The following is a 1153433-nucleotide window of genomic DNA, read 5'->3' as shown; positions in this document are numbered from 1 at the left end:
GCATGAGCATAGGATGCATACAACTTGATTCCTCTACTACAGTAATATCTACCTATATCTGCTAAGTTTCTCTTTCATTTTCCTGTCTGGAATATGAGTACGTGTGACCAGAGACAATATCTTATACTTCTGTTATACTCCACCACACTTAATAAAAAATTAAGATGATTCACGTTTAAAGTTTGGAAACTGTTTACATGTGTTATCTCATCTGACCTTCACAACAACCTTGTGGGGTGGTTACTATTTCATCTCCATTCATAGATTAGGAAAATGTGGATCAAGATGTTAAGGGACTTCCCCAGGGTCATATATTTATGAGCACCCAAAGCAGATTGCTAGCCCGGGTCTACCTGACCCAAGGTCCAACATTCCATCTAGTCTGCTTCCCTAGAATAGCAGTTTGCACAGAGTAAGTGATGAATAAATATGTGCATGATGATGGAAAATGGAGGATAAAGATATAACTGGTGATTTGGGGATTGGACTACATGACCGTTACTGTCCCTTCAAGCTCCAAATCTAAGATTGATCCTATTTCCCTGTTACGCTCAACCACCTCAAATCAGTTTTTGCTTTTTGGGGGGTTATTATGGTGATCACTAAATCATGAACACAGAGGGATCTCTTATTCTCTACCCCTTTCAATGAAGGTGTGATTTGTTGTAGAAAATTATATGTGAAAATTTTCCTTCTCACATGGTAATTGAGGCAAGAGGGTGGGCAAAGGCCATTGTCGTGAACATTTTATGCTACTTCACTCCAAGAACCTGTGCTTTCAGGAGGAAGGGGTGCATCTGCCCAGTCTCTCATCACCATTTTTTCAATTACCAAGATTCAAAGCTTCAGAGCCTTTCTCAGCTTTTCCCTTTTCTTCACCAGCACCCCCAGGCAATCAGTTGCCAAGTTGTGTCCAGGCTTCCTCTGCAGCATCTTTTTCATTGGTCATTTTCCCCACTCATCGTAAGGCCATAATTTCCACTTTCACATCATAATTCCCAAAGTTCAGGCCAGCATCACTCACTTGAATGATTGCAACAGCTTCCTAACTGGTCTCTTTGCACCCAAGCTCATCCATCCAAACCCCTTACAATCCACCCTCCATGGAACTTCCCAATTGATATTCCTAAATCACAGTGGTGACCATTTCACTCCTCAGAAGTTCTCCATTTACATGAGGACCACATGTAAACTCTCCTATTTGGCATTTACAATATGGCTCCAGCCTAGCATTGCAGGATGGTTATACATGCCTTCTTCTCATGACTCTCTTTTCCAGTCGAACTGGTTGATATTCATACACAACATTCCACTTCCCACCTCAAAGCTTTTGGACAGTATATCCTCTATGCATGGAATGTTATCCCTCTTCATTTCCACCTCTTGGAATGCCAGGTTCCCTTCAAGACTCAGGTTCCTGCCACCTTTGCTCATTCCCTTAGTAGTATAATCCTTTTCTACCTCTCCCACACTCCAGCTGTATTTGCCTCATACTCAAATCTGTTCATATTTTGCATTTATCTGTGAGCACAGTGTATCTTCTCAGTGGAATGAATGTAAGCTCCTTGAAGTCAAGAACTATATCCTTTTTGCATGTATGTTCCCAATGCCTGGCACATAATAGATGCCCAAAAAATGCATCTTAATTGATCAGTTGGTTAATCATAACCTTTCTAGAGATTAGATGTTCTTCAAATGTGATCATGACCAGAAAGAAGAAAAAAGCAGCTTGCTTTATGGCCAGTGTGATCAGGAGCCTCCTAGAAATCAACTGGGTTGCTTCTTCACACTTACCATCACTGACTCCATCACTGACACCTGTTAGAATCTGTCAGTGCTGTCACGGAGAAGGCAGAGGCTCCAAAAACTGGGGCCACCTCCCCACTATAATGAGTGCAACAGACTACTTTTAGTGGAGCAAAGATTTTACACAGATCAGAAAAATTCCCTTCTTCATGTGGTCCACTGGCTCCTGGTGTGGATAACATGAAGGGGCTTTCAGACTTCTCTTCCATGAAGTCATCTCCTATCCACACAGCAGAATTATATATATACACATACATATATATTCAGTATATATATATATATATATATATATATATATATATACACATACATATATATTCAGTATATATATATATATATATATATACACATACATATATATTCAGTATATATATATATATATATATATATATATATATATATATATATATACACATACATATATATTCAGTATATTGTGGGAACTGGCCATGGGAGCCCTGATAGCAACTCCCATGAAGACTTGCTGAGCCTGCTTCAGGCAATGAGTGGTATAGGAACTCTTTCCCTCCCTGATTCTGAGCCTGCCCAGATGTTCTCTGGCTATTGTCCATTGGCTTATAAAGACATTTAATTGGCTGGTGAGCTGGAGCAGAATGAGCATACATAAAAGACTCAAACTAACTTGTTCTCTGCTCTGGAAACTTTCTGGCGAGAAGGTAAGAATTCTATGGGCCTCCAGGGGTGGCGAGATGTAGCTACTGTGGCCACAGTAGTGGCCTGCCATGGTTGTATTAGCTCTTTACCTGTCTACCACGTGGCCATGGATGCATGAAACCTCTATCATTATTGTTGCTGTTGTGTTTTTTTTTTCTCTCTCTCTACGTCTGTTTGGTTTCTTTCTTTCCTAATCTTTGGTAAATGAGAAGATGGAGATAGAACAGACCAAATGATGGCAGTGTGAGCTTAGAAAGGATAGAAAAGCCAAGATAATTCCAGTATCCAGAGTCACTAGTAGAGTATGCCAGGAGTCATAGCAGCCAGTGAGTGAGCCTTGAGGAGTGATCTGTTTGCCCAAGTCCAGGAGTCCAGAATGAAACCAGCGGCCAAGAAAACATGTCTTCCAAGCACGTGAGTGACTTGTCCACTGCTTATGTCACCTCCAGAAGTGAACTTTGGTAAGGATTGTTTTGAAGGTAGAAAAGGACTCCCCGAGCTAGGAAGTAGCCCCAGAAGTGGGAGGGAAGGTGAGAAGCAGGGAACTTAGGACTGAGTCCACTTTCCCCAAAGAATGAAGAGCATAGAGAGGAAGGATGTTCTTGATTTTATTTGCTGTGCTTCAGTCCTTTTATGTCTTATTACTAAATACCTAACTGTAAAAGCTAGTTAATGCCAACTGCTTAATTGCTATTGAGTTGATGTTAAGTGGTGATTGATATTGGGGCACCCTGGATGGGAATTCAGGAACTGTACACAACGAAGCCAAGCCCTCATAGTTATTCCTGAGCCAGCTTCCAACCTGTTAATCTGAATGTTGTCGGAGCTAGTTATCCCAAAACTTACGCCACAGCAGAATAATAGCAGACATTAAATAAATGATTCTTCTACATGAGGATCATGTGGGCTCTAAACGATGAAAACATACTCATCAAAGCTCACGGCCACTGTCCTAAGGATATGCAACAGCTAACTGGAGGAATGGATTTTTGCAAGTTGGCAAAATCCCACATACAGTTCTTTTCATGTTTTTTTTTTGGGGGGGGCAGATGATATTGTGCTGATTGCTTTGAACTCCATGTCACTACAGAGCCTCTTTAATCAAGACTGGTCAAAAGAGATGGCTGCAGCAATCATAAATTCAAAGAAGAAAAGTAGGTGAATGAATGAATAAATGAATAAAAATCATTTATTAAGAACTATATGTGAAGAACTGTGCTAATCACTGGAGCCAGACATCCTAGAGAATAAAGTCAAGTGTGCCTTAGGAAGCTATGCTAACAATAAGGGTAGTGAAGGTGGTGGAATTGCAGTCGAGCTATTTAAAATCTCAAAAGATGTTGCTGTTAAAGTGCTACATTCATTATGCCAGCAAATTTGGAAAACCCAACAGTGGCCACTGTATTAGAAATGATCAGTTTATGTCCCAATCCTAAAGTGCAATGCCAAAGAATGTTCAAATTACTCAGCAAGGTTATGTTTAAGATTCTGCAAACTAGGCTTCAGCAATACGTGAATTGAGAATTCCCAGAAGTGCAGGCTGGCTTTTGAAGAGGCCGAGGGAGTAGAGACCAAACTGCCAACACTTGCTGGATTATGGGGAAAGCAAGAGAATTGCAGGAAAGAAAAACAAAACATCTACTTCTGCTTCATTGACTCCACTGAAGCTTTTAACTGTGCGAATCACAACAAAATGTGGCAAGTTTTCATAGAGATGGGAGTATCAGATCACATAACTTGTCTCCTAAGGGACTTGTATGTGGCCAGAAAGAAACAATTGGAACCAAACATGGAACAACTGATTGGTTTTAGGTCAGGAAAAAAGTATGACAAGTCTAGATATTATCACCTTATTTATTTAGTCTATATTCAGTGTACATCATATAAAATTCCAGGCTGAACAAATCAAAAGCAAAGATTAAGATTTCTGGGAGAAATATCCACAGTCTCAGATCTGCAGATTATACCACTCTGATGGCAGGAAGAGAAAAATGAAGAAGCAAGCCTCTTGATGAAAATGAAAGAGAAAAGTATAAAAGCTGGCTTGAAGATTAACATTGAAACAACAACAACTAAGATCATGTTGACTGGTCCCACAACTTCCTGGCAAATGGGGGAAAAGAGATGGAAGCAGGGTCAGGCTTGTATATTCTTGGGCTCAAAGACCACTGCAGATGGTACCTGCAACCATCAAATTAGAAGACAGTTGTTCCTTTGAAGGAAATCTGTGACAAATCTGGACAGCATATTAAAAGCAGAGACGTTACCTGGTGAACAAAGGTCCACATGGGGAAAGTTATAGTTTTTCCAGTAGTAATTTATGGCTATGAAAGTTGGACTACAAGGAGAGCTGAGCACTGCAGAATCAATGCTTTTGAACTGCGGTGCTCAAGAAGACTTTTAAGAGTCCCTTGGGTGCCAAGGAAATCAAATCAGTCAATATTTAAAGAAATTAATTCAGACTATTCATTAGAAGGACAAATACAGAAGCTGCTGCTTAAACACTTTGGCCACATAATGAGAAGACAGGATTCATTGGAAAAGACCCTGATGTTGGGAAAGACTGAAGAGAAAACGAGAAGGGGATAGCCAAGCATGAGATGGCTAGATAGCAATGAACATGAGCTTCGACAAACTTTGGTACACTGTGGAGGATGGAAGGGCCTGGCGTGCTGTGGTTCAGGGGGTCGCTAAGAGCGGGACGTGATGGAATGAATAAGTAACAACGAAGGCATTTAATGAAATTACGTAGTAAGAGAAGTAACAATGAAACGTATTCCCCCTAAAGCTGTAGGAATTCTACCATAAACCCTCATACTGCTGAGGAGAGTGGGTACATATAGGAAATATGTAAAGAGAAAGAACAAAAAAACCTAAACTGAATGTTACATAATGATAATCACCAAGCTCAGACCTAGAGCAGAAATTATATATGTACATATACACACATGATACATATATGTGCATATGTATGTGTATGTATGCTTGTGTGTGTGTGTGTGTGTGTGTGTGTGTGTGTGTGTGTGTGTGTGTGTATTCCGCCTTCCTTACTTTGCAGGGGTGGAGGAGGGCAGAGGGAGGTGGGATACAAGTGAACATTTTTGCATGTATTACCACATATGGCCTGGTTGATACATTGGTTACTTATGTTGAACTGTGTTTTTTTTCCCAATTTTTTTTTCTTTGTTGTAGGAAATAGCTTCATGGGAAGAGAATGGGAAGATAAACAAAGCACAAAATAATTGACTCAAAATCTGAAGGGAGACTGCCCTTTGCACTTTGGAAATGGGATAGACTATTTCTGGATCCAAAGAATGGTGACATTTGAACTCTTCATGAAATGGGGTGGGTGACTTGATTGAGGATACTACAATCCACTTGCTGCTACATAAAATAAGCTTTGAAATAAACCCCAAGAAGGTCAGTAATGGAAAGAATAAAACAGTCATTTAGTTGGTCAGTCATTTTTTAGTTACATCCAACCCTTTGTGATTCGGTTTGGGGGTTTTCTGGCAAAGATACTGCAGTGATTTGCCATTTCCTTCTCCAACTCATTTTGCAGATGAAGAAACTGAGGCCAACAGGGCTAAGTGACCTGCCCAGGATCACACAGTAAGTGTCTGAGGCCAAATTTGAACTTGGGAGAATGAGTCTTCCTGACTTCAGACCTGGCACTCTCTCCACTGTGCCACCCGCTGCTCCATAATAGTCATAACACCACTCTTTGTCCTAGTAAAAAACTGGAAAGAAAGTGGTACACTTCAATTAAAGAATAATATGGGAATATAATGGAACATTGTTTTACTGTAAGACAATAAATACGAAGAACTCAAACAGTTGGCAAGTCTTATATGAACTGATGCAGAAAGCAGAATCAAGAAAACACTGCTCCCACTGATTTCAATAATGGAAGCAAAGATACCTTTAAGGAGGAAACGACCTCAAACTCAGCAAGGACTAATCTTGATCCCAGAGAATACACAAGGAAACACATTTCCTCTCCTCAATAGAGAGGCAGGGGAATAAGGAAGGCGAATATTTCACAAGCTGTCAGATAGGGTACCTGGATCAGTTGATTTTGCTTAACTGTGTTTGTTACCAGGGAGGTTTCTATTAGCAGGGGAATATGTCAGGAAATTGCTGTGGCATATATGTATAAAAAGGCTGAATAAAACTTTAAGGAATTAAATCTAAAATAGGCCTCGATTAAAAAGGGTAGACACAGGCTAATGTGGGCCTGGCTTATACCAGAGGAGCATAGGGCAGGCAGCAAACACCCCAAGCACACCTATAAAAACAGTGGAATGACAAGCCATCCTTGAAATATTTCCCTTACAGTTGATTCTGAAGAAAGTGAAAGGACACTTAATTTATTCTGATTGCCGGGGAGCCCCTAGTGTATTGTTTCCGTGTGTGTTTAAAAGTCATACGCCTGACCTAAAGAATCCCAGTGAAATTCCACATCGCTTTTTTTTTCCCCAGGAGTTGGAGTCAGGAAGACCTGGATTCAAATCTCACCTCCCAAACTCACTGGCTCTATGCTTCATAACACTTACCACACAAGGTTGGTGTGAAGATCAAATTAGGCAATGTATAGTAGGTATCTTAGAAACCTCAAATGCACTATATAAATGTTAGTTGTGCTAGTAATATTTGTAATATTTTATTATTGACATGAACTTGATCAACTAAATTATTCACTTAATTAATTTAATATTATTAATAATGACATTTGTTATGTATTAAATAATATATGATATTAAAATTAAATTAAAATTAATTATTAAATTTAATTAAATATGTGTTAATATTTAATACTTAACTGATATTAACACGGGCAGTTACCACAACTCATTAGCTTTTTCTTCCCATTTCAGGCTTAATATTTTTTTTTCAAACCAGAATATATATTTTCAAGTTCCAATTCCTCTGTTAGAAATACTGGCTAAGGGTCATATTTATACTTATTGGCAGTTATTTTTATTAGGTGGAACATGTCAAGCATTGGACACGGGGAATACAAAAACCAGAAAACAAGATGGTCTCTACTCTCAAGGATCTGCCATTGAAATGGGGAAAGAACACTCATAAAGGTGAGCTGGAAAGGGGATAGGGAAAGAAGGAGGAGGCAATTCAGGCAGGTGGGTAAGTAAAGTATTCAGGGGTGGGGGCAGAGCACATAGGAGGGTGCGTGGCCAGTGAGCAGCATGGCTGGCCCTTTACATGACAGAGAAATTCATGAGGTGGGAATCCAAGAGTTATTGTGGGAGAGAATGGAGCTATAGCCCTGGTCCACACCAGAGTCATGGTTTTCAAGTGCCTCAGCCCAGGAGCAAATAGATTGAACTTTGATTGACCCTCCTGCCCACATGCCCTGATTTCTCTTCCATCACATGAAGGGTAAAGGAGCCTTGAAAGCAGCCCAGCATAACAAATGCAGAGGTCTTAATTTGGAGTTGGGGAGAGTCAAGTTCAAATCACATTGCTAACATTTGTTAGCTGTATGACTGGAAAATTCTTGTACAACTCTCTGAGGCTCAGTTTCCTCATATCTAAAATTGAGATCGTACTTAAAAGAATTTATGATTTGATTGATTTGCGAGTTCCCTCCGCTGGTGTAGATTATAGTCCTGCCCATCCAGGGTGATTCCCATCCTTGTCTTTCTAAAAGGTTACCATAAAATGTCCTCTCCTTTACTTTCTCCTCATATTCTGAGGGTACAACAAAATCCACAACTGCTTCCTAGTATGTTTGAGATTCACCAATCCCAAATTTCGTAAGTTGTCCCAGATGTCTTAGTGCAGTTTTCAGGTATTAGGTTTTACTCTATGAGACTTTGGGGACACTCTGTATAATGCCTACATAGCATTCATTAGGCTTAAATGACATAATGTATGTTAAGCACTTTTCAAACCTTAAAGTAGTATATAAATGCTAGTGATTATTATTAATTTGTATTATCATTATCATTAAAGTAACATTTCAATGTATTATTTTTAATGTGTAATAAAATACATTGGTGAGCACAAAAGAATCATTTCAGACTAAGGTTATCTTGGCCCTGCATTTTTCTTCCTTACCCATCACATCTGCGCAGCCCTCATTCTCCAGTCGTACTTGGGAGCACTGAAATCCATCTCTGCAACTCCCTAACACCTGGACAGGTTCTACATTTCATTATGAGAATAAATCACTTGGTGCTGGGAGGAATCCAGCTGAAGTCTTCATTTGAAAGCATGTATCATGAGGGCATTCTGGCAGCTCCTCCTTGCCTTTTCTGTCCAGGCCTCCCTTCCTTCATGAATCATTCTGCCTGACCCAAAATGTGACTGAATCCAGCACCAAACAGAGATGCCAGAGGTACACCTAGGAAAAGGCTGAGTTTAGAAAAATGGGCTAGGGCTCCTTCTAAAATTCCAGCCCCATGCTAAAGTCATAAAGTCATTAAACCAAAAGTCAGAGAACAGCATCTTTTCATATCTAGTCCTTTCTCCCTGAAGTCTTGCTCTTCTTTGCTCTCTTTTCTCATTATCTAGACATTCCCCTTTCCAATACATTTTCTACATAGCGGCCGTATTGATGTTATTATTTTTTTTTTGATGAGGCAATTGGGTTTAAGTGACTTGTCCAGGGTCACACAGCTAGTGTCAAATGTCTGAGGCCCAGATTTGAACTCAGTTCCTCCTGACTCCAAGATCAGAGATCTATCCACTGTACCGCCTAGGTGCCCCCATATTGATATTCTTAAAGTGCATCTAAGTATGTTATTCACTAGAAGATTCAGTAGCTCCCTAATACCTCTAGAATCATCCACAAAGTCCTCTAGCATTAAAAGTACTTCACAATTTGACTGCAACGTATTGATCTAGATTGAATTTGCATCACCCTTCCTCAAGCACTCTATTTTTACAGACAAAATTGTCTTGCTGTTTTTAGTATAATAATACATCTCATATCCTATCCTCTATGGTTTTGCATAGGTTGTTCCCCATGCCTGGATTCTTTCCCCTCTCCCTCTTCCTCCACTTTATGGAAAGTCTAGTTGCAAATGTCCTGATTTTCAGAAAATATTCATAAGTGAATTAATCAGCTTACAGTGTTGGGAGCTTAACATCTACTCCTGATGAGATTCTGGAATATATTATTAAATCTATGATGTATGAACTTGTGGAAAAATGGGAAGACTTATACAAACTAATGCAAAAGGAAGTAAGCAGAATCAGGAAAACAAAACATGCAATGACTAAATTCAGAACAGAATAAGAACAGCACATCCCAAACAAAGGCAGGGAATTCAGCAGTAGTGGGGGCTGAACATTTCTTAAGCTAAAATCAAGGAAAATGAAGACTGAAAAAGAGATCATTGGATTGAGCAATTAGTTCTCTGGTGACCTTGGAACACCTTCAGTAGAATGGTGGGGACAGAAGGCTTCTTACAAAGGGTTGAGTAGAAGGATGGAGATGTCTAATGGGCAACATTTTTCTTAGAAGTTTTGCCACAGAAGGAGAGAAAGAGTGGCTTAAGAAGGTCAAAGAAAAACTTTTTTTTTTTGTTTTGTGGGGGTTTGTTTTAGGATTGAGGGGACCTGAATGTTTCTAGGTAGATGGGAAAGAACCAGTGGAAAAGAAGAGATAGAAGAGATAGGAGAGATTGTTGGAGCAAGACCTTAGAGAAAATGGGAGGGAGTGGGATGAAGGGACCATATAAAGAGCAAATAGGTGCTAGGGAAGTTTCTTCTTCCATGAGTAATGAGAAAGAAGATGGAGATGCTGACTATGCTTAGAGGCTTTGAGGAATGGGAGAAGGTACCATATTGGCTATCTTCAAACCCTGCCTCAGACATTATCTAGCTGTGTGACCCTGGGCAAGTCACTTGACTACTCCCAGCCTCAGTGTTGTGCCCAATTGCAAAAAAGGGAAAATAATAGCACCTACATCAAAGAATTGTCGTAAGGACCAAATGAAATGAGGTCTCCAAAGCATTTTGTAAAGCTTAGAGTGATACGTAAATACCAACTATTATCATTATTATTATCACCATCAAATAATAGGCTAGGATATTAACTTTAAATGTATGGTTCTAGGGTATAGTTTATTTGCCACTACAGGTAGTAGGGGCCCAGTGGAAGCCATCAGTACTTTGAATTGGTAGCAGGTGAAACATCTCCATTTTGATGATGTTCAGCAGCTCCAGAGTGAGAAAGTGGAAACCCAATGGTCATCCAGGGATAAGAATTAGAAGGTTGGGAGCAGAAGATGAAGAGGGAAAGGATTCTGTTGTAGTAGCTGGTAAAAGATGAAAGGGATTCCAGGATGGTCAAGTACAAAAAGAGGGTGGGGAATACAGAATGAGAAAATAAAGATGGGTGAACAGAGCCAAGGATATTCATTCCACAAACATTTATTGTACAGCTATTTGCTAGTGGGACGGTATGGGCCAGTGGATTCTAGGTGAGTAATTGAATCATTCTTGGCCTCATTTTCCTCATCTGTGCAATACACATGAAACTTGCACCACCTACTCAATAGTCTTCTTGTAAGGAAACTGCTGCTCAGTGGAATGTAAGCTTTTGGAGGGCAGAGGCTGGGTTGGTTTGTCTTAACTTCCCAGGCTACTAGCACAGAGCCGGGCAGACACTGGGCACTGAAAGCTTATTAAATTGAATCAAGAATTGAATATTCTTTATCCTCCAGAAGATACACTCTAGAATTGTCTTACAAGAATTGAGCCATCCCGAAAGGCCATACTTACAAAATACAGTGAGGTTAATGTTGTTTCTCAGCGTTGTTGGGAAAAAAAAAATCTGTGTAGATTGCAATGAGAAAACCTTTACTTCCTTTTGACCAAAGTCCTGATATTTCATTGGTGTAGAAAAATCCTGGTGAAGAAACGTTCTCTCACCACATATATCAGTGTCTAGTAGGGAATCTGTAGTTTTACGGAACTGCAATGGGAGATTAAATGACTTGACCAGAGTTGACCAGCCAGGATATATTAATGACGGGATGTGAATTCAGATCTTCCTGATCCTGAATCTGGCTGCCTTGTTGAATCAGAATGGCAGATGATATTCATGTAGCACCGTGGAGTCTGCAAGGAACTTCACCTGCCCCATCTCGTTCTCTATGACAGCCAGGTGAAGCACATGATCTCATGGTTCCTGCTTTTATAGATGATTGGAGAATTTAGGTGACTTGACCAAAGTCACACAGCCAGGGAGAAAGATAAGGATTATTTTTGTGATCCAAATAATGAGGAAAAAACAAATCTTTTGCCAGAAATACAGAAGAAAACAGAAACAAACTTTTAAAAATACCCCTATTAAGTGAGATTTATTAATGTGTCATTGCAATCCTTGCAGAGTCTCTGATTTCTGTCACATTTCTAATGTCACATTAGAAAACAAGCTATTGAAAAGTCAGTGCCATTGGAGGGGGGATCTCATTTGGGAATCCCATCAACATCAAATGATGATAAAATGCCTCAGCACACATCTGGTTCCAAACCATGATGAGTTCATAATAGTCTGGGTTTCCTTCAATGAAATGGGAATATAAAATATTCTTCTGCAGTGACACAAGTGTTTCAGAGAGGTCCAAGGTTACACAGGATTTGTTTTCTCATGAATCTAGATATATTTTCTTTACTAAATCTGTCTCAGCAACCTTGCAGTCCCCTGGGTAGGCTCTGAACCAATGCACTTTTACAATTAGAAGAAGAGCTATATGGAAGTTTCCAGCTAAGTACATTTAAATATATCAACAGAATATGAGACTTAAACATTTGAAATAAGACCAAGGCCCCTTCTTGGGCTCAAAGTGCTAGAAATACATGCATTAGTGAAGCCATGAGCTTTCTCCTTCTCTTATCCCGAGGTGCCCTGATCCTTGGCTAAGAGTCATGGGGAAAGCTCAGCTTTCACCGTCACTCAGGCTTGGACTCTCCTCCTTCAGAGAGAACTCTCGGCCAGACTTCCTGTGTTTTTTTCTCAAGGTAAATCCTGCTGAGAAATATGAAGATGCTCAAACCATCATGATAATGGAAAATTTGGAATCTAATGCTATATAATAATAATAATAATAGAAAAATGATACATAATAATAGAAAAATAATAGTAAAGGGTGAATTCATAGCAAGAAAATAACAGTAATAATAATAAATATAATAATAGACATATGTCTGGAAATTACATATATCATATTACATGTATATACATACATAAAAATAATATCGACGTCATTTCAGTATTTTGACTGTTCAGTGTTTGGAGACCCAATGTTCTAAGAACCTTGCCAACCCCCAAGCCCTCTATGAATCCCTCACCAGAATCATTCAGTGCCTACTTTGTGGCAGGCACTTGAGAAATGAAGGCTGTTGTTCTATGATTAGTATCTGCTCCTAACAAGTGTGGGAGGGAGGCAGCATGATTATCATTCCCATTCTACGGATGGACTGTCTCAGAGAAGTTAAGACTTGCCCAGGCTCACACAGCCAGTATATTTCAGAGGCTGGATTTGAATGTGTATCTATTTGAATCTGAGGCCAGTGAACTGTCCACAACGTCATTATACCACATTGCCTCTTGGAGAAGGAACAGGTCATGATGAAGATTTATAACATAAAAACAAAACACACACACTCGAAAAAAAAAAATAAGGCCATAGGGAGGAAGCTGGGTACCTAAGTGCAAAAGTGAGGAAGTCCTAAGTGCAAATTCTGCCTCAGACGTTTATTATCTGTGAATGCTTGGGTGAATCATTGAACCTCTCCAATTTCTTCATCTGTAGAATGGAGCAATAATAACCCCTACCTCACAGGACAGCTAGGTGATGCCATAGTATACAGATTGCACAGCCAGGGTCAGGAAGACAACCATCTGCCTTAATTCAAATCTGGCCTCAGACTCTTACTAGCTGTGTGACCCTGAGCAAGTCACTTCACCTTGTTTGCCTCAGTTTCCTCATCTATAAATGAGTTAGAAAAACAAATGGCAAACTGCTCTAATATCTTTGAAAAAACAAACAAACAAAAAAAACAACAAATGGGGTCACAAAGAGGAGGATACAACTGAAATGACTGAACAATAATCTCAGGGTGGCGGCGGTGGGACCCAAACAAGACACCATGTGTAAAAGAGCACTTGGCAAATGTTAAAGCTCTACATAAATACTGGGGATTATCACTATTGTGACTACCTTATTTTCCTAATTAAAACACACCAATTTGTAGAAAGGAAATGTATCATAGAGGGAGAAGGTGGCGGGGGGGGGGAGCTGAAGTTTTTTTTTTTCCTTTCTTTTCTTTCTCTTTTTTGCTATTTGGGTTATTTCCTGGGTTTGGGGCTGGTATGAAATCACTTTCAGCCTTGGAGGATGCCCGTAACCTGTGAAACATAAACACGGTTTCTTTTTCAACCCCATCATTAAGCTAATATTTGGTGAAATTTACAATTTCCGGATCTTATTAAGTTAATAGATATAATTTTGAAATATTTTCTCTGTTCAGATTTCTTACGAAAATAAATGAACATAGGATTGCCTGAAACTTACAAGCTAATTTTCAGAAAAGGCCTGACTAGTTTTTCCTACCAAATGTAATACCTCCCCAGATGGCTGCCTCTGTAGGTCATGGCTCAGATTCAAAAGGTATATTAACTGCCACTATATTGGCCACATGAAGAATCTATGGGCTTTCCTGGAGAAGGAGTTTGACAGCAATTAAAATAACACCCTTGCTGCGGGTGAAAGGGCTCTAGGGCCCTGATGCCCCCTTGCTTTGCTATGCATGGACCCAAAGAAGATAGCAATAGGGTGGTGGAAGCAGGCAGATGGGAGAGTTAGGCCATCCATCCATCTATCTGTCCATCTGTCCACAGACCCCACAAAATACCCCCAAAGTGAGACTTTCTTTCACTCCCAAATAGACAGTGATAAACAAACAAGTTTAAAAAAAAGCCAAGGGGAAAATGCCATTTACTCACTGGAGCCACAGGAAATCAAGCAAAGAAAATAAACAGGGTTGGGATTGTGGGCCTTTAACCTGCAAGCAGACACTTTCATTCTGTGTGCATTCTGTGTGCTGGTGAATGGCGAAGGGGAGCCAAAGAAACTGCAGGCTTGTGGGATACCCAGGACTCCCATGGCTCCTGCACAGCTGTGCAAACACTCCCAAGCCTTGTTAAGGTAGGGTGGGCAGCGGGCTGCAACTGGCCAGCCTCTGACCTCGGAGGCCCTCACCAAAGCTCTGCTGGAGAGAAAAGCAGGCTGCAGACTGCTAGTCCTCTCCTCCACTCCTCCCCTCCCCACTTCTCTTCTCTCCTCCTTTCCCATCCTCCCCTCCCTTCTCCTCTTCTTTTCTCCCCCTCCTTTATCTCTACTCTCTTCTCCTCTCCTCCTTCTTTTTTCCTTTCTCTCTCCTTTTCCTTTCTCTCTCCTTTTTCTTTGTATACCTTTCCCTTCTTTCTCAACATATCTCAAGCCCTCTTCCCTCTCCGTCTCTGTCTCTCTGTATCATGCCTTTCTGTCTCTTTCTCTCTTCCCCAAACAATGATCACAACCACCCCCCCCCAACAAAAATCATACATTTTTAAAAATCTGGTCTTCCTCTGTTGTTGACCATTATTTCCTAGGATAATGGGGGAGAAGAGGAGATCTAGGGAACCCCACTGAATGACTGATTAAAATGAAAAGAAAAGTTTCCAAAAGTATTTCAAATCAATTCAGCAATCATTTGTTGAGTGCCTACTGTGTGCCAAGAATTGGGAATACAGAGACAAAATGAAACAGTACCTGCCTTCAGGACGTTTATATTCTATGGGAGCAGGGGAGGGGAAATCAGCATATACAAAAATAAGTAACTGTAATACATACAGAAAGTAATTGGGGGGTAATAATAATTTGGGGAGAGCACAAATCTCACAAATTTGTTTTTAAAGTAAAGCAGCCCAAATCTGTTTGTCCATCTTCCTCAAAACCCTGCACTACCATTTTCAATGAGACACAGAGAAGAGACAACAGACAGAGAAAGAAAGATATAGAGGAGGGAGAGAGAGAGAGAGAGAGAGACAGAGAGAGAGAGAGACAGAGACAGAGAGAGACAGAGAGAGAGAGAGAGAGGGAGAGAGAGAGGGAGGAGAGAGAGAGAGAGAGAGAGAGAGAGAGAGAGAGAGAGAGAGAGAGAGAGAGAGAGAGAGAGAAAGAGGATAAAAAGTAAAGATGGTCCCATTTTCAAGACAATTTTGAATATGAAGGAATTTCAGCACTCCCCAGCACCTTCATCATGCCTCTGAGTTTTGCCTTTAGGTTATGGGGAGGGAGGCCAGGCAGACCGTCTCACTCTGACATCTCACCTCGTACCACACAAACTGGACAACTCCAGTGAAAGTCACATAACTATCATCCCCAAGAAGGCTTTTCTGAGGATTCTTTTTTTTTCCTTTTCCAAACATTTCTGAACTCTGGATGACCCCTTTTCAGAAGGCTCAAAATGGAATCCAGACACCTAAAGCTTTGTACTGTTAGGTGGGCAAAAGTCATGTGGTCCACTAAAAATGGGAGAAACACAATCAGAATCAGAAGAGAGGCCAGGACCAGTTGGGTCCTTTCTGTTCTAAAAAAATAATCTGCCCTAAGCAAGATGACAACAAGTATAAGCAAAGAAAACAGGAACAGAATGGGAATAGGAACAAAATGAATAAACAATGGTATCTAGCTCATTGGAAACTCTAACGTGGACTGAGCACTCGGCCTGGATTCTGGAAGTTCAGTTGTGTCCCACTCTTCATGACCCCATTTGGTGTGTTCTTGGAAGAGATACTGGAGTGGTATGCCATTTCCTTCTTCAGCTCATTTCACAGATGAGGAAACAGTGTTAAGTGACTTGCTTAGGCTCACACAGCTAGTGTCCGACACTAGATATGAACTCAACTTCCTGACTCCAGGTCTCACACTCTATCCACTTCACCACCTAGCTTCCCTGGACTCTGGAAGACCCAAGTTAAAATCTGACCTCTGACACTTATTACTTGTGTAACTGTGGATCTGTCCTGGCTCCCTCAATTTTCTCGTCTATAAAATGGGGATGATAAGAACACCTACCTCTCAAAGTTACTGTGAGGATTAAATGAGATAATAGTTACAGAGGATTTTGAAAATCTCAAAAGTGCTATAGCAATATGCTATCTATTAGATGATAATGGTGATGGTGGTGTCATGCCCTGTCCTAGGCAATGTGGATAATAAGGCAATAAACAATCCCTGCCCTTGATGTGCTTCAGCTCTATTACAGGATCCAATACATACGTGGAGAAGTCAATACAAAGCAAACGCAAAGTAATTTCAGGAGGAGGACACTGGCACCTGAGGAGGAGGAAGATAGGCCTAAGAAATAGACAGTGCTTGAGCTGGAACTTGAGGGTAATAAGGGCTTCTGGGAAACAGTGGTGAGGAGGTAGAGCCTTCCAAGCATGAGGCCCAGTTTATACAAAAGCACATAGGTGGGTTTGCAATGTCATATGGAAACACCGCAAGTATTCTCAACCCACATCTAGCCCATAGTGATTTGGACGAGTTTGATAGAGAGATGCTAACCTCCATAAACTCTGCTCTAGCGATCTAAAGAGCAGAGAGATTGGATCTTTATCTTGATCAGAATAGCTAAGTCTTTCACAGGTGATCATTGCACAATATTGCAATGTTCTCCTGGTCCTGCTCACTTCACTCTGCATCAATTCATGTAAGTTTTCCCAGGTTTTTCTGAAACCATCCTGCTCAGCATTTCTTATAGGACAATAGCATTCTATCACAATTATATACTGTAACTTATTCAGCTATTCCCCAGTTGATAGACCTCACCTCAATTTCCTGTTTTTTTTTTTGCCACCACAGAAGGAGCTGCTCTAATATTTTTTTGTGAAAATAGCCATTTTTATTTTTTCTCTGATCTCTTTGGGATACAGACTTAGTAGTGGTATTGCTGGGCAAAGAGTCAGTAAAATTTTCTAGACTTTTAGGCATAGTTCTATATCAGTCTCTAGAATGGCTAGAACACTTCGCAACTCCATCAACAACATTAGTGTCCCTATTTTTCCACATCCCCTCCAGCATTTATCATTTTCCCTTCTGTCCTATTAGCCAATCCAATTTGTGTGACGTAATATGTCAGAGTTGTTTCAATTTGCATTTCTCAACTCAATAGTGTTTTAAAGCACTTTTATGTGACTATTGATGCTTTGATTTATTCCTTTGAAAAGTGCCTGTTCATATTCTTTGACCACTTATCAGTAGGAGAATGGCTCACATTTTTATAAATTTTACTCAGTTACTAATATATTAAATGCTTCTTTGAAGGCACAGAGCTTCAGGTAGTCCCCCACTCTTCCTCTCAGGCTTTTCTTCTCCAGTATCAATCTGTGATATTCTCTGATCTCAAGGCCATTGACATCCTGGTTACCTTCTTCTGTTTTCTCTCTGGGTTGTCAATGTCCTTTATAAAGTAGCATGCATCAGACATTAAAACAGTACTCCAGATGAGGCCTGCCCAGGGCAGGTATCTTACCTCCTTAGTGCTAGGCACTATCATTCTTTTTATTTCTACTTCTTATAAGCTAACAGGGGTAGGGATAGAGACTAGACCTGAGATATGTCTGATAAAGGAAATTTGCTTTGTCAAAGCAGGTTAGTACCTTCTCTACAACTTGGACTGTTACAGAGTTGCTGAGGACACAGAGAGATTAAGTACCTTGCCAGGGTCCCACAGCCAGTGTGGGTCGGAGGTGAGACTTGAATCAAGGTCCTCTTGGCTCTAAAGCTAGTCCTCCATCCGTTGTGCCACACTGCCTCTCAGAAGCAAAAACAAAACATAACAGTACAACCTAGGTAAGAAAGTCAAATCAGCTCCATCAATTTCTTCTGCCCAATTATATATGATCCTTATCAACCTGACCTGTGGTAGGAAGGCCAAGGCCCAAAGGACATAGGAGAGCAGCTGTGACTATCTTAGCTGTGTCTCAGAGAGTAAAGCCCTTTCCTTTGGCTTTGACCATCTTTCCATACTTTGACTCTCCTAACAAGCCTAGTAATAAATTAACTGTTGTGGATTTCTGGTCTACTAGGGCTTTAGTAATAACAGAAATCAAAGAATAACATTATTCCTCAAGCAAGACAATGCTCTTATTGGCCTGTGCCCAAAAGAATGCACATGTTGAATTGTTTTCCCATTGGAGCTGATGGATTTCCACCGTACAGGCTTCATTTCTTTGTTTATCCCTGCTTGTGAAAAAGGAGGGAAAAAAATATATATATATATACATACATAGATAGATACAGATATATAGATATACATATAGTTGATATAGATATAGATATAGATATATAGATGATATAGATATAGATACAGATATATATAGATGATATAGATACAGATATGTAGATGATATAGATATAGATATGTAGATGATATAGATATAGATGTAGATGTAGATATAGATATAGATGATATAGATACAGATATAGATATAGATTGGTGAGATGACTAAGTGGGTTGGAAGTAGAGCTGGTTTTCACGCAATAGAGTACACTTGGAGATCAAACCTGGAGCTTCACCATAATCAAAGATATGTTTTACCAATCATCAGAGCTCTTCTTCTCTACATATATCCCTACCCACTCAACACACACACATGGCCACACTTCACACAGCAGCAGAGAGTGAATTTGCTATATCTTTGCAACTCTTCTACCTGTCCCCCAAAATAAGTTAAATAAAAAGGCAAGTTATGGGATCTAAAATTCCATGAGTTCTTTTCATAATGGAGCAGATCCGCAAGCCTTTTGGAGATTGAGACTCAAATAGAAACAACTTTACACTAGTCACACACTCCAAGGAATAACAAAATTTGCCAATGGTAATGTGCATATACTGAAAACTATGAAAGAGGACCTGAGACATAACTGGAAAGATTGATGACCAGGTATATAAGAAACCCAAACTTCACTTTCGCCATTTTCCACAGAATAAGCCACAGAAAACATTTAATCCTGCACACATCAGTGCCTTACACATAGCAGACGTGCTCTCTCTCTCTCTCTCTCTTTCTCTCTCTCTCTCTCTCTCCACGTACGCATGTACATATGCAAGTGTGCATATGTATATGTGTGTGCATATGTATATATGTATATATAATGTGTTATATATACAGACTTATTTATTCATTCATCATCTGTAAAATTAAAGAAAAATGATTTTGCAACACGGGAATATACTGTCACTCTACCTTCTTATTTCATTAAAGTCAAAGCAAAATGGAAATTGAACACATGGAAACGAATCAGATCACTGAGTGAGATTGTATGGGGGAGAAGGAAAGAAGCCCCAGAGCAGCCTTGGAGAGCCTCCATAGTTACAGGGCATGGCTTGATGTGAGATGCGGAGAAAGACAAAGAGGGAGCTCTCTGAGAATGGTGACCGAACAGCTCACTGTCCACTACACCAGCTTGATTCTCAGTTGCTGTTGTAGTTGCTTGCCCTTCATTCTCAAAGAGGACCATGACATCAGGGAAGTGATGCCATGACATACCAGTGACTGCTAAAGACCTTAGCTTGATTTTCAGTATAATGATCACAATTAATAGCATCTGTCACATTTTGGTTACTTATGGTCATAAAATCATTTTTAAATAGAAAATAGATATTAATGAGACAATACAAAGCAAAGTACAAAGTAATGTGCTAAGTTTCTACTACACAGATAGGATATGGCTAGGAGCTTCCATATTATTTCCCTTTAGGGTCAAAAGGCCTGTTTAATACACAATATCTTCTCTGAACCTCATAACTATCCTTTTAGCTAGTGAGTTTATTACTCTTCCCATTTTACAGATGGGGTTACTGAAGTTCGCAAGGCCTAAATGCCCTAGCTGTGGTCATAGCAAGTAATTGGCAGTCAGGACTTGAATTCAAGTCTTCTGTAATAATTCCACATTTGTTCCCTTTTCACTGTCTCACTGCTCAGATAATTCATATTTACTCATTTAAGCCAGAACAAATCTTCCGCTGGGGCTTCAATAAGAACCTAGAAACATACAAAATAGAAGTTAATAACATAAAATGACTTATCTACAAGTATGGAAAAGAAGGATGTGTGGTCTATTTAAGATGCTTTTAATTCAGTCAACAAACATTTATTAAGCACTTTCCATCTACAAGGAAGCTTTCTGAGCACTGGATGTGTAGAAGGGACGCTAGAGATCTCTCTTCATGCCTCCTTGTGATCCACACTTAGATAGGCTTATGTGGGTCCACATAACCTAGAGTGACGTGCACCATGCCTCTTCACTTTCATGAACACAATTTGCTCCTCATGGCTCAAACTAGTCTTTGCCAAACTCTGCCTAAATCACCTATAGCATCATCACTCAGCTGAAGATGGCAGACGCAGGTGAGAAATGAGGCCAAGATTTCTGATCATTTCTATTGCTAGTATTAGAAAGGCTGGGGGAACACTCTGCTCAATGATGTTGAACAAACATCATTCAGTCATCCGTTCTAATACATCTGCTAGATACCAAAGATAATGCCCTCAAGGAACTGAAAGATAGTAGGGGATGAGAACTACATGTGTGTATGCATATATGTGTATATCTGTGTGTACATATACACACATACGCATGGGTGTGCATATGTGTGTATTTTCCGTATATACATATGTATGTATAATGAATTACAGTGAGAAACATGAGTGTGTGTGGTCAGACAGGCCTGGGGGATTGGGAAAGTAGAGGTCTTCTCTAAATGGGGGATCACAGAAGGTCTCGGAGAAGGTGGCTTTAGACCTACACCCAGGGGCAGAAGTCTTTGCTCACCTCCTCTCGGTCTCCTAGATGTTGTGCTCTCTTCAAGGCTTCCTCCATGAAGCCTTTCCTGATTCCCCAGGGTATCTGTGCACCTCCTCAGAGAACTACCTAGGATTCATTTGTTTTACATTCCACACATATGTGTAAGCTCATTAGCTCTTAGGTTAAGTTGTAAGGGAACTTAGAAGTCACTGAGTCCAACTGTCTGCTTTCACAGAAGAGGAAATGGGGGCACAGAGAAAGGATGTGAGTTTGTCAAGGTAGAAGATCTCTGATAGAAAAACAGAGATTCAAATGGTAGATTTATAATTGCCAAACCAGTATTCCTTTCAGAGCACAGAATCTCAAAATCACAGAGCTAGTCATTTTTAGAGTTGTAAAGATGAGATTATTTTCTCATGATTATTCAGAGGCAGCATGACTAAATGATAGGGGACGAGCCTCAGGGTCTGGAAGGTAGGAGTTCAAGTCGTCTCCCCAAATTTTTCTAGCTTTCTGACCAAGGTTATTTTTGTTGGTGTTCAGTCATTTCTTCAGTCATGTCCAATTCTTTGTGACCAAATTTGGGGTTTTCTTGGCAGAGATACTGCAGTGGCTTGCCATTTCCTTCTCCAGCTCTTTTTACAGATGAGAAAACTGAGGCAAACAGGGTTAAGTGACTTGTCCAGGGTCACTCAGCAAGTAAGTGTCTGAGGCCAGATTTGAACTTAGGACACACTGTCCACTGTGTTACCTAGCTGCCCCATACTTACATACACATGCATACATATGTGTGTGTTTGTGTGTGTGTACATATGCATGTATGTATAGCTAGATTAGATAGACATGAACATATATATGCTCATGGGCTTTAGATTAAGAATCCTCATTCTAAAGAGTAGAGGAGAGCTCTCAAATCATGTTTTCAATGCATAAAAGTACATAAGATCACAAAAGTATATACACATATGCATATATATGTATATATAAGTGTGGGTCTGTGTATATATATGTATGTGCATAAGTGTGCATTTTTGAACCTATGTATTTTATTTTATACATTTAAAAACATGATTCTGAGAAGTGGTTTACAGACTTACAGGGCTGCCGAAGGAGTCCATGACAAAAGAAAGGATAAAAACCCCAGATCTAAAATTCTGAGTTACAGGGGAGTTTCTGAGATACATTATTGGAAGTAGTTTCATAGCGGTTGTGCCGTATGTCACTTAAATCACTCGACAAGCATTTATTAAGCTCCTACTATGAACCTGTGACTATGTTAGATGCTTGGGATATAAATACAAAATCAGAACAAGGAATTTTTTTTTCCTACTGAAATTATAGATCTAAACAAGAAAAAGGAATGTGAAAATCCAACAAAGGTAGTGCTCCTTTACTTGAAAATGGTTAAAAATCACTTTCCTTCAGACAATTTCTGGCCAGGATACTCAGTGACTTATATGGAGATTAGAAATAAACTCACTCTTGGTCTACAAGAATCATCCTCTCAGTGACTAAATGGTTCTCTGTTTTGTTATGTTGTTTTCGGGGTCAGAGGCCGAAAGACTCATAGGTGTTAGTAGCAGTGAGATAGAGCAAAACATCCCTGGTTTTGATGCCACAGACAGGGGAAAAGAAGCATTAATCTTGGACCAAATTATGAGAGGGAAAAGAGGCAATGATCCAAATATGGGGATGGGGCTTAAAGTCCAATGCCTTCATTTAACCAAATAAAAAGAAGGAACTAGAAGCTAGCACTCTGGACACCAAAGGCCCAAGTCCCACCTGAAAGCAATTACAGCTGAGTGTAACAGCGATGTACAGGCCCAGTTCTTCTTTTCCCTACTCACCTATTTCTTCTCGTTGGCAAGGGCCCTCCTTCACGAGTCCTCACTATTGCCCTAGACTCAATTGTGCGCATCCCTGCAGATTGTCCTTTATTCCTCTAGAGCAAAGGAGCCAAGACAGGAAACATCTCTGTTTATAGAAATGATGAGTAAGTCCTGGTGAAGGACTATAAAACAGCAGATAATGAGGTGATCATGTTAGAAATATATTAACATCGTCCAGGGTCACATTTCATGGGAGAGTTGATGTTTTTCTTGGGGAACCTTAGCTGGCCCAAGTCACATTCATCGTTTGAAGTCTTCGCTTTGAGATCCATGGGCCAGCTCTGCTCTTAATCTCCTGTCAGCTTTGATGTTGCCCTGTACTCCAGCTGCCCGAGGTGCCCAAACCTTCAAAGGCCAGTATTCTGATGAGAACTGTGCTTGTCAGCTGATGGCTTTTGTTTTGTCCCGATCACAAAAAGGAAAATGAAAACATTATATATATATATAATACACACACACATATATTTATATATGTATATATGTATATATGCATGTGTGTATATATGTATATGTATATTATATATAAATTTATATATACACACACAGATACACATTTACATAGATATAGTCCTCTTTCTCTGGGAAAGATATCTGGATAAACAGATTTTATTGTTTAAAAATTATTGATAATCTTTTTAAAAATACCATTGTCTCTTCTTAATAATTGTTTCTTATCTTTGTCATGGGCCCTTCTCCTATAACAAAGAAAAAAAATAACTAAGTAAAGCAAACTGACCCCAAGACTATGGCTAGTGACATATGCAACATTTCTTGCTTATAACTTACCATAGGGCTGGTGAACCTTTGGCCTCAAGGCTGCATGTAGCACTTGGGGTCCTCAAGTGCAGCCCTTTGACTGAATCCAAACTTCACAGAACAAATCAACTTAATTAAAGGATTTATTCTGTGAAACTTGGATTCAGTCAAAAGGCTGCACCCAAGGACCTAGAAGGCCACATGTGGCCTCGAGGCTGCAGGTTCCCCACCTGTAGTCTACCACCTCTTTATCTTGAGGAAGGAAGTGTTTATTGTTATTAGTTCTTGGGATGTATAATAAACATGTATATTTTCAATCTCTTGCTATTAAATCCTCCTCTGATGCTCCATTTTGACCCTGAGGGAGTCCTATGTCTTCAAGGCCTGCGTTAATGGAGAGAAAGTCTTCCAGGTTTTATCAACCAAGCTGGCAAGGCTCTGAGGACTGTTGGGTATACTAAGCATTGGACTTCTCATATGCAGAGAGGCATGTTATCAAAGAGCTGGCTACCCAGTGGTCATTTGTTCAGCCCCAGTTAATTAAGCTGAACAGTTTGCAACCTACATCATGGAAGGGTAGGAATGCCCATGTTGACAAACACCACAAACTTTCCAAGTATTCCAGTCCAATATAACCAGCCTTCCTTTAGGAATCTTGGTGCCACAGAGAATAGGACATGAGACTGGGAGGCAGGAAGACTGGAGTTCAAATTCAGACTCAGATACTTAGTAGCTTTGTGATGACAGTGAGTCACTTAGCTTCTCTGAAGAGAGAAGCTTTTCAAACCTTGACACACTGTTCCCAAACTCTCTGTTATTGTAAAATGGTGGCAAGTTCTAGGGATACAAAACAAAGAAATGGACAAGCAATCACCTCCCACTGCCTTCACGGTCAGGGCCCTGTAGGTGTAGGAGGTGAAGCCCTTGCCTGTCTATCAGAACCCCTTTTATTTGACAGTCCATTTAGCTGAATTCAGCTTTTTTTTTTCTTCTTCCTTTTTTATTCTTTGTCATAAGGATGATTTTTCAGAGCAGAGAATGGGGTGGAATATCATTGGAAATGAAAGTGATGTTAAAAAAAATAGACATTCAAAGAGTGATTGCCCTCCAGGAACTTCCCTTATCTTTGGGATGCTGAGCCAAGGGGAATGTGATGTGTCAACAGTTAATTTGTGTGACTTTAAGCAAGTCAGTTATCTCAAAGGAGGAGAGAGCTTTGGTAACTTGGTGGCTTTTTAGCTTCCTTCCTGCTCTGGTCTATAATCCTATAATCATCAGATTATGAACCTGATAACTTGAGGAAGGAGGAAATAGGCAGCCACAACTGAGAGGATCAGGAAGATTGTCCCTGGGATCAATAGTCAAAGTCCTATTCCATCATCCCATCATTTTATAGATGAGTCAACCGAGGTTTCTGGAAGTTAAGTGACTTCCTCAAGGGCATGCAGTTAAAAAGCTTCAAAGTCAGTCCTCACCACGCATTAGTTCATGTAAATGTTTCCAGGTTTTCTGAAATCATCCTGCTTGTTGTTTCTTATAGTACAGTAATGTTCCATTGCAATCACATACCACAGCTTGTTTAGCCATTCCCCAACTGGTGGGCAACCCCCTCATTTCCACTTCTTAGCCATCACAAAAAAAGAGCTGCTGTAGGGGCAGATAGGTGGTACAGTGGATAGGGCACCGGCCCTGGATTCAGGAGGACCTGAGTTCAAATCCAGCCTCAGACATATAGCACTTACTAGCTGTGTGACCCTGGGCAAGTCACTTAACCCCCACTGCCCAACCAAAAAAAAAAGCTGCTATGAATAGTTTTTGTACAAATAGGTCCTTTTACCTTTTTGGGGGATGCTTTTGGTATATAAACCTAGCAGTGGTATTGCTGGATCAAAGGGTTCTATAGCCCTTTAGGCATAGTTACAAATTGCTCTCCAGAATGGTTGGATCAGTTCACAACTCCTCCAACAGTGCATTAGTGTCCCAGTTTTCCCACATCCCCTCCACTATCCAACATTTTCCTTTTCTGTCATATTAGCCACTCTGATAGGTGTGGGGTGGTACCTCAGAGTTGCTCAATTTGCATTTCTTTGATCAATAAGGATTTAGAACATTTTTTTTCATGTGACAATGTCATACTTTCAAAAGGCAGGATCAAAGTCTCAGGGAAATCTACTCCTATAGTTCTATTGGGGATTGGACCAGATTGGGTCTGAAGATTGGCCTCCTGTCTGTCTGTAGCAGGAGGATTGACACTAAATGACTGCAGTTATTGGAAGCTCCCAGAAGGCAGCCTGCCAACCTGGCTCCAACCCCAAACATCCTGTTGGGCAAAGGCAAAGGCTCTCTCTCATGCCATGAAAGAAAATATTTGTGATCAGGTTCCTAACTTGGAATAAGATGAACTGCTATACTTGGTCCACTGTTAACCTGTCACAATAGTGAAAAAGCTGTACCTGGACTCAAGGAGACCTAGGTTCAAATCCTGTCTCTGATTCTTACTTAGCACAATACCTAACACATAGTAGGTGCTTAAGTAATAGTTGTTGACTATTGACTGATTTACTAGCCATATGATCGAAGGCAAGTCATTTCACCCTTCTGAGGGTCAATTCTTTTATCAGGAAAATGGGCAGAACAATATCTACAGAACGTAATGCACAAAAGAGAAATCTTTAAAGCTGTGAAAAAATATTGTATGATTATTGCAAGTGATTATTGCTACCACTGAATAGAATTCACTTTGTAAAGCTAGAAATCCTATTAGATAAGGAATACTCAAACATTTTTTTTATCAATGACTCTTCAGAACAATGATTTTTTAACGAATAATTAAAAGAAAATCTAAATTTTCATTAGATCAAAGATGTAAAGTTCATGCGATCTAGGTTTACCGACCTACAGAAATCTCATCATAGACCCCTAGCGCATCGAGGGACCGCACAATTAGAACCTCTCTATTATAAAGTTTTTCACATGTGAAAGAAAACTTGAAATTTCAATCTCTCTGAAGTAGAACCATTGACCTCTTTGTTATACTTATAAATATATAAAGATGTGAACTCAAAGTCCTTTAGCTTGACTTAAAGCTCAGCTCAGGGGTCATATTGTGCCTGGGTGGCAAGACTTGGAAAGACTTACGTGAACTTATGCATGGTGAAGTGAACAGAACCAGGAGAATGTTGTACACAGCAACAGCAATATTGTTCAATGAAGAACTGTGAATGACAGCTCTTCTCAGGAATACAATGATCCAAGACAATCCCGAAGGACTAATGATGAAGCATACTATCTGGCTCCAGAGAAAGAAGTGATGTTGATTGAATACAGACTGAAGCACTTTCTTTTATTTTTTCAAGTCTTGTACAAAATGGCTAATATGGAAATGTTTTACATAATTGTGAAAAAATAAAATATATGACATTGTGCCTCCTATCTCCATCAGGGAGTGGCTAAGGAGAGTGCCCAAGAGGAAGAGCTAGACTGGTCACATCTGAAAGTGATTACAGTTGAGTGGACCCAAATTGCTAAGGCTTTTGTGGTAGTGAGACTCATAATGGGGCAAACCAGAGCATCAGCGACTAGAGGTGGCCAGGAATCCTCCCCAGTAGCTTGCTCTAGCCTATATGATGATTTCCCTTCATATCCAGAGCAGCTTTCTTTAGTTTATTCAAAACCTTTTCTAATTGTTAAGGGATTTGCAAAGAGAATTAGGGGAGGTAGGAGTGGAAGGCAATGGTACAGAAATTAGGTAACTGAGAGTAGCTAAACACTGTGATCACTTTTAAAAGTGTTTACTGGGATATTTTCTTTCGGCTGGCTCTAATCTTAAAATTGATGGATTTCCAATGATGTTGGAAAATGGCCACAGAAATAAAAAAGTTCTACTCATTCTTTTTTTTTTCCCTAAGAGCTGAAATAAAACCAGCTAAATCATGTTTCCTGAAATTGTTGAGATTCTACATATTTTTATTATGTTTTAGTGATGTATTTTTCAACAATAGCACTCCCCCACCTCCTAGAGCCTTCTCTTAAAAGAAGTTAAGCAAAACCAACTACATAATCACTACGTGGATGGCATGCGGAAGAATCATAGCTGTAGTAGTTGAAGGAAGAATGTTTTTTTAATCAATTCTCTGAAACCAAGACTACACATTATATATAATCTGAATTTAAAATCTTTTAGCATTGTTTCATTTGTATTTTGTTGTATAGATTGTTCTATTGTGCTGCTTTCTTCACATTAGTTCATGAAAGTTTTCACATACTTCTCTGAATTCCTTATGTGTAGTTTCTTCCGGTGCATGAGTATTCTATTAAATTAACATCCTATACTTTGTCTAATCATTCCCAAATTAATAGATGAACAACTTTTAGCTTTCTCTTTCTCTCCATTTCTCTCCTTCTTTCTTATAATATTTAAAAAATTACAAATATTTGCTCTATAAATGGCTTTTCTTCAACCTCTTTGGGGGAATATGCTTGGTCAAAGGGTATGACCAGATTGCTAACTTCCCTTGCATTACTCCAGATCATTTTTTCCGGAATAGCAGGACCAATTCACAGTTTGGCCAATGACCTTCTAGTCCACCTGTCCACAGTCTCTTCCCCACTGATTATTTCCATCTCTTGCCAGCTTTGCCAATTTAGTGGGGGTACAGTGAAGACACAGAGCGACTTGAATTTGGATTTTTCTTCTTAGGGATAGTTTAGGATATTTTTCCCACATGATTATGGCTAGTTAACATGGTTCCTTTTTAAAAACTTTTTTTTATATCTCCTTTCCCTAATTATCTTTGGAGCACCATAATTTAAATAAAAATAGCAAATACTTGTACTAGTAAAGCCGAGTAAATCTAAAATACAGTGAACAAACACAGAGGATAGGTTAGAATTCAGAGAGTGAATTTGGGCCTGGTGTCCATCAACAGGGAATACTAATTGGCAAATTAATTCATTGGAGTCTTATACACATGTCTCTCTGGGAGTACCACTTACTTCTTTGTTTACCTTAACGCCACCTTGGTTGCTTACAAGGCTTCATTACCATTTAAGAAGAGATAGTCTGCTTAAATTTCAGAATTGGACAGGCCCAACATTTCTTAGAAGAGGTCTTCCTTCAGCTCATATCCTCAGGAAATGAGAGGGCTTGCGAAGGCCTGGGTACAAAGAAAACCCTAGATTATTGCTTCCCCTCTAAGTACAAATAGAACACTGAAGGAATGGGTCAATACAGATTCCCATGGGACAGTAACCCAAATGAATCCCTAATCCAAACTGAGAAGGAATATCAACAAAATGTCAACCCTGCAGTGTTTTGTGTTCTCAGTGCAACATGAAATAAGTGACAACAGAAATTGGATTAAAGCAAAAACTTAAGAAAGGAAAAAAAGATGTTGACTTAAAATGTCACTGCATTATAAAGGATGGGGAGGGGAGTAAGGTATAAAAGGAATGGAAAGATAAGAAGGGGCCAGGTTAGAAAGAGCTTTAAAAGCCAAATAGAAGATTTTCTATTTCATCCTGGGAAGCCACTAGATTTTATTGAATAGGAAGTTTTATGGTTGGATTTGTGTTTTAGGAAGCTCAATTTGACAGCTGAATTGAGTGGGGATAGACTTGAGTCAGGTAGACCAACCAACAGACAATTGTAATAGTCTAGGTATGAAGTGATGAGGGCCTGAATCAGAGTGGGTAAAATGGAAGATGACAGAATAGGATGTAAACAAAAGAGTTTACAAAGGAAGAAACAATAGGACTTGGCAATAAATTGGGTGGGACAGGGTGAGAGTTGGTGAAGAGTTGAGGATGACACCAGGTGATGAGTCTGTGGGACTTAGAGGATGGTTTTTTTTTATTTTTAAGGCAGCTGGGGTTAAGTGACTTGCCCAGGATCACACAGCTAGTAAGTGTCAAGTGTTTGGTGTGAGACCGGATTTGAACTCAGGTACTCCTGACTTCAAGGGCCGGTGCTCTATCCACTGCACCACCTAGCTGCCCCCTAGAGGATGGTTTTGCCTTAGAAAATGATAGGAAAATTAGGAAGGGGGAAAGAAGTTTAAAGGGAAACATGATGTGTTAATTTTGGACATGTGGAGTTTCAGATGTCTACAGGATATCCAGTTTAAGATGTCTGAAAGGCAGTTGGAGATGTGAAATTGGATATCAGCAAAATATTAGGGTTGGAGCAGTCAATGAGATTGTTGGCTGCACAGTCACACAATATAAAGAGAGGAGAAGAGGGCCCAGGACAGAGCTCTGTAAGGCCCTCCTGGTTAGTGTGTGTGACCTGGCTGAAGATGCAGCAAAGGAGAAAGAGAAGAAGTGGTCAGACAGGCAGGAGGAAAGCCAGTAGAAGGACATGGCAGAAAACCCTAGAGAAAAGCCAGCATCAAGAAGAAGATGATAGAAAGGGTCAAAGTCTTCAGAGAGTTTGAGAAGGATGAGGACCGAAAAAGACCTTTTGATTTGGCAATTAAAAAGTCATTAGTGTCTTTGGAGACAGCAGTTTCAGTTGAATAATGAGGCCAGAATCTAGACTGCAAAAAATATAAGCGTAAAGAGAAGAGCATAAAGAGGCAGTCATTTCTTTGCTCCCACCTCAAAGCAATTTCATTTTCTCATTCAAAAGGAGAGCACTTATCAGCTATCAGAGGGTGCTTTAGGCAAACGACAAAGCACTAATGTTTTAGGTGCTCAGAATCTGTACTATCCATATAGGCTGTTATGATCAGATTGGGTACAGTCAGTACAGAAGCATTCAAATGAATATATTAGGGGACTAGCCAATGAGAGCCCAGTCCTTATGGACATGAACAGCATGGTCTGTGTGTAGACTTTGGAGACCATTCAGACATTCTATGACTATTTTCTGTCCATTTATTGTATAGTGAGGAAAGGCTTCTCAATTGGCTTTCTCTTTGTAACTGTATAAACAACAACAACAGCTAAAACCCTCATAGGCACAACTTGCCTTATGCCATTGGCATTGAGGAAAGTGCATGAAGTGCTGTGGGCTTCTGGATCCCCTACATGTAGTAAAAACTGAAGTTTCTAAAAAGAAACTTTGAGACTTTATCCCAGCTCTCCTTCTCACTGACAAATTTGGTTCCCAGAAAGACGGATACATTTTTCTCTTGTGTTTTAGGAGTATCTTTGAGGGGGTATATGTTTTCTCTAATGCCATCAGCCCAAGCCTACATTGTGCAATCTCCCCAATATCAATCGCCTTTTACAATATCTCCCCTACGTCGTTGAATGATCCTTTCACTGGCAACCTAATTAATATTAATTTGATAAATTAACGTGAATGAGTTTTTTACAAAGGGATCTTTCATAAAAAAGATGTAGCAATAGTAGGAGTGAAAACACATCTCCCAAGCAATCCTTAGGGGCACTGTCTCCCCACAGGTTCATCTTTGAAGAAGGTGCTGGATCATTTACCCCCCAACTTTGTGTCTAAATGTCACGTGGCCAATGGATCAATTCACTCTTTTGCTTGTAGAATATGTCCTCTCAGCTTGGAACTAGTTAGAACTAAGTTGGAATTAGAGTTTCTGGGTTGGCTCCCTGATGGGATGGATCCTGCAGGTTGCTGGGGCTTAGCTGCTGGCAAACTCTAGCACAGATTCCAATTCCTGTAGCTTTCAAGATTTCATTAAGTTGTATCGATGCCATCTATAACAATATTTCACCTAGAGAAACAAAGAAGAAATGCAAAGAGGCAAAGAAAGGTGCCATATTCATGGACACATGTCAGCTCCAGAGGGGAAACAGACAACTGCCAGTAAGAGGCCAGACTATCTCAGTACTTCCTCTCCCACCACCTGGTGGCCTACAGCAGTCCTTGCCTCAGTCTTCACCAGGAGAGAAGCAGTTTTGGACAGTTAGTCCCTTTTGCATAGGGCAGCTAGGTGGTGCTGCGGATATAGTGCTGGGCTTGGAGTCAGAAAGACTCCAACTTCATGGGTTCAAATCTGGCCTCAGACACTTACTAGTTGTATGATCCTGGGTAAGTAACTTAATCCTCTTTGCCTCAGTCTCCTCATCTGTAAAGTGAGCTGGAGAAGGAAATGTCAAAACCCCACTTGAATCTCTCCCAAAGAAAACCCAACATGGGGTCACAAAGCGTCAGACATAACCAAACAACACTTACAGCAAAATATTATAAGAAACGACAACAACCTTTTCTATGCATACTCAGTCCTCCTTTGGCAGCCAGCCAAAAGTCCTCTCTTTGCCACACAGAATGTAGTCATAGAATAGTCACAGAATATCTGCATATACTTCTTTTTCAAAAATTTAATTTAATATTTTATTTTCCCAATTACATGTAAAAACAATTTGAACATTGTTTCTTCAAATTTTGAGTTCCAAATTCTCTCCCTCCCTCCCTTCCCCCCCTATGAGAAGGCAAGCAATTTGACACAGGTTACAGATGTGTTGTCACACAAAACACGTTTCCATGTAAGTCATCCTGCATATACTTCAAAGTCTATCATAGGGATTCCTCGCCCAAGTTCCTGTTGTATAAGCAAAAATTATTACAAAATCAACAAACAAAACAAAATAGTCTGAATTACAAGGAAACTGGAAAATCGACTGGTTAAATTATGGCTTAAAACAAAGAGAGAAATGAAAGCTAATTTTTCTTTAGTGGATTCCCGAACAAAGGTTTCAGTAGCAAGAATCAATAGCAAGGATCTGTCCAGTGGGTTCTTGCAAGTGCTGAGAAGCCTCTACAGATTTCTTATTCCTTATGCAGCCTCCCCAGTGGTAGTCCAGCCAAAGGACAGTCAACTTCAGTGGTGACAGACTCTGGAGAGGGACTTGCCCTTGTTGGGGATGCAAAGGGTGGGTGGGAGAATTCTCCTTCTCTACTCTTTCCATCTTCCCATTAATCAAGTGATGACCTTATGAACTTCTGAAGGATAGAACACAAGAAGATTCCACCAATGTTGATATGAATATCTACCAGAGCCAGCAGCAGGATACAGTGTTGCATATGGGGTCAGGAAGACCTGACTTCAAATGTGGCCTCAGATATTTATTAGCTGAATGGTCCTGGACAAGTCTCTTAACCTCTGTCACCTCAGTTTCTTAATCTGTAAAATGGACTATAATACAACCTATTTCAGAGGGTTGTTGTGAGGATCAAATGAGATCATCATGGTAAAATGCTTAGCATAATGTCTGGAACATTGTAGGCATTATACATGTGTGTTCTCTTCACCAGAGAAGCACTACCTGATGGCAGCATTGGGTGCTGAGAAACACAGCAAGGACAAAGGAAAAATACCAAGGAAAGGCATGTTCATTACTTTATGAAGATACTAATTTGCAGAACCCAGTCAAGAGCTAAAACTAAGTTAAATTTCATGAGGATTAAATGAAAGGGAAAAAAATCCAGTAATCAGGAGAACGGGTAGCTAGATGGCACAGTGGATAGAGTGCTGGGCCTGGACTTAAGAATACCCAAGTTCAAATATAGCCTCAGGCATTTACTGGCTGTGTGACCCTGGGCAAGTCACTTAACTTTGTTTGCCTTAGTTTCCTCAACTATAAAATGAGCTGGAGAATGAAATAGCAAACCACTATAGTACCTCTTCCAAGAAAACCCCAAAAGGGGGTCATGAAGTGTCTGACGTAACTAAACAATAATCAGGAGTTTTGAGTTCACTCTTTAGTCACATGGGCTGTCAAAGGTCTAGTCCACTTTTTTCAGGTACCTGTGTCTCCAAAGATGATGTTTCTTTAACAATAGTTGTACTTCTCATTTGTTAGTCCTTCATTTAGAAGAAGACCAGTGACATCACAGGACAATGTCTTGATTTGAGTATGTGTTGGATTTAAGTGAGGCAGAGTTACACAAAATCATCGGCCTCTCTCTTCCAGACTCATCAAAGTCCAGTGGCAACACAAAGCTGATTGTAACCATAGTTTTAAGTTAAAGTAATTAATTCTATTCTAACAATTCTGTTACAATGCATGTCATGATCCTACCATATTTAGTATTTCTGTGTAAGAATAAATAAAGAGTTCCATACTAATTTTTTTTTTAAAAGTCCAGTGGCAAGACAGAATTCAGATGACTGGTGATGATCTGGGATGCAACGGATGACCTTGGCTACTTTGGTGTTTGACCAAGCTCTAAGTGCTCCATAGCACCTGCTTCAGCCGTCATCATGGCCATTGGAAGAAATTGTTCTCCTTCATCCATTCTGCTAGAGAATGTTTTCACATGCTTGCAGTAGATATCTCCCTAATTGACCAATGGGTTTCTTGGCCTATCAGTTACCCTCCACCTGGTTTAGCCTACCTGCCAAGATGGCTGCTGCACATGCTATAGCTTCTTGGAGCCACAGGGGAGAGTCGAGTGGCAAGTAGGCATCATAAGTGATGAGCAGACCTGAAAAGGGCTCAGCAAATGACAGTCCTCCCTTAACACTTCACCTGCTTAGCAAATACCCTTTATAAAAGCTAATTAAATTTGGCTGATGATTAAGACAGAGTGGTCTTGGGAGCTTGTGAATGACAATACGAGAAGCCCCAGTCCCTCAGGTTGCCCCCCTAGAACCCTGATAAGACCAGTAATCAGTCCCTTCTCTAGGGACCCTACCTTCCACCGCCAGTGTCAGTGGGCTTTGGGGGAATGAGCCCAGATGGGGGATAGAATCTCTAGTGGGCTTCCCCCCCAATTTCTACTCCTATTCTCTACTTTTCTAATTGTCACTTCTGATGCCTATGATGGATCTTCCCATCATATTGTCAATCCCCTCCTCTTTTCTCGAATATTCATTCATCTAAATTAGAAAAGAATAAACACAAAAGCAATAGTGGTGCCTTAAATTCATGGACACTTGCTACCTGGTTGAGAGGTAGGACAGCAAGCTGCCATTCTTTCCACCAGGCATCTCCTAATAGCTCTGCCTCACTTCCCTCCAGGAAAAAAAAAAAGAAATAAAAGGGCCTGAAAGGAGTCAATCCCTCCTCTTGTCTCCATGCACAGTTCTGGCTCAGCCACTCATGAGTCATCGTTTATTCCAGCTCACCACTCAACCAGAAGTCTTCATTTCCATACAGTATCAGTTGGTCAGTCACTCATGGAGAGAAATGTACTAACCCTTCACATGTATTTGGATTAGAAGCAGAGAACACATGTTGGGTATGAGGAGCAAACTCAGGGTGGGGCTATATTCCCTTGCTGAAAGGACTGGCACCCCATTCGTGAATATCTCATACTCTTCCCCTTGCTTACAAATTTGTTCAATAAATTGGTTGGGGTAGGTTGTCATGTCATTGTCTTTATTGCCAATCCAGGACAGTTCTATGGAGTCCCAGGGAGGTTTAATCATTATTCTCTTTGAATGTTGTTTTGCCTTGTACTAAAGACTTTCAGAAAAGTCCATGAGGTATGAAACTTATGCTGCCCCAAACCTCAAGGCAGAAATACAATTGTCTCCCAATATAGTTAGGCAGATTCAGTGAGAATTTCATACCAGACTTCCCATGTTTCTCTGAATTCCTCATGTTAATAATTTCTTAGGTCACGATGATATTTATTGTATTAAGTTTTATAAAACTTATTACAAAAAATATATCACTTTGCCATCATAAGAAGACTTATGAGATATGTAGTACACATTTTTATCTCCACTTTACTAATGAGGAAACTGAGACTTGGGGAGATGAAGTGAACTGCCCATGGTCACACTTTTAAGAAGTGTCAGAGGCAGAATTGGAATAGAGGTATCCCATGACTCCAAGTACAGCACAGTCTTCACTCTGCCTCGTGGGCCTCTCCACCATAATATATTGTTGAGAAAGATTAGAAGAGGACACATTCATGAAACATCTGGAATTTTCATTCAGAACCTCCAACACTGTTTTGAATGCTTTTACTGTACCTGTTACCCTAATAATGCCAACAGAAAATTCCCAGGTGTCAAATATTTCCTTGTTCCACTGATGCATTTTAAAGACCCCATAAGTTAGCTGCCATGTCCTTTGACTCTGAGGCTTTCTTTCACAAAGTAGCCTATGTGTTTGCTCAAGCCATCTTTCCACACCCAATTTATGATAAGTGTGCAGGCTGGGCTGGATGTTTGTGCCCCTTATGCATGCCACCAACAAAGGCTGCCTTTTCAAAACTGGATGTCACCTTTGGCCCTGAAGCTTAAGGGTAAAGCCTGTTACCCCTACTTCATTCATTTAATTCCCATTTGACTGGAGAAATAGGACACTAACCCTCCTGAGTTTCCAGACTCACTCCCCCGACACACACAAACACACACACACACACACACACACACACACACACACACACACACACACCACCACCACCACCACCACCCTCACCACCACCACCACTAGGGAAAAAAAATCTCCTACCAAACTACCCTTATAGTGTAAGAATGGAATGAAAAACCAACACTCACAATACATATCATGAAGCTCTAAGAGGAAGAGAGAGGGGAGTTTGGATGGAAGGACCAATATAATAAAAGTGTCATCATGGTAGTGGTAGTGATTGTTGTTTTTGCCATGTTTGTAGCTTGGTTGGGTACAAAAAAAGGAGGGACAGCTCCGCAGCTGGGTATGGGTGGGGTAGTGTTCACTGGTAACAAAGGAGATCTGTTTAAATCCTCTTTCATGGAGGTTTTCGCTGCCCAAGAGAATGCTCGCCAAACAGGAAAGGTTGCCTATAGGATGCTGATGAGGGAGTTAACTCTTCCCTTTCTGTCATATCTCATATTCACTCAATGATTAAGTCCCGTCTGCAATATCCCTTCCTTCAATACTTACACTGTTATGGCCCCTCATTCTATCTACTATCAATCAGTTAATCAATCATCATTATTAAGCACTTACTGTGTGCCAGCCCTGTACTAAGTGCTGGGGATACAAAAAGAGAGGGGAAAAGAAAAACATCCCTGCCCTTAAGAAGCTTACAAACTACCAAAGGAGCTTGCCTTTATAGGTTGTTCTATTTCCGATCCTTTGCCCCTCTAATATTTATGATGCACACCTGCCAGAGTTAGCTTTTTGTTGGATGGTCAATGTCCATTCCCTTCACCTGTTGCTCTGTATTGCAATGATTACAGTTCATGTTGACTTCCGTGGAATGGACAAGCAAAATATCTTTTGTGCACAAATACCTTCAATGATTCCCTGCTCCTGAGTAAGGCTCACTCCCTTCGGCTTGGTGCCCTGAAGTCATAATCTGCTACTCGCCAACCTTTCTGGCCTTAGCTCTTATCACTCTGCTTATTCTCAATTTTTATCAAAATTGGGATGCTCTCTGTTCCTTTGACACACATTATGCTCACCTGCCTCCTTGCCTTTATGAATAAAGGCACTGTGCTCCATACCTGCCACGTCCTCTGTCCTACTTTATGTCTGTTGCAGTCTGACTCTGCTCTTATGGGCTTACTGAATTTTCTCCTTTAAGGAACTTTCCTTTCATGCCATGGTCCTCTCAGACCTCAAGAGCTACTAGGGCATAATGGATAGAAGGACGGACTTCCAGAGTCACTAGGAATGGGGTTCAAAATCTTGTCCCACACTTGTTAACTGTATGACTCTGGGCAAATCACTCAAAAGCTCAGCTTCATCTTTCCCGTCTGTACAGTTTTGGAGTTGGATTTGGCAGTCATTCAGGTCCCTTCCATGTTGAAATCTGTGATCCTTTGATCTCACATAGTGCTTTTTTTCCTGACTCTAATATTCATAGTATAGCTATCTGCTTGTGGTCCTCCCCCCTTCCCCACACTAGACTTTAAGTTTCATGAGGGCAAAACCATGGCTTTTTACCAACTTTGTAGCACCCAGGAAAGGAAAGTGCTCTGCACAGAGAAGGCCTATTAAAATATGTCTCGTATTGTATTATAACAGGAATGATAATGGGTGATTGAAGATAAAGAAATATTTCCACTTTCAGAGATCGTACTGAGATGGATTCCTTAAAATATCACCTGGTAAATTTGAAATCATTACTAGCAAATTTCTAGAATATTAGATGCATCTTTTTCTAAACACTTATCATTAATTCTTTGAAAAGATGCATTTAGAGATGCAGGACAATGGATTAGCAACAAGTTATAGAAGGTACCAGAGAAGTCTATTCCTCTAGGCTGTTCAGCACGTTGTCAGTAATTTGAATAAAGGCAGACATGATGTTGGGATGATGCAAAGTGAGACAGGTTGGATAATATGTTGGAACATAGAGTCGTATCTCTGAGCTTTAAGCAAAAATGGGCATAAGAATACTCCCACTTTCTACCTCTTGGGGTTGTGATGTTATAATTTTCTTTTCCAAATCAAAATGAGAAAATAGCTCCTTGAAGGTCAATGTCCTTAGCACTACTCAACAGGGAGTAAACAACTACCAGAGTATGAGTAGAAGAAGAAAATGACTTCATCTCAAGGAATATTTAACCTAAAAGGATTATTATTGTTATTATCATTGTTATTATTATGAGAAAGAGATAGAGACAAGAGAGAGAGAGAGAGAGAGAGAGAGAGAGAGAGAGAGAGAGAGAGAGACAGACAGACAGACAGACAGACAGACAGACAGACAGACAGAGAGAAACAGAAAATGAATGTGGGGACTTGCCTGCCTCCTTACATGGAGGCACCTTGCTGAGTTGTGCCAACTCACCTGCACTCTTGTATCTAAGGTCACTTCCATGGCTCAACCTCCTGGGTTTTGGTGGGGCATCCCCACCTGCACCTGTAAACTAAGAAGGGAAAAAATGCAGAATAGAGACCCCGAGTCCATTCTCAGAATCAAGGTAAAAGAGAAAGGAGAAAATCATTCTGACTCCCAGTCCAGTTCATGACACTTGTGCTGTAGTTGAACTATAATCTTCACCCTCTGGGAGGAGCAGGAAAGAAAGAGTAACTATTCCAGGCCGGACAGTTTTAAAGACATAGTTGCAGCCAATCGAAGGACAGTGCCTGCGTGTTAGGAGATCCGGGCATGCACAGGCAGCCTTCTTCGAAATATTCAAGGAGAAGAAGAAGGTAGGTGGTAAGGCATGGGAAAGAAGAAAAAGGTATATATAAAACCAATAAGCAAAATAGAATAAGAATATACTGAGAAAAGGGAAAAGGGCTGTCAAGTTTTTGTGGTATTCCAGCGTTAAGGAAGGAAGTTGTAATTGCCCTAAGACAGTCTGAAAGGCAGAGACTCCAGGTTTTACTGTCTGTAACTATGAGGAACAGAAATTTGCCTAATTTTGAATCAATGTGTGATGTTTGTACTTCTGAAATGTCCGAGTAAGTGCAATCTATAATCGAAGTGAGGGATTTGGTTTCTCCTCTCCCTCCCAGAAAAAAAAAAAGGTGAAGGAAATGAAGGAGTGTCTCTTTATCTTTGAGTTTATTAAGAATAGTTAAGAGAGTTTTCAGTGTGAAAACGACATAGAAAAGGGTCCCATAAAATGGGAAGTTATGACTAGGTGGTGATCTGTACCCTTGGTGTGAATATCCCCAGGGATAAAATCGCAAATCCATTGAAGTATACAGCTGATGCTACATATTGGTAAACAGCAATTGGCTTCTGGTTTTAAAAACAGCCTCTGGTTGGCAACCCCACAGTCTCACCACATCGAAGCCCTGAGTGTTCTCCTACTCTCTTCTTGATTCTTAATAATCATCCTCATGTGTATCAGGGACTGTGTGGAATTGGGAATAACCACATGGTCTAAAAGTCCAAGGCTCACCTATGAAAAAAAAGGGTGAACCACTTCATTTTGGGTATCAGAATTCAGTGGTTCCCTTCTTCCTGACCACACAAGACTGCTTTAGTCTCATAGCTCAGCTGTTCTTTAGCTCACTCCACCACTGCCTATTCAGAACTAGCCTCTTTGGGATCATTATTGATGGCTCTTTCCATTTCTGTTCTCACAGCATTCAGGTAGTGATAACTTCTGCATTGAAATTCGGTTTCATCACTTACATTCCCCACCATGGATGGTCTTTGCTTCATGGGGTGGGAATTCAGTTTACCTGTGGCCATGTTTGAAATTTCAGTTTTATGTCAGTAATTTCATTGACTTTGGCACCTGTGAACACATCTGCAGTGCAGACACAGGCTCAGGGATTTTAGTACCAATCACTAATATTCTTTCCATCCAGCCTGAACCCTCTGCTTTCCTCATTTTTATTTTGACTCTGAGGGTCGCAAAAGTGGCTTCAGCCAAATTAGGAAAAAAAAAAGTCCTTCCTTTAAAGCTATATACAAGACTCTCCTTGATGGGAATCTTGGAGAATTGCCATGGTGACTGAATGCTGGAAGGAGTGGAATTTGTATGTTAGCATGGGTATATGGGGATATATGTGTATGTGCAGAGCTGCACCCCACCGGTCACTAATAAAGAAGAGAGGACTCCTGATATAAGCCTCCTCATCATCTACATTTTTAAAGGGGGTTTGTTTGGGCCTTATTTGTTCTTGTACATTCATACTTAGAAATACATGCTCAACAAAGTGAATTCTAAGGAATTTGATATGAAAGGAGTGTTATAGAGGCCAAAAAAATGTAAGCTCATTGAAGGTTTTGGTCTTCATTTTCCCAACAGTTCTCTAAACTACAGTCTTTGGGAGTTACCCAGGCACTGAGAGGTTAAGTGACTTTCCTAAGGTCATAAAGCCAGGGTCTGTTAGGTGAAAGATTTCGATCCAGGTCTTTCTGACACTGAAGCCAGTCCGCCATCTACTATATCCCATTGGATCTAACTAGGACATAGCGGGTGCTTCATATGCACTTTTTGATTGACTGAAGGAGCAACAAATTTAGTTAAAATTTCCCATTAAAACTTATCAATTCATTAAAAAAAAACTCTAAGCAAGCATTTTTTTTCCCCCTTATTCAATCCATGTCATGGTCTTCATTCATTCAATGAAAACATTACAGATCATAGGAGCATAGATTTAGAACTGGAACATTCATTAAGGTTATGTAACCCAACTCCCTCATTTTATTGATTCAGAAACTGAAGCTCAGAGACATTAAAAAAAAAACTTGGCTAGGGTAACAAAAGTAGCAAGTTTCTAACATCTGCACTGGTAGAGGGGATTTCATCATATGAAGCTTCCAAGTGATGAAATCACAGGTCTGAATATAAAAATAATAATTAAATGTATTTATTAATTTGCTACTAGAGATGAGTGTGGCATAATAAAAAAGGTAGCTAAAGTTGGAGTTGGGAAGATCTGAGTCTAAATCCTGACTCAATCTTTTACTAGCTGTATGACCCTGGATATGTCACTTAATCTCTCAATATCAGTTTCTTCATCTGTACAATGAAGATTATGAATGGTAGCACCTTCCTCACAAGCGTGATGTGAGAACCAAATGAGACTATATATAAAGCTCATTGCTAACCTAAAGGACTATGCAATCATTAACTCTTATCATTAAGTCAATTAATCTCCCTGAGCCTCAGTTTTTTCATTTGTCAAACAGTCATGAAAAATTTAACTATCTCAGAGGATTATTATGAGGCTCAAATGGGTTAATAGACACTAAAAGTTTTGCAAACTTTAAAGCAATATGTAACTAAGTTTCAGGAATTGTTATCATATATAATATTGTGTGATATGGATTATCCAGAATAGTAACAAGTAGAAGATGTAGTCTCTGTCCTTGGGAAGCTTCCACTCTAATTAAGAATGATTAGGCAAAGACATAAAAAAAAATGATCTGTGGTGGTGTATATTTGATCATCAGTATCACGCCATCATCCAGTCACTTGCCATCTTGTCAGTGTTCTGCTTCACTCAGCATAATCCTGACCTCCCCCTCTCCACACACCCCTCTCCTCCACAAAAAAAAGGAGGTAGAGTAAACTGAATGGCTCTTTGGAGTCATGTAGATCTGGGTTTAAGTGTTGACCTTGGACAACCATTTAACTTCTCATCACCTCCAGTCAAATTTCTAAGCTAAAGACAGCAGAGCTATGTTGATGGAAGGAGCTGCCTAAACTAATGAACACCACAGGTGTGGACAAAAAAGTAAAGAAGTGGCTCACCAAGTAAATATTTTATTAAATGTCTAAATTCCTCAAATACAAAGTCTTTTAGCATTATCTCTTTACTCATCTTACAGCACCCATGAAGAAAAATTTCAGATCCAAAGCTTATGATATCAGAGCAGTTCATATCAAGCACTTTAGAATTTTAGAATGTCTTGGGATTTATTTAAAATCCCTTTAAGGCTCTTTACCAATTGTGTAACAGATCTCCTTTTCCCTAACTGCCCTCATTTCCAGAAACACCTTGGCTAGGACTCTGTACTCTGGCTAGGAAACTTTCCCCCGGGTCTTCTCCCATCAAACACCTTTCTCTTTCCCACTGGCTAGTCTTGGTGTTGGCAATTATCCCAGTCTGTGATTGGTCCCTTCTCCTCTCCCTCAAATTATGGTCATCTTCTCTTTCACAAATTCTCCTTAGAAGCTGCCTTTTCCATAGAGCCATGTTAGGCCAACTGAGTTGAGGTCTGACCGTTCCATTATCTATTAACCTTCCCACTCCCCCTTAGTATAATTAGATGATCTTGGATTCCAATCCTAGTTCTAGAACTTACCAAAAGGAAGTGCCCTTGACTAAATGATTCCACTTCTAAGCTTCAAACACTGAGAGTTCCCTCAGCTATAAAATACAACAGTCAGACTGGATCCCCTCGAAAAGCCCTTTCAGCTCCAACCTTCTGGGGGTTCTGAAATCATTCAGTTTTTGGCTGCCTCAATCCAACTGATAAATGGTGCTGACCTGGAGTGGGCCTTTGGCAAACATGGTGAACCAATAAATGCTCTAGAGGGCACCGAGAAGCCCAGTTTCAAAGGATGCAAAAACTCAACACACAGCTGACACAGAAGGAAGGCCTGGAGCCAAGCAGTGACAGATATTGGGGGAAAAAATATTATGGACCCCAGTCAGAAGACCAGGTTCTAATCACTTAGCTGATGCTTACAAGCAGGGATGTTCTGGTAAATGTTTAACAATCAGCTCTTGAAAAAATTACACAGGACATACTTTTCAGTTTAATCTGCATTAACATTTTTTCCATCCCTTTCTTTATTCTAGACAATAAAACAATAAATCAAGTGCTGACTAGTAGTATTTGCAAAGTTCTAAGGGGGAAATGCTCAGCCTGAAAATTTAGCAATTAGTTCCTAGGAGGTGGTAAGAGCTGATTCCACCTAGTTGTGTGACCATGGCAAATCAGTTAAACTGAACTGCACATCGCTCCCTGAATCCCCAGAATAATAAGCCTACTGCCTATCTTACAGAGTTCTTTTGAATACAATCATGTCTGTAAAGTGCTTTGCAAACTTTAGATGCCTTACAAACAGTGGTTATTTTCCTAGCACACTGGTACTTTGATGGTTCTTAACACATTTTAAACCTAAGCAATCAATTGATTAATATATGGCCTCAAAAGTTCAGAATCCATTAATCAATAATCAATTAGTGAATAATTATTCTGTGCCAGGCATTGCACTTCATCTCAGGGAAAGTTGGCATTTCAAAACACTTACAATATTCGAAGTAGATTTATATACGTTATTATATTCTCACAACACCCTGGGAGGCAGGTGTTATTATTATCCACATTCTTAGATAGCAATTACTAGCATTTATATAGCACTTTATAGTTTGTAAAACACTTTATGAATATTATCTCATTTGATCAATACATGAATGTTTTGGAATGTGCATTGTTTCTGGAGTCCAGGGACCTGAGTTCAAATCTTCAGTCGCTTGGATGGTCTAGAATTCAGGGGGTGGGGGAGCTGTGGCCTCGAGGCTGCAATTTCCCCATCCCAGTCTAGATTGCCTCTGAGGTCCCTCTCATCAAACAGATCTATGATTCTGTGTTTTTATTTTTTTTCTTCCAAATGGGAATTTCCCCCATTAAAACAAATTCCTCCCAGCTACAGATTAGTAGATGAATCTTAGCAAGGCTAATGTTCAGGGAAGTTAAGTGATTCACCCAGTATCACACAGCCAGCATGAATCAGAAGTCAGCATTGCACACAGGTCTTTCCAACTCTGACATTCACTTTGTCCACCAGACAAAACTGTCTCACACAAATCCAAGAAGTCAGTCACGATCTGCTATAGCATCTCTGAGCATAAAGGACCAATAGGGGTGTTATATATGTAGATTACACACATACACCCCACAAATAGAGTTTACATTCATTTGCACATTAGTAAGCTCTATTAAGGCAAGAAGATGCTGTGAATGATGTCACCCGGTCCAACTTTCCTGGAAATTGAAATTGAAATTATTATATCAGACTGCTTTTATTCTCCATTCTATAAGTTTTAACTTCTTTCTGTAAATTTTTCAAGTAAATCTGAAGTGCAAAGAATGTGATATACAGGCAACAATGGCCACAAGCAGAAACACAAGTGGTTTTGGACAGCCTCCATTCAGGATTCAATTCCCATTGGCTCCGGTTTGTATCATTTTTCTCTGTTAAACTTTTTGCCTTCCTAGTAACTTTGATTTGGCTATTAACAGAAATGCTGCTGATCTGGCAGGCTCTTTATATGGTCACCTTCGTCTTAATGGATTTGGATTTCCAGCTAACATAATAATAGGAAGGAGTATCAAGAGATTCATAGAATTTAAGTCCACTAATTTCAAGACATTTCAGGCAAATGCTGTCCTGGAACAAAGGCAGAGGATGATGTATATTATTGCAAAAGGTGTTGCAGCCCTGGAAATCAATCTGGCACATTTTTCTTTCTTTTCTTTTCTTTTCTTTTCTTTTCTTTTCTTTTCTTTTCTTTTCTTTTCTTTTCTTTTCTTTTCTTTCTTTTCTTTCTTTTCTTTTCTTTTCTTTTCCTTTCTTTTCCTTTCTTTTCCTTTCTTTTCTCTTCTTTTCTTTTCTTCTCTTTTCTTTTCTTTGCATTTGTCAAACGTCATAATGGGACAAAGTAATTGGATGACTTAAAAAGTCAGCTTCCAAACTGATAGGCCCTGAGTACAATCAGCAAGCTGCCCTGGCCTCTAGAGAATTGTTCCATTTAACATTCTAAAGACGTGATATCATTTTCAGCAAACCATAAAGGAATGGGGCTTTGAAGTCTGGCTTCAAAAATACTGAGTCATTTCCTGATTAAAATATAAATCGACTACCAAAGCTGTCATTACCTAAAGCAGCCATGGGTGCAACCACAGTTTGGGAGCCACTCTTTACCATAATAAACGTGCAATACACAAAGAGACTGCCATGGCGACCAAGAGTTTATTTTCCAAAACAACTCATTTAAGTCTTTTTATGCCAAGGAAAGAAAGAGTCAATAAAGTTATTTTTACCTTTATTCAGAATCAGAGAGGGAAAAGGAATGCAGTGTCCAAACAAATTTCAGCAACTTCCTACCTGTGTGTCTTGTGTGAAAGTTACTTAAACTGTCTGGCCCATAGTCTCCTCATCTATAATGTGAAGACATTGTCTGAGGTACCTTCTAACTCTGAAAGAAATACTATGGTCCTGGGGTGCTAAGGGTTATGTAAGTGCATTTAAGGGCAAGTTAATCTAAAATGAAGAGTGACTCATAAGAAAAATGTAACTTTAATGCCAAGTCATCAACCTGGATGGAGTGGTCGACTCTATTTAATTGAAAATGTGTTGATTAAGAATCTATTATTGCTAGACATTAATCTAGACTGAGGGTCCAAATATAAAAAATGTGAATTTGCTGCCCTCAAAGAGATTATGTTCTATGGGAGAGGAGAAGACCAATATGTGCCATTTACCCAAGGTACGTAAATAAGAAGTACATAGTATATGGCAAATGGTAAGAACTTAATAAATGTTTTAACTATTTATAGGAAACGAGACAAAAAAAATAGTTCAAGAAGATGAGAACTTACCGGTGGAGTATGGGGTGATGATTAAATTTTACTTTTTTTAATAATGCTTATTTATTTTTAACATTCTTTTTAAATTTGGTTTCCAAGTTCTCTTCCTTCCTCTAATCCCATCCCTCACACACTGAGAAGGAAAGCAAGATGATATCTATTACACATATGAAATAATGCAAAACATTTCCATATTAGCCATATTTTTTAAAAGCAAGAAAAATAAAGTGAGAAAATGATACTTCTATTTGCACTCAGAGATCATCAGTTTTCTCTCTAGAGACGGATAGCATTTTTTCATCCTGAGTCCTTTGGAGTCTTGGACCATTGGATTGATCAGAGTATCTACATCTATCTCAGTTGATCATCATTACAACATTGCTGTTACTGTGTACACTCATTTCCTGGTTCTTCTCACTTCACTTTGCATGAGATCATGTAGGTCTTGCTCTTTTTTTTTTTTGAAACCACTCCCTTGTCATTTCTTACAGCACAGTAGTATTGAATCACAGCCATGTGCCACAACTTCTTCAGCCATTTCCCAGTTGATGGACATTCTCTCATCTTACAATTATTTGCCACCACAAAAAGATCTGCTGTAAATTTTTTTGTACATATAGATCTTTTTACTTTTTCTTTGATCTCTTTGAGATATAGACCTAGTAGTGTCACTGCTGGGTCAAAGGGTTTGCATTTTTATAGCCCTTTGGGCATAGTTCCAAATTGTTCTCCAGACTGGTTGGACCAGTTCAGTACTCCACCAAGAGTTCATTAATTTATCTATTTTTCTCTCATCCCTTCTAGAGTGTGTGTTTTCTGATAGGTTTGGGTGGATAGAGAAATTTACATTTCTCTACTCAATACTGGTTTAAAGCATTTTTTCAAGTGACATATAGCTTTGGTTTTTTCTTCTGAAAAATGCCTCATACATACATACACATACATATATACATACATACATACATACATATATACATATACAAATAATGGGGGAATGGATTTTAATTTTTATAAATTTGATTCAGTACTATACTTAATTAGATATTTTTTTAATATTACTTCATTGTCAATGGTACCTTTTGGCATAATGTACTTTCCCTTGTTATCTCCTTTAATTAGCTCTATTTTTGCTTTTGCTTTATATGAGATGATGATTGCTACCCTTGACTTTTTTTTTCAGCTGAAGCACATTAGATTCTGTTCTGGACTTTTACTTTAACTCTGTGTGTGTCTTTCTATTTCAAGCATCTCTCTTGCAAAACAAAATGAAACATTTTTTTTGGAATCTGCTTTCTAATCTATTCACTATATGTTTCGATTTTATGGGTGAGCTCATCCCATTCACATTCACAGTTATGTTTACTAACTGCATATTTCCTTCCATCCCATTTTCTTCTATTTTCCCTCATCTCTCCTTTTACCCTGTCCCTCTCCAAAAGTCTACTTTATTTCTGTCCAATCCCTCCCTTAATCGGCCCTTCCATTTATCATCTCCCTTTTCTCATATCTCCTTACCTTCCTATTTCCCTATTAGGTAAGTCATGTTTCTATACAAAACTAAGGGTGTGTATATATTCTTCCCTCTTTGAACCAGTTCTGAAGAAAGTGAAGTACAAGCATTGGCTCCCACCCCAATTTCTGCCTCCACTGTAAAAGCTCTTCCTTGCATATTGGTATTGTGTGAGAAAATTTTTGCCTATTCCTCCTCTCCCTTCCCCCTTCTCCCAGTACACCCCTCTTTCTTACCCCTTAATTTTTTTTTCAGATGATTCCAAAGTAATTAACTCATACCCACGTTCTCTCTCTATGTTGGTTGGTTAGCTGTTGTCCTTCATTCTCAAAGAGGACTAAAATAGCAGCACTCTGTTGGGGTCAAGGTACACTGTGTCTGACTGTGGCTTTTCAAACCAATAAGAGCCTGGAAGGTCCTACCAAAGTTCAGGCACAAATAGTCCCCATGAATATTTAAAGTAGTATAGCCCCCAATCTGTGCATCTCATGTTTGAGCACTTCTGCTATGTTCATAGTGCACAGTGATTTCTTTGACACAGGAATGCCATGGTGGGTGGTTCTGTGCTGGTGTCTCCCATGTCACACAATAGATTCTGAAGTTCTTCAGAGAGACTTTGAGAGGGTCTTTGTATCACTTCTTTGGCATTCAAACAATGTGGCCAGCCAATTGGAGTTGCACTTTGTGCAGTAGAGTTTGAATGCCAGCAGTTTAGCTTGAGAAAGTACTTCAGTGTCTGGCACCTTATCCTGCCAGGAGATCTTCAAAATCTTCTTAAGTCAAGTCAAATGGAAGCAATTCAGTTTCCTGGCATGTTAGGGCTATACCACCTGTGTTTCCCAGGTATACAACAATGAGGTCAGCACAACAGCTCTGCATACCTTCAGTTAGATAGGCAATCTAACATCTCTTCTTTTCCACACTTTCCTACAGAGCCTGCCAAACCCTGAGCTAGCTCTGGCAATGCATGTATCAATCTCGTCATCTATATGTACATCACTGGAAAGTATATTGCCAAGGTAAGTGAACTTATCCACAGCATTCAGAATTTCTCCATTTACTGTAACTAATGGCTCCACATATGAATAATGTCATGCTAGCTGGTAGAGAATCTGTTTTCTTGGTGTTAATTGTTAGGCCAAAATTAGCACAAATAGCAGAGAATCAATCTATACTTTGTTGAGTCTCAGCCTCAGAGGTTGCATTGAGTGCACAATCATCCATGAACAAGACAGCATGCACCAACTCTCCCTTCACTTTACTCTTGGCTTTTAGCCTTTTTAAGTTAAATAGTTCAGTGTTAGTGAAGTAGCTGACCTTGCTAACGTTTTCATCTTCATTGAAGTCATCCTACACATTGCTGAAAATATGATGCTAAAGAGCATGTCATTTCTTTTTCTTTTTCTTTTTTTTTGCTAGGTAATGGGGTTAAGTGACTTGCCCAAGGTCACACAGCTAGTTAAGTGTTATGTGTCTGAGGCCGGATTTGAACTCAGGTCCTCCTGAATTTGGGGCCACCACTCTATCCACTGTGCCACTAGCTGCCCCCTGAGCATGTCATTTCTTGCAGCAGAGTAGTATTCTATCACAATCATATAACAAAACATATTCGGCCATTCCCCAATTGACAGGTATCCCCTCAATTTCTAAGTTTTTTTTTCCACTATGAGGACAGCAGCTATAAATATTTTAGAACATGTAAGTTCTTTTCCCTTTCCCATTTTCACCTTGGAAGTAAGGGTATTGTTGGGTCAAAGGGTATACATAGTTTAATAACTCTTTGGCCATAATTCCAGATTGCTCTCTACCAACAGTGTATTAGTGTCCCAGTTTTTACACATTCCCTCCAACATTTGCTCTTTTCCCCTTCTATCATTTTAGCCACTCTGATAGTTATCAGATGATATCTCAAAATTATTTTAATTGGCATTTCTGTAATTAATAATGATGTAGGGCATTTTTTTGTTCATATGACTACATATACATTTGATTTCTTCGTTGAAAAACTACCTGTTCTTATCCTTTAATTCATTAAATGTTCATTTTCTCTTGAGGATTACACTCAGCTTTGCTGAGTAGATTCTTCTTGGCTGCAAAGCCAACTTCTTTGCTCCTCAGAATATCATAGCCCATGCCTTTTTCTCTTCAGTGTAGAAACTACTAGATCTTGTGTTATCCTGACTGTAGCTCCACAATATTTAAATTGTTTCTTTTTAGTTGTTTGTAACATTTTCTCCTTGACCACAGAGCTTTGAAAGTTAACTATTTATTTTCAAAACTTAGGTTTACAAGTAGCTATTTTGACTTCATTAACCTCTTCTGAGTTTGAACTTTACTTTTGTCTATCACCAAAGTAACTTTTTATGGTCAATTGTTTCTCTGTTGTTTCTCACTTTTTGGTGGTCTATTTCTTGGCTGTCAACTTTATGTTAGGGTTGTGCTTTGCTCTTGGAGTGTGGTGAATTATGTCTCAAGTTTCAGGGTTTTGTGCTATTGTTTTCTGAGCTCTATTTGGGGGCCTTTGACTTTTTTATTCTTCCAATGTGCTATGCCAGGTATGGTCACTGCCCTTCTGGCCCATGCCTTGTTTTATAAGTGATCTCAGGTACTCTTCTCTGCCCCTGAGCTGGACCAGGGTTCCTCCTTCCAATCCTGTCCCACTGTCAGTGCAAACACTCTCACTTCCTTAGGTCCAGGAAACATACTACTGGCCTCTTTTTCCCATAACCCTAAGTGTCAATTCACCCCTTTGCCCTGGAACTGAAACCAGGAATTCTGCTCTCTTGTGAGACCACAAGTCTTCTGATTCCCCAAACCATAAGTAGGGTCCCTGCCTCTCTGCAATCACATTTACCAGGGTTTGTTCCATTCTCTTTAATGATAGTCATAGCCTTGTACTAATCCCAGTGAACAAGTCTGGGCCACCACACCCAACTAGTTTCCAGAACGAGATGATTGCTTTACTCCAACTTTTTTTTATTATTTCTAGCTCTCTGAAATTTAATTTGAGGCTTTGCTTTAGGTTATTTGGAGGTGGATTTTGGAGACCTAGCTAATTTACTGCCTTCTTCTGTCATCTTCTCACGATACTCTACCAACTGCTGGATTCTTTCAATCTCAAATTTATCCTCTGGACCTAAGATATGAGGGCAGTTTTCCTTGATTGCTTCTTGAAATATGATGTCTAAGTTCTTTCTTTGATCATAGTTTTCAAGTAGACCAAGAATTCTTAATTTTTCTCTCCTGATATATTTTCCAGGTCAGTTGTTTTTCCATTGAGATATTTCACATCTTCTATTTTTTGTTCATTCTTTTGACTTTGCTTTATTATTTCTTGGTGTCTTATAGAATCGTTAGCTTCCATTTGCCCAATTCTAATTTAAAAAAAAATATTCACTCCAGTGAGATTATGTACCACTTTTTCCATTTGGCCAATTCTGATTTTGAAGGAGTTATTTTCTACATTGAATTGTTATGCCTCTTTTACCATTTGGAAAATTCTGGGTTTTTTTAATGGTGTTTTTTTTTCCTTCAGTATTTTTTGTGCCTCTTTTACCAAGCTGTTCATTCTCTTTTCACAATTTTATTGCACCACTTTCATTGTTTTTTTTCCCCAATTTTTCCTTTACCATTCATCTTTTCCTTTAATTTATTGTTGGGTTTGGGCCTGGTTAGCAGTTTTCTTTGAGCCTTTTTGGTAGATGTTTTCACATTGTTGTCTTCTGAGGTTATGTTTTGTTTTTCTCTGCAATTGCAATAGCTTTTTATAGTATTTTTTTTTCACTGTTTGGTCTTTTCCAGTCATTTCTTGACTCTAAATTTTATGCTAAAGTTGGGCTCTGCTTACCTGGGGATGGGGAAGAACTGTCCTAAGCTTCAGGCATTTTTGTTCAGCTGTTTCCAGAACTATCCCTGGGATTCTTCAAGTTTATGGTGCTTTCAAGGTAGTGTGTGGGAGAGGTATGATCACTGCTCTTCTAGTATGTGCTCTGTTCTTTATCCATAAAGGGCTCCTAGTCCCCTGTAGCCACAAGTGCTAGCACACCCTCTTTGCTTTGGAACTGTGATTGTGGTCCCTGCTGCCTTGTGAATGACCCCCAGTGCTCCTCTCTGCCCTGGAATGGCAACACAGAACTGTGTATGAGCAATAGAGTTGCCAATCAATACCAACTGTACCTAGTGCCAGCAAATGGTCCACTTTAATTTCTTTCTGACAACTTCTCTAACCACTTTACCATCTGTGCTGCTATAACCACTGTTGCCACTGCTGTATTTGTGGCTCTAGACAAGCCTCCACCCAGGTGTCACAGTCTCATGTCAACCTTTAAAGTTTCTTCCAGTTATAAAATGCCTCATCCCAATTTTTTTGTTTGATCTGCTGCTCTAATATTTGACTTGAGTTGTTATTTTGAAGTTATTTGGAGGGGATGTTCAGAGAATTCAGCTGGGAGGCTGCCCCTAATCCTTCATCTTGGTCAATGACTATATTTTAGACACTATGAAAACAGAGAGATTATGAGGGGAATCATATAGTCTCCCTGACTTTGGGAAGCTTAAAGACTTGTTGAATCACTATCTAAATCAGGAGATGGTCCATAGATATGTACATGCTAAAATACGTAGGACAGAGATTGTATCAATGCATAATTTATTTTTTGCCCTATAGAAATATTGTTAAGATCACTAGGAGGTTGCTGGAAGACTGGGGGGTGGGGAATGTGAATCCAGTCTGCAAAGATATCCTGAAAAATATGATCATCAAATCGTATTGTAAAGGAGGTAAAGAGATAGCCTGACCATGAGAAGAATGGAAGGCATTTTAGCTAGAAGAAATGGCACATGTATGAATTTGGAGGTCAGACTAAGTGAATTGTGTACAGGCATGAATAAATGTGTTTTTTTGAACAATGTAGGAAGAAGGAGTTGGGATGTAGCAAGGGGAAAGGGAAGAATAAAAAAAAATTATTAAGAATGTGTTAAATGCAAAGCACTGTGCTATGTGCTGAGGATGTAAATATAAAAGCAATAGAGGAGCAGATGGAAAAAGAAAAAAAAATCACAGAAGTGCTGAGGGGAAACTATCCCTCTCAAATATTTGTACAAATAAAAGAAAGTATGAACAAATGTATGAATTTGGCATGCAACTAAAAACAAGTTCAGAAAACCACAAATAATTCCTGAAATAGGAATTATGAAAATCAAAAAGGTTAGTAAAATTGAAAGCTAAAAAAAAACTAGACATAGAATTGATAAATAAAATAAAGATGTTAAAATACAATAAATTACTAAATAGCATGACTGCAAAAGAGAAAAAGGAAAATGAAATTTCCAATATAAAAGTCAAAAAGAAGAAATCAACACATTAAGAAGAGATAAAGGAAATTATTAGAAAGCATTTTCCTCAATTATATGACCAAAAAACTTGATATATTAAATGAAATGGATACATATTTTCAAAACTATAAAATATTCAGATTAACAAAACAATGAATAGAGAATTTAAATAACCTAATTCAAGGGGGGGCTGAGTATAGTCCAAATGAATTTACAAGTGAATGCTATCAAATATTTAAAGAACAATGAATTTCAATATTATATAACCTGGTTGAATAAATAGGAAAAGATCAGATGCTACCAAAATTTTTCTCTGATGTAAATATGAGCTCGATACTAAAACCAGAGAAAGAAAAATGAAGAATACTGTCTAGGGTTTTTAACCTGGAGTATGTTTTTCTTCTTTTTCTTTTCTTTTCTTTTCTTTTCTTTTCTTTTCTTTTCTTTTCTTTTCTTTTCTTTTCTTTTCTTTTCTTTTCTTTTCTTTTCTTTTTTTTCTTTTCTTTCTTTTCTTTTTTCTTTTCTTTTCTTTCTTTTCTTTTCTTTTCTCTTTTCTCTTCTCTTCTCTTCTTTTCTTTTCTTTTCTTTTCTTTTCTTTTCTTTTCTTTTCTTTTCTTTTCTTTTCTTTCTTTCTTTTTTTTTTGGCAAGGCAATGGGGTGAAGTGGCTTGCCTAGGATCACACAGCTAGTAAGTGTCAAGTGTCTGCGGCCAATTGGAACTCAAGTCTTCTGGAATCCAGGGCTGGTACTCTTTCCACTGCGCCACCTAGCTGCCCCAGGAGTATTTTTTTTTTAACATTTTAAAACTATATTGAATATGGCAAATTGGACAATTCATACATTATTTGGTTGGGGCTGTGACCTGTTAAAGCCATTCCTGAAAGTCATTTGAAATTATCCTCCCAGAATCACTAATGCGTGCATAACCTTTAATCTAGCAATACCATTATGAACCTACATCTTAAAAAAAAGATCAAAATAAGAGGAAAAGATTCACGTACAGAAATATTTATAGTTGATATTTTAAAAGTAATAAAAAACAGAAAACTAAGGAGGTACCCACAAATTACGAAATGGCTACAGAAATTACATGAATTCAATGGAATATTATTGTGCTGTAAGAGATGACAAAAGCCAACACTTTCAAAGAAACTAGGAAAACCTCTATGAACTGATGCAAAGTCAGGGAGGAGAACCAAGAGAAGAATTTATACAATGACAACAATATCATTAAAGAAAAGAAAACTCTGAAAGACATTAGGACTGGTGAATATAATGGCAAATAACTACTCAAGAGAACTAAAGATGAAGACACTGCCCACCTCCAGCTAGAGAGGTGATGAATTGAAAAATGCAGAAATAGATACATTTTCAGATATTGCCCACGTGGGAATTTCTTTAATTTGACTATGAGGTATCAAAAGTTCGCTGTTATTAGATTTACCAGGAACTTAAAAAGTTATAGAGTCAAAGAGATAGACAATGTATGGCCCTCTGGATAAGTAGGCACAGAGCTGGAACTATAAATTCTGAAAGCTGGGGCAGATTTTGTGGAAAGAAACTTCAGGGAAGATATGATAGGGAGAGTGGCAGCAGTCATGAGTTGCAGCTCTGGAAAAAAAAAAAAACATCAAGGCAGTCATCTCTCTAGACCAAGAATATAGTAAGAGTGTGTTATAGATGATACTTTAGGCCATTAGGACCCAGGAGAGGGAATAAAATTTGTCATGTGGTGAACATTGTTTAGGATAAAGGTAATACAAAGAATGCAAAATAAGGAGAGAGTGGAAACATCCCCCTCTAAATTTAGTACCATGAGACAAAGTTCCATTCACCCCACCCTAGTTGTTCCCTTGAGGAAGCATGTCAAATGGCAGAGTTTAGTCAGTTAAAGAACTGATTGGGCACACTATATGTCATAAGCTTCTAGATTTCCTTTCATCACTCTCTATCCTGCTTGCTGAGCTCTCCTTGGAAACCCTAGACTCTGGAATGTCTGTCTTTAGACCTGGACTCTTTGATTAAGTTGCCATCACTGATTGTTCACCTGATACAATCCCTGACTGTTCCTAGGCTCCTGCTTTGATCTGCCCTCTATGCTTAAGCTGCCTTTTCTGATTGCAAGTAATCAAAATAGACTGTTGGTTTCCTGAATAGTAGTTATGCCCTTGATGAGTAGCTGCCTCAGGTTACTTTGACTTTAAATGCATATCCTCTCGGTATCCAACTTGGATGGGACATAGCCTCACTCTTGCAATGAGACAGAAGCCCTCTAGGCTTTCAAAATCTTATTTCTACTCATCATTTATAATAGTATCTAACATTTATATAGCACTTTAAGTTTTCAAAGAGATTTGTAATAATATTCCTTAGATCATTTGCTCCTCAGGATCCTATAAGATAGGTGCTAAAGATACTATTAATTTCACTTTACATGTGAGTAAAAAAAAAAACTACTATAGAATAGTGGATAGAGTACAATGCTTGCAGTCAGAACTGAGTTCAAATTGCCCCTCTAATACTTACTGGCCATGAGCTACTGGCTAAGTTACTTAAGCTCTATAGACCTCAATCAACTCTTTAGGAGTTATCTGCTGTCATAGGTGGGTAGTGATGTGTGTCTTTCCATGTGATTCCCTATATTGAGAAAATCTCAGCTTTTTTTTTGGATATTCATATGGATAAGGAAAGTGAAGATAATCAATGTTAAAGGACTGATCTGTGGTCACCCAGTGAATGTGTCAAAGGCAAGATTTGAATCAATATCTTCTTGATATTAAATTCACTTTTATCTATGCTTTGCTTTTTCTTATACATGTAGAGATAGCATAATACTCACTTTTTAAACATCTTTTATCATTTCAGAGTGATTCAAAAAGTTCCATAAGGCTTTTCAAAAATTTTCTAGTTATGAGAATGACCAAATATTGTTTTAGCTGCTAGCATGATCAAAGAAGATTCCTTCTCTAGCAAAGCATGTAGGATGCCGTAAATAGTTAAGAGCTGTCTCACTGCTGTATGTAGGATGATTACCCAAACAAACACCCAAGTCTACACATTTAACTGTTACTGAAATATTTTTATTAAAATTCACTGTCTGGTTTTAAAGAGTTCTGGGGCATGGATACCTCAGAAATTAACAATGTTGCAGAGATTCTCTCTCCAGTCAGTCCACGCTATTGATTCCTATGTTTTCAGCATTTTCATAGCAATAGGTGCTGTATTTTGTTAAATGCTCCTTCTCAATCTGCTGATATTATCATATGTTTGTGTTACTTATATCATCTGTTATTCTGGTAGTTTTCCCAATATTGAATCAGCATTCGTGGTATAGATCCCACCTGGTCATAATGTATGATTAGTTAATCTCCTTCCTAGCATTTTATTCAGAATTTTTGTATTGATGTCCATTAAGGAAATTAGCGCATAGCTCTCTTTCTGTATTTTTGTTCTTTTTGGTTTAGATATTAAAACCATATTTGTGACATGGAGACTATGGTAGGACCTCTTCTTTGCCTTTTTTTTTAAAAAAACAATTTAATAGTATTAGGATTAATTGTTTCTTAAATGTTAGATAGAATTGCCTTATGAATACATCTGGTCCTTGAGGTTTTTTTTTCTTAAGGAGCACATTGATGGCTTGTTCAATCTGCTTTTTTTTTTTCAAATAGGGTTATTTAACTCTTCCATTTCATCTTCTGTTAATCTGAACAGTTTAAAGTTCTGCAAATATTCGTTGATTCCACTTAGACTGTGAGTTTTACTAAGATATATTTCACAAAACAATTGCTTTAATTTCATCATCGTTGGTGGTACATAGACCATTTTAATTTTTGACATTACTTTGGTTTCCTTCTGTCTTTTTTTCAATCGAATTAACCAGTAGTTTATCTAGTTTATTGGATTTTTTCCATAAAAATCATTATTAGTCTTATTTATTTTTAAATTTGTTTTCTACTTCATTCATCTCTCTTTTGATTTTCAGGTATTTTATTATTTTAATTTGTAATTTTTAATATAATCTTTTTGAATTTCTTAATTGTATGCTCAACTCATTACTCTTCTTGTTCTCTTTTTTCTGATGTATGTATTTAGAGATATAGTTTTTGCCAAAATATTGCTTTGGCTGCATCCAGCAAATTTTGAGATGTCGTCTCATTGTTATTATTCTCTTTAATGAAATTATTGATTGTTTGCACAATTTGTTCTTTGACCCATTCATTCTTTAGGATTAGATTACTTCATTTCCAATTAGCTTTTCTTCTATGCTTCCACAATTTTTTTAATTAAATACAATTTTATTACGTTATGGTATGAAAAGTGTGCATGTAACATTTCTGCTTTTCTGCATTTGGTGGTGACAATTTTAGCCCTAATACATGGCCATTTTTTGCAAAGGTGCCATGTCCAGATGAGAAAAAAGTATACTCCTTTCTTTTCCTATTATGTTTTCTCCAGAGGTCTGTCATATCTAACTTTTCTAAAGTTCTATTAATTTCCTTAACTTCTTTCTTATTTATTTTATTGTCTGATTTAGCTAGCCCTGAGAGGGGAAAGTTGAGGTCCTGTACTAGTGTATTTTTACTATTTCCTCCTGTAGCTCATTTAAGTCTTCCTTTAAGAATTTAGATGCTATACCATTTGGTGCATACATGTTTAGTACTGATTACTTCATTGTCTATGGTTCCTTTCAGCAAGATGTGGTTCCTCTGCTTATCCCTTTAAATTAGATATATTTTGCTTTTCATTTGTCTGAGATCATGATTGCTACTTCTGTCTTTTTTTTTACCTTAACTGAAACATAATAGATTCTGCTCCAGCCCCTTACTTTAATTCTGTATGTCTTTCTGTTTCAAGTGCTTCTTGTAAACAACATATGGTTGGATTTTCATTTCTAATCCATTTTGTTATCCATTTCTGTTTTATGAGTGAGTTCATCCCATTCACATTCGTAGTTATGATTGCTAGCTGTGCATTTCTGTCCAACCTATTTTCTTCTCTTTATCCTTCTTTCACTCTTTTTACCCCATCCCCCTCTAAAGTCTGTTTTAATTCTTACCCTCGCCTTCTTTTATCTGCCATACCTTTTATGAACTTCCCTTTCTATTATCCCTTTTCCCTATTACTTTCTTGTTGGGTAAGATAGACTTCTTTTACCAATTGTGCATTTGTATGTATACATGTGTGTGTGTGTGTGTGTGTGTGTGTGTGTGTGTGTGTGTGTGTGTATTCATTCATTCACTTTTGGAACCAATTTAGATGTTAGTGAGGGTCAAGCATTGACTACCCCCACTATCAATTCCTCCTCCAATGTAGAAGCTCTTTCTTTTATATGAGATAATTTCTCCCATTCTTCCTCTCCCTTTCTCCTTTTCCCAGGGCATTACTCTTTCTTATATAACTCTCTTTTTTTACCTCATCCCAACATAATTGACTGAGTCTCATACCCTCTTTCTTTGTTGAATCCTTCTAGTTGCTCTAATATTGAAAAAGTTCTCAGAAGATAAAGTATCATCTTCCCATAAAGGGAGGTGCACAGTTAAACCTTATTGAGTCCCTTATGATTTCTCTTTTGTATTTACTTTTTTATGCTTCTCTTGAGTCTTGTTATAGACAGTCAAATTTTCTATTCAGCTCTGGTTTTTTCATCAGGAATGCTTGAAAGTTATCTACTTTATTAAATATGCCTTTTTTTTTCTTTTGAAGGATCACACTCAGTTTTGCTGGGTAGATTATTCTTAGTTGTAACCTCAGCTCTTTTGCCTTCTGAAATATCATATTCCAATCCCTTTAACCCTTTAAACTTGTAGCTGATAAATCTTGTGAGATCCTGACTGTGACTTACTGGCATTTCAATGTTGTTGTTGTTGTTGTTTTAATTGCTGCTTGAAGTATCTTCTTTTTGACCTGGGAGCTCTGAAACTCGGCTATAATATTCCTGGGAGTTTTCATTTTGATATCTCTTTCAGGTGGTGATCAACAGGTCTTTTTGTTTTGCCTGAGGTTGCACAAATTGTTTATAGCATAAGAAATAGAAATTTGATTCCCTCAATATTCTCTTAGTCCTGTGCACCATGCTATAATTTTTCTTCCCAGAACCATTATTTTTTCAATCTTAACAAAAAAGACCTGGAAGCTTAATCCACTTGAAGTACTCCCATCAGAGGATGCAAAGTCAGAAACATTAACAGATCAATCTACAAGCCTTCACACCAGAGGGGTTAATTCTCCTTTGTTGTACCATGAGCCAGTATTCTCCTGCCCACTACAAATTTCTGCATTGTCCTTTGAGAGGTCTTTGCCATCAATTAATCAATAACCATCATTTTCCTCTTCTTGCAATCATGTAACAAGACTTACAAACACAGGAATTAAAAAGATGGGAATTCAGTGTAAGCAAAAGCTTGGCATCCTAAACATGTTTCCAATTTCCCAAAGACAATTCAACCTGCTCTTTCTAGCTCAATTCTACAAGCTACTGTCCATTTTCAGTGTCTTTGCATGATACAAATATTGATGAATGAGTATATACATTGTCCGTTCAACTAAATATCAGAGTCTGGGATAATGGGCATTTTTCAGCCACTTGCTTTTTCTCTGAGGATAATTAGAACAAACTCTTTTAAATGACTATGTAGCAGGCCTTTTGTTGTATTTCAGAATTTAATGCAATTAACACAATTTTATCCACAAATAAGCCCAACTGGAGGATTTCTTTGACCAGGGTCTCCTCTATGACATTGGCAAAAAACTTCTGGCTTAAACCAGTATATATTAGCCAAAATAAGAATTAATCAAAAACTTTTTTTTATGAAAATACAGTTTAGACTGAAATATTTAGAACTGGAGTGGGAAATTACAAAATTACTCCAGTAAAGTGAGAGGAGAGAGACCATAAAAAAGATGAGAGGAATCAACCAATCAATCCACAAGAAATTACTAAACATCAGTATGTGTTGGACACTGTGCTCACTGATGGTGATAAGAAAAATCAAAATCTTACTTTTCATTCGGTTGTTTTTCCATGTATACGTAGCTACGGGATACAGAGTAGACAGAAGGCTGTCTTAGAAGGGAAGGTACTCATTAACAGCTAGGGGACTGGGAAAGGGCTCCTGCAGGAAGTGGTGTTTGATTTGAGTCCTGAAGGAAACTAGGGTAAGAAATGCAGAGTATGATAATCCATAGAGCTGTATTTAGGGTCAGATGATCCAAAATGGAACTAGGATGTTTACCTGTGGAAAGAAATCTCCCTTTTTTTCAATGGATACTATAAGATGACACTGGATTACTGTTACTAAAATTCTGCCATATCTTTCCACCATGAGATTTTGCCTGTCAGGGGCTGTACACGTGTCTGATACTAGCTATGAAATCTGGAAAATAGAAAGCATGTGAGTATTGGGGGGGGCAGGAACTAGCTAGGTATTAGTGATACAAAAACACAAATAAAAGAATCCCTACCCTAAGAGAGTTTAAATTCAAGAGAAGGGAACAATATGTAGAAATATAAGTACATAAAAATAAGCATGAACTAAAGATATGCAAAAGAAATGCAAGGTCATTTGGTGGACTAGAACTGGCAGCTTGGGGGAACTAGAGAAGAAGAATTGAAGAAGAACTTCAAAGGGTACCTGGGATTCAAAAGGTCAAAGGTAAGGAGAGAGTACATTCTGGGCACAAAGGACACCTCTGCACAAACACTGAGATGGGAAATGGAAATTTTGTGAGGAAGAACAACACATCCTAGTAAAGCGAATCTTAGAATGTGTGAAGGAGAGCAATGAATAATAATGCTGGAAATGTATATGGGAGCCAGGTGGTGAAGGTTTCTAAATCCCAAAGAGACACATTAAAAATGGATCCTAAAGGTCAAAGGGAGTTACTGAAGGTTTTTGAGAAAGGGAGTGATGTGGTCAGCCCTGCATTTGGAGAATCCCACTCCTTCATGAGGATAGGAAATGGAAGAGCTGGGATTTGATCTCAGATCTTCTGACTCAGAATTCAGATACCGTAAAAAGAAGCTAAAGCCATTAATGGTCCCTGCCAATTTGCCATTCTATATCTATCTTACCATAATAATTCTCTGTCTCATGGTTTTAAGGTTGCTACAGGTAGCACCTCCTCAGAGACTAGAAAATTACTGTTTTCAGTTTCACTTTGATTTATATCTGAGCCTGGCAGGAAAAAAAATGACAGAGGAAATAGAAAGCCAATTATATGCTGATTTGCTAATGTTATTTTTCAGATTAAGGGCCACTGTGCATTGGAGCCATAAGCTTTTCTGACTGTCTTTCTGAAAAATTCTGCCATGGCTAAGAGAACATTGGATAGCAAACCCTCTTAGGGGGCCGAGCGAACTTTGACAGAAATTTTACAGCCCTTGAAATGATATCCCCAAACTTAGAGCACCTACTGATTCACTGGGAAAGGACATGAGCTTAGCTAGTTATAAATAAACTCTTTTATCACAGGCAATGGTATCATGGTGATTTCAAAGGCCCAACCAAGGATACTGAATTCTCTGATGTCCTGAAGACAGTAGGAACTTTATTACACAGGACGGGCCACTCTTGGCCTAAAGTTACAACTCGATAATTCTCAAGGTTTGTTTTCTTTTTTTCATTTTCCCCCTGCTATTTTGCTGATTTTGATATGACTTTCCAGGAAACCAAGGTCACAGAAATGTATTAACTAAGAAATTCAACAACCATTTCATTAATTGCCTACCAGACACTCTGCTCAGTACTGTGGACATATAAAGAAAAGTGAAATATTTCTTGTCCTCAAGGAGCCTACATTTTGGTGGTAGAGGGATTAAATAACATGTTTGTGGACAGGCAAATGTGAGGTGATTCCAGGGGAGAGAAAGACAGGGGTGGTATCTGAGACAGGGGATTCTGGAAGGCAGAATTAAGGAGTGGTTGCATTTGAGAGATGGGGACCTGGCTTTGCAAAGGTACAGAGATGGGAACTAGAATGCCAGGAATGGTAAGTGGCCTAGTTTGGCTGGAATGTAGCATGCAAGAGAGTGAATGATGGGGAATGTAAATGGAAAAGGAAGTTAAAGTCAGATTGTGAAAGGAAGACAATCCCAGTGAGTTGTTATAGGCTATTTCTTTACCTGACCATCAGAACTTCTCAAAGTCTTTTATATTTCTTAACATGACCCAATAAATATCCCATTATTCACTGGTTTAGAAGCTCCAGGAGGGAAGGGATCATGTCTTGTTTGTCTCTATCATTTCCCTGAGTGGAACAGCTGCTTAGCAAAGGTTTCTTAGGTGAGTCAATGTGTCGATGAATCAATTACATGTTTTCCCTAGTGGATAAGTCACATGTGGGTAGCAAGTTTGGCATTGCAGGAGAAGGTTCCTTAGTACATCACTGTAAGAGCTAAAAGAAACAGAGTCCAAATGCTCTAAATGAATGTTGCTGCCTAGGTGATATACAGTTTTCAAAAATACAGAGCCCATAAAGAGGCTACTAGAGAAAGTCATCCTCATGAAATACAATGTCTCTGCTTTCTATGCAAGATATTTCTAATAATAGGAAAGGTAAACATGCTGTAACATCCAGCCTGGCCATCCTGTGGGGCTCTCATCTACATCGTCCCTCGAGGCCATGTAGGAGGGTCTTCTCTATATCCTGGAGTCCTTCCTCATTTTCTCCTGATATCATGGGGAGACCATTGCAGCATGGTACCTAATGCTGTGCTGTTAAATATTTAACAAATGGATCTCTGAAAAGATATGTGTGTGTGTGTGTGTGCGCGCGCGCATATGTGTGTACTCATATATGACAAACTTTCAAGTTCAATATGTATTATTAAATTTTCTCCGTCTCTCTTAAGTCAAACAGTGTAATCCTAGGTTTATAGCATTTTCATCTTCCTGGGAGTAAAGACTTACGATGAAAATTTAACAATCAGCTTGTGAGCATACCTGAGACTGTATTAGACGAGAACTCAAGGTGAGGTAAGTCAACAAGTGATTCTTAAGGTTTGTTGGTTGTTGTCCTTCGTTCTCAGAGAGGACCAAAATGACGTCACTTTGTAAGACTCAAGCGTCAGTGCACCCGACTGTCTGATCAGCCTAACATGAACTCAGAACGCTCTTCCAAGGTCAGGCACAAATCGTCCAGAGAATGATTCTCTAAAGCTGTGCGTCATGTGTTTCCTCTGAGCTGTTTCAATTTTGCTTAGCTCACAGAGCACAGCACCTTCTCTGATGTGGGCACACCATGCTGGGCCGTTCTGTGCAGTGTGTCCCGTGTCACACAATCAATTCCAAAGTTCTTAAAAGAAACATTGAGAGTGTTCTTATATCTCTTCTTCTGACCTCCATGTGAATGCTTGCCCTGTGGGAGTTCTCCATAAAATAGTCTTTTTGGCAAGCATCATTTTGCATTCAAACAATGTGGCAAACCCGTCGGAGTTGCACTCTCTGAAGCAGAGTTTGAATGTTTGGCAGTTTTAGTTTGAGAAAGGACCTCAGCGTCTTGTATCTTATCCTGCCAGGTGATCTTCAGAATCTTCCTAAGACAATTCAAAAGGAAGCGATTCAGTTTCCTGGCAGGGCACTGGTATACTGTCCAGGTTTCACAGGCATGCATCAATGAGGTCAGCACAACAGCTCTACAGACCTTCAGTTTGGTAGGCAGTCTAATACGTCCTCTCTCCCACACTTTCCTTGGAACTTCCTAAACACTGAGCTAGCTTTGGCAATGTGTGTGTCAACCTCACCATCAATATGTACTTCCCTGGAAAGTACACTACCAGGGTAAGTGAACATATCCACAGCATTCAAAACTTCTCCGTTTGCTGTAACCAATAGTTCCATGTATGGATAGCATGGTGGTTGCTGGTGTAGCACTGGTGTTTTCTTGGTGTTAATTGTTAGGCCAAAATTAGCACAAGCAGCAGAGAATCGATCAATACTCTGTTTCATCTCAGCTTCAGAGGCTGCATTGAGTGCACAATCATCTGCAAACAGAAAATCATGCCCCAACACTTTGATCTTGGCTTGTAGCCTTTTCAAGTTGAAGAATTTATTGTCAGTGCGATAGCTGACCTTGATGCCACGTTCATCCTTACTGAAAGCATTTGACAACATGTCTGAAAACATCATGCTAAAAAGCATGGGAGGCAACGCACAGCCTTGTTTCACTCCATTGGTGACTGGGAAAGCATGAGAGCATTTTCCATTGTCCAGAATCTGGGAAAGCACGCTACCATGAAATTGATGTACAATGCTGAAGTTCTCTGGGCAACCAACTTTTGCCATAATTTTCCATAAGGCTGCATGCCTGAAAGTATCAAAGGCCTTGGTCAGATCTACAAATGTTGTATATAGACCTCTGCTCTGCTCCCGACGTTTCTTCTGTCAGGCAGCAAACACCATATTGACCATTCCTTGGCCCTTTCTGAAGCCACACTGGCTCTCAGGTAGATGAGCGTCTTGTTAAGGACTTACTAAATGACAGGTACAATCCTAAGTTGGTTGGTTGCTCTCAAAGAGGACCAAAATGGGATCATTTTGTTGGAGCCAAGGTGCAGTGTGCCCAACTGTGGCTGATGAGGCCAATAGAAGCTGGGCAGGCTCTACCACAGGTCAGACACCTACAGGCCACATGAACATCTAGAGTGTAGATGTCTCTAAATGTGTGCATCTGACATTTCTTTAGAGCTATGGCAATTCTGCTTTGCTCATAGAGCACAGTACTTTCTTTAATGTGGACACACCACACTAGGCAAACTTGTACCAGTGTCTTCCATGTCTCACAATAGATTCCAAAGTTCTTCAGAGAGACTTTGAGATTGTCTTTGTATCACTTCTTCTGACCTTCATATGAGTGCTTGCCTTATGTGAGTTCTCCATAAATAACCTTTTAGGCAAATGTATATTTGGCGTTTGAACAATGTGGCCAGACCATTGGAGTTTTGTTCTCTGCAGTAAAGTTTGAATGCTTTGCACTTTAGCTTTAGAGAAAGGACCTCAGTGTCTAGTACTTTCTCTTGCCAGGTGATCTTTAGAATCTTTCTAAGACAATTGAAATGGAAGTAATTCAGTTTCCTGGTTTCCCAGGCATACAATGAGGTCAGCACAACAGCTCTGTATACCTTCAATTTTGTAGGAAATCTAATACTTCTTCTCTTCAGACACTTTCCTTCAGAGCCTCCCAAATGCTGAGCTAGCTCTGGAAATGTGTGCATCATCCTCATCATCTATGTGCACATCTCCGGAGAGTATGCTGACAAGAAAAGTGAACCTACCCACATTATTCAAAATTTCTCCATTTGCCATAACTTATGGTTTCATATATGGATGGTGTGGTGCTGGCTGGTGGAAAACCTGTGTTTTCTTGGTGTTAATTATGAGGGCAAAATGAGCACAAGCAGCAGAGAATCAATACATATGATATTGTATCTCAGCTTCAGAGGCTGCACTGAGTGCACAATCAATGATGCTAAGTACTGGGGATACAAAGAAAAGGAAAACCATCATCCCTCCCTCAAAGATCTCACATTGTAATGCAGGTGAAAGCACGCACACAACTATTTACAAAATGGCCACAATCTTAGAGGGAATTGCTAGCTTGGGGGAAAGGAAACAATGCTGTAGATTTTTGATGGGCCACTTAAAGTAATCAAATGAATAGGATCAGAGGTCTTTGGACGACTTTCTCTGCAATTGTTGCTATCTCAGATTCATGAATATAAATGTTGGGCTGATCATGTCTTGGCTTTTATTAATTCTATAGATCTACATGCATATGACCAGGTCATATACAAATAAACTCACCCATATACATATGCTGATGCTTATGTGTGTATACATGCATAAAACAGTATTCCTCAGCCTCAGTTTCTTCCTCTGTAAAATGAGGGGGTTGTATTAGATGGATATGACCTTGGAGGTCCTTCTACAATCTAGATCTATGATCTTAAGAGTCCTGTGTCTGTCTATAGCTATCTATGTCTTCAACATTGGGTGGCTTCTATATGAAAGATTTGTGGAAAAACCTAGTTGAAAATGGCACAGGAGGAAAAGGAGCACTTCCTTTGGTGTAGAACTGGTCCGTACCAATGACACCATCTATCCAACTAATTATGTTAAGTGTTTATTTCTGCAGGTAACAGTGTGTGCATTTGTTTACATACAAAAATTAATAGCAAAAGACCAAGAAGTCTATTATAGTTGCTGTTGCTATAGCTATGCATAAAAATGAAGGACCTATGGCTTCATATGGAGGATTTATAACATAAAAACTTCCTCCACTGACAATACAGATCACTACCCACCCATAATTTACCAGATAACTTCTAGGGAATTACATAAGACACATAGAGATCTGCTGGTTTGACCAGAGTCATACAGCTCTTACCAGAGGTTGGAGTCTAGGGCTTACTGACTCCAGCCCCAGCACTCTATAGCAAATTTTAGATAGATAGATAGATAGATAGATAGATGAATAGATAGAAAGATAGAAAAATAGATAGTTAGAGATCTCCATATAGATATGCATATAGATCTATACATATATGTGTATCTAGTGTATATATAAGTATAGTATGTTTGTAGCATGTGTGTATATATAATTTTTACATCATATAGTAAAATATAGCAATATTTATAATATATGTATATTATGTGAGTGTGTGTGTGTACATATACAAATATTTAAACCTAGATGGAATGGATGGAAATGTCTTCTTTCACTGGGATGTGCCAACATTATTATAGTAATACTGCTGGACCAATGAAAAGTTTGTAGCAGAGAGGCAGGAATGGGAGAGAGAGAGAGAGAGAGAGAGAGAGAGAGAGAGAGAGAGAGAGAGAGAGAGAGAGAGAGAGAGAGAGAGAGAGAGATTGTAATGAAAACATCAAATGGTTACCCTCTTTAGAACTATCATACAGGCAAATTCCATCCCCGCCCTCTATCATGCACCCTGATCAAGCTCTGGCCTGTGGCTCTCTAGCAATTTACACATCTCCATAATAACTAGAATTAGGGCCCATGGCTACACACATAACAATGGCAGGCTGGGATCCACAGTTATTAGTAGGGGATGGGCTCTCTCTTGTGGTTGCTATGCCCACACGATCAACTCCTCAGGAATTTGTAAATATCTCTCCAAAAGAGACTGGTGCAAAAATACCAACCACAGCACGGATCTGACTATAAGGAACAACCACATTCTGGAATGAGGGGTAGAAGATGGCCAAAAGAGATTTCATGGAAATCCATGAAAAAACACTATGGGCGCTGGGAAGTGTGATGCTTACTGGCTTCTTCATTACACTGGGCAATGAAGAGGTAGGCCATAATTGCTAGAGAATTAATCTTTTTGCTGGTGTGCATTTAAATATATGTTGAGACTTAGAATTCCCTTCACAAATAATCCATGGCAAAACTGTCTCAAAAGATTCTAACTTTCCATACCTAATAGATACACAGGAACGTTTCATAACTTCAAATGATGGAATGTGACTGTCTCTTAACAATTAAAATTAAAGATCACCCAAAGGACAATCAAGAGGCATGTGGGGGATGTGAGCAGGCTGTTCCACATTACAAACAGAAGTGTGAAGGAGAAGTGAGAAAGAAGAAGAGCAGAAGAATGAATGACAAGAAAAACATCTGAGCCAGTCAGGTAGTGCAAGAGAAGGATAAACAATGGACAGTCCATAGGGCCCATTAGTACCCAGTCATTGTGAAGAAAACAGAAGAAAAGTCTTTGACACTGGCTGGATCAACTGATATGAACTTTTGGGAGAACATATATGGGAGTCACATGGAATGGCTAGATTTGGATAGTTGCTATATATAGTAGGAGGAAGCAGTCACCAAAAGATCACGGATCCATTAGTTTATTGGGGCATGAGCCAGTATGGGATCTCTTTGTAGTTCATATGAATTTAACTCAACAGATATTTATTACAAGCTTAAAATGTGTGAGACACTATACTAGGCAGCAGAGATACAAATACAAAGCCAAAATAGCCCCTTGCCCTCAATTAGCTTATATTTCATCCCTCTCTGGAAATCAGACATGAATTCCATTTCTAGCTTCATTTCTACCTAAAGAATCTTTTAGCCTCCTGTGTACTTTAGTTTCTTCTTTCTTTTTGCATCAGTTAGTTTACTCACTCCTCAAACTAATTTGGATCCATGGTATCACAAAATCACCAACTGAGAGTTGCAATGGACCTGATTAGTCATTGTGCATCCAACCCCCTTGTATTGCAGTTGGAGAAACAGCAGGTCAGAGAGATTAAATGAGTTTTTAGAGGGAGCTAGGCGGTGCAGTGGATAGAAAACTGCATCTGGAATTAGGAATACCTAAGTTCAAATGTAGCGTCAGACACTAAATAACTATGTGACACTAGCAAATCACTAAATCCATTTACCTCAGTTTCCTCAACTGTAAGATGACGATGATAACAGCATCTACTTGTGAGAATTAAATAGTACTTATGGAATGCTTAGCAAAATTTGGACTACATAACTGTGGTAGATTCATTCCAGTGGCTTTGATGAATCAGGCCTAAGGATATCCCTGGCTAAAAGGTTTTTGAGCCTTCCACCATTGGTAATTTATTTACTGTGACCACTCAAAGGAATGACATGACATTCAGGCAACTCCCACAAGGTTGCACTTTTGGTACTAGGTTCTTTCCCTTTTACTTCTGTCTAGTAGTCCACTTGTATGGTATTGTACTCCTCCTCCATAATGTCTTCAACAGGAAATAAACTTAACAATTTTGTATTCACAATCTAATATTTATTTGGTAACTACTATATGCCAGGCACTGGAGATGAAGACAAAAAAAATCAAACAATACCAACATTCATAGAACTTACATTCTGATGAGGCAGACATATTAAAAAATGGCCAAAATGAATACAAAATGAATACAAATGAATACAAAGAAGTTAAATGCCTGAGAGGCAGGGAGAAAAGGCACTTGTAATTGGCTGGGGGAGGGAGGGTTGGACAGTAAATCATATAAGATTTAGCTGCATTTTGAAGGAAAGAGACTCTATGGGTGGAGGGGGGTAAGAAAAGGATGCTTTCCAGGTATGAGGAGTGGTCAGTTCATCATGAAGATGGCAGATCAAGTGTTCTCTGTGAGAACCAAAGAGAAGGCCAGATTTACTAGATCACAGAGTGCAGTAGGAATAATATAAAATGAGACTGGGAAGATAGGTTGGGACAGGGTTGTAAAGGGCTTTAAGGGCCAAATAGAGGAGTCCACATTTTATCCCTCAGGCAATAGAGAGTTATTGGGATTGTTTAAAGAGAATGATATGGCTAGATCTGTGCTTAAGGGAACTACTTTGGCAACATTGTAGAGAATGAATTGGAGTGGGAGAAACTTTATGCAGAGAGATTAATTAGGAGGCTGGCCCGATAGTCTGGGCAACAGGTGATGGGATCCGGAACTAAGAGGGTGAGAAGGAGTTGGATGCCATAGAAGTTGTGGAGGTAGAGCAGGCAAGATTTGGCTATTGATTGGATATGGGGAGTGCAGGAGAGTAAGGAGCTAATGACACTGATCACATGCCCTTATGAGCCTGGAAGAATGGGGATGCCATCAACAGAACCAGAGAAGTTTGGCAAACTGTTGGGTGTGGGATATCAAATACCTATACTATGATGTATACAAGTTATATTCAGGCCTATGAGAAACAAAACTTCTTTTGGAGAGTGAGAACAGATGATTTTCATAATAATTTAATAAACATTTGTATTATAGGAAAGGTGTATTATTCGAAGCCAGAGCAGAAGAAATATGTGTAATATTGTGGGGGTGTCTTTGCTTTTTTTCTCACTCTATAGGTATGTGCTCTCTATCCTCCCTAAATTGAAGCCTATATGTGGCAAGAAGCATATAAAGGGGGTTCATTCCTATCTTGAAATCTCCTTGCATCAGAATGGAGCAGCTAGGATGAACCCAAGGTGAAACCAGAAATACACATTCCAAGTAGAAGTGGTCAAATGGCTTTGGGGGGGTGGTGGTGGTTTTCTTTCTCTCCTTTTGCTTCTTCCAATTCTCAAACTTTTCTCTGCTACATGAAGTTCTCTTTCCCAAATTGATTTCTGTGGTAAATATGAGGTAAGTGTTGGTTGTCTACTTGTCCATTTCCTTAAATATGTATTTTAGCTTTCATGGAATAAATAATGAATTTAGTCCCTTTATCCTCAATCCAATCACTGTTACTGTATAAAACATCTCTTATTTTTGTAGAGATGACTAGAGGAACGAGCTTCCATCAATTCAATTATTTCATTCTTTTTTTTTTCCTTATCTAGCCTTCACTTGGGTAGAAAATATGTGGGACTTTCTGTTTGGTTCTCATTTCTGCCATGTAATGGGGTTACTAAGATAAAAATGAAATATTCTTTGTGCCCAAATAGCTTACATTCCATTGGAGAGTATGGCATGTATCCAGGAAAAGAAACACACAATTTATACCCCTTCCTCAAAAAAATGAGGTGATTCCAGGGCAGGAGTGGAAACTCTAAACAGTGGGGAATGCAGATCAAGAAAGTCCCTTGAAAGAAATAACACTTGGGCTGAGTTTGGAAGGGGGGCTCAGTGTTCTAAGAGGTGGAGGTCAGGGGGCCTACAGATTCTAGGAGGTCAAACAGCTGATTCCCTGCCCCCAGCAGATGCTCTGGGTAGAATATGGGAATCTCAGCTAGACTCCCTGCATACTCCTGGGAACACATGGGGCTCAATGAGGAAGAACTGGAGTTTGAGGTGATAAAGCAATCCCTGATTGGCTATTAAGCAGGAAGAGTCATGCATAGAATAGGCTTTAAAGGAACCAAGAATTCCTACTGTTGTGCCCTTCTTCCATTCTTTGAATGTATGGTTTAGGATTCTGGTGGCTTTCCTATAGACTTCCTACATAGAGTTTGGGTGGAACTAAGACTTTTTCCCCTCCCCAAGCCAGGCAACTGATTGAACATAGAGCAACCATACATGCTGCCTTGGTAAGTATGTGAATGGATATCCAGTCTCTTCTGCTTTCTGATTCTTTCCCTGAGCATAAGTGACTGAAGAGCTACCATGAGAGACAATTTGTTTTCAAATGACTGCATTGGGATTTTGGAAGCTCTTGGACTCTTCAGTCAGTGCTGCTTGCACTACGGGAGGTGACACTGAAACTATTACAGTACTTCTAATAAGAGAAAATAATCAAGAACAGGAGGATGAGCTCAAGCTCTGTCTTTGCTTACCAACAGGCATAAAACCTGAGGGAATTATTTGGACAATACAAAGTCAAGGTGAAGGTGAGATGGCTATTCAGTAGTCCTGAAAAATTTTTAATGTTTTAAGTATCAACTTCCCAGGAGCGTATAGGAAGTGTCATGGGTTGCTGAATTATTTTTAAATTTCTGTCAATTTTAGTTCATGAGTATTTTGTATTTTAAACGTTCCTTTTTTTGTGGAGGAGATAAATTGTTGTCCTATGGTTACCTTGTTTACATTGTTCATTGAGTAACATTTAAAGATTTCAGGAGACCTTGACATCATACAAACCCAAGCTTTTTAAAGTGGTATTCCCCAAGGCTCTGGGGAGAGGGTGTAAAGAGATAAAGACAAAGAGAAAAAGGTTGACCCTTTTGTAAGAGGACAGACTCCCCTAGGACTGAACCAGACAATAAGCAAACAGAGAAATTGAGTTCTTTAGTGAAAAAGGCACCTAGACCCCCTGGCCATGAGCAGTTCTGTTAAACATACATAGAGGACAGCCAGTGTAAATGGCCAGAGGTAGGAAATTGAATTGTGTATATGTGGGACAACATATAAACCATGTGGTAGTAGGCACTTTTTCTGGCCAATTTGCTTTGCTAGTTTCTACCCCTTCCCAACTCCAACCATTTCAGAAGAGATAGGTATATTGTATTCTGCCTAATTCCTCTTGAAATTTTCTTCTCTAGCCAATGGACTTAGCTATTACATCTGCTGGAGTGTATGACCCCCTAGCTCTACAATAAGTGTTTTTATTTTAGTTGCAATAGATGGTTGCCAAAGGTGATTCAGTGAACAGGCTGCCATGCTTGGCACCAGAAAAAACTAGGTTCATAGGTCACCTCTGCCTGTAGTCCCCACCCCTCAGAATTGTTATGAGTAATGAATAAGGGAATGCACACAAGGTCCTTTACAAATTCAAAATTCTTTGTAAGTGTTACTTTCCATCGTTATTATTTATCAGAAATGCATTCAGTGACTTCTTTAAGCAGAGACTATTGAAAGAAGTTAAATCATTGAAGTTCCTGGTGCAAAAAAAGAAAGGGTTAAGGCATTCATGACACCATGACACTATTTCATTTTATCCGTCATTGTCATTATTTGAACCCTATAATGGGTGACAAAGAATCAGTTCATATGGACACTGAGACACCAAGAGAAGTTTGATGAAAGGAAGCCAAGTTGATCAGGCTAGCCCAGAAGGGCCTGCATATTGTCACAGATAACACAAACCTACTCATTACTATTCTCTTCTTTGAAAGCTGTTAGTCCCTGGACAGTATCCCTCAGATAACTGTGGCCGGAAGATGTCTCCTGATTGATTTATCTAGAACATAGGCTCTTATCTTCTTTGAGAAACATAGTACTTCATATTTTATCTTCTCTCCACTGCCCTAATTGTCAGGTATTTGTCACTAAGGAAGCTGGGAGACACACACACAATCCATGGGGAGGCAAGCTCAGGTAGAGGAAGTGTTTGCATTTTCATCCATTCACTTTCCTCTGAACCTTCTCTACCCGATGAATGAAGATGTTGGCAACAATCCCATGTCATTTTCTCTCCTTTCTCCTTTGACAAGATCCCTAGGCTAAAAGGGAGAAATTGCCAATCTCTTCAAAAGGGTAACATAGAGCTAGTGTCTTACCAAATGTGGCCACACATTTTATTTTGAGCCACTTTGTATTACTTTCCGTATGTCCAAAAAGTCTCACTGGGATATTTGAATTGGTAGCTATGGGGAGAGAAAAAGCTGATGCTTTCCCAAGGTGTTACCAGATATTATTACTTTACTAAACTAGTCGAGGTTGTATTTGGGATTGGGCAAATTCCATCTGGGTCCATTGAACACAAAGCAGTGTGGTAAAGTGAAAAGAAGGCTAACTCAGAAGAGTTGAATTCAAACCCTACCACTGATGAGTTCTGCATGTGACCTTGGGCTGGTAACAGCTTCCCTGGTTTGCCTCATGTTCCTCATCTATTCAACTAGATGGTCTCATGAGCCCTTGTGGCTCAAGAACTGTGAAATCTCTTATTGTTATTTGTCTACATCATTAAATAATCTGATTTGGAACATGATTTTGCATATGTATCTAGCCCTAGTCTCACTTTGGGCTCAAGTCCCCCATCGCCGACTGTTGGATAGCTCCAAACTGGATGTTCTCTAAACATATTGAACAGAACTTGTCCCAAGCAGAATTCAATATTGTTTTCCCCAAGATCCATTCTTTTTCCTAATTTCCCTATTTCTGTCAAGGATATCATCACTCTGCCCTTTCCCTCAACTTCTTCTTCCACTATCTAGCCAATCACCAAATGCTGGCAATTGTGCTTCCATAATATTTCTCACACTGCCTCCTCCTCTGCTTTCCCATGGCCATTACCCTTGCTCAAGTTCCTAATACCTCTCACCTACTCTATCATATAGCTTTCTAATTACTCTCTCTGCCTCCATTCTCTACACCAATGCCCATCTATCTCCCACCCGGATGTTCATTAATAAAAATACATGTCTAAAAATATTGTTTCCTTTCTCAACAAGCTTCCGAGGCTGCATGTTACTTTTAGAACAAGATACAAACCTTTAATGACATTCCCATCCTGACTCCAACCAACATTCCTATACAGGCGTCAAATTAGTTCCCCCTTACGTATTTACGGTCCAACCAAGCCCATTTGCTCTTCTACATACAGGACATTCCATCTCCTGACTTTATAGTTTTTTATAAGCTGTTGTCTGTATTTGAATTGCTTTCCCTTTTCAAATTCATTTGTTAGATTCTCTAGCTTCCTTGGATCTTCAGCTCAGGTACTGTTCCCTACATAAACCTTTCATTATCTTCCAACTTGTACTTCCTTCTTCATCCTTAATCACATTACTCTTATTTTGTATATGTTTTATTTCTTGTTGTTGGTATTGCTGCTGTTCTGTTGCTTCAGGTGTGTTGGATATGTCTGAGGCCAGATTTGAATTCAGGAAGATGAGTATTCTTGACTTCAGGCACAGTACTCTATCCACTGCAGTGCCCTTTAGCTGCCTTGTTTTCTGTTTACATAACTATATATACAACATCTTCTGAGTGGAGCCTTTTCTGATTCCCAAGTGCTATTGCTTTCACTCCCAAATTCTTTTCTAGTTAATTATTCCATATATACTTGCGTTTATTCACTTTATGTAGATATGCTGCCTGCTCCATTAGAATGTTATTTTCTTGCAAGTAGGAATTATTTAATTCTTTATGGATATATCCCAAGTGCCAAGCAAAGGGCCTGGAACATAGTAAACAAAATAAACACTAGGTCAATTGATTGGTCAATTGATTTTGTCATCCCCCAATAGAATGGGAAAGACATCTCTTCAAAAAGATTAGATATCAAGGGAAAGTTTCATACAAAAATGGGCATGATAAAAGACAAATTGTAGGGATTTAACAGAAGCAGAAGAGATTAAGAAGAGGTAGTAATAATACACAAAAGAACTATACAAAAATATCTTAATATCCCTGATAACCATGATGGTGTGGTTACTGATCTCAAGCCAGACATCCTGGAGAAGAAAGTCAAGTGAGTATTAGGAAGCATTGCTAACAACAAGGCTAAAAGAGGTAATAGGATTCCAGCCGATCTATTTAAAAACCTAAAAGATAATGCTGTTAAAGTGCTATATTCAATGTGCCAGCAAATTTGGAAGACACAACGATGGCCATTGGATTGGAAAAGGTCAGTTTACAGCCCAGTCCTAAAGAAGGGCAATGTCAAAGAATGTTCAAAGTACCAAACAATTATGCTTATTTAACACGCCAGCAAGGTTATGCTTAAGATTCCGCAAGCTAAGCTTCAGCAAAGTGTAAACTACAAATCATTGAAGAGCAGGCTGGTTCTCAAGGAGGCAGAGGAACTAGAGACCAAATTGCCAGCATTTGCTGGATAATGGAAAAAGGAAGGGAGTTCCAGAAGAAAAAAAAAGACTTCTACTTCATTGACTACATTAAAGCCTTTGACTGTGTGCATCACCAAAAATGTAGCAAGTCGTCAAAAGGATTGGAAGACCAGATTATTTTACTTGTCTCCTGAGGAACTTGTAGGCAGGTCAAGAAGCAGCAGTTAAAACTGAACATGGAACAACTGATTGCCTTAAGATTTGGAAAGGAGTATGACAAGTCTGTATGTTGTCACCATACTTATTTAACTTATATGCAGAGTATGTCATGGAAAATGCTAGGATGGATGAATCAAAGGCTGAAGTTACGTTTGCCAGGAGAAATATCAACAATCTCAGATCTGCAGATGATACCACTCTGATAGCTGATAGTGAAGAGGCATTAAGAAGTCTTTTGATGAGGGTGAAAGAAGAGAGTGTAAAAGCTGGCTTAAAATTAAAGAAAACAACAAGAACTGAGATATTGACAACTGTCCCATCACTTCCTGGTAAATAGAGGGAAAAGAAATGAAGAAGTGTCAGATTGTATATTCTTGGGCTCAAAAATCACTGCAGAGGGCAACCACAGTCATGAAATTAAAAGATGCTTGCTCCTTGGAAGGAAGCTATAGCAAATTTGGACAGCATACTAAAAAGCAAGTATATTATCTTGGTAACAAAGGTCAGTATAGTCAAAGCCATGCTTTTTTCAGTAGCAACGTATGGCTGTGAGAGTTGGACTATAAGGAAAGATGTGTCTTACAGAATCAATATTTGAATTGTGGTGCTGGCGAAGACTTTTGGGAGTCCTTTGGAGAGCAAGGACATCAAATCAGTCAATACTTAAAGGAATTAATTCAGGCTATTCACTGGAAGGTCAAATGCTGAAGCTGAAGCACAAATACTTTGGCCACATGATGAGAAGATGGGACTCATAAGAAAAGAGCCTGATATTGAGAAAGATTGAAAGCAAAAGGAAAAAGGAGATGGCAGAAGACTTAATGGAGAGGTGAAAATGATGAACATGAACTTGGACAGAGTTTGAGAGATAGTGGAGGACAGAAGGGCCTGGTTTACTAGAGTCCACGGGGTCACGAAGAGTCGGATATGACTGAACAACAATAAGGAGAAAAATGTCATCTCCTGAAAGTCCGTGAATTTTCCATTTCTGTCTGTTTTTCTAAGACCCAGCAGAGCCTGGGGTCTAATAGGTGTCTAATAGATTCTTTCTGGCCATTTCCTCCCTTCATCCTTTGCCCTTTGATCCATCTATACCACTGTTAGCCCCTACTCAAAAGTGATGAAAGCAATATGAAAAGGTCCTATTTATACATGCAAAAAAAATTTTTTTTGTGGTGAAAAAAAACCTCATCAATTGAGGTGTGGTATGTGCATGTGATGGAATACTACTGTATTGTAAGAAATGAGAAAATAGATAATTTCAGAGACTTGAAGAGACGCATATTAACTGATGCAGAAGGAAGTAAGGAAAGCCAGAACAATGTACATTTTAACATCAATACTGTAACTGAACATTTTTTAACGATTTTTATGAACTGACGGTGAATAAAATGATTAGAACCACAAAAGATTAGAACCATTAAATAACAGCATTGTAAAAACAACTGTTAAAACTTTAAGAACTATGATAAATATAATAATCATCTATGATTCCAAAAGAGTAATGCTGAAACATACTATCCAATTCATGATAGAAAGGAGAAAAAATTAGGGTGTACAATGAAACAAATATGTGTACAGGCATGTATTTATATATACATTTTTGTGTGTATATAACATGTATGTGTTACTGTACATACATGTGTATGTGTCTGTACTATATATATATATGCACATACATGTATGTATATGGTATCATGCAACCAATAAAGAAATTTGGTTTTTATTGAATATGCGTATTTTATAAAAAAAAATATTTTTCTTAGTTTTTTCAAAGGAGTTAGACAGCAGTGTGAGAAAATAGATATCCATTTATTTTAGTTTCATTTATATTATTTTACTTTTATATATTATTTTAATTTATTTTATACATTTTAATTTTTATAAGTAACACATTCCATTTCTGTATTATTTATGTTAATTATGTGTTTAATTATTTATATAGTTATGTATTTAAATTTATTTATAAACAATAGAGATTTAGGGTGGATTGTTGCCTGAATTTTCAGATGAGATCAGTGTATTATTTGTTTTACTTAATTCTTTTCTTTTGTTATGAGACTTCTCTCAGAACAAAGATAATCTGTAAATGTTTGTAATGTAGAAGTAAAACACATCAATAAACTTTTTTGAAAAAATGCTTATCCTGAACAAATGAATGTCTAGTCATTCCTCCTGCTTTTTTTTCCCCTATAGAAAAGCCCCGCTTCTCTTCTAACTCTGAGATAGACTTTCCAATAACACACAGGAAGAGAATCCATTTTCTTAGTTCAAAACCAACATGAGAACTGAAAATAAGCTGTAGTTTGTAGGTATGACGGTTGGATTTGAGTGCCAATTGCGTTCACAGAATTCACTCCGTCTTCTATAAGTTCTTTGATGTCCATGAGACTTTCCTTCTAGGGGTCTGCATTCCACTTCTGATGTATTTCAGTTTTGTATTTCATTCAGATGTCACCATTAGGCCTGTTGGTTTTTCAAAGTTTGGGTCCTGGAACCCTAACAAACCCATAGCCAATGAAAACTCATTCTTTCAGCTCTATGCCCAAAATATATCATCATCTAACTTTTAAAACATAATACTTCTATTACAATATCAGATGGGCTACATTCATTGCCTCCCAGCAGATTAACCTCCAAATCTGTACCAATTCATTAAGAGTGCACATCAGTCACCAGATGTGAGTACAATTTATTGCAATTAAGCACTTCTGTTCAGCAAAGCCCAAATAGGATTCTCCATTATCAGGGCTGTTAATGGCTTTCTGAATTTGGGCCAGTTCATTCACCCCACCCAGCCTCCCATAATAAAATAATTTTGACAAAGGGCCCATGTTTGAAAATTTTTAATAAAAACAAAACAGAAAAAACCATCAGTAACTGAGCTGTAAAGTTCCCCCACCCCCATCCTGTCTCTTTCCTCATGGCCAAAACTAACAGAGAGGGAAATGTCAGTCTGGCATTCCTCCAGAAAGGGAGGAAATGGAAGGATCTGAGCTCTTATTCTTTGACTAGTAGCATTGTGTATTCAGAATACTTGACTCTTGGGCTCCTTTAGGCAGAACTGAAGCACAGATAAGAACTTTGGAGGGCTCGATTCTGCAATTTATAACCAATGATTCTGTTTAAGATCTTTCAATACCACATCACAAATCAATGTGCTTTAGAAAATAACATTGTTTCTGCCATTGACATAAGCCATATGTGAACTGCTAAGCTACCATGTAAGCCACAGCCATAAATTTCAGTCCCTTGTGGGAGATTCTTTATGATGTTTGTGCTCCAAACAATCCCAGTCATTATCAGAATCAGGAAAGAGGTCTCACAGAATTATCATCCAGTAATGAGCTGGAAATTCTCTCTTACACAAAGGGAAGATAGGGTTGTCTTCAGGTTAATTTCCTATGTAAACCATTGAGAGTAATAGGATGGTAGCTCTGTTTGAATAACACTGAGTATTAAATATTGTTAACGTTTCACTAGCATATACCAAGAGCATAATCAAAGGGCTCTGGCTGGTCCACTTAAGCTGTCTTTTTTTTTTTATTCTAAAAGTCACATATTAGGATTCACCTCAAGTGAGGAAAGCCAATTAGCTACAAAAGGTTGAAAATGCACATGAGTGATGGATCCAGATAATAGAATTTGTTTTTAAAAGTATCTTAAACTTAGTCTGAACTTGCCAGTGAGAAGGTAGACAGAGTACATATGGTGAGTGTAGAAATTGGAGATTTGAGTGAGTATTAGTACCATGAAGGATGGGAATAGTGATGGGGACTTGGCCTGTAAATTCAATGATAGATGTGAACTCCCAGAGAAGGAAACTCTTTCTATCAAAATATCATGATACAGGGTCATATAGACTGAGTGTCAAGTGAATAGGACAAACTCTTTGGTTTGGGGACTTTACAGAAGGGTGATGTCTCTAAGAAACAGTTCCATGGCCTAAACATGAGTCTAGTCTTAAACAGCAAGTAGGATTTGTATAAATGAAAAAGACAAAGCAACACTGAAAGATTTATCAAGAACTCAAGTGCATCTGTAATCTCATTAGACAGTTTCCTCATATGATGCAGATCACAGCTATTCCATAACTGCCTGTGCTCTATAACCCCTTATCCACGTTCTATCAAAATTTCACCACTAGGGACCACCTTAATGTGTAGGTCTTCCTTGCTTTCTCTTGATATCATGAGGGCTCCAGGCGAACCTTCTGGTCATTTACCTAATCATCCTTAGCTTTTATAACATGACCTGCTGGCCTCCCCCCTGCCCCTTTTATATAATTTTTGATGCCATATTTATCTCTCCTGTTCTTTTTCAAAGTTCTTTGCCAGTTACACGTTTCAGTGTGCTCTCATCCACCATGGGCCACTCGAAAAAGTCCTACTCTAAATTAAATAAATAAATAAACAAACAAACAAATACAGAAATACATAACATCCTACTCTGTTACCTGTGATGGCTTGGAGATGACCCTGGGCTCTCAATGGCTATGCCAGCAGAGCCTATCTCTGGATAGTTCTTCCATGCTGCAAAAGTTTGGCTCTAGTCAAAAACTGAGTCTGTTTTCTGAGGGCCAGACTAACTAATCACTGAGATCATCATCAGCGCTAGCTACTTGGTGATGCCATTATCTGGGCTCATGGCATCCATGAAGTATCAAAAACCCAAAGCCTTTTGAAAGATTTTCAGAGCAGTCTCATTTTAATGGCCAAAACGTGAACCAAGGAAACAAGAAACAGTTTCAATGGCCCCAATCCAGCAATGGGCTTTGGCACATTGTTGTTATCATTCAGTCATTTCTATTATGTGACCCCCATTTGGGCAAATGTACTGGAACGGTTGGCCATTTCCTTCTCCAGCTCATTTTACAGATGAGGAAACTGAGGCAAACAGGGTGACGTGAATTGCCCAGGGTCAAACGGCTAGAAAGTGTCTGAGGCTAGATTTGAATTCAGGAAGATAAAGTCTTCCTGACTTCAGGCCCAGCAATCTATCCACTGTGCCACCTAGCTCTCAGTTTGGTACATTAGTAAAATAAATTATGGCGCATTAACGTAATTTAATATAATAATATGCTTAAGGTCAAATGGTATGGGAAATATTAATATGGAAAGATTGGTATGAAATAATTAAAATTAAACAAGTCAAATGAGAACAGAATACATATTAACTATGACTTTTTCACGTGCTGAGGAGAGACAGAAGTTCTAGACATAGGATTTCCTTAGTATGGAGTGAGAAAATCTCCTCAAACAGTTCAGATCACCCCTGTTCAACCACTCAGAGGCTTAAAGGGTCACCTGGACCACTCACTGAATAAGTGACTTGCTCAGAATCACTAAGCCAGTATACATATGAGCCAGGACTTAAATCCAACTCTTCCAACAAAGCATTTGGCTTTCTATCCACTGTACAATGCTGGTTCACATTGGGAACTATATACGTGGAAGAGAAAAAGTTGAATGGGAAGGACTGGACAAACAATGGCTCTTACTGGACAATTTCAGGGTGTGAATGAAAAGGTAGTCATGCAGTGAATAGAGCAGTGGGGCCAGAGTCAGAAAGACCTGAGCTCAAATGTGGCCTAAGACACTTATTAGCAATGTGACTCTGGGCAAGTTGTTTAACCTCTGTCTTCCTCAGTTTTCTGAACTGTAAAATGGAAATAATAGTAATGTCTCCATCCCCAGGTTTTTATGTGTATCAAGTGAGAAAATATTTGTAAAAGTGCTTAGAATTGTTCCTGGCACACAGTAAGTATTATATAAGTGCTTATTCCTTGCTTCTGATGTAATTAATGTCTTATGCAATGATATTCCTTTATTTAAAATAGTTACAATGTTTAATCGAATGAATGAAAAGAATTACTCAGAAATTATTACACACAAAACACGATGTATTTTGTATTTATTTATAATAAATTGTTTTAAATGATAAGCAAGGATTTCCAAGCAGAAAGAATACAAATGAACAAAGTGGGCATGTGTATATGTGTGTGTGTTTTAACTTTTCATGCAGGAAAAAAAAAATTATCTAGCATAATGCTTTGCACATAGTAGGCGCTTATTTTTTATTTATTTATGTATTTATTTATTTTTTAGTGAGGCAATTGGGGTTAAGTGACTTGCCCAGAGTCATACAGCTAGGCAATATTATGTGTCTGAGGCTGGATTTGAACTCAGGTCCTCCTGACTCCAGGGCCAGTGCTCTATCCACTGGGCCACCTAGGTGCCCCATGGTGCTTAATTGTTGATGGATAGTTGGATTGATGAATGAGTGAGAAAACTATCTGAAGCACCATGAACCTGGCAGAGGGACTGGCTTTGGAAATACCATTGTTGAAAACCATGATGTTCCCATCACATTTTTTTCCATCAAGACAAAATGATGAATGAAAGTCCTCTCCCTTTTCTACAGTATTTTGTTGAACTTTGCTCTGGCATGCTGGAGAAAATCTAGGTGAAGTCTGCTATGCTTACATTAGGGATGGGGATTGGAACTATGGTTTCCCTGCTATAGGGAATTCCCTAGTGAAGAAAAACCTTCTATGAGTGCAGGCCAGCAGTTTGTCTATACCACAAAAACCTTAGACTGTTGGCTAGAGCCTGAAGAGTTGACTAGCTGGCCTAAGGTCCATCACCCAGATGGTACATTTCAGAGATAGGACTTGAACTTAGGTCACCCTACCACTGGGGCTGTCTCCACATTCCCAGTGTCACCCTGCATCTCATTTTTACATTTTTCCACATAATAACAGAGTTTTTCACTTCCCCATGAATTTTAGCTGCTGATTCATAGGCGTTATGACAAAGGACACCAGGGTATATCCATACTCTGCAAAATCAGCTGTGAAATTGGTAATTCTCTGTGCACCAATGAGGGCTAACACAATATATTTCATGGGCCTCAATTTCTCTACCTCAATGAGATTAAGGGCAGAATCAACTCTGCCAGGATTGAGAATTATGGTTCCAGAAAGTCTAGGTATGGTAGACCTGAGGCTGAGTCTTCTCTCCTGCTATAATTATGCTGTGTGGATGGCTGAACATGCTATAATTAAAGCTAGAAAATGGTTTCAATCACAATTCTCTTGTTTTCAGTACATAAAAATCTAGGGAAAATGCTGTGTTCTGTCTCAAGTTTTCCTCTTTGACAGAGTAGACTTTTTCCAAAGACTTGAATAAACATTAATTCAAATCCTTTGGAATTAAGATTATATTAAAAAGCACAGAACAATTGTATGATTTCAAAGTTTTTCATTTCTTTAAATAAAAGTTAAACTTTGAGACTATTTGAAAGCACAAATTGAAGACCTGAGCTTTTCTATTGACTGGATGTAGAGCAATGAAGACAGCGCTGGTCCTGGGGTCAGGAATATCTGGGTTCAAATCCTGCCTTATTAGCTGTGTGACTCTAAGCATGTCATTTAACCTGTTTGCCTCAGTTTCCTAAACTATAAATTGAGGATAATAACAACACCTACCTCCCGATGTTGTGAGGATCGCATGAGATAATACTTCTAAAGTGTTTTGTCCATTTCCTAGTGCATAGTAGGTGCTATAGAAATGCTTATTTCTTTTCTGATTGGCAGTTAGACTTTTTGGAAAGGTACCTTAAGACTTTCTGCTTATCAGAACCCTTTCCAATAAGCTACTGCCTTGGTAAATTACATGGTATCTGGGTGTTATCAGAGACTGGCTATGAATGAAGAGAGTGAATTCACAAACTGTTGTTCGAGAAATACTTACTCCTTATTCTCGGGGACCTTCCATTCTATTTAGGAGACAATACATGCACAAATTATTCTATCCAAAATAAATGAAATGCTGTGTAGCATGTTTACCACCGGAATGTGCTCCAGCTGTCCTCACTACTGGCTCCCCCATTTGCGGCATTAAAAGGAGATGCTACCTAGTTGTGTGAATGGCAGCAGCAGCAGGGAGAGTGAACATTCAAGGGACAGAAGCAGAAAGACAGGGAGGTAATCAGGAAGGCAGCTGTCTGTGAGCCACAGCTGGGCCCCATCAGAGAAGCCTGGTTCAAAGACCAAGTCTTGTTGAAGGCTCACACTAACAGTAGCCAGGGAAGAGATAAGAGATGTGTGAAGGAACATTGGGTGCCCCTGGAGGACTGGGCAGCAGAGGCACCTGGCAAGAAGACAGGAGTCTTAGGAGGGAGAAGGAAAATCAAATTCTCATGTGAAAAGGCCCAAGTCAGGCTGAGTGACAGGTCTAAGCAGAGCCAACTTTCAAAAGTCCAGATAGAGAGGCATTTGGCTTAGTCACTCTCCAGAGGAGGCAGATCCTTTTGTTCCTTATCCACAGTGTGCATGTGGTTAGGGCATCGGCATAGACTTCAAAACATTTATTTCAGGCACAAAAGAAAAAGAAAAGCTAAGTCCTGAGAAAAATATGATCCAGACTGTAAGAGATCACACCATCTTTCTCTTTAAAAAAGTATGTAAGCATCAAACACAGATATTTTATTAAAATTTATAAAAATAAAATATAAAACACACCCAGCTTCCCCCTCTCCTAAACTCCTTAGCCAAATTTGGATGGAGAATGATACCTTCTGTTTTGAAGCTGCTTATGGTGTCTACTACAGTACTGTCAGAATAAGTTAGCTTCAGTCTATGGGGTTTGAAATTCCCATGCTGAATTTGAAATCTACTCAGAAGGGTTGTTTGACATAACCGTGGCCAGGATGTTCTTGGGAAAACAAGAATGTAGTGCTAGAAGGAAACTTCAAGAAAAGTGTTAGCATCTTTTATAGAACAATCTAGACAGTATTTCTTTACTACAAACAGCAGTGGAAGTTCTGTATCCAACATTTCCAATGAAGAGTCTTGAGGCTTACTAATAGGCTATGAATACTTCAATACTCACTTGGAAAGGGCGATCCATTGGAGAGCTCCAAGTGTCTGTCTTTATTCCTGGGCTATTTAACAACTTTATCAATGTCTTAGCTAAAATATAGAATGTTTCCCCAATCTAAAAAAAGAAAAGAAAAGAAAACTTAACAGGGATAAATGCAAAGGCTTATGCTGAGTTAAAAAAAAATCAACTTCACAAGTTCATGATGTAAGAGACATGGATAGACAGTGGTGTTGACTGAAAAGAATCCTGTGGGTCTTATTGGAATGTAAGCTCATTGTGAGTCAACAGCTGACTATAGCACCCCAGAAAGCTAATGCATAGTGTAGAGCATGAAGGAGGTAATAGTCATGCTGTACTCTTCCCTGGGCAGACCATACTGGAAGTGTTTTTGTTTAGTTGTGCACGACACATTTTAAAAAGCTCTTTCATTAAGAAGAGAGTATCGAGAAGGGGGATCAGGATGATAAAAGACATCGTGATCTTACCATATGAGACACATTTGAAGGAACTTGGGCCTCTTAGCATAGAGAGGAAAACCCTTCGGGTAGACATGATCACTTTCTTAAAGTATTTGAAAAAGTGTCTTGTAGAAGAGAGGTTGGCTTTCTTCTAATTGGCCCCAAAGGACAGAATGAGGAGTGATGGCTGGAAATCTCAAAATGACAGTTTAGGCATAATTTTTCAGAACTCCATTAGAATTATAACTGAGAAAAAGATAATGAGCTGCTTAGAAAAGTGGTGGACCTCCCCCTCAATGGAAGTCTTTAAATAAAGGTTGTATAACTACTTTTCAGTTATATTCTAGAGTAAATTCTTTTTTAGGTATGGACTCGACTGCAAACTCTATGTGGTTCTTTTCAGCTCTAAGTGTTTATTTATAATATATAGAATGTTGCCCCAATCTAAAAAAAAATAGTAAGGATAAATGCAAAGGCTTATGTTGATTTAAAAAATCAACTTCATAAATTCATAAAATCAAATTCACCAAATTCAAAATAATGTGATTATTTTATCATGGGAAAAGAAAATAATAACAACAACAAATGCCAAGTAATAGTAGTGGTTTTTGTTGCTGTTGTGGTATAATTTATATAGAACTTGAAGGTTTATAAAGCACTTTGCAAATATTATCTCCTTTATCTATCAACAACACTGGAAAACAGGTGGTTTTATTGTCATGATTTACAGATGAGGAAACTAAGGCAGATAGAGTTAAATTATTTGCCCAGTGTCTCAGGTGGGTTTCGGACTTAAGTATTCTTGACTGCAAGTCCAACAACCTATTCACTGAACCACTTAAATATCATTTCCAATTGGAGATTGAGATGAGGTGGGGAATCAGGGAGGTTTTTCATGATGATAAGGAAAAGACTACAATATTAAAACCATCACTTTGAGACTCATAGAAGCTGAGACTTGAGAGGTACCTCAGTGATGATCTAATGTATCCCATACTCAAAAATCATGCCAACTATAACATACCCCACACATTATTGTATAGACTGAGCTTGAAAACATCCAAAGAGAGAGAACCTATCAGCCCAGTCAAGTTTTTAAAAGTGCCAGTTATTAGGAAGCTTTACATTATACAAAACCTAAAGTTGACTCATCGGCAACTTCCATCCCAAGCAACTGCCATTGTCTAGTTTTCCTTATGTCTGAGCTCATTCTGGACTCAGGTACTCCTCCTGATGCTATTCTTTTTGTTGTTGTTGTTGTTGTTTAATGTAGCACTTTACTTTTCCCCAATTCCATGTAAAAATAATTAAAATCAGGTTTTAAAACTTTGAGTTCCAAATTCTCTTAATTCCTCCCTCTCCACCCCTATATTGAGAAGGCAAGCAATTCTATACATGTGTAGTAATGCAAAACATATCCATAATAGTCATGTTGTAAAAGAAAACATAGACAAAAAAACTCAAGAAAAATAAAGTAAAAAAAAAGTTTGCTTCAATCTATATTAAGACACCATAAGTTCTTTCTCTGGGGATGGATAGTATCTTTTATTCACGATTCCTTCAGAATTGTCTTGGATCATTTTATTACTGAGAATAGCTAAGTGATTCACAGCTGATCATCTTACAATATTGCTGTTGATTTGTACACAGTACATGTCACTTTGCATCAGCCCATGTAAGTCTTTCCAGGTTTTTCTTAGAGCATTCTACTCATCATTTCTTGTATTACAATAGTGTTCCATCGTAATCAGGTACCACAACTTATTCAGCCATTCTCCATTAATGAGCATCCCCTCAAGTCCTCTCTCCTTACCCCCAGATTAGAGCTGCTATAAATCTTTTTTTGTGCATGTAGGTCCTCTCCCTTTTTTTTTCTGATGTTATTATTACAGGACACTCCCATTCTCTTGTATTCATCCTCTATATTTCCCCTTGCTTCATCTTCTGTATATAGACCTTTAAAAATAACTCAAGTTAGGTATTCCCTGTTTGCCCATGTCTCTTTAGAGTATGTCTAAAGAAGCCTCAAGATGATGCATTGTATAATATTGGACTTGGAGTCAGGAAGACCTGAGTTTGAAGTTTGCCTAAGACATTTACTAGCTGTGTGATTCTGGGCAAGTCATTTGATTTCTCTTAGTCTATTTTCTCATGTGGAAAATGAGAAGACTAATAGCATACACCTCTCACATTTGTTATGCAGATAAAATAAGAAAAAAGATGATTTTGAAAAATTAAAGGGCTGCATACATGGTAGCTATGATTATTTATGCCACAATCACTGGGGCCACAATGAATACCTGGCTGTGTCACATCTTTCTCATGTCATCTACATTTCTCTCCAAGTATATACAGACTTGTAAATGAGCTACAGTGGATCCAAAATTACAAATGTTATTTAATAAGTACCTACTATCTGCCACACCCTGTTGTAGGCAAAATGAGGATAGAAAGACAAATCCAAAAACCATTCCTGTCCTCAAGGAGTTTTTATTCTTCTGGAAAATTTCAGAATCAGCAAAAAGATGACAGGAAAATAAATGGATTAAAGAAATTTCCCTAAGGATGTAACAGTCTTCTGCTCATGGGCGTGGCCACATTCAAAGTCATTTTGAGGAACTAGGCAAATTCTGATCAAAATCACTTCTTGGCATTGTCTCATGCAAATAGGCACTTAGAAATATGGCTTCATCAATTCTTTCTTGAGAAGCTAAAAAAAATGATTTTTAATGACATAATAGTGGTAGAAGAAAAAAAATCAGTAAAGAGCAAAGAAATAAAATTATGAAAAAACAGTTAACAGGTTGGTAAATGACACACAACAAATATTGAAGAAAATTACACCCTAAAAACAGAATTGGCCAAACTGAAAAAGAGGCATAAAAGTTGCTGGAGAAAAGAACTCCTTAAAAGTTAGAATTTGTCAAGTGGAAGCTAAAGACTCCATGAAACATCAAGAAACAAGCAAAGTGGAAAGAATTAAAAAATTAGAAAAATGTGAAAAATCTCATCAGAAAAACAACTGACCTGGAAAATAGATCAAAGAGAGATAATTTAAGAATTATTAGACTATTTGAAAGTCATGAGCAAGAGGGAGAGAAAGAGGAGAGACACAGAGAGAGAGAGAGAGAGAGAGAGAGAGAGAGAGAGAGAGAGAGAGAGAGAGAGGGAGAGAGCCTAGAAGTCATATTTCAAAAAATTATGAAGGAAAATTTCCCAAATATCCTATAACCAGAAGGTAACATAGAAATGAAAGAATCCAGATCACCACCTGAAAGAGATCCTGAAATGATAACTCCCAGGAATATTATAGCCAAATTCGAGAGCTCCCAGGTCAAAGAGAAAATACTTCATGCAGCCAGAAAGAAATCATTCAAATATCATGCAGCCACTGTCAGGATCACACAAAATTTAGCAACCACCACTTTAAAGAAGAAGAGGGCTTCAAATGTGATATTCTGGAAGTCAAAAGAGCCAGGATTACAACCAAGAATAACTTACCCAGCAAAACTTAGGATAATACCTTGAGGGGGGAAATGGATATTTAATGAAATAGAGGACTTTCAAGCATTCCTAGTAAAAAGAGTAGAGCCAAATAGAAAATTTGACTTTCAAATACAAAATTAAGGAAAAGCAAAAAAAAGATAACATAAAAGAGATCCTTAAGGACTCAATGAGATTAACATGTTAATATTCCTATATGGGAAGATGATACATGTAACTACTAAGAATGTAGCATCATTAAGATGGGGAAGGAGAAAATTTTGAGCTCAATTTTTTAAATGAATGTTAAAAAAAGTGTGTAATTGGGAAATAGTCCTGAAATAAATAAAAATATATTTTAAATATATATATAATATAATATATAATGTAATATAATATAATATAATATAATATAATATAATATAATATAATGTAATGTAATGTAATGTAATGTAATGTAATGTAATGTAATGTAATATAATGTAATATAATATAATGTAATATAATATAATACAATATAATACTATATGTATTGTATTATATTATATTATATTATATTATATTATATTATATTATATTATATTATATTATATTATATTATATTATATTATATTATATTATATTATATTATATTATATTATATATATATAAGCTAAATAGATACATATAAATTAGGTAGGCAGGTACACTAGCAGTTGGATGGCTCAGGAAAAAAATATGTGGAAGATGGTGCTGGAGTAACACTTTGAAGAGAACTGGGGCTAGGAATAAATGAAGGTAAGGAAGGACTGCACACTATGTGCCAAATTCTGTACTATACAGTGAGCAAATGCAGACAATAAGAAAATATTCTTGTCCTCAAGGAGCTTCCATTCTAAAGGAGGGATTGTGTGCAACATGTAGACAAACAGGCAAATAAAAAAAATACAAAGTCACTTAGGGGACAAAAGAATATAAGAAATATGAGAGGGGAGGTATTGGAAAAGGTCTCACATAGAAGGCAGCACCCAGAGTGAACATTGGGTGACTATGGCTTTTGCAAGTTGTAAAGTTAAAATTGAGAGAGCTCCAAGCATGTGGTACAGACAGCCTATGCAAAAAAAAAAATTGGGGGAAAAGACAGGGATGGTAAAGAGAATGTCCCGGACAGGGGACAATAAGTAGACTTGTTTGATAATTTGACCTGGCCATCCAGTATATGAGGGAGAGTAGAGTACAGTTAAGTCTGGAGAGGTAGGCTGGAGCCAAGTTTTGAATAGCTTTAAACGCCAAACGCAGAAGGTTATATGATATCCAAAAGATGAGTGCGAGCTACTGAACTTATTAGGAAGGGGTGAACATGATCAAACCTAATCTTTAAGAATTTCAATTTGCCAGTATGAGGGTGGGGATAGAAAAGAGATCAGTGTGAGGCAGGAAGATCAAATAAAATGTTTTTCCAATTCGAGACCAGAAGTGTTTTGGGTCTGGACAAAAGCATCAAGCAACAGTTGTTAAATGACTTGATAAGGGCAACTTTAAAAAAAAATGAAAACTCCCAAAGTAAGATTCACGAAGTGATTGGGATCCGTGAACTCTCAAAGACAAAGTTTCTGCAAACTAAATAACATAAAATTAATGTATTTTAAAAAATAACAATAAAATTGTAGAGTAGAAAGAGCTCTGTGTTCTATTCTAGATGTTGTCACTAAATGACCATAGGACTTTGAGTTGTTAGGACAATAAGCTATGTGCAAAGAGATATTTGAAGACTACGTATGATGTCATTCATTTATTTTCTTTGAGAAAGTTTCTTTCTGAAGAGTGCTAGATGAAAGTGTAGATAAGCAAGCATGCTTTAAGTTTGATTTACATTCCCTTTTGTAGCAAGTCAGCAAGATAAGTTATGGGGGAAAGTGGATTCCTTGGGGTCTAAATCAATTCTAGCCCCTATAATTCAATTATCAAATGGCCAGATCACTTTTTGAGATGAGATAATTCATCCCAAGCAGTGACCAGGGGAGTTACATAAAAAGTTATATGGATACAATGGAAAATCAGAATGCTTTTGAAAGATTTCAGAGAAAAGATGAAAATGAATTTGAGTATTTAGATATCATCACCTACAGTGTGTACACACACACACACACACACACACACACACACACACACACACCCCTCCTAAAATGCTATTATTTGGAAAATCCTCATTTGCCTTTAATGCTTCCCCTCCCCCCTATTCCTATCATGGGATTGCAAACTGATAATAAGGTTTCATTACTATAATATCAAAAATAACTATACTCTTTACTGATCACTGGTCACCTCCAAAGAGGTGCAGTGGACATCCCACGCAAGGTTCTGAAGATCAAGCTGTGATGGAATGCATACCACGGAGGGAGAAGAGTGTTGAACTGGAAATCAGAAGACCCAGATCCACCTCTGCCTAGCTGTATGACCATAAACAAATCATATAGCCTTTCTGTGTTCCAGTATGTAAAATGGCAATCCTGTCTCAAAGGGTTGTAATGAGATTAAATGAATTATAGCATTCAAGGACCGAAACATAATTGAAAGGTAGTTTCACCCAACCCTTTTAGTTTAACAGTTCAAGTTATATCAATGTGAAACATTTATAGGTGAAATATGCTGTACCCATTTCTCAAACCAGGGAATTTTGTAAAGAAAAGAAATGTTAGCAAAACCCTTTGCAAAACAACCAAATACAGTCATTTTTGAAGTTAATTTAAAGTTAATTAAACATAGTACCAAAGCCAAATACTCATTTCTTAGGTTTAAGAATGGAAAACATTCTAGCATGGCAAACATTCAAATATGGCAATTCTATTAAGTGCCCTCCCCTACTAATGTATACAAATCCACCATGTTAATAGAATTTTAGGGTTGAAAGAGATAGTAGAGAGGTGACATAGTGTAGTTAGATTCTTCTACTTGGAGTCAAGAAGAGCTGGCTTTAAAAGTTGCCTCTGACATTTCAGAGCACTGTTGTCCTAGACAAATTGTTTACCCTCTCTGAAACTCAGTTTCCTCATTTGTAAAATGAAGACAAGAGTACTTTTAAAACTCATTTTTTTTTCTAGGCAATTGGGTTAAGCGACTTGCCCAGGGTCACACAGTTAGTAAGTGTCAAGTGTTTGAACTCAGGTCCTCCTGACTTCAGGGCCGGTGCTCTATCCACTGTGCCACCTAGCTGCCCCACAACAGTACCTTTAGCATCAACAAGAAAGGATTATCATAGTTAGATCAATCAACAAGGATTTAATTACCAGGTACGTATCAGATATATTCATGTGCCAGGTGTCAGGGACACAAATGTGCTGAATGAAACAATTTCTTCTCTCAAAAAGTTATGTAAAATTGACATAAAAACTGCAAAACTTTAAATTGCTACCTAAATACCAGCTATTAGAAATCCTCTATGCCAATGTTAAATACAATGCCCACAGACCACATGTACTGCACAACACTCCTGAGTAAGGCCCAAATGTAATTAAAATATAGTATTTTATAAACATTTAATAAATTTGTTATGTAATCAAACTGCAATGTAATGAATTTATAAATGTGTTCAATTGTAATATTAAATGTAATTAAACTCTAATTAAAATAAAAATGTAATGTTTTATAAGCGTTTAATAAAATTATTTATATATTGTTATTTAATTTTGAATTAAAATCTTACATAATTTAAATTATATAGAATTGTAAAATATTAAATTTATTTATAAAATATTTTTAAATTATAGAAGTTTAATAAAATATAATAAGACAGAGGTAATATTGTATTTTAAAACTAAATCTATATGCCACCTACAAGGATCCTTATGGACACCTTAGTGGAATCTGTTTCTACTCAAGTTAATACCTCTGCTTTACACTATCATCATTATTTTACAAATAAAGAAACTGAGTCCCAAAGAGAGAAAGTAATTTGCCCAAGGTCATATAGCTAGAAAGTGGTAGGATTTAGATTAGACTTCCAGACTTCTGAATTTCTTAGTCTAATGTTTTTGCCATTGAAAACTCTGTCTTTTGGTTTTTAAAAATTGTACTAAAAGGTTTATCATTATGATGATGATGATGATGATGATTCCTAGATATTTTAAGCCATGGGAAATAGAGTATCCATGTTGCACAGAAGTAAGTCAAGTTTTCAGTGACTGACATTTTTTTTTTCTGACTTCCACTACATCTGCAAAAGTAAATAATGGCCCCTGCAGAGATAAGCTATCAACCGACTGTGGGCTTTAGGACAATGTAGCTCTGGGACATTTGATGAAAAGAGGATTTATAACATATCACAAGCCATTTAAATGACAAAGCAGTGGGGGAGGCCTGAGCCTTCTGGTTTTCATTAATAGATTAAGTTATAAAACTTGCTCCCATTTCCAAGATGAATTGCTGATTTGTAATCCCCAAACAAATAAAACCAATCATGAAAGAGACACAGAGGTACCGTAGTGTTCAGGAGGCCCTACTTCGGGCCATTCGCACTTCAGCCTGAAGGCTTCTCCTTCTGTGGAGGGAAACGCGGACAGCCCTGGAGCTCTTGGACTACAGGAGTGATGAAGGACCAGTGCAAAGAGTCCAGCCTCCCAGCAGGTTTGCTTCTTGCCTCCATTTGCTTTGGTTTTGGTGATTTGTAAGTGATGGATCCCAGTGGTCACAGCACTTTCTTTTATTACTATGTTACTTCTGTCTCTACACAATTGGGTGGTTTAGCTATTAAGAGTAAATGGCCAAATCATCAATCTTGTAATGTCATGGAAAAGACTGTGGGACAGCAGAGATACAGCATGGAAAAGTGGAGGAATTGCCTCACTTGCAGTCAAGATAACCCCGAATTGAATCCTGCCTCTGACCCTTACTAATTCTTTGACCATGGAGGAAGCACAACTTACTTATAGATTAAAAGACACCAAGATATAGCTTTTGTCCAAAAAATGTAGAGGAGGAATGGACCATCAATCATATATCCTTTTAGCCATTTCTCTACCATTGGCTTCAGTCTCCCAAGTATGGAGTTTGATTGTGTAGAAAGTAACAGGGAGAGGCTGGGCACCACTGGGCCACCTCCTGGTCAGGTATTCATGCTTGCCACCAGACCCATCCAGCCCTTGTACCTCCAATGCAAGCAAACATTATTCTCTGGGAAAATAAAAAGTAAATGGCTCATCCAAAGGCATTTCAGAGGACAGCAAATGCAACTCATATAACAAAGAGTATGTGTGTGTGTGTGTGTGTGTGTGTGTGTGTGTGTGTGGGGGAGTAGTTGCATTTGTTTTACTAATGAGTGATTAGAACACATTGTTTGAGTCAGTCCTCTAGTATTTATTAAGTGCTTACCATGTGCCAAGTGCTGTGCTAAGTGCTGGGGATACAAAGAAAGGTGGGAGGGGAAACGAATTCTTGCTCTCAAAGAGCTCATGGTCTCATGGGAAGAGACAACATGCAGTTGACTGTGCATAAACAACATACATTCAGGTGTCCAAAATGGAGACTTTGGCTTTCCTTGCAACACAAAGATGGCCATGCATGTGCCAAAATTATACAAGAAGAAGCTTTCAGTGAGACCACAGTGATAATTTTATGCAATGATCCTTTAAGGATTCTTGAGACATCGAGCATATTTTAGTATGGGGAGCTGTACAGTTGGCAAAGATGTTCCCCTGGGCCAAGAAGGATATCCTAGCAGAGTCCAAACAAAATGAGGAGGTAAGAATTCTGCTGCCCACTGCCTTTGTCAGACCTCACCTAGAGTCTTTTGTTCTGTTCTGGGTTCCACAGCTTGAAAAGGGCATTGATAAGCTGGAGAGTGTTGAGATGAGGGCAACCAAGGTGGTGACAGTCCCTAAAGCCATGCCCCAGGGAGATCAGTAGAAATAACTGGGAATGTTTAATGTAGCAAGCAGTAAACTCTGTTTGATATTTAAGACCTTTCATAATCTGAGCCCTTTCAACTCTTCTAGACTTTCATCATTCTGTTCCACTCGATATAACCCAAGATCAGGCTAAACCATTCTACTTGCTGAAGTTTGCTCATCTGTTTCCTTGTTTTGGTTTGGTTTTGTTTTTTGGTAAAAGTCAATTGCACAGACCAACATTTTCTGAATTATCTATTTCTACAAAGTGAAGACTGGGAGTTCCTTGACAGGGTTCATTCTCCAGCTGATTTTTTCATTACAAAGAGTAAAAGGATAGCATCACTGCCAAGGCCTAGCATCTGAAATGTCTCATCTAAAAAACTTCTCTAGTTCCCCTTTGGCATTATGTTACTCATCAAAATGAGGATGGAATGCCCATTATGTCCCTACATGAATGAATTGATACCAACAATGTCCCAGTCGATATTGTACAGAAAGTCAGTAGAATTCATGAAGGCAAGACTGATATCCTTCCAAGGGTTTCCATTTTATATAGTCACATATCTGTAGCCACATAACAAACTACATCTTTTTTTCTTTGACTAATGGGGCTGCAAAAAAAAAAGATATAAAAGGTCCCCTTTCTTCCATATTATTATTCATCTATAGACTTACAATTAATTAGCAATGTGTACAAACTACTTAAATTAAATATGTTCACTTTAATATGGCCTCCTTGTCTAATAAAAAGTCACTTTTTTTTATCATTTTGCTGCTGCTTTTGAGACAGTTCAGATTCTGCCCAATCCATGGTAATTTCAGGATTGTAGTAGAACTTTGTGTCTGAAGAATCATATTGTCCCTTGATCTTTTACTACCCAGAGCCTCCTTTTTATTTACTTATTTTGAGAAAGGGGATTGGAGAAAGAAGATTAATCACTGGTAATGAATTTGGTGCTTGTGAAAGATGCCAGATGAACCATCGTGGTGGCTGAAATTCTTTCATCCACAGACAGAAACAGAACTGTTTTCCTCCACCGTCCATTCTGCTAGACCCTGAAGCAAAAAGTTATCTTGGATTTTCAGACCTGAACCATCCTTGTCCATTAATCAGCAGTGTCATGTTTCCAGGACCATTTTTAGTAAAAAAAAAAAAAAAATCTCCCACAGACACAGAAGTCACCATGGATTTATAGAGGAAATGTTTTTCATTGCTTTTTACAGACCTGAGGGATTCATATCAACCCACATCTTTTGGCATGAAATTAATTTTGGTTTGAAGGAAAAAAACACATTTTAGTGTGGCCCGGTGGAGAGGTAGGAGAGTACAATGGAAAAAGTAATCAATTTAGAGTAAGATTATCTGAGTTCAAATCCTGGTTCTTCCACTTTCTATCAGTGTAACCTTGAGCAAATTATTTAAACTCTCTAGGCCTAATATTCTTCATCCATAAAATAAAGGAGTTGGACCAATACCTTCTAAGATCCTTTTCAGCTCTAAAACCTATGATACTAATACATATTTATGTGTTTGTGAACATGTATGAGTATCTACATCTAGAGCCATATCTATGTCTGTGTATATGTCAGCATGTGGATGTGTGGGTAGGTATCCTACAAAAATAACATGGCTGACAAGGAGTTAATGTCAATGAGTAACATCAACATCTTATAAATGGGTACCATCACTACCAGCTCTGCCCTTCAAAACTCATGCACTATTGTGTACCATGAGATTCTAAAATACAATGTGAAGAAAGAGAAAGACAGAGTGAAATAGAAGCTTCCAATGCTAATCTTTCTGAAATCCATATCCTCACACCTCATCCATGGCTTCCTTTTTCAAGTTGCCTGTAGAATATTCGTCAACTCCAGTGGGTCTAAAGCCGAATTCATTTCCAATTTACCTGGCTAGCTTCCTGCAATCATTTTCTTCACCCAAAAACTTGGAAGTCATTCAATAAGTATTTATTAAATACCTGCTATGTACCTGGCAGTGGGCTAAACACTGCAGATACAAAAAAAACGCAAAAAAATGATTCCTGACCTCAGGAATCTCACAGTCTAATGGGAAAACAACATGGTTACAACTATGTATGAACTAGCTGTGTAAAGGGTAAATTGGAAATAATCAACAGAGGAAAGACACCAACATTAAGGTGGATCAGGAAAGGCCCTCTGTGGGTGGGATTTTAACTGAGAATTAACAGAACTCCAGGAAACCAGGAGGCAAAGTCAGGGTATTTTTAACTTCCCTTTCCTCTGCTTCTCTTGTATCCAGCCACCAAATTTTATAAATTCTTTATTGGAATCATGGACAAAGAGCTGGAAGAAACCTTCAAATCATCTAGTCTGACCTCCTGTTACACATCAGGGAACTGAGGCCAGACTAGTTGAGAGCCTTGCCCAATGTCACACAGGTAGTAAACAGCAGAGCCAGGTCATGAACTATCCTTTTGATGCTGTATCCTGCACTTTTTCTACATCCCCACGCTTCCTATTATGTTCACCTCTTTCTCTTCATTTCAGCTGCTGTCCATTACCTATCAGAGCATTCACGACCTAATTCCCACAGCATTGAAGCAGCCCGGGCTCTATCCCTTTGTCAGGCTTTTCCTTTAATGGGGCCACAATATTAGTAAGGTAGTTATTTCTTCCACTGATGTTAATAACCCTACTTCTCCATCCTCTCATTCACCTCAATTGTTTAGCCATGTTTTCCCACAGTTGTTCACAGAACAACAGTTCAACAAGTAACTTGGTAGAGTGGAAAGAGTTCAAGACTTAAAACACCCACTTTCTAATCCTGTTTCAAATACTGATTAGAAGCATGACCATAGCTAATTTATGCAAACTCTCTGAGTCTCAGCTGTCATTTTTTTTCGAAACTGGAAAATGTTCCTAATACCTTTAAACTCTACATCACAGGAGTCTTCAAATAAGATAATGTGGGTAAAGTACTTTGTAAATTTTAAAGTACTACAGAAATAGTTTTTATTATTGTTTTCTGAGTGTTCTAGAGGCATTCAGGTATCATTTAGACTGTTCATCTGTTGTTTCCCATTCTTCGTACATTAGTTCCCCATCTAATTTTAGCTTCATGTTATGGCTTCTCTACAGGGGCATAAGAGAGGCTTGAACCCATGGAAACTTGTGGGAACTGAGGTTTTTCTGCTGATTTCCTGAGGCAAGGAAATATCATATGATTTGGGTCTTCAGTATGACCAAAAGTAGAACCTATGAAAAAGAAGAGGAGAAATCAAACTGGGAAGGAGCATGAGGCTTCCTCCATTAGCCCAAGGGTCCATGGATCTGTAGAATCCATGGAAAGCAGAGAGTGGGAGTGGACTGGCAGTAACTATGGCTGCAGCTTAGAGTGGAATGTGGTGTGGTAGTTTACAAAGCAGCCAGAGATATGGATTTTTTCAACCCCACCATAAAGAAGGAAGGAAAAGAGAAAGGAAGGAAGGAAGGAAGAAAGACTTGTTAAACACCTTCTATGTGCCCAACATTGCTAGGTGCTTTACAAATATTATCTCATTTGATCCTTACGATAATCCTGGGAGGTAGGTTTTATTTTTATTCCCCATAACTGAGGAGAGGGATGGGACAGAGAGGGGTGAAATGACTTGTCATTGTCATACATTTAGTAAGTGTCTGAGAAAAGATTTGAACTTATGTTTCCCTAACTCCAGGCCCACCTCTGCATCACCTATCTTTTTCCAAGGAAAGAGAGAATGGGGATGCTCTGGTAGAGAAGTATAGACTGCTGGACTCAACAGTTCCTGATCCTAAACTGAATTTTCACTAATCCTTCAGCTGGGGAAAATGAGCCCCTCTTTCAAAGCAGCTTCTATTGTTCAATTGTAAATTAAGTTTTACAGAACTAGTTTTGCTTCTCAAGAACTCCTGGGATCCACCCAAATCTGTGCCTTGCCTCATGGCCATTGCTTTGTAGCACCAGTGTTTAGGGATCTCTCTGGAAGCCAAGATGATAAATGTGGCCTCCCTTACTGTGGAGCTGAGACCTCAATGCCAGCATATTCAAAGACATATAGATATAGATAGATATAGATATAGATAGGTATAGATATAAAGATAGATAGATAGATAGATAGATAGATAGATAGATACATAAACTGGGGAACTTAATAATAGTCATTTCTACATTGCATAATTACTTTCCCAAGGGCAGAATTAATTGGAACTGGAGCATTTCAGTTTGTTTCACCAGAATATCAGCCTAACCTAGTGCAATGTTGTAAATTTTTAACAAGCAGCTCTCTGAGGGAAGGGGGGAGGGGAAATGAATACATGACACACTTTTAAGTGTAATCTGCATCAATAACTTCCTTCATTACTTTCTTATGTCTAAAGTCAAACAACAAAACAGTAAATCAAGACTTGATTTCTACCATAAGTCTATATATGTGTGCATGTATTAATGTACATATATATAGAGAGCGATATAAATATATACACATGCATACATAAACATATATATACATACATAGACATATACACATATATACTATATAGACATATATATATAACTCCTTATATATATCATGTCTTCCCTGACAGAATGTAAGTTCTTTTGTATTGGTTATTATTTCAGTGATATAGGTATTGATAGAACAGAATTTTCTAACATTGGATTGATTTTTTTAAGATAGAGCCAAAAGAAAGAATGAAATCCAAATTGGGTCACTAATTTTTACAAACCCACAAGCCATGACTGAGTTTCTTGAAATGATCCCCAAATCCTTCTTAAGGCACCCAGTTGAAGTGCTTTTAATTAAGTGATTGATTCAGTGAAAATACTTGGACTTTGTTCACTCCTCTAGTTCCTATTTCTAATTAATTCAACCTAGAATTCCAGGGGCCTTCACTCTTATACTCATCACCTACATCTTCCTTTGAACACATACGTTCCCTTACTCCTCTTTGTCCTGAGCTAAGCCCAAAGGCCTCCTCCTCCATGAGCAGAGGTCAATAGAATGCCTTCAATAGGATGTAGGGCAGAAACTCTTGTCCTCAATACTTAGCACGATTGATAGCACAAGGTAGATAATTGATAAATGTCATATGAATGAATGAAAGTTTTAAAGTTCAGTAAAAGCCTATTGATTTTACCATCATTAGATGCTTTGAGAATACTTTGGAATTATCTAAGTCTTCAAGGGAGCCATGATAGCCATGATCACTGATTGCTAATCCCTCTCCTCTTGTCGTCCTCTGATTCCTGACTATAGCACAGACATGACATGAAAGCCATTGAAGGCTCCACCAGCTCAGTAGGAGCCATGCCAGCAGCCTCTCTGAGATTTTGTGGGCTTCCTGAATGAAAAGCTCATGGCTTGTCATGGATTCTGGCCCTTCATAATCAAGGAAGGGTTCATCACCGGAGAATTGGCCACCATCAGAGCGTATATAACTCATGAAATTCAATGGAAGCCTGAAGAGGGCTGCAGTCTGCATGGGTCTAGTGTGTGCCACTGAAATCAGGGATTTTTGAAGCATTTTGAGCATTTTATAAGCAAAATATAAAATGAAAGTGACATCTTACAAATTGTAAGTAGGCAGGTTTTTAATAAGTTTGTCTATGTGGAAAAAAAAGTAAGACAGAACTCCTTACAAAATATAAAGCTCTCTAAGTAATTTAGCTAGAAATGTTTCTGAAGAGAGATAAAACCATGAGACTTAGAGTTTGTATGGGCCTCAAATCTTCTATTCCCTCCTCCTTGTTTTCCAGATGAGGAAACTGAGTCCCAGAAATATTGAGTTGCCCAAGGTCATGTCAGCAGCAAGTAACAGAACTCCCATTTGGGCTTAAGCCTTTGAACTCTGGATTCAGTGTGCTTTTCTTTCTACTTCGTCAGGAAGCCTGTTCCACTGTGGGACATTTCATGGTTGAAAAATTTTCTCTTATATCAACCCCAAATCTACCTCTCTGCAATTTCTACTCATAGACCCAGAATTCTTTTGTCTGGGGCCAAGTAGAAAAAAGGCTGAACCTCTCATCCAGGTAAAACCTCTTAAATAGTTGGAGTTGGTTGTCCTGTCCTTGCTATACTAGTCAGATGGAAGGACAGAGTTCTAAAGAAAAAAATGCTTTTTGAAACTTAAATTGGATTAACAGGGGTTAGAAACAAATTATTGAGTAAGTGTGCCCAGTGTGAGACATTACTGGCAACTCATTATAACTTACGAGAAACCCCTTAGGGGGAAAAAGCATTTCAACATTTTCTTGCTCCAATACATAGAGGGTTTTGCTGTCTTGCCTTTCTACCAACTATATACAACGGGGCTTCAGAAAAAATTAAAAAAAAAAAAGTTCCTGATGAGACCTTCCTATAAAACACAGAGGGGCTCAAAACACTATACAGACCCTCTCCAATCAAAGGCCCCCAGCCTTAGAAGTTAACTTTACTGACCAATTCTAGAGTTTTCCTTTTCCTCTCTGGGCAGGTTCAAAAAAGAATGTCTGTTTTGATTTCATCAAGCTTAATCCGGACATAACATCCTTTCCCACTCTCTACTAGACTGTAGTTATCAAATGAAGATATGATGTCTGCGTCTGGGGGAGCTGCTCTTGTTTCTAATGACCATGATGTCATCACAGTAATCAGGAAAGGCTTGTCTCTCTTTGGAGCTGGGTCCCAGGCCATTGGCCCAGAGCACTCCCCAGCCTTTTCATTAACATGACCGAGGTCTGCTAGATTTGTAATTAGCAATGAGTTTGTTTGATGAAGCTGTGTGGCCTCCAATTAGAGCTTGTTTCCTTGGGGAGGGGGCAGGGTTTCTTCTGGCTGGGAAGATTACTACTATTCAGATAAGCAGCTTTCCTCAGCCGAGGGAACTTCATTGAACAAATTTGGGAGTGGGGGGAGGGCTTTCCTTCCCAGTCACCATTCTGTTCTTATTCTCTCAGGACTCAAAGTTCTCTGGAGTTCATGTGATCAGCCAGCCAACCCACAAGTCAATCAATCAGCAAAAGATTTGTTAAACACCTAATGCATGGTAGATACAGGGCTAGGCACTGGGGACATAATACAAAGAAAAACAACTCTCATTCTCAAGTAGTTTGCATTTTAACTGGAGAGACAACAAGAGCAAATGTGGTTTCAGAATAAATCTAAAAGAGGATGCATGCAAATGAGTACAAAGTCCAGAAATGCAAGGTAGTTTTGGGGAAAGATAGGACTAGAGTTTTGGGATATTGGGGAAGGCTTCAGACGGGATCACACGATCAGAGACCCAGAGATGAAGAGGCCGCAGAAGCCAGAAGGTCCGATCCCCTCATTTTGCAGACATAGAAACTGAGGCTCCGAGCTCATGTGACCTGCCCAATATTGTAGAGGAAGTGAGCTAAGTGGTATTCGAGTCATCAGTAAGACCCACGTTTAGTTTATGTCCAAGCACTACCTGAGTGAGCAAGTTTGGACACTTACCTGAAAGACTGACTGATTGGGCAATCAATCTTTTGTCCATCCTTCTCTTGGAAATAAGGATAACTCCTATCCCCAGGGTGGTGGAGAGGATCAAATGAGATAATATTTGTAAAATGCTTTACAAACCATAAAGCAATATATAAACACTAGCTATCATCATCACCAATTATCATTTTATATAGGTGTTTGATTCTTTTAGTAGCCACTCATTGCTAAGCTTTTGATTGTCAGATCATAATTGCCAGGTTAAAAATGTATGTTCATTAGAGCTTCTCAATAAACCAAGCTACGAACTGCAGGTATATTTGCGTATATCAAAAATGCCTCTGAGGTTAATCTGCAATCTTATTTCACACATATTTGATAAATTTATTCCATATATGGATAGAGCCAAAGGTGAGTAGCTCAATGTAAAATGGGTGATGGGGAGAATTGCTGTATTACAAAATGGCAGGGATTGATTTCAGTGGAATCTTGGCAAAATTCAATCATTTGTTTCCCTTTGCCTCTTTTCCTGTGACATGTTAAACTTGGGTAATGGAATGGCATGAGTTGAATAGGTAGCCTAAGCCAGATTACCTAACAATCCTCATGGTAGATAAGGATAAGTAATCAGGTCATTTGTCAAAATATGATCATCAGTTTGGACAAACTACATCCCAATTGCAAGAGTTTCCCTGTGACCCAGGGTTTGTTTAGAGCCAATTTTTAATTTTCAATGTGAGCATTGCACCTGAGAAATTGTCAAATGCTACAAATGAAAGCTTGATTTACAGTTTGCTCAATCATCTAGATTTAAGAAAGTGATAGAGAAAATGTTAAAAACACAGATTAAACTTAAAAGTGAGTCCCGGGTATATTTTTTTTCCAGAGGGTTTACCAGCATAACGCTGCCTGTAACCTCAGTTTTCCCATCAGCAAAAGAATTTTAAATTCTAAACTTTCAGAGACTGGGGAAGTACATTTCCCACATGGCTGGTAACTAAAAATGGGATGCTGACCTCCAGGACGGAATACTCTGCACAGTTCAATAAGAAGCTATTAGCTAACTACCTGTGATTCCTGACCACTAGAACTTCCTCCACCAGTCTAGTTTTCTCCCTAGCTATATCTCAGTAGACACTCTTGAAGCATTGCCTGTGGCTCATCTTAATGACTTGGCTAGTGTCCTACAACAAGTGGGCTGCAACCAAGGACTTCCTTACTTTCAGGACAGCACCAAGCCATAGCATCTAGTGAAATGGGCAAAATACACAGGTCTGCAAGTCCTGGTATATCAGTATATTCATGTGTTAGCATGAAGATTAGCTTATTCAATCACTAACAAACAGAAAAGCTAAAAAATGGGAAACAGGAAGAAGTAGCAATTTTATTTCAATTTATTTAACTGAAATGCTCATTAGGCTAATTGTTGATTTCATTTTCAATTTTGTTTTCCATGCCGTCAGTAGAATTAGCTGGCAAAAATATTGTACACAACTAAGATGAAAAGATCAACGAGGGCCTTGTGACCCAGAGGCGGCTGGAGAAAGCAGGGATGGGGACTCAGTGGAGACAAGGAATATCCGTATTCCTCAGTGCTTGCCAGATCTATGATCTCCTTGGTATTGACATTCCCCCTGTGAACACAGATCATAGCCTCTCCATGATTTAATTGATTTTCTTTGAGAGTTATTGTGGCAAAAACCATCATCCATGGGCAAGCAGGTAATTAGCTTCTCCTGCTCCATAGGATGGGCAAGAACTTCTATCACACTTGCATGGATTTCAAAAGCCCATAGTGGCCACTTCACAATGAGGACTCCAAAAGGATTTCCATGAAATAAATATCTCAATGGAGTTGTGATCTTAGGGACATGGGCATCTGCTCCAATGAAAAGGATTACAACCAAACCTACCTGCCAATCCTGCCCTGCTCTTATTGGTATTCTCACATGTACAAGCAAATTTCATCCTATAGGGTCCCAATATGTTGAGAGCCTTCTTTGGTTTCTTTTGATAGCACAAGAATACAAATAGGGCACCCAAAATGACTATTAGCCCAGTTTTTGTCACACAATCAGCCCATGATTAAAAGGGGGAAAAAAAGCTGGGTATAATCTACATGCACATACATCTCTGTTTCAGAAGTAAACCTGCCCTGCCTCTTCCTCCCCTTCCCTAACACCCATCCAATACCAGTTACCATGGAAAAGGAAATTGCAAAAGCTGCTTCTATTCTCCCACCAATAAAATGAAGACTTTTTAAGATACGGGCTTGGCTATGGGCCAAGAAACTCAGAAACTAGACTGACTGGACCCAGTTACTGAATGTCCATGTGTGCCTCACTCTCTCCAACATACTTCCCTTACACATCATAATTACTTTCCTGGAAATACCTCCAGTCTTCCACATGGATCATGAGATTTTCTCCCTTGAGTTCTCCACTAGGAGGCACCATTGAGCAAGCTGATCAGACCTCCTCATGTACCTGACCCCCATTACACTAGGGAAGCATTTCTGCTTCTGTCTCCTGCCTTGCTGAGACCACACCTGGGGCCTTGTGGGAGCCAGATGTTAGGAAGGACATTGAGAAGCTGGAGAGTCCAAAAGAGATCAGCCCAAAGACTAGAGAGCTTTGAGCTTGTGCCTTTTGAGGATCAGCCCTACAATCTTCAATCTAGTCAAAATGACCTTGCTCTATTACTCACACAGGACACTGCCGTATTTCTGCCTTTGCACTGGATATCCCTGATACTCTGGATTGAATGAGGGGTTGGAGAAGGAGGAAGGAACAAACATTAGTTATGTACCTACTTTGTACCAAGCCCTGAGATAAGCATTTTACAAATATCTCATTTGAGCCTCACGACAACCCTGGAGGTGGGTGCTCTTATTATCCCCATTTTACAGTTTAGACACTGAGGCAGGAAGAGGTGTATTGCCTTGCCCAGGGTAACACTGCTGGTAAGTACTTAAAGCCAGTTTTGAACACGGGTTTTCCTGACTCTAGGCCTAGACCATACATTTTGTGCCATGTTGTTGCCTCTGACAAAATGGAGAAGACAAAAATTGGGAAGCATGTTAGAGCTGTCTTCAAGCACCTGAATGACTATACATGAAAGAGTGATTAGACTTCTCTTGCTTGTAGCCGAAGAGCTACATTACTAGAGATGATTTGAAGTTGCAAAGAAACAAATTTGGACTTGATGTCTGGAAACCCTACCTGACAATTAGACCTCTCCGAATGTGGGATGAGCTTCCTTGGGAACTAGTGGGTTCTCCCTCACAAGAGGTTTTCAGTCGCAGGCGGGATGAGCATTTGGTTGGGGATTTGTTGTTGAGGTTCTGGGTTGGCGAAGAGGCCACTGGGGTTCAGTAACTTTGGATCTTGGAATCCAAGCACTCTCAGAGTATCCATCATTTCCCCTGTAGTATAAGCACCAATTACCTCTGGCAAAAATAGAGGGCCACAGACCGAGGTTAGGATGGAATCAGTGTTGATTCCAGTCATTTTTCAAATAGAAAAGACATTGGAATACAATGAGTTTTCAGAATTTTGTGATTATCCCTACTCCTCCAAATGGAGAAAACCTGGGGTGGGGGAGAGGCAAGAAGGAGGTGAAGCATTAAACTGTGGTTGGGAATTTCTGCCCTAATGGTCTAAGGAAAGAGGGGCTGCTCAGTTGTGAGGGCCTACACCTACAGGTTCTTCTGTAAGACCATGATTAATACCTCGCTGCTCTTAGTAAGGACCTTCAAAGCACTACAAGACTTTAATCAAATGGACTTTCTAATCTGACCCCTTCTTACTTTGAAAGGTTTCTTATACATAATCCCCACCACCATCATCACCACACCCCAGAACGCTACAGTTCAGCCATACCAGCCTCCTGGCTTTCTACACATGACAAGTCATCTCTTACCTCCATACTTTGGCACTGACTATACCCCATGCCTGGAATGGATTTCCTCCTCACCTTCACCTTTCATAATTCCTGGTTCCTTAGACATTCAGAGCAGGTTCCAGCTTCTACATGAAGTTTCTCCTCATCCCCCCAGATAGTTCTGCACTCCCTTTCAAAACTATCCTACATTCCTTTGACAAATACACACACACACACACACACACACACACACACACACACACATACATACTCACACATATATATCCAATCATATGTACTTGTTTTCTCCCATTAGAATATAAGCTCCTTGAGGACAGCACTTTTTCACTCTTATTTTTAACATTTAACACAGTGCCTGGTACACAGTAAGTGCCTCATAAATGTTTGTTAATGGATTGGTGGATGGTTGTTGGGACTGGGATCAGTAACTATGTCTTGACCGCCAGTTAAGTGTCAGGGATCAGTCTCAATTACAACTCGACCCCTGCCCTAAAGTAGACTATAACCTGAACAAACAGATCAGATGCGCCATAGCAACTGCAGCAAGAGGTGGTGGCAGGGTGCAGTGGGAAATGCTGGGTATGGAGTCAGAGGAACCGGGTTCAAATGCTGGCCCTGCTATTCACTGCCTGTGTGAATTGAGACTCACTCAGTCTCAGTTTTCTCATATATAAAATGAGATGGGAAGAATATAAATGAGTAGCTCTATGATCCTATACTGATCTCATAGCCAAGATCCTTTCTAGTTCTAAAATCATGGTCTAATGAAAGGGATAAAATATAGCTGTAAAAAAAAAAAAGTTTTCATTTGGCTCCATGTAATTCCCCTGGCAAAACTGTTTACTTCCTTCACACACAGGATGGAAATTTAATAGTAATTACTCACAGTTCTATAGTCCTCATGATTTTTACAAAATGAAACAAAAACACTTTTCTTGCAACAAACCTTGGAGGTAGCTGTATTTCGCAGATGAGCAAAAGGAGACTTCACAAAGTGAAGAGACTTGTTCAGTATCACTCAGGTCATAGCCGTCATCACCAGGGTCCTAACCCGGGTCTAACCTTCTGTCCTCCAACCTTCAGAAGTTCAAGGCTCACATACAAATATACCAGGATAGAACTATACTAGGAATGTTTGCTGCTAGTGGGTTTCAGGGAACCTTAGACATACTGAACGATTTATCTTTTTATCTCCCCAAGTCCTACCCTCAGAATCAAAAAGGCCTCCCAAAATATAGAATGATTTAGGGCAAGTGATGTAATGTTATGTGTATATTTTCTGGCTTTTCCTTGCCAATGTTCCATGAAAAGCAGAAAGCACTCTCTGAAGACCCCGACCATGATGAAAACTATTTATACCTCCTCCTCCACACCATCACTCAGAAGGAAAACCCCTTCTCAGATGCCTGTCAACAAATGCTGTGTTAGAATATATGCATGCCTCTTGGCTTTGTGAATGCTGTAACTATTCACAGTGGAATTGGAATTCCATTGGAAAGTGGAATTGAGGCCTTCAAAAGACCAATCCAATTGTCTTGGAAACAAAAGATGAGGGAAATCTCCACGATTTTTATGTGACATCAAGGAGAGGCTCCAATCTCTGAGTTATATTTACTTACATCAGATGATTCACTGACTTCCAAGATTTGGTCATATGGAGGAATGAGTGCCTAACCCACAATAACATGAGAAAACAAATGCTCCTTCAATACTGGGGAAGTTGAATTAGTTTTATGTTTCAGCAGTGAGGAAATACTTTCTTTTTGCTTATTTGTTTGTTTCTTTTTTCCCAGAACCAGTTGCAACAATATAAAAATCAGTCTGCAGCAAAACCTGCAAGAAAGCCCCAACCTGACTGACTGTCAAATGGGCCCCAAAATAGAAAATGCAACAGTTTAGCCCTTTTGCTCTTCTGATTTTAAAAGATGACTGCACAAAGGCAACCCAAAGTGTGGGATAAGATTTCACATTTTATTGGTGTTTGGGGAAACTTTATACTCTGTCTCTGGAAAATCAGAAAGGGAAGTGGTCACAAGGAATCCACATAATAATGTATGGGAAAGCCAACTAAAATTTACAAGGGAGGAGACTCTGCTGCTAAATCAAAGGCTGGCCAAGTCCTACAGCATGCAATTTATTAATAGTGGGCTGCTAGGCCCGCCAGCAGCTCCTTCATTGCTCTTCATTTATGACTGTAGTCCCACTAAGCCCTTAAATTATTATTAGTAGTATTAATGTTATTATTAATATTAATATTTGTGCTGAACCATTGGTGGAAAATATATGCTGTTAATATCAACATATACATCCTGCTAGAGAGTGAGGAGAAAACAAACACTTGGTAGCTTTGGAACAGGTGGAATGGATCCAGATTGTATGTTGTCAATATTTTGAGGGTTTTTTTTTCTTTGCTAGTGAATAACATTGAATTGTTGAATGCTCTGCCGCTGGGTTGAGTTTGCAGAGAACAAGAATTTGGTCTAGTTTTGAAGTTCAAATTCCTGGGGATCTGTTGGCACAAAGAAACAGTATGTGTTCTTGACCTTGCTCCAGTTTTCCAGCTGTGACTTCAAGGAAAGGATGTTTATGGATGACTACTGACAGAAAAAAAAAGATTTTTCTAAAAAGCTCATTTCAAACTCTTTGCAGTCACTTTCTGAAAGGCCAATAACCTGCCATAGTTGTGTTTGACACATGTTTGAACTTTTCAGGCAGAAAGGACACATTGTCCCTGAATTGATGAGGAAAGGGAAATGTCCTGAATGAGTCACTCACTTCTTCAGAAAAGTATGCCCCTCATTTCTTTGGTTTAGCATGAATTCTAAGCCACATTCTCATAGTACTCATTTGCTTCCCAGCTATGGCCATGATCCGGTAAGGGATACCATACGACTTCTTTCTCACTGTCAAAGAATAAGCAACTGTGAACTGTAGGTGTGCTAGTAAATGCCTCACATCAGGTTCGGGGGTGAAGGGTCAGGGGAGGTGTATGCACAATAAACTTTTACATTTAATCTGCATTACTAACTTTCTCTTCATCACTTTCTAAAGTCTAGACCATCAATAACACAACAACTCAAGCCTATACCTTTTTCTGAGGTCTAGATGTTCACACCGAAAATTTGAGAATCAGCTCGTGGGAATCCGCAGATATCCTTGAATTGTTAACTATTACTAGGGATGAGCCTATGGCAGTGAGCTATGAGAAACAAAAGCCTATTCAAGGATGTATTGAAGACGGTAACTTGGAAGAAAATTATAGAAAAGAAAAAAGGAAATTTCCATGCCAGAGCCTTGGCCCAGTGTCACACCCAGACTTTTCTTCGGTCCCTGGCCCCACTGCCTCTTTTCTGATCATTTCCTATTGGGTACTGAAACAGGTATAGGTACAGGCAAACAACTAAGGTCCCTTTGTTACTCAGGCTCAAAATAGTCTTTCCCCTAAAATCTTTACACGGGACAATTTGCTTGTGGGAAGGGGGAAACTGGACCCAGTATTCAGACAGGTACTGCTTCCTCTACTTCAGCTACAGCTACTTTACTTTACTTTTTCTGAGGATAAAGAAAAGGTAGGAATAGCATTCAGACCCATTGCTCTAAAATGTATCAGCTTCTCTTTCCATCTCTATTACCCAAGTCCCTCTATAGCAGAGACTGCAGCAAGATTTGAAGAAAGGAATGAAATAAAAATTGGGGAGTGTCATGATGGAGATTCCAAAGGGTGTATTTTTAAGAACAAGTGCTAAAGGGTCTCCAAACCTCATCTTAGGGTCAGGTTTAATCATGACATTTGGAGCTGGAAAGGAATCTCAGAGATCCTCTAGTCTGCCATCTTCTTTTTACAGATTAAGAAACTGAGGCCCAGAGAAGTTGGGAGGGTTGCCTAAGGGCCCACAGGTAGTAAGTCACAGAGTCAGGATTTAAAGCCCTTCCCCATAAATTCGTCACCATTCTCTTCACTATACCACATTGCCAAAATAGTACCAAAGTTCAGCAATAAAGCATAATATTTCTGATTCTCCACACATATATAGAACTGCCAAAGGGAAGGGAGCCAAAGAGAAAGAATGGAATATGTTGACTTCACTTGTGGATTAGAGAAGAAAACAAAAATTGCTTCACAGAGGAATTGGGAGGGACTATTTTTAACCAGTGGGCATGGTAAAGAAGATGTTAATTCCAGGAATGGCAGAGGATGAACAAAAGTGGGGAAGCAGCAGAGGTGATCAAATTGTGCCCAAATCCCTGATCTTCGAGTCAAAAGACCAAAGTTCAAAGCCATGTACTGCACTTGCTTTCTGTGTGATTTTGGATAAGCCACTGAAACTCCCTGTGTCTTAGTTTCCCCATTTCAGAATAAAATGAAACATGCTTGTAAGTCATAAGGTTATTGAGATGAGATAATTTTTGAACTTTAGAGAATTCTAGATATGAAGACTCAAGGTTGGTATGGTGCATTGGAGGGTGCAGTTTTTCTCCAGTATGAGTTTGGGGGATGAAATAATGTTATAACTCCTATCCTTCACCTCTCCTATATACATAATGCAAATCAACTGTACAATTCAAAAGGTTTTTCTAAAGCGAAACTTTTTTTCATCATCTTCATTTTTCTTCCTCCTTCCTTTCTTCTCCCTCTCTTGCTAGCACCCATCTACCTTTTTAAATGATTGCAGGGAGAAATATAATTTAACTGTTGTTCACAAGTGAGTTCCTAAGAGGAAATGTCAATCACAATTTGACATTTACCACAATTTCAGGGAAAGAAGAGTAAGATGAAAAGAAAGAAAATATGAAGTGTTTAAAAATAGTAACTTTCATTGACAAAGTATTTTCAAGTGTGTCTAGCACCTTATAAAAAACATTATCTCAGATGAACCTCACAACAGCCCCATGATGTGTATGCTAGGTTATTATTTATCTCCATTATCCGGAGGAGCAAACTGAGGAAAAGATATTTGATGATTAGTTAGAATCACAGTTACTAAGTATCATTGAAGAGCCTCAAATGCTGGTCTTAATTCCAAGCCCAATCTAGGGTCCATGACACCACTTTATTTCTTATTTTAAAAATGACTACAGTATTAAGGGTACCACCCCATCTGGGACCACTTTTCCAACTTGAATTGGTAGCAGAAGATTTGTGCCCAGAGTGAAGCTTACAACCCACTCTCTCAGAGTTCTAGGTTAACCCTAAGGGTTTGGATTTCTAATACCACCCATCATAAGCTCTTATGAGTTTCCATCCACTTGGCAATAAGCCTATCAGACGTATGACATTTAGATGAAGTATTTACTAAGATGGTATGACAAGAAGGGGTAGTACAAAACATTCCTCCGAAATGCGTGGAGGCTCATTCTCCCAACAATACACAGTGTACATAGGGAAATTGGATTCAAACAATGCGTGTAGGGAATATATGTAGCAAACGTGTATCCCCCCAACTCCCAGTAATGGAAATTCTTTTATTGCTTCATGGAGTTCCCATGAAGTTTCCCTTTGGTATGGCTCTGCTTGATGAATTACTCAGAAGTCTGCAAGGATCCATGCCTTCCTAGCATCCCTAGTTGGTTCTTTTTTCCCCAACATGAGGTGTCACACTCCCTGGAACTGCTGCTACCCTTGGATATTTTTTTTTTCCATATCCACCTGCAGTCTTATCCTTAGCCACTCATGTTCCAGTGGCCAATGCTACTGTTACTCTTCAGCTCTGCCCATAGGACCTTAATGTTTACACTTCCATTTTCCTGGGATAAGATTTTTGGCCAAAGAGACACAACACTCTTTCATATTAAAATCATTATAAGGAGCGCTGAGGTGGCACAGTAGATAGAGCACCAGCCCTGGAGTCAGGAGGACCTGAGTTCAAATCCAGCCTCAGACACATAATATTTCCCAGCTGTGTGACTCTGAGTAAGTCACTTAACTCCCAATTGCCTTACCAAAAGAAAAAAAAAATCATTATAAAATCTTCATTTTGCATAATAGTCATGTAACTTTTCCCCTATGGTAATGTTCTTTAAGTGGATTCTCTCATCTCTTCTGTCCTTCATATTCAATTCATCCTTTCTTCCACTTCACCATTTTCATACAGTCTATTTTTGCCGAAAGCTCCTGTATTATTTGTTTATGACATTGGTAGTGGTGCAGCCCCCATTCCTCTATATCCCTCACTTCCCCCATCCCCATTTCTGAAACCTCTCATTCTAATTCTGTATCATAAAAATAGATTATTCTATAAGGTGGTCTTAGAATTTAATCCATGATGCTTCATTTTTATTAATCTCCCTTTACTTCTTCTATTTCTTTGAGTTATACTTGTATCTTTTATCCCCTTACACACTTTTTTAAATCCCTTCATCATCCCTTTGTTCCATTTTGTTACCATTTGGCCTCTGTCTCTGTCTCTGTCTGTCTGTCTGTCTGTCTGTCTGTCTGTCTGTCTGTCTCTCTCTCTCTCTCTTCTCTCTCTCTCTCTCTCTCTCTCTTTCTCTTTCTCTTTCATTCTGTATTTAGTAACAGTTATTATTTACCTTTTTTTTATATTCCTCTCCTGGGCAGAAGGTGTTGTGTGTCATTCTTTCCTATGGAATGTTCACCTATTTTATTTGAGTTTTAGCATGACTTCCTTTGCTTTTTTGAAATATGCTGTGCCATCTCTTCCTTTATTTTTTATGTCAGCCTTTTTCAATATATTCACTAGCTTTGTTGAATTAGTATCTTCCCTCTTTATTATTCTTTATTAGTAAAAATGACTTTCTGGTGCAGGGGGGAGAAATTCAGTGGAAAATCAAGGTAATATAAAAAGAAAATACATAAATGAAAACTTATTTTGATTAAAAAGAAAGGAAAAAAAAGAAAGCATCCCTATTTTTAAGAAGCCTACATCCTTCCAGGGGAAACACACAGTAAAGGTCATGGATGCTCACTCTCGCTCAGGCTAACTGCAGGTTGATGATCTTTTTCAGCTATGTCAACTGTGCAAACCATCTACTCAGTTACAGAGGCACAGTGGTCTGCATGGCGGAGGATCCGGCTAGATCAACAAAGGTCACAGGGCAATCGTTTATCCAGCATGTTTTCTAGCTACCACAAAAAGATATTGGGAACATTTAAGAAATGAAACAATCCCTTCCTTCAAGTATCTTACATTCTATAGATCAGGAGCTCTTAACCTGGGTTCCATGAATTGATTTTTAAAATATATTTTGTTAACTATCTTTCAATATAATTAGGTTATTTGGTAATCCTATATTTTTTGCCCTTATAAATTTTTATCAATAAATAAAAGATAGAAAGCAAAGTTAGGTGTAAAATGGATATTTTCAATTACATTAAATTAAAAAGGCTTTGTACAAATAAAACAAATGTAGCCAAGATCAGAAGGAAAGTAGAAAATTGGGGGAAATATTTATAGACAGTTCATCAGAGAAAAGGTCTCATCTAAAATATACAAAGAACTTTGTCAAATCTATAAAAATATGAGTCACTCACAATTTATAGTCATATAGAAAAATGCTCTAAATCATTATTGATTAGAGAAATGAAAATTAAAACAACCCTTGGGACATTATTTTACACCTACCTGACTGGCTAAAATGATAGAAGAGGAAAGAGACAAATGTTAGAGGGGGTGTGGAAAAATTGGGATACTAATCCATTGTTGGTGGAATTGTGAGATGATCCAACCATTTTCGAGAGCAATCTGGAATCATGCCCAAAGAGTTATTAAACTACCTATATTCTCTGACCCAGCAATACCACTACTTGGTCTATTTGTGAAGATAGGGGAAAATGAAAAGAACCTATGTGCTCTAAAATGTTTATAGCAACTCTCTATGTGGTGGCAAAGAACTAGAAATTGCAAGGATGTCCGTTAATTGGAGAATGGTTGAACAAGTTGTGGTATATGATTGTGATAAAATACTACTGTGCTATTAGAAATGATGAGCTCAATGATTTTAGAAAAACATGGAAAGAGTTGCACAAAATAATGAAGAATGAAAAGAGCAGAACCAAGAGAACATTTTATACAGTATCAGCAATCTTGTTTTTAGGAATGAATTTGAGTGAATAAGTTATTTTGACTATTATAAATCCCCAAAATAACTGTAAAGGATATATGAAGAAAGATGTTATCTGCATCCAGAAAAAGAACTGATAAATACATGAATGGAATAATCATATATATACACATATATATGTATGTGTGTGTGTGTGTGTGTGTGTGTATACACATAATGATTTGTTTCTAATGGTAGCCATCTCTAGGGTGGGGGTGGGGATGGGGAGGAGGGAAAAAAAGTAATTTGCATGATAATACTGTTGTATCTTTGAAAGGAATAGCAAATTCAGCATAGTAGACCTGCAGCTTCATATGCAACTGTCTTTTTATTTTACTATGTCATGGAAATTCTTATTTTATTCCATAAATTAAAAATAAGACTAAAAAAAACATTCTGAGGAGTCCATAGATTATGTCAGAGTTCCCAAAAGATATATGACAAAAAACAAACAAACAAAAAAAGATTAAAAGCCTCTAGTATAGATACTTGGAGTATTGAAATTTTGAAGTGTCTCTACTGAGTTAAATATAGTTGGAAGATTTGATTAAAATGAATCACCACTCTAAATAAGTTAGGAGATTGAAATATTGTTTATACAACAGCCTCCATGACAGAGGAGGTGTCTAGTCTATACTCTTCACTTTGCAAGTCTCTAAATCAACTTAGAAGGTAATAATAATAAAATAACTAACATTTATTTAGTTGCTTTGTGGTTTGCTAAGCACTTTACAAATATTATCTCATTTGATTTTCACATCCCATTTTACAGATGAGTAAACTGAGGCAGACAGAAGTTAGGTGACTTTCTCAGGGTCACACAGCTAGTAAGAATCAGAGTATAGATTTGAAGTCATGTGTATTTGATGTCATATCTAATATCTTATGAATTACACTAGTTAACTGCCATTGGAAGTGCCTGTTATCATGCAAAGTTGCTAAGATCACAGTAAATAGATGGGCAAAAAACACAGTTTCATTTTTAATGTAGAACTTTTAAAAAAGGTAGGTGACATTTTTGGCATTTTGACCATAAGTGCTACAAAAGGGTATTTTGAGAACCAATTAAGACTCTGGGCTTTGGATGGATGCCATATGTATCTGTATGTATGTATGTGTGTATGCATGCGTATGTGTATATACATGTATATGTATTGTGTGTATATGTATGTGCATGCATGTATATGTGTTAGGCTGAAAGCAATCATAGCACCTAAAGGACTCTTCAGTATTTTGGTGGATCTCTGATCCCCTCTACACAGATCCCCTTAACAACTGCGCAAGTCAAAACTTTTCCACATACTAGTATTCTGCACACTCTTGTACATGCCATCGTGCAAGTCCATCACTGGTAGTCCATTCAACATGCTAAGGTCTTTGTTTAGGCCTCATGACATTGTGAACATACCCTGGGATATTTGGGGCTACCCCTAGGTTATCCTTTCCTCATGAACTCCCCACCTCCTTCTCAGGTCACATTTTTCACTAATATGTTCCTGTCACATGGTACAACATCAGAAATAGATGTGGTTTCATCATTGAAAATGCCATTAAAGGAGAAGCATCACCATCCACTTTGCCACAGCACCCTAAGAAGCACTAGGCTTTCTCACCTGACCTGCAGCCTCCTATGTGTATTGTGTCCTCAGTCTTAATGTGAGTCCCTTGAGATCAGACATTGTCTTTCTATTCTCTTTGTAACCCCGCTACTTGACACATTCCTTTGCCTAGCAAGCTTTTAATAAATGTTTTACATTAATTTATAAATTAATATATGCATTCAATCTCTCCTTCATCAATTAATTTATTCTTTAGCCTGTTTCCTCTGCACTTCTTCAGAGCAATTCTTCCTAAACAATGCTCCTACTTCCTCCTACAGGAAAAGTCCCTGATTCAGAGTGATGAAGATGAGAATCAATCTGAATTAGTGAAAAATGTGAATTAAAGACCCTGTAAATTAAATACAATGATATGCCTTTTAATTACTATGATAGCCTGAAAGGCACTGAACTGGTCACACTTTTATCTTTGTCATCATGGTGATTATACTCAGGCCCAGCAAAGAGTATGTTTAATAAATATTTGCTAAAGTGAATTAAATTAAATGAAGTTTGCCTCCTGAAAGGCCTTCTTAATTGAATGGGAAAAATTCAATTACCTTATTGAAGTCCAAGCCAGAGTACCACTGGTTCTCACATTGCCATTATAAGTGCTTAAATGAATGCTTCTCATTTGTTTGACTTGATTGTATTTTCTCAGTACCCTCATAATCTTATTATCTTGTTCTTCTGATAAGTAAATCCTTTTTTAATCAATAGCCTTCATGGTTTCATAGAAAGCTTAGCCCTGTGTCAATTGTCAAGTTCTAAGTGAGGACTAGATGAATATGGGCATAAAATGGGAAAGTAGACTGGTCACCAGTGTGCTAACCAGCTTTGGAGACTTTGGGGATTCAATATCATGAGAAGAATATCATAAGGATAGTATTTATACTATCATAACGTAGTATCTATAGTATCACTGACCCCAAGGAACATGATGGAACAATAGAGGCGAAGAATGAATCACGAATTTCATGCATCACTTCTGACATAATTGGCCTCAACCAATGTAGTGATTCCATTGAGTTTAAAGCAACACCTATTATTTTGTGTAGTTTAAAAAATGAGTTTTCTCAAAATTTATTTTTATATCCCAGTCCTTTTCACCTCTAATGCCCCTCTGAAACCTGAGGATCAGCATTCTTTTGTATCAGATAAAAGTAAGCAAAAACCAAAACCTGAAAAATATGACATCCTAGAGGATACAAGAATTTCACCCAAGCCAAATTGGGGAAAAGAGTACTTCCTCTCTTCATATTAAATGATCTATAATGCTTTAAGAAACACTTTTCTACCAACAGCCCTGTTAGGAAGGTAGTACAATGTTATTTTCCCCATTTGATGAAGAAACTGATACTTAAGGCATTTTCATCACTTCCTTCAGGTCATATAATTAAGAGCAGCCAGAGTCAGCATTCACACCCATACCTTCAAATTCCAAATCTAACATGTAACACTCCTAATCCAAATCTAATAGTGGGATTGGGGTTGGTAGTACCATGGTATATTAAGAAAATATGGGGGCAGCTAGGTGGTGCAGTGGAGAGAGCACTGGCCCTGAAGTCAGGAGGACCTGAGTTCAAATCCGGCCTCAGACCCAACACTTGACACTTACTAGCTGTGTGACCTTGGGCAAGTCACTTAACCCCAATTGCCTAAAAGCCAAAAAAAAATTTGAAAAAAAAGAAAAAAGAAAATATGCCTATATGAGGAAATGCATGAATCAGAAGGAATTGGCATGATGTGCAGATATATAGTGGTATAGTCAATGGGATGTGAAACCTGGAACCAGAAAAAAAAAAAACTTCCTGCTTCACATACATCCTAGCTATGTGACCCTAAGCAAGTCACATAATCACTGTTTCCCAATCTGTAAACTGAGATGATCAGATTTGGTGATATCTAATGTCTCTTCTAGCTAGAACGCTATGATCTTAGGATCTTCCCTCAGATACAACTATGCAATCTTGACCAAGTTACTCAACCAATCTGGGCCTATTTCCTCATCTGTAAAATGAGGGGATTGGAATGAATGATCTCTAAGGTCCCTTCCCACTCTAAATTTATGATCCTATGATAATATTTGGAGAGCAGAAGCAATAGTTTCTGTAGACACTACGATAGACCACTTGTGTGGAAAGAGGAAATAAATGAGGAGTTTGAGAAAAATGGATTAAAAAGTTGGTGCTGAGAATGATATAGTAGTTATGGGACACTTCAATTATCTGGACATCTATTAGAATGTGCTTTCTCTCTCTCTCTCTCTCTCTCTCTTCTCTCTCTCTCTCTCTCTCTCCAAAGCAGAAATGCTAATTATTTCTTGACTTGCCTTTATTAACAATTTAATCTTTCAAATGGTGGAGGAATGAACAAGGGGTAATTCTATTCTGAATATGATTCTTATCAATAGAAGGGAATTGGCAGCTGTGGTTACACAATGGTTACTGTCCAAAATGGACAGCAGTGATGATAACACACTCTTAGATCATGATGAAACAATGAATTTCATCTGCTAGCCATCTGAAGTACTTTATTATTTAGACAATTGATAGACTATGAGAGTTCTGTCACCTTATTCTGGAAGACAAAATGAGTCCAAGAAAGACAAGCTTATAACTGTTTAGCAAAACATGATCTAAATTTACTGGTAGAGCTAAAATATTCACAATCTCTTCATCAAAGTCAACAGGACTTTAGAAATTTCCTGCCAGATAATCATAGACACATTTAAAAAGTGCTCAGCATCTATTTGATGGTAATCATGTTGAAGATGGCAAAAGCTAACCAAGAATTGATGCTACTCTTAGAGCAACAGCTGCCTCTGGGAGTGAACAGAAAAATAAGAGAGCAGCTCTAATTCGAAAACAAACAAAATAATCTACAATTTTACATAGAGAAAAAAATCCAAACAAGATGGTAGTGATCATGTGGAAATGGTTGTATGACTTGGATCCTGATATGAGAAATGACAACGAGTTTTAGAGACAGCCCAGACTTTCATATGGTGAGAAAGACACCATATGAAAGCAGAAAAGTGAGTCCAAGATCAAATTAAAAGAGTTGAGTTCTTTTTATTTCCTTTTTAATGGCATTTTGTGTTTGTTTCCTGATTTACATAGCATTCCTAGTTGAAATCCACAGGGAAAATTAAATTTGATAAAGGTAAATTCCCAATGCTGAGGTTTTATACTCTTGCTATGAAAGATAATTAGTAGAATCCAGGTTGTGTTTTTTTTTCCATTTAAATACACACTGCACTCACTGAATTAAGAAAAAAAAAAAAGGAAAGAAAAGATGCTTCTGTTATAGGAATAAGCCTTTAGGATATCAGTGGGGGATCCTGGACTCCAGTGATTTATTATAATGGAAAGGCAATGGGCTATGCTGAAGAAAGTCCACAACATTAGAAGGCAGTACTTAGCATTAAGACTTCAAAGAGGCTTTCCATAATGTCTCTGATCTGAGTTTTAAAGACGAAAGAAAAGAAAATATCCATCTAACAAATGGTCAGCCACGTGGCATAGTCCCCCTTTTGTCTAAGCATGAGGCCTAGAATGAAAAAGAAAGGAGTAAAGTCAGCAAAAAGCCAAGGGGATCTGGAGTCAAGACAGCATGGGCTTTCACTGGGGATATGCTTCTTCTTGTATGCCCTTGAGGGAATAATTTCATTATTCTCTGCCTTAGTTTCCTCATTTGTGAAATGAAGGAAATTGGATTTGAAGTTTCCTTCTGTCTCTAATTCAATGTCCCTCTAAAGACTAGATGGGCTCAGAAAAATAAGTTAACTAGTCATTGCACAAAAGAATACAGGAAAAATGTTTAACAATAATAAAAACTTGAGTTATATATAGCACTTTGAAGTTTACAAGGTATTTTACATATATGTAGGTCCATACCAAAAAGAAATCTCATTCAGTCCTCTCATTGATGTCATGGTCTCTGTTTCTCTGAGAGTATCTTCCATTGTTTCATCCAGAAAAATGGTTTGGGGTAATTACCTAAAACATTCATGAAACATTCCTGAACTGAAAAAAAAAACTAAAAGATATGCTCAAACTCCAGAAAGAAAACAATATTTTACAATTGCCTCTGAATAAAATCAACCTGAGTCAAAAGGTGCTAGAGCTGTAGAAAATCTTAATCCTTGCTGTATTGTCAGATAGCAAAGATTAGTGGAGGAAGATGAGAGAAACAGATGTCACTGAAAGGCCCTCTTCCACATCCTAAATCATAGAGAATCATAATTAACATCTTGACCTTCAATCACTCTTGTATCTTATGTTAATCTTCTGATAGCTTTTTTTTTAATGCCAAAAATATCTCCTCAACAGCTGAGGCTACATGACATAATTGTAGAGTACAACACCGAGCCTCTTTTCCACTCTTAGTAGCTACTTTCTGAAAACAAGTTGGAAATGCTGGCACTTCCCCTTAAACATAGCTGCTTCTTCTGTGGTGACGTTTTGGCAAAGATGAAAATGTGCCGATACGTCTTTGTTCCCATAATCGTTAAGAAGGTTATGACCATAACATTTGTGGCCACCAGTTGACAATTGAGAACCTGAAGATGCATTTTCAGGATCATAAATAAAGCTAAGTAGTCTCTTATTTGAGCGGATACAGATCCAGAACCCAACCAGTTGGATAAAGATTTCAATTAACCAAGACATTTTGTACCAATCAGCCAGACCAGTGTATCACTAGCTTGTAATTGTGGAAGCAAATCTCTGGATAACACTGACTACTTTCAGAAAGGTCAAGGCAGTGTAATTGGACAATCCACATTTTTATGGCCTTTTTTTTTCTTTTTCCTTTTTTCTGTGTTTCAGTGGCACCTAGCACAATGCCTGGGCTATAGTAGGTGCTTAATAAATTAATGATGGATTGGGTTGAAATGAACTAGACGGGACTTGATTAGCTTTCCAAGACACTTTCCTCACAACAATCCAGTGAGGCAGTGCCTGCATTATTATTTGTATTTTACAGATAAGGAAACTAAGGCCCTGAGAGTTTAAATGATAAAAGAATACAAAATGGCATGATGCCTCAAAGACCTATTTGTTTCATAAAGGCAAGAAGATGGCTCTCGAATGGAATTCAAGTAGAATCCAATTAGTACTAATGAGAGGTCTGAAGAACCACAAGAAAAACAGAGTATCAGAAATCACTTTCAATCAAGAGAATGCAAGGATGATTCCTTAGAAAGGGAGTCACACTTGAGCTGGAGATTTGAAGAAAGAAAAGGATTTCAGTCCTTTCAGGATTTCATTTCAGGCATGGAATATCACAGAATCTCAGGGCTGGGAAGAGCCTCAAAAACCATACTCTTGACCAAGAATTCCTCCTCCAATGTCTATCACCAGTGTTCATCCTTCCCTTCTTGAAGAATTCCATTCATAGAACTGTCAAGTTCCTGAGGCAAACCATCCCACTTAGGAAGAGTTCTAGTTATGAGTTTTTCCAACATCAAGACACAAATCCTTTTTAAAAACTCCATCTTCTGAGGACAATCATGACAAATATAATTACTCTTTTTTTTTGTTTTTAATAATTTATTTATTTTTAGTTTTCAACATTCACTTCCATAAGATTTTGAGTTCAAAATTTTCTCCCCCTCCCTCTCCTCTCCCCTCCCCAAGATGGTGTGCAATTTGATATAGGCTCTACATATGCATTCATATTAAGCATATTTTCCCATTAGTCATGACATATAGAAGAATTAGGACTAATGGGAAGAACCATGAGAAAGAAGAAACAAAACAAAACAACAAAAGAAAAGGAGAGCAAACAGTCTGCTTCAGCTGCATTCAGACTCCAGAGTCCTTGCTCTGGCTATGGATAGCCTTTTCCATCATGAGTCTTTTGGAGTTGTCTTAGATCTTTTCATTGCTCAGAAGAGCCAAGTCTATCAAAGTCAGTCATTCCACAACATGGCTATTACTTTGTACAACAACCTCCTGGTTCTGCTCACTTCACTCAGCATCAGTCCATGCAAGTCTTTCCAGGTTTTTCTGAAGTCTGCCTGCTCATCATTTCTTATAGCACAATAGTGTTCCATATATACCACAACTTGTTCAGCCATTCCCCAATTGATGGGCATCAACTCAATTTCTAATTCTTTGCCACCACAAAACAGAGCTGCTATGAATATTTTTGTACTTGTGTGTCCTTTTCCCATTTTTATGATATCTTTGGGATACAGACCTAGAAGTGGTATTGCTGGGTCAAATATGATTATTCTTAAATAAGACAACCTTTGAAATACTTGAAGTAACATCTGCCCTGCTCCCATAAGGCTTATATTTTCTCAACTCATGACCATTGCCTTCAATCCATCCTCATGTAGCAGGTAAGATCTTCAGTTTCCTGGCCATCTTGGGCATACTCCCCTAGAAATTTCCCCTTTTGTCAATTCCCCTCCTGAAACATTTTCCCTAAGACTGAATGCAATGCTCTAAATGTATTCTAATTAAAGCAGAATATACAAAGATTATCAGCTCTAATATTCTGGACATTAGGCCTTCAGTAATTCAGATCAAGATGACATTAAACTTTTAGGCTGCTGCATAACACCATTGATTCATATTAAATTTTTAGTCCTCTAAAATGGTGTGGCTGCATGGAACAGTGGATAGAGCACTGGGCCAAAAATCAAGAAGATTTGAGTTCAAACCTTGCCTCAGACTCTAGCTGTTGATCCTGGGGAAGTCACTTAACCTCTACTAGCCTAAGTTGCCTCATCTATAAAGCAGGGATAATAATAGCACCTACCCCCCAGAGTTGTTGTGAAACTAAAATGAAATAATAATTGTAAAGGACAGCTGTAGGCACATAATAAGCAATGTAAATGATGTTTTTTTTTTTTTTATTGTTATCACAGATCTTTTTTGCATGGCCTGGAAGCTGGTTAATGTCTCTTCACCTTTCACTTGAATGAGTTTAGGGCTTATCGTTTATTGCTAAAATATTTTAGGTCATTAGATTTTACCTATCATTCTAAACTACTGACATGTCATAGAGTCCCATCTATAAGCTGATGTTACTCATGAGCTTTTGCTCTTTATAAATCATATAAGTATGCTATTTATTTATTCGGAGATATCTGTATCTCTACACCAGAGAAGTCCCTCCAAGTTTATATCAGCATTTTACTAGCTATTCCTCTTTAAATTCACTCATTCAACTAGTTCCAAATCTATTTAACTGATGTCTGACTCACATCTCTTTTCTACAACAAAACCTTAAAAAGGTGTCACAAAGAGTAGGACATCACTGAAAATAAATAACAAAGACACACCTCACTATCTTATCCACAAAGATAGCACGAAAAACGTTCTCTGTATTTTACTGACATCTTGGTAAATCATACTGATTAATTAAAAAGCTTTGATTAGGCACTTATGCATTGGGTACTATACTAAGAAAGCATAAACACTGCCTGCAGTTCAATGAGCTAGCATTCTTTAGATTAGTGGGGTTGAGGAAACATCATTCTACTCTATCAGCCCAGGAACTCTATCAATAAAAGAAGTGAGGCTAATATGGAATAATCTGTTCTTTTTCTAAATTTCAATTCCCTTTTTAGAATTATGACCTTAAAATTTAAAAAAAATGAACACTTTAAAGTACAAAGAACAAAAAAAAGAGAATTATATATGAAACAGGACATTTTAAAGTGTATATTATATTTAATATGATAGTAACAAAATCATCATGCTTATTTTTGTTCCCTTGTGAAATTCTTTCTGTTCTATTCTGTATTTTTAATGTTTCATTGAAGCTCTTATCTTTCCTCCTTTTTTTGTAGCATGATCAACAATTATAAAATCACCTGATGAAATGTTCCTGATAAACCAATGTTGAATCGTACTGATTATTTGGTTGAAAGGAAAATAATAACTAATATTTGAATAGCCTTTAAATGTTTTCAAATCACATCACATACATTTTCTCATTTGAACTGAAAAATAATCCTGTGAGGCAGATGCATGTATCTTTTATCTCATCAACAAAGAGGTGTTCTCTCTTAAGATTCAGATTGGGATCTATCTGTGCCTGCCCATACAGTGTGACTTTCATTCATTAGCTCCCATTGATCCCCCATAGGTATGGTTAGAGCCTTTTAACAGTTAAGAAAATTGAATCTTAGTGAAGTTAATTGAATAGTCCATGGTGACACAGGTAGTGTCACGGGAAGGTCATGAATTTATGTCTTGTCTACTCTAAATGTCATACTTGGGTTTGCAAACCCAGAAAGCAGCAAGATGGCTTGCTGGAGAGGGTGAAAAGAGTTAGGTGAATGAAAATTGTCCATTTTTGCTAGTGCAAAGAGTATAAAGAGAGGTAGAGGAAAATAAGACTAGAAAGGCAGGCATAGGCTAGCCATGGAAGTGTTTGAATACAAGTCAAATGAGATGGATTTTGCCATGTAGAAAATGGGGAATTCATGACATGAATATTATAAGGTTATTTTGGCAGCCCTTGTCAAAACTTTTAATCCCATACAGTAAAAACCTAGTGTTTCACAAATCCAAATATCCCAGTTATTGGGGCAAGAACTTACTATTTGACAAAAACTTTTGAGAAAACTGGAAAAACCTAGGTATGGACCAATATTTCACATTATGTACCAAAATAAGATCAAAATGATTACGTGATTTAAACATAAAGAGTGATACCATAAGTAAATTAGTGAAGCATGGAAGAAATTGCTTTTCTACAGATAAGGAAAGAGTTCATAACCAAACAAGAGATAAACAAATTCATAGGAAATGAAATGTATTTTTTTTATTACATAAAATTAAAAGTTTCTTTTTCATAAAGCCAATGTAGCCAAAATTTGGAGAAATAGGAAAATTTGAAGTAGTTAAAGGGGTGGGAGGGAATCTTTGCATAATGTTTCTTACATAAAGGTCTCATTTCTGAAAGGTATAGAGAACTGAGCTACACTTATAACAATAAAGGCCATTCTTCTATTGATATTTTCAAAGGATATGAAGAGGCACTTTTCAAAAGAAGAAATCAAAGCTATCAATACTCATATCAACAAATGCTCTAAATCACTATTGATTAGAGAAATACAAATTAAAATAACTCTGTGATATGACCTCATACATATCAGATTGGTTTACATGATAGAAAAAGAAAAATGACAAATGTTGGAGGAACTATGGAAAAACAGGTACATTCACTCACTGTTTGTGAAGTTGTGATCTTCTCCAGCTGTTGTAGAGCACAATTTGGAACTGTGCCCCAAAAGCTATAAAGCTGTGTATACCCTTTAACCAGGCAATGCCACTTCTGGGTCTATACCACAAAAAGATCAAAGAAAAAAGGGAAGAACTCATGTGAAAAAAATCTAAAGCCTCTCTTTTTGTATTGGCAAAGGCTTTGAAACTGAGAAGATGTCCATCAGCTGGGGGATGATTAAACAAGTTATGATAAACAAATGTGATGGAATACTATAGTGCTGTAAGAAATGTTAAAAGAAATGGTTTCAGAAATCTGGGAAGATTTTTATGAACTGATGTGAAGCCAAGTGAGCAGAACCAAAAGAACAATTTACACAGTAACAATAATATTCTAAAAATAATCAGCTGTGAAAGATTTAGTAACTCTGATCAAATACAATCATCTACCAGAATTCCAAAGAACTACCTGACAAAAATTCTATCTCCCTCCAAATGGAGAACTGACACAATAAGAGTGTTCTCTCTTTCTCTCTTTAATTTTATTTTTCTTTTCTGGAACATGGCTAATGTGGAAATATGTTTTGTATGACTTCAAATGTGTATTGAGTATCAATGTCTTGCTTTCTCCATGAGTGGGGGGAGAGGTTAGATGGAGTGTGAATTTGCAACTGAAAATAAAACTAAATTTCACAAAATGTTTTAGAAGGTCTTTAGTCCCTTTACCCTTCAGTATAGTATAAGGATAGAATGCCTATTCTAACTTCATTTTCCTCCCTATTCAAACTCAATCAAATAGTTAGCACTTCAAAAATGCACTATTTGCCTTTAAATCTCTTTCCCCCTTATCTTATCACCATTCTCCTCTAGCCAAACTTGAATGAACCTCACCATCAACCTCCATGACTCAAGGGCTACTAATAGCAACTGGAGGAACCCTCACAACCATGTTACTTGGATACATAGCAAATTTATGTTCAATCAAAACTGGACCAAGAGACACTTTATATCTTCCTACTTGATTCTCTTATCTCCCTTCTCAAAGATGTCCCAAATGTTATCTTCTCTTAACTAGACCCTCAGACTTCTCCAACCACCTCAGCTGAGATTCTCTTCACTTATGTAACTAAGAACACTAAGGCCTTTTGATGTTACTTCCAGCTCTATCTCAAAAAACCCTTGACATCATCTCCTGTAATCTCCTCTTTTTCTTCCAATCCCTGGAAAAGAGTTTGCCTTTGTCCTTCCCTAGGCCAGCCCCTCCGCTTGTTCACAATCCTTCTCCATATTCCCCAGCCAATTACATCTTCAGTCGTCGCCTCCCACTCTAAACATTTTGCTTTCTGACTGGCTCTTTCCTCGTTGCCTTCAGACATGTTAGAAATTACTTCGAATCAATGGTTTTATTGATGTTTTTGTTTCTGGTCGTTTGGATAGTTTAAGGTAATTAAATTTGTATTTTTTAAATGAAAAATAAATATATTTTAATTAAGCAAAAACCCTCACCTGCAAATCTGATGACTGGCTCCAGCTTCTCTCTTGAGGCGTCCATAAAGATTTTCCTTTTATATTTGTCAAGTGTTGAGCTTCTCTCCAAACTGTCAAGAAGGGGCTTGTGTCTTCCCATAGCAATCTCTGAAATACCAAAATTGGCTTAGAGAACTGTGCTGGTAAAATCGCACTGTGGCTTGCTACAAGTGCCCAGTAGCTGTGTTGATGCCAATCTGCCATTTGCCCTTGATTCTTCTCCTGGAGCCCAAGGCTAACTCCAGCTTTCATTGATGACAAGCTTCATTTCTTAACTAGAGATCCCTTTTGGCTGTCTTGATGGAAGCACAGACATAGTCGTTTGAGGGTGACCAAAGGTCATTTTTATCTGTACCCTCAGATCTTCCATACTTTTAGAGAACTATGCTAAAAGGCCTCCTTACCCATTTTCTCTTTGTGAAGATTAGCTACATTCCTGTCTTAAAATATTTTTTTTATTGATGTCTTTTGTTTTTACATCATCATGATTATCCCCAGTATCTCTCCCCTTTCTCCTCCCACAGAGCCATTCATATAAGAAATAGCATGTTTAAATACCAAAAAAGAAAAGAAAAAAGGGAGAGAGGAAACAGCAGAACTGATCAATACATTGGAAAAGGACAAAAATGTGCAATGTCTAACACCTGCAGATCTCTCACTGTATGAAACGGTGCATTCTTTTAAAGTTTCAGTAATTCGAAATTTATATATAATACATATGTATGTACATAATATATGTATGCTATTACCAACCACCAAAAATACAAAAAGCAATGAAACCTACCCAAAGAAGCATTTTTTAAAGATCTTACAAGTGAAGAAATAATCAATAAATAGTAAAACAGAGAATATGTATATACCCTGCTCTCTAAAGCAGCTAGAAATGATGGAGCATCACCAGGACAGTCTTTATCTTCATGACAGGTACAGTCAGATCATCAAGTTTAGGCTTAGCACCATCATGTAACCCCCTGAAATAGTCCGTCCTTGAAGTATGGCCAAGGTCCCACTCAACCTTTGTTCACAATTATTTTTGTCCCTCCTCTGCCCCTCCTACAGCTTGGCTTAGACAGATCCGGTGATGCTTCAGCCTGGCCAGCAAGCTACCTGACCAAAGATTCTTTCTGCCCCACTCCTGGAAACAGTCATCAAATCAGCAATAATGACGGATATTGTCCAGTAGGTCCATGTACCATCCCTGCGCTTCCCAAACTCCTCCACTCCTTGCTTTGTGTTGTTTCTCCCATTAGAATGTAAGCTACTTGAGGTCAAGTACTCTGTGGCTTTTGTATTTGAATTCTGAATGCCTTGCACATTGTAAGTTTTGGTAATTTATTTATTTTTTAATCTATTCACTTTTGGAAGTGAGATTATCTTCCGTTCCACTACCAAACTCATAGAAAGCATGGTCTTCACATTTTGCTCCAATTTCCTCCCCTCTCACTCACATTTTAATACCATGTAATCTGGCTTTTGACTGCACCACTCTACTGAGGATTAATCTTTCCAAGATTACCAATGACATATAAAATGATAGATCTGGTCACATTTTCTTAGTCTTCATTCCTATTTTCCTCTATTCACATTTCAAAACTCTTGTCCTCCCCTTCTTATAAATATTCTCTCCTCCTTTAGCAATAGTGACACCAATTTTCCCTTGGTCCTCCTCCTACCCATCTAACCTCTCTTGTTTTGTTTGGTTTTCTTGCTAGATCATCCTCCTCTTGCCCAGTAACTGCGGATGTGCCACCTACATTTGCCCTAGTCCCTCCTGTCATCCATCTCTTCCCTCTCTCATCTAAGGATCACATAATCTCCATGGCTTCAAGTATCATCACCACTCCCAAATCGCTAAGTCCCACCTATATCAATTTCTAAAACTGCCTGTTAATCCTTCCACTTGGATATCTCATCATCACTTCAAGCTTACTATGACAAGAACTGAACTCACTTGCTTTCCCCTAAAACTATCCCTGCTTTTGTCTCTAATATTTCTGTCAGGACCATCCCCAGATTAACAACATCAGAGTCCTCCCTGATTCTTCGTTCTCTTTCAACCTCGATATCCAACCAGGTGCCAAGGCTTGTCTCCCATGTATTCCTTCCTCTCCAATCACATAGCCACCACCTTAATTCAGATTCATTCAAATGAAACTGCTTCTCCAACATTACCAATACTCAATGACTGAATCTAATGGTGCTTTTCCTCAGTTCTCTTCCTTCTTCGCCTCTCTGTAACTTTTGACCCAGTTGATCCCCCTTTTCTACCGAATATTCTCTTCCCTATAGGTTTTTGTGACACCTCTCCTGGTTCTCCTCCTACTTATCTGAAGACTGTCAGTTTTATTTACTGGGTATTAACATAGCTCTCACCTTGCTGTCCTCCAAGTTTCTTTTTTAGGCCTTCTTTTTTCCTTCTATACTAATTCACTTTGGGATTTCATCATCACCTGTGGGTTCAATTATCACTTCTATGCTAATGATTCTCTGATCTATTTATCTAGTCCTAACCTTTCTCCTGACCTCCAGTCTCACATCTTCATCTGCCTATTGGACATCTTGAATCAAATGTCCTATAAACATGTTAAAGTCAACATGTTCAAAACTGAACAAAAACTTCACCTTGTCTCAAATTTCTATAATACTCTGAGGAGTGCCACCACCCTCCTACTCACCCATGCTCACAACTTAGGCATCATCCCCAATTTGTCATTATCTTCCATCCCATATCCAATCTATTCACAAATTTTGCCACTTCTTCCTTCATAAAACCTCTTTTATATGCTCTGTTCTGTCTTTTGACACTGCCATCAGCCTGATACAGGCCTTCATCATCTCAAGCCTGACCTGCTGCTGAACTATGTAAGCTGAAATATAGACTGCTGCTTGTACACTTTTCCTTGAGCTTCTTCTCACCCCAGCCTGTCCTCTATTCAGCTGCCAAAGTAATCTTCTGAAAATGCAGATCTGCCCATGTCAACCCATATTCCATAAAATCCAGTGGTTCCCTTTACCTCCAGGAACAAATATAAAATAGTATTTGGTCTTGAAAGCCCTTAACATCTTTGCCTCTTCTTACTTTTCCAATCTTCTTATGTTTTCCTTACTCCATGTATTCATGGAGTACTCCCTGGTACTCCAGGTACTGTGTACCTGGTGCCAGCAGCCTCCTTGATGCTCCTCAATCATCATCCTCCATCTCCTTACTCCAAGCATTTTCACTGGCTGTCTCCTATGCCCAGAACACTCTTGGCCTTCGTCTCCATTTTCTAGGTGCCCTGGATTCTTTCAATTCTAACTGTTTTGCAAAAGGCTCTTCCCAGTCCCTCTCTCTGAGATCATTTCTAGTTTACCCTACACAGATCAAGTATTTCCTTCATTATTTATATGTTTTCTCCCCATTAGAATCTAAGCTTCTGAAGAGAAGGGAGGGTTTTTACCTTTCTTTTAAGCTAGACATAGTAAGAGATTAATAAATAATAATAAATAGCACATGGTAAGAGATCAATATTTTTTTTATTTGTTCACTAGATGTGGAATAAATATTGATTGAATCAATGGAAAAATACATTTGATTTAAAGTCAGAGGACCATTTCAAGTCCTAGCTCTGCCACTTGTTACCTGTGTGACTGTAGGCAAGTCATTTTCCCTCTCTGGGTCTCAGCTTCCTCATCTATAAAATGAGGGAGTTGAACTTGATGGCCTCCCAAATTCATTGTGACTCTAAAGCTAAGAGCCTATGACCTCAGATTTATCTAGGGAAGGGGAATAGAGAAGAAAACACTGACTCTTAATTCAGACATTGATTTCAAATTCCTATTCTGACATTTTTGATATACATGAATTTGCATGACCACCCTGCACTTCACTTTCCTCATCTACAAAATGAATTTAATTTTCATAGTCTTTGAAGGCCTTGCTGAAACAAAGTCTATGACCTTGTAATAAAGTATGGGCCAAAGACTGCTTAGAAAATCTGAGAATAAACTTATTCCACTTGGGTAGAGTATGACAGTGATGAGAGGCAAGGCTGAAGGTTTACCTCCCATAAGGAACAGTTAGCTCATTAGAGAGATTATACACCAAGCCTGGATCAGCTATCTTTAGGACATGATTATCTTTACGAGGAGGACTAGTGGAATTAACTAGTGAGGGAGGGGAAATGTCTGGATGGCTCATTGAAAGCCAAATACTTTTAGAAGAGCATCAATCCAGAGCACTGATCTTGTCAAACTTGATACTTAAAGAAGAGCATGTTTCATAAGGAATGACATCAAAAAAACCCAAGAGGAATGTGGGGCTTCACCAATCAAGGGCTCACATAATGCTGTCTTAAAACTCTGGCCAAAAATGATGATGAGAAGATATTTTAAATGACAGTCTGGAGGAGACAGGAAACAGGAAAACAGGAAATCTAGCTGGTTTATGAATAGAAATATCTGAAAATGAGAAAATAAGTTTTACCAAGCCTGTGGGCAGACAAGAATTATCAATGGGAAGCTAGGACCAGGAGTCCTAGCTGATACGTCCAGCAGCAAATGAAGTCTTCTAATAGAAGGGATTTGTTCCCTTAAGGAAAGGACTTCACAAACATTATTTTTCCATGGTATATCCTGGTGTCTTTTTAGACATAGTAAATAGAGGAAATGCAAAAAAAGGTATGAAGGTCATGAGAACTCCATCAGGCTGAAATAGGAGGACTTACTTTTATTAGGAATAAAATGTTCATGTAATATCTTTCCCAACTTGCCATCAGAAAATGGTGTCAAATATAGAATGTGTCAAGAGAAGAGGGAGCTTAAAAAAGTCAGAGATGGACATGTTTGTATGTGGCAACACACACATACTATTCCCCTCCCCATTCCCATCACTGAAGTCTTCCCAGCTGTAGAATACTCTCATAGCTTTCTTTTCCTCTACTGGTACTGTGTGCTAAAAATCCTTCAGAATTACTTCCATGTTATGGTGACTCATCAGAGAAAAGAGTGGAGATGTTTAGCCTGGAGAGGAGAAGAATTAAGGACCTTTATCTAGAATGTCCTAAATGGTTTCCTTGTGTCCAACAACATTTCCACAATGCTGTCCTCAATGTGTGCCTGTCCAGTGTAACAAAGTCTTTCTTTCATTATTTAAATTTTACAACGGAGAATATGATACCTCTTTGATTACTAACTTTGGTTTCTCTATGGCAGAGTTTTCAGGGATAATTGATGGAAGGATTTTTTTCTTTCTTGGGGTGGTTGGTGAAGATTTGGGAGCAGAGGAACATAAAGGATTCCAAATATGAGAGTCTAAGAGACCTTGGGGCAAGTAGATGGCTGTCCCCAGACAGCTCCAGTACTAGTGCCTTATGCCTTCCCTTCAAGGTTTTAGCACCATTCCATGGAAAGCAATGGCATTTCTTTTCTTAATGCTTAACCTTCTCAGAAGGAGAGAGAATAACTATTTGTGGTCTCCTGTTCAAAACAGAGGGCCATCTCATCCTGTCTGAATTTTAAGACATATGTCTTAATTTTAAAGGAGCTTTTAAAGCACCATCATGAAAGGTGTTCATTGTCCAATATCCCCTAAGGTCATTTGAAAGGCTGTAAAAAAATCAAATTGAGACAGAATCAAAACTCCTTTTTTCCCTTGTCATTTGCACCCCGACATATCCAGAAGGGCAAGAGAAGCCAAAAGCTTTCATTGCCAGTGGGCGCACTCTGGGCCCAAAAGCCTAGAGAAAAGAGCTGCTGGCAGGGGATGTTGTGTTCAGTGGTTGGCTAATGTGCAGGCATGAGACTTTGATTGTGTGCTGTAAATGACTCTTACGTCAACACCAAAGGCCTAGGCAGCATTTGTAAAACCAGAGCCTGAAGCATTACCTATAATTAAGGCTGACTGATTGCTGAAATGCCTTCATTTACACTCCCAAAATTTGCAAGGTAATAAAGAAAAACTCTTTCTTAGGGCTCAAGATTAAATTTAGGACACAAGTTTCTTTTTTCTTTTTCTTTTTCTTTTTCTAAAAGCAAAAGACAATTGACTATCTGTTAGGTTGTAGGGTAGAAATTATACACTTGACCAGCTGCTGAACTGTTCCTCGTGTCATTTTCCCAATCCTTAGACTTAAATTCTCTGCCAAGTTTAATGAAGTCACCTGAATTAAATTAATTACTAGAATAGGGGTTATCTTTTAAATGATGAGTGGAGGATATGTGGCACGACGGACTTGGAATCAGGGATACCTTGATTCAAATATTATCTCTTGTACTTACTCCTGTGTGACTCTGGGAAAATCACAACCTCTCTGAGCCGCTGACAGCTTCCTGAGACAATAAATCAAAAGAAGATTGTGTTCAACATTGGTAAAGGGAGTTCCCTACATTAATGAAATCACAGGGTTGTTTTTTTGTTTGTTTACTGATTCCAAGACAATAAAAAGTTGCAAATGTGGGGTTCCTGAATATGTATTCTGGCTTGAAAAGTCCTTTTCAAAACTGAAAACTACCCTGAAATCTCAGAATGTGAGAGTTAGAAGAGATGTAGGAGATAACCTAGTCCAAACCTGCCTCTTTCTAAAATTTACAGATCAACAACTACAGGTCAGAGAAGGGAACTAATCTGGAGACTCCAAGCGCTTAAAGTCTTGCTATTTCATAGTACTACCTCTCCATGTGGGCTCTATTCATTTTAGCCTGTATTTCATTTTAAAATTTTAATGCGCATCATTCATAAAGTAGTAGTTATATTTGAATGTAAAACTTCATTTTTTTCATTGTGGAAATTACAAAAAATAAAAACTGGCAACTTCCCCCTAGACCTTGGAGAGTAAAAGAAATTTAATGTAACAACAAATAATAATCTTTAATAAGAGCATGAGAAAAAAAATCTACTATTTTAGAAATATGATACAGGCCCAAAGCCTCTGTTCATAATCATGATTACTGCTAAATAGAAAGTGGGAAGAGCAGATTGTTTATCATGAGACAAAGGCTTAGCTATCAATAAGTAAATATGTGAGCTTGGGTAAGTCACTTACACCTCTCTAGTCCTGGGTTTCTTCATCAACAACATAAGATGTAGCACTGGAGGTCCCTTCCAACCCTAAATATATTTACAAAAGAAAAAGCTATGGGAGCTTATCAAATCACATCACTTCTCTGGGTATGAGTTTTCTCACCTGCAAAATGATGTGGTTAGATCATATGATCTCATTGTTTTTGCCACTGAGGCCACTGAGCAGTCTTCAGGATTACAATGATCACTTGCTTGATGTCACTAGAAGCTGGGTTGTAAATGTGCACTTTTGGTCTTTGGCACATCATAATAGAATCAAAAGCTGAAATTTTAATCTAGAGCTTAAAGAAAAGCTAGTCTAACCCCCCTTACTCTATAGATAAAGATACTGATGTCCAAGATGGTCAAATGAGCCATTTAAAGTTAAAAGTCAAGTTAATGATAAAGCTGTGACCAGAACTCACAGTTTTCTACCTCAAACCCAGGGTTCTTTCCAATAAAATCAATTGTAGCAGGATAGAACCTTAAGTTGTATTAAGAAGGAACTAGTTCACATCTAGTAAGAAAAAGAGGATGAAGAAGAAAGGAATAAAGAAAAAAGAGATAGGCTTCTCTCTTTCTCTGCCTTCCTCATATCTGCCACCCAATTTCAGACCCTCAGTTCCTCATGCCTAGATTATTACTTCTGCCAGTCCTCTTTACCTCCAATTGATCAAAGGTACCATGTTCAGACCAATTTTACCAACACTGACTACCTTTTTATATTGAGATCAATTCCATCCAGTTCAATTTAACAATTCTTTGTTAAGTGCCTACCATGTGCCAATGCTGTGTCCTGGGCAAACAGAAAAAAAAAATAAAGTCTCTGACCTCAAGAAGTAAATCAGAAGACAAGATTAATATAATATATTCACAAATAAGTAAATAAAAGGATTTTCAAAGTAGGAAATATTGTTAGGCAACCAACCAGGAGGACATACTGCTTGAGTTGTGGCCTGAAGGAAAAAAAAATTCTAAGTCAGAGATGAGGCAAATAAGATATCCTGGGCAAATGTCTGGTGGTATGATGAAATTTTTGCCTACTCTAAAGGACATGGAGACAGGCTCTCTTTTTGAATGATAGAGGAGGCAGCAATGCAAACTGTGGAATGTTGATTTGTAGAATTGTTTCCTGACCATAATCTGAAGCATAAAAAAGAGAACTGAGATGGCTCATGCTACTTCAATAGCTTGTAAAAAGAAGAAAATGATACCCTTTACTCCATATAAAGAAACTGGGATTGCAAGGACTCAGCCATTACCAGGTTCCAGGTTCTAGGCTAAACACTGGAGACTCCAATGAAAAAATGAAATCACCCTAGCCCTCAAGGAGCTTACATTCTACTGGGGGAGTGTATGCACCAAGATACTAAAATATACAATATTTCTAAAATAACACCATACCTTCAGGGAGTGAACAGTAAATCACCTCCAAACAACCAGAAAATAGTTCCCCAAACTAAATCCTGGAACAGCAAAACAAGCAAAAAGACAGGGTGAAACAATATTTGAGACTAAGAAACTTGAAAGATTGGCAAGAAAGGTCTGTATCAACTGGGTAAAAGGGGAATGCAGTCCAGGATAGGAAGTGTCCCAGCAAGCCAGCAGCAAGCCTCACCTCAGCAAACTATCTGGAGGTCCTGAGCCCCAGTGCAGTGGAGCAGGCAAACACCAATACCAGGACTCCTCCTGTACTTCAGCATAGCCGGGGAAATGGACAGACTCCAGATCCAAGAACCACTGTAGCCTTCAGCATAGTCCCAGGGCAAACAAGCAGCTACCAGCAGCCAGACTGCCACCTGCTTCAGCATAGCTCGGTGGAAATACATCAACACCCTCCCTGCCTAAGCAGATAGCCGACACTAGCATTAGGACCCAGACTCAGCCCCAGGTAAGCTGCCTACCCCAATATCTCCAGCAGCACTAGTCATCTCCAACCCCACACCCTTAGCACAGCCCCAGACACCAGTGTCCCCCATGGACCTCATTGCAATGTCAGTGTAGCACCAGGTAAACAGGCAGGTCCTGTAGCCTCTGGCACAAGAAGACTGAGACAGTGCCCTTCCACTCTGGAAGCACAGCTCTAATTTAAAAGAAAGAAAAAGAATAAAAAAAGATGAGCAAAAAATATTGAAAAATAGAATTTGACCATAGAAATTTTTTTATGGTGACATGGAAGACACAAACTCTGAAGAGGATTATGATGTGAGGACACCTATGGGCAAAACCTCAAAGAAAAATGGGAAGTGGTCTCAAGCCCAGAAGGAATTGATGGAAGACCTCAAAAAGGATCTATCTTAAAATGATATAAGGGAGGTAGAACACAAATTGGGAGAAGAAATTAGAGTGATGATGTATGAAAAACAGTCAACAGCTGGGAAAAATAAAGGAACTGCTTAAAACATAGAATTGGCCAAATGGAAAAGGAGATACAAAATTCCACAAAGACAACAACTCCTTAAAAATACAATTGGCCAAATGAAAAGGAAGTACAAAAGCTAACTGAGGAAAACAATTCTTCAAAAGTTAGAATTAGGCAAGTGGAAGCTAATGACTCTATGAGACATCAAGAATCATTTAAACAAATTCAGAAGAATGAAAAAAATATATAGAATAAAAATGCAAAATATCTCATAGGGAAAACAACTCACCTGGAAAATAGATCCAAGAGAGACAATGTCAGAATCATTGGCTACCTGAAAGCTGTAAACAAAAAGATTCAGGACATCTTTCAAGAAATTATCAAAGAAAACTGCCTTTATATACTGGAATCAGAAGGCAAAATAGGCATTAAAAGAATCCACCAATTACCTCAGGAAAGAAATCACCAAATAGAAACTCCAAAGAATGTTATATCCAAATTACAAAAGTATCAGGTCAAGGGGGAAAAAATACTGCAAGTGGCCACAAAGAAATAATTCAAAACAAGGGAGCCACAATCAGGATTACACAGGATTTAGCAGCTGCAACATTAAAGGATTGGAAGTCATGGAACACGATATTCTGGATGGCAAAGGACCTAGGACTACTACCAAGAATCACCTACTTCGTGAAATTAAGCATAATACTTCAAGGAGAAAAATGGCCATTCAATGAAATGGAAGGATTTCAAATTTTCATAAGAAGACCAGTAATTAACAAAAGAAAGAAACAGTGATGTCCAATATCAAGAGTTAAGAGCAGCCTAAGGTGGGAAAAAGGGGAAAGAAAACATGAGAGATTCAATGGACCTAAACTGTTTATATCCCTATATGGGAAAATGATACTTGTAATTCTTAAAAATTGTACCACTAATAATGCAGCTAGAAAGGGTATGGGTATCAGGTGAATTTCAGGGAATGATATGAATAATAATTATGGGATGAAAAAGAGGAATAGGGTGGGTGCAGAAGGAAAGGAGAGGTAAAATGGGATAAATTATTTCACATGAAGAGGTATAAAGAACCTATTCCAATGGAGAGAAAGATGGAGGGTGAGCAATGGGCTTTGCTGAAAAATTACTCTCATCTGTATTGGCTCAAAATGAAAATAATATACATAATCAGTTGAATATACATTTCTATCTTACCAGACAGGAATGTAGGAAGGGAAGAGATTAAGAGGTGGGGGGACTGACAGGAGAGGCAACCTGGGGGAGGTGGTAAACAGAAGCAAAACATTGTTGAGTAAGGAAAGAGTAAAAGGAGGGGAGGAAAAATAGGATGGAGGGAAATATAGTTAGTAATCATAATTGTGAGTGTGAATGGGATGAATTCTCCCATAACATGGAAACAGATAGCAGAGTGGATCAAAAACCAGAATCCTACAATATGTTGTTTACAAGAAACACACTTGAAGCAGAGAGATACACACAGAATAAAGTTAAGGGGCTGGAACAAAATACATTATGCTTCAGCTGAAAAAAAAAGAGCAGGAGCCAAGCGAAGGTAAAAATAGACCTAATTAAAAGAGATAAGGGGGGGAAAAACTACATCTTGCTAAAAGGTCCCATAGACAATGAGGTGATATCAGTAATAAACATATATGAACAAGTGGTACAGCACTCAAATTCTTTTTCTAAAATTTTATTTATTTGTTTTTAGTTTTCAATATTCACTTCTATAAGATTTTGAGTTCTAAATTTTCTCTTCCTCCCTCTCCTTTTCCCTCTCCAAAATAGTGCAATCTCATATAGGCTATGCATATGTAATCATATTAAATATATTTCCACATTAACCATGTTGTAAAGAAGAATTAGAACCAAAGGGGAAAGTCATGAGAAAAAAAAAGGAACTAAAGAGAGATGAAAATACTATGCTTTGATCTGCTTTTAGACTCCGTAGTTCTTTTCATGGATGTGGATAGCATATTCCATCACAAGTCTTTTGGAATTGTCTTAAATGATTGCATTGCTCAGAAGAGCTAGTTCTAACAAAGTTGATCATCACACAATGTTGCTATTACTGTTTACAACATTCTCCTGGTTCTGCTCTCTTCACTCAGCATCAATTCATGTAAGTCTTTCCAGGTTTTTCTGAAGTCTACTTGCTCACTATTTCTTATGGAACAATAATATTCCATTACATTCACATACCACAACTTGTTCAGCCATTTCCAAATTGATGGGCATCCCCTCAATTTCCAATTCTTGGCCACCACAAAAAGAGCTACTATGAATATTTTTATATATGTGGGTCCTTTTGCTTTTTATGATCTCTTTGGGATATGGAACTAGAAGTGGTATTGCTGGGTCAAAGGATATGTACAGTTTTGTAATCCTTTGGGCATAGTTCCAAATCGTTCTCCAGCATGGTTGGAGTTGTTCATAACTCCACCAACAATGCATTACTGTTTCAATTTTTCCACGTCTTCTCCAACATTTATAATTTTCCTCTTTTGTTATGTTAGCTAATCTGATAGACGTGATGAGGTACCTCAAAGTTGTTTTAATTTGCATTTCTCTAATCAATAATGATTTAAAGCATGTTTTCATGACTACAGATAGCTTTAATTTCTTCATCTGAAAACTGCCTGTTCATATCCTTTGACCATTTATCAATTGGGGAATTACTTGTATTCCTGTAAATTTCACTCAGTTAACTATATATTTTAGTAATGAGGTCTTTATCAGAATTACTGGCTATTAAAATTGTTTCCCAACTTTATGCTTCCCTTCTAATCTCTGTTGCATTGGCTTTGTTTGTGCAAAACTTTTTAATTTAATGTAATAAAAATTATTCATTTTACATTTCATAATGTTCTCTATCTCTTGTTTGGCCATAAATTCTACCATTTTCCATAGGTCTGACAGGTAAACTCTTCTTCGCTCACTTGATTTGCTAATAGTCTTAACCTTTATGTCTAAATCATGTACCCATTTTGACCTTATCTTGGTATATGATTTAAGATGCTGGTCTATGTCTAGTTTCTGCCATACCATTTTTCCTGACAGTTTTTTGTCAAATAATGAGTTTTTATTCCAGAAGCTGGAGTCTTTGGATTTATCAAACAGTAGATTACTATAGTCATTGACTACTGTGTCTTGTGTACCTAATCTATTCCACTGATCCATCACTCTTTTGCTTAGCTAGTACCAAGTAGTTTTAATGATTCCTGCTTTATAATACAATTAAGATCTGGAATTGCTAGGCCATCTTCCCTTGCATTTCTTTTCATAATTTCCCTTGATATTATGGACTTTTTGTTCTTCCAGATGAATTTTGTTATTATTTGTCTAGCTTTATAAAATAATATTTGGTAGTTTGATTGGTATGGTGATAAATAAGTAAATTAGTCTAGGTTAAATTGTTGTTTTATTATATTAGCTCAATCTACCCATGAACAACTGACATTTTCCCAGTTACTTAGATCTGACTTTATTTTTGTGGAAAGTATTTTGTAATTGTGGTCATATAGTTCCTGGGTTTGTCTTGGCAGGTAGACTTCCAAAGATTTTGTGTTGTCTACAATTACTTTAAATGGAATTTCTTTTCCTATCTCTTCCTGCTGGGCTTTGTTAGCAATGTATAGAAATGTTAATGATTTATGTGGGTTTATTTTATATCCTGCAACTATGTTAATTATTTCAAGTAGTTTTTTAGTTGATTCCTTAGGATTCTCTAAGTATACCATCATATTGACAATAGCATCTGAGTTTTTAAAGGAGAAGTTAATTGGGATACAGGTTCATGACCAAACAAGAGATAAAGAGTATTACAAAATATAAGATAGATAATTTTAATTATATAATATTTAAAAGCTTTTGCATAAATAATATCAATGTAACCAAGATTAGAAAGAAAGCAGAAAACTGAAAAAGAATCTTTACAGCAAGTGTCTGCAGTAAAAGCCTCATTTCTGAAATATATAGAGAACTGAGTCAAATTTATAAAAATATAAGCCATTATTGAGTTAATAAATGGTCAAAGGATATGAACAGGTAGTTTTCAAATGAAGAAATCGAAGCTGCCTATAGGCATATAAAGAAGTGCTCTAAACAATTTTTCATTAGAGAAATGCAAATTTAAACAATTTAAGGTACCACCTCCCACCTATCAGATTGGCTAATATGACAAAAAAGGAAAATGATAAATGTTGGTGAGGATGTGGGAAAATTGCGACACCAATGCACTATTGGTGGAGTTGTGAACTGATCCAACCGTTCTGGAGAGCAATTTGGAACTATTTCCAAAGGGCAATCAAACCGTGCATAACTTTTGATTCAGCAATACTAGGTCTGTATCCCAAAGAGATCATAAAAAAAGGGAAAAGGACCTACATGTGCAAAAATGTTTATAACAGCACTTTTCATGGTGGCAAAATATTGGAAATTGAGAGGACACCCATCAGTTGAGGAATGGCTGAATAAGCTATGGTGTATAAATGTAATGGGATGCTATTGTACTATAAGAAATGATGAGCAGGAAGACTTCAAAAAAAAAAACACCTGGAAAGACTTAAATGAACCAATGCAGACTGAAAGGAGCAGAACCAGCAAACATTATACAAACATTGTGTGATGATAAACTATGAATGACTCAGCTCTTATAAGTAGGACAAAGGACTCATGAAGGAAAATGTTACCTACATCCAGATAAAGAACGGATGGACTCTGAATGTAGATCAAACCAAATTCCTTTAATTACTTTATTATTTTCTGTGTTTTTTCCCTTTTGATCTGTTTGTTCTTTCACAACTGTGACTGATATGGAAATATGTTTTACATAATAGCACGTGCATAACACATCAAATTGCCTACCATTTTTGGAAGAGGGGAGGGAAGGGAGGGAGGGAGAAAAATTTGAAACTCAAAATCTTGTAAAAATGAATGCTAAAATTGTCTTGACATGTAATTTAAAAAAAAATAATGTTAACAATAACACCATATCTTGACAACAGTCTTCTCCCCTGTGAATCATAGGAGCATTTGCACACATGTGGTTCCCACATGATGTCATAGAGAGGGTAAATGTGACCTGGAGTGGTGTACTCAAGAGACCATATAGCCCACTTCTTAGACTGACTCTGTGGTGGGGTCTAATAAACAGTAAGTGTAGAACAATGAATCTATAATGATGTCTATAGAGGAAAAAAAAGTAGATAACTCCACTTTTTTTGTATAAATACACATGCTATTCCCAGAAGCAGTTTTCACACCCTACTCCCAAAAAATCTTCTCTGTAACTATTTCTAAGCCATTTTTTCTTCTATGCCCCTATTGGGAACTATGCCCAATATCAACCCTGCCCACTCTCTTCTTTCTTTGATCCTATCACAATTTAATATTCAAGAGTCAACTTCATCACCATTTCTGGACTGCCTAAACTTTAGACCGCTGAGAATTGAGTTTGTCTCCACAGGGTAGAAGTGTATTAACGACCCTATAAAAGTTATTTATAAAGTTTTGTTTAAGGAAAAGCAGCTGGAGGAGAAAGAAAAGAGAAGCATTACTCCATTATCCAAAGCCTAGTCTTGGAATTTTGCAAAAACTCATTTCTCAACTGCCTAACTAACAAACAAAAGCTAAAGCAACTTTAATATACTGGCACACATGAAAAGGTCACTTGTATGTGGATTTTTTTCAAAAAATAATAAAAAACAGAACATGTAAACAATAGGTACTTTCTGGTGACCACAAGTAGAAGATGAGAGAGAAAGCCTTTAAATAACAAGGAAGAGAGATATTTTCAGCAGGAAAATAATGAAAAGTGCCCCTGCATGCTACATTTTATTGGAATGAAAATGATGATGACAATTAGCCAACACATGCTTATTAAGTCAAACGATTCTGGTACCACCTCCTACAGAAAGCCATTTCCGATTCCACTCTTTGTTAATGCTCTGTCCCATCTCAAATTACATTGCATTTGTTTATCTATTTACTTGTCGTATTCCTCTAGTAGACTCTAAGTTCATTGAGGGCAGAGACTATTTTGTATTTGTCATTTTATTGTCCTGTATGGTATGATGCCTGGTACATAAAAGGCATTTAAGAAAAGCTTAGTAGATGCAACTGAATTGAAAATGCTTATCAAATATACTATAAGAGATTCACTAGCATAACATAAGTAGTTCTTATTCTTTTTTTCTTTATCTCCCCAGTTTATATATAACTTATATTTATGCTGAGCTTTGTGAATTTCCAACAGAAATGATTCACTCTGCTTTCTAATCTGTATAACTTTTTGGATGAATATTTCACTATTAAGACATTCAACATTTTCTTAATAAACTCGGAAAGGACCAAATGTATTGCCTTCATTTAAAAGCGACCTTTTTATGAATTATTTGAAATTCAGAAACTCAGAAGCAGAGGATAAATGAACATTTCAGGTCTTCATATAAAGATAATAAAATTAGAAGAGAAAGTAATTGAAAATGACAGTAGAATTCCTACAAAGTAGAAGTCAATGTATTCAGGTAAAACAAGGAAAAAATATGGGAAACTCAGCTTAAATTGAATGTTTGCCTTACATTCTGATCATATCTTAAAGAGGAAAAAAAAATCAGATGACGCCATAAAACCCAACTGCATAGTCTAAATTGAATAACATGGCAGATGACTAAGTAGCTTTTAATTTAACTGTGTTGACTTAATGTTTTAGATTTTTCTTTGCCATGAAAATTACAAATCTTTGTTTTTCGTTCACCACCAGAAAACATATATACAATGTATGGACTTATTTCAATATTTCAAGGAACTCTAATTTAAGCCGTGTGGAGACTTCCTCCTCACACAGAGATCATGAGCCTTCCACGGTTTCATAAGTAGTCTGACGAGATGCAACAGCTAGAATGTTATTTCCTGTCGGCCAAATTTCAGCTGACAAAGCTCTTCAAATCTAGCTAGGCCTGGACCTCAGACAACAGAAGTGCAGTCCTTGAAACCATACTTTCTACTATAAGAAAACAAAGAAGCTTTAAAATAAGAAATAGAATATATACCTAAGAGCCTAGTAGACCATCAACTGAACATGAATTGATATTGAGTGTATAGAGTTTTGCAAAATATTGGCATTTGCCTTGTGTCCATGTGATGTACCACATTTTCAATTTTGGAATTTCAAAACTAAGTAGCTGGATGGGGAAGTAGATAGAGTAGTGGACACATAGTCAAGAAGACGAAATTCATACCCTATTACAGACACCAATTAGTTGTGTGACTCTGGTCTAGTCACTTAACCACTGTCTAACTCAGTTTCCTCAACTGTAAAATGGAAAAATAGAAGAACCTACCTCCAAGATTTGTTGTAAGGATTGAAAGAGTTAATATTTGTAAGGTGCTTTTAATACTTTCAAATACTATGTAAACTTCATTGGTGTTGTTGTTCTGTTGTTTCTCTCATGTCCAACTCTTCATGACCCCATTTTGGATTTTCTTGGTGAAGACACTAGAGTGTTTTGCCATTTCCTTCTCCAGCTCATTTTACAGATAAGGAAAGCAAGGCAAACAGAGTTAAATGACTTGCCCAGGGTTACACAGTAGGTGTCTGAGGCTAAATTTGAACTCAGGAAGATAAGTCTTTCTGACTTCAGGCCCAACATTCCATTCACTGTGCCACCAAGGTACCCACTAGACAAATGCTAGATATCATTCTCATCATCATCATCATCATCATCATCATCATCATCATCATCATAATCATCATCATCATCATTAATATTATTATTAATGTTGTTATAACCTGGAAGACATTGCAAAAGCTGTCAGGTCCAAGCCATTCCTCTAATGGAAATGCTATTGATTAAGATGGTGATAACATAGGGTGATAACAACCACTGCCATTTACATTGAGGTTTGGAAATCACCTCCTCTTAGTCTCACATCAATCTTCCATGATAACCTTGACAACCTTTTCATTAACCTTGTCATTCAGTCTTAACTCAAAGATCTCTAGTAATAGGAATCCATTATCTCTCAAAGCAACTCTCTTGGTTCTTTACAATCTTTGCTTCCTTTTCTAGCTCTTCACTAACAATTCCTTTAATAATGCTTGTAGAATGTTGCTAGGTATCGAAGTCAAACTCACTGGGTCATAGCTCGAAGATGGCACAATTTAGCCTTATTATTGATTTGAGGAACTAGGACCTTTCTTAATCCAGGGGATGAGCACTATTCTTTCAGTGTCAAGATGACATTCATTTGGAATGGCTGATTTGAATGCATCAGTAAAAGCTAGCTGTTCTTTTAGTCTTCTACTTTTAATAGGTATCAACTGTCTATTAGTAATTGTTTTGTATTTTTCAGCCCTAATATTTCTCCCTTGGTATGGAAACAGACAATGATGACCACCACCACCACCACCACCATCATCCATTCTGCCCTGAGAAGCTGTTTTTTTTTTTCATGAGTTTAGTCTTCCCATTTTCCCATGTAAAGGGGTTAGGGGGCATCTATCAAAGTAGTTGATGATTTCATGAATTCCCTAATTTATCTGATGAGATTACAATAACTCTCTTTTGGAGGCATCTAAAGGATACCTTTACAAAGAATGTGAGGTCTTTGATGATTGGGTTTCAGAGACTGGGATTGTCTCCTTTCAATTGGTTCCCTAATGTTTACTTTCAGTGGGGGCTCAAAACCACAGGATGGTACTATGAGTCTGGAAAGGATTGTTAGAGAAGAGGATTTCACTGGAATGTCAAGGAATGGCCTGAATAGGAAGCCCAAGTTCAGCTTCTTTCCGAGGGTGGGGTAGATAGGAGTAGTTAATTGACCATTTCTTCTGTTCAAGTACTCTTATGAGTCTTTTGTCCCTTTTGTAGTTTCTATGAAGTGAAATAAAAGTTGTCCACTACCCCATATCCACATTTTATTCTGAGTGCTTACAGGAGCTGGTGAACCCTTTTACATATATCTGGGGAAACTTTCCTAGAATATTTCCAGATGGAGGCCATGAAGCAAAGAGAGAAATTTATATGCCTTGGTTCAGGTCCACAAGATGGGATGCATCAGACTCTTGTGCATCCTGGACTATAAGTTACACTCCAAATTAGCTTTTAAAAAATCTGTAGTCCTTAGCTTTCCTCACAGCCTCAATTCATGCTGAGCTTCAGCACTCCAGACAATATTCTTGGAGGAGTGTGTCATGTTTTCCTTTCATCATTTGTTACCTGCCCATGTTTCCATCTCCTGTCTTTTTTAAAAAAAATGTGTCAGCTAGTGAGTGCCCTGTGCATCTGTCTTGTTCTATTTAGAAAACTCAGCATTTTCCTCCTTATCAGAATTATTTGTTTATGTTTTTTGACTTTCATCCTTGAATACCTTCCATCCACCTTATGTTAGTGTTGTCTATGAAAATTATCTTCCTTTTAGTTGAACAGGCAAACTGGAAAACCTAGATTAAAACTTTAGTCTTCATATTTCAAAATGAGTAAGACTGTCCTTTAATAGCAACTGAACCACAAAGTGAATTGTAGTAGCTATTTTGAATAAGGGGAAGAACCATAGACTACCAAAATGATTGTAATATATTGACAAAAATATATGGATTCTGTAACAGTAAATTATGTCTGAGCAATCTATTATAGTCATTTGGTGGAATTTTTTTTATGAGTTTCATCATAAAATATGGAAAGACTTTTGTCATGGACAGGGAATGGATTTAGGGGAAAATAGTAAAAAAAAAAAAAAGACACTTTTTTTCTGGATAGAGAAATGTACTCTACACTCCCCCAGTGGTTAATATTGCAATGATTATTATTTAACAAAGAATCTTATAATTTTAGAGCCAAGTAGATGATTTTACAGTTGAGAAAACTAAGTCCCAGAGAGATGGAGATTGAAAGGGAGGAAATTGGGAAAGGACATTGAACACAAAATTATCTATTTCAATTTAAAATGCTGGTGGATTTCAGAAGTGGTCATGACATTGGAGGACTGTTTTCTTTGTCATTGGTCACAGTGGACTGCAAGATCTTGAACCTAAAAAGCAAAACCCAACACTAAGAAAAGGCTCCAAAGCACACGATATTGGAGCAACCATGTGTCTGATTCTGAAAACCTCTGAGCCACTAAAACAAAATCAGAAAGGCTGTGGTCCAGTTGGGATGACCACCCTATTTCCCACAACCAACTTGGGCAGACATAGTTGTAGACATAGTTGAGGATCACGTTTTTACAGGCCATACGAACCTCATGTGACTCTTGGGACAAGACCATCATGTCCCAGCTCCCAATATTCCTTTCTGACATATGATTTGAAGAATTCTGAAATTGGAAACTTTGTGCGACTGTTGGGACGTATCCATCATCTCCTAGCTCCCAATATTCCTTTCTGACATGTGATTTCAAGAATTCTGAAACAGGAAACAGTGGAAACCTTATGGAAACTTTCCACAGATCAAATATGTATTTTTATTAAACCACTTTGCTCCTGGCAGGGTTTGCAGTGGTAAAGTGGTGGCAACATTCTGTGAATGCCAACATTCCATGGGTAGTGAGTGTTGGCGTGCTTTGGGGTTAGTTCTGAGAACACTGGAAGCTAATCCAAATGCATTTCACACCTCACACCTTCTAGACTGGTTAGCAAATGGAGGAGATATGTAAAGGAGACATGGCAGCAAGTATGGAGAGATTGAAAACTAGAAATACAGTCACTCACTGCCCCACATACCCACGTTGTAGAAATGCCCTTTTTGTTGTTTTTCAGATTCTCAGGGAAGATACCCACCCCTGTCTCACCTCTCTCCCTTAACAAATGTTATTCTTCTAAATTTTCTTCCATTGAGCAATGTTACTGTCACCTCGAGAGGAAGAATACCTTACCCATATGGTCTATTTACAGGTATTGACTCCAACATCTGATAAAAAAAAATCCCTTAGAGATATGCAAAAACATGACATCACCTACCTATACTTAGATTTTTATGCTTTTTATACTTAATAGATCTTAAAATGAGGAGTCATAAAAATTCAATTCAACAAATATTTACATATAATTTATGTGCAACTAACTATGCTGAGCAACTGTGGATGTGTTTTAGACCCTGAACTTAATAATCTTAGAATGTAATAGAGAAGGTCAGACTCCTGGGACGCCGGAATCTCCAAGGTCTGTTCCAGTGCTAATGCTAAAATCTAAAGTCCCCAGGAATCAAGGGTATAATTAAGGAGGACAAAACAAGTATAAAGAAGCTCAGATCCAGAAATAAAATAAATTGGTTAATAAGTGGGTAAGTAATAAATAGATAGATAAATGAATGCAGGAATAGGCGCAAAATAAATAAATAAATGAATGAATGAATAAATAAATAAATAAATAAATAAACAAGCAAATAAATAAATAAGTAAATAAATAAATGAATGAATAAATGAATGAATGAATGAATGAATGAATGGTTAAATAAATACATAAATGAGTGGATAGATAAATGAATGAATGGATAGCTAGATAGACAAATGAATGAATAAATAAATAAATGAGAGGGAGAGGTCAATTTATTTTTGGAGATGTTATGGAAGGCATATGGAAAAGGAGCCATGTGAACAGGGTCTTAAAGGAAAGGAGAGACTGTAACAGATAGAGAAAAGAAAGGATGCCATTCCAGGAATTGTAGGTAGTGAGCTAAGGAGTGAAAATAGGAGAGGACATGTGAAAAGGGGATAATGACGTACCGTGTGCCAGACATTATCTTCAGTGCTTTACAAATACTATCTCATTTGATCCTCACAATGACCCTGTAAGATAAATGGTGTTATTCTACAGCTGAGGAAATTGAAGCAAACAAAAATTATATGACTTGCCCAAGATCACATAGCTAGTAATATCTGAGGCTGGATTTGAACTCAGGTCTTCCTGACTCCAGGCCCAAAGCTTTAAACACTGCACCATCAAGCTGGGAGATTGAAGGTAGTTTGGATATAATATAAATTATGCCAAGAAGAGTAGGATGAGAGAAGGCTAAATCCTTTTGATCACACTCTTTATACCACTTCCCCTGCAACATTCTTCATTTGTGAGATGGTGCAGGTTGAGCATGCCAGTCAGATTTATCTCTGTTGTGCCCTTTGGATAATCTCCTCCTTCAACTTTTTAGAGATTAAAGTATTCAATGACTTGAAGTCATACAACACGAATAGAAAATTTTCTTCTAGTGTCGAAAAGGTGGACCTTTGATTGACTATAGCAAATTATTTCCATCTGTAACCTTCCTTCATCACCTCATAATTTCCTTGGATTTATTTTTGTATGTGTTTGGCATCTATTTCTTTATGTATGTGTTGTTTCTCCTAGCAGAATAAAAGCTTCTTAAGAGAAGGAACCATTTCATTTTTGTCTTTGTGTTCCTGTCAGCTACCACAATGTCTAGGTTATAGTAGCTGTTCAATAAATGCTTGTTCCATGATTGCTGATTTTGTCAGTTTCCATTTCTAGGTCTCAGTTTCTTTCTCTGTAAAGCAGGAAATTGGGCTATTGAGTTCTAAGGTCCTTTCCAAGTCTTAAGAGCATTTACTAGACCATTTATTCTGTGGGGATCTTTTCATCCTCTATAACACCAAAGAGTCTAGCACATAGTAGGGGTTCATTCAATATTTGATGAGTAGGTGAAATGATGTGCTAACAGAAAGGTGAGTGACTCATAAGTCACTTTTATAAATTTGAATACTATTTTAAATTAACTCAGGGGGGGGTTATTAGGTAAAACCCTACAGCCAATCTCTGTATACCAAAGCCTTGGTAAGGAGTAAGCCAACATCATAATGTGAGATGGGGTGAAGAAGGATACAGTGGAAGACGGCATCTGAGTAATATGAGATGAAGAAGATGAGAGAAGAGAAAATTCATGGTGAATGGCTTTATTTTTTTCCATAAAATATAAGGCAAACATCTCCACTGAGAAGATGGGAGGAGGAAGTAGTCATGGGAGATTAGAGGAAGGATGACAAGTTTTGGAAATGCCACTGTAGAGAGTAGGCTAGTGAGCTGATAAGAGAAGTATAGAGGGATTGCCTAGCAGCAGTGAGGGCCCAGTTGAGGTTGTATAAGATAAACTTGTACTGGAATCAGTTAGAACAGTTGAGTAATTTTCTTCTTTTTTTTTTTTAGGCAATTGGGGTTAAGTGAGTTGCCCAGGGTCACACAGCTAGTAAATGTCAAGTGTTTGGTCTGGAGGCAGATTTGAACTCAGGTCTTCTTAACTTCAGGGCCAGTGCTGTAGCTGCTGTGCCACTTAGCTGCCCCGATTTTCTCCTTTCTTGAGAAGCAAAGATGGCAAATGTTTGGAATGATCCAAGGATGAGTACTTGTCTGGATATAATCTATAATATGATAAGGGGACTAAGGATTCAAGAGAGGTGAACAGTGTGGAGTTGAATTGGCTTACCAAGGGATCAAAGTGGGAAGAAGTGAAGATGGCCAGTGCAAGGAAGATGTCCTAGCAAGTAACTGAGAGGTCAAGAGATTGGAGGTAATGGTCCAGAAGAAGAGTAGGGTTATACAAGAGAAGACAGAGGGAGAGGTTGAAAAGTCAATAGATTATGGTCAGATAAAGGGGTTTAAGTATTCTTGGACATAGAGGTGGTAACATTTGTGGGTGAAGACAAGATCAAGTATATGAACAACTCTGCATGTGGGTGAGGTAGAGTGGAGGAGTAATTCACAGGAAATGAGTAGATTGAGGAAATGAGAGATGAGAGTATTTGAGAGAGGCAATATGTATATTGACATCTCTTAGTAAGAGAACAAAAGTTGAAGAAGAGAGAAAAATTGTGAGCTACAAATTGAACTTTTTTGAAAAAGGAAACGGAGTATACTGGGGGTATGTAGACAACAGATCCCAAGTGAATATAAATGGCATAATCCTCAAAAGAAGAGAAGTAACTGAATTATGGAGAAAGGAGGAGAAGCTGGAAGTGGGAGAAGGGGCAAGTATTCCAACTCCCTTGCTTTGACCAGCGAGCCTATGAGATGTGTGAAGATACACTCAAAAGGGTGACTAGAAAAGCTGTGTCATGGGGCAGAAGGGGAAGCAAGCTTTCAATAAGAGCTAGGATATGGAAGGAGTTGCTGTTGTTTGTCTTTTGTTTTCAAAGAATACCAGTAGAATCTCAAGATAATGTCTTGACTTGCATATGAACTAGATTTGTCAGGTAGAGTTCCACAAAGTCAACAGCCTCACTCTCTTCCAGAGTTATCCAATTCCAATAGCAAAACAAAAGCTATGATGACTGGAAATGGTCTGGGATACAGTGGATGATCCCAATGTTTTCAATATCTCACCAAGCTCTAAGTACTGCACTGTGCCTGCTTCAGCCACCTTCATGGCCATTGGAACAAATTGTGCTCATCTGCCTATTCCCCTAGTCTTCACATGCTTGGGGTAGACCTCTCCCTAACTCACTGGCAGGTTTGAGACCTGTTGGTTATCCTCAACCTGGTTTAGCCTGTCTGCTGAAATGGTTTTACCGAGGTGTGGCCATTGTGCATACCACAGCTTCTTGGAGCCACAGGTGAGAATTGAGTTGGAGTATTCAGAAAGGACTAGCTCCTCTGGTGTGAGGCTTGCTGAACCCCTTTTGGGCTGCGCATCCACTTTTGGTGTCTGTCACTCAACTCTCACCAGATGGAAGGAGTAAGAAAGGATTTAAGATGAAGGGAAGCTTGCTACCTATGGAATAGGCATTCCTAAGTATGTTTTGCATGACTTCACACGTTAAATGGGAATTGTATTTCTTGCCTTCTCAATGGGGGGCAGAGGGGATGGAGGAAAGGGAAAAAATTTGGGACAGAAAATTTTAAATTTAAAATGAAATTTAAAAGAAGAACAGATGTTCCAGAGGAAACAATGAAAGTGCCAAGGAAATCTGAGCATTAAAGAAGTTCAGAGATTCTGGGAGAAGTGGGATTGGTTTCTGTATCATACTCAAGGATTGCTCCCCAAAAGAACTCCTCCCAGTTTACTCAAAACTTCAGAGATTGGAGGAAGGTCAATAGAAAGCCTGGAAACACATTGCTGTGACAGACTTCTTTTCTCTCTATGTTGATTTGGTCTGAAATGGGCCCTTAAGGTGTCATCTGAAGTGTCTAAGGCCAGGGGTGGGTGACCTGCAGGCTTGAGGCCATGTGTGGATTTGTTCTGTGAAGTTTAGATTCAGTCAAAGGGACACTTTTGAGCACCTAGAGGGCCACATATGGTCTCAAGACCACAGGTTCCACACCCCTGGAAGGCTTATATCCCAAATCATTCCACAATCGTGTGTAATAAACAGGAGTATGCCTATCACAAAGTCACACAATCTCAAAGTTCCTTGAACAAAAAGCCATTCTACAGCTTCCATGACAAGGGTCCCTCCAGTCTCTGTTAAAGACCTACAACAAGGAGACACCCATTGCCTCTTGAGGTACCCCCCTCAATTTGGGATACCTGAAATTGTTTTCCCCGGCATCAAGCCTATATTTGCTTCTTTCCACCTTCATCTAGTTTCTCCTACTTCTTCTCTGGGAGTCAAGCAAGCCAAATCTCATCCCTTTACAACACTTTGGAGCCCTAAAGTTTCATAGTTTGTAGTGTGTTGTGGGACTGCTTTTGTCCTTCTCTTCATTCTTAGTTCCCAACAGAGTGCCTAAGACTTAATAAGCACTTCATCAATCTTGTTGAATGATTAATTGCGCATGGGGCGTTAAAGGGGGCAGCCATGGATTCAAGGAGACTTGGGTTCCAGCCCTATTTCTGACACACACATTAGCTGTATGATCATAAGCAAATCTCTCCATTTCAGAGCTCTAGGCAGCTACCTATGATTCTAACTTACAGATCAGCCACTGATCAGCTTGGGCTGAGGAAGTTTACATGCAGGGATTTCCCTACAGATATGAAATCAGAAGTCTTCACTACAATACTATTCACTGCAGCTGGGACTGGAGATATAATCAATAATCAATCAAAAAGCATTTGTTTAAAAAAAAAGTGGCAAGGCAGAGCTCACAATTTTTTTCCTATCTTCAAGGAGCTTAAATGTTATTAGGAATGGGAGTGGAGAGAGTATAATGTGTACACATACAAGTAAAAACAAAAGTATTGCAAAGTAATTTCAAGGGGCACTAACAACAGGGAGACTGAGAAAGGCCTCTGTAAGGGGTGACATTTGAGATGAACTTTGAAGCTAGGTGGTAAGGAGGCAGAGCTGAATTGTGACTCTAGGGAGGTGAGGACGCAGAGCGTTCTAGGAATGTTGAATAGTCTGTGCAAACGCATAGGAATGAGAGATATTAAGGAAGGAGATTGGGGATGACTGAGAGTAAAGATTCAAGGATGCCTCCTTGATTGTGAACCGGGGTGATTAAAATGATGATATCCTCATTAGAAATAAGGAAGATGGGAGGAGGTCTGGGCTGTTCTGGACATGGTAAAATAGAGCTGTCTATCAAACATTCAGGTAGAGATGGCAAGTAGGAAGTTAGGGATGGGGCCTGAAAGTCAGGAGACAAAGATTGACATAAAAAATTGGGAATCATTCGCATAGATATTATAATTGAACCCATTAGAATTAAAGAGATCATAGGGCAAGAACATCGAGAGAGAAGAAAAGAGCTAGGAGAGAACCTTAGGGCACATGTAGATATAGGGGACAAAATATGGGTAAAGATAGAGCAAAGGAGGATCAGAAAGATCAAACAGGTAGGAGTAAAATGAAAACAGATCAGTTTCATAAAAAAATATGAAGAGGAGAACTTATTCAGAAGGAGGGGGTGGTTCAAAGTATAAAATAATGCAGAGAGATCGAGATATCTTTGGTGAACTTGAAAAGATCAATTTCAGCCTGGTAATAGGGTTGGAAATAAGTGGGAGATGAGGAAATAGAGGCATGCTGATAGCTTTTTTCTAGAAATTTAGCTGGGAAAGGGAAGGAGGATACAGGATAGTAACTTGAGGGAAGTTATTTTTTTTTAATGGGTGAAATCTGGACATATTTTTAGATGTTAGGGAAGGAACCAATAGACTGAAAGGAGATGTTGGAAACCAGGTGGAATTAGCAGTATGGGATGCCAGAAGTCAGGTACACAGGAAGCTCAAAGATGGACACAAAGAAGATGTCCTTTGCTGCTGTGAATGCTAAGTGGCTTCTTTTTTTTTTAAATGAATTTATTTTGATTAATCAACAATTACTTCCATAAGCTTTTGAGTTTTAAATTTTTCTCCCCCTCCCTCCCCACCTCACTCCCCAAGATGGTGTGCAATCCAATATAGGCTATACATTCCTATTAAACATATTTTCACTTTAGTGATGTTGTAAGTAACAATTAGAACCAACAGGAAGAACCACCAGAAAGAGGAAACAAAACAAAACAGAAGAAAAGAAATGGTAAATAGTATGCTTCAATCTGCATTCCAACTCCATAGTTCTTTCTTTGGATGTGGATAGCATTTTCCATCATGAGGCCTTTGGGGATGTCTTAGATCTTTGTATTGCTGAGAAGGGTTAAGTTTATCAATATTAGTACCTAACTGATTATGTTATTCCCTTCTTGAGCCAAATCTGATGAGAGTAATATTCAAACAATGCAGAGCTCACAATTTGTTGGGCATAGAGGGTAGGAATCTTATATAGAGATTAGTAAAGACAAAATAGACATAAAGAAAGTACAAAGAAAGTCTGCAAGCCACAGGAAGGTGACAGCTTTCCTTGGCTGACACTGACTTTTTCATCCTGCCAGGAAAAATGCAGAGGCTGCTTCCTTCTCTTTTAAGAACAAATTTCACCTGGAGCTTGAGAACAGCCCTCGCCCTCCAAATAATCGATCCAAAAAATAACATTATTTTATACATCAATGCCACTGAAAAGGGGTAGGAATGTGCCATTGTCAAACAGAAAGAACCCAAACTAAAAATAACTATTTGGATAGAAATGCTGGAAACACAAAACCCGACTAGGCCGGTCTCATGCCATGCCTTCACATTACACTTTAATCCAATTTGAAGAGCTGGTAATCTGATAAAAACAAACAGAACTCAGATTTAGACATGGGCTGACTTTTTCCAGCTGCCAGAATGCAATGGCCATTGCAGTTCCTTTTTCTTGGAAATCTGTTTCCCTCTTCCTAACATCCAGGCCCTTCAACTTCAATTATATAGAATCATAAAAAGAAAAAAAAATTCTCTCTCTCTCTCTCTTCTCTCTCTCTCTCTCTCTCTCTCTCTCTCTCTCTCTCCTTCCTCTCTTCCTCCCCCCATTTCTCTCCCTCTCTTTAACAACAGTCCCTATATACTCCAAATGCATAAAAATGTATATTCAATCCCAGTAAAATTATACTTCTTTGCATTAAAATTTCTGAAGGGTAAAATGTAATTGGTCTAATACCCCAACTGTTAGGAACATGTAATGAGGACTGACTATAGGCCTAAAGCAGAAGAGATTTGCTAATTTCATGATCACAGCTACAAAATGAGAGAGTTGATTCTTTTTTTTTTTTGGCTTAGGCAATCAGGGTTAAGTGACTTGCACAGGTTCACACAGCTAGTAAGGGTCAAGTGTCTGAGGCCAGATTTGAACTCAGGTCCTCCTGACCCTTAGGTTGGAGCTTTACCACTGCAGCACCTAGCTGCCCTAAGAGTTGATTCTTAGGGACCAGTATGACTCAGTGTCCATGATGGCAGTTTTTGTCATCATGCTCTGTGCCTACAATCACTAATAAACAAGCACTTGTGAAGAATTTACCCTATGCTTCTTACCGGGCACACAGAGACAGAAATGAAGCCGGCCCTGCCCTCAAGAAGCTTACATTTTGTCAGAGGATTTAGTGAAAGAGAAGTATCCCAGTAAGAGCAGATGGTCTAAAGCAGGGATTCTTTACCTTTTATGTGTTAGGAACCCTTTTGGTGGTCTGACAAAGCCAATGGACTCCTTCAGAAAATCATGTTTTTAAATGCATAAAATCACATAGGATTATAAAAGAAACCAAGGATATTGAAACAGTTATCACAAAAACAACATTTTTGAAGTTTGCCAACTCCAAGTTTAGAACCCACAATCTCTACATCACATATAGTAGACAAAGCTTGATCAATGGTGGGATGGATTCTTTGTTCTAGAAGACACATACCCTTAGAATCATAAGCCTTAGAGTTATAAAGAGCCTTAGTAATCATCTATTCCCACCAGCTTATTTTTCAGCTGAGGAAATTGAGGCTAAGATTAGCAAAGTGATTTGTATAAAATCATATGGGTACTAAGAAGGACCAAGATTTGAACCCAGGTCTTTGGACTTGAAATGCTGCCACATCATGCTTCCAATAAAATTCAACTCAACAATTCAACAAGAAGTGTTCCAGACACTGAACTGGGCACTGGGGAATCTGATAACAAAAAGAAGTAATAGTCCCTCGTCCTCAAGAAGCTTCCATTCTATTTGAAAGATACAGCTTGTAACCAAGTAAATAAAAACAAAGTATTTTAAAGACAGGGAGAATCCAATCTAGGGACTTTCCAAGGGAAAACAAACAGAGAAATGTTCCAGAACCTTATGTTACCATAACCTAACGTTATGGTAATGATTAAGACACGATACTTGGGCTCTTAGCCAAGACAGAGCACAAGAATATCTCCATAATAGTCATCCCACACTTATGCAGTATGCTGGGGTATAAGAAGAGGGACTTAAGTATGAAACTGTGGCATAAAACAGAAGCCTAGCTCCTGCTAGATGTAGGAAAAAACATTTGTTGATGTCAAACAAGTACATAAATGGCCAAAAGTCATGCAGATGTGTTAAATCATCATTTGGGGATTAACCTTCATGAGACTTTTTAGATTGGTGTTCCTAAGCCAACTGATTTCCTTCGCTGTAGATTCACTCTCTCTCTTCCTTCTTCCTCTTACTGCTCTGCAAATTCCACATATGTTTAAGTTGCAAACAATGGGCAGAGATTTACTAGATCACTCCGTCCCCAATTAAGACAGATGGAAAGATTTATCACAAGTCAAGACAAAAGTTTAGGAAAAGGATAGGCCCACCTGTATCTAGGAAACTAGCAAACTGAAGCAGGGGAAGAGGGAACAGGATGAACTATCTGTAGAAAGCCTGCCCAGAAACATTTTGTTCTTGGGACGGATGAAAAACCGGATTATGTTATCTCCCTAACTGGGGAGCAGCCAATATCAAATGCAATCAATGTAAAATAATCTGAAAACCTGGAAACTAACGTTATGAAATTACATGAAAAAGAAAAGGCTGATTGTTCCATCATCAGAGAAGCAAGAAACCCTTTTAGCGAAATGCCCCAAATAGGGCTCCCACTCAGAGGCTGCTTGGGAGTATAATATAATGGTCAGGAGAATCCAAGTTTCTGGGTTGGTATTTTGGTAATTCCAGAATTATTATAAGGTTCAAATGAGATCTTGGATACAAAGCACTTTGCAAACCTCAAATCACTTTATAAACAGAAGTTATCACTACCACCACCATCACCACCACCACCATCATCATCATCACCACCACCACCATATATATCATGAGGCTTCCAATCTGGTGACAACTTCATTCTACCACTGTCCTGCTGAAGCCAAACAATATTTATAAAGTAATAAAGGAGTCTATTGGTAAATGTTTAATAACAGGGTTCTCTAGGGGAAAATAAACAAACAAAATAAAAAAAGTAAGCACAAGCTTCTAAGTTTAATCTTCATTTTTTTTTTTTGCATTTTTGTAAGTCTAGATAATTGACAAAATAACAAATCAAATTCTTATTTGTTGTGGTCACCAGTTTCTGAGGTGTAAATGCTCACTCTGAAAATTTAACTACCAGCTCTAAGCCAGCATGAGCTGCTCCTGCAAACTCCTGGATAGTTCCATCATATTGAGGCAGTGGTGTGGTGCTTTGGAAGGGCAGAAAGAGAGCTAGATGAGGCTCCTTCATGGAATATTAGGGGAACTCTGAGGAAGGTGTCTTTCCCTGTGTGTCTGTTTCTGGGAAAGTGTGCTGCAATGGGCTATGTCAGAAACTGCCAAAGGTCTTCAATCACACACACACACACACACACACACACACACACACACACACACACACACACACACAAATGAAGAGTTGTGCTATGTTGACTCTGTTTCCAAAGATAGTCATCACCTTAGCAATTCCTATACCAGAGCTCATGGCATCCATCTGCTCAGAGATTGTAGGACCTTTGCAGTGATGATTCAATGGCACACAGAGAAATGTGCAAGCCTTTATTAGTATGTAAAAGAAGAACTGGAAAGTTGAGATTTCCACATGTTTCTCTAGGACCATCCAGAGAAAATCAGACCAGGCAGCGGAACTCAGTCTGCCTCAGACGTGCTTAATATATACCCACAACCCAGAGAAGACTGAGTGAGGCAATCCTAGTAATGGATCAATATCACTTTAGGGTGTCCATTTCTTTTATTGTAATTTATCTATTTGCCTTTGAACATTCTAATCTAAATGTGTGTAGAGGCTCTTACCCTTATTGGATTGGGTGGGAGGGGGAATGTAATAAGTGTTGGTGATTTAAAACTACCAAGCCTAGGGACAGAGAACAGGAGTTGGTGGGAGGAGAACACTGTCCAAACCATAACATCAAGGTCTTTGATTTAGAGATAAAAGGGAGCTTAGCGTATATCTAATCCAATCCCCTCATTTTTGAGATGAGAAAACTGAGGCCCAGAAAGGATAAGTGACTTGCTGAAGGACATTCAAGCAGTAAGTGGTAGAGACAAGGATCAAACCAAGGTCCCCGATTCTGGATCCAGCCCCTTTTCCCTGTGTCACATTGGATAAACAAAATGCCATGCCATGGTCAAAGCAAAGGGCAAGCTATTCCAAAGAACTAGGCATGAATAGTGGCACACAGGCTGCAGCAAGCTATACAAAGCAGCCTGGTCAGAAGTCAGAACATAGTAGATGAGGAAACACTGAGGAGGTTGATATAAGACATCGGCAAATGATCCTCACTTCCTGGAGCTGACAGGGCCCTGAACTGACTATTTCCCAATCCATCAACAGCCATTTGTTAATCATCATCTTCCTTGTGAAGCCGCTTGGAGCTAGGAATACAAAGTAACAATGAAAACAGTCCCTGCCTGCCTTCAAACAGTTTATATTCTATTACATCCTGTGGGATTGCTATTATTTCAAATGAAACAGTATTCTCAGAGCAGAGTCATGACTAGTGGGGGAAAGCTGGGGCTTTGCCTTAAAGTGGAGATATAGTAAGAGACACTTCCTCCAGGTTTCCAGTGGAGCCTGCTTCTTCAGTAGTGGCTACACCTCTCACTTCAAGTTCTTTGGAAGCCCAGGTGCCGCAGGGTAGAAGGCACCATCTACTCTAGAGGCACCCCTCTCCCACTCCTGCTTCCCTCCCAACCCCAGGGCTGGCAATGCCTGCGCCTCCATCTCTCTCCATGCAGCTGTACCTGAAGATGGACCATCCTCTGAGACACTGTCTGTCTCCCAAAGTGCCCCTCAACTATGACCTAGGTGAAAAAAATCTTCTCATCACAGCACTACCTCAGAAACAATGAAAATGAGATACCTCTGATTGGTTGCGACCTTTGTTTGGCAAAAGATCCTGTTCACTCAAGCAGAAGTTGAGAATTGCTTGGAATTTTCTTTGGTATAAACCAATCAACATGCATATATTAAGCACCTACTGTGTGCCAGGCATTGTATTGAACATTAAGGAAACAAAGCCCCAAGCAAAATAACTCCTGGCTGCAAGAAACTTGCATTCTCATGAGGAGCTGACACTTTTATCAGCTAGCCCCCTTGCAGGACCATCAAACAGAATGTGCTGTAAGCTTAATCGGCCAACCCAGCTCCACTCTCTATGAAACTTGACACATGGAAGGCACTTAATAAATGCTCGTTGGTTGATTGCTCATGATGCTAAGAGTCTCTACCTGGCTTAAACTCAGGTGCACAGGTGAACGCTGGCATTGCTTTGCTCAGAAAATCCTCAGGCATTTTTACTTATGTTTTGCCCCCTAAATACACACACACACACACACACACACACACACACACACACACACACACACACAATGCTCTTCTTAAAAGCCTGACCATGGGCAGAAAATCCAATAAGCAGATTTCAGAACCAGACAATTGACAGTTTTCACTGATGCCTTTAAGCTGTAGGAAAAAACCTATAATAGGGATGCACTGAAAACCACTGACATTCAGTCAATGGAACATTTTCTGGCCATTGTTAAAAAGGAATTATCAAAGGAGGGGGTGGGGCAAGGAAAGAAGGAGGGAGAGAATATACCGGGCCTATTTTTAGTTTCCTTCTTCACAATTAATATTTACTAAGTCTCCTGAGCCTTGGACCCATGATTCAGTCTGACCATCGCAGCTGCAGTTTCTTGCCTTTGCTATAGCAACCGCAGAAATGCCAGCGTTGTATTTCCTTTTCTCTGCAAAATAGAAGAAAAGCTGAAGGAGCAACGGCCGCCGGGAGACAGATAAATACCTTCAGAAATGATCATGATGAAGAATTTCAATTTATGGGCGTATTTACAAAGTGCATGTGACTCCAGGGGGCTTAGGCCCCTACAGTCTAACAGAATGCATGTCTGGCTTCATGGCAATGGTGTTAATTAGGTTCATATCTTTCTTTCTTTCTCTCTGTCTGTCTGTCTGTCTGTCTCTCTCTCTCTCTCTCTCTCTCTCTCTCTCTCTCTCTCTCTCACTTACTCTCTCTCTCTCTTTCTCTCTCAGAAAAAAATCATAAAAAATCTCTCTAGAATAAAAAGGTGCATTGTACTTTCCAAGTTGTATATGAAGACTATCTTATGCCCCTGAGAGAGCCGGGAAAAGATCAAAATGTGTTATATAAGGAATTAGCCTTGGTAAAATTTAGTCTGTAGTCTGGTTTTTTTTCTGGTTTACTCCTTGACATCCATGGTATTGTATCCATAATCTTCCTTTTATAGTTATCATGGGTTGATTTCTTCATTTTGGGGTACAGTTGAGACAAAACTGAATTTGGAGTCATATAAACCCAGGTTTGAATTCTGGTTCTGTTACTTGGTCCCTGTATTACCTTGGGTCAGTCACTTCCTTTCTCTGGTCCTCAATTAACCTCCTTATAACATGAGGGGTTTGGGCTAGATGGATTCTAGGGTTCTTTTGAGTTCTAGATCTACAATCCTGTGACTCCAGTGTTCAAATGGGAAGGTAGACACAATGACCCTTCCTCATAAGACTAAAGGGCTGAGCCTTCTCTTCTTATGAAATCTATATCTATGACTCTCAATAGAAGTTATATCTTCATATTGGAACTCAGTGGAATTTTCAACTTTGTGTCTCTCAATCTGGGTATCTGAGATGGGTGAATCCATAGCCCAAATGTGCTGCAGAATGGACTTAAAGTTGGTGCGGTACCTGGCCAAAGAGATAGTAATTCTTCCATGCAAATTCAAGAATTATTGTTATTCTTCCTCAATTTTTGAAGAAGACCAATGCCATCACTGGGTAATGTCTTGATTTCTTCATTCTGTGGAGTATTTAGAGCCTGGGCAGATAGTGAAATACAAGAAAAGAAGCTCTTTGAAGACAAGGGTTTATTTCATTATTGTCATTGCATCTCCAGTGTTACCGCAGTATCTGACACATAACAGTCAAGTTGCTTAATCAAGTTTTGATTAATTGATTGATTAATAGTGTTTGAAGAGATGATTATTTGAAGAAAATGAAGGGAAGGACTTGTTCATGGTTCCTTTATCCTCAAAAATCCTTTCCTCAACCTTGCTAACTTCTCAAACTTGCTATAAAGTTTCTCATAAATTTCTCACAATGTTTCTTCTTCTTTACAAGTTTCTCTGAAGAACTGGCAGGGGGTGGGGAACCTGCAGGCTTGAGGCCACATATGGCCTTCTAGGTCCTCAGGTGCAGCCTTTTGACTGAGTTCAAGTTTTACAGAAAAAATCCTTTTACTGAGGGGATTGGTTCTGTGAAGTATGGATTCAGTCAAAGAGCCAGACTTGAGGACTTTGAGAGCTATGTGTGACCCCAAGGCCACAGGTTCCCCACCCCTGGAAGACTCTTCACCATCCACTCTCTAAATCTGGCTTCTGCCTTCATTCCTTTATTGAAGTATTTATGTCTTTTGAAGGGGTTCAAGGACCTTTGCTCAATCCTCCTCCTTTAGCAGTGTTCCACATTAGGTGATGGGCACCAACCACCCTGAAATTCACAGAGTTGTATTCAATATTTTTCATACTTTGCAACTAATGGGAATGTGTCCCCCCTACATCCTCCCCCAAATGGGAAAGAAATATAAAAAAATTGTAACAAATATGCACAGTCAGCAAAACAAGTCTCTACATTGGCTATGCCCCAAAATGCTGTGTCTCATTCCTCACCTTAGGTTTATCACCTCTGTCAGGAGATAATAAAGGAAAATGACCCAAAATAATGCAAAATTTAAGGAAATAGTAAAGCAAAAGGACTCAATTTGTACAAAAACATTCATAGCAACTCATTCAATGATAGCAAAGACTAGAAACTAAGAGGGCACCTCTGTACTGGGAAGTGGCTGAATAAATGAGGATAGATGAGTGTGATGGGCTTATCCTTCCTGAGAGATCATGGGACCTTAGATCTAGAGATGGAAGAGATCTCAGAGATCTCACACTAAAAGCCTTTAGCATAATCCTTTCATTTTGCAGGTAAAAAAGCTTAAGGCCCAGGAAGGTTCCCTGAATTGCCCCAGCTCACACCTATAGCAGCATCAGAGACAGAATTTGGATTCAGCTACTCTGATTCCTGATTCCACTGTACAAAATCTGGGTGGCTACTCTTGGGCTGAGTATGAATTGCTCTACCATGGAGGGCTCCTCAAATCTGAAATCCTGTGATTCTATGAAAAAAGAATGCCGCATTTGTGCTTGAGGTCTCTCTGCTTCCCCCAAATCCTAAATTTCTGGAAACAGAAGCATTTGCAGGTGTACAGGTCATGTGATTTTTTTTTTTTACTCAATAGTATGGGTAATCTGCACCCAAATTATGTCTCTAGAGCTCAGTTATTCACACTTTGGTAAGTCAAGAGGTAAGCTGAACATTTGTAAGGCCTCTGGGCAGTTTTGAAACTTGGTATGACAAAGCAGCATAGTCTAATCCATTCCATACCCTATACGCATTCACCTAAGAACAAGCAAAATAAAAGAAAACCAAGTGTCATGTGTTCAAGGCTACATAAGGCCATGAGGTAGAGGATCAGGGTGAGAGAACACTGTCTCCACCTGGAGGTTTACAGCATTTTTGTTTTTTAATTACCATCAGGAAAGAGAAAGATCATTGATTGGCATTGTTTGCTTGTAGCTCAGAGCTCCCAAGCTCGGGAGATCTGCAAGGCTGGGCCACCCCAGCTGCAGTGCACTCAGCTCTTGCTCAGCAGGAAGCAGACAGGAAACAGTCACGGGAGAGCTGTGTATTGTTTTCACTGTTGTTGTTGTTCAGTCATTTCAATTGTGTCTAACTCTGAGACTTTATGTGCCTTGGTTTCTTCATCTATTAAATTAGCTGGAGAAGGAAATGGCCAAATGAAAAGGAAGTACAAAAGCTAACTGAGTAAACCAATTCCTCCAAAGTTAGAATTAGGCAAAGTAGAAGCTAATGACTCTACAAGACATCAAGAATCACTTAAACAAATTCAAAAGAATGAAAAAAATAGAAAAAAATGAAAAATATCTCACGGGGAAAACAACTCACCTGGAAAATAAATCCAAGAAAGACAATGTCAGAATCATTTCAGCTACCTGAAAGCTATAATCAAAAAGATGCTGGACAGCATCTTTCAAGAAATTATCAAAGAAAACTGCCCTCATATACTGGAATCAGAAGGCAAAATAGGCATTAAAAGAATCTAGCAATCACCTCGGGATCCTCAAATAAGAACTCCAAGGAATGTTATAGCCAAATTGCAAAACTATCAGGTCAAGGAAAAAATACTGTTAAGTGTGCACAAAGAAACAATTCAAATATCAGGGAGCTACAATCAGGATCACACAGGATTTAGCAGCTGCAACATTAAAGGACTAGAAGTCATGGAACATGATATTCTGGGAAGCAAAGGACCTAGGACTACTACCAAGAATTACCTACCCAGCAAAATTAAGCATAATACTTCAAAAGAAAAAAAAAACTTAAGAAACATTTAAAGCTTTCATAAGAAGACCATAATTAAAACAAAAATTTGATCTCTAATATCAAGACACAAAAGAAACCAAAAAAGGTAAAATAGGTAAAGATGATATAAGGGATTCAATGGAGCTGAACTGAAGATTATACCTGTAATTCTTAAAAACTATACCACTAATAGGACAGCTAGAAGGAATACATATAGAGGGTATAGGTATAATGTGAACTTTTAAAAAATAAAATATGATATGCAATATCAACAAAATATAATACAATTATAACATATAATAAAAACATAAGGTGAATTTTTTTAAAATGAGCTTATAAAAATAATTAAGGGATAAGAAAGAGGAGTACACTGGGTGCAGAAAGAAAGGAGAGGTAGAATGGGGTAAATTATTTCACATGAAGAGGCAAGAAAGACCTATTATAGTGGAAGGGAAGATAGAAGGGTGGGTGATGGGCATAGCTTGAACCTTACTCTCATCTGGATTGGCTCAAAGAGGGAATAGTATACACAATCAGATGAATAAAAAAAGTCTATCTTACTTGACAGAAAAATAGGAGAGGAGAAGATTAAGCAAGGGGGGTGAGTACTAACAAGAAGGGAGGGCATACCAGGGTAGGTGATAGAAAGAAGTAAAATACTGTGGAGAAGGGAAAGGGTGAAAGGAGAAAGAGGACAAACAAGAGAAAAAATTAGGATAGAGGGAAATACACAATTAGTAATCATAACTGTGAATGTGAATGTGACAAACTTTCCCATAAAATGGAAGCAGATAGCAGAGTGGCTAAAAAGAATAAAATCCTACAATGTGTTGTTTCCAAGAAACACACTTGAAGGAGAGACACACACAGAGTAAAGATAAGATAGGCTGGAACAGAATCTATTATACTTCAGCTGAGATTTTTTATAAAAAAGCAGGTTTAGCAATCCTGATCTCATACAAAGTAAAAGCAAAAATAGACCAAAATAAAAGAAACAAGGAAGGAAACTACATCTTGCTAAAAAGTACCACAGACAATGAAGCAATATCAATACTAAACATATATACACCAAGTGGTACAGCATATAATTCTTAAAAGAGAAACTAAGTGATTTACAGAAAGAAATAGACAGCAAAACTATACTAGTGGGGGACCTCAACTGTCCTCTCTCAGAACACAATAAATCAAAAATAAATAAATAAACAAAAAATAAGCTAATGAGGTAAATAGAATATCAGAAAAGTTAGATATGACAGATCTTTGGAGAAAACATAATGGGAACAGAAAGGAATATAACTTTTTTCTTAGCAGCGCATGGCACCTACACAAAAACAGATCATGTAATAGGGCAGAAAAACCTCAAAATCAAATATGGAAAGGCAGAAATATTAAATTATTCCTTTTGGGTTATAATGTAACAAAATTGCATTAAACAAAGGTTAGTGGAAACATGGATTAAAATTGGAAACTAAATAATCTAGTCCTAGAGAATAAGTGGATCAATGAACAAATCATAGAAACAACAGAGAATTAGAACAATGAAACCACATACCAAAATTTATGGGATGCAGCCAAAGCACTGCTTAGGGGAAAACTTATTTGTCTAAATTCTTATATCAACAAAATAGAAAAAGAACAGATCAACGAATTGGGTATGCAACTAAAAAAAAAAAAGAACCTAGAAAATGAACAAGTTAAAAATCCCCAACTGAGCACCAAATTGGAAATCTTGAAAATCAAAGATGAGATTAATAAGATTGAAAGTATAAAAAAATCTATTGAGCTGATAAATAAATCAAGGAGTTGGTTTTATGAAAAAGCTCACAAGATACATAAGCCATTATTTAATGTGATTTTTAAAAAGAAAGAAAAAAATCAAATATCCAGTATCAAAATGCAAAGGGTGACATCACCACCAATGAGGAAAAAATTAAAGCAATCATTAGAAAATTCTTTGCTCAATTATGTGCCAATAAATCTGACAATCTGAGTGAAATTAATGAATATTTACAAAAACATAAATTGCCCAGATTTACAAATCAGGAAATAGAATGCCTAATAACGCCATATTAGAAAAAGAAATTGAACATTAATGACTCTCTAAGCAAAAACCCCAAGGCCAGATGGATTTACAAGTGAATTCCACCAAACATTCAAAAACGAATTAATTCCAATACTACATATATTATTTGGAAAAATGGGCAATGAAAGAATCCTACCAAACTCCTTTTATTATGCAAATATTGTGTTGACAACTAAACCAGGAAGATCAAAGCAGAGAAAGAAAATTGTAGGCTAATTTCAAAAATGAGTATAGATGCAAAAATTTGAACAAAATACTACAAGGCAATTACAGAAATATATCACAAGGATTATATACTAAGACCAGGTAGAATTTATACCAGGAATGTAGGGTTGGTTCAGTATTACAAAAACTATCGGAATAATTGACCATACCAATAACAAAACCAACAGTAATAATATGATTATCTCAATAGATGCTTTAAAAAAACTTTTGACTAAACACAGCACCCATTCCTATTAAAAACAATAGAGAGCATAGGAATAAAGGGATTGATACTTAAAATAATAAACAGTATCTATCTAAAAGCATCAGCAAGCATTATCTGTAATGGGAATAAGCTAGAAGACTTCCTAATAAGATCAGCATTGAAGCAAGGATGCCCATTATCACCAGTATTATTCGATATATACTAGAAATGTTAGCTATAGAAATAAGAGAAGAAAAAGAAGTGGAAGGAATTAGAGTAGGCAATGAGGAAAAAAATTATCATTCTTTGCTGATGATATAATGGTATACTTACAGAACCCTAGAGAATCAACCAAAAAAAAAAACTACTTGAAATAATTAACAACTTTAGCATACTTGCATAAACACATATAAATTATCAGCATTTCTTTATATGAACAATAAAGCCCAACAGCAAGAAATAGAAAGAGAAATTCCATTTAAAAAACTGTAAACAATATAAAGTATTTGAGAGTTTGCCTGCCAAGACAAACCCAGGAACTATATGAACACAATTACAAAAAACTTTTCGTACAAATAAAGTCAGATCTAAACAGCTGGAAAAATATCAGTTGTGCATGGGTAGCCTGAGCCAGTATAACAAAAATGACAATTCTGCCAAAATTAATTTACTTATTTAGTGCCGTACCAATCAAACTAACAAAATATTATTTGATAGAGCTAGAAAAATTAATAACAAAATTCATCTGGAAGAACAAAAGGTCAAGAATATCAAGGGAAATAATGGGAAAAAAGTACAAAGGAAGATGGTCTAGCAATATCAGATCTCAAACTATATTATAAAACAGTAATCATCAAAACTATCTGGTACTGGCTAAGAAATAGAGTGCTGGATCACTGGACAAGGTTAAGTACACAAGACACAGTTGTCAATAACCATAGTAACCTAGACTTTGATAAAACCCCCAAAACCCCAGCCTTTGGGATAAGAACTCACTATTTGACAAAAGCTGTTTGGAAAACAGGAAAATAATAGGATACAACTTAAGTATAGATGAACATCTCACATCGTATAACAAGAGAAGGTTAAAATTTTACATGATTTAGACATGAATGGTGATACCATAAGCAAATTAGAAGAGCAAGGAATACTCTACCTGTCAAATCCATGGAGAAGGAAAGAATTCATGACCAAATAAGAGATAGAGAACATTATGAAATGGAAAAGAGAAGATTTTGGTCATATTAAATTAAAAAGCTTTCTACAAACAAAAGCAATGCAATCAAGATTAGAAGGAAAACATAAAGCTGTGAAACAATCTTCACAGCAAGTGTCTGTGATCAAGACCTCATTTCTCAAATACACAGGGAAGCAAGTCAAATGTATAAAAAATACAAGCTATTCCCCAATTGATAAATGGTCAAAGGATATGAAAAGGCAGTTTTCAGATGAAGATATCCAATCTGCCTATAGGCATATGAAGAAGTGCTCTAAATAACTTTTGATTACAGAAATGCAAATTCAAACAAATCTGAGGTACCACCTCACACTTATCAGATTGGCTAATATGACAAAAAAGGAAAATGATAAATGTTGAAGATGATGTGGGGAAATTGGGACATCATTGCACTGTTGTTGAAGTTGTGAACTGATCCAACCATTCTGCAGAACAATTTGGAACTATGCCCTAAGGGCTATAAAACTGCACATACCGTTTGATCCAGCAATGACATTATTAGGTCTGTATCACAAAGAGGTCATAAAAAAAGGGAAAGGGACTTGCATGGATAAAATATTTACAACAGCCATTTTTGTGCTGTCCAAGAATTGGAAATTGAGGGGATGTTCATCACTTGGGGAATGGCTAAACAAGCTGTGGCATATGAATGCAATGGAATACTATTATGCAATAAGAAATGATGAACGAGCAGATTTCAGAAAAACCTAGAAAGGCTTGTACAGACTGATGCAAAGTGAAATGAGCAAAACCAGGAACAGAGTATCAGCAACACTGTGTGATGATCAACTATGAATGACTTAGCTCTTCTTAGCAACACAGTGATCCAAGATAAGTAGAAAGGATTCATAATGCTATCCACATTCAGATAAAGAACTGATGGACTCTGAATGCAGATCAAAGCAAATGCTTCTTTTTAAACTTACATTATTCTTTTTTGTGTTTTTTTCCCTTTTGATCTGTTTCTTCTTGCACAACTGTGATTAATATTGAAACGTTTTACATGTTAGCACATGTGTAACCTACATCAAACTGCCTACCTTTTTCAGAAAAATGGAGAGGAGGGAGGGAGAAAAATTTGCTCAAAATCTTGTAAAAATAAATGCTAAAAATTGTCTTGACGTGCAATTGGGGAAAATAAAACACTATTAGCAACAAAATGATTATGGAAAACAGTATATCTATTCTTATACTTTTTACCAGGTACTACCAAATTGTTCCCTTTTTTTCTTTTTCTTCCTTCTTTCCCTACTTCTTTCCTTCCTTCCTTCCTTTTTTCCTTTCTTTTTTTGTTTCTTTTCTTCCTTCCTTCCTTCCTTCCTTCCTTCCTTCCTTCCTTCCTTCCTTCCTTCCTTCCTTCCTTCCTTCTTCTTCTTTCTTTCTTTCTTTCTTTCTTTCTTTCTTTCTTTCTTTCTTTCTTTCTTTCTTTCTTTCTTTCTTTCTTTCTTTCTTTCTCTCTTTCTCTTTCTTTCTTTTTTTTTCCACCTTTGCTGATATTAGTTCTCTCTATCTTGCTATCTTTCCAGACTAGAAATGCAAATACTGTTCATGGGCCCAATCCCAGTACAGCTTTGAATAAGAGTTTTGACTTAACCCTTTCCTGAATCTGGGTTGGCTTGCCCATCCTTAAGTAGGCTGCATAGTGGCCTTTCATCTTCAAGACTCACTGTATTTGTGGTCAAACTTAGTGAGGACACTGGACTCACATACTGCCCTGCCACTCAGATCTCCTGAGCTTCAGTGAACCACCAGCCTCCACCTCATCAGGACCAGGTTCCAGGCGTATACCACCATAACTGGCTCCAAGTTGCTCTTCTAAAGGGTTCTGCAAGTTTATATTAAAAGCAACAATGAATGAGCACACACATCTCTCCATACTACCATAATTTGATGAGTGAATGGTGCCATCCCCCACACTCATAGTCAAGCAGGTACCAAGTCTTATCAGTTCTCCTTACACATCAATCGCACCCACCCCCATTCCTCCACTCACACAGCTACATCCATCTCTCACACTACAACCACCCTTGCTCAGGCCCTCATCGCCTTTCACTTGAATTACTGCAATGGCCTCTTCGTTCATATTCCTACTTCTAGTCTCTCTTACTCCAATCCACCTATCAAACAAGCGCAGCAGCTATATTCCTAAAAGAGGCCTGACCCTGTCACCCCCCAGCTGAAGGATATCCAGTGGGCCGCCATTGCCTATAAACATTCTTCTTTTCGGCAATCAAAGCCTGTCATGGTCTGGTTTTATTCCATGTTCTGGAATGATTAACCCCTTCCTTTCCTTCATCACTTCTCCATATTGCCTCCAGATTTGCCAGTTTTCTCTTCCTTGCATCACATTCTCTCTCTCATCTATCTTTTCTGATTGGATTCCTTCCAACCCCAGCTCAAGCACTTGTGTTGGACAAACAGCCATTCAAGATTTCCAGAAGTGTTAGTGCTCCCCCCAATTCTTTTGTATTTCTTTAGTACATTCTTCTCTACATACATAGTATTCTACTCTCAGGTAGAATATACATGGATTTTCACTTGTACATCCCCAGACTCTAGCAGAATAGGTGATTGATAAGTTCTTCTTGCATTGCATGGCTTGAACTGAATTGAATTTAAATGAATTTAATTATGTTGAATTGCTCATTGTACTCTGTGGTACATTCCGTCTATATTATAGGTTGAATAAGTCCCAAACATTTCCACACTTCTCCTTCACTGACAAGGAAGCAAAAATATCTCTATGCTGGAAAACACAAGAATAGCTTGTGCATTCTCTAGCATCAACTTTACCCTGAAAGACTGGAGATGCAGAGTAGACAGGACAGTGGAAATGGAGTCAGGAAAACCTGAATGCAAATCCCACTTTGGTGACTGTGATTTGTTGTTCAGACATGTCAGTAGTGTCTGACTCTTCATGACCTTATTTGGGGTTTTCTTGGAAAAGATTTTGGAGTGGATTGCCATTTCCTTCTCCAGATCACTTTACAGATGAGGGACTGATGCAAACAGTTGAGTGACTTGCCCAGGGTCACAGAGCCAGTACGTTTCTGAGGCTAGATGTTAACTCAGGTCTTTCTGACTCCAGGCCTATACTCTATCCACTGCCACCTACCTTCACAATGAAATCATAGGCAAACCAAATAACCTGTATGTGCCTCAGTTTCCTCATTTGTAAACTAAATTGGGTTGATCTTAGGGTATTTTCGGATCCTTTTTAGCTCTAGATTTCTGATCATATAGAAGGAAGATTCTGAGGAAGGAAGGAAGAAGTATCAATTAAGCACTTACTATGTGCCAGGCACTGTGCTAAATGATTTATTGATACTATATAAATTAATTTTCACAACAATCTTGTGATGTAGGTGCTATTATTATTCCTGTTTTATAGTTGAGGAAACTGCAGATATATAGGTTAAGTGACTTGTGCACGGAAACACAGCTAGGATGTATCTTGGGCTAGACCTTAACTCAGGTCTTCCTGACTCCATGCCCAGAACTCTGAGTACTATAGCATCACCTAATTGCTTCTATGTGTAACACTTCAAGCAAAGCACTTCTAAAATATTGTCTCAGGAATTGAGGAAACAATAGAAACAGGAAATATACTAACAATAAAACCCCACAGCAATCATTATCTTAAAGCTCAATATTTTTTACTCTTCTCTCCAATCCTGTAACACCATCATTAGTGAATAGTGTGAAATGGCAGCCAAGGAATTTATTAGAATCTTGGACGCCAGTAAACGAGACATTGAGCCCAGGACCAAGGAATTCATTATCTCACTGTCCTCCCCCTTGGTCAGACCATATCTGGAATATTCTTTTCAGTTCTTGGCACTGTGTTGATAAGCTAGAATATGTCCAAAGAAGGGCAAAGAGAATGGTAGAGCTTTGTGAAGACTGGCTAAAAGAACTGGGGACATTTTTCTATAGGAGAAAGGATTTGGGTAAAATATGTGGAAGGGGGATTAACCTTATTCTGCTTGCTGCCCAAGGGAAGAATTAGAAGCAATGGGTAAAAGGTGAAAAAAATTTAAAAAAACTTAAGATTTGATGAAAGGAAAAAAAAAACTTCCTAACAATGAATGCCATCCAAAATTGGCATAGGCTTCCTCAGAGGTCATGGGTTCCACTTTACTAGAGATAATCAAACAAAGGCTGGATAACTATTCCTCAGACTTCTGGGATCCTTCTGCACTCATAGGAGGGACCACCTGTCCTCTCAAGTCCTTGCCAGCTCAGAAAGTCTAGGATTCTGGGGCTCTTCAATATAAACATGGTTGCTGTGGAGCACTTTACAATGAACAAGGACAACCTAGATGGAAAAAAAATGCCAGTTACTTCTCATAAATATCAATTTCATAATGTTTAATGCAGGTGTATAATATTGCTATTGCTGGAAAAGATGAGAAGACATTTTAAACTCTTTTGAGAATATAAAAATGTAAAACCAGATTTCATTCTTTCAAACTCAATGGGACTACTCCTATAGGACAACATAGAATAAAAATTTGGCTTGGGGCATGTAATGGTTTAAAAGGTCCCTGGGTTTCCTTCCTGGCCCTCTTCTCACCTCTCAAATGTCAAAACCAGAATGACCTATTTCCCGACACTGCTGAGATACAAGCCAACATGCTGTCACTAAAGAGTTGGGATGGGAACTAGGAAACAGCAGTCATCAACAGGTCTCCATGGATGGCCACTGTTTGGAATGCATTCCCTTACTTTCCAAGCAATGATACAGAGGTTGGTGGGATAAAGCTATAGTCCTTATGTCTTAGCTTCATTTTCCATCAATGGTGTTTTGTGGGATTGTATATGTGTGTGTGTGTGTGTGTTTGTGTGTGTGTGTGTGTGATTCCAAATAAGCCATGCAATTTGTCTCTAACACTTGCCAATCTTGGTTTGGAACTCAAGACTGTTCTTAAGATGATTGGGCACCAAAATAATCAGAAACCCTCCATTTTCCAGCATTCCTACAATTCTATAATGAATGAAAATTTAGGAGAAGATGAACACCCCAGAAAGCAATCCAGTGTCTCTACTTAGAGGTTGGAAAGAGCTTTGTTTTTAAAGTGGCAAGCAATGACAAAATGTAGTTTATCAATGGAAGCAGTTTGGAGGATTGAATGTTTTTTCATTACTTTCATTTTCCACTTTATTTACTGATCCATTTGTTGAGAACACCTTGCAGAATATTAGGCAATTTATAGGCACTGTTCTGCAGCTTCTCTAGTATATTAATCCCTTTCCTAAATGTGGTACATAGAAGTGAACAGCATTACCTGCACATTGTCTGACAAGGCAAAGTATGTTGGACTAGCCTGTAGCCTCACTCTGGAAGCTCATTCTTTCATAATACTTGCAGTCTAATACTGTTTCAGCAGCCACATGAAACTATTAACTAATACTGAACTGTATTGTTATTGTCGTTCACTCCTTCAGTCATGTCTGACTTTTTGTAATCCTGTGGACTAATTGTCCGTGGGGCTTTCTTGGCAAAGATATTGAAGTGGTTTGCCATTTCCTTCTCTAGAATATTGAATTTAAATTCCATTAAAACCCCCAAACATTTTAGATAAATTGTTCTTTAGCCAAACATCTTCTCTTTTGTATTTGAAAAGTTGGCTTTTTGAGCTTGTATGAAAAAAATTCCATTTACTCCTATCAAAACCCATGTCACAAATTGGTTTACTTACTGTAACTTGAAGAGTACCGGGCAAATAATAATCACTTATAAAACACTTTCCAGTTTTCTGATAGAGATTATATTCATCATTTTTATTATTCCCATTTTACAGGTAAGGAAATTGAGTTTTAGGAAGGGAAAGTGACTTGTCTCAGATCACATAGTTAGAAGATGGCAGTTCCAGAACTTGCACCAAGAGGTAATGACAAACCCATAAATGTAAGTCCTGTGTTAGATACTCTGTATATGGGTTTAGGTTCTTGTTGAAGACATTGAAACTATGCATAATATACCTCCCAAGAGTGGCTATTAGTTCCCCCTTACAAGCACTCAGCTTATAAGTCATTAAATGAAAGAGTATTTTATTTACCTAGTATGGTAATAAGAATTACTCCTGAATATGAAATCATTGAAAGACATCTAGAGGTAGGAGATTCCCTTTCTCTGTTTCTGATGGATTCATTTTATCCCTACCAAGAAACCTGTACAGTCCCAGTGACATATGCTGCCATGTTGAGTTGGAGATTCCCTCTAAGAAGGTCATAGTTTTTCATTTTCTTGATCAACACACAGCCTCTGCTTCTGGGAGATAGATACTGTTGTTGTTGTTGTTGTTGTTGTTGTTGTTTGACAAAGTGATTGATTTTATAACCGATTGCTGTTGTGTGATATTTTTTCCACATTTACTATCCATTCTTCTGTTTCACAGCTTCCTGTTGTTCAGCTCTCCCCAAACATGGTTCATTGCTCCATCTGCTTTGTTCTCTATTTGGGAAAGTGACCTTTTTCCTTCTTTGTGCCTTTAAGTTCCCCTTCAAATTTTCTCATTTAGCAGTTGTTCCTTCTCTCCAAAAATGGGCCCAATTCTCAAAAAGCTGAAAAGCATTACTACGCTTTCAAGTCCAGTGCCAGAGGACAACATCATTAACTCCTCCCCTATGAACAAAGACCCTCTTCAGGGTAATGTGGATCATTTGTGACTAAATTCCCTTTTTAGGCAATTGAGAATCATAGTGCTTAGAATGCCATATTTGTAGTTAAGAAAACCTGAATTCGAATTCTGACTAAGACACTGACTAGCTATGTGACTCTGGGCAAGTTACTTGAACTTTCTCAGCCTAAGTTTCTTTATCTACAACATGAAGATAATAAAAACTGCAAGGTTTATGTGATGATCAAATGAGATGATACTACAAAGTGCCTTGAAAACCTTAAAAATCACTATGTACTTTTTTAGATTCCTCCTTCCTGGTTGAGTTAGGATAAGTACATTCCATTTTTCTTCTTCCACCTCCACCCAGAATGCATTCTTCCTTCTCCTATGTCACCCCCTCATTGAGTTTTGAAAAGTTTAGGTTGTCCTTCAACTCTCTTTCCATTTACTCCTTTTTAATCTACTTAATTTTCAATGGTCATGTAAATCAGCTGAGACCTTTCTCTTGAAAGTACTAGTAAAAGACAGGAGAAGATTCCATGCCTTGAGTTGCCGGGAAAGATTCATATGTCCACTACACAGATCTTCTGACTAGCTGGCTAATATATGTCCAGTGTTGAACAGAGCAAATATGACTGATTTACTGTATGTCACAGCCCTGGGTAACGTACTTGTCTGCTGCTTCCATCCTATTCCCTATAAAACAACAGTCAAAGCAACAGCTCTGAAAATAAAATGGGAAAACAATGCCATAGGATGAGGCCACGATATTCTTCAGTGTAATAAAACAATGAATTATAAAGAGCGTAAATGGAAATGAAGAGACTTGAGCAGAGCAATGGACTAGAAGAAGGGTTTGCAAACCAGAAATGCTCAATGAGAGTCAATTTGGCCCAGACAAAGGGCATTTGAGACATGATATAATCAGAGTGGCTTCCATGGGCCCTATCTCCCTCATTCTGCTTAATGGGAAATTAGGCTTGCTTTCACAGAGCAGAGACAAGATTTGTTGGAGTTAATAAAGGATACATAATTTTCCAGAAGGATGTTATTCTGGTAGCAAATTCTTCCTTCTCCAGGCCTTTCCCAAATGATGCATTAGCAAGGTTTCCACTGATTTTCTCTAAAGTACAAGTCTGAATTATGTTTCATGGATCCTATGTGGTGGGTTCAATATGTTTCTGCTTTCATACCCTCAGCCATAGTGCAAAGGGATCTAAATATAAACCCTGCAGTTTTTCTTCTTCTTTTTACATTGGCTATGTCAAAGAAACAAGTTACAGAACAAGGAGGAAATCAAAATCAGATTAAGGAGATTGCATTTCTGTTTTCTGTCTTGGTGTACAATGATATCCAGCCTGAAGCAAAACATCTCCTCCAAATCAGTCACTGGGACCTTTTACTTTATCATGTAAACACCCACATAAAGCCCTTGGTCTGGCCACCTTCTGCCAAGAAAAGGCCAGTGTTGATTTGGCTTGTACAAGAGAACGCCAATGAGCAGCAATTTCATGTCAACTTTTCTCGTGCTCTTTGGGTATCTAATTCCATCAATGTAAGGAACTCCCTGTAAGGAAACTCCTTCTACAAAGGCAGATTGACTCCATTCCTACCACTTCTTGTCTCAAAGTATGGCCTGAAGGGTAGAGTCATCTAATGCCTTTCCAGGGACACATCCGGGATGGACAGAGATGGACCTTGACCAGTCCCTGACTCCAGGGCTGGCTTTCTAAAACTCTACTCCAGCCTGCCTCTCTGCTGACTATGTCTCTATAGGCTATTACATAGTTAAGCATTGCCTCAGAGAAAATGACAAAAGGGAAAAGGTTTAAATGATCAGAGGAGAGATAGATAAATTGCCTATCACTAGGAGTAGTTTCATAAGAAGACAGATTCAGAAATGGAAGGGGGTTTGGTAGTCATCCAACTAGAATCCCCAATTTCTCAAAGAACATTACAAAGTCCCTACAGGAGGAATGGCTTGTCCTATGCCCAACTGTCAGAAACTGGATTTGAACTCAGATCCTCTGTTGGCAGACCCAGCACTCTTTTCACTGGATCACAGCCACTCAGACCCATCTGTCTAGAGAGTTTGACAATAGTCTGAATTGATTATACTAGAACAAAACACTGGAGGGAAAAAAAAAAACCTTTCAGCCTTGAACCCCTGACAGTCCCCTTAATTTTCTACCCATCCTACTGGCTTATCATATGTCTCCCTACTGACGTCTACCTGAGTCAGACTACAGGTAAAGTAGCTATTCATGGGGATAAAATCCAATGTCCTCACAATTAGAAGGGTCAGAAGAAGTTAGCTCTTCCACTCCCATCTGAACAAGAATCCCCCTGTGACATCTCAGAAGGTAGTTATTCAGCATCCACTTGAAGAGCTACAGTGGAAGGTGAGGGGAACCCCCTGCCTCCCCAGGCAGCCTATCCCACTTTTAAACAGTTCTCACTGTCACATGGATCAGGTGCCATCGTTGCTTTTGCCCAATGAGCCAACTTCTCCATTTTGAGACCTAAAGGACCAAACTTAATTTCTATTCCCCATGAGATTTCTTCAACTACCTGAAGGCAGATATCCTGACACCCTGACACCCAGCCCCACAACACATTTTCTTTTCTCTAAATCAATTATCTCTGACCTCCAAGCCTTTCATAATCCTACTCAACCTAAAATAGACTCAGTCTATTTTATCAATTTCATTCCTAAATTACAGTTTGCAAAACTGAACACAATATTCTAGGTATGGTCTAAACAAGTCAGAATATATTATAATCTTTCTGTCTCCAGGCCTATATCCTATCCACCTCCCCACCTGGCTACTTTACACATCCTTTGCCCAAGAGCACACGATATGTTTTCTATCCCTCCTAATGATGGACGCACACACACACACACACACACACACACACACACACACACACACAATTGGCATTTATTTTGCACATTGTATATATGTTTGCCCATATCTATATGTGTACACACTGTTTCCCTTATAGAATGTGAGCTTATTGAGGTCAGGCTTTATTTTTTTGTTTTTGTTTTTGTATCTGTGTCCTCAGTACCTGGTACAGTACCTGGCACATAGTAGAAGCTTGATAAATTGATTATTTAATTAATTGATCTCAGGTCAATATTGTTTGGGTACATGTAATCAGAGAGACTTCAACACACCTCTTAAAACTTTTTAGAAAGCCAATTTTTGTAAAGATTTAAAAGTAGAAGATGAAAGAAGACACAAACCAGAAACATTATTGGAGAGGAAACCAGCCTCAGACACTCACCACAAGATATGAGACTTTAGAGTTCCCTGGGTTTTCACTATTGTATCCTGTCGCTTGGAGGTAGTTACTGCACTGAATTCTTGAGTTTTTCATTGGGTGTTCGCCTGGGCCATTGGAGCATGCCAAATAACTCAGAGAGCATTTTACCTGAGCGCTGGTCTAAGCACCTTTATTTTTTAATTAATTGTATTGACTGAGAAATTGTTTTAGCTATTGAGCCATCTGCATCCATGCATTTGACTTGTACAATAGTTTTCCAGAAAGGCACCTCACCACCACTGGGCAAGAAGTTTCCTTTCTCTGAAAAACCTGAAACCACTCAGTGGGGGGTCATAAATCATCCGCACACATGGCCCCATCTAAGTTGACTTACTTGACTTTGGATTACAGGTAAACATAGTTCAAGCTTACATTTGAAAAGATATTCTTCGTCACCATCTTTCTACATTTGCTTTGTCAGCATTTTCTTTCCCTGTAACTGTTTTTAATCTGTATTAACCTAAAGACATAATTTTTGTGGCAGACGGTGAAGCCAGGATGCCCTGAGAGACTCGCAAGCCCTGCGATTGATGGGAGCAGAATGAAATCCTGGAAATGCATTGGCCTCCACGACAATCACTCAATCAACCAAAAAGCATTTGTGAAATGCATGATCTAGGCAAGGCACTATGTGAAACACTGAGATACAAAAACAAAAATGAGCCAGTCCATCCTCTTGAGTTTACATTCCAACCGGGGGAATGACAAGAACACCTACTCAGAATAATTGTAAAGAGGTTAAGTACAGATAAAACAAGGCTGATAAATGCAAGGTAGAGTGGGAGGGAGGCATGTAGCAGTGGGGAGACTGGGGGAGACCAGGAAAGAAGCAAGAGGTATAGGCAGGCAGGCTGATGGTGTTTCTGTGGACTTCTCAAGGGTCTTAGAAAGCTGATTTTTATAAAAGGGGGTTCTTTATAAGAGCTCCCTAATATACTTGGTGAATTTTTGAGGTGGATCTTGGTTTGGAATCACTGTTTGGCCACCATACTACTCCTTCTATTAAGAGTTTGCATTACGCAATGACACCTTGTTACAAGAATAAAAGGCAAGTCCTGGTTAAGTTTTGATTCTTGGAGCTGCCCCAAGATTACCTAGTCAGCTGGTAGGATGAAGCTCTCTGATCACCACTAACAACCCTTACAATTAAATTCTTCCCCAAACTGCTCTTACAAGAAGTGAGACCCCAACAATCCTCTGCAGCATCATTGAAGATCAAAGGATGTCCATTTTCCCCTACACTCTTCAGCTCTCTCTCATATCCTCCCTCAAACTACAAGGGGCATGCAAGGACCTGCCTCGCGTTCTCTTGACACTGAATAGATGCTGATGGAATAAGAGCCATTTGTCAGTTTCTCCTTACTCTTTCCATACTTGGTGGTCCAACTTATTTTCCAGCCTTGCATTTCTCAGATGACAAAGATCATTTATATTGATCCTCCTGTGAAATTCTTCCTATGTTGCAGCCTGTCAACAGTCACCATGCTCCTCTTTAGTGTTTTTGGGTGACCCTCAACTTCGATTCTTTGGCGACTGTGACATTTCATGACTTACACCCATACATCACTAGAAGGATATTGGTATAATTTTAAATATTGCCTTCTTTTAAAAATAAACCTGAGGTCATTACAACTGTGCAGTGTTGCAAAGCCCCTTCAGACCACTCTCCTGCTCCTTTTCAAGTCACCTCAGTGTTCCATCACAGTGTCTCTTCCACATACAGGAATTTCCGGTCAATGAACCTACATGTGACTGAATAGGTGCTTTAAGAATACCAATCATTCGGAGCAGCTAGGTCACGCAGTGGATAGAGCACTAGGCCTGAAGGCAGGAGGACCTGAGTTCAAATCCAGACTCAGACACTTACTAGCTATGTGAACTTGGTCAATTCACTTAATCCCAGTTGCCACCAAAAAAAAATAAAAGAATATCTATCATTTAAAGATGCTTTTCACATAAATTTCAGGCCTCGCGAGCTATGAAATGAAACCTATCCAAAGATTTTTCTTTTTTTTCATTTTGAGATTTCGATTTTTTAAAGAATTTTTTTAAACTTTGAAGACCTAAGCAAATTCTCTCATCAAAAGGATTCAAACATTGGTATGTTTAGTTTTACAGATGTCCATGTCTAAAGAACTCATCACATAGTGGATATCCTAATGGATTTTTCTATATTCCAAAAGTGTTGGCTTGGGAGAATAGACATAGTCTCTTGATCAGGCATACCTAGAGGTTTTCCAGTTTGGTAAAGTCTGACAGAACTTACCAAGAATTTGAGGATGTGTAGCAACCTCCTTGCTGTAATGAGGCACTGAAGGAGATCATTATATTTCATAAATTATAAAAATTTTAGAGTAATGGATGATAGGAGTTAGACTTTGGAGACCATCGAATCCAACATCATCATTTTACAGGTCAAAAAAAACAAGGAAACAGCATAAATTTGATGCCACATTCCCTGACTCCAAATTCTGGGTGCTTTCTTTGACTTTCTTTGGCTTTTCTACTTCCTCAATTGTTTCCAGTATGAAGGAGAACAAAAAAAGTCTTATATTCCCAGGTAAAATGTCCCAAGCAACCACTTCATCAATATAAAATTTTCTTATATTTTAGTGCTCCAATTTCCAAATAATGTTAGCTTTTACATAGTAAACTTACTGTTTTTAATGAATTTAAATACTATATCTAGTCTCTGTCACCAATGCTATGGTAAATCAAACAGACTTCCTATTTTGCCCTTGCCATAACACTCCATTGCCAACGTCTGGGCCTTTGCACTGTGTCTGTGTCTCACATCTGGAATGCACCCCCCTTCCTCACTTCTTTGAATTACTAGTTTCTTTCACAGATCAGTTCATATCCCACTTTCTAGATTTCTACTGGAAGCCTCTCCTGATGAACAAAATAATAGTGCCCTTCTCCCCTACCCACCAAAAAACTTATATTTATTTTAAATCTATTTTGTATATATTTACATATTTCATATTGTCATTTCCTTTCCAACCAAATAGAATGTAATTTACTTGAAAGATGGGATGGCTTTATATTTTTGTCTTCATATCGCTGCCACCTACTAAAGTGCTGGTCTCCTATTAAGTGCTTAATGCATGCTTGTTGGGGTATTGGAGCTTCATTGATTGGTCTAATAGTTAAATGTGACTAGAAAGAAGAAGGCCTTGGGGGACAATGGTAAAAGTCCAATGTCAGCTTTCATGACATGCCCCATTCTGCTTTTCTCCTCCCTCCCCATTCATCCCCATTTAAAAAGAAAAAAACAATGCCCCAGAAATCTTTCCATATCGACAGCACAAAAATTAGTTTTAGAACAACACCTCATACTTTATACCAAGATAGGTTCTAAATGGATATATGACCTAAATATAAAATATCATAAAGAAATTAGAGGAACAGGGAAGAAATTACCTTTCAAATCTACAAATGGGAATGAAGAGTGCATTACCAAATAAAATATAGAGATGATTTCATAAGAGAAAATGAACAAATGTTGTTGCTAAATTTTTAAAAGATTTTGCACAATCAAATCTGCTAAAGTTGGAAGAGAAATAACTAGTGGAGAGGGGAATCTGCAGTAAGTTTCTCTGATACAGGTCTAATTTCCAAGATATATAAGGAACTAATCCATATGTACAAGAATGAGATATTCCCAACTGATAGTTCTCAAGCTAAGAAACTTAATCTACCTATGGCCATATAAGGGCAGCTAGGTGTCACAGTGGATAGAGTGCCAGGCCTAGAGTCTGGAAAAGTCATCTTCTTGAGTTCAAATCTGGTCTCAGACATCTACTAGCTGTATGATTCTGGGCAAGTCACTTAGCCCTGTTTTCCTTAATTTCCTCATCTGTAAAATAAGTTAGAGAAGGAAATTAAAAACCACTCTAGCATCTTTGCCCAAAAAAAAAACCCAAATGGTGTCATGAAGAGTTGGATACAACCGAAATGACTGAACAACCTGGAAAATATTGGCAGGGGAAATCATCCTCCATTTTCTTCTGGGCTATAGGAGTGAAGTGAGAGACAAAAGGGAAAGAGGGAACTTGTGATAAAGAAGTCAACATCTATCTTTGATTCCATATGTAGCATAAAACACGTATAAGTGAGTATTTTCTTCTTTTAGAGATGGCTCTCTTTAAGTGCATCCCTTAAGAGTCATGATGACTATTACTACCCCATGTGTAGCTGGAGTTGTCTTTTTTCCCAGCACTTCCAATATAATGCCCAAATTTCATATTCTAAAGTAACAAAATCACTCTTTTCTATATTTCAAATATAGATATAAGAAAATTAGAAAAGAGGAAGTCAAGATATGAGAGACAGAGGGATGTAAGAGGCCTGTCAGCATGTTCCATGGACCTGGACAGGATCTATTCTCCTCTTTGTGCTCCCTCCAAGTTCTGGGCTATGATGCCAAGCAAATCCCTTGAAAAACTTCACCTGATAATGACTAGGTCTCCATATTAATTCCTTTATCCTTTCAATGTTTATTTTCCCTTTTATTCCTCCTTTCAATGACCCATACCATTGAATCCTATCCATGCTATATGGTATCTTTCTTTTCTTTTCTTTTCTTTTCTTTTTCTTTTTTTGGTTTTTGTTAGGCAATGGGCTTAAGTGACTTGCCCATGGTCACACAGCTAGTGTTATGTGTCTGAGGCCATATTTGAACTCAGGTACTTCTGAATCCAGGGCCAGTGCTCTATCCACTGCACCACCTAGTTGTTCTATATGGTATCTTTCCAATGCAAGGTCATCCATTCCTTCCACTGTGATATCTGCCATATATAAATATATAAACATTAATGTAATCATAGCAGAATCCTCACTGCCACCTGTTCTCATTCTTAATTAACACATGTGACTTAATAGTGATCCTTTAGAAATAATAGATCTATCTTTGTAGAGCAGCAGAGAGGAAGAAATTATCTTTTTAAAAAAATATTCATTCAAAGAACTATGAAGCATGTGGCATCCAGACACAAGACTCAGCAGTGGGAAGACTTCTGTCAATTGCCCTCTGGAAGTGGTGACTGAAGAGTAACATAGAGTTACTCACAATCAGAGGGATCTTGGGAGTAGATTTCTTCACCTATAAAATAGGAGGTTGGATTTGATGATGTCAAAGGTCTCTAGCTACTCTAATTCCATAATTCTCTGTTCATCCTCTTCATTGAGGAGACAAAATACAATTCTTGAGGAGGCTGGTCACCCAGAGGCTCTCAGTAGGGGCTTGAGTGCATGACACAGTTATTCGTTGTTGTTTTTGTAGTTGTTCATCCTTCATTTCTGAAGAGGACCAATGACATCACAGGAAGATGTCTTGACTTGCATGCAAATTGGATTTAAATAAGGCAGAGTTGTGCAAAGTCATCAGCCTCACTCTGTCTTCCAGAGTGATCAAAGTCCAGTGGCAGGACCAAACTTAAGACAACTGGCGTGAGATACAGTGGATGATCTTGGCATCTTTGATGTCTGACCAAGTTCTAAGCACTCCACAGTGCTTGTGTAGGCTGCCTTCATGGCCAGTGGAATAAATTGTTCTCATCCATCCATTGTGCTGAGGGAAGTCTTCACATGCTTGAAGTAGACACTCCCCCCCCCAACTCACTGACAGGTTTAAGACCTATAGGTTACCTCAACCTGGTTTAGCTTGTATCAAATTCGAACCCAAGGGAGAGTGAGCTGAAGAAAGAGAATTTAATTGTTCTATCAGTTGGTGTCAGGTGAAACTAAGCTCTGTACTCATGACAATTCTACATGGGTACATTGCATAATTTGAATGTTTTTTTTTTCATGACAATAAGTTGAACGGAACAAAATCTCATGATTTGAAGGTTGTAAGGTACAAAGGTCGACAAATTTTAAGGTTAGCTGATTAATTGATGTATTTCATTCATCATATTAAATTCATTTTCAAGAGTTACTTACAGGGGCGGAATCAAGATGGCGGAGTGAAAGCAGTGACTTGCTTGAGCTCTCCCCCAAACCCCCCCAAATACTCATAAAAAATGGCTCTAAACAAATTCTGAAGCAGCAGAACCCACAAAAAGACAGAGTGAAACAAATTTCCAGCCCAAGACAACCTGGATGATTGATCAGAAAGGTGTATCGAGCCAGGCTCCATAGAGCGCAGTGTGGCGTGGGCGCGCAGGCCGCAGCAAACCTGGAGCAGGCCTCAGAGGACTGAATCGCGGGCAGCTGTGGAGGTTTCCAGACTCCTCAATCCACCAATGCCAAAGACAACTTAGAAGGTTAGTAGGAAAAGTCTGTTTCTGTCAGTGCCGAGAAAGAAAGGCGGGGTCTCAGCGTGATCCTGGGAGGGGCAGCTGCTTCCCGAGCTTCTGGCCCACAGACTAAGGGGAATCCAGTGGCTGATCAGAGAGGAACTGCAAGGATCTCTTTGCCAGTGCTGAGGCAGGAATCTCTTGCTTTGCCTGTGTTTGTATCTGGGCCACAGTTCTGGGTGAGGAGCTGGGGTGAGGAGGAGCGCTGGCGTGGTAGAGCTTGTAGTGGTGTGAAGAGGAACCCCTCCTCACAGTGACAGGACAGAAAGGAGTACGTGTAGTCACAGGGCAGGAAAGGAGTAAACACCTTGCCTCTTATCATACCACCTTGCAAGAACTGAAAATTTGCAGGTCCCTACAAGTATCTCTGAAAATAGCTGTACAAACCGCCCCCCCCCCGAAGCTTGGGACAGTACATTCTCCACATTGGAAGCACTTTCATACCTTAACAAAGAATTTAAAACTCAAGTAATTGGCCACGATCACGAGCAAGCAGAGCAAAAAGAGTCAGACTATATTATCTTACTTTGGTGAAAAAGAAGATCAAAATATACAACCAGAAGAAGACAACAAAGTCAGAGCTCCTATATCCAAAGCCTCCAAGAAAAATATGAATCAGTGCCAGGCCTTTCAAGATCTTAAAAGGGATCTTGAGAAGCAAGTAAGGGAAGTAGAGGGAAAACTGAGAGTGATGCAAGAAAATCATGAAAAACAAGTCAACAGCTTGCTAAAGGAGACCCAAAAAATACTGAAGAAAATAACACCTTAAAAAATAGCCTAACCCAAATGGCAAAAGAGGTCCAAAAAGCCAATGAGGAGAAAGAATGCCCTAAAAAGAAAATTGGCCAAATGGAAAAGGAAGTCCAAAAGCTTACTGAAGAAAATACTTCCTTAAAAATTAGAATAGAGCAATTGGAAGATAGTGACTTTATGAGAAATCAAGACACTGTAAAACAAATCCAAAAGAATGAAAAATTAGAAAACAATGTGAAATATCTCATTGGAAAAACAACTGACCTGGAAAATAGATCCAGGAGAGAGAATTTAAAAATTATTGGACTATCTGAAAGCCATGATCAAAAAAAGAGCCTAGACATCATCTTTCAAGAAATTATCAAGGAAAACTGCCCTGATATATTAGAACCAGAGGGCAAAATAGAAATTGAAAGAATCCACAGATCTCCTCCTGAAAGAGATCCCAAAGGAAAACTCCTAGGAATATTGTAGCCAAATTTCAGAGTTCCCAGGCCAAGGAGAAAATATTACAAGCTGCCAGAAGGAAATTCAAGTACTGTGGAAACACAATCAGGATAACACAAGATTTAGCAGCTTCTACATTAAAGGACACAGGGCATGGAATATAATATTCCGAGGGCAAAGGAGATAGGATTACAACCAAGAATCACCTACCCAGCAAAACTGAGTATAATCCTTCAGGGGAAAAAATGGTCATTCAGTGAAATAGAGGACTTTCAAGCATTCTTGACGAAAAGACCAGAGCGGAATAGAAAATTTGACTTTCAAATACAGGACTCAAGTGGAACATGGAGAGGTAAACAGGAAAGAGAAATCATAAGAGACTTATTAAGGAACTGTTTACATTCCTGCATGGAAAGATGATATTTATAACTCATGAGACCTTTGTCAGTATTAGGGTAGTTGGAGGAAAAAATTATATGTATATATAGTAGATAGATAGATAGATAGATAGATAGATAGATAGATAGATAGATAGATAGATAGATAGAGGGCACAGGTGAGTTGAAGATTAAGGGGTCATATCTGGAGAATAAAATTAAGGGAAGAGAGGATTATACTGGAGAAGAAGAAAGGGAGAGGTAGAATGGGGTAAATTATCTCACAAAAAAATAGAAATGAAAATGCTCTTACAGTGGAGGGGAAATGAGGGAAGGTGAGAGGGAATGAGTGAATCTTATTCTCATAGGATTTGGCTTAAGGAGGGAATAACATACACATTCAATTGGGTATGGAAATCTGTCTTACCCTACAGGAAAATAGGGGGAGAAGGGGACAAGAGAGCAGGGGGATGATAGAGAAAGATTGGAAAGGGGTAATCAGAAGCAAATACTTCTGAGGAGGGACAGGGTCAAAAGAAAGAATAGAATAAATGGGAGGGCAGGATAGGATTAAGGGAAATAGAGTTAGTTTTTCACAACATGTCTACTATGGAAGTGTTTTGCATAACTTCACATGTACAGCCTATATTGAGTTGCTTACCTTTTCAATGAGGGTGGGTGGGGAGGGAGGAAGAGAGAAAATTTGAAATCTAAAGTTTTAAAAGCATATGTTTAAAAAAATGTTTTCACATGCTACTGGGAAATAAGAAATACAGGAAATGGGGTACAGAAGTCCATCCTGCCCTACAGGATAATAGAAGGTGAAGGGGATAAGAGAAGGGGAGAGAGATAGAAGAGAGGACAGACTAGGGGAAGGGATATTCAGAATGCATGCCATCTTGGGGTGGGGGAGGGGAGATGGGGTGAAAATTTGGAATTCAAAAACTTGTGGAAGTGAATGTTGAAAACTAAAAATAAATAAATTTATACATATATATGTATATATATATGTGTATATATATATATACACATATATATGTATATATATATGTGTATATATATATATATGTATATACATGTGCATATGTATATATATATATATATATATATATATATATATAAAAAAAGAAACTCTCTCTACCAAAGTAAAGTAGCACCCACTCTTTAATGTGTAGGCTAGGTTTCCAGGCCTCTGAGAGATTAAACAATTTGCTTACAGCTACGTAGCCAGTATGTGTTAAAGGTGTGGCTTCAAAAAAATAAAGAGTTACTTACAGAACATTTTTCTTCCCAAACCTCAATTGTAAATTTTGCTCAAGTGTGAGTAACAGGTTGCAATCTTGAGTGCATTTTTCTTTGTAAAATTTGCTGCCAGCCAAAGTCATAAAACAGGGACTGTTTTTATTTTTATCTCTGTGCCTCCAGGGTCTGGTAGTTATTGGAATACTAAACTGAGTAAAAAGAGCACTGAGAACCTGGCTTCAAATCCAAGCTCTAGTATTTACTAACACCCCTGGGCCTCAGTTTTGTAGTCTGTAAAATGAGGGGCTTGGAATTGATGACCTCTGTGGTCCCTTTCTTCTCCATGATCAAATAATCTTGGCTTTTTGTCCCCAAAACTTTCCTTTTCTTGGAAGACATTCAGCTTGCTTACATGCAAATAGTAATTCATTACATGCTTACCTATCTACAGAAGAAAAAAAAAAGCAAGCCTCTGTAAGAAGCTACTTCCTTGAACAAGTGTACATGTTTGAATCTCATTCAGAATACACATAGTAGTTCCTGAGACGTTGTCCTTCATCCAAACATTTTTGGGCTCTATGTCACTGCTGGGGGATGAAATGGGGGGGGGGGAGATAGGCACTTTGCATTTTTCCTTTAGGGTAGTGAGTCCAGTGACATTAATCACTGGTCCAGCAGCCATCATGATGTGTTGTGTGATTTCTGCATGCCATGTCATGGCAGCAGGCATTAATTTGTTGGACTTATTTCCCTCCAGGAACCATAGCAACTAGAGGCATGCCTGTGGGGATCTAATCAGAATGAACTTCCTTTATCTGCTTTGACCAGACATTCATTTACCATTGCTAAACTCCCTGCATCCAGGTTTCCCCATTATAATGTCCTGATGACAAAAGGGAGGGTCAGTATCCCCTCCCCCAAGAGAATATCCTCGTGAGCCATTGCACAAATATTGCTTTGGTTAATACAGTATTTCCAGTCAGATTAGATCTGTCTGCCTCTAATATTTCACAACAAATTTAATCCATAGAAAACATGGCATCTTTTCTTCTATAGAACCCTTTGCCCCACTGGGAGAAAAAAAAGCATCAGCCATACTGTATTAAATAATAAATATGTGCTACTGCTTCCTTAGCTAGATTCCAAGAATTTTATATGCTGTAATTTAATCCTTAGAAAACCAGAGGATATTAACTGATCTAAACTGTCTTAGGCAGAAATCTCTCATTTGCCTGCCTTTTGAAGTTTGTCTCAAAAATCCTTTGATGTCTTAATGCTGGTTTAAAAATTAGAAAGAAAGAAAAAAAAAACCTGACTTTGTAAATCATTTTGGGATTACAGAAATGACAATATGATGATGAATGGCACACACAGAACTTTTAAAAAAAGAATGATTCCTCTGACTATCAAGTGAATCACAAAACTGAGGCTGTCTAAAACTAACTTCTTGTAATAGTACTATCCTGTGGTATTCCAGATGCACAACAAAACCCCAATATTGTGACTTTATTATGAGCACCTTTCCACATCTGCAATCTGGCCATACAATAAAGTCTTGTTCTTTTGTTTCAAGATTGTCCTGTTTCATTTTTTTTTTATTATTAATGTAAACCATGTGGGCAATGGGTAATCCAGTAAGCCATAGGCATTTCAGATCAGAGCTTTCCTACAATCACATGTAACATCAAACATCTGGATATTTAGATGGATAGAGACTGAAGAAAGGATGGGGGTGGGGGGAGAACCCTGTCTGAAAAAATAGATTGGATTTGAATGTAATTTCATTCTTTCATTCATTTATAGTATCTCTCCTTGACCAGTGTCCTCCTTAATTTAAATAACTTACCAGATGGGATTACAAAGAAAAATCAATAATATAACAGAAGCTTGATCCTGTAGTCACCCCTCAAATGGCCATATTTATTAATCTGCATAAAATGTATTCATGTTATACTGCTTCTACTGACCAAAGTAACCTAGTCAGAGTCAGATGCTTTTATGAAACTTGGATTCAAACTTACAATTAATGTAAAGAAATGTGTATAACCTCTCTGCTCCTTCTTGCTCTACAAGTTCAACACAAAAGTCATCCCTGCAATACTCTCACTATAAAGTTGCATGTGCATTTTGCTTTTTAAATGTTTACCCTACTTAAATTACACAAGTAAATTAATGCTTGTTTTTTTTTCTTGCTTCTGGTCATTGTCAAGAACAAAAGGAATTTGGGGGATGGAGGGAAGAAAACATAATGGTAGAAAAATTGGATGGAAAATCATTTTATTTTGTTTCTCTGTTGATCAGTATTGTTTGCTGCTACTTTGAGAGGGAGTGAGGAGAGATGTTTTAATCCTACTGAAAACAACTGGTTCAATTCAAGAAAAGCACATAATAGGCCTTTATAAATATTGATTGATTGATTGACAATGCATCACACTCTTTTGAAATTTAGCAATCTATATGAAGCATGGGCTTAAATAAATTTGAGGAAGATTAAAGAAAATATTTTGATAAAAAGATTGTTCTATTTTGTTTTTATAGCACTTTCAATTTTTAATATGTTCCTCCCCCCTTACTTATCCATAGAGTCATTCCAAAGTGAATACTTCATCATTTTGTTGGAAGGCTAATATTATTTACTGTGAAAACCAGATCAAATACTTGTCAATCCCACACACCATTTAATAAAACAACAAAAAAAGTTTTGCTCCATAGAAGAGATTGGTTCAATTTAGGGACTTTCAAAGCAAATGGAAATTGACCAGGAAGCCCCATTAAGTACCTGCTACAACAGACATAAGTAAGTTTCCAGGGTAGACTTACGGTTGGTCCAAAGAAGGGCAGACAGGGTCGATGTTATTTTCATTTTGTGATCCAGATGCACTCCATTTTACTGCAGAGTCCAGGTGGGGACATTCAGAAGTTTAAAAAAGGAAAGAAGAAAAGAAAGAACACAAAGATGAAAGATTCAGTGGCTGATTCTGCAGAAATCTTTAGCCATAAGCCCTTGTTGAGTCTGACATTTGGTTTCCTGAGGTGTTTACATCCCTTCTTGGTGAGCTATTTACTGGTACCTGCATTTTTGAGAACAGTTCCCTTTTCTGTCAGAAATACTGGAAAGTGGGTAGGTACATAACCATATGTGTTAAGGGATCTTTGGTATTGATAATAACAACCTATAATCCAACTAAATGTAATTTTAATGAAGCTATGAGCCTATGTCAGGGATAGTGCTGGGAGGTGATGGAGATTCAAGAAAAAGGAAAGAAACAACCCTCACCCTCAATAGGCTCTATATCTAGTGATTTGTCATGAAAACAAGAGATTTAAAAATTTATATGTAAAGTACTTTATGTTTCACCAAGAGCCTAACCCTTGGCATTTCCTTTGATCCTGGGAGGTAGGTGGCACACCTTTTATTTTTCTTATTGTACAGATGAGAAAATTGAGGCTAGAAGGAAAGAGACTTGCCTAAGGCCATACATTTGGTAAGTGTCAGAGCGAGGAAACCAACCCAGATTTGCTGGTTTTCCAACCTGACTAGAAGTTTTACAAATAAAAGCCAAAGAAAACTTCTACCCTGAAAGAACACATAATAGAAAGTGGAGACACAAAGAATTACATAAAACACAAAATTAAGTAAAAGAAAATGGTGATAGGAGTGAATTAGAATAGCAGACTAAGTTAAAAAGTCACCCGATCCCTCAGAAAGATATCAAACAACAGTAGCCTCTTTTGATCATTAGAAACTTGTTCCCCTTTATGTTATGAATCAGAAAATTCCTACATGAAAATGTGACCTAGTTTTTACAGTATCCTTTTGACCAGATATCTGGAGAAGAAGGCTTTTATGTAGCATTGTTATTCAAATTCAGACTGGAGAAATGTTCCTTGAAAGGTGATCTGGTAACTCAGAACTTCTTAGTACTCTAGGAATTCTAGACTAGAATATAAGGCATACAGAATTATGTGGTGGGAAAGATAATATTTTAAAAGGTCCAACAGAATATTTCTTCAAAGCACCAAAATAATCATCACTTATCCAAGTAAAAACTCAAGAAAATTTTTAAGGAGGAAATAAGAACTGGAATAAAAGAAGAGGGTCAAGATATCCAAAAAAAAAAAAAAGAAATTATATATAAATATATATAATTATTTTAGATTTTTTATAGTGAATGAAAAGTAGAAACTAAGAGGATACCTCTTAGTCAATTGAGGTATGGTTAAATAAGTTGTGGTATGTGAACATAATGGAGTATTATTTTGCTATAGGAAATGAGAAGGACAAAAATTTCAAAGAGACATGGAAAGACTTATATGAACTGATGTAAAGTGATCTAAGTATAACCAGAAGAATGACTTCTTCTTTAACATCAATATTATGAACTGAACAATTCTGTGGAATTTTAGAAAGTGATGATGAATGAAAACAGCAGAACCAGGAAAACAACATATACAATAACAACACTCTAAACACTAGCACCTTTGACAATTATAACTATAATCAATACATCAATTAGTCATGATTCCAGAGGACTGATGATGAAAACATGCCACACATTTATGAAAAAGTGATGGATGATGGATTTAGAGTGCAAAATTATACACACACCAACATATACATAAATACATATATAACATGTATATGTATATACAACACATATGTACAGAGAGAGGTAGAGAATTTATTTTACCTGGTATGTATACTTTCCAGAATTTTTTTAAAATTTGTTTTAAATGTGCAGGGAGATAAAATAGGCTCAATTAAACAAAAAATAATGGAGGTAGAGAGTTCTGCAGATATGGACTGCTGAATGAACTATCAAATGAGGTCTCTATATTATTAGTTTAATTGTTTTACGTTATTCCAAGAGACCTCTCATGAAGTGGGGATAATCTATAAATGTTTGCAATGTTAAAAATGGATCAATATAACCTTTTTTAAGGATAAGGAGAGAGCAGTATTCCCCTGGCACCCTTTGTGACCATCCCGCCTCATTTCACATTCGTGCATCTCTTTGATAATAAGTTTTATTCTGGAATAAATTATATAATTATTTGTTGGAAAAAGCAGCGACAGTTGAACAGAGGAGGAACAACATCTTAAGTCGGAATCGATCAAACAGGAATAAGTGACTCCAGGAAACAACAAGATTTATTAAAACAAAATAAAAAGATTGAGGAAAATGGAGGAATGTCATATCAAAAACAGCTGACCCAGAAAACAGATCAATGTGGAACAATTTAATAATTACAAGATTATGTGAAATTCATGACAAAGTAAGAGAAGAAGAAACTGGATGGCATACTGCAGGAGAGTATCTTTTTTTAATTTTAATATATATATTATTTATTTAAATGTTTCCCACTAACATGTAAAACAAAGTGCTAACAATTTTTAAAATTTTGAGTTCCAAATTCCTTCCCTCCATCCTAGCATTCCCTCTCTTTAAGAAGGCAAGCAATTTAAAATCAATTATACATGTGAAGTCATGCAAAACATACTTCTCATAAGCCATTTTGCAAAAGACAATAAAGATAAAATAAAACAAGAAAAATAGAGAATTTTCAAAAGCATGTTTCATTTTTCCTTCAAAGTTCATCAGTTCTCTCTCTTGAGGTAGGTAGCATTTTTCCTCATGAGTCCTCTGAAATTGTCTTGGATTCCTAAGTTGTCTGGGATTATTTACTGATTCAGAATAGCTAAGCATCTCACAGTTGATGATCCCAATGACATAGCTGTCACCGCTTGTCATGTTTCTGTGCACAATATTCTGATTCTTCCCAATTCACTTTGTATCAATTCATATACATCTTCTCAGGTTTTTCTGAAAATATCCTAGTCATCATTTCTTATAGCGCAAGAGTATTCCATCACAATCGTATACCACAATTTGTTCAGCCACTGCCAATTAATGGGCATCCCCTCAATTTCTAAATCTTTGCCACTACAGAAAGAGCTATGGTACTTTTTTGGGATTGGTTAGTTGTTTGTTTGTTTGTTTTTTATTCTAAACTTCAGAAATAAAACAAGAATTTCCATAACAGTACAATAGGAAAAAAAATTATTGCACATGAAACTGCAAATCTATTATGCATAACTTGCTATTCCTTTTCAATGTATATTAAAATTGTCATATAACTTTCTTTCCCCTCCTCCCAGAGATGGGTACCATCACACACACACACACACACACACACACACACGTAAAAATCATTCTATATATACTTCTATTTATCACTTCTTTCGCTGGATGCAGATACTATTTTCCTTCATAGGCCTTTTGTAGTTAAGTTGGATATTTATAACAGTCAAAATAACCTAGTCACTCAAAGTTGTTCTTAAAACAACACAGTTGTTACTGTATACAGGGTTCTCTTGGTTCTGGTTGTCCCTCTTCATTTTTTTGTGCAAGTCTATCCATGTTTTCTGAATATCATCAAGCTCATCATTTCTTATAGCTCAATAGTTTTCCATCACAATCATATAGCACAACTTGTGATTGGTTAGCTACTGTCCTTCATTCTCAGAGAGGACCAAAATGACTATATTGGGGTCTAGGCACAGTGTGTCCAAAAGTGGCTGATCAAACCAACCTGAACTCAGAAGGCACAAATAGTCCAATGAATATTTGGAGTGGAGACATCTCCAAATTTGTGCATCTCATGTTTCTTGTGAACTACTGCAATTCTGCTTTGCTCATAGAGCACAATGGTTTCATGTAGGCATACCACACTGGGCAGTCATAGGCCAGTGTTTCCCATGTCACACAAACAATTCCAAATGGTGATACAGACCAGTTAGTGGTATGTCTCGGTCAAAGGATATACACAGTTTATAGCCTTTTGGTAATACTTCCAAATTGTGTTTCAGAATGGCTGGACCATTTCACAACTCCACAACGGTGCATTAATATCCAAATTTTTCCATATCCCTTTTAGTATTTTTCGCTTTCCTTTTATGTCATATTAGCCAATCTTATAGGTGTGATGTTGTATCTTGAGTTGTTTAATTGGCATTTCTTTAATCAGTATTTATTGACAGCAATTTTTTTTCCTTGTAATTATGGATAGCTTTGATATTTTCTTCTGAAAACTTACTTTTCATATCCTTTGATCAGTTATCAACTAAGGAATGACTCATTTTTTTTTAAATTTGGCTTAGTTTCCTACATGTTTGAGAAATGAGACCTTTATCAGAGAAACTTGCTGTAAATTTTCTTCCAATCAGGAAGGGGGAAAGATGGCAGAATAAGGTGGGAAATTACCTTGCTCTCCTAAATTTCCCCACAAACAATATAAAATAACATCTCAAAGTGAGCTTTGAGTGGCAGAAATAATTAAAAGTCAAGGTAAAGCAATTGTCCACCTAAGAAAACTTGGGAGGTTACTACAAAATATCTGACATCCAAGGGTGGTGGTTTGACCTGATTTAAATGCAAATACCTATGGAAAGATACTGCCAAAACAACAAACAAGCCCTGGGGGTAGCCATGTCAGATAGAAGCCTCAGTTTCAGAAACTTTCACCTCACAGACAGTGTGAGGGTGAGACAGCTGATCAGGGGAATATTGCAAGGCCCACTGCCTATACTGAATGCTAGGCCCAGGTGCACTGAGCTGACTTGGTCCTAGGCTGTGGCTGTGGGTGAGGAGGAGTGAGCCCATGCTAGGGGAATATAGTCATAGACAATGGAGACCCTGCTGGCTACAGGGACTCATCGGAGAGCTAAGTCCCTGGTTTTGGTTCCAGGACAGTGGGGTAAGCTGAAACTTAAAGCTGTAGAAAAGACTGAGGGAACAAGAGTATTTGTAGTGACAACATTGCTGGGGACCCTGGTTGTAGCTCAAGAGCAGAGAGAAATACCTGAAGTCAGGCCCCTAGACAGAGCTCAAAAAACAATAGCACAAAAAACCTGAAGCCTGAGATATTATCCTTCACAACTCAGAACTAGAGCTGGTCTTTCACATAAAGTTAACAGACTAGAAATCAACTACTAAAAATAATGAGGAAGCAAAAGAGAAAGAACACATTCATAGATAGCTACTACATTGATAGAGAAGATCTGGGTATAAACTTGCAAGAAAATAGTGAAGTTTCAAGAGCTATTTCCATCTGAAAGAAAAAAATGGTCACAAGTCCAAAAAATAGGGGTTTTTTGTTTTTTTTTTTTTTTTTGGAAGAGCTTAAAAAGGATTTTAAAAATCAAATAAACAAGGTTGAGGAAAAATAGAAAAAATAGGAAAAAATAAGACTAATGCAAGAAAATCATGAAACTCAATCAATTGGAAAAAGAAATTTAAAAACATATGGAAGAAAATTATTCCTTAAAAATTAGAATTGGGCAAGGGGAAACTAATGATTTTATAAGACACAAAGGAATAAAAAAAATTGAAAGAATTATAAAACAGAAGAGAATTTGAAGCATTTCATTAGAAAAATTATTGGCCTGGAGAATGGATGGAGGACAGACAATGTAACATTTGTTGGACTACCTGAAAGTTATGATCAAAAAAGAGTCTAGATAACATACTTCAAGAGGTCATTAAGAAAAATTGCCAGAAATTTTAGTACAAGAGGGTAAAATAAGAATAGAAAAAATCCACCAATCATTACCTAAAAGAGATCCCAAGATGAAATCATAGATAAGTTTCAAAGCTCCCAGGTCAAGAAATAAATACTACAAGAAACTAGAAAAAAAAAATATTGCAGAGCTACTGTCATGTTAACACAAGATGTAACAGCTTCCACATTAAAAGATAGAAGGGCAAAGAACAATATATTCTGAAGAGCAAAGGAGCTGGGGCTTGGAACCAAGAATAATTTACCCAGCAAAGCTGCATGTTAACCTGGATGGGGGGAAATGGACATTTAATGAATTAAAGAATTTTCAGGTATTTGTGAATAAAAGACCAAAACTGAATAGAAAATTTGACTTAGTAAACTGAGGAGAAACATGAGAAGGTGAACATTAAAGACCAATTATAAAGGACTTGATAAAGTCAAAATATTTATTTCTATGGGAAAACATTATCTGTAATTCTTAAGAATGTTATCATTGCTTAGGTAGTTTGAAATAGCATACATAGATATAGAAGATAGATAGACTTGGATTTGAGTTAAGTATGATGGGATGATCCTAAAATATAGAATTGAGTAGGGAGAGGTAAAATGGAGCAATTATTTCATACAAATGAGGTGTGGATGGAAGAATTATAACAGTGGAGGCAGGAGGTGGGGGGCTGGTAGTGCTTCAACCTTGTTCTCATCAGAACTGGGTTAAAGAGGGAGTAACAGACATCTAGAAGGGTATAAAATATTCTTAACTTGCAGAGAAATAGGAGGGCCATGGGATAGGCTAAGGGAGGGACTCTTAGGAGGATGGTTAAATTAATGAATGGGAGGGTAATGGAGGGAATGAGGGAGGAATTCTTAGAAGAGATGAGAATTAGAGACAATGGTTAGAAATCAATTAGACTTCTGAGGAGGGATTGGGAAGGAGGGAGGGGGAGAAAGAGAGAAAGAGAGAAAAAGAGAGAGAGAGAGAGAGAGAGAGAGAGAGAGAGAGAGAGAGAGAGAGAGAGAAACACAACTTATTTAGCTTTTTACCACTTGATGGGTATCCCCTCAACTGGCAGGTCTTTGCTATCACAAAGAAACCTGATATAGACATTTTAGAAGGTGGAGATTCTTTTCCCTTTTTCCTGATCACATTGGGAAACAGACCTAATATTGGTATTGCAAGGTCAAAGAGTATGCACAGTTTTATAACTCTTTGGGAATAACTCCAGATTGCTCTCCAAGGTGGTTGGATCAGTTCACAGTTCCACCAACAGTGTATTAATGTCCCAATTTTTTACACATTCCTTCTGACAATTGTAATTTTTTCCTTTTCTCATTTTAGCTAATCTGATAAATGTGACATGATAAAACAATGTGATAGAATTTGATTTGGTTGTAAGAAACAAAGAAATAGATGATCTTAAAGAGACTTGGAAAGATGTATATGAACTGATAGTAAGCACAACCATAAGAAGAATTCATTCTATAACATCAAAAATAAACAATTTTGAAGACATTTTCAAAGTGATAAAAAATGAAGTGAGCAGAACTAGGAGAACGAAGTATACATATTTCTTATAATCAAATTCCATCACATTGTTATATCAAAACTTATATAGCCTTTCCTCAATTGATAGCTGAACTTACAGTTTCCAATTTTCTTTTTTTTTGCCACCATAGAAATGCTAATATAAATATTTTGTGTATTAAAAAAAATTTAATTTCTTAGATCCTTTACGTATAAATGCAACAACTGTATAACTGGATCAAAGGGTATATACACTGTTGGGTAACTATTTGTATTTCTAAACAATTTTCTAGAAAGGTTGTACCCCTTCACAACCCATCAACAGTGGATCAATACAACTATTTTCCCAAAACCCCTTCAACATTGTTTGTTTTAGTTTGTTGTTATCTTTCTCAATCTGACGGATGTGAATCGCTTCAAATTGCATTTGTCTAATTAGTGGTGAGCGAAAATAATTTTTCTTAGGGCTGCAGGTAGTCTGGGTTTCTTCTGTTAAAAACTGACAAATTATACCCTTAAACTATTTATAAATTGGGGAATGGCTCTTATTCTTATAAACTTGAATTAGTTCCTTATTTATCTTGGAAAATGAAAATCATTATCAGAGAAACTTTCCCCAGTTATTTTCCTTTTTGCCTTAGCTTTATTAAGATTCATTTATGTAAAAAACCTTTTTAATATTTTGTAATTAAAATTATCAATTTAATATTTTGTGACCCTGTGATTTCTTATTTGGTCATGCGCTGTTCTTTTCTCAATGATCTGATAGACTTTTTTTCCTCTAATTTATTTTTGATATGACTTTTTTAAAAAATCTGTCACATCCATTTGGAGCTTATCTTTGCTTGAGGTGTGAGTTTTTGGTGTAAATCTAACATCTTTTACACTGCTGTCCATTTTTCCCCTATAGTTTTTGTCAAATGATGAAACTTTATCCCAGGACCTAAGGTCGTTGTGTTTATCAAATACTAGGGTACTGAATACATGTGTGTGTATATAGGATTCATAATCTCTTCCACAGATCAAACTTTTTACTTTTTAACCAGTACCAAATTACTTTGAAAATTACTACTTTGTAATATAGCTTGAAATCTGGCATTGCTGGGCCAACAAGAAAAAAAATAACAATAAAATCTATATCAAGACAAAAAAAGTGAGCAGAACAAGGAAAATAATGTAATAACGACTGTAAATACAAATGACCTTGAAAACTAAAAAGAACTTTGATGAATACAATGATCACCACAGATATTCTGTGTGAATGTGTGTGTGTTGTTTACATACATATATACATTCACAGTATATGTGTGTATATATATATATATGTATTGTGTACATAAATACATTCATATTTACATACATAATATCTACAATGACCATTGCATTGATTATAGTTCTAGCTTTCAAGGTCCTTTGTCTTTACAGTCTTGTTATTGTATACATTGTTCTCCTTGTTCTGCTCATATGCACACACATATATAGTCTGTCTCATTCTAACATATGTATGTGTGTTTGTGTGTATGTATATAAAACATGGAAGCTAGGTGGCGCAGTGGACCTTGGCTCAGACATGTCATTTCTCACTTGGCTGCACTACTTTTGAATTTTTGTGACTGATTTCTTCACCATGCCCCTTCATTAGGTCTCTTCTCTTGCTCCTCCCATCCCCTTCCCAGCTTTTCAGCTTTCCTTTTGTGTGTTGTATTCTTCCATTACATTGCAAACTCCTTGAGGGCAGTGACTGTCTTTCTTTCTTCATATTTGTATCCTCAGTGCTTAACACAGTGCCTGGCACATAGTAGGTACTTAATAAATGTTTATTGACTATGTTTATTGGGTGTATCTACATGTGCAAAGGTTCAATCCGATTGAAATTAGGACAGAAGCACAAACACACTGAATGATACAATCACAGAAGCATAGGATTGTGGGCTCACCATATCAGAGCATTTCGATGCTTAGAAGGTGCCTCCATAGATATCCAGTCCAATATGTATCGGAAAGGAAAGTAGTCACCAGCCTTTGCTGGATCTCCTCCAAAGAGAGAAAGCTTACTACCTCTCCAAGCAAGATGCTCCAATTTTAGCCAATTTTTTTGTACAATTATCAAGATTTTTTGAAATGTCATCAAATCTAAATTTCCCTCCAAAGCTATGTGGTACAGTGAGTAGAATTCTGGGCAGGATCAGAAAGACATGAGTTCAAATCCACCCTCATACACTTCTTAGCTGTGTGACTTTTGGCAAGTAACTAAACTTCTCCCTGCCTCAGTTTACTCAAGTGTAAAATTGGGATCATAACAGCACCTAACTCTCAGGATTGTTGTGAGGCTCAAATGGGATAATATTCATAAAGCACTTAGCACAGTGTCTGGCACATGGGAGGTGTAGTATAAATGCTTATTTCTTTCCCTTCCCTTCACATCCTTCTTGCATCTTCCCAGCATTGTTTCTGGTTCTATACTCTAAGATCAAACAATTGAAATTCCTCTTCTGCAGGATAGCCATTTAATTTGAATACGGCCATCATGTCTCCTCTGAGCCTTCTCTTCCTTAAACTAAACATTCCCAATTATTTCAAGTGATCCTTATGCCACCTAGACACTAGACCCTTCCTCATCCTGGTTTCCATCTTCTGGATCTACTCCAGCTTCTCAATGTCATTCCTAAAGACCAGTAATGTATAAGTAGTCTTGGTTATATTCATCATTCAACCAAATAAAAAATATACATGATAAGTGTCTCTTGTGAGCCAGGCACAGTGTTAGGCAATTGAACCTTGACCAGCTATTTTCCAGAGGAGAATCTCCTGAGGCCTTAATGGAATTTGAGGTGGTCATTAGCTTTAGTCAGTGAGTTAATAAGGCTGTTAGGATCTCACCAGGCACATCCTCTGTACATTTGTGGAGCTTTAAAAATGGGGAAGCTGGTGTAGCCCCCTGGGAATGAAAATTAAAGGCCACAGGAAGAAACCTTTTAATTTTGCATTAAGAAGCCACTGACATTCTCATGGTCCTGGTGATGTGAGTGTGCCCATTATGCTGGGGTTTCCTTTCTTTGCAAATAGGCTCTGCTTTCAAAACTATCATTAAAAACTACTCTAAAAAAGGAAAATTCTCCCATGGACGTGTGTGAAAATGGCTGCTCCCATTATAAAGTCATTTGAGACCCACGTATTATTTACTCTGAAGTCTGTCATAAGTTCTTATTTTTAAAAATATTTTAAGAGCTTTGAGTTGCCCTGTAATTATGAATTCTGGCATCTCTACTGGGCTGAGCTGCCGGGATGATCTGTAAACATCAGAGCTGACTGAATTTCCAAACTACTCACTAGCACAGATTCCACGAATATCTACACCATCATGGCAAACTCATGTTTTTCAAAATTAATTTGAAGTTGAAATTATAATAAGAAGACAGCAATGTTGTTCTCTAGTGGGAAAAGCAGCCACAAAAGTATTTCCTTCATAATTTTTCCCTTTGGAAAATTGAACATTAAAAAAAAGTCCATAGCTTTCCAAGCTTTAAGATTAAATCTTTACGAAGTATCCTGTAGTCTGTTTTTCCCAGCATTAATTTTATTTATATGCTTTGTTTTAATTTCATTGTTATGTATGAGAATGCAAACATATAAACAAGAATGAGTGAGGTTAATGCAAAAACAATGTCATAAAACAAGAAAGGAAGTGGAAGTGATTATTCATGTCAGTTTTTTTTTTTTAATGAACAGTCTGGCGTATGTCTTTAACAAGGTAGAGCGTGACTCTTGCTGACTTCCTTACTGGACTAAAGGCTGGCCTTGAAGATGTATGGTCTTCAGTGAGAGCTCTGCCTTTTACTTACACTACCTGGCAATTGTTCTTTCTCCCCACACAAAGTAAAAATTCCTTTAGAAAGTAATACTTGATTTTCTGATGCTACAGTGATTAAAAAAAGGCACTTTTGCAGCCAATGGTGTTGTTGGTCAGTCTTGTCCAATTCTTTGTGACCCCATTTTCTTCTCCATCCCATTTTACAGTTGAGGAACTGAGGCAAACAAGGTTAAGTGACTTGCCAAGGGTCACACAGTTTGTAAGGGTCTGAGGCTAGATTTGAAGTGAGGAAGATGAGTCTTTCTGACTCCAGGCCTGACACTGTGGAGGTTTGGAGGTCATGGTCCCACTCTCTGATCATATTAAATCAATATTAGTAGATTAACATTATTTCTACTTCTTCAGCTCACCCACTCAACATGCTTTGGGATACAGTCTTTGTGAGTTGCTTTGGACAAAACCTGGTCATCTCCAGGTAGCCAGTCTCCTGGTTGTGAGCTCTCAGAAGTGAGGCTGGTCCTCAAACAATAGCACCTTTAAATTTGGGTAAATATATATATATATATATATATATATATATATATGTGTGTGTGTGTGTGTGTGTGTGTATATATATACATACGTGTATATATATATATATATACATATATATATATATATACATACGTGTATATATATATATATACATATATATATATATATATATATATTCCATTTCTACCGAAAGCCCCTTCAAACTGCCCACACTGACTCTGATTCTGGCTATGGTTAAAGAAAGTCCATGGGGCTGCCTGCCTGACACGAGTCTAAGTTAAGCAAATAACTCAGAATCTCAGAGTAGGAAAGGGCCTTCGTGGTCACCATGGCCATTCCCTTCCTAGACAAGAATCCCATCTGTACTGTCAGCCATGGCTTGAAGACCTCCATTGTACTGGAATAACATCCCCTACTATTTTAATTAGTTCATTTATACACTTGGTTCCTTAGCCAATCCTATCCATTAGGTGTGTATTTTTTTAAATATTCTCTCCCTTGTTTGGCTAAAATGTTTAACTATGTACATAAGTATGTACAAGGTAATATGTGTATGTGTGTGTGTGTGTGTATACACACACATACATATATATGTATATATACACATACATACATACAACATATTACCTTGTGTGTATATCTATATCTATATACACAATATATACAAGGTAAATAGAAACCTTTAACAAAACATTATTTCTTAGGTATCTGTTGTGATCAGCTACAAAATGGAAGCAGACATCCTCTAATGTATAGTTTATTAGGGTGACAGAATTCCAATATGTGCTTAAAGTAACTTTTAAAGTATTCTATATTAACTTCATACAATTTCCCACCACTGTGTTCAATACTGTAACCTAACTGGTCCATGGAGTTGCAAAGGATACAGTAATAAAACTAATCAGGAATATCTAGTAATTCCCTACAAGATAGCCAATTCAACTCAACATCAAATCCAATTCCCTTCAATCAACTTCAAAGCAGAATTATATTTATGCAGAGACATGACAATCAGAGCATCAAGAAATTCATCCCTGGGAAAGCTGCTGACTTCCAGCTTTTTGGCATGAACATTGCCCTAAAATATGCTTGAGGGGGTTTGTTTAGGATTATATAACTACTTCAGTTCTGTGGTTTTATTTTTTTCTTTTCTTTTTGCTTATTTACTAAAATCACTGGTTCCAATGTTCATTGTATTCCCCATTTGTATGCTGGTTAGCGTGATCCTCAAGAAAGTGATGACGTGATATTATCTATTGGAGTATGGAATGAAGACCAGCTCCTCAGTTATGATGTCTGCTAATATTAAAGGGAAAGACTTCTCTGATATGGACAAGATTATCATTTTTCACTAAAATGTGAGGCAGTATGTTTCAGGGAGAAAGCCCAGGATTTGGAGGCAGGATTTGGACTCAATTCCAACATCCAAAGCTATATGATCTTAGGCACTTTTCTGAGATTCAGTTTCCCCATCTCTAAAATGGCTGGACTGGATGATCTCTAAGGCCCCTTTGTAGCTATAACATTCTACTCCGTTGCTTTCTTGTAGTAGGGATGTGACTGTGGATACTTGAAAGATTTGTCAGCACAGCATATGCTTTTTCAGATTCTTCCAACGTAGAAAGACTTCCAGTGTGGCCCTGGTAATGGACAGTATGTTAGCCTACCAAGAACCAGCTCTGGTAGGTTCAGAGAAACTCCTTGTCTGAAGGTTGGGCCATAGGATATAGGAGCATTCAGCCTAATGACTGGAAAGAATGTCTTCTAAGGAATAAAGAAAAGGGTGTTATCCTCAGCTGTGAGGAGAGTATCTATGTTGACAAAATCAATGATTTTAAACGAGTAGAAGCATGGCAGGATGAGAAAAGTGAATGACCCCAAATCAGAAGAAACCAGGATTTGAACCCCCACCTGTGAAATCACCAGCTGGGTGATTATGGGCAAGTCACCACTTTTATCCATTCAATCACCAAATCCCATTGAGCCTGCTTCCGTCTCACCCATCAACTCACACTTACCACCCTGTTCAGCCCTGATGATACCTGGACAATCACAACAATCTCCTAAATTGGTCTCCTTGCTTCCAGCTTCTCCTCCAATCCATTGTTCACATGATCAATTAATGCACCAATAAGCATGGATCAAAGACTTACTCTGCATCCAGCTCTATGATGAGCTTTGAGGATAAGAAGGCAAAAACATTTGGTGCACTTCAGGAGTTTACACCCTAACACGGGATACAATCTCTTAGTGGGTACGCATAGACTGTGAACAAAGTTGATGGCAAGTCACTGTGGAAGGGAAGGCACTAGCAACTAACTAGGGGAATGGCTATGAAAGGCTTCCTGCAGGAGGAGGTACTTGAGCCGAGTCACGAAGACAGCCAGGAATTTTAAAAGGCAGAGGTGAGGAGGGAGGGCGTTTCAGGCATCAGGACCATCTAGTGCAAAGGAGCAGTGAGGGGGAATGGAATCTCCTGTGAGAAAAATGGCAAATATGCCAGTGTGGCTGAACTATAGAAAGTGGGAAAGAGAGCAATGTGGAAAACTGGAAAAATAGCAAGGGGCCGGCTTGTGAAAACTTGAAACGACCAACTGAGAACTTACATTTGATCATGGAGGTAACACAGAGCCACTGAATTTATTGAGTTGTTGAAGTCACAAAATTATATCCTTGAAACACAAGCCTGGTCATTTCAGTTCCCTACTCAACAAGGTTCCTTATCTCCCTAGTGCATCTATGTCGCACTTGTTTTCAAGGGCCCTGTATATAACTTGTTTAAAAACAAGTATCACCCTTGGCATGCTGTCTTGCACACAGGTGTCCAAAAAATCTGTTGGACCAATCCATGAATCTCCCATTGCAGGATTTTCTCAACCAATTTCATTTATAATTAGATCGGATTCTGTTCCAAAACATGATTCAATTAGATTCAGCCTCATGAATCTCAAACATTAGAATGTTATTCATTTGGAGTCTAATCTGTCTGAATATTCTTACATAAGTAATGTCAGAGGAATGATCAGGTAGGCTGATTTATTATTGCATTTTTTACAAAAACAAACATAATTCTTCAAGATTATACTTCAGCATTGGGCAAGATGAAGTGATATGGAGACTAGAGCAGGTATGCTTCCTTTTCCCTCTCTCAATATACGCTCCTCCCCCTCCCTATCCCACACCACCACTTCTGACATTATTAAAACACATTCCAAGAGTTGATGAAGTGAGATTTGGATATGGTCTGACACTTGAAAATGCCTGTAAAATCACCCAACACCTCTGTAATTGATCCATTTTTATTCATAATAATAATAATGCTCATTTCTGTAGAGATCCAAAGTGCACAGCACATTATTCATGGTGACTATGTAAGGTGGGTTACACATTCCTTACCTTCATTTGTCTGGAGGACACCAAGACTCTGAGTTGTTAAAAAAAAAAAAAACTTGACCATCACCATAAAGCTAGTATGCTGGGAAGCAAGATCTGAACTTACATCCTCTGAACCAAGATCCAGCACAGGGAACACTGTAATATGCATACTTCCCTCTAGGTCATCAAGTGTGGCCCTTTGACTGACTCCAAACTTCACAGAACAAATCTTCTTAATAAAAGGATTTGTTTTATGGAGTTTGGGGTCAGTAAAAGGGCTATACTTGAGGACCTAGAGGGCCACGTGTGGCCTTGAGGTTGCGGGTTCCCCACCCTCATCAAAGTTGCCTCGATGAGTTCCAGGGATATTGTTCTGTATGATGTCAGTAATTAGTGTATGTTTATTATTACAAAAGCATGCAATACAGGCAAAGAAAAACTTCTGCTGAGTACAAAGAAATCATATGATGCAACACCACAGTGACAGCACTTACCATCTTTACTTTTCCTTCTGTCAATGCTTTTCAGAAAATTCAGATGGTATACAACTACCTGCTTATGTGTCCCTAGCCTTATGCAGATTCCTCATTTAAAAGAGGAGTGGACTGGTACTTGGTCTTAGCAAATCATTGATGAATTCAAAACCTTTGTTTCCAGCCCTGATTTCTCTTCTGCATCACAGTTTTGGCCATGTACCCAAAGTTTCCAGTTGAATGTTACCCCGTCATTTCCAATTCATCATCTCTAAAACCAAATACATCATCTTCTTCCCAAAATCTAGGTCCATCTCTTCACTCTACTTCTATTAGTGATGCTCTCAGCTAGGCTCAGAATCTTGGGATCCTTTTGGATTTTCCCCTACTTTTCCATCTTGATCCTTTTCCACTTCTCTCTAATATTTGACATTGTTCGTCACCCTCTCCTGGATGCTCTTTCCAATTTGGGCTTTCACGACATTCTCTCTCTTGGTTCTCCTCCTCTACATGCTTTGGCCTCCTTTACTGATTCTTCATTTCTATCAGGAGCACTACCCTAGTCTCTGTCCTGGCCCCTCTTTTCTTTTTGCTTTGTACTACCTCTTGGTAATTTCATTACCTCCCATTGGTTCAATTATTCTGTCTGTGAAGACAGCTTCCAATACTGCATATCTCCTGGTCTGTCTCTTGAGCTACAGCCAGGATTTCACCAGTTGCCTTTTGTGCATCTCAAGGTAGACATCCCATGGGCAGCTCAGACTCAATATGTCCAAAAGAGTTAGATCTGATATGTTCTAGCTCCTAGATCCTATGACATGGATAAGTCATTTTAACCTCTTTGAGCCTCATTCTCATCTGTAAGTATTATTCAGATATTTTACTTGTAATACTACCTAACAGAATTACTGTAAGTCTCAAACAAAATTTCTTATGTAAACCATTTCACAACTGTAAAACTATCAAAGAGCAAGTTATTATTAATAATTGTAGTACTACTTAATTGTTACAAGGGGAGGTTTTATATAGGAGGGCTTATTGGAAAGAAAACGTAAAGGATCAAGTAAGCATCTAATGGCAAAAGAATTCATTTGGCACCATTTGCAACAACTGTCCCATCAAATCTGTTACAAATGCCAGCCTGTGGTGATAGTTGTGCCTTTAGGGCTTGGGTAACATTTTTGTCATAACTGTGGCAAGAGAGTCTCAATCCTTGAGGCAAAACCCTTGGTGAGGTCCCATGACAGAAGAAATCTGCTGAAAATTCCTAGTTCTCTATCATTAACCAAATGCAAGCCTTCCCTTATTTCAGCTCAGCAAACAGCATCATCTTCCCCACATCCATTTAATTTGGTATGACTTCTGAATGGAAGGAGACTTTATAGGACCCTGAGAGCTAGAAGGAAAGTTTCTTTCTTGTGCTAGGTCCTGATAACTGAGAATACATATGTTATTTTTTCTCTCTTCACATTTTATTATCTTTATGCTTCATAGAAATTCATCTCAGTCATTTCTAGGTATAAATTCTTTTACATCATTGGAATCTGTTAATTTCAATGCATACTTTTAAGAACTGTGGTTTCCTCCATAAGACTGTTCTTTCTAGAAGCTTGGGAACATTTCTATTGCTTAGAAAGTAGTTGTGAAGAGTTGCTTTGGCTAAAGATGTCAGCCTTCTGCTGTTGACCTCTAGATGAGCCTATCTGACTTTCCTTAGGCTAGATCTAAGAGGACATACTGTGTCTTTCACAGGGGCCATGCTTCAAGTCATTCCAGTTTGGTGGAATGTGCCAGAATTGGGGCCCCACTAAAGTAGACTCTGGGAGCCCAGGGTGCTATACCACACCATAAGGGGACGTTGCAGTGGGATTTTCAAGGAAGAATAATTCCTAGACTAATTAGTTTCAAAAGACAGGCATATATAATAAATGTATATATGTTAATTGGCACCATACCTAAGAGATACAGGTTATACTCCCATAGACACTATGAAGTCAATCAAAGTAAAGGTGTTTTCAAAATCAGTCTCTGAAATTTCTCTCTTACTCTAGTGATGGAATTTAGGACAACAGATTTGCTAGAGAAAACTTAAACTGCTGAGTCATGAGGCCATATGATCATAGACTTAAAGCTGGAAAAGACTTCAAGTCCATCAAGTTCAAAACCAAAACGGAACTTGAGGAGCATAAAAATTAAGTAATTTCAGGAAGCAAAGTGGGATTCTCATCCAGTTCTTTGTCACTCCAAGGCCAAGGTCCTTTCCACTTTGCCATTCTCAATCTACTAGGTAAGAAATGCTTTCCCTTATGTTCTTGATAGAAGATATTTCCCAAAAATTTACATTGACATGTCTTGTTTCTTTGAAGCCCAAAATAAATGTGAGTTGTCATAATCATGACTGAAGAATTGATAGAACAAAATAAATCAATCATCATAAGTATGTCCTGTCCATCCTACCCCTATTTCAAATGACCAAGAGATAATCTTGTTAATGCACAACTCCATCATACACATTAACCTAGTGGAAAGCCTTCCATGACCTCCCATTTCCCGAAGGTTAAAGTTCTTACATGTCACTTAAAGACCTCCACAATATGGTCCCAACCAATATTGCCAAACTTCTCTCATACTACTGCCATTCATGTAATCAAATGAAGCAAGTAACATTTATTTTTTTCTTTATTTTTGCTTTTATTTCTCTTTTGGATCAGATTTTAGTTATTTCTACTTCCACAAGATTTTGAGTTTCAAATTTTGACCCCATCTCGCCCCTCCCTCCACCCCAAGATGGTATGCATTCTGAATACCCCTTCCCCTAGTCTGCCCTCCCTTCTGTCTCTTTCCCCCTTCTCTTATACCCTTCTCCTTGTATTTTCCTATATGGCAGGATAGATTTCTGTACCCCATTTCCTATGTTTCTTATTTCCCAGTTGCATGTAAAAACATTTTTTAAACATGAGTTTTTAAAACTTTCGATTCCAAATTTTCTCCCTTCCTCCCTCCCCACCCACCCTCATTGGAAAGGCAAGCAACTCAACATAGATTATGCATGTGCAGTTATGCAAAACATAGTAGTCATGTTGTGGAAAACTAACTCCATTTCCCTTCATCCTATTCCGCACTCCACTTGTTCTATTCTTTCTTTTGACCCTGTCCCTCCTCAAAAGTGTTTGCTTCTGATTACGTCCTCTCCCAATCTGCCCTCCCCTCTATCATCTCTTTTCTCTCTTGTCCCCTTTCCCCACTATTAACCTGTAGGGTAAGATAGATTTCCATACAAAACTGAGTGTGTATGTTATTCCCTCCTTAAGCCAAATCTGATGAGAATAAGATTCACTCATTCCCTCTCACCTTCCCCGGTTTCCCCTCCACTGTAAGAGCATTTTCTTTTCTGTTTTTGCATGTGGTAATTTACCCCATTGTACCTCTCCCTTTCTCCTCCCAAAATAATCCTCTCTTACCACTTAATTTTATTCTCCAGATATCACCCCCTTCATCTGCAACTCAACCTGTACTCTCTATGTATCTATATATATACAGACATATAATTTTTTTTTCCTCCAACTACCCTAATACTGACACAGGTCTCATGAGTTACAAATATCATCTTTCCATTCAGAAATGTAAACAGTTAAACCTTAATAAGTCTCTTATGATTTCTCTTTCCTGTTTACCTCTTCATGTTCCATTGAGTCTTGTATTTGAAAGTTAAATTTTCTATTCAGCTCTGGTCTTTTCATCAAGAATGCTTGAAAGTCCTCTATTTCACTGAATGACCATTTTTTCCCCTGAAGGATTATACTCAGTTTTGCTGGGTAGGTGATTCTTGGTTGTAATCCTCTCTCCTTTGCCATCCAGAACATTATATTCCATGCCCTGTGGTCCCTTAGTGTATAAGCTGCTAAATTTTGTGTTATCCTAATTCTGTTTCTGCAATACTTGAATTGCTTCTTTCTGGCTGCTTGCAATATTTTCTCCTTGACCTGAGAACTTTAGAATTTGGCTACAATATTCCAAGGAGTTTTCCTTTGGGGATCTCTTTCAGGAGGGATCGGTGGATTCTTTCATTTCTATTTTGCCCTCTGGTTCTAAAATATCAGGGCAGTTTTCCTTGATAATTTCTTGAAAGATGATCTAGGCTCTTTTTTTGATCATGGCTTTCAGATAGTCCAATAATTTTTAAATTCTCTCCTGGATCTATTTTCCAGGTCAGTTGTTTTTCCAATGAGATATTTCACATTGTTTTCTAATTTTTCATTCTTCTGGATTTGTTTTACAGTGCTTTGATTGCTCTTAAAGTCACTAGCTTCTAATTGCTCTATTCTAATTTTTAAGCAAATATTTTCTTCAGTGAACTTTTTGACTTCCTTTTCCATTTGGCCAATTTTGCTTTTTAGGGCATTCTTCTCCTCATTGCCTTTTTGCACCTCTTTTGCCATTTGGGTTAGGTTATTTTTTAAGGTGCTATTTTCTTACATATTTTTGGGATTTCCTTTAGCAAGCTGTTACTTGTTTTTCATGATTTTCTTGCATCACTCTCATCTCTCTTCCCAGTTTTTCTTCTGAATCTCTTACTTACTTCTCAAAATCCTTTTTGAGCTCTTCCAATGTCTGGGACTGATTCATACTTTTCTTGGAGGCTTTGGATGTGGGAGCTTTGACTTTGTTGTCTTCTTCTGGTTGTATGTTTTGATCTTCCTTGTTACCAAAAAAAGATTCTATGGTCTGACTCTTTTTGTGAGGTTTGATCATGATCTCAGCCAATTAATTGAGTTATAAACTTTTGCTTAAGACAGAGGTCTGCTTCCAATGTGGAGAATGTACTGTCCCAAGCTTCAGAGGTTTGTACAGCTGTTTTCAGAGATACTTCCAGGGACCTATAAATTTTCACCTCTTCTAAGGTGGTATGATCAAGGGCAAGGTGTTTACTCCTTTCCTGGCCTGTGCTCTGGTCTATTAGTGATCACAAGCACTCCTTTCTGTCCTGGAACTGTGAGGAGGATTTCCTCTTCAGAGTCACTAGAAGGTCCACCATGCCAGCGCTCCTCCTTGCCCCAGGACCACCCCTCAGAACTGTGACCCAGATCCAAGCATGGGCAAAGCAAGAGATTCTTGCCTCAGCACTGGCAAAGAGATCTCTGCAATCTCCCTCTGATCAGCCACCTGATTGCCCCTCAGTCTGTGGGCTGGAAGCTCAGGAGGCAGCCACCACCCCAAGGCAAGCTCGGGGACTGGAGCTGAAACCACCTTGCTTGTTTCTCTCACCACAGAAACAGACTTTTCCCACTGACCTTCTAAGTTGTCTTTGGCGTTCCTGGGTTGAGAAGTCTGGAAAGCAACACAGCTGCCCAAGAGTCAGTCCTCTGAGGCCTGCTCCAGGTTCCCTATGGCCTGCCTGCCCATGCCACGCTATGCTCCTGTCCAGCCAGGCATGATATACATTTCCGATCAACCATCCAGGTTGTCTTGGGCTGGAAATTTGTTTCACTGTGTCTTTTTGTGGATTATGTTGCTTTAGAATTCATTTAGAGACATTTTTATAGGTATGTGGAGGGATTTGGGGGAGAGCTCAAGCAAGTCACTGTTTTCACTCTACCGTCTTGGCTTCGCACCCACAAGTACCATTTGTCAAATATGCCATGTGATTTCTCACCTCCATGACTTTGGCTTCATCAGCAAACATGTCTAAAGTGTTCTTCCACATGCCTTTGTCCTTGTCAAAATCTTACCCATAATTAAAGCATTACTTCTTAAATATCACCTAAAACATTACACTAGATTTCCATTATCTGTTCAACTGGAAAAGTACTACCCTCCTCTGATCTGACTTTACAGGATACTTAAACCTCTTATGAAAATGTAGCTTCATTGATTATCTTAATTAATAGAAATTACCTTGGTTAGGAAAGGACATGTTTCATTGGTTCAAACAACCAGAACAGAGTGTGAGCAGGGCTTATATCCTTTTTTGTATCAATAAAAAGGATTTTAAAAAATTGTATAAATGGGTGAAAACGCTGACAAAAAAAAAAGCTATCTCAGAACAAGAGGAAAAGATTCAGGGGAGACATTGGATTATCCTAGGATTCCAGTGCATTCCTGAGGAACACAGTGAGGACTGAATTAAAGTAAAAATTTGAATTACCAAAGAGGGTCATAGGTTCTATAACTATGTCAGAACAAAAGACTCAGGCTATGGTGTATACAAGGAACAGGCTTGCCTTTTTCTTCAAATTCCCCTCTCAGGGCTTGTTTATCCAAAGACACTGTAGTATAATCTGCTGGTTTATCATTCAAATGTTCCCAGAAAACTAAATTTTGCCTCAACCACAAAGGGCCAGAAATTAACTAGAGATAGAAATACATGTGAAAGTTAGGCAGAGAGCCCAGACTCTCTGCCTAAATATAAGGAATGTTTTGGAGCTCATAGCGATTGTGACTAAACTCAGAACTTTTCATCTAAAGTTGAAGAATAGAAAATCACATGGACTTAAGGACCATGTTATCTCTTAGGCTTAAAACAAGCTGCTTACCATAACGAATGTTACACTTGTAAGATTTTACCACATCGTACCTTTAATTGGAGGTATTATGCACAATCTGTCAAAATAAGGACTGAATGGGCAGGAGATATTTTTGATGATCAATCTGTTTCATTCCATCCATTCTTCAGTCATTATTATACTAACATATTTATATTGGACTTCAACAAGGGAAGACATGTCAATAGAACTTTGTGAGAAATATAATTGTGATGGAATATTACTGTGCTATAAGAAATGATGAGCTCAATGGTCTTCAAAAATATGGATAGACACATTAAATAATGAAGAGCAAAATGAGCAGAAACAAAAGGCATTGTATACAGTAACGGCAATCTTGTTCTAAGAACAACTTTGAGTGAATAAGTTATTTTGACCATTACAAATACCCAAATTAAATGTAAAGGACATATGAAGAAATATATTGTCTGTATCCAGAGAAAGAACTGATAAATAGATGTACAGAAGAAACACACACACACACATCTATTTGTGTTTATTTTGTTTAATGGTAATCATCTCTAGGGTAGGGGTGGGGAAATAGGAAAGAAAAAAAGGAAAAAAGAAATTTACATGATAATTTTGTTGTGTATTTGCAAGGAACAGCAAGTTGTGCATAGTAGAGTTGCAGTTTCACATGCAATCATCTTTTTTATTATGCTATATTATGGAAATGTTTGTTGTATTCCATAAATCAAAAACAAATTAAAAGAAAAACAAAGGACAGGAACAATTAATCCTTGATCCCATCCTTTTCTTCAATACATTGCACATTGCTTTAAACATAGTAGGCCATCGTGAAAAGTGTCTTGAATGCATGCCTGCATTGATGAATGACTGATTGAATTCCGCTGACACTTCTCTAAACACTATTGACACAATCATAGTTTCACAATGGCACGCTTGCATGGGTTCTTGACAATGCATGATGCTCTCAAACTTTCCCAGTCACCACTGGAGCAAGACTGTGTGCTTGCTCTCATGTTTTCTAGTGAGATGTTTTCAGAGACATTGTCAGACGCCTTCAACATGGACAAAAATGATGTCACCTTCATTTACTATACTGAAGGCAAATTACTTAACTTGAAAAGGCTACATGCATGCCAACAGTAAAGTGAGGGGGGTGTGGGACATGACTTTTTGTTTGCAGATGATTGTGCACCCAGTGCAGCCTCTGAGGCTGAGATGTAACAGAGCATGGATCAAATCCCTGCTGTCTATGTTAATTTTGGCCTAACAATGAACACTAAGAAAACAAAGGTTCTCCTCCAGCCAGCACCACGCCTTCCATACATGGAACCATTGGTTATAGAAAATGAAGCAATTTTGAATGTTGTGGATAAGTTCACTTCTGGGATTTAAACACAGATGATGACATTGACACATGCATTGGCAGAGCTAGCAGTGTTTGGGGGGCTCCAAAAGCAAGTGTGGGAGACAAGAAGGATTAAGCTTCCTACAAACTAAAGGCCTACAAAATCATTGTACTGACCTCATTGGTGAATGTCTGTGAAACCTGGACAGTCTATTTGCACTATGCCAGGAAACTGAATTGCTTCCCCTTGAATTGTCTTAGGAAGATTCTGAATATCACCTGAAGAGATAAGGTACTGGACGCTGAGGTCCTTTCTCAAACTGAACTGCCAAGCATTCAAACTCTACTGCAGAAAGGGGAATGCCAATGGGCTGGCCATGTTGTTTGAATGCCAAATAGAGGTCATATGATAACTTTATAATATATTTAAAAGAAATAGCAAATCATACATAATAGATTTGAAATTTTATGTGTGATCATCTTTTCTTTTATTCTACTGTTATGGAAATGCTTATTTTATTTCATTTTATTTTCATAAAAGCTTATTTTCTTTCATTTTATTTTAATAAATTAAAAAAAATCTAAAAGGCTATTTTATGGAAAACTTACACAAGGCAAGTTCTCAGAAGAAACGATGCAAGAACACTCTCAAGGTCTCTTTGAAGAACCTTGGAATTGATTCTGAGACATAGAAGATGCCGCTACAGGAACACAAAGCAGAATTGCAGTAGCTCAAAAGAAACATAAGGTGCAAATTTAGACATCTTCACTCCAAATATTCGTATGGATTATTCATGACCAACCTGTGGTATAGCCTTGCTCATACTACTGGTCTGATCAGCTGCAGTCAGACACACTGTACCTTGAACCCCACATACTGATGCCATTTTGGTCCTCCTCCAATGTTATACAATTGGCATAATAACGCTGACAAAACTATTTGACCAGCTTACCTTTCCTTCTACTATTCATTTGTTTTGAAAGACTACTTAAATTCCACAAGCAAAGTGGTCAAGAGATCAGAACAAGCATTTCTCAACAACATTTTAAAATATTAACAACTGTGTGAAGGAATACACAAATAATAACACGAATAATAAGAGAAATGAAATTTAAACAACTGACACTAAGGTTTTACCTCACACTCAGAAACCTAACCAAAATGACAAAAGATGGCAATAGTCAATATTGGAGGAGTTCTAGATAAGCACATTAATGGATTGTTAGTGGAACTGTGAATTAACACAGCCATTCTGTAAGGCAGTGAGGGATTATGAAAATAAAGTGACCACCCTCTCCTGCTCGATACTCTCTTTTCTCTAGGTTTTTAGGACACCATTCTCTCCTGGTTCTTGTCCTATCTGTCTGACTGCTTTTTGTCTCCTTTGGTGGATCCTCATCCAGATCCTCATCCCATCCAGATGTCTCTCTGGGCTCTCCTCCGGCTCATCTTCTCTTCTCCCTCTATTCTACTTCACTTGGTGATTTCATTAGCACCAATTAACTTAATCACAATTTCTATGGTGATGATTTCCAAGATCTACCCATCTGGCCCTCCAGTCTCACATATCAAACTGCTTTTCAGACATCTCAAAATAGATGACCAGTAGACAACTTAAACTCAATATGTCCAAAATGGAATTCATTGTCTTTCCTCCTAAACCACTGTTATCCACCCCCCACTTTTTGTATTATTGAAGAGGGCAACACCATCCTTCTCAATACTTCAGACTCACAACCTAGGACTCATCCTCAATTTCCCACTATCTATCATCCTCCATATTCAATACATTAACAAAGTCTGTCAATTTCGTCTTTGCAACATCTCTTAAATACACCCCTTTATCTCCTTTGACACTGCTACTATTCTAGTGTAGACTATCACCATGTCATGCTTGGCCTATTGTAATAGCTTGCTCATAGGCCTGCCTGCCTCAACTGTCTCCACACTCCAATCGATTCTCCATTTAGCCACTAAAATGATTTTCCAAAAGCATAGGACAAATCATGTCACCCCCTACTACTCAATAAACTCCAATAGCTCCCATTTGCCTACAGGATCAAATACAAATTGGCAATCAAAGCCCTTACATTTCCAGTCTTATTAAACCTTTCTCCTTTCATATACTCTTTAATTCAGTGACACTGGCCTGCTGTCTGTTCCATGAATGAGACACTCCATCTTTTGACTCCAGACATTTTATCTGCCTGTTCCCTATGCCTGAAATACTCTCTCCCCCTCAACTCTGTCCCTACCTCCCTTTTAAGTCCCAGCTAAAACCTAACCTTCTACAGGAAGCCTTTCACAGTTGTCATTGTTTTTGTGGTTGTTTAGTCATTTTTTTTTCAGTCATGTCTGATTTTCCTAACCTCATTTAGGGTTTTCTCACCAGAGATACTGGAGCAGTTTGCCCTTTCTTTCTCCAGCTCATTTTACAAATCAGAAAACTGAGGCAAACAGGAGTGAGTGACTTATGCAGGGTCACACAGCTACTAAGTGTCCAAGGCTTGGTTTGAGCTCACCAAGATAAGTCTTTCTCACTCCAGGCCTGGCACTCTATGTACTACGCCACCTAGCTGCCCCCAAGCCTTTCAGAACCCCCTTTAATTCTAATGCCTTGACTCTCAGTTATTTCCTCCTTAACCAACACACATTTTGTTTGAATATATTCATTTGTTTGTTTGTTATCTCCTCCATTAATTGTGAGTTCCTTGAGGGCAGGGACTTCTTTTTCTATCACCAACACTTAGCATGTAGCCTGGGACATAGTAGGTATTTAATAAATGCTTATTGATTGACCAAATTATTCATATATGATTCAGAAATGCTAGACATCAGGGCAACAGACCAGTTTAAGTAAACATCGGAGTCAGGAACTACTTCCCTGATAATGATAACAGAGTTAGAGGAGTAAAATCCTAAATATCATATTTTCTGCATAGAATGGCCAAGGCAAGAATCATTTTTTTTCACAATAGGCACTCCCTACATTTATGAAATTACATATTTACATTGAAATATGTTCAGTTTTAATAAGTAATCATATTCCTCAGTTCCAGAATGTATTGTATAGAAACCAGTGCAAATGAAAAACAGAGAGGTAGAGACAATAGATGCCCATCCGAGAGAAAATTGGCCATCTCCTGCTTTCTTGGTACAGCTGATGTCACATAATAGATGCTTTATCAATACTGACTGTCTGACTGAAAGTGTCTCCCCATCTATGTCCTTAGTTTTCTTTTCTTCTCTCTCTACATTCCCTTTCTTAGTGAAGATATCTGTTCTCCTATGGCATTACTATCATGTCCATATAGACAATTCCAATGGACACATCCTGGGCTCTCCTAGGCACTAGTCCTACATTATCAACTGCTGGCTGGCATCTCCATCAGAATGATCCACTGGCATCTCAAAGTGAACATGTCCAAGTGTAACTCACTTTGTTTGTCCCTACTGTGTTACAAGAGTTCTGATTTCTGTGTAGAGGACCAGCATCTCTATAAGTAGAATATATATTCATTGAAGACAGGGAATATGTTTTTCCCTTTGTATCCCCCTCGCCTAGTATAGTGCCTAGGAAATAGCAGGTGCTTAACAAGTAGTTCTTAAAAGAATCTTGACTAGATGGCATTGAATTGAATTGGGTTGGACTGGATTAAATTGACAAATATGGCATAGTCAAAAATTATCTGGATTTGTTGTCAAGAGTCTTGGGTTCAAATCCTGGCTATGTCCATTATTACCTGTGTAGTTTTGGATAAATCATAACCACTCTGGACTTCAGTTTCCTCTTCTAAAATGTGGTAGTTGAACTAGATAATCCCTAAATTACCCATTAGCTTTTAATACAGTGTTTCCATATTGCCTCCAGCAAAATGTGTTTTCCGTTATACTACCATGTTGTCTCCATAGCAGTTTTCTAGATCTCCTGATTAAGAACATGGTACATTAATTTTCATAATTGGGTTTTGGTCTGTGATTTAAGGTGATTGTTGTAAAAACTATAATGAAATGGTGTAAAATACTAGTTATTGATCTTCTACTTGTCTAGATTCTGTAAAAAATGTAACATATTATGAAATTGTTGGAGTTTAAGTGAAAAGGATGTGTTTCAAATATGGGAAATATTTAAGGGAACAATTCATAAGGTCAATGAATAACCACTCATTAAACCTACTATGCGCCTAGCACTGTGCTAAGTGCAGGGGTCACAGTAAGAGGCAGTAGACAGTATGTGCCTTCAAGGAGCTTACAATCTAATGGTAAAGATAATATGGAATCATATATGGAGAAATATGTGTGTATACATACATACATACATATGATGAATGGGAAATAATTAACAGAGAGAAGGCATGAGAATTAAGAGGGTTTGGGAAAGACTTCTAGTAAAAGATGGAACTTTAAATAGTACTAAAATGAAGATAGGAAAGTCAATTGAAAAAGCAGAGAAGAGAGAGTGTTCCAGGAATGGAGGACAGCCAGAGAAAATGTCTGGAACCAAAAGACGGAGTGTCTCATTCAGGTAACAACTAGGAAGACAGTGTCACTGGATTAAAAATAATGTGGTATGGAGGGGGATAAAGTGTAAGATTAGTTAGGAGGGGGATAGATTGTGAAGGGCTTTGATGGCCAAAATGAATATTTTGCATTTCATCCTGGAGGCAATTGGGAGCTCCTGGAGTTTATGGAGTAGTAGTAGGGGGTGACATAATAATACCTGTGCTTTAGGAAATTCATTTTCATGGCTAAATGGAGGGTGGATTGGAGTACGGAGAGAACTGAATCAGGTAGACCCATGAGTAGCTATTGCAATCGCCCAGCCATGAAGTAATAAAGGCCTGCACCAGATTGATGGCAGTAACTGAGGAGAGAAAGGTGTGTATTTAAGAGATATTACAAAGATGAAAAAAGCAGGTTCTTCTCATTGGATATGGGAGGTGAGAGATGATGATGGGTTAAGTATGATTCCTAGGTTGTAAGCCTGAGAGATGGAAGGATAGTGTTGCCCTCTACAATAATAAGGTCGGTGAGGATGGGGAACAAGTTGGATATGTGAGATTGGAGGTCAGCAGAGAAGTTGGGGCAGTATAGGTAAATTTTTGAGGATCATCAGCATAGAGATAGTTATTAAATCCATAGGAACTGGAAATATCACCAAGTGAAGTAATAAAGATAGGGAAAGGGAAGAGGGTCCAGGACAGCACCCTGAGTGACACTTACAGAAAGGCAAGATATGGGAGAGGCTATATTAAAGGAGACAGACAGAGAAGGAGTGGTAAGATAGGTAGGACAAGAACCAGGAAAGAGTGATGTTCTAAAAACCTAGAGAGAAGAAAGTATGAGGGAGGAAAGAGTTATCAACAATATTAATGGCTGCAGGGAGGTGAAGGAGAATGAAATATGAGAAAAGGCCATTGGATTAGGCAACTAAGAGATCACTACATTAGATCAAATTCTACTATGTGGGGTTACAACCAAGAACAGCTGTGTTCCCAGTGAGCTTTGCATCTCTTTGACCCATGATTAAGTGGTTTAACTTTTGTGTCTCTGCTTCCAAAGCTATACAATGAAAAGAACACCTGCTTCTAATATCCCTGGACAGGATAAAATTGTGATAACTTGTAGGGTAATTTGACAATGAGCCGTAACATGCATATGAATTGAGTAACACTATTAAACTAAAGTACATCTATCTATATCCTACATTTAACTTTGAAGGTAAACATTACTAGACAGTATTTAAAAATAAACAGGCACTAATATTCTTTATTTTTTTTCCAGTCCTTTATTTGTCCCTTTATTTTGGTCTGAACCTGTGATTTCAACTGTTTAATGATACATCATTGTGGCAGTACGCTACACTAAGTCCAGCTAGTAACTACTATGTTACCTGTAGGCACAATGAATGTTTTAGTGTGCTGAAAGCTTAAGTGACTTATCCAGAGTCATCTACCTTATAAGTATCAAAGACAAAACTTGGACTCAGGTCTCCTTCACTCCAAAACTGTCTCTCTATATGCTATGTCATGCTGCCTCTCATTTTTAATGTATTGTTTTATTTTACGGATTGTTTATCAAAACAAAAAAAAAGTAGACAATCATTTTCTCTCTGCAATTTAGCCTTTTAATTTATAGTATCATTTTACATGTCAAAATGCCAGGATGTTGTAAGATACACTAAAATTATTATGTAGTAAAACTCAATTTTTTTATAATCTTAGAAAATAAGAAAGCAAACTCTTTTGTGACAAATTAAATTTTGAATTCAGTGGCAGTCACACTCTTAAACAAGCACAGTCATTGTTACTGAAAAATTTGCATCTTTATAATTTAGTCCCAAACACGCTGTGCTCCCAGTTGCATAGAGGAGCAAAAAGTTGCTCAGACGGCCCGTGCCTTATCCAATGATTCCAGACAATGAGCAGCAGAGGGAATATTGTAAATACTGTCCTGACTTCAACTCCTGTGTTCTTTCAGTTGTATGAGGCTGCCTGTCATTGCAGCTTGTGAATTGTGTATTCATTATCCAAACAATTTTGCCCTTTTTTTTATGACTGGTTAGCATCTGATTCTTACTTTGCACCTATACTATAGGTTAGCTCCCAACTATAAGGGAGGGTCTATCTGCATGTGTGTGTGTGTGTGTGTGTGTGTGTGTGTGTGTGTGTGTTCCTCTGTATGTTGATGCTGACAGTGTATCTCTATTTTTCAATCTCTTTAATTGGCATTCTCAAAATAAATGTTGTGGTCAATGTGTCCTCTTTGATTGATATAACTAGCCCCAAAGTTTGTGTATAGTGATGATTCACATTTATATAGTATATTCAAATTACAAAACATTTTACAAGCATTTATTTCACTTGATCTTCCCAAAACACTCTAATATAAATGCTATATTTTCATTGTTTACTTTTATCTGGTAGAGTGAGTAATGGATTTGTGATTTCATTGAACTAGATAAATCCCATTGAGAAATCCCCTTATTTCAATGCAAATCAGTATCATTTGGAATCATAGTCTTGGGAAATTGTCTAGTGCCCCCAAGCAGTTCAGTAACTTGCTGGAGGTCACACAGCCAAATTAAATCAAAAGCATAACTCCATGCCAGGTGTTCCTGACTCCGGGGCCAGCACTCTTTTTATTATACCATACTCCTGGAGAAGGAGGAGGAGGAGGAGGCAGAGAAGCAGGATGTTGATGAAAGCTAGTACTTACTTCAAATTTTCAAAGCTCCTTACTTATATTATCTCAGTTGATCCTCACAAGAACCCTTTGGAATATTTTCCACATTTTTCAGAGGGGAAAGCTGAGGCTGAGAGAGTTTAAGTCACTTGTCCAGAGTCAAACAAGTAGCAAGTGTCTGAGACAGAATAAAAACTCAGACAGGAGGCAGGATCTGAACTCTAACTGAATCAAAACTAAAGGCTGTATCCACTGTGCCAACTAGATGCCAATAACTTTCAGTTGCTAGTATTATCACCATTTTAAAAATGAGGACATTGAGTCTCAGAGAGATTAACTTGCTTAGAGGTATACAGTTAGTAAGCATCCAAGATATAATACAAACCCACATGTATCATCCCTAAGTCCAGTGCTCTATCTACCTCTTCAAGTTGTCTGTCTATACAAAAATTAAGCTATCAACTCATTGATGAAAAATTAATATTTTTGAATATAAAATCATTCCACAGCCATTCCCTTAAGGCACTAAGGAACTGGTAGAATTTCAGGTTTTGCTTAATCTAGCCAGAGAATTAGAAACAGTTTGCTTCCTTTCACAACCCATTTGTTATTTTTCAGTCATGCCTGACTCTTCATGAACTTGTGGACCACACTGTCCATGGAATTTTCTGGTTTTATTAGCAAAGATACTGGAATAGTTTCCTTCTCCAGTGCATTAAAGCAAGCAGAAGTTAAGTGACTTGCCCAGGATCCCACAGCTAGTAAATATCTGAAGCTGAATTTGAACCCAGATCTTCCTGACTCCAGGCTCAGTGCTCGATCGACTGAGCAACCTCGCTGCCTATCAAAACCATGGTGAGTCTTAAAACAGTGTTCGGTTTCCTCCCCTCTCCGTGGTGTAGGCCTTTGCCTCTGTTGTTGCTGCTACTTCTCAGCCTTTTCCCAAAATTCACTGAATTGATGATCAAGCATAAGGAAACTTGGGATTTTTTGGGGGGGGGAGGGGAATCACCTAGGTCCTACAAGAAAAATGGGAAACAGTTTTTATTGCCATGCTATACACCAGGATACAGGGAGAGAAGAGAGCAAATACAATGAGCCAAAGGGGATCTCAGTTTGTAGACAAATGAGCTGAGAGGGTTAAAAAAAAAAAAAAAAGCTTAGGCAGATAAATCCAAAGAGCAGGCTTCAGAGGAGCTCTAGGTTGGTTGTAGAATGTCAGACTACAAAGACCCAGTGAGGCTATTTAAGCTTACCTGTAAGTTGGTTGTTATGAATAGTGCTGATTTGTGGGAGCTGTCCAATGTACTTCAGTTACTATAGTGACATTTCACTTTTGTTGAGGATGGTGCCCAAAGTGGGACTTTCTACGAAAATCCTCAGTCTTCTCCCTTCTTTTAATTCAATTTCTTTGTGTCTATGTGTCTACATCTTTTGCAGACATTTGGTTATTTTAAATCTAAAAATTCACTTTTTTTTTCACTTCACTTTTATTCTTTCCCAAAGGCATTTCTTAAATGTTAAACTGTTAAATATCCAGAAATATAAAGCTATTGGAAGGAAGGGGAAAAAACGGCACCACTATTGTAAATATTGGCTACAGTGTCCAATCGTTTCATTTTCTTGGGAGATTAAGCTTAATATCTCTCATCTTCTCTCTGAAAATAAGAAGTGGCATTCTGGGATGTAGGGCTCATAAAAATTTCAGATGTTGCCCTAGCCTAAACACAGTTAATTAAAAGCTTGTCTCCACCTTAAGTCCTACTGTCTGAACAGTACCAATCGATGAGGAGGAATCAATCAGCTAGGGACTAGTCTTTTTTTTTTCCCTTTGTTCATAAACTTACAAATAATCGATGGGCAAATCGACCTCCTGTTCTGCCCAGGGGTTTTAATTGACTGACTCTTTGGTCTGAGGGCAACTGACCTTGGGAAAGTAGAACGAAGAAGCCCTGGAAGCTCTTCTGGAGCCTTACTCGCATTTTCCCTAGGCGAGGAGGGGCGGATTTCGTTTCGGTTCCAGTGTGTTAGCAGTGTCATTGAGGAACACAAGCGCAGAGGGGGAACGTCCAACTTCTGACCTACGTCTCTTGTTCCTCGCAGATATCCACTGTTCTCCTCAAGCCTGAGGAAGGCGGAGAAAGGGGGGAGGGGGAGAAATATCTCTTCCTTCATTGCTTGGATAGCAACTAAGCCTGCTTTCGTGGCGGGGGGGCAGAGGGTTTCACTGCCCAAGAACCGTTCGAGAGAGCTGTTTGCGGGAGGTGTCAACCAGAGAAAGACGGCTCCAACAGCGACTCTGGGGAATGTGAGTTGGGCTCCCCCAGTATGCTTACTTAGACGACTGGAGGTCTTGCCATTCAGAACGCCCGGCTCTGGGAGACAGGGTCAACATTCCCCAGTGACCCCTGGCAGGCAGGTCCCCTCTTCAGGACCTCATTAAAAGTATCCAGGCACTTGTCTCGCATCACTTGGCAGCCTGGGGATGGTCGAGGAGGAGCCCGGCCGCTGGCTGGAAAACACTTTCCCCCTTTCCTCACTTTGAAAAAGCAGCACCCAGCTCCTAAGTCAGCAATCCCAGAACCAGGAGAAGAGCCGAGCATATCTTGGGGCGGGGGGCGAGAGGGCAGAGTGGGAAAAAGAGCATAGGTGCAACAGCGGGGGAAATTTTTGGCCGGGGTTCCCGGCCAAAGAGGACCTATTCTGCTCGGCGCAGTGGAACAGTTCCAGCTCCTGGGCCAGTCTGTACTTCCCTCCAGCCGGCTTCAGGCTTGTCTGCTCCCATCAGCTTTAGGAGCAGGGATATTTGCCAAGAGTCCTCGGTGCAACTAATCCTGTTGTCTGCTCTGGGATCAATCTCCATGGGCGCCTACTCCGAGAAGAGACTGAGACTGGGTCTGGGGCCGTAGCGGGCACGCTGAGCGCCAGTCTTTGCACCGCCTCGGAGTCAACGGTCAGGCATCCCAGTCCGCGGTCCATCCGTCCAGCAGTACCCTTGGGGGGAGGACTCCATGAGACGGCGCTGCCGCAGGGTCCACTGCCCCCGATGGAACGTCAGGACGCTTTCTTGGACGCCGCAGTGCTGGACTTCGTGGCCGATTTCTCCTTGGTGTCCCCTGGAGGACCTCTTCTCTATGATATTACCCCCGGCTCTCTGGGGGAGCGGGCCCTGGCACTCGGAGAGGGCATGGCCCGGGGCTTGCAGCCCTTCGAAGTAGAGGACGAGGGGGAAGAGGAGGACGAAGAAGATGAAGAGGAGGAAGGTGAGGGAGACGGTGAGGGAGATGGAGGAGAGGAAGCAGAGCCCCTACGGGGTGCCTCGCTGCTTCTGGGCCGCCCCAAGAGGAAAAGGGTGATAACCTCGGCCCAGCGACAGGCGGCCAACATCCGCGAGAGGAAGAGGATGCTCAACCTCAACGAAGCCTTTGACCAGCTAAGGAAGAAGGTGCCCACCTTCGCCTACGAGAAGCGCCTGTCGAGAATTGAGACGTTGCGCCTGGCCATCGTGTACATCTCCTTCATGACGGAGCTGCTGGCCAGCTACGAGAAGCAGGAGGCGAGCTAGGGAGCCCGGCCTTAGTGAGAGAGAGAGCTCCAGGACCGCAAAGGGCTGCCAGCTTAGAGCTGAGGCGGACAACTCGGAGGCCCAGGCAGAGGGGGCCTGGCAGACTGAATGTCCGACTTCCTGGGCCACGAATGAACGCACCTGAGAAACAATGTTGGATAACCTGCCCTATCCGCAGCCACTGGACTCCCCCAAACCCTCGCTTGCCCCGAAATTGTAGAGACTGTAGATTTCATATATGCAAACCTCTCTATGTCTAACTGATGTCGGGAGGAGAGGGCGCTTCTCCCTATCCTTGCCGCAGGGCTGCTTCAGGAGAGCATTGGGATATTCCTTTGCACTGGCCCAGGCTCAGTCATCTGGACAGGGAGTGCAGCATAGAGAGTCTACTGGGTGGGATGGAGCTGGGGCCTGAGCTCCGCCATCAGCTCTGAAGTGTCGCCTTTTCTCTGACTTTTGTGCAACTAAATAATAAATATTCCCACTCTCTTCTCTTGAAGCCTGACCAATTGATGGGGTGTGGGCAGAGGGGGAAACATGGTCTTTTCCAGCTAGGAAAAACAAGGTTGGGGGTAGGAACTGAGGCAATTATGCAGAAAAAGGTTGCCCAGCTCAGTGCCTGGCTTCAGTCCAGCAGGGGTTACGGATGGTTATGCACCAGAGGACGCTGGAGCAAACAGACTGATAGGAACAATATAAAAAGGAGAAACAGCAAAAGAGAATCGCTCCTGAAGGTGAGGAGGGCTGCCAGGGAGGCAGGTGAGGCAGGGAAATGGGTCCACATCAGCTTGGAGGCCAAAGGATGGGACAGAGGGGGGGAAAGATGTATAAGGTTTGGAAGCAGGCTTAGCATCAAGGCCCAGGAAAAAAATCAGGCTCCCAGGTGGAGTGGAAAGAGTACAGAATCCGTAGGCCAAGAACCTTTTACCTCCATATGACTCCAAACGCTGTGAGCCTGGGCAAAGAGCTTTCAGTCTAAGGACTTCAGATGCAGCATCCCTGAAACATGAGTGCTGCACTAAGCTTATCTCTGAGGTCTTTCCTGGCTCTGAATCTGTGATCCATTAAATTTAGGTTGCAGAGAGGGAAGAGTGATGGGCAGATAATATGATGGATGGATGCAGGGTAAGAAGGTTGAGCAATGGATGGATGGAAGAACAGAAGGAATGGCAGAAAGAAAAAGAGGAATGGAGGGGTAGGGGTAGATGTGTATGGGTTTTTGCTAGCTCTAGGCCTTTACACTTCCCTAGCAGGTGACTTGTAAAGGTAACAGAGCAGAAGCTAGCTCTTCCTACCTCTGGTCCTTCTATCATTCATGTATTCCTGTGAACTCCATCCCTTCCTTTTACACCACCCCCATCACCACTGTGAAGAGTGAGGCCCAGGGCAAATCTTTTGGAAATCTTTTGGGGCCGGGAGGGGGGAGGTATGGGGTTTGTCTGTGTGTGTATGTGTCTGTGTCTGTGTGTCTGTATCTGTTTCAGTAACTGTGTGAGACTAACAGAGACAGAAATAGGAGACAGAGAAAGGCAAAAAGACAGACACATAGGTAATAGGGAGACACAAACAGTGAGATGCTGAGTCAGATACAGAGGAACAGACAGACAGAAATGGAGGCAGAGAGACAAGCAAACAGAGCGTGGCCCCAGTAAACAGCTATCCCTCTTACTTAGGGCTGGCCACTGCAGACCAGGGAAGCTTCAGTCTCCAGGATCAATCACCTTCACTGTTCCCCCAATACCCACAGGCCTTTCCTACCCAGAACTGCTGGGCCTCAAGCCCTGGAATGGGATCAATCTTTCTGTCTTAGTCTGGAGAGATATTTTCATCTCTAATAACCTCTCTTTAACTCTCTGTGTTGGGAAAAGGAGCTGAGACAAGGTAAAGAGGAGGAGTCCCCTAGCTACCCACCCCAGTCAGAAGAACAGCTGAGACATGTGGGGCGAGGAGAAACCATCCTGTGTCTTTCCCCCACCCCATCTCCTCCACTAGGTCTGTCATCCTCAATTTCTATTCTTGGGGTTTCACAGCTGCCCTGAACCGGACCCCTCCAGGAGAAGAAACCTGAAGCTTCCCCAAAGTCCATAGAATTAAGAGCCTGAAAGTACCTGGGAGATCAGTTAATCCAACAAACTCCCTCACTTTGCAGATGAGGAACCTAAAACCCAGAAATGGGGGATGGGTGGGGGTGGAGGTGGGGTAACTTGCCCCAAGGTCACATGGGTAATAGCCTAGACTTGAACCTGGATTGTCTGTTACTTGAGTCATCTGCATCCTACCCCACTTCCACACCAATGTGGATACTTTTGTTCTGTCCCTTTCAGGCTACAGATTCTCCTCCCAAGAAAGCCCTGAGAGTTTCAGTGTTTAGATTCTTCTTGCCAGAGCTGAGGGAAGCAATGGGCTATTTGGAGGTTCCAGGAGGAGAAGAGATCCTAGAATAAGGTCTGGCTGTAAGTACAAATGATTTTTAGGGAATAACTCTCACTCCCTAGCCTAACACTTCATTTTCTACTTTGCAGGAAGAGCAATACACCCTGGACTGTTCTGGTATGAATTGGGCAGATGCAGAAATATCCCTTCTCCTGGAAGGTGTTTTCATAATTCCAAATGTTATTTTTTTCCCAGGATTCCTGCCCCTTGAGTGTGTTAGGGTTTCTATGAAAAACAACAATATCATCTACACCAACAACTTAACAAAATCTTGGTTGTGCCACTTATTAGATGTGTGATCTTGGGTGAGTCACTTCCATTAATGTTTGTTCCTCAGTTCCATTCTCTATAAGATGGGTGGTTTGGGGTAGATGATCTCTGAGGTCCCTCTGATCCAGAATGGATGCCTTCCAGTCAGCCATGATATTCTGTGTTTCTGTGCTATAGATTGCATACTTTTCAGCATCAATGGTAGCCTGTATTACAGCAGAGAGAAACTTGATGAACACATCACCACGGACTTCTGTATGAAAGTGAACAGCTATCGGCACAGCTGCCTTGCTGTTTTCTTCCACTTTTAGCTGATCTGTTGGTTGACCTCAGTAACTCTAAGAGTTCAAAGATTTAAAAACATAAACAATAACACAGGCACCAAGTATTTCTCTATCCCCACTGAGAGGAATTTTCAAACTTCTCCCCCTCAAGCCCATTTTTCTGTGAGTAAAGGAGTTCATTTAATCACTGAAAATATGGTATCTTGAAATATGATGGCAAAGGTCGAGTTATTGCCTTATGAGAAATTGAATACATGGGAAGGGGACAATGAAAATAATGGGACAAAAGTTCTGAGGGGAAAAAAGAAGAAAAAATAAATTGATAGATCTTTTAGAAGTTGAGGTTTTAGAATGAGGTTTTTCCCTTAGCAATCTAGAAAATGTTTAACATTTTAAAATTATTTTTTTCTCATTTACCTCTCTTCCTCTTTTAGGTTTCTTCTTTGCCATCTTCTGCTTCTCTCTCCTTTATTCTGTCTCTGCTACTAGATACTTTATTAATCTTTGAAATTTCAGTGAAGTTATTTGAATTTTTGGTCAGTTTCAGGTAAGAATCTTTCCTATCTTTAGGTTTAATGTAAAGGGAAATGCTCCCAATAATTGCAGCTATCTAAAAATGGCAGGTTCTGGCAGCAGCTGGGTGCTGGGTAACCCACTTGCTAGATATATCACAGAGAGCATTCTCATTCAGAAATGTTAGGACTACGTGTCATCTGGTGGCCCTTCCAACTCTAAGATTCTCCAATTTTGTGATTCTGCTAATATAAATATAGGATGGTTTTTCATTGGTTTTGCTTTGAATTTTGAAAACAACAATAGAAAATGTCTAAAAACTGAATTATATCCTTAGGTTAACAAGAGAAAAAAGATAGGAATGTGTGTCATGTTTTAATTTTCAAGAACATTTCATGTTCTTGAACATATAGGTAATGAGGAAGAGTGTTACTAAAATTCCCCAATCAGCCTAATTGAGTCTCTGCAATTTCTAATGAAATAAATTACTCCAGAGAATTTCCTCTGTGGAAATCCTAAAGACAGTAAGACTAACTCCGGTATGAAGAAGTGGATATATAGTTGATGTCAGAGTCAGGAAAATAAGTACTCCAAGCCAGCCACTGACAAATTCTTCATGTTTTCATTCTGGGCAGATCACAAACCTCCCAGTGCCCCAACATAATTCTCTAAGACCTGCAGAGAAAGGGTTGCAGAGAAATGACTGATTTGAATTGGTGGCAGGAATGACCTCACCATGAGTTCCCTTTACCAATATGTCACCACCATCAGCAACAAGGTTCTCCAATATATCAGCAATTTGCAATAGCATTAAGGGTCAGGTTAATTGCTTCCAAATTTACGTGCCTTATGTGCTTCTTTAGATCTTTCAGAGTCCAAAGTGTACTAAAGAGAGTTCAGCTTCACAATTATGCATCTCTACAAGACAGGGAAGCTAGGAGGCACAGTGGATAGAGTAGCAGGTCTGGAGTCAGGAAGACTTACCTTCCTGAGTTCAAATCTGGTCTCAGACACCCAGTAGTGAGGTGAGCCTGGTCAAGTCAATTAGTTCTGTTTACCTCAGTTTCCTCATCTATAAAAATGAGCTGGAGAAGGAAATGGCAAACCATTCCAATATTCTTACCAAGAAAACCCCAAATGTGGTCCAAAAGAGTAAGACATGACTGAAAAATGACTGAAAAACAACAAACAAAATAGGTAGACTGAATATCAAATATTTATATTCCAATATTTCAGTGGAGATAGAATTTCATCCAGGGAGGTGCATTGTTTCCATCAGCATAGATCATAACCAACTTTCTTATCCTGTGCAATTTATGGCCATTTTTTCTCTTAGAAAATTAAATCTCAGAAAAGAAAAGAAAAGAAAAGAAAAGAAAAGAAAAGAAAAGAAAAGAAAAGAAAAGAAAATCCAACATAATGTAAGAGGTTCACTCTAGGTCTTCAGCCCATTTTGTGGGCATCAGGGCAAAGCCAGGTCTCTCAGAACCAAGCCTCTCACCTACCTCCTTTTCTGAAGAAATCATTCTTAGATGGCGTCACTTCCTTTGCTTTGTTCTTTGCTGAAAGTCCTGTTATCTGGTTTCGTCGATCACAAGCAGGTCAATATTGGCAGGATCTGTTGCTCCATCAGCATCTCAACTATTCATAGCAAAACATTTCACATTCAGATTATCAACAGTTATATTGGTGTTCATAGATGGTCTAAACTGTGAAACCTTTGAAAGTAGGGACTGTTTGTTTTTTTTCTTTCTTTTTCTTTTCTTTTTTTTGTCTTTGTATCCTCAGTATCCTTACCACAGTGCCCAGCAAAAAGTTGATGCTTAATAAATGTCAGTTAGGTGGTTAGTTTTTCATATGGTCTAACCTCTTTTCTGCCAGTACACCACCATCACTATAGTAAAATGGAAACACATTTGTTTATTAAGACCCTACCATGTGCTATGTGCTGAGGATACAATTAGAAAAACAAAGCAATACCTACTTTAAATGAACCCATAATCTGTCAGAAGAGACAAAACGCAGAAGGCTTCAGAGTCTGTAGAAGCCCTGGGAGTAGGCCCAGGCTGAGGGACTCTTTTTTGCTTGGTTCAAGGATTCACCATGACCAAGGGGCCCATCTTGTAGCTTCCTATGTTCTAGAGATATGCCTTTCCTTATTTAGCTAGGTTTTGTTTCTCAAATAGCAGAGATAGTCTGTCCCCTAGAATCCTTTGCAATTTTGGAGTTCCTGCATAAATATCTGCTTCAGTAATGTAGCTTTGGAGAGTACACTGTGATGAGACATCAGACTAGGGATGTGTGGAGAATGACCAGAGATCTTTGAGATTCAGAGACCAAATGACTTGCTGAAGGTCACATAACAAATCATTGCCACAATGGGGACTTCAAGGTGGGTTTTGCCCAAACCTAATCCAATATCCATTTCCTCCCAGCCCCATTTGTTCAGATGAGCCTTCCCAAGATGAAAGGAATTCAATGGAGTCCCCTGAGTTCAATTTCTCCACGGCATCCATGCATTTACAACTTTGAGTTGAAATAAGATGATTAATCACTGATATTTCTACAATGTTTTAAGGTTTGTAAGAGCACTTCCCTCACAATGACTCTGTGATGTAAGTTATATTAATATTCTTATCCCTTTGTAACAAGGTGAAGAAATAGAGACTCAGAGAGCTAAAAGTGACTTCCCATAGTTACATAGAAAATATCAGAGCAGGATCATCAGAACAGGGGATCAAACTTGGTTCCAGATCTAACAAACTCTCAGCTACAGCACACAGGTATAGTAGCTAGAGTACTAGAACTGGAATCAGACAGACACGCATTCAAATTCAGCCTCAACCAGTTACTAGGTAGATGATAATGGATAAGTCAATTAGCCCTCCATCCGTAAAAGGAGGAATAATAATACCAGCAGAACCTCCCTCACAAGGTTATTTTGAGGCTCAAAGAGGCCTCAAAAGTGTTTTATAAACTTTAAGTGATTATGCACACGCACACACACACACACACACACACACGCACCTGTGAGTCTTATATGTACATGTATGTATATATGTATGTATGTGTATGTAAAGAGAGATAACCAGCTATTACTATTAGTATGATTTATAATTACCGCTGCTCCTGCTTCTACTGCTGCTGCTACTGCTACTGCTAATACCACTACTTTTGCTACCAAACACTCATACAGAATAAGATCACTTTGAGTACTGGAATGCATCTGGTTCCAGATGTAACCAAGGCTATACATAAATCTTCTTCCTGGCTATCCCAGCTACTTCCACTCCAGTAATAGACTAGTCAGGAAATCTTGTCAAGCACTCCTGCTATTTCTACTACATTAGTGACTGAACTTCAACAGTTGTGGTAGCATCAATGAGGAAACACCCTGTGTCTGGAAAATGGATTGGGAAACTTATCCACACCTTCCCACCTTGCATCACCCTCATTCAAGGTCTCCCACAAGTTGTCCACAAAGGGCCTCACAGCTACCACCCCTCAAAAAAATGTCATGGTAGAATTGGTTATAATGGTGGAGGGGAGAGCCAGATAATGACAGGGTTTTAAAGTCTTACTAATTTGTGGACATATAGTATTAAAATTCCATTCTTCAAATTGTTTTGAGGCATATATTTTTTTTACTCTCTGAAGGCTGTTTTTGGGTTCCAAATGGTGTTCACAAAACTATCAGATTCCTATGACCATTCAGACATCAAAGCCAGAAAATAGGTCCTAATTAAATCATATGTGAAAACCATTAGCAAGCTTTCCAAAAGAGTAAGATTAATCAGAAGTCTTTGCTGTTAACAGACAGTCCTTCAATCAAATCTCTTAGCACTGAGGAATGGAATATATGCAATACATACATGCATAATGGAGTCAGGATCTCATAGTCCTCAGAGTACCTGCATGGGTGTTCTGGCTAAGACCCCTGATTTCTAGTCATTATCACATGCTTCAGAATTTCCATTAAAGACATGACACTGTGGAAATTCTGTAACAGAGTTGTAAAGAGTCTGCACTAGATGAAACTTGATATGGAAGGTTCTAGCTTAATGACATATTTGAAAAAATAAATAAATGAATATTTCAAGGATATTTCATTTTCATTTCCTATATGTGAAAGAGTTAAAGTATGTATTATAATCTCTGCAATTTAAGTAATGCTCATATTTATAAAAAATCAAATGTTTTAGTCCTCTTCAAGATGTTATTGAGATTTGTAAAAACAATAATAAAAGCAAGCTGAGAGATTAATGGGAAAAGCATGGCTGCCAAACAGGGGTAAGTCTGTCCCTTGAAAGAAAATTAGTGTTTTGTAAAAAAAAAAAAAAAACTGGTCTGTTTTCACATGCTTTTGGTAAAGTGCTCAGACTTTTTGTTCATCTGAAACTTGGCCCAGGTTCACTCAAAGGTTCTCTGAAGTTTGCCAACCATTTGGGTGAAGGTTAGCCTGGTTTCTGGTCAGCACCCTCTCTTCCTGTGGATACAAAGAGGTTCCAAAGCAAGAGTCAGCAGTCCTGACCATCTTGTTTTGAATTTGGGGTTTCTTTGAATTCAAAGTTGAAAACCAAACCTGGTGGAGGAGGATGAGGGAAGGGTGGAGTACAGTAAATGGGAGGGAACCAGATATTGGAAAGTGGGAAAAATCTCTCCAAGCTCCCATGTCAAGTCATTTATTAAGTACTTACTATGGCCTCTGTTTCTAAGTGCTAGAGTTACAAAGATGAAAAAAACAGAGTCCTTAGCCTCAAGTGGTCACTTTTGAATAGGTAGAACAGGAAGTAAAGAGCTGGATACATACAAGATGTATGTGAAGTAGAGAAAAGATCATCTAAGAAAAGAAGGCATTCATTGCTGGGGGACCTAGAAAAGCCTCTTGGAGGAGGTAGGATTGAGGTGAGTTTTGAAGGTGGTCAGGGAAACTAAGAGGGTTAGGTGAGAGCATTCAAGCTATGATGAACAACCAATGCAAAGACACAGAGACAGGCGATGGAGTGTTAAGGTTCAGTAAATGCAAGTAGTATTGTACTTGAATAACAGAACGTAAAGTCTGTGGGGGAGAGTAAAGTGTGAGAAGACTAGAAAATAGAAAAGACTAGGTTAAAGAAAGCATTGAATGACAGGTAAATAATTTATTTTTGAACCTAGCAGTAACTCAAAGATACTGTAATTCAATAAGGAAGTGATGCGTTCAGATCTATACTTTAGAGAAATGACCTTGGCTGCTGAAGGGATAATGGGTTAGGTTGGAAGAAGAAATGAAGCAGAAAGTCCAGTTAGAAGGCTAATGCAGCAGTCCATGCAGGGGGTAATGAGGCCTGAAACTAGGGTGGTGGCTGTGTCAGTAGAGAAGGACAAATAATATATGGGAAAGCTGTTGTAAAGAGAAAAATGACAACATTTGTGAACATGTGGGGTGAGAATCATGAGTCTAGGATGGCACTGAGGTTGTAAGCCTGGGGGACTGGGAAGATGGTGGTGCCCCTGTCAGTAATGAGGAAGTTCAGGAAAAAAGCAGGCTTTGATGGAAAATATGATGAGTTCAGTTTTGGACATGTTGACTTTGAGATGCCTACGGGATATCCAATTCAAGATGTCCAGAAGATAACTGGTGATGCAGCATTGTAACTTGGATGGATAGACAGATAGATAGATAGATAGATAGATAGATAGATAGATAGATAGATAGATAGATAGATAGGATTCACTTCTATAAACATGATAATTAAGCCCATGGAAGCTAATGAGATCACCACATTAGATAGTACATACTAAGAGAAACAGTTCTAAGACAGAATCTTGGGGCCACTAAGAGATATCAGGAATGATATGGATGAAAAACAAGGTAAAGAAATGGGGTAGGCATTACTAGATGTATGAAAAGAGAACTAGGACAGAATGCTGTCTTAAAAACCTAGAGAGAAGTGATTCTAAGTGATAAATGCTGAAGACAGAAAGAGCAGCCAGTACCAGAAAGGGTATCAAGGAAGTGTTATCATTATGAGGAAATCAGGTTTCAACACCCAGCAGATAGAAGGAGTGAGAAGGAAGAGTTTTAAGGTGAAAGAAAGGTTGTTCATTATGAAGATGTTCCAGAGAACTTGGCCAAAAGGGCTGGAGATCTTGACAGGAGCCTTGGGGGTTTGAGGAGTAGAATGAGGGGAGAGGGGTTTAAGCTGGATATAGATATGAGGGAGTACCCATTTGGAAAGGTTGAAGATAGACAGATGGGAGTTTATGATCACTGAAATAGATTGAGAAGGAAGTGTTCTGATCAGTTTGGGATGAGTCCTACCATAATATCAGTGGTTGGAGAGAGGTACTTTGAGAGAACTACACAATTACACTGGCTAGGTTATCCCTTGAGGTACAACTTGGTCATCTGTCAGTGGCGGTGTTTCATCCTGATAAGTCCTAAATGGCTTGCCTCAGAGCTGCTAGTGCCAACTGAGGTATGAGGCCTGGTCTAGAGGTAGGGGTTCCTGACTGGCCCTGGAGAGGGCCCAGATAAACAGATGGTGGAAGAAGTCATGTTCTAGAGAGATTTCTAGCCTTAGAGATGGTCATGGGGCATGGACCCAATGAAGCAGGGACAGGGCAGTGATGCCTGCATTCTGCCCTGAATAGGGCAAAAAGGGAAGAGGTCTTGCTCCCATCATCACCACCTTATTCATGCTGGCTGAAGCTGGATAGAGAGTGCCCTGGCATGGCCACTATATATGTATATGCATATATGTGTATGTGTGTATATATGTATGAATGTATGTGTGTGTATCTATATATCTAGATATATAGATATAGATATAGAGATATGTGTGTGTGTGTGTGTGTGTGTATATATATAATATATATATGTATATGTGTGTGTGTGTATGTATGTATATGTATGTATTTCATCTCCACCAAGAGAATGTTAACTTCTTGAGGGCAGGGATTGTTTCACTTTTGTCTTTGAATCCTATGGTACCTAGCAAATTGTTGAGGCTTACAATCACCTTAAGAGGTTAATGCTATTGTCCCCTCTTTATAGAGGAAGAAAATTAAGTGCTGAGAAGTTGTATAAGTTAAATAGCATCAGAGGCAGGATTAACACTCAGATCCTCCAAATAGTGGGACCAACAGTCTTTCCATCCCAAAGGAGGAGCTTCCATTGTTTCCTTCCTGACCCAGGAATTTATTGTCATCGGCATGGTCTTTACCTCAGGGTCTAAGGGAACAAGGAGGACCCTTGAGGAGCAAATTGGCCCAAGTAATTGCAATGAGGTAATCAACTACCTAGCTTATATAGCAAAGTTTAAGTCAGTGGGGTTTGGAATCCAAAGGATTTTATTTCAGCAGACATTACTAAACACTTAATATGTGCTAAGCATTGTACAAGGCACAGAGTGATACAAAGATACTGGAACTTCAGAGGAAGATGGAAAAGTCCTTTTCTTTAAGGAGCTTCCATTTAAATGAAGAAAGCAAAATCTATAGATATATATAAAATATCAATCCATAACCATTGATTAACAATTTGCTAGGTACCATAGGATTCAAAGACAAAAGTGAAACAATCCCTGCCCTCAAGAAGTTAACATTCTCTTGGTGGAGATGAAATACATACATATACATACATACATACACACACACACACACACATATACATATATATATATATATACACACACACACACACATATATATACACACAGATATATATATATGTATATATGTATGTATGTATGTGTATATATATAATATATATATACATACACACACACACACACACACACATACACATTTATACAAAACAAATACATGGTAATTTAAGGTTTGGAACATTAGCAGCTGGAGTGGGAAGGATGAGAGAAGACCTCTTAAAGAGATGGTATCAGAGCCAATTTTTGAAGGAAAGTAGAGATTTTCAAAAGTTAAAATGTGTGAAAGACTTAGCTACTCTGATCAAGAAAATTATCTGAAACAATTCCAGAGGGCCCATGATGAAAAATGATATTCACCTCCAGAGAGAGAACTGACAAATTCAGAGGACAGATGGAAGCATACTGCATTCCCTTTATTTTTCTTGTTTTTCTATGTGTTTCCTTTTGCAATGTGTTCTCTTGCTTTCAGTCATGTCCAACTCTTCCTGACCTCATTTGGGGTTTGGCATTTCTTTCTCCAGCTCATTTTACAGATGAGAAAACTGAGGCAAACTGAGTTAAGTGACTTGCCCAGGGTCATATAGGTAGTGTCTGAGGTCAGATATGAACCCAGGTCTTCCTGACTCTGGGCTTGGCTCTCTACCCACCTGTTCCACCTGGCTTCCCATTAAAAAAAAATTAAATGTAATTTTAAAATATAAATTTTAATTCAAAATATTAATGCAATTTTTTATTTTAATGCAATCAAGAAATATTTAATGAAATATGGACTTTTTATATTTTTCTAACTACATGTAAAACAACTTTTTAACCTTTTTTAAAATTTAAGTTGCAAGTTCTCTCTCTTCAAAGAATAACAGTTTAGTTTCCAAAACTCCTATTCTAATTCCTTCAATTTCTTTTTCTTCTCTTATTGTTCTAGCTAGCATTTCTAGCACAATATGGGATTATAGTGCTGATAATGGGCATCTTTGCCTCACTCCTGATCTTATTGGGAGTGCTTCTACCTTATCCCCATTAGAGACAATGCTTGCTAATGGTTTTAGATAAATGTTAGCTATGTTTTGATGAAAGTTCTATTTATTCCTATGATTTCTAGTGTTTTTAATAGGAGTGAGTGAAGTATTTTATTGAGATTAATTATATGATTTTTGTTCATCAATTATGACATGGTCAATTATGTTCTTAGTTTTCCTAATATTGAACCAGCCCTGCATTCCTGGTATAACTCCCACCTGGTCATAGTGTATGATCTTTGTCATATGTTACTGTAATCTCCTTGCTGGTATTTTATTTAAAATGTTTGCTTCCATATTTATTAGAGGAATTGCTCTATAGTTTTCTTTCTCTGCTTTTGCTCTAGCTGGTTTAGGTATCAAATCCATATTTGTGTCATAAAAGGAATTTGGTAGGACTCCTTTGCCTATTTTTTTCCTAAATAATTCATATAGTATTGAAATTAATTATTCTTTAAATATTTCATAGAATTCATTTGTGAATCCATGTGATCATGCGAATTTTTTTCCCCTTTGGAAGCTCTTTGATGACTTGTTCAAATTATTTTTCTAAGATAGGCTTATTTAAGTATTCTATTTACTCTTCTATTAACCTGGGAAATTTATATTTTGTAAGTATTCAGGCATTTCATTTAGGTTGTTCATATTTATTGGCATAAAATTGGGGAAAAAATATCTCCTAATAAATGCTTTCACTTCCTCTTCATTGGTAGTGAATTCACCTTTTTCATTTTTGATACTGATAATTTGGTTTTCTTCATTTTTAATCAAATTAATCAATGGTTTACCAATTTTATTGGTTTTGTCATAAAACCAACTCCTAGTTTTATTTATTAGGTCAATGGTTTTATTACTTTTAATTTTATAAATCTCCCCTTTTTATTTTCAGGAGTTCCAACTTGGTGTTTAATTGTGGATTTCAAATTTGCTCTTTTTCTAGTTTTTTTTTTTATTATTATTATTGTTTGTATGCCCAATTGGTTGATCTGCTCTTTCTCTATTTTGTTGGTATAAGTATTTAGAGATATAAATTTTCCCCTAAATACTATTTTGGTGTGTTGTCTTATTGTTGTCATTAATGTAATTATAGACCATTTCTATGATTTGTTCGTTGACCCACTCATTTTTTAGCATCAGATTATTTAGTTTCCAATGAATTTTTATTCTATCTTTCCCTGGGCCTTTACTGAATGTAACTTTTGTTGCATTATGATCTGAAAGGGATACATTTATTATTTCTGCTTTTCTGCATTTTGTCGTGAGGTTTTTATGCCCTAATATATGGTCAGTTTTAAATAGAGGTCAGTATTCCAGTAGGCAGAGGTGAGCAGGGAAAGCACGTCAGATGTGTGCCCCAGTGTGGGCAAAGACACAGAGACATTATAATCAAGTGGCTTCAGAGGAAGATTTGAGCCTCTTAATGAGATGTGCTGGTTTCTTTAGTGAGGGGGAACTCACACTCAATAGGGATCATAGGATCCTAGACCATGCAATGGGAGAAACTTTAGTGGCCATTTTTTCCAACTAACTCATTTTACACATGAGAAGCCTGAGGCCCCCAAAGGTCATAAGACTTGCCTATAATCACCTGGGATTTGATCCCAGGTCCTCTGCCACCAAAGTTCTCTTTCTAATTTTCTAGGAGGCAGCTGAAGAAAGACCCCATGAAGTTCCCTCTGCCAGGCTGTAGGCAGAGAGAGCATAATATCATCTTACAGCTTCATGGCATGTCTCTCCTGGGCTAAGACTAGAAAGGATTATTCTCATTTTTGACCACAGGAAAAATTAAACCTAAAGGACTTACATCATTTGCTCACAGCTTTGCAGGATGTTTAAACTCCTAAAATTTTCAGCATGAATTAGATACCTGGTCTTATGCCAGAGTTCTTCCCTGGCCCACCTTTTCTGGCAGCTTTTTAGCTCAGCTATTAACAAAGCTAAAGAAAATAGAATGGAAAAGTACCTGAGAGCTCTTGAACCTTTACCCAGTTAGGGAATCAGGGTAACACTGCCTGACACTATTGTATAAAACCATCCTGTCATGAATTTAAATATGCTATAGACCTTCCTAGAATCAGGAAGATTTAAGTTCAAATCTAGCCTCAGACACTTACTGATTGTGTGACTTAGGGCAAGTCACTTCTGTTTGCCTTAATCCACTGGAGGAGGAATGACAAAACACTTCTTTATCCTTTCCAAGAAAATCCCATGGATGATGTGGCCATGGGGTCATGAAGAGATGGACACAACTCAATAACTAAACAGCGTATGCCTTATCTATGAATGCATTGTTTCTTTGTTTAATTGGTCAACATTCAAACAGCTCCAGTAGACATGTTTTATATAAAACTGAGGCAGAGAGAGGTGAGTTGTCATGTGGGTCAAGATCATGCCCCCAGGAAGGCTTCTTTTTAACCACACACACTTTTGATTTATTTAACTGTAGACTTTCCTCAGTACTTAATAATACCTTGCACAAAGTGAATCTATAATTTCCCAATCAAAGGTAGTTCCTCCACTTACGCCATCCTGGCCTCATCTGCGTGGTTCTGTGGTTCAGATTCTGCCATAAAAACTCCATGGAGGATCTCCTTTGGAATCTTTTTATTTTTTTTTCTAATTTGGCAGATGTCAGGGGGACAGTTGGCTTTCTATTGTACCATTCTTGGTCCTACTTTATGGCCAGCTCACTTACTATTCTAGTGATACACATTCTTGAATGTGTCTTTTGAAAGATATGATATGAACAGAAGTGGATATTCATAAATAGTTTAAATTGTTGAATTAGAAAATAAAGCCTCCGTACTCTAACATACAGTCAGAGTGTCTGAGTACAGGATAGCAATGGGCCATCCAGCATAAACCAGCAAGAGGTTCCTTTGTAACATAGCCTGCAAGAAGACAACCAGGCCCCATGGAGAGACCTCTAGTGACAGGGTGCTCACTACCTTACAAGGCATCTTCTTAAATTTTTGGACAGAGTTAATTGTGAAGTTTTCCCCCCCTTTTTTTCCTCTTCTGTATTTCATTAAGCTTAAATCTATCTCACTGCACTTTACACTTTTTGCTCTACCTGACAGATATCTCCAGAAAAAGACATTCTCTAATTTGCTTTTTTTAATATTACATTCTAGAACACATCCTTCAAAGTGTAAACTGTGAGTATGTGATCCAAATCTAGATTTGACTGATCTCAGTAAATACAGTGGGTAAAAATTTAACTTTGATGAATATTTTCCTACATGACACCAATTATGATAGAATTTTCACTTGGGAACCATGTGTTTTTATTCCTTGTATATGCGGCACTTTAAAAATGAATACATATTGTGAATAAACATAGTCTTAGAGGCAAAATCCACAACTCAGAAATCAGATTACACAGATTTCTGACAATCCATTCAACTACTCTAGGTTCTAGTCTCTTTCTATTTATCCTGCCAGTGTGTGTTTTCCTCTGCTTGATATTGAAAGTTCAATTAATTTATTTTAGAATAATATAATGTTCTAAGAAATTCCTCACACATAAAAAATAATAACCTGTACTAATGGAGGGAAAATAAAAGCAGTTTCTGACATTTGTATCATTTACATAAATATTAAATTAGATTTAAAAGCAAAAAAATAGATATGTGTAAGATAAAAAGGCAAAGGTAGCCTTAAGTTTGTATCTTTCAGCTATATCCTAAATATTCACATTGAGAATGAGAATAAAAGCCGTTGGCTTTTTATTTTATTTTATTTTGTTTGTTTGTGTATGATTTGTCTAGAAGAAAATCAGTGATTTGATCTGAAAGGATATTTCTCGTCAAGTATAAAAGTAGCTCAAATTGTGTGGCTGCTGTGTTTCAAATCTGCCTTAAACCTTTGGGATTCAAGCATATTTACTCTTGGCAAAAGATGACTTCCCAATCCTGAAAACACCTTTAGAATACCAGGTATCCTTGGCCAACAAACAGCTCATAAAAGAGGGGTGGGAGGTTGGGGATTCAGGAAAGTGGAAATTAATGAGAAATGTAAGGATGAAATTTACCATAAAATGTGGGGGATTTAGAAATTAAGAGGAAAAGCACTTAGGAAAAATATACTTTAGGTTTCACTGAACCTGAAATGGAAAATTCGGTTAAAATGCTGAAATATTCCCAAGCACAGCTGGTTTGAACCATAACTACCTAGGGGTAGGATAAGCCAGTAAAAACAGTGAAAGCAGGTAGCTACCTGCTTCTGATGCAGAGTATCCAATATTAACCTTCTGAGAGGAAATAAAGAAGGTTCAATTGAAATCCCAGATACCAAACCTCCAATAGACCAGTTTTACTTTCTATTTATTTTCATGGGATACTAGAGGATTTACCAGATATTGTTAGTGTTCCAAAAAGGATTCTATTGGAATGTGATAGAGAACATGAAACTATCAAAGTCCTCACAAGACTGAAAATTGAAGGAAGTTAATTGTTAACCCTGCATAATTCACTGAAAGATTTAAAAGTGTTTAAATTATATATGGCTTTATTTTTTAAGTGTAACATTTTCTTCATTAGAAACTGCAAACTTCTCTCCTCCCTCTCTCTCTCTCTCTCTCTCTCTCTCTCTCTCTCTCTCTCTCTCTCTCTCTCTCTCTCTCTTCTCTCACACACACACACACACACACACACTCTTACATGCCTATTGAATTTGAGGGTATAACTGAAGGAAAATTATTCACTTTGGTTTATGTTAGTAAAAAATATACACACTGCACACAGTGCTGTTCCAGGAAATGAGAAGGTAAGGAAACTACTAAATAGGTGGGAACTTGGGTAGCATTTGAACTAGGAACAAATATAAGCTATGTAGAAGCTATCTAATTTGAGCCCTAGGTTACAGATTGGCTGGCCACATGTGACCCAAGAGAGGCAATAATTCTATCACAAGGTCCTGGCAGTTGCTCAATCATTCCAACAATCAGCATTGTCTGGGTGCCAAGAGAGTGCCAAGCACTGTGTTGTATCCTGCAGATCAAAAAACAAATATGGTACAGACAATACCAGTTCTATAGTGTTTGTAGATCTTTATTCATACATACTGAATTTGGCTTAGTTGGTAGAGGCTAGACCTAGATCAGACATCAAGAAGATGGGAGTTCAAATCCCACTGTTTATGCTTTCTAAGTATATGACCATGGGAAAGTCACTTGAACTCTGAGATTCCATTTATTCGTCTATAAAATGGGGATAATCATCATATGACTTTCCTCAGAAGATGGTTACGAGGCTCAAATTAAGATTACATGTGTAAAACACGTTGCAAACCTTAGGGCACTATGATAACAACTAGCATAATAATCACTAGCATTTATCTAGATAGCACTTTAAGGTTTGCAAAAGCCTTGCTTATGTATCATCACCCTTGGCACTCACAACAAACCTGTAAGGTAGCTACAACAGCTGTTATTGTAGCTTTTTGATGGAAGTGAGGCACAGAAAAGTTAAATGGCTGTCCCAAAGTCAAATAGCTTGCACCAGAGACAGGGATTTAGTCAAATTATTCCCATCTCCAAGTCCAGTTCTCTAACTATTATACCACCCAGATTCTCAGCAGTGTCTTGAAATAGCACCACTATCTGCCTAATTCTTTCTCCATAGGGATAGATACAGAGACCATGGGTGTAATGGAGTGAGCCCTGGTTTGGAATAAGAAAGGTGAATTCCAATCCTGGCTCTGCTGCTTTCTCCATGTGTAACCCTGGGGAAGTCCCTTTCCCTCAATTCCTCTACTATAAAATAAGAGATTTGGTTCTCTAATGCACTAGTAGTCAAAGAACATGTATAGTTTTGTTTTTGAAATCAGAAACACAAATGATCAATAGTGACCTGAAAAATAAAAAAGTAATCAGAGAAATGCAAATTAAAACAATCCTGAAGCATCCTCTTAGAGTCAACAAGCTAACACAGGTGCTAAATGATGGGAAAACACACCAATGAGTAGACTGTTATAAGAATTCCATGCTTGTGAGGCTATAAAATGATTTAACCATTGCAAAGGGAAAATAACGCAATACTGTTTAAATGCCACATATCCAAGTGAGGAGACTGATAGAGTTCACTCATATTTAGTGGGGGGTGGGGAACTGCTTAGGGCACCATCATTTGTGCCAACAAAAAGTTGGGAAAACTGAATGTCCAACGGTGTGTGAGTGTGTTTAAATATTACTGTGCTGTGGAAGAGATGAATACAACAATCATAGAAACACGGGAAGACATGTATCAACTGATGGAGGGTTAAAAAAACAGAAACAAAAAGACAGTAAACAAAAGAGCTGGAGCAAGGCACCGTAGAAAGGTCAGTAACTTCTACTGGATTACAACGTTCCATGTTAGTACCACATTGCCAGATTTAAAGGACACATCTCTCTGTGCAGGAAAGAGAGAAAAGCAATGTTTTGTATGTTTTTGTAAAGATAGATATTGATGAGAGAGAGAGAGAGAGAGAGAGAGAGAGAGAGAGAGAGAGAGAGAGAGAGAGAGAGAGAACGGATAGATGCATACATGCATAGTTACATACACAGATAGACACAGCGATTCACAAGTAAAACAGGGACTTTGAACTCGACTATCAAAGTCTCTTTCAGCTCTCATCTATGACCCTTTCCTTGAGATACGGTTGCAACTGTTACTCAAGGAGATCATTCTATGCTCATGAAAGTAGTACATTATTTGAGGATCCCTTGAAAGAACTTTTCTTGGTGTCCATAATTTCCATATACACCTGAGAGAGAGTTTATATTTTGTCATTAAGAGAATTGAAGAATCCCTGCATTGGCAGGGACTTCAGGAGTCATTTAGTCTTGCCTACATCTGAATAACAATCTGCTGTGTAGACTATGCTACAAGTCATCATGGAGCTTTTCCTAAAAGATTTTCAATAAGGGAAACTCCACCACTTACTGAGGCCACCTACACTTCATTTTTAGGCAGCTCTAATTGTCAGGAAGTTTCCCCTTGCATCAAGCCCAACTCTGCCTCCAAGAAACATTTCCCCCCTACTCCTAGTCCTTCCCATGTCAAAGCAAACTTGAAGATCCATTAATGAATGGGGATGGGGTGGGGGTGGTCCACAACAGTAGTACCAACCAAATGATGTTTAAGATGAAAGTCCAGGAAAATAAGTTAAATCTCTCTTCATGAGATAGTCCTTCAGATAACCAAATACAGCCATTATGCCCCTATTAAATTTTCCCCCACCAGGCTAAGCCTCTCTTCCAGTTCCTTCAAATGTAATCTAACTGACATGCCCCTCAGTTTGTAATAGCAAAGAAAACATGGCAAAAATTAGATTTTGCCTTACTCCACTCTGCATCTCCTGCTGTGCCTGGTTTCAACTCCCTGGAACAAGATACTCCTCCCAGGTTAAGCTCATCACCTCTAATTTCACTGTAACACTGCTAACTCAAGCCTTGACTGACACCACTTCCCTCAGTCTGCTCTCTCCTGTGATTGGAGAGCTGGAAGGTGGAATACCAAACTTCTCCTAGTCCCTTCCTTTATAGATGGAAGAAACTAGACTTTTGGGCTAGCTCTACTGCATCTGCTGCACTGTCTGGTTTCAACTGTATGAAACCAGATGCATAACCCTATGGCAGGGACTCTCTCATGGCTCCCCTCCACCCCCTTCCTTCCTTCCTCCTTTTTTGTGTTGTCTCTCCTGTTAGATTTTAAGATCCTTGAGGGCAGGGGACTGGCTTTCTTTTTTGTTAATTGTATCCCCAGTGCTTACCACATTGCCTGGCACATATGCTTAACACATGTTTATTGGATTGAATAAATTAGACATCACAAAAGGAAATTCCCATGTTTTAGGCTGTCTGTATACCTTCAGCAAATAGGATGATGCCATGGTACATGAACTATTGAACTCACAGACTACCACTCTCCTCCATATTACTATTCTGGTTAGTGTAGCTAAAACAATCTGTCAATATATTTACTTTATTATAAATCTGATGGAAATTTAGCAAATAGAAAATTAAGACAGCCCCTGCCCTCAAGGAATTTCTAGTTTAATGAATACTAAGAAACAAAAGGGAACTGAGAAGCAGAATGAGCTGGGAAAGGTTTTGAGGTTAAGAAGCCAGGAAGAAGAATGAAGGCCAACCTGAACTCCCACCCAAAATGGAGGCTTCAAGAAGAACGGAGAAACAGAAAGGCCTTCCAGAGGAATACTGAAGGTTGGGAAGTCCTCCGAGGTGATTAGATGTTCCAGAATGAGGAAGTCCTAGGTGCTGAAGGAAGTTCCAGAATAATGCAGAATGGTGTGAAAAGTCAAAGGCTATAGTGACAGCTAATAATAGCTTGTATTATGTAACACCTACTATGTGTCTGGCACCATGCAAAGTACTTTATAAAGATTACCTCATTTGGTCCCCACGATGACCATGGGATGTAGGTTCTATTATTATCCCCATTTTACAGTTGAGGAAACAGAAGCAAATAGAGCTCACCAATTTCAGGAAGTATACTCATCAGAAGTGTTTTATCGTCTCTCATACTTGGTATCAGTGCTTCAAAGACCAATGATTCTTTGGCCTCTTCCTCCACCAATGCAGACAGAATTCTTCTAGACTTTTGTAAATGGTCTTCAGGAATTTTGTGGCCACAAAATTGATTCCCTCACAGCTAACCCAGTGATGAGCCACACCCAAGTTTGGTAGGTTGGTTCTCAGATTAAAAGCATTCAATCCACCCGTGGGTCTGCACTCAAAATCTTTATCATTCAGTCGTATATTCCAGAGCCTTGACTCTGTTGTTGCAGACATTGAGAAGCCTAGGTAACCTCCACACCATGCTGGGGCAGCACAGGAGGGGGCCACTCCTTCACTGGACTCATGATTTCATCAGGATCACAGCTGTTTCAAAACTGTTAACCTTGGTAGCAAGCAATAATCTGCATGCCCATAAAGAGTCTCCTCATTGTTCCTTTGGTCACCTGCAATTTTCATTTCTGTGGTGTATTTTGTAGATTTGAAATTGTGCTTTTCTTTATGGGTGTCAACAAAAAATGCATATAAATTATGTTTCTCCCAGAAACTGATTGCCAATGTTATCCATAGACCTGATTGTAGGTTATTATATTATACTTTTTAAGGTTCATCAGTCACTTTTTCATATTTTTAACAGATCTGATCCCCACAACAACACCGTAGAATGGAAGACAACATATGCAGAAACACTGGAGCAAAGAGAACAGGATACCCAGGTCTGACTTATGCCAACATTTCACTTGGTTCAGGAAGAATCATAATAAAAAACACTCAGCATCATAGGATTGTAACAATGTACCAGACACTATCCAGGAGGCTGGGGATACCCTCTCTAACTAAACGGCCTCAATCCTTGGCTCAAGGACCAAGTTCAGTCCTGTGGGAGCCCAGTCTTCAAAGAGATGGCTCATGCTCCTTTTCTCAGATGCTTTCTATCATAATAATCTCACCCTCAAGTCCTGGGAAGAAGTCACTTAATATGCAGGTTTGGCTTATGTCTAGGACCTCACCAGAAGGAAGACGAAAGGTAACCACGGACAATGTACATCAGGCATGGCACAGGTATTTGTTTCCTGAATACAAAGGAAATGCTAAAAATACAAAAGACTTACATGGCCATATCAATGAAGATTTGAAACTTGATACAATAACCCATAACTCCCATTAAACTCACCTGCAAGGCTGATACTTAAATAATGAAGGAATTTAGAGGGACTATTGAATAGGCTGTTTGCCTTCACCTTTGCTTGGCACTGTCTGAATAACTCCCTCATGCTTCATGTCCTCTTGAAAGCTAAGCCAAGACTTGCAGTCACCTTTCTGTCATTGGTCATATCCTCTGAGAAGCCTTATAGTAGCTAGAGAGAGTACCTACTGCATCACAGCCAGCACTGACCAAAGGACTCAAGTGCTCTAGACCTCTCAAACTCATAAAGTTACTTCTCAGGCTAGAAACATCCCTCTCCCTGTATCATTGTTGGGTCACCTATGCTCAGAGAAAGAAAGACAAAGAAGTCAGGGCCTTGAGATACTGACTCAGGCTTAACTAGAGCCCTACATGCTGCCATGTATGAGCATCTGCCATAATCTGGGGGGGGGGGCGAAATGGAAGGCACCCTTCTCTGCACCTCCATCTTAAGTCCTGTAGAGAATTTAGGAGAGAGAAAGAGGAGAAGTTGTTTCTCCCATTAAAGTCTACAGCAAGGGTTGCTCATCCTTTCTGTGCTGCCAAGCCTCTTTTGATATGCCTCTTTTGCACCTGCTGCCAGGATTGGGGCCAAGAGATGCTGAGTCCTTCAGCTCAGCACCAAGAACTCAAATACTCAAAAGTAGCCAGTGTGTTTAGCACATGCTTCATGGGATGGCCCCCACAGATCCATTCCTATATATGATCCATCCACCCAACTGTTTATACTCTCCCTCCTAAACCCTGCATTGTATTCAGTTCATGTGCATATGCATTGCAGATGTCCTATACGAACATACAGATAAGTAAATATGTTATATATAACTCATTATATGATATATTACATATGTCTTATATAACTCTGTTATATACGATATAGGATATGTTTACTGAATATTATAGATTACCAATCTCACATGAGCATGTAAGTATAATATATATGTACACACACATACAAACACACGTACATAATATATGTAATCATTCAAAAGATTGCGACCTCTACAGTCATGCAAAAAAGACCTGAAGGATGAAAAATATTTATTGTCTAGATTTCACCATGTATCTGAATGGACATCCTATAAAGCTTGTGCAAGAACAGTACATCTTGGACACATAATTCAGCTGAACAATGAACTGGCCCAGAGTGGACAAGGATCAAGGTGATGGAGCTGGATCAATTTCAGGAAATCACAGAACTCTTCCACTGATCCCAAGCTTTCCCTAATATCGAAGACTCCTCCTTTCAATATAAACTCTTCTTTTTAACCCATGTTCCTTTATGACACTGAAGCATGGGACATCATTGCTTCTGAAGACATCAAGATGAACAATATATGCACAGGGCAATAGGTGTGTGCAGGCTACAGTTTTCACAAACAATGAGGAAATGCCAAGAACTACAATCAAAATTATCCAATCATACAATCTTTCCATGTTTGTCAGCCTTTCTCATGTTATTTTTTACAGTGTAATGACACATTGGATTCATGCATGTGTGTGTGTGTTCATGTATATTTTATCCAGTTTCTTTAGCCTTTCCTCAGTTGAATAGCACCTACTTTTTCCACAGATTTTTGCTACTATAAAATTGTTCCTGTGGATATTTTGCTTAAATAAGAGACCTTTCTTTCTGCCTTTGACTTCCTTAGGGTATATCTATGCCCTGTAGTAAACACTCTCATTTTGCAAAAAAAAAAAAAAAAGAAAAGAAAATTGGCAAATTCCAGCTACATTCGAAGAGCTAGAGCTGAATTGCTGAGGTCATCTAGCCCAATTCCCTCATTTAATACATAAAGAAACTGAGGAAGCCCAAGAAATAAAGGACAGCTGATGCTATCCATCTATGATATCCATAGAATATTCAAAGATCAAGTTTCTAGCACATTGGCTGGGTCCTCTGCAAAAGTGTTATAGAATACATGACCAGAATGAAAGGCCATAGGTAGGTTATGATGGTCATCAAGTGAGGGAATGCTTACACCAATTCACAGATCACTGAAGCACTGAATTCTACTCTCCATAGATTCAAAATGGCAAGTCTCCTTAAACATTTCAAGACTGTTCAAAGGGGGATTTTGTTTGTTTTTAGAGCAGTAAACAGTCACACAGAAAGATAAGCCATTTGCCTAATCCCATGCAGGTGTTTGGTGCAAGAACTGAGATGACAACCCATGTTCCTGATTTCAAACTGAGGGCTCACCTTCCCCTCACTGAATCCTCATCCCTACACAAGCAATGGAGAACACTCCCTAACGCTGCTTGAACCAGATTACGATGTAACTGGAAATATTTAACAAATAAAAATACAATAGAACAGAAAAATATTATTTTTTTCTAAGTCAATATGTGTCATTTGGGAATTCCCTCATTTCTATTTGAGTTTGACGACACTGTTGAACACTAAAATATCTCACCAAAATGATAATTTAGTCTTCCTTTGACAAGTTACAGGTAGAGAGAAATCTCATCTCCAGGCAGCTCATTCTGCTCTTAACTAGCTCTCAATTTTCTAACTCAGCTCACTTCTCTGCAGCTGTTTCCAATTGCTCCTGGTTCTGCAGGCTGGAGCCAAGCAGAAAAGTCTTGATCTTTCAAATGGGTAAAGACTGTTAGTCCTCCCTTTGCCCTTTCTCCCAAATGTTTCCTTTCCTTGGGCAAAGATAGTCTTGGGTTCTTCAACTGGAGGGTCTTAAGTACATGCCTTCTGGCCTTTTTCTTAACTTTCTTGTCCTCTATGACTGGTCATACTCTGGTTTGTCAATAACTTCACCTAAAATGGTGCCCAGAATCTTTATATGATCTTAGATGGGGAGCTGTTAGATATCTCAGAATCCATAAAGTTTCATTCCAGTATCTCACAGATGAGAACAATATGTCCTATCAAGTTGAAGAGGTTTACCTTGGCTCACACAGCTCTTAGGTATTTGATCCTGCATTTGAACTCAAACCATTCCAACTTCAGGCATGGTAATCATCTCCTTTGTCATGCTTCCTCTAGGATGTGAGCAGCAATGCAGTGCCTTCACTTCTTCCTCACTCCCCTCCACTCCCTAGGGCCCTTTCTCACCTTGGGGCGGAGTGGTTCTTCACAAAACCTTCTTCCCTGATTCTCTGGATTTAGCTGTCCTTTTGCAGATCATATTGAACTTGTAGTCCACAAAAAGCCCAGGATTATTTTTTTGCTTTTTTTTGCTCTATGTGTGTGCGCGTGTGTGTGCGTGCGTGTGTGTGTGTGCGTGTGGTGTGTGTGTGTGTGTGTGTGTGTGTGTGTGTGTGTGTTTAAACTCTGCTCCAGAATTCAAAGGAGATAAATTCAAATCAGTTGTCAGCTCCTTCTGGATGAATACAATGACTGGATCTTGATTTTAGGTTGTTTTCATATTGTTTCCTTTTTCTTCTTTCTTATTATTTAAAAAAACACCACATTTTTTGGTTCTGTTTTCCAGGGCAGAACAGCTTGTTCCCCTCTGGCACGACAAAGAAGTGGATTCCAGCAGTGAATCTAGTGCTCCCATCCTGCCATAGTCAAGTGGCCCCCAAAGGACTACCAACCATCTCTAACAGAAAGGCCTTGTTGTGCTTCTCTTTCTCCCTTCCAAATCTTCCAATGCTGCTAGACTACAAGGAAAGTATGGTAAGGTTTAAAGGCAGTAAACAGTGAAATCCAGTATATGTAGCCTGTAGCACTGATACTCCTGGCAATTATTCGAGGTTATTGGCAATGCCATTTTCTGAGGCCAGCTATGTGCATGACTCTCTTTTTACCCTTATTCTTCCATATTCCTTTTACTTCTCATTCTTAGTTTTTCTGTTTAACTTTCAATTAACTTCTTTTTTTTCCTTTACTCCCACCCTTATACCAATCATTCCTCCTCCACCTCAATAGTCTACACAAATGTATCTGATTCCATTCATACTGAATGAGGAAAATAGGTCAAGTTTCTTCCTCATCCAAGCAGCTATTGCCAAACATGTTTTGGGAAAACTCAAAGTGCCATGAAATTCTCTAATAATGATCAGGACTACATTAAATAAAATGCACTTTTCCTTTAAAAATAAACATGACAAAAGATGAGAAGAGTAAATTTTAGATAAATTGAGAAACTCATGCATTATTTGATAGAGCCGTGAATCAGTATAACCATTCTGAAAAGCAATATGTAATTGTACAAGTAAATAAAAAATTTACATACTCTTTCTCACGTATTCTGCTATTCTGGATGTGCACTAAGGAAATTACTGACAAAAGTAAAGATACTATTCAATCAAAATATTTATTGCATCATTTTTGTGGTAGCAAGGAACTGGAAGAAAAGTAGATGTCCACCAGCTGGGGAATGGCTAAACCAATAATGGTACATGAAGTTAATTGTAATTACTGTGCTGTAAAAAATAAAATATGCTGAATATGGAGAAACATCAAAAGGCCCATTGAAGCAGATGAGAAGTAAGATAAGTAAGCCGAGGTGGGAAAACAATTTACATAATTACCACAATGGAAATAAGAACCATCAGAAAATAATAGAAAATTAATTTTTAAAATTATAAAGATCAAAGTTTCTCCCAAAGAAGACATGGGAGAAGATGCTTTCCCATATGCCTTTACAAAGATGAGGGCAGAGAAGGTCTACGATGTGAAGTTTGGATGAATAAGGATGGAATGGCAGCAAATCCCACACTGTTTTAGCTCTCATTCCTTAACTAAGTAACAAGACATTTTGACACTCCACAGACTTCAGACTGAGCATGCAGAGGCTTTGGGGGTCATTAGAGGAAGCTCAGTGGTTCCAGACTAGAAGTCTACTCAGACAGACGGGGAAAACTGAGCTTAACTCCAGCTTCCATCTATAAATTATCCAACGATTCTAGAAAGCAGAGGAATTCCAAGCCATGAAAACCATATCTTTCAAGCTCACCTTTCAGGTGGGAAGGCAGAAATGAATGGTGACAGAGAAGGGAGGTGTCCAGGAATGGCCATCAACTTTACAGACATCCCAGAGCAGAAAGCCCAGCCTTCGGAAGTCCCAAGGAAAGGTCAGCTTCCTTCCCTAGTGTCTGTCTAGACACAGGTATTATAATACAATCTGTTTTTTATGTTACTAAACATTTTGGCTAATGAAGCCAGCATTAGAGATAGATGCAAATGTAAAATTAGAGAGCCCAACCTCTGCCTAACTGTGAGGAATTTTCTTAACTGAGGGGTCAGGGTGACTGTAACTGAACTCATTTTTTTTTTAAATAAGCTCCTTAAATTAGTTTTTTTTTCCCTTGAATGTACATCTTTTTCATAAAGTTATTTCTCCCCCAGTGGCAGGGGGAAGGGAGGTGGGGGAGACAAAGTTAAGCAGATTTTTGTTAATTGAAAATGAGATAAGTGAAAATAAATGCCCCAGCCATGGTGAATTAAAATAAACACGATAAAATAAATTCTCCAACGCGAAAGAGGAGGAAATCACTTGAACAGTAACAATATTTCTGTAGTGTTTTTGCCTTAAAGTACTATACGAGCTTGTTCTTGTTTATTTCTCTCCAAGCTTAAATGGGCTAATTATTCTAACACTTATAGATAAATCATCAGATATATATTAATTGTGTTTTATGATTTTTTATGTTCTTTTTTAAAAGTTCTTTGTTATAACGGCTTGCTCCCTGAGGAAAGAGTTACAGAGGAAAATCTTGGTAATACCTCAACAAATGATATCAAAAAATCAATGAAAAATAATAGTTGTTGAGTGGGAGCATGGCAGAGTGGATAGGAAGAAGGCATGAAAGCCAGGAGGCACCTGATGTGCAACTCACAAGAGAATAGACCTAGTGCTGGCAGGAACTTCTGAACCAGCTGGGTCCAGTTCCTCATTGGCCAAAGTCACACAGGTAGTAAAAGCCAGTGCCAAATTGGAACCCAGGACCTCTAGCTTACAGAAAATGCCTCTGATGCATTTCTGACTGCATGACCCTAGACAAGTCACTTCCCTTTTCAAGGTGTTTATAAGTCTCTAAGACTTCAAGTACATAGAAGTTATGAATATGCATTAGGAGAAAGAACTTACTGGTAGAAAGTTCCTCACATCAGTGAAATCACAGATCCAGTGGGAATCAGTCAATAAACAAATAGATGTTACAAAGCGAACAGAAGGGGGAAGGAAGAAGGAGCTGCTTTTTTTTTCCAGGGGGGGTTACAATTTTAAACTGCTATTTTTTTTAAATCTCAGCTTTGATAAACAAAATATAGTACTTCTCATGAGCATGATTCTAAAAAAAAAATAAGCTGCTTTAATTATATGACAATGGAATAAAATCAACTTCCAGATGTTTCAGGTATGGAAAACATTGTGTCCATAAGATAAAGCCCAAATAATAAAACTGATTTTTTTTAAGGGAGGAGACTCTCAAGGAAATTCTTTTCAAATACTGCTAATCTGAAATAAGTATGTTTTGAATACTTTTATATGAAAAACTGTTTTCTTTCAAATTCTGCACTGAAATTGAATGGAAGCAATTACAGTTCTGTGTCAAATCTAGCCCATTTTCTAATGTGAAATACCAATTCTTAGTAATACTGGATTATATGCATACACTGCCTTCAATACATTAGCTTCCTTGAGTTTTCGAAATCCTCCGTCAGGTAGATATTATTACCCAGGATCTGAAGATGAGAAAACTAAGACTCCGAGTCGATAAGCCTCCGGTTTCTTCTTTGATCATAATGCTCCCATCTCATTGTGCTGCTCTCATGTTTATAATAAACCCAGTTGTTGAAGGTAAAAATCACATGCTCGTTTTAAAAATGCGATGTTCTTGACTTAATACAAATTCCTTTATAATCTCAAAATGTAATGCGAACCAAAGCGACCTAAATCAAATACCCTAGTCCCAAAGAGTCAGACACTGATTTTGACGATTTCTTGTCAACCCCTCTAGTCATGGTTTTCCCATCTTTAGCCACGTTTTCCAAGAGATCTCTGGCAAAGTGCGTCCTCTTGTGGTCATTGTCTAAATGGCACATACATGAAGAAAAAATATGAACCAAACAATGGCCAGTGGGACTTCATAGGAAATTCAGGCAAGACAGTGAGAAATTGTACAGAATAATAACTTTTCGCACAGTTTACGTGAATAAAATGTAAGTAAACTTCTATTGAAACAAATGGATTATTTTTTTCTGAAATCGAAAGTATCAAAAGACAAGATGGAAAGAGAAGATACCAAAGGTGATTGCCATAGGTGATAAGCGATCATTGCAATAATAAATAAGATTAAGTACACATTTTACAATTAGTTGAATTCATTGCGCATCGTTAGCTCAACAATTTCTTCAACATTCTTCTGAAATAAGTAAGGTGAGAATCGGTTTCAGAGGTTTAGGTGGAACTTATTACCTTCCCAAGATAAAAGTCAAGCATGGTTTCTAAGAGGGGGAGCTGGGCAGCTAGGTGGCACAGTGGATAGAGTGCTGGCCCTGAAGTCAGGATCACGTGAGCTCAAATTCGGCTGTGTGACCCTGGGCCTTGTTTGCCTCATTTCCTCATCTGTAAAATAAGCTGGAGAAGGAAATGGCAAACCATGACAATATTTTTGCCAAGAAAACCCCAAATGGGGTCACTGAGAGTCAGCCATGACAAAAATGACTCAATACAAGGAGGAGCTGGCCTTCAAGATTTCATGTTCTCTGGAACTTACTGTTAGAAAAAAAGAGGGAGGGGAAGGAAGGAGGGAAGGGGGAGAGAGAGAGTCGGGAAGTAAGGGAGGAAGGGAAAGAGGAAGAGAAGGAGGAAAGACGGAAGAGAGGAGAGAGGAAGGAAGGGAGGGAGGGAGGGAAGGAGTGCACCTTGAGGAGCTGACATTTTTCTGTTCCGTAACTCTAGCCTTTACAGAGTGTGGCCCTATATCTGTCCGCCTCCAACAGCATCCCAGAATTTTAAAGGGATACGGATTTTCTTACAATGTACCGTTACCACTTGCAAAATGAGCCAAACAGATAAAAATCCAGAGGCGTTGGGATTTACTTTGCTGCATTTTTTCGCGTTTCTAATTTGGGGCAAGAGAGAGAGGATTGTGATTTCTTCAATAGTGTTGTGAGGTGAAGACGCTGATACTGCCTCTGAGATTAGAGAGACTCGTGGTTGAAGTTCTTCTTCTTGTTGTTGTTGAATAAATAGTTCTTCAATAATTGATCCTGGTGAGATCACCAACCCCCAATCCCACTCCACCCTCAGTGAGACTCCCTTACCCAACTGGGTCGCTTTTATAACCTGAAGACAGGTCGGACCTCAAGTCTTCTTCCAATTTTAATAACCTCCTAGGCGCCCTCCTCCGACAACAGAGCGTCCGGAAGCTAATCGATGTCCGCGGGTCACCTGAGAAGAGGAGATGTCTTCCCTTGGCGCTGGGCTCCAGTGAATGACTAGGGAGCAGCAGGAAAGACTCCTCCAGTCCTCCACCTTAATCTGCCAGCTCAGGAGCTCCTGGCTTGCCTTGCTGGTCACTAGAGGCTCTGCCAAGCTCCCCTCCCTATGTCTGCAGGTGAGGTCTTGGGGCTGCTCTGAGGATGCCAGGCGTGGCCAACGCCAGAGGCACCGCCCACAAATATAGTCGTCGCAAAGACTCAGGGGCCGATTTCTCTAATCAGTGTTTCCTGTTTTGTTTTCTTCAGACATTCACACGACCGACACACATTCCTGTTCCCCATGAACTGCAAATGAGCCCAGTTTGCAGTTTGAGAGCAAAGTTGGTTTTCATTTATGGAGGGGGGTGGGGATTGGGGTAAGGGGAGAGATGGGAGTGAGGGGAGGAAAAAAGCCTTTTAATTCAAAGCAAAAAACAGCTTTTTTGTGACATAAAAATAGCTCCAGAGCTGAAAAGTACCTTAAACTTCCTCGAATCCAACTGCTTCATTTTACCGAGGAAAAGACTGAGGCAAAGACGGTTTAACTTTGGACAAAGCCCTGAAGCTAGTTATCTGCGGCTGACATTTGAATAAAAAACTTCCTGACTTTAGGTCCCCTGCCCACTGCCTAACGAGTACTAAATGAAAGGGGACCTTTCCATGTGCTTAACATAAATGGATTAATAAGCAAACAAACAAATGAATGAATGAATGAATAGGTAGATGGATAGATGATAGATAAATGGGACCATTAGATAAAATGGAGACAAAGAAGCGGCCAAAGGTATTTTTATGCACCCCAAACTATCTCGGCCGTTGAGATCTTCAAAGCCAGACTGAGTTCAACTGATCAGTTTTCTACCCAAACAAACGATCACAAGCGTTTAATTAACTACAAGGGTCCAGAGTCTGTGCTCTGTGTTAGTTGCACTAAGGCCACAGTGAAACAGTCCCTGCTCTCAGTGGGTTTTCGTTCTTTGGCGTAAGACGGCATGTACATATATGTGTAAGAAGGATTACTTCACCCAGATTTCTACAGTATTATATACAATAAACACAAGGTAGTAGTTTCTCCACCCCACCCGAGGGTTAGTTCAATGCCTGGCCCATAGTAAGAGCCTCAACCTGGCTAATTTGATTATTTGATGAAAGGGAAGCTCTCTAAAGGGGATCGATCGTCTTTAGGTTATTTTAAGGAGCTGCAATGCCGGGGGCTTTCTTCTTTGCACTCAGACTTTTTCGCAGTGATTCTGCTGACCTCACCAGGGAAGGCCACCGATTTAGGCTCCGCTATATACCTGGCGGTAGAGAAGAGGAACGTTTGGACCCACTCTCATTCCAGGACCTGTGGCTGAATTCAACTCCGTGTCAGCTGTCTTCAGTTTGCAGGGCTTTTATGGGAAGCCAGGAGAGCAGAGGGAGGCGACACAACCTCGCCCTGAAAAAAAACCATGGCATCTTCAGCCACTAGCAGTGGAGCAGGGATGCCCTTCCGGGGACCTTTAGTTGCAAAGTCCGCAGAGAGAGCCCGACTGACCATGGACTGAGGGGCTAGTTCATACTGCTCTCTCGAAGTAGCTCAGGGCCACACCCTAGCGGACCCAGAGAACTAAAGGGCTCAGCCTAGTTCTCCAGGGCTGGCAGGGGGAAGGAGGAGCTCAGGTTAACAGCCTCGCAGATCTATGGACCGAGCAAGGTCGCCTGGCTGCCAGAGGAACCGAGAGCGTGGCCCGTGGCTGAGAGGTGCGCGCTCGACCCTGGCCAGGTCCGGCCCCGCCTGAGCTTAACAGCAGCTTCTGGAAAGTCGATGCCCAGGCAGAGAGAAGCTTGGCTTCACAGACTGGTTCAGAAGCCGTCTTAGAGATGACTGATTTCCCAAGGAGGGCTGGTTCCTAGTTACCAAAGCTGCGTAGTTCCGACCAAACGTTGGGTCGAGTCACTTCGGACTCAGTTTCTCTTCCTCTTAGCCTCCAGCCCGTCACTTTTTGGCATTATACCCTTTTATCGGTGATGTTTTGATTACATTTGGCCCGCCTTTACGCCCTGCCCCTTCCTAAAGTAGTCCCCTGCCCTCTCCCCCCCATCCATCCCAGGAGTTACAAGGGAAAGAACTAAATTCATCTTTCTATTCTTCTCTTCTCTTTTCCTTTTTTCTTTTGTTTTTCTAGATCTCTCACTTTCTTGTTCTCTTTCTTTCCTTTCTTTTCTTTCATTTTACTTACTCGATTTTTGTAGCTTTCCCTTCTCTCTGACTTTTCTTTCTTTCCCTTCCTTCCTTCCTTCCTTCCTTCCTTCCTGCCTTCCTTCCTTCCTTCCTTCCTTCCTTCCTGCCTTCCTTCCTTCCTTCCTTCCTTCCTTCCTTCCTTCCTTCCTTCCTGCCTTCCTGCCTTCCTTCCTTCCTTCCTTCCTTCCTTCCTTCCTTCGTACCTTCCTGCCTTTCTTCTTTTCTTCTTTCCTGGGGGTGGGGCGAAGAGAAAATGGCATGCTTTCATTGAAGTAAACGACTTTGATTAAGGCATGAAGCAAATATGTATCAAGATCCTGGGACAGACCTTTGAGGTTGTCGGAGACCTCACGGCTCAAGCTGCAGCTGAGCTGAATGCACTGGACTTGCGAGTTCCTGTGAATGTCGGGAACCTCCAAGATCTCAGGCTTCAGAGACACTTATTTCTGCTTCCCAGAAGACCTAAGGCCTTCAGTAGCCATCCGAACCTCGGAAGGCTGCTTCTAGTAGATTTTCTTTTCATAGAAGCTTGGGGGCTGAGGGAACAAAGCTTAGGTCTACAAGAATTTGCCCCTTTCTTCGCCCCCCCCCACCCTGTGCTACACCCGAAACATTGCACTGTAGTGAGGGAGGACAAGCTTGATGGCCTGCACACAGGGAGTTGGGCTAGTCATGTATTTTAAAGGAATAAACAAATCCAGGTATTGTGGGCTGATCAAATCCAACTGGCAGTGCTTTTATTTCCCTGCAAGTGGGATTCTACTCTCCCTGCCTATCTCCAGACCTATCACCACCAATCTTCATTCAGCATCTTCTCCACCTATTGACCCACAGGAACCTTAAACAACCCCCACCAAACCCCAGCTCAGCCTAGCTCCTGAGTCAGAGGGAGTTTGCTGAGGATTCCAGTCAATGGGGCTATCAGCCACGAGTCTACTCTGCTGGACCAGCCTTGGTCTCGATACTCATCCCAGCCCTCACCTCCTCCGCCCCAGTCACCAGGAAAAGTGAGGACTTTCACTCTCAGGTGTGCCCTCTGGAAATAGCCAAGCAAAGTCGAACCATAGAGTTCATTTCGGGTTTAGAAATGCCTGAGCGTGCTAACCCGCTTCCCTTAGCAGAGGAAAAGTGGGGGACTCAAGGCAAGGGCCCTCGGGACCCAAGGCAGGGGAAGACAACTCCCTGTTCGACCGATGAGCTTCTTTAAAATAAGATAAAATGACATTTAGAATATTGGAGAGGCGTAACTCTGTAGGACCCCAAAACGAGCATTTTGCGGTAAGTCTCTTCTCCAGGAACCTGCAGTCCCGGTTATCCTTGCCTTGCCGGGCGGGGAAGCCGTTCCCCCGCCCCAGCTGTTCCCATGTTCCGCATTCGCAGCCTTCCCTCTCCTCTTTATTGGTATTGACTGTTTTGCAGAAATACCTAGTCTCCTAGCCCCTTAATTCGCATGCGTGTAGGAGTGAGTACAGGAGCACGTGTGGGAAAGGGAAATCACCCTCAACTTGTTGCGGGGGGGGGGCATTCAGAGGATTTGGGGAGACCACGTGGTCTTCCGAAGACTCCAACTTCACTCTTTGTGGAGTTGTGATTTAAAGGAACACGCCACCTGCTGGGGGGGCGGGGGAGGGGATGGAGGGGATTAGGTTTTAGTGTGGCCTTCTAGTGTCGGCCTCCTGCCAGCAAAGGACAGTGGCCGCGTCTGGCTCGCCACAGTCCTGCGCCCTCGTTTCTAGTCTCCTGCCTTCCACCTTGGAACAACTGATGCGGCTACTGGGCCTGTGGGTTCCTAGGGTCTGAGGGTTCACCCGGTAGGTGACCAGAGGGCTTGCCTCTCTCTGTTTCTGAAGGGTGAAAAGCGTGCACGTAGCAGAGATGCCTGAACCTGGAAATGCCCAAGGGGTCCAGGGTTCTACGTGCTATCCGTACAAATCCAAGGATGCTTGGGCCCGGCGGACACGCGAAGGGTCCAGGTCTTATCATACTGGCCAATGGGGAAGCGATCGGCTCTTCCAACAAGCCACCCCGACTGTTCTCATCCTCTAACCACCCCTCAAAAAACACATCTTGCTTGCCCGAGGGGATCCCAAACTGTCTACCCGAAGTTCAGGGAGAAATGGGGAGCAATGAGGTATCCGCGGAGCTGGATCAGCCGCTTTCTAGGCCAGGACCGTCGGGCATCAGCAGTAGGGGCAGCGAGGATTTCGGGGCACGAGTTTCTGGATCTGGGGCCAAGGCAACCAGGGGAGTTAAGCAGCCCAAAACTTGGCGGGGGGCGGGGGAGGATAGAGAGCAGGGAGGAGAAAGAGGAGCGGAGGGGCGGGCAGGCGGGTGAAGCGGCGGTGTGGAAGGGGTAGGCGGGAAGAGGGGCAGGGCCACCAGTCCAGAGAAGGCCAAATCGCGTTTGAATGGCTCTGGAAGAAGAATGGCTCCGCCGGGAAGGAGAGCTGGGGGGCGGGGAAGGGAGCGCAGCGAAGGGAATGGGGAGGGGAGGCGGGGGATGGGGGGTGCAGAAAGCGGAAACTTGCCTCCCCAACTCCGTAAAGTCCCTCCTCCTCGCGTCTGACCAATACCGTGGCGGCTACCCGGGCCTCTGGCCCGCAGGAGCTATAAGAGCCTCTCAGGCTGCGACCTTCCCCCAACTCCCAGACACTTCACGGGGCTCCTAGGGAAGCATCACGGCGAGCGGCCCGGCAAGAAGGGGGCGGCCGTGGCGATCGCGAGTGTTTGCTCCCTTTGGGGACCTTGCTGCGGTCCACACCTCCCCCTCCCTCCCTGTCCCCTCCCCCGCATCCCCTTCTTCCCTCCCTCCCGGGACCCCAGCCGTCGCCACCTCCCATTCCTCGCGGGGCACGCAGCAGTAGCACCCACCGGGAGCAGAGCCCCGACAGGGGGGCCGGACCGAACTCTTGGGGCCGCCTGGGGCCACGAAGCTGGCGGGTTAACGTGTCCCTCTGGCCTCTCCCCCCTCCCCTCCCCCCAGCCTTCCCTGCCCTTTGCCCCCCGGGCTCGCGAGTCCCACGTCGTGGCCCGAGAGATGATGCAGGACGTGTCCAGCTCGCCAGTCTCCCCAGCCGACGACAGCCTGAGCAACAGCGAGGAAGAGCCCGACCGGCAGCAGCCTAGTGTGGGCGGCAAGCGCGGGGGGCGTAAGCGGAGGTCCAGCCGAAGGAGCGGCGGAGGCGGCGCGGGCGGAGGCGGCGGCGGAGGCGCCGGAGCAGGCGGCGGCGCGGGCGGCGGTGGGGGAGGAGGAGTTGGAGCAGGGGACGACCCAGGCAGCCCGGCCCAAGGCAAGCGGGGCAAGAAATCGGCCGGCGCGGGCGGCGGGGCCGGCGGCGGCGGGGGCAGCAGCAGCGGCGGCGGCAGTCCCCAGTCCTACGAGGAGTTGCAGACCCAGCGGGTCATGGCCAACGTGCGCGAGCGGCAGCGTACCCAGTCGCTCAACGAGGCGTTTGCGGCGCTGCGCAAAATCATCCCCACGCTGCCCTCGGACAAGCTGAGCAAGATCCAGACTCTCAAGCTGGCTGCCAGGTACATCGACTTCCTCTACCAGGTCCTGCAGAGCGACGAGCTCGACTCGAAGATGGCCAGCTGCAGCTACGTGGCCCACGAGCGCCTCAGCTACGCCTTCTCCGTGTGGCGCATGGAGGGCGCCTGGTCCATGTCGGCGTCCCACTAGCGGCAGCGGCCGCCACTCGGCTCGGGCAGGCCGTGAGACCCAGGTAAGGGCCCGATGGAGGCCTTGCACTGCCTCCCCGACCCCACTGCAGTCCACCTCCTCTTCCCTAGTCAACCTAGGCACCCGCCTGCATCCTCTGGGACTGGGACTCCAGCCCTCTACTTTTGGGTCCCCCTTCTCCGCCTTCTTCCGTCCTTTCCCCGGGGGTACAAATGAGGCTAAGGGGTCGAGATCAGATGATGTGCATGCGTGTGTTTGTGTGTGTATGTGTGTGTGCGCGCGCGGGCGTGTGTGCATGTGTGCGTTTGTGTACACGCGCGCCTGTATGTGTGTGTGTGTGTTGAGAGAGAGAGACAGACAGACAGACAAAGAGACAGAGACATAGGGAGAGATACACGGGAATTCAGTCATTCGGAGAGGCACAGGTACCCCCAAACGAACACCTACAGGGAGACAGATTGAGGTAGAGATAGAGCCAGACAGGGGTAAGAGGCCGAACTGAATGATCTCCAAGGTCCCTGCAGCCCTGATCTTCTCTGGTGAACAGAGTTAGGGAGATGGCCTGCTTAGACAATACTACGGAGCCCTCCAGCTCAAAATCCCTCTGTTTCCAGCCGGGACAGATCCCCAGCTGGGCTAACTCCAGGGCTTCAGCCTCAGGACTTTGTTTTTCTCCTTAAACAAGGGCTCCCAAATTCCGCACGCACACGCACACGCGCGCGCGTACACACACACACACACACACACACACACACACGCACGCACTTCTCCTTTCCTTCCTTCCACCCACCCGCCCACTTCCTCTTGCCTTAATCCTTCCAGGTGTTAAAAGCTCTTCTTTTCCCGCTATGGTGGGTTAAAGAGCAGAGTTCAACAAGGAAAAGAGAAAAAACAACAAACAAAATCAGCCCTATACAATAAAACTCCAAATAGGAACTTGAGCTATAATAATATAACCCAGATTTTTCCCACCTCTGGACTTTTACAGATGGCATTGCTTCCAGAGAAGGAGAAAATGGACAGTCTAGAGACTCTGGAGCGGGATAATTACAAATAGTGACAATAATAATAATTACAGAACGCCAAGGATTTTCTTGAAAATTGCAAGAACTATTCTCAAATCCAAAGCATCCAGGCATGGGGAGCAATTAAGAGACCAGGGGCTTTGGACACGGCCTTCCAGCTGGGCAGCGGGCAAGCCATCCACACACCTCTACATTCTGATAGAAGTCTGAACAGTTGTTGTCGGTGTTATTTGACGAAGAATGTTTTTTATTTTTATTTTTTTCCATGCATGCATTCTCAAGAGGTTGTGCCGGCCAGCCACAGAAAAGAAAGGTACTCAATGTGAATGGTCTCCATTTTAAAATGGTAACAACCAGAGGAAATGAAAAGAAAACCTTTAGAGATTTAAGGGGGAAAAAAACTCATAGGCAAAACCAAAACAAAACCCTGGGCTCAAACTGTTTTACACCTGGCCCAGATGCTTCTCTTCTTTCTTTAAAAATTCTTCCTCTGAGAAAAAAAAACTAAACTAAAAAAGTCAAACGACATTCTATTTATTTATTGATGACCCATGTTAAAATGCAAATAGATCTGGTGTCTAAGTGCATTCATATTTTTATGATTGTTTTGTAAATATCATTGTATATTATTTTTCTGCAATAAATGAATATGATTGAAGTTTTAAGAACCTTTAAGTTTGGACCATATTATTTTTTTTTTAATTCGATATTAAGCTGGGACTAGATGGTTGTTCCTTTAACTATAAAAAAACACCCAAGAGAAAGGGGTCCTGTTGATATAAACAAACCAAGATAAAGGGCAAAGAAATGGTCTTGTGAATACACCTAGGGCCAGTTATTTCCAAGAACAGCTTCACTACTATTCTACTGATGTGTTCCTTGGATTTAGGTGAAGGGGTATTGACTTTCAAAGGTACCTTGGAAGAGTGATAGGTATAAGAATGGTCACCTTGAGACTGCAATGCAGTTACTTTTGATGGAAAAGAATGGAATTGAAATTACTGTCCATAATTTAGGAGAGAGAATTCTGTTGTCTTCACCCCATTGTGTGTGTGTGTTTATTTTAAAGAAAAGTTTGTACTTATATTGCAAAGGGTGTGTGTGTGTGTATGGGAAGACTCACAAATACAAAGCATTTGAATGCAGCTAGTCAAATTTTGATGTATGATGAGAAGTTGAAAATAATCATCTTTACCTAGATAATAACATTCTCAATTAGCTCAAAAGAAAATTCAAAACTAAGGCCATTTTCACATTAAGATGTTCATTGGCTATTGGGCTAGGTAGGGCCTATCACAAATATACCTTCATCTGTGTATATATATTCAGAGCAGAATATTGGGGGATATCTGATATATTACTAACCTAAGCAATGATTATAGGAGTGGAAGTTGGTTATTTCTAATCAAATTATCATTTTAGCCACTTTCTGAATTTTAATTCCAAAGTCTCTATCTGTATCTTCTTCCACGCCCAAATTCACCTCAAAGCAAAGCCCCTGGGCAATGCATTTGGCTTTTATTCCACATGGGTGGTTGGGGAGGGGGGAGGAACAGTAAGGTATAGACTTCGTTGGCTATTAATACATCAGGAAAAGGAATTGTTTACACTGTTTAGTTCCTAACTGAGAGACTTGTATTGAATTTTATTGCCCAGAAAAGTGATTAGAGTCACAGGCTATCTCTGGCTTCTGCTCTATGGATATAGGCCATGTCTCAGGCAGTCTGTGTGTTTATTCAAAACAGATCAGTTTTCGGGGCTCAGGTTGGGGGTGACTTGAGTGCCTGATTGTTTTGGTTCCCCGATCTTTGAATTACCATCCGCAGTCCACCTAACGGTTTGGCACATTTCTCACCCAGCATCTTTTAGATACTGGCTTACAACAGGAAACACACCAGATTTGTTGGCATTATGATGGGGGGAGCAGACTTTGAAAATCGGACTTAGATTTTGGTGGCCCTGTCACAAACATCAGAAAGGAAGGGAAAGGGGGATTGGGGGAGGAAGGAAATCTATGAAGGCATTGGGAGAGATTAGTGAAGCTTGAGATGGGTATTTTCTGGTTTCTTTTCTCCCTCAGTTCTCTATACAAGCATTGCCTTGATCTCTTCATTTCTGAACATTTGATATTTCTAATATCTTATTATATTATCATGAAGAGGTTCAACAGTCCAGGAAAGGTAATTTTGATCTCTTTCATATCAGTGTGTATATAAATATAGATAGATAAATAGATGGATAGATACACACATATGTTTTTAAAACATTGCTACTTAGATTTAACTTTATTTTTACTTTCATGCTTTTTGTTTTGCTTCCTCACCTCCCAATCTTTTAAAAGGGAAAGAATTTGTAGAAAAGAGACCCCAATTTTTTGTTTAATAACACAAAAGAAGTAGTCATAAAATAGTTGCAAAACACTAAACATCCCCCATCTCTAACTTTAAAAAGAGGGGTGGGGAGGGAGAGTGTAAAAGACAGTGAAAAGCCTTCTCATAGCTTTGGAGCTGGAGGAGGGAGCTCAGAGACCATCTAGTTGAACTCTCTCTCTTTTTAAAGATGAGGAAAGGAAGGCCCACCAACAATGAAATGACTTTCCCAGGGCCACATAGCTAGTCAGTGGCAGAGCTTCCATAACACCAGGCCAGGTCCTGTGACTCTCAGTTCAGTGCCTTGTACTCAACACCCTGATGCAAGTTTTGGGGATGATTATGGAAAATATTACACGTGAAATGTAATTTTCTGCTTACTGAATAATTTTATCACCTAATCTTTTTCTCATTCAATAAATCACCAACCTATTTTTTTAAATAACAGGAGCTAAGCCATTATCATAATAATAATAATAATAATAATAATAATAATAATAATGGTATCTTTTTAATAATCAAGATGAGTCACTTTGTGGAATGAAAACATAACTATCTCCATTTTATATTTGGTGCTTGCCTGGGTTCAGGGTTTTTGCACTAAAGCCAGAATCCATTAAGATAGAGTCAGCATCATTGAGGAAAACTGAAATTTTCCTCTGGGAGTGGTAGACATTTTTGAAGTGGAATGTTACCTCTGCTATGGACGGAATGATTTCCAATCTCGTTGTCAACGACTATGGCAATATAATCCCATTTTCTGATGGGGAGAGGAAGGCAGAAAATTAACTTCTTACAGACATTCTTTTCCTTTGATTTATTTAATGCTGGGGTACCTTTAGCCTCATAAAGACTAACAACAATTCCTGAATAGTTGTAGGCCCACCCCTGGAAAAAGACAGGGATGACACTCAGACAGTCGATGCAATTAGTTACTTTGTTTCTCCTTTAAAAGAATATTAGTCTTTGGTTACTTTGTTTCTACCTTAATGCTGGAATACGATTCTGATTCTTTCCGTTTCCAGTTCAAATTGATCATGTAGATTTCAAAGGACACTTGGCCTTTAGGGGAAAAATAAAATAAATAAATAAGGAAAATTTTGCACATTCCATGGTTTGGCAAACTCAGAACTAGCTATTTTCTCTAGTCCAGTATCAAATTCTTCTCAGGCATATGATTTCACTTGAAGTCCTGCCCAGGAATCTTTCAAAGTGAGCGTTTGTCCTGCTCTCATGATGTCAGGCGGTTTTCCCTGAATCTGTAATTTTAAGGAAAACAAATAAACCCGCGGGGAACAAACTTCAGGGAAACCCAAACAAAATTCGGGGAGGACTGAAAACTCACCTCTCACCTGCGGGGGGACGGGGTGTGGAGGGGGGCGAGGAGGGACACCGGACTGATGACAGACGTGCGTGAGGGGCAAGAAGCCTGCGGGATCCTATGGGGGGGGGTGAGGAGCGGTAGCCATTTTCAGTCATTTCCTGGAGGGCCCAAGAACCCCGGAATAGAGCAGGCGGTCACAGTGGTCCGCCGGGAAGAAGAAAGAAGAGGCTGACCTTACAGCAAGGAGTCTACAACCCTAGAACAATTCGCCTAGCGAAAAGGAGAGGGAAAAAGAACTTCATGTACCTCTCACAAGGCTTTATGCAGCGATATCCCATGGCCCTGCACTCCGCGGTTGCATTCTGTGATCTGCCAGACGAAGGAAAGGATTCCTTGGATAGATTTCTCAAATGCACTGAGTTCGTCCGAGGTTTTCTTTTTTTCTTTTCTTTTCTTTTTTTCTCTTTTTCTTTTTTTTTAATTGCAAACCCCTTTGTAACCAGAGACTTTACAATTTGAAAACTCAGGGCCTCTCCAGGTCCCGTCCCCCACCCCTACTCCCTTGGAATCTCACCCCAGTAAACACTGCACAGGATACTTAAAAAATGTATATATATAAAAAACTTAAAACCTTTGCAAGGGCTCCTGCAACTGTAGCCCCCTTAATGTTCTTGGCAAATCAAAGCACGTGTCCTTTGAAGAAGGTGTGTAATTGGAGTGTAAGGCATGTATGGAATTCCCAGATGTCTATAAAGTAGGAAGGAGCATGTGGCAGGTCACTAGAAGGTGGAGAAGGTTAAATTCACTTGCACAAAGCCCCCCCCCTTTATGGAAAACAGCCCCCCCCTTTTATAAGGACCAGGCGATAAGCCTTTGGAAGAGATCCCAGTGATTTTATAAAGTCCGGATAATAAATATCTGATTCCATGAATAAAAGTCAAAATACAGTGTGGCAACATGACCCGGCCCCGGAGAAAGCAGGCAGGTTGAACTTGGCTGCAGCTCGGTTCTGGAAAAGCCTAGTAGTAAACGTCGGTTGTTTCTTTTACTCTTTTAATTAATTTCTAGGAATGGGTTCGGAGTACTTTTGAGGGTGACCTAGTCTGAAATGAGGGAGCAGAATCAGAAAGGACACAAAAAGAAAAAGGAAGAGGAAAAGGAAAATAATGGAAGGGAAGTGTAAGGAAGGGAAAGGAAGGGAAGGGAAGAGAGCAGAGACAGGCGAGGGGGATCTCTCTCTCTCTCTCTCTCTCTCTCTCTCTCTCTCTCTCTCTCTCTCTCTCTCTCTCTCTCTCTCTCTCTCTCTCTCTCTCCCTCTCTCTCTCTCCCCCCCCTCCCCAAAGTTAGCAATGGCTTGAAAAGCAATAACAACTCCAGACTTTAGGAGCTGATTAACAGGGCAAGGGGGAAGGGGGTACCTCAAGTTTTTTAAACCTAAGACTGAATCTCTCCGTCGTTTCCTCTCCAGATATTTTGTCCAGAGTTCAGATATACAGCATATGCTAATCTTAGGTTAGGTACTGCCCTCTTTGGCCTTCCATTGTCAGGTTGGAGTTTGGAGACTTAGAGGAGGAAAAGGAGAGAGAGGAGGAAAAGGAAAGAGGCGCTCGACAAAGACCCTGGCACTGTGGAGCCCCCGGGGAAGGGTGAGGATAGAGCAGGGCAGGGGAGGGCAGAGGGTGGACAGGGGATGGAAACAGGAGGGACGGGGTCTGCCAGCCACAAAACGCCTCCATCTCCAGAGAGCACCAGAGTGGAGACCCCGTGTGTGTAGGCGTGTGTGTGTGTGTGTGTGTGTGTGTGTGTGTGTGTGTGTGTGTAGACTGGGGGGTGGGAGGGTGGGAGAAAGCCTCAGAGGTGAAGGGAGCCTGACATTTGAAAAGTGAAACAGGTAGGTTTATTTTGACCAGATGTTTGAGCTTTTCTGAAAATGTCACGTGAAGGGAACAGATGTACAACTTACAAACCGGACCACGCCTGCTCCAGCAAAGGAAGGAAAATGCTTGAAGGCAGGCAGAGTAATGCCAGTATCAATCACTCTGCTCATTTCTGTACGTTTTTCTGCTTAAATGTTTGTTGTCAGCGAGGCTGGGGGAAGGCGCGAGCTGCTGTGTTCGAAGTGCGGCGGCGGCGGCGGCAAGGTGGATCCGAACTCAGCGCGCTCGCCCCGGGTTCCCCCGCGGTCTCCCGGGCTCTCCCGGAGCCCTCCCTTCGGCTTTGAGGGGACTTAGGGACGAGAATCAGGGCCCTTGTCCTTGACTCCCTTAATCCCCACCTCCTCCGTCTCTTCTTTTTCTCTCCGCTTTCTCCATCCCCTACTCTCAGCACACTAAGAGGATTTTGTTTGATCCTGGGAAATCGATCGGCTCTGGTTTGGAAAAGCTGAGACTAATCAATTGCCGTTTGGAAGCTGAGAATGGGGGTGGAGATTAGAAAAGCCGAAATGTTGGTCCTTAATCAGCCTCCAAGTACAAGAAGCAGGCACGGCCTGAAGGGCGAATGAACGCGGGCTTCTAGGGCTTTGGGCCTCGGGCCGGACTGAAGAGTATTCTCCATCACCCCTAGCTCAGCCCAGCAGAGCCCTGCTCTGTTTAGCTCCTTCCTGAACCTAGGAGCGAAGAAGCCTGAGGACCCGCGGGGCCCTAAGCGGATTGACGCTTTCTGCTCAGCCTAGGATTGATGGTTTTCAAAATACAGATTAGTTTTTAGCTCAGAAACCACAGTATCCTTCAGAGAACTCAAGTACTTAATACATTTGCCATTTTGGGAGGATATACACAATTCCATTTCCCTTCCTTTAAGAGAAGCGTCCGCCCGCAAACAGTTTAAATTCCAGGGAAAAGATTTCATGAAGCCTGCTATTGCTGGTCCCCCAATAACTCTACATTTCTACCTACATCCCACCTCTCTCTCCCATCTGTCTCCTATATATGTATATTATATATAAGCATACACAAAAATATCTGTGCATTATTTGTGTATCAATATCCATACCTACATAGATAAAAGCACAGGCATATGCAACTGCATTGTAATTGATGTGTGTATACATGTATATATACATGCCTATATGTATATATAGTTACATGTGTATGTGAATGAATATACATATATACATTTATCAACAATCATTCCTCAAATACCTTTGACAGGACCTAGTGACACAAAGCAAAAAGAACAAAACAATAAAAACAAGAAGAAAAGACGGACCTGCCCGTCTCTTTAGTTAGTTTACAATATACTGAGAGAGCCAAGCACATATATGAGTGTATACAGCATAAATCTAAAGGGAAAATAACTAAATATACAAAAGATACAACACAGAAGAGACAGAATCACTTTGCAAACTCAGAACTACTGCATACATGTAAGATATTTCTATAATATTGATAGGTTACCTATGTGGATATAGCTTCAAAGAGATAACTAGTTTTATCTAATATCTACATCTCTAGATGGACTTATTTATTGACAGAGAGCTATATAAGCATGGAAGTATTTTGATCTGTATTTCTGGAGGTAATATCACCTCTGAGATGGTCAGAGATCTGCTTTATTCTTTTCTTATCTTTATACTGATGAATTTTAAAAAAACAACTTTTTTTTTGAAGCAATAAATTCCTAAAGTATGTCAGTATTAAAACAACTTGCTGATAGCAGGGCTTCATATAAGGATAGTATTTTACACTCAGGTCTGTGTTAAGAGATATTTTACTTCTGTGTATTGTATTTATATCCTTGCCCTGCTCAGTCACGTGCAGATGGATTACTAGGTATACATATAGATGTACAATTATAGCTATATAGATGTATACATCACGAAAGGTGTAATACTTACAAACTTGATGGGTGAATACATTGTTTTTGATAGATAGATAGATAGATAGATAGATAGATAGATAGATAGATAGATAGATAGATAGATAGATATAGATGTATTTTTTTTTTACTGTGTTTTGTAACTATAGATTACCATAGAAATCGAGATTGGTTTGGATTGCTTTTGGCCCAGACCTAGGATTTCAACAGCCTAGGGCTCTCTGCAGAGAGTTAATGCAGATCAGCAACTGTTCTGCAGCTTCCTTTTTTTTTTTTTCCAGAGAATCTCAAGGCGGGGGGGAAGCGGGACACATAGGGGTTAAATGACTTACCCAGGGTTGCACAGCCAGCATGTGCCCTAAGGGAGAGACTAGTTCTTGTTCCATCAGAAGTGCTGCCTCTGATAACACACACAGGTCCCAGCCTTCATAATATTAATTCAACCTTACCATCAATGTTCATCGTATTTCATTTTACAGCCCTAGTCACAATAGAAATGCATTTAAGAGATCATATTAGCTTTGAGGTTGACAAAGTTAAACAGACCTCAGACCAAATAATGCCAGATAAGACTTAACTTTACACTGCTCTAAAGGGAAGAGGTTCCCTTGAAATCCAGACTCGATATATTTCCCAATTTAGATCAAGATCTGATTAGCCTGAGCAGAGCTTTATGAAGATCCTTGTTCATCAGTTCTGAACTGCCTTAGAGGGTCTTCTACCTTTTTCATTATCTCACAGTAAAGAAATAGACACATCAGCCATGCTCCACAAGCAAAAATCTGACCAATGGATCATTCACTGCAGTCCTAAAAAGAAAAAAAGGAAAGGAAAAAAGAAAAAAGAGAAAAAGAAAAGAAAAGAAAAGAAAAGAAAAGAAAAGAAAAGAAAAGAAAAGAAAAGAAAAGAAAAGAAAAGAAAAGAAAAGAAAAGAAAAGAAGCAGTAACAACAAGCCTCAAGAATCAAGTATTTGGTGATTGCTACTAAGGCTATGGATCAGTGAGTGGGGTGGGGAAAAGAGGAGACTCTAAGGAGATCATGAATTGAAAGCAATTAGCAAACCTCTAATTGGGGTATGAATGTCAATACTGCTATTGCAGCTACTAAGGTTGGTGTTATTGTTATTATTCAAATGGTAAATAATCAGTTTAGAGATGGACTCCTTTAACAAATGATCTCCTTCAGGGCAAGACACTTTTTTTTTCAAGGAAAAAGCTTTTTTTTTTTCAAATGTAGCAGTTTGATTAGTTTGTGAATATTTCTAGCCCACCCCAATGCAAACTTGATCATGTTCACTTAAAATGTCTTCCTCTTTCTAAAATTTAATGGTAGGAGATACTTTTTTTTTCCAAATGGAAGGGAAAATAATTTTCTTCTGTAGCTGTTCTGAGATCTCTTTGCCTCAATTCTTCTCTTCCTCCTCCTCCTCCTCCTCTTCTTTCTCCTCTCTGTCTGCCTGATGTTTATACCTGTCTCTGTTTCAGTTTCCGTCTGTCTGTGTTTCTGTCTATCTCTGTGTCTCTGTGTCTGTCTGTCTGGTCTCTGTCTCTCTCTGTCTCTCTCTCTGTGTCTCTTTCTCTGTCTGTGTCTCTCTCTCTCTCTCTCTCTCTCTCTCTCTCTCTCTCTCTCTCTCTCTCTCTCTCACACACACACACACACACACACACACACACACACACACACACTCCAATCTAATTTTGGAAAAATAGAAAAAATCCTAGGGTATCACAGGACCCTCCCTTCTCCTCTGTCTTGCACCCACGTTTGACCTCGCCTAATCTCCTAATTAAGGTTAAATTTGATGGCAGGCCCCCTGGAAAGTTAAGTCTTAGCCCTCATCCACACCTAGAAAATCAAGAGGATCTATCAGGGACAAAAACACCGACCCCAGAGGCATTTTGGTGAGGGGAAAGAGGGTCAGCGGGAGGGAATCCAACTTCCAATCCTATTTTTAAGTCCTTTCAGAGAAATAACAGCGAAAAGAAACATGAAAGAGTAACCGTTTGTTGAGAAAGAGAGAGAGACAGAGACTGAGAGACAGAGAGTAAGAGAAACAGGCAGATTCACAGAGAGAAAAAGAAGCAGACTCACATAGAGAGACAGAAAGAGAGGAGACGGATAGAGGCAGAGAAGAAAAGCAACAGAAATTGACACACAGAGACAGATACACAAAGAGAAACAGAAACAGACACACAGAAAGATAGATAGAAAGAGACAGAGGGAGGAAAGAGAAACAGAACAGAGACAGAGAGAAAGAGAAAGAGAGAAAGTGAGACAGCGAGAGTACTATTACGCGCTCCAGAGCCGGCTTTTCCTTTACCTCTTAGGTTTGGGGAGGTTTTGTAATGGGATATCCCTTTCCCTTTTCCGCCCCGGTCTTTTCTTCCTCCCGCCTTACCAATTAAGTCCGGCTTCGCTAATGAGCTGGGACCTAAGGTAACTAACTAGCTACTCCGCGGCCCTTTCTCCTCTGTCCGGAAAGGACCCTTAGGGGAGAGAGCTCCTGCCGCGGGCTCTCCCTCCGGGTGGATCGCTGCAAGTACAGACCAACCTCACTTTTTTGTGACCCTTGGCTCTACACTTTGAAAGCCCACAGTTTTTGCCACGGGCATGGAGTACGTTGGGGGACTGTAAGACATTTTGAAACAGAAGAACAGATGGGCCACGTCTGTTTCCCTGACCTCCCATTGCCACTCCCAGCCCCCGCCCCAGTGGCCCATTTCTAGCCCATTGGTTTACCTTAAGCAACCTGTAACTGAAGCCCGGGACACGCCAAGAAGCCGGGAGAGTTTTGCTCCTCCTCACTAGTGGGGAGGTGGGAAAGAGAGCTGAAGTGATGATGGGGAGGGGGATGCAGCCTGTAGCTTAAGGGAAAGCTGCAGGAGGTTTAGACAAAGTGCGGGTGATTTGGACAGTCCAGATATACAAAACTGGTTCCTGATTAAAGGGCTTTGTAAATCATCCTAAGAAGTGGATTGTGACGAGTAAAAGAGATGCCTGATCAGTCTGGACCCAGAGCCAGGGTGAGCCTCTTTGCCCACTGTTAGTACCAGCGTTTCCTTCCACCTCTTGGTCTCTTTGTCTCCTGTCTCTCTTATCTACCTGTGTCTCTCTGCCCTATGTGTGGTGGGTCTCTTTCCTTGTTTGCCTCTTTCTTCTGTTATTCTTTCTGCCTCTCAGTGTAAGTCTCCGCCTCTGAGTGCCTTTCAATTTTTCTCTGACCACTGCTGTCCGTCTCAGCCTCTGCCTTCATCCCCTCAGTTTCTTTTTCCTTCCCTTCTGTCCTCCTTCCTCTGCTCCTTCCCTCTCCGAGGCAGGCCAAGCAGCCCGGCTATCCCACCTAGAAGAGCAGTATCCCTTGACCCAGGCTGGTCCAGAGGCAGCTTTCTTTGGGCCAAGGCAGGCAATCAGAGGGAATTGATTTAAAAACACAAACAAACCAGAATCTCAGCCACCAGGGCCATTCCCTTTCCCCACCCAGACTTCAGCTCTTCAGTAACCAAGACACAGTGACCTACGGGATCGCTTTCGGTCTAGGCCCACCATTACCTTCTCTCCTAGCTGGGATTGTTTGAGGATCTTTCCTCAGAGAGAGAAAAAAAAAAAAGGATGTTAGCCGAGGTCTTTGGCTGCCGTTCCCTCCAGCCTCTAGCCAACCAACTAGCTGGCCTCGGACAGGGTACCTGGGCCCAGAGCATGCCCCCAGGACTGCTCTTAGGCCCCAAAGATAACTCCTCAGCTTTGTCCATCACTCCAGATTGGATGGGAGAATCATCTCTTTGTCTATCTCTCATCTCCAGCCCCGCCCCAGTGCTCCTTCCCCCACCAGAGGTACTCTGGGCCTGTCCCTGGATGCCAGTTCTCAGAAAATTGGGGCTAGAGAACTCTACGGTCTCTAAAGATAATGAGGAACTCCACCATCCCACCCCACCCCGCCCCCACACCCTGGGCACTCTCTGCTCTGCTTGGACTTCATGGAATTGGGGGCCCTGTCCCTTGTCCTGGCTTCTTCATCTTGCAGCAACTGGGGCCTGGGTTCTAGAGCACCTGCTGCTCTTCTGGAGCATTCCCATAGAGTTCTGGGCGGCCCCATGACCTGGGCTCTTCTGCACCTCGACTCCTCTCCTCCCCACTTGAGAGACTGAGAAGGTCTCTCTTCCTTGGTAGGGCCTGTAGTGCCCAGGGACAGGGACAGAGAACCCAGGTTTCAAGGTGCGTGCTTCAGGCTGAGGACTGGGGGGCTGCTCACCGTCCCCTCCCCCCCCCGCATCCATTTTTCCTGAAGCTGAGAGCATTGCCTGGCTGACGCAGATTTTCTTAGGGAAACTGTTTGTGGAGCAGAAAGTGAGTCTTTGATCTGTGGATTGGGGGTGAATGAGGACCATATCTCCAGGCAGTTGTCTGCTGTGAAGGCTGCTTCGCATGATTTATGGCAAAGGGCTCCTTACTGACACTTCCAGATGCCAAAGGCCTTCCCTGGGGGTGGGGGAATACAGGAGTGCTCCTGCACACACACGCATACTCAATAACACACATACCCAACCCCATTCCCACATTTATGGGCCATCTACAAATACGCAGAAATGCATGCATACTTACCTATGGCTGTGTACCAGCCATACCTATGCAAGTTAAGTCAATAATCAATTGTTACGGACTTGCTACAAGCCTGGTGCTGGGCTAAGTGCTGAGGATTCCAAGAAAAGGTCAAAATCCAGTTCCCTGACCTCAGGAAGCTCTCATTTTAATGGAGGAAACAACATGTAACAATCAGCCAGCTACAACTTGAGTTTAAATATGGCCTCAGACAATTACTAGCAGTATGATCTTGGGCAAGTGATAACCTCTATTTACCTCAGTTTCCTCATCTGAAAAATGGAGATAATAATGGCACCTTCCTTCCAGCATAGTTGTGAGGATCAGATAAGATAATAATTGTAGATTCTTTAGCACATAGTAAAAGCTTTATAAATGTTAACTATTCCCACTCTATCTATAATCTATATCTACATCTATACCTAATCTACTTCTATAAATCTATGTCTATACCTGTATCTGTATATATTTACCCATGAGATTTATATATAGATATGTATATATACACATACATATATTACATATATACACATGCACATCCCATACCCACATACATGCACTATACAAACATACACACATACATACATCATAGGCACACATATACAAAAAAATAAACCCTCCCCATAATCAACCCTACTTATACTATAACATGCACCCATATATATACTCAACACAGAGAGACACTGCACAACTCAAAACATAAACACACCCTATCCATAATTTACACACACACACACACACACATATGTAAGTAAAAATGCTCAAACATTCTACACCCATCACATGCAAATGTACACATTCCAGTTATGGACTTACACACAACACAGACACCCAGAAAACCCTATCTAATTATCCATATCATCCTTAGATTCCCAGTTCCCTTCTGTTCCTGTGCCTTCTTGTTTTCACCTTCCTCTACCCTCAGTGGTCAAGGGGTTTCAAAAGAACTGGAAAGGTATCCTTTTCCTGCCCTTTTCCCATTTTCAAGCTTTCAAATGGTCCCCAGGGGAAGAGGAAGTGTGTGTTGTTGGGATGATAGTTTATATGTTATGAACCAGTTAATATGGGGCAAAGGCCCTGGTAAGCATACTGGACCTCATATTTGGGGTCTATACAAACAAAATTTGTTTGAGCAGTCTGGATCCTCTCAGACTTTCAAACCATCCTACCAGTAGAGGGATGCTTTGGTTGCAAAGTTATGGGGCATTTGTAACTCTGCAAAATGGTCCCAGAACCCAAGCCCTGAGTCACTTGGATGGCCTGAATGGAGCTTGGTGGGATGACAGGGTCTCAGAGGTTTGGCATTGGGACAAAGGCAGTCAGAACTTTGGACACTTTGCAGTGAGGGGAGAAACAGAGGGAGCTGGTCCAGGTGGGCCTGGCCAGGAAAAAGAACCTTTTTAATGAATGCTAGAAAATTGGGGGAGTCAACACTTCCTCTCCCTCAGAGCAGATAGCTAAACTACTTGAGCTTTCTTTTCTGGTTCATCACCTGGAAAGCAGGTCCCACTGAGTTGCTAAGGACAAAACAGGCTTTCAGGGTTTAGGTGAGTCCTTGGTCAAGCTGGCCAAACTTGACAGAGAGCACTGAAAGTCTCCCATGTCAACCCTCAAATGAATTCATGAGATGTCTTTGGTTCCCTCCTCAAGGGAAAGCTCCCTTCCCAAAGAGACTTTCACCCTTGCTGTTTCTCCACAGTGGTGGGGGTGGGGGTTGGAGGGTGATATTTATCTTGGACTCGGCTTTGCAAGACTAAAGCCCTTTGAAGGAAGGTCGAGAATAGCAGTGATGGTCAAGGGCAGGAGCTGACTACATACAAGCTGGTCTCCTGGCTCCCCGTCATTCATGGGCATAGGGGGCTTCTGGGCTCACATGAGTCCTTTGCTTTCAGCAAGCGTTGAAAAGACAGAATGTTTGGGAAGGTTAATGTGGATTTTAAAATTCTAGGGCCAGGGTTTTAAATCCCTTCTTAAACTCTAGCTTACATGTCTAGGGCTGTTAGGCTACTTTTCTCCCTGCCCACCCCTGTCTGCCTCAGTTTCCTCACCTGCAAAATGGGCTGGAGAAGAAAGTGGAAGCCACTTGAGTATCTTTGCCAAGAAAACCCTAAATGAGGTCATGAAGAAATGACTGAACAACGACAAAACCTCAGGTCCCTACAGGGCTGTCGTGATGATGGAATGAGATAACATATTGCACATCACATAATTTAAAATACCATGTTAATATCTATTATAATTATTGTCCTAATTAGTTATGCTACAATGTTACAATGTATGCTATAATGTTACTACTTGAGGAAGTCAGTGGGTGTGGTGTCTGGAACCTGGGACCTGGACTCAGGAAGCCCTGGGGTCAGAATTCTTTCTCAGACATTTGCTAGGGGTGTGTGTGTGTGTGTGTCCTTGGAAAAGTCACTTAAATATTCTCATCCTTAATTTCCTTATTTGTGCAGTGAAGCTAATAATAGCACCTACCTCAAAGGATCACTGTAACAATTAATAAGATTATGTGAAAACCACTTTACAAATTTCGAATAGTTACATGTGTATATAAATGTTGACCCATTGCCATTGTTGCTTTATGTTTAATGTTCCTTGGGCTATTGAACATCTGGATTGTTTGTTGCTGCGGCTGTTGTTGTTTTCTACAAATGAATAAAATCATTGACACTACCATGATAGCCTCCTGGGATTCGGCATTTCACTAGTAGAAGATATTTGTAATGAAGAGCAAATAACAGCTAGCTTTTATACTGCATTTTAGAACACTGCACATACTATCTCATTTAATCCTTAAAATCATCCTGTAAATACACTTTTTTTTTAATATCAGGTTTTACAGATGAGAAAACTGAGTGTGAGAAAGGTCAAGATTTGCCCAGGGTCAAACATCTAGGCAGTATTTAAACTCGTGTTCCTGCCTTTGGGTCCAATACTCTATCCACTCTGCCACCTAGCTGCCTACAGTAGAAACTTTTACATTTATAGATCTACACCTCCTGTACATTTTTTGAATATTTTATTTTTCTCAGTTATGAGTAAAAACAATTTTGAACATTAAATTTTGAGTTCCAAATTCTCTCCCTCTCTGCCTCCACCCTTCCCCTGGAGTAAGCAAATTTATATAGGTTATACATGTGCAATCATGCAGGATATATTTCCATATTAATCATGTTGTGAAAAAAGACAGACAAAAAAAACCCACAAAAAAAAAGAAAGTGAAAAGAAGTGTGCTTCAATCTGCATTCAGGCTCCATCAGTTCTTTCTCTCAAGGTGAATAGCATTTTTCATCATGAGTTCTTTGGAATTGTCTTAGATCACTGTATTGCTGAGAATTAGCTAAGTCATTCATGGTTGATCATTATACCACATGGCTATTATTGTGTAACTCCTCCACAAATTAAAGAATTCTTTGGGGCCACTTAGAGGTTGGGTGACTTGTCCATGGTCACTAAAGTAGGATATAGCAGAAGCAGAGCTGAGCTCTGTTCTCTTTCTTTTCTGCTATTTTTGTTATTGTTGTTGTTATTACTATAATTATCAATTATCATTGTTGAAATAAAGCTAATGGCCTTGGTGAAAACTAGAATCAGTGAGAGAACGCTTTAAGCCAGTGCTATATACAATAGGCAGGATTGCCCCCTAGGATAGGGTATCAGGCTTTATCAACTTGTGGAGAGCTGAGACCAATTGAATAAGCAGATAACCCTCCCCCAAGTGATTTCTCCCCTCTCTCCTTTACCCACACCTTCCCAAAGAGCAGTGTGATGCTCCTTAAAAGGAAATTATTTCCCTCCTCCTAATAGCTGAACACAAGATCAAAAGATTGTGTTCCTTTTTTGTCCTTCGTAAGTATTTTTAAAAGAATAAACAACCATTCTCATCCCCTAAAAGAAAAAAAAAGAAGAAAAAACCTTCCTCTCTCCCCCTACCCACTTCAAGGCTATCAAATGTTTAGCAGCTGAAGGATATTCATCTTTAGGAGGCAGGCCAAAATGTCAATAAAAATTTAATTATTTCTCAAACATATGGGAGCACTTACAAGACTCAGATGTGATACTGAGTATTGATATTGGGAGGAAACTGAAGAATATACTTTCATATTAGCTGGTCAAGACCCTGTCCCCACTAAAGGGAGCACAAACCACTGGAATGTGCATTCTTCTTGACAGCTTCTCAGGAGCTTTTGCTCAGGACAGGTCAGTAGCCCCACAAGCTAGCTGTGCTCAGGATAAAGACATATGGGTATAGCACCTCTCTGCCCAGGGACACACATGCTAGCATTTATTTTCCAAAGGAAAAATACTCATTTAACAATACGAACCAAAGACTTCATGATAGCAGGTTCTTGTGGCAAGGAAGATATAGTCATACGGGTGAAGACATTTGTTTGCAACAATTGATTAGAATCTGCCTGGCAAATAGGCCTATCAGAATGTTCAAATCTTAGTCATCCAGCAATTCTTATGTGCCAGACATTGAGCTGAGCTCTGGGGGTACAGAAAAAGTGAAAGAGTCAAGGAGCTCAGAGTGCCTGGCATGTAGAAGGTTCTAACCCTCAATGCCCATTTTCTGACTCTAGGCATATGGATTCATTTAGTCTCTTTATTTGGATTCACTGCACCTATTTTTCTTGACACCCTGGCCTGGTGTCTACATTATGTTGTGGTATTCATATCTTCTAGAATGCTTTTATGTTCAATACTGATAATTGGAGATGAGAAAAGACACCTCAGTCCTAGCTCTGTACATAAAAAGGGCCTAAAAAGACAGGGTTCCACTTCCTGCCTCTGACAAGTACAGTGCCATCTGTGTGGCCCTGGTCAAGTCATTGTAACTGACCCTCTCAGCATTCTCTAAGACTCCGCTATGTATGACTTGCTAATGGTCTTGATGGAAAGAGCTCCACTTCCACATTTGTGAAGTCGTGGGCAAGAAGAGAAAAGGGATGAGGGGATGGAATAGGACTGGGAGAACTCATGTGATCTCATACTTAGGAGTGGAAGGGGACCTTAGAAGTTCACCAGTCTGACTCCCTCATTTTACCGAGGAGAAAAGAAGAAGCTCAAACAGAGTGAAAGACAACAGGAAGAAAAAAGAGTAAGAAAAGGAAATGGAAATAGAAATGTAAAGGAAGAGGAAAGAAAGGAGGAAAGAGGAGAATGAGAAAAAGGAGAAAAAAAAGCCAATGAATTATCAGTCTTGTTTCTTGCTGCTTGCCTCTCACAACCTATACATGTATGATCTCAACTGATCCTCATAGCTCCCCTGTTAGGAAAGTCAATTTTCCCCATTTTATAGATGAGGAAAATGGGGCTTAGAGAGTGGAATGAATTAATCAATCAACAACTGTTATTAAGTACCAAATATGTAGTAGGAACTGTGTTGGGTTCTTCTCAGGAGACAAAAGTGAAGCAGTTCTTCATCAGGGGACAATGTCCATGCTCTTGCCCCTGTCTCTTTTCCTACAGTTGTGATTCAACCTCTGCTTTAAAAACATTCAGACCCTGCCACCTCCATTTGTTCAGTGACAACGGGGTCTGTTCATGTGCTGCTGCTATTTCTGAGCATGCTGGGCTGGGCCTCCTCTTGCCTGGGTCTTCTATCCCTTCCACTGAAGTTCCTTCTCCAGTGATTGCTTCACATCTTATTGTCATCCAAGACAGAGAGAGACAGACAGACAGACAGACAGACAGAGACAGAGAGAGAGAAGTTGCTAAGTCAAATATGTAGGGGTCACTTGAGATGCCCCTCAGGACTGGTCGCCAGTGGGTCACAGGTGAAGAACCAGAGAAGATTGAGCCTTTCTTCAATAATATGAGGGAGAAAGGAGCACTCTTCTGTACCCAGTTTGGGTTCTGAGACAGAAAGGGCCTAAGATAATACCTAGATTAGCTGCCTTTTGTTTGTTCAGTAATGTCAGACTCTTCGTGACCCCATTTGGGGTTTCTTAGCAAAGGTACTGGAGTGGTTTGCCATTTCCCTCTCCAGTCGATTTTACAGATTAGGAAACTGAAGGGAACAGGATTAAGTGGCTTGCCCAGGGTCACACAGCTAGTAAGTGTCTGAGGCTGGGTTTGAATTCAGGTCTTCCTGACTCCAGGTACAACTCTATTCACTATGTCACCTAGCTGCCCCTAAAATAGGAACATAGTCCATGCTTCATAAACAATTAATGACTATTTCTATCTCTCTCAACTTTTACCTCCATTAAATGAACACCTTTCATGGAAGGGTGTGATCCTGAGTTCTAGAAAGCTATTTGATGGGAATACAAGCTGTGGCTACTTCTATCAAGTTGGTTGCTGTCTGTGCAATTCGGGTCTGGTCACAAACTCCTTGGGCCTCCATTGCCTCATTTATAAAATGAGGGGGTTGAGTTAGATGACCTCTAATGACCTACTGGTCGAAGTCTTGTGATTTAGAAAGGTTTCAAGTATGGGTCATTTTATGGACTGTGTTACATAGTTCTAAGATAAGTTTAAGCGCCAAGAAGCTGCTTAGCAAAGGGTTAGCAACTGTACGATGGTGTGTTTGTTTTTTCTGGTCACAGCAACCCCTTAAATTGTCTATTGCGATACAGATCTCTTTAAGAAAAGCTAATGCCCACAGTGTTGAAACTCTAGATCCTGGAAGGATTATCTCTTACCATCACTTTTACACTGTATGTAGATTTTGGTTTTTCTTTTGTTTTTGTCCAGGACAATCTGAACTAAGTTAGGAGAGGGTCATCACCAATTTGGCCATGAGGACATTCCTATTTTGACTACAGGAACTCTGAAAGACCTTATCTTAAGTCATGGGTATCTCTGTCAGTGGAGAGGTGGAACCGAAGCACAACTAAGCTCATTTTCTTCTTTGACAGGATGACCACAGTTGGCAGTTCTGTCGCACAGTGGTTAGAGCACTAGACCTGGAGTCAGGCAAATAAAGTTCAAATCCAGCCTCAGATATTTATGAGTTGTGGGACCCTGGGCAAATAACTTAATCTTTCTGTGCCTGTTTCCTCATTTGTAAACTGAAGATAATAATAATACCTACCTAACAGGGTTGTTGTGAGGATCAAATGAAATGAAATTTATAAAGTGCTTTACAAACCATAAAACTTTATATAGAGGCTATTATTTTATTTAAATTAATTTTATTAATTTTTAATTACAATTAAATTTTATTGAGTTTTTTCTAAACTATTAATACTATATTAGTTGCAAATGGTCAAAGGACATGAACAGGCAGTTTTCAGAGGAACAAATTAAAGATATCTATACTTATATGAAAAAATGCTTTAAATCATTATTGACTAAAGAAATGCAAATCAAAGTGACTCTGAGGTACCACATCACACCTATCAGATTGGCTAACATGACAAAACAGGACAATGATAAATGTTGAAGAAGATGTGGGAAAATTGGAACACTAATGCAGTGTTGGTGGAATTGTGAACTGATCCAACCATTTTGTAGAGCAATTTGGAACTATGCCCAAAGAGGTATAAAACTATTGCATACCTTTTAACCCAGAAATACCACTTCTAGGTCTGTATCCCAAAGAGATCATAAAAATGGGGAAAAGGACCCATATGTACAAAAATATTTATAGCAGCTCTTTTTGTGGGGCCAAGAATTAGAAACTGAGGAGATGGCCATCAATAAGGGGACGACTGAACAAGCTGTGGCATATGAATGTAATGGAATATTATTGTGCTGTAAGAAATGTTGAGCAGGCAGACTTCAGAAACACCTGGAAAGACTTACATGAACTGATGCTGAGTGAAGTTAGCAGAGCCAGGAGAACATGTAGACAATAACAGCCACATTGTGGGATGACTGACTTTGATAGACTTAGCTCTTCTCAGCAGTGCAAGGATCTAAGACATCTCCAAAAGACTCATGATGGAAAAAGCTACTTACATGCAGAGAAAGAACTTTGGAATCTGAATTGAGATAGAAGCATAGTATTTACTCTCCTTTTCATTTGTTGTTTTGTTTTATTGCTTCATTCCTGTGGCTCCTCCCTTTAGTTCTAATTCTTCTTTGCATCATGACTAATGGGAAAATATGCTTAACATGAATGTATATGCAGGGCCTATATCCAATTGTATGTCGTCACGGTTGGGGGGGAGAAGTGGTATGGGGAGAAAATTTAAAACTCAAAATCTTATGAAAGTGAATGTTGAAAACTAAAAATAAGTCAATTAATTATATTTAAAAAAATATATGACTGAGGTGTATTATGCTTTCCACATTATCTGACCAATCCTTCTCACTCCACCCTCTACAACATTTTCCCTGCGTTCCAGATTCCTCACTATAACTCTGGGAGTGAGAACGAGTAAGAATAAGAAAGGTAATAATTTAATATACAATAATATATGATTTGATATCATGTGATATATCACAGTGCTATGTCATACAATATCATTTCATATCCCAGCTTCAATGGCTACTACATAATAAAACAAAACAACAGAATAGCTACGGGCAAGCAGTCTAGTTAGGAATCCAGCTTACCTTGCCCAGGACTGAGAGAGAATTCAAGACACAATATTACAAGGGGATCTTTCCTCCTTTATGTTGGCACTCAAGCTAGATAGTCCCAGGGGCCCTTCCAGTTAGGCCATCTGGGCTCTGTGATCTAATTCTGATGTCTGACATGCTCTCTGCAGTTAGTCTTATTTCTAAGAGTTCCCAATTCGAATGTCAAATTGTACATAAACTGTAAATATTGTAATTAGGAAAAAATAACATGCTATGTAAACTGTGTTGTCTGTTCTCAGGAGAAGCATCTGGTGAGTGTTTTAATTTGGAGATATACTGCTCATTTCTTGGACCTGTCGAGGTTAGAGAAAGGATCTTTGAGACCTGAAGAGGTACCCCAACTGTTCCCATGGCCCTCAGTTTAGGAGTAGAACAGTCTCATGGGCGGAGCCTTCTGGCCCTGTGTTAAGTTAGGAGACAGGAGTTTTCACTGTAATCCTAGTGATGAGCATCATCGTAACAGTTCTCAAAAGGATGTGTGATCTCATCAAATGAAGAGTTCCTTACAGATGAGGCAAAGTGAAAGCCACTCATACCTGTCTACCCTGGAAAGCTTTTCCATGTTCTCCCAGGTTCCCCAATGGAAGCTCAGTAAATGTTCTACGGGCCTGCCTCCCTTTTCCTCTCATCTCAGAGGTTTGTTCATCTGTCATTCCTTGCTTTTGCCCAATGGCCAGCAATCTTTACTTTCAGTCATACATTTCCTTAATGACATCCTTTCCCTTTTTTCTCCTTCTTTAGAACTTCTCATTTATTCTCTATTTCAGACTGTCTACACCAACCCTGCCCCTCTCTATTTCCCTCTGTGGGATGTTCATCTTTATTTCTTCAGGATGATGGTGTTTATTATATCGCTGCCATGTTGCAACACTTGTAAATTGTTAGTGCTGAAAAGATGGACCATTGATTTTATGGTGATCTTGAGGTAAGTAACAGAATTTTGCGATTCTTCAAAAGAATTCTGCCTCTTTCTCCTGCTTTTCAACTGTAGCCTCAGCTCACTGGCTATCTCTGTACTACATCTCTCATGTCCAGCTACTGTTGGACAAACTCTATGGGGCATTCATCCAAATGCATGTTGAAATATGAGCAGTAGATGACTTGCATTTGCTTGATCTTTATTGTGTGGGGTGGAGCAAAGTGACATTCTTTTGAGTGATTATAAATCTCCACTAGGAAGCTCTGCAAAGTCTTTGGATGTGAGGAAATTAGCACCAAGTCATATGTAAACAGATATGCCTGAAGGGCATCACCATTCACAGGGAATCTTTCTACAACCAACACTCTACACTAGAACAAAGATATTGATGATAATGATAACAACAAATACCTATAATAACTCCCAACTCACATTTTTCGATCAACTTCAGAATTTACAAAGTGCTTTTCCTCATAACAACCCTGTAATGTGTCATTATTGTAAACTCTGTCTCCCAAAGGAGGAAACTGAGACTCTGAGAGATTAAGGCCCATTCCACCTAGCTAGATGGGGCTGCAAGCTTAAACAGCAAAGGTGGAAGAGATACGATTCAATACAGGTCTCCTAACTCTGAGCACAATTCTCTTTCTAATACAACAAACTGCACAAAGCACAAGAGAAAAAGCATCCTGAAACAGACTGTTAGTGATGGTTGGTTCAAGGGTCTTTGGATTTTTATTATATTTAATTTTACTTTTTATAAGAATTTTTAAATTGATACCATTTAATTTGACACCATCTGCAGTTCAAACATAACCCCTCTCCTTCCCCTACCAGAGGAACCATCTTTTGCTTACATTACCTAGTTATTATTGCAAGGGCTCACAATAATGACTCCTCAGGATCACATGGTCCCCATATATTTAGCTTTAGGGATATTATTTTAGATTCTAAAATATTAGCAGCCCAATCACAATTGCTCTGAGCCCCTACTTGAAAAATTCCTACTATTTAAGGAAAGGTCAGTATCTCTACCTTAATTTATATGTGAATTTATCCCTGGCTAATCCTTGGCCTCTTTGGGATTGAGGAAAAATTCAAGTTGCCTGAAGCTTCTGGGTGAAAAAAGACAGAGTATTCTATAGTGGCTGTTCATAGGAACCAGGAAGGAAGTTGGGAAAATAGGAGACCTTTGGTTCAACTTCCCTCAGTATCTGAGGAAATGGATACAAGCCCCAATATTCTTTCTGGGATGTGTTCATCACCAACAGCATATTATCACTTACTGTAGGTGGGGCAGGGTGATGAGATTGATTGATGCACTGAGCCCTTACCCTTATGTAATAATGCTTTAAAAAAAAAAAGCACAAAGCAACAAAACCAACCAGAACTTTAACTGGATCTGACAGTATATGCAATATTCCACACCATTAGACCAAATCAATAATAATCATTTCCTACCTGTAGGTAAAGCAGGTGTGTGACACATAGAGGTTGGGTGACTGAGCTAAGGCCACACAGTGTCAGCTCTATGGCCTAGAGTTTAACCTTTCTATCCTGCTTTTTGCTAAATGAAGATCTTCAAGAAATGGTCAACATTCTCCAACACAGAGATTTTGGCAAAAGAGAAAGTGTTTCTACTTTGACAAGAAAAAGAAGTTTCACAATGTTAAAAACCACTAAAGAAGGGACTTTAATGGATTCTTTTGACACACTCCACTCCACACACACATACACACACACACACACACACACACACACACACACATACACACACACTTCGCATTTGAAAACTCAAAATAAAGTAGATTTAGAAACCTATAAACAGGGATGAAAAGTGCCAGGATCTTTTAAGTCTGTCTCATGACAAAAGGTTAACTTATTTTTGAAAATAAGTTTTTTTATGCCTTTTTTGGACATTATACTCAGGTCTGGAAATGTCCCCTTCCCAGTTCCCATCCCCTCATAGAAACTGAATCTTTCATGATAACAAAGAAAAACAATTAAGCAAGAAGACCTGCTTCACAATACCAGCTGACAATGGGTATGCCCTCCTGTCCTCCTGATCTCTGTCAAGAAGAGGTATATGTTTCATTATCTCTTTCCTAGGATCATTCTGGATTTTGATATTAGATCTTTTTTCTCTGATTTCTTTGTGGGCACGTAGCCAGTAATTGATAAATATTAGCCAAAGGGTAAAGATGGTTTAGTCACTTTTCTCATACAAGCCCAAAGTGATATCCAGAAGATTTGGAATAATCCAAAACTCCATGAAAAGTACATTAGTCAGTCAGTCAATCTGTCAACAAATATAAGCCCTTACTATGTGCCAGGCACTGGACTTATCACTGGGGACAGGAAGAAAGGAAAAAACATAGTCCCTGATTTCAAGGACCTGACATTCTATAAGGAACACACACATATACACAATACATATGTGTGTGTGTTATATTAACATATATGTTCATATAGAAAGTCAGATATATTTACATGTAGGTATGTGTATATGTATACATGTATATATTATGCTACATATACATTATTTACTATATATAGTATATGGCATATATGCTATATATAGTATGTAGTTTATAAATACCATATACTATATATAGTATTCATTTATATTTATATATATGCTCTGGACTATATATAGTGCATTTATGTATATATAGTTTATGTACATACATACAAATGTTATATATGTATATATACATTATAAAATAGTGTAGTGACATATATCTAAATATATATATATATGTATATATTAGTATAAGTATGAAGTAATATAAAAGTGAAGGTTCTAGCAATCTTAGGGTGGGGAAGTATTCCTACAAGGAGTGGGACTGGAGATGGATGCATGAAGAAGTCCTCTGAACTGCTTCCTAGAAACATTGGGTACATGGTTGCTTTGGAGTTACACTAGAGGGAATTGTTCTATTGTCTCTAAATATAACCAGATTGCCCTGAGGGGAAATACATAGTTTGCACTTTGAGAAACACAGAATCTCAGAATCTTTTAGCTAGAAGGGGCTTTACAGGTGTCTAGTCCAACATAGACATGAATATGAATTCCTTCTTTAACATACCTGACAAGTCACCATCCAACTTGTCAGAACTCAATGAGTGTCTGGCATCTGTGAAGAGAGAGAGGGACAGGAGAGGAGAGAAGGAGAGAAGAGGGGGAGAAAGAGACAGAGAGAGAGAGACAGACAGACGGACAGACAGAGACAGAGAGACAGAGACAGGGAGAGACACATACACAGACAGAGAGAGAGACAGAGAAAAATAGACAGAGAGACAGACACAGAGACAGAGAAAGACAGAGGCAAAGAAGGGATCAGTTGGAGGTGAAGGACACAAGTGTCTCAGACTTCCGTCTTGGCCTCGAGGAGCATTCTGCAGCCTTCTCAGGTCTAGAGAACTTGTCATCTTCTCATTGGTGTCTCATCAGCATTCCTAGTATACCTAGTGGCAGCATCTGCTTCAGGAGCCAGGCTACACAAAAATTCCCAGCTCCACAAGGAGATGCCTTCTGCCTAAGGAAAGCTGCTTGAGCAGGTCACAAAAGAGAGACAACCCCTTCTAGCATCCAGGAGCTACAGGTGAGGGCTTTTCCACATGTGATCATTAAGAATGAACTTGGCATGTACTTGTGGGACATGATATCATATACTGTTGTTGTGGATGTTTGGGAGTAGCTGTTCTTACTATAATCTTTTACTAAATACTCTTCTCTCCAAAGCTAATATGGCTGTATAATTGAGAATCTACACATACTCATGTTGGGGAGCACAGTGGGGGTGGGTTGGGATCTATATCATTAGAAAAATAAGCCCCAATCTCTTGGGTTTTTGTGCTTATCTTTGCCTAATATTTATTTATTTATGTTATTAATTTGTCTTGATTTATCAACAATAACTTCTATATGCTTTTTAGTTTAAAATTTTTCTACCCCTTCCTCCTCACCACCCTCCCCAAGATGGTGCACAATATGATATAGACTATACATATACATTCCTAGTAAATATATTTTCACATTAGTGATGTTGTAAGAATTAGAACCAATAGGAGGAGCCATGAGAAAGAGGAAACAAAACTCAATAGGTGAAAAAAAAATAGCCAACTGTATACTTTGATCTGCATTCAAACTTCATAGTTCTTTCTTTGGATGTGGATAGCATTTTCCATCATGAGGCCTTTGGAGATGTCTTAGATCCTTGTATTGCTGAGAAGGGTTCAGTCTGTCAATATTAATCATTGCACAACATGGCTGTTATCGTGTACAACATTCTCTTGGTTCTGCTCACTTCACTCAGCATCAGACCATATAAGTCTTTCTAGGTTTTCCTGAAGTCAGCCTGTTCAACATTTCTTATAGCACAATAGTATTCCATCACATTCAAATACCACAACTTATTCAGCCATGCCCCAATTAATAGGCATCCTCTCAATTTCTAATTCTTTGCTACCACAAAAACAGCTGCTATAAATATTTTTGTACATGTGGGTGCTTTTCCCATTTGTATGATCTCTTTGGGATATAGCCGTAGAAGTGCTGCTGCTGGGTCAAAAGGTATGCACATTTTTATAGCCCTTTGGGCATAGTTCTGAATTGCTCTCCAAAATAGCTGGATCATTTCACAACTCCACCAACAATGCATTAGTGTTCCAATTTTCCCACATCTTCTCCAACATTTATCATTTTCTTGTTTTGCCATCTTGGCCAATCTGATAGGTGTGATGTGGTACCTCAGAGTTGTTTTGATTTGCATTTCTCTAATCAATAGTGATTTAGAATATTTTTTTGTATGACTATAGATGGCTTTAATTTCTTCATCTGAGAACTGCCTGTTCATATCCTTTGACCATTAATCAATTGGGGAATGACTTGTATTCTTATAAATTTGACTTAATTATCTATATATTTTAGAAATGAGGCCCTTATCAGAGACACTGATTGTAAAAATTCTTTCCCAATTTTCTACCTTCTAATCTTAGTTGCATTGGCATTGTTTGTGCAAAAAAAATATCAATTTAATGTAATCAAATTATCCATTTTGCATTTTGTAATGCTCTCTATCTCCTGTTTGTTCATGAATTTTTCTGTTCTCCATAAATCTGATAGGTAAACTATTCCTCACTCTCCCAATTTGTTTACAGTATCAGCCTTAATATCTAAATCATGAACCAATTTTAACTTTATTTTGGTATATGGTGTGAGATTTTGATCAATACCTAGTTTCTGCCATACTCTTTTCCAGTTTTCCCAGCAGTTTTTTGTCAAAGAGTAGGTTCTTATCCCAGAAGCTGGGGTCTTTGGGTTTATCAAATAATAGATTACTATAGTCAGTGACTACTGTTTATTGCATACTTAACCTATTCCAGTGATCTACCATTCTATTTCTTAGCCAGTACCAAGCAGTTTTGATGATTGCTGCTTTATAATATAATTTAAGATCTGGAATGGCTAGGCCATCTTCTCCTGCATTTCTTTTCATTAGGTCCCTTGATATTCTGGACCTTTTGTTCTTCCAAATGTAAGCCCCAACCTCTCACAGAACTCTGATGGAGATGAACAGTCAAGCTCTAGGAACCTGATTGTCAGCAAAAGTGGTACTTGGCATAATTGCTTCTGAGTTTTGATAGAATAGGACAAATTAAATTTAATCAAATAAATATCATCAGCATCATATCATCATCGTCACTACTGCCTGGTATAGTGTGCATCACCTTAAAGTCAGAAAAACCTAGATTCAAGTCTCACCTCTGAAGCATATTGCCTCGGTGAGTCTGGGCAAGTCACTTTACCTTTCAGCACTCCCAGGCAACTCCCTAAGACTTTAAATTGGCAGTTGGTGGAGCAGTGGATAGAGTGCTGGGCCTGGGATCAGAATGACCTGAGTTCAAATTTGACTTAAGATCCTAGCTGTGAGATGCCAGGCAAGTCACTTAACCTGTTTCCTCAACTGTAAAATAAGTATACTAGCAGCACTAATCTTTAAAGGTTGTTATAATGGTCAAATGAGCTAATATTTATAAAAATGCTTAGCACAGTGACTGGCACATAGTAGGAGCTATATAAATACTTATTGCCTTCCCTTCCCCCTACCCTAAATTGTTAAGCTGAGCTTTCAAATAGGCTAGGAATTCCAATAAAGGAAGGTATAAACAAACATTTATTAAGTTCCCTAATGGGCCAGACACTCTGCTAAGTGATGAGGATATACACATAAAAGATAATCTCTGTCCTTGAGTAGCTTACATGCTAATATGAGTATACAACATATAAGGAGAGTGGAATCCAGGGGTTATGTTTGGTCAAGCAAAGAGATGCAGTCCTGGTGGATGGATGAATGGATGTCAGGTATGTTCTGGGGTCAGCTAGATAAAGTGGGTTAGGTTGAGTTCACCCTCACCAGTGATCAGAATAGCTCAGCCCCTGAAAAGGTCATCAAATGCTGAATAGCTTAATTCACTTTCCATCTTCTTCTCCTCCCCCTACCACCAAACCAGGTAAGGAAGCAAGTAGCAGAGTAAGGAGACTGAGCATTCAAAGCATAAGGGAGGTAGGAGATGATATGCCATGGAAAGAGAACAGAAGGAAGACAGAAGTAATAAGGAGGAATAATAGGAAATAGGTCTAGAATGGTAGGATGGAGTCCATTTTTGTAAGGCTTTAAAAGCCAAAGAGTGTACTTTGCCTTTTCTCCCTAGAAACCAAAGGGAGCAAAGAAGTTTCTTGAGCATGAAAGTGATGTGATCCTACCTGTCATTATACACATATGTTTGTGTGTATATGTATATGTATATGTGTACATAGGTTTGTATGTACATATATGTATGTATGTACATATATGTATGTATGTCTATATACGTACACGTGCACATCCATAACATTGCATTGCATTGCATTATAAAATATTGTATCTTATCATATCATGTCATATACTCGACAGCTATTGGAACTCTGCATTTCAGATGAATGAAAGAAGGTGATAGAGGGGGTAGGACTCTTCCTGTTAATAGACAGAAGTTCCTTGTGAAGGAGAAGGTTTAGCTTTTCCAGTAGAAGGATCATTAAGCTTAGAGCCAACCTGCTTGCCCTGGCATGGTTTGCTTGAATTTGTTAAACTTTGGGCTTTGAGTTTTTAAATTTTTGGCATTTCTGTAATTGCATATTTTTGTTAATAGAGTCACAAAGGAAAAGGCAAGGCAAGCTGGGCTGTGGAGCTAGAATGACACCTAGGTACCCAAACATCTCATACCCCAGAGCCAGGTTATTGAAAGCCCCCACAATCCTTCCAGGACAGACACAGGGAATGAGTCTTAACTATTTTCTTAAACATAGGGGTTCACACCCTTATCTGCAGATAAATGTTGGCCATATCTTCCTCTTAGAAACGTCGTCTTTATGGTGTCCTCAGCAGTCACCATGAGTTGGCAGGTGTCCCATCTCAAACTCTCTATAGCATTAGAAGTCTTTCCAGCATATGGTAAGTTTTTTGACAGTAATTTATTGTATTTGATTTATGCCTTTGAATCCTCAGTGCATGCTAGTACACAAAACCAAATAGCAAGTAACTAATACCTATGCCCTAAATTGAATAGAGTTTGTATTTCTAAAATTGATTTGTTTCATGTTGGGAGAAATATGCACTCAACCAGGCATCCAGAAGGAGTGAAATGATTCCCTACCTCTGGCCATAGTAGATGTTTTCAGTATCCAGATGAGTTCAGTGACACATAAGCACTTTCACACGGAAACCACTGCCACCTTCTACACTCTTCTGCTCTGTGCTCTTGCTGGTGAATTTGAAATTGATTTTTTGTTGAATTAAAGGCTAAGTCACTGATCCAGGTGTTCTTCTAGGAGATTAGGAGAATCTTTATGGTTTTTCAGCTCTTCTGAACTTAAAGCTGAATAGTAAAATTACAGCTAGGAGGGAACCAGTGATCCTACAAGCCTTTCTTTCTTTCGCAGTGGTTTGACCAGTGGGTTAAATCAAGTGACTCTTCTCCACTCTTTCTTTTTTTCTTTTTTTTTGCCCATAATACCAAATACCTGCTATGTTATTGGGGGTAAAATTGGAGTTAATGGAAAATGATAGGTATCTTTATTTTTTATCCATAGCTTAAAAAATTCCTAAAGATACCTTTGGTTGCAATGTCTTGGAAGCAGGGCTCTGAGAGTGGAGTTGAGGGTTCAAGCTGAAGTTATTCCCTTCTAAACACCTTTAAAATAACATGTCAAATTGAATTCTGGAGTAGTATAGACAACAAAAGTTGGGGTGAGACATTTTTCCAGTTCAAGACAACTTAGGAGGTTGGGGCAGGGTGTTGGCTGAGGTCACAGTGCAGCAACGCTTTGGAAGGTTTGGTGACAGAAGCAGGAATAGTAGCAGTGTTTCTAGGAGTTCTTACTGTCCAGAGATGGTTACAGGATTGAACAAGTGGTCAGAAAGAGATTACATTGACCCACCACAGTGGTACTAACCAGAGAACATAATGATGTTTGGTGATTTCCTCACCCATACCAAGTTCCAGAACTCAATTCCAGTGTGGAGAGGAGTACTTGAGGTCACAAAGGAACAAGGAACCTAGTCACAGTTTTAGGGTGCAGTGGATCACTAGGGATAAGGACCAGAGGCCATATCAGGAGAGCAGTGCACACAACTTCTCCCTGGATCACACAACATAGGAATCAGTGAAAACTTACAGATCTCCAAAACCAGCTGTGAAAACAGCCAGGTGAAAAGGCCTGAAGCTTGAAATAGTGACCCCACCTACTTACTCAGGTGAGTGGAGCCCAATTTAAAAATAAGTTCAAAGTAAAGAAATAGGCTGGAAAAACCAACAAAGAACAAAAACAACAACAAAAAAGAACCTAGTTGAAGACACAAGCTAAGAAAAACACAATGACATGAAAACATCTATAATTATAAACACAAAGAAAATCGCAGATTGTACACAAGCCCAACAGCGATTACTAAAAGAATTAAAGAATGGGATAAAAAAGAATGAAATTATTTTAAAAAATTAAATGTGGGGTAGAAGAAAAATTGGAAAAAGAAACAAGATTAATGCAAGAAAATTATGAAAAGATAATTAACAACTTGGTAAAAGGAGAACATAAAAATACATAAGAAAATAATACCTCAAAAACAGAATGGGCCAAATGGTAAAATTAGTGCAGAGCCTCACTCAAGAAAATAATTCCTTAAACATTAGCAGTGGGCAAATGAAAGCTAATGACTTCATGAAACATCAAGAAACAATAAAACAAAGCTGAAAAGATGAAAAAAATAGAAGAAAATGTGAAATATGTCATTGGAAAAATAACTGACTTAGAAAATAAATTGAGGAGAAATAATTTAAGAATTATTAGACTACCTGAAAGAAATGATGAGAGAAAGAGAATAGACATCATATTTCAAGAAATTAGGAGGGAAAATTGCTCCAATATCTTAGAACAAGAGTGCAAAATAGAAATGGGAAAAAATCTTGCAAGCATTTCCTGAAGGAAATCCCAAAATGAATGCCCCAAGGAATATTATAGTCAAATTCTAGATCTCCCTAGTCAAAGAGAAAATATTGCAATCAGCTGTGGGGGGCATTCAAATATCATGAAGCCACAGTTCATGATCACATAACATTTAGCACCCACAATGTTAAAGCAGTGCAGGGGTTGGAATATGATATCCCAGAAGGCAAAGGAGTAAGAAATATAATAAAAAGCCTACCCAGAAAAACTGAGTATAATCCTGCAAAAAGTGTATATTTAATGAAAAAGAGGACTTTGAAGCATTCCTGAATCAAAGACCAGAGATGAATAAAAAATTTAACATTCAAACACATCTCAAGAAACATGAAAAGGTAAAAATTAAAAATAAATCATAAGTGACTTAATAAGGTTAAACTGTTATGGGAAGATGATGCATGTAGCTCACATATATATATATGTATATATATATATACATATATATGTATGTATATGTACATATATATATATGTATATATGTGTGTGTGTATATATATGTATACATATATATATATATATATACATATATAAAATTTTAAACATTCATTTTCAAAATTTTGATTTCCAAGTTTTCTCTCTTCTTCCTACCTATCTCCCATTCTCTGAGAAGGCAAGTAATATAATATCAGTTCTACATGTAAAGGCATACAAAATGTATCCATATTAGTCATGTTGCACACAAACATGAAAAATAGAATGGAAAAAGTCATGCTTCAACGTACTCTCAGAGTTCATCAGTTCTCTCTCTGGAGGTGGATAGCATTTTTCATCATGGACCTTTTTGTTTGTTTGTTTGTTTTTAGGCAATTGGCATTAAGTGACTTGCCCAGGGTCACACAGCTAGTAAGTGTCAAGTGTTTGGTCTGAGGCTTGATCTAAACTCAGGTCTTCCTGACTTTAAGGCCGGTTCTCTATCTACTGTGCCATATAGCTGCCCCCATCATGGATCTTATAGTAGCCCATTGTTATGGTGGCAAAGAATTGAAAATTGAGAGGCTACTCATCAATTGGGGAATGACTAAACAAGTTGTAATAATTGATTATGATGGAATACTATTGTGCTCTAAGAAATGATGAAGGAGGTGGTTTCAGAAAAACCTGGAAAGTCTTACACAAACTGATGCAAAACGAAGTGAGCAGAATCAGGAGAATATTGTGCAGAGAAACAGCGATATTGCAATGATAATCAACTATGAAAGATTTGGCTACTCTGATCAATGCAATGATCCAAGACAATTCCAAAAAGACTCATGATGAAAGATGTTGGAAAGCTGTTTAATCTCTATGGGCCTAGTTTCCTTCATCTATAAAATGATTAGGTTAGATTAAACTACATCTTAGATCCCTTCCAGTTCTAAAAAATGTGATTTCTTCAATGGGGAAAAGGAATAGAATGTATAATAAATATGTGAGACTTACCTCCCTGCCCCCCCTCCACCTCCCAAGCTATCATAATGAAAAAAATCTTGGGCCCTTAGAGGTAGTATAGCAACCATTATCACTTGGCCGTGAGTTGTCATTTACCAAAAGCATGTCTTTATTATTTCCTAGTTATAAGACATATTAAGAAGTAAAGGAAGCTCTATATCCATAAGAATGAAGGCTATGATAATTTCATTAAATTCTTTCTACTTTCATCACTTATTAGTAATGACTTATTTTTGCTAGTCAAGATGACTTTGCTCTCCAATTGTTCATATCATTAAAGTATGTATTGGTGTTTGCTTGAGTATAGAAATTTCCTGCCAAACAGGGCCTTTTTAAATCAAGAAATGGAGATGATGGCTGCAATAATGTTTATTTGCTACCATACTCTGCAAGAGAAGTAGGCATCAGCCCTCACTAAAACACCCCCCTTTCACCTGCATCATCAAAGGGAAGGTTTCAACCTCTCTAACCTTCTCTTGTGAACCATCCTCTGGAGTATTTCTGTTTCTTGTTTTGCTTTGTGGCCACTAACCACAGGAGAAATTTGTCTTTTTTACATATGCTGGGAATAATTTACTGCCCTTAGAAATATTAAACCGCACACACACACACACACACACACACACACACACACACAGAGTACCTGATGGTAAAGTAATATTAAAAGTCTGCCTGAAGGCAATGGAAAATAAGGAAATTGAGAGTTAATGTTAAACTCTTAGCTGACACTCCATCTGAGTTTCTTTTTGGACTCTCAGAAGGATGACAGATGGAATACAGCCCACATGTAGTGCAAGCTCTTAGTATTCACAGGGTGAGTTCAAGGAAGAGAGGATGGCAAGGTCAAGGGTGATATGCTCTATGTACCTGATGAGACGATTAAGTGAATACTTAGCAAATTTAAGTCTAGAGTTTCAAGATGTGTCTACACTGCCTAGACAAAAGTGTTCAAGATGGTCCTTGAGCTTTTTAAGCTGGCTCACCCAGCTGTTTGCTTTTGAATATCTCAGTGGTTTGGATGATAATAGTGTAGATAGCCTTCCAATATGGCATTTTTTTAATAGCATGAGCATGATTCACATGGGGGTGCCCATATCTAAGTGATCGTATTTTTAGACCCTTCTTCCTGTCTTGCAGTGTGTACATTTGTGGGATGGCAGAGTTGAATATTTGGAAAATTTACAAATTTACGGACAATACTGAGGCATGAGACCAAGGACATGTGTGTCAAGGAGGAATCAGGAACTGCAATCCCATTTTAGGTATATAATATGCGGTGAAAAAATCAGGTGATTGTAATAGGCTTTAATTTCCTATACCTCCCCTTCCCTTCCCTTTTGCCTTTCCTCTCATCTCCTCTCTTCTTCTGTCCTCTCCATATTACTTAAACAATATTTATTCCAGTATGCCCTGAAATAAATCCTCCAGTTTCAAACACCCCAATCTGTCATATAAAGTAAATGGATTCATATTTGATGACTCTGTATTCTTATTTCCTCAATGTAAAATAACAAAATATTTAGTCTAATTAATGATCAAAGGGAAGCAATTTTTATATTATTTGTATTTTTAAATCATTTCCCCCCTAGATGGAGAAGAATTGCCTGGTTTATCAGGTTTAACTTTGAAAATAGTATTTTTGGTAGTCTAAAATACATTTTGAACAATTTTATGAGGGTCTATCTACATAAAAAGGAAGGAATTTGACCTTTAAAATATTGAACATTTACATTTTCTAAGTCCAACAACATTTTCCCCCTTCACAAAAATGCCATACAAGTTTACCATTGACCTGGTCCTCAGGATTTTTGACTGCTTTTCTGGGGGTGGATTTTTTTATGATCAAGTTCAAATCTCTTGGAGCAAGATTAATAATAGAAATGCTGACAGTCTTTGAATTACACTGGGACCTGGGGGATGGCATTACTGAAAGTACATCACTACCTAATAGTCATAAAATATTTCTTAACTTTTTTTCTGCCAAGCTGGAGGTTTTTAAGAAGATACTAAACAATGAAATTTGCTTGAATTAATTTATTCCTTTATTTACAGTCATGATGACTGTTTTCTTTAGAAATGAACAAATATTAGAGAAGAAGAGAGAAAAAAGATATGAGAATTATATAAGAAAAAATAAAGAGCGGTACAGGAAGAAAATTTAAGGAAAGAAAGAGAAGAAAAGAAAAAAACAACAAAGGAAGAAAAAAGGAAAGAGAAAGAAAGAAAAATAAAGAGACAAAGGAAAAAGAGAGAGAAAGAAAATTAAAGAAATGAAGGAAGAAGAAAGAAAAAGAAAGAAGGGGTAGAAAGAAAGCAGGGAAGGAAGAAAGAGAAAAGAAATAAGCATGTAAAAGAAATTATACTATAGGAAGCACCTTGTTCTGGATTGAGAGATTTTTTGACTTTTTTTTATATGAAAGGTAGCTCTTCTTCAGATCTTAATTAATTAAGCAAGAGAATCTTGGTTTTAGAAGAAGAGCACCCTCCCTCTAAAACTTCATCATTTTTTCCACTAAAATAAGATGAAATTCATGTTTCCAAAGCCCATTAACTGTACAAATGAAAAACAATGGGACAGCAGATTCCTTTAAGACCACTGTACCTCCAAAGGTCGCACTCAGAGTATCAGTAGCTGATAATTTGTGAGCCCAGGCTTGAATGAGGTCATTTCTGCTGGTATTTCCAACAGTACAAGATTTCTTCATCCATAGAAATGCTTTAAAAGCATGTCAATCTGGGAATAAAATATTTTCCTATTTTGGACTGAAATCCATCATCATTCTCTATAAACAACTTCAAGACTTTGATTAAACCCCTAAAATGTTACCTTTGACTTTTCAGTCTGTGTTCATGGAATATTTAGTTTGAAGCCAGCCAATCTTTGTGAATTCCCTACTGCAGAAGGTTAATGGAAAGAGAACACTGCGGCTTCAGAAAGATGGTCCCAGTTTTACAAATTGCAGATCCCAAATCCCTGCTGGATTGGGGCAGCTCCATCAGTGAAAGGGAAGTATTTCAGTCTTATTATCAACCTAATCCCTCCTTGAAAGTTCTGGGAGCATATTTCCAGGGACAGAAGGACAATCTCTTCCATCAGAAAAATTTCTGATCAGAGTTGGCAACATGAAGCCCTATGCGTTGGGATGTACAGCCTTACAAAGCACGGCAGTTTTTTGTTTTCTCTTCTAAGCTATAAAGAGGACATTGCAAAAAGAAACCCAAAACGTAAACAGTAATTGGATTTAATTGTTGGAGATTCTTTTCCAGGACTTTGCTTTGTGTTTCCCCAATCTTATTTTTCAAATAAAACTAATTAATAGAAGCTGCCAAGCAGAAGAGCCCAGATGGCTCCATTCTGTGGTGCTAATTATGATTACTTTTACAAATTAATCATGCACATGCTATAATTTATGGAGCCCCCCTTTCAAGGGGATCAGAGAGATTCGGCTACACAAGGCATAGCAATGGGCTTGCATCACTGAATTATCTCAGATGCACCATTGTCTCTGAGCCATTATCTCCCTCATTTTCTTGCCACCCACCCTGAACCCTGTCCTCTCATTGACAACCTAATTTTTGTTGGAATGAGCCTGCCAAACTCTGGCCTTTGGGACCTAAACAGTTTTGTGGAGGGATGGAGAAGGGAGAGGGAGAAGAGAGAGAGAGAGACAGAGAGACAGAGAGTGATAGAGACAGACAGAGAGACAGAGGCACACACACATACACACACAGAGACAGAGAGAGAGACAGAGAGAGAGAGAGAGAGAGAGAGAGAGAGAGCCAGACACACACACACACACATACACACAGAGACAGAGACAGATAGACACAGAGAGGCACAGAGACACAGAGAGAGCTGGTTCTAGGAACCCTTCACCCTTCTCATTCTCCTTACTGACATGATTCTTGCTTTCAAGAGGCAATAACTCCAAATGTCCCGCATGGAAATGATAAACGGCCTGGTGTGCCTTTCCTTTGAAGGGCTTCTCCTGCAGAGTATCATATTTACAGAAATTGCTCTGGAGTCCGGGGAGCAACCCAATCAACTGCATTGAAGTGGGGCCTTTTGATCATATTCAGTAATGTGATCAAGGATCACATGGGCATCCTCAAGCTTGCTTGCCTGGCTATGTGCTAAAGAGGTGACAAGGGAAATGGAGAATTCATCTGGCATTGGGACCCAAGGACTAATGGAACAAAGCACACCTGTGTGCCGAATATTTTAAAGTACTTCTGAGGAATGGGAGGCTGTCTAATCCTATCAACTAGAGAGAGGGGGTAGCCATGCATCCCTGATGAGACTATGGTTTCAGTCTCTTCATTTGTAAAAAAGGAAGAGTAGGAGGATATTCAACAATGATGACAATTATGTAAATAAAAGAAACATCAAAACAAAGCTAAACTCTGTGCCATTTTAATGAGCAATCTGTGGCTGTGTAAAAGAGATTAGGAAATGTACCTCCCACCTCTCCTTGGAGAGGTGGGGATTATGCGTGCAGAATATTGCATACACTGAGACATTAGCTTTGCTTAACTTCTCTTGTTGTGATGGAAAGTTCTCTGGGTAGTAGGAGTAGGATCTTTATCCAGATATCATTTTTATAGAAGATCAAAATGCAAGAATAAAACTTTTAACAATCAAAAATTAAAAATAAGCCACATAGGAAAAGGATCAGGAGAGCTGATTTGGAGCCTTAAATATTGTGGCCCTATGACTTTTCACTTGGTTGATGGGTCAGTTTGGCAGAAGTCAATTTGATTAATCTTTTGAACTGGAACTCTCAGTTACTTTCTTGATCTGAGCCATCTGTCAAGTCATTTGGTCCCATTGCTTGAGCACAGGGATGAAGCAGCCCATAGGCATAAGGAGTCAATGTCTGACACAGGCTTTGAACCCAGGTACCTTGTCCACAAGTGGATCATTGTTTTCCACTGTATCTGGAACCTCTCTGGAAAAAGTACTAAACTGGGAGGGAAGACACATGGTTCTAATCTCTGATCTGGCAGAACCTTAATGTGTTACCAGGCAAGTCACTAACACACTTTTCTTATTCTCTCTTTTCTCATCTTTGAAATCAATCCACCACTGGTTCTTTGGATTTCAAGCAAAAGACCATGTGGTAGAGAAGAGCTGAGCGCTTCAGGGGACCAGCAAATCTAGAAGGAATCCCAGCTCTGCCATTTCACTGGTTAGGAGATCACAGAAACTACTTCCCACCTTCAAATGTCAGTGTCCTCATCTAGAAAATGGGGGGGGGTTAATAATACTGGAACAAACTACATCACAATGTTGGGAAAATCAGATGAAAGCAATATTTTGCACACTCTAAAATGATTTATGAAAGTAGACAAATATTGAGGGAGAATGTGGCATAGGGGAGCAGAAAAAATGCTAGCCTAAGAGCCCATCATCACCATCACTACCACCACCACCACCACCACCACCATCATCATCATCATCATCATCGTCATCATCATCATCATGTTTAGTCATGTCTGACTCTTCATGATCACATTTGGGGGTGCACCTTGCACATGTGCACACATACATACACACAGAGTCTATCTCAGTGCCTTTCATCGCCCAGATAGGTGAGAATAATAGATTAGGCATTGCTCATGGATGGATTAATTGAGGAAACTTACAGATGCTGTTGAATTCTGGCCAATAATTTTTCTGATGCATTAAGCAGATGTGGAAGGCAAAGATATTGGAGTGGTTTGTTATTTCCTTCTCCAGCTCATTTTACAGATCAGGAAACTGAGGCAAACAGGATTAAGTGAATTGCCCAGGGTTATATAGCTAGTAAGTGTCTGAGGCCAGATGTGAACTCAGGAAGATGAAACATTCTGACTTCATCACCTGCACTCTGTCCATTGAGTCGCCTATGTGCTCTAATAATAACAATAGCTAACATTTATATAGCACCTACTATGTGGTAGGCACTATGCTAAGTGCTTTACAAGTATTATCTCATTTGAGCCTCACAAAAATCCTGGAAGGTAGATATCATCATTATCCCCATGGTACAGTTGAGTACATGGAGACAAACAGAGGTTAAGTGACTTGCCCAGGGTCACATAACTAATAAGTATCTGAAGTCAGATCTAAACACAGGTCTGCCTAACTCCAAGACCAGTGCTCTATCCAATGTACCGTCTGGCTGTCCCTAACATTTAAATGTCCATATGACCATGAGTACGTAGCTTCACATGTCTATATCAGTTTCCTCACTTTTAACATGAAGGCACTAGAAGCAGGGAGTATTGGAAAGACCCCTGGATTTGGGAACAGAATGTGCAGTCTTGAATCTCAGCTCTTCCAATAAGTGCCTCTGAAATTTTGGGCAAGTCCCTGTACCTCCACAGGTATCAGGTTTTTCACTTACAAAATGAGAGGATTGGACTAAATTATTTCCAAAGTCTCATCCAGTTTTATGATTATAAAAATAGGGAAAATAATACCTGAGATATGTATTTCTCCAACTTGATTACAAAATCTTGGATGTAGAGCTGGAAAGGTCCTCAGAGTCCAATATTCTCATCCTACAGATGAGAAAACTGAGGCTCAGTAAGGAGAGACTTTTGGAAAAGATGGCCTCTGAGGTCACTTTCAGTTCAACCCCTATGATCATGTGAACAGAGAGTGAGGTATGTGAGTTGAGTTTGATCTAATATACATACAAACACTTTGAAAAGCACAAGGCACTTAGCCAGATGGAAGGCATCACTCTTTTCTAAACACTTTTGCTCACATTTTTTGATCATTTTCCACTGAAAGGGAAACTAATAGGGTATATGTATGGATACCAACATTGTCAATGCAGGGCCAAAGTCCCTGATTTGCTCTGCCTACTCTGAAACATATACACCTTGCACATGTGCACACATACATGCACACAGAGTCTATCTCAGTGACTTTCATCCCCCAGATATGTGAGAGTAATAGATTAGGCGTTGCTCGTGGACAGATTAGTTAAGGAAACTTACAGATGCTGTTGAATTTTGGCCAATAATTTTGCTGAGGTAGCAGATGGGGAAGGTGATATTTCAAGGACTCAGTGGTACTCCTTTGAGAGGAGAGGTTCTCAACTCTCATTGAAATTCCAAAGTAGAGTCAAAGGTAGCTGGGTAGAAACTAGTACTCCCTAAAAAAATTTCCTTCCTGGTGGAAGTACAGGTGAAGAGGGATGCTTCCATTCTTGGTATCTTTGATACTGGAAAGAATGAAGTGGAAATTCAAAAGGATCAGTGGAAAGTAGCAATACAATGCCATGTGTTCCCATGGATCACAGAGGAGAATATTATAAAGCACTTGAGAGTCGGCAAAGTGCCAAACGTGCATTTTCTTACTTGAGCCTCACTGCCAGCCTCCAAGGTCTGTGCAAGTAGCAGACAGTCTTATTATCACCCACATTTTACCAATAAGGAAACTGAGTCTCAGAGGTACCAAGTGAATTTGCCCATGATCACTCAGCTATTAACTATTAGAGATGTGATTTGAACACAGTTCTTTCCAGCTCAAAGAGTAGCACTCTACATACTTGGCCATGACTATTTGAGTAATAACTGACTGAATTTTGCTATTAAATCCATTCCTTGAAATTGATGTTTATTACAAATCTAAGAAAGTGAAGCACCTTGCTTTAACCAAAGTTGTGCTCTCACATTAAGTTCTGTAATTAAAATAAAGGGAAAATTAGATATACTAATATCATTACTCTAATTAAAAAGATGGGCAAACCAAGGCTTGGACAAATGAAAAAAATGACACCAAAATTTACATAGTAAAGTGGCAGGACCAGAATTTTACCAAGGTCTTCCCACTCTAGGTTCAGTGCTTTTCCAACACTAACACTCTGCTCCCAATTTGGTTTCTTTCAGTGCAATAACATGAGAGTTGGATCATTACTGACCCCTAATAAAGTGAAGACAGCATTCCATCAGATTGGAAGCTCCTTGAGAACAGGGTCTGCTAATTGTCTCTCTTTGTTTTTCCAATGGTTAGCACAGTGCCTTGTAAGCAGCAGAAAGTTCAAGATAACTTTGCTGAAGTTCTGTATTCAAGGGAGGACCTGAACAAAGAAAAGAAAAAGAGTTTCATAGAGAGTTCTAGTTGAAAAGGATGTGGAAGAAGAACTCACTTCCCTAAATGGAGAAAGTAGAATTACACAACTCTCTGTAGTCTGATATTTCTTTCTCAGTGAAAAGGAAACTATGTGGAGGGGAAGGAGTGTTAGAGCAGTGAAATAAGTCTAGCTTAGTAGCTAGAATATAGTAAGCTCTGTATAAATGTCATAGCATCCATTCAATCACATATCCATCTATGTCTACGTGTTGATTTAGCCATCTATCTGTCTATCTGTCTGTCTGTCTGTTTGTCTATCTATCTATTATCTGCCTTCAGCCTGAGAAGGGATCGTCCTGGAAGAGGAACTTCCATAGGTCCCTTCATTAAGGTGAAAGAATGAAAATGATGAGATAGCTCTTCATTTAAGAGATCCAAGAAATGTTCTCTTTAGAAAAAAAAAAGAGAACAGCTTCAAAATATTCCTTTGCTTTAGATTGTATGTACCCAAAATACAGAAAGAGAGTAATGAGAAACATGGGCATCCACACACATTTGGCAAAGGACCTTTGGCTTTGATGGCAGCCATTTAAGTAGATCTCTAGTTCCAGTTCAACATCAAGAGCTGCTAGGTTGCTGCTACCCTTGCTTTGAGTCCATCTTGCCCTCTCTTCCCTTTAATACTTTCACTCAGAACATAGTCATATGTGTAATGAATCTTTAATGTATGTGGAACTAGTGATACTACTTCAATTTTGTTCCATTCAGTGCATACATATGTATATACACATATGTGTGTATATATGTATACATATGCACAAGTGTGTGTTGAATGTAATTAATCTGAAGAATTGCTAGTGAGGATGAAGATCCCAGAACTTGTCCCAGATGACAGTTTGAATGTCCTTGTCTAAAGACCCATAAAAATAAAAAAGGATTTGTGTTTGTGCCAATGGATAATCATTGTGCAGTTATCTCTGTAGTTTGATAGATCAAGATCTGGAAGAGCCTCCAGAGGCCATTGGGTCCAATCCCTTCATGTTGCAAAAGAGGGAACTGAAGCCCTTGTAAATGAAATGACTTGCTCAAGATCACATAGGTAATACCAGAGGCAAAATTTGAACCTATTTCCTTTGGCTTCAGATTCAGGGTTCTTCCTACTTTTCCACTCTGCCTACAACCCACCTCTCATCAACTGAATCTATTTTGACTTCTGTGATCCACATTAACCAGGGAACTATATAAACCTCATCAGGACCCCCAAGACATCTCACTTTGGCTTTCTGGTGTCCGTGTGGCCCATGTGGGTATGGACCTGAAGTCCAAATATTTATTCATTGGTATATCTTGGACTGTTCACCATGTGGGAGGTGGAAAAGGAAGGGAGGCAGCCTGTTGTGTGATCCAACTTGAAAAACATGTCAATGTCTGCATCTCCAAAGGCTATTTGGCAAATTTGGGCAAGGTGCCCACATTGTTGAAGGGATGTTTGTTCTCAAGCCCTAAGAAGGACTTTTTTAATACTTAAAATATTGCTATTTCTTGGCACCCCCTCCCCACCCTCCAGAGGGGTTGTTTTAATCATAGGACTGGTCTATTTTCAGCTCAAGCTCAGCTGTGCCTCTCCAGAGAGGAGGCTTGTTTTCTCCTTTTAACTTTATTGCACTTAATATGGGACCATTTAGCAATTTTCATACAATTTACATCAGTCTGCAGGCTTGGGACCTCTTGGGCTTTTTCATGTTTTGCAAATCCAATAATGTGTGTAGGCCTGGCAAGCCTCTTTATCTGTCTGATGCAGAAGCAAGACTTCACTTGCTTTGAATAGGATATCTATAGGTCGATGCTGGGACAAAATGGTAATGTAGAATAGGGAAAAATAATGGTCTCCTGGGGCCATGGTTCACAATGTACAAGATGCACATGTCTTTGAGGGGGCAGCACAAGAAAATATTTAAAAAATCTGAGTGTAAAGATGGGGGAAGATTTCCTGCTGTGACACATTTCCCATTTGGACCTAGAGAGCATGGTGTATAGAATGCTGGACTTGGAATTAGGAAGCCCTGTTGGACCTAACTTGTAAGATCCCTTTCTGCTCTAAATTTGGGAGCCTGTGATCATATGCTTTATCTTGGGCATGATTACTTTCCTCTACAATGAGGATATTGAAATCGATGCCCTCCTAGGTCCTTTCCAGAGAAAACTCTCTGATACCATCATCAATTATTCCATAGTCTATGCAGTCTGGTGTAATAGAGAGTTCTAGACTTGCGGTCTGGATAAGCTGGGCTCACAACCATCCTGCTTCTTACACTTACTATCTGGGTGGCCCTGGACATGTTACTTCATCTTTGAGCCTTGGTTTCCCTATCTGTAAAGAAAAGATATTAATACCCTTTCCTAGTCCTTGCACACACTTCATATGCTGGGCAGACTGGCCTACTTGTTATTCCCTGTATGGGAGAATCCATCTCTGGCAATCCTGTCCTCCATGTTTTAAAGGTTCTGTAGCCTCCTTCCCATAACCTTTATACAGCCCCACTTTTCTTCACAGTACAGCTCCTACATGGGCCTTTTCTTGCCCTCCCCTCAATTGTCAGCCTTTCCCCCTCACAAATTACTTTATATCTACTTAGCTGTTCTATTCACCTTTTTCCCAAATAAATGACAAATTTCTCCTTGCTTGCTTTCATGGGGGTTGGGGGTGGAAGGAAAATCATAACACATAGGCCTATGTCATTTTTTTTCATCCCCAATACATAGCACAGTGCCCAACACACAAAGTAGATGCTTAATAGATGTGTCCGATAAACATTTTATTGAATTAAAAGAGAAAGAAAAATCACTCTTTTCCAAGAGTTTTCATGCCACCTAGAGAACATAACTTGTACACGGAAAAGTGAATACACATTACCTACTATCACGCAAAGTAATATTGGACAGACATGGGATACAGAGAGATTAAGAACAATGGGATGGGAGACAGTGAGGAGAGGTTTCAAGAGAAGGCCATCCTGATCTGAAGTTAATGAAGTTAGGGATCGATTCTGAGAGGTGCGGATGAGGAGGGACCACATTCTGGGAATGATGGACAGCCTACATAAAGGCAAGGAGGTATGTAATGGGTAGAAAAGGCAAATAGGCCAATTCGTCTGGGGTGTACTGTGCAAAAGAGAGGATAAGGCAAAATCAATAGTAGCAAATATGTGTGAGACAATGGCGCAGGGGGTTGAAATGACAGAGAACTTTGCATTATGTCCTAGAGGAAATAGAGAGTTCTTGAAACTCATTAAAAGCAAGTGAGTGACGTGTTTAAAACTTTGATACACTTTAGGCATATCGATTTGCCAGCTGTGTAGAGGATAGGATGGAGAGAGGGGAAAATGTGTCCAGGTCACTATTTTCAAAGACTCATTAGACCTTATACCATATTTCATGGGATTCTTGGCAACCAGGGTAAATTTTTTCCCGGGGACAAGTTTTATAAATTCAACAGGGTCAAACAACATTACCAACTTCTTCAAGTTAACCTTTGAGAAAAATATGGGAGGACAGGAGGAGGCAGAAACCTTTGGCCACGTCAAGGGCTCTCCATTGGGAGAGCTCACTTGGGGTGCAGGAACAAGGCAAGGGAAGTCCACCATTCATCAGCACACCATTCTGATTTTCAACAATGCTTCTTGCTAGATAGGTGCTAACCTCTGCTGTCTCCATGTGGCTGAAGGACTCCGAGCACTGTCAGTTTTCCTCAGACAAAAGGCTCGCTCATTCCCTCTACTTCCAGCTCGGAGGGGAACATTCCTCCTTTAGCTTTTCCATTTTGCCTAGTCACTAAGTGTACATTCCTCAGCTTCCTTTCATCAGGCTTGCCCAAAAGACAAACATACACACAAGTATGCAAGTAAGCAAAGCAACCAACTCTGAAATCTAAAATCTGGAGACATTTAATGCATATCTTACAATCCGCAAGTGGACACTGCCCTTGTTTTAGTAGCCAAACAATTATCTCAGCAATGTATTTACACACATACACATATGCATATAGAGATGTATACATATGTACATATTTGTGTAATTCTGCACATATGTATTTTATATGTGTGTGTGTATGTATGAATTATAGAAAACTGAAATTGATAGTTCTTTATCCACTTTGATGTTATCATGCTTCTTTGCAAATGATTAACACTTAGCCAGGCAGAAACATATTCCTAACCTGTCTCCCTATGAGACTTCAATGTTGAGAGCAGGGTCAATCAACCTCATTTTGGGGGGGTACAGTTGATTTTTTTCCACTTTGAGACCTCCCCAGGTGCATGCTGATTATGCACAGAATTACGTATAGTTTGTGTAGTAATAATGTCCTTTGGTTGTTCCCGTGAGGGCTTCCGGAAACATTTGGAATGTACATTTACATAGAAATTTATTCTAAGATATTGGGAAGATCAGCTTTGTCTCCCTGGGACATTGAACAACCAATGATACAAGAAGCCCACCTAATTCTAAGCCCATATAATTTTCCTTTCTTCTCATCTTCTCATAGGGATCACAGAATCTCTCCCAACCTTTCGTTTTCATATATAAAATAAAATACAAAAGAGGGTTGTGTATGAATCCATGAATCTTTATTCCACATGCTTGCTTTCTAATAAAAAACTATGTAATGAATTCAACCTATTACTTTCAAAACTATCCTGCTAGCCTATGCTTCTTCTGAATTTCCTTCTGTTTTCTTCCCTTCTTCTATTTTTTCATCAGTATCAATGAGTTCTTACACTCAACTCTTCCACAATTAAAATCTAACAAAAAAGCCCTTACAATTAGTACACAGAGTCAATAAAAGAAATCCACATAGTGGCCACATGCAAAAATAATATATTTATTCCTGCCATTGGAACTCATGACTGCTCTGTCCAAGTGGTGGGCTACATGTTTCATCATAGATCCTCTTTAGCTGTGATTAGTTGCTGCTTTAATCAGAATTCTTAAATCTTTCAAAGTTGTTTTTCTTCACAATATTGTCATTGTGTGGATCATTCCCCTAATTCTGCTCATTTCATACTGAATCAATTCCCGCTTCCAATGATTATGTGAAATTATTTCTTTAGTTATTATAGCACACTAATATTCCATTTCATCCATACACCAGAGTTGTTCAGTCATTCCTTAATTTGTGGGCATCTCCTTAATTTTTAGTTCTTTTTTTTCCCCTTTCTCTTCTTTGAGACCTGATTTTTTTAATTTTTTTTTTTTGCTTGAGAATATTCCTATCCCCCTAACTCCTCTTCCTTGGCAATCTCAGCCTCTTTGATACATTTCTCCACCAAACTGTTTGTGCATGTGTTTACGTGCACATCCAAATCTCCTTAATCCACTTTACATAACAGTGAGATTCATTGGATGCCCACTTCCTTAGATGGCCATTCTCCCTATCTGTACACTTTTCTCACAAAGCCTAGTTATGGAATAGCAGGTTCTCCTGTTCACTTCCTCCTTTGTCCACAAGTGTATTCCTATGACCTTCTTTTCACTTTCCCTTCTGAAAACCCTTAGAACAGAATCTCTAGGTCATCTGTTTTTCTTGATTAACTCCTTCAATATGCATTGAAGACATGAAAGTTCTGAAGGGATGCCTGTTTCTTCTCCCTCATTAGAATGTTAGCCCTCCATCATCATATTATCATGTACTGGCTACTTCCTCATGCCTGGGATTCTCTCCACCCTCCACTCCACCTCTTTGGGACCCTGACTTGGCCCAAATGCCACCTTATGTAGAAAGCCTCTTCTGACCTCGCCAGCTACCAGGACATTCCCCCTTAAGTTTACCCTGTACCTACTTTAAATGTATTTTGTATGTTTTCTATGTATGTACATGCTTTTCTCCTCCATTAGGATATAATCTCCTTGAGGGAAGAACCTATTTTTGTTTGTTTGTTTTTCTTTGAATCCCCAGCTCTTAGCTTAATTCTTGGAAAATAGTGACTGCTTAACAAATTCTTATTGACTGACTGATTGAGATCTACATTTTATGGATACAGACACTGAGCTCTAGGGAGGTTAAATGAATTTTCCAAGGTCATTAAACTGCAAAGGTAGGAAGTCAAGATTTGAGGTGACTCCTGACTTGGGTTCAAGCATTTCTGGGTGCCTTTACACATTTCTGTTTATGTATGTACATGTACATACACATTCTGTGTGTACATACTTTTTTGTAATTTCTTCATTCAACAAATCTTAATGGAGCCCCCTCTTTTGTTGGTGTGTGGGAGGTGAAGAAAGAAAAAAAAGACACTGTGTATCTAGAAGTTCTTATGTAACAGGAATCATGTTTGATATCAACACTGTGTTCCCACCTCTTTGTACAACGCTGTAGAAGAGGGTGGTGATAGGACTCTAGAAACAGTGCTGGGAGCCAGGAGGATGTAGGTTCAAATACTGCTGCAGGCAATGAAGAAGAAGTGAAGGAAAAAAAAGAATTTATTAAGTGCCTACTATGTGCCAGCTGCTGTCCTAAGCACTTTACACATACCATTTAATTTTTACAGCTCTATCCATTTTACAGTTTAGGGAACTGAGGGAATTAGAGGATAAATGGCTTGCTCATGGTCACACAGCTATTAAAGGCTGGAATTTGAACCCAGGTTTTCCTGCTTCCAGGCCAGAACTCTATCCACTGAAACAATTAGCTGCTCTCAGGTGCTTTACACATTATCTCATTTAAGCCTTCTGACATTCCAGGATACTCCAATGGTACATATGAAATAGAAAGATCTCATGGAAGATCTCAATTACTTTCATTGAATCCTTTCTAGAGGATACATGGGAGAACACAGGATTGAGGTCAACTTATTTTCCAGGGTCATACACAGCTAGTATGTGACTAGGCTAGATTAAAATTCAGGTGTTCCTGACTCCAAGCAAGTGTAGGTGCCAATAGATGCCAATAACCATATGATCATGGGCAAGATGCCAATAACCATATGATCATGGGCAAGTCACTTAAAGTCACTGAGCCTCACTTTTCCCATTTATAAAATGGGGATAGTAAATATCATTAGTATCTACTCTGCAGAGTTGTTGTTTTGACCTTCACATGAGATAATATAGACCTTAAGGTGCTAGTACATCATGTCTTCTGCTGATCTGGATTTCCTGACTGATCCCATATAACTCCCCCCTACATTTCATTCCATGCTTATTTTTCCCATTATGCCACGTTCATATTCTTGCCTCCCAGCATTTCCCCAGGCTGTCCTTCATGCCCTCTTCAAGCTTTATTCATCTAAACCTCTACCTCTCTTCAAAATTTAGAGCAAGAGGCACATATTACAAGGAGCCATCCTGCATTCCCTCCAATTGTGAACCTCCCCTTCCACCTTGCATTTATGTTGAATATTTTATTGATAAATCTATATATAAATCTATCATCCCCCTAGGTAAACTCCTTAAAGGTAAGATTGTGGGGGGTTTTTTGTTTTTATATTCCTAGAATAAAGAAAGTAATTAATACATGAATTGAATTAAAAACTCCATCTTACACTTTCTTACTATTTATGAACCACAGGCAACTCATTTAACTTCCCAGGGCCTTAACTATGTCCCTGGGACTTCAGTAAGTCATAGAAGGATTGGGAATGGCATTAGTGGAGGCAGTTCCCCTAACAGTATTTCCTATACTGAAAAGATCATGAACTCTTTGGTAGTAATTGTGTTATCCCTAAACATAGTAGGAATATTTTTTTTTCAAATTGAAGTGTTCTTACTACCCAGAGCTGTGATTCCTCTATAATTCCTGAGAATTATGGCTGACAACCCTGGCTTTAAGTGCCCCAGAATCCTATATTTTGTTCATCACTGTCTCCCCTTATCAACTCCATCATTCTAGGATAAGAAGAATCTGTGTGTTCTAAATTGTGACTACATGCATAGAAACATCTCTTAGAATGTGTTATCAGAGCTTAGAAATGGGAATGACGCTTATAGAACAGAGCAAGATGGAATATCAACAAGTGTGGCATCATGGATGGGGGAAGGGAGGAATCCAACAGTTACCAAATAAAGGTTTATCTGTCTCATCAGTCATTAAATGACTCCTGTAAAACTGTTTGGATGAAAAACATGTAAACGAATCAGAAACATAAGGATTCGGTTAATATATTAAAATACATACAGGTTGGGGATAGGGATGCGCAGAAAATATTTGGCTATCTGCTTTGGGGGGTTCTTCCAAACAGAAATGGTCTGATTCTACAATATGCAGACTGGAACCAATACTCTTTTTGTAAATTTGCAAAAACTGCTGGTGGGGCAATTTTTCTCTTATATTCTGCTACCACTACCCATCCTTGTGCATTCTTCCCCACTCCTTTCCCACCCTCATTTTTATCTCAATTACATTTAAAACTTCTTAACATTTTAAAAATATTTTGAGCTCTAAATTCCTTTTCTCCCTTTCTTCCCTTCCCCTCCTCTCTCCTTGAGAAGACAATTTAATATAAAATATTAATTTAAATATTTAATTTAATTACTATTTAATATAAAATATGAAAATTAATATGATATAAAAAGCAATTTAATATAGATTATACATTGCAGTCATGCAAAACATATTTCCATATTAGCCATGTTGCAAAAAAAGACCAAAACCCAAAACAAAACAAAACTGAAAAAAAACAAGGAAAGTTTAAAAAATGTGTTTTGATCTACATTCAGATTCCATCAGTGTTTTCTCTGGAGATGGATGCATTTTTCATCATACATCCTTTGGGATTGTCTTGGATCATTATAGTGCTGAGAATAGCTAAATCATTCACTGCCAATCATTGTACAATACTGCTATTACTGTGCACAATGTTCTCCTGGTTTTGCTTCCTTCACTATGTCAGTTTCAAGGTTTTTCTGAAACCATCCTGCTCATCATTTCTTTTAGCACAATAGAGTTCCATCACAATCATATACCACAATTTGTTCAGCCATTACCCAACTGATGGGCATCCTCTCAATTTCTAGCTCTTTGTCACAGCAAAAAGAGCTCCTATAAATATAAATTTTTTGTATATGTAGGTCTTTTCCCTTTTCCTTGATCTCTTTGGGGTACACGACCAGCAGTGGTTTTGCTGTGACAAAGGCTATGCAGTTTCCATAGCCTTTTGGGCATAGTTCCAAATTGCTCTCCAGAATGGTTGAATCAATTCACAACTCCACCAACAATGAATTAGTGTCTCATTTTCTTTTTGTATCCCTTCCTACATTTTTCATTTTCCTTTGCTGTCATATTAACTAATTTGATAGGTGTGAAATGGTACCTCAGAGTTGTTTTAATTTGAATTTTTTTAATCACCAGTGGTTTAGAGCATTTTTTTCATATGACTATAGACAGTTTTGATTTCTTCTGAAAACTGCCTATTCATATAATTTGACCATTTATTCATTGGGAATTCTTATGAAATTGACATAGTTCTCTATATATTCCAGAAATAAGCCCTTTACTGGAAAAAACTTACTCAAAAAAATTTCCCCCAGTTTTATGATTATCTTCTAATTTTGGCTGCATTGGTTCTGTTTGTGTAAAATGGTTTTAATTTAATGTAATAGTAAATTATGCATTTTATATCCTGTAGTGTTTTCCATTTCTTGTTTTGGTCATAAATTATTACCTTATCCATAGATCTGACAACTAAACCTATTCCATGCTCCTCTAATTCATTAATAGTATCACTCTTTATGTCTAAATCATAGACCCATTTTGATCTTATCTTGGTGTAGAGTGTGAGATGTGTACACTATACCTAATATCTGCTAAACTGCTTTCCAATTTTCTTAGCAATTTTTGTCAAATAGTGAGTTTTTGTCCCAAAATCTTGGATATTTTGGTTTGTCAGACATTCAATTACTGTGGTCATTTGGTACTATATATTATGTGCTTAATCTGTTCCATTGATCCACCACTATTTCTTATCCAGTTTGATGATTAACACTTTGTAATACAGTGTGAGATGTAGTAATGTTAGGCCACATTTTTATATATATTTTTAATTGATTCCCTTGAAATTCTTGGCCAGATGAATTCTGTTATTACTGTTTCTAGCTCCATAAAATAATTTATTGGTAGTTTGATTGGTATGGCACTAATTAAATTAATTTAGGTAGAATGGTCATTTTTCTTATATTGGCTCAGCCTACCCATGAGCAATTGATACTTCTTTAATTGTTTAGATTTGTTTTTAATTCATCTGAAAACTGTTTTGTACTTGTGTTCATATAAGTCCTGGGTTTCTCTTGGCAGGTAGACTGCCAAATATTTCATGTTGTCCAGTTATTTCAAATGGATTTTCTCTTTCTCTTACTTCTTGAGGGGTTTTTTTGGGTAATGTATGGAAATGCTGATGATTTACGTGGATTTATTTTACATCCTGAAACTTTGTTAGAATTGTTAATTATTTCAAACAATTTTTTAGTTGATTCCCTAAATTTTCTAAGTATACCATCATATCATCTGCAAAAAGTAATGGTTTAGTTTCCCCATAGCCTTTGCTAATTCCTTCAATTTGTTTTTCTTCTTTTATTGCTATAGGTAACACTTCTAGAACAATAATGAATAATACTGGTGATAATGGGCAACCTTGCTTCATCCCTGATCTTATTGTGAAAGCTTCTTGCTTATCCCCATAACAGATAATACTGCCTGATGGATTTAGATAGGTACTAATTATTTTAAGTAAAGCTCCATTTAATCCTATACTTTATGGTCTTTTTAAAATAGGAATGAGGGTTAGGCTTTGTCGAAAGCTTTTTCTGCATATATTGAGATAATCATATGGTTTTTTTGTTTTTCTTATTGATATGGTTAATTATGCTCATAGTTTTTCCTAATATTGAATGAGTCCTGCATTGCTAGCAAACATCCCACCTGGTCACAATGTATTATCTTTGTGATATGCTACAGTAATGTCCTTGCTGATATTTTATTTACAACATTTCCATAAATATTCATTAGGGAAATTGGTCTACAGTTTTCTTTCTCTGTAGTTGATCTTCCTGGTTTAGGTATCAACATCATGTTTGTGTCATAAAAGGAATTTAATAGGAAACATTCTTTGGGTTTTTTCCCCAAATAGTTTATATAGATATAAAATTATTGTTTTTTAAATGTTTGGTAGAACTCATGTGTGAATCCATCTGGTTGTTGGGATTTTTTCTTAGGAAGCTCATTGATTCTTTTTCTATGATAGGATTATTTAAGTATACCCTTTCCTCTTCTGTTTATCTGGATAATTTGTATTTTTGTAAAAAATCATCTATTTCACTTAGATTGTTCTCTGGTTCCAGGATATCACAGTAGTTTAACCTGAGATATATATATATATACACACACACATATACACATATATATATACACATATATATGTATATATATATATACACACACACATATACATACATATATATGTATATGTATGTATGCATGTGCTTATGTGTGTATATATGTATATGTATATATGTATGTATATATATATATACATATGTGTGTGTGTTTACATATATATATATATATATATACATATATAAATGTGATGTCTAGGCTCTTTTTGAATGTGGCTTTCAGGTAGTCCAATAATTCTTAAATTATCTCTCTTCAATCTATTTTCCAAATCAGGTATTTTTCCAATGAGATATTTCACATTTTCATCAATTTTTTTCATTCTTTTGATTTTGCTTTATTGTTTCTTGATGTCTTACAGATTCTCTAGCTTCCACTTGCCCAGTTTTAATTTTTAAGAAATTATTTTCTTGAGCTTTTGTACCTCATTTTTCATTTAGCCAATTATGCTTTTTAAGGAGTTCTTCTCTTCAATTGATTTTTTTTGGGCTTCCTTTGTCACTTTGCCAATTCTGTTTTTAAGGTGTTATTTTCTTTACAGGAGATGGCAGGGAATGGGTGGGTGGCATAAAGACAAAAATAAAACTTTCTTTCCCCTCCGGAGGCTTACATATGTTTGGACAATTGGCACACAATATGTTCTCTCATTTTCTCTTAAATTACCTCTGGATTTCCTTATTCCTTTACTGTTTCCTGTAGGTTGGCTACAGGCTGATACATAGCAGGAGTATAATAAATCCCTGTTGGATAGAGTGAAATTAAATTAAATTTAAGGACCAAAGAGGTTCATCAATATATTAGCAACAGGGTTCTAAATTTTTAGGCCACAGAACTCTAAAATACTGTCCCAGTTGTAGCACTTTGCAAACCTTAATGCATGTTTATGTATATACATACAGATGCATGTATGTGTATATGTATTTATGTATATGTGTGTGCATTCATGCCTGAATGTGTGTATGTATGCATGTATGCATGCGTGTATGTATGTTCAAAATTACAATAAGACTTTTAGGACACCAAAAGAGTATGTGTGTGCTTACAACTCACATACACTCTTGAACACGCATACATGTATATGCATATATGTATATATATATATATATACATGTGTTTAGATGTGTTTAAATATAGACATATGTACATGTGTGCTATTATTAATATTGTCCAGTTTAATATCCTCATTAGACAAATAATAAAACAAAGGGCCAAAAGAAATTAAGTGACTATTAAATAGAACCATCAAAATTCATTAAATAATACTTTTGTTGGAATCATACCGATTTTTTTCTTTTTTTTTTGTACAAAAATGTACTAAATTTCAAATGCTATACATTAAAATAATATATATGTAATTAAGTTTTGAAAGTTGACTTTATATCCAAAACATTGAATCGAGCTTTTCTCTTTTCTGGTCTAGCCCCTAAAAAATCAATTAGCAAGTTTGTAAATGGGTGATTGCTGCAAAATGTCCTAAAGAAACACAATTTGTTAAGTCATTTTGCAGTTACACTCAACACTCTGTGACCTCATTTGGGGTTTTCTTGGCACAGATACTGGAGTGGTTTGCTTCCTTTTCCAGGTCATTTTATAGAAGAGAAACTGAGCAAATAGGGTTAAGTGACTTGCTTATGCTCACACACCTAGTAAGTATCTGAGACCACATTTGAATTCAGAAAGATGAGTCTTCCTGACTCCAGTCTCAGCACTCCATCAAGTGTGCCACCTAAAAGAAACACAAACATACACAAAATGATTGGATTTCAGTGGAGGGTAATTTTTTTTGGTGAAAAAAAATTTTAAAGCCTTCAGAGTGAAAAAAAAATGGTGTTATTCACAATGTGTAGAGGTATACGTGAAAAACATCATTTACTATTGAAGTTCCATAATTTGAAAATAGCACATTATAGACCTGGTGACAAATGCCTGCTGTCCAAGGATAAGGCTAAGGGAAGAGCCCCTCATTAGCAAGAACCTGGCCATTAGGTGGATGTTGTTGAATGACAGATTCAGGATTCAAGAAGATCTGGATGAGTTAGAACATTAGCCTTAATCTAATAAAATGAAATTTAATGTTGAAACATATGAAATCATAAAAAAAAATCAATGTCACAATTACAAGATGGGGTAGCCGTGGTTAGATGGCATTTCATCTGAAAAAGATCTAAGGGCTTTAGTAGTCTGCAAGTTCCATGTGGGTCTACTGCAATATGGCAAACCTTTAAGTTTCTTTAGAGGCTAAATAAGGGATCATCTCATTGCATGCTTCTCTAATCACACCATATCTGCACTCACTTCTGGGAGGCCCACTGAGGAAAATCCCTGACAAGTTGGAGAGGATCTGGAGAAGAATGGAACCAAGATGCTAAGGGTCTATGAGTTCATGCATTGTGAGCATTATCTGAAGGAAGTAAGGAAAGTTCACATGGAGAGGAAAATAGTTGTCTTGAATGAATTGAACAGCTATCATATGAGAAAGGGATTGTATTTATTCTCCTCTGAAGATAGAATGAGGAGCAAGGGAAAGAAGTTGAAAAGAGGTAGTTGGCATCTTGGTTTAATGAGGGAAAAACCTTCCTGACTATGAGAGATGAGCTATCTTAAAGGGGAATGGGCTGCCTTAGAAGCCAGTAAATTACAATTATCCTTTTCACATTGTAGGGTTTAGGGGCGCTGCACCCCTGTGATCTTGAAAATCGACAAAAATTTTTGGCCTTCCCTTCATACCAGAGAAGAAGTCTGATTTTTTTTTCTTTTTTCTTTTATTGTGTGTTTATAGTTCTTTATTGTAAAATTTGGGTTGATATATACTACTATAAATATGTTTTATACATTTCTGATTTTCTAAACTTTTTCTGTGTTGTTAGCTGGCCTTTACATGTCATCTGTGGATTCTTCAAAACTGTCCCAAAATTTCCATTTAATTTCTTATGCTGAGCCACTATATATAAAAACCACGATCAGGAAAGTTGTGATGTGGAAGGGATAACTATCCTCTTTAGTGGAGGTCTTCAAGTCAAGTGAGAATCAGTTGTCAGGTGTGGTATAGAGAAAACACTTTTTGAGGCACAGATTGCACTGCGTGGTCTCTGAGGTGCCTTGCAACTGTGATAGCTTATGATTCTGTCATTTTCTGATGACTTTTGCATTCCCATAATAATACTTTTTCTAACCTCTTTGGAATCTGTTTTCCCTAAATCAAGACTGAATGCCACACTACACCCAGCTATAATCTATCAGAAAATCCAATACAAACTGTTTGATTTCTGTTGTGACTCCCAATATCCATCCATGAATCCCTTCATTCATTGTTTGTAAAAATTGAGTCCAGTTCTTTCATTATTTCCTGTTGTTTTTTTGAAAGATGAAATTAGCATTAAGGCAAGCCAAAACACATTTGTCAATTTCCATAGTAATTAATTTTTATTATGAGTGACAGGTTTTGATTCTAACACCTCAGTATCCCATGTGCCATATGAGGAATTGGAGTGTGAGAGGATGAAATTATCAAGAAGAGAAGAATCAGCTTATGTGTACATAAAAGATATTCAGGGTAGGTATGACATGGATTTCCTTGCTTTGAGGGATTAATTTTCAAGAAATAGGAAAGAGAGAAGAGTTCAATGTTAATTAAAAAAATGATGGTTGAGGAGGACCTCAACCACCTATATCCTTACTTTTCCACTTCTTTAAAATCTTTAGGAAAATTATAAGAAAGGAGGGAAATGGGTCTGTAGTTAATGACATTGTTAATCATTAGAAATATAGGATCCAAATTTGCTTTCAAGGTAATTTGAGAATTAATTCTTAAGTGCCCTCACACTTGTGTTACATCTACTAAGGACTTCATGTCTCCATACTTCATGAAGTCCAACTGGTCTTCTCATATTTGTAGTGCTACTTCTACTTGTCCACGCAACACACTGTAGACTGTGATATTAGATTATGAATGTTGTGGTTCTGCTATCAATGGGAGAAAGGAATTATTCTAGAATGTTTTACAGATCCTTTTTCTTTTTTGTCCATTAACTGCTCTCATTCCAGTTTCATCCTTCAGTGCCCTTGGAATGATTTAGTTTAGTTTGGCTCATTTTCCAAAATGTCATTAAACTTACTCTCCCTCCCAGTGTCTTGCAGTATGAGACAATATTGCTAATAATTGTCCTTATCTTCCATTGTGAAATATTGTACCCCTCAGTTTTCACATTCAATGCAATAAACATTCATTAAGTACATCCTATGTGCCAGGCACTGCATTAAGTGTTAGCAATACATGTAAGAAAAAGAAAGATAGTTCTTGACTAGAAGGAGCTTACAATTTAATGATGGGGGATGGGGCATGATGGAGTCAAAAAGAAGCTCAGCTGCTAATGGAAAATGTAGTTACCTGGAAAGTTACAAAAGTCCAAAACCCTCTTAAATGGAAGGGTTTGGGAAGAGCTTACTGTTCCACTCTCCAGACCTCCAATCAAAGGGGAGAAAGTGAGAGAGGTGAAAAGGTTTTGAGTAGCAAAAACTAAGTCAACCTGTATGGTGATGAGATTTCCGCTAACCAGCTTATGCTGAGGCAGGCATGGTGTTCCATGGAGTGAACTGTTGTATGGAGTTGTTGTTCTTCCAGGTGGTAAGCAGATCAAGTATTTGCTGGATATGACAGTTACTAGCCTTACTTATTATTTATGAATTAAACTTCCTTAGAGAGTAATTATCATCTGTATTCATATCTGATCTTTTATCTATTTCCCACTTTTGACATTAATCACATTTTTCAAGGGCTTTGGTTGAAGTTGCCACATTCAGGTGCCAAAGCAAACACGATGGAGGAGGAGTTCTCTTCCAATAAATGGGATACGCATTAGAAACTCTGTGTCAATGATTATAATTCATTTTATCTTAAAGCGTTACATAGATATCACTCAGTGTTCTTATTATGAGACTTGTAGCAGTGAGACAAGTAAGTAAGGGACAGAGATGAGATACATTGCTTAAGAAAAATGTAGAGAATTCAGAAACTGATTGGATGTGGATCAAGGAAGAGAAAAACAAAATTTTAAACCTGGGTGACAAGAAATGGCAATGCCATTAATAATCATGGGAATGTAACATAGGGAGCTGACTGGTTACCTGATTGGGTAATGAGCTCCATTTTGAATGTGCTCAGTTTGACATTAATGTAAGATGCTCAGTTAGGTCAACAGAAATGTAGAAATGGAATTCCAAGGTGAAGTTGGGACTGAAGAAAAAAAGTGATTTTCATCTGTATGTAGATGACTGCTGAAGTTATGGGAGAGGATTAGTTACTTGCAAAGAAACATAGCTGGACACAGTGGAATTCATGCTTGACTTGGAGTCAGGAAGGCTTGGGTTCAGATCCTAACTCTGATATTTATTAACTGAATGATCCTGGAAAATAATTTTACTTCTCTGAATCTGGGCTCCTAATCTGTAAAATGGGGATAATAATCTAGTTCTGATTTCACAGGGATTTTGTGAGACTGAAATGGGACAACATATTTCTGTAAAGTACTTTACCAATTTTGAAGTATCATGCAAATGTTAGTCATCATTTTAAAAAAAGAAAGAAAAGACAAGGACTGAGGAGAACAAAAGCTTAGGGAGTACTGTGCTAAGGCAATAGGAAATAAATAGGAATTCAAAGAGTTTAATATCCAAGAGCTAGCAGGGACAATAAAACCAGCACAGAAGACAGGGAAGAGGGAGACCCCCACCCCCCTTGATGCAGTGAAGTGTCACAGGAACCAAGAGAGGAAGGTTGACCAAGATGGAGGGAGTGAATGATTAAATACATGGACATCATGAGAGGTCATTCCAAATGTATTTCCTGAGTGTGCCAATAATATTTTAGAGATCATTAGAACTCAGGGAATCTCTTAAGATAGACATTCCACTGCCTTCAAATCATGTTAAGTCATGAATATGTTATCATAGTTGGGATCTTTGAAAGAAATAAAACATTCATATGCTAGTAGAGGTTCACACTTACACAGATATATTAGAAACTCTGGTAGTTCCATAGCTTAACAATGAAACTGAATTACTATCCTAATGGAGTGGCAGTTACCACCATTATGTCTTGTTACATTTAAATGGAATCTCTGGAAGATGTCTCAATTAGAAAAACCTCCCAATTAAGTGTGTCCTACACTACAACATTTCCCCCAGTTTCAGTTATCCATACTGAAGACTATTTTTTTTTTGCTACAAAATTACATTAAAATGCAAGCTTTTGAAAAGGACCAAACATGCCTGAAAGTTCACACTCAATTCTGATGAACGGGACAAGTTTTTGATTAGAACTGTGGTTTCCTCCAGCCCAGCTGCAGATCAAACAAGACAGCACTCCACTGATTTACAGCATGAAGACTTGCTGTGCTTTCTGAAGGCAAAGGACTTATTTATTTTGTTTTTAAGAGGAAACTTCAGGTTATTCAAGACAGATCACAGATTACTTAAATAGATTTTTTTCAAAAGGTAACACATTCAGAAATCCCCTGAAATACTCTAAAAGTTTCTATCGCCTTTATCCACTTAACGTTTTTAAAATAGCTTAACAAGTATGTAATTTAAACTAAAAATTAACCAAAGGGGTTAAAGTCAGCTTTAACCAGATGCAGAGTTAAGAAATAGAACAGAATACAGTATACCTTGGGGCAAAAATAATGCATGCAGATAAAAACAGAAATCTTTAAAGGAATAAAAGTCTGGCACTTATTACAACAATTTTCCATTATTCTTATTTGGGCTTTCTGTATATAAGTCAGGAGGCAATTTAAAATTTTCTCGTTAGACAAGATAGAAGAAACAGACTGAATGAAAATTGAGATGATGACTTCAAAGAGCATAAGACAAAAAGAATGCCGCACATTGAGTTTCTAAAAAGCCATGTTGTCCATACCATGAAAAGTTCCACCACATGGCATTCAGCATTGGAACATGGAAAAACTTTGTTTTCAGACAGAATAATGCTGAACTGACCATGTTAGCTTCCAGACTGTGGATTCTAGGAGCCTTAACTTAAAGCTTACATGAAGGAAAAAGTGAACAAATGAATGAAAAGAATTTATTAAGTACTTGCTATGCACCAAACACTGAACTAAGTCACAAAGCCAGTCCCCAGCTTCAAAAGGTTCATATTCATATAAAGGACATGAGACATAAAGGGGGAGTGGTGGACAGGGAGGCAACAGGTTTAGTTAGGTGGGTCACAAAGCCTGTACAGGAATGAAACAGAGCTGATTTGATCATAACTGATGATCCCAGAAAGAGAAGGGCATCTAGGTGGTAGACTGAATACAGCACAGAATTGGAGTCAGAAAGACATGCATTCAGATCCAGTCTGACATTTACCAGCCGTGTGACCCTGGACAAGTTACCTAACCTCTATTTGTCTCAGTTTCCTCACCTGAAAAGTGGTGATGATAATTGGACCTACCTTCCAAGATTGCTCTGAGGAGAAATTGAATTGATATTTATAAAACACTTTGACATCCTAAAGGAGGTTTGTAAATATTATAGATGATGATGATGGTGGTAGTGGTGGTGATATTGGTGATGATGGTGATGAGGGTGGTGGTGGTGGTGGTGGAAGGTATAGGTGGCAAGATAGTTGATGAGGGCTAGAGAGAATAATGCTGGAGAGTAGAGGGGGAAGTGAAGCATGATGACATGAGTTTATTGTAAATAGTGGTCTTGAAGATATTGTTTTAATTCAGGACAATGGGCCTAGGAGAGAAGTTCCAGAGATGAAAGACTTGAAATCTCTAGGTCTCTCGGTCTCTTATACAGGGATGATTGTGGTGTGGTTGATGAGGTTTAGAGGAGATGGCTGGCAAAGTACACACTCAGAAGATGGAGAAAATACCATTTGGAAAATATACAGTCTATAAATATATGAAATAAATGTGGAAAAGGAAGAGATGGCCACCATTGCCACTGACAGTGAGCTTTAAGTTTAAAAAGTTATAATAATAGCAAGAATCATTATTATTACTGTCATTTATAAAATATCTACTATGTGCCAGGCACTGTGCGAGCACTTTACAGATATTATCTCATTTTTTTTTGTCACAATAACCCTATCCATTTCACAATTTAGGAAACTGAGGAAAATAGAGAATAAATGACTTGCCCATAGTTACTTAGGTATGAAATGTGTGAGTTGTGGTCTGAACACAGATCTTCCTGCCCCCATGCCCAACACTCTTTCCTCTTCAATGCCTAGCTGCCCATAGGTGCTTTATACATTCATCTTATTTAGGCTTCCTGACACTCCTGGAAACTGGAGCACTGTAATGGTACATATGAAATAGGAAAACTTATTGAGTGGTCTCTTGCTTTCTTTGAATCCTTTCTAGAGGCTACATGGGAGAACATGGACAAGCATGACACAGGGTGAGGTGTGGATGGACTATGCCTTGTATCCCTTGAGGGAGGATCTGCATTGATGACATTTCACATCCACTGAAGAATTAAGGTGCTGCGATGTACCCAGCAGAGCTCAAAATCATAAATAAGCCACACAGCTACAGTAGCTTCTCTGACTAGCCCCACAGCTATGGGAAAGCAGAAAAGCTCTTGAAATCCTTTCTCTTCACTTTCTTTTATTTTCCTGGAAAGAGAAATTAATCTGGGGTCTGTGGATGATGGATTCCAACCCCAATCACTCCTTTTGTGATCTTGCACCAGTCACTCATCTCTCTGATCTCTTGTCTTCATCTATAAAATGAAATGATTGGACTACGTGGTTTCTAAGGTTGCTTCCAGTTATACACCTATAATTGTATAATCTGTCCTCTCCCTTCCCTCCAGACCACATTTAGGAAGCACCTACTATGTTTAAGGAACTTTACTCATTGGGGAGGGGGATAAAAATCTAAATCCTCCTCTACAATTGGCAGTTAGACTCACCAGCATCTCTGAGGGAGAGGATACAAGACTGAATGGAAAACAGTGCCTACTCACAAGGATCCTACATTGTGCTAGAACACACAGAAAATGTATGTGTACACATGATGATCTAGAAAATGTTACTACGTAAGGGCCTAAGGAAAGATGATGGAGGTGGTCCTGAAACAAATCTTGGAAGGAAGCCGGTGATTCCAAGAAATAGGATCAGATTCCTTAACTCCCAGGAAAGATCATCCCAAAGACAAAGAATGATGGTGAATTTTGGAACTGATGAATCACCTTGTCTGGAATTAATTGTTTTGTGTTGCTTTTGTTAGACCCCCAAATCCACAGGGATAAGAGTAGGACTTTTCCAACTCTGGGAAGATCCAGGTGCCACATGATGCCAAGAGCAGGATTCTAGTGCTAGGACCAAACATTCAATAGGAGCACATGATGTTTGTCTCTTTTAAACTCCAGCTCTTAGCCAGATGTTGGAAATATAGCTAGCCAGTTAGGGCCGAGTATATCATGAACATGCTATAGTTTTCAAATGAAAATTTTGTTATGGACTCATAAAAAGTTGAATTCTACTTATTAAAAGGTATATTTTTAATGTCACATATGACAGTGCTATTCTTAAACATTCTTCTTATTCAGCTCTGACTGACTCCTTTCCTAACTCATATGAATTTCCATGAGCCTTCCATATGCTTGTACCAACTCAGCTACTGCACACCATTTTTTTCCTTTCCCCTGACATATGATTTAATTTGAATTCTTAGTGAGGTCCATTACTTTACCCAAGCAACTCATCAGCTGCTGTGCTGTGCCCAGTATAGGTTTCATTTGTTGCCTCAACCATTGAATGATTAAGTGACTTGAACATAGTCATATAGTCATTATATGTCAGAAGTGGGATTCAAACACAGGTCTTCCTGGTTCTGAAGTCAGCTCTCAGTTCAGCATTAGGATATATACATTTCATGTTCTTCTGGAAGTCTTTCCCTGTGTTGAGTTCTAGGTTATGTATGTGTTTATTTAAGTATGTCCCCCATTAATAAAGCCCACCATCTTTTATTAACATTTGTGATGACTTTCTCACTTTATATAACTAATTTCCTTCTGAGAAGATACTTACTCCCATCTATATACCCTCACAAAGCAATTGGTATTTGATCAAGAGATTGTCCTTTCCTTCCTTCCTTCCTTCCTTCCTTCCTTCCTTCCTTCCTTCCTTCCTTCCTTCCTTCCTTCCTTCCTTCCTTCCTTCCTTCCTTCCTTCCTTCCTTCCTTTCTTTCTTTCTTTCTTTCTTTCTTTCTTTCTTTCTTTCTTTCTTTCTTTCTTTCTTTCTTTCTTTCTCAGGAGAGGGTGGTACAGCCTGGAGGGTGGATCATGGGGGAAACACTGGGATAGAGCTGTTTGTAGGTAGGTTACTTGAATTAAATTAGTGCTGGATTTAAGTCCCAAGTAATTCATACATAAGCTTTCCCTGATAACTAGAATTCGTTATCCTTTACCTCCAACTTAGAATCCCACACTTTCTTAAAGGCTCAGCATGAGCACTACCTTCTGCATAAACCATTTCCTGAATATGGGTTTCTGCAGTCTAAGTTGAACCTCTTCCCTAATTGTTTATATGACCTTTGTACATATTTTGTTTGTATGAACATATTTACGTGCTGTCTACTCACTGTTTCTCTTAATATCACCAGAACCTAACACATTACCTTTACTAAGAGCTTATGGAGTCAATGTGTAAAAAACATTGACTAAAATAAATAAAAAGCAATGAATAAAGACAATGAATTAAAAGCACTGGTGTCAGAAAACATGGATTAAATTACCTCTTTGATGCTTAATAGTTGTGTGCTCTTGGATAATTCCTTTAATCTTCATGAGACTCAGTTTCCTCATCAGTAAGATGAGGCAGTTTGACTAGGCAACTTGTGACCTTCCTACAACACTGAATCCATGTGATCATCCAATGTAATACTCTCATATTATAGATTAGGAAACTTACCGCAAAAAAGACAGTTGTCCATTATTAACAGCCAAACGCCATTGAAAGAATATTGGTACTTATGTACCTTGTGACCAACAAGATGGATAACTTGATATTTTCTCTAGTCTTCCCTAACTCCTACCACCCTCCCTCTCCCCCTTGCTCACACACACACACACACACACAGAGAGAGAGAGAGAGAGAGAGAGAGAGAGAGAGAGAGAGAGAGAGAGAGAGAGAGAGACAGAGAGAGACAGAGAGAGACAGAGAGAGACAGAAAAGAGAGAGAGAGAGAGAGAGAGAGAGAGAGAGGAGAGAGAGAGAGAGAGAGAAGAGAGAGAGAGAGGTAGAAAAATTATAGATGAATCCCCAGTAGAGAAAAAAATAAGCCCAGAAAATTAACAGTTAGGAATTAAGTGAAGGATGCTAATCCTTCACCCACTAACTCAATCACTCTCTCCCACTTGCTTTTAGACTCCAGGAGAGTAGTACAGTAACTGATTCATGGGTTTACATTTTGAGACCAATATGGAGGTTCCTCAATCTCCTTCTTGCCTCTCACGTTGTTGTAACAAGCAGCAGCCAGTGACTTTGCCCACCCAAATTAGAAGATGTTGAAAAGGGGAAATGGAATTGGGATTGGGTTTCCTTCTGTCAGGGGAAGCTTCTACATTAGAGAACTCCAAAACTGCAGAGCCTCACTGGCAACATGCACATGTCTTTCCCCTAACCCTGAAAAAGATGCCATATGCTGATTTAAGCTAGCCAGGGTTAATCCAGAGCAAGAAAGAACAGAGAAACTGAGGTGATCTGATGGCTTGTGTTGCTAAAAGAAACCTGCAAATGAAGTGAAGGAAAGGGGAGAGCGCACGCACTCCAGCTGGGGGAAATGCTGTCCTGATGGAAGTGAATTGAGGTTAATGCCTAGTTTGGTAAAAAGTAAATTTCACAACATGGGAGAAGGCGCTATCGAAAAGAATCTAGACATCCTCTAGAAACAAACAATTAAAAATTACTGTTCTCCAAACTATAACACATATAAATTAAATTTAATAATTCCTATGAGAAAGAACAAATTTGCAAATGTCCAGGTGAAAGGCTTAAAATTGAAATTACAATACTATTTTGCATCCATGAGAAACAACAGAAAGGAATGGAATACCATATTCCCCAAAATAAATTCAAGATATGACCCAAAATATGAGTCTAATCATCAATGAAAATAGGGTGCAGCAAAAGAGGCTTTTGAAGCATCTCTACAAAAAAATAAAAATAAAAACAAAAACAGACAGGGGCAGATCATATAACCTGCAAGAACCCCAACCAGCAGAAATACAAGAAGAGCAAATAAATACCATTACTTGGGGGGAAAGAATAAGGAAATAAATTACCCCACCTCTACAGGTTATTTAAAAAAACTGATAAAAAACCTGGCCTATCCTTTTAAAAAAAGAGAGATAATTAAGAGATTTTCTTCCAAAAAAATTACATGTAACTACAAAGATGAAAGAAGAATTTTGAGAAATAGGAGAAGTGATTACAGAAGAGAAGGTCTGAAATACCATGGACTAATCCTGATGATTTCCCCACAGGTAGATCAATGTATTCTTGGAGACTCAAGAATAAGAGTGTATAATTTATGAGAGGGAAATCAGAGGACAGAGGGGATTGTGTGCCCTCAAAAGTAAATACATAAACAGTGAAAATAAGATAGCTTTTATAGTATCTTAGCAAAGAGGGAGGCTATAGGGTAATGGGAAAGGGAGCAAAAATGGAGAGATTGAAATGGGGGAAATGAAAATGGGAGTTTTCTATTCAGTGGAGGAGAGGGTCCTTCTCAAGAGTGCTCTTATGTGACAGATATATTTCTAATAAGTGATGGAAACCTTATAAAATGGGTCTAGTCTTGGGTAAGTTGGTACACTGGAAAACAACTTCTTTTGAGAGTGTTGTGCCTCCATATACACCATATGATCTGAAGAGAAGGGATATTGGAACTCCTGGAGTAAGGAGGAATCCAAAGGGTAGCAAGACGTGGATCCAGAGAGGACATTTCAAGAAAGATGGGAAAGAGGATTATTGTAGGAAGGGCAGGAGTAGAACCATATTGCACAGTTTGCAACAGAGGGTAATTTCTACCATGAAACAATACCTCTAATTCTCATTATATCCCTTAATAATTAATTCTTCTAAGAGTTAGGCAATATAGAAAAAATAAATAATGGGGAAACATCTACAAAATTATTAATAGTAATCATTTTTAGACTAGGCATCTCAGACTTCAGCAGATTTAATTCCATGAACAATATGGAGAGATTAAAGAGAAAAATACCAATATAAATGATAAATCAAAGTGAAATATTCATAATTGATAGGAAAGGAAGATATTTAGGAGACAAGAACAAGAAAAAGACATCCCTCTTAGGAAAAAAAACACAAGAAATGGAAAAAATGACAAACAAAAGAAGTCAAACAGGAGGAGAGGGAGATTTTGAATTTTAAATTTTGAATCACTTAACTGAAAGTAGATAAAGAAAAGGGAAAGAGGAAACAATTAGGTAAGTAAATAAATGAGAGTAAAATAAATCAATAAGTTAAGTTCCAAAACTAGATAAAGGATTAACAGATGAGTAAGAAATGAGAATATTAAGAGAGGCTGTGGGAATAGTGTTGCATCCAAGTAGAAAAAGCAAAACTAAACATATGGATTAAGCACAGATTTAAAAGAGAAAGTTGAACCAAACAATCTTAACTAATTAAAATATTAGAGGCAAATGGAGAACAAGAAACAACTATCTCAGAACTTTTGATGTAAATGGATTAAAAAATTCATTAAAATGATAGAGAATAGCTTAGACATGAAAATGAAATATCATAATCTATAGTTTACAAGTTATATAGAATAAAAATGAGAGGGTAGAACAAAATTTACAGTGCATCAACTGAAAACCAAAAAGGAGAGGTTGTAATCATGCTATTACGCTAAGCAAATTTTTTTAAATCAAAAGATAAACAAAAAAAATTCCATAGAAAACAACTTAATTTCAAGATTAAACTTCAATGTTCCAAATGGCATAGCATCTAAATTCATAGAGGAAAAAAGTGACTTGAATTGAAAAAACCCCACAGACATAGAATACACTTATAGAAGGAGACTTTACTGTTCCTATCTCATAATTGATCAAATCTAACAAATACATGCATTTTTAAAAATACAGAATGGAACAGATTGTAGAATTTAGAGGATTCAGTTGTTTAGAATTTAGATTTGAGTTATATTCTAAATGGGGCCACTAAAGAATATATTTCCTTCTCCACAAGAGAAGGAAAGAATATATGACCAAACAATAGATAGAGAATATTATGGAATGCAAAATGGGAAATTTTGATTACATTAAGTTAAAATAAGGTTTTGTACAAACAAAATCAGTGCAACCAAGATTGGAAGGAAAGCAGAATGGTTGGAAACAATTTTTCAGCCAGTTTTTTTTTTTTAATAATAAAAGCCTTATTTCTCAAATAAATAGAGAACTAAATTAAATCTATAAGAATACAAGCCTTGCCAAACTGACAAATGCTCAAAGTGTATGAAGATGCAATTTTCATTGCACTTCTAACATAGAGAGGAGTGCTTGTGTTCACCCACAGGGGAGTGAGGTCCCTAGTCTCAATTCTAAAACAAAGGGTAGCACTAGCAATTGAAGCTGCAGGAGAGGTATGGGGGAAGCTGATTCCAGTCCCAGACCCAGGAAGAGTACTATCTTTGGTGTCTACAGGGGAACGAGGTCCCTTCTTGGGAAGAACATAGCACAGGCCAGGAGATCAGTAACCCCAACTCTCCTTAGATCATACCGCCTAAGAAATAATTCAAACTGAGAGACTCTCCAGAGCTAGCTCTGAAAACAGCATCAAGGGAAAAAAGAAAACCTAAAACTTGGAACAGTGCCCCCTCCCCCCTAGAACAGAACCCAGGTTCAACAAGAAGTTAAAAGTCAAGAGGTAGGTTAGAAAAATGAGCAAACAACAAAAATAACCAGAATATAAAAACTTGTTATAATTACAGAAGAAAATAAAGTCAAAACAGCTACATGCAAAGCCTCACAGAAATGTGAATTGGTCAGAGTCCCACAAAGGAATTCTTGAAGGAGTTCAAAAAGGATTTAAAAAATCAAATAAGAAGAAAAATTGGGAAATGAAATGAGAGTGATGAAACAAAATTATGAAAACAGAATCCATAGCTTGATAAAGGACACACAAAATATGCTGAAAAAATAGCAACTTAAAAATGGAATTGGCCATCTGGGAAAAGAGTCACAACAATCCTGAAAAAGGAGGTATAAAAATTCACGCCTTAAAAAGTAGTATTGGCCAAACATAAAAGGAGGCACAAAAACTTAATGAAGAAAACAAAATTTTCTTCAAAGATTAGAATCAAATAAAATTAAAATTAAAATTAACTACCAAAATTAGAATTTGGCATGTAGAGGCTAGTGGATCTATGAGACACCGACAAACAATAAAACAAATAATAACAATAAAGAAAATATGAACTATCTTATTGCAAAAATGACTGACCTGAAAAATAGATCGAGGAGAGATAACTTAAGAATTATTAAACTACCTGAAAGCCATGATTTTAAAAAAGCCTATACATTATATTTACAGAAATTATCAATGAAACTGCCTTGATAACCTGCAACCAGAGAGCAAAATAAACAGCCTCAAAGATGAGACATTAGAAACCTTGACTAACTCCTTGTCTGTGTCAGATTTTTTGATTTGTTGATCATTTTTACAAAAAAAAAATTCTCTTCTTTTTAATTTCATTACATATAACATGGCTTTCTGGGATTGGGAGGAGGAGATATCTTGGCATAAAAACAAATTATTAATAAAACCTATTAAAATGGTGAATATTAATGTCAGGATGGTTAACTTATTTCAAATAGAAGCACAGAGCTCTTAAACAGCATACCATTTTACCAAAAGCAATCTTGCCTGCTTGCCTCCTTTTATTGAAATCTTGGATCAGCTCACTGTCAACTTATAGTGATTGTTCAAGGCAGAATGATAAATAGTAGATAGAATGCTGGACTTAGAATCAGAAAGACCTTGGTTTGAAATGTGCCCCATACAATTTGCCTTAGGAGGGTCTGCCTTGAAGCCTTCTTTGAAATGTTTTTCTCTCCATAGCATCTTGATGCCTTATGAGACCATACTGCTCACTCTAATCAACTCTTTTGTAAGATATTACAAACTAGAGTATATTCTCAGCTGGTGTTACCCTTTTCTTTTCTTTTCTTTTTCTTTTTTTTTTTTTTTTTTGCCATATCTCTCCACTTGGAAAGTAGGCCGTATATTTTCTAATTTCTAATTTATTCTTTTTTTTTTTTTTTGCAATTGGGGTTAAGTGACTTGCCCAGGGTCACATAGTTAATGAGTATCAAGTGTTTGGTCTGAGGCCAGATTTGAACTCAGGTCCTCCTGACTTCAGGGCCAGAGCTCTATCCACTGTGCCACCTAGCTGCCCCAAGACCATGTATTTTCTGACTAATGTTTAGATTTCTTTGTTTTTTGTCACCAGACAATTGCTTTACACTGGTCCAAATTCTGTGTGAAATCATTATAATTCATGTTATTGCCATTCCCTGTAAATATTTGTTGGCCTTAACAACTTGTTTGAATGGATGAATCAATCATACAATCAATTAGTTTTGTTAAGTGTTTAATGGGTACCACACACTGTGCTAAGTGTTGGAGTTGAAAAGAAAAAGCAAAACCGGTTCATTTTCTCAAAGAGTTTATATTCATACGGGGGGATGTACGTGTTTAGTAAAAGACACATATTCAGTGTAAATTTAAGGTATCCTTAAAGCAGAAGACACAGATGCTGGGGTTGGGTTGGCAGGGAACTAAGGAAGACATGAAAAAGACAGGACCTCAGTTGAGTCTTGAAGAAACCCAGGGAAGTTAGGAGGCAGAGGTGAAAAGGGAGAGTAATCCAGGTAAGAGGAACAGTCAGTACAAAGGCATGGAGACAGGGGATGAAGCATTGTGTGTGAGAAAAAGCATAGAGTACCATAGAGTTCATGAAGGCCAGTAATGATCAAGATAACTAGTCAGATAGGAAGGATTCAGGTCAGGAAGAGCCTTAAATGTCAAACAAAGGAGTTTATATTTGATCCTTGAGGTAATAGGAAGCCCATGAAATTTATTTATTTATTGAGAGAGAGAGAGAGAGTCTTAAGGGGTGATATGGTTAGACCTGTGCTTTAAAAATCACATTGGCAGCTAAGTGGAGAATAGAGTTTAGTGGTGAGGGACTTGAGGGAGAGAAATCAATCAGGAAGCTATTGTAATAGTCCAGGTTACAGGTTATAAGGTCTGAATTAAGGTGCTGGCTATATGAGTGGAAGGAAGAAATTTGCTAAAGACACTAAAAATAAGATTTGGCAACTGTTTGGGTATGTGACGTAAGTACCAGTGAGAAGTTAAGGGTAGCATAGAAGACCCAAGCCTGGATAGTAGATAGGTGGTGCTCTCAACATAAACAGGGAAATTCAGACGAAGCATGCTTTTGGAGAGGGAAGGTACTGCTGCTGATATGGCACAACTTGGTTTTAATTTGTGACATTGAATTGAAAATGTCTAGTTGGTGAAATGGAACTAGTGATCAGAAGTGAATCCATAACTGAATAAATAGATCTGGGAGTCACTGACATAGATATCATAAGTTAACGAGGAGAGCTGATGTTATCACCAAATGAGAGTATAAAGAGAAAGAGAAAAATGGCCCAGAAGAGAGCCTTACGGGACAGTCACAATGAGTGGTCACGGAACAGATGGAAATCCCGCAAAGGAGGATGAGAGGACTGGATAGAAAGGAAGATAACCAAGAGAGAGAAGTGTTACATACACAAAACATGAGATGGTGTTAAGAAAGAGAAAGTAATTCCCAGCACTAAAGGCTACAGAAAGATCAATCAGAATGAGATTTGGGGGGAGGGGACACACTAGGTTCAGCAATTAAAAGATCAATGGAAACTTTCCAGATGAAAGTTTTGGTGAAATGCTGAGGTCCAGTTGGAGTTCTATTGTATGCCATATTTTTTCCTCAATTGTGTTCTGTCTTCTAGTTTTGTGTTCATTTATTTTCTTTTATCCAACAAATTGGAAATCTGGACCTACAAAAATGGATGATTTAGGCATAATATCTCTAATGAGCCATTTTATGTCAAATTTTTTTCATTTTTTTGTGATGTTGTTTGGCACTCCTCATCCCCAGTTCTTCTCAGTTCATTGCTTGGAAACACTATTCTCAAACTAAAAATATCTGAATTTTTTCACTGATAAATCTTTTATTTTTCTCCTTCCTTAGTACCAAACCGTTTTTGCCTTTCTTGTCTCTGCCAACTTTTACATTGAATGTACTGGGAATACAAACATAAAACCTTAGTTCCTAGTGCAATGGGGCTTTGATGCAGGCTTAAACTACCCAAGATGCCATGGGGTTGGTAGCAGACTTTTTTTCTACTGGCAGTGTAGCCAGAACTGTCCACTTCTTTAAAAGTACCTATTTGGGCATGACTGGGGCTTTTTCTGCATTTAAGTCTGAGGGAGCAAGACTCCCTTATTCCAAGCAATAAGGAAGGAGGCTCCAAGGGGCACCCCCTTCCTCATCCCTTCCACCTTTACATCACATGGCTTCAATAAACAGGTCTGAGGTTTTGGCCTTTTTCTTATACTTTTTTTTTCCATTCTAGATACAGGGTTTCAGATCTATGACCAGGAATCTCAGGCCATGGGCGTCTAGGAGTCTAGATATCCAGGAAAGTTTTGCAACCATCCCTAAGAATGAAGCCCTGATGATCAAGGTTTCTAGACGGTTGCCTACTGGAGGTTTGGAGTCGAACTTGACAGGGATAATGCTATGCAGGTGCTAAGTTAAATTGTGAATATAATTCTGACCCACTTCTCAGAAACAGAGGTGGCACAGCAGGGGATTGTGCTCTGGAGGCATAGGCAGGGAATGTTTGTTCTTTCTATCTCTTTGAAGTAAATATCCCTTTGTAAAAGACAACCCAATGTTTTCATGATTTTCTTGCATCACTCTCATGTCTCTTCCCAGTTTTTCCTCTACTTCCCTTACTTGCTTCTCAAAATCCCTTTTTAGCTCTTCCAGGGCCTGGGACTGATTCATATTTCTCTTGGAGGCTTTGGATGTAGGAGCTTTGACTTTGTCGTGTTCTTCTGGTTGTATATTTTGATCTTCTTTGTCACCAAAGTAAGATAATATAGTCTGACTCTTTTTGAGCTGCTTGCTCATGATCCCAGCCAACTAGTTGAGTTTTAAACTATTTGTTAAGATAAGAGTTTGCTTCCAATGTGGAGAATGTACTGTCCCAAGCTTTGGGAGTTTTTGTAACTGTTTTCAGACACTTGTAGGGACCTGTAAATTTTCAGTTCTTCCAAAGTGGTATGATGAGGGGAGAGGTGTTTACTCCTTTCCGGCCCTGTGCTGTGGTCTATTAGTGACCACAAGTACTCCTTTCTGTCCTGTAACTGTGTGGAGGGTTTTCTCTCCACAGCCACTACAAGCTCTGCCATGCAAGTGCTCCTCCTCACCCTAGGACCGCTGCCCAGAACTGTGACCCAGATCCAAGCACAGGCAAAGCAAGAGATTCCTGCCTCAGCACTGGCAAAGAGATCCCCGCAATCCCTCTCTGATCAGCCACTGGATTCCCCCTTAGTCTGTGGGCTGGAAGCTCAGGAGGCAGCTGCCCACCCCAGGGTGCTCTTCGGGGAATGAAGTTGAGACCCCACCTTCCTCTCTCAGCATCGTAGAAACAGACTTTTCCCACTGACCTTCTAAGTTGTCTTTGGCATTCATGGATTGAGGAGTCTGGAAACCAACGCAGCTACCTGCGGTTCAGTCCTCTGAGGCCTGCTCCGAGTTCACTGCAGCCTGAATGCCCATGCTGCAGTGGGCTCCTCTCCCTGTCTGGCATGATACACCTTTCTGATCAATCATCCAGGTTGTCTTGGGTTGGAAATTTATTTCACTCTGTCTTTTTGTGGGTTCTGCTGCTTCAGAATTTGTTTTTTTTATGAATATTTGGAGGGATTTGGAGGAGAGCTCAAGCAAGTCACTGCTTTGACTCCGCCATCTTGGCTGTGCCCAAAGACAACCCAATGTTAAATGACTAGAGGAACTAAGGGGCTAGTCACTGGAGCCCTAACAAGGAAGAACACATGGTTATCTGGGGTTTGAGTCAATGGCAGAGAATAGGGATTTGCTAACCTACCTCTATCAGGGTACTGGAGAACCCTTAGAGGAAGCATACAAAATGTCAGAGAACTGGCTCTGAAAGAAGGGGATCAGAAAGGAAGTCTGTTACATTGGGATCATCAATTCATAGCTGGAAAGGATCTCAGAGGCCAAGGAGTTCAAAGCTCTCATTTTACAGATGAGAAAAATCAAGGCTCATGGAAGCTAAATGATTTGCTAAAAGTCACACAGGTAGTAAAATCAGACAGGATTCCCACCCACAGTTTCTCATAGGGTCCAGCATCCAATGAAGGGAAGCATGAGATTTTGAATTATTTTGGAGCAAGAAATAAGAACCAAATAAGCTACATTCTATCACTTATGTTATGTACTTATGTTAAGCTAGAATGTCCAAAAAAGATTGTTCTGAGTGAAGGAAAAATGTACTATCAAAAGAAACTACTTAAATCTCCATAATAATGGGTATACAAAGTTTTCATTCTTCTTTGAGGGAGGAAGAATGAATGAGAATTCCAGGGGCATTTAGTCTGTCTGGATTTTGAAATCCACAACTTCAGATTTGTACTGTGACTAATAAAAGAATAAATTCTAAGTAGGACAATAGCACTTCAGATTTGGAATGAGCATCTAAGGATTAAGAAAACATATTATCTGGATTATTAATGTTTTCAAATTAAGTGTCTATCAAAAGAACTGAACAACTTTTCCACATTCAACCCTCCGAGGAGAGAAGCCCAAGCTGACTTGAGCATTTTTCTTCTAAGAGAAAGTGCTAGACCCTGTCTGCATTGTTTCCAATTGGCTTGAGTAGTCCCAACACAAACAGGATGCTGCACTAAATTCATAAAAACAAAGACCTTAAAAGGAAGCTACTCTTTCAATAAGTGGGCTTGATAGCATGCATATTTTCATCTTCAAAATTTCATACAAATGTCTTTTGCTTTCTAGCAAGGTATTTTTCTGCAGTTGGCTGTTGCAGAAAAAAAAAAAAAGCCAAAGTTTACATTTGGGCTGGAGAAGATAAAGAAAAAGGAGTGATTTATTGAATACCAAGGCCATGCATAGTTCTAGGCGCTTAGAACTTAGGGGCCAAAATGAAATAGTCCCTGCACTCAGAAAGCTTATATTTTACTAAGGGCAGAGATGTACATAGATAATTAAATACAAGACATACAAAATTTCTGTGAATGACTACATGAAAAAAAGAGGTGACAGAAATGGTGTACGTGAGAAGTTACGATGGTCTGAAACTACTAGGATAGTTTCTGTGTTCGTGGACAGAAAGATTTGGAAATAGAGTTGACAAAACATATAGTAGCAACTGATTAAATATGACAGCTGGCAGAATCAGGAGAGTCATATGTGAGCACAAGATTGTGAATCTAGATGTCTATCATGATGGCGCCCTGCTCAGCATTGTCATAAATAAATGGTTCATTTCTTTTGGCAGGCATGCAAGCCTGATGACTAGATCAGTTTTCCCATCACTGTGGCCACTCCAGAAAAAAAAAAATGTGTACCCAGCTCTGACTTTGGTAAGCGGGGCTGCATTTGCCAGCCTTGTTTCACTCAGGACTGCTATTTGGATGTGGTACCTGCTGAGTTCTCTCACAACAAGAGCTGTTCATCTTTGAGGTCTACCGGATTTTGTGTTGTCTACGAGTGTGTGTGCATTCCATGTACCAATGGTGAGTGGAATAATCATTGCAGAAGTTATTGTACTTTTTTGTGTTTCAACCTCAGAGTGAGGTCCCTACCTGCATTGTTAAACAGGCCATTTTTCTGGGTTATATGGCAAGAGAAGGTTATCCCCCAGGAGTTCAAGGACACCTCCATTGTCTATCTCTATAGAGATAAAGGAAATAGATTGTTCTGTGACAATCACAGGAAGTCTTTCTCTTAGTCATTGCTGACAACATTCTTTCCAGAGTCCTCCTTAATAGGCTGATCCTTCACCTGGAGGATGCTCATCTATCCAAGAGCTAGTGATGCTTCAGAAAGGGCCTAGAAACAGTCAATATGTTGTTTGCTGCTTGACAACTCCAAGACAAAAACCAAGAGCAGAAAGAGGTCTGTACACAACATTTGTAGATCTGACCAAGGCCTTTGATACAGTCAGTCATGAGGGCTTATGGAAAATTACATCAAAATTTGATTGCCCAGAGAAGTTCATCAGTAGTGCACATCAATTTCACAATGGCATGTTTGCCCAGGTTCTGCATAATGGCCCATGTTCTCGTGCTTTCCCAGTCACCAATGGAGTGAAATGAGGCTATGCTCAACTGAATTGCAAATGGGGGATAGAGCATGTAAATGGAGAAACAAATGTGAAATTATTTGGTAAGAGAAAAAACAACAAACTGTTCCTCATTTCTTTGTTTTCCCTTTGCTTCACTGACAAAGTTTCCATTCTGAAGATATATCAAAGTATATTTGTAACTGGAGGCAATTTCACTCCTGGCCTACTGAAGATGGGAAATGGACTACCAAACATCTCTGCCATTTTGATTGCTTTTTTACATTCCTCTCCCTGAAATTACAAGGCTAATAGATTAACTAACTTCAATTCCGATGTGACCAGGTAAAATCTTTTCTCAACATGTGCCTGGTCTGCAAAAGAATGTAGCATGCTGATCTGATAAACAGTTATTTAAAATGTAAAGAGATGGAAAGCTCTCCAAAATATGAGCTGGGTAAATAGCATGTTTATACAACTGCTTCCTGATGAGATGTCATTGAGACGGATTCCAAGCGAGCAGAGTAAGAACTCCTTTGCTACCCAGTGAGCAAAATTCCCTCTCTGTTAGTGGCTGGCCAAGGCAAAGATTAAAGTCATTTTCCTGAGGTAATTTGAGGGATGCCAAAACATTAAATTGCCCCCACTTAAATGATTACATTTCTGCAGCTACAAATGCCAAAATAAAAGGATCAGGTTCCTTGCATGAGGTGTGTGTGTGTGTGTGTGTGTGTGTGTGTGTGTGTGTGTGTACTCTATATGCACTCACCACTGGCAGAATGATTAACAACATTATTTTCTTCTTAAATGGTTGGAAGGAACAATTTCGCACATCAAAGGTCACAATGGAACCATCAGTGAAATCAAACAGGTAAAAAGTCTTTGTATAGAACATGTTTCAAGCACCAAGTCTTGTCCTTTGTGCAGGGCCATTTAAATCTAAATTACACAGAGAGGGACACTGGATAATTGGATGACATCTCCCTGAGAGAATATATCTCATTTTAAGGTTATTTTTGATAGTCCTGCTTTCTTTATTCTCATTGGTCCTCTTCAAGAACAAAGGACGAACAGCATTCCCATGCTAATTTACTCTGAAAACTTTTTGGAGATCATCAACCCTGAAGTGAAATATGACTGGCTGAGAAAATCACTTCCAGAGAAGAACAGAATTCCACAATTTGGAAGTCTTAAGAAAATCTAAGTCGTTTTCTTTATAATAGTGCAAAACAATGAGATGAAAAATTCAGGACCCATGAAATTTGAGAGTGTGCTTTGCAGTTGTTTCAATTCAATTCAATAAACATGTGTTAAGCACCCACTATGTGCCATGATTGTGTTCTGAGCAGTCTATTAGTTAACAACATGATTTCTATCCTTTTTGTTCATGCAATTAATTAATGAATAAAGAAGTATTTACTGAAGCATGTGTTACGTATCTGGCTTCTGCTAAGTGACGAGAATACAAAGAAAAAAAACAAACAGTCCCTACCACTGAAGTTCATATTCTACTGGGGGAGACAATATGTACCTGCCTAAGTATACACAAAGCATATGCCAAAAAGTGCAAAGTAAAATTGCAATGGGGAGGATGCTAGCATCTGGGGTGGGAAGGGTTGGAAAATGCTTCATGTGGGTATCATTTTAGCAGAGATTTGAAGGAAATTAGGGAGCCTAATAGGCATAGGTGAGGAAGGTGAAGAAAGAGTGCCTTCTAGGACTGGAGATGGCAGGTGCAAAGGCTTGTAGATGGCTAATAGAATGTCATGAGTGAAGAACAGTGTGATGACCTTTCTGGTTGGACCAATTAGTGTGGTGCAGGATGGAAAGTAAGAGAGAACTAGCCTAGAAAAGTAGGTGAGGAATGGGCTGAGAAGGTCTTTAAAAGGTAAATAGGGGAGGTGATACTTGGTCCTAGATCTAAAAGGGAGCCACTGAAGTTTATTTAGTGACATGGAGTGACATGATTCTGCCAATTTTAGTTGGGATTCATGCTTCTCCATTTCAGCCAAAATGTCATTTGCCCATTTACAAATCATTCTATTTTATGATGATGATGATGATGATGATGATGACATTTTATAGACTCTAAGTAATTGCCTCTTTTGTGTAAAGCATCTAGGCCGTGCAGCATAGTACAGTGCTAGGCATGGAGTTAGAAAAACCTGATTTTCTATCTAACTAAGATATTTATTGGCTATGTGATGTTGGAAGAAGCCACTTAATTACTCTGAGTCTCAGATGACCCCATAGGACTAATCTGCTAAGGTACAGACAGGCCACCATCTATATTGGTGAAAGGACCTCTCACAGTAGGATTTCTCTTTACTGAGGGTACTACAGAGCCTTCTAGTATTCAGCTTTGGTCACTAAACCTCTGTAAATTTCTGTTTCCTCATCCATAAAATGAGGATAGTAATAGCCCTTACCTCACAGGGTTGTTGTGCGGTTAAAAAGAGATAACATACGTAAAGTGCTGCATGTATTACCTGCTACTGTTGGGTGTGGTGGTGGGGGTTATCATTACCATTATTTTGATGATAGGAAAATGAACTAAAACCATCAGAAAGTATGGGTGTTTCCTATTATTTATGACTCTATCTCCTCTTAGCCTCCCTATCACATACTACTGCCTAATACAATGATCTACAAATGATAGGGACTTATTAAAGGAAGGACCATATTCAGTAGATGGGAAGCCCAAAAATTGGCCCTGGCTTGACTGCAGTCCAGTCAAGAAAGGTTTGTACCCCCTGGGGGAGCAGCCTTGCAGCCAAGGGATATCATAATCTCGATCTCATTTTCATGTCACCATCATAATGCTACACTACTTGGAGTGGTGCCTGAATTGATCCATATGGCTCACTTATCTATAGCTTGGAGATCTCAAAGCACTTTGCTCACATCCCATCTGGTGTTTGGTAGGGCAAATGTTATCTCTATTTTCAAGATGAAGTTGAGGCCTCTAGGAATACAGTGGTTTTCCCAAATGTACAGAGCCCACATATGGCCTACTTGGATCTGGAAAGTAGATCATGGAATGCCAAATGTATTGCTATGTCTAATCCATCATATCTACCCTTTATGTACCAACCACCCACCACTATATGTAGGGGAGAAATAATTCCACTGTTAAGTGACCAAAGTCATTGTTCATTTAAGAATTCTGTTACTATATAAGGCAAAGATGGAATTCTTTGGAGAAACACGGACTAAGAATTGGGAGCAACTTCATTGGCTACCTCGTAAAAACTCTATCTCATGTAAGGGACAGGGAAAGGGAGGGGAGGAAGAAAGGATATAATTTGGAACTCAAAAATTAAAAAAAAAATTAGGTTAAATCACCTTAACATGTAATTGAGGAAAAAGAACATTTATATTAAAAACTGCATCTAAATGAAAATCTTCTCTATGACATCCCTGACAAACGGCTACTCAGCCTCGGCTTCCTGACCTTCAGGGATGGGAAGATGCTATCTCCAGAAGTGGCCCATTCCCCTTTAGGAGAGATATGTCAGGACATTTTTCCTTATGTCAAGTAAGAATTTACCTCTTCACAATGTTTTCTTATCTCTCCAATTTCTAACTTCTGAGACCAAATAGAGGTCATATCCCTTCTCCATATGAGAACCCTGTAGATGTTTGCGGATAATTATCATGCCCTCCCTCAGTCATTTCCAGGTTAATCATCTCCAGTTCTTTTAATACAGGGTCATATGCCATGATGTCAAGGCCTTCCTTGATGCCCATCTGGACACTGTCCAGGTAATCAACATCTTTCCTAAAATGTGTCACTCAGAACTGAACACAAAACTTCAGAAGTGTTTTGACCAGGAAAGAGGACAATAGGACTACTAGCCTCTATTTTACATAATGTTAACTTTCTTGGTTATCATATCACAACTTTGATGCATGTCATGAAATTCAATAAAATTTCCAGGAAATTTTCTGATGAACTGTTGTGTAGGCATACTTCTCCCAAACTGCCATTTGTGTATTTAACCCAAGTTTAAGACTTCATTTATGCTTAACTAATTTCATATTATTCCATATGCCTCAGTGCCCTGGGCTGTCAAGGTCTTTTGGAATATCATTCTTTTTTAATCATTTCTTTATTTATTTTTTAATTTTCAACATTCATTTTCTTGAGGTTTTGAGTTCTAAGTTTTTTCTTCCTCCCTCTCCTTCCCCCCCCCAAGACAACAGGCAATCTGATATAGGATCAACTTATATATTCATATTAAACATATTTTCATGTTAGTCATGATATACAGAAGAATTAGAACTAATGGGTGAAACAATGAGAAAGAAGAAACAAAACAACAAAAGAAAAGAAGAGCAAATAGGCTCCTTCCATCTGTATTCAAAGTTCTTTCTATGGATGTGGATAGCATTTTCCATCACGAATCTTTCAGAGCTGTCTGAGATCCTTGCATTGCTGATAAGAGCTAAGTCTATCAAAGTTAGTCCTCGTACAACGTGGCTGTTACTGTATATAATGTTCTCCTACTTCTGCTCATTTCACTTAGCATCAGTTCATACAAGTCTTTCCAAGTTTTTCTAAAGTCTGCTTGCTCTTCATTTCTTGTTGCACAATAACATTTCATTACATTCATATACCATAACTTGGTCAGCCATTCCCCAATCGATGGACATCCTCTCAGTTTCCAATTCTTTGCCACCACAGAAAGAGCTGCTATAAATACTTTTGTACATGTGGTCCTTTCCCTGTTTTTATGAGCTCTTTGGGATACAGACCTAAAAGTGGTATTGCTGGGTGAAAGGGTATGCACAGTTTTATAGTTCTTTGGGCATAGTTCCAAATTGCTCTCTCGAATAGTTGGATCAGTTCACAACTCCACCGACAAAACATTTGTGTTCCACTTTTCCCACATCTTCCCCAATATTTACCATTTTCTTATTTTGTCATATTAGCCAATCAATAGGAGTGAGGTACCTCAGGGTTGTTTTGATTTGTATTTCTCTAATCAATAGTAATTTGAAACATTTTTTATGAATTTAGATAACTTTAATTTCTTCATCAGAAAACTGCCTATTCATATCCTTTGACCATTTATCAACTGAAGAATGACTTGCATTCTTGTAAATTTGACTCAGTTCTCTATATATTTTAGAAATGAGGCCTTTATCAGAGATATTGATGTAAAAGCAAAAAAAAAAAGTTCCCACCTTTCTGCTTCTCCTCTAATCTTGGTTGCATTGGCTTTGTTTGTGCAAAAAATCAATTTAATGTAATCAAAATCATCTGTTTTGCATTCCACAATGTTTTCTATCTCTTGTTTGGTTATAAATTCTTCCCTTCTCCATAGATCTGACAGGTAAACTGCAATAATCATTCTTTCATCCATCTCAGCACAGTGCCTGACACATAGTAAATACTTAATAAATGTTTATTGAGTGATTATGATTGAGAATACGGGTAAAACTGTTATTTCTGGATCTGTCCTATTCCAGAAGAGTGCCATATAGACGTCCTGAATAGGTGAACAAATGAGTAAATCAATAATTTTGGCTTCATTCACTAACCATAGAATTAAGGTCATGTATCCACTGCCATAATTGAATTATCTTTTGAAAAAGCTTAAAACTGGATGAGTTTTTACTTTTGGACCAGAACTTTTTCATCTTTCAAGGGAACAAGGTTTCAGACTGTCTTGGATTCCCTAAAAGGTTCATAGTTAAAATCATCTTTTGAGAGTAACTAGCTCAACTCTATCATTTTTAGATGGAAAAACTGAGGCAGAGAAAGGTAAAAATACTTCCTGAAGGTTACACAGGAGTTAATGAGAGTCAGGGTTCCTGACACTCCTTTGGAATCATAAGTATGGTCTTTGCTGTAGGACACTACATTTAGAGAATGTGAACATTTTAAATAATTATTTTAAAAGATTATGCAATTAAAAAAATAATAAGTACCTCGTAACACCACTATCCCTTCTTCAGCACTAGAGAAACTAATTCACAATTAGGAATATAATACTTGTTAAGTTTCTTTACAAGACCCACTTCCAGGTGAAAAACAAAAACAAAGTGGCAGTCAGTCCTGGCCTCTCCCTCCGTGTCTATCCCCAGGCACCAACTTGGAAGAAGTCTTGCAGATTCTAGAGTCCTCCCCCTCATGTGGCTGGTAACCTGGTATCTGGCTCTTCACCCTGACTTGGTGTTTGGGGATTTTTTGCCTTCTCATGGGACCAGTGCCTAGGGTCTTTTCCACAACATGATGTCATCCTCCAGGAACTACCACCCTCGCCAATGTTGGAGTCTCCTCCCTCTTGCTTAAATGCCTTTTGTCCCAGATGCCAGAATGGCCAGTTCTGCCCGTGGTCCTCTGATCCAAGTTTAAAGTCTGGTACCTTTCTCAGAACCTCACTGACCTGTCATCACAGTACCATTCGCATAGACTGGAGTGGCAGAGGCATACAGTGGAGATTCAGAAAACCTGGGTTCAACTTCCATCTCTAATACTTACTAGCTCTGTAACCTTGGTCAAGTCTCAAACTCCATGGGCCTCAGTTTCTTTATTTGTAAAATAGGAGGTTGGAGTAGATGGCCTGTGATTTCCTTCAAGCTCTAAATCTATGGTCCTATAACATCTAGAATCTGTTTGTTAAATTGAGTCAATTCTGGACAATGTTGAGTTCCCATTTATAAAATGACAACTTTACCTTTTAAGGAGAATTTTTTATTTGTTAGCGCTAAGCACTAATGCCTATAATATTATCATTACTACACACAAGAAAGCTCCATATCTGATAGAAGCTAGATACTAACATGTGCTTTGTGGAGCTCACTTGACTGTGACCTTCACCCTTCCCACCAGAAACAGAAGGAAGCTTGGTGTCAGGAGTATTCAAATGTCCTCTGAACTAGTGATCCAGCCCACAAACACTGGTAAAAAAGCTGTTATGGGGGAAGTCTGAGACTCTAGCTGGGCCCATGTGTAGTCATTTTATTATTGACTACATATTATCTAAGCCTAGAATTGAAACATGACCATAAATGTTCCTTTTTTTCTTTGATGATGAAATATAAACTCTCTTATGGTTTTTATACAAGTTTTTTTTTTTTCCCAAGGGACAAAGAATGGAAGACAATTTGAGTTACAGCACAACCATTCTGAGACAGAAATTTAGCTCTGGAATTTCTTTTTCTAGAATGTTCAATGCAAGAGATTTGCCTGTGGGGAAATTGGGTGTATGGGAATGATAGGATGGAGTTTCATCATGCTCATTACCCTACCGAGAAATACATTTTAATAGAAAATCTGGCTGTCTTATTGGTCAACCCATGGTCAAACTCTTTCAGTTGTTGGTCTCCCCCAACCCTCCAATTTGTCTCCATCATTCTGGCAGGAGAGCACACCAGACTGAACCCTATTTTGTGGTATGGCTCCTTTGGAATTAGCTATGGCAAGGGAAGCTTCTGCTTTCGCTTTGTGGGACATTATGCCTTAGGAAGTATGGGCTCACAAAACCCTCAACTGGAAATAATCCTCAGAGGGCTAAAGAACTGACAGTCAGCAGGCAGCCAAAGACAAAATACCAAAACAGGACAGATTTATCCACTGAGGTCTCCTTCACCTTCTTCACCTCAAGCTTTATACTGGACCATCTGAGGCGACAATACTCTTTCTCCCCACCCCCACTGAAATTTGCCCATCCTAAATCATACAATCACAATCATTCCCATATCCAGATCACCTTCTTTTGTTTTGCCAAGTTCTGATCTCCTAATAAACCACCAAGAGAAGCAACATATTTTTCCTATTTTACAAATGAGCAAATTGAGGCATGGAGAAGTCAGGTCATAAATTTAGAGCTAGAAGAGACCTTATTATATCTTTCTCATTCAGAATATCTACCTGAAAGTGTTTTTCATTCTCTGTCCCTTGAAAATTTGCATTAATTTTTTCTCTATCATCATTAAAGAACAAAGGATCATCTAGCACACTCCATGCCAATTTCCCAGATGAAGAATTGAGAACCAGAGGAGTTCAGTGAGTCACCCAAGGTGACACAGATAGCAGAGTTATGATTCAAACCTGGGGCTTCTGACTCAAAATCTGTGGCTCTTTCCTCAGCACCATGCTGACTTCCTGTAATCATACTGTCCAGGATTACATGTCACATTACTCTCACTATTACAAGTCATTTTTTCCACTCAAACAAACATCTTCAGTAGCTCCCTTGTCTCTTGAATGAAAGACAAAATCATCAGTCTGGCATTGAAAGGCCTCCAGAACCTGACTCCCACCTACCTTTCTAGTCTCATGTTGCAGGACTTCCTTTTACCTCCTCTGTTCCAATCCAATTGACTTAATTGCTGTTCTCCCAAGAAGACGTTGCTTCTCTTACCCTCATACCTTTGCACAAGTGCTGCTTGTGTCTACAAGCCTGGCTTCCTTACTCCTGCCTTACTGAATGCCCACCTTCCTTCAAGGTAGGCTCAGCTGTCTCATCTCCTGCATGAGACCTCTTCTGATTCCCATCCCCTTTCTCTGCCGTTGCCAATATTTTCTCCCCTTTGAAATGATTATCATTTTTAATTATTTTATATTAACTTATCTGTCTATATGTTGTATGTTCAGAGCCACTAAGGGCAGGAACCACAACCTATTTTTCTTTGCATCCTTAGGAGCCTACAAAATTCCCTACAGATAGTAATACTTAATAAATGCTTGTGAAATTTAATTGAATAGAATTAAAACTAGAATGAAAATGCTCTCAGGAAGGGGTTCTTAGCCTGCAGTGTGCCATGGGCCCTTTTGGCAGCCTAGTGAAGATTATGGACCACTTCTCAGAATCATGATCTGAAGCATAAAACACGACACAAAGGATTGCCAAAGAGACCACTTATATTGAAATACAATCATGAAAACATTGAATAAAAAGTTCTCAGACCCTAGATTAAGAATCTCTGGGCTTCTTAGCACCTTAGGGTGATGCAATTGGAAAGAGAAGCACAGAATCACAGATTGAGAGACTGAAGGCTTAGAAGCCATCATGGTTGATCCATTTACTTTACATAGGAGAAAACTGAGGCCCAGAAAGCTTCAGTAAATCCCTAGCTTCCTTCACAAGTGAACTCAAGTACCACCTTTGGGATGAAGACCCCCTGACCCCATCCCCAGTTCTCTGGCTCCTTCCCCTCCTCCGTGCCAGTTTCTGTGGTATCTGCTTTGTCTTTTGGATCAACATCTCTGTGGTACCTGCTGTCTGCCCTCAATAGATTTGAGCTCCTTAGGGCAGAAGAAGATTCTTGTGTCTTTGGATACTTTGTATCTTGGGAGGTTGGCACAAGGTCTGGCACACACTCGGTTCTTAGTCTACACTTGCTAAGTGATCGATTCATTGATTGCCCAAGATCACACAGGCAGCAAGTGGCGGATCTGGGGAGTCAGAGCTGAGGTCTTCTGACTCCCACACCAGCCTTCTTTCCATAATTCAGGTTTCCCTTCGGCTCTCCATGCCAAACGTGGTCTAGAAGATTGGGATATGTGCACTGTTTTGATTATTTATAAAGGTCCTCGTAATATTTATATACTTTTTTTGTGCTAAAATATGGGGCATACCTTCAAAGTCCCTCCAGAGCAATGGAAAGAAAAATATATTCCTAGACCCTTTTGCATTTCCAGGCCTCTCACTCTCAGTCTAGGATCTTTCACCAGGACATTAAATTCACTTAAAAGACGTTTTTGCAAAGAGGAAAATGAGGATTCGATGGACTGGTTCTTTGCTGCCAACATTCCTTCCGATCTGCCCACCCACAGTGACTTACTTGTTCCCCTCGAGACTTCTCCAACTTAGCTCCTTTGCCAAGCAGCTTTAGCAAAGGCATTTGTTTCAGGCTGTTCAAGTCAAGAAGTTGGCCTTCATATTAGATACATTGTCAGGCATTATTGTTGGTACAACTAAGTGAAAAATGCTAGTGGTTTCACTTACCTGGGAATTCTGGAATCTCCTCTCCTAGGTAGGATTTCAATATATCATTAACCAGAGAAAAGAGCCTTTTTTTCCAGGGCCAAGAGATCTGTTCCAATTTGAGGCCTTGACTCCTAGGACCACTTGTTCCTTTCAAGTCTGCAACGTGGTAGCCTGATACTGAGTCTTTTCCCCAAGGTCTTGTCCCCCCAAAGCCATGCAACTCCATTCTAGAGCACTTAAAAGTCATTATTCTGTAGCAAACAGTGAACCAAAGGCTTGCTTCCTTGCAGGCTGAATGTAAATTCACACACTGCATCCAGCTCCTCAGATGGGCTAGATGAATTATGTAATTCAATTTGGCCGATGTTCTTCAGCACACAGCACAAATAGTTTTCTTTGGTTTTCCTGGATGTTGTTCTAAGAAGGAGGTAGCTGGAAAAAAATGAAAAATTACAGGATATGATTCATAAAAATCCCACATCTTGTTCTTTTTTTTTTCTTGAATGCGCAAATACATTCTTCTTTAAGGGGAAAATAGGGCTTTGTCCTTTGGTTATAATTATCTCCCCTTGCCTGTCTTTAATTTGGGACCCACCACCCTGAGGGCAGCAGGGAGCATCAGCAAATGATGATAATAGTCTTTAGCTGCTAAATGTATAGAATCATATTCATTCCTGAAACCTAACTTCCCCCAGATAGGAGTTTGAGGATGGAGTCGTGGCCAGCATTTTGTACTAGAGAGCAAAGCCCTGGAACCCTAGCCTTCAAGTATTTGACAGGCCTGAGCTGCAGGTCTCTCTATGATAGAGAATGGGAACAGTGGTCTCTCTGTCATGTGCAAAGAGAAAAGGAAAGTATCCTCCCATTTTTAAACATTTTCACAAGTGGACTTAATTCACAATTCTTCCTTTTTCATTTACTGCAACTGTAGGTGGAAATGCACACACCAAAGTAAAGAATCACTCCCTACCAGGTGGGACAGGGGGGAAGGGATTGTGCTGCCAAGAGCGCCCACATATTGCCAAAGCTAAGGAGTGCTGCAGATGGGCCCTGGGCCTTGACTCTCTTGAAACATACAGCTGAGTCAGCTAGCTTACTCTGAAGTGGCTGAAAAAGTTTGTGAAAGTTGTGGCTGCCCATGACCCTAGGTAAAATGGATCCTCAGGGTTTGCACAGTCTAAGCCCATATGGAAATTCAAAGGAAGGACATAGGCTACTGGGAAACTGTGACTTGTACATGAAAGAATGGGGTCCTAGAGCTAAAAGAATTGTGGAAACAATTTTGTCTAAGAACTCATTTTATAGATGGGGAAATTGAGGCTCTGAGAAGCCGACATCAGTGATAAGCAACAAACATTTATTAAGGTTATTATGTGACAAGAATGTTGTTAGGCATCAGGTCTACAAATATAAGGGGGAAAAGATAACCTTACATTCTAATGGAGTAAAATAACAAAAAAGGAGGTAAAAGCTGAGTGGAGATACCCATGAGGGGACACGGTATGTAATCTAGAAAGTCAGAAGTATAGCTGGGAGAAGAACTATTGAGTCCTGAGTCCTTCCTGATCAATGAGAGAATAGATGCACCTGAAGTTTTGGAGCTCCTAGTGCAGAGTTGGGATTAGAACCCAAGACAGCAGGATTCCAATCCATTTCTGTTCCCATTATTGGATATTCTATCTCCCATCTCCAAACGTCTGCACAGTTCTCATCCCTGTTGTCTGCAGTCTATTCCTTCCTTGCTCCACTGTAGAGAATTACCCTTTCTTATCAATAATTTCCTCAGGTGTCACATCCTACATGAAGTCTTTCTTGATTCCCCCGGTTGCTGGTGTACTCCCCATCCCTATGAAATTGTGTTTGCTTTTTTTTTTTTACATTTAATAACACGTGTGTACACATCATCTCTCTTGGTCTAACAGAACGTAAGCACCTTGAGCACAGAGACTACTTCATTTTGACTTTGGATCCCCAGTATCAAAGACAGAGTCTGGCACTCAGGAAGCTTCAAATAAATGTTTGTGGAAGGGATAGATGAGTACCCCTTTCGCTCACTTGGCTTCCTCTTATATAAGGTGCAGTTTCAGAGCCTGACTTGGAGGACAAAAGACTCTTCTGGAAGGATAGAGCCCAACCAGGTCTCACTATGGTTGAAGGCCTGACCTAAATAACCATGCACTTTAGTAGCCAGACTCTGCTGACCAAAAGGACGTCTGCTACTTTTTTTCTATGTATTTTAACTTGGAGAGAGACTGGTTTTCATTGTTTTGGTTGATGCAGGCTGCAGGTTTTCTTCTGGTGACATTTGTTCATCAAATGGTTGGAGGAAAGTGTCCCATATTTAACATATTGAAACAAAATAAGAACCTTCAAACTTGAAATTCAGTCCAAGACTCTGGTGTCTCTGGGCTAGCCCCTCATTACTTCAGAGAATTAGGGTGGGTGACTGAAGCAAATCATAATGAATCTGAGGGATGCCATATTTTCCACTAACTGGGAAAACTTTCACCAGACTCCCATTTTCATAGACAAGACACACATTTACATACCTTCTCCCTTCCCCAAATATATAAACAACAATTTAGCAAACATTAGATTCACTCTGAATTTACAAAAAAAAAGGGGGGGAGGGGAATTACAAAAGAGAGGTGTGAACACAATCAATTGAAAGTTATTTAGCTTTTTAGAGTCACATTTCTTATCATTAAAATGGAAATAATGATATCTGCACTTTTTGATGCATAGAGTAGTATTGAGGAAAGTGTTCTTTATATGGTAAGAGGGAGTATTGTTATTCTCAATCTAAGTCTGGAGGACCATATGCATCCCCAGAGAGGTATAACTCACAGGGGACAGGGTTGAGGGTAATGATTCTCTCGAAAACCTAACTGCTCTCCCCCTTGAGATAAGAGATCCCAAACAAGAGTTATGTGTATTCAGAGCTGAGGCTCATTAAAGAGGGAAGCAGAATACATTTTCATTGGCTCATGTCTGGCCTATATTAGATACCATGATAGAATTAGTGATTCTATGGGTGTTGAATGCAATACTCTTTTTCCTTTCGTTGTGTTGACCTAAATATAAAATAAATTCTGATGTTCACAAGGGAAATGCTGGGTGGGTTCACAGCCTAAACAAAAGGAGAGGCCCCAAAATGAACCCAGTCTGTGTAAACCCAGAGCTTTAGTTCTGAGCCATAAGTTGTACCAATTGAGTTTGGTCTCTCCTTTTCATATTCTATCCTTGTGAGTTAAAGATACCTTAGCAGGGAGGTTAAGAAAAGTCTATTTCCTGCTTGTTTTTCCTTGGAGTCTAAAGGGAAGAAAACAAGGGAAGGTGATTTCATAATCGTTTTGATCTAGTATAATTCTTTTCTTTTGCATTGTTTAGGAGCTATGGAGATAGAGATGATCCCCTTTTATCTCTATTAGTTACAAAAACATTAATTCAAAGAACATATATTATGCACCTACTCGGTGCTAGGAAGCAGTGTGGCATAGTGGATAGTAGGCTGATCTTTGAGCCAAAAGACCAGGGTTCTGCTACTGGCACATAATGACTGTGGGATCCTGGGCAAGTCCCTTGATACTTCAGTGTTCTGAGCATCTAAGATCACACTTCAGTTGCCCATATGTATTGATATTTCTCTGGAATTCCCTCAGCTGTGTTATCACAGGCCTGCCCCTCAAGTTACAGGTATTATGGTAAATGCTGAGGAAATGAAGATAAAGGAAAAGTTCCTGCCTTCAAGGAGCTGACATTCCAATGTCAAATAGAAGAGTAAAATAGCATGTAAATATAAATTACATATGAAGTAATTTGGATGTTAGGAGGAAGAAACAATTAAGGGGACTAGAAAAAAATTACATAATTTTAGAGGCAATTGAGTTAAGATTTTTTTAATAATTTATTTTTACATTAATCTTTAAAAATTTTGAGTTCCAAATTATTTCCCTTCCCCCTCCCCTCCTGAGTGTATTGAGAAAGCAAACAATATGATAACAATTATATGGGTGAAATAATGCAAAACATATTTCCATATTAGTCATGTTACAAAAACACACACAAGAGCAAGAAAAATAAAGACAGTAGGAAAAAGTATGCATCAATTTTCACAAAGAGTTTATCAGTTCTCTCTTTGGAGGTGGGTAGCATTTTTCATCATGGGTCCTATGGAATTGTCTTGGATGATATTACTGATGAGAAGAGCTAAGTCATTCACAGTTGTTCATCATTATCATATTATTACTGCAATGTACAATGTTTTACTGGTTCTGCTTACTTTATGTTGTGTCAATTCATAAGCGTCTTTTCATTTTTTTCTGAAATCATTCTGCTAATAATTTCTTATAACATAATGGTATTCCATCCCAATCATATACCATGATTTGTTCAGCCATTCCCCAATTTATGGGTATTCCCTCAATTTCAATTCTTTGATAACACCAAAAATTACAATACATGTTTTTTTGTGCATAAAGCCCCTTTTATCATTTCTTTGAGCTTTAGGGATGAAGGCCTAATAATGGTATTCCTGTGACAAAGGTTAGGCACAGTTTTATAGTCCTTTGGGCATAGTACCAGGTTGTTCTCCAAAATGATTGGACCAGCCAATACAGGAAGTCAGAAGGAAAACAGGAAGCTGGGTAGAAATTTTTACAGCAAATTTCTCTGATAAAGGCCTCATTTCCCAAATATATAGCGAACTGAGTCAAATTTATGAGTATACAAGTCATTCTCAAATTGATAAATGGTCAAAGAATATAAATAAGAACTTTTCAGAAGAAGAAATAAAGCTGTCAATAATCACATAAAAATGCTTTAAATTACTACTGATTACAGAAATGCCAGATAAAACAACTCTGAGGTACCACCCCACAACTATCGGATTAGCTAATATGACAAAAATGGAAAATGACAAATGCTAGAGGGGATGTGGGGAAAATTGGGACACTGAAGCACTGTTGGTGGAGTGCTGAACTGATCCAACAACTGTGGAAAGCAATTTTGAACTATGCCCAAAGGACTACAAAATTGTACATACCGTTTGATCCAACAATACTGCTACGAGGTCTGTCTCAAAAAGAGATCAAAGAAAAAGTAAAAAGAGCCTATATGTACACAGTTATTTACAGCAGCTCTTTTGGTGGTGATAAAGAACGGGGAATTGAGAGGACGTCTATCAAGTGGCGAATGGCTAAACAAGGTATGGCAAAGGATTGCAATGGAACACTAGTGGGCTATGAGAAATGATGAGCGTAAAGCTTTCAGAAAAACCTAGGAAGACTTAAATGAACTGATCCAAAGCGAAGTGAGCAGAATCAGGAGATAACTGTACAAAGCAACAGCAATATTATACAATGATCAACTGTGAATGACTTAGCTCTTCTCAGCAATACAATGATAATTCAGCATTCAGCAATTCCATTTCTGTTATATGTCATTATGTAATTTTATGTGTTTTATAGTGTATAAGCATTTTAGTGTTAGGAAAGAAAAAAAGAACACAAATGCTTCACAATATTATGAGATGGCATCAAAGAATGATTGCTATAAGGCAGTTCCAAAGGGCTTATTATGAAAAAATGCCTTCCATCTCCATCGAAAGAACTGATGAAGTCTGAATGCAGATTGAAGCATATTTTTAAACCTTTTTTATTGTTCCTTTTTTTTTGTTTTTTGTTATTTTTTCCTGTTTTTTTTGTCTGTGTTCTTCTTTGCAACATGGCTAATATGGAAATATGTTTTGCACGACTGCACATATATAATCTATATCAAAGTGTTATCTTTTAAAGGAAGTGAGAGGAGAAAGAGAAAGGGAAGGAATTAGGAACTCAGAATTATTTTAAGATGAATGTTAAAATTGTTTTAACATGTAATTGAGAAAAACAAAACAAAAAACTTTTTTTAAAGAAAAACAATAGTTGGGCAACTTCACAATTCTACCAACAGTGCATTAACATTCCTAATTTTTCCAAATTCCTGCTGGCATTTATCATTTTCCTCTTCTGTCATGTTAACCAATTTAATAGGTGTGATGTGATACCTCAGAATTGTTTTAATTAGCATTTTTCAAATCAATAATGATTTAGAGCATTTTTATATGATTATTGATAGCTTTGACTTCTTCTGAAAACTGCCTCTTCCTACGCTTTGACCACACATCAATTGAGAAATGGATTTTATTTGAGGCATAATTTTTTTTTTGGTAGGACTCATTATTTACCTTTTTTTTTAATAGTTTGTATAGTATGGGGATTAATTTTTCCTTAAATGGCTGGGGGCAGTTAGGTGGCAAAGTGAATACATCGATGAGCCTGGAATCAGGAAGACTTGAGTTGTAATCTGACTTCTGACACTAACTGTGTGATCCAGGGCAAGTCATTTACCTCTGTTTGCCTCAGTTTCCTCATCTGTTAAATGAGCTGGAAAAGGAAATGGCTAACCACTATAGTTTCTTTGCCAAAGAAAACAAAAAAATGGAGTTGTGAAGGGTTGGACATGACTGAAATGACTGAACAACAACAAATATTTGGTAGAATTCACTTGAAAAATCCATTTGATCCTGGGGATTTTTTCTTAGGGAGCCCATATATGTTCAATTTATTTTTCTAAGATACAGTTATTTAAGTATTCTATATCCTCTTCTGCTAACCTGGACAATTTATATTTTTATAATTATTCATCCATTTCATTCCAATTATTAGTTTCCCTGGCATGTAATTGGGCAAAATAACCCCTAATAATTAATTTTATTTCTTCTTCATTGGTGGGATATTCACTCTTTTCATTTTTGATGGTGGTAATTTGGTTTTCTTTGTTTCTTAATCAAATTGACCAATAGTTAATCTATCTTCTTGGGTTTTTTTCATTGTACAAACTTCTCTTTTTATTTACTAGGCCAATAGATTTCTTACCTTCAATCTTATTAATTTCTTTTGATTTTCAGAATCTCCATTTTGGTGTTTAACTGGTATTCCTTATTTGTTCTTTTTTCTATCTTTTTAACTGCATGTCCAAATAAATGATCTGACCTTTCTCTTTTTTTATTGAATCACATATTTAGAGATAGATATTTTCCCGTAAGTGCTATAGTGGCTGTATTGTACACTTTTTGGCATTTTGTCTCATTGTTATTGTTTATTGTTTCTATAATTTTTTTAATTGACCCGTTCATTCTTTAGGATCAGATTATTTAGTTTCCAAATAATTTTTAACCTTTGCTTCCAAGGCTCTATTCCATAGATAGATAGATAGATAGATAGATAGATAGATAGATAGATAGATAGATAGCATTATGACCTTAAAATCGTATATTTAATATTCAGCTTTTCTGCATTTGGTTGTGAGGTGCTTTTTTTATGCCCCACTATATGGTTATATTTTTGTAAAGATACTATGTTCTGATTAGAAAAGGGTATATTCCTTTCTATTCACATTCAATTTTCTCCAGAGCTCTATCATATCTAACTTTTTAAAATTGAATTCATTGCTTTAATTCTTTTTAGTTATTTAATGGTTATGTTTGTCTAGCTCTGAGAGGGGAAAGTTGGAAATCCCCCTGTAGAATAATTTCTTTTCTATTTCCTCCTGTAATTCATGTAATTTTTCCTTTAAGAATTTAAGAATTCAATGCATTTTTGTTGGACAGCTAGGTGGCATAGTGGGTAGAGCATTGGGCTTGGAATTAGAAAGACTCATCTTCATTCATTCAAATCCAGCCTGTATGATCCCAGGTAAATCATTTAACCCTGTTTACCTCAGTTTCTTCATTTGTAAAATGAGCTGAAGAAGGAAATGGCAAACCACTCTAGTATCTCTGCCAAGAAAACTCCAAATGGGGTCACAAAGAGTCAGGCACAATTGAAACAACTCAACCGCAACATGCCATTTGGTGCACACATATTTAGTGTAACTATTACTTCATTGTCTATTATGCCTTTTTTGGAAGATGTAGTTTCTGTGCTTATCTCTTTTGATTAGGTCTATTTTGGGTTTGGTTTTGTCTAAGCTCATACATACTACTCCTGCCTTATTTTTACTTCTGCTGAAGCATAACAGATCATGCTCCACCCTTCTGTTTTTTTTTTTTAACTCTGTATCTCTCTGTTTCAAATGTGTTCCTTTTAAACAACATGTTGTTGGATTCTGATTTCTAATTCATTCTGCTATCAGCTTCTATTTTCTTTGTGAATCCATCTTTCACATCTAGAATTATGAACTATGCATTTTCCTCTATCTAGTTTTCTTCTGTTTATCCTTCTCTCTGTCTCTCTCTCTGTCTCTCTGTCTCTCTCTCTCTGTCTCTCTCTGTCTCTCTCTCTGTCTCTCTCTCTCTGTCTCTCTCTCTCTCTCGCTCTCTCTCTTTCTCCTGTTCCTCCTCAAAAATCTGTTTTGATTCTGTCCACTACCTTCTTTTATCACCCCCTTTTCTCTTATCCCATTCCCCTCCTACTTCTCTATTTGGTACAATAGATTTCTATTACCAATTGAGTGTATGGATATGTATTTTCCCTCTTTAAACCAATTTAGATGAGACTGAGGTTCAAGCACTGCCCACCCCCATTTTCCCTTTTACTATGAGAGCTCTTTCTTGTACTCCTCTTTTATATAAGTTCCCTTATTCTTCTCCCTTCTCCCTTTTCTTGGGACATCCCTCTTTCTCATTGATCCATTTTTATACTATCTCAACATAATCAACTCACTCCTGTACCCTCTTTCTATGTAAAATCCTTTTACTACTGTAATTATTTAAAGTTCTTAGAAGTTACATATATCATCTTTCTTTATGGGAATATAAATAGTTCAACCTTATTGAGTCCCTTCCCTTGTGATTTCTCTTTCATGTTTATCTTTTTATGCTTCTCTTGATTCTTGTATTTGAAAGTAAAATTTTCTTTTCAGGTCTTGTCTTTTCAACAAGAATGCTTGAAAGTCCACTACTTTGTTAAATATCCCTTTTTTTCCCCTTGAAGGATTATACTCAGTTTTGCTGGGTAGATTATTTTTGGTTATAATTCCAGCTCTTTTGCCTTCTGAAATATCATATTTCAAGTTCTCCATGTCTTTAATGTGGTAGCTGCTAGATTTTATGTGATCCTGACTATGGTTCCAGGGTATTTTATTTTATTTTATTTTATTTTATTTTATTTTATTTTATTTTGCTTTGTTTTGTTTTATTTTATTTTATTTTATTTTGCTAGGCAATGGGGTTAAGTGAGTTGCCCAGGGTCACACAGCTAGTAAACGTTATGTGTCTGAGGCTGAATCTGACCAGGGCATTTTAATGCTTTCTTTTTTGCTACTTGAAAAATTCAGCTATAATATTTCTGGGAAGTTTTCTTTTGGGGTTTCTTTCAGGTTGTGATTGTGGATTCTTTCAATTTCTATTTTACCCTCAGATTCTAGGATATCAAGGTAGTTTTCCTTGATAATTTTTTGAAATGTGATATCTAGGCTCTTTGTAATTTTCAGGTATTCCAATAATTCTTAAATTATCTCTCCTTGATCCATTTTCTAGTTCAGATTTTTTCCAATGATATATTCACATCTTTTTTTAACTTTGTTTAATTGTTTCTTGATGTCTCATGGAATCACTATTCCCTGATATTACCCCGATATTCTAGAACCAGAGGGTGAAATAGAAATTTAAAGAATCCACCAATCATCTCCTGAAAGAGATCCCAAAAGGAAAACTCTAAGGAATATTATAGCCAAATTCCAGAATTCCCTGGTCAAGGAGAAAATATTGTAAGCAGCCAGAAAGAAATAATTCAAGTATTGTGAAAAGACAATTAGGATAAAACAAGATTTAGCAGCTTCTACATTAAGGGATCTGAGGGCTTGGAATATGATATTCTAGAGGTCAAAGGAGCTAGGATTAAAACCAAGAATCACCTAACCAGCAAAACTGAGTATAATCCTTCGGGGGTGGGGGGGAAATGGACATTTAATGAAATAGAGGACTTTCAAGCACTCTTGATGAAAAGACCAGAGATGAATAGAAAATTTGACTTTCAAATGCAAGACTCAAGAGAAGCATGAAAAGTAAACAGGAAAGAGAAATCATAAGGGGCCTATTGAATTTGAATTGTTTACATTCCTACATGGAAAGATGATATTTGTAACTCATGAGACCTTTCTCAGTATTATTAGGGTTGTTGGAGGAAGTGTCTGTGTGTGTTTGTGTGTGTGTGTGTGTGTGTGTGTGTGTGTGTGTGTATGGAGAGAGAGAGAGAGAGAGAGAGAGAGAGAGAGAGAGAGAGAGAGAGAGAGAGAGAGAGTGCACAGGGTGAGTTGAATATAAAGGTATGATATCTAAAAAACAAAATTAAGGGGGTGAGAGAGTATTTTACTGGAAAGAGAAAGGGAGAGTTAGAATGGGGTAAAATTTCTCACATAAAAGAGGTAAGAAAAATCTTTTACAATGGAGGGGAAGAGGAGGAAGGTGAGAGGGAATGAGTGAATCTGACTCTCATCAGATTTACTTTAAGGAGGGAATAACATATATACTTAATAGGGTATGGAAATCTATCTTATCCTACAAGAAAACAGGGGGAAAGGGGATAAGAGGGGCAGATGAGAGAAGGGAGGTCAGATTGGGGGAAGGGGTAATCAGAAGTAAACACTTTTGAAGAGGGACAGGACCAAAGGAGAAACTAGAATAAACAAGAGGTGGGATAGGATGGAGGGAAATACAGTTAGTCTTTCACAGCATGAATATTATGGAAGCGTTTTGCATGACTATACATGTATAATCTATATCAAATTCCTTACCTTCTCAGTGAGGGTGGGTGAGTAAGGAGGGAGGGAGAGAGAGAATTTAGAACTCAGGGTTTTATTTTTTAATTTTTTAATGTTAATTTTATTTTTAAAATTAATTTATTTTGAATTATCAACAATCACTTCCCTAAGCTTTTGAACTTTAAATTTTTCTCCCCTCCTTCCCCAAGAACAAGCACAATCTGATACAGGCTATACATATACATTCCTATTAAACATATTTTCACATTAGTGATGTAGCAAGTAAGAATTAGGACCAATAGGGACTTCTGCTTCCGGGAGCCAAGATGGCGGAGTAAAAAGTTAGTCGCTCTCACCCTCCACTATCAACCTCTGAAAACCCAGAAAATATCACCCCAGAAAAAATAAAAACCCTGGAACAGTTGAACTAGAAGAAAGACAAGGAACAGCAGTGCAACAACCCACCAAACAGGTCTCCCAGTGCTTCTGCAAAAATAAGGGAAGCAACACTACAAAGGGCCCTAGGTGGATAAGCACCCTGCAGCATTCATCTGAAAGAAGCTAAAGAAAGCAACCTAGAGTCTTCCTAATGTCGCAGCCTTGCTGACTCCAACCCAACACCAGGTAAACTATCAGAACCCTACAGCCTCCAATTGTCAGCCAGGAGGAGATTCTGAAGCCCAGGTGGTAGAACAGGCAAACACCAACACCTGGACCTCTGAGTGCCTCAGTGAGGGTGGGGGAAGTGGTGGAAACCAACTCAGAAAACCACCAGGTGCCTTGGCACTCTACAACAAAGGAATCTCCCTGTGCATTAGCAGAGAGGAAGGAGGCAGCATTGCAAGGGGCCCCAGGCAGATAAACACCCTGCAGCACCCATCTAAATGGAGCTGAAGAAAGCTAAAGAAAAGGAAAAGCAAGCAACCTAGAATTGCCTGAAAGTTCCAGCCTTGCTGATTCCAGCCCACCATGAGATAAGCTGCCAGAACCCTACAGCCTCCAATTGCCAACATAAGAGGCCCAAGCACACAAAGCCAGGGACCAAGACCTAGGCTCCCAACACAAGAAGCTTCGGTTAGTGCCCTCTGCTCCCCAGCAGGACAGCTCAATCTCTTTAAAGGCCAGGGAATAAAGGAACCATGAGTAAAAAGAAATGTACCATAGATTTATATTATGAGAAGAGTGAAGATCAAGACAGAAATTCTGAAGAGGACAACATTGTCAACAAACCTACATCTGCAACATCAAAAGGGAATATGAACTGATCTGAAGATCAAAAAGCCTTTCTAGAAAGCTTAAGAAGGATTTTAAAAGTCAAATGACAGAGGTAGAAAAGTCCTTAAAAATACAATTGGCTAATTGGAATAAAAGTACGCTGAAGAAAACAAGTCCCTAAAAAACACAATTGGCAAACTGGAAAAAAAATGTACACTGAAGGAAACAAATCCATTAAAAATACAATTGGCCAATTGGAGAAGGAAGTACAAAAACTAACAGAAGAAAACAATCTGTTAAAAACTAGAACTGGACAAATGGAAACTAATGACTCTATGAGAGAGCAAGAGTCACTCAAACAGAAACAAAAAAATGAAAAAAATAGATGAAAACATTAAATACCACATGGGCAAAACAACCGACTTGGAAAATTGATCCTGGAGAGATAATTTAAAAATTATTGGACTACCTGAAAATCATGATGAAAAAAAAGAGACCATGGACAGTATCTTTCAGTAAATCATAAAGGAAAATTGCTCTGAAGTCCTAGAACCAGAAGGTAAAATAACCATAGAAAGAATAAATCACTCACCACCTGAAAGAGATCCCAAATTGACAGCGCCAAGGAATATAATAGCAAAATTCCAAAATTACCAGATGAAAGAGAAGGTGCTGCAAGCAGCCAGAAAGAAACAATTTAAATATGATGGAACCACAGTCAGGATTACACAGGATCTTTCAGCTTCTGTATTAAAAGACCATGGGGCATGGAACATGATATTCTTTAAGACAAAGGATTGCAGCCAAGGATCAACTACCCTGCAAAAATGAGCATGATTTTTGAAGGGAGGAGGTGGGTATTCAACAAAACAGGGGACTTCCAAACCTTCCTGATAAAAAGACCAGAGCTCAACAAAAAATTTGACCTTCAAGTACAAGATTCAAGAGAGACATAAAAAGATAAATAGGACAGAAAGATACAATATATTGTTAATAAAGGCAGACTGTTTACATCCCTACAAAGGAAGATGACACTTGCAACTCTTGAGAACTGTATTGTTATTACACCATGTTAAAGGAGTATGCATAAAGGGGGTGGATATTAGTTGACTGTGATGTAATGATAAAAAAAAATCTAATCAAGTGGATTAAATGGATCCAAGTAAGTAGATTAGTCTGATTTTAGAAAATATACTGAAAAAGGAGGAGGAAGACAAGGGTAAATTACATTACAGGAAAAGACACAAAATCCTATTACAGCAGAGGGAAAGAAGGGATGCAGGTGAGCATTGTTTGAACCTTACTCTCGTCAGGTTTGGCTTAAGAAGGGAATAACATAATCAGTTAGGTATAGAAATCTAACATGCCCTATAGGCAGTAGGAGGGAAAAGGGGAAATAAAATGGAGGAGGGATTGAAGGGAGGGAAGAAGCAGTAAGGGTAAAGGGGAAGAAAAGGGAAAGGGATAATAGAAGGGAGGAGAGACTGAAGGAGGCGGTGGTCAAAAGCAAAACACTAGTGGGGGGGGAAAGAGAAAAGAGAAAGAAAAGCATAAACAAGGAGAAAAAAAAGGATGGAGAAAAAGACACAGATAGTAATTGTAACTGTGAATATGGAAAATGCTATCTGCATCCAAAGAAAGAAGTATGGAAGTTGATTCTTGTCTATTTTTTTCTCTTCTGTAGAGTTTTGTTTCTTCTTTCTGATGGTTCCTCCTTTTGGTTTTAATTTTTACTTACAACTACACCAATGTGAAAATATGTCTAATAGGAATGTAAATGTATAGCCTATATCAGATTGTGTGCTGTCTTGGGGAGGGTGGTGGGGAGGAAGGGGGAGAAAAAAATTTAAACTCAAAAGCATATGGAAGTGATTGTAGATACATCAAAATAAATTAATAAAATAAATTTAAAAGGAAAAAAAAGAATTAGAAACAATAGGAGGAACCACCAGAAAGAGGAAACAAAACACAACAGAAGAAAAAAAAATAGAAAATAGTATGCTTCAATCTGCATTCCAACTCCATAGTTCTTTCTTTGGATGTGGATAGCATTTTCCATCATGAGGCCTTTGGAGATGTCTTAGATCCTTGTATTGCTGAGAAGGGTTAAGTCTATCAACATTAGTCATCACACAACGAAGCTATTACTACATACACTGTTCTCCTGGTTCTGCTCACTTCACCCAGCATCAGACACCATACAAGTTTTTCCAGGTTTTTCTGAAGTCAGCCTGTTTATAATTTCTTCTAGCACAATAGTATTCCATTACATTCATATACCACAACTTTCTCAACCATTCCCCAATTCATGGGAATCCTCTCAATTTCCAATTCTTTGCCACCACAAAAAGAGCTGCTATAAATATTTTTGTACATGTGGGTTCTTTTCCTATTTGTATGATCTATTTGTGATATAGCCAGAACTTAAGGTTTTAAAAACAATTGTTAAAAAAAAAGTTTTTACATGAAACTGAGAAATAAGATATACAGGCAATGGGGTGTAGAAATTGATCCTGCCGTAGGGGAAAATAGAAGGGGAAAGGAATATGGGGAGGGTATGATAGAAAGAACAGATTGGGCGAAGGGGTATTCAGAATGCATACCACTGGGTGAGGGGAAGGGAGAGAGGGGGAGGAAATTTGGAACTCAAAATCTTGTGAAAGTGAATGTTGAAAACTAAAAATGAATAAATCAATTAATAAAAAAGAAGAAAAAAAATTAAAAGAAAGTGAAATGGATGAATTTTTACAATTTGTCTCACTTAAACTCAATTCATTACTAAATCAAGATATCACTCTTAGGATGTCATTGGTCTTCCAAAACAAAGGACAAATAACAACAACAATTATCTTTCTAAAAATTTTCTTTCATTGCTCTTATTTCTTTTCTCAATTTCCCTCCATTGACCTTATTTGATCATTAAAATCAGTTTTTAGCCCTTACAGAAATTCTTATCAGGCTTATGTCCAATTCAAATTTTTTCTTTCAGATTTCCTTGTAGCTCTTTTGATATTGTTGTCTTATGAGTTGTGTTTGATCTTCACTGTCACCATAGTAGCCTTTTATGTTCAGGCTCCTTTATTCATTTATTTATTTATTTATATGTTTTGGTGGGGTTGCTCATTTTTCCCGCCTATTTCTTGACTTTGAACTTTATGTTAAAGCTGGGCTCTTTTGACCTGGGAGTGAGTCACTGTCCCAAACTTCAGGCTTTTTCACATTGCTGTTTTCTAAACTAGTTTTCAGTGCTTCCAGGGTAGTGTGATATGGGAAAAAGATAATGGTCACTGCTCTTCTAGTTTGTGTTCTGTTTTTCCCCAGAAAGGGCTCCTGATCCCTTTCAACAGCAAGAGATATTGCTCAGGTTCTCTATCCTGTTGTGAAAAAAGTGATATTGCTCCTCTTCCTGATACCCTCCAGCCACAAGAGCTACTCTCTTTCTGGACCTGTGACTCAGAAGTATGTACAGGCAATGGAGTTGTGCCTGGTCTCATACCTAGTACTAGCATAAGGGGCCCCTTAACCTTTTTTTTAACCATTTGCCTGATCCTCTTAATATCTTTTGCTTGAGTGCTCCCAAAACTGCTGCTGCTGCTGCTGTCATACCCTCCAAGGCCCACAACTGGTTTTGCTGCCATGTGATCTCTAGGCCAGCCCCCACCCCAGGATCACAGACCTTTCCTTCTTATATCCTAAATTGTCTTGGACTGGAAAGACATCTCAGTTTGACCTTTGGTTGGCTTTGCTGATCCGGAATTCAACTTGAGGCATGATTTTAAAGTTGTTTGGAGAAGAATTTTGAGGGAGTTTGGCTGTCGTACTTCCTTAACTTGGCTCTATCCAGCCCTCCAGAAGTCCTTGAACAAAACCTTAAAGAAAGCCAGTGATTCTAAAATGTAGAACTGATAAGGGAGAGTATCCTCTGTGCTGGGGCCTACGCAAAGACCCAGAGGCAGAAGATAAAATGTTTTGTACAGGGAACATTAAGTAAGGTAGTCAGACTAGAAAATAGAGGGGGGAGGGAAGGTAATGCCAAATCCATTCTAAACAATTAGTTGGAAGCAGATTGGGAAGGGATTTAAATGCTTTTAAATATTGAATACATGAGATTGTGTTCACCCAAAAAGTGAAAAGACATCGCTAAAGATCCTTGAGCAGTGTGTGCCATGGCCAGCCCTGTTGTTCACTAACTACGTAAGTCTAAAGAAAAGTCAACAAAATGCCAAAGATATAGCTCACTTAGATTCTAGTTAAATCTCTCTTTAACATCTTTGGGGAATGTTGAAGAGATGTGGGCTAAAGATAATTATACAATTGGGTAGATTTGGAAGTAGTTGAATGGACAGACCCAATCCCTAGTACCTAATACTTTTATGCCAGAGTTCAAAGAGGTCTCTAGTTCATAGACATTTTTATAAATGCCTTGAGTAAAGACATAAATAACACACGTTTTGAATTTGTAGATGACATAGAGCTGGGAGTGTTAGTTAATATACTGGTTGCCAGGATCAGGATCCCAGAAGATCTTGTCAGGTCAACACATGAGCTGAATGTAATAAGATGAAATATAATGTGAATAAATGCAAACTGTTATACTTGGAATAAAAAGAAAGACTTCACAAGTACAATATGGAGGTGTGGCTAAGTAGTAGTTTCCATTAAAAAAAAGATCTAAAGGTAGGGGTTGGTGGGGTCAGTTGACTTCAAGTTTAATATGAGTCTCCTATGTGGTATAGCAGTCAAATAATCAAAAGTATTTATTAAGCACCTGCTATGTGTCTGATGCTGTACTATACTGAGCTAAAGTAATATTGGGATGCACCAGAGAAGTATGGAGAGGCATAGGGTCCAGGACCAAGGGGTGATAATTCCTCCATCTAGTGCTCTAGTTACATCATATGTTTTGGTTTTGATTTTGTTTTTAGCAAGGTAATTGGGGTTAAGTGACGACTTGCCCAGGGTCACAAAGCTAGTAAGTGATGTCATATATTTAATCTCGTCTTCAGTTCTAGCTATTTGAGAAAGAATGTTGTTAAGCTGAAAAATGTCCAGGGAAGAACAATGAGGAAGATGAAAGACCTTGAGTTGATTCCATGTGATTATTTGTTGAAGGAACTGGGGAAGACAGGCATACTCCCTTCAAAGAGCTGAAGGATCGTTATGTAGAAAAGGAAATATCCTTGTCCTTCTTGGCCCCCAAAGAGAGATCCAAGAGCAAAGAGTTGAAGTTACAAAGGGAAAAACATAACTGTGAGGTAAGGCAATATTACCTAACAATTAGATTGCTAAACCATGGAATAGGCTGCCTTGAAGAGTTGTGGATCCCTCTCTACTACCAAAAGATTTTCAAGCAAAAGTTGGATTTCCAATTGCTGTATATTTTGTAGATTTTTTTTTGTTCAAGTGTAAATCAGACTAGAGGGTCTCAATCACCCATGGGGGAGGAGGGGGGCTCACTCAACATAGGCACCTTCTTCCACAACTTGAGAGTCTATGAGGTTATCAGGGGAACACTTACATTTTCTGCTGGTCATCCCTTGCCTTCTCCAAATGACTGGATCTCCAGCTTTGCATTCCTACATTCCCTTCCTCCTTCTTCATTTGCCTTTAATATCTTCCAAACAGCTAAGTTAATTGTGAACAGAAACTAAAACCCACACATTCTATTCCATGAAGTTTACAATATCTCTTCTTATCCCACAATGTTCCACCATTGGAAAATATAATTTCCAGTGGACAACAGCTTTGGTTAGTCATAGAAGAAGACAGCAATATTGTCTAAATCAAAGTAAATTGTAAATATGATAGAAGGCCAAAAATGAGCATCAGGTCTAAGTCATTTTTAGCTTTGGAAGTTCCTAAGTAGGTTTTTATTTTTCTACCTTTCTTTGTATTCCAAGATGCTTATATAGCATCCAAAACATAGTAGTCATTAATAAATGTTTGTTGATTTGACTTGACTCAGTTTACCACACAATTTGAGTTTCCAAGGTGAAAACTAGTAAGACCATTGAGAATGTGGGATGTGACTTGAAAGTTGGGAATGATTCTTCATGAGAACCAGGCAACAAGCAAGTGTTCCATCCATGGATGGGTGACCATCCAAAATTCACATACTTAAAAGCAGCACAGTGAATAGCTGTGTTTCTAGGTGCAGATTGACTGCTACCCACAAAGCCATCCTAAATTATTGCATCCTAGTTTATCAGAGTTGCCCAGGGTGACACAGGTGCTAAGCATCAGAGTGAATTTTGGACAGAACTCAACTTCTCTGTGCTAGAGGTCATTACCTAGGATTTACCTAATACATCATCATTGAATTGGGGGCTATTTTGATGGGGATGCTATGGGGTGGGGGACTTTCCTAAACTGAAGAAATAGCAGGTTCTTTATAAATTCATGTACTAATGAATAGAATTGAATTTTTAAAATAAATAGAATAACTAACATTTAAAGAATGCCTGCTATGTACAAAGCACTGTGTTAAGAACATTACAAAAAGCATTTAATCCTTACATAACATCCCTTGGAGGCAATTGCTATTATTATCTCTATTTTACAGTTGAGGAAACTGAGGCAAATAGATGCTAAATGACTGGTCCAAGGGTCACACAGCTAGTAATTGTATGAAGCCAAATTCAAACTCAGGTCTTCATGACTCAAGGAGCAGTACTCTACCCACTGTAGCACCTAGCTGCCCTAAGATGGGCTTTTATTTCTATTGATGACAAAAACTATGTTACAGTCATAAGCGTTCTTTCCATTCACTTAATAAAGATACATTAAGCAGTTGCAGTGCTTAGCACTGTGGATGGAGACGCAGATAGAGTAGAACTTGTTTAGCCATTCCCCAATTAAGAAATAATTGGGGAATGTTGATTGGAGAATGGCTAAACATGTCGTGGTATATGATGATAATGCAATACTACCCCCCTATAAAAAATGATGAGCTTGATGACCTTAAAAAAACATGGAAAGATTTCCATAAAATAATGAAAAGCAAAATGGACAGAACCCAGACAATATTGTATATAGTAACAGTAATATTGTTTTAAGAACTTTGAGTGACTAAGTCATTTTGATTATTACAAATACCCAAATTAACTACAAAAGACCTATGAAGGAAGATACAGTCTTCATCCAGAGAAAGAATTGATAAAAAAATGTATAGAAATATATATGTGTGTGTGTGTATAATGGTAGCCATCTCCAGGGCAGGTGGGCAGGGAAAGAAAAAAGGGAAAAAAAAAAGAAAGTTACATGGTAAATTTATTATATATTTAAAAGGAATAGCAAATTGCACATAATAGATATGCAGTTTGATGTGAAATCATTTTTCCTATTCTACTGTTATGGAAATTCTTCTTTTATTTCTTAAGTTCAGAATAAAACAAAATAAAAACAAATAGAGTAGAACAATAGCTTCATTTCAAATTGATTTTATTCACACTAGGACAACAGTGGAGTCAAATGATGATACAAAATACACGACAAAAAGAATTTTTAAAAATAACTTATGCCGAGGATACACTTGACTGTACTCTACAGACTAACTACCAATTCTCAGCAATATTTGGGAGCACACCGTGAATTTTGCAGTGGATGCTTACAGATACAATAATGTATCACAGACAGGAATAATAAGCCAGAAGTGTGTTCAGCCATATTAATTTGACTGTATATGTATCAATTCTTGATTCCAAACTAATTCTGCACATCTGGGCCAAGCTCATGGCTGCAGAGTCTTCAGAAAAGGCTTGGAAATGCACTTTTTTTCTCAGCATCTGTCAAGAACAGACCAAGGCCTAATCCAATGGTGTTTCAAGGATAATAAAATGGCTTCATTACAGAAACAGAGTGAACAGCAAGACAGAGAAGACACTTTAATTGGGCCACTGAGCCAGAGACCCCACTGGCGTACAGGTTGCCAAACCTGGTCTAGAGCTTTAAATCATGACCATTGGTCAAGAAACATTTATTAAGTACCTATTATGTGCCAGGCACTATGCTATTGTGATAGTAATAACAATTGTTTTGCCCTTTGATTAAGTTAGAGCATAGGGTCTTTGATTTAACTTATACAGGTTACTCTCAGATAAGGAAAACCCTTCCTCCAATAAAAGTTATCACTTTCTTTAAAACTAATTGTCTTAGAGAATTGTCCAGAGCACTAAAATGTTAAATGATTTTCTTAGGGACATACAACCATTGATGTCAAAGAAGGAGCTTGAACTTCCCAGCTTTGAGACTGCTTTATAACCACTATCCCATATGTCGTCTGTATGTCTCTGCCTCTGTCTCTCTCTCTCTCTGTGTCCCACATATATATCTATATTTACTCTATAGATCCACCTGTGGTCTCAAGTAAAAATATTCCCCTTGTTGTAAGTTTCTACTCTTCTTTATTCATAGTAATATGCATTGAATAAAAATCTGAAGACCCTCATTCTAAATGTCATGTCAGCTCCCTTTCTATTTGTGTATTCATTAGTATTTTAACTTATTGCTTTTTATTTACATAGGCATCTATTAATGTAGTATCACACCATAAATTTTCAGCTCCTATAATGGTGAGTTCAAGTATTTCTTTTTATACTTTGTCGCAAAAACTCTTATACAATTACATATTAATAAATGGGTCCCAGAATAAGTCCCACTTAACTTCTCAAGACTGTAGGCAACTCTATTAGACTATAAATTGCCAAGGATGTACCTTCCTAAATTGGTAGAGGGAGTCCATATTTGAGCTCTCTCTATCTCAATAAAATCTCCAGAACCATCTCTGGTCCCTGTCTTTTGATTCTGTCCCCGTTCTGTCTCACTAAGGGGGACCTGCTTCACCTTTACATCTGATCACTGAAATTGTAAACTCTTGTCTGGTGGGAACTACATTTCAGTGTTTTTCATTCATTCCAGTTTGATGAGCAATTATGGTCAATGGAAGTTAAATAAGCTCCTCGAGGGCAGGTACTATTTCTTTTTTGTCTTTTTATCCCCAGCATCCAACACAGGGCCTGATACTCCATCAATTGATTTTATTGTATTGCAGGCAAAGGTGAAGACAATGATGGGGACAATACCATTCTTCAGAAAGACAGATGGAAACAAGAATGATCTCCTCACCAGGGATCATTGTCCCTCAGGGGAACTCCATAGTCATCTGATGATTATGACACTATTGATAATAATGACAATAAGAGCCCTTCATTTCTCAAATAGGCAGGACAGCTCATCTGGTTTCCATTTCTTTGGGATATGAAAATACCTTCTGTATGAAAACTATTCAACAGGTGTGTTCCTCCTCTTGCTCCCCCTCCCACTTTTCACCCACATTCTCTGCAGGCTGAGTGATTTCATTCTTTAGGCAGCAGAGGAATGTAAAGAGATATGAGACTCTCTGGGACAATGACAAGGCCATCTACAGAAGGATGGCTTCTGAACTTCAAGAGAATCCCCTTTCCACTAGTTACCTTTTGGGTTGTCTTATTTGAGGTTAGTAGAAATCTAATATTGCTCAAATAATAACAACTTGAGTGGAAATTTTCAAAGGGAAATCAGCAAGAAATATACAACAAATTTCTAAAAAATTCTTAAGTACCAATGCTAGAGAAGCCACAGGTACTAGAGGGCCAATAGAGAGAAATTCTGCCCCAGGAGGTTTTTTTCTGTGAGCATTCTTGCTTCTAGTTCTATATGGATACTGTAAAGAAACCAAGTCAGTTTACAAGTCTTTATGATTGACTTTTGGAAAGAAAGCAGTGCTATGCTTGTAGGGAGGTGGTTAGAAGGTCCTAGCAAGAGCACATCTTCCATGTGGCCCTGAGTTCTTCATGTCCAAAGGCATCCTCATTTCAAGTCCATTCATTCAGCAAACTAGCATTTTTTGAGCTCCTCAAATCCCCTCTAGTTCCCAGGCACTGGATGATATGAAGGTAAAATCCAAAGTTCATCATGTGTTAGATATAACAGAGATGTGAATGAGAATATGTGTGTGGAAGAGACAAATTGAGAGCTTGATTTCAGCTCCTGAATATTAGAAGTGTAACCTATAATTCTTTACAAAAATCTGCCAGGTGGAACAGTAGCAGCATAGCTCCACTTGGTTTCAGCAACCCTAGGGTGGAATCTTTCATTTGCATTTTCTTACCTGTATGACTTTGTACATATTCTTTGACCTCTGGGCCTCAGTTTCTTGCTCTAAAAAGATGGAAGGAGGGTTAGACTATATAACCTCTAAGGTCTCTTTTAGCTTTAAATCTGTATTCACTGAGCCTATAGTGCCAGGGCTCATTTTCTCCTGTTATTTGATGCAAATCCATTAAAATATCCATCTGAAACTATTTTTCTCATCTTTGAATGAACCATATCATTTCAAATTCACACTCACACATACACTCAAGCTCCACTGTGAACAAAGAAGCATTTACTATTTTTCCATCAAATGCATTTGTCTGCACTATGCCCTTTGATGTGATATTCATATTGAAAAGGCCTAGAATTTTTGGAAAAAGTTGATTTTGTTTAAGTATTTGACAACAGGAGACCTTTTCTTCTTGCTCCCATTATCTGAGCACTTTAGTGCATCTTCTTGTTAAAAAATTAAGTGCTTTATCCTCTAACTCCTTTCTGCCAATTTAGAAAACTTCATTTTTTTTTCCTCCTTGTGTGTTCATGTGTGTGTGTGTGTGTGTGTGTGTATACAGGCATTTTCTCACACATATCCAGTAGAGTTCATCAGAATGAGGCAGATCATTGATAAAACAAGAGAAGACAAGTTTATATGAAGACAGAGTGCTCGGAGTAGTCTCCTTTGAGAAACTCTTAACAGTAATAACAATGATGATATGATTGTGTGAAGAACACATCAGCAAGGGAAATGGCCTCTCCACCATGTCTGGTGTGTTTCAGAAGTGTTGATATTCTCCAAAAGCCTCTATTCCATCCCTCGGGGCAACCATTCCTTTAATGGCATAATTAAAACATAGTGGTGCTCTGGGCTCAGAAACACATTCAGCCATGATTAATCTTCTGCAGAGTTTCTCTGCTTGCCCCTGAATTGCACAGACCCCAACTCTGAGCCAATGCATGCCCCCTCACAAGGCAAATGGATGATTCATCTAGGAATGCACCATGAGTTTGATGGCTGAGGCTTGGACCTGCCAATATACAGTAATGCAGCAGCAATCCACAAACTTCAGTTAATTTACAGGAGGTTGCCAAAACTTGTTTCTTCTCCATTCTCATTAAAAAATACAAGGTCTGGTGGGGACAGAAAAGAGCACACAAAATTTTGTATTTTCGAGTTAATTTTAAAGCAATACAGTTATGTTTCTAATTAAAATAGGTTGTAAAATTGCTAAACGATTTGACAGGAAAAATATCTTTTCAAGTCACAGGCCTTGCAGTCCAAGTCTCTAAAAATATGTTTCTTGAAGTGATAACCAGGAAACAAACACAACTGATGAATAAGAACGGTGTCATGAGTTTTCTGTGAAAACGTGGGAGGAAATTTACAGAAATGTAATCAAAGTGATGAATCAATATTAACCTTCTCCTTCCCCAAACATAAGTCTATTTTTACCTAATGCAGAGCTACCTTCTCTTTCAGATTACCCATTTCAAAGGGTTGCTCAGATTTCTAAGATGTTAAACCAAGTATCTGGCAATTTTTGCATATGTAATAAAAGACTTCAAAATTAAAATAGTAATCCTAAGAAAAAAAAATCAACACATGAAAAATAGAGTCTGACTATAACAAAAGAGAGTCATATAATTCTCCTTGAGTGAAACCTTTCATCTTTGATTTACAGGTTTGAGCCCTCTCTAACTCAAACCACATTGCTGCATATCTTTGAGAGCATGGCCTTCCCTCAAACCTTGTTTAAATTAAGGTTCCTTTTAGATTTCTGAATAAAAGCATGACAATCTTCACTTATTACTTTAATATATCCTTTCAGTTAGGAAAATATATTAAAAAAAATGAACACCAATAGGTTTCTAAAGCAGTGCTAGGTATTAAATACTGCAAGAAGAATCCTAGATGGTAATATTCCACCTCTGACGTTTTAGGTGATTGAACTGCACATGAAAATAGAATACTGAAAAAAAAAATAAACTCCATATTGCAATATGAGTTGATTTTTAACTCAGAAAATAAAGTTCCAATTTTTTTTTTCTTTAAACCTTCTGACCATAAGGCAACATGTGGAAAGGTCAAGGGTCCATTGCTGGTTAAAGGCACAGCTCTCAGTTAATATTAACCAACATGAAATCAAGTAGCTAATGCTATTTCTTAAATAACAACATAATTCATGGATCAAAAAAAATACTCATCTAAATCCTCCCAAGTTTCATCAGCAATGCTCAACCTGTGGGTTCTCACACATGAAAACAATATAATTGAGCCCAGTAATTACCTTAAACTGGAAATGTAACCTAACTAAATGGATGCCAAGAAATGCCTGAGCCACAGAGGTGCTCATATGGGGAAAACTCAAGTATCCATAAATATGTGGCCTCTGCAAAACTTTTGGAGCAAAGTATGGGCATCTTAGAAAAGTTATTCCCTTTTCAGAGGAAATGTGAGTCCCTGTGGACCTAAGGCTCAAGAGGACTGTTATTCAAAGAATGGGGGATTCTTAATAAAAGGGAAGAGGCTTCCAGTCAACAAAGAAACCAGAGCCTTCCCATCTGTGAGAGCTTTGAGCGGGATGTAGTGAAACAGAGATTGCATTCTCAAAAAAAACATTTTCATTTTCATGCATAATCGAAAGAGTTCCAAATTGTGCCCTACCACACACCGGCTGCCTTAGGGACTGAGACTTTCACGCTAAAAATGCCCTCATCCCATTTCTCTTAAATTTTGACCTCTCACTTGCTAGAATTTGTGAGGGTGTAAAAACAAAGGTACAATATGTTATCTTGTTTGCTCAGAGCTGAAAACAAATCCTGTACACAATTTAAAACCATGTGAAAAAAATTAGCCTATCGAAACCAATTGAACATGTCTGAAAGAACATTCTCAGGGCTTTCCCCTGGATCTCCCTGGCTATCCCCGTCCCTATAATGTGGATAGGACTAGTCCAGGGCCAATTTCTTGTGTGCCAGTGGGTCGCATAGCACATTCAGAGCCCACATGTTGGAGACCGTCCCTCCCCAGTATCATTGCCTGTAACTTTAGAATCAGAGTGGTTACATTGAAGGAGTCTTTCAGGCCCTTTCAAGTCCATCCAGAGGACAAGTGAAGCTGCTGTGTGTGCTCTGTGCCCAGTGTTTATGTTCCATTCAATCTGTGCCACCCAGGCAGCAGACAGGACATGTCTGAGGGTGCTTGGTTGGGGGTGGGGGTGGGGAGATACACAATGATGTCACACACAGGAAATACCGGGGGAGGGGGGAACTTGGCACTTCACAGGGCTGGGTCTTCATCCATGGGCTCGCCAGCAGGTCTGTAAAAATAAACAGGCAATCAGAAGAGGGCCGAGGAGTACACAATGACATGGTAGATTTTCATGCATAATCAAAACTGATTTTTCAGCTCTCTCTGATGTTTATTTGTGCTATTCAGCTATCCATAAATAGAGTTTCTTTCCTAGGAAGTATAAACACATGTCAAGTGGAAAAACATTCTCGATCTCGGCAATCACGGCAAACATTCCTGTTTATATTAAAACATGTCAGAATATTTTATAACTCTCGCTTCAGAAAAGCTCATGGTTTCTATCTTAAAAAGTCAAAGATGTTAATGAAAAAAAATAATGATAGTATCCTACTCGAGGGATATTCATTCACAAGATTTTCTTGGGCAACTGATTCGAAAGATCAGAGCAGCTCACCCAATCTGTGACTGGGGGTTCCTCACATGAGGCCTTTTGCTTCTGTTTTTTCATAACTGGATTGGCAGACTGCCTGCGGCCCTTCAAATCAAATTCTGAATTTGATTAGCAAATCACTGCAAAGCACCCAGGTTTGGATGAGAAATCATCTCTGGTGATTATCTGGTGTTAGTAGGCATCATTCTGGGTCTCAGCCACTCAGACAAAACCAAACCCAACTGCTTCAGATTTTCAAGCCAAGATCTGACTTTCATATACTAACGCTTTAGAGGAGAGGTGGTGTATGTGTGGGGGAAGGGCTTCAAAGACTACTTTGTAAGAGACATAGAAACTGCGGCAAAGAAAAGCAACTTTCTCCAGGCCTCTGCAGATGCTTCCTTAAAAATGTTGTGCATGCATTCCCCTGATAAACTGAAATGCTGACATGTGCACAGAAAAAGGAGAAAAAAATAAGAAAACACACATGTATGCATGAACTCTCACACACACATATGCCCACACACATAGCTACAAACACACACAACCCCTTATCCAGAATAAACTACTGTTCAGCCTTTTAGCCCAACTTACACATTCTGTTCAATTCATCTTGCACATTATCTTTTTAAAAAAAATTGGGGGTTTAGAACACACCCCCAAATAATGGCAGGATCTTTGTAGCTTGGGATTATTTTAAATTAAAAATTGACATATCAAATGGAATAATTATTATTGGCAGTACTAATGGTCAATTTTTTATGGGATCCTAGAATCTTAGACTCATAGATTTAGAGGAAGAAGAAACCTCAGAGGCCATCTGAGTCCTTCTGCCTTTTTTACAGATGAAGAAACTGAAGTTAAGACATGTTAGGCATCTTGCTCACTGTTATATAGCTGGTAAATGAAAAAAAATATAATTTGAACCTATGTTCTTTTATTCCAAATCCAGCATACTGTTTCATGCTACTTCTTTTAAGGACAATTATACACGCAAAAAAAACCATACGCACACACACACATGTATACACATATGTCCATATACGTGTATAGATAGATATATACCTCATTTAAAATAAATATAGCACAGACCAAATTTTTGGTTTTGAATCTTAGCTCTTTACTTTACTAATTATGTGACCCTTGGATACATTAGTTAACTTTTCCCAGCCTGTTTACCCTCACCCCTGTAAAATTAGGAGGTTGGACAGGATTATCTCTAAAGTCCTTCTAGCTCTAGATATATGGTACAATGACCTTGCCTGTGTGACATTAGCATAATCAACAAAATTCTCTGAGACTTTATTTCTTCATCTGGAAAATGAGAGCATTGGACTATGAATTAATTAGCAAGCACTAATTTTGAGCCTACTACATTCTACTACTATTTTACTTGGTATTAGTAAGATAAAGACCAAAATAAAACTATCTTTGCTCCTATGGAGCTGATTTTTGTTGGGTGAAACATGTACACATTCAAATGAATACAAAGTATGGACAAAACAAATATAAAGTAGTTTCAAAGTCAGGAGTCTTGGTAGGGGATGAGCATTTAAGAGGAGGGCTGAGAAAAGGTGGTGCCCAAGTGGATTTTGTAAGGAAGTTAAGGATTCTAAGAGGCTGAGATGAGAAGCAATTGAATAGCAGGCTTGGGATTTTGCACATGCATGTACAAAGATGGGAGATGTAATGCGTAGACAGGACAGTAAAAAAGGCCTATTGCACTGGACCAAAAGAAAAAAAACTACGAAGGTGAGTAGTGGGTACTAGTCTGGAAAGGTAGGATAGAGCAAGACTGAGAGGGAGCACATGTTCCCAAAGGTCCCTCTGGGCTCTAAATCTTATGATGGGAAAGGAAATTATTAGAGCCCCAAATGGATTTATATACCACTACTGGTGGGTGGGTTTAATAAACATACGTATTTTTCCCATATTTTCTGGCATACATTTTCACAGGTGCTTTTCTAGGACTAAATCCATAATAGGATGAGGATGCACATTACATATCCTCATTTAAAAGCTCCATAAATATTGCATATGGAATTTAGAAAATATATTATTTAAGACTTCTAAGTATTTGCAGAGAAGTAAGGCTAAGAACTGGAAGTCCAAAGACATTTTTAATGAATATTGTTGTATTGAGGATCCATCTTTATAAAACTGTGTATTATACCTGGAATAGAAGCTTGTAATTTAGGACAATCAGAAGTATATTTTATAAATAAGTAGCTTGTGCATTGGGAACTGTGGGTTATGTAAGGTCTTGTGTTTTTTTTTTCATTTTCATTGGCAATTGGGAAGCAAATGGTAGGTGTGAGCAGGCTACAACTCATTAGAAATGTGGAATTCTGCACATGGTGAACTTATGGAGGGACATGGATAAGAAACACTCAAACACCCAGGATAGAAAGGAATGACTAAGAGATGACCTTTCTTATTATAGGGAATGCCCACATGGATGAGATTAAGGATCTCATTGAGTTGGCTAGGTAGCATGGTGGATAAAACATGAAATTTGGAGTCAGGCAGTCTTTTTACCTCAAAGCCTCAGTTTTCACATCCATAAAATGAGTTTAATAATTCTATCCACCTTACAGAGATATTGTATAGCACTAGATAAAATGAGATTCATAAAGTTCTCAAGCCGTTACTCCTGCTTTTAATTCATTTTCTTCCCTTCCCAATCTTGACCTAAAGTTAATAAATTTGGAAGGACATTGTCCTCTGTTTTCAAATCCCTTTATTCTTGTCTTACTGCTGCTTATTTCTGAGCAAACTCCAGTCCTCACACATCACACTTCATTTCATATATTTTGCCTCTGTGCTGTCATTTCCCTCATTTGTTGTCTCTCACTCCATTCTACCTTCCATCTTACAGAATCTATCTCTTCCTTTAAGACACACCTCAAACACCACCTTCTATAAAAAGGCTATACTGATCCTTACCCCACCACCAGCTACAGACGTCCTCCCAACCTAACTACCTTATAGGTATTCATTTCATATACATTAACTGTATATAATTATATGTGTACATTTTGTCTCCCTGGAGAGAATGGAAGCTTAAGAATAAGAATTGTTTTATTTTAGGCAGCTAGGTGACACATTGCATTGAACCTGGAAGACCTGAATTCAAATCTGACCTCACCTAGTAGAGGTGTGACATTTGTCATGGTATATGACATTGTTTGCCTCATTTAACTCAACAGTAATAAAAATCACCTACCTCACAGGGTTGTTGTAAGAATCAAATGAGATAATATCTATAAAGTGCTTAGCACAGTGCCTGTCATGTAATAGTGTTATTATTTTCTAAATTTGTTACCAGTGCCAGCTTAGTGCCTGGCACACAGTAGCTGCTTAATAAATGTTTATTGATTAAATGGTTTTTAAATTTACTTTGTCCCTTTCATTTTTAAGTCAATAATTTGTCCCAGACATTATTTTTCTTCTAACTACTTATTTTATTTGTTAAGAAAGTTTTGTAACTGTCTGAGGATTTAGTCTTCACACTTCATTCTAGTTTTAGGATATTCTATCTTGAGATACATATATATATATATATATATATATATATATATATATATATATATATATATATATATATATATATATATAATATATATATATATATATATATATATATATATATATATATATTGCTCTGGACCTTTGATTGAGTTAGAATATTTGTTATTTTAGCCTTTTCCCCCTTATATTCCTCATCACTCACTTCCTGACTCCCCTTCCTTTGCTGCTGGCGTATCCCTAGGGCTAGGATATAAAGCTACCTTAGCCTCCTCCAAAATTGGGATTTTAGTGTTCATCAACCTGACCTAATTAGGCTACTTGACCTAATTGTCCTCTGGAGAAATAGAACTAACCCCATCTGGATCTCAGTTCCATTCATTTTAGGCTTGGCACAGTTTTCCCCCCCTCCCACTGCCCCTTTCCCCAATTCTTCTTTTGACTTCTCATTTTCTTCTCTAGCTGCAATGAATCAATATCTGAATTTTTTCTGGAGATTTGGGGAAGGAAAAGTTGGGTCTTTCAGAGACAATCTTTGAAGCCTTAGAGATCCTTAATGTGGGAGACACCCTACAAAGAATGTATCAGATTTCTCTCCCCCCTACCTGGCCCATAGCTGTCTGGAGTCATTATCTAGTATTTGTTGTCAAGGAGATAGTGGCAGTAGGGAGGTTTTGGGTAGTGGATGAGGCATACTGGAAAAGCAATTTTAGCATGAGAGAGTACCAATATTGGCCACAGGCACAAACCCATGACAATAGTTCAAACACAATACTAGTCTCTTGATTCCCTGAGCAAAGAAATACAAGATTTATGGCTGGAAAAGAATGGGGTTTGGAGGACAGTCATTACATTTGTTAGCTGTCTCTGTGACACTTAGAGATTTTCCTCCTCTGCAAATGGGGTGAGTGATATCTACCTCAAAGGACTGTTTTGAGAAAAATATTTTGTAAACCTCTAAGTGTTATATTCAAAACAAACAAAAGCCCCTCACATTTGCCTAGTACCATAAGGTTTCCAAATCCCCTTATCATAGTCCTTTTCTCCTTTGACCCTTACAACTCTGTAGAATCATTATCAGAGTGAGATTGTTATTTCACTCTCCACAAAGATCAACTTAAGAAAGAAAGAGAAAAGGAAAATTGAAAGTTCCTAGAGCTCTCTCACCAGATCTACCCAACCTTTCCTATGTTTGCCATTTCAAAGTTTTTGGATTTTTCATTATTTCCATCTCTGATTACATGTTCCAAGGTTTCCCAACATCTCTCCTCATTCTATCATTCCTTTTCACTCCCCAAAGGTTATGACCTCTGAATGCCCAAGGAAGTTGTCTGGCTCCCTTGGCTGTGTTTTTCTTTTTCAATTTTATCAGTCTTGGCTTCTTCCAGAGTCAAAAAGAGCAATGGAATTGGAGTAATAAGAACTGGTTCTCAGTTCTTGATTCAGGTCATATCACCCCTATGACCTTCGGCAAGACCCTTTACTTCCTTGGCCCTCAATTTCTTCATGTATAAAATGAGGGTTTTGGGTTAGATAACTTGAGCCTATCAGGTCTTTCCACCTCTTAACCTATCACCCTATGCCTTTCTGCAAAACAATTCTACAATTGTTGTTGCTGTCAATTGATAACCAAGTCTCTTTTGCCTCTACGGGTTTCATTTCCCACATTATAAATTAAAGGGATTGCACTAAAGTCAGTCTCTAGAAGGGAATCTAATATTCATTGCATCTCTAAATCTATGATTCTAGAATCTCATGTATATAGATAAGTTAGATATGAACCTAACCCAAGTTCTACCCAAGCTAGATGGTAAAGAGGAATGCCTATGCTTTGTGCTCTTTATGAAGAGATGTGAAGCTCCTGATTGGTGTGTAGAATGCTGGGCTTGAGGCCATATACCTTTGTGGAGGACTTAGAGGGATTCAGAGTTTCTTTGGTGAGAGATACTCAAGGGAAGCCAAAGAGAGAGACTATGGAAGCTGAAGACATGAAGGGGAACCCAGCTCTTTAACAAGCTCCTGATTTCCAGCTTGCCTCCATAGAGATCTCAAATGTAGACATTCTTTAAGAGCCTGAAGCTTACCCAGCATCCTCACACACTTTGCTCACTTGAGCTGGATTAAGTGAAGTATATAGCAAATAAATCTTATATCATGACATAGTAGATAGAGCTCAGCCTTGGAATCAGTAAGCCCCACATTCAAGTATCACCTCTGATCCCTCTGGGAGTTCTTTCAGTGTGTGCCTTAAACACGCTTATGGGTGAGTATCATACTGGAAATTCTACACCCTGATAACATGAAAAGGTTAGCACAAAGAGAACAAAAACAGATCCGGGACGAACAATGATGACTGAGTGGAATCCGGAGAGGCCTCCTGGAGGAGACGGGGACCTGAGCTGAACTGGGAGAAAGGCTTAGGATAACAAGTTGGGGAAGTGTGAAATACAGTGTTCAGCCTGTGCAAAAGAACACAGGAGATGGGGAGCAACAAGCCATCATTCTGTTGGAAGCATAGAATGAGTAGTGGAAAATATATCTGTAAAGGGAGGTTGGGGCCAGGTTGCATGGGCCTTTCAATTGCAAACAAAAAGCAAAACCACCTGTTCATGCTGCAAAATAAATCAAATGAGCATTGTGTAGACAGAGCTTCCTTGGTCCTTTGATGTCAAGAATGCTAGTGCATAAACAGAACATTTGAAAAGGAAAGAAATATAGTGTTAGCAAGGGGTATGGAGGTGAGAAATGCAGCCAGAGCCATGCATGGCAGATGACCTCTGCAGGCTTGACCTGCATCATAGAAATAAAGATATTTCAACAAGATCTTGCATGCATTTGGTGCTAGTGGTCCACTGTAAAGCCTGTTTATCTTTCATGAGGTTCATGGTATAGTGTGTGAGAGGATGTAGGAGAGAATGGTCACATGTTTCCAAATGGATTGGTGGCAGTAATGACTTGGTTTTCCCTCCCACTTGACTTTATGTTTTTGTTTTTTTCATCTCTGTGAATATGTCTAGTAAGGTTCTAAGAGAAGAGAGGCAAAACTCTTGCTGATGGCCTGTACTTTTTTAGGGGTAGGGAACAGGGCTGAACTTTGGCATAAAGTGCATCAAAAATGGGTTCAGAGCCATGAAGGCAAGTCTTTAAGATTCACCCTGATTGTGTTCCACTGCTAGTCCCTGGGAATTTGAGTTCAGCAATGGTACAGGCATCAGAGCATGACCTGGATCACCTAATGGATATAAAGGAGAGGAAAGGAAGAAGATGGTTAATAAAATAAATAATAAGGGAACAAAAAGGGGAACAGAGAATAAAGTGAATTGGAAACTAACTGTAATATTGATTATACCTCCAATATATGTCCAATAATAATTTCTTAATGTTAATTGTTGGATATAAATAATAATAAATAACAACTGACATTTACATTGTGTTTAATGTTCACAAAATTCTTCACAACAATTGTCCCATTTGAGCAGGGCAACTGCTTTTGGATACAGATATTGTGAATATCATTATTCCCATTTTGAAGATAAGGGGCCTAAACATAGATGTAAAGGGACTTCCCCAAGATCACACAGCTGGTGAGTGTTAGACCTTGGATTCAAATTGAGGTCTCCCTGGCTTCTGAGCCAGAACTCAATCCAACACACCATGACTGAAGAAAAGAACAGAGAACTTTACAATTTCATGTAAAACATGGCATCTTTGTTGGAGCTGGGTATAACCCCAAAACATTTTATGCCCATCCCCATACATGAGAAAACCAAACAGTCTGATGAAAGTCAGGCAGGGGATTAGCAGAAGAAAGAAGAGCAGGAAGGATGACCCTTGGATCAAATACATCATTACCCAGAGTGAATTGAAGGAGATGAGAGTTGGAATGGCTTCCCCTGCTCCTATGTTCTCGTAAGGCTCACTATCCTTTACATATAACCCAGGCCGTGTCAATACTGCATGAAAAAAATCCATGACATTTTCACTGCACCTTTTGTTGGGTTAGAAAAATATAGCTTTGCAGTGATGGCAGGGCCAAACAAATCATGAGCCTTGATATTCTCTATAATACACAGTACTCAGTTCTCATAGACACAAGCCTAAAGGACTATTTTTTTTTCCTATCTCTTTTTCCTGTTCCTATTAACCCTATCTTCCCCTAGGGAATTTAAGTGCACTTGTTTTTAATAACAATCATTATATCCTCATAGAAGCATAAAGAGGATAATAATTTATGGTTATTAATACATAAATTAGAATGTAAGCTTCTTGAGGGAAGGGATTTTTTTTTTACTTTTGTCTTTATATGTCCATTACCTAGAACAAGGACTGGCCCACAGTAGGAAATGTATAAATTCTTGTTTATTGAAATCAAATGAGAATGTTATCATCACAATTCATTTTAATTACAATGAAAAAATGGAATCAACTATGATTCAAACCAGAAATCATTTCCCAAAGTCTAGCTGGTACAAAGAGATGAATAGTGTTCAAAGAAGAATTTTAAATGACTAATCAATAGGACACATATGATGCAGCAATCTGAACAAACACTTGATAGATCGCTCCAAATTAATAATCACAACAAAAAACAAATAATGACAGTTCTGAAGTTTTACCCATGATATTGTCAAGCATGGGACCAGGCAAAGTTGGAGGGCTTGTGGAAACACAGGCACACTATTATGCTGTTGGTGCAACCGCAATTTACTTCAAGCATTGTGCAAAGTGCTTAGGAATGATGCTCAGAGGATGACTAAAATGTCTACACCCTTTCAGCCAGAGATCCTAATCTTATTTATACACTCTAAGAAATGTTCAATAAAGAAAGACACCATATACAACAAAGAACATCTAACGACAGTTTCTATAGAATCACAGAATTGGAAAACAAGAAAATTTGAAAAAATTTGGGTCCAGAGAAGTCCCCTTTAGAGATTTGAAGACAGCTAGCATGTCACTCTGAAGCAAAGAGCACCGGATTTGGAGTCAGGAAAACCCAAGTTCAAATAAGCTGTGTGACCCCGGTCAAGTCATTTCTCTATCAGTTTTCTTAATCTTTGAAACAGGGGAAACAAAGACATCTATGTCCCAGGGTTGTTGTGAGGATCTAATGAGATGACGCTTGTAAAGTGCTTAGCCCACTGCCTAGCACATAATAACAGTTAACAAATGGTCGTTTCCCTCCTTTTCTCTGAGACTTCTTTTGTCTGTGTTGAATATGCCCAGTTCTTTCACTTGATTCTCATATGTCATGAACTCAAACCCCATCCTCATGCTGGATGTCCTCTTCTGAATGCTCACCAGCTATTCAGTGGTTTTCTTTGTTGTTGTTCTTCAGTCTTTCAGTCATGTCTGACTCCTCATGACCCCATGGACCCTACTACACCAGGCCCTTCTATCCTCCTCTATCTCTTGAAGTCTGTCCACATTCACGTTCATTGTTTTCATGATACTATCTATCCGTCTCATCCTCTGCCATCCCTTTTCCTTTCAGCTTCAATCTTTCTCAACATCAGGGCCTTTTCCAATGAGTCCCATCTTCTCATTATGTGGCCAAAGTATTTAAGCTTCAGCTTCAGTATTTGACTTTCCAATGAATAGCTTGAATTAATTTCTTTAAGGATTAACTGATTTGACTTCCTTGCTGTCCAAGGGACTCTCAAAAGTCTTCTCCAACACAATTCAAAAGCATTGATTCTGTGGCACTCAGCTTTCTTTATAGTCCAACTCTCACAGCCATATACCACTTTTGAGAAAACCATAGCTTTGAATGTACAGACCTTTGTTGGCAAGGTGATGCCTCTGCATTTTAGCATGCTGTCCAGATTTGCCAGAGCTTTCCTTTCAAGGAGCAAGTGTCTTTTAATTCACGGCTGTGGTTGCTATCTGCAAAGATGTGGCAAGTAGAACTAAACACAATACTCTAGAAGTTTGATGAAGGCAAAGTGCCATCACCTCAATATTTCTGGGAGCTAGCCTCTTTTTAATATAGTTCGAGAATACATTAATTTGTTTTCTTTTAACCCCCATATCCCTGTGTTATCTCATATTGTGTTATGTAGTTTACTAAGCCACAAGTGTTTTCAAAATAGCGGATGTCTCTCCGTGACTCACCATCTTACACAAAGTTTATTTTTTGTACCCAAATGCAAAACTTTACATCTATTCCTATTTAATTTCATCTTACCTTATTCATTTTTAAAATTCAATTTTATTTTACTTTCAAATACACATTTTCTTCCTCCCATCTTTCTTCCTCCTCCACTGAGAAAGACAGATAAAACCCTGTTACAAACATGTATAGTTTAGTGAAACAAATTCCCAGATTGGCCATGTCCTCTCCACCCCAAAATATGACAGTCTCTAGGGGCATCATCCCCGTATGAGCAGATGGTGTCATTCTTCAGCTTCTCTCTTTTGTGGTTGGCCATCGTGTTGATCAAGGTTTTGAAGTTGCTTGTCTTTACACTATTGCTGCTAGTTTATAAATCATTCTCTTGGTCTTGTCCACTTCATTTTGCATCAGTTCATAATGATCTTTCAAGGTTTCTCTGAAATCAACTCCTTTATTCTTTCTTGAAGCACAATAGTATTCTGTCACATACATATCCTGTAACTTGTTCAACCATTCCCCAATGGATCATCCCTTAAGTTTCTAATTTTTTGCCAAAACAAAAAGAGCTGCTGTGCATGTTTTTGTATATATGGGTCCTTTTCTTCTTTCATGTATCTTTTTTGGCATGCAGGCCTAGCAGTAGTATTGCTAGGTCAAAGGGTATGCAAACTTTTATAGTTTTGGGGACAGAAATTGCTTGACAGAATTACTGGAGTAGCTCACAGCACCACTGACAATGCATTAATATGCCTGTTTTCCCATACTTCCTCCAGCATTTGCCATTTTCCTTCTTTTCTACTAAGCCAATCTGATGGGTGTGAGGTGTAACCTCTGAGTGACTTTTGATTTTCATTTCTCTAATTATTAGTGATTTGATTTTTTTTTCCTCATGGCTATAGAGAGCTTGGGCTTCTTCCTCTGAACACTGCCTATTTGTATTCTTTGACCATTTTATCAATTGGGGACATCTTATTAGATTTAGCTTAATGTCCAAGTCTGTCAAGAGCTTTTTGGATATTGCCCATTTTTCAATATGCTGTCTATTCCTTCCGGATTTGTGTCAACAAATTTCATCAGCATGTCATCTAGGCCCTTATTAAAGTAATTGAAAAAAGCTGATTAGCCAGAGGCCAAGCACAGATTCCTGGGGTATACTACCAGTGAGTTCTTGCCAAGCTGACAGTGAATTATTGAGAACTATTATTAATCTGGTCATCAAACTAGTTATAAAAGCATCTGAATTTATTATTGTCTAAACCATTTTTCCATCTTTTCCATGAAAATAATGAGATACTTTATCAAAAGCCTAACTAAACTCAAAGTAAACTATATTTTCAGCATTTCCATCGTATACTAGTTTGGTAATCTTGTCATAAAAGGAAATGAGGTTATTCAGGCACAGTACATACTTGATTAATCCATTCTGGGTCTTTGTAATTAATGGTTCCCCTTCCCGACATTCAACAATGATCTATCTTAGAATTTTCCCTTTGCTCATTGATAAAGAATTAAACATTTTGTGGTACATGAATCTAATGGAATATTACTGAGCTATAAGAATTGGTGAATATAAGGAATACAGAGAGATGACTGACAAAAAATGAAGTAGAACCAGGAAACAATATACACAAAGACAATAATAGCAAAAATGGGGGGAAACCTAAACTTGAATGTTGCATAATGATAATAATAATAATAACCAAGCTTAGTCCATCTCATGAAACATATATGAGAATGCACCTCCTACTCTTATTTGCAGAGCCATGGCTTTTTGCAGGTGGAAAACTGCATTTACTGTTGGACTTGGTTGATGCATTGATTACTTATAGCGAACTGCTTTTTCCCACTCTCTTTTCTGTTCTGGTGATAAATTGGATTTCTGGGTTGGGGTAGGAAGAGGTATACTAGGAAATGGAGGTGATATAGAAAATAAAAGATAATAAAGATGTAAAACAAATAACTCAGAATCTTATGGGGATATCTGGACTTCAATTCAGAGCAGGAAGAGGTAGGATTTATTTTAAGGAATATCAGTTTGAGCTGTCAGGAATATTGGTGATTTAAAGATGATTTAGTGCAACTGCCTCCCATTATAGAGAAGGAAACTGAGGCCCAAATAAAGCCGAGTGATTTGCCCAAGGTCATAAAAGTAGCAAGTGGTAGAATTACGGTTCAAGTCTCATTCTTCTATTTCTAAGCCCTCCCACTATTTTTTTTTTGCTATGTTCTGCTGAAAGATCACTAGAATGCTTTTATTCAAGGACAAGGTAGTTTCTTCTGACAACAATCTATCTAGATCCAAAAAAACATTTTTCCTAATATTCCTGTTTTATATAAAAACAAACGTTTTTCATGGGAAACATCAATACATCACTTAGTGGTCAAATCCTTCCACAAGATTCAATAAGAAAGATGAAGCATTACCCTTATTGAAACCAACATTTCTAAACCAGATTTGAATACACTGACAACACCCTTCTGAGTTTTCAACTTGATTTATACAAAGTGAGGGAATCAGGGGTTGGAACATCTTAATTCTTCATTTCCAGAAATTTGAAGCTTATCTTGGTTTTCTAGAGCCATGTACCCCAACTTCCAAAAACAAACTCCAATACAGTATTGACTTTTCAGAGAAGAAAGTGGAATGATGCTTAACTCAAATCAGTTAAGTTTATACTGATACTAACCAATGGGAATTCATTAGCCTGTTTGTGAGCAATGGCCAAGCAGATGTGCCTTGTAAGACATGACCAATTTATTTATTTGGCTATGTAGATGAAAATTAGTGGCATCCAGGTTTCTTTTCTATGACCCCCTTTTTCTTTTCAGAGGTGGGGAGCTATGGGTGGAATGTGACATCTTTGGTTGATTAGTGGATTAGGTTTTGTGAATTGATTGGCCCTTTCTAGACCATTCCTCATTTTTCTTCCCATTTTCCTTCACTTCTTGATAACTACCTTCTCAAACTGCAATTTTCATGGCTTCTCCTCTCTTCCAAATGACTCCTTGACCATATAAGCATTTTTTTTAGTCTAGCTTTCTAACCCCTTCTATGGAAATGGAAACTAACAGTCTTGTCATTCCCCTTCTTCTTCTCCAAAAGAAAATTAAAATGGACAAAAATACTTCTAATAGGCTTTAGGCAGTAGCATTCTATCATTTATTCACCAGTGGTAAAATGATTCTGATATGTATTGGCCAAGAAAAGAATGACTTTACCCAAAATCTAAGTACCAAATGAGTCGACATTCCAAACATCAATATATCCTCCCAAATAACTAGACAGTATTTTCTATTAAAAAGTGCCTAGCTTTTACTCTTCTCTATGCATTCTGGGGTTTTTTTTATATCTTTCAATTTATACCACATACTTATAAATACCACATTTGTAACAAAATCCAGGCATTTTTATGCTTCTATATCTAATTTTGAAAGTGATAGATCTTATTTTCAGGGGATGGAAAATCTTAGTATCCTGATTTTCAGTTGATGCCTTTCTCAGTATGGGCCAGACAAAATAGCCCACAATCCTCCCCTTGCCCAATTTTAGGGCCCCACTCTCCTCTTGAGATGAATGGAGCAGATAATCCAACTGAAATGGAATTACTTATTTGTTCAAGTCATTTTGTATTTTTCCCTCCTTTCAAAGAAAACAAAAGTTTAGAGCTTACAGAAAATATTTCAAGTAAAGTCATTTTCTTCCCACTCTAATACCACCCCCAACCCACCCCTACAAAAAATACCCATCACTACCGCTTTCCCTTTGTCTAGAACAAATGAGTGGAAATGATCCTGGTGTGAGGCAAGGCAAGGCACAATGCATTTATATATACTAAAGACATATAGTATGAGGGTTCCACACCACCTTTCCCTTTAGATGACCATATGAAACCACTTGGCACTGAAACTGGACTTCTGACACAGCCAATCATCACCAGCAAAGTCTTGCATTAATCTAATGATAAGCAAGCCAAACTGGATGAGTGCCTGGCACATAGTAGGAACTTAGTAAAATGCTAGCTGACTGAACCACTGATCCAAGAAATCCAGAATCCATTACTGCCAAATAGTACTGAGACTTCAGGTTACCTGTGAGTGCTGATGTGTCTTGTAATCACTAATTATTTTAAGCGTGCAATTGAATGTACTGAACTAATTACAATGCATTTCAGTCAAGCTTGGATTTGGCTTTCCTTCCCTATATTAATAGAGTTCTAAATTATAACTCCTCAATTCCAGCTCTAGCAGATGTTATGGTTACCTCAGTTTTACAGCCCTCGGATGACAGACAACTCACTGGATTTGGCCATAAGGATAATTACAGTGCCTTTGGATTAGAAATTTGGGTTCAACTCCAAGCTTCGAGTAGCAGGGGGTTACTTCATCTAAAATAAGTTAGTTCTCATGGGCTAGTTGCCTATACTGAGATTCCTTCCAATATGTTAATTCAGGGGATTTGATTGTAAGGCTAATCTCTTTGAAACTGGCTATGGTCAGAAAAGAAAAAAAGCTGAATTGCAATGAAACCTCTTGCTAAATGCATATGCCCATCTTGTGTCTTTAATCTTTTTCTGACCAGAACAAGATGTTGAGTTCATTGAGCTCCAAAGAGCTAAGAACACCTAAGATGAAGAAAGCCATTTTTTCCTTTTCTTTTCCTTTTTTTAAAATAGATTTTTTAATCCTTAGAAGAGAAAAAAAAAGCTTTCAAGCTATGTCTTTTTTTTTTTTGCAGAATTTTTATGAGTAACTCAAAGAGCACAGACTGCATTTTACATCGAGCATAACTGTGTGACCTTGGACTTTTACAGAACTGTTACCTGACCCTGCATTCCCAAAGGTTGTGCCAATGGAACCCAAGCTCTGGTAGGCTCAGTTCAATTGCAGAAACATTTCAACTACTGGGCTTGGCAATGGGGTACAGGAATAAAAAGAATGCAGTTCTTGCTTTCAAGAAACTTACATCCTACTGGGGAGTGGAGATGTAACATGTTATACACGAATAACTAAGATCGAGTGATTCTGCTCCCTCTGAATGACTTCTCAGTTATTCTGAATGTAATTTGTACGCACATAAACAATGTGAAGTCCTCGACAACAGGGATCCCGTTTTTGCCTCTCTTTGTATACTCAGCTTGTAGCGCAGGGTCTGGCACATGCTTTTGTTGATGTTCTGATTCAGAATATGATGCTGATGATGAACTAGGGAAGTCAGGAAGTGGCAGGGAGTGGAACTCAGAAAGGAGCTAGAGATTTGTAGAGTTGGAAGAGAGGGGAAGCGCACCAGGTATTCACACCAGTGAACAAAAGCATAGATGTAGAGAATGGCAGCTCATGCAACAGGAGCAGCAAATGGCCTCAATGTGTGAGTCTCCACTGAGCTGGAGAGGCTTCAGACACATGACTAATGATGATTGTCTATTGTTCAACGATCAACCTAGCCAAACTCGGGGCATACTCTACTAAATCCCTGAAGAGCTGTGATGAGACCACAAATCTTTAGGGTACTGAAGAAGCATTATCTGACTTTGGCAGACACAAAAGAATCTGGGCAATTGAGCCATTCAGAGAAGACATCTGATTTTGCCAATTTGCACTCCTTGCTGCCCTGAAGCTAGCTTTGAAAGACATACTAGCCATGACACTATTCATAGGATAATGATGACTTGTTCCAAATGTATTAACAAACAAAGGCCTATGACATTAAATAGCATGACCTTTTTCATCTAGGTACTCTTTTTTCTTTTTACTATGAATCTTCTTTGAAAACCTAATCATTTGTTAAAAAAAAGTTAAATAAATATTGTCTTCACACGAACACATCTTCTTTTTTAGGAAAGCATGGTTTTGCCCATTCAATGCGCTATCTAGGGCAGTCACCTGGGGTTGTTCTAAGTTCTTCCTCTATTTGAGAGTTTAGTCATATCACAGATCAGTTATACCTAGAAACTAGTCCTAGCATCCTTCTGTCCTCCTCTTCTTCATTTGACATTCCTACAGTCACCAACTCCCAAGATGCTAATTGTGTTATGAACTAAAAATCCAACTTGGATATTACAACCAATATGGGAAGATACACTTAACTCTTTCTACAATCCTCAGTTTTCTCTCCCTGAGCTTGGTCTTAGCACCCATCCATCCATACTCAACAAATTCTTCAGGGGCAGAGTCCAAGCTTTTTGTCTTTGTGTTTCACAGAAACAATGGACCTTTGATATCATATTGTTTGGGCTGGTAGTTTCAGTGCTTTGGTAGAAAACAGGTCAGGCTAGCTAGAGGTGGGAGAGAAGTAGGATACTCATTCACCCATAAGATTTAAAAGCAGGGATGAGTGGGACTCAATCCACATGATGTAAATGCACTTCCAGAGCTCAATTCATACCTGCAGTCTTCCTTAGAAAAGCACTGGTCCACATCCACAGACAGGGAAGCCAGGGCAGAGACAGTCTCTGTTTCTTCTTGTTCTTGCTCCTGAGTGCCAGTCAGAGCACAGCCTGAATACCTCTCTACTGACTTCCAGTACTTGCCTAAAAGAAAGAGGCATCACAATTTATGGCTGTTTGAACCTGCACAGACACTAGCAGAACAATCACCCAGAGCCAACAAAAAGGGGTTGAGAAATTAAAAATCCCTCTGCCCACCGCAGTTGTGGTCTCTCTGTGTAGAGGCAAAACACCAACTAGGATGGGGTCTTCTTTTAATATAGCAAGAAAATGATAAGATGAGCCACTGTTTGTGGCCTGAGAGTCCATCTGTGGATTGGTAGCTTGCCTGGCTGACAAAGAAGCCAGTTGTGGCATTGGTTGAGGCAAGAGAGAGCTCTAGAGAAAGTGGGAGGTAAAGGCAAGATCAGAAAAGGGGATTAAAAATGTCCGTGTCTATCTATCTATCTATCTATCTATCTATCTATCTATCTATCTACCTAATATTCTCTCTCTCACACACACTCTCCTCTCTTCTCTACCCTTTTTTCCCTCTTTCTCTCTGTCTTTATAAAGCCATAAAATAAAGGGAAAATAAAACCCCAGCATTGCTTGCAGGAAACAGCCCAGCAGCAGTGAGGGAGGCAGAAGAGTCAGTTTTATTAGTCCTGGATGTACTTTCTCCTCCAGCCTCAGGGTGTGGACTGAAACAATAAGTTATTGAAAACTTTGCTACACAGGCATTCATGCATTTGGAGATCCATATGTTAAAAAGGCAAACACTGAGGGGATGTGTGTGTATGTTTTTATAGGAGGAGGGGACCTTGGGATAGGGACTCTTCATTACATAAAGACATATCATAGGCATAAAACTGAAGGTTCCAGGACTGGTCTTCTTCTGTCTCCAAAGGTATTCTTCCAAAAGCTGCTACAGAACCCCAAATCAAGCACTAGGGGGAAGGGTGCTTCTGATTACAAGGTGATCTGACCAATCCCTTAGAGAAGTAGGTTAACAGAAACTCTGTCATCTAAATAGCAAAGGGGGATCTGGCATGGTGATTGCTGCCTGGGTAAGATAACATCACAGGTAATTTGACTCAGGTCCTGCATGAAGATGGGGAATGAAGGGACCTCAAGGAAGAACAGAGTTGTAGCTTAGTGAAACCAAGCTAAGGGCAAATTGGGGGGGGGTATTACATAGAGAAGAGAGGTCATCAGGAAGAGTGGAGTATAGCTGTTTAGAGGTCAGTACATTGGAGGCAAGATACAGCAATGCACAATAAATGCAAAACTACTGGAAAGGGATCATTCTTCTAACTTCCAAGGTGTTTGGTTTGGTTTGGTTTGGTTTTCGCATCCCATGCTTCAGAAGGAGAGGTGGGGGTGAGATGCACACCAAATTGAGGAAAAGCATGAAAGGATGCTTTTTTTCCAGGGAGGAAGTGTTCCACATGCCCATAGGTTATTAGTACCCTGGGACAAAATTCCATTTGTACCATGTTAGTTAGAGCCTGAGGAAGAGAATTTGCCTGGACAGAATTAGTGGCTAAACTTTGCCCCCAGAAAGTTTGCCCTTAGCATATGGATCTTGTTTAGGATACAGGGACCACACAGTTTCTCTCTCTCTCTCTCTCTCTCTCTCTCTCCTCTCTCTCTCTCTCTCTCTCTCTCTCTCTGTATATATATATATATATATATATATATATATATATATATTATATATATATATATACACATATATGTATATATATATATATAACATATGTATATGTATACATATATATGTGTGCATATAGGTGTGTATATATTATATATGCATATATATGTGTATGTACATGTATGTGTGTATGTGTGTGTGTGTGTGTGTGTGTGTATATATATATCCTTCCCTCCCTCGGTTTTCTTTTTCATTTGACAAGTTCAGATGAGGGGAAGGATCAACTGTCAGTTGCTATCCTCATGCCCACTTCCTTGTTTGTATGGATGTCTACTTTTGCACATAGATTATATGAGATAATTTCCTCTAATTTCCTTTTCCTTGTCCCTCAGTGTATTCCTCTTCCCCTTTCTTTCCATTCTTTTTTATGAGATCATGAAGACCTACCTACCACTTTCTTTTTAATATAAATTTATTTATTTTTAGTTTTCAACATTTACTTCCACAAGATTTTGAGTTCCAAATTTTCACCCCATCTCACCCCTCTCCCCACCCCAAGATGGCATGCATTCTGAATACCCCTTCCCCTAGTCTGCCTTCTCTTTTATCTCTCCCCCTCTTCTCTTATCCCCTTCCCCTTCTATTTTCCTGTAGGGCAGGATAGACTTCTGTACCCCATTTCCTGTATTTCTTGTTTCCCAGTTGCATGTGAAAACATTCTTAAACATGTGTTTTTAAAACTTTGGTTCCAAATTTTCTCCTTCTCCCCTCCCACCCACCCTCATTGAAAAGGCAAGCAACTCAATATAGGTTACATGTGCAGTTATGCAAAACACTTCCATAGTAGACATGTTGTGAAAAACTAACTCTATTTCCCTTAATCCTATCCTGCCCCCCATTTATTCTATTCTTTCTTTTGACCCTGTCCCTCCTCAGAAGTATTTGCTTCTGATTACCCCTTTCCCAATCTGCCCTCCTCTCTATCATCCCCCTGCTCTCTTGTCCCTTCCCCCTATTTTCCTGTAGGGTAAGACAGATTTCCATACCCAATTGAATGTGTATGTTATTCCCTCCTTAAGCCAAATCCTATGAGAATAAGATTCACTCATTCCCTCTCACCTTCCCCTTTCCCTCCACTGTAAGACTTTTCTTTTCTGTTTTTTTGTGAGATAATTTACCCCATTCTACCTCTCCCTTTCTTTTCCAGTATAATTCTCTCATCCCTTAATTTTATTCTCCAGATATGACCCTTAATCTTCAACTCACCCTGTGCCCTCTATCTATCTTCTATCTATATCTATCTATCTACATATACATACATTAATTTTTTTCCTCCAACTACCCTAATACTGACAAAGGTCTCATGAGTTATAAATATCATCTTTCCATGCAGGAATGTAAACAGTTCAACTTAATAAGTCTCTTATGATTTCTCTTTCCTGTTTACCTCTTCATGTTCCACTTGAGTCTTGTATTTGAAAGTCAAATTTTCTATTCAGCTCTGGTCTTTTCATCAAGAATGCTTGAAAGTCCTCTATTTCACTGAATAACCATTTTTTCCCCTGAAGGATTATACTCAGTTTTGCTGGGTAGGTGATTCTTGGTTGTAATCCTATCTCCTTTGCCCTCTGGAATATTATATTCCATGCCCTGCGGTCCTTTAATGTAGAAGCTGCTAAATCTTGTGTTATCCTGATTGTGTTTCCACAGTACTTGAATTGTTTCTTCTGGCAGCTTGTAATATTTTCTCCTTGACCTGGGAACTCTGGAATTTGGCTACAATATTCCAGGAGTTTTCCTTTGGGATCTCTTTCAGGAAGAGATCGATGGAGTCTTTCAATTTCTATTTTGCCCTCTGGTTCTAATATATCAGGGCAATTTTCCTTGATAGCTTCTTGAAAGATGATGTCTAGGTTCTTTTTTTCATCGTGACTTTCAGATAGTCCAATAATTTTTAAATTCTCTCTCCTGGATCTATTTTCCAGGTGAGTTGTTTTTCCAATGAGATATTTCAAATTGTCTTCTATTTTTTCATTCTTTTGGATTTGTTTTTACAGTGTCTTGATTTCTCACAAAGTCACTAGCTTCCAATTGCTGTATTCTAATTTTTAAGGAAGAATTTCCTTCAGTAATCTCTTGGACTTCCTTTTCCATTTGGCTAATTTTTCTTTTTAAGGCATTCTTCTCCTCATTGACTTTTTAGACCTCTTTTGCCATTTCGGTTAGGCTATTTTTTAAGGTGTTATTTTCTTCAGTATTTTTTGGGGTCTCCTTTAGCAAGCTGTTGACTTGTTTTTCATGATTTTCCTGCATCCCTCTCATTTCTCCCCCCAGTTCTTCCTCTACTTCTCCTTACTTGCTTCTCAAAATCCCTTTTGAGCTCTTCCAAGATCTGGGACTGATTCATATTTTTCTCGGAGGCTTTGGATGTAGGAGTTCTTACTTTGTTGTCTTCTTCTGGTTGTATGTTTTGATCTTCTTTGTCACCAAAATAAGATAACATAGTCTGACTCTTTTTGCACTGCTTGCTCATGATCCTGGCCAATTACTTGAGTTTTAAACTCTTTGTTAAGGTAAGAGTTTGCTTCCAAAGTGAAGAATATACTGTCCCAAGCTTCAGGGGTTTATACAGCTGTTTTCAGAGATACTTGTAGGGACCTGTAAATTTTCAGTTCTTCCAAAGTGGTATGATGAGGGGTGAGGTGTTTACTCCTTTCCTGCACTGTGCTCTGGTCTATTAGTGACCACAAGCATTCTTTTCTGTCCTGGAACTGTGAGGAAGGTTTTCTCTCCACAGCCACTACAAGCTCCACCATGCCAGTGTTCCTCCTCACCCCAGGACCACTGTCCAGAACTGTGACATAGATCCAAGCACGGGCAAAGCAAGAGATTCCTGCCTTAGCACTGGCAAAGAAATCCCTGAAATTCCCCTCTGATCAGCTACTGGATCCCCCCTTAGTCTGTGGGCTGGAATTTCAGGATGCAGCTACTGCCCCAGCACCTGCATTCTGAGCTCTGGAACTGGCTCTGAGACCTAGCTCCTCTCTCCCTGTAGAAACAGACTTTTCCTACTGACCTTGTAAGTTGTCTTTGGTGTTCATGGGTTGAGAAGTCTGGAAACCAACACAGCTGCCTGTGATTCAGTCCTCTGCAGCCTGCGCCCCGATGCCACACTGCATTCCTCTCCCTGCCTGGTGTGATATACCTTTCCGATCAATCATCCAGATTGTCTTGGGCTGAAAATTTGCTTCATTCTGTCTTTTTGTGGGTTCTGCTGCTTTAGAATTGGTTTAGATCCATTTTTATAGGTATTTGGAGGGGTTTGGGGGACAGCTCAAGCAAGTCACTGCTTTCACTCCCTAACTACCACTTTCAAGCCTTATTTGATTGGACTACCTCTGAGGGTGATGGAGTTCAGAGGTAATACATGTATCATGTCCTCATATTGAAATGTAAGCACTTTGTCCTTGCTTAATCTCTTCTCATTGTCCAGTCATGTTTAAATTTTTAAGTTTCTCTTCATTCTTATGTTTGAACTTCATAGTTTCTTCTCAACTCTGTTCTTTTCATCAGGAATGCTTCTTGTTTGTTGTTTCATCATTTTCCAGTGATGCCCAACTCTTCATGACCACATTTGGCATTTTCTTGCCAAAGATACTAGAGTGATTTACCATTTCTTTCTTTCTTTTTATTTTTCTTTTTTTTGGCGAGGCAATTGAGGTTAAGTGACTTGCCTAGGGTCACAGAGTTAGTAAGTGTCTGAGGCTGGATTTGAGTTTTCCTGCCTTCAGGCCTGGTACTCTGTCCATTGGGCCACATAGCTGTGCAAGAATGCTTAGAAGTCTCCTATTTAATTAAATGCCCACCTTCCTCCTGTGGCATTGTATTCAGTTTTCCTGGATAAATTATTCTTTGCTATAAGCCCATATCTTTCACTTTCTAAACTATAATATTCCAAGTTGTCCTCTCTTTTGTAATGTTAGTTGTTAAATCATGTTTGATCTTTACTGTGGCTCTTTGGTACTTGAATTTTTTCTATCAGGCTGGTTGTGGTATTTTTTCTTTGATCTGGAAATTCTGGATTTTGGCTGTGCTGTTCCTAAAAGTTTTCATTTTGGAGTTTTTTATGTAAAGTGTCCAGTGGATTACTTTTATTTATACTTTGACCTCTGGTTCTAAGAAGTCTGAGCAATTTTTTTAATGATTTCTTGAACCATGATATTTGGGTTATTTTTTTTTTGGTCATAGTGTTCAGATAGTCCAATAATAGTTACTTTTCTCATCAACCTGTTTTCCAAGTCATTTGTTTTGGCTTTTGAATACCTTATATTTTCTTCTGTATTTTCAGCTTTTTTACTTTGTTTTAATATTTCTTGTTGCCTCACAGAGTCATTAGCTTCTATTTGCTCCATTAGAATTTCAGGGTACTTCTTGCTTGGGCAAGGTTTTATATCTCTTCTGCCAAGCTATTAATTCCCTTTCCAGTTCTTTCTTCCATAGCTCTCATTTCTCTTCTATTTTTTGCTAGTGCTTTCATTCTACTTGCTTTTTTTTAATACCTCTTATTTAAACTATATTCTTGCTTCATCTATTCTAGGAATTCTAATCAAATTTGTGCTCAGAACATATTTTTTCTTTGAAGCATTACTTATCGATATTTTGGAATCATAGTCTTCATCTGTATTTATGTCTTAAATCTCTCTACTATCATAATAGCTCACTATGGTGGGGTTCTTTTTTATTGTTGCTGTTGTTTGTTTACCCATTCTTCCAAACTATTTCCTGACTTCAGACTTGATGTTAGTGCTGGGATCTGTCACACTTCTGGAGGGGAAGTATGGGCTAATTTTGTTGCTGCATTCTTGGGGTTACTGAGTGTTATTTTATCCTAGGATTTCAAGGATAGGCTGGAATCCTTCATTGCTCCCAAACTGATCAATGCTCCCAAAGTAATCAGATTCAGGGCAAAGTCTAATTGCTGTCTTTTGGCCAGAGCTCTACACATTTTTGTTTTTGTTTTTTTTAACTTGGGTTTGGGGTCTGTGCAAAAGTAGATAGCTACCGAGTAGACTCCACTCCTATTAGCCAGCTGGAAAATTCTGTTGGTTCAAAGCAGCAGAATTGTAGTGTCATCCTTGGTCTGAGATTCCTTCCTGGGTTCTTTTTCTGCAGGCTAGACTAGATGCTGCAATGATACCTTGCTCTGAGCTTGGAGTCTGAGCCACCCCATTATTGTTGCTGACTTTTGAACTTCTTCCTTTCTCAGTACATTGCCCAGGACCTCCCTTCCCAGGAATGCCAGTCCCCTGTGCAAGTGCCCTTTTCACTCTATGCTAGAGTTTTGACCCAGAATTGGGTAGTGGGTAGAAGAGCTGCCAATTGTCACAGGTCCTGTCATGTTACCCTGGTAAAGGTCAGGCAAAATCCCAAAATGGTAGAGGACCTCATTGTGCACTGGTGCAAAGACCTTTCTAGAGTGTTGGATTGCTGTCTAGTTTGCTCCTCCCCCAACCCAATTTCCAGTGTCTGCAAACCTTCCTGTGAATCTCACTATGACAAATTTAGCTGGACAAATGACTTACTGTACCTTTTCTTCTAGATTTTCTCATCAAGATTTGTCATGGTGCCTTTTCCCGATCTGCTTGGAAGAGTGTGTGGAGAGGAACTAACTATATTGCTTCCTACTACTCCATGATCTTGGCTCTGTCTCTCCACAAAGTGCCTCTTAATTGTAAAATGTTTCCTTATTCTCCCAGTTAATGCCCCTTGCCAACAAAAAAAAGTACTTTGTCTATATTTTGTAGAGACTAATTTTACAATACGTGGTCTCCATCTCCTCCAAATAGGATGGGAACACCTCGAGAGACAAGACTGTTTCATTTTTGGTTTGTTGCTCCAGCTCCTAGCCCAAGGTTTGACAAAAAAAAAGTTGGCTGTTGTTGTTTAGTTGTTTTTCAGTCATGTCTGACTCTTTGTGACCCCATTTGGGGTTTTCTTAGCAGAGTTACTGGAGTGGTTTGCCATTTCATTCTCTAGCTCATTTTACAGGTGAGGAAACTGAAGCAAACAGTTAAGTGACTTGCTCGCAGTCAAACAGCTAGTAAGTGTCTAAGGCCAGATTTGAACTCAGGAAAGTACGTCTTCCTGACTCTAGACTTGCCACTCTATCTACTGAGCCACGTAGCTGACCTTGATAAAAAGTAGATACTTAATACAGCATAACTGATTGATTGCTTGACTGTCTCCACTAAGCAATGACTACATCTGAGTGGGAAATCTACAAGGTCTCCAGGACAACCAACCAAGACTCTGAAAGTTCACATATGACACCAGCGGTTTAGATATGGATCCATGGGAAGTTCTGCCGTTCACGGAAAAACACAGAGGAGAGAGTGCTGCCACTCTTGTTCCTCATAGCAGCAGTTGAGAAAGCATCTGGTTTTCTGCTCTGGGCTTACCCACCAGCTGGGGGTCTGCTAGCTAGAGGGAAGATCTTGTTGGGCTGCAAATGGAATGCCCTCACTAGGAGCACTGGCATTATTTATTTTACATATTTATAAAACTCTGAGTTAAGTTTTATACCATATTACTAATACACTCCAACTGGATATTTGTTCATACCATTCTCTACAAAAATTTAGGAGAAACTGAAATCAGATGTCTTACACAGCTTTTTTTGTTATGGTAGCAGGCATCTTAATCAAGCCAAGGATATAGATGATGGCAAAAGATAGAAGAGATGACTTTAATGTGAAATTGAAAAAAGAAATTGATCAAATAAACACACCATGATATAAAGGGAAATAGTGCTATCTTTTTTTGAAGGGAAGAATTTGCATACATTATTATGAGTCTGATAACAATGATTCATTTATCTGTATTTATTCTTTTTGTATCAGCTGGTATATACTGATATGTGTCCTTGTTGTCTCTTATTAGAATGTAAGCTCTTTGGGAGTAAAGATAGTTTAATTCTTTGTATTAGTATCTTCAGTGCCTAATAGTGCCTGGAATACAGAAGGTTAATTAAATAAATGTTTGATGATAGAATGTTAGGCAAGTAACAAATACATAAGCCCTCAAGACATTCCCTAACATATTAATTGTCAATGGATATGAACAGAGTTCTCAAAAGAAGAATGGTGAACTATTAACAAACATATGAGAGTTCTAATCCACTAATAAGAAAAGTAAAAATCAGAAAAATTTTGTGATTCTACCTCACACCCAGAAAACTAGAAGAGATGATAAAATGTGGGAATAATCAATGTTGAAAGGTTTGTAGAAAGACAGGACAGCTAATGTTCACTCTTAGTGGAGACATGAATTGGTCCAGCCATTCTGGAAAGCAATTTGGAACAACTCAAAGAAAGTGCTGAAAATGTCCATACCCTATTGCCCAGAGATTCTACTCCTAGAATATATCCCAAGGACATAAATAACTTTTAAAATTGCCCTATCTTCATCAAAATATTTATAGCAATGTTTCTTTTTTTGTATTAGCAGAGAACTGGAAACCAAGTACAAATTCTACTTCATGAATATAATGGAATATTGCTATGCTGTAACAATGACGTATGATCAATACAGAGAAGTGTGGAAAGTCTTATGAAAAATGATCTAAAATAAACAAAGCCAAGAAAATAATAAATGTAAAGTTACAAAAATGTAATTGGAAAGAGCTACAACAGAACAAGTTAAATAAAATGGAATCAATTGATAATAGCCAAGTTTGGGTTCAAAGAAGAGCTATGAGGAGACAACTCCCTCACTCCCTTTAATGGTGGCTGGGAGGGTGGCTGGAGGTGTGGAACAAAGGCAAATAGTGTTAGTGTGTCTTCACTTGTGGATGTGTTTTGCCAAACTGTTGATTTTTTTCTTCTTATTTTATCTTTGTTACGAAGGATGGCTCAGTGATATTTGGAGACACAGATGAAAAACCAAAATACATACATTAAAATTCATTCACAAAAGTTTTATATCTCTTGTGTTCTTTAGTTAGAGATATTTCCACACTGTACAGTCAATGACGTAAAAGGAGGAGATTTCCCCTTAGAATGGAGGCAAAGACAAGAAACTGATCAATATCAACCCTGGAGTATGAAAAGTAATCTGGGTTCCACCTTTGTGGGGAAAAGCCAAAGTAGTGTCATAAGAGTGGTCACTGAGCCTCAAAAATATCCAGCTTGCTAAGACTTTTTTTCAGAGTGTTGGGTCAAAGACACAATATGTGGGGCAATGCTTAAGGGACAACATATTCCCTGGCCCTACTATCAGGCATTCCTGTAGAGCCTCTAAGTAGCACACTTCAAAATGTGTTTTAAGGAGTACAAAGCACATTCCTCTCACTAATGCTCTGAAACATCTCTTCTATGCAATCATAACTTCATTTTCCAGGCAAGTCTTCAAAATGTGGAGGGACTTACTCCTAATGGAATTATAGTATGGTGGAAAGGGAATTGAATTTGGAGTCAAAAGAGCAATCTTCTGTCTGTCCCTTGTTCTCTGTGAGAATTTAAACAAATTGCTTCACTGCTCTAGGCCTGAGTTAACATCTCATCTGCAAAATGCAGCCTCTGGACTTTGGATTTTGGAGTCTCTTCAAGCCTCTAAGTCTTTGAGATGATGATGAGGAGGATGAAGAGAAGAAGGAGGATCTTCTGGCTTCAAGTCCATTTATCCTAGTTTCCACCACATCTATGGCAGCATTCCTCCCTTGGCACATTTAAAAAAGATTCAACTTAATCAAATTTGAATGATATGCCACTTCCAGGAAGATCAGTATGAAACCAAAGTTTAGAATCTTTCTTCAGTTGTTTCTCACAATTGCCAAGATGTGGTCACAAAGGGAGGGGATAAATCTGGAGTTTCTCTTCCTGCTCCTCCCATCTCCAACCAAGAGAATGATAAATCCTTGAAGGCAGGGATAGTTGTGCTTTTGTCCTTGTATCTCAACACCTATCTCTAGGGGGATTGGATGGGCCATAGCAATTAAAGCCCTCCCTGCCCTCAAATCTGACTTTCACTTACTTTTGCAGTCTTATTCCACCTAATACTTACTGCATGACAATTCCATTCCAGCCAAGAGGCCTCTCTCACCATGCTCCATCCATGCCATCCTCTCTTTCATCACCTTTCCTTTGCACAGACTATTCTCCATGTCAGAACACACTCCATTCTCATCTTACTCTTTGAACCCTTAGCTTCCTTCCAAGCAGAGGTCAGATCCCATGGGGCTTTTCCTGTTGCTCCCAGCCAATATTCCCTTTGCTTTAAAATTACTGTGTGTATACTTTGCACTTTAATCTTGCTATAATCGAGAGCCAGCCTTGAAATCAGGAGGCTCTGCATTCAAGTCCTGCCCTTGACACATATTGACTTTACAGCCCTGGGCAACTCACTTAACCTCTCTGTGGCCTAGGAATGAAGTAACACTCCTAAGACTAAATGCTGCAGATCAGGTGGCCCTCTGCATCTGGCAAGGGAGTTCTGACCTATCACTGAAAGGACTTGGAATTGTGGCAGGATGTGGGAAAGCCTCCATGGTCCTTTAGATCTCCTGAGAGTCCATAATAGCAGCAAGGCAGCTTCTGGCTCTTGGTGGTGCACTCTTGGCCGTGACTCTCCAGTTGGCATCATATGATTCCAGAGGGGAATGGAAAGGGGATTTTTCCTGTCTCCAATTTTCATGGCAACATTACCCACATATCAGCTTGTGCAGGGAACTTATCCCCTGGCTTCCTTTGCCCTTTTCATATGTTCTTCACTGATCTTAAGTGAATTAGCATCTCAAAGTGTCTGGATCCAGGACTGGACATGCCTTTGTGAATTTTAAAGGTCTTGAGGTCCCACTAGAATACAGAGACAAATGTAGGCACTGTATAGGGCAGTAGGTATGTGGGCAGGGAGTGGGGAGAGAAGCGACTCCTTGGTAATTCCTTTGGCAATTATTTCCATATTTTTGAAGATATTGGCCACTAATAAGTACAGGCCTGGCCCAAACCTGGCTGTTTCACCAGAAGAGTTGGAAAGACAGTACTGAGCTGAGGTGAAATGTGAAATGCCTAATGAACAGTATTGTAAATTTCTTTATGTTCGAATGAGGTTAAGAATTAGCCTCCTCGGGGGCAGCTAGGTGGCGCAGTGAATAGAGCACTGGCCCTGAAGTCAGGAGGACCTGAATTCAAATCTGACCTCAGACCAAACACTTGACACTTACTAGCTGTGTGACCCTGGGCAAGTCACTTAACCCCAATTGCCTAACAACAACAACAACAACAACAACAAAATAGCCTCCTCTAGCAGAATGGAGTGGTGGGTACAAGTTAAATCACTTAATTCTGTTTAATTTGTTCTTGTAACCTGTACTTGTGAGTTTTTTCTGGTTAATATTATTTTTGTAAGAAGGAAGAAATTGCCCATGCCATACATCATTCATAGTCTAAATTGTGCAACCCTTTTACTTCCTCTTTGTGAAGTCCTATACACCTAAGACTTAAGCAATTTCTCTTCAGGACAATGGGGTGCGTATCTTAAGGAGCTAAAGAGTAGGAAACAAGGCAAGATCCCCTTGGGTTTCAATGCCTGGATACCGAAGAGGAACTCTACTCAGGACCCCGAGCCTCTGTGGTGGCCCAGTAGCACTTCTGTCAATGCTAGGCTTATCCTGATGAAATAACAAGTCCAATCCAAGTGAAAAAAAGGACTTGACATATATTAGTGTATATGTGTGCTATAATTCTCCAATAGGGCACAAGCCCTTTGAAAGCAAGGGTTGTTTTGTATCCCTGGCACCCAGCAGAGGACCTGGCTCATAGTAGACACCTAATAAATGGTTATTGAATTGAAAGCTAATGCCATCTATCTCAAACACAATTGTTCCAGAGGAGGAATGAGTCATGGGCTCTATCCAACCCACAGTCAAAGAGACAATTCATACTTTGAACTCTGGCCTAGCTACAAGTCTGTCCGATGGATAGGGAGCTTTGGGGCCTAGAGTATAATGAGCACTTGGTAAGTATGTGGGACAGTGAAGTTGAATCATTCGAAGGTTGGCTCCCTCTCAAACACATGCAATCCATAGCTAGGAAATGATACAAAACATGGAATTTGACATGGGTTCTGGCAGATGCTCCATGAACAAGGCAGATATTTTGATATGGATAATGCATTTAGGCAGTCTCATCCCTAGGTATTAAGGACAAATACATTTGGAAGAAGGACATTCCATTACTTCTGGGATCAAGGAAGGCTGTAATATTTATCCTGCTCCAACCCCATGATTTATGGGTTGTTTGAGGTGGGATTTACCATGTAGAAACAGATGGACAAGAAGCTTTTATTTGTTGGTATGTAACGTATCCTCAGCCCACATGAGAAATGAATCGTGGTTGAATATTGGGGATTCCAATGGGTCCTATCCATGAAATAAAACATTAACATCCTGCCCCACCATGCTCCTCAATCAATCAACATTTATTAAGTGCCTACTATGTGTCAGGTGCTAAGCACTGGGGATGAAAAGAAGAGGCAAATGATAATCTCTGCCTTCAAGGAACTTACAATGACTGGCACAAGAGCTATCTTAAGAATTCCTTCATTACCACTCCCCTACCTCCCCTACATTATGCTATCTCTTTATTCCTGGTACCCCAAACAGAATATTTTTTCAGTACTATTCTCATAGACATATGTGTGTGTGTGTGTATGTGTGTGTGTGTGTGTGTGTGTGTGTATATATATATATACATATATATATTTATATATACATATATGTATGTGTGTATGTATACATATACATACACACATATGTATGTATATGTGTATATATATGAATATATACATATATATTCATATACATATTTAACCACCATTTACACATAGTGGAATAGTTCTTATTGATCTTGCTTTTTGACAGCAAAAGGAGACAGGGAGTGGAGTGGGGATAAGAATGTATTAAGCATTTACTATGTAAAAGCCCAGCACTATATGCTAAGGACAAAGGGGATGCTGTGGATTTCACCCTTTCCCCACACACTTTGGATTTTTCTTCCTCCATTCTTATGATTTGAAAGATTTCCACACCACTTTGGCATGGCTGACATTGTATTGGTGGCATCCACATGAGCTCATCCAGCAATATAGACATAACAAATAAATGTCTGAGTCATGTAGATTTCTTTTCAGGAACAGAGATGATACAAGGCTAGGTCATTGCTACCAGAAATTATGTAAAGGTCATCTTTAAAGAGCCCAAATTAAAACTGTGAAATAGATCTCTAGAGGCTATAAAATGTAGAACCAACAAGTGACCTAAAAAGGTAAAATCAAGTGGCCAGAATTATACACCAAAAGAAGCCCATTCTCTTTCATAAACTGAAAAGAAAGCTAACATCTGAAACCCAAAGCATTTTCAATTATTCAAGAAATGAAGCATATTATCATGGTGGCATCTCCACAGATCAAATTGTTACCTGTAGTTGCTCAAACCTAACAATAACCCTCTAAAATGTAAGAATAATGATTTTGACAGATATTACCACACAGGGAACTCAGCCTCTGATATAGATGGAAGGAAAACTCTCAAACTATCTGTATGTAGGTAAAAAATCAAAACGGTGTGGGAGCAGAATGAAGAGCATCTTCCTTGTCTTCCTTCTTGTTACTAGAGTTGTCACAAAGATGCTTTCAGGGAGCCGCTGTAGAAGATGAGCCCACATCCCAATGCTTTCATTCAACTACAAAAATAAAACACTGTAGTTGAATGCTCAGTAATCCACTGAATATTACACATGAAAGAGCAGTAGCAAGATAATGGCTTGTCCCAAGACTATTTCTATCTGAACACCATCAAATATGATTTAGAAAGAACGGGAATAATATCCATAATAATACTTTTCTGGATCTGTGGTTTCAGTGGGGTTGGAAAATTCCATTGTGGGAATTTCTTCCCACTAATTCATTTTTTTGCCAATTTTTGCCAATTCATTTGAAAGTTCTAATCTCCAAGATTTGTTGGGGACACTGAAAGGTTAAGTGACTTGTCCAGGGTCACACAGCCACAATATGTCAGAAGTGGGTCTTGAACCCAGGCCTTTCTCACTCCAAAGCCATCTCACCTTTCTCTCCATTATGCTACCACTCCTCTGCCTCCTCCTTTTCCTCCTTTTTTATCATTATCATTATCATCATCACCATCATCTTCTTCTTCTTCCTCCTCCTCCTCTTCCTTTTCTCCTTCCTCCTTTTCTTCCTTCTTCTCCTTCTCCTTCTTCTCCTTCCTCCTTTTCCTCCTCCATCTTCTCCTTCCTTCTTTTCTTCTTCCTTATCCTTCTTGTCTTCCTTCTTCTTCTGTGCTTACTATGGACTATTTTAAGCACTGCAGTGGCAAATAGGATACTTAACTAGTCCTTGCTCTGCAGCAGCTAGTGTCCTAAGAGGGGAGACAAGACTTATAGAAAGTTTCATCTGCAAGTCAGAGTTGCATAGACATGTTCTGTAGTCCTTTGGGTCTAGCAACAAGGTAGAAAATAGTACCTTTTATTTCATGTCATTTATTTGTTTATTATTAATTTAATGCTAGGTCTCAGATGGTAAGTGGAAGAGGCAGTGCTAGAATCCATATCATCACTTCATTACCAATTCTACTCTACCACACTGCCTCTAATATTCAGAAAGGGGATGGTGCTATGTGCTGTGGAGAAATCAGGATGATCAAAAACTGGCCTTATTTCTCACTCCTGAAAGATAGCCAGGGTCTGCTTTGACTCCTAAGCCAAGCCTAAATGCAGGTGAATTGATGTGTGTATGAATAGTTCCCTCATGATTATTCTATCATAGACTTGGGAATTACCCAGAATGAGTAATATGGTGTGCTAGGCCAGAAGAAAGGAATGTCCAGGCACCAGGTTGTGTTGCTAGTTTGTCTCTTTTGGGACAGGGTTGGTTGGTAAAGCCAATGGAGAGGGGCCAGGCTGTTGCCAGGTTTTTTTTTTTTTTAGGGTCCTGGTATGGCCTGTGCTCAATTCCACTGAGGAGTAAGCAGCTGGCTTCCCCATCCCCAGAGCTAGTCCTGTCTGGCTGAAGGACATTGGGCTTTGAGGATGAATGGCAGTTAACATCTTTACAAGGAACTCAGCTTCCATTTCTCAGGGTCTCCCTCTCCCTACCCAAGCAGGGAGCGTTTACATTTGACAGGGAGAAAATCCAGATTGTTTCTAAGCACAAAGGAATTTGTATACATTTCTGCTTGGGGAAAATTGTTCAATATTCTTACCTTCTGGGAATACACACATTGTCGAAATGGTTGTTTCCCCAGTCAGGCATACAGCATGGACTGCATAAATCCTCCCAGGAGCCTCACCCAGCTCGGCACCTCCACACTGAGATGAACACGAACTCTTTTTCTCTTTCTTCCCCCTTTCCTCCCTCCCTTTCTGCCTTTCCATTCCTTCCTCTTTTCTCTCTACTCCTCTCACTCTCCATTTTTCTTCTTCCTGCTCTGTCTTCAACCCCTTCCCCTCACTCTTACTTTGAAGAGGAAGCATGTTGCTGGAGTTGATATCAAGGACCTGAGGGGGGGAGGATTGCCTCTAGAGCTGACTAGTTGTGGGATCATGGGCAATTTAACTGACCTTTCTGAGCCTTTGTTTTCTTATCTGTAAAATGGGTCCCAGGTTTAAAACAACAAGAGACCTTAGAGGCCAGTGACCTTGCCTTGTAGATGAGGAAACTGAGGTCAAGAAAGGCTAAAGTCTTGGGCTTAAATCCCCTAGGTAAGCAGGTGTCAGAACTGGGATTCCAACCCCATCTTCAGAATCTAAATCCAGCTCTTTTCCTAAGGATAAGAATAATGAGTGTTCCCATTTATAAAGCAAACATTTTTACTATATATTAACTCTCATCCTCTCATTTATATTAATGCTTGTAGAAGCTGTCAGTCATTTAGTTGACTAGCATTTTTAAAAGAACCTAATAGATTATTAAGCACCTACTGGATGTGCTAAACCCTGGGGATCCAAAGAAAGGCAAAAGATGGTCTCTGCTCTCAAGGAACTTACTGTCTAATGGGAGAAGCAAAACATGAACAACTGTGAAAAAAAAAAGATATTCAGGATAAATTCTAGAAAGCCAGCAGAAGACAGGCACTACCAAGTGAAGTTTTAGGTCAGATTCAAATGAGATAATATACACAGTAGACTTTGAAAACTTGAAAGCACTAACTAGATGTTAGGTATTGGAATGTGAGTAAATGGACAGGTATTTATTAAGCTCTTATCATGTTCCAGACATTGCAGTGAGTGTTGAGGTTTCAGAGAAAAACCAAAAACAGTCCTTACCCTGAAGGTGCATATATTCTAATGGTGAAGACAACACACCTACCTACCCACCTACACACACACACACACACAAATAGATATACATATATCTATATGGAATGGGAAGGAATGAAATAGGTTGTAATGGAAGGGAAAAACATGTATTAAGTCCTTACTTTGTGCCAAGCACTGTGCTAGGCACTAAGGATACAGATGGTAAAGAGGCATTCTGTGCTCTCATAGTGCTCACATTTTAATTGGGAGGTGAAGCATGATGGAGGGCTTGAATTCATGTTCAGTCCATGGAAGATGAAAAGAGCAGATTGTATCTTAACAGGGAAAGCAGAAAGGCAGGTGGTAAGGTCAATGACCTTGGGGAATAATGGCAAGGCAGATGCTCTCCTACCAAGAGAGTAATGGTTCTGAGGGTTAGAGTGGTGTGGGGCTCTGGAAGTCTTCCAACAGAGGTAGGGATAGGAATGTTAGCATTCAGCTGACAGTGAGTGTCTTGTGTCCTGGTGGGAAATGCACAATGGGATAATGAAGGTTGGGTTGGGGGAAAAAAGGTTGGTGACTCTCTTCAGTGCCAGTAGATGCTGCTGCTCCATCTTGGGACCACTAGTCATAAGAATGAGGAGAGGTGGGTATGATCAGGGTCCTGTTTTTCTCTGTATGGGATGAGTAGGAAACCAGCAAAATCAGAATCATTTCTTAAGACTTCCTGTGTGCCAGCCATTGTATTAAGTGCTGGTAGTACAAAGAAGAAAGCAAAAACATCACTGGCCTCAAGGAGTTCACATTCTAATTGGAATCACTGGGGAAATGGAAAGAAATGAAAACATATTGATGTAGCAAACAAATCACATACATAATGCTGGTGAGGCATGTTCAAGTTAACACCACATATTAAGATGTTAAGGTGATTAAGGTGTGAACAGGTAGGGTTGAGTTAATTAAAGTCACATCTCAATTAACCAAAATGCTTAGTGGAAGTAGGTCTTCTGTTTAATTTTTAATTTTCTGGCTAACTATGAGTGAAGCAGGAAACCTCTGAAATTGAATATCTTCCCTGAATCAGTACATGGACTCACCTGAAGACCACAGTAAACTAATGGGAGACCCAGGATTCAATCCCAGACACTGTGATCAAATCCAGCCCTTACAGAACCCTAGGATGAAACATCTGGATCCACTAGGGGCCTTAGAGGTCATCTAGTCCAACTCCTTCATTTTACAAGTGAGAAAACTGGGGCCCATAGTGATCAAGGGACTTGGCCAAAGTCACACAGGCAATAATTTATAGAGCTGAGATTTAGACTAACATCCTGTGGCTACAAAGTAAAAAAAGAAAATTGGGTGTTTCATGCTGTCTTACAAATGTAAGGCAGAATCTAGAAGGAGTTTATAAAAATTAAAATGGCAAATCTGTACTCTAAGCCTCAATCTCTAACCCCAACTTTCCCTAGCCCCTGAGCCCCATTTCTTCTAGAGTGCTAAAAATAATCACATTATAATCAGTGCTTTGGTTAGGAAGATGGATAGTTAGAAGTTCCAAATAAATTGGTGGGGTTTTTTCTCTTTCCAAATAAATTGGTTTTTAGTGCCGAAATGCAGAGGAAAAAACTGGTTTCCATTGGGATCCCAAGGTGGGAAAGTGAAGCTATTGTGTTGTCCAGGGTAAACTTGTTTTTTGAAATCACTCCTTTGGAAATAGGGTGCATTCTTGCCTTGGTGAATGTTGTTAGGTGTGAGCTCCTCTTTGTCCCAGTTTCTTTGGTTTTATGCAGAGAGTCTGAATCCACAGCCCCAGCAGAGACAAACCTTCACTGAAGTAAAGCAGGGGAAGGTTTTATACCCATCATTAGCCTCTACAGTCCTTTGTTCCATCACAGGGAGCCCCAACTCCTCATGCATACATGGGCTTTGGAACATGGATCTTGGAGCTTTAATTACCCATGTGTTTGAAAACAGGAAGCTCTTGATTGTGTGGTCAGACCCTGGGCCTGAAGTAAATACCAAAAGGGAAATCTGCCTTGGAGACCTGGTGTGTCTGGGGATTCTCTCCAACTCAAGAATATCTGAAATGATGTGTTTCTCTCTAGCACTGCAACCAAGGCAAGCCTAACCCAACCTAAGAAAATCAATTTTAAAAAATGCATTCCTAGGGAAGGGTTATGAGCAACTACAGGGAAGGGACATTGCTTTCTTTTAGATTAATTCTTCAGAACCTGAGAAAGACCAGGATTCTGTCAGACTGGTAAAGTCTATAATGGGGGAGGATGACAGGTGAAATGTACTAGGGCCAAGAGGGAGCTAGGTATGGACCCTAGTGGCTCCCAGAGCAACAAAAATAGACAAAGCGCTGACTGTTGAGTGCCAAAAAGTATAGCTTTCCAGTTAGCAAAGTACTTTACCTACATTATTTTATCTTCTCCTCACACCAGCCCTACAGGCACTGGTGTCACCATGTTATAGATGATGAAACTGAATCTGAGACCGATGAAATTACTTGGATATGATCACATAGCTAGTAAGTCTGAGAGGCAAGATTCATACTCATATCTTCCTGACTCCAGCTTCATGACTTTGTTCACTGTGCCACATAGCCTTTCTAGAGGAGTGTCCGTGGCAGTACAGAGTGAGAGAAAGGCAATCAATAGAAGGTAGTGGGACAGAGAGTAAAAGGGGATAGGTAGAGGTCATTTGTAAGTCCAGTGCTTGTAGATGGGTGGGAGAGCATCTGGATATTCCAATTGACTCCATCTGCTCAAGTATAAAATGGGAATAATGATAGTGCCTTCTTCCAGGGTTGTTGTGAGGATCAAATGAGGCATCTGCAAATCACTTACCAGAGGGCCTGACACACAGTGATGAAGAAATGTTCATTTCCTCATTTCCTTCCTGCCTTCCTTCCTCCCTCCTTCCTATTTCTTTCCTTCCTTTCTTCCTTCCTCCTTTCTTCCCATCTTTCCTTCCTTCCTTCCTTCCTTCCTTCCTTCCTTCCTTCCTTCCTTCCTTCCTTCCTTCCTTCCTTCTTCCTTCCTTCCTTCCTTCCTTCCTTCCTCCTTCCTTCCTTCCTTCCTTCCTTCCTCCTTCCTTCCTTCCTTCCTTCCTTCCTTCCTTCCTTCCTTCCTTCCTTCCTTCCTTCCTTCCTTCCTTCCTTCCTTCCTTCCCACCATCCCTTCTTTTAATATGAGTCTATGAAATCAGCTCAGCAAACTCACATCTACATTGAAGGTTGGTAGAGTGTAAAAATATTTAAGGAAAACATCTCTAGGTCAAAAAGGCTATATAAATATACATCTTTCTGAAGGGGGTAGAAACAAGGATTCTTATGGAGTTTGGGGCTTGCTTGCATTTTAAGAATAATGGGGGCATCCATTATTCTTGTTCTGAAATGTGATATAGCATTTTTTAAATGTTATTGGATTTGAGCCTTTCAAGAACCTTGTGAGGTAGATAGTAAAAGGTGGCCATTTTTCCTATTTCTGTCAAGTATTAACAAGCAATCAGGTGCCCCAGCCTGGTAAGGCTCCCACATGCTTAGCTGCCTGTATATGACTATGGATAAAACACGAATAGCTATTACATGTTTTGTGAATTACTGTCTGCCAGCTTAGTAGAAAAAAAAAAGCTGCTCCTCAAAGAAATTCCTGCTTATTAACTTGGAAATTACATACCCCAAGAATTTTGGGAAGAAGCTAGGACTTGAATTATCCCATTTTTCCTGACTGTCTGGTTTGACCCTGGTCAGATCCTAGGGCCCCACTGACTGGCCAGAAGTGAGGTCACTTTAGACAAGCTAAGAAGCCACCAAGGAGGTAGCAAATACAGGAAAAAGACAGTTCCATGATCATTCTTTACTTCACCTCCTTGTGCTTTAGGACCTCCTGAACCTTGTCACTTGTAGGCTTCTATAAAACAGGCTAAGCTGATAACCATACAATGACTTGGATTCCACTTCATTTACTTGTATGATCTCCTTACCTCAGCTAAGCTCAGAAATAGAAAAGGGTCAGAAGGAAAGGGGTGATGCTGCCATAGGGCACATGAGCACAGGCAGCTGCCAGGCAAGGGGCCAATGCTAATGAGGGACTCAGGCACCTGCACACCCTCAGCTGGGGGGCTCCCCCCTCCAACCAAAACTTACTTACAGCCTGTCAGCACCTCACTGTGTGCCTGGGGACTCAGCTCTATGGGAACCCCACTGAATGGTTCCCACATGCTTTGGGGCCTGCCTCAGCACATTCTCATAGTTTTCAGATAGCACAAAAGAACCTCTTCAGAACCCAGCTGGAGATGGGGTGGGGAGCTGAAACCGGAACACCTCCTAAGACTTAAAGGAGGCATAGAGTGGGGGATATATGTGTGGGGGTGGAGGACTCATAGTGAAAGGAAAACTCTGCTGGTAAACGAAATGTAACTTCAGTAGCCAGAGCCAAAGCATTGAGAGTTGGTCTAAGATCTTAAAGAAGTAACAACAAATCATAAATCCTACACACCCTAACTGGAAGATCATGTAGTTCCATTAGAAAGAGCACTGATTTCGTAATCAGAGGACCTGGCTTGGAACCCTCCCCACCTTGGTTATGAGTGTGCTCTTGGGAAAATCCCCAGGTCTTCATTTCCTCAGCTATAAAATGGGGCATTTGCACTATTTGGCCCCAACAACATACAGAAGGCTTTTCCTGATTCCCCCAACTGCTGGTACCCTCCCTGATACCCAAAATACTTCTTTTAATATATTGGTATTTAGTTATTGACATACATATTATCTCCCCAAAAGAATGTAAGCTCCTTGAGGACAGGTAGCATTTGACTTTGGTCTTTTTATTACCAGCACCTAGGCCATTGCTTGGCATATATTTATTTGGTACTCAATGAATTCTTTCTGATTGGTTTGATCCACCTTGGTTTGGGATACAAAGATATAAAAAGATAACATGACAGCACAGTAGAAAGAGCTCTATACTGGAATCATGGCTTCCAATTTCATTTTGGCTTGTTCCTCATGGGATCTGCTCAGGTCATTGACTTTCTCTTGGTCCCTGTTTTCTCATCTTTAAAATAAGAATGCTGAATGCGAGATTTTCAAGCTCCCTTCCCCTTCAAGTCTCCAGTCATAAAACCAGACTTTAGAAGTCAAGCATAGTGAGTGGTAAATGAAAACAAGAATAAATAATAAGAGCTAACATTTATATAGCTCTTATGTGCCAGGCACTGTGCTAAATCCTTAATAATTACTTAGTCCTTACAACTCTGAGAAGTATTGTTTTTATCCCCATTTTACAGTTGAGGAAACTGAGGCAGAGGTTAAATGACTTGCACAAGATCCCACAGCTAGTAAGTGTCTGAGACTGGATTTGAACTCAGGTCCTCCTGACTCCAGGCTAGCACTCTATGCACTGACCTTTCAAGCTGCCTTAGATTAGGTAAGAGATGGGATGGGAGGAGGGCACACATGAAGGGGCTATATCTGATATGAAACAGAGCTTCAGGATAGGAGTGACTCCCAGATACATGAAACTTGTTTGGGTGGTGGGTAGATGTGTTTGTTTGTTTTGGCAACATCAACTTCCTCATTAGCCCAGCCAACTTACTATTCCCTGAGAATAATTCCACAATGATAATATGGCAGAGGGTCCTAGGACAGTTGAGTTTGGGAAGAGATGAAATGGCCATCAGACTAGGATGGGAGGTGGGAGACCCAAATTCTCAGCACTACTTTGTCACTAATTAAATTTAATTCATTAAGACTGTAGTGTGTTCAGAGCACTGGGATGGCTTTTGAGGACATACACAATTTCAATAAGCCACAGTGCTTGCCTTCTTGGAACTTTCCAAGTGATAGATAATATCTACTCACTTCTTTATGCAGCTTAAGATTTAGAACTCTAACATCACAGTTTTGAGCTTGTTAACTTTTTCAAAAATCAAAATTGCTTTATTTTTGGAGACAGGGCAACTGCATTGTAAAGAGATGGATATTAAACAGAAAAGGGAACCCCAAAATTCTGATCTCTAATATGTTTGGTTAACTAATGATAGCATACTGTTGAATTTTTTTTTTTGCTCCTGCAGAACACATTTGGTGGACCTTTATGGTAAGCTTAATAATGATATTAAAATCCCTAAGCATTAATAAACAATACTAAAATTATGAATAAAACAATAAATTATTCATAAAATAAACAACTAGCTGGTAGATTGAATAGAATGCTGGATTTGGAGTCAGGAAGACCTTCAAATCTACCCTCAAACACTTTCTAGCTGTTGGACCTTAATCAAGTTACCTCTGCCTCAGTTTTTCCATTTACCTATAAAATGCAGATAATAGCATCTGCCTTTCAGAGTTATGAGGATAATAGATTGTATTTATATAATAGTCCAAGGTTTTCAAATTGTTTATATGTTCATCCTTTTTTTAGAATTAATTATTGAAAATATTAATCATTAGTAATAGCTAATAATAACTACTAATTATTTTTAATAATGCCCAGCATGCACATATACACACATAGGTATATACATACAAATATAAAGCTTTAAGGTTTGAAAATTTCTTTACATGTTAATCCTTTTTGAGTATTAATCATTTTATTTATCATTAATAGTAGCTGATAACCACTATCAACTATTATTAACAATAGCTGGCATTTGTACGGTGCCTTAAGGTTTGCAAAGTGCTCACATAGGTTATCTCTTTGATGCTTTTCAGAAAAGAAGCCCTAGAGTCACCCAGGAAAGGCATGCACCAGTAGGGTTATGTTCTGAGTTGTTGGAGGCAATGCCAACATTGATGAGATCACAGCTCCGTTGGAGTTGGTAAGTTATGAATGCATGACAAATGATGGCTGGTATTCAGTAATGTGAGAAGATAAATTCTTTACTCTTCATAATGGTCAGGACACTTAAGAGGTAGAGCATTTCTATTCTCCCCTCATTCTTCCATGTAACAAAATGCTTCAGTGGTAGGAGTGGAAAATGGAAAGATTTGAAACATCAGGAAAAGAAGATTCTAAATGTAATATGTGAGGGATGGGGCTGGCAATGGCATCAATAAGAGATTGCCAAGCAAAGAACTCAGGAATCAATTTAGCTATAAATATAAAACAGCCTGCAAAAATCACAATGGCGGCCCACCCTAATCCCTGGGCTGTAGTTCTCTGTGTGTGTTTAAATAGCTGTACCTGGTATTAATGGGGGGACAGGGAGGGACTTAAAATCACCAATGAACTCCGAAGACATACTTTGAATTTCCGTGGTCTTTTGTAGAGAAGCAATGGCATTTCTATTTGGAGTTTGGTGCAGAATATCTTCTGAGACAGGATCCAGCTGCAAGAAGAGAAAGGAAAAGTCTATGAGCAGCACAACATTAGTAATGCCCCACAAACCTCATGGAGAGAGAACCAGGGGAAGCAGGAGAATCCTCAGGAAAAACTCCACTGGGAACGAGTCTGTGTTTCACTAGTATTGGTTCTAAAATGAAGGCCCTGTTTTATCTCCCCATTTGTAGCCATGTAATTGAATTCCAAGGGGCTTATATATTGGCTGCAGGGCTAATCTATGGAGTCTCAGGAGCAGGTGCATGTCTGTGTATTATTCATTTTTTAAAATGTTAGTTATTCATGTCATTTCTTTCTGTAGGTTCCTCACAGACAGAATTTCATTGCATCTGTATACACAGCTGGGCACTCCAAACACAAACCATCACTGACATCCTAGTTGAACTGGGGGGGGGGTCCCATTATCTTTACTTTCCAAGGGTCTAAACATCTTGGTTACACATGCAGACATTTTACAGTGGAAAGCGATAAACATGGCTGCTTGTGTTGGGCATTTGGCACACATAATCTGCACCCAGTCTGATTATGCTGTTTCCATGCCATCTCCATAGCCTTCTACACCCTTATCCCCAACCTCCTTTCCACCTCTGGTTCTACAAACAGTATCCAAACCAACACTATCATTGCTGGGAAAAGTTGTAATAATTTTCATGGGGCTCTAATCATTTCTTTCATTTCTCTGTCAAAAAGGTTCTTCCCTGTCTAATGCTTCCTTGTATATATTGTCTTTCCTTATTGGAAAATTAGATTTTTGTGGGCAGGGACTGTCTTGCTTCTTTGTATTTATATTCCACTACTGTACATAGTCAGCACGTAATAAGTGCTTCTCATTCATTCATTCATTCATTCATTCATTCATTCATTCATTCATTCACTAATACCAAATGAAAATGTAGGACAAAACCAGAGTAAATGTGTGAGAATTACATTTTACGTCCTCTGTATCTTTAATTATCATAACTCATCGATAATAATAGTGTATACTCTATATAGTTGCTCATCTTGAACTTGCCCCAGCTGATATTTATAAGGGGACTGAAAAGACAGTCTTGTCCCAGGGAGGAATAAAACTCTTGGCTTAAAGAGCCAATTAATTGCATGAGACTCCTTTCTCAACCAATGAGCCGGCATGAGGGCAGGCCAGAATCAGTGAAAGCAGGAGAAGAGAGATTCTGGGCTCTTTTAGCCTCAAGCATCAAAAAAGATGGTGAGGACAACCTTTCTTCAGGGCTCTGGAGGGAGAAAGACTCTGGGAACAAGGTGACATGTTGAACTTTATGTTCCTATCTCTAGTTTGCTACATGAAAGAATTTGGGAAATTTCTCTTTCAGTGAGATCTGGGACTTTTCTCTCTTGGAGCTGCTGTTTTACTTCAGTCCAATATGAAAGGGCTCCTTCACTCTGTATTGTCCAGTATATATTCCCTTATGTTTATTTTCTCTGATTTTTCTTTTGATATCAAATTGGTTTCTTCACACAAACACATATATATATGTATGTATGCATATATATATATATATATTTATATAGATATATATATATATATATATATATTTATATATATTTATATATATTATATATATATATATATATATATATATATATTATATGTGCGTATAGTACTTTGAGTAATTTATGTACTATACAAGAGAAGCAGCAGTGGGAAAGAGGGAGAGCATTGGACTTAGAGTGAAGAACACTTAGGTTCAAATCCTGCCTCTGACACTGGAGTGTGTGAATATGTGCAAGATGCTTAAATCTCTGAGTGGGAGGCAACTTCCTAAGAATGGTATGAGAGCCTGGATTTGAAGGTTGTTCTTTCTACTTGCTATCCATGTGATCTTGGCCAAGTCACTACCTCTCTGGATCTGTTTCCTAATTTTTAAATAAAGATATTGGACTTGATGGCCTCAAAGGCCCTTTCCAGATCTAAATGTATTATTCTTTTCTTTATTCTGTTAGGTATAGGTGGAGATCTGCATTCATAGATAGAGTTTCCCAGCAAAGAAATCCAAGATCCTTGAGATATTATATATTTGGGTTTTCAGGGTTCTCCAAATGTTTTCCTCACAGGAACTTGGTGAAGTTCTTCGTATTTCAAATATTATTACCACCACTTTACAGATGAGAAAACTGTGGCTCAGGGTGCTGGAGGATTTGTCCTTGATTATAGAGCCAGCAAATATTGGAGCAGGAATGTGGACACAAGTCTTCTCACTCTAAGGCCAGTACTCTTCTTGCCATCTCATGCTGCCATTCAATTTAATTCAATTCAATTATTTTCATGCATTTCCCTAATTCCTTCAGATTTCTTTTTGTATTTATTTATCTCTGTACACATTATTTCCCTGCAGTAAGTTCCTTGAGAGTATGTATTTCTTGTTGTGTTCCTATTGCCAGCCTAGCACAGGGCTTGGCCCACCTTGTTGAATTGAATTACATTCTGAATAGCATATAGATTTCATAGCATTTTAGCTGGAAGGAGTTAAAGGCCATTTTGTCCAACCATTCTGTGCCTGAAGAGACAACTCATTTAACTATCCCAACAAGCGACTTAAAAGATCTCCAATGAAAAGGAGCCTGCCTCTCCCAAGAAGCCTAGCCCATCCCTGAGAGTTATGAAACTCTAAAAGTACTTCCATGAAAAATTTATTTTGTCACCATTCATAAGTGTTGGTTACCATTAGTGGTTTAATAGGCAAATAACAAATAATTCTGAAACCAAAAGCTACTTCTGATAAACCAGTAAATAAGAAAACAAAGGAAATCTCATGAAGGTGAACTAGATTCCTTTTAGTTGTTTGGATGTTGTAGAGACATTGGCTCTTGTGGGTGATTGGACTTGGCTGGAGTCATTAAGCAATAAATTAGAGTACTTTCAACAAAGTGGAGGATTTTTGCATTAATAATAATAATAATAATGTTACAGTCAGAAATAGGAGACGCAGGAAACATTGACTTCCCACCAATCTGACTTTGTTGATAATTGCCTGAGAGTCATAAGATGCATCATGCCGGCTCATTGGTTGAGAAAGGAGTCTCATGCAATTAATTGGCTTCCAGCAAATTTCCTGCCTCAGCACCAATGAGGTTCTTCTTGCCCTATCTTTCACAAGAGCCAAGGAGATGTAATTATCTACCAATAAATCTTGACAAAATCATTGGATGCTCTATGTAACTTATGAGGAATATTACTATAAAAACACTGTAAAAATCACAAGTCCATTGGCTTATTGAAGCCAAGTATTTGGGGGCTTCCTTGGAATCAAGCCCTCTTTTGCCGGAAAAGCTCATTTCTGTTGGCTGACTCATGCCTTTGGACATTGGCTCCAAAATCAAGGAGTGTCCCAGGAGAGAATCTGGCCCCAAATCCCGCAGTGCAGAGAGAAATCACTCGACACCTGACAGGCACAGCACCAAGCCCCTCAGCAGCACCCCCACTTTACATAGTTCTTGGCATGCTCTGGGCCTGGACAGATTAGATCTCAACAGAGCGCTCACAATTCTCACTTTGAAATGAATTTTCTGACAGCTACATAAGGACATATGAATGTGTCAACCCTGCATAGAGAGTATAAAATGCTCAGAAGGATTGTTGACATGATGAAATAGCATCCATGAATGTAGGGTTATGAAGTACTTTTTAACCTCATGATCTCTCAAAATCTCTTTTTGGCATAGGAATTTTCCATTTAATGGCTTACCACCAGTTGGTATTAAATTCCTAGGTTCATGGACTTCAGCAATAAATTTAGTCTAATCCACTCATTTGAAAGATGAGGCAACTGAGGCCCAGGGAGCGAAATGAAAGGACATAGTGGAGGTGGGATTCAAACTCAGGACCTTGGACATTTGAACCAATACTCTCTCCAAGGAACCACAATGATATAAATTCTTATCCCAACTCTTTGGTCCTGGAGTCTAAAAATCTCCAAAAGGATGCAAGTATCGTTTCAACACTTTGTTGATATGGCTTTTTAAAAATATTGATTTAAGGCCCTTAAATTTTACCAAATCATAAAATTTTCAGAAGCAGAAATTAATCAATAGTCAATTAGAAGCATCATTAAGGATTTATTATGTGCCAAGCTTTATGCTAGGCACCACCCATATAACAAAATTGAAACAGCCCCTGTCCTCAAAAAGCTTAACCTCTGGCCAAAAGGACACAACATATACACATGTAAGTATATGCAATATTGATAAAAGACTTTTTTTAGGTGAAGGCATTAGTAACTGGGAGCATTGGAAAGGCCTTCCTATAGAAGGTAGAAATTCAACTGAGTCTTGAAGAAAACTGTGGATTCTTAGGGGTGATAAAAGTCTTTAGGGGGACATTTAGTTCAATCTTCTCTGAACAGGAAATCTCTTCTGCCACATTCTCAATAAATTGATTCCCCAACCTTCACTGGAAGAGCTAGGGGGTGGCATTTATACATTTTTCCTAAGGTTGACCTTTCCATTTTGGTATTTCTCTGGTAGGAAAATTTCCCTCAAATCAAATCAAAAGCTTCCTTTGTCACTTCTACCTGGAATATCACTGGTTATTCCTTCTGGGTTCAAGGGGGACAAGTCCAATCTCCTTCTTACAGAGTAGTTCCTTAAATAGTTAAAACAGCTATGACTGTCACCTCCATGTTTTCTCTGCAGAAGAACCTCCAAAACAAATGAGTTACTTCAATGGCCAAAAGTGAATTTGGGGATCCTATAAAATGTCAGAACTGCCTTGCTAGTCTTTGTTATTTAAAACTAACCACCAGCATTTAAAGACATAATTCATTGGTAGAGGTTTGTAGGCAAATACTAAATTGTGAGGGCATTAAAGGTCTCTTAGGACATTCTGTAAATTCTTATATGTGTTTGGTAGAAATGTAGGTTGAGGAAAGTCAACAACAGCTTCCTTTACCTTTGTGTAGAAACCTGAACTGTGCCTTTTATACAGCTATACATATGAATCCTGTTTGCTCTCCTTGCCTCAAGTCTCTCCCCACTTCATACATCCTCCATGCAGCTACCATCATGAATTGACTCAAGTACAGGGTTGACCATGTCACCCTCATCCCACTCTTTAGTCAAGAAACGCCAAGAATTTCCTAGTAACTCTGGGATAAAAAAAAAATCAACTCCTTTGTTTGGCATTGAACATTCTTCACAATCTGACCCTCTCTATCTTTCCAGTCTTCTCATGTTTTCCTCCTTCCTTCAAGGACAGACACTCCAGCTACCATCTCTGTGCTTTTGCATTGGCTGCCCCCAGGCCTGGCATGCTTTCCTTCCTCAGCTTTCCTTTTCACTCACTCTGTATGGAACATGGATGTGTCTATTTGTGTACATGTGGGCACCCCCATTACATCAGAAGCTCCTTAAGGACACTCATTTTTCACTTGTCTTTGCTATTGCCAGCTGAGAGATGAATGAAGGATGTCCAACCTGGGCCCTTGCTCAAAATGAGGTTCCAGGAGGATATTTTCATTGGGAGAAGGGGGTCACTGAAATAGAGGGATATTCAAGGGTGAGGCTACATAGAGAAAAAAGTAAGGCTCAAAGTGGAGCCTTAGGGGACACCCATGCTGTGGAGCTAGATGGAGGAAGGAAGCTGAGGAGACAAGTAAAGAGAAAAACCAGGAATGAGCTAGTCCTAAGTTTTCCTGAAGTTATAATTCAAAGACATACAAAGAAATGGGATTTAATTATCTGGGACACACCTGTAACTGGATTCTGTCTTCAGATGCTGTCTTCATTGTCATCTGCATATATTATAACAGCTCCCATCTGTCATAGGAGTAAGGCTTTTATGATATCTACCCTAATTCTCATTAGATTCCATTAGATTCCATTAGATTCCAGCACACTCCATTGCTTTTCATGGAACTCAACTCAACTGCTCAGTTGAATATCAGACTGTATTAAAACACTCTCTAACCAAAGGTGTGAATACCAAGGAAGTCAAAGTTTTGAAGCATCTACAAAGAGCATAAAACAACACTTTCTACACTCAGTCTTTGGCAGAAAAAAAAAGTGGACATACACTCAGCTCTCCCATGACACTTCCACAAGTCACACAAAGACAACATCCTATTTATTCAGAACTTGTTAGGTTGTACACAGCGCAGAGGGTTAGAAGCTCCAGCAGCTCATAAGAGAAGTCATAGCAAGTCCTTAACATTTAGTCTTTCCATTTCCTAGTCCCATCTGAGGCTTAGCAACACTCCTTATAGTTCATAGAAATCCCCTGTAGATGGTACCGTCTGATTTAAGGGTTTATAGCCAAAACTTGACTCTTGCAATTTTGAGAGTATCCAGGGAAAGAAACAATCTGGGGTAAGTCAGTATTTCAGAGCCAAAATTTGATAATCTTTTTGAAAACTAAAGGATTAACTACATAAAACAGCCCACATATATTACCCCCCTCAACTAAAGAAAAAGCAGAAATCCCTCCTCTCCTCTCTCCTCTCCTCTCCTCTCCTCTCCTCTCCTCTCCTCTCCTCTCCTCTCCTCTCCTCTCCCTTCCTCTCCTCTTCCCTCCTCTCCTCTCTTCTCCCTCCCCTCCCCTCCCCTCTCTTCTCTCTCTCTCTCTCTCTCTCTCTCTCTCTCTCTCTCTCTCTCTCTCTCTCTCTCTCTCTCTCTCTCTCTCCCCCTTCTCCTTTGCACCCACATATCCCAGTTAAAACTTTCAAAAAATATTTCCCCAGAACTTCTTTGAGTCAAAAGAAAGGTAAGAGAAGAATTGTTATCTGCTCTGTTGAGGGAGATAAGCATTCTGATTCTTTGTGTGAAAAGGTATTATGTAAGGATAGACTGTTAACATATGGGGAAGACTAACCTGAAGTGCAAACACAAAGGGAAACATTAAAAGAAAAAAAAGAGACAAGACAAAAATTGTTGGAAATCCTCAGTTGTTCACTGATATTTAGTAAACATCTCAGTGTAGCCTAGTTACCTCCCTGAGACTCTAATAGCCAAATTGATGAATGGTTACAGATTTTCTTTGGTGGAAAGAGCTTCCTTATCAGGAAAAATCAGGACTTGGTAACTTCCCCCTTCTCCTAACCTAGGCCTGAAATTCTGAGATTTCATATTGGTGGGAGAAGGACCCTGAGTTCTAGAATACTATTCTAGGAAAGTACCGACTAGGGCCTTTCAAAGTACAAAGGGCCCTAGAGGGCCTGGTGATGGTTCATATCTCTGTCATTTGATGACCAAACTAAAGTTGGAGAGATTCAGGGCCAGAAGAATGGGAACCAAGTGATGACTTGTCGAGACTAGAGGAATTCAGGAAAAGTATTCTCCCGCCCCTCCCAGAATAGAAACACATCAAGGTCATATATTTCTGTTTGTCTTCATATCCCCATAACTTATGATTTGGCACACAGTAGGAACTTAGTAAATGTTTGTTGATTAATTGATATAAATGCATGGAGAAGTCATGATGTCCATTTATCTTATAAATCAGTAGGCATCGACATGGCTTAATGGTGGAACAACATGGAGTAGTGCATAGGGTACTAGACTTGGAACCCAGAAAACCTTGGTTCAAATCCTGCCTCAGACACTTATTAACTGTATGAGGCTGAAGAAGTCATTTGACCAATCTGTATGTCAGCTTACCCCTCTATGAAATGAATGCATTGAACTCAATAGCTTCTAAGGTCCAACTCTATATCTATGAGTTTTATAGTAGAATGATTTCCTTTACAATACTTTAAAGCTATTCTAAATTTCGTAGTTTCTTTACCAACTACATAGATGTTGTACCTAATAACTGTGAGTTCCAGTTGGATCTGTGACTTCCTTTCTTGTGGGTTGTCCTTCCTTAAGATCTGATCACACCTCATCCATGACTATTACGTGCAAATCTTGTCTATGTCCTTACATTGGTCTTCTATAAAGAAGACCCCCACAGCCTTGGTGGCATTTTTCTTATAGGCTTTTCAGCATTCTATGGAACAAGTCCAGCCCTTGAGCCATCTACCTACTATGTCTCCCTGTTACTGTATTCCTGGCCCACCTCCTTTTCTAACCACCATTACTACTGTCACCACCATCACCTTCGTTGTTGTCATCATCATCATTGTTTATATCTTCAAATCAGAGATTTAAAGCTAGAGGAGACTTCAGTGGGCTTATACTTAAATCCTTTCATTTTATATATGAGGAAACTGAGGCCCACGGAGGTTAATTAACTTGCGTAAGGTCACAGAGATAGGAAATGTCAGAAGAAGCATCTGAACCTAGGTCATTTGACTCCAGAATCATTTTCCCCTTCTACTATGAACTTCCAGATGGTACTTTTTGTTAACAAAGGTGATATTACTAGAGCCATCATCAGTTGGTCTGGTATATTTAGGTTGTTTCAATGAAAAGAAACCCTCAGTATGCTGACCTTACACCAAAATCTGAATACAATGCTTTCAATTACCCGCACAGAGCTCACTTATTCACAAATCTATATAGAAGACAACAGAAAGTAAGCAATAATAATGAGAACAAGGAGGATCTTTGGTATTAATGTAACACTTTCATTTGTGCAGAGGATTTTATCTCCACAATTTGATCTTTATAACTAACTACGTTGTGAGGTAGGTATTATTATTCTCCCCATTTTACAGATAAGAAAACAGAAATCAAGATAGTTTAAGTGACCTACCAGTGATCACTTAGCTAGGAAGTGTCTAAGGCAGGGCTTGAACTTGCATTCCATTCCCTATGCCACACTTCCTCCCAAAGACGGTCCCTGAGCAGCCAAAATGATGTCAGTAAGTTGATATGTTTTCCCAACTCTGTGTATATCTCATGGCTCTCCTTGTCCAAACTCCTTTTCTCTCTTCTTACTTAATTAGCATCTCTATGCCAATGATTCCCAGATCTGTATTCCAGTCCTCGATTCTCTTTGAAGCCTGGGTTCCTTATCACCAACTCATGGATTTTCTAAAGAGAGGTCATTTAAGACTTTACCCAAAATGTCTCAAAACTCTTCATTTACATACATTTCTGATAAATTTGATAATTTCATTTCTCATCATACAGATTTCAAAGTACAACTTATCAGCTTGGGAGGTAAGGCAAACACAAACAGCTGGACACTGAGGGGGTCATATAAAAAGAAATACCTATAAAAACAGACCATGACCCTGACAGGCTTGTATGGAATTTTGGTGCCATTCAAGGTGTGAAAGAATAGCTGTGTGTCTTTCAATAGCACCTGAAGCCATTACTGTATTATAGAACACCAAGCCCCATAATTGAGGTAGGAGAAAGTGCAGTATAGGGGGAAAAAAAAGCATTGACTCAAAAGTCAGAGGATCTGCCTCAAGTGTTTACTACGAGTGCAATTGGGAACAAGTCACATGAACTTCTTGGGTCTCAGTTTTCTTTACATTAAAATGCAGGTGGAGGAGAAGAGTTGGATAGACTGGCCCCTAGGTCCCTTCCCACTCTATATCCAGGAACCATTAAGAATCAAATTTAATAGTCAAGACAAGATTAAATTATATCCAACTTCCTCTGGTTAAATGGCAGAGAAAATTAGAAAAGCTCTTGAAGAAAAGGTTACAGTTGAAAAAAAAAATCCTTGCCATTCCCAAATTGATAAATTGTCAAAGAATATGAACAGGTAGCTTTCAGAAGAAGAAATGAAAGTTATCTGTAGTCACATGAAAAAGGTCTCTAAATCATCATCAATTTATTGTTTTTGTTGTTGTTCAGTCATTTACAACTCTTCATGACTTCACTTTGGAATTTTCCTGGTAATACTGGAGTGGTTTGCCATTTTCTTCTCCAGTTCAATTTACAGAAAAGGAACTAAGGCAAACAGGGTTAAGTTATTTGTTTTGGGTCACACAGTTAGGAGGTATCTGAAGCTGCTTTTGAACTTATGAAAATGAGTCTTATTGATTCCAAGCCCAAGTGCCCTATACACTGCACTACCTAGTTGTCCAGCGATTAGGGAAATGCAAATTAAAACAACTCTGAGGTACCATCTCATACCTATCAAGTTGGCTAATATGACAAAGGAGGAAATGACAAATGTTGCAGAGGATGTGGCAAAATTGGGACACTAATGCATTAATGGTGGAATTATGAACTGATCCATCCATCACGAAGAACAATTTAGAACTATGCCCAAAGGGCTATAAAATTGCATACTCTTTGACTTAGCAATACTACCACTAAGTCTGTTTCCTAAAGAAATCAAAGAAAAGGGAAAAGGGCCTATATGTACAACAAATATTTATAGAAGCTCCTTTTGTGGTAGCAAAGAATTGGAAATTGAGGGGCTGCCCATCAATTAGGGAATTGCTGAACAAGTTGTGGTATATGATTGTGATGGAATACTATTGTACTATAAGAAATGATGAAGAGGTAGTTTCAGAAAAACCTGGAAATGACTTACATGAACTGATGTAATGAGCAGAACCAGGAGGACATTGTACACAATATCGTCAATACTGTACTATGACTAACTGTGAATGACTTAACAATTCTAAGCAATAGATCCAAAGCAAGTCTGGAGAACTTATGTTGAAAAATACTGTTCACCTCCAGAGGAAAATAAGACTGACAGTGTGTGAAGGCAAACGGAAGCATATTTTTTACCTTCTTTGTTATTCTTGTGTTTGTTTTCTTGTTTGATTTTTGGTCTGTGTTTTGTTTTGCAACATTACTAATATCAAAACATTTTCCATGACAACATGTGTATTCAAGGAGGGAGAGAACGTGGAATTCATTTTTTTAAAGGGAATGTTAAAAAATTTTGTTTATGTGTACTTGAGGAAAAATAAAAGAAAAACTCAATAAAAAAAAAAAAAGAAAGAAAAAGTCCTTGTAGGTAAGGAGTGGGGGCAAACCTCAGTCATCTGGCTATTTCTAAGGTATGAATTCCCCAATGATTGGGAGAAATGAGGTGTTACTATATCTTTGTTTGTTTTTTTGGCTGAGTCACAACATGAGGAGAAATTGAAGGAGGCTTTCTTAAGACAAACCTCTTTAACGTGTTGATATTTCTATTAAGAAATCCTACTATCAACTTGAACTAAAAAAAAAGAAATGGAGAGAGGTAAATTAAGAAGTAGTAGAAGATTCAAGTTCTGTCTATACGGCATCTTCCTTTCAAAATCCAGAAGAGAGGCAAAATCTTGAAAAGACTGTGGGTTCAAGCCCTGTCCCTGACTCCTATTGGCTATATGACAGTTAGCAAATCATTTAACTTCTCATTTAACCTACTAATCTCTCAGTAGCTCAGGAAATTCTGTGAGAGTTTATTTTTTTTTAATTAATTTATCTAGTTTTCAACAATCAATTCCATAAATTTTTCAGTTTTAAATTTTCTCCCCCTCTCTCACCCCTCCCCTCCCCAAGATAGTGTGCAATCTGATATAGGCTTTGTTTATATGTTCATATTAAGCATATTTTCACATTAGTCATGTTGTAAAGAAGAATTAGAACCAATAGGTGAAACCACAAGAAAGAAGAAACAAAACAAAATAGAAGGAAAAAAAAGAGCAAATAATCTTCTTCAATCTTCATTCAAACTCCATAGTTCTCTCTTTGGATGTGGATAGCATTTTCCATCACGAGACCTTTGGAGATGTCTTAGATCTTTGCATTGCTGAGAAGGGCTAAACCTATCAATGTTAGTCATCTCACAAGGTGGCTGTTACTGTGTACAATGTTCTCCTGGTTCTGCTCACTTCACTCAGCATCAGTCCATACAAGTCTTTCCAGGTTTTTCTGAAGTCTGCTTGCTCATCATTTCTTATAACACAATAGTATTCCATTACATTCACATATCACAGCTTGCTTAGCCATTCCCCAATTGATGGGCATCCCCTCAATTTCCAATTCTTTGCCACCATACATAGAGTTTCTATAAATATTTTTGTACATGTGAGTCCTTTTCCCATTTGTATGATCTCTTCAGGATACAGCCCTAGAGGTGCTATTGCAGGATCAAAGGGTATGCCGATTTTTATAGCCCTTTGGGCATAGTTTCAAATTGCTCTCCAAAATAGTTGGATCAGTTCATAACTCTACCAGCAATGTATTAATGTTCCAATTTTCCCACATCTTCTATGAGAGTTTAAATTACAGAAGAGTTGCCAATCTGTATTGGTAGAGGGAATTTCAACATTGGAGATTTCCCACACTGATGAAATCACAGGTTCAGTATACTTTCCTCCTTCTAGGTGGCACAATGGATAGAGTGCCTAGCCCAGAGTCAGGAAGACCCGAGTTCAATCTGGTCTTAGACGCTTGCTAGCTGTGTGACCCTGGGCAACTCTTTTAATCTCTATTTGCCTTAGTTCCCTGAACTGTAAAATGGGGATAATTATAGCACCTACCTCACAGATTTGTTGTAAGGATCAAATGAGATAATATTTGTAAAATGGACTTACTACAGTACTCAGCACATAGTAGGTACTATAGAAATGTTTATTCCACTCCCCCCTCCTCACACAAGATTTCGGTAATTAAGGAAAGTAGACAAAAAAATGATTCCATATTTCAAGAATTCCCAATGTTTTCAGACCAAAATCTCAATACTTTCGTAATATCATTGTGGACAAACGGTCTATTATCCCATGGCTACCCTGGTGAAGCACATAATACGTTCTTAGCTTCCCACTGTATTTTTTTTTTGCTTTTTCCAAAAAAGCTCATCCTTTTCCCTTGGTGATTCACCCTAGGAAGGTGCCCAAAGAGCTGGCTCAGCCTTCCTCTGCTCTTGCTAGTGCCAGCACTCTCAGGCTCCCCAAGGCTGTGGTTGAATGCAAAGAAAATGACATCATGAGCCAGGAGACTTGCTTTTGAGCATCAGCTCTGATACTTTCTAGCTGAGTGATCATGAGTAAGCCGTGTCACTTGTCAGTTTCATCATCTATACAAATGATCTCATTGGGTTTGATGATGCTCCCAGTCCTTCCTGTTCTAACTTCTCTCTTCCCAAGAGAAGCATGTGGAGGGCTTCTGTCCTATACCCTTACCTTTTTCTCCTCATAAGCTCCAATTCTTTGGGAGCACCCAAGCTCTCTCTGATTCACCCCTATTCTCCTAAAGAGTACACCTATGTCATATATAACCTGAAGGAAGAAAGAAGGGGGAGTGTACTTCCTCTCTCCAAATTAAAATACAATTCCTCAAGAGTAACTTGGACAATAAGGTCTTTGAGACTTCAAAAGCTAGGGGCACAGTGGGTCCAGAGTTCAAATCCAGCCTCAGACACTTGACACTTACTAGCTGTGTGACCTTGGACAAGTCACTTAACCCCAATTGCCTCATCAAAAAAAACAAAAATGACTGGAGTGATTGTTGTAACTTTGGGTAGTCAACCCAGGATGCTTACTCATCAGCTTTGGAGACAAAAGAAGAGGAAAAACACCATGCCTTAGTTTCATCTCCACAGATACTTCTAATTTTTAGACTAAATCAAAACATGGTAGCAAGATGGACATGGGACAGCATTTGGTTTAAATCCTGAAAAAATGAGGAGAGGGATGGAGACACCTTTAAGTTTGACTTTGAGGCCAGGGAGGGAGGTGAACAGCAAGCATGCTATTCTCTATAAATGGGACCCTTGAATTTCCAGTCCTAGGTTCTGTATCATCATCTCAACAGCTTCTTAGTCTCTGGCATTTCTCCCCCCTCTAACAAGCTTAAACTGTCATTTCTTTTGTTTTGACAGGTGTGCTTTTAATAGCCAAGGCCTAAATTCCCTCAGCCAACATTTCCACAAGACTCCCCAACCCCACTCCCTGGCTGTTTTTTACCTGCATGGAAGATTTCACTGTTTTCATTTTGGATTTCATGGAAATGCCAAGTGGTTAAGCTTTTCTCACCTATTGGGAAGATTGCCTCCCATGGAGGTCCCAGCGGGACATTTCTAATGAGCTTTGCATAACTTAATGTAGAATTTGATTGAAAACAAGGGGCACAGATACACATACAAATACAAACAAGAGCTGATGGTCCAATGTCTTGGTAGCCTTGAAGATTTTTCACTCATAGACTCTGAAAAACTTATGGTTAGTCACTTAAGTTTAGCTGAGGGCCCCTAAAGAAACCTAATGGTCCTTGTTTTTTTGGAAATCTTTTTGATTTCTTACAAACACCAAAGTGGTATCTGCAGCCCTATGGAGGGGAAGTTCAAGATTATTCCTCCTACCCTGATTGGATTGATAAAGCATTTAAAGGCTTGAGTTTTCCAAGAAAAAGAGACTTTTAAAAATGGATTTTTTTTTGGCCTGTCTTCAAGATCAAGAGTTGCCTGCAGGAATTTCCTGTGCCATGCTTAAATTAATTTCTGAAAAGGTTAATCCAATAGCATGTTGTTTTCACATTGACCCCGTGCATATTTAGTAAAAAGAAAAAAGGGGAGATACTTGGGTAGCCCGATTTTTCTGAACAAAATCCTCACTTGAATGCGTTCCATTAGGGGTGAAAGTGTGTCTGCCATTCATGAAGGGAGCCCTTCCTGCTAGTCTCTTCAATGGCAATTGGTCTCAGTTCCACAAAAAGCCTAGATATCCTCCTGCATCTTAGTATATAGTACCCGGTTTCTGCTGATAATAGGACATGGGAGACAGAGCATCACTTTATTGCCAGGTCCCAGCCAAGAACAACAAGGGAAAAGAAATTGCCTTTTAAAAACCCTGCAAAATGTTTATGAATTCTAATCCTCAGCACATGAATAAATACATCTGACAAAGTGCAGAGTCCCTTACCAAGGCCTTGCCTGACCTTCCTAATTTGAGTTCAATTACATATGTAGTGTTTGGAAGTCCAAGTCAGCCCTGCCAGTGTTTACAGCTCTGGATCTAGGTATTGTTATTTGTAAAAAAAAAAAAATCCCACATAATAAGTCATAATTGCCTAATTAATCACCTCAAGAGGGAGCATTGAGGGAAGGTGGGATTTGAAATAGCCAGAACTGGCATTTGAAGGAAGCTGTCTTTGGTACATTATCTATGGAGGGGACTCAAAAGCAGCTATGAAAAGGACATGCAAAGAGGGATTCAGTGAGGGCTCAACCCAATGCCTGGAACATAGTAGGTACTTAATTAATGCTGGATGGCTGATTGAAGGTAGGAATACAGTACATTTTATACACTTTTTTAAAGGAATGAAATTTAAAACTTTGCTCTTACCAGGCTGCAAGTCACAATGACCTCTGAACTATAGGGGGAAAAATATAGAAAAAACCTGGGGTTGGATTATAAATTATATTGTCAATGGACGTGAGAATAACTCTTTGTTTCTTGACTTGTTTCAAGAATGGTGCTTTCATTTCCTTTTCCCAATGAATTATAATGTATATACAGACTTGTGCTTATCTTCCATTTTTCATTTTAAATTTCTTTTATTTGATTAGCCAGCTCTGCTGCCCTTGAAGGAGATAGACTTGAAAGAGCAAACAGACTTTCCAATTTGAGATTACCTAATCCATCTTTTATCCAAAATGTCTTCGTGGGAATTCAATATTCCAGGGCCATGCCCTTAAGAACACTCTAGGGAAATAAAGCACAAAAACACAAAGAGTATTTCTAAATTTCTTCACTCTCTAGACCATGACTGAACAAATTTTGGGCTATGTCCACATAGTGAAAGAAAACCCAGTGGAAAACAATGAAGATGGCATTTTGGGCATTGAGTCAGATCAAATTTATGGTTTATATGTCATTATTTAATACTCTGTGTCTGTGTGTGTGTGTGTGTGTGTGTGTGTGAGAGAGAGAGAGAGAGAGAGAGAGAGAGAGAGAGAGAGAGAGAGAGAGAGAGAGAGAGAGAGAGAGAGAGAGACTTAACATAGGCAATTCCACTGCCACATGAAATTGAATGCATAGATAAATACATCATGCAGTTATCATTTGGTCAGCATAGGTTTCCCCTCCTGGGAGGTGTTCAAGGAGAAGCTATACAGCAACCTGCCCATTATGTTATGGTGGAGATTCCCTTTAAGAGTATGTTGGACTAGATGGGCACTAAGGTCTCTTGTAATTCTCAAATTCTATGATTCTGTGTGTTTTTTTTCCCCCACTGATCTAGATAGCAACTCACTTGTAATGAAGAGTCCTAGCTGTCCGAGGCTCTTAAAAGTTAAATGACTTTCCTCTGGTAACAAAGTCTGCAATTATAAGAAGTAGCATTTGATCCCAAGTCTTCCTAACTCCAGGTCAAGCACTCTATCTATCGTGCCATGACATCTCTCTACAGAATACATAGATCTATGGATTAATCACCATTTGTGTGTGTGCCTATGTATACACCTACCTATACATTATGGGGAATGGCCAATTAGGGACAAGTCCAGAAAGGATGATCATATTTGCCTTTCCCAATGGGTTATATGTGAAGATAGTTTCTAGTTTCTTCTACTCCAACAAGAAAGTAGACGTTGAGGGCCTACTTTTGTTGATAAGTAACAGTGGTTGGTCCTGTGGGATAAAGAAGAGTTTTCTGTCTAGATAGAGACAGAGGGCTCAGTCTCAGGAGACACTGAGCAGGAACTGACTTCACATTAAAAAAAAAAAAGGATCAATACGCCTATCCTTAAACCTTTTTCACTTTTCCTTTCTGATCCAGATAGTGATTGAGGTAAGAACTGTTGTGATCTGCTGTGGGTGGGGATAGAGGTAGTAGCTAACATGTCTTCCACCTGGCTGCCATATGTCTGGGAGCTAATGGCATCTCTGTTTCTTTTGTGCTCACTGTTCTCTGGTAATAGATGAACAAGCTTTCTAATATCACGGCACTCAAGCAACCTGCTTGACCCAGACTGGAAGGGAGTTGACTCATCAGCTGAGACACAGCCCTTCAAGGAATCAGCTCAGCTGAGCAAAGGAATAACTCATCCATCACCAAGGTAACCTCTAAAAGAAGTTGGTGGGGACTCTATGAAGGAAGAAAAAAGACCCCTAAGGCCAGGATTCACAAGGCATAGCTTTCCTCCACATGTTTCCTACATGTGTGCCTCACTGCTTTTATACTTAAATGTTCAACCCTATATTTCCGAAGATTGTGTGCATCCAGAATGGAAAATACACCTCCATTTCATTTCTTTTTAAGCTTATATCCCTGCTATATCATCTCAGCAACTATCCCCTTTGTAAAAGGTAATCAATATGAAATGGTTGGTAAATATTGGGGAACACACCACATAGGCACTCATGATTAACAGTATGAGAAAACCCAACCTTGTGGGGTTACCCATAGAATCCTGAGGGGAGAAGTAGCCATTGTCTTCTGGGAACCTAACATGCTAATCTAATGTAAGTTGGGAGAGTGAGCCCAAAGATAATTACATACTTGTGAATGTATGTATGTATGTATATATATATATATATATATATATATATATATATATGTACACGCATGTGTACATAAGTTTGTTGTTGTTCAGTTATTTCAGTTGTGTCTAATTCTTTGTGACTCCCACTTGGGTTGTCTTGGTAAAGATACTGAAGTGGTTTGCCTTTTTCTTCTTCAGCTCATTTCGTAGATGAGAAAACTGAGGCAAACAAGGTTAATTGACTTGCCCAGTATCACACAGTTATTAAGTGTCTGAAAGCCAGATTCGAACTCAGGTCTTCCTGACTCTAGGCCTGGGGGCCTATCCACTGTGCCACATAGCTATCTATATACATATGTATACAGTTCCAAATGTGTGAGACTATCTTTGACTAATGTTACTTTATATCTCTGCATTTCAGAATTGTTCTGCTTAAAGATAAAAGAAAAGTCAAGTGGCCAAAAATAATTCCATGTGATACACTTTTGTAATCCTCAGCTGATTTCTGAATCCCAATTTCCTACCCCACCTGGACATTCAGAATGGCAAGTAGAATGGGAATTTCCTGACCTCTTAGGAAAATGAATATGGCAGGAGCTAGAAGAAACATGGGTTTCTTAGTCAACTCAATTTAATTAAGAAAAAGTATGTGTGTGTATATGTTGGGGGGAGGTTCATGGACTTGGGCAGCTTGATGATATCTATGGACCCCATCTCAGAACAAGGGTTTAAGACAACTGATAATTATTTTGAACCAGCACTATGAAAGTTGATTTGGAATTTCAGCCCTCTCTTCAACACACAGACCACACAGAGCAGAACCTCCATTCCCACTGGCTACAAAGCCCCACTTGGAAGAGTATGGTTGGACCCAATGAGCACAAAAGAGAGAATCTCCTCTGAATGAGCACACACTGAGCCAATGAAAGCCATAATTTCCTACCACAGAGCTGAAGAAGCTGTTGGCTTTTGCAGCCAGTTAACATTTCTTCTGGGCAGGTCAATCAGCCAGAGAGCCAGAATCCCCAACCTTCTGGGATTTTCTGCACATCTGGCACATGTCCTCACAATGCAAATATCAAAGCTGGTCTAGCTTCTCTGTGATGATTCAATATTTGAAACTGAGAGTCCAATTTAAGAATTAGGGGAGTTTGGACACCACAAGCAGACAAAGAGGGAAGCCACTACAAAGATGCACGATGTGTTTTTCGGTTAGCACACTTTCAAACCTGCAAATAAACCACACTCACTGCAACATTTGTTTTCATCTACTACATCTGCTAACATATATCAATTATATAATTAACATAAAGCAGACACAGCATGGAATAGAGGAAAGAGGACCATTGCCTGTCAGGTCAGAGGACACGGATTCAAATTCCAACTCTTGTCACTTGCTACCTACATAACAAATCATTGAACCTTTTGCGGGGGAGGAGGGGAGAGAAAAACAAGAACAAAAACAAAACCTTTCTTCAACTGTAAAATGAAGCGGTGAAGAGTTAGGTTTCGATCTGGCCAAAAACTCCTTCTCCCTTTCATTTTCTGTCATCTTCAACCATGTCTATCCCAGTGTTTTTCATTCAGGGAACTGTCCTGGGCTCTCTTCTCTTTTCTTTCTTTTGTTTCTCATTTGGTGTTTCATCAGCTCCCATGGATTCAATTACTATCTATCTGCAGAGAATTCTCAGGCCTATTTATTCAGCCTTAATCTCCCTCCTGAGCTACCCATACCTATGAAAATCTTAGGTTTGGCCAAAAAACCAAAACAAACAATTCTAACCTTTAAAACAGCCTGGCGTGAGCCAAGAGCAGAAACAGCTGGAAATATTAAGAAGAACTCTGTCAGGTCCGATTTCCAGATCAAGGCTTTAATTCTAAGAACTATGGATGCCTAGATAAAGTTTCCTTCTTTCTGAGGGTCCTCTAGACATATCTTCTGTGCTCTCTCAATAACTGGATGGAAAGGATTTCAGTGTGGGTTCTATAAGTGGAGTAGCTTCCTGTGGTATGAAAGAAAGAATTTCAAATCTTAGATGATCTAAACTGAGCTATGATGAGAGGCTTGCTTGCTACTCTCCTATAGATCTATGACGCCTGTGAGTGCATATGGAATCAAACAAGGTTACCATTTTTTCCAAAAGAGGAAAATACATTGCTGGGATGATGAGTAGATTCCCTTTGAATCGTTTGTTCCCCACCCCCTCCTCCAACCCTCTGCCCCTGAGACCCTTCATTTTTTTACCTCATTTTCTAGCAGGGCATTCACACAGGCTTCTGATGCATCACAGATGGCAGTGAGATCATGTCCTCCCTCCAGAGCCATCACCACATGTCCATCAGCCACCTGCATCAGTTGCCTTGTCAAATTACCGAAACCTATCAAGAACAAATATAATATTTGAAAATATGAAATCAAAAAACATCAAACGTCCACCAAAATCAAGAATTTCCCACCTGCAGTTTATCTGATTAGGTTCAGAGCCTTCACGCGCATATGGTCCAAGCCCCTTCATTTTATAGACAAGCAATCCATGAAGGATTACGCTCCTTAGGCAAGGTGACACAGTTTGGAAGTGGAAGGCCTGAGCTTTTAATCCAGAGCCATGGATTCAAAATCCAGGAATCTTACCATTACACAATAAACATCCATGATTTCACCTCTGTGAAGAGTTTTCTTTCCTGAGCAGATCATAACCCCCTCATACTTATCTGTGAACAGAGCAAGTAAGCTGTTTGAAGGCAAGGCTTACCTCCTTTTGTGCATCTATTCTAGAACTGGGTTCTTAATAATTATGGCTGATTGCTAGATGCCCTCACGATTTGCTGTGGCCCCCAGAACCGTGTTACTTCCTGAATGGGGAGGATGATTCACCCTGTATTCAGCTTGGCTGGCCATCAAATGAGAGAAGAATAAATATAATTTTTTTAAAAATGGGTTCAAATCCTAGGTGCTACTTACTTGGGATAATTACTACTCCCTTTGGGAATGAGTTTCCTGACCTGTGAAATGATGGTGTTAGACTGAATAACCACGAAGGATCCTTCCAGTTCTCAGTCAGTAATTCTCTCAGCATGAGTTACTGGGCCCATATGTGGAGCATTCCCAGTTGGGTGGGGGCTGTTAGATATTTACCAGACCCTGAACTCTATTAATATCAGCTTCATCCTCAAAATCACCTCCACACCATGATGAGTCCTCAGAAGCAGACTATAACAGAGAGTGCTATGTGATGAAACAGCTTCCTTTATTTCGGTATTGCATCAAACAAATACAGCCTGGTTAGAATAGGAAAATAGACTCTGGTAACTCTGCAAGTGGCACAGAATGTCAGAAAGTTATAAGACATAGCCTCTGATGTTGGATATAGATCAATGAAGACCTTATATAGTTTGGGGGGGTTTCCCATTGATATAAGGAAATATCACTTTGAAAAACCTAATTGATATTAACTTCTCAATGGATGTTGAGAGATATTAATTTGTCTTCAATATTTCCAGAGCACACAGGCTGGGGGTTTTTAGAAATGGTATTGTAGAAGCCATGATCTCTCAGGTATACTTCTAGAGCCCCAAGAGGAGAGGTAGTCAGCCTTGCTTTGGTGATTCAACATGCTAGTCTGACATGGGGTTGACACAGGGACTCCTAGAGCATGCGCTACAGTGAGAACAGGATAAAATGGTCCTTGACATGAGGGGGTTTTCTGTGCCCAGAGGAGAGAAAGTAATACCTAATAATGCTGCTGCTGTTGTTCAGTCCTTTCAGTTATGTCTGACTGTCTGTGACCCCATTTGGGGTTTTCGTGTCAATAGTCCACACCCAAAATTCCTAGACTGCAGGAAGTTGTCCCTGTAATGGACCTCAAATGTCATTAAGCCTAACCCTTTATTTTCACAGATAAGCAAATGGAGGCCCAGAGAAGCAAAATACTTTCCCAATCTTGCAGGACTAGTAAGTAGTAGGGGTAAAATTTGAACCCAGGTCTGCAGACACCAAATCTGGTGGCCATTCCACTCCATTGTGTCCCATCTACATTCCCTTCCAATTTGGAGATCGGGTGACTCAATCACTAAACCTGGAGGTGTCAGTAAACTACTCTGCCCCAACCAAATGGCCCTCAGCCTATTTTGTGATGAGTTAAGAATGATTTCTTATATTTGCAAATTGTTTTCTTGTATTTAAAAACATTCTTAATTCTTCAGCAGCACAAAGCAGGTAGAGAGTCTGATTCACAGTAGCTTGCCTACTCTTCTACTAACTAAAACAAGGTTCATGTATATAAGGGAGGTCTGAAAACATCACTGTCCCATACTGCAGCCACTCCCTGCCCCTCACTTGTGACAGTGGTGAGCCTCTCACTGAAGGTCTTCAGGAAAAGGCTGAATGATGGATGTGGGAAAACATTGAAGAAGAGATTCTGTGTTTGAGATGAAGATGATAAGGCAAATTCTCTGGTGCTTCCTATTCCTGAATTATTGATTGGTGAGAAAAGTGAGACGCCCTAAAAAGAAACTGACTTACTCAAGGATAGTATTAAGTGTAATAGTCAGCATTGGAACCCATGTCTTCTTACAGCAAATCCACTGGCTTTTGCATTACACCTGTGCTCCTTAGAGTGGGTCTGCCTTCTCATATTTATGTTTTATCATGAGATGGAACCCCTGTGACTATGCTCACAGTCCTAGGATCTCTTTCATTCCATCCTAATACTTCTGCACGATACAAAGTTTTTCCCAAGTATTTAATACTTGACAATCCAAGTATTTAAAACTGGAAGAAACTTTGCAATTCATCTAAATGCAGATGAAGACACTGAGGCAGAGAGAAGTGACTTGCTCAAGATTACACATTTAGTAAGTGAGGGGCAGGACCAGATTTCTAGATCTTCAATTCGGCCATGTTTTAGAAGGCATTTTTCCCATGAATTAAGCCAGCCAGGACTTTACTGACATATTTAAAGAAGAAATATTAATACATCAAACTATTCCTTGTGCTGAAACTTCCTACCAATTTAGGTTTTGATCAACTAAAGTCATTACTAAGAGGTTCAAATTACATATGGGTTGAATAACAAAGAAAATCCCCAACCTCTGATTTAAGTTCACCCTTTCCCCTTAAAATGAAAAAAAAATCTATAAAAGACTAAATTTAGATGGGATAATAAAAAAAATTGGAGGCCAGAATGGAATGAGGATCACCTTTGATCTTCAGCCAATTTCCACTTTCTTTTACCTACAGGGCTTATTTCCACCCACATGTTACACATGTGATTTTAGGGTAAGAGAATGAGGCAGCAGGATGTTGAGCTCTGCCCTCTACAAAACGTCCCGGTACAAAGAGACACCACATCCTCTCTGAAGTCCCAGGATGCTCTGCTGCCCACCCTTACCTTAGGAGTCCAGGTTAAGGGACCCTTCCTCTGTCTCACAGACCACAGGTCTCTGATCAATCCATGGCCACTGCTAACATCAACAAAATGTTTTGCAAGATCAAGTCAGCCAAGCTCACCACAGTATTAATTTTTTTTTTGGGGGGGCTGCTGAGAGGCCATGGCTGAAATATATTGTTTTGTTTTATTGTTTGCTTATGGTCAAATATCACCAAGAATTCATCAGAATATTCTTGGACTTTCCATTCTGCATTCCCCTGCCCCCCAGAAAAATTCAGTTAAATCAAGAAAACATTTCTTAAACATGACAAGCACTGAGCTAGGCATTTGGGTTACAAAGACAAAAGCACGACACTCCCTGGCTTTAAGGAGTTCACATTCTGTAAGGTAAAATCTGTATAAGAAGCAAAGTGTATACAAAGAGATTTCAAGAAGAAAAGGATTAACAATTGGAGGGATAAAAAATGTCTCATATAGCAGGTGACACCTGGGCTTAGAAGGGAGCTAGAGATTCTGAGAGATAGGGGTCCTTTGGCAATCTGATGAAAATTACAGATCCCTTCTCAGAATCATGTTTTCAAATGCATAAAGTAAGATAGATTGGTCTTTAAAGAAAACCAATCACATTGAAATGAATTACCAAACACCTTTTAAAAACCAAGTTCATGGACCCTAGGTTAAGAAGCCCTGGATTAGATGGTCTACCTCTAATCCAATGATTCAAACAATTCATCAATCAGCATGTATTTATTAGACGTCTACCATGTGCCAGGCACTGGCCTATATGCTAACAGAAAAGAGAGAAATCTCTCACTACAACTACGTGACAATATTATTTTAAAACATAGTTGATGCTTATTTACATTTCTAGTATCATCTAATAGGCATCCGTACGATACCGTTCTTACTGGTTTACTAGAAAGGGTCATTACATCTCCTATAGACTTAAGTTAACCCAGAAGTTTGCCAGGCTGGAATGAAGCCATGAGTTAGGTAACAGGGCTCTCATGATGATGCCCTGGCTGAGCTGGTGGGGTGTGGAAGGAAAGTGAGGGCCCCTGTGTTCACTAAGACTAATGCTACCAAGATGTATAACAGACCCTTGGACCTTTCTGACTCTGCTGTGACCTTATCTTCCTTTCGGAAAACTTCATATAGTGAAGAATTATTAGAATGGAAAGAAAGAGATCCTAGGACTCTGAGCATAGTCACAGGGGTTCCATCTCATGATAAAACAGAAATATAAGAAGGCAGACCCACTCTAAGGAGCACAGGTATAACGCAAAAGCCAGTGGATTTGCTGTAAGAAGACATGGGTTCCAATGCTGACTATTACACTTAATACTATCTTTAAGTAAGTCAGTTTCCTTTTAGGAGGTCTCACTTTTCTCACCAATCAATGGGGTGACCTGGCTGATCTCTAAGGTCCCTTGCATTTCCACAGTTGAAGAGCCTATAAGCAGAATTTAACAACTGATTACTCATACTGAAAAATGCATATTTTCAATCCTAAGTCTTCTGGCACCTCTGAATTACATCAGTATGTAAAATAAAAAACAAACGTGCAATTTCATTGGTGTAGAACTTGCTTCTAGCAGAATCACCACCCATATACAACTTAGTAGATAGGTACAAGAGAGTGCCTAAAGCCCAGAGAAGACACGTTATTGTTCATTCATCACAAAGCTAGAGAGGACAGGGGCTGGGAGATCAACCCAGGTCCAGAACTCAATCCATGACTCCCCTTTGTTAGAACTATGAGGGGCAATTTTTACACCTGGGCCAAGGAGCACAGACCAAACAGACCAGACAGAAACTGTAGTTCACAGAGCACTGGTATTGGAGTCAAGGAGACCCGAGTTCAAATTTGCCCTCACATACTTGCCAGCTATGTGACCCCAAGCAAGCCACTTAACCTCTTTTTTGCCTCAGTTTCCTCAACTGCAAAAGGGGGATAATAATGGCATTTACCCATCAGGGTGGTTGTGAAGATCACATAAGAGTATTTGATGGCACATAGTAGGTGCTATATAAATGCATATTCCTTTTGCATGAATATTGCTAGGGGTAGGAGAGTAAAGTTTGAGAGCTTCTCATTTTAACTCATTTTTCTTACCAGCTAGGCTTTTTTGTTGTTGTTGTTGTGTTTGGCTAGTCAATGGTTAAGTGACTTGCCCAAGGTCACACAGCTAGTAAATGTTATATGTCTGAGGCCGCATTTGAACTTAGGTCCTCCTGAATCCAAGGCCAGTGCTCTATCCACTGCACCACTTAGCTGCCGCAGCTAGGCTCTTAATATAGTTGGTTTTGTCTTCTGAAGAATGGTAGGGATTGAGTACCCTCTCAATTTCAGCACCCTGGGGTAAAATCCCATTTGCTCTGCCCTAGTTATGAATTTGCCATGTTGTCTTCCAGCATCCTTCAATTATTAGAAACAAATCCAGTGTTGGCTTTTCTGTAAATATTGCTGAACTATGCAGTCAATTGGATTTTGGCCTCTGTGCACTGGGGCAGTTTTTGCTGGGCTCAGTAAAATGTACAGTGTGTCAGCATTTTTGGTGGTGTCAGAACATAAATTGATCAAGAACAATCTTTAAATAGAGCTTTGCTGTAAGAATATGCAGGGATCTAACCAAAGGAAATATATTTAATAGCCAAGCCAATGACCACAAGAGAGTTCGCCAAAGAAAATGGCACTTCTCCAAAAGGTCTCTATCAAAAAATTTAATAACCATTCACAAGAAGGGGGAGGGGGGCTTGTAAGGGAGCAGGAGAAGGGAATGGGTCCCATCATTCTGTTTTTCTGAAGCCTGTAAAAATGTTGGTTTTTTATTAAGCTTGACCCTTAAGAAGAAATATGATTATGCATCATCTTTCCGTCTTTTCACGGAACAAAGTGTGGACCACTTCATTTACTGTCAGACGTTTGATGTGATGACTGGTTTTGCTGTGGTTTTTCTTTCTTTTTTATTAATTGTTGTAAAGGATAGCTCTCTGGGGTGGGGAGAGGGAGGGACCTATTGAGAAATGATGTAAAACTAACACATCAATATAAATTATTAAGAATAAAGAAAATGCAACATGTAATTCCTACCTGATAGAAATGGTTTATAAAACATTATTATTTCAGAGCTACAACATTTCAACATCAATCTTTTGGATTTGATATGTTTTCAATGCTGGGGAAACAAAGATGCAAAATAACATTGTTCCTACTCTCAAGGAGACTACCATCCATTATTACAGACACATATGGCATAAAATAGACTGTGATGGAAAAAAAGAGAGATCCAGAGAAAATATTTTGGGTAATTTGGGGAGGGAGAGGTTGCTCTCAACCAGTGATGGGGTGGGACACAAAAGCTTCTTGGAAGAGGTGAGCTCGAGTGGAGCCTTGAGAAAAGAAGCTGGTTTCGGTCAGCAGAGATGAGGAAAGAGTACATTCTAGGCATAGGAGAGGATCTTTACCCATCTCCAGAGCCATGTTACTGTCAAGTCAGATCAGAGACCTGACTGTGGTCTTGTCTTATCTGGCAAGAACAACATAATAAGAATTGTTGAAATAGGTTTGAAGCCAGGTTAGGAAGACTTTGAATGTTAGATTGGGGACTGCATATCATACAGTGGGAAGGGGCCTCAATTTGGAGACAGAAGAGATGGATCTGAATTCTGTCACTGCCTGTGTAACCTTGGGCAAGTCATTTAATATCTGTGGTCCTCAGTTTCCTCATCTGTAAAAGGTGAGGGTTGCACCAGTGATCACCAAGGTTTCATCTGTCTGAAAATCTATAATCTTTATCCCACTGACCAATAGATGTTAAACTATGGGCCATAGAAAAGAGGAAGATGGGAGTTGGGAAGGGGAAGGTTTTGCAAAGATCCAAGAATCCCTATGTAAACTCATGAATTAGGAGAGGAAAAAAATCTACCCAATTTCTGACAGAAGAAACTCACACATGTAAGCATTATTATGTTTTAGAAGTTGGCAAATGCTGTGACTAATAACATGAATTCTTTCAAAAGCTTTACTGACTTCACAGAAGTTTTATGTTATTATAGATGTTCTTAATTAACAGATAATAGTATATCTATAATCATTGTCTTTTTTATGTTAAAACCTCATGCTCAAACAGGCTCAGAATCCTTGCTCTACCCAGTAGAAGTCTCTGAAGGCTTTGGAGGAGGTGAGTGACATGGTCAGATCTATTCCTTGGGAAGAAGTCCCTCCTAAGTTTTCTTTCCTCCAGACTAACCATGTCCCGTTACTTTAACGGACCTGTACCTGTCATGGATTCAAGGTCCTTCATCAGCCTATTTGCCATCCTCTGGAAACTCACCAGCTGATGAATGTCCTGCATAACCAGTGATGCCCAGAGCTGAATACAAAACTCCAAATGAGGCTGAACAAGGGCAGAGGACGTGAACTCATCACTTCCCTTTACCTGGAAGCCATGACTTTCTCAGAGCAGCCCAAGACTGAGTGAACTCCAGTGGCTGCCATGTCACCCAGTTGACTCACATTGTGCTTGTGATCTCCCCCAAACAAACAAAAATGCATCATTCCGGGAACAGTTGATATGTATCCATGACTGTCTCTCACCATATTTGAGGAGTTGTTCCCCTCGCCCAAATGCAAGATTTCACATCAACTCCTACTAGATTTAGGTTCAGCCCAACACTCTGGCCTTGCAAGGTGCTTTTAGATCCTCATTTTGTCATCTATTGGGGTAGTTCTCCTTCTTAACCTTGGGCCCTCAGCTGATTTGATGAGCATGCCATTTCTGTCTTTATCTAAGGCTCTGATAAGCTGAAGTGGCACAACACCATGCATAGATCTCTGGATCCCTTCTGGAGGCCACCTGGCACACTTACAATGAACCATTCACAGCTCCACTTGGAGGTTTCTCCTTTGAGTCAGATGAAAAGATTCTACATTCCTTGGGGTGTAACAGCAAATGAACTGGTCATGTCTCTTCTAACCATCACTTCCATTGACTAAACAACATTCATTTTTGTTGTATAGTGCCAAGCACTTCGGTAGTGAGAATCCTCCTTTTCCCCTAGGTTTTCAATAGCTCTGGCTCCTAGAGGCAGAAGCTGTAGCTCCTGCAGAAGCAACTGAAACATCGATCTCCCTGGAGAATGGTTGTGGGCAGGAAACAAGGCTTCTGCTAGGTATTAGAGATAAAAACTGGTTTTGCCCTCAAGGAACTTACATTCTTTTAGGCAAACAGCTTGTGTGCATAGAAATGGCCTTTGTGGCCCAGCATGCTCCCTCTCCTCCCACAAGGGGCTTCTATTTTAGACTCACCAAAGGGCTGAACTCAGCTGTGAGGGAGCCTGACTCCAAAGAAGGGGAGAACCAGAATTTTGGGATGTTCTTCTGTTTATTTGACCCTCAACTGCCATTTTTTTTCCCCCAGGAAAACTTCAACAAAGCTCCATTTTGACTGTCTACAAAGATCAATATAATCCTTTCTAGAAAAAAAAAAATTACTCATTATAAAAGAATAAAAAAAGAAAAAAAGGAAATATCAGGAACAGGATAGCTATTCCCACCCCACCCCCCCAATGCAAAAAGAAACTTCAGAAATCCCTTATAACAAAGAATAAAAATAAAAAGTGGATTTTATAAATGCACCAAAAATTTGTCAACACGTCAATTTCAACAATTAATGCATTGTTCCACATTCATAGTCTTCCCACCTTGGTAAATAAAAAAGGAAAGCACATTCTCACATCTCCTTTCCAAATCTTAGTTTAGTTACTAAGATACCAGAGATCAATATTGATTGTTTTCTCCTCCTTTCCATTTACATGGCTTCAGTCATTGTCTATGTTGCTTTCCTTGTTCTGTATTTCATTCTGCATCATTTCATCCAAGCTTCCATGTATTTAAATTATGAAATTGAATTAAAATTAAACCAAACTTCTCTCAAGAAATGACAGGCAAAGAGTAGATGTAGAATTGTGTACAATGATGACCACTTCAGTACTCTCATTAGATATTTCCCAGCGAGTCTTACTGTATTTCCTTAGTCATGAGACATGCCTATGGAATAGAGGTTAAATTTAGATGATGTTTGGGGTCAACAGAGGAACCTGTCTGGCTGCTCAGTGTCCTACAGAGCAGTGCAGTATAACAGTTCCTCAGATTTCTGTTTTAAAGTTAAATCTGACTGTTGCAGATCGTAGGAAAGTTTTCCCAGAGAAATCACCTTTTAAGACTTGTAATGTAGGAATTACTATAGTTGGCACTCACGATTTGTTTCAGACGATGTGGGGATCATTTGACTCATATAACCTCCATTGTTACAACAGGGAGGCTTTCATCTGTTTCCAAGAAGAGTTTATTCCACAGAGATGAAAGATCTTTATAGATGCCATGTTTAGTAATGGCTTAAATGTTTGTAGAGTTGCACTGAATTGAATTAAATGCATTTTGTTGGATTTTTTTAATGTGAATATATTAATATCTTTCTGAACATTTCAGTAGTCTTCAGATCTTCACTTATTTGTTGTCTCGAGATCCTTTCTAAATTCACTTTCAATGAAATTAGAAATGATTTTAGTACAAATATGGAAACTGATTTTGAATTTCTTTCAGATAACTTGAGCCAAGGTAGAAGTGATACTAAGGAATTGAATGCTCTTGGGTATCAATTGAGCCACCACTCCAAAGCTCCTCTCTGATGCCTAGGCTCTGAAATGATGATGATGATGATGATGAGAAGCTAACATCTACTTAGCACTTTAAGGCTTGCAAAGAATTTTGCATACATTATTTCATGTGATCTTCACAAGAACCCAGTGAGGTACAAAGTATTTATCACCACACTACAGACAAGGAAACTAAAGCACAGACAGATCGAGTGACTTGCCTTGAGTTGCACAGCTAGTTAAGTGTCAGAAGTGAGGAAAAGCTTTAACTATTATACGTCTGAGGGCCAGACGACCTAAAATTGGAGATGCTCACCCCTGGATCACCAGAAGGTGGATAAATGTTTTGTCTGCGGCAGCTCACAGACTGTCTATTAAGGTACAGAAGAGTTAAGTTCTGTGTCATTGAAGGGGGAACTCTCATCAATCAGATCATGAATCCTTGAGGCATTGTTTATTAATTAATAAAATAATCATGAGGGTTTTTAAAGTATTTTTATTTTTAGTTCAGACCTTTGATTTTCTTCTTGTGAGAGAACTTCCAGAGTGGGAATTTCCTCTATCAGCACAGCTTGTCTGTAACTTGTCGATAACTTTATATGATGATATATCTAGAGCCAGAAGGAATCTCAGAGACTATCTAGCACAGTACTCTCATTTTACAGATGAGGAAACTGAGGCCAATGGAGTTAAGTGACTTGACCAAATTTGGAGGCAGGATTTGAACCCAGTCCATGTTCTTTTCACTCTACTTCACTATCTTAGAGAGTTGCCTAAAGCACCAAGGGGTGATACTTACTTTAACATAGCTGGTATTTATATGTCAAAGGACAGACTTGAATCCAGGTCTTTTGGGACTCCAAGGCTAAACGAATCTCCCATATGTAATGCTGCATCTCAATGAATTCTATGATTGTATTAATTATGAATATATCACTACATTCATGATAGTAAAAACAGACATCATAGTGTAAGATAGTGATCCAGCACTTCAGTTTAAACAACTTTAGAAGAACCCTTGGGACTAAAGCCTCGAAAATGATTCTTCTAATGTTTAAGAACAAACAACTGATTCAAACGGATTCAAACAAACAAGCAAACAACCTCGGGGTGTGTCAGGATTCCTTGCATCTGCTCAGTTTGAGAACATCTGGGAGGAGGGTATAGAGAGCTGACCTTCGAGACAGAGAGAGAGAGAAACTCTCCATGAGATCCAGGGAAACTCCTTTCCTTGTTCAGCTGCTCTGGGCAACTCCCGAAAATGTGAAATTTCTAAAAAGAATCTGACTTGCATTGGTATAAAGAGCTTGCTTAAGGGAGTTCCTCATCCCAAGGAAACCAGGGGGCCAGTATTTGTCCCTAATGATTGTCCTTTTCACCATGGTTTTTGCTCAAGCATTCTCATAAATATGGCAGATGTAGGAAAGAATGACTTCAAAGTTGGATGAACTTTCAAAAGCCATTCTTAGGGACATTCCATGATCTTCTGAGATTCTCAGTACTTAAAAAGAATGGAGCCTAGAATGTTCACAGGTGCTATCTGGAACAAAGCTGGACAACAATGATGATCCTCTTTAGGCTGGGATGAGGGGAGAAGGGGAAGCTAGGCATTGCCATGACTTCAGAATTGTGGCTCAGAGTTTAGAACACAGCTCTGAAATCCTGCCTGAAGGTCCATGGGGCTCCATAGACTCACCAGAAGTTTAGCCAATCAAGGCACATGGTACTGACATCTGACATGAGTGATGCATGTGTGATGCTTGCAAACATCCCAGTTCTGTTTGGGACTTGGATTTCTCTGTAAAATAGTGTTGCTGCTTGTTCATCAGGTGTGGTAGAGTAGCAGCTGGAGCTTTGTTTGTTTGTTTGTTTGTTTGTTTTTGCTAAATTTGGACTCAGGGAAATCTGGGTTCAAAAACTGCTTCAGGTACACAATTAGATTTTACCAAGTGACAAGTCATGTGACCTCCCCATGCCTCAACTTCTCCACCTGTAAAATGAGGTCCTTGGATGCCATACCATATCCTCTTAGATCCCTTCCAACTTTGAACCTATGATCCCCATGACCTAATCTTCCAGAGTTTGGAGGAACATCTAATAGAAATATACATCATAAGCCCTACAAAACCAAGTCTGGAATTGCTGTATCACGTGGAAAGCCATCATCATAGTTGTTCAAATATTTCCATTTCTAAAGAAATGGCTCTGGGAAGGATTCTTGGACATCAAATGACTCAACAAACAATGTCTTGTTGAGTTAAATGTAAAAACAAATAAATAAGTAAATCCAGAGACATGTGAATTAAATTTTCCTTAAAATGCACAAATTTAAAAATTAGCACCAAAAAATTCTTAGAAAATGTTTTGGCTGCTGGGTGTATCACCATCCCTTCCCCTCCTTTCTCCCTCTATTTTTCCCCCCTCCTCACTGTAATGTTTTTGAATCCTTTGCCAAGCCCCAGATGCAGCTGTGTTTGCCCATACCCAACTGGCCGCTGTTTCCAATAAAGCATCAAACACATGGGATTCATTCTCTCTCTCATCAATGCTCATGCATAATTGCCTTAATAGAAGTGGGATTTGACTCAAAAGCAAGACAGACTCATACCAAAAAAAAAAAAAGAAAATGCCCTCACTCTGCTTTGCTTATAAACATATTTAGGTAGTATATTTGTAAGCAATTAATCAGATAGCTAGAAGTCACAAGAGTCCCAAACACTAACTCTGGCCATCGGATTAGCTCAAAGCCCATTGTCGTTAAGAGGCCCTTCTCACCCTTCCAGCTGCTCCTGCCTTCTTCTCTAAGATTTTTCCCCCATCCACTCTGTACACACCTTCTAGGTGCCGGTTATTAGTGGACTGTCTTACTCATTAGAATGTAAGCTTCTTGAAGGCACGGCAGGTGTGATTTTTGGCTTTCTTTTTATCCCTAGTGTTTAACACAATGGTTACCACATAGTAAGTGCCTAATAAATGCATGTGGACTAGCTGATTAGATCTGCAAGGGAATTTAGGCATTGTTAAATCCAATCCACTCATTTCACAGATGAACAAAGTGAGGCCCCGAGAAAAGAAGTATTTTGCTTAAGTGGTCCTAAGTGAGAAAGCCAAGATTTGGAGCAAAGTTCTCTGATTCTAGATCTAGGGTTCATTTCACTGCCTGGTGCTTCAGTACCTTAGGGACTCTTTCTCTGTCTCTCTCTGTCTCTCTCACTTTCTGTCTCTGTCTCTCTCTGTCTCTCTCTCTCTCTCTCTGTGTCTCTCTCTCTTTCTCCAAAGATGACAAATAAAGGCTAGGAAGCTCATATTTACAACATGGTATGTTAACAAGGGATGTCAAGTCCTGATGGGAAGTCACAGTGTGGATCCCAGGAAGCTGAACAGAACATAAGGACAGCAGGTACCTGATGGCTGTAGAAAAGTGGAGAAAAGGAGTTTCTCTGAGGCTGGCAGACTGGAGAGATCACTGAACTTGGACTTGGGAAGAACCAGGTTTAAATCTCAGCTCTGACACTTATTAGCTAGGACAACCCCCTCCCCCTCCCAATACTTAGTTTCCTTATCTACAAGATGGAACCTAATTTACAGGGTTGTGAGGATCACATGAGACATGAAAAAGCACCTGGCCAACGTAAAGGCATTCCAGTTCACTTAAATGAAAAGTTGTGCTCTGCAAGGCAGCAGTGTCTATTAGGGAATGGCATTTTAATGTAATGGAACATTATTGTGTCATGAATCAATTCATTAACAAGCATTTAATAAGTTCCTATTATGTACCAGGCGTTATGCTCAGTGCTGGGGGTACAAAGACAAAAAATAAAAAATAAAAGAATCCCTGCCCTCAAGAAGCTTCTGTCATAGTTACACAAGAAATGAGGAGTAGGAAGAATTCAGAGAAACACAGGGAGGCTTCGAATAGAACAATGTAAGTAGATGCAGAAGGTCCACACCAACCATGACCGCAGCAACCCAAATGGAAACAACACCAAGAGACATATGAACTCAGATGAAAGGCAAACACCAATCTTGCTTCCAGCACTTATGTCCCTGGATTCCTTTTATAGCAAGTGGCTTTGGGCCTTATTAAGACAATTTAACACACGTCCCTCCTCTCAGGAGAGAGTTGGGAGGTGGGAGAGGAGTATTAGTGAAATACTGAGGACGTCGACAGACACAATGTGGAGAATGTGCCAACCAGTTTTGCTTACCTGTTTGTCTTTGTTTCAGGGAAGGAGATCATGTTGAAGTAGGCAGGGAGGAGAGGGAGGAAATATTTAGAAATGACCATGATATAAAGAACCAGAGATGGGCCCTCATTTGGTTTCTCTAGAGATTGGACAATTGGTACAAGAACAATCTAACTTCAGAAATCTTTCTCCCATCTAATTCCCAGAGCTAAGTAATGTCAGCCGCCATATATCCCACAATGGCTGGGTATCAGTGCCTTATAAATTCTTTTAAGAAGGCCTTCTTCCATTATGCCTTCGAATTTGATCAGTTCCACAAAGCTCCTCAGGTACAATGCCTTCTGGCCCTTCTGATACTTACTTGCAATGTAACCCTGGACAAGTACCTTGACCTCTATTTGACTCAGTTTCCTCATCTGTAAAATAATAGCACCTGCCTCTCAGGAGTGTGGTGAGAATCAAATGAGATATTTGCAAAGGGCTTAGCATAGTTCCTGGCACATAGTAGGTGCTTAAGAAATTATTTCCCCTTCCCCTATGTCCCTGAGGGTCATTCTTGGTGAAAACATCATTTACAATTAGCTGGGTCACTATTTTACAACCTCAAGGCAACAGGCTATATGTTCTAAGTCAGCAAAATGTGATCATCTTGTAGGCAGGGGTTATGTTTTTTACTTTCTCTGTATTCCTGTGCTTTAGCACAGAGCCTAGCACACAGTAGGCATTTTAGAATGATTATTGACTGACAACAGCCATCACAGAGGCATTTGTGGCTTCCCTGTGGTCAAGCTACATGGACTTCTCAAGGCTTGGCCCATAGGAGGAAACAAGTCATTTATTGGGAAGGGAAGTGGGCACATAAGTCATACTGTTTGAAAGCCAAAAACTCACTCTGGGTATGCATTTTGCCCCAAATAGTACAGGTTTTTAATTTCTATACCCAAAATATGAATTACAAAGATAAACATCTGCCCTTAGGGCAGTGGTTGACAATGTCTTATTTTTCCCTGCCCTGAAACAAGTTTCAGTAACACTTCAAATTATAGGCTTCCAACAAGCATTTAATTTAGATTAAATTGGACAGTAATTGTACGTTAAATAAATAGGCCTGGGCTCCAAACCTATTTGTTCAGAATTAACAATTATGTAATAGAGAGGCTGCTATTGCAATTTGTTATTCCTGGAGAGTTTTTTAATGAATTAATTGGCCTTTAATTGATCTACATAAACAGCATTTACGAAAGTGAAGTAGAACCTTTGGCACGAAAAGTTCCTGGAGGTTCCAGGACTCTTTCCCGAAGTGGAGGGGGGGGAGTGGGACTAGGGTGAGAGGGGATTTTTAAACAACAGCTCTTTTCTCCAGGACTGTGGCACATACGCAGTGGGGTGGCCACAGGCAAAGTAAGATGTCACAGAACCATTGTAGAGGTTGCATTCCAGGCTTCCTCCTCCTGGGGCAAAGATAATCTTCATAGAATCACTGAAGCTGAGAATTTCAAGGGACACCAGTGATCATCTAGTGCAACCCGTCCATTAAAGGGCTCATTTAAAATGCAGAAGACCAAGATCATTTTTAGTATTTTTAATGATGATGATGATGACAGAAGTTTTATTGTGTTTTCAGGTTTACGAAGACCTTTACATATATTAACTCATTTAATCCTCACAACAACCTTATGAGGTGCTATTATTATCTGCATTTTATAGACGAAGAAACTGAGGCTGAGGTGAATGACTTGCACAGGGTAACGCTGTTAGTATCTGAGAGGGCATCCAAACTGAGGTCTTCCTGACTTCAGGTCTAATAGCCTATTCACTGTCCCACTTGGACGTCTCTAGACAATTTCCACATTCTGAAAACAAATGAGTTTATGACTCAAAACTCAATAACTATTCAAAGTACCTATTACTGCAAAGCCTAGTCGATCGGGTACCAATAGAGAATGAATGAATGAGCATTTATTAAGTGCTTACTATGTGCTAAGGGCTGGGAATACAAATAAAGAAATCAGATAGTCCCTAGCCTCCTGGAGGTCCCCTTCTAATGGGAAAACAATGCATATGGAAAGTTTCATTTGAAAATCAGATGGAAAGGTCTCATAGTATTTAGGTAAAACAGCAAAGCAGATGCTCCAGCCTCTTCTTTAATTTCACCTTCTCTGAGAAAATCTTATGTTTCTGATGCTGAACCATTTGTCAATGCCAAGGGTTTGCTAATGAGAACTTTCTTTTGTGGGGCTTCTGTAGCTGGGGCTGTAGCCCCTAGAGGAGCAGTTACCAGGCTGCATCTCCCAATAAGGGTGTTTTCCAGGATGATGCCAGAGAGCACTGGACTGGAAGCATTGCTGCTCCTGAGGTTCTTGGGGTCAGGGCTACGCGCTGCCTCTATCAAGGTCTGAAGGAAGATAAGTAGTGAACATGATAGGTAGTGATTTGACTTGCCCGGCACAGGCTGTCTCTTGTCTCCCTCAGGTTGCCCTGCTGCCTCAGCTAGTCTGCCTTTGCTGCCCTGTGAGTAGCAGTTGGCTGAGTAGAGCCTCCCCTGTCCCATGGGATTTGCCTCACCGAATGATAGCGATATGGGAGTCAACACCAGTGGGGTACAGGGTGCCGCCATTTCTAGCGCCCTGTACTTATCTGCCTACTGGGGTCAGCTGACGAGCTGTCGTTGCTGGTGATACACAACAATTTCCTCCCTCAGTTGTGGCTGCGTGCTGGGAGCAGGTCTGATGGTTTGAGGGTATTGCTCTTCCTAAGGCTCTTGGGCTCAGGGTCCTGACCTATCTCCATTAGGAGACCAAAGTTCAACTCAACACACTTCTAGAAACATGGATTAAGTGTTTGCTATGTGTAAGGCATTTTGCTAGCTTCTGAGAAAAAGAGGACAAAGAAGAAAAATAGCTTGCGTTCTCTACAGATAAATAAGATTGATTAAAATGTTTCCTTATCATTTCTACTAAATGTTAGAGTTGGAAGGGAATTCAGATGCCACATTGATAAAGGCTTATGCAGCACTTTCTATGTAAGTCACTTTATGAGGTGTTAAGGTAGAGACCTAAATTTAATAAGACATGGTCCCTACCCCCAAGAAGCTTGATTTAATGTTAAAATTTTTATGTTTAAAGGAGGTGAAGAAGAGGCCTGTTAAGTAGACTTCATTCATCAGTCATATACAACTTCATATTTCGTCAACTATGAACTCATTAGGGCTGTCAAAGATGGGGATGCAATTGCAACAGACAATTCATTAATTACTTCTGTTTTTCAATATAACTAGGCTGTATATCACACAATACAAATTAGAAAACAATAGGTATATGGGAGGAATAAATTTTGAAGTGTCATGAGATCAGATCAAGGAGAACTCATTTCCAGCTGGGGACACCATGGATGACACGACATATACCTTGACCTTGAAGGATGGGTAGGATGTCAACAGGCTGAGATGGAGGAAGAGGAGAACATTCTAGGAGTAGGGGACAGCATGGGCAAAGACCTGAAGGCAGAAATGTATCAGATATGTTTAGTGAATGATGGGTAGTTCTGTTGGGCTGAAACCTGGAATGTATATAGAGAACTCTTGAGCTAAAGTGGGAAAGGATCTTTGGCATCATATTGTGGAAGGCCATTGTCATGAGGCTAAGGAGCCTGGTATTATTCTCTAGGCTTTAAGGGAATGAGAGAAGAGTTACTTCAGGGCCAATGGATCAAGAAAAGTAAGAGGGCATCTAGGCACCAGAAACAGGCACTGAGTCTATGGAGTAGAATGTTAACAAAAAGAGGCAGAGGCCAAGGGGTGTGGGGGTAGAGAGGAGAGATCAAAGTTAGAGTGTAGTTGCCAGGACTTCTACAACCAGCTTGGCAAAGCCCACAATGCAGAAAGCAGATTCTCAACCAGTGATCTGAGAAAGATTGGAATCAAGAAGTCCTGGACACTTATCAAGAAGAAGTCTGTACATGATGGACTTAGACAACTAATTTTTCAGCCAGAAAAGATTTCCTTATACATCTCAATGGTTCTCAAACCAGGGATTCAGTAGGAGCAAGTATCTGGGAATTGGGTAGTAAATGCCTGGATTAATCCAATAAGTTGAATTTACCAAAAAGATTCTGAGAAGCATTTCATTGACTGGAAAGTCTGCAGGTTGACCAAAAAGGTGAATCTTATTCATGGAATCTTATTTACTTTTTCCCATCTGAAGTATCGCTCCTTTAGAAACAATGATTGGGTGTCCAAAATAACCTAATTAAGAATGGATGACAAAGGAGCTCCTGACAAATGATTAAGGTTCTCTGGTTTATATCACTATGTCTCAGAAGAAATGTGTGACTCATCAGAATCATCTTAAGCCTTGAGGACAATTCATTAGTGAGGAAGGACTCTCTTATGTGGTGCCCAGATGTTCTCCACCATCTGCTCATGTTAGCTCATTTCCTCCCAAGCACTTCTGCAATTCTGATGGCTGGGAGGGTGGTATTTGCTAGACAAGATTATTATGCCTCCCTCACGCAAATACTTGGTGATGCTATCCAAGATGGCCTCATTCATTTAGAATGAGGAGCAATGGATCCTATGGCTTGCTGTGTTGTTGCACATGGTAGTATATGCTGTCCATAGTTGGACTGTCCAATGTCAAATTGATGGGGGATGGAAGGATAGATAGATGGATGTGCAAAGACTCACTTCCCTTCTTTTAGTAGTCTGACCACTGTGTCAGACTTGTCACCAGGGCAGTCTTCTCACCTTTGTTCTTTTCTGCTGCCTCAGAATATAGAAGGACCTCTGAGGAATGTGCATTCAATTTCATTTGGCTGTTCTTGCTTTAATCTAGCCCAGGGTTTGGGAACCTGTGGCCTCAAGGCCACATGTGGACCTCTAGATCCTCAAGTGCAGCCCTTCGACTGAATCCAAACTTCACAGCATCCTAACCCTTAATGCCTCCCACTCTGACTCTAACCCTAACCTCCAACTCTATCATGTGAAATTCAGATTCATGTGGCCTCAAGGCTGCAAGTTCTCCACCCTCGATCTAGCCAAATGGATGAGCTAGGGTCTAGTTCATATTGACACTTCTGGACCTCTTGTGAGCTGTTATTTCTTAATCCACCCTCAAACAATTTATTATACTTCATTCATGTTGTACTCTAGGTTATTCCTTAAAGGGACTGGAAAATAAACTAATTGTGGGCACCCTAAGGATTGTATGACTCCTAACACCCTTTCTCTCCTTTCCTGCCCCTCTGATACTGTCCTGAGAGAAGGGAAGCTCCTCAAGGAATCTTTCAGTCTTGTCTTTATATCCTTGATGCAGAGCACCAGCTCTCAAACACAGTCCATGCTTAAGAAAGAAAATGAGACCAGAAATATAAAGAGCTTGCTGGAACAGTTACCTGGCAAACCTGAGTTCAAATACTGCCTCAGGTACTTACTACTTGTGTGACCCTGGGAAGGTCACTTACAACCTCAGTTTCCTTTTCTGTCAAATGGGGATAATAATAGCACCAACATTACAGGGTTGTTGTAAGGTTGCAAACCTTAAAGTACTATATAAAAAGGTAGCTATATTTATTATTATATAAATGGTAGCTATTATCATTAAATGCTCAGTGATTACTTGAAATATTTTATTCACTTAAAATTGAAGTTAGGGACACTTTCATTTCTACCATTGTACCCATAGCACCTAGAAGAGTACCTGGCACAGAGTAGGTGTCTAACGAATGGGTGTTGATTGATAGGAGAGGCCACATAGGACTCAGTCCCATGATGTATTTTATCTGTTTCATCCATCCCTACAGTCCAAAAATGCATTACACATTGGGTCCTAATGGGCAGAATCCTAGAAACTCAGCATCATAAAATTCAAGCAGGAAGGTTCTCTGTGGCCAGCTCGTCTGAGCTGCAAAAAATCTTTTCACTGTGACCCATGAAACAAATGATCATCTTGCCTCAACTTAGAGACTGCTGAGTAGGGGGAGTTTGCCACCTTTCTCCCAGCACAGAACTTCTCACTGGTTTGGCAGTCAGAGCTCCTCCAGCTTGGAGGCACCTGACAGCTTGTGTCAAGGACGCAGGTTCGCTTCCATGCCATGATGAGGCATCCGACATGTTTTGGTGAAGTGACATCCTAATACCTGATGACCTATGTCATCTGAGCCCTGCTCAAATTTACATTTCAATTGGGCTGCAGAGGTAGAATTCCTGTCTAGGACCATCACTACCTTTTAAGATGAACAATTCCATAATCCTACTATCCAACATTTTTAGTCATCAGGAGAGTTGAGGTTTCTTCACTATTGAACTGTGCAGAAACAATCTTTTGCCTGATACCCCATACACACTGAAAGTGTGGACATGATGATGTTAGGCACAGATGCCAAGCCAGGAAAAGGTAGGAATGATTGCCTGAGCATTATTCCAAAGCCCAGTTAAATAACCTCTCGTCCATGTAATGGACTCAATTTTCTGAGCAAATTGTTGCTACAATTATTGCAGTGTATGTCAAACATCTCAAGAAAATGATTTCAGTGGAGGTGAGATGCATTTGTAAATTAGATTCTTTTGTGACTGTACAAAAAAAAATGAATGTTAATGGCCAGCCAAAGGGCATTTGAAATTTCCATAAATTTCTCAAGTTCAACGTGAACTAAAAAAAAAAAGTGTTTTCTGAGAGCATTCGAACCTTCACCCCTGACAGCTGCAGAACAGAATTCTTTTGCTCAAAACCCAGCAGAGCTGCCATTTCAAACTTTTCACCGGGGCAGTTTTCTCACACTGTTTTTTTTTCTCCTTTTCCCTTATGTTTCAGCATAGAGTGTTAAACTATCTTTGCTTAACGTGAAATCGTATACCTATAAAAGCCAACTGAATAAAACTAGAGTAAGAAAAAACACATCCTATTCAGTGACTACACATGTAGATAGGTTCAAGAAATTCAATAGATATCAAAGGTGCTTGTCCTGTTCAATGAACTTGAAAAGGATGGTTGATCATGGAAAGCAAAACCTTCATTAGCACAAAATCTAACGACCAATAATGCACATTGATACAGTGCTTTGCTCTTTGAAAAGCGCTTTCCCTTGTCAAGGCTGTGAGAGAGCAAGTCTACTGCCTCCTCTTTTTACAGTTGAAGCAAGTGAGGCTTAGAGAGGTCAGAAGGAACCAAATCCCAAGTTTTCCCCACTGTTCCACACAAAGAAGTCCATCAATAATAGTGGCATGATGTCATAGCTTTATATCTGGAAGAGATCTTAAAGCTTCTTGAGCCCAATAGGCTTATTTTACAGAGAAGGAAGCTGGGACCCAGAGAGGTCAAAAGGAAACAAACCCAGGGCTCTTGCTCTGTTTCATTGGCAGAGGCTAATTACCCACATGATTGGGTCAGTTTTCATATCCCCTTCTGCTGCCAGGAGCTCTGTAGTTTTGGTATCTTTGCAGAGTGCCAGGTCAGGCAGTCCCACACTTGGGCATGACAGGAGAGGCACCTTTGGCCCACATGACTTTGCCATTATCAATTCTACAAATCTCAGACATTTGCACAAAGCCTACAAGGTATACAAAATCCAACACCTATTATCTCATTTTCCTCTTTGAGACAGAGACAACTGGGGCAGTTAGGTGACACAGTGGTTAGAGCACCGGCCCTGGAGTCAGGAGGACCTGAGTTCAAATCTGGCCTCAGACACATGATACTTACTAGTATGTGACCCTGGTCAAGTCACTTAACCCCAGTTGCCTCATACACACAAAAAAAGAGATATAGTCAACTATTGGAATTGTTATCCATATTTTACAGATGAGGAAACTGAGGTTTGGAGTGCTTAAGTGATTCACCCACACTCCTGGGATACTAAGAGGTTAGTGAGATATTAACTCACTTTCCTATAGTCACATGGGTAGTAAGTATTAGGACAGGATTTAAATCTAAGTCAAGTCAACAACTCTTTATTAAGTTCCTGTTATGCACCAGGCACTTAACAATGTGTTGGGAGATATAAAGAAAGGCAAAACAAAACACACCCAAAAAAGCCAAAAGCAGTCCCTGCTCTCAAGAAGTTTACAATCTGATGATGGTGGAGAGGAGAGAAAGCATGAAGACAAGTATGTACCAACAAGATATAAACAGAATAAAGTGGGAATAATGTTAAAGGGAAGACATGATGAATGGGGGGAGGGGTCGGGGGCTATCTCCTTTTTCTTAATACTTCTTGACTAATTTTTCTCTTCTTGAAGAACGAGGCAGATTAATTAGACCAGGGCTGCAAAACCTATGGCCCATGGCCCTTGGGCACACAAAAGGATTTCAGGTGGCCCATAAATAATGTAGAGGATGTTTTCCTCTACATTTTTCCCAGGCCCACTGGAAATCCTTTGCAAGCAGCCCATAGGCCATAAGGTACCCACTGTGCCTTCTTGGATCCAGCAATACCACCACAAGGTCTATACCCCAAATAGATGAAAAGAGGAGAATGACCTATTTGTAAAAAATATGCATAGTAGCTCTTGAAGTGTCCATTAATAGGAGAACAGATAGATATACATGCATGCATGTGTGTGTGTGTATGTATGTATGTATACTATAAATTACATTGTACTGTAAGAAATCATGAAGAGGATGGTTTTGAAGAAAACTGGAAAGACTTGCATGGACTGATGTAAAATCAAGTGAGAACAAAAAGAAAAATTTATCCAATGACAATAATGGGGTTTTTTTGTTTTGTTTTTTTTATTTTTTTTTAATTTTTTTTCCATATGCTTTTGAGTTGAAAATTTTTTCTCCCTTTTTCCATCCCCCACCCTCCCCAAGACGGTGCACAATCTGACATAGGCTTTCCATTTACATACCCATTAAACATATTTTCACATTAGTGAAGTTGTAAGTAAAAATTAAAACCAACAGGAGGAACCATCAGAAAGATGAAACAAAATTCAACTTAAGGTAAAAATAAGTGAGAGCGATTCAACTTCCATAGTTCTCTCTTTGGATGTGGACAGCATTTTCCATCCTGAGGCCTCTTAGATCCTCGTAATGCTGAGAAGGGTTCAGTTTAACATTCTTAGTCATTGCATAACATGGCTGCTATTGTATACAAAGTCCTCTTGGTTCTGCTCACTTCACTCAGCATCAGACCATATAAGTCTTCCCAGGTTTTTCTGAAGTCAGCCTATTCATCACTTCTTATAGAACAATAGTATTCCATTACATTCATATACCACAACTTGCTCAGCCATTCCCCAACTGACGGGCATCCTCTCAATTTCCAATTCTTTGCCACCACAAAAAGAGCTGCTATGAATATTTTTGTACATGTGGGTCCTTTCCCCATTTATTTGATCTCTTTGGGATATAGCCCTAGAAGTGCTATTGCTGGATCAAAGGGTATGCACATTTTTGTAGCCTTTTGGGCACAGTTCCAAATTGTTCTCCAAAATGGTTGGATCATTTCACAACTCCACCAACAATGTATTAGCGTTCCAATTTTCCCACATTCTCTCCAACATTTATCATTTTCCTGTGTTATCATGTTGGCCAATCTGATAGGTGTGATACTAATGTTTTTAAGACAATTCTGAAAGCATTAGGAATCCTGATCAATGCAATAGTAAGTGTTATATGACTCCAGGGAACTCATAATAAAACAGGTTAACCACCTCCTGTCATAGATGATGGACTCAATGAAGACTGAGACTTTTGGAGTAGAGGGCAAAACAGGAATTTGTTTTGTTTGACTATACATGTTTCTAATATTTTGTTTTCTTTTTTTCTCAATGAGTGGGGAGAAGGTAAAAGAGAGAGAAGAAAAATGCTTATTGATTAAAAATAAAATTTAATTCAAAAATAAAATTAGAGGGAGAAAGAAAGACAGAGAGAGAAAGAGAGAACAAAAATATATTAAGACCTATCTTTTGATAGACCTAGCTCTTTTCAGCAATACAAGGATCTAAGACAATTCCAAAAGACTCACGATGGAAAATGCTCTCCACATCCAGAGAAAGAACTATGGAGTCTGAATGCAAATTGAAGCATTTATTTTCTCTTTTTTGTTTTTTTTTCTTTCTTGTTGTTTTTCCTTTTTGTTCTGATTTTTCTTTTATAACATGACTACTATGGAAATATGTTTAATATGATTGCACATGTATAGCCTGTATGAGATTGCTTGGGGAGGGGGGAGAGGAAGAAGGGAGAAGGAAAAAAATGGAACTCAAAATCTTATAAAAGTGAATGTTGAAAACTATCTTGACATGAATTGAAAAAAAATACTATTGTGTGGAAGAAAAGAAAAAAGAAAACCCCATGGACTATATTGGTGTGATATGGTCCACAGTGTCACAAAGAGTTAGACATGACTGAATGACTGTACAGCAGGGAAAATAAAAGATTCTCCCTCTTCAGTAGTTTCCATTTATTCCTTTGTGGGAAATGCCATGGAGAAGTGCACAGAAGGTAATTTGAGGAGAAAAAAAAGGAAAAGAAGCTGGGAGGATAAGGAAAAGTATCCTAGATGCTTCAGCACCTGAACCAAGCCTTGGAGGAAGAGAAAGATTCACAGAGAGGGTATTGAGGATGGAGGGCATCCCAAGCAGGACAATGAAAAAAGGAAGGGGTGGAGTGTCCCTTTGGGTAACAGGTTATAGCTCAAATGAGTTGGAATGGAGAGCAGTGTGCATGAAGGGAAAGGAGGGGAGTCAAATCTGCAAAGTCAGGCTGGAGCCAGACTGCCTCAGCTCACAAGTAACCAGTCCTGAGCACTTGTAGGAAACTGGCTTAGTCATATATATATACATATATATATATACATATATATATATATACACATATATATATATATATATACATATATATATGTATGTGTGTGTGTGTGTATATATATACATATATATGTGTGTATATATATATACACACACTTACACACACATATACATATACACACAAGTGTATGTGTGTGTTATATGTGTTAAGTACATATTTGAATCTTGATCTTATCTCTTACTTAGCACAGTGTATATCAAATGGGCAGAGCTCTACCCCAAGCCAATTCAATACTAGATGTTTGTTGAAAGAATATTTGTCAGATATACAATGCACATTTCTGTAGTGCTTTCATTCTTGCAAGGTAATGTCTAGAGTATTAAAACATCATTTCAGTTCCTCTTTAAGAATCATTTTCCATTTCAGCATGAGCACACACACGTGCATAAATGTGAACATATGTGCAAAAATATAAACATATAATACACATGCATACATATGGACACAATGCACATATATGCACACAAATGCAAACATGTGACACATACAGGCACGCATACACATGCATACAAATGCACACATATGGATGCGCATTTAACTGCAGACATTGTGAGAAGCTCAATACATGGGCTCCCTTCACTGGGGCACAGTTGCCTCTCATTCTATAACTCACTATGAAAAGAAATGTAGCCTTTCCAACAGAAATGCTCACTCAAAATTTCTCAGGGTCCAGAAATAAACATTCTGGGATGTTCTGGGGTCCAGATGTGCAGATCATGTGATGGCATTGTTGGAAGGAGGGAGAAAGGAACTGAAACCCATTTAACCCTCTGCTTTCTCTCCATGTTGCCCCCTTGACTTCCATCTAGGCATTACCTGGGGGAGTGGTCAGCTGTTGTCCTTAGTTTCTAGCTTTTGCTTCTTGAAATCTTCTGGCCAGCTCCAGTTAGAAAAGACTCATAGTAGAAATGACAACTAAGACTGTGTGGGGCAACCAGAGGCAGGGTCTGGCCCCAAAGCCTTCCTGTACTGGATTGGAACAAACCCTAAAGCCAATGGAAATGATGGAATACATGTGTGGGAGCATTAAGCTCACTCTCCACACCGCCAAGCAAAGTTCACCAAACTAGGGCATGTAGAGACATGGCCCCTTGCTCCCAAGGACTGGGACTGGCCTCTTCTCTCACGGACATCCTGAGAAGCATCAACAAATGTCTGGCCAAAATGCACCATTTCTCCTTCACCCTTTTCAAATATCTGTCTCGGTCATCTTAAGAAAATGCTGAGCAATCCACACACAGAGGTTTGGATATGGTCTGAGGTCTGGAGTCATTTTATAGTAAAAAAAAATGATAGAAAGTGAACCCAGTGTCTTGACAGCTCTGCCCACCTGACATTTCCTCTGACAATGGGAAGAATTCTGGCCACCTTCAGCTCAGGAGCATAACTGGTCCAGGACCCAGAATGCAAAGGACTGGAAAATTGGGAACTCACAAAAGGGAATGGGAGGGGAGTCACAAGTGCTTCAAGATTCAGCTTTTCTTTTGGTTGTTGTTGGAAAAATGGGAGTTTAAACAGCACATTCATTTCACTTTAATTTTGGAGCTGTCATACATCAGCTCTGCAGCCCTGATTCAGAACACATGCAGGGTGCCTTTGAAGTTGGGGCTGCTTTTTTCCACAATGGCAGAGAGATAGAAAGAAATTAAAGGGTGACCAAATCATGGACTGACCCTTTGTGCTCTCAATTTACCAATTGTGACTGAACTTCTTTTGCTCTTTATTTCCCTTTATTTCCTTCTTTCTTTCTTTGTTCTTTTTCTCTTATGTCTTTTTTACTTTCTCCTTCTTCCTCTCTTTTTTCCTTCCTTCTTTCCTTCTTCTCTCTTTCCTTTTCTTCCTTTTCTCTCTAACATTTCTAACACACATTTCCTCTTTCTTTTTTTCTTTCCCTCTCCTCTTCCTCCTCTATCATCATTATCATCATCATCATCTTCTTCTTCTTCTTCTTCTTCTTCTTCTTCTTCTTCTCTTCTTCTTCTTCTTCTTCTTCTTCTTCTTCTCTCTCTCTCTCTCTCTCTCTCTCTCTTTCTCTCTCTCTCTCTCTCTCTCTCTCTCTCTCTCTCTCTCTCTCTCTCTCTCTCTCATCCCCAACAAAACACTTCATTGTGGCATAAACTGTTTTTCAATCCTTCTAAGCTTACTTCTCTACTTTGTGTTTTCCCCCTCAGTGAGAGGCCCTCTGCTTTGATTTTATGTCACTGGTAAAAATAGTTTCTTGTGCGGCTTTCTGAAGACAAGGAAGGGAAGAGACAGATCAACCACAATCTGCTCCATGGAAGCCACTTGGGGAAAACTCTACTCATTCATATACGGGAGTTGTCAGTCTTTGAATGCTCCTTTCTAACTGTAGCTGTTCTGGAACTGAGCTTCACTTGGTAGGGTAGCTGAATGAGGACTATGCTTGCTTACTTTTCTTGTTCAGAAATTTGAATGTTTAAAGGGTTGATTATAAAAACTCAGTATTTAAAATCTGGTCTAGATCTAAAGTTTGTATGTACAACATAAATATATGAAACAGAGATGAAAGAGAGACAGACAGACAGACAGACAGAGAGACGGAAGGAGGAGAAGAGAAAGAGACAGAGAGACAGGGATATGGGAGAGAGAAGAGGAGAGAAGCATCCAGAGAAAGACAGAGACAGAAAAAGAAAGGAAGGGAGGGAGAGATGGAGAGAGAGAGAGAGACAGAGAGACAACAGAGACTGAGCGGGAAGGGAGGGAGGGATGGAGGGAGAGAAGAATAGGGGGGGATGGAGGGATTTGAGCATTTAGGAAGTGCTACCTTTGTTCCGGGCCTCCAAAAGAAGTAAGAGGTAGTCATGGATTCAAGTGCCAGACACAGAGTCAAGGCAGCCCAGTGCTGTGAAATGAGTGAATGAGTGTTGGATTTGCACTTAGAGGAAGTGGCTTTGGACCTCAGCCCATCCATTTTATAGCTTGTCACCTTGGCCAAGTCCTTCACTTCTCTGACCTCAGTTTCCTTATCTTCAAAAGAAGAATAGTGGACTAAAGGACTTCTGAGGTCCCTTTCTGAAATCAATCTCTTAGCCACTGGCATGGATTAAATTCTGTCTTACCTACTTGACCTTTTTAATCCTCAATTTATTCATCCAAAAATTAGGATAGCAATCTTTTTAGTACTTCCATCATAGGATTGAGGTGAGGCTCAAATGGGATAATGAATTGTGAGGCACTTTGAAAACTTGAAAGTAGCATGTAAATGTCAGTGCTGCTGCTGCTGCTGAGGAGGAGGAGAAGGAGGAGGAGAATGCATGATGAGGATGAGGATGATTCCACGTAGGTGAACATCTCTTTCCTCCAGAAAGCTAAAGCTTTTTGTCCCCCAGAGTCTTCTTCCTTATCTTCTATTTTTTTCTGTATCTTTTTCTAGGCCTTAAAGCATGTAAAACACCTGGGAACAACAGCACTTATGATTTCTTACTGTTCCACTTGAGAACTTTCATCCAGAGATTTTTTTCTTACAATTGGACATTTATGGAATTGCTAGATGCTGCCAATGCTTTCTTTCTTTGCTTCCTAAGAATTAACCCAGGTTTGCAGTCCTTACAGCCAAATCCCTAGTGCAGATGCCCTGTTTGTCTTTTAACTTTACTCCCAATCCCTCCAAAACACAACTCAGAAAAACCAGCTTTCTTCCCTAACATATCACCTCTTTTCTTACTCCACCTCAAGAATGCCCAGGATATTCCCATGCCCTTCATATGGTTCCAGATATTCACAAGCAATTTGAGGGGAATATGGGAGCCATTCCCTAAAGGGAAGTGAAAGTCAGATTCTGTAATCAATAAGGGGAGAGAGGACATCCTGAGGAGAACATGGGGAAAGTGTACTATGCAAAGGAGCTCTTTATGAGAATCGGTCTCCCTCAGCTCTTGAATGATTTTGCCTGAATCTTATAAGAATTAAAAATTATAATTTAATTTCACTTCAATCCAACAAGCATTTATGAAAGCATTTAAGCTCTAGGCACTGTGTGTGCTGGTCACACAGACAAAAACAAAAACAGCCCATCCTCAAGAAGTTTACATTCTGTGGGATACAAAGCATAGGAAAATTAAATGTAAACTATCATATAAGGGAGAGTGCAAACAGTTGGGGGGGCTTGGGGAAAGCTTCCTGTAGGAGGTAGCCCCAGAGCTGAGCCCTAAAGGAAGATAGGCATTCTAAGAGCAGGAGGTGAGTAGGGAGAGTAGGCCAGGCAGGGGCAGAGCCCAACAAGCTACATCAGCACTCACTCTTTGGGAGAGGGTTCCAGAGGCTAGCAGCAGCAAGCAGGCTCACTCTGGTTCTCCTCCTGCCTAGTCCCGAAATGGCAGGTCTTAGTTGTCCTTCATTGCTCAGCTTCGTGGTTTGCCTGATCTTTGCAGAGACCTTGCAATTAAGAGCTGGACGGGACTCAGGGCCCCAACCTCATCATTTTGCAAACAAGGATGGAGGGGAAGCGCTTTGTGTATGGTATAGGGTCAAAGACAGAATTTGAATTCGGGTCTTCTAACTCCAAACAAGTAGTTTCTTTTTTTTTCCATTCCACATTCTCTCCTATTCCTAGTATCTGTTACTTCTTAACCATCCCTCCCACCTAGATTATAATCCCTTTTTGACATATATGATGTTTTACCTTTTTTTTCTTAGAGGCAATCAGGGGTAAGTGACTTACCCAGGGTCTCACAGCTGGTAAGTGTCTGAGGCTGGATTTGAACTTAGGTGCTCCTGATTCTAGGGTTTGTATTCTATCCATTGAACCACCTAGCTGCTACTCTATTTTTTAAAACTCTAGGAAACCCTATGCTAAGACATAAATCAATGTCAGATTCTTCTCATGTCCTGGCATAATTTCAGACACATATCATAAAAGTAAATGAGAAATAAAATATTTAAAAGAAAAGAAAAAAGAAAACATAATGTTTCTGTTCAGGTCATTACTTTAGACAAGATATTCCACTGTATCCTTCCCCCACTCTCGAAGTAGGAGGACTCCTTTTTAATATCCCCCCCTCCCCCCCACACAAAGCTGGTCACCATGAACTATAACACAAGCCTTCTAACTGGATTTCCTGCCTCCCACTATTATTCATTATCCACTCAGCTTATAAAGTATTTTTCTGAAAGTACAGATCTGACAGATCACTCTACTACTCAGTACCTCTAGGCTAAAATTTTAATCCTTCTGTTTGGCATTCCAAGCTCTTCACAATCTAGCCCAACTAGCCTTTCTGGTCTTCACTGTCACTGCTCTGGGTGCTTTATGGTCCAGCCAAATTGACTTTTTTATTGTTCTTAATACAATACTGAATCTCCCACCTTGGAGCCTTTGCATTGGCTGTCATCAATGCCTAGAATATTGTCCCTCATCATTTCTGCCTCTTAGAATTCCTTATTCCCTTGAAAACTCAGCTCAAGTGGCACGTGAAGTTTGTCCTGATTCCCCTAGTGGTTGATGGCTCTCTGCTCCAACCGAAATCATTTATTTATTTGTATTCATTATACATACACAAATACATGCAATACGCATGTATACATATGCACACAGATACATACATTTATGTATACATAGACATACATACATGTATATATGCATATACATGTGTATATACATATGTGTATGTACACATATACATATACATATATACATACACACACACACACACACACACACACACACACACACACACACACACACACACACATTGGCCTCCCCTAATGGAATATAAGCTCCTTGATAGCAGGGAAAGTTTCATTTTTGACTTTATCTCTAAGACCTGGAACAGTGCCCAGTGGATAGTATATGCTTAATAAATGTTTGTTGATCAATTGATTCAATTTTATTCAGCAAACATTTGTCAAACTCCTATGTGAATGGATGAATAAAAATATAATTTATTAAGTGCCTACTACGGTCAGAGCATGGTGCCAAACAAATGGTGATTGTTGGGGGGTATTGGCATTTATTGATTTTGAAAGTATCTGATGACATAAAGACTCCATAGATTTAGAAACCCTTTAAGTGATTTTATTGTTGGATTGACCACAATAGTATATTCATATATTTACATGTAGAAACAAATAGATGTGGGAGACATCTTCTGTAAAAGGCGTGCTCATTCAATGTGCAGAAGGCATGCTTGTCTGTTTCTTATAATGACTCATTTAATGCAAAGGATGGCTGGTGCGGATATAGATTTGCAACTTATCCAAGTAACTTGGCAGCTCTGGAGGGGTCTGTGGCCCATATGATGGGAACCACTGCCATAGACCATCACTTCTGAGAAAGGAGGTGCCGAGTATATTGAATAGTTTAGCCCCTTAAAAATGAAATAATTAGACAATCAAAAGCCAATTTTCCTCTCCTTTTTCTTTGACTGCAACATTAATTTCCAAATGGAAAAGATTTTAACCTCTAGTAGCTTAAATTCTGTGATTTTAACCTGAGTGACCTTCTTGAATATAACCAGATTTTAGATAGAGGAAATTAAGATATTTTCTTCCATATGCAATGTGAAAGAATTTTGGATGTGAGCTGCAGAAAAGCTGGAGTAGAATCAATTTTCTAGGTATTCTCTATTTACAGATAGAATAAGGCATAGAATAATACTAATAAAAACAATGCTAAATAGCTCTCATTTCTAGAATACTTCCAGGTCTACAAATTCCTTTACAAACATAATTTCAAGGGGTCATCACAACAACCTTCTGAGATAGGCACTATTACTATCCAGATTTTACAAGCTCAGTAACTTATGCTCAGAAAAGTTAGATGATTGGCTTTTGCTCTCCCAAATAGTAACTATCTGAGGCAAGACTAGAAACTACTCATCTCAATCCAAGTGCAGCATTCTATTCACTACTCACTCTGATTCCCTAGAATACAATGACTTTTTTCATGTTATTTTGCATTTAGAAAATTTGAACTTAACAAATATCAACTAAAATTGGTATCATGTGTAGGACAGAAAGAGCAACTTGTACAACTGAGAATTTTTCTTATGTACAGCTTGATTTTTCTCTGTAAGTACTTCTCTATTGAGTAGACAGGCTGCCAGCTCAGTGGAAAGAATTTGCCACTTGGGTCAAATCAACACTAATTGAAACATTTACCTATTTGAAATGAGTGCTCTGCAATTTGCTAAGATTCATCTTTCTTTAACTGGCTTATAAACTCTGTGGTTATTAGATTATCATGGCAAGTAATAATATTAGTCTTTTATTCCTTGACACAAGGTATACAGTCCTTCCCAAAGCTGGTGAATCATTGTAGTTATAAATAAAAATTAACTTTTCAATAGGATATTCCAGTGAGATAAAAGGGAAGAAATAGATGAGAAAAGTTACAGTTTTCATGGACCATAACTGCTAACTGAAAGAGTATTAGAAGTGAAGAAATAGGACAAAGTCAGGAAAGTCCAAGGTTTCAAATACTGGAAATGAGTGTTGACCAGGCACAGAGAAATGGAGATGTCATAATGAGTACAGAGAAGTAATATTTTTCACTGTCAAAAACTATAGTCCTCCAAAATTTCTGTTCAAAATATGTAAATAAGTGGCAAAGTCAAAAAAAGTCAATAACATGGACTTAATGAGTGGAAAATAATAAGCCCTCTTACTTTACTTTCTCTTCTAGTTCTAATTCATTGGCATACCAAGCTACTTGAATTCCTAATCATAAATCAGACAGGTGTCTTGGTCAATGTGAGTCCCAAACTAAGATTTTTTTTTAAATAGACAATCTCCCCCCACCCCACCATGCCCTGGGATACTGTGTGCCCACTAGCTGTAAAGTGCTGATTCATATCCTTTAACTGCAACTGAAGAACCTGCCCTTAGCAGTTAGAGGTCTTCTAATTTATTACACATGAGCATACTAGAGATGAAATGTGGTGATCTAACAGAGATGAATCCCAGCAGCTAGGAGCAAGAGACTTTGCCATGCATATCCTATAAGGCTAGCGCTCTGAATTGACCACTGCAGGTAATTCTCTTGACTAAAAGAGAAGCCAATTTGTCTATGACTTAGTAGAGAAGTCCTACTGAGTTTCCTAAGGTACAGAGAGGTTAAATGGCTTGCCAAAGGTAACACAGATTACAAATGTGAAATGGAGGATTTGAACCCTATCTTTCAGACTCCATACCTAGTTATGTATCCACTATTTCATGCTGCTCCACAATTATAAATAATTATTTTAATAATAGAGCAAATGTAAAGCTACTGTGGAAGATTTATGGGAGGATTTGGACAAGGGTCTCCAAGGATGAGAAGGCATGGATGAGCTATAATCTACATGGGAGAGATACTTCATTGATAAGATGACACATCCAAAAGTGTGCCAAAGTTTACAACATAAACTAAGGACATTTGAACAATAGCTTCATGTTCCGCTTGCCTTACCAATGTGCTGTTGTCTTTTAATGAAGAAACTATTGGATATATTATTTATAAAGTACAGGAATATAACTGAAGATATTCATAGAATAAGAAAAATCCAAATCAATTCCAAAAATACCTATGTTCAAGAAGTCATTATGTTACACATTAAGGGAATGAAGACATTTTAAAAAATGGACCCTACTCTTAAAAGCAATATTGTCTTTTTTTTTGAAGTATAACTTTTTTAAATATAAATTTATTTATTTGTAGTTTTCAACATTCATTTCCACAAGTTTTTGAGTTCCAAATTTTCAACCCGTCTCACCCTCCCCCCACCCCAAGATGGTATGCATTCTGAATATCCCTTCCCCTAGTCTGTCCTCTTTTTCTTTCTCTCCCCCTTCTCTTATCCCCTTCCCCTTCTATTTTCCTGTAGGGCAGGATAGACTTCTGTACCCCATTTCCTGTATTTCTTATTTCCCAATAGCATGTGAAAACTTTTTTTTAAACATATGTTTTTAAAACTTTAGGTTTCAAATTTTCTCTCTTCCTCCTTCCCCACCCACCCTCATTGAAAAGGCAAACAACTCAATATAGGTTGTACATGTGCAGTTATGTAAAACACTTCCATAGCAGACATGTTGTGAAAAACTAACTCTATTTCCCTTAATCCTTCTGCCCTCCCATTTATTCTATTCTTTCTTTTGACCCTGTCCTCCTCAGAAGTATTTACTTCTGATTACACCCCTTTCCAATCTGCCCTCCTCTCTATCATCCCCTGCTCTCTTGTCCCCTTCTCCCCCTATTTTCTGTAGGGTAAGACAAACTTCCATACCCAACTGAATATGTATGTTATTCCCTCCTTAAGCCAAATCCTATGAGAATAAGATTTACTCATTCCCTCTCACCTTCCCCTGCTTCCTTCCACTGTAAGATACTTTTCTTTTCTGTTTTTTTTGTGAGATAATTTACCCCATTCTACCTCTCCCTTTCTTCTTCCAGTATAATCCTCCTCATCCCTTAATTTTATTCTCCAGATATGACCCCTTAATCTTCAACTCACCCTGTGCCCATCTATCTATCTATCTATCATCTATCTACATACATATAATTTTTTTCCTCCAACTACCCTAATACTGACAAAGTCTCATGAGTTATAAATATCATCTTTCCATGCAGGAATGTAAACAGTTCAATCTTAATAAGTCTCTTATGATTTCTCTTTCCTGTTTACCTCTTCATGTTCCACTTGAGTTCTGTATTTGAAAGTCAAATTTTCTATTCAGCTCTGGTCTTTTCATCAAGAATGCTTGAAAGTCCTCTATTTCACTGAATGACCATTTTTTCCGCTGAAGGATTATACTCAGTTTTGCTGGGTAGGTGATTCTTGGTTGTAATCCTATCTCCTTTGCCCTCTGGAATATTATATTCCATGCCCTGTGGTCCTTTAATGTAGAAGCTGCTAAATCTTGTGTTATCCTGATTGTGTTTCCACAGTACTTGAATTGTTTCCTTCTGGCAGCTTGTAATATTTTCTCCTTGACCTGGGAACTCTGGAATTTGGTATAATATTCCTAGGAGTTTTCCTTTGGGGATCTCTTTCAGGAGGAGATCTGTGGATTCTTTCAATTTCTATTTTGCCCTCTGGTTCTAATATATCAGGGCAGTTTTCCTTGATAATTTCTTGAAAGATGATGTATAGGTTCTTTTTTTGATCATGGCTTTCAGATAGTCCAATAATTTTTAAATTCTCTCTCCTGGATCTATTTTCCAGGTCAGTTGTTTTTCCAATGAGATATTTTACATTGTTTTCTAATTTTTCATTCTCTTGGATTTGTTTTACAGAGTCTTGATTTCTCATAAAGTCACTATCTTCCAATTGCTCTATTCTAATTTTTAAGGAAGTATTTTCTTCAGTTGGCTTTTGGACTTCCTTTTCCAGTTGGCCAATTTTTCTTTTTAGGACATTTTTCTCCTCATTGGCTTTTTGGACCTCTTTTGCCATTTGGGTTAGGGTATTTTTTAAGGTGTTATTTCTTCAGTATTTTTTGGGTCTCCTTTAGCAAGCTGTTGACTTGTTTTTCATGATTTTCTTGCATCACTCTCATTTCTCTTCCCAGTTTTTCCTCTACTTCCCTTACTTGCTTCTCAAAATCCCTTTTGAGCTCTTCCAAGGCCTGGGACTGATTCATATTTTTCTTGGAGGCTTTGGATGTAGGAGCTTTGACTTGTTTGTCTTCTTCTGGTTGTATATTTTGATCTTCTTTGTCACCAAAGTAAGAGAATATAGCCTGACTCTTTTTGCACTGCTTGCTCATGATCCCAGACAATTACTTGAGTTTTAAACTCTTTGTTAAGGTAAGAGTCTGCTTCCAATGTGGAGAATGTATTGTCCCAAGCTTCAGGGGTTTGTATGGATGTTTAGAGATACTTGGAGGGCCCTGTAAATTTTCAGTTCTTCCAAAGTGGTATGATAAGGGACCAGGTGTTTACTCCTTTCCTGGCCTGTGACCACAAGTACTCCTTTCTGTCCTGTAACTGTGAGGAGGGTTCCTCTTCACAGCCATTACAGGCTCCACCATGGCAGCCCTCCTCCTCACCGCAGCACAGCCACCCAGAACTGTGACCCAGATCCAAACACGGGCAAAGCAAGAGATTCCTGTCTCAGCACTGGCAAAGAGATCCCTGCAATCCCTCTCTGATCAGCCACTGGGTTCCCCCTTAGTCTGTGGGCCGGAAGCTCAGGAAGCACCCCCCCAAGGCCACGCTCTTGGGGAATGGAGCTGAAACCCCACCTTCCTTTCTCAGGCCCCGACAGAAACAGACTTTTCCCACTAACCTTTAAGTTGTCTTTGGCATTCGTGGGTTGAGGAATCTGGAAACCTCCACAGCTGCCCGTGATTCAGTCCTCTGTGGCTTGCTCCAGGTTCAGTGCAGCCTGCGGCCCATGCCGCTCTGAGCTGCGCTCCCAGCTCAGCCCGATAACACCTTTTTAATCAATCATCCTGGTTGTCTTGGGTGGCACATTTGTTTCACTCTGTGTGTTTTTATGGGTTGTGCTGCTTCAGAATTTGTTTAGAGCCATTTTTTATGAGTATTTGGAGGGGTTTGGAGGAGAGCTTAAGCAAGTCACTACTTTCACTCCGCCATCTTGGCTCCGTCTGCGCCCCCCCCCAGCAAAATTGTCTTTAAAACAATGACAACAATGGGATAACATAATGAAATTTGAGGAATGCAGCCAAGGCAGGACTTGGGGAAAACCTTATAACTCTAAAAGCTTACACTAGTAAAATAGAGCAAGAACAGGTAAATGATTTAGATATATAACTAAAAAAAAAAAAGAAAACTAGAACACCAACAAATTAAAAACTCAAAATTAAACAATGAAATGAAAATTCTGAAAATCAAATAATAAAGCTTTAAAGCAAAATTGAATTAACAAAAAAAATTAGAAGCTCTGCTTTTAAATAACCAACAGATAATTTTATTTTAGAAAAGAAAAAAGAAAATCAAATTACCAGAAGCAAAAAAGAAAAAAAAGGAATTCACAAACAATGAAAAAGAAATAAAATAAATTATTAGAATATATTTCACTTAATAATATGCCAATAAAGTTGAAAATCAAAGGAAATGGATGAATATTTGCAAAATACTAAGTACCTAGATTAATAAAAGAAGAAAAAAAGGACTTACATAACTCAATCTTAGAAAAAGAAACTGAACAAGCCACAAATGATCTGCTTTGGAATTAAATGAATTTACAAGTGAAATCTATCAAACATTTAAAGAATAATTATTTCCAATTAAACATAAATTGTTTTAAAAGGAAAAGAAGGCATCCTACTAAATTCCTTCTATGATATAAAAATAGTCTTAACACAAAATTCAAGGAAATTCAAGAAAATAAAACTAGAGTCCAAAATAACTAATGGATAATAATGCAAATGTTTTAAATAAAATATTAGCAAAGAAAGAACAGGAATATGACACAATGTTATATTTATAGCTTGATTTATACCTGATTAGATTCATACTAGGAATCTAGAACTCATCATAAGTAAACTATAATCATGATTGACCATATTAATAACAAAACTCATATGATTATGTCAAGAGAAGCAGAAAAATGTTATGATAATATATAAAAACCATCCTTGTTAAAACATTAGAAAGCTTAGGAATAAACAGATTTCCCCTCAATACGATAAATATTATCTATTTAAAACCAAGAACCAGTATTATCAGAAATGGAAATAAATGAGAGGTCTTCCCAATAAGATCAAGGGTGAAGCAAGAATGTCCATTATCACCATTACTATGCAATATAGTGCTTGAAATACTAGAGGCAGAGCGAAAACAAAATTATCACCTTTTATAGATGATATAATGGTTTATTCGATGAAAACTAGAGTGTTAATCAATCAACTAATTGAAACAATTAACTTTAGCCAAGTTATAAAATAAATCCTTATGAATAACTTTAATCAAGTTATAAAACACACCTAAGTAAATCTGTGGCATTTTTATATACATTACCAAAAACATCCAGCAGGAAGAATTAGAGAAATTAAATTCAAAATAACTACAAAGAGTATTTTTGAAAATGGGAATCTACATGCCAAGACACATGGAGTAACTACATGCACATAATTTAAAAAAAACTCCTTGTACAAATTAAAATATATTAAAATAATTGGTGAAATATTAATTATTCTTAGGTAGTCTGAGCCAATATAATAAAAATTCTAATACTACCTAAATGAATTTACTTATTCAATTTCATACTAAATTACCAAAGGATTATTTTATGAAGCTAGAAAAAAATGGTAACAAAATACATATAAATGAAAATAAAGGTTAAAAATATGAAGAGAAATATTTTTTGAAAAGTAGGAATGAAGGGGGTCTAGCACTGCCAGATCTCAAACTATCCCATAAAGAACTGATCATCAAAACATTTTGGTACTGGTTAAGAAATAGAGAGGTTGAGCAGTAGAACAGTTTAAGTACATGATATCCACAAGCAAATGAACACAATGGGCTTGTCTTTGATAAACTCAAATATCTAACCTCTTGGGGCAAGAACTCATTATTCAATAAAAGCTGTTGGGAAAACTAGGAAGTAGTCTGGCAGAAATTAGGTGCAGAATAACAACCCATGTGATCTAAGTTCTAAATGGATGCCTATCTTATACATAAAGGGTGACATTATAAATAAATGAGAGGAGAAAGGAAATAATCACCTGTCTGAGCAATGGACAGGCAAAGAGTTCATGACCAACCAAGAAAAAAAAAGGATCCAGAAGATAAACAATTTTGATTACATAAGATTAGAAACTTTTTCGCATAAAACAAACAAATTCAGCAAAAATTAGGGTGGAAGAAGGCAAATGGGAAAAAAAATCTTATAGCAAGTTTTTCTAACAAATGACTTATTTATAAAATACATAGGGAATTTATTCAAATTTATGGTATGAGTAATTCCCCAAGGTATAAATATTGCTGGGAAATAAATGTGTAATGTTAAAAGGAAGAAATCTGTATTATCAATACTCATATAAAAACACCAAGTCACTAGTAATTTTTTTATTTTTTTTAAATTTTGTTAGATATTTTCCAGTTACATACAAATTTTAAAAATAATTTTTTTTTAAAATTGAGTTCCGAATTCTTTCTTTTCTTCCTGTCCCTCTCCCCTTCTTGAGCAGGCGAGCAATTTGATTTCAATTATACATGTGAGGTCACGCAAAACTTCCATTTAGACATGGTGCAAAAGAAAATATACACCCAGAAAAAGGAAAAAAGAAAAATAAAAGAAAGTTAAAAAAAGGATGCTTCAACTTGCATTCAGAGTTCATCAGTTCTCTCTCTGGAGATGGATAGCATTTTTGATCATGTGTCCTTTGGAATTGTCTAGAATCATTGTCTGGATCAAAGTGGCTAAATCTTTCACAGTTTATCAACCTTACTATTGCTGTTACTGTATGCATTGGTTCTGCTCACTTCACTTTCATGAGTTTATAATAAGTCTTCCTAGGTTTTTCTGAAACCATTCCACTTATCATTTCTCATAGTACAATAGTATTCCATCATAATCATATAACACAAGTTATATAATCTTTCCCAAATTAATGGACATCACCTCAATTTCCAATTTTTGACATCACAAAAAGATCTGCTATAAATATTCTTTCTACAAAAACAGTCCTTTTTCCTTTTTCTTGGATGTACTTGGGATACAGACATAGAAGTGGTATCACTGGTTCACAGTTTTATAACTCTTTGGTTGTATTCTTATACTGTAATCCAGAATGGTTAGACTAGTTCACAATGCCATCAAGAGTGCATAACTGTCCCAATTTTTCCACACATCCCAACCAGCATTTGTTACTTTCCTTTTCTATCATGTTAGCCAGTCAGTTCAGTATGTGGTGGTATCCCTGAGCTACTTAATTTGCATTTCTCTAATTGGTATTGATTTAGAGCATTTTTTTTATGTGACTCTTGTTAGCTTTTGTAGGCAGCTATGTGGCATAGTGGATAGAGTACTAGACTTAGAATCAAGAAGACTTATATTCATGAGTTCAAATCTGGCCTTAGACACTTACTAGCTTTGTGATCTGTGCAAATCACTTGACCTTGTTTGCCTCAGTTACTCAACTATAAATGAGCTGGAGAAGGAATTGGTAAGGCACTCTAGTATCTTTGCCAAGAAAACCCCAAAATGGGGTCACAGTCGGATAGGACTGAAATGACTGAACAACAACAAATTGATATCTTTGATCTCTTCTGAAAACTTCCTGTTCATATACTTTGACCATTTATCAACTATAGAATGGCTCTTTTTTTATATATAAATTTCTCTCCGTTCTTTATGTGTTGAAGAAATGAGGCCTTTACCAAAGAAACTTGCTGTAAAATTTTTCCCAGTTTCCTATTTTCTTTATAATTTTGGCTACTTTACTTTTGTTTCTGCAAAAGCCTTTTAATTTCATGTAATTAAAATGATCTATTTTACTTTCCATAATTCCCTCTATTTCTTGTTTGTTCACAAATTCTTCACTTATCCATAGATCTGATCCAACAGGTGCATTTTTCCATGCTCCCCTAATTTACTTATGACATCACCCTTTATGTATAAACCATTTATCCATTTTGACTTCATCTTGTTATACAGTGTGAGAGTGAGGCCTATGCCTAGTTTCTGCCAAACTGCTTTTTGGTCTCCCCAGAAATTTTTGTCAAATGGTGAGTTTTTAACCCTCAAAACTTAGATCTTTGGACTTATCAAACAGTAGATTACTACAGTCATCTACTACTGTGTACTGTGTATCCACTGATCAATCATTCTATTTCTTAGCCAGTGTCAGATTTTTTGATTAACAATTTGTACTATAGTTTTCAAATCTGGAACTGGTAAGACACCTTCCTTCACTTTTTTTTTATTGATTCACTTGATATTATTGACCTTTCTTAGTGAAGATGAATTTTATTATTTTTTTTCTAGCTGTATAAAATAATCCTTTGGTGGTTTGATTGGAATGGCACAGAATAAGTAAATTAACTTTGGTAGAATTATCATTTTTATTAAATTGGCTTGTCCTATTTGTGAGCAATTTAATATTTCTCCAGTTGTTTAGATCTATCTTCATTTGTGTGAAAAAAAAATGTTTTGCAATTGCGCTCATATAATCACTGGGTTTGTTTTGGTAGGTAAACTTTCACGTATTTTCTGTTGTATGCAGTTATTTTGAATGGAATTTCTCTTTCTATCTCTTTCTGCTGGGTTTTGTTGCCAGCATATAGAATTGCTGATGCTTTATGTGGGCTTATTTTATATCCTACAACTGAAGTTAATTGTTTCAAATAGTTTTTAGGTGATTATTTAGGGTTCTTTATGTATACCATCATATCATCTGCAAAGAGTGATAGTTTTGTTTCCTCATTGTCTATTTTATTTGATTAATTTATGTTTCTTGTCTTATTGCTACAGCTAGCAGTTCTAGTGCAATATTGAACAATAGTAAGGATAAAGATAGCAATTGTATTTGGAAGGCATCAAGTTTATCCTTCTTACAAATAATGTTTGGTTTTAGATACATGCCACTTATCATTTTAAGAAATGTTTCACTGATTCTTATATTTCCAAGTGCTTTTAATAGGAATGGGTATTGTATTTTGTCCAAGGTTTTTTTCTGTATCTATTGAGATAGTCATATGATTGCTGTTGTTATTGTTATTTATATTGTGAACTGCATTCCTGGTACAAATTCCACCTGGTCATAATGTATGATCTTTATGATTTATTGCTATAATCTCCTTGCTAGTATTTTATTTAAAATTTTTGCATCAGTATTCATTAAGGAAATTGGTCTTTAGTTTTTTTTTTCTCTGTTCTTAGTGTTCCTGGTATTGGTATCAGTTCCATATTTGTGTGGTAAAAGGAATTTAGTTGGGTTCCTTCTTTAGCTTTTACACGTATATGTAAATAATTGGGATTAATTGTTCCTCAAATGTTTGGTAGAATTCACTTGGGAATCCATCTGGTCGTGGGGATTAATTCTTAGGTGGCTCATTGATGATTTGTTCAACTTTGTTTTATAAGACAGTATTATTTAAATATTCTCTTTTACTTCTGTTAATTAGGGCAATTTATATATATATATATATTTTTAAAATATTCATCAATTTACCTTAGATTATCAGTTTTATTGGCATATCTGGGCAAAATTACTCTTAATAATTGCTTTAATTTTATCTTCATTGGTGGTGCTTTCACTCTTCAATTTTGATACTAGTGGTTTAGTTTTCTTCCTTTTTAAAATCAAATTAACCAATGGTTTATCTATATATATATTTTTTCCCATAAGACCAGTTCTTAATTTTATTTGTCAGTCTAATGTTTTTTTAATTTCCATTTTATTAACTTGTCCTTTCATTTTCAGGATTTCTATTTTGGTGTTTAACTGGGGGGGTTTAATTTGTTCTTTTTCTAGTTGTTGTTGATTTTGTTGTGTTGCTGTTGTTGTTTTAGTTACATGCCCAATTCACTGATCTACTCTTTCTCTATTGTATTGATGTAGTGTTTGAAACTGAAATTCCCCCTAATTATTGCTTTGTCTCCATTGCATAAATTTTGGTATGCTGTCTCATTGTTGTCATTCTCTTTAATGAAATAGTTTCTGTGATTTGTTCTTTGGTTCACTCATTCTTTAGGATTAGATTATTAAATTTTCAAATTATTTCAATCTATGTTCCCCCGACTTTTATTACTGTAATTTTATTGCTTTATGGTCTGAAAAGGATGCATTCAATATTTCTGTTTTTCTGTATTTGGTTTTGAAGACTTTATGCCCTAATGAATCATCAATTTTTGTGAAGGTGCCATAAACAACTGATAAAAAAAATATACTCCTTTCCATTCCCATTCAGTTTTCTCTAGAGGTCTATCATATCTACTTTTTTTTTATGTTTCTATTCATCTCCTTGATTTCTTTCTTATTTATTCTATTGTTATATTTATCCAGTTCTGAGAGAGGAAACTTCGGGTCCCCCACTAATATAGTTTTACTGTCCATTTTCTCTTGCAATTCCTTTAACTTTGCCTTTATGAGTTTGGATACCATGTCCTTTAGTGCATATTCACTTAGTATTGATATTACTTCATTGTCTATAGTTCTTTTTAGTGAGATGTAGTTTCCCTACTTATCCCTTTTCATTAAGTCTATTTTCGCTTTTCTTTTGTCTAAGATCATGATCACCATCCCTGACTTTTTGCTTCAGCTGAAGCATACTACATTCTACTTCAGTCCACTCTCCAGTGTTCTCTAGTCTCTTTCTCTCTTTTTGAAGTGTGTTTGTAAACAACAATGTTAGATTCTAGCTTTTGATCCACTTTGCTATCCACTTCCTTTTTATGGGTGAATTTATCCTATTCACATTCACAGTTATGGCTACTAACTGTGTTTTTCCCACCATCTTATCTTCTTCTGTTCATCTTTCTTTCTCTATTTTCATCCTGTCCCTCTAAAGTCTGTTATCCTTTTGACTACTTCCTTCTTTTATTTGTTCTACTTTTTATCACCCCACCTGTTTCTCTCATCCCATTCCCCTCCTGCTTCCCTATTTGGTAAGATAGATTTCTGTTACCAATTGAGTATGTTGATATATATTTTCCCTCTTTGAAAAATTTAGATGAGAGTGAGGTTCGAGCACTACCCACCTCAGCCCCATTTTCCTCTTTATTGTAAGAGCTCTTCCTTGTACTCCTCTTTCTCACATATCCACTTTTTAAAACATTTCTGAACATAATTGACTCACTCCTTACCCTTTTTCTATGTAAAATTCTATTAGGCTGTAATAATTATAAAATTCTTAGAAGATACATGTATCATCTTCCCTTATGGGAATATAATCAGTGACACCTTATTGAATCCATTATGATTTCTCTTTCATAATTACCTTTTTTATGCTTCTCTTGAGTCATGTATTTTAAAGTCAAATTTTATATTCAACTTCTGTTTTTTTTAATCAGGATCATTTGAATATTACCAATTTTATTAAATATTTTTCCTTCGAAGGATTATACTCAGTTTTGCTGGGTAGATTATTTTTGGTTATACTCCCAAATATTTTTCCTTCTGAAATATTGTATTCCAAGCTCTCCACTGATTTGCTTTGGTAGCTGCTAAATCTTGTGTGATCCTAACTGTGGCTACAGGGTATTTTAATGATTACTTTCTTACTGCTTAAACTATTTTCTCTTTTACCTGGGATCTCTAGAATTTGGCTATAATATTCCTGGGAGTTTTTATTTTGGGATTTCTTTCAGGTGGTCATTGCAGATTCTTTCAATTTCTATCTGATCCTCTGATTCCAGGATATCAAGGCAGTTTTCCTTAATAATCTCTTAAAATATGATGTCTAGCCTCTTTCTTTGATTGTGGCTTTTAGGTAATTCAATAATTCTTAAATTATCTTTCCTGGATCTATTTACCAGGTGAGTTGTTTTCCAAAGAGATATTTCATATTTTCTTTTTTTTTCCTTCCTTTGACTTTGTTTTACTGTTTCTTTATGTCTCATGGAGTCATTAGCTTCTACTTGTCCAATTCAAATTTTTAAGGAATTATTTTTTTCAATGAGCTTTTATACCTCTTCTTCCATTTGGCCAATTTGTTTTTTAAGGTGTAATTTTCTTCAGTATTTTTGTGCTTCTTTTTATAAATTATACAATTAAATATTTGATTTTTGTCTCTTTATTTTTCTACCTTATTTCTTGATGCCGAACTTTTTTTTTTTTTGCCAATGTTGTTCTCTCTTACCAGCGTGGAGGGTAAAGGAGGGGTTCTATCTCCAGCTCGGACTTTTTCACACTGCTCTTTTCAGAGCTAGTTCTGTGAGTTTGGAAGTTTTCATTTCTTCCAAGGTGACGTGATCTGGCGAGAGACATGGTCACTACTCTCTTGATCTACACTCTGGTCCTTACACAAGAAGGGTCCCTGATGCCCTGGAACCAGAAATGATTGTTCCTCAGTGTCCCTGATCCCTTAGGGCCAGAAGTGTTACTACTTCTTAGGTTTTCCACTTTTTCTTGACTAAAAGTGTTCCTCTCCACCCTTGAACTATGACCCAGAAGTGAGTATAGGCAGTGGGGTTGCCATACATCTGATCCTGCATCCAATACTCAGTACAGTACAGAACAAGAGTCTCCTATAATTTCTGATGCATTTGCAGGGCCCACTACCAGCTCTGACTCAAAAAGTCCTGATACTGCTGCTATTTCTGTCTCTACCACCATCACTGGTATTTCATCCATGTGGGCTCCAGGTCAGCCTTATCCCCCATGACACAGATTTCTCTTCCCAATACCCTCTGTTGTCTTGGACTAGAAGAATATCTTGCTCTGACTTTTTATTGACTCTGCTACTCCAACGTTGGATTTGATGCACTATTTTTAAGTCATTTGGAGGGGAATGTTGGAAGAACTCAGCTGAATCTTTTCTCTACTCTGCCATTTTGGCTCTGCCCCTGGAATTCAGTAATTTTTTTTTCAAAAATGCAAATTAAAGTAGCTCTGATTACTTATATCACATCACAAAATTAAAAGTGCCAGAGGGACTATAGGAAAATTTAAATATTAACATACTGTTGGTGGAATTGTGAAATAGTTCAGCTCTTCTGGAATACAATTTGGAACTAAATCCCAAAAGTTATATATACCTTTTGACCCAGTGATATCACTGCTAAGTCTATGCCCCTAAAGACAGTAAAGAAAGAGGTAAAGAACTTACATTTGCAACATATTACTAGAAGTTCTTTTTTGTGGAGGCAAAGAATCAGAAACCAAGGGGAGAAGTGCCCATTAATTGTGGGATAGTTGAACAAATTCTAATATATGAATGTGATGACAAGGGGAAAGGAGAAAATAGGCATCTATATAGCACCTACCACGTGCCAAGGTCTTTACAAATATTAATTCACTTGCAACAACTCTGTGAAGTGGGTGCTGTTATCAGCCTCATTTTACAGATAAAGAAACCAAGGCAAACATGCAGCAAGTGTCTGAGACCAGGTTTAAACTTTGGTCTTCCTGACTACAGGGCCAGTGCTTTATCCACTGTGCCACTTAGCTGATGATGGAATATTCTTGTGCTTTAAGAAATGATAAAGGGATAGAGCACTGGCCCTGAATTCAGGAAGAACTGAGTTCAAATCTGGCCTCAGACACTTGACACTTACTAGCTGTGTGACCTTGTGCAAGTCACTTTACCCCATTGCCTTGCAAAAAATAATAATAATAATAAAGAAATGATGAAGGAACTCATTTCAGAAAAATATGGGAAGATTTGTATTCATTGATACATAGTGAAGTGAGCAGAACCAGGTGAACAATGTAAATAATATAAAGAAAAACAACTTTGAAACACTTACAAACTCTGATCAACACAATGGCCAGCCACCACAATCCCAGAGAACTCATGATGAAACATACATTCCACTTCATGATAGACAGGTGATGGAGTCAGAATATAAAATGAAATACATACATACATACATGTATGTATATGTATATGGCATTGACAATATGGGAATTTTTTTTTTTTGCTTCACCATACATGTGGCTTATTTGTTTTGCTTTCTCAATGGGAGGGCAGTAGGAGACAAGTAAGGTATATCTTCATGAAAGTTACATGAAATGAAAAACTGTTGTTGCTATGTAGCCATTTTTTCAATTGTGTCCAGTTCTTCATGACTCCATTTGGGTTTTTGCTGGCAAATTTACTGGAATATTTGTCATTTCCTTCTTCAGCTCATTTTAACAGTAAGGAAACTAATGCAAACAAGATTAAGTGACTGGTCCAGGGTTACACAGCTAGTAAGTGTCTGAGACCAGATTTGAACTTAGGAAGGTTACTTTTCCTGACTTCAGGCCTGGTAATCTATCCACTGCACCAATTAGCTGCCCATGAATGAAAAGTACATAAGTAAAAACAGAAAAACACCATAAATAATATTCCATTACATTCATCTTCTATAATGTATTCAGTCATTCTCTAATTTATGGACACTCAGTTTCTAATTCTTTGCCACCACAAAAAAGTATGAAAATATAATTTTTTAAAACTTTTGGGTCTTTTCCCTATTTGTTTGCTCTCTTTGAAGAGAACATCCTAGTGAGATTGTTAGTTCAAAGGTGATATACACAGTGTGAATGATATGCTATGTGCACAGTACATAGTTACTTCACTGAAGGACAATGGAGAAACCTTTGGATATAGTTTCAAATTACTATCCCCAATGGCTGCACCAATTCCCAGCTCCCCCAAAAGTGTATTAACATGTCTATTCTATCATGGCTCCTTCATTCAGTATTTATTGTTTCCTTTTCTGTCAACTTTTCCAATCTGACAGCTATAAAACAGAACCTCCAAGTTGCCTCAATTTCCATTACTCTAATTATGAGTTATCTGGATCTTTTTAAACTCTTTATATGACTATTGATAACTTAGATTTCTTTCCTTAGAAAACTGCCTATTGTTTTCAGAAGAAAAAAATAAAAGCCATCTATGATCATATGAAGGAATGCTTTATATCATTATTGAGGAGAGAAATACAAAATTAAACAATTCTGAGATACCACCTCACATCTATGAGATTGGCTAATGTGACAGAAGGGGAAGGTGACAAAAGATGGAGGGGCTATGGAAAAACAGGGATACTAATTCACTGTTGGTGGAGTTGTGAATTGGGCCATCCATTCTGGAGAACAATTTGAAACTATGGCCAAAGGGCTATAAATCTGTGTGTGTCATTTGACCTGGCAATAACCCTACTAAGTCTTTCCTAAAAGGTCATAGAAAAACAGAAAGGACTTATATGTACAAAAATAGTTATAGCAGGTCTTTTTGTGGTGGCAAAGATTTAGAAATTGAGGGGGGTATCCATCAATTAGGGAATGGCTGAGTATATGTATGTGAATGGTCATATACCAAGTTGTGCTATATGACTAAGATAGAATACTATTATGCTATGGAAAATCTGGGGCAGGGAGTGGTTTTACAGGGACTGTGAAGACCTACCTGAGCTGATGCAGAGTGAGCTAAGTAGAGCCAGGAATCATTGCACACACTGAAAGCAATATTATGGTTATCAATTATGGAAGACTTGGCTACTCTAATCAATGCAATGATTCAGGACAATTCCAAAGGCTTCATGATGAAGGGTGCTATCTACTTCCACAGAGAGAGAATGGAGGAATTTTGAGAGCAAACTGAACTATAAGGTTGTTCATTATCTTTTTCCTGCCTTTTTGTGAAATGGCTAATGAGGAATTATGTTTTGCAGGACTTCAAAAGTATAATTGATATCATATTGCTTGCCTTCTTAATGGCTGAGGGAGGATCTGGAAGATGAAAATGTAAAACTCAATTTAAAATAATGTTAAAAATAAATAAATAATATTTTATTATTTTTAAAGAAAAAAAAGAAAACTGCTTGTCCAAATCCTTTGACCATTTGTCAACTTTGGAATGCATCCAATAAGATCGGGAGTGAAACAAGGATGTCCATTATCACCACTGTTATTCAATATTGTCTTAGCAAAGCCTTTTTCTTAACCTTTGGTGACAGGTGAATTGCTTGCCCATGGAGATGCGGCTAGGATTTGTAAAAGTAGGACTGGCACCCCAGCCTTTCTGAACTTAAGGCTAGCCCTCTCTTCATGATTCTCTTTACAAGTATTTTCCTCCTTATTTTGTAAATGAGGCAATTTAGAATGAGAATTTTATTCAATTAAATTCAACAAGCATTGCTGAATTATTCTAGCCACTCTGAGCATTTAACCTCGCATTGCTATATACAGACAACTCACTTTTAACATAGGTAGAGTGAATTTCCTCACTGAAAATTCCCTATGATAATGAAATCACAGATCTGGTCCAAAATCTAAAGCCGGGCACTTTGCTGGAAACCAGGACAGAAAGCTAGAAAGGAAAACACTTTCTACCCTCAAGAGGTTTCTGTTGTGCTGGGGGAATTGCTATTCTATGGAGTTAAATGATTAGCCCATAACAAGTACTGAAGCCAGAACATAAACCCAGGTCTTTGGACTCCCGGGCCAGGGATCTTCCCACACCCTACAGTGATAAAGTCTATGGAAAACAGAAAACCTTTGCCAGGTAATCACACATTGAATATTTTGAAATAAAATCTGTTTTAAGGAAATCTGAGAAAACATCTGATTTCCCTCAAGATTTTTCCATTTGTTTCTAAGGAGGCTCTTTGGATTCTGCCCATTGGCCTTTTTACTCTTATCAATTGTTTTCTGTTTTCTGTGGGCCCATCTATTAGGGATGATATATTATTAGCGTAGGCCCACACACAAAAATCCCACTTTTTTCATTAGGAGAGAAGCTCTGCTCCAAGAAAATCCATAGGGAGGGACTCTTGTTACTCACTTTTGCTTCGGTCAGGTTTGAAGCCCTGAGAGGTCTTTCCTGCCAAAGCCTCATTTTTCTCTTTCTGGTTACAAGTGGCCTTCTGAAGGTTGGCTTCATTTTTTCCTCTGATGGATATCCCCAGGATGACTCTCTTGAGGACAAATTAGAGGGCTTTTGTCTAATCCCATCTCTTTTGCTAAATGGTCCCAGCAGTGAGAGGAAACTCTTACCAAGATTTGACTTAGCCATTCAGAAAGTCAATTAAAAGTCCCAAATAGTGAGGGAAAGTAACATCACGGTATTTCCCTGCCCAGAGCAGTCATTTCTTCTTTTTTGTTAGACTTGCTGTCGGGGCAGAGCAAATCTGAGCTACTGAATTAATCAATTAACAAGTATTCATTAAGGTTTTGTTTCCTATGTGTCAAGTAGTGTAGTCACTGAGAATATAAAGTGGACAAAAATAGAACAGTTTTTGCCATCATAGAGTTTTCATTCTATCAAGAGAGACAATGACACACATTCTAGACATGAACATCACACAGATGGCAATGAAGAGGTGCATGGTAGCTGTGAACCAAATGCAGCAAGTAATCAAGGAGGAACTCTTAAAAAAAACAGGCAAAAGATGTCATCAAAGAATTACATGAAAAGAAGCAGGGTTGGTCATGTGACAAGAGTTCCACTGGTAACTTCATGATGTTGGAAAAGAGTGGAGAAAGTCATTAGCAAGTTGGATTCTGTTGTGAACTTTTGGGGAGACATGGGTAAGAGTCCCACAGGATGAGTGTTGCTTCATTATCTACATCATTGAAGAGAACTTCCACAGGGATCACAGATCCATTTACATGCTAAAGTATCTGCAATATGTATGAAATAAATTCAAGAGAGCTTTGGGATGGTATTAAGAAGTGTTTAATCTTTAAGACTCATCATCTACATCTTATAAGGAGTGAGGAAATCCAAAAGGCAGAAGAAATGAAGACATGTATTCCAGGCATAGGGATATGATCAGTGCAAAGGCAAAGAGATGAGTCTCACATGAGACTCTATATATCTATAAGTGAGAGAAATCCAGTTTGGTTAGACTGGATAGTTTGATAAGGGACACAGTGAATAAAGAGGCTGAAAAGGTAGGTTGGGGTCAGATTGTGATGGGCTTCAAAATCTAAGTAAATTGGATTACATTTTATCCTAAAGGTACTAGAGAATAGCCACTAGAGTTTACTAAGTAGGGGAGTGTCCTGAACAGACCTACATTTTAGGAAAATAACCGGCATTTCTGTGTAGGATGGATTGGAGTGGGAAGTGACTCAAGGCAAAATGAGGGCTTGAACTAAGGTGGTGTTTCTATTAGTGAGAATGTGACAGATGCCAGATATTGTGGATGTACAGGTGACGACATTTGACAAGTAAGATGTTAGTGAACACAACACTAAGGTTGTGAGGTTGGGCAAGGTGGATGAGGGAGGGGACATATGGTGCTCTTGACAGACAGAAGTTTAAATAAGAAGTGGGGTTGGGTGAAATATGATGAGTTTTAGCTGTAGATGTGCTGGGTTTGAGAAGCCAACAGGACCTCCAATGTAAAAGGTTCAAGAGGTGGTTGGTGATACAGAATTTAAGCCTCGGAGACTAGAGTTAGAAAGAGAGATCTCTGAGTCATTAGCATAGACATGTCAACTGAAGCCATGGGAGCCGGTGACATGTAGAAGGGGGGAAAGAGACAGACAGATGGTGACAGAGATAGAGAGAAGGAGAGAAAGGAGAAAGACAGAGAGACCCAGAGAAAGAATGAGAGGCAGAGAAAAGAGATGAACAGAGATAGACAGAGGCATACACAAGAGATAGAAGAGAATAATATGCTAGCCAAAGGGCCTCCAGTTATCAACAGGGTACTCTTGGTATGGCTCAGGGCTATAACACTGCAGGAAGGCTTGAGTCTGTATTTGCCCCATTCCATCACTGTTCAACTATAATTCCTTCTTTGCCATTTCACAGGTGCACAGATGGAGCAGGAGTGCTGACAGAGATAAGAAATTGAAGTAATGTAGATGCAGAGAAATAGGGCTTGGGACCAAGACGAGTGTGTTATAAGCACACATGGACAGCCCATGACACCAATATTAAGCAAACAAGTCACATGGTTAAAACAGCAGAGAAGTGAGAGATATTGTTTTTTTCAAATTAACCAAGTTGTGCCTGAAGCCTTTTGAAATTGCTTCAATAAACATTTTATAATCACCTATTACGTGCCAGACATTGTGTTAAGTTCTGGAGATATCAAGATAGCTTGCAATTTGCTTGAGCAAATGGTGTGAATGGTGGAGCCAGGGATGAGAACTTGGATCCTTGGACTAGGTCTTCAGATCTTTTTGCAATAAACCATACTAGTCACAGGGTCCCAGATCTCAAGCTGGAAGGGACCTTGAAGGATATCTAATCCAATCTCCTCTTCATACAATTGAAGAAACTGAGTCTCAGCACGGGGAAGCCACGCATTCAAGATCTTGAGTAACTGATTGATCTGGGAGCCCACAAGCTCTGGTTATGGGGCTGGCACTCTTTCTTTAAATTTTTTTCTTTAGTGTTTTAAAGTTTCAAAAATGTTGTACTGAAGTCTTGGTTTTCAATCATAATTATTTCCAGATAGAGATCACCCTACCACCACCATGCTGAGTTCATCAAAACTCATATAAGTGACTGAGGTTGCCAGTCTATGTATCTACCATTCCATGCCCAAAGCACCTCCCGCCAGCCTTTTCACCTCTTCTAGGGTCAAGGAAGGTCACTGCAATTGCTCAGCAATTGGTTTCGTGTACTTTTCTTTCCATTATTATAACCCTTGTCTGGTTTATACTCCTTGCTCTGCTTGCTTCTCTCTATATCAGTTCACAAGTCTTCCCCTATTTCTACAAACTCCTCATTCTTGATGCACCTATACAGTGAGAGTCTTACATTACTTTCATATACCCCGATTGGTTCCCCCATTCTCCAATCAATGTACATTCATTCTCTTTCTATATTTTGGATTTCTAGGACTCTTTCCACTGAATCTGTCTAGATCCCACTTTGATCTTTTTCCACTACTACCAATGAAGACCCAAAAAAAGTCCATTTAATGGGCACAGGAGAAAAGGGAATTTTTAAGAGGAGAGGATTTTAATTCTGATATAGCAGGCATCATGGGAGAAAGTAAAAAACCTTGAGAAATACCAACATATTATTTCCTTCAAAAGAGACTGTATCTGACCTCTGGCCACAACACTTCCTTAGGAATAAAGTTTCTTTGGGAGGAATCTCTGTATTATTTTGTTAGAACATGATTGATGTCACACAACTCAGGATCCTTTGGGGAAAAAAAGTTGAAATGGGCCACATGAATGCATTTGATTCTGCTAATAAGAATATGTCCTAGCATGTCATTCCAAACTCCCAAAGCAGTTCAGAGCAAAAGCCCAGTTTGTTAGAGTTGGGGGCAGGACCCAGTCAGGACATTTGATTTATATAAAAGAAGAATGTTGGCAGCCAGGGCCCATCTCATTAGGCTAAGCAGAGAATGCACAGTTGTTCTCCAAAGCACAGGGTGTTACATCACTAGCCTTCCCCTTAGCCCAGAACCTGAATATGGTGTCTCTGGGCTACTTCAATAAACAGCCCCTTTTTGCTTTTATGGAGAAGTTGTTCTTATCCCCACTTCCAGCCTTAGAGGATTAGGAGATGTTAGCTGGAGCCTGTACAGTCTTTGTTAGTTGGGAACGTCAAAGGGATCTGTGGATTCTTGTCATGGAGAGCTCTCCCAGTAAAATGACTCTTCTGGTGATGCCTTCTCACGCTGCCTTCTTGGCCATGGACTTCAAACGCTCTTGGCAGTAGGTCTAGTCAGGCAGTAACCCTTAATAGAACAGAGCCATAGCCCAGCCTGACTGTACAGGCAGGGCATCTCTGAGTTTGCCTGTTGTGTGTTTAGCCCCATGGGGCAATTAAGGCCCATGTGTTCTCAGGGCCTGTTAACTAATTCTTTTTTCACACTGTCCCAACATTAAGTGCACTTCATGCCCCATTGCTGGCCCAGTAGGGAGTCTGCCCAGCTCCAGGGAGATGTTCTTAGCATGTTTACTTTTGGTCCCTAAAAATTATGAGCAGTCTTAGGATACTAACATTCAAAAAGTTAACCAAACATAAAATGAGAGGAGTAAGCCGTGTTCCTAAGATGTATTCTCTGAGCATAACAGGGCTACTATTTCCACCAAATGGTGACATTTCCAGGATTTCCTTAGTAACAACCCAAGAAAAGATTGGGCATTGTTCTGCCTGTCCTATGTGTCCCCTTCTACCCTTCTATTACTTCCCCAATGTTTGGATATTGCATATGTGGGTGCTAAGTCATCTCATTCAAACTGAAATCCAAAAAACAATGATTAAATGCCTACTATATGTAGAACACTGTGCTAGAGACTGGGGAGAGATATTTTATATATACATACATATGTGTGTATATGTGTACACATCTGCGTGTGTGTGTGTGTGTGCGCGCGTGCGTGTGTGTGTATGTGTGTGTGTGTGTGTGTGTGTGTGTGTGTGTATGTGTGTGTAAAATTAACCAAGTAGGACCTGGGGCCTTTGGAATTCAATTCAATAAACATTTTATAATGCCAGACATCGTGTCAAGTTCCGGAGATATCAAGATAATTTGCAATTTGCTTGAGCAAACACTGGGTAAATGGTGAAGCCAAGGATCAGAAAATGGATCCTTGGACTAGGTCTTCAGATCTTTTAGTAATAACCACACTAGTCTCAGGGTTTTAGATCTTGAGCTGAAAGAGACCTTGAATGACATCAAGTCCAATCCACTCTTTGTACGATTGAATAAACTATAAAAACATAAAAGCAAATAAATAATATTCACTGGTCTTAATGAGCTTACACTGATGGGACAGCAAGGTGGGTACACAGAGAAATATGATGCTGGGTCAGGGGAGATGGGGTAAAGCAAAGCTGTAGGTTAAAACACTAGGAAACTTGGAGGATTCAAAGAACACTTTCAATTGGGGGAGAATCAAGGAAAGCATCATAGAGGACATGTACAACTAAGAAGCTTTCTAGAGCATAAGCAATAGCCAAATGATGGCAATATCAAAGCCTCCATTAAGGGGTTTTGTCTCTCCTTCGTACTGGGATACATGGACATATTTGTGACAAAATGAAATAATTTTGCATTTTGAAAATAATCAGGGTTGATCATAGGTTTTATTTTACCCAATGTTATTGGAAAAGGACAAAGAGGTCTGACCTTGGAAAATGACCCTGCCCAGATCCCTTAAGGAGTCCTGGGCAGCTTTAATAGCAGGAGTGAAATACAACCTCAATCCCGACGTCTACATTCCCTTTGAACTTGGAACATCCCCTGGACAGAAAACTCCTGACTCCTCTGATCAGTTATGTGGTGCCAGACCTTCAGCAGCACTTAATGAAGATAAGTTTATACCTCAGGATTTTAAAGAGGATGGGGAGCTCAATCTGCCTGGCCAAATGGAGTGCTTTATTAAAAGCCTGGTAAAATTGGGGGGGGGGGCGGGATTATTGCCCTTTCCCTGGGAGAAAGGGGAGATTTGTCACCTTTATATATTCTGTCAGAGAAGGCCCAAGAACATTTAAAAAATGGCCTTCTGGTCCTTAAAAGAGAAGCATCTATGCTTGATCATAGACTAACCAAACTGAGTTTTGTGTTCTCTGTTTCATTGATTTATTGATTCATTCAATCATTCATTCAACAAACTTTCATTACTATGCCTGAAAATCAGGCTAGTGGATATTAGCTTTAAACTAATACTTCACACCATATTTCACAATAAATTGTAAAACAACTTGGAATTATGCAAAAAAAGGGACCAAAATGCCCATCTGACTTACTGATTCCAGTATTGATCTTTTACCCTAAGGAAGCCATTGAGAAGATCACCAACATATTTATAGCAGCACTTTCTGTGGCAGCAAATAGTTGAAAACAAAATAGATGCCCATTGATGGGGAATGGCTAAACAAACTGCATTACATGAATGTAATTGAATGTTACTGTGATGTAAGACATTGTGTATGTGATGAATGCAGAGAAGCATGGGAAGGATCTATATGAACTGATGCAGAATGAATTGAACAGTGCTAAGAAAACAATATACAGCCCCAGTAGGGGATGGTAAGATATACACAAAAGTAAGTATCAATCAACAAGCATTGATTAAGTGCCTTTATTTATTTATTTAGCTTAGTTATTTATTAATTATATATTATATTGTATTACAGTTATTTATTTATTAGTTTAATTGTTTAGTTTAGCTATTTCAGCCACGTCTAACTCTTTGTTACTCCATTTGGAATTTTCTTGGCAAGGACAATGGAACGCTTTGCCATTTCCTTCTCCAGCTCATTTTGCAGATGAGGAAACTGAGGCAAACAGGATTATGTGATCTACCCAGGGTCACACAGCTAGCAAGTGCCTAAAGCCAGAGTGAACTCATGAAGTGAGTCACTAATTCTAACCTAATGCTCGATCTGCTACATCACTTCACTGTGCACAGTACCAATCTAGCTGCTATTAAGTGCTTACAATGTTCTAATTATTGTTTTTATAACATTTCATATGATTTATATTTTCAAAAAATTCCAGAGAGATAGAAACCAAACCTATGATTTTATTGGTTTAGTGAACTCCTAGGTAAGAAAACTCCCTTCAGAAAGGACCCACATGTACAAAAAATATTTATAGCAGTTCTTTTTGTGGTGGCAAGGAATTGGAAATTGAGGGGATGCCCATCAATCGGGGAAGAGCTGAACAAGTTCTGGTATATAGTTATGATAGAATACCACTGTGCCATAAAATATGATGAGCAAGCAGATTTCAGAAAAACCTGGAAAGACTTACATGAATGATGCTGAGTGAAGTGAGCAGAACCAGGAGAACATTGTACATAGCAATAGCAACACTGTGCAATGATTATCTATTACAGATTTAACTCTTCTCAGCAATGCAATGATCCAAGACAATTCCAAAAGACTCACGATGGAACATGCTAACTACATTCAGAAAAAAACAACTATGGAGTCTGAACACAGATCAAAAAATACTATTGTCACCTTTTTTGTAATTTCTTGTGTTTTTTTTTTCTTTTTGTTCTGATTTTCCTTTCACAACATGACTAATGTGGAAATATCTTTAACATGACTTCACATGTATGGCCTATATCTGATTTCTGGATGTCTTGGGGAGGGAGAAAAATTTAGAACTCAAAATTTTACAAAAAAAATGATGCTGAAAACTATCTTTATATATAATTGGAAAATAATTTTAAAATACTATTGGGGGAAAAAAACACCTTCTTCTGTCAGTGTAAATCAGACCTTCTCTGAAACTTATACAGTCTTTGAGAGTTGACCAGAACACTGAAAAGTGACTTTTCCAGAATCACACAACCATTATGTATCAGAGGAAAGATTTGAACACAGGTCTTCCTGGCTTTGAGGACAGCTCTTTCTATGGTATGCTGGCTCTCAGTGGCATATTCCATATTTTATATTAATAATGTGGGGTTTCACAGACACTAATTTAAATGATATAAATTAGACTTGGACAAGTATGTAAGATGATAGAACCCTTTGGTTGTCCTATATCTCAGCTGCTAAAACAGTGTCCCTCCCTTTCCACTGACCCCATTGCACAATCTTAGAGTTGGAAGGACCTCAGAGGCCTCCTAATTCAGCCTATACTTTAACAAGAATCTCTTCCACAGAACACTCAACCAAAAGTTAGCCATCTAGCCTTTGCCTGAGACCTCATATGAGGAGGAACCCAGCACTCTCAATGGAATCCATTCCACTTTCTGATGGTTCTAATTCTTGTAAAACTCTTCTTTATATCAATCCCAAATTGACTTCTTTGTAACTTCCACCTATCACTCTTAGCTCTACCCAAGGAACCCCAAAACATACAATCTAATCCCTCTTCCACATAGCACTTTTACTTGAAGACAGCTCTCAGGTCCCTTCTGAGTTTTCTTTTCCCTGTGTTAAACATGCCTATTTCCTTCAAATGATCTTCATGTGCCATTAACTTACAGACCTTCTTTAATCTTGGTTTTCTTCCCTGGGATACTTTCCAGTTTACCAGTCCTTCCTAAACTATGGCACCCAGTACTGCACAAACCTCAGATTTCTTAAAATGTCTACATCTTTTGTTTACAACAATTTTTTCTTTTAAATTTCACAATACATGCAAGGCTTTTACTATTCCAATGTTCCATTTGACAAACACACACAGTGATTATACTATATTATAGTATTTATTATCATTACATCTACATATTAGAAGAGTTTTTTTTTCACCTCTCCTCTCTTTGCATTAAAGCAAGATTTGAAAGATAGCAACAGAGCAAAACAATCCAGGAGGTAGAGACAGGCAACCTTCTGAATTTTAGACCTCACAGTATGGTGCCTAAAAAGCAATTTCTTTTTTCAGTCCTAGAATTAAGAGCTGAGTAGAAGGTTCTTGGTGTGGGTTAAGAAGCAATACTTGTTTTGAATAGCAAGGAAATGACAGCAGGATGAAGCATAGTCAAAAAGGGGCTATATCAGCAACATAGCTTCCCTGAAGGTTACAGAAAAGACTTCCAGGGTGGACACTTCACCCCACCAAAGAAAAGGAAATCCTAATAAAGGTTATATCAGACACATTGTGGGGAGAGGCTTTAGTAGCACTTTACTGGGAGGTTTTGTATAAATTCTAGTTTAAGTCATCTTTAAGGAGCAGCCAGTACCCTGTGTTACAGTAAGTGTTAAGTGTGACAAACTGTCACTTTTGCCAATTGCCTAGAGTCACCAAATTGTTTTTTCATATGGCTTTTCCAATCCAGGGTTGTCTTTAAAGTCATTGCTAGTGTCCTAGCCCTATTCCTGTCTCCCTCCTCTGAATATTGGCTCATGGAAATCTTGACTTATTGCGAAATCCTTTGGCATGATGACTCTCTTTTTTTCTGATTCTTCCAATTTGACCTTAGAATTTCATTTGTCTTAAAATGTGCTCTGAATTCTGATGACACAACTCCTATCTTACTGAGAAAATAGCTGCTCCTGGCTGCTTAACTGTTGGTCTGTCTCCTACATGATTTATCCTCCCGAATACTCTCTCCTCTCTAGGTTTTCATCATACCATTTTGTTCTCATTTTCTTATCTGCCCAATTTTTCCTTCTCAATCTCCCTTGCTGATATTTCATCCTTGTTATGCTCACTAACAGAATATGTCCCCCCGTATTTGGTCTTGGACCCTCTTTCCTTTCACTCTCTCCTTTCTAATTTGTTGATCTCATCAGTTCCCAAAGGATTCCCAAATCTCATTATACAGCCCTGGCCTCTTTGTGGAGCTTGTCATGTATCATCATCTACTGCCTTAAGCAACTTTGAACCTCATGTTCTGTAGGCATGATAAACCTAATATATACAAAAAAGAATATATCCTCTTTTCTCACAGAAGGCTTTTTTTTTTTCTGGAAATTTCTATTAGCATTGAGGGCACCACCATCTTCCCAGTTATCAGTTTCATGACCTTAATGTCATGCTCATCTTTCCTCTCTCTTTCTTCCCACATATCCAATATGTGGCCAAATCTTACCATTTCCCCCCATATAACAACTCTCCCATGATCCCTTCTTTCCACTCACAGGGCCACAACCCTACTTCAAACAGGCCCTCATTCTTCTTCCCTATAATACTGTAATAGCCTTCATTCTATATTTAGCTAGTGAGGGGAATTTTATTTTAATATTTTCAATTCGATTAACTCATTTATCCTTCCCATCATTGGCCAAAAAGAAAAGCTTGTAATAAATATGCATAATCAAGCAAATAAATACTATATTGTCCTTATCCAAATACATATCTATGGCTATGTAGATATGGATAGATCTTGTTTTGGTTCATTTATTTCAATCACGTCTGCCTCTTCATGACCCCAGTGGTATTGTTGGTAAAAATACTGATATGGTTTACCATTTCCTCCTCCAGCTTATTTTACTGATGAGGAAAGTGAAGAAAACAGAGTTAAGTGACTTGCCTAGGATCACGTAGCTAATAAGTGTCTGAGGCTGGACTTGAACTCAGGTCTTTCTGACTCCTATATCTGCTGCTCCACTTTTCTGCTTGGGGTATAGGCCTCCTATCAGTATTGCTCAATCTAAGGATGTACAGTTTGCCAGTTTTGGAGTACCAGTTCCTAGGTGCTTCCCAGAATGTCTGTACCCATTCACAGCTCTACCAAGACAATAGTTTCTGTTTTGGTGCAGCCACGCCAGCATTTGCCATCTTTCCCTTTTTGTCAGCTTTGCCAATCTGATGGACACGAGGTATGACTTCAGAGTTGCTTTAAATTGCATTTTCTAGTTATAAACAATTCGGAGCCTCTTTCACATGGCAGTCACTAGCTACAGTTTCTGGGATTTTTCAAAAGTATAGGTCTGCTCATGTGTTTCTCTTTCCACTAAGTGTAGCCCATTCATCTCACTCCCTCATTTTTCCTGTTTTCTCACATAGGACCCAGATATGAGTATGCCTAATTCAGAGAAGTTGATTTTGGCTACACATGATAATCAATAGAGATCCTCCCTTTCACATCTCTGCTTTACCTACATAAGAGACATGAAATAGATCTGAAAGAAACTCTATCTTAGTGAAAGTGGGCCAAAGAATTCAGACAACATTTTTCTTCTGAAATATCTTGCCAAAGCAATCCTAGGATCACAGATTTAGAACTGAAAAGGACCTTAGAGGTTATCTAGTCCAACTATCTCATTTACACATGAGGAAACTGAGGCCCACGTTGCTTAAACACTTTGTTATAGGTCACATAGGAAATGACAGAGCCAGGATTCATACTTAACTCCCACAACTTTCAGTTCATCAGTCTTTCTCCTTTACTGTGTTCCTTCTATTTTCCAAGTGTCCACCTCTTAAAATGCTGCCTTTGAGAGATGTGATCTGCATGGATTATACTTCATTGCCTAGGACCAAATTTATCATGCACCAGGACCATCTATTGCAGTTGGATCATGGAGTCAATTTCAATTTTGCTTTCTTCAGATTGGACACCTTCAAACTTCCCTTTGGAGCCACCCAGGCAACCAGACAAAGCGATATAGTTATATTTGAAAAACAGACCCTTGAACAAGCATAAGCTGTGGAGTTGGCCCAGCATTTATAATAGCTGTTCGTGGGTCACTGGATGATTTACTCTTTAAATGGCCTGCGTTCACGTCTTTCCTTAATTGCTCCTCTCTCTTTGCACCCTAGTGCCAAATAGTCCCCATGGGATTATTGAGTAAAACAACAGGAGAGCTTCCCATAACCATCATGGCTCCTCAATAAAAGGCAGCTCTTAAAGTGGCCAGCATTCCTGGAAGCCCCCCAAGCAGCCCGAGACTCCTTCTCAGTTTTATGCACTTAGAGAGTTTGTCAGTTACCGAAATGATCAACTTGTAGCAATTGACTGCCTATGATGGCTGTTTGGATCATAAAGTGATTTTAGGGGATGTGATGGGAACATTTTCCATATAGCTACCCTGAAAAAAGAGAGGAAGGGCTGGCCAGAAGGTCAGTTCTGCAAAGAGAAATCTGACTAGAAATAACCACATCTGAAAAATCTGATTAGATTGGATCCAAAAACAATTGAAAATAAATGAAAAGGTCTGGCAAATCCTTTTACATTTGCAGATAAATGAGTCTTGGTAAGACAATGGGGTTATACACTAGGCCCAGAAGTGAAAAGGTTCAATTCAAAATGGACACACTAATTAAACTAATAGTTCCTTTAAAATTGTAAATAAATTCAGATCAGCCAACTATACAGTAATCCTGAAAACTTAACCCTTCGTGGTATTTCCTTGGCTTTCTGGCTATACTCTTGCCTTCTTCTATGCCGTTCTTCATTTTTTTTATCCTAGACTGAAAGCACTATTTGGAAAAACTCCATATGGAATATTTGGTATATGGCCGGATGTTTCACTTGGATTTTAAGATCACAGAATTTTGAGCTAGAAGGAACCTAGGAGCCCATGTAGTCTAACCTTCTCGTGTTACAGATACCTGTCTTGTTTTAAATGGAAGAGTTTCCCCATTGAATACTGGAGCAATTTCTGATATCTCTGGATTGGCTTCTTGGATGAAGTTTGCTATCCATTTCCAGTCTGATGAATCTGCCTTGCCACCCTGACCTTACCCAGGAAGACAAACTCCTGGTTATGTCCAGGTAGGAAGGATAAGTTCTGGAGCTTGTGGAAAGGTTCTTCACAGAAGAGGACTGATGATATTTGGGGATGTTTATTTGGCCTCCTAACTGATAGACTCCACTCTCTTAGGACACAGTGATCCTGTATGTGACCCCCTATACTGGACTACCTCCTCTACCAATGAAGAATACAAGTACTCCATGCCTGCCTTGCCTTGGATGCAGGATTTTCATCCATGTTCATAAGATCATCAATTAAGAGTTGGAAAGGAGGTTGGATGTCAACGAATCCCACACCCTCATTTTACAAAAGAGTAAACTGAAACCCAGAGAGGTAAAACACCTTGACCAAAGTTACACAGATAATAAATGTTTAAAGAGAAGGAAGGAGGAGAAAAAGCATTTATAAAGCACCTATTATGTGCAGGCACTGTGCTAAGAACTTTATAAATGTATCATTTCATCCTTACAACAAACCTGAGATATGGTTGCTGTTATTATCCCCGTTTTATGGATGAGGAAACCAAAGCAAACAGAGGTTAAGTGACTTGCCCAGGCTCACACAGCTAGTAAATATACGGAGTCCTATTTTAACTTAGGTCTTGCTGACTCCAGGTTCAGTACTTTTACCATTTTGCTACTAGCTACCTCTAAAGTTAGAAACAAAGATAGAGAGCAAAATCAGACATGGGAGACAGAATCATGACGCAGTCAAATTCAGGTTCATGCTCAGGTAAGTCATTTATTCCTCTATTCAAAGGAGTTCACTTATTAAAATGCCAAAACAAATTTAAACATGTGTTCTAAGTTGGCTTTAAGGTAGGGACACAGAAAAGACTAGTAGGCTAAACTCCCCCCCCACACACACACACACATAGCATTTAGTTATAAATAATACTCTAAAGACTTGTAATTTCATCAACGCAACACACTTTACAGCAATGCAAATTGAATCCCTTCTCTGTATTAGATAATGGTTTCATGAGTTTCTAAGCCTGGACAAATTCTTTACTTGATGGTTTCTCTTTTGGTGAGGTTGAGCCTTTGAGAATGGGCAGCTTACATGTGGAAGGGCCCAACAGTAGGAACCATCCCAGCTGGGTAGGACCTTCCATGGATTATATTCTCTACTGTCAAAAAGAACCCACAGTCATCTCCACAAGATGAGGAGACTTCATGTGCATGACAAGCATCTCCGTGCTTCGAACAGCCAACAGGAGGCATAGTCCTCCCATCTCTAGGGAAAACATAGAGTGCTCATGGAACATGACTTGGAACTTTCTCAGAAGATACTGGAACAAAGCGCATGTGGGGGAGAGGGGGGAGGAAGCTTGGATCTGCAAACAGGAAAGAATTTTGTTTTCTACAAAACTGTTAGCAACAATGACCTGAATGTTTACTTTTTTGTAAGAGTTCATAGTGTTTTTAGCACTGATAAAACTCTTTATAGATATAGTTATTCATACCGTCAGCTCATACATACCACCTACGGGCACTCAGTAAATATTTTTTGAGCTGCCTGAATCATGGATGAATACAAATCCTCAAATATAATGTATCTGATTCTTAGCATTCACTGCATTTTTATCCATATTTAAATTTTATAGCATAGAATTTCCTGATAGCTCCCACCCTGCTCCATCCTCCCATTGAATCCTCCCTTGTCACCAGAATTTCAGTTAAAAAAACAGTTAAATAAAATTAACCAATGGTCTATACGACATTTGGCACTCTTCGTCCTTTATCTCTCAGCCAAGAGGTAGCTGTGTTTGGTCATCTGTCCTCTTGCATGAACATCAGTCAAAGCCTTTAATATAGCGTTCTCTACTTTCTAAGTCCTTCTGCATTTGTTACCTTATTCGATGCTCACAATAATAGACTTGTCAAGAAGGCAGAGTAGATATCATGACATTTGTTTGCAGACATGGCAAATGAAATCCAGAGGTCACTTGGTGGGTCAGTATAAGAACTGGGACAGAACACCAAACTTGGTTTCTGCTATAAAGGTTCTTTCTACCAGACCTTGCGGTTATGTTCCATTTTGAGCCGAAAGAAGGTTTGTATAAAATTACAGAAGGCAATATGTTTTTCAAGGAGAAGAGTCATGTTGTACATGAATAATTAACCCCGATGCTTCCTCAGTGCCTTATCTAGCTGTACATTCTCCCTAGCAAATGTCTTTAACATATAATGATATTCCTTGTCTCTAGGTCATTATCAAGCTATGCCTACACATCGAAATCACATAGAGTGGTTTGGATTGAATCACTTGTGCAATTCACCTTATCCTCCTTAGCTCCAGAGAATGAAACAAAAAAAAATTGAGGCAAGTTTTTTAAGAGGCAATTTCATGCTTGATAGAAGGGGAAAAAAATCCTAAAAATAAAGTTATCCAAAAGAGGGATGAGCTGCCTTAGAAGGGAAAGCATGCTCCATCACTGAATGTCTTTGAGCAAATAACCAGTTAGTTACATTGTAAAGGGAATGTTATTACATGTAAGGGTTAAAGCAGATCATCTCTGAGGTAGTCTTTAATTTCTGAAATTCTGAGATTCTGTGGCTGTCTTGCTATTTTGCTTTGTCTTTTTAGTTTTATACTTGGGGAAACATCATGGAGGATGAGAAGAATAAAATTGTCTAAGATTTAAAGTGGCTATTGGCTGGGATTTTAAAATGCCAAAAATGTAAGTGGCAAAAGTCTTTATACTAGACCATTCTATCCAAATTTCATAGCACAATTATAAAAAAAAAAGAAACTGGCATTCCACTCAATACCCCAAGGGCAAAGGCTGCCCACATCCTTTCTTTCCAAAGGAAATCTTGGTCTGGGCTTGGCTGGCCCAGGAACCAAATCAGGACTGAATGAGTTAAGTGATACCAGAAACCATGCACTACAGATGGAAAGTATTCTTCTGTAATTTTGTATCTGGGTCATCATCCAATATAAGGAAACAAGCAATCAAAAGAGAAAGAACAGAGGTGCAGCAAGAAGGAAATTTATAGCACCCATTCAAGTTAACTGAATATTTTTCATCTCATTGTTAAAAATAATCCCCAACACCCAGATTTGCTCCTTTATCTATGCATTTTGGTGGGATTTAAAAAAAATGATTCATGCAGTTGTTCTGTTTCTTTGGGCTAACTCTTAGATATGCATGTAAACGTTATGAGGTGCAGATATAGAGTATAAATCTGCCCCCTGCATGACTTCTAGTAAACTCTGTCTTTGCCTGCCAGCTCAACCAAGCAATCCATTGGAAGTGAAAGGAAAGCTCCTTTTTAATTTGGGCTGATTCTGCTTTATGAACAATGGGGACACATTGATAGTGTCTGTAATCATGTTGGTTGGAAAGTCCTTTTTTATCTCAAAAAATGCTCAAATCAGAAACTCAACAATCCCTTTGAAATGTAATAGTTTACATTTCTAGAAAGCAGCTCTCAGAAAATTAATAAGAGCTGGGAGAAGGCTGGAAATGGAATCAGGAAGACCTGTTTTTAAATCACATCACAGACAATTACGGACAAGGTAGCCCTGGGGAAGTCACTTAACTTTTCTGCATCTTGGTTTCCTGGGGACACATATGTGTGGTCTTGTTGGATTATATGATAATTATAGTATTATATATTTAAATGTATCTAAACATATGTAAATATGTATGTGTATATATCCACATATCTGCATATATAGATAGATAGATATAGATATAGATATAGATATAGATATAGATATAGATATAGATATAGATATAGATATAGATATAGATATAGATATAGATATAGATATAGATATATAGATATATTCATACATATGTAGGTATCTATGGATATCTATAGATATAAGTATCTATGGATATATCTACAGCTATATGAGTATATAAGGAAAGAGAGAGAAAGAAAGAGGAGAGAGGGAAAGGGAAAGGAAGAGGGGGGGAAAAAAGAAAAGAAGTTACACAAAAAAGGAATGAAAAGGAAAATCTGAATTTCATTGGTTTGGAATAGAATAAAAGACTTTTAGCCACATGGTGAATTAGAAAGAACACCATATTGGGAAACAAGAGACTTGAATTTGCTCCCAGATGATCTGCAGCTACTGAGTTGTGTAACTTCAGGGAAATGACCTCCTTGGCTTTGGTCTTTATTTCTTCACCTGTAGAATAAGAAGATTGACTAGCCGGTCTTTTAGTTCCCTTCTAAGTCTAAAGTGATCTTAATATACGTATAGACCACAGGACCAGGACCATTCTTCTCTCCCTCAATCAAATCATTTCCTCTTTGGCTTATATTGTCCCAGCCCAGAATTGCTTCTGGGGAATTTTAGAGCACAGCTTGAAAATGTCTTCTGTGAAGGATCTCTTCAAGGGCATATAAAAGGATACTCAGATCTCCTATAAGCAAGCAAGATAGCAAAAGGATGTAAAGTTTCCAGGACAACTTTCTTCCCACTCCATAGAAAATGCAATGCAGAAAAATCAAACAAATAACTCACAGCAGCTCATAAATAAGTGATAAAAATTCTCTAATCAGTCTGGTGAGTCCCATACCTTCCTAAGATTCTAAAGTATTCTAGGCTCATAGTTACACTTTCTGATGATTCCTTCCATATCCCTACAAATCCACATAGACATCTAGATTTATAGCATTCCTGAAAGGATCTTTTGCTACCATGGAAGGAAACTCTCTTGAGTGTACTAGATAGTCATTTCCCTGCCTTTCTAATGAGTCCTACTTCTACTCTCCAGTTATCCACTTAGGTTCCCTGCTTTATTGTAGTACCCTACAAGACTCCCTAAAAGGGAAAAAATAACTTAGATTTTCTAGAGAAACAAGATACCTTTGCATTAAAATTGAACTGGACCAAAAAAAAAAAAACACTTCAGCAATAATTGAGGGCAAAGTCAACTTCTTTTGCTCACTTACATCCTGACTTAGACTCCTGTGCTTCTCTGGGCCTAGGCTCATTTATGTTCCTCTTCTAATTTTTTAGAGTTTGGTACTGCTCCAGAAACTCACTTTGCCCCAGAAATATCCCCTACTCTTGCCAAAAAGCTGGATTCTAGAACTCTTAATCTTGGAGTTCTTGGCAACCCCCAAAACTGTTAATGTCCAAGTAATTACCCTCTCCTCTATCAAACAGGTTGGCAATTAGGAATTTTCAGCCTTCTTTTAGAAGACTGAAATCCAAGAATTCCTAACAGTAATCATATGAATACTCTTTCCATGCTTTCTACTTCTAAGTTAAGTCCTTAACTCTTCCAAACTGGGGCCGGGAGATGGGCTGGAGAACTGTACTGTCAGGCCTCATGGGAAAGAAAATGAAGATTGTCAGTGTGTCTGTTCCTTATCTTCCCTCACTCAAACCAATTTTGTTTTTCCTGCTGCTGTGCTCTAGTCTGACTCTCAAAGGGGAGAAAGGCCTGAGTCTACAACTGAAGATGCTCTTCTCTTGGTCATCCTGCAGGAGTGGCTCTCCTCATAGCTGTTAATCCCCCAAGTGTGTGAGAAACCATTTCATTAGCAATGATGGAGACTCCTGTCCCCCAGGAGGCAATAACTGTACATCATCCTTCATAGCAAAATGCAATGGAAAGTTCCAAAGACTCTCCACCCTGTCACCTCAACAAGATGATCCAGAAACTCTCCTAATCAGCCTCCAGGAGTCATCCTTCATCTTTTCAACAAAGTGCCAATGAGTGTGTTCACACTTTCCATAGTCAGCTACTTTCAAGCTACCACCAAAGGCTTATCAAACAGAATAGAGAACTCTACTGGTTATCCCATAGTGTGAGAAGCCAGGAAGACATTCCAAGTACCAGTATGTCTTTCTGTGCAGCTAGTTCCTTTTTTTGTTTTCAAAATTATTTTCTCATTTGAAAATTTAAATTGAATGCTCTTTTTTAAATTTACAAGCATTTGTTTTCTCTCTCTTTCACCTCCCCTGTGCAGACACTTTTAAGATCGCATCAGCTGCTTCTTCTTGTGGTTACATAATAGAATGTTAAAGCTTAACCATCAGAATTCTACTCTAATTTCCCTAAATCAATTAATTGTGAATAATTCATTGATATTACACAACAGCCTATGCTACCCCAGTCCTGTTTGCCATTGTTGGCTAGGGAATATGTGGTGAAAAGTGGAGGCAGAAATAGCCATGGTAAGAGTGAAAGGAAATGGTAGATACTTCTTCCTTCTATACGTGACAGTTGTTGATGTAAAGGATTGTGAGCAGACAAATAGCCATGGAAGTCAGGACACTCTTTTTCTACCTCCTGTTGGTTGCATTTTATAATGTATAGCTTTGTCTCATATGGAGGAGAAAAATATGAGCAACACTGCTTTACTTCAGCAGGAAGTCTGAGTGAAAGTTTAAAATGGTGGGAAAGGTACAGCATTTGTGGGTCCCCACACTCCATCTGTTCACACTTACTGTGATGGGGGGAGAAGGGGACAAGATCTCTGAGAAAAGTCATGGTAAGGAGCTCAAAGCAGACTAGATGATTTTTAAAGGTGTCTCACTTTCCAATCTAAGGATCCAGACACCACCTTGTACTTTTAGCTCCATGAGAAGTTGGTTACTATTGTGAAATCTGCATAACTTGGTTCCCCAGATTTTTAGAAAACAGTTTGTTTTGGTGAAGGAAACAATATCATAGAATTTCAACAAAGTCTATGCCAGGCAAGAAGGAGGAGTCCTCAGAGCCCGTGGGAGGCCACCAGTTGCTCCTAATGTCCTTATTTATGAAACTGAGCCCCAGTGGTAACAAAGGCAGCATTTCCCTTGAGATGAAAATAAACATGGAAAGTATGAAAAGTAGTATATGTCAATTAACAATGGCTATAATTCAAAAACAGATTGAATAATCCTTCCATTTTCTCTCCCTTTTGAGCTCTTAACCCACCCACAGCACATAACTCCCAATGCCCAATGAGAACTTTACGAAATTCCCTTTCTGGTTGGGATTGCTTGGTTTTAAAGTGACCCATGGGGAAATTTTCCTGAAGCTTCTCTCCTTCCTAGCAATGAGTAAGATCCAGCAATTTCTCCCATCAATTAGTAAATAGTTAAACAGCACTTGATATATGAATATAATAGAAGAGGCAGTTGGTTATAAGTGTGCTGGGCTTTCAGTCTGGAAGACCTGAGTTCAAATCTCGCCTTTGACACCTACTAGCTGTGTGACCGCAGACACTAGTCACTTAATCTCTCTTAAATTCACTTTCATCATTTGTAAAAGGAGATGATTAGATTTTATAGTCTCCAAGGTTCCTTCCAATTCAAAATCTATGATTCTGTGAATACTATTATATCATAAGAAACAATGAACATGAAAAATATGCAGAGGAAGACTTTTGTGAATTTATGCATACTGAAATAAGCAGAACCAGGAAACAATATGCAAACCAATCGTAACAAGGTGAAAGAGAACAATAATGACAACAACAAAACTGGGAAAAGGAAACTTGAAATTATAATGAACAAGAAGAAAGTTGACACAAGAGAGGAGAAATATACCTTCAACCTTCTTTGCTGAGGTAGAAGACTATGGGTGTGGAATGTGCCATTTCCATACACAGTTGACATGTTGTGGGTTTAGCTAAATTACTTTAATGCTCTTTCTTTTGTTATTCTTTGTTATAAGGGATGATTAGTGGGAAGGAAGAGATGATCAGGAATGAAAAATTGTTTTTAAATATATACACATATAAATGTAAACATGATAGAAATAAATAAAAAATAAACTGTAAGCACAATAAATAAACATACTGTAAACACACAAAAAATGATTATTTCATTGACATGAAGATATTGCCATTTACTATCATGGGGTTACTGTTGCTTTTATTATTATTATTAGATAATCATATCAGCCTTTTACAATACTTGTAATGAGGACAGACTACATTCACAGCTCATTTGGCCTTAGGGCATGAGGAATTCCATATAAGTCAATTTTCCAAATAATTGAATTTTATCTTACTTAGTGGAATTTAATTTTTGAAAAAAATTTCCCCGTCAAAATCTTGCCAAAAGGTATTGTACACTCTCCTCTCACTTTAAAAAAAAGGATATTGGATATAACATAACATTGTATTATTAGCTCAGGGAAACTTTATGAACATCAACATCAATATTGTTCTCATAAGCAAGGGGACATAGGCAAGTTGTGAGCTTTTTGAAGAAAGGCATTTTTCCTTTTCCTTTTTCTGTCCTGGTATCCCTAGTACCCAAAACAATGCTTGACATATTGGGTTATTAATAAGTGTTTGCTGAATGAATGAATGAGTGAATGAGTGAATGAATGAATGAATGAAAGGTCACATCAGTGAACTTTTCAGGTGCCTTTGCTTTTGATTCTTTTTCTGTTTTTTCCTCCTTATTAGTGGATTGGCTTTCAAGTCTTGCTAGTATCAGTTGGTCTGACCAGCCAGAAAAAGCAGTGGTCCTCTCTTCTCCCTCCCCTCGAAGGATCTCTCCCCAAACCCCTCCTCCCCATTTATACTGCTCACCTCTAATATGCCATGGCATCAAGAGTATTACCAGGATTTTTTTTTAATGGGGGTGGAGACATGGTGACCAGACCTGAGATATTATTGTTATAAGGACTATGCCATGAGAATATTCCTCCAAATGCAGTTTGGAAACTGTCCTGCAATTCTGTTTTTAAGATTTGTCTGATCAATCAGACAGTGACTCTGTGAGAGGCAAGACTTGAAGCCAGCCTCTTTAGCCTCCACTGTCAGCTCTCTAGACTCTATGCCACACTGCCTCTCACAGTCAATATTATCGTGTCTAAAATAAGAGACTCTGAGTGAGACCAAAAGGCTTTTCTCTAGTGGAAAGCCCATGAGATGCGATTTTGTCTATTCTGGCTACCAAGAGGATTTTTATCAGATCTCCGAGGTGAGAGGGACCTTAGAGGATATATAGCCCAAATTCAATAGAAATGCCTTTTCAAAATGTCCAAAACAAACACATTTTTAAATGTGAAAGAAGTGGTCACTCAATGTCCCCTTGGAGACCTTCATTGTGTGGGAACCTCTCACCTCCCAAAGCATCCCTTTCTCCTTTTGCATATCTTTTGATTACATGAATGAGAGACTGAATGGCAAAATACATAGAAGAGTACCCTTTGGGTAAGAAAGACACGGACTCAACTTCTTGCTTGGATAAATACTAAGTGTGTTACATGACTAAGGCCTACGTCTTTAACCACAAAGTGTTCTAGACAACTTTCTCAAACCATAAATTACAAATCAGTTGTTAATCTGCATAAATAAAAGGCATGTCCATGTTGGGATGAAGTCACAGGTTTGGACAAAAAGCTTATTAGAATGCTTTACCTTACTTTCCAGAGCATCAAACTCACAGCCTGCTTGAGTGCTCTAAAGGCCCTTGACAACCATATTTTCTGTAAGTTAGCAGGACTTCATCCCACAATGCTTTGCACAGGCAAGGGGGATGAAGTTGAAGGAAGAAGTGTCTCTTTGCTTCCAGATCTCAAACTTTAGTCTACCTTGAAAGTGACTGGTAATTGCTTGGGGCACTGGAAGTTAGTTGACTAGCCTAGAGTTACACAGCTAATGTGGGTCAGCATTAAAACTCCAAACCAGTTCTTCCTGATTCTCTATCTACCAGGCTACTCTGATCTACACCAAGAATACAGAGTAGGTACTCAATAAATGTTCAATAGATTAAATTGGATCCAATATCTGTACCATTCTTTCTAGTTGAAAAAGTCACCCCTTGGGACAGCTAGGTGGCGCAGTAGATAGAGCACTGGCCCTGAAGTCCGGAGGAACTAAGTTCAAATTCAGCCTCAGACCTAACACTTGACACTTACTAGCTGTATGACCCTGGGCAAGTCACTTAACTTCAATTGCCTTAAAAAAAGTCATCCCTTAAGAACTTTTTTTTAAAGAGGAAATGTATAATATTTTGAAGACCATTATATTTGTATGCCAGATTCCAGAGCAGTTGTATTTTATTGGTATTATGGATAGAGTGTTGAATTGGAGGTCAAGCAGATCTGAGTTCAAATCCTGCCTCAGACACTTATTAGCTGTGTGACCCTGGGAAAGTCACTTAACCTTTGTGTACCACATTTCTTCATCTGTAAAATGGGGGTGGAGTGGGGCAAATAGCCCCTATCTTATTGAACAGTTGTGATGATCTAATAAAAGAATATATGTAAAAGTGCTGTGGAAACCTCAAAGTGCTAAATAAATGTTAGATATCATTACTGTGTTATTGTTGTTGTTGTTGTTTTTAATTACCCCAATGATCCCCAAAGAATAATGACTCTGAGTGCCCTGGAGCATAAAGAAGATATATATCGCAGGCATCAACAGGCTATAGGAGGAAAGAGTGCTGTTTTTGGAGCCAGAGAACCTAGGTTCAAACTCTGATTGACCTTGGGCAAATCCAAGCAGCAGCATTTTCTAGTTGCCTACATAAAATGAAGAATGGGTTATCAACAAACAATAAACTCTAAGAAATGTATGTATTCCTTATATATTTTTATTGCATTTGTATCTGTAACGAAAGGATAGTTCTTCCATTATTCTTCTGTTTTCCTTTTCTCCCTCCTGTTACATCAAAACTGCCAAAGCAATGGTAGAACTCTGGAGGTGGGGCAGTTCGGTGAGGGATGCCATTTGAAATTTGAATGCAATTTGGCAGGCAGCTAATAAATAATCCCAGCTCATGCCTTCAAGCTACTTCTGAGCAAATAAGTATTTCACAACTGTCTCCTCTGGCAAGGAAACAGAGTTGAAGATAGATGTCCACTGAGAGCCTGAGGGATGTTCTGAGAGATGAATGGGAAGGAGCATCTTTTCTCCATTTCCTTCTTGGCTCCCCATGTGTTTTGTATTGTTTGTGTTTATCTAAAGATGATGTAAAATACTATTTTGGGGAGTCAATTATTCTTAACTCTTGACCCAAAGGCAAGGGCATCAGTATTGAAAAGTGTGGCTTCCATCTAAAATGTGTTTTTTGGAATAAAATGGTCATGAGGATCCTTGATTAATAGAAACCATGTCAAGTATTGCTTTTTTCCAGAGTGAGTAATTATGCTGTCTAGCTTCTTATATTACTGAGGTTGTGTCCTCCAATGGTTCACCTAAAGAGTGGGTGGTGCCATGAACAGACAATGAACAAATTCTGATGGGATGTTAAAAAGAGATCCTGGAGAACTCTATGGTCAGAAGCAATAGCTGGACAGAGAAACCATGCCAAGCACTGTCCAGCAGAAGACAAATGTTTGCAGCAATTGAGTTCTTGTGCCCTATGACATGAACACAATGTTTTTAACCCATTCTCTCCCGGCCTCAGGACTTGTCATTTTGTTCATCTCCCAGTAAAGACATTTGGTTAGTTTTTAGTAGATACTTACTTTGTTTTCTACAATCTCTCTCTCTCTCTCTCTCTCTCTCTCCCCCTCTCCCTCTCCTTCTCTCTCTCTCTCTCTCTCTCTCTCTCTCTCTCTCTCTCTCTCTCTCTCTCTCTCTCTCTCTCTCTCTCTCTCTCACTGGAGGTATATTTCCAGATGTGGGTTACAGATGGCCTACCACCTCTTTTCCCATAATTCTTTTTCAACAAAATCACATCACTCAAATCTATTCAGATAAGGTATATTTTACCAGTGTTTCAGGGTTTTATGTCATACTCACACACACACACACAACACACACACACACACACACACACACACACACACCCCAATTGCTTTGGGTGTCAGTTGGCTGGCCATGGATTGGCTTCCTTACTGTAGCTCCCTCTAGGACACTAAAATTTTAACCTTGATTGAGATTCACCCATGTCTAGGAAAGAAGTATGAGTTTCCTGAAACAATGAGCAGCCTCTTTGGAATTGCTTGTGAATGTTTCACACAATTTACTTGATTCCAGTAAATATCAGCTCAAAATAGGGGCTTTGCTATCCACAAAAGCCCAGAAGTAAATAAATGCCAGAGTTTGATACTTACATTTTGCTGTTACTTTGTACCCACCCAGTGGAGGGGTGTGGCCTTCCACAGCATCAAATCCCGCAGAAACAAGGACTATGTCCGGACCAAATTCTCTGGCAATTGGCATCACTACGGTTCTGCATGGGATGAACACAGCCAGTTACATATGTGAAGACAAATATGGAATCCACAAACAAACATGGAATCTTCTTCCCAAGACATGGCTTAGTATCATTTCAAAACCTTAGTAAAATAATTTCAAAAGGCTAAATGCATCAAAACTTTCATATTTCAGTAATATAAAATACAATTATTTTAGCATCCTAGTCATCTTTGTTTTCTCACCTCCCATTTTTCTTGAAACAAACACGCAAAAACAAGGCACACTTTAAAACCTCTACTATTGCACCAACATCTGTACCCATTTTATGCCCCTGCCTACAAAAGCTGCTGATTCTTCCAGAGGAATGACTAATATTTTACAGAGAAATACTCAAAGTTTCAGTGGAAACCCAGATTGCTCCAGTTAGTGAGAAGTTGGTGTCAATTTGAACAGTAAATTCTTTGGGGAAAATGTTTGCTTTCCAAACTGAAAAAAAAAATTAAATGTTTGTCATGGTGGGGGGTGATATTGTAAAAGAAACATACACACACACACACACACACACACACACACACACACACACACGCACACCATTTCCTATAATCAAATCCAGACTCTATGGCCAGGGGTTTCCAACTTCAGGCAAAGCTGGAAAATGATAGCTAGGAGTTGATGACAGCACCCCCTTCTGGTTCCTCCTGGATACTTCAGCCCTTCATATAGTCTCAACTGACCCCCATTTCCTCAAAGAAGTATTTGTGGGAGAGGAGCTAAAGGGATGTCTATGCTTTATTTTGTTTTGTTTTCATCTGGTTCTCTCCCCCACCCTTTATCCAGGGGCTGAGTATTAAAAAAAAAATTGGAGAATTCAATCATTGGTCTAGGAAAATGAAATAATAATTTTAAAAAATAACCTCCCAAGTCTACCTTCTCATTTCACCAGTAAAGTACTATTCACAAACCCCCTCCTAAAACCACATATATTTAATAGATGTATTCATATGTAGGCAGCTAGGTGGTGCTGCAGTGGATACAGTGTCACACCAGAGGTCAGGAAGACCTGGATTCAAATTCTGCCTCAGATACTTACTAGCTATGTGACCCTGGGCAAGTCACTTAATCTCTGTTTGCCTAAATTTTCGCAACTAACAAGTGGGGATAATAATAACATCTACCTCTCAGGATTATTGTATCCAAAGAGACAATATTTGTAAAGCTTTTAACACAGTGCCTGTCATGTAATAAGCTCTATATAACTGTTGTTATTATTACTACTATATGTGTATATATATATATATATATATATATTCATGTTTTAAACATAAATCTATTTGAGTTATTAATTTACTCTCATGATACCTAGATGTGCAGATTAGAAGCAGTAACACCATTTTTGGTGACATAACTGCTGATGGTCCCACATATCTAGAATGTACTATCTCCTCACCTCCATTTCTTGGAATCTTTAGCATCTCATAAAGTCATGCCTAGATATCACTTACTGCATATATCCTTGACAGTGTGGAGGATTTCATCTTCATTCTTTGTATTCATAGGCTCAGCACCTATCACAGTAACTGGCACGTAATAGGCACATAATAAAGGCTTGCTGATTTAATTGGTTTCTACAGAAGGTCATTCCTGAGCCCTGTGTCTCCAGTTGTTAGTTACTTTCTCTCAAAATTAAATTGGATTACTTTGCATGTGATTTATATTTATTTGTGATCATGCCACAATACTCCTTCATAGCCCAGCCCTACTTCGTGCCCTTCTCTGGTGACAGCCTTCCCAGAAGCCTCTTTATTGTGCCCTGGAGTCTATTTCCTCACCACAGGGAATTACCCCTGGATTTCTTTCCAAAGGGCTCTTGTATCCAAGGTCCGAGGTCCTTCCCCACTATCTTCCCCACACTCTCAAAATAATTTGCCATGGAAAGTGAAAGTATTCTTTTTTTTAATGCTGCTTGTTTTGTGGCCATAACTGCCAGGGATGGCTCATCTAATATCATATTACCCATTATTTTGTATTACATATTAGATCATGATATAATATATAATATGGTCTTAACGAATATTGGTTGAGCTGAATTGACTTGAACTGGTACCACTGCTATCCTCAGCACCAAGGTTTCAAGCAGATCATCTCACATATTCATAACATAATTTCATGAAATGATACTCCAATGCTGGGAGATACCATATCTTCTGAGCTGCCATCCTGCATCTCCAATTGCCTCCTGTACATCTTGCCCTGAATGTCCCACAGATATTCCATATTCAACATATCTTAAAAAGAATTCATTCTGTCTCTCTCCAACTCCCTTTTTCTTTCTGAACTTGCCTATTGCTGCTCAGGGTACCCACGTTGACAATCTCAATCCCATCCTTGATTTCTCACTGGCATTCACCTCATGAACCCAATCTTTTGCCAAATCTTGTCATTGCCACCTTCAACACATTTCTCAAATGCATCTTCTCTCCACTCATGCAGACACATTCTTTTTTGGGGTCCTCATCGCCTCTCAGATGGCCTTTTGCAATGGTTTTCTACCTATCCTCCCAACTCAGCTCTCTCTACTCCAGTCCATACTATAGTCAGCTTACCAGGGGGTATTTGTCCTCCAGTAGAGGGTCAGACAACATCATCTCCTTCCTCAGTGGACTCCATAGCTCCCTCTCACCTCTAAGACCAACTATAATGTCCTATTTTTGACTCTTAAAGTCTTCACAACTTGGCCCCTTCCTGTCTTTCCAGCCATCTTCATTTTACTGCCCCCCACCATCCATGCGGCTATTTGGTTTTACTGGATTATTGGTAGTTCCTCAAACATGAGGCTCCATCTTTCAGCACTGATTGTCTACACACACACACACACACACACACACACACACACACACACACACACTATATATATATATATATATATATATATGTATGTATGTGTGTGTATGTACATGTCTATGTATATATACACACACATGCATGTATATACACACATACAGATATACACATATACATATGTGGTGTGTGCACACGTGTGTGTATATGTATACACATATGTATATACATGTGTGTTTATACAACTGTGAATGTATATGTGCATGTACATGTGTGTGTGCATGTGTATATGTGCATATATGTATGTACATATATGTGTATACATATATCTGTGTGTGTTTCTATATAAGTATTTGCATGTTGTCCCCTCCATTAAAATGAGAAGTCCTTGAGGAGGGGAGATATTATTGCTGTTGTTGGTTTTCTGCTTTTGTTTTTTCCTTTCTTTGTTCCTCAGGGACTAACCCTTAGGGGAAGTGTTCAGTTAATGCATGTTGATTGACGAACAATGGAAATGATAAGGTGCCTTCCATTTTCCTTCCTCTGCAATATTGCACATTGCTAACAGAAAGGCTGTGTCAATCCAATCCAAATTGCTGCTATAACCCATTTTTTGCATGCCCTCACCTCCTCCCCAATGCAGTGCATTTATGCATGCTCACACACATGCATACACACACACACACACACACACACACACACACACACAGAGCTCTTCCTTTCTTCAAAGGACAGAGCAGGAGCTTGGGAAATTCCTATTGGAATTCCCCAAAGAAATAATCCATTCATCTTTACATCATCAAGGGATCCATGTGACATTGGCCAGTCAGTGCAAGATCTTGAAAAATGCAACTACCCAAAAATCCCACCCCATAATGTATACCAGGGGACATGATTCTCTTGATCTATCTTCTTTCATTTTATGCTTTGGGGACTGTCTGAGAAGGATGCTCCCACTGCTTATCCCACAATAATTATTTGAGCTAGAGTAGGAGGAGAACCTTGAGCATTCTCAAGGCAGACTTGTCAGTCAACTAGCCAGTTGTATTCAGCACCCATTTGTTCAAGGATGTCACATAATTCTGCTTTTTAGGTAACATCACTAGAAAGAAGACCCCAGTTGTAATTCCCATGAAGCTGACAGGTAACATTGGAAATAGAATGATGGTTCAACATATTGGCATAGAAAAGGAAGTCATTTCCCCTTTAGCTTAGAAGCATCAGTCAAAGCCTTGGGGAGGCATTGTGGTACAACAGAACTGGCACTGGCACTGGAGTCAGATCACAGATTCAAATCCTGCTTCTGACACTTAATAGCTTTGTGACTGTGGGCAGTTCATTTTGTCTCTCTAGACCCTGATTTCTTCATTTGTAAAATAATGGAATTGTACTACATGGTCTCTGAGGTCCCTTTCAATTTTAGACTGATGATACTATGTGAGCTTTATTCTGATACTGCTGCTGTTTGTGAAATATTGTGTCAAACACAAAATAGTGAGGGAAGGAGGTGTTTTTGGGTAGTGGTTATTTTGTTTTTTTAATAAGTATAATACATTATCCCTCACTTCTGAGAGTTTAAGATCTAGTGTAGAAAAATAGTCAGTGTGTACATGAAGAAATCTTTCTTTGTATTTTATTGGCTGGAATATTTGATTAAATATATTTTATTTTGAATTAACATGTCCTCTGGTTGACAGGTATAAGGGCACACACTGGGGACTGTGATCATCTTCTATGGCTTTGTGTGTGTGCTGACCCACCAAGAAATCTGGAACCTGGGGCAGCTTTGATGAGGGCTCACTGTGAGGGGAACCACACATGTAACCCACAAATCCTGTCATACCACAGCTGTGGCATTCTCCTGACCCCATAGTTGGCGCTTCTAATAATAAATCACAATACCAAAAAATCAGAATCCTGAAGAGACAGTGTGATTCAGTATGAAATATGCTAGATTTGGAATCAGAGAACCTGGTTCAAATCCTGACTTTGAAAATTACTGCCATGTGACCATGAGCAAGTCACTTGACCTCAATGTCCTCATACACACAAGAGGGTTGGACTAGGTGGTCATTGAGGTCGCTTGTAACTCCACATCTGTGACCACATGAATCATTTCATTGGCTGGCAGAAGTCTCTTGATCAGTAATGAGGCCTCTCCTGATCAGTGAGAGTGACTCACCATCATAGTTTTGAGCCTTTTCACTCAGGACCCTTCAATAAAGTCCTCCTCTAATGCTTCATACCAGTGCATGGTGGAAATTCTCAGTTCTTGAAGGCTCTCCCAGCAGAGCGTAAGCCCTGGCAGGTCTTCCTCTGACAGAAAGCCTTGAAATGGAGTCCCATCATGGACTGCATGTCTGTGAAAGGAAGACCTGTATATCTTCAAAGGAGTTCATCACCAGATTGTCCAACAGATGATAAAGATGTTGACCACAGAAATGCTTGAAGACTAGCTACTAAGTTACTGAGAGTCTGCAATCTTTGATGTGACAGGAGGAAAGCACAGTGACAAAATTACAAACCCATCAAATGCAGTATGAGAGTATTCTCTCATGATGAGTCCCTAAATTACGTCTATGGCACAAGTTCCAGATATTCTAATTCTGACCCAGTCATTTAAGATCAGGTTTTTGGAAACATTTATTCATCACCAATCAACCACCAAGGAATGAATTTCCACAACTCTATTAGTCACATGCTGCAACATGAGGGGCAGAATCACTCTGTTGGCTTTACAGTGATTCACGTGGGCATGTGCTGATGAGCGGTGTCATGGGCCATGCATTGGAAATGTTCATCCACAAAGAGAAACCACACCAGAAAATGTCTGTTTCTCACATAAGAGAGGAGGCTTTATTCTGCATTCTGAGACAAAAATGAAAATTCCTAGCTACATAAGTCACTGAATATTTCTGTTTTCCTCATTCTACTCCCTTGTGAAATGGACTAATTAGACATTAGAAATTAGCATATAGAATCAATATCAGAAAACAAAATTGGGTAGAATGTTTAACACACTGCTGGATGACAAAGTCACAATCTGAAAAGATTGTAAATGACTGAGGCTGAATCTAATAAAATGAAATTGAGTAGAGATAAATGTGAAATATTCAACTTGATCTTAAAAAACCAACTGGATAGATAGAAGAAGGAGTGGGAGAGCTGTTCCTCTGCAAAAGCTCTGGGGAAAGTCGGGTGATTGACTACAAGCTCAGTGAGAGTCCGTGGTGCAATATGGCGAAAGGAAAGCTAATTGTTTCAGAGTTGTTTCTTTTTGTTTCATTAAAGTGTAGATTGTTCTCCTGGTTCTGCTTCTTTAGCTCTGAATCAGTTCATGGATGTCTTCCCAAGATCACCTGATACCAATCTCTGTTATTTCTTATAGTATAACTGTATTCCATCACATTCATGTTCTCTAACAGCACTGCAATAATAAAGCTAGACTCCCAAAGAGTAAATGCTTCCTAGGTTTACCATCTCCTGCTCAGTCCACATCCAGACTATTTCATTGTACTGGGCACCACATTTTAGGAAGACCACTGACTGATACCTTCAACATTCACAAGAGGGCAACCAGCATGGTAGAGGACCATCTGAGGATCAACTAAAATAGCTGAGCTGTTTCTCCTAGAAACTGAAGACCTGGCCGCAAAAGGCAGGTCACATGGCCTTAGGCACAAGAGAGGCTTTCCAGGACATGAAAGGCATCTTGTGGAAAAGAGGTTACGACTATGTTTCAAATGTGTTGTGGAGACACAGGGAAAAGTACTGAAAGTGGAGTTATAGGAGGCACATTTGAGTCCTACTGTGCTACTACCTGCGTGACCTTGGACAAGTTTATTATCCTCTCATGGCCTTAGTTTACTTAGTTACAAAATGAAGAGTTCAGAATACATGAATCTTTGAAATCCCATCTAGATCTTGTGAAGATTTATCTTTAGATAGCCAGATGACCCTCTGCTCTCAAGGATCTATATTGGTGCTAGACTTCATAAGGGCATCGAACCAGCTTAGTATGTTGCTGTAGCTCAGAACTGCTAAACTTAAATGATTTGTCAGCCTCAACCTCCCCAGCACAGGAGTCCGTCACCATGCCTGAATTGCATTTTATTTTTAAAAGATATACTCATGTGAGGAAAGGCAGAAAAGACCTCTTTCCAACATGACCACAACCCATTAATAAATCCTCTTAGGGTCAAGTCTCCCAATTATTTCTAAATCCCTCTAACTGTTCTATTATCTAGCCTGGCTCTCCTCATCTTGGCAACAAGGATATTATGACAATCTTTGCCAAACATCTTGATGAAATCCAAATATCTATGGCTGAGGCTTCCTGATGTCATGGCAGGCTTAGTGACCTGTTCAAAAATTAAATTATCTTTGTCTATCCTGATGTGTTCTTGGTGAAGCCATGCTGATTTTTTGAGATCACTGGTCCCTTTTCTAAATGTTCATTCAGCTCTCCTTTAATAACTAACACTAGAGTTTTTCCAGAAATCAGAGATAAGCTCACTGACTTGTCCATGGAAGGGTCTATGTTTTTCTCATTTTTGAAAATGAAAACATTTACTCACCTTCAGCCCTGCAATTTCTTTCTCATTCTCCAATCTTTTAAAAGATCAAGAAATCATACCAGTCAGTTCTTTCAGAATCTTAAATATATTTTCCCCAGATCTGATTGCTTGAATTCATTGCTTGAATTCTCTTCTTATCCCTTCACTGATCTTGGATTTCAACTCAAATTTACTGAATTACTAAATTTTAGAGAAGGAAGGAAGGAAGGAAGGAAGGAAGGAAGGAAGGAAGGAAGGAAGGAAGGAAGGAAGGAAGGGGGAGGGAGGGAGGGAGGGAGGGGAGGGAGGGAGGGAGGGAGGAGGGAGGAGGAAGGAAGGGAGGAAGGAAGGAAGGAAGGAAGGAAGGGAGGAAGGAAGGAAGGAAGAAGGAAGGAAGGAAGGAAGGAAGGAAGGAAGGAAGGAAGGAAGGAAGAAAAATATTTGGAAAGACAGAAAGATTAAAATGATGGGAAAAAAAATGTGATAGTAAAAGCTGCTGTGTTTGAAATAGCCAAGAATTCTTTAGAAGATATGGAAAAAACTGATCATGACAATGGACTTAATTCAGGCAAAACATCCACCTAAGTAGACAGTCAATTTCCCCTCCAAGAGGACTATCAGATGTTCTCTGACATATGAAGTTTGGAAACTTCATTTTGTGTCCATTTCTTGTTATTACTTTTTTATCCACCCCAAATCCCTAAAGAGGTTTGACTACCATAAAATCAGTAATAAGGCTTTTTATGCTTTGCATAGGGTGTAATGCAGGGCTTAGGACAGATATTGCCTTTCCCTTCACCCAATGAATAGGACACAGTCTCCTTTTTGTAAAGTTTCAATAGTCATCCCTTTGGTCTTTTGACAAATGATTGCTTTCCATAAAATCTTATTGCATAAAGCCAATGGACCCCCGCATAAAAATTAAACTCAGTACCCTAATAAAATTCAATCTAGATTATAAAAAAGAAAGAAAAAAAGCACGTGTGCTAAAAACAAAAGAGTGTAAGTTCATGTATTGCTTCTTACAGAGAAAGGAAGGTAGACTTCTGCAAGCTAATGGAAAGAAATAGGAAAGGTCAAGTTTCTTTTTGAGTAAATGTGTTGTGGTTTATAGCATTCACAAAACAAATTACAGCGTGACATCCTTCTCAAGGAACTGTTTGTGTCTTTGGAAAAAGTGTGTATGATTTTGGGTGAATTCTACCTTTTGATGTGGCCTTCCCTAAGTGGGCAGAATCATTGAGATGTTTTGTCCCCTTAATTGTGAAACACTGGGAGAAGAACAACGCAGGATTCATTTAGAAACCGAACCTCCTCGCATGCCAAGAGCGTCTGGCACAATCAGAAAGAGGAAGAGTCGATGGAAAAGGACATACTTTAGAAACACAATTGGGCTCTGGCTTATAAGGCCATCCTACCTCTGCCAAGAATGCTGGCCTTATAGCCATGATGCCAGATCACTGTGGAGAGCTGGGAGGGTAGCAAGACTGCTGCTCATTGAGTAAAATGATACAAATACATACCAATGGGTAGGGCTCTGATTTCATTCCAAGAGTATTTTGACCCTGAAAACATGCTCAAGAGGAGTGAGATTATGACTAATGAAATAATATTTGCTCCTTTTAAAATGCATCACCATGTTATTAGATAAAATCTTTCAGTTCAACAAACAATGATCAAAAATGATTCAGTATGGAAGGCATTGTGTTGCATGCTAGGCATAGAAAAATGAAAATGTCAATCCCTGCCCCAAAGCTGCTTATAGTCTAATAGTTACATGAAAAATAGACATATGCATAAGTAGGTATGATATACACATCTATGTATAGAAGCAGCATGGCATAGTAGATAGAAAGCTGACTTTGAAGGGAGAAAATGCTGGGTTTCAGTCTTGCCATTACCAAATACTGGCTCTGGGACCATATACAGAAGTCAAATGTGAGACAAGTGTGACAATCCAACTTGGGCAAGTCATCTCATTGGGAAAGAGGAGGACCAATGGGAATACTTCTCCCAGGCTATGCCCACAGTGGTCCATGGTGGAGTATAGCTTGTGTGTGGCCCTAGATGGATCACAACTTCTCACTGTCCCAATGAACTCTCAAAGCCTATGGCTTTAATATCTTTAAGATATGCAACAGTAGAACTATCATCATGGCAATGTTTCCTACACCAATAAAATCACAGGTCTGTTTAAAAAAGAAAACAAAAGCAAAAGGGACACTGAAAGCTTCTGAACAAGGTAAAGTAAGAACAATACAAGATCATCTGGGTAGCCATGTGGAAGATGGGTTGGAGAAGGGAAACACTGAAGGTAAGGGGAGCAATTATTAGCTGTTGTAGCAGTACAGACAGGAGATAATTCCAGGCAATAGATAATGAGGCCATACACCAGAGTAGTGGTCATGTGAGTGGAGAAGAAAGGAAAAGTTCTGAGAAGCCCTACCACACATCTAATTCCTCTTCTTCATCCCTTTGAATCCATGGTAGCACCATCATGTCCCAACAGGTCTGCTCTTCTCCAGAGCAAATATCACTAGTTCAGTACCATATGGCATGGAGTCAAGGCTCTCCATGTTAAGGCAAAATAAGGAAATAGAAAGAATGCTGGGTTTGGAGTCAGAGGGACTGTGTTCAAGTTCCCCTGCGATTTGCTAGACTATTTCTTGGCCTGTGCCTTTGTTTGTAAAAGGAGAGGATTAGAAGCAATGGCCTTTAATTTTCCTCCCAGTTCAAAGTCTTTGGCTTTATGAACATCCTGCTTCCCTTGGTTCCTTTCCAGATTATCAAAGTCTTTCCTAAAATGTGACTTCCCAAACTGGAGGTTAAATACCAGGTGTGGCTTAACCATGGAAGGGCACAGGAGGACTAGCACTTCCATATCCCTGGAAGCTACATGGCTCTTCATGCCACCTGAGGTCAAGGTAGCTTTGCAGACTGCCCCACTGGCCTGTTGAGCTCATGATTTCCTCAACTTCCCAGGATTTTTTTGGACAAGTGGGATTCTCACCATGCCTCTCTAACCTATAAGTAGAAAATTGATTATTGAACTCCGGTATAAGATTTTGCATTAATTTTGCTAATTTCCATCTTTCTAGATTCAATCAAACATTTTATCCTGTCAAGGTCATTTTTTGTTATCTGCAAATGTAGAGAGCCTGACAATTAAGCCTTTATCCAAGTAACTGATAAAAATGTTAAACCACTCAGGAGAAAACACAGACTCTTGGGTTACTCGTCTGCAGAATTCCTGCTAACTTGACCTTGAACTATAAACAATTACTTTTTGAGTCTAATGCTCAAGCCCTTAAAACTCCAAATATCTGTATTATTGTGCACATATTATCAAATGAGCTAGTTGTAAAGCTCTTAGCAGAACATCTACAATTTAGTAGGCACTACACAACTGTAAGCTATTATTGTTGTTGCTGTTACCTCTCCATTTTTTTAAGGTAGTTGGGGTTAAGTGACTTGCCCAGGGTCACACAGCTAGTAAGTGCCAAGTGTTCAGTCTGAGACCGGATTTGAACTCAGGTACTTCTGACTTCAGGGCTGGTGCTGTATCCACTATGCCACCTAGCTGCCCCACCTCTCCATATTTTTCAAGAAAAATATAAGATGCTTTATCAAACATTTTGCTAAAGCATTTGATAAAAAATCTCATATTGCTCTCTTCAAATATTCTTTATCAATGGTTTGCTGAGGCATTTGCACAAAACCTATCACAAAAGAAAATGAGATTAGTTTGGAGAGACTTGATCTTGATAAAGTCCTGCTGGCTCTTCATCATCCATCTCTGTTCTATTTTTTGGAATGTTCACCAATCATCTCTTTGATAAGAGTTCCTGGAATTTCCAGGAATGTTCATTACGTTCATTGCTCTGTAGTTTGCTGACCTAGTCAGCTCCTAGATTTGAAAATCAGGACAACATTCATCCTTCTCCTGTCTTCCAGAATCTCTCCTTTTCTTCACCATTTTTTCAAATATCACTGGCAGTGGCTTAGCAATCATAGGATTTCATAGATGTAGCACTGGAAGAGACTTGGAAGGATATCAAGTCTAACTCACTTATTTTACAGATAAAGAAACTGAGGCTGAGAGAGGTTCAGCAATTTTATTGGGGTCCCATAGTTAGTGAGTATCTGAGGCCACATTTGAACTTAGGTCTTCCAACTCTGAGTCCACCTACCCATTTTGTCACCTAGCCACCCTTATTGATCATATCAGCTGGTTCTTTAAATGCCCAAGGATGTAACTGTGTGACTCTGAGAAAGTCATTTAACCTTTGTTGGTCTCAGTTTCCTCATCTATAAAATGGGGATAAAAGCACCTACCTTCCAGGATTGTTGTGAGGATCAAATGAAAAAAAAATCATTGTAAAGTGGTTATAGTTACTGGCACATACTGTGTGCTATATAAATGTTAGCCATGATTATTATTAACTATTATTAGCTGGGTCAGTGGACTTGATTTCCTCATAAGAAGCTATGTTCTCACCATCTCCTTATTTGCTAGATTGTGACTCCCCAATAGCCCTTTTTTATTTTATCCTTTCCCTTCCAAAGGTCATTCTCCTCAGCAGAAAAAAAGAAAACAATTTAATTGAGAAGCTCTGCCTTTTCTCTGTCATCAGTTATCACCCAGCACCTAGCCCAGTACTTGGCACATGGCAGGAGAGTCATAAATGCTTAGTGATTGATCACTTGTCTTCTCTGTCCCTAACAGTAGTCCTATTTCTTGTCTGAGCCCCCTTTTTCCCCAAGACAGTACAAACAAACAAACATCCAAAAATCCCTTTCATTTGTGGTCCTTCAATTTCCTTCAGTTTATGACATCAGCTCATGCTGAGCACTATTCTATATTTTATTAATTCTTTAAAAAATCCACCAAACATTAATATGACAGTCCTAAATTGTAGATAGATTGCTCTATTTTCAATTAAATCCATCTTAATGACTGAAAAAATTGGATGAGGTTTAATTATTTCAGTCATTAGATTGAACGGGTCAGCCATTTGTTAGCCTATCCATCATTCCAAGCTACCCGGGGCCACAAACCTTTAGCTGAAATGATGATGCAAAACCTCTTAAGACCAAAACATTACAGAGGCGCATTCTTTTCCAAACATGCATTTAAAGAAAGCAGCAGGATTTGAGTCCCCTAACCCAAAGCCCAGCACTAAGGAGACAACAGATGTGAGGGTAGGATGCAGAGCAAACATTGGCTCTGCTAATGTGGTCTGGGCTGAATGCTTCATAATTAGACATTTAGACTGGTGCTGAGGCAAGGTCATCCTAGTACAACTTGGGAAGGATTAAGGCTCCTCATTTTGCTCTGCATGAAGTCCAGAAGGACAATGGTGTGCACAAGAATAGGAATGTTTCTATGATTACTGATGTCTCTTGGTACCATAGAGTGTGGGAAATAAATGACCAAGAAGCCTAGAGTCATTTCAGCTACTGTCGGGTTGGACAGTCTGCCCTGGACTTGGCCATTGAAACACCCCCCCCACACACACACACACCCTTTATCCCCCTCTTATTCCTTTTCTCATTGGTGTGAAGGAAATATTACTGACCTATGGCCAGAAAAAGCTAATAGCTGCAAACTGCAAGCCAAATGGTACTAACATATGAAGAAAGGGAGAAGTCCCAGTCAGAGGGGAAGAGAAACACCGAAGTTCATGAAGGGAGCCTGTCCAGATATGGTGAGCAAGATCAGCTGGAAAGTCAAGTGATTGGAACACAAAAGGAAGCAATCTTGGAGGAAATGAGGCTGAAGTTTGAGGGATATTACTGATAATGGATCAAAAGCTTAAAAAATAATAGTTTAAGCATCAAAGTAATTGCACCAAGAGTTCTTCAAATTGGGCAGATAATACAGTCCACTATCACGTTCACAGAAAGAATTCCTATGGATACCTTTGAGAGAAATTTCATTTATTTCAATGTTTAAAAAGGGGGGGAACAAAAACTTACAGGAAATAAGGATTTTTAGCTAAAACAAGAATTAGTGTCAACTATAAAATGTTATTAGGGCCATTTTTTCCCACTATTTTTAGCACTTGCTTTCCTTTCTAATGAGTTTTCAGTCCCCTGTCTCAACCATTATCTAGTTCTTTTTTATCTACTCTCTGTGGAGCTGTGACAACTTCTGTTTATGTCCATTATTTTGGTCAAAGCCTTCTACATTCACAGCTTTTACCAAGCACTCACTTCTCTTTTTGATTCTTCAGTCCATTCCCTTTCCAATTGTCCAACTGTCACCATCTGGTGACCAAACTGTAAAATGACATGCATCTGAATCTTGGATACATACATACATACATACATACATATGTAGATGGATGGATGGATAAAGAAAGGGAGAGGGAAGGAGAGAAAGAGAGGGATGGAAGGATAGATAACAGATAGATAGATGATAGATTTATTGATAGAGATAGATGGATGGTTGAATGGACAGAGAAAAGGGGAATGAAGGAGAGAAAGACAGACAGAGGATATATGAGTAGATAGAACTGAGGTGAAGGATGGATAGATATATGGACAAATACAGAGAAGTGAAGGGAGGGAGAGAAAGGTGGATGAATAGATAGATAGATAGATGATGGACCTATTGATAGAAAAATATATGGTTGGATGGATGGATGGATGGATGGATAGAGAAAAGGGGAGTAAGGGAGGGAGGAAAGAAGAGAAAGACAGAGGTAGATGGAAGGATGGATAGTGGTAGATGAATGGAGAGATTGATGGATCAATCGATGGGTAGAGAAAGAGGGAGAGAGAAATAGATGAAGATGGATGGATGGATGAATGGATGGACAGACAATTTAATTGAGAAGCCCTGCCTTTGCTCTGTCATCAATTATCATCCAGCACCTAGCCCAGTACTTGGCACATGGCAGGATAGTCACAAATGCTAGATAGTAGACTGGATGATAGGTAGGTAGATAGTAGATAGGTAATAGATCAATCAACAGGCGGATAGGTAGATGGATTAATGGAGAGAAGAGGGAGGGAGAGGAAGTTAGAGTGAATCAGCATTTATTGTTTCGTGTTGCCAAAAACTGTTAAGTGCTTTACATACAAATACAAACAAGCAAGAGCAGCCGATCTTCAAGGAACTTACATTCTAATGAGAAAAGACAGTACATAAAAGAGAACTGGTAAAGCGCAAGGGCGGTAGGCATAGGATATCCATCAGCTAGATGGCTGGTGAGGTGGAGAAGAAGAAACCTGGAGAGTTGAACTCTGACTAAAGTGAAGAATGTCTGAAGCCTCTCTTGAAAGAGAAGTCTGATTAGGCCAGCACTAACAAGGAGAGCAAGGCCTTAGGGTGCAGATATCTCCAGAGTAGGAAAACATCTGGAAAATTTGAAAGTCTTCCAGTCCCCCTTCTTCAGTCTTCTTTATATGGTTTCATATTGGAAAGGATATCAGGAGGCAGGAATCTCCTCTACAAGTGGTAATCCAATGTTTGCTGGAACATCATTGATAGAAGGACGAAGGGGGAACAGGTTGAGGGAAGACTACATTCTGAAGCAGCCAAGTTTACTTTGGTTGAACTCTGTTAGGAATTGTTTTTTTCTTAAATCAGATGATATCTGCCTCTCTCTAACTTCTATTCACTGTTCTTATTTCTGCCTTCTGGACAAATCCAATCTCCCTTCCACAAGATGGACCTTTATATTCTTGAAATCAGTCCTCATGTCCCCATTAATCCTTTTGTCCTCTAGGCTATACATGTCCTGTTCCCAAACTATTATTGTATGTCACGATCTGGAGGCCCTTCACAACTGTGGTCACCCTCCTTTGGAGATATACCAGCTGGCCAGTGACTTTCTTAGTTTAACAGATTTTTAAGCTAGATGAGAATTTGAAGGTCATGTAGTCCGATTCTTCACTTTACAGATAAAGAAATTGAGGGCAAAGAGGATACATAACCTTCTAAGATCCTGCAGAGCCAGGACAGGAAGCTAAGTTCTCTGGCTCCAAAGCCAGGGCATTTCCCCCACTTCAGCATATCTCTTTTTCTAAAACATGGTTCTCAGAACTTTACTGAACCACCCAGAAAACCACTCCAAGGGAGCTATAACCAGCACGGTGAACCAAGGGATGATTATCTCCTTCAGGCTGAACACCTATCTCACCACAGATTATGATGGCATCAATCACACTGTTAACTCATAATAGTCAACAATGACTCATAATAGTCACATAGACTGTAGGCTCCTTGATAGTAGGGACTAATTTTTTTTCATCCTCCCTTCCTTCCTTCCTTCCTCCCTTCCTTCCTCCTTCCTTCCTTCCTCCTCCTTCCTTCCTTCCTTCCTTCCTTCCTTCCTTCCTTCCTTCCTTCCTTCCTTCCTTCCTTCCTTCCTTCTTCCTTCCTTCCTTTTTCTTTCTTTTTTTGCCTTTCTTTCTATCCCCAGCACTTTTAGCACAGTGCCTGGCATGTAGTAAAACAGGTGCTTAATAAACACTTATTGACTGACTGGTATAAATAATGACTTTGGAATCTTCTATGATATCACAGAAACCATCAACAGCCAAACTTACTTTAAATACGTGGGCGGTCTAGGATTCTTGGCAACGTCTATCCTCTTATTTCTGCCCTTCCACCCCACTGCTGAAGTGGACTGAGGCCACTGAACTGGGGTCTATTTCATATGTGAATCAGCTTTGGATGTCTCTTTTGTTACAACACCAGTTAAATTCAGTCTCTAAGACTCTCCTTGAAGCCTCACTACCTTTGGGGAATTTTACAAAACTTTGTGCCCTGCTGGAATACTCTTCAAGGATCTAGAATTATCTCTGCAGCACAATGAGGCATCGAGGTAAGGCTTTATGGAGATATTAATTAGCACACACGACATTTTTACCATCATAGAAGGTTGTATGTGCTTGTCAGGAGGCTTGAGAACTACATGTCCCACAAGTCTGTGTAACCCACAGCAGGTGTTTGTGTGGAGGGCAGATTTATATTGGCTAGAAATGATTTCTGTGGATTCAGTGGGAGGCTTCAAGCAAACTCTTATGAGAGAGTGGGGATTTGGAAATATTCAAGAAGGGGCACTGGAAGGGAGATAAGGGCAGAAGATGGAAATGGAGCCAGGAACTTATGCTGCAGCTGCATTGATTTCCTCCTTCCACTGTTAGGAGTCTTTCCTTCATCTGTGGGAAACAAGAATGCAGACTCCTCCCAACTACGGTTTCCATCCTCAGTACTTAGTTTGAAAGATTTTAATGCTTTGTATTGCTGAGATGCAACCTTTGCCCAACCCTGAGGCTCATGGCTTCAATTCTGCATTTACCCTTCCCCAGTTTTCTTTGGCATTGGGATATAGCAATTAAGGAGGTATAGAGAGAGGGACTAGGAAATGTTCTTCCCCCTGTCTTACTAGCTTTCAGGATTAGGCCAATAAGGCCACACAAGAAGCTAAGCCAAAAGGACTCACAGCCTACATTTCCTAGACGTTGTAGTTTGGGAAATGGGCATTGGGAATATTTGGTTCCTGATTTTTATATCTTGCTGTCTATCATGGATTCTATTTGAAATGACTATCCTGTTGTATTGCTATGATGTCAAATGTTTAATTCTGTCGATCTGGGGAGACTCAGAGGAAAACAATGAGGGTTTGGGAATGGTGGTTGAATAGGTGGAGAACAATAACATTTTTAGGAAACTGAATATGGCTTATGTCTTATACATTCATCTTTCTCATCTCTGTAAAGTCCTTCACCCAAAGTCTGACAATGACAAGTATCATTTCCCAGAAGCTGCTCATGAAAAGTTTCAAAGGTACATAGATCTGTTAAGCGATAGTGCTAAATATTCCTTAGGAGTTAGGGTTATGGCTTCTAACATTTATTTCCTTCTTTCTCTATCATATTATTATTAGTTACAGGGCACTTAACCATGTCATGCCAATTCCCAATTTCCATACCATTTTAGGGTACCAAAGCCCTGGTTTTATGAACACGCTGCCAGCAAGAGAGGGCCCGTGGTAGTCTCCCCATTTTGCAGTTGAGGAATTGCCAAGATGAAATCATTATAGTTAATAATAATAATTGAGTTCTCCAGCACATTAAGTGTGATAAAACAGGATGCGCATAAATGCTATTCATTTGATCCCTACAACAGTTAGTGATATACTTATTATTGTCACCTCCACTTTGCAGATGAGGAAACTGAAACTCAGAAATGTAAAGTGACTATTCCATGGGCAGAGATAGAAGCACCTGGGGTCATATTTGAACTCAGTTCTGTTTTAAGGTCAGGGATCTCTCCACTATATGATGCTACCTCATACTGATATAGTTTTACACAATATTATCCCCCATGGGAATTTTTTTTTAAAAGAGCTAACATTCATATAGTGCTAAGTGCCAGGCCCAGTGCTAAGCCATTGATAAGTATTTTCTGGACTGTGAGGTAGGTGTTTTATTATCCCCATTTTACAGGAGACTAAGACTTATGGAGGTTAAGTGACTTGTCCAACATCACAAAGCTAGTAAGTGACTCAGGTTGGATTTGAATTTCAGTCTTCCTGAGTTCAGGCCCCATGCTATTGTATAATCTTGAGCATTCCTTCCCAAACTTATCATCATTTAGACAGACCATGAGATGTTTGAATTTTGTTCTGTTTTGGTCCTAACCTATAATTTTACCAGCAGAAGGAACTCTTGGTATCCAATAATACTAGTCACTACCTCAAGAGTTAAAGTCTCAGAGAGTTGTTCAGGACAGTGACGGACTGAGTGATTTCCCCCGTGCCCCATAGCCAGCATGTGTCAGAAAGGAATTAAACCCTAGTCATCTGGATTCCAAGGCCAGCCCTTTATTCAATATAGTCTATTGTTTTTTAGAGATCTTTATATGGACATACTAAAGCCACCAAAGTCTTTCAGTGGCAAATGGGACATGTTGGGTTCAACTTTATTTGCCTATCTACCAAGGCACGAGCATTTGGATGAATCTCATTGCAAGTGAAACCTGCAATGGGGGTGCCCAGAACATGTTTGCCATCTTCTGGCCTGGTGTTTTAGACATAAACAATGTAGAAAAAATGTCAATTAACTTGCTGTTTTGTCTAAATGACCTGGCCACCAGTTTAATTTCTTTCTACAGGGTCATGAATGAATCGACCAGACATAGCTAGCCCAGCCCAAACAACTGAAGACACCTTGAGTCACAAACACAAAGACAAGCTGCAGAGTATGCCCGGAAGCCAGGACTCTGTCCTTGCACCACACTTCCACAGGCCAAAGAGTCATGTAGACCACCCCTCCATTTTAGAGATGAGGAAATTGAGGCCCAAAGACGAGGTTGGAGTTATTTATCCAGGGTCACACAGGTAAGGTGTCCGAGACCAGATTTGAATTCATGTCTTCTGACTCCAGCCTAGCACCCTTCCATTGCACCGCACTGACCCAAGGCAAAGTTAGATTGCAGAATCTCAGGGTGGAAGGAACCCTGGCATGTCTAGCCATAGCCATATCATAAGCAGTGATATCCCCTCAAAATGGTCTGGCAACCTTTCCTTGGAAACCCCTAGAAATGAAGGTACTCAATGGCGTGATACAGGAAGTCATGCTTTTTTTGGGGGGGGGGGATTTTAAAAGCTAGACATAAGAATGCACAAAACTTTGAAACAAATTGAACTAGCATTGATTCATTCAGGCAAGACAATTTGAATAAGGATAATCACATAAAGGTCCTCAACATATTTACTTAATATCTTTAAACAGAGACCCGGCCATCCAGGTTATTTCCTCAGTTTCATGCCATTAATGTAAATCATGCTGGTTAAGATGAAACGTGCTCCATGTGAATTGCATTAAAGCCAATCGGCTTCATTTGATGCTCTGCCCCTATCTGTATTCTGACTTTGTAACCAAGCAGGTGCAGATTCTTCCCCACCCCCCAAATCCCCACAACAGAGATGAGGGCTATTGCTGTCACGACTCTGCTCAATTCCCCCCCAAACTCCCCCACCAAATTGGTTACTGTTCATTTCTCCTTTATCTTTTTTTATGATTTTTTTTTATACTCAACATAGGCAGGAAGGGGGGGGGGATCCATGTCTTTGATCTTCTCCAGCACACCAAAGCCCTCAGCATGTGCCCTGAGATGAAAAATGTGTCCCAGTTGAATTCCGATGTCAAAACCATTACCTATCAGTGTAGTTTCTTTGAGCAAGGCTCCTTCCTCACCTCCCCCAACCCCCTGAATTTCTCTGCTCACTATTATTACCTGGTACAGCTATGAAATTTATCTGAGCCATATTCAGGGCTATACGGTGGATACTCAGGGACATTCTAAACAAAGGGAACTTGAGACATTTGTGAACAAAAAGAATTCTTTCCCTAAATTTGTGATGTATTTTGTTTGATGGCAATATAGAATTCTCTTTCCCGGACAGAGGTAGGAGGCCCATTCAGGTGCCCTCTGTATATGGGGGTATGGGAGAGGAGGAGCGAAGCACGTGCTTATAAGGCAGATTCTAGTGGTGAACACATTGTCCTCTAGGCTCAGATCTCACGTCTTATGCTTAAAGACAGAACAACCACATGGCTCTTACCATTTAGATAGTCACTACTTTGGATATGAATACTTCCACCACCAACCCCACCCTAATCTTCTCCCCACTAGATTATGAATACAACATCTATGACCAGGCTCTCCTTCTCCCCTGTATTCCTGACAGCATCCTGCAGCTCAGTGATGAGTCAATAAATGTTTGTAATTAAGTGACTATTGATTATAAAGCCTTTCTTTAGCTTGAAGATGGATAGCTGTGATTCTCTTTATATTGAACCAAAAACAACCCAATAAAAACAGCAACAACAATAAAAACAGGCAAAGGGGAAGGCTCATGGGGCGTCTGAAGAAGCAGCGGCCTTCTCAGTAGAATGCCAGGAGGAAGCACATGTAAGGCAAGGACTGGTTCACACTTCAGCCACCAGAGTGCTTTGTACACAGAAGCCACTTGGGGAATGTTTGTTGCATTAACATAAAATTGATGTAAGACACCATCTCCTCCACCTTTCTCTTTTTACAGATGTCTTAATGAAAGCTAGAGAAGAAACATGAGTGGTCTGAGTTCATACAGTAAGTAGAAGAAGCAGAATTTGAAGTCAGGTCTTTTTGGTCCAGATCCAGCAGCTTCCCAGGGGCTGGACAGGAAGAGTCTTAGCTTTGGAGACAGGACCCAAAGCCATCTGCATTCCTTGGTACCCGTGAATCTGGGTTACTTACTTAATCGTACTAACCCTTCTCCTGTGGGCTGGGTGGACTGGAATGTTCCTTTCAGCTCTAAACCTATAATATTCTGAGCTACTTCCCAAAGGTAAAAGCATGACATTCTATCAGTTTGGTCCTTCCCCTTCCACCCCAGCAGTTAGCCAAGGAGGAATTTCAGAAATGGCTTTGGATTCACCCCCATGCAGCTGTTTACACTGTCCTGTACAATAGAAAAAGTACAAGAAGAAAGCCTGGCTGAGGGCTTGATGTAAAGTCAGGATAACAGACTGACTAAAAGTCTTCAGGAAACCAGTGAGGAAGTTTCATTTACACAAGAGAAAGCCAGTGAACATTGCTTTCCCTTCGCACAGTCTTTATAAAAGCCAGATTCAATTATTGACATTTGACATTAATGAAATTTTTAGAAAGTTGATGAGGTAATCTAATTTACATCAATATAGCTACCAGCACTTTAGAGAAATGAATGTAGATGAATCTAAGGAGCCCTAAGTTTTCCATGGGGGAAGGAAGAGGGGTGGAGGGAAGGACACAGACAAAAAGGGACAGAGATATAGAGAGCCAGAGAGCATACAGACTCGTTCCAAATATTTTCTGGCTATAATACCTGCTTCATAGGAAAACAATCTCGGAAAGTAAATGAAAGGGATGAGAGAGTTAAAAGCAAAAAATAAAATAAAATGAAGCACAGTGTTTTGATTATGAGGCTTAAATACCAATAGGTGACTGTTGACATTATATTGGTTTTGAGAGGATTCTGTAAGTGCTGTATTTGGGAGTAATACTTTATTCAATCCAATCCAGCTCCACAACAACTTATTTAAAAGTCCTGGGCATCATACTGAGGATATAAAAGAAAAGAAAAAAAAATCAAGGTCTGCCTCAAGAAGCTTCTATTCCACTGGGAAGATCCTAGTTATAATTTATGAGTATTTTTCCATGTAATCAGAAAAGGAAAGAGTTTTTTTTTTTGAGAGAACAGTGAGGAATTCTGTTTGAGTGTTTAAGCAAGACTGGATGGTAACATGATTGTATCTTGTCATGAGGATTCTTTTTCCTTTATAGGCAAGCATAGATGTCCACTGAGAACTCTTTTCCCTTGGAGGTTTTTCAATTCCATGATCATGAGTGCAGCATCTACACAAAAGGGGCAACTAACCAAGGCCTGAACTAAGGAGCTGGCAGTGGGAATACAAAAACAGGAATGGACATGATTGTAACAAGTCTCCTATACCTCAGTTTCTTTCTCTATAAAGGAGAATAACCATGCCTTCCCTTTCTATCTAACAATCAATTAAACATGCGGGGTTTTTGAACACTTAGAATAATAAAAACCAGCATTCCCATAGGACTTTAAAATTTATAAAGCACTTTACATGTTCTTTCATTTAATCCTCAAAACACACCTGTGAGGTAGGTGTTACTAGTATACCCATTTTCAGATGATGAAAGTGAAGTTCAGAGAGGTTAAGTGATTTGCCCAGGGTCATACAGCTAGTAATATCAGCGGTGAGATTTGAACCCAGCTCTTCCTGTCATCAAGTTCAGCACTCTATCCATTATCCACACTGCCTTTAGAAGAAAGAAGTAAATCTCTTTGCGTGTATGAATGAAGACCATTGCCAATGCAGGAAAGAAAGCCTTGTGCAGGTTCACAAAAAGGAAGAAGCTTCCCCTGAGCAATTGTGGGTATTTAAAGAAACTCAGAGACATAACGGTTCCTCTCATGTATTCTCGGGCCACACAGCTCCCTTCCAGGAAGTGGTCCACAGCACACCATGCCTTGGCTGGGACTGGTGGTGTGGTGAAGTTACCATTGCTGTCTTCAGCAAGAAAACTTGTCATTCACTGATTTTCTGAATGACGGAGGGGAGAGGGAAGATTTTGTCCATCATTTCCTGGCCAGGGGCTTTGGATCTATTTTACATTATCTAAGAAAAGCATTGTTTTTTCTGATGTTAAACAACAAAACAAAACAAAAATCCACCTATTTTGATAGAAGCCCATCGTAATGGCATATGGTATCCCGTCAAATACTAACAACTCTTTTGTAACTGATGGTAATTTTCATCTCAGTTACATTTTTCCACACACAATCAAAATACTGGGAACGTCTTACTTCAAGTGATTGGGTGGGGTTCCTTTCGAGTACAAAGAACCTACATTTTAGCCAAATGACTAAGGGCACGTGCTGACTTATTGCTATGGTAGCCTGCGTTGTCTAGTGTGTTAAATATGCATTCACCACCAGAAAATCAGGACCAACTCAATCTACAGTTTAATAAAGTTTCAAACATCTGCACATCTGGAACGATTACCCCTGGAAATAAACAGAGAGCTCCCCAGCATGACACCAATAGGGCATTCTCACAAAGCCATCTATTGTGTTGGAAGGAGAAAGCATGGGGCTCTGAGTCTTTTACTGCTTCCGAGATATTCCAGCAAGGACTTTTTCATCATGAAACAGATTCGCTAACATGCAAGCAAACCTCACCTTTTCCGAAACAGAAGACAAATTCCTAGCCCCAATTTGAGCAAAAGCAAATGGAGATGAAGCCATAAAGAGTATCCTACAATTCTGGGAAGAAAAACTGCCATCTTGCTATAAAGCAAATTGAACTTCCCAGCTCCAATTAGCTGCCAATTAAGGAGCATGCTGAAATGAATGAATCTTTCCAATGTGGATCATTACTGAGCTGAAATAAAAATAGTAGCGATGGGCACAGACTTCTGTGTAACAAACAGAACCTGGGGTTCTAAAACATCAACAATTTTGGCAGATTTTGAATGATGTTAACTTTGTAAGTCATTGAGGGAAAATTTCACAAGCCCTGGAGATCCTGACATCCCATGGGAAAAGAAAAATTAGCTTGCCATACTTTAAATAATTTGATTCCAGCTTCAGAAAAGGGATAAACAAATGGACAATATCTCTTGGTTAGTCCCAAATGGGTAGACAAAAACAGGAAATTTCCATTTCATCACTATATCAAAGGAGAGGAAGCATGATGGGAAAAAAAGTGGTAATTTCAGTCAGAGACATCTTGTTAAAGCCTTATTGCGGACAAGCACTGACAGAGGGACTTTGGGCAAGTAGTGTTAGGAACCTCTCGAAGATACAAAGTGCCAAGAATTGCATTGCAAGAGGGAATTGCAGTCAGAGGTCTAATCTAATCATGTTCCATCGAAAATCCTGGAGCCCATTTCTCTTCCCGTGCCTCATTGTCCCTACTTGTTTCACTTTCTTTCCTCACTTCTCACACCGCTGACTAGGTTGTGACAACCCAGGACTATGTGGAGTAGGATTAGCAAGAACAGGGGTTCCATGAACTCAGCCTACGGGACCAATTGGAGGCTTGGTCTACCCAGGTGATGCTAGATTAGGGGCAAGCATCTGGATCTTTTTTCAACAAGTTGATTAGTTAGATCGTTATGTTGGCACTGGCCACCTATCAGAACATAACCAAGATGACTGAATATCCCAGCCCGTGTCTCCACTCTTCTTACTCTGTCCCCAGCTCGGAGTCTTCATGATGCATAATAAGGCAGCGAGCTCCAAACTAAGAATTATTTACAAACATTGTGCGTGTACACACACACACACACACACACATTATTGGAGAGAGAGAGACACAGAGAGAAGAGGAGAGTGAGGGGAAGGCAGGAAGTGGGAAGACAACGAGAAGGGGAAGTACAGGGATGGAAAGAAGAAAAGAGAAGAGAAGGAAGAAAAGAACAGATGTGGGATTTGTGTCAGCTTTCTGTACCACCTCTGCTCTCTGTCAGGTTCACACATTACGTTGCTCTCTGAGCATGGTCTAATCCAGGACCAATGTCTTTTCTCTTAGTTCTTACAACTTTGGAGACTCAGAACAAGGATGCTCCATTCTGGCCACCATTTTACTCCCCGACCTCTTAGTGCAAGTACAGTTACATCGTTCTCACCAGCCCAGCCCAGCCAGGCCTTTGACTTGGTCTGTTGCCTCTTTTTCTGCTTTATAAGTCATCAAGACTCTTCTTTTTAAAATATATTCTATGGTTGTTCTTTAGATCTCATTGAATACATGGATTTATTCAAGACCAGGATCATTAGGAGAAAGAGAAAACGCTTTTGTCCAACACATTCAAAGTTGTTTGACTGACACGCATGAATGGGTTATCGACTTTCATCCAGAATGTTCCAAGCATCATAGCAACCAACCATTACGAAGACAAGAAACGAGTCCCGGCTGCTCGTCTCTTAGTTCTCCTGGCGTAAACAATCTCTTCCTCTCAGGGAATCGCAGTTGAGAGAATGAGTCTCTTCTTGCACTGTGTATTCCAGCTTCACGTTAACACAAAGAGGAGTGTCTGAGTGGGGGAGGAGGATCCTAACTTTAGTGAAATTGGCTGACTTTCTCCTTGGTAGGTCCCAGTTTCAGGCCCAGGCCCTGGGAAAGCCTGGCTCTGTTCACTCCCTTTTATATAATGCAAGGTTCTACTTGAGCCTGGAATCCTGGAGTGCTCTGCAAGATTGCTCATTCCTTGGGTTGTCAGGGCAGCCCTCCAGCTACAGGACGTTTCCTTACTTTGTCTTACTTTTAAGGCAACATTAATAACAATTCGCCTCATTATAGGCTCTAAACAGACTCTTTTGGTGGAGTGATTAATTGTTGTATTTCTTCCCTATTGTTAGAGGTGGTATTTTTTTGTTTTGTTTTGTTTTTTAATCCATTCCCCTGGAAATTATCTCCACACCTGAGGAGTGGTACCCCTCCACCCAAACAGGCACAAACAAAATGTTTTGAAAAGTAATCACTTGTTTAAAAACTAGAAATTGAGGCTTCTGTGTTGGGAGGAATGTGCCGGCCACATCCATAACCCAGTGAAATTTAAGCCTGGTAAATGATCTGGCTGCCTCAAAGTGAAGTCTTTGCCTTTCCGTGGTGGCCTTTCGCCCTGGCCTTTCCTCCAATCTGAGAAGACCTGATGCTGATGGAACATATAATGGCCCCTTTCCTGGGCAGTAAAGCCGGCAACAAAGCTCCATAATTAAGGTGACCGGAGAGGCCCGGCCCAGCAGGCTAGTGGTGTGGAGAACACTTTTAGGACTTCAAACACTATCAAAGTCACTGAGACCCAGGCCCAGCTCGGGCCTGGTTTGAATTAAGCCTCACTTCCACACGCACTTTTCAAATCCAAGCTCAAACAAGAAAGCCAAGGCCTTCTGGATTTCATTAGACCCAATTATCTTATCTGTTTCATCTCAGGCCTGACCCTAAGGCTGGCAAACAGCTATAGGGCGGGAGGGGGAGTGATTTCAGGGGTCTGTTGAAAAAGACCCCCCATCCCAGCCAGCCAATGGCTGGAGGACTTGCTAATTAAAACACCATCACCCCCACTGCCTGCCTCTGGTGATTAAATATTTTCAAGCTTTTGTAAATAATTTTTCCATTCTTCAACTAGAGCCCCAAAGGCCCAATCCATGTAGTAATTTATTTAGTTTGTTGGAGAGCACCATTGGTTTGAGGGCAGGCTGGCCCATGAAAGAACTCTGGGAAACTTTTTGACCTAAGTAGAATCTGGAAGGTGGCAGTTTCTACAGAAACCCAAGACATCTACACGTGAGGCTCTGATGCGACTGGATTCTAAAGACACTGCTCTTTAAACAGCGATATAGTATATAACAGGGTTTACACTAAGTAAACAATCAGATCTGCTCAAATATTGACAAGCTCAGGCAACCTTAAGAGCATTTCCTCTCTAGAAACATTAGCAAAATAGGTGATTTTTTTCTCCATTCTCATTGGGAGTGTGGTCAGTGACTGGCTTCAAAGACAAGCTGGACAAGAACAACACCCAGGACTCTAGCTCATATCCAGTCTGAGATTGGCTCAAATATGCTGAGATATCCTTGTGGACATTTTGGTAAGCCTCATAAGAAGAGCATTCCATGTTCATAGACAGAGGGGGGAGAAGGAGAGAGAGGAGACAGAAAGAGAGGGTGAGAGACAGAGAGAGACAGAGAGAGACAGAGAGGTCCAGAGATAGAGATAGAGAGACAAAGAGTAAATATAGAGGGGGACAAAAAGAGACAGAGACACAGGGCTTATTTCAGATGGACTAGATTAATAATGTTGCCCAGACTGATTTGGGTTATGATGGCTGTCCTACACTTGGTTAAGCAGGATACAGGAAAACAAAGCATTTTATTCACTGCCTTGGCAAACACTTAAAATATCCCTGGGACTGGAAAATACCATATGTATTCTAGTCATATTTGCAACACAAGACACACCTCCATTCCCACTCCTAAGCACCTCCAATGGCTGGCCACTCAGCTGAGTGCACTTTGAATACACCTACTCGCCTGTCCACAGGCCCAGAGCCAAACAAGGCCCCCTCCTCTCCCCTCTGCACTACAGAGCTGACAAGCACATGTATCCTTCCATGCCAACATGCCTCAGGCACATTTGCACACACACACACACACATACACCCAGCCCTTCAAGCCAACTGAGCTCATGTTTTAATGGAAGAAAATAAAAAAGGCCTTTTTTTTTTCTTTTTGAAGAATTACAAGGGGAACAAGGCAGTGTCCTCATTAGCTAAGCTCACCAGAGCAGGTATGAAACCAAATCGAGCGGCCTTTGCCTCCAGTCTCTGTAGTTCTTGACATGACACTTCGGTCTTGCCCTAAATAACAGGCCTTTAATAAAACCATCCTCCAAAGGTCAACAATTAAACAATACATAAAGCACCAGGGAGCAGCCTTGAGGTTCTCTTCCAGGCTGGAGCCATTTCAGACGGGCCCATGTGGATGTTTTACGGGGTGCAGTGCATTGTTATGTTCCAAAGTTATTAAGAGACAGCAAACTGCTCACTTGGGTATGACAAGGCATTTGGGTTTGGTCCAGGGCTTTTGGCTCAGTTCAAAGGCTTCCCTGGAGGCTAGAGGGTTACTATTTTAATCTTTCTCCCCACCTTAACTCCTTCCAAGGCATTCTTGGAAAATTCCACGTCTTTTTTCTTCTCTTTTTCTTTTGTTAAAGCTCAGAATGACAGTGGGGAAAAGACTACAGGGTCTAATCATAGATTGGCAAGGTTCTCAATAACTTTTTTTTTCAAATTTTGAAATTAGAAAACAATAGTCCCATGAAACTAATGCCTACCTGTGTTGGCCTGCTTCCACACATTCAGAATTAGCTCATTTTACTCCCACTTTAACCTTTCAATGGATTCCATGACTTTATTATAAGTTGTCCCAGCCTTTAAAGAGCTAATCTTTGCACCCACAGGGGTTCTTCCCAGGCCTGACAGTCTGACAGAGGCTCCATCAGAAGCTAGCTTATGCCCCTTTTATCGCGTATGAGCCTGCCTTCCTTATGGTGCAAATCTGACTAGCCAGCCAGCATTCGCATCCACATGAAGTCCTGACCCCCTCCAAAGCCAATTTTGCTTCCTCCTCTCCAACACTTAGACAACAGAAAGCAGAGCAGCAAAGAAAGAGAAGGCATTGGGAGAAGATGAAGGTAAATATACCCAAATCTAACTGCAGAACAGCAAGAAATCACTACCCATGGGGGAAAAAGAAAGGAGGAGAGTATCGTCTGGCAGCCAGTTCTTTGAGATAAGCTGGATCTGAACACAGTGGCACTGGACTGAAAGATCGCCTCCAGAGTAACCCTCTCCTTGTTCTAGGACACGTTCCCTTAGAAACTTGAAGACGTTGTATTACTGTCTTTTTTGCTGCTGCTGCTGCTTTTTAAGTATCATATTCACCAATACAAATGCTTATTTGAATTAGAAATTGAGTTTCACCAAATATCATTTACATTCAAGGAATTATGATGCAAAAAAAAATCCTAGAAAAGCTATTTTTAGTTTTAAAGTTTGAATAATCTTGCTTCCATGAGGAACATAACAGAAAGTACTTAGCCTTAGCACAGCCCTCTGCTCTGCTCTAGGGGACAGTTGCACCTGAGTATCCTGAAATCACAAGGCAGTGTGACTTAGAATTGGGTTTGATTTCAAAATGATGACTGTCAACTCATTCATCTTTCCCCACAGCTTCTTGATCACAAAACACCCATTGTAACCATAAGATTATTATTTCCTAGGGCCTTTCCATGGTCTGGGATCTGTAAATATCTCCCAAGGTCTCTGCCACCCATTGGGTTTTACATCAGCCTCTGGATGTCTGTAGAGGGGAAGGTGCTTTGAACCACCAGGACCAGATATTGGTCTATCCACTAGAAAACATGGGAAGGCAGGGAGCAGTTCCCAGGGTGCCATTACAGGAGGGATGCATTACAGGAGTCTAATGCCGCAAACTAGACTAAATTGTGATTATGAACTATATTTCCTTGGTGCCAAAACTTTCAGATAAAAAGCAAAGAATGCTGTCCACTCCCCGGTTGTGCAGGCACCCTTCAGGCAAAGCCTTCGTCTACACCTCAAAGGCTTCCATGTCAGGAAATCATGAAAAGGTCACTCCTCCGACTCAGAGAGCATTTCTCTAATTGAACAAGATTTCTATAGGGCTGATTCACTGCTCATGGGAAAATCAAGCCTGCTCTTTATTTACTACATCCAAAAACACAAAAGAGCAGGGTGCAATTTACCTCTGCAGAGTAAGATACCTTTTTCCCTTTCATTTTGTCCACCATCCCAGGAACTCCATTCTGTGGAATTGAGTTGGCATGTTTCAGGTTAGTGGCACGTTCCAAAACCCAACAGTTTCAAAATGTGAGCAATAAGTCAAGTGTAAGAAGGGATATTTTTATCCTTTTAAATGAATACAGAAAAAAATAAGCTTTTTGCTACTAAGAACTTTTTTAATGTTCTAGAGATTCAAGTTCCATGGAAATCTCCACTAAGGATGTACAAAAGGCCTCACTCCACAAACTCAGTAACCTATGTATGTTTCCTATCCTAGTATGTCATACCCCCCCAAATGACGCTTTTGAGTACGAGGCGAGGAGATGATTGCAGCTGATGTAATTGATGGGAGCTTCTCTGACAGGTCGGGGGTGGGCCAAGTTTCTGGCTCAGGGCGCTAACAAACTTTAACTGTGAAATGGGAAGCCATCACCTGCCTGGGGCAGCAGCTACTAGCGCAAATGCTGGGTGAATCTTGGGCATGTGCAGCACGTTTTATGGCACCCCTTCCTATTGTAAAGCGAATTGAGTTATCTCTAAGCATGGGAATCCCTTTTTTTCTTGGAGGGACCAGCTAGTGGGAATTGTTAATGGAAAAAAGTCTTCCTAATTTGGCTTCTTTACAACAGTGTCTAATTTTACAATGAAAAATAATAGCTAACATTCATATAGTTCTTTAATGTTTGCTAAGCGCTTTATATACATGTATGTATGTACATATTCATGTATGCATATATATTATGTTATGTGTCATATTTATTTTGCTTCCCCTCATAGTTGAACACGCTGGCTAGCTTGGAAGAAGAAGCCTCCTCCTGGAGGCTTATTTACATTTTGTTCACATATCCCAGTGTCTGGCACTTAGAAGGTGCTTATTAAATGCTTCCTAAGTGGCTCTTTGAATGATTGATGAATCCTAAAAGGTTCTGGGCTTCAACAGAGTCCATCCCTCAGTAGAAAAAGAAATGGGCAAAGTAAAAACTATTAAGAATGTGTCTAATGTTTTTTTCTTTTTGGGGGTGTCTGTTTTTAAGTCACATTTTACTGCTTCATGTGCTTAACTTCTTTCCTTTATTAGGAAGCAGCTAAGTAATATAGTTGATAGAAAGACAGTTCCAGAGTGAGGAAGACACGAGTTCAAATCCTGCCTGAGACACTTACTAGGTGTGAGATACTGGGTAAGTCACTTAACCTCTGTCTGTGTCAGTTTCTTCAACTGTCATATGGGAATAATGGTTGTTCTGAGGATCACACAAGATATTTGTAAAGCTCTTAGCACAATGGCACATACTATGTAGGTGTTTAACAAATGCTTTCTTTCTACCTTCTGATAACTAAAGTTATTCCTTTCAGGTAATCTAATTTCTGATTCTTTTTTTTTTAATCTGAAGTAGGATAATGTTTATAATGATCCAATCATATTGATGCTAATCTCAAAAAGGAGACTTCCAAATAGGTTCCCATGCTTGGCAGGTGTGCCTAAGATCAATTTACCATCAAGGTCAAGGAACAGAAATTCGGAGGATATCTAGAGACACACATCTCTAAAAAACTGTAATTTTTTGATGAAAATTAGTACAATATATGGTACAGATGAGAAGACAGCACATATTTTAGGTGCTTACTTATTCCTAAAATTAGAAAGCAGGCAGGATTGATCCTGCAAGGATTCCTGAAAATCCTACTGGATGCATTTTGGCTTTGACTCAAACTGATTGATCTTGGGCCATCTGCCCATACAGAAGTATTGGGAAGGAAAAGAGGCGAATACAACATATGCCATCCTGCAGACCATGCCAGGCTCAGTCTCAGCTTTCTAGCTCCTCATTGGAATAGTAAAAAAAAAAAAAAAACAACAATGCTAGGCAAGGCGCCTTAGAGGGCTGTTCCCAGAGTTGATAGACATGTTCACATTTTCAACCCACCTCTTCCTTATTAGTGGTTTCCCAGATATGGAAAATGTGGGCCTGGTTTGGGAATGATGATAAATGGTCTGGGAAAGGTGGTAGGAGGGCCGATATGACATATACAGCATTTCATGTTGGGAAATTGTTTCAAGAAATCCCAGCCCCTTTCCCAAAGCATCTTGGATGCCGCTGAGAACATACAGGAAAATACAGTGAAGGCACTTTGGCTATTATTAACTGTTGTGAATCTGCATCCATGCTGGCTAGCATCACCCACAGCGCTTATGAGCCAAGTAAAATTCCATGACTTCTCCAAGCATCAAAAGTGGTAAATAAAAGGCAAAGAGTTATTTCTCTACTTCTTTGGGGAACATAAAACTTCAATTCTCACCTTATATTTAATGAAAGACAACTTCAGGGATACTCATGCTGAATCATACTAGCTTAAAAGACCCTCCCCCAAATAACTGAATAGAATGACAGCATTCCAATGGATCTGGGATCTAGCTCATTAGTGATTATATTTCTTTCCAACAATACAACTTGGCACCCATTTGTGCCTGCCTATCTTATGTGACTCTCATCCATGTCCTTCCATAAAACAAACTCAACATAGTGGAACTCTTCTCCTTCTCTTGATCTTGTACAGAAACCAATGAAACATGAAGGCAATCCATCAGTGATCCATCACTCTTATTTCATGCATAATTCATGTGTCTGTCCGTTGTTATATTTATCTAATTATATTCACTATATCTCTTCCCCTGGGGTGTGAATAAACTGTTTCTTTCTTTCTTTCTTTCTTTCTTTCTTTCTTTCTTTCTTTCTTTCTTTCTTTCTTTCTTTCTTTCTTTCTTTCTTCCTTCCTTCCTTCCTTCCTTCCTTCCTCCTTCCTCCTCCCTCCCTCCCTCCCTCTCTCTCTCTCCTCTCTCTCTCTCTCTCTCTCTCTCTCTCTCTCTCTCTCTTCTCTCTCTCTCTCTCTCTCTCTCTCTCTCTCTCTCCCTCTCTCTCTCTTTTGTCCTTTTATCCCCAGTACCTAGCACAGAATCAAGTACACATTTGGGAGAGAAAATGGAAACAAAAACATAGATCTGGAATCAGAGTGGAAGGAGCCTCAACTTTGGAGCATGTAAGTAAAAAGTCCACTGTACTCAGGTAACCTGGGGCAAGTCTCTCAATTTTCCTGGGCTTCAATGTCCATATCAGCAAGATAAGGGGGTTGAACTGAACAGCCTGAGGTCCTCACAAACTGTACTTATGGGGTTCTTAATCTGTAGCCTGTGAACTTGCATTGAAATATATTTTGATAATTATATGCCAACATAACTTATTTCTTTTATAATTCCATGGATTTTATTTTATTATCTTAAGAACATTATTCTGAGAAAACATCCATAGATGGCCAGGGCTTAGGAGAGGGGAGTCCATGATATAAAAGTGATTAAGGAGTCCTGGTCTATGAGATCTTCAATTATATGATCCTATGAATTAATCCTTTCTCTGATATGCTAATGACTTCCCCTCTAAGGCTCTCTCCCATCTATTTTGCATTTATCCCACATATAATTATTTGTATACATGCTGTCCCCTCCATTTGAATGCAAGCTCCTTGAAGTCAGGGATTGTTTTCACTTTTTATTTGCATCCCTCAACATTTTGCACAGTGCCCAGCACAGGAGAGGAATTTTAATGCTTGCTGATTTCCTGATAATCTTTAAAGAAGTCATTTACCCTCTCTGAACCTTAACATGCCTACATACAAAATTATGTGTTTGAACAAACTGATCTCTGAGATCCCTGATAGCTCTAATTAAATCATCAGCTCTTTCATCCAATGATGAATGTTTTCATCTCAGACAATTAAATAATGGCCTGGTAACCACAAAGAATCATGAGCAGGATCTTCCTTGATCTCGCATTGGCACTTTTTGGAGGAAAGGGTCAGAGTAAAGTGGGTTGGAAATACAGCTTCATTAGAAGGAGGAGTGGAGTTAGATGTTGTAATGGCACCATGAAGCCCCAGAAGTGGCTCCATTGTAACACAAAGTTCAAACACAAATGGAATTGTTAAAATGTGACAGCTGGCTTGGTAAGATCATGCCTATAAAATAACCACACATGTAAATCCTGACGTTTACCAGCCCACATGCTACCAATGATAGGGAAAGGAGGCAATCCAGTCCAGCCCCTGGCTGAACAAGAGAAATCTCTGCATAATAATCCTCCGAGTTGTCACTCAGCCTTAGTTTGATGGCATCCAATATTGGGGAACTAATCACTGCCTTCATTCTTTTGGAGAAATGCCAGTGTCCAATAGGAGCCTAGCTGTTGGACTTTGGCGACCCACCCGGGAAGTCATCAAACAAACATCATTTTATGGACAAAAAGATTCTGCTTTTACGCTTAAAATCTATCTGATTCTTTTAATTGCTGGGCTAAGTCAGTACTTTGGACTTGTTCGTCTCTTATCTTGGTTTCAAAGCAAGAAATTCACCATTATTGCAATAGACTCCATCCAAAGTAAGTGATTCATGTAAGTCACCATAAATAACATTTCTAGAGCATCCCAAAGGTCCATGGAATTGTATGAGGAACATTTGATGGCTGCTGACTATATGTCTAGAACTCTTTCAAAGGGCTATGGATCAAATTTGAATAAATTTGCATGAAATAGAACAAAACATATGACAGAGAAAAATATTGAGCTACCTTTGTGAAGCAATATCTATTTTGTGGGGTCAAGAGATTATCAATCAATATTTATTAAGCACCTACTTCATGCCAGGTACTGTGCTAACTACTGGAATACACAGGCAAAGATTGAAACAATCTCAGCCAACAGAGGATTTGTATTCCTTTGAGATAGCTATTAACTTCATGAAGCTTCCCACAAATACTTGCATGCCTTGCTTGTCTTTGCTGTCATTACCACTCCCTTTTTCCTTCTTGGACTACTTTGCTAATCCTGCCATCCTTGAGATGGAGACCAATCAGAAGTCCACAGGATACAACACAATCTGCATATCACCAGAACCACAGAGGCAATGGAGATAGAACTTCCACAGTGGAAAATCCCAGGCATTTTTACATTACACAAATTATTTAGATCTGCAAGTAGAGGATTCTCCTAAAATGCCTTATAATTGAGACAGAGATGTATCATAGAAAAGAATCACTGCAAATTTGAGTCAGTATTTTGCTTGCTTAGCCAAGGCATCTATTATTACTTGTCACAGGTGGAAAAGTGAACCATTGGCAAGTTATTGGCTGTCTTTTCCAAGTGCTCCAAGATGAGAAACTGGACCTCGATTTATAGTCTTGCAACAGATTGAAAAGATACGGGCTAAATTCAGCTGGTATAGAGTTGGAAGACAAAGAAAGGAAGTACACAACATTTGGGCACAAGTAGCATGTTACCAGGAAAATCCATTGCAGCACGCTGATTGGGTGCTTACTATTGTTTGCTTAGAGGTACCAAGGTTACCAACAGGAAAGGTAATTTTCCACAGTCCTTCAGGCTAGTAATGTCTGGCCTACCAATATCCCTTTAGTCATGTCATGCTTTAGAAATACAACAGAAAAGGACAGGACAAGAATCTTGTTTCTACATTACCAATGCAAATTCTTGCCAATCCATCCTTCTCTTCACACACACACACACACACACACACACACACACACACACTACTTGAGATTACATATTCTAGCCTTTCTCTTATGTTCAGGAAAAGTTACTTTTTGAAAGCTATAATTTAAATAATCCTGTGTCTGCAATCCTATGAAAGCCCACTTCATTTAAGGGCTAAGCACATTGGGTATGTATATTTAGACAGAAAAATACTCACATACAAGTGAGATTTGATGAAGAGGATCTTTCCCTCATTTTGCGATTCATACATTAAATAAATAAGTGTTTTATTTTATGCTTTGATCAAGAGTTAGTGTTGAGTCAAATATTGAATGGCATAGGATAGGTCCTGGACCTGTGCTTTCATTAGTATAGGCAACTTCCAGAGAAGGAAATTCCTTCTACCAATGCAAGTCAGCACTTGATCTGCATTATATAGTAGTCTGAGAGAATTGCCTAGACCACTGAGACAATAAATGAGTTACACAGCCAATAGGTGTCAGAGGTGGGACTTGAACCTAGGTCTTCAATTCAGCTTTTTGTCTATTGCTATACTGTATTTAATTCTTTAAGAATCTATAATTTCACCATTGTGAGTGCTCCTTTCTTCTTCATAGATTGTGAGCCTTCCATGACAGTATTTCTTGCCAAAAGAAATTCACCAGCTAGTGGTCAACGTCCCCAAAATGGAACTCTCTGAACTTGGCCAGATTGGCCGCAGGACAGTAGGCATACAATCCATCTGTGAGGTCACAGCTGAAGGCTTTCAAGCTTGGAAAGGTGTGATAAAGCTGGCAATGCATGGCGCCATGAAGCCAGGGTCACATCTACTCTATAAGGAAGCATGAGAGGAGGACTTGGACAACAGGCTTGACCTCTGTTAAACTCACAATACAATGATTGTTAATGCCTCTCATCTGGTTGCCAATCCCCAAAGATAAAGAAGAGACATGGTCATGACCTGAAATCCTTTCTGGAAATAGTCAGGGGAACAGTCCTATGGCTATACATAATTCTATATGAAAAGTCTGAAGCATACTGCCCTCTTCCACTAAGCTGAGATAAGTTACAACACTAGGAAACTTGGGAAGTGGGTATTGTCATTTCCATCACCTATGGGAAGAAGCGGTTCCCCTCCCCCCCCCCGTTAAAGATTGTCTTAAAAAAAATAACTTTCATTTCATTTTCACGTTCCAGTGACACACACACGTCTCCTGGCGGACACACAAATAGCACCTCCCTTGGTTATAGATAAATAACATGAACCAATACAGACCATTATATTATCCCGTCTGAAAATATTTGACTCACTCTGTGTCTAATCCCCACCTCTCTGCCAAGGTAGAAATTGAACAGATTCATTGAATTTAAGATCAGTCACTTCAATAATCTGACTTCTTTTGACATTATTCCCCTTTACATGACTATGAATGAATGAGTAAATAAATGAATACACATTTATTGGCTGCTAACCTCATGCAAAACATTGTGCTAAGCACTGGGGACATAAATAGGAAGACTTTTCATCGCTCTTATAACTGAAACATTTCTAACTCATAAGGTTATGACCAAATAAATGGTGAGGCGGCATCTGCTCCCTAGAAGCTCACATTCAAATAAGGAGAGACAGAACACATAGGGAAGTCAGCTTCAAGTCAAAAGATCCCAGTGGTCCTTACAGAGCAAAGGCAGTTGGCAGTGTAGCCTCTTTCATGCTGTCTCCATTGATAAGCCATGTCCATTTCTTCCGGGAACCATTTGAAAGTGTCAAGAATTTTGGTGGAAGAAATTTGTTGTTCGGATCTTCTGGATCTGTGATCATCGCATAAATCATTTGCTTGACTTTGTTCATCAAAGTTTTCCTGTTTCTCTGAATTCTTCACATTCACCATTTCAGAAAATAAGATTAAATCACTTCCTTACAGCACAGTTTGTTCAGCCATTCTCTATACTTAGAATACGCTAGCCCTTCACCTCTCCCTCTTAGAATGTCTGGTTTCATTCAAGGCTGAGCTCACCTTCTACACAAGCCCTTTCCTGATACCCCTGGAGCTAGTACCTCTCCCCAAAAATATGATTATGTATTTATTTTGTACATAATTTTTATGTACATGATATCTTTGCTAATGGAAAGTAAGCCCATTGAGAAAGGACTTTTTAAACTTCATATTCCCAGTGTCCAATACAGTTCCTGGCCCATGGTAGATGTTTAATCAATACATATTGATTGATTGAGTAAAAATAGCGAATCCATCATTTATTTTGTGAAATGAGAACGTTTGGGAACATCATGGAAACTCCCAACTTTTCTACAGTCCAGTGTGATGAAAAGGTGTAGGCATGGCCCATAGAAGTAGGGCCATAAAACAAAATGTAAAAGAATTTTGTTTGGTGGGACAACAGGCTGAGACAGCTCCCTATCGGAAGGTCAAGAATCTCACTATGACTGTGGACTTACATGGTTGCTTCGTAGGTTTGCATATGTAAGCATGTTCAAGATGGCAGGATCTTTTAAAGTCACACAAGGTTAAAAAAATACCCTCAAGATGCCAGATTGATCTTGGAAGCAGAAAAATGAAGTACTCACATGAGGTCAGATTTAAGCCCTGAGATCCTGTAGCCCCTTTTAGGAATTAATGATTCAACTGAATATTTTGAAATATGGGCAAAGAGTAAAAATAAAACGGAAACCCATATGGTTTCCTAGCTTATTTCTGTATTTAGGTGTGATGTGAATTAATATAAAAATATGTTCCCGGACCACCCACAAGTCTTTTAGCAAATAGTAGTTCTTTTATATGCCTTGTGACCTCTTTATTCTATAGGGTGGCTTTAACGCAGTATATTACAGCAACCTTGGGCTCAAAGAGCAACTCCAGAAAGTGGGTGGGGTTGAAGTGAGACTTGCCACTGGCATCTGGCACCTCTTTGAACTGTGCCCTCAATCCACTTATCCCCTTGACAGGAGAAGGCTTCCACTTGGCCAGATTTCTTGCTGTGGATCTCCTTTATAATGCAAGAATAAAGAACACCCAGTTCTCCAAGATATAAAGAAGTCAGAAGTAGAGCAGGGGATTGCAGGAGATAGCACAAGGCAGGAATTCCTTATTTTACTGTTCTCAGTACAATTTTAATACTATGACTATCACAGATACGAAATATCAGATCTATCAGGGCCCTCTTTTATGAGCTGGAGGCTGAAGCAGCCACTCTGAGACACCCTGCCAAAAGAACAAAAGTGCTACTGTATCATCTAGAATTAGTGATTATGATTATTCATTATTCTTTCAACATCTTCACATCTTAAGAGTAAAGCACAGGGGCAGCTAGGTGGCACAGTGGATAGAGCATCAGCCTTGGAGTCAGGGGGACCTGAGTTCAAATCCGACCTCAGACACATAATACTCACTAGCAGTCTGACTCTGGGCAAGTCACTTAACCCCAGTTGCCACACACACACACACACACACACACACACACACACACACACACACAAAGGAAGTAAAGCACAAGCAAATGAAAAAAGAAATATAAAGAGGTGCCTTCTAGACAACAGTAAGAGGACTTAGTCTATAAAAAAGGTTGTACTATGTATTCTTGTTGGGGTTCACCTTCCCTCATATTGTCTAGTCTAATATCTCTACTGCAGAGAGCACAACTGGTCATGTTGTTTGAATGCCAAACATACACTTGCCTAAAAGACTATCTTATGGAGAACTCACACACAGTAAGTGCTCACAAGGTGGTCAGAAAAAGCGATACGAGGACACTCTCAAGGTCTCTCTTAAGAACTCTGGAATTGATTGTGTGACATGGGAGACGCTGGCACGGGAGCGCTTGGCATGGTGTGCCCACATCAGAGAAGGCCCTGTGCTCTGTGAACAAAGCAGAATCGAGGTAACTCAAAAGAAATGTGAGGTTCACAAATTGAGAGAATCCAGCCCAAATGTTCACATGGACCACATGTGCCCGACCTGTGGTAGAGCCTTCAGAGTTCATATCACTCTGATCACCCACAGTTGGACACACTAACTTCACTCTAACATGGTGATGTCATTTTGGTCTTCTCAGAGCATAAAGGACAACAGGCCATTAGTGTAAAACAGAAGTCCTTGACTACCCAGAAGGACAATGCTAATTCCTTGTTTTTTCATTCAATTACAAGAACTGTTTATTTTTATAAGAGGCTTTCATTCTTGGAATTTCATCACCAGAGAGAGTTTTACTGATGGGCATCAGCATCATAACTTAAATTCTTAGATCATTGCCTGGGACCCTGAGAATTTAAGAGGCTTGGCAGGGTCACACAGGTAGTATGGATCAGAACCTGAACCCAGGGCTTCCTGACTGCACGACTGGCCAGGTTTGTTATGCAGAACTTTACAAGTGGTTCTAAAGGATCCAATTCCACACATGTGCCTAGTAGAGTCAAGCCAGTTCATTTACAGAAATGTATAAGTGACCTAAGGTCGATATTTATTATTACTTTTTGTCCTCAAAGACAAAAGGAAAGCCATGTCCCGGGAAGGGAATCAGCTCCTCAGGCAGGCACTGCCAATGTCCCAGATGCAGGGCTGATTGACAACTCAGCTGATTTTTCTCATCAGTGCCACCAGGAAGTTATGTATGCCAAGTGCTTAGCAAAGTACCATTTATTCACATTTCTTGTTGTGTAGTTGTTTTAGTCACGTCTGACTTTTTGTGCCTCCATTTGGGGTGTTCTTGGCAAAGATACTGGAGCGGTTTGCCATCTCATTCTCCAGCTCATATTACAGATGAGGAAACTGAGGCAAATATCAGTATTCACATTATTTCCATTGATTAGAAGTAATATAAGACAGAAAGGCAGAGCAGAGAAAGGGCAAGCCCTGGTGTCTCCTGATGATGTTGGACAGGTTGCCAAGCTTCTCAGTGCCCCATGTAATTGTTTAAGCAAAGAAGTTACAGGTGTGTTGCCACTTCGCATTGGAGGGAATTTCCACATCAGGAGCTCCATACACAGATGATAGGTCCAACCCCTCTGTCACAGCTACAAAATGCATATAACGTCTAGAGCATTCTTCTTGCCAAAAGTATGAATATCGGAAGAAGGAAAAGAGGAATGAGAGAGAATGTCTTGACTAGTTCGTGGAAGGAAGGAAGGAGGGAAGGAAGGAAGGGAGGGAGGAAGGGAGGGAGGGAGGGAGGAAAGCAATACTTAGAAAAATGAGTAATTCTATCTGTAGAGAGATTATGTAGGCTCTTGGCCAGTTCACCTGCCCCACAGTGCTCTGGGGTGAGGGTACAAACTACAAATAAATGGTTAATTGCATGCATTTCTCTTTTATGTCCCTTGTGCTATCTTCCCAACATTACTTAGTTGCACAAAACCTTTGCATTTTATTAAAATTTTAAAAGGATAATTATTTTAAGCCACCTTTACCTCAGCAAGAACTTGGGCCTGTATTGAGCTTGTCTGATTGTTTCTTTCTCTGCCCCGATTAACTCCTGCCTCAGTTTACATTCCATCTGCAATTTGCTCCTCTCTGGGTGAATGGAGTACCCACCTGAATGCTGCAAGGTACTCCACATCTCCCATGGGGGGGTCCAGGCCACCTGTCCAGGCAATATTCACATTATATCCCTCTCCAAGGCCACTTCCAACCTGGGAAAAGGAAGAACGCCACACTGGGTCACAGGGAGGGGGCACAAGGAAGAAAGCCCAACGAGAAGCCAACAAACCCAGGCAAGCTTTTGAAACAAACATCAAACGACACATCAAATCGGCGCGGCCCTTCTTGACAAGTCGTGTTCTGGGTTATACACTTGTTACTGATTGGCCCGTGGTCTCCTGGGAGAGCTCACTAATCTCATGTAATTGAAAGCACCGGCAAAGGACTAGAAAATTAGGGGTAATCACGCCATGCAATTATGGGCAAGATACAAATAAAAACGGGACTCTGAAGAAAATAAACCTAACCTCATTTGGGGCTCCGCTGCCGGGGAAGAAGTTGCCTTCATCATATCGATGGAGGGAAATGTACAGGATGCTGGGGTCAGCGTAAAAAGCCTGCTGGGTACCGTTCCCATGGTGGACATCCTAGGGGAAGCAAACAGATGCAGTCTCGTCCTTCTCAGTGTGGAGACAGTTTCTGATGCCTGCTTCTCCCCTCACCCCCCACCCCATGCTCCCTCTTTTTTTTTCCTCCCCTGGCTGCATCCCTCTTTTTTTATTTCTGCTTCCACTGCCACCCCCTTGACTTCCTGGACTTTTGGGCAAATTACTCTTTAATGCACTCATTTTTTAAACTGGCTTCTAAAAATCAGGAAACCACAGCTAGCATGCCCTAGAGACTCCAGATGAGCAGTCATTGAGAAATCCCAGTCCTTTTGTACAATTAGATATTTATACACCGGCCCTTTGTAGTCTTTGCCCCAGTGATGGAATCTAGCATCCTGTTTTATGGGGGGAGTTTATGACTTATTAACTGCCAACAGTTCATAACCCCTCTGGCTTAATTAACCAGTCTCATTGGCCTCCAAAGAAAGACGAATGTTTAAGCTGCAAGCTCACATTCTGCAGAAGGAGCTAGGGTTTGGAGAGCATTTTCCACTGTTCTTGACAGAACACTAAGCCTGAGTGTATTCACTGATTTGCCAAGTTCCACCGCCGAGGTCAAAGGCTCTGCAACCAGCTGAGTAAATTGGCCTTCTTGAAGTGTTCAGTTCAGTGAGCAGTCCCTCAGCAGTTAGATTCACTTCAAAAGAGATGCCAGATGCAGAAAGGACTTCATACTTCATGTTCGTAAAATCGTGACGGCAAGGGTTGAAGACCCAGAAGTATGAGCTCATTAGCTATTAAATCAGTTGGCCCAAAGCAGGCAGAGAGCGCGGGGGATTCACACACATCAGGGAGAAAGCTCATGCAATCTGCATAAATCCAACATTATGATTGCCTGAAAGTCTTGACCAATCTCCTAGCCTCCAACTCCCATCAGGATAAAAAAAGGGGAAGAAAAAGCTGTTGTTTTTTAATCCTCTTTCATTAGCCAAATAATAAAAGAAAAAAAAATTCGGGTACTTGGGGTATTGGTAGATGATTCAAAGTTTTCAAAAGTCCCCCTTTTTTCTTCCTATTGTTTCATTTTAGAGCACAAAGCTCCTTTCATATTGGAATTTATGAGTGAAAAGGGAGGAGTCCAGTTGTATAGACATGAAAAAAAATCAACAGCCTTTTGGTACACTGTACCAGAAGGCTGCAAGTACTTGAAAAAAAAATAATAAACTGAGCTTTCCCTTTCTAGACCTGAAAAGTTATGGCCAGCTTTTGGGGGGGGCAGCGCTAAGAGAGGAAAGTATTAAGTGAACTAGGCTGTGCCTATCTGGGCAAGGGGTGTGCTGTTTGTTATCTGCTGGAGTTTCTCATTCTGGTATAACAAAGAACTAGGAAAAAGTCAGAAAAAATGGATTCCCCCCCCAGGCAATTGGGATTAAATGACTTGCCCAAGGTCACACATCTAATAAGTTTCAAGTATCTGGTCTGAGACTGGATTTGAACTCGGGTCCTCCTGACTCCTGGGTTGGTGCTCTATCCACTGTGCCACCTAGCTGCCTTAAATCCTTTCTTTAATGATACAAATATATACCATGTTATGGTTGTAATCTGAATTTTGTAAAGTACAGCTATGAGAACTTGGACAAATGAGCATAAAAATATGGATAAATGAAATCATTAAATAAAATTTATCAAAGGCCTACTAATTGCTAGGCACTGTGCTAAGCTCTGGAGATACAAAAACAGAAACAAAACTTCCCCTGTCCTCAAGGAGTTTCCAATCTATTCACCAAAGCATTGTGATAAAACGCATCTATTAAATGCTTTAACATTGACAGATGATTTATGAGCAAGATCTCATGGAGCTTCCCAACAGCCCTTGACAATAGGGACAGGGGTTATCACTATGCTTATGTTATAGATAAGGAAATCGCTGCTCAGAGAGGGCCAGCCGACTGGCCCAAAGTAGGACTTGGGTTCAGATCTTTGCAATGCCAAGTCTACCACTTTCTCTACTACAATGCAAATGGATGCAACTGTTTCATATTTTTAAAAGCCTTTCTGGTTGTATTATCTCAGTTCCTCCTTCTAGCAACCTCACCAGTGAGGCATGAGCTAGACAGATCCTAGAGTCCCCATGTTTCAGGTGAGGAAAATGACTCATCCAAAGTCACATAGTGGTTCAGAAGAGGACTTAGAGTGGAAACTGAGTGCAGACATTCACTGCCTGTGTCATTTTGGTTGGCTCTTTTTTACTTCTCCAGATCTCAGTTTGTTCTTCTGTAAAATGGGAATATTGGACTGGGGTCCTCTAAGAGACTACCAGGTCCCTCAAGGTTTTAGCTCTTTCATCCTCTGTTCCTATGCTGATAGTGGTATAGCCAATCTTAACCCCGGGCCCCTAATGACTAGGCAGGCCCCTACTGTTTTTACACACTACACTTGCTGCATTCACCTCAGAGAAAAATCAGAGCTGAGTGCACTATCCCACAGTTCTAAAGTGCCGTTCTGTGAGCTTTGAATCAGGTCTTCAGAATCACGGTTGGGAATGTTATTGAGTATGAAGAGAGTGTCTAGAAACTGCTGTGTGTGCAGTGCCTGAGCCCAGACCACACTCATTTGTTAGCCTCTGAGACAGACACAAGATTGCACTGAAACGTGTGTGCACTCCAGCACAGGAACCGAGAAGGAAGGAGGAGACCACAAAACTATCACCCTTAGTGTAAAGGACCCAGGGAAAACAATATGTCGGGGATGGGGGGTGTGGTTTGTCTGATTTTTATGCTTTTTTTTCTGGAAATCTTGAGAAAGGACATGCCACATAACTGAGACTGTCTGTACTCCCCTAATACAGTACTATTGAGACTCAGAGTTGTAGGAAAAGGTTTTTTTTTCAGCTTCAAATTCATCTAGACTTTATTAATTAAATATTAACTTAGCCTTTAAGGAGGGGGTACAAAAGACACACATACACACACACACACACACATATATGTGTGTGTGTGTGTGTGTATATATGTATGTATGTATATGTATGCATGTATGACAATAGAACAAAAAAAAAGTTGTATTTGCAATGAGAGGACTTGGATTTGGCTCTCTGTTTTTCTAAAAAAAAAAATGCTACTTGTATGACACCAAGTAAGTCACTGTACCTTTCGGGGACTCAGTTTCCTCAAAGGTAAAATGAGTGAGTTAAACTAGACAAGGGGTGTCGCAGTGCTGGTTTTGATTTCAGAGGACCTGGGCTCAACACCTATTATTAGTGATGTGATCTCAGGCAAGTCAGTTCACCTTCATGTTGCCTCAGCTTAATTATCTTTAAAAATTAGGGAGTCAGACTAGATGAGTTTAAAAGTCCTTTCCAGTTCTAAATCCATGCTTATGTGATCTTTAATGTATGAAACTGAAATGTGTGTTCTTATTTCCCTAGAGAGGCATTTGCTCACTTGAGTCCTTTGACGTGATAAAATAAAAATCATGAATTTGTCTAGATATTAATGTATTTAGGCTAATCTCTTTTACTACACCAATACGTTTTGTTAGTGCTGCTTAAACCAATAGGTTTTTTTTTCAATAGTAGGTGAACTTCTTGAGGGCAGGAATCAATTTTATAATTGTCTTTGCATCTTCATTACCCAGCATAGTACTTGGCAAACAATCACATTTCATATGCAATACTACTCACATGTTTACAATAAATGCTTTTCACCTCTGGACCGATGTAGAAAGATTCAAATGAATCCAGTAAATAATAGCTTTATTCTGTTCAGATATTCCCACAGCATGTAAGGAATGGGAAGAAATTCCAAAGGTTTCTTTTTTCTATGGGTCAGAGACCATCAAAATAATATGCAGTGTGACCTTGTATGTGAAATGGCCATTACAGAGCACAGAATTATGGAACCAGAAAAGATCATAGGAATTGTTTTATGGTTGTTGTTTTTTCATATTCCACTTCTTTTGGATACTTTTATAGCAGCAAAGAACTGGAACCAAGCCATCAATTGGGGAATGACTAACAAGCTGTAGTAAAGGAAAGTAATGGGATATGCTTGTGCTGTAAGAAATTATTACAATGATGAATCCAGAGAAGAATGGGATGATTTTTTAAACTGATGCAAAGTCTAGTCATGCTTCCATGTTACTGTACTTGTGGAATTAATTATTTTAATCCAAATGCAATACTTTTATCTCTATTACCTTTTAGCTTCTCAGATTCAGCCCAAAATTGTATGCCATCTAGATATTTTTGAATCTGGACCACGGCCAGCAGTAGCATCAGTAGCAACAATATCACTAGCATTTATATAGTAGCTGCCATGTGCAAGGCATTCTGCTAAGGATTCTGTAAGTCCAATGTCATTTGATACACACACACACACAACCTTAAGAGGTAGGTGCCATTATGATCACTGTTTTACATTGAGAAAAGTGAGGCAAATAGAGATTAAGGCAAATCACATGGCTGGCAAGTTTCTAAAGCAAGATCTTAAGAGTCAGATTTTTCTGACTCCAGGCCCAGAGTTCTATCCTCTCCACCATTTCTAGTTCACTTTCTATGCCAAATTGATGTCATCTGAATATTTGATAATCACACCATCTATGTTTTCATTCAAGATAATGGCAAAAATCTTAGACAATAAAAAACATTAGACAATAGCTGATGCTCAGGACATGCTCAACTGAAGAACCTCCTTTCATCTGACATTCCACCCTTACTGACCACTCTTTGAGTCTAACCATACAACTTATGCCAAATCCAACTAATTGTAACATCACATAATCCACCTGTCTCTATGCATGAAGAAACACAAGTCTAAACACAAGTCTTCTCTCCACTCTTGGACTGGGCATATGCTAGACTGTGATGATGCATACCATTGGTGTATATATGTTTGTATACATATGAGACATATACACATATATGTGCCTGTATGTGTGTGTGTATACATATATATATATATATGCACATAATATATGTTTGTATGTGCATACGTGCATAGGAAGATACGATTGATTTGAAATTAGAAAATCCTGGTTCAGATCCTCACTACTCCATACTACCTTGGGGTAGTGACTTTGGGCAAGTCCCTTAAGCTCACTGTAGCTCAATTTTCTCACTTGTAAAATGAGAGGGTTGGGTTGGTTAATTTCTATGCCCCCTTCTACTTCTAATATTAGGAAATGTGAAAGATGAAGATAAAGGTAAATAACAGCCCTGATGAGGCAACCTGTGTCCCGCTTAAAGTAATATTTGGGGAAAGTTAAGGAAGAAGCTAAATCTATTATGTTTTAAGAATGAAAAAGGGGAATATGAATCTTAGTGATTTTTTTCACCTTCTGTATACCAATCTTGTTTCCCATAATGACTAATTAGATGCATGTGGAGGACTTAGATGAGGAGTGTTCAGAGAAGTAAGGGATTTTTTTCTTGACTAAGGAAGAGAAAAAAAATAAATTACATTTATTGAATTAGATAGGTCAATCCATCAGAGCTTGTTAAATGGTAAACTGTATTCAAATGGTAAAGTATAAGGGATTGGAAGGAAGATACAACAATCTGTGTCATTTTTTTTCTAAGTCTCAAATATATAATGGAATAGGAGTTTGAAAACAATGAAAAAATGTCTCCACATTTCACTGGGGGAAAAAAAAAGATTCCTCAAAATTAAAGAGACTATCAACCCAACCCTGGGTTTTGGAATTCTGTGGTGGCCCATGCCATCTATGACAGAATGCTATAAATATTGTTCAGCAATGGAGGCTCTGACAGAGTTCCTCTTTTTCACCACCCATTTTCTTGTCCTCCATACCCCTATGCAACCACTAGCCAAACCACACTCTTTCATATTTGTGTCCACCTGCTGAAAACTGCTCCTCAATTATGAAGTCAAAGATGGTGGCCAAACACTCATGACCTCATAGAGAGTTATTTTCTGTGTCTCTGATGCCTGAATCAAGGTATGGGAGAGATTAGGCTTAGTTTCCCATCACTATATGCAAAATACCAAGTCCACCATGAGGAACTCAGCTTCCCTGAATTTGGAAGTGATAGAACACAGACATTCCAAACATCAGACAACTAGAAAGAGTAATGAAGAGCTTAGAGAAGCTGGTTATGTTGAATCTGAGGATAAAGTCTCAGAGAGACCATTGCTAGCCAGTTATGCTTCCACATTTCCTCTTGCTCTTCCATAATCTACACTCTACAGCAAACCCAAAATGGTATTCTTGTTCCACACACATGACAATCCATCTCACATCTCTTTGCCTTTGAACTGGTTGAACCCCATGGCTAACATGTACTCACTCCTTATTTCCTTCAAGACAGAGATCGAGCATCACCTTCTCTTTGAAAGACTTTCCTAATTGTTCCAATGCTCCTCCAAAAATCTACCTTGCATTTATTTTGTAAAACTCTGCATATGCTCAATTGCATATATTTTGCCTCCTCCCAATAGAATGTAAGATCCTGAAAGGTAGAGATTGCCCATAGTTTGGGAGGTTCAGGCAGGGAAGGAGATCATGGCACAAGTGTGGGTTAGTCTCACAAAATGAATAAACCATAATTTGAAAAAAAACTAGCAAGATGGGTTGTAGAAATAACCTACTACCATCTACCTCCATCTAATTATCTTATAGGTTCTAGAGCAGGAAGGAACCTTAGCCATTATCAAGGATGCTAAAGGTAACTGGACTCTTCTGGGAAAAGAGATGAATAAACTCTCTATAGCATGGAAACTAATTCTGACTGAACCACCAACATATTCTGAATTTCCCTGTGCTCCTGAGAAGGGGACAGAATCAGAATTCAAGCTCCCCACCAAAGATGCAAAATGGAAGCAGCCCCCTCTAAAAGAATTGAGCATACGGTCAAGCTAATACCATCCAAAGAAAAGACATATCTCCCAGCTAATGTCCTTTTGAGGTTTGAAAGGGCAAGATTCATCCTGGGCCGGATAAGTGGCACCTTTTTTCTCCCTTGCAAAATTGTAGAATAGATCTTTCAGGCAGAGAGAAAAGGGATGTCTCTAGGCCACGCGGCACTTTCAAAATTCCTCCCCCAGCAGCTGGAAGAAACAGATTGTTCTCTCAAAAATAGCCTCTGCAGCTGCAGTGTTTAGGATAACACTAAAGTGTATGTGGCCAGCAATCTCCAAGGCAGTCCACTTGAACAGAACTTAGGGTATTTAGACAGTGTGCAATAGATACCTCCAATCTATGCTTGCTGGGAAAATCATGTTCTCAGATGGGAATGAGGAAAAATATAGGTCTCTATAAGATTTCCATCAGAGCTCCCTGGTACATCCATTTTATAAACTGTATCAGATCTGCATCCCAACTCCCTAACCAGGACCATTTCTCTCTTTGCATTAACTGACAAAACTAAAATGAAGGGGGGAAATCACAAATATCCCTCTTAACTATGAAAAACACAGTCATGAACTAACTCAAGTTTAAATGAGTAGCTGTCAAGTTCAGCCTATATTTCAAGGTTTCAGCATCTGGATATCAGGCATTCCTCTATCAAAGGCGCCTCTGAGCAATGATTGATTACGTCCCTCTTAAACCTGAAAAGATCTAGAAGGACTGCAAAATCTGCTCTCTACTGCAGTCAAGAACCCCAGGATGTTCAAGTTTAATAAACAAGAAATGGGGATTTGGAATTTCTAGTCTTCCACACGTTCCCCCGTCTTTTCTTATAATTTATGGCATGTGCATATATGCACAGAAATATACATATATTTGTATATATACACATGCTTATATGTAATGTATACATATACACACATACATGCATCTAAATAAATAAATGTGTGCTTCTGCTACAGCAAGGCTGTGAGAGGGAAAGAAATTCAGTCTAATCCTACATTCTAGCAGATTGTTGAAACTTAATCTTTTAATAAAAACAGCCACCATGGCAACACAGTAATTACGTTGTATCTTTAAAAACTTCAACAAGTTTACTGTGTTTTTATTAAGTGGGAGGGGGAGGGGAGATGAATTTTTTTAATGTGCCTGGGAAAACAAATACGGACTTCCTCGTCTCAGGGATTTTTTTTTTATGGTATCACATGGCATTTGCCAACTTTGTTTTCATTAAAGGCGAGCTCTGGGTTGCAATTGAGTAGAAGAATGTCAGTAAAATATCAATGAAAAAGTGATCAGAATATGGTCTTCATCGATGTTTTGTAAAACAGGTAAAGTATACTGTGTTTCTACATATATATGAGATGTGCATATATACATATACATACATACATGTATAATACATATATTTTAAAATCTATCCTAGCAAACAACTGAAAATTATTTTTTATAATTTACCTTCATTTAAAATTTTAACTATATATGTATATATACACACATTTCATGATAAATTTATGGCTCTCAACACAACAAATATATATTTCTTTACATGATACTGTTTATTCATCCTTACTTCCCAATCCTTTTTCTTTCTATTCTTTTTTTCTTTCCTTCTCATTTTTCTTTCCTTTCCCTCTCTCCTTTTCCTTTCTTTTTCCTTTCTTTTCTTCTTTCCTTCCTTCTTTGATCTCCTCTCCTTATCTTCCTTTCTTTCTCTTTCATTCTTTCTTGCCTCATATTTCTTGCTTGATTTCTTTCTTAATTTGCTTCTTTCTTGCCTTCTGTGTGTTTTTCTTTCCCTCTTTCTCTCATTTTTCCTTCCTTATCCTTCATTCATCCTTTTCCTTCTCTCCTTTTTAATTTTCTGTTTTCTTTATTCTTCCTCTTTTTTGTTTCTCCTCTTTATTTTCTTTTAGAAATTTTCACGTTTTTTTCTTTTTCTCTCTTATTCTTCTTCATTTCCCCCTCTTTATTCATTCTATCTGTCTCTTCCTTTTATTCTTTCATTTTTCATACTTTTCACTTTTTTCTTTTACTCTTCTCTTTCTTTTCTTTTCTTTCTCCCTTTCATTATATATATTTTTTCTTTATGGCTTTTTCATTCTTTCTTTTTCTTTCTCTTTTTTCTTTTCATTCTTCTTTTCTTTTTCTCTATTTTCTCTTTTTGTCTTTTCCTCTTTTATTTCATTTTTCTTACCTTTCTTCTTTCTTTTCTGTTATGTTTATTTTCTTTCTTTTTCTTTCTCCATCTCATCTTTTCTTCCTCTTTCTTTTCCTCTTTTCTTTACTCCTATTTTTTCTTTTCACTTCAACTTTTCTCTCTTTCTATCTCTTTCTCCTTCTCTCCCCTTTCCCATCTCCATTCATTCTCTCTTTCAATTTCTGTTGTGTTTCCTTAACTGAACCAAAGTGCTAGATGGTAAGGCCATGACTTCCCAATAAGATTTAATTATGAGTGCAGATATGAACAAGATTTAGACTATTAAGCCATGCACTTCAAAAAAAAAAACCCTTTAACATATTTTGTCTTTAAATCTTTTATCACCTGCAGAAATTAATTAAGTGCAGATGCCCCGGGTTAGGGTTTGATGCCAGGGTTCATTTCCTGTCTATGCTTTGTCAGACAACCTATTACACCTCTCTCCTGAACTGTCGGCCCAGCCAGCATGGGCCTCATAAATCACCCTCCCACTCTCCTTGGGCCCGTGCACCGAGCTGGTCCTTTTTGGGGGAGGCAAAGCTCCAATCCCTTATTCATGCACACACTATGGACGACATGCCAAATGTCACCCGCATTTAAACAAACCATTTGTTAAGCAAATTATAACTCCATTGTGCAAGAATGCAGCTTAGCGTTGTGGAGGCCCAGGCCAGTGCTGCTGACTTTTAATCGTCCTGCTTTTGTGCAGAGAGACATCCCACCCTGGCATCCAAGCCTGGAGAATGACAAGCGGGTTTGTTTGAATGGTCCCAGTGCTGTGCAGCAAGCCAAGGGATGTGAGGCAGGGGAAGTAGCCAATTTGGTAACCACAGCAACAGCATTCTTTCCAGCCCATCGGACTCGTTAGGGCCCCTATTCTACGGGGGAAAGTAAACTCAGGTTCTGTTGGGTTATTTCAACACTGGAAGTATCAATTCATTTAAGGACCATAAAAAGGCTGCCCCGAGCTGTGGCTTCTTCTCATTAAATCTCTGTTAATGCTGTGAAAGTGAAAGCTTCATGTTTATGGTTTCAGAATGTCCAGGCCGGATTTAATGAGTTTCCACGTTGGTTTGGGAGTCCACACACTCCTGGATTATTTAGAAGGCAAGGCAGCTGGACATGGGGAAACAGACCCACTCTCTCTCACCTATGAGAACAAGAAGACAGAGTTTGCCCAGGATACCTACCAGGTCTACAATCAATATCTTGCCTACTTTGAGCTGCTCGCGCAAGTATTTGGCGGTAATTGCCACCGAATTAAAAAAGCAGAACCCCCTGCAGAATAAAGAAGAACAGAGAAATCAGAAAGCAAATCAGCCAGGAAAAAAACCATTATAAATAACATTCAGGGCATTTCTCAAAATGCTATATGATCTCCAAAGCCATAAATCTGCTTCTGGGAGGACCTCGCGAGCCTCTGCAGGCATCTGCTAACAATTAGAGGGTTTCGGAGACGTGCATGGGGCAGGTGACTGCCAGTAACCCCAGTGCTCCAGGATAGCCAGTCTTCCCTGGTACTTACATGGCTGTTGACTCTTCAGCATGATGGCCTGGGGGCCTTACAACAGCAAACCCATTCTGTAAGAACAAGATAGGTTTTCAATTATCAGATAGGGAAAGAAAAGAAAAAAAAAAAGAACCCTTGTCTCTTCATGTAATACAGAGCAGCCGGCAAACAGGATTGGAACCTATTAGAGGCTTCTAAGTTTGTTTTCTGCCCCAATTAGCCTTTCAGAGAATTAGCAGAAATAAAACATCTGATTAAAGCCACATATCTCATGTCTCAAAGAGGAGGCCCAATTGGAGCCTGGATGGAACTAGAGGCTTTCAGGGGCTTGAACCCAGCTGGTCACTAAGCACCCCAGCCACTGAACTAAACGGGCTCACTTAGGAAAAAGACTTCATATCTCATTACATCCAGGCCCTGAATTCTTCTGGGAGGAGGAAGAGAAGAAATCCATTCTTGGTGGAAGACGGAGTCCCAGAAGCATTGAGCCACATTGACAAATGCTGAAGCTCAGACACCCTCAACAGATCTCCACACAATGAAAATTTAATTCCCACACCCAGTGTCAGGCAAAATCATAAATCTGTATATGCGTGTGCATGCATACACACGCACGTACACACACACACACACACACAAGCACAAGACTATCCTGAAGGGGATAAAAAAGAAAAAAAAAGACAATGGGAAGGCCATATTTTTTCCAGTCTATAAATTTAGCTTGGAAGTCAGCCAAAGCTTCTAAGTTTATTGGATTCTCTAAGTCAATTTCTAACTTATGTTCTGGAATTCTATAAAGAATTCCTGTGCAGAACAGCAATCAGATCTAGCCATGATCAAGGAATTCCTGAACCTCGAGGTTGGTTGTAATGCATCATAGAAAAATGAAGTAACTCCGTAGCAAACCCAGGATCTATAAATCCTTGTAAAACCATGATGTGGAGAATGGAGGGTCCATTGACTTGAAATAATCATTTCTCAGGAGGTTCTCACTACCTTTCACTTAACTATGACTTGAGAACTAAGTTAATAATAAAAAGTGTATCTTTCCTTTCTTTTTTTTATGGGGGGTAGGGACGGATAGATAGGTGAGCTGTCCCGGACCTGTGATTTCATGAGTGTATAGTACTCCCATGGAAACTTCCTCCAAGGAAATAACTTGACAACTCATCTGCAGCTTGGAGTCTTCAGAATCCTTGGGTCATTAGGAGATTAAGTACTTTGCCTTTGCTCCACAGCACAGATTGTATAAGAAATAGGACTCGAACCCAGGTCTTCCTAATTCCGAGGCTTAAAACGTATAGTAAGGGGGTCTTAATCTAGGGTCTCTGACCTTCATTTTGTTTTGATTTATACTATTTTGATATCTGTACTTCAGTGTCATTGGCTTTCCTTGTATTCTCATGTATTTTATTTTTAACATTCAAAAATATGATTATGAGAAAGGGTTCCATAAGTTTCATCAGACTTCCAAAGGGATGAGTGACACAAAAATGATGACACTCCCCTGGTACAGCTGCGACATCCGGCTGCCTTTTCTGTTAACTACGCAATAATCTAAGTCAAGCACATGAGCCATCCCAACTGGGGAGTTTATTTCCAAGCCTTTCATATTAAATGTCGAGAATATATATAGAAAACTAGTCCTTTGCCAAAGTGTTTAAAACAGATTAATTTAATCAATCATGTCACATTAATTTGCATATAATTATCCCTTCATTTGGATGCTACTATGCATAACAACGTGTTCCTAGGCTTGATAGAAATCAGCCAGTTCATTGGTTCTGATAAGCCCTTGATCTGTAAGCACTCCCTATGTTAGGTCCAGCACAGCACTGGCTATCACTGATCATTTGAGAGCTATATGACCCCATGGTTCCTAGCATCAAAGTTGCTCAGGTGACGATAATAACACCCATGAAGCAGCAAGTCCAGGCATAATTAAGTGATAACTTTGTGAAACAGCCTAGGAACAGCAAAGCAGCCCAAAGAGGAAGATCGAGGTGGATTGGAGTCCTCAGGAAGGCTTCACAGGGCATGTGATACCCAAGGTAGTTATGAAAGAGGGTCAGGGTCTGAACAATGACAGAGGAAGGGAAAGGTGAATTAACATCAACAAAGACAAAGAGGCAGGAAATCAAACAGTATATTGTGAAATATCAAGCTTCACAGGATTGGGGAGTTTCTGTTAGAGGGTGGTGGAAAATAAGGGCAGGTAAGGAGTCCCGGTGGGTCCATACTATAAAGACCATTGGAAGTTGGGCAGAAAAATTCATGGTCTACTTCCTTTGGCTGCCAAATTTGTCCAACAGTGGGCTTCCTTCACCTATGCCTCTACTTCCTCTGTTTCTATTCCTCCCAAAAGTCTGTGTAATTTACTTCTCCTTTCAATCTGTTACCAAAACCATTCTTTGCATTGACCTGCTTGCCCCAAATCAGTTGCTTTTACTCATTAACCCCAATTCTGCCTCTCTGGTGCATTAGATACACTCATTACTTAAAAAGAAAAATTACTGATGACATTTCATTTTTATGTTATGGCCATTTGTAGATATGCTCCTCCCTAGCCATCCTCTCACTCTATTCTAAGAAACAAAAACAGTTATGTACAAACAACCAATAAAATAGCATTTTCTGATGAGCTATACAACATTCTGCCCTTTGCTGAGAGGATGTTTCATTACCTATTCTCTGGAAAATGGTAACTGTTTCTTCAGTAGCTCAGAGTTTAGCTTATTTTAGTGTTGTTTTTATTGATATTGTAATGAGGGGCACTAGAGTGAATAGAAAAGATCTGAGTTCAAATTGACCTCAAACACCAGCTGTGTGATCCTGTGTAAGTCGCTTAATCTGTTTGCCTCAATTTACTCATCTGTAAAATGAAAATACTAATAGCACCTATTTCCCAGGGTTGTTGTGAGGATCAAATGAGTTAATAATTTCAAAGTGTTAGCACAGTGCCTGACACGCAGTAAGCACTATATAAATGTTATATCATTATAGCTATTATGGATTATTGTCCTGGTTCTGCTTATTTCATTATGCATCAGTTCATACGGATCTTCTTATTTCTCTCAGTCCACCCTCTGTATAATTTCCACAAAGCAATGTTGCCCTGAATATTTGGTTTATATTTCATCTTTGTTTCTGTCTTTGACTTCCTTGGGATATACATGACTTTGTTTTCCTTTTTTGTTTGTTTTTTACACCATGGTTATTTCTCAATATACCTTCCTTCTCAATTAAACCATCCCTTCTAATAGAACAAAAAAGACTACAGTAACCACATTTGACCATGTATACAACCATTCTACCCCTGTATTAGTGAGATCACAGGGTCAAAGAGTACAAATAGCATAGTCTAAAAAATGAGCATGTTTCTCACACAATTCCTCACCTTTTACTTGTCAAAATTTCTCTCCTTTATTGGCTGTCTATGCCTACGGCAGTTCTTTTGTCACTAAATATTCCATTGCTTTATCCTTTCCTAGAATTTCCTCTTCCTCTAAATTGAGCTAATTCCCTTAGTTCCCCCAGATGACTTCTATAATCTTGACATTTCCTATGGACTCAATCCCTTGGTCCTTAAAAATGGTGCAGTACTAAAAACCCCAGATCTGGAATCAGAGGAATTGGGTCAAATCTTGTCTTTGCCACTTACCACTACTGTGATCTTGGTCAAGTCACTCTCTGGACATTAGTTTCCTCTTTTGTAAAATGAGGGAAGAGTATCAGATGTTCCCTGCCAGCTGTAAATCTTAGTGTTGATAACTAATTGTCTTCAGCATATTATGACTATGAAATCCCTGCAGTGGGTCTTTGAGCTTACCATGAACCATCCAGAACTTCTAATCTTGGACTTTTGTCCATATCCTTTGGTTGGCTTCCAGGCAATGGATCAGAGACCTTCTTCTATGCCTGTTGGCTTACCATGGCAGCCAATGAAACTTGATTAGCCCTCCCACTCTAGTTCATCCCCCCTTCTGGTCCTACATCTCTAGGTTGATATTTTGTATGCAACTCTTTCCATGAAATTCTTGGTTGGTAATATGTTGCAGCCTATTAATTCCCTCTATGAAAGCCTCTAGTGCCCTCTGGGTGACAAAAATAATCTTTGAAAAGTATTATTCTATAATTTGTAGCAATTCAGAATCATCAGAAAAATTCTAATGTTAGAGATGAGAATGTAGGAATCTAGGTCAATAATTAAGAAGATCATCTTGATAACCTTTTGAAAACGCTTTTTTTTTTCAATTATTCAATGTCCTTCCCTTTCATTTATTTGGAGAATTGGTCTCTTAAAATATTCCCAATTGTGCACATCCAGCAAGAATTCCTTTCTATACACTTGGTCTCATCTGCCTTCTTTTTTGGTCTTCATTTTATTTAGTGACTTGACATTTCTACTTTATTAAACTGTATATCAGGGACTAATATGATGCTTATGATCCTCCATATTCCTTTGCTTTTTTTAAAATTACTTTATATTTGAAAATTATATTACATTTATCTTCATTGTCATTCCATTCATCAAAAAGATAAAAGAGGAAGATATTTGATAGCTGAAGTAGTTTCAAAGCTCTTCTGGTCTTCCAGTTGTGGTGATTTCTTTACCTTAATTAAACACCTATAGAAAAATGCTGACATCTTGTGTCAATGGTTGTTGCATTTTCCATTTCCTATTTTTTGGTGTCAACATCTTAAGTGAGTCAGATGTAATTACATTAAATCTTCTTTTCATCATTTTATTTTTATACTTTCTCCTAATTTATTTTTTTTTAATCTTGGCTCTAATAAGCCAATGATATGACTACAGATGGACAGTAGATTCCAACATGACACTCACACTGCTACCTGTTCATTTTCTATTAGTTAATATAAAATCAATTTCCTTCTTTTTTATTATGCTATTTGATGCAAGTCATGTCCAATGCCCCTCAGATTCTATTCTTTACATCATTCATGATATGGAAGTATAAATGAATGGATAAAGCATTTAACAAATACTTACTATAAGCACAGCACAGGAGAAACCAATAGAAAGGTAAGGCCCTGTTCTCAAGGAGATCTCATTCTCATGATGGAGACAACACATATGGAAAGTTTTAGATGGAAGTCAGATGGACAAGTGTCATGGTCCCGAGGGTACAGTGAGGAAACAGATGAAAATGCTTCATAATTAATGCATTTCTATAGTTGAAGTCATATGAATTTCTCATGTTGAAGAAACGAGTTTCTGTACACTTTATGAACATGAGCCTCCTCCTTATTCTTGTGTTCTTATATTAATATTCTTATAATTTCCTACATATTTTCCATTTTCTCACTTATTCCCACCTTTGTATTTAATGAATGAAGTAAATGCTGATTTAATCAACAGGGACTCAGTGAGTTTTTCATAAAATCTCTCTTCCTCTACATCTCTGCAATCGAGATGGGTGCCTATGCTTCAATGATCTTCATGGAATAGGGGCTATTATTCAAAGGTCAACACAGATGAAGACTTATATTAACTCTGTCTATGACAACCAATACTCTTCTGATTTCTTCAGCATCCTTCCAGGCTTACCTTGACGATGCACCCAGTGGTTGAGCTTACTTCCTTATCACATACTCTTGTATTTATTTACTTGCACATATAAAGTTATAGAGATGCAGATGTGTATTGGAAAGAAATATGGACTTGGAATTGGGAAAAGGCAGGTTCTAATGTTGCCTCTGACACTAGCATAAAGTCTTTCAGACTTTGGCAATTTTGCTGATTTAAAGGAGCAAATAAAAAATTTAAAAAGTGAGATTTTCATACCAAAAAAAAAAACACTATGAAAGTTGTCAATACAGACAATGCATTTCCCTAGGGAAAACACTTCCTTAGTGTTCAATGCTGTTATTTAGTAGCTCATTTCCATAAAATCAACAGGAGTTAATAAGTGGGGAACCTGCACTCCAGAACTGTTTTGTGATTACTGCACAAATATATATTGCCTGGTTATGACTTAGCTAACAGAGACAAGGATTTGAAAATAATATACTGCTAAATCACCATAAGCTATTTTCAGATCTTTCACTGAAGAGACCCTGTCCTGAACCAGGATTATTGGTCTAAGACAAGACTTTGGGGGCAGAGCCAAGATGGTGGAGTAAAAACAGTGAGCTCTCCTACAAACACCTCCAAATATTTGTAAAAATGGCTCTAAAGAAATTCTAGAGCAACAGAACCCACAAAAAGACAGAGTGAAACAAATCTCCAGCCCAAGACAACCTGGAAGGTCAGCAGAAAAAGTCTGTTGTGCCAGGCTAGGAGAAGAGCGCAGTTCAGCATGGGCCACACAGGCTGCAGAGGCAAAGACCAGGCCTCAGTGAACCTGGAGCAGTCTTCAGGGGATTGAATCAAGGACAGCTGTGGTGGTTTCCAGACTTCTCAACCCACAAACACCAAAGACAGCTTAGAAGGTCAGTAGGAAAGGTATGTCTGACCATGGTGAGAGAGGTCTGTCTGGCCCCACTCCTGGCACAACCCCGGGTGATAGCTGCTTCCAGAGCTCTCAGCCCACAGATGGAAGGGGGGATTGAGCAACTGATCAGAGTGGGATTATAGGGATCTCTTTGCTGGCACTGAGGCAGGATTCTCTTGCTTTGCCCATGCTTGGATCTGGGTCACAGTTCTGGGTGCTGATCCTAGGGCAAGGAAGAGCACTGGTGTGGTGGGGCTTGTAGTGATAGTAAAGAGGGAATCCTCCTCACAGTTCCAAGGCAGAAGAGAGTGCTTCTGTCACTTATAAACCAGAGCACAGGCCAAGAAAGGAGTAAACACTTCCCCCTTCATCATACCACCTTGGAAGAAATAAAAATGTACAGGTTCCTAGGAGTACCTTTGAAAATAGCTGCACAAACCCTGAAGCTTGGGACAGTACCTTCTACCCAATGGAAGCAGACCCCTACCTTAACAAAGAGTTTAAAGTAATTGGCTGGGATCATGAGCAAGCAGCACAAAAAGAGTCAGACCATAGAATCTTTCTTTGGTAGGTCTTGGGATGGGGGGAGTGGCAAGATGGGAAGAAAATTTTCAACTCAAAATCTTGTGGAAATGAATGCTGAAAACTAAAAATAAATAAATAATTTTTTTTTTAAATTGAAAAAAAATAAGAAAAGACTTCAAAGTGACAAGAGAAGTCTATAACTCACTGCCATTTGCTGCCTGGGAAGGAGGGTTACCAAAAAGGGCTAAATCTCTTTGCAATGCCACCTATTGCCTGGGAGGGAGAAATCCCACAGATCCCAAAGAACAGAAGCAGAAACATTTGTCTGATGTAAATTGGCCTGCATCAATAGCCAAACAGGCTGGTCATGTAGAAGGGTAACTCAAACATCTAGTAGTGGAGCAGCCTGACCTACCGGCAAAGCAACCCAGCCTAGCAGAAGAGTACTCTTGGGGTACCTCGGCCTTATATCTTAGCCTGAGAGCAGCCCAGCTTAAAATGGAGCCAACCACTCTCCTCAGTCACCATACCAATCAATCAATTTTGTGAGGACGATTCATGAGAAAGGACATCGAGGCCCACAGTTCCAAAGAAGTGAGTTGCCCTGGGCACCTGTGTTCTTTCCCCATCTGACCCAATACCATAATTTAAATTTTGTGCCCAATCTCCCCAGTGACACTGTGAGCATTAGTGGGAAAGTGCATCTCAGGTGGGTTTTACTTTTTAGTTTGTTGGAGGATGGGGGAATGCTAGGTAATCATCATGCTTTGGCTAAGAGTAAGTTGAATAAACATACTTGTTAACAGAAAGTAGTAAGAAAGTAGCCCACCACCAAAGTTACCTCAGTCCCTAGAACCCTGAAAAAATGGTGAAACAATTAAATCTCTGAGGTCCTAACCTAGTAGTGTGGCTGCAGAGTGGTTGGGAGAGAAAGCCCAGAGAATACAGTGGTGGAGGGGAGCATAACATACAACAAGAGCGAATCACTTAACTAGTATGTGACTCAAATTACTTGTGATAACTTATCAACTAAGTTATGGATGGGTTGTTACCTTCACTGATGAAGGGAGATTCCCAAGCAAATGGGAGAGAAAGGACAATTGAATCTCAACGTTATACCATCAACATCTATCCAAGTGCATTGCACATATTAAACAAGGATCATGGACAGCCAGAAGAGACTTTGAAAATCATCAAGTACAACTGCCTCATTTTATAGTTCAGGAAGCTGAGGATCAGAGAGATGAATTGATTTGGCCAAGGTCACAAATTGAGAAGAAGAAGGGGGGGGGGGAAGAGGAGCATTTCTATAGCACTCACTATGTTCCAGATACTGTGGTATGTGATTTACAATTTTTAGCTCATTTGAGCATCACCAAAAAACTCTAGGAGGTAGGTCCTATTATTATCCCCATTTCACAGATGAGAAAACTGAAGCAAACACATTAAATGACTTGTCCAGGGTCATGCAGCTAGTCAATGTCTGAGACCCAGATTTAAATTCAGATCTTTCTGACTCCAGACCAGGTTCTCTATCCACTGTGTCACCAGCTGCCTCTATTACTTAGGAAATACTAGAGTTGGAATCTAAAACCTTGTCATCTGATGCACAAACTCAGTGCATTTTTCCCTTCCTCATACTTCCTGGACTATACCAGGCTACATGGCAGGTACTTAATAATGTGTGAATTTCATTTATTTAGTTTGATTTTTAAGCTTGAAGGAGCTAAGTAACAACACAGATGATTCCAAGTCTAAACTCAGTGCATGAAGTGGCAGTGACAAATGAGGAGAGAATGACATTTGCAAGTCAGACTATCTATCTTAGACCTTGATGACCCAATCTTAGATCTTCAATGACCCCTCATTTAGCAGCCAAAAGAAAATGATGGAAAAGCCATTTCCTTCCTGTCCTATCCTCTCTGGCTATGGATGTGACAGCTGCCTCCAAAGATTAATGGAGCACACCATCCAGCTGGCCTAGAATTCAACTATGCAAATCTTTTTGAAAGTTATTTCTTACAATGAAATGAGCAGTTACCTGTCAATTTGGAAGATGGTCAGTAAGTATAGATAAGAACAGTTGCTACTAGATTCTCTAGTACTCTGACTATCAGACTAACACTCAAAGGCTGGGGAGCAGCCTGGAATAGTAAGGAGGCAAGAAAAGTGCAGGATATTAAAATTAGCATGTGAGACAGGGACCAAGAGCAGCAAAGTCCTTCTCCAAAGCTGTAGGCCTTTAAGATATGTCAAGGCATGCCATAATCACAGTCAAGTAATCAATAAACATTGCTGGAGATAAAAGCACAAAAATGAAAGGCAGCCTGCCTTTGTGAGTGTGTATGACATATATATATATATATATATATATATATATATATGTATATATATATATATACACACACGCACACATATATTTGCATCTATATCAACAAAACAAATCCAAGGTCAATTGCTTATATATATATATATATATATATTATACATACACTTCCGTGTGAATGTCTGTATACAATATATGTGTGTGTATCTTGTGTGTGCATAGTTATTTGTGCATTATATCTCCTATTAACATATGCACTTCTTGACGATGGGGGAAGGGGTATGTTTGCCTTCCTTTTCATTCCCAGAGCTTAGCACAGTAACTGGCATATGGTAAGCCTGTTGTTATTGTTGTTATTCTTGTTGCTGTTGTTTGGTTATTCACTCATGTCTTACTCTTTGTAGCCCTGTGGACCACACAATACCAGTACTATCCATGGAGTTTTCTTGGCAAAGATGCTAGAGCAGTTTGCTATTTCCACTAAATGCTTATTGACTAATTGACTGGCTGGGGAATCAGAAATAGCTTCATGTAGAAAGTAGAACTTACTACCTAGTAAGTGTCTGAGATTGGATATGCATTCAATAACATCAGTCTTCCTGATGCCAGGCCTGGAGCTTTATCCATTGCACCACCTAGCTGCCCCGTAAGGATCCAGTTTCTTTCAAAAATCTACTGAAGTATCACTGTCTACATTCAAAACAAATTTCCGCATTGGCCATATCCAGAAAAGAAAATGTCAAATTCTGCATAATGAGTCCTTCACCACTCTATGAAGAATGGAGTAGCATGTTTTATCATGAGTCCTGTGGAATCATGGCTTATCAATGTATTGCTCAGAGCTCCCAAGTCTTTCAGGGTTGTATATCTGTATACTATTATTGTTATTGTATAAATTATTCTCCTGATTCTGCTCACTTCACTCTGCATCAGTTCACATAAGTCTTCCTAGGTTTCTCTAAAACCATCCCTTTCATCACTTTTTATAGCATAATATTCTATCACATTCACATACTTAACTTATTCAGCCACTCCCCAAATGATTGGCATGCCCTCAGTCTCTAAGTATTTGCAACCCACAAATGAGATGTTACAACTATTCTTGTTAAAAAAATCATCATTTTAAAAATAGTAAAAATAATTTAAAGTCAATAAAAATAATTTTAAAACATGTTATAATATAATAAAAATCATTTTGTTATTTTGATATTATTGTTCTTATTTTTCCCTTTTTTCTTCTCACCTTTCCCTTTCATTTTCCTTTTTAATGAAATGTGTTTTTGGATCCAATTGTGTCTGTATGTGTTGGGGTATATTCTTATCTCCTTTGATGATTAAGATGAGGATAAGGTTCAAGTTTCCTGCTCCCCCAACTTCTTCCTCAGCTTCAAATGCTTCTACATGCTTGCTCACTCCTAGTAAGTATGTGAGACAATGTTCCCTAATCTCCCTTTCTTTGCTAACCTAGTGAATTTTCTCTCTTTACTTTCCCTTATTCTTTTAAGATCATCAATACATAACGGAACCACTCCAAAGCCTTCTGTAAAACCAGACTTGCTCTGTGAGAGGGTAGCACCATTCCCCGTATTTGAATATGCATAGTTATCCTTGTTTAGTCCCTTGCTCATTCACGTTTCATTTTTTATATTTCTCATATTCCTGTGTTTGCACTTCAAAGTTTTAAACAGTTTAGGTCTCTTCATCAGGAATGCTTAGAATTCCTCACTTGCATTAAAGGGTCATTTTTCCTCCTGTAGGATTTTACTATATTTTTTTCTGGGAAAGTTATTCTTGGTTTTAAGCTCATATCCTTTGCCTTCCGGAAGATCATATTCCAAGCTACCTATGCTTTAAGAATGGCGGCTACTAAATTGTTTGTGATCCTGATGGTCCTTCAATCCTTTCTTTCTGGCTGCTTGTAGTATTTTTTCTTTTACCTGGAAGCTGTAGGTTTTGTCTATCGTGTTTCTTCAGAGTTTTCATCTATAGGATTTCTTCCATGAGGTTACTAACATATTTTTCCCATTTCTATTTTGTCCTCTGATTCCAAGAAATCCAGTAGGATTTTGTTGTTGTTTTGCTTTTAGATTTGTTGAAACATGATGTCTAGGCTCTTTGGTCATGATTTTCAGGTAGTCCAGTGATTCTCTCCTCAATCAATCTTCTAGGTCAGTTACAGTTTTTTATTTGGTTGTTTTTTGCTGAGATACCAGATATTTTCTCCTATTTTTCAGACTGTCCCCTTTTATTGTTACCACTTCTTCTTGCCTCGTGGAGTTATTAGCTTCTTTTTGGTGCATCGGAACTTTCAGGGTGTACATTACTGGCTGTGGTTTTGTGCCTCTTTTCCCAAGCTGTTGATTTGCTTTCTAGTTCTTTCTCCAATACCATTCCTTTTCCTCTTTCCTCTATAGTTCTCTCATTTCATTAATAAAAATATTTTAATTTTTTAACATTTACTTTATCCAGTTGAATCTTTGCCCAAGCCATGTTTTTTTTTTCCTTTGACACTTTGTTTAGAGATATTTTGGAATCATTTTTATTCTTCTTCTGAGTTTGTGTCTTGAGAATGTATCCCTCTCATTATAATAGCTTCTTATGATGGGATTCCTTTTTGTTTGCTTATTTTTCCAGACTCCTTATAGACTTTATATGTTATAGTGAGGCTCTGTGCACTCTTGAAATGAATGCCTGGGCTGGTCCAACTGCTGCTTTCTTGGGGTATCGAGTGCCATGTTGCTCCAGGATCTCAAAGATGCCTCAGGTTGGGGACTGACAAGCTTTCAGCGCTCCTAAATTCTGATGATTTCACCTCTGGTCTGATCTATGTAAGTTCCTGACCTGGGTTTAGGTCTGAGCAACAGGTCTGTGGGCTTGTCCCATTTGGAGTTTCAGTCAACTGCTGCTTGGAATTGGCCAGTGTCAATCAGCTAGGTTCCCTTTGGCCTGAGATTTCTTCCTGGATTATTCTGCTACAGAGAGTTTGAACTGGATTTGGTTTGTATTGGAATCTGGACCTGAGACCTGCCAATTCTCCTTGAGCTTGATACATACAGATGTTGCTTGTTTCTGAACATGTTCCTTATTCATTTTACAGCCTAAGGCCTGTGACCCCTCCTCACCCATATACACAGATCCTCTCCACAGTCCACCAGGCATCTGTCACCCAGAGCTGAGTAATGATCAACACCTCTGTCAGTTATTATTGGTTCTGGAACCTTCCAAAAGGTCAGGTGTCTCTCTGCTGGGTCCAGGACCTCTCCTTGCCTTGGTAGGCATACAACCTCTCCTTGTGCTAGAACGCTCCACAGGGTATAGACCTGGATAGACCCTGTTTATAGTATGTGCAGACCTGTCTGGTTAGCAACTTATCTCGCCATGATTTCATTTCTTTCTTATATTCACTGATTACAGTTTGGTGCAGTGTGTTTTCCAGATCTGTTTGGATGAATTGCAGGCGAGGGCAGCTCCCTGTATTTCTTCCATTTTCTCCACCGTTTTGGCCCCACATTAAAAGCTACTTCCATACTCTGTGGAACTCCACAATTTCAGAAGAGTTAAAAATGGTGGGGACCCTCAAGGCCATTGAAAAATTAAAAGTGTAATTGTTTGCAGCGATATCTCACCAGTGGTGACTCATGCACCAAAGCTGGCAAGAGACATCCAGGGCATATATGACTGGATAAGGACGTGAGTAACAAATGAGCAGCCTAAATGCTCTTCCAGAAGCTTCAGAGAGGATGTGCTTGACTCTGCTTGACTTTAGAGTTGGTCAGACTATTTCGACCTCGCCTGTCTTTTCATTTTTGAAAAGAAGCAAATCATCAAACTCCCCAATCTTAGGCTCACAGACTTCAAGAGGAAAGGGACCCAGGGCAGCTAGGTGGTGCAGTGGATAGAGCACCACCCCTGGATTCAGGAGGACCTGAGTTCAAATCCGGCCGCAGACACATAATACTTACTAGTTGTGTGACCCTGGGCAAGTCACTTAACCCCATTGCCTAGCCAAAGGGAAAAAAAAAACAAGAGGAAAGGGGCCTGTGAAACCATCTAGATCAGGGGTGAGGAACCTGCAGCCTCAAGGCCACATGTGGCCTTCTAGGTCCTTGGGTGAGGCCTTTGGACTGAGTCCAAGTTTTACAGGATAATTCCTTCTATTAAGGAGATTTGCTCTTTTTTATTTTTTTTTTTAATTTTTATTTTTAGGCAGTTGGGGATAAGTGACTTGCCTAGGGTCACAGAGCTAGTAAGTGTCAAGTGTTTGGTCTGAGGCCAGATTTGAACTCATGTCCTCCTGAATCCAGGGGCGTGCTCTATCCACTGTGCCACCTAGCTGTCCCAAAAGGGATTTGTGCTGTGAAGTTTAGATTCAGTCAACAGGCTACACTTGAGGACCTAGATGGCTACATGTGGCCTGGATGCCCCAGGTCCCTGCCCCAATACGATCTGTTCATTTTACCAAGGATGAAACTCATTGAGCTCCAGAAAAGCTGAGTGGCTGACTCAGGATCATATAGATAAGAAGTGGCAGACTTCTGGTTTTAAAACAAGTTGTTTTCTGACTGGATCACCGTTGGGAAGATCACATTCTCTCTCTCCACTCTCTACAAAAGCAGCAAACTGGTGTAGAAATAGGGCTTTTTGGACACCCCACTTCTCCTTGCAGCTTAATGCCAAACTCCAACATGTTGATTACAATTCAAGTCAATGGAATAATCATCTGTTACATGCCTATTATGCACCAGGTGCTGTGTTAGGAGCTAGGGCTAATTGTCCCTGCTGTAAAACAGCTTCCATTTCACTGGAGGGGACAGAGATGATGTGCACACATACACAGCAATTTCAGCAGGGAGATAAATTTCTCTTGCAGTGAATGGATTGTTGGATTCAGAGTCTGGAAAACTCAAGTTCAGCTCTTTCCTTCACACCCAACCTTCAGCAAGTGACTTTGCACCCCCACTCCCACTCTTCATTTGCTCATCTGTCATGTTTACCTCACAGGGTTATTGTGACAATCCAATGAGATAGCACAGTCCTCTAGGAAGTTGAGCTATTATTATTACTGTTATTGCTATATGGCAACTAAAATGTTGAAGGGACAGCTAGGTGATGCTATAGTGTACAGAGCACAGGGCTTGGAGTCAGGAAGATTCATTTTCCTGAGTTCAAATCTGGTCTGAGACACTTGCCAGCTGTGTGAAGCTGGGCAAGTCACTTAACCCTTTTTTGCCTTTTTCCTCAGCCATAAAATGAGCTGGAGAAGGTAATGGCAAACTACTTCAGTACCTTGGCCAAGAAAATCTCAAATGGAGTCAGGGACTCTTGGACACAACTGAAATGACTCAACAACAAAAATCTGAATTTAACTTTAAGAGAATATAGGGATGAAGAGGTGTACCGCCATGTCTACGTCTGGGGTGAATATGCTGTAGGTACAATTAGAATTGGGGGGAGGATCTAAATGATGTTAAAACAAAATAGATTATTTTTTAAAGAACCCAAAGCATCATGGTAGAAAGAAACTATTTGCTTTAAAACAGTAGATTTCAATTAAAAGAAATATGGCCTTGGTGGCACATTCCTGTCCTCTGGGCACAATGAGATATCCAAATAGTCCACCTCTGACTCTTGCTACCCGTGAGAACCTAGGCAAGTAATTTAACCTATCTGGGTCAATCTCAATTCTTCCATCTGCAAAATGAGGGACTAGATGACTGCCGAGATACTTTCTGGCTATAGATTAATGATACCAAAGGCAGCTAGGTGGCACTGCAATGAATAAGGTGCTGGGGCTAGAATCAGGAATACTTAAGTTCAAATCCAGCCCCAGACACTTACTAGCTATGTGATGCTGGGCAAATCTCTAAACCTCTATCAACCTCATTTTCCTCATCTGTACAATGTAGATAATAATAGCACCTGTCACACAATTGTGAATATCAAATGAGTTCATACTTATTCCCTCTCTTTCTCCCTTTCTCTCTTTCTCCCTCTCTCAGACACTCTCACACACATACACACAAACACACACACACACACACACACACACACACACACACACACACACACACGAGCCGATTTAGCTGTGGTGTAAGCAACATCAACCAGAGTGCTAATTCAGGTGACTGCAGGTCCACAAATAGGATTTCATGGACAATTTGAGAGGAGGAAGTGGGCATTTATGATTGAATTATTCACCAATGCCAATGCAATCTTGCTAATGGTGACATCTAAATGACGAAATGAAGGGCAATCTTGGTCTCTCCCCTTAATTCCCATTTGCTGAGGATATTATTTTTGGAAGATTTTGAGATCCGTCATGAAATCAGATGACTTCAGCCTTAGAAATGAAACTCGCATTTAAAGACAGCTCAGAGATGATGACCCTAAGGCTGTTCATCTACAGCATGGGAAGAAAACGGAGGCTCACAAAGCAAGCTTGTCTTTTGCATACCAGCCAAGAGACTGAGAAAGGCAGCAATAGAAAACAATACAGGACACGTAGAAATGGCATTTTGCCCCAGTAAGAGAGTCCAGGGGAACCAGTAAAACAAGAGAGCTTCTGCACTCAAAGTTGAATTGAATGATGGGCCCCAAAGTCAATGCATAGCTTCCAGCTCACCTCCCTACAGAGGCTGAACAGAAGGAGACTGATGACAGCTTTGGAAAACAGATCTTAGAAAATCTGGCACACAAGTTCCAGGATGGCTTTAGTCATATGCCCAGTCTGGCTCTGGCTGCAAGAAACCATATTTGTGAAAATCAAGCCCAGAGTGGGAAGGGAAGGAGAGATTGAGAGCTCCTTCTATTACATATAATTCATTCTGAGCCACAGCATAAAGACAATAACAGTGATTCAGCTCGGTGTGTGTGTGTGTGTGTGTGTGTGTGTGTGTGTTGGGGGTGGGGAAGAGTTAACAAATATCTGCTTCTATATGACATGACAATAGCCTGCTAGGAAGCCAAAAATTTGGTTTAGCAACCATTTGTTTGGGGCTCCACGATGCCCAACAATGTGTATGAAGGCATTTTTGGCTAACTTAATTGTGGCATTTCATTTTTTTAAGAGAATAAACAGTTCAAATTGGTAGGGAAATATGAGGCTATATCCTGAGTTCAGACTCAGTGTAATCAATATAAAGGATGACACAGAAGCAAAAAAGATGGAAGATTTTGAGGTACCATTTATCATAGATGAATTTGCAAAGGCAGATCACTGTAATTACATTTCTTTTTTAAATTCAAAGTCTTCCCAGACAATAAAACAGATAGTTCAGCAATGAGCAAAGGAGACAGGTTCTATGGTATAGTCAGTGCCTCCTCATTTTCAGTATTCTATGATGGATAGCAGATTAGATATACATGATGTCAGTATAATTAAGTGCCTACTAAATGTGGAGCACTGTGCTAGAATACACTCCAGCAAGGAGTTCAGAGAAAAACTGGTCATACTTCTGGGCCAAGAGGAGCACAAACACTTGCATCTAGAGGGGAATAAGGTTCATTCCTAGGTTAAGACCAGATCAGGAGAGTAGTGACCACACCTCTACTTACATCATACCACCATGGAAGCACCAAAAACTTGCAGGCCCCAGAACTATCTTTGAAAACAGCAGCACAAAATTAAAAAAAAAAAAAACTGAAGCTTGGGACAGTACCACCTTCACCCGGAGGACAAGGCCCAATTTTAACATAAAGTTAAAAGTCAAGAAATAGGCTAGGGAAATAAGCAACCAAAAAAAAAAAACTGACCATAAAAAGCTACTAGGGAAAGTGATAAGAAAGATCAAAACACAAATTCAGAAGAAGACAAAGATGTTATAAAAAAAAATACAAGCAAAGCCTCAAAGAAAAATGTGATTTTGATACAAGCTAGTGAAGAATCCTTAAAAGAGCTCAAAAATACTTTTCAAAATCAAATAAGAAAGGTAGGAGAAAATTGGGAAATAAGATGAGTGATGCAAGAAAATTATGAAAAGAGTCAACAGCTTGGTAAAAGAGGCACCAAAAAATACTGAAGAATACAACACCTTAAAAATAGAAATAATTGGTCAAATGTAAAAGAGGCACAAAAATACACTGAAGAGAAGTTCTTAAAAAGCATAATTGGCCACATGGAAGACGAGGTACAAAACCTCACTGAATAAAATAATTCCTTAAAAAATTAGAATTGGGCAAGTGAAAGCTAACGGCTTCATGAGACATCATGAAACAATAAAACAAAGTCAAAAGAATGAAAAAATGTGAAATATCTCACTGAAAAAGAAAAAAAAAGCAACTGACCTGGAAAATAGATTAAGGAGATATAATTTAACAATTAATGGATTACCCAAAAGCCATGATCAGAAAAAGAGTCTACATATTATATTTCAAGAAATCTTAAAGGAAAACTTGCCTGGTATCCTAGAACCAGAAGGTGAGATACAAATGGAAACAATTTTCTGATCACCTAAAATAGATCCCAAAGTGAAAACTCCCAGCAATATTATAGGCAAATTCCAGAACTACCAAATGAAGAAGAAAATATTGCAAGCAAGCAGAAAGAAACAATTCAAATATCATGAAGCCATAGTCAGGATCACACAAGGTTTAGCAGCTTCCATGTTAAAGGAGCAGAGGTCATGAAATATGATATTCTGGAAAGCAAAGGAGCTAGGATTACCACCAAGAAAAACCTACCCAGAAAAACTAAGTATAATCAAATGGGCATTTAATAAAATAAAATTAATAAATAACATTAATAAATTAATAAAATTTTAAGCATTCCTAATGAAAAGGCCAAAGCTGAATAGAACATTTGACTTTCAAATGCAAGATTCAAGAGAAAGATAAAAAGGTAAACATGAAAGAGAAATCAAAAGAGATTCAATAAAGTTAAACTGTTTACATTCCTACATGGGAAGATGATATTTGTAACTCCTAAGAGTTTTATGATTATTATAGCAGTTAAAAGGAGTACACATAGACAGAAGGCAAGGCTATGAACTGACTATGATGGGATGATTTCAAAACAAAATTAAAAGATGAGAAAGAGGGATGCACTGGGAGAAGGGGGAAGGGAGAGGAAGAATGGGGAAAATTATCTCACATAAAAGAGGTGTGAAAGAAAGAGCTTTCATAAGGGAGGGGGAAATGAAAGTGGGGGAAGGGCAATGCTTAATCCTTACTCTCATCAGAATTGATTTGAACAGAGAATAACATAAACACTCAGCTTGCTACAGAAATGTATTTTATCCCCTGGTAAGATGTTCCTGACTCCCCACTTGTTGGTGTGCATTTCTCACTTAATTTATCAAGTTACATGATTTATCTCCCCTGGAACGGAGAAATTTTCATTTTCATTTTTCTCTTTGCATACCTAGCACCTAGCACAGGAGTACACACATAGTAAGTGCTTAGTACATGCTTTGAGGACTGGATTAGATTAGAAGTGACTTCAGAGACAAGCAAGTCCAACCTGAATCTGAACAAGAATCTCTTTTCAACCATCCGCAACTTGTAGTCATCTAGTTTTTGCTTGAAGACATCTGGTCCCCTACATCTTCAGAGAACTCACCCCACTTTGATGGCTGCTCTGTTAGGAAGTTTCTGTTTTCTTAGGCTAAAACCTTCCTCAGTAACTTCCCCCTACTAAGCTAGTAAGTAGCCGAGCTACAAATCACTCTCCTTCTCTGACTCCAATTCCATCAACTCTCTCACTCTACCACTCTGACTCTTAGCAAATAGCACTGAATTGAGGGGAGGGTGGAGGTGGGGGACTGAGGTTGAAAGAAGACAAAGCAGGGCAATGAGCACAGTATCCTTGGCCACATGATGCAGGTTCTCTTACCCAGAAGGCATCAGCAGGAAGCACAGTTGGATATGATTGCAATCAGCCAACTTGTTTTGACTCTGATGTGGGCTGATGTAACACAAGGCACCAGCCCAGGAACGCATCCAGTTGGAGTCTTCTTTTTTTTTTTTTTGGGGGGGGGATTGTGCCTTTGAAAGAGTTTTAATTCAGGTAAATCAGCCCTGCCTACTAAAAGGATAATTTTGTGTGCTTATATACATCCGTGGAGACAGAAGAATTCCTCTTGCCCAACACTGCCCCACTTTGTTTCACTGTAACTGGAGGGTTTGGAGAATGTTGGTACACTGCCCTTCTGCCCTGTGCACTGGGGCACAATTGCCTCTAAGCCAAAGGAAACCTTTAAGACAATAAGGATTAGGCAGGCCGGCTCTGGCTGTGACGCACGGTTTATTGCAGCCCTGTCTTCTTCAAATTTGACAAAATAGAAGGAGATGGTGCTTATGTGCTTCCCTTCCTGAGCATGGTGTGGCCAAGGCTGACATCTTGAAAAGGAAATACAAAGAAACCTTGAGAAGCACCTTTAAACATTGCAAAGCATGAGCTCAAAATCATCATGGACAATTTCAGAATATTATTTATGAGGGTGATTGGAGGTATCCTGCAAGGGCATTCTCCTCCAATGGTTCATTATGGGCCACAAGTAACCTTGAGTTCTTGAAGGTCATTCCAATGAAGTTCAAGCTCTGGGCAGGACCTTCAAAACTATGCAAAACAACATATATTCATTAAATACCTATTCTTTGTCAGGCAATATACTGGGAGCTGGAGATGCAAAACCAATCAATCAACAAACATTTATTAATTACCTGCTATGCAACAGGCTTTGTGCTAGGACCTAAAAATAATGCTGACATTAATTAATCCTTTTCATCTCTTGAAAATACTGCTAATTTAATTTGTCATATCTTTCAGTGCATATTAGATCCAGTTCTTTCGGATTCCTTCTTGAAGTGCTCGCTGTACCCAGATCTGACATTTCTTATAAACTTTGGGTTGCTTTCCTTTCTTGATTCCGAGACATAGTTTCCGCAGCACTTTTACTACACTCCCCACACTTACTTTCAGACTGAAGTCACTGAAGAGCAAAGTGCTGGCCAACACTGTTTAAAGAACTTTTCCCAGGACCACTACATTTCTTTAGGCTTTCCAATGAATGTTGGCACCTGGTTCCATTCATCTTCATAGCAGTTTCCTTGATTTTTCAAATAATGAGCATGAGAAGATGAGATGACTGAGTGTCCCATAACATGAGACTTTGTACCTCCAGGCAAATGAGACCTATTTTATGAATCCTATTTTGCTGACATTTCTAAGGAGACCTTACCACTTAGATTCCTCACCCACTACTTCTGGTATGAATGTCAACATGGATGTGATTCAGTTCCTTCAGGAGTGAGGTAAACAACAACAACAATTCCTTTAGACTTTAAATTAATGCTTGTATAGTTTTTGAAAGTTTAGGATTCTTGGAACATCTAGTGCCATTTTCTGTCAATCCTCTTCTACCATCAATGAATTGATAGAAATGAGGTGCACAGGATTGAAGGCTCTTTTATTTTCAGATGATTGATGATTCATTATAATGAAAAAAAAAGTCATTGCCTAATGGTCAATTTATTAGCAATTGGCCTTTCTGAACTTCTTTGGGCAGGTGCTTGGGCAGTAAATACAATCTTTCATGGGAGATGTAATAAGGACAAAACTTAATTAAGAGATGAGAAAGAAGGATGCACTGGGAGAAGGGGGAAGGGAGCATAAGAAGGGAGTGGGAAGAGATGGGTAGAAAATATTACACACAAAATACCCATGGGGTTTATTGAGACCCATAGGAATCAGAAGTATGACATGGTCATCCAAAAATGAATGTCAACTCAGGTCACATTGGTAATAGGAGAGTGTCCACATCCAATAGGTGACCAATACCCTGCTCGGCCATCTGTAGCATTGGCCTCAGTTCTAGATATCCATCATATTTTAGTAGGGACACTGGTAAGCCAATGCGATTTCAGAGGAGGGGGACAGAAATAAGAAGACATTTAGCAATCATCCTTATGAAGACTGGTTAAGGATGCTTAACCTAAAAAACAAAACAAAACAAAAAAACAATACTTAAGGAGATGTGAAAGTTGCCTTCAAAATGTGAGTTTCACATGGTAGAAGGATTAGGCTTTTTCTGCTTGACTCTGGAAGATGAAGTAAGGACTAATGGGTGGAAATTACAAAAAAAAAGTATATACCAACTTAATTAAAAGAAAATTGTGTTAAGATTTAGAAACTTTGTAAAAAAAAAAAAGAATAGATTGTCTTAGGAGACAGTGAGTTTCTCCTCCTTGGGAATAACAGAAGCAGAGATTTAGAAGTAGAAGGCTCCTTAGAGGTCACATAACTAGTTGAAACCCTTTATTATGCAGATGAGGAGAGACAGTGAAAAGAATGGAAAGAATCTGCTCAAGGTTGCACAAGTTGGGAATCACAGACATCCAATACCCTTCCATTTCTAGATAGAACGCATGCTCTGGCTATCATTTGGTCTAGATGACCTATGCATTTCCATATAATCTGGGAGTTTGATTACTCTCTGGGGAAATATGCATCCACACAAAAAAATCCAATCACATCTCCTCTTGGAGTTTCAATTTCATAATATGTACAATATTTTAGATATAATATATAATGGGCTATATAATAGAATGCACTATAGAATGCTTGCCATTGTTAATATATGTATAATATTTATTAGCTACCACATTATATACTATATATATTATATTATATATTAATTATTGCTATCTCATTGGGCCTCACAACAACCTGAGTACTTGAGGTATTTCATGCTTATTTTTATAGATAAGGAAACTGAGGCTCAGAGAGAGTAATTGACTTGTAAGTTTCAAGGCCAGGTCTTGGTGGCTAGTGATCTGATTTCCGTCTGCTACACCATGATGCCCTCATAAGATCATAGGATCATCAGTTTCCAGGTGGAGGGGAACAAAGACGTCACCACACAGTGCTCACATTCTGCAGGTGAGGAAACCTCTCCAGAGTTGGGATGTCTTGCCTAAGGTTACAGAGACAGAAGGAAGCAGTGGAGCTCAGACGAAATGCAGCAGGGCTTCTGATGACATGTCTAGCACCTTCTCCCTACTGTTCCCTGCTGTCTGCCAAGCTCTTGGTCAGGGTCAGCTTTGCCTCTGGAACTCTGATACGCCTCCATATACCAATTATAGATCTAAGAATGTAAGATAAAGCTTGACAGGCAAGACTCCAAAAGACCCAAAGCATGATAGAGCAGAAAAGGAAAGAAGCAAAGTTTTCAGGGGCTTATTTAGGGGCTGCTTTGATTTATGGGGCCCATTACAATGATTCTCATTGAGCCCTTTCCCTGACGTCACAAGGCATAACTGATGTGAACGGCTATACCAGATCACAAAATGACAGACGTTTTCTTGGAAAGCTCCAAAACCACTGGCAGCTAGTTGGTTTTCTGAGAGTAGGAGTAGACAAAAGACATTTTGCAATGTAATTTGAGTTGCAATTTTCAAAAATCATGGTGTTCTTTTCAAGAATAACAGGCTTTATCAGTGAACTTAAATGCAAAACACGCAATTATTCCTTGTTGAGATAACAATTGTAAAGTACTCAACACAGTGTCTGGTACACAGTGCTATGTAAACATTAGCTATCATTGTTTTTAATATTAATATTTTTGTTACATTAAGCCATCAGCAGACTGCTTTCATCCTCTCAGTCGATAGGCAACTAGGGGACACCACAGAGCACTGGGCCTGGAGTCAGGAAAACCTGAGGTCAGATCTGGCCTCAGATATTCCCTAGCTGTGGGACCCTTGGCATTCACGACCTCCATCGGCCTCAGTTTCTTCATCTGTAAAATGAAGATAATATAGCATCTACCTCCCAGGACTTCTCTGAGGACAAAATGAAATAATATTTGTAATATAAACTTTAAAGTGTTACTTAAATGCTAGTTATTATTATCATATTATAATTATCATTATTGTCTCCCAGTTAGTAACAAGCCCTCCTAGAGTATTTTGTGTTATGTAAGTCTGAGTGTACTTCCTGGAGTTCCTTTTGTATCTTGCTTATCCATCTACATAGCCTACTCCCTCACTATCTAAAAGAATTCAAGAGTGCAGGTAGGTACCTTACACTACTTAAATTTTGTTTGATTCCAACCCTATGCTCGTCTCAGTGATCTGTGCCCACTAAGTACTCAATAAAGCTTTACAGCAACACAATGAATTGGGCTTCTCATGAAGCTTAATATTTCTCCAGACTATGGTGGAAATGTAACATAATAGGTGCTTTTTGGAGAATGTGTATCTCCAAGATAAGGGCATTGAACACTCCCACAATGCAGCAGATTTGCCATCTCGTTTAAATGAGCACTCTTCCCTTGCTGTAGCTCTATCCATACCTTGTCCATTTCCCAGTCCATACTTGCCTGTCCTATGTGCCTCACGTCTCTGCTACCCTTCATGACATTGCCTGGATCCCAGCGGAATATGTAAGCTAAGGACTTAGGCTATCCCTGGTTCTTGATGTTGGGTCACACTCCTTTTCTTGTCTCTGATGTCATCCTTTACATCATGTCCTCCCACACAGTTCCTCAATAGTAAGAGCTTATAGCCTACATGCCCAGCTTCTACTTGTGAGCCCCTAACCAGTACTGGGCTAGGCACTCACCAAATTATGAGATCGTGAAGTCAAAAATGGAAGCACTCATCTGCCGTGAGTAAACTGACTCAACATTTATTTACCTTTTCATTGCCTGTTGGATGATGCTTACCTTTCATTCTTCAGAGACTGCTATTCCATGACCTAGAACTGTACATCATTATGGCAAGAATGATTTTTTTTTTTAAATGTAAGCCTTTGTTTAGAGAGAAGCTTATAGTCATTAAAAAACTGAACAATTTCACAAAGGCAATACAGACTGTTATCCTCTTGACCAGTCGAGACTTGGCTCTCTGTCCACCAGTATCTCCCCAAGACACACATACTGATGATGGATGAACCCTGTGGTTCAGCTGTCCATCCAACTCTGTGTCACATTTGGGAAAACAGGTCTTCTTCTCCTCTTCTTTTTTTAGGCCAAACTCTTTTGAGTTATTAGGGACCTCATTTAGAAAGCTCCTCAGTATTCCAAAGGTTGGTGCAATTAACATAATGTCAGAGACAAACAAGACCATCTGATGGAAATTTGCCATCTCCAAGGAATCCTTTTTTCCACTTAAATGGAACTCAGTCTTCTATACCAGATCTCCTTAATGACAGTGGCCAACAACAAGTAAGGATGGAGGGCACGTACTCATATTTTATGCTTTGGCAGATGTTAATAATTAGGCCATTGAACCAAGTCATCTCTTATTACTTCTTTCAGGGAATCTTGTATGAATGACTCATATATTTAGGATATCTTAGGAATCTTGTATGCTTGGGTCACCTTGTTGGGGAAGATCCTTTAAGGGTCAATTTTACTACAACCAAATCATTTTTAAGGAGTCAATAAGAAGAGGTTAATCTTGCAACCTCTACATTTTGTTGTCAAAATTTTAATTGTAAAGACAATGGACTGCAGTAGAATTCCATTCATAAAATCCTGCCTGTTCTATTCTCTTGCCTTTTTCTTGAAATGGGTGGCGATTATTCTCATTAAACACACAGATAAAGTAAAGTAAGCTTATGATTCAGTATTATTGAGATTTTCTCAGTCAATTACTTTTTAGTAATAATGAGATCTGAGGCTTTTTTCCCAAGTGTTTGGGTCCATCCTTCCTTTAAGCACATTACTATCACAAATGAATTCTTGGAGAGCACTATGTAGTTTACATACACTTTATGCACATGATCTCAAATAATCCTAACAACAAGCCTGCGAGATAAGTAGGTCTCATTTTACAGAGAGAGAAACTGAGGTGCGTTAAGGTGAAGTGACTTACCAATGACACATTACCAGTCAATCAGCAAGCATTTATTAAGTGCTTACTGTGTACCAGGAGCTGCACTAAGTGCTGGAGATACAACTAGAAAAAAGAAGACATTCTCTGCTCTCGAGGAGCTCACACTCTAATCAGCAAAGACAATCCATCAAGAGAAGTTCAGCTGCAGTGAAGATGGGCCCAGAAGCTCGAAGAGCACGTCAAGATGGCAGGACCCCGGGGGGGGGGAGGCTAGGGTTCATCAGCAGATCAGAGGACAGTGCCCAGAGGAGGGCAGCACTCTCTGGAAGGCAGGTGGGCAGGCTTCACAAGCTCCATCTTACCCAAAGGATCACAGTCAACCAGTGGGAGGAGCCATGCTGCTCTTCCCACTTGGCTATTATGAGGCATTGGGTCAGGATGAAGAACATCTTTGTTTACATATTTCATAAATTTTCACAGGCAAAATAATAACTTTTTTATTTTCTTTTCCTAAGTAGTTGCCCAAATTCACAACACTAAGTTTTGGAATGCGTGGGCTGTTATTTGTTTAAAGCGTATTTGCAGAGTTCCAAGACGTGGAGGCATTGGAGGTAGCATAAATTTTAGAGAAGAGACAATCATTGTCCTCACGAAGTTCATAGCTGGAAGGGGACTCAAGCAAAATTGAGGAGGATGATGATGGTGATGAGGATGAAGAAAATGATGATGCTAATAATGAGGATGATGATGATGATGAAAGACATATTAAGCCTGTTCCGTTTTGTTAGAAGTAGGAGTAAAGGAGAAAGTTGAAGGGAAGTCAATCTAGACTTGTAGGAGGGTGGTGGGGTAGAATAAAAAAAATAAAAATGATTTCCTAAGCATTTGAATTGCCCAAGAATGGCATGGGTTACCTGGGGAGATCATGAGTTCCCCTCAATAGAGTTCTTCAATTTCAATTATTTTTATTTGCTTTACATGCATTTATGTTCATTTGCCCATGTTCCTTTTATTCTGATTTTGTAGGATTTTAGGTCCTTGAGGGCAGGGTCTGTCTTGGTTTTTTTTGGGGGGGTTGTTTGTTTTTATTTATTGTTTTATTTTTATCACTATAACCTAGCAAAGTTCCTAGCACACAGTAGCACACACAATAGATGCTTGTTGAATGAATAACTGAAAGAAAATACTTTAATACCATCAATGGGTCTGTATCCTAAAGAGATTCAAAAAAACAGAAAATGACTTATATGTACAAAAATATTTATAGTAGCTCTCTTTGTGGTGGCAAAAAAATTGAAAATTAAGGGGATGCCCATCAACTGGGGAATGGCCTTCCTCTCAAATTACCTTGTATTTATTTTGTGATGATGTATATATGTTGTATACCTCTATAGATTTTAAGTTTTTTAAGGACGATTTCTTATTCTTACTATCATTATTTTGTTTCTGTATCCTGAACATCTGGCAGAGAGTCTAAAATACTTCAGACCCTTAAAATGTTGATTGATTGATTAACCACAAATTATTTATCGGAAGGATTCTTGTTCAGGTCTAACTGAACAGGACAAAGTGACTTCTTCCAGCTATGAAATTCCATAATCCTGTGACTGTGCACAATATTATGTCCTTTTACCCTCCTCCTAAGCCCCATTTTTTATGCTCCACACTTGAACAGAAGCTCAAGGAATATTCACATACTTTGACATTAGATTTTGTAATGAATCACTAAAAAGTTAAAAACATTGCAAAAAATCATCATTATCCTTGCAATGGATTTCCCAGCTCAGCATAGATTATTGTGTCCCTCTTCCCTTGTTGGGATCCTCCAGTGTGGGTAATGGAGGGTAGTTTTGCCTTCCCAGCTGTGCCTCGAGTAAATAACTTGTGAGTGTTTGCACAGCTGTCTGTCTGTCAGTGTGTCCTCTCTAAGGCTGCCCTTGTTGACACTGGCCATTCTAGGTGGTTTGCTCCTGGAAGGCCGTGATCACGTCTGTTCCCCACTCCTTGGATGCACAGTCTAGAAAGAGGCATTCATCTGAGAAAGCTTTCGCCTATGCTAATTCAATTCAATCAAGACAAATGAAGCACCCACTCTGGGAAAGTCCTTGTACTTTGGTGAGGTTAAAACCCTTCCTGGAAATTGCAAAGAAAGAAAGAAAGAATAATAAGACATAGATTGAGGGCTATGCAGCTAGTAAGTGTTAGAGGCAGAAGCAAACTGAAGCCTGCTGAGCCCTAACTCCGTGACACCTCAGGCCTTCTCCTCCTGAGCACTTCTGATTTAACGATTAACCTCCCACTAGTTTCCCTGCTCAAAAACCTTCTGTGGCTCCCTACTGCTTCCAGGATAACATGCAGACTCCCATTTCACATTTAAGCTCTTTCCCCAGGCTAATTTCCCATGTTCCCTCTATATTCCATCCAGATTGTCCTACTTGCCATGTCTTGCTTATGATGCTCTATCTGCTACTTCCATTCCTTTTTTAAAAAATTAATTCATTTTGCTTTATCAACAATCACTTCCATACGCTTTTCAGTTTAACATTTTTCTCCCCCTTCCTCCCCACCTCCTCCCCGAGACAGTGCGCAATCTGATATAGGCCATACATATACATTTCTCTTAAACATACTTTCATATTAGTGATGTTGTAAGTAAGAATTAGAACCAATAGGAGGAACCACCCGAAAAAGGAAACAAAACGCAACAGAAGAAAAAAAGTATATAGCAAACAGCATGATTCTATCTGCATTCAAACTCCATAGTTCTTTCTTTGGATGCAGATAGCATCTTCCATCACGAGGCCTTTGGAGATGTCTTAGATCCTTGAATTGCTGAAAAGGGTCAAGCCTATCAATATTAGCCATTGCACGACGTGGCTGTTACTGTGTATAATGTTCTCCTGGTTCTGCTCACTTCACTCAGCATCAGTCTATACAAGTCTTTCCAGGTTTTTCTGAAGTTAGCCTGTTCATCATTTCTTATAGCACAACAGTATTCCCACTTTCACTCCTTTTGCCAGGCTGTTCTCCATAGCTGATGTGCCATCCCTCCTCACCTATGACTCTTAGAATCCCTAGCTCTGTTTCAGGGCATCTTCCTAGATAAGACTTTTCCTAAGTCACTTGCCCCACCCCAACATCTGGCTTGGCACTCCTTCAGCTCCATGAAATTACTCTGTGTGTCTGTATCTGTGTGTATGTTTATTTCCTTTTCTGTATCCGTGCTATTCCTTCAATAGACAATAAACTTCTGGACGATGAAAATTGTTTTGTTTCTGCCTTTGTGTCTATGGTACCCAGGACAGTGCTTGGAAATTTCTAGGCATTGCATAGACACTTGCCAAATTGAAATTTAAAAAGAGCAAGGCCACCTTCTTTCTTCTGACCGCCTTCTAAGTTCACCATTGACAAACCACATGAGCCAGTGGTGGTCAGGACTCTGGATGTTTTATTCTTTTTTTTTCCTTTTTAGGCAATTAGGGTTAAATGACTTGCCCAGAGTCACACAGCTAGTTTCAAGCGTTTGGTCTGAGGCTGGATTTGAACTCAGGTCCCCCTGACTTCAGAGCCAGTGCTCTATCCACTGTGCCACCTAGCTGCCCCCTCTGGATTTTTAAAATCAGGTCCTGGATGTCATTGTCATCCAGGGTCTTTTGAGCTTGATCTTGTCCAACAGTCTTTGAGAAAACCTCTTCACGAGGGCCAGGAGGACATGTTGCTCAGGGCTGCAGCTCATACCTTCCCCTGGCTACCCTTTCTACTTTTCTGAATTATTCTTCAATGATGATAAACAATGACTGGCAATCCCCCCTGAAGGATCTCATCCATACCCTGAGAGGAGCAGTTGGAGGAATGAGGGGAAAATGGGTCCCATCATGTACACATAAAGCACATCAGAGCTTTTGTATGTGGCCACACTTAAACAAGGCAGTCAATTCCCACATGAACTCTGAGAAGGACATCAAGGCCTCCTGCGATGGAGGGTGTAGCTCCCTCATGTTCATCACAGGTAGAGTGGCCACCCACCATTATAAGAATTCATGCTGACATAGTGCTTTAAGATTGGCAAAGTGTTTAACAGAACGTATCTTATTTGAGCCCTCCCAACGATCCTGTGAGTAAGGGGCTATTATTATCCACATTTTACTTGGGAAGAAACTGAGGTCAAAAGACATGAAGTGACTTGGCCAATAGCACACAGGTAGTTAATTACAGGTAATATTTGAACCCTGGTTCCCTCCAAGTCCAATGCTATATCCATTCACAACATTTGAAAAAAACTAATCTTCATCTGATTCCATCAGGGATTTAAAAAAATAAAAGATGAGTGAATGTAGGTCCTAAAATATGTGATCCTACATATATACACCCCCCACATATACAATTAGTAACCAGTCTCAATCAGTTGTTACATCTTGGTTTATGAAGTCCACATCCCAGTGTACCCCCAAAGGCACTCCCACAACAACATAATTGAGCTGGGTCCCAGAGACCTCCCCTTTCATGCACATGGCTCACCTTGAAAGGGCTCAGCTAAAATACCAAATAAAACCTCAGGCTCTGTCAGGTCTGTGGTTTTTATAAATTGTTTAGACTGGAGAAACTGTGCGGGCTTGTGCATTGTTCTTTTTAGATGATGGAGAAAAGAAGTGACCATAAAAGCAAAAAACAATAAAGCTCAGTCCCTGTTTGATGTTGTTTCATGGAAAAACATCCTCTGGACCATTACTCTCTTCATCAACAATCCCCCTGTCCCTGGATGGCCAAGCTGCCTGCTATTTACCTTTGCTCTCTCTGGGTGGCATTCTGTGGTTATATATACAACTCAATAATCATATTTTTAAAATGCCTTCAAAAGTGAATTCCAGAATTGCCTGCCAGATATGTATACACTCTGGATAATTTTAACCTGGACCATCACTTTCTAATCATTTCTGTGTTCAAAAAGAATAAAAAGAAAAGTGAGCATTCCAAGGGCACAGCTCTCTCCAGCAAGCTTCAGGCTCTGAGCAGAGCCATCAGCCAACCCCTGCAGAGAGTTCTTGAGGTGGCCACACCTTGGTGTCCATACTGTTGGCCACAGCTCCCCAAGCCCTCCCCGACCACACCACACTCTCCACAAGCCCCAAATGCAAACACCTCCCTTTCAGCTTCTCCTCTGGATTTCCCACACGTAATGTAACCCAGACCTCACCTTCAGCTCTCCTGAGACCACTTTGGAAGCCAGCTCGATGACACAGCCAACAGCCATGCGTGCAGCAGCAGCCGAGTGCAGCTCGTTCCAAATGGTGTCACTGTCCACCTGAGCAAACAGTCGGGAGAGAGGGAGAGGGGAGGGGGAGGGGGAGGGAGAAGGAGAGGGGGGGAGGAAAAGAGAGAGAGAGAGAGAGAGAGAGAGAGAGAGAGAGAGAGAGAGAGAGAGAGAGAGAGAGAAAGAGGCAGAGGAAGACGACAGGGGAAAGGGAGGGAGAACATAAGAGAAAACAAATCGGTGAGGGAGGGCTGGCAGCTTGACAGCCAACACACAATAACATTAGTCTTCCGTCTTGGCCAGCTGAAAGGGCCTTCTGGACATGGCTTTGCTTAGACTTTTTCTCTACACTGGCTTCTCCAGTGGAAACACATTCCAGTCATGCCTCACTGCTATTCCCTGTTTAGATTTCTCATTACAAATAGCATTACAGAGGCCAGATCTGGCCTCGTTACAGGACCCTTAGACACCAGTCCCCCAGTAGAAGACATGCTGAAAGTTAAGGGCCCTTAGCTATACATAAAAATGGGATTTGCAAGTGGCAAGGGGAAAAAATTCAAATATGTCTCTGGCTGTAGGTTTATGGGAAGCCAAAGACAATTATTCGGAAGGTTCCCCAGTAGCTAGCAGTCAGGAGGAAACAGCCATTTCATTACACATTACGCGCACCCTAGCCAAATGAAAGGAATGTGCTGTCCTGAGAGGCCACTTCAAAGGTCAGGACAGCAGAACCATGCGGTGGACAGACAGACAGACTGCATTCTCTAAGTGGAGGTTGGCGGGATACGGGCTGGTAGGTGCCAGCGTTCACAGGAAACTCCAAATACAGTCAGATGCCTACTAAAATTCCTCCTCGTTCCTATGCCTGAGAACATTATCCAAACAAAGCATTTAGCAATATTTCTTCCAAATTAGGTTTTGCAAAAGTGTTGTTCAATTGACCTCCATTTTTAGCCATCAAAGTGAAGCACCTGCCTTAACCTTGGCATAGAAAAAACAACAGCCTAGGACTTCGAAAACCATTGGGCACTGACCAGAGGTGAATGAATCCTGGAGAAGTAAGACTGGATAGAGCAGGGTTCATGAAGCTACATGGAGCAGGCATTCTTAAACAAGCCATGGAGGAAATATGCATAAAACACAAACATGGAAAGTTTATTGATATCTGTAGCAGTGAAGGAAGAAGCAGGCCTTCAGGATTACAATTTCTCACATTTATGAAGTCTTTATGAGAATGAAAGTGCCCTATAACTAGGAAAATTGCTCCAGGCTCATTGTCCTCTAGAAATCACCGCAATACATAGGAATTCAAAGGCACAAAACATAAATGAACTCAAATACGAAGGCACTCAAATGACTGAAATGGCTGCATGGTAGCAAAGTGTCTCTAAACCTTACACACACACACACACACACACACACACACACACACACACACACACACACCCTCCTTCCCTTAGCCAAAATAACCTTTCAACCAGCAATAAGGCATTCTTCTGTCAGGTCCTTACTGTGTTAGGCTGTGCTAGTGGGTGTAGGAATCTAAGTTGACAGCCATTCAGCCATCTCGTTGGTCAGAGCAAGATTATTCCTTCTTAATTTTGTGCATCTGGTGAATCCTCAGGAGGTATGGCCAAAGTCGATACCAGATGTTTCTCATTCTATTGTCAAGACATCCCCAAAAGAATATTTTTGCATATGGTCATCTCGGTGACACTGCGCCGGCCTTATCCATGTGCTTTCTGGACTTGATACAACAGAGGCTCCGGGCCTCCACATGTATAACAGCGGAAGACAGAATCACAGTCTGGGTCCTCAAGGAGCTTATACTCACTCTTCTAGGCTTTTTGTCCCCTGCTTGTTGAATGATGGCTAATATAATGAAATGGAAATTTTTAAACGGTCAAAAGTTAGAGACTTTTTTTTTCAGTAGCAATGGTAATATTGAAACAAGTAGATACAGACCAGGGTTATTAATTTTGTTTTTTAAATGACCTATAGTATATTTATTATTAGGCATTAACACAGTTAATGTATAGTTAAGTATTATGGACAAAGATTCACAGGCAGTTTCTGCCAATTAAAAGCCAGTGGTTAAACTTAAAAAGTGGCTCAGCGGCTGATGAGAGGAGGCCAAACAGAGCTTGATTCCATGGAGGGCGTGTAAAGAGCTGGCTGCCTTAGAGGAGCTGTGATTCATTGTCAGGACTGTTGGTGGAATCAAAAATGTGACCACAGCTTAAGAGTGTACCCACCCTACAAAATGGTTGCCTCTTTTGAAACATGAGAATGGGATTCCTAGCAGTTGAGTACAGGATATTTCTGTTTGCCAAAACCATTGCTTTCACAGTTTCCTTTTCTACTGTGAGTTAGGAACAGAACTGTAACAAGGCTATCACAAGGTATCACCAGGGCTGGGCTGACTGAGGGAGTAAGAAAGTATTTCCTGTGTGAACATCCATGGTGGGAGGCCTTCCTGTCCTTCATGAACCTAATGTTCCTTTAGACATAGGTCCAAGCCCTCAAGCCATATTTCTTTTAAGCTTTTTTTTCTTCCTTTTGGCCCCTTCCCACCTTTCACTGCAGACTCATAGCAAGAAAGCCTAGCATTCAAATGGGTCATCCCAAATTGAAATGTGTGTCGCTATGATTACAACCCAAATGAATCACCTCTCTTCAACCACATGTCAACGTTTAGCCAAATGAGACAGTATCGGAAAATGGATAGGATGCTGGACTTGGAATAGGGGAGACCTTGACTCAAATCCCGCATTGGACACTTGCTAACTCTGTGTCACTTGACAAGTCATGAGATTCTTTTGTGCCTCAGTTTCCTCATCTGTAAAATCAGGTGGTTTGATTTGATTACCTCTAAGGTCACTTCCCATTCTAAACTTATGATCTTATGATAATGGTCAGGAAAATAAGGAAGAGTCAAGTCTCCAAAAATCTCAGTGCTTTGCAATCCAGAGATCTCCAAAATCCAAAGGCACTTATACAGCCTCAAACAAAAGGGAAACTAACAAAACCACCTTTTCAGAATAATGGCAATTGAGAGTACTTTCTTGTGAGGTGGGACAATTAAAATTGATTATGTCACTGTGGGTTATTAGAAGACAAAGGTGGCCAGAAGGAGAGGAGAGTGCTGGGTGAGATATAGTCGGAGTTACAGAGAGAGCTTGAGGGAAGGGACAACAACTTAAGAGGAAGTCTAAGAACCTGGGGGCCAGCAAGATGAGCTGGTGGGTGGCACTACCAGGATTGAACTTTTGAGAAAGCTTCTAAGTTGGACAGTAAGAGCAGGTTAGTAGCTCAGGAAAATTAGAGGCTAATTCAAAGAATAGTCTGTGAGTGGAAGATGAGTGAGAGTACTACTAATATGGCTGTTAGGGAATTGTGCAGTGCTGGCAGCCCTAATTAGAGAGTTTATGAAGATTGCAGCCCAAAAAACTTTGCTTCCTTAGTAACCAGAAAAGCCAAGAAAAGGGATGTTGTTTGGGCTGGTGAAGAAGAAGAGGGGAAAAAAGTGAACTATGGAATGAAATTAGAAATATTGAAGATCTATTCAGTGAATTAACCAAGTCAAGTTGTATCAATCGACAATATTGTATATCTGTTAATTCAATGCCACATTTATTAAATGCTTCTTATGTGCAAAGCATAGAGTTTAATTCTAGGGGAGAGTCCCTGTCATTATGGAGCTTGCAAATCTCTGGGTTCAGTTTTATGTTATTTGGAAAATGCAATCAAAACTGCCTCAGCAAGACCTTTTCATCATAAACTCAGTCCTTGCTGGAATACTGAATATAGGTGGTGTCAGGGACTGTACCAAGCACTGACAAGAAGAAGCTAGATAGTTGGGAAATGGGCACACAAGCTCATTCACACACACACACACACACACACACACACACACACACACACACACACACACACTACTCACTGACCTTCTTCCCCACCGCCATCCATGTTGGAAAGGGAAGCACACTGGGAAAGAGACAAAGGCATGTTGTCCACATCAGGGTAGCTTCTTCACAAACTTACAATGTTTCCAAGACTCAGAGGTACACTTAGGTCTTACTCTCCTTTTGTGTATGATCCAGACCACCAGAAACACAAAACTGGCCACCTTAAATAAATCCATCAATCCTGGTAAGCACACCAGCACCACCAACAACAACCTTTCTCCTCCTTAAACATTCCTGGTACATCCCAAGCCAGCTGCTTGGGTCCTTCTGCTATCCACAATGACCAGTGCTGAACACCAGGCTTGGTCATTACGCTACAGTTCCGGAGATGGCTCGTCACCCCGTCTATGCTCTATATACTGTGGTGAAGAATTTTTCACCCTGTCTCTCTGAGGAAGCACATGCTGTGCTCAGCAAACCACCCTGGAACAACATGGAACCAAGAGAGGAGGAAAGGATGATGACAAGGAAGCCTGGAGCAGAGAGTCTCTGGTCTCTTGCTGCACTTGTCTCCATCTCCAAATCTCCCCTCTCCCTTCACTTCGTACCTCGGATGGTGTCATCAGAAAGCGTACTCTAAAGCCTCTGAGAAATAGCACCAAGCTTCTTTCACACAGGTTACCCTCTCCCAACTTTCAGCAAGGTCATTCCTCACAAACCAGACCCCATCCCCCATCACTCGTCATCGCTGCCATTGTCTCCCTCCATAACCTCTCATTTCCTTCAAAGCCCTGCCAGCACTGCCCTTCTTAGGGACTTTTCTGGATCCTCTTCAGCTGCCAGTGCTGTCTTCTTCCTCCCAATTTTCCTGGTATTTATTTTATATATTTTCTGTATATACTCATCGACAGGAGGGTTGTTTCCCTAAGAGAATAGGAGCCCCTTGCCAGCAAGGCCAATGTCAATTTGCTCTCTGCATCCCCCACACCCAGCGCAGCACCTAGCGCGCTGTGAGCTTGACAAACATGTATTGATCGAGCAGGTGTTTGGTTGATTGGGCTCAGAGCAGCATGCAAAAGTGCACGGACAGAAAAGGGGAGGGGGAACTGAAATGCTGTGTGAGTATGATGACTAACTTGAGGCAGCTAGATGGCTCAGTGGATACAGTACTGGGTGTGGAGTCAGGAAGAGCTGAGTTCAAGTCTGACTTTATATATTTATTAGCTGTGTGACCCCAGGCACGTCACTTAACCTCCGCTTGCCTTAATCCATACAAGAAGAGAGCAAAGCACTCCAGTATCTGCCAAGAAAACTCCCTGGACAGGATGGTCCATGGGATCATGGACAGTCAGATCCAGCTCATCAATAACAACGATAAACCTTGACTCCAGAGGAGGTGTGAAAAAATGTACCTCCTTGATCATATGAATGGGAAGAGGACCCACATGGACAAAAATATTGATAGCAGCTCTTTCTGTAGTGGCAAAGAACTGAAAACTCAGAGGATGCCCATCAGCTGGGGAATGGCTGAACAAGCTGTGGTATGTGAACATAACGCATCCTATTGTGCTGTAAGAAATGATGAGCAAGTGGACTTCAGAAAAACCTGGAAAGATGTGTATAGACTGATGCTGAGTGAAGTGAGCAGACCCAGCAGAACATTGTCCACAGTAACAGCCACGTTGTGTGATGAGTAGCTTTGATCGACTTAGCCCTTCTCAGCAACACAAGGATCTAAGACATCACCAAAAGTCTCATGATGTAAAATGCTCTCCACATGCAGACAGAGAACTATGGAGTCTGAATGCAGATCGAAGCAGACTATTTGCTCTTTTTTTTTTCTGTTTTGTTTCTTCTTTATTGTGGTTCCTCCTTTTGGTTCTAATTCTTCTTTACAACGTGACTAATGTGAAAATATGTTTAATAGAAATGTATATGTACAGCCTATATCAGATTGCATGCTGTCTTAGGGAGGGAGGTGGGGAAGGAGGGGGAGAAAATTTAAAACTCATAAGCTTATGGAAGTGCATGATGAAAACTAAAACATAATTTAGTTTTTAAAAAACGACCTCCTTGTGTCTAATGGTAGCCATCTCTAAGATGGGAGGTGTGGGAAAGAAAAAAAAAAGAAATTTACATAATAAATTTATTATATATTTTAAACAGAATAGCTAGCTGTACATAATAGATTTGCAGTTTCATGTGTAATCCTCTTTTTGCTATTGTATTATGTTATGGAAATGTTTATTTTCTTTCATAAATTAAAAATAAAATAAAAGTGAAGGACTATGGGTACAGAAAATCACATTTATAGTCAGACTTGGTAGATCTAGTTATAATTTTACTGAACTGTTGGGGATTTTGGGGGGTTTTTTTTGGTTTTGGGGGTTTTTTTGGCAATTGGAGTTAAGTGACTTGCCCAGGGTCACACAGCGAGTGTCAAGTGTTTGGTCTGAGGAGATTTGAACTCAGGTCCTACTGATATCAGTGCTGGTGCTCTATCCACTGTGCCACCTAGCTGCCCCAACTGAACTGTTTTTTTCCTCCTCTTTCTTATTCTTTCCTGGCATGCATGGTCTTCTAGATAAGGAAAATGGGAGAGACATGTTTGAAATTAACAGTACAGAAAAAGAAATATGTGAATAACTGATTTTTTTTTTCATTGGACGGACATAAATTCTGCCCTTTCCTGGCTCCAAGTTTTTGCATAAACCAATACCCTATGCCTGCAACATCCTCACCCTGCCACGTCCACCTGGTGAAATACACCCACTCTTTAAGGGTCAGCTAAGGATACAACTCCTTTTGTATTTCCCTTACCTCCTGCTCCATCCTCCCCCTCACTCTGCTCCCTGCCCACGGAGACACAATTGCTCCCTTTCAGATTTCAGGATCAGAGAAGCATCAGTTTTGAACTAGAATTTGTATTTCCTCTCTACACAATTCCCACGAGCATTTTAATTTGTTTCATGTTTGTGTATGTGTGTCTAAGAAACCCCTCTATGAGACTATGATCTCTTTGAGGGGAGGGCCCAAGCCTTCAATTCAGGAAACATTGATTAGACAGACATAACAAACAGCACTGTCTTAGGCACCATCGGCTCAGAGAGACCATTTCATTCAATTCCCTCCTTTTCCAAATGAGGAAAGTGAGGCCGCAGAGGCTGTGACTTGCCCAAGTTCATTCAGCTAATAGACTCAGTATCTGGAATCTGAACCCAATTCCTTCGACTCTCACTCCAGCTCTCTCTCCACTATACCATACTGCCTCCAAGATGATGGTTATTGTTCAGTTCTTTAGTCAGGTCTGACTCTTTCATGACTCCATGGACCATAATGTCCATAGCATTTTCTTGGCAGAGATACTGGAGTGGTTTGTCATTTCTTCTCCAGCTCATTTTACAAATGAGGAAACTGAGGCAAACAGGGTGAAGTGACTTGCCCAAGGTCACACAACTAGCAAGTGTCTGAGGCTGGAATTGAACTCAGGTCTTCCTGACTCCAGGCCCAGCGCTCTATCCACTGAGCCATCTCGCTGCCTCATCAGTACAATGATGTAAAAATGACATTGTCATCATCCTCACGAAGCTTAAATTCTACTGAAGGGGAAAAAGACTGGTTTTTTGAGTAAATACAAGGTAGTTTGATAAAAGAGAGCAAAGCTAAAACACTCTGAAGATAAGGGACAGCTTTCCTGAGGGGTCTAGTCTTCATCTGTTCCACTCTTGCCTTCATACCCTGTATCTGGCACAGGATCTGATATGTAGGTGCTTAAGTGCTCAAAAAACTGAAACGAATAGAATTGAACTGATGTGAAGATGAGCATTTTTCAGCACTGGGCACAGAGCCTTACCCACAAAATGCACTTCATAGATGTTTGTTGACTTTCAAGGGTAATTTATTGCCCCTAAATTTCAAAGCCAGGAATCCCTACACAGGCTGCCCGGACCAGGGCTGTATCGAACTTTATGGGCCAGCACTGTTCACTTAAACGTGGACAGCAAGTGCATGTGTAACCAACAGGGCCCAGGCCTTCTGCACCTCTGTGCCACACACTGACCCTTTCTAATTCTCCTCTGAACTGGCCTGGAGTGAGGATATCCCAACCCTCTTTCAGTGCTTAGAAAGTCAGCATCTTAAAGAAACAAATATGAAGATACCGGGATGTGCCAACAAATGTCTGTCCTCATCACACACTCAAGAGTGAGCACTCCTTCTCAGAAGGACATTGGGCCCTGAGGGAAAGCAGAGAGGTTCTCAAAGTCTTGGCAAGCTTCCCACCGCCTGCTTTCTCTTCTGCAGCTCATCAAAGACTCCCGCGATAATGGCAACAAGGCCAATCAGAAAGCTCCTGGTGTCAGACACATATGGATTGAGTTCCATCAGTTTCCTGAATGAACCTTGGACTTTACCGGGCTTCTCCTCACACCGAAAGCCGCTCAGACTCTGAGACGGATAAATGAGCAAAGGCTGCAGATGCTATGAATTAAGTTACCTGTCTCTAAATTGGATGTGAAGATATTTTAAAGCAAAGAGAATGACTTTAGAGGAAAAGAGCTTAGGCCTGGTCTCCAAATCCTGAAGCTTAATTGTAGTGAATTTACAGCCACAGAAAAACACTCAGGATTTGGAGGTAACACAATGATTCCAGGTGCTTTACTAAGTACCTGCTACATGCAAACATGAGAGAATATGGTATAGTGCTTAGAACTCAATTCTTAGGGTCAGGAAGAAATGGATTAAAAACCCTGCCTTGGACACGTACTAAGTGTGTTGTCCTGAGAAGTCTTTATTCTACCCCAGAAAGCTCTCTAAGACAGTAAGGTCCCAGAAGAGATGCTGATCTGCTTGGTTGGAGGGAATTTCCATACTAGAAGTACCAGGAAGTCACAGATCTGGACCCCAAAAACATGCCAAGTTCTACATGAAGTAGGAAGGAGTTACTGGGCAAGTCAACAATGCAAAACAGGCATAGTGTCCATGTCACAGATGAGAAAAATGAGGCTCAAGGAGGGGCAGTGACTCACACAGCCAGTGAGTGTCAGAGGCAGGATGTTAAGCCAGGTCACTCCTGACTCCAAGCCCACTATTTTGTGTACCACACCCTGCTGCCTCACAGACTGTCTCATAGTAGATGATTTTTTTTTCTGAAACTAGGATTTTGTAAAATAAAATATAAGCCTATTTTACACACCAGGATTTTGGTATAAACTACAGAATATCTCCATATATCACTTTATTTGCTAGCCTGGAAAATATCTCAGGGATTTTTTTCCCAAAAAAATACTGAAATATCACAGGCAATTTTTGAGTTTTAATATTAAGAAAATCTGGATCATTCTGCTTTGGGTCTTTCCAAGTTTCTCCCTTATCAAGCAGGCTTCCAAGTATTATATAAAAAATCTTGCTGCTGGCCAAACATCTCCCTAGCCAACTATGCAAACTGTAATAACTTCTTTCCTCTATATTGAGAGAGGACAGCACTGTTCTGATGTCTTGTTCAAGTGGAATCCAACCAGATCATAGACTCATATTATGTCAGGAGGAAAAGGATGCCTAGAAACATTCTAGAAACAAACCCTTTTATTTTACAGAAGGGAAGAATAAGATCCAAAAAGTTAAGCGACTTGGCCAAGGTCACACAGAGTCAGAGACAGCAACTCAAGTGCCAGGACTTCAGAAGAGAGTGGTTTCCTCAGCTGTCTTCGGGAAGGAGGCAGAGAAGAGACTATTTTATGAGTCTGATTTGGTGTTGAGCATCTGGCTTCATTGTTCAGTCGTTTTCAGTCACGGCCGCCTTTTCAAGACCCCATTTGGGGTTTTCCTGGTACAGATCCCGGGGAGGTGTGCCATTTCCTTCTCCAGGCATTTGTCAAATATCTACTATGTGATAAGCAGTTAGTGTGTGCTGTGCATACAAAGGCAAGGGAGGAGGAGGAAGACAAATAGGATGGTATAATATGTTTCTGACTCCGGCTCTCAGCTTTGACTCTCCCCCCTCCCCATCCCCTGGAAATCAGACCAAGGCACAGGCAGGCCAGATGGCCATGTTTATTTTCATGGCCTTTGGAACCCTTATTCAAAAGCTAGTCAGAGCATAGAGATGGCATAATTATACCACTGTATAAACTCCCATTTTGTCTTTGAGATACTCCCAACCTGCACGCAGACTGCCTCTCCAGACTAATCACACATTATTCTGCTCCATGAACTCTCTGGTCTGGCTACATTGGCCTTTGCTCCTTCTTCACTTGTGACACTTAATCTCCCATCTCCACGCCTTTGCAAAGGCTCTTCCCTAGGCTGAGACCACAGTCTCCCTTCACTTCCATTTCTTGGAGTCCTAGCTTCCTGAAAAGCTCAGCTTATAATCATATGAGGTCTTGTGAGTGCCCCTGCCTTAAAATTACTTTTAATAATTTCCTATTTATTTATATATGAGTTGTTTCTCTCAGAAGGAAATGGAAACTACTTGAAAGCAGGGGCTGTTTCAGTTTTGCCTTTGTATTCTCCAGTTCCCAGCATATTGTCTGACACATAGTAGGTACTTAACAAACATAGTAGCTAGTTAAAAACACACGCTGATTGATTGAACCAGAGAAGCTTCCTCTCTTTTCCTCTGTGACTTCTAGAGGAAATACTGAAGTCAAACACTTGGTCAGTCATAATTTTGGTTAAACAAATTTTGCCTGTCTACTTCTATTTCTTGGTGTTCAGTTGTTTTTAGTTGTGTCTGACCCTCTGTGACCCCATTTGGAGTTTTCTTGGCAAAGATACTGGAGGTGTTTGCCATTTCTGTCTCTAGATCATTTTGACAGATGAGGAAACTAAGGCAACAGGATAAAGTGACTTGCCCAGGGTCACACAGCTAGTACATGCCTGAGGTCAGATTTGAGCTCAAGTCTTCTCAACTCCAGGCCTGGCGTTCTGTGTACTGTGTCACCGAGCAGCCTCCTCCCAACATCAAGCCTAAGTTGATGCCCATGTCACAGCCTTTTTAGTCATGCTTAGCAGAAACAGTAAGTACTTAATAAATGCTTAAAGTGTTCACTATTTAAAGTCCCCTCTTGTTTAGGAGCCCTTTCCTGCTCCCGGCCTCTCCTCCCATCAGTAGCTAATGCATTCCTTCTCCAGATTACACCCATCTATCCTCTATGGAAACTTGAGTCTAACCTCTTCACTTTACAGATGAAGAAATAGGCTCAAGGAGGTTCAATGACTTGTCCAAGGTCATAGAGCTAATAAATGTTAGAGGGGATCTTCAAACCCAGGCCTCCTGAGGGCAGAACCAGGCCTCCTCCAATGGCATCATTCTGTCTGGTTGTAGATTTCTGGGACCAAACCTATACAAGGTGAGTTAGAAGTTATGGCATCTAATCCACTCATTATGTACTATGTATTTTGATCAAGGTGTCCTTGGTAGGACCATTGGCCTAAGCACACTGCTGTAAGAGAGCTAGCCTGGGGCATAAAGACAAAACATGGGGCACACTCTGTAGCTGTCCAGTTCAATGTAGAAGTGGATGGAAAGTATTCCAGTGGCATCACTTGGATCACGTTCACCTTCCAGCTTAGTAGGACTGACCAGTAGGTCAGTGAAAGTGGGAAGCATAACAGAAGGGACTCTCAGATTCTTCGACTGACTACAGACTACACAGGAATGAATATAGATTACTTGGCAAATCTGCGCGAGTCCACTTGTCTCTCCAAGATGGATTTTTCAGCTGTGTCGCCAGAACAAACACATTTCTCTGGCGAGCAAACAGTGACAGCACATTTTCTGAAGACCATTGACTAGGGGTGGCACGTGGCACATCGCCACAGCCGCCAGCAAAGGGTAGACCCCAGTGGCAGGGGGGCTGCTGCCCAAGGCCTGGCCCATAGCCTCTGCAGCCTGAGAGGGAGGCGGACCTGCCTCTCCCCAGATGGAATCCCAGTCACTGACTGTCCATCACAGCCCAACTTAGACCTACAGCCTCTCAGAGGCTCCATTTCTTTCTCATCTGACCATGGCTAAAGAAGCTAAGGTGTGGTCGTCCAGAACATGGAGGCTTCCCTAATGAATGGGCTGTGGGCTGTCAACTAGAGCTTCCTTCCACATCTGAACCGAGAGAAAGCAGAGAAAGCATGTCTGCTGGCCCATCCTTTGTCACCATAAATCCCTTCTGGCTGTAGTTCAAAGGGAACAGGCCTTAGGGTATTTAAAGAGAAAGGCAGGAATACATACAAAGAACTAACACATTGTCCTCCTCTTGAGACGGTCCCCTGCTCCAGGCAGACAATGCTCTTCATTTATGGTAGAAAGGAGCAGTGGGCATGGCCCAAAGAGTGAAGACCTGCCTCTGTCACATGGCGCTTGAGGGCCCATGGACATTTCCCCTAATGTCCCTGTGCCTTAGTGTCTTTATTACACCATTGTTAAAAGGAGGAGAGCATTACCTGCAATATGGAATTGCAGGAAGGTTCGGCATACACAGGAAGCCTGACATAAACTTCAGTTATTGTCATTAGCGTTCTGGTTATTGTTATTAATCTCACAGAGGAGACTGTGCCCACTAGTCTCCATCTTTAGGGACAACCTGGGTACAGCCTGGGCACAGCTGCCTTGGGTAATTAGGGGAAATACATGTATGTGTGTATATATGTAGGTGTATGTATTTGTTTATCAGAAGCAAGGCCTCCGGGCCAACCTCAGAGTCACAAAGACCTGCGTTCAAGTCTCGCTTCTAGAATATACTCACTGTGTGCCACTGGGTGATTTGCTTAATATCTCAGGGCCATAGATAGCTCTTGAAGAAAAGACTGTTGGTTCCAGAGAAGATGCCAAACTCCATGGTGGACAAGCCACGTGTGGGACATCTGTAGCTCCTGTCTTTAAGATTATGAGAGATGACTCAAAATGGACAAGTGGAAAGAAATACCTGCATTCTCTGTGGCCAGGACAGGTTTTCTTCTCTGGCGCTTTCCTTGGGTGTGTTGTACAAACATTGTCCCCTTTGGGGTCTCTCGCTGGGCATCACTCAAACCAGAGTTGGAAGCACAGCCATGATGGGAATGAAGTATGGCTGTCTGGGTCTAGCCACACATGGAGCCCATTGTTATGGATTCACCAATGGAAGGTACGGTTGAGAGATGTTCCATAGCAGAGAAAAAAAACTGATGGAAGTCTCAGGGGGAGAAGACAGCTGAATCAGGGGCAAGGTCCAAGAGAAGCCTCCAGCATCAGACACGGGTGCTTGGTGAGACTGAATCAAGGGATTCTTGGGCTGGGCAATCCCAGCACTGAGGCTGCCTTAGCGGCCATGAGGAGAGGACCCAGTAGAAGCACAAAAGCTCACACCTTCCTTCTGGATGCTCAGGGGCAGCTCACTGACCACAGCTGTCTTTGGCATGACATCTTTTCTGATCCCTTCCACCTGCTGGTGCCCTACCGCCCCCAACACCACCTCGTACAGTTGTATCGATTCACTGCATGGTTAAGATTTCCTGTTTTTTATGGCTAGAATTGTGGTCTCCTTCAGCAGAAGGTAAGCTCCCCGTGAGGCGGGTTTGCTCTGTACTTTGTAGCAGAACGCCTCACACATGGTAGACTCTCAATAAACACATGTTGACAGATGGAAAGATGGATCCATGGAAACATTTCGTAAGCCACAGGACACTGTAACAGACGGCACCTCATACACGTCATCTCACTGGAACCTCACAACAAGGCAAGGATCCAGCACCAAAGGCCCGGGGGTATTTCTGGGCATTGTGACTTTCCCAGACACAAAGACAGTCAGCATTTTCATTCACTAGCACTTCTAATGAAGGATAACGCACTTTTCTGGGTAATGCAATGACTCAATAGAACCCTATTGAATAAATTGAAATTTCCCAAACGTAACGAAATCCGATTGAATGACTTTGCTACTTGGTTCTCTCTACAGTGGCCCTTAACTTTGGGGTAGTGGGGGACAGATGCCTAGGCAGAAGAGCTGAACCTCTACCCCATTCCCCTATCCCAAAATGAATGCTGTTCTTCCCTGATGGAAGGAAAATCTCTCTGCCTGTGCTTCTCTCATGAAGAAGTAGGACGTTAAAGCCTAACTAGGCCCATTGCTTCAAACCTAAGTACCAGCAAATACAAATCCTGGATGGAGAAGGCAATGACAAACCTCCCAAATATCTTTGCCAAGAAAACCCCAAATGGGGCCATGAAGAGTTGGACGTAACTGAACACAACTGAACAATGACAACAACAAAATATAGATAGACATAGATATAGATGCAGATATAGAGGTAAATATACATACATCTACTGTTAAACTTGTTTGGAGAGCACATAGAAGCTGCTTCATTTTTAAACCAAGTGAATAGGAAAAGCTGTTTTACATATGTGGGTTTTTGAACTAAGCAAGTCATTCTTCCATGAAATCCATTCCCAACACATCCTATTACGTTCAATTCTAATGATGCCAAAGTAGCTGTAGCAAGCCTGTCCCAGCAGTATGGATGGTGCAGCCAGATGCAGGAAGAAATGGGTTTGTCTTTGCCATTTCCATGGCCTTCTTTTCTGCCTCCTGTGCTAGGATCCCAGTGGTCCCATGGAGCTTGGCCCCAGCTACAAGGCATGAGACAACAGACCTCTGTTTCTCTGCGGGTGAAGCATCATATCTTTCTCAGTGGCTACAGGCAAACGCTAGCTCCATATGAGGAGAATCTCAGAGTTACTGAAAATTTCCCCTCTGACTCAGAAGGAATTCCCTGCCTTCCATCAGATTATTTTCTACCATACTCTCCAAGTTTGGGGCAATTCGATATTTCTGTGGAATTGGCCACATGAAAGAACTCCCTGCAGAGATTCTGGTGCTGGCCACAGATCGACAGCAGACTCCATCTCCATCTTCCACATGCTGATCTTGGCGGCATCACTCGAACCAAGCCTTGAAAGCTAAGCAAAGTTGACTACAATGAGGTGGGGGAGGCAAAGACTATTCTAAATCAGGACAGACTCTGGCGGGATGCTAGAGAATTAAAGATACATCTCTGGAGAGTGCTCAAGGAAACGAAGCATTGATTACAAGCGCCCATTTGGGAAGGAACAAGAGAAGCCCACACCAAAGCCTGCCACATGAGTGGAATTTAATTTGGGCAAAATCTGCCACGCATCATGTGTGATGACAAAAGAAAGGGGGGCATAGTAAAGAATCAACAGCTTATGTCAGTCCCAAGGTTGGAAATGAACTTTAATTTTTGAAGTGGCTCAAATTGGGAAGGCTGTGCCATAATGGAGGCAGAAGCCTGGACTGGTAGTCAAGAGAAGCTGGGCTTGGATCTTCTCCCTGTTCCCCAATTCCATTTCAATGGATTGTCCAGCAGACATGTGGGAAATACACAGTAGATGCCAGGCCCGGCCATCTAGGTGCTGCGATTACAACCAAAATGCCATATTCCCTGCCCTCCATGAGTTTAACTTTTACTGAGGGGATTAAAAAAAAACACAACACAATAATCGAGCAGTAATGTGGTTCAAGGGAGAGAAGGCAGGTTTTAGAGAAAGGAGCTGATCTGAATTTTGGCTCTGCTACTTACTATCCGTTTGACCTTGGGCAAGTCCCCTAATATTTCAAAGCCTTCTCATCTGTCAAGGGAGAGGATTCAGGAAGCTGATCTCAGAGGCCCTTTTCAGCTCACAGATTTATTCTAGGTTAAAGGTGCTGTGAGTTAGATATGAGGGGAAAATGCATTCCATACATGGAGGACAGTCTGCCAGAAGGTATAGGAAAAGGTAGCTAGATTTCAGTTTTCAGGCTAAAGCTAGTAGTCCAGGCTGACTGGAAATTCAAGTTCATGACAGTGAGTAACATAAAACAAGACTGGAAAGGCAGGCTGATGGCAGCTTGAGAAAGGCGTTCAAATGCAGTTTGCATTTTTTTAATTATCCTAAAAGCTACAGGAAGCTAATAAAGATTTGGGAACAGTGGAGTGAAATGACCAGGACTTTACCTTAGAAGACATGCGGGGGATAGATTGTCAAAAAGAGAGAAAAACAAGGAGGCTAGAACCTGGGTCTGCACAAAAGACATGTCTGACTCTTTGGGACCCATTTGGCAGTTTCCTTGTCAAAGATACTTCTCCAGCTCATTTTCCAGATGAGAAAACTAAGGCAAACAGGGTTAAGTGACTTACCCAGGGTCACACCGCTAGTTAAGTGTCTGGGGCCAGATTTGAATTCAAGTCTTCCTGACTCCAGGCCCAGCATTCTATCCACTTTACCCCCTAGCTGCCAAGATAAGTTTAGTAGGTGTATTTTCTTTTATTTAATGATTAGGAAATTGAGATGCAAGGAAGTTGGGATTTGTCTGTGTTCACACAGCTATTAGAATATATGGGACAAAGCAAAATGATTAAATTTATTGATATATACACCAACCTTTACAATTTCTTTGCTTTTAACTCAAAAAAGTCTTCCTTTTCCTGGAATCACCCGTTTTATAATGTTGAAAATCATTTCTGTAAAGTTTTTCCACATCTCATATTGGATATTTGGTATCTATTTGATGAATAGACCATGTATCCAAGACAAATCTATAGTTTCTCAGTAAAGTTTAAATCAGGTCTAGGCCACTGAATTGAAAACTACAACTCTTGGATGAATTTCTTAAAATTGCATGGCACACAGCATGGTACAAGGTGGTATTGCACTATTCCATCTCTATTTGGGAGCTTCTGTAATCCCAGAACAATTCTGTCTCTTAGTATATCAATATAGTTATCCAAATTCAATAGTCCCCAATGGGGAGAAAACTACAAGGATCCTTAGAAGAAAAAAAGTCCCCTCCCCTCCAATTCCCCTTGCATGCTATATAGTCTAATAAAGATGCCTGGATATTACAGGCTCATCTGGATTTCTTCTGACAAGTTTTGTTACAGGCTTGAACAAACCAGTGAGTTTAGTCAATTAATCAATCACCATACCCCATTTATGCCTGCTACCTTTCTTAGATAAGATTATATCTCTATTTGGTCAATCAATCTTAGGTGTAAAATATGGGTAACACATTATGTATGACACCTTGGACCAGCTTTGAATCAATCAATCCATTAAGTGCATTTCAACTACGTCTGTGTGGATGGGTCAAGGGACTTGCCCAGTCCCTGTGGGACTTGTACAAAAGCAGAAAGCTAGTTTGAAATCAGGAATCTGGCCACCCTGCAGCGTAATTATGGGGAAACTTCCAGCCAAACTCCTGAGAAGGATTTGCTGGGGGACATGTGGCTAGAAGAGCCTCAGTCTAAGTCTAATTACTTTCCAGAGGAAGACCTTGAAAACTTCAGAACATTGAGGCATTGGGACTTCACATTGGTATCCTGGTCCCAGCATTATCTCCAGAACAACTACTTTGGTGTATGAATAACTGGTCGATTTCAAATCAGGCACCCTGCAAAGAGGCAGCTTCAAGATTCTATAAGGGGTCAAAAAGTCACTATGCCATATCTAAGTGGAATGTTATTAGTACTTCCACAAACAGAAGGAAAGAACTTTCAGAAACCAAGATCAGGGAGTTATTATCCCTTTGCCACATATGATCTCTAAGCTTGAGCCAATTTCCCCCTGAACTCTGTGTACTAATGGGAGATTTTGCGACTGAACTTTTTGGGAGTATATCTTATCTTTACTGACTACTCCATCAAAACATAATATAATAAAAAACATGTAAATATATAATATAACATAAATGTGTTTATAAAATTCAATGAAATCTGGCTATTTGATATCAACTAATAATCATAAGAGGAAACACACTGGTGGGGGCTCATGAGCTATCACATTAGAAAGTACCGATCCCAATCTGCCAGGATTTCCCAGAACTCTGAGAGAAGATACATTAGCCAACTGTTGAGGACGGTATATGCCAGTGTGAGTGTAACATGGGACAGCAGCTTCAGAGAATGTACTATCACTAAAAATTATCTTGACCCAATCTTCAATACTCTGATGTGTGTATGATCTCATTCATAAGTGCCTTTTTTTGTTAATAGCAACAACAGCCTCTTCCATCCACTGCCACTGGTCTTGTTACTAGTCTTCCATCTTCAAAAAGCTTACACTGTATGCTAGAAGAACCAATGATAACCCCATCCAGTTATCACGTACCCTGAAGCTCTTAGCTTGTTTTCTGAGAATGGAGTGAACTATCTCTCAGCAATAGTATGTAAATTCTTCACATTTGTTTTGTTCGTTTTGTTTTGTGTTGTGTTTTTTTTTTTTTCCATTTTAAACACGTTTACTTTGTGCTTTGGGGATTATATTTCACTGTGGGCTTGGATGAGTATTGAAATGTTGTATTTATCCACAGCAGTGACCACTGCAATATCTCCAACAGTCACTAAAGTATATTCTTTAAGAGCCATAAGCTTCCCACATTTCCCGGGAGTAATATATTTCTTTAAAAAACACAATGAAACACCTCTGTATGGTGCAAAATAGCACAGCCAACTGACGGAGAATTAATTAAAGGTGTGAAAACTGAGTTCATCTGGCTAGGGTGAGACTTTTTGAGTCAATGCAGTATCCATGGGAGTACACAGATGACCATTATTACCACAAATAAAGCCAACATCAACATTATTGCTTGTCCCCAATAATTTGCACAGCACTCTAAGTTTATGAATTTATGAGATGGGATTTGAATCTAGATCTTTCCTGAATCCAATTACAGCAGTCTTGTAGTACAGTTATTTAGCCTGGAGAAAAGAGTTGAAATAGGAGGCATGATAACTGCTTTTAGGTATGTTGAGGATTGTCATGGGGACAAGCAATTAAGATTGTTCACAGGTTCAGTGTTATTATTGCTGTTGTGGGTCAGGATACAGGGAGAACTGAGGAGATGCCAGTTCAATCCTCCACACACACATATATAAACCCTTCCACAGTGTAAGTCATTACTATTTTGAATGACAAAATCATGGTGCAGACCTAGGATATTTTGGATGAACTTTGCACCCAGGGAGATTGACCTAAGACTCTGAAGTGGGCACTTTGAACAAGAAGAATATAGAAGTAATCTTTTAGGTGATGGGCAGAGAGCTCCTGAGACTCTAGGGAGCCTCCTGGCCAAGTGCTTTTAACCTGCTTCTTGGCAGCCTTTATCTGCCTGAACTGTATTTAACTGCTTCGAGAACTGGGTCAACCTGAGGGTATTAGAATACAGTTTTAGTACAAGGAGTGTATGTTTGACCATTCGATTTTTGAACAAGATGCAGAATAGCAAGTAGGATTATTACCAATGGGTAGAAATTAAAGGGATACAGATTTCAATACCCATCTAATTAAGAGCTTCTACCAATTAGAGTGATCATCATATGGAACAAATTGCCTCATGACTTGATGAATTTTCCATCATTACAGGTAATCAGACACAAGTTATAAAATCACAAGGGAATTTAGAGACAGCTGAGGCTATATACCATCAAGGTCCCCTTTACCTTAATATTCTGTGCTTTCAAATGTATATATTTGGGGTCCATTTTAGTAATATCAAGAAAACCATGAACAAGAGACAGAAATGGTCTCCAAAGGTATTTGACAGAGTTAGGGAGTATGTTCAGAACACAGTTCAAGATGAATTGAGATCCCCCTGTATGTTGTGGTCCTCCAGACTGACCTGTTCGCAAATGGCATCATTGCCCTCATCACCTCAAGCCCCAGAACATTGTAGTCACCCAAATCACATTCATGATCATCCCAGTGAGGTTGGTCAGTGGCCATCACAGCAAAGACCAATATTATTATTAGTAATAATAATAACAATGCAAAAATGTCTCTTGTCTAGGCTACATGGGATGGACCCATAGAACCAATCCGTCACAGCAGCTGGAGGGTGGACGATGAGCTGGGCACCAGAGAGCAGGCCAGAATGCCTTGGAGAAATTATATGATATTTTTAGTGCCTCCAAACTTCTCCCTGATATACAAAAGCCCTTCTTTTTAGCAACAGTTTCCCTCTATTGATACTCTTAACTAGGAGTCCTGGCACATGAGCAGTGTCTCTGAATATAAGAGGATCATAGGGTGCAGAGGTGGAAGGGCCACAGAGGACATCAAATCCACACTCCTCATTGTACAGATAAAAATACCAAGGCCTGTGCAGGTCTAGTGACTTGCCTGAATTTTTACGAGTAGAACGAATCACAGATAGTATCTGAACCCAGGTTCTCTGACTCCACTGTATCATGCTTCCACCTAATTATTATTGCTGAGGGCCACCAGCAAGGGACCAGTTTGGGGCATGGAGGACCAGGTTAAATGTGTGAATATGTCAGATGTGTGGTAAACCTTAAAGGGCCACATAAAAGCCCCTCGAGTTGATGATGGCACCAATGACAATGGCAGGGGTGGGGGTGGGTTGAGGGTCACATGTAAACAACAAAACAATATCCACGCAGAAATGTGCAGGAGATTGGATGTCTAGAACATTACCATAGAGATGTCTAATTGAAAAAGAATGCAGCTCTGTCCCAAAGAAAGAGTGAGGGATAAGTCATCAATAGCCCATGTATTCCACTACTAGATATGAAATGCCAAGAGATCTGGAGAAAGGCTATGTTGGGCAGCTCTTTCTCCCTTTACCCGAGCCCCTGCCATAGAGGGTTTACGGGAGCATTCAGACAAGAGACGCACAAGATGAGAAGGGATGGACAGATGAGAATTTGTACAACATAGGTAAGATCAGAGGTCAATTAAAGCATGTTTAACATCAGTAAATCAAGCACAAATATCGTAAGAGTGGAAAAACCAGAATTTTGCTTTTCATGACAATGCCATCTAATCACTCACCCTATCCCGGCTCAAACCCTGGGGTCATTTTTGAATCTCCCTTCACTTTCCCCCTCTCCCTACCCCATCCAAATCTGTTTCAAAGTTCTGCCAATTCTATCTCAGCAGTATCTCTTCCATCTATACCATCGACTGGATCTTTTTTTTTAAAGAAACTCCAATTCCAATGAAAATGAGCCCCAAATTCTCTCTGCCTCCCAACCCCCAACATGAATGACGTCATATCATTACCATAAAGTGTCAAGTCTAGGTGTACTCAAACTGAATGTGGGGGGGAAAGTGATGCTGGCTAATGAAAATCTGGCCCCAGATCTACATATTGATAGAAGGCACGCAGCAAAAGTGAATCTGTGAAACCCCATCTATCCACCCACTCCTTGGCACATCTTGAGCATGTATGCAGCCCATCCCTGCTTCAGATTACCCTCTGTTCCCCCTTCTCTTCATTTTCAAGGTCTGACACTGCCCATGGACTCAGTTTATTTTTCGGCCTCTTGGCACTGGAAGCCTGCCTGCCGAATGATAAAAGTAGAATTCTCTGCTGTCGGCAGGGCAGCCTCTGGGGAAGAGGGCCTGAAACCCAAACTTATATAAAATCCTATCCTGTTTGCAAACACCATATTCCCTGGGCTGTTCCCTAATCGCATCCCATAAACCCCTGCCCAGCTTGAGAGTCCACTGCTCATCTAAACAAATGCCATAAGCCCTTTTATACTTTTACAACCATGTCAAAAAATAATATTGCCTGCCAATAGTGATGTGATTGGAGGGGCCTCCTCGGAGCTATAAAAGAAGCCTGGGTCTGTTATCAATTTCTCTAAGTGTATCTGGGGAATTATGGGTCGATTCAGTTCCAAGTTATAAATGACAACTCGAAAGCCGCAGAAGCTTTTGAAGCTAGGAGCTGATGACGACATTATCATCAAAGCCTGCTCGTCCCTGCTCTTGTGGGTTTTGAGGCCTATCAAGGAAAGTAGGGGGAAACAAGGCTGAGAAATGATCTCAGGATTTCTTCACACAGCGGCAGGTCAGATGGGCAGGCGAGCAAATGCTATTTTTAGGGACACACTTGGTACAGTTGGAGCCAAGACCTTTCTGGATGGGTGTCTGTTTCCTGTTTCCCTTCGTGATCAACTTCATGATCTAGACTGGTACAGAAGCCCAAGAACTGGGAGTCAGAGGACCCAGGTTCCAATCGCATTTGTGCCACGTACTATCTTCGTGCTCTGGGGCAAATTACTTCAAGTCTCTGGGCCTCTCTTTCCTCCTCTATAACATTAGGGGGCTGGACTAAATGACCTTGGAAATGCTTTCGAGCTCTCAGGGCTCACAGCAACATAACTTGAAGGCCTGCATACTCATCCATGAGGCAACTCAGGGTCCTTTTGGCCTCCGCTCAGATTTCAGACACAGGAACAAAACTTAGAAGCACCCTAAGTCTTAGCCTTTGCAGTAAAATGCAGCTGCGGCATTGTCTGGCCTGCACCTCTGGAAGAGGCAATGAGAAAGGAGGTCTTTCCATTTCCCAGAATTATAGAATTACAGGAATTTCTCAGTGGACCTCCAGGGCCAACTTGTCTCACTCAAGGCCACAAAGAATCCCAAAGAATCCTCTCTGTAACATATGGAAGTGATGCCCCAGGCTCTGCTTGGGTCTTTCAGTTCCCACCTTTAGGCCTCCCAGGAGAGAAAGCCCTCCACTTCCTAAAATACATATTCAACTTAAGGATGGTTCTTGTTGTTAGAGAACATTCCTTTCTTGACATCATGCCTCAGTCTACCTCTTTGTAATTTCCACCTATTCTTTCTAGTCCTGCCCTTTGTGGCCACACAAAGCAAGTTTAATCTTTTTTTTTTCTTTCCAAGAAATAGCCCTTTAAAGACTGGAAGACAAACTCTTTTCTTTTCCAGCTAAATATCCTCAGTTCCTTCAGCTCAGCTTTATAGTGTCCTTTCAAACAAGTATTTACTAAGCACTTACAATGTGCCAGATTTGCTGCTGGGATTGCAATGACAAAGAATGCTGTAAGGGCAATGTCTCTACTGGGCTACCTGATAATCCTGTAGGAATGTATCTTAACCATTCCAGGCTAAAGTGGATCTATACATAAACCTCAGAATTCTATGAAGCCGATATTGATTATAATACCTGGGAAACTCCCAAGGAACATTCAAAGTCTTCAAGTTATTTCAGTTGGCCCACACAAATCTCAGGGAGCTATGGTCATAGGCACAAGCTCTCCAAGGGCACTATCCCATGCATATCTCTGCTCCTCTGAGGAGCTCTGATTTGCCAAGGTCTGCAACAGTATTGATCAACATGTATACTGTACATGCAAGTGTCTTTTTATGGTGTAATATGCCTTAAGAGGTTAAATTTAGAGCCATGTCCAAGAAAGATATAGTCATTCAGAAGAGTTTTACAGGGGCTTACAGATTCTTTAGAATGTCTACTTCTTGGGGAGCTTAAAAGCACTAGATCAAGTTGGGTCTCTTCAAGATCACCACCATGTTTCCTGGAGCTCTCAAAAGAAAGTCTCCAGACCAGTGAGTACAAAACTGGAGCCTTCTCAATTGGTGGGTCCAATTTTGTCCAGCTTGGAACCCTCCCAAGCCAATGCTTCTCCCCAAATACGTCCTTTGCATCCCTGGCTCTCAGCATCCTTAGATTCCTTGAAAACCCAACTCTGGTGGCACCTGCCACGTAACAGCTTTTCCAATCCTGCTCTCTCTGAGCTCACATGCCCCGAGGTCAATCTGGGCATATGCTAGCCTCACTCCTGCCTCTTTAATTCCAAGAGAAAAGGAGATTTACAAGGAAAGGCCAGTTTGATTTTGATCCTTGTATCTACAGAACCTGACACAAAATGTTTTTCACATAGTAGATGCTTGGGAAATGTTGACTGGCCAGAATTCGAGCTCCCTTAAAATGACTGTTTGAGAAAGTAAGAGCAGAAAGCAATCAAACACATTCCCCCCCCCCCAAGAGATTATTCTTACTTATATCGAGCAGGAGTTTTTACAGTCCTAGGCAATGTGGTGCTCTGTCCTAGTAAGTTAGGATCAGCATGGAATGGAAAGCAGCCTGAGTACAGTACACCAAGCAAGTCTGTCCACTGGTGATCTATTTCAGAGACAACAGCACAGCAGCAACTCAGAATTTTGAGACAAGGGGAAGCCTCATGAAGACATTTTCAGGTCTTTGACGTGTTGTTGATGGTGTTGTTTAAATGGGGGTGGGATGCGGTTGGAAAAGCTCAGCTCAACTAGCTGTCCGGCACCTCCCCGTGTTTAATCTCACTAACTTGGCACTAAGTCCTTTTTCTTCCACGCTACTTAAGAATCACAAATACTATCTCTACATCTTGAGCCCCAGAACAAAGTCTTGTGACTCCCTTGGTTTGACTCTGAAAATGGGGAAGCAGGCCCCAGGATACAGTGTTGTTGCTAATCCACAAAGACTTCAGTGTTCTTTTTGAAGATGGAAACTGTTGGATATTCCTAAAGGAACCATCACCAATGTGGCCCTCTATAGATGCCCATTGACACCATGCTTGTGGTGGTCCCATTCAGTGTTGGTGTTGGCCTGGTCTCAACCAGAAAGTAAAGAATCAGAAAGCTAACATGGAGAATGGGGAGTCAAGGAGGGGAGTTACCTCTCCTTGCCAACACTACCTTCATTAAAAAGGATAGTATGACATGAAAATACTACATGGCTCAGCATTTTACTTTTTAGGGGGAAAATATTATTTTAAGTATTATTTCTAAGTTCTCAAATACTAGCTTTTTTCCTTCTCTTTCTAATGCCCAAATTAGTTTATTGGAGCACTTTAAATATGACCTGAGAACATACAGACTTTAAGAGATCCTTGTTTATACATCATATCAAAACAAATGTATCCTTAGGATATGGTATAAATATCCCAGGTCAAAAAGACTACATTAATTATTTAGGTTGAAGACCACAAAATGGCCCCGGGGGTTATCAAGCAGTGTTTCCCAGCATGCACCATACTCTGTGAAGCCCAGGCCATTTTCATCTGGAATATAATGGACTGAGGCCTTTTGGTTTCAGCTCTTTGCAAAGTGAGTTCAGCTGCCTAGATGTATTTAACTCTCTTCCGATGCTTCTAAAAGTCCAGAGGAGACTTCACCAAGAAAAAGCCATAGCCTGAATAGCAATGGAAGCTAGGTGGGAGGAGCTATGTTCCTTGTGAGGTGTAAGCACAAAAGCTCATCCTTACCCCAAGTCCACCACAAGGCAGCAAGGAGAAGGCCTTCTGAGACGTATCCCCTACGGAAGGAAAGAGAAGAAAGAACTGAACACAAGGTGCAAGGGTCAGTGCAGTATTTCCTTTTGGCACATGGTACTGAAGGTAAATTCCAACAAGCTGGAATCATGGGTTGAGAGCCAGAAGGGGCACCAGAGGCTATTCAGTCCAGTGCCCTAATATTTGCTGATGTGGAAGCTGAGGCTCAGACAGGTTAAATAAGTTCATCCAGGGGTGGGGAACTTGTGACCTTGAGGTTACATGTGGCCCTCTAGGTCCTCAAGTGTGGCCCTTTGACTGAATCCAAACTTCACAGAACAAATCACCTTAATAAAAGGATTAGTTCTGTGAAACTTGGACTCAGTCAGAAGGCCACATCCAAGAACCTAGAAGGCCACATGTGGCCTTGAGGCTGCAGGCTGCCATCAGTCAGGAGCCAGTCAGTGTCTGAAGCAGGATTTTAACTCATCTTCCTCACTGCATCCAGGGCTCTATCAGCTCTTGCCTGATTAGGTATTCTCTTTTCAGGATTGCACATGACAGTTTATTATTCATGCAGGTACTCCAGAGCCTGTGCATTGGAGAAGGCAGATTTTCATGCATAGAATTTCTGACTCCTACTTGTATATGCGAAATATACTTTACCATGATTTAAAAATTATCCACGCATCCAATTTGTGAATTTCAAGTTTTCAGTTTGCTTTAGAGTTCACTTTAAATAGCTCAACTATCCATGGAATGCCTTGCTTTGGCATGACATTTTAGGCCAGTGATACTGATCAAAGGATTGTCTCTTTCCATATGCTTCAAGACAACATTTTATGAAACATGCAGGCCCACTTTTCTGGTGCATATTTTAGAGGTGGCCGAGATCCATGTTTATTAAACACTCCCTCTAACTTTATTAGACTAAAAGGCATCAGGTAGAAAGAAGATCCAGTAGTAGCCACACAAAACTCAGTAACTAAGAACTTCTCATCTGACCCTGAGTCCAGTTTTGGTTTGTTTTCTTTTCTTTTTCCTTTGTTTACTTAAAGTCCAGAGATAACTGATTAGCTATGGGACCCTGAAGACTACTGAGGAAAGCCACCAGTTCTTCATCAGACAATGGGGATTCCTGAAGAATCTGCCAAGGGGATACAAGCTTTCACAGATAATAACAACAGTGATCTCATGGAAATATTTGGTATCACATGACCTGAGTTCAAATCCTTGATCTGCTCTCCAATTCCAATGATCTTGGGGAGAGGAAGGAAGGAAGAAGCTTTTATTAAATATTTACAATATGCCATGTACTATGCTAAGTGCTTCACAAATATAATTTCATTATTATCATTCCATGTCTCTGGGCCTCAGTTTTCTCCTCTGTAAAATAAAGTATTGAACCAAATCCCCTTCCAACCATAAATCTGTGATTCTGAATCCATGAATATGTGAAGCTTCAAGTGAGAGCTGATGATGGTGGACTGTGCTTTTTTTACTCAATGATCAGCCTAGCTAAGAATGAAGACATTCATCGACAAAATGTGGGCCATCGTCAGATGAATGATTTTTTAAAAAATGTTGGCTACAACAACTTGGAAGTTATGTATCTGTCAGTGAAGAAAGTACCCACATTAAAGGAATCACAGATCCTTGAAAGTATCCTCTAATGAACAGGAAGGCCCAGGGCATTTGCCTCTCCCACATGAAGAATCTATGTCAAATAGTGGTCACCTAGCCAATCAGTGATGGAATTGTACCGTGAATCCAGACTCCTAATTCCAACGCACTTCACTTGTCCCAGTACAGATCAATAGAAACAGCATAATCCAAATTAGAAACAGATCTGGGGGGGAGGGGGGAATTTTCATTCCACGTGAGCCAAGGCCTCAGTGAGGTTCAGTGACAGATAAGAAAGGCTATTTTGAAAATAATGAATTATCTGAGTAGATTTTTTAAAATGCAATTCCTAACAGATGCGAAATGGGGGGAAAGTTGGTCCAAGAAGGAGGTGGGGAAGACTATTGAGTTACCCCAATGAGATAATCCTAGTAAGGACTGGAATATTATTTGAAAGCCAGATGGGAAGCTGATAGAAATCTATTGGCTGACAATTTAAAATAGGAATATTGACACGAGCAACAAGACCCATGCAGTGTATTTCTGCACACCAAGAGATTTCCTAAAGCATTCCCTTGGTGGTCAGTAAGACTTTTCAAGGAATATACTGTAATAGGGAATAAGTATAAGAAACGTTACTTACTCTCACAAATAAAGGACTGAGAAGCACCATAAAGAATCAGGGGAAGTTTTTCTCCTTCAGTGATGTCTGCAAAATTAGACAAAAATCCATTCTTCTTTTAACCAGTATACACAATGGATTTTTAGAACTGATTTGGCTCAGTGGTGTGACACCATGCAGGCTGAGATCTACTCAGCCCTAGGGTGATGGAAATGTTGGCAGCCAAGCAGGAAAATGAACTCCAATATCAGCTTCCTTGGAGAGTAATTACAGGTGGCAATCTAGTATCCAAACCTGATGTTCTCAGGGGAAGGGGGAAAAACATTGATCAATCCTTCAATGGTCTATTCAGTCTCCCTGTTTCAGCCCTAAGTATATCCTGACTGTACTCACCAACTGAAGAATCATTGCCTTCCCAAAGCAATAATATCTCCTGTGTTTACTTATACAGAGGAAGGTTGTCTTCTTTACATGCCCAAAATATACATTATATATGTTGTGTGTGTATCTACCTTCAATTTGGCTTATATATAGCACCTTCAGGGAAGAGAGATATCATATTAGAGGGGTGTGACATGGGGATAATACTGCGGTGAATAGAATGTAAGTTCCAAAGTAAGAGACCTGATTTCAAACTAGATGGAAAATGACAATATTTTCCAGTGATATACGTGAAAAATTAAAAAAAAAACTTATAGTAAGAATAAGTGATAATAAATGGACAGCCTTGAGCATTAAATGAGTATGCATAGGATCACAGATAGAGAGTTGGAAAGGATCTCAGAGCCAATCCCTTCTCAGCTTTTCAGTTGAAGAGCCTGAGGTTAAGGGAAGTTAAATGACATACCCAAGGTAACAAAGGTGGTAAGTACCAGAGCCTCTGACTGCAGGGGAAATGCTTTTCCCATAGGACTATGCTATCTGTAGAATTTTGATTGTTTAAATAGAAAGAAGTTTTTCACTTAGAGAAAAAAGGAAACATTGGTTTCTGCAAAACTGACAAAAATCATGTGGCATCAGTTAAAGAATCTAGGATTCTTGTCACTATCATCAAGAGTGATGTTGCTTGAAAATGAGAAATCATTTACATTAACTTTTAGCAAAAAAAAAAAGGTGAGAGAAGGAACTTTAAAAGCAAAAACAAAAAACAAAACCCAAAAACTTTTAACAACATTTTACTCTGAACCTTTCTCTGATTTTCCCTACTACAGATCTTCCTGGGATATCAGAGTATGATCTAATGAAATGGTCCAATAGCATATCTTCATAATTGAATCCTGTGACCCCTGAAAACTATTGTTTTCTGAATACCACTTAAAAATTCAATTCTACTTTAGTGACCAAAGATTTTATTTATTTGCAAATGATTCTTCTTGTTGCTTGTTCTATGACACATATCGGCATATAGATACATCCATCTGCCCCCTTGAGTTACTTATATAACTTTAATAAGCTCATAGGTTTAGGGGGAAGTCAAACAGTTCTACCTTTTCTTCTTACAGATAAGGAAACTGAGGCCCACAGAGCAGAAGTGACTTTCACAAGGTCACATAGATAATAAAGAATAGGGAGGTTCCTTATTCTACTTTTGGCATGTCAGCTAACTCCAAGAACAATGCCAGAAAAGTGTTCGTTTTAAAAATCAGTTTCATGCGTTTCTTAAAAATTATCTATTTAGTCACCAGTTGTACTTTCATAAAGGCACACCTTTTAAAATGTTTATTTTATTTTTCATTTATGAAATAAAACAAGCATTTCCATAACATTAGATTTTTTTTTAAAGATGATTGCACATGAAACTGTAAATCTATTATGTAAAAGAGACAACTACATTAACATTTATGCTTAACCTCCAATCTCCTTCTGGGCATATTTTTTTTTCCTTTAAAAATTGAAAGCGGTATTTTCTGTTTTCGAACTTCTCACAGGGCTCATACAAATCAGTACAAGCTGGCCCCAATGATCTGGATGTCCTTCATCCATCTCTCCCCAATCTGACAGAGTCTAACTCCTGGCCTGTGATTGGTTGGGTTGAGAAGTAGAAAGAATACAAGTTGTGGTAGTGGTTGGGACTCTGTTGCAATCTGCCCTTCATTTAAAAGAAAACAGTAACGGCCAGTCGTAAGCATGTAGCTCCCTTTCATAGCCCAACAGTATTAATCCAGCAGAATTTAGCCACAGTTTGGATGATTTCTCCAGTTGATTTATTGGTATCATGTATTATTGTCTAAATGTAAAGCTATTAATTTCCAAGATTCTACAACAAAGAAGGCACTTTGGAGAAAGCCACACCTAGAGTGTGGCAAATGAAACTTTGCCCAAGATGCTAAAATGCAGACGATTCAAAACATCAACCCATGCACTCCAAAACTAGGAGCTGCTAATTCTACTTCCTGTTCAACTGACCACTTCATTACCTCTGTTGCAATTTTTGCATCATGAATTACAAAATTGATTTGAGGTTGCCTTTCACGCTGTCTGTCCTGGTCAGGACACAGTGAGTGCTACTTTCCTTAATGTGTTTCAAGCAGTCCTAGGAGTCAACGTGGCCAGTTAACTCTCTGGCCTTAGGTATCCCACACAGTTCAGGGAATGGGGGTGTGTTGTCTTTACAAAGGGGGTAAATGTCTCTGCTGATTAGGCCACATAAATTTAGCTTCATTCCTATACGTACAGATGAATAGGTCATAAGAAGAAGTTTTTAATCTTTGAATTTAATAATGCCTGACTTCCAAACAACACTCCACCAAAATTTCCCCTGAAATGCTAACTTGAGGGCTACCACCCAATTCAACAAAGATTAGGATACCTGTACAACAGAGTGGTTATTGATTTTCCTTGTTCTTATACAGAGAGATGCCTGGTTTTCAATATCAGGGTCCTAGGTTCCCTTTAGAAAAACTCAGGCCAAGAGAGAAGAGGCGGAGCCAAGATGGCAGAGTGAAAGCAGTGACTTGCTTGAGCTCTCCCCCAAAGCCCTCCAAATACCTGTAAAAAATGGCTCTACACAAATTGTAGAGCGGTAGAATGCACAAAAAGACAGTGAAACAAATTTCCAGCCCAAGACAACCTGGATGGTTGATTGGAAAGGTCTATTGTGCCAGGCTGGGAGAGGAAAACAGCTCAGCATGGGTGTGCAGGCAAAGACCAGACCTCAGTGAATCTGGAGCAGGCCGCAGAGGATTGAATCAGGGGCAGCTGTCGTGGATTCTAGATTTTTCAAACCACAAATGCCAAAGACAACTTAGAAGGTCAGTAGGAAAAGGCTGTGATTGTGGTGAGAGAGAAGCTTGGTCCCAGCCCCAGTCTCAGTGCAGCACCAGGGCGGCAGCTGCTTCCCACAGGTTGGCCCACAGATAGAAGGGTATGAGTGACTGATCAGAGGAAGATTGCAGGTGCTGAGGCAGGAATCTCTTGCTCTGCCCATGTTTGGATCTGGGTCACAGTTCTGGGTCCTGGGGCAAGGAGGAGCATTGGTGTGGTGGAGTTTGTAGTGGCCGTAAAACGCAAATGCTCCTCACAGTCCCAAGGCAGAAAAGAGTGCTTGTGGTCACTCATAGATCAGAGCACAGGACAGGAGTAAACAATTCAACCTTCATCATACCACCTTGGAAGAACTAAAAATTTACAGGTCCCTAGAAATCTCTTTGAAAACAGCTGCACTAAACCCCTAAAGCGTGGGACAGTACATTCTCCACATTGGAAGCAGATGCCTACCTTAACAAAGAGTTTAAAAGTCAAGGAATTGGCTGGCAACATAGGCAAACTGCACAAAAAAGTCAGACCATAGAATCTTTCTTTGGTAACAAAGAAGATCAAAACACACAACCAGAAGAAGACAACGAAGTCAAAGTTCCTATATCCAAAGCCTCCAAGAAAAATATGAATCAGTACTGGGCCATGGAAGAGCTCAAAAAGGATTTTGAGAAGCAAGTAAGAGAAGTAGAAGAAAAGCTAGGAAGAGAAATGAGAGTGATGCGAGAAAATCATGAAAAACAAGTCAACAGCTTGCTAAAGGACACCCAAAAAATACTGAAGAAAATAACACCTTAGAAAATTAGCCTAACCCAAATGGCAAAAGAGGTCCAAAAAGCCAATGAGGAGAAGAATACCACAAAAAGCAGAATTGGCCAAATGGAAAAGGAAGTCCAAAAGCTTACTGGAGAAAATTCTTCCTTAAAAATGAGAATGGAGCAAATGGAAGCTAGTGATTTTATGAGAAATCAAGCCATTGTAAAACAAAACCATAATAATGAAATAATAGAAGACAATGTGAAATATCTCATAGCAAAAAAACAACTGACCTGGAAAATAGATCCAGGAGAGAGAATTTAGAAATACTCAGGCCAAATTTACTCAATTCTGTTTTAGAATGGTAGCGAATGACAGTGCTGAGGCGACCCAATAGTTTGAGTGGTTGTTTTAAAGTGAATCCATATGAGGATTCCAAACAACTGGATCACTTGAACATTTCAAATTTTGGATCCTTCAGAAACTACTGTGATTTTGATTGCCAACCACTATTATTCAATACTTATTTGGTTAAGACATAATTAATATTATTAATCAATCAATAAGGAGGACCGTGGAATAGTGGCTAGTGAGCCAGCTTCATTATTATGAATACCTGGTTGCAAGCCCCTTAACCTCTTAGGAACTACAGGCATCTCTGTATGTTCTAAGTCTCAGACAAGTAGCACATATGCATTGGTGGAGGAAGTTTCTACATTGGGAACTCAGAGACATGCTGCAATCACAGATCCAGACCCCTCTTTCCCCAAAAAGGAATCAAGAGTGACTTTATAGTCTTAGATGTTGGCATACTTCCCATGTTCATTACGTTTTCACATTAGAAAGAAATCAAATATTTTCATCCCACGTTCAAGATGCAGTGAGGTACATACCACATAGAATTTAGAACCAAATCAAATTGGACCTATTTGTGGTGCCATCTATCAGATAAGAGGAATGTGTCTCCCTAATACTTTTTCTCAGTCATTCCCTGAGATATTTTACTTTTGTAAATATATTAGGTATTCCATGTGACATACAACACTTTGAAAAGCAATTTTAGTAAATAATATAAAACATATTGGGTAGTTTTGTTGTTGTTTGCAAGGCTTTTTTGTGGGGAAGGGCAAATCTATGATCTCTTTAGTGTGAGGTACTCCCAGTGTGAACATTCCCTTCACTGATGCAGATCAAAAGTTGGTCTTATCTGCATTCTTAGATAGCACCCAGTGTCTGAACAACACATTATGCTTATGAGGAAAAAAAATTTAAACCCCTCCTTATGTGCCAAGGGATTTTTTTTTCTTTCTTCCTTTCCTCCTTTCCTTTTTTCTTTCTCTCTTTCCTTCTCTCTTTTTCTCTTCCTTCCTTCCTTCCTTCCTTCCTTCCTTCCTTCCTTCCTTCCTTCCTTCCTTCCTTCCTTCCTTCCTTCCTTCCTTCCTTCCTTCCTTCCTTCCTTCTTTTCTTTCTCATTCTGTTCTGTTTTGTTTTGCTTTTTCCCAGTGAGAAAGATGAAATAATTGAAAGAAACAAAATGAAGCCTAAAGGGAAAAAAAGATGAATCTAGAAGCCACACTGTCAGCGGACCCTTGGAAGGCTCAGAAATATGAGCAAAAGAGAAGATTCCCCCATCACCATTATCCAAGGCTACAAGTCCATAATTAAATCAGGCTGTGCAAATCCTATCAAAGTAAAAGTTACCAAATAGCTCTTTAAAAAAGTGAATATGAGGGAACGTTCTTGTCAGATTCCAAACCCTGCATTTGATTCATCTCCATTGGCTTCCACTATAACATTCTCTCTCCCTCTACTCAGCAACGCTGCTGGAAAAGCTGATTTTTGGCCCCACTCTTTGCCAAGTATTTGACAATGACAACCGCAATGACTAATGACAAGGCTGGAAGGTGCTGTTCTCAGTAGTACATACCTCGGAGCATCCTGGGGTCCAGCTTCTGTCTGCTCAAGGGGTCGGTGCCATAGAGAAGAGAATGATGGTCAGAATGGACCAGGTGTAATTCTTCTAGAGAAGCTTTTCGACCTTGGATCCGCTACAAGAAAACAAGAGAGGCTGGTGGGATTTCAGTGACACGATGCACAAGAACATAAGACCCTAAAGAGTAAGGTTAATTATAGGACGGAGGTGCAGCAGGTAAGAATGGGGCACTATTCTGCTTATTAAAGTACAATAATAGCATATGGGAAAAATAAAATAATAATAATCGCAATGGTAGCAAGAGGAATTATATAGCACTTTAAGATGCAGAAAGTGCTTTACGTATGTTATCTCATTTGATTTAAAAATGAATGCAAAGGTCCTGGACTTTAATGCTGTTTAAACTTAAGGGGGTGAGCTAATAAAAGCCAGTTTCCTGGTAAGGAAAAAAAAACATCATACAAAAAGTGATCAGCTTCTTACTCTATGAACTTTGTCATTGTCATCGTCATCATCATCACTATAGTAATTATGCAGTGCTGTAATGTTTCCACAATGCTTTATATCAGTTACCTAATTTGGTTTTCATTGAAACCCTCAGTGACAGGTGCTCGCATTACCCCCATGTTACAGATGAGGAGAATGAGGCTGAGAAATGTTCAACGACTTACTAAGAATCATACAACTAGATAGTGTCTGAAGTAGGATTCAAACACACTTGAGTCCAAGCTCCATTTTTGATCAGTATCAGTACACCACCTAGCTGCCTTCAACATGAAGACCACATGGGCTACTGGTTGGGGGACCCATTCATGAATTAAGACCCTGTTTTGTATAACCATCATCCACCCTGATCTGAGATCCCCCTACCTTCTTTAGAGGCTCTAATGAATATGAGTGAAGGACAAATTTCACCAATTGTACAAGTTGGTTTTAATGCTGTGCATTTGTCTCCCAGCTTGGACCTAAGCTCAATAGACAGCTTAACATCATTGAGGCAGAGAACTAATCAATTACTTTACTTCAAACTAGACATCAATTAATAACATGAAAACATTTTCCCCTTGTTTGTGGCCATCATCCTCTCTTCTGTCACATTATCAGACAGATCATTGAGTCATAGCTAGAAAGGACCACAGTGGTCATCTAATATGGTTTACAGATGAGGAAACTGAGGTCCAGAGCCCAAGGTAACACATTTGTAACTACCAGAGCTAGGATTCGAATCCAGGGCTTCTGATGGTAAAGCCAGCATTATTTCTCCTACACCATGCAGTTTCCTCTTGCTGTACATTTTCTGTAGAAGCTGATCTGGTGTATATAACAGAAATTGATGTATCCTCTGAGATTTGGGTGCCGAGAACATTTCACTTTACAAGTAGGAAACACTGGACCATATGCATAGAGGAGTGAAAGGACCCCCAGCTTGGGCCTCAGAAGTCTGGGTCCTACATTCAAGGTTTGGTTCTGCTCCCCACACTGCATTACCTTAGACAGGTCACTTTCTCCTGACTCTCTGAGATGGCGGTACTAGCTCAGGGGATCTTTTTCTGGTAGGGTCAGAACTTGGATGGGGAAAAAATACATCTTTATTTTTCACTATATTTTAATTGAGATTTTTGCTAATCTCTAACCATTTGCTTCCATTCTGATTAAAAAAAAAACACAACATTATTATAAGAAAGGGTCCATAGGTACCATCAGCCTGTCCAAAGGCTGTGGCTCAGAAAAAGTTAAGAATCCCTGGACTAGATGGTCTCTAAATTCCCATGATCCTCCTGTTTTAATAAGAGCTGGCAGTGAAACCTAGAGACACGATGAGCAAGCAAACGGTCCCCTTGTGCCTGAATAGCAGACAGGGCTCATTTAGAGACTGAGTAACACTCTGTCCCCTCCCAGAATCAGGGGGAGGGGGTCCAGTGTGAGCCTCTCTGAACTAAAATAAACTCTTCTCATTTCGGGGAGATAAAGCCAAGAAATGGGGTGATCCTTGGACAGGGGACACGGCTGGGAGAGAGGATGCTGAGAGACAGTACTGACAGTGACTGATGAATCCCGATGGGATGGGGCACAGTCAGGGCAGCAGGAAGAGGTGTATTCACAAGGGCCAGAAACTGAGACTCCTTTGGAACCCAGGCAAAGATATTTCAGTCTTTGACTATTCAAGTAAAAATGAAAATCATTTTATGGGAAAAATGAAGATATTTGCTAGTATCACTGTGACTCACCCTAATGGGACCATTTGTACTTCTAGAAAAATAAAAAATATATTTCAGATAAATATTTCCTCAAACAATTGTAATTCTTAAGCCAAGGAATGCTGAGAAGCCAGCAAAGGCCAGGGAGGATCGGGCCAAGATCTGGCCAGGATGAGCTGCCATGCTAGATTGCAGAGGTCAAATGGAGGACACACACTTTTCATTAGAACCATCTACACTCCCATGCTCACCAGAGCACTGCCAGTCCTTCAGTTTAATATAGATTGTAAATAACCAGCTGAGCTCAGAAAGTATCACCATTTCCTTCAAGAAACTCTGAATCTTTAATACCACAGTGAGATTTTTTTTATTTTTAATTTGGTACAGGTTATAGAGTGCTGGGCCTGGAGTCAGGAAGACCTACCTTTCAATTCAGCCTCAGAAACTTAATAGCTATGTGACCCTGGGCAAGCCATTTAATTTATCTGTGCCTCAGTATCCTTGTATGTAAAAAGTGGATAATAAAAGCATTATCTGTAATGGGAATAAGCTAGCAGTCTTTTCAAAAAGATCAGGGATGAAACAAGGATATCTATTATTACCACCTTTATTCAATATTGTTCTAAAATTGCAAGGAAATGGAAGGTATTAGAATAAGGGAGGAGGAAACAAAACTATTACTCTCTGCAGATGATATGATGGTATACTTAAGAATTCTAGAGAGTAAGCTAAAAAACCAGTTGAAATAATTAACAGTTTCAGCAAATTGCAAAATATAATATAGACCCACATAAATCCTCAGCATTTCTATAATTACCAACCAAGTCTAGCAGGAAGAGATAGAAAGAGAAATTCCACTTAAGATGACTGGAAACAATATGAAATACTCTGGAGTCTACCTGCCAAGACAAAACCAGGTACTACATGAATACAACGACAAACTGCTTTTCATGCAAATAAAGTCAGCTCTAAATGACTGCAGAAATATTAATTCCTCAGGAGTAGACACAGTCAACATAATAAAAAGGACAATTCTACCTAAAATAATTTGCTTATTCAGTGCCTTACCAATGAAAATACCAAAAACAAAAAATTATAAAGCTAGAAAAAAAACCAAAATTTGTCTGGAAGAACAAAAGGTCAAGAATGTAAAGGGAATCAATGAAAAAAAAAGTGAAGGAAGGTGGCTTATCAATACTAGATGTCAAACTGTATTACAAAGTGGTAATCATCAACATAATTTAGTACTGCCTAAGAAATAGAGTGGTGGATCAATGGAATAGATTAAGGACACAAGAAACAGTAGGAAATGACCATAGTGTTCTAGTGGTCGATAAACCCCAAAATCCCAGCTCTGGGGACAAGAACTCACTATTTGACAAAAAACTGCTGGGAAAATTGAAAAGCAGTTTGTCAGGAACTAGATATAGATCAACATCTCAGACTGCACATCAAGATAAAGTCAAAATGGCCACATGATATAAAGGATGTTATCATAAGCAAATCACCATCAGATCTATTGATAAGGGAAGAATTTATGAGCAAACAATTTATAGAGAGCATTAAAGGATGTGAAATGGATAACTTTGATTACATTTAATTAAAACATTTTTGCAGAAACAAAAATAATGCAGGCAAGATTAAAAGGAAAATGGATTTTTTTTTTTTTTGGTAGCAAGGGGATCTCTGATAAAGGCCTCATTTCTCTAATATATAGAGAATTTGGTCCAAATTTATAAGAATACATGTCATGCCCCAATTGATAAACTGTCAAGGGATATAAACAATTTTCAGAAGAAGGAAACAACCAAAACTATCTATAGTGTTTTGAAAAAAATGTTCCAAATCACTATTGATCAGAGAAATGAAAATTAAAACAACTCTGAGGTACCGCCTCAAACCTATCAGATTGACTACTAGAACAGAAAGGGAAAATGACAAATGTGGGAGGTATTATAGAAAAATTGGGACACTATTGTACTGTTCATGGGGTTGTGAACTGATTTAACCATTCTGGAGAACAATCTGGAACTATGCCAAAGGTACTTAAAACTGTGCATATGCTTTGACCCAACAATGCCCCTATTAGGACTACTCCAAAGACATCAAATAAAAAGGAAAATATTTATGAAAATTATTTTAAATATAATTATGTTTAATCATTAAATATTTAATAATTAATAATTATGATAAGACACTTAATATTTAAAAATTATTTAATATATTATATTCTATATAATATTATAAATATTTACAAAAATATCTGTAGTGGCTTTTTTTGTGGTGGGAAAAAATTGGAAATTCAGGGAATACCTATCAATTGGAGAATGACTGAAGAAGTTCTGTTGTATGATTGTAATGGATTACTATTACGCAATAAAAAATGATGAGCAGGAGAGTTTTAGAAAAATCTGGGAAGACTTACATGAACTGATGCAGATAGAAGTGAGCAGAACCAGGAAATCATTGTATACAATAGCAACAGTATTGTACAATCATAAACTGTGAATAACTCAGCTATTCTGAACAATATAATGATCCAAGACAATTCTGAAGAACTTATGATAAAAAATGCTATCCACCAGAGACTGAGGGAGTCTGACTGCAGATAAAAGAACACTTTTTTTTTATTTTATTTTTCTTTTTTTTCCGTCTTTTTTTTTTAACATGACAAATACAGAAATTTGTTTTGCATGACTTCACATGTATAATCTATATTAAACTGCTTGCCTTCTCAAGGTGGGGGGAGGAAAGAGAAAAAGGAAGAAAAATTTGGAACTAAAAAAACCCCAAATGTTAATATTTTTATATATAATTGAGAAGAAATAAAATATGAGATACACAAAAAAATAATAGCTTACTAAGTTGTTGTGAGGATCAAAAGAGATAATTTTTGTAAAGCTCTTAGCACACTGCCTGACACACAGTAGGCATTTCACAAATGCTTGTTCCTTTCCTTGCAATGTTAGATATTATTTACTTTACCTAAATTATTATTCGAGTGTATCATGTGCTTCTTGGAGGGCCCAGTTGGCTCTTGGAACCCTTCACCTTCTAGCTCCAGAACTACCTTTGTAGACACTAGTGGCCACCTCTGTGACCACAGGCAAGTCTCTCCAGCTCTCCCTGCCTCACCTTCTCATCTGTAAAAGGAAGAGGTTGGGGCAATGGCTCTCAAGACCGCTTCTCATCCTAAAATTCTGGTCCTGTGAACTTATCTCACACAACTTCCTTCATGCATTCTCCATTCTGTCTACATGTTGTTTCCCATACAAACTTGACACTTCATCTCTGACCACGGGGCTTTTGTACAAGCTGCCTCCCATGCCATTGAGGCCCTCTCTTCTTACTTCCATGTCTTCTAACCCTTGGTTCCTTCCAAGCTCAGCTCACATGTCACCTCCTCCACAAGTCTTTTCCTGATCCCCTTTGTTCCTAGGGCTTTCCTCTTCCTCAAATTACCTTATATTTATGTCTCTGTGAAAATCTTATATCCTCCTCACCTCCCAACAGAGTGCAAACTTCCTGAGGTCGAGGAATATTTGTTTTTCTTTTTGGTCTTGCATCCCCAATCTCTATCACATAGCAGGTATTTAGGAAATGCTTACTGAATGAACGGTTTTTATAATTTTTCCTAGGATTCACTTGCCTAAGGCTCCTATTTAAAGGTCATAGGATCATTCATCTAGAACTAAAAGGGGCCTGAGAGGTCATCCAGTCTAACACCTTCATTTTACATTTGAGGAAACTGAGGTTTCCTGGGAGAGGTTAAGTGACTTGTGCAGAGTCACACAGGTAATATGTTTCAGAGGCAGGATGTGAACCCAGTTCCTTTTATTCCAGCTCTTCCCTAAACACTCTCTCTCTCTCTCTCTCTCTCTCTCTTCTCTCTCTCTCTCTCTCTCTCTCTCTCTCACACACACACACCACACACACACACACACACACACACACACACTCACACACATACTGTATGATATGACTAGGAAACAGCCTAATATAGGGGAGAGGGGATTGGAACTTTAGTCAGGAAGACACGGAGGTCAAATTCTGCCTCAAAGTCTGTACTTCCTAATTATGTGTTTCTGGGCCAGTCCTCTCTCTAAGGTTCCTCCTAACTCCACAATGAGGACCCTACAGGCCTATGAATGACTCTCTTCACCAGCAGGTAAACAGTTCAGCCAGTGTGTCCCTGACATGTTACCATTTGGTCTGGAAAGTGCTCTCCAGAATTCCATCCAAAGATTAGCTGAATGACAAGTCATGGCAGGAAATGAATAAAAGGACATTTGCCCCAAATATCCAGGGGGACGTTTTTTAATAGTGAGATTTTGGCTGGTGGAAAAGTCTCATGGGGGAAATAATGAAAGCCCTAAGCTTGAGTCACTGACAAAGTAGATTGAATACAGTCCTGAAAAACTCCACAAGGAATAAGATCCCACCCCCCTGGCCCACCCCCAGCCCCAAGTTGGCAGAAAAAGGACCTGGATTGATCTAACAGAGATTCCCAGCTCTAATTTCTAGGATGCTGTGGAATTTGGACCTCCCAAAGTCAAAATTGTGCAATTCCTCTGGTGGACTGCCTCTAAGTTCTGGGTTGGATCCCTGGATAGAATATTGGAACTAGAGTCAGAAAGTCACATGTTCCAACCCTACCTCTGACACTTAAGAAGCTGGATGACTATGGGCAAGTCCATGAACATCTCTGAACCTCAGTTTCCTTATCTGTAAAAGGAGGACAGCACAACAAAAATGAGGTCATGCAATTAAAGCATTTCACAAGTGTCTACTCTAGAGGAGTGCCATGTTTTGTCCACCTCCTCTTCCTCCTTCTGGTTTAGTCCTTTGGAATGTCGGCTAAAGCTTGTGCCTTTACCCCACCCCACCCCCACATTACTGCCTCTGCATGAGTCAAATTTCTCTTCTGGAAAATATTGGTCCACAGAGAGAGAACTGCCCATATACATCGACCATTCAGTCCAAATGTGGGCCCCTTCCCCCTCCTGATGGTCCCTCATGCCCCTCCTCAGGGATCTCTTACTGAATGTAAGGATGTACGTTGACCAACTGTAAGTGAATAAAGAGAATCCACAGGGAGATACCTGCCATGGTGTTCACGCTTCCTGTGTTCAACATTGACCCACAAATGGAGAAAATACATATCCTCTGCTTTCATCTCTCTCATGAGAACTTTCCCTGTGAAATTCCCTTCCACTTTGCTCATTTCCCCTTCCACCACCTAAACCTGACAATCCCCAATTTACCTTCTGACCCTGAGCTGTCCATCCTTTCAGGTGCTTATAATACAGTGGAACAACACTCGTGTAATGAACAACTCAGTAAGTAACATTGTCTCTAGTTAGTGGTATAGCAGAAAGAGCAGTGGACCTGGAGTCAGGAAGACCTGAGTTCAAATTCATCCTTGGAGGCCACTTACCTCAGTTTCCTCACCTAAAAAATGGGTTAATAATAACACTGACCTCCAGGATTATTGTGAGGCTAAAATTAGATATTTGTTAAGGACTTTGTAAACCATAAAGCATTATAAAAAGTCTGTTATTTTCTATTAGTATTAAACCTAATGATTTACAAATTTGACCGTGATAATAATTATACTTTTATCCTAAAAATCAAAGAAATTTCATTAATTTAAAAGAAGGAATTTTTAAGGGCTTGAGTTGACTGATTTTCATATCCCAGACATTTTTTGTATCCTGGCCAAGTGAGACTGGGGTTAGGACCTATTGTTGACCAATCAGTAAGAGTCAGAGTGATTTGGATTTAAGGCATGGTCCTTAAGAAAGAAATCTAGCCCATGAAAGGTTTCAGGGACCAAAGTTTACGTTCCTTTGGGCAGTGCATCCACAGGGAAGGGTAGGGACTCCATGTGGACAGAGGGAGAGGAGAGAAGATGAAAAGGGAGAGAGAGGATGGAGGGAGAGATGCAGGAAGGGAAGGAAGAAAGGAAGGGAGGGAGGGAAGGAGGGCACCTACTAGGGCAGAAAGAGGTTCACTGCTTTGCCCAGGGTTACACAGCTAGTAAATGTCTAAGATCACATTTGAACTCAGGTCTTCCTGACTCCAAGACCAGCACTCTATAGCATGTGTACAGTGGATGCTTAATAAATGCTTTTTTATTGTTTGGGATTAGAATAAAATCAGAGAATGTGGAGTTCCTCCTGGTGCACCTATTTACTACCTGTGGAAAGCAGACAGGTGTCACTCATTGTTTCTCTTTGTGCCTCAGTTTATTCCTCTGGCAAATGAGCAAGTGGGTGTTTAGGTAACCTCTGAGGTCCCTCTCAGCTCCAAATCTGATGATCGGTTGCCGATCAAAGCAGTTCTGGTTCACATCTTGAACCATCTGCCTCCAATTTATCCCAGAACCTTGAAATGGTTCCACATTTTGGTAGATCTGTTTAGAATTCACATCCTCAATAGTTTCCAATAACACTTTAAAATTCGCTTACGCTGTCCAGTATGAGGTATCTTCCTAACATTTTGACTTTTTTCTTCCTTAACAAACACTATATGCAGTAAATCATATGGTAAATCATATATGAAAATTAGGGATGTTATCACATAACATGCAATGATGGTTATCTTCTTGCTATCTACATATATAAAATGACCCATCACCATCCCACTAGACTTCCCAGCTTCCCTCATAGTACAGGTCAAATGGGCTTTTCTGCCCACCCCTCTCCCTTCACATCAGTACTCCATTATTACTCATAGTAGTACCCAATGGCAATCAATGTCATTCTTTATGTTTTGTATTCATGTGTTTTTCTCCCGGCTGCATTCTTCAGAACATCCACTCCCTGAAGGTAACTATTGTGTTTTGTCTTGAATGACTACTACCTAGCAAAGCAAGGGACATGCCTGCATTGGACACTCAATAGCTTTTTTAATTTAACTGATGTAACACACATTTTAATGAAGTACCCATTCTAGACCACACTTTTTTTGGTTTGAGCTTCATTAAGTCCTCATATTCGTGGGCAGCTTTATATTTACAAATGACCCACACCTACAGTCATGGATTTAGAGACAAAAGTGACCTCAGAGGTCATCCACCATTTTATAGTGGAGGAAACTGAGGCACAGTTTCCTCTAGTTTTACCCAAGCTAACAGGGGAACTAAGTGACTGAGCTCTGATTTATCGTCAAGTCTTCAGACTCTATGTCTAGTGTTCCTTCCAGGATACCACCCACCCCTCCACATACTACTATTTAATTCCTTGGCATATCTTCCATTTCCTCAATGACCTTCCATCTTTCAACCCCTCTGTCAGAAGACTAAATCTTATACATATCAGTGATATAATGTTCACATGAGCAACATCGCCATCTGATAACCCTACTTAGGGCCAAAAATGCTTCCCGGTCTCAGAGAGAGAAGAACCACGACCAAGGCAGAGAATGCTCTGGGCTAGCCATCAGGACTGTAGATTGGCTGTTTTCAAAGTCCTTCATGACCAAAACCAGGAGCTAGGATCCAAGTAATAAACATGAGAGGGGATATGAAGATTTCTCTTTCCTGGGTCTAATTTTCCAACCACTGTGTTCTTTTATCCCTTGTCAGGAAGCAATTGTCTGATGAACCTTGTCAGGGTCATTTCATATCATCCACAGTCCTCCCTAATTCCCACTCATTTTTCCTATCCTATCCTTCCCTTGCGGCTTCCACGTGGTGAGCTTCCCCATTCTCCTACATATGTTGCACACATATCATGACATTATCTTTGTGAAGCACAGACCTGACCACACCATTCCCCTAATCAAGTGTGTTCAGTGACTCCCAGTTGCTTATAGAATATAATAGAAACTACCCAGGCTGTAATTTTAACCCATTCCCAATCTTCCTACAGAAACATTTCCAGACCAATCTCATTTGACTCTTTCACATACTCTACGTTCCAAGCAAACAGGCCTCCTGGCTATTCTTACCTCTCTGTCTTTGCCCAAGCTGTCCCCTTCCTCCCCATGCCTGCAAAACATGCCCTAGATTGTTTTAAAGATTAGCTCTAGGCCAGCTTCCTAGAGGAAGACTTCCCTGATTTGCTCATCATGGAATGCACCCTCCCTTCTCAAATTTTCTGGTATTTACTGATCACTCTACACATTATCTCCCCTCCCTACAATGTAAGCCTCTTGAGGGTAACAGCCATGCTTCTGTCTTTGTAACTCCATCTCTTGGCATAGTGTATGGAACAGCACAAATGACTATTATTGTTGTAGCTGAACTGAATTGAATTGAAAAGAAAATGACATAGCGAGGTTGTGGGTTTTGGGGAAGGGATACAATTAACATTGCTTGTGCTGACTACACTGGTGGGATCTCACCCTAAGTGATACTCCATTCCAGAAGAAATTTTCATTTGGGGGAGGGGGCTAAATGTTTGATTTCCTTGGTCAGGACATGTCCACTCTGCAAATACATGGTAACAATTCGTCTGTTATTTAGATCCTTGGAAAGTAACCTGGGTTGCTGAGAGATTGGATAATCTGCCCCAGTCACACAGCTAGTATGCGATCAACACAGGATTTGAACCCAGCTCTACCTGACTTCAAGGTTGGCCTTACTTTCTGTAATAACTAATGTTGCCTCTTCGAGATTTGTTCTTTCTGAATTGCAAACCACTTTTGATCAGGGAGGGTAATGGAGTTATTTTGACAATTGCTCTTCCAAGTCCTCTTGTGACAAGGTAGAATGCAACACCCCTTTTCCCCCCACCCCGCCCACCACCCACAGACAGCACACCCGGCATAGATTCTGACTTCTCTGCCAAAAAGGAGGAAAAAATGAAACAGCCCATTCCTTCCCCTCCTGTGTTCAAAGCCTGGAAGGGGGCCAGCACCCTAATCAGTTCTCATTGGCCCTGGAGGAATCACAACCTTTTGTAAAACATAAGAAAGGGCATAACATCATGATAAAATGCATGAAAAGGCAATGCCTTTGGTCGGGAAATCAAAATAATTCAGCAGAACAGATGGATTGCATTGGTTTAGCCTTCTGGAGGACATGAAAGGGCTTATTTTATGGCAGCTCCAAAGTCAGGGAAAATGTCCAACTTCCCCTGGACCAGTCTGCGTACCTGCCTGAGCCTGGAGGCCTCCATCTTCTCTAATTATTTTTGAGGGCCCTAATGGATTAGGCAATGTTTTCCACTGGAGTGCCTCATTTTCTGAAGCTGTTTCATTCACTGTCTCTCTCTCTTTGGGGCTCTTTTTACATTGAGATTCCCACAGGCATGCTCTGTCTGCAATTTTGCAAATGAAGAAATAAATTAAATGGAAAGAATGCCAGAGTTGGAGGCCAAGGTCTAGGTTCAAAGCCATTATCTGCCCCGACTACCTGTGTGCCCTGAGAAAGTCGAATCAAGTCAATAAGAATTGTTTTTTTCATGTACAAAAAGAGAGAATTGAATTAGGTAACCTCTACTTATTTATTCTGTGCCTTCTATGGGCCAGCCACTGCACTATACCCTCAGGATACAGAGACAGACAGCAAACAGTCTCTACCCTGAAGAAGCTACCATTCTATCAGAGGGAAAAGCATGTTTGTGTATGTGTGTCTATATTATGAGTTTATACACACATACCTATTTATGTATGTGCATGCACATACATACATACATACATATATATATATATATATATATATATATATATATCTTTATATAAAGAATAAATGCAAGCTCACATGCAAGATAGCTGGTGACGTGGGGCACTAGTATTTGGGAGGGGGAGGAGGGATCAAGAAAGACCTCATGTAGAAGGTGGTGTTTGAGTAGGAGCCTGAAGGAAGTTGGGAATTTTGTGAGGTGGCGAGGAGGCGGATCATTCTAGGAATAGGATCATTCTAGGACATTCATGTCCTCCTTGAGGCCAAATCAATGTACAAAGTCACCGGGACTGAAGTGTAAGTGCTGTGTGCAATGAACAGAGATCTCTGATTTGCTGAACTACAATGAACAAATGACTCACAACAAAGATCCACTTATGCAGAGTTTTTAAACCTAAAAAGAAGAATTTGTGTTTGATCCTAGAGCCAACAGGGAGCCATTAGAGTTTCCTGGGGAGAATTACATGGTCAGATGTACGGAAAATTCCTTCAGCAGATGTCTAGAGAATAGAGTGGAGAGATGTGGCCAGGGAGACCCGTTGGGAGGCTAATAGAATAATGGTGATGAGGACCTGAACTACAGTGGTGTCTGTGGGCATGGTTAGAAGGGATGGCACACAAGTAGATGTGGCAACTAAAAGTGAGAGATGAGGAATCAAGGATAATTCTGCCCTGAACGACCTGGAAGACTAGAAAAAAAATGGTAGTGCTCTCTATAGAAACAGAAAAGCTGGATAGAGTGGAGGTTCTGGGTGGAGAAATGTGAGTTCTGTTTTGGACATGGTGAATTTGAGATGTTGTTAGAAGAGTCAGTTGGAAATGTCCAGTGGGCAATCGGAGATTTGAGAATGGAGCTCAGCAAAGACAACAGGGCTGGATATATAGACCTAGGAGTTATCTAAATAGAGATGAAAATTAAACTCACAGGAGCTGAAGAAATTGCCAAGAGAGTGAACATAGAGAGGGAAGAAAAAAGAAAAAAGGGCTAACAATAGAGTCCTGGGGATCGTCTAAAGTCAGGTGACGTATATGGATAATGACCCAGCACAAGAGATCAAGAAATGATCAGACAAATAGAACCAAGAGAGAGCACTGTCCCAGAAAACTCCAAGAGGATGGGTACGTAGAACTTGTATAAAGTATAGCAGAGAGCTCAAGGACAAGGAATAAGAAAGGGCCTTTAGCATCATTTCTAAAATATATAGAGAATTAAGACAAATTTATAAGAAAACAAGCCATTCCCCAATTGATAAATGGTCAAAGGATATGAACAGGCAGTTCTCAGATGAAGAAATTAAAGCCATCTATAGTCATATGAAACAATGCTCTAAATCGTTATTGATTAGAGAAATGCAAATCAAAACAACTCTGAGGTACCATGTCACACCTATCAGATTGGCCAACATGACAAAACAGGAAAATGATAAATGTTGGAGAAGATGTGGGAAAATTGGAACACTAATACATTGTTGGTGGAGTTGTGAAATGATCCAACCATTTTGGAGAACAATTTGGAACTATGCCAAAGGGCTACAAAAATGTGCATACCCTTTGATCCAGCAATAGCGCTTCTAGGGCTATATCCCTAAGAGATCAAACAAATGGGAAAAGGACCCACATGTACAAAAATATTCATAGCAGCTCTTTCTGTGGTGGCAAAGAATTGGAAATTGAGGGGATGCCCATCAATTGGGGAATGGCTGAGCATGTTGTGGTATATGAATGTAATGGAATACTATTGTGCTATAAGAAATGATGAACAGACTAACTTCAAAAAAACCTGGAAAGACTTATATGGTCTGATGCTGAGTGAAGTGAGCAGAACCAAGAGGACTTTGTACACAATAACAGCCACATTACGCGATGACTAATATTGTTAAACTGACCCCTTCTCAGCATTATGAGGATCTAAGACATCTCCAGAGGCCTCAGGATGGAAAATGCTGTCCACATCCAAAGAAAGAACTATGGAAGTCATATCACTATCACTTATTTTTACCTTCTGTTGAGTTTTATTTCATCTTTCTGATGGTTCCTCCTATTGGTTTTAATATTTACTTACAATTCACTAATGTGAAAATATGTTTAATAGGAATGCAAATGTAAAGCCTATATCAGATTGTGCCGCGTCTTGGGGAGGGTGGGGAGGAGGAAGGGTGAGAAAAATTTTCAACTCAAAAGCATATGGAAGTGATTGTTGATAAATGAAAATAAATTAATAAAATTTTTACAAAAGAGAGAGAGAGAAAGGGCCTTTAGATTCAGCAATTCATTATCTGTAGTTTGGCATTATGGCAGAATGAAAAGAGAGCTGGCCTCAGAACCAGGGAGACATAATTTCAAGCCCTGCCTTTAACCTTATATTGCCTGTGTGATCCTGAGAAAGTCACTTCACCAAATGGCTTCTCTGGTAACTCTATGAAGCCTCTTAAGTTGCAAAGAAGATGCCATCAGAATTTGCATCTAACCTGTGTCCTATCCCTACTAAGGAAGCCCTGGGAAATGAGGAGCTCAGAGAGGAAGCAGAATATTTTGTCTGAGAATTGGCAATGCTTGACCACGTGCGAATGACCCCAGTCACTCTGCCCTGATGGGCTAAGATGTTTCAGGGAAGTAGAATTGTTTGGATAGCTCTTTATGGGAAACTGGAAGCCCCATTAGATTAGAATGGATGGGATGGCATCAGGGAAGAGACAAAATACTGCTTTATACCATTTTTTTATCTGCACTGGACCTGTATAGGGAACTCCCAGGGAAGACTGCCCTCCACCAACGGGGACCTTTCAGTCTTAGAGAAATGCCACTGAAATGGTCCAATTGGACTGTCAGTAATTGCTGCTGCTGCTGACTTGTTTCAGTCATGCCCCACTCCTCATGACCCCATTTATGGTTTTCTTGGCAAAAATTCTAGAGTGGTTTGCCATTTCCTTCTCTGGCTCATTTTACAGAGGAGGAAACTGAGTCAAACAGGATTAAGTGACTCGCCCAGGGTCACACAGCTAGTAAATGTCAGAGGTCAGATTTGAACCTTCCTGACTCCAGGCCTGGTGCTCTTTGCACTATGGCTCCCCCTACCTGCCTCCCCGTTGGACTACTACATGCCTACAACACAACAAAGCCCCAAAATGACAACGGCGGCTGACATTGCTCTAGTGCCGTGAGGTTTGCAGAGCGCTTCACAGACATTTACTCATGGGACCCTTACAACAACTTTTTGAAATAAGCGCTATTATTAGACCCATTTCACAGATAAGGAAAATGAAAGTTAGGGAGGTTAAGTCATGCAACCAGTAAATTACAGAACTGGGGTTAGAACCAAGATCTTTCTGTGTCTCAGCCCAGAATTCTAACCACAACATCACGCTCAATGGTCATCCCTCTCAGAGATGCACTGACACTTTTATAAAGAGAGCTATAAAACCCAGAGAGCCTACAACTTAACTATTTTTAAAAATCTAAAAAGGAGCATTTCTAAATATTCACTTAAAAATACTTTTAACCTGCAGTAATACTTTGAGACAAAAAAGTTGATCCCGTGCACCTGTGCTTATTCAGACATCCACACTGATCACATGATACACGCAGTGGAACTCTCCAACAGTGAGAAAACATCCTGTCCCTCTCCTCTCCACCACCATCTTGTGTTTGTCATGGTGATGTAGTTAGCTTCTTACCTCGTCACTTTCTGAACAGATTGAGAAGCATCTACTTTTCTTCTTTCCTGTCATGACTAGGCTTCCAAATCTACTCGTTTTTAAATTAAAAAAAATAAATAAACAAGAGCAACAAAAACCTATCTCTCTCTTTCTGTCCATGAGGCAGGCAGGTCAGGGCAATGATGGCTGAGTTGTTTGTTTGTTTGTTTGTTTCCAAGCCAAGCACTCCCGAATGGGCACGACTATCTCAGAACAGTGATGCTGCCTTATCTCCCCACAGGATATCCAACAGGGATCTTCATTCAGAGACAATCCACAGAACTCATCAAGTTTCCTTTCCTCCTATTTACTTCATAGTCAATTTCTCAGGCACTGAAGAGAATTTCACAAGCACCAACCCATTTCCATGCTGCCCCTAGTTAGATGACTCTAGAAAACACATATTTGGAGTTTCATTTAACCTGAGATATCAAAAACTTTCCTGGGTTGGGGTCCATGAGAAAGTGAGATCGTCAACTTGTGCCCTTAGAGATCAGAGCTTACTCAAGAACTAATACACTTGCATGCATGGATAGATTTTATATAGTTATATTTTTCAAGTTATACATAAATATTGATACTGATATGAAAAACAGACCTTCTGGGCATGGAGGTGTGGGGAGCAGGGCTCAACTCTACCTCAGCTCCTCTGAAATAAAATCCTTTATTAAACGCAGACCTTCTATTCATGTAATCTTACAGGAACATTGGAAATCGTCAGTCAAGGGCAGCAGAACCTCACTTCCTCGGAACATAATTACCCAACTAATACTTAATTTTGACACTTTAGTTGACATTTTAAAAACCGCAGAATGGATGTTACTCTGGGAAACATACAAGAAGGAGTGTGACATGATGACCAGATGCTTGGGCTTGGCTTCTGGGAGACTTGGTTTCCAATTCTGCCTCTGACATATATTAGCTGCGCATCCTGGGCAACTCACTTAACTGTTCTGGGTTTGGGAGACTGATGAAGCAGAACTCTGATCCTCTTACTGTTGTAAGATTTCCCTTCCATTCTTAAAGCCTTTGTTCACATTGTTATGCTTCTCCTTTCTTTGCCTCGCATTGGTTCATGGAAGACTTCCCACATTTCTCTGGATTCTTCAGTCACCATTTCTTCTAACACAATATTATGTAGAGGACGACAGGATCACAGATGTAGAACTCAAAGGGACAGTGGAGATCACTGGGTCTAACTCCCTCATTTTACAGTTGAGGAAAATGAGGTGTCAAGAGACAGACTATCTGAGGAGCCAAGACATGAGGTGACTTGTCCAAGGTCACATAGCTAGAAAGGATCTGAGGTGGCATTTGAAACCAAGTCTTCCTCACTCCAAGTACGGCACCTAACTGTTATACTATGTTGCTTTTATTACATTCTAATAATAATAACTCACATTCATATAGCAGCTTTGTTTGCAAAGTACTTTATGTACTCACCACGACCTTGTGTGGTAGGTACTATTATTATGCCTATTTTATGTGTGGGCAAACTGAGGCTCAGGGAAATAAAATGGCCTGCCTAGGATCACGTAGCTAGTAAACGTCCCAGGCAAGATTCAAACTCAGGTCTTGCTGACTTAGAATCCTGCTTTCTATCCACCATCCAATACAAATCCCATCCAGTACAGTTGGCTCAGCCACTCCCCAATCAATGGGATGCAGAGATTATATGGATAATTAGCCATGGTTTGCAGGTGAAGACACTGATGTGGCCAAGGTCCAATAAATAGGAAGAGACCCAGTCAGGGCTTGGACTCACAATTTTCCTACTTTATATCTGAAAGTTAGACCTCAAAACCTGCAGCATGGCAGGGGAGGGGGAGTGTCCAAAGTTTATAGCCTGAGGAAGGTCCACCAAGGAGATTGGACACACTGGAGACTTTCCTCCCTTTCTCCGCACAGTGGGAAAGAACAGTGAAGCAGTCAGGCTGCCCATCTGCCATTCTGGCCCTCATTATATAATTAGCTCATCTCTTTTCCCTTTAAGACACATCCCAAAGATATGTGTGACACTGTGATAGAGTCCACTGTATAACTAGACCCAAAAAATTCCTTTAAAATATTTCAACCAAATCTTTGTACAACTTTGTTTTTTAGATCTCCAGTGAAGAAGAACCCACCACCTCCTGAAAGGATAAGTTCCTTCAACTCTCTCTTCCCTGGCCACCTTCTCTACATCCTCCTGGTCAATTTCCTTTTTGCTTTGCTTCTACTCTTTTCTCCCCAATCCCTTCCCTCTCCCCCAACCTTCCTTCCTTCAGTTCTAGAACCACGCACCATGATCAACTCTCCATTGTCCTAGAAGGGGCCTGTCTGTCTCTTTCACAGAGGACACACACATCATTCTGATAAATTTTTGGAACAAAGAATTCCTCCCTCACCACCATTGCCTTGTTTTCCCCATGAAAATGTAAGTTCCTTGAGCACAGCGTCTTTTTTTTTAATTTTTTATTTGTATCTCCAGCCCTAAGCACAGTGATTTGTACACAATAAATTCTTTTCTTATTCATTGTTCTCTATATGGCACAGAGTCTAGGCCCCTCTCCATCCTGCTCACTCTCCTCTGGATGCCTTACAATTTGTCATCACCCTTCCTAATATGTGGGCTCAGCACAATTGATGGCACACTGACCACCTGGCTCGTAGGCACTGAACAGCAGCTGGACATTTGGAAGGCTTCTTGATAAATCTTCAGTTTGGACATTTGTCCAAGACTGCTCCATGCGCTCAGTGTCATCTGGACACCACTCCCTTCACTGGGCACCAGGGGCCTCCTCTTTCCTTACCTCGCACTTGCTCAGGAGTCCTGTTTCTTGTAGGCGTGACCAGATGCTCTGTATCCTCCCAGCGTGCTCAGGATGAAGGGCGGCGCGGCCGCAAACGCACTGGTGCTTCAGCATCAGAGCGTCATACACCACACCTTCCACAGGAAAAAAACACAGCAAGCACAAATTAGGGAACCCTGCCTAGGAATGCCTTTCCATACTTCTGGGGTCTGGAATTTCAGCAGTTATGTATGGGGGAAGTGGCAGTGAGCTGGGGTGGGGGGGTCCTCCATCAGTGAAGATCACAGCTCCATCGACAGCCAAAGAGATGGTCTCCCAGCAGCCAAAAACTCATTTGGGTTGTAGACCTAGAGCTGGAAGGCTCTCAGCCACTCTGTAGAACAATCCCTTCATGTTATAGTTGAGGAATCTGAGATCCTGGGAGGTTGTGACTTGCCCAAGAAGAGAGGCAGGATTTGAATCCTCCTGACCCAGGGCTCTTCCCATGGTGATGAGTGGTTCTAAGTTTAGTTAGGCTGGGCCTTGGCTCAGAGACCTATGCCTCATCCCTCAAGCTCTATTTGAAGTCTCATCAGATCAGGAGCAAAGGCAAATCAAGGCCACAATTAATTGAGTACCTACTATGTGCCAGGAACTTTGTCAAAGCTTGGATTCTCCTGAAGTAGCCTTAAGGACAATAAGAGACTGACTCCTTCCATGTGAGAGCATCAGAGGAGGATTTTAATGGGGCAAGTTAGAATTCATTATTATTATTTTAACACAATCGTCCTTGGGGAAGAAATTAATTCTTTAAAAATCAGTATCTGTGTGTATGAATGTATGTGTCTGTGTCTCTGTGTGTGCGTGTGTGTGTGTGTGTGTGTGTGTGTGTGTGTGTGTGTGTGTGTGTGTGTATACAGGGAGAGAACCAAAAGACAGATAAGGCTTCCTTGGGGGCCCTGGGAAAAACCAGTACTCACAGGTAGTGATGGATGGAGGGCCTCTTTCCATGCATATGTAAATAGATGACAATGTCTCCACTTAATGTAAAATTGTATTGCTCCATCTTAAAAAATGAAACTTAAAAAATGGATTGTGTTTGCATTTCTACTTATAAAAGTGAATGAGCTTCACAAATCCTTCCATTGATTCCTGTTTTAGTGCAAATTGCCATTCAAAGCCACAGCTACATTCCAAAGGGAAGAACTTTTAGATGCCTGGAGGCCCTGCCCTAGGGAAAAGGATTGCTTCATTAAGCAAATTCTCTTTTCTCATTGATAACCTTTATAAAATCTGGGGCATATTCTTCTGGGGTAGGGCTGGGAGGGGCACTAGGTTTGACCCCTGGAGATAATAAAAGCACACTTAAGAATGACATGTCTTTTGAACTCCCTTATGTTAAGTTTGATTAGAAAAAATACTTAAAATAGTAGCAACAATGCCATGATCTTCTCAAACTAAATGATAAAAATAATCATAGTATATATATTCATGTTATAATTTATGATACTGAAGCCCTTTGACCACATTCTCTCACTCAGTCCTCAAGATAGCCCTGTGAAGAAGATAACAGAAAATATTATTATTCCCATCTTATTGATGAAGAAACTGAGGTTCTAAGTCAAAACTGCAAACCTAGGTAAGGGCAGAGCTAGAATTCAAACTTGGGTTTCCTAACTCCTGTGATCATATTAAAGAGGAATTTTAAAACGTTAATACTAGTGAGGACCCCCCAGGATGCCACGTTTTCCTTACCACCCAAAGGCCCCGGCGTCTGATCAAAATTGTTACTTTCTCAAAAGGGGGAAAAAAAAGATCTCTGGACTATTGTTCCCATTCTGAATATGTCATATCCCTGAGGGGTCTGGTACCAATCTCTGAGAGTCCAGTTCCAGACACGTGCAGCAGGCTCTCAGTAAACGGAGACCTTGTCCACTTAATTACCAATGCCAGTGCCACCAGGATTGCCTTGCTGCCTCTTTGTTGACTATCCACAGCCATGAGCAGGCCAAGATCCAAGCTGTTACTTCATACCAAGGCCATCGTGGCTAAGCTATACATTTCCCTTTGCCTTGGTTTCCTCATCTGAAAAATGAATTTGTTGGACTAACCGGGCTCTAAGTTCCTTTCCAATTCTAAATCCGCTGCTTGACTCCAGGCCTAGCACTGTGTCCCCTAGGCCACTCAGCCACCCATGGGGAATTAAGGGATCCTGAAATCTTATACAGCAGAGCTCTTCCTTCTATCATGGCTGCCAGGGGACCTCCGCAGGGAGGAGCACACAAAAACAAAATCACTTCCCTCAACTCAAAGCCATTCTTTGAACTGAATGTTTATCTTATTATTTACTCACCAGGCACTAGAACAGGAGCCTCTCTGCAGCCACATCCTCTGCTTTTAGGGCCCCTCCCAGGGACCCAGGGACCCAGGGACCCAGGGACCCAGGGCAGGGAGGTTTGGAGATGAAACGTCACTTTTCCCTCTTGCCCTTTGGTTGGGAGTAGTTTACTTTTGGATGGTCCCAGTAAAACGCAGACTCCCTGAGGGCAGGGACTCTTTGATTTTTGATAGAATGGCTATTATACAAGAGCTGAGTTTTGGGTCTGATCCTAACTAGCTGTCCCTTCAAGTCCTTTAGCCTCAGTTTCTACATCTGTAAAATGGAGGCTATTGCCACAAGGCTCTAATGAGAGGTCACATTCAGTGAACTGCAAAGTTACCAGCATGATGGCAATGCCAGCTATCAGTATCACTGTCCCCATATAGCCAGAGCTTCACTCTGAGCACGCACTTTAATTGACAGGCTTTGGCTTGGACCGGAAGATTGTGGAAATGTTCTCCAGGCTGCCCGAATGCTGGACTTCTGGCAGCACTGCTTGCTGAACACCAACCTCCCCCTACCCCATCCCATCTCTAGGGAGTCAATGAAAAAAAATAAAACTCTGGGAACGAAAAGGCATCAGGAAAGCGTCACCCTTCATAACACTCTCCAACAGACCAAGAAAAGAAAATGTTATCGGTAGGAAACCATTTTACAGGAGTAGACAGCCACACATGTGGGCCCCATAGAGCCAGCCTTTAAAATGTAAGCAAACATTTTAATTAAGAAAGTCGGGGAGCTGGGGAGGGACGTGGTAAAGGAAAGATCTCTCATTCTCAGGTAAATATTGTTTTTTTTGTTGAGAATGCAAAGACTCGCCTGAAAATGGCACACAGTACAAAAAGGGAACCTCTATTTCAGGGAAAGGCACCAGGCTTTTGATAGGCTCGGGCCCACCAGTTCTCAAATATAGTCCTACATGCGGTGAGCAAGTTCTTCCTATAGACCCCAGTGGAACTAACCAAAGAATGCCCAGGAGCCAAGGAACAAGAAGCTTCCATGCTGGCCACACAGAGGCCCTGGGTCATTTGGAACACGCCGGCTGAACTGTTCCGGCCCCGAAACAAGAAGGATCACAGGAAGTGGTTAACGTAGGAAAGGCAGCTAGGACGTGGAATGCTGGCTTGTGGTATAGCACATTATAAAAATGAATTCCTAGGCCAACTTAATCAGAGATACCTATCAAAGCTAAATACCCTGGCCAGTCCACACATCCACTGTAAATCTAAGATGGTATCAAAGATTAGGCCAAGGATTTCGGGAAAGGTATTTCAGCTTTGCAGGCATGGAGGGCTGCATAAGGACATAGAAGCCACAAAAAAACAAGGTCTCACTCTGGGTTTTTGACAAAGGTTTTTTCAAAAGTCCCCCAAAGAGACAATTTGCCAAATCCTTTGGTAAAAAGACACGTGCGGATTCACTCCATGACTCAATGAGGAGACATTTATGAAAAAGTGCTTAGCACACCGTCATAGTAGGTACTTCATAAATGCTTGTCTCTTTCCCTCATTCTGTCCATTCTACAGACAAGGGATGAAGCCTCTGAAGGCCGAAGCATCTTTCATCTGGAATGAAGCTAGAGTCCTTGCTTTTGTCATTTGCTGTAGACAACCGGTCAAGAGAACCTCCACACTTAGCTAAGCTAGTCCCTGGAAAAGAGCCCTGTTGCTCTGAGTATACTCCAGCACGTCCAGCATGGAAGGACATGGCAAAGTTTCTATGGACTTTGAGAATGTAGGGTCACCTCCAGGACACAAGGAGGTACCAGGGGATGAGACTTGTGTCTCTCTCCTCAGCTTCACACAATCATGGAGATGCATGTGTATGTAAATACAGACTCTAATTTAATCCACTCCTTTTGTTTAAGGAGAAACCCTGGCCCACTTATATCAATTCAGACCTCAGCAATCCCCTGGCCTTGGAAACTTGTCTTGTCCTAGAAGAAAGTGCTGTTCCATGGTAGCTGGAGTGAAAGGGCCCAGCATGCTCGCAAGCACACACACACATACACAGACACACACTCACACACACAGACGCACACAGACACACACACACACACATGCCTAGGAACATGGAAAAGAGGCAAAACATGCATCAGGTCCCAACTCACTTCTTGCGGCATGTTTGCCCCTGTGTGCCATTCATTGGGAAAGGCTTCTGGAGAGAAAACAAATCTGTGCTCATAATGACATTTCCCTTTGGAGTCAAGGAAAAAAGTCGGGCATGGTAAGCACCCCTTTCAGCCTGACCTAGTGGCCAGAAGCCAACAGAATGGAAGAAAGAGGAAAGCTGGGACCAAAGGGGGGAAATGGTTTTTGGCATGAATATTTATGCTATTTTCCCCCTTTCCAAAAGGGGCTGTGCACCTGTTAATGTAGGAGTAAAATTGGTATGTGATAACAATTTATGGGGCTATGATTGCAAAGCCCCAGATTTATAAGCTGTGGTGATTGTCTTGTGTTCAACACAACCTTGTAAAACTAGGGCAAAGGAGGTTCACTTGCCGCTTGCCTGCTACTGGAGGCATTAGAGGCACTGAAAGGGGTGCATTTGGCCTGCCTTGCTAGAAAGCAGGCTTTGGGGAGGCCTACCAGTCTCAGAGACACGTTGGAGCGTCTGATCCGTGGCTGGGTGAGGGACTGTCGGGGCAGCAGGGGAAGAGTGGGTCCTGGAGATGAGGAAGTGTTGGTCAAAGGCTTCTGTGCCAATTGCAGCCAGCTGAGCTGGGTATGTTGGGAGCGCATGTCCAGGCTGAGGCTCCAGGAATGGCTGTTATCAAGAAAAAAGCAAAGGAGAGAGGGACAGGTCAATAAATTAAGTTCATTAGGTCAGTCATCATAAATGGCGTGAAGCAGGGGGAGAAAAGTAAAAGAAAACCAAGGCCTCCTCGATAAATTCATGCAGCAGATGTTTTTCCACTGACAGCCACGGTCGGCTTCCCCACCTGGTCCTGGCTGACGGCAGGAAGCCTGCCTGTCCAAACTGAAGGAAAGAAAACACCTTTCTCCTCAGAGGGAAAGACGTGACCAGGGCTTCTTTCATATCTGTAGAGCAACTCCTTGAACTCGCTCACTCGCTCAATCATCAATCGATCATCAAGAGTCTATTAAAAAGCTACTACGTTCTAGTGAAGTCAGCCCCGAGACTGTCGGCACAAGCAACGCTGGGACTCGCCTTCCTCCTTAAGATCACTGAAACTTCCAACTTCCAGTAAATTCCAGTCATAAAAACCAATAGAGTCAAGGCAATTTGGCCTCTTGTAGCTTGAAAAGGATGGTACGAAACCAGGGTTTTCTCCAACAGCTTCCTACAGTTACTATAGGATAACACTGTTCCTTCCTAATTTATGTTTTACTTACTTAGGGGTTTAGAAAGCCTACAAGCAAGAGTCCGGGGACAGCGCACAGGCCTTTCAGATGGCATCATGGATAGAAGAATGGACAAGCAGTGCTGCAGAATTCACAAGACATTCTAGTGAACAGAGAGGAGGGTTAGTGCAAGCAGCCCTGGACTTGTCGTTGAGAAGTTGGCGTGTTGCTCTTCAGTCACGTCCAACTCTTCATGATGCCACTTCTTGCCAGAGATACTGGAGAGGTATGCCATTTCCTTCTCCGGCTCATTTTACAGATGAGGAAACTGAGGCAAACAAGGTGAAGCGACTTGCCCAGCGTCACACAACTGAGGCTGAATTTGAACTCAGGTCTTCCTGACTGCATGCCCAGAGCTCTATCCAATGTGCCACCTAGCTGCCCTGTAGTTGAGAAAACCTGAGTTCAAATCCTGTTTCAGACACTTACATATTCTTGGCCAGGTTCTTATCTCTCTGATCCTCATTTTCCTCTCTGTAACACGGAGATAATAACAATAGCACCACCCAGAGTGACTGGGAAAGTCACATTACATCATCTATGTAAATTCCTTAGCAAACCTTAAAAAATGATACACAAAGGTTAGCTATCTTGCTAGTACTAGTGATAATGATGATGGTATTGGAAGTACAAAAGGACAGAAGATTTGTATCTGCATCATCAGAGAGTATAATCTTACCACTGAAACCCTAAAGTCATTCTTCAGGGCCTCATTTTCCTGAAGTTTAAAATAAAGGGGTTAGGCTGCCTGAATTCTGAAGCTCCTTCCTATGCTGGATCTGTGGGTCTGGGCTCTATTGATCCCCAGATCTATAAAGTCGATAGTCAATAATGAATAGACATTTATTAATAAATATTAAAAGAAGTGTGTATAGCAACATTTTCTAAGTATTTTCAACTATGTTATCCATTTCTCAAAATGTTCAGGTTACATAATAATAATAATAATAATAATAATAATAATAATAATAATAATAATAATTGTAATAACAGCTAACACCTGAATGTTTACAACATTATTTAAAGTTTACAAAAGTTTCATCTGAGTCTTTGCAACAACCCTGTGAAACAGGTGAGATATTATCACCATTTTACAGAGGAGGAAACTGAGGTGAGGAATAAAGGATCACAGAGCTGAAAAAATCCCTGAGGGGGTCATCACATCCAGTCCCTGTCCTTCAGGAAGGTTGCATATCAAACACAGATGGGCAGCTCTCTGGAGAGATTCCCAACTGCCAAATTTTTACAACCTAAAACTCCAGGAAATTCTTCATTTTGAATGGAATCTCTCATGCTTCATTTTAAGCCCCTTTTGTGTTGACGCATTCTTAGTGGAGAGAGAGGACAGCTGCGTAGAGTGCATAGCCGAATAATCCTTCACTGGTTTTTATGGGAGAGCTAGGTGACCATTATTAGCATCTGCCTCTCGAGGATGGGAGACCTCAGTGGGTGAAGGTGCGCAGCTCAGCCCAATACAAGCAAGCTTCTGAATCGAAGCTACTGTGCTGATGAGAATACAGGAGAGTGATCAATGCTCTCTCTGTATCATATGTGTGTTTCAGTGTGACACATACACAAAACACATGAGCTTCTGTAAATACCTGCCATGGCTTGGGTTTTGTTACATACTAAAAACAGCGAAAATACAAAAGTGCCACTGTATATTATCTCACATGAGCCTTGCAATAATCCCAGGAGGGGGAAGCTGCGCATGGTATTATCTGCACTTATAGATGAGGAAATTGAGACCCAGAGAGATTGTATGGTTTGGACAGCATCACACATCTGGAAAGGTGCTCAGGGGAAGACCTGAATTCAGATCGTTCTAACCCTATAATTCACCCCCCAAACCCACTACACCATCCTCTCCTTCCAAATGGCCTTTCTCCAGGAGCATTTGGTCTATTTGGGGGGATAAGATGCACACATAACTAAGGCACAATAAAATGTATGACACAACATACTAAACTGTGAAAGACAAAAAATTAGTAGGGAAAAGCAGGAAGGGAAGGGGAAAGGGAAAGGGGAATTATATATATATGTTCCTTTTAAAAATAATAAATCCTTAGTTAAATAATTATTCTCAGAAAAGCACTGTTGGCGTTTCTGCACTTACAAATGATGCCTCCTTATAAATCCACACATACAATTGCTTATTAACAATTTAATTTCCATGTTCATTATCATTAATAACCAGATAGTTATTACATGTGTGTGATGCACACATGCATGCACATATGGGTGGTAGGATATGTCAGCTAGGGGCTAGCGATGCATCCTCAAGCATGGTGGGAAAATCTTGAGGGTCAAAGCTCAGCTTACACTTGTGTGCGCTAACTGCCCCTGAACAAGGCAGAAAATCTCGAGTTAGTAGAATAAGAAAGGATTTGAAAGTTCACAGAGCACTTTCTGCCCATTATTGAACATCACCTGGACAAAAGCATGAAGAGAGAAGATGCATAGGCACTGGTGCCTCTGTTTTAGGAATCACAGAACTGAAATTCCTAGAGTTTAAATGACTTGCCCAAGTCACCCAGCCAGGAGGTGTAAAGGGCAGGATTTGAAACCAGGTCTTTCTGACTGTGACTGGCTCTCTACCTAGTATGCCTCACCTTACATAGAAAGTGCTTTCAAGTTGGTCAAAACCCTTTTTATAGCTCATCTTTTTGTTGAGCCTCAGAACAACCTATAAAGTCTATATTGGAGACATTAGTATCCCCATTTCACAAAGGAGGAAATAGAGGCTCAGATTAGGTAAGTAACTAGTCCAGGACCGCATAGTTGATAGAGCTCAGAGGTAGGATCCAAATCCAGGTCCTCTTGGGGCAGCTAGGTGGCACAGTTGATAGAGCAGCAGGTCTGGAGTCAGGAAGATCTGAGTTCAAATCCAGCCTTACACATGTACTAGCTGTATTACCCTGGGCAAGTCATTTAACTTTTGTCTGCCTCAATTTCCTCAATAACTAAATAGGGACCATAACAGTACCTACTTCGCAGGGCCATTGTGAGGCCCGGATGAGATAATAATTGTAAAGCCCTCAGTGCAGTGTCTGGTTAGCTACTGTGAGCTATCATTACTTCTTCACACCAAGGCCAGCATCCCACTACCCTTAGGTCACAAAGATCTGTTTACCATGTTAGCTACCACCGATGATGGGGACTTTAGAACAGGACTAGAGGAAAAAGGAGCCTTTTTCTGGTGACTCATCAGTAAGCAGTGAAGTCTCTGATTTCCCATTCCCACTGGCAGGCGGCAAGTCAAGGGACAATGTCCAGCCTTTTATCCTACTTGGCTGCCGCAGGCTAGGGCTGCCTCCGAGTCATCACCCAGATGGGCTGAAAGAGCTCCTGGGCTTTTCCAAAGGTCCAAAGGGGAGAATGTGTTTTTGTCAATCTACCCTCCCAAGGGGCTCCTGGGTAACTGGTTTCCCATATGAGAAGTGGTGCACGATCCCAAGGGAAGCCTCCATTATATCATTATTCCCACCAGCAACAAAAACACCAGCTGGTTCCCCTCCTCCAAATTTTTTTTTAAACTTCTTAAGCTCAACTAGTTTGAATCATCTCTCAGAGCCCAGACCTCAGAGAACACTGATTTGAACCTCGGTGGTTCCTGCTCCCCTGTACTGCAAAGAATGGGAACTCAGTGGCCTGAAAGCTTTCAATGAAAGGTGGGATCTGTCCTCTTGGTGCATAGCCAACCCTTCCTTATTCCAAACATGCAGCCTTATTTTCCATATATGCTAATTAATATGCCCCAGAAACATAAAGCCAAGGTAAGTCTTTATATGCATAAGCCTATCTTACTCTCAAAATATGAGGAATTCATAAACAACATGAGACGCTCTTTGACCCAACAACTGAATGTAATACGCATATGAAAACTACAAAATTGTCTATTAAGTGTGGCCTCCCCCCCCAAAAAAAAAAACACTGATGTAGTCACCAGGACTTGGCTTCCAGTAAGTCTGTTTATTTACACATCCAGTAAGAGTGATCAGGGTGGGGAGGTGTCCAGTGCCTACATGGGCTGGAAAGAAGACTTGAGGGCTCCTTCTGATTCCAACTCAATGAATGACACAGTGGGCAGTGGGGAGCCTTGTAAACACCCTCCTTCAACTGCAGGCTACAAATGATGCTTTGATAACTGCCCCTTGGAAAACACATCAATAACTTTTAAAATACTTAGAGATATCATCATGTGGGAGATACCAAGGAAAACAAAGTGATATGGCCATAGCAAAATCATGGCTTAAAAATATTCAACCAAAATAGTTATTAAGATAGAATACTAATGTGCTGTAAGAAATGAAGAGCAGGATGGTTTCAGGAAAACCTGGGAAGACTTTTAAGAACGGATGCAAAGTGAAATGAATGCAGCAGGAGAACATTGTACATAGTAACAGCAATATCACACGAGGAGCAGCTATTCTCAGAAATACAATTATCCAAGACACTTTCAAAGGACTCACGATGAAAAATGCTGTCTGCTTCCAGAGAAAGAACTGATGGATTCTGAATTCAGATCGAAACACGCTTTTTTTGGTGAGGCAATTGGGGTTAAGGGACTTGCCTAGAGTCACTCAGCTAAGCAAGTATCTTGTGTCTGAGGACAGATTTGAACTCGGGTCCTCCTGACTCCAGGGCTAGTGCTCCGTTAACTGTGCCACCTCGCTGCCCCAAAGCATGCTTTTCTTACTTTCTTTTTCTTTGATTTTGTTTTTTTCATTTGTTTTTTTTTTCTTTTTTGGGGGGGTGTCTGTGTTTTCTTTTGCAACATGACTAAAATATTTTGCATGATTTTACAAGTACAATCGATACTGAACTGCTTGCCTTCTCAAGGGAAGGGGAGGGAGTAAGGGAGAGAATATGGAACTCAGAAAAAATTTTAAAACAAATGTAAAAAATGTTCACATGTAATTGAGAAATATTTAATGAAATAAAAAAATACATTGGGAAAAACATTTATTAAGTGCCTGAGTTAATACATGAAGCATTTTGCAAACTTTAAAGAGATATGTAAGTCTAATATTATTGTTATTATTATTATCATTATTTTAACTATATAAGGTAGTCTGCTGAGTGTGGGACACGTAAAGAATCACCTTAGGAAACTTACATTCTAGTTTAAGACAGAGGATATATAGTACAGGAAGCCAATGAGTAGAAGGCAATGCAGTCAGTGAAGACTCACAGGGCTAGGGATCGAACCTCACTAGAACCAAATCAAATCTAACCAGCATGTGTTAAGTATCTCTTTACATGCTGGGCCATAGAGGATGCCAAACCCAAAGTAAAACCATTCCTGCCCTCTAGTAGCTCCATTCTATGGGAGTGACAGGAGGGAATTCACTGTCTGCATCAGTGTACTCATCACTAACAGAATCAGGAAAGTTCCCAAAAGTTTATTTTCTAAATGATGAGAAAACTAATTCAGCCACTTTGGAGTTAATTTTATAGCCTCAAAGCCCAAAGGAATTTAAATCCATGGGAATTTTGCTTCAGTAGAGACCACAGAAATAGGCTGTTTCTGAACTCCTGAGCTAAAATGAGGAATTATTTTCATCATGAAAATTATGGAATCAAAGATTTATGGTTTGAAGAGCCCTTGGAGGTCAACCAGTCCAACTGTTTCACTTTATATAAGAGAAAACCAGGGCCCAGAGAAGTGACTGATCCAAGCCCACACAGGAAGTGACAGTGCGAGAATTCAAACCCAGGCCCCTCTGCCTCCAAATTCAGCAACCTCCCACACACACACTCACACACCACTGTATCATGCAACTATGCTTGCGTAGAGCTGCTCATACGGTTCCATCTTTGTTGTTCTTTTCAGGAGCCAAAATTTGACAACAGTCTCCAGATCAATGGTCCAGGAAAGGCTGACGTAATCTGACTTGGCCACATGCTGGGGATACAATGAGATGCCACGTCTACCCAGGCCAGGTGCCTGCCTAGTACTGTCTTATGTACAGCCAGGGAGCACTGAGATGAAAGTAAGAAGTCTCTAAATATAATGTCTGAAGGAAGGTAAGCAATGGTCAGTGAGGTCTGAAAATGAGAAATCCCTTGTTCTCCCTTTCATTTCCCTCTTTAATATGAAAAGAGGTTCAATAAGAACATTATGTGAAGGTTACTAGTGCTTCCCCCCAAAATTAACTTTTACACACACACACACACACACACACACACACACACACATACTATATCTATATATGTAAATATGGCAGCTAGGTGGCACAGTAGACAGAGTGCCAGGCCTGGAGACTCATCTTCTTGGGTTCAAATCTGTCCAGACTCTTAACCGGCCTTTCTACCTAAAGTTTCTCTCCAGTCCAAATTATTCTTCGTTCAGTTGCCAAGTGAATTTTTGGAGAAACAAGTCTAGCTAACAAACTCCAGTGATTCCCTGTTACTTCAAGGATTCAACAGAAATTCCTCTGTTTGGCACTTAAAGCCTTTCTGAACCTGGCATTGGCCTACATTCTTCCACATTATACTATTTCACATACAACAGATAAACTGGCCATTTTACTGTTCCTTACACACAATCCTCTATTTCCCACTGCTGAGCCTTTATACTAGCCCTAGTTTCCTTCAAGGTTTAGATTAAAGACCACTGCCTACATGAAGCCTCTCCTCCAGCTCCACTGATAGTCATTTTCTTCCAAAATGCCTTGCATCTGTCATGTGTACATTGTGTTTCCGGATGAGATTGTAAATTCCTTTAGGGTACAAACTGTTCAACTTTTCTTTGACTATCCCCAGAAACTTGCACTATACATAGTTGGTAATTGATAAATTCTTATTGGTTGATTTTTTAAAATTACATATCTGTGCATATACCATTCCCTTCATCTCCCCCTCCTCTATGCAGTAGAATATAAGGCTTTGAAGGCATTGACTTGTTTTCCATCTTTGACTCTGTTTCCTCACTACCTGGCATCGTTTCTGCAACACAAAAGACACTTTACAAATTCCTTTTGGATGAACTGGATTGAAACGAAAAGACTCCCTGTTATCAGCAGATGGCAAAAATGACAAGCTGAGACACCTCATCTTGCTAAAACTCCAGCATCAGAGTGGACTGCACCTCAGAAGATACGATGGACGCTAAAGAAGGTGAGATGATTTCCCTGCTACTCCCCACACCCACTTGGACAAGTGTGACTCATTGACCCTGCTGGGCTGATGAAAAGAAGGCCTTTCTTCCCCCTTTCTGCCTAAACTTGAAGGCTAACTAAAGGATTTGTGCTGCTTCCACCAAAGACAAGATATTCTGATTTCCCTTAGAACGCATGCTGCCAATTACACACAGGTCCCTGCCAAAGTGTTTGTGCAGGCCATTTGGCTTGAGTAAAAAGGAAGAGAAAAGATATACAGTCAGCACTGTATTGCTCTTGGCACCACACCACAAGCATCCTCTTCAGCCCAGACAAGTGTCTGTAGGAGGCAAGAGATCCCCCTTGTAACAGTTTCTAATGATGTCATTAGAGAGCATACATATTGGCCACTGTAGGTCAGAGTGCAGACCAGTGAAGCTAGTTCCCGCCCAGACTCTTCACTGATGTGATAATCTACTTACTCATGTAAAGAACCACTGTATCACAAACCTAGGGTAGATTCTGCTTTTCTGGAAAGGATGCTATTCGTGGTAATTTTTCTAATTATAAGCAAGTCTTTACTGGGTAATAATGAAAGATATCACCAGGATTAAACCCCAGATATTAGCAACATCAAACTGGGATTCTTAGTGAACTGATTCCTCAGGACACCATTTTCAGTACCGTTGGACCTATGTTAATGTCCTGGAGTAAGCTCTACAACCTCCCCAGGCTATCAGTTCTCCGCCAGTAAGTTACAGGCAACATACCATGTACCCCCCTAATGCTTCACAGGGCTCATTTTAAGTAGAAGTGGCTGGAAAGTTTACATGGCCCCTCATTAAAATGTCAGCCCCCTGAGGGCAGGGACTGTCCTGTTCTATATTTAAGCTCTTAGCACACTAGGCCACAAAGTCAAGCTGACAAGTCAAATCACTCAATTGACTAAGGTCCTTCTGGTCATTGATGGCTCCCTTCCCTTTCTTTGTAGCTCTAGAACGTAGCACGTGGAGGCCAGTTGGCTGAGTGATAGGTCCCGCTCACATTTATTGCTGTTGTTCAGTAATTTCAGTTATGTCTGCCTCTCCATGACCCCATTTGGGGTTAAGTGACTCTTCCAGGATCACTTAGCTAGTAAGTATCTGAGGCAGGATTTGAACTCAGAAAGATGCTTCTTTCTGAGTCCCAGTCCAGCACTCTGTGCACTACAGCGCCACCTAGCTGCCCTGATCATCCTCATAACTATATTTTAAAATTCAAGTCTGGGTGCTATTGCACAAAGGTATTACCAAGCATCTTTTGTCAATATTTATGAAACAGGTTTCTAATCTGTCACCAAAATGTGACAGATTCTCCAAGAATATAGAACGTTCAGCTAGCATCTGAGAAAGTTCCCCAGTTGCATGGTAAGTGGTCATACTTTTATCATTCTCAGGTTGCACATTTATATCAGCTCCATAGCCAGAGCCCCTCCTCCCACCCTCCATCGTGCCTTTTCCTCTTTCCTCTGTTGTGAATAATAATAATGAGAGCTGTTATTGGTATAGCACATAAAGGTATGTGACCATGCCACCAAACATGATCACGCTTGCTGTGGTAGGCACTTTCACCATTATTATTCCCATTTTACAGATGAAGAAACTGAAAATTCAAACGGTGACTTGGCTAAGCTGACATAGCACTGGAGCAGAGATTTAGCCTGACTCCAAATCCAGCATGCTTCCTCTACAGCAGATGTCTTTCCAATGTGTAATGATTCTCCCAGGTAGAACAGTAATCTCAGTATCTTCCACTTCATTTTAGAGTGCTCAGAAAGAGCAAAACGTCTCATCTGTTGGCTAAACACCGTTGGAACATAATTATGACACTAACAAAACCACATCTGTTTATATTTTTCTTTCTTTGTTGTAGTTTTTTTTCTTTCAGTTTCTAAAAATTAACAAGAATATCAACACAAGCATTCCCAGAAGAGAAGAACCATGTGACTTATGTGTCTATGGCACAATGACATGCCACAGCTGGGTGGTGTCTTCCACAGCTTTCCCAAACTTTTCAATCTAGCCTTAGATGTCCAGGTTAACTGTGTTATTAGCCCACATTTGAATACATTACCTAGAGCTTAACCATCTCCTTATGCTATTAGTAGCATAATCCACAATATCCGAACAGGGCAAACCACAGCTTCTAGGCTCAGTGGCTCCTGCTTGCTCATTGAACACATTTTTATTACCAAGTATCAGCCTCTGTGTCCCCACACAGATCGCACTTGTGATAACATCCTCATGGAAATCCCAAGCCTTCCGCTAGGGCAGCCCATCTGAGGCAGAATGGAGAATGCAGTCCCACTGAATATGTGCTTCTCATACACCTATTCTATGCAAGGCCCTGTGCTTAATGAAAACAGGAGGGAAAAAAATGCAGAGGAGAATCACACTTTCTCCAGAAGTTAATATTTTATTGGAGCACTTGACAGGCACATAGACCTAATAAATGGAACCTAAATTGAGGAGAGAGAGAGAGAGAGAGAGAGAGAGAGAGAGAGAGAGAGAGAGAGAGAGAAAGACAGAGAGACAGACACAGAAGACAGAGGGCACAGCACTTAAGAGGTTGGGGCAGACTAAAGGAAAATAAAGATTCCAACCCAAGGAGATGAGTATGGGGTGTTTTCCACCCCTGTCCCTTTTATTTATAATCAAACAATCTAGTCAATTCAACAAACACAATTGAGGCTTTTTTTTATTATTATATGCAAGGCAGTGTTCTAAGGTGAAGAAATGAATGAAGAAAACTACACAATCCCTGACCTCCAACAATTTACAGTCTTTCCAGAAGGATAAACTTAGACACATAAGTATGATAACAGGTAGAATGTTATAGGGCCAAAGGAAAGAGAAAAAAATGCTCAGAAGAATTTTGACAAGGAAGAGCTCACTTAAGCTTGGGGCACCAGAGAAAATGTCAAGGAAGAGGCAGCATTAGAGATGAGTTTTGAAGGAAAAGAGAGAATTCCAAAGGTAGAAATAAGAAGGAAATGCATTCTGGGCACAGATACATGCAAAGGCTCAGTAGTGGGAGACCACAGGATCAGGGCAAGGAACAGTTGCAGTCCAATGTGTGTGTAACTTAGTGTTCATAGATAAGAGTAATATGAATATGGTTCAAGGAGTGTGGAGCAGATTACAGAGGTCTTTAAATTCCTAATGCTAAGGAACTGGTGTTTAATCTTTCAAGAAAAAGGGGCTCCTTAGAGGTTCAGGAGAAGAATGGCAAAATCCTAGGCTGTGCATTTAGAAGATGATTTGGGCAGTTGTACAAAGAGTCAAATGTTTGAAAAGAGGAAATACTAGAGGCTGGAAAAACAAATAGTGATCATAATCAAGGTGATAAAGGCAGTGGTCTGTAAGTGGAGAAGAGGGAATCGAGGACAGGCACTAGAGAGGGAGTGCCAATAGGAGCTGGCTACTGGTTAACATGAAGGACTGAAGGAAGGAGGGTCAGTGTTGAGAAGATGAAGGGATGGTATGACATAGTATGGTGGTACAATGGATAGCACCAGGCTGGGAGTCAGGAAGACCTGAGTTCAAATCCAGCCTCAGGCATTTACTAACTGGGAGACCCTGAGCAAGTCACTTAACTCTGTTTGCCCCAGCTTCTCACATACAAAATGAGCTAGAGAAGGAAATGGTAAACCACCTCAGTATCTTTGCCAAGAAAACTCCAAATGAGTCATGAAGAGTCGGACACAATGGTATGGTGTGGTTGACAGAAACGGAGCTTCAATATGAGGCAGATGGAAGAGCCATCAAGAAGAATAACACTAGAAAGAGAAGCAGGTAGGGAGGGGGGGGAAGACAATGATTTTAGCCTGGAACATGTTGAGTCTGAGCTCCTGACAGGCTGGCCAGGTGGTGAGATTGAATGTTTTGCTCAGTGTCTGGCATTTATAAGATGCTTAATTAATGATTGTTGATTGAGAAATTCAACAGGCACTTGGAAACATGAGGCTGGACAACTTTGGTTCATATGATCATAAAAATATAGATAGAAGGAACCTTAGAAGGTGGATTTGATCATTTTACACTGGAGAAAACGAGGGCTTAAAAATGAAATGATTTGCCTATGGTTACGTTGCTAGCAAGTGGGAGAGCCAAGCTTTGACCTTAGATCTTCTGACTCCATATTCTCTATTCTTTCCATGGACTGAGCCAGACATTAATTTTACTTTGCCCATGCTCAGTCACCCTGATGCTGGCTGGTGCTACAAATATCCTTTGACTACCACCTGGGAATCTCCTGATTCATTTCTCAACTTCTAGCAGATCAAGGTCTACCTTTATAAGCTTCAAGAGTGTGAAATCATGGCCCTTGGTCCTGAGCAGTTGATATTAGTTATATAAGACTGACTCAAGAAGGAATCCCTCAATTTGGCAATCTGGGAGCAATAACACTTGTCAGACTTAATTATTCTCTTCCACTTTCTTTGGAAGGAAAGGGACCCTTTGGATCCTAGCTCTAGGGTGATGAATGTAGGCTTTGTCATTCCCACTTGGAGACCCCTGGGGAAGCCTTTGTAGTTTAAATAGGACATTAATGCCTTGAAATTTGCCCCTTCATCTTTACTGGCTACATTGAGATAAGTTTCAGTATTTTATCTGCACATGGACGAAGCATTTCAATTTTATCCAGCTTCATTTTCTTTTCATTATAAGTGGCTAAAATCTTAACTTCAAAAACCTGAAATATAAATATATCTGGGCTTCTGCCGTACTCAGGCCATGATTAACCTGGGCTTGCTTCAGATGAACTCAGTAAGCAGTACTCAGCAGCCCATTCCTCCACATCCTCCTTCGCTTTGTATGGACCTGCCCCATTCATGCTGAATTCGAGATAAGCAATAATAAGGGCAGAGAAAGGAGGGTTGGAATGGCTGAAAAAGCAATGGGCCTAGTATCAGAAGGAACCTGGGCTCAACACCCACCTCTGACACTTAAGAGTAGTGTGGGCACAGCCAAGGCATTTAGCTTATCAGAATCTCAGTTTCTTTATCTGCATGATGGGAAAGTCATGTGTGTTCATGTCTTCAGGCCTGGCACATGGAAATTATTTTTCTTGAGGTCAGGGACTGTTTTTCAGTTTTTCTTTGGAAATGGAGAAGTCAAAATCAGCCAACCCTATCTAAGCCTAATACCATTACTAGGTGAGAACACAGTCTTAATCAATCATCCAATCATAAACCTTAAGACTTAAGTCTTAGAAAACCATTTGCTGAAGTGAAATGAGCCAGGCGAGAGATCTGTTCCAATTGGCTATTAGATTTCATTACATCCTCTGGGTTCTTTATGAAAGCATTGAATTACCTGGAAAAAGGAATTCCAGATACTAGATCAAACGTGGCTTTCCAGCCAAGGCAGAAAGTCCTTAGCTTCAGCCTTGGTCTAGAAACAGAAAACCGAACTCTAAATCTTGGTTTTATTATTTCCTACCAGGGTCATCCTGGACAGGTCATTTCCATTCTCTGTGCCTCAATTTCCTTACAGGTAAAAGAAGACATTTTGATAAGATGATTTCTCAGGACCTTAGGAATCATTTTAATTGAATATAAGTACCTTGAGGGCAGCAGCTGCTTCCCTTCTGTCACTGGGTCCCCAATACCCGGCACACAGCTGATGACAACAAATGATTGTTGCATAAATTAATCTTCTACTATTGCCTTTTTGCTCTCCCCACCCTCTATCTTCTTGCCTAGTACCATGAAGCCTCCCTCCACAACATCTTTGTGTACACCACCTTCTTTCTACTCATATAACCACCGCCTACTCCCAGTTCTCATCACATTCTCATCAGACTATTACAGTGGCCTCCTAATTGATCTCTGTGCTTCTGGCCTTTCCCACTTTGCAGCCATCTTCCACAAAGCTATCAAAACAATCTCCTAAGGCACAAGCCTGGCTTGCTCACTACTTGCCAAGGAACTTTGAGGGTCCCCCATTTTCTCCAGGATAAAATGTACACTTCCCAATTTTGTTGTCTAAGACTCCAGCTTATCTTTCTAGACCAACTAACATATATTCTACACTCCCATCAATGTGGCTAGTTTATTATTCCCCACATTTCCACCTCTTGGGAATACAGAGTTAAAGGCAAGACAGTACCTGTCCTCAAGGAGTTTACATTCCATTAGGAAAAACAGCAAGGTTGTTGTGAGAACCAAGAGATAGGATACTTTGTACAGCACTTAGTATGGTCTATGCTTAGCACATAGTAGGCCCTATTATTATTATCATTATGATTACCATTACTATTATTATCATTATTATTATTAATTATTAGCTGTGGGGAGAAGGGAAATGATCAGAAAAGACCACAGACTGAAGTCAATGGTTTTGAAAGAACATCCCACCATGAGGACAGCTTGCTTCCATAAATCCCTGGAGGCAGGAGACAGCATGTCACGTGGAAACAAGATGATAGTTGCTTGGTGACTACAGAATGAACAGAGTATATGTATACTATACTATACATATACCATACTAGAGTATGGTACAGTATGTATATGTATGTATACAGTAAGCGATGTAGAGTAGGCCTGGGTAGGTAGGCAGACAGGTAACAGGTGCCAACCATAGATGAAGCACTTTCTATATTAATGCCAATCCCTGTGGATACAAATATGAACAAAAAACAAGACACTGCCTGCCTTCAAGGAGTTGATATTCAAATGGCAGATGACAATCCCTAAAGTGGGCAATGAACAGATGAAAGTACTGTGTACAATAGGGCCCCATGGTGCTGAATTCCAGAAGGAACCAAAGCCTACAGGGGAATGAAGGTTCGTGGGCCTGGGCCCCAAGAGGAACTCACTAATGGGAGCATCATTGGAGTCAAGCTGGAAAGGGCTCTGAGTATCAAACAGACCCCAAAGGTAAGAAACTGAGGCTTATCAAGCAAAGGAGCGAAGTGGGTGGACGTGGGCTTTAGAACAATCATTTTGGTAGCTTGTGGAGGATAAATTATAGCAAGGAGGGACCTGATGCAGGGAGAAAAATGAGGTGATCCAACATCTGGAGTGCTGTGCTTGAGTCTTTGTGATACTTTTTAAGAATACTGATCATCCAGATAGGGGCCAAAGGAGGGGATTCAGCTGGTGAAGCCTCCTGAGATCAGGGGCAAGAATTGAAATAATGAAGGATGGGTCAGTCTGGAGAAAATATGATGCTGAATTTGGTGGCTGGGAGCCATGGTAGCTTTCTTCCAATATTTGCATGACAATTGTGTGGAAGAGGGAAGTGATCTATCCCAGGACTATCTGGGCAAGGCAGCAGAGGGGCCAGCTTCAGTTTGATGTGAGGAGTAGCTGTCAACTGTCCTAAGGAGACAGGGCTGTTCTCAGTGAAGCCTGTTGCCTCTCGCTGAGTTTTGGGGAGTCATTCAGGCTTGTCAAGACTCTGTGATTCCACAGATCATCTCATTCTTATCGTGCTCACACACAGATGGTACAATCAATGTCACTATTTTAGATACTAAATCGGGGCAACGATGGAATTGAGAATGGCTCACGATTTCCAAAAGGCTCACCGCTGGGTGCTCATTTGTCTTTAAGTATATTGTGATGAAGCTCTGGATGTTGTCAGGAGCCCACAGCAAGGCAGGGTCCAGACTCTTCCCATCACCCACCCCTGGGATTTCTGGTTAAAACTCCTGGTTAAATGCTGTTAACCATGTCATTTTCCCACTTACACCTGGATAGGCATGATCTTTTTTTTTTCCACCTGGATTTCTCATTAGGACAAGTGTGAATGCCCTAGATTGTTTCTGTCCTTTCCCAACTCAATTCAACTCATTGGCGGAATCATTATTAAGTTGTTGGAAATACCAGGTATTGCAGATTTTAATGGAGCTTATTTTAATCTGAAGGGGCTATAATTTCCTTCCTCCACAAAGTTCTTTGATGCACCGTCACGGTGTAGATTTGACTCTAGGATGGGCCAGTCAGTGCAAACTCAGGACAGATTTTTAAAAATGAAATCATCCCTGACCTCAAAGAATTTACGTACTACCGGGGAGGGGGAGGGGGAGATACAATACGTAGAGACATGGGTTGAAAGAGACCTTACAGATCATTGAATCCAACACATTCATTTTACAGATGAGGAAACTGAGATGTAAAGAGAAGTGGCTAACCCAAGGTCACATGATGAATTTGTGCCAGAGCCAAGGATCTGAACCCAAATAACCTACCTTCCAGGTCACTGCTCTGCCCCATAGTAGTTTTTTTTTAATTGACAAATTCCTTCACATTTATCTTTGTGCACGCTCCCTCTCTCTCTCCCCCCAACACTTTCTCTCTTTCTCCCTCCTCCCTTTGTCCTTCTTTCTCTCTCCTTTTCTCCCTCCTTCTGTCTCTATCTCCCTCTCCCTGTCTTCCTTCCTTTCTGTCTCTCTCACTTTCTCTTTCTCCCTCCTCTCTTCTTCCTTCTCTCTCTCCCTTTCTCCCTCCTCTGTCTCTGTGTCTGTATGTCTCTGGGTGTCTCTCTGTGTCTCTGCCTCTCTGTCTCTTTCTGTGTCTCTGTTTCTGTCTCTCTCATTTTTGGAACTACATATTACGATCTGATATTCTTTTACACTTGTAGCCTCAGTCTAAACTTTAAACTTGGCAATAATAAGCAAAGAAATTAATTAAGACAGGCCATACCATGTCTCCTAGAAACAGAAGGTGGGAAGGCATTTCAAAGACACTATACAGCCAGCCTTACAAATGGAGACTGAGAACTGGCCCAAAATACCTTCAGAAAGGTCACCAGCTCTTAATTAACAAAGCCATAAGTCCAAAAGGAGCCCCTACCCACACTGGCCTGTTTCCAATTTGATGAGAGAGGGGGAAAAAATACACTCATTGATCTAGAAGTGACCAAAAAAATGCCCAAAGGAAATTAATGCAGCATTAGGACGATTACAGCTGCAAAATCCCAGGCTGTCTCCAAACTTTCTTCTCTCCTGCTAACTGACATTACGGATTGCTTTCAAATCCCATCCCTTGTTTATAGGATGAACTTTAGAAATAATCACCATCGTTATTATGTTTCTCCCCCTCTCTCCCTGGGGGGAAGAAAAAGATAGATTACATGGAGAGGAATGTGGCTTCCTTTTATTGCAGCTCAGAAGAGTCCGGGGAGAGAAGCAAACAGCTCCAAAGAAAAGGGAAGGTCCCAGAGGCAGTTGGACCTTCCCTCCTGGGTACAACTTCATCTTTTCCCGAGTGTTTGCAACATTGCATTGTCTTCCAAGAGAAAGGCATTTAGAAGCTCACATACAATGGGGAGGTTGCAGCCACTGGAATTTTTCCCCTGGCTTTCCTTCAAAAGAAGGTGCACGTTTGCCAGGAGAACAGCAACTCACTAATCTGGGGATAAAACCAGGGTTTTAATTGCAAGAAACAAATGTGGATGGAGTCTGCAGAAATGTCAGAGTGAAATGTTAATTCTAATTGTTCTATGGAATTGTCCTTGATTTGTGACAGGTTTGTTATTATGCAGATTTCCCGACTGCCACCTTCCATGTGGGGATTTCCCACCATGAAGTTACCCAGATGCTCTGTCCCTCTGTATCTCACCTCTTTAGTCCTAATTAGGTTGTCCCTGTGTTCACTCAGAGTAGCATGAATGTTGTGCTAAAGTGTTTTTCATTTGGGCCCGCTGGCAAATTAAACCATCTGAAGTTTAAAGAAAAAATGCTCCACAAGCCCCAGAAACTGTAGATCCTGACATACCATAATAGAGGAGGGGCCTAGCTGATGAAAGTCAACTTTTCATACTTAAGAAGAAGGTCCCTTTCCTCCTGGGGGGCCTCTGAGGCCCCTTTGGCTCATGCACCTTCCCTCCTTTCTCTCTCTCTCTCTCTCTCTCTCTCTCTCCATTCTCCCCTCCTTCCTCTTTCCTTCCGAAATTATTTAATTATCCAGTTTCATTGAATTCAAGGATCTCTAAGTTCTGTACCAACATTATACTTAGCTTCCTTTTGTTTCCTCAATATGTTTCCAAAAGTACTCAAGGAAGATGAAAAACAAGTCTCCCTTTGGCCTCTGGGTGAATAACTCACTGTTCATGAACAAATAAGATCTAACATCACAGCCAGCAGATTGTCAGGGTACAAAGAGATTTAGCATGTCTGCAAAAACAGGCATGAGAAAAGCAGAGAGAAGAGAAAAGCCATCAGGGACCACGAGGGTCCAGAAGAAACGGTTGGACTTCGCCTGCTTCCCTCCCCTACTTTATGTAACAGGTCTGTTCAGACCATGTGAAAGAAGGGGAGGGAGGGCAGGGGGAGGAGCATCCAGAATACTAGGGAATTGAGTTGGTGTGTTGCTAGATCTACCCAACACAGACGCAGATGCATGTGAGTGCATGCACACACATTTCTGGGGGTTATTTTTTGTTGTCATTCAGTCGTGTCTGACTCTCTGTGACCCTTTTTGGGGTATTTTTGGCAAAGGTACTGGAATGGGTTGCTATTTTCTTTTCAAACTTATTTTATAGATGAGGAAACTGAGGCAAACAGGGTTAAGTGACTTGCCCAGGGTCACATAGGTAGTGAGTGTCTGAGACTGCATTTGAACTCCTGTCTTCCTGACTCCAAGTCCAGCGCTCTATCCACTGTGCCCCCTAGTGGCCCGCATAGGTATAGAAATAAAGATAGATGCAGATACATAGATATGGATACACAGACGTTATAAATTATTTTCATTTTTCTAGTAAGTGAAAAATGTACTGTCTCCTGAAGTTGCTTAAATGTATTCTCTTGGGCAGAAATTATCTTCAAGCTCGAAATATGTTAAGCATTGAGGCCCCCTCCCCTTCTAGGAGAGAGAAATGGCAGTTTGCCTGAAACAGATGGTACCCCAGAGTGAAGCCCTGTAATACAGTAGTGAAGATGGTCAGGTTCACTGAGAGCTGGAGCGCTTAGGAGGAGGGTCCTGGAGGACTCTGGGATCCACATGGCAAATCACAGCCATGGAAGAAATACCAACCCACCACACCCCCGTCTTTGCTTGAAAGGTCTTTCTTAAATGGCTGCAATATTCTGTTAAGACAAAGGACAGATTTTAATTAACTCAGGGTTGGGTTTTCTTTTTCTTTTGTTTTTCTTGGAAGGGAAGAAATACCCCCTCCTTTGTGGTGCTTCCTACAAAAAACACATTTGTAATGTTTTTAGGGGCCCTGGGGTCCAGGAGTAGTGTCTAGATTAGAAAACTATAAGATGAACAATTATTAATGTCTTCAATTTGTCTAATTATTTAATGAAGCCAAGCTTTATTTTCATTGACATAGATATCCGAATGGCTGGAGTTGGTTGTGGGAACAGATGAGCTAGGAGCAAATTATGGCACATTTCCTCCATAAATCAAAGGCTGAAGCCAGCTAAGGTCATTCTTCATTCCTCCATAAGTAGTGGCTTCAAGGAGAAGATCAGATCACTCAGTTCAGTTTTTAAAATATCCCAATCTTATTCTCCAAAAGAAGCATGGTCTCTCCCTTAGAAAGCTGGGCTTGATATCCTGGGTTCAATTTCTGCCTTGGATGCATTAGCTATAGGACCCTAAGCAAATCATTTCCTTTCTGTGAGCCTTGGCTTTCTCATCTGTAAAATGGGCACAACCAGGGCAGCTAGGTGGCACGGTGGATAGAGCGCCAGCCCTGAAGTCAGGAGGACCTGAGTTCAAATCCGGCCTCAGACCAAACATGGACACTTACTAGCTGTGTGACCCTGGGCAAGTCACTTAACCCCAATTGCCTAAAAACAAAACAAAACAAAAATGAAAAAATGAAATGAAATAAAATAAAATAAAATAAAATAAAATAAAATAAAATAAAATAAAATAAAATAAAATAAAATAAAATAAAATAAAATGGGCACAACTATCCCCGTGGTACCCACCATGAGGGCTATCGTGGAGCCCAAATGAGATACCACGCCCAGTGCTTTGCAGACTTTAAACCAGTTCAGAAAGGTCTTTTCTATTTGTTACCAATGTTGATGCTGTACATGAAAGACAGTGATGGGTTTCGACAGCTGCTGAGGCTGAGGGTAGTCCATCAGTTCACAGGCCAAACGAAGGCGAGGGCAGAGAAGCTGAGGGGCCACTTAGATGCCTTGACTGGCCCAGGACCTCAGAGCCTTCAGAATTATACCTGACTCAAAAACAAGTGAAACTTACCAGCACTGTGGGAGTCCCCCCCCAGGCCCCAGCTCCCACCCACTCAAGACTTCGGCACATCCACCAATGGGAACCGTGCCTTAGTGCCAAGAACATCACATTTGTCATCAGAAATCTGGGTTTGAATCTTGGCCCTACTACTTCCTAGCAAGGTGGCCTCGGGCAGGTCAGTTCCCCAAACCAGCCTCCATTTTTCCCCTCTGTACACGAAACAGTTGGATTAGCTGAGCTCTAAGGTCCTTTTTGGCTCCACGTATAGGATCCAGTGACCTTGAAGATTTCTGCCAATTCTAAAGTCCTGTGATCTTGCACTATGATGTTCAGTCATTTTTCAGTCATTTCTGACTCTTTGTGACCCCATTTTAGGATTTTCTTGGCAGAGATACTAGAACGGTTGGCAATTTCCTTCTCCAGATCATTTTACAGAGGAGAAAACTGAGACAAACAGGGTCTAGTGACTTGCCCAGGGTTATATAGCTAGTAAGTGTCTGAGATAGAATTTGAACTCAGATCCTCCTGATTCCAGGGCCTGAGCTCTATCAGCTATGCTACCTAGCTGCCCCCTCCTCAACATTAGCTCAAGTTCATTATGCTACTTTCAGGCTTCCAAAACACTTTTCTTTCATCAACACTGCAGGGAAAGGCACATAAGCATTGTTTCCTATATTTTCTTCCTACATATAATTCCCATATTTCCTATATAAAACGGGAAACTCAGGTCCATAGATACAACTGTGATCTCAAAACTAATAAGCTCTGAATCTAGGCATCATAGTTAGGATTTGAACTCATTTCTCTTGAAGGTTGCAGTGTTCTCTCCACTGCATCATGCTGGCTCACTAAAAGCCATAATGAGATACTTGTTTTAGCACCCAAATTTCATCTAAGAAGCATAAAGCAATTCACAAATGTATTTCTCCCTTCAAATGTCTCCACTTTTACAATGTCCTGGATTGATAATTCAGTAGTTGATGCTAGGCTTGTGTTAGATTTAAAGAAATACTAAGCAGAAAATCAGCCTATAAAACTTTAAAGAGCTATTCAAATGCTAGCTGTGATAATGATGAGGATGATGGAGTCATGGCCACACTTGTCGTAGTAGTAGTAGTAGTAGTAGTAGTAGTAGTAGTAGTAGTAGTGATGGTGGTGGTAGTGGTGGTAGTAGTAGTGATGGTAGTAGTAGTAGGAATAGTAATAGTAGTAGTATTTGCAGGTGGGGAAATGAGAAAAGAAATAAGGTCAAAGCTTCCAATCAAGCCCAATTCCATCCCTACTAGACACTGTTGTGGGTTATTCTCTGGATCATTTTCTGATGATGCACAGCTGGAAAGTACTCATCACACACGGGATTCTAGTTGGGATCCAGAATGACATGGAGCTTGGTCCAAATATGAAGCAATGGAATTTGAAAAGGAGTAAATGTCAGGCCTCACCATCTTGTTCAAAAGTTCAAAGGTTCAGATACAGGATCTGGGGAGGGGGCAACCAGGGGCAGAAAGTAGTTCATTTGGAAAAGTTCCAGTGATTTTAGCTCCAAATCAGCCCAGTGGAGAGACACAGCAACCCACAAAGCTAACGTGCTCCTAGGATCCCTTGAGAGGCCTTTGGGGGGAAATGCTAGCATTGTGTTGCTCTGCCCTGGTTGCGCCACACCTGGAGTACCCAGTTCAATTCTGGGGCCATGTTTTAGGAAAGATGTGGCTAAATTAAAGTATACAAAGAAGGGCCCTCAGGATGGGGGGGGGGGTGTCTTGGGTTCATGCTCTAAGAGAGAATTTGACTGTTTTGCTTGGCCCTGGAGGGCAGAAATATGAGTGAGGGGTGGAGGTCAGGTCAATTTAGGGTTGATTTCCGGACAAACTCCTGCCAATTTGTGCTGCGCCAAAGTGACCAGGGCTTTCTCAGCCACAGCAGGCTCCCCTTCTTTGCAAGTCTCTGCACGGAGGCTGGAGGACCACTGTTCTGTTTGGGGTAGAAGGGGCTTTCATGGACAATGGCTTTCTATGCAGGGTCTTTGAGGACAGAACTTAAGTACAAGAAAATTGAAGAAAGAGAATTTCTGAGCTAGAAAAATTAGAATCTTAGAATCTTTGAGTTCGGCAGGCCCTCGGTGCCTCAGTCCAGCCAACACCTGAAATGAATCCCCACTCGTCTGACAAGTGGTCATCTGGACTGTGCTTGAGAAGACAGTGAGGGAGGAAATCACCACGAAATCACCTGATTTTATAGACAAGGAAGGAGGCATTATTTATATAATGCTTACCATGTGCCAGGCACTGTGCTAAGCCCTTACAAACAGTCCCCCTTTTGATCCTCACAACAACTCTGAAAGGCAGATATCATCATTATTTTTATTTTACAATTGAGGAAACCTAGACAAACAGAGGGTAAGTGACTTGCCCAGGGTCATATCGCTAGTTAGTGTCTAAGGCTGAGTTTAAACTGAGTTCTTCCTGACTCCATGCTCAGCATTCTGTGCAATATGGTACCCCCTAGTGGCCTACATGAAGGCAGGGAGCATGTGTGTATATGGGTGTGTGTGTGTGTGTGTGTGTGTGTGTCTCCCTTTCAGGAGATACCCTATGTGGTGAAGAACAGAACACTGGACCAGGAGTCAGGAAGATCTGGGTTTGAATCCTGCCCCAGATTCTCACTAACTAGGACCCTGGCCAGGCTGTCTGGCTACTGCAGTCTCAGCACTCTTATCTGTAGAAGTGGGAGGTTGCATTAGTCCAGGGGTCCTTTAACTTGTCCTTGTCTGCCTGTTTATATGTATTTGCATTTTGATGGTGTGCCCCCTTGGACCATCCGATGAAGCCTAGAGAGCCCATCTCAGAGCAAGAGTTTTAGATATTTGAAGAACATGCTCAGTTTTAGTTAGATGTCAGTGAAAATAAAGATTCATAGAATAATTAAATTACATAATTTAAAACACACTGATAGATACACAAACAATATATTATATAATATCCATTCTATATATAATGTGTAGATAACTTAAAATGTCATATTATATGATATGCAGATATATTTTGACATATCTATATAATAGATATATCTTCATATAGTATATAGATTTATGATAATATATGATGCAGTATATAGCACAACTGTATAATACATGGGTAATAATACCCTTATGTAATCATCTTACACAGCCATATTATACATATATATGTATATTCATATTCAATAAAATTATATCGACATATGCAGATATTTCTACATCATTTAGAATTAAGTTTTTGAGGATGAAGTAGGAGGCAGGGGGCCTGCCCACTCAGGGGTTTTGTGCAACAAGGTAGAGGCATTCCCTGGACAAACAGAATTGTTTTGAGATTTGCCATTCCCTGCACCCACTCATGAGGAGCTGTGGAGCGAGTTCTGGATTTGGAGTCAACCAGTTTTGGCTTGAATGGCAGCTCTGCCACTCATCGTCCATATGACCTCAGACAAACCACCTTCCTTCTTTTGGCCTCAGTTTCCTCATACGCCAAATGAGGAGGTTGGGCTTGATCCCCTCCTCAATCCCTTTCCTCTCTGAGTCTCCGATCCTATCACCATATATCTCTGCCTGGTTTTTCAGTCCCTCCTTCCTTGTTCAGGATAGAGTTACATTCCTCCCATTGCTGCAGTCTCAATAAAGTCATCTCTCCCATAAAGCACAGGCTGCTGGGTGTATTTCTGCCCCGCCGAATGGACAGTTAAGTCTGTGGCAAAATTATTCTAACTTCCCAAATGTGACTTTGGAAGGCCAGGCTGTGGAGTTTGGATTTATCTGTAGGCAACCAAAGTGGGGTTTTTGTTTGTTTCCCTACACATAAACACACAGGACCCCACCATAGAGAGAGTCTTAATGAGGCATCAGTATATGGGACAGATGAGAGGCAGAAAAGAGACAGGGCATGCAGAGGGATCAGGCAGTAGATCACTGACACAATCCAGCCACCAGGCAATAACAGCTTGAATTAGGGTGACAAGGGTGGGAACAGAAAGGAGGGGGGCAATTTGAAAGAGAGATTCTGGAGGGCTGAAATCAGCAAGCCTCTTTGATGGACTAGATCCAAAGAGCTGGGGCAAGGACTGTGGCAAGGAGGAGGATAGATTCCATTCCTCCAAAATGTCTCCAGCACAAGACATAGGACAATAGTGGTATGTTTTCTCAGCAACCATGACTGTATTACATTGGCAATGAAATATTTCAGATGGAAATACTTATAGTAACATTTTTGGTGAGGAGAAGGAGAAGGAAAAGGAGGAGAAGGAAAAGGGGAAAAGTAGGAGAAGGAAAAGGGGGAAGAAGAGGAGAAGGAGAAGAGAAATTGGAAACAAGGTACAGACCCATCAGTTGGGGAATGGTTAAATAAGTTATGGAGTTCAAATGCCACGGAATATAATGGGGACATAAGAAACAATGGCTATGTAGATTACAGCAAGGCAGGGGGAAAATCAGGGCATCTAGGTGGCACAGCAGACATAGCTCCAGACCTGAAGTCAGGAATATCTGATTTCAAATGCAGCCTCAGACCCTTATTAGCTGTGTAACCCTGGCTAAGTCAGCTAACCCCGTCTGCCTCAGGTAAACTGTAAAATGAGCTGGAGAAGGAAACAGCAAACCACTCCAGTATCTTTTCCAAGCAAACCTCAAACAGGGGTCAAAAAGAGTCAGACATGACTGAAAGGACTGGACAACAAATGGGGAAAATTACGTGAACTGATGCAGAGTGAACTGAGTAGAACCTGCAAAATAATGTGAACAATGACTCCAGCAGAAGAAATGGAAAGGGAAAACATCCCCGAAGGATGTGCAATGCTAATCAGAAAGCCTGGACCCCAAGAACAGACAGACTAGGAAGCATATCGACTGCAGTAGGAGATCAGCCCACCTTCTTTCTTTTTAGTTCTTTGTTGGAAGAATGGAGGTCTCTGGGTGGGGAAGGGCAAGGGATAGTCTAGGAAACGAAGCCAACATAAAACCGACAGATTAATAAGAGTAGAAAAAGAATATAAAGTGTGGTACTCTCTCACTAAAGAAAAAAATACCTCAGACTCTCGGCTTTCCCATTTCAACCTCCCAGAGACTGGCTAAACTTCCTAAAACATTTACAAGCCAGCCATTCTTCAAGGGGTCTTATTCCCAGCATCCTGGTGCTCAGATCATTAATAGCCCCATCAACTCGATAGAGTAACAAGAGCTGGCGACCCACGGAATGCAGCACCCACCAATTGCTGACCATGGTGACCTTGCTGGGAAAAGTCACTTCCATTGGACAGGCCACTGGCCGCGAGGCAGCAAGACCCTGCTTCGGGTAATTCTTTGCAGATGCCAGGAACTGGAAGTTTCAGGGGGAAAAATGAAAGCCATTCAGTCTTCCAATGACACAGGCCTTTGATACGGCACAGTCACTGGGGCTGAGAGCTCCGAGGTCAGGAAGGCACGTAAAGATTGGTGATTAGAGAAATACTATATCAGCAAAGTGTGGCAAGCTATTAAAAGAAACTGCAGCTTTTATGATTGGGTCCCTGAAGCTCCCCGGGGCTATTTGTATTAGATATTGAGTTAAGCATAACTTATTTAGTCCCAAGCATTCCAGAAAACATTTTGATGTCAGCTACTGCAGGAAAGCAAACACAGAGCAAAGGAGGAAACAGGACTGATCTCAAACAGATTAAAAATGGTGTAATTTAATTTTCGGTACCCGGGCATTTTAAAGCATTAAGAATGAGGAATTTTTAAAAGGCCCTTTCAACTTGAAAAAAAAAAGTTTATTTAGTCCCTCTAAAGAAAGGAAAACAGGCTCTGAGTTATCAGCATGTCGGACTTGCGCTTATTCTGACAAAGGGAGACTTTGATGTGGGGGGAGGCTTTCAGGCATCAGCACAGTCCTTGGGTTTTACTTTGTATTTTTATCCTGTCACCTCTCTTTTCTTGCTCACATCTTTTTGCCTAGTGCATCTCCTCTCATGGCTCAGTCCTGACTGACCAGAAATGTCTGTGTGGCCATGAATTATTCTGGGAGGTCACTAGAAGAGACTGGCATATTGGTATCACAGATTCCTCTCTCTAAAACTGGCTATGGAGGCCTAGATATTGAGAGGCTTCAGGACTAGAAGACCCTTTGTTTTATGAATTTGGAAACTGATGCTCAGAGAAGTGAAGTGACTCACCCAAGGTCACACAGGACATAAGTGGCAGGTCTAGGATTTGTACTCGAGTCCTAAGAATCCATGTTTAGGGCTCATTTCCCTGCATCATGCTGCCTTTCCTTGGGTTGACTTGTGAGTCATGGGCCAACAGGGATGAAATTAGGGGAAAGCATTGCACTGTGTGCCCTTAAGTACATCCTGATAGACAGCTTCAGGCTCTGGCTTCTCTCTATTTCCTCTGCTAGTTTCATGAGTGCCAGGCCCCATTCTCCTTTCTGGATGCCAAGAGAAGAGCCCAGTTCTTTATGAAGAAGCGGCATAGTCAAGAGATCAATGGGCCATGAGAGTCAGGAGATCCCAGGAGGAGTGGACTTGCTTTGTGAATGGAGGAAAGTCACTTATTTTCTCCCAGCCTCAGTTTCTTCATCTGTAAAATGGGAATAATGCCTCTACTACTTCCCGCCTGGAGATGTTGACATGCTCAAATGATGTAATAGATATAAAGGGCTTCAGGAAATGTAAAATGTACATATGTCCTCTATTATTATCAAGTCATGACAGGATTAGGAAAAATCCATCTTGGTGGGCAAAAAGCGATGCATCACAGGCAGCATCCCCTAGCCATAAAGGGTTGCTTTATATCACTGATCTGGAGTGGAGAAAGAAACTTAGGACTTGGAATATCCCCAACTTTGAGTATTTAGAAAAGCAACGGGGGGGGGGGCAGCTAGGTGGCTCAGTGGGTACAGCACTGGCCCTGGAGTCAGGAGGACCTGAGTTCAAATGTGACCTCAGACACAAGATACGTGCTAGCTGCATGACTCTAGGCAAGTCACTCCACCCCAATTGCCTCACCAAAGAAAAAAAAAAAGAAAGAAAAGGAAGAGCCCTGGGGTCAGAATTTCAGTAACTGAAGGGCCCTCCAAGGCAGTTTGAGCTACATCTATCTGAAAAGAATATCCCATTGAAAACAGATAAGGGATATAGGGAAACTGATTGCATACTGATCCATCAAAGACTAGCTTGTTCCCACCTCTGGCTTGTAGGAAGCCTGGGGGAAGTCTACCACCTTGCCCTTGGGAACAACATTGGACTTTTCAATGAGCTTACAAAGCATTACACAAATATTCTGTCAGATAAACCACACAACAGCAAAGAAGGTAGGCTATATCAGGATGATTGTCCCTATTTTACAGATGCAGAAACTAAATTTGGGAGAGATTAAGTAACTTGCCCAGGGTCATAGAGCTAGAAACTGAGATAGGATTTGAACCCAGATCTCTCGGACATCAAGTCCAGTGTTCTATTCAGCACAAATGAATAAAAAAGCATTTATTAAATGCTTAGTATGTACCAAGCTCTGTGCTAAATAAAAAGTAGAAATAAAGTGAAAACAGTTCCAGCCCTCATGGAGCTTACACTGTAGGAAGGAGAGATCACACTTGAAGTCAAGCAGTGGCCAGGGAGAGGTATTTGGATCTGGAAGACGTAAGGATGGGGAATGCAGGAAGAGAGTAGACCATTGGCCTGCCTTTAACAGAAGCAATGTGTGTGGGGGTGGGGGGGAGAGGTTTACATGGCCCAGGGCTAGAGGTGGCCACACTTGTAATCCTTGGTACCAGAAAGGCTGAGGGGCTGAGGCTGCTGGATGTCTTGACCTTGAAAATTCTCAGCTTCTATAGAATAGATGGATAGATATAGATTTAGATATGTGAGATATGTGCGAATACACATACACATACATATATACATGTACATATTTACACATATATACTTTATATAATTATATATACTTTAACATACATTTTATATATTTACATGTACTATAAAAGAACATGACTACTATGTAAATATATATCACATATATAGCATATACCCTATATATAGGTATGTTATATAAATTTATAGTATATATGGATGTAATATATATTGTATGTACCATATATAGTTTATGTATTATATAGTATTTATTTGATTATATTTCTATAATATGCATTAAAGTATACTTTTATGTATTATGTAAGTATATATTATTTGTAATATATACATACAGAGAGAGAGAAAAGAGACTGGATTGTGGCTTGGGGAAAAATTATATGTATATACATATGTATATATGTGTACATAATGATGTTTCTATATATAATTATTCCCATCATTAAAATGCAGATAATAAATAACACCTCCCTCCCTCCCAGGGTTGTTGTGAGGATGAAATATTTGTAAAGTGCTTTGAAACTTCAAAATGTTGTAGAGATGACAGCTCAGTGCTTGTCTGTGTGTAATCTCTCACATCTACCCATCCACACATACGCCCAACTGAGCCCCCACGCAGTCAGTGAGTCTCCCTCCCTCGTGGCATTCACCCAAAGGTGGACTTGTGCTTTCTTGGTCCAAGGCCACTTTTCATAAAGCTTTTAGATCCTCAGCTGTGACACACAGCCCAGAATAAAGCAAGTCTGGACTTCAATACATGCTCATCAGATTGAAAAAGTGGATCCTTTGGAGGGGAGAGTTGATGTCACCATTAAGTCTAATTAGGGAATGTATGCCCAGCTTTTTTTTTTGAGAAGGCTCTCCAAGGTCATTATACCAAGAAAAGAACACCAGCAAAAATAAATAAATAAACAAATAAAAGCCTATTCTGAAGATCAGTGCTATTTTTCATGATAGGAATCAGAAATCGAAATCTCTGCATTTTATTTTGGGACTAACCTAGGTTCAGGTCAGGATAAGCTCCTGTTGGACAGTCATAAGCCATGCATTCATTCTGAGCTCAGAACACACGCCTGACAACACAGTCACAATAGGGCCTTTATCCTTATGCCTGATATAATTTTGAAAAGGCTAGAGAGACAGAGACAGAGAAAGGGGGCAGAGGTGGGGAGAAAGCCAGAGGAAGCAGAGAAAGAGAGAGAAAAAGAGACAGAGACAGAAAGACAGAAGGACAGAGAAGAGAGAAAGAAGAGAGGAAAAGAGGGAGAGAGAGGAGAGAGAATCAAAGAAGCTGCCTTTCAGTTTGCCCCACAGCTATTCCTCCTTAAGGCACAGTCCAGTCACACTCGTGGACATGGGACAGCACTTCCACTGAAGCCATGCTGCCTGGCTTCCAGAATAGCACCAGGAAAGCATTATTGCAATGCCAGATGGGGTGACCTTGAGTTATGGCCTATCAGATCCAGAGGTGAAGGGAGGAGCCAGCTGTTTATTCCTTTTGGTCCTCTTCCCCCCCAGGAGCACCTGCTGTGACAACCATAGTGGACAGCTCCTTCCAGGCCTCCCTTGGAGGTGTCCATTCACACATGTCCTAAGTTGCCTGCCTTCACTGTATCACGAGATAAAAGAGTGAGAGCCAGATGATTACTCAGGGTCCAAGAAAGAAGAGGCTGTGTTCTTCCCCCTCCCGTGAGGACCCATACAACCTGACACCTAATTACAGTTTGGCTCTCTCCAACCAAGAGGAGGCAAGGAAAACGTTGGAGGACAAAGGAAATAGAAAGAGAAAACCCATCCCTGTGGCTCTACAAACAAAAGTGGGAAGGATCAGGGGAGAAGCCAGAAACTGGGGAGAGTCCTATGCCGTTAGTTTTATTAATTCTTTTAAATAGTGAAGAAGCTCGGCCGAAGATAGGGCTCCTTTGAAGATAAAATTCCATTGCACAAAGTAGAAGGGTCTCTCTAATGCACTTTTCATTATCTTCCCTCCAAATGACTGATGTCAAGATCAAGGGAGTCAGTCAGGGCAGATACACTCCAGGACACAGCCAAGAAATAAATCACCTCCTTTCTCTCCATTCAGCTGCTCCTCCGAGGAGATAGCGGCTCCACAGAAGGGTACCTTGGGAATCTTCCTCCTGATCCAGGAGGCCAAGTTCCACCACAGCCTCCTCACCACTCTTGCCCTCTCCACTAGGCCTTCCATCAGAGGGCTCTTCAGTCATTAAGGTACTTGGGGTCTCCCCACATCATTTATCAAGGAAGGTAATGAAAGTTGGAGATAAGACAGTTCCTGATCACTTCTTGCCCTCTGACCACTCCAGGGACACCTCTCTCACTCTGCCTTTTATCTCATTATGTTAAAAAGAGAAAATGAATCCTAAGGAACAGAAGATAACAAGTCAGCTCCGGGCGGGACCACTGGGGTGCAAGTCATTTTGTGAAAAGGTGGGGGGGGGTTGGAAAACCTCCCTTTTATCTGTTGCTACCTGACAATTAACCCTTTGCCAACCCGCATCCCCCATCCATCCTGACCTCTTCGTCGTTTTGTTTGTCCTCCATTTGGGGACCTTTCCTCTCCGAAAGACATCAACCTTTCATTTCTCTTGTTGGAAGGCAGGGCTCCTCAGTCCTGAGGGTTGTGGGTGAATTAAGAATGTCATCATCAGGACTCCATTTCACAAGCTTGATTTGCCACTGTTTTTGCTTGCAGAATATAATAGTGAAAACTGTAATTTTTACACAGTTCCAGCAACCCAAGATGTTTTGCTTGGATCCTGAGTGAGCTGCTGGTGACTGACATTCTGGGCTGTTTTGCTTTCATTGGCTACTCATTTGCTACCCTCAATTTCATTCTCCAAATGTGTGTTTAAAAACATAATCTATCAACACTTTGATTCTCTTTGGGAAAAAGAGCCATGTGTCCCCTTCCCTAATACCCAGCAACTTTTTTCAGTGTGGTTTCTCAGAAGTCATGAGGAGGTGGATGACCCTGGATCTCAAATGACTAGCCTGAAGGATCTGATTAGTTTTGAATCTCCACATCTTTGGCACCACAAAGCCCAGGAACACACAAATAGGCCATTTCCAGAAGAGAGAGATTTGATATCTCAGCCTCAGCACAGAAATGGATCTTTTCAGAAGGGGACCTGGCCAGTCCGCACTCAGAGCAGCCCCTACTGGACAATCCATCAGTTTCTCTTGGAACTGGATTGTGAAAGATCTATTTTCCTCTCCTCCTTAGGGGAAGTGATGTGACATGGAAAATGGATGGGGAGGATTTTTTTTAATGCCCAGTTCATAAAACTAATTCTGTAACATATATGGATAGAAATAGATACGATAGAAGCATGCTATAATAAACCCAAAGAACAGGTCCCAAAGATGGATGAGTTTTGGATTTCCCTGAGGCAATATAACTCCATAGAGAGAACTTCAGGCCTGACCAACCTTTTTATTTAAGGATGTTCTTGGAGATAAAAAACAAAAAAAAACAAAAAACAAAACCTCAAGCCCTGAGGTACTCATTCAGTCCAATTAGATGTGGCATTCAGGGAAATGGAGAAAGTGGGAAATCATGTAAAAATAAGTGACAAGAACCAGGAAAAACACTTCCATGAAGATTAAAACAATATAAAGAAAAACAGCAGTGAAAGACATCACAACTCTGGTCAAGGAAGTGGCCCACCGAGACCTCAGAGGGATGGGGCCTCTCCCTCAGAAGTGAGGAGGGCAGAGTGGAACAAGCATTGTCACACGTGGAGAACGGGTTGGTTTGACTTGAGCATTTGTACCTCTTTATTACAGGGGAGGGTTCTATTTGGAAAAAAGCTTGCTTCCATTCACATAGCACCCACTGTGTGCCGGGTACTGGGCCAAGCGCTTTAGAAATATTAACTCATTTGGGACCCACAACAACCCTGCAAGGTAGGTGCTGTTATTATTCCCATTTTACTATCGAGGAAACTGAGGCAGGCAGAGTAAGTAACTTGCCCAGGGTCACACAGCTAGTAAGTGTCTGAGGATGGATTTGAACTCAAGTCTTCCTGACTCCAGGCCCACTGGTCTGCGCACTATGGCACTTCCTAGCTGGGGTGGAAGGAGCCACGGGAAAATGAAAGTGATATAAAAAAGTGCATCAAGAAAATACATAAAAAAAAAAACTAGATGCGGCAACCATGAAGAGAAACATACATACATATAAACACACACACACACACACACACACATATTTAGGAAAAGATTAAAAAGTTGGCTGTTGAGTTTTCAGTCATGTCCTACTTTTCTTTTTTCTTTATTTTTTTTTAGGCAATTGGGGTTAAGTGACTTGCCCAGGGTCACACAGTGTCAAGTGTTTGGTCTGAGGCTGGATTTGAACTCAGGTCCTCCTGACTTCAGGGCCAGTGCTCTATCCACTGCGCCACCTAGCTGCCCCCCCATGTCCTACTTTTCATGGCCCCATTTGGGGTTTCCTTAGCAAAGAAATTGAAGTAGCGTCATTTCCTTCTCCAGCTCATTTTACAGAGGAGGAACCAAGACAAATAGGAATAAGTGGCTTGCCCAGGGTCACACAGCTAATAAATGTCTGAGGCCAGATTTCAGCCCATGAAGATGAGTTGAATCGAGTCCAGCACTCTATCTGCTGCACCACCCAGCTGCCTATTGGACTAAAGAAAAAATGCATTTAAAGATACTTCCCCACTCCGTGTTTTGTTTTAGCTATTATGGGTGAAATAAATAATCTTCACCAGTTGTCCAAAATTGCCTTAAGGTCGTTTCTGAGCTCATCAATTTCTCATTTTCCAGTCTGACCGATGTTTACTAGTCAAACTGAATTGTATGTGTTTGGAAGGGCTCCTCACAAGATTAGCCAGAGACTGGGGAGTGGGGGAGAGGGCACTACAGCCCTTCAAGACCATCTACCAAGCCGTCCAGCAGCCGTGGTCCACGTGAGAGAGGGGCCACCCGCTCAAATGCAGCAGTAGGTTCCAAACAGATCTTGGAAACCAGCTCATCATCGCTGGATGGAATGTAGCTGCTCTTCCCGCTCCTCAAGGTGCAACGTGGCTATTCCCAAATAGGACCAATATTTTCCTAATATGACAGGATTGAAGAAACTGCAAAGTTCCAGGGAAGACAGAGAGCTGGCCTCAGATTTGGGAAGGCCTAGGCTTGAGTCCTCCTTGACTGAGGCTGGCTCACCCTGGACAAAGCCCTTGGCTTCTCAGTGCCTCAGGCAATGCTCTAAGACGTATGTGTGTATACGCGGGTGCACATATGTGTATGTACATAGATGTATGTATATATATATATGAGTGTACGTGTGTGTGTGTGTGTGTGTGTGTGTGTGTGTGTACATATAGAAATAGAAGAACACCTCTGAGTGGTTCAGATCCTACCTATTCATGAGGCTGGCAGTCCAGTCAGCATCTGTGCAGCCTGCTTATCCTAACCCTATCCAGACCTCAAAGAGCTACTTTTCAGGGGCCTGCACCACTGTGCACTTTCTTTTTGAGACAGGCTAACCAAGTGTGCCTATTTAGGTCCTCAGAGAAATGGCCAGTGACCAAGAGCTCATCACCCCCACGCTGCATAGGAGGCAACAGGTGGGGTTGGCCCTAACCAAAAGCGTTGCCTTTGGCTGGGTTATTGGCCAGTGCCATGAAGACCTGAAAACAGCCGAGCAGCACACTAAGCCCCCAATCTCCCTCTTCCATGCACTCCAGAGGCGGCTCGGCTTCAGTCGCTCGTGTGTGACAAGCCCACAGCCCACGGAGGAGGTGGCTGGGCTTCCATGCCTCATGAGTCCCCCAAAGGCCTTATGCCTTGTGACATGATGTTTTGAGCTTCAATTTATCCTACAAGTGTGTGCCAGGCACAGAGTGACAAAAAGAAAAAAATCTAACATTCTCTACAAGTTCTACTGGGATATTATAGCATGCAAATAATAATAATAATAGTGATAATAGCTCACATTTATATGGTGCTTGCAGTGCGCCAGGTATTATGCAAAACACTTTACAATTATTATCTTATTTGATCCTCACAACAACCCAGGAAAATAGGTGCTATTATTATCCCCATTTTCCAGATGAGGAAACAGAGGCAAACAGATATTAGGTGACATGCCCAAGGTCACAGAGCTAGCAAGAGTCTGAGGCTGGATTTGAACTCAGGTCTTCCTAACTCCAGACCCAGCACTCTAACCACTGCACCATCTAACTACCAAATAGAGACGGCACATAACAGATCTGCCTGTCTGTCTGTCTATAATCTAGCTGTCCTTCCATTCATTTTATCTATCTCTCCATCCATATCTTCTTTCTCTCTCTCTCTCCCTCCATTTTATCTTTCTATCCATCCATCCTTTTTATGTAGTATCTTTCTATCTATTTTATCTGTCTCTCCATCCATCCATCCATCCATCCATCCATTCATCCATCCATTTAGCATCTCCATCCGTGTAGATATAGATAGCCCTCTCTATATATGTGTATGAGTATGTATGTATTTTTCTTTGGAAACAGTCTATACGAAAGGCCACAGGTGTGAGGTGGGATATGCCATGTTTGAGCAATAGCACATATGACTTACACACAGAGCACTGAGAGGGAAATAATGTGAAATAAGCCCAAAAAGGAAGGCCAGAGTCAGCATCTGTCACCTTGTGAAAGGCTTTAAACATGAAGCTAACACGTTTGTATTTCATCTGGGAGGCAATGAGGAGCCCCTGAAGGCTCTTGAGCAGATGAGTGGCATAGAAGATGTTAGAGGACAAAAAGTCCTTTTGTGGCAGAAGCCATTGGTGGTCAATCCTATGTTACCAATCCCACACTCGCTGCCACAGAACCAGATACTCTGTGCCACAGGCAGGTGTTTGTAGCTCAATCCACGATGACTCAAAGGGATGCTACCTGGAATTAAACCCAGACTGCAGATGTGGATACATTTGCTGACGATCCCTGACCCCTTCTACTGCCACAGATGCTGATCCCAGGAAATACCTCAGAGCTGTTATCCAACTGTTCAACACCTTGTCTGTGCAGAGAGAGGGGGAGCCTACCAGGGCAGAATGTTGTCTACATCATCCAACAGACTCATTGCATCTTTCTGCAGTTTTTGTTTAAATGTTTTGCTTTGTTAAAGGAAAGATATCCATTCCAGAGGCAGGGTGGAGCTTTATTCTAAAATGACTCAAGAGGCATCAATTCTGAAAGATAAATGTGAACATACCAGAAGAGATTTATGCTCCCAGCCATGGCCGTCAGCATTCCATCAGCAATCAGAGCTGGTCTAGGCCAAACACCACCAAGCCAGAAACCACCCACCTGTACAGTCTCCCACTAACACAATATTAATAGCCCATGGAAAAGTCAACATGAAATCTGGTGCTGGGCCTTCACTGTAGGCCCTCTGTTTTTCAGGGCTGAAAATCAAGCTGAAAGCAAAGAAAGGAAAGGCTCATCCATGAAGGATCCCACAACCTCACTGAAGCTTGGCTTTGCCCTCAGGCCTCAAGGCCTGGGTGTCCTCTGTCCTCATGAAAAGCCAAGCTCTACTCTGGGTACCTGATCTCAGAGATTTCCTGAGTTATCCCAGGACACACCAAATGCGTGCCCACCACCATGGGACGGCATGCATAAGCCAATCGGGAAGCTTCCCAGGCTCCTGTCTGCCAGACAGCCTCAGCCCTGCTCTGTCCAACTTTAATCAGAGGTGGGATCTCATCGCACTTTTTTTTAAAGTATTTATTCAGGAGCATTGGCAAGCATTATTAAAGAAATGATCAAGGTACATAATACTACAGGAGCTAAATTTCTTCTCAGGCATTCAAAAGTACAGCTGTGCTGTGCATCCTAAAATACCAGTACAGAGTGAAGGTATGCAGAAGCAGGAAAGCCACATATACACTGATTACCACAACGTGAACAAAAATATCACTAAAAGGCAGCCTAGCCCCGAGCAACTGCACTGCCCAGGCTAGGTCCAGGAGTGGCGAAATGCACGTCCCTCCTTTCTGTAGAGAGGTGGAGACTACAGGTACAGAATGTTGTATACACTATGTGATAAAATCACCATGTGGTGGCCTTAACTATTTTTCTTATTTCAAGGGATAGTACAGCTAGAAACGGCTGACATAAATGTCAAATAAAAATTCGTTATTTTCACAACAATCATAACTAAAGAAAATAGAGAATTTCTCAGGTATGGACTTCAGTCCACAGCCATGCAGTGGAGACAACTATAATCTGTAACTTTCTTTAAAGACCCATTTCCCTAACCCTATCCTGATCTCCACTGTTGTTAGCCCCTCTATCCCCACCTCCTTCAATTTCCTCCTATTTACTTATGTTTCTCACTGCTCTACCCCACACTCAAATGAAAACTCCCTGAGGGCAGGAACTGCATATAACCTTTGTCCTAGTACCCCCAGCACTGAATATAGTGTCTTGCCCAGGGGACTCTGAACCCTATAGCCCACTCTCACCCTAGTAATAGGTGGTGGGAGCTAACAAGTGACCACCAGCCCCCACTGGCACATTCAATAGCCCTGTCTCATAAAATGACCCCATTTTTTTTAAAAAAGCAGGCTCCTGACAAAGTCCAGCATATTTCTCTGGGTCCCAGTGCCAAAAGCAAAGGAGATTTATGCCGACCCTCACTGTTCAGTTCATCCAAACCATTTACCTCCACACTCTGCTTAGTTTCTCTTGCTCTTCATGTCCATTACAGATCAAAACATGCACCTCCTCTCCATCCCAGGAGGGCCCTGGGCTTTCCCAAGACTTTCAGTCTATGGGAATCCTAGGGCAGCTCCTTCCCAATCCCAGGGACAGGGACAAGAGGACAAAGACAGCTCAAAGTGAGAAGGAGGAAATGCAGACCTGCCAAAGAGGAGGGACTGGGGGAAACACAAAGGGAGTTTTTCTTAAGCAGATGATTTACAAGCTATGAAGTTACATTCATAAGTCCATTTTCAGAGCCAATCTGCATCCAACAGTCAAAGTTCAAAGATACAGCCTTAGGTCAGGATGAAGTGGAAATGTCCTCTTTATTAGTAGGAACCGCAGAGCAGCTTATGGGGGAAATGGGTAGGTTCCGAAGGGCAAATGTTACTTTCATTTCACTTCACCAAACAGCCATCCCAGCCTCTCATCACATATAAAGTAGCTCCATTGCCTCTGTTACAAGGTTAAAAATGAAAGACAGACTGGCTGCAGCAAGAGAGGAGTGCAATATTAACTGCCTTGCGTCCATCTTGGTGCACTGGGGCCAGTAGACGAGGGAACATTAGAGAACGGATGAAGACAAAAATAGGCAAAGCGGCTAAGCCGTCTCCAAACCATGGAGCCCCACTCCATCCCATCCCATCCCACCCCATTCCACTCCAAAACAGCTCACAATTTCTTCTCCTTTTCCGAGTTGTTTGATGTCAGTATATATTTATTGAAGGAGACAGATCACACACAAACATATCATCTGAATCCATGGACCTCAGAGCAGCAGGGAATTTGCCTTTGCTTCTTTGCACAGAGCTAAGTGATCCTTTCAGCTCTCTTATGAAAACTGGCAAGATCTGTGCCCTTCCCCTTGGCAGGTCCTTATTATTGGCCAGCACATCAGACAGCTGCTCTTAGTACCAGTAGCTGCGGGTCAAACCCACCACCTCCACAACCAAAAGTGTCCTGCTTAAAAATAAAATGGCCTGGATTCAAATCCTGATTCTGCTACTTACTTCCTGGGTGACCACGTCAGTCACTTAACCCCTCATCTGTAAAATGGGGGTGGGGCCTTGATCAGATGTCCTCTGAGGTCCTAGCTAGGTTGACCTTGTCGATCCTGTGACTGCTGATGCCTTTACAGACGAGGCCCCTGAGTGCAGAAAGAGCCAGGTTTGGAGTCTGCAAATGTATACTTCTACTTCTTAGCTGCCACATGACTGAGGACGGACTCAAGAAACACTACAGGCATGTACTCAGTCTAGACAATCGATTGTTCATAACACCCTAAGAGCCACAGATGAGAGAGTCAGATGAAAAGACTACATGAAGAAATGATTCATGCAACATACTAAACATGTGTAAAGGTTGAGTTGATGCCAATCCATTGCCTAAAGCCTCCTGATGTAAGCCCTTTGGCTATTGGCACTCTCTCTTCTCTCTTGGCCTCCCTCTTCCTGGTGACCTTTCAGAACCTCTGCAGCCACTCTTTGACCCTTGTGACACAGCTTCTTGGCTCAATGTTCCGTCCCAGGACCTGCCCTTTGAGAAGGGGTCTCCTCAACCACCCTCCATGAAGCTGATACTCATACTTCCACAATAACAGAGGAAAATTGGGGTTGACAAGAATCAAAACTCATGCTCCCTGGGAATTAATAATGGTTAGAGTAAAAAGTCCAAGAACATTCAGATGGAGAAATTCTAAAATGTGGCTTCATCCTCTGGTTTGGCAAATTGGTTCTTGAATATTAGTTTGATCGTCTGTAAAATAAGGGGTCTGGATGAGGAGAGCTCTATTTCAGCTCCGAAGCCTAAATGTGTGGTCTGTGATATGTGGTGAATCAACCAGGTAATGAACTAACACATATTGATGAAGTCTACTATGTGCCAAGCATGGTGGTCGGCCCTAGGGTTCCATATACAAGGACGGAAATAATCCCTATCCACAGGGAGCTTATATTCTAAAGGGGGGGTGGGAGGGAGTGATACATTATAATACAAAAGAAGCTAAATGTAAATTTCCCATTAATCCATTTCCCAGTTGATCAGGTATGTTGGATTTGAAAGTAACAAAACTGAGTTTTTATAAACACTCTAAAATTCAGACATTCACTAAACTAAGTTAGTACACTCTCTCATGCTCTCTCTCTCTCCCCAATCCATCATTCCAAATTAGTCAAATTTACATCTATTTTAGCCTGCTTTCTGATTATATGAAACCGTTGGCAAAGCATCTAAGAAAGACTCTTTCCTTTCCTGTCCTTTCTTTGCAATCAGCAGACTACAGAGGAATGCCTCCCCCTCTAGCTAATACCTCTGCCCTGTCCCAATTAAAAGACAAACCCAGTGGCTTTCCTTCTGAATGTGGGCTTACTCTATACTTTAGGGGAACTAATGGGAATGCAGTTATCAAAGCTGCTGCCTTGGATTTTAATGGGATGGATGGGCTCAATGATGGTGTGGAGTATAGAATGAAGAATGGTATATGTGGAGTCAGGCAAGGAGAGAAGACCCAGCTGAGCAGAGAAGAAACATCAGGCATGTGAAGAATTTCTCATTCACCTAAGAAAAGGACACCTAAACAGGTCAAGTTTCCTATATAACCTAAAATTAGATCTTTCCCATTGAAAGGGACACTAAAGGCCATCTAGTCCAGTCTTCATGTCTTTCAGAAGAGGAAACTGAGGCAGTGACAGTTTACATGACTTGTCTAAGGTCCACAGGTATTAACTGGAAGAGATGAGATTTGAATCTAGATCTCTTAACTCCAAACTCATCACATTTTCCACTGCACGATGTTCCTTTTCTAACATTTGGGAATGCCAGGTGGCCCAGTAGATAAGAGTGCTGGGCCCAGCATCAGGAAGACCTGAGCTCAGATTCACCCTCAGAAACTTACTAGCTGGTTGATATTGAGCAAGTCATTTAAGTTGGCTTGGGTTTCTTTGTTTATAAAATGGGGATAATAATAACATCACCTACCTCCTGGGTTGTTGTGAGGATCAAATGAGATGACTGTTAAACACTTAGCACAGTGTCTGGCACATCAGAAGCACAACAGCAATGTTAGCTATTTTTAGAGGTTTAAGTATTAGGGAATTGCTCAGGGCATTGTTGGCTTCTGATCTGACTCTAGTCAGATAATTCTTTTTTTCACACCTGCATGAATATGTGTCATTTACACTGTTTTAAAAATATGCATAGGGCTGTAAGTCAAAGGACCTTGGTTAAAATTACCCACTCTGATACTGCCTGCATGAACTTGGGCAAGTCACTTAGCTCTCTCTGCCTCAGTTTCCTCAGCTGTAAAGGAAGGAATCTTTTGGGTCTCTTCTAGTTCTAAACCTGATCACCTATTAGCCTTCTCATTAAAACAAACATGATCCTTCCCTTCTTATGGATGAGAAAATGAGAAATGGCAGCATGCAGCTCTTAGTGTTTCAGAGAAAGACATCCTGAAACCTTTGGCAAGACTCCTCAGACCCAACAAACCTGCATTCACAATGCTTCCTCTCCACCCTCTCTTTTGCTCTTTGAGAATATGGTGAAAGGTTTCTGTTGGTTTTTAAGTGCCTAATCCCCTCATTGACAATGAAATGGGGGATTGAAGTGAAGAATGTCATCATGATCAGTAGGAAATCCACAAAAATCTACAATTCTACTTCTGTCATCATTTCTGCTCTGTTTTCAAGTTATATGAGCTGTTGTTTGGGTGTGGGGGGTCCAAACAGCTTGTAAAGTGAAATCTGATGACCACTTTATTCCTTCACACATTATTCAAAGGAAAAACAAGATGAGTTGGGGTGGGTGAGAGGGAGGAACATCCCATCTTGACCATGGGAAAGGTAATAGTTAAGAGTTTATTGGGCTACAATGGAAAGATTTCCTTAAATGAGACCCCACCTCCACATAAAACTAAAGGAAATGTCTCTCTCTTGACAAAACAGAACAGAAAACATTCATCTTAACAGCTTTGATAGTCTACGGGAAAATTTTCTGCTGCTCTCAGATATCTAATCTTTCTCATTCCCCATCTTAAGCTTGGCCCCTATGAGGTCAGCAGTTATCTTACAGGCTCTTGAAGTCCCAGGTTCAGTGCTGCTCACTTTCAAAGACCCAAGAAGGGCTGATTATTCAGTAGGAAAGAGTAAAGGTCATGTGTCACCAGTGTTACTGAAGTGACATACTAATAGTTGATAAAGGTGCCCATACATTCTCATTCCAGTTCGAGAAGGAATAAAAGGGAAGAATGGAGGGGGCACCAGTAAATTCACTGATAAAATCTAGACTATGGATGGTGTTATTGCCCCAAAACACACCCTTCACCCCTTCCCACCCCCCCACATCCATCAGGAATAGTTGTAAGATTGCGTAATGGAGGACACAGCTCTGCCACTGAACACCTGTGGGATCTAGGGCAGGTCACTGAGCATTGCTGGCCTCACTTAACTCTCCTGTAGAAATAAAGGGTTGAACCAGATGAGCTCTAAGGTCCCTTACAGCTCTAGCCCTATGATTCTATCATTCTTTGATTTTCAAATGATTTAGCATTTTTAAAGCATCAGTAAGCATTTCTTAGGCACTTACTGTGTTTCAGGCATTGGGCCAGGCACCAGGGATAACTAAACAGATCCACATATAGCTAGGTGTAGAAGGAGATTCTATACCAAGGATACTGGAGGAAGAACTTGATATCAGGGACTCACATTTTCAGCCTGGAGAGCTGATCACTTGCTTGGACATCAAATATTCAATGTGACTTTTTGTGACGACTTGAAAAGATTATAAATGTTGGCTAATAGTAATGCACAGTTTCCCTAAGAACTGAAAAGATTTTCTTTGAAAATGTAAGTGCTTTTTCACTCAATACCTATACAAATTCAATTACAACTTATTTCTTAAAGAAAATAAGATCAATTTAAATAGCTGGAAGAATAGTCTGTGCTCATGGCTGGACTGGGCCAATTTTTCATTAAAATGCAATAGTACTTCCATTTAATTTGTAGTTATAATGTTATAACAATCAAACTACCAAAGGGACAATTTTCAAAAGTCCAATAAAATAATGACAAAATTCATTTAGATGCACAAAAGGTTGAGAACATAGGAAACAATAAAAAAAATAGGAATGAAAAGGAAATAATTCTTCTAGACTTCAAAGTCTATTATAAAGCATCAGTCATTAAAATCATCTGATATTGGTTAAAAAGTAGAGAGACTAGATAAAGGAGAATCAGAAACACTGAAACTCAAAAACCTACTGTAAGATAAACTTGAAGATATCAATTCCTTAGAAAAAATAATGCTATCTCATAACAATTTCTTCAAAAACTAGAATGCAAACTGGAAGAAATCAGGCCCAGCCCAACACCTTATGTTGAATTTCACAGCAAATTCCAAATGGATAATAGGACATCAATATTGAAGACTATGTGATTAAAAAAAAATAGAAGAGAATCTTATATACCTTTCACAGTTAAAAGTGGGAGATATATTCAAACAAGGGATAGAGGCAATTACTAAAGATAAAACAGATGATTTTGGTTCCATAAAATTGAAAAGCTTTTACATAAACAAAATTAACGATTTCTAGGATAAGGATAAGAAGCAGCAAAATGAAGGAAAATCTTTGTATACAATTTCTCAGATAAGGTTTGGTATCTAAGATATAGAGATAACTAACAGAAATATGGAAGACCAAAAGCATTTCTCCAATGCTTCTTCTGGTCAAAGGTTATGAACAAACCATTCTCTAAAGAACAGCAGATTACTAACAACCACATGAAAGAATGCTCCAAGTCGCTAACAATAAGAAAAATGCAAATTGAAATAACCCAGTGGTTTTATCTTTGCAAATTGGCAAAGATGGCAAAAGATGGGAATAGTCAATGTTGGAGAGGGTGGGGAATGTGGGAAGATAGAAACACTAATGTATTGCTGGTGGAGCTGTGCATTAGTAGAAACATTCTGGAAAAAACAAACAATTGGAATTATTTAAATTAAGGGGCTGAAAAATGCATACCTTTTAACCCAGGAATTTCACTGCTAGGCATGTGCTGCCTCAAGGAGATAACTGATATGGAAAAAAAAAAGGCAGCAGAATAAATCAAAACATTTATAGTTGCACTCTTTAGAGTTAGAGAATTAGAAACAAAGCAGACAATGCCCAGCTATTAGGCAAAGGCTGACTAAACCGTGGTACATGAGTGGAATGGAATATGACCATGCTTCATGAAATGGATGACTATGATGAAGACAGAGAAGCCTGGAAAGACTTATATAAACTGATGCAGTGAAATAAACAGAGGTAAGAAAACAATATGCAAATTACAAAACCAAACCAAAAGCGAACGTTGCAAAATTACAAAGAACCAAGGAAAGGCTATATATGTGAAGATGTGTCTACCTCACTCCCTTTGCACCACTGGGAGGTCCACTGGCATGGAACAGTGCATACATTTTCAGACTGCTTCAATGTATTGATCACTTTTATTATTTTTTTTCTTCATTTGTTCTTTAAAAATAGTATTTGATTATTGAATGACTGTCTTGGAAGGAGGAGGCAGGGTAAAGGGATACCGCAAGAAAATTTGATAGTATTAAAACAAAAGATTTCAATTTTTTAAACAATAGTCATTACAAAATTTTAAAAAGTGTGGTCCCAAAGAAGACATGAAAGAAGATGCCTTCCTAGTCCTTTGCAGACGTGGAAATCCATACATGTTGAACACTGCATAGATTAGTAGATATATAGATAGATGGATGGATAGATAGATATACATCAGTTTTGCTGTTTTGTCTCTTCTTCCTCTTTTTTTTTGTTTTGAACTATCATTATTTGTTAAATAAGATAAATCTCTGGAATGAGGCAAGTGGAAGGATATGAGGGAAATTTAAGAGATGAAAAAAGATATATATTAATTACATTTATTTTTTAAAAAAAGAAATGGTAAAAATGAAAATGCAAAGTGTTACATAGAGTGAATCTGTGCCATGCTGAGCTCATTGAGAGTTAGGAGCCTTAGGAAGGTGATCAAATTAGCATAAATATATTACTTTAGACTCTGATGCAATGCAAATCTATAGGATTTATTACAGTGACTTTCTTCTTATGGATGTAAGATTTATGAAGCTATTTAATGCATTACAAGTATGGGGCTCCCCCCTTTTTTTTACCCAATTTAAACTTGAACAAGATTAAGAGGGTACAGTATATCCTCATCCCTTTTACTAAGAGCAATTGATGAGCAGTGATGACTCAGTCACTCTGTTTAATTTCCAGCCAATGAATAGTCTGTCTGTCTCTCTCTCTCTCTCTTCCCACATATATGTATGTATGTATGTATATATGTATGCATTTCCTCCCCTCTTTTAATTTCAGCCATTTCTCAATTCACCTCTTTTCAGCAGCAAATACAAATCAAGAAGGATCCATAGAAGGTCAGGGTTGGAGATGGTGTGGAATCACAAACCTCCTCTTCTAAAATGTAAAGACTTTGTAAACAGGAATGATACTCAAGTACTCAAAGAAATATGTTTCTTTTCAAATACTTTTAGCAAGTGTTGGCAAAGAATATCTCCCAGAAAAAAGAACGTGTTTAATTTAAATAATCAACCCACCAAGCCTTTATTAAGGTACTAGTCACTGTCAAACACTGGGGTTAGAAAGATGAAAGCAAAAAGAAACATGACAGTCTTCCAGATCATGTTGCCAGGTCCGTTGGCCAAATGGTAGGCTAAAGTAGATGATCTGAGTTGTTAGAAAAAAAGACACTTTCAAGTTATTTGTTTTCATTTATGTTACAGATTCATGGCAAGAAACCCAAGTAATGAGCATCTAGTGTAAGTTAAAAATAAATTCAATAAGTAAAAATAATGCAACCTTTTTTTTTTGGTGGGAAGAAGGAGGGGGCAGACCTGTGATTTCATCTGTATGGGGGAATTCCCAGCAAAGAACCTCCCTCCTCCACTCATGCTGATCTGCAACTTAGCTGTAACTTCAAGTTAATTCAATATTAAAGATGATAAAATAAGCATGCAAAAGTCTGGAATGTCAAGAATGAAGGCTCCACTTGGAAAGTCCATTGTGGATATGCTGTATTTCAAAAATGGCACTTTAAGATTCAAATTCAATATAGAAACAAAAATGTTACTTTTTTTTAAAAGTGTCATCACAGTGACTGGTCAGCCTTTCACCTTGTGATGTGACATTTGAAAGCTCTGTTTTCCAGTTTACAAAATTTGTTCATGCAAATGTTGCTATTTTCCAGTTTAAAACAGACAGACAGACAGACACACACACACACACACACACACACACACACACACACACATGTTTGGCGATTGAAGTTTTGAGATGATGTGAAAAGCTTTTCAAAATTAAATCTAGAAGAAAAGATTGGGAAAAAAAACTTTTTTTTTTCTGTTTAAATTTCTACGCAGGTCTGAAAGTGAAGAGATCTGGGTTCAACATTAGCTATTTGCTATGTTTGTCAAGTAACAACAATAAAAAAGTAGAGGAAGAGGCTACAGTCAAATGAAGGGAAGTGATGGTGCACTCTGAGGTCTACAGCTCTGATATTTTTAAATATTGCTTTTCACAGAACAATGAGGTTTTTAAAAAGGTCATTTTCCTGCTAAACTGAGCTGGTTTGTTTTCCCCTCAGAAGGTAGATCAATAATCCTGAAAGTGAAGAGGGCTTTCCTCCCCAAATTCTTCCATTTTTGACCAAAGCCTTTTTCAAGCATTCAGACTCAAAAATATAAAATCAGAATTTATTTAGTTGAAATGTTTACCTTCAGTAGGGGAGACAGGAGCTTTGGAGTGTTGAAGTTGATACCTTTGATACCTACTAAGGTGTGCCCACCATGCCCACCCCAGCAAATAATCTTTCCATGTGCCAGGGAACCCTCGGAAAGTATTAATCTTTGATGAGTTCCTGAACTACATTTTGAGGGTGTTTACACGTAGAGACTTCCCTGACCAGATGCCAACGCAAAGTTAGGGACTTCCCAACTCTACCTTCCCCCTAAAAAATACACCACTACCCTCATAAAAATATTTTTAAAGCAAAGAGAATTACAATTGACAGGGATTTGAAAAGTTCTTGACCAAGAGAAGGACAATGAAGCTGAAATGGTATTATCTTCTCATCCGGACTACTGTGATTACTTCCTCACTGGGCTCCTTCCATTATTTCTCTAATCCTCCAATCCACCCCTCGCACAGCTATATTTTACAATGGTTATTGTTTAAGCTCACATCTGACCCTTGCTGAGAAGCATCAGTGGCTCCCAACTACTTTGTTTGGCATTCAAAGTTCTGGCCCATACTCACCTTGCCAAACTGATTATACTTAGCTACCCTTCAGGCACTTTACAATTCAGCCAGACTGGACAAGTACAAAATATCCCATGTTCTGTCTGCCTGGCTTTTCACAAACTTATTGTCATGCCTGTTGACCTCCACTGACGTGCAGGTGAAGCTCTCCTTCCTTCAGGAAGCTGAACTCAATTACTTTGTTTGTTTGTTTGTTTATTCTTCCTTACATGCTATAATACAATGTAGGCTTCTTGGAACAAAGGCTATATGTTTTTTATTTTTAAAATTTCCTATACCAGTCATCTGACTGGTGCTTAATAGCTGCTAATTCTAGCTAATACTGTTCAAGAAAACAGTAGGCACTTAAGTCATCTATGATTAGGTCTCTATGTATGATATTGCAAAGCAGGTGACTGATATTACCCTAAATTTCGATATTGGAAACTTGGGTATGTCCAGACTTAGGTGTTATTCTCAGTCCCTGAGGAAAACCAGTTTTTCTGATATTGTAGCCTCCACAATCCACGATCAGACAACCGGTTCTCCCACATGAGTAGATATGGAGTCTCTCTGGCTATTTGCCTAGCATCGACTCAAGCTCTGTTTCATGCATATGTTTCTACCAAAGGCCAATAGACTGCGCAGATGGAGATCTGCTGTTTGCCAGGATCGTTTTATTTCAGCGTACTCCAACTAACCTTTGTCGAGGTTGTGGGGAGCCACAGAGAGGGTGGAGAATAATTCCTCCTCCATACATTATCTTCAAAGGGAGATTCAATCACAATTCATTCAACAACAACCAAGCAAAAAAAGTTGTAGGTGCTCTAAGAGGGAAAGCAGTGAAGGAGGGAGGGAGGGGGAGAGAGGGAGGGGGAGAGGGGGGGGAGGGACAGAGAGAGAAGGAGGGAGACAGAGAGAGGGAGAGAGAGAGAGAACGCTACATGAAACTAAACACAGAAGTACATTTCAGAAAAGGGAAAAAAAACTTTTTTTTTCAATTGCATGGTCAAAAGATATGCAGATGCATAGTTGAATGATGGGTGAGATTGTATTTGAACCCAAAGCTAGAAGGGAAAATTCCCAACATACTTTCCGGCCCTTGAGTTTCATGGTCCAAATAAAGTGCCAGGATCACTGAGTAGATGGCTCCATGAGAGATTGGAGTTGCCAATAGCTTTTTCTTTCATTCATGAGAACGCTGACATCAGATAAAAAGGAGTTCGTTAAAAGATCTGAGTATGGATGTTAAAATATCCTAACTGAGTTACTTTCTGGACTTCACTAAGTTTAGTCAGATATAAAGCTTCCAGTAAAAACCATTGTTTTCTGACAATCATGTGTTAAAGTTACAACCACATTTGGGATAAACAAAATGCAGTTATTATGGAGATGAAAAAAAAAAGTCTACTAACCATTGAAAGCACCCCGACACCCATAAAGCATCCCTGTAAAACACAGTCTAAAAGTCCAGCCCAAGGGAGCCACCTTGGCAACCCATGACTGAAGAATCAAAAGTGGAAACTGAAATTCACAGAAGACTTTGAAGTCTAGATTTTGTTGGCTGTGTCCTCAACCACCATTCCACTTATGAATAAATGTGATATTTCCATACCTCTTCTTCTTCCAGGCAAAAGAAAATCTATTACTCTAAGCTATCTTTTCTATATCCAGCAGGAAAAAAACAAAAACAAAAAACAACAAAAATTGGCTCTCAGATGTCACCATGAAAAGATAATATCTCTGATTCAGAACAGGCTTAAGAGTCTTCATATACTAAGGCTGATGATCCTGTTTTGGAAATAGTGTGTGAACCCCAATGAACTAATGTTCACATTGTTTGCTGGGCTAAAATATTAGCTGACTGGATATTAGGGATGTCACCATTCCATTGAGAAGTCTCTCTGGCAGCTATTCCTTGTAGATCTCCTAGTTCAAATCCTTCTCTCCCTTGAAAGTCTAGTTCAGATGCTACCTCCTAATCAAGGTAATTACAGATAGGAAAGTACCTCAGATGCCATTTGATCTAGCTTGCACCTGATAGCAAAGAACTCCTCTCCAACATAACTGAAATGTAGTTACCCAGTTTTTACCTCAAGGACTCCTCATACTACCCACCCATCACCTCCCAAGGTATCCCAATCCAATTTTTGGGATAACTACTTATTAGAAAGATTTTAGTTCATATTATGGGATAATAGATTCAAAGCTAGAAGGGACACTTGAATGATAGAATACTCATCCTTCAGTTTATAGGTGAGAAAACGGAGGCACATAAGACATAACAGACTTTCCCAAGGTCATCCATGTAGAAGTGACAGAGCTGGGATGCAAGTCCATGCCATCTACCTCCAAATCTAGAGCTCCATCCATAAACTGACACTGTCTCCTAAATGTGTCTCTTTCCATTTGCCCTGACTTCTGCACTCTGGGTCTCATCCCTCTCCCATAGGACAGCCTTTCAAATATGACAAGACAGCCATAGAGCTTCCCATAACTTTTCTCTTTTCTAGGAAAAAATCTCCCCAGTTCCTTTGACCAATCCCCATAGAGTAGAATCTCAAGGCCTTTCATCATCCTGGATGCCTTTCAGATTATTAATGTCCTTCTTAAACTGAGTCCGCAGAACCAAACCTAATCCTCCAGATGTGCTCTGACAAGGGCAGAGGGCAGGGGGATAATTACCTCCCTAGTCCTGGGAACCATACCTTTCCTTAATGCAACTAGATTGCATTACATCATGGCTTTATTGTGTGTTTTGTTCTCCATTGTTTGTCATATCAAACTCTTGGTTTATATTGCACTTGCAAGCTATGAACACTTTTCCAATGAGTTGCCGTCACATCAAGACTCTGCCCCTCCATCCCCAGCTCGAGAGGATCCTTTTATCCCCACTTTTTCATACTTTTTGTTTTGACCTTTGGTGCTAATTTGTGTAGAAGTCTCATTGACCTACTAAACCACATGCCTTTAAGAGCAGGCACCGTGTCAACTGCCACCTTTGGAGGTACATCCCTCAGTAAATGCTTGCCGCTTAACAGATGTTTGTCGAGGCCAAGTGTGCTCTAATGAAATCTAACTGAAACTTCCTTTATGTGCACTCTACTTTGAATAAAAGCTGAGTGTCTGCTGTAGGAAAGATCGATGAGTGAATGTTAACCAGAGCTGTTGTTTTACACATACTTTGGGAACTTGATGTAATCCATTGAAATGAAATAGTTTGCCTTCCCATAGTCATCAACATCTGACAGTAAATATTAGTAGGTTTGTATTTTTTAAATATGCTCCAATTTTATGTCTTTTATTTGGCTTCTGGGACTAAGGCTCAGTCAATATTTTCATCTACTGATCCCTGAAAGTGAAACACGGGATTTTACTTAAGCCACCAAATGGTTACTCTTCGTAAAAGCACTAATTCCTGAATTTGCTGATGGTTGTCAGTTGCTATAATTGTTAGCCACAGCTGGATCTTAACCAAACTCACAGAACATTTTCATGAGACATCACTTATATACTTAGTTACAACCAGTAGCTACTAAGACACTGCCAGAGAGGTTCTCTCCCAGAGATTTTGATGCTTAGCTCTGATCCTTTCTTGAAAAGATGCCAGTAAAGTATTGATGCATTTGACTTTCTGCATATCAAATCTTATTTTTATATTGATTTACAAACTCAAATCACACATGTGTATTCAAGGATGGAAGGCAGAGAAAAGCTCCAAGATTTTGGTAAAATAATGAATCTTTTATCCAACAATGAGGCAATAATTTTTAAGCACCTTCTGGGTTCAAGGCGTTGGTCTAGGCACTGGGAATATGGAGGAAACAGCTTTGCCTTCAAAGGGAGGCAGCACCTGGGCTAAGCCTGAAGGCAGCCAAGGACTCTGAAAGATGAAGGAGAGGAAGGAATTCACCCTGGTCACGGAAGGTAACCTGGGCAAAGGCAGGAGACGGAACACTGAGTTTGAGCATCAGCAAATGGGCTCATTTGGTTGGAATGCAGAGTATGTGAAGGCAAATTTCCTGAAACAAGCCTGGGATAGGAGGCCAGGTTTGCAAAAGAGCTTTAAGTCTCAAGGTGAAAAGATTGTATTTTCTCATAAGGTCAAAAGGAGCCAATGACGACTCTTGAGCAGAAGAGGGCCAGGGTCAGATTAATGCTTTTGAATGACTGCATGTAAAGAAGGAAAGAAAACACAAAGGAAAGGCGAAGAAGGAGGTTTAGAATAAATTACAAATTGAAATGATGGAATGACAAATAACACAAAACAACGGCTATCACCATGTGTAATGTTGCTATAGCAAAACACCATGGGGAGGAGCATACAGATCATCCACCTCATTCTGCCAAGTGTCATGGGGCTACTTTTGGCATATTTGGCTGTGATACACTGAGAATACACACATACACACACAGATATACATAGATACATGTACACATGCATCACATGCATGTATGTACCCATAAATATATACACATACACCTATGTACACGTGTGCACATGTACACATATGTATACATGCTATACACAAATACTTATGCATGGGCACGTGTATGCATATGTGTACGCATGTGTGCACACACATATATCCAACCATCTTCACGCAGCTTTAAGCTTTAACCATTCAAAACTTCACTAAGACTTCTGGGATACCCTGCATGAATGTTCATGTGGAAAATATTGTTACTCAAAAATAATAAAGCTGGATCCTAGTTTCAAGTTTCTCTGTTAGTATTTCCCAAGTGACATCCCATAGAACTGTGGTGCTCCATACAATGGGGTGAAAACAGCATTGCCTGAAAAATGTCTCTTTATTAAATAGGGACTTATGATTTTGTCAAAGCTACTAATTACAGTAATTCTCATGTGAAAACAGCCTTGATTTCCTCTAAATGTTTTCCAAATGTTTCCAACCCATGTTTGTTCCAGGAGAATTCAACATCCTAGGCTCCATGGACCACTATTCATGGGTTCTTCCAGAATGTTCTCTAGTCAAATTAATTTGGGATATGCTTGTCCTTTTTGGTTATCTTACTTCAGGAGACTCCTGTTATACTGTCCTGCAAAATTCATTTCTGTTTTCAATCCAAAACTAATAGACTGTCATTAATTGTAGCAACTATGTTGAATATTTAGCTGCATCACCATTTTGTTTCTATTGTACCTGGACATGGTCAGATACAAAACTTGAAGCTTCCAATATTTCACAAGTTGAGTTTTCATTTTCATTTTGATCAGTTTTCACTTACCATTTTTCATCATTCCCCACATTCTCCCAGAAGGCAAAGGTATCTTTTCTTTCTTTCTGTTTTTCTAGATAACCTTCCTTCTTACAAAGAACTTTCTTAGATTTCAAATGGAAGCTATTTTGTTAAAGGTTCTAGATTTAGAGTGGGAGGACTTGGATTTGAACCAAGGTTTTGCTGCTTACTACCTGTGTGGCCTTAGACAAGTCACCTGATTTCTTGCAGCCTCAGTTTGCTCATCTGTAAAATGAGGGGGTCGGACCCAAACACCACAGAAGGCCCTTCTGGCTCTAAATGCATGATTCCATAAATGATGGATACTTGAATAATGTGCTGTCAAGTTATAATGAAGAGAAATAAAGTCCAAAAGCACAATGGGCATTAATATTTTTGTCTCACTCCTAGTCAGAAAAGGAATGATCGGCATCTCTGCCAATGCTTCTCTAGTATTACCACAAAACATCAGGCCATCATAGAAGTAAACTTATCCATGATGGTCATTGTCCAGATGGCTAAGGAGCAGAAAAGTCAGTAGAGAATTAGAGTTAAGAGGACAAAGATATTTTAGCTGAGAGCATGGCACACTAACTAATATCTTAAGGTCTGAGAGGCCCTGGAGAACATGCAGAGGTTGGGAGCCAGGATGACAAAAGGTAGTAAATCCAGCCATATGAGGACCCGTTGAAAGAACTGGAGAAGAAAAGGGGTGTGTGTGTGTGTGTGTGTGTGTGTGTGTGTGTGTGTGTGTGTGTGTGTGTGTTGGGGGAAGATAGATACAGTCAAGCATTTGATTTATAACACCACAAGCAGACTTATTACTTGTTTGTTTTTTGCTTTTTGGTAAGGCAATTGGGGTTAAGTGACTTGCCCAAGGTCACACAGCTAGTAAGTGTCACGTGTCTGAGGCCAGATTTGAACTCAGGTCCTCCTGACTACAAGGCCAGAGCTCTATCTACTGCATTACTTAGCTGCCCCAGACTTATTATTTTCGGCCCAAGACAGGGGAATCAGGAACCTTGCGTATGAGATACAGGACAGGCAGATAGAGACCGGGCCTTGGTACATGGAGGGGTCGCCCTCAGCAGAGAGCTTCACCTAGACACTGGATCATTCTTCTCTGGGCATGATGTGGAGACAAAACGAACATGTGAAAAGCCCACAAATGTGACCTGAGTCCCAGAGCCTGGTTTTGATTCAGAATACCTTTATCACTGCATCTGCAACCTGTAGCAAATTCCTTTGACTCTTATATGCTTCTGTCAAGTAACCTGGAAATTTAGAGCAAAGGGCCCCCTGAGAATGAGCTCACTGGACAGACCTAGCGTTCTCCCCCAGGGTTGGCTCGATTTGGGACCTGTGCCTTCCCGCTGACACCTGTTCTCGCTTCAGTGCCGACATGCACACATTTGTGATGCGGAGGAGGCAGGAGGCTGCCACCTGGCCTCCCTTTTCTAACACTCCCTCTTACTCCCCTTCGAGGGTTCTCCATCCTGGTGCTGTGGGACTTCCTCTCACACAGTACCCCACCTCCCCTCTCTGAATCTTTGCACTTCCTCACCTTCTTGCTCCAAAGCATGGCTGAAACACAGATCCATCGGCTTTTTGTTTTTGAGGGGGGAGGGAGTCAGGATTCTTTGCTTTTAGGTCAAGTCATCAGCACCCATTCAGTGCCTTGGGTAGTTAAATATTTGTTGCATTGAATAAATAATATTATTTAGTTAAATAGAATGTAGGTTGTGGCTTCAAGACGACCTGGGTTGAAACCTTTCCTCTGATGCCAGTGACGTGTCTTTGAGCAAGTGATTTAAATGCAGCTAGTGGCGACTCTCTATGGAAGCCCTTGTGGGGCAGTTAGCAAGCATTTATTAAATACCTACTATGTGCCAAGTACTACACCACACAGTAGGGACACAAAGAAAGGCAAACCACGCTCCCCGCTGCTGAAGAGCCGACAATCTAATATGAGGGAGAGAACATGTGACCAATGACGTACAAATCAGCTTTAGACAGGATAAACTAGGGGTAGTCCTAGAAGAGAGGCTCTAACACTAAGGGGGATCAGGAAAAGGCCTTTTTTTTTTTTAACAGAAGGTAGGATTTTAGCTGAGACTTGAAGGAAGCCAGGGAAGCCAGAGGCAGCAACAAGGAGGGAGAGGATGCCAGCCAGGGGTGACAGTCAATGAAAAGATCCTCAGGCTGGGGATGGATTACTTGATGGAAGGAACAGGACAGGGATTGTCTCAATTCCAAATTTTTATCACCAGCACCTAGAGCTGTGCTTGACACATTTTAGGCACTTAAAGCTTGTCGACTGACTATCTGGTAAGTCAAAGACAGGTTATCATCTACTTTGGTGAAGGGCCTTGTCATATCTGGAGTTCCCTATTAAAACAAACAAACAAACAAACAAAAGCATAGCTCCTTCCCAGGGAGGCATGAGAACCAATTTATCTCCTGTTAATACTCAACTCCCCATGACAAGAAGATGAAACTTTGTAGAGGAAATTTTGCAAGTGACTAAATTTGCTCGTAGTTGTATTTCCCCAGGAAGAAAGAAAAAATTCAAATCATGGGCTATTTGATATCATAGGTTTAGCATCAGAAGGGAACTCAGACTGAAGCCTGGGACAGAGGGCTCAGCCCAGGTCACAGAGCTCCTATGTGTGGAGGTGGGGACAGAACCCTGTGAATGCTGGTGAAGCACCTTGGAGATTTGACAATTAAAACAGAACAGCTGAAATAGGCAGAGGAAATGGACTATAAGTCAAACAAACAAATAGGTCGATCAACTGATCAACTGATGAGGCCATGGCTGGCTGCATCCAGCTTGAGGATTTCAGCTTCACCACACCAACCTCCAGGACTGAAGGGAACAATGACTCCAGCCTGGGGTCTCCCTTGCAGGGGTCAAGCCTCTTCCCTTTCTCCCCCAACAAAGATCCACAGAAAGCGCCTTCTTGTCTTCAGAGCGCTGATCATGCCTTCACCAGGGCTAAAATGTCATCTCTTTTGTCCATAAGAAATCCAAGCCAAATGGTAAGAACGCCACGTTTAGGTTAAACAAATAGCCTGGCCATCTCCAACTGGATCTGCAGTTTGCTGAGGTGGCTTAAGACAGCCAACATCTTGTCCATCTCCCTGACAGACAAAGAGCTTCAGAGGGCCTGGAATGACATGCCTGGGGCGGGCACGTGAGAGGCCTAATTTAATTAAATAGCAGGAAACATGTTTTCCATATGCCATTGCCTGGCCACACACAAATTGTAACAGTAAAGCTTTTATACTCTATCAGGGCAAGGAAAAGGAAAGCATTTTTTAAATGGATGCTAACCACTCCAGAAAAAAAAAAGTGAGACTTGCCCATCAGAGATGCTCCCTGGTCTGGGATACTACCACCAAACAATTACATCCCTTCTCCATCTCCTTGACAAAGCCTTCCATGCTCATTAAAGAAGATTAAAAAAGAAACCCTCACTAGGGTTTGCTAACACTTAATCTGAAACCAATTTTCTGATTGCTTTAAGGGCAAACAAAACCCCACACCAAAGAGAATGCAGACCTTAGTGACTTAGGAAGCCAGACTGAAACAGAGCCCCTTCTACCTGCTCTTCACTCCTGGTCCCCATCCTAGAGGAAAAGAAGAAAGTGAATGATAGTTCAAAAAAGGAACCAAACAGTAGAAGGCATCTCCTGGCTTTGTCATTTCTACTGGCACCACCTCTTTCACTTCATTTTTCCTGTGTCTCAGTTACCTCATTTATAAAATAGGAGTTGGATTCATTGACCTCTAAGATTCCTTCTGGTTCTAAATTTCTGATCCTAGGATTATCCCCAGCAGCAGAAGTTTATTTTTAATTTTGGTCCTTTGGGAAACTTCGCTGGACTTCTCTCTCTTTCTCTCACTCTTCTCTCTCTCACTCACTCTTCACTCCCTTCTTTCTCTCTCTCTCTCTCTCTCTCTCTCTCTCTCTCTCTCTCTCTCTCTCTCTCTCTCTCTCTCTCTCTCTCTCACTTCCTTTTCTTTTATTGAGACAACTTTTTATTCCAATGGCCAGAGCACGTCCTACACTTGCAGTCTTCTGAGAAGAATCTTCCTTGCTTTGGTATCGTTTCTGCTGACCAGAGCTTTGCTTGGTAGCTCCTTCTGAGCATCAGTGAGAAGATGTATTTATCAATAACCAAGATCTCTGGGGGTCTTCTGATACTGAAGGATGCCAGGTTTGCTGGGGCAGTGAGTGCTTTAAAGAGCTGCCAGCCAGTTTGCAAGGAGCTTCCTTAATGATGGTTGGCACTGTAATCAGAAGGAACCAATCACTAAGAATCTCCAAAGGTGCCTAAGGGCAAGACACTCATTTCCCCTGGATGCTGGCATCCAAAGATCACAAAGTGATTTTAACTTAAGAACAGACGGGAGTATTGAGAATGAGAGAAATCTTAATCTGATTGATCAAGACTTGTCTTTCCTAATAGAAAACCAAGACTCCCCAAACACACTTGATCATTTTGGGGCAGGATTCACTTTTGTGGTTTATAATCTTCAGATGTTACCAATCTTTGCTCTTGGACTCAAGACTCAAATGCTTAGACTTCTGCATTCTGATTGGATTTAGAGTTGGACACTCTACTAAGAACTTAGGTTCATTAACTGGGCAGGAGATAAGGACATTACAGGGTAACTTTGCAGCTGCTATTAATACAGACATTTGGTGGGGCTTTAAGGATTAAAAAAGAATCCCTTCTCCACAACAAGCCGAAGAGATAGTTCTCATTTCCTTTCCTTTCATGATAATAATTGCACCTAGTCTTTCTATCCTTTAAGGCTTGCAAAGCATTTTGCATGTGTTACATCAATTGATACCAAACAAGGTGAGGACATTCTTATTCTCTTTCAGGATAGTAACAACAATACTATTAGCACTACCACTGCCACTACTACTCCACAATAGGTAGCATTCACCCAATCCTTCATGACTTACGAAGAACTTTGCAAGTTACCTTTTCTGATCCCCACAAGAGTTTGCTGATTTTAAATCCGATGTTTTTTCCTGCTACATTAAGATTCAAGGGTTGCAGTAAGTCAACAGTACATTAGGAGCCAACAAACCGTTACATGATCTCTTATGATTGAACCAGTATTTGATCTTATTATATGAACCAGTATTTATGATCTCTTACAATTGAACGGGAAAGAGAAATGATTCATCTTAATTTTAGTCAATACTGAAAAGGCTTTTTGCTCCTACAGTATCTTTTTTTCAGTAACATGTCTTTGCCTCCTTCTATTCTGTGATTCGTACATGCACATACATGCATGTACACACATACATGCATACATACAATGATAGTATAATCTCTAAACATCATTCTCTCTAAAAACAGTAGCACAGTAGTCCATGCAATTGAAGAATCAGTCAATCAACAAACATGTATTAAGTGCCTACCATGTGCTAAATACTGGGTATACAAAGGCAAAAAAAAAATAATAATAAACCAAAAAAAGCACTCCCTTCTCTCAAGGAGCTCACAGTCTAACTGGGAAGATGACATGGCAAAAAAAAATCTTTTGCAAACTAGATATAGAGGGGTGTGTGTGTGTGTGTGTGTGTATGTATATATATGTATATGTATATATACACACATATATTTTACATATATATACATACACACATATATACACACATACGCACACAATAAATTGGAGATAATCCCTTAGGGTGAAGTTACTAACATTAGGAGGAATCATGAAAGACTTCTTACACATTGGGATTACACACGGGAAAACATGTGGGATTTTGGCTGGGACATGAAGGAAGTCAAGGAGGTCAGGAGACAAGAGAAGGGAGAAGAGCATGCCAGGCATCAGAGACGGTGACTAGCAATACTCAGAGCTCCGGGGAGGAAGCGAGGCATATAATGAACAGCAAGGAGGCCAACATTACCAAACCCCAGAGCTCCTAGAAGGGCAAAGATGTTAAGAAGATTGGATCATCTAGAAGGTTCCAGGTATGAACAAACAGAATTTTCGCTTGATTCTGGAGGTAAGAGGGAACCATAGGAGTTTCCTGAATGGTGGAAGGAGTGGTATCCATTGGGCCCTGTTTTGTTGCTATGCTCCTAGAACTTGGCCTTACTGTGAAGTGTTACAGGTAGACTAGATATTGCTACCTGAAGGAATTCTAGGAAACTGTCTTTTCCAGGAGAATCACTGTTGTTTCTAGGTAAAAGAAAGTGGAGTGCCTGCTCAATCCATCACAACCATATCCTGTTAATACATTAATCCTTCCTGGGGGTAGGAATTTTGCTCTTTGTATCTGCATCCAAGGCACAGTGCAGTGTCAGGGACATAGTAAGTGCATGATAAAGGCTCTCGGGCTTGATTGCCTGATTCCAACCATTCCCAAATCTGAATCTCAACTGTATTTTTTGTCTTCTCAATCCAACCTGAAACACTAGAAAACATTCTGTTCTTGCTCAGCTCAGAGAACTTGGTCATGGCATCTGTTAGTGTGTCTATGATCTGGTTCTTCCCCTGTAACTGCGAGAAATAAAGAATTCCTCTAAAAAAAATCACTGAGGACTGGATCCCTTCAAGTCCATTCTTGTGATCGAATTAAGTTAGAATTGGTTTGCATGGCTCAGATGAAGAAAAATGTTCATTCTCAGACTGGTCCATCCTAGCCAGACCTAGAGGACAGAGACCTGGATTTAGAGGCAGGAAAGCTTGGGCCAAATTCTGCCTCTGACACCGTATCAGCTGTGTGGGCCTAGCCATTTGCCCCATGTTAGCCTTTTCTTCCTTATCTCTAAAACAAAGATACCCAAATGCCTACCAGACAGGACTGGTGTAAGACTTAAAGGCAATAATGATGATGAAACACTTAGCAGACTCCAATGGTACATTAACATGGGCCACAGTTATTATTGTTTGTGCCATTCTAGTCCAGAAACTTTTCAGGCTTGTATTTGGACTCGCACTAAGATGAATGAACAAACCCTTTCTAATGCTTCTCAAAGTGCTCAAAGCTAAGTTCTTTGTGAAACAGAATTGTATTTGTGGTTCAAACACCTGGATTCAAATCACAACCCTGCTACTTCTTGTGTGATCTTGGTCCAGTTTTTAATCTTCCTGGGCCTCAGTTTCTTCAGCTGTAAAATGAAGGGCTGGACTTGATCTCAAAGGTCTTTCTAGCTAGGAGAGAGAAATTGGCATTTATGTAATGGTATCAGGTTGCAATATAGAGAGCCATCGATTCAGTTTTTCGGTTGTCCTTGAAGGCTCTTTGCACTGGATCAGAGATTGTTTTGCCATTTGAGGAAGTACATGCAAGCATGGCCTACATGGTGTATGTGGGTATCATTGGGGACAGGAGGAGTGGGGGAATGTGCAGAGAAAAGGGAGAAGTTCGAGATATCATGGGACCAAACTGGATGGGACTTGGAGACTGTCTAGAAATGGGGCACAAGGCAGAGGGAAGAGTCAAGGACCATCTGAGTTTCCAAATCTTTGAGCCTAGGACGGTGGCAGTGCCCTTGACAAAAATTGGGAAGTTTATTTGATGAGTGAATGGGGAGGGGGAGAGATAATGAGATTTGTGCTTGACACTAGTTGGAGATGTCTATGAGACGTCCATGTCCATCAGAAAGTGGGTGGATAGGTGAGACAGAAAATGAGCTCCAAAGAGATTTGGGTTGAACAGGTAGATTTAGAAGTCATGTTGTCGAAGTGATCACTGAATCTGTTGAAGCAGATAAGATCCCTAAAGAAGAAAGTGGAGAGAAAAGAGGGCCTTGAACCAATTTGTAGGAAACATTTATGTATTGGAGGGAAGGAGATGGGTGATGATTCAGTAGAAGAGACTGAGAAAGAATGGTCACACTGAGAGGAAATCCCACAGAGAACAACGTCATAAAAGACAAGGAAAGAAAAAGCACTCAAAAGGAAGAGGTGTTCAAGAGTGTCAATGGTTACAGAGAAGGACAAGGAGAGCTGAGAAAAGGTCACTGGTTTTGATGGTTCAGAGATCATTGCTATTTTTAGAGAGAACAGAATACAGAATCTAGATTGTATGAGACTGAGAAGTAAGTGGATGGTGAATCATTAGACATGGTATGCTAAGAAACTGGCCGAGAAAGGGAGGGGGAATTCAGGGAATGAGTTTCAGTAGATGGTAGGTGAAGTGGAGGATTTTTAAGGCTTGGGAATACATTGTGTGGTTGTAGGCAGCTGAGAAGTAACCTGCTAGAAAGGGGGGAAAGAAGATCAGAGAGGGAATGGGGAAAAACAGTGGAACAACCCTCCTAAAAGGGTTGAAATCAAGATCTCAAGTGGGTGGGTTAGACTTAGCAAAGGAGAACAGCCACCTCTCTCTTAGTGGGTAGAAGAAAGGGACTTTATGAGGGAAGTGAGGGGGCTTACCATAGATAGTGCTGATTTTCTCAATTAAAAAAGAGGTAATATCCTTGGCAGAGAAATAATTGAGGGTGGGGTTTTGTTCATGGTGGTGATGACATCATTAAAACCTGAACTATTGAAAATTAGCTTAACGAGTTTGGATTCAATTCAATTGCATAAGTATTTGTTTTCTACAGTATGCTAGGCCCTTGGAGAAACAAACACAAAAATGAAACAGCCCCTTCCTTCAAGTAGCTTACATTCCAGTACAAAATAGATACAATGCTCCACAAAGTAATTCCAGGAGGAACAGAGATAGAATAGTCAGGGCAATGCCAAAGGCCTCATGTTGATGGTGGCATTGGCGCTGCCCTTTGAAGGAAGCCCAGGCTCAGTGATCTCAGTGGTAATCAGGGCCAGGATGGGAGCTCAGGTGAACCAAGGGGAAATGATTGTTTGGTTGTTTCAGCTGTGGCTGACTCTTTGTGACCCCATTTTGGGGTCTTCTTGGCAAAGACACTGGAGGGGTTTGCCATTTCCTTTTCTAGCTCATTTTACAGATGAGAACACTGAGGTAAACAGGGTGTAGTGACCTTCCCAGGGTCACACAGTTACTAAGTATCTGGAAGATGAGTCTTCCTTACTGGCACTCTATCCATTGTGCCACTTAGCTGCCCAAAATGAAATTACAAGGGAGGAATTGCCCAAAGACCACTGGAATGGCAAAATCACGAATAAATCTGATCAAATTTGGGGCCAGAAGAATACATCAGGGACTTAAATCTCTCTGGAGAGAATGAAGAGGGATTCCCAACTACCAGAATGGTGGGCTACATCCCCAAGGGCCTCCATTCTCCACAGCTGGGACACTATATCGTACTTCCAGGGGCAGCATCATCTTGGGTTTGCCTGGGATCAATGTGACCACTGGGTAGGAGATCTATGAGGACTCCTTGAAGGCAGATACGGCCTTACTGTTGTCCTTGTACCTCCAGCCCCTGGTCTGGGGCTGAGTACATGGTAGGTGATTAATAAATGTCTATTGATCTTTGATTGAACAACCCCCTGAAAGCAAGAGTGCAGGCAACTTGGATTTGTTGTCTTCCTCTGTTTTGCTCTGATTTCGAATCCATGTTGGTTATGGTGCTGTGGTCCCAGTTCTCTGAGACCCTACAGTATTATTCAACTTACACCAATGAAGCAATTAAAGAAAATTTGGATGGAAAAGGAAGCTTCTGACTTGAAGAAAAAGATTACTGGTGGCTTGTAGAGTAAGGACATCAAATTGAGAGATCAAATCCATGAAGTGGATTCAAATGTGGAGAAGAGAGGAGTGAGGGTATTCCAGGCAGAAAGAAAGGCATCCACAAAGATACAGAGCAGGATAAAGCATATAGACAAAGGCTAGTTATGAACATGACTAATGACATCAGTATGGCTTGAGGAAACAAGGAAAGCTTTATAAGAGGCATGGGAAAATACATGACAGACAGGAAAGACTGGCTGGTCACATGCTCAGACAGAGCCGTGAGAGGTGGATGTCAGGAGAAATGGAGGAAAGCCTCCAGTGAGTTAGAAGGACCCCCTGTGGTGACCTTTTGGAAGGAGTTCCCTGAGAATCTCGTAGGGTTGGCAGGCAAAGAAGGGTCGGAGGTGTACTACTGAAGACAATAGGCACATTGATGTGAGCAAAGATCTGAGTACAGGCTTATGACAAAGGGCTTAGACGGCCAATCAGAAGAATTTGAGTGGGATGCCATAAGTAAGAAGAAAAGGCTATCACTCTTTAAGTAGGCTTTTGGAGGAATAACAGCCTGGTCAGGATAACACGCTGCAGAGAACATGAAGACCTAGAAGAAGACCCTTCAACCCACTGGGAGGATCCTCACTGAACGAGTACTTAGGAGACAAGAATAAGAGAATCACATAGGATGAGAAGGAGTGGTCAGGTTGTGGCCCCTCGTCCATGGCTGGAACATTCCTAATGATGAGAACACAGGACCTCCAAAATGATGGAGAATAAGCCTGGCAGGAGAGTGAAGATCAGCCTGCCTACAAATAGGAGAACCAACTAGGGGCTGCTGAAATAATCAAGGACTAAGATGGTGACGGTCAGAACTAAAGTGAGGGAAATAGGAATGGAGACAAAAAAAAAAAAGGTGGATCACAGAGACTTTCAAAGGAACAGCCGGGTTTGGAAACAAATGGGTACAACAGAATGAGGGGAGAGTGTCCATGATAACACCAACATTTGTAGCCTGGAAGCCTGGGGAATGTGTCAATGTCACTGAGAGATACGGAATCGTGGGGAAAGGGAATCAGAATCCTGAGAAGAGTTCGATTTCAGGGACTTTCCCATTTTGGGGTGAGGCAATGTCAGTCCTCAAGTGGAACATTCAGGCAAATGACAGTAATGAGAGAATGTACTAGATAGTTTGCCAGGCAAGGAAGGAAGTGATTTTAAAATGTGTGTATACATATAGGTATACATATACATATATACACATACTCACATATCTGTATCTAAATATAGGTATACATGTTGAAAGAGAAAACACAAAGATGTGAACAAGAGCAAAGATTTCATTTTTTCATTGTTACTACCCACTCATTTTCCACGAATATTTGTGGCCATTTATTTTTTACATTAAACACATTATTTAGCACACTAAAGAAGAAAACCAAACAGAACACCCAAGGAAGGGTAGGAAGAACAGATGGAGATATTGCTAAGTATCTGAAGAACGATCATATGTATGGCTGGGATACGGGATGAGAGAAACAATATTCAACATAAGTTTTGAAGCAGATCAACAACCAATCACCAAGGATTTATGAAACACTTGCTATGTCAGGCAATAAGAGCGAGAATATGACAAACACATGATATATAAGCCATTCATTGTGATAGGAAGCCCATGGATTTCATTGGTCAGTCCAACAGAGAGAGTCCAGACTGTGATGTTCAGCAGAAAAGAATGTCTGGGATGTTTCAAGAAAGAGACTAGTGACGTCTCCCCTACCCCACCATTGCTGTGGGGGACAATGGAGGGCAGGGTAGACGATGGGGAAGACCAGAGACATAAGACTGGAAACTGAAACAATATCCAAGAAGAAAATTTCTAGCGACAGAATTATTTTTTTGAGAGGGAAATAAAACCCATTTGGAGGAAACAATAGAATTTCAGAAAGCATGTTAGAAATTTTGCAAATTCGATACAGAAAAGAATCTGAAGCATCTTGATCCAATAGGATATTTCCTATGAATGTGGGGAAATGAAAACAGATGAGAACAAGGAGGAAGAAGAAAAGGAAGATGAGGAGGAAAAGGAGGAGGACAAGGAAGAGGGGGAAACTCAATGCCAGCTGGGAAACAGATGAACAGCAATTTGAGAACTTTAGCTTTAGGCCGCCATGTTAACTTGGAAATTTGAATACAATGGGGAAAAATGGTTTTATACACACACACACACACACACACACACACACATTTAGGACAATTAGGTGATATGGTGGTTAGAGCGCCAGGCCTGGAGTTGGGAAGACTCATCTTCATGCATTCAAATTTGTCCTCAGAGGTTGGCTATGTGACCCTGTTTGTCTCAGTTTCTTCATCTGTTAAAAAGAGCTGGTGGAAGCAATGGCAATCCACTCCAGTATCTCTGCCAAGAAAACCCCAAATGGGGTCATGAAGAGTCAGACATAACTGAAAAACCACTGAAGAATACAAACATATACTTGTATACAGGTACGTGGTTTTGCTGTTGTTGAAGATGTATGGATATATGCATACAAGTGCATTTGTATGGAATACGATCATTTAGAGTGCCAGCAAAAATCAAGACTATTCCTAGGTTGATGTGAGGGTTTTGAAGACAAGGTCCCACCCAATCCCCCATCCCTATTAATCAACCAAACAGTAAACACTTATTAGGCTCCTACTATGTGACAGATACTATACTAAGCACTGGGGATACAAAAAAAGGCAAAAGACAGTCCCTACCCTCAAAGAGATAACAATATAATTGTGGAGACAACTTGCAAACAGATATATACAAAGCAAGCTATATACAAGATAATCAGATTAAAAAAAAAAAACTAACAACGGAAGACATTAGAATTAAGAGGGATTAGGGAAAGCCTGTGGTAAGATATAGTATTTTAGTTGAAACTCAAAGGAAGCCAGAGAGGCCGGTAGTCAGAGTGGAGGTGGAAGAGTTTTCCAGGCTTGGGGGACAGCCAGAAAAATGTCTGGAGCCACGAGATGGAGTGTCTTGTTCATAGAATAGCCAAGAGGCCAGTGTCACTGGTTTGAAGAATTCATGTTGGAATGTAAGGTGAGAAGACTGGAAAGGCAGGAGGAGGCTGGGTTACGAAGGTCTTTGGATGTCAAGCAGAGGGTCTTGCATTTGACCCTGGAGGTAGGGAATTACTGAGTAGGGGGATGACATGATCAGACCCAAACTTTAGGAAAATCACTTTAGTGGCTGAATGGAGGATGAATGAATGTGTCCCTTTCATTCTGACCACTCGTATATGGAAGGTAGCCTTGGAAGCCTGACAAATAACTATTTTAAAGGAGGAAGGAACAGTCTGAACCCTTGGCTTGGTGTTAGTTAGGGGTGAGGGAGGCTATGGGCTCCTTCTGTCTATAAACATATAGGTTTATATGAACCTCAGATCCCTTTCGGCACTAGCTGGTGAAGCCACTGTCTTTGCCCAGTGGCAGCCTCAATGAATCACTGCTCACCCCTTCAAAGCATATAACCTAGGAAATCACCCTGATTCTCATTGCTTTGGGACAGTTCTTGTTTAAAAAAAAATACCACAGAAATTCTCATTCTACATGGATTCATCACCATTGAAAGAACTCTTTGCACTGATAAAAGTGGAATGGCATTTTTCAAAGTATCAGGGAACAAAGAACACTGTATGCAGGAAACTCCATTTCCACCATCACCCCCAAAGTCTCTTATAAACTGAAACTGGTAGGATTTCAATTTAAATTATCTGAAATCAATCATCTTAGATAACAGAGTGCATATATGTATGTGTGTGTGTGAGAGAGAGAGAGAGAGAGAGAGAGAGAGAGAGAGAGAATATGAATGTAAGCCACTTGAGGCAACCTTCCAGGAGACACTAATTTATAAGTCTCCAAGTAACTGAAGTTCAATGAATACTGGAAAAGAAATAATTAATTATGTATGAGTTACACTGTAACAGTTGTAGAAATGTGTGACTTTATCACCACAGAAAATTCCTAGACTATCACTAATAGATAATAAGTCTTACGGAGTCTCCTGGGACAATGAGAAGTGAAACATCATGTTCCAGATCACACAGCACTGGCTTTTTAGTCAGAGGTCCTGGGTTCAAATCTAGCTCTGCCACATGTTCCTCTGGAACCTAGTACAAGTGACTTAATCTCTCCAAACAAGAGAATTAGACTAGATGACCGCTAAGGCTCCTTCTAGCTTAGATTTCATTTGAACTACGTTCTACGTGCACGTGTCCCACACGCCTGGTAGAGGCGCAGAGCACATTCACCCACATGTAGTATGCCAGCTGTCCTTGGCAGGGACTTTCATTGTGACATTTCATCATCCCCACCACACAACGTCTTGTGTATAGCAGGTACCTAGCAGCTGTTTGTTGAATGGATAAATGAGCTAATGCACGAAACCCGGTAACACAAGTGTTGATGGTTTTCCCCACTTAGGTGATCCTCTTACTGTATCTGAAAGAGAATGAATGTCACCTTGATATGTGTCTTATTCCACAATGTAACTGTCAAATTCAAACAAAAACTATCCTTGGGGAGGAGTTTGACCTTTGACCTTTGATTTAGGGAGTCACAATAATTGTTGACAAGACTTGCCATCTTGGAAGTAACTATCAGTATCCACTACCGCAACATCATCATTCAGCCACTGATTTACTTAACAAGGACCTTTTACCTGTAAGGCACTGGGTTGGATACTTCAGAAAAAAAAAAAACCCAACAACCACCACCTAGATTTTAGAAGTTGAAACAAATTTGAGAATGGGCAGCTTTTTTCATTCAAATTCAGCATAATTCTTCCAGCATGTTTGTTATAAAATATCAATAGAATGGAAGTTCCTTCGGGACAGGAACTATTTTTCCTTCTTTAATTTCTTGGTCTAGCACAGTGCCTGGCATACAGTCGGCATTTCCTAATGCTTGCTAAATTGTATTGAATTGAGTACAGAACCACAGATTCCAAACTGGGTGTGACCTTAGAGACCACTGATTCAACACCTCTAAGGTCAGAGAGGTGATCTGATTGTTTTTATCCTTATTTGCAATAGCATCACGGGGCTGGAAAAGACTAAATGTTTTCTAAACATTTCTTGCCTGATTGTCCCAAATTACAAAAGTATGGACAGTGCTGGTATTTGAATGCAAGTCCCCAGGCTTTAAAGGAAGATTTCTTTAGGAAAAGAATGCAAAGCATTGACTTGTTTGTAATTTCATAATGACTGATATATACAGACTAACTTTTGAAATTTAGTATTTATTTCATTTAAAATAATGAAAAAAATCACTGTTGAAAGTTGTCATTGCTCTTTTCAACAAAGCAGGACAAGTTCTCGAGAGGTGCTGAAAGTATTTGGTGAGGAGATACACTGAGTAGATTGACTTTACAGAAAGGCAGATGCCTGAAAAGGAATCTTTTAAAATAAAAAAGAAAACTTTATTTGAGAAAGAGACTGATAACAGAAGGCAAATGGCGCACATACAAACAATATATTTACAACACAAAACATGATCTCACCCCTGTGGGTGTAAATTATAATAAATACAGTTGATTTTAAATGTAAGAGACATTGCTCAATTAGAACTGAAAGGATTCAAGCCCAGCTTTCCTTTTTTCACTAGTTCCAGGTAGTTTCTTGATGAAATTGACTGCATCTCCATTGTAACATAGCTCAAGTCTGGTAATCAACCTGATTCTGCTCTCCAAATCATGCTATAAAACACAGCCTGATTGTTCTTGTTGCTAGACGCACCTTGGGAAATCAATTACACGTCTCTGTGACAGCAGGATCTTCCTTTAAGAAGACGTATCTTAAAAGACCCACTATCTTTTTCCCACCCAACCCCCCTCTGAAACAGGATAAAGGCTTTCCAGGAAATGACTCCTCATAAGAAGGAAAAATAAACACTTTTTTTAAAAATTGCCATATTTTGTGGCACCATTGTTCTTTTCTATCCAGAAAAGATAGGTATATCACTTTAACATGACCAATTGGTTGAATGCAACAGTAGACTGGTGGAAGGAAAATTATTTTCTGTTTTGGGGTGATGTCAAATCTTCAGGCTTTTCATTACATAGCAAACTCATTCTATGTTCTCAGGTTCTAAGATTTCCTTTAGGCTATTTTAATTTGGGTGCTGACATTTTAAAAAAGAAAAAAAAGGAAAAAAAGATAGTGTATCTTTAGACACCATCATATTTTAAATTTTTTTTTTCAATATCACAGCAAAATGTAAACAACACATGCCCATGACAGCCATTGGAACAAGTCAATGCTGGGCAGCCTGGTTCAATCGAAGCAGGATCCTGCACCCTAAAATGCCTTGGATTTAGAAATATAAATATTTGCATTTAAAAAAAAAAACACAAATTCTTGGTCAGTTTTGAATTATCCATATTAAAGGGGGCTTAATACAATGAACCTTTAACTAGCTTAACCAGAGTAAACCTATGAAACAAGGCAAACATATCAAAAAAGAACATGAAGGAAATATTTCATTGGAAAACTTCCTTAACAATTTCCCTGCTTGAGTTGTTATTTTCTTAGACAATAAATCAATTCATGGAGTGCCCTTTAAAAACAGAGAGTTGAATACTATCCTCCCCACTTTTTACCCCCTACATTCCTTAGTACATGAATCACTTGGACTTCCTGTTTCCATAAGGCATTTCCTGTCCAGTCTCATAGAATCCCTTTTTTTGTAGAACAGCAGAAACCTGACAAAGAATTGACTTAAGTAGATAGCGTCTTCCAATGCAGGCCGAGTTGTTGGGATCTTAGAGCTTCAGAGGACACAATCTCCATGAAGGTGCTCTATATAAAAATGGTGACTTGGTTTGCTGTGTTTCTCCTTAAGCCCGACCTTCCGAATTTTCGAATTCTCTTTTGTCGTTTTACCTCTATCTGCTCAAACTGTTTTTGGAACGCCATTTTTTTCATGGGACTGCCATCTTGAAGATTCTAGAACCACTGCCTACGTATCTGACCTCATTTTTCTTCTCTTTTGAGAACAATGCCATGGCCAACTCTCACATTTTGGCGGTCCCATGGTGCTGTCTATTTCTAAACACATGGCTCTACCATGGGATATGATTAAAGCAGGGTGGTGCCTATCTATCATTCTTTATCCAGATTTGTGTCTGCTTCACGGGAATGTGTCTCTCTAGACAATGTCATTAGAAAACCCAGGAGAAAGTCAACTATGCAATGCAAAAATCAGACAAGCTACAATATAAAAAATAAAGCTAGGACTCCAATCTGCTTCTTTACAACCACCTGTAACTCTAATATGTTCAATTACTACCAATGCACACAAATCCAAGGTCAATGGTGTTTACACCAGAACCTTTCTACAGAAGAAAGGGGAAAAGAAGAAACAAAAAGCTACCCTTAACAGTGTCTGAGACTGCAGTATGATACATTATATACATAGGAGTCAAGGTCAAAGTCAATGTGTGAGGACAAAACCAAAAAGGGAGAGAGAGCAAGAGAATGCTTCATTGATCATGCCTGGAGCTGACTCCTGGAGTGGCTGATCTCAACATGGGGGATACAACCAACTGTGGATTTTCTTCCATGAGAAGTTAACAGATGGGACAGAGTCCAGGGCCAACAGAATGTCTATCATTGACCCAAGGACAGATGGGATGGAATCTTAGTGAAACAGGTCTCTTTTCATTAGCCGATGCTCAAACAACCCTCTCTATATTGAAAATGTACATACAGAAATGCCTGCCCTGGTGGGATGCTTTAAATTCTCAAACCAAACTCCCAGATCGACGCAAGGCTAGGAATTGATCTTCTCTTTCCGTGACCTAATCATGGGTAGAGCTTGGTGTTCAGATAATAACCTTAATTACAAATCCTGGCGCCAAATCCTTGCCTATTACCTGTTGTACCAAAGCAGCCTGCTCCCCAGATTCCATTTCCTGGGGCTGAGTATCATCATCACTGTCCAGGGGTTCCTCTTTTATTTTCACAGCCCCCAAGGGGGGGCCCCGTTGGCTGTCATCTGGGCCAAAGCTGCTGTCACTCCGAACACTGTTGGTGCTGGAGGGAGCCCGGTCTTCTTGCATGGCCTGGTCTCCATGAAGCTCCTCTTCCGATTCTTCCAATTGGCTTCCTGGCTGTTTCAGCTGCTCAATGGACTTGGAAAGCATCTGGAAGAGAGTGGCGAAGTTTTAAAGCAATTTCTACTCCATGGGAACAGAGAAGCCAAATGGTCATTTTGCTCTACACTTACATTTTTCGAATGGGCCAATTTGTAACTTAACTTTCATTAACAATGCTAGAGCTCAGGCCACCAGGAGACTGTCCCCATCATTCCACTGTGCCTATGGAGGGGAGGAGGCCTCTACAAATTAACACAGCTGATACTTCTCTTCAAAGTCCCTTAGAAACACAGAAAGATGGAAAGGAAAACTTTCAGCGTGAAACATGAAATTGCCACAAATAAGGGATTTACCGAGGCATTTTTATGCACATCAACTTGTGAACAATATTCCTTGCAAAAAGGAAAAGGCAGTGAAAAATTTCCACATGAATCCCACATCTGATGTTAACCACTATAAGAAAATTGTCAATAATAATTTAATATAAAATTATCTTATAATAATTTAATATTCTAATAATATAATTTACTGATAATAATATCTGCAAATTGCAGGAGCACCAAGTTAAGGAGTTCATCCTCAATATTCGATTCAGTGTGGATCCCAACAGTCCCCAAATAAATTATCATCTTAAATGTCTCTGCAAACCAAGAAAATAAGAATACGCAGTTTTAAAGTTCTGAGTTTTAGAGAAATGCAGTTTACTTAAACTTAAAGAAAAATAAACTGAATCATATTGCTAACTTTAGTTTTATAAGTTATTTCCAGACATAAGCTACCTTTCATTCTCTCCCAAATTCTCCCTGTTTCCTTCCTCTCATTTCATCTAGATATGTATCTATCCTTGAAATTTTCACCTTTTCTCTTTTCTAAAAATAACCTGGAAAAAAAAAGAAAACAGACAAATCTCTTTCAAAATTGCTTAAAGGAGGAAGGAGAACCATGAGATTGGGTTGTACAAAGGCTTTACATGTGAATGTAAAGAACACACTAAGGGAGCCAGATATTGGATCTTTATAAGGCCTAATTTGGGCCCCAGGGAAGAGATAAGGAAGCACCTCTCTCTGGAATCAGGTAGAGATGGATCAGGAGTACAGAATTCTGCATACGCTGGCAGACTTTGCCTTCTTTCTAAAAAAAAATGACAGTCACTCTCCATTTAATACACCCCACACTGCATTGGGCCTTAGCAATACTAGTACCAAAATGAAAACATGCTTGCTTTCAAGTACGTCGTGGAGCAAACCCTTCCCAGGAGCTGACTCTGCCAGTGTATGCCACATGTTGTACCTCCAGTCCATCCCTGCCTAACTTCTGAGAGAGATGCTTCCTTATCTCTTCTCTGGGGGTAAAATTAGGCCTTTGGGGCTACTTTTCACTCACACTGTCATAGCCATTGTAGAAGCCAATAACCTGGTTCTCTAAACAACTTTGACAGAGATTTGCCCTATTTTTTTTTCAGGCTACCTTTAAGAAAATGAAAAGGTGAAAATGTTAAGGGTAGAGACATCTCAATGAAATGGGAGGAAGGAAGCAGGGAAAGTATCTTTTTGGGGCAGAGCATCACGGCTGGTTTTATCTCTATTCATCAAAGCTCACGAAGGCCTGTGGAGTCGAGCAAGACAGACGCCGGTACCGCTAATGCTTTGAACAGAGCTTGGGCTTGCAGAAGTTTGTAAAATAATCACCAACTGGCTCAAAGATGTGGTGAAGAGTGCAAGTCCTGAGAGGACTGCAGATTTTACTCATCACTTCCTCACAAACTGAAAACTAACACAGCATAATTGCTTCATGTTCATTCACTGATTCAACTCATGAGTCCCCAGGCATTTCTGTGTCAGGCACGATGCCAGGCATTGAAGACACAAATAAAGTCCAAAACACTCGTTCTGGGGGAGGGGCATAACTTGTACATAGGTCTAAGCATAGCATGCAAGATAAACAAGATGTCCTGAAAGTCTTGATGCAGTTTGAAACAATACGCCCTGTACATTGAATAGATGAAAGGTAACGTCAGCAGAGGCATTAGTGTTTGGGAGGACCACGAACAGCCTCCTTTAGGAGGTGAGATTGAACTGAGAGGCTGGGGCGAGGGGGCAGAGGAATCCAGACATAAGGGACAGATAGGAGATGGAGTGCTGTATTCAAAGAACTACAAGAAAGCTGGTGTGGCTGGATCATAAAATGCTTAGAAGGGAGTAAGGTAGAAGAAGACCAGAATGGTAGAAGGGGTGGCTTATGAAGAGCTTTGAGTGTCCGAGGGAGTAGGGAGCCAGTGCAGGTCACTCAGCACTGAGAGTGAGCTCAGGGAAATGAACATCCACCTAACAAGAGAAAGAACTGGCTTTTGACCTTTGAATGGGCCATGCTGCGGGTGATTATCTGGTACCTGGTATGACTCACTCTCCCTAAGGGCTCACTTCACCACCCCTTCCCCCAGGCATCCATATCACCAAGGACAGACCAGATTAGAAAGCCTTCCCTCAGAAGCTGGAGAGCCACACATACAGCTCAGGTACATGTCATGGGATTAACTTTCCTACGTCACATCTGTGATTGAAGAGGAGGTTGTGACATCTATGTCAAAAGTATTCTTCCAAAACATTAGCTTGCACTGGTTTTTAGAAGACATGAAAATATGGCACCAACAATGGTAGAAAGAAAGAAAGACCTGGCCATAATCCTCAAGTTGACAAATCTATGAGTAAACATTTGAAAAAGCCCCCTGGAGTCAAGACCATACCTGATCAGAATCCTGGCTTTATGATGTACCCGGATGCCTCGTCCTACCTTCCTCCTCATCACCCTGCCTCATCCTCTAAAAGTACACAAGGACATGATAATCTCTCTAAAAAGAAAAGAATAACTAAATGTGTGCCCAGCTCCCTGCAGGAAACATGAAGAAAACTGACAACTGAGAAAGATAGTACAAGAGGCCCCGGACCAGAAGGCTATCTATGACTAAGTGACCTTGCTCCAATCTCAGAACTGCTGATATATTATTAAGATGATTTCCCTTCCCATCGTGCCAATTTCCTTCTCATCATTCCAGCTACTCAACTCAACAAGACCAAGTGCCTTTGTAAAGGCACGTCTACGCCAATGCTGTCTCCCATGTGTAAGTAAAGAACGTAAAAGAGCTGTTCACAGAAATGAATAGAAAAGTACCCTGTCAAGCAAGGAATACCACAGAAAAAAGAAAGGGAGTTGGATCCTACCATGGAGGGCATCTTGTGCAGAGCCCAAAGGGGAGGGAGGTTCTCTATAGATGGTGAGGTTGTCCAGATGTCCCTGTTTCTGGATAACTCTATGCTTTTTGTCTCAAGGCCTAGAATACTACGGAGCCTTCTGATATAGATCCAGGGCTACTCAAAAGAGATTGGCTTAGCAAGTCACACAGGGCAGCCCAACTGGGTGAAGAATCAACCAACCAACTGACCATAAGATAATTTCAAAGTGCCAGTTCTATGCCTGACACTATCCTAGATGCAGTGGATAGAATCATTGGAAAGCTTGCACTTAGTGGAAAATGTGTATGTATGGATGAATTTTGTTGTTGTTCAATTGTTTCAGTCATAGGGGTCTTCTTGGCAAAGATACTGGAGTGGTTGGCCATTTCCTTCTCCAGCTGACTTGGTAGATGAGGAAACTGAGGTCAACAGGGTTAAGTGACTTGGCCAGGGTCACATAGCTACTAAGTGTCTGAGGCCAACTGAACTCACAGAGACACATACACATATGGATGTGTATATGTGTGCACATGGGTATGTAATTTGTGTAATACACACATATTTGTGCATATATAAATATATATATACACAACACAAAGTAGCAGTAGCAACTGAGGAAAAAACCTCATATACAAAGTGACATTTTAACTGAACTTTAAAGAAAGATAGGGATTCTAAGAGGCAATAGTGAAGATGAAGAGCATTCATGCCATGGGCAAAAATCTACATATAAGTTGGACAAGATGCCTATTTTACAAGTTAGGTTATGACATACAGTTGCATGGGCAGGCCATAAAAGCAATCACTGCATATGTCAAGGATGGACACTGTCCGTGGACAATGGCTGCATCTTGACCTGGAGAGTAAGAACAGCAGGGTCCCCCTTGGGAAACTGCACATTACCCTATCTTTTCTACACCAACCTTCTCCCAGAGATGCTAGCTGACTATCAGTCATCTCAGAAGACACATAATTGTGGGTGACTTATGAGGCAATGGAAATAAGAATGGTGAATGTAATCAGGGTGCAACATTAATTAATCAGCAAGTAATTATTAACGCCTTTCTCTATGCCAGGCACAGGACTATCCAATAGTATACTACTCATGGGGATCTTTACTCAACAAGTAACATACAAAAGTTCACCAAGAACCTGTATGTGCAGAGCAGGAAGTAGGCTGGTGCCATAAGAATGGCTTAACATCATCAATGACCAATTTGGAGGAAGTACTGTTTGTCATCTAAGAGCTATTTGCAGGCCTAGACCATGAGTTCTTCTCTTTTTCTTGTGCCATGGACTCTTCTGATGAAAGTGTGGTAAAGCTTATGGACCCATTCCATGAAAAATTCTTTTTAAATGCATAAAATAAAACATATAGGAATATTAAAGAAACCAGCATTTTGAAAGACAACCGTAATTTGGTTTAAAATCAAGTTAATGGATACTGGGTTAAGAATCCCTAACCTAGAAGAAGGCCTCTTTCAGCCTCTACAGTGGTTTCACACAGAATCCTAAAATTTCCAAGCTGGAAGGAAGTTTTGAACTCATCAACCTGTAACATCACAAGAATTCTCTCAACAACCTACCTGAAAAAAAAAAGCTACCTGTAGCTTTTGACTGAAACCCCTAGCGAGGAGGGAACCCACTACTCTGAGATAGCCTACTCAGAGAATAAGATTGATAAGAATCACATGGGATGAGAAGGTGTGAAAGGGCTGCGATCTGGTTCGAGAAAGGAAGATCACTGATAAAAGTACAAAAACATCATTCCAGCAACATCCTACGCATGGGATGCTACGTGCCTGGATCCTTTGCCTATTCCCAGCAAAGTGCTGGAAGCCACATAGACAAATTCTACCTCAGTCTTCCATGACTTCCATTACACCTGGTAGGTGCATCTGACCTCCCTAAAGTACAAAAGAGTCAGAAGATAGTGGAGTAAAGGGGTTCAGTGGAAACTGTGGAAGATGCTCCTTTTCTGACTTCCCTCCCTTCCCCACTTTTATCTCAATACCCCTCCCCTTCCTGAGCTCACATCTCTAGCCAAAATTAGTTTGTATTTAATTTGCATTTCTTTATGGTGTGCACACATTGTCTCCCTTTCAGGATATCCATCCCTCCTTGATGGAAGGAAGGATCCCATTGTTTTCTTTATATCCCCGGGGTCTAGCAAAGTGACCAGCACATAATTATACACTTAATAAATGCTTCTTCATTGACTGATGAGGAGGGAGTAAGATGAGAAGTAGATGCAAAAGGTAGGAAGCGACTTGTAAACTTTTTTCTTTTTGTACACTGAAAAGTCGGATATGGTAGTTTAATCCTAAAATGTCTCGTAGGAGAAGAAACCCAATTATGTTTTTCAAAGAAAGTCTATGTAGGTAGGTAGCTGTGGCCAAGTGGTTAAACTGGTGATGGACTTGGAATGCACTGGTGTTTGTGAGATAGTGTGACACAAGCGGATGAAAGGCTGACCTCAGAGCCACGAAGATGTATGTTCATATCCTATCTCAGACACATTCTCTTGGTGACCTTGGGTAAATCATTTCATGTCAAAGTTGCAAAAAAGATCCTGACCCACATTGGTAGAAAGAATTTCTTCCCTAGCCATTCTCTACACAAGTCCAGTCTCTACCACTATCCCCATCAAACAAGAGTTAGAGGAGACAGCTCAACACAGAGGAAATTTTCATATTGTATATTATTTATCCCAAGGTGTTTTTTGTTGTTGTTTTAAATAATCAGAGTCCACCATCTGATTTTGGCTTCCTTAATTTCCCACTATCCAGGAAGCATCCATTGATTTCATTCAGACTTGAATCTTCTTTCAAATAATCCTTCCTTCCTTTCTTTCTCTCTTTCTTTCTTTCCTTCCTTCCTTGCTTCTTTCTTTGTTTCCTTCTTTCTTTCTTTTCTTCCATTTTTTTCTTTTTTTCCTTTTCTTTCTTCAAATGTGTCTGCGGAGGTATATTTCAGCTAAGTAACGACAATGGTTGTAAGGAAAGCTCCTTGTTTTCACAGTGAGATGGCTTCATCTTGATGTTTCACACATCTGGAGGTGATTCCCTCCAACAGTCTGGCTGTTGATTTGCTGGCTTGCAAATCCATGCTAGAACATCTGTGTGACAGAGAAATGTGCAAATCTCTGTGACTCACTGCTGTCGACCTCAACCCATCTGTAAAGCATCCTGTCCTCCAGTTGTTCAACATCAGGTGAGCTACTCTAGCCAGGCATCCAGCTGAGATTAAGGAAAATTCTGCAGCCCAATTAGGAAACATCTTTTTTTCCTCCCCTTTTATCTGTGTGCTCTGACTTATCTGTCAGTGGGGCTCTTTCTCTTCGCGCTATTGGACAACAAGGACTCTGAACGCTCATAAAGCCGGCAGCAGACCTAGTCAATGGTGGGTTTGAACTTAAAAAAAAAAAAAGGACAGATGTTACAGAGACAGGAGACAGGATATTGTATGGATTTGGTCATTCCTTTAAAGTTCTCAAAATATTATCACTAGATCTCTCAAAATCTATCTAGCCAAAGGGATTAACTGTATGTTGGCAACCCCCCAAATTGCATCTGGCTCATCTCATGTCTCTCCTCCCCATCTTCAACATTTTGGAATTCCATTGATAAGGACTGCAATAAGGGAAATTCTACCTACTATAGGCTAAACCCCGCTAAGGCTACCTTCTATCTACTGTCTGTATCTTGGATGTACCTATTTATTTGCGTGTTGTCTCACTGACTACAAGGTAAACTCCGTGAAGGCAGGGCCTGTTCTTAACCTTTCTTTGTGTCCCTAGCAATTAGCATGGTGCCTAGAAACTTTAAAAAAAAGCATTTAATAAATGTCTCTTGATCGACTCATCTAACTGGGCCATGTCATTAATTAGTAATAGAAAAAATCCTACCCATTTCTCCTCCCAATGCTAAATAGAGATTAGACAATCCACTTCCTAGCCTCATTTAAAAGTAGTGACTTGCATCTGTGCTTCTTCTATACAGTTTCGGGTAAGAGGACTAGAGTGGGGATGAGGGAACCCATATTCCTGCCCCACATTTGTCACACCCTGCCCATGAGATGAGGGAGAAGTCACTTAGCATTCATTCTCAGATCTTAGTTTCTTCACCTGTAAAATAAAGCATTCAAAAGAGGATGACCTCTAAGGTCCATCTTCTTGATGATCCTATAATCTATTCCATAGTTTCACTTATCTCATAGAAACCTTACATTTCCTTCAAACAAATGGAGAAGACTGCCACGTGTATCCCATCTGGACTTCAATCTCTTAAACAGATAACTTGTTCCTTCCAAAATTACCAATGAATCAGCACATAAACTGAAAAGATCACTTTGCAAAGTCTCTTTCAACCTAGGAGATGATGGTTTGGGATTTTTTCCCCAATCTCACATCATAAAGCACACTCCATTTTGTGTTGGCAGTAGCAAGGATGAATGTAAAAATCTCTCCTTTGAAAAATAAAACATTTCCCTTAAGCAACAAGAAAATTTTACTGTAATACAGTGACTCTGGAGTCAGAAAGTCTCGATTTGAATCCAAGCTCTGCTTTTTTCAATATGTGATCTTGGACAAGTCACCTTAACCCTCAGTTTCCACTTCTATCAAATCAGGATGACAACAGCTATGATAGATAGACAGCAGAATTGCTACAAAGTTCCAATGAGATGATATATACAAAATACTTTTACAAATCACAAAACTAACAAGTGCCTTATTATGTTTATCATAAGCAGTATTTATTTAACATGATTATATTTATCACAATAATTTATCACTTTCATATTAAAATTTGCATTGATGTTGGGATGGACAGAGACATTTGTTTCTAAAATCCAATGCCCCTCTCTTTTTTGGAAGGCCTTCAAATATTGATATACCCAAAGAGACAAACAGATAGACAGAGAGACAGAGACAGAGGGAGAGATACACTGACAGTTTCAGTAGAGTGTAAGCCCTTAGCAAACAGCAACTGCATTATTCTTTGGCTTTGTTTCCCCAGCACTTAGGACAGGGGCCAGCACATAGCAAGTGAGGCAGAGAGGCTTGTGGAATGCCAATAAATGAAGAGAATGATCAAAGGAGTGCACCATTTGCCAAAGGGTTGCTGAACAACAGGAAGGGCACATGTCAGAATCTAACTACCACTGTTGAAAGCTGAAAGAGATTTGTTTCCAGAAGGCTGGCCACCAAGTAGTGGTGAAGATGATGGCAATGATGACGATGATGGTGATGACAATGGCCATGACGACTGGACACAACAGTTCATAGAGTCTCTAATTGTAGCAAGTTCATCTGGACATCAGGCCCAGGTTTGCACCTCTGACTCATCCACCTCTCTCTCCCACCTTGGCCAACTGGGGATAAGAACAAAACCAATCCCAGCCCTGTGGTGGCCTTCCAAGTGCTTGAAGATGCCACTTACATTTCCCCAAAAATTCTCTTCTACATTAATAATAATGGCTAACATTTATATAGCACCTATTGTGTGTCAGGCGCCATGCTAAGTGCTTTAAAATTATTATCCTCATGTGGCCTCATAACAACCCTGGGAGATGGATACTATTATTAGCCCCACTGTACAGATGAAGGAACTGAGGCAAAAAAAAAATTGTGACTTGCCTGGGGTCACACAGTTAGTAAGAGTCTGAGGCTGTATTTGGAATCAGGTCTTCCTGACTCCAGGCATAGTCACTTAGATGTCTTATGTGCTAAACATCTCCAATTTCTTCCAACAATTCTCATAGTATAAACTCACAGCCTTTCCAGAATGACCTTCTCCAGACACTCTTTGTATTATCAATGCCCTTAAACTAAATATTATTTGATTAGATTTTGAAGACATTAGCCCTAATTATTTTTTGGGGGAAGGGAAGGCAGACCTGAGATTTCAGAGGTTATGGGATCGCTCAACTTTTTTTACCCCAAGGGAGATAACTATTCTGCAACTTAAGAGTCTCAGAGTTGCCTGGGTACCAAGAGGTAAGTGACTTGCCAAGGGCTCCATGGTGAGAGGTAACACTTGAATCCAAGGCCACTGGAACTCTGAAGCCAGTTTTTGATCCACTACGCTACAAGTTTTCTCATTTCTTTAGCATTTCTGATCCAGTGGACTACAGCGTAAGCATGAGACGATTAAAAGGATGATGGAGTTCCTGAATCAAGGGCAGCTGGGCTAAATGATATCTGGCACAGGCTTTACAATCCTTAGAATACTCAGGAAGGGGTTCTTAACCTGTAGTCCCAGGATTTGTTTTTAAAAATCTTTTCATTACAGTATTTCACTATTGTTGCTCTATTTTATTTTATTCATTTAAAGATATTATTCTGAGGAGTCCATAGGCTTCACCAATCAGACTACTAAAGGGGTATATAATGCAGAAAATTTACGAACCCCTGTAATAAAGTCTGGGGCATCTGGGTAGCTAAATGGGTAGAGTGCCGAACCTAGAGTCAGGAAGACCTGAGTTCAAATCCAGCCTCAGACACTTACAGTGTGAATCTTGGCAAGTCACTTAACATTGTTTGCCTCAGTTTCCTAATCTGTAAAATGAGCTGGAGAAGAAAATGGTGAACAACTCTAGTATCTTTGCCAAGAAAAACCCAAATGGGGTCACAGAGAATCAAATACAATTGAACAATTTATTATTATCATCATTATTATCATTATTATTATGATTATTAATGGCATGCTAATGTTCACGTAAGGTAGCTTTTCATATAATTCTACCTGAAGCCTGCAGAAGGCATGGTTATCTCTCAAATTCCCTACTAGATCTAAGAGCTGATGACTTGTACAAGGAGAAAGAATAGGCTGGAACACGCAGAAGAACAAAGATCAGGAACCAGAAGTTAGTTTAATCAGGCAGCAAAATGAATGCATGTTCCAGATTTTTGTACCCACAAAGTCGGCATTTCTAATATGACCGTGTGACTTACAAAGACTTAATTATTTCATTCTGTCAAATAAAACCAATTATCAAGGCTGGAAATGGTGGGGTGTGGGGTGGGGGGCTTATTTTGCTTTGGTATCTCTTTTGAAGTGCCTGGGATTAACTTCAGCTTAAGCACTCACATACTTTAATTCCTCATATAGTTTTTTTTCCCCCATATTTTCTTACCTCATGGTCACAATACTCTATTGTTCTTTCATTCATTTTCAAAAAAAAATTTGTGGCAGATTAACTAAGAGGTGAGCCCTCCTAATCCCTCTCTTCCCTCTCCAGCCTTCAAGTTAGGAAAAGAGCTTTGGGGACTCTCCATGGAAGTAACCAATTACTCTGCCACCATGGTTACATATTCTCTTCTCTAAACAAAGCATTTCATCACATCTTATGAGAAAGTGTCATTACTTTCTCAAAGATATAAACGATCAATTAAGTCAGTAAGGGAGGGCTTCTCAATGGAGGCCCTGAAGGACACTGTAGCTCAGTGGTTTTCCTCAAGGCTCACCAAGTACTTGCCATCATCTATTTAGATTGAGGCAACCTGTGTCCTTCATGCCAAGGTCAAAGTTGCCTTTATAAACAGTCAAATGCAGAAAGCTTGGGTTGCTCAATCAGGACTACCTTTCTAGACATGGGACAATAAAATACGTTGGCCCTTAGGATGGAAGGAATGAAATTTGACAACAGTAATTAAAGGACCCAGCATGGAGGGGAGCTGTCACAGGGCTAGAAGGGAATTCAGTTTGACAGCAGCAGCTCCCACTTTCCAGAATGAGAGCCCAGTTCAGGTTTCTCCATATCCAATTTTCAGAACCCAAGAAGAGACATTTTTCCATCCACGGCTGGAAGGCCTGTCAACATCTGTATTTTGATTCAACTTGGGAATGGCAATGGAGTAAACCAGGGAAGCTGAATGCCGCTTCCTGGGAAAAGGATTTTGCCCCAGTTCAGAACAGAGGCAGCTCAGGGTCAGACCCAAATCAAAGAGCAGTGTATGACCACAAACCAGGAAGAAGTGGAGCAGGCTGCTCATGTGTTTTGTTTTTGGTCTCAGAGGGTGATGAAGCTGGTTTCATGGAGAATGCTACAGATAACAGCAGAATGGGATAAATTTAGTATTCAAGCATTGAGGTTCATCCCCTGTCTAGTTCCTCCTCCCTGCTAGCATTATCGTTACCACTGCCTATAGAAAGTGAGGGGAAGAGATCAGCATCAGTATTGGGGAGAGCTTGGTGAGCTGCAGAATGCTCAGTTTGGTGACCCTGGACAAGTCATTTAATATTTCTCAGACTCCATTTCCTCATCTGCAAATAGCGATAATAATAGTTCCTACCTCACAGGGGTTTTGAAGAGTCTCAAAAGGCAGAATGTATGCAAAGTGCTTTATAAATCTCCAGGCACTATATTAATACACACTATTGTTACCTGAACATTAGAACAGGGATAAGCACTAGATCCTCAAAAAGGATGATAAGGTCACAGCAGGAAGGGATCTTTGAAATATTACCTAGTCTAACCTCCTCACTTTACAGGTAAGTAAAGGTTTACAGAGTTGTAAGTCGGTTAAGGCCACTGACACTTTGACTCAGAGTGTTTGAAGGCTGATAACATCTATAAACTTTTATTATCATGGAACCTCTGCACTTAGCACCCAGTGAGGAAGACCAGCTAGATAAAGTGGCTGAACTCTTCCCCTTCTGGGCAGAATGGCTTACTCATGCCAAAAGATCTCTGGCCCTACCATCCAAGGGAATGGGTCATTAAAAGTCAAGCCATGGTTGTTTTGCTGTGTTTCTTGATCTAGTCCCATTTGGTGATGCCTGGCCCAAGCATGAAAGATCACTATTCTGTCTTTGGTGACTTGCCCGAGGTCACACCTATGGTACGTTTCAGAGCCAGGACTTCCTCTCATTCTAATTTCAGCACATTTGTCCATTTTTAAATTTATTTCCTATTCTGATGCACTGAGGCCAGGCACAGGCTGGCATGCTTTAAGTCAGCAGCAGGCAAAAGAGATGTCCCCCTAAAGAAGCAACATCAAAAGTTGGAGGGAGGGGCAGAGCCAAGATGGCAGAGTGGAAGCAGTGACTTGCTTAAGCTCTCCCCCAAACCCTTCCAAATGCTCATAAAAAATGGCTCTAAACAAATTCTGAAGCAGCAGAACCCACCAAAAGACAGAGTGAAACAAATTTCCAGCCCAAGACAACCTGGATGATTGATCAGAAAGGTGTATCATGCTGGGCTGGGAGTGCAGCACGGCATGGGCGCGCAGGCCGCAGCAAACCTGGAGCAGGCCTCAGAGGATTGCATTGTGGGCAGCTGTGGAGGTTTCCTGACTCCTCAATCCACTAATGCCAAAGACAACTTAGAAGGTCAGTAGGAAGAGTCTGTTTCTGTCAGTGCTGAGACAGGAAGGTGGGGTTTCAACTCCATTCCCCAAGAGCGTGGCCCTGGGGGGGAGCACTGCTTCCTGAGCCTCTGGCCCACAGACTGAGGGGGAATCCAGTGGCTGATCAGAGAGGGACTGCAGGGATCTCTTTGCCAGTGCTGAGGCAGGAATCTCTTGCTTTGCCCTGTTGGATCTGGGTCACAGTTCTGGGCGCAGTGCTGGGGTGAGGAGGAATGCTGGCATGGTGGAGCTTGTGAGTGGCTGTGGAGAGGAACCCTCCTCATAGTTACAGGACAGAAAGGAATACTTGTGGTCACAGGCCAGGAAAGGAGTAAACACCTCACCCCTTATCATACCACCTTGGAAGAACTGAAAATTTACAGGTCCCTACAAGTATCTCTGAAAACAGCTATACAAACCCCTGAAGCTTGGGACAGTACACTCTCCACATTGGAAGCAGACTCTTACCTTAACAAAGAGTTTAAAACTCAAGTAATTGGCTGGGATCATGAGCAAGCAGTGCAAAAAGAGTCAGACTATATTATCTTACTTTGGTGAGAAAGAAGATCAAAATATACAACCAGAAGGAGACAACAAAGTCAAAGCTCCTACATCCAAAGCCTCCAAGAAAAATATGAATCAGTCCCAGGCCTTGGAAGAGCTCAAAAGGGATTTTGAGAAGCAAGTAAGGGAAGTAGAGGAAAAACTGAGAGTGATGCAAGAAAATCACGAAAAACAAGTCAACAGCTTGCTAAAGGAGACCCAAAAAAATACTGAAGAAAATAACACCTTAAAAAATAGCCTAACCCAAATGGCAAAAGAGGTCCAAAAAGCCAATGAGGAGAAAAATGCCCTAAAAAGAAAAATTGGCCAAATGGAAAAGGAAGTCCAAAAGATTACTGAAGAAAATACTTCCTTAAAAATTAGAATAGAGCAATTGGAAGATAGTGACTTTATGAGAAATCAAGACACTGTAAAACAAATCCAAAAGAATGAAAAATTAGAAAACAATGTGAAATATCTCATTGGAAAAACAACTGACCAAAATAGATCCAGGAGAGAGAATTTAAAAATTATTGGACTATCTGAAAGCCATGATCAAAAAAAGAGCCTAGACATCATCTTTCAAGAAATTATCAAGGAAAACTGCCCTGATATTTAGAACCAGAGGGCAAAATAGAAATTGAAAGAATCCACAGATCTCCTCCTGAAAGAGATCCCCAAAGGAAAACTCCTAGGAATATTGTAGCCAAATTCCAGAGTTCCCAGGTCAAGGAGAAAATATTACAAGCTGCCAGAAGGAAACATTCAAGTACTGTGGAAACACAATCAGGATAACACAAGATTTAGCAGCTTCTACATTAAAGGACAGGGCATGGAATATAATATTCCGGAGGGCAAAGGAGATAGGATTACAACCAAGAATCACCTACCCAGCAAAACTGAGTATAATCCTTCAGGGGAAAAAATGGTCATCCAGTGAAATAGAGGACTTTCAAGTATTCTTGATGAAAAGACCAGAGCTGAATAGAAAATTTGACTTTCAAATACAGGACTCAAGTGGAACATGAAGAGGTAAACAGGAAAGAGAAATCATAAGAGACTTATTAAGATTGAACTGTTTACATTCCTGCATGGAAAGATGATATTTATAACTCATGAGACCTTTGTCAGTATTAGGGTAGTTGGAGGAAAAAAATTATATGTATGTATATGTAGATAGATATATAGAGGGCACAGGGTGAGTTGAAGATTAAGGGGTCATATCTGGAGAATAAAATTAAGGGATGAGAGAGGATTATACTGGAGAAGAAGAAAGGGAGAGGTAGAATGGGGTAAATTATCTCACAAAAAAAAACAGAAAAGAAAAGTCTCTTACAGTGGAGGGGAAACGGGGAAGGTGAGAGGAATGAGTGAATCTTATTCTCATAGGATTTGGCTTAAGGAGGGAATAACATACACATTCAATTGGGTATGGAAATCTGTCTTACCCTACAGGAAAATAGGGGGAGAAGGGGACAAGAGAGCAGGGGGATGATAGAGAGGAGGGCAGATTGGGAAAGGGAGTAATCAGAAGTAAATACTTCTGAGGAGGGACAGGGTGAAAAGAAAGAATAGAATAAATGGGAGGGCAGAATAGGATTAAGGGAAATAGAGTTAGTTTTTCACAACATGTTCAATATGGACGTGTTTTACATAACTGCACATGTACAACCTATATTGAGTTGCTTGCCTTTTCAATGAGGGTGGGTGGGGAGGGAGGAAGAGAAAATTTGAAACCTAAAGTTTTAAAAACATATGTTTAAAAAAATGTTTTCACATGGTACTGGGAAATAAGAAATACAGGAAATGGGGTACAGAAGTCTATCCTGCCATACAGGAAAACAGAAGGGGATAAAAGAAGGGAAGAGAGATAGAAGAGAGGACAGACTAGGGGAAGGGATATTCATAATGCATGCCATCTTGGGGTGGGAGGAGGGGGGAGATGGGGTATAAATTTGGAATTCAAAAACTTGTGGGAGTAAATGTTGAAAGCTAAAAATAAATAAATTTATATTAAAAAGAAAAGTTGGAGGGAAGGATACTATCCAAAGGAAAGAGAGAACATTGGGTCGGAGACAGAACTACTCATTCTAGCTCAAGACTCGAATGGAAAATTAGGTCTTTGTTATGCTAGCTACATTTTATGTTCATCCTCTGGTTGTAATAAAAATATCACCTCCCCAACATCCACTTGGGGATACAGTGGAAGGATAGCAACAAAGCAAGCAGAATTTCCCATCCACTTGGTTGTTGTTCAGTCATCTTCAGTCACATCTAACTCTTCATGACCCCATTTGGGGATTTTGTGGCAAAGATAATGGAATGGCTTTCCATTTCTTTCTCCAGTTCATTTTACAGATGAGTTTTACAGATGAGGAAATGAAGGAACACAGGGTCACACAGGTAATAAGTGTCTGAGGCCAGATTTGAACTCATGAAGATAAGTCTTTCTGACTTGGCACTCTGTGCACTATGGCACCCTCAGCAGCCTTCCATAACAGATGAGTAAATAGGTGCCAAAAGGAAAGAAGAAAAGGAACAGAGATGGAGAGAGGAAGAAGCAGCATTGAGGGGGAAAAAAGGAAAGAATGGATTCCCTCCCCCCAAGGACAAGAGAGATTCCAGCTCCCTACAAATGAGTGACAGGTGGGATCGCCCAAAAATCGAACCAATGAGCATTTACTTATTTACTCGTGTGTCCGAGCCATGTCTTTACAATAGTAAGAGAACTGAGTCCTTAGTACATACCCCATTCACATACCTTAATTAAGGAACTAGTATTTCCAACGGAGTTGGTTCCAGACATTAATAGAGCTATAAACGGTTTCCTCTTTTTCTCAGAGTCAATGTCCATGGGTGAATCCATTCAAAGCTTCCCTTTGGGGGATCACTGGCCCAAGCTGGGCCTGCTTCTGATTCTAAGGACTTTGCCACCATGACACAATTGCCCTCTCATCCTTGCACTAGTGACTTAGGGCTTCTAACACTGCACCACCCATCCCTCCATCATGCAGACCTCATTATCCCTCTAGGGAGTTCCATTCAAGGCCTCTATTTAGGGACAACAGGATGAGCTGTGCTTCATTCCCTTCCTAACTGAGTTTCTGGATCTATCAGTTCTGACACCACTGTCAGGTACACCTTCCTCCATCCCTTCCCCCTCCCTTTTATGTATTGTCATCCACTATTAAAATGTATACATCTTAAGGGCAGGGACCACCATTCATTTTGCTTATATTCATGTCTTTAGAATAGTGCTTAGCACCTGGTAAACACTTAACAAAGGCCAGTTGTTCTTGAATTCTCTTCTCAATTCCCACTGCCAACATACAGACTCTAGATCCAAAGTTTGGGGATCATTTTCCCAGCCACAGGTATTGACAGAGTCAAGATTTGGGGCCAATGCAAACACTCTTGAAAGGTTCTCATTTGCTGTGGAGAATCAGCCACCTCCCTCGTTTGTGTGCTGATGGGGACGGGGGGAGCACACTTCTTATTAAAAGGGGAAGAACCATCCATCTGCCAGCCATTTCTCCTCTAGCTGCACTGAGGCATGTTCTCATGAGAAAAGAGTGCTTGTATCCCAGGGCCTGGTATCACCATAATAGGAGGAGAAGAAATAGACTTTTAGCTCAACTGAAACTTGACACGCACACAAAATTCCATCCCATGATTTAGCTCTTCAGCATTGGCCCCTGGCCAGCTGCAGGAATGCATGAGATATTTATCATGAAGTAATTTCTGAGAAAACCATATGAGCAGCAAAATGAGGTAAGAGAAAGAAAGATCAAAAGGTATGAGCCCAAAGAGGTAAGCCACAGATCCAATTTGCATTTCCTCCAAAAGTCTTCCTTCTTTCTGTGCTGAGCTTTTGGGAAATGCAGAAGGGACAGGTGAAAGAGTAAGGAGTGTCCGGGGGCATTTGTGGCCACAAGGAGTTGGCAGGCTCATTAGAGAAAAGGCGAAGGTGGAAATTCACTTGTGAGGTGAGACTCATCACCATCCCATCACTTGTGATGGAGAGATAAGGACCACAGCCAAAATCAGATGAGATAATGCATGTAACATGTGTGGCAGATCTCAAAGTGGTGTAAACATGGGAGTTCTCATTTTGATTCTGCTTTGGTTTAGCCACTCACAGCATTCCCTGTACCAACTGTGTATGCAAATCTCCTGCCTCAGATGTATGCAAATAGAGTAATGTAACTTTTCCATATAACTAGGTTAGAGATGCTGTGGTGCTTTTCATTAGCTTAATCACTGAGTATTTCAGATAGAGAAAGACTGGCATTGCCAATTTGTTCAATTTCACATCTTCCATGGAACTCTGGAGTGCCTGGGGTATTTAATTATATTTTTATTTTCTCCATATTTGAAACCATGAAGGTTTCAGAACAACAAGATAACATTACAAATAGCCTCATTCCAGTTTGCTTGAAATTGTTTTGAAAAGGAAAATCCGCAGCAGTGTTGAGTGATAAATTCTTAGCTAGAAAAGACCTCAGAAGCCATCTGATTCAACTCTTTCATTTGACAGATGAGAGAAAGTTAGGTGATGTGCCCAAGTTCTCCTAAGAGTAAAGAGCAGATCAGATTTTAGCTCAAGTACCATGATTCCAAGTTCTACATTCTTTCTGATGCTATAGTGGGACAAAACATACTGGCGAAAGCTTTTAGGAGTCATCAAGGTGTTAATGGAAAGAATGACTTTCTTGACATAGAAGCTCTTCCCAGAATCAAACAAATTTAGGGCTTGGATATCCAATCCAATCCAACCCAATAACCATTTGATAAGTGCCTACTATGTGCCAGGCACAGTGCTAGGCACTGGGGACACATTAATAAAAAGACAGTCTATGCCCTCAAGGAGCCTACAATCTAATGGAGGGAGACAACACACAAAAGGAGGCAGGAAAGCGTGGGGGGGGTGAGTTTCCAGAGGGATCTTGTTTTTTAGATCTGAAACCAGGAGATGTAGAGTGGTGTGAGCCCAAAAGTCCAGTTTCTGCCCACTACACAGGAAGGCACTGGGAGAACTTTGGTCCCCCCTCACTGTCTGGCCCTCCAATCAAAGGGAAGGGAAACATCAGTGAAGGCTTGTGTGGTGCCCTCATTGGAGGGAGATGCCCTCATTGGAGGGCGATGCCCTTATTGGAGGGTGTCTTCTTTTCAGAGTTGAAACCGTGCAGGGAAGCAGATGTAGAGGAGAGTGAGATATGACATACAGAAAAGAACATCCAAATTCTTCTAGTGTGTGTGTGTGTGTGTGTGTGTGTGTGTGTGTGTGTGTGTGTGTGTGTGCGCGCACGAGTGTCAAGAACTGTAGCCCCTCATTCACTGACGATTACTGCTCAAAATATTTTCATTTTCAATTCTCTCGAGTTAAAACAGTAAAGGCAGCTTGTCCCTTCTCTGTCCTAGGCACTTGTGTCGTCCTGTCTGATCTCATGGAGATCTGTACTCCCCTCAGTTCCTCTCCTTCCCTTCTGTTTCCTGGTGGGGCCCTTAAGTTCACCAGCATAGCCAACATGGAAGCAAACCTATAAAACCCCTGTGGCTTCTAGTTCCAGATTGCTGCCTGGGATCATCGAAGGGAACTTGCCCAGAGTTACTCCACCAGCATATGTCTGAAGCAGCGCTCGAGCTTCTGACTCCAAGGCCAGCTCTCTTGACAGTCTGACACCATACTGTCTCCCAGGAGAGGAGCCAACACACCAGGCGAAAGAGCCCTGGTTCTAGAGGCAGAGGACGTGGGTTCAATCCTGCCTGTGATGTTTACTGCCCCAGTGACCTTGGGCAAGTTATTTAATTTCCCTGGGCCTTAGTTTCCTCCAATGTAAAAAGAAAGAATTTGGCCAGATGACCTCAAAGGGCTCTTCTCACTTCAGAGCTTGTGATCCAATGAATTTTCTCAATCAACATAATTTGTAGCAAACTCTTTTTGAGGACAATATCAGCACTATACATGTAGGAGAACACGGGTGCCTAACACAAAGAAGGGACGAGCTGCCTTCACTGTCTCAATTTGAAAGAATTGAAAATGGAAGGATTTGTAGGAATGTCTGAGTCACTCACACCAGCCCCGTCATCAAGCACACGTATTCAGCATAAAACTTAACCAAGGGCAGGGAGATGTAACGAGCTGATGAATCAGACACTGACCTGGGGGACAGGGGAAGAGTGGGCATGGAGACGAATGCCTGCGGCTGACGCTGCCGCCCTCTCCTGAGTCTCAGGGCTGGGTGACCTGCTCCCCCTCATCGGACCCGAGATAAGGAAAGGAAACGGTGCACACGAACCACCCAAGTGGAAACAAGCCCAACCCTAGAGCTGGGATTTCTAGAGGGGCAGTGATGCAAACACTCGATGAACTTACCTGAATGACAACATGAAAACATCGGCCACCCAGGGGACCAATGGGTAGTGTAACATGGTCGGGGAAAAGACTCCATTTTGGTGCTCGAGGGCATGAGTTTGAATCCTAGCTATGGGTTGTGGGACAAGGCTCACCGGTGATCCAGGCTTCACATTTCCTTCTCTGTATAATGAAAGCATTGGATTCAGTGGCTGAGATAATATAGAATACTTCATCCAGAGCTGGAAGGGCCCTTAGAGGTTATACAGTCAAACCCCTCATTCTATACAAGAAGGAAGTGAGGCCCAGAGAGGGCAAATGATTTGTAGTCCTAACTAACAGATCTGCCCTTCGCCTCGGGGCTTGGGGCTCCAATCACACGCCTCTTCCTGCTAGGCTGTGCTGCCTCGTGGCCCTTTCCTGGTCCAAAGTCAACATCTAACTTTGGGATCATCACTAAAAGGTAAATGTGACAAGGTGTCTAACCTAGATCACACAAGTACCTAAGAAATAATGTAAAAATGCTGACTCGGTCATAAATATAGTTATATGTTATACACATGTGCATCTATGTATATAGAGACTGTATAAATATTTACACATGCATATAAAAATGTAAAGGCTCAAGTAAGACAAATCTGTGAAGTCCTCTGAAAACTTAAACTGTTACAGCAATGTCAATTATTACTATGGTTGTTCTGTCATGTGCATGTGAGCCAAAACCTAAGGAAAGAGGACCAGAGACATCACTCAATGCTTTACCTTGGAACAGAACGTGTTTTATGTCAATACATGTATATAAATAGCTATATGCACATATAAACATACATATACATGTGTATGAATATACATGCTACAATTAATTATATGTAAGTGTACTATACACATGCGTAGGTACATATGTGCCATGTGTGCCTATATACCTATACATTTGTATTAATGTATTTTGTATATATATGTATGTTTACATATGTGTATGTGTATATATGTTTACACGCATATACACATACATGGGTGATTCTGCAAATGTGGTTCAGAATCATTTTTTGAGGCATTTCAAATCTTGTGAATTTCCCATCCAAGACACTATCAGCTTTTCTCTGATTGCATCTGGTCAGTCCCCTTCCTGCTTTTACCTTCATTCTTAGAAAGCTTCTTTTCTTAACCCCTTCTTCTTTCAAAAGAATCCCTATTAAATGTCCATAAGAAACCAGAAGCAATGAAGGCAAACATTTGATGAGTGTTTTTTCATGTGCCTGGGCCCCCAGTCTGTCCTTGGGTTTCCTCAAGGATATGGACTTCCTTTGACCTAGTTTGGTAGAAAGACGGCTCACTTTGATGTTAGCATAGCCTGGGTTCAAAATCTGCCAGCTGAGTGACCACTTACCCTCCCTAAGCTTTGACTTCCTCAATGCCTAGCTGAGGATATCCATGCCTCAAGGGGTAATTGGAGAAGCAAATGAAACAATGGACAGAAAGAGCTTGGGGAACCTTCAGCTGCTGTGCATGTTAAATATACTCTACTACTGTGATACCAAGCTTCAGATGCATTTGAAAAATGGGTAAAGTATGTAAAAAATCTCCCAATCACATGAGTCACCCATACCCACTAGGGTGGGCCATAAGGCAGTTATATGTCAACAAAACTTGGGTTAAAACTTGCAATTTGGTGAAGCAAAATCTGGTGTCAGAGGAAGGAAAGATCTAAGTGAGAATTCTGTGTGACACTCAGTAGCTGGCTGTGTGATTCTGAGCACAATTTATCACTTCTCAGAAATTCAGGCTCATCTGTAAAATGGGGATGATAACCGTACCTATTTCCCAAGATTATTCAGGGGAAAGAAAACATATGTAAAAGTACCTTGAAAACTTATAGTACTACATAAGTATTACTATTGTTGTTGCTACGCTCTTGTGTCACGTGATGCTCACTTGCCAAAAACCCAAAGAAGAAGGAAAAGAAGTTACTTGCTTCTTTGATGGTCATCCTGTGAATATACTGGAACAAAACAGAGGTAAAAATGCTTTCCATAATGAAACATTTCTCTGTTCTTCTGTCCTTTTAATGGCAGGTGAAGTCATTTCCCCATACAGAAGTTCCCCAGTGTTGCATGCGCCATCTTGATTCCACATCTGGAACCCATCCTCAGAGAAAAGCCAGCAGAGCCTTGCCAGTGTCCTCTAAACACCCAAGCTGAGAGGGGTTAACATACAATGCTCTCCTTGGAACTTTGATGTTCCCTGGTTTTCGTTTTGTCTAATTAAGACAAGATTTAATAAACCAACCACTGGAGAAACTATGGATCAAAAGTCCAGGCTTGTTTCCAATTTTGTGTGAATTCTCTGCAGATTCCAAGGAATCAGCACCACATGGGTGAGCTCTCTGATAAGATTTGCTTTCTCCCTCCGTGTCCTAGAGGGAAGCTGCTTTTCATCTTGCCCCTATCCACAAGGCTGGGATGAGCATTTGCCTGTCAGAGACTCAAGGGGGACACAGAAGGGAAAGATGTGTTGAGCAGTTCTGATATTAATAATGTCACCCAACAGAGAAGAGTGGCATCTGGAGGTTATGGGGCATGATTCAGTCCAAAAGAGGATTTAGAACATTGTGGAAGGAAGATTTGTCTTAGCCAGAGTCTGTGTGGGATTTTCAAAGGAAGACAAGAATTTACTGACATGTAGGCAATACTAATTCTAATCACCTTTTTCTTCAAAAATTTAGGAGTGTGCACCTGTTTTCAGAAAATGGAAGTAAAAGAAAAACAGGAAGTTCCATCCAACTCAATATTTGTTATTTTTAAACCTCTGATTTCTAAGCTAAACCATTAATGGTAAATAGGAAGGCCTCTAGACTCAGCTTCCAACTTGAATGTCAGTCCGATCATCCCATTTTAGAGATGAGGAAACCAAGGATCAGAAGTCACATCCAGCTAGGTGACAGTGGATAGAGTGCCAGCCTTGAAGCCAGCAAGATTTCTGTTCTTTAGCCATTGATATGAGCCTGGGCAAAGCAATCAACTCAGACTCAGTCTCTTCATCTATAAAATGGGGATAATAATGGCACCCCCTTGCCAGGGGTATTGTGAAGTTGAAATGAAACAAGGAAGGGCTTCACAAACCTTAAAGGGCTTTATAAATATCAGCTATTATCATTATGTCCAAGGGACAGATTCAAACCCAGGTCTTCTAACACAAATTGAATTGTTTTATTCTGGGTAAAGCTTTTCCCAGGACCTTTCTGTTCATTCAATGAGCAATTCTTAAGACTCTCCCGTGTACCAGGCACTACATGAGATGCTGGGGATCAAGAAACCAAGCCACAGAATAATCCCAAATCTCAAGAAGTGTAACATTTCCCCCCCTCTGGTAAATACTTAAACATATCCAAGCAACATTAAAAAAGGTAATTGCTTTGCCCTCTGTGCTCACCCTGGTGATTTGGAATCTTGTGAGGTCAGCACCTCAGCCCACACTGAAGGGGTTTGAACCTGCACGTTCTGCTTTATAAAGGTAGCTGACCCCAGGGCAGAACTTGGGCCATACTTCAGTCAATTATGATCCTTGATGTTGCTGACTGGCCAGTCAGAAACATGACATCTACAGTGGCCTGTACCTAGCTAAGATGTCTGTGGGGAACCCAGGCCATGAGCCGTAGAACATTTGATCTCTGGTGGCTACCATGAGCCATGGAGTCTTGCCTCCCGGTTAGGCCCTTCACCATTGTGCCAGCAACAGATGTAAAGCATGCATGTGTTTGCATCAATCGATAGGTTAGGTACTCTTAAAAAATGCAATCACAGTAAATTTGGCTACACTAGGATGTCTCTGTAGAAAAACCCCTGAGGATACAGAAGAGAGAGATCTTGGATTTCCATTCTAACTGTAAACCAGACTTCCAACAAGAAATTTAGAAACCACCAGGAAGCAACCTGATGGGTCACTTTTAGAAACCAAGCAACGTGTGAGTAAAGTCAGTGGGAAACATACTGTCAGTTGCCATTCATAGGCTTGGAGACCTAGAGACCAGTCTTTTCATTCTACAGGTAAAGAAGCTGAGAGCCAGGGAAGAATGACCTGAAATCCTGCAGCTGGTCACTAATAGATCTGGGGTTTCAACCTGGTCCTCTGCTTCTAACATCAGTGTCCCTTACATGGGACCACACTGCCTTTCCTTTGATTCAACTGAGCATGCACATAGTAAGTGCCCAATAGAAAAAACAGTACCCATCCTCATGAAGCTTACATTCTACATGGGAGTAGTGGGAAGTAACAGCATAGCCACAGAGAAGAAAATGAAAAACAGATGCAAAGCAGATAACAAGTAATTTTAAGGGCAACAACACCAACTGGGCTATCATGACCTGATTTTGTCCAAGAAATTAAGAACTACTAAGAAAATTGTGTGTGTGTATGTGTGTGTGTGTGTGTGTGTGTGTGTGTGTGTGTGTGTGTGACAGACAGAGAGAGAGAGAGAGAGAGACAGAGAGACAGAGAGAAAGAGAGAGAGAGAGAGAGAGAGAGAGAGAGAGACAGACAGACAGACAGACAGAGAGAGAGAGAGAGAGAGAGAGAGACAGAGAGACAGAGAGACAGAGATCTTCCATCACATCAGGTAAGTCAATATTCTATGAACTAATTACCTCAAAGACAGATGGGCCCTCTTTCCATAAGAATGTACACTACATTCATCCTCATTACCTGGCATCAGTTGTAACGTTTTCCTATTTTATTAACAGATTTACTCACATAACAAAGAACATCATTTCATGATATCACAGTTAATTCACTAGAACCCAGGCAATCACTAAGATCAGGACAATGTGACATTCTTCAACGAATCCCATTAAACCAGGTCCCTCTGCCCATTTGGAATGTTTGCTCTTTAGAAGCTGGTAAACAGAACCCGGCACTTTATATAAACAACTTGCTTAGAAAGGCCACAGTCCTCATCTGTAGCAGCTCTACTCACAACAAAGAGGCTTCACATTAATTGCTTCACCTAGCTACCTCTGCAACTCAAAGGCAAAGCAAACATACAAGGTAACCTCTGAAGACTTTCTGGTTTTTTGTTTTCCCTTTTCTTCTGCAAGTCTGGAGTCACTGACCCACTGGATCCTCTGGTCCTTCAGTCCCCTTAAGGAAGTTAGGGGGTGGGAGTGAGGTGTGTAATTAAGCTTCTGGGCTTCTGAATCTACAGTCTCCAAACCTAATGAATTACTCTCCCTTTCTACACATTGCATGAAGGCTTGGTATTTTCTGTTGCCGGGGAAATGTCGGTGGATTTTTTCATTCCCAGACTTGAACAACAGTTTGACAGGACATCCAAGCTCATCTGAAAATTATCATCTCTGCCTAGATCTCCTGGCTGGAGGTGAGAGATTCCTGGGAAAGAGTATACTCTTTCTTACCCTTCCCCACTAGGACGCTGCTGTGTTCTGGTTTCTTATGCTTGAGCCTGCTATGTGCCTCATCTCTATTCTATCGTCAGCTGAGAAATTCAAGGACACTGCTAACTATTTGGAGGTGTCAGGGCACTGGGTTTCAAGGTTTTTAGTGAATTTAACCAACCCTCCTCAGGGTTGAATCTTAGCAGACTTGCCTTTCCCAACCCACTCGGAGTCTCAGGTAACTATCAAGACTGATTTAGATTTTTTTGTAATGTCTTCTACATTTAAAATGGTTTTTATGGAACTTACTGATCCCCCTTCCCCATAATATCATTCCATCCAAGTTTTTGTTTTGGTTAATGTGCCTAAATAGTGACCTCCAATTTCAGTCTTACATATGTTGGTATGAGTATGCATATTAATGGAGTTTTTAAAAATGAATGCCAACGATGATCAAGGCACTGAGGTAGATGATGAACTCACTTTGTTCATGTGGACCTGCTGCTGGTACTGTTTCTGTTTCTCCAGGAACTGCTGGTGCTGCTGCTGAATGACCAGCTGGGCCAACGTGCTCTGAGGCAAAGGGGCAGACTGAGTACGGTTCAGGGGCCTATGGCGAGGCAATTTGTGGGCACCTCGAAGGCCAGGTGATACTCTCTCTTTTGTTGCCAGTGGAGACTGAGGATGAAGGGGAACCCCGCCTGCAAAGCAAAGAAATGACATCGTGTTTAGATCACTGGAGACATGTTACAGGGAGCAGAAACAGTGGTGATGGACTATTAACTTGGAAGGGGTAGGGATGGGTCTAGATCAAGTCAATCCATGTGGCATGAATGAAGGATCCACCAACTGCTAGGGGCATTGGGGGGTACAAAGACAAAAATGAAAAAAGTCCCTTACCCCAAGGAGTTTGAATTCTTTTTGAGGGAGAACAAGCATGTCCATGAGTAAATAAGGATGAAAAATTATCCTCTACCTGGGCCTCAGATGACATGCCTTATAAAAGCCCATGCTGGTAATTAACAGGTAGGATGAATTTAATTTTTATCCAGCAACCCTGGGGGAAGGAAGATGAATGAGCGTTGCCACTACCAGGAAAGAGTACCTTCTCCTGTGGTGCAACTTTTGACCAGGGTGATAGAGAATTAAGGGAGATAGTTAGTTAGCTCTAGAGAGTTCCAGAATGAAGCCCAAGCCCTAAGGTAACGTATTGGTCAGGGACCCCGGTTAATTACCAGCCACGAGCAGTTTCTGCTGTCTCATCTGCTCCTTCAGCAACAAGTGCTGCAGGAGTGCCTGGTGGCTGCTGTTGGGTTTTCCTTCTAGGGCAGCATGCGGATGACTGGAAGATGCTGGGATGCTTCCGGTGTATTGCCCGGCAATGTAACTCCTGGTGGCCTTAGTGCTGGGGCCTCGCACTTCTGTTTGTCTTTGATGGAAGATGAAGCCTGTGTCAAGAAATAACAAACAGCATAATCCCCTTTCATCCATGGAGGCCATTTGGGCTGCACATAATTAGATCCGTTTATTATGTCATCATTTCCCAAAACAATGCCCCCCTCTTACCCAACGACTGAGAAAGGAAAGCTGTGAGGCACAAGCCTGTTAAACTAACCGAATTAAGGAAAGAGAAATAAAAAACAGGATTGAAGCCACTTGAGGGAACTCTGGATTAGGTATCAGGGCACTAAATGTGAAGGAGAGCTTAGTTTGGGATTTTTTTTTTCTTTCCACCAAGAGCATTTTAACATCTGGTTCAAAGAGTGAGTTCATTTCTGAAGAGATTTTAAAACATTTATACTCTGAAGGTAGAAGGTTTGCTGGAAACATAAAATTTATTCTAATGACTAAATCCAAGAAAAATTTTATATAGATCAAATGTCCAGAGAGATAAGTATCCATGATATCAGAGTAGACAAGAAAAATTGCCCATTTATCCTCTCTCTCCTGATATTTCACCCCAAGCTGAATGATTCCAAAAACTGCTAGGTTTTTTTTTTTCATTTTCACAGAATCATAGAGGCCCTCAATTGAAAGGTATCTCAAAATCCATCCTGTGGAACCTATGCCTGACCAAGACCTTTCAGCAACATAACTGGGTAATGGTCACCCAGCCTGCCTGAAAACTTCTAATGTTGATTTTCCTTAAAAAATTCTCTAAGCAAAATAATGAAATTCAACTCACTGAATTTCCTATTTTAAAATTCTCCATCGTCTATAACTAAATCTAATTTCTCACCTGGCTGCGTGACTTTGGTACTTCGCTGAATGAATTCTCCTTCATGATCCAGGAAGGTCACTATTGGGAAAACCTCATTATCTTGCAGGATCCCATTGGTCTTGGGACTCCACCTTATCACTACCCTTTGCCCCTCTGGTTGGGGGGATGAAGAGCATGAACTCCCAAACCTCTACTGAAGGAGGGAGCTCAGTTCAGACCTCCTCTCATTTCTCAAATAGCTGCACTCCTCTGGGAATTTAGACTTCTCCCCCATCCCCCCAGATGCCCTCCAGACCTCCAACTTTTTGACTTTCTTCTATGTTCAGTCTTCCCCCATTAAATTATAAGGTACTTGAAAGATGCCTTTTTAAAAATATTTGTTTCCCCAGCGTTTAGCACAGTGCCCAGCACATAGCAGGTACTTAATAAATGTTTATTGCCTGACAATTTCTTTAAGAATATGCAACTTAGTTCTAATTAAAGGAGAAGATGGCTCAGGATTGACAGGATCACCATGTTGCATTTGTCACTAGTGTGAACCTGGTCTAAAACACATGCATGTAGTATTTGATCAAACATTCTATGTTTGGACGGTTTGGGATTTTATCAGTGTACATAATACCTGATGCAGAATCTCCATCCTCTGAAACAAATGGATAATTCTCCTTCAAATTAGAAACTTGTCTGTGGCATTCAGACATTGAGTGACTTGTCATGAGTCACACAGCTGGGACGTGTTAGAGATGAGTTTGGAATCTATGTCTTCCTGACTCTAAAAAGCACCTTTTCTTCCACTGAGCCAGGCTGTCCAAACTAAGGATAGCTTAATTTATTATTATCAAGTTTCATCTATCCAGGAAAGCTTCACAAATAGAATTCATTGCCAAAGAGAATGGGAATGGCTCCCTTCTCCTCCCCCTACCTCATCCAGCCCCCAGTGGACACACCTCCCATTTTTCAAGCACCAGTGATTTCATTGGTTTGGGTACTTTCTATATGGACATTGATTACAACCTTTCAATGACTTAGTAGGGTTGCTACAGACAAAGTGGCCTCTGTGTGGGTTCTCCACAAAGAGACCATCACTGATCAGTAGATGTGATAAAATTCTTTGCGCTCTAAGAAATGATGCAGGGGGTGGTTTCAGAGAAACCTAGGAGGACTTGCATGAACTGATGCAGAGTGAAGTAAGTAGAACCAGGGGGACAATTTATGTAATAATAAAAGTTTTGTAAAGACAATCAACTTTGAAAGTTTTAGAAACTTTAATCACCATAAAAACATACCAGGATTCCAGAAGATTCATGATTAAATAGGCTTCACACCTCCTGATAGAGAGGTGATAGACTTGGGAGGATAGGCCAGGGACCTATTTCTGGACATGGCTACCATGGAGATTTATTTTGCTTGACTACACATATTTGTAACAAGGAATTTTGGCTTTTTTTCTTTCTCTTTGGGGGAGGGAGAGAGAGAGAAGGTGGATGTTTGAAGAAAAATGTAATTAAAACAAAAAACTACATCCATCTGGCCCTGAACTGAGCCTTACATCTCATGACCTCTTACCGCAGTCTCATTTTTTAAAATTAGAACCAGTTTAAGCTTCTTTGTAGGATTGTGCTAAAGAAGGAAGGCTATGGCCACTCTCCAATGTCTGACCCCATATGGACACATCCTAGCAATGATTACATAGTAACTAATGAGAGAAAATGAAAACTCAGTTCATCGTTCTAGAAAAGAGGCCTGCTCCGACAGGCTACTTACACTGAGCTGCGGTGGCACAGCAGGGAGACCCAGAGTTATGTTGGGCAAAGATGGGGATGGATAAAGGCTTAAAAGATTCATGGACTCTTCGTGAAGCAGAAGACGCTGCTGGGAGACCATTTGCTAGAAAAAAAAAAGAACAAGAGGAAAATCTCAAATGATGGACATAATTATAGGCATAAAGTGTCAGGTTTCAAGAAGTTATGACATTTTAAATGACTTGGTTTTAACCATAATGAGCATCTGTAAAAACAACTGAAGTATTTACAATGAAAGAAGAATTTTGAAGCAAAAAATGGCATTGCTTTTCAATGACACTAAGTCTCGTGCAGGAAGTTTCGTTCCATTCCCATGCCTCTTTCCTCTTCTCTTGTCATTGTGTACACTCCATTTTGGTTCCTCTTTTAAAAAAGTTATCACTCCATGACCATCTTTCCATCCTTTCTAGCGTTCCCCACACTTGCTCATCTTAATTGCCTTGAAGTGTCCCACTACAACAGTGCATCACAATTTATTCTATCACCTTTCTTCAATTCCACTGCCAGATATTTAGCTAACTTAGTTCTTTGTTGTTGTTGCTATTGTTTTTTTCTTTTGCAATTATAAACAATGCTTCTTGATGAAAAAAAAACTTTAAATAATCAATCAATAAACTTTATTAAGTTCATACTATGTGCCAAGCACTATGCTAAGTGATGAACAAATAATATTTTTTAAAAAAATCACAGTTCCATGGTATGTTTCCAACTATTAAAGTTTTGGGTCTAAGACGAGGATTTTTGAAAAAACAAATTTTAGTGAACACAGCCATATAGTCCTTCAAAAGATTCTATAAACATTCAAATCTACAACATATATTATCAGTGTCAAATTTCTGTATAACCAGCATATCAAATTTCTCACAACCCCAAAAGAACTATTTTTCATTGCTTTTAAATTTGCCAATTTGATGTTTATGTGTGTGGTAAACCTTCAATGTAATTTCATCTATATCACTCTGATGATTAATGAAGAATTTTTCAAGGGGTTATTAAAAATGTATGTTTCACATTAGAAAATAGCCTGATCCCATTCTTTTTTATGATTTATACATTGTGGGCTTATACTTAACTTTGTACATTTAATAGTTCTTTATATATTAAACTTTTATTCATCACATTTGCTATAAATATGTCCCCAGTCTGTTTTTTTTCTTTATTTTGTTTTTGTTTGTACTTAAACTTTTAAATTATCATTGATACATTTGTCAATCAAATGGAGTTATCTTGTCCTTAACAATTCCTTATTTTTATTTACAAAGATCACCTTCCTTCCATTAATGAGGATATTATTCAGTTTTTTGGTCTTCTTTGCATAGTTTCATTTGGTTTAAGTGTCTCATCCAGTTGGAATTTACCAAGGAATTTGGTGTAACATGTGGGTCCAAATCCAGATTCCTAAACATTTTTTTCCTATGTATATTTTTAAAATAATTAATTATTGCCTAGTTTCAATTATTTGCATATTTGCCAGATGCTAATCTTTTAAAAATATTTGATTGGGGTTCTGTTGTCTCTTTTCATTGATCCATTTTTGTGCAATCTGGACCAACTAATTATGATAATATCACTGCTATATATTTGAAAGAGTTTGGAGTACAAGGCTATCTTTACTTATTATTCTTATTCTCCTTGCTGTTTGGGTCTATTTCGTTTTCCATATAAAACTTATTATAATTTTATCTAATCTAATGAAGAAAACCCTGCTCAATGCATTACATCTATACATTAATTCTGAGGTATTCTTACTCTTACTTTATCAGTCCAACCTGTCCGTAGACATTGAGGACACCTCTAATTACTTACATCTTTTTTTAAATTTCAATCACCAATGCTATGATGATTTTCAAGTGCTCATAGGCATTTCTAGCTAGTCTAATTTCCAATGAATTGAGGCTTTAGGTTTTGTTATAAATAGGGGAGGAAGTTGTCTGATGTTTTCTGTATTGCTGGCACTGGGAAATAAAAATGCAGATGATTTCAATTGTGGATATTTTCTGTGTCATTCAAATGTGGGTCAGTCTGGTGAGTGTGATTCAAATGTGGGTTAATTTTATTTCCTATGAAATTGTCGAATTCATTCGTCATCTCTATTCATTTGCTGTTGTTGTTCAGTCATTCAGTCCTGTCCAACTTTTCATGATCCCATGTTCTACAGCATGCCAGGTCCTTCCTTCCTCTACTACCTCTGCCTCTCTGAGTTCATGTGTGCTCTTTCCATGACACTCTCTATCTTATCCTCTGCCATCTTTTCCTTTTGCCTTCAATCTTAGCATGCTGAGATAGTAAGTTTTTAGAAACTTCCTATGACATCACCTGCAAATAATCATGTAATTATATTTTGACCTCTTCATTTTTGATGCTAATCAACCTAATACTTATATCTAAAATTTTGATTCTCTCTTATTGATATTGCTGTATTTCTAATTCTATATAAAATAAATAGCATTGGTGTTGACATACTTGATTGGTACCTGCCTTTAATGGGAAACCTAATTATTCACCACTGCCTATAGTGTTAAATTTTTGTTAAAACTATGTATGTTTATTATGATGAAGTAATATATTTCAGTGTTCAATGTTATGAAGGGCATTTTCAGCATGTATTAATATTATTAGCCAAGGTTTTTATACTTTAAAGAAATTATATGTTGTATTATGTTGATAGGTCTTCTAATGTTGAACCAGCTTTTTATACCTGGTATAAAGAGTGATTATTCATGATAAATTTTTTTATGAATGCAACATGGCATATAATTTTTTTGAATCCAATTGATATTACTGATTTTTAGGCCCTCTTCATCTATCACCAAGCCTCTTGCAATAACTTCGTAAATGGCCACCCCTCATCCTCCCTCTCCATCCATCCTCAACACAACTGTCCAAATGAAATTCCTAGAAGAAGCTAGTACCATGTCACTGCCCTGCTCTAGAAGCTCCCAATGCCTCCAGGCTAAAATACAAATTCCTCTATTTGGCCTATAAGTCTGTTCACAATCTGTCTGCAGCCTACCTTCCCTGACTGACCTCAAGTCATTGCCCCCAACACCAACTGTTTCAGCCAAATTGGCCAACTCTCCATACCCACCCATGGCATTTCATTTTCCCTGCCTGTGTGTTACTGCATGGACTGTCCCCCATTCCTGCAGTGTTCTCCTATCCTCAGCTCTGCCTCTAGGAATCATTGTGTCACCTTCTCTGCTTCTTCATGTTTCCAGGTCCTACAACTAGTACTTTTGCTTCCACCCTTGAAACTAATTGCCATTTACTTTATTTTGACTTTGTTATACATAGATACACAGGTATAAAATGGTGGTAGCAGTAGTAGCCAACATTAATATAGTGCCTGCAAGTTTGCAGGGCTCTATACGCATGTGATCTCATTTTATCCTCACAACAACCCTGTAAGGTAGGTGCTAGTATTATTCCCATTTTACAGATGAGGAAACTGAGGCTGAGAAACTAAGGAGCTTGCCCATGGTCATATAGCTAATAAGTGTCAATGGCTGGATTTGAATTCAGGTCTTCCTGACTTCAGCTTCAGTGCTCTGTCCACTGTACCACCTAGTGTTCGCCATCTCCCAAGGAGACTGCAAATTATTTGAAAGCAAGAAGTGTTTTTGTTTGGCCTTTGATTCCTCAGCACTTGACTGATAAATGCTGTCTGAATCACATTTTCATCTATATAACCCTGAAGTTTACCAGGGCCAGGCCAGAAAAAGGATGGCACTTCTACAGCTCCTGAGCCACCGTGAGTGCTCCACATTGAACACATACATTCTTACTCCAGAGCGCCTTCTGGAAAGATTCTACTCCTGGCTCCCATTCCCTTATCTGGTTCATTCTGAGGAGCTACACAACCACTCCTGGTGTTTAGGTAGCAATTTAAGATGATAAGGGCTGTGAGAGACACTCTCTCAGGTAAGTCATCCAATATACCCCTGAGGGAGGTGCTATCTCCATTTCTCAGTCTCATGGAGGTCATGACTGCCCACAGGCACACAGCTCTTCCATGTCAGATGTGGGATCTGAACTCAGGTATCTTTTGTGCCTTCCTAGACCAGTGCTCTTTGCATGACACCATTCTCTACTCAAGACAAAGCTGCTAACTCAAATTACAGGTGATTAAGGTATATGGCCCTTTTAAAACCGTGAATGAATTGTGCCAAGCAATGTACTAAGTGTGGGGGATAAAAACACAAAAAGAAGAGACATTCCCTGGCCTCGAAGAGTTTACATTCCAGCAGGGGAAGATGACGTCCATCAGGGAGCAGTGGTCCAGGAAGTCACTGAAGTCCTAGGGAAATTCATTGATAGTTCCTGACACAATATTGATTTACTAATTAGTTGGCTAATCTTTTCCAGGAATGGGAGACCTGTTTTGATTACTGTTCCCAGAAAAAGACGTAGAAAGTGTTAGTATGTGCATGGAGGTGGAGCGTAGTTAATATGCCCACCAATATGGCAGGACAATGATTGGAATGCATCCTCCTGGGGTGGGGACTGACTACATATAGTGAACTATAATCAATCATAAGCCTAGAGACCCAGGGCAGGAACTATATGGTGCACAACAGTGTGGAGAGAACATTGGGGCCTTCATGGAAAATGGCAAAGGACAGGGAAAGGAACTTGATGATCTCACAGTTCAACTTCAGCTGCCTTGGTTAGCGGTCCCCGATCCAATCTTGTTCTGTTCGCTGAGCTGCAAAAGCAGCAGCAGCAGCAGCAGACAGCTATCTCCATGGTGCTAGAAAGTTTGCAAAGCCCTTTCCATACATTCTCTCCCTAGAGTTTGCCCACAAGCCTGGGAGGTGGGATCTCCATTGAAGGGTTGGCTCCACCAAGCCTACAGCCACACAGCCAAAAAGAAGCACAGTTGGGATTTGAACCTTATTCTCTCTGACTCTGTGCTTCACGACTCCGTCCACCATTCTTCACCACTTCTCTGCAAAGGCTGATTCGTTGTAAGTCTGGTTCAGAGACTTATACATAGATTCAAAAGGATGGATATGTTTTTGTTTGAAATTCTATAGAACATTTATAAAGAGGACAATTCTTTTAATCCACACCACACAGACACTCAGAAAGTTGAGACTGATGAATGTTCAGGAATCCCTCTGCCATCACAGCTTCATGTCTAACTACAAGCCCTAAATGGCCATGAATCACAGGGCTTATTATGACAAAATACCTTTCGAAAGCATTGCTCAGGGTCCTGTTTTCCCACATGGGGCCTAATATGGTTCCTTGAATTACACTTTCTGTTTAATTCTTGCTTCCCTCCCAGAACTTTTACACAAGGAGTTGCAAAGGTCTGACTCAACTTGGAAACTGTGGCATGATATCGTCCCCCAGGGACCCACATCCCTGAAAGAGAATACTACATGTAACCATACGGTCCAGGGACTGCTTTCTTCCCAAACAAAAAGCATATGGGACTCCAATGATGGACCACCTTCAGGAGGGTGGCGGCACACACCGGCTCAGCGTAAAGTAAATATCATAACTTGTCAAGCATGTTGTGGGGAGCTGTAGATCTTCCCCTGGACAAACCTGGGATATCAATTAACTGGGGGCAGGGTCTCACATTAACACAACGCAAGCTAAGAATGTCACCGAAGACTGATGCAGCTCCCAACACAGGATGTTATTCCAAAACATAACCTTGCCCATATAGTTTGTTTGCAGATGGGACCTACCCTTGAGACAACAACCACCACAGAAAGTCCCCTGGGGGATTCTCTGTTGGCATCTTGGAGGCCCTTAATGATGTTGATAAGTTACTTTTTAAGAACAAGATAATCCTCATTTATGAATTACAAGTAAAGCCAGACTCAGACCGGCACAAAACATTCAACATTTTTTTTGGTTCCAACATCAACACCATCATTAACTTTACAATAGCCTGATGACACTGCATAATTTTACAAGAAGACAACTTTTAGTAGTGTGTATAGACTGTGCTCTTGTTATTAGTGGGGTGGGGTGTTATCTGGTTATCTGGAAGGAAGCAGGAACACTGATGTTTACTACCGGCTTGTTGCCTTTCTCTGTATTCCTTTACCAGAAAAAAAGAGAAAGCTCCCTGCTTTTTGTCCTTAGTGAATTCCTCAAAACTGAATTCAAGATGCAAAATAATCACCTGAATAATAAAGATGAAAGTATAAAAGTGGAAAAAGAAAAGCTTGTTTTCTTAACTGAACCCAGGGCAATGAATACTAGTTTAATTTGTTTTTAATAAACTCAGCTCAATTAAGAGTATTGGTTTTCCTAATTGGGAAGGACAAACACTTCCCCTGGCTTGCTCATAGGACAGCCCTGCTATCCATGGCAGAGCAACTGGGACACATAAAACTTCTCCCCCAAAATGAAACCTTTCTGTCCTCCCTCCCCAGTCCCTACTCTTCTGTTTCCTTTTTCCATGTAAGGTTATTTTCCAATATTACAATTCTATGAAAAGTATAAAATGTAACCAATTAACTCAGTTTCCCAATTTGTTCAATGATGTGGCTGGACTAAATTGTCTCTAGGTTCCCATACATTTCAAAATCTCTTATTCTAAACTCTAACTTTATAAACGCAGCAAAATATTTCCATTTAAACTAATTGGACATGTAGAATAGGGATTAAGGGGAGCAGCTCAATCTCTGAAAATTCTTTACTACAAAATATTTATAAGAGCGTCTTTCCAGGTAAGAGTCTGGCAGGCTATTTTCATGGAAAAAAAATACGAATAACATGTTGGCTATACACATATTTTTCCTTACATACAAAACAGAGTAACATACCTACCACGGAGCAAACAGGGCCTTGTCTCAGGGTGGCAATATCTTAGAGGAAGGGATGCCACTTTTAACCAAGGCACCCTTCCCCCCCGGCCCAGATCTCAACTTAAAATCCAGGTCATATTCACTATGTCGTGCTCTTCCTAATTTATAATAGACACTGTATAAGTATTTAACATAATGTTTTTAATTATCCTCTGGACATGCCAGTATTGTATAATCACTGTCCTCTTCCAAAGCCCCATCATGGCACTGAGGTGATCCCGGGCTCACCAAAGCTATGCCAGCAGAGCTCAGCCCATCCAAGTCAAGCAAGACAAACATTAAGCGATAGGATGGCCCATATGGATACCACCAGAGAACCAGGTGCTGCCCAAAGTGATTTTCCTTAAGCTCAGACCTGACCATCTTGTCCTCTACTCAGTCAAAAGCACTGGCTTCCTATTGCCTGCAGGATAAAATACAAACTCCTCTGTTTGGCTTTTCAGGTCCCTCACAACATGACCCCAACTGTCTTTCCGTCTCATTATACATTATTCCCCTTCACCCCATCTCGAGTTCAGCCAACCTGTCTCTGTCCCTCCCATATGACCTCTGTCTCTCTCTCTCTCATCTCCACGCACTGGCACTGGCGGTCCATGTCTGGAACGCATCTGTTGCTCACCACAGGCTGCTCCTTCTCTTTCTTCAAGAAACACTTCTACATGAAACCTTTCCCATCGCCCCCAGCTGCTGCTGTTCTCCCACCCAAACTGCCTGATAATTTAATGACCCCATATCTATTTGTATTTATTATCTTACAGGATTTATCCTGTCTGTAGCTAGTCAGCTGCTTGTTGTCTCCGTCATCACAATGAAAGTTTTTCGTGACTAGTGCTTTTATTTCATTCCAGATTGCTTATTCCTGGCACCAGGTACAATGCCTGGCATACAGTAGGTGAATAATAAATGTACTTATTGATTGACTGATGGACTAGTTCTGTTAAATTTGAAGAGAGAGGATCACAAGGTTGTCTGTAGGAAGATGACGCAATTCTAAGACACTCTGGAGGAGTCACTTTCTATCTTTCTTGTCTCATGTGCAAAATGTGTGGGGTGGGAGTGAACTTGATGCTGGCCAAGGAACCTTCTAGCTTGGAATCTACCAACCTATTGTAATGAGGCCCCATGACTGAGATCAGGGGGTCCTGACATCTGTGTATGTGTGCTTCACGGACATTGGTGGCAGGCTAATAAAACCTATGGACTCCTTTTCAGAATAGTTTTCGCTGTCTACATTCAGAATCGAAGGAAGTACTAAAATTCAATGTGGTTAGTGAAACTAAAGATGTATTTTTCCCCCATTCAAGTTCATGGACTCCCTGAAATCCACCTCCAGACCCCTTAATGGGCTATAGACTGCAGGTTAAGAACCCTTGCCTTAAAATCACATGATTTGCCCTTCCTGGTGAGTCATGCAGATCATAAACGTGCAACATTCCCTGCCTCATCTCAGTCTAACAAGTAGAGGCTTGGTGAGCCTGGTAGCCACAAGCAACCGAGGGGCCAGAGCCATGTATTGTGGAGGAGCTTTCTGGCTGGCAGAGGAGCCAGAGCTGAGCACATATACCCAAGATTCCAGAGACAGTCGGGGTAGTAGCCAAATCCAGGGAGGAGCCAGCTGAGGAACAATGGGCCTGAAACTGCCCAACAAGCTGAGTGATCCGTCAGCTGAGATATGGTATCCTACAAGGAGCTAGCCCGGCTGACCAAGAGAACACCTCCCCCACTGGTGACGACATACGAAGAAGTGAACTTGGTAGAGACCCCTTCAGGGAGAAGAGCAACCGCCAGGGAAGTCATCTGAAGGTACCTCCCAATGCCCATGCAGCATGACTCTCTTTGCACTCTACGCCCATTCTCCTCGGGAATGAGGACTTCAGATGGGAGAGTGCAGCCCTAGGTCTGGGGAGTGGTTTTTTGTTCTTTTGTCCTTGTTATACCTTCTCGGTAAATATCCCTTTGTAAAAAATCATTGTTATCAACTGGTTAACTGCTATCAGGGGTGTATACCTTATGGGGGCTCAAGCGCTATATTATTATAAATCCTCACCCCTCGGGATTGTCCCTGAAATCCTGAAGAAAAAAGCATCCAGCAGCTCTCTAAGGAACCAACATGTTGGCCAGGATAGTAAGCCACATAGATAGCTGTAATATGAGCCCATGATGATCACAGAAGAACTGAAATCACAGATCCCTGAAGTTTATAAACAGTAGGTAAATAGAAGCCTACTGGTTTTCTCTTTTTCCTCTCTCAGTCTCATCTGACAGACTAGAATTGCTTGTTAGTGGGCTACACAGATAATTAACTAGTGACCTCAATCTTCTTAAATTATGTTTATTTGATTAGATTAATACCAATTTCCTGCTCAGACTATCTCTATGACAAAAAACCCCAACATGACAAAGGATGAACATCACAAGTCTATAAACCCCACAACTGAAACTTTGCTAGCGGTTGTGTACTTTGGTACTAAACATGGAACAGGGGACCAGTTTCAATGACAGTTACTAAAGTGGTCCAATGAAGATAAGAAAAACCACATTTCTAAACCCTGGGAGAATGACACATTCAAAACTTTGGTTGTGAAATGTTGAACTTGCAATGGAGCAGAGACAGAAATAGGATAGAGAGATTACAAGAGCCTATTTTTCTGTGAAATGTTTATTTAGCACACAGGGCAGATGTGCTCTAGAGTAGAGAGGTGGAACCACCTCTCTGGTTAATGAGTCAAAAGTCTGGATATCTAGTCTGGGCTCTGCCACTGGCTTGTCATGTGACCTTGGGCCATCCACATCAACCTTCTGGGCCTCAGTGTTCTCAGCTGGAAAATGAGAGCTTTGGCCCCAGGTCACCCTCCAACTCCATGTGCCCATGTCTCTCTATGGCCCCTAGAATTTGGGGGAAGAAGTTCAAGATTCTGGCCTTGACATCCTTTGGGCCATAAAAAGTCAGCATGCAAGTTCGGTGTGTCCACATGGAAGTGGGAACAAAAGATTAATCTGTCTCCCACAGTTTTTATTGCCATGACCATTGCACTTGCCATCATGGAGACTGGTTCCTTGAATGTAATATGAGGATAATAACAACTTTAATGAAGATCATTGGGCTTCTCTCCCAAGTCTCACTCAGATGACTTTAGGAAAAATTAAAATCCCAACCTAATTAAAAAGGAGATAATCAAAATCGATATAATCACAAATTTCTAATTTTCATAATTCCCCCAACATTGAACCTCAACAAGCATCCACATAGAATATCAAAGTTGAGGCACCAAATTCCCTGGCAATACTTGAATATGGGCCTTCAAAGAGTCAACATTTCATTAACAATATTGTTTTACTAGGTTGACTCACTCTATTCTAAATAAATGGTTCTTGTCTCATGGCAACCTCTATCTCCAACACCCCCCCCAAAAAAAAGTGCTTTATTTCCTGTCACTTCAGCTATGATTGTCTCTCCACCTACTCAAGCGGGAACACAGCACTTTCTGCAAATGTCACAACATTGATTATGTAACAACAGGAAAATGAGTCAGACAAGAGCATGGCAAAGGAAGTGACATTTGGGGTGATTCTAGAATGCTTAACCTTATTATTAGGAACTTTTGTACTTGTGGATCTGCTAAGGGAAAATATGATTCAATAAACAGCAGTGGAGGGCCAGCAGCTAATGTTCAGCTAGAAATAAACCAGCTGTTTGGCTACTGTTAAAATAAATATCAAATAAAATGCAACCAAATGCCAGAATTGCAGTGTTGATATCCATGGAGAAATGTTTGAACCCCCATGCCCAGAGCTTCCACAAGACAGTAGCCAGAGAGGTCAAGATACTGCACCAGAGGGATAATTTGAGCATCGTGGCTACAGCATGGGTTTTGGAATCAAGAAGGCCTGGGTCAAATCCCACTTTGGACAATTGCTGGCTGTGTGGTCCTGGGCCAGTCACTTTAACCTATGTCTGTCTCAATTTCTGCAGCCAAGTCCAAGTTCCAGAAGACAGGAGGAAGCCAAAAATGAAAGGAGGTTTGCTGACTATAGGGTGAGAGTTCCACAGGGCTGAATGGAAGGAGCTACCAGATACAGAGCAGAACAAAGCAGTGGGGGAAGGCACTGAGGTGGTTGGGAACAAGGGAGCTGAAAGCAGGAGTTGGGGAAAGAGATTTGTGCCTTGGCAGTTGGTGGATTCCATAGCAATGGAATGGGAAAAGTAAGAAGGGTGAGAATTTGATAATCATTAGGAATGAGGGCACAAGGATTATCATCAGTTGGGAGGAGTTCCTTTAAAGAAGACAAGTGACGATAAGGTTCGAGGTCTCAGAGTGTGCTGTGTGGTCTCAGCTAAGCCCCCAACTGAGCAGGACAGCAACTGGGTGGCGGTGTGTTATGGAAGCATATCATCTTGGTGTTCAGGAAAACGCACATTTACTGCATCCTAAAGGAGCTCAGTCAATCAATTTTGATCATGTAAACCATACTTTGAATGTATTTATCCATGCGAAGTAGAATCCCACTCAGACAGGGCAATTCTATGAACCCTGATAATCTTTTGGAGCAATCATGCCCATTCTTGGTCTAGTTCCATCTATTCACTCTTCCCTCCTTTACAGAGACTTTTTTAAAAAGTAGTGTAAGAATGTATTCACTAGACAGGCTTTGCTTGAACTCTGTTTTCTTCTCATTCATCGTTGCTGACTTATGTGGCTGTCCTCTGCTAAAGGCAATATGGTGAAACCCACATGCTAGCCATCAGGGAGACATTTCTGGTTCTGGGCCACTGAGAGGCTACCACTCAGTCCAGAGGTCCCTGCACCTGGCCTCTTGGATCACAGTTCACACACACAATTAATTCATTATAAGAGACGCCAGGCTTGTGACTGAACCAGTCATCCCAGCTTTGGGGGTGAAAGTCCTGCCACTGACCTGGAGAAATACCTCCCCCAAGTCAAATGTAGCTAAATCACATTTCCTTCTGGTATTTTCAAGGATGGTAGGGGTGTGGGGGGAACACTGGAAGGGCATGGTGGTGCTAGACCATGGTAAGCAGTTAGCAGAGCTGTGGCCTGTCCATAGGAATCCCTCTGGCCAGTAAGGAAGGATGACCACCACCCCAGTGACCTTGCAGGTGCTTATGGGGATTTGTGAGTGTGATTCTAAGTCAAACTTTTTAACGCATTTGATTTGTGATTCCCCTACGAGACAAAGATCATGAAGGAAACTAGCCCTCCCAAAGAATGGGGCCATCATCCCATGTTAAAGTCACATGTGTAAATGTAAGTCATGTACAACACACACAATCTACAACAGTCCTCAGCCCAACAATGGGGATGTGTCATGAAGACTGAAGCTATATTAAGACCCGATAATTACAAAGGAATCTGAGTTCTTAAAGTAAAACAAAGACTCTCCCACTCTGCAGAAGGTATAGGTTCATTGAGTTTACCATTATCCTTAGGGAAATAGGAACTCTCTCAACTCCCTGGAGTCAGGCCGGTAATTCACCATCAGCTTCTCCCAACTTTCTCTATTTCCTTGGAGTTCTTTAACTTTGTTTAAAGCTTAATGGCCAAGCAGACTTTTGGTTTGCTTTACTGAACAAATTTGTAACAAGAGCTTTGTTTTCCCATTGTTCTCAATGGGGAAGAAGCTTGGGGGGAACAGAAGATAGAGTTTTGCTGATTGAAAAAAAAATTAAATGTAACAAAAAAACCCTTCAATTGTATATGTGCGACTCGAGAGACTTTTATTTGGCTTGGTTTAAACTAAACAATAAAAGTGTTGACAAAAACAAGAGAAAATGATTTCCTTTTCTATATATTTGTTTTTCTCTTTAGCACATTTCTTTTCTCCTTGCAATAGTCTGTGTTAATCAGCTATTCTGTTGTGTGTTCATGTCTCTATTTATGGAAATACATACAAAAGAAAAAGCTTTATCCATAATTATTCAATTCATAGTTCTGAATAGCAAGTCACTTTTTAAAAGGGGAGGGGACTTTGCAAATTAGCAACTTATCATCTTGAGTTACTTGATGACCTAATGAGTAAAATAATTCTCATGGATTCCACAGTCAGTATATGTCAAAGGCAGAATTTCAGCTCAAATCATCTAATGGGTGGCTTTCCATCTACCATACCAGACACCATGGCAAATGTGATCCTTAGGGCCATCAGCCAATGATACACACATACACACACACACACACACACACACACACACACACACACACTACACAATACCCACATGTATGTACACATCTACATCAATAACCTTATTTTAACCCCAGCAGAATATGCATCCCTGGTAAGCAGGGGCTACTTCATTTGTTGTGTCTTGCCCAGTGAATGCCTGGCCCATAGTAGGTTCTTCATGAATACAATTAACAATTGATTCACTGATGTTAGAGACAATCAAGTTCAACTGGACAAGAGAGGTGACTGACTTGTACAAGGTCATTGGGAGAGTACAGTAGAATCAGGACTCAGATTCAGATCCTTGACTCCAACTTCTGAGCTCCTCTCCCTATATCATACACGGGCTCCCAAGAGCCCTGGCAGTTACTGAGATCCCATTCACGGTAAAATTAACTATGCAAAAGGAAGGCACACCTGAAAATGAGATGGGGGCACAATTCTAAATAACGCATCAATGCTACTTCCTGCGTTAGTTGCACTGAAATCAATCGTTCTAACAAGAAGCGATTAAGTTACTGAGAGCCTGAATGACTTGCTCAGAATAATGTGGTTTCTAAGAAAAAAATTAAAATGGCCTCAAGATAAAATGAAATTGATAAACAGGATATGATCTAAAGAAAGAATAGTCACCTTGGTTTTCGAAGACCTGGGAGCTAATCCCAGGTCTGCAATGACCTTAGGGCACTCACTCACTCCTTTGGGCTTCAGATTTCTCAGTGTAAATAATAATGACAACAGTCATTTAAACAATTATTCTAACAACAATAAAAATATTTATGTAACACCATATTTATAAAGCACAATTTTCATAACCACTGTGAGAGGCAAATAATATAGAGCCATGTACCCTTGTGAGGCAGATCTGAGTCTGAGTGATAGTGGGTAAGATCCAGAACTCTCAGAATCTCCATCTCTTTATCTCCAAAACGCGTGCAATATTTCACATCATTACCAGGGTTGTCCTAATGACCATGCTTTGCAAAACTAAAAGTAAAAATAATAATGGCTAAAGTATATATAGTGCTTAAAATTTATAAGGCACATTACATATACTACTGAATTAGATTCTCACAACAGCCCTGGGAAGTAGGTGCTATTACTATCCCCATTTTACAGATGAGGCAGTCAGAAGTTAAGTGATTTGTCTAGTGTCACATAGTAAGTGTCTAAGGCGGGAGTCAAATTCAAGTCAGTCCAACTCTAATGCTGGCACTATTAAGATACCTCAATGGGCTCTATAAATGTGAGTTGTTCTTATTCTTATTATGGTTATTCTATAGTGATAGATGAGATAACTGGAGCTCCAGGAGTTTAATTCTATCTGCCTCTCACATTTTTTTATGCTAGGATGAAATCACAAATATTCATAAATATTATGAAAACACAGTCAAATAAAGAGGCGCCTTTTATTTGACGATAAAACACTATTCAACAATAATAATAATATCTATATAGTACTTTAAGATTTGTAATATATTTTGCAAATATCTTATTTGATCTTCACAACAATTCTGGGAAGCAGATGCTATTATTATCCCCATTTTCTAGATGAGGAAGCTGAGGCAGACCGAAGGTAAGGGACTTGCTCAACGCCATACAACTAATAAATGCCTGAGGCTGGATTTGAACTCAGGTCTTCCTGATTCCAGGTCCAGGGCACTATCCACCATACCACCTAGCTTTCCCTTATTACTTTTCAGTCTAAGGCACAAAGACATTGATATTTAAATTAACAGGTTGCCAGGCAGAGTCAAACAGGCAACTAGATTAGGACTCAAGAAACCCAGGTTCCAGGCTTGATTATAAAATGAGCTAATTTTGGGGTCTCAGAAAAGTGAGTTCTAATGCCTAGTTTTCTCATCTACAACAGAAAGGTTAAGATCCCTCCCCAGCTTTGTTCCAGTCCTGGAGTGATCCTCAGAGGAAACTGTGAACCTTCAGGAATGTGGAGTAAGGGCACACTATGGTTCACACTCCAGACAGTATTGTTGGTAGCATTGTTATTGTTATCATAGCAAGGGAAACACCTCTGGGTCTCAGTTTCCTCATCTTTAAAATAAGGGGCTTTGATGAGAATGTCTCCAAGGTCCCTCGTAGACCAGAGACTCCATCACTGCATGAGGTAAAGACAGCAAGGACCTAATGCCTTTGGCATTTGGGCAAGTTTAATTTTTTTCCCTTTTTTGGCCAATTTGGAACACTTCTCAAATTTATATCTGAGATCACTAACATTCTCTTTGGGTTTTGCCCCTTCTCCTACAACCTAATGACCTCTTTCCTGATGCCATTAGCCCTGAGCTATATTAAAATCACAAGAGGTTGCATGAGAGAGAAACCTTGTCTCTCTCGGGGTGAATCAGAGCTGTTTTTCTTCCTCCCTTCCCCAGCCATTACAACCCTGTAAAAGATCTCCGCCAGCCCTTTAACCTCCTCTGTACCATTCCTCATCTTTCAAATCAGAGGCAGGGGATGGGGGCAGGGCTGTTCCCTACTTAAAGGCCAGTCACCGTAATGTTAAAGATGGTCCTTCACCCTTTTTTTTCTCTTTCGAAAATATGTCAAACCTCTAAGAAGAACTAACCTATTCGCATCTTAGTCATTTAATGAGAGAAGTGGAACAGATCTAGTCCCATACCTCCATTGTGTAGATTAGGCTACTAAAGAACCCCGAGAGATTCAATCATACAGTGACTTTCTGGTAAGCTTGGGCCCCATTCTCAGAGCCTAATGTTCTTTCTACTACACTATATAACTGCTGGGAAAACCAACAAGCAAACATAAAGATGAGTCTGAAGGATTACTTTTGGAGATAGGAATGGACTGCAGTTCATAGATAGACCAGACGTGAGATTCCATTGGTTTAGGGGACTTCACAAATACACATCGTCCCTAGCTTTGCTACTTGTATTTTTCAAGGGCTGCCTGTGGATTAGTTCTATGACTTGTCTGAAGTCACACAGTTGATACGTATTGGAGAGCCCACGTCTTCCTGCCTCTGAGGCTGACCGTCCATACACTACTCCACACTTCCTCTTATGAAGGAACTTCTAGATGAGTTAATGAGAAATTCTGTTTCCCATTCAACAATGTCCCATCAACACTGTGTGTATTGCCTCATACTGAGGGATCCCTACACAGCACCAGTGCTAGCCCACCCAATATCAAGGAAACAACTGTTTATCAATGGAAAGGACTCATCTAGTCAATGTCGGCCATTTTCCAGACCATTTCTGTCCAATATGCCATTTACTAACTGTTTCCTCTCATTCTTTCAATTCCTACAATTCTACTCCTCAGATTCCACATTCCCCATCGACTAATGATTCTTTTCCTATGTTCTCATTTTCAACATGACCCAGGGATTTCATGGAAATATTAGTTTTACAAACAATAAACAAACTGTGGGCCTCTTGGCTCATCTTGGTACTAAGGGACAGGCATGACACAGGTTCTCTCCTCACAGTGATGAGGTGAGGGGCTATGAGGTCATGAAGAGTCAGACACAACTGAAATGACTGAACTAAAAAATATTCTGTGAATACACTTTCTTTGGATAAGGAATGGGAATCTTCACTAAATAGTTCTCCAAAGCTTTATTTGTCATGACCTAGAGGTGAGCCTGGAGTCTTAAAAGGATACGATAGTGGGTCCTAACATCATCTCATTCAAGGCCAAGCCTAACTGAATCAGTCAATCACTAAGCATTTATTAAGTGCCTAATAGTGGCAGGCACTGTGCTAAGCTTTGAGGAAACAAAGGCTAGAGACAGCCCCTTCCCCCAGGGAGCTTACCTTCTAATGGAGAGGCTAACAAGAAAACAACTATGTACATATAAAATTAAATACAGGACAGTCTGGAGCTGATCAGCAGAGGGGAGGCCCTAGCATTTAGCAGGATCAGGAAATGCTTCCTGCAGACCAGGCCATTTGAGCCAGTGCTACCACCAGAAGGACGGTGACCCGCCAGAGGATGATCCTGTCACCAGAGTGGTCAGTAAAAACCACCTCTTTCAGCTCAGTGGTGCTGAGCTCCCAATCGTCCTCCATTCCACTTGCTACTTATCACCATCTGGCATGGTCTGTCTCCTGCCTCTCTGTCTTTGCCCAGGCTGTCCCTGGGTATGCAATGCACTCTGAATTCACTTCTGGATCCTTAAAAACATAGCTCAGTTGTCATCCCCTGCCCAAGGCTTCTTCTGATTTCCCTCCCCCAAGCCGCTAGAATGCTCGTCTTGAAATTCTTCTACATGAACGTTGCTGTGTACGTGTTGGCCAGTAGAATGTCGGCTCCTCGAGGGCAGGAACCATTTCTCTTTTGTCTCTGGCTTTCCAGCATCCAGCACAGTGCCTGGAACCTGGAACCGGCACACTCGGATGATTGCTGAATTCAACTTAATCCTTTGAAAACCTTCCTCAGCAAAGGTAGGTGCAGCAATAAGAGAGACAATGTTGGTTTTGAGCCAATTCACACCTGGCAGAGCAAGCTTACCTCTGGGTGCGGAGCAGGTGATACAAGCAATGTCTCGCTGCTGTCTGCCATACTGGTGGCAGGTCCATTGCTAGGTGAGCTGGGGCCAGATCCAGGAGAGCTGCTGCTGACCGAGGACTCTGAAAACCAGAAGGAAGAGTGAAGTCACTCAGGAGCAAAGAATGGGCCTACATTGGGGCGTAAACTATCACTTGTCTGAACTCAGTGCCTAGGGTCACTGCTGGCCATGTTGCCTCTGAAGATGACTCTCATTTTCATAAGGGCTTTGGTTCACAGCTTTAAGGTTGTAAAAGTCTTTGGATGTCATTTAATTCCACTAAAGTGAAATGGATTGCTCTAGGTCATACAGACAGTGAGTGGTAGAGTCAGGATTTGAACACAGTGCCCTGTGGGGCCCCAGTACAACATTCTTTCCATTGGACTGCACTGTCTGTCAATTACACCAACACACCACTTCCCTGATGGAGGGTGATAACCCCAAAATGAGTGTCAAGGCAATCCAAGAAAAGATAAGTGGCCTGGGCAAATCTCTGCTCAAAGAGCTTGATGTGACCAAAGGAAAGATGGTTCTTTTGCTTTACTTTCTCCTGTTGGTGCAAGAGATAAAAATGATGGAGACAGAACCCTGGTAAAGGTCATGAAAACACTGCATCAATCCATGGGGCCCACCATTATGCCTATGCTGGCGATTCTAGTGTCAGAGGCTTCTGCGACTCCCTCTTCTTCATCAGGGATTCCCCAAAGGTGCAAAGGCCCATTCTACAGCCATCTTTGTCAGAGGAGGAACTGACAGCCTCATGAGCCCATCAGAACCTTTCTGTGGCTCCAGAAACCTCCTGGCGTCAAACATTAACTACATTATTGGGGAACTGGGGGAGGGGAGGAGTGGAGAAAAGGCTCCCTCACCAATATCAGAAGGGCTTCGGAGGCTACGAGATGAACTCTCGGGCTGTCCCACTTGTTCTCTGATAAAGTCACAGAATTACACTTTGAAAATGCCTGTGTCACCATTTCAACCAGCCCAGAGCTGAAAAACAACCCCTTCCATATAATGCCCGACAAGGGCACATGATCTGGCCTTTGCTAGAGCTGAATTGGTGGAATGAGGGGAAGAGCACTACTGTTCGTGGCAGTCACTTCCACTTTTCCACAATGGACTGATTTTAACTCATCATGAAAGATTCAGTTGAACTCATGGATTGAGGAATAAATGTCAGCATCTTTGTGTGCATGTGTGCATGTGTGTGTGTGTTTGTCAATTATGCCAATCAATTGTTTTGGACCTGTGATTCCATCAGTGTGAGCACTTCCTAGTGTGGAAACTCCTTCTATCGATAGAGGTCAGCCCTAGCTGTCCAGGGTGATGAAGAGAGCCTAGGAGAGGCAAGGTGACTGGCCCAAGATGTTTAATGTATGACTGCCTCACAGCCAGGATGTGTCAGAAATAGGACTTGAACCCAGGTCTCCATGAGTCCAACATCCAGGCTGCTTCTTTCACCAATCCTTACTTTTCAATGGTGTAGATGTTTTCTTTCTCAACTTTATCTCAAATCTAGTGGGGTCATTTTAGAAGTTACCGCTCGTGGTCTGCCCCTAACCAGATCTCAGACTTTAAATCGATTCATTTCAGTTCATGTCGAAAAAAGAAGTAGGCCAATGATCGTAGCTTCTAGCAAAACGATTAGTTGGACCTCAGAAGCCAAGGGGCTATGAAGCCTAGGCCAGCTCAGTAAATGTCTGGAGAAGCCAACGATGATAAACTATTAGATCAGCTCTCTTCTTAATAAATGAAAAGGACTTTGCAAGGGAGCAATAAAGTTACTCACAACACAAGAACTTTTCCAAGTCACCCTCAATCCCAAGAAAGACAACCTAAGAAGCATCAAACAAACCTACTTCAATCCACTCTCCTTCCCACTGCTGCTGTTCATTCACTGTTTGTCATTCGGTTGTGTCCGACTCTTTGGGAGCTTGTGGACCAAGGCATGCCATGGAGTTTTCTTGGCAAATATACTGGAGGGGTTTGCCATTTCCTTCTCCAGTGAACCATTCCCATTATACCTAATCACTACTCTCTATTTAACTTCTAGACTAACAAATATTTTTTTCAGGAAAACACAATGAAATATTTGTATAAATGAATATTTCAAAATAAAATGACAAAAAAATTCTTCATGCTGCCTACCTCTTCTCTTTACAGTAAAAATTTAAAAAAAAACTTCTAATTTATCTTTCTTTTTTTGTCTTCTCCAATGATCTCCATTTTTTTTAAACCGAGGAAACCTTTCTATCTTTTCTAGTCCATAAAAACCATGTTAATTCTTATTTTTGCCTCCTCCTGTCATATCTCATTCCTGTACAGATACGCTCCCAATTCATTGCTTGACATCTAATCTCACTATCTGTTGTCTTGGGTGTGGAAGAGTTCAGTTTACTCCTTCGCCGATGGAAATCTTTATGGGATCATACTCAGAGGTAGAAGTGGCCTTGAAGGCTACTGAGTATAATACCTTCATTTCACTTGAGGAAACTGAGGCAAACAGAGGTTAATGACTTGCCCAGAGTTACATAAGTAGTATCTGAAGGCAGAATTTGATCTCAGGACTTCCTGAATCCAGGCCCAGCTCTCTATCCTCTGCTCCACCGTGCCCCCTCGATGATTCTAACTACTGGCTCTGTATTTAAAGCCTTCCATTCAATGGTAAGAACATATTCAATCCATTTTTGCCCCAGAGGAAAGAGGATGATTAAAATCAGCACAATAGATCATTCTACCTCATGGATCTTATTCTTTATCCCCAATCTCAGAGAAAACTCTATATTCACATGCTCCCCTGAAACCGTCAGTATTCTCCAGCTCAGAAACTCACTAACCCAATCACCCAACTCTGAGAAGCTGCTCTGGGCTCTGTCAATCCCCCAACAGTCTTTGGCCCAAAGCAATAAAACCTAAAATAGAGTTTATTACATTTACACGGATGTGTAAATCTACGTGAAATGAAGCCCAGGAAAATAATGCACTTTGCAAACACAGCCTGGCAATATGTACTGTGCTGTTCTAAAGAGGAGCTAATGGTGAAAGCAGAGGTAGTCTATAAATATCCCCCAAATAACAATTACAATTATTATTAATGCTATAATTACAGTTATTATTATCACTTTTGTCACAGCTAGTGCTTAGATGGCACTTTAAGGTTTTCCAATCATCTTACGTACGTGATCACATTTGATCTTTTGCTGACTTCACATTTATACTGTCTTTACTTTGTAGGCATGTACTACCCCACCCCCTTTAATATGTATTTGTTGACTGGTCGCCATCCCTCTCCAATGAGGTGTGAGCTCTTTATGAGTTGGAGCTGTTTTATTCCTTGCCCTTTTATCCCAGCATACGCCATAGTGTGTGGCATGCAGTAGGTGCTTAATAAATACCCAGGTCTTCTAACTCCGCATCTCAAAATCCAGAGCTGCCACTTCACCTCAGCTGCCTCTCAGCCCCTCCCAAACCTCTGAGAAATAGAGACGTAACTGCAACGCCGAGCCTCAAGTCTCCCTCCTTCTCCCACTTCCCTTGTTCTAAAATACCCCTACCTAGGGATCTATCCTAGAGACGAGAGGAGGTCATCACAGAACATGGAGCAGTAAGTAGAGTGTCACGGTCAGAGCCGTGTTTTAGGCATCCAAACGTGGCAAGGAGGATGGATCAGAGAGGGAAAAGGCTAGACGCTGAGAGACCACGCAGAAGGCCAGAATCCAAGGAAGCAGTGAGGAGGGCCTGAACTGTGTGCATGGAGAAGAGATAGAGGAAAAAATAAAATTCTGTCCAAGTACAATAAGTAGGAATTGGCAAATGCCTAAGCCTGGGGACTGAGGGAGAGGAAAGGGCCAAGGATAATTCCAAAGTCATAAACTTGAGTGAAGGAAGGACTGACGGCCCCTGAAACATGCTCCCCCCTCCTGGGAGGTGAGGAACTCAAGGTGAAGAAAGACATCGTGCAGGGATGCATCTAACTTGAATACGTATGTTTTTTATAATGTATTTTTAAATTTGAATTTCGGGAAAGAGAAGGAGAGGGAACGTGGAGGAGGATCACTATCTATGTATATTATATAATATGATATGATATGATATGATAGATATGATATGATATGATATGATACAGAATAATATATAATATTTTTTAATGTAACAAGGAAGAAGGAGGAAGTTTTGAAGCAGGATTACTTCTAAAGTAGTAAAGCTTCTAAAGTAATGTGGTGAATTGATTGCATGTTTTTAAAAATATTTCATTTTTAATTTATGGAATAAAACAAACATTTCTATAACATAGTATAATAAAAAAAACATGATTGTGCATGAAGCTTCAAATCTATTATTTACCACTTGCTATTCTTTTTTTAAATATATAATTCAGTTACCACGTAAATTTCTTATTTTTTCCTCATTTTTCCTTGCCCCCTCCCCACCCCAGAGCCTAATGTTGGCCATTAGACACAAATATGAGAGAGAGAGTGTGTGTGTGTGTGGTGTGTGTTGTGTGTGTGTGTGTGCGTGCGTGCGTGTGTGCGTGTGTGCATGTATATTTTTTTTTAAAGCAAACTTAAAGGAACAGAGATTCTCAGGTTCATATTCAAGCCTCTTTTGTCTTCCATTTTGTATATGGGAATTCTCAAGATATTTTAGTGCTGGTTAAGTATAGGTTGAGATGAAAAGGTAATGCTGCTGAGATAAACAGGGGAGTTTAGAGGAGGGCTGGATTTGGGAAGAAAGAGAACGAGTTTCCTTCCTGACATATTGGGTTGGAGGTGCCCACGGCACATCCAGTAGAATCTTCTGTGGGCAGTTTAGCCAACTTCCTGTGTTTCTTTGGCATCCTAAACTCTCCATGTTCCCAGGTCCTCTTTACTATGCAGGACAAAATTATTTCTCTATTTTAGCAACTTTTAGCAAAAATCTCCCCCTAATAGGAGGTATGGTTTTGTGCCATTATTTTTCAGTATATACCAAATTAATTAATTTTTCTTAACTTTCAGCAAGATCTTGTTTTAGAAGCACAATATTGGCATCCTGGTTCACAATGTGGAGAACTCAATGCCTCCTTACCAAGAGCTAAAATAAGTTATCAATGTGAGGTTTACAGAAAGTGAAGTCCATGTTACTTCAACAGAAGAAACTGCTAGTATTTAAATAATGTTTTAAGGTTTGCAAAGAACTTTACAGATACCATTTCAGCCCTAAAATAACCAAGGGCTATTATTTCTCCCATTTTATATATGAGGTAAATGAAGCTGAGAGAGGTTAAGTGACTTACTTAGGGTCATATATACTACTAGTAAGTATCTCAGTCAAGTTGTGCATTCAGGTCTTCTCATGTCATAGTACAGCATCCTGTCTACAACAATATTTAATCACCTCACAAAGCAACCATGATACAAATGCAGACCCAGGAAACAGGAAAGCCAGTCCAGGAGCCATGGTAGAAGTTTTAGAATGCTAGCTAGAAATTGTTCCCCAACACTCTCCCCTCCCATATGGGTCTTAATGGTCCCATGGTGGTGCTAACCTTAAAACAGCATGGGGAATCTGCAATGAGGACCACAGATTAAAATAGGGAAAATGTTAGGCTGGATGGAAAGTCTGAGATTTAGAGTCAGAGAAAGTGTTGTCAAACTCCAACTCTGGCTCTTCTTATATAAACTCATGCTCCGGGCCTCAGTTTCCCTCATCTGTAAAAAGAGAGGATAGACAAGATGGCCTCTAAAGTGTTTTCCATCTTTGGATCTTGATTCCTATGACCCTAATGGCCCACCTAGCTCTAATATTCTAGAGACTCTAGAGTCACTGTGGCAGACCCCAGAGAGGACACCTTTTAGTCTGACCCTCATAAATTTACTGTTTACTAGGTCCTCTCCAGAGATAAATCAGAGGGGGCTGGGCTACATCCTGCCTTGGTATCATCATGCAAGAAGTCTGTTAAACAAAGTGAGAAGCATAGCAATTCCCAGGGGATGGTGACCCTACTTTAGAGATTTAGAAGAAAAAACAGTTTTAGAAAATCTTTAAATCACCCTTTAACAGTTGGGACATGGATTTCAGAGCATGCTTTTTCATTCCTGAAGGCAGCACTAAGGATGCCTACTAGTGGCCCAGAGTGAGTGGAGTAAAGCCCTAGCACATGCTTAAGAGTGACATAGTCAGATTTCATCTAAAATACCCTATCATTCAGAAAGGTGACTAATTTAGAATTCCTGACCCACACCGCGGGTCTGAAATGGATGTTTTACTATAATCAAAATCAAATTCCATGTTTTAAAAATATCTGCCACTGTGAGACCCTGGGCAAGTCTCTTAACCTCATTGGGACTTAGTTTCCTCATTGGTAAAATGAGGGTTTTGACAAGATGGCCTTGAAGGTCCTTTGTAGCCCTAAGTACATGAGGTTTCTTTTCCTTTGACTTTTTTTCCCCAATAGTTTTACCTCAAAATATACCTCACTAATTATGTCCTCTCTACTACTAGATCAGGTGCCCACCACCTGGTCAACTTAGAGCAGGAGCTCTTAACCGGGGGTTAATGAATTTGTTTGGTTTTGTTCTTCTTAAGTTTTGGAAACTCTATTCCAATATAATTGACTTCCTTGGTATCCTATTATGCTATTTTACACATTTAAAAATGCACATTGGAGATGGGGTCTTAGGCTTCATCAGAATGCCAAAGGGGTCAATGACAAAGTCTTAACTTGGAGAACCCTGAGCAGTCTTCTAAGGGCAATGGAGACCAGCCTCCCAAAGCTGGAGAAACAAGCAAGATGCGGCGCTCACAAAGCAAAGGGGATGGGCCCAACAGAGAACTAAAGACACAACCCAGAAGTGGGGGTGGGATTGAGGTTTACAAAGTAAAATGAGATTTGACCCAAATAGAACTACCTTGGCTCTTCATAGTTCCAGGAACACTAAGGGCTCTCCAGTGCTTGTGTTGTCCATCCACCTTTCACCAGGAATGCCTACATGTTCTCTGATTTCAGACTATATCTGACCAGCCCGGAGTGGCTCTGGAAGATATCAGGCTGTTTTCCCTATGTGGTTCCCCTTAAGCCAAGGGGGAAAAAAAGGCTAAATCTGTGAGAATAAATCCATCTGAGGCTGGGGAAAATGGCAATTGTTTTCCCCTCTGTGAGAGTTAAGAAATTGCCCTCTCCTTTCCCTCATCCCAATTCCCAGTAAACACAGAAAGTCATAAGGAATTGAGTTAACGTATGGAAGAAACCAAGTCTGGATCCTCCACTGAGAGGTGCATTTCCCAGATGCACATTCAAGTATAGTAGGGAGAGGTGGAGACGGGGGAGTTTTCTAGACTTTCTTATGCTCCTCCCTGGCCCAATTTCATTTAAAAAAAAAAAGTTGACTGGAATTTCCAAATTCCATTGCCTGACTATGCAGAGATTAAGATGAGCTTTGGCCTGCCTGCCTTAGACCTGACCAACACAGAGTTCATCTGGTCATTCATTTCCTGTTTCACCTCGTTGGCAAAAAAAGACCCAGCTTTAGTGCGTTTTCATTACAGGCTTTTCTCAGAAATGATGGCGCCCCTTAGGACAACTTTCAGATGCTAGAGGCAGCAGGCATGCTTCTGCCTCCGAGGGTGTCTGTCCCGGCCTCAATTACCTGTCACCTCAAACACTCGCTTCTTGAATGAAGTGACAACATTTCCATCCTTCCGCCTGAGTAAGGGACTGCTTCTCCTCTCTGTCACTTTCTGTTTTAATCGGGATCGCACCTTCAAGTTGGGCTCTGAGGCTGGGGATTGAGACAAAAAAAAATCGATAAAAAATTTTAAAATAGAGCTCCAACTGCTTTAATTTTTTAAAAGCTAATCAGTTCCTGCATTCTCTATTCTTAACCTCATCTTTATGTGCTGGACCTAATGTCCTAAAACAGTGACTTAACAGGCATAACTGAAAGAATGAAATAGGTCAATACAGGAACCATTTTTCTTTACTTTCTAAAATAACAATAATAATGATAACAATAACAACATCTGTTACTATGTCCTCATTTCTTGACCCAACTGCAAAATCTGAAAAAAAGAATTACAGATATCCTGATGTATACAGATATATGGGCATACAGACACATATGTTTATAGTATGTATATATGGATTTCTATACATGTATATGCATGTATCATCTCTAGGACTATACACTAAAGAAGAGGGGCTGGTCTAGGAATTCTCTCCAGCAGCAAAGTCACAGGAATAGCCCATGCATGCATGCATGTTTCATACACACATGCAAATTATATACAAGCATATGGAATGATTTATACATGGAAATACCTATGCATCCATGTTATCTGCTATAAAGTATAGACACATGTATACAAACAAATGCATGGAAAACCACATGCATATGCATATGCACGCATATGTACGTGTATACAGAGCGAATAAATGGCAGAGCTTAAATTGGGACCCATGCCCTCTAACCCTCTATGTGTCTATGTTTTCCTCTTGGATTATCTACCAGCAGATGCTGGGGTTACTAATGGGTAGATTAATCACTCCAGTGAGGGAATAGTCCTGGCAAGATTTATGACATGACATTGTCCCTTGGTCTTAATTTTCTCAAAGGTGAAACCCAGTAACAGTCCAGATTGGAGGTCTATGTGATTTTAAAGACTTCTGGCTGATCCGTGGGACTAGAAAGACGCCTGTATGGGCAGAAGCAGACACCTCGTAGGGAAGACGATTTATGTGAGAATTTGTCCGCTGGAGGGTTGTGAAGTCAGTAGTTCCAAGCCTGCGCCCCTTGGAAGGGATGGGAGTGGGTGGGTGGGGATGGAGCTCTGCCCATAACAGTCCTCATTAAACAAGGCTTCCTACCAAATGGCTATTTTTTCACAATCAGTGTATAATCAGTTGACCCTCCAAAGGGGCTGGATGTCACATGGAGATCACAACAACTCCTTGAATGCACAGGCTGCAATTTTCTTTCTGGGCATGAGGGAGATCTTGGAAACATCTAGTGGTTTAGTTATTAAAAGGGCAAAATAATATTTGGGCACATAGAGTGCAAGAATTAGGATCAGCAAGATGCGAATTCAAATCCTACCTCTGATGCAGGCTGGGGGATGCTGTACAAGGCAGTTAAGCTCTTTCAATTTCCATTTCCTCATGTATAAAATAGGAATAAAAATACACCTACCTCACAGGGGTTTGTTGGGAATATCAAATGTGATACTGCATGTAAAGTGTTTTGTGAATCTTTATTTTTTTTTCATGTGAGGAAATTGGGGTTAAGTGACTTGCCCAGACTCACACGGCTATTTTGTGTTATGTGTCTGAGGCTGGATTTGAACTCAGGTCCTCCTGACTCCAGGGTCGGTGTTCTATCATTGTGCCACCTAGCTGCCCCTGAATCTTAATTTATTTTAAATAACTGTCTGAAAAATTAAGTCACACAACTAGTAAGCGTCTATGGCCATATCTGAACTCACAAAGAGTCTTCCTGACTCCAGGGCTGGCACTCTATCCACTGTACCACCTGCCTGCCTGGTCAGGAAATACCAACTGAATTAGGATCCAGATCCTTTCAAGGGCAGCAGTTTTGACCGGAAGTCTAGAGAATGAGTTAGTACTCGATTTGGAGTTTTTGTTTGTTTGGTTGGTTGTTTTAAGGATCTAAGGACCAAAGACTCTGGGCCTAGGAACTGGAAGTCCTCCAATAGAATGTAACTGTCCCTCAAGACCTTTGGTCAATGCCATCTCTTCTATGAAGCCTTCCTAAGCCCCCACCAAGAATACTGCCTCCTTCCTCAGAACTCCCCTAAACTTTGTCCAAACTATACTTTCCCAGTGCCTTTAACTGACCCCCTCAGTCCTTTCACCATCCTCTTCTGAATATGCTTTCCTTTGTCCCATGTTGTTCCTAAAATGGGGCACCAAGACCTGAATACCACATGCTACTTGTGTTCTGAGGCAAGCCGCCAATTTCAGGACTACTGTCTCTGCCATTTAAACACTCGACTTTTCTCCATGTGGCCTGGGATTCACCTTACCTTTCTTGGCTTTTTAATGTTACACTGTTAAGAAATACTGGTCTTGTGGTTGCCTAGAAACACGCCCTTCCCCAAACTTTTTTTTAACCAGGAACTATTTCTTGCCAAGCAAAACTTTCTTTATCCTTTATATGTGGAGTGAGTTTTCCTTGGGAGCCCAGATTTCTATGCAGTTAGTGAAGGAAACCCTGAAGACATGGAAAGGAAACTTTGTGGCAGATAAGGAAGTTTCTTTTTTATTCCAGGAAAAAAAAAACAAAGCACAGAGCTCCTGGGACCAGAGTGGAACTGGACTTTCCTTTAGGTTAGGTTCTGAAATAAAGACTCCATGAACATGCTTGCCTCTGTTCAAAACTGACAAACCAAACACGACCAAAGGGGTAGAAGACAGAAGACACCCTAAAGAAAACGCTAGGGGAAAGCATGGTGATCTAGGAAGAGGACTGGTCTTGGGCCGAAGAAGATCTAGATTCAATTCAAACCATGTTGACAATCGAAAAAGTCACTCAACTGACTGACTGCTCTCCTCCTGTTTCCTCATCTTGATAATGGAGGTAACATAGTCTGGAGAGCTTAGCTCACAGGTCTGGACTGCACCTTGTCAACTTCATTAAACTTTTGTGAAAAATTAGGTTTATTACAATTAAGTAAGATAATGTATGTGAACATCTAGGTTTACAATGTAAACAATGATGTATGTAAAGTGCTTTGTCAGCCTTAAAGCACCATACTGAGTGAGGATGCAAGCTATGACTATTTGTCTCTTTCACTGCAATGAAAAATTCCAGAGTTCTGCACATGGAGCCCCTAAAAATCCCAAGTATAAAGCTAAGCAAGGAGCCAGAAGTCCATGAGAATTTGCCATTTTGAAAATTCCAGTAAGCTTGCCCTATTCCAAGAAGCTTGCTTTTAAGCATAAAGTTAAATGAAGCACCATAGTTTCATGGCCTTTTAAATATGGAAGGATCCTTGGTGAGCCTTTGAGCCAACTTTCTTTTATCTCAACTAAACAAGATAATATATGTAAAGCATTTGAAAAACTTTAAAACAGTATATAAATATTTCTGACATAAATCTTTCTGAAAATTATTTGAAAGTCATGGAAACTGAGGCACAGAAAAGTCATGTGATTTGGCCAAGGTCATAAAATTCTGGGTCCCATGTTCCTTTTCGGGCCACACATTTCAGTGAAGAAGTATTGACAATGCTAATCAGTCCCACTCAACAAAAATAAGAAAGATATTTGAGTGAATTTTCCTACCTTTCTCATAATATATATAAAAAATGCAAATATGCAAATTAATTAATACATAAACCTTCATGTCCCGTGTTTTACCTCAAACACCAAAGCATTTCATAGAAGGAAAAGCACCTTAAGATTCCAGTCCTGATTCCATCATATTAATTTCACTTCTGCTAATCCCAGTCAACTACCCTATCTCCAGTTGCAGAGACCTAATAGGTATGTGTGTGTATGTGTATGTATGCAGACATGAATACAGGTATATAGACATGTACACAAATATACAATAAATGCATACATACATGTACATCTAAATATACACAGGACCCATGGGCAATGCCCTTAGCATCTTCTTCTGAGCTTGATTTCCAGTCCCCACTGTGGCCCATCACCATGGCACTAAGCTGTATGCGTATTTAGGAACAATGGAGAGCTGACATTTCACAAGTTCAAAGGCCCAGAAACTCTCCAGGAACATGTCCTACTGAAGCCCAATCTGCTTCGCTCACCAGGCACATTGCCGATTCCTCTCGGGAACCACCTCCATTTGTAGAAAGGGTTAATTCTATTTTTAATTCTCACTTGTTCCCCAGTGGCACAAGATTTCCATTTCAGTGACTTACTAATGACATGTAAATGTCCTAGCCTAGAAAGAGAGAAGGGGAGAGGGAGAAGGGAGGGGAAAAGAAGGAGAAGAAGAGGGAATATGGAAGAAGGATGGAGGGAGAGGAGAAAGGAGGGGAGAGAGAGAGAGAGAAAGAGAGAGAGAGAGAGAGAGAGAGAGAGAGAGAGAGAGAGAGAGAGAGAGAGAGAGGAGAGAGAGAGAGAGAGAGAGCGCTCTCTTTGTGCCTGGCACATTTCATGCCCAGTTTCACTGATTGTCTTCCTATTTTTATCCCCCGACCATCGCATTCTGCATTTCAATCAATTACATCAACAGAAGACAGCCATGTGCGTGTGTGTGTGTGTGTGTGTGTGTGTGTTTGTGTGTGTGTGTGTGTGTGTGTGTGTGTGTGTACACATCTGAAATCCATGTGCCTGCTGAGATAACCTTTCAGAAAAGATGGCTTATCATTACTTAGATGAAAACAGCCAATTTTGAAATGAAAAAGAAACCTTTAGGCTTTTTTTTTCTATCTTACAAAACCAGTAATGTGAAATACTGAGTCAGTCGCCGAATACTAATAAAACCTTCTGAAAATGGCTTTCCAGCCTGCCCTGGAGGAGATGCAGGCACCTGAAAACACTATTCTCACACTGAATTATTTATGTGAACATAGAGTTGTCAGATAAAATGTGGGGCAAGTGACAGGTAGTCACGTATTCAAGGGACAGGGGCCCAGAAGGCAGAATCGCAGGTCATTTGCTGCCAGTAAGGCAATCAGTCCAAATCAAGGGATATCGAATCTAACTCCTAAAACTTTCACACTTTAAATAAATGTTCAATTAATGCAGAAAGTCTTAACAAAAAGCTTCCATGTTGATGGTGAGGTCTCCAAAAGCTATCTGCAAATGGTTGTGCATTAATGTCAGTATCAGAAGGGACCATGGATTTACTCTCCCAAGTTATCAGGTGCAGCTCCTACATAGAAGATGAATCCCTTCTCAAATATTTTTCCCAAATAGTTATCAAGTCCCCACTTAAACCTGTCCAGTGCTAAGGAGCTGAGTGTTTTAGCATCTACACATTGCATGGTGGATCAAGCTTGAATAACTAAAAAGTTCTTCCTGACATCATACCAAAATCTGCCTTCCTAGAACTTCTCAATGGTCCCATGTCTGTAGTTGTGATATTCAACCTACAAGATTGTTGTGGTGCTCAAAGGCGATTATGTATCCATCAGTCAAAGAGTATTAATAAAGCAATTCTTGGGTGCTAAGAACCATATTAGGCTCAGAAGATTCAAAATAAACACAAAATAGTCCTCATGAACATACATTTTAGTTATCCTTTTTTTGAGGAAGTATTATCTAAATGCCTAATCACCATTCACATTCAGCAGGAATCCCTTCCTTGTGCACTCCTCACTCGTGGATGAGAGCATAGAAGTTTTTTGTCTGTTTTGTTTTTATACAATATTAATAGCAGCTCAGGCAAGGTCCCCGACAGGACCCTCTTTGTTGGGTTATTGATGAATCTCATCTTGTTCAGAAGGCAGCATGTAGTCAGGGGTTAGTAACAACATTACTGATATTTTGACATGCTTGCAATGAGGTTGACGGTCACGTAGTAGGATAAAGGATTCCCTTTCATGAAGCATGCTGGCTCCTGCCAATGCTGGTCAGTTTGCAGTATCGTGTTCTAAAAAAATGGATGGCTCTGTCCTGATGATGAAATAAGAAGCAATCCCAAGCTGCCTTCAAAGCCCAGGTCAGGTACCACCTTCTACGTCCAGCTTTCTTGACCCTACCGGTCATGAGAGCTCTCCTCTTGAAATCAGTTTACATACAGTTACTATTTACTTACATGGCTTATTCCCCCATAGAATGTAAGCTCCTTGAGGACAGGCATTGTTTTGTTGTTACGTTTATATCTCTAATCTCTAACCTAGTGCCAGTCACATATTCAGAGCTTAATAAACATTTGTTGAATTGAACACTATTTTTTTCTCCATCCGAGTTAAAATGAGCTCTGTCCTTAGATTTCTCCATGAACTCAAGATCTGAAAAATAGCTTTGCTGAGCAAGCAATGGACAATTCCATAGGGCCATTTTAAAGGCTACATGGGAAATCTGGACTTCTACCTGTTTTAGACACACAGGACAATCAAACATCCCATTTGGATCCCTTTGGGCATGGACTAGTTTTCATGAGGTAGAATGCTGGGTGATAGTGGAATCCTGCTTCCTGAACTCAGTGGTTACCCTGAAGAGCATAAACCAGCTGCTGGGGAAGGCTATTTCAGCCTGTGGCCAAAACCATGAGGAGGAAAGGTGAGCATCAGAAAGTTGGCTTTGGAAAAAAAAATCTTTTAAAGGTTGGGATGGAATAGCTGTCTCTCGGATCAGAAGCTGGGACAGAGGAACACCTTACCAACCCCAGGTGGCAGATGCTGTTTTGCCAAATCAACAAAAAGAGCACTCAAACAATAAGCATCCATTAAGCATTCACAATCCCTGCCCTCAAGCAGCTTCTCTCTATGAGGGCAGGTAACATACATTTACATATTCAGTACAAAATAAGTATAAATTAAATATAAGGTCATTTTGGCAGAAGGAATGAGCAATGGGGGGAGGAGCAGAGTTTGGAAGAAAGCCTGATAGAGACAGCCCCATTCTACAAATGATATTGTCCTTCTGATGGAAATCCAATTTCTCCCTTCTCTTGGGGGTGCTCTGAAGAACCAATCAGACATCTGTAAGCTCCTAGATGGAAGAAACAGTTTTATTTTTGTTCTTGAATCTACTGAGCCTACTCACTACATTCCATCTTTTATCTTGATGTCTCTCCAGAGTCTGTCTAGGGCATCCCCTCCATGCCTGAAATGTTCTCCTCTCTCACCTCCACCTCTTGGAAGTCCTGGTTCCTTCAAAGCTCAGCTCAAAGACCACATTCTACATGAGGCACTTCTCCGTCTCCCAGCTGGCCCTTTTCCACCCACTACAAATGACCTTCTCATTGCATGGTATATATTAGGTATATGTTTCTATGTGTACCTCAGTAAAATGTCAGCTCTTTAAAGAAGGGTCTGTTCCAGCAACCTCAGTTCCTGGCACAATGCCAACCATGTGCTTATCCACTCACTGATGGCTTCAGAAATACACTTGGATACACATATACAAATACATGCGTCAAAGTAAAGTTCCCTGTTGGTTAAGTGAAGGCACCATTCAATGAAGTAGCCAGTTGGACAGAGCCATCAGAAACAGGTCTTGGCTTGTGGATAACTTTGGAATTCTCCTTGATACCCTGGCTGACCTGGTATGAGCATCTACTCCAATTCTGAGAAAATACACTGGTGAAATTTGTGAGCTACAAAGCTGTGGATGAATACTAAGATTTTCACGTCAAAGTGCACTATCTTTGGGCCATTAAAAACAACCCTAATAAAGTCGAACAATGCAATTTGGTGTAGAAACACTTGATTAAAAGAATGAAATTATTACAATCAATTTTTCCATGGTTTCAAATTCAAATGAGATGCTTTTTCCTTCTGGGTAAGTTTTAACTGTTTTCTCCTTTTAGAACAAGACCCATCAGAAGAGAATTCTTTTCATGGTACAGAGAGACAGACAGACACCAGGGTTTGGGTTTTGTTTTGTTTTTTTGTTTTGGTTTGGTTTGGTTTGCTTTCTTTGCCTCCAAAGTAAATTAACATGGGCTTCTAAAAAGACGAGCTATAAGGGCAGTGGACCCTTTTGTATAGGAAACATTTCATTCCAAGATGATTAAAATTACAGTAGGGCCTAATGGATAAAGGGCTCACCTCAGAGCCGAGGGTACACACTGGCTTTGTGACCTAAGGTAGCTCCCAGGACTCCAAGGGGAGCTGCCATGTCTCTGGTGGCCAAGGGTTTGATCCTAAGAGTGGCCTTTGACCGTGCGCATTGTTACCTATCCCCCACATTCAACCAGTTGCCCAGACTTGTCATTCTAACCTCCACTGCCTCACCAATCTGTCCCCCTAATGTCCAGTCCCACCTCGCCCACTGTGGTTCAAGCCTTTATTCCCCTTTTGGCCTGGACTATTTCAACAACCCCAAACTAATTTCCCTGCCTTGGGTCTTTTTCCTCTCCAATTCCTCCTAAGCAGAGATGTTAAAGAGCCATCCTGAAGCACAAGTCTGACCATGTCACCTCCCTATGCAAGTGGCTTTAATGAGACAATATCATCTCCAGAAACAAATACAACCCTCTGGATCTGGCCTTCAAAGCCCTTCACACACTGGCTCCAAGCCATCCTTCCATGTTGACAACACATGACCCCCAGCCAGGGACTATGCTCTGACCAAAGTGGCCTTTGTCCTGTCCCCCCACGTAGGACCTCTGTGGGAGGACTGCCTTTGTCACAGGTGGAACGACTCTTCAAACCTCTAGCTCCCTTCAAGGATTATCCAAACGCCACCTCATCAAAGATGTGTTTTCTGCCCTTCTCACTTCCAGATGTCCCCTTCCTCTTCTTTCTCAAAATCAGTACAGACTTATTGGGTGACATTTTGGATATTCTAAGAACTGTACATTCTGTTTGGGCAAAGTAAGCTTCTCGAGGACAGGGCCTGTTAGTTTTTTGTCCTTAGCTCCCTGGTCCTGTGTATAGGCCTGGCACATAGTAGGCACTTATTAAAGTCTTGCTCAATTGAACTGAATAATAAGCTCTTGATGAATGCCAATCTGGTGGTGGAGGAAGGTTACACACTGGGAATCCTCCACCAAATGAAATCAAAGATTCTTTCTAAAGAGGACAGAGCTGAAGGCAGGGAGACAGAAGGAAGGAGGAGGGAGCAAATTCTGGTTCCTCTGTTTTCTAAGGAGTACCATATTCTCTCCTGAAGTTGGAGCTCATGCCAGGCAGTCTTAATGGTGAAACAGGAATTAGAATCAGCCCTATACTTTCTGGCCCCTGGTAAAGTTAGGCTTCCTTCCCAGGGCAGGCACAGCTCAGAAGGAATGTCCTGCACATGCTACCTCTTCAAGCATCTGCTGACTTTTCATTTAACAAAGCCAAAAAGTTGGATGTAGTCAAATAAAGGCAAATAGAAAAAATCTAACCGATCTGTATTCGAGATGCCCTTTCTGACTTGAAGAGACCTGGGACTGTATTTCTAGAGGGAGCTCAGGGTGAGGACATTCCCTTGCCCAATGTAGGTCAACACCTTCTCAGCATCATCCACCCTCAGGGTCTTGTTCAGGAGCAGTGCGAGCCCAGGCTCATGAGGCCAGTGTGGCAGAAGTAAGATTTGAACCTAAGTCTTCAGGACTCTCCTCTGTCAACTCTACCACAGCACTTCCCTTGTTCTTAAAGAAGCTAATTAGAGTGTATGCATTTTTTCAGTCATTCAGCTTTTTCTAGCTGCAGAAATACATTTTTTTAACCTGTGCCTTAAAATAGGGGCAACTCAGCGGCACAGTGCAAAGAGCACTGGGGTCAGGAGGAGCTGAGTGCCAATGTGACCTCAGACACTTACTAGCTATGTGAGCCTGAGTACGTCACTTTACCCTGTTTGCCTCAGTTTCCTCATCTGTAAAATGAGCTGGAAAAGGAAATGGCAAACCATTCCAATTTATAAAAATAATAATACCTACAAGTCATTAAGATTCGCAAAGAACTTTATATATCAAATGAAATACTCATAAAGTGTTTAGCACAATGCATGGCACATAGTAGGTCCTTCATAAATGCTTGCACCCTTCCCTGTTTCCCTATGGTATCTCATTTGATCCTCACACCAAAACCTAAGCAGTAATTGAGGAAACTGAGATAGACAGCATTAAAGTGACTTGCCCAAAGTCACACAGCTATTAAGATTTTGGGATAGAGTTTGGACTCAGATCTTCCTGAAACTAGACCAGAGCCTCATCTACCATGAAAGTGGTTCCACATATAACATTTTAGCTACACAAGCCACGTTAGTACAAGGGTAAAAAGACTGGATTTGGAGCCAGACAACCTGGATTTAAAAAACAACCCTGCTACTGATTCCTTGTGAAAGCTGGGGGGAAGTCACTACCCTTTTCAAAGCCTCAATTTTCTCTTCTGAAAAATGAAGAGCCTGCCCCAGATGACCCTAAGATCCCTTCTTAGCTCTAATCCAATGCTGGTGGAAAATGCTTAATCTCCTAACTCCTAGACAATGGAAAGAGAATAGAATATCAGAAAGAAGAAAAGTGTCCACCTTGCTTGTCTTCAGAATGTATTTGACACAGAAAGTCTTTACCTTACAAAAAGTGCTTCACTGAAGCCCCTTATTTTTTTTTAAAGAAAAGGTCTCTCGAGTTAAAATTAGAGAAAACACCTGTTTGAAGCTCTAATTTGCCAATTTTTACTCCGCCAACATGGACCTGATTAAAACACATTTCCCCTCACATGTCGTCTTTATATTCAGACAGATCATTTCTGTTTCTTGCAACTTAATTAGCAAAAGAGGTGAGGGACTCTGCCCTCTGGTAGAGCCATTTAACAGAAAGGATGGAGGCCATTACCAAGCAGGAAGATGCTCAAAGAAACCAACAAAATGCTGCTTTCTTTTCTTTAGGAGAGTCAGAATTAGGGCACAGTTTCAACTTGTTTTACATTTCTAGCTGTTAATACGCTCAGGGTGGTGCGTCGCCCCTGCCCACATCATTGAGATAAGCTTCCAGTGACAACGTTGCCAGCAAAGGCTCAAACTGCTTCTTCTGTGATCTGTGCTAAGTGGGGCAGCAGAGGAAGCATCAGCCTAGGACCCATGTGGATCTGAGTCTGAATCCTGCCACACACTGGCACTTAGTACCTATGTGACAGCAAACAAGTCATGTAGCCTCAGTTGACTAATCTGTAAAATGTGTATAATCATAACTTCTATCTCACAGGCTCCATGGAAGAATCAAATGAGATAAATTCACATGTAAAGTACTCTGGAAACCTTAATGTCCAAAATAAATGCTTATTGGATCTTAACAAGATATTGGCAAGTCACCAAGGTATTGACAAATTCTCATCAGCACACTGGGTTTGAATAGCTTTTCCACACAGGCTCCAAAATGCATAATGTTTTAAAACTGATTTAGTCTATTTGGGGGGAGTTTGATGAGGAAACTGAGAAAGCTGAATGAAGCGGGCAATTTTAGGCTGAAGAAAAGAAGATCTAAGTGTCATCTGATGTGTTTGTGGGACTGTCAGGGGGAAGAGGTGTCAAAAGTGCCCTATGTGGCCTCTCAAGACAAAACCAGGGGCAGAAAGAGTAGGAATTGGAAAGAGGCTCAATGGAGGAAAAACATCCCCCAAAACGAGTCGTCCCAATGAAGGGGGCAGGGGCTATCTGAAGAGGCAGCGGTGCCTTCGCACCAAGAGCCTTCAGCCAAGGTGGAAGAGCAGATGCCCACTTCTGCTTGTGGCACAAAAGACTGAGTGCCAGCTACAAGCTGGACTCAGTGTCCTCTGAGCCAACATGTCATGGTGACTTGGAATGAGGAAATGTGGATTTGAATCGTAGCTCAGACACCTATGAGCTGTGTGGGTGAACACAGAGAAGTCACTTAAAATCTCTAAGCTTTAGTTCCTTCTCTGTAAAATGAGGGTAAAATAATGCTTGTATCTTGTACACACACACACACACACACACACACACACACACACACACACACACACACACCCCTGAGTGATTGGGGGGAAAGTGCTTTGGAAACTTTAAGTACTTTAATAAAATGGATGGTCCTGTGATTTTGTCCTTTTGGTCCTCTTCAAGAATGGACAACAGCTAGCTATTACAATCTTCTTCTTCCAGCTTGTGCCTTTGGGACACAGGGAACACCGTTGTTCCTTAGGCAGAACTTTATATGGGATGACAGAGAAGACAGACCGATTTTGCAGAACTTTATATTGACAAGGAATCAAGAAGGTCACAGAATGTTTCCAGACTCGTTCTTCTATCTGGTCACGACAATACAAATTGTCCTACGGTCCAATGAATAATCTTTTTCACTAGCCAGAAGATAAATGGTCAGAAATGATCTGAAGGCAGGAGAAAGACAAGCACATTCATTTTGCTTTTAAAGGCATTTAACTAGTTGTCGTCTAAGCATAAGGATGAGTGAAGAATGGTAACTAATACTTAATGTGCCCCATTATAGACCATCAAAAATGTGTAAAGGGAAAAACCACCTTAAAACACTTAAGGGCACAATATTACATGCAAATGTACGCACTTAGGTGTCTATAAATGTTTCTTGCATAATAAAATGTGAGAATAAAATTTCAGTACGAGTTCATTAAAAATGAGACTATAAATACCACTCACTGGAAATGAAAGGAGAGATGATACAACCAGTAACTGCCTGTCAGTTTTTACCCATGCTTTTCTCAATTTCTCTACCTCCCCACTTGCCTCCTTGGAAACGATGGCTTCTTCAGAGGCTAGAAATGTTTTGTGGTGTAGGGGGACTTCGGCTGCTTCCCCCTCTCCCTTCTCCCCTCTTTACAGCACACATATCACAGCAGAAAAGTCTCACAGAATCACAGAAGCCCAAGGCTGGAACTCAATTAAATAAGGGTTTAATGAGCACCTGCTTTGGGCAAAGATACAAAGACAAAAATTGCCCACGTGTTAAAGAGCTCACACAGCAGTGATCAGAGATTTAGAAATGAAAGAGACTTTGAGAGCCAGCAAGTTCAATTCCCTTATTTTATGGATGAGAAACCAAAGTACTAAGTGGGTAAAATGTGTGTCCAGGGTGCCAAGAGCAGTGAGGGCCACAGAAAGAATTCAAATCCAGGTCTTTCTGACTCCAAAGCCAGTACCTATCAACAGGATGTGACTTCAGATCATTCTGATTTCTCAAGGATCAATTAATGAGTGGGGTGGATGAGTAATCCTTCCATTAACAACTCTCAAACCTCATTCCTGATTATTTTAACTGGTGACGGAAGATTTTTTTAAAAGTTTCCTTTTTGTCAAATTCACATTTCCCATATTTTAGTAGACAAAATCTCAAGTGAAAGTTCTTTTTTCTCCTCAACTTTATAAATCAAATCAACTGTGCCATCCAAGAAGATGGACAATGTTCATTTTCATTGTTTTCCAGGATGAAATGACCACTGTTGAATTTCCAATCCCCTTGTCACTTTATATAGGGTTTCTATTATCTCTACCATTAAACACATTTTGGACTCATGGGCAAATCATATTTTGTGAGGTAAATTGTAATTTCACTGTCTAGAGAGTCACATCTATTAAGGAGCATTTCATTTATTCATATCTCTAATCCAAAAAGGAAAAGGATACCAAACACCACTTTCCTCACTTTCTACCAATAGGTGGTACAGTGGGCAGAGCTCCAGGCCTAGAGTCAGGAAGACTCATCTTCCTGAGTTCAAATCCAGCCTCAGACACTTACTACTGTGTGACCCTGAGAAAGTCACTTAACCCTGTCTGCCTCAGTTTCCTCATCTGTAAAATGAGTTGAGGAAGGAAACTGCAAACCTCTCCATCATCTTTGCTAAGAAAACCAAAATGGGGTCCCAAAGAGTTAGACATGAGTAAAAAACAACTGAACAGGAAATACTATCTTCTGTCATCTCCACTCCCGTGGGGCCAATTCTTCATATTCCCTGCTAAGGGTGAGAAAAAGCACCTTGACCATAGATGATCCACAATAATCTTCAGTCTTCCTTTAACTCAGTGGTTTAGAATTTCCAGCAAGACTTTTATCACAACTGCTTAAAACAAGATCTGAGCACCACACTAGCTCTCTCCAGCTCACCTCCTGTCTTCTCTTGGAAAGACTTTCAAAGAATAAAAAAATGGGAAGAGGTCAGAATGGAAGCAGGAGTCCACATCTGGGAAGAAGGGCAGGGTCTGGATAACTGATCTACTGAACCATTGGTCATTGTGAACGGCCTTTGACCCATGACCAGTAACCCTGACATGCTATTGTCTACACCTGTGGCAATCTCCTCCCCCCCCCAAAGTTTTACTGATGTTTGTGCACTTTAGGAATCATGCATTTCCTGATTGATGTGCCGTGCACAAAAAAAACACCCCTTTGTAACAAAGAAAAACAAGCAAAACAAACCAGCAGCGTATGCAGTATTTCACACCCATAGCCCCTGACCTCTCCCTGGAACTCAGGGAAATGTGTTTCCTCCTGGTTCCTCCAGAACCAGTGTTCACAAGGCCTTTCATTTGCATTCAGCTGCTATGGTACCTTTACAGCATGGATTGGTTTTTTTTTTTCCTTCTGACTCCACTTGATAGAAATGAGAAGAAATTAATTTGTTTCATGCTGGAGCCACAAAGGAGTGAGTGTCCTTCACATTAAGCTGTTCAAAGACAGCTGGCAGTCTGTAAGAGCAACGCAAGTGAAACTGAAGGATGTTACGAGCATTCTATTAATGCTCCACTCACTGGACAGAGCTCCCTAATGGCAGGAATCACTCCATCTTGTCTTTGTGTCCCAGCATTTGGTCAGACAGTGAGTCAAAAAGCATTTATTAAGTGCTTACTATGTGCTAGAAACTAATTTATTAGGTGCCTAATAAATGCTTAATTGAAACAAGAATAGGAAACCAGTTTAGGTGGAGGTGTTCCCAGCATTGGGCAGCCTCGAGAAAGCAGCCTGTGAATGCCTTGAGGCCTCACATCATACTGGGAGTCCTAGGAAATATGAATAACGGGAACATACCTTCACCCCAACATTAACCTGAATGTGGAAACTGGCGGAGGGGTTCCAAGGAGTGATTTCTTAGGCATGTGAGTTAGCCCCAAGGCTTTCACCCCAAAGGATGTCCTTTCTGTGCTAAAAGGTCTCTTTAATTGGAAGAGGTGAAAAGGAAAGGTTTTCAGAGTCGATAAAACACCTGGGGAGTAGGAATCACTTTGGTTAAATAAGAAGGTTAAATAAGGTGGCAGCAGCCACCTACCAGCTTCACAGAAGCCACGGCAATGAGCTATCCTGCTATACTTATCATATCCCCCAAACAATGGAGGCTGAGTGTGCAAGTCCATGTGTGTACATGTGAACGTCTTTGTGTCTGAGTGTGAGAGTCTGTGCGTGTGATGATATGTGAGTACACACATCAATGTGTGTGTGCAAGTATGATTGTGTGAATGGGTGTATATATGTGAGCATGAATATATATATGTGCATGTGAACGTGTGTATGAGAGGATACGTGAGTGCATGCGTCAATGTGTGTGTGCGTGCACATGAGTATGATTGTATGAATGTGTGAATATGTGGGAGCATGAGTGTACATGTGTATGTGAGTGTGTGTGTGAGGGCATGTGAGTGCATGCATCAATGTGTGTGTGCATGAACACGTGAGCATGAGTGTATGAATGTGTGAATATGTGGAGCATGAGTTTACATGTGTATGTGAGTGTGTGTGTGAGGGTATGTGAGTGCATGCATCAATGTGTGTGTGTGAGCACACGAGTATGATTGTATGAATGCGTGAATGTGTATGAGCATGAGCGTATATGTGTGTGAGTGCATGCATCAATGTGTGTGTGCGAGCATGAGTGTGTGTGTATGTGTGAATGTGTGTGAGCATGAGTGTATACGTGTGTGAGTGTACACATCAACGTGTGTGTGTGTGTGTTGTGCAAGGATGACTGTGCGAATGGGTGTGAGTGTGTCTATGTGTCTATTTATCCATGAACCCACACTTGGGACAGGCTGTGCAGGGCTCCTCAATTTCTTTCTGAATGTGACCTGGGGCTAATCCTTCATGAGGAGGCCCGGGCTCCAAAGATGCCACCCAGCTGCCAGGCCTAAGGAGAATAAATGAAGAACTGAAAGGGACCTTATCGAGCATCTGGTCTCACCCTCTTTTTTCACAGTGAGGAAACAGAAGTAAGGAGACTCGGCCAAGGTCACGCCGCTGACCAATGCTTTAACTGCGAGGCCAAGGCTCACTCCCTCCCCCGCCTTCATAATCATGCCATAGACAGGTTACAGTCTCCATGAGCCTTCCTTCCCTCGCCTAGAAAACACGGGATGGGATTGGAAGCTCTGGGGACTTCAGAACGTAAATAGCTTCTCTTTTTATGAATCTCAGGGCTGCCCTTTCACAGACCAGACTGATGACCCAAAACGCAGATGGTCAGAGGGTCAATGAGGGCGGTGGGTAGGAGCAGGCCGCCACACTCTATGAACAAGGACGTACGGAGGAGAAGCCAGAGAGGCAGCCCACGAGAATCAGCAGCCGCTGGCGCTCCCATAGGGCTCTAAGGCTCGCAGAGGACACGTGATCTCATGTGAGACTCACACCCACCTTGGGGGAGGGGCTACGATGAGCCTCATTTGATAGGTGAACAAACAGAAGCTGGGAGAGGTGAAGTCACTTGCCCAACGTCACCTGAGGCCAGATTTGAACTCGTATCTTCCTGACTCCAGGCCCGGCGCTCTAACCACTGAGCCCCTGGGTGGCTCAATGGGTGACTGAAGAAAGCTCTGCCAGTGATGTGAGGAGAGGAATGGAAAGCCCATGGGTGATGTCAGGAGAACATGGAGGGCCCCCCTGGGGCAAACTCACAAGGAGATTAGGGCAAGAGGTGCCTAGGATGGGCAGGCATGGATGGGGTGCGGTCTGCACCCTCAGAAGGAATGCCTAGGCCACAGAGTCAGAGATCCACTGGGACCAACAGCCCTTCAGTCTATAGTTGAGTAACAAAGTTTGCTTTTTCCTGACTTTCTCCAAACAATTACGTTTTCTTCTTTACCACGATACAACAGTAACTGTGAAGCAGTCACACAAGTCAGTAGCATCTCTGCTGTTCACAGGGGCCTTCTTGAGTTAGTGCAAATCCCTGTTTTCACTGACCTGAGTCCAGAGTACCTGAAAGGCTGGCGAGCGCCAAATGCCGAACTCTGAGATCACAACAGACAGAAGTAAACACATCTCTACGTTGTGTTTGCTTCTTCTGCCTTAAAAGGCAGTGCTGCATAATGCATAGGGTATTGGACTGGGCGGCGAGACCTCCATTCAAATCCTACCTCAGAGACTGACTAGCTAGGTGACCCTGGGCAAGTCGCAGCACCTCTTGGTGGCCTCAGTTTCCGCATCTGTAAAATGAGCTGCTTGGATTCAAGATTCCTTCCAGCTCCCGACCTTGTCAAACGTAGGCAAATGTGAATGGATGTCATGCCTCTAATCTACAACCCTGACACTGAGTTTCTACCACTAAGAGCTTAAAGATAAGTGAAAAAAAAATCACAATGTACAAAGCATTTGTGGTTGCCCTCTATGTGGTAGGGAGATAAATTAGAAATACAGTAGGCACTAATTAATCGACTGGAGAATGGCCAAACTGTGGCACACAGCTCTAAGGGAATTCCAGGATGCCAGTAAGTTCAGAGAAACAGGAGAAGATTCATATGAACTGATGCAGACTGAAGTGTTGACAGAAGCCGGAAACACTGTTTACTCCCACTAAATGCGACAGTATAAATGAAAACATGCTACATTGGAGTCAACATTAAGCAATTGTAAAGACAGAGCTCAGACTCTGAGAAAAGACAGAGGTATTACCAGAATGGGAGGATGCACAGCTTGTAAGAAACCGTCCCTGTATCATCAGCTGGTTTTGCTTAACAGTTTTTCTTTATCAGGAGGGAAAGCTCATTGGGAAGGGGCAGGGGCATAGCTGGAAGTGATATCCACGTCAAAACAAAAAGCATCAATGCCACTCACCTTTTTAAATAAAGGTGAAGGAGAATAACCCTCCCCCCTCTTTGCTCCTGTGCACTGCCGTATGAAAGGAATTTGATCTTTTTCTTCCCTCCATCTTGCCTGTGATTAACACAGTACAGAATACTCTGGGGGCCCAGTGGGGACTCATTGGATAAATTTCTGGCCTTCTAATGAAATAAGGCTTCTCACCTCAGGCTGGAAGATTTCTGAAGCACCTTGTCTCTCACATCCCGTGATTCTGCCACAATAGACTGGGGAAAGGCAAATTTTTATAAGATGATACACACCCAATTTCCAACTAGTCCACATGGAAAATGAAGTCGGCCTTCCAAAACCTGAGCCCTGTTTTTGGATTCTTTCCATCTCTGAGCCTCATTCTGGTGATTCTGGGTATTAAAATGCATGTTTTAATGAGGCTGGAGGAGTCCCATTAGCCCAGAAGCCTGATTTATAGGACTCGTAGGCTCCAGGGCAGTAGAGGTAAGCCAGCCAGCTACCCCTGCTCAGACTGTTCACGCCAAGAGCTGCAGGCATCAGAGGAAGGCCAGGTTCCCAAGGAAAGATCTCAGGAATGGAATGGGACATAAGATCACTGCAAAAATGCACCCTCGCTTTTCATGATGCATTTCTTCATGCACCTCTGCTGAGTTGGGTCAGATCAAGACCCCTCCACAAGCAGAACTTCTGCGAGAAATCCACAGCCCTGCCAAGAGGCCTGAAGCCAGAAGCCTTCTTTCCACATGGTGATGATCCAGGGGCCAGCGTCATTCACAGAAAAGAGCTCTGCCCCTTGAGCCAGAGGACTTGGGTTCGAATCTCAGCACTGAGGTTTCCTATCTGTCATACCTTGGACAAATCCCTTCCTCTCTCCAGGTCTTAGTTTCGTCATTTGTAAAATAGGGGCTGGACTAAGTGCTTCTGAGGTCCCCCAGGATTATGAATCTATCCTATAACATTAATAAAACTGGGCAAACTGTCCAGGGCCAAACTGAGAGTATAGGGTAAGAATGACTTTGAGCCCGACGAGGTCCATGGAGTCCCAGGTCACAAGCTGCATGGGCCCTCCACGGAGGCCAAGCCCCGCATTTTACAGGTGAGGAAAGGGAGCCTCAGAGAGGGGCGGTCATTTGCCCAGGGTCCCACAGGTAAGATGTGTCAAAAGTAGGATGTGAACTGAGGTCATGGGAATTTAGAGTCAATGACTCCCCAGCAGTCCACACCACAAACATTTCTTTTATTGGGCTAGTCAAAATTTTTAAATTCTTAATGAGAAATATAGAGATGGAGAGAGCTGGCACCCATATTTCTGTGTGTGTCTATTGTACAAAGGCCATCCAGAGATGCTGTCCCTTTTGAAGCAGGCAATTAAAAATTAAATATAAATAAATATAAAAATTAAAGTAAAAATTAAAAATTGTTTTATCTAGTCTTTGAACTAACAGTTACTCCAGCACACATAACCTCAGCTGCTTCCTTGCCTGGCCTCTGAAGGGCTGTATGCTGGGTTAGTCAAAAAATACCTTCTGTTCCTATTTGGAATTCTAATTTAAAGGAGATTTGGTGTGCCTCCTTCTCTTCCTTATAGAGGTAAAGGACTACGGGTGTGGAACACTGTATATGATATCAGCCTCGGCCGATGTATTATCAGTTAGGCTGAACTGCTTTTTTCTTTCTTTATTAAAAGGAATTAGCTATAAGGGATGGCTTGCTGGAGAGGGAAGGGAAAATATACGACACAAAAGTAAAAGCTATTGATACCAGTTTATCGTGTTGCTTTTTTAACTTAAAAAATAAAAGGGGAATTCGGAAAGACCATCAATAAAGCAAATTCCAGGACCCCTATTTAAAACAGCCAAGTCTTTCCAAATGCCAGTGGCCACAAGGATTCTGCCCCTCGGGGAGAGGAAGGAGAGGTCCACCCTGAGTGACAAAGGTCAGATTTCTGCAGGCTATGGCCCTTCTGGAACTCAAAGTGCTCCTGGGCCATCATTGTCTGCCACGGTCCCAGGGGGGCAGAGGCGGCTCCAATCTGTCCCCACTGCCAGAGGGACGCCCCTGTGGTCACTTTAATCAGTTCAGGGTCACCAAAATCTTGCTGTCCTGGTTCCTGTCACTCCACCCCCACCCCAGACCCTAAATCTGCCCCGTAACTTTTTGGGCACTCCCGGTGCTGATGTCAGCAAAAACAGAAATGCGTTCAGAGATCCCAGTTATACTCAACAAGGGCCTGTCTTGTCAGTTCTCATCCACAGGCCCTTTTCTGAATCCAGGAAGGAGCTGAATGGGCTTATAGGGACAGAGGATCAAGAGTCAGCTTGAAGACATTTGTAATCATGGTCTTCATCCTCTAGTACACTTTACTGTGTATTTGGGTCCCTTTTAATCCACCCAGTTCAGATTTAAATAGATTCTTTCTTAAATAAAATCCGAATTTCTACAGAGATAACACTTGCATTATACAGAACTTATTTTCAAATAAAGGCACTGAATACTGCATTCATGCTAACCATATCATAGTCTCTCTACTTAACAAATGTGTATTCAAACACAGGCACAATTTTAGAAATATGAGTGTATATACGTATGTGTATATAATGCTTCATATACATATATGTGTGTACTATGTGTATAGACATATATTTGTGTAATATGCACACCATATTTTTCAAGAGTTGAGATTGTGTGGTCCACTTTTAATTAACAAAGTTATCTGGTAGAGCATTTTAAATCACGCACTCAAAACATCTGCCCTGAATTAAAGCCTGCTTCTCTTATACAGACAATGGGAATTGAATTAAAGAATATTTGGAAACCCCTGCAGAGATATGAAAGCATTAACAGCTGCATGAGAACGTAACTGTCACAAGTCAGAAGTTTTTCAGATCGACAGACGGCCATGCCGTCCAGATCTACGGGATTTTTAAAAACAGACTGTGAAGGAGAGAGAAAAGAAAACTCCTTCCTGCAGAAAATGGGAGGAAGCAGGTCCCATCTGGACGGGTGGGACCAGGCTGCATGCCCCGGCCCTGGCCCCATTTTCCACATTAATCCCCAGCCTGGCACACATAGTCTGCATCCTACTGCGGGCGGAAGATAGAATAAGATGACAAGATAATCTCACCAAAGTACCTAAAAAAACCCAACCTTGTTAGACAGTAAATCTACAACACTGTCTCAAAGAGAAAATGAATAAGTTTGTTTTCCATCTTTTGGAATAAAGCTGTTCTCATGGAAATGGCTCTCGCCAGCTCTGCTGCTCATCCCAAGGCAGGAGGCCTATCTCAGTAGGTTGTTTTTTCCCAGTGGATTCTTACTGGTTTCAAATGCCACTTCTTTTCAACATCAGAACCAGCCTGGCCCTCGGCTTCCAACCTCCTGGAGGTGGAGGTCCATTCAAAGGCCGAGGCCCAGCAGGAGGCCAGGCTTTCTCCTGTGCGTGTAACTGTATCACTCATCATCGGCAGCCTCCTGCCATCAAGAGCCGATGTTTTCCTTCAGTGTCTCCTTGCATTCCAAAAGGCCAGTCACGGCCCTACGACCCCAGGCCATAGCCTCCCTGTCTCCATCAGTAGCCCCTGCAGAGGAACAGGGCGACTCTGTCCAGCCTACAGCTAGGCCTCTGCGTCAGTGGTGCTTCCAAGTGTACACTGCCTAAAAATTACCTTTTGTCTAGATCTGGCCTCCCTGAATGTGCTCAGCAATAGTGAAATTCAATTGTGTGTGTGTGTGTGTGTGTGTGTGTGTGTCTGTCTGTCTGTAGATGAGTGTGCAAGTACACTCACATGGGCATGTGTAAGGAAATTCCATCTAATCAGAAACAGAGGCTGCATTTGGGTCAGCAGTGGCTGACACAGAGTCAGACTTGACTTGAATCATGGTACAGACACCCTTCCTTTTGATTCTTTACTCAGAAAGGTACCACCTAAAAACAAAACAACCCCCCAAAAAAACCTCTCTGCCTAGGACACACAAAGGTCACACAAACCTCTTAGGAGCTGGGAAGACGTCTTCCACCTTTCCGACATGCTACTCCCCCTCCCCAGTGCCTAGGACAGGGGTGACAGACAAAAGGGGCTCCACAGTTGTTTGATTACTGATTTAAAGAAAATAGTTTCTGCATTTAGTAACATGCACACGTAGTACGTCAATACAACAGTCCATATTAATATGCTTGCTGTAAGAAATGATGTCAACAGTCGCCAAGCATGGATTAAGCTCTTACTGTGTGCCAGGCATATGAAGGATTATACACATGAGAAGTGTATCAAGGATTCAGAGAAGGGTGGGGAGACTGACATGAACTGATGAAGAGCTAAGGAAGCAGAACCAGGAAAGCTATGCACAGTGACCACACAAGGCGGAAAGAGCAACCACGTGATGCAAAGTGAACCCCACAAAATCATAGTGAGGAAGTCTGGCTACACAGCAAACGTCTGAGCCGGCCGCCTCTCATGTCCTCCCTTGCAAAGGCGGGGGACTATGGCTGTGGAACCCTGCACACATAGGATGACCATTTTTTTTCAGTTTGTTAGTGAATTTTGCTGATTTTTTCTCTTTCTTTTATTCACCACTGTACTTCATGGATCCATTTATGAAGGGGTAGAGGGAGACACTTATTAGCCAAATCAAAGAGCTTCCAAATTACTGAAGAAAAATGAATGCACAGGACCTTCAGCTTTATTTGTCCTGTTCTATACATTACATATGAAATTCTGCATAGTATTAACCCCCTACAAACTCATGGCCTGAGTGAGCCAAGAAAAGAGCAAGATTTTTTTTCAAACCTAATATCTTCTAAAAAGGTTTGGATGAGAGAGAAAGTCTTATAATGTTTGTTGGAGTACCATCTTCAGGAGCTGCCATAGCAAAGGGCAGGTATTATGGGGGAGGCTTGCCAAACTTATTTCAATAAAAGGCACAAACGTCTTTGCCATATCAGAGCTAACACAGGGAGATATGTCTAAGCGGACACAGAAAGTGAGAGAAACAGAAAACGATTCTGAATTGGGGAGTAGCATTTAATTCTAAACAACAGCTTTTCCATCTGGGTTAATTTGAGCTGGTGGGCAAAGGATTTCCCAGAGTTCTCCTGCTTTCTACAAAACTGATGGGCAAGTCAGTCAGCCTGTCTGGACTTAGTTTTCTCCTCACTGAAAAGGGAACCTATAAGCACCTCCTTTTTTAAGGTGATTTAACAAGAAGGAAAAGGAAACGTTCTCTTCTCTCATCCCTACCCATCATCCCTTCCCTGTAACTGAGGTGAATGCTGGCAGCTCATCTGCAGTCACTAGACATTGAGGAGTCCAATGTATTGTGGATACCTACAATATAATTACTAAAGAAGCCATTTCATTTTCATTCTTGAATGCTGAAACGTTATCCAAAAAAGGTCCCAGAAGCCACTCTATCAGCCTATGTCAGGCCAGGTAATTGAAATAATTTGAAAATATAAATATAAAATTCTCTTAAATACATAATAGAAATTAAAATGGCAACCAAAGCTAGCTTCATGAACGCCCTATAAATTAGCTATTCAAAGCAGATATATTTTCCTAGATAGACGTGTGTGTGTGTGTGTGCATGTGTGTGTGACACACATGCACATACACACACACACACACACACACACACACACACATATATATATATATATATACAACAGAAATATTCAAAGTAGATCAGAGTGGATACAGTCTAGGAATATATCCTGAACGACTCTGGTTAAAACCTTTCAATTCATTGCTCCCATGATCATGCCACTTGCCACAATGAGATGCTGCCCTGAGTTGACTTTGGAAGGGTCTTCGTTAAATCTACTCACCAGTTTTTCGAAGTGGGAAGTCGTCTTTTGTGTCTTGCGCTCCAGGTAATGGGTATTTGTAGGATGGTGAGGTTCCACTCAAGGGTGGAGAGCTTTGATCTAGGGAGGTGTGGTGAGCCGCCCTGTCAAACACAAATAGAGTCACCAGTCAGCAGCACTCCAGCCTTCACGTGACGCAGACCAGACATTACCAGTCAGATACACTCTTCATTTAATGACCTGTTCGTAGTCAGAGTTTTACCTCCTGATGTAAGGACAAACATAGCCTCACCTGACCACTCTTAATGTGGTGATGTATTCTACAACAATGCAATATTCAATTTCATTTCACAGACTTTTAGTAACTTAGTATGTGCCCTCGAGAATTCCCATTGTATATTTAGTAAAATCATGCAAAGTGGTCAGTTACACCAAACATAGACCTTGCCAAGAGACTTTCAATAGCCCTCAATTGCTATGTACATTTTATGTTTTTCTAAAGAAACATGCTAGTAAAGGGAAAGAGGAGTATTCATCTTTGGGGGGTCACAGATATTTGGTGACTGAGAATGAGGTCACCTCAATGTGATTTTTCAAAAACAATAATCTTTTTAATAAGCGCATACTGCAAGGGGCAAGAGTTATCCACCAAACAAAGAGCTAACCATGTTCCTCTAGTTTCCTGGCATGAAGAGCAGCCTCATGGCTTAGTAGAAAAGCTATTAACATCTGTTCTCCTGACACAATTGGGCAGTGAAGATGTCTTGATGGGAAAATGCTGTATCAGAAAGTGTGTGAGCTCCTTGTCTTGAGAAGCTTGAAGGTGAGAGTGGATCCTAGCAAAGAGGTCCAAAGCATAGGCTTCTATGCACAATCTGACCAGTTACAGGACTTGGAGAATGCCCAGCAGCTTTCCTGTTCAACATTAATCTCACACCAAGCTGTGCATTGGATACAGAAGGAGTAGGGTTCAAATTCTGCTTCTGGAACTTATTAGCTGTGAGACCAGAGACAAGTGTCACTCAGAGATTCGGTTTCTTCATCTGTAAAATGGGAATAACACTACCTCAAAACACCTTCCTTTCAGATACAGTGTTGTGAGGCTTCAAAGAAAGAGTGCCTATAGAGTGCTTTGCCATTTTCTAACCAGGACATAAATGAGAATGTGTCATTATTATTAATCATTTATTACTCCTCAGACTAATTCCTGTTAAAACAATCACCCCAATGGCACATGGGGATCACCAGAAAAAATACAGCCTAAGTAGCATCAGAGTAGATCAAATGCTGGAGTTGGTACAGGAAAGATCTGGGTTAGAATCCTGACTCCAACACTTAAGCCTCAGTTTCTTCATCTGCAAAATAGAGCTAATGATAGTCATTTAACTGGCATGGCTGTTGGAAGACTCAAATGGGATCTCAAATGGGATCATATGTGTAAAGCCCTTTGTAAAACTCAAATACTTGTATTTTTATTTTAATATTTCACACTTAGGATAAGTCCACCTGAGCTGGCCCAGGCAAAAGTTTTAAACCTATTGAAAAGATCTGGCAAACAATGGGCACATTTTACATCCTTCTGAGAACTCGCTTTACAAAAACAAACCAAAACACTTTCGTATTTAATCATTGCAGGGCAAACGGCTGCTCCTCAATATGAGTGGGTTACCCACTGAAAATGTCCCTCCACTGCCAGTCCTTTCTCACCTCCTCCTCGCTCATCCTTGCATCTCCTCCAATGATCGTGTTGTACACATTTACCTGTTTAAATGACGTCTCTCTCTCTCTTCCCATTCAGCCCTACCAACTAGAAAGTAAGCTCCCCTAAGGGCAGGCAGTTTTCCACTTTGTGGTTTTGTCTCCAATGTTTATTACGGCAACGGGCAAACAGTAGGCTCTTAATAAATGTTTATTGGCCAGGATGAGTCTGATCCAGTAACTCAAATTATACATGTAATTGCAAATTATGCGGCTTTCCTTCTTTAAAAATGCAGGAAAGATCAGCTTGGGCTGGCTGGTCCACTCAAGAGCCTTGCAATGAATGTGAGGCTTCAGATTAATTTCTCATGTTATCCTCACACATTTCCCCATTCTGGAGAACAGGAAAGCCCTTCCTCTTTGAAAAGCAACTACTATGGTTCTTCACATTTGACACGTGATATCTACTAAGAGATTGGATTAAATGGTAAACAATATATCTCAGGGGGAAGGGGAAGCCCCAGGATGAAGTCTTGAGCAGGATAAGCAAAATCTTCATCAGACAGGGTGCTGGCTTCTCTCTTCCCTGTGAAGGTCATAAAATACGCATGCTTGGATGCCTAAAGCTGACCAGCACTTTTTTTTAACAAAAACATGAATGAAACTTTAAGAATCTATTACATCTTTTTAAGGTATAACAACACTTAACAATACTGTCCTCATCCTCTGGCCAAACGACCCTCCCTGAAAACACACGCACAATTTTAAACAAGGAAATCATTTTGCCGTCTATGTCCGTTTCATTTGCAGAAATATAAAAACGCCAATGGCTACACATTATAAAGACAACTCTCCTTTACTCTTGGAGAGTTAGAAACCAAATAATTCCAAAATGCAAAAAGAAAATTTAATTGCTGCAGGCATTTTTTTTCCTAGAATTTTTTTTTATTGTTGAAATATAAGCGTCATATATTTTTAAATCCAAAACGGGTCGACTACTATCCTATTTATTCAACAAACAAATTTACCGAAAATCCCACTTTGTCAAGTGAGTTATTCTATGGGCCAGATGCAATTGGTGAATTAAGTTGCTGTACGTCTCCCAGGACAGACCAGTTCATCACTCATCTCTTCTGGAGGGAATGTTTCTCTTTGGTCCCCCTCTCTCTCATAACCTATGGGTTTTAGCCTGTGGCTCTGGGCTTCAGTTTGGGAGTTTCATTCCCAGGGCGCCTGCCAAGGCCCACTATGGGAGGCGCAGGAAAACAGCTGGACGCAGACACCTACGCGTACCAGAGCCTGGGGTGGCGGCTCACGGAGTGGTTCTTCCCGCTCGTGGGAGAGTCCTTGGTGGCCGACTTGCTCAGCAGGAACTCCTGAAGCTTCTGCTTCACCTCCGTACTTGCCACTGCTCCTGCATCACACAGACACACACAGCGTTTGAGCCGGGCTCGCTCTCCTTCCCCAAGAACGTTCAAAGAAACAAAAAACAGCAAAATAAAACAAAAATGAATACTATAAATAAATAAAAATAAAGCCCAGAAACCCACCCACCCCAGGCAGCAAACAGAACTTCTCTGTTAGAAAGGGAGCAGCTTTCACACATCAGATCCCAAACAAGCCAATCTTGGGCAGCAGGCTTTTCAGCAATCTGAAAGCATTAGTTGTTCACTGGATATGTAAGATAAACAAGGAGACTTCACGATTTGGGGGATTCTTCTCTCTCCAGTTTCACTTTTTTTTTAAATGGAAAATGGTTTCAAAGGATTAATACACTAAAATTGACAACTTTAATTTCCCAAGCATTAAAGAAACTCGTTGGGAGGTGGGGGGGGGAGGCAGTTTCTAGTTTTGGGGAGGAAGGGACCATGTTTTCTGGATTTCTCATTCTCTGTAATAGTAATAGTCAACTTCATTTCCTGACAGGGGAATTGAAAATGGATGATTTGGCTATTTGTCAATATTTTACCAGGCACAGCTAACGAGCCCATTCTGTCCCTCTCGGATGGCTGTGAATCTCGGCACAGCTCATGCCGCTTGTCCCTCGTGAGGTGAGGCAGCTGTGGGCAGCATCCTCAGCTTGAGCTAGCACACGTGAACGTCAGCTTCAACCTGCTTTTAAACTGGCCTCATTCGGGGAATTATTTGGCTCTGTCTCCCTCTGGTGGCTGTCACTTTGCAAGGAGCCTCCTTTCCAGCAGTGTCCCTCCAGCCTGGAAGCATCCCAGAGCAAGGACGGGTGCGGAAAACCCTGGAGGCTGGTGGAAAGGGGGCCAGCCGGGGTGGGGAGACGCGACTTGGAAGAGCTCTCCATGCAAAGACACTGAAATACAAGCTGATTAGGACCCCAGTCACAAAATGGGCTCAGGCTCATTCTCACACACTCAGCACAAGGGCTGAACGAGATCCCACGGCTGTGGCAGTGATGCCCAGCGAGGGAAGCTCTAGGTTTAAAACTCTCACCGTTCACTGATTTTTCATTGAAACCAGACAAATGTGAAAAGGTTCATTTCCTTTTTCCCACCAGCCTTTTTTCTGAGTGAGGACAGGCCAAGCCCAGAGCTGGGGCAGGGGGCAGGGGAAGGCACCAGCTCGCTGGGCCAAGCCTCTTACGTTCGCGCCCTCTCTCCTTGCCTCGGAGAGGGGGCAGCTGCTGCTGCTGCTCCCGCCGGTGTCTCTCCACCTCCTGCTCCTGCCGCTGCTGCTGCTCCAACTTCTGCTCCTTCTCCAGAAGCTCCTGCTGCTGCTTTAGAGCGAGAAGTTCCTGTTGCAACTTACGAGAAGAGAAAGACGTGAGAGTTTGCAATGGGCTTGGGTCCTCCAATCATGGCCAGTCCCCCTGCTGTCAGCCAAGCTGGAGTCTTCTCCCATCTGAACTCCTAGGGAGCTTTTCCCTTCTTGGGAAGCACCATCAACAAGGGGAAAGGAAAGAGAATGATGAAGAGAGGGAGAAAGGGAGAGAGAGAAAGTGACAGAGGGAGAGGGAGAGAGGAGAGAGAGAAGGGGAAACAGAGAGAGAGAGAGAGAGAGAGAGAGAGAGAAGGAGGAGGAGGAGAGAAGAGGAAAGGAAGAGGACAGCAGGGAGAAAAAGAGAAGAATGGGTTGGCAAAGAGAAAAAGAAATGTGGGAAGGGAGAAAGGAGAAAGAAAAGTGAGTGGCTGGCCTATGTAGTATATACACAAAGCTTTTTCTGATAACCCAATCCTCCCATCTTGCTTCAGAGGAGAGGCAGAAATCTGAGTGAATTGGTACAGATGTGCCTGAAGAGAAAGTTCAAATTCCACCGACTTGGGGTGGGGCAGTTCACAAGAGCATTGTTCCCCAGAATTCTAGTGAGCCTGTGCATCTAACCTCTCCCCCTCAGCCTTCTCTTCTCTGGAACAGCAGCCCCCAGGGGCTCACATTGTCACCAAACTGCCAATTAGGGGCACTGCCTAAGAACGGGTCCAGGCTATCAGAGCACACTGGCATGGCTGGTTTGCTGCTCTTATTTCTTCCCTTAATCGTCAGGCCAATGTTCTCCCAAGCAACATCCAACTGCCTTGGGCCCCTGCACTAGAACCCGGGCCACAGAGAGGGACAGAGGCTGAACAAACACTACCCTCACTAACAGACGTGTGGACTTTACTGACTCCACTGAATTTAAACTTCTCCAAAGTAGGCAGCAAACAGGACCTCAACAAATGCTATTTCTTGGAATTTGCTTCAGGACCATAAGAATACATATCTGTGTGGGTGTGTGTATGTCTGTGTGTATCTGTGTGTCAGTGAGTGTGAGAGTATGTGCATGTGTGTATACAGGTGTGAGCATGAGTATGTGAATGTGTATGTGACTCTGTGTGTGAGCCTGTGGATGTATGTGCATATGTATGAGTCTGTGTGTCTATAAGTGTGAGCATGCATTTGTGTGCGAGTGAGTCTCTTTTTGGTTGGACCTGTGAATCCATCTCTGTGAACAATTTCTAAAGCAAGTCCCAAAGCTAAGACTCAAGAGAGGTCCTGAGGCGGTGGTCTATCACAGGACATCATGGTGCACTGGAAGGAGGGCTGAGGATCCAGTCCCAGCCCTGGTACTCACTTCCCTTATGACCTTGGGCAAGTCCCTTTATCCTTCTGAGCATCCCTTTCCTCATCTGTGAAATCAGAGGTTTGCACTGGGGCCCTGAGGTCCCTCCCAGCCCTAAATCTGGGCTCCTTCCACATCTTCACAGGCATCAGGGCTGAGTCATGGGACAACAGCATCAGAAACTGAGCAGCAGAACAGGAACTGCTCTTGACTTCTCCCAGCCTACAGGCTCTTCCATCCCCCAGGGGAAGATCTAGTCATGGTGGCTGGTGCCATTTTGGGCAGTCCTCTTGATCCCATGCACTCCCAATTAGTAATGGCCTTCATTTGTTTTCTTCTATAACTTCTCTATTGTCTTAGCCCCAGTCAACAAGCATTTATCAAGCACCAACCATATGCCATTTTATGCCCTCAGGAAGCTTACATTCTATCTAGCTCCTTTTCCCTCTGCCACACACAAAACATAACTGGGGTCCACAAAATCAGCTCGTCCCACAGCAGCTTGGCCTTGTTTGTTTTTCTTTCTTCACAGCCCCCAGAGGGCTCCAGGGACCCCTAATATACAGAGCAATCGAACCATTTTGAAATGGTCACTATACAATGATACACAATTCCAGAGGAGCTGCATACATCCAATGGGGTAAGATTCTCCAATGGTATCTCTTCCATTACAGAGATGGAGATTCCCAGAATGCAGTGCTCAGGGTCATGGGATGATGGCATTAGAGCTAGAGAGGACTTCAGAACCAAAGTCGAAGCCACGCTCTTTCCAGACGAGGAAAGGGAAGCCCAGAGAAATGAAGGAACTGGCACACAGGCAGCATGGGTCTGGTCACTGTCACTCCAAGACCAGGTACCACACCACAGTGCCTCTTACATCCTCCTCCTCATCATCGTCATCATCATCATCGTCATCTTTGCCGTCCTTGTGGTGATCATTATTATTAATATTAACAATAAGAACAAGCTTGGCTAACAAACTGTAAATACTATACACAAGATTCAGACCAGGTCTCTGGCTCCCATTAGGACACTTTTCCTCCTACACCATACTGTCAGCTGCTAATTGTGTGACCCTTAGCATTTAGCCTACCGACGCCTCAGTTTCCTCATCTGTAAAATAAAGGAGATGTCTTTTTTGTGAGGAAAAGGAACTAGGAACCATGGGGGTGTCCATCAATTGAGGAACGGAAGAAAATGCTATGGAATATAAATGTGATAGAATACTATTGTGCTCTAAAAATGATGAAGAGGACAGTTTCAGGGAAACCCAGCAAGATCTGTAAGAAATGATGAAGAAGGAAGAAGAACAATTTATATTAAAACAACAATGTTGTAAAGATAAACACACAGCTGCAATTCCAGAGGACTCATGATAAAGTCTGCCATCCACTCTGTGATGGAGAGGGGACAGATTCGACTGAGACATATTTTGGACATGTCCAAAGAAGGAATTTGCTTGACTATGTATATTTCGACAGAGGATTCATTTTTCTTTCTTTCTCAAGATGGGACAGATGGGAAGAGCAAAAGAGAAGGCGGGTTTGTTTTTTTTTTAACAAATTAAAAATTTGATTAAAAATGAATTCATCAAAGTAGTTGTTCCAGGCATGTGAGCCTATATTACAATTCACAATTTTTCTCTTTCCTGGCACCAACAACAGTGTTCTCTGCTGCTGGTGACCCACCAGACTCATGGACAAATCCAACATCCCAGCACCTCAAAACAGCTGAGGGCAGAATTGGGCCAGGGTCCCCTGTCACCAACCTGGGCATGTCCGTGTATGGTGCCAATCCCTCCCGAGCTCCCCAACCGTGCCTGGTCATGAGAGGAGCCCCCACCCAAAGCCAGGAGAGGGGAGAAGAGAGCACGGGCTACCTTGATGTGCTCCTGTAGTTGAGCCTGGTGCTGCCTCGTCAGGTTCTCGTGCTGCTTCTGGAATTCTGCAATGAGCAGCTGCTTCTGCAGGTGCTGCTGCTGCTGGATGAGCAGCAGCTCCTGCTGCAGCTGCTTCTCCCGCAGCACAGGGTCTACCATGGGCATCATCATTCTGAGATCCGTCCTCAAGTCCAAGGGCGTGACGGGGTCCAGAGTCACAGGAACCTCCGACTTCACCTCCACTGCAGGGCAGAAAGGAACAGAGACAGAAGGGATGACGACAGCAGCTTGGGAAACACCTCGAAAGCCCAAGCTCCAGGGGAAGCCTAGGAGTCGCTTCTATACAGCTCAATAATGGTGGGTGTCAAATCAGGCAAAAGGAAAGTTTAACAGAGAGAAAAGCATCATGAGATAACAATCACACCCCTGGAATCCAGAGGTTCTAATGTCTGCCCACAACATAGCTAGGGTCAGGCAAATGGAGCTTCTTCTCAGGGTGCTGAATTTGGTGGGATCTGATAGCACTCACAGACACTCTGAATCTTTGACAACAAAGCTTAGAGCCTAGTTAGCAATATTAAAGCTTCTTCCCCATCTGCCACTGCACCACATTCACAATCACATCCACAGCCCAACAGTGGGATATACCTCAGAATCTTGATCAAGGGGCCTATTATTCCCACTGTAAGTGAGGAAGAACGTTGGGCCACTTTTGCAACGCTTGACTTAGGGGCAAACATTCCAGTTACAGCTCTATGCACAAATGTAGGCCTCAGAAGCATCTGCGTTGTCTTTCCAAAGGAACATGGGATAAAAGAAAGAGAAATAATGCTGAATATGGGTGTGAATCCTGACTCTGGTTCTTCTGCTTCTCTAAGTCTCACTTTCCTCAATTTAAATTGATGGGGTGAAATAAGTGACCTTTAAGAACGAGCCTCTGGGTTAAGTGGATCAAGGAAAGAAATCATACTGGAAAAGGAAACTGACATGAACACAGTAAATTAATTAATTCAGTAGAACATTAGTGTTACATCAAACTGAGAGATCTCTAAAACAAAATGAAAGAAAAGTCAGTTTAAAACAGGCAAAGGTGATGGCAGGGAAGGAATGAACATTTATATCGTCCCTCCTATGTGCCAGGCACTGTGCTAAGCATTTTACAAATATTATCTCACTTGATCTCACAACAACGTTGGGAGGCAGGACTGTCATGATCCCCATTTTACAGATGAGATAACCAAGGCAGACAGCAGTTAAGTGACTTGCCCAGGTCATAGAGCTAGTAAGTTTTTGAGGCAAGATTTGAATGAGTCTAGGCCCAGAGCTCTATCCACTGCATTACCAGTTGCCTTCTAGGATAGAAGATTTAGTGACTCCCCATGTCTTCCTTTTCAAATCCAAAGCCCTGCATAGTCTGGCTCCACACCATCTTAGCAGACTCGTCCCACATTATTTCCCCACATACAATCTGCATTCCAGCCAAACTGTACTAGCTCCCTAAAAGACAGCCCTCCCCCCTCAATGCCTACACACAGTTTGCTTGCCTGCCCCCTTCTCCTCACCTCTGCCTCCTGGCAGCCAGGGTTTACTTCAAGACCAGACTTAGGAGAAAGCTCTACATGAGGCCTCTTCTGATCCCCTCCCCCCAACTGTTACTATTCTCCCCTGACCCCCCAATTATTACTCAGTATATACCGTGCCTTCGCTAATGTGTTCTCCAGACCCACTTCCAGTAGAATGTAAGCTTCTTAAGGGCAGGCACTATCTCTGGATCTTAGTACCTGCACACAGCAAAGGCTTAATAAACGCTTGCTCGACTTGGGGATCAAGAAGTAAGCCATATATATCAGAGTAACACCTCCAAATGGCACAGAATCACAGAGTCTGGTGTGATCTGAACCTCGGACCCAGTTCAAACAGGAAAGGAGCCCTTGCTCCACCATACTGGACAGGGGTCAGGTGGTTATTCAGCCTTTGCTTAAAGATCTCCAACAAGGAAGAGAGAGCTCAACATTGCTGGCTGTACATACATATGCATATGTATGTATGTATGTATAAATATATATACACATGTATATATAACAGACAAATATATTTTAGTTTGACATTCATTTTTTTCTGAATTCCAAATTCTCTCCCTCTCTCCCAAACCTCTCCCTCTTTGAGAAGGCAAACAATATCATATCAATTATATATGTGAAGTTATACGAAACATATTTCCATATTATTCATGTTGTAAAAAAGAAAGTAAAAAATATGTACTTCAATTTGCATCTTTCCCCAGAGATGGCTAGCATTTTTTATTATAAGTCCTTCAGAGCTGTCTTGGGTCACTGTATTACTGAGAGTAGCTAAGTCATTCACAGTTGATCATCATACAATATTACTGTTACTGTGTACAATACTGTCTTGGTTCTGCTAACTTCACTTTGCATCAGTTCATATACATTTTCCCAGGTTTTCTGAAAGCATCCTGCTCGTCATTTCTTACAGCACACCAGTATTCTGTCATAATCATATAAATGAGCTGCTACAAATATTTTTGTACATGTGGGTCCTTTTCCCTTTTCTTTGATCTCTTTGGGATGCAAGCTTAGCAGTGGCATTGTTGGATCAAAGAGTATGCAGTTTTATTAGCACTTTGGGCACAGTTCTACATCATTCTCCAGAATGGCTGGATCAGTTCACAACTCCACCAACAGTGTGTTAATGTTTCTATTTTCCAACATCCTCTCTAACATTTGCCATTTTCTTTTTCTGTCAGGTTAACCACTTTGACAGGTATGAGGTGAGACCTCTGACTTTTTTTTTTAATTTGCATTTCTCTAATAGTGATTTATAACTTTGTTTTTCATATGACCATCAATAGCTTTGACTTCTTCTGAAAATTGCCTATTCATATATCAACTGGGGAATGTCTCTTATTTTTTTTTAATTTGGTCCAGTTCTTTGTATATTTGAGAAATGAGCCTTCATCAGAAAAGCCTGCTGTAAACATTGTACCCCCACTTTCCCATTTTCCTTTTAATTTTGGCCACATTAGTTTTACTTATGCAAAACCTTTATAATTTCATATAATCAAAATTATCCATTCTACTTCCTGTGATCCTCAATATCTCTTATTTACTCATCAACTCTTCCCTTATCCACAAATCTGACAGGTACACTTTTCCATACTCCCCCAATTTACTTAGGATATCACCCTTTGAGTCTCACTCATTTATCCACTTTGACTTAATCTTGGTATTTGGTGTGAGATGCTGCTCCATGCCTAAGTTCTGCTGAACTGCTTTCCAATTTCTGTAGCAATTTTTGTCAGATGTTGAGTTCTTGCTCCCAAAGCTTGGATCTCTGGGTGTATGAAACATTAGATTCCTATGGTCATTTATACTGCATATTGTGTGCCTACACAATCCCTGAGCCAGTAGGAGATTGTTTGCATGATTACCACTTTGTAATATAGCTCCAGATATGGAACTGCCAGGGATGGATGCACTTTTGAACTGTTCTCATTATTAGCAAAGCTTTCCTGTGGCCCCTGTGCACCGTTTCCCCATGGCTGCTGGGTCTGCCTTCTGGAACCCAACAGAAGACCTTAGCTGCCTCCTTGTGAAACAGCCCTTTCAATACCTCGATGCAGCTACCATGGTTACCTTCAGTCTTCTCTTCTCCAGGCTAACTATGACCAGATCCTTCCATGGAGCTTCATCTTCCATGGACTCAAGGCCCTTTCACAACCTGGCTGCCCTCCTCTGCACCACCTCCAGCCATCACCTTAAACAGGGTTCCCAGGCCAAGAGGCTGAAGTTCTTCCTAAATGAGGTGGTGACAAAAGCCTTCATTCTATAAACACATGAGCAGGAGCTTTTGCTGCTCCTTGTAATCTTGGGTTTCGATATCTGCCAAGGGGGCGGCCTTAACCTCAAAGACACTTTTCCACTTAGAGATGGAGGCTCAAGACACTTCTTCCCCCCTTATCAGAGATGTTGTCACAGGGTTGCCTTCCAAGACAAGCTTGGACTGGATGAAAGAGGAGTTTCCTTCCAATTTTACAATTCTGAGGTTACCTCCAAATAGCCAGTCCTGGACAATGTCAATGATAACCTCTCCTCATCAAAGTTCAAAAGGTCATACTGCAACCTCTATTCTTTATGTGGAAATCCCAATAAACAGAGGTCAGAATTCAGCCCTATAAACATACACAGAACTTCATGTTTAAAGATGCATGGGGTATATGAGACCCCACATGTCTATTTTGTCTGGTTTTCTTATAGTCCATAAACTAGAAACATCAACCCTTTAAAACATGCGCACAGGCGCGCACACACACACACACATACACACATGCGCACGCACAATTCTCTCTCCTTTCCAATAAACCCCCCAAGCCCCTGAACCAGTTACTGTAAACCTCAAAGAGTAATTTGCCTTCTTAACCTGCTATCCCAACAGATATGATTGGTTCTAACTGCTTGCTTTTATTCAGAGTCTAATCACTAAATTGTGAAAAATCACCCTCAACTTACCCAAAGTGCTCGTGATTATAAATAATTGCCCCAGACCGAGAGAAAGCGGCAGGCAGGATCCCAGCCTTTCATCCAATTTATTCAGCAGCCATCCACATTCCATTTGTCTAGACTAAATATAGCAGCGTTTATACAAGAAATCAGGAGTGCTACCCGGGAGCACAGGAAAGACATGAATATTTCATCAAATACAGGGCGGCGTGGCAATCTGCAGATGGATGGAGGAGCTCAGGGCTGGTCATCTCTGGCCTGATGGACGCAGGCCTGCTCCTTGAAAAATAGCTCATTTCTAGCCAGTCTTCAGGTTGTGGAACCAAAGGCATCTGTTCTGGATTTGGTTTAGTTTTTAACATAAATTGTGACAAAGCCCCATCCCACTCAAAAGAGAGTGATGGGATTTGTTACATCTTCAGTGAAAAGATAATAAACTGAATGCAGAAAAATGGGAGCAGCCTCTGCAGGAGTCGGCTGCTTCTGGACATTGCCTTATGGAGGATTCCTGTGCCCAGCACAGGATGGCACAGAAAACCACTGTCCACAGCTGCCAAGTCACCACCACTAGCCAAAATGCAGCCCACCAAGAAACACCAACCACTGGGCGTGACCCCAGGAGACAGGAGGTTAGCTCTGTCATCAGAAGAAGGTACACGTTGTGTCTGCAGGGATTCAAATGCCTCCAAGAGTAAGTGGCTGATTGTATAGAGATAGAGAGAAACCAGATGTAGGAACAGAATAGGGAACTCCTAGGTGAGGGAAAGCCCTTCACCAATGCAGGTCAAGCCCTTCTTTGTCCCTCATAATCTTAGAGAATTGCCCAAGCACTGAAAGATGAAGGAACAAAATTAAACTTCATTCTATTCCACTCAAACTACAGCTTGTATTAAGTGCCTCTGTGCCTACTACTGTGCTAGGATGCAGAGACACAAAGGTAAAAATAAAAATACTCTTCCTTTCATAAGCTTATATTCCATTGGGAGACAATAGCATAATCATAGATAAAGTAATACTATATATATATATATACACACTATATATGTATATATAATACTATATATATATACACACACATGAAAATGTACCATTTATACATATATACACACAGAGACATATATACATACATGCATACACATATGTAGGGATCGCTCTGTAAAGTTAATTCAGTATAACACATCACTATGCAGAACGGGTCGCTGTCCATGATGCCCTACCCCTTCACGCCGGGAGTGCTCCTGCTCCTTCCACCCACCTCCTGGAACTACTCAAGGCCCACGTTCCACGAGAAGCCCTTCCTGACCTCCCTCAAGACTAGTACCTTCACTGTGTGAAGGATCTCCAGAAAGGGACAAAACATGGAAAGCAATGATTGTCAAAAATGAAAAAGTCACAAAAGACATTTCTTTCTCTGGGGAAATTAGACAGCCTTAGAATTTTGCCTCTGTGCACGGATGACAGGCTATTGGACTCCAGGACATCTAAGGCCTCTTCCTATTCCAAAATACTGGAGAATAAAACTCATTTTTATGTAGGAATGACAAAATAACAGTCTTCTTGCTTTCTTCTGCCATTCCTGGAGCCTTGAATGTTCTGAGTTAAGTCTGAGTTTCCCAGAATGTTTATGGAATATGATACATGAGCTGACTAATTTAGGTAATTGACAGTTATTAGGTATGCTAATTTTATGACAATTTTGAAAAAGTCATTAGGTACAAGGGGCAGCTAAGTGGCTCAGTAAATAGAGCTTGGAGTCGAGAGGATCTGAGTTCAAATCCAGCCTCAGACACATGACATTTACTAGCTGTGTGACCCTGGGCAAGTCACTTAACCCCAACTGCCTCACACACAAAAAAAGAAGAAGAAGAAGAAAGAAACAAAAATCATTAGGTACTAGGTTCAGACCTAGAATAGCCCTTGAAGTTCACATGTGGTACCATTGCTTAAATTTATAGCTGAGGAAATGGAAATCCAACAGGGAAGTGACTGGTCCAAGGTCTTGCCAAATAAATTTCCACTCAAACTACCCTGATACCCATTAAATTTCAAGATTTATTGACATATTGTGTTTTGACAATAAATGCTTCACAAGAAACACTCCAAAATACCTCCAGAATGCACATTCCCTGTAAACAGTGAGGTAAAACCACCACAGATCTCACGTTCCATTTTCCATTTTAGTAGTTCAGCAATTACTGACAAAAAGGAAAACTATATGCTTTACTTTGATTGCAAGGTACTGGCCACCATTTCGTCTTTCTCTAATACCTCATAAGACATTGATCATTAATTAGATACCACTTGGAATCCACTCCCTTTTTCTGTTTCTTCTTTCTTCTTCTTTTGTTGTTTCTTCTTTCATGATGTCTCTCCAATTCATTGTTGGCGATCCATTTTCATCAGCACCATCCCATGACCTCAATGACTTCAAATCTGCCCCACTGTAATAATCCCCAACATTGGTCTCGCTGCTTCCAGTCTCTTCCCCACTCCAATTAACCATTGCCAGCTTCAGCTCCCTAAAACAGTGTTGCCAATTTCATTCTTCAACCAAAAACCTCCCCTGGCTCCCCACAGCCCACCACAAAGAGCCCAAACCCTTTAGGAGGGCATTCAAGGCTCTCCACACCCAAGCCACCTCTTCAATTTTATTTCCCATCACTATCTTGTAGAGAACATCTGCTCCGAAGAGTGAATGAATAGAACTGCCTTGGTTAAGGCTCACCGTGTGCAATACGCCATGCTCTGCCCTAGGAGGACAAAAGCAAGACAGTACCTGCTCTCATGGGGCATGACATGGGGCATGCCAATGGCGAAGGCAGCCTACATGGGACGTATCGACTGCAAGTCAGGTAGAAAGGTCTCGCCGGTCTCTGGGGTGCATCTGTGATGTTATTTCCAATGATGAAATCATATTGGTTTCTCATGCTGAACTATCTGACAGTGTCAAGGACTTTAAGGATAAGGGCTTTCTTTTCTAGGTCTGCAGTAGCTGCGGCAGCTGAGGACGTAATAGCTGCAGCACTGCAAGAGCTGGTGGGAGGTCAGACTTCCACAGGGGCTGCTTCCTGGGACCCCAACTACCTCAATCAGGGTACTAGCAGGGCCAGGGGTCTGCAGGATGCTACCATGTTAGGTACATCCTTCCCTCTCTACCTTCACTAACGTGACGTCTACCATCTAGAAGGCCACTCCTGTCTTCCTCATTCCAGCCTTTCAGAACCTCTGCATTCTATCCAAACTGGCCTGTTTGCTGCTCCCAAAAGTCATCGACCCATTTCTCACCTCTTGGCCCACTTGCTTGGAATGCACTCTCTCCTTATGTCCACCTACCAGAATCCCTTGTTTCCTTTAATCCTCAATTTGAGTACCTCCCCCATCCTCTTAACTGCTAAAGCCTTCTTCCTCAAATTAAATTTACTTATATATTAATATTCAGTATTAGCATGTAAGATTTTTTAGGGAAAGATAGTTTCTCTTCCTGTCTTTAAAGCCCCAGCATCTTATCTTGACATATAGCAGGTACCTAGAAAGTATTCCTTGAACTGAAATGATATAGATACATAAAAATAAAAGATAGAAATGTAGGAAACTCCAAAAAACTGAACTGATTTTATCAGAGCTCTTTAATTTTGTTTTTAAATGAGAATTTCTCCAAGTCATTTCCAAAGAATTATAAGAACTCAACAAAAAACCTCCAAGGTTTGTTTATTAAAAGGCAGATTATTTGTTCTCAGTGGTCACTGAAATCTGTCCTCTGGGTCAATATACAGCACAAATACATGCTAATGAGTTCCTCACCTCCCTTCTTCGATCCGTGCCTTAGAAGCCTCCAGAAGGGGAGACACAGAGGCACTGACAAACATCCAAAACTGACCCAGACAGGAAAAGAAAAATAAATTAGCGGTCCCGATTTCATAAACACTCATGAAATGCGACCTCTGTGTATATCATTATGTGCAGATTGCTTTAAAATACCACAAGTGGCTCCCTATCACTTTCATGATCAAACATAAAATCCTCCATTTGGCATTCAAAGCCCTTCCTAATCTTGCCCCCTCCTCCCTATCCAGTCTTCTTGTATCTTACATACTTGGCAATCCAGCGAAATTGACCCCCTCACGGTTCTCTGGACCAGACACCTCATTTCCCAAACTGGGGCCTTTTCACTGGCTGCTCCCAAGCCTGGAATGCTCTCTCTCCTCATCTCTGCCACTTAATGTCCCTGGTGTTCTTCCAGTCCCCTCTAATATCCCACCTAGTATAAGAAGCCTTTCCCGACTCCCCCTTCATATTAATGAATTCCCTTTGTCGATTAGCATCCTGTATATATCTGACTTATACAGGTTTTTATTTTGTTGTGGTTTCACACATTGTCTTCCTCATTAGACTATGAGCTCTGTGAGGAAGGGATTGTTTTGTTCTTCTCTGTATCCTCAATGCTTACAGTAGGTGATCAATAAATGTTGACTGACTTCATCATGACATCTACTAAAAAAGCCATCAAATCTGAGATTTCTTCACATAAAATAAGGTTATTGGCTTACCTAGAAAGCACTCCCACCCATGTCATCTTATCAAAGTTATGTACTTCTATAGTGATACATTTCACATCAGAAACAGACACCACAAACGAAAAGTAGGACCAATGTAACACCGCCAACCAAAAACCAAAGACTAAGCTGGGTTGTGATTCACCATCGTCTTCTTTTCCAAGTCTTGGAATAGGAAAAGGACAGAACCACAAACATCTAAAATATCAGTGGTCTTTGAAATACTAACTTCGAATTAAGTCAAATGCATATTTTAATCAAAGTCTTTGCTATTTTGATTTGATTTGGCAAATTCACCCTTTTGAATTGAGCAGACACTAACAATGTATAACACACACACACACACACACACACACACACACACACACACACACTACCAACTAATTTGTAACATGTACTTGTCTCTTACTGGTTACCTGACCTTCCTGCTAATCTGTTAAGACAGTAAAAAGCTTCCTGAAGGGGGCAGTAGAATTGGATTTCTTTTTCAAATGTAGGGCTTATATTTTTACATTTACTATGTATTTTCATATCCAATATTACTTAAGTCTTTAATGGATCCATGATTTCAATTGGATGTGATTTTCTACATGTAATACCGCGTATCAAAAATGCTTCAGCCATTACAGAGGGATTTTTATGTCGTTATTCAGTTGTTTTCAGTTGTGTCCAACTCTTTGAGTCCTCATTTAGGGATTTCTTGGCAAAGATACTGGAGTGATTTGCTATTTCCTTCTCCAGCACATTTTACAAATGAGGAAACTGAGGCAAACAGGGTTAAATCTCTTGCCCAGGGTTAATGTCCTACATAGATAGAGGTCAGAAAGTATCTGCATTCAGAGTTCACTTGGCTGACAGAAGAACATTGTCAATCAAATTACCCCTCCCTGCCACATTTGGTGTCAATGATAAAGCTGCTCTTTACATCACATTTCTGACCTGTAGCCTTTCTTCCATGATCAAAGGCATCACTCGTAAATGTAGGGCAAAGAACTAGGCAGGTTTTTCTAGAGTTTTCTTTTTGAAGTTGCAAAAAAAAGCAACTGTTATAAAGATAGCAGAATAAAAGCCTTACTTCTACTCACTCTTGCCATTTATAACATTTTGTGGTTTGTGATATCAAGGAAAAGCCCTTCCCAAAGAAAGGTGGAGAAGAGCCTGTTTTCATAAAGAGCCTCCCAGCTTCCTTGGAAGCTTTGCTTCCATGATGTCACTAGAATCTCACAACATTGCTATAAAACAAGTCTTCAATGGTTCCCTATGTAACATACAAAATTCTCCCATTATTTAAAGCCCTCCATCATCTGGCTCATACCTGCCCTTCCAGTCTGGTTTCCCATTATTCCCTTTCACACACTTTCTCTTCAAGTCAAACTGGTAGACCAGCAGGCTTTATACGTAACACTCTCATTGTTTCTGCATAAGTTATTGCCTGTGTCAGCCATGATCTCTCCCCCACACCTCCCCTACCATTAGAATTTGTTTTCCTTCAAAACACCATTCAGATGTCACCTTCAATATCCAACCAATCTTTCGTGTTCCCCACCTTCCTTCTCCATAAAACCCTTAACAACTGCAGGTTTGGGAAAGGCTTCCACGAAGAAGGGGTACCCGAGCTGAGCTATGAAAGAAGCTAAGGAATCCAACAGATAAAGGCAAGGAGAGAAGGCATTTCAGGGCAGAGGAACCGTCGGATCAACAACAGGAAACCGCATGCCATAGTTGGACCAATTTGGCCATAATGTGGACTAAGTTCCTGAGTAAACTAACGAATGTGGGGTTTTTTTAAGTAAATTGACATATATTGCTATTTCCACCTACAAATAGCCTACTTTTTGATAATCACATATCAATATTTTGAACATAAATTTGATGCCCTAGAATCCCTCATATTTTCAGACTTTTTTGCCTTTATCTTTCTCTATCTAGCAGAGATGATATGGAGCAATGTAATGCTAGACACAAAATAACTGCACATTGAACTGAATTTTTACTTTAAAATACGGTCCCAAGCTGGATTTGATTTGTATAGCTATTTCCACAAGAATCATACTAAAGAAAGGAGAAATTCTATGAATACAAATAAGCCAACCCACAAAATCATATATTTAGAGCTGGGAGGTCTCTCAGAGATCATCTAGTCTAAAACTTATTAGCAAATTTTCTGTCATGGACTTCTTTGGTGAGCTGTTATGTTCCTTCACAGAAGGATGTTTTCAAATGCAAAAAATAAAAAATAAAATAAAAAACATATAGGATTATAAAGGAAACCAGTTTTATTGAAATGCAGTTTTATATATGTGTGTGTGTATTTAAAGTCCATAGACCCCAAGTGAAGAATCCCTGATCTAGTCCAGCTTCCTCATGTTCATCTGAGGAAACTGAGGCACAGAGAAGGTCAGTGACTCATTCAAAGTCCCAAATAGTGTCAGATCTTCCGACTCCAGAGCCCGTGTTCTTTCCATGATAGTACACATTTTACAGAATTCACATTTAAATCATTTTAACAAGTAAACATTCAGAAATTAAAAAATAAAATAGTAAAATGACAGCATGCCCCACTGTTTAACAGTGCTACAATTCAATTTACTTTGTCCTGAATACTGAAGACCACTAGGTCTTATGGAAATACTACAGGCCTTTATCAGCAATCCCAGTTGTAAACTGTACTCCGTTCCAGAGGAAATGACCCATTTCCAAACCCCCAAAGAAAGTATGGTTCCTCCAAGAAAACAGCCCCAGTAGGTTGGGATTTTATGGAAAGGTTATCTTAAGAAAAAAATTTAAAAGTAGCATTTTTAGCAGATATGATTGACATCGGTGAAAATAAATATGCCCCAGACCCTCCTGTGTTCCCCAAAGCCTGACCAACCCTGTTCTCATCTCACCTGGGGCCAGTGCATCATCTGTCTTCTCTGAAGGCAGATTTGAAAACCCTCCAGTCCAATCTCAGCCACCAAGTGAGGTTTCCCCAGCATAAGAATTCATCACAACAAGACATAACAAGAATCTTTTAATTCCTTTAATCTATGGCTTTTTTTAAACTGTTGGCTTCTCAAAGTACAAGGTGTATATGAAAATGGGCTTGGGAGCTGGTCCAGTGGGTGCCGTGAGTGATTGAATACAAGGGATGTCAGAAGAACTAGGTTAATTCTTTGGCTTTACCACTTAATGTCACACTTGTGTGATGCTCGTAAATCATTTCACCTGTTGGAGAATCAGGTTTTTTTCTTCTATAAGATTAGGGAGTTCAAAAAGGGTGACCTCTAAAGTTTCACTTAGCTCTAAATGTTGCAATCTTATGTTATTTTATGCTGAGAACAAAAAAAAAACACTTTAACCATTGGGGTCATTTATGACCCCCTTAAAAATGAAACAAAAATTGGGAAGTCATATTTCTCAAAACAGTCAAGGGAAAAAGTCAACCCAAACCTGCCAGTTCATAATCTGTTTCTCTTTCAAAAGCCTTACCTGGTAGGTTGTTTCACATTTTTCTTGTTTGTCTGATTCAGTTACAACAAAGAACATTTTGTTCTTTCTCTCCAAAACATGGAATCTCATCATCAGTATCAATGAAATGGTTAAGTTCCAAAAAATAGGACCAAAAGGTCCTCCATGATCAATATCTACATGAACTTGTTAACCAAAGACATTATCACAAGTCCATGAGACATGTGTTGCAACTGGATTTATTACAAGACAAAGGTACTCAGCCAATAACAAAGAAATGGCCAGTCCACGGAGACTCATCTGCAGAAATGGCAGGGTTGATGACAGCAATACAAGACCAAGGCACTGCTACCAGAAATGATGAAAGATCGTTCTTAAGGAGTCCAACCTGCTGACTTATGATGATGTCCTAAGGTAACTCTCAAAACTATTCACTATGTAGCTCCTAAGAGCAAAAAGAGTAGCACTTTCTGAATACCTAAAAAGACGTTGATCAAGTGGCCAAATTACACACTATGAGATTTCTGGTCTCCATAAAGAAATACAGGAAATTTTTGAGCTATGATACAAATCCCAAATTATCCAAATTATGGGGTAACATGATGAAGGAAGATGGTCTTCCTCATAACATCACCTTCTACCAGGATGGGACTGAGAGTGCTTTCAATGGATCTAGATATGAGTTTTGCATCCCAATATCTGGGTTCAATAACAAAAATCAATCCTTTTATTTACCTGATCAACAGAACCCCCAAATTAGATATAAACAAACAGCAATATGGTGAGGGCTTGTCCCAAGATTGTTTTCATCTGTTTTCAAATCATAAAATAAGAACAATAGTGAAAAATAAGAACAACAATAATCATAATTCCTGACATTTGTGTAACACTCCAATCCTGTTACACAATCCATAGTGTATCAAAGCACTTCCAATGTTTTTCTTACATTATCACATTTGGGCTTCACAGCTCTATATGGAAAGTGCTAAAGATATTACCCCCCACATTTTATAGATAAAGAAACTGAGGGTCTAAGCAGGAAAATGACTTGTACAGGATCCAACATCTAGTAAGCATCTGAGGTGGGCTGAGCAGAGTCAGAGCTCTTTTGTCTGCTATCCCAGAGATTCCTTTCTAGAACCCCTGGAGATGGTATTCCACAATCCTCTAAACTTTTTCTGAAAAGAGAAGGCACAGTGCTCTAGAATCCATGATGTTCCACACAGTTCTTATCATCGTCGTCACCTCCAGCATTATTACTGTTATCGCCTACAACTCTGGACTCCCGCTTACTGAATGGTACCTGGCATCTCTCATAGCCATCCTCATTGCCCTTCAGCAGCTAAAAGGCCACAGTTAGACATGGAACTTGGGGATAGAAGGCCAATAACCCCCAGTACCACTGACTGAGCCCAAGCATGACCTGTGGGTGTTGACCTACCCACCCTTTGTTCACAGAACAAAAATCTGAGTGGAGAAATTCCATTAAAAAAGAGAATGGTCATAGAAACAGAAGCTTATGGGCTGTATCCACACTACAAATAGGCTGAAAAGGTCTATGTTTACAGGGAATAATTACAGAGTCACTGGGAAGCATCCCCTCTGGTATATTCTACTCCTTGTCTTTTTCCCCTTTAATCAAACATCTTGATACCTGTTAAACTTAAAATAGCTCCAGGAGGGATACCGTTGTTACTCACATACATTTTAATATGAATAAAGGGCGTGGGTTTAAATCCAGCCTCAGACACTTACTAGCTATTGGACCTTGTTCAAGTCACTTAGCCTTGGTTGCCTCACTCATCTTATCTGTAAAATGGGGGTAATGATAGTAGCTATCTCCCAGGGTTGTTGTGGGGATGGAGTGAAATATTTGTCAAGTACTTTGCAAACCTTAAGGAGCTTTACAAATATAGCTATCAGAGAAGTCTCATTCTCCAGAGGATCCATTCATTAATTCTCTACCTACTGCTAACATCCCCTCTCCTTAGGCCTTCCTGGTGACCGCACAGGGCTCCATCCTCCAAAGGTTCCACATGAGTAGCCCTCCTCCAGACTGTCACCCTTGCTCTAACCCAGTCATTGTCCAGAGAAGAGGCCATGCTACAAAGATGGAGAAGTAGGCAGGAGGCAGATTGGGGGAGAGGAGGCTGGGATCTTCAACACCTACCTAAGGATTCTGCATTTCATCCCAGAGGTAACAGGGAGCTATGGAGTGCTTTTGAGCAGGGGAGCAACGTGGTCAGACCTGGGTTTTAGAAGGATTAATTTGGCAGCTGTTAGGAGGAAGGACTGTGAAGAGAAGAGTTTGAAAGCTTTTTCATTCCCCTCCCCCCCAACTTGGCTTCAAATCATCGCTGTTATTCTCAGTCCAACTGTTCCAGACATATGCTGGCTGAACTAACAACGGTAAACACAGCGGGCTGTCTCCAATTTAGTGCTGATTAAGTCATCTTGTGAACAAGCAGAGTTAGGATTCTAAGATGTGAAGGGGGAAAAAAATCACGTGGGAAAATTCTCCTCCCTTAGGAAACCAGTCCCCAAGAGGACAACTAGTCTGCTGACCAACAAGCCACAGGGTGCCTTGTCGCAATACCAGGCACGAGCTTGGAGGCAGAAATACAAACCCACTCCAGGTGGAGGATTATCCCCAAAAGGAGCCTGTCTGGCCCTAGAAACCCCAGAATAATGGACTCATCTGCCCTGGGGACAGGCACACACAATGATGCATGAGCTTCCCGAAAATCTGTAACCTGTCCCACCCATTCTGGGAGGGGGGCTCCAGAATCCACTTTATTCTTAATGATCATACTTTTGCCCCTCACCTAACTCGGCATATGGCAGGCTGGGTATTACAGCGCCCATTGCCACACCTGTCAATTGTGAGAGAGACAAGTGGTTAGGAGTCAAGCAGAAGCTTCACTGTCAATGAATTGGCTCTGGGCAGATTGCAGATGCTTTATTTTGGGGGCAGAGCATCCCAAGGTTATGACTTGGGAATCACTTTATGCAGGCCATTCATTCTCTGAGCACTCTTCCAGCACCCCCCCCCCCCGGGCTCTGGAGACACAAAGGCAAAAACCAAACAAGCCCTGCCCTCTGGGATCTTACCTTCTCCAGCATGTGTACAGGTAAGTGAATTCTGAAGTGAATTTAGATAGAAGTGGCAGGCTCAGGGCAGACCTCTTGTAGGGGAGGCTTGTGAGCTGAGCTGTCCAGCATGCTGAAGGTGCCAAGGCCCAGTCTGGCATTCCAGATCCTGGGACATAATGACAACAGTTTCTGGGTATATTCTAGACTGGATTTTTAGGTTATAAAATCTTTTTGGTAGTCATCAGTAGAAAGTGATTCTCCAGTTTCCTCAGTGCTCTTGTCTGGAAACCGTTATCACCTCTCTCACAAAGAAACCTGATTAATGCTTTCATTTTAACTGTTTCATCCTCCTCATTAGATTATAAGCTCACTGAGGGCTAGGGCTCAGCCATACTCATCCAGGTATAGGCAGTGCTTGCCTAATTCTGCACCTCATATACAGTATGTGATTAATAAAGGTTCATTAACTTGAATTTTCTAGTGGAACTTCAAAAGAATCCAAAGAGAGAGGCCATGCAAGTATTATAATAAATTCATACATAAGGTTGAGGAAGAGGGATTAAGTTGCTTGCCCAGGTCACCCTGATGCAAAGGAGCAGACGCCAATGGCTTTAGCCTAGATCTCCCAACCACAATGCTGATGCATGTGATGTATGGCCGAGCCTCCATCTCTCCCTGTTGCTAAGAACTGTCTCTCAGCCAAGCAAATATGACTGATTCTATCCAACCAATTAACTCATTAAGCTGTCCAACCAGGCTAAGGTTTCCAAGCAACCAGAGAGAAACAATACGAAGTAACTGGAAATCCCCTCAGGGCCATTCAAAATTACTGGCTCTGGTGTTGGTCAATGATGACCTGTCCTAATGTCGACTGAGGCATTGAGGCCTCAGCACACTTTGGAAAACGATAATGTTTTGATATGGAAAGAGAGCTGGGGTAGAGAGGAGGTGAGTGAATAGAAGGAGAGAGAGACTGAGAGGGAGAAGGCTTCTTTCCAGGCTCCCTAAGCCTTCCTGCCACTGCCCTTTAGTCATTTTCTCCCAGGTGCTGAGGTACCTGCCGGGCAGGTGAGACAGAAATGCCCATCAGACTGGACTGGACAGAAGGACCCAGCAGCAAGACTTGGAAGAAGAACAGATGTCCACAAGGCAACTCAGGAGGAAAGAGGGAAGATACAGCCACAATCCCTGGGCAGGATGAGATCTTAGGACACAACTTTGTAAAATGCGTTTCTCAACACTCACACACTCATCACGTTCAAGTCTACACAGTCGCTCCTTCTCTTGATGTTATTACAAGATGTTTCCAAACTGTAACTGTGGTGCCGCCACCAGCCCACTTCCTTTTGGCACTGAGCAGACTTGACTAGACGCTCTAAGACTGTAGTGTGCAAGAGGTCAGAGATGGGAGATGACCATCTAGTCCAACTCCCTTGCTTTACGAAGGTCCGGTAAGTTTACTATTCCAGCACGAGAAGAGAAATAAGTCATTTTTCCTTGAACTTCTTATAATAGTGGCGTAATACTGTTATTTCACATTTTTTAAACCAGCTTTATTCCGCCCCTCCTCTGGTTCCTTATTTTTATCAGAATACAAGCAAACAGGCTTCTTGTGGGGGGAGTGGGTGTTGATACAACCAAGGTTTATTGCTTATTCCCCCTCTACCCTCACTTCAAAGGGGTCTTATGAGGATCAAATGTAGGCAGTGTGGCACAATGAAGGTATGCTTAGAGTCAGAGGTCTGGGTTCAAATCCTATCTCTGTTACTCCTTACTAGGCAGTATAGTGAAGAGAACACTGGGCCTGGAGTCAAGAAGTTCTAATCTGGCCTCAGACACTAGCTGCATGATCCTGGACAAGTCACTTAACCTATGTCTACCTCAGTTTCCTTAACTGTAAAATGGGGATAATAGTTCCTACTTCCCACAGTTGTTATAAAGCTCTAATGAGGTATTTATGAAAACACTTCACAAACCTTAAAGTGCTATATAAGTGTTAAACTCCTCCTCCTCCTCTTACTACTGCTACTATTACTGCTGCTGCTGCTGCTACTACTACTATTACTACTACTGCTGCTGCTGCTTCTGTTGTTGCCGCTGCCACCACCTCTGAATCCTCTGGCCATTCACTTACCCTGTCCAGCCCCCCAGGAGGGGGGGATTATGTAACCCTTACAAGTTCTTCCAGCTCTACACTTCTGCTCCCATGATCTACAAGCCCCCATATTGGACATGTCCAGAGGCACGCTTAGCCACAGTCCACTGCAATGAAATAAACGCTACATGAACATGTTGTTTTAAATTTAATATCCCCAAAACGAGCTGTCCTTGAACAAACCAAATGGGATGAGATGAGATAATGCAGGCGACGCTTTCCACAAACGCCAGCTGGCGTGATTTTCATCTCCTTAAACTAACTTTACATTTCTAAAAGGCAAGGAAACACAATCAGGGACACTTCAGTTTTTTCCCTCCAAATTTCCATACTCTCATCTCCCCAAGGAAATTGTTCTTTCCTCACGATTTTAAATTCTCTTACAATTTTGTCTTTTTTTTCCATCAGATGGGATGAAAGAGTCACTATTCTTGATGTGGAGGGTTAGACTATAAAAGAGAATAAAAGTTGTTCCCTAGCTTCAGTGAATGAGCGAGTGAATGAATGAATTGAAAAGCACTGATTAAGCACAATGTGAGATTCGGGCTCCCATTCGGATGGCCCAGAAGGAGGGGTCCTCAGGGCTGAGCCTTTTCCTTGAAGTCATTTCCATTGATAAAGCCATATCTATTTCTGGTGTGACACCATTAGCAAAGCCAAAGACTCTGATGGTGAGATCTTTCCTTTCTGGGTCCTGAGTAGCTGTAGCTCCTGAGGAGACAGAGCTCTCGCAGAGCAAGGTGATAGGCTTTGTCTTCCCTGGACAATGACGAGGTTGGAGACAAAGCTTGTGCTTGGAAGGAGTGTTATTACTACCACTAAACACTTACATCATGCTTACTACATGTGACAATTCTTATTTCATTTGATCCTCACCACAACCCTGGCAAGTAAGTGCTATTATTATCCCCATTTTACAGATGAGGAAACTGAGGCAAACACAGGCTAAGCAACTTGCCCTGGGTGATACAGCTAGTGTCTGAGGCTGGATTTGAACTCAGGTCTTCCCACCTCCAGGCCCAGCGCTCTAACTACTTGGACACCCACCAGCTGCCTCTCTCCTAACAGCCCTGAGAGGCAGAAACATCAGCAATTCTTATGCCTGTTTTACAGTTGAGGCTCAGCAGGGTTGACTGACCCAACGTCACCCATGTAATCAGTGTCCGAGGTAGTATTTGAAACCAGCTGTCCCTGATTCCAAGGAAGGCCCTTTGTTTGCTACATGCAGCCTCTCTTACTGTTGCTCTGTTATTATAAGGGTCAAGGGTCAGGATCTGGCCTGGGTGGGCAGTCATGCAAGATTATGAGGGCCAAATGTAGGACAGGTCCTCTGTGTTATTACCTCTATCCAGTCTGTACTTACCACACCACTGCCAGGCCTTCAGCTTGATACAGTCTGTGAATAACCAGTCCGGTTCAGAAAGTATCAACATTGCCTTCAAGAAAGTTCCACCATTTAATATCAGACTGAGATTTTTTTTTTTATTTGGTGCAGGTCATCAAGTGCTCTGCCTGGAATCAGGAAGATCTGAGTTCAAGTCCAGCCTCAAACACTTGACAGCTGTGTGACTTTGGGCAAGTCACTTTACTTATCTATGCCTCAGTGTCCTTGTCTGTAACACAGGGACAATAATAATTCTCATGGCTGGCATGAGACCAAATGAGATAATATTTGTAAAGCTCTTAGCACACTGCCTGACATACAGTAGACACTTAATGTTTGTTTCAGTTAAATTATTATTCGAGTGTATCATATGCTTCTTCAAGGTCCCAGTTGGCTCTTGGAACCCTTCACCATCTGGCTCCAGAACTACTTTTGCAGACACTAGTTGGCACCTCTGTGATCACGGGTAAGTCTCTCCAGCTCTCCCTGTCTCACTTTCTCATCTGTAAAAGGAAGGGGTTTGCAAGGGGCAGTGAGGTGGCGAAGTGGATAGAGCACCGGCCCAGTAGTCAGGAGGACCTGAGTTCAAATCTGGCCTCAGACCAAACACTTAACACTTACTAGCTGTGTGACCCTAGGCAAGTCACTTAACCCCAATTTTCATAAATTAAAAAAAAAAAGAGGAAGGGGTTGGGAGCATGACTTTCAAGGTCACTTCTTGTCCTAAACATCTGGTCCTGTGAATTTATCTCACACAACTTCCTTTATGCATTCTCCATTCTGTCTACATGTTGTTTCCCATACAAACTTGACACTTCATCTCTGACCACCTGACTTTTGTACAAGCTGGCCCCCATGCCATTGAGGCCCTCTCCTCTCACTTCCATGTCTTCTAACCCTTGGTTCCTTCCAAGCTCAGCTCACATGTCACCTCCTCCACAAGTCTTTTCCTGATCCCCTTTGTTCTTAGGGCTTGCCTCTTCCTCAAATTGTCTTATAGTTACATCTCTGTAGAAATCTCTCCTCCCCTCCTTTCCTTTTGGCCTCTGTATCCCCCATCCCTAGCACACAGTAAACACTTCAGAAATGCTTATTGAATGAACTGTTTTTATAATTTTTCCTAGGGTTCACTTCCCTAAAGCTCCTATTTAAAGGTCATAGAATCATCCATCTAGAGCTGGAAGGGGACTCACCCAGTCTAACACCTTCATTTTACAATTGAGGAAACTGAAGTTTCCTGAGAGAGGTCAAGTGACTTGTGCACATCGACACATGGAGTAAGTTTCAGAGGCAGGATATGAACCCAGTTCCTTTGACTCCAGCTCTTCTCTAAACTTTCACACACACACACACACACACACACACACACACACACACACAGCCAGCTAAGAGATAGAATGCTTAGAGTTGAGTTCTTTAATGCACCATGCTTTCAGATAGGCTTAGAGAAAATAATGAAGAGAGTCTAAATTTTAAAAGGACAAAAGTTGGGGGGAGGGAGGAAGCAGCATCTCAAAATTTGCAGCATGGCAGAAAGTGTGGGGTCAACATAAATGGAGTGTTAGTGGGAATTAAAAAAATCAACCTCCCTAGAAGAAGATGGAGGCAGGAAAGGCAGCATCTTTGTTTAGGGGTTTTGCCAGGCTTTGTGATCACAATGAGTCAACACTATAATATAACTGTCCCCAAAAAAGCCAGCGTGATCTTGGGCTTTGTTACTAGAACCATGACTAACTCCACAGCTTATAGCCATGTCGCCTTGTCCTGGGCATTACATCTAGAGGGCTATACCAGGCTAGGGAATTTTGAGAGATGGGCAACCTCTCAAGATGGTAAAGAAGAAGGAGAATCACAGATTTAGGGATAGAAGGAATCTTGGGAGTCATCTAATCTGACCCCTTTACTTTTTGGTTGAGGAAACTGAGACCCACAAGAGCCTGGCATCACTTCCATATCTGGGTTGGTTGAAGGATCAGGCAAGTTTAGACTGGAGACATCCCAGCAGAGATGTGACCATTGTCTGCCAGTATCTTAAGGATTATCACCTGGACTAGGGGTCAGACTTGTCCTCAGACGGCAGGACCAAGAGTAACGGGTAGAAGTGGTAAATTCTGAGGTCATTTTAGAATCTATATTGGGAGAAGTGTCCTACCAGTCAGAACTGTCCCAAGTGCATGATGGAGGAAGCTGCCTTGGGAGGAACTGGGTTCCCCTCACGGGAGGTCTTCAGGCAGAGGCAGGATGCACCTGTCAGGTGTGTCGTAGAAGGGCTGGTATTGGAGGAACTGGTTGGGGCATTTCAGGATTCTGGAATTCCTGGGTCAGGCGCCTAGTTCTGGTCTCATTCCAATGAAAGGTGCATGTCTGTGACGTTGGGGGAAGAAGGGGATGGCGGCATGCATAGGGAACTGGAAACTCCTCAGGAAAGTCAAGAAAAGCTGGTCATTATTTTTTTCTTGCCTTAAATAAAGAGGCAGCGTGTGCTTCTCTTGGAACTGTCCTCACACACATACAGAAACAAAAAAGAGTTGAGGGAGGAGCCGCTGTTTCTCCAGCTTAGCTCTCAGCAGCCTGCATGAAGTGAAGCTTGAAGCAAGAATTGTTTTCCCTCCTGTTACCGGGGTGATCCTGCTCTGAAGCCTGCCTGTCAGGAGGCAGCCCCGAAAAGGGCACAGCAGGGGACTTAAGCTGGTTTCCCAATTTCCTGCTGCCTTTAAAAAGGGACAAAATCTGCTCCCTCATTCTGCTCCGTAACTGTAATGGAACGGCTGGATTGGGGGTTTTGACCTGCCGACTATATTTGCTGGGTAGCCTGGAATGAAAGCTCAGATTAGAAATTAATGTGTCTAACAAGGCTTGAGTAAACATTACCAGATTAGCTACAGTTTAAAAGAACTGGCTTCATTGCTGGGCCTTTTAATTACCTTTATTATAAGGAAGGGATTACCTCGTAAACCAGAATCGGATACTTTAATCTGTTAACACACAGGGGAGAGATCCCAATAAAGATAAGTTGCTTATTCCCCTCTTATCCTGATGAGCGCATTTGAATTCAGGCACCTAGGACAGAGGTAGGGAGTAGCAACAGCCGTGCTAATACCTTACTAATTCAGTGGACCTCCTTCTTTATTATAAATAAGGGAGTAATGCAGAAAATGTAATAGCAGCTCTAGTTCTTAAAATGATTCGAAACTCTTGTCATTGCCTTCTTTAAAATAGGAAGGGGAAAAAAGGGAAGATTTAGTCATTTAGAATAAAAATAGAAGAGAAAGAAAAATGACCTTATTCTCTGTTTTAAAAATAGAAACTGAGTATAACACTTTCAGGTTAGGGCAAGACACTGACTCACTCAGCCACCACACTCAAGGCCAGGAGGTAGGATGCTTGAGAGATCAGATCACCCCCCAGCCAGGCAGGGAACCCCACCCCCACCCTGGGTGGGGCTGAGGAGGGTCTCTACCCAGCCCTGGCTCCATGACGGCACTGGCCTCCCTCCATCACTTGGAATGTCACAAACCCCTCTCTTCTTCACTTTGCTAACCCCTTACTTGAGATGGGCACCAGAAAGGAAAACTTGTCCCCACACTTGCAAAGGTACATTCAAACAAACTTTTATTTTTTTTTCTAAAGAGGAGGCATGGAAAGAAAATATTTCAAAAATTAAAAATAAAAATACCTATCTTCCTAAATATCTGTGTGATATGGAGCAATCACTTCTCCTCTCTCTCATCTATGAAATGGGCAAAGTTCTCTTCCAGCTGTGATTTTGGAATCAATTATCAAATGATAAATATCTTCACAGGAACACTTTTAGGGGGAAGAGGTAGGAGGTGGTGGGGAGACCTGACCTGTGACTTAACTGATGGAGGGTCTTACAGAGTTGTCTGGAAGGGACTCACCCAGGCTGCCAGGGCCAGTTAGGGAGGGTGGGCAGGCCTGAGGAACAGCAAATAACAGCAACAAAAACCTCTGACTTCCTGCAGCACTCTGAAGGATTCCAAGGCCCTTAGACACACTATCTCATTTCAGGTTTACCTTCCCCTTTGGGAAGCAGGATCCAGTAGTATTATTATCCCCATTTTGCAGACAAGGAAACTGAAGAAAACGAGGTGACTTACCAATAGTCACACAAGGCACTAGGCATAAGGGAAAAATCTGAACCCAAGCCTCTGCCTCAGGGACCCAGTGTTCTTTCCCCTGTCTCACCATAATGAATGACACAGGAGGTTTTCACTACATAGTGGTACCAGGATACTTGCAGGGTACAGGAGGACAGACACTCTGACCATGCCCCTGGAAGCATCCAATTCTTCTAAAGTCAGACATACTCAAGACTGAAGTGAACAGATTTCATCAAGATGTCCAAGATGGGCCTGAAGGGACCTAACTCCCACAGCCATGACTATCACAGAATAGTCACCTATTGTTTGTTGATACAAGTATGTATTATTTCCCTCCAGTAGAATGCAATCTCCTTGAGGGAAGGCAATATTCCATATTTTCACGTGAATCCACAGAGCCTTCCAGGATTCCTCATCTACATTAGATTCAGTTGAGTCCAGAGTACCGTGGTGAAAGATTGAACTACACATCACGATTATGGGTATCAGCTTTAGAATTGGGGGGCGAGGGACTGAGAAGAAGAAGGTTCTAGGGGTCTAAGACTTTGGGTGGCTCAAACGTATTGAGTTTGACTGTGTGAGTCCAATACACCTGGTCCCTCTGGGTGCACTAGGCCACATGGGCAAAGGTACCAAATGGGGAAATGAAAGACAACTTCTGTCTTCCTCTTTGCATGACCTTGCCACCTCTCCACTCATAACACGATCCTCCTAATGCAGGCTCTCATCATCTTCAATCTGGATGACTACAACAGGCTCCTGACTAATCCCCCACTTCCAGTCTTTCCCCTCTCCAACTCAACACTCCCACAGCCATCAAACTGATATTCTTAAGGCCCAGGTCCTGCCATGTCCCTGTCATCTCAAGGAGCTTCAGAGGCTCCCTACTGACTCCAGGGGACAATGCACACTCTTCTGGTGGGCACTGAAAACCCTTCCCAATCTGGCACCACTGGATCTCTGCAGACCTGGTGCACGCCAAGCAGGCTGGATTACAGCAAACTGCTGCTCCCCCTCTCCCATCCCTGTGACTCACTCCCTTCAAGACCCAGGTGAAGCCTTCTACAACAAGAGGTCTTTCCTAATTCTTCCGGATGCTCATACTCCCCTAAATTACTATGCATTTATTAAATATTCATATTCAGCCATTAATTTTATCATTATAATTATAGATTTATAATTTATATAATTATCATATATAATTTATCATTATAATTATCGAGTTGTTACACTTCTCTGCTTAACACTATTTACTCAAAGAAGACTCAAAGTTCCTTGAGGTCAGGGGCTGCCTCACTTTTCACCTTTGTAACCACATAGCCTCAAGCCCTGACACTGGCTCAGGAGGGAGGGATCAAGGCTGGAGGAACTGAATTGTTGCTACAAGAAAGGGGACAGGCCTGGGACACTGTGGGAGAGGCTCACTAGCTGAATCCGGGGACCTTCCACTTCTCCTCCTTTGGGTAATGGCATTCGACTCGGTTTGGGCCCCTCCTCCTCTGGGTGGGATCAGGAACAAGGGAAGGGAGAACTCCCCTGACTCAGAAAAAGGATGCCTGGGAGGGCAAACGGTCATCATTGCCTTAAGCTACTCCGGTGGACTACCAGCGGGTTATGATTGTCCAGGTTATCAGGTCCCTCAACTTCCTGGCCTGATGAAGAAAAGACTGTAATTACTGAATGAGGCCATGGGGCACAAAGGAAAGGACTTTAATGTGAGGGTGGAGGTGGGAGTGGGCAGTTAGGTAGGGATAGAGCACTGACCCTTGAGTTAGGAGAACCTGAGTTCAAAATCTGGCCTCAGACACTTACTAGCTATGTGACCCTGGGCAAGTCACTTCACTCTGCCTCAGTTTCCTCATCTGTAAAATGAGCTGGAGAAGGAAATGGCCAACCACTCCAGTATCTTTTCCAGGAAAACCCTAAATGGAGTCACAGAGAGTTGGACATGACTGTAAAACAACTGAATGGCATTTTCTCTCTCTCTCTCTCTCTCTCTCTCTCTCTCTCTCTCTCTCTCTCTCTCTCTCTCTCTCTCTCTCTCTCTTCCCTTTTACAAAAGTGATTGGAATTCAACAGTTTCAAATGGACAGGCAATGCTGTGTGTAGTACTTGCAGAAAAATCTGGGCTTGAGTCCTGCTGTATACACTTAACTATAGAGTCAAGCAATATCATGAAGCCCTTCAGTTTCTTCACCTCTGAAATGAAAAGAATTATACTGAGCACCTCCCTCACAGGGCTATGAGGACCCAATGATATAAAGCACTTTCCAAACTCAAAGGATCAAACGTTAGTATGATGACTGTTTGTTTACTAACATTCTCTGAAGCAAAGGGTTATGCAAAGAGAATCCAAAAACTGAATATTCCAGTTATAAATCATATCCCTAGATTCAAAGCTTTTCTCTTTTAGTGGAAACAAAATAGGATGTCTGCAGCATCATATCCAATGTAATCGTTAGGGAAAGGGCCCAAAGTTTTATCCGGAGAGTGAAGAGAGAAAGTGAGCCCAAAACGTAGGCAGCCCTTCTATGGTTTTCCACATTGCCTGTGTAAGCAGACTCAAACCCCAAATTCATCACATGCATGATGTCAGTCAAAATGAAAATGCTGATGGGAACCAGAAATTAGCATAAGCAGATTCAAGGGGAATAAAGGGAAATTTGAAAGTATAGGGGGACATTGCCAAGTAAGAATAAAGGCTGTATTTTCTTTTTCTTTCTTTCTTTACAGTGCTCATACATAGAAGCAGAGCTATGCAGATTTCCCTCAATGTCCAAAGTTCCAATATGTAGAATCATGTTGTTGAGAAACAAATCGTACAATGAAGTTGGTATCAATCATGTTAAATATGCGTAGTCATGAACTCCCTAATCCTTCCTCTAGCCGCTTAACTGACGTGAAGACAAGTTGATGAAACATCCCCTAGAGCTGCCAAAAGACAACGAGCAGTAAGTCTAGACTTTGACTGCTGCTCAGATGCATTTCTGAAAAGCCCATTCCTCAGATCCGCTCTGCTTGCTAACAAAGGTACTGGAGGTGTGGCTGGCATCCATCTCAGTGGAAACCTCTCTGCCAAGCCACCTGGCCTTGGCACCAAGGAGGAGAAGAAACCTGAGGAAAGGCCTGGCCAATCAAGCGAAAAGGTGAGGTGGCCAACCAGGTAGTGATAATCATAAGAGTAACCATATTGATAAAGTACTTTCAGGTTCAGAAAGAGCTTTAAACGCATTATCCCATTTCAGCCTCACAACAGCCAAGAGAAATAGGTATTATGATCCTCATTGTACAGATAAGGAAACTGAGGTTCACTCGTTCAGCTACTAAGCTAGTGTCAGGGGTGAGATCTGAACCCGTGTCTTCCTGAATCCACATCCAGGGGTCTGTTCCCTACACTATTCTGCCTCAGCATATTGTCTTCATACCACCACAAAGAACTAAGCGAATTCTTTCCTCCTTAATGACTAAAGAATCAATCTGATCAAATCATTGAAAAAAAATCACAGAAATACTTCAAGGTTCTTCCTGCCCCTTCCAACATCATGGATGCCCATTAAACTGCTTCCCAACGGGCAGGTGTGTCACACATCACAGAATAATGAAGCTCTAAGTCTCAAAGTATAAACATTGTATTTAAATAGGCTTGTTTGGGCTTATAAGGTAAAGAGAAACATCACAGGTCTATGCATTGGGAAAGCGAGGCAATAAAAAGAGAGAGATATGGAACCTAAGGGCTAAAAACTAACATTTCTGATCTGCCCCCATATATACTGTTGGTCTGAGAACGAGATCAATCCATCCAGGGCCGACCCAAAGAGGGAGAGGAGGAAGGAGGGAGGGGAAGAGAGGGGGAGGGGGAAAGGTGAGAGGGGAAGGGGGGAGGGGAAAGGTGGAGAAGGGAAGAGGGGGGTGGAGAAGGGAAGAGAGGGGAGAGGGGGGACAGGAAAAAAGGGAGAGAGAGGGAGAGGGAAGGGGGAGGGGGGAGAGAGAACAAGCACACTGGGAATAATATGAGCTTAAAGTTGTCTCTGATTACTTTAGGAAAGACAAATACACGAAGAAAGAAAGATGGAGCACGTCCCTGGATCTTCTGAGAAGCAGAAAACAAAAAGTGTCAAAAGGTGATGAGAAAACAGGGAATGAAATTTGATGAATTTGAACCTAAAAAAAGGAACCAAAACACACACACACACACACACACACACACACACACACACAGAGCATGAGGTAGCGCAGTGGATATAATACTGGGCCTGAAGTCAAGAAGACTCGTCATTTGAACTGATCCTAAGTTCCTATCGGACCTTAGACACTCACTAGCTATGTCACCTTGGGCAAATCTCTACCTTATCTGCCTCAGTTTCCTCATCTGCAAAATAAGCTCGAGAAAGAAATGGCAATCCACTTCAATACTTCTGCCAAGAAAACCCCAAATAGGGTCACAAAGAGTCAGACATTACTGAAAAATGACTCAACAACAACAAATTTGTGTGTGTGGGGGGTGTATGCAGGTCAGAGTTACAGGAGATAATGATGCAAAACCATAAGGCTGAAAGAAAGAAAAGAAGGCTGATGAGACATTTTAAAATACAGAGGAGAAAAAAACAGTTCAGGGAAGGACACAAAGAAGGCAGTGTCCAAAAGGCAGACACACACACACACACACACACACACACATATTTATACAGTTCAGTAGCTCCAATCCCACCTAACGCTGGCTGGGCAATCCTGGGTAAGTCACAGACTCTCAGAGCCTCAGTTTCCTCAAATGTAAATGGAGAGATGGAGATATTAATAGTATACACTCATGGGATTTATGTGAGAGGATCACATAAAAATGCATATAAAATACTTTGTAAACATTAAAACTCTTGATCAAAATTATTATTATCCTTATTATTATTATAGAAAAAGGTCAGGCTAATTATCAGAGAACCATCTATTCTGAATACACCATAAGGTCCAAGTGGCCATTTGCTATATTTTTTTCTGCTGAATGTGTAGACAAAATTAATGAGATAGCTTACATGCAGTATAATTAGGTGATTGAATGATTTTGTGTCTACACTAGGCCCAAAGACAAAATACATGTTACGGAAAAAAAAATGAGCAAGTAGGAGCTTTTTCCCTGACTAGGCAGTGTGGAGAGAGTGTGCCTTGGAGGCAGGAAGACCTGGGTTTCAATCCCCCCAAGCCACTGGCTCTGTGTCCCCAGATATATCATTTCAATCCCCAGGCTCTGCTCCCTTTTATGCAAAACGGGGGCCCTCAAAAGCCAAACTGAAGTGCTGAGTTTGCCAGAACCCAGTGTCATCAAGCTTCTGTTCAATGGGTCTGCCCTCATTACAAGTGAAGCTGTAAATGGCACATAAGGCCAGAGGCTTCTGGTCTAACTGGGCTTAGAGCTGGGGAAGAGGCTGAGGACACCTCCGGTGCCTCCGAGTGCTCCTGAAACCCAAAGAAAACGTGGCCTCAGGAGGAGGCAGTGACTCTGTCCCATTCTAAGGACCTTGAGTCATGAAGGGAATTCCCTCACGTGGCTAGGCAAACCCCAGGGGGTCTCCAGAACGCATGACCAAGAGGCTGCAAGGGAAAAAAAAAAAAAACAGCAACATTAACAGGGCTTGCCACCATCTGCCAAGGGCCCTGAGCTTCTTTCTTTCTTTCTTTATCCCCACGTTTGGTGGCTAAGTAGACCTCTGCCTTCACTGCTGAGTGGGAAATGGTCCATTACGCACAGGCTAAAGTCTCCCAATGGGGGAGAGTTAGGGCCTACTCCTTGTGTCCTCCCCCATTCACCATCCCCAACATTTATGAAGCACTGGAAGACTGACAATGCACCTTACAGACGTCATAGTGGATGCTGGCAACACCATTATTATCCTTTTTCACAGAGTAGTAAACTGAGACTCCACATGGGGCAGCCATGCATCTGGCTGTCCTTGTCACACTTCCTCCTTAGGTAGCATAAAGGCAAGATCTCCCCACCTATCCCCCATAAGGTAGTCAGAACCCATGAGGAGCAAATGGGTGGGAAGGGGGGACGGGCAAGTGTGACAGAAGCTAAGGACGTGGCTGGCCAAGAGCAGACGTAGCAGGATCCCCAGAGTGGAGACCGGACCAGAGACGGAGGCCAAGAGGATAAATGGTTAAGGCAGAGTACACAAGTCATAAACCAGGACAAGTGACCATCAGCCAGGGCCCAGAGGTTTGGGATGCTCAGGCTTGGAGGGGTCGGGGGCAGTAAGACAGCTGACTGAGCATTGCCCCCATCGCCGTGGTCCCCTTTCAATAGTGAGATGGGGCCCATCAGCCACACTCTTGCCTGGCTTTGTGGACTGAGCAATCGTTCAGTCATGATAGTATACCATGCCTAGTATTAGCCTGGGAGTCTGGGAGAGGTGAGGCCCGTGACACACGAATGTGAGTCTTGAGGGTCAGGAAAAGGGGGCAAAAAGTAGCTTCCACATAGAGGATAACGAGTCAAGACCAGAGAAAGTGTGGCAAGGACTGGGGGGGGGGGGCAGGCACAGACACATCCTGTGATAGAGGAAAGCTGTGAGTCAGGACCAGAGAGTCAAGCAGAAGGTGGGGAGTTCATGAGAACCAGGATAGAAGCAAGGAGCCAGTCAGAAGCCAGGGAGAGACCAGCAAACGTCAGAGGCATGAAAATTAGAGGGGCACTGGCCTGGCACGGCATTTTCCCTCCATATGTCTTTGCACAGGCTGGGACCCTCACACGGCACATAATTTTTTTCTCACCTCTGCCACAGAAAATCTTAGCTTCCTTCAAGATTCAAATGTCTCTTCTGCCTCTAGTTATCAATGCTCTCTCCTTCCTCACATTAATTTGTTTTCATTTTTAAATAATATATGGACTGTGTACATATATATATATACATATATACGTATTTATGTATGTGTATGTGTGTATATACACACACACACACACACACATATATATATATATATATAATATATATATGTATGTATATGTATATGTGTGTGCACACACACATACACACACACTCCCTGACTTGGTTTCTCCCCATTCTCATCTGTCTTCACTCAGCTGGCAATGGGATCATCCTAAAGCATTATGTCTGCCCAAATCAGCACCCCACCCTACCCTAAATAAATTCTACTGCCCCACACCCCTGGCTTCTCCTCGGAGACTGCCTTCCACATACCCTGTAGGAATCTTGGTTGTATGTAGCTGTCCTCATGTCATCTCCCCTAATAGAATGGGAACTCGTTTAGGGCAGGGGCAGTTTTTGCCTTTCTCCATAGAGCTTAGAGCAGAGCCTAGAACACAGTAGGTGCTGAATACTCGCTTACTGATGAACTGATCTGGCCCCAAGCTTTGAATCGGCTCATGTGAAAGCAGGACCCTGTTCCAGCTTGGCCAGCTACATCTGCCCAGCTCGGCTAAGAGAAAGGACCTGAGCTGGGAACTGAGAATGACACATAGAGGGACGTGTGTGTGTGTGTGTGTGTGTGTGTGTGTGTGTGTGTGTGTGTATACACCTGTGATCTCACAGTTAAGGGGGATTCCCAGTGATACATGCAGATGAGTGACTTCTCTGAAACATGCATAGAAGATGTCGGGGGCATGACAGGGGATGCCACTTGCCTGTGTCCACCCAGAGGTTGGGCTGGAGGCAGCCCCTGAATCTGTGTCTTCTTACTTCCAAGGCTGGTCCTCTCTCCCCCAAACCACCCTGCCTCTCACATAACAGGGGATTTAGAAACATGTGCTGAAGTGAATACAAATCTTGGCGGAGGTGGGAGGGAGGCATGTGGGCAGGGGACAGCGAGAGATCCTGGCAAGCACATCCATCCCGACAGTTGGGGAGAGACTTTCAGCTGAAACCCCCGTCCCTGATGAGTCAAATCTTCACAGGAAACTTTCCCTAATTGATTCTTTTTTTTCCCTCAGCGGTAATAATATGTGACACAATTTCTCAGTTGATAAATGCTATTTGTAGAAGTCATTCACTAGATGCAGTTCTGAAGATACGAGCCTGTGATAGGCTCCATTAGACAGAGACCTTTCGCCAATCCAGGATAATCCAGGGTGAGGAAAATCAAAGCCAATCGGGACAGCACCAGCAGATCCTCAGTGCAGAGCAAGAAAGGGCCACACAGGTCGGGTGCTACTGATCTGGACAGTGGAACATTCTCCCAAAAGGCAGCAGGTGCCACAATTCCTATTTATGCATCACCTTAATGACATCTCCTCCTACTGTAGGATGGGGGAAGAGGCAAGAGTGAGGAATTTGAAGTCACATAGCTAATAACAGGCAGGTCCAACTGTTGAACTGAGGCTCACCCGTTCCAGGTGCACGACGCTACCAAACTGTGTCCTTCTTACTGAATCACATTACCCCCTTCATAGCTTTGTATATTATACGTATATGTGCACATATATATACATGTACATGCATATCTATACATATGTGCATGTACATGTGTGTGTGTGTGTGTGTGTGTGTGTGTGTGTGTGTGTATAAAGTGTATTTTGGACCTGTCACTTAGGAATCAACAGCAACATCTACGATGTGCAGATAGACAGTACTCCAGGAACAAAGGTGGAAAATGAGGTAAGGCACTGTGACTGTGCTCGGAGAGCTTACGATTGAGTAAAGGAGCTCGACATAAGGCACATGAGGGATGGCGAGGCTACGATTTCAGGAGACCTGAGAGCCACCCACCACACTAATATTTACTAGCTGCCTGGCATGTGCCAGGTACGGTGCTTGGCACTAGTGAACGCATGGACAAAAAGAAAGAGCGCACATGTCCTCAAAGAGCTCACATCCTATCAACAAGGAGGAAACACCCCATTTGCCAAGTTTGCTTCTTTTAAAAAAAAATTACTCTCACAACTTTTCTTTGGCTTACTTAGAAGCAGGATCCACACCCAAATAACAGAGATAGCAAGAATGACCACGCTATTTAGCAAGAGCATTGGAGAGGCTCCGAATAAGTGTCAAGGCCCAGTCTGGGGTAGGGAATCTTTTATGGGGAAAAGGGGATCAGGGAAGGTTTTGCAGAGGAGGTAGCATTTGACCTGGGCTTCAAAAGGTAGGTAAAAATTCAATGAAGGGGAGAAGAAAGAGCATTTAGGACATGAAAAGCATACTGAACAAAGTCATGGAGGCTGAAAAACACAAACGTGTTCAAGAGATGCAAAGCAGTCTGATTTGGCTAAAGGTTAGAACAGGTGGTGGGCCATGATATAAGCTAAGACCTAACAACCCAAGCAGAGGCAGATTGCAGGGGGCCTTAAATGCCAAGCAAAAGAGGCCACGCTTTGTTTATTAGAAGGGACCCCTGACATGGCCCAATATAAACCTAAAAAAGGGCAAACTGGCAAAGAAAGGAGGGATGTACTGAAACAATGATCAGGCAGACCTAGAAGGTCCAGGCCCAGATGCTCATAGGGTCCACAGGCCCCTTTAACAAGAAAAGATGGGATGGATGAAAGATGTGGTAGAAATGGGATCAACAGGACTTGGTAATGGTCATAGTTTTCATTTCTTTGTTTTTTCATTTGGTCCAGACCAATAATTTCATAGATCTGCAATTGTTCTGCATCTTGTGGCTTGGGGTGGCAGGAGATTAAAGCACGTGCCCAGGGAAGCCCAGCCAGGATGAATCAGACAGGAGGCATGAGAACAGGACTTTTAGCCTCCAAGGATGTCTCTCTACCCACTGGACCATGCCACTCTTCAGTTAGCTGTATGTAATGAGGAGGAAACCACCCAAAGCTATGAACCAGGAAGGTCAAAAAGAGAGATTCCAGGGTGAGAAAGACTGAAAATCAGAGGATAAGTAGATATACAGGGAGGTAATGAGAGTGGCTTCATACGTGTACAGTTGAAGATGCTGGGGGAACCTCCATTACTATACCATGGATACTTGGAAATGTAGGTCTAGTGTTCAAGGGATCCAGAGATTTCAGAAGCTTGGGACATCGAGTCATGACAAGAGACACCCTCAAGGGGGACGATGTCAAGACAACAGATGAGAACAAGGGTGACCCCTTGGACTTCACCTCCAGAGAAGAATCAGGGAAAGCAGGAGAAGCCCTCAAAAGACAGCAGTGAGGAAAGAAGAGTAAAAGCAACCAGGGAGATCCAGGAAGACAGGGTCTGAGGGAGGAGCACATCTGGTGGGAGGAGGGGGACAACATTGCCATGGGCCATAGAGCTCCAAGAGCACGAGGCCTAAAGAATGGCCAGTGGTGGGGCATTTATATGGTGCAGTGGATAGAGCACCGGCCCTGAAGTCAGGAGGACCTGAGTTCAAATCTGGCCTCTGACCAAACGCTTGACACTTACTAGCTGTGTGGCCCTGGGTAAGTCACTTAACCCTAATTGCCTAAAGAATGAATGAACGAATGAATGAATAAGTAAATGAATTAATTAATTGATTGATTGATTGATTAATTAATTGATGAGTGGATGAGTGAATAAATGAATGAATGAATAAATAAATAAATAGATAGATAAATAGATAAATAAGTAAATGGAAGAATGGCCAGTGGAATGAGGATTCCATTGATAGCCTTTGGTGACTCTGGGGACCAATTGTAGTAGAGAGGTGAAGTCTGAATGTGGGAGCCTGACAGCAAGAGAATCTCAGTGCAGAAACTGACAGTCCCGGCAAGGGTCTCCGGCATCCTCCCTCATTCACAGAGGACTGACCTGGACAAACCTTGAGTCCCAGCTCAGGAAGGAGTTTAGAAACCCTTCACTAAGCTCATCTATTTCTTGTTTGTTTTGAATCCTTTTTTGTGCCCAATTATTACACGCAAAATCTTGTCTATTCATATCACGCTCTTATATTTATAATTTTAAATGAATGACTAATTGTTTTTGACAGAATAAAAAATCCTTCACAAACTGCTTCATAGAAGTTAGACATCAGCCCAAAGATTTCTATATTGCTATATTTAACAATATAACAAGCAAACATATTTATAGTGAATAAGTTAAGAAATCTGAGATAAGCATGTCATATTAAAATTTCTAATAATTAAACATCATTAAGTAATTCTAGTTCCATATAATTTAACATGTACAGATGTGCTCCAAAACAAGATTTCATTTTGAATTGCTATTGACTAGCAAAGGCTACCCATGGAATAAGAATGACCTAGGCTGATGTCCCCTCTCTGGCATGTAAGGGTTGTGAGATATTGGACAAGTCCCTTAGACTCCCGCTGCTCCCCCCTAACATTCGAAGTAAGCAGGATTGCTCATCTCTGGGGGGAGGGAATGATCTTTGAGAGAAGAAATGTGGTGGTGTGGATAGAGAGCCCAGCTCTGAAACAGACAGAGACCTGAGTTCAAGCCCCACCTCTGATGCTCTGGGCAAGTTACTTCTTAGCGTGCAGGTCTCCACTGGTAGAAGGTAGAATTCTCACAGAGAATTCCTGCTAATAACGGCATCCCAGGTAACAGGTCTGTTTTCTGTAACATCAGTCTTACTCAAGGTGCCAAGGAAAAGGGGTGTGACCGGCCAGATGTCACTTTAAATAGTTATCAGACAGGGCTCTAACCGCAATTCTTAGACTAACCTTAGTACTGTCAGCCCCACTTTATAGGAAACCATAATGACTTCTCGTCGGCTGTCACTGATCTCACCATAAACCCACTGACTAGGCCACCTCCAGGATTTCTCTGTCAAGGATTTCCAGCCCTGGTTTTATGACACCCTCGCCCCACGCCTAACCCTCCCTTCAAGTCATGCCAAGTATTACTGTAAAATGCTTGGAACAAAACTAATTTTAACCACTTCAACTCAAGCATTAAATAAATGCCCTATGGAAGGGGAGGGGCCTTTGGGAGGAGGGAAGGGGCATGTTGAAATCAAATATCAAGAATGCTGAAAGTGAAAAATGTTTATTAATAGCAGTCTATTTCCCAGAACCAAAATGGCAGGCTCAAAGTCTCATCCTCTGGTATCACCAGAGATGCTGCTGTGTCCCTGGCTCAAGGACCCAAGGGGCCACGGTTTAACCTTAACCTCTCCCCTACAACCTGAGAGACGTTTCTTAGAAAGGGGCCCCAGGACTCAGTCTTGCCACCGTCCTCCCACCCGAACCCCAAATTTGCCACTATCAGATCACTCTCCATGCCAAGAACACAAGGAGAGAATCCCCATCGTGGCTCCATTTGGCCAAGGATCCGCTTCACTGTCACCACTTCTCTAGCTGACTTCGGCAGCTGGCTCTCCACCTGAGCTAACCTTCCACAAAGACACGCTAACTGCATTTCTTATTGAGCAGAAAGAATGCCTCAAAGGGTTCATTCTGAGACCTGGGCCTTTGAATTTGCTCCTCCATCCCATGCTGATTGACAGGCATCTCTGTGCTTAGGATCCGATGCGGTGCTTGGGGCCTGCTCTGATGCCGGAAGGTGTCTTTCTCCTCTGCAGCTATGTAGGGCATCGGAGCCATCTCCCCTTTGTACTACAAATAGAACTGGGGCCTTAATTGGAGGCTTCCCTGCAGCTGAATACAGTTGGCTACCCAAGTAGTTAGAAACTTCACAGTCAAGTCCTCGAACACAGCAGTGCCAAAGGCAACTTTAATTTCCTCTGACCCCATTATGGGAAATAAACGTTTGATAACATGTTTGGGGACACAGCAGCCATAAGGGGCTCTGACCACCCATGGGCTCCATTGTATTCCCACTCAAAGACTCTGGGTCTTTCCTGGACGACTCAGATACTAAGTATTCATAAAGGCAGGGTCAACTGCAGTGGCTAAGATGCGCCTCCCCATTTCCTTAATCGAGAGCTCATCAAAGACTCGGGACCAGCCAGTTATTGCTGGGTCTAAAGAATGCTCTGTAAGATGCCTCCAATTTCAGGTTTTGTTTCTAATTATTTTATCAATTGCATAAAAGCAAGTCAGAGGTACTCCACCAGAGCCAACGTGGGCCAGTTTCAGACTCAAGAGGACCTGTTCTCCAAGTCCCACCTTCAAGACAGTAAGTAGTGTAAGCTCTCACTACCCCAAGGTGCCTCTCTAATCAATCAATCAACAAATGTTTAAGTACTTACTATATGCCAAGTACTATGTAAAGTGTGGGAGATATAAAGAAAAATCAAAATCAGTCCCTGCCCTCAAGAAGCATACATTCTAATGGAGAAGACTGACAAATTAATATATACAGGATAAATATGGGATAGATGGAAACCTTCAAAGGGGACTAGGCAGCAGGAAAACCCTTCAAGCTGAGTCTTAACAGAATCTAGTCTGGTAGGAGTGTGTGGTTGGGAATGGGAGACTGGAAAGGTAGGAAGGGGCTTGGCATATTTAAATACCATACAAAGCCCTTCATAACTGATCCAGGAGGCAAGAGAGAATTCATGGAGTTTGCTGGGGCTGGGGGAGGACTTTACCAGGATTAAGGAAAATCACTTTAGCAGCCTAGGGAAAGAATTAAGGTAAGAAGACCCATAGGAGGATGTGGCAATAGCTCAAGCTGGAAGTGATAAGTCATGATCTGGGAGTCAATAAAAGAGGATGGATCTGAGAGAGATGCTGTAAGTGTAAAAATGTCATCATTTGACAAGAGATTTGATGTGTAGAGTGAGTGAGGGGTGCCACCAAAGGGGCGACCCTGCGTCGCTGGCAAGATGGCGTACCCCTCAACCGTATAAAGACTCGGGGAGGAAAGGGGATGAGCTTTGCTTTGGTCACGTTGAATTTCACATGGCCATGGAATGTACAAGTGAAGAAGTCTAAAAGTTATGTACTTACACATGAGGGCATCTCAGGAGAAAAAAGAGGCCTGGAATTTAGCATTTTCTTCAATTATGGTGTTAAAAAATTATTCCAAGAGGCCCATAGGATTCATCAGGGTGTCAGAAGGCTCCATAACATACAAACTGGTAAAAAGCCCAGGGTATAGAGGGCAAAGAGAAAAGGGCCCTGGACAACACCTTGGGGGACACTAACAGTGAGAGTGACCTAGAGGAAGAATCAGCAAATGAGTTAAAAGGAATGGAGGGAGAGGGAGGGAGAAGGAGAGAGAGAGACAGAGAGACAGAGACAGACAGAGAGAGAACAGCATCCCAAAAGAAAAGGTAATCCACAGGATCAAATGCCAAAATTTGGCATTTAAGAGATGACTGGTAGCTCTCCTGAGGTGTCTACCAAAGGCACCCTGCAGCACTAGCTGACGCCCACTAACAAAGTTTCTACAGGACTTTTCCCTTCCCTACTGCCCCCATCCTCCAATGTTGAAGGCCTTTTTATAATTCACTGGTTCCCCAACTTTTTGGTGAAAGGACCCCTTTACACTCTTAGAAATTATTTAGGAACACCCCCCCGAGAGCCTTTGTTGATGTGGGGTATATCTACCAATACTTACTCTATTAGAAATGAAAACATTTTAGTATTAGGATGAAAATAGTTTTGACCTTGAGAACCCTGAAAGGACTTTGGCACACCCATGTAGAGAGCTGTTGCTCCAGAATGACTGGTGAGGTGTAGACACCAATATTTCACAAACAATTACTGATGTTCCAGTAAGCTTTGGCTCTCACTCCATGGCTCCCCTTCCCCCTCCTTTTCCATTGGTCCTCTTTTCTGACACATGCTTTATTTAGGCTGCCTCTCCTGAATATTTTTTTTAATTTTATTAGAGATAATTTATCTATGAGCAATGCACATGTAATGAGCATCATTTCACTCATGGTTACTGATAACCGGGGTGGTCAATGGGACATTTGAAGGGGACAAAGGATGCAGGAACTAACACTACATCACACTGAGTAGATTTTGTCATACAGAGATTCATCTTCTGCCTCTACAGTGCCAACTTTTGTATATTTATTAGTCAAATTACAAAGACCACATCAGAATTTCAGTTCAATTCTCTCCACGTTTTCTTGGCTTTGAACAGACATTTGTTCCCAAATGAAATTTATCAAATAATTATGGAACATTTTTCAAAAGGTAGACATAGGAGATGTGCCCTAAGCAGACAAGCAAAGGGCTGCTCCAGCTATAGGATGGCTCTTTAAGAAGAAATTTAATTTCCCATCATCACTAAACCATGAGGTCACAGTGGTGTCTTCTGGGAAGTGCTGATGGAAAATGAAAAAGCTTACTCTATTGAGAAATGAGGTTTTCTCTTTTGTGATAAATTTTTGGTATTTTCCATAACTCCTTCCCTTCCATTTTGTTGTGTTTATTTGCTCATAAGTTAATTAGGAAGCTTGTTCCTGGCTCTGGCCTCTTGTCTATATTTTCACAATCCCTCATATTTCACTACACAGTGCAGGTCTGGACAACTTTTCCCATTTTCTTTTCCAGGTAAACTGGCTCATTTGCCCCCTTTATTCACAGCGCCCCATCTCCCACCTCCACCTTTATCCAAGCCTGTAATGTAATCCTGGCTCGGCCCAATTTCATGGAAACCCTTGCTCCATTCACAGATCCATGAAAGAACAGCATCCCACAGAAGACCTTCCCTGATCCCTCCCCCCAAGTTGTTCTGATAACCCCCAAATTACTCCATATTATAATGTTATCTACTTCATGACATGCATAGTGTTTCTTCTCGGTAGAGCATATATGCTCCTCGAAGCAGGGATTGTTTCATTTTTTGTCTGTATCTCTAGCACCTATCACAGAGCCTGGCATATAATGGATAGTGATGATGATAATAAAGTCCACACCATTAAGTGCCTACTATGTGCTAAGCAAAGGGACTACAGATATAGAGGCAGAGAGAAAGTAGGTTCCTGCCCTTATGGGGCAGAGGGAACATCCAGGGGGAGGGGGCTGAGGGCAGACAAAGGCAAGGGAGTCTACAGGACTTGAAAACAGAGTCTGGAGGAGATGAATGGATAGTATGGGAACTCCTGGAGAGAGAAGCTTCCTGTACCAATGAAGGTCAGAATCTCTACACAGATGACAGTCTCAGAGGTCAATTGACTTGGTTAGTGTCATGCAGCCAGGATGTGTCAAGGGCCAAGTCTCACACCCAAGTCTCCTGAGTTTCGGGGGTCAGATCTTCATCTACTCTACTTCAGAAATGCCTGATAAATTGAATTCATCTGAACTGAATGTCAATTTACATGACCTATACTAATCCTTTTTGAAAACCAGTAGAAATCTCTTAAGCACCAAATTCTGAATTCACCTTCCATATGTGCAGAGATTCAAGAGCTGTGGATGCAAGGAAAACGAGAATTCTCATGTCCCTCCAAAAGCACTTGGAGAAGGCCCTTTACATTTCTTCCATGCTGTTCATTCGATAGAAAACTGCCTGGAAACACAAGCTTCCTGGTTCATTCCCTTGATGCCCACGTCTCGCTTGTCTTCTTCAGTTTCCATCATTAAGGCTGGCCTGGCTCAGCCTGGACAAACAAGGACTAATAGGCCTGAGGGAGCTGGGTGGGCAAGCTGCATCACAAAGTATACGTCTGACCATATTTTTAGCTTCCCCCAAATGAGGGGCCTGGCTTCTGTGTTGTCTCTAATGAGTATAATTGAGCAGTAATTCTGAGTTTCCAGCCTTTGACTCTCTGGCCAGCAAAGGTCGGCAGAACCCTCTCCTTCAGGTGTATTAAATACACAAATCAGATAATTACACCCATTCTCCTCCTCTTAATCACAAGGTATGAGCATCTATCAAAAGCGGACATTGTCCCATATTTGTAGTGTCTGGGTTCAAATTCCATCCTGCCTGTGTGTCCTTGGGTGAGTCACAAACTGTCCCTAGGCTTCGGCTTCCTCATCTGTAAAAGAAGGAGGCTGGCTGAATTCTAAGGGGTCCCCCCTTCGAGGGATCAATTTGAAAAAATTCTTCCCATTTAGTCATTCAATTAGCAATTATTTGTTAACTGCCTACTACGTGTGCTGTATGGTGCTAGGCACTGGGGATACAAGTACGATGAAAGAAGCAATGCCTTCTCTCAAGGGGCTCACGTTGTACCATTCACTAAGGAAAACACCAACGTGAACGTCATCCAAATATGGCAGACTATTGAGGGCTGTTCAAAGCGTCCAAAGCTATTAGTCATCTCCTCCTCCAATGCACTTTATCACCACCACCAGCACTGTACTTAGCAGAGCACCTAGCACACAGCAAGTGCTACAGACATGTTAGCTGTTATTATCACCTTCATTCCTACCCTCACCATTGCTACCGTGCACATAGGCTTTAAGGCTGGCAAAACACTTTACCTCTTCTATGTCACAACCACCATTTGAAGTAGATGATAGTATTATCTCCATTTGACAGGTAAGGAAACTGAGGCTGGGAGGATAGGTGATTTGTCCAGGGTCACACCAGATGTGGGATTTGAATTCCAGTCTTCCCAACACCATTCCCAGCACTTATCTACTATGCCAATTAGATGCCCTTCTAGGACTTGTTAGGTGACTTAGTGGTGACCAAAAAATTCACAATAAGAAGATGAAGATAAGGTGATGAAATCCTAAGGAAGATGTCCAGTGATTCCCAATGGCAAACTCAACTGTGAACATCCCCATTCTTTCATTTGAGTCTGTCTGGTCATTATCTCCAATTTGGACGTGACCTTGTTACCCCAGCTACTTACAACCCAAAGAAAGGGAGCCTTCCTCCACAGCTATCTTTGATCGCTTTTCTAGAGGTTTCTACACAAACTGGGTCCAGTCAGCCATGAATCTAAAGAGAGTCTCTATTTTCAACAGCCCTTGTTCCTGCTAAAGGCAACAATCTTCTTCCAAACACCCGAGCTAACCATGTTGGGTTCCTTTGATTTCTTCTCCCTTTTCCTTTACATTCAACCCTCTGTTCAGCCCTGTCATCCTAAGGCTAAAACGTCTCTTGTATCCATTCCCACGACCCTCATCCTGGGCCTCATTTCTTTTTTAATAGGAAATAAATGAAAGTCTGACTGTTCTCCCTGCTACCTTTCTTCCCTCTCTACATCCCATCTGACACACTCCTGCCAAAAACTTTTATTGGCTTTCTATGCCCCAGAAATTAAACCCGAAGCCCTCAGCTGACATTCAAAGCCTCCCAATCAGTCAGTCAATAATGATAAAGTGCCTACTATGTTCCAGGCATTGTGGAAACAAAGAAAGGCAAAGGCACCCCTGCTCTCCCAGAGCTCAAGCTTTCTCTCTAGGCTTCTCTCTCCTATCAGTCTCCTACACATACTCTACAAGCCAGTTGAATGAGACAATTCGACTGTTTCCCAGAACACCGCACTTCCTCCCTTCCTGCTCTTGCCCTTGCTGCTACATATGCCTGTCATGCCTTTTCTCGCTCCCCCTCCACCCAATCTCTGCTGGTTACAAACCTTCCTGTCCTTCAAGACCCAGTTCAATTGTGACTTCTTTCAACAGGATGGGGTCTTCCCCTTGCTCAGGTTCTCCTCATGCCCAATCTTGTATCATAACTTTGCATACTTCTCATCACCTAAGCCCCAACTAGACCAAAAACTCCCTGAAGCCAGCCACCAGAATGCTGGGATCACAGATTCAGGGGTGACGCAGATTTCTCTGGTATCACAGAAAAAGAGATTCGCAGCTGGAGAGGACCAGAGAGGCCACATAACCCAGGGCCTTAACTTCACGTCTGTCTTACGCTTCCTCTTCAATTATATGGCATAATGGTGGTCTCATTCAATTAAATTGGTACACTTATTAAATACCTAACGTGTGCCAGGGACATATGTATTCATCTAACACCTATGTGTTGAAATAATTTAAATAGTCAGTATGCCAGTATGCTTTTTTTTCCATTGTAAAGCATTTATATTTTTTTCCTTCCCACCTCTCTTTCCCCTCTACTTGTTCAAGATGCTGATGATGAAGAAGATTAGGAAGAAGATGAAGATGACAAAAATAGAGAAGAAAAATATGTGAAAAAAACATGTATACTCCAGAAAAACAAATTTCCACATTGGTCATATCCAAATGTATGTTTCATTCTGTACCCTCAGTCAGGAAATGGGCTGAATTTCTCATCAGTCTTCTGGAATCATGGTTGGTCATTGTGATGGCCAAAGCCCTCAAGTCTTTCAAAATGCTTCATCTTTGCAGTGTTGTTGCTATAATATGTAGCCTTCTCCTGGCTCTGCTCATTTGGTCTGCTTAGGCTCATGTAAGTCTTCCCAGATCCATGTGATTCCCAGAGACAATGGGGCAATATTTCAAAAGTTCTTCAACCACATGTTCGCAAACATAAACTATTGTGATGAGTTACTTGCTCACAGCTTAGTCTCTGGATTTCACCAAGCCTGAGTTTATTGACTCGTTCGACTAATTTCAAGAACGTCCAGCTGCTTTGTAAAGTGAAAATAAATGCGAAAATTTGAGTCTATCGAGCCAACAGCTCAGTGATTGGGTACATTTTATAAATCTCACTAAGAAGCAAATAACTTCACATATGTTCTTGCTTAACCTTTTCTATTAATCTGTGGCAAGCTCTACAATTATCCTGTGGGCTGTGAGTCAAACAGTGAACTTGTCATCATCTTTTTGGGTTTATATGACAGAGGACGTCATTGTTAGAGCCCTGGTCCAAACCTCCTGGTGATTAAGAATACACAGGAAAAGCCTCAACATACAAATAAAAGGAGGGAGAGAAAGGGTTGATGAATGCTACTGAGTACATGGAAACTCCAAAGGTCAAAATGAGACGTGCTTCGGGAATATTCGAGAACAATTTTATCTACCTCACTCTTGTCCAAGAAACACTCTCCAACAGATGGATGGCTGGGCAAGGGTTCCTTACTGTAAGATCAACCTCACGGTACTTTCCAAGGCAACCAATTAAGGCCAATGTCTCCCTAGAGAAATCAGGCCAAGAGGGGGCCAGTTAATTCTCCTCCAAATACCTTTGCCCATTCTAGGAAAGTGGACATCATACGATTGTTTATACAGAACAAAGAGAAACAACAGAGGCCCTCTTTTTATACAGAAGGAATGGGAGTCCCAAGAGGATTACAGTATCCCTGATGAAAGGCTGGAAGGGCCCTCAGAAGTCAACTACATCAATCAACTCATCTTACAGAGCAGTAAACTGAGGCCCAGAGAGGTACAGCCAATTGTACAGAGTCACACAGGGATAAGTATCCGAGCCATGATTCCACCTAAACCCCTCTGATGCCAAATCCAGTACGCTCCTGTGCATTCTCCATCCACTTATTATCATAACTACCACAATCAACTTTGCCAAGAGCCTGTCCCTAAAAGGAAGAAAATTACTCCCAATTCAGTCTTCCTGAGTACAAAAACCAAGAGCAGGATTTCAAGCAGAACTCCTATCTCAACAATCCCTCTGGCTGCGTGGGACCAATTTTTAAGGCTTATTCTTTCACAATCGCATTCCAGATCATTATTTTTGCCAAGAAGAAAGATTCGATGCATTCTTCGGATAATTAGGCACAATTGCAAATCAAATTATCCAATTCCAATTCTCTATTTACCTCTGTGAGAGAAAGCCGGGCGATGACTAAGCCTTGTGTCATTCTCCTGGCTTTATCAGGGAAATGTTCTGAAGTCCTTCACTTTCGATGCAATCAGAACTATCATTTCTCCAGGTTATTTTAAGCCCTGGCTATGGCTAAAGCAGGAAATGCAATTTTATTCTGAGGCCCAGACATGCCGACACAGCAGAGCTCGGCTCTGGTTTTATGGGCTATCTCCTTACATCGAGCCTGGGTCTGGACCAAGGTCCTTGGTGACTGGGACTCCCCACGTCCTGCTCCCAATCATTCTTTCCCAGGCTTGGGGAGCCTTAAGCTTTTATGTTGGCTAAAGCTGTTCGCTTCTGTATATTATGCAAAAGAACGTGTCTTCCTTTTCATCCTCCCTGCTGCCTCATTGAAAGCCATCCTCAGGACAGCAGAAAAGGCCCAGGTGTCAGAAGCACTAGAGAAAAAAGAAAAAAGGGGAAAAAAGGAGACCAGAAAGCCTTGTTGAGACAGATGCCTCCTACGGAAGCATTCATCACCATGGGCTCCTGGACTTTTCTCTGGCTTAATCAGTAATATAATTAACCCTCCTGAGGCAGGCCAGTGGTTACTTATGCTTAGTTATGCTTAGATATTTTAATGCCTTGCCAATGGCACTATTACCAGGGAGGTCATCACTGCTAACAACAGGCCACCTCATCCTCACTCTATGGGGCCATGAACTTTACCACCTAAAACTAACCAAAATAAGGTTCTTCGAGGCCCAGCCAGAGCAAAGCAAATATCCGTAAGAAAAACCACCCGCCCTCCTCCCAAAGCAGGGACCCAGAAGACAATGGGTTCTCCCTCTGCTCTAAATGTTGACTTCACTATTGCCCTCTACTCCAGACAATTTTAAATGAGAAGAGGGGACCTCCTTTCACTCATTAGGAATATGACACAATAGTGCTTTGTAAATGATCTTGGTACAGACTTGTGATTTAATTACTACAGAGAGCAAAAGGACAAATGGTCTGTATTGTGTAGACTCAGAGATTTGCCCTGGGCTTTGACAAGTTGTATGATCACACAGTTAGTGTGACCAAGATAACATTCAAACCCGGGTCTTTTGACACAGGTTCTCTGTCTGCTGTACCGGGCTGCATTTCAACTACTGATATAGTGTTTTTAAGAAAGAATACTGACATTTTTTTTTTTAATAGGGAAGCTCTCCTACGCAAAACACTTTGCAAACCATCACTGACCATCAAGATCAGTTATTGTTCTGGTTGGCTTAAGGAGGAGCCCGGTAGGTTTGAGGTCAAGAATACCTGCATTCAAATCCCAATTCTGGTGCTTATGGGACTCTGGGCACCCTCAAACCCTATGTGCCTCAAGATTAAGATCAACCCAACAGCTCAGGCTGGTGGAGGACATTTGCACACCAGGAGTCCCCAACTGTCATAAAATCACAAATCCTTACTGTATTCCCAAATTATCAATCAACCAATTAATTAGCAAGTATTCATTATGGGAATACAAACACAGTGAATCAAACAATCCCTACTCAAAAGGAAGTTACATTCTAATAATTATAAAACCATGGCTAAAAATGTCTATTAATATTTTTCCTTTAAAATTATTTTTTAAGCTTCTTGTCCAGGGTTACCTATGTCTTTTTTTTTTTTCTAAAACAACGCATGGTCTCCTGGCCTTAATCTAAGTATTTGTACATCTCGTAGTCAATTCACTTTCATGGTAATATATATTTATGCAAGATTTTTTACTCCAAACACCAACATATGTTAGAACCCAAGTTAAATTTGAGCAGATGCTATGGACCAGATACACAAAAGGAATTTATATTTTGCCATTTTGTATTCATTTGGATCACTCCACAAATCTTCTTCCTGACCTTAAATTCATTACATTAAAAGTAAAGGGTTCTATTTAAAGCCCAATTCAAAAAAAGAGAGAGAGGCCTGCATGAACCTGGAGAGTTAATAGTGTCATCTCTTGAGCTGTGAATGCACAGGGCCCATCTCCCAATGCTGCCCCAATGGTTCCCTTTGGTGGTCTGTCCTGTAGACCTGATGAATGAACTTCAGCCACTTGGGGACATCTTGACTCCTTTTCATCATTAGAGAAGACAGACCCTCAGAAGCAGGCCATGACATAACTATAGGAATGACCTTGGAAAGAGGAAAACATGAGAGGATCCCTCTAGCATCTCCTTTTCCTTTCTTCCTCACTAGAACAGAAAATCAACCTTCGACACGCTTGCACTGTTCCTGCTGTTTTCAAAACCAACGGGAAAGATATCAGCAGGTGGAAGGAAATCTATGGCTCGGCAGAAAAAGGAGTGTTGTTCTAAATGCAGTGGTCAGTATAACAACTAAAAGACGGAAACTCTGGAACATACATACTCAAGAGCAGTGTTGACTTAATGGGAAAAGAGTGTTTCTCCCACTCATCCAAATGAGCTAATTAGCTAAGATAAGACCACCCAGTAAGATGCTGCTGGGCAATTTTCAAGATAACAGAGAACCGAAAAATATGTAATATGAGCTTGGTTCAAAATTCCTACTGGAGATAGTGAATGAAAGACACACCGGAAGCGGAGAAGGACTAGTGTTGAAAACGCCCTTAGGGATCACCTCACCTCAACCCCCACCAGTTTCTACTCATCATAACACATAACCCTAATTAGCACCATAACATCACCTATTAATTAAACTAGCTTTTCACTCAACTGTGAACAGGTGGGCCACCAGCAATTTCATTCTTATTTGAACCTCAGCTGCTTGAGGGGCTCCCTTCCGGTTTTGGTCCTTCTGAAAGTCCTTGTACACCGGGATCCCTGAATCACAGAGATCAGAGCCAAGGACTTGACGCCCAAAATCTCAATCACTCAGTTTCACATCTGCAAGGCAAAGCCCTAGGGCAAATGGGGCCGTGTCTCAGGGTTTCAATCTAACAATGGTGAAGAGACAAGAACAAGACAGAACTGCCCCCACACAAGTCTCACGGGGATGGGCTGCCCACTTCTGAAACAAAACTATGCCCTTGACACGCCCATCTTCTGCATCGCCCTGGAAACTTGACACCCACACGGGGATGTCCCCAATATTTCCAATGCCACCCTGCTGTACTGAGGCTTTGTTGGGAGACGGACATTTCTCACCTTTACTCCGGCTTCCTCCCAAGCACAGCTCAAGGGCCTCCTCCCCCAAGAGGAATTTCCAAATCCCCCCAGGACTCAGAGTACTCTTTTTACAATACCCTTTAAAATCACATTTTACTTCTTCACATCTGCATTGGGGAATACAAGTAAGTCTGTATCTGGTCCTGCCCAGTGATTTCACTGGAAGAGGGAGCTTCTAGGGAGAAACAAGACTCTGTCAATGTGGATCAAACTGTAAGAGGCTCCAATGAAGTCTTAAAGAAGAGCTGGGGGCCACTGAGAGCCCAAGGAATTTGCAACAGCTCACATAAATCATTACAAATCAAAGGTGGGACTCACAGACAGACCATACTGACTGAGGCCCGCTGGTGCACTCTCCTCTGTCTCACTGTCTCTCTGTCTCTCTCTCTGTCTCTGTCTACCCCTCCCTTCCTCCCTCCTTTTCTTTCTTCTCTCCTTTCCTTCCTTCCTTCCTTCCTTCCTTCCTTCTTTCTTTCCTTCTGTTTCTCTCTCTCTCTCTTCTCTATCTCTGAACCCAGTCTCTGTCTCTGTCTCTTTCTCCCCCCTTCTCTGTCCCTCTGTCTCTTTTTAATCTCTGTCTCTTTCTCCTTGTTCTTAGCCCTAAATCTCCCCCCACCCCAAATGTATGCATCTGGAAACTTACAACCTTTGTATCCACCAATATTCTAAGTAAGTCCTTTAATATTCATTTGATGAAGAGTTGTTATGTACTTATGAATGACTGATATATTTTTGGCAAATGGAGTGACTTCTTCAGTAAGGCACACTCTAACTGGTAACTAGATCCCTTTAGCATATGAAAAGAAAAACTCTTCAGCATGAAACTTTCAAAGACGAGAGTACGGAAGAAAAATCACTGTTGGAAGGAGGCAAGGGCTTATATTATGTATAATAGAGACCTTGGAAGATTGTCAAACGGATCAACCCTAATGCAAGGAAGACCCTATAAAAGACGCCCTAAGATGCAATCACTGAGCTCCAAGCCAAAGCCTTCTCATCCAAGTCGTAAATCACATAACTACCATCAGTGGAATGGAATGAGTGGAAACAACAACATTTTGGCCTGTACACCCATCACGACTGTTTGTGAAAATAATTATTTTTTTTAAAGAAAATAACTAATTCCAGTGAATTTTTCCAGAGAGGGACACAAAGAAAGAGAAACGTGGAAAGACACACACACACATCCTTTGAGACAGACACAGAGCTATCAAACAGTAGCTAGAGGACCATTATTTACAGCGTTGGCATCAGTGAAAATGAACTTGAAACAGCTCTCTTCTTTCACGAAGTCTATTCTATTTGTGACTATTTAACCTCCTGTTTGCTCAATATTTATTGATTCAAGCAGCAGGCGCCCACTTTCTCTATTAATGTATAATTCTGAGCAAATGCCACATACATCAGTTTACCCTGATTATGCCAGGAAAAAAAAAAAACAGGTACCAGATGTTTCTGACAAATAACAGAGGGCCCTTATATCCCTCCAGCGGAGAAAAGGACTTGGCTGGGTTTTTGGTACCAAAAGCCCTTGCTCTGATTTCCTAGTTTAACCTGAGAAGCAAGTTGTGGGTCTGTGGTGAGCCAGGACTCAGGGTGACACTTGGTCCCTGTTTCTCAGTAGCCCGAAGCCGGGCTCAGACTTCCCTTGGTCATTCTGGGGGTAGGGGAGAGAACATTGTTTGTATACGTCACTCTCATTTCACACACTCTCCGCTTCCAATCAAACGTGCAGGACAGCATCTCTCCTGCCTTCCCATGACATTGTAATGCCATGTTCCTACCTGCTTGGCAGGCTCCCCCTTTTCACTTCCACTTCCTAGAATTCCTAACTTGCTCCAAAGCTCAGCTCAACAGCTAACTCTTACACTACTTTATATTCTTATTGCTTCGAATATTGACCTTGTCCATTTACCTATTTTTACATTTATTTGCTTACTGCTGTATAAAGGCCCTTCAATGTAAGTTTCTCAAGGGTAGGGACTGTCCCATTTTTGTCTTTATGCCTTCAGGGCCTTGAATGAATGCACCAATGCATGGATGGTGGTTTGCCATCCAAAGACTACTATCCTTACAATGCTGCCTATTCTATCCTCCTCTACCTGCCCAACTCGCTGAGTTCCTGTTCCTCCTCTCCTTCGGTTGACATTCGGGTGAGGGGGGAAAGAATGAATGGAATAATCAATGGGCAATGAATGAAACTGAACTGAACAATGACTTCAGGGACATCTTAACCAAAAGGCTGTGAAAGGCAGTCTTCTCTTGTCCTCAGTGGAGATGTTGGGTCAAGTCCAGCGTTTCATTTCGAACTCTACATTTTCAGAGGAATGAAGAGAAATTACATGCAAGACAGCCTGATGGGGGAGGAGGGGGGGTGAGAAACTTTAAGGAAAAAATTCATATTCTGCCCTTAGCCTCATGCCTGGCATGGGATCGGGCCTCATTAAATGCTCACTGATTGGTGGATTGAAGCAGAAAGTAATAAACCAGTTGGGGTTAAAGGAGGCACAGAATAAAGGGACACAAAAGCAGAAATTATTTTGCCCAGAGAAGGGAAAATGACAAGAAATGGGACTGAATTGGGCAGAACCAGGAGAACCTTTCTCCCATAACAATATCATAAAAAAACTGACAATTTTGTAAGACTGAAAAATTCATTAACACGATGGCCTGAGGAAGGATGATGATAAAGAACACTGCCCTCCTCCCAACAGAGACACATTCTTGGACACAGCCAATGTGAGGCTTGGTCTGGCTTAATAATCCATATTTGTGACAAGGGGCATTTACGTGTTGTTGGTATGTTTTGGGGGGAGGGATTGGGAAGGAGAGAAACTAAATACTTGCTCATTTTAAAAGGTAATTTTAAAAAGGAAGATAAACTGGGGGATAGATGATGTGGAATAGAACTTCATTCTTAGATTAAGGATTTTTAAACACTCAGAAGTCTATCTGAGTGGCATGCATTGGAATCTCTCCTTGAAGGAATCATATACGCAACCCTAGGAGTTCATCCAGTCAGGATGTGGAATTAAATAGTTTCCTAAAGTTCATCAGAATGAATAGATCTGTTCACTTCATACAGATCCATTACACACACATATTCCCAATTTAGGTTTACCCCACCTCATTTCCATTTCTTTCACCAAGGGAGTTTATCTTGACCAAAATAGATTCCTTGGTAGAAAGCTCTCCCAACACCCTCCACTCTTTCTAAGATATATCTGTTTTCCTAATATAGGCTCAGTTGTGACCCACCTCACTGGGAGAGCAACGGAATTCACCAATATAGATCTCCTAAATGGAGAAGACAAATGAAACTTCCAAGCAAGCCTCACTCCTGCCAGTTGTGACCCAACCATGCTTGCCTTTCTGAAGCTCTTGTTCAAACTACAGGCATCTCCAGCCCCCTCACTGGGCCACTGGCAGGGGGCCATGGGATGTTCCCTAAATTGGCATGCTGATTGACAACTGTTGTTTTTAAAGACCTGAGGACTTAGAGTTTAAATTGGGTTTGCAGGACATCATGCTAGTCATTTGGCAAATGGCTTCTACAAATAGTAGAAATTCTTTAAAAGAAATAGACATCTGAAATGAAAATAACATGGTTTGGTTTTTTTACAAAAAGTTATTAAAAATAAACAGGCCTCCTCTTCTCAAGTTAATAGCAAGAGCAGAACGTTGAATACATCAGTGGATCCAGTCACTGCTGGGTTTTGTTTAACTTTTTCTTGGTTACCAAGGGGGAGTTAATTTTGCTGGAAGGGGTCAGGAAAGGTAAATATATCTTGATATGAAGGTAACATAAAAACATAAGGCATGAATAAAGCTCCACCCCACCTTCTGTTTTCAAATGAAATAGGTGACAATGCTTTGGGAAAGAAAATCAAACACATTTGTGGGAAGAGCAAGAGTCAGAGTCCAGGAGTCAGCGGCCCAGGGTCCAAGTCCTGCTTTAGTCATTTAGGACCACTATGCCCTATGTGGGTCACTTCCCTCCTCTGGGGCTTTATATTTCTTCTATATAAAATTGAAAATGGGGACTGGGGGTGGGCAAGCACTGCTTGATCAGGTATTCTTAACCACAAGCCCCCATGGAGTTAGAGAGATTTCAGGGGGTCTGGAATCTTGACTTTGTAGTGGTTTTATTTTATGATTTCCTTATTATTTTATTATTGAATTATACATTCATTTGTATCACCATTTAAATGGGAAGATTGGTTTCCTTTATAATTGTCTGTACTTTTATGCATTTAAAACATGATTTTGGGCAAAGATCCCCAAGCTTCGCCAGCCATGTCACATCTTCCACTCAGCTGACGTGCAGAGGACTGTGGTCACAAGACAAAAAAGATTAAGAACCGCAGCTCTGAAGGGTCTCAGGCTCTTTCCAGCTCACAATGTATGGTTCAAAATGCCTTAAAATCAAAAGAAAAGAACCATAAACTAAATTCATTTAAAATATAAAATCAGTTGTAGAAACTGAGACAAAGTTAAGAAGGAAATAGGCTTGTTATTTCACTGGTAAAAGATGTTTCCCATCCTGAAAACGTCCTCTCCCAAGACAGGCTGGCATCTTCTCTGCCACTATTGCCTGGGGCACTGATAGGTTGAATGACTTGTGTATGTACCACAGGCTGGACTTGAACCCAGGTCTGCCTGGCCCTGGGGCTAGGTTGTGTGAGGCTCTGGGTAAATGATGGCATCGCAATCTTGAGCAAGAGAGTTCTCGCTAATGTTAATGCCCTAATCACTACCCAAGTTTACTGTGCATCTATTGCCCCTGCTATTCATATAGCTTATACTTCCCGAGGGACCTGGGAGCCCACTCACCAATGTCGGGACTTGACGTTGAAGCACAGATCCCCACCCAGCCCTACAGATCACACCAGCCTCTGCTATAACTGCTCACCTCTTCCACATGTTCTCCACAAAGGCTAACTCCTTCATCCTGGACATCTTACCCGAGGCCAGAATCCCAGGGACATGACTCAGCCACAGGGCCGAGAAGTCCTCCTGGTTCTTGAATTTTACATGAGACCCTCTGAAACATGCAGCCAAAAATAGCACCTTATTTCTGACAGCTCGTACTGAGAGTTCTTTTTTAGTTTATCAATTATTTCTCCTGGGCTGTTCACTTACTCTTTGACAGATATGTATTGCAAATTTATGCCAACACTATATTTACTTCTCTGGGCTAACATCCAAACTCTTTAGCCCTCAAGACCCCACATTCTTGTGCTACATCTACCTTCCCAAGGTCTTGCCTTACTTTCTCTTACACGAACCCTTTCCTTCTGGCTACAGCTACATCGTCTACTTCCTTACCCCCAGAAAAAAGAAAAAAAGTCATACTTTTGTACCTCATACCATTGCATCCATCTAGACTGTCCTCCATTAGTGGCCAAAGCCCCAGGACAAATCCTTCTTCCATAATGGCTAAAACTTTATTGAGACGTGGAGTCAGGCACACCTGGGTTCCAACACTCAAGCTCAGAGAACTGGGCAAATTTACTGAATCTCTCTTGGCCTCATTTTGCTCACCTGTAAAATGAGGGGGTGGGCTATGTAGCCTCTAATTTTATGGTTCCATGACTTCATCAAGAAGACTGTTCTGATCGTCTCAACCAGAAGAAAGCTTTCCCTGAAGCTTCCCAGAACAGAGCCTCCACCACCTTCACCGAGGGACAGCAATTCTCCCAGAATCCCAGTCAGAGGGTGCCGAAAAGGCCACCAGTTAGTCCTGCTACAGTCCCGACAAGAATCCTCCCTACAACTATCCTTGACCTCTGCTTGAAGACAAGCTAGGGGCTGCTATGCCTTTCCAGGGAAAGACGTTTCGTTTTGGGATGATTCCAATCATTAGCAATGTCTCCCTTCTGGGGATTTAAATTTGGCTTTCAGGTGCATTCTCCCACTTGATAACATGCTGACTTGTTACTGAAAATAATACCTTCAAATAATGCTATTTAAAGTTTTCTAGGGTTGGCATACCCATGCCCTTCCCAGTTGGAAATGGTGTGACCTTAGGCAAGTCATTTAATCCTGTCTGCTTCTGTTTCCTCATCTGTAAAATGAGCTGGAGGAGGAAATGGTAAACCCACTCCAGTATCTTTGCCAAGAAAACCCTAAGTAGGGTCACAAAGAGTCAGGTGTGACTGAGATGAGAAACCACTGAGCAACAACACTGTGCCAGTTTCCACCATGTTTGTTTTACTCTCTTTCGCTCTTTCCACATTTGCTCCCCCCATCATGTATTTATTTAGCTTTCTTTTATTGCTCAATCATTCATCCCCTGCTGACTTCATTCATTTTTTTAATGGGTTTGTCCATTTTGTTCCCTATTCCTTCCTTTGCCTCTCCCTTCTAGCCACAATTCCCTAAATGTAGGGCTTTTTTTTTCATTTTAATCTTGCCCTAAGATAGTTTATGTTTATTTACTTCATTTCATTTTGTTTGTTAATTATGTTTATTATTGTATATTTATTATGTTTATTATTTATTGTGTATTTCATTCATTCATTAATCATTTTAGGTCACAGATACAGAAGTGGAAGGGAGCTCAGAGGTCATCTTGCCTGACCTCTTGTCAGATAAGGAAACCAGGGCCCAGATGACTTGTCCAAGGTCATACAAGTAGTCAGTGTTGGATATAGGATTAGCACCCAGGTCCTTAGACTGTGGAGCCACAAAAGTCTCCTGTTTTAAGTACTGTGCCTTAAGCCCCGTGCTCCATCTTGTAAAGTCAATAACTGTCCATTTTCTGAGATTTTCTCAGAGTGAGTGTGTCATGTTTGCCTCACTATCTGGAGCCAGGATTGGTGACCACACCAGTGGAGACAGTGGACAATCAGGCTTTTGAATACTTCTTTTAGTAAAAAAAAAAAAAAAGTAAATGAAATGAAATTTTAAACAGAATAATTTTCATTGTGCCAATCATAAACTGAATATGAAAATGAAAATATGAACTCTAACAACTGTGAGGTTGGCTTCCTCTCCCAGAGGAGGAGGAAGAGGAGGGTCCATAGACAGAGCTAGCTAGAATGAGTGAGGAATGTTCACAAACACATTCCCTGACTCCAAAAGATTCTCCTAAAGCCCCAGGTTAATCATGATTGGTACATTCAAAGGTACCTGAAGTCTGTTTACCCCAAGATTGGTGAATTGGTAGACAACGTGAGTTACCTTTATCTACTTTAATAGAAGTTATAGAATCTCTCAAGTCTGGGAGCCACCAGAACCCATCTGTTGCATCAATGGAGCCAGTTATTTCAATCATAAATGCACATTACCTCTAGGCAGGTCACAGAGTAATGGAATACAGCAGACACACATCCCGTTCCTTCATAATGTCTGAGAATGTCCACAGAATCTTTTTCTTTTAATATTATTAATAAACCCCATAGTTAGACTGATCAGACAACTAATGTTTATTAAGCTCCTACTGTGTGCTAATCACCAAAGATGCAAAGAAAGGCAAAAGCCAGTTTCTGTCCTCAAGGAGCTGATAATCTAAGGTACTATTCATGATATTTCCATTTCTTGAAATCCTGATCCTGACTTTCACCAATGATTTTGCAGAACAGCAGCACCATGACCATGGACAGGTCACATAATCTCTCTGATTCTGTCAACTCATCTATAAAATGGGAAAAAAAGCACCTGTACTCCCTACTTCATGAGGTGGCTATGAGAAACCCAAGAAATGCATTCAGGAGAAGGTAGTTCCTTGCAGACAGAAGCTGGGCATTTTGTCTGCTTCTTCAATGCTTTAGCATTGTATCTTACACTTAGGAGGCATACCTCATAAATGTTTGCTTAATTTAATTTAATAGGCGCGTCATACACTTATGAGGCACTTCATAAATATTTGCTATTTTTAATATGGATAGAAGTTTGCAAAAGTTTAAGATCATTATCCAAATTTACCCAATGATAATCAGAAAATATCACGGCAATTCTAATATTAACACAGCTTAACACAATAGATAATTCCACATTGCCTTATTATAACATATTTTTACTATTAAGTTCCAGTCTGATAGCCCTTCATGGCAGGAAAAATGGACTTGGCTTTTTCAAGGCTCTGCCAGCATTGAGTAGAATGGGTGACATGCAGTAGCCATTCCATAAATGCTACTGACTGCATCTACCAGGCTGGGGAGGCTTTGTGATACGCTGTAGTCACTATCATTGGTCCAGATCTAATGATTTCATTGGCATAAAGAAGTCTCAGTGAGGATGCTCCTTCTACCAATGCAGCAGATTGGCAGCAACTGCTCTCAAAATTCTAACCTTAGAGAGATATTTGGGTGCCCAGAAATGAAGTGACTTGCCTAGGGTCTCCCAGCCCAGCAGGCCTCCCTGAATTCACTGCTAGCCCTGCTTCCATGACACCTCTCAATGTCTTTTTCCTTATTTTAATTAACAACAACTGATATGTGTGCAGTGCTTTCCATTTTGCAAAATGTTTCCCATTCATCATCTCCTGGAACCCTCATCACAAGGTGGTGGGGGGTAGGTTAAGTGATTTATCCAAGGTCACACAGGTGGTGAGAGGCAGCGTCTGCTGACCCTAATACCACATTCATTCCATTGAACCACACTGCCTTTTGGGGGTGGACAACAAAAATGCCAGTAAGAAAATTACCCTGAAATAGTTGTTTTCCTATCCAGCATGTTCTACACATCACTACTTACAAAGCAGGTCTTAGAAACACCAGGCAGTCTTTCAAAATGCCCATTAAAGCAATGGTGAGAGCGGCCATTTTCATGACACCCCATCACTGTCATCTGCCCCTGGAGAAGGATCACTGATGAGGAAATGGATCTCATGACCAGAACGTGGGCAAAATTAAGCCCCCAATTGTTATTCATCCAACAGTTGGCTGTCAGCTGGTCTAGCCGACTTGGAGAGGCTGTGAGAAAACTTCTACCACACAAGCATTAAGAGGTCACTCAAGAGCTGCAACTTATCTTCAACTGCCATGTCCACTGGGATGGTCTGTGCAGGGCACAGAGCTCCTGATCTATGAGGTCTGCAATCTACATATTCTAGTCCTGCTTAAAATTTTATCTAGGACAAAAACCAATTACAAACAAAAGGCTTTTTTACTTCCTGCTGACATGGTTTGCATGAACTACTCCTGAAAGTTACTGTAATTCCAGGGGAGGGGAACAAACCCAGGCCTTGGGTTGTCCAAATTCTGCTCTTGGTCACGGCTACTTCATCTCAGAGAAATCCACAAGTGAGCAGCAAGGAGGGCTCCAGCCCAGAGCCTGCAGAGCCAGCACTAAGCTGCTGGAGCTGTTCCAGTCAGAGCAAAGCCACTAAACGTGTGTTTGGGGGGTTCTGCAGGTGGCCAGGGATTAAGGACGAAGAACAACCAAAGAGCGGGGAAGAACGGTTTAACCAACTAACAGAATATTGGTTGTACTTACAAATGAATGAACCCCTTTATAGTTCACTAAGAGGAAAGATTACTTTATTTTTCTTTTCATCTATGCATAAGTTTCTCAGTAGCCTTTCTTAAAGGAAAGAACTCTCTAGTTTCAGTTTCATATGCACACATGTATCCAGTCCAGAATCGGAGCAGTATGGGTATTGACTCTAAACACGACAGTGAGTCTTTACATAGACATACTGAATGCAGCCCAACAGCGGGGCACTTTCCCCCTTCCAATGTAGCACCCACACGTACAGGTCAGGAATTGACTCACCACCAAAAAAGCCCTTCTTCTGAGTTGTTTTTCCAGTAAACATAACAGAGGCCTCCTCAATCCCTCACTCAGCCCTCTTTCTTACATTTATAAAGAGCCAGAGACAGACCAGGGACCCAAGCAGGGCAAGCTGACCCACTTGGCAACCAGACTCCAGATGAGGGTGTCAGCAGCTCCTGAGCTCAACCCAACAGTCATGATAAAGTGTCCGCTATGAAATCATCTACAGACTCTCAGGTAGTTTCAGGTTCCCTGCCCCACCTTAAATTCCCTGCTCTCCTATGAATTTATAAATGGTAAACAAAGAGGAATTTCCAAGATGGGAGGATTGCCAATGCATGTGTATATACGTGCGTACGAGCCTGCATATGTGTGAATGCAAACACATGCTGACATATTTTGAAGAACATAATAATAGGTCAGACTTCTACCTTTTAAATTTGCAATACACTCAAACATATATTAACTCATTTGCTCCCCACAGCAACTTTGTGAGTTAGCAGCTACTGTTGTCCATGTTTTACAGATGAGGAAACTGAGGCTCAGAGGCTAAGTGTCTAGAGCAGGGGCCCACAGCTAATATGTGCTCATGGCAAAATTCAAACCTAGGTCTTCTTGACTGCGAGCCCAGGACTCCATCCACTGAACTGATTTTCTTTCTCTCCAACTTTCCTCATTCTTGTTCATGCCCTCCAAAATCAGGCAACCAGTCGCCAAAGTATTTGTGGACTTGATTCTTTCTTCCTTTGAGATATGGTGTGTCTAGTTTTTCTGTTATCCTCCCCCCAACTTTCCTGCTCCTGATATTTTCTTCAAGCTACTCAAAGACTCTGGATTGTTAGTAAATTGTGCTAGAGAGTTAATCTTCAGTTCTCAAACATTTAGAGATGTTATACTGAGGCTTCTTCTTTGCCTTTATTCAGTGACTATGGCCCATTTCATAAGGCTGGGATAAAGAAAGAGATGTCAAAAAAGAAAAAAGTCCCAGGGTCAAGGCAGCCAAAAATAGACCCCAGCCTTAATATTTATATTCTTCCATTGTTGTCCTTCATCCAGAAGCATCATCATCTCAGAGGGAAAAGAAAAGTCGCTTTATGAAAATGGAGTCAATTAAACAATAATCATTGTTCATGACACCGCACCAGTAGCTATTTTCACAACAAATTTATTTTTCCCCTTTGGGAAGAAAATGTATTCAATTCAGCTATTCTTGTATTAGCAAGCGGTTCTCAAAGGCAGTGTGGATGTGCACACACAAGGGGGTCACAATGTGACTGGGATCGGAGGCATCAGCTCAAGTGACTCAGAGGTTCTCAGGGGTAGGGTTTTCCATTCAGGACACACCCAAAGTTGGGGGGGGGGCAAGCAACCCAAAGGACCTTGATTTCTTATCCAGAAGTGACAGCACCCCCTTAGAAATAGTGTAAATAACATCCTCCAATAAGCAGACAATCTGTAACAAATTTTGCTAATTCGAAAGGACAAACAACTGCTTGAGACTTAAGTAAGGAAATCATCTATACAATCACTGATGCTTGCTTACTACATTGAAAGCTCCAGGTCTTTTATTTGGTTTGGACAGCGAGGTAGCATGGTACATCCAGTGCCAGACTTGGAATCAGGAATAAGGACCTGAGTTCAAATCCTATTACTAGCTGTGTGACCCTGGCCAAGTCCCTTAACCTCCCCAAAATTTGGAAAATGGGCATAGTAAGAGCACCTGCCTCACAGGTTCTTGTGAGGATCAAATGAGACCTGCAAATCTTAAAGTGGCATGTACATGTCAGCTTTATCATCATCATTGCCATCATTATTTTTTATTATTATTATTATTATTCATCCCCCAGTTGGCATTTAATAGAAATGGTTTTTAAATTAGATAATACACAACCCTGAGGCATAACTACTTTTAAACTCAACCTTTAGAAATCACCAGAAAAATGAAAATGATATTTCCTACTAAAGGCCTGCTGGAGTACAGAGGAGCTTAACTGACCTTACACCCCAGAGAGAGAATGCCATTCCATCCATGAAGAATGCGCCTAGCCCCTCCCTGCTGCACTAATAGACCTGCAGTCAAGAGGCGTGGCCCATGACAAAGAGGGCAGGATACGAATATTATTAACGCAAGAAAGGATAAGGCAGGTAGGTCAGCAGCAGACAGGAAGAGACCTTTAATGTGACAGTCAGGAATTTAGAAACGGAACCACGCCCACTAGTGAACAGGGAGGCACTTGAAGGCTTTGGAACAGCACTGACTACAACAGCACATTAGGAGAAATATTTGGACAAGTACATGAAGGAGAGAGGTTGGAAAAAGCAGAGGCTGGGGGTAGGAATATCAGTTGGACAGGTATTACAATAGGAAGAGATGAAAGGCTGTAATGAAGACGTTTTTATGGGTCACACAGGAGATGCCAGATGTGAGAGAGACTGAAGAGAGAAAAAGACTTGGTCAATGACGGTGGGGTTATGGGGAGGAGGAGGAAGAAGAAGAGGAAGGGAGAGACCGGGAGATAGAAATAGTAATACTGCAGTTCCGAGCCAGGGAAGAATGAGGTACCTTCCTCTTCTACAAAGACCTCTTGCAGTTTCTACACTCCCCAAGATGGCTCCATTACCCTCTCTACCCCATGTCTTTCCACAATTGCCCCACCCGCTAAACTTAGACTTGCTTTTTTTCTCCATGATTCTAACATGCTTTTACTTGTCTACTCGAGGGGGCCTTCCAGGGTCTAGACCACCGGTAGGAAAAAGTGTGGTGTTTCCCCTGTTGGGTAGACTGCCAGGCACGTGCATTGACTAAAGGGACAGACTGCATCCCTTCAATCATGCCACCTAGGAACACACACACACACACACACACACACACACACACACACACTTTCTCCTGCAGCTGAATTTTGCTTAGGACTCTGCACATACTATGAGCATCTGCCAAAAATCCAATAATAGTAACAAAAATAATAACAACAGTGGGAGCTCTTTATGGTGCTACAATGTGGCAAAGCATTTTCCATAAGTTATCTCACTTGATCATCATAACAATCATGGAAGATAGGTGCTATTATTATGCCCATTTTACAGATGAGGAAGCTGAGACTGGGAAAGGTTAAGTGACTTGCTCAGGTCACAAAGCCTCAGGATTTCCAGTCTCACTGACACCAGGTCCAACAGGCCTCCCACTGGTCACTCCACTGCCTCTATATAATCCCACCTCACTCAGCTCCGCTCCTGAACTCATCTCGCCTCTTCCTCTTCCTCTTGCTCTGACCCTCCCACTGACTTCCCCTCTCTAAAGGCACAGAAATCATGGGGTTCATTGTTGTTCACTCATTTCAGTCATGTCCAACCCTTTGTGACCCCATTTGGCATCTTCTTGACAGAGACACTTGAGTGGTTTGCCATTCCCTTCACCATCTCATTTTACAGATGAAGAACTTGAACCAAACAGGATTAAGTGACTTGCCCAGGATCACACAGCTCGTATGTGTCTGAGGCTGGATTTGAACTCAAATCCTCCTGACTCCAAGGCCAACACTGTGCCCTATGCCACCTAGCTGCCCCAAAACTTATGGATTAGAACCAATCAAATAACGAAAAAGAATATATTCAAAACCTATTATACAGCAGGCACTTTGCTAGGCACTGGGGATACAATGACAAAGATGAAAGGGGAGAATTCTGGGAAAGGAAGGGGGAAAGAGGAAGGGAAAAGGAAAGAAAAACTCTCCCTCTGTGTCATAGCAGAAAGACAGAGGACTACCAGGGCAGAATGCTGTATACACTTTTCAGTGTAGTCACTAGATGGAGTGATTTCAGTTAATTGTTTTCCTTGATTATAAGATCCCAGATTTAAAGCTTTAAAGCTATAAATCCCAGATTTAAAGATGGGCATCCAGTCTACTCTCCTCATTTTACAGAAGAGGAAACAGAGACCTCAGTGAGATTAAGTGTCTTGCCCACAGGCACTCTTGACCCCAGGCCTCTCTCCCCTGAACTCTTTCCACTGCTCCACCCACTGCTTCTCAGTACCATTCAATGTGTCCCCCTCATTAGCTCCTAGTTTCTGTAAGCTATTTAAAAGAATGATATGAATGCAAATTAACCTGAGGGGTCCTTAATTTCTGGTCCTGGGCACCTCCACTCACTCACTTAGGCCCATTCTTCCTCTGACAGCAGCTCAAGGCCAACCCTAATGGGCCCCAAAAACTATTTTAGGAATGACACGTGAGCTTCTGGACATGGTTATTTGAACCCAAAGATAGAAATGTGATTTTTCTCCTCAGGAAAAAAAAAAAGAACACTTCCATAGCTCTCGTCTCTTCTCTGTTATTTCATTATCCTAATGCACAACTCTAAAGACACTTATCTAAGTGGCCTCAGACTGCCTGATCACCATTCTCCTACCAAAGAGCAAAGAAGCTCAGAAATCTACAAACCCAACCTTCTGTTCCCTCCCTTCCTCAGAAAATTGGGGGATTTAAAACCAAAGGTCAAACTGTCATATCTCATTTTTCAAAAGTCTGAATTAAGGACAGAACTGCAATCTTCCCAGACTTGTCCACATCTCATTTCCCTGTTGGGACTAGAAGTCCCTGGAGAGCAGGAGAACTTGAGTCAATTTAGTTGGTGCCTCCAATAGTGCCTGGCACATATTAGGTGCTGTATAAATATAAGCTATCATTATAAGAAACCAAGGCCCATTGGTGAACTGACTTGTCCAAGGCCACACAGGTAGTAAGCTGCAGAGGCTATATGTGAACACTGGACCTCTGACATCAAATCTAGCTCTCCTTCCTGTGTGTGCGTGTCTACTGAGTGAGTGAATGAATGAACGATTAGTAGTTTTTCACCATATGAACACCAGGGGAACATCTTGTTTCCCACAAAAAAGGATCCTTCGAACAAGGCGATCGCTGGAGATGACCGCGGGCCTGGTGGCGTCCAGACTCCTGCTTCTCCACAAGGTTTTCAGGATCATCCACTCAGACCCTTGTCTGGTTCATATCGCAGGGCCATAAGGTCACAGACTACAGATGAAGAAACAGTGGCCGAGAGGGGCCGAGTGACTTCTCTGAGACCACTCAGCTAGCAAGGGTGAGAAAAGAAAATCAAATTGAGCTCTTCCTCTCTACATACCATGTGACTTTTCCACATCACTCACAATGGCTGGTGTGGCATCCTTCAAAGGGACACTTCTCTTCAAAACAGTTTCCAACAAGACTTCATAATTCAATTATCCTAAGCCCCCTAATCTCTGAACCCCCTGAGAATCGTGGAGAAAAGAACAGCAGGCTGTCTGGGAGGGAAATGGAAGAAGAAAGATGTGTCAGAAAGAAAAATCATCAATACCAGAATTAATTTTCATCTCGGCTTCATTCTTTCCGGTACGTCTGAATGGAAAGTTCTTCTTGGGTATCTCTGACAAGGCGGTGTGAGAAGGGTCAACAGCAATGAAGTCCTATTTATGAGCCCTGTTAACACTGAACACAGAGCTTAGCAATGTCTGTCTCTAAAAATAGAGCCTGGATGTCCCTGGATTGTCATCGTTAAGCAGGAGCTGGTGGAGTGCTCCAGGCAGGGAACGGGAGCCTGCTGCCTTCTCCATTCCCAGCCTTCAACCCTTTGCCCCAGGCCTCCTCTCAAGGAAGGTAGCAGAGATCGACCCAATCCTGGGTCTCGATCATTTCCAACAATGTCACTGCCCCTCCAACAGGCAGCTATCACGTGGCCTGCTTTTGGCAGCAGGAAGGAATCTGTGGTTTTACTTGAATGTTTCTCGTCTTTATTTAAACTACTAGAAATAACCCCAAAATGACAGAATGCTCCTTCTATAAATACTCCTCTCAGCGTAGAGTTATATTAGGAGGCACCTCAGATGGCAGGATAACGCCTAACGAGCTAATCTTAGACCCGCAATGCCATAAGATAGAAATAACGAGGCTAAGAATAACTGACCCAAAGGAGTCAGCCTGCTAAAGAGACCCACAGACATGCAGGTTAGAAGTTGGAATGTATTAGCTATGCTCTGAGGAGCCCCTGCCCCCCACCTCCATCCACTCTCCCCGAACGGGAGCAGGGTCTTCCCGATAGCTACATGGTGGCCAATTCTTTTCCAAGCATCAATTCATAAACTGTGCACACGCCTCCCACAAGGAACATGTCTGCCTGGGAAATTGGCAGATAAGAAAGTCAGACCACCATGGAGAGAGCAGCATTTCCTCGGCAAATCTCGGATGGAAGGAGGAGAGCCCCAGCAGAGAAAAGAGAGGGGTTCTTGAAGCTTTCCCTCTGGACTGAAGTTCATCTGTCACAGGCATCCAGGAATGCCTCACAGATTCAAGATTTCACCAGGAGCAGAGTCCACGCCCCCAGTCCAGACCTAAACAGTAGCCAGTCTTAGGAGAAGGAACCCAAGAGTGGCTGTGACCAAAAAAAAAAAGAAGAAAGAAAAAAAACCACACACACATGGCCTAGTGACCAAGCTTGGAGATGGGTCTTATCAAATAGAGGCAGCCTGGTCAGAGAGAGGCCTCGGCAGGCAGTGCCTCAGGTGCCGGGGCCTGCAGTAGGTACTTCCCCCCAGATGTTTACTAGCTGTGCGACTCCTCACAAGCCTCTGCCTTCCCAGTAGTCCCATGGGAATAAACACCTGTGGTCCACAGGACCTTTTGTAGGCTCAATTTGCCAACTTCCTAATTCTATTCTTCTTATGCAAGGAAGCAGGCCTAATGGCCACAGGGCTGACTTCAGAATGAGGAAGCCCTGAGCTCCAAGTCTCCCCTTGGACACAGGCTGGTTGTGTGGCCCTGGCCATGTTGTTCCATCTCTCAGGAGCTCTCTCAAGATCAGAAGTTAACCTACATTACTGAGGGAGTTTTTTTATCTGCGACTTCCCTATCCAGGTCCGGTTCCCATCTATCCCTCCCATTCTTACAGGATTATCTACCATTAGGGGCAGACACATAGTCTGTCACCAAAGCTATATCCAAATGCTTACCAGCTTGGAGCCCATGCTCCACTGGCCTAGCTTTGAGAATATCCATGCTTCGCTAAAGAACAGAAGTGGGATGGTCAATGGAGAAAGCCTATTCCATTTTCCCCTAAGTAGGCCAGAATGGAAGGTTTCCTCAAGATTCTGAGTAATCCTTCAATCTTGATCCAATCCAGCAAGCATCTATAAAGAGCCTACTATGCACAAAAAGTATCCAAGGCACTATGGAGAAGAAGACCAGTCCTGGCTACCCTATCTTCAACCAAGGGCATAGCTTCAACATACCAGCAGATAAGTGCACCTCTGACCCCTTGGAAGAGAGAGAGGGCACCAAAACCCAAGGGAACCAAGAGAAGTTTCCCAGAGCAGACAGCATAGATGCTGAGCCTTAAAGGAAGCTCAGGATGCTTAAAACAGGGGTGAGGAGGAAGTGCATTGGTCCCCTCTTGGTGCCTTCCTTCAGTGATTACCCTGAACGGACAGAGTATATACCCTGTATGGACCTAGGTATCAATGCCATGTTTTCCTCATTGGCACATAAGCTCTTTGAAAAGAGGATTTGCCTTTCTGATATACCTCCAGTTGCTAAGCACAATACCTGGCTCATAGCTGACTGACTAGCTCATGAACTTTTGGTCCATTCAATTTAATTCAATGGCTCCTGGGCGCACCCTAAGCCAACCATCCAGCAGACAGAGTGGCATCTCCCGAAGATAATGATACTTACCCTTTTTTGTGTCACAGGCAACTTTCATCATCTGGTGAAACCTTAGTACCCCTTTTGTGGTAGAAGCAATATTCCCCCTTCTCCCCACATACAGGTTAGGCTATTTTTTCTTTAAAAGATATTAAGACATTCCTCAAGAATTGGTTGGTGCTGGAGATCAAGGGCCCTCAGGCTGACATCAATTACTCATCACCTGAGAACAAGTCAGGCTTTAGGAGCTGAAGGGCTCTCAGATTCCTGGCTGGTCTTGACATGGAGACATGGGAACTCTGCTCAGCTGTATCTGTGCTTATTCTTGTGAATATCCAATAGCTAACTGTTGAACAACCTATAACAATCTTGTTGTTCCCCCAATATGGAACCTAAAGTACCAGAGGAATGGCCTCAGCCAGGACCAGTCCAGAACATCTCATAACTGTGTTTTTAAATGAAGAAAATAAATAACATTGCATTACAAAGAAAACCAATTTTATGGAAAAACGGTCATTTTTTAAAGCTCAAACCAGGTTAAGAATACCTGCATGGGACCCTCTGCTAAATCAGTCCAAATTAAGAAGTAAAAATGACAACCCAATCAACGTGTGCCAAACAACAATTTAAATAAAAGTTTAAATGTTCCTATACTATCACGTGGGGGGGGGGTCTTAAGGAAAAAAGGGCTCTCTCCTATGCTAAATTTCACCAGAGAATTCACAAACCGCTTCTAACAAATACCTCTCTGTGGATGTTTACACCTTATATGTCAACAAAATAGGTAGAAGTCATTTTGTGAATGTCAGCCACGCCCCCTTCAAAAGAGCACAACTCCTCCATGGCAGAATACAGCGTCCAGGGCGGTGCAGAGGACAGAGCACAAGCGGACCTGAGTTCAAATCCAGCTTCTGACACGGTGTGGCTCTAGGCAAGTCACTTAACCACAACTGCTTCTCTCTCTCTCTGTCTCTTTCTCTCTCCATACATATATATATATATATATATATATATATATATATATATATATATATATATATATATATATATATATATATATATATATATATGTATATATGGAGAGAGAGAGACAGAGAGACAGAGAGACAGAGAGTCAGTCCACCTTCCAGAGCTGTGCAGGCTGAGCATGTCTTTATTCTACAATCTGAAGGCCACTTTAATAAAGTTTACTGTAGCTTCTTTCACCCCAGGAAAATATGTAACTCTCCCCAATTTAATTCTCTACCAGTGAGAAGGGCCATAGAATAAATATTATCTGGCATGTCTATCTGCACCTTAAACCCACCATGGCCAAGAAACACGTGAGGGAGTTTGGGTTTATCAACTTCACTTCTCTGTATTTTACCCTAGCATTTCTATTGCTCTACAAACTGTGTGAAACCTAGGAATATCAATGAATCAACAAGAATGTATTAAGCGCTTACTCTGTGCCAAGCCCCGTGCTAAATGCCGGAGACACCAAGAAAAGCAGAAACAGTGAGGAGAGAAGATCTAAATAAATGTGTACACACCAAAGACAGAGACGTAGACAGAAGGTAACCTGAGGAGGGAAAGGAAGACTAGGAAAGGCCTCCGGAAGAAGGTGACGTTTAAGCTGGGTCTGGAAGGAAGCCAGGGGATGCAGAGAGAACCCTAGAATGTTATAGCTAGAAGACTTTAGAGACTGTCTGCTCCAGCTACTTCAAATAACAGATGAGGAAACCAAGGCCCAGAGAGGATGAGGTGCCCTGCCCAAGATCGCTCGGTGAGGAGTGACAACCAAAACTGGAATTTGCTTCCAAAGATAATGGTGATGAGGAGGAGGAGGAGGATAAAGACTAAGAATCATCCAGTCAGTCTACACAAGATCAGCTACAAAATCATTGATTCCATTACAAAAGCAGTCATTTGTTTTCTACCTGTGCAATAAAACACCAACTATGAGAGAGTTACTGTTGTTTAATTGTTTTTCAATCATGTCCAACTCTTTGTGACTCCATTCGGGTTTTCTTGGCCAAGATACTGGAGTGGTCTGCCATTTCCTTCTCCAGCCCGTTTTACAGATGAGGAAACTGACGCAGATAGGGTTAAGTGACTTGCCCAGGGTCACACAGCTGGTAAGTGTCTTAGGAAATATGTGAACTCAGGAAGATGGATCTTCCTGACTCCTGCCTAGCACGATATCCACCATGGCACCACCTAGCTGCCCCATAAGAGTTGCAAAAGAACAACTCCTCCCAGGACCATTTCTACCTGAATACCACAGAAAAAGATGAGAATAGTATAACAGTAGTAACCTTTACAATAGCGGTAGGAATGTACAATTTTAATTTCAGAAAACACTTTTCATACATTATCTTATTTGATTGAGATGCCACCCCTGTGAGGTAAATACTATTCTTAGCCTCATTCTACTGAGAGGGATTTACTAGGGTCAGTCAGCCCATCAGCATTTATTAAGCACTTACTATGTGCCAGGCACTGTGCTAATCATGGAGAATACAAATACAAGCAAAAAGAAAGCCAGGGCTTGTCCCCAAGTAGCTTACAAGCTAATAGGGTAAGACAATATATAAAAGGTAATTTGAAGGGGGCTTTTTGTGGGGGGAGCAGGGGGGGGAGTTCTTATGTGGAGCATGGGAGAGAAAGGAGTCCTAAGAGTCAGAAGGGGAAGCCAAAGAGGAATGAAGAAGTGACCTGGATGGCCTGAGCATTTTCCCCAAAACGGCAGTTTTAAGAAGCACTGACCAATCAGAAGATGAGGCTGAAGGGGCCAAGTGATGTTCCAAGCTGACAGAACCACAGAGGTGGATTAAACCAAGGTGAGACATCTGCTCTAGCAGAATGACAAAAGAAAGGTCAAAGAATCCAAAGCGGAGCCCAGGGAGGAATAAAGGAAATAGACAAATAGGAAGTGAAGCAGACAAGATCGGAACTCTGCTTGCTGCTGCTGCCTAGACTCTCCCAGCCCAACACTCTGCACAGCACCATGGCCAATTCCCAGGGCTGTAGCACACCTTCAGGAGGCCCCCAGACTTCATTTTCGGGGTGACTGACTAGTGACCTGGATAGGCAAAGTTGGGCCAGCCCCCAGGGCCTCAGCAGGGCCAATCCCCACCTCTCTCTATTTCACAAAATCTCTCACGAGGCTGCCAGATCTCTCCAAATCATAAACACCTGGCTGCCTGGGGCTGCTTAATACAAGCACAGCAGGCATAAGATGCTTTCAATCTCAGAATTCGAAAACAGCCCTAATTTAATTCTCATATTTGGGGGCCAATATGAAAGATCTCATTATACCACAAACACTTTCAATATACCAATATTTACCTGAAATCAATTACCATCCCACCCATGCTTCTAGAAGTGAAATAAAATCAGGAATAAAATATAGTTTCTACTCTCAGTAGTGGGGCTTAAGAGGAAAGTGAGTGGGAAGGGGTAGAATTTCTGGGCATTTCCCACTTCATTGGCATGCAAAAATATTTTACCATAAGTAAACGGCTGACTGCCTTCAGAGCTGGAGTAAATTCCCTCTCTAAAGGTTTTTGGGGTTTTTGTCCAAGACCTAGCCAGCATTTTGCAATAATAACCATACCAGTCCCATGACTCGTGGGGAAACTCAACAATGCGATTCTGATAAGAACATTCAAGTCAAAAAAGAACAAGTCAGTGTGCACTTATGAAGTGCCTTCTACGTGCCAGGCATTGTGCTAAACAGTGGGGAGACAGAGAAATGCACAAACAGCTCCTGCCCTCACGAAGCTTAGTCTAATGGAGGGAACCACATGGACACGTACGACTGCTTTATTGGGCCATAAAGTTGTTCTAGATCGGAGATGGTCAGCCAATTAATCAATTAAGAAGTATTCATTAATTGTTCACTGTATGCCAGCTACTGTGCTAAGTGATAGAGGTAAAGAAAAATACAAAAACAGTCCCTGCCCTCAGGAAGATCAGGGTCTAATCATCTCCCCCGCAATCCCACAGACACAAAATATATGCAGAGCAGATGGAAGATGATTTGGGGAGGACAGGTTGGGGGGTGGAGAAACCAAGAAGGACTCTGGAAGAAGGTGGGATTTGAACCGAATCTTGAAAGAAGCCCTTTACTCTCAGGAAGGAACATCTCGGTGTGTTAACACTCATTGGCTGCAGAAGCTACAGCAACCGTTCCTCCAAAAGGAAAGACAAATCAATGTTCCATTATCAACTCCTTCTTGCCTCAACACTTCAGCAAAATGCAGACCATTTAGCAACAGTAAAACATCATTCAATGCCACTGAATTCTGTGCCAACTGATTTAATAGGAGACTGTTCCAGAGAGAGGCAGAACCCACTGGACTTGGGGGAGGGGGAAGTTTCAATCTTGCCTCAGATTATCAGTAGTCACATGGTTATGGACAAGTCACTAAACATCGTTGACAATCAGTCTCCACCTGCAAAATGGGCAGAATAACAACACCTACGTCACAGGGTTGTTCGAAGGATCAAATGAAAAACTTGGAGACTTGGCACAGAGTAGGCATTTAACAGATACTTGTCAAACTTAAAAAACTAAAAGGTGCTGACAATAGAAGTAATCACCACCATCATTGTTGTTGTAATGAGGAGTTACCTTCTATTCAGGCTCCCTTCCATCCACAGACTCCTCCTCCTTCCCCTCCTCCTTCTCCTCCCCCTCAGCTCCTTCCCCTCCCCCTTTTCCTATTCTCCTTATGTCCATGCGGGAAGTCATACCCTTATATGTAGGCACACTGTACAAAGGCATATAAATTTTGATCACTTATACTTCACCAGGTAACTTGGGGTTTGGGAGCTAGATTTTTTTTCTTCCTTATTTATTCTATCCTTTTTTAATGAGGGACTCTTGACTCATATAGTTTTCATGAATGATTTCTTGAAATATATCTCTGAAAAAACCAAGCTTTGACAAAGCCCATTGGGATTCAAATGGAGCTACTTGACTACGCCTTTAAAGCCAGATCACTGTGGCTCTCAGATTGGCCAATAACAGACCCCAGCCCAAGCCTCACACTCATTGTTTGGGTTTCCTAGGTTCAGAGTGAGTGTAAATAGCAATTGTTTCTGTTCTGGCCAGAAACTCCGAGGGGCTTCCTTTCCCAGAATGATTCTTTTGTGAAGGCCATCTTTTTCCTCAATTCTTTCCTAGTCTTTAATCATTCAGTGGGCTTTGCCTCAGGCAAACTGAGACCTGGGAAAGATCTTAATTTCAAAAGGCCAAGGTCTCCCACTGCACTGGGGCCACCTCCAGTCATCCTGACCTATATTTTGCCACTGGACCCAGATGGCTCCAAAGGAGAGAGGGAGGCTGGTCACTTTGCATAGCCCTGCCCCCCTTAAATCCAATTCACTTGGATATCACCCTCCTGATGTCATTGGTCCTCTTGGAGAAAGAAGGACAAACAGCCAAATAAATATGAGGCATCATATTGCTGCAAGGGTGCCTAGAAGACAGAGACTTTCCATCTGTCTTTATAGCAACATCACCTGGCATAGGTACCATGCAAACAGTAGGCATTTAATAAATGCTTGTTAAATTTGTTGGGGTGCTTGGGTACTTATGTGTGGGTGCTTGTATTTGGGCCCCAATTTCTCCCTAGCCTCAGAAACACTGTCCCTTGATAATCATTTAAGATCAATTGAGCCCCAATAAGGGCCAAAAAAATTTAATTAATCTTTTTCTCTCAGAGTGAACTAAAAACACCCCTTCCTGTGTCAGTAAATTCCAGGACCAGATAGAGCTGATCAATATTCTTCCTGTTTGTTATCACTGGGCCCAGGATGTCTGGGACCAGATACTCTCTTGAATAATGGGACTTTTCTTATCTTGAGTTTCAATTGAGAACTGACCACTCCTTAACCACTCCCTAATCCCACCCTGAATCCCCTAGTTAGCATATTTGACATAGGTTTTATTGCATTTTATCCTATATAAACTTTACCTGTACCTCTCTAAGGTGCAGGATCCTTTAAGAATCCTTGCCTGCTGAAAAGCATAACAATAAACTTTGTCACCTTGGCTTAAAGAATGCTTGCGTCTGTGAATTCATTCCAGATGACCTGTCCTATACTCCAGTCTTTGAGGGGTCACAACCTCTCAACCTCTTAGCCGCAACAAATTGATTTGTATTAAGTTGTTTCTAGGATTTGGGTAGGGAACACTTCTGGCACTTTCAAAGGCTCTGCACCCATCCTACACCCTACCCCCAATCCCAGGGCACCTGATCCAGCCTCTGCCATTAACTAGCTGTGATCCCTCAGCCAAGTAAGAGCTCTTCTAGGTCTCCGGGTTCTCTGCTAAAAGGGAGAACATTGCTCGGACTTTCTCTGAGGAAGACTGACTGTAAAATACTGGCTTGGGCCTGTCAAGGTTTGAGAGAGCAAAGCTAAGCCTCCTTATAGCTCTGTCCTAGATTAATGAGCAGGATGTAAACAGAATGGAAACAAAGAGTCCACCAAGACAGAACTGTCAAATAACCTCAGGTAACTAAACTGTGGACAGAGCATTCTAAGAAGAAATATATATTTTATATGTATATGTGTATATATACCATGTGCATATACATACATGTATATACCCACACATACATATGTATATGTGTGTGCATGTGTGTATATATAGATATACATATGTCTATACATGCAGATAGCTCTCAGGAATCCATAGCCTGATAGAAAAGGTCTATTTCCCTAAACCTGTAATAATTATAGTAACATGTGACAGGATTAAAGAGGCAGAGAGGGACTCAGACATCACCCAGGGTCCTTTACTCTTTTTTGTGTGTCATGGCCCTGGGAAGTCTGATGAAACCCAAGGGCCCCTTCTCATAATCATCTTTTTAAATGACAAAATATATATATTGAGAAAAATGAAAACAAATACATTGAAATGAAGTTCTCAAAATCTTTTTTAAAAGCGAGTTCCGAGATGCCAGGTTGAGAAGCCTGGATCTACTCCAATTCTTACCTCAGCAGAGACCCTCCCACCCTCAGCCTGTGGCAGACTTCCGTTGAGGGAAGCCCGATGCTCCCAGGTGATCCATTCCTCTTTTGGAGAGCTTGAATTTTCAGACTTTTTTTCCCTTGAAATCAAAGCTATATCTACCTCTTTAGAATCAATACATCAACAAGCATTTATTAAGCACTTACTATGTGTCAGGCACTCTACTAGGCTGGGAGTACCAAAACAAAAAATTACCCTTCTCTCAAGAAGGGAGCCAAGAACTTCCCCCTTCATCCCTGCTAGTGTTGCCTCCAAGACCAAGCAGAGCCAGGCTTCGTCAAGTGGCAAGTGAAGACAATCACCAAGGGCCCTTTTAAGTTTGTTCTGCTCTGGGCTAACCCTTCCCAGGTCCCCCAACCCATCCTCAGATGGCTTGACCTCCAGACTCTTCCCCATACTGGATGCCCCCCGGGGACACTCTCTAGCCTCTCCTCCCTAACAGCCACCAAAATCCTCAAAGATTGGGCCATGTGTCGGAGAGAGAGTGGCTGCAATCTGGCAACACACACTGCTGCCTCCCTTACGTCTCAGTCCATGGTCCTCAGGAGATGTGCTGAGTAAAAAACAACAGCATCATCCTTTGGCTAACCTTAGCTAGGCTGGTCCGGAATGAACAAGCAGGGTGTTCCTGAAGCCTTCTAAGCTCCGTTGAATGTCCCAGAGGTTGTTCTTCATGGATGTAGCCTGTGAGAAGCCAGGGTCACCCCCAAGCCACCCCACTTACTGTGATATCCCATCTGTCATCCCTGTGCCTTAGCACGTGCTGTCCCTCATGCTTAGGAGGCCCTCCTTTCTCACCTCCGCCTCTCAGACTCCCCCGTTCCCTTCAGCCCAACTCCCCCTGCCACCTCTTAGCCCGTGCCCCCCCATCACAAATTCTGCACTTATATCTCTGTGTATCAGATGCACCCCCCCTGAGGCCATGTCTCCTGGAAGACAGAGCCTGTATCATATCTGCCTTTGGATGCCCAGAGGCCAGGACAGGGTCTGATGGATAGGAGCCATGAAAGCAGGCATCTACCGAGGCCAGCCACTGCACAAGGCGGGCTAGGAATTTACGAAGAAGCAATTTAATGGACTTCTATTCAATACAAGGAAAATTATCTCTATTTTAAATGCTGCATTATGTCTTCATGTAAATGAAGAAGCACCCACCTTCTTTCTCATTTTTTATTTTATTTAAATAATTAATCCTCCTTTTTTTTTTTACATCTTTGTTACTTCCCAGTGACCCACACCCAGTACTCCAAGATCCCTTTCTGACAACTAAGTACAGCTAAGCAAACAAACAGCAGCAGCAGCTCTGTCTGACCATGTATAACCCTTTCTGCACCCAAAGTCCACCACATCTCAATGTCTCCCCCGTCCGCTTTACAAACAAGATGTCAATGGAAAACACTGGCCATTTTTCTTGCCTTGCACAGCCCTGCAGCAGTGGTTCAGAGAAAAGAAGCAATGGTGTTCCAGCCTTGACCAGCACCTCCTCAGAAACCACCTTTCCTAAGTCCTTTTATGATCTGAAGCTGGTCTATTTCGGTCTTCTGAGGGGATTTAACTTCACTCTCCTTTTTAGCTCCCACCTGACCAACCCCATTGTGCCTGGGCCACCTGTGTGACCACAAGAAGGTAAAAAGCCCTCTTTCTGTCACAGCCTTTTCATAATTAGACCTCTGCTGGCTGCCTATCAGGCCTACCCATTGAAGATTCCACTTAAAAGGGAAGATAGCTTGAAAGGGGTGGAGGGCAGGGGAGGGGGAAACACAACAATAATTAAGGGGAATAGAAAAAGCACTTAGAGACATGTGAGGCACATTGCTCGGTAGGCCCACATTTCCACAATAATTCTGCTTCTCAAAGAAACATCAAGGCCAGCCAAAATACAAGGACAAAAAAGAAAAGGTCATAGAATGTAAAATAATTGTAATAGAAGATATGGACTGTCTATTGTTTGTTCTTCTCTCCAGTGAATGAATAAGACCTCATATAAATGAGTCTTCCTTGATGTAGCCTTTTCTTTCGCATACTAGACTGTGAGCTCCTCAATTTCTGTATCCCTAGTGCTTAGCACAGAAGCTGACACACAGTAGGTGCTTAATAAATAGTTGCTAAGTTGACTTACACAGACGCTGTGTCTATATGGTCTTGTTCTCTGGAATGTTTCCACCAGAAAGCCAAGAAGCAAAGAGTACTTCATTTTATCCATGACTCAGAGACCTATCGTCCAAACGATGAAGTAACAGGCTTGCCAAGAGGACTTCTGGCGTCCCTTTCCTTCTCCACTGGTAATTGTCAAGTGACATATAAAATAACTACTTGGACTTCAATTTCTTTCATGGATTGTGAAGACGTCATGAAAGAAATGTATGTCTGAGAAAGAAAGTGACAAGAGCATGAAACAATCAGTAGGCAGGCAGCTTGGGTGCTCCTCGGTGGCCTTGAAATGGCCAGTCCTCTAGACAGTCCAGTCCTTCAGGAAGTCCCTCAGCATGTTTCAAACTTGTGGGAGTCCATGAACACAGGGGTCTCAGAAAAGTCTTTCTACCCGATCAGGCTTCTAGACTGAGTCAATACTAGGAAAGATCCAACTTCAGCCACTCAGGGAAATACATGAACAATTACTGCATTCGAAATTCACGAAACCCAAAAGCTTCTGTCAAATGTTCATATGACCATGCTCTCCGTACTGCAAAAATTTCCAAATGTCAGAACTGAGAGACATTGTTTGAAATTGTTTAAAATTTTAAAATATATTTTTTAAAAAGTTCCCCCCTCCACCAATGCATAAAGAAAATTTGAAACACATAAGCTCTCCAAATATTCCTCCACTTTGTAGTGGAAGCCAGCTTGAATGCAGAAGGACAGCAGTTTTGTATCCAATCTCCCAAGACTTCTCTTTATGTGATGATGATAAAAGGTGTGATTATGCTGATAGAGAGTTTTGCTCGTATAGCAGAGATGAATGTGGAAGTAACAACTTTTCAATCTGGGGTGTACACGAGACTGGAGTTTGGCTTAAGCTTTGGTTTTCCAGGGGTTCGTTTCCCACATCTCTGCAGCCCCCAAAGGTTCTTCTTAGCGCCCCCTGTCTCCCCTTGAGGTGCCTACCCTCTGTTCCAGAGGTTGAGAAGAGAATACTGTCACGACGGTTTCATTCAGCTCCTTCAAGACAGAAAATGCCCTCTACCAGAGCATCCCATAGCACGCGGTGTGAAAGACCCAGATATTTACCTACGAGGTCCCCATGCCCCAGGAATCAGGAGCCAAGTATCTTCTGGGCTGCTCATTCAGGTCCATTGAGCTAATCATTCTGAAGCCATGAGGCTGTCTCCAGTAAGGCATTAGGATGGTGATGAAATCACACCTGTTGAGTTTCTTCTCAACAAGCCCTGTTTTGTTCTTTCAACAGGAGGCTTGTCTAGTCACATCCTATACCTCTGAATTTGAAACCAAGTAGCCATAAAACTTGTCATGTAGGCTAAAACATCAGTGTAAAGCAAAGATAGCATTGGCCTTGGAATTGGGGTATCAGGATTCTAGTCCCAACATACTGTATCTCTTTGAACAAAACAAGTTTTAGACTTGTGTCAGGAAGCCATGGGTTCAAATACTGTCTTAGACACTTCTTAGCTATGTGATCATGTGTTAATTAATCTCCCTAACAAATTCCCCATTGATAAAGGGGAATGATATCACTGATGCTACTTTATATCAGAGTTCCATCTTGAGAAAACTCACTTTGTAAACCAGCATATTGTCTAGAAATGTGAGCTAACATTACTGAGGCTGTGGGATGCAGAGCCTTGGTATTTTACCAGCACCTCTGACACTCCAAGGCAAGTCAACTGACTTGAAGTCTCTGAGTCTCAGTCAACTCTAGGTCTCTATGTTGCTGAAGGGTTAAGACCTGCTACAAGGAAGGGCGTTCTAGTATTGAGGAAATCACAGGTCCTTGACCAAATGACATATGTTTACATTTGCTCAATGAAACTTCCCTGGCCTCAGACACTTACTAGCTGTGAGACCCTGGGCAAGTCACTGAACCCCAATTGCTTAAAAAAAAAAGAAACTTCCCAATAATTTGGTGAAGTAGGCCAGATAGGTTTTATTTTACCCATTTTCTAAACTGTAAAGTTGAGGCAGAAAAGCTGTAAATGATTTGGCTATGGTACTCCTACTCTAAACTATATTCTTTCCACTATAATCAAACATCCTGTCTTTGCTCTAAGCCTTAACCAGAGACTCCTGACCATTTTCAAATCCACATTACAATCGTAAGGGAAATCAGACCAGAAAGAATGGCTAAGGAAGCATCACCCCACCCCTAGTGCTCCAAAATCCACTCAGAGCTCATAACCCAAATGAGGGCAATTCAGTCTCAGTCTAAGAAGGGACCTGACAGGTCACCTAGTCTAACTTGCACCAGACCATGAATCGCCTGGAAAACAACCATCCTATTTGCAGAAAATAGATATTTCAATAGCATTCTACCTGTACAGGACACTGCTGGCTGAATTCCTATGGTATTCAAGCTATACATAGCACTTCCTATGCCACCCCTCCTCTGAGCCCATGGGACCTTTCCATGTCATGTGTCTCACCATTGAAATCTTCCATAACTGTTGGCTTTCCCTGTTTGAATATGAGCTCTTTGGGTGCTTGGACTGTTTTAGAGCAGTGCTGTGCACATGGAAAGTGCTTAGCAATTTTTTTTTCATTCATTCATATTATCCATTTGATTTTCACAACAACTCTGTGATTTAGATACTATTATTATCCCCATTTTACAGAATCAGAAACAGGCTTAGGTCAAGTGACTTGCCCCAGGTCACAAAGTTAATAGGTGTCTGAATCAGGATTTGAACCCAGAATTTCTTGATTCCAAATCCAGAGCTCTACCCACTATGCTATATTGCCTCTGTTAGGTAGAAGCATAAGCTACATGAAAAATCTGGAAAGGAGAAGGCAGCTGTGATCTTTTATGTTCCAAATAAACTACAGTAAATTGAAGAAGTTCCTATTTATATCAAACATCTTTGTGAGCTAAGGACCTTAGTGCTATGAGATGGTGGCCAAGCCACTTTATTCTCTGAGACTCAGTTTCCTTATGTGTGAAATGAGGGAGCCAGATTAGGATGTTTCCATTTCACAGGAAAAATTGAACATGTTCTCAAACCCACTCCTCTTTCCTAGAGATCATCTGTGCTTGGGACCAAAACCATCCAGAACATCAGCATGAGGGACAACCTTAGCTTAGAAAGGACCAAGAGAACACGGGAGCACAGAAAAGAAAAGGCTGGCAGCAATGGGGGAGGGGGAGGGAAGTATCCCAACACTTGTACCACCGCCTGGGGCCTCGCCCATCCTGGCTGGCTGGCTGGAACACATTGGATTTGGGAGCCCAACTGCATTTCCTACATATGGAAGAAACATTCCATTTGTGGCATGAAGCCCACAGCTGGGAGAAGACACCGATAAGGAAACTACGGTACAGAAGCTACTAATAACCAAACGGTACTCTATGACTGTGTGTAGTGTAGATTAAACCATTGTTTAATTTATGATACTACTCAAAATACCCCACTGGGTCCAGTCAACTCACTCCCCAACATTTCTTCCTCTCATCAGTTCTGGAAAGAAAATGATGTCTTGGGGAGCCTTTGGGGAGGGGAGAGGAAAGATGGGGTTGTCAATTTTTTAAAGGGAGGGTAGCAGGCAATAGTCAGGATGACAACCTGGTTTAAATTTAAGCATTTCAAATTGTACAAAAAAGGATGTTATCTATTCCAAGTTCTATGAGAACTCTGGGATATACTAGAGGTCCTCTGCATATAATTAACAGATTTATTTCTTTATTTCCCATGTTAATCCCCCTAACATTCTTGTTTTCTTGTCCTACTGCAAATCCTAGAACATCCAATACCATGTCAAATGAATTCATTTAAACAGAAATCATGCAAAGCAAGTTTAATTAGCTGCATTGGTGTTGAATCTCAAGCATATAATAAATCATTAAAAAATATTGGGTAGGCACAATCTGACTTACAAATAATCTCAGAAGATAAAGCTGTGTGTGCCGTCAATGGAGCGACAGCTGCTTCATCAAGCAAACCCAGAGGATGCCAACCTGTGGAATAGTCAGAATATTCCTTTCCCACTTAATGATGCCAAACCAGCCACGTTTCATAGATAGACTCAGTGGACTACCTAAGGTGTCCCCCAGAGCTTCATGATGACCACCTGACATGTCGCTGGAAAGGTTTCATGCCAATTATAGGTTAAACTGGCAGACCTCCAAGCCTATTTCTTTTCTCAAGGAAATCAGCATGAAGAGTCCTCAGGTAGAATGGACCCCAATACACTTCATCTAGGGGAGGCTGTTATTGCCTGGCAAGACAAGCTCTTTTACCCAAGGCACACTGCTCAAAATGGTCTAGAGAGACCAATCCCATTTCTGCATCCCCTTCTGTGTACATTCATGCATTCTGAGAAAACTAAGAAACAAAGCTATTTTTTTCCCACACGGAGCTATGCCCAGAAGAACTGGAAATGATGCACCTGTTTCCATTCCTTTTCCCTGGATTTCTGGTAAATGATCCCAGCTGCCTGGCTCCCCTAAAGGACCCCAAAGCAACGAAAATCAGGTTCTCCTCATCCTCACAGCATCTAGTTTAACTTCAGAGCTCAAGACCAAAAAGCACACCAGGGAGGGAGGCCAAGGAGACCCTACCCACCATACCAGCAGCAAACCCATCTAGATGGGTTGGTCTATAAATGAATGGCTTTTCCCCTGTTTTCACCCAGGAAATCCAGCCGATTGCCCGACCCAGGTAAGGTGTTATCTAAACAGGTGCCCCGTGTTGTATCCTGCCGGGTTTACAACAACATCGACGACAAAAACCAACCAAACAATCCCGCTTTGTATAAACTCGAAAGCAGCCAGGCTCGCCTTTTTTCTAGTCCAGCCAAGGTCCAACACTCCTACACTTGTCGGTCACAGGGGCGGCAGAGAACGGGGAGTGGGGCAGAAGAAGCAGCTGCCGAAGTCCCCCTGGCCAGCCCCGGAGTATACCTTCCCCAAGTTATGGAAGGACTGGCTCCGGAGGGGTGCTACTCGGTCACATCCACTTACTGAGAGGACAGCCAGACAACAGCAAGGTACACAAGGAGCGGCTCTTTGCCTGGGCTGCATTTGGCCAGCCGGCCGGCCCCTTTCCCCACCCCTCGCCCCCCACTCCCTGAAGCCTCTGTTGGCCAAGGAAGAGACGGGATGGAGGCGTGGGTCCCGAGATGTGGAGGTCTCTTACCTGAGTTGATCAAGCTGTGCATTCTCTGTTGAGCCAACAGCTGCTCCCGACCAGCCACCCCATCTGAAGAAAAACAGGATTCCGCCTCGTAAATTGCCTGCAGCATATCCCCATCAGAATGCCCTCCCTCCCCTTCAGCTAGGGAAGATGCATCCGCTCGCCCAGGGAACACGGGCTAGCTAAGGGAAGCGCCCCTCTGGCTCCCAGTGGGGTGGGCAGGACAGCAGAAAAGAAACTCGGTACCTCACCCCCCAATCCATGAAGACGTGCACTGCCCCCCACCCCTTCCCTGTGCCCCATCTAAATGCTTTAAACGCCTTGGCAACCTGCTGCTGAAGGAAAACGACCCAGGAGCTAAACAGATAAAGAGAGAGAGGAAATTGAGCAGAGAGAGCCCTCCCTGGCTCTAGCCTATCCAGGAAACCCGAGCAGGTGAAGAAGAGCAGCGCTGCTCCAGGGTTGTCTGCCTGTCTGTCTGTTTGTCGTCCTCCCTCCCCTCCCCACTCCAAATGATATTAATGAAGGAAGACTGATGTTAACAAGACAAGGAAACCAATGGACCCCGGCTTCACCAGAGGCTCTAAGATCATAGAGATCTAGCTGAAATTACCCTCGGTCCCTCCCGACAAGTGGTTTCGGTCCTGGTGCCTTCCTCCTCCTCCTCCTCCTCCCTGTGTTTGTGTGTTTGTGTGCGAGAGTGCGTGTGTGCGTGTGTGTGTGTGTGTGTGTGTGTGTGTGTGTGTGTGTGTGTGTGTGTCTTCCCCTTTCTCTGTCTCTGGTCTAAAGTTGGCTAAGGCGAGTGATCATCCATTTGCATATGAATCAACAACAGCCTGGCCCACAGGCAACAGAAATAGAACAATGGCCGGCCTGAGCCAAAAATAGGTCAAGCATGGCTGAGTGATTGGAGCCTGAATTAATGCATTTAAAAATACCACCGCAAACACAGCTGTCCCCAGCTCTATCTCGCCAACCAGAATTCTCTATTGCACAGCCTCAAAAGGAATTAACCCCTTCCTCTCGCCGGCCGGCCTGCCTGGCTGCCTCGGCAGCTCACCGGCTGGGTGTGCACGCATGCATTCATGCAGCTTGCAAAGGCACCGAACAGGCACAGTCAGCCCCAGATGGGACAGGGCCCACCGGCCATGCATTTTATTTTTGCAGTGCGGGTTCTGTTTTAACAGACAGTGAGCAAGCCGAAAGCGAAGAGCTCCGCATTGGTTCTAAAATGATACTGGAAGCTTTTGCTCCAGCGTGTGGTTTCTGCCTCACCCACGCACAGAATCCTGGAGTGCTATTTTTGTTGCCTCTTTCTCTGGCTGCACTGCAGTTGGCTGCAGCCCTGGAAGCTTTGCTGCCTTTCTAGTTTCAGAACTGACAGGAGATTTATCTCGGCGAGGTGGTTTCTGGAAGGAAGAGCCTTCCTCTGTCCTCACCCCCCACCACCACATCCCCACCCCAGCCCAAGTGTTTATCAGGCATATCAGTTGGCCATTTCTCAAATCCTTCTGCTGTCTTAGCATCCCTTTTCAATTACACAGCCTCTCAGCTTTACTGGCTCTGATTCTTCCGATTTCAAAATACAGAAATATGGATGAGCATTGTAGACCTGTGTAGCACATTCATCTCTCAGGAGACTTCAGCTACCTAAGAAAAGGAAAAAAATCTGGAAATGCCTGATAGATGGGCCAGTCATAGGGAAATAGGGAAGACTAAGTTATGGATGTGCAGGATGCTTCAATGGGCTGCTCTGAATGTGAACAGAGTGCAAGGAAACTGCCTTCCCAGCTCAGAGTGCCTCTCTGTAGTAATAATAGCTGACATTTTTTGTATTTATTTTCAGGCTCCAAAGCACTTTAAATGTTGTCTTCTTTTATTCTCTTAACAATTCTGTGAAGCAAGTACTATTATTATCCTCATTTTACAGACGAAGAAACCAAGGCTTACAAAGGTTAAGTGACCAGCCCTAATCACATCTTCTGAGTCCAAGTCTAACATTCTATGTACTAAACCATCCTTGTTCGAGGCAGAAGAGCATGGGAATCCTGAAGATAAGCACAGTGAGGACAAGAGTTCTGATCATCTTTACTGGAGAGAATGCCCACATCTGGGACACCACAGATCCACTGGAAGGTGACAATCTTTCTTGCTATAATCATGGATTCTGGAAAGGATTTGTCACTTGCTTGCCCCGTGGCAGCGGCCCTGGGACATCCTTGACCAAGACACCCTTCCCTGGCTACCACTCCCCTGTGTGTCTTCCCCATTAGAATATAAGCTCCTTGAAGGGAGGAATGATCTCGTTTCTTTTTTCTCTGTATCCCCTAGCACCATGCACAGTGCTTGGCAAATAGTATTAAGCAATTTTTCATTCATTCATATATTTGTTCATTCATGCAAGGATACTAAGTAATAGGTTCCAGTTTGGTTATATAAAAACATATTTGGATCAATAAGAATAAGCATTCTCTGCAATCCTATTAACAAACAAAATATATTCCAAAGATCATCTATAAATACCTGTTATTCACATTTGACAACACATCTTTGTAGCTACAAATTTGGTTTTGCTTAAGCATTTAATAAATGTCTCTTAATTGATTGGCAGGACTATTGGTCACTGTGTTGTGTATATGAGTTATCGGGGGGAATAAAACCACCACCAGCAGGGTACTACCTGTCCTCCAACCTCTCCTATCTGTGTCCATGTCTACACCCCCCCTCCCTCTCCCACCTTCCCCCTTCCAGCTCTGCCTCCCGTGGCTGGCCCTAGCCGGAGTGTTCCTCCTGTTCTCACTTCTCTGTCTCTGGCCCCCACGTGTCCTTGAACCATGTGCCACCTCTTCCATCTACAGACGCACAGCCCTCTTCCTGCCTTCCTCCCTCTCTCCCTTCTCCATTTGGTGGGCAAATTTGCATTATGTAAAAATCACTTTACATAGAGGTCTGCAGAATGGTCCACTCGTATAAAGCAAGAACTGTCTATAATACCACTAATATTCCATATGAAAGTAATCCAAACTGTACATAATGTTAATGATGAAAAAGGTCACATTTTTTATTTGATTTCAGAATAGCTTTGGGGATCCTAAAAGGGTCATAGAAGAAGACAGTGAAAGAAAACTCAAGATTCTGACAAGATCCCCACCACAAACATTTCATTATAGCAAACTGAGAAAACCAAATCAACTCCATATCATACTGCCATTTTGTATAGCTGCTGGAGTTGTCTCATTTTCCTGAGTTTAGTCTTCCTGTACGCTGCATGACTTTGGGAAAATCATTTTTTATTGTACCATTAAATGTTTTTCGGGATGCAGTTGAATGTGACCAGAGTCCCCAAACTCTAGAAAGTCCCTAAATCTTAAAATAATAACTGCTAAAAATAGTAACTCTACTTGATTGTTAAAAGCTTTTTAAATCTCTCTTCACAGTCTTTGTACCTGCTGAAGAGGCCCAGGACCCTATTTCTTCTGCAGTTGCATGCCTTGCTAATAAATCACATAACCTGACTTTGTTTCCATGGTTATCATAAAACTACTGGTGACAAAGTTTAGATGTTCTTCATTTAATTGAAAATGCAAGTGGACAATCCCAGTATATCCCAGAATATCCAAATTACTATGAAGACAACAAAGTCAATCTTTGATGATCCCCATTAATTTCTGGGAGAATGGGAACAGCTGATATTTAAAAAAAGATTATAAAAAAGTAAGTAATTTTTACTTGACATTAAAATGCACTTCCCTGCTCATAATGTATCATATATATATATATATATATATGATATATTCAAATGTACACACACACACACACACACAGAGTATCTCCAATCAGTCATTCAATAAGTAAGCATTTATTAAGTATCTACTCTATGCTGGTGGTGTGGCTGGGCACCCAAAGACTAAAACAAACAGTCCCTACTCTCAAGTAACTCAGTTCATCAGAGTCCTCAAGAAACTCCAGTGCTTCCGGGATCATCTCACCTCCTTTGTTTGTCTGTAAAGCCTGGCCCAGTCTGGTTCTAGCCTACCTTTTCTGGCAAAGATGCACCTTCCTCTCTACCTGCTCTGGCTCGTCAATGCTCCATTCCTTATACAGGATAGTACATCACTGTTCCTGCAAAGCCTGCCCTCCTCACTTCTGACTCAGCTTCCCTAGACGCCCTCAAAGCTCAGCTCTAGAGCCCCTACGGCAAGCCTATTTGAACCCCCTGCTTGTTTGTGCCCTGTCTTCAGAAATATCTTCACATCTACTTTGTATATATTTTGGGTAAGCTTCTCTATGTGCCCATTGATTCACTGATAGTATGTAACCACTCTGAGCACACCCAGAACCAGCTGTCACTGAGCACAGGCTTCATCATTAAATATGCTTCCAACATGATTACAGTCAGAGCTCTCTCCCAGCCCAGCCTCATCTTGTACAGGAAGATACCGAAGCCCAGAGGACTAATGTTATTTACTCAAGGTCAAACAGATGGTGGAATCAAAATTTGAACTCAGGTCCTGAGACTTTAGGTTTATAAAGAAATAGTTTTCAGATCTGGTATAAGGAAGGCAGTGAATGAACATGTCTGCCACATTCACTTCACAGAAAAGATCTCCCCAAATATTTACTACGCTGAAAATAAATGACCTGGAGATCAGAGAAATTTGGCAGCTTTTTCTTGAGGCAGTCTTTTTCAAAGCTTGTAATTAGATGGTTAAAAAACATAAATGGATCACGTGTCTTTGTTCTATTGACATTTTTCAAATTAGCCAGTGGGGTGTATTATTAAAGTACAATTTTTTAAAAAACCAAAACAATCCATCCTTATAAGCAATGCAGGGAACATTGGAGACCAAACGTAGGAGAGAAGGGTTGATAAGGCTGCCATGGACTGGTTGGGGGGGGGGCATCCAAAAACACTGACGAGGCTTCCACGTGACAACAACCTAAGAACCAGAACAAGAGGACTCTCCATGCTGGGAGTCCCCTGGCCACTTTCCTCTGATGCTGCCTTCTGCTCCAAGCCCTCTCTGATTTTCTGTCTCTTCTCAATGGTACCCAATACCCATACGCCTTAAAAAGTTCCTAGTAGCTGGCATTTGTGTAGCCCTTAAAGGTTTACAAAGTGCTTTACCTTTATTATCTCATTTATTATTATCAAATGAGAGAATATCTGTAAAGCTCTTAGCATAGTGCCTGGCACATAGTAGGTGCCTTTCCCCTCCCCCTCATTTGGTCCTTATTTACAGCTAAAAGAAGCCTCAGAGGCTCTTTTACAGATGACTTGCCCAGGATCATAAAGGTGAGTATGTGTGCATCCCAGTCAAAGACTCCAACTGCTAGTACTTTTCCCTCTAAGGTTACTTTGTAGCAATTTTTATGCAGAGGTGAGTATGCATTGTCTCACCCATTCAATGTAAGCTTATGGAGGGCAGTGACTGTTTTTGTTTCTCTGTATCCTTAATGCCGTCTTACACCTTAGCAGGGTGTATAGCTCTATCAGTACCGTCAGCTGATTGATTGATTGATTTTGATCCTTCTTCATTAACCCTGACGGAAGCCAATGGCAGAGCCTGGTCAATTCTACCTCTGACACTGCCCTGGCATCCAGATCCTTCTCTCCACCGGCACAACTCCTAGCCTGCTTTGGGCCCTCTTCTCTGGTTCATTTCAATAGCTTCCTAATTGGTATTCTTCTGTTCTACACACTTTCATATTAATATTCCTAAAACACAGATCTGATCCTGCTACCCCCTACCACACTCCGGCCTCTTGTACAAAAGAGAAAGCCCTCCACTTGGGATATGAAGCCCTCGAACCTCTGGGTCCCCGTTTTCTATCATATTACTCTCCTCTACAGCTTTCTGCCAGAGCAAAATTAGCATAAGTGATTGGCCATCTCCTGCCTACAGGCCTTTGCATGGGCTGTCCTCCATGCCTAGAATTCACTGCCTATTCTCACCTAGTTTTCTTCCAAGCAGACCTCAGGTGCCACCTCCAACACCAAGCCTTTCCTTATCCCCCTTAGTTGTTAATGGTCTCCCTTCACCTATTACTTAGTGCTGACTGGTCTATGTATGGCTTATGTCCCCTTCCCCAATAAAATGTAAGCCTTTTGAGGTAAGGAGCTATCTCTCTTTTCGTGTCTGTCTTTCTGTTCCCAGGACCTAGCACTGTACCTTGCCCACAGAAAAGGTTTAATAACAGTTTATTGAGTTGAACTGAAAGAATTTAAAGAAAAAAAAACACCTAAGCTGAGAAAATTGAAATATAATCCACTTCCCCCTAAGTAACAAACACCAAGCTATTTATGTATTGATTTTCTTTTCTAAGTGGTATCTTTTCAGAGCTTCTGTTTCCCATTCCATCATGGAAGACCAGGCCCAAGGCACTGGCTGAGTCCTTTTAGGTTTCATAAACTTTGGGCTGTCAAGACAGTGTTCAGGCCAGCTCCAAGACGAAAGGCTATCTTCGGCTACGTGGCTGTGAAAGCATCCTCCGGAGAATTCCAGCTTATCAGACGCGGCTGCCTGACACCGAATTACTGATGATATGGACACTGCATTATTGATGACATGCGAGCCTCTCACTTGATTTGCCCCTCTGGCCCTGCCTGCAGAGAATAAGGGCCCTTCTTACACAGAGGAACACCTAGAAAATGACATACTTTTTGGATTCATTAGTGAGAAGGGGGTTCAGTCAATGCCTTTCACTATTCAATGACACTGTTCCCTTCCAGCTCTGAATATCTGGAAGCTGGGGGGAAAAGGACCCAAAGTAGACAGGAAAAGAGTCGGCAGGATTGCTCCTTTTAAGTCTGTCTTGTGGGAGAGAAAAAAGACTTTGTCTTTACCTTAGAACTAGGAGTGATGGGTAGAAAGTTCAGAGACCTGGCTTTGGCTCAAAGTAAGAGAAAATTTCTTAACAATTAGAGTCACTGAAGAACAGGGCAGACTACATTAGGAGGGGGTGGGCTCCCCCTCAGTGGTCCTCTTCAAGTAAAGGCTAGGTGGCTGCTTGTCACTTTTCCCCAGAGGTTTCTTTCCTAATCTGACCCAGTTCTTCTATAAATGCCCCTTCTCTGGCCACATGCTGACCATCCTGCATTTTGAATGTGAAAAGAGAGGAAAACAACAGCAGCAGCAGCAGCTCTCCAGACCGCAGAGTCTTCTTTGTTTGGAATTTGTACAGGCAAACATGTGACCCTTCCGAGAGCCTGCCTTCCAAGCTTCCCAGGGAGATTCAGCCTTCTCCCGCTCTAGGACAGGGGCCGTTTACGCCAGAGGAGCCATTTCCTTCTCCCAGTGCTCTTCACCTTGCCCCCCACCTGCCAGCGTCTAGGCTGGCTCAGATCCCAGCTCCTCCACAGGACCCCCAAGACTCTGCCCTTCTGATCAGTGTCAAAATTAAAACGTGAGGTATCCCAACTGCCATCCTGAATGACTTAACACGATGCCAGCAGATTTTGTCAATCAATCAGTCAATAAACCTCCCACATGCAGGCACTGTGCTAAGCCCTGGGGATACACAAAAGTAAAAGACAGACCTTGCCCTCAAGGAGCTTATAATGGAATGGGGAAGACAACATGCAAATAAATCTATACAAACACAAGTTACATACAGGATAGATAGTTGAAAATTGACAAAGAGAAGGCACTAGAACTTTAAAGAGGGGTCTCCTATTTATGTATTTCCCAAATCAAAGAGAAACTTGGGAGGTGGGGAGGGAAATGAGGTCTGGGAACATCAGGTCCCCTTGAGACTTGGCTCACCACTTTTATTTATTTAAATTCAGCCACCCAACCAACCAACATGAGGGCCAATCTTGGTAAAGGCATTTGGCATAGACATAACCAGGGTCACAAAAATGTCAGTATCTTAAGTCCTTGTCTTCTACAATTCTCAGTTAGGCTATCAGGTAGTGTCTTGAGATCAAGGGTTGCTGTTGTGTAATAGTTTGGAGACAGAGACAGACAGAGACAGAGTCAGAGATCTAAAGAGCTGGTCTTGGAATCAAAAAGCCCCAGGTTCATTTCCTGCCTCTTAACAACTTGCTACCAGTCAGTCAGTTTTCACCAGAAGCCTAACTTGAACCCAGATCTTGTTGGCTCCTCTCTCAACCTTGCCCCTCTGACTCTTCCAATCCAAGTATCCCCTGTCAGAGGTACTAATTTCAATCTATTTCAGGAAGCCTGCCAGGGAAGATAAGCTGCTGGTGTCAGCTCAAGATGTCGGCTGTCCCTGCATCAGTAAGAACACTTGAATGCTTCTTTTGGCAAGTCATTCCAAACTCCTTACCCAGTTGTAAGAGCTTCCAAATGCTCCTCCCCCCGGAAATTACTTTGCATGTATTTTATGCCTGGCATACAGTGAGCATTTCCTAATGCTTTCTTCTTGATAGATTTTGTATGTACGTATCATATTCCTTCCAATAGAATATAAGCTCCTTGAAGACAGGGATTTTTTGCCTTTGTTTCCCCAGGCCTACAGCAAATGATTAATAGATGCTTCTTGAATTGTCTGTCTAAAACAGGAATTCTTAACCCAGAGTCTGTGAATTTTAAAAACGTACATATTTTGATAACCCTATTTCATTATAACTGTTATCATTGTAATTGTTACAACTTCAATTTCATTGTACTTATAATTGCTATTTGTTATGATTTGTAATCCTTTATGCTTTTAAAAAGATGACCCTGAGTCGGGAGAGCATGGAGTATGACATTCCAGAGGGCAAAGGATATAGGACAACAACCAAGAATCCCCTACCCAGCAAAACTGAGTATAATCCTTCAGGGGAAAAAATGGTCACTCGATGAAGTAGGGAACTTTCAAGCATTCCTGAGGAAAAGACCAGATCTGAATAGAAAATCTAACTTTCAAATACAAGACTCAAGTGAAACAAGGAAGAGGTAAACAGGAAAGAGAAATCATAAGAGACTTATTAAGCTTGGACTGTTTACATTCCTGCAGGGAAAGATGATATTTGTAACTCATGAGTCCTTTGTCAGTATTAGGGTAGTGGGAGGGGAAAAATTATATGTAACTATACATAGATAGATAGAGGGTACAGAGTGAGTTGAAGATGAAGGGGTGATAAGCAGAAAATAAAATTAAGGGGTGAGAGAGGATTATACTAGGAGAAAGAGAAAGGGAGAAGTAGAATGGGGTAAATTATCTCACATGAAACAGACAAGAAAAGCCTTTTACAATGGACAGGAAATGGGGTAAGGTGAGAGGGAGTGAGTGAATCTTATTCTCGTAGGATTTGACTCGAGGAGGGAATAACATACTCAATGGGGTATGGAAATCTATCTTACCCTACAGGAAAATAAAGGGGGAAGGGGACAAGAGAGCAGGGGGTTGATAGAGGGGAGGGCAGAGTGGGGGAGGGGATAATCAAAAGCAAACGCTTCTGAGGAGGGACAGGGTCGAAAGAGAGAACAGAATAAATGGGGGGTAGGATAGGATGAAGGGAAATATACTTAGTTTTTCACAGCAGGACTGCTATGGAACTGTTTTGCATGTAGCAAGATGCTTGCCTTTTCAATGAGGGTGGGTGGGGAGGGAGTAAGGGAGAAAATTTGTAACCCAAAGTTTTAAAAAGATATGTTGAAAATTAAAAATATATATATTAAAAAAAAAAAGATGACCCTGAGAATGGGTCCATAGACTTCACCAGATTGCCAGCTGGGTCCAGGGCACACAAAAGTTTCACAATTCCTGATCCAGGGCCCTAGCAAGAGGCAAGCAGAATGGAGATTGTATGAAAGAGGAATGGAAATGAATGGCCTCACTCCCCCCCCCCCCCCCCCCCCCCCCCCCCCCGGTCTAATTTCAGCTGCATGCTTCTTGCTTGTCTGAAAACTCCTAAAGACACTCCTCCTCTTTCCCCAAAGCAAGGCTACTTGAGAAGTCACAGCTTCTGGGCATAATCAGTGTTTGTTCAATCCATAGAATCATTTCCTCAAGGACAACACCACAGCTCACCAGACCTTGCACGTAGTAGGTGCTCAGTCTCTGCTTACTGAATCTTACCGAGTAGAGCAACCCTGCGTTCACCCTGTGCTGACTTGCCCCTGTGGTGTGATCTAGGAGACCTCTTTGCTGTTCTGCCTTGATGGAACAAAACCTTAAAAGCTCGTACCAGATGGGCACTAACAGCCAAATTTGTGTGAACGAAGAAGACCCAATTCCAGTCATCTCCCTGAGTTCAGGGAGGCTTCTTCCAATTACTTTGCTTTTTAATGGCAACACTGGATATACCTTCTAGAGACACAGCATTTTCCCTGAGCTAATGTTTTCCTTTTATCTGTCAGAGATGGTCTATTTAAAAATCAATAGGCTAACATTAGTTACTTCACCTGAAGCAATGACAAGCCATTCTTTGTAATGAAGTGAGGCCCTGAGCGTTTTCATTTTGGCCATGCCTAGAGGGAATCACCCCTTGCTCTTGCTGAAGGAAAAGAATCTTTTGGAGCCTAACACATCGTCGTTTTCACATACAGACCTTTCTCCTTTAATAGTTAGTAACCTAGTGCTTGTCACTGAATTATTAACTTTTCAATGTCAATATGTGTAGATGAATGAGCCCAGCTGCCTTGAAAGAGGTGGGAGAGGCATTCCTAGCTCACCAGAAGCTATACTGAATGCTTAGAATGGCCCAGTCATGGTGGAATCCTGTTATTATGTGCATATTGTCTCCAATAACAGAATGTAAGCACCTTGGGGCTTTGATTCTTATCTCTGGAGTCAAAAATGACTTCAGCAGGATCCTTAGTGCCAGTAATTCTGCTGTCATTTAGTCAATCCATAAACATTAATTAAACACCTACTATGTTCCAGGAACTGTGCTAAATTATGGGGATACTGTAAGAGGCAAAAGACATCCCTGCCCTCAAAGAGCTTATAATCTAATGGGGACAACACGCAAACAAACATATGTCAAAGGAAGCTGTACAGGGGATAAATAGGAAATAATTAACAGAGGAAACACCAGAATTCAAAAGCATTGGGGAAGGCTGCCAGTAAAAGATGGGGTTTTGGTTGGGGCTTATAGGAAGTCAATAGGTAGAGTTGAGGAGAGAAAAAGGAGAGGGTGGGAAATGCTTGAACCTGACTCACATCAGAATTGTTTTAAAGAGAGGGTGTGTGTGTGTGTGTGTGTGTGTGTGTGTGTGTGTGTACAAACTGCTGGCTATAGAAATCTACTTTACCCAATGGGAAAATAGATGGAGAAAGGAATAAGAGATTGGGGGATGATAAAAGGGAGGTTCGATTGAGGAAGGCAGTTGTTAGTAGCAAAACAGCCTTTTGAAGAAGGACACAATAAAAAGAGAAAGAGAAGGATAAATGGAAGAAAATAGGATGGAGGACAATATACAGTTAGTTATCATAACTGTGAATGTGAATGAGATGAGCTCATCCATGAAATGGAAAGTTGATAACAAAATGGATTAGAAACCAGAATCCAACAATATGTTGTTTACAAGAGATACACTTGGGGAAAAAAAAAAGAAAGACAGAGTAGAAATAAAGGCCCTGAGCAGAATCTATTATGATTCAGCTGAAGCAAAAAAGTCAGGGGTAGCAATCTTGATCTCAAACAAGGCAAAAGCAAAAATAGACCTAATTAAAAGAGATAATCAGGGAAACTATGTTTTCTAAAAGGTATCATAGACAATGGAGTAATATTTTTAAAAAAATTACAGCAAGTTTCTCTGATAAAGGCTTCATTTCTCAACTATATAGAGAACTGAGTCAAATACATAAAAATTAGAGCCATTCCCCAATTGAGAAATGGTGAAAGGATATGAACAAACAATTTTCAGAAGAAATCAAAGCTACTGATAGTCATATGAAAAAAATGTTGTAAATCACTACTAATTAAAGAAATACAAATTAAAACAACTCTGGGATACCACTTCACATTTATCAGAAATGGCAAATATTTGGAGGAGATGAGGGAAAATGGGTACACTAATAAACCAGTGGAGTTGTGAACTGGTCCAACCATTCTGGAGAATGGTTTGGAATTATGTCCAAAAAGCTATAAAACTGCACATACCTTTTGACTCAGCAACACTACTACTAAACCTGTACTTCAAAGAAATCAGTGAAAAAGAAAGAGAACCTATATGCACAAAAATATTTATAGTAGTTCTTTTTGTGGTAGCAAAGAATTGGAAATTGAAAGGATACCCAGCAATGGGGGAATGGCTGAAAAGTTATGGCGTATAATTGTGTACTATTGTGCTGTAAGAAATGATGTGGGAGGGGTGGAGTGGGTCATGGTTTTAGAAAAACATGGCAAGACCATACTAAAGCAAAGTGAAATAAGAAGAATTGGAGGGTCACTGTGCATAGTAACCATGATATTGTAATGATATTCAACTGAGAAAGACTTGGCTCCTCTGATCAGTACTATGATCCAAGACTATTTGAATGGACTCCTGGTGAAAAAAAATGTTTTCCACACATCCAGAGAGAGAATTGATGACCTCTGAATACAAATTGAAATATATTTTTCTAGCTTTATTTTCTTTTTGCAATTTGGCTAATATGGAAATATGTTTTACATGATTTAACATGTATAATTAATGTAATTTTGCTTGCCTTCTTAGTGGGCAGGGGAGGACTGGGAGAGGTAAGAAGGGAGGAGAGAATTTGGAACTCAAAATTTTAAAATCAATATGGAGGAAGAGGAAGAGGATGAGGAGGAGGAGGATTTTAGTCTTCACTTTTAAGGAGACGGTTGTCATTTACAGCATGGCAGACAGGGTGCTAACTAGTCCTGACAATATCTTGGTAGTTGAAGACCGGCAGTAGGACGCATCAACAAACTGAGACACCCATCACAGAGTCACTGAGGCAAATGACCAGCACAGGACAATGCAGATAGGACGCCCCGTGAAGAGCCAAAGAGAGGTAGTGACCAGAGAGGAACTGTAGAGACTCCACTGATTGCGTTCTGCTCTGTCCAGCCAGTGGTCAAGTGCAAAAGCTCCTTAGGCAACTTCACCTGTTTAATACAACGTATGAACCGCCCTTAGAAGAGTGACTACTAGGACGTAAAAGGTGATGCATGTGGTCGTGCGCCAATTTATTCTTTCAAACTTTTTAGAAAGATATGAGGACAAAACAAGATTGATCATATGTTATATGGGATATCAAACATTGAGAAGAGTTAGAGAGTATGATAGCTGTTCTCAAATATTTGAAGTATTAATAATAATAGTTTATTATTTACTATATAATATTATTTACTACATAATAGTGAAGTAGAATAAAGCTATATCTGTATATCTATGGATAGACCAAGAGGTAAATACACACACACACATTATATATTCGGTAGGTATATATGTATGTAAATGTGTATGTTAGTCTACTCTATCCTTTTGAGTAAAGAAGAATGAAGCTATACCTCTATCTATCTATCTATCTATCTATCTATCTATCTATCTATCTATCTATCTATCTATCTATCTTCTGCTTTACTCATAGACCAAGTAACAATGGGTTAAAGTTTAAAGTGGGATATTTATTCCTGACATGAAGACAAACTTCCTAACCACAAGAGCTACCTCCACAATGGCATGGGCTGCCTTGGGAGTAAGTGGGATCCCCCTTACTGGCTGTCCTTCAGCAAAGACTAGGTGGCCATTTGTAGGAGCTATTGCAGAGGGAAGGGGTTGGACAACATGCCTTCTGAAGTCCTTTCAGATTTTTAGACTCTTGTAATTCTGCAGGGTGACAGAAGAATTTTGGGTACTTCTCAATCAGCAGGATTTCGGGCCACAACCCTGATCTTAGAAATTGTGACTACTGGGTGAATTTTCATCTAGTTCTATGAGAGCAGGAGGTATTCTCTGCTAACACACAGCTGTATTTCGGAACATGTAATGCAGTTTTCGCCACCCACAAAGGGATGCATATTGTAAAGGGGCTCTTCCACAAGGCTATAAGGGGGTGCAGTAGGTAGAGTTTGGGGCTTGAAGGAAGACCCACGTTCAATTCTCATCTCACACACTTCTCAACTATGCGACCTTGAGTGAGTCATTAAAACCTTTTCTGTTTCTGTTTCCTCATGTGTAAAATAAATGGGTTGATGTAGGTGGCCTCCAAAGTCTCTTCTATCTTTAAATCGATAACCTTATGTCCATCGATTACACACAAATGCTTTCATCATTTTCAGACCCACATGGTACCTGGCAGTAATGGGCCAAACTCAGTCCACCGGGCTGGCAACATAGGAGCCTGTGGATTAGATCTACAGCAGATGCTGTTTGTGGTAGACACAGGTGCAGGTTCTCACAGCCACATAGTTTCATTTCTGAAGGCAATGTCCCTGCAGGGAGACGTCTCTTCTGTGTAGACAGGACACCTGCTTAGGTGAGGACTTGTTTACATAACCAACTAATTCACTTGGGGGAGCTGCAGTTTAGCAGCACACCTGCAAAGGATGGGGAGGGGCATTGCCCCTGACCAGTGTAGAAACAAAACCAGAAACGCTGAGTCCTGAGGCTCTCTGCTCGGCCTGTTGGGTTACTTTTTGTTTGTTTGGGTGTCCACATTTCACTTACAAAATAATGCTAATTCCTCAACACTACGGCAGAGACAAAAGCATGCTGATAAGCATAATCTGGTTTGTTGCTTCTAAGAAGCCCTATACCTTTCATAAATATTTATTTTTCAATGTCTCCAGCTGCTTAAAATTCATTGGTGCTGAGGCATGAGCAGTCTCACGTCTTATCTCCTAACAAGTCAGGGGATCCTGGGGACAAGCCCAGGAGCTGGGGCAGGGGAAGGGGAGGGAAGATGAGGAGGTCAAGAGGGAAAAGGAACCTGGGTTCTACTCTTGGATTTGCTGATAACTAAGTTGAGCAAATCACTTCATTTCACTGGCCCTCAGTTTCCTTGTCTGTAAAACAGAAAGTTGGACCAGGTACTGAAGGCAGGAGCATGAGGGGATGGCAGGAGAGGAGAGGAGAAATTCAAGAAGATGGAGGAGGGGAGGGGAAAGATGGATTGTGCTTCCTGCTCAAAATGGCCCCTTTTCTATCACTTTAAGAAGAGGTCCTTAAAAACATATGTTCAAAATTATCCAAGACATTTTCAGCCTATGCATGCATGCATGCATGTATGTATGTATACACATGTGCGCATATGTGTGCATGTATGTACACATAGCATACACATACATATATGTGTGTGTTATTGTACTTACAATGAGCCAAACACACACACACACACACACACACACACACACACACACACAAAAGCCCCAAAACAAATACAGTTTGGGGTGTTTTTTTTTCAATATAAAAAGTTTCTTCAAAAGGACACACTTCCTCATCCCTTATACCTACCCCATGTTCCCCCTGAGGAAGTGAAGATAACCATTTTTTTCTGAAGCTGTGACTTCATCAGCAGAAATTCCCTGCACTGATGTTTCTAATTCATAAGGTCTACACATGTCTCCTTCTCTCCTTGACACTACCACCCTCTCGCCTTACACCTGGACCATTACTGTGCCTTTCTAACTGGCCTCCTGGCCTCAGGTCTCTCCAGCTCCAGACCATCCTCAACTCATCTGTCAGCTATCTTCATTTGAACTCAGATCTGACCATGTCCCCCCACTCCACACCCGTTCAATAACTCCCCTGGCTCCCTATTAAATTTCAAGCCGTCTCCTCTCCAAATGTTCATATGGACTACTTGTGCCCAGTCTCTGGATGAGGCTTCAGGCTCGCACTGGTCTGATCAGTTGGACAAGCTGTGCCTTAACCCCAACATAGTGGTGCCATTTTGGTCCTCTTTGAGAACCATAAACAACAGCTAACCCACCAACCCCCAGAATCCAACATAGAAGCCTGTCTGGCTTTCAAAGTCCTTTATCACCTGGCCCCTTCCTGCCTCCCCAGCCTTCTTACACCTTCTTCCTCTCCTTTTATTCTTTGATCTAATGATACCAGGTTTCTTTGTTATTTCTCAAACTAGACTCTGACTATCAGCCACCCCCTGCGCTGAAGCGGCTATGTGGCGCCATAGTGCAGAGTGCTAGGCCTGAAATCAGGAAGACTCATCTTCCTGAGTTCGAGTCCAGCCTCAGACACTTCCTAGCTGTGTGACCCTGGGCAAGTCACTTAACCTTGTCTATTTCAGTTTCCTCATCTGTAAAACGAATTAGCAAAGGAAATGGCAAGCCACTCTAATATTTTTGCCAAGAATGCCCCAAATGTGGTCACAAAGAGTCTGTTTGCCTCAGTTTCCTCACCTATAAAACAAGCTGGAGAAGGAAATGACAAATCACTCCAGTATCTTTGCCAAGAAAACCCCAAATGTGGTCACAGAGAGTCAGACATGACTGAAGAACAGCTAAACAAGGGCTTGGTTTTCTTTCCCTCCTGACTTCTCTGGTTTCCTTCAAGACTCCGATCAAATCGGACCTGTAGCAAGAAGCCTTCCCTGGTTTCCTTTAATTCTGGGGCCTTCCCTCCGAGATTCCCTCCACTTTATCCTGGGTATGTCTTGTATATACATAGGTGATTCCATACTGTCTCCCTCGTTAGATTACGAGCTCCTTGAAGGCAAGGATTAACATGCCCAGCACTTAGTATGATGCCTGCCACTGCTTGTTGAAAAAAGAAAAGCCCGAGGTGTATTCAGCAACTCATTCTTTGAGAGTCACCTGGGGCCCTGAGAAATTGAGTGACTTCCCCAGTGTTACACAGATAATCTTTGGAAATCAGCATGAATTTGTGAAGCATCTACTATGTTGTTTTTTTTTCCACTATGCTAGGCACTGAAGATACAAACACAAAACAAAAATGAAATAATTCCTACTCTCAAGGAACTTACATTCTAATATCATGTCAGAAGCTAGACTTGAACCCAGGTCTTTCTGACTTAGCGGCTTGGAACTCTGTCCACTAGAGTGCACATTGCTTCTTTAATGCACTGGATATAACCAAAAATCACAAGAAAAATCACTTACATATGTGTGTATATGTGGCATGTATATGTGTGAATATACATATATACACATACTTAAGTATGGTATCTTTTGACCCCACCTTATTTTCAGTTGCTAACTTGGGATTTCTTAGGGCTGGACACAGAGACAATGTCTCTAGAGAATTCAAAGGAAAGTCGGGGGCTGCCAGAATCAGCAGCGGTGGCCCAGGGCAGGGAGGAGAGGCAACTTCCCCCACCCCCCCCGACCAGTTACCAAGGCTGTTATTTTTAATCTCTATTTTCTTCTCTCACAGAGACTCTATACCATGCATCCAAAAAAAAAAAAAAAGCAAGACATTGCCAAGTCTCTCCATTGGGGTAGGACAGAGACAGAAATAGCCCTGTTGGAACATGAGCCCCTTCCCCTAGGTCTCTTCATGGGAAGGACAGGACTTCCAATAAGCAATGAGACAGCAGTGGCTTTTACCACACAGAGATCTGGCCATGCTGTCCATCCTCATTGATCTCTAGACTACATCCCCATTATATGGGATGGAGTAGTAGTTAAAGCTGAACTTAGGGTCAGAAAGGCTGACTTGGAATACCACCTCAGATACCAGCTGTGTGGCCACAGGCACATTCTGAGCCTCAGTTTACTCATCTGTAAGATGGAGGCAATATCACCTAACTTAAATAGTTAATGTGAAGACTAAATGAAATAATGAATTGTGATGGGATACTAGAGACAGGCCTCACTGGTGATGAGCAGAACCCCCCATCCCAGAGCCACCCAACCCCCACCCTGGGGAGCTGCTCTGATCCCAGGACTGACTCAGGAAAACCAGCCCAATTCGCTCCTCCAGGAGGCAGAAGGTAGATGGCAGAGCCCAAGAAGGGCAGGGTTTGTATCCTAGGCCTGTTTTATGAAGATCAAAATACTATGTTACACTAATATAAGGCCTATCATGACAGCATTTGCTTTAAGACTATAGTATTCTGAGGCAGGAGAGTCCAGGCCATTCTACCTCCTCATTAAGCCCAAGGGCACAAGCTAGGGTCTGAGATGGGTCATACAGATGTCCAGTGAGCACCAGAACTGGGATATGACACGAGGCCTTCCACCTAAAAATCTGATGGTCTTCCCTATACAGAGTTGTAAACCTAGAGCTGGAAAGTCCCTTAGAAGTCATCCAGTCTGACCCCTCATCTGACAAATAAGGAAACTGAGGACAGAGAGTCAAGGCCACTTGCCCAAGGGTATACAGGAGGCAGAAGGGGAATTTGAACTCAAGGCCTCTGAATCCAAATCCAATCTTCTCTTCTCAGCACCATGCAGCCCAAGGAAATGCTGCTACTCTTGCCAAGTGGTCTTGTACCCAGAGAGCCAGCAGAGAGAGACCGCGCCAAGGAAAATGTTAAAGCAAGGCTCAAGGAGATTGGGAGGCTCATGAACCACACCCTTAGAGACTGTCCACCGTCAGCTCCTTCTAGGCAGGGACTGTCTTATGTCTTATTGTTGTCTGCATGCCCAGCAAACCTCAATCAATCAATAGGAATCTGTTGAGGGCTGGACAGGAGCCAGGCGCCGTGCACATAATGGGTGTTCATAAACGCTTGCTGAGGAATATACACCGTGATATGACATGACATGGTACCCCGTGACAGAACATGACAAAACACATAACATAAATATCTGCCTCACCAAGTTGTTCTGAAGACCCACTGAGCTCATGTAGGCAAAGCAGGTAAGGTTTGCAAAGTGTACGTACTCTCCTTCAATCCTCACACTGAACGAGTGCTATTGTTATCCCCATTTTGCAGATGAGGAAACTGAGCCTGGGAGAGATTAAGTGACTTACCCAAGGTTACATAGCTAGCAACTGACTGAATAGGATTCAAATTCAGGTTTTCTGGCTCTAAGTTTGGTGTTCTATCTACTAACCGTGCTGCTTCTAATGAATAAAATTGATTTAAATAGAATTGAATGTGACTGTGTGAGAGCTTCAAAGAAATCAGGCCAAGAGGGCCCATGTAAAGGCACAGAATGAGGAGTAACAGGCTCTGCCTTTGAGTCAGAGTTTCCATTTGCTAGCTTTGTGACCCTGGGCCTCAGTTTCTCCCTCTGTACAATGAGGAGGCTGGCCCAGATGATCTCTAAGGTCCCATCCAACATGACATCTATGATCTCAGGAAAATTTTACAAATCTTTCATCGTTCAGCCCACCACAAAATATTTCCAACAAAACTGTTAAGGTTCATGGCAGTAACTTGGGGAGTGCTCAGTAATGCCCTGAGCCTTCTGGAAGAAGAGGAATGAGTGAGCAAGAGGCCTCTGCCCCCAGCAGTAGTGACGTGGATCTGTTTACAGGTGCCTCCAACTGGCCCAAAATAGAAAGAAATTACTAGGTTAAAAAAGAAGATGAAACCAAAATAGATGCTGTGAGTTCAGAGGAGAGGTATGCAGGGCACCAGGGGCTGGCACACCAATGTCTGGCAATGCCTTGCCCCCCGGGCAGCATCATCATGCCTGCTGAGCTCCACAAACCCATTGGCAGGGGCAAGAAGAAGAGCAGCCCAGGGAGCAAGACAGCAAGACAATCACAAATCCCTCGCACCCCAGAAGAGCTTTTCTTGGAAGAGGCATCAGATGGCAGGAAAATGCCCGGGTGCATTTGCTTCAATCTGACCAGGGACAGCAGCCCCGCTCCCCACCAAGCTACCCTGCCTGGCTGCAAGACCTTGGAAGCTTCCCGATGACATGACTATGCTTTTCAAATCACACTTTTATTGATATATTTTATTCTTATATTATCTATACTTGAGAGAGAGAGAGAGAGAGAGAGAGAGAGAGAGAGAGAGAGAGAGAGAGAGAGAACGAGCACTGAGCACAACTAGCCAACACATCCCCAAAGCCTGCCATTGAGAAGAGTTCCACGCCCCTGATTTTCTCCCTCTGCGAAGAAGGCAGGGGGGTTCATTTTCCTCCTTCTTTTGGGGTGCCAAACTTGTTCATTATCGATTCACAACACTTCTTTGGATTTTTCTCTGTGGGGTTGTTCGTGCCATTCCCACTGCTGTAGTCGTGGTGTATATCGCCTCCCCGGCTCTTCTCGTTTCATGCAGATCCAGGCTCCTCTGCCTTCAGCCCATTCATCATTTCTTCCAGCACAGTCGTCTTCCCTTCCATTCATGCACCATAGTTTCTTTAGCCATTCTCCAATCCATGGGCATCTGCTTTGTTTACAAACTATTGCTTTCACCAAAAGGGCCGCTATCGCTATTTTGGAGGGCATGGGGGCTCTCTTTGGATTGCTTCTCTCCTTGGGCTATGTACCTACTCGTCTCCCTTTGGTCCCAGCCCTGCAACTTTTTCTCCAATTAGATATTAGTATTTCATTAAAATGTGGTAAGGATCAAAAAGCCAAGGTAGAGACTGGGAAGAGCGTGAATCTAAACAGAAAGGCTAGATGTTAATTAGCTTTTCAAGTCAGAGAACGTTCATTCCAAGGGCACAGTTCTGGGCCAGAATATTATTAGGTGACACTGTCACTCCTACTATGGATCACGGGCAAGAAACAAAGTCATCCCCTGCAGACAGACCGTGCCCCTGTGCTGAGTCCTTTGTGTTTGCTGGAAATGTGTGAATTGTACCCATTCATTAAATATAATGGTAGGTTGTTAATACTGAACACCTACGCCCCCTCTTGCTCTTTTTTCTTACCCTGGGTAAGACCTGTCAAATCTTACGGAGCTTCTTCTTTCCCCCCTATTCTGACTTTGGTGAGGGCAGCCTTCCTGTCATACACTGATATCTGGCTAAATCATTGGTTTCATCAGTGGGGTACTCTTCCCGACATTGTCCCTTGATAATATCTCATTTTTTCCAAAAACCCCCTCTAAAATGATGTTTCCTAAAAACACATTTTTCAACCCTAAGCTATAAACATGCACATGGTAAGCTAGGAAAAATGCTAAATGTTGGCTAGTACCTTCACCTCTCTGCTGGAGGAGATATGAGAAGGCAGGCATGATGATTCCCTTCTTTAGGAGCTATGAATTAGTTTAACCATTGAAAATGATGTGAGAAAAGTTATTAAATTGTGTCCTCTCACTCACAGACACCACCACTGGAACTATTTTCCAAGGAGGTTATTGTCAGAAAGAAAAGACATGGAGACATATGTGTATATATATATATGTATATGTATGTATAGGATTGGCCAATTGAAAATGAGGCCAAGGAAAGCTTCTGATCCAGTCCAATCCAACAAGCATTTATTAAGCACCTACTAAGTGCAATGTACTATGCCAGGCACTGGAGATACATAGATAAAATAAAAAGATTACCGGCCCCTAATAGCTCATATTTTCTAAGCTCTCATGACATGGCCTTTTTTGTTATGAATCTTCAAATAATCAGACATGATTTCACTAATATCAAAGGGGTGGGAACCTGGATGATGAGAAATGTAAAAATGAATCTGTGGGTCCCAATCAGGCCATCAGGTGAGTGAAATAAGTGACTTACATTGCCCTTTGAACACTAGAAGTCCATAGGCTAATTCAGAAGCCCCTGTAGGAGACTGGACTAAACTTTATTATTCGAAACAAGCATACTTTAATGTTTTCAATGATCACAAAAGTCCTCCTCCCATGCCTTATCAGGGTATGAAATGACCCTGAATTCCCGAAGGCTAAGACAGAGGACCCAGGTTCAAATCCCTTCATTACAGACAGTCTATAGAAGGAAGGGCAAATTACCTCACTTCCTTGGGACACAGCTTCTTCATCTGTTTAATGATGGATTTGGGCTAAATATTGTCTATGGTCCCTTCCAGCTCAAGCTTTCTATGCAGTTAGTCAACCTTCTCTAGCAACGAGTTTCCTCACCTATAATTGGACTTGTACTGTAGGAGTCTCTTCCTGCTTGGAGTCAGGAAGACCTGAGTGGGAGCCCCCCCTTACACACTTACTTGCCGTGTGACCCTGGGCAAGCCACTGAATCCTTCTTAGCCTGGGCTTTTTCATCCACAAAACAGGAATCATAATAGTGGCTCCCTCACAGAGCTGTTGTGTGTATTACATTAGATGACACTGATATGACATTCACATTTATATATAATATGTGTGTGTGTGTGTGTAAAGCAATTTGCCAACCTTAAAGGGTTATACAAATGTGGCTTTTTATTAATTTTAACAGAGCATTACTTTCAACCTATGTTCCTATAAACCATTAAATGGATTCAATTTTTCCTAAAAGAAAAAAATCATTAATATTAACTAATAATAACACTAATTATAATAATAAGAATTTGTAATTAACGTCCAATACCTCAAATATAAAAATGATTCCTCCTACTAGATATATGGGAGGGGAAGAAGCTTCTGCTAAAACCTGACTTGGTTTCCAGTCCTCAGAACTCAGAAGAGATTGCCTGTGTTTGCTGCCTGTAGCTGATAATTTCCCAAAATAGAACAAGCCAGAAATTCTAAGATTGGCTCTTGTTTGCCTAGGAGGAAAAATACCCAAAAAAAGAAAGTGCATTTCCAAAGGTTGTGAGGAAAAATCTCAGGACAGTAAGTTAGTGAAATTGATGTCCCAAACAATGGAAGCCTATTTTCTTTCCTGGCGAACCTAGCTAAACACATTTGTGAAGGAGGGCCAATTCACCCGATAAATAGGCAGATGGAAAAATGGGTCCATCATCTCCTAAATGCTGTAAAAGTTTGTCTCCCTAACCAAAGACGGAATTTTTGGTACTAAAATCAACACAAATGTGCAATGGGCAAATAACACTTTTTTTTCACCACAAAGGAAAACTCATACATGTATTCATGGTATTTCATAATATTCAGGTGTGAGGGACGTAGGCATTAACCTTTGAAGTCCCACTTCCTCCTTTTATAGATAAATAATCTGAGCCTTGAGCCTCAGTGATTTGCCCAAGGTCACATAAATTCACTGAGGGAGGGCAATTTGAATCCTGATCTTTACCCACACACACACACACACACACACACACACACACACACACACACACACACACACACTAAAATACCAGGTGATTTGGGGAGAGAAGGAAGTAGTAAGGAGCTGGGGGATCAGGATGAGCTTTATGTAAAATGAGAACATGGAAATCTAGATGGGAACTATTTGAGCTAGGATCTTTGCTGTCATTTTTTAAATACAGAAAATATAAGAACAAATTGAAAATGTATAAGATGGGAGTAGTTCATTCAAAGTCCATTTTCTCACTCTCTGCTCTTGTCTTGTTAAAATTAAAAAATGCCCACTGAAACTTTGAGTTAAAGAGTTCTGATGCTTCAATGTAAATATTTTTGCTCCTTGTCAGCAAATTCATTTAGTGACTTTTCAAGATATACCTTCATGTCAAAAGAGTCACTGAGTCCTTGAAAAACCAACTGGACGGGAACATTTCCATCATTTCCATTTTCTTTTTGCCATTTTTGACTGAAATTTGTGAGCTTTTTTCTGCTATCTGCACAGATCAGGAATGCCACAGAATCTCAGGCTAGTGAGACGGCAGACAGAGGCCAGCCGGATCCAGGCTAAAGGTCATGTTTGTCTAAAACTGGCTATTTCCCCCTCTGTTTCATGAACAGGCCCCCACAAAATCATGTCCCTCATTTAATTCCATTCTTTCCCCTAGTTTTTCTCTAGTAGAAGCTCTGCTTTCTACACAAACAAATTGATCTAATTAGTTGAGTGAATCAGTCCAGTCATTCCACAATTACTTGTTGAGTGCAATGTGCTAGGCGCTGTGCTAAGAACTGAAGATACAAGGGAAGCAAAAACATGGTGAATGGTAAATGTCAGCCTCTGGACACCAAAGATGTCACCAGGCTGGTCTTCTATTTCTTACAAATGAGCCTGTCAGAAAACCTCAACCATTTTCACCTGAGATCTTTGCAATCCCTTTCTGATAACCTATGATGATACTTAAAATAATTAAATACAGAAAGCTCATAGGCTTATCTATGTAGACCTTGAAGGGCCCTCAGAGGCTTCCCAATTTAACCCTTTCACTTTCCAGAGGTGGTTTCTGAAGGTCAGAGGTGAGCCGAATGTTGCAAGGCTACATAGCCAGAGTACGATACTTTTGAGATTAAAATGATCTGATCCCAGATTCATCATTTCCTTCAGCAACATCAAAATTTGTGGAATGAAGATTGATTTTGTTCTAGGATTGCCAATTCACTTGAAAAGGGTCCTGTTTGGGATCATCACAGCCAGGATCCGTGCATCTAGCAGCAACTGGACCAGGCAGATCTTTGGTTCCTTGGCACTTAGCACTTGGCACGCACCAACTGCTTCTTCACGAACGATTGTTGACCGGCTGACTCATTGAGATATGATGATATCCTAGAGCAATACCTCAAAGAAACTGTTGAGCTTACTTAGTTCAACCTTCTGATTTCATAGATTGAGGAAACTGAGACCCATGTAGGTAAAGTAATTTACCTTAGGTTACACAGGTAGCAAGCATTGGAGGGACCTTAGACATCAGCTGCCCAACCCCTTCATTTTATATGTGAAGGAAAGTGACGCTCAGGGAAGGTCAATGACTTTGCCCAGTACAGCACGGATAGAGCCAGGCTTCTATCCCAGGCCCTCTGATCCTAGACCAGAGCTCTCTCCGTGGCCCTACACTGCCTCGAAACTGCCTTACAACCCCAAAACATTATGGCTTCAGTTGATGGATTTCCAACAGCCTCCAAAAGTGTGTGCATTTTGTATAGGATATGACCCACGAGCAGTACACACAGCTTCAGAGCTTTATTTTTAGAGCCAAAAAGCTGGTTGGGGATTCTGTAGGTCAGACATTTGCCCTTCTCCAAAAATGAAGACTGAAAGTTGGGCTGCATGAAATCCAAAAGGCAATTCCTTTCCTTTGAGTCAGGAAGTCATATGCTCTGGCCCAAGGGGCGGGGCATCCCTGGGGGAGCCCTAATGGGCTTCAACCCAATCCTTAAAAATCCAGCCCTTGTAAAAAAATAAAATACAGTAATTTGAGTACCATGAAAATTAAATAAAAGCTCTAGGCTATTTTATCCACAATCGGGGGGCAAGGATTAGGGGCTAAGGGGCATTTTCTAAGGCTGTCATGAGTCACAGGAAAAAGGAAACTTATGCTATCTAGGAAATAAAGATTGGATGCTGGACGGGACCTTAAAAGTCATTTGGTTCAACACACTCATTTTTCAGATGAGAAAACTGAGACATACAGAGGTGAAGGGGATTGTCCAAGGTCACCTAGGTAGTAAATGGCAGAATGGGGGTTAGAACTCAGCTCCCCTAGCTCCCAACCCAGTGTTCTTTCCCATGGTGACACTTGTCTGAAAAAAAAATATCTCCCCTGAAGACAGGTGAGGACAGAAAAGGATCTGCTCTATCCAGGAACATCCTTAGAATGAACATAGAACCATCATCCCAGGCCAGACCCCTTTCCACAACATGAAACAACAGCTGACCATTCATAACATTACTCTGATCATCACCAATTTCTTGTAATTCTCCCCCAAAAAATCTTAATGTTTTGACTTCAACTTTCTTGATTTATAAGTGCTAATTTTCAATACTTACAAGATTATCAGAAGAGTTTCATATCCTAAGAAAACAATAATCCTGGATGAATAAATGAATGAATGAAGAAGTACTGAGTGACTTTTATGTGGCAAGCACTATATAAATACAAAGAGTGAGACAGTTGGTGACCTCAAAGGATTTATATTGTAATAAGACAATTAACAGGGAGTGGAGTCTTTGGAGGGACATTTCAGCTTGAAAAGTTAGAGGTGCCAATATCTCATTCATATATATATATATATATATACACACATACATACACACATATATATACAGATACATATATATGCACCAAATAGATACCTGACTTAAATATATATATAATTTATAAATATAATATATATATTAAATTTAAAATTAGAAGAAAAAGAAAAGAATACTTTTATCTAATTATGGTTAGATGAAGAGTTCATGACCAAACAGAGGCTAGAGAGCATTACAGAATATAAAACAGATAACATTGATTGCATGAAATTTAAAATATTTCACACAAATCAAATCAATGCAATTAAAATTAGGAGGGAAACAGTTAACCTGGGAAAATAAGTCTTTGCAGCAAGGTTGTACTATTTTTCTTCTGATAAAGGTCTCATAGTTAAAGTGTAGAAGGAACTAATTCAAATATATAAAGCTTTCTCCAATTGTCAAAGGATATGAACAGTTTTCAAAGGAAAGAATTCTATGCTATAAATAAAATGTTCCAAATCACTAACGATTAGAGAAAAGTAAATTAAAACAATTCTGAATTTCCACCTCACACTGATTAGATTGGTAAAGATGACAAGAAAGAAAAATGATGGGGGCAGTTAGGTGACACAGTATATAGAGCTGTGGCCTTGGAGGCAGGAGGACCTGAGTTCAAATCTGGCCTCAGACACTTGAGACTTACTAGCTGTGTGACCCTGAGCAAGTGAGTCACTTAACCCCATTGCCCCACCAAAAAGCAAAAAAAAAAAAAAAGAATTCTTTGGAGGATCTAAGGAAGACAGGCACAGTGATTGTGGTTGGAATCATGAAGTAGTAGCCCAGTCATTCTGAAAAGCAAGCAGAAACTCTTGCCCCCAAAGTCAGTAGGCTGTGAAATCACAGGCCTATCTGCAAAGATATCACAGAAAAAGGGAAAGGACCCATAAGGACAAACATATTTTTAGCAGCTTTTTTTTTGTTAGAGTAAAGAACGAGAAATTAGGAGGGCTCCCATCTCATGGGGAATGGCCTCACAGATTATGGCGATATCGGAATGCCATGGAATGAGATTGTACCATAAGACAAGATGGAGGGGGAAAGTCAGAAAAGCTTGTTGTTTGACTTGATGGTGGGGAGGAGGAGAAAAAGTTCTGCCACCACAACAACATTGTAAAGACAAACAACTTTGAAAGACTTGAGAACCCAGTTCACTGCAATGATGAACCATGATTTCAAAAGACTATTGCTGATGCATACTTCTTACTTCCTGACAGAGAGGTGATAGGCTCTTAGCAAATGCGGAGTTTGTTTTTTCTTGGCAATGGCTATTTTTAGCAGCTAGGTAGCGCAGGAGAAAGAGTACTGGACTTAAGAGTGGGAAGGCTTGAATTCAAATTCTGACTCAGTCACTTACTAGTTTTGTGATCTTGGCCAAATTACTTAAACTTTCTCAGCCTCAATTTTCTCATCTGTAAAATACTGATGATGATATCTACTTCATAGAGTTATTATGAAGACGAAAGGACAATATGTGTGAGATAATATAGATGAGATAATGTATATGAAAGTTCTTTGCAAACTTAAAAAGTGCTATATGATTATAATAATTATAGGTATTGTAACAAGGGATTTTTTTTTCTTTTTTCAGTTTGGAAGAGGAGATAGAGAGAGAGGGAAACAGAAAGGAAAGAAAGAAGGAAGGAAAGGAGATCAAAAAGAAAAAAGGAAAGGAGGGAAGAAAGACAATGAAGCTTTTTCTGTTTTTAAAAATGCAAAGAAGAGAAGCAAGGGCAGAAAGAATTACAACCCATTGGGTGCGCTTTGAAAGTTAATATGTCAACTTTCTTACCTATTTTAAAAGAAAGTTATGTGTAATAAAGATCCCCAATTTGTTGTACAGTCCTCTTTTTTTGTTTTACTGTGTATATGAAAATGCTCATTTTATTTGGCATTTGTTCATTTCAGGAAAAAAAAAATAAAGTTAGAGTCATGGGGGAGTAGGTGATGCCTCCTTTCCCAAAGTGATGACAGCATTCACATCATTTTAGCTCCAGATCCTGGGAAGGCATTTAAAGTCTCAGTGCTTGGGGCAATCTCTAAGGCTCTGCATTGTACAGGTTGGGATCCTCACACAGAAGCTCCCAATATTGACGAAATCCCAGGTCCAATATTAATCACTAGGATTTCTGAAATGGAAATGAAATGGAAAGGAGAGAGAAGGTGGCAAGACAACTGGTGAGGGCTTGCCTATGACTATGGGCCCTGGGGAGGCAGCCGTATATCAGAATCAGTGGGGCCTCAGGGTGGGAACTCTGGGAATGAAAAGGTTTGGTGCTCAGGGCTTGGTTTCTGGTCTAGGTAGCCAGGCAGTTCACAAGAAGGCAGCTATGGAGTGTGTGTGTGTGCATATGTGTGTGTGTGTTTGTGTGTGTGTATGCACCTGGACTAACTAGTGTCCTGTTTTGTTTTGTTCTGAAGTCATTAAGGAAAGCTAAATCCTTTAAAAAACCAAGAATCCACTTTGACAAACATCTGAATGGTCCAGTTCGATGTATTTGGTTCTGGTTGACTACTCACCTCACATACTATCCTCAATGCCTCAGTGTTTTCTGGGGGTCAAGCCTGTTCTCCATTGGTGTAAGCCCCCTAGGGCCAGAGAGTATTGGAGCTGGGAAGGCCCTCAGTGGCCATGAATCCCATCCCATACCTGAACACGTATCCCTTTAACAACCTTCTCACCAAGAGCTGTCCAGGTATTCCATAGGCTGTCAGCCTCAGGGAATAGCTTAGTTTTGATTTTTTTTAACTAAAATTTTCTCCCCTCTTTCTATTTCCACAATAACCCCTGCCCATGAGAGGTTTATATTCAAACCTAGGCCTCTCCTGATTTAAGGCAACATTTTATCTGCCTCAGAGGGTTTGTGGATTATTTTCATACCCCCTTGGTGATGACCACAGAGAGACTGGTTTCTTTGGGGGGGGGCAAGAGGGACAATCTACATATGACAGCATATTTTTGGCCCAGACAATTATGATTTAGTCCACTGAGTCACAGTATTTTAAACAGGCCTAAGTTGCTTCTTCTTCAAAGCCTTCCCATATTTAGGGGATTTTCTCTTTGGGTTTAATGACTTTGGGTCTGCAGACTTTTTTTTAGCCTGGCACTAATTTACTACTGAGGAAATTTTTGAAACAGCCAGCAGAATGTTCTCAAAAGATGTATAGCTCGCAGTAATCTGATTTGTAGCAATTGGGGAGCAGAGCATTACCGTGAGTGAGCTGCTCCATAATTTATGGGGGAAATCCATCTGTAAGTTTAGGGACGTGATTTGCTACCCTGCTGGGCTGTGAACGCATGGACACAATTTAGGTAGCTGGCCTCTGCTCTGCCAGCCTTGCTGGCTCTCATGGGGCTCTCCCCTACATGTGGGACTGATTTTGTGTTCTGCGGTGCCAGGGTTGGAACAGATTTAAATTAAAAATGGATATTGACATTCTGATCATTACCCATGCCCAGGTTAGATATTTGTTTTCTTTTTCCCCAAAATTAGACCTGAAGAAGGGAGGGGAGGGGCAAACCCCAACACAGAACCCTATGGTTTTATCCTAATATAGATTTTATTGAAAGACTGGAGAGGTTTATGCGAAGAAATCATTGGGAGGATACAATTTCATATTTACTTAAATATTCCTTAGAATGGGGGGAGGAAGGCTGCTTACGGGATATTAGAATCCTAAGGAATTCTTACTTAAGCTTTACAGGATTTACTGGGTTATAGGGAATGAGAGAAACATGTCTCCAAACCCTCCACTTAGAGCAGAAAGGGCAAAAGCAGGAGTCGTTTCACTTGGGGTTGTTTTTTGCAGCTCTATGAGGGTTCCTATAGACTCAGATGCACAGTATAAAACTCCAGGAAAAGCCATGACCTTTTCTTTTACCAGTCTCCCAATGGCTGATGTACATTGTACCATCCCAACATTATACTTTGCGTGAAGTAAATAAGTACCCAGCTTAAAAAAGAAGGGGGGGGGATTCAAAACAACAGCACGGGAAAGAGCAGCAATTATAACCTGTCTGCCTCTGGACAGATGGTTAAAAATCAGTTCAAGAGAAACCCAACAGGGAGGATGCCATCATCTCACACTTCACGTAAGAGAAATCTCAACAGGAACTGTGAGCAAAACAAGAAACAAAAATATTTTTGTTCTACCTTATAGAAAGCCCTAGGGTAGTTGGGATTTGTTGAGGGCTTCATCTTGCTATTAAGATGTGTGTTTGTGTATGCTAGCTATGCCCCTGAGGGGACACATGGACACACACACACACACACACACAGAGGCATGATCTAGAGGAGGAGGACCCAACGCAGGAGACAGAGAAGGAGCAGTCAGAGAGGGGGGAAGAAAATGCAGAGAGCAGAGAGCACTTTCCCAAAACACTGGAGAGAAGAGAGTATCCATGAGGAGGGATCCACAGTGTCAAGGGCCACAGAAAGGTCAGAAAGAATGACTGAGAAAAGGCCACTGGATTTGGTGACTAAGAGCTCACTGAAACTCTGAAGGGGACAGTCATGGTGGAATGATAAGGTCAGAAGCTGGATTTTAAGGGGATAAGGAGAGAGGAGAGAAAGTGGAGTAAGTCTACATAATCATCTGAAGCAGGGATAAAGGAAGAGAGAGGGCAGAAGCACCTGAGGAAGAGAGGGAACTCACAGATAGGTTGTAAAGGTCTAGAAAAGCCTCTATGGAGCGTGGGAGAGGGAGATGGTGAGGGAGGTGTGCCAGGATTGCTGAGCAGCATCACGGCCCAGGTGAAGTTGTGTGACATCAGTTTGTAGTGGATTTTATCAGAACTGTGAGGGCATTTTTTCCACCTTCATTCAGCAACACTTGTGAAGACAACTGAATGATGGGAGCAGTGAGGAGGCCCAGAATCGCACATGGAAAGACTCCCTGTCTTGGATTACTGACTGTTGCACTGGAGGTTAGGGAAAGAATGCTGCACCTTGCAGTCAGAAGGCCCTGGCTTCCAATCCCACTTTAGATGCTTAGAAGCTGTGTGACCCTGAGCAAGACAACCTCTCTGTGCATCAATTCCCTCATTGTAAAATGGGGATGACAGTAGTCCATCTCATAGAATTATTGTGAAGATCAAGTAAGATAACACAAAAGGTCTGCAAACATAGAAGCACTCTATGATTGGCAAGTGTTATTACTATTAGCTTCATGCACAGACAGTTACCTCCATGACATCCAGGCAAATCGAGGCAGGGAGGTTTGACAACAAGTAAAGACAGGGTCTTGAGGGTGCTGCCACTCACAGCTCCAGTACCCACTCCTTCTGTGAATGGACAAGTCACTCCATTGCTTTGGGCCTCAGTTTTCACATTTGCCAAGTGGAGAAAATAACAATGATTCCATAACTCTCCTCTCTCCTAAAAGGGCTGTTGTGAGGAATGTGCTCTGCAGACCTCAATGTCTGCAGAGCACTTAACAACACCAAGAAAGTAGGTACTTAGATTATCCTCATTTTAAAGAATGAGAAACTGAGGCAGACAGAGGTTAAGTCACCTGCTTAGGGTCCCACAGCTAGTAAATGTCTAAGCACAAGAGTGGGGAACCTGTGGCCTTGAGGCCACAAAAGGCCCTTTAGTTCCTCAGGTGCAGCCCTTTGACTCCTCAAGTTCACTGCCTCCCCATCCCTGGCTAAAGCACGATTTGAACTCAGGTTTTCTTGATTCCAGGTCCAATGCTCTACGCATTGTGTTACCCCCTAGCCACAAACAGCAGTAACTGTTCTGCCAATGTTAGTGAACCTGAGGATGTGCCCCATGAATAAACTGTAGGGTCATCTTTACATCCATTAGAACAGACTTCCTATCAAATATACCATGTGTATATACATATACATACACATAGAACCACATACTTTCATTTATGTTCAAGGAGGGAGGTTTTGGTACCAAATCCCTTAGTACTGAACATTTCGTGTTAAAAACTTTCTCATTCTCGATCTTCAAAAAACAAAAAAGTGGGGCAGCTAGGTGACACAGTGGATAGAGTTCCAGCCCTGGAGTCGGGAGGACCAGAGTTCAAATCTGGCCTCAGACACTTGACATTTACTAGCTGTGTGACCCTGGGAAAGTCACTTAAACCCAATTGCCTCACTAAAAAGCAAAAGCAAAAGAAAAAGAAAAAGAAAAAGAAAAACATGGTCTACAGATACCAGAGCAGCCAATGTTGATGAATGAATGGCCAGATTTAGAGGTAATGTCAGACCCAGTGGCAAGAGTGAAATTTGAATAAGACAACAAACTTCACTTATTTTGGGCCACCCTTTCATTTCCAAATTGGACACACTGGTCAGACTTCTGTGGGAGCTGCATGAGAATGTCTGGGAGGGTGAGAATCAGCAATGTCTTGCAGTCATGTGGGTCCCTCTAAATTTCTATGTCTTAGCATGTTAACCACGGAGCTTGCTAGATTACAGATCCCCCCATACCAGCCTACACTCCTGAAATAAAGACACGTGCTTTAAATAGAGCTTTTGGGGTTCTGAGGAGAGTTTTCTTTCCTTTCCATTTGTCACGGGTTGTTGTCTGAGAGTCAGTGACCCCTGTGTCATCGACAATACACACACATGTACCAGGAAGGACTTTGTTTAAGAGCCCTGAGTGCTACTTTCCTTTGCTGATTTGTTCTGATTCCCACCCCCAGTCAAAGCTTTCTCTGGACACTGTAGGATACTGATGTCAACTCTCTTATGTATCTCACTCAATGCTCCTGCATCTCATTTTAAAAATACCCCCCAAAAAGAGCACTTGACCACCTCTATGTTAATGATCTATAAACAACTCAGCCTCTGGATGTTGAAACCACAGAGGAATGGATATAGCATTTGGGGGAGGGGCTAGTGCACTAGATTTGGACTCAGAAAGGTCTGGTTTCAAAAACTGCCTTGGACCCCAACTGGCCTGGTAACAATGGGCAATTTAATATTATTTAGTCATGTCCAATTCTTTCTGACCCATTTTGGGTTTTCCTGGCAAAGATTGTGGAGTTGTTTGCCATTTCCTTCTCTAGCTCATTTTACAGATGGGGAAACTGAAGCCAACAGGGTGAAGTGACTTGCCCAGGGTCACACAGCTAGTAAGTATCTGAGGTCACACTTGAACTCAAGAAGGTGAATCTTCCTGCCTCCGAGCATGATGCTCTGTGCACTCCGGCGCCCTCTAGCTGCCCCTGCAAGTTAATGAACTTACCTAGAATCCTGGCTCTGCCACTTCCCATCTGACCTTGAGTAAGTCATGGAATCTGTCTAGGTCTTACTTTCTTCAGCTATGAAAGTAATGAGCTGCACAACAAGATTGCTCAGGTCCCTTCCAACTTTGCAACTGTAATTCCCACTTTGAAGGCATGGAGAGTCACTGTGGCTACAAAGTATCATATGCAGGCTGTTACAAAAGTTTCTTCTACTTCCACAATCCTGTTAACCACATCATCCTTATAGGGATTATAGGGAAATCATAGATTATAGAAATATAGAGATATTGATTTCTATAATCAGTTCACCTGTGGTGATATGTAAAACACACTGGCCTTCAAAATTCAAAGAATACTAGGTATCCTTTGGGTACTTCAAAATCAATCTTTCAATGAGTAGGCATTTAGTGAGCAGCTGGGAGAGAAAGATACCAGTGAAACCATCTCTGCCCTCAATGACTTTACAATCCAATCAAGGGAGATGATATGTAAACAGAGAAGCAAATACAAATTAGATAAGCAGGGATTTATGACTCTCCCCACTAGCAGGTGGGGGGAAGTGAGTACAGGGAGGCATTCCTTACATTACTGATGCCAATAGCCTCTGAGTTCCTTGAGGCAGTATTTGACAAGTTGCTCTGCACAAAAATAATTCATTACCTGGTGGTCAGCCTTCGGGGGGGAGGGGAGAAGGGAAGTGAAAGGAATAAGCATTTACATAGCACCTACTATGTCGGAGGCACTGTGCTAATCATGTCTACAAATTGCATCGTATTTGATCCTCATAAGAATTCTGGGATACAGGTGTTGTTTTTATTACCATTTTACAGATGAGGAAACTGAGCAAAACAGAGCTGAAGTGATTTCCTCCGGGTCATACAGCTAATAAGTGTTTGAAACTGGATTTGAACTCAGGTCTTCCTGACTGTAAGTCTAGTACTCTATCCCTTGAGCTACCTAGATGCCTCAGCACATGGAAAATCTACTACTCTTCAAAATCAGTTTCAAAGAATCACAAAATCTCAGAGGTAATTCTAGTCCAACCTATGTCTAAGTGAGAATCCCCCTTACAACTTCCACCCTTCCCCCCATGTGGCCATCCTCCCACCAATGATGGGGAAGTCACACCTTCTATCCACTTTGAGGTAGCTGTGGTTGGTAGGAAGTTGGGAAGTTTACTCCTTTCTTGCAATAAGGAAACAATAGCTGACAATAGATACAACTTTCTCAAAAATTTGCCAATTCTTTCCAGGTAGGTGCTATCAGCTCAGTATTGTCAGAAGATTATAAGAGACTCTGCCTGTGTTTTACAAGTGTGAAGATAAATTACAGCATGCTTCTGAGAGCGAGTTATTATACCATACAGAGAAGCAGAAATGGATTTTTCCTGCTGCCTACCACTTAGACAATGTACTCTCCAAAACATTTACTCATTTGAAGACTAACATACCCTAAAGCTGCCCAATCACTCTAAAAACATCTGAAATCTTGTCTGGAAGACAAGATAAGTCATTACGAGTATGAACCAAACCAGCAGTCCAACTGGTCCTGAGTTTAAATTCCAGCTCTGCCACTTACCACCTGTGTGATCTACAGAAAATCTCTTAACTTCTCTGGGCCTCAGGACCTCCATTTGTAAAATAAGGTCTGGACTGGTTGATTTTTAAAAATAGGATAACTTTAATTATTTTTCAGCACATTGTTTAAAATACAGATTTAATTTCAAAACTGTAACCTAAATCAGAATCCATAGGGTAGCTACAGCCAACAGAATATCTCTCAGTCTGCTCAACATTTGTCCTGTAGTTAGGAGTGGCAGACACATATTATTCTTGCTTCTAGAGAAATTCAACTTTTGTCTCATGTGCACCATACTTTACAGAGAGTTGTACCCATATGTCAGTGCTTCCATGTTTTCAACCTATGGTCACTCCCTCTCCATTCCAGACTAATCATCACTTATCTAGGGAGCTCTTTATCCTGGGAAATTCCTGGCCAGGTATTTCAGTAAATTCTCTGAAAAGGGTCCTGACAGTCACCCCACAAGCTTTTCTTGAGTGTTTTTTTTTTTGTATATCAGGGCAATATGTGGGTTATCCATCCCTTATGTTTTGTTATGAGATCAGCCCACCTCTTTGTCTACTTTTATATTTCCTTGATGAGAATTTTTACAGCACTTCTCCAGCACAAATGAACAGGGTTTCTATGCTGCAACCTACTTATACTTCTAGCGCCATTTTGGCCATCTGTAATTGGGACACTAAGACAGTGATGGCCCCTTATTCTCAGCCAGACAGAAAGTGCGGGAGAACCCTGGTGTATTTTTTCAGGGGACGAGGGTGGGAAGGGGGAGCTTTCAAAGAAAGGACCACCTTGAAAGTGCTACACCGTTTTCTAAACGTGATTTTAGACTGCTTGCTCTTGAGGGCACCATCCAGCTCTGAATCTATTTATTTGTCTAAATTATCTAAATATTGTTTATCTAAATAAATCTAAAAGTCAATGCAAATAAGAAAAAGTGAATAGGGCAGAATCAGCTGATGGAAGGGATGAAATGCAGGCATTCAAAGCTTAGGGAAACACTTAAAAGCCTGGAAGAATGTGAGCAGTAACATGACGTAGTCGTGGAATGACCACTTTTTGAGATGAGAGGAACCATGAGAAAAAGCACCTGGTCCAGCTGTTTAAGGCAGGGAATCCTCCTTTGGGAGCCATTGTCAGTCCCAATAGTTTTTTGGTTTTGTTTTTGAGGGCTCTGTCTGTCTTTCTGGCTCTGTTTCTCTGTCACTATCTCTGACTCTGTCTCTTCTCTGTTTCAATGTCTCTGTCTCTTCCTTCCACATCTATTCTTTCTATCTATCTATCTATCTATCTATCTATCTATCTATCTATCTATCTATCTATCTATCTGTCTGTCTGTCTGTCTGTCTATTTCTCTAGGGCCCACTCCGCCCCACCACCATCAATAGAGTGTAAGCTGCCTGAGGAATGAGGACCGTTTTCATTTGTGTCTTTGCCTCTGTAACCACTGACACATAGTTAGTATTCAATAAATGCTTGTTGTTTATTGCTGACTCCATATTATTATTCTTTTTATTAATGGTAAAAGTTTCATTGAAATAAAGAGGTAGAAGAAGTTTATGATAAGGTTGGCTTATCTTAGCTCTGGGGCTGATGTCGAACCATGAGATTTTGTTCATTGTCATGATTTCAGTTTGTGCCACTTTTAACTCAATGCTCTTGACTCTATGTCATATGTGTAGCATGCATGTGCATGCACAAACACTCACTCACCTTTTTGATATTCTTTCATTAACTTCCTTCATGGAAGACATACTTTCCTCAGATGAACTTCTCTTCAAACCCAAATGAAATTGTGCCTAAAATCAACTTTAATTAAAATCAGCTCAGCAGCCCTGATCCTGGCTTCCAGTGCTAAATGGAAGTTTACAGAGTCTTAACCAGGATATAAAGTCGCCAGTCCCAGGGGAGTTGCAAGGCTTCATTGGGGCCCCTTTCCCCCTCCCAATCATCTCCATCCTCAAGTGAGTGATCCAGTGCTTCTCTCTGTTCCACCAGGCCCAGACATCAGGGAAAGAGCTATAACATGGCTAGAATTTCAGGACCAGGCTTTCAATCCCTTCAATCCCAACATCTCTCTCCCTTAGTCTTTCCCTCCCTCCTCCTTCCATAAATAAATAAGATCAATCCACTCTCTTACTTTCATCATCTGGCCACCCCCAACATATGGCAACTCTCACTGTAAATGGTGGTATTATATGGAATCAAGCCTCATTTAGCAAATAAAAAGTTTGTCTTAGAAAGCATAATCCACTTAGATTCCAATTTACAAGGGACCTTGTAAAGGGACCTCTTTAACTGACAGCTGAATGGTTTTCTCACCCTTTCCCTTGCAAAAAAAAAAAGTGGATAGAAATGCTTTTTGTAAATGGGAAGATGTTTATTCTCCAGCCTGGTAATTCTCTTCAAAATCATTAGACAGATGGAATTCCTAAAGATCTGTCTCTTGAAATGAGTGTGAAATCCAAAACAGCACATTTAGATCTCAAGATTAAAAGAAAAAAAAAATTCCAACCTGGCAGAGAATGAGAAATCTCCTCACCCTACCTGGCCTCTATGCTTCATGCCACAGCATCAGGTGGGAAGTGTTATGCTGGCAACCAACCCCTGCAGAATTTCCCTCTTAACATCTCCATCATCTGTGTTGTGATGGCGACAGGAAGGATAACCTTTTGGCTTCTCACCACAGACTTTGAATTGAAATGTCCTCCAAGGTCTCGAATGGTAAGTGTGCCAACTGCACTTCAAAGTGTGTCTTCATGGTGCCCATCTAAGGTAGAGGATCAGAACTCTAAACCTAAAGGGGCCTTGGAGGTCATCTAGTCTGACCTTCTCATTTTACAAATGAGTAAACTGAGCCCAGGAAGATTCAGGGCTTTGTCCAGGGTCACAGAAAAGATCTTAGATTGGGAATGAGGATGTGTGTCTATGTATATATGTGTATACGAACATACACATACATATATATATATATATATATATATACACATATGCGTATATGTACACACACTTAATACACACTCTGCATAACTCACATAGTCCCCCAAAAGAACGTAAGCTGCCACAGGCAGGAATCCTAGTTTATTTCTGAGTTCAGCTTCTATGCAAGGTCTTTGATGATCCCCAACATGCTGGTGCCCCTGCCAATGACTTTGTACATATTTTGTACTTATGTATATATTCACATGTTTTACCACTCCCCCACCAAAACATAAATGTAAGCTCCTTGAGGACAGAACTGATTTCATTTTTTGTTTGCATTTTTTCCACCTAGCACAGTGTCTGCTACAAGCATTGAAGATAAAGATGAAAATGCAAATTTCAGGGAACGCCACAATGACTGGGATTGTTCCCCACCACCTGCTTATTACTTGGTAGGTAATAACTGAGGTGATGTTTGAGGTTCATTCAAGGCTCCAACCACCAAAAGCTACAAGATCAGATGGTATTTCCATGGTAGTAGGCAGCTGGGAGGCATAGGGGATAGAGTTCTGGACCTGGAATCGTGAAGGTGTGAGTTAAAATCTGGTTGCAGACAATGGCTAGTTGTATGACCCTGGAGAAGTCATTTAATCATTCTGTGCCTCAGTATCCTCAGTTGTAAAATGGGGATAGTAATAGGACCTACCTCTTAGTGCTGTCGCAAGGACCAAATGAACCTGTATTTATAAAGCATTTCACAGAGCGTTTGGCACATGGTAGGTGTCATATGAATGAGGGATGACCTCTTCCATCTTGAACGACCACAGGTAATTTAGTCACAGTTACTAGGACTTTCCGTACCAAACAATTAGTGGCTTATTAAAAACCACAAAGGTATGAAGATTTTGTCCTTACAAAAACAATGGGCTATTAGCTCTAGTGTGGAAACAACAGCCAGTCAAGAAACAGAAATCTATTGGAGATCAAAGAGCTGAGCTCCTACTGAGAACCAAACGTGTATGCTGCCAATGTTTCATCATTCCAGGCTACTTTTTTTTTTCCTTGGCCTAATATGAAAGCTATAAAAACAACCCCTCCTTCTCCTCTCCCCCCCCCCAAAAAAAAGGAAGAAAAGGAAAGAAAAGAAAAGAAAAAGAAAAAGAAAGAGTCCTGAAAGTGTTATTGTGAAAGCCAAAAACTAATTAGTCATTGCTTCCCAAAGTGTGATGTGAAAAGTCGCCAGGAATAATGGGAGGCATTCTCCAGTTTTATAGGTTTGCTGAGTCTAGTGTTCTCTGGAATTTCCTGTTTCCCTTGTGAGGGAAGATTGAGTAAACTTTACAAGTCATCTTGAATAACACACAAACCTTTCCACAAAAGCAATCGTTGGTGGATTCATAAAGTCTACAAGTCGACTTGAAATAAGAATGAGGGCAGTAAATCAAGGCAACGCCAGGCTTGTGTGTTTGTGGGGCTAATCACTCTCCATATTGCAAACCTCCCGCAGCCAGGCCCTGCACTTCTAAGGACCTGAATGGGAAAGCACGTGTTCTCAAAGCACGGTGACGTTCTCCACAAATAAAGCAGGAAAGGTTCTTGCAAAACTCCCAATTCATCCCTGGCAAATTTGGTCAAGACAGACCTCCAAATTAGTTGAGGGGCTCTGGCTGACAGTATCATCCATATGATGCCTCCAATCTGCCCTCAAGTACTGAGATCTACACATACCTGCATGAAAGCCACAGCTCTAAACAAGGGCAGAGAATAAGAACTTTGTCGTCAGGAGACCTGGCTTGGAATCTGGACATATTCCTTATGAGCTGTGTGACTGAGCAAATCCCTTTGCCTCTCCCTGACTCATGTTGAAAGGCAGCTTGCTGCATACTTGGCTGGTTGTCTCCAGCTTTAGTTCGCTTTATAATTCTACAACACAAAGAGGCCAAAGGATTTGGGGCGTTAATTTTTTGCTTATGGGTTTGTTGTTGTGGTTGTTTCATTTTGGATTCTCCCTGAGAGACTGCTTCCCACTGATGCATGTGGGCGATAGCATTCTCATTTACAGTCTTAGAGAGTTTCCTGGGGAGCACCAAGGGATTATGTGAATTGTCCAAGGTCCCACAGCTAGAATAAATCAGAGGCGAGACTTGAACCCAGGTCTTCCTGACTCCAAGACTAGCTTTTGGCCCATCATCCCAATGACAAATAATTTCTATATAGCAGCTTCTGCCAAAGATCCCAAGGACCACAAGATGTGGGGCCTAACGACATGCTTATGACTTCTCATTTGATGACATCACATTCAGCATGTCAGACTGTATATTCATGAGGATCTCATTTGTTATTCCCTCTCTTCTAGCCTAGTGCAATTATCTGCATCCTTCAGGATCAAATAAGATAATGTTCGTAAAGTGCTTAGCACTGTGCTTGGCACATAGTAAGGGTCTATTTTTTAAAATTTCATTTATTTATTTATTTTTGCTAGGCAGTGTGGTTAAGTGATTTGTCCAGGATTGCACAGCTAGTTAAGTGTCAAATGTTTGAGGCAGGATTTAAATTCAGGTCCTCCGGACTACAGGGATGGTGCTCTCTTCACTGCACCACCTAGCTGCCCCCAATAGTAGGTGCTTAATAAATGTTTGCTCCTTTCCTCTTCCCTTCTCCCTTCATGTTAATTCAAAAAAATTTGTTGAATATGAATATTATAGCATGTAGCGGACAAAGTGTTTGGACTCAGAGGACCCAAGTCCAAATCCTTGTTCTGCCATGTTCTACCTGTCACCTGTGCATCATTTCTCTCTCTCTCTCTGGACCTCAGTTTCTTAATCTATAAAATGAAGGCATTGAATTATATGAACTCCAGGTTCCCTTCTAGTTTTATTTACAAGGCAATATCACATTAACATATGGAAAAAAAGTCCAATACACAAGACAAGAAGCATGTGTAGGATAACATAAACTCAACTAGAAGTCAAAAGACGAGTTCAGAGTTCAAATCCTGGCTCATGCACCAAACTGTGTGAGCTACCTATAGCAAGCTGTTTCCCCACTATAGGCCTTGGTTTCCTTACTCATGAAACAAAAGAGTTGGACTTGATCATTGTTAAGGTCCCCTTCCTGTTCTAACATTTAGTGGCCTATCACCACATCTATGTGATTGATTGGTAATTACTTCCAAGCTGATCACCTAGATGACCTCTTCTGGGGAGAAAACATCTCACCAATGCCCTTCCTTGTAGAACTAAGCAAAAAATGGATCTGGGGCCAAGACAGGCTTAACATTGAATCACGGAATCATGGGGTTGATCAGGCATGTTAGAGGTCATGCAGGTCCACTCCCATCAAATCCAGAAAGGCTGCACGGTGAGCCATTGGAGAATTCCCAGACTTGGGGGTCAGAAGAATGGAGTTTATGTCCTGGATGGGCCACTACTTAGCCACACAACTGTCAGCAAGTCACTTAATTAACTCCACTAAGCCTCAATTTCCTCCTTGAGAAAATGGGAATTACCATATTTGTGCCACTGCGGAGATGCCAAAGACTCTAGGAGGGGCCCTAAAGTGGCAGGTATCATCATGATAATGTCTCAGGGGCATAAACAGCCAGTCAGTTTCTTCTTGCTGACTGCTCATTCCCTGCTTCACAAAACAACCTATTCCAACTCTAATGATTTAATGCTCTTCCTTACATGGAAACAGATTCTGTCTCTCTGTGACATCCATTTGTTTACACGTTCATTTGTTTAAGATATTAAGTATTCCATGTAATGCACATAAACATCCATATCTGGGCATCAGCACCAGAGCCTCACAGAATCCTTCCAATCTTATTTCCCTATGACTTCTTCAGGTGACTGATAGCATGTTCCCCATGCTGTTTTCTTTAGGCTTCAGTGTCTCCTGATATGCCAAGGTTTTAAGTACCTTTGCCATCCTTGCCAGCCTCTTAAACACAGTGCTGAAGTTGCCACTAGACTGCAGGAAGGGTGTGATGAGTCCAGAACCAAAGGGATGATGCCCTACTGTATCTTCTTTGGGATACAAGGCTTCTATTCATTCAAAAGAATTTTGTGACATTCTGGGCTGCCACGTCACATGCACGTCAGAGCTGGAGCAGACTTCAGAGATCATCTGATCCAATAATACTCCCCTTCACAATCCTCTGCAAGAGGCCCCCAGCCTTCCCATGAAGACTCCACTGAAGGGGATCCACCACTTACCAGACGCCCATTCCTCTCTGAGACTGCTCTCAGTGATCACAATGTTCCCTGAACAAACGCCTCCCTACCCATCCTACCCAGGGCCCCAGGATCTTTGTGGCCAAAGAGAGTGAATCTAAACCCTCCACCATCTTTGAAAGATTTGAAGCCACTGGTCATGCTCCTATCTAAGTTTTGCCATTGCTTACATAAACAGCCCCAGCTCCTCCACCTGGACCTTCTCTGCTCCAGTCTCTGGTCTCATTGCCCTGCTATTACTTCCGCTTGTAATTAGAGCATGGCACAGACTTCTCCTGAGGGAAACCAAGGACACTGTGGCTAGACTTGGGGCTCACCCAGCCTATGCATGTGCCTCCCTGCCATGGTTCTGTCATGTTTTACAGCGTTCTTCTCCATAGACATTGTATGTATTATGAAGACAGTGTGCCTTAGATTTACAAATAGATTAGCATGTTGCTATTAGGGCTCCTTTACCTTTGATTTGATAAATACTTCTGAAATCATCTAGACTAATTTCTCAAATAGGAAGTATAATGGTGGTGGTACAGTGAATAGATTGCCAGAACTGGTGTCAGGAAGAACTGAGTTTAAATCCAGTCTCAGACACTTACTAGCTGTGTGACCCTGGGCAAGTCACTCTACCCTGTTTGCCTCAGTTTCTTCCTCTGTAAAATGTGCTGGAGAAGGAAATGGCAAATCACTCCAGTATCTCTGCCAATAAAACCCCAAATAGGGTCATGAATAGTCAGACACAACTAAACAAATAGGAGAGACTTGGGAGCTTCAGTGGACAATGAATATCAGCAGAGTAGCCACTCCCCTTGGGCCTCAAGAGCCAAGTGTAGCATTGTGGCTCCCCGTATGGGAGGTTGAGTAAGCGAGCCAACTCAGAGGGAGAGCTGAGAGAGAAGGTGGGTTGGGATCATGCTTGGGATCGAAGAAATGGTGTCTAGCAGCAATATCATACTCCAGATGGGGTCCAATTCACCAATGAGTACAGTGGCACTTCCTTCATCCCCACTTCAACTCCCATTCAAGAAGGTAAACTTACTGGGGTACCCAGTGGATCTCATTACAACCTGTGCAGCATGGATCCCAAAGAAAACTACAGTGAAGCAACAGTAATTAAAAACAGCCCACCTATTGGCTGGAAGTTTGTTGGGCATACATCCCAACCCAACTTCAGCACTAGGCTGATACACTGTGGGTAGGATGCAGTGACGGCCATTTTCATCTTCCTAACACACAAAAAGGACTTGGATCCTCACAATATCTCCTGATTCTGACTGTGGTGCCAGTCACTTAGCAATAACTGAAAACTGAGCATCTACCCCTTCCAAATTCCTTAATCACATATCCCCATGGCCCGGGAGTCTACTTCCTATGAATTCCAGGAAGGCCCCAATTCAATTGAGCAGGCAGGCTTCAGCAGAGGTGCTATTGCTCAGCCCAACATCCAACATTTTCCCATTCTTCAGATCTGGCGTAGCAAAAATGAAACGTGAAAAAGGGGCAAGCTTGCTGACAATTGTGCGCCCTGCTTTCTACTGATGAAGTAAGTACTTGCTGAAAAATTACAGTCTCTCCTTTTCCCCCACCCCCACAATCAAGAATGTACTCATTGTCCTAAATCTCAGCAGAAGGTAATTATCCCCTTCAGAGCTATTCCAATATTTACGGGAATACAATTTTCTGGGAAAATCGATGATTTTGTACTTTCTTGAATTTTTCAATTTAGATCCTCCTCTAGGCAGATACAGCCATTGGTATCAGATGCCAGTGGCTCTACTGAATGATAAGGTCTTTGTACCAAGGAGAAAATTGGTCCTTTGACTGAGATTTAAAATAACTAATGATTAATCATTCCTAGATGACCCATCAAAACACAGAGACCTAATGAGCTCACAAATGTGTTTTGATCCAATAGCAAGCAGATGCAACTTTCATTCATTTGCTCATTCATTCCATACATATTAAGTGCCAATTATATACTAGGCACTAGGGCTACTAAGATGAACAAAATGCTTCCTGTCCTCAAAGAACTTACATCGTACTGGAGTGGGATGGGGTGGACAACAACATATTTAAATAAATACAAAATACATGCAAAGTAAATTCAAAGTAATTTGGGGAAGGCTACTAGCAACAGTGGGATCAGAGAAAGTGTTTTATAGGAGGTTGGAACTAGTGCTGAGCTGCTAAGCAAAGTAAGAAGATAAAAAGCCTTGGTGAGGAGGGAGGGCATTGCAGGTATGGGGGCCAGGCTGTGCAGAGTGCCAGAGATAGAAGATGGAGGGGTAGCTGGAAGAAACACTAAGACAGTTTGATTGGAATAATTATGGTGGTGGTGATGGTGGTGAAAGTAATGGGGATGCTATCCTTAACTCACACATTTGTCTTTGCACTTACAGAGCAGACCCCTGGCACATCCCCCCTGATTTAATTAAAATATAAATTAAAGGTTAAAAAAGGTTTCCCCTAGGGGAAATTGAAAGCAGAAAGGCTGGAGCAATGAAACAGAAAGATGTACACTGAAAATAAGGAGGGTGTTTAGATCAGTACCTACTGGCTCTGTCTGAAAAGCATCTGTCTCCCCTCACCCTCTATAGGGACACAGGATCCTTCAATTTAAGTATTTCTATGCCGTGTTGTTAACCCCTGAATCCACAACAGGCAACCCTCTGAGGGTTCAGTGTTTTTTGACAAGTGAAGCAATACAAAAGGCACACCCATTCTTGGACCTGAAAATACAGGGTTGGCAACAGTATTACCAATATTGCAAAATAAAGAGCTCATTTTTAAAAACCAGATCAGGGACTTCTACCAACTGTGGGAAAATGACATCTAAGGAATGAACATTTATTCCTGAACAACGTTCTAGAGTGCAGCCATTCTTCCCTCTCCTGGCAGCAACGAACAGTTTTCTTGGGGATATCTTCTGGGGCTTCCAACATGCTCTCTAGCATGACCACAGTCAGGCTTGAAGGCAGGAGTCCACAGGTGCCTGCCTGCAGAAGTCAGGGGAAGTCAACTTGGGGGCCCAAAACTGCAGGAGCTTTCCACAGGGCTTTTTGGTGTGGGAATGATGTAGGCTTGTAATTTTTAATGAACCAGCCTACAGGCTCAGTCCCAGCACTGATTTTCACAGAGGACCCAGAACACATTTATAAAAAATGAAAACATTTCTTTAAGAGATCTTAGAAAAAGGAAAGTTTTATGCCCCTGGGTCACATGCTTTCTGGAATGTCTGTCTCCCTCGGTGCCTGCCCTCTTCAAAGGGCTCTGAAACGGCTCAGCCACTTGGTGCCAGTTATCACCCTCTCAACTCTGTGCTTGAAGTCAAAAGGACTGCATCATGGCAGGAACCAAAAATGGTTCAGAGAACATGCACAGCATAAATATATGCACAGAAGACACAAGAACCTGATAAAAACTGCCAGCGTTTTTATTAGTAGGAGGGACAGCTCACTTGTTTAAGAAGAGTCTCTATTTGTAAATACTTTATTTGTGTTGTAAAATATTTATCAGGATAAATACTGAAAGTATTTTTCAGTAGGAAGGACAGATTTAGTTGCTTAAAAGATTCACCGTTTTGGAGGGTGCAGAACCAAGATGGCGGAGTGAAAGCAGTGACTTGCTTGAGCTCTCCTCCAAACCCCTCCAAATACTCATAAAAAATGGCTCTAAACAAATTCTGAAGCAGCAGAACCCACAAAAAAGGCAGGGTGAAACAAATTTCCAGCCCAAGACAACCTGGATGATTGATCAGAAAGGTGTATCGTGCCAGGCTGGGAGCGCAGCGCCGCAGCAAACCTGGAGCAGGCCTCAGAGGACTGAATCTCAGGCAGCTGTGGTGGTTTCCAGACTCCTCAATCCACTAATGCCAAAGACAACTTAGAAGGTCAGTGGGAAAAGTCTGTTTCTGTTGGTGCTCAGAGAGGAAGGCGGAGTTTCAGCTCCATTCCCCAAGAGCGTGGGAGGGCAGCTGCTTCCCGAGCTTCCGGCCCACAGACTGAGGGGGAATCCAGTGGCTGATCAGAGCGGGATTGCAGGGATCTCTTTTGCCAGTGCTGAGGCAGGAATCTCTTGCTTTGCCCATGTGTGGATCTGGGTCACAGTTCTGGGCGGCAGTGCTGGGGTGAGGAGGAACGCTGGCGTGATGGAGCTTGTAGTGTATGTGGAGAGGAACCCTTCCTCACAGTTACAGGACAGAAAAGAATACTTGTGGTCACAGGCCAGGAAAGGAGTATACACCTCATCCCTTATCATACCACCTTGCAAGAACTGAAAATTTGCAGGTCCCTACAAGTATCTCTGAAAACAGCTACACAAACCCCTGAAGCTTGGGACAGTACACTCTCCACATTGGAAGCAGACTCTTACCTTAACAAAGAGTTTAAAACTCAAGTAATGGGCTGGGATCATGAGCAAGCAGTGCAAAAAGAGTCAGACTATATTATCTTACTTTGGTGACAAAGAAGATCAAAATATACAACCAGAAGAAGACAACAAAGTCAAAGCTCCTACATCCAAAGCCTTCAAGAAAAATATGAATCAGTCCCAGGCCTTGGAGAGCTCAAAAGGGATTTTGAGAAGCAAGTAAGGGAAGCAGAGGAAAAACTGGGAAGAGAAATGAGAGTGATGCAAGAAAATCATGAAAAACAAGTCAACAGCTTGCTAAAGGAGACCCAAAAAAACTGAAGAAAATAACACCTTAAAAAACAGCCTAACCCAAATGGCAAAAGAGGTCCAAAAAGCCAATGAGGAGAAAAATGCCCTAAAAAGAAAAATTGGCCAAATGGAAAAGGAAGTCCAAAAGCTTACTGAAGAAAATACTTCCTTAAAAATTAGAATAGAGCAATTGGAAGACAGTGACTTTATGAGAAATCAAACACTAGAAAAATCCAAAAGAATGAAAAATTAGAAAACAATGTGAAATATCTCATTGGAAAAACAACTGACCTGGAAAAAGATCCAGGAGAGAGAATTTAAAAATTATTGGACTATCTGAAAGCCATGATCAAAAACAGAGCCTAGACATCACCTTTCAAGAAATTGTCAAGGAAAACTGCCCTGATATATTAGAACCAGAGGGCAAAATAGAAATGGAAAGAATCCACAGATCTCCTCCTGAAAGAGATCCCAAAAGGAAAACTCCTAGGAATATTATAGCCAAATTCCAGAGTTCCCAGGTCAAGGAGAAAAATCTTACAAGCTGCCAGAAGGAAACAATTCAAGTACTGTGGAAATACAGTCAGGATAACACAAGATTTAGCAGCAAGGACCACAGGGCATGGAATATAATATTCCAGAGGGCAAAGGAGATAGGATTACAACCAAGAATCACCTACCCAGCATAACTGAGTGTAATCCTTTAGGGGAAAAAATGGTTATTCAGTGAAATAGAGGACTTTCAAGCATTCCTGATGAAAAGACCAGAGCTCAACAGAAAATTTGACTTTCAAATACAGGACTCAAGTGGAATAAGAAGAGGTAAACAGGGGGCAGCTAGATGGCACAGTGGATAGAGCACCAGCCCTGGATTCAGGAGGACCTGAGTTCAAATCCGGCCTCAGACACATAACACATACTAGCTGTGTGACCCCGGGCAAGTCACTTAACCCCATTGCCCAGCCAAAAGAAAAAAAAAATAAAACAAAACAAAAAAAAGAGGTAAACAGGAAAGAGCAATCATAAGAGACTTATTAAGATTGAACTGTTTACATTCCTGCCTGGAAAGATGACATTTGTAACTCATGAGAACTTTGTCAGTATTAGGGTAGTTGAAGGAAAAAAATTATATGTATGTATATGTAGATAGATAGATAGAGGGCACAGGGTGAGTTGAAGATTAAGGGGTCATATCTGGAGAATAAAATTAAGGGATGAGAGAGGATGATACTCAGAGAAGAAAGGGAGAGGTAGAATGGGGTAAATTATCTCACAAAAAAAAACAGAATAGAAAAGTCTCTCACAGTGAGGGGAAACAGGAGAAGGTGAGAGGGAATGAGGGAATCTTATTGTCATAGGATTTGGCTTAAAGAGAGAATAACATACACATTCAATTGGGTATGGAAATCTGTCTTACCCTATAGGAAAATAGGGGGAGAAGGGGACAAGAGAGCAGGGTGATGATAGAGAGGAGGGCAGACTGGGAAAGAGGGTAATCAGAAGCAAATACTTCTAAGGAGGGACAGGGTCAAAAGAAAGAATAGAATAAATGGGAGGGCAGGATAGGATTAAGGGAAATAGAGTTAGTTTTTCACAACATGTCTACTAAGGAAGTGTTTTGCATAACTGCACGTGTACAACCTATATTGAGTTGCTTGCCTTTTCAATGAGGGTGGGTGGGTGGGGAGGGAGGAAAGGAGAAAATTTGGAACTCAAAGTTTTAATAACACATGTTTTAAAAAAATGTTTTCACATGCAACTGGGAAATAAGAAATACAGAAAATGGGGTACAGAAGACTATCCTGCTCTACAGGAAAATAGAAGGGGAAGGGTATAAGAGAAAGGAGGGGGGAGAAATAGAAGAGAAGGCAGACCAGGGGAAGAGGTATTCAGAATGCATACCATCTTGGGGTGGAGGGAGGGGTGAGAAATTTGGAACTCAAAAACTTGTGGAAGTGAATATTGAAAACTAAAAGTAAATAAATTTGCATTAAAAAAAAGATGCACCGTTTTCAAATACCTAAGCTAGAGTAATTCTCACACCTAGAAACCACACATATTACAAAAACAAAGTGGATGAAAAGTGTAAATATTTATGTCACCTAATCACTCATATGAAGAAAGCGTGCTGAGATATTAAAAGTATTCTAAAATGGGAGTAATTATTCTCTATAGCCATGAAAAACTCTCTCATCCTCTATGCATCTCCCTTCTCTGAAAACTGTATTCATGTTGATCATCTTTTCCCCCATAATTCCCCAAATCAGAATGCTGGATCTGTATCTGATGTGGGCTATTTCTTATGCAAAGATTAATTTAAAATATGCATTATTTGCTGAGTAATTGTAATGGTCAATCCCAGTTCAGAGAAATTATGATAAAATATACCTTTCTTTCTGCAAATGATAATGTAAATACAAAAGGCATCAATAAAGGAGAGGGGAAGAGAAAGCAGGGCAGGACAACAAAGATATGGTGTTTTGTTTTCTTGAAACTGCAACCATCCTGAAAAATCTCTGCTGTAGGGTTGTCTTAGCTATAACACTTAGTCCTGGGCATCCATCTGTTAATACCTGTTGTTATTTTCATAGTTTAAAGTTCGAGGCTTCATTTTTCCCCATTCCCAGAGATCCGTGACTGTATCTTCTCCTGTCTTGTCTCACCAGCAATCCCCAAAAAGCCACATTCGTCAAAACTTCTGAATTTCCAAATCAAACACCTGAAATAGCCATCAATCAACAAGGATTTAGTAAGCACTTACTAATGTGCCAGGCTCTGTCCTAGGTACTGGAGATAGAGAAACAAAATTTAAAACAATCTCTTCTTGGAAGGACCTTACATTCTTCTGAGGGATGCAATGTTCACACAAACAGGCAAATACAACATGAACATAGTAATCTCAAAATGGGGAGTACTAATGATTGGGGAAATCCAGAGAGGCTTCAGGTAGGAGGTGGGGCTTGAGCTAAATATTGAGGAGGGACAGAGATTTCAAGAAACTGAAATGAAAAGCTGTCACAAAAGCTGAACCTTTATTTTGAAAGGAACAGTGGAATCTTTAGAGCAACTGTTCAACCCTTGAAATATCAAATGACAGTTCAGAAATTTTATGATGAACCATAATTTCTGCATTATGGGTATATTTTTATCATTTTTTTTTACAGAACATCATGGCTCTACTGAAACCAAATAAGTAACTCAAGACTTTATAAAGTGCTCATGAGACGACATAGCCCAGGGCTATAATGGAGAGCTGGGCTTGGAGTCAGAACAGGCCTGGCTTCAAATCCCACCTTTGACACGTGTTATAGGGGCAATTTGCTTAATATCTAAGACTCAATTCTCTCATCTGCAAAATGGAGGTCATAATGTCCACAGTACCTACCTTAAAAGGTGGTTGTGTGGCCCAAAAGAGAAAAAAGGGATCATGGGAGGTAAGTGTTTACAAAACTTTAAGCATAAATGGATGGCAGATTTCTATTATCATGTGTGTTTTATGAATGTGTGCATGCAGGAAGGAACTCGAATTTTTAAAACTCCATTCACTGGTCATTGTGATTTCCCCCTTGCCTCCGAGTTTTCTTTGAAACTGAATTTCCTCAGGTATAATTTTTGTACAAAGTGCAAACCTCCATTTCAATCTCTCATCTAAAGGTATGTTTATGCCATATTGGCTCATCACAACACCTGGAATGTTATTTATACAATATTGGCTCAGCACAATGCCATAGTAAGCACTTAATACATACTTGTTGACTATTGGAAAATATTCAGAGCAAACATAGAAATTTCAAAGCAGGTTAGGAACCTCTCTAAGGACTTTTACCTTGGAGTTTAACAGCTTTTTAGGCAACCATAAACTGCCTGCTGCCCACCTCCCCAACATGCACTTAGTTTTCTAAGTTTTCCATGTCATAAATGTCAGCCAGCATCCAGTGCTGGGCTGTGTGGTGCTTTATACACCCTAGAATCAAGCGGCAAGACATCTCTGATTGGTCTTGCAGAACTATGGCATTTCTCATTTAGCTTGAAATATCTCATTATTTTTTCTGAGTTATTTGCCATTATTTTCACAGATGGATATCAATGGTTTTCTTTGTTAAGAATTCATTCCCAATGTCAAGTTTGATCTTTATGTATAGCACCTTAACATATTATTAAGTTTCTCAAACTTGGAAGTTACTTTGATGGTGCCATGCAATTTACCAAAGGCTTATTCACCTCGTTCTCCTCCTATGATTTAATTCTGGGCTCACTGTTGGAGAATCCATTTTCTTTCACTAGAGAGACATGCTCTTCTCTTACCATTTCCACTATCAAAGATGAAGTTTTATTTAAATAAAAGGACATGGGAACATTTTTGAGTCCATCTTACTCCTCTTCATACAGCTATCCCACCCCAATTTTCCCATTATCATTAACAATCAGCAACTAGCATCTGCAGAGGGTCCCAGTTCCCACATCTTATGTTGACCATACTATACTTTTGACCTACAGTCTCTCCTAGCTTCTTCTAGGTGGCTAAAACCCCTCTAACAAGATTCTTTATTACATTACCCACCTCCTACCTCTTCCATCTGCCCAAATGCACATCACTACATAGACCTTTTTCAAACTGATACCCTTATACACACAATTTCTTCAATCTCGGATGCCTTTCTTCCTATTTTCTGCTAATTCCCAAGTCTAATTTTTTTCCCCCTCTTTTAGGAAGCTTCCTGAATTAAGTCCACCTGAACCTGTCTCTTGCCAGAATTTCTTCATCACTCTGTTCCTCAATTTCCCCTATGACAATTTGCAAAAGAGGCATAATGGTATCAAGCAATGGTCTTCAAAGTGGGGGTTGTGGCTTGACCCCAGTGGGGCCATGGATTGGCTACTCAGGGCTCTTTGCCAACCAATTGGAGGCGAGGAAGGGAAGGAAGGAAATAAACATTTATTAAGCACCTATCATGTGCTAGTCACTGGGCTAAGCACTTTATGTATGTAATACATATATGTAAATAGGCAATACACAATCATAATACATAGATGATGTACACAATAATAATAGCTAACATTTAAATAGTGCTTACAGTGTGCCAAGCACTGTGCTAAAAACTTTACAATTATCATTTTATTTAATCCTCAAAACAATCCAGAGACATAAGATAGTATTATTTTCTCCATTTTATAGATGAAAATTTGAAGCAGACATTAAGTAACTTGCTCAGGGTCACATAGCTGGTTAAGTGTCTAAAGTCAAATCTGAACTCAGGACTTCCAGATGTCAGGCCCAATGCTCTCCCACGATGCCCCTTAGTTGCCCCTACTTGGAGGGTGGGAAGATGGGTTGCACCCTACCCTCCTCTCCTAACTAGCCATGGGGATTTTCTCCAGTAATCCCCTCCAAAACTTGACGTATTATAGCCCAAACACTTCCTTCCTCTGCCACACAAAGCTTGGAACCTGCCACATTCTGATGACAGGATCCAAGGGGAGTTATAACCCAACTCAACTTGTGTCTGTGGAGTAGCACAACCTCTCAGAGCACCAGTAACTTCTCAACTAAGTTTCAGAACAGATGGCCAGTCTGTATTGGTGGAGAATGTATCTTCAGCTTGGGATTCATTACACTAATGAAGACTCCTGCTCCCTGCCCCCCAAATGCACTTATTGACTCTTTTTTCATATATGTATATGTGGGTTTTCTTCCCCATTTGAGAATTTAATGGAATAAATGTAAAGTCCTATGTTTAGTTTCAAAGAATCATCACACAACTAAAAGATAAGGGAGGCATGCCTAGTTATTAGATTGTATGGGGGGGGAGGGAGAATGGGAATTTTGGTGGCTGCAAGCTCAACATTACTCATAAATGGGATGTGGCAACCAAAACCACTAATTTTATCTTAGGATGCATTCAGAAAAGCCCAAGGCACAGAAAAAGAGAACTGTCGGCCTCAATAGTTTCTGTCCTGGTTATAATACGTACAGAGTAATGTGTACAGCTCTGGGTGGGTGCCATGCTTTAGGAAATGGACAATCTGAAGTGTGTCTAGAGGTCAGTGACCAAAGTGGCAAAGAGACTAGGAACCTTTTCGCAGAACTCCAGATGTTTATACTATAGAAAAGAAAACTGAGAGGAGGCTTGATAGACGCCTTCAAGTATCCAAAGAGCTATCCTCAGGCAGGGGATTTGACATGTTCTATTTGGTTCTATGGACAAAACCAGGAAGAGTGGATGGATGTTGCAAAGAAGTAAGTGTGGGCTTGGTATAAAGAACAAAGGGCATAGCTTTACCAAATGAGGACGATATAGGCAGGCAGTTCTAGCCCACTGGTAGTCCGGAAGCTGGCGTTGTGTAGAGCGGATTATTTCTACGGGTTAGAATTTGATCAAATCACCTTTGAGGTGCCTTCCAACCAAACGTCTCTGTTTTGTGTCTCTTTTCACCCTCTTCCTCTCAGACCACAAGCACTGGGTCACACAACCTCACTTAGATGAGTCAGTATTCTCATGACTATTTGGCTAACTCAGACCAGTATTTCTGTAATCAGAATGCACTGGGGGAGGAGGGGCAGCATCCTGAGCCCTGAGTGACTGAGCTCTGGGCTGCTCATTAGCACCTTGACATCACTAATACCCAAGCTTTCCACAAATTGACTCACGTTGAGCAGCTTAGCACCTTTCCAGTTGGCTGGTGGGAGATTTCTAAACCTGGCCTTTGATGCCCAAATACATCCTTCGGGACTTTTGGTCCCCTCTCCAAAGATGAAGTTGCTCATTTACACCCTTTCCACGAACACGACTTTTCCCAAAACTAACGCTGCCAGCCCATCTTCCTAATGCTGCCTTGGCTGTACACAGACCCCTTTGGGCAATTTTCAGGTATGTTCATTTTCTAGAGACCAGGCTCCTCTGAACACCTACAGTCTCTTGTATCAACTTTGGCCTCTTATCAGGACACAAAAGGGCTCCCAACATTGGCAACCTGAAGTTCTTAACCAAAGGCATCCTGAGGCAGGGAGGGGAGGGGAGCACTTTTCAAAATGGCCCTCTCGGGCTCAGATCTCTCTCCACCTTACACCTTCACGCTAGACATTTGGAACCTAAGCTCTCAACTATGACACTCCTTTTTAAAAAGCAACATTAAATGAGTTCTTAGAGCTAAATAACAAAATGAAGTTCTCTAATAAAGGAAAACAGTATGTTCTTGTTCAAAAGTTATCCTTCGTCAAAACACGGCACTGTAGCATTTTTGATAACCAGATTATTGCTTGAGGGGCAGTGGGGCAGCATGGCATAGTGGGTTTGACATCGAATTGGGAGTCAGGAAGACCTGGTCTTGAATCCTGTTTCAGACATTCACTTGCTCTGTGTCCTTGGGCAAATCATTTCATCTCCCTGAGCCTCAATTTTCCTATCTGTAAATTGGGGATCATAATAACACATTGCCTCTCAGGATTGTTGTAAGAATCAACCAAGAGACCAGACATAAGACATTTGGAAAGCACTGAAGCATTGAAATAATGAGAGTCATTATTTTCCATTGAGAGAAGTGTTTGTGACAAGTTGGAGGGATGATTTCACTACAGAAGCCTTTCCAGTCACCTCCCTGTAACTCTCAGTACCTAGTGTAGTCTTTGCTTCTTGCGGATGCCCCTTAACGCACCCATTCTCAGGGCCCAATTTTACTTTACTTCTTGTTCAATTCATAAGATAACAGGACCATATATCTGGATCTGGAAAGAAACTAAGGGACAGTCGAGGTCATTCCCTTCATATTACCTATGAGGAAACTGAGGCTTACAGGGTGCTGAAATACTCAGGCTGGTTAACATCAGTAGCACGTATCCAGTGGGATTTGAACTCGGGTGCTCTGACTCTAGAGGCAAAGCCCTTTGCACTGCACCACATCATTTTTAGCCCCAACTCTTTGTGGCTAGAGTGCTGGGCTTGGAATCAAAAAGACTAATCTTCCTGATTTCAAATCTGGCCTCAGACACTTACTAGCTGTGTGATCTTAGGCAAGTTATTTAATCCTGTTTGCCTCAGTTTCCTCATATGCCAAGTGAGCTAGGGAAGGAAATGGCAAACCACTGCAGTACCTTTGCCAACGAAAACCCGAATGGGGTCATGAAGAGTCAGACACAACTGAAAAATGACTAGCCTGAACAAGGTGTTAAGCTGGTGAAGAACTAGTCATTCTTAACACTGGAAGAAACAAAGGCAAGCTATGACTTTCATCCATAGCATAGTATATGAATGGATGGCATTATGGGGAATCAAAGAGCCCAGTTTCTCTTGCAATGTAGTTCTCAGAAAAGGGTATTTTGAACATACCATCCTCAGAGAACCCAACCCACTCTGCCACTGTGATTGATTCACAGAGAGCAAGAGTCAATGTTCTGTTTCTGAGAAAACTGGCAAGGGAGAAACTTAGATTCAGAAATTAAACAAATAAATAAAAACACTTTCATGAGATAAAAAAGAAAAGTGGAGTATCTTAACAAAGAATTAATGAAGAGAAACTGATCATTTTGATATCTCCCTACATACAAAACAAAAACCCATTATGATAGTTGGAAGCAGCTAGTTCCTAGATTGGTGGGGATCTTAATTTAGCTATCGTTTAAAAAAAAATGAAAAGACCATTTCAAAACGTTCTGTATTCCTCAGTTCTCTCTCAAATTATATTCCCAGAGTGAGACTCCAAACCAGAGTCAATAGATGAGCTAGTGTAATATGGCGTGGTGCATCTCTTGTGATTTTCAGATGAAAGATGAGAAGCATATAATAAAATCCAGGACTATTCCAATATAGCCCAGCTGCTCCATAAATACAGATGCCTGACGGGTCAAACAAAAACTACTCTCTGAATACACACCTCAGAAATTGCCACTGTGTCTGAAGAAAATAATTGGACCAGCCCACCAGGGCAAACCATTGGTGTTGAGATCGATTTGAGGGTGGGAAGTAAGCTACATAAAGCAGGATCTGCTGAGCCTTATGCTAGTGTGACAGAATCATCGGGTTGGTTAGTTATTCTACTTTAGTCTTCTCTCAATAAGTGTTACACTTTTCACTGTTCAATGAAAAAAAAACACCACCACACCATGGAGTTAATGAGCTCCATAAAGATTCCTTAATCAGCTTATATGGGGAAAAAGTATTAAAGTCTCCACTTTCACAACATGAAATATAGAGTTTTATGATATATTCGTAGCACAGGAACTCACATCTCCCACCCCTTGAACCACCTGCAAATTTTAATAGTCGTGTATCACCAGGGTACCAGAAACCCATAAAAGTTTAACCTGCCAATTAATAAGGACTTGAGCGCTCTAACCTTGTGCCTAATTTTGTTTGTTGCTTCCAAGACCTGGGCGGCAAAATCTCTAGAAAGTCGAGTGGAAGCCCACCTGACATTGTACCTCACGGTCGATTTCTCATAGGGGGAGAGGTCGCCAAGAAGCCCAGAGTGTACAACCAAAGCAAGCTGTCTCATTATGAAAGGTATAGAGTTTCTGAAAATTCAAAGGTCAAAAAATGACCTAAGAAAGTTCTTTCATGATCTCCACAAATTTGTGGAGGTATGTACTTCCAATGCCATTGGGCAGCTCCAGTTGAAAAGTTCATGCCTCCCCTCCTCACAGCACCCAGCCTCAATTTATGTGGCATTACTTGACGTGAGTGAGGTAGCCCTAGTTGACGTGGGAATGTGTTTCCCCAAGAAAACTCACCCCACAGCCAAGGTACTCTTAAAAGCACCTTTACTGGAGGGCATTCTCCTTACCGATGGGCTAATTTTGATTTTCATTGGAATTCTTGGATAAATATCCAGCCTCTTTGCTGGCAGGTCACTTAAGAAATATGGGACTCCATAGTACTTAGCTGAGAACCAACCATCCCGCCATCTCGCTTCCCACTGCACCGGTGAATGCTGTTTATTGCATTCCTAGGGGATGACAAAGTCAAAAGGACCCGTAAGTAGCCTGTTACTTTCAAAACTTGGTCTTAAGCCCAACTCAGTCTGTTATATCAGGAATTATTGCCACATTAAGGAATCAGTTTTTAAGATCCCACTGAGACAGGAGGAATCTTTTTTTTTCCTTTTCTTTTTGTTTGACTGAAGTGATCCAGCTTCCCTGATGGTAAATTAAAAGACAACTGCCAGAGTTAATGCAGCATTCATCCAGCAATCCAGCCACTTGATTGGCTTCCCCGGGTGCACAGGGAACCAGCAGTCACACATGCCAACCTTGCTTCGGACCAGCCTCAGGCTGGAGATGCTCTGGGCTTTCTGATTATCACAATCTCAAATTTATAATCACATTCTAAGCTGAGAGGCTGTCAGGGTAGAGTACTAAATTGTGCCCAGTATAGAAGCAAGAATACGGGTTCTGGAGTCACAAGCCCTAGATTCAAATCTTGCCTCTTATATTTCCTACCTGCATGATCATGGACAATCCCTTTTCCCTCCAAAGGCTTCAGTTTCCTCAATGTAAGATGAGTGGGGTGTACTAGATGGCCTCTGAGCTCCCTCAGTTCTAGATCTGGGATCCTATTTGGCTCTTAGGTGAAAGGATTTTTTGCACAATAGTATAAAATAAAATATTTCGTACCTACAGAAAATCTAGAAGAGGAAGAAGGCAATCAGACTGGTTCTTCAAAATACACTGACATTTCTGTGAGCTGCTTGATGGGAGCACATCCTCCAACAATGCAGTGACCATTGCTGGTTTCCAATTCTCTGGAATCTTTGTTCATGTGCTTGCATAAATCTTCCCCAGGGGAACCAGCCACCCAGTTCCCAGGGCCCCTGCCTATCATGTTTTCATCAACAGAAAGCCATGTGGCGCCGGTGGGGCCAAACAGAACAAAGCTCAATTCTAATGTCCAGAGTTAGCCCTTCAGATACAGAAGATGCCTTCTCCTGAAGTTTTCTCTTAGGAGCCTGACCCCAGTGAGTAATAAAAAGAAAATTAATAATAGTCATTTATAGAGTAGTTTGAGGTTTGCCAAGTGTTTTATGTATGGTAATTCATTTGACTCTAACAACTTTGGAAGATGGATGCTATTTTTACCCCAATTCTATAGATGAAGAAACTGAGGCTGGAGAGGTCACAAAGCTAGTCAGTCTTTCAGGCAGGATTCTAACCCAAGTGCTCCTGATTCTGAGCTGCATACACTGCAGTGTTGCTGATAGCTCTGACCCTTGGTGCAGGAACCCAGCATCATCCCTGGGATATTTACTTGAATTTGCCTGGTTAGAACAGAAGCACTGGTGCCTCCTGGTCCCCAGGACTCACACCATCCTGCCTTACCTTGGCTTCTACTTGGTATAAGGACAGCATTTACTCCACAGATATCCCAAGCCAGAGAGGAGGAAAGGATCTTTCTTTCCCCTGTAGATGTCCCTTTCTTATACTCTGAGGTGAGGTCTGTCAGCTTCACTTCCCTCCTTCAGGCAATAAATACATGGATCACATCCAAAAGATAAGTCCTTGTAACTTCTGAAAACAACAAACAACTTCCCATCCCTCAAAGGACAAAAATAAGAAAGAAAGAAAGAAAGAAAGAAAGAAAGAAAGAAAGAAAGAAAGAAAGAAAGAAAGAAAGAAAGAAAGAAAGAAAGAAAGAAAGAAAGAAAGAAAGAAAGACAGAAAGAAAGAAAGAAAGAAAGAGAGAGAAATACCACAACCCAAACCACTCAATACAGGAGGGCTTAATCTACTCTCAAATAAAGGCCTTCCCAGAAAGTCATGAATGCTGAAGTCAGCTAATTCAGTCAAAAGATAAGCTTTCTCCAGAGGGAACCTATCTACCGAAAACTTGGGAAGTCGTGGATCTCATCCAAGAAAAAAAGAGTTTTCTCTCTTGTTCACTGCAGTTTTCATTCTGGGGCTGCCCTAAGCCCAGCTGTGTGCTGAAACTTTGCTCTGATCCTTAAATATTTTCAGGCAGGTCACTAGGAACCTAAAGATGGAAAAGGAACTCTAATATGAACACAGTTCCATGAAAAGTCTGTTCTGAAAAACACAGAAGGGACACCTACCAACTCTGGGATGCGATGGTATTATGAAACGTACCAGGTACTACTGTGCCGCAGGAAATAGCAAATGTAAGGAATTCAGAGAAACATGAAGATTGACATGGACGGATTCAAAACAAAATAGGAACAACAATATACACAGAGACTAGTAACGTGAATGAAAAGGACACTAAAAGAAAAAAAATCTAATCTCTGAATAGCCAGGATAGACAACAAAGTTCTCAAATGCAATTACTAAACTCACCTACCTTGCCTTGACATAACCTCCCCCCTGCCCCGGGGAGGGGTGGGGGGAGGATTGCAGAGATAAAATATTGCATAGTCAGGCAAAGTCCTGTTTCTGTTGCTTTTGCTTAGCTGGTTTTCTCTATTATACTTATAAGGGCAAGGAGGCATATTCAGAAATGATTGTAATATTTGAAAAATCACTACAATATTTTTACTAAAAAAATAAAATACAGATGTGAGTTATAGGAGACATGGTGCTCATGGTATTCCAGAAATAAGTGATGAATGAAAGGAGGAAGGAAACATGATGGAGAGACTCTGGCCATATTCCCTATTGCTCTCAAGAACGTGTCTTCACTTTTCACTCCTCACCAGTGGTTAAGATAAGGCTCTCTTGACAAAGGTCCGTTTGTCCCTCCCAAAGATGTCTTGGATCACATTTATCATGCCAGCTATCAAAATGTTCATGCTTCCTGCTCATTATATCATCCTATAATTAAGTCACCCATCACCTTCCCATAATTTCCTTCTGAGTTTTCCCCTGGGGACAGAGGAGAATAGGTCGTTTAAGAATGCTCTTCCTGAGTACCTCTAGACAAGGGTGAGAAAGGAGTCACAGAGTCTCAGACTTTGGAAGGTTCTCAGAGGCCTTCAGACCCATCCCTCTACCACACATCCAAGAGGGAGACAGATAGTCTTTTGGGGAAGACTTTCAGTGATGGGAGATACACTATCACCTAAGAAGGGAGGCTCATTTCGTATTTGAAAAACTCTAATTGTTCGTTTTCTAGTTATCCAGACTACATTTATCTCTTTTTGTCTTCTTCCCTTTGTTTCTGATTCTGCCCTCTGGAGCCATCCCCACAGGTCAAGTCCTATATTTAGTTGACATCTATATGGTACCATAATCTTTCCCTGTTGCCCAACTTTTATTCCAGGATTATCCCAGGATCAGGGATGCTATCCTAGGATTATGGAAAGGAAAGATGGTTGAGAAGGGGAATTTCACTTTCTGTGAGACTGAGGAGACGTTCCCTTCCCCCACTCATTCTATTAAGTGCATGTTAGATGAGAAAACCCCAGGCCCCCACCTTTCCATCTAGCTTTCCTCTGGTTCCCTGATGACAGCCTCCCTGCTGACCTAGGGAGGCATTTCTCAGCTCCATGCACAAGTCCAAAGGGAAGGAAATTATTTTTTATTAACCAGCTTCTAAAAACTGAAGCCTGTTATAAAGGCTGCTCATTTCACTCCCAGAGACCAGGGGGCCATGGCCGAGAAGGCCAGCTGCAATCCTTTTATACCAGTAGGTTGCTTTATTAAAATCGAGATGGGGGGAAATTTTTTTAACCCAATCAAATCATCATAAACTGGGCCAGGTATTTATAGTAAATGAAAGGGTTATAGCGTTCCTTCCTCTCCAGGATGTGGCCCTTGGGAAACATGGATTTGGGGGGTTTCCAAAATGTGCCCTTGTAAGGTGCACCGGTACAGCCCCAGTGAGGGTTAAGTTGCATTTTCCATTATAAACCCGTTTGCAGGGGTTTATGACTCTCCCATAAAAATCTACTCAGGGATGAAATATGTACAGTCCAAGGGGTCTGAGCTCAGCAACGACACCTCCTCTCTCTCTTTTTAAAAAAGCATTCATGAAATGGAACCAAAGTTGTGTGTAGACTCATTTAGCTGACACCACTCCTACCTGGGCAGGAATTCTTTACCTTGTTTGTATCCTGGACCTCCTTGGCAGTCTGTCGAAGTCTATGGACCCTTTCTCATAATAATGTTTCAGATTCATAAAGTAAAATAATATAATCACACAGGAAACCAATTACATTTGAAATACACTTATCAAAATATATGTATTTTTAAAACAAGTTTATGGACCCAGGTTAAGAATCCCTGTAATTCAACCAAATGGCTACTAGGTGCTACTCTGGCCTTGCCATGGGATGGCCACAACAGGAATATCATGAGCCTGGACTGGAAGGAAACAGCTAGTCACATGTCTCTGTGGCAAAGCCATCACTTCCTCAACCTAAGAGATTGGGAAATGTGACAAGGTCTAAAAAAGATACATGGACCCAAGCCAAAAGCCACTACCAATGCTTTAGGCTTCAAGGTCAAGTGATTTTCTAGGAACCCAAGATTTCATAATCTCCTATTTCTACCCTGAAAATTGTCTCCTCTCCAACCATAAAGTGGAAAGTAGGTCAAAATTGCGGAAGGGTTGGGGGTGGAAAGGGAGGAGCTTGGCATCTATTTCTGAAGATGGGTGGAGTCCATTGTCACCAAGATTCCATTTTCTTACAGGAAGTCTTTCCACAGGCCCCAGCTTTCAGTCTACTCCTGCAGAGATGACTCCACCTTTTTAGGGTCATAGGAATATAGATATAGAACCAGAAAGCACCTCAGAGGCTATCTAGTGCAACCCCATCATTTTACAGGTGAGCAAATTGAGGATCAGAGGAATTAAGTATCTTGATCAAGATTCCAGTGATAGAGCTGGGATTTGAACTAAGGTCCTTTGATGCCCAATCCACTATTCTTTCCATGGTACGACATTGCTGCTCACTGATCTGTGCACATGTTGTCTCCCATGACACCTCCATATTAGAATTCGAGGACTACAATCATTTCATTTTCACAAAGGCTCAAGGCAAACAATGAAATGGCTGCTAGGCCACTAATAGTGCCATCCTTTCCCAGGGAAGAAGGGTTATAGACCACTGAGAGCCCAGCTTCACTAAAGTACAGAAACACAAGGAGATTTTGGAGGGCTGGCAATCAGGAGTTGGATTTTGGGGGCACAGAGTTTCCATAGACAAATTTCTAAGGTGTGGAGCAATAATGATGTTAGAGCACTGTTGGAAAGACAATCCACCTAGAGGGGATCCTTGATTCTAGAAATGCTAACATGTAAAGTCACACATTGCCATCCCCTACCAGCAACCAAATGATGGTCCTTAACCACCCATGTTTTCCACTGTATGATCTCCAACTAATTAACAGCTTTCTTAAAATGTGGCATCTAGAACTGAACATATCACTCTGTGCCTTAGGGGTAAGTCAGCAGCTACTTTAAGGTAACCGAGGTATCAGGCTTTCATTCACAGTCCCCATCTCTACCCCTCAAAGCACCATCCAGCCTTTAAAACCCAACTTCAATGGCACCTTCTCTCAGAAGGCTCCTTTAGGGCCCATAGTACGTAATAAACCTCTACCCTCACCTCATTTCCGTGGCCTCATAGAGTAAGTAGGTCATAGCTGTGTACAAATATTTGCAGGCTCATAAGAGAATATGAGAATTGAAAGGGTCCTCAGTGGCCATCTACTCTAAGAAATACACCAAAGAAATCTTCAGGTAGAACATACCTGACAAGTGGGCATCCAGGTTCTGCTGGAAGACTTTAATGGAAGAGGAGCCCATCACATCTCTAGGGAGCCCATTCTACTCTGAGACTGCCTGAATTATTAGGAAGTTGGTGCTGTTTGCCCTGACATCAAATCTACGTTGGACTCGGCCACTTCCCCCTATTGTTCTGCCCTCTGAGTCCAAACAGAACAAGGTCAATCCCTCTTCCTCATGACATCCATTTATATCTTTGAGGGCAGCTATTAGGTCCCCTTTGAGTCATCTTTTCTCTAGGCTAAACATCTTTAGTTCCTTCAAGCTCATATGACATAAACTCAAAGTCTCTTTACCAGGAAGTTGCCTTCCTCTGGACATTCCCCTGTTTATTAATGCCCTTCTAAAACTGTGGTGCCCAGAGTTGAATACAGTCTTCCAGTGTGTGCCTCTGATACATACTGACTGTGGGACTCTGGATGAATCACTTAAACTCTCAGAGCCCAAGGCAACTATATGTGTTTATAAATTATATATGGCTACCAATCTGCACTGACGCTTGCTGTACCAGGAGTCCCCCATGCTGACAAAATCATAGGTCTGAGGGATGGAGAGGGGTCACAGAAGGCCTGGGGTGGTATGGTTGATGGAGGGCCAACTTTGAAATCAGGAAGACCTGTGTTCAAGTCCCATCTCTGAAGCATGGAGCTAATTCCTCAGGTTCCAAGTGCAGTGATTTACAGTTGTACCACATATTTGGAAAACGTCGATCAGAGTCAGTATTACTTGTATTTGGGAAGCATTTGGAAAGAAAACCAGACTTTGCTAGAACAATCTCTAATGTAGCTTATTTCCCAAGATACTGGGTGGCTTCTAAATTATTGATGGCTACATTAAAGAATCGTTCTGTGTATTGGAAACCTGAAATTGCCACCACAAATTAGACTTCTCAGCAAGTTCAGTTTGTGAATTCAGCTCCCAAAGGTCCCTATACAGAGAGGAAAGATTTTAGAGAAAGATCTGGAGCTTTTAATGTTGCCCAGAACCACAGACACTCTGATGTTGGTGCAATTCAACCTGCTCTCATTCTTGGAAGTGCCTTTCATTTCTACAGTCCTTTAAGGTTGACAAAGTTTCCTTACAACCACCACATGAGACAAGGAATATAGGGACCTCTTGTTCCATTTCATGATTGAGGAAACTGGAGCTCGAAATGGTCAGGGTATCTTGTCCATAGTCAAAATCAGGGTTGGTGCCACAGATTGGGTCTTCTGGTTCTAAGATCTAGGCTATTTTCATACCAGCTGTGGTACTTCCTTCCCAACTAATCTGGAATTTCATTGCTACAAGGGACCTAAAGTGTAGAAACAAGTGCAAGACGACCCCCACTGCTTAGCCTCCCCTCCACAGACAGCATGTGATTCCAAAGGATGCCCACCTCCTAAAGATTGTCAGGCCCCCTGGCAAGAGCTAAGCAGACGTTATTTAAAGACTTAACTACACAGAAACCCAATACCCTCATTTTTAATGGAAAGGCAGACTGCTGTTTATTTACTTTTTAAAATCTAGCCTAAATTAGCCCTCATGGAAGCCCCAAAGTCCAGCTTTAAATTAACAGCCTGTCCTCTTTTGTCCTCAGGCTAATTTGAACTTCACCGAAACATGTCTAGGACATTAAAGACAAATAACTTATGTGTGTTCCGCTGCCTGCTAGTGCCCAGGTGTCAGGCAGGCTCTTCACTGGTCCCCAGACAAGTCACCACAACACACTCCTTATGGTCACCAAAAGAAGGCCAGAAGGAATTCTTTTTAAAAGGGAGAAACATATATGTATACATCATATAGGTATGTACACATATATTGTGTATATATGCATACACACACACACATATGTATTTTTTCTTCCTGGGGCTCCAGTGGTAGCTACTTTGGTAGATAAGTTCTGTCTTAAACCATAATGTGATCTGGGAAACCATGGCATTAATCAGATTGTCTTTACTACAGCAATGCCATGCAGGAGCTGCCAAAATAAGAAATGATAAAACTCCATATCAATGGCATCACCCTAGTCTACCAGTACCTGTCCTTGGGGTTCTTCTGTGAGCTCCTCTGCATTGAATCTGAGTGTAAATTCAGCACCAACCTTCAGGACAGTGTCCAGAGGAGGGTCACTAGATGGCTCATAGGTTCCCAGATACAGTTAGAAAAATAATATAGCATTAATATAGTTAGCATTTATACAGCACTTTCAAGTTGCCAGGTACTTTATAAATATTACCTCATTTCATCCTTACAACAATCCTGAGAGGTCGCTGCTATTATTTCTCCCATTTTACAGATGAGGAAATTGAAACAGACAAGGGGGAAATAACTTGTCCAAGATCCTACAGCTAAGTGTCTGAGGCTGGAAAGGATCTTAGAGATCATGTGGTCCAAATTTTTTTTGTTTTGTTTTTTGTTTTTTAACAGATGAGGTCAAAGGCACTAGGCATATTTAGAAGGGAAGACTTAAGGGAAGACTGGTGTAGAAGGGAAAAATTAATAAAGATAGGATATCATCCTTCTGGAATCTGGATGTTCCACTTAACTAGCAGTGAATGATCTCCAAAAGTCTCGTGATGGAAAACGCTATTCACATTCAGAGAAAGAACTATGGAGTTTGAATGCAAAGCAAAGCATATTATTTACTCTTTTTTTCTCTTCTGTTTTGTTTTGTTTTGTTCCTTCTTTCTTGTGGTTCCTCCTATTGGTTCTAATTCTTCTTTGCAACATGACTAATATGAAAATATATTTAATAGGAACAAATATGTAGAGTCTATATCAGATTGTTTGCCCTCAGAGGGAAGAAAATTTAAAACTGAAAAGCTTATGGAAGTAATTATTAAAACTAAATTGATTATTTTTTAAATGGACTTCCCCAAAGTTCTCTCTTGTGCCATTGTCTTTTTCATGAGTGTGTAGAAAACAGCCCAAAAATGGGAACAAAGGGAAGAGGTCTGAGTGACCTCTAAAGGCTCTTCCAGTTCAGGAATCCCATGGCATTTCTTCCAACTGTTCCTAATTAGTGTCCATCTTTATTTTTTTTAATTTTTTTTTTATTTTTAGGCAATTGGGGTTAAGGGACTTGCCCAGGGTCACACAGCTAGTGTCAAGTGTTTGGTCTGAGGTAAGATTTGAACTCAGGTCCTCCTGACTTCAGAGCTGGTGCTCTATCCACTGAGCCACCTAGCTGGCCCGAAGTGAAACAGAGGATTTGATCTTTTTTTTTTTTTTGGCCAGGCAGTGGGGGTTAAGTGACTTGCCCAGGGTCACACAGCTAACGAGTGTTATGTGTCTGAGGCCGAATTTAAACGCAGGTCTTCCTGATTCCAGGGCCGCTGCTCTATCCACTGTACCACCTAGCTGCCCAGTGCCCATCTTTAAAGAACAAAAGGTTTTCAAAGAAAAGTAAATGTGTTTTAAGCTAATAATCAATCCACAAATAACTACTAGGCACCTACTATATGTGGCACCTAAAAGTATAATACATGCTTAATGATAAAAGCACCTAATGAATCAATCACTAACCAAGTGTTTATTGATCTCCTATTATGTGTCAGGTACTATGCTAGGAACTGGTAATACAAAGTAAAAGTATAATATTCTCTGCCCTCAAAAAGCTTACATTTTAGTGGGAAAGACCATAGACATGTATAAAAATATTCAGAATATATCTAAAATGGGTACATGCTAGGCACAATGCTGGAGAGTTTGGATATGAAAAGTAAAAGCATGTCCTGCCCTCAAGCATTTTACTTTCTAGACTTACATGAACTGATGCTAAGTGAAGTGAGCAGAACCAGGAGAACATTATACACAGTAGCAACAACATTGTGCGATGACCAACTTTGATCAACTTAGCTCTTTTCAGCAATGCAGTGATCTAAGACAACTCCAAAATACTTGTGATGGAAAATTCTATCCATGTCCAGAGAAAGAACTTTGAAGTCTGAATGTTGATCAAGCATACTATTTTCTCTTTTTAATTTTTTTTCTTTCTCATGGTTTTTCCCTTTTATTCTGATTCTCATTTCACAACACTACTAATGTGGAAATATGTTTAATATGATTGTACATGTAAAGCCTATGTCAGATTGCATGTCATCTTGGGAAGGTAGAATTGGAGCGAGAGGTAAAAATTTAGAGCTCAAAATCTCGTAAAAGTGAATGTTGAAAACTAAAAATAAGTAAATAAATAAATGACCTGGCAATGAGTGGAAGCAAAAAATGGGCACATTTAGGCCAAATGCCAAGAACTTCTTCACAAGACCAATCTAATTACGCTCCCTCAGGATGGAGTGTGTCCTTCTTTCTTTAGTGCAAGTCTTCATGCACTTGACCAAGGTTTTGGACAGCGGGTGAGATTTAGATCAAATGGTCCCTGAGGTTCCTTCCAACTCTGAAATTCTCTGATTCTCTCCCACACCCATATCCCTTAGAAGGCATAAGCTTTATGTAAAATCAGCTTTTTGAAGGTATGAACTTTATGTAAAATCAACTTTATAAAATGTCGCCCATGTGTATTGTTTCCTCACTCTGCTATAAGCTTCTCGAGGACAAGAGCTGCCTATACTTTTGTATTTGCAGCCCTAGCATTTTGCACAATACTTGGAGCGAAGGAAGCCCTAATCCAAGCCTTTTAAGTCATTCATTCAACATCCCGTGTTTCATAGGCCAACAGGACCACAGCGTCTGACCAAAAGCCTCTTTAACTGTTCTTGTCCATCTGGAGGGTCTTTGCCTGAATCATATACAATCCATCAGCAAGCACTTATTATCTGTTTATAGGCCCTGGAGAGGATTAAAAAGCATTCAGGCTGGCTGATGCCTGCCTTCACGGACCTCAGAAGCTAGATGGGGAGATGAAGCATGGATACAAGAAACACTGACAAATAACCTAAGATTCAAACGGTGGTTGCAGCAGTAATTCAGAGAAGGGAGGATTAAGTTGGTGGGAGGAAGGGAAGATGACTAGAAAGACTACAGAGTGGAGATGGAACTGTAGCTAGGCCTTCAAAGATGGATGAGCCAACTTCAGATCATTAATCAATCAATCAATTGATAAGCTTTACTAAAAGTCAGTCAGGCAATAACCATTTACTGTGCTTTTGCTCTAGGGTAGGCACAATGCTAGGTGTGAGGGATACAAGGATCAAGACCACAAGATAGCCCCTGCCTGCCTTCAAGAAGATGATGCTGTAAGAGGAAGTGGTGCAGGGTAAATGGGCAGAGAAAGCAAAAGTCACTCATGGTAGTTGGACTGGATAGGCCCAAGCAGAAAACAGTCCATTTTGGCAAGAGGGGGAGGATCTCTACAGGGGATTGGTAGCAGAGAAGGCAAAGGCAATGGTGCCAGAGAATGTTAGAGCTAGGTGGGACCCTTAGAGGCAGCATGTGGTGGTGGAAAGAGTAGGAGACTTGGAACCAGGAGAAGCGGTTTAGCTCTCAGCTCTCACGCCTTCTGGTTAAGTGACCTCCCTTAACTTCTCTGGGACTCTTTTTTTTTTATCTATGAAATGAACAGCACTCTCAATGACTTCCCTTGAAAGTTTTCCTTTGAGCAAAGCCCTTCATAAGCCTTGAAACCTTTTAAAATGGTGAGTTATCATTATCTAGTCCAAAGGTTTTGAACCTGAATGTCTGTGTATAGATTTTAGGGAGTCTAAGAATTAAAAGGAGGGAAAAACCCTCTACAACTTTATTTTCACCAATCTTGGGTTATTGTTGTTGTTATTGTGGTGATCCTGTGGATTTTGTGTTATGCATAAAAGCATGATTCTGAAATGGAATACAAAGTCTTCCCCAAACTGCCAATGGGATCATGACACAAACAAGGTTGAGAACGGAGTTAGGTTCACCCATTCGTTTTCCCAATGAGGAAACCAAGAGTTTCACCTATTGGTGAAGTAACCTCTGCTAAGCAGTTAGGTAGGTAACCTCCTAGTTAAGGAAGCAACCTCTCCAAGCTCACAATGGCAAGGCCAAGGCTAGAACCCAGGCTGGACTCAGACTATAGAATGTGTTTAATGCATTGGCTCATGAACTGAGGAAAACGGACCCTTAACTGTTTTTGAGAAAGGGAATTATCTGATGGATTAGATGGCCTTTGGAGTCCTTTCCAGTGGAAAAACCTAAGACCTAAATGTTTATAATGGGCTGGACAGAGAAGAGCCTGATGGCAGTACGTATAATAGACTTGCAAGGTGCATGGTGCTAAGTGTGTAAATAATAACAATCCCATGATAATATTAGCATATTATGGTATTGTGCTATTAAAATTTGCAGATAGAGTCTAAAACTATAACTACCACAAAGGAAATAGTTGGACTATATTCATCAAAACAATAATTATTATTATTTTTTACTATCATGATCGTATTTCTACTGCACGCTAAGATTTACAGAGTACCTTAAAATAACCTATTGTTTTTGTAAGTATTATTATCTCTACTTTACAAATTGAGAAACTGAGGCTGAGCGAGATTAAGGAGACATACAGAATCACTCAGGGTCATGGCAGTGGGAAGAAGGAATAAGAGTGAAGTTACTGGAAACCTGGGTTGGTGCTTAAGACCTGGGAGAGTCCCTAGAACCCCATGATCTGAATCCCTGTTGGAAACCACATTGGGAAATACTGGCCTGCTCTGGGACTCAGCTGGAGCTCTGCAGGAGCCCCACTGCCTAAAGTCACTTGAAAAAGTGAAAATCCCATCCCCCTTGCCATCAGGACCTGTTGAGAACTTTCAGTAGATCCCAGTCTTCCTTTCCCCCTCCCACCCCGCCCCCAAGCTGTAGAGAGAGGGACTGTGCCCAAGGCAGCCCTGCTTCTTCTCCACAAAGGCTATAAAGCCTCCTGGTCAAACCCAGGACTGATCCCCAGAGCTCAGCACTTTACTGACTCCCCATTGCCTTCCTCCTTTTCTTCCCCCCACCCCTTCTGTGTGAGGTCTTTCTTCCTTCTGAAAACAGAGCTAAAAATAGCTGATTTTTCAAACACAACTGCATTATTTGTTGTATGGAGAGAACATATGAGTCACTTTCACTAAGGGCCAAAATAAATACAAGACTATATCCTCTCTTAAATAATTCCCCCAGGAAGGCACACACTGCCTGCAGCCCACAACCACAGAAATGTGAGCTCTTCTCTCCATTAACCCTCTTCCCTCTGCCCTTCAAGAAGCAAAAACCGTATTGGGGGGGCACCCTGCTCTCCCCACCCCCAAGCTCATGCTCGACTGCTCATCCTCAGGTATCTCCTCTGTAACTTGTCTTCTCATATGCACTCTTTGGAGAGGCGCTCCTCTCAGCCTCCTCCCCCGTGACTCTTCCACTGTGACTCAGGATGCTAAAAATAAGCATCTTTCTCCTATTCACAAATTGTTTTCTGACCCATTATTTTAAAGGTAATGAAGGTGGGGAGAATAAATTTGGCAACGTCAGGAGATACAGGTATCAGATGATGGCCATCACTGGGGAAACAGGGTAACAATAGCAGGAGCCTGTTCCATCCAGGGGACCCAAGAGGAGGAGAGAAAAGGAAGGAACAGGACAGAAGGGAGAAAGAAAGGGTGGGCTTGGATGCTGACAGCAATCAGCCAGAGTGGCTCCATTCGTTCCTTACTTTTCAATTGCCCATTGTGACCCAGACTCAAATGGTTTTCAAGAGAGGTGCCCACCTTGAGCTGGTAGGCGCCAGAGTTTGGTCTGTCTCAGGAAAGGCTCCAATCCTGAAAGGCTCCAAGAGGACTAGTGCTGGGAAGAGGAAATGAATGAAGGCAGATGACCTGAGGAAGAGGGAAGCATTGTGGCCTTCCACCCGAGTGGAATTCCCAGGCCGTTAAAGCCCAGAAGCGAAGCAAATCCCAAGCAATGCCACGCCATGCTCTATGGCACAAAAACATCAAAACCTGACCTAGCATGTCCTAGGCACCATGAGAGGTGCTGGGGATACAAAGGCAATAGATTTTGCCCTCAACGAGCTTCCATTCTGCAGGCGGGAGCTAAGCATCATGATCAGACCCATCCTTCAGAGCATCATGTTGGCAGTTGTGTAGAGGTGCCTTCGAGTAAGGAATGCCGTGAAGGAAGGAGGTACACTTGGAGACTTACAAAGAGTCTAAGCCAGAAGGGATGTGAGCTGCAAGTGGGGAGGGGGGCAAACAAGGAAATGGAGGTGAGGGCATTGGCATAAGCACAAAGCACACCTGTGGTAAGGATCGAACATGTTCCTCATATGAAGGCACTTTGAAACCCTATGGGAGACATGATCTGCCCCACTCTCGAGGACCATGCCTCATTCTGTGCAAGCACACGTGCGCGTGTGCACACACACACACACACACACACACACACACACACACATGAAGCTACTCCCGTTAACTGCTGCCAGACTTCTACCTGCAGAGAGTCCAGCCCCCTCAGCGAGCACACATTATCCGGGGAGCACCGATCTCATGACGCGGCTATCTTTGCACGGCCCAGCATGAAGACAGCATCCTTTACGTTACATGGTAACAGGCTGAGAGGTGTCTTCTCTTCTCAGAGTCGGGAGGCAAACACACACACACTGCACTCACACTCACACACACAGCACACACACTCACACATACATCATACACCCACACATTGACACACACACACACCGCACTCACACTCATACACACACCACACACACTCACACATTCACCATACACCCACACATTGACACACACACAGCACACACACACCACACCCTTAGTACAAAGCCATACATATGTCTATTGCCTGGCTGAACCTCTCAACTTCCCGCCCTGAAGGGGATGAGAAGCAGATATTTCAGATATACTTGAATAATGCCAGACCCAGTGCACTGTTCTTTAGGGAAATAATTGGTCTGCCACCTCTTCCACAAGGCCCTTCCCGATCACACCCCTCCCCACCCTGCCCGGGTATTCTTTACTTCTATATTTTCTATCTCATCTTTTGTACCTGCTGTTTATCACCAAGAAAAGCTAACCAATCCACAAACATTTATTAAGCAATGTATCGTAAGGTCCTTGAAGACAGGAGCTGCTTTCTTTCCTTTTTTCTTTTCTTTCTTTTTTTTTTTTGTCTAGGCAATTGGGGTTAAGTACTTGTCCGGTGTCACACAGCTAGTAAGTGTTATGTGTCTGAGTCTGGATTTGAACTTAGGTCCTCCTGAATTCAGGGCCGGTGCCCTATCCACTGTGCCACCTAGCTGCCCCATCTGCTTTTTTTTTTGTCTTTGCCTCCCCAGAACATGGCACAAAGCCTGGCACACAGTAAGTGCTTAATAAATGCTTCTGGACAGGTCCCCCTACAGCTTTGTCTATGTCAGGGATCCACTGATATGAAACAGAGCATAAAACGTCAGATTTTTTCCCTTCCTTTCAATTGCCTTGCCTTCTCTTCCCTTTTTCATTCATTTTTTCTTTCTCTTCCCTCCCTTTTCCTTCCTTCCTTCTCTGCTCCCTTTTTCATTTATTGTTTCTCTTCTTTCCTTCTTTCCTCTTCTTCCTTTCTCTTTACCTCCCTCCCTTCATTCCTACCTTTTTTATCTTTCTTCCTGTTTCTTCCTGCCTCCCTCCCTCCCTCCCTCCCTTCTTTCCTCCCTTGTTTTATCTTTCTTTCTGTTCCTTCCTGCCTCCCTCCCTTCTTTCCTCCCTTCTTTTGTCTTTCTTTCTGTCCAAATTGAATCTGAGTTCAAATCCCAGCTTTTGTCCCAACTTCACAAATGATCCTGGGTAAGTTCCTTTTCCTCCTTGGGCCTCAATTTCCTCATTTGAACTAGGTGGCTTCTGAGGCCCTTCTGGTTTTAGATCTATGATCCTCTGCATGACTTTGGGAAAGTCACTTGACTTCTGTGGTTTTCAGTTTCCTCATCTGTAAAATGGGGGAGGCTGGAGTAAATGACCTCCAAGGTGCCCTCCAAATCAACAATCTTATTTCCATCTACTTGGATTCGTCTGGAACTGTGTACACAGAGCCTAGGAATGCCGAGGGCAGCCACTGCAAAATTCCTTTGATGGAATATAGAAGTTAATTTCCCTTGAACTGCAAGGAAATCACGTTTTCCTACTGATGAAGACTCTTGCTTAGTTATCCGCTGTCATCCAGCTCTCTAAAGCAAAGTAGGACCGATTTGAAATAATGAATCTGTCTCTTTTTTGTTTTTTTTCTGCACACCCACACAAAGAGTCTCACCACACAGCTGGAGTTGGGACAGAGAGGAAGTGTCCAGAAAGGCAGCTCTTCGTGCATCCTCTCCTTTGGACCCATTTTGTCCCCATCCCACCCGCTGCTGTATAATCTACTTTTGTCTCCAATTGGAAAGCCAAACAATCTTGGGCTGCCCTTGAGTTGTTTTGAAAACCCGAAAGGAAAACCATGTTTCAGCACTGTTAACTGGGATCAGGAAATGCCTGGGAATCCCTGGGGTGGGGGGCAGGAGAGACGGAAGTTGGCCTTGCAGGAGAAAGCTGTTCCAACATGGTGCCCAACCCAACATGCTTTGAGGATTCAGGCAGTAACTTTAGAATTTTCCTTTTCTGCTAGAAAAGGAAAGCTTGGAGCACCTACCGGTTCTGAGGATAGAGTGAAATAAAAGATTGAACATTATCTTCAACAGAAGCTCAGGGCTCTGATGAAGTACCCAAGAGAGGGCCAGCCCTAAGTTTCACTCCACCCTAATGTGGCATTCAAGGTCACAGATAAAGATTCGGCAGGAAACACGTTATTCTTGCTTTGGACATTTAAAGGAAAGGAGCCCAAGACCTTGGGTGAATGGGATGGACATAGGAGTCATAGGATCTCAGATTGAGAAGTAAAATGCACCAAATGGTCAAACAAATTCAAGTCATCCAAGTCAATATCTGTTTGGGAAGCAGTATAGTATAGCGGATGGAGCTCTAGATTGGCAGTCAGGAAGACCTTGGTTCAAATTCTACCTTAGACAACAATTAGCTGAGAAATGAGTCATTTAACCTATGTATGTGTTCCTAAGTCTCCTCATTTGTAAAGGAAAGGGTGTGGATCTCACAGTGTCTCAGGTCCCTTCTGGATAGCTAGGTGGTGCGGTGGATAGAGCAGCGAACCTGGAATCAGGAAGATCTGAGTTCAAACCAAGTCTTAGACACTTACTAGATGTGTGATCCTGGGCCCTGCCTGCCTCAATTTGCTCATCCGTAAAATGACTAAGAGAAGGAAATGGCAAACCATTCTAGTATCTTTGCTGAGAACTCTGTAATGGGGTCAGAAAGAGTCAGATATGATTGAAATGACTGTACAACAAAGGTCCCTTCTAGCTCTAAATTTATGTGGCTATCATCTTATGACTCACTGGTCTCCAGGGTCCCTTCTATCTTTTGATCTATGAAACTATGATACTATGATCCAGCCCAACCCCTTTATTTTATAGACATTACATGACTTGCCCTGTTTACACAAGTAGTAAGAATATGGGTGTTGGGGAAGAAATTCATTGCCATACTATCTGGCAACATTTACTAAAATCAACTTCTGGAGAGAGGCATGGTACAGTGGAAATCAATCAATCAATAGACACTTATTAAGCAGCCACTATGTGATGAACACTCTGCTATGGGATTGGGGTACAAAGACAAACTATTACCTGCCTTAGTTCTCAGATGAAGAAATTAAAGCCATCTATAGTCATAGGAAAAAAGGCTCTAATCACTATTGATTATAGAAATGCAAATCAAAACAAATCTGAGGTACCATATCACACCTATCAAATTGGCCAAGACAACAAAACAAGAAAATGATAAATGTTGGAGAAGATGTGGGAAAATTGGAACACTAATGCATTGTTGGTGGAGTTGTGAAATAATCCAGCCATTTTGGAGAGCAATTTGGAACTATGTCCAAAGGACCATAAAAATGTGCATACCCTTTGACCCAGCAATAGCACTTCTAGGGCTGCATCTCCAAGAGATCACACAAATGGGAAAAGGACCCACATGTACAAAAATATCTACAGCAGCTCTGTTTGTGGTGGCCAAGAATTGGACATTGAGAGGATGCCCATCATTTGGGGAATGGCTGAGCAAGTTGTGGTATATGAATGTGATGGAATACTACTGTGCTATGAGAAATGATGAACAGGCTGACTTCAGAAAAACCTGGAAAGACTTGTGTGGTCTGATGCTGAGTGAAGTGAGCAGAACCAGGAGAACGTTGTACACAATAGCAGCCGAGTTGTTCGATGACTAATATTGATAAACTTAATCCTTCCCAGCAATAAAAGGATCTAAGACATCTCCAAAGGTCTCGTGATGGAAAATGCTATCCAGACCCAAAGAAAGAACTATGGAGTTTGAATGCAGACCGAAGTAAACTATTTGCTATTTTTTTCCCTCTGTTGTGTTTTGTTTCCTCTTTCTGGTGCTTCTTCTTATTGATTCTAATTCGTACAACTTCACTAATGTGAAAATACGTTTAATAGGAATGTATATGTATAGCCTATATCAGATTGTGCACCGTCTTGGGGAGAGTGGTGAGAGGAGAGAGGGGGAGAAAAAACTTGAAACTCAAAAGCTTATGGAAGTGACTGTTAATAAATCAAAATAAATTAATTTTAAAAAATATTCCCTGCCTTCAAAGAGTCCTTTCTAAGGACATAGCTGGAAGCCTCATAGGGTCATGGGGTTTTATAGCTCGAGACCTGGAAGGAACCTTCTAGGTCACTGAGTCCAAGGCCCACATTTTACTAATGAGGCAACTGAGGTCCAGTGAGGTTAGGTGACTAGATTAACATTCCATCAAAAGGGGGATTTGAACCCAGGTCCTCTGAGTTCAGAGCCAATGCTCTTTGCTACTGTTCCATCATGGCTCTGTTTGAATCTAATCTTGGTTATTTAAAAACTTGAGCAAATCACTGAGCCTCTGTTTACTCACTTAGAAAATGAGTAGGTGGGATGAAACAATCTCAGTAGATCCCTTTCCATTCTTAATTATTATGACTGCAATAGAAACCACACCTCTGCCACTTATTAACCATAGCACCCTGAGCAAGACATTGTACCACTCTGAGCTTGGTGTGGTTTTTATGAGTACCAGGCTCGAAGTCAGAGACCAGGGTTCAAATCCTGACAGCCACTGACTTGTTGTGTTGCTTTTGGCAACAAGACACCATACACAAAAGACTTTCAAAACAAAAAAACCACTGCATAAATGCTTGCTATTACTACCCATCAATCAACATTAAGCATTTCCTATGCATCAGGCGCTGTAATAAGTACTGAGACATAAAGGCAAAAAAGAAGAGTCTTTGCCCTCAAGGAACTTATATTCTAATGGAGGAAGTGATATAATAATATATAAGTAGATGCAGAATAGTATTAGCCCCTCAGATGGTTGGCATAGAGAAAGTGTAGGAAAGTCTCAAATGTCTGTAGAAATGAGATTGGTTACTATTATCAGTAGAATCCAGCAGACAAAGGGCTTTGAGGGAGGTGATGATAATAATACTCTGCACACTACACATGTATGTATCTACCACCTCCTCCTCCATTAGAATGTAAGCTCTTTGAGGGCAGGGACTCTTCCTCATCTCCTCCTCCTCCTCTTTCTTCCTCTTGCTGTTGTTATGATTGTTATTATTATTTCACAGGGTCTTGGGATGGGTTATATGACAATAACAAACATCGCAGCTTTGTAACTTATACTTGCTAGATCTGGAGCATTCAGTGGTTTTCCAAGTGGGTTGTATGACGGTTTCAAAGCCAAGTAAAAACATTACACCACCCAGCGGGTTCCTTGAGAACAGGAATTGTCTTTTGCCTTTCTTTGTATCCCCAGCTCTTAACATAGTGCCTGACACACAGTAGGCATTTAATGTTTATTGACTTACTTTAAAGGCTCTCCCAGCTCTAAATCTATGATCTTATACTAATTTGTGATAACAGCACTTACCTAATGCTTCAAAGTCTAGAAAAGACTTCGAGTATATTGTTTTATTTGAACCTCACAACAACTCTATGAAGTGGGCACATACACCTACTATTATTACCATTTAACGCGTAAGAAAGCCAAGGCTCATGGAGGATCCTTGACTTGTCCCTTAGAGAATGCTAGGGGAGAAGAGGCTGGGAAGGTCTATTCTGCCTTTCTTTAAGCCTTACAACAATGCCTGGATGCTACATGTGGGGGACAGCCCCTCCCTACAAATTGGGATCAAGAACTGGAAGCGAGGGCACCAAATCCAGCCTTTTCATTGGACAGATTAGGACTGCAAGTGTTTGAGGTAGGCTTTGAAGAGTGGCGAAATCTTCATGATCACAAACCTGGTCCACTACACCTCCTAGTGGCCAATTTGACCTTTGGCATAGCAGCATTCCATTCTTGCCTTTGGTTTTTCTTGAGCTACTCAGATGCTATGAGGCAGTGTGCCAGGTGAGTTACTAATGCTGGCATTTGCAGCAAAGGGATTTCTGTGCATCATCATTTAATCTGACAGCCATAGTCTCCTTCCTTTGGCTCCCTTTTCTTGGTCACAAGTGTGAAGGACTTTTTTCCGATTTGGCCTCTTTCCTCCAATATTCAATTCCCTTTAGAGAATAATTTATATCAGAAAGAGTAACTGTCATGGATGGGGAATAGCATGCCTAGGAACTCGGCTACTTTGTTAGGAATCCCGAAGGCTACACAGAATGAGCATCCCTTGGCACCCACTGGACCTCTCAGAACCAAAAAGGTCTGAAGAACACAGTCAGGGGTTTCTGTGTGTTAGCTGAGGGACAAAAGACTCTCTACAACGTGAGGCCAGAATCTTTCTGGTGAAATAGGAAACATGGAGAAAGGATTCTAATTCCCTGGGATAAACCCAGAGCTGCCCCAATACCCTCCTAAGAGTTCTCTTGCCTCACATCTATCCACTCCCCAGTAAGTCCTTCAGGTAACTGCTATATCAATATTCCTTTGCACGTGGGATTCCCCTGCTCAAAAACCTCTAATTGTTCTCTGTTGCCTCTGGAACAAAATCAAGTCTTCTCCATTTGTTAGACACTGGAGGTCCATTAGAGTTTGGCTGTCCAGGCTTCCTACCACTCCTAGTCAAGTATTTCTATATTCCAGCCCAGCTAGCCTTTTCGCCATTCCTGGTGCCAACACTCCAGCTCCCGCCTTGGTACAAGGCTTCCTCCATACCTGGAATAGACTTCCTCCTTTCTTCCAGCTTCTTTCAAGGATAGTGGCAAAAGCTGTGATTTCATCTCTGGAGGAAACTCCCTCCAACAATGCAAAGACTTGTCTAGAGCACTGAGAGGTAAAGTGACTTGGGTATATTCAGCATGTCCCAAAAGTCAGTGGGGTCTAAAATTAGCTGCATTTTGCAGGTGCTGATTATTATCAGTTAAGGCAGTTTCCTCACTGGTCATTCCACATATCAATTAAAATACAAGCCTTCCTTTTTAGTTATTTTTGCATATATGCAGATATTTTTCTTTAACAGAATGTAGGATCTTTGAGGAAGGGAATCATTTCATTTTTATCTTTGCACCCCTAGCACCAAGTACAATGTCTTGCACACAGTAGGCTCATTGAATGAATAAATGGAGAAGGGTTGCATGCCTAAATTTAATCTTTCTTAAACACACATGTAGCTAATTGTTTGCAAAGTAGAAAGCCCCGGAGGATGAAAGCAATTTATTTGCCATCTGTCCAATAAAACACACACGCTGCTCCCAGTTTTCTCTCTGCCTTCTTAATCCTCCAAATATCTCCCTCTGTGATCTACAGTGGGAGGCTATCCAGAGCTCTGGCTCTGCAAAATTGCCTTATCCCTGGCAGTAAAGAGTATCATCAGTTACCCTGAGGATGCCCAGATGACAAATGGCTTGCTCTGGGTAAGGGAGCACAGTAGACCCCCATCTCCTCCACCCCAGGCACACTTGGGTTCTGGGCCTCTTTGCTATGTCTGCCAACCTGATGCTCAGTTGACAGGATCTCTGAGGATTGTGCTATGGCCAGGAAAAGATCACCACAGAGGTAGACTTTCACCCTCAGCCCACTCAGGAATGAATCTGAATGAACTAGCCGAGGTGGGCAGACATGAGGATGACCCCTAATCTGCTGGGGGCGTGGCAAGCCTTGTCGAGAAGGCTTTGTAATACACATCCAATTTACTGCTAAAGTGACAATTCAACTTGATTGTAGGGAGACATAGAGGTTTTTCACTGGCCAAAATAGGAGTGGTTAGGGGAAGCCAAGTGTGGTGTTTTTGATTGCTTGTTGTCTGGCTTTCCTGTGGACAGGTACATGTAATGAAGACACAAATATGGGCCAGACAGAAGGATGTTAAAGGCTCCTCCTACCTCAAATCCATTTGTAGGCAAAAACCTCAGAAGGGTCTCCCTCAACCCAAACTTCCACGTTGCTCCTGTGTGGTTTCTTTGGCAGAGACCCCAGCAGTGGGCTTAGGGGAAAAGGGCTACTCACAAGGGTTTAAATGAAAGTTAAAGGAAGTTTTAACAGGGACAGCTTTGATTTAGCAACAAAGGGAAGATAGCCTAGGCCTGCAGGGTCTTCCTCCTGGCTTTTGCTCTCCTGTCCCTCAGCTGAGGGTAGTACCTCTGAGCTTTATCCATGACCAAATAATTGTCACTTAAATCTGGTCACTGGCCCTGGAGTCAGACGAACTGAGTTCAAATCCCACCTCAGACACTTGATACCTACTAGCTGTGTGACCCTGGGCAAGTCACTTAACCTTTATTGCCTCGCAAGAACAAAAAAAAAAATTAGTGGGAGAGTAATCATTGAACTCTACCAATGAGGAGCAGAAATTGCCAGACGTGGTCCTAGAGCGATGGAGCTCACAATCTGGTAACATCAAATTCAACTATCACAAGACCAACAGAGCAATGTCTGAGTGGAACATGTGTGCAGCATGGAATGGAGACCCAAGATCCTCAGAGAACAGCATCATGACATCTTCAGAGGACACTGGTAGCCCTGGAGAGGAAGAGGCATGGCCACTGGCCGTGCATATCCCCCTGACCACATAAGCTCCAGCAGCTGCCTCTTTAGGGATGTTTCTGGGCCACATGTGTGCCCCTCCCTCTCATCACAGAACTACAGAATTTGGGAGGTGAAAGGGGCTTAGCAGCTATCTGGCCTACCCCATGCATTGAAGGAATGCCCACTCTGACATGCCGGACAAGTGACCGTTCAGTCTCTGAATACATCCAAGGAAGGGGAGCTCACCACCTCTGGAGCCCTCTCATCCCACTTTGGGATGGCTCTAATTACCAGGAAGTTTTTCCAGACACTCATTCTAAGTTGGCTTTATTTTTTTCCAACTTCCCCATGATGGTCCTTCACATAATTGTAGACAGCTATCATGTGTCCCCTGAGTCTTCTCCAAGGTAAATGTATATGTTCCTTCACCATTATCTGGACACTCTCCATTTTATCAATGTCTTTCTTAAGTCCTGGCACTCAGAATTGAACATAAGACTTTACACGAGGTCTGTTAATGACAATGCAGGAGGACCTCTTGTCACATTGCCATGGAACCATTAATTACCTATCATTGAATCCAGCCATCCAAACAGCCCTGAGGCCATCTGACTGCATTACGATCCAATTCATATCTCTCCATCTTTGCCACAAGAATAGCATGAGATGCTCACCAAAAAGATTTTTTTAATCTAGGTAAACTATAGCTATGGCATCCCCTACATTTCCTAGCTTAGTGATCTTGTCAAAAAGGGAAATGAGGTTCATCTTGCATGCTAATTCTTGATGAAGCCATGCTGGCTCTTTATAATTATTGCTTCTTTTTTGAAATGTTCACCAACCATCCCTCTAATTCCCCTTTCTAGAATTGTCCCAGGAATCAATGTCAAGCTCGTTGGCTGATAAAAATCAACAAATGGATAAGGACTCATGAGCTTTGGTTTTGAGTGAGGGCTGACCCACAGATTGTCTTCAAACTAGGGAAGCTTTTCTAGGAATCCAAGCGTGAGAGGGGGTGGCCCAGAGGCTACATAGAATTTGGAAAGCTCTCAATATAAACTAAGAAAACGCAAAAATATTTATAAGAAAAATAGCAATATCTCTCCCTCTAGCATCAATCAAGCTTTTGATTAAAGAAAAAACAAAACAAAACACTTTTAAAGAAGCCTTTGATTCAATGTCATGCTTGCCCAGAACTGATGTGCACAGAGAGCCACTGAGTTTTAGCTTTAGATAGAATTATGTTAAGGGTAGACTTTGAGATCTACTTTGGGTTAAAAAATAAAACCAAAAAAAAGAAAATAAAACAAACTCCAAACCTATAGATACCATTCAATGCATGCAAGCTTTATTTGGTCTTTGCATCAACATTACCAGTTCATGACACCCCCAAATGAGGGGATTTTTGTTTTGTTTTGATGTGGGTTGTGCTTTCATAAATGTCTTATGTTTACTTCAAAATAGATAGAGATTGTTCTGAGTACACAAACATATTGCATGTGTGTGTAAACACATGTGCCTAAATACAGATCTATAATTAGAGAAAGATCTGTCTAAAGTTTCCTTTATTCTAGTAAACATCCATGAGAAAAATTTTGGATTATCCAAATCTACCCATCTGTGGCAAGTTGGCATTCCCTGCCATTTATTGGTATGTGCATTTAATCTTCCACTTATTTTTTGGGGGGAAGAACACCTAGCTTCATGATGTAAAAGCTATATTGTACTGAAATCCATACAACAACAAAGAAAGTCACACAAAATGAGACAATATCCTCTCAATGTGCATGTATTGGTGCATGTATAATTCATGGGTCCATACTTCCATGCATATCATTTGTGTGATTTGGCTGCCTGAGAATTCAGCCCCCAATTGATGGCACCCCAGTCTGCCAGCCTACAGGAAACCTCTGTTTGTTTTCATAACAATACAAGAGTGGTGCCCTACAGATATGACTAGAATTCTTGCTTGCTGGTCACCTGCTGGTTAGTAACGCCAATCTATTAGACCTATCAAAAATAAACTGTCCTTACCTATCGAATCACATTTATAATTTCCTGGCTACCAGTCATAAAACAGGCACCAGGCTTGCAGTCACTGAATCAAAACCAACAGACTTCTCAGCAATTCGAATGCCTTCCACTGGTGGCTGCTGTAGTCCACCCTTCAAACCCATCCATTCATTCTGCTGACTGATCATTTAAACTCCATCTATTATCAGGTCTTTAGGCTTGGGAGTTTCCGTTCTACCTTCTAAGGAATCTGAGACCTCCTTTAGGCTCCTTGGAATGAGAAATTAAACATTTTTTCAAAGAGCTGTGAAAAATGAACCATTTCCTTCTTCAGTTTCCTTGGCTGTGTCCTGGATGCTGCCTGGAGCTAATCCCAGGCCAGGAAACAATGGAAAACAAAAAAAATGTGATGTTTAACTCAGGCAAACTCTCTAATATGTATGTATGTATGTAGCGTGTGTGTGTGTGTGTGTGTGTATTGTGTGTGTGTATGTGTGTGTATGTATATATATATATATATATATATATATATATGTATATATATAGTATGTGTGTGTGCTTGTGTATTTGTATGCTCAAAAATATGATTTAAGGTCCAGGCATGATTGTATCAGAGTGAAGAATTCCCAGGTTAGAAACTCCTTTCACCAATGCGCATTGACAACTAGTATGCAATTTACGGTCTTCATTATCTAGGGCAGTGAAGGGTTGAATGACATCTCCAGGGTCACCCAGATAGCAAAAGAGCCAGGGTTGTCCAGTGGAGATCAGCCCTGCCTCTGGAGTCATAGCACTTGGTTCCTACCTCTGTGAGCTGTCACTAGTCATTCAGCATTCCTGGGCCTCAGCTTCCCAACTGTAAAATGAGAGGATTAGAGCAGATGACCAGGGAAGTCTCTTCCAATTCCAGAGCTAGCATACTCTGTGTTAGGTGCAGCTCTTAAATCCAGGTCTTCTTAATGCTAGGGCCCATCCACTATCCACTATTTCACACTCTACCTTAAAAGAAAAGCCACATTAGTAATCTGATGGACTGCCACTCAATTTTTAAAAATGTACTCGAGGTGTTCTGAGAAAAGAAGGCAATGAATTAGTTCCATAGTCCATTTCATGCCATGGAAAAGCCTCCCAAATCAAGCAGGCAAGCATCAAACATTTACCTAATTCCTAATAGGTGGCAGGCATAAATGATCTTCTAAGAGTTTACATTCTAATGGGAAAGGCAACATGATGTAAGCAGGCAGATTCGAGATTAATTGGGAGTAGGTAGAAGATAAACTTTCTTACTGGGGAAGGCTCCAGGAGCTCAGGGGACTTGGATGAGAAAGGCCAGAGAGGAGAGTTGGGACCATTGACATCAGTAGGATGAGAATGCAGTTCAATGTCCCTGTCCTTCCTTCTGAAGACAGTTAAACTGTCATATCTCTGTTAGGGAAATTCCCAAGGCTGATGGTTTACTTTCCCTCCTCTGGTCCACTCCTTTAAACTCCCCCCTTGCCTCAAAGGCCCACTAATAATCCCCAGCTACAATTCCTGGACTCTCCTTCACATTTTGCCTTTACCCATTTGTCTCAATGGGGCTTCCCCCAGTAGAACCACAGCTCCTGGAATACAAAGACTGCTCTGCTTTTGTCTTTGGGTCTCCAGAGCTTAGGACAGTGTTTGGGCCATAAAACATCAGCAATGTTTGGGATTGAAGGAATTGAATTAAATTGAATTTTCTCTTGTGTTCAAATTCTCTCCCTGGCCATCGCTGGGGTTTTCCCCTTCTGTGTAACATTCAATCACTGAGATGGAATCCACCCAGAAAATAATGTTCTGGTCATCTCTATCCTTCAAAGTTCTCTCCATCAGAAAAGCCACAAAAAGGATGCTTAAAAATTTTGAACGGTGCCTTAATCTATCTTCCTTCTGAATGTTAATTGTGACTGATGCATTCGTGTGGTGAACAGTAAGTGTCCAGGTGTCCTGGTACTGCCTTCCTCTGGCATGTCGGTATCCCCACTCAAGGGGCTTATGAAGTGGGGGGCATGCACCCCCATACTGAGAAGCTGAAATCATCTTCCCCTTTGCTCTCACAGCCAAGTGACTGAGCAGAGATTCTGGGCAGCCAGCTGGACCTGCCTCAGAAGTCTGGCCCCTACCCTCTTCCACACATAACTCAGCACAGACACTGCTTCTCCTGACACACACTCCGAGATCAAAGTGATGAACAAAGGCCCTGACTGACACTCAGCGCAAGTTCTGGACATTGAAGACGAATGGCCGGATTAGCTGAGAACTTCCCGCTGACACCTGAGGCTGGCAGAAGCATTCTGTTTATGTGATTACAGCTGGGCAGCCCAAGAGAGACAAAGCCCCCACCCCACGCTCCCCACGGAGCCCCAAAAGGAAGGCGAGTGAGGCAACATTTCATCAAGCCCATCCATCAATGCCAATCAAGTCAATCTGCCTGGCATCTCATTACAGTTTGAAGCAACAAGATGTCATCTGGGACAAGACAAATAGCTCATTAGGCAAACCACATTGGACCCAACAGAACCTGTGTACAAAGGCCTCCAACAACATGCTATGATACCTACCTGCAGGCAGGATAGTCACCCACCCAACCAAGCATAGGTGGTCATGGGTGCACAGTTCCCTTACAGAAAGAATTCCCCCCAATAGCTTTAGCTTCTGATTTATGGGCATGTGTTACAAGTTACCAGACAAAAATCGCTGGTTTGCCAGAGTTGAGTCTTGAAACTAAAAATGAGATTCAGAGTGAAGTGTATATGTGTGTTTGTGTGTGTGTGTGTGTGTGTGTGTGTGTGTGTGTGTGTGTGTGTGTAGAACTCTCAGTTTCCTCTGCTTGAGGAATAAGTGGGAAACATTTAAGTTTGGGGGATGGAGTTAACTATTTTCAGTAGTTTCCAGCCATCCTCTAAATTACCACTTTCAGCAATGTCCTGGCCCATAATGCTGATTGAAGAGCTGAGCCCAGCATCAGAACCCTGGCCAATGCTCCTCCTTTCATTGAGAGCTTGAAGGGAGATGTAATTAATTAGATCACAGATTTATGAGACACTAACTGGAACCACACCGGTGCATTTGCTAGTGAGTACAGGAAGGAGGTAATCCACATGGGCCTGGAAGACCCTAGAAGACTAGAATATAGGAATGGTTTTAGGGGGCAGGGGTGAAGCTAAGGTTTCCATAGAATCAGAGAAGGCCAGAGTGTCTGGAACCCAAGAAATCATCTGGGTTTTGAAAGGGCTTTTCAGCAGATCCATTCAAACAATTGTACGCTTTCTCCCTTTTTTCACACTCTTCAGACTTAAAAATAATTTTTATGTGAAGAATATTTATGCAAAATAAGAAGGAAAAAAGAAAAGAATTACACCTCAAACTTCAAACTCTCCTACAATATATTCTGCAAGTACTAACACAACAGATGTTCCCACCCCATGATGGACCAGAGCACTGTTTGTGGGCAGGTGCAGGGAAGGCGGCTGTAGGAGTCTTTTTGGCCCCGCCTTAATTTGGAGAGGCTTTCGATGCCCTGCCAGCCCTCTAAGAAATGGCTACTCTAATATAAGCAAACATATTTCTAATTATGATTCCAGGGGCGGTATGATAGAGTAGCTGGAGTGCTGGACTGGGTTCAAATCCTGCCTCTGACACTTCCTATTTCAGTGACATGGGGCAAGCCATTTTTAACCTCTTTCAGCCTCAGTTTCTTCAGCTGTAAAACAAAAATAACAATAGCACCACCAGGTTGTTGTGAGGATCGAATGGTACAATGAATTGTAAGGCCCTTTGCTTTATAATAACATTATAGAAAGTTTGTTATCATTAACTGTTATTACTGATAATTAATGGTTCAGGTCCCCATCTTTCATATCTTTTAGGTATGTGACCCTGGACAAGTCACTTGAACAGCAGGTAACTTTCTATGACAATAAGTTGGAAAAAGTATCCATCTGTCTTGGTAGAGGAAGTTCCTCACCAGAAACTTGTTGGATAAATAAAATCACATTTTATTGTCATCACCAAACTATTATTAATAACAAACGATGATACATAAAAGAGGTCACATTTCCTAATGGCTGCTCTTCTCCTCTCCTGGTTTTCCAAGGCATCCCTTCCTTTCCACCACCAAATCCATCCTGTGTGCTGGTTAAAAGCTTTCCCATATATAATATACCATGACTTATGGGCCAGCTGCTTTAGGTTTAATCTGTTTGTCTGCTGTCACACTGCGATGTTCATTGCACTGGGGAGGGGAGAGGTTTTATTCAAAACATGACTCGGAATTCTGGTGGAAGAGTCACTGGATTCAGTGAGACTTGGTCTGAAAATTGTGATAAAGTATTCCGATGACTTTCAGTGTCAGGACACTAAGGCCCAGGAATGAAGAACAGATCCTTTGACAGAGAGACCTCTTGGCTCACTTAAAACACTGAATGCATTTTCAGCCCTGCTCAGATAACAGAGGGAGCGCACTAGCTTGAGGCTTCCAAGGAATATCACTGCAGAGGATGGCACAAGTCACTGAAAAACCACACTTATTCTTGAAAAGGGCAGCACAAGGTGACTTTCTTAAAAATAATGACCGAGGGAAGCATTTCAGCAGAACAGTTCGCTGAAACAATCCACCGGTCACAATTAACCAGATGGCATTTATAATTCACATCAAGGTTAATTGAGCAAATTGGAGCCAACACACCTTTATTACAAGCCTGCTCTTGTACGAAGTGCTGGACCCAACCTGGGCAAGAGAACATCACCTTTTGGGATGAGAAAGAGTAGAAAGGAGGAAAGTCGAGCAAATAAGGACCCAGCATCCTCTGGTGGGGTGGGGGGGGAAATTCCAGGTACCTTTGATTTAGAAACGGTTAAGTTCTGGCTGTAGGATGACCCAGCAGTGGAAGGAAGCAAGACAAGGGTTCATAACCAAGCCCAGAAGCCACAGAAAAGCGTGAAAGCATTTCACCAGGTGGTGGATTTCCAGGGGCTGAGAAATGGGTTTAATAGCCTTTGAAATGAAGAGCAGATGGGAGAATGACCAATTTATAATCATTTTGTCTGGGCATTGAGAAGGAATATTTTTCATCTTTTTGATAAGGTATTTCAGCACAAAGTGATAGCTAGGTCAGGAGCAGGTCCAACTACTACCACCTTGGTAAAATAGAACAGGACCAAAATTGGCTTAACGTCAAGCACTTTGGCAAAGAGCCACATGGCAATTTGTGGGGTGCCATTCCTACCCTGGCAGAAGACCCCTTCACCATCAGCATCCCTGATGAGTAGGTCTATGAGTATGGAGGTGCAAAGTCTGTCAGGGGAAAGATTGGGCCCTCCCAGACAAATTAAGTGGAAAGAAAAAAAAATCTCTAAAGTCAGAAACTGGTTAATGGAACTGAAGACTCCCTGCCTATAAACAGAGTTAAGGTTTGAAGAAAGCAAACTCTCAAGATGAGCCTATGAGAAAACCCCATTACCTGTCCAGGAGGTAAGGAAGCAAGGATTTCAGAAAAGGTTGTAAGTACCTGTTATATGGTTAAAAGGACTCTCTGCAATCTGAAGCATTGGACGGCTTTTGTGGCATTTTGAATAGCTGTTCTTTGTCTTACTAAAGTGAGTAATATAAGGTACGATGGGAGCAGGGAAGCTAAATAATTAGTGAACAAGAGATGGAGAGCCAATGCTAGGGAATGTGAAACTGTGGACAAGGCACGAGCTATGTGGAGAGTTATGATAATGTCGTTCAAAAACAATGTCATAACTTTCCAGACTACAAAGATGGAAAGTCATATAAGGAAGGTCTGCCAAGAAATGTCATGATCCATCAGCTTCACGTCATCTTCTTGAGTTTTCCTGAAAGAAGAAAAAAGTGGCCAAAGGAATGAGTCTCCCACTCTCTGGCTCAGGGCCACACTCCTTTGAGCTTTCCCTTTGTCCAATCTCACCACACAGCACTGAGTGTCTTGGCCGGGGGAGTGTCTCTGGAAGGCCAGAGCCCAGAGTAGGTCAGGTGCATGCCCTGGCTCACGAAGGTATCAAGCTGGGACAACATTACCATTCCACTTGTGGTTCCTTCAATGCCTTCCATGTTCCAGCCACTTCCGGGACCCACCCAAATCTATATTCCTAGTTTCCATGGGCATTCTGGTTCACTCACTTTCACCTCTCCACCATCACGAGATGGGTTCCAGATGTCTACAAGCTACTTACTCAGAGCTTCCTGGGATATTGGATTAAGCCCCACCAATTGTGGACCAACACCACTGCCGTCAATGCTGAAGTTTTAGCATTGCATCCTGGGATCAAGGATTTAGAGTCAAAAAGGACCCTGGAAGCCATCTGGGCCAACCCTCGCATTTTACAGTTGAGGGCACCAAGAGCCAAAGAGGGAAAGAATTTATCAAAGAACAAATAGGGAGTAAATAGAAGATCTGGGTTTCAAAACAGGGTCCTGTGATTCCAAAGCAAGGGAGATGGTGTGGGTATGAGTTTATTCATTCAAGATTTAACAACACCAGAATGTAGAGTGCACTGGGTTTTGAAGAATCCATAAGCTCAAAGAGGCAGCATAGTAGAGTGTGGGGGCCCAGTTAAATTGGCATTAGATGCCTTTGGTTCACATCCCAGCCAGTTCTGCTTCTACTGACCTGCAGGACCTGGAGGAAGGTGGCCAACCACCCATGCCTCGGTTTGCTCATTTATAGAACAAAGGAGCTGAACTAGATGACCTCTAAGGCTCCTTTTTGCTCCAAATTGTAGGGTATGAAATATCAAGATAGGGCAGCTGTTCAAGGAAGACTTGGAAACTCTGGAGTTGGAAGATCTTGATTCAAACCCAACCTGCTCCTTACTCCCAGGGTAACTGCATAAGTCAATGAACTTCCCTGGGACTGTTGCTTATTTGGAAAATGAGGGGATTGGAAGAGATGACCTCTGAGTCCCTTCCACATGTAAAACTGTGATCTTGTAAATAAGGCATAGTCCCTGCCCTCATGGAGATTACAATCTAATAGGAGAAGATTAGACAAATAAGAGATAAATTATGAATATAAGTATAAACATACTATGAGTAGGCAGTATTGTCTGAGGGGAGAAAAGGTTTTGAAAATCTTAAAGTCCTCTACAAATGGCAGTTATTATCATTATCATCATTATTCACAGCTCCGAAGCAAACTTCCTAAAAATTAGCACTCTCTGAAAGTAAGAAAGTAATTCTAGATTGACGTCTTCAAGGGTTGTTAGCGGTTGTGAGTGTATTTCTCCTTCGTTCTACAAGATGGCCCAGTGAGGCTAAGCCAGTTGCTGGCAAGCAGAAGAACAAGGATTTGAACTCACATCCTCTGCCAACATACTGAGTGCTCTTTCCACTGTACTCTGAGATGCCCTGGGGCTCTCCTTATCCCACCTCCTAGCTTTTCTCTTTTCCTCTAAGACACAGCTCCAAGACCATTCTCTGCAGGGAGCTTCTCCTGACTCTCCCAACTGCTAGAAACCTCTCACTGAAACTGCCATGCTGTTAATCACTGTGTGTATCTGTGTATTTCTTCATTTTAGACTTACGCCATATTTGCTTTTATATGTAACTGGCATCCCCTCTATAAGAATACAGATAGGGACTGTTTCATTCTTGGCACTTGGATCCCCAGCACCTAGTAAAGGGCCTGGGACATAGAAGGTACTCAGTAAATGTGAGCTGGTTGATTGGATTGATGGCTGGTCTCTGGGGCCCTTTTCAACTCTGAGATTTGAGGATTCTGTCTCCCCTTGAACTGCTGAATTTCCAAAGCCATTCAGGTCAGTCCCCAAAAGACCTAGTACTTTTTACACCTTTGTTCCTGTGTGTACCTTTTTCTATAGGCTCCACAGACTTCCATGGGCTTTGTATAATTTACTCTTTCAGCACATCTACACAGCAAATGGATCATTAGAACTTGATAGACAATGGAGCTGGGTTGAGGCAGCAGCAGATCCAAAATGGGCCAGATTTAAAGTCATGGGACTTCAACTGGAATTCTGGTTCTGATGCTCACTAGTCGTGTGACCTTGAGCGAGCTACTTTCTCTCTCTGAACCTCAATCCCCTCATCTGTAAAATGAGGGGGTGGGACTACGTGGCCTCGGAGGTCCCTTTCAGCATTAAATCTATCCTTCCAAATAGAAACCAGATGGAGATGTTAAGGGACTTACTTCAAGACATTTAGTGAGATAACCTGAAGCTGGTTATCTTTTAGCCAGCTACTCAGGTCAGGCGATCAAACACTTTTTAAAAGTGTTTTGTTTTGTTCTCACTCCCCTACCCCGATAATTTTCACACCTCACCCCAACACACACACACATACACACACACACACACGTGCATACACACACACTTCTGTATGGGATAAAGGGTAAATTGCTGGTAATGTCTTCCTAAATCTGCTCAGATTCTGAAAACAATAGAGTCCAAAATGGTTTGCTGAATGCAAAGTCCAGTATGTGCCATTTTTCTCCAAAAGAGGCAAAATTGTAGCTAGTTAATTATTACAAGTGGCTTTTGAAACATTTATGAGTCAAGGATCATGAAGGTACAAAGGACATGGAAATAATTTGACACTAAGAAACCGGGAAAGAAGAGTGTTAATGGAAGAAATCCACTGCATGAAATATATTAAGACTGGAAAGCGTGAAACAATAGGTATTTCTTTACAGCTAAAATTAGCATACTGTATTGGAGACCCTATGAGATAATGTCTCCCCCTCCAGTTTGATTTACATACTTGCCCATTCCTATTCCAAAACCAGCATAGTACAGTGGACAGAATACTGGACTTAGAGTCAGGAAGAACTGGGTGGGATTGTCTGTCTTAGACACTTCCTAGGGCACTTAATCTCTTTGCAGGAAGGAAGGGAGGAAGGGAGGAAGGGAGGAAGGGAGGAAGGAAGGAAGGAAGGAAGGAAGGAAGGAAGGAAGGAAGGAAGGAAGGAAGGAAGGAAGGAAGGAAGGGAGGAAGGAAGGAAGGAAGGAAGGGAGGGAGGGAGGGAGGGAGGGACTGGTCCTTGAGGTATTGACGCATCAGCATAACTAGAGGTGTTAATAGCAGTGTGCTCTTATTGACGCATATGTGTTATAATTAACCCAATATCTATCTATGGGTTATTCTCAGACTTGAAGTGTTAATAAGATTCATCAGTGCATTTGCTGATATTGGCACCTACAGTCATATTTGTCTTCCTGGGCCAAAGTCATAAAGAATGTCCACCCTCATCCTTAGAGTGATTTCCCAGTCATATTGCCTCTGGAAAATTACATTAGAATTGGCTGTGTACATTCTGAATGCATTTTTAACATCCTTGGGGATTGGCAGGTCTGCGTTTTCACTGGAGGGAAAGAGTTGAGCTAACCCAAGGGATATTGATGTTCTGACCTTTAGAAAAGCAAATACAGGGAAGCAGTGTCCACCCTGGACACCTCCACAATACGGCAATTTTTGCCATCAGAAATGAAACTCACAAATATTTCTCACCCAGCTGATAAAGGCAACCTGTGAGCTGGCAAAAGGGGCCTGACCTTAAACTAGCATCATGCAAAGGTGATAGATGATTTAAATAAAGGAGATGCTGATGCTCCCCTGCCTGGGTCATTCTTGGCTGTAATCATGGAAGAAAAATCACTGCATTCCCAGGCTTTATACTGTAATCTATAAAAGTGACAAGGTATTTTTAGCTATGCCTCATCTCCTTATTTATCATACTTTTTATACCTACAGGAAAACCTGCAGAATTCCCCATTCTTTAGAGTTGGGTAATTCTGCCAGATCTTTTTCCCAATTTGCTCTGATTTCCATTTATCTCATAAAACAAAGAATCTCTCCTAAGCACACACCTTTTTGCAATGCAAACTTCCCAGAAAGAAGCAGCTATGCCAGTATTCCTGGCTCCTCACCTCCTATTCTCTCCTCCATCCTTTGCAATCCTGCTTCTCCCCCAGGGCTACCCCGCTCAGACTGCTTTCTTTCCGAGGTCCCCAATGACTTCTAAATCACCACGTCCAGCAGTCTCCTCCCCATCTCCATTAACTATGCTGTTTTTGCAGCATTTGATGCTACTGACCACTAGTCTCTTCACCACTTCTGGGCACAGTATTTTCCCTTGGCTTCCATGATTGTGCTCTCTTTTTGTCTTCCTCTGACTGGTCTAATCACTTTTTGGTCTTTCTCTCATTCATTCTCCCTCCTCATCTTACTTGTAACCTAAGTACGTTCTACCCCATGCCTCTCTTCTTCCTCGACAATGTCAGTTGCTTGAAAGTAAGGCTTGTGGTAGGGTTTTTTGTTTGTTTTTTGGGGGGAGGTGATATTTTTCTCTCTAGGGCCAGTCACAGAGCCTGGTACATAGTAGCCACTTAACTTTTCCTCAACCCATCTTTCCAGCATCACTGTTCAGTCCTTTTCCATCATACCATAAAAATCTGTCCTGTCCACTAACATAGGTGCTGTTGAAATCACGTTTGTGATGGAGAGAGCCTGACTGCTCTACAGCAGTACGAACTGTGGGGCTTGGATCTCTAAGCCATGAGGCCATGGGGTGAGATAGGGGACATTCCATAGTTTTTCAGAGCTCTTAGTCACATGTGGAAAGTGAGCTCATCTCTAGCCTAACAGATCATTCTGTTCTCTCTAAACCTATTTGTCTTTGCTGAAGAGAGATATGGCCCCTGGGGGGTTTCGTGGAAGCCTCCATCACTCCCCCTTCTGTTGACTCCCACAGAGCCAGAGTCCTCTAGTTGACTTTCCAAAGGTGGCCAATGCTGAGTAAGCACTTGTAACAGAACCAGAGGAATCCCAGCAGGGTGGGGAGTTGGCTCAAGACAGAAAAAAGAGGATGGCAAGAGATAGAAGAGAGGAAGAGGGAAGAGGGAGGGAGGGAGGGAGAGAGGGAGAGAGACAGAGGCAGAGAGACAGAGAGAAGAGAATAATAAGAGAGAGGGAGGGAGAAAGGAGTGGGGGAGAAGGAGCAGAGGGGAGAGAGAACAGGGAGGATTTGGAGGCAAATCACAACAGCAGCTTGCCAATGAGTCTCAAGGGTGTGTCAGTAATAAATTGGGTATTTGCCCAAATTATTTTCTCCCTTTACACAATAAAGGAAATGGTACATTAAAGGAGCTTTTTGGAATAGAGATACTTAAAGAAATGTGCATTTGCAAAAATTATTCTATGTGGACTGATGTCAACTGATTCCAAGTAAACAGAGCCAGCAAAAAAAAAAAAAACCCATAAGCATACACATCCACAACAGGGTATGAGCCCCGTGGAAGATTTTAGCCCATTGAGCAATTAGGTCTTTCTGATGTTGGGAAAAGACATGTGAAGCAGAGGTGTGTCAGGCCAGAATGACAAACATATGAACAGGTTGGGATCATTGCCCCCTCCCCCTGAGAAAAAAAATAATGCAATGTACCTGTTTACCAGGTCCACAGAGGGAGAATAGTAATGCTGAAATGTAATTTAGAGATCAGGTTTAACTTAGGAAACACCAACCTCTCAGTCTGAGCTCTGGCTAACACCCTGGAGGCCCAAAACAGATAACACATAGAAAGCACTTTGCAAATTTCCAGTACTACAGGTCAGGGATGATTATTTCTTTTATTATTATTATGTTTCTTCTGATTCAATAATTTATTTCATGGCTTCTACCTCATGTGAGACAATATTAAAGACAAAAATGAACATTACCTATGCCCTCAGGAAGCTTACATTCCTATCTGATCTGTATCTTCACAAAAGTTTAACCAATAAACTAAATACCTTTGCCATGGTTTTAACCAGGTACAATATAATCTCCCAAACACATGGAGCTACTGATCAGAAGGTAGGACATGGGGAGAAGTGGAAAGCTGTCCCTGGGAGGACCTGTCCTTCCTTCTACCCTCCAAGGACCAATGGGTCTGGGGGTCTGAGCCAGAGATGCTGGGGCTATTGCTATCTCTGCACCTCAGACACATGTTGCTTCTCAGGTGGGATGACATATGCATTTTTAAAAATCTATTGGGTGCTTACTATGTTGAAAGTGCTCTGCTACGGCCTTTGGGGACGGAGCAAAATAACATGTAGTGTCTGTCTGAAAGGGGTTTCCATTCTGGGTGGAGAAGAGAAAAATCACATGTGCGCGATAAGCTAACCCTCTAAGGAAGCAGATGAAGCAAAGTGAGGGGTCTAAGTAAGACCCCTGTGGGAAGCAGCGGTGATGCTGATGGCGGCAGAAACAGCCAACATCTGTATATGAATTCTAGGATCCGAGATTTCCAGAAGGAGGGGCCCTGAGGTCACCTTCTATTCCAACACTCTCATTTGGCATAAGGCGACTGAGGCCCAGAAGGGTGAAGTCACTCCAAAGATCTCCTCTGGTCTTCACAACAACCCTGTGAGGTAAATGCTACTAACCCCCCCACATACACACACACATACTTTGTTGATGAGGAAAATGAGGTTCAGAGTGTTTTAATGGCTTGTTGCTGGGCACACACTGAGTGAGTCTTGTGCTGGCTAGGATCCAAACCTAGGTGTTCCTAGGCAGTGAAGGATGGGCAGAATTTGGGCAGTGGAGAGCAGAGAAAGAAAGGGATTATAAGGGCAGATGACAACAGCAGGAAGAACACAGGAGAAAGGGGGTAGCAAGAAGCATCTGTGGACGATGAGCAGACTGGACTTGATGAAATGGAGATTTGATGTTGGGACCTCGATAATGCCAGATTAGAACTGAAAAGACAAATTGGCCCGATGCCAGATGTGAAGTCTGCCGTCACTAAGTGACTGCTAGATGTGGTAGAAATAAATGGATTGGGAGTCCAAGGGCTTGGGCTGTTCTCCCAGCGCTACCCCCCAGGAGCTATACTTTGGACGAATCACCTCCTCTCTCTGTGCCTCAGTGCTCTCTTCTGTAAAATGGAGAGGGTGGACTCATGATAACTAGCCTTTAGGAAGCACTTTAAGGTTTGCAAAACACTTTACAGATGTGATTTCATTTCATCTTCACAACAGCTCTGGGAGGGTGCTATTATTATTCCCATTTTACAGATGGGGAAATCGAGGCAGATGGATGTTAAGTAACTTGCCTCGGGTGGCAGAGCTGGAATTTGTTTTAGGATGGATTGCAATTTGGGTCTCCCTGACTCTAGGTCTGGTGCTCTATACACCGTGGCGCCACCTGCCTGCCACTGTGACTACATTACCTCCTTCAAGGTGTTGGTTCTAAATTCTGGATCCATTGATTTCATTGTGAGTAGAGAGTGTTTCCTTCTTTATATTTGAACCTTAAAAATGTCTGGCACACCATAGATGTTTAATAAATGCCTGTTAATTGATGGATTGGGCCTCTGAGCCTTTCTTTAAAAAAATGACAGTCGGTATCTGCAGTTTGGGGTATTTGCCATCGGGTGGTAATATTGGCTCATAAGGAAACATGAAACCTTTTATGTAATCAAGGTTCTGCCCGGCACTTTTTTCTCCTGGAGTCATCATCAACTCTTCAATAAAGCCGATTTGCTTTTCTAAATAAAATTATCGCTATTAAAACTTCAGCATAGATATTGACAGACCTATACTTATAGTAGGGCTTCTCACCTTGGGGAACATGAACTCGATTTTTAAAACACTTTTGATAACTATAGTTGAGTATAATGCAGTTAGGATTCTTTATAATCCTAACAGTTTTACTTTATTCATTTAAAACATGATTCTAAGACTGGGTCCATAGACTTTTCCAGACTGCTATGAGACACACAAAAAGTTAAGAACCCATACTCTCTGGGAAAGCATGTGGCTGTCAAGAAGAATTGGAGTTGCAGCCATGCCTTGGGGGTTAGATGGTGGTAAGTGGCACACTTTTGAGGGTAGCAGCCAGACTAAAGGGGACCTGGGTGCTAAGAAAATAGAGGAAGTTGATATGATTTGGCATCAAAGAGAAAAGAGAAAAATAGTCCAGTAGCCCAAGTGGACAAAAATGCAGTGAGCTTTTTTCAGGATGAAGGCACCCAGTGAATGAGTAAAGGCCGAAGAGACAAAGGCCTCTGGAAGGCCAGTGCTGAGCCGGAGAGTGTGGAGGGGAAGGTGACCAGAATGGGGAAGAGCCTCCAGATCACACCCATGAGAATCCTTTGAAGGAACTGGGGGTGTTCACATCAGAGAAGACTCAGGAACATGAAAACTGTTACTTGAAAGGCCATCATGTGGAAGACGGATTGACCTATTTGGTCCCAAAGGAAAGAACATGAAGTGAGAAGGGAAGCTACAAAGAGGCAAGCTTAGGCTGGATGTCAGAAAAGAAATTCTAACAATGAATGCTGCCCCAAAACAGAGAAGGCTGCCTTCAATAGGAACAACTGGCCCCTCACAGGAGGTCTGCGAACAAAGGCTGAGGATGGCTTATCAGGGGTGCGGAAGCAGGGATTTATCGTGAATATCATGTACATGTTGCATTAGGTTACTGTGGCAGTCCCTTCTGATGGTGAAATTTTGTGATTTGGGGAAGGGAGGGGAGGGGAGGTGTTAGAGATTGAGATAGCAAGGTGTTGGCAAAACTAGGAAGGAACAGATTTTCATGTATGGGAGGAGAGTCTTAGCTGACCTTAGATGACCTGTGGTTATTACCCATCAGTCCTCTGAGTCAACATGGAGGCCACCTGCAAATTGGATGGTGTTCATTCGTGTCCCACCCCTTTGAGGAGACAGCAAAGTACAGTCTAAGTGTTGCCTTTGGAGTCATGAAGCCTCGAGTTCTAACCCTGACTCTACTTCTACCTAGTTGTGTGGCCTTTGGCAATCCCCTTAATCTCCTGGATCTCAGCTTTCACATCTGTAAAGTGGGGAGATTGGACTCTGGACTCTGAGGTGCCTTCCAGAGGGGACTGGAGAATAGCCACAGTGCCGGGAGCAGAGGGTGCCTAGAAATAAGTGCTTTCAGACCTGCTCCTTTAGCCTTGAAATGCTCATGTGCATATTCACCAGTCTGTCTCTGTAGTAGCTGCCTTCCATGTAGGGCACTGCTTTTGAAGTCAGGGGACCTGGGTTCAAATTCCAGCTTTGCCAATTGCTACTAGTAGTAGACCTTGGCCAAATCCCAACCTCTGTGGGTCTGCATTTGTAAAGGTGGGGACTGGGGGAGGCTGAATTAGATGCCCTCTTAGGTTTGTTTTCAGCTTTTTCCTCTGAAGGACTTGTGTGGTCTTGAACAGATCACATCTCCTCTTTGTGAACCCACATCTTCACCTGCAAAAAACCATGGTTGGACTGAGGAATGTCTAAGGTCATCCCAGCTCCAAAGCCATGCCCTTCCTGGAATACAGCTAATCCTTCCTAAGATGGTTCTGACTTTGGATGAATCACTTCCCAAGCCAGGCTTAGTTTTTTGGGTTTTTTTATCTCCTAAAATAAGTGAGAAAGAAGAAGGTGAGCTGACGCAAGAGTTAAGATGGGCATCTGGGACCTCTCTTCTCTCAGCCTGTGCATGTGTCTCTCACTGCCCCCCTCTCCCAGGGATGCTGGGACATCAGAAACTTGGACCTGAGCCTCTCATTGTGAACTTTATGAGAAAGGAGGGAGGAACTCTTTGCTGGGAGTATAAACTGTCCCCAAGGCTGTTTCCCGACCCCACGCTGCTGCTAACAAGGATGTCAGGGGACAGCACTTGAGCAATTGTTTATTTTTAGTCCTAACAATTCTCCAAGCACAGATGATTTCTTCAAACCTTTGCAAAGCACATACTTCAATCTGTGTATGTATTCAGAAACATCGAAGCAAAAATTCTTTGTGGGTGTTTAATCTTAGCCCCAGTCTGACAGATGTTCCCTTAACGTCTCCCAAGTCCATTACTAACTTGGATTAAAGGAGAAATTCCCAAAGAAAGGAAAACAAGGAATATGTAAACAGAATGAGCTAGGCCCTGCTTTCTGTACTGGGTGTTTCTGTGAGCAATCTCTTTAAACGGTAGTTTACAGAGACAGAGACACTCACCCCAAGAAGTTTGTTTGCCTTGGCTTTTTGGAGACAAGAGAAGGGGCCAGCCCAGTTTAATGGGGAAAATGTTGAATTGGAGTCAGGAGAGGTCTGGGTTCAGATCGTACCTCAGATATTTACTAACTGTGTGACTGTAAGCAAGTCTCAAACTCCCTGGGCCTCAGTTTCCTCTGCTGTGGAATGGCAAAAATAAAACCTCCCAGGATCCCATGAGCAACACCCATAAAGTGTTTTGCAAACCATAGGGTACTAGATAGGGGTCAGCTTGTATTTTAGAGAGGTTGGGTAGTCTGCACCTGTCAGGGATGGGACTTGAATTTAGGTCTTCTAACACTAAAGGTAGGTAACTCTATCCACCACTAAGTGGCATTCACTCAGAACACTAATTCATATAAAATATACACCCAGTACTGGTTTTAAATGTCCAAGAGTCATTTAAAAAAAAAACACCATAGCTTGCTGCTGCCTCCAAACTGCCTCAATAAAAATGATCCTACCACACCCCCATTGCCAGCTGTCCTGATCGAGATCTGGCCACTGGACCCAGACAGAGCCAGAGGAGAGCATGAGGCTGGTGACTTTGCACAGTCCTGCCTCACTTAAATCCCATTCACTTGTAAGTCATAGCATTGCCTTCCTGATGTCACTGGTCCTCTTCAAGGACAAAGGACAAAGAACAACAATGCCATACCACCAAACAAAACTTTTTCTTCTTTAATTATTGATTTAAAACAATAGAATAAGGATGAGGACCAGAGCTGTGATGTCATTAGTATCAGGAAGTCCCAGATGTGGAAGCTAGCTCTCTGAATGCCTTAACCTTCTCTATGACTTGAGCTGAGACTTGAACTTTTATCTTCCTGGTTCTAATACCTGCTTTCTACCTCTTTCTGTAATTGCTACTTATTTGCTTTTAAACTTACTTGTTTTAAAGTAATTTATTATTATTTCAAAGTTATATTTCAGCAAAGTGAATTGTTAAGGAGACCTGAGAAAGCCTAATGCAACCTTCAAATCGAATGCAAACTCCTTGAGGGAAGGAACTTATTTTTGTCTTTTCTTTATGTCTCCAGAACTTGGCACTGTGCTTGGCACATAGTGAACTCTTACTAACTGCTTACTGGATGATTGTCTTATCTGCCCTTAAGATCAGGGCTGAGTACCAACCAAGACCAAAACAGAGTTCATTAACTTTGCTGAGCCTCAGTTTCCTCATCTGTGAAATGAAGGCTTGGATTAAATGGACTTTAAGTTCCCTTCCAGCTCTAAATCTGAGATTCATAATCTTTCTCTTCTCTTGATCCTTTTTTTTTAGGCAGTTGGGGTTAAGTGACTTGCCCAGGGTCACACAGCTAGTAAGTGTCAAGTATTTGGTCTGAGGCTGGATTTGAACTCAGGTCCTCCTGACTTTAAGGTCAGTGCTCTATCTACTGCATTACCTTGCTGCCCCTCTCTTGATGTCTTTTAAAAGATGTCTAGGCAAAGTTTGTGTAGCCTTCTTAACTCTTCATGTACTTGGGTCTTCAGCTAGAAACAGTCATTGTGAGGATCAGCAGAAAAGAGAAATCTAAGCATTCTGACATAATATTTATAAATTTAGCCAGCTATAACAGGAGGTCAAAGGGGCAGCTAGGTGGCACTGCAGTGGATAGAACACTGGGCCTGAAATCAGGAAGACTCGTATTCTGAGTTCAAATCAAGACTCAGACACTTACTAACTGTGTGACCCTGGGCAAGTCACTTTACCTTGTTTGCCTCGGTTTCCTCATCTGCAAAATGAACTAGAGAAGGAAATGGCAAACCACTCCAGGATCTTTGCCAAGAAAAGCCCAAATGAGGTCATTAAGAGCTGGACATGACTGGAAATGACTGAACACTAACCACAAGAGGAGGTCAAATGGGGTCCTAGCCAGTGAACTTGAACTTTGCCAGATCAGGAGATGTAAAACCCAGAAGCCTGCTTCTCTTCTTTTCAGCAACCTAGACCCTACTGCTCCCTTGACTCAGCTGTGTCACCTGAAAGTCACTTCTTCCAAGGGAAAGACTCTCCCCTGACATCATCACCTGCCTGCCTCTCACAGGCTGAGCCAGAGGAGGAAAGGGAGTCCAGGGCATAAATATTCAGAGGTGGATGGCAAGAGCTGAGAGAGTAAAGAGGGAGTTTATGCTGAAAGACCCAGCAATGAGCCCCCCAAATGAAGGAACTCTGAATCAAACACCTGAAACTCTGAATGTTAATCACAGGCAACCTGATGAAAGGGGCAGGATGATGTTGCTGGTGGACACAAATTATCCCCAAAGCTGGAAATGCAAAATTGCCTTATCTTCCAAATAAAAACGTGCATACTTCCTCCTAGAGGCAGCAAGGGGAAATGAATGAGCCTCATACTAACCATAAGTGTGTGTTTGTGTGTGTGTGTGTGTGTGTGTAAGGGTAGGCAGGTAAGACTTGAGCTTTACCTTTACTCAACCCATTGGGCCTTTGATTAATTAATGACATTATTCTGTTATTAATGATAATATATCCTGGGTCATATTCTGCAGGTAAAAACCTAGGTCTGGTCACTTGAAGATTAAAAAAAAAAAGTTGAGTTTAATTCAAACCATGATGCAATTCCTTGCTAGGAAAACCCAAACCTGGATTTGGTTTCATTTTAAGATATGAAGGTACATCAGACATCAGATCTGGCCAAATACCTACTACGTGCCAGCTGACCTCCTCCCACCTTTCCACAAATTTTCTTATGTCTTCTTCTTCTCTGTGATATGGACTCCATGATCCACTGCCCCCAGCTTCCTGGATGTTTTCCAAACAAGACTCTCCTCTGCTCTGACTACTGACCTCCATGGCTTACTTAAAGTCTCAACTAAAATCCCACCTCCTATAAGAAGCATTCCTCAAATCCCTGAATTCCAGTGTTTTCCCCTGTTAATTTTCTCCTATTTATCCTGTAGAGAGCTTGAGATACAGATATATATACACACATACATACACACACATATGCATGCATACTACATATATAGTATATATATGTGTATATATGTGTGTGTGTGTTTACATGTTGTGGCCCCCCATTAGACTGTGAACTCCTTGAGGACAGGGATTATCCCTTGCTTCTTTTTGTATTCCCAGCACTTAGCAAATAGTTGGCACTTGATAAATGGCTATTGATTAATATACAAACAGCAAAGAATACAGCCCCTGCCTTCAAGGAGCTTATATTCTATCAGAATAGACACCATGTTCATGTGCAGTTATGTAGAGAACATTAAAAAAATACAAGAGACTTTTTACAGGGAAGGCACAAGTAGCTGGATGTAGTGAATAGAGGGCTGGCTTTGGAGTCAGAAAGACCTGGATTCAAGTCCTGCTTGTGACACACACAATAGCTATGTGACCATGAAATCTCTTAAATTGTTTGTCCTCCACCCCCACCCCACCCAGGCATTTCTCTAAGACCAAAAGTTATAGACAAATGTTTGACCTGCCCTGGAAGCAGAAGGAGATCCCCACAGTGATAAAATCACAGATCTAGACCAAAAATACATTGAACAACTAAGTGGTTGACTGTGTAGGTTGAACTGATTGCTTGTACTTCTCTTTCACCATTTATCCTGAAACATCTTACTGAAAATGGGTACTTGAGTCCTGTGGTTGTCACCAGCCCAGAGTGGCAAGCAGGGTTTCCATGCCTTGTAATCAAGAGGAAGAAGAGATCAGAGGTCCAGGTGGCTCCCCAATCCAGTTCCAGCCTGGGGCTTCTCTCCTCTTTTCTTTCAGAGATCACAGAGTTTTATAAACAACAACTGGGATTGATTTAAACAATATAAGGCAGCAACTCTTTCAAGATGGTAAAGTTCAGTCTGCATAGTTTAACTATTACATAACCATTACTTTCAGTTCATAAACTCCAAAGTTGAACCAAGGTTGTGTCGAGGTGGTGGGCACAAAGAGAAGAAAAGAAATAGAACTGGAGGCCATGGGTGACAATTTTCTCCTGCCTGGGTAAACAGAGACCAAATGTGCTCCTTGCAGTAATTCAGTAGTGTTATCAAAAATAGATAGCGTCTGTTTCCATTGGCTGTATATACATGGAAATAAAGTGATATTTTCTCTAAACAACCTTCTTTTGGCTACTTTTCTTCCAGCCCAATTTGGAATTCCTGGTGCCAAGAATAGCGAAGCATTATTCAAATGTGCAATGGCTACCTTAGACCCTCAATAGACAAACCAATACCTTCTAATAATAATCTTTTTTTTTTTAAATGAGGCAATTGGGGTTAAGTGACTTGCCCAGAGTCACACAGCTAGTGAGTGTTATATCTGAGGCCGGATTTGAACTTGGGTACTCCTGAATTTAGGACTAGTGCTCTATCCACTGTGCCATCTAGCTGTCTCAAATAATAATCTTTTAAAGGGCACAAATGAAGTCATATTCATAACCACAAACAGGTTATAGCACCTTATCCTGGGACTATGGAAACACAGAATCCTAGAGTGGGAGGGGTCCTCAGTGACCCTTCTAGTCCAACTCATACCTGAAAAAGAGTCCCTGCTAAATATACCTGGAAAATGGTTATCCATTGAGCTTCCCTTTAAATTCCCCTCCAGGGAGGGGGACTGATCCACCATTCTGGAAAGCAATTTGAAACTATGCCTCCAAAGTCACTAAATTGTGCATATGTCTTGATGTTACAATATCACTTCAAGGCATAAACAACCCCAGAGAAACAAAAGAAAGAAGAAAAGGCCCTAGAGACCCCAAAATATCTATAGAGGCTTCTTTGTCATAACATAAAAAATGGAAAATAAAGAATCACACCAATGTTGGAACAGCAGGACTGTAGTATATGAACGTAATGGAATATTCCTGCTCTATAAGAAATGACGAGGGAGGATGATTGCAGAGAACCCTGGGCTTACCAATATGAACTGTTACAGAATGACATGAGGAATACCAGGAAAACAAATTTTACAACCACGGCCTTGTAAAGTTTTCCACGGTGAAAGACTTAAGGACACTGATCAATACAATGACCAATCACAACTCTAGAACACAGATAGTGAAGAAGGCTTGTCAGAGAGAAAGCCACGGGCTAGAAGTACCGAAGGAGGAGATTCACATTTTGAGGCATGGCTCAATGTATGGATTTGGTTTGTTTGATGATGTCCATTTTGTACAAGAGAGGGAGGGAAGAACGATAGAGCGGAGGGAAAGGTCAGGGCCTGTAAACCCTGCCCCCCAAAAAAAAGAAAGAAAAAAGCATCATTGGTATATTTAAAATTCACATAAAAGAAAAGAAAGAAGTTCAGAAGGGACTCCAAAAAAGGAGAGTGCTATTGGGTCTGTAATTCTAAACTGAATGTGCACCTTTTAAAAAGGGACACATTATAGGGATTCCAGATTTCACGTGCAATCCTCTTTTTCTGGTCTCCTTATAGAGAAATGATCTCGCTTCTCAAGATGTGTTGAGTTCATAGCAATACAAAAGAAAGTTTGAAAAGATGTCTTCCAGTGTGTACGCCCCAGCCTATCCTACCTTGGAGACAGCTCCAACTGTTAGGGAGTTTTTCTTTACCTAAAGGTTAAGCCTGCCATTTACCACTTTACCACATTTCTACATTATCCCTAGTTCTGCCCACTGAGATCAAGCAGAATGAAGGCTCATTCCTTTTCTGTATGAGATCTCTTCAACTAACAGAAGATGTTGATCATGCCTCCCTTCCACCAGTCTTTGCTTCTCCAAGGTAAATATTCCTAATTCCCTTCATCATCCCTAATGAGATATTCAAAATGCCATCATATATTAAGCATTCTCCCTGGGAACACCAAAGCCATCTATGTCAGGGAACATAGTGAGTCAAGTTTTCTCCCCATTATCACTTCAGCCCAAGGCAACAAAGACAATGTGGAGAGAGAGCATCGGATAAAATCAGGCTGCTATTCTGGGCAATCACTTCTGAAACATTTCCCCAACCCAAGTCTAGAGAGCCAAGTGGCCCCCCAGGTTCCCCTTCTCACGCTGTGTTTTTCATTTCCATGCTGTTGATATCCCAGATACAGCGGATAATGTCATCAATTTCCTTTCATTACCTCACAAAGGATTCATTTGCACTCAGGGACTAAAAGGTGGCCGCAGTAGCTTTCAGATCTCTCGCCAGCAAAGCGTCATATTTATAACCAACCTCAGAAGCGCAGAAAGTTGAAAAAAAGTCATTTACCTAACATTCTCTAATTCTTTGTGGTATAATGAGTCCATGTCATGATTTATGGTTGGAAAAGCACCATTATTTTGCTTAAGAGAAAAGTCTTTCACAAGCTACACATTTCTATGACACTCAGGAGTTATGAGATTTCACTCTAGTCTTAAATATACTGTCCCACTAAACGATTTCAGTTTCCCTTTAGAAAAACAACAACAACCATCTCTGCCTGGCGTTTGAGAGAGTTCCTGGGTAACTATCCCAAGCATAATGTACACATTAGCCAGTGTTGAATAAAAGAATTTTTTTTAAAAATTGTCTTCATTTGATCACAGGGTCATTTATTGCTAATTAAGCATTCTTCCTCAGGTTTGATTACATAAAGAGTTGGGTTTGTAATAGAATAGCACACAGAGGTCAGCATGGCAAGGGAGAAACCTTATATACTGTGACAAATCCAATAACCATCACAGTATTTGGTTCATAGAAGGAAAGCATTTCTTAAAATAGTTTGCTGATTTGCTAAGGTATGAGGAGACAGATATTTGGCTACCTTCAAGGTTTTGACCTTCCCTGAGACAATACATGGTGATGCTGTCAACAAATATCACTAGAGGATACACATTTTTGCATCCTGGAGTGAGAAAAAGATGAGAGGAAACTCCTGGGACCATGTTCCAGGAGAAATAGACTTACAAAAATGTTCCGGTGATATCTATTCCTGCTTAGGTATTTCCCCACCCCCGAAAAAATGTCCAATTCCAAATAGACTTTGGGATTGTCTTTGCAAGTGTTTCATATTTAATCTTTTTAGACCTTAATAGACAATAAAATAAATATAGTTCATGGAAATGTATGTGTGAACAAGAATATGGGCTACTTGTGTGGAGAGAGGGATAACCTTGTATCTTTGAGGTGTCAGAAAAAAAATCAAAGAAAGCTTTTAGCACATTGGGTGGACCCCCTGTGACTAATTCACGGACCAGAGTCACCCTAGATGGGCAGGCACAGAGAGGCTGTTATGGACATTGTTGGAGGGCACATCCACACTGGTGAGACCACAGCTCAAGTGGAATATTGTAAGTCATGTGATATCTTTGCTTCTTTTTTTGTTGTTTCCAGGTCTGGACCTGTGATGTCATTGGGATAAGGAGCTTCTGGTGAGGAAACTCCATCTACCAAGGCAGATCAGCACATGCTGTGCCACCAAGAGCCTTACATGCTTCTCTTCCAGGGACACTCCCAAGGAAATCATGTTAAGTTAAAAGAGGGGAAGGAGTTTGAATAGACGCTCTAGGGCAAGGCTTCTTAACCAGGGCTCTGGGAACTTGTGTTTTCAAAAACATTTTGATAACTGTAATTCAGTACAACTGATTTCTTTTGAATTGTTCTGCTTTATTCTATTCATTTATTGCCTGATTCTGAGAAGGGGTCTGCAGATCGATAGCCCAAGGGGTCTGTGACACTAAAAGGCTAAGAACTCCTCATTTAATTCGACCCTTTCAGCCGACAGATGAAGGACTAAAGGATGGGGAAGGTAAGAGTCCTGAACAGTACTTCAACAGTCACTTAGCAAATGTTCTCTCTCTTTCTCTGTCTCTTTGTTTCCTCTTCCTTCTCCCTCTCTCGCACTCTCTTTTTCCCTCCCTCTCTCTTTCCTCCTTTCCTTCTCCCTCTCCCTTTCCATGTCTTTGTCTGTCTGTCTCTCTCTTTCCTCTCTCTCTGTCTCTGTCTGTCTGTCTCTCTCCCTCCCTCTTTCCCTCCTTCCCTCTCTCTCCTTTATCTCCCTCTCCACTTCCCTTTCCCCTTCCCTCCCTCCTTCCACATACCCCTCCCTCTCTTTCTTCCATCTTCCTTTAAATCTGGAAAGGGATGAACTCTTCTAGGCACATTTAACAATACGGACAAATCCAAACAACAAATTTAAAAAAGCAAGAAAGAGCCACTTGGGAGAAAGAGCATTGATTCCCAATTGTAAGTCTCTAATGCCCTCTACAGGCCAGCCTCCAAACGACAAAGAAGAGCTCCCGGCCACCAGCAAAAATTCTCCAAACGTTTCTTGCCAAGAACGTTACAATTTTATACATAAAATGCAAGGATAAATAAGGTTTTCTCTCCCTTAGGGACATATTTTCACTGTCTTCCTCTCTGCCTCTAAACTTAAAAAAATTAATTTCCCCTCTGCTTTTGGCTACATATTTGTTTCTTTAAACTGCTGCCCTGCGTATAGTAAGACTTATTCTTTAAGTCCCATCTATAGGGAGGAGAAGGAATTTCTCTGAGCGATTACTCAGACCAGCTTCCTGCTTAAGTAGATAGCCTGGAGAATTTCTGTCAAAGTTTCAGGTCAATTAACAAGCATTTATTAAGCACCTACTATATTCTTGACAGACACTGTCCCAGGTGCTGGGTCACTGAGGAATTACCTTAGGGCAGGTGCCTGACAGAGTAGACACTTAATGAGTGAGTAGTTGAAGTCATAGTACAAAGCTGGTACAGAATATTCTACATATTATCATCATTCGTCCGATTGCAATCACGCAAACATATTCCGCATTAGTCATGTTGTGAAAGAAGAAACAGAACAAAAGGGCAAAGGACAGCAGTGGTTCTGAAAAGGAAGTGTACATCGTCTATACAGGGCAGCCAGGTGGCACAGCAGATAGAGCACGGGCTTGGAATCAAGAACACATCTTTCTAATTTCAAATCTGGCCTCAGACACTTACTGACTGGCTGTGTGACTCCGGTCAAGTCACTTCACCCTGTTTGCCTCAATTTCCTCATCTGTAAAATGACCTAGAGAAGGAAACGGCAAACCATTCCAGTATCTTTGCCGAGACAATCCCTAATAGGGTCATGGAGAATCAGACAAGATTAAATAACAGAACAACAATAACAACAAATAGAATCTACTCTGGCCTTTTCTGTGTCTGCGTTTGCTTCTTCACTTAACACAGAATGTTCTCTCCACTTCCACATTCACCTTACTCTCTGAAAGCAGGTGCCTAGAAATTGCCCCATTTTATTATCCACATTTTACGGATGAGGAAATTGAGGCAAACAGAGCTTAAGTGACTTGACTGAGGTCATACAGCCAATACATGTCTGAGGCAGGATTTTAATTTAGAAGTTGCCTGAGTCCCCTGCTTTATTCATTGTGCTAACTACCTGCCTAAGGACCTCTTAAATAGTAGAGCTATGAAAGCCTTAGGGAACACTGAACCCAGACTTTCACTGCAGACATTTGGACAGTGTTGTCACAAAGAAGAGCATTTCTTCTGAAGGTTAAAATGATCTCTCCAGGCGAGTAAAAGAACAAAAACAATAAGTAATGTGCAAGAGCTGGCATTTCTTTGGAAAGACTAACCGGATCACTGGATCACCAGGTCACTGGACCATAGGTCCAGACCTGAAAAGAACCTCATAAGTGATGTAGTGCACCCCTTCACCTTACGGATGGGGAAGCTGTGGACCCAGAGAAATGAAAGAACTTATCTAAGGTCCTCCAGTTAGTAAATGACTTGAACCCAGGTCCTCTGACACCAAACCCATTGCTCTTTCTCTGCCACTATTAGCTCTATGACCTTGGGTAAGTCTCTTAACTTCTCTACGCCTCAGTTCCTCATCTGTAAAAATTAGTGGATTGGACCATGGCCACCAAGAAATGCACATAAAGATTTAAAAATAAATTCATTTGAAAACAATCTTAGTAATTTGCCAAACTGGACAAGAAAAATACTGCTCAACTTTCCACCAATAAATGTCTATGTTTTTAATTAATAATTAGAATACTTGACTAGGCAAAGTTGACTCAACTACCTTCATTAAATCAAGGCTTTGAAATCATAACTGGGTTAAAATAATGTCCAAAATCATGCACCAACTTCTTTGGCGAGGTCGGAAGCCATAGGTGCAGAATGTCCTTGCAGATGGATCGTGAGAGAGCCAGGGGCTCTGAAGCCAGCCAGACGGGGCCCCTGCAAGCCGCCGAGCTGGCCCCAACAACAAAGCAGCTTGCCGAGTTATGGAGCTTAGCTGGGGTCAGGACTCCGGGCAGCACCTGCACGGCTGTGACATCAGCTTCTTGCCCGCATAAATCATATCCTTTCTGTTTTGAAAGCAAATAAAAATTAGTTGCTTGGCGTCTCCTGACCTTTCTTTCTGGGAAGCCAGTCGTTTTTCTTTATGGCTTTGGAATGCGCTACGCATCCCCAGTGCACCCTGTTCAAAGCCCCTCATCACTTACAAAACACAAGGCCCAATGCCCGCCTGATTTCTCGCTTCCAAAAAATAATCGGCCTTTAAAATGTTATTAAGATATTAAATGGAAGCTGGGAGTGGGGTGAGGAGGAAGGAAAGGGACAGAAAAACAGGAAAGAAAACCACGTGTGTGCTATTTGTGGGCCGAGATAAAGGGAACTCAGATGAGGCGTGTTGCTCTTTCTCAGCTGTTGAAATGTTGCTTTATGTTACCAGAAAAGAAATACTGATTGGTTTATGAGGAGCTTTGCTTTGAAATTCTTGAACTAGAAAAATAACCATTATAGCTGTCACTTAAATAAAGCTTTAAGATTTGCCCAGCGTTTCACAATGTTTATTTCACTTGATCCTCACAACCACCTTGGGAGGTCAGTGTTCTTATTATCCACATTGTACAGATGAGGAAATTGAGGCAAACAGAGCTTCAGTGACCTGACCAGCCAATACATGTCTGAAGCAGGATTTTAATTTAGAAGTTGCCTGAGTCCATTGCTTTATTCATTGTGCTAAGGACCTCTTAAATAGTAGAGCTACGAAAGCCTTAGGGAACACTGAACCCAGACTTTCATTGAAGACATTTGGACAGTGAGAACCATAGAGGGGAAGGAGCTTACCCAAGGTGCCACAGCTAGATAGTGGAAATCAGTATTAGAACCCAGGTCTCTTGCTTTCCGATTGAATGATGTCTCCTATACAATGCTGCTTCTATTGAATCCTAATAGGAAATCACTCCTCATAATTCAGGGATGAGATTTATTTTCCTTCTATTAACATGATTGTCCTGGTGCCTCAACACTGTGAGGAACTGAGCCTGCTTTTTCAAAGATTAAGCCAGCTGAGAGTCAGCCCTGATTGTCTCTAGAAAGTTATTCAAAATAAAGTAGAATAATTTCAAATATTGGCCTGAAGATAGACTGCCCCTTTGCTGACTGATATTGAGCAGACTAGCCTTGTTGGCTGCTGGGCCCCCATCAATCCCATCAACATACCAGGGGCCATTGGTTTCACTGAAGTGAACACTCCCTCCGCAGACATTGCAACCTATCTGTAAAGCAAAGTCTTCAAGAGTTGATGACTAAGGATCAGGGAGTTTACATGACTTTTCCAAGTTCCCCAGAAAAGGAGCATCAGTGATGGCATGTGAAGTCAGATCTTCCTTCAGGAAGCATCATGGTACACTGGGAAGAGTTCTGAATTTGGAGCTTGACACCTTCACTTTTACTACCTGTTGGCTAAGTCACAATGGCGAGAAAACCCAGTGTATTACAATTTAGAACACAAGTCAGTAGAAGGTGTCATTCCAGGCATTTTCACAAGCTTAGGCAGACAGAAGCATCAGTAAAGCACATAAAAAGCTGCATGTCCACCGGGCAAAACCACTCCTGACTGTAAGGCCCTTGTCCCAGGCACAGAGCACACAGCAGGGGTTCTTAACATTTGTTTGTTTCACGGTGCCATTTGGTGGTCTGGTGAAGGCTATGGACCCCTTCGAGGACTCAGGTTTCTTAAAGGCATAAAATAAACTGCATAGGGTGACAAAGGAAGCCAATTATAGTAAAATAGAGTTGTCAAAGGGTTTCTAAAAGTAATTTCATGGACTCCAGATTAAGGACTCCTGACATACAGAAAACATAGAGTCACACTGAATATGGGTCTGGCTTAGCCCAGTGCCTGGTATATATTAAGTGCTCACTGAATTGACTTGACTTGGCTGGTCCCCAGTTTGGGGGATATCTTGTATTTCAGGGAAGGGAATATAGAAATTTTTTAGTCCTCCACTTTGTCATTGACAAGAATGAGTGGACTTATTTTGTCTTTTGACAAAGGGGTAGAGAAGAATAGCACATTGAAATCAGAGGCAACTGAAATGGAGACATTCTAAAATTACTCATGTCAAGAAAGGAAAAATATATTGAATCCCCCCTTTTTTCCATGCTGGGCCTCAGTTTCCCCAAATCTTACGTGACAGAAGCAGACTAGATGATCCCCTAGGGCCCTTTCAAATCTAAACTGCGGTCTTATAAGCCTGTTCTAAGCCCTACTCTTATATCAATAAATGGATAGCAGCTAGGTGGAGCAGTGGATAGAATGCTGGACTGGGAGTTGAGACGATGTGAGTTCAAATCCAGCCTTAGACACTCACTAACTGTGTGACCCTGGGCAAGTCACTTAACCCTGTGTGCCTCGGTTTCCTCATCTATCAAATGAGCTAGAGAAGGAAATGGTAAATAAGTATCTTTGTTAAGAAAACCCCAAATGGGATTATAAAGAATCGGACACAACTGAAATACCTGAACAATACAATACAAAATAACCTTCAGTCCTTGGTAGATTTCCCCCCATCTCCATCTCCCACTTTTGCTGGAAGTGCTAAGAATTAGAGAGTTATTGGTCTGCCAAAACACGGTAATTTACTGTAACTGTAGGTACTTTTTCATGTTCCCTCATTGTGACTAATGAGTTGACATGCTACTGGAGACAGTAAGCCAACTCCGTATTGACAAGCTCACTATAAAAGAAACCAGAAGACATCAGAGAGAAGGGTGCCTCAGTGGTTCCCCTTTGAATGACAAAGAAAGGAAGTAGAAGATGCCAGTCTTGTGGTATACCCGAAGGCACCAAGAACCATACTTCCTGAAACGGTCAACCATCTTGCTTCGTAGAACTCACTAAAGCATCGGCAAATAAACCTAATGAAAGGCAAATTCAGCTTAAAGAATGGTGCCTGCTGTTGAAGAGAAGTTGAGAGGAAGTACTTTACAAGATCTTCTAAATCAGGGTTCTAGGATTTTCTTGGGGGTCTAGGGATAGCTTTCAAAGGGTCTGTGAACTTGGATAGGGGAAAAAAAATGCAGCCTAATGTTCACTAACCTCTCTTTTGAATTTAGCATTTCCTTCAACTGAGAATTGTTAAAAAAAAAAACACATTATTCTAAGAAAGGATTCACGGGCTTCACCAGAGGGTCAAGAGTATCCATGACACAGAAAAGGATTAAAGAAAAAAAACACCCTCTATTCTAAATAATGAAACAAATACCTTGGGAAACCCAAGCAACGTGGCAATTCACATAAAGTGAGGATGGTAAAAATAGCTAAGGAATGTTTCAGGATCAAGGAAGAGTCTCACCAGGGAGAGCCAATTCATTAACAAATTCTGTCATTTCTACAAAGACCACTAGGTGGCACCTAACAACCACTCCCAAACCAAGGACTCTTCACCAGGACAGAAATTCACTGGGAGCATTGCACTTGGAGTTAGGAAGACTCTAGTTCAAATTCTGCCTCAGATACTTACTAGCTGTGTGACCCTGGGTAAGTCACTTAGTCTGAGGTTCCTCAACTGTAAAACGAAGCTGATAATAGCACCTACTTCACCGGGTTGTTCTGAGGATTGACCTCTGCACCTTACTCATAATCTTTCATTTCTGAGTATTTGCACTGAATGTCTATGATGGCTAGAATGCACTTTTGCCTCTCCTCACACTCTTCTGCTCTCTCATTGCCTTCAAAACTGCTCACTTGAAATCTTTGACCTGAAGCCTTCTTTAATTCCCCAAGACACTATTCCCTCCCCCAAAAACATGTACCTTCTTTTTATTTTGTATTATCCTCTCTATATTTATGTGTATATATTTATGTGTCTTTCTCAATCCTTGAAGAAAGAGACTTATTTTTAGGATTAGTATCCTCACAATTTTGCATAGTAACTGAAAAAGTCATTTGTAAAAAAAAAAAATTCAATTCCTTGTATACCAGGAATAATTTTTGTCAAGAGGCAATATAGAGCCCCTAAAAGTAACAGCATGACTAGGTCAATGCATAAAAAAGATTGGTCTGGCAGCAATGCAAAGGGTGAGGGGAAAAGACTGCAAAGGGGGAGATATGGACTGTTGCAAATATCGCAGGTGGGTAGTAATGAAGGTGTGTTCTTAGAAGGGGGAGAGAAGGGAAGGGATGGATGGGAATTCTGGAACGGGGTTACTGAAGTGGAATCACTAGGACTCTAATTGATTGTATATCAGAAATGGATTAAGAAGTGTCCAAGAAAACACCAAGGTTTTAAACATGAACTTAGACTTAGTGGTGGTGCCAGCAATAGACATAATGAAGTCAAAACTAGGAACAGTTTTGAGGAGAAAGATGATAAAGCCCATTTAATCATGTTGAGTTTGAGGTCCCAATGGGACATCCAGGGGAAACCATTCTTCAAGCAGTTGGCAATGTGGGCCTGGAATTCAGAACACTGGGATAATGATACAGCGGCATAGAGCCAATGGTGAAAGAAAGAAAGAAAGAAAGAAAGAAAGAAAGAAAGAAAAAAGAAAGAAGAAAGAAAGAAAGAAAGAAAGAAAGAAAGAAAGAAAGAAAGAAAGAAAGAAAGAAAGAAAGAAAGAAAGAAAGAAAGAAAGAAAGAAAGAAAAAGGAAAGAAAGAAAGAAAGAAAGAAGAAAGAAAGAAAGAAAGAAAGAAAGGAAGGAAGAAAGGAAGAAAGAGAAAGAAAAGGAAAGGCAGCATCATTCATTCATAGAGTATCTGAGATTCTCATTTTTTCTTAATATACTTCCTGTCTTCATTATAAAAGAATACTAATAATTCTTATATCCTAAAAAAAGGAAGTTTACTTTTGTGAGTCAGATGATCTCAACTGTGGTGTGGAAATCAAATATTTTTGCCCTTCCTGTTGTAGATATAAACACTATCTCTAAAAATGGACATACTTGCTTCCAGAATTTGTACTGCTATCAACCACCACTACCACGGGTACCTCTTTCAGTGAAAACATTCACAATCTCATTTTCAAACTAAGCATGTTTCAGCGAGACAGAGGTGCAGGTAGTAGGAGATCCCAATGCTCCAAAGACTCTCCTGGGATGGATCCCCATCAGCAATCAAGCCCAAATCCCAAATTCAGCTGAAATATCCAAGACCCACCTCCAGAAGGCATCTTTCCCTGAAAGGTGAAAAGATAAGGAAAAACAGGACATCCAGGCACATCACATGTTTGTTTTATCCAAAATAAATAAAAAGAACAGAGTCAATTATGAAAGGGGAAACAAATTGTGGGAAGAAAATCACAAAAGCTGCAGTGTTATGACTGACATTGACATAGTACCTTGAGGGTCATGAATATTCTGCATCAATTCTCTTCCTTTCACATAATCCTCACTACAGCATTGTGAAATAGGGAGTGTACATGTTATCATCCCCATTTTACAGATGAGGAAGCTGAGGCTCAGTGAGATGACATGAATTCCCCCCAGGCACTCAGTTCATTGAAAAAACAGGCTCCAAATCCAAGTCAAGTCCAATCCTCTAACCACTATGAGATGCTACGGCCAGAGGGACTAGAGAAACGATTATCATTTGCACTCCAGAACCTATAATGAAGTCATAGTAACATAGTTCTAGATATGGAAGGGACCTCAGAGGTCACCTAGTTCTTTTTCTTCTAGAAAAGGAGACCGAGGCTCAGGGGGATGGAAATGACTGAACCAAGGTCACATAGATGATAGGAAACATCAAAGGTGGGATCTGAATCCAAGTTCAAGGGTTCTTTCCACTGAATCATACTTCCTTCCAAGTCAAGACAGAAATGAACCATTCATTATGACTTGTACTGTATCATATTGCTTGCAACAGATCACGTCAAAGGTTTTATCTTTTTAAAAGTAGAATAAAAAAGAATAAAAAAACTATTCAGTTCTTTTCTTCCAAACCCAGTCGAGTAGTTGTTCTGACATTAGGTCAATGGGAATATTTTTCCATTAAAGCCCAGAACAAGCTTTTCTTTAGGGAAAGTCTTGTGAAAGAACACACTACCTCTGGAATGATGATATTCAGATCTAGGTCTGTCCTATCATTCTTAACTTCACCAAGAGCCCCTCTCAGAAACAGATCATTAGGCTCGGAAACGGGATCACCCATTTCAATCTCTCTCTCTCTCTCTCTCTCTCTCTCTCTCTCTCTCTCTCTCTCTCTCTCTCTCTCTCTCTCTCTCTCTCTCTCTCTCTCTCTCTCTCGCTCTCTCTCTCTCTCGCTCTCGCTCTCTCTCTCTCTCGCTCTCTCTCGCTCTCTCTCTCTCTCTCGCTCTCTCTCTCTCTCTCTCTCTCTCTCTCTCTCTCTCTTTCTGTCGCTCGCTCTCTCTCTCTCTCGCTCACTCTCTCTCTCTCTCGCTCTCTCGCTCTCTCTCTCTCTCTCGCTCACGCTCTCTCTCTCCTCTCTCTCTCGCTCTCTCTCTCGCTCTCTCTCTCGCTCTCTCTCTCTCTCACTCTCTCTCTCTCTCTCTCTTCTCCTCTCTCTCTCTCTCGCTCGCTCTCTCTCTCCTCCTCGCTCTCTCTCTCTCGCTCGCTCTCTCGCTCTCTCTCTCTCTCTCGCTCACACTCTCTCTCTCGCTCTCTCTCTCGCTCTCTCTCTCGCTCTCTCTCTCTCTCACTTCTCTCTCTCTCTCTCCTCTCTCTCTCTCTCTCTCTCTCTCTCTCTCTCTCGCTCTCTCTCTCTCTCTGCTCATACCCAAACCGTCCTCCCCTTAACAATGAGAATTTCTGCTGAGAACACGAGTGACACTTCCCACGACACTGTGTGCTGCAGGGACCTGCAACAATCATCCTCATGGCCCCCCAAGAATCCTCAGGCCCCATCTCATGCATGTCACAGGCCAGCAGGGGGAAGCAGATTCCAAAAATATCTCCAACTGAGCAGAAACAGGGCCCAGGTGGGCCTGGGGCTGCCGGGAAGCCAGAGCTTTCCCTCTCAGCCCCATGGGCAGGCTCACAGCCTGTCATGGCCTTGTCTGGGAGCTGCAGCCCCCCTCAGGATAAGCTCAGGCAGCAGTATGAGAGCAAGAAAGACAAATTAGACAACATTGAGTACTTTGATAGAATCATGAATGGGAAAAAATGTGAGATAAAGATGGGAATTATTATTATTATTAATCTACAAAAACAATACAAAATTTATATAGGTTTACAAAACACAAACTGAAGCTAAATTAGGTGGGACTGTCAGGGGTGGGCTAAAGAGAAGGTTCTTTATTCGTGTGTAGAGAGGTGGCTCAGTGGATGAAGAGCTGGCCCTGGAGTCATGAAGACCTGAGTTCAAATTCAGCCTCAGGCGCTTGCTAGCTGTGCAGCCCTGGGCAAGTCATTTCACCTCTGTTTGTCTTAGTTTCCCCATCTGTAACATGGAGGTAATAACAGCATCTTTTTCTCAGGGCAGTATGAGGATGAACGAAACATTTGTGAAGTGCTTAGCACAGTGCTGCACGCAGTAAGCGATATAGAAATGTCAGTTATTTATATTAGTATTTGTAACAACAAAACATGGGAAGCCACTGAAAGGTTTTAGGGCTAGAAAGTACTAAGGGGCACTGGGTGGAGTAGCCAGGAGGACACCGGGCTTGGGGCCGCCGCGATCTGAGTTTTGGGGCTGCTTCTGGGGTTTCAGAGGTGTATGTGCCGACTCACGTAAGTCACCCTCTCTCAGCCCGTTTCCTCTTCTGTAAAACCTGCTTCACAGGTTTGCTGTGAGGATCCAATGAGCCAAAATATGTAAAGCAAAACCTAAAGTGTTTTATATGTGTTACACTTGGCATTTTGATAAGAGTTATGAATTTAGGAGGATTACTTTGAGCATGGCATGTAAAGTAGATCAGAACAGGGAGAGACCAGAGATCTAATGAAAAGGCTACTGCAATAGTCCACATGCTTCTATGCCCAGAAAGAGAATTGTTTTTATGAGGCAAGTCCTGACTACCTGAATTATGAGAAGAGACAAGAGTGGCCATATGTGAGATATGAACTGGACTTGAGAACGGATTGGCAAAGTGGATGGTAAGGAGCCCCCCCCCCCCTTGAGTGACCAGGAGAATGTTGGCCATCAACAAAGACCAGAATGAAGGGGGCAAGGAGATGATGCCATTGGCATGAGGAACTTGAGTTTTGGGCAGTGGAAGATGAGGGAATTGAAACTGGGAGAGGGGTCAGGGCTGCAGATAGAGAGCTGAAGGCCAGAGAATATTTGTAGAGGTAAAAGGGAAGGAGCCAGTGGGGAGATGGGAGATATGAAAAATGCCAGAAGGCAAAAGAACGGATGGAATGTGGTTGTCAAAGTGGTGGAAGAAGATTTAATCAGCATTTATTAAGCCCCTACTGCATGCCAGGCATCATGTTAGGCAGTGGGGATACAAAACAAAAATGAAATCTAGCTCCCCTTCTCCAAGAGCTTCCATTCCACTTGGGGGGTGGGGCGGGGTGGGACAAGGATGGATTCAGCACATGCACAGCATGGAGGGAACAGGCAGATGCTACTTTTATTTCAGATGGTACTCAACAGGGCAGGAGATGGACTTGCCCTTCTGGCAGTGAGCACATGTGATTGTCAGACAGATGGCATGCTGTCCTCTCTGCTGTGCTGGTGAATAGCTGTCACCCAACTGGAGGGATCACACAGATTCAGAGATCAAGAGTTGCAGAGAGCCTCAGGGGCCATCTATGCTAAGCTCCCATTTTACAGATGAGGTTGCTGTTGTTTGTCCCTGTTCTCAAAGAGGACCATGACATCAGGGAGGTGCTGCCATGACATGCAAGTGATTGGATTTAAGTGAGGCAGGGCTGAGCAAAGTCACCAGCCTCGCTTTCTCCTCCAGAGTCATCCAGGTCCAGTGGCCAGATATAGAGCAGGATGACTGGAGATGAAGAAATGCCGGACAAATGAAGTTATTGACGTAAGAATACACAAAGCAGCTAGGTAGCACAGTGAATCAATCACTGGACCAGCAGTCACGAAGACCTGAGTTCAAATCCAACCTCAGACACTTCCTAGCTGTTATCCTGGGCAAGTCACTTAACCCTGTTTGCCTCAGTTTCCTCATCTGTAAAATAAGCTCAAGAAGGAAATGGCAAACCACTCCAGTATCTTTGCCAAGGAAACCCCAAATGGGATGGTGAAGAGTCAGATACAACTGAAAACAAGTAAACAATAATACATGGGTAGTAAATATCAAGAGTCCAAGTTTAAAGGCTTTCAGGCTCAGAGATTTAGTGTTGCAAAGAACCTCAGGCCAATGAGTTCAATCCCCTCATTTTACAGGAGAGGAAACTCAGGTCCAGGGACTTACCCAAGGTCACTCAGGTAGTAATCATCCATGTTAGAATTTGAAAATCTTTTATTCTCAATTCAGCAGTCTTTCTACTGCATTCTGTTTTCATCTGATTTGATTCCATGAAAAGCACCACACTAAAGCTGTAGAAGGGCCGACACCCCCATGGTAATTTAGATACAGGAATGTTTTTCTTCTGAGTACATATTATATATGGATATATAAAATGTGCATATGTAATGTTTTATTAAATATAAAGAATGTAATTTTTAAATTAAAAACAAAGTTATCAATCAACTTGATTGCTACCCTAGAGCCCCACCTCCAGAGGGCTAGTAACTGATATACCTCAACTGGTAATTTCTGTCTCCTTCACATACTTCAACACGAAGGTGCTAGTAATACTGTTCTACCTTTGGTTCCAAAGGGAGCCTGAATGCCCCTAACAATGCCAGGGTATCACTGGGCTGCAGAGATACTTCATCGATGCTTTCCCATCACACTGATTCTCTCTCAAAACAACCAAGACCTCCCAGTGACTTCCCTTTGATGGGAAACTCCAATTTATTAAAGTAAATGTTTCCTTTATGAATTTCACTTATCACTTCTCAGAAGTGGGAGAGAGAGGATAACATTTGAGTGTTTAAAAAAAGGCAAAGCTTTGCTAAAAAAAACCCCTCCAACTACACCATTAACACTGCATCTGATCAACAGTGCATTCTGGGTTCCAAAGACACCAACATTACAAGAGAAATCTGTGCCCTTGGAGCCAAGCCCCAATGCCATGCTGTATCATAGCACTCTGAACAGATCAGAGATTGAACTCCCCTTTCTTTCCCTTGCCAAGAGAGTGGGTGGGGGGTGGAGGGAGAGAAAGAGAGAGAGAGAGTAAAATGAAAGAAAGGAAGGAAGGAAGGAAGGAAGGAAGGAAGGAAGGAAGGAAGGAAGGAAGGAAGGAAGGAAGGAAGGAAGGAAGGGAGGGAGGGAGGGAGGGAGGGAGAGAGGGAGAGAGGGAGAGAGGGAGGAAGGGAAAAAGGAAAGAAGGAAGGAGAGAGGGAGAGAGAGAGAGAGAGAGAGAGAGAGAGAGAGAGAGAGAGAGAGAGAGAGAGAGAGAGAGAGAGGGAGAGAGGAGGAAGGGAGGGAAGAAGGACAGGACAGGACAGGACAGGACAGGACAGGACAGGAAAGGAAAGGAAAGGAAAGGAAAGGAAAGGAAAGGAAAGGAAAGGAAAGGAAAGGAAAGGAAAGGAAAGGTTGAAAAGCAATGTAAGTTGGGGCTTCTCCCACAATTTAACAGAGAACAAAAAATGAGAAGCAACAGAAAATCAGATTTCAAGACAACCACCACTAGATTAAATACTTCATTTCTTGTTCTAGTTAAACTTAACTCATTCCTCATTTGTTACCACAGCCGCTATCACCATCACAGTATGTATACTACTTACACAAGCATCAGGAGAGAACAATAATCATGAAAGACACATTCCCTGATATCTGAATTAGGCTATGAAAATTGCTAAATATTTGTTTCTATTTTGAAACATTTCATAGCAAAGCTCTCATTTTATGATGAGGATGAGGATGAGATGAGATGAGATGAGATGAGATGAGATGAGATGAGATGAGATGAGATGAGATGAGGAAACTGACACTCAGAGAAGGGAAGTGATTTGTAACAGCTCCCACAGATTGTAAGTAGCTGAGTCAAGATTCGAACTTAGTTCCAGTGACTCCTGCTTTAGTACTTTTCTCAGCATCCCACACTGCCCTCTCTGACCTTTCTATAGACTGCATCTTGAAGATGGTACTACAGTAAGACTGATACATTTCAATTATTTTTTAAGTTTTAATAAAGTAACTGTGTAAATGGCAAATGTTACAAAACAAATTTCATTCTAGGAACAGGATTCTTGTGCTTAAGCCAATGGAAAGCCCCTGAATGGAGTTTTCTTTGGGGAACAATCATCATGGTAATAATGCATATCCTGCTTCTCTTATTTCTTCAGGAAATCAGGAATACATTGGGTGGTGGGAAGCTAGCACTTTGATCAAATGAAGAAATGATAACTAAAGAAGAGCATGAAGGTCAATAGGATTGGGAAGGGGGACAAGCACACTCCATGGGCTTGGGTCAGGATGGGATGCAAAGAGAAATAATTATTTCTCCCTCATATTAATAATCAATTATTGAATTAAGACCAGGATTTTTTTTTTCAGAAACCTGTAGGTTGTTCGGTCTCTGAAGGGCACTGCAAAAACAATGAGAATGAAATAACTCTCTCCTCAATCCCCTTCAGATCCCTCCCAACCTGACAAGAAACTCAGTTTACAGTGGGAAAGCCCATTGGCTTTGTACAGGTTTGGGTGGGGATCAATTCTTTGATCAATTGTCCAAGGCTGGGCAATTTAGATTATGTGATCAAATTTGCATCTCTCTTCCCACCCGCAACTTCCCAGACCCTCATTAGAATAGGCCCACCTCTCATTGTAATACTCAGTCCCTTTCATTCATTGGTAACCAATCAGAGTTGATTGCCACTCTTATGAACACCCACTCTTCCAAAGACATCTAAATTGTGAACCCCCCACCATGATTCATCTTTGTCATTCAAGAGTGTTACTGACCCATTTTATTGGTAATAAGCTAGCATTATTAATAAAATGATTAATTATCCAGAAATTATGTCTCTCAAACTTTTCAAATGTCACAATGGGCAAGATACAGGGAACGCCTCAAAATCCGTGGGGAAAGATGGAGTCATAGAACAAATGAAAGAACAAGATGCCATTTTCAAAATAGAGCCACCAGGACCCTCAGATGCAGTAAGGAAAGAATGCCTGAGCTTAGAAATTGTCCGATGTTCCGTCATAGCAGCCTCCCTTTCCCTTAGCTGGGCTGCCCAGGAAAAGGCCTCTCTGATCCAAGGGATGATTGGGTCAATTCAAGTTTTCATCCTCGTTGATGTCATTTTGCCTAAAAAACATGTATCTACTCTCCTGCCTTTAGTAGAGAAAGTTGTTTAGTTATTGGCTGTTAGTGGGTTTGTTTCTTTGTTTTTGTTCTGGGCGGGCGATTTCACTGATTCTGAGAACTCTCTGTGATGAAACACTCTCCACCAGAACAGCCTGGCATCTTCTTCAAAATTTACATTCTTGGAGTGTCATCTGGGGCCCTGAGAGATGAAGTAAATCACCCAGGTCACAAAGCTAGGATGTGTCTATCCAATGAAGACCTTGAACCCAGGTCCATTAGCCTGGGAGCTACTTGAGAATGGAGGACTACTGTTCACCCTCTCTTTGCCTACTCATCACTTAGCAAGTAAATGACCAGAGCATAAGCTCATGCCAGAGGACTAGTGAAAGCAAAAATTTTTAAATGCCCAGGGCCTCATAGGACCCTTAATTAGTATACTATGTGTTCTTTTAGGAGTTCCCAGTTTTAGGGTGAAATGGAAAACAATGACCCAGTATAAATGATAATCAAGCCTTGTAGAAATTGGAGAAGGGCTATCAAAAGAGTAACAACTCAACAAATCAATTAAGAATAATAGGAAGAATGATACAAGGTGCTACCCATCTCTATAATGGGGACAACATGCAGTACCATAGAAAGAACCTGCATTTGGAACAAGCAGGGCTGAGTGGAAATCCAGCTTCTGGCTCTGTGGTGCTGGGTGAGTTACTTAACCTCTCTGGGCCAGTCTTCTAATCCCAAAAATTGAGTCACTAGACTAGATGGCCTCTAAGATTCCTTCTAGCTTTGAATTTGTGATGCTGTGAGACTACAAAATTCACCTGAAAGAGATCCAAATAAGATAGTAAAGATGAAAATGCCCCAGAGACAGTGATCCTGGAAATGTCTATGAAGAAGAATGTCATGTGCCCATCTTAAACAATATAAGGATAGATCTGATTGGAGATGGAGTAAGACCATGAGCTCCTGGAATACTTCATAACTCTGGAAATCTTGACTTGCTGTAATAACTGAGCCAAGCACAAATTCCTTTTCTAAAATAAAATTTTGAAAAAAACTTTCTGAGCAAATCATGAGTGTTATAGATAAACTCTACTCCTGAATGACCAAGCTGTAGAATCTCAGAGTTGAAGGATATCAGGGCCACACACCCATACCTGCACATATGTGTTCACATGCACACACGCACACGCGCACACACACACACACACACACACACACACACACACACACTGTAAAGAATCTCTGATGATTACCCATATAATCCAGCTATGACACAAAGGCTTACACTTTAGGACAAGCTTAATTACTAGGAAGATTTTCCTTATATCAAATTTAAGTCTTCCTCCATAACTTTTACCCATTGACATTTTGGTCCTCTCTGATCAAGAAAACAAACCAAATCTTTCTTTACATGACTGCCCTTCAGTACTCAAAGACAGTTTTATGTCCTCCCAACTCTAAGTCTTATCCATGGTTCGAGACATCATTTTTTCCCCCAATGATCCATGTGGTCCCCTTGCCATCATGGTTTTTCTGCTCCAGTTTGTCAATCTTCTTCTAGGAAGCAGTTAGGCATAATAGAATTATGTGCTAAACCTGGAAACACTTGATCATGATTTCAAATCCAGACTCATACACTCACTAACTTGGTGAACCTGGGCGAGTCACTTAAATGATATTCTCAGTTTCCTCATCTGTAAAATGGACTGCAATGATAGCACCTACTTTACAGGGTTCCCATGAGGATCAAATGCAACAGCATATGTAAAGCATCTTGCCATATTTAAAATGCTGTACAAATCCTGGCTCCTCCTCCTCCTCTTCCTCCTCCTTCTTCAGAAGTGCTACTACAATATTCCAGATGTCGCCTGCCCAGGGCACAGAAGAAAGGAACTCTACCTTCCATTTTTCTGTACATGATACTTCTATTAATAAAGCCTAAGAGCTCCTCAGATTTTTTTGGATATCATATTGTACTGATAACCCTCACTCATATTAGAGCGCCCTTGTTATTGTTTTTCCCCAACTGATCGTTTTCCAGCTCTGCTTATCCCATTTTCATAGTGTGTATGTAGCTGATTTTTTAATCAAATTTTTTTAAAAATCTCTGATTCATCACAGATTGCCAATATTTTTGGGATCCAGATTCTGTAATCCAACGCGTGCGCTGTCTCTTTCAGCTTTGCTCCATCCACACACTTGACAAGCGTACCATGTACGTCACCATCCAAATCACTGATTTAAAAAAATTTTGAATTAAACAGGACCAAGGACAGAGCTCTGCAGGCTTCCTAAAGTACCTCCATCCAGAATGGAAGCAATCCGTCAACATGGCGTTAGAGACTTAGGGCTGGATGAGACCTCTGAGGCCACATAGACCAATCCCTCCATTTTATAGATGAAGAAACTGAGGCTCAGAATTGGGGAGTGACTTGCCCATGTTATATATAGGAATATAGATCCGAGTTTAGGATCAAAGGTCCAGAGTTGGAAAGGAGCTCAGAAGCCATTTAGTCATATCATTTTATTTTACAGATGAGGAAAACTGAGGCTTAAAGAGATGGAGTAGCTTGGTCAGCCCTATTTCAAAGATCTAGTTATTCAAAGCCCAAACCCATTCAACTACACTATGATCCACTCACATTTCTGCACTTTGTTAGGGCTGAAAGGCAGGATGCTTAGCAGGAAGAGTGCTAGACCTCAAGTCTGAAAGGCTTGCAATCATGTCTTACTTCAGATGGTGGTTGCCTGGTGCTGGGCAAGACACCACCTGAACCTCAGTTTTCCCGAAAAATAAAATGAGGGTAATGATATAGCACTTATCTCTTGGAGTGGTTAAGATAAAAGGAGATCACATATGTAAATTGCTTTGCAAACCTTAAGGCATTATGTAAATGTCAGTTTTTCTTCCTCTGTGCCCCAATTATTTCCTAACATAGGCTATCCTAGGAAACTATGGGTTCCCTTTCACCGGAGGTCTTCAAGCAAAGTCTAGAAGAGTACATCCTGGGCTTGTTGTAGAAGATCTTCTTCAGTTATGAGCTGACTGGAGAGATAGCATGATACAATAAAAAGAGTTCAGGATTGGAAGTCAGAAGACCTGGGTTCAAATCTCCCTCTATGCCCACCATCCCATATAATTAATGGTGACTAAGTCACTTAACTTACTTGGGGCTCAGGTCTTTTATTTGTAAAATGAGGCAGTTGGAGTGGATGGCCTTTAAGGTCATTCCACATTTTAGAACTATTATGCTGTGACTTGGGTAATTGCTTGGGGCCCTTCCCACTGATATTCTCTAAAACTTTCCAGACTGTAAAAAAAAAAAAGTGTCATTTTTCTATAAAACCAGATCAGGGTCCTGAAAATTCACATTGGTTTTTAAAAAGGATTCTAATAAGTAGACCCTATGCATGGCATTTTCAAAGAAATTTACTCTGGAAAGGTAGCTTCTACCTGGAAAGGATGATTCAAAAACCTGACCTAAAAGAGCATGTGGGGAGTGAGGGGAAGTGCCTTGTGGCCTTGAATCAGAGAGTAATGCCTTCAATTTAAAGTAGAAAAAAAAAATCACCACCATAGCCAGCTCTCACAGTGACCAGCTCAAAGTACAGAAAACGGCTCTGAGATGCTATTCCACATTTTCAATCGAGCTGCCTCTCATTAGCTGAAAGGCAGAAGCAGAGAAGAAAGGAAGGTTTCACTTTGCTATAAATACATTACAGAAGTATGGAAAAGGGGGCATTTGAAAGTTGGCTGACTGGGCTGTTCCTCTTCTAAAGGCCAAGTGGAATGTAAAAATAATCTAAATTGATATGCTCTGTGTATTTTTCTCCAACTGAACTCCAAATCTTAGGAAAAATAACCTTTTATTTCTTTTTTAAGATAATTTTTTAAAATGTTATAAAAATAAAAGCACTAAAAAAAAAAACCCTAACAACAGTGTTGTAGATTAGGTTTCCAAGCACATGCAGACCTCATTTTACTTTAATTATGCTCTCCTCTAATTTGGCAATTATAAAATATTCCTCGACAAAATTAGTTTTTGCTATAAACTCTGGCATGCCAATTTCCTCCCGCCTCTCTCTCTCTCTCTCTCTCTCTCTCTCTCTCTCTCTCTCTCTCTCTCTCTCTCTCTCTCTCTCTCTCTCTCTCTCTCTCCCTCCCCCACCCACCCACACACACACACACACACACACACAGTGTTAGAACCTCAGTTTCTTACAGTGACAGCCCATGCCATGGCATCACTATTTTATTTCAAAAAATACATTTCATCAGAGTTCATGTTCAGGAGACTGCTTCAAAAAGAGATAGGAATGGTGGTGGGGAGGATGACAACAGCTTACCAACTCAGGAGGCTCATCATTTACGCTGTAATTAACAAAATGAAATTTCCAAGGTTGCTACCAGCCAGACCCTTTTATCTCTTTCCCCACTGAATGCTGGAAAGTGACTTCTCTGAAGTGGGTTAATTAAGATTAAACTGGCAATAATTAGAACAATGATAATCACTCTCAAGTGACTAGACCAGAAGCCAGATTGCTACTATTTCTCTTTTTCAAACCATATAAAAAAGGGATGACGGGAGATTATTATTTCTGTTTTTTAACATATCCTAATGCCAGGAAAGGATCTATTCATGGCAAAATGAAGATGATGTCATCTTTACTTGTGGAATGTTTTCCATATATGATCTCTTTCTCATGGCAATCCCATAAGAACCACAAGGGCAATCATCTGTATTTTATATTTGCATTTACTGAGCATCAGTCTTGACCCAGGTCAATCAACTGTTATCAGAAAAAATAAGTAGCAAAGATAAAATTTAAACCAATGCCTTCTGAATCCAAATCCAGTGTTGCATCATTTATATGTATATTTCCCTTGGGAGTCCCTCCCCACCAAATTTATCAGCTTATGGGGAAAGAACTAATATCATAGCCTAGGCACGCACACCCACTTCTGAAGGCCAAATAGGAAGATATGATTAGATGAGAGACAATTCTGAAGGCTAAATCCATTTCACCCATGAGTAAGGACGCTTTTTATCTTTCAATGAGGAATCTCCTCACTATAAAATTGTTTAATGAGTGATGGTTTAATGGCATTAATTAAGGAATATTTAAGGTGACGACTTAGCACCTGCGGAAATATCTCTGCCTCCCTCTTAATAGTGCAACAATTCCACCTGGAAGAGAGGGGAATGACAGCAAACACATAAATATACACATGCATGGACACCTATATATGTATGAGAATACACAGACATGTCTATATACACATAGACATAAATACACATACATGTACACATATGCAGGATAACATAATGGCACACTGGCTGTCCTTATAGTCAGGAAGACCTGGGTTCAAGTCTTCTTCCATCTACTGGCCATGTAACTGGGTAAGTCACTTCAGCTCTTACTGCTGGACAACTCTAAGACTGAGATGCAAAAAAGATGTTGGTTAGACTTGATCAGCAAAGGAAGTCTTCTCACCTGGAATTCCCTATTCAAATGAAATCACAGGTCTGGTCCAAAGAGGAATACACACACACACACACACACACACACACACACATACACACACCCCTACAGAATTCTACAGTGAGGCTTCTCTCTCCCCATCCTCTACCCCATCCCCACTATATATTTTTTCTTTCTTTCATACCTGGAAAGTTTTTTTTTTGATGACTTTTTACACCTAGCAGCCTGGCTAAAGTGTCCCATTCCAACTGCAAAAATAACTAGAGCAATTTCCCTACTGCAGAAGGTTTCTAGTGTTGAAGATTTCCATGGTATGTATGTGCTTCCTTCTACCCACAACATCGACTATTTCCTTAATTCTTTGGGGGCTCTCAAAAGCTGATTTAAAAGCTACAACAACAACAGAAGAAAAGCTAAGCGCCATCTGAGGCTCAGGTCGGAATGGGATACTCATCCCCAACCAAGGCAGGAAACACCATGTTACTGCACTCAACCTTGGTCTGCGGTCAGCCAGGCTATTTTTGGCTTGAATTATAAGTATGCCTAGCCTTAAAATAAATCAGCTGTCTAGTCATAATTACTTTTTTCTTTTTGCAAAAAAAAGGCAATTTTTCCATTAGGCCAATAACATCAGAGATTAATAACAGAAGTAAAAGATAATTAAACAGAGACATTTAAAATAAATGGAATCCATCCATTTATTATACAGTTGGTTGCTTGACTAAAATTGGGCAACTAATCTGAATATAACTGATGAAGGTGGGGGAAGGGCTAGAAGAATAATTAAGAGACAACAGCCTCAAGAATAACGTTCAAAGGAGAATTGTCTTTCCCTCAGCCTTTTTGGCCTTTGCTATCGATTCTCCTAAGGGCTCATCTCTTTTGAGATCATCAGAAGGGGGCTTAGAGTTCACTTAGTCAGCCACTATTTTATATATGAGGACATTGCGGCCCCTAAGGTTTAAGTGACTTGTTCTAGAAATTAAGAGGCAGAGCTGGAATTAGAATCGAGCTCCTCAATCTTCCAGTCCTTTCTGGACCGTCACAGACAACACACAGCTCACACGGATGTTGATCAGCTCACAACACATCCATGTTGTCTCTGATCTTCATCTTTTTCTGTGATTCTGTTGGGGGCATCTACCCTCACAGGTTGGTACAACCTGGACACTGTGATGCTGCCCTCCCAAGTCTTGCCTTCATTTCTCACTACTCTTCCTGCAGACCTTAATTTGCACAATGTGATTGTTTTGTGGATTCCTGGCTGATGAATTTCTTACCAAGGCACCTGCCAAGGAGACTGGATTGAAGGGATTGTCAGCACTTTCTATTTTGGGGAATAATAAATTGGCTACAAAACCTCCCTCCTGGCTCAGTGTTGGTAAATGTTATAAGGTAACAGCTCAAGAGTGCACTATTTTTAGAAAACATCTGGGGTGGGGTGGGGGGAAGAATTACTTTCACACTTCTCTATCTATAGAAATGGAAAATAAAAGCAGAAGTAGATGGCTTTGGGAGCATTCTTAAAGAGCAAGGCTGTTTGCTGTTTCCCAAGCCGACATATTTCTCAGTCCATTAGTCTGCAATGTGGACTTTTGCCATGGGGGATTTGGAGATCGAATATTAATGTGATCTGCTCTATTTATAGGCCAGTTTCCTGGTGTGCACATCAATTTTAAAAATAGACAAAATGGTTTTGTGGGGGGGAAAAAGTCATCTTTTTTTATTGAAAATTAAGACAGAGTTTGCAACAAGTTTGGGAGTGTCTCTGGTCTGTTGCAAAGCCCTGGCAACAAGAGCTTCAAGCATCAACAACGTCCTTTCTGTGTGTGTGTATGTATAAAACAAAAGATGATTGAATGTACAAAGACACATTCTAAAGGTTTCATTTCATTTGGCAATTCTGTCCCTGGGGGGGGAAAAAAAACATGATCCTGTCAACTTGACCTCCACTGGCTCTCATAGCAGAACCCAAATACAATAAGAAAGTAATTTAGATTTTCCCAACACAATAAAGTTAAAAGAAAAGGAAAATAGGACTAGTTTTCATTACATATTTTTGCTGCATTGCTCCGTAGTTATTATCCATTGAATGAACATTCAGAGTGAGGACACTTCTTTCAAGACCATGCCTCATTTTGATCAAGGTATTATTATCTATTCACAGCTGCTGCCTTCAATACACAATCTAATCTTTGCCTCATTTTTTCCTTCTATTTTCATATAATCAGAGAACTAGAAGGATCTTTGGAGCTCATCTAACTCAGAATGTTGGTTTCTACAGGTAAGGAAATGGATTTTACTTTCTCAACTAATCTCATGTCTGTTCTATTTTTTAGACTCCCCTGACGCCTTCAAGTTCAGGCTAGGGGTCACAGCCTACAAGGGTGTTCTTTCCTGACCCCCCCCCCATTGCTAGTGCTCTCTCTCTATATATATGCACTTTATATTTACTTATCTGTGCAAATATGGCATATCTTCCCACCCTCAATAGAGTGCAAGCATTTGGAGAATAGGAATTGATTTTTTTTTATCCCCACCATATAGAACATTACCTGGTACATAGCTAGTACTTAATAAATATTTGCCTTTTGAATTGAACTGAAAAATGAAAAAATCAGCAAAGGTCAGCTTTATGTAAAGATCTCAAAGCACTCCACCAGAAAGTCTGGTAAAATAGGATGCTTTGGTGCTCATTCTGAAGCAATAGATTCTTAAACAAGGCATTTCTGTTGTACAGCTTTCATCTTATGGGGGGTTATTTACTAGATGTTTCTAGTTGTTAAAGTCCTCTTCTGATACTCCCCTGGGGTGTGGAAGTGACCCTTCCTCCTTGAAGGCTAAACCAATGGAGTAGGAATGATGACGCATACCCCAGTGCTCATCCAGGCTTTGTATAACATCCAATGAGGGGGAACCTACTATCTTCCCAGGCAGCACATTCTAGAGATTTTTTTTCTTTCAGTGTTCCCCCCTCTTCATGTCACAGTAACAAATGAAAAAAATCCACATTAACATCCATTTCTAACATATTTCAATACCTGATCCACCATTTTCTGCAAGTTTTTGTCTGAATGTAACCCTCCCCCCACCCCACCCTTGACTTGGCTTTTTATGCTCACTGGGAACATGCATTCTCTTTATACAGTAAATTAACAGCACTGTGGCATTTAAGTCCTGTGGCTAACAATGCTCCTAGAGCAGGAAGTACACAGATGCTTTGTTTCATCCTGATGTGCAAACCAAATAGAATTATATTGGGCTTAACCCTTTAGTTTCCTTTGCTAAGTAAGATGGTGTTTCGGTATGTTTCCTTGAGTGCTGTCCTGCAGAAATTTTGCATGCTGGATTACGCTGCCAAACTGCCTGAGATTTGGGACATTAAAGGGCTTCAGCTGGGTTAAATACATGTCACAAGGTCACCAAAGGGGAATCCCGGATGGTTTCTGGTGGGTCGTCTTCTATCCCTTCAGTCAAGTGTGGCTGAGGAAACCCTAACTGTGAGAGGCCACAAAATCTTGGCCAAAAAAAAAAAATCACAAAAAAACTTGGACTCCTCATAGTCATAGCACTGTAGATTCTAAAATTCCCAAGTAATTCAAGGAAGATGTCCAATCTTGTCATCACTCACCAGGTGGATTAAACAAATGACAACCTAACCTTTTCTATTCACTCAACTCCTGCTGTAAAGCTCTATTTTGTGTATATGTGTATGGTTTCTCTCTTATTAGGTAGCATCATCTACCCTTATTTTATAAACGAGACCAAGGTTCAGAGGGTGGGAAAGAAATTTTACAGAATCAGAATCTTCGAATTTGAAGGCTGGAAGGATCTTAGACACCATGTAGTCCAATCTATACGCAAAGGAATACACAATATAACATACCAGACAATTGGGCCTCCTGCCTCTGCCTGAAGACCTTTGAGGACAGAAAGAACACCTCGCCTTTTAAGGCAGCTCATTCCACTTTGGGAAAGTTCTCATTAGGCAACAGTCAATATATGTTGATCTAATACTATTATGTTTCAGGCATTGTGTTTGTCACTAGGGATACAAACACAAAAAGAGAAAGAGGCTCCCTGCCTTCAAGGAACTTGAAGTTCAGTGGAGGAAGACAACATACAAAAGGCTGTAAAGGGTGGGAGAAGAGGAGAAGGTACAGGATTCAGTGCATGATGCAGAAGTGACAGTGCTTAGCAGAGTGGCTGGCAATGAATAGGCATGACAAATGTTTATTAATCTCAAAGTCAAAGAAATCTCAGAGTAGGGCAGCCAGGTGAGGATTGAGTAGATGCTTTGAGCTAAACTCCCTTCTTAAATAGAGGTTTGGAAATTCCCGGCTCCACCCTCCAATCCAGAAGTTGGTGATGGTGGCGGTGGTGGTGACAGCGGTGGTGGCGGTGGCAGTGGGGGTGGCAGTGGTTTTTCCCTGACATCAGAGATTGTCATTTTTGTAATTGCTTCCCACTGCTCCTGGTTCTGACTTCGGGGGCCAAACAGAACAAGCTGAATCCCTCCTCCATACGGCAGCCTTTCACATATTTGAGCAAAACTATTGTGTCTCCCTTGAGTCTCTTTTCTTCGGGCCACACATGCATAGTCCCTTCATCTAAGCCTCACAGAATAGTTACTAAATTTCCTTCATTTTCTTGATTGCCCTCCTCTGGATATTGTCCAATTTATCAATGTCAGTCTTAAACCATGGCACCCAGGACTGAAAGCAGCATCCTAGATGAGGTCTGATGAGAGCATGTCCCACAGTGAGACAATCACTTCCTTGTTCCTAGAAGCAATGCCCCACCTAAGGGGTACAAGATGGCATTGCCTTTTTTTTGGCTGTCATGTCAAGTGCTGATTCATATTGAGCTTGTGTTCCACTAAAATCCCTAGATCACTTTTCAAAACAATTGTTGTCTCTATGTCATCCCAATATTGAATTTATAAAGTTGATTTTTTGAACCCAAATGCAAGACTTTACATTTAACTCCACTGAATGTCATCTTAGTTGATTCAACTCAATGACCTGGTCTAAAATCTTTTTGAATCCTGACTCTATCATCCCCTGTCTTAGCTAATTCCCATTTCTCCCATTTTTGTGTCATCCACAAATGTCTGTCTGGCTTTGCCAATTTCCACCTGTATGACTTTGGGGCAAGTCCCTCTCTTCATCTTTCTGGGCTTAATTTCTTCTATTAAATGAAGATGTCATGATGTCTACAGTAACTTCCAATGTCAACTGTATCATCCTGTGGCCAGTCAATAAGCATTTAGCAAACATAAATTTATGTTCAAGGAGATAAGGGTGAAGAAGGAAGAAAGGCTCATCCCCACGAGGAAAATGGAGGATTAACCATATTTCCATTTCGTGGAATCACACGTTTAGAGTCAGAAGTGACTTTAGCATTCACCTGGTCCAATCTGCCCATTCTACAGATGAGGAAACAGACTCAGAGATGTGAAGTGACTTGCTCAAAGTCACAAAGACAAAGGTTTTGTATAAAGGAAACAATGTGAGCTAACAATTGTATAGGTCTTTAAAATTCTATTTATTCAAAGCATCTATTATATCATTTGAACCTCCCTATAAGCCCACGAAGCGGGTGCTATAATACTCATATTACAGGTGAGAAAACTGAGGCTGAGAGACAAGAGACTTGCTCGGTAATATCTGAGGCAGGATTCAAACTCAGATCCTCTTGATGCCAAACCTAGTGCTCTGCCCTTTGTGCCACCTAACTGACTAAAACAAGAAAAAGATCGGGCTTGACCTCTTGAGTAGCCAAGGGGGATCAGAGACACGGGTGGTGCTTATTCTTTGGAAGCAGCAGATGCTAAGGTGGAAATAACTCCCTCTCAGCCTTTACTGCCCCATTTTTTCCCCAACCCAAATTCTGTCTCTGAATCCTTCTCTGAATCTAGTAGAGATTCATGGCCTTTTTAAAAAAAGATCTTTATTTTTAATATCTACCTAGAAAATTCAACTGCACATTTACATTGGCTGCACATTCTGATAAAAAACCCAGAGCTATCAGCCGCACTTAAAATGGCATTTGCCAAGGAGTGTCAGCTGCTTCCATGTCCTACTGACCACAAGAATAAATCAGCATAGCTTCACCTGGAACACGTATACTTCCACTGTGCCTGATTTATTTGTTGAGAAATGCTGTTGCTATTCACAGCATCCAAAGATTGACATTGTAGAACAAAATCCAAAGGCATTCATTCCTTCTGCATCATAAATCACCAGCGGTCACAGGAATAACAAAAATGCTAGCTCTCGACTTCACAATGTGATTTGCAGTTTGATAGTATATTCCCTATTGTTACTCTATGTGCCTGAGTGAAACTGGCCAAACTTAGAAATCCAGGGTGAACACTCAGCCATGCCCTTTGGCTGCTTTCCAAATCTGGGCAAAATGAAACTTGTGAATAAATGGTCATTGAGAGGACACGAGACGCCCAAATATCAGAGTCATATTTCCTCTGCAAAGTCCCACCGTGGCAGGAGTAGGGAAGCAGGTGGGTCACAGTTTATCATGGTGTGTGCTAAGACACCCTCACATATCAGCAAGTGATCATTTAGAACCATCTCTTGGTAGCTGTGGCTCAGGGACAGATGCCTCTATGATAAATGTGGAACTCGGGGCTATGAAACACATGTGCTTTGCCTAGCAAATAGGATTGTCACAAGGAAGGCACCTGACACATTTCAATAATTCAGTATGTCAACAAATGCCAACAGAAGGTAAGCTTCATGAGGGAAGGGACAATTTGCCTTCTGTCCTTATCTTCCCAGTGTTGGTACAGTGTCTAGGGCATCAAAAGTGCTTAACATATTCTTACCTCACTTTTCAAGCAAACTGAATATGTGGCTTCCTCTATATCTTCTTACTCTTTGTTACTCTCTGTGTCCTTCACAAGTTGGGAGAATTACTTTTAACCTCTTGACATTATTTTGGTTCCGACCACTGACTTTCTCTACTTCGTAGCCATACACAAACTTCTGTTGAAAAGAACTAGGGTTTGAAGCAACACACTGGTAATCTATTATGGTTTGTTGGAATTGGTTGTTTCAAAACTTGTCTTGAAATGGCATAGAACTATCAGGATGTGATGGATTACCAGTGGGCAAATCTATAGTGATGAAATCTCCACTGATTACTGAAATCCCAGTAACCTGATAAATCCCAACTCAGCACATCTTTGATACTGAGGTTGGTAGGCTGCAGATGATCTCTCCACAAAATTCCTTGTCTTTTCTGATGATGTCACACTTGTGCACAGTTACGCTTTGCTAAGCGCTTCGTATACATTATCTCATTTGATGCTCTTAACAACCTGTTGCTGTTACCTCCATTTTCCAAATAAGGAAGCTGAAGCTGAAAGAGGTTCAGTGTTTTGCCCAGGGACACCTGGCTAGTGTCAGAAGTGAGATTCTTGACTAGGTCCTTTTGAACCCAAGTCCAGCACTCAACCTACTGTGCCAAACTATCTACTAAATCTTTTTCTTAGTATCTAATGAATACTATCTTATTATACCCTCAGGAGGAGAAGGAAAGGCAGGGGATGATTGGGTTATAAAAAGACCAGGAGGGAATTAGCAAGCCTAAGGGGGAAATGGAGCCATCCCAGAGAGATCCCCATCAGCTTGGCTAGATTGCGGTATGCCTGGAGGGTAGTAATATGAAATAAGGCTCAAAAATAGAATGATGCCAGGCAGAGAAGGCTTTGAAGGCCAGGGGGAAAAAAAGAGTTTGAATTTCTCTAGCTGGGCATTTTGGAGGTATTTGAACAGAGGGGTGAAATGAATAGATCAACGCATAAGAAAAACTCCTCTGTCAGATTGGAGGGCAGAATGGACGGTGGAGGAAAGAGAGGAAAACCTGGAAGAGGCTCTGATATGAATAGTTCAGGAAAGTGGGAATAAGATCTTGTACTAGGATGATGGCAATCTACCTTTATATATTCGGTATACATCTTGTAGGAAGGTGCCTGTCCCTTTGGATTGTAAGTTCCTTGGAAGCAGGAGCTCTTCCCCCACCTCAATTCCCAGCACTTAGCACAGTGCCTGGCACATAGCATACCCTTCAGAAATGCTTGTTGACTGACTGGATGATAGTAGGAATAGAGAGGAAAGGAAGGATGTGAGAGATTTTTCAAAGTAAAATAAAATTTAGCAACTGATTAGAGGTAAGGAAGATAGAGTCAAAAACAGCCTCCAAGTCTACAGAGGAGAGGGTGATGATGGCAGCATAGGCAAAGATAGTGAAGTGAGAAGGAGGAAGAGGAAGGGGAAGACGAGGAGGTTCAGGGTAACAAGTTGCACTTTAAGCAAATTAAATCTGAAGTGTTAGTAAATTATTTCTTAGAAACTTTTCATGAAAATATGCTGACACCATAGTCAAGATTCTGGAGGGTTCTTCTAAAACTGAAATGGACCCAGGTCCAGGATAATTGGATGTGAGGAATCCTTCCTAACACCTACTGCTATCTCAAAGTGGACTGGGCTGTCTGAGGAGCCTCATGACACCCTCAAGCAAAGGCTGACCAATCATTTGTTAGGAATGCTGGAAAGGAGAGTGGGTTTCAGGCATGGATTTACCAGATAGATACAGAAGTCTCTTCCACTTTGAAATTCCATGATTTTGTAATTTTATGATGAAAAGAAAGATGTTCTGGTACACCTTTGCTGTTATGAAACAAATTCAAATCTGGAAAAACTAGCTGCTTGGCTATTTCCTTTAAAAAATGTTTGTGGAGTTTAATTGAGTTATATTGAATTAACAATAGTAAGGACCACATATAGGTAAGGTCATATGTACTCAAATAAAAGCAAGGAAGCTTTAATGTTGTTAACTTCTTGCAATTCAATATGCAGCAATGAAGAGCTTATTATGTTCATCAGTCTGTGATAGCCACTGAAGACACAACATGAAAAAATAGAAAAGAAAAACAGCTCCAAACACTTTCTACCCCCAAAGGACTGACGTTCAAATGAAACAATTGCACAAGCCATCAATCAATCAATATTTATTAAGGACCTACTCTGTGCCAGGCACTGTGCTAAGAGATGGGCATACAAAAAAGGAGTTACTTAAAAGCAAACTGATGAAGGAAGTCAGGCATTTCCCATTTCATAGACAACCCTAATCCAACGTGCAAATGTCTATCAGATCAGAGGACTAGAGCTGGCAGGCACCTTGGAGCCTGGGTGATTGACTCATATGTTCATTCGATAAGATAAGTATTTAATAAGCACATATAAGTAGGGAGTAGCAGAGGCAGGATGTGAATCCAAAATCAGAGTTACTGTTTCACTCTACCATGACAAAGGACTTGCATTTGAGTCCCTCCATGGCCAGGAGGGGCAAATTATGTAACCTGCCGATCAACTTCCTTATCACTGTAATGAGGGAAATGAGGGATTTCTAAGATCCTTCCATTCCCTAAAGTCTGTGATCCTGTGACCTTGAAGCATAGCAAAGAAGAAAGAATACAAAAATAGCAAGTGAAGAAAGAATTAGAAGCAGTGGCAGTTTTTCCAAGTTCCCCAAAGGGTCCAGGACTCAGTGGTATTTCTAGGAACAAACATAAATGTACCAAGCTCCCAGTTGGTCACTGGCAATTGACCAACTTGATGGATAAGGAGGAAGTACACCAGGCTTGCTGGAATGCACATTTCATGGGTGGAGCAGGAACCAGAGTGCCGCAGGCATTTTTAGACAACATTTCTCAATTTTGCTGTTGGAAACAAAATTAAATCTAAAGGGCCTTTAACCTTCTCTTTTCTCCTTCCAGTCTTATCTTTAGGTCCCAGTAAAGGTTTGCATCCATTGAAAACTGAAGAGATAAGCCTTAGAGTTGCCTGAGGCTCAGACAGTTTAAGGGGCTCGACCATGTCCACATGGCCTGGAAGAGTCAGAGGCAAATTTGAACCCTGCTCTTCTTGACTCCAAATGCAGCTCTCTACCCACTATACCACACTGCCAATGTATCGCAAGAGGCCAGCCATCAGGCATGGATGAAGTGAAGATAAATTTGTGACTAATACACATTTGGGCGTCAGAAATTTGGATGACAGAAAGGTTGTGTGTGTGTGTGTGTGTGTGTGTGTGTGTGTGTGTGTGTGTGTGTGTGTGACGATAACTTAAACTATGCAAAAATGGACAAAAATATGTCATCATTTTTGTTCCCAGAGTGCAATCTCTAACTAGAACCAAACCTATTAACAGCATTAATAAGTTGAAGTGGTAAGTGACCTCAGTGCTCACCAATCACATCAGGATGGTTGAATGTCAATGAGCCTTCCCCCTCCTCCCAACTCAGTCTTACTTTAGGAGAAGCAGGGGCAGGGAGTGAAATGAGGCAGGGTGTGGACAGAGAAAAGCTTGTGTTTTCTCCAGCAGGCATTGTCTGGGTTACACAACTGGGAGCTAAAATATAGCCAAGTTAAACACACACACACACATACACACATACACACACACACACACACACACACACAGACGAAAATATACAGAGTTAGAATAACTAAAATAGATTCTAAATGTGAAAAAGTTTCTTCTCTCACTCAGTTTCAAACTGTAAGAAAAGAAAGAACATGGGGAAAACTTTATTTTTTTTGTGTTGGTGACTGGGTTTATTTTAACCCAAACTAGAGAACTTTAAAAAAGCATCCATGTTGTTTTTTAAATTTTGTTAAATTCAACTTAATAAACCCTGTGTTTGTTTTCTTTTGTGTATTTCTGATGTTTTCTTATGCTCATTATTCTTTTGGGTCCCTATCACTTCCCACCAATTCATCACTCTCCACCCTCTTCCACTTCCTTCTATCACAAAGAAGCCCTCCTTTGTAAAGAACAAATGATATCACATCCACTCATTGTCATGCCAGAAAATGCACGTGCTTCATAGAAGCACGTTTCATCAGTTTTCGGAGGTCATAATTGACCTCATGACTAGTTGATGTGTTAATCAGAGTTCTGAAGTCTTATCAAGTTGTTTTCCTTTGCGTTATTGTTTTCACTGGGTAAATTATTGTATTGTTCTTGTTCATGTGACCCCGCATCAGTTCATAAAACTCTTCCTAATAATATTCCATCACATTCAGTCCACAATATATTTAGCCATCCAACACTGAATGGGCACCTATGTTGTTTCCAGTTCTTTTCTATTATTAACAATAAAGAAAAGTTACTATAAATATTTTTATACATATGGGTCCTTTCCTTTGCCCTCTTTGGGATATCTCTAAAGTCTAGTAGTGCTTATATATATATATATATATATATATATATATATATGTATATATAATATATATATATACATATATATATGTATATATATATTACATATATATATATATATATGTTAAACAGATAGATATAAATATATAGAGACAGAGAGAGACAGAGACAGACCGAGACAGAGAGAGAGAGAGAATATATATAGCTAGTTGATTCAGTGGATAGAATACTGGACCTGGAGTCAGGAAGACCTGAGTTCAAATCCAGCCTCAGACACTGTATGACCTGAATAAGTCACTTAACCTCTGATTGCCTTAATCCACTGGAGAATGAAATGGAAAACCACTTGAGTAACTTTGCCAAGAAAGTGCCAGGCATTGGCATGCTATGGTCCCCAGGGTTATGAAGAGTTGGGCATGACTGAACGACAAGTGGTGTAACACAGAGTCAAGAAATATAACTTGCAGATACTATTCTCCTCCCTTTTTTGAAACTTCAGGGAATATTGACCCTTTTCCAATCCACTAGCACCTCTCTTTCTATAGGATCTTTCTAGCAATCCACCATGCCAGTTCGTTCAGTACCCAGGGACATATTAATCTTAGCCAGGTGACTTGAATTAGGAAGTTCGGAAGACCAGAATTCAAATCCACTCTCAGACACTAGCTGCATAACCCTGGATGAGTCACTTGACCTCCTCCTTCCTCAGTTTCCTCAACTATAAGATGGAAATAGAAAGAGTACTTACCTCACAGAGTTATTGTAAGGATTAAATGAGATAAAATGTGTTAATCACTTTAAATCTATATAAATGTGAGCTATTGTTATTATTCTTTACTATTATTAGAAACTCTTTTAATATCTCCATGTGAATCTTCTCTATCAACTGCCACATAGCCTTTCTTGTTCTGTCCTTTCGAAACCAAAGATCATTCTCCTGGGCTCTAAAAAGCTAGATGCAAATTCAGAATCAGCCAGCTCTCCATCTATCACTGTCATTTTTGCATTCATCTTCACATCCTCGCCCTTGCTTCCCCCTTTTTTATATGAATTTTAAAAATCTAAGTGGATTAATGAATTCCCTCATTACCCCCACTGGTCTTTTTTTTTTTTTTGACAGTTCTGCCTTCAGTCCTCATTGGAATTCTCCCTCTTTTGTATCTTTAGCATTTCATTAGTTTTGTTTGTTTGTTTATTTGTTTTTGGCAGCTGTACCATACTGGTGACTCATATTGGACTTACAATGAATATATAGATTGATGACAGTGATTAAAGTGTGAAGACCCAGGGGGGAGGGGTATTGATTTTCCATAGAATTACTATCATAAAATTTAATATTTTAATGAATTCTTGACCACACGGGCCTTTTGTGATTCTACCTTAATGCATTAAAGACACTGATCCAAAAGGAACATGTTCTATAGTCATAAAGAATTCTTGTAGGCAATCAGCGCATTAGCAAATTTTCCTGGGAAGCCAAAACAGGCTGACTACACACTGTAAAGAGATCTTCCCTGTCTATTTTGATTGAGTTTTAAACTGACAGCCCATACTATCAAAAGAAATATAGCCAAGCACAAAAGGGCTATTTTCTTATGTTGAAGTAAGGCAGTCTTCTCCTCTCCCAATTTCTTCCCTTGTCATCAAATTTTCCAATCAAAACAATTTGCTGAAAGTCATATGTGTTGAACTATAACCCTAGAAAAGCTTTCCTGGCAACACCAAGTCATTCAAAGCATGATGACTCCAACTATCTTTCCAAGCAAGTTCACTCCATCTTCATAACTCCACCACAGAGGCATTGCAGCTTTCTCCATGACCATTCTTTAATAATGTGGCTTGATATAGCTATAATCAACAGAAAGTTAAGTGGTAGGCTGGCTCAATTTATGTCAGAAATGAACTAGAACCTGCTATTCAACATAAAGATTTAATTGTCACAGTCTATATTTCTTCCAAGAGTACAGTGCCATGGAAGATGCTGGATTAGAAGCCAAGGGGTCAGGTTTTCCAATCTGTAAAATGAAGAAGATGGAAAAGATGGTCCCAAAATCCTTCTAGCTCTAATACTCATGACCCTGTGAAGTAATGATAATAATCATATTATTAATATCACTATTAACAAAATAAAGGGACAATCACCCCAAGCAGTCATAGAAAGAACAGCACTTCCTTATCAAAGAGCAAGAAAATGATTGCTACATGTTCTGGGGGCACATGATAACCAGGTTTTAAAATTATAAAAACCCTTCTGGGGAAAAAAGACACGTCTTCACCAAGCAACTGCAAAAGCGGATCATTTACTGTATGTTTATTGTAACCTAACATGTTTTACCTCAAAATCGAGCTTAGGAAATAGGTAAGATCCAAGAGTAGAATCAGAAGGCCCCCCATGGGCAACAGCCGCAGGAGCACAGTCAGCAATACGTCGACGAGGCCGTGTCAAACAAATGACAGAGTCATACAGATTTGTGTGTGGAAATGTGTGATGGGGCACTGATTGAGCTAGATTATTCAAGAAAATGCGACAACCCATCACTTTAGGTTTCAAAATTTTATTTGCAACCAAGCAGTGGCCAGAATTGTGCAGCAGAATCTCAGGATCATTTATAGACTAATAGCTGACAGTCCTTCAGCAAACGCTGACCTCAAAATGCACTTAGGGCTATAGCAAACAAATTGTAGTGGAAGGAGAGAATTATCCTTGGAAAATACAATGACCTGAATCCAGCTGCTCAGACATCTAATTATGTTCATCTCCTCATAAAAGTGGATTTCCAAGGAGTCTTTACATGGTACTTTTCAGCATCTTGCTGTCCAAAGATGTGAATGAAACTGCTCTTCATGAGTGATATCTGTCATTCTGAGAATGTTTCCTGTTTCTGAGACCAGGAGATATAGGTCAATTGGACCAAGGTGAACAGAGGGAATGCAGACTCATCTTAACAAGCAAAATAGCATTAAAAAGAAAAGTCTACCATATGATGATTTTTTTGTTGTTGTTCCTAGGGCTTAATTCAATCATTAACCATGGGATGCTTTTAAAAGTTACTTTAAATTCATATTCAACACTTTTCTATGGAAAAACTAGTTGAGGTGAGTTTAATTGACATAGATTTATTTAAGAGAATTGTTACATTTCTGTAGTAAGGTGTATGGATAGAGTGCTGGAGCTCAGTTGAGGAGAACCTGGGTTCAAGGCCTGCCACTAATATTAGTTCTATGGCCACAAGCAAGTCACTTAACCTATGATCATCAGGTAACTCTCTAAGACTTTAAATTATAGACGGATTGGGACCCAGTTTGGTGGAAGGAGTGCCCATAACAACAATATCAGAGCACCTTAATGTGAATATCAGTTTTTCAAAGAGAAAATGAATATTTCCTAATCTATTTCAATAAATGTATCAAGCATCTACCATGTACAAAGTAGCGTGCATTAATTCAGAGAGAAATCAGAAAGAATTATTAATCAGAGAGAAAATTTAGAGGGGGCTGAGGATGACAGCTCTCTTTGGGTATCTGCAGGGCTGACCCATAGAAGACATTCTGTCCTGGATGTCCTACCTGGCACCCTCACCACCATGTCCTCATCTGGATCAGTACCACATCTACCAGAACTCCAACGATTGTGAAGGAGCCAATCTGATGATCTTGGAAACTCCATCCCACAGATGAGATGCCCTCATTGGTAAGTACAAACTAACCTAACTGTCTCTTACCTAGATGGACCCAAACCATGCTTTGCATGCATATATTTGTAGCAGAACCTGTCTGACCATGGCTACAGTGTTGCTGAGGTCCACTGTAGGTTGGCCTATACTGGCCTCTTATGTCTCTCCCCACTCACATGTTCTGTGATTCTGTGAGTCTAAAACTTTAGAGGATGGAGGCCACCTGGGCCTACCATCTCTCTCCATAAAGCCCAGAATTTTCTAGAAGGAACCCTGATAATCTTTTTATGGGAGAGAATGTAGACAAGTGCTATACTTAAGCTTTGTTTAAGAGATTTTTCTCTGGAGCTTCAGGGGCAATGAGGCAGAGTTTGAGAAAAAATTTGATTTACCACTTTTAGGGGCCCCGGCTGCCCCAGGACTAAACTCAATCCATATGTGTTCAGAGCAGGAGCCCCTGGTTGGTGGAGATATTGCTTGAATCCTCTCTTTATATGCTTATTTTGTATATACTCATGTGTCCCTGTTGTCTATCCCTATTGCATGTAAGCTCCTTGAGGACAGAACCTTACCATTTCTTTGTATGTATCACTAGTGACTAACATAGGTCCCAGTAAACAGTAAACATTTAATAAATGATAATTGATTGATTGACATGTCCTGGCATAATAACATATGCACAATTTTTTCTTACTGGATTTTCATCCAGTTTCTACCATTAGACTGTAAGCCCCCTGAGGGCAAGAAAGACAGCTGGATGTGTACTTGGGATACCTGAGTTCAAAATCCAGAGGTCTGACACTTAGGAACTATGTGACCACAGGTAAAAATCAAACTCTCTGAGCCTGTTTCCACATCTGTAAAATGGGCAGCAGTAGCAGCATGGAGTAGTGGATAAAGAAATGGCTCAGGGTCATGAAGACTTGGGTTCAAGGCCTGCGTCTGATATGTTATGGCTGGGTGACCCGGCCGTCAATTCATTTCTCTGTGCCCCAAGAAAGTTTCAGAAGAGTACCTGATATACACTGATAAAGGGAGTTTCCTGTCTGTGAGCTGTGAAATTGATGAAATCACAGGTATAGATTTAAGAAAAAAAAAAAACCCAAAAACTTACCTTAAAGTACAATCATGGAATTAGGCCACTACAATGTTGCTTGTCATTCTTATAAATGTGTTGATATACATTTTACTATAGTTTCTATGACTTGAGACAAAGTGTCTGTCCCCATTAAAAGCCTGCTCTGGGGAAGCAGCTCAGGGACTTCCAGGGGCCAGGGCAGCTCTAGTCCTTCTATCTTTGTAAATAACCTGCTATTCAATGCCATTAATAGCTCTATTTAAAATGTCTAGTAGGAAGCCCTGCCAAAGGCGCTCCTCGCCAGTCCTGCTGACAATCCTTTTTTGTTGTCAGGCAACTGCAGTAAAGAGAGATAAAATCAGGGTCATTACCTGAAGAAAAACCTCTAGCCTCAATTTATCGCTTCATTTCCAGGAGACTCCTGGGAGTCAGAAAGGTAAATAATAAAATTCTCAGACGGCAAATAAAGTCTAACCTCAGCTTCACTCTTCTTTTCTTCCTGGGGCTCATCAGCTCTAGGGCAGCAGCTCCTTCTGATTTTAAAAGCGGGATTTGGAAAACAGTTCCCAGAGATGCATTACAAACACTGCTCTGGGATGAGAGGGGGTCCTGCCTTAACCTCCCAGGATGGCACTCGCCACATTCTGCACACTGCCCTCCTTCCTGTCCCCCCCCCCCAAGTCAGGAATAACCTACCTCTGAATTTCAATAGGACCCGTCACTGTAGAGCTGTCCTGGCTTCTTGGGCAAAGGTATTATTTCAGCATAAAAGAAGAAGAAGGCTGGATAAAGAATAAGCCCTGGCTTGCTTGGATTCTCGCCATCTCGTTAGATTCAGTCTAATCTGAATTCCATCCAATTAGTTTCATTTTAATTTGATATGGAACTAAATTGCAGACTCAAAATGTTCTCAGGCAGATCCCTAAACTTTCCAAAGTGTCAAAGTAGCTTAACTTTGCCAAGGTAAATTGGCCAGCATACCTCTTTCTAGAGGGAAAAATTAAACAAAAGATTGGGGCCAGTCATGCACCTTGGGTAAGGGATAATGAAGAGTCAGCCTGTAGACCCCACTGGTAGCCACACAATGTCAAGAGATGTACTGGAGAGGCCCACCCAGTGAGGTGGCACCATGAGGAATATTTGTGAGATGACAGGGACAAGAGGTGCAGCAGGTGGGCTGCAGTCTTCAACAGTGAAATCAAAGGTCCACACATTTACTGAGGGAATGTTGTCCAGTCACTCCTTACTTGATTTCTTTAGAGTTAGAAGTGAAAGGGTGCTTGGAGACCACCTAGTCCTGCAGCTCCTATTTTACAAAGAAGGAACAGAGTGAGAGAGAGAAGTTACTTGCCCAAGGCCAAACATGGCAAAAGAAGTACATCTGGAATTTGAACCCCAGATCCTTGGAACCACTCTGAGAGCCTTGATCTAGTAGATCCCACGAGCTCATCATGGTCGGTCATACAGACAGCCTTTCAGGGACACAGACTGCAGCCCCTCCAGACCACCCATCCTGTGTCTTCTATCAATTCACCGTGAAAGGTCCAGATGACATGGCAGGGGCCTGACGCAGGCACTTTGGGCTTTGTGAAGTTCCTCGGATGGTGTGGGGTCTCCCTTCCTTCACCTACTCCGCACACTCACCACGTGACTGGCCCATCTTCCCCCACTGCTTCCTCCCCCCACCCCAATATCTTTCCATCTATTCATTGCTTGCAAATGTTGCACTTGTTCGTGCTCCTCAGATTCGAATGCCTTCCCTTGGGAGATCACCTCTCCCCTCCTCTGTGCACATCTGCAGGAATCTCATTATTTACATGATGTCTCTTTTGTTAGAATTGAAGCTCCTTGAGGGCAAGGAAGACTTCTGTCTTCCTTTGGTCTTCCCATACCTAGTACAGTGCCCGGCACACAGTTGGCATTTAATAAATGCCTGTTGACTGACTGACCATATGTTTCTTCACTCCCTTTTGAGGAGTCTCAGCATAAGCTCAATCAGTGGAGGAATTAAAAACAAAGGCCTTTGTTCTCATGACCAGTTTAGGGTCCCGAGCCTCAGGACCACAAAAGGACAAAACGATGTCTGGGCAAGTTTAAACTGCAAAAACCATCCAGTCCATACAGATTCAACAAACAAAGGTATCAGTCAACAGCTTCAGCCTCATTAAAGGTTATATTATTATTCCAATGGGATGCCAAATATTCCCCAGCAGAATTTCAAATTACATTTCTTGGCATATGTGCTTTTTGTCTCAGAATAACCTCACACTTGAGAAAAGCATTTGCATATATTCAAATCCAAATATCACCCAATTCCCACATCATGACAAGAACATCAAGTCTTTACTCCTTAGAACGCTGATTGAGGACACGGTTAGCGGGCCCTTCATCTGAATTCGGGATTGAACTACAAGAGCTGCACTAATGGTCTCAAGGGATTCAAATCCAAGATGGTGGATGTGGCAGTCGATATCACATTGAACTGGCTGGCTGGACTCTACGGAGTATACCAAGGAGGATGGAGAAAGCAGAAAGACCATAGAGGAAGTGCTCCCTAATTCTCAGGAGAAATACCTTGGAAGCAGGCCAGGAGTCATATGCATTCACTCACATGCCTGGATTACAGAATCTCAAAGTTGGAAGGGGCCCCAGAGGCCATCTACGGCATATTAACGAAATGTTCTGGATGGAGTACCACCCGGGGGAAGGTTCCAGGGCTGTAAGGTGATTTATAAGGGATGGGTTAAAGAACTAGGAACATTTTTATCTGGACAGAAAGTTTAAGAAATTCAATAGGTATCTTCAAATATTAAAAGGAAATCAGATATGGAAGGGCATATATTTCTTGCACAACCCCAGAGAGCAGAACCAGGACTACTGAGAGAAAGTCACAGAGAAGAGATTTGGGCTCACTATATGAGGAAGCAATAGTAACTGTTTGAACTGTCCATAAGTAGAATGCTCTTCCTTCTGAGTTCAACCAATTAATCAATAAGCATTTATTAAGTACATGCTATGTGCCAAATGCTAGGCTAGGCTCTGAGCATACAAAACCAAAAATAATCCTGTCCTCAAAGGGCTTACAATTTACCTATGGGATACTAAATGTACCTCTAGAAAGTGTGTGTGTGTGTGTGTGTGTGTGTGTGTGTGTGTGTGTGTGTGTAAATATACATATGTCTGTATAGTATAAGGTAATTCTGCAAGTATGAGGTAATTCTACCACTGGCATGTGACAGGATCAGAAAATGTTTCATGCAGAAGATAGTGATCCTGCTGAATTTTGCTGGAGACTAGGGATTTTAGAGTCAGAAGTAAGGAGGGAGAGCATTCCAGGCAGAGTGAGAACCAATGAAAAGACGCAGAGATGGCAAAATGCATGGTAGATGTGTGTCCAAATGGCAAGGAGCCGATCTGGATTGGCCCAAAACTTCTTGAAGGGAAATTCCAGGTAGGCTCTCTGCAGAGGCTCAGCTTCTCCACTGAGTTAAGAGGAGAAACTATATTGCCTTGGTATGCTGAATGAATACTCAATTCTCTGATTCCATCACCAAGTCCAGGTAATAAAGACATAGGCTTAATTCTGACCAATATCAATTAAAGAAGTTTCAGACAGAATCATAAAATACTAGAATAAGTTGTGATATCACTTTCTAAATCAGTTGTAAATACTTCCTTCCTTTTTCCAACCCTCCCTCCCTTCCTTCTTCTTTCCTCCTTTCTTTCCTTCCTCCCTTCCTTTTCTTTCTTTCTAAGTTTTAAAATAACACCAACTTTCTTGATACCACATCCTGCACTTAGCAGATACTTGATGAATGGTTGTTGAATGAGTGAGTGTGTGGGTGACTGGCCAAGGGACAGATGAGATCTGGAATTTCAACACCCCCCCCATAGCCCCACCCACCTCCCAGCCCCAGCATATCCTATGCTCCTCATTCTCCAAATAGATCCCTTTTCAGACAAATATATAATCAGACTAGCAAGTCTTTGAAGAGAAAGAGATTTAGATGTTTCTGCCAAAAAAAGATTTCTAGTGCTTTGAACCTTAAACAAATCTGCAGTTTTGGCATGAGATCGCTGAGCTCTGTATCCTAATGACGTCCTTAGTGACCCTCATTCTTGATATCATTATATCTATTGTTATCATTCCCTAAAATGATTTTGGCCTCAAAAAATGTGTTCAATTCAAAATTCAAGAGGTTATGCCTGCTATGTACCATGTCCTGTGCTTGGTAAAAAGTCAAAAAGAGTCCCCTGCCTTTAAGGAAACGCCTTTCTAATGAGGAAGACAATAAAACATGTCACAAAAGTCATTTCTAGGGAGATGGCATAGACCTACTATGAAGGGCATTTTCTTTTTGTATTTTTACAAAAGAGAATGGAGATTCTAGATGGCACAGTGGAAGGGAAGACCCCAGAAGGCATGAGACTGACACTGGTCAAGATACGAGAATGGAGGATGACAGTCTTTGGACAAGAACTTTGGCCTTAGACATCTAGGACTCTCAAACACATAGATTCTGATCAGAGGGAGGTGCACTGTCGCAGTAGTAATGAACTTGATCAGGGGTGGGGAACCTTGAGGTTACATGTGGCCTTCTAGTTTCTCAAGTGTGGCCTTATTAAGTCAAAGGGCTGTACTTGAGGACCTAGAGGGCCACATGTGGTCTCAAGGACACAGGTTCCCCATCCCTGAACTTGAGGAAGTCTAAGAATGCATAGATCATTGAGTTTGTCTAACTTCAACCCTACCCTCAAGGAGCCTACAATCTATTATGGAACGCGTATGAAAGACTCAATATGCATAAAAATGATTTGGATGTAGTATAGAAAATTATAGGCACAAGAGGGGATCCAGTTAAAGGGTTACTAATCAGAAAGTCCAAATTCTAGGTTGAAAAAGATGGGTCTCACCTAAAATCTCCATGTATTATGGAAGGAAAAAAATAGAAAAGTTTCCATGGAATTTGGCATCAAGAGTAGCCTGAACCTTCAGAGCAGGCCCTTTCTTCCCTGAAACAATGTAAGCATCTCATCAAAATGCTAAACTGTGAATAAATCACATTCCTTGAACCTCCAGAGGGGACCCACTTAGTCTTTAAAGACAAGATTATCTGAACTAAGCTATGATGAAGATCTCTTAGGATGATTGCCATTCAGAAAGCTAAAAATAGTGATCTAAGAAGACAGAGATCACACGACTTCCTACTGGGAACCTGTCCTAGTACAGACACTAGAAGGTTATTCATCACCTCCTGAAGAAATAACAGGACATCAAGCTCCAAACGATGGGGAGATCTGACCGCCATTTGTTGTTTTCCTCAGAAAGTGTAAAAATCCAGTTAAAGAAACCAGAAGTGACTTACTGCATTTCTAAGGGGTTTCCAGAGTGTTTGGTTTGTAACCCACTGTTCTGGACTTCCATTCTGGTTGGAAAGGAGGGCACCACACTGGGTCATATGAGGCTAGAGTAAGAAAGTTTAATTAACAACCATTCACAATATCCATGAAGTAAATGGGAGGATCCATTCAAGCATCAAATGATGGAAGAGAAACCATTGTATCAGGCACCTGACGTGGGCTCCTTCTAGTTGCTCTTGGAATTTGGCCAGGTTCCCAGAGGTGGGATGGGGAATGACACTAAGAAACATCACTTAAAGATTCCAGAATCACAGTCTCTTTGGGATCAGATTCCAGTCAATCCTGTGACTCAAACCCAACATTTATTGTAACCCAGCCACTCCAGAGCTATCTAGACCGGGTTCTGTACCCAGAGCCTAGTACAGTACCTGGTACCTACTTTCTGCTTGACAAATGCTTATAGATTGATTGTTTGATAACAACCTTTTAAAGCCCCTTCAGACCAGAAAGGAGTGAACACGCCCATCGTGTCTCTTTCCTAAGTAATTCCATCCTGGTCTGGAGCTGTCCAGTCTAAGCTAGTGCTTTACTATCCCAGCTTCTCTTTGGGGGAAGTCTGGGATGAGGGTAAAGACTTGTCATGGTAGAAAGGACCTTAGAGAGGCATCATCACCTCACCCATCTGACAATTACTCAACCAATCCTATTAAACACCTACTCTGAGCCAAGCATCTCAGGAACGACATAATCCCTAGTTTCTGACAAAACTCAAGGGAAGGGACGGGTCCAAAATCACAAACTTGGATTAAGATTCAGGGACCCCGATTCCAAATTCATTCTTGCCCCTACAATCAGCCTTTAGTTCACAATAATTTAAATATCTTGTAAGAAGACATAAATAAAACTAGCGCACTTCTGACCACGAGAACTGACATTTTTCTTTAATACTTTTAAATGTCTGCAGTGTTTTATAGATACCTGAGCCTCACAGCAATATCCTAAGAGTAGTCCCACATTCCCTGTTTTCTTTTTTTTTTCCCTTTAGGCAATTGGGGTTAAGTGACTTGCCCAGGGTCACACAGCTGGTAAGTGACAAGTGTTTGGTCTGAGGCCGGATTTGAACTCAGGTACTCCAGACTTCAGGGCCAGTGCTCTATCCACTGTGTCACCTAGCTGCCCCTACATTTCCTGTTTTACACAGGCTCAGAACCTCAGTTTGAGAGTTGAAAGAGACATCAGTGTTCATAGTTGAGAAGGTCCCCTACTATATCACATTATACCAAGAGGTTGGCCAGCTTCTGCTTGAAGACTTCCAAATCAAGAGAGACCGCCACCCCCAGAGGAAGCCCATTGTACTTAAGGAAGATTAGCCTAACATCTAACCAAAATCTATTGCTCTATAATTTCTACTCCTTGCTCTTATTGATAACCTTGGAGCTGAAGCAGAAAAAGATTTGACCCTTTTCTTCCAGGAGACAGCCCTAATACTTGAGAGGAGCTATCCTGTCTGACCACCCCCAAATTTTCTCTTCTTCAGGCTAAATAACTAAAGTTCCTGCAATTGGTCTTTTTATGGCATCAAATCTTCCCTAATCAAAACCTATAACAAAGTTCAAAGAAAGGCATAAGGCTTTTTTTTTTTGCAAATCATATGTTTATTATTGTTGTTGTTTTAATTCCAAAGAATTCTATTTGCCAACAGGATAGTCAATGTTCTATGTCTGGAACACTCCCCACCACCAACACCCCCAGGGTGTTCCCTCTTATTTCGATTACATGAGTTCTTAAAATATTCAGCACACATCCCATGATCAGTAACTGCATTGCCCCCTTCCTCCTCTCCTAAAGAATGAAAGTGTGATATTTTCAGGAACAACATGGCTACCTTTCCCCATTTTTTTTCTTTTATATATAACTCCACCAAACACTGCTGTAAAGTATTCATCAACTCAGACTGGAACAATTTTCCCATCTGTCAAAATATTTTAAATAGAATCAAGCTGGTATTACTTTGTCAAAACATCTCATCAAAGACAGGATCTAAAATTAAACAGGCAGTTCCTCGAACTATTTAAGGTGAATAAACTGTCAAAGAAACAATACATTTTCAGGAAATTTTGCAAGGTCTCATTATCCACCCCTGAAGGAAATCGGGTGTTTAAATCAAATGGAAGCATATGTTGGGGACAGGCAAAAGCAGATCGCATAAATATGAGACAAGTAGGCGACGTTTCCTTCCCCCAGGCTCTCAACTTCAACTCCCTCCTCACAACAAAGAAGGTGTTTCTCTACAGGGAATGGCTTTGATGTGTCTATAGACTCAATCATATGGGACCATTTAGTCACCCAGGAAAGAAGAGCTTCCCTGCAATGCAGTCAAGTCCACTCTAGTTAGTGAGCCCTTCTTAGGCCTCCAAGTCAGAAGAAACCAAGATCAGGTCTCCATTTTCCATGTGAGGAATCCATGAGGCAGTATGGATACAGTATAAAGAATGATGGATTGGGAGTCAAAGGTTGTCAATCATTTCAGTCATTTCTGACTTTTCACTTCAAATCCTGGTTCTGCTACATAATACCCACATGACCCTGCACAAGGCATTTCTGCTCTCTGGGCCTCAGTGTCATAGAAAATGAATGAGTTGGACGATATTTCCTTTCAGGTCACTCCTAAGGTCTACATCTATGATGCTATGACTCAACGATTTCCCAGGTCCCTTCCAGCTCTAAATTTATGACTACACGAGATTCAGGTGAGGGGAAGGGACTTGCTGGAAGTCACAGAGCAAATACATGGAAGAAGTGAGATTGCAACCTACGTCTTCCTACTGAAGCCAATGTTCTTTCCACCATGCCACAGTCATTTATTTCCACCAATGGCCATTAATGGCTAAAGCTTGAGGGAAAATTGCCATAAAAAGCTTTTTAAAAAAAATACATTCCTGAGCTCCCCACTTTAGGCTGGAAAATAGGACTCTACCATTTGTTCCTTTCCTTCTTGAATCTGTTCCCTAAAAAGTGTAAAGAATTCTGCTAAGTTTTGTTTTTGTTTTTGTTTTTGTTTTTACTGTATGGTCATATGGTATGTGGAATTATATGAAAGAGGTATGCTATAGGTAAGTCACTGATTGAATCATTTATTAAATGACTGCGTGCAAAACATTATTTTGGTCCCTGTGGATAGGGGGGATAGAAAATTTAAATAAAACATAGCATCTGTCCTCATGTGGTTCATAGTCAGAAAATATTATAATTGGGTATTAAAGAAGTAGTGGCAGCTAGGTGACACAGTGGAGACAGTGCTGGGCCTGGAGCCAGGAAGACTCATCTTCCTCAACACAAACCTGGCCTTGAACACTTACAAGCTGTGTGACCTGAGGCAGGTCTGTTTGCCACAGTTTCCTCATCTGTAAAATGCGCTGGAGAAAGAAATTGCAAACCACTCCAGTAACTTTGCTAAGAAAACCTCAAATGGGATCGTGAAGAGTCAGATGTGACTGAAATATGACTGAACAACAACAATAAATTTTTTAAAAAATGAAAAATTAAATGCTTTGTGAGGTCCAAAGGAAATAAGTATTATTTACTGAGAAGATTAGGGAGGACAGGCAAGGAAGGAAGGAAGGAAGGAAGAAAGGAAGGAAGGAGTATATATAAAGGGAAGGTAAGAAGGACGGTAAGAGGAGGAAAAGGAGGGAAGAAATAGAAAAGAGAAGGGGAAGGAATAAAGAAGGAAGTAGAATTTGAAGTGGGTTCTAAAGTATGGGGAGGAATTCCACAAAAATGGAGAGGCCAGGAATTACAAGAGAACAGTGCAAGCCAAGGCACAGAAGCGAAAGCATACAGTGTGTACTCCGGAGCATCATGGAAAATGGTCAGAATGCTGGCTCTGGAGTCAGAGGACTTGAGTTCAAAGCCCACATCTGAGGCTTATTACCTTTGCGACCTTGGGCAAAGTGATTCAACCTCTCTAGCCTCAGTTTACTCATCTGTCAAATTGGGATAGAAGTCCTCTAAGACCTCTTCAATTCAAGATCTATGATTGTAGAATGCATGGAACATGGAGAAGAACGATATGAGAGAAGGCAAGAAAGTGATGTTGGGGCCATAGTGTTGAGGGCCTTAAATGCCAGGGACAGGAGTTTGGACTTTGCTTTGTAGGAAGATAAGGGCAGAAAACACTAAACATGATGTAGCATAAAGAATGCTAGATCTGGGATCAGATGACCTAGAAGAACTTAAGTATCCCTTCTGCACATTTGCTGTCCTGGAAAGCCAAGCTTGAAAGTGGACTTTGACCCACAAGCAAGGAGGACCAAGGATCTTTCTGCTCCTGCCTCAGCAGCATCTGCTAACTTTATGCCTGTCACTATGAGCCATCACATTTCAGGAGTTGGAATCGACCAGGGAGCTCATGCAGCCTGCCTGCTTCACTCTACAGATGAGAATATTAGAATGGATATTCTTGATGGCAGGGATGGTTTGGTTTCTGCCTTGGAAACCATGGCCCTTGACAAAGTGACTTGCACATAGTAAGCTCTTAATAAATGCTTGTGAATGAAACTGATGCATCTACAACCACCCATTGTCAGTCCCAGAGGTGAGATTAGAAAGTAAGCCTCAAGACTCCCCAGTCCAGGGCTCTTTATGATGTACATGGTATTCGCTCAACTCCACATAGTGTGGGGGAAAGAGTGATGGACCAGGTGAGCAGACCTGGAGTAGAATCTGAGCCTGCCACTGACTAGAAAAATGAGAATCAGACTAACATAGGATTTTACTTTGATGGCCAATGGGGAAGAAGGAGCAGAAAACAACCAACAAAATGGCCCAAGGAGCGGGATTTGAACTTTTGTAAGTGGAGGATGGTGAGAATAATCACAAATCTTTCCTTTAAAGTGTGAGCATGGCGCAATGGGAAGGGCACTGGCTTTGGAGTCACAGGAGCTGTGTCAAATCCTGCTTTGGTCACTTAATGTGTACAATGAGGAGGTTGGAGCAGATGGTCTCTCAGAGCTCCCCACATTCTGCGTGGCAGGTAAGTGCCTAACTATTTCAGCGGTGCTCTGGACCCGGTTTCCTCCACTCCCAGACAGAGGATTGCCTGCTTCCTGCCTCCTGCCCCATATTCTGCTCCCCTCCCATGGCTCCCACCCTCTTTCTGGATTGAAAACAATAATCATATCAATACTGCTATTACATCCAGAAGGCATGTGACAATCTGCTCTCCTACAACTCCACTCGCTATCCCTATAATATTCTACATGAATATACCCTTTCCTAGACCTCATCTCCTCAATGTGATGCTTTCCCTATTATACCATAAATTCCTTGAGGGCAGGGCCTATCTTTCCTCTTGGTTTTTGTATTCCAGACCTTAGCACTGTGCTTGGCACATAGGAACAACTTATAAATGCTTCTTCCTTCACCATCGGTCTAAAATCAAGCATGCTCAGTCCAAAACATAAAAAAAAGACCAAAAACACCATAACATGAGCAGAGAGACCTTATTCTTTGGCTGAAATATTTCAAAATAATGCATAAGAATTACACCTATCTAGCAAGCCTCCACCTGGGACTCCAATCACAGTCTCATGCACCAGGACATATGTAACAAAGGCCAATTAAGAGCCTAGCACCAGCAGCAGATCTGTGAGAGGCCTCCAATAAGGCCACAGCTGGGGAGCACCACTAATTACACATATGGTTGCTACTTAATTAGGAACACAAAGCAAGCGTCTAAAGTGAGGTAAGGCATTTCCACATCAACAAAATCATGAACTGATACGAAGACTTCTATTTTCCATGGAAAAGTAGTTTTCAAAGGGCTGGTTGAATCCACCTAACAGCAAGCAGTCTGTTCAGAGAGCAGTGATAGTGAAGGAATATTTCCATGTCTCTCTCTCTCTCTCTTTCTCTCTCTCTCTCTCTCTCTCTCTCTCTCTCTCTCTCTCTCTCTCTCTCTCTCTCTCTCTCTCTCTCACACACACACACACCACACACACACACACACACACACACACACACACACACTACACCCACAACCTAAAGTGAGAAAATTTAACTGAGACAGCCAATTTTCTGGGAAACTAAAATTAGAAATAGCCTATATTCCTGGAGAGTAAAAGCGTATCTTCCCCAATAGCCTACCTTTCCAGACCCATTCCACATTTTTCTCTTCTACTCACTCTACATTCAGGCCAAAATGAATGATCTCCACATCCATGTCCCTGTGCATTCCCATGAGCTGATCCCCAAGCCTGGAATTGACTCCCTGTTCCCCTATTAGAGTCCCTACCTGAAAGTGTCTGCTGGGTGCCACCTCCTCCCAGAAGCCTTCCATGATGCTACTCATCTTGTATTCCTCTCTCCCTCTTCCAATGACCTTTCATTTGCTTATCTGAGAATATGTCGCGGATTTCAATGCAATGTAATTTCCTTAAGGACAGGGATGGTTTGATTTTCATCAGTTGTGTTCCCCGTACCTAGGACAGTGCCTTTTTTTTTTTTTGACTAGAGTTGTAATTTTATCTGCATGAGATAACCCTTCACACACACAGTAGACACTATTCAAATCTTTTTGGATTAAAAAAGACATAAGCGTAGTAATACCATCCAATCCACCAACTTTGCAGGGACATCTTCCCAGAACAGTAGCACCCACTAAAAAATGAGCTGATGAAGTTATCTTGATCACAGTCATCAATTCCCTCAACAAATAAATGTGGCGCCTACCACTATTTTCTAGATACGTAGGTTGAAATGTCCATAAGAGGATATATTTTCATATGACGTTCTGATCTCATTTCTAATATATAAGTGCCTGGACAATATCTAATAACAATGATAATGGTGGTTGTAAACCATAGCTACCAGAAGCCACAGAATGGTTCTTCTTCCAGTGACTGGACTGTAGTTTCTGGTGGCTATGGTTTGCAACTGTACAGACTTAATCAAACACCATTTGGTGGGTAGCAATACCTAGCAGAAGCTCATTCTCCTTCAGGGATGAACAGACAGCAAAACTCCATGCTACAAATACTGACCTCAAAACACCCAGGCGAATGTAGCCATTAAAGCATCCTGGAACCTGACCACTAACCCAGACAGACATGTTGCCTATGATGACCTGGACAGGAAATGGAGCCATAACATAAGAATAAGGTGTTTTGAATAGATGTCGCCAACCCAAGTGGCAATCATCGCTAAGCTACTGGAACAAAAGCCTTTCAAAGTAGAGAGGCTGTGAAGAGGAGAGCAACACCATGAGGGGGCACATACCCATCATCCCTTTGGCTCCCAGAACTGACCCAAGTATGTTTGCATTGAGCCTACAGTGGAGGAGCTGACTTGCGAATGCTTTTATTCAGCTACAGAACTCAGGAATTGTACCACTTGGGCAAAAGTCTATTGAACACTAAATAGAAAAGAATAATAGGAGAGTGACTTCTTGAGAGAATTTCTTTCTGAAGCCTATCCAAAAAGATGACCAAAAAAAAAAAGAAATAACAGCAAATGACAAAAACGAGGGTGAAGAAAATAATAACTGAAAATTTCTCCACTTTAGAGTTCGCAAAGCCTCTATGTCCATTACTTCATCGGAGACTTCCGACAACTTTTGAGACTTACCCAGGGTCACCAGACTGGTGTCAGGGATAGGATATGAAGCTAGTTCTCTCTAATGAAAGAACCAACATTCTATAAATAATACCTCCAATAATAATATGATGTGATCACAACAATAAATAGGTCCTGTTATGCTAATGACCATGCCAATGGATGGAAAGAGAAACTATTAAAAAAACCCCTCAAAAACAGTTCTCTAGAATTATAAATTCACCAAGTTTCTTTCTGTTAAAAATTTCAATTATGTCTCCAGGGTGTTTTTTTTTTCACTCAAACAATGCTAATGCCAGAGAACAAAAACAACGTTATTGTCTAATCAGCTTCTTCTACCTGAGTGTACACTTCTTAGGCTCCCATGTAAGACTCAACAGGAGCTAAGGGATTTCAATATTTAAAATGTCCCCCCACGTTCTTCCCACAGAGCAGAAAGCACCGATGGAACATGAGGCCATGGAGATGAAACATTTACCTTCTGAATTATTTACCCCCACGCCGGGAGTGCTGAGGTAGGCAAAACGGTGTTTGCCGGGAATGCTTTATATGAAGTGAAACTGCCTTACAGGGAAATGGGTTCTCAATTATACAACAGAGGGGGATGTTCCCACGCCCTGACCTCATTTCAAAAATAACCAATTTCTTGCCTTAGCTGCAGATCATTGTTAACTTGCCAGTGATTCCCTCAGCCAGCAGCCCTCGCCATTGGCTTAGCAAGACGTGGACCCTCATTTAGGACAACACAGATATGAACCCTGACAGAAGTGACGATTGGCCTCCATTCCATCCTCGGCTTCCAGACCCTCAGGGCGCTCTGTGAATCATGCCCCCGTTCTCTGTTCATGCCCTGCTCTCTCAGAGTGGCTGTGTTCAGCCCAGATCAAGCCTGTTAATTCATTTGATGTTGGCAGTCGTGACTTCACTGCACTGAAGATGCCTCCAGATTCATAGCTCTATACCACCAGAGCTGTCATTAACGAGTCTCATTTTTTGAGGGCAAACAAGGTAAGCCACACTTACCTGTGCCCTCGAATCAAATTCAGGCAGGAGGGGGTATAGAGGGTCAACATAAGCCTTAGGACACCAGGCCTCAAGGAGGCAGTGACCCAAATGACTTCTCTGTGGAATGACAGAGGAGACAGGGACCTGAAAAACCAGGAGGCCACTGCCATGGACGTGCTCACCTGAGGAATAGGCAAAGGAGGAGGTTGCTTTCTGTTTTAGCCAGTTTTTCTTGCTAATAGGTATTAGTGCATAATAGCTAACCTCAAACTTGATTTCAAGAAACCCTGATGTTAAGCCCTCTCTATGATATATTGGCTTGGTGACCCTGGGAAAGTCACTGACTCTGCTCTGGGCTCCTTTCTAGGATTAAGCCTTGAAGAGAAAGTGGGGACATGCATGGCTGGAGGGGGTTTCCTCACCAATGATGTCACTGGTCCAGGCTCCGCCCCATACTTCTTGCAGACCAAATGCTAAATTTAGATTTGTTTGTTTGTTTGTTTTTACCCCTGCCAGAATAGTAATTTGACTTTTGCACTTGGAGTCAAAGCCCCAAATACCCTACCCCAGTTATTTCTTTAAGTAGGACATTTCAAAACGCATTTGCCCCCAAAGCCTGCTTTAAACTAGGGTGGAGAGTGGTTCCCCCAAAGAAGTCTTCCAATAAAAGAAAAATGGGGATTTTGATGAATAGCCTCCTTCTATAACTGCCCAAAGGAAGCTCCTCTAATTTATACTGCCCAGCCTCAGAAACTTACTGGGAGACCCTGGGCAAGTCCCTGAACTTCACTCCATCTCAGTTTCCTCATTTGTAAAATGAGGATAATAATGGCACCTACCACATATAGGGATGTTCTGAGGATATATTGAGTTAACACATGGAAGGAGCTATGTAAAACATTGAAGTACTGTATAAATTCTAGTTACTGGTTTTATTGTTATTCTTATTATTTCCAGTATTACCTTGGGCAAATCACTTCCCATACTGAGCCTCACTTGTAAAATGAGGAGATTAGACCAGATAGTTCAGTGAACCTTTCACTTAGGATTTTCAAAATGGTTTGCTACAGAGAAAGAGAGATGTCAAGCAAGAATCCACATTTCAATAACAGCCTCTTAGATTTCACATTTCAACTTGATAACATCACTGTAAAATAGGTAGCATTATTATTATTCTCCCCATTTTTCAAATGAAGAGACTGAACCTCACAGAAGTCCAGTGACTTGTCCAAGGTCACTGAGCTAGTGGCCTAGTGATCTAGGACTCAAAATTCAGGACTTCTGATTCCAAATAAGATAGAAGAAAACAGCATAGTCCTGCAGAAAGACCATTGACTTCAGAGTTAGAAGACATCTAGAAGAATCAGGGTCCTATCTCCAGACTTAATCCTTTGTTCCTTATTAACTGTGAGACTAGGGGAGGTTCTCTCTGGGTCCCAGGTTCTTTATAAGTAAAATGAGGGATTGAAACTAATGATCTCTGAGGTCCATCAACATCTAAATCTATGGTCCTCTGGATTAGGTTCTCCCCTTTGTGATTCTTAATGTTCCCCGCCTCCTTTGTTTAATTAGGATAACAACACTTCAAGGACTTGGTCCAAAGGATGCTCCACATTCTTGCCCCCCCCCCCCCCCCCCCCCGTCTGATTCTATGAATTTTAAATGTTCAGTTAAAATACGCAGAAGAGGAACAAGTGAAAGCTTTGTTGAAATCTGGAAGGAATGATAGCTCTTTCTCAGGGCAACCTAGCATCTTCTTGCCACAGAGCGGAAGGGGCGGGACTTGAGATTTTCCTCCTAAAAGGCCAATCTGCTCTCAGTAGGTCAGCCTCAACTTGCCTATCTTTGCCATTTGCAACTTCTCGTAACAGCAAGAAAAAAAGACTGTTCAGGTTTCACCGGTCCCTACCTTTCCCAAGGAGGTGCCCTCTACTTTCTTGACTGGCTGACAATAAACTCTTTTTTTTTAGATTGCAAAAAAGCCTATTCTTTTGGCTAACTCATTCTAGTAAGAAGCCTCACCTCCAGTCAAACCAAGGGCTGACATTTGTATGCAAACTGAGCTAAAGTCCTAGAAAAGGACCCAAAGTAGTGGAGTACAGGACCATTAAACACAAGACCCAGTGTAAGACCTAAATGAGGCAGAAGTGCCAATGATACATCTTCGAATGTGATCAGGTCCATTGACGCTCTCAATGAGCTCACTCGCCTCTCCGACACATTACCCAGGGGCACTTACAAATGGTAGGCAATGAATATATTACATCTGTGAGCAAAAGAACTTTTGTCTAAGTAGGACAAATTTTGAAGGAGAAAAAAGGTCTTTAAATTGTATGCAGTGTTATCACTAAAAAAACCAACAACTTTCGAGCTGTACAGGCAAGGTGCTAATCACTTTTTAAAATAAAATTAGAAGAAAAAAAAAGACTTACTCTTGCATAAACAGTAAATGCAGCACTTCCAGATGCCAAGTCACACACCTGGGGCTGTTCTTTCACTGCCATCTTAATTCAGTCTTTAATAACAGACTGAATTTTAAATCAACTGAATCTCTTCATGCATTTGCAAATTTCAGGCCCTCTTCAGTCTTTGGGAAGTTTAACATGGAACTTTTCTCCAATTCTGTCAGACAGCTGCAGGGTGAAATATCAATAGAAAATATCTATCTTCCCAATTATTAAATTTCTATTCATGCATGGCAATATGAGATAGAAAATCTTATGTGAATGAAATGAAATGAGCAGAAAAACCAAGGTTATGCCAACAAAGCTGAGACACTGGCATGAAGATCAATTAAGTCACCAAGGTCATAAATAAAACACATTTCCAGGTTTGCATTGAGATACTTTCACTGTGCCATTTCTTTTTTTTCCACACTGAAAACCTTTAGCCGATGTGCTAGGGACACAACACTGACCTCATTCATCTTGGAAGAAGCCATGCTATGAACAATCCAGCCAACTACTAAACTACTGTAAGTTTTAATTTTTCTCTTAAATCTCCACTTCTATTCCTATTAGCTAATTTATGAATAGAAAAGCCTGGCACACAGGCAGAAGGAAGACTTTTCCCCATCCAGTATACACTAGCCGTGTATATTGTGCCAGCCATTGTGCTAAGTACCCAGGATAGAAATACAAGAAAACAAGATGGTCTCCATTCTTTTTTCTTTTGGCTAGGTAATGGGGTTAAGTGACTTGCCCAGGGTCACACAGGTAGTAACTGTTATGTGTCTGAGGCCGGATTTGATGTCAGGTCCTCCTGACTCCAGAGCTGCTGCTCTATCCACCTAGCTGCCCCATGGTCTCCATTCTTCAGTGGGTGTTGTTGTAGATAACAGGGAAAGACAAAAGGGGGAATCAGAAAGATGGGGGAAGGGAACCTCCCCAGGGTCAAGCCTGCTAGTGTGGATGTGAACACTCCAGTGTCTGAATTAAGCAGGGAGTGAAGTGAATGTGGCTGAAGCCCCTGCATGGAATGATTATCATGGCAGAGGATGCACCAATCAGGAAGGCAGGCCCACAGTAGGGTCATCTTGAGCTGGGCGAAGCTACTGCTATGGACGTGGAGCAGTTTGGAGAGTTATGGCTTCTACCATCTCATCTAACTTTAAACTGATGATATTATGATTGAATTTCCATACATATCCATTCTGCTGCCTGAGGTTTCCACTATTATTCACTCTATTGGGTAAAGCCCAGCCTCTAGATAAAGCATAGATGTTATCTGGGAATGATAACAGATGAACACATCCCTTTGCAAATGACTGTGAATCAGACTTGCCCAATTTTTAGCTTCAGTTACCTAGCAGCTCTGGGTGACTCCAGTATAAAGCATGAAGATCAGCCCTGGTAAAAGGAGAGGAGAAAGCCAAATGGAATGTCCAGATAGTTAATGGGTCCTAACTTTGGGGCAATGGTAGTGACAAGGAGGGCTGGCTTGAGAGGAAGGAGAAGAAACTGTCATAGACTGAGTGGGCGGGTGGGGCGATGTTTCAGCTCCCAAACTAAGCTCTTAATCATCAACGGAGGGACTGTAAGCTTCATCTACACATGTAGGACTCACCCCAGTGAAATATGGGTCCTGGGAGGACTCAGGAGTGCTCCTTTACTGCCATTGAGCTTTGAATCAGAGCATCCCAAAGAATCACCATTACTGTTAACCCAAAAGGCAAGGGAGAGAAGGCAGAGCAGGTGTTCAGTGTAGCATGTTGCCACCAATGACCACCCAAGGATGTGGGCACAGGAAATAGCACAAATCAACCAATAAGGACTTATTAAACACCTACTATGTACCAGGCAGTGTAAGGACTGGCACAAAACCGAGGAAACATTTTCTTGGAGACGCTACTGAAGCTTCAGTGTTTGAATGCATTCCAGCTCTTTGGTGTGAATACTGTCTGCAGCCGTGGAGACTGTGACTGCATTCACACCCTGCCATCCCACTGGGATGTGTAAGAGCCCTTGGCTTTCCATTCAGATTTATAGAGCATATGCATCCAAGGTACCTGAAGCTGCCTACTGATTGCTTACCTTCTTTGGGCATTCTTTGATTACTGGAGCCACACTCCAAATGTCCAAGCTGACATAGTCCAAGAAAAAGGACCAGAAAAATCAGGAAATTAGGAAAAAAAACAAGATTCTGCAGAAAATGTGGTACTCTTTCCCCCATAACATTCAGTTGCTTAAAACTGAAATATTCAAAAAAAATTCTAAAATCACTTTAATAATATGTAACAGGTGTGGACTGGAATAAACTTAAAATACAAAGGTTTTCTATATATGTTATCACCTTAAATCAGAGATCTCTGTTATCTTAGAATCTTACAGTTGGATAACACCTTGGAAGTCATTTGGATCAAGTCTTGTACCAGGGCCACCCCTCACCACCCCCATCCCACCCACAACAACCATGAAAGATCTTTGCTGGTATCTGGCCACACACGTACACATGTTCACCTTTGCATGACCTTCTATTTTAATTAGCGCTCAGGCAACGCCTACTCTGCTAATACGATGAAACGAGGGTTTTAAGAGAACACATTCTTTGCACCATTTAAGTAAACCTTGTAGCACTAGAAAGGAAAGCCCATTCCTCATCAAGAAGCACTGAAGGATGTCCTTGTTTTCTGCAAGGTTATTTCATACCACAATGTTCAAGGTTTACAAAGACAAGCTTTAGAAAATAAAAGAGAAAATGTATCCAGTCAAAGTTATTCATTACTTTTGTGGTTTCTACAATAGATATACTTCAAAGATATGCTTTTCTTGCCCTGTATTTCACAAGGAATGGAGTTCCAAACCTTTGGGTATACGTTTGTAGAAATGCCTCTCTAGATAACACTAAAGAAGAGATTGGAGGGGGGAGGAGTGTCACAAAGCAGTGGCGGGTCAGAATGTTTAGAGAGAATGCCCCATCACAAGCCCCTTCTGGCCCTTATGGGCCCCATGTCTCCATCCTTACATACACCCTTTGGAACACCTCATTTCCTTCAAGGCTGAGCCCAAGTGCCCGCTTCCTACAAAATGATTGTCATGATTTCTCTGGTTGTTAAAGCTTTCTCCCAAGTCACTTTGTAATTATTTTGTATGCAGCAGTCCCTCTGGGGATACTCCCCTACTGGGCACTTGCACTATAACATCGACTGGGGAGGTAGGGTTGACAACTACCCCATATGCCTCAAAACTACAACTCACAAGCCCTCACTGGTAGTCTTACCTGTAATAGTCAGCCAGTAGACACATTTGTCTCAAAGTAAAGGCATTTACGGGTAGTTAAGGGGAACGGTGGATAGAGTGCCATGACTAGAGTTAGGAAGATTGATCTTTCTGAGTTTGAATCTGGCCTTAGATACTTAACTAACTGTGGGACCCTGGGCAATTCACTTAACCCCCTTTGTCTCAGTTTTCTTATCTATAAAATGAGCTGGAGAAGGAAATGGTAAACCACTCCAGGGCGTTTGCTAAGAAAACCCCAAATGGGGTCACAAAGAATCAGATGTGACTGAAAGATGACAACAACAAAGGTATTTCTGGAGATGATACAGTAAGAACAGTAGTTAGGAAACATCTCTTAACATCCTGAGGCACATTCTTCCACAAACCCATAGACACAGCGGGAAGAGCGGGCACATAAATGCAGTACAATGTTAGTATTGCACACAAGTAGGGAATTCATGCTTTGGGCACTGCAGGGCCCTTTCTCTTCTCGAGATGTCCTCATACTGCTCCCCACTCTTCTCTACCAAGTGCAGCAGCATTTCTGCTAGACACATTGCTTGGATGGGCTTTCCTGACCTGTTCTCTCAGATAGCTGGGCTCCCAAATGCTAGGACTCATACTTTCTTACATAAATAGCTAGCTCCCTTCTCTGCTTCCAGGAATCACTCTCCTCAGAATTTCCCCTGCTGTTTGGACGTAATTACTCTTTATATGAGAAACAACACCACATGATGTCATGACAAATTCAAGGAATCCCTTCATCCTGCCCCACCACTGCTGTCCTCTTGTAGAAGTACAAGTAAAAAGGCAAAGGATGATCTCCTTTCAAGAACTAGATTCTTCTTCCATAGGTTTGCTTCTAGACTTTCAGACACTACAATTTTCAGAACGGCTGCTTCCTCGTATGCCTATCTCTGTCTCCGAGAATGTGTTCTTCCTGTCTTCCCTCCTTCTTTCCTTCTTTTCTTCCTTCCTTCCACCTTCCCTCCCTCTTTCTTTCTCTCCTTCCCCCCCTCCTTTCCTTCTTTCCTTCCTTCCTTCCTTTCTTCCTAGAAAGATCAGGAAGGATGACCTGTCTATAGCTACCCTGCTCTTAGTATATAGCAAATCCCTTGCTCCTCTAATTCCACCAACATTTCTTCACACGTTGGAAAGGGGCAACAAAATGAAGACCCATCTTTTTACCTCTTTTAAGAAAGAAATGACTGGTTGTCTCTGCTACCTGACCATTCTATGATTTCATTAACTAGGGAAGGGAAATCAGTTTATCAGGGCTGTCCCCACGACACACATAAAGATAGTATTTGCCTTTTTCTGAATAAGTTGCATCCACAAACAGAAATACATACTCTCCCACCAGAACGTCCGCTCCATTGAGGACGGGGATTTCCTCATTTTTGTCTTTGTATGCCCCATGCCTAGCAAAATGCCTATAATGTAAGAGATGGCAGCATTTAAGTCAATGTTTACTGATTGATAAAAACTACCCATTCTGGGAAAGAAAAAAAAAAATCATCATTGCCTTAGTCTGGAAAGTACAGGAAGTGGCAATACCTAATATGTCAATCCATTCAGATTCAGTTCTCCAGAAGGCCAGTTTCTATTCCTACCTGAGCCCTAGGAATGTGTAAAACCCAGACGGTCATGAAGCAGGCTGGCCCTTAGTTCCTCTCTCAGAACAGTGGCAAAGTTCTCACTTTCCATGCACACTTCTCCCCACAGCGTGGAGATGAATACTGTCAGCATTTCCAAAATCCTTCAGGTAAATTGCACTGCAAATACTAAGCATTATTGTTGGTCTCAAAGACAGTGATGAATTACATTTAACTTGAAGGAAATTAAAAGCACTGAATCTCTTACTTAAATCAGGTAAACCCCCTACAATTTCCAATTCAATCAATTTCAACAAATAGATTTATTAAGCACCTACTATGTGCCAGGTGTTGTGCTAGGCACTGAAGGACTGGGTTTAAAAAGCTGAAATGAAAATAGCCCCTAATCTCAAGGAACTTCCATTTGATTCAGGGAATACGAACAACAAAGAATAATTTAAGGAGGAGAGAAAGAATCCCAAGTAAGGGTACTGACAAGAGATTCTTATAGGATACCAGAAAAACAGATTTAGAGCTAAACATACAATCTATACATTTATTTTACAGATATGGAAACAGGTGAAATGAGGTGTCCAAGGTCATGCAGGTAATAATATGAAAAGCAGGATTTGAACCCTGGTCCTCTACTTTGCATTTAGCACTGGTACCTGAGCTAAACTTTTTTTTTTTTTAAGCAATTGGGGTTAAATGACCTGGCCAGCTAGTAAGTGTCAGAGGCCAGATTTGAACTCAGGTCCTCCTGACTCCAGGACCAGTGCTCTATCTGCTACAGCTTCTAGCTGCCCTTCTGAGTTAATCTTTAAAGATGGTTAGAAATACTTGGGTTGGAAGTCTGTGCAAAGGCATGAAAATGGGAAATGGAATTGGAAAGAACCAATGTGCCCATTTAGCTGGAGCTTAGGGTATCAAGAACCATAATGTAAAATATGCCTGGAGAAGCAGTCTGGAGCTGGTGCCAAGGCTGAGGCACTGGTATTAATAACCTGGGGCAAGTGGGAGGATTAATAGTTGGTTTGTTTTTTTCTGAGTTAGTGACATGGACAGACTCATAGGCTTCTAGTGCTGGGCAGCTCATTCCATCTGAGCATAGTTTGTTTGGTGTCCTCACTCCCCAGATGAGGAAACCAAAGTCCCCAGAGGGTAAATGACTTGATAAAGATCCCACGTTTAGTAAGCGGCTCTGTACTCCTTCTGGGCCTAAGAAACACTTTGTGTGATGAGTCATTTGCAGAGGAAGAAACTGAAGCCCCCATGAAGTAAAGTGACTTGTGTAAGGCCACACAGTCAGCATGTGGTTGAATTGAAAATGTAATCAATCATCCAATCCACAAACATTGATTAGGCACCTACAATAATCATTCTTTTTTTTTTTTTTAACCCGGTAAGAGCTGTCAAAAGCTGAAGTGAGCAGTGATAGTAAAAACTGGAAAATTAAACAAGACAGACATCCTGACATCACGGACATATTAAAAATGGTTCAGAGACCCCAGAAATCCAGCATGTTTAAGTGGTCCACCTCCATCCCCTGTAATGTGGCACAAGAAGAGGGTCCACAATGGTAGAGAAAAAAAAAATATTCACTTGGGTCATTTAATAAGAATTTCAGTCCAAAAGAGGCAACTATCATCTTTGACATGAATTTGGAGGTCAGGACAGATGTGAAGGAAATAGAAGAAGACATCATCCATCCCAGAAATCCCAGCAGCCACAAAAATACTGCAAGGAAAACACCTCTTAGAGACACTTTTCAATTAACCTCAGATGTTAAAGATCTGATGAGAAGGGTCAAACTAAGTGACTTTCTTGAATCAGCTTTGGCCACAGATAAGGCTCAGAAATGCCTATCCTTGACATTGAGGTGGTGAGAGTGATGGGCGGGCTAGAGAGCCACACATCAAAGCAAGGAGGTGAGAGAAGCCTTTGAGGAGCTGGCTCCTGACTGCTTGCTAAAGTGATGATTTCCTTGCTCAGAAATCCCAACCTACCCAGCCCCAGCAATTTCACTGAGCCCCTCCTTCCCCTCCCTCCCTGCACCCTCTCCCTACCTTCTTGCAAACCCCTCTTCTTCAATGACAGGAAAAGAAAGTGATTTCCAATCTTTCAGAGTTTTTCCAGGAATTCTTCAGTCATCCCTGGAGATCTCATTAAAGTCAATGGATTCTCTAAAGGTTCTTAAGGGACCTTTTCCCAGAACCATGTTATTAAATACATAAGAAAAAAATAAGATTACAAAAGATAACAACTATATTGAAGGATAGTTGTCAAAATATATTTTTTAAAAGAAACGCTTTGTCTATGGAATGATAAGAATCGAGTGTTGCTGACCTAAATGAAGGCTAGGTGGTACCACAGTGGATAGAGAGCTGGGCCTGCAGTCAGGAAGACTCATCTTCCCAAGTTCAAATCGGGCCTCAGACACTTACTCAGACCTTGGGCAAGTCACTTCACCCTGTTTGCCTCAGTTTCCTCATCTGTAAAATGAACTGGGGAAAGAAATGGCAAACCCCTCCAGTATCTCTGCCAAGAAAACTCGAAATGGGGTTACCAAGAACTGAAACCACTGAACAACAACCACCTGGATGAAATAGGGCACCAAACAAAGGTGAAATGAAAATGAAATAGCTTCTTGACCCATTTGGAACTGAAAGTTACGTAAATGCCATGGCATCCAGTCTAGGCATGGAACATCTCGTTTCCTGACAGCAGCTACAGCAACGCTTGTCATTATAGTAGAAAATTAGCTCCCTGAGGGCAGGAACTTTTAAAACTTTGTAGTTTTACTCTCTGAGGCTAGTAACACAGTGCCTCTCACTTAGAAAGGGCTCCATAAATACTTGCTAATTCAATTGCCACTTAAAATGTTTGCATTTCTGAGTGTGAATTCCTAAATGGAATTCCCCTTAATGCCCCGCTCCTTTCCCTCCAGGATACATTGCCAAAAGAAGAAGACTGAGCATACAATTTATGATCCATAGGGAAAAGAAATCTGAGTTTTGAAAGCCTTCTCTTCCTCTCCCCGCTCCCAGCCCAAAGGCTTTCTTGTCTATATTTGGTGTTTTGTGATTACGCATACAGCAGATGAAAGCACTCGGCATGTACATTCCAGGTTTTGTCAATGCCAGACAATGCACAGCCCCATTCTGCCAGCAATACCTTGAAGATGAAGCCAATTCTGATTTTTACAGCGCCCCCACCATGTTTATCATTCATTTTACCAAAAAAAAAAAAAGAGTGCATGCTTTTTAGAGTTGACTCAGATGATTTTCCCCTGTCTTTTTCACCATCCAAAGAGAAACAAATGATCTTCAGAGTTGAAGGCACTTGTACAACAGATGGGTTGACTGAAGGGAATTTTCTGAGTGACTTGTCCAGTCAATGTTCACCTCACTGTCACAATGACCACAGTGTCCCAGAGCCTTTCTAGACTAAATAGACACCTCTCACTATTACAGTGGCATTGAGACACTCAAGATTGCCTAAGCCTTACTACACGCCTAATTATATTTGACTTGGGGCTTTCTTCTAGATTTAAATGTATACATAAGACTAAGTCTCAAGCAAGCAAGGATTTGCATTAAGGAAGTCATTCAATTATAAGTGTTTGAATGAGTTCATTTTAAGCAGGAAAAGGGAAAGGAGAGTCCAGGAGCCTTCAAATTTACCCCCCTTTGTGCAACTCTTAATGCTCCTAACTTAATTCAAAATGCCTTGCAGCTGCGATTTGTTGGTGTGGGGTGCTTCCTCCACCTACACAGCGGACCACCCCCTGGCGCTTAGCACTGTGTCTGGCTCATAGTGACCACTTAATAAGTACTCGCTGTTGACTTAAGGTTAACTTTGTTGTTGTTATTGCTAGTAGTAGCAGCAGCGAACCTTTATAAAAGCGCTTTAAGGTTTGCAAAGCACTTTACATAAATTATCTCACCCAGTGTTCTCTGGAATCAATTGACCAATATTTATTAGGGCCTTCTAAGTACTAGGCACAGGAGCCGGTACCAGTAGATTGTCTGGCAAGATTTCTGGGACGAGCCAGATTCCAAGCAAACCAAACCTGTCTGCCTCCTTGCCCTGCAGAAGCACAGTTCCTCACCATAGCTGGTACAGGATGACTGAATGATGGAATTGGCTTCTCTGAACATATAGAATGGATTTAACAAAGTGTACCACCAGGAACATAGAATCATCATTCTAGAGCTGGAAGTTACTTTAGTGACAATCAAGTCCAACCTGCTCATTTTACAGAGGAGTAAACTGAGGTCCATAAAGAGTGACCTGCCCAGAGTCATACACCTAGTAAGTGTGGCTAAATTTGAACCTTAGGCATCCTGACTCCAAGAGAAGTGCTTTATTCCCTACACTGGGCTGCTTTTTTTTTTTTTAACAGAATTAATAGGGAGCAGGTGAAAAGAGGATACATCTGTGTGTTCCCCAGGGATATGAATCATGTGAGAAGACTAGAGGGCAAGCTACCCTGACCTTGGGTCATTGGATAAGCAAGAAAAAGTCAATGATCACTTGGAAGGCATCCAGACCCACTCTATAGACAGAAAGGCAAATGTGTGTGCTGCTGCTGCTCTCTGGCCTTCTGGGCTGGGAAACGTGGCCATAGGTGGCTTGGCTCATCTTCCTTTGCCTTGCAGCTCCATTTCCTATGACAATGTTCTACACAAAATCTTTGTCACAAATGTGGAAAATGAGTGCTCGTGAGCAGGGGCTTTCCTCTCTGCTTAGGAATCTGTTCTGGCTACTTGTCCCATTTCAGAACCCCTCACTACACTCCTGAAGTACTGGATGAGTCTGGACAAGGCCAGTCTTCCTCAGCATCCCTTCTGTCAGCTAGCAGATGAAATCAGTAATTTCTATCCACAGTCACCAAGTTTGGGCTTCTGGAATCAGCTGAGGAACCAAGTATTTCCCCCAGAATTACAGGGAGGTCTAATTCTGAAGTCTCAGCTCAGTAGTTTACTTTTTTATAATAGATTGTCTGAAGGTGAAGTCTACTAGCAAAGCTAACCTCTTCTCTCTTCCTCCAGGGTAATTTGGGAACTCCCTCCTAGGGTCATGGATAGTTAAGTCCTTTGTTACTGAGATATAACTGAAATCAAATCACATGCCTGGTGCCAATCTTTGCCCTCATGAGATTTAAGACAAATGGATTATAAGTTTAGATCTATAAGGGGTGATCTAGTCCGAATCCTTCATTTTACAGATAAGGAAACTGAGGCCTAGGACCATGAAGTGACTTGTCTAAGGTCACTCAGGGCCTTTTCTTTCTTTCTTTCTTTCTTTCTTTCTTTCTTTCTTTCTTTCTTTCTTTCTTTCTTCTTTCTTCTTTCTTTCTTTCTTTCTTCCTTCCTTCCTTCCTTTCTTTCTTTCTTTCCTTCCTTCCTTTCTTTCTCTTCTTTCTTTCTTTCTTTCCTTCCTCCTTTCTTTCTTTCTTTCTTTCTTTCTTCCTTCCTTCCTTCCTTCCTTTCTTTCTTTCTTTTCCTTCCTTCCTTTCTTTCTCTTTCTTTCTTTCTTTCTTTCTTTCTTTCTTTCTTTCTTTCTTCCTTCCTTTCTTTCTTTCTTCCTTCCTTCCTTCCTTTCTTTCTTTCTTTTCCTTCTTCTTTCTTTCTTTCTTTCTTTCTTTCTTTCTTTCTTTCTTTCTTTCTTTCTTTCTTTCTTTCTTTCTTTCTTTCTTCTTTCCCTTCCTTCCTTTCTCCCTTCCTTTCTTTTCTTTCTCCCTTCCCTTCTTTCTTTCTCCCTTCTTCCCTTTCTTTCTTTTCTTTCCTTTTTTTTTTTTACCAAAACTATTTCATGCAAGGCAGTTCCTGATTGTTTGTAAATCATCAGCTGCTTTCTTCTCCATAACAGCTTCATATTCCATGTCCAAGAAGATTATTATTCAAATACTCCCACCCCAAACTCAATTCTCCTTTCATATGAAAAGTTAAGAAAGAAACTTACCCGTCCTGTTGTGCATTCTCCCTTTGAAAAGCACACTGTGGTCTAGAAAACTAACAGGCTTCCCTCTGAACTTTTCTGTATCCGTTATAATATTAAAGAGCAACAAGGAAGGGAAGTGGTTAGTCAGACTGCTAATTTTATCAGTCCCTCCCACTGCTTAAACAGTACCTGATGCTACAGGCACAAAAATCAGTTTTCCAGCTCACTTCCCTTTCTGAAGTCCGATTTTATAAATATAGCAGGACTCGGGGAAAAGAGAAGCATCCGTACCTGGTATGTAAGGCAGGCAGAAGTGACGGAGGCAGCTTTCCTGTTACTACGGAGCCCTGGGACTTTGCACTTACTCAACCCTTAGGAGAATCTTTTTAAAACGAGGAGGAAGAGGAACAGGGATCTCGCTGTGCTTCTGACCCCAGGGTGGAAAGGGTGGGGGGAGATCCAATTTACGTGTGTTTTGTTCGGGGATCACTGGGAAGAGACCGGAGGCTCATTTGTGGATAAATTGCTCTGCCCTGGAAATGAGCCAAGTTTCCGGATGTAGAAAATTCCATAACTCGAGTCCCTGGCTGAGAAGATTCTTCCTCTAGAGCTTTGCCAATTAAAACCTAGGGACAAGATAGCTGGTGTGTACCCGCTGAGTAAGGGCAAGACAAACCCGGACGGACACTGGAAAATAGGGAATACAGTCCTGGATCTCCAAGCCCACTTGCACATAGGACACCAACAGAGGTAACATGGAGGCAGAAAGGTATAATGCAGGATTTGGAGTGGGAAGACCTAGGTTCTAATCCCAACTCTTATGTCTGATTTTTTTTCTTGGAACAAGCCTGTGATTTTATTGGAAGAGGGATCTTCCAGGAGGAAACTCCCTCTCCCAATTCAGATGTGCCATTCTGCAGCACTGTGGGCTTGAGAAATGTCTGGCAAAAAAGGAGGTAAACTAATTTGCCAAAGGTCACACAACTACTTTGTGTCAGAGGTCAGAACTGAACCTAGCTCTTCCTGGCTCTTTATCAGTCATTGCTTACCATCCCATATTGACTATTATTCCATGTAGACATCTAATAATATATGGTGTTTACTACTTCTGCTGCTGCTGCTGCTACTACTACTATTATTAATGGATTAATACTACTACTATTATATACTATATGTGTGTGTATGTGTATATACATATACATACATACACACACACACACACACACACACACATATATATATATATATATAAAATCAATTAATGCTACTACTACTACCAATCAATTAATAAACATTTACTAAACACCTACTACGTGCCAGGTAGTATATTTAGTTGCTGCTGCTGCTATTACTACTAACAATAACCAATGTTTTATAATTTTTAAGGTATTCAGAGTGCCATTTATTTATTACCCAGCTTGATCTTTATAACAACCCAGTGAGTTTATTAGTATCCCCATTGTATAGATGAGGAAATTGAGGTTCTGGGAAGTGACTTCCCAAAGGTCACACAGTTAATGATGACTAAAATTGGATTTTAACTCAGAAGTTCCTAACTCTAAGTCCAGTGTTCTCTCCATTACAGCAGCCTAAGGAAACACCTTATTTCTCTGCACCTCAGTTTCCATTTCTGTAATATGAGGGAATTGGACCAGATGACCTCCTTCCATGTTGAAATCTAGGACAAAAACAAAAGCAAGAAATGAGAATCCCCAAAGATTCTACTGAAAGTTGACACGGCAAAGATTATCTGAGTTTATTGTTTTGGGGGATGGAATACATGAAGGCTAAGTGATACTACACAGTAGTCAGTCTTGTGCTTTTGGCCTGCAAGGTATTGGGACAGTTCTTGGGAAGGTTCTGAAGACCAATTATAGCCAACTTAGATGGTGTGTCTATACCATATAGGGAGAAGTATGAAGTGAGTCAGTGTGGAAGAAGGGATGGCTCAAGGGCATTGGGAATGTTAAATGAGTTAATAATGTATGGAAAATACATTGTAAACTTCAGTTCTTTATACATGTCAGCCATTATGGTTTTTGTGCCCATGGAATGAAAGCTGGAAGGGACTTAAGGTCATCTAATCCAACCTCTCCTCACTCAACAGATAAGGAAACCTTGTCTTTGTGTCCCCAGTGCCTAGCACACAGTCTTGAACAGTAGCAGATGCTTAAAAAATGTTTATTGACTGTTTACATAAGGTGACTCAGCTAAGAATGGGCAGAGCTGGGATTGTAACCCAAGTCACCTGACACCAAGTTCTTTTAATCATAATGAGAAGTAATGTTTAAGCTCATAATCTTGAAAATAAGTGGAACTCGGGGCAGCTAGATGGCACAGTGGATGGAGCACTGGCCCTGAAGTCAGGAGGACCTGAGTTCCAATCCAGCCTCAGACCAAACACTTCACCCTTACTAGCTGTGGGACCCTGGGCAAGTCACTTAACAAGGATTGCCTTAAAAAAAAAGAAAAGAAATGGGACTCCAAAATGTTGCCCACAAATATTCATTAACACATGATTCATTTAATTTTTCATTAGATCATTTCAATTCCTAGAGCATCATTAAAAATAAAGTCTGAGGTCTCCACTAGAATCTTTTTGAGGCTGGCCCCATAAGCAGAGAGATCTATACACAATAAAACCCAAATCCTGCGCTCTGGAACACAACCAAACATCTTGAAATTTCGGTAGAAGATGAGGCCATTTAAAATAGACTCACACACATTGCAAGCATCACTGAGTTTTACAACTTAGGAAAATGAACCATTGAAAAGTACATGAAGGGAATTGCAGAGGGTTAGTAATTTGGGAAGAATTGATTCTATCCTCTGTTGCGTTCCCCCCCAGCCCATCTTGGCGAGGGCGTGCGTGATGCTAGGGCAGCGTTTCAGGGGGAATCTCTCTCTTCTTCTGCCATGCTATTTGCTGACCAAAGAGGAAGAGCATTTTCAAGCCTATTAGCTCAACTTTGCAAAATCAAAAGATCTCACTTTTGTGAACATGTGAATAGTCTAATTCAATTCAACAACTATTAATTAAGCAATCATTAGGTGAAAGGTTCTGTGCTAAGCATTACGGTTTTTTTTTTTAAACTGAATCTGTGATTTCATAGGCATGGGGACTCTCAGTGTGACAACTCCCTTCACCAATGAGGACCAATATCTTTTCTGCAACTTTTAGTCTTAGAAAGCTGCCTAGAGCACTAGAAAGTTAACGCACTTGCTCAGGATCACAGAGTTAGCCATTGAAGCCCCGATCTTCCATGTTCTGAAGCCAGGTCTCTGCTGACCACACTGTCTCTCCAGACATAGATATACAAAGCCAAAATTAAAAACAAACACTGCCTTAATTAAAAACATGCCCTGCACTTATGGAACATGCTTCAACAATAGGATGTGAAATGTATAGATAAAAACAATGCAAAATATAGGCAAAGTAAATATCAAATAATGGGAGGGGACTAGCAGCTTGGAGATAAAGAAGGGGTACATGGAGGAGGTGGTATCTGAGAAAAATCTTGAAGACAACTAAAGTTTCTAAGAAGCTAAGGTGAAGAGAGAACACCTCACAATGAGGGACAACCTCTGCAAAATCATGGAGGTGAGAGATAGAATTATGAGTTGAGTGGAGAGCAGTAACTAAATTTCAATGTTTGGGTTATTCTTTGAGGAACCCAGAGTATATTCCCCAGAACTAGCAATATTTTATATTAAAAATACTTTCATGTTATTCAATATTGTACTAGAAATGTTATCTTTAGCAATAAGAGAAGAAAAGGAAATTGAAGGAATTAGAATAGGAAAAGAAGAAGCAAAGCTATCACTCTTTACAGATGATATGGTGGTATACTTAGAGAATCCTAGAGAATCAGCTAAAAAATTTCTTGAAATAATTAACAACTTTACCAAAGTTGCAGGATATAAAATAAACCCACATAAATCATCGGCATTCCTATATATTACTAGCAAAGCAATTATTAACAAATAGCAAGAGATAGAAAAAGAAATTCCATTGAAAGTCACTGTAAATATTATAAAATAGTTGGGAGTCTACCTGCCAAAATGAACTCAGGAACTATATGAACACAGTTACAAAACACTTTTCACACAAATAAAGTCAGATCTAAATAATTGGGAAAATATCAATAGCTCATGGGCAGGCCAACCTAATATAATAAAAATTACAATTCTACCTAAATTTGCTTATTCAGTGTCATACAATTAAAACTACCAAAAAATTATTTTGTAGAGCTAGAAAAAATAATAACAAAATTCATCTGGAAGAACAAAAGATTCAGAATGTCAAGGGAACTAATGAGAAGAAATATAAGGGAAGGTGGCCTAGTTGTACCAGATATTAAAATTATAAAACTACTTGGTACTGGCTAAGAAATAGAGTAGTGGATCAGTGGAATAGGTTAGGTACGCCATAGTCATTGACTTTAGTAATTTACTATTTCATAATCCAAAGACTCCAGCTTCTAGAATAAGAACTCACTATTTAACAAAAACTGCTGGGAAAACTGGAAAGTGATATGGCAGAAACTAGGCATAGACCAACATTTTCACCATGTACCAAGATAAAGTCAAAATGGGTGCATGATTTAGACATAAAGACTGATACTAAAACCAACCTAGAAGAGCAAGGAATCTTTTACCTATCAGATCTATGAAAAATGGAAGAATTTATGACCAAACAAGAGATAGAGAACATTACAAAATGCAAAATGGATGACTTTGATTACATTAAATTAAAAGGTTTTTGCACAAACAAAGCCACAACCAAAATTAAACGGGAAGCAGAAAACTGGGAAAGAATCTTTATAACCAGTCTCTCTGATAAAGGCTTCACTCTAAAATTTATAGAGAACGGAGTCAAATTTATAAGAATATAAGTCATTCCCCAAGTAATATATGATCAAAGGATATGAATAGGCAGTTTTCAGAGGAATAATTTAAAGCTATCTATAGTCACATGAAAAAATGCTCTAAATCACTATTGATTAGAGAAGTGCAAATCAAAACGACTCTGAGGTACCACATCACACCTATCAGATTGGCTAACATGACAAAACATGATAAATGTTAGAGAAGATGTGGGAAAATTGGAACACTGATGCATTATTGATGGAGTTGTGAACTGATCTAGCCATTCTGGAGAGCAATTTGGAGCTATGCTCAATGGGCTATAAAACTGCATAACTTTTGACCCAGCAATACCACCTCTAGGTCTGTTTCCCAAAGAGATCATAAAAAACAGGAAAAGGACCCACATTTACAAAAATATTTATAGCAGCTCTTTTTGTGGTGGCAAAGAATTGGAAATTGAGAGGATGCCCATCAATTGGGGAACAGCTAAACAAGCTGTGGTGCATGAATGTAATGGAATACTATTGTACTATAAGAAATGTTGAGCAGGTAGACTTCAGAGAAACCTGGAAAGACTTATATGATCTGATGCTGAATGAAATGAGAAGAACCAGGAAAACATTGTACACAGTAATAGCCACATTGTGCAATGGCTGACTTTAATATATTTAGCTCTTCTCAGCAATGCAAGGATCTAAAAACATCCCAAAAGACTCATGATGGAAAATGCTATCCACATCCACAAAAAGAAAAATAGAGTCTGAATGGAGATGGAAGCATACTATTTGCTCTCCTTTTCTTTTGTTGTTTTGTTTTATTTCTTCTTTCTGTGGGTTCCTCCCATTACTTTTAATTATTCTATACATCATGGCTAATGAGAAAATATGCTTAATATGAATGTATAAGTGGAACCTATATCAGATTGCACACTGTCTTGAGGAAGGGGGAGGATAGAGAGGGAGGAAAATTTAAAACTGAAAATCTTATGGAAGTGAGTGTTGAAAACTAAAAATAAAGATATTATTTAATTTTTTTAAATGCTCTCAAAACTATCTTAGAAATAACATCAATCTCTCTGAGCGAAGCATGTCAAGGTTTCCTTTTAAAGGTAAAACAGAACCTGATATCTGCCTGACATTAACTAATTCCATAGTATGCTAATGTGTCTTCAATTGAAAAGTAAGAATTGACAGGGTAATTCACCAAAAAAAATGTATAAAGCTTTTTAAGAAGAAAAGTCAAAACCGAGTGCCCACAGTACCTTGTATGTGATGCTATGACTTATTAATAATGACCATGCCAGTATCCAAATGGGGTCACAAAGAGTTGGACATGACGAAAACAATTGAACGACATTTACTGAATACCTAAACTTTTAATCAATCAAATACTAAGCAGTTATTAAGCATCTACTATTTATGAGGCACCATACACAATGCTGGGAATAGGAGTACAAATAATTAATCTTGACTCAAAAGGGGTTTAGATTTTAATTGGGAAGACAGCTAGTGCATATGAGTGTATACAGCACAATATAATAAAAATAAAACAAATGCACTGGCAGGTGGCAGATCAGGGAAAGTTTCACGTAGAATATCATAATTGATCTGCACCTTAAAGGAAAAGAGAGATTCTATGTGTTGGAAGTGAGAAGGGATTGCATCAGAGTCATGGAGGACATTCCAGGCATGGGCATGTAGATGAGAGAGGCAGTATGTGAGGAACAGAGAGAAGGCTAGTTTGGATCACAGAGTGAATGAGGAAGAATAATGTCCAATAAGGAGAGAAAGACAGATTAAAATCTAGGTTGTAGAGAGCTTTAGAAGTTAGACAATGTTTCTATTTTATCCTAGAGTCAATAAGGAAGCACTAGAGGTGATTGAACAGGAGGATGACATGATCTGATCTTCACCCAAGGAAAGTGACTATTGTAGTAGTGTGTGGGGTGGATAGGAGTCATGGCAAAGTAAGATCAACTGAGAGGCTGCCAACATAATCTAGGCAAGAAGTTAAGAGGGTCTGAACTTGGTTGGTAGCTATTAAAGGAGACGAGACGTTGGATGTAAGAGATTTTGTGAAGGAAGAAATAGCAAGATTTGACAAGTGACTGGATATGTGGGGTGGAGTAGAATGAGCAGTTAAGGATAACGCTGAGATTAAGAAACTGAGAAACTGACAGAATGTTTGTGATTTGGTAGGAATTAGGACCTTGGAAATGGGGAGGGACTTGAGAGAAAGATAATGAGTTCGGTATGGGTGATTTTGAATTTGAGATGTCTCCAGGATATCTACTCTGAAATGTGCATTAGGTAATTGGTGATGTGAGGTGACTATTGTCAGTCAAGGACTCAAAAGAGACAATCAGTCTGGCAATTAAAAGATCACTGGTGACTTTGGAGAACAGTTTCAGTTGAAATGATGACACTGGAAGCCAGGTTTCAAAGGCTTAAGAAGTGAGTGAGAGGAAAGGAAGTGGAATCACTGAGTATTTGGCTGAGAAAGAGAAGAACAATATGCTACAAAAGCTTGAGTGGACAGGCATGTCTAATGAAAGGATTTTTTAAGGATAGAAAGAATTTGGTTATGTTTGAAGGTGGTAAGGATGGAAACAGTATATAAAACAAGGGATTGAGGGTAACAAGGGAGGGTAATTAAGGTTGTAATTTGTCCTAGAATGGGGGGGGCATGGCAAGTAGCACACATGCAGACAGGTTGGTCTTAGGAGGTAAAAGTCCCCCTCTTTATTAGAAACTGGGGGAAAAGAGGAGATGAGTACAATTTGATGTCAAGGAGTCTTGAGGTAAAGAGAAAGGGATGCCTATCAAATGGGGAATAATTGAATAAGTTGTAGTATATGGTTGTGATGGAATATTACTATGCTATTAAGAAATGATGAGTTCAATGATCCTAGAAAACCTATAAAGACTTGCACAAAATAATGAAGAATGAAATGAGCAGAACTAAGAGAACATTGTATACAGTAACAGTGATATTGTTTTAAGAATTACTTTGAGCAGATAAGTTATTTTGACTATTAAAAATACCCAAGTTAACTACAAAGGAGATGTGAAGATGCTATCTGAATCCAAAGAAACAACTGATAGATGTATGGAATGATTTTACATACACACACACACACACACACACACACACACACACACACATACATATATATGTATACACACATATTTGTGTCTAATGGTAGCTATCTCTAGGGTAGAGAAAGGGAAGAAAAAAAGAAGAAAAAAGAAATTTACATGACAACTTTAAAGGGGATAGCAAGTTGTACATAATAGATTTGCAGTTTCATTGCATTTATTTTTTTACTGTTATGAAAATACTTGTTTTATCCCATAATCAAAAATAAAATAAATTAGAAAAAAAATTAAAAAGAGAAAAGGAGAAAAGGGAATTCATAAATGGCTTCAATTTTCTCAATAAAGTAAGAAGATCCTTAAATGAAATTGAAGGGAAATGGGAGGTAGGTCCCTGGTTTGGCTTTGAGGACCCAAGGAATGAGGAACAACCTTTCAGATTCAGCCCAATAATAGCTGAGACAAGAGCTAGTCCAGCAGTGATACCACAAGTGGATGTGGACTTGGTAGAGCTAATGCTATGTAAACACTGCATTAAATCTGAGCCCATCCTCCCCTTATTCCAAGATGGTCTACAGGAATGTGTGCCCCCCAAAGCAGTATATGGGGGAGAAGGCAGGAAGAAGGAAATGTTTGTACTTTTGTTCTTGCTATATATTCTAAGTAAATATCCCTTGGTCAAAGCTAATCAACTTTAATTGTTTAAACTGAGATGGTACTCACTGGCAGCTAATTGCTAAAGGAACATAGTAGAATGGGTGCTCGAGCTGAAAGTGTTAGAAAAAGATACCCCAACTCCTCAAGGTACCCCTAGAGTTCTGAGAACTGACATCTCTGATGTCAATCAAGAAGAGCAAGGCAAGGGTGCCCCCTACACTGGACGACCACACTGGCAAGTGTTGGGCTCTTCAGGCTTCAAGAAACATGACTCTTCAAACACATGAATAAATGATTATACATCATTATGGGACATTGGGAAAACAACTGTAATTTTGTGAGAAGGACAAGCTCTCCCAAGGGGAAGCTGACTGAGGAGTAACTGTACTGTCATTCTGACAAGGGAGACACCCTTCCTTTAAGAACAGAATGCTAAAATTCTCATCCAATTCATCACATAAAGAAAGAACGAAACAGATTTGGGTCTGAATCTAGAGAGGCAGCTAGGGGGAACCACCACACACAGGGCATGGTGGCTGGAGTCAGAAAGACATGAGCACAAAGCTGGCTTGAGACATTGATTGATTAGATGTATGAGTCTGGGCACAACAATTAATCTTTACCCACCTCAGTTTCCACACTGGTAAAATGGTTGTAACCACAGTACCTACCTCACAAAATTCTTGTGAGGAGCGAATGAGATGATATTTGAAAAGCACTTAGCACAGTGCCAGGCACATGGTAGGCACTTAATAAATGCTTGTTTCCTCTGTGTGATAGATGAAATATCAAGATAATCACCAATTATCTTGATATTGCATCTATCATACAAACGATAGAAGCAAGAACAGAAGAGGATCCTTAGTAGGCACAAAATAATCTTCAAAAAATTACATTGTCATTACCACTTTAAAATAAAGACTATATCCAGAAGATTAGAAGAATGAGATAATGATAATCATAACCAGCAGTGGTGTTTCTATAAAGCCTTAAAACTGTCAAAGAGCTTTACATACATGATGTCATCTGAGCCGCCCAAACACCCCATTTTATGGAGGCTCAATGGAGTGGTGATTGGTCCATGGCCACACAGTGAGTCTCAGAGGTAGGAGGCAGGCCCTGATCCCACTGCAGTGGCATTGCCCTTTCCACCCCACCATGCTGCAGTAGATCTGTCTTTTTTTTCTTTTTGGAGAGAAAAAAAAAGTGATTTTAAAAACATAAGAATCCAATATAACCATGAAAAAATGGCATTGCTATATGTCTCATCTGCAAGATGAAAACCCATATTTATTCAGCTTAATTTGGCAGCTTATATAACATTTTAAAATACCAAATAAACTGAGAAAAATATGGATAACTATTTTGAGAGTTTTTTGCTGTTCTCTTTCCCAATGATTTCTACTTTATTCAATTACTTAAAGAAATAAGCACCCTAGGAACACACACAACCAAGTAGGAAATGGAGAAGATACCTTCTTTTGTATCTGCCTCAACATCCACTATGAAGTCTAGCTCGTGCCATCCCACAGTGTCACATCTCAGAGTTTCTACACAATATACATTATTTATTTTAATTTTTATTTTTATTGCTATCTTTTGTTTTTGTATCTTTTTATCTCTAAATATATATTTCTCCCCTTTCCTCTACATAAGAAGAATGTCTTCTAAAAATGAGTAAAAAGGAAAGAGAGAGAAAAAAACCCAGTTCAGTAAAACAAACCAATACTTCAATCAAGTTTAACACTAGAAGCAATATTCCATACCCCTTTTGCAAAGAAGGGAGAAGTACACAGTTTCTTACCTCTTCTTTGGGGTCAAGCTTAGTCTTTATTGCTACGCAGTGTTCAGTTTTGTTTTTTTTTCTTCCCATTACTCTAGTCACTGTGTACATTGTTTTCTTGATTCTGCTTACTTTACTCTTCACCAATTCGTATAAATCTTTCTTTATTCTTCATAGTCATTATATCTTACAATGCTTTAATACTTCATTACATTCATGTATCATAATTTGTTTAGCTATCCCCCAATTCAAAGACATCTACTTTGTTTCTAATTCTTTGCTACTGAAGAAAGTGCCAATATAAAAAAATGGTATAGATGACACCTTTTTCTCATTGACCTCCTCTGGGTATAAACTTAGCGACTGGATGTCTGAGTCAAAGGTACAATGTTTTTACCACCTTCAGACAAGAATTTCAAATAGTTTTTCAGACTGGTTAACCCAATTCACAGTGTATTTGTGTGCCTGTCTTTCCTTAGCCCTTCTAGCACTTGACTCTCCTCATCTTTTACCATGTTTACCAATGGACTTCTTCGAGGTGAAGCCTCAGAGTACAACAAATAATTTAAATCTCAGCAATTGTAAGGAAACAGGAATTAGGTCTGGATGAGGCTAAGAGTCTTCCCCAGGGCAAACTAGGATTTTGTAAGAAGGCCCAGTCTAGTATCAACTCTGCAGCAATTCTGGTTAGGAGGGACAAGATGGAAAGAGAAGGTCATAAAATAGCAGAGTTAGCTATCACCCAGCAAAAAGCAGGATGGTAACCAGAAGAAGGAGGCACACTGGAAGTATAGAAATATGGACTTGCAACATGGGAGTATCAAGGCACTAAGAGGAAATCAAGTAGACTTAGTCTAAGGTTGGGAAAAAGCTTAAACTACTGGACATCCAAAGGGGTTTGCATTCATTCAACAGATGTACTTCATGAGTCTGGCTCGTTTCTCAGCCCAAAGACAAGGCTTCTGCTCTTCTGAGGCTAAACATTTTAGGGCTAACCAATGCTGCCCATCTCTCTGCAACAGCTTCAGCTGCGGACAGCTCCTCACTTCTGTTGTTTTCCATGCTGGATACAACTCAGTGTGGTAGGCAAAAGGAGGAATGTTTCACTTTTGGTATATATAGGCCAGTGGGCAGAATTAAAGTTGTTTTTGTTTAAACGTGAACATTACATTTAAAATGTAATTGAAAATGAATTCAAGAAATCTAGAGCCCAAATGAACAGATGTGTAAAATCCCTTCAAAAATGCCAGATTCCCTATATTCTCATTTTAATTGCTTTTTAGAAATGCAGTGAAGCAAGTAGTTTTTAAAATTACTATTATTAAGTTAGTGAGAAAGTTTTTTTAACCTGTTTTTAGACAAGGAAATGGACATTCCAATACAATGCTTTTAAAAGCAGACTTCCCTGTATCCCTTCCATCCTCACCAGTGAATTTGATTTAATCCAGTTATTTAACAACCACAAAAATCAGGTTTCTGTTCTAAGGCAGCATGACACAATGGGTAGAGAGCCAGCCTCAGAGTCAGGCACACTAAAGTCCAAGTCCTTGCTCGGAATAATACTGACTAGGTGACTCTGAGCAAACCATTTAATGTCTAAGTGCCACAGGCAGCCCTCAGACTTTAAACTGCAGAACAATCAGTCACTAATCAAGGCTTTCAGATTTGAGGCTAAGCCTGAGGGCAGGCACATAAAAAAGGAAAACAGTCTCAGTCTCCAAGGGGCTTATATTCTAATGGTAAATAAAATGTACAGACAGATCTACACAAGATACAACAAAGATATAACCATTACAATTATAATTTAGAGGATAAAGCATCATCAGCTGGGCCCATAGCCAGTACATGGTATGTGAGATGAGCCTTGAAGGAAGCTAGGTATTCTAAGACTTGGATATTAGGAGGGAGAGCCATCTAGGCATAGACAGGGCACCCAGGGCAAAAAAAAAAAAAAATAGAAATTGGAGATGGAGAAGATTTGTAAACATACACTGTTAGAGGAAGTTTTCAGGCCTGAAGTTGCCTACATCAATGAGATAATGAGTTGGGGCCCCTATGAGCAAGGCCTTTGGACCAAGGGCAGTATAAAAAAAAGGTGAATAGGGTAAGGTCCCAGCCCTCAAGGAGCAAAAAGTGCAGATGTGAAGAACGCACAAATATATTTCATAAAATCCAAATCCCTTTGACTTTCAGAAGATTTAACTGGAAAATGAATAACAGAGGAAAACTTCAAACAAAATTAATCATAATTTGCACAAATATACAAATGAAACATTTAAAGGAATCAAATGCTGTATTTTTATTAAACTTGATAGCTAATGTTTCAAAGTCTTGTCTTCAGATATATAAATTGTCAAAAATTTAAAAAAACAAATCAAAGGAACCTCCTTACCTGGGATCTATATTCAATAGACTGGAAGATCCTTGAGGGCAGACATTGTTCTCATTTTTTGTCTTTTTATCCCTAACCCCCACTGTGGTGCTCCTGCAAATAGCAGTAAATAGTCAATGCTTGTTGTATTGCATGGGAGCCATTAGTTAAATCTTTTTCTCACCTCCTCATCTCAAATAACTCAGGTGCCCTCTCCTCCTACCTCCTCCTTTATCCCAGGCTTACAGGAAGAGGGGGCCCTTCTTCCTGGCAACCCTCTCTACATTCACATATGATCCCATTCCATTCCATCTTCTCCAGCAGCTTGCCCCCTATATTATCTCTCATCACTTCATGCCTAGAATACCGAAAAGGCCTCCGGACTGCTCTCTCTGCCTCAGGTCTCTCCCTACTCCACACCACCCTCTACTCAGCTGGGAAACTGATCTTCCTAAACATTGTAAAATAAGCCAACGTTATTACCTTTTGGAAACGAAACATAGCTTTTATAGACGAAGACACAGGTTCTTCTCCAGCATAGCTAAAGTATAGCTCAGACTATTTCATAAATTCCAGTGACTTCCTACAACCTCCACAATCAAATGTAGACTCCTTTTGGTTTGTAATGCCCTTAACAACCAGTTCACTTCCTACCTTCCCAGTTCTCTTACACCTTACTTATCCATGTTCTATTATTCAGTGACACTGACCTCCTTCGTGCTCCTTGTACAAGATGCTCCAGCTGGCATTTCTATTGGCTGTTTCTCATGTCTACTGGAATGCTCCTACTCCCCTCTATCTCCTCAGGTCTCAGCTAAAATGTCACCTTCTGGAAGAGGGATGCTTTTCCCCTTTTCACTTCACGCGGCTGCCTTTCTATTTTGTACATACATAGTGGTTTGCATGCCATCTCCTACATTGGAGGGTTAATACCTTGAGGACAGGGAATGGTTTTGCTAATCTCTGTATCCCCATTGCTTAGCGCAGTGCCTGGTAGATGGTCAGCACCTGAAAATGTTTACTGACTGACTTCTTGTCGACTTTGCAAAGTCCCACAGTTTCTCAAGAGCCTCAGTGTCTTCATATCTTCAATGAAAAGTTGGGGTTGTATGAAGTCCTTTCTATCTCTAACAGTCTAATAGTCTATCATTCTTTGTGACTATATTTTTTCTGGATTCACATAAATCTTTCAAAGCATGAATCCCTAAAAGGTGAACAGTGAAGGTATAGTGTGGGAGGGGGAGGGTATTGCCCAAACCAGGTAAGTAATGACAAAGGCTGATCACCCTTTAAAATGGGCATGTAACACACAAATATGATCTTACTTGAACTCTAGGAGATGGACAGCATCAATACAATTCTCCTAATTTTACAGACGAGGAAAAAGAGGTTCAAAGAGGCTGACTGACTTAGCCATGGCTACAAAGTGTCAGAGGTAGTATTCAAATGTAGGGTTCCCTGATTCATTTTCTATCACATGTCAGGCTGCTAACGAAGAGGAGAAAATGAATGTTAGACAAAGAGTCAACCAATTTCAGCTGGAGTTATAGAAACTTGGCTTCATACTAAAACACAATGGGACTGTCTCTGGCTCACTTTGCCATCATGATGTTTGATTCCTATCAAATATCAAACTTCAAATATTCATTATCAGTAATGATAATGATAATTAATGCTACCATTTATATGGTTATGTGCAAGATTTGCAATGCACTTACCATATGTTATCTCATGTAATTTTCACAACCCCATGAGGTAAGTGCTATTATTATCCCCATTTCATAGATGAGAAAACTGAGGCTGAGAGAGGTCAAATGATTTGTTCCCCAAAAGGGCAAGAGATAAAGCCTATGAAAGGCTGTGGTTTTATTGTTGTAGGATTTTTTTTTTTGCATTTGTATAAATAATATTTTTCCATATTAAAAAGTGAGCTGGTTATAGTCTCAGTCTGGCTTGTTTTATTTGCTTTTTCACAAGTTGTTTGACTCTCAAGGATTGAAAACCACATTTGACAATGTGCAGTTCTCTTAAAACAGAAATCAAGCGGATCCAGTTCACCTTCCTCCAAACAATGGCCTGCCAGAGCTCCCTTCCATAGGAAATCACTCCTTCTTCCCTCACCCAAGGTCACCACAATCCTGATTCTGAATCCTGAAAGCCAGTCAGTGGTTCTTGTTTATGTGACATTCAATAGAGAAGGGGATGAAGAAACAGCATTTCACCCAGGACGCTATCTGTAACCGTGAAATGTTATTCTCTGAGTGTTTCTTCTGCTCACGGAGCACATTTTAGTCTTTGAGCCAGATGTCTAAATACAGAGCCTGGGCCATGCTTAAGGGCTAAAAATACAGTCTCCAGTACAAGGTGATAGGGACTAAGGAAGGTGTTTAGACTATGCTATACTCAAGATAAAGAAAGGTAACAGAGCATTAGGCAGACAGTCAGGCAGGGACGCCTGGGCCCCAGCCTGGGCAAGCTAATAAAAGGAAGCTGTTTGAGGCAATAAATGTTACATATCAAACAAGTCAATAAAACAGCATTTTGGGGCTAAGAATGAGTCCTCATGCCTTTTGGGTTGGCCTGGAGTTGGAGAGAAGCAGGAGACTGGCAGCAGATAAATATCTTGGGAGTTCCTCACAAAGTTGGAAGCCCAGCTATAAAATGGTGCATACCCCTTAATCCAGCAATGCTACACTTAAGTTTGTATCCCAAAGAGATCGTTTTAAAAGGGAAAGAGACCTATCCGTACCAAAATATTTATAGTGGCTCTTTTGGAAATCGAGGAGATGCCCATCAGTTGGGGAATGGCTGAAGAAGCTGTGGTATATGAATGTGATGGAATACTACTGTGCTATAAGAAATGATGAGTAGGCTGACTTCAGAAAAACCTGGAAAGACTTACATGGACTGATGCTAAGTGAAGTGAGCAGAACCAGAACAGTGTACACAGTAACAGCACCATTCTGTGATGATCAGCTGTGAATGACTTAGCTCTTCTCAGTAATATAATGATCCAAGACAATTCCAAAGGACTCATGATGGAAAATGCTATCCACCTTCAGAGAGAGAACTGATGGAGTCTGAATGCAGACAGAAGCATACTATTTTCACTTTCGTGTGTGTGTGTGTGTGTGTGTGTGTGTGTGTGTGTGTGTGTTTGGTCTGTTTTTTCTTTCCCAACATGACTAATATGAAAATATGTTTTACATGGTTGTCCATATATAACCCATATCAAACCTTACTGTATTGGGGGAGTGAAGAGGAAAAGGAGGGGGAGAATTTGGAATTCAAAATTAAAAAAAATGAATGTTAAAAATTGTTTTTTACATGTAATTAGGAAAATTTATCTTAAAAATTTGGAAACTCAGGTCTGCACATGCACCAGCTTCCTGACTGACACCTTTAAGCTGGCCTTTCAACTTGCATCTGTCATAGACAGGAAAGGAGACTGTCATTTCCCAGACCACTGGGCACCAAAAATTTCATGAGCTAACCTGACAACACAGGCTGTATATATTTAGCCCCTTGCAAGAATGCTGTGAATAAAGGGCAGTTAGATGGTAGAGTGGATAGAGCCCTGGAGCCAGGAGGACCCTGGAGTCAGGAGGAGTTCAAATCCAGTCTCAGACCAAACACTTGACACGTACTAGTTGTGTGACCCTGGGCAAGTCACCTAAACCCAATTGCTGAGAAAAAAAAATAATGCTGTGAATAGAAGAAAATGGTTAAAAGAAATCTGTCCATCCATATATTTATTCAATAAGTATTTACTAAGTGGCTACTATGTTCTAGTCACTATGTTAGGTACAAAGAATGCAATGACAAAAACCTAGCAGGTTCTTCTCTGACGCTCTGCTGCTCATTAAGACCAGAAGGAAGTAAGAGCCATGAGTAGAAGGAGGAGAGCATGTGTAGTTCACAACACCAGCTCTGAAAAAAAAATTTAAAAAAACAATGAACTAGGAGTCAGGAGACCTGAGTTCAAATCCCAACTTTGCTTTTATGTCTCTATAATAAGAAGTTCTGGCTTCTAATCTTCATTCTGCTATTTGCTGCATTAATGACCTTAGGAAAGTCATCTAACTGCCCTGGGCCTTAGTTTCCTCATCTGTCAGATAAGGCAGTTGGATTAGATAGTCTCTACAATCCTTTCCAGTTCTAGTTCTACAATCTTGGAGAAATTACTTGGCTTCTCTGGGCCTCCATTTCTCCATCTGTAAAATGATGGGGTTAGACTAAGTGATTTCTCTAAAGCCAGAGTCACATGGAGCCATTAATGGAGAAAAAACTTTGAGCTCAACAGACCTGGCTTTGAATCCTGGCTTATCATCTATGAATGGTCCTGAGGACATCTCTGAAGTTCTGTTCATCTCAGTTTCCTCAATTGTCAAATGAGAGGTTTGGATCAGATTGTCTCTACAAGCGCTTCCATACTGAAATCTAGGCTCTGCTCCCCACTAAGTCCAGCAACTTAGTGATTTATCTCCAAACCTAAGAGAATTGTCTATGCCCCAGGACATAGTCCCAGGCCTGGATCTGGGATTTCACTGGTATTGGGAACTCCCACAGAAGGAGATCCCTCCATCTGGGGGCTCGCTAGCCTCTCTTCAACTTAGAGATTGAGGAATGGGAGTAGGAGGCGGCCAAGGGAATTGGTTAAGTCATGGGGGTGGTTGGGAGCCATGTGTGCAGAGGTGGCCCTGGAACACACCTCTTCCAGATGTTCTTCCCCACCGTGCTGCGCTACATCTACACATGCACAAGCACGAGCACACACACGCACACACACTATCTATACACACGTGTGTGCATATATACATATGTGCGTATACATATATACATGTGTCAGTGTAAATGAGTTGGAGTATATATAACATGGCTTTGGATGTATAGATATAGATTTGTGTATGCTTGTATATGTGTATATATGTTTGTGTGTATGTAAGTATTATGTATATACATATGCATTGCATACATATGTGTAGGCATGTGTATACATATACAACATATGTTTGTGTATATATAGGTTTATATGTGTATAGATATATAGTATGTATACATATATATGTGTGTGTGTATGCATTGTGTAAATACATCCATATATATATATATATATATATACATATACATACACATATGTATGTGTGTATTTTTTTTCTCTTCAGCATTTCAACAAATCCATTATCCACAAATGCCTACTACTGTTGAGATCCATCTTTGGTAGGAATGAATGTGAGTCTTAGGCTGATTTGGGAAGAAATCAATAGTAAGATAAAGTAGCAATATAGAAGTTATCCAAACCAGGTAACCAAAAAGAAATATCAGAATATTTGGTACCCAAACCCAGTTGCATCCTTTCAACATTTTCATTTTTTCCCCTTAGAAAAACAAAACATTTCTTATTCATCACCATTTTTTTTTTGGCAAAAGATGAGTCCTTGACCACTTTGGCCTGGGCTGGAGTTGGAGAGAACCATGAGGTCTGGCAGTAGGTTGCCATCTTGGGAACTCCCTGCAAAGTTCCAACACATGTATCAGCACATATGGCCTAGCCAATGGAGATCTGATTTACCACCAATTTCAAAGGCTTTGAGTTTGCACTGACTGATTTCCCACTACAGGGCTCCCCTTTCCAGAACCAGGATGCCCTATCAGGATATTCAATGTTCAGTAAGAGAAAAGAGTATCTATTCTCTCTTCATTGAATTGCCAATCACCTCTTTCAGGAGAGGATCTTTGTGAATTCCTAGCAGCATAGAATTTGAGCTGGAGAAGGGACCTTAGAGGTCATCTTGCCCAATACTCTCATTTTACAGATGAAGAAACTGAGGACCAGAGAAGTTAAGTAGTTTGTTTGATCAAGGTCACACGGCCACTAAAGTGCCTAAGGCAGGATTTGAACCTAGGTCTTCCTCACTCATTCCCAGTGCCTTACCCCTTCACCACCCAGACTCACTGGGCTACTGAAATGTTCTACATAAGAAAGGCATGATTCACACTTGGATCCCATAACTCCAAAGCCCTCCTAGAACATGCAATGCCTCAGAGAGGAAGACACCATTTGTCAGCACAATGCCTACTCGTGGATATCAGGATTGCTAATGGTATGGAAAATCCCTGGATTTCCAAAACCAGAAGAAAGCCATTTGTGAAAATGACTGTATCTTATGGAAGAGTAAGTGTTATTTGACCCTGTGATAGATATAAAGAGAGTTCTAATTTTAGACCTTTGCAGGTAAACATCCAGGTCCATTGATGAAAGAAAAAAAAAACACCTCAACTGGCCAAGTTGCAGGGAAAGGTCTGCCTTCTATTACACAGGAGAGCAGATTTCCTTGTTTTGAGTTATTGGGGCTGCTGTGGCAACAGCACAATGGAGAACTTTGCTGCCCTCTCAACAGAGCTATTTATATTTCTAACCTCAACCTTCCTCCTCTCCCAGTGTTCATCTCCTGACGTGAATAAAATGTTCCTTCTACAAGTGGGGTGGGGGTGGGGGTGGAGCCAGAGCAAACCAAAATCTCAGGTGCTTCTCTAGTCAAAATTAAGCAGGAACTCCTGAAAAGAGATGAAAGAGGAAAACAGGCTTGTATGAAAGGTCCTGAAGTGTTTTGGCACCCATTTCACAGATTCCTACATTCTAAAATAAGGTGCCCCTTCCAAGAGCTGAAGAGCAAGTGTTTTTTGAGATACAAAGGGACTGTGATCTGTGTCAGAGGAGGGAATGTAACCAACAAAATAAGGAACCATCTCATAATCATAATATCAACCACTTTTTGGATTACGTTTTATAAATTCCTTTCACATCCATGATCCTTAAAATGGCTCCGATGAATGAACAAAATTTGTATTAGCATCTCGGGGGCGGGGGGCAGAATGATATGCAAAGGAAGCTAGCAAGTCACGTTCTATGATTTCATTGTTTTTGGAACTCTCAGCATGAAGACTCCTCAACTTAAAGCCTTAAAGAGCAGCCGGCACAACTGAGGCCCATATGAATTGATGTGTTCAAGCAGGATCCCGCAGCTAGTGCGGCCAGAGGTATGACTTGAATTCAGGTCTTCTTGACTGTAAGACCTGGCTGCTACCACCTCACTACGGCATCCTGCACTCCTGTCATTCTCCCAGTGATGAAGCCAATATTCAGAAAGGTTAAATCACTCGTCTGAAGTCACTGTTGAATAAGAATGAGAACCTGTATCTTTTGACTCAACATATTTATCTTTCTACTTCTTTAATTTTATATTAAAGTGTTCAGGTGGTATGACAGAGAGATAATCAGGGCTGGAGTTGGGGAAGGGACTGCTGAATGGTATTCATTCCACGGAGACAGTTCCTGGTCCCCAGATTAAGTCTGCTGGCCTCTGCTTCCTTTCATGGGGGAGTCTAGCACCTACTTGGAATCCTCCCCTCATAAAGATCTCAGATAGAAGTGAAGCCAGCTTTCTCATTTCTCCCTTCTGTGGCTGTCAGAAACATGCCCTTCAGACAGCCAGTGGAATTGATCTATCAGAAAGTATGGGCCTTGGACAGATCCTGCAGGTGGGCAGCAAGTTGAGCAGAGGGGAGAGCAGACTGTATCACTTCATCTCAAGGACTCCAAGCAATTCCATGCTGCATCTCCTTCATGGTCACAGTACAGGCTGTGGAGTCAGAGCACCGGGGCTCCATCTTGCCTCTGATCCTTGCTCCCTGGGTAACCTTGGTCAAGTCCACTAGGCTCCATGGGCATCAGTTTGCTCATCTGTAAAATGAGTGTGCCGGGCCAGATGTCCCCCAGATTCCATTCTAGCCCTAGCCTCTGGATTATATTCATCTCCACTTTTGAAGACCCCAAAGCTCTAGTGATCCAAAGACAGTGATGTGCTGGCAAATGTTTAACAACCAAATCTCTGGGGAAAAGAATGTATGGTCAAGAAGCTTCAGTTTGATTTTCATTCTTGGCATTTATCACTTTCTTAAGTCAAGACAATCAGAAAGACAACAAATCAAGCTCTGATTCATAGCATTTGATGATATTGGAGATGCACATGCTCACACTGAAAATCAGAGAGTGGGAACTTTTATGGACTTACCCTAGCATTCCATGGCTAAAGGGGATGGAGAGCCAGTCCTAAGTTAGCTCTCTATAGATTATGGCGTGACTGGGGACAGGGGAGAACTGGCCAAAGAGCCATCAGGAACACACGTGAACAGAAGAAAGAAGGGTGAGGCTGCCACGTGGTGTGAGAGACAACAGAAAGAAAGTCTGAGAAGTACAATCACCTCAGAGAGAAATGAAAAGCCCCGGCCCACTGCAGCTTGGTGATGAGAGATATATGGAAGAAAACGGATGGGAACGAGGCAGAAAGAGGTGTGGCCAGCTGGACCCATGCAAATAAGAGTGCACGTCCATCCAAGTATCCAAGTAACTAGAGAGAAACAGAAAATAATAGGGGAAATGACAGCTTTACAAGAAATCTGAACCACAGATAGGAGCAGATAGGCCAGATCTTTGAGAAATCCAGACTGAGCACTGCAAAAATTCATCATGCTTGCTGTGTGCAGGGCACTATACCACTTAGTTCCTCCTTCCTTCCTTCATAAATGCTTGTTGACTGATGGGATCCAAGGTTTAGAACTGGAATGAACCAGAGGGGCCACGGAGTTCATCCCCTTCATTTTAAAGACGAAGCCACTGAGACCAAGAGAGATCAGGTCGTGAAGTGATAGAACTAGGCGCTGGTCTTCAGACTCCAAATTCATCCCTCCAGCCTCTGGCCTCCACTTGGTGGTGGATGGCTTCACTCAGAGTGGAATGATCATGGCATCATGCAAAGCTCAACTATGTAGAAAAGCCAAGTTGAGATAATGAGTAGAAATGCAAAAATGAAAGCAAGAGAGTCGTTGTCCCAATTTTGATGATGGACTAGATAGAGAAATGACTTTGAGACCAGGAAGACCTGGGTTCAAGTGTGATCTCTGATACATACTAGTGAAATGACTCTGGGCAAGCTAATGAACCTCTCAATATCCCCATCAACTCAGAGACTTTAAACTGTGCTGCATTGGTAGGGAGAATTTCTTCACTTGGAGTTCCCTTTACCAATGAATTACCGATTGTACTCCCCCAGGAAAAAAGCAAATCTCTCTTTCACACACATATATGTGTATGCACACATTTGCATCCTTAATGTTTTTAATGTACCTGACATACATTAACACATTTGAACCTCACAACAACTCTATGAGATAAAGACTGCAGTTATAATTTTCCTCATATTCAAAATAAGAAAACTAAGTTTTAGAGCAAGCAAAGTGACTAGACCAGGGTCACATTGTTGGCAAATGTCTGTGTGTGTGTGTGTGTGTGTGTGTGTGTGTGTGTGTGTGTATACAGAGAGAGAATGAGAATATAATGCATGCCATTTGGCCAAGTAACCAGAGTACAACAGATGATATAAAATATCTTCCCTGGACTACATTTTCACTGTGCCTCCGCTTGAAATAAGTAGTTTGTTCACCTCTAGACTGGAAAGAAAATCCTTCATTTCCTCAATTCCTTCCAAATGGCACTTCACTTTGAGAAGTGATGACAAAGCAGCTATGGCTCCCTGCTCTCCCCCGGGGAGATCCAGTTCCTCGTGTTGTCTGTCTTAGAGTTAATAAGCAGGAATAGAATAACTTAGTGCTTTTTATAAGTTTCGTGAATACTATTAACTAAAAGCATGAATACCTGCCAAGCGAGCTGTGAATTATCTATTTCCAGTGCCTGGCTAGTGGTGACATTTTCCCTCTAACCTTTAATAAAATGTAATCCACATTTTGAAATTCAAGTGACTGAGCTTAGAGAAAGATTTCTATTGACAGCAACATAAAACAGTCCAAAGCAACTGTGTATGGGCTTCTATATGGGCATAGATTCCCTCTGGGAAATCCTCTGGCCATGTGAAGGAGTTCCACCACACCAGTCATGATGGGGAGGCTGGCCTGACCCACTCCTCAGGCACCCATGGTGGAACCAGGCTCCCAAACCACTCATCCATCAACTGGCCTCTCCTCGGGGAAGCTGGAAAATTGACACTGAGGCCTGGAACAGCACCAGGAAATACAGGGCATCACTGGATGACAGCGTTCCTCTTTGATCTCTGACCAAATTCCAATAGGCTCAGTGCCTTTATTGGGCCTGCCTGACTCACAAGTTCATAAGTAGAGCTGAAAATTTAAATAGGATGTTGGTGAAAGAAAGGTCCATTAATGCCTTCCAAAAGCCTTCCATGGAGGCATCAATGGCACCTTCAACAAGGTCTTCCTGTGTGTCCTCATGTTACCCCATGCAAAGAGCACTGGTCCAGGAGCTAGGAGACCCTGGACTCTAGTCCCAGTCCTGATTTTTATTAGGTGTCATTTCTCTCTTCAAGCCTTAATTTATTCATCTACAAAATCGGGAGGAGGTTACCAGACTAGATATGGCTTGGTTTTAAAGGCATGTGGAGTCCAGAGAACTAGCACATAGTACAGCAGAATTTTGGCATTATGTCAGCGAAGATACCTAAATATGTGAAAGGATTTGTGATTTCTTCAACATAGGGAGCTCCTACTGTAAAAATGTCCTCCCTCCAAGCAGACGTCCATCCACTGAAGATTTAGTAAGTAATACTATGGAATTTCCTCAAGCACAGAGTGATAAGGTGACTTGTCCAGGGTCACACAGCTAGTAAGTATCTGAAGTGGTATCTGAGCCCTGATCTGGACTCCAAGCCATGTGTTCTAACCACTGTGCAAGACTGTCTTATCTTCTTCCATCAACTGATACTTCTCTGCTGTGCAAAGAGAAGTTAGCCCTTAACTCACCAGTACCAACTTCCCCCCGGAAAATTTAAATAGATGAACTAGCAACAAAGAAGCCAATTCAAACATCTAAAGTCAAAATGTTGGGCAAGATTGCAAATTTCAATGAGTCCACAAAAAAGATAATGTGGTTGTGAAATACCAAAGCTCGTCTGATTTCAAATTTAAATTCTCAACAGATTTGTCAGAAAGACCCCCAAACTCTTTGGATCAGCACCTTCTCCACAGGACTAACTCCCTGATACCAACCACCCCTTTGCTGGTTTTCAGATGTGTGCAGCATTGAGATCTCATTTGCAGAACTGGTTAGGTAACACAAAGCCTAGAACAGACTTTTCACAGGTACCTAAGTGGGAAGTGATGGTAGAAAGCAAGTTAGTGAGATTTCTAGCATCCACAGACCCAATCTTCAGGAGTCAGCTTTTATATAGATGATCCCTGAGAGTCTTCCTCTCCCAGAATGATTCTTTTCAAAAGGCAAACTAGGCCATCTTTTGCCTGCCTCTATTCTTACCTAGCATTTAATCACTGATTGGGTGTTGCCTCAGACGAACTGAGACCTGTGAGAGACCTTAGCTTAAAAAGGCCAACTGCAACTGGGGCTATTGCTAGTCATCCACGTCTTACCACTGGACTCTGAATGTCTATGGAGAAGAGAATGAGGCTGATGACTTTGCACAGCCCTGCCCCACTTGCAAGCCAAGACATCACCCTCCTGCTCCTCTTCAAGAACAAAGGATGAATAACAACACTATACATGCCTGGAGATCAGGTACTGAATTAAACGTGCACAGGGATAAGAATAAGCCCAGCACCTCTGCTTTTACTGGTATATGGAGCATCCTGATGAGTAAACGCCATCTGCCAGTAAGGGCTGAGGTCTTCTGTGCTTCTGAGAGACTTGAAGAGCCAGCTAAAGCACGGGACTAGTCCAGGGGCACACATTCAGTATGAGGCATAGGCAGGACTCTAACCCAGGTCCTTGGCTTCAAGGCTATCTCTCTCTTTACTACTCCAAGTTGTCTTCCATAAATAAAAAGTGTGAAGATGTCTATGGGAAAGTTGCTGGAAGTAAACCACACATTTTGTTTGTTTGTTTTGTTTTTCTGTATTACAAAGTACTTTTGAAGGAAAAACACATCTATCATAGATGTGGATTGTGCTTGAAACCACTGGACTCCTGAATGTGCCTGTCTAGATCTATCAGTCATTCCTACTAGTTAATAACCCCAAATCTTCGGCGCGTGGAACAAAATCTGCAGAACAATTTTAATCCTCTCCTGAATAATTTCACAGAGCTTCATCTCATAGTCCTCAGAAGTGGTGGGGGTGGCAAAACAGCATCAACTGGTATTTTACATCTCAGTATCCTTCCTCAACAAGTTCTAATTGGTCAAAAGTAAATCACTTTAAGGTCCGACTGGTATATAAAAGATGCCCGTTAAGGTATAATGAAGCCTTTTAGAATTACACTTAATTGCATATAAATGAGTAACTTGGCTAGATACATTTACTTACTCTCCAAATACAGCTATGGAAGAGGTCATTAGAGTCATACTCAAGTTTTAATTGTTGGCAAGCGGGGGGGGGGGGGGGAGAGTGAAGTATGCTCTATGGAAACATCGATTACCAAAATAGAAACTGGAAATTAAGACACAAAAGAGCTGGGAAAGGTGAAAGGGGAGGTATTGCAATTAGCGTTCACTTATATTAAATTAATATGTTTTTAATTAGGCTATTCAATGTGTCCTTTCATGTAGCACAGGTGAAATGTGGGGGAGTTCTGGTTTCCATGAGTAACCAACTTCTGCATTCTGCGGATCCCTTCTGTTTAAATCTGTCACCTCCAAGTTGGGTTAATATGAGCCTTTGTCACTAATTGCCTTGTTGTGGTTTGGTTTTTAAACGAACAGAACAGAGCAACTTGCCTCAGATTAATAGTCTTCATCTTTCAGTGGCCGTGGTAGGTTTTAAAAATAATACCTGGAGGAAAGTGAAGCAATCGAAAGAGGGATCTGCATCTCAGCAAGGGCTACAATTTAGCTGGAGACAGATTTTCCAGGCAGACTTTGTTGACAGGCTGCACAGTCCACTGTGTTACCAAGTGATAGCTCTCTCCTCACACCTCGGGTGCTGGTGTTGGGTTACTTTGTCTTTAAACGAGCTGTGACAATATGCCCACAGACAATAGTAAGGATTCCTTTCGTGAATGGCTTGGATTAGACGGGCAATGAGAAGCTTTCCAACTCTCCAATTCTGCCTTTCTGGCTTCTGTAATCTAAGAACTGCTTTCAATTTGAGCCATATCTTGAGCATTAATAATAGGATCAACAGAATATTCCTGTGCACAGCTGGAACCAGGACAGGGCAACTGGAGCATATCCCAAGGGGGCCAAATTTAGAGGGCATTGACAGCACTTGGAGGAGTGCTCAGCACTTCAGTAGCCTAGAAACCACAGAGCTTAGCACCTAGTTAGCATGAATAATTAGTTAAAAGAGGAAGCTACCAGATGGTAGGCTGGAGTGAGCTCCTTCCCCTCCCGATTCTATTCCCTTCCCCCCTCAGCTGAAGACGTGCTTTATGCCACTGATCACAGAATTATAGATCCAGAGGGATCTTAAAGGTCATTGGGTCTGACCCCCTCACTTTCACAGATAAGGAAACTGAGGTTCAGAGATTAAATGACTTCTCGGGGGAGTAACAGTGTAAGAAGGTATATGGGGTATACATAGAACCCAGGTATTCCTAGCCAAGTCTAATATACTATCCTTAAACCATGATGCTCCTCAGTGGCTCTTTGTGTTTACTCCTGTCATGGCTCTGGATCTGTTCCCATTACTTGAAGGTAGAGTGGTACAATGGAATGAGTCTTGGCCTGGAGGTCTGAAAGCTGAGGGCTCCTTTCAGCCCTACCACTAACCACCATGGTGATACTGGACAAAGTATTTTTCACCTCTGCCCTTAAGATCCAGTCTACAAACACTGATTCCATCAATTGCCTACTATGCATTGAAGTATTGCCTTCTATGGGTAAGGCTCTGTTTCTTTGGATCAGGCTTTGGTACATCAGCTCTTCATTTATTCTGAAGAACTTCCCTGTGGGCTGCAAAATAAATGTAGTACTCTCTTTCCATCTTCCCTGAGTAGCAAGGAAAGGGGCAGGGACTCACAACTCTTGGGTTATCCCCAAGATGTCCCTATTTATTTCCCAACACTCTGTTGCCTCTTCATGGTCATCTACTCTCTACCACGACTCCTAGTTCTGAAGAGTTGTCTTCTTGAAGGGCTGCTGCCCTAGCATCCATCTGAGTCAGGCACTTTTGGATTCTGGATGCCTGGACTGACTGCACTACATTATGACCACAGGGACTTTGCTAGCATCATTAAGCAATAGTGGACTGGATCCATGTGAGCATGTCCTAGAAGCAGTCATAGGAAAGAGGCCCTATTTACACAGAAAGTCAGGGAGAGAGACAGAAGAGAGATAGAGAGCTGAGAGAGAGAGAGAGAGAGTCAGAGAGTGAGAGAGAGAGAGAGAGAGAGAGAGAGAGAGGAGAGAGATTATTAAGTACTTACAATGTTCCAGGCCGTAATCTAAGTACCTGAGGTCCAAATATAGGTAAGGAAGGCAGTCCCTGCCTTCAAAGAGCTTACATTCTTAGGGAAGAAATAAAGGGGAGATGGAAAGCTCAGGAGAAGCACAGGTACAGTGGACAGCGCCTGAAACTTGGAGTCAGAAAGACCTGAATTCAAATTCAACCTTAGACACTAATTTTATAATCTTGAACAAGTCACTTAAGCTCTATGTGTCTCACTTTTCTCATCTCTAAAGTGGAGATAATATCAACACCTCCCTTCCCAGGGTTGTTGAGAGGATCCTTACAGAGCCAGAGAAATGTTGGCTACAAGGTAAAAGTTCACTAATACAAGCCAGGGGACCTATGGGAGAGTCCAAAGGAAATAAAAGCAAATTCAAGACAATTTGAGGAAGAGGAATACATTAGCAGCTGGGGCAGGCTTCCCTCTTAGGAGGAGTTACTGAGCTGAGCCTTGAAGGAAGTTAGGACTTGTAAGGGCCACAGGTAGGCAGAGAGTGTATTCTAGGTGTAGGGGTGGGGGAAATGGCCTATGCAAATATTGGGAGGTAGGAGATGGGCTGCCAGATTCTGCCTAGAACACAAAGACTACAAAGGGTGATGCTGTGCAATAAGGCTGGGACAGTGGACTAGAGAATGTGGGTCTCAATGCAGACCTTACAAGAGAAGGGCTGAGCTAATGGGGATTTGCCTTTTACATAAAAACCTAGTGTTTGTCAAGGAGCTGAAGTGTGTTGGGTGGGTCCTTAATTATTCATTAGCAAGTATGAATAGTGTTCAAATAAAGAGGAGACAAGTGAAGCCCCCTGTTTCTCACCTCTCACCACTACTTCACACATGTATAAAGAGCTCTCGAAGGCGTTAGTGACTCTTCTCTTCTTCTCACAGGCATCCTCTCAAGGATTTCAAGTCCCATGACCCAGGTTTTTCTCTCAGCTGCGTGAGCTTAGATAAGTTATTGAACCTCTCTGGGCTTCAGTTTCCTCATTTGTAAAATGAAGGGTCCGATGAGATGACTCCTGCAGTCCCTTCTGGCTCTCAGACTGAGTCTATGCATGCTGCCCTGGCTCATTCCCTGTCCCAGTCTTCATCTCAGATGCCTGACCACTGCTGCATTTTCTTGGGTGGTGGGGTAGGAAGGGAAGGAAAAACAACAAGAGATCCCTCTGTAGCCGTGTCTGCTCTCACCGATATCTCTTCATTCATTTCTCTTCTCCTTCCTTTCATCATCAACATCGTCAGAATTGCCATTGAGAATGTTGCTGAACACTTTCTTGGGGCATAATGGTAGCTAACATTTATTTAATGGTTGCAAAGCACCTTTTATATGTTCTCTCACTTTATCCCCACAACATCCCTGTGAAACAGGTGCTATTTTTATCTCCAGTTTACTGATGAGGAGACTGAGGCAAACAGAATGTAAGTGATTTGTCCGGGATCATACAGCTAAGTAAGTCTCTGAGACAAAATTTGAACTTGGGGCTTCCGGACTTCAAGTCCAGCCCTCTATCCACTGTTGAGGGTGTGAGCAGATGGGAAAAGCAGCCACCGCCTCCAGAGGTAGAAGCAGTGTCCTGAAGTGGAGAGATTTATGGCCCAGAAATCAGCATACCTGGCCTTAGTCCAGGTTTTACCCCATTCTGGCTATGTGACCATAGCAGAGTCATTTAACTCCTCTCAGCCTCAGTTTCCATATCTGCAAAGTGCAGATGATTATAGGATCCAAGATCTGGAATGGAAAGGGACCTCAGGGGTCTTCTAGCCCAAAGCTCTCACTTTACAGACAAGGAAACCAAGGCCCAACTTTTTGGGTGAAGTGACATTCCCACAATCCAACAGGTAGGAGTAAATTGCAGTGGTGGAATTCAAAGCTAGGCCTAGAATCCAAGCCCGGTGCTCCTTCCAGTATATAACACTGCCTCCATTGAGAATCATGATGTGGCTTAAAGGTCAGTGGCAAAGTATAAAGCCTTACACAATCATCACTTTCTGAGAGCCTAGTGTTAGCACAATAAATTGGAATTATCACTAGTCAAATCTCGCTTTTGTATTAGCAGAAAATGAGGTGGGGTCTTCATATAAATAGAGCAAGGGCAAACAGATGGCAGACCAAGGATTACATACACTGGGACCCAGAAAAGATTAAAAGAATCAGAGGAAGGCAAGAAAGCCTCCTGCAAGTTGATGAAAGGCCCATGGAAAACCATGACCAGCAGCCCACATGATGAGCATATGGCAGAACACTGGGGTCTGTTCGTTGTACACAGCCCTCCCCCTCTACCTTCCCTAACTCTGCATGGGCTCTCTCTCCCGTGCCGGAAAACACTCTCCCTCTTCATATGTCTATTTCTGGGAATCCCTCTCTCCCTTCAAGTCCACCTCTTTCAAGAGGCATTTCCTGATTTGCCCTCTTGTTAACAACCTTCTCTACTTCCATCCCTGTGTATATTTTAGATCCTCCCTTTCCATATCTGTGAACATGTCATCTCCTAGTAGAACAGAAGCTGCTTGAGGGCAGGGGAATGTCTACTTCAGTCCTTGTATCCTGACTCTTAGCACAGTGCCTCCCATATGTAGCAGGCATTTCATAAATGCTTGTCGACTGGGTGATTGGTGACCCAAGTATCCCTGGTCAAGTAACTTAACCCTATCTGAATTACGTTTTCTCATCCCTAAAATGGAAATAATCTTGTTCTTTCTCTTGAATCCACAGGGTTGCAGTGAGAAAAATGTTTTACAGACTGCACTGTGCTATAGAAACAGGAGGTAAGTACCTAACATTGCCACTAACTCTACGCCTTACGTCAGTCACTGGTCTTGAAGTCACATATGAATGGTCCCCAAGGAACAGCAAACATCATGGCTATGGGAACATGCATGAGGTCATGCTCCACACACTGGAGGTCAGGAGCAATATGTATTCCTACTTGTACAAGCCAGGCCACGTCAGTTAGCCTTGCTGATCCTTGGTTTCCTGGAGTGTGAAATGAAAGAGGTGAAACTAGACATCCTCTGAGGTCCCCCCAGGTCTAAGTTTGTCATCCTTGTGGGTGGAGGAGAGCAGAATCTTCTCCCATTGTGGCTTGGAGCAGACCCTCTTGAAGTTTTCTGTGCTGATGAGAACCCTGAATCACCAGATGGACGTTGCCATCCAATCCAGGAATGTGCCTGCACTCTGGGGGCTTCCGCAGTCAAGGCCAGCACAAGTTTGAACACTCCCCTGATATCAGGGACCATTTGGATTCTGGGCACACCCCTATAATTCTCAACTTCCATGATGGCACGGTAATTCATGAAGGGATGGAAAAAAGTAAAAACAGGCATTGCAGGGAATTTGGAAGTGTTTAATCTAGTAAACAGCACTCTGTGTGGTGAGAAATAGGGCTTTGCTCACTTATCACCTGAAATATTTTGTTTGTTTGTTTTAGGAGAAGACAGCCCCAGTAACCATTCCATTTAATTCAGTAAAACTATTATGTCTCCTGTTCTTGTCTCCTTATCACAATAAACTGTTGGCTTCCATTCAGTTCAGGGTAAATCAACATAGCACACACTCTTGGAAGTGTGAATTGGGATGATTTTATTGCCAAGGTAATCTAAGTTGAAGGCAGGAATCTATTTGTAAGAAAGTATTTTGCTAATTTTTTGCCTCTTCTTTTTAAAAGGTCATCTCAATGTCCAAGGAAAATTTCAAAAAGACATGCAACTTGGTACAAAACTAGGGCTAGTATGGGTCAAAAAGATCTTTGCCATAGGGTGCTCACACAACAGGAGCAGAAATAGAGCTAGAGAGAGGAGAGCTCTCTCCTGTCTGTCCCAGGTGTCCCCGCTTCCCGCTCCCCTGATGGCAGGTGCCATGGTCACCCACTGGCATGTCACCTTTGCCTTCTCAACTCTTCTAGACTGTAAGTATGACTCACCAGCCTCAGGTTCCCAGCACAATCACCCCACCCCTCTGGGGCACAATCCCCCTCTTCAACACAAAACGAACAAACAAAAACAGCTGATTTTCTTCAGGCTCATTTACAGCTAGTTACAGATCTGGCTTGGAATAAGTCTTAGAAATCAAGAAAATACATCAGAATCGGACCCCAGTGCCAAATCAGCCCTGCTCCATCCAGTGGGAAAATCATAAAGCAATGACTAAAATAAAAGACTCCATTATCTAACTTGGAGAGAGTGTGCACTAATAAACTCTGGGTGCCAGGTAATTCATTTCCATTTCTATCCTGACTATAGTGGATGACCTCACCAAGGATAATGTACATGAGAGGACCACAGGAACTAGAATCCAGGGGCAGTCTTTTCATTGGGAGGAGCCTTTGGAATGGCTTTTGTAAGTCTGACATTCTGGGAAATGGGACCCCAAAACCAGGATATTGCTTTATCTGGAAAAATCATAGTACAAGCTGCAAAAATTGGCCTAGGGTATATGTGGACCCCCAATTCACCCTCCCAGGCATGGAGTGAGTATCTACCATGGCCAAGTTCATGCATATTGCAATTGGGGAAGTCACTAAGCGACCATCCTTTCATCATTCTGACTTCACAGGAAAATCTCTAGTAACAGGGAATCCTCTGTCTTCTGAACCAGTGATGTTATGTTTGGATAGCTTCAGTTTGGGGGAAATTTTCCTTATAAAAAGCCCTCATCAGCCTATTCACAACAGCAGCCAAATTCTGACCCTGGGGACAAGCAGAGCAACTTAAATGCCCCTTCCACTGGATAAGCTTTCAGACACTTAAAACCAGTAATCCTGTCCACACTTTGGAACAGACAGTCAATAAGCATCTTTTAGCACTCAATTAGCTCCAAGCACTGTGATAAGTGCTAGAAATGCGAGGAAAAGCAGAAACAGACTCTGACCTCAAGGAGCGCACCTTCTAATGGAGAACACAACATGTAAGTAACCAGGCACATTCAAGATAAATACAGATGCAGTAATATCAGAGAGGAAGGCCCTAGGAACTGGAGAGACAGGAAAGAACTGCTGCAGAAGGTGGGATATGGAATGAATAAACTACAAAGTCAAGGTGCACAAGGAGAGCATTCCAGATGTGGGGGGCACCCAAGCTAAGGCGGAGGCAGTACGTGATGGATATGTGTGAAGAACAGCAAGTAGCCTGATATAGCTACATCACAGAGTATACCTTTTCCCCCCAACTGAATTAGTTTAATTCCTTTAACCAATCTTCATATGGCTTGATCCCAGGGCCCCTTACCATCCTGGCTGCCTCCTCTAAGGGTTCTCCAGTTTATGAATGCCCTTCTAAAATACGGGACCCAGAAAAGAACACAAGACTCCATATGTGGTTAAACCAGGGCAGGGGAGGATGGGACTGCTGCTACCCTCATCCTAAACAGTGTATTTCTTGTGATGTAATTTCAATTTACATTAGCTTTTTTGGACACTTTTATCCCTTTCCTGTTTGAGTCCATGGTCCACTAAAACCTTTGTCTCACTTGCAAAATCAAATTTTGAACCCAAATCTAAGCCTTTATTTACATTTAATCCTGTTAACTTTCATTATATTATACTCCATTTCCTAGACCAGAAAGATCACCAGCAAGATCTGCCCTGACCCTAATATCCACTGTGTTGGCTATCCATCTGAGCTTGGTGTCATCTGCAAACTTGACAGGCAATTCACTTCTGCCTTCATCTCAGCCATTGATTAAAGATCCTAAAAAGCCCAGGGACAAGAACATAGCACTGAAGCATTCCACTGGAGACCCCACCAAGTTGGCCTCAATTTACTAATGGCTACTCTTTGGGTCCAGTTGTTCAAACCTAGATTTCTTTGGCCTTCAGGTCCATGGCACCTCCCACTCTATCATCTTGCCTCTCTCTCTCAAAAGCCAAAGATGAAGTCATTGGCTTCATCCCGTAAGATGTTCCCAAGATTTGTTCTCATATAACTTGATAGCCACTCTTTGCACGTGCCTTGCTTCAAACAACAGGCACTATTCTGTCATTCTTCAAGGCCAAAATCAGGTGTCTCCCCCTCCATGAAGCTCTCTCTTCTCCCAGACAAAAATGTTCTGCTTCAAATCTTTCATGGCACCTGCCCTGAATCTTTGTTATTCTGACCTTTCTCTCCCACAGCTCACAGTTGCTTCTCTATTTATTCATGACTCATTAGATGATAAGCCTCTTGAAAGCAAGATCCATGTGGCCTCTCTCCCTTCAAATCATAGAGTCCTAACACACACCAGGCACCTAAAACATGGTTGGGGAGTTAGAGTGAATGGCTGCTGCAAGAACAAATGAATGAATGATTCAGCAGGCTTCATGGATGTATGAGTAGACACATATGTTGAAGCAAATACAACGTTTGCTTGGTCTGTTCCTTGGCTCATCTGTGCTCCTATTCTTGGCCACGTGAGCAGATTTAGCAGATGAGAGTTGACCATAGAAAGTAACAACAGAAAGCATTCACCTCATTCTTCCATCCATAATGGGATGTGCATGGCTCTCCCAGCAGAGCCCCAAGCACTCCATGGCTGCAGTTTACTGCAGCCTTTAAAACTGGGATTGAAACATGCTGTAAATTTCCTTCTCTGAACACTCATTTTATTTGGTAAAGAACATATGTTCTTCCCCAAAATAGCTCGCTATTTTGGACCCATTACTCAACCACATAGTTCCATCAGGGGTTACCTCGTATAAACCTTTTGGTTGAAATTCTGTCTCCTCCTCTGAGGCCCATAAACAATTCATGGGAGTCACCCTAAATGGTCAGGGCAGACTTTGTCTGCCTGGAAATAGAGATGATACACCTTGGTTTTCTGTTCCGTCTCTGATTGATTATTGTGATTGAGGTAGGAGATCATAGGGGATAAAGTATTAGTCTTGGACTCAGGAAGACCTGTGTTCAAAATCGTGCCTACTATTATACCTTTCACACCTACAATCTAGAAAAGTCTGTGCCTGTGAGATGCCAGGGGCTGCTTAGGAATAATCTGCTATGTCATAGCAGTTGACTTTGGTAGAGAGAGATTTCCACACTGGGAGTTCCCATCCTGGTGAAAGCATAGAGCCTTCACAAATACTTAAATACACACACAACACACACACACATATGTGTATATGTATATATATATGTATGTATGTATATATGTATATATATATACATATATACATATATCTGTATCTCTGTGTGTGTGTGTGTGTGTGTGTGTGTGTGTGTGTGTGTGTGTAGAGAGAGAGAGAAAGAGAGAGAGAGAGAGACTGTGCAGCCGAGTTATAGTATTCTACTGGACAAGGGAGATTACATTTTGTGTTTGTAGACTATATTTCCTCCCTTATATCCCACTATCTCACAGTATGAGAACTACTGGGCAGCTAGGTGACACAGTGGATAGAATGCTGGACTTGGAGTCAGGAAGACTCACCTTGCTGAGTTCAAATCCAGGCTCAGGCACTAGCTGTGTGATCCTAACCAAGCCACTGTTTGCCTCAGTTTCCTTATCTAGAAAATGAGCTGGAGAAGGAAATGGCAAGTCATCCCATGATCTTTGCCAAGAAAACCTCACATGGAATCATGAAGAGTTGGCCATGGCTGAAAATCACTGAACAATGGAAATTAGTCTCAGTCTATCTTAGTTACTGAATTGGCCTTGCCTTTTTCTCTGATTCCCACAATGGTCCCAGTGATTCCTTCGGCCTGAATTTTGGCTATAGATTGCAAGATCTGGACAGGCCCTCATTGGTCAACCTGTCCAAGATATTCTCAGATCAGAAGTCCCTTCTACAAGCTTCCTGACAAATAGTCAGCCACAATGTGTTCTGCCAATGAACTCACAATTCAATTCAATAAAAATTCAAACACCTACTGTGTGTGCCAGTCACTCTTCTAGGTGGTAAAGATACAAAAGCAAAAATGAAAGAGTCCCTCCTCTCCAGGAGTTTATATTCGACTAGCATTAGGGAATGATACAGTATGTACAGAAATAATTAAATGAATGTATTAATTAATTAATTGATTGATTGATTGATTGATTGATTAATTAATTATTTTTTTAAGAAGGAGAGAGAGAGCCCATAACTGGAACAGGGAAAAGGGGAAGGGAAGGTCTGGTATAGGAAGTAGAACCTGGATTGTGCTTTGAATGGAGCTGGATTCTACAAGGTGAGGGTGAAGAGGGAAGGCAATCCAAGCATGGAGTATGGCCTGAGCAAAGACATGTAGGTTGGAAGTAGAGAATCCCACATAGTTAAGAGTAGGTCAGACTACCTGGAAAAGAGAATGAGCCATGGGAACTCACTCTATTTTGGACAGCTCAAGTTGCTAGGCAGCTATTCATCACAGGAAACCAAAAATCTGCCTTTCTATAATTTCAATTCAGCATTTAATAAATGCCTATCATGAATTTAGTTCTGCGTTAGAGGATACAGAGATGGCAAATGACATCAACTGTGCCCTCAAGAAGCTTCCAATCTTAAAGGATCAAATTCCAACCGAATCTTTTGTAAAAGAGAAAATATTTTTTTCTATTTCACAGCCTTGGTTTCCTCATCTGTAAAAATAGGGATATGACACTACCTACCTCCCAAAGTGCTTCTGAGGATCAAATGGAAAGGGCTTTACCACCCTTAATCTACTATATAAATACTAGCTGTCATAATTACAATTATTATTATTTTCACTATTATTATTATCCCTCCAGGAAAAGGAGACTTGTTTCTCTGCAATTGATAGAGAGTATACAGATAGTAACTTACTAAAAGCTGGTGCTCAGAGGAAAATGCTCAATGAAATGTCACCTACTCTGGGCTTTCCCATGTAGTGGCCCAAGGAAAGCAAATGACCCACTGTACTCGGAGCCGGTCAGCCCACTTTGGGAAGGCTGCATTCAACTGTCCAAAGGACACTGAATAAACTGGAACATCTGGATGAAGATGACCTGAATGATAAGAGAATTAGTATTGAAAAAGAAGATTATCTGGGGATCTAAGTGAGGTGGAAGGGTAGTATGAGAGATGATTACCTTCAAATATTCAAAGGGCTATCATAGTAAGAGCAATTTGATTTGTGGGACTGCAGAGGATGGAGCTGTGCCCAATGGGTCAAAGTGACAAGGATGCAAAACGTAGCTCATCATAAAAAGGAGCTTTCAAAAGTACAGCATCGATCAGGTCACTCTGCTGCCCCCAAAGCTTCAGGAGTCTCCTGTTATCGCTAAGGTCAAATACAAAATCCTCTGTTTGGTACTGAAAGCTCTTCATGATTGGCCTCCAATCTATCTTTATAGGCCCATTGCCCATTACTCCCATCACACCCTTACTAACTGCCCTTCTTACTTGTTCTTCCCTGTAGATAACACCATTTCCCACCTCTGTGGCTTGGTGCAGGCTGTCCCCATACCTAGAATGCCCCCCCTCCTCACCTCTGCCTGTTAGATCCTTAAATGGCCCTCAAGATTCATCCCACATACCACTTTCCTAAGAGGCCACAGTTATAAGTGCTTCCTCACACGGCTGGAAATGAGTTTTCTTGGCTTTGTGTGTATTTCTTACTGACTTGTCTGAATACATGCCATTTCCCTAAAAGAGACTATAAGCTCCTTGAGGGTAGGAACTCTCTGCCTTTTGTCTTTGTATCCTCAGCACATTAAAAGGTATTTGGCACATAGTAGGTGCTTGAAAATGATTATTGACTATTGCTGTTACTAGATTATAAGCTCCTTGAAGGCAATGATTATCTTTGTATCCTCAGCACCTTGAAGTGAACCTGGCACATCAATAAATAATACACATTTATGAAGTGCCTACTATGTGCCAGAGATTGTACTAAGTGTTGGGGATACAGAAAGAAGCAAAAGACAACCCTTAACCTCAAGGAGTCTACAAAGTAAACCCTTAGTAATTGTTGGATTGAACTGAATTTCCTAAACTAGGGCTTGCTAGACATGTGATTAATGGTCTCAGGAGGCAACAACCCCTGAGGATGAGCTCTTCAAGCCACTGACAAAGGCTGTTAAAGCAGAGATTCAATGTCCTAGTCAGAGGCAGCATCCCTCTCAGGTTGCTTTCAGCTCTAGGTGATGGTTCACCACATCGGTGCATGCATGAATATTGGATGCAGGCTTCCTCTGGGTTTTCAGAAGTCTATGAGAATGAGAAAGGTCAAACATCCAAAGCACTAGCCCCTGGTGAGGCCTTCGAAGTGGAGGCCAATAATAAGAAGTCCCATAGCGCCAAAGATATATTTGCCTGGCTTAGTGTCAGAGGACCATGGAGTCCCAGATTGATAGTGGATGGGGTCGTAGAAGTCAACAAGCTCCAAGAATCTTCCATCTAGCACTGGAGGTGACCCTAGTGGTCACTTCTTCCATCCTCTTCTTTGTTACCAATGAGAAAACCAAATCACAGAGACAGACAAGTGATTTGCTCGATGCTCACAGAAAAAATATTAGAGCAGAAAGGGATATCTCAGATCTCTGGATTCCATGTCCAGAGCTTACCTGCTCCTCATAAAAGGGCCCAAACTCAGGGATGCTTTAGGTACTAGAATGATCAATACTGAAACTCCAATTAAAAGTTCATTTCATTTGCAATTATTTTGTAAATAAATTAATCTTCTGAGTTTAGCATATCAAATATAGCCATAAGAAGCATCCAGATAGAAGAGAGTTTAGAAATTAGAGAGCCTGACCCTCTCATTTATTAGTTAAAGGAAGAGAGGAAAGGTAGGGAGGCCCAAGGTCACATGGCTTTCAGTCCAAACCAAGTTAAATTAACAAGTATTTATAAAGTGCCTAATGTGTGCCAGGCATTGTGCCAAGTACTAGAAATATAAAGCAAAGCCAGGTGATTATCCAATTCCCATAAAATGTCAAAAAAAAATTACTATTTGAACAAATCTTCAAATTCTACACAACCAGTAAATTTGTCACTATTGTCAGAATAAATTGTGTTTCTGAATGACTAAATTAAAATCAAATAATCTCAGAACCAGAAGGCTCTTTAGAGGTTAATTCATACAACCCCTTCATCTGATATAGAACCTTAGAGATTCACTTGAGGTCACGTGGTAATTTAGTGGCCAAGCTGAGGCTAGACTCTTGCTTAGCTCATGACCCCCACATAATTATTTCCCCCGTAACACCATGCTACATCAGTGAAAAGCTAACCAGACATTCCACAATGTGTACTATTATGTCTAAGGTAACCAAATGTCATCAGATATGCCAAGGGTATCTACTGACTCAAAAATAGTAGATTGTATACTGTGAAATTTTCTGCAAACCTATATTTGCCTCCATTTTTCTAGATACTATAAAGACCACGATTCATCCAAGAAAGGGTCCTTTTTATAATAAAGGGTGTTTTCTTTTTCTAAATGCTGGGCTGAGAAGGTATGAGGAACTTCTCAGAGGAAGAATCTTAAATGATCTGAGAAGTCTTTGCCTGCCAAATGCATTCCTGCTCCCCTCATCATCAGGGTTCTCTGTGATTTCTGATCTGTGCTACCCTAAGAACTCTCCTGGGGATGGAAAACAAAGCAGTTTCTGGAAAAGAAACGTAATTAGTATTCAGCCACTGGAAAATCACTGGGCTAAATCCTAAAGACTCAGAGCCGAAAAGAAAGGCCCCCAAGACTGAATTAACTACCAAATTTAAAGGCAGATAGCATTCTAGAGAGGGGCAAGAGCTGACAACAGTGCCACTTCACTAGTCTGTCAGGAGAGTGGTCAGACTTTGTCACTGAAGATCTGAACATTAGACTCCAGAAAGGAGGGATTCCTGACTCACCATGAGCACTTATGTATTGGACTCCTGCTATACGATAGACATGGGTGATACAAAGACAAAAGCAAGACAGTCTTAGTCCTCAAAGAGCTTGCATTCTCCTTTAGTGGATGGGGTAGGAAGAGACAATACATGTAGAGATGAGGAAATACAAAGTAATTACTGGGAGAACAGGCATCCTATAGGAGGTAATAGTGAGCTGGGTTTTGAAGGAAGCCAGTGAAAAGGTAGTAATAAAAAAATGATTTGTCTAACTAGTAAAGCTTTTTAATGACTATGTGCCTGGTAAAAGGAGCCGCTAGGTGGCATGGTGGATAAAGCACTGGACCTGGAGTCAAAAGATACTGAGTTCAAATCTGGCCTCAAACGCTTACAAGCTGTGTAACTCTAGGCAAGTCACTTCATCCTGTTTGCCTCAATTTCCTCATCTGGAAAATGAGTTGGGGAAGGAAATGGCAAACTATTCTAGTATCTTTGCCAAGAAAGCCCCAAATGGGGCCATGAAGAATCAGAAAACACAGAAAATGACTAAATAACAACAACCTGGTAAAAGGAAACATGATGCCCAAGGAATTATCTAGATCAGATAATGAGATAAAAGATTCTTTTAATTCTTTATAAATTCATCTGCTTAGCATTTAAAGCCCTTTACAAACTGCTTTTCCAGATTCATTATGCATTATTCCCCTTCCCACCCTAATAGTCAGCAAAACTAATCTTACTATTCATTGTATATGAGATTTTATTTCTGCCTCCATTTCTTCAATGTCTTCCTCCCTCCTTTCCCTATTAAAAGGTTTTATTTCCTTCAAACGGCTCAAGTGATACCTTCTATAGCAAGTCATTGTTAATCTGTTAGTACCCTCCCTCCAAAAATCATATTCAGTCTGTGTATCCTTATATATGGAGTTATTGCCTTAATAGAATGTAAGCACCTAGAAGGCAGTAATGTTTCACTTCTGTCTTTTTTTTCCCCAGAGCATAGCACAATGCTGAAAAATGATGAGTACTTAATAAACGTTTGTTAATTTGCTGATTCATAGAACTGGTGACCTAAAGTTAATTTTCACTTCTAGAGATTGTATTAAATACATCACCAAAATGTTCTTCCCAATGCCCTAGCGTTGTTAAAAGAACCAAAGGGCACCCAAATCCCAGTCATTTATTTCAGCACCTTGCTCTTGAATACTAGCTTATAAACTCTGAAGCAGTAGGGCTTGCAAAGATTTGGAGTCAGAGAACCTGGATTCAAATTCCACCCCTGCTATTTGTTATTTGCATGATCTTGGATAAGTCAATTCCCTTCTCTGGGCCTCAGTTTCCTCATTTATAAAATCCAGAGGTCTGATTTGATCAGATCTGAGGTCACTTCCAGTTCCAAGTCACTGATTCCAGGATTCCTCTGGCCCACAGCACTAAAGCCATATAAACAGCTAATAAATGTTTGATGAATTAATTAACAGTGATTAAACCATTAGCAAAGACAAATTAAGGGTTTTTGCACTTTACTATAGATTCATAACTGTTGTGGAGCAATGAAACTTGATTTCTCCTGCCAAAGTACATGTGAGTAAGCTTTTGTTCTTTGTGCAAAGGAAATGACAGCAATTCCAGATTTGATTGGGGGTGGAGGGAATGGGGAATCAGAAAAGAATGGCATCTTTGGTACATCTGTACAGCTTTCGCTTTTCTCCCATTGCTGCTCAGATGCGCTCCTGCCCTTTGCTGGGCAAGTTGCTTGTTTTATTCCTTAAAAAATAACTTTCCAAAACTTGCTACCAAAAAGCAAGAGCCTTCCTATCCTGCTGGGGTTATTCAATAACACGCCATTTCTCTCTGAGGGAGAAATTCTGCCATCACCCCCACAGTTTATTTGCTGAGAAGCTGGATTCCTGCCTCCTCAAATAGCCCCTGGCCTTCCCCTCCCATAATGAGCATCATTACCTCTTTCCAAGCCAGCCCCAGCTCTCTAATCCTCAACTTGCCAGGCTCTCTTATCTGGCTGCAACCATCAGCTCCCACTGAGAAACCCCTACGTTCCATTTGCATGGAAGTTTAATGTAATCAGGAACGGAGAAAATCAGATGAATGTGTGTGTGTGTATTTAACTAGGCTGCATTTTTATTGATACTGCTGTGTTATTATGGGACTTAAAACAGATCCTCACTATAATCCAAGTAAGTAATAAAAACAACTAATGATAGTAGGGGGTGGGGAATATGAAGGCCAAAGCTTAGTGCTGTGGCTTTAAGGAGTAGTGCTGAGCACCTTCACTTAGGAAGCTTGACAATGGTACCAACCATGAGAAATTCCAGGGGTGGGTGGGGATCTTAAGATGAATTGGTCAGGCATCCAAATTTTCCCAGGCTGATTACCTATGGTCAAGGAGAGATCAGCCATGACTCTGAGATAAACTTATGGCAAATCATTTCCAAGGAAATCATAAGTTTTCCAATTCCTAATCAATCAGTCAGCAAGCATTTATGAAATACTTAATATGTTCTGGGCAATTTGCTTAAATGCTGGGGGTACAAAGATATTTATACCATCTATCTATTGAACACAACTAGCTTCTTATGAAAATGAAAGTTCTTTGGTCCCAAGGAGCACATGTTTCTATTGGAGAAGACACACATACTCATTGGTCTATTCAAAACACAAAGCAGATGAGAGGTAACTTTAAGAGTGGGTAATACTAGTGTCTTGTGGGATGAAAAAGTTTCATGAAGAAACTAGAGCCCTAAGCTTAATCTTGAGAGAAGTCAGTGATTCCAAGAAATAGAAGTGAGGAGGACAAACTCCCAGCTAAGGACAAATCATCACTATCATACTGCTTTCAGGTCTTGCTACCATATTTCAGGAAGGGCATAAAGAGCATCCAGTGGAGGGTGACCTGAATGGAAGGTGTCAACTTCATATCATATGAAAATAGGTTGAAGTAACTGAGACTGTTTTTTTTTCTCCAGAAAAGATACATTTAGAGGGAATGTGATCATTATCTCCAAATACTGACAAGCTGACAGTGGAGGGAGGGATTTGGCTTTTCCTGTTTGGAACCAGAAGTACATCTGGGAGCAATGGGGAAAGGCTACAAAGGGACAATCTTAGGCTGCATGTTGATGGAAACTTCTATGTGAGGTCTGTCCCAAAGTTCAGTGGGCCATCTCAGGAGGTGTGGATTCCCCTTCACTGGAGGTCTTCAAATAAAGGCTGGAGGGTCCCTTGGTATATTGTGCTGGGGATTTTTTTTTCCTCAGTGTAGATTAAACAAGATGGCTGCTGAGGTCCCACCCAACTCTGAAATTCAGTGACTCTACCATCCTTGTGTCCATGTCAATAAAGATTAGGTGTTTGAGAACAGTGACTGATTTTGTTGACTTTTATATCCCCAGAGCCAAGCATAGTGCCTTGCCTTGACAAAATCATTTAATATAATAAATCTTTATTATGTTTAATGGACTTATCTCCCTCTTGTTTAGACCCATTCATCTTTTGTAATGAGACTTTTCTAGTTCCAAGGCTCAATACCACCTGCTCCTGCTGATTGGATAGTTGGGGTCAGTGAACCAATGGGGCCAAAGGATAGAACATATAAAACATACGAAGACATATGAGGGAATACTGGGAATGAGGAAAAGTTAGGGGGGATAGGTATTTTTTTTTCTAAGAATAACAAGAATAGAACATAAGTTTAGTAGATTTGCCTTTGATGACCAATGAAAAAGAGGAGCAAAGGAATGGAAAACTAAACATGGCCAGAGGACTTGGATCTGAAGCTTGCCTTTCAAGAAGGGGAGATATATGTTGTGAATCTCTCATGTAAAGAAGTAATTTGGCATGATGAAAAAAGGACATGGGCCATCTGGGCTTAGCCCTCCATTTTGTTTACAGGTGAGAAGATTGAGGCCCAATGAGATGCAGAAAAATGTCCAAAGTGATCCAGGTAATCAGGGGGAGAGTCAGGGTTTGAACCTAGGTCCTTTGCCAATACAGATGGCCTCTTATCACACAACATGGAATATGCCCAAATCATATGGAAAAATAACATTTAAGAGGGCCTTTTAATCATTGGATGATTTCATGACATTGTAAGAAGGCCTAATCTCCATTTCCATTCCCATGTCCAAACTGGCTCCTAATCCTAATCTCCCCATTAGAAGAAGCATCAAGGACCTAGAGTTAGGATGACCTGAGTTTGAATACTACCTTAAACACTTACTAGCTGTGGGATCCCAGGAAAAGACAAAACAACAACAGCAACAACAAAAGCCCCACCTCTCTAAGGCCCAGGTCCCTATCTATAAAATGGGGTTGATCAGAGTATCTATCTTACAAAGTTGTAGATTAAGTGAGATAATATATTTGTAAAACATACTGAAAACCTCAAAGTACTATAGCAAGATGAATTATTCTCATTATGTTATCATCCTCTCAAGCCAGGATTCTATATGCAGAGGTAGATTAGCTGAGTTCTTAGGTCCCACACAACTCCCAATAGATAATCCTCTCATTCTAAAAAACGAGTACTTTCAAAGTTACCCAACCAATTGGAAAGTTGTATTATTACCCACAACAACATAAGCTAAGTAAAGAAAGAGTTCTCAGAATGCTGTCTAGAAGTCATCTGGGGCAGGTGTCCCCCCTTCAAGGTTATTTGATTTCCTTCTCAAGTCTCCTTTTGGACTCTTGTCTTTTGGCAGACTGCACAGAGGGCCTATTCTGCTACTTGGAGTCCTCATCGTAGACCTGAAATTGTCTGATGGCAAGTGATACTCCTGGGAAAAAATTTCTGACATCTTTAAATCACCTTGGACAGGGGCAGGATTAGAAGTCTGATTACAAAGGACAAGAAAATTTACAGGCAAAGACATTACAGATCTAAACACTAAAGTGAGGGTTCCTGGGTTCACACAGGCTTGTGACTTGCCCTAGGAAACTGTGCCACACTCCCCTGTGGACCTGGGAATTAAAGACAATTCTTAGATTACGTAACTCCCACTGCTCAGCAGTGTTGAAACATCCTGCAGCCCTGATGACAATATCTGGCCACTAAGCTATCAGCTCTCCCATCAAATTCTTAATCCTACCTTCTAAGAGTTTTCCTGTTATTAACTGACTCAATTTCCCTTAACTCTCAATCAGCCTGGTTTCAAAAATTCTTGATCTCTCTGTCAGAATGACTTAAGTGGGAGGTTGTACAGACAAAAAGTATGTAGGCATTTAACAAAGCACAATATTTACGGAGGGCTACTTTCCATGATAAATAAAGATATGACTTCTCTAGCTTCCAAAGTCAGTAATATTGTGCTGGAGAAGAGAGACTAGCTAATATTGATATAGAAGTTTCAAGTTTACAAATGCTTTTCATATTTATATCCATTTCTTAAGTGCTTACACTATTCCAGGGGTTAGATGTAGCAACATAAATATAAAACAGTCCTTACTGTCAAAGAGTTCACAAGCTACATGGGAAGATAATTTTGTTGCTGTTGCGCAGACATACCCATCTCTCTGTGACTTATTTGGGGTTTTCTTGGCAAAGACATGGGAGTGGTTCACCATTTCCTTCTCCAGCTCATTTTACAGATGAGGAAATTGAGGCAAATAGGGTTAAGTGACTTGTCCAGGATCGCACAGCTAGTAAGTGTCTAAGGTCAGATTTGAACTCAGGAAGATGAGTCTTCCTGACTCCAGGCCTGGCATTCTATCCCCTGTCCCACCTATCTAATTTACTCCTCATATTTTACAGATGAGGAAACTGAATTTCAGGGAAGTCCACTCACTTGTCTAGAATCACACACTGCTAGTAACTATCAAAAGAAGGGTTTGAATCCAGCCAGGTCTTCTGGGATCTATTCCTAGGACTATACTAAACCTTACTGCCTTTGCTTCATTCCAGCCTCACATTTCCTCTACATCATGGAAGGAAACTGCTCCCCCCAATCTCCCTTTTGTGTGGCTGTCCCTCTAGCAGTGGAGAACATGACTAGGCTCTCCCTTCTCCTCCTGTGCCATTCTAGTCTGTGTCCTTGTTTAATTCCCCCGTGGATGAGCTCTCCAATGTTCTGAATGTCTCTTCCTGCACCTTCAAACCCCTAGCCTATGCTCCATCAACAACAGTTAGAAAAGCAGCAAAAACTGACCACCAAAAATTTCATTTGGATAACTAATGAATCTCTAAGCCTAATTCACTAAAAGCTCCATTTTCAATAGAACCTCCCAGCCAAAGAAAAATGACTCGTTGTCCAGAAACACAATTTGTGAGAGAATTGCCAAGGCAACACTAGCCCCACCCGATACCTAGTTTGGGAGACTCACTGGCTTTGAGACTTGGAGCAATCACCACAACCACCACCCCCTGCCACCCCGTACCTCCCACGTTTTTAATTATAATGCCTGAGCATAAAATGCCTAGATTTAATTTCCAGTCTTGTTCCACCCAGTCTCCAAATATTGATTTTTGCATGTCCACTGTCACTAAAAATCAACAGGACTGAAACTAACCCCATTAGGCTCCTCTTAAAATGATTCCTGAATCTCCATTCACCATTATTAGCTTGATCCATCTTTTAACTCAGGCTTAGAAGCTAGGGGCTTCCCTTGACTCTGCCTTCTTGGTCTACCATAGCTAATCCATCAACCCAGTTCTATAAAGGCTCCATGTCTCTCTGTGTATTCCCATTAATTCTGTACGTGTGTGTGTGTATGCGTGTGTGTGTATGTTGTGTATACACACACAAATACACATACATACACACACACACTTTATGTTAAGTCCTTCTTGGTTTCTTTGTGCTAATGACCCCCTCCAAAAATTTACCATGTATATATATTGCATATGTCAATATGTGCACCTATCATCTCCCTCCATTAGAATAAAAGATCCCTGAAGTCAGGGAATGTTTATTTTTTTATTTGTATCTTCAGTGCCCAGAGCACTTCTTGACACAAGAGAATTAATTAATAAATGCTTACATATTTGATCAATAAATTGATTTAAGTAGAGAACATATTTGATCAATAAATTGATTTAAATAGATAACATTTGGAAGCATAGCTTCATTTTTAAGGTTTGCATTTATTCTCCCAGTGACATGGTACATAACTCATAGATTGTTCTAATCTCCAAAGAATTAAAAATTAAGGATTAGCTGAAGGGCACTGGAAAGGCACATTAAAAAAAAGTAAGCAGGTAATAACACATTATTAATGAGGAATTATATCAGAGAATCATAGAGAAGATCATCACAGAACTTATATCAGAAAATGAAAAGGTAGTCAGGTTATAGTCTGAGAATAAGTGATAACTGATGGACAGTTTCAAGTTTCACTGGTATCTTTCCACACAATATCAAAAGAATGCAAGGAATGTTTCTGCTTGTAGAGGATTTGTGGGGGCATGAGGGTAAAAATCGCATAGAATAGGCAGGAATCAGTGTGCTCTGCATCACTGAAGACAGTACCCACATCAGTGGGATCACAGATCCATTGGAGTAATAAGTAGGAAAAATTAATGTCTGTTACAAATGATGCAGTAAGCCAAAATGGCAGTGAAGCAGTCAAGGTAGGGGGCCCCAGGAGCATGTTCTGAGTCCTCATTCAAGGCACAATGCCACAGACACAGAGGGAAGAAGAAATCCATATAAAATTGGGAGGAAATGAATCTGATGAACATATAAAGCAGTGCTTCTGAAAATGCCAATCTGTTTTACTCTACACACACCCAAAACCTCAGCAATGACTTACACTTCTCTATCTAGGATATGCACTGACATGTACTTCCAAATAGACTTCTGGCCTTATTACATTAGTAAATTCAAGCATGATCTTAAGATAAATTCTGGCAATGAATTATGATAGGCTATAATAATCACTTACACTTCCTTTTTTTTTTAATTGAGAGACATATTTCTTCCAACAACTCTGTGAGTTAAGTAGTGCTGGCATGATTATCCCCATTTTATGAATGTCTAAACTGAGGCTCAAAGCAGTTGATTTATTTGCCAATTTCACATAGCCAGTGACCCAGATACCTGGCCCTAAGATCAATTTTCTTTCGTCTCCATCATGTTGTATCTCCATAGACAAGTGGAAATCTTCTAAGAAAAGGAGGCAGCAATAAATAGTGATTAAAGGATATGAGGAAATATTTCTCAGAAGAATAGCAAACTCTTAACCATGTGAAAGAAGGCATCAAATTTCCAAGAGAAATATGACACAAAATAAGACTGAGGTTTCTTTCACCCCACACGCAGCAAATTGACAAAGATGTCAACAGATGGAAATAATCCATTTGGGAGGAGTTATGGAAAGACAGGGTCACTTAAGAATTGTTGAGAAAGCTGTGAATTGGCACAGCCATTTTGGAAAGCAATTTGGTATTATGCAAATAAAGTGGCTGAAATGTCCATCCCCTCTGACCCAGAAATTCCACTGCTAGGGATATACCAATGAAGGGCCCCATATACATCAATGTATTGATAGCAGAACTTCCTATGTTATTAATGAGCTGAAAATGAAATAGATGCCCACTGACTGGGAAATAGCTAAACAAATTACCATACATTAATTTAACAGAATAGCATTGTGCTATAATAATGATGATGAATACTGGGAAGCATGGAAAGACTTACAAGGTCTTATGCAAAATGAAGCTAAGCAGAGCTAAGAAAACAATACACAAAATGAATATGACCACATAATGATCTAAATGAATGTTATAAAATAACAAAGTACAAGTTTGGCCCCAAAGAAAAGCTACAAACATTCTTCTCTCTCACTGCTTTGCACAAGTGGAGGTCCAAGGAAAGGAACAGGGCATAAATTGTCAGATTCCTTCCCCCCGCCACACACAATGTATAGATTGGTTTTGCTGGTTTTTTTTCTTCTTCCTCTTTTAAGATATTTTTGAGACGCAGGACGATTCTCTGAGAGGGGAAAAATACAGTGGGGGGGGATTTAGGGGATGTAGAAACAAAAACTATCAATAAATTTTATTTTTAAAAAGCAGGCAATAAGGCAAAAGAAGGAAGAAGACTTCCTTATTTCACTTCTCATTGAGCCTCGTGAAGTCTAATTTAGCCATCGTTTTATTGCATAAAAATAACTTCTATCTTATGAATTATCTGTCAAGATCTAGGAGTAACCAACCATGAACCATTTGTTGTTGACTGCAATATTTCCATTTTGTCACTAGTTAAACAATCATTTGGTGATGGATAGGATGCTTTTATCCCTGAGGCATCTCATCTGAAGTTTTGTCTTGTTTTAGCACAAATAAATTCTCCTAAATAAGTATCTAAACAAGGAGAAAAGACACTACTCTGTCCTACAGGTGTTTCTAATGGCAGAATTAAGGGCAAATCAACAATATGATCCCATTCTGTAAAATCTTCTTTCTACCTTGAGCCTTCCTATGGAAAGCTTTCCTTGCTTGATCTGCTCCATATGACCTCGCTTGGTTCTCTCTCCCTTCTTGAATTACCTCATATTTAGTCATGTATGTCTGTATGTTGTATCCACCCAGTAGGATGGAAGTTCTTTGAGGGTGAGGGCTTTTGTTCTTGTATTCTCTAGATAGCCTCAGTTCCTCAGGATTACCCCTACAGGGAAGCAGTTGTCAGTCACCCTAGGACATGACCTAGGTGGGAATTGGGGAAAGCAGTCACAGAGGCAGGAATGTGTAATTTTTTCTAATCACTTCTTATCAGAAATAAGGAATAGAAACTGAAGAGTGGTCATGTGACTTGCCTATAAAGCCATGAATTTAGCCCTTCATCATACTGATGATACAGTGGAAGCTAAAACTTGAGTTTCTTATCTGTACAACAGAGACAAATTCTGAGAACTGCTTATAGTTGTAAGTCACTAGATATTTCCCCAACACATCAGTATTCTGAGCTAAAAATCAAACTTGACTAGGATTATTAGAGGAAAATCACTGTTCTTCTCTTTGTATGTTAATACAAAGAAAGAGAAAGCATATAGGAAGAAGTCATTGCTCAAAAGAATTTACCCTATTCTTCAGAAAAGGAGAAGATATTAAGGATGTGATATAATAATGAGCAGGGTTTTTAATCTCCATTTAGAAGCTGGGGCAAATTTTAGCTGCAAAATTGATCTCATGTCAAAATATAAATTTTAATTTACTATAAAATATAAAATTTAATTTTAATTGTTTTCAATTCAGTTCAATAAGCATTTCTTGAATGTCTGATCTGTTCTAGGCCCTTGGGATTCAAAGGCAAAGGTGAAAACAAAGCCTGTACACAAGCAGAGACACGTGCACAGGTAATAAAAACAAAGCATTTGGAGATGGGCTGGGAAAACACTAACACTAGGGAGTATTACAAAGAGACCTGTATTGGAAGCTGGTAGCACTTGACCCACCCTAGACATAGAGGTGAGAAGGGGCAAGAGATGGAAGATGGGAGAATGATGTAGCATCAGCCTGAAAAGATCTACTGGAGTCAGATCGTGAAAGCCCTTAACTGCCAAATGGGAGCTGCTGCAGCTATTGCTGCTGCTGTTGTTACAATGGAGAGTCTCTGAAGATTCTTCACTAGAGTAAGGACACTATCCAACCAGCACTTTTGGGATATCACCACGGCAGCAGCATGGAGAGGAGAGATTGGAAAAGGGAGAGCCAAGAAGCTGCGGTTGTAATGGCGTAGGTGGAAACAAGAGCCTGAACTACAGTGGTGGTCATGAGAGGCAAACAAAGGGGATGGATCCAGCGATGAAGAGGCTGAATCCACTAGACTGGCCATGGGGAATGAGATATTAGAGGATGACGAGCTATAACCTTTATGCCAAAATGTGTTTATCCAACATGGATACATCTAGATGGGAGATTTATTTTCTTATGACTTTTTCCCCTGATTGTCATGGGAAACTCAGCTCCCTAACACGATTATGCAATTCCTACTTGCATTGTCGTTGTTGTCATTGTTGTTGTTGTTGTTGTTATAACAATGGGGAGACTCTGAAGATTCTTCACCAGAGTAATGACTCTGGAGAGACATCTGTGTTCATAAGAAATAATGAAAGGAGAAAAAGAAATATGCAGGGGTAGCAAGTAGGAATTGCATAATCATGTTAGGGAGCTGAGTTTCCCATGACAATCAGGGGAAAAAGTCATAAGAAAATAAATCTCCCATCTACATGTATCCATGTTGGATAAACACATTTTGGCATAAAGGTTATAGCTCGTCATCCTCTAATCTCTCATATCCCTAATCAATATGCACCTTAGAGAAGTAAACATTAAACAAAATGAGGGTTTTAATAGTTCTTGAGAAGATGCCTCTTAAACTTCATCAGAATCACCATTATAGTGAAACTATTAGTCAATAAATATTTATTAGGCACCTACTGTGTGCCAGATCCAGTGGTAAGTACTTGGAATACCAAAACAACAACAATAGACAAACAAACAGTCCCTGTCCTCAAGGGACTCATAATCTAATAGAGGGAGAAAACAAGCAGAAGCAAAATATATACAAACAAGCTATATGGGAAATAGCTAACAGAACGAAGGCACTGCAACTTAAAGAACTTCCTGTAAAAGGTGGGATTTTACTTGGAATTTAAAGGATGCCAAGCAATATAGAAGGTAGAGTTGAGGAATGGAGAGCGTTCTCAGCATGGAGAACAGTCATGGGAGATGCCTGGAACCAAGACAGTGTCTTGTGGAAGAAGGGCAGGGAGGCCAGTGCCACTGGACTGAAGAGTACTCACTGGAAAGTAAGGTGTAAGGAGCCTGGAAAGGAAGGAGGACACTAGGTCATAAAAGACACTGAATGCCAAATACAACATTTTGCATTTGTTCCTGGACGTGAGAGGGAGCCACCATAGTTTATTAAGTAGGGCGCTAACATGGTCAGACCTACACTTTAGGAAAATCACTTTGGTGGCTGAATGGAGCATGGACTGGAGTAGGGATAGATTTGAGGCAGGCAGACCTCCCAGCAGCTATTGCAATAGTCTGGGCCGGAGGTAATCATGGCCTGCACCAGGGTGGAGCCAGTGGCAGAGGAGAGAAAGGGGTATATTTGCAGAGGTAACATCAGCAGGCCTTGGCAACAGCTTGGATATGGAGTGTGAGAAAGAGGAAGGAATCCTGGATGACTCCTAGGTTATGAGCCTGAGGGACTGGGATGATGGGGATGCCCTCTATAGTAATATGGAAGTTGAGAGGGTGAAGGTTTAGGGGGAAAGATCATGAGTTCTGTTTTGGACACATTGAGTTTGCAATGTCTGAACGGCAGTTAAAGATGTGAGACTTGAGGTCAGCAGAGAGATTGGTAGAAGAAAGGTAGATTGAGAATCATCTGCTTAGAGATGGTCATTAAATTCATGCAAGCTGATGAGATCACCAAGTGAAGAAGCAGCAGAGGAGGAGATAAGAGGGCCCAGGACAGAGTCTTGGTGAGAATAATACTAATAAAGATTTATCACTTTTGTCATACTGTCCTTTTAAGGTCTGCAAAGTAGTCTAATTTTCCATTCTCCCAAATCCTTCCCTTCCATATTGGAATGTCAGAAAATTGCAGATAAATGTATGGCATAAGCAAGAGGCAGCAGAGCAGAATGAGAGCAGATTGGATTTGGAGTCAGGGGACCTGACCCTAGGCAAGTCATTTATCTATCTCAGCCTCTTCACTTTCATCCGTAAAATGGGGATACTAATAACATTTACCACAAAGGGTAGTTGTAAAGACCACGGTTACACATGTAGACTGCTTTGCAACCCCCAAGTAGTTTACGAATGTGAGCTATTACCACAGAACTCTTATTATTGCAACAATCAGTCACAATGACAGACAACCTGAGGTTAAGCATTGTTTTCTTCTCTCAAAAGAGAGGTGGTGGGGCTATAGATGCAGAATAAGGCATGCATTGTCAGACAAGGTAATGAGTTGATTTATTTTGCTTCATTGTACCTTTGCTGGAAGGGAAGATTCCATCAGGAATAGAGAGGAGCTTTGGTAGTGGCAGCAATAGAAAGAAAGACAGAGAGAAGGGAGGGAAGGAGAGAGAAGTGGAGGGGGGAAAGGGGAAAAAAGTGTATGTGGGAAGGAGGGGGAAGGGAAAGGGAGAGGGAGAGAGAGAGGAAGGGGGAGGGGAAAGGAGAAATGGAAGGAGGAGAGGGAGAGGGAGAGACAAAGGAAGGGGGAGGGGAAAGTAGAAATGGAAGGAGGAGAGGGAGAGGGAGAGACAGAGGAAGGGGGAGGGGAAAGGAGAAATGGAAGGAGGAGAGGGAGAGGGAGAGACAGAGGAAGGGGAGGGGAAAAGAGAAATGGAAGGAAGAGAGGGAGAGGGAGAGACAGAGACAGAGAACACCAATAAAAATCTTATCTGAACAAAAATAAAATGAGGAGTTTGGATAAGCTGAGTTCAAAGGTTCTTATACTTCTACATTTTGATGAGGGATGAGTCTACGGAAAGGTGAAAAGCTGTCAGGCTCTTGATGGCCCACTTAGCCTAGTTGCCATTCACTAAACTTTGAATTCTCCCTCCTGCCTCCAGGCCTTTGAACATACCGTAAACCCAGGACTTCAGAGCATGCCCTCCTTCTTTCCTCTGCCTCTTAGAAGCCCTGGCTTCTTCCAAAGCTCAGTCTGTGCACGGCCTCCTAAGGGAAGCCATTCCTGATCCCCTTAGTTGTGGCCTCTCAATGATGCGGCATTTGCGCTTCGCTTTGCTGGCTGCAGTTTCCTCTCCCCATCACTCACCCCTTCCATTCTCTGCCTCCCATTGCTTCTGATGACTCTAAAGCTGGGGGAAGATTGAGTAGAGGTGGGCTTGAGGAAGCAAGGTAGTCCCATTAACTTCTGTGGTTAACATGGTTGGAAGCTCTCTCCCTCTTACCACTAGACATTGGCAGATGGAGCCAGGCAAGGGACAGGGCCTCTACTGCTGCTTTGGGAAAACACAGGGAACTATACAGAGGGTGGGGTTTGATGCAGAGGTTTTGTCTAATCCACCTTCTCCATGAGGGATGCATCTTCATCTCCTTCAAGTGGAGGGATCTCATCAGGAGCAGCAGCACTGGGTTCTTCTGCTGCCACCTCACCCTCATCAATGCCAGAAAGCCCTAATTTCCATTCATCTTCCATGAGCACTGGACTTGATGAGAAAGGAAGGAGGGCAAGGGATGGAGGAGGAGGAGGAGGAGGAGGACGAGGAGGATGAGGAGGATGAGGAGGGAGAGGAGGGAAGGAATGATCCCAAACTCTGGAGAGACATCTGTGTTCATAAGAAATAATGAAAGGAGAAAGAGAACTATGCAGGGGTAGCAAGTAGGAAGTGGGAGCCCCCCAGCCTCTCTACTGGGGTAGCTGCATACAGATCCAACCCAAACTAGGCAGGGACTGTCTGCATTTGAAATGGGGAAAGTGTCGGCTGAGTTTAGCTCCCTGCTGTGTAATTGTAAGACTTGGGAAATCCAAATACAAACAGAGTTCCACTCACTAATGGTCACTAATAGCCTGTAATCACAAGAGAACCTGTTAAGTAAATAATGCATTAGCTTGTTCAAAGTACAATCAGGAAAACCCATAAATGCACAGTCGCCTTTCTTGCCGTATTTACGCTTAGCCTTGCTCACTTTGGTTGTGACAAGCATTCTTAGCTAATTTGTGTGCCATGCCCCTATTACCAGTTGTTTCAGATGCCTAACACTGAATGTAGAGATCTTTTTAGAGTAATTTGGGGCTGGAGGCTGGAAGTGAGACCCAAAGGTCAGTCCATTGTCTCCCCCCTCAGCCCTCCCAGGGATGACCCCAGACTTCTGGGGAACAGATAGCAGAGTGTACTTGGTTTGGCCATAGGCTTGCCCCTGAAAGGGGAGCCTCCTATATCTTGGCCCATGATGACCTCTTAGGTCCCATCCTCCAGGCTTTTCATATGACATAGCACACTGTAAAGAACGTGATACTCCAAGTAGATCCCCTGGGGGAAATAGCAAAAATGGAAAGAAAAGGAGAAAGGCTCCGGTACCTGTCACCCCCAGAGGGTATCGGGTGTACTGGCTAAAGCATTGTACTTAGAGGCAGGAAGATCCAGGTTCAAATCCTGCCTCAGGCACTTACTAGCTATCTAAGTCTAAATAAATCCCTGCGATCATAGATTTAGAGCTGGAAAGGATTTTAGAAGTCATGGAGCCTGACTCCCCTCGGTTAAGTGACTTGCCCAGGGTCACACAACTAGTAAGTGCTCAAATCCGGATATGAACCCAGTTCTTCTCGACTAGAATTCCAGCACTTTATGCATTAACCTACAATGCCTTCCATAGTCACTTAATGTCCCTGGGCCTCAGTTTCCTTATTTGTAAATAAGGGGCTTGTACTCTGTGACCTCCAATGTCCATTATAGCTCTAGATATGCGATCACTAAATGACTTTGACCAAACTCCCCCTCTTCCCATCTCTCCTCATCTCTTCACTCTTTCTAGCCCTACCATTCTGGTTCACTGGAACTACCAATGCTGGTAGGCACCAGGATGTGCACATTCCCTGCCAGGCGGGAGCTGTAGAAAACATATGTTCAGAATGGAAAAGATGTCACCTATTGTTAGAAGAGAAGAGTGACATTGGATAAGGGCAAAACTAAGGCTGGTAATTATACATGCATATGCGTGTGTGTATGCATGATGTATGTATATATATATATATATATACATATATATATATATATATATATATATATATATATATATATATATATACATATAAAGACATGTATAGATATACCTATATCTACACATACTTGCATGTACAGACATACCCATAACCACACACATGCATATACAGACACGCACACATATATGTCCATATGTGTATGCACATACATACATGTATACATGCACTGCATATGCATACGCACACACATACACACACATAACTATAATATCTGCAGCCCAGGTTGAGAGCTTTGCTTTCCATCAAGGCTCAGCATCGTGGCCACCCCTTCCATAAAGCCTCCCTTGATTCCTTCAACAGAAAGTGTCCTCTCTCCTGCATTAAATCTCCCTCAAGTACTTCATTGGAGTCTCTCACTTTTGCCATCCCCTCCCCATTTCTTCCCCTATTTTACTGCATTTCTCTAAAGAAATAGGACCACCTACTTTTCTGAATTGAACTGAATTGGTTCAACTTGCCAGAGTTCACAGAGGTAGAAGGGTGTAGAGCTGGGCTTCAAACCTGGCTTGTTTGATTCCAAACTCCAAGGTTTCAGAGCTGAGCCCCTCTGTAAAGGGAGAACACATCTGGAGGCTGGGGTGATGGTGGCTATCTGCTGATAAGACTCTACCTCATTAAGTACCTATGCAGGCATGAATGATTTCTGCTGGGAAGGAGTCTCTTACATAAAAGGCAGTGTGCTCTAGTACAAAGCAGGGAGTCTGCAGCCAGAGGAAATGGATTCAAATCTCACCCCTGACTCCTTATGTGATTTTGGACACACCTGGTAGGGTCTCGGTTCCCTCATCTGTCAAATGACCTCTGAGGCCCCTTCCACCTCCAGCTCCAGAATCTTATGGAGCAATAATGATATAAGACAGCAGCTGGAGAGGATGGTGGAATCAAATAAAGTGATACATCAAGGAGGAGACCTAGAACCCAGGCCTTCCTGACTCCAAGTTCTACCTTTGACACTGGCTCTGTGATTCTGGGCAAATCACTTGACCTCTCAGTGCTCCTACCCCACCCCATTTCTTCAAGACTCTAAATAGCAGATGAGTTATAGAGTCACATTGTGGAGGGAAGTGTTCACATTGGGAGTTCTTTGCACTAAAATCATAGGTCCAGACCAAAAAGTATCTCTCTCTCTCTCTCTCTCTCTCTCTCTCTCTCTCTCTCTCTCTCTCTCTCTCTCTCTCTCTCTCTCTCTCTCTCTCTCTCTCTCTCTCTCTCACACACACACACACACACACACACACACTTATTCAAAATGAAAATAAAGAATTCACAAATCCAGAATCTCAAAGTGTCATTGGGATAGTAGCAATTTCTTGGCATATTCCTCCACTGTCTCCTCTCCGTGTGTAGCCCAGGAGATTAACAACCACCCTTAAGAGGTATTTGCATTTCTTTGGCCTCAAAATGTTAACGTTTCTACTAGATTATAAATACCGAGCAGGACGTGCAAGATGAGGAAACTCGCTTCCTGTGAAGCCATTTCCAATACATTATTTTAATTTATTCTGGATGGAAATGCAAAGAGATCTTTGGAACACATGCCGAGGAGAGAAGATTGCCATGAGACTTAAATATAATTATTGTGACATGAGCTGGGAAGAGAGATGTGTGAGCACAAGTGCTGGGGAAAAGAGATGTTTGAAGTCTAGGGCGATTCATGTGTGGTGCTAATAAGTTACTTGCTTCTCCATCAGAGTTCAGGGAAAGGTTCATCAAAATATGATCAGGAAGGCTCTGCCACTGACAGGCGTATTAATACAAATAGCTTGATACGTGAAAATGCTACCCAGCAAAAATAATTATATGTTCATCTTTTAATGGAAGGCAGCTGAGTGCAGGTGGCGTGTAAGGAGGGGAGGTGCTGCTCAGCTCTGCCCCCAGAACCAAGAACATTCTCCTTCCAAAGGACTTCCTCACGTCAGTGTGCAAGGCTGGCTTCTCAGATCCATATCTGGATACACTGTATAAAGAATGCTGGTGGTGAAAGATCACCTTTGCTAGTCCTTTCCCTTTTGCTTGGCTTCTCTGGAAAAGCAAGGCTGCAATGGAAGAAAAATGCAAGACGCAAAGCACTGAATACTGGGAGAGGTAAACTAAGCCCACTGCATCAGGCTTACCTTCTAAAGATGCTGCCTCACTGCTCCTACGTCCTCCCATAAGGCAGTGCCAACAGAGGATGGCCAAAGCCCTAGAAAATGCTAGGGGGGGCTTTCAACATATGAATAAGGCAACCAAGAAACAGTCATACAGATAATTAGGACTCACACTAAGACCAGAACAAACTCTGTATTGGGTAAAGTTCTCTGGAAACTTAACACTGAAAAGCCAAGCAGGATACTGGCTGTCATTTTTCTGGGCTTTAATATTTACAAAGAGATCTCACGAATTTCTCACTTGATCTTCCTAGGAGCTCTGTAAGGTACAACTCTAAGTAGTATTAGCTCCATTTTACAGATGAGTACCTGAGGTCCAGAAAGATGGGGCCATGTGACTGACCAGAGGTCACAACTAAGCTGGGATTCCAACCCAGGTCCGCCCTAACTCCCAAGTCCAGCAGCCTTTCCATTCAGTCATGTTGGCTTCATCCAGTAAAAATGATGTTGATGAATGAACTCCACTGGAGTTTGCAGAATTACTAAGACTCCCATTATATAGCCACCATTTTGTTTTTTTCTACTGCCATCAGAGAGAGAGCACACATGCATGTGCACACACACAAACCATACACATATTCATGTACATACTATCCCTACAGTATATTCTGCTGTTCAACTCTAGCAAAGACAATGGTTTGTTTAGGCCTGTTCTGTAGTGTCAGAATGGGGAGGCCTGACAGATGGGATTCACACTACAACCAGCGACCAGCTACAAGAGTTGATCTGAGGTAGGCAGATCAAATTCAGTCCAGGAGAAAAGTGAGGGATCATATCAGAGGAGCAGTCCACACAGAATTAAACAAAGAATCCAATGAAGATGAAATTCAACAGGCCATGCAGGGACTAGACTTTATAAGGAGGGCAAGGGAATGGTGTCTAGGGACACATCTGAGAAAGGGAATCTATCAGCTATGGGGTGCGTGTATGTGTAAGGTCAACCAATCCAAAAGGCCTGGCACTAAGTGTACATGAGTGTGTTTTCTCATTCCATTGAAAAGTTCATGCAGATTTCATGTAAATTTCCAGCTTCAGATTAACATAAAATATATTCCTGGATGCACTGAGCTATATCCTTCTCGGGAAGTGAATTAAAAATTGACCAATTGTGAAGAGAATTTGTTCAGTGCTTACCAGCCAAAATAACTTGAAAAAGTTTCTTCCATAGCAAATATTTGTGCCTAAATTGCAGATAACAGTTTCACTTCCTTACACTATCTCAGGCACAAATTTGTAGAATCATAAAATGTGAGAAATAGAAGGAGACTTAAGGATCATCTCTTCTAATGCTCTTATTGGATGAATAGAAACAATTACCCAAGGGCACAGAACTAGTTCGGGAAAGAGCTGGGACTTCAACCTTTCTCTCTTGGATCCCACTTCAGCTTCACTGTCCATGAAAAAGATTTTCTTTCCACAAAAGTGTGGCCTGAATAAGGCTAGGTATAAAGCCACACGAGGAAGCCAGTGACAAAGAGAAAGGCTCCACATATATCAAAACATTTCTGTGGGATGAAATAGCTCTCCCATAGAACCTTGGATCTTGAGCTGGAAAGAGCTTCTGAGACCATCAAATCTACTGCCCTGTTTTGAAGGTGAGGAACCTGTGACATAAAGAGGTGGGCTGGGCAGCCCAGAGTCACATGGTCAACAAGTGGGAAAGGCAAGATTTGAGCCCGATGCTTTTCCTGTATTTCTTTCCATGGAATCTTATCAAGTTCTGACTTCAACACTAGGTAGCTGTGTATTCTTGGGCAAATCAACAGACTTCTCTGGGCCTCAGGCTTCTCACCCACGAAATGAGGACTAGATTAGCAACCCTCAAATTACAGTCCATGGACCTCCAGGAGCCCCCAAGACTTTCTTTGGGGGTCCATGAGGTCAAAAATAATTTTCATAATAATATATACAATTAGAGAAATGCAAATCAAAACAAGTCTGAGGTACCACATCACACCTATCAGATTGGCCAACGTGACAAAACAGGAAAATGAGAAATGGTGGATAAGATGAGGGAAAATTGGAACACTAATGCATAGTTGGTGGAGTTGTGAAATGATCCAACCATTTTGGAGAACAATTTGGAACTATGCCCAAAGGGCTATGAGAATGTGCATACCTTTCCACCCACTCCAATAAAAGAAAACGATAAGATGCTGTGGTCTGATACCACAACCAGGTGAGAGCATGTCTTCATGATACCAAGTCAATCAAAGACATTCTAACCAAGTGTGAAGAGGTTTTCATCAATTCTACTATCTTTGTCAAGCTACTGGATGAAATAGAAGTTTCACATTGTGTGATGATCAATTTTGTTAGACTTAGCTCTTTTCAGCAATGCAAGGATCTAAGACAACAACATGTCCAGAGAAAGAACTATGGAGTCTGAATGCAAATCAAAGCATGTTATTTTTTGTTTGTTTTTTTTTCTTTCTCTTGGTTTTTCCCTTTTATTCTGATTCTTCTTTCACAACATGACTAATGTGGAAAAATATTTAATAAGATCATACATGTATAGCCTATATCACATTGCATGCTGTCTTGGGGAGGGGGAAAAGATTTAGAACTCAAAATCTTATAAAAGAAATGCTGAAAAGTAAAAAGTAAAAATAAATTAATTTTAAAAAAAGAAAACTAAAATTAATTTTAAAAAGAAATAGACATTTCAGGAAAAAAAATGTTTAGACTACCTGAAGGACATGGCCATACCCCCTGGGTCCTGTAAGGAACCAAGGAGCTAGTTTAGAATCAGAAAGACTTGAAGCAGAGCAAACATCTGTTCATAGAGAAGAAAGAGGAGGAATCATAGGAAGAGGGGAGGGGGTGGGAGAAGAGACCTCCTCTCCTAGAATATAGCACTCCCTCTTCTTCCTCCCCTCCTCTTGGCTGGAGGAAGACCTTTTAAACTTCGAATATTCTGGAGGATTTGGACCTGTCCATCTTCCCATTAGCAGTCTACCCCTGTCCCCTAGGGCAGCAGTGGCTGGTAGTAGATTGAATTTAATGAAAGAAGATCCATGACTCCATAAGTAGCCCAACAGAAAAAAAAATCATTATACTAAAGGCAACTTTATGGCTATCCTATAAAGGATATTCAGCAAAGGAAGGACTTCCAGCAAACAGGAACTATGAATTCAAACCCCCCCCCCACATGTGTTCTCTAATATTGAGCCTGCTTTCTTCTGGATTCTGTATTCACTGATGGGACAATGTATCACAGACATTTGGGAGAGAGTTTTGTACTAAATGTGCCAACTATATCACCTTAGTAAAATACTCCATTCTCAAAGTTTGTTGTGGCTGACTAAATAGGGAAGTACGCTAGTGGGGGCTCATGAGCTATGTGTTAGAAAGAAAGCCCTCAGTGACACCACTAGATTCCTGTGGGGATCTAATCACCGTATCTAGGGACCTGACTAGTCAATGTGAGTGGGGGTTGGCATATAAATTCAGAGCATTTATTTATATTACTATTTTGGGAAGAAGCCATATAATGCATCAGAAAGGGCTATGTATTTGGAGTCAGAATTCTGGCTCTCCTATTTAATATAGGAGAATGACCTTGGGTCGGGCACTACTCTCTAAGTTCCAGTTTTACATATTGAGGGGAAAATGATCACTAAGGTTGCTTCCATTTCTAAGTCCCATGAAAGCTGTAAGGGTAAAAAATGGAAACAGATGGGAAAACATTCACATGAAGGTTTAATGAAATAGTGAATTTTAAGGAATTCTTGCATGGCTACAACTTTCACCATTTCAGTTAACAGCTGTGTTGAAAAAGAAAAAAAGAGAGAGAGGCTGAAATTAGAAAGAAAACTCCTATAGCCGTATTTCCCTTCTGATTTTTATTACACAAGGAAAATTTTTCAAAAAAGCCTCAGATAAAGATCTGAGCCACACAGAATGGGTCCAACACAGACAATGAGCAGAAGTCTTTGGAGATGTATTTTTAAAACCGGAGGTTAGTAATCTTTGCTTCTTTGTAAACTTCCAAATTTAACCTCACAGAAAGAGGTAGTGTGAGTGTGTGGTCACTGGGCACCACTGGTACAGTTTCTTTCCTTACCTACATAAGGATACAAATCAGTGTCACAGAGGTATCAAGCAAGGACCTCGGGGCCAACTCAGTCTCTCTACTGAGAGACTAGTAGGTAGTCAAACATGTCAGGGTGCCATGAAAGAACCTTGGAATTGCATCATTTAAATAGCTCAAGAAGGAGGAGCAGTGTCTGTATGGAGCCTCAAAGAAGTTTAGGGATACCAGAAGAGTGCGCTAAAAGAAACCAAAACCCAAAGGCCAGAAATAGCACTTTCACTATTGCCACCAATTTCATTCTATTCCCCTTCTCTAATTTCGGTCTCTGGCTGCCCCGGAACTTCTGCTCACACCATTCCTCTCCTTTCCCAACAGACCAGCTCTTTTCTCTCTCTCTTCCTTCCTTCCTTCTTCCCCTCCCATCTCTTCCTTCCCACAGCAGCCAGGCTGCCTCCTCAGTTTTTTGTTCGGTCATTCAACCCAGCATTTCACAAGCACCTTGGAGTTGGAAAGGACTTCAAAGAAGATAAGAATCTTTAGAATAGTCCAGTCAAGTCGATGAGCAGTTATTAAGCACCTACGATAGGCCAGGTTGTATGCAGAGTGCTGAGGAGGGACAAAGAAAGGCAAAAGAGAATCCACGCCCTCAAGAAGCTTACAATATGATGAGGGGCAAGTGGCCAGGCAGGAAGATCTGAGTATGAATCCTACCTCGGATATCAGCTATGTGACTCAGAACAAGCTATTTTGTTTCTCCAAGATTCAGTTTCTTCATCTGAAAAATGGTTAATACAGTTAATAAGTGACTAAGGTGGAATTTGAACCCAGGCCTTCCTGGTTCCAGGTCCAGCACTCTAACCACTATGCCAACTAGCTGTCCTAAGGGCAGCATGCTAGAGTCAAAAAGGAACTAAAATTGATGTCAGAGGATAGTTTCAAATTCTAGTCCTGCTCACTTAGTGTGTGACCCTGTCTGGGTCTCATGTTCCTCCTCTGCCAAAATAAGGGGGTGGACTGGATGATCTCTAGGATTCCTTTCCCGTGCCAGGCAGATGACCCTGCTCTTCCTCTCTACAGACTCTCAAAATATCCAGGTATGCAGTAGGAATTTAATAAATGTCCATTAATTGATTGAAAACAAGGTGATCACCCTAAAACATTTCACTAAGCTACAAATGAGAGGTACATGAACATGAATGAAATATAGGGCAGGTTAATTCCTTCATGTTTCTGCCCATTTATCCTGAAGGTAACAACAACAGCTGGAATAATTATATGATGCTTTCAGGGTTGCAAAGTACTTCAGTTATGTCATCATCCTAGGAAGCCTGTGGAATAGATGATGACATTTTTATTTTACAGATGAAGAAACTGAGGCTGAGAGAGGCTGCATCACACACTAGTAAAGGAGGCAGCATTTGAAGTCAGGTCCCTATGACTCCAAGTTCACTACTCTATCACTGCTGTCTCCTAACTTTCTCAAAGGTCAATGCCTCCAAGAAAGCTTAGACATCAGCCAATCTAACCCTCTCATCTGACAGATGAGGACACTGAGGCCCAGGAAGTGCCTCTCATTAGACCCCCTGTCTTCCTTGGACTAGTCAGGTGGGCAGCCAGGCATCAACCGTTGGAATGGGTTAAACACAGATACAAGGACTGAATGTGGTCCATCTGTGTGGACTAATTCAATTAACTTTCACTTACTTATTCCCTCACTGTTAAGTGACTGGTTTACATGTTGATATTTGTTAGCCCCCAAATGCCAATGGAGTGTCACATTTTCCTCTTGGATGGCTGCCCAGAATTCTTGTTGGCTTGACAAAAACCTGAGCATTTCTACAAGGGGAAACTGGCTAGCTGATAAATTAAGCTTGCATTGAGGCAGCCAAGGGGTAAGAGAAGCCCTGGCCAGAGTGTCATAGAAACCTTCCCGTAGCCACAGGGTATCAGGAAGGGGATACACACCTTTCAAGTGGGATTCTTAAGAGGAGAATCAATTTCCAAATAGTGGGAAATGAAAATATCTTTTAAATGAAAATAATAGGTAGGAGGGAGAGGAAAAGGGAGGAAGAAGAGAAGAAGGGAAGAGGGGAGAAGAAGGTAAGAGGGAACAAAAGAGAGTGGAAAGAGGGAGAGGGAGGGGAAGGAGAGAGGTGTGAAAATGGAGAGAAAGAGAAGGAGAAAGGGAGAAAAGGAGAAAAAAGAGAAGGGGAGGGATGGAGGAAGAAAGAGAGGAAAAGAGGGGGAAAGGGAGGTAGAAGAGACAGCAGGGTGGGGAGAAGAGGAGGGAAAGACTGAGGGACCAAGGCTACATGTGAGATTGCTCCCTGTTTCAGAACCACTTCAGAATATCAGCTATTTATCTAACATTGTTTTCTTTGTGTGTGTGTGTGTGTGTGTGTGTGTGTGTGTGTGTATGTATGTATGTATGTGTGTATGTGTGTGTGACAGAGAGAGAAAGAGAGACAGAGACACAGAGACACACAGAGATAGATAAACAGATAGACAGACACTGAAAGAGTCAGTCAGTCAAACATTTATTAACAACCTACCATGTGTCAGGGACCATGCTAAGCAAAAGAGATACAAAGAAAGGAAAAAGAGTGGAGGATGGACTGCTCTCACAGTTCACAGTCTAATGGAGTAGACAATATGCAAACAATTATGCACAAATAAGATATATACAGGATAAATCAGAGATAATCTGTAGAGGGAAGATACTGGAATTAAGGGAGGTCAGAACAGGCTTCCTGTAGAAGGCTGGGATCTGAAGAAAGTCAGGAGGCAAAGTTGACCAGGGAGCACATTGAGGCATAGCCAGTAAAAATGTTCAGGGTCTGCAGATGGAGTGTCTTGTGGGAGGAAGGGCAGGGAGGCCGGTGGTACTAGATATCAGAGTAGGTGGCAGAGTGTAAGGTGTAAGAAGATTGAAAAGGTGGGAAAGGGCAAGCTGAACATCAAACAGAAGACTTGACATTTGATTCTGGAGGTGATAGGGAGCATGAGAGTTTATTTGGTGGGGGGCGACATGGTTAGACCTGCACTTTGTCAGTAGAGTGGAGGATGGACTGGAGAGAGAAAAGTCTCAGCAGAGAGACCCCGAGCATTCCATTGCAATAGTCCAGGTGTGTGATGAGGAAGATGTGGTCCAGGTGGTGGCAGAATCAGAGGAGAGAAGAAGGCTTCTGGGAGAGATGAAATCGACAAAGGTGAAATCGACAAGCCTCAGCATCAAACTGCCCAGAAACATCACTATGTAAAGACTCAATCACGAATAAAACTCCCACGTCTCCTTCTCTGATCACAGAAAGTCAACCTGGCAAAGGAAGTCCCTCATTAATTCCTTAAACTAGGCATTATAACCTGATCACAGATCATGGAACCATGGATATATTATTATCCTCATCAATTTAAGACAGACCACCTAGAAAAGACGTCTTCCGCCTCAGGGCAGAGGAGTAGGGGGATGCTTGGACACCGTGGTTTATGTGTGGTCAAATCAGCTGCCTAGAGTGTTTTTGCCCAATTGCTTTTCTTTCTTAAAAGGGAAGATCTGATGGGGAAGTGAATGGGCAAAGATTGAAATAAAAACGAGAGGCATCAATACATCTCAAAAATAAAGACACTGTAGTTTTGAATTTTATGGAGTCTTCAGTTCATTTTGACTAAAACCATACCCTTGTCAAACAACTGAAGACAGTATTTCCACTTCCCTCCCTGCTGATGTAAGAAAGAGAACCCCAAGGCCAAAGGGGAAACAGAGTCCTCAGAAAGAAGTCAGGTCCCCCGTGAGTGAAGAACCTTACATCCGGATCAGGTGAGAACATGAGAGTGAGTGGGATGTTTCCCTTTCCCAAGGCGAGGGCCAAGTATTGGGTCAATTTCACAATGACAAGGATCTCTGACCTGATCTGAATCTCACAAGCTGAGGTTGGGAGGGCCCTTGTAATCCAGCCTATCCCTGCCTACACACGTCCTCTGGAGTCAGCCTTAGCTCGGAGACTTCCAGTATGGCAGGAACTCCCCCTTCCCTCAGCTGCTGAGGAAGCCCATCCTATTAAATGGAGGCTCACATCGTTGGAGGAAGCTTTTCCTGATGTGCGCCTGAAATTTGCCTCTGGCAGCTTCCACCCAGCGTTCCCACTTCTTCCCTTGGGGCCAAACAGAACAAGGCTAAGCTCTCTTCCACAGGACCATCCTCTGAAGGCTTGAGAACAGCCCCCATGTCTTGCTGAGATTTCTTCCCAGGCTGAACATTCCAGTTGCTTCAATCAATCCTTGTATGGCACGCTATCCGCTTCTCTCCAAATATTAATTTCTTTCTTCTGGATATGCTCTACCCTGTCTTTTTCAACCTGAGATTGTGGTTTCCAGAACTAAACCGCAAACCACTGAATTCTAGAGAGTCCAACACATGCATGGAAAGATTTCCCTCTGTCGCATACCCAACATGTGGTCATGCAGCCTCTGCTTGAAGACCTAGAGTTAGGGCGGGAATCCCCCCACCCCTCAGTCAGTCCATTACACTCAGTGACAGCTCAATCATGGGGAAGGTTTTTTGACGTTGTTGCCACTTTCCCCCATTACAGAACTGGGGTTCTACCCTCTGGGACCAAACAGAATAAATCCCTTTTTGGCATAACACATCTTTAGATAGTTGAAGGCAGCCCTCATGTGCCCCTGAGTTTTCCTTCTCCTTGAAGCCGAGCCCAGTGACATACCTATTGCTCAAGTGCAAATGAGAGTCAGAGACACACCTGCTGAGCCACAGGGTCAGTGAACCAACTGGAAGGAGACAGCTTGTACTTCCAGAAAATCCATTCTCCACGTTCACGCAATTAATGCAGAATATGCAAGGTGAGTGATGGACTATTCCCAATTCAAGGAAATAACATATTCCAGAAACTGTCAAAATATATATTTATAAGAGATAATGACAGCCCAGAAGAAGCCAGGGATGCTTCTGTCACACACAGATTCCCTGTGACCCTCAGGAGCTATATTTTCTCCTGGGCCCTTTGGAAAGAAAAGTCTCCACCCCCCTCCCCAACCTAACCCTCTCGGTCTTCTCCTTAAGTTAGAGGTCTCCACAGCACCATTGATGGTCACTTTTGCACCTATACGCCCAGCACCAGGCACAGTGTCGGGCACACAGAAAGCCTTTAATAAATGCTTGATCGGTTGCCAGAGCAGGTAAGAATTGAATAATATGTGAAACATGCTCTTTGCACGCCTTACAGCACTATATAAGTCCTAGCTGTTGTCATTATTATTAAGGAAGGGTGACCTTCTTATAGAGCTACTGCAATCTGGCATGATGAGAAAGGCCTGACTCATGTCTCAGGGAAGGGGCGGGACCATCTCTCCTCCTCCATATCTCCCATATCACCTGGCATCCAGCTCAGAGCAGTTGTTTGAATGAATGACTAATCCCATGTGGGTTTATTTTCGGTTCAAGCTCAGCAAATAAAAGGAAGCCCTCTTCTGAGATCTCCACACTTGATCTGTTCAAGGAGCCTTTCCCATGATAGGGAACTCAAATTTACATTATTTTACGTCCACACCAGACAGAAATGACTGGTGTGTCTACAGTCCCTTTCATCAAGTAAAACCAAAGGGCTCTGGGCAAAATGAGCCTACAGAGCTCACGATGGGCATGGGTGGGGGAGGGGAGGCGGTGATTTTTAACTGAACCATATTTCTAAAATAAAGGGGAAATGAGCCTAAAGCAGGAAGAAGACCCTGAGCCTCACAGATATCCATTTGGCTTTAGAAGAAAAAAAAACAAAACATGTTCTTGGTCACTTGGTCAGTATCATATTTAAATGTTAACCTAGTTCTTGTGGTTTTTTAAAAATAGAAAGTGATGATATCACCCTGCTTACATAGTGCCTCACAGTTTATTAATAATAATGGGGGTGATGGTGGGGGTTGAGGCCTGGGCTTTCATTGGTAGGAGGGATTTCCAGTGAGCAAATGCCCTCCACCAGTACATATCAGCACCTCCTCTGTGACTTACAAAGTCATCTCTGACAGCACCAATGTAAGCGCCCAGGGTCACACAGCCAAAATGTGGCAGAGGGGGAACTTGAATCCAGATCTTCCCGGTCCTGAGACCTGCTCTCTACATCGTGCTACTTCTTGTTACTTCTCTGAGAGCATCACGACAGTAGTTTATTATTCATGTAAAAATGATCTAATCATCATAAATAACTAATCATATATTTTCTGTAATGCTTTAAAATGTGCCAAGCCCTTTCCATACATTATTTCATTTTATCATCATAACAGCCCCGTGAAGTAGTTGCTATCATTATTCCTACTTTATAGATGGGGAAACTGAGGCTGCGACAGGTTAAATTACTTGTCCAAGGTTACATGGCTAGTATGAAGCGGGTTTGAACCTAGAACTTCTTACCTTCAACATCATTTCTCTGTCCGCCAAGGCAGAGGGGTTAAACTCCTGGCCCTGCCTGAATGCAAACAGAACCAGAGTAAAATATAATCAGGAAATAGTTAACAAAATAAAAATACAATGCAATATAGGCAATGTTAATTTGTGGTTTTCTAAGTCATTGCTCGAGGACATATTACCTCTGGGCAAGCACAAAGAATTTTCCTCAGAATTGCTCCAGGGTGGAGGTACTAAGGATGGGGTGGTGGTGGCGGGAAATCTCCCTCACTTGAAGTCTTCAAGACTTAACCTTCACTTATATTGGAGAGAGGATTCTCTTCAGCTATAGATTGAACTAGAGAGTCTTAAAGACCCTTTCCAATGCAGAGATTCTGAGATTCTATTAATATGTCCATTTTACAGATGACGAAGCTAAGAAAGAGTGAATGAGTGATTTGTCCACTGCCACACAGCTACTCAAGGGACTCAGTCCTTGCAGCCCCAACCCCACTCCAGCCCAGGCCACAAGACTCCCTTTCTCTTCTCCAGTCATGGCTGCACTATGGTGAAGCTATTTTTTGCCTCACCTTGGAGAGAAAAATATTAAAGCAAATTAACATTTTTTCCTGGCTCACTAATTAGAAGTGTCTCTTCTCACCAAATATGTTTATCAAACAGTATGACTGAGAGCAAAGCCCATTACCGGAGGCGCAGTCATCCAAATGAGATACTGTCTAAAGCAGAAAGGACAGAAAACCGATTGGCTCCTGCAACTTCCATTTTCTGACAGCTTGCAGCTGGTCCTGATTAAGCAGCCTCTCCAACCGCCCTACCATCTATTTTTATCTCGGGCAGTTTATTTTTGGGGCTCACACATCCCAGGCACATGGTGTTTACATCAATAGGTTTCTGTGAACCTCGTGGCTCTGGCCGCCACAGCACAAGACGGAATGAAGGGTGAAGAAAGCAGCCCAGCTGTGTCTACTCTGCCCCATGGGGATTCCAGGGCTCTGGGGCAAGGACCCACGGAGTCAATCAGAAAGAGCCCTGGATGTGAAATCTGACGATGAGATTTATTGGTGGAGTGATGTTGAATAAGTAGCTCTGTGCCTCAGTTTCCTCATCTGTAACATGAAGGGGGTGGTGTTGGTGACCCCTCTGCTCCCTTTGGCTGACAATCTGACAAGCTGAAGAGGATACCACAGGGTGAGGCATGTCTAAGCACACTAGGTGCAGAGAGATGGCCTTCAGATTCCCTGTGGGCCTAGGTGAGAAAACTTCTTTAAAAAATCAGTCTAATGCTTTGATGAAAGCCTGGTCACTGGATGACTAAATCCAGGGAAAGATTTATTTTTTCTGGAACCAGAGAAGCAGCAGGGCTCTGTCCTAGCAATTAAAAGACTGGTGTCTTATCTGCTTATACAATTAAGTAAACAACATTCAGGATCTGCTTTAAAGAACTGCTTTTGCAGATTAAGGAAACAAGTCTCTATCAAAATAATAAAATCTCAGGGTTGGAAAGGACCAAAGAGGAAGGAAAGAAAGAAAGAAAGAAACATTTATTAAATGCCTACTACATGTCAGGCACTGTGCTGAGTTCTCATTTGGCCCTCACAACAATCCTGTGAGGCAGATGCTATTATTATCCCCACTTTATAGTTGAGAAAACTGAGGCAGGCAGACAGAGGTTAAGTGATTTTCCCAGGGTCACATAGCTAGTATTTGTGGTCATATTTGAACTCAGGTCTTTGGCCTCTAGGCCCAGTGCTCTATCCACTGAGCCACCCAGCTTCCTCACAACTCTACCTTAACAACAGTTCCCCTTTAAAAAAAAAGAAAGATTTATCTTATTTTGAACCCAAGAAATAAAACAAGCACTTCCATAACATAGTAGAATAGAAAAAAAAGATGATTTACATGAAAGTGCAAATCTATTAGGTACAACTTGCTATTCCTTTTAAATATATAACAAAGTTATCATGTAGCTTTCTCTTTTTCTTCCCTCTCCCCCCTCCCTTCCCCACCCTAGAGATGGCTACCATTGCAGCAGAATTTATTATGCTTCAGCTCAAGAAAAAAAGGCAGGGGAGCAACCATGATCTCAGACAAAGTTAAGGCCAAAACAGATTGAATTAAAAGAGATAAACAGGGTTAACAGTAGCCCTTTTTAAAATTACCTTGGCCCGGGCTCCTCTGACCTTTGCCTGAAGACCCCCAGGCTCCGGGCAGTCTTCCACTGCCTCTCCAGGTAGCTCCCTCTGCTTTGGGCCGCCTGCCTCACTATAAGGAGGCTTTCTCAGCGTTCAGCCTCAAGCCAGCTCTCAGCAATGTCCCCACCACTGCCCCTAGTTCTTCCCTCTGGGGTGTAGCAGAACAAGACTAATCCCTTCCCTCCACAAACAGACCTTCAGAGGCTTGAAAACCGCTCGTGGGACGTCTCCAGACTAACTGCCCTCCTCCAACGCCAGTCATGATCTAAAGATGAGCCTGGGCTCCCAGAGGGCTCTGCCAGGGGGTACAGCTTCTGACAGGCCCCATGCAGCTAGGAAGGCTTTCTGTGGAGTCCAGTAACCAAAGGTCATCCAAGGCCTAGACAGTCTTGCAGTCTGGGGAGAGGCTATCACCCAAGGGCTAACCCCAGAATAACAAAAGCTTTCAGCCACACAATGCACCAGGAGCACAGAGCTCAGTCACAGGGAAGGCCACCTCAAAGAATGAATCTGCCATCATTCAACAAGCATTAATTAAGAACCCACTACCAGCTACACTGTACTAGGCTAGAAAGACAAGAGGAGAAAACAAAACAAAATCTTCTTTGCTCTCAAGATGTTTACATTCTAGCATACGTATACACACACACACACACATGTACATAGGCGTGTGCATATATATAATATATATATTTGCATATATGTGCATTGATAGATGGATAGAGGAATGGATGGGTAGATAGACAGGTACATCCAAGATATATACAAAGTAGATACAAGGAATCAGGAGGAGGGCGGGACGTAGTACTAGCTGACAGAGGACCAAAAATGCTTCTTGTAGAAGAGAAGGGGGCACTGAGCTGAATTTCGAGGGAAAACCAAAAATTCCAAGAGGCCAAGGCCATGAGGGTGAACATTAGAGGCATGAGTAACAGTTGGGTCAAAGGTAAAGAGATGGGAGATAAGAAGTAAACCAGTTTGCCTGGACCACAGAGTTCATGGGAGAAAGCAATGTGTGTGAAGACTGGAAATCTAGGAAGAGCCAGGCTATGAAGAGCTCTAAATGCCCCAAAGAGGATATATGTGTTCGCAGAAGCCATGGTGGTTGATCGTAGGGAGGTAATGAGATCCGAAGTGCACTGTGGGTAGAGGACAGCCCAGAGCTGAGAGAGCCTTGAGACCAAACAGAGAGATACTGCAATAATACAGGGGATAAGCGGAGGGATGTTATTTGAAGGAAGAAGATAAGACTCATGTGAGAGACATTTTGGAACTAAAAATGCCACACACCTTAGAGTACTTAAAAATAGCCATAAAGTACCTCCTTTAGAGAGAAAATGGGCATTATTTCCTATTATTACTCACACATATGTACACACGATAATACTCGGTAGAGTAATTCCTCCAGATGCCTTTGATGTCAATCACTATCAATGGACCCACATTCCCCAAAAAGACACCATTCCACAGACAAGACCTTTAGCCAATCTGTTCCATAAATGTCACTAGCCCACCCAAGTGACAGATTCCCATTTGAAGTCACTACAAGCTTTCTCAGAGCCAGGCAAAAGCATCAGGTCCCAAGAAACAATCTAATGTTTTTTATTCTTAGGATTGTACTTTGGGAATTGAGTTACTGAGCTGCCCTCTCCTCTCATTGACGACACACCCTCTCGGGTCTTCACACAGGCATGCAGGGGCAGAGGTGCTGCAGAAAGAGAGAATTCATCTGTTATATAGAATTCTAGGCAGAAATGGTGTGATGTGGGTGGTCAGGGATGTTCCTCCCAGATCTGTCATTTTCCTTATTTTAATTAGGAATCCCATTCTATGTCAGTCATTAGATCCTTTAGGAAGCAGGTTTCTAAGGGATTTTGTGTTTCATGGAGAAAAATGAATGTCTTATAATTAGCTTTAGTCTGGGGTACCATCACTCACTCTCCCTAAAAATATCTCAATATTCTGTTAGATTTGTGATCTCAGCATGGACACACATTCTCATGTACAGATCAGAACTCTTCCACAGCCGACCATCTTGTGCCGTTTTACCCGTGGCTTCCTACAAGGCCCCAGAACTGGCCCACCCAATAGTCAGCCAACCAGCATTCATTAAGTCATGTGTACATAACTGAGTTAAGTGCTGGTAAGCTGTAGGTCCTTTCTATATCCCTTGACATCGTGTGACACTAATGGATCCTGGTCATCCTTCACTTTCACAACACAATCAACACTATTTTCACTAAACGGCATTTTATAGCACTTTAGAGTCAGAACATTATAGACTTAGAACTGGAAGAAACTCTCCAGGTCTACCTCCTCATTTGAAAAATGAGTTAACTGAGTGCCAGAGTGGCCCTATGACACACCTGAGATGATACGGATAGGAAGTAGCTGAACCAGGGTTTGAATCTCCATCCTTTGACCCCAAACCCAATGCAAGATTTTCAAAAAACCTAAGAAAGAACCTCTTTTCTGAGTGAGACAGTTCTTATCACCCCTATTTTATTTTTATTCTTTGTCAATTCTGGATTTAAAACATCAAATAAAACTAATTCTCTCTCTCTCTCTCTCTCTCTCTCTCTCTCTCTCTCTATATATATATATATATATATATATATATATACATGAATCTATATTAGAACAAAAAAGAGGATTATATGTGAAATTGCAACTCTTCATTATGCTTTTTTAAAATGTATATATTAAAAATTCAACACATAACTGGCAAAGAGTGCCATTTGTCTGTGATTCCTTCTGACCTTCCTTCCACTCTTTTCTGTATACTTAAAAAATGCTTCACTGACCATATTTTCTTCATTTCTTTTCTTTTTGGCTACCTTTCCCTTCTCCCGGCTCCTAACTCCCCCTCCCCTCTCAATTGAAAAAGGAAAATATAAGATCCTGGCAACAACTATGTGCAGTCAAGCAAATGACTGACTCTGAAAGTATAGTTCATCTCTGCTTTACAGGTGAGGGACCAGAGACTCAGAGGGATTAGGCAGTTGATCTGTGGTCATCCAGCTAGCCAGAATCTGGAGTAGTATTCGAACCAAGGTTTTGACTCGAAGCCCAGCACAGAGATATAAATAATCACATGCCATTCGTAACCCTCTAAGTCCTGAACATCAGGGCATTCCTCCCCAGTTGCCCTTATCCACCTTTTCTTTCCACCACACATGTCCATGATGGTGCCTTATTTTTGTCACTTTTCAAGGATGTTTTATTCACCTCTTTGTTCCAGAAAGCAGGGATGGATTAACCTAAGGAAAACTATTAACATAATTGATTATATCAATAATAAAAGCCCCAAAATCATGTGATTATGTCAACATATGCAGAAAAAAACTTTTGATAAAGTACCACACTCATTTCTACTAAAAAAAACACTTAAAAGCGTGGGCATAAATGGATTTTTCCTTAAATTGCTAAAAAGCTTTGATCTAAAACCATCAGCAAGCATTATTTGTCATGGAGATAAGCTAGAAACCTTCCCAGTAAGATCAGGTGTGAAACAAGGATGCCCACTGTAACCAATATTATTCAATATTTGCTGGAAATCCTAGCAATAGCAATAAGAAAGGAAAAGAAATAGAAGGAATTAGAATGGAGAATGAGGTAATACAACTGTCCCTTTTTGCACAGTGCAGACTCTTCTAAAGTACCTATCATCTCCATCCCCAGGCCTTCTGGAAATAGGGACAATTTTAGAACAAAACAATATCATCTCTCTTTGCTAAATCAGCTTCATTGCTTTCCCTTAAGCTCCAAGTCACTCTGGGATTGACTCCCGGAGACTAGGCTGATTGTTCCAAGACAATGATGTGCCCAAGGAGATGCAACCTGCATCTGCTGCTCCAGAATGGTCCTGCCCCAGGGCTCAGGCCAGCCTCCAGAGGTAGCCTTGGAACATATCTGCTTGAGGGAGCACAAAAGCAAGATGAATATCTTTCCTTCCCTCTTTGTACATGTGTGGCACCTCCATAGGAATGCTAGTGACTTGCCTCACTCAGTAAGTTTTCCAGGATGAAAGGGGTATTTTGGTAAAAACACACTTATTAAGCACTTAATTGCCAGTGACTCCTGGGCTAGGGTCTGGGGATTCAAGGACAAAAGAAAATCTCATCCCTCAAGGAACTTACTGATATTGCAGAGACAACAAGCAAAAATGCAAGTACAAGACAATTTGAAATCAGATTATTATGGGGGATCAGGGAAGGCTTCCTGTAAGAGGTGGCAGTGAGCTGAGACTTTCAGGAAGCTGAGGCTTCTAAGAGGCAGACTAGAGGTCAGAGTTAAGTTCAGGTACTAAGGACAAGTTATGCAAAGGTCTGGAAGCAAGAGGTGGAATTCTGAGTTCAGAGAGAAGTTGTGTGAAATGGAGGAAGGTCAAATAATTCTGGAAATGTAGATTGGAGCTAGATAGCAAAGGACTTTAAATAGCAAGGCGAAGCAGGTGTGATTTATCTTAAAGATAATAGGGAGCCACTCGAAATGCTTGAGCAGGTGTGACACAGCAGACTTGTGCTTTAGGAAGCTTGTTTTGGCAGCTGTGTGGTCAAGGAATAAAAGACCTAGATGATGGAGAGAAGAGAATGAAGGGGATGACCAGATGATGGAGAGAAGAGAATGAAGGGGATGACTGGATGATAGAGAGAAGAGAATGAAAGGGATGACCCAATAATGGAGAAGAGAATGAAGGGGATGACCCAATGATGGAGAAGAGAATGAAGGGGATGACCGGATGATAGAGAGAAGAGAATGAAAGGGATGACCCAATGATGGAGAAGAGAATGAAGGGGATGACCAGATGACACCAGGGATCATCAATTTCCTTTCTTGTCCACTGAGCAGTCAGCCTCTCCTCAAACAACCATGAGGTGTTCAGGTTAAAACAAAAGGATCTAAATCCCTACACTTTGTGACATCTCTTTACTAGCTTGGCTATTGTGTTCAATGCTTATCAGGCATTTATTTATCTGCCTTTTTTCTCCCTCCTATTGCCAGTGCCTTGTCCAGCATCACAGCATGTGGCCTCAATCTCAGCACTAGTAATTATGTCCTGGCAAGTTTTCTAACTCACCCCCCCAGGCCTCAGTTTCCTCTGTGATTGGACCAGATGACCTCAGAGGTCCCTTCAGGCTCTACATCTGATGTCAGCATTGTAGATTGGATAGCTACAAATGTCTGATAGGAAAGACAGAGTTTTTAAAGCTGATTAATGACAACTTTCCTAGGATATATAGGCAGAAATGACTTTAGGGAGAGACTGTGCCATCCACCTCCTCCTACATATGAGCAAGCTGAAGTCCAGAGGCTTGAATTGACTCAAAGATCACACAAGGAAGATCAGAGCTGGGATCTGAGCCCAGCTCCAGCAATGCTTGAACCAAAATGTTTATAGTTAATTACCACCGGCCAACTCCTCAGGGCTCTAGGACTCACTCTGAGCCTAGCATCAAATACTATTGTCATTCTAAAAAAAAGTTTTATTTATTTGTTTAAAAAAAAACTCAAATGTCCCTCCGGATGGCCCCATGCAGATTCAGTTTGTGGGTTTCATTACAGAAAATCCTCCCCGTGATTAATCACATATTCTTTCTTCTCCTGAAGCCACAAAGAAAAGCAGGTAAAGGAATATCAAGCTTCCTGAACCATCCTCTGCCCTGCCCCCAATATTCTTCCTTCCTGTGTTTTTTTTTATACTAAATGGAATTCTGTCCAAGGGAAGTGTTCTGTCTATAAGACAACTTACAAAGGAGAGAAAGTCAAGAGACTGAACATTCCCACGGGGACCTCCTCATTTACGTCACTGTGGTTTTTCTTAGCCCCGACCTAATTTGCCAATACGAAGTCCTATCAAATAAAGCAAAACTGGAGGTGGGAGTGATGGAGGGAATGAATCAAGAAATAAACTATATTCTATATAAAATAAGGAGGGAACCCAGAAGTGCTAACATTGCCACCATGCAAGGAATATTAGCACTACTTCCTGGGCGTTAAGAATGTTTAGTATTTCAGAAAAGCTGGATACCTTCTCTCCCCTCCCCCTAAATGAACAGCTGCAGGGATGAAGACTGTAATTCATAGGACAAATCCAAATGGATGAATCATAGGTTTCTACACCTACGGAAAACCATCTGTATTTAGCACGTTATTTTCACCATTTCTAATCAGCGCTTCATAAATGCTGTGGCTTTATTAGCACAAAGGTTACTCATGAATCTACTGTTGCTTTCAACAAAATCAGCTATTAATGAGCCCTAATGACATCTTTATTTTTCAATGAGTTTTTTTTCCATTAAAATATATGCAGTCCCAATTTTTATTTTCTATGAACATATTTGCATGAAGCCAAATTTCCTTATAAAAGAAGAGTAGAGCAATAGGCCAAATTCTGCCAAGGGTTTAGTCAGACAGGAGGTGTGTTTGCAGACACGGGTGTTCCCATGTCAATGAGGCTGTCACTCTGGTGACCGCTACCCACATGCCCACACCCACATACTCAGATCAAAGGTTGGTAGGAAGCATGTCATTGTCCGAGTCATTGAAGTGGTCAAGCCAAGAGCAACAGAAAGAGCCACCACTAAAGACAACGCTCATTTCACTGTGACTGAGCACTTTCAAGAAAATACACATGAGAAGAGAAGAGATATCATAGTACAAAAACCAGTATTTTGTCACTGCAGCGGACAGAGCACCGGGCCTGGAGTCAGGAAGACTCACTCTCCTAAGCTTAACTCTGGCCTCAGACACTCACTCGTTAAGTGACCCTGGGCAAGTCACTGAACCCTGTTTGCCTCAGTTTCTTCATCTGCAAAATGAACTGGAGAAGGAAATAGCAAATCCTGCTCCAATATCTTTGCCAAGAAAATCCCAGATGGGGTAACAAAGAGTCAGAAACAATGAAAAATGATTCAACAAGAGGCCTAGTGGCTACAGTGGTGGACCTGGAGTCAGGAAGACGTGGGTTCAAATCCTGCTTCTGATACTTACAAGCTACCTTATATGGAACAAGTTACTTCATCATTCTGGGCCTCAGTTTCTTCCTTTGAAAACAGAACTAAGAACATTTAGTTCACAGAATTGTCAAGAAAATCAAAAGGGAAAATGGATGTAAAGGTTTTGTTTTGTTTTGTTTTGTTTTGTTTTGTTTTTAAAGAATCCTAAAAGCTACCTATCAGTGGCAACTATTATAGTCATTAATTTTCACGTGGCTCCAAGCAGTGGCTTTGGAACCAGTAAGACCTCTGGCTTTATGTCTTCCTGTAGCATGATATTGGATAAGTTACAAATGAAAGGGTTGGACGAGATGGTGTCTGAGATTTTTTCCAGCTCTTAATCCTAAGGCCCTCTGAAATGGGTCATCTCATCCTTGAAAAGAACAGTGGAAGAAACCAAGTTCCATAATCAATGACTATCATATTCCTTTCAGCTTCCTCCCATCATCTCAGTCCCATTGCCTTTGGGGCTCCACCACTGCACAATAGCCCATTCGTGTTCCATCACGCATAGCAAGAAAACGAGAGTTAGGGCCTGGTCCCAATCTTTTCTCTTCAAACTCTGAGCTAAAGAGGACACTGGTGTTTATGTTCTAGAGAAGGGTAGGACATCCCCAAAGCTCACACACCGTAACTTGTCAAGTAGACACTCTTTCTTGCTTCTTAACTTTCCAGAAATGAGAAATGTTTTACACTACTCTCCCAGGTGTTCTCACCACTATACCTGAACCAGTTACCATGCACAGAGACACATCTGGTATGCCAGAAACAAACGAAGAAGTGCTGTGTGGGAGGAAAGAAAATTAAAAGTTGTCAAACACAGTTTCTTTAGGTGTTCAACATAATCTGGTATTCTAATTATTCTTCCTGGTATTTATGCAGCTAAGCTAATCATTACAGCAACTGAAGTAGAATTGCAAGATCAGGAAAATCATCTTTTCAATATCTTTGATGTGCTTTTTTAGAGCAGCTGAAATTCTGAACAAAGCCATTTGAACTTAACATGTCTATAGTGGGGGAGAAAAGGGATTGCATTGGAGAAATTGCATATCTGGGCATAAAATACAACATATTTCCATGCTATTGTCAAAAGAACCTGGCTATTACTCATTGCATCATCACTCTGTCCAGTCTGCTTTGGGCATCTCTGTTGAGATTAGCAAACAGGAACTGGAATATCCAAATTAGTAACAATTGAGGACGAACCTTTTTACTTAAAGCACCATCTAGACAGAAGTAGGCTTCAGCCATTGGTCCATTTCACACCAACTACTGGGTCATTCTCAAGGTCGATTGTTGATTTTCTTTTAAATTTCCAAAATAAGTCTTCCCACAATCTTTCTTGAACATCCAGTCCTTTAAAACACAGTCAACTACCAGCAACAGGGTTAAGAAAAACCTGGTTTTATCCAATGTATCAGTTTGACTACCCCCATTCAACTGCATTCCTAAGATTAAGAAAATGAAAAACTTCCCTTAAATAAATGGAAAGATAACTTTTGTGGTTAAGGGGTTTCTATCAGACTTTGCTATTATATGTCTACCATATTAATACTGATTATTTGCATGCCCATTGAATCTCAAATGTTAAGACAGATACATAGATTCCACATACAATTTGTCTCTCTGAACCTAATTTAAACACTTTGTAGTAAGGGTGCAGATCAGTACCATGAGGACTGAATATCAACCCTAAAATCTACACAGCTAGAAGTCAACAGGCTTTCCTAAAGGACCTGTACTCTACTAAGGAAGAAAAGCGCACCAACCCTAACAGCCCCAGCTGAGAAGGAGGTGTGAATACAAGAGCATTATAATTTAAAATTACTTGGATTGTCTCTCAGAATAAGCAAAGATATGCCTGCACACAGGTGTGACATGCTCCATTTTAGCAGGATATCCCAGGGAAAAACGTTAGTTACCTTCCTAGGAAGACTGGGCTTTCACAAGTGAAGCACCGGAGAAACCTAAAGTTCACAGATTTGATTGTTATGGGAAGATTCATGGCAGGAAGAGAAGACTGAGACAAACACTGTAGCAATGGATGAAGGCTGCCGAGCCAGACCCCTCGGGGCAGGATCTGGAAGGCCAAAAGGAACATGTGTCACTGCCCCTTGCATCCAAGCATGCTGTGGACGGTGGAAGTCTTTAGGACATGTTTCAGGACATACGAGGGAAGAATGTCCAAGCTTGACAGAGCTGTTCTGTGGGCATCAGCTCTCCAAATCACAAAGGCCAGAGTGCCACAGAGCCCAGTGGATGAGCATTTCCTCCCCACTGGCCTGGGCGAGACACCAAGCATGTGCAGCAGGGTTCATATCTAATTTCCAGCCCATTCTTTCTCATTCATTTTACTAAATCAGAAATAATCAGACACAAGGGTTGAACACATGGATTTTCTCTTTTCAATGCCATACACGAGGATAATATAAATATATTAACTATCTTGTAAAGAAATACAGGTGATATCAGAGCCGGAATGCTGCCCATCAGGCAGGAGGGATGAAAGGTACACCCGCCAAAATCAAGGTTAAGCTTAAAACCTAGAACACATCGTAAGGGGCTGAAACTATGGAGGGCTCCCTGAAGCACCAGAATTTAAATTTGAAACAAATAATTATTACTCTCCTTAGGCCAGTCCTAGAACTCTTTCTTAGGCAGCTGGGTGGTAGGGTCCCAAGTTTGAATCCTGCCCTAGAAGCTCACTAGCTGTGTGACCCTGGGCAAGTCACTTCATCTCTCTCTGTCTCAGTTTCCTCATCTGTAAAAAAAAGGATTTGGACCCCATGATCTCTAAGGCCCCTTCCAGGTGGTGTATGGTGAACCACAAGTCACTGGGGCAGGCCTTCTAAACACACCAATAAGCAGCAAGCGAGCATACAGCTTAGGCTCAGAAGAGACCTCAGAGATGGCCCATTCCAGTTCTCATATTGAGAGGAAGCGTGGCTTGGTGGAAAGAGGCCTGGACTTTTTGCAGTCAGAAATATCTGAGTCTGGAAAACACCTTTGACTCTTCCTGGCCATGGAACATCCATGAACCTCAGTTTCCTCATTTGTAAAATTGGAATAATATTAATGGCAGCTCCCTAAGGAGGTGGTTGTGAGAATCACGTGTAAAGCTCTTTACAAAACTTACAATATGACAAAATGTAAAATTATGTTGCAATTATTATCACTTTACACACAAAGACACTGAGGCCCATAGAAAGGGAATGCCTTACCCAAGGTCACACAAGCAGCAAGACCCCTGTCAAAGTTATACATCCCCTGTCTCCACCCCAGCGGTTCATGTGGGAACAGCGGAAAGAAATCTTGTCCAATGCCTGAAATATACAAAGCTCCAACTTGTGTGAAATGATTGGGGTGGGGAGCTCAAAGGGGAGAGAGATTGAATGCAAAGATAATGAAAACAATTCCAACTCCTTCCCTGAATCTCCTGGTCCCTCCAATGCCGAGGGTCCTTCCCTCCTCACACAAACTCTGAAACTTCTCTGCATGTAGTTTGAATTTTTTCATATGCATACATGCTTCAAGTCTCTATCCATCCACCCACTAGAATGGAAGCCCCTGGAGAGCAGGAACAGTGGCTTTTTTTTTTCTTCCAATGCCTAGCCATGCTGCTTGATACAGAACAGATGTTTAATAAACGCTTTCTGAATGAATGACCTTAAAGGAACCTTCCAAGTGAAAAATAAGATGAAAGGGCCAGATTTACAGTAGCTAAAAGCAAGAGTAAGGTCTATGCCTGACAAAGGGAAGAATGAGGGGGCAGGTGGGCATGGGGGTGGGAACCTTCCCTACACTAAATCTTTGGAAGGCAGTGACAGAGGAAGAAAAGAAATAGAAATCAGGCTTTGAAGAGAAATGGACCTATATGAATATACTCAGAACAGTAGCAAGCCTTGGGGAAGCAGGAAGCCAAGTGGCCAGGAGAAAACCCTTTCCCCATCCTTTTTTTCTCTAGGGAAATAAAAATAAGAAGATGATACTTCCTTAGGATTATTCTGAAGTCTCTCCAAGCCCTAACTACCACCCAAGCTGCAAAAGACCAGGACAGTAGGAATCTGTTTAACCCACTGCCAAGTCAGCGGGGAAGATCTGGGACTTCCAAGATAAATAAAACACCATGTCAACTGGCAGATGGACTGAGGTTTTCAAAGATACCCGGAAACTCTTGTGAACCTAAGACAGGCAGGATGTGCCAAAATCCATGAAGGATGCCAAGGAGGCTCTGAGCCAGGCCGGGCAAAATGCTGAGGCTCTCCAGTAAAGCAGAAACCCCCAGGCACCAATGAAGCTTCCCAGGGAAAAGGAGGCCGCCGCTGGGAAAGGTTTCTTTTCCAGGGACTGAGCCAGGTTCTCTGGCTCCTGAGCATGGCACCAAGTCCAACCCAGACAGTAGGGGAAGGGGAGTGGTGGCCTGTGAAAGAGGGGAGTCATTCAGGGGCGCACATGGCCTTGTGGTGAAGTAGTGATCTTCTTAACAGAGAGCCAACGAAACAGTGCATGATCGCCAATGATTAGAGGAAGGTCACTTAGTTTTACATATTTTTACATACTAAGTCGGTTGTTTTCTAATGAGAAGGACATTTTTCTTCTGCAAGGTAGCAAAGAACACCTTTCTTATCCAAATTACATTTTATGTAGGAGATGAAGCACCCAAACTGTTCAAAACTGGAAATGACTTAGGAGCAAAAGCCACCCCTCAGTGGAGCTGCTAAAGGAACGCAGGAGGTATATTAAATACCTTGTGGTTTTGTGCCACTGAATTGAAGCGTTGAGGCATCTTTGGCCCATATTTCAATATGTCAAGGATTTCATCTCTGGCTCTTATTACCTGTGTGACTGATTGTGTAACTTTGGGAAACTTAGTTTATTTCCCTGGGCCTCAGTTTCCTCATCTATAAAACGAGGGAGCTATGCCAAGCGGCCTCTGAGGTCCCTTCTAGGCCTCAGTCTATGATGCCATTGTGCACTGACACAGATCACAGGTGCTCTGAGGCTTAGGAAATGGCCTCAGCCATCTCCATAGTTAAAAATGCTATCACGCTGCGACAACCCCAGTTACGAGCCTCTCTGAATTTTGCTAAAGCTCATCCACGGATGAAAGATTCATAGCCTGTCTCTGAGCCCAGACTCAAATCTCCAATTTGAAAGGATTTGCCAGGAGGACTCCACTGCTGCCATGAGGAGGCTTTTGAGTAGGACTCAGATGGAAGAGTTATGGGATGGGAGTATTTGGTGGGCCACTCGGTCAATATTTATCAAAGACTGAGGGTTTTATATATATTGACCCTGTTCAGAGCTATAAAAACTTGGGAGCCTAGGACAAGTACTAGAAAAAGGATCCAGGGCAAGAGGGGGGAAAGAGGGGAGAAGACTTAGGGGAAAGATCTCCCCTTGGAGAGTTCACTTCTAAGACTATGGATAGAATATGAGCTGGGTAGGGAGCGAGCATTTGTTAACTTGCTATTTTAACTACTTTTTGCTAACAAGATACTAAGATTATTTGTTTCTATCTGTTGAAGATAGATGCTGTCAGTGACCTAAAACCACTGTTGCCTTCCACAATACTCTGATTGTTCCACCCTTGTTACAGCTCTGGCCCTGCTTATTTCTAGCCCACTGAATATGTGACTGTGAAATATACACACTAACACATATACATATATTCACACATACAGGATGATTTAACCAGGGGATTCTTTCATCCAGAAGCACAAAAACAAAAACCCAAATAATAGCTTATGAAGAGAAGGAAGCCCTACGGATACAAATGCACAGTAACTGAAGGAAAGCAGCTGATAAACACTTGACTGCCCAAGAGGTCCATAAACTCAATACCTGTGAAAAATGAAAGAGAATCCCCTTTTAAAGCATTGTTCTTGTCCATAGCTGGTTAAACTGCATAGACTGAGGGACTCTATTGGAAAAATACTTATCTGATCAATATTGTAAAGAGAGACCAGTTCCTGAGAGGATTCTTAACAGCTAATTGTCCTCTATTAAGGAGCATCAAAGCAAATAAAAGAAACATTAACTGGATCGAAGAAAGCACCCAGAACCATTGGGTTGTAGTCCTTCAGGGTAGAAGATTAACTCCAGATGGAAGTCAGTCAGTGAGTCTGAGAGGAACCTTGCCCATGGATGGTCACTGTCACAGCCCAGGGGTCAAAGGGAAAAGAGAAATGTAGCAAGTCATGGCCAGTCCTCCCTGGGCCCTACAGGTCAGATGCTCAGTAAATACCATTCCGTGAAGGTCATTTGGGTAGAGTTTGGTTTAAGGCATGAGCTGAATTGAATGGTCTGATATTGCCAGTCCCCCAGCATCCAGAACACAAAGACATAGACTCTGCACACAAACACATTGCACGTAGAATAGGGAATACAGAGCATTTTTTTCCCAAACTATTTCTGGAAATGCATCAAGCTGCTGCAAATGGCATGATATGACAGAAGATGATTATTAAGGAGGAAAGACTGTAACTGCAGCCTTCTCACACAAGCCCACACCTCTAAGTTGCCCTTAGGATACGGAAACCAGCCCTCTCCAAGACAAAGGAATGGGCATTTCCATTTACCCATCAGCAATTGGAGAGATTTCTGAAAAGTGCAGAGAGCAGAAGTCCACCTAGATGTGGAAGCATTAAGGAAGCACTCCAAATCTCTTCCGATTTTGTTAACTTCAGTCAAGTGACAGGCATTTCCCAAGCACCTGCTGGGTTCCAGGCCCTGTGCTAAGTGCTGGGGCTATAGGTACTAAGATTGAAATAATCCCAATTTGCAACATCCTTACATTCTAATGGGGTAGATGAGCACATTTGAAAACTGAGGGAGCCCGAAAACAAAGTGATGCAACAGAAATACTTACAAAAGAGTTAAGCACCAAGTAGCTAGAAACGGAGAACGCTAGTAATTGGCAGGGGGATCAGGAAAGGCTTCATGCAGAAGATGGTGCTTGAGTTGTGTCTTAAAGGAAGAGAGAGACTCTGAGGCAGAGATTAGGTGAGGAGAGAGGACATTCCAGGCATGGAGTGAAGAGATGGAGGGTCATGTGGAAAAAAGAGAGAGGCCAGTCAACCTCCTGTCTGAGTGTAAGAGAGGGGGTAATATCCAAAGAGACAGAAAGAAAGGTTGGGGTCAACTTGGGTAAGATTTTAAAGCTACGCAGAGAAGTTCGGATTTAATCCTAGACACAATAATAGGGGGCCACTGGAGCTGAAAGGGTAGAAGAGTTGCACGGTCAGATCTATGATTTTTTTTGACTACGCAATGGGGTTCAGTGACTTGCCCAGCGTCACACAACTAGTAAGTGCAAATGTGTGAGGCCAGATTTGAAGTCAGGTCCTCCTGACTCCAGGGCTGGTACTCTATCAACTGCACCTCCTAGGTGCCCCCAGATCTTTGATTAAGGAAAATACTTTGTCTGGAATCTATGGGATGAACTGAAGTGGGAGGAGACGAGGCAGGGAAGCCGGTTAGGGGAGGTTACAATAATAGACTCCAGAGGAACAAGGTCCTAAACTTAAGGTCATAAACTAAGATGGCAGCTGCATGCATGGAGAGAAGGGCTTGGAAGTGACAAATTTTGTGAAGTTAGAAACGGCAAATTTAGGAACTGGCTGGACATGTGGAGTAAGAGGCAGTGAGGACTCAAGGATATGGCCAAGATTATGAGCTTGAGACACTGGAAGGGTGGCGGTATAGCTGACAAAAAATAGGGGAGTTTAGGAGACAGGAGGGCTTAGTAACTAAGGAGGTTCGTTTTGGAGATATCAGCTATTTCATTTGAAATGCCAATGGAGGGGGCAGAGCCAAGATGGCAGAGTGAAAGCAGTGACTTGCTTGAGTTCTACCCCAAAAGCCTCCAAATATCTGTAAAAAATGGCTCTAAACAAATTCTAAAGCAGCAGAACCCACTAAAAGACAGCGTGAAGCAAATTTCCAGCCCAAGAAAACCTGGATGGTTGGTCAGAAAGTTATATCGTGCAAGGCTGGGAGAGGAGCACAGTGCAGCATGGGCATGCAGGCCGCAGCCAACCAGGAGCAGGCCTCAGAGGACTGAATCATGGGAAGCTGTGGCAGTTTCCAGACTTCTCAACCCATGAACACCAAAGACAACTGAGAAGGTCAGTGGGAAAAGTCTGTTTCTGCAGTGCTGAGAGAGGAGCAGGGGTCTCAGCTCCAGTTCCCCAAGAGTGTGGCCCGGGGACGGTGGCTACCTCCTGAGCTTCTGGCCCACAGAGTGAGGGGGAATCAAGTGGCTGATCAGAGGGGGACTGCAGGGATCTCTGTGCCAGTCCTGAGGCAGGAATCTCTTGCTTTGCCCGTGCTTGGATCTGGGTCACAGTTCTGGGCGGCAGTCCTGGGGTAAGGAGGAGCACTGGCGTGGAGGAGCTTGTAGTGACTGTGGACAGGAAACCCTCCTCACAGTTCAAGGACAGAAAGGAGTGCTTGTGGTCACTAAAAGACCAAGGCACAAGCCAAGAAAGGAGTAAACACCTCGCCCCTTATCATACCACCTTGGAAGAACTGAAAATTTACAGGTCCCTACAAGTACCTCTGAAAATAGCTGTACAAACCACCGAAGCTTGGGACAGTACATTCTCCACATTGGAAGCAGACTCTTACCTTAACAAAGAGTTTAAAACTCAAGTAATTGGCCAGGATCGTGATCAAGCAGTGCAAAAAGAGTCATGTATTATCTTACTTTGGTGACAAAGAAGATCAAAACATACAACCAGAAGAAGATGACAAAGTCAAAGCTCCTACATCCAAAGCCTCCAAGAAAAATATGAATCAGTCCCAGGCCTTGGAAGAGCTCGAAAGGGATTTTGAGAAGCAAGTAAGAAAAGTAGAGGAAAAACTGGGAAGAGAAATGAGAGTGATACAAGTAAATCATGAAAAAGAAGTCAACAGCTTGCTAAAGGAGACCCAAAAAAAATACTGAAGAAAATAACACCTTAAAAAATAGCCTAACCCAAATAGCAAAAGAGGTCCAAAAAGCCAATGAGGTGAAGAATGCTCTAAAAAGCAAAATTGGCCAAATGGAAAAGGAAGTCCAAAGCTTACTGAAGAAGATACTTCCTTAAAAACTAGAGTAGAGAGGGGCAGCTAGGTGGCACAGTGGATAGAGCACTGGCCCTGGATTCAGGAGGACCTGAGTTCAAATCCGGCCTCAGACACATAATATTTCCTAGCTGTGTGACACTGGGCAAGTCAGTTAACCCCATTGCCTAGCCAAAAAAAAAAAAAATAGAGTAGAGCAATTGGAAGCTAGTGACTTTATGAGAAATCAAGACACTGTAAAACAAATCCAAAAGAATGAAAAAATAGAAGATAATGTGAAATATCTCATTGGAAAAACAAATGACCTGGAAAATAGATCCAGGAGAGAGAATTTAAAAATTATTGGACTATCTGAAAGCCATGATCAAAAAAAAGAGCCTAGACATCATCTTTCAAGAAATTATCAAGGAAAACTGCCCTGATATTTTAGAACCAGAGGGCAAAATAGAAATTGAAAGAATCCACTGATCTCCTCCTGAAAGAGTTCCCCAAAGGAAAACTCTGGGGAATACTGTAGCCAAATTCCAGAGTTCCCAGATCAAGGAGAAAATAATACAAGCTGCCAGAAAGAAACAATTCAAGTATTGTGGAAACACAATCAGGATAATACAAGATTTAGCAACTTCTACCTTAAAGGACTGCAGGGCATGGAATATAATATTCCAGAGGGCAAAGGAGATGGGATTACAACCAAGAATCTCTTACCCAGCAAAACTGAGTATAATCTGTCAGAGGAAAATAGTGAAATAGAGGACTTTCAAGCATTCTTGATGAAAAGACCAGAGCTGAATAGAAAATTTGACTTTCAAATACAAGACTCAAGTGGAACATGAAGAGGTAAACAGGAAAGAGAAATCATAAGAGACTTATTAAGGTTGAACTGTTTACATTCCTGCATGGAAAGATGATGTTTATAACTCATGAGAACTTTGTCAGTATTAGGGTAGTTGGAGGGAAAAAATTATATGTATGGGTAGAGAGAGAGAGAGAACAGGCCCTAGGTGAGTTGAAGTTTAAGGGGTCATATCTAGAGAATAAAATTAAGGGATGAGAGAGGATTGTACTAGGAGAAGAAGAAAGGGAGAGGTAGAATGGGGTAAATTATCTCAGAAAAAAATAACAGAAAAGAAAAGGGTCTTACAGTGGAGGGGAAACAGGGGAAGGTGAGAGGGAATGAGGGAATCTTATTCTCATAGGATTTGGCTTAAGGAGGGAATAACATACACATTCAATTGGGTATGGAAATCTGTCTTACCCTACAGGAAAATAGGGGAAAAGGGGACAAGCAGGGGGATGATAGAGAGGAGGGCAGATTGGGAAAGAGGGCAATCAGAAGCAAACACTTCTGAGGAGAGACAGGGTCAAAAGAATGAATAGAACAAATGAGGGGACAGGATAGGATTAAGGGAAATAGAGTTAGTTTTTCACAATATATCTACTATTAATGTGTTTTGCATAACTGCACATGTATAACCTTTATTGAATTGGTTGCCTTTTCAGTGAGGGTGAGTGGGGAGGGAGGAAGGAAGAAAATTTGGAACCCAAAGTTTTAAAAACAGATGTTTAAAAAAAAAGTTTTCACATGCAACTAGGAAATAAGAAATACAGGAAATGGAGTACAGAAAGTCTATCCTGCCCTACAGGAAAATAGAATGGGAAAGGCATAAGAGAAAGGGGGGAGAGATAGAAGAGAGGGCAGACTAGGGGAAAGAGTATTCAGAATGCATGCCATCTTGGGGTGGGGGGAGGACGAGATGGGGAGAAAATTTGTAACTCGAAATCTTATGGAAGTAAATGTTGAAAACTAAAAATAAATAAATTTATATTAAAAAAAAAAGGAAATACCCAATGGACAATTAGAGATATGGAACTAAAGCTCAGGGCAGAGAGCAGAGCTAGGGAGATCTAAGTATATCTATGAATGTATGCATATGCATATTTGTATATAAAAAAATACATACATATGTATATAAATACATGTACATAGACATATATGTATAGATGGACATGTGTGTATATTTATACCGTTCGTATGTATATGACTATGTGCATGTATATGTATTGTGTGTTATATACGTATGTATGCATATTTCTTGGTCATCTGCATAGAGCTTATAGTTAAACCCTTGAAAGTGATGAGGTTACTGAAAGTTTAGAGGGAGAAAAAAAGAAGTGGACTGAAGAAAGAACCTTACAGAAGAACCACAGTTAGGGGCCATAACACGGGTAATGATTTAGCAAAGGATTCTAAGAATTAGTGGTTAGGTAGGATATGAAACAGGAGAGAAAAGAATCATCAAAACCCAGATAGGAGACAGTATCCAGGAGGAGACAGTAGGCAACAATGTCAAATGCAGGAGATAGATCGATAAGGATGAGGACTGAGGGGGAAAGTCAGATTTGGCGACTGAGAGCTCACCAATGAGGTGTGAGAGCTCGGGAGCCAGATTGTAAGAGGCTGATAAACGAACTAGAAGAGAAGCAGAGGCATCGAGTGCAGACAAAGACGACTTGGGGAGACACAATGGGTCTTCAGCCGTATGAAGGACTGTCATCGCGAAGAGGGCCTGGGTTTGTTCTGTTTAGTCCAGAGGACATACTAAGGAACACGGAGTTAAAAAGAAGCATTTAGACTCAACATCAGGATTGGAGCTGTCTAATCACCAAATGGGACGCCTCAAGAAGTGGTGGCTCTCTGCTCCTTGGAGGTTTTTGAGCACAGAATGAACACACAGTTGCTGTGTCTGTTATGGTGAGGGTTGTGTTCGTGCATGAATCATTCCGGATGGCCACTGAGGCATCGTCCACTTCCCAAATGGTATGACTGCTAGTGATGAGGAAGAAAAGTGATAAAGCATGATTTCGGAGAGGGGCGCATGGCCAGAAGAGGAGATGGTGAAGATGCAAATCTATGATGTAACTCATGGGGACATTCCCTCTCACGATGCCCACTTGCTTTGGCCAACTCTTGCCCACAACCTTTTGTACCTGCACTATAGAGAGCCAACCACTGGGCTGGGGTCCTTCCTTGTGTCCTCTTGACCCCGTGGGACATCAGCATAGCACAGACGCTGTCCATCCCTTGCCCCTGGCTCCAGCTGCCTGACTGCCATCTTTTTTTTTTGCTCGCACAGATCTCATGATATTCTTTACACCAATTCTGCTGCTTAACTCCTCAGGAGCAAGCAGTGACCTATTGCAAATGAGGAATCATTATAACAATAACAATTCATTTGGAGGGTTCAGAAAGAAAAGATATTTGGATCTAGGAGTTGGGGTGTGTATGTGTGTGTGTGTGTGTGTGTGTGAGAGAGAGAGAGAGAGACTGTATGTGTACAAAAGTACATGTGTACACACGCACACACACAAACCGAGTCACCATGGTACTTTCTCAAGCAAAAACAGAAAAAGCTCTGTCCTTTCGGGCAAGAGTCAAAATGGTGTCTTATTGAATTATTGTAGCAGAGAAATGGTGCCCATAAAAGAGAATCAAACCCATCTGGTCTCATTGGATTATCAAGCCAATTCACTTAAAAGCTGACATTTACACAGCTCCCTGCAATGTTGCCCCTATTTCAGGAAGCCTTTCTCAGGAAAATGAGATCCACCTTAAAAGAAGAGAATAAAAAAGTGAGATGATAGGAACTCAAAGGGATAGGAAATAAATAAAACCTTTTTTTTTCCCTAAAAAAGTTACAGGCAGCATGAGAAAAATGAGAAAGCACCTTGGAGGTTGGGTACATGGTTTCCTGAATTGACCAGGAATCATTTTTGCAGTTGAGATTAATTTTACAATCCAAGAAATTCAAAAGATCATCTTTCAAACTAAAAGTGGAAGAGCTTAGCATCCAAAGTCCTCAGGATTTGAAGGCCTAGCTTTTTAAAAGGCCCTGCTTTTATTTAAAAAAAAATCAAGAAAAAGGCTTCTTTTAAGGAGCTCAACAAAGAGCACCCACAGTCAGCAGGCCAGGGTTTGTTTCTGTAGGCAGGCAGTACCCAGAGGAAAGTGCTGCTCCCCAATAACAGGCTGCTGGCTCTTCCCCAGATAGGCTCTCTTCCCATCCCCCACTTCCCATCCCAAGCCAATACTGACGCCCTTGGTCCCCAGCACCAGTTAACTCAGGATCTGGGTCACATGGCTTGTGTCTGAGGGAGGATTAGAATTCAATTCTGTCCACTGGACTGTGTTACCTCTCACTAAACTCTACTTGGGAAGACTTGGCTTAAGCATTTTAAAATGCAGCATGCCAACAGTCCACCTCAGATGTGGCACGCCTGTCTGCTCAAGTTAAATAAGCCCGCAGCAAACAGCAAGAAGGTCGGTCTTCTAGAATACACTGCTCTAGAAGAAACACACATGAGTAGGCCCAGCTGGGGTAGAGTGAGGCCTGGCACGTGAGGAAGACACAAAATCCAAAGAGTAAAGTTTGCAAAAATGTATGAAGTGCTACAGGCCCTAAAGGACATGAGACCCAGGAAGACACTGTAGGATGACCTCTCCACCAATGACATTCGGGAAAGTGTCGGTTTCTTCGAGGGAGGCCTGCGTCTAAGGAGGCAACATGTACAATAGCACTGGCTTTGGAGTCAGAGGAAGTGGGTTCAAATCCTGGTTCAACCATCTCCTTTTTGTGTGACTTTGGGCAAGTCACTTATTTCCCCTACACCCAGTTACCTCAGCTACAAAATGGAGGAATTGGCCTAGATGGCCACAAGGTGATTTCCGGATCTAAATGATGACACTCTGTGCTACTGCTCAGCAGCAGGTCCCACCTTGAGGTTGATGTCTTATTTAAAAATACATATTTTGGTTATTATATTTTTATATAATTGATTTCCTTTGTAATCCTATGCATTTTATTTCATGCATTTAAACACCTCATTCTGAGAAGGAGTACATGGGCTTCATTGGCTAGTCAAAGGGGTCCCTGACACAAAAGTGATTGAGAACCTTTGCTTAATGGATCTGTGATCTGATGTAGGGACTTCCCAAGTGATGACGACCTGTCCGTGCCTGTCTGTGCTATGCCACTTTCACCCATATGCTCCCATAAGCTCATCAAAGGGCCAGTTACCTACAATATGGGGCCTTCACTGCTTTCTCTTGACATGAGCTACTTCACATGATTATCCTTCACTCACCCCACAAGAAGCCCATCTTTTTCATTCATAGATTTCTTGGAGGAAACTCTTTATTCCACAACTTCTTATTTGTTATATATTTCAGGCTGCTCCTTCTAACTATTCCTTTCTCCTCTACCTGGCTGAGCCTCATCTGCTCAAGGGACCTTGACATTCCTAACATCAAGGACATGTTAAGTGCTTTGAGGGATGTTCTGGAAAGCCAATCTTACAGACCCTAGATACACAGAAAGGACGCTGCACTTCCCTCAGTCAGCGTGTAGCTGCTCAGCATCTCCTCCTCACACCGGGATGTGTCAACAGAAGGGTAGATCTGTGGTGCCATCTGGGGACTGTTCCTGGCTGTCAGAAGTGCCTCCGGCATGACACCCATGGCCCACATCAACAAACAGTTAGGCTGAAAACAGAACAATGCAATTTACCCACACATCTCACCCCAAGAGACAGAAAGCAGAAGTGTCTCGGGGTCCGCTCTTCAGAAGGCACAGGGGAGAAAGCAGTCACAATGGGAGAATGGCAGCCAGACTTTCCCATTGCCGGTGCCGCCTTTCATGTTGGTGGACAGCAAACAGTCTTCAGCTCCTGAGGGCAGGACAGATGCCATGTAAATAGAACAGCAAAAAAAAAAAAAAATCAATAAAATCCAGGTGCAAAAGCACAGATGAAAGTCTGCACACCCTCCATTGTCTCAGCTGGAGAAGGGCTGAGTTGGAGGGAGCAAGAAGGTACTTAACTGGGCTCAGCAGAGAACCAACGGAACCCTTGACACAAGAACATGGCTCTTTTGATTCCGTGGACAATCACCTGGGTGGTGCCTGCTCCTTCCCGGCCCTCATTCAAAAGTCCCAGCTATGAAGGATAAACCATTTGGTAACAAGAACGGACTGAACAGGTCACCTGCCTATCATGATCCAACCTGCCCAGGTAACTGCTCCAACTCTGCTCGAGGCTTCTGCTGTGTAGACTGACCTTCAGAGAAAGCTGAAATTGTCCTGGTACTTTTCAACACTGTGAATCCTCTAGTGGATAGAGCACTGGCCCTGAAGTCAGGAGGACCTGAGTTCAAATCCAGCCTCAGACACATGATACTCACTGGCTTTGTGACTCTGGGAAAGTCATTGAACCCCCAAATTGCATCACACAAAAAAACCCACTATGAATCCTCTTCATATCCAACCCACCAGCAACAGGCGCTAATCCCTGAAAGTGGGCTGACCTCGTCTGTGTGTGAAACCCATCACTTCCACTTAGGATTTCTGTGACTGAGCCAGTGATTTTATTTCACTGGGCCTCAATTTCCCTCTCTGTGAAATGAAACTAGAGGAAGAACTCAGAGAAACTTAGGAGGAGTTTCATGAACTGATGAAAGAGTGGGTGAAGCATACTCAAGTGAGCAATCTTCCCAGCGACTGCAATGAGGTCAAGCAAACGATATAAAAAGATATGAGAAACCTGATCATTGCCATAAATGAGAGAAATGATTATTAATAATTAATGATTTCAAGAGATCAAGAGCTCCCCCTTTTTCTATAGTCCTCATTTCAAAGTTGAGTCTCTTGAAGGATATTACTGATCATGAGATCATATGAATTCTCCTCAATCTTGTTCAAACCCTACCCAGCCTTCTACTCAGATTTGAGTAGGGATAAATTATTTGAGTAGAAGCTGGGAAATTTAGACGTGAATGACATAATCAAAGTTCATTAGAACAGGTCCAGAACCTCATTGTAATAGTCACTCTCTCTCATTACTTGTTAACCCAATCAGAGTTGATTGCCACTCTCTGGAATGCCCACTTTTCCAAGGCCATATAATTCTTGAGCTGGTTGCCATAGGGTCTTTGGCATTTGAGAGTGCCATTGACCTCTTTTATTAAAATGCTAGCAGCAGTTATGTCTCTTAGACTTTTTAAATGTCACATGACTTACTGTCTGAAGACTTACTATGAAGTGCTCCTCCTGCCACTCAGCAAGAGGTAGTACACTATTGGTGTGGAAGAAGGCATGCATTTCCTTTGGCCACAGCCAATTTGCTGATCTAATCTGCTTGACTATTACATGGAGTCATTGGAAAGTTTGTTTGTTTGTTTGTTTTTTACGAGCATCAATAAAACATTCCAAATAAACAAATAAAGTGAGGCAGGCAGACTGGATGATTCCTAAAGTCCCTTCAGAGCAGCACTTCTGATCCTCGGCGCCTTTGCAGTCTCTTTGACCCACAACCTCATACAGAGATCAAGTCAGGACCTAAAAAGAAGGAAGGAAGGGAGACTAATGGAATAACCAGGGTAGGTGCATTTTCTCTCCTCCCAGGAAGCGCACCCACTTCTCACGACAATCAAAATGGCACACTTCAACCTCTTTAATAAAAAGTCTTTGAGATACCAGTCTTTGAAAAACAAAGAAAAAAAATAACCAGGGTAAAGAAATGAAAATGCCCATGAGTCTGGAGACAGCGTGGTCCAATCGCTTTCCCCAGTGGAACATTAGCTCCTCAAGGGCAGGGACTGTGCACCCACCATATGGCACCTTTGATGGAACTGAAAAGATAATTTCAAGGAAATTTACGCCATCAGCCTGGGCAAATAGCTGAGCTTTGCGGGCACTGATTCCCCACTCCTACTCCAAGGTAAAATAAAGAGGTTGAGCCAGAAGATGTCTCCCGTCCTTGCTCACACGCGCTCGCGCATACATACACACACCCCACAATGGTTTTCCTTAGACAAAGCCCCAAACATGCCTCCTTCCCAGACATGATCCCTTCAGTGGCTTTCACTCCAAAATCTCTCAGCAGTAAGCCCCATAGTCAGAAGCTTTGCAATTCAACACTCGACATTGTTAGCCCTCAACCCAGTTGGCCTTGTCTTCCTCCCCACGGGCTGTGAAATGTATAAATATCAGGAATTCTCACCACTCATCTGGCACAAAGAACCATTTTCCCTGGGCCAGCAGCCAGTGCCATAGCTGACAGACAGCATGTCGGTGCCCAGTGGCTCAGACAGGCCAACAGAAAACCTGATGATCAAAGAAGCTCACACCTTCCCCATCATACACTCCAGTCTCTGGAGCCAACCATACAGGGAACTGAGCAAAAGCCCAAGTGTTTCTCTTCTCACAGCTAGAAAACAACTGATGGATCCTGATTTTCAAGAGAAAGGAGAGTGCTTAAAGAAGTTATGCATTTACATAAGCAAGGTCATCCCTTCCACCCAGTGGTAGGATTTTTTCCCTCAAATGCTAGCTACCTCCAGCCATGTGTGGAACTGCCTGGTTCACAAAGCCTGGTATACGCTTACACACACGGGGCTTACAACAATCCTGCATGTTAGGTGCTAAATAATCTCCATTTTAGAGATGGGGAAACTGAGGTTGAGAAAGGTTCAGGGGCTTGCCCTGGGTCACCAATTGGTCACCACATGCCATAGCTAGCTCCTACCCAGACCCAGCACCCTGACGCTCCCAGGCCATCTTCCTCTCCTGTGGCTACAAATATATAACCCTCCCTCACTCTTTGCACCTCTAGCGTGGAAAAGAGGAATCAAGTTAGCACAATGGTTCCTAGAAAGAAGGAAGCATTCCTCTGCAGCAGGGCTCTGCTCATCATCCCTCTGACTTCTGAGGCCAGAAAATCCCTTGAGCCATTTCTGGGCCACCCCCCCCCCACACACACAGCATTGTGAATTATCTTTCCTGTTAGAATGTAAATTCTTTGAGTGGTAGGGACCATGTTGCTTTAGGATTTGTGTCTCCCACATTCAGCACAGTGCCTGCCACAGAGTAAGCACTTTAGAAATACTTTTTCTGAAAATTCATTCATGGATTTCTTCATATAACATGTAGCTGAAATCCAAGTGTGGCATGCTCTGTCCCCTAGCCTTCTGCAATAGCCACATTCCGATACCAATTTAACCCAACAAGCACTGACGAGCACCTACTACGTATGAGACATTTTGCTAGGCTTCACGTTTCAAATTAAAAAAAGTAATTTATAATAGGTCCTGCCCTCAGAGGGCTTCCATTCTCCTGGGAAGATAGAACACCCAAAGGGGAAAGAGTGGCAACTTGCAGAAAGAGACAAGGGCTAATGATGGTTTTCTGTAGGAGGCGGCACCTTAGTGGAACCTTGGGAAGCTGGAATCCAAGAGGTGGAGATGCAGGAGACAAACACCCAGGGGCAGGAGAGACAAAAACACCCAGAGACAGGAGAATGCTGACTCAGAGAACAATGAGAAAGCCAGCCTAGCTGAAGTGTAGCGCATGAAGGAGAGTGATGAATAAATATCTGAAAAGTCAGGCTGGGGGTAGGAGGCAAAGGCTTCTAAGTGCCAAGCTGAGGCTTCGTTTTGTTGAGGAGACAATGGGGGGGTTTGCTGAAGATCCTTGAGCAAGAGAGTAATGTGGTCAGACTTGGACGCACCAAGGGGCAGAGCAGGAGCCAGGGGTCCAGTTAGAAGGCTCACTGCCTACGTTGGCTCCTTCAGTGTCCTCAAAACCTCTTAGGTTGCCACATCTTACCGTGGAAAATACAAAGAAGAATATCTACCCACGAGCAGCAAAAGGTAACGGTTCTGTGACACACCTGGATGAACCAGCACCTCTGGAGAAGAGCCCACGGTCCACCAGCCTTGGGCCAACCCAGGCGGTCAGGATCAGAAACGGGAACTACCACAGAGGGAGCAGAAAAGCCCACAAAGTCACTTCAGCACGAGACTGGAATCAAAGGCTGACAGAAGTCACTTAGGCTCTGCTTGGGCTGGCTTTCCAAGGATGTCCTAAGACCACAGGCTCATGGAAGGAACCTCAGAAGTTATTTAGTGAACTTGTTTCTTTTATAGGTGAGGAAGCTCAGACCCAAGGAAAAGCCCAAGGTCAGAGTGAAGGGACTGGGTGAAAGTCTTCTGAAATCAAAAAGAATCTGTCCCCTGCCCCCAGCATTAAAGTATAAGCTCCTTGAAGGCAGGAATCCTTCTGTTTTTGTCTGCGTATCCCCGGGGCTAAATGGAAACCAATCCCAAGCACCTGAATCCTGAAATCTGTTCAAAAGTAACTTGAACTCTCTGAGTTTTTGAGGAGATTATTTCTCACCTCTGCGATGGCATCTGTCACCCAGATCAGAGGAATGCCCTGGCCCAGAGATGAGGATGGCCCCCTCTGTTGGAAAGGCGCACCAGGAAGCTGCCAACTTTGGCAAAATCCATCCTCTAGTTTTCTAACTGCTAATTCTCATGGAAAAACAAACACCGTTCATTTCCCTTCCAGTCACTGCGATGTCATCTGTTTTTATCTCTTCCTGCCACAAGGAAACATACTGGAAGGAAAGGCTGCTCTTGAAATTGGGAGATCTGGGTCATTCTAAACTCAATCTGTCAGGAACTGAGCAACTGAAAACAGACACAGAGATTATGTTCTAGGTGAGGAAAACATTCCAACAACCCATGGCTTGTCATCATATGCGTCTCTTGAACTGGTTCCAGATTCCCATTTCAGCCAAATTCTGTGTGTATATGTATGTGTATATGTGTGTGTGAGTGTGAGTGTGCATGTGCGTGTGTGTATTGTGTATGTATGTATGTTGTGTGTGCCTGTGTGTATGTGTGTGCATGTGCACATGCATGCATGTGTATGGTTGAGGGTGGCATCAGAACAATGAAGGGACAGATCTATCACATATTCCTTGGCAGGGGCAACATATGCTCCCTATGTGCCCACACGATGCCCAGAGCCTTCCCCAACACACACACACACACACACACACACACACACACACACACACACACACACAGATTCACATACAAACCTCAGGAAATGGGGCAAAACCTACCCAACTGCCATGCATCCCAAAAAGAGGGTGTAGTGGAAGTCAGCATGCTGACTTGGAGCTAGGAAGACCTGGGTTCAAATACTGCCCCTGCTTTTTCCTGACTGCCCTTTGGTGAGGTATTCTAGTATTCTCATTTGTAGGATGGAAATGACTTACCTACCCTGTAGGACTCCTCACAGAGTCAAGAAGGTCCAGCGAGATTGTGTACGCAAAGCCTGTGGCCAACCTTAAAACACCACACCAGTGTAAGTCAGGAGACCCTCGGGACCTCAGTGGTCCACTCCAGCCAAGATCAGAGCAGCCCCAGGCCTGGCGTGCTCACCCTCTTTACCTCCACCTCTCAGACTCCCTACTAACCCTCAAGGTCCTCTCTCAAGCCACCTCCTCCATGAGGCTTTCACCTATAACCCCATCCCCACTTCTGGGGCTCCTAAATCATCTGACATCTTCTGTGCATCCATGAGCGTGTCTGCGTAGTGTTTCCCTCGGCAGAGAGACATTTCACTACTAACACCTGCAAAGTCCCTAACGGACAAGAAAAGCAATAAATGCTCCCTGATCCAGCCAAAGCTCGGTTCAAATGCTTCCCCATTGTACTTGAAGTCTTTGTGGAGCCGACCACCACCTGCTAGTGCCCATCCTTGAAATTACCTTGTATTTATTTTAAATATATGTTGTATTTATACATGGTTACCTGTTTCCTTCAAAAGAAGGTAACCTCCTTGAGGGCAGGGACTTGGTGCGGTGGATGAAGCATCAGGCCTGGATTCAGGAAGACTTGAGTTCAAATCCAGTCTTAGGCACCTACTAACTTTGTGACCTTAGGCAAGTCACTTAACCCCAGTTTGCCTCAGTTTCCTCATCTGTAAAACAGATACTGATAGCACTTACATTACTTGCTGTGAGGATCAGAAGAGACAATAATTGTAAGCACTTAGCACAGTGCCTGGCCCCTAGTCAGTGTTACACACGTGTTGTTGTTATCATTATTGTTACTTTTCACATTTTACTCTATATTCCCAGCATTTGGCTCACTGTTTGACACCCGGTACATGCTTACTAAAGACATTTTAACTGAGGTGAGTACATGCTCTGACCTAATGTATTGCCCTTGAGCAAAAGGAAAGGGACCCGATAACGTACTGGATTCACATCCCGGAAAAAGGAATTTTGTGTAACCTTGTATTTGGGACAAAAAGAATATGAGAGGAGACAGAGCTCCTGTCAATGATTAGAACACAAACAAAAGAACAAAAAACACCATTTAGAATGGAAGCACGCCAGGTAATGCTTTGATTTCTCTGTGAGAGATGGTCCACGGTTCTAATCTAGTGTTGTGGGCAGCGGGGGACAGGGGAGGGGGGATCTTGCACCCCCTCTACCCCCGCCTCCCCACCAGACCAAGCAGCTGAGTAGTCACCAAGCTCTACTTACTGACCCCACCTCCATCATCTCTCACATTCTGCCCCTCTTGGGTGTTCCCAATGGCACACCCTTAGCAGAGACCCTCATTACCCAGGCTTGAACTGTACCAATAGCCTCCTTAAAGATCTCTGTGCCTCCTTGTGCTCCAACCCACCCCTCCGGCCACCTAAGGAAGATATTTCTTATACTTAGCTTTGGCCATGTCACTGTTCCACTCAGAAACCTACAGTGATTTCCAGGTGTCTGCAACTAAAATTAAAAGTCAGGAAGACCTGAGTTCAAATTCTGCCTCAGAAGCTTACTAGCTGTGTGACCTTGGGTAACTCATTTACCGTCTGAGTCTCAGTTTCTTTCTCTGCAAAATGGGGATATTAATAGCCCCTATTTCACATAGTTTTCATAAAGACTAAGTTAACATCTGTAAAGTGCTTTGTAAACCTTCAAGCGATACATAAATGCTGACTATCATCATGATTATTATTATGGTACATTTCTTCTTCAGCTCCCTGAAATACACACATACAGAAACCCATACACATGCAAGAGCAAAAGAAGATAAAATGCCTTTAAAAATGACAAAACCAGCAACAAAAACAGCCCAGCTTCTAACATAACTTGACCGCTCTTTTCCAATTAGCAGCATTTGCCATTTCCCAGTATCAGGTTGAAGCTGGTGTACATCTAAAATGGCTCAGAGTGGGAGAAGAGTAGGAACAATCTGGGGTCCTCAGGAGCACCCCTCCATGAGAAAGTGTGCTGGAGGAGGAATCTAATGATTCTCAAATCCTGGCTCGGCCACTGACCCCTTTTCTGACTTCAGACAAATCATTTCTCCCTTGTCCCAAGGCCTTGGTGTTTTCATCTGTAAAATGGGATGGGGGGAGCAGGGAGCTGGCCTAGATCATCTTTGAAGCTCTGGCTGTCTGTAAAACCTGTCAACTTAGGGCTTTTCAGCTGTAAAACACGGAGGCTTCTATAACTTCTGCAGCATGGTATGATTGATTTGTAGTCGGAGGTCCTGCGTTTGAAACCTGTCTCAGTCACTTACTACCTGTATGACCTTGGACACATCACCTAACCTCTAGTGCCTCAGTTTCTTCACCTGTGAAATGAGGGGATTGGAGGTCCCCCAGCTCTAGATCTGGGATTCCTCACTCATAGGCTTAAGGCAAGTGGAAAAAAAAGCAAATAAAAGGAAAGAAATCATGTGAAATCAGTGTCAAACTCAAGGTCTGAGTGCTGGCAGCAAGCCCTTTAGGGCCTCTGTTTGGAGCCAGGAAGAGGTAAAGGAGGAAACTTGGAAGAGGTCCAGAAGACATACTTGAAGAGACCCACCATCTCATCAGTATGAGACCTCTGTCCACTGGGTCAAATGTCAAGCTCTCCATGCCTGGCCTTCTAGTCTTGAGCAAGTCTTGGACATGATCTCCCACCAATCTCCAGAGAATTCACGGGAGGCCTTGCCAGAGGTCTCTTCACATTCCACGGGTAGAAGTTCATCTCTCAGGCCACCCAGCTATTGTTCCTTATTCTCAATGCAGGGCCAGCTTGCTTCCTTGCCTGATCAGACATGCCCCCCAAATATCTTTTACCATTTTTTGCACGCAAATCCTTCTATGGTAATTGCCTCATCCTGCCTCCATTCTCCAAGACCCTTTCTTTTACCATCTGGATCACCCAGAGTCTTTGGAAAGAATGGATTTTCTACGACCCACAGACCTAGAGTCGTACTTGAGAAAAAATGGTGTCAAAATGATGAGTGTGATGTCAGAGATCCAATGAGGCAATATTTGTAAAAAGTGCTTAGTACTGTGCCTGGCATATAGTAGGTGCTTAATAAATGTTTGTTTCCTTACCCCCCCAAAAGAATTTTGGGATCACTGAAGCCCCAATTGTACAACATTTTCTCTTTCTCCTTCTCCACTCTACTAGGAAGCTCATTGTCCCATTTGCAGCCTACAGAATGACAAACTGACTCAATGCACTGTCCATCCAACTGCAAATGGTAAATTTGAGAATGTGTAGCTCTCACTTACTTAGTTTTTCTTTCATGCCTAAGTTAATGTTTGCAATGAATTTGGATTTAATTGAGAAGGTCCTGAACCATCCCAGGGCTTAGCAAATCAAAACAATATCACCCAATCACCAACAAACATTCATTAAGCTCTTGTTCTGGGAATTTAAATACAAGACTAAGGTAATCCCTACCCTCAAGTAGCTTACAATTTACATATACAGATAAATAAGTACAGGATATATTCCGAAAGCAACACAGTGTTATTTACTACATGGACCCATTTGACAGGAAAATATCTGAAGGCTCCCAGGAGAAATCCACATATTCCTCAGAGAGGAGGAGATGCAGAATAATCAGCTGACCACAAGAATTTGGATTGTGAAGAGGAGATACATTTTTAGTTCATAAGCTCACGCAATTAAGAAAAAAGAAAAGCTTTGCCATTGGAAAATGATAGTTGGGACTCAACAATCATGGAATATGAAAAGTAAATTCCTTTAGAGAGAAATTACCCTAGTTGATAAATTTTTAAAACAGATACATTTTCTCTCACATCTTACAATAAAAAGATTAAAATTGAGATCAAATTTACTTGTATCTTCTTCTCAAAATAGGAGGACTTAATGACATTGTTTTCAAGATCTGCTAGACAACAGCATCTTGTAATTAGGGCAGTTTGTAGTTAGTGCCCGTTGCCTGGTCAAGTCCGTGCCTTGTCTTGGCTGCATCCTGGTAGACAGCACACAGTACTTGACACTTCACAGATACTTCCCCAGAGAGATTGTTTTTCAAGAAAAAACAAATACACCATCATTAAGGCAGAAATGAACTTAGGAGCCAACAGAAAGCTGCGATTTATTTATAAGGATGATGTGGCTCCCTGGAACTACCCCCGACCCCCTTCCTCTAATTAGCTGATTCTTCCCATTACCTCTGTCTTAAGGTAAGCACCAGACCAGCCACATCTTTATTTCTTTATGGGCTCCACTGCCTGGTCTTTCTCTACCATGTTTCCATATAAGCACCTTCTTCTCACCCCTCCTTCTGCTTTTCAATTCCCTTTCCAGAGTTGCCTTCTCTCAGTAGAGTGTAAGGTCCTTGAAGTAAGGAGTACCTTTCTTTCTGCTTGTATTCCCAGCACTTAGCACAATGCCTGGCACACAGTAAGCGCTTAATAAATGCTTGTTGAATTGATGGCCTTTCTCAAGAAAAGGAAATTAAAGACCATAATATCACAAAGGCAGTGGCAGCATTTGAACCCAAGTCCTTTGACTACAGATTGCATTCTCAACTGTACCCCATCGGTTAAGGGTTTAGACACCCTTGGAAAGTGATAAGAAGCTCTCTTACAGCCATGAGAGAATGAATGGTGTGTCACCTCCATGTTTGAGATTAGCGACGATTGAAAATGACAAAGGATTAAACTATTGTTTTGTTTTGCTGCCAGGGCCTTTTGTGGTAAGAATGCCTGTTTGGTTCGCTTTGTGCTGGAAACATTCATTATGAAATAAACGCGGATATCAGACACTATTTATAATGCCACTCAGAGGTTGAGTGGGCTTTTAGAAGTGGGAGTCTTTACATCCTGCCTGGCAATCTTCCTATTATCATAATCTCCTCTCCCCAGATCCCTCCCTGGGTTAGAAAAAGGAAAGGAAGAAAGTGGAGGTTAGAAATTCCACAAGAGGTATAAAGGTGGCTTTACTGAGACTGAAAGTGTCTGTCCAAGACAGTTTGGGGATTTTCATACCCTCTTTTGATGAGCTGACTGAATACCAAAATTTTAGATTTAGGTAGGACCTCAGACGGCATCTTGACTTTTGAAAGAAATCTAGAAGAAACCAGGCAAAGCATATATATCATCAAGGAGCTGCGTGATCAGGTTCTGCACCAGATTTTGAAGGTAAAAACACTCAAGAGTTTTTGGAAAGCTAAGAATAGAATATCTTTTCAAGATGAGACTCAGGGGCTAAAGAAATTCAATCCTAGAACTCTAGGAACAGCCTGTTCCCACACCCCATCAAAAGAGGAATATGAGGCTGTATTCTTGAAAACTGCGTATATGGAGTTTGAAGTCTAAGTAAGTCCTAGACCAACCTGAGAAGGCCTTAAGTATGGGTCTGGTGACCATCAGTGTGTCCTTATTCTGAGGACTAAGTCTGACCAAGTTCCAAAAGGCTTGTCAGTAGATTGCTCCAAGGAAATGTGCTTTTTGGCTATCTACCAAGCCACAGAGGGATTGCAATCTGGGTCAGTGGAGGGCGTACCATACAAACAAAATCATACTCTCGGGAGTAATCACCCTGCAAAATTAAAAGCAAAGTTCAACTCCCATGAGTCTCTGTGTGCATGCTTGTACGTACACATAGATACATAGATAGACAGACAGACAGATAGATGCAGCTATATGGTGTACATATATATATATATGTGTATACTATATAGAGAGACATAATTATGTATATGAAGGATATGCAGTAGAAAGAGCACCATATCTGGAGTTAGAGGATCTGGATTCAAATCCATCTCTGACATTACCTCACTAGCCTCTCTGACCCGCAGCTTGGGCAACTGTAAACAAAGATAACAGTAGCAGTAGGCTGTTATGAAGACCATACGAGAAAAAGCAACTACAATGGTAAACGAGAGAAAGTCTTAGACTTTGAGTCTCGAGGAGCCAAGTTCCAAACCTGCTCCAGTCACTTACTGGCTAGGTAGCTATGGGCATGTTGCTAAACCCTGTAAAACAAGGATATCAATAGCATCTACCTGTCAAGGTTGTCATGAGGATCAAATGAGCTACCGTACGTCAAATCCTTGCAAACCTTCAAGTGATAAATAATGCTGGCTGTTACTATTAATGTAAAATATTTTGCAAGCCCTAAAGATGTCTTATAAATGTCAACAACCTATCAAATGCTTCACAATGTCCAGAGTGTATCGTTACTCCTCCCATTTTACAGAAAAGAAAGTGGAGGCTCAAAGGGCTTATGCTAAGGTACTAAGAGGACAGACTTGAACTCTGGTCTTCGTACTCCAAAGCCCAATGCTCTGTTCTTCTCAGTTACATTAGTTCTTTGAAGTTTGGCTTTGATTTTTTTCCTGTAGCCAAAACTTGACCAATTCCTTCATGAAGAGGATTGAGGCAAATTGTCTCAGACTGGTCAAAAATAACTAGGAAGATGCTAAACTTTTTGGAATATCAAGATCATCACTGTAGTAATAGTAGAAATAATAATAATAAACATGTTTATATGATATTTTAAAGCTTACTAAGTGCTTTACAGGTGGCTTTTGAGCCTCTGAACGACCGAATGAGTAGGTACAAGTATTGCTATCTTCCTTTTACAGAAGAGGAAACTGAGGCTCAGAGAGGTGAAATCAATTTTCCAGGGTCTGACACTAATCCTTAGAGGTGGCATTTGAACCCGGCTCTTCCTGGCCTCACATCCAGTGCTCTGGCTATTACGTAATACTATTTCCCGAAGGAATCTGACAGCCTCTCAGGCGTCTGGGCCTCGACAGACAACATGCGCTGGACAAGCCACGCGGGCGGCTCTCCCAAACAGCCCTGCCTCATCTCGCACACCTGAGGGGCAGCTGAAATAGCACAGAGAGCAGGCCTCCGTCAATGGATTCCCAGAATCATGCCCCCCTTCACAGCATGGGGGCCACTACTGTGCTTCTCCAGCACACTCGTGGCCACCTGATTGCGGAAAAAAAGACGGTGATTTTTTGTACCTACATACATTCTACCATCCACCTGGGTCAGCCAGTATGCATGGGGCACGGTTGTATGCACTTCTCCCTCACCAGCCAGGTAAAAATTTCCACTCACTCACTGTCGTAGCAGTCCAAATACTGCAGATCTGCCTCCAGAGGGCTGCGATCAGATTTGATTTCAAGACAAACTTCCTAACAAATAGGGCTTTGCAGAAATGGAATGCAGATAGCTTCCCCGTGTGGCAGTAGGCTTCCCTCAGAGAAGTCTCCAAGCAAAGTCTAGGTGACTACTTAAAATAGAAGCTGATGAAGGGGTGTTTTTTCAGGTTTCCCATGTGAACTTGGAGAAATCACTTAGCCCATCTGGACTCAGTTTCCTTCTCTGCAGAAAGAAGGGATTGGCTTCTGGGGCCCCTCCAGTTCTACATCTGTGATTCAATGCTCCCAGAAGGTCACAGAAGAGGACCTCCCCAGACCCTTGGAGGGTGAATGCTTTTTCTTTTCCCTTCTTTTGGCAAGGCTGGGAGAGGAGATGAAAAAAGAGGCCAATGAGCTCTCACCACATGGCCTGACTGAGAAGAGGATGTAAACATTTCCTTAATGATCCCACAGTTTATAACAAGCAAAACAAACGCCCCACCTCAACCCAGCAGCCCCTGGTGGAATTGAGCCTGACTACGGTATCAGAGCCAGCCACTCATTTAGACAGAGGCTGGTCCCTACAGACCCTTCCGTCTGACGGGGGCTGGTGTTATTGCCGCTCCACATTCGCACATGGGAGGCCTGGGGGTTGCATCATGCAGCGTCAGGAAATGCTCCTTACACAAAGGCTGCAAACAGAAGCTCCCCAGCCCGGGCCCCAGGAGGGCTGTTTGATGAAACACAGGCAGGCCCCTCTGGCCTGCTCCCCATCTGGCCATAGTTCTTCCCTGACAACGAGTCTGATGGCCACCTACGACGGGGACCCTAAAGAAAGAAATCCCATCCTCAGCGTCACAGCATCTGGGAATCTTAACAACCCAGAACACTGGCCACTGGCTATCTATAGCACTCCTGCGGAAAAATCAAGGTTACTGTTTGAAACTTTGCAGTATTCTGAGCTCTTATATCAGGTATACGTACTTTTTCAAATCAACAGAAATTGAAGCATTTTCAATAGTAGCATTCTATACTGTTAGGTAGAAAGGATTATGCTGTAATATACAGGTCTCAGTGGACATGGACAGATAGGAAAGAAGCTGTTTCTGCTCCTGAGGAAAATGATTGGGGGTTGACTGCACTGAGATATAGTAGCCTAGGACAACACATTAGGGGTGTGATGGGCAGGGAAAGTGCCCCATGAAGGACCTATTTCATGTCTTCAAATACCTCTCCCACTCCCATCCCTGGGACAAAGCTTCATTTGTCCCTCTCGAGTTATAGCTGTTTATAGAGCTACCCGCCAATTGCATTTACAGGAGAGTTATTTCCAGTAATAAGAGACGCCATGATGGGGAAAGGGAAAAAAAAAAAAACCAAAATGCACTGACCCAAATAAGACTAAAGCAATTTTAAAAACCATTTCATCTCTAACTATGATTCAAAGTCTTTCCACCATCAATGCTTCCTTAATCCCACCATAGCATCTTTACATGCAGGGAACCATGCAATTGCATTTTACTATTTTTCCAGTAGTGCATGTTTTGGTCACGTTCACTTTACCATCTTTGGGTGCTTGAAATTAGGGGCTGGGTCTCATAAGCTAAGTATAACCTTTGAGTATCCACTGGGATGCAAAATCTCTCTATGTAGCATGTCTCTTTTTAAGCAAGGGGTAGGTGTCCACTATGCAATGGCTAAACAAGGCATGCTAAGCGAACGTAATGGAAGATGACTATGCTGTGTGCAACAAAGAATACTGAACAAAGAAAAGGTAACTAACTAGAACCAGGAAAACAACAGACACAAATAACTTAATAGGATATACTGAAAAAAATGATACTGAATGCTGCAGAATTATAATGACTAAATTCAAAAAAGAAATAAGAACTCCCAACCCCCCATTCTTTGAAAGGTAGAACATTACATATAATATCTGATATATCAAATAATAATATCAGATTTTTAAAAATTTGTGGCTCAATTTTGATCATCCACCCCCTTTTAAAATCTGTTACATAGGATTTTTCTCTAGGACTACGAGAAACTAAGGATACAGTAGGAAATATAGGTGATATAAAAAAAAGATAGTAAAATGTAAGTAAAATGAGTAGAATAATACAGTAACTGGCATTTAGATGGTACTTTAAACTTTACAATACAATTTCCAAATATTATCTCACTTGATCCTCACAACAACCCTGGGAGGTGGGTGATACTTTTTTTTGTTTTGTTTTGTTTTTGGCTAGGCAATGGGGTTAAGTGACTTGCCCAGGGTCACACAGTTAGTGTTATGTGTCTGAGGCTGGAATTGAACTCAGGTTTTCCTGAATTAGAGACAGAAAAGGCTCTCAAGGCTGAGCCATAGCCAAGAACAAAAGTGGCCTCAGGGCAGCTAGGTGGTACAGTGGATACAGCACCAGCCCTGAAGTCAGGAGGACCTGAGTTCAAATCTGCCCTCAGACCAAACACTTAACATTTACTAGCTGCGTGACCCTGGGCAAGTCACTTAACTCCAATTGCCTAAAAAAATGGCCTCAAAAAAACAAACTTTGGGGAGAGTAAAAACTGAACAGAAATGGAACGTGTATTTGGCTCTCCCTTCTTCCAGTGTTGGAGATATCAGATTCCTTTGCTGCAGACTGGTTCTCTCCTGGGGGAGAGAATTGTCCTATTCCTGACTTCTTCACCTTTTCCTAGAACCATTCCTAAATGCTGGGAGCCATACCATTTCCGAGCTTTTCAGATGGTGTTATCAATTGTTCGCTCCATTTTACATCAAGATATTTCTTACCTCAGCTTTGACAGAAGGTGCTCATACCTTAATCCCAGCCAAAACTGACAAAATGACAGAATTTCAAGAGTTCCAGATGGACAGAGACTCTGCCATAACTTACTGACTTGGAAAAGCAAAATTTGGAAGCAATAAGTGAGAAAAAGTAAATTATTTTGAACATGTTAGCATCAAGGTCATTCAAGCCAGCATCTAGTAAGGATGTGAGAGATCATAGTTAGTCTGTGGTTTTATGTGCACATTGAACATCGTTTATTATCATAGATGATTAATATCATTTCAGGAAAATATAGTTTTACATGAGTATCATTTCTATCCTCACTCCTAATCCATAGTTTGACCCAATGCCATAATTTTCCCCATGGTTCTACTAAGGGCTATTTGTATGACCTTAGCTAGTCACAGCTTCACTGGGCCTCAGCTTCTCATCTGTAAAATCAGCAGATTTGTCAGAATGGTCTCTGAGACGCCTGCCAGCTTTAATTATTTTAAGCAAGTAGAGAGGAAAAAATGTGGATCAGTTCATGGAAGCGTTGTGATATCTTTTTGAAGCCAACTATCTCATTACTTACAGAGTGAAGTTAGAAGAACCAAAAAAACCAACTTAAGCTATAATATCGATATTATAAAAATGAGCAATTTTGAGGCCTGTATATTATGAATTTCATCAGGAAATAGTATGATTAAATAAATTTGGGTTTCCAAAAAAAAACATAAATGGACACAGAAAGGTTTATATGAACTGATGCAGAGTGAAGTGAGTAGAACCAGGAGAACAATTTGGATTATAGTATCAATGTCATAAAAATGAATAATTTTAGGATTTTTATAACTTAATGAGTGAAATTAGCAGAGCCACAAGAACAATTTATATAATAACAACAACACTATGAAGAGAAACAACTTTGAAATCTGTAAGTACCATGATGGATAAAATCACCATTCATGATTTTAAAAGACTGATGATCAAACATTCTTTACACCTCCTGTTAGACAGATGGTGGAGTGAGGGTAGAAAATGAGGCATACATAGTTCTGTATACAGCCAACAAAGATATTGATTTTGCTCCATCATGCATATTTGTTACAAAGAATTTGGTTTTTCCCCCCAGTGAGGTAGGAAAGGAGAGGGAGAGAAAATAGATTCCTATTTATTAAAAAATAAAATTTTAATAGAAGTGAAGGAATAGGGAAGTCAGATAATGCAAAAAAAAGTCTCTGACATACTGTTTAGTTCAGCAGAATCTTTTCTTCCTTTCTTCAAAGTTTATTTTAAGAGATAGCTATCTGAGTGGGTATGGGGAGAAGAATATAGCAAAAAGTATTTGCAATGTAAAAAAAAATATATATATATATATATGTGTTTGCATGTATGCCTATAAACACAAATGTATGCATAAAACATGATATTTACATATACATATGAATACATAATACACATACACACACATACATGTGTGTACGTCTAAAATGTTTGGAGGAAAAAGGGAAAGTAAAGAAGATCAGGTCAAAACTGGATAGAAGTGTTCACCGATGACCTGAAGCAATTGATATAGAGATTGAATGTGCTGCTTATTAATTCTCTTGTCCTGTGAATTGTATCAGAACTAATTTATCATTGTCACCAACATTCCCGAGTTCTCTTGCCTAATCTCCTCCTCAGGTCATTTCAACGCTACCAGGATCTAAGCTATCCAGCCTGTCCTGGATAGCTCAGTCTGGCTCAATTACCGGTAACCTTTCAGAAAGCTTTTCTGAGGAGTTTTTCTTCTCCATACTCCCTTCTGAACAGAGCTTTTCTGGTATCAGGCATCTCCCCTGTGTTACTCTTACTGCAAACATCCCACACTACTCCCCCTTGTCTTCTCCTTCCTCCCTCCCCCAGCTCAGACCAGGGCTTGAACAAGGGGCCAAGGACACAAAGACTCTTTAAAAGAAGGGGGGTGGGGGAGAAACGGTAAAAGGCATGTTTACTATTTTAAAGGATGTTTCTAAACTCTAGTTGCCTTTCTCCAAATAATATCAAAAAGTCCAGCTCTAAACTGACACCGTATTTTATTGCATTTCTTTGTATACCCAACACTTAGCACAGTGCCTGGCATGTAATAAGTACTTAATAAATGCATGTCAATTGACTGCAGCACTGCTACTAATGGGGAGGAGAAATGGCACCTGGATAACCCATCAAATGATGGATGCCCATGAATAAGGGATGCTGTTTCACAGCTGAATCTGAGATGTTTCATGTATGTTGATAATCCTTAATCTGAGCTGCGTACCAACGACTTGTAAAGAATTTATTGTAATTTCTGTTTTAACATAAGAATTGGGAAGAAATATTGGGGCTGAAAATAGGGCAACCACTCTGAATGGAGAGCTATGATGATGGAAGATCTTGCCAAAATGTTTACCCCCATTTGCAACCCTGAGTATAATAGGACTTTGTCCTTGAGAGTGCTAATTAGTTTTGTAATAACAGGAAGCTATAAATACGCTGAAAGATTAAACACATAGTGAAATAAACCCATAATGACCCAAGTGAAAAGCCTGAAGAAATAACAGCAATTACCAGGCTGAGTCTGACCTGCGTGCTGCCTCCCCCACCCTCATCTCCCTTCACCACACTTGGCCTGGATGCATGTGTACCCAAACCAACACCCTATTCCTAGAAGCATGGGGCCCTAGATTACAAATGACTCCACACTTTCCCCTCCCCACTGAGCTCTGATTTCAAAAGAAGAAAATGTGGAAAGGCTCATGAATCATGTAGTGGGAAACCAGACTGGCAGAAAAGAAGGGTGGAAAGAAACATCAACCTTCCTCTGTGGCCAACAGAGGCCAGAAAGATAACCGCTGCATGCCCCAGATGCCCATCTCAGGCAGCCATTAAGATAGAGACATGAATGTGCATCTGGAATGCTGAAAGCTGTGAACTTGATGCCAACTGAATAAAAAAAAAAAACTATCCATCACTTCATAAAGGTAAGTAAGTTACCTAGAAAGCCAAGGACTGGGACTGGTGCAAATGAAATGAGCTGCCTGAGAGTAAGCTGAATAGAGAAGTGTAAGATGAGACACTGAATCTGACAGTCATATTGATAATCAGATAATGTTAGAAAAATCCTTCTGACAAAGTAACTTGTTTGGAGAACAAAGTACATCAGTAACAAAGTAATGCATTTCCAATAAATGATTTTACTGTGTCCAAAATGACTGACCTGGCTGTGCTGGGGAGCTCATAGTGGACAATCAGAAGATGCTGTGACCCAATCGAGTCAGGATCCTGTGGCCCTCGCTCAGTTGGTGATGTCTTTGTTATGGCAAATGGGCAGAGAAGATGATACCTAGAGTAAGAGTTGGAAAAAGAAAAGGACTTAAAATGCTTATGTAAATGTTAGCTATTATCATTATTATTATTTTCAGAGATAAAATAAATCAGGATGAATAGACTGTCTCCAAAATTCAGTAGTCCCAGGCTTCCAGATTTACTTATCACACTCTTGCTGGCTGCAAAATCTAATTCTACTTAAAATTTGTGGGGAAGAGGACCTAAGAGAGAGGAAACACATTGGGAAGGGCCAAATTTCCTTTTTAAAGAATGCTTTGTGTTTAAATCATCTTCATTTTCCAGTATAACCTTATCTTATCCCCTACCCTGAGAGTAAGCATTCATAATAAAGAAGACAATTTTTAAAAGTAGTTTGGAAAAACTAATCACTACATCAACAAATTGTAACAGCATAGACAACATTATATACCCATACTTCCCTGCCATATAAAGAAGGCCTCATATTTATACTTGGTGCTTAGCTTGGTCATTAAAATCGCAGAGTCCAATCTTGATTTTTTTTTTTTTGCTACTACAAAAAGTGCTGTTACAAATATTTTGGAATATACGGATCTATCCTTTTTTGTTAGTCATCTCCATAAGATATGTGCTTAGCAGTGGAAATCTTTGGGTCAAAGGGTATGGATTTTTAGTAACTTTATTTGCATAATTCCAAATTACTTTCCAGACTCATTGCACTAATTCAGAGCTCCACAGGTACATGAGCATACCTGTCTTTGCACAAGCTGACACAGACTATTCCCCATTTTGCCATTTGCTGGGTGGGAGGTGAAACCACAGGATTCTTTTGATTTGTATTTCTATTATTATTAGAGAATTGGAGCACTACTTCACATTATACTAATATTTTGTAATTCTTTTGAGAACTGTTTGTTCATATCTATTGACTTTTGGCTTCATAGGTATCTGTTTGCATATATATCTTGTTTACCAAACTCTTATCTGAGAAATTTAATGCAAATTTTTCCCAGTCAACTGCTTCCCTTCAAATTCTAGATGTGTTAATTTTGTTTATGCAAAAGGTTTTCAATTTCATATAATCAAACTTATTTTATTTTTCCAGTTGCCTCAATCTCTTATTTGGCTAAGAATTCAATTCCTATCCATAGCTGTGAAAGTACTCCTCTACTAATGGTTTTATGGAATGATTTTTAATACTCAAGTTATATATCCATTTAAAATTTATTATGGAATATTACATAAAATGTTGGTCTAATCCTAATTTTTACCAGGTTACTTTCTGTTTGTTTGTTTGTTTTCCTAGTAGTTTTTATCAGGTAGGGAGTTCTTTTCTTAGTAATTTGTTTTCCAGTCTATCAGACACAGGATTAATGATTTCCATTATTTCTGATTCTGCCTTTTCTTAGTCTTCTTTACTGTTGTTGTTGTTTTCTTT

The 1153433-nt window shown here is 40.6% G+C and overlaps 3 protein-coding genes across 3 annotated transcripts; 2 read left to right on the top strand and 1 right to left on the bottom strand.

Annotated features, from left to right (window-relative positions):
- The first annotated feature begins 221237 nt into the window (after positions 1–221237).
- On the top strand, positions 221238–221799 carry FERD3L (Fer3 like bHLH transcription factor). The gene has a single exon (XM_020999978.1). The coding sequence runs from the start codon at positions 221238–221240 to the stop codon at positions 221754–221756; it is 519 nt and encodes a 172-aa protein (XP_020855637.1). The 3' UTR covers positions 221757–221799.
- A 35023-nt stretch (positions 221800–256822) lies between these two features.
- On the top strand, positions 256823–259620 carry TWIST1 (twist family bHLH transcription factor 1). Its single transcript, XM_021000048.2, has 2 exons — positions 256823–257963; positions 258909–259620. Exon 1 carries the CDS (start codon positions 257279–257281, stop codon positions 257918–257920), a length of 642 nt encoding a protein of 213 aa, XP_020855707.1. The 5' UTR covers positions 256823–257278; the 3' UTR covers positions 257921–257963; positions 258909–259620.
- Positions 259621–362694: 103074 nt separating this feature from the next.
- On the bottom strand, positions 362695–935960 carry HDAC9 (histone deacetylase 9). Its single transcript, XM_078150730.1, is given in 26 exon segments — positions 362695–368719; positions 385108–385252; positions 409312–409456; positions 428997–429130; positions 502375–502493; positions 542839–542936; positions 543252–543371; positions 553590–553677; positions 553925–553980; positions 584187–584294; positions 609218–609267; positions 617407–617527; positions 635729–635862; positions 640679–640856; positions 735053–735270; positions 735805–735942; positions 735945–736017; positions 738555–738677; positions 756100–756218; positions 763765–763896; positions 787553–787674; positions 790523–790643; positions 791843–792002; positions 795175–795416; positions 873822–873884; positions 935857–935960. Coding segments are annotated over 26 exon segments (3102 nt in total). The 5' UTR covers positions 935912–935960; the 3' UTR covers positions 362695–368679.
- Positions 935961–1153433: the final 217473 nt, after the last annotated feature.

Source organism: Phascolarctos cinereus, unplaced genomic scaffold (genome assembly GCF_003287225.1).
Source record: "Phascolarctos cinereus isolate Bilbo 61053 unplaced genomic scaffold, phaCin_HiC Scaffold_1;HRSCAF=81, whole genome shotgun sequence".
Classification (NCBI taxonomy): domain Eukaryota; kingdom Metazoa; phylum Chordata; class Mammalia; order Diprotodontia; family Phascolarctidae; genus Phascolarctos; species Phascolarctos cinereus.
Note: the sequence above shows the minus strand (reverse complement) of the source record. Positions and strands in the feature narration are given on the sequence as shown.

Excerpts from the sequence above, each read along its gene's own strand:
- TWIST1 (XM_021000048.2), top strand. The coding sequence starts at position 257,279 with ATGATGCAGGACGTGTCCAGCTCGCCAGTCTCCCCAGCCGACGACAGC.
- FERD3L (XM_020999978.1), top strand. The coding sequence starts at position 221,238 with ATGGAACGTCAGGACGCTTTCTTGGACGCCGCAGTGCTGGACTTCGTG.